Source organism: Pan troglodytes, chromosome 4 (assembly GCF_028858775.2).
Source record: "Pan troglodytes isolate AG18354 chromosome 4, NHGRI_mPanTro3-v2.0_pri, whole genome shotgun sequence".
NCBI classification, from domain to species: domain Eukaryota; kingdom Metazoa; phylum Chordata; class Mammalia; order Primates; family Hominidae; genus Pan; species Pan troglodytes.
In genome coordinates this window covers 26,369,276-27,522,708 of record NC_072402.2, presented here as the reverse complement: position 1 = coordinate 27,522,708, position 1,153,433 = coordinate 26,369,276, and the positions used below count along the sequence as shown (strand labels likewise).

Here is a 1,153,433-nt window from a genome sequence, read left to right as displayed (position 1 = left end):
AGCCTTCTGAGAAGCTAGGACTATAGGTGCACACTACCACACCTGCCTAATTTTCTTTTTTTCATTTTTTGTAGAGACTATGTTGCCAATCTCACTATGTTGCCAACGCTGGTCTTGAACTTCCAGAGTAAAGGGATCTTCCCGCCTGGCTTCTGAAAATGCTGGGATTACAGGTGTGAGACCCTGTGCTTGGCCTTTTTTCACCTTATTCTTTTTATATGCCTTTAGCATGTAATGATATTATCATAAATGGCACCTGGGACTCAGGAAAACATATTTAATTCATGTATTCTGTGAACATGAGATTATTTAATCTATTTACAACTGGAGCATCCTAAGGACTCAAGTTTATCTAAAGAGGCAGTTTTGGAGACCTGGCTTTTGTTTTTGAAACCAATCCTAACACAGTTTCTGTAAGTAGATGAGGATGAGTATATCTGTTTTAACAGTGGGAGACTGGAAATCATAAACCCCAAATATCATAGTGATTCACTCAATTATCTATCTGATAATTCACCAGAATATGCACAATTTCTGTTCCCATGTTTTTTCTTAGCATTAAACCACTTCCTCATAGTCAAAAGTATTAAAACCTGTAAGAGTGTTGCTCACTGAACAACTTATCTTAGTCTGGACCACTGGCTACCCTGAAAGCAAAGTTTCCTGACTCTTATCTTAACAGAAGATTTTCGCTGGAAAGTATAAAACAGGAGCAATGAGTAGTTTATTTTAATACAGTATTAAGTATTGGTTTGATCAACTTTAAAACTTATTGTCTTAGTTAGAAAAGTGAAAGGAATGTGCAAGTCCTATCCACCTAGAATAGAGTTCAAAGTCCACTTTTGACTGAAGTGTAAGCTCTTCAAAGGAGCCTGTCTCCTTCATTGTTGAATTCCACAATATCTAACATAGTACTGTGTATACAGCAGAGCTCAATAAATATTTGTTGACTTGACATCATATATTCACTTTATAAATTCTTAACTATTCTGTTGTCCTTGAAAATAGTTCAAGAAAGTTCTTAAAATAAGTTTACTATAGGGCCTCCTTAATTTTAGTGCTCACTTCGGCAGCACATATACTATAGGGCCCCCTTAATTTTAAAAGATTCCTAGAGTCCTGAAATATATGTATGAATAAAGAGTTATTTTTATTTTATTTATTTGTTGTGGCACATCCATGGTACAAGAGAATATAGTCAGGGCTCTCGAGAGAAAGAGAACCAGTAGGATATATAGATATATAAAAGAATTTTGTGGGCCAGGAGCGGTGGCTCATGCCTATAATCCCAGCACTTTGGGAGGCCGAGGCAGGCGGATCACGAGGTCAGGAGATTGAGACCATCCTAGCGAACACTGTGAAACCCCGTCTCTATTAAAAACACAAACAAAATTAGCCGGGTGTGGTGGCAGGCCCCTGTAGTCCCAGCAACTCAGGAGGCTGAGCCAGGAGAATGGCATGCACCCAGGGGGCTGAGCTTGCAGTGAGCAGAGATCGCGCCACTGCACTGCAGCCTGGACGACAGAGCGAGACTCTGTCTCAAAAAGTATATATATATATATATATTTTTTTTTTGTGGTATCAGCTCACAGGGTTATGGAGCCTTGAGAAGTCCCACCGTCTGCAATCCGTAAGCTGGAGGCCCAGGAAAGCCAGTGGTGTAGTGTCAGTCCAAACTCAAAAGTCTGAGAACCAGGGGAGCCAATATTGGAAGTCCCAGTTTGAGTCCAAAGGCCCAAGAACTAGAAGCACCAATGTCTGAGGGCAGGAGAAGGTGGATGTTCCAGATCAATACAAGACAGCAAATCCACCCTTTCTCTGGCTTTTTGTTCTATTTGAGCCCTTGATGAACTGAATGATGCCTACCTGCATTGGTGAGGGAGGATCATTTGTACTCAGTCTACTGATTCAAATGTGAATCTTCCCTAACACCCTTATAGAAACACCCAGAAATAATGTTTTACTAGCTATCTGGGCATCCATTAGCCCAGTCAAATCACTACATAAAATTAACTTCATAAAGAGTGGCACGTACTTAATTTTCAGACCATTCTTCAGTAAGCAAAATTTATGTTAAAATTAGTTGAAATTGCCGGGCGCGGTGGCTCATGCCTGTAATCCCAGCACTTTGGGAGGCCCAGGTGGGTGGATCATGAGGTCAGGAGTTCAAGACCAGCCTGACCAACATGATGAAACCCCTTCTCTACTAAAAATACAAAAATTAGCCAGGTGTGGTGGTGCGTGCCTGTAATCCCAGCTACTCAGGAGGCTGAGGCAGGAAAATTGCTTGGAGCCAGGAGACGGAGGGTGCAGTGAGCTGAGATTGCGCCATCGCACTCCAGCCTGGGCAACAGAGAGAGAGTGAGACTCCGTCTCAAAAAAAAAAAAAAATTAGTTGAAATCTGATTAGAATTTGCTGTGTTTGAACTATAGGTTTGTAACTTTGATTAAATTCAGCATTTCTAAGTGATTAAGTAAATGAAATAAATTCTGGAATTTCTGAAAAAGCAATTATAATCAAGGAAAACATTTTTCACCTAGTTCTTCAAGATAAAATGGCAATATTGGAGTTATTCCAATTACAATAGTTCAAGAAAAAATCCTGATTGCTATCTCTTGTATTGGGTGGTAATACCACATAAGAATACTTCAGACAGTGGAAATACAATAGTAGGAGCAAAGAGTATGCAAATAAAAACCTTGGTAGCAAATTTTTGGAATGAAGTTTATTTGCTCTGTGCAGAAATGCTTCTACATTTTTAAAAAATTTGAACATATGAGCAAACAGACACCAACTTAAGGTACTGAAAAAGATAATGAAGTTAATAAAGGTACAAGAGTTTGGTAGTTCTATGTTTGATAATATAATTTTGGAGGTTTCATTTGATTTTTCTAAAAATTGTGCTTTCATATTAACATCTTATTATTTATCATTCTTCATTCTGCAAGTGTACTATGTTCCAGTAAAAGGCTTCACGTGCATCTATTATTGATGGGAGTATAAACACAACCATTCTGGAAGACAATTTTACTGGGACTCTCAACTTTTCAAATGCACATGCCTTTTGTTCCAACAATTCCACCTCTAATTTGGTCTTTCATAACTTATTTGCACATGTGCATAATGTTAGGTGTACAGATTTTTTCACTGGAATGTTTTTTAACAGCAAAGAGCTAGCAATAACATTTAGACCTATCAATAGGGAACTTGTTAGATATATGAAGTTGCATGCTATGGACATGGGTTTCTATTATTTTCATTATCTTATTTTTTAAAATTTTAGATTCAGGGCATACATGTGCTTGTTTGTCACATGGGTATATGGCATACTGGTGGGGACTGGGTTTCTAGTGTACTCATTGCCCAAATAATAAAGATTGTACACACATTTTCATCATTTTATTCTCTACTCTTGTCCGGATGTTGAATATTTTGTAATATGAATACTCTTAAAAAGTAAAAAAAATGTGATGGATTGAGTCTATGAAATTCCACACCACTCTAAAAGAATAGTGTAAATCTATGTCCATTCACTTGAAATTATTTCAATGATAGGTTGCTAAGCAAGTCACAGAACATACATAGTATGATCGAGTCACATAAACAAAAAATCAAACATATGTAGGGAAGGAATGGGGTGAGTATGGAAAGAGATCTGCAAGATATGCACCAAATTATTTATTATGGCTGCCTTTTGGGTTTGAGATTGGTGTGGGGAGAGGCAGTATATTAAGATTTTGACTTTTCACTTTATGAATCTTTGTATTATTTATTTTTTTCTTTTTAATAAGCAGGCATTACTTTTTTTTTTTGAGATGGAGTCTCACTGTTGTCACCCACACTGGAGTGCAGTGGCGCAATCTTGGCTCACTGCAACCTCTGCCTCCCGGGTTCAAGTGATTCTCCTGCCGCAGCCTCCTGAGTAGCTAGGATTACAGGCACCCGCCACCATGCCCGGCTAATTTTTGTACTTTTAGTAGAGACAGGGTTTCGCCATGTTGGCCTCGAACTCCTGACCTCAGGTGATCCGCCCACCTTGGCTTCCCAAAGTGCTAGGATTACAGGTGTGATCCACTGCGCCCGGCCGCATGCATTACTTTTGTTTTGCTTTTAATAAAAATAATGAAAGGAGGAAAAATAAGGGGCTCTAGTAATTTGTCAGCCTACATTTTTTCTAAAATGAATTAGTTTTAGAAATTCAGATGAAAATTTAGAATAAAATAACTTGTCAGATTTAGAAAATCAGATGTACATACTATTGTAACTGAGAGGACATGTGGAAATAATTTGAAGAAGTGGACTAAGCATCTACATTTATATCTTATTCTGTTATGATTATAGCATTGATGTAGTAATTGTTTATATAAGTTACATACATTGACTCAAGTGTTGTTAATAAAACTAATAAATCAAACATTAAGAAGCACCTACATATAATTTACGCTGCTTAAATTTAAACTGGATTTCAATTAAATACAGTGGACACTAGACAAGAAATTCCAGTTGTAACTGAGAAGGTAATTTTGTCCAATTTCAGACAAGACGATAACTTCTGAGGTTGGTTGACTTTTCTTTCATACATTGATAGGTAATAGTTTTAACCTGCATTTTACCTGTCAGAGATGTTGTTAATGGCAGGATCATGTAGGATCATGTCTTATTCATCTATCTCCACCTAGCTCAGACTCTGATACATACTTCATTAAATTGGTTTTTTTCCCCTGCTATTATAAGTTGCATTTTAAATCTTCTCACATGAATTCTTTTTAAAGGACATTTGATCCAAAATCCTATAATAATACATTGTAAATTAACACTGATTTTGACCTAAAATTTTTTAAATTCTGAATCCTGAAGTTTTCTTTATAGCCAAATTACAAATTTGGTTAATCCAGGGTAAAAGACCTCATTTCATACTAATGATGCTGCCACCTCACTCTCTATTCTCCAACCACACTTGCCTTCCTCCAGGCTCTTGTACACATCAAGCTCATCACCAGCACAGGGCCATTTCATTGGTTTTCCCTTGTTCCCAGACTTCCACATGGCTAATGCCTTTATATAATTCAGGCCTGAACAGAAACATCACTTCCTTAGTGAAATTATTAATCAATTTAAAGTAGCTCTCAACACTCCCTGCCCAATTCCTACCCTTTCTAGTCTCTCTTGTTATGTAACCCTGTCTCAGTGTTTTCAAAGCCTTCATCAATTACCTGAAATTATCTTGTTCATTTATTTGGTTCCTTTTATATTGACTCTCTCCCCTTCTTCCCTGATTGGAGGTAAATTCTATCACAGTGGAGGCCTTTCCTGTATTGTTCACTTTTGGATCTCCCATGCCTAGAATACTGAGTGTTCTACTCACAGAGGGCATTCAAAAAATCTGAGAATGCATATAGTAAATATGAAACAGCAAGTGCATGTCTGCACTGATCCCTTCCTTGGCTCCTTGAATTATTCCTGTCATAGCAAATACTTGATATTTCTAAATGATACACCCAACTTCCTCTAAAATCACTGAATTAACAGACCATAGCATACAATTTCATCAGTTTCCTCAATTATAAAACTGTTATACTACTATGCACCTACTTCAGAAGGTTGTCACGAAAATTAAGAAAGAACAGCAAATCCATGTTGTGTGGATGCAGAGGGCTCAGTTGGCTTACTCACTGGCAAAATGCATGATATAAATGTCTATACAAAAAAGGTATCAACTAAGGCCAAGCGCAGTGGCTCACGCCTGTAATCTTAACACTTCGGAAGGCCAAGGTGAGTAGATCATTTGAGCCCAGGAGTTCAAGACCAGCCCGGGAAACATGGGGAGACCCTGTCTCTACAAAAAATACAAAAATCAGCCAGGCATGATGGCACATGTCTGTAATCTCAGTCACTTGGGGACTGAGGCAGGAGGATTGCTTGAGCCCAGGAGGTTGAGGCTACGGTAAGCCAAGATTGTGCCACCACACTTCAGCCTGGGCAACAGAGTGAGATCGTGTCTCCCAAAAAATTAAAATATAAGGTATCAACTACTATTTCAAACCATGCATTTTGGGTGGGGTTGGGAGTAATGGCTGGTAGAATAAAAAATGTGCTGGTTATCAGAAAGTGTAAGACAGGCTAGTCACAGTGGTTCGCACCTGTAATCCCAGCACTTTGGGAAGCTAAGGTAGGAGGATGACTTGAGGCCAGAAGTTCAAGACCAGCCTAGGAAACATCGACAGACATTATCTCTACCAAAAATTAAAAATTAAGAAATTAACCAGGCATGGTGGCATGCCCTTGTAATCCCAACGACTTGGGAGACTGAAGCAGGGAGATCGCATGAGCCCAGGAGTTTGGTGTTACAATGAAATATGATCATGTCACTGCACTACAGCCTGGATGATAGAGCAAGACCCTCATTTAAAAACAACAACAACAAAAACAATGAAGTATGACAAAATAAGTGATAAGCTTCCTTTAATACATGATCTCTTAATGTACACCCAGCTTGGTGAGCAGTGTACCCTTGAAGAAAAGCTGAGTCTGTCTTCACTCAGGAAAGTAGACGTGGTTCATAAAAGATGAGAGTGGAAGGCACAACAAAGTTACTTGAGTAATTCTACTTCCAAATGTGAAAACCACATTATCTACATCATGGACTAAGTTTCTACCACCAAATGAAACAATGAATATTGAGCAAAGTCAATATGGTTTGCCTTTTAAAATAACTAAATTTCCTGACTAATTCAAATGAAAGTATGATCAGAGAAGACTATTTCATTTGTATTATATAGGCAAATCTATAGCTCTATAGCTTAAAAAGATAAATCAGAGAAACATTCTGATGTTAGCTATGTCAAATGTGTCATCAAACCCGAGCGGCAAATAGGGAATGGTATGGCAGACCAAGTTAAAAGGTGATTTGGTATCATATGTCCTGGACAAGATGAATGTCAAAATAGTGTACCTTGGCAGAGTGTTTAATAGGAAAAAATGAATGCCCATGCTCCAAAGGCTCCACAGCCAAAATGGAGTAGTCCATTTTAATTTTCAGAGGAATTTGGTGAACAAATGACTAGATATCCACCAAACCTTGATGCTAATGAAAAATACAGTGCATTCTGAGAAAATCAATATATAGTTTGCCTGAAGGTATCCCAAAGGAAACATTCAGTTATTGAGGTTTAAAATATGTTAGCCCCAGAATAATAAAATTCTTGAATTGCAGGCGTTTGCAAGAACAGCAAAGGGGTTAAAGACATTTTATATTTTATCAAAGCTTTAAAACTGCTGTGCAGAGTTTTTATGCATTTCATATTTTTTCCTTGCTGCTTCTTCATGCAAAAGCCTTCACCAATTCCTGAGAGCTTTGCTCTACTGTTTAGACCTTCTTAATTTGTTCTTCAAATAAAATATCCTCAGTCCCACTCCTACCTGGCTTCCACAGGTTCACAGGGTTACTAAAGATTGGGTTGGAGGAATTGGGAGCACATCGTGAGGAACAGATATTTGTCACAATGTCTCAGGATTGTTTGTTGTTTTGTTTTATTTCGTTTTTGGAAAATAAATACTTTTTCAGCCAAACCACTTTGGGCTTTAATTTTGTTTATAAATCTTATTTTGTTTAATGACATGAAGAAAAACAGGGAATTCTCTATTTAAAAAAAATAAATGCAAGAAAAATGTCAAGATGCAAATATAAAAGGCTCAGACGGTCTCTGTAAGAAAAAAACAAACAAACAAACAAACAAAAAACCCTGAACTATAGGTTGGCAATTTAGCAGCTCAGTTTGTAGTAAATGATGATGTTAATTCAGATAGTAATCTAATTTGACCCTAGCAGTCTACACTTATGAGTTAATTCTTCAGTAATTGTTCAATAATCGTGAATTGAAGTCCTTCTTAGAGAGGTAAATAAATATTTTGGACATAAATCAGACAAGGTAGTTTAATACATGCAACATACTACATTTCCCTTCTTTCACCAAGTTACAAAACTATCAGTAGTTTGTCAAAGGGATGATTGAAGACAAGCATTTGCCAAAAACTAATTTTACAGAACAATACTAAATGCAGTACAGAAGTATTTAAAAGTAGTATCAATTTAATAAACATTTTTCTTCCGATTAAAAAAGTATTTGAGCATACTGACAAGTACATTTTTGTCTTCTCCTGCAAATACTACTGAACTTGCTCTAATATTGGTAATGAGAATAACCATGTAAGAAGGTTTTTACAAAGTTAGCTTCATAATTATCTTTTAGTAATCACTTATAGCCTTTTGATCCATTGAGTCACAAACAGAAACATTGGGATGGGATTTTCATATTCAGAATTCATCACAAAGAAACATCTTATAATTTATTTTGTCAGTGTAGCTCTAAGTCACTTATTCCTATCCTTTATTTTTGAACTCTTCGGAATGTTCCCAAGTTCGTTGGCACCATGAAAATTTCTTATATTTTCAAAACAAAATTTTTGTTCATTCTAAGAAAAAAAAGACCGGGCGCGGTGGCTCATGCCTGTAATCCCAGCACTTTGGGAGGCTGAGGCAGGTGGATCACCCAAGTAGTAGGAAAATATTTGCCATCCTCTGGTAGGTTTCATCAGTAAATCACCTACAGATGATATGAGGAGTGAACTCCTAAGTCGTATATCCCTCATATATGTGATGCTGAAATTGCGTTGAAATTTGTCCCTGAGATTTGTGCTGTTCTTTAGAAACTATGATAGCAAAAAATAGCACAAGATTCCCAGTCTTAATCCAATTGAAAATCTTACTTGAATTCGAGTCCACTCACTATGGTTTAGTTTAATACTATCAGTGAATGAAACAAAATATGACCATTTCTTTGGCAATTTTCAAAAAGAACTTCACTAAATACTTAAGAGAATAAAAAGAAAATTAACAAAAGACTATAATTGCCATGAACCCATGCAAATTATAACAGCTTCTGAATGATTTTTTTATTGCAGAAGAACTTCTTGTTATCTTACTTAGTCATTTAGGCTACATTAATCCATTTTCTCTCAGAAAAAAATATAATAAATGAAGTACATCAATATTGTAAAATATCAGCACTGAAAATTATCGTAATGAAGACAAAAGTAAACTTTGACATGAAATGTGAATTTTTTTAAAAAATATAATATAGATGTAATAAGAAATAGTAAGAAATCTACATGTTTTTATAGAATATATAAAAGTTTATAGTAAACATATATAACTTTTCATGAGTATTTAATACATATCATAGTATTACATAGAATACTATCTGGTTATAAAGTTGCTGCTTTCTGCCACATTAATGAATGACTATGACCTGGTATATATTTAAAAGGTAGCACTGCGTAATGGAAAGAACTGCTTTGAGAGCAAATACATCAGTGCTAGATATGATCACTTTCTAGTGGTATGGTAATGGACAAATTGTTTTTATTTCTATGAGGTTACTGTAAGGATTAAATAAGACAAAATATGCAAAACACTTGGTTCAGAGTCAGCTTCTAGCAATCAACAGTGTCTGTCTCATTTGCAACTCTCTTTCCTTATGATGCATAGACATTTATTCCATTTTTTAAGATATTAACAACTAACCAATACAGTTGATGGTTTTGACAGACACCTATATTTTTAGAACAATGTCATACAATCTTCAGTGAATATCACAATCTAGCCTGAACCTGGCCATATCTGTCAAAGATAAACATTTTTTTTCAGAGCATGTTTGTTTGTTCATTAGACAAAAAAATTAAGACCAACCTGTTAGTGGTTTTTGGAGTTAATGCTTTGATTTCTATCATGTCTATTTTTTATAACCTGTTAACTCATTTATTTCAAAAAATTGTATAAACAAAATTCAATCATAAATATAATAAAATATTGTGATTTTAATAACTTCTAGAAGATATCTTCATATAATTAAACAATATTTTTAAGATATTAGGAAGGGATACATAAGTAAAATGCACTGAACAATTCAGTTGTCAATTAAAATCATTTTACAATTCAATGCTTGACTTGAAGCTAAATAATACTATTATAGAAAAGCAAATAAAGTTTCAAGTAATACTATGTAGAAGAAAGTAACACTCAGATCCAAAAATACTGTGAACTCTAAGTTAGTCTTATTTATTTACCTCAAAAGTCCCCCGATAGAATACTGAATTCAGAATAACATTGCGGATGAAGTTCTCAGTGTTTGCTTATTTTTTAAAATTAAGACAGAGTTTTTCTGATCTTTCAATACTACAATCATTTTTTGCCCCAGCAATACTTTTCTAGTTCTTGAAATACTCTGTGGAATGTACAATAAGGTTAAACATAACATTCTATCTTTGAGGTTTTCCTTGGGCAGAAGAAGAAATTTAAAAATATTAATTTTATATATTATGGCCTGAAGAAAGCCTAACAGCCAAAACATCACCTTTAACTCAGTTTCTATTTTTGAGTAGTTTATCAACCAACCCCCTCCTTCATTCTTTGGTCTAAAAACTGTTATGGGATTCACTGTCAGTATTTTAAATAGATTCTGGCTCTTTAGGGTCTCATTACAAAGTCTCTCAATATTACAAACCTTTTTTCCTCCTCATTGTACAATAGCAAATGAATGCTTAGTCCAGTTGCAGAAAAGACAGCACAACTGGCTATTTATTTATGTTCAAAATTTAAGATTCACTTTTATGGTATGTGTATTTTCAAACCATTCACTTAAAAAGGATATTATTTCTATATTAGGTAATAGGCTGGGTCATAACCATATAGATACTCATTAATTCACAACATGTCCTAAACCTGGGGTTGTTGTAAAGGTGAATGCACAGACTGCAGTTGGTTTAGAAGTACAAACTTGAAGGCTGGGTGTGGTGGCGCACACCTGTAATCCCAGCACTTTGGAAGGCCGAGGCGGGTGGATCACTTGAGGTCAGGAGTTCACAAACAGCCTAACATGGTGAAATCCCGTCTCTACTAAATACAAAAAAAATAGCCGGGTGTGGTGACGCGTGCCTGTAATCTGAGCTACTTGGGAGGCTGAGACAGGAGAATCACTTGTACTTGGGAGGTGGATGTTGCAGTGAGCCAAGATCATGCCATTGCACTCTAGCCTGGGCAACAAGAGTGAAACTGCTAACCATCAACAGATAGTGTGGAACTATTGGCTATCTACATACAAAAAATAAACTGATTCATACCTAACACCACAAACAAATACAAAAACAAAATGGAGGATAGACCAAAAAGGAAAACCTAAAACCATAAAAATTCTAGAAGAAAAAATAGGAGAAAATATTTGTAAAATTAGGTTAAGCAAAGATCTCTTAGATTCAAAATCCTGACGTATTAAAGGAAAAATTGGTACTTCATCAAAGTTAAAGACTTTTGCTCTTCAAAAGATATGGTCAAGAGAATGCAAAAAAAAGCTACAGAGTAGGAGATAATATTGGCAAATAACATGTATTTGATAAAGAACTTGTACCCAGAATACATAAGTCAAAAACTAAAACTCCTTAGCAATAAAACCAACAATCTACTATTTTAAATGGGCAAAAGATTTGAGCAATCACTTTACCAAAGAAGATATATAAATGTCAATAAAGCACATACAAAGGAAATTTTCTAAAGTGACGGATATATTAACGATCTTGATTGTGATGATGGCTTCATCAATCATCAGGAAAATGCAAATGAAAACCACGACGAGATACCACTACATACCTATTAGAATGTCTAAAGTTAAAAAGGGCCAGACCCGGTGGTTTACACCTATAATCCCAGCACTTTGAGAGGCTGAGGTGGGCAGATTATTTGAGGCCAGGAGTTCAAGACCAGCCTGGCCAACATCACAAAGCCCCCGTCTCTACTAAAAACACAAAAATTAGCTGGGTGTTGTGGTGCACGCCTGTAATCCCAGCTACTCTGGTGGCTGAAGCAGGAGAATCACTTGAACCTGGAAGGCAGTGGTTACAGTGAGCCAAGATTGCACCACTGTACTCCAAGCTGGGCAACAGAGTAAGACCCTGTCTCACAAAAACAAAACAACTTTAAATTAAATTAAAAGACTGGACACACTGTGTTGCTGAGGATGTGAACCTAGAGGTCTCATATACTGATGGTGGAAATAAATACTAGCAAAGTACAACTTTAAAAAATATTTGGCGGTTTCTTAAAAAGTTAAACGTACAACTACCATATAATCCAGCCGTTCCACTCCTAGGTATTTACCCAGGAGAAATGAAAGCCTATGTTCATACAATGAGTTAAACACAAATGTTCATAGAGACTTTAATTGTCAAAAACTGGAAATAATCCAAATCTCCATCAATAAATGAATGGATAAACAAATTATGGTATATCTATCCACTGTAATGCTACTCAGAAATAAAAAGGACTGAACTACTGATGCACTCAACAACACGGAAGAATTATAAAATGATTATTCTGAGTGAAAGAAGCTAGGCCAAATACAAAGAGTACATACTGTGTGATCAAATTTATATAGAATTCTAGAAAACACAAACTAACCTATACTTAGGAAGATTAGAAGTTACCTGAGTAACTTGGGGAAGGCAGGAAGGGGCAGGAGGGCTGAATTATAAAGGGGCAAAAGGAAATTCTTTGGGGTTACAAATATGTTCATTATCTTAATTGTGACTGTGTTGAAACTATCCAACAGGGTTAGGAGACCTTGTCTGGAATTCAGGGGATTCTTTGGGCACTTCTTAGGGTTAGCATGTCTAGTAGTAAAAGTTAATAAAAAGCTACAATTTAAAAAGGGCAGAATTCAGACACATCACAAATGAAAATTTGGGTAACTCTGTCATGTAAAGGACTTTGACCAGCTGAGGTCCTGGCTGAGAGAGGGCAAAGGAAACATGGAATAAGTAATGAGAGAAGGAAGTTATAAAAATCAGCTACTGTCTCTGACTAGTTACAAAACTTAAAACAAATTGGCTCTGCACATTTTCTTCCTTCCTTTGATAATTTGGGAATTATAACTCTAGGCCATTGGTTCAGTGAATTGAGAAACCCAAAATAGCCAGGTGAAATTCACACCTTTAATTCAATGAAACCATATGGATCCTGTGATGAAGACCTTCTTTCCTTAGGAAGCATGAACTCCAAACCCAAGGCTGTGGAAACAGAAAGCAAAAATTCTGGAAGTGGGTTTTAACTGTAATTGTAAGAGGAGCCACTCCTACTTCCAACCCTGAATTCCCAGACCCATATATTCTGGCTATGGACATAAAGCAACATATTTTGATCTTTGATTCAAAGCACATACTGCATTCCCTAAGGTAAAGCCCCATCCTTCAGGGTGTTGTCTGTCATCTGAAGTCTAATTTAGCCTTTAGGAGGCCATTCCACTTTTATTGGGCCAACTGTTTCTAGATGATGGGATATATGGTAAGATCATTGAGTCCTTGGACATGAGACCATTCCTGCAATTATTTTGCTATGAAATGAATTCCTTTTGATAGGAAGAATGTTATACAGAATACCATGAGCATGAATACCATGAAGGCATTCTCTAAGACCAGGTTTGGTGGTGCTGGCAAGGAAACTAAATCTATACCCAGAATGCATTTCTTATTCCAGTGAGGACAAAATCAGAAATAACACTGAGTCTTTGGGGAGAACCAGCCACCCTGGTTCTGACTGGTGACTGTTGCTTCCATCTGATGTTAGCATATTAAGCAATCGGCAGTAGTGGTAACCAGATCAGCCTCAGAGAGGGAAAGATGTTGAGTCCATGCTGAGCTTCCATTCCTACCACCATGGCCACCTTGTATATCGACTGATTGAGTAAGAACCAGGACGGCTAGGGAAAGAGGCTGTCTGACATCCAGACAATAAATGAGTAAATCTATCCATGTGATTACTGAGTGTTCTCTGCAGTGGATAATTTTTTACGAGCATTCATGTGGGACATAAATATCTTCATACCCTGTAACTATTTGAAAGGTACCTCTTCCCCAGACTTCCTTGTCCTGTTCTTTCTGAGTTTCTGATCATCTGATCAAACCATTAGCAACTGCTCATAAATTCATGTACATATGTATCTTATGGGTGTAATTGTGTCTCCTCAAAATTCATATGTTGAAGTCCTAAGCCCTAGTACCTCAGAATGTAACTGCATTTGGAGATAGGGCCCTTAAAGAGATAATTAGGGTAAACTGAGGTCATATGGGTGGGCCTTAACCCAATATGACTGGTGTTGTTCTAAGAAGAGGATATTAGGAAAAAGACAAACACAAAGGAAAGACCATATAAATGTACAAGGAGAAGATAGCCATCTATCAGTCATGGAGAGAGACCTTGGAAGAAACCAATGCTGTTGACACCTCCATCCTGGACTTCTAGTCTCCAGAACTGTAAGGAAATAAATTTCTGTTGTTTAAGCCACCCGGTCTGTAGTACTGCAATATGGCAGCCTTAATAAACTACACCAGTGTAGTTCTACTCATCTCTCAAGTCAGACAAAATGGACAGCCTAATGGATGGCTTGAAATTCTGCCTACTAGAAAGATTGCCTTTCGTTAAATATTCCTGTAGATCAAAACATTCTAATTACCACTATGTCGCTGCAGCCCTTAACAACAAATGTGCCCAACCTGTTTTTAGAAATTAAGTGCTGCCATTTGACCGAAAGAAGACAATTACCGGAAAGCTGTTCAAGGATGCAGGTGCTCCTTTCACTAATGCACTTCTTTAAGCCTTTGTAAAGTGAGTGTCCTCTGGGCTGTCTGAGGTGATGTAGTTAGGTAATAGCTATGCACAACATGCATAAGTCCACTCCAATATTCCTGTCATCATAAACCTTTGGCTTCTACTATTCCAAAGAAATTCTGGCATATTTTCCTCATTATATATATAGGCCACCATTGAGTCTAACTTTTAGTCAACCAAACAAATAAATTGTTAGAGTCACTTCCAGCTGCACAAGCTAATGCATTAAATTCAGAATATCTAGTAAGAGTATCCATATCAATAAATGTGGCCCAACCCAATGTTATAGTACTTCTTCCTTGGTCCAATACCCTTAAGAATTCATTCCTGGCTGTATTTCCCAGATTTCATCCAACACATATCAGCAAAATTTTGCAGTTCTCTTAGCACATAAGCTATTTCCTCCTTGCTGAAACTTCAGACTTGTATTCCTGGAGCGTACTGAGATATGACCCTAGTAATGAGTCTAGTGACAACAAAGAATGGTTGGGGTGGGTCTTGAGAAGAATGGCATTCCCTTGCAAAGCAACTGCCCAGGGTAGGGTTATCAGAGGATTTTCAATAGGGGATGGCTAGTCTTAGACATGAAAAGACAATTTCCTTCCATTAACAATGCCTTCACCCCCCATTTCAGAATCCCACATCTTCCAATTGATGCCCTTACTTTTATGGGACAGACTTGGCAAAACCGTGAATTCAACTTATGTTAGAATTGTGTAGTCTGCATAATTAAATTTGGTGTTAAATTTTCAGCAATATAGGTTTGGTTGCTACAAGAAATAAGGTTATTTTAAGGCTAATATAGAAGCTCTCAGGTTCTCTCACCATGTTTTAAACCAAGAGTTAGAAACCTGTGCTTAATTTTCAGCAATATAGATGTGGTTGCTACGAGAAATAAGGTTATTTTAAGGCCAAAATAGAAGCTCTCAGGTTCTCTCACCATGTTTTCAACCAAGAGTTAGAAACCTGTGCTTCTCATTTGCTTTCTGGAAATTTCCAGGTCATTCAAAAGAATTCATCCCATACCAAGGTCCTTTTAGTCATTAACATAGCCATAGTGGCCAAGAGTGGCACCTGCTTAGTCTCCCAAAATGCTTGTCTCAGAAGGTACTTAATTGCAGTCAACTATAGGTGATAATTTGATTAATTTTGATGTTACTACATGCCATGGGTTACCAGCATCTCATATCCTATTGGTACAAATTTCAGCATTTTATTCAAGCCTAAGGACATTTCCAAACCAACCCCAAATCCCATTTTTATAAAATACCCTCAAAATCATTCTACTTTATTTAGACTTTCTTTAGTATATATCCAACTCATTTCCTAGCCTGTAAAATATGATTGGTACCAATAATTGTATAAGAAAGTATGACCAGTAATAAATTGCAAAAATGTTTTCAAATGTGTAAACTCTCATGTGAATCACTGAAAAAAGCATCTTTCTTACATTGTAGTAAGTCTGGTATAGTGATTGGGAGTAACATTTAAATGATAAATCTAATGCTTATTTCAAACCAACAATTGTACGCTGCCTCTCAAGGAATTTGTATGTAGCTAAGCCACAGATTGACTCTGTTCTGATTTTACATGTATTAAGGGCACTGTACAGATACTGAAACCAAATTCCTTAGGAAAAAAGAGAACATTTTAATTTCCACTTTGATTTTGTATAAATTCTTTTTGACTGTCCTAAATGTATAGCTATTTGAGAGAAAATAACAAGGCCTGTAATCTTTTTCACAGCTATCACATTATAGTAAACTGATTTTTTTTAATTTCCCTTCTCTCTAATTCCTCGTGGTAGTAGGAAAAAGAAAGATAATTATCTAGAATTCAACTTTTACTAAATAGTAAGATGGCAAGCATCAATACTACTTCTAGAACCAAAACAAAATACAAATTACAAAAACTAGTTCTAGAACTGTATCTCTTAAGCACAAAGTGAGGTTGCAAGACAGATGATGCTTTTCTAAATTTAAACAATGTTCATAAAAGAAAGCTTAACTCTTACAAATCTGTAGATTTTGTTCTGGAACTTAGATATTGAGTAGATCCAGTTCCCTAAGAGTCATGAATGTCACAGTGTCAACAAAATGTTTCATAGAATATGACTCAGCCATTTAAATGAGTAATGATAAATCAAGTTACACTAATTTTTTTTGTTCTACTTACTTCAGCCATCACAATAGTAGAAAACAATGGATAATCCCTAATTTGTAAATTGACTCTTTCATTATATCAAGTTATGTTGTAACAGATTTAGTATAATACATTTGATTAAACATTTCAAGAATGTTGAATCAAACTGATATTGACTACAGTAGCATAATTGATGCATTACGAAATATTAAAATTTCTACATTTAAGGGCAAGGGATCCATTCAGGAAACAGAATTATGTGATAGAAATAATTGTATAAAAATTGTGTAGTCCAGTGGTTAATTCCGTAGCTACATATTAAATTCATGTTGGGAATTATTTTTTGTTTTTTATTTTTAAATGATGAGGCCCCATCTAAATGAGAAACTTTAAGGGTTGAGCTCCAATATTGGTAGTTTCTAAAAGTTTCTCAACTGGGTACGAGAATTACTGTCACAGGCATCTGTATCAATACAATCTTAATCAAAAAATTATATTATTTTCTCAAAGACTTCTTTAAGAAATGACTAGTTAAGAAATGAAATGATAATTTGAACTACTATATAATAATCAGCTTCAGAGTGGGCATATTTCCTACCAATTTATCATGTAAGATTTGAAAAATATTAAACAATTTTTGCTGTTAAAATTTAAAATTTTATACTTAATTAAAATAAATCTACTCATTAGTACTTTTTTCTTTGTTGTTTTTACTGTTTACATATTTTTCTTAGTGATTCTTCCACATATTCTAAAAAGTCAGATAAAAATTTAACTAAAATAGACAATCCTTTGATTCATTTATGTATTTATAGGAGGTTTTTAGAGAATCCTGATAGAGTATTACTCAGTAGTTTAAAAGACTGTGTATTTCACATTTAAACATTGTCAAACATTAAACAGAGTTAAATAAAATAAAAACAATGTGTGATATCCTGAAAAAATAATCATATCACTGCATAGCGCTGTAACAAAGAATGAATGGAACTGAATCTTATTTTATGAAGAAAGGCTTCTCTAAGAAGTGTGTTTTTAAAAACTGAAAGCAACTGTTATTTATGGATAACTCATTTTAAAGTTAAAATCACTGTGATATTCCAAAAGTTAAAAAATTAACTTTTAAAAGTAACATATTAAAATATTAGATATAAAATGTTGACATTACGTATAACAAAACAGTACATTTCAACTATAATTACAGTAAAAATTCAAGAATTAGCATATCTCCATAAAACTTTTTTAAACTTAGATGTGAACCTTTCTACTTGTAGTATGAGTCAATAAAATCCCTGTCCTGAGGTTCTAATGGGATCTTACCATAAGCCCTATCATCATTGCCCCACATCACACTGACCACAAGATTATTTTATGCTTGATTGGCCTTGGCTCAGGATTCCTATCATAGGAGTAACAAATGGCCTGGCCATACAGATGGAATTTTGTTTTATTATGATTTCAAAGATAAAAGGATCAATTGCTTCCCAAGCTTTCCCCTACTTGATTACCTGAACTTCCACAATTAAAAACCTACCTCATAGGTTATCATGAGAGGTTAAATGAGTTAATGTTTATAAAACACACAGAACAGTGAGTGAGTGTTAACACAATTTTCATTCCTTCAACCTACAGTATATTTTAAGAAATAAGACATAGCTATGGTTTGAATGCATATGTCCCTGCAAAATTCATATGTTGGAACTTAGACCCCCATGCAATAGTATTAAAAGCTGGAGCCTTTTGGGAAGTGATTAAATTACGAGGGCTCCTCCCTCATGAATAGGATTAATGAGCTTATAAAAGAGGCTTCAGAGAGGTGCCTGCCTTTCCATCCCTTTTACTCTTCTGCCTTTTCTGCTATGTGAGGACACGCTCAAGAAGAGGCTATAGATAGGACAAGCCCTCACCAGGAACCGAATCAACTAGCACTATGATCTTGGACTTCCCAGCCTCCAGAACTGTGAGAAATAAACTTCTATTGTTTATAAATTACTCAGACTAAGGGATTTTATTATAGCAGCAAGAATAGACTAAGACAGACATTAAACCATAATAGGAATTTTCACTTGAGGGATTAGTATATTTCAATCCTGTCCCTAGAGCAAGGATAAATAGGGCCAAATCGGAGAGGACAAGAAAAAATTGGATATCTTCTAAAAGGAAAAAGGATGTAAAAACAGAAAAACAACTGTGAAGGTAAAAGGCTCAGAACAAAAATGTCTATTACTAAACTACAAGATACAAATGTCCCTCCCTTTACAACTTTGCCCAGTATCAATTTGCCATCCATGCCATTAGGCAATGTGAAACTGCAGCAACACAGCCTGCTCAATTCTTCTGCAGAGCACGCAGAACCATTAACTCATTTTTGTTACTAAATTCAGAGGCTTAAAAAAAGTTAGCATATATTTGATTCAAACAATGCTTGAGTGCTAAATGTGAGTTATGTTATTTTAATTTTCTTTACATCAAAGACACCTCTTCACACACATTTAGACTTAAGGTAAAGCAAAGTTGTCACATATTAACATTAGGGTTAATATGTTTAGATAGTTAACAATATCACATATAGTGAACATAATTTCAATGCAAATTTTCTTTCTATAAAATTAAAGATAAAATTTTACACATAAAAATTGGTAGTTTTCTTAAGAAATTCAAATACTGAAAACATATAAATGTAGATTTAATTTTGAAATATGTAAAATTTGAAGCAGCAAGTGTGCATATTTATAAATTGTGCCTACATATACCATAGCAACTGAATGCAAAATGAATATTCAATTCATTTTCAGTACAAACACACAAAAGTGTTTTTTTCCCCATTCAAATGTCCTCTGTTTTTCCCCTTAAATGGTCTGCTACTTTGATAATTTATGAATTCAAAGTGCTGGAGTTTTACTGGCTTGCTGCTTTTCTTAATTATTGAGATAGATAAATAAATCATAATGTTCTTTAATTGGAGCTTTTTGTTTGTTTAAATATAAGCTTATCCTGACCCTGATTCTGTGATATCTAAGCATTTCTCCTTTTTGTCCCTTCTTTTCTTTACTTGTTTTAAGTAATTTCTCCAAGCCTAGCTTCTGCCTCTGAAAAATGAGGCCAAACAACAGAGTTTTCATGAGGATTAAATGAGATAATGTCTGCAAAGCTTCCAGTACAGTGGTTTTATTTAGTTTCAATAACTAATTTCTTTTCTTCTTACTTCTTGTTTTCTTCTCAGTTCTAGAACAGTCAGAGAAATTTTAATGGATGAAAAAAATATTTGCTCCATCACACCCCTGATTCATTTCCCAGTTTGGGTACTGGTTAACAAAATATTTGATGTTAAGAGTTTTCTTCATTATAGGATATGGAGAAAACCCAAGACTTTTACCCACTTACCTAACTGCGTAATGTTCCATCTCCACGTTGCCAGGAGATAACTCATGGTTGAGCTGCTGTAAAATTTCCCTTTAGCAGCCACAGTTGCTCCAAGGTGGATGATTAAACTGAAGGGCTAGCTTTGGAACTAGAGAGAACTTGACAGCTTCACAGAATGTGTGATTTAACATAAATTCTGATGGAGGAAACAGCAAGAATGACAGGGATTTCAGCAGAATAGGCAGCAATTACTAATCTTTCTGTTAACAGAATAACTGACTGATCATTAGGCTACTGTTGCTGTTCTTGTAGTCTCAGGAGTTCATTGGACAGTGGTTAGGGATTAGGCAGCATCTTCTAATTCCATGAGAACATTCTGGCCTGAAGTTTTTAACTGATTCACAAGTGTTTGGAAATTGATAAGAAGGTTATTGATGATGGTTCAAGCTACAGTTTAGAGACTGGGTAACTTATTGAGTGGGAAACCACACATTTGAAAGTTGGTCAAGTATATGAGGTTGTGAGAGAGTTTGTAAACTAAACCGTAATTGTGGACTCTTTGTGTTCACAATAAAGTTCATTAAATCCTTTGAGGCAAAAATAAATGCCTTTTGGAGGAAAATTGTCCATTACTTTCCTTTAAGTCTCCCAAGTACAAATTTCACAAAGAACAAACAATATTAATTTACTGAGCTTAGTTTTCACCAAAGATAACCTCAAAGGTTCTAAAATATTTAATGATTTATGTTTAATCTAATCCTTGCATACGTTTGACATTGTCTTTTCAGAATGTTGTAAAATAGCAGAAAATGTTCCCAAGTCCAATATAACTATAATTTGGAAAACTTTCACAAAAGCAAGATAATTTCAATTTTAATTTGAAAACGGTTTCCAAACATCAAGAAACTGCTGGTTATCTCGAGAGAGAGTAACTCGGGAAAGCAAGAGCTTTACTTTTTATCATTCTGTCTCTGTGAAACTTTGTTGTTGTTTTTTGTTTTTTTGCTTTCTTTGAGACAGCCTCTCATTCTGTCAACCAGATTGGAGTGCTAATGGTGACTACAGCTCACTGTGGCTTGGAACTCCAGGCTCAAGCAATCCTCCCAGTTCAGTCTTCCGAGTAATGGACTACCGGTGCTTACCAAAGCATCCAGGTAATGTTTTTGTAGTATTTGTAGAGACAGGATCTGGCTTTGTTGTCCAGGCTGACCTCCCAGAGTGCTGGGATTACAGGTGCAAGCTTTTTAAAAAACATGTCCTAAACAGGCACTGACTGTCACACGCCTTTAATTCCAGCTACATGGGAGGCTGAGGTGGGAAGATCACTTGAGCCCAGGAGTTACAGTCCAGCCTGGGCAACATAGTGAGACCCTGTCTCTAAAATACAAAATTTCAAAAAAAAAAAAAAAAAACAACAAATGGCACACACCTTAATCCCAGCTACTCCCAGCAACTGAGGAGGATTCCTTGAGCCCAGGAGTTGGAGACCAACCTGGGCAACACAGTGAGACTGTATTTGAAAAAAACTTTTATTGTTGTTGTTAAACAATACTTTCAAGACTTAATGTGAATTCCCAAAACTACGTTAAGGATATGTGACTTTCAAATACCAGTATTTCTCAAAACCATATGATATAGGCAATTAAGAAAAAGTAAATTTTACTTGATAAGTTAAAAATTTGATAGTACAATGAAATTAAAACATCATAATATGTGAAAAGGAACTATCCTGTCAATCTCTGTAAAGTTATAGCTAGTACATAATAAGAAATTAGAACAATTAATTGATAGCTCAAGCCCTCCCTTTCTTGTTTATTACCTTCTTAACAGTAAACCTAAAATTTCACAGCCCCAGTTCCAATCAGTACTGTTGAATAACTCTATTCATCAATCAATACTTGTGATAGCAATTCAAAAATATAAATTTCTACATACATGCTTAATGTTATTGGTAGTAAAATTGACATTTTTAAGGGGCTTTCAAATTGACATTTTTAAGGGGCTTTCAAAAATCAATATATTTTGGTGAATATAAAATTTCCTTTGAAATTTTATATTTTAGAGAGAGGGTCTCACTATATTGGTAGTAAAATTAACATTTTAAAGGGGCTTTTAAAAATCAATATATTATTGGTGAATATAAAATTTCCTTTGAAATTTTATATTTTAGAGACAGGGTCTCACTATATTACCCAGACTGGACTCTAGCTCCTGGGCTCAAGTGATCCCCCCACCTCAGCCTCCCATGTAGGTGGGATTACAGGTACGTGACAGTCAGTGCCTATTCAGGAAATATTTTTTAAAACTTTGCACCTGTAATCCCAGCACTATTGGAGGCCAGCCTGGACAACAGAACTAGACCTCCATCTCTACAAAAACTAATAAAACATAGGCCAAATAAGCAACTAAGAAATTATTTCCTGCATAATGGCATTCGCAGCAACCTGAATGGAATTGGAGATATTATTCTAAGTGAAGTAATTCAGGAGTGGAAAACTAAATATTTTATGTTCTCACTCATAAGTGGGAGCTAAGCTGTGAGAATGCAGAGGCATAAGAATGATACAATAGACTTGGGGGACTCGGGGAAAGGGTGGGGGGGCAAGGGATAAAAAAACTACACAGAGGGTACAGTGTATACTCTTCAGGTGATGGGCACACCAAAATCTCAGAAATCATGACTAAAGAACTTATTCATGTAACCAAACACCATCTGTTCCCCCAAAAACCTACTGATTTTTCTTTCTTTGAGATGGAGTCTCGCTCTGTCGCCCGGGTTAGGGTGCAATGGTGCCATCTCAGCTCACTGCAATCTCTGCCTCCCGGATTCAAGAGATTCTCATGCCTCAGCCTCCCAAGTAGCTGGGATTACAGGCACCTGCCACCACGCATGGCTAATTTTTTTTTGAAACAGAGTCTCACCCTGCCCAGGCTGGAGCACATTTTTATGGTTTTAGTAGAGATGGGGTTTCACCATGTTGTCCAGGCTGGTCTCAAACTCCTGACCTTAAATGATCTGCCCGCCTCAGCCTCCCAAAGTGCTGGGATTACAGGCGTGAGCCACTGCACCTGGCCAAAATCTATGGAAATTTTTTTAAAGAAAGAAAAGAAATTATTTCCTGTAGCTTTTTCTTTGAACTTGGATGCATAATTATGGAAGTGAAGCATGCAAAGAATCACATTCATATCACAGTATTTTGCTCTCTACCCTTCTGTCTTTTATAGTCTTGAATAGAGAACCAAGAGAAATCAAGTCAAGATTTTTAGCTTCTATTAAACCCAAACAGGTTCATTAATCTCATGTAAATTGATGGACAAGTATATGTATCTCATTATAGGTTTTTTAAATGTAATCATTATGCTTTCATGTATTAAGGTGTCACTTTAAGCATTACTTCCTCAAGTAAGTCTTGCCTGGCCACCCATTCTAAAGTAAGTCCCCTTTTATGTTTTATTTATCATAACACTGATAACTATCTGATATTTTCTTTTATTTACTTGTTTACTATCTTTCCTCTTTAAAATGTAGATTCTATAATGAGAAATCAGTAGGACCAAAAGTAGTAACAGGTTCTCAATAAATACTTATTAAATGAAGAAATAAGCTTATATTTTTTAAAAGGAATTCCTGTGAACTTGAGCATATAATGGATAACTTGATAATCATGTTTAATTTATGTGTTTATGAAGCATTACTTACATTCCAATTATTTCTAGAATTATATGAACAGTCTTCAACTAGTCTCTCCTCCCTTTCTTTCAACATAACATATTCTTAAATGTGGCAAACTGCAGACATTTTGTGAGGACTTGTTTCAATAACTGAACACACATTAAACAGCTAAAATAAGTTGTCTTCAAAAGCAGATTGCAAACAGCTAAAATAAGTTGTCTTCAAAAGGAAATTACAAAGAGTGACTGTTTCCAGATGTAAACTACTCCATGAGTGACATCTGCTTATTCCTTCCCCCAGTGTCAGTGTCCATACTTGGGCTTGCTATTCTCTGCTCTCTATACTTTCCTTGGCAAACTTCACATATTTTATCATTTTAACCTAATCACAAATGTCTATTGATGCCTTCCAAATAGAATCATACTCCTATATCTGGACTTTCTGATTAACTGGATGATACTGCAAACTCCCCACTTCTGAAAGGAGTTGATTGTTTTTCCTTCCACCCTCCTTCTTCTAGCCACCAAAGCCACTATGGTACTAAGACAAAACGTTAGGTCAAAAAATCTACATGTTGTTCTTTTTAAAATGTCTCTATCACATGTCTTCTCTTCTTTGTTCCCAACTTCAGGTTTCATCACCTTCTCAGATTATTTCAACAGTCTCCAACTATTTCCCTAATTCCCTACTAGGCCCATTGTGGCTCACCTGAATACTGATTACAGTGAAACTTCTTTAAATGCTACTTACCTCATTTTGTTTATGTGGTCATATTTTGTATCATAACACCTTTAAGATTCACTACAAACACCCTAGTCCAACCCACAATCATCTTTTAACAATTACCTCTGCTACATAACTACTTTTCCCTCAACCACACTTTTCTTACTCTACATCAGGGGTGTCCAATCTTTTGGCTTCCCTGGACCACATTGGAAGAAGAATCGTCTCGGGCCACACATAAAATACACTAAGACTAATGATAGCTGATGAGCTTTTAAAAAATCACCAAAAGAATCTCATGTGTTGGGTTGCATTCAAAGCCATCCTGGGCCACATGCAGCCCATGGCCCATGGGTTGGGCAAGCTTGCTCTTCATACTTCAGACAGAATGATCTGTTTAAAGTGTAAATAAATCCAAACATGCCACTCCCTTGTTTATAATCATTCAGTGGCTTTCCACCACACTTAGGTCAAAGATCAAAACCCCACAAAGTCTTCTCCCTCTCTAACCTCATCTTAGTCCATCCTACCTTGATTTCCATATATTTCTGTACTCTAATCACACTGAGCTTAAAGTTCCTCAAAATGAAAGCCTTCTTCCTACCTGGGGGCCTTGACATGTGTTGTCTCCTTATCTATAAAGGTCTGCCTGACCCCTTCCCTTTGCTCAGTCATCTACTCCTCCTCTAGTTAACCCTGTCAAACATTACATCTTAAGGGAAAATTTCCTAACTCCAGTCCCTGTCTCAGACTAGTTACACATTCTCATAATTTTATGTACTTCTTCATTACAAAATGTATCATGCCATAACTAATTAGTTAATTGTGTAATTGCTGTTTAAAGTCTAGCTTCCCGACTAGAATATTTCATGAGATAGGGAATGAATTGGATTTGGTTTACCACTGTTCTCCCATGCTTGGTGCAGCACTTTGCACACAGTAGCTGTTCAATAAATATTTGTTGAATATATCAAAGAAGAAATCTGAAGTAACTATCAATAATTTCTATCGTCAAGTCTCCCTGCTGGCCAAGTTTCAAGAATATAAATAATCTGGCCTTATTCCACCTATCCACAAATATTAATCATCATTACTGAATATAAAACTCTTCTGTCTTCTCATTCTCAAAAACGTGCTGTGCTCCTTCATGCATTCAGGTCATCAGTGATCATTTTGTTTTTCTAACCAATAATGCTGTTTCTTCTAACTATCTTAATTCTACAAGTCTTTCAAAGCCCCGACTCAAAAATGCAAATATTACTTTCTCCAAATAATCCTTCATTTGTCATTCATACTAGTTTATCTTTACTGTGGATTTCTATTAATATACTCATTAATAGGTATCCCACAATTTGTTAGTCACTTGAACCTGATCTTAGGTTTCTTAGAGTGAGCTTTTTTTTTTGTTGTTGTTGTTGTTTGTTTGTTTGTTTGAGACAGGGTCTCACTCTGTCACCCAGGCTGGAGTGTAGTGGTGCGTTCTCAGCTCACTGCAACCTCCACCTTCCAGGTTCAGGCGATTCTTCTGCCTCAGCCTCCCGAGTAGCTGGGAAAACAGGCGCCTGCCACCATGCCCTGCTAATTTTTATATTTTTAGTAGAGATGGGATTTCACCATGTTGGCCAGGCTGGTCTCGAACTCCTGGGCTCAACTGATCCGCCCGCCTCGGCCTCCCAAACTGCTGGGATTACAGGCGTGAGCTGCCGCGCTGGGTGTGAGCATCATTTCTTATACTTTTTCTCAGTCCTCTTCCAAGGCTTTCTATCTCTCAAGCCTATACCCTCAAACATGTAAATAGCCCCTAGCACAGTATATTAGTAGAAGGTAATCAATAAAAATTTGCTGGTTAGTAGGTTTAATATTGGTTCAGAAATTTGTAATTGATTTCCTCATATTTATCTTTACCTTTAAGGTAGTAAAAAGCAGTATGGCCACTTGTACATTAGAGGTTTCTTTTGTAATTAAAAGACAAAAGCCTAAAAGTGACCCAGATATTTAATCTGAATTTTCTGCTTTACTTTATAATAAAGTCTGTTGACAATAGCAGTGTGGATCCAAATTTTACAAGAGTCCAGGGTCAGTTACAATGTTCATGACAGGTGACTTGCAAAGCCCATTATATCTCCCAGGGTATCATTTAGTACCTTTTTGCATCAAAAGAGAATTCACTGTAGCTTCAAAAAATGCATTCATAGACTAAAATAGTACCTTAATAATCTTGAAAGAGTTGATGAGGTCAATCAAATGCTTAGCCCAACTTTCAACTTCCAAATCAAGAACATTCCCTCTCAATGGTACAGAAATAGAAAAGGTCTGCACGTTTTGATGACTCACTTCTACCACCTGGTCTTATGAATATATTTGTTTGTTGTTTATTAACTCAACACTTCACTGTTTCGTTATTTTTAAGGACCTTAGGATCTCATTGGTGGGAACATAATAAAATAACCCCCAAAAAATTTCACTGGTTTGAGTTGCCCTTCTTACATTTGTTATTTTGAACCCATGTTGTGTGAAAAGGAGAAAAAGACAAATTTTCACTGTTTATACTGTATCATATTTCTAATTTCTGCTCAAAAATGTAACAAATGATATAAATTCTCCATGTAACTCTTAGATTTCAGGTTAGATATTTAGAGAGATTAACTTTTAAGTCACAGGAGTACCCTTTAGTAACATGAGCCATATCTTTATTCATAATTCCCAAGGGATTTATGAACTAAGGAGCTTTAAAAATTGGAACTAATAGAGCTTTCAGAAATGGTCCTAACTTCAAGGAGAAGGTTAAGCCAGGAAGACTCTTATTTCTTGTATCATTAGTTAAAATTATAAGTATTTTAGGCCATTTATAAGCAGCATGCTTCTATGAGTTAGATATTTTAATCAAGGTGAAATAAAAATATTAAAATTACTCACAAAATATTTTTGTTTGGAATACATTAATAATTCTGTGGTCTAGCACTTAGTTCCCATGTGTCCAGTTAACTTGGCCCTATTTCATAACTATTGACTATTCCCCACATCCAGAATAGGATCTCAAATAAATATCCTACAAATGGCCTTGAAAGCTAGCTTAGAGGTTGCTTGCAGTTACATACTCACTCGCAAATAAATCAATGATCTTAGTCTACCTAGGAAGGGTAATCTCTTCAACAAAGCAGGGCAGCATCAACAGGACTCCCATATTGAGAGAATCAGTCTATCTATCAAAATCAAGCCCTTAGATCCAGAGGGCAACGGCTGTCTCAGAAAGATAAATCTCTTATTTAAATGTATTCATTCTTTCATCCACAAAACTTATTGAGCATCTACTATGTGTCTGACACTGTTCTAAGTATAGGATATTCAGCAGTGAACAAGACAGGTAAGTCCCCTACTCTACAAACCTTATGAGTGCCTAAGAATCAGGAAGGGGCGCCGGGGAAAATGATAAGCAAATGAAGAATCATACTCGTTGCAAGGTGGATAGAATAAGAAATTGATGTCAAAATAATTTCAAATTAAAGAACATGCTATACAAAAAGCCCACCAGGTGCACACTTTTCCTAGACAGTGAACTATATACATATAATACATTATTTAGCTAGCTAACTGGATAAACTAGATAGATATAGATTTGTATCCAAATATTTAATCCAAGAAATCTTTCCAAGATCACACATCCCATGGCATTCCCTGTCCCACAGTGAACAAAGGAATTAGTGTCACATTTTCAAAATGACAGATTACTCACCAAGATAAAATTGTATATGCTTAATAAGTAGGTAGCTTTTTTATTATAGATGTGTACATAAGCCAATTAATAAAGATAATTAAGAAACAGAATTAGTAATATGTTCTAAATGAATGTTTAAAGTATTTGTTCATTAATTTCACATGAGAATGTATCTATACACCAATCATTCACCTGCCCTGAATTTTAACTATGGAAATTCCAACCAAATTCCTTGTATAAATAAATGTAGATAAAGCAAACTAGTCCAATAAATACTTATAACAGAAGAGCAAATTTTACATAAATACTCTGTTCCTATTTTATAGATGCTTTATACACCTTCCAAAATTTATTTAGAATCACCTGGGGCTTTTGGCCAATTGTCTACTCACACAAATGTGCTAAATAATAGAAATGTCTAAAAAAATTATTACTGTTATATTACATATCAATTCACATTCCAAAAAATGTTATATTTCAAAATGCACAAGTAAACCCCCATTTTATTGTTAATGCATCCATATACATTGTATACATGCCTTCATAAACATTCCACTGGATTAGAAAAATATACCCTCCTAAAGGTATTTAAATAGGCAGAAACACTTTTTACAAAGCAAACAATTAATTTATGATCATGAAAGGTGTGTGTAGACTAGAGAATTAATGAAAAGCAAAACATCTTAAACAGTCTTTTAATGTTATGAATTTGATTTTTCAAGAAATACATGTCATTTATTTTCAAAACAAAATGATAGCAATACTTTCTAGAGTCTATCAATAGTATTTAAAATAAGATACTCATAACTTTCAAATACTGCTTTTACTAGTCATCACTCGTCATTAAATGTAACTGTATATTCAAGAGCTTTCTAATAATAGCCTTTAATTAAACGAAGGACTGTTAGAGGGTTTCTGTTGCCCTTTGAAGTTCTTAATTATTACTTGTATCCAGCATTTTATGGTACACTTAAGGTTAAATTAAATCATTTAAATATACCTTGAAGAGAAATATGAAGACTTTTGCCCATTTTAATTAAATCTCTGAATTTCAGTATTTGAAAATAATAACATATGTTTTGATTTTTTTTCATGGCCGAATGGCAAAATGCTTACTATATTAAACAACAAAAAAAGAAATGGTAGCTTTTTATGGGACTAATCGCTAGGCAGATGCATGTAAATGAGCTATTTTCTATGCATGGCTTCCAAAAGTGCTAATTAAATAGTTGGTATTCAAGGCTATGCTCGCTCATTGTTTAGTGACACACAAATCCAGCGATGTGTGCCAGCAGACATTTTAAGTTGAATGTTTTCTCCTCTACGGTCTTTGTCATGAAATGGTGGCACCATGATGAGAACACTAGTGTAAGCAAAACATTGAAATATGCTTTAATAATGTTTTAACCATGTAGTGACACTAGCCTAGTTTTCTAATGAATTTTTAATTTCTGTTTTCTTATAAGGGTGATATGAGTTATCGCTGATGCATATTAAATCATATACATGAGTCATTTTCTCTAAATTTGCATAAAATGGCTAAATGCTAATGCACCAAATGGAGCTTACTATATGTGGTACAGCAAATATTCCCTTGAAGATTTTCTGCAATCAATCTCCTGTATTTCATTAGCAACCAGATAAGGTGTGGTCTGCAGAATAAAAAAAGAAAAGTGTGTAGCTCATGAACTTATGAGGCTTCAGATGATTTCTACGTGGTGATTAGAGTGGATTCTGCAATTAGAATTTATGTAGGTAAAACACACATGCGCTTCCTTTAAAGGCACAGTGCAACAAAAGTTCTGAATACAGCCTTGCAATTGTTAAACAATGAAAAGGCACCATTCAATTATTGTGATTTTTTTACATCTATAATTAAATGAAGGAAAGCCATACTTTAAATTTAGTATCATTTGATTGGCATAACCCTTACTGAAATTTTACAATTTCCCTACTATGTTTATAAAAGAACTTTTAAAAATAACCATGTGTGAAATATTATGTTTGCTAACTGTTCCCATTTTCCTTGTCAAATAATGGTGAAGAATTTTCTGGACTAATGTTTAACATTTAAAAATGTTTTTTCTATCATCAAATACTCTTACTGAACTGACATTAGGATCATATGCTTTATAAAAAATTGCATTAGGGTAACAGTATTATTGGGCAAACCAGAGATGTTTACTTGAAGGATAAACTTGCTGCTTACTCACTCCACTCATCAACCCTTTTCTCATCTCCTACAGTTCCACCATCTGGAATATTTTCTAACCCAGTAAAGAAAAAATTGGGGAAGGGGATGGCTATTTAAAAATAAATGCTTTGCCCTACAGTTATTTTGAATTAGTCTTGATAAATAATTAAGGAATCCATAATACATTATTTAGATGCCATGGTCTTAAGAATTTGAGTGGTATTTCAAGTACAATTATAGTCATTTATTTATCAGTAGAAAATTTACATAATCACACTTCAAAATCCAGTGGACTGGAGAGATATCAGAAAGACACCCATGAATGTGGTAATGACTCCGAGTATTAGATTAAGTTAATAATGTAGTGATGCACATGATATTCTAATATCTAGCACTACAGTATTTGATCACTTAAAATGATAAAGGCATAAATATTTTTCTCTTTTCAAACTGTATTTTATGCAGAAGGGCTCTTTATAGTATAAAATGCAATTTGAAAAATCAAAATTGAATTAGACAATCTCTAATGAAATAAAGCTAGTTAACTTTTAATAAATAAAGCCAAAAAATTTTCAATGACCATGAAAATAATTTTATTATAACAATAACTATTGGCTAACAAGAAATAGTGTTCACTTCATATATTTTTGAACTGACAATATAGACCTTTAAGCTGAAGTCCAGAAAAATGACAGAAATTCAACTCCTCTCTCCTATCATTGAGCACAGCATGCAAATGAAGGGATTACCTATTGGAAAGGTAACACACTCTCTGTTAGCTCAGTCATGCTATAGATTCTTCCTTAGCAGCTAGTCCATCTGAGACAAATTTGGCAGAAGTATATGCAGTATTTGTACTGTGCTGTTTGAATCACTGGAATCCCATGTCATACCTGCAAACTGAGATTTTAGACTATAATTGAGCATGAGTCTTCAGTGTGGAAATCTAAGCTACTCAGCAATTTTTAACTTTATTTGGGGAGAGCTAAACTTTTTATTTTTATATTAATCTACGTACCTAGAAATTGTCATAAGAGTTACTTTATAAAACAATGCAAATGCAAATTTGTCAATTAATTCCTATATCCTTGCTGTCTAGGTATTTTCGCTACTGGAACCACTCAAGAGGTATACATTACAAACCCCAAAGATGAATTCCTATCAGATTATTTTTCTTCCATCCATTTCAAACACCACTTGCCATGAATTTGTCATACATTCATTGCCATCAATTTGTCTAAACAGTTTTCAAGCTATACCACAAACCACTCAATACCCTCAACTTCAGCTTCCCAATATCAGCCAATGCTAATTTAACTTTGTATGTACATCATATATTTCAAGGGTAACTCAATCCATTAAAGTAATATATATTGGGTAGTGACTGTGTACAAACTATGTACTTTATAATAATAAGGCCTAAAATCTATTATTTGAGCTCCTCGCAAAGACTATTATATTTATGCAAGTTTCAAGAACTTATAATGCTCATTGAATTAAAAATAAGGACTAAGTACACTTTTATTATTACTATACAAGAGATTTAACCCTGACAGGAAGTAAGTCCATAGATTCCGAATTTCAATGATATTACATCTATTATTGTCTTCATGAAGGTATTATGTCCAAATATATTATATGAAGTATTTTTAATTAGGCCAGTGTTGACAAATACATAATTATATTTGAGATACTTATTCGGTGAAAATATTTCTAAATCATACTTGTTAGAAATTTTTCCATCCCAGTAAATTTCATTCATATGTATATATTTGTGTGTGTAGGAAGACATTTTTCCCTAAAAGACAAAGATTTAAGAGACATTCTGGGTAATATTCTGTAGATCATTTTTTGTGGCCTGATTCAGAGAAAGTATTTATTGTCTATCTTTTTTTTTTCTTTACACACATCTCTTTTCTCAAGTGGTTCCTTTCACAGGTTTTCACCAACTATTAAAGTGATTAGCGTCTGCAGTTTTTTCCAATCTCCCACTAGCTATTAATGATATAAAAAAAAATCTTAACCTTGTCAAGTTTGAATTTAAAACTTAAAAAAGCCAAGAGCCAGGTTGCAGTTAAAATTCTCCTGATAACTTGTTTTCCGAGGGCCAGTGACTATTAAAAGAAACTCAGAGAAAACACGAAATCTGTCAGACAGCTACTTAGTGACAGAATTAAATGAATATTGTTAGGTAAGTGTTTTAATAACGCAGCATTTTCGAAGCATTTTCTGAAGATTATTTCTCATTGGCCCTGTCATAAAGTGGTAGCAAACTGCTTTAAAACAGTAATCAGACCGAAAGTAGTTGAGGAAGCCTATGACAGGAAGTTGTTAATAATATCCTTCGAAATTTACCTGTGAAATACAGAGCTTGACTACTTTTGTAAAAGTGGAATTGAAAGTAAACGGCCTCTGTAATGCAAATCGACCAGCAGCAAGAAAGCCACTACCTTTGGAGTCCCACGACTTCACCTGAGCTTGCAATAGACCTTGTGCGCCCTTTGGTTCATGGAATCAAAACTGTTTTGACATGTTGGCCAGTGCCCTTCGGTGTCACTGAAGCTCAGCCCGCGGACGGCGGTGTGTCAGTGTGCACCGGGAGGCCTGGGCCTCAGTCCCTGGGCTCGTGCCTACGCAACAGCAGGACCGCCCGCAGCCTCCCAGGACCAGTGACCGTCACCCGCAGTAAGGATCGGGGCGGCTCCGCCAGTCTCGGCCCTCTTTCCAAGGCCTCTTTCCAAGGCGCTCTTTCCTAGCCTCACCCGAGGGCCGCAGAGCCGGACCTGTGCCGGGCGAGTTGGATTTAGCCCAGTTAGAGTTAAGATGGTATCATTAGCTGCGCACAGCGTGACTTCCCGCTAATCCTCTCTGCAACTTACAACAAGTTTAAATGTCCATGCATGATGTTATTAACTGGCTTTAGTAAGTGCTTAAGACCCAGATCTCTTTTTAAAGTAATCTCTGAACAAGTTCTACTGTATCCACCCAACAAGGAGATTAATATTTCCAGCAAATCTGATGATGGGGTAAGATGTGCCCTGAGCTCCTATGGGCAATGGGGGTAGAAGTGGGAGTTGCCCCAGGGAAGGGCCCAGAGCGGCAAGCGCTCACCAACGCCGGCCACCGAGCAAAACTTCCCCGCCCCCGCTCCACCCCCCCAGCTTCCCCGCAGGGAGACCCTTTCCGTTAGCAGCTTTTCACTAAGTTAATAACGGTGTGTGTGTGGTGGTGGCGGGGAGGGGGGATTTGGGGGTTACACAATATCTATATCAATGATATTGATCACGTCCAGGGAAGAAGCCTGGGCAAAACTAGAGACACCGAGTGTCAGCAAAAGAAAGCTTCTTAACCACAAGTTGCGTGCCGCCTGAGGAAGGTGCCCTGTGGCAGGGGGTGGCCGCTGGGAGATGCCTGCCTCTAACCGACGTCCAGGCGTGACTAAACCTCGACGCCACCCCCATTCACAAGCTCAACTCAGGGATTCCCAAGCAACCGCAGACCGGAGGTGGCGCAGAGGCAATGACCAAGGTCGCTGATTAGGGGCCGAGAGGCTGGCAAATAATAATTAAAAAAAAAAAAAACCGGAATAGCCTTCGCGGACGCAGCTCAGCGTGCCAGGCAAAGGACAGTCTGACGACCCGCCCCTGCCGAGCCCCGCAGCTCCGCGCCGGTGTCCAGCAGCCTCCAAGGCGCCGAGCGCGGGCACGGGAACTTGAGCTAGCGCAAACTTGGGCGGCCTCCCAGCCTGCTACCCGGGCCGCAGCGCGCCCCCGGCCTCCCAGTCGCGCGCCAACCCGGGAGCGCGCGCGCCGGCGCACCAGCTCCATCAGCTAGAGGAGCCTGTCTCCCGGGAAACACCAATCAGACGCCCGCTTTCAGGCGAGGGCCGCGAGCCGCAGCAGCTGCAGGAGGACTCGGGCAGTTGGCGGTCAGCGGGAGGCGTCGTCCTGCCCCGCGGCGGGCCAGCCGCCTTCGCTGCTGCCACTGCCTAGCCTAACCGCTTCTGCAGCCAGTCACAGAGTCGGCTGTCTCCTCTTTGCACCGCCCACGCCAAGTACCTTGCAAGGCGGCGGCTAAGCCTGGCTATTTTTAGATCTCCAGAATGCGCTATGCCCGCGCTCAACGAAAACCAAGTCAAACCATCAAGCACAGTGATGTGCTGCTTTTTGAACAAATATGGCTCAAAACTCCCTATTTCCCTGAATAAAGTCGATTATCTGCACTTTTTAAAAGCCCTACCCCCTGTGGTCTGGCAGTTGGCTGAAAAGCGGAAAGCCACACGCTCCCACCTCAAACATGGTCATCACCTTTCTAAGGAAGTGCACTAACTCTCGCAGCCCTGATTGAGGGCAGATAAATATTCCTTAATATCAATCACAACTATATACTTTCCATTTCCATTCACCATCTTAGAATTAATTCCACAAATAAGTCGAACAGTTCCCAGAAGGGGTGAAATGGGTTCTCTGAGCAAATAGGAATAGAGGGTTCTGCTGATTTCTGTACTAGGTTGTTTAAGTTGTGTTAAGAAACCGATGAGCAAAGAAACAGGGTTAACAAAGCCATCCATTAAAATCCAGAGACACTGAAGAACTGCCTTACATGTCCCAATTGCTGTAGGACCTGTTTAACTATCTCGAAGTAGTCATGTTAAAACAATCGACCCAGCATTATAGATATCTTTTTTACTCAATAACTGATTCTAATAAGTTCTTAGTCTTAAAGAACACCTTGTCCTGTGTTGCCCATCTCACCACTGCCACCCCCAGCTCCCACTAAATGCAACATATTATGGTGTGTTTTACTTAACTGTAGCACATTAGGGAGGAAAGGGTATCAATTTTCTGAAACCACAGTGACATTTCCAGATGTATAGATTCATGGGAAAAAAATAGATACATAGACAGTTACATACTGTCATTCATTTTCTAGCCACATTGGAAAATAAAGCCTTTGGCTTCATCTCTCCATTTTTAAAAAGTCAAAATTCCTAAAATGCTAAAATATCTTAAAATATTTATATGTATTCATCTATATGGCTTCCTTATAATTTAAATGGTTTCTTAATTTTCATCAGGCTACACAAAAATCAAATTAGAATTTTATATTTTTCCAAATAAGAAAATTATTTTAATTTTAAAAATAAACACAAAGAACTCTTGTGGTGGAAAATTTACTGTTCAAGGTGACCTAAAGAACAGTCACTTTGGAAAATATTCCATTTTGAATGTAAATAATGCATATCTCATTATTATGCATAATGGCAACTTCATTAAGGGATTGATACTAGTGAAAATACCCATTCACATTCAGCAAGGACACTGAAGAAGTCTTCCTGAATCTTTTTTTTAACCTTTATCCAATTTTCATTTTTGTTGTTGTTTTGTATTTTTTGTATGACTGTGTTTATCCTATATCCTTTATTATTTGATTAGTGAGTGACTGTTCAATGTTAATTTTCTGGTATAACAAAGTAGGGTAAAGAAAATAAATGGGTTCTATCTTTATATTTACTTTTACAGGTATCATTTTATCACCCTATTTCTAAGTATTTCATGAAAAGATTCTAGATGTCAAAACCTGCAGTTAACGTTCCTGTTTAGAAATACGCAAAATAATACCTTTGACGTTGGCAACTCAGATGTATTATTCAGCAAAACAGCAATTACTCATTGTTTTGCACTTACATGTTAAGAACTATGAGACACTTGGTGACACAATAACAAAATTGCAAAGTCAATTACATTTAAAATAGACATCCTAGTAAAACATACACAACCAACTCCATTTACTTTTTTTGAACTGTTTTGTTTCCTTTTTCTGACTGTTTACAGTCAAATAGATTTCGTGAATGTTAAACCGAAGGATAACTGATTTACACACATCATGAGGGGGAAAAAGTTAGAAAGTAGGGGGAGGGGCATAACATAAAAAGGAAGTGTATTCCTGGGGACACCAGAATCCACCTAGGGAGGTGCCAGAATATTCTTAAATATTTTTGGAAATGATCTTCTTTTGCAATGTCAATCACAGTGACAAACTTTGAAAGAGCAGTGTGCCATAATTTAAAGCAAAATTTAAGCTAGATTCACACTAACAATTCTATGCAGGACTAAAGTAGTAAAACCCACGTAGAGTCCATTTATATTTAAGAATAGAGAACTTCAGGTGGGACTAGGTGTTTGTTTTATGGTATTTTAATTGCAGAAGCAGAATTTTTGTAATTTGAACTCGCCAGTACTGAATTCCACCTCTCATCCCAGCCTGAAGCCTGAATTGAAGTTCCCATCAGAAAATTAAAATGTTTGTCTGGATAAAATAACTTCTAAATGAACTCTCTATTTCTTTTCGTTTCTTTTTGTATTTTCTGCAATGTAGCCCCTCGCAATGATATTAGTTCTAGTGTGGGAAAATATTATAATTGAGATTTGGTAAGTTATTTGCAGACTTTCCTTTACAGTTTTTCTTTACACTGTGCTGACATTTAGTACAGCCCTGGTGAGGAAAACAATACTACCATTCATAGCTCTAGACGTAGATTTCAATCGACTTAAGCGGGCACAATGAAACTTGGTCATTCACTGGTTACCCATATTGTGTTCTCAAATTTTCTCTCAGCAAAAGTATAATGACTCAGTATTGTATGGTTGCATAGACAAGGGCTCGGAACAAGAGACACTAGTTTTGTCTGACGGTGTGAGAAAGTCGTGAAGGGATCTTTTCTTCCAGATGGTGTTAAATTCAGCTGCCTTTTTAACATTGGCCTTGCACAGCAATCTGCTGCTCCCCTTTCACAAAGACTGCACTTGGTTCCCACTAGTTAACATGCATACTCACGCAACCTGCAACTTCACTCCAACTGTTTTACAATGCAGTGGTATGCTAAATAAACTTGATCCGGTTTCTGCCAATGTTAAAACTAGGTTTCAAAGAACTACTTAACTGATATTTACACTTCTTTTGACTTAAATGTACATGCCTTTGGAATATTACGGGTTTCAAAGAAATATCACCTTATTATAAGGTCAATGTACAGATTATTTCCAACACCCTTCAAACCTATGCTCAGATACAGTACCTCTCTTCAACACACACAAATAAAACAAAATGTCAGAAGTTTGATGTGTAATAGAAAAAAGAAAAATTGGGACATGTTGCACCAAGGGCAGTGGAACAGCAAAAAATAAAATGAAAATAATAACATTGAAATGTATTTTTATTGATCGATAAGTTATGTAACATTAGTATGATACAAAGCAAGTTTGATATGACAATGGCAAACACATAATTATAATATTGTTTATTTTCCTTAGATGTTATATTTAACATATTTACATAAAAGACCAAGATGTAGGCAAAAGCTTCAGTAATTTGACTCCATTGAGTGCTTTCAGTAAACAATAGGTTTCTCCAGCAAACATCTTATTGCCTTAATTGAACCTCCTTGAAAAAGAAAACCACACACTTTGTAATGTAAATGTTAATTGTAGTAGACAATGGTTCTAGGTAAATAGCACCCCTGGACATGAAGTAAATGAAAGGAATACAGGCACTTAACAATGAAAGGTTGTTTGCACAAACAGTGCTTCAAATGTAAATAAACAAGGGTCTTCTCAACGGTCACTACAGTAGTAAAACTCTGGCACGTGTACAGCAGCCAAATTGAGAATTTATGTATAAAGTCTCTCAGACTTTCTAACTGAAACTAACAGTGGTTTAACAGGCTTCTCCAGTCTGAAGTCATATAAGGAATTGAAGCTACAAAAGGAAGTTGTACTACTTTTAAAGAAAAATTGTATATTTGGGATTGTCAATAATCTAGGCCACGTGGAAGATAACAGGCTATTTTGGATATTTTCTAATTGCAATGGTTATATTTCTGTGTAAATGCCTATACAAATGTTTGCTTGGTGACATATGGAAAACTTAAGGACTTTTATGAAAAGGCAACAATGGGGACCTCCAAAGCGCCAAAGTTTCTGCTAGGCATAGTGTTATTTTTAGATTACATTAAAATGGCTATTTAGACCCATCTAGCTGAGACTATTCCAAAACAAACTTTTTATCATATTGTTATCATAATCAACTTTCTACAGGCTAATGACTTTATAGTTTTACTTCTAGTGTATATCTACTAGCACAATTAGACCAAGTTCCTAGATGTATCATGTTAAGAGGTAAAAAGCCTCATGAAATTATAATAACGACTGTTATATAGAGATATGTATTTTATCTCTATACACATTTGCTCACCCAAAACAAAAGCAAAAATGTGGTCACAAGGCCATAATCTCATGGACTGAGATTTTGACATTAGGGGCAGGCAGTCATGGGACTTTCTTGGAATTGCTTTCTACTAGCTTGCCTTGAATTCTGAAAATCTCAAACAACGAAGAAAGCCAAACTTAATTATGGCCAGATTAAACAGTGGTTAAAAAATTAACAGAAGCAGACTATGTAGCAGCTACAGACCAGTTGGTGCTGCCATTTGGGAAGCTGCAGATGGCTGTGGGTGGGAAATGCCTTTACTTTCTTAAGCGATGGAGATGAGTATGGTGTGTGCACTTGATGTTTTTTTCATACCCCCACCCCCCAACAGGGCTGTCTGTCATAGGCTGCCCGGCCCCGCTTTATCACTTGCCCCCGAGCGTGGGAATCGGAGCGTCCTGCCGTTCACATCTCCTGCATTCCGTTTAGCGGAATCAATTAGGCAAGACAGACCCTCAGATTCCCCACCCCCTTTCCATTTTTGTCAGGTCTATATACGTCCTAATTATTTCAGTTTGGGATGCCAGAGCTGTTTCCTGGATAGACCTGATCATCCTTAAACAAAAAGAGAGGAGGCGCACACGTGGGTTGTGGCGTAAATGTCACTTTCATTTCCAATGCTAGGCGCAGAGTAAGACAGAACATTTTTTAACACTTTGACAAGAGGGGAGGCGATCTCGTCTCCATCATGTCTTTCTGCTTCAGTAGCTTCCTCAAGGAAACCCTCTTGGAACAGAGAAGCATCTGTCCTTGTATTTTGAATAGAAGAATAAAAATCAGCCCTTGCTTTTTTTTTTTTTTCATTTTGCCTGCTAGCTCTAAGTCCTCAGTAGATACAAATTATTAACCTTCCAGTATAAACTTTTCTGAAAGTCTAATTTCGTACAAATTGACATACAGCCCAAATACATGTAAAGTAATTACCAAGCACAATCTTCAAATTTTGAGAGGGAGGTGCCTCACAAAGGAACTGCCCAAGTCTACATATTATGGAATCATTTTTAAACTAGGTACCAGACATCTCTGCAACACCTTTCTAAGAAAAAAATCCCTGATATAACTTTTGCCTTAAAATAGAACAAACTGCACATGCATCTTTACTCATTATCACTATACACTTCTCCTTTGCAGCTGCAACAACCCCTCTCAAGACATATCTGGCACCTTGATATTTTAGCATGTTGTGTGTCATTTAATTTTCTCTCATCCCACCTTTAATCATAAGGAAAAAAACAAAACAAAAACAAAGTTAGATTCAATAAGTATTCCTGACCTTTCTGGTTTTTACTGTCTCTCGGCTGTAGTCTTTCATTCTCACACGCTCCCCGGCGATCTTGAAGGAGTTTTTACTTTCGGTTATCTAGCTTTATGAAGACCAATACACTCATACAGCTAGATAACCAAAGATAACAACTCGCTTCCCACACAGGCCTCTGTCTTCCTCTTGCCAGACTCCAGGTCCTGATCCTTTCTGGCAGTACCGAAGAGTGGTCGTCCAGGATACTTGCCGCGCTTAAGATTCCTCCTTTTATGTAAATATGACCTGGTTTCTGTTTGTGTGTGTGCGCGGCTAAAACATCCAAACGAGATCTGTTGCCTTCAGAGTTTATTCCGAACTTTTTTTTTTCCTTTCAGCAAGTAATCTCCGGCAGCGTTAGCCAACAATTCATCTATTAATATCAGAAAATAAAACCAGCTATTAAGGTGCAGCAAGCTGTTACGAGTGAGCAGCAGCATCCGTCCCTTCACAGGCCTCTATTTGCATTGTAAATTGCTTCTTTCTCACGCAAGACTCTTTAGCCTCTCTCTATAGAGATGTATAAAGCCAACGGCAATTTCCAGCGCAGGTTAAGGAGGAAGGAAAAAAAATCCCATTCTATAGAAGTGACAGCTGATTCAAGGATCTGTTCCTGATCCTTTTTGGTTAGGCACCATGAGCTTTTTACCAAGCGGTGGCAGCTTGATTGCACATATCTTGTGTGTATGTGTTTTAGGGGGAAGATCCTCGATTTCACAGGGCTTCTAGGCTGGGAAGGAGAAGATGCCGTCTTGCTGGCCTGCTGCTGCCCCCGGTCTGAAAGAAGGAGAAAAGGGCCATCATTGGAGGGGCTTTCACTGCCAAATTGTGGACCAGCCCGGCAAGGTCAAAGGTTCGAGACCGCGGGAGACCAAGGTAATGATGATGTCATGAGAAATCTCAAGTACATGGTTATTGATATGCATCAGTGATCAGCCAACTGCCCCACGCCTGCTGCCCGAGCAGCGGCAGCGACAGCAGCAGTAGCGGCAGCATTGCAACAATCCCTATTTTCTCAATCAACATCTCTTCCGCTAGCACTACCGACTGCTCCTGGAAAAGCAACCCGCGGCCTTTTACCTCCTCCGTGCTAGTGTAGATCGTTCTAGTATCCAAAGACTGGAAGAAATCTCTCTCTAAGGACAGATAAAAGCATTTCAGATCTGGGGAACGTCTTTGCCTGCATTTTTCTTCTGGCAGATTGCATAGGCAGACAGATGGAAGGCACTTTGCTATTGCTTAAAGCAGGGCCTCGTTTTCTGGGGCTGGGAATCAGATCTGTATTACGCAGTGAGTCGATGTGTGATTACATTGACAATTTGCTCTGGTGGTGTGTTTTTAATGGCTTCACAGCTCAGTCATGTTTTGTATCTATGTACCATGGCGATAGGGCAGCATATTTTGTTCTGTAAGTTCAAACTGAATGCTCTAAGCAAGCGGACTTCATCGTGGTTTTTAAAAAATGACTGCATATGTAGGGTGTGTGCGTTAGAATGCAGCACAGGTAAACCTTGCAGCAATAGTTTCTAATGCTGTACACAACTCTGCTGTAATGAAAATCCTGAGCCTTTGTCTATTGTTTTAAACATCAATTTTCATACAAAAGGATAATGTAATAGTCTTGCTTCTGAAACTATGAAAAAAAACGTTGTTACCTCGTGAAGAACACATATAAAACACCTGGATGTTAAGAGCATAACTCTGCCCTACCTTCCCCTTCTCCACCCCCACCTTTCTTCTATCTAGAGGGGAATGTTGTTTTATTAATTAGCCTCATTCCTTTTCTTAGAACTTTTCAAAGTGTGAATATGATCACTTCAAAGAGTCCTTTTCTTCTTCTCTCTCCTTAGTAATGAGTAATCTATGTCTAACTCATCTATAATACGTGTAGTTGTAATATTCAAATGTCCCTCAAGAGAACATCTAAGATAGTCTACATTAAATTCATATTTACCAAGGGTGAACCTTATGAACTGCTTTTCAAAATTTCAAGTTATGTTTGGTCATATTGCTATTCTTTAAAATATATGCTATTAGAGTAATCTTAATATTCATTGCACACATGACTAGTTTATCACAATACTCTCAATTCTATAGATTATTTTCCCCAACAACTAAAACACTTTTGGAATTAACATACACTCTTTCATTAATTCAGTGACTTATTCATTTATGACATGAATGTGAACATGCTTACTGAATTATATACAGAGCACATATATGTAAACCCTATAAAAAAGGCTAGCAAGAAAATCAGGTTAGGAAAAGCTTATAATCAAGAGTTTAAACTACAATATTACACCAATTAAAGATATGATTTAGTAACATAGATGCCAACTTTTCCCTAGATTTTTTATTTATTTACTTTTTTGGTGAACGTTCCAGTACTGATTATTTAGAAAAGACTAAGCTGTTGAAATTGTTCATCTATTTTTCTTACCAAATTATGGTACAAGAGGTACAATCAGAAATGGCTGCATTGGGTTATACATAAAATGCACAAGCAAACCAAAAACTAACTCAGAGAAACACACCTCCATGAAGTTACTGTTCCTTCTCGAACTAGCTGGTCACAACATACACAACTAAATAAAAATGTAACACATCACTGAGGCACATTCCACCTTAGACATTACATAAAACACTAATGAGCTTTGCCGCCTTGGAAGAGTAAGAGTATTGTGGCCTTGCTTTCCAAGACACAGATGCAGAATCATTAGTGATTTGGCATGTATTACATAAAGCAAGCATGTGGTCAGATGACAGGTATTTTTAGAATATCTTTTTGCTTTATATATACTTGGGTGGGGGCTGGTGGAAGCAAAGAGATGTCATGCATTTGTCTGTGCATGTTTATCACCCCCATATCTGTGTGAATTTGCAAAGTAACATGGCTATATTTCCACACTTAGCAACTAAATGCATTTTTAGAACCAAAGTATCCATCATGAAAGCCAAGACACTGAACATTTGAGATGCTTTTACAATTAAAAGCTATACAAGATACTGTCTTAAAACAGCATCTTCTAGGGCAATGCCACATAGTCATATCAACTGGACTCCGGGCCTGGTCCCCATGTCTGGCATATATAATATAGACTCATCATGGGAGTCCCAATAAGTGAAAGGAACCAACATTAGGATTATGAGCAGTCTGTTCATTAGCCAGATAGCCAACTAAATATTTTACTCTCCACCGTCTCTCAGGATATGCAGAAATAAAAACTATACAGTAAGGCTTAACACAGAGCATCTGATTATTTTGAATATTGCCAAGGTTTATATGATGGTTTATACATATTTCAAAGACTGTATTATTATATAGGATGTGAGACAAGTTGAAACAATTGTGTAGCCCTAAAGATTCCTAGCAATGTCTGTCACATATTAAGAGCAACTATTAACACCTACATGTTATATCAGATATTTTCGCTTTCAAATAGCTATTAAGCTGAGCAGAATACCAGTTTTGAAATCTGCATACTGAAGGATATACTGAATTTAAATGGTTTGCCTGCTCATTCACTAATAAATTCCCATTAATGGCCAGTAGATTAGGACATGATTGTCATGCTTCTTTTCTAATCTTTTTATAGATCTCCAGATGGCTGAAACATGAATTGAAACATTCTGGTTTACCTGGGAGTAAACAATCTCTATTTCAGTTAAAAGTGAAAAGTTACGTTTTCCACATCATTTGGATCAGAATTATGCTATTTCATAAATTCAAATACATTAGGTTTGTCACCATATTTAGAACACCTCTGAATCCTATTCAGATTACTGCAAAGCACATGAAGAACTGGCCTATCACTGAAATCCCCTTTTAATATTTGGTTTGTATGATTCAAATGCATGTAAACCACAGTGCACTAGTACAGTCAAGACTACCATTTTCTACATAAAAGCCATTTAATTTACAGTGATTTGTATAGTTCAGGCAAGGTACCTGACTGGCTTACTTTCTAACAAAAGTATTCTATTATTTACTCTGTATCTTGAATTTCTTTTTTATAGGCAGTTACAGGTTATATTTGTATTATGCTTGATATATAATATACAAAGGCTCCCTGTAGAGGAGAAGGCTGCACATATAGAAACTTAGAGCATGAATTAGGAGATATGCAACCCACTGCATGCCTACCGCCTAGTAAATAATACTCTATTTTGTACATCACTTGGATTTTATCAAATGTAAATTTTAAAATTACCTTTGGTTGGTTGGATTGTCTATTCATTTTATGTTCTTTGCAGTCTCATCTGAAAAATAGTCAAGAAAACAAATGATCACAGTTTATATATATGTATACATATAAAGTCATATAGATATTGCTTCATTTAAAATATTGCTATTACCATGATTCCTTAAAATGCCAGAGATTCCATAAAACCCCAGTACAATGTATCCTAGGTCTCAGCACCCACAGGGTTAAATATGCTAATTTGCATTCAAATGGAGACATGCATGATAATGTGAATGCAAAATATGCAGAATCTGGAGGGGTTTGAGAAATTAATTTTTCTTTCTTCTTTTCTTTTATTTTTAGCTTGGAAGGAAGAGGGACTCTTAAAAAAACATTAGGGACTTGAACCTTGTAACCTGCCATACAAAAGAGGAGAGTCTTTCCATGTAAGGATTTTAAGTCTGGAACAAAGTCTTATTTTCTAAATGTTTAAGGAACTGAATTTCCAGGCCTTTCGAACAATGGCAATCCCTGGATAAATATCTACTCCATTAGAAAGATGCAAATAGTTTACTGTAAGGCCACAGCACCGTGAGATGTGCATTCATATCTATGGCTCCTGATTGGCTCTTTCCTCCAGTAAATCAATGAATAATGTAAAACCTGATTGCTGTAAAGTGGTGGATTTTTGAAAAATTCCCTTCCCCCATTCCCTCTCGATCCAACATTCAGGAATTCAATACTCCCCAAAATAGGTTGTTTTTCTTTTATGATTTTTTTATGCTTATTGTTATTTTGGACTGGAGGGGTGGGGCTATTGGTTTTGCAAAATGAAAGTATTGCCCTGGTTTAATTATGCTGACTGTGGGAGCTCGCTTCCTGAGACAGCGCCCTAATTACCGGTGCCAAGGTGGAGAAAGGAGGGTGGTAGACAGAGGTGGACACCAAGAAAGGGAGGAAACGGAACCCGACTCTGCGGTGCTGGGCCCAAGGCAGCCACAGCTCCAAAGGGGCCCCCGGCCGTGGCCGTGACTTGACAGAGCCTCCGGTCTAACTTCTGATCAATTCCACTGCTCTCCTGACCCCTCAAGACAGTCCCCCATTCAAGCACCGCGGGTACATTTGCAAGATAAAACGCCGCAGACACTAATGCAAATACATTGCCCGAGTTCCCATCACCCTGGGTTCCTGCAGATAATTCCAGGCCACAGAAAGGAGTTCTTGCCTTCCTCAGCCGGGTCTAGACTCTAAGCAAACCGCAAAGACCTAGCTCCGTTTGGATACCAGAAGCGTCTTAAGCTGAACCGCTCCAAGTACCAATAACTAACCATGATGGTTGCATCTTGATGAATCTGAACTTGGGATAACCCTGTAAAGCGGCCTCTCACCTCCCAAAATTCAAAAGGCAAAGAGAAAAGGGAAGTGGAAAGCCACCAGATCTACTTAGCTACTGTACTAAGTTTTCCACCAAAATCTAATCAGACCCTCGCTTCCTTGCCAGGTAATTGCAACTTTGGGGCGGTTAAAGGGAGGCGAATTATTCAAAATGCGAATTCGAATACAGAAGTGCAAAATACAAGTGCATTTTGCTCTAGGTTTAAAAGGGAAAAGCCCCCCCAAACACACCACCACCACCACCACCACAAAATTACATACAAAAATTCCCTTTTCCAACGCGAAGATTTCCTGGCATCTCTCTGCGATTGGGGGTCAAGCCGCTGGATAATTAACAGTACTGGCTAAGAAAACTCACGAGATCAACAGGTTTAACATCCGAGGCACACAATCAATTAGCTGAAGCAAAGCCCCGGACTGGCCCTCGGAGCGGCCCGCAGCGGGACTCTGCGGGCACCGGCTAGCGGGCGAGGTGAGGAGTGCGAGCGCGGGGCCGCGGCGGGCACTGCTGGCCTCGCGCCGCGGGCGAGCTGCAGCCTGAGGGCCGCCACGATACTCACTTGATCTCCCTGCGCCAGGCAATGCTGCCCCCCAAATCCAGCTGGGCAGGAACCGAGGCGCCGGCTGAAAGACAAGATCCAGAGTCACAGCACGGCCGCAGCACACAAACAGGCTTCTTTCGGCGTCTCCAAAAAAAAAAAAAAAAATGTTTTTCTCATCATTCCTCTCCTCTGCTCAACACATTTAATACTGCCGCTCAATTCCACATGGTGATTCTTGGTTGATTGCGTCTAAAATAGTTTAAATGGGTCTTCCCTTCTGGGGAGAGGGAGAAGGGCGCAAAAGACCAAGGAGTAAAAAAAAAGCCAACTTTTACCCCCCATACCAGGCACTTGCTCCCTGAGCCTCGGAGTGGAGAGTGAAGTGGTGTGTGCGAGGCTTGGCAAGTTTTTGGGGGGGCTGTCCAAGGTCTAGTCCAGCCCCCTCTGCCGAGGAGGACGTGCTCTGAAACTCAACCAATTTCCCCACTGCTTTTGTTACTGATGAACTGAAGCCCTATTGTTCATCCATTGCCACGGTCTTTTTCAGTCCCCACACTACGTTCTGCGTTGCCAGAGATAATGAATTTGCACCCAAACCTCTCATAGTCCCCTCCTGACAGACGGAACAAATTAGAAATGTCTCGTCTGAAGGAAGGCAATGGCTACATTTTCCTATTGTAGGATGCAAAGCACACATTTCTTTGGAAACTTCTTTTGCTTTTTTCTTTTTTTTAAATCCTTTTCTTCTCTTTTTCTTTTTTCCTCCAGTTTTTTTTTTCTCTCTTGGTTTCTTAAGATTCTTCTTCTTTTTTTTTTTTATTACAGAATCTCCCTGTCGTTTTTCCAATGCACTGTTTTATGTAACTTGTGAGTCTTCCTAACCTTCTTCCCCTTCTTTCCTCTCCTTTCTTAAGGACTCCCTTTGCAATTTTATTTACAAACTTGGAGAATGACCTTTTGACTCGCAGACTTTTTTTTTTTTAAAGGTCTTTTGGTTCAAGTCCCCCTTCTTCACTCCTCCCCGTTTGTGTCGTGGTTGTTAAATGTGTTTGGCTAAAGACAAGCAATGCATTCTAAAGAATTTTATTCTCTAAACTCTAGAGGTATTCTAAATGTACCAGGGACGCGCCATAGGGGTTATCTATTTGAGGAGGAAGAAAAAGCGGGTGTGTGTGTGTGTGTGTGCGCGCGCGCGCGCGTCTGTCTTCCACGGAAAGAGAGACGGAGAGATGTGGGAGGGTGGGGGTGGAAGTATGCAGACAGAGAAGGGTGGGGGCTTCGAGGGGAAGGTGGGCTTCCTGCAACACAAGCGGAGAGGCTGTCAGGGGTGTGGGCGCGGGGGTGCGGGGAGGCGGTGCAGGAATCCGTCCCGCCGAGTGCCGTCGGCCCCTGTGGGCCTGTTTGCGCGCCTGGGGCTGGCCGCATCCTGGGCGCGGGTGTCTGCGTGCCAGGGTGGTAGTTCCGAGCCTGCGCGCGTGCGACCGGGTACGGGAGGGGGAAGAGTGCCGTAAAAATTCAGACGAGTGGCCCGTATGTAAATGCAGCCCGCGGGGAGCAGGGAGGCGGTAATGAGAGCCGCTGGCGCTCAGCCCCGCCGGCGGCCCCTAGCTTTCCCGCCAAGTGCAGCCGGAGGACAGACAGCCATGCGTGTCCTTGGCGGGAGAGCCCCCACCCGCCGCGCGCGCCCGACCCCCGCGCACACGCACACACCCCTCGCAGGCGTGGGGCCCAGTGGCCACGAGCATGTCAGGAAAACAAAGCTGGGGCTGCGAGGTGGAACGATGAAACGGCACACTTGGCGGCCGAGGGCAGAGCGGAGAAGTCGCCACCACAGCCACCGGCGCCCCTTTCTTGCCTGCTCGTAGCTCTGCCCTCCGGCCCAGAAGAGGCCGAGGACCATTTCTTAGCTGCCCCAGAGAAGGTGGCGAGCAGAGGAGGGGGCGGATGTGCACAGGGAGGTGCCAGCGGTCCGGTGCGCGGGCACGCACACGCCGGCGCGCAGGACTGCCGCGGGCGGAAGGAGGGGAATGACAAGGCCTCGGCCGCGTCTCGGAGAGGCACTACCTCCGCGCTGAGGCCGCTGAGTTTCAAGTGAAAAACACCAGGCCAAATCCGGCAAGGCGGCGGCTACAGAATGGCTCACACTTCAAGCCTCCTTCCTTAAACAATCCGATGGGAAGGACCTGGCTGTTCAGGGGAAGCCTTTGCTGGCCTCTCTTTTTACATGGGGTGAACTCGAACCCCAATCTAGGAGCCCTGGCCTAGATGGCTCCGCAGATGAGTCCCAGACGTGGCCATGGAAAGACTGATCTCTCTCTGCTCAGAGCGCCTGCCTCGGTGCTCACTAGCGCAAGCACCTCCCAACACACATACATACACACACACACACACACAACACAGCACTCCCATCACATTAAAACGCGCGCTCATGATCCTGCTGTTAATGAAGCCGACGCGCATAATGAGTGCACAGGTAAATAGGTACCGAAACCAGAAGACTTCACCAGTCGGCTGGGCGATTTACCTCTCCCTACAGGGAGCACTTGTAGTTATCGTGTTTTAGGAGTGATTTGCTGTTGTCTGTGGTCTCTCGCTCCTCTTCTTGTGGAGAGAAGCCAAAAAATATATATGTTCCGTGGTCAGAGTCTTCTTTCTGATAAGCTACCCGAGCATTGGTCTAAAACATCTGTTTTATCTGTTGATTTTGGTTTGTTGTTTTGGGGAGTGTTGCTTTTCTGAGGGAAGCAAAAGAACGTGTGTGTGGTGGGGCTGGAAGCTCAGGGCAAGAGTCTGCGTGTGCGGCCGGAAGGCTGGCGAGTCTGAGAGCCGCGCGGTGCAGAAAGAAGGCGGCGGCTTGTCCTCCCCCGGGGCCGGCACTGGTCCCTTGGCACCTCCGGCCTGGGCTCGGCTACTGCCGCCGCCGCCCGCGCTCTCGGGCTCCGCCGGCTGCCGCTCCGTGTTTTCCCCCATCCCGGCTTCACGTTCAAGGTTTAGCTGCGAGGTCACGTCCATTGACGTCAGCTCCCTGTCTCCCTCTACGTCCGGCTACATTTACATACATCAAGGAAATTAGGGCATTAAAAAAATATGCAAATCCTGCGCGAAGAGGAGCGGGTGCATTCCTGGCGCGATCGCCTTTTATTGAAGCTTTTAATTAAAGGGGCCAGTTGGCGAGCCCCTGAAACAACCGCCAAAACCCCCCAAAAGAGAAAAATAAACGCTGTAGCCTTCGAGAACGGTTGTTTCGGCTCCTGTTCTGTGGGCGGCTGAGGACCGCCGGCTGCCCGGCTCGGAGAAGAACAGGTTAGAGGAGGCAGCTCCAGCCCATGCATAATCAGGGCTCCGCGGCGCCTCCATTCTTTCCTCCTCCTCCTCCTCCTCCTCCTCCTCCTCCTCCTCCTCCTCCTCCTCCTCCTCCTCCTCTTCCACCTCTCCTCCTCCTCCTCCTTCTCCTCCACCTCCTCCTCCTCTTCTTGCTCTCGCTCCTGTTGGTTCCAGCGTGTATTATTTTTAATACTGATGCATATGTAAAGGTATATTTGCATTTTTTAATTTGCGAGAATTTCAGATTTTGTCATTTTATTGGTTCCCTTTCCCTCTTTTTTTTTTTGGAGGATTTTTATTGTTGTTATTTTATTATGTCTATGTGTCTCTCTTGTCCCTTTCTGTCTTTTTTGGCGAGTGTCTGCTGCTGTCTCTTGCTAGATAATATACACAGTTACCTCCCTGCTTCTGTTTATTTAAGGTTACAAATATGCACATCTGTCATGTATGCAATGCCAGCTGTATAACCTCCTGGTTTGGTCATAAAGGAAAAGACACATTTTTTTTTTCTTTCTTGACATACCTTGATGGGCTGTAGTGCCCATCGCTCAAGGCTCAAAGTTTGATTGTCTAATTAACTTCATATTAGCAGAAACACAGTTCGGGGCCAGTGCTTTCGAGATAATGTATGTATAAGTGAAGTGATTCCAAAGATTTCTAAAGAATTTTTGTGCTGATTGCCTGAGAGGTGCGGCATTCCCCGCCCTATTGCTTTCTAGCATTTCTTATTGAAAAATATATATATATTTTAAAATGGGTAGACACAGCAATGGACAGCCTTCTGCAAGGAAGACATTTTCAACCATGTTGTATGTTGCACCTTATTGGCTGCATTCAAAATTTACTGAGTTTCATTTTTATCTTAATATGGCTGGAAACAAGGCACATTATCTTGACTGAAAAGCATCCTTGATTCCTGACTTTGAAATGAAAGCAAATACCCAAATAAAACAATTGGCTATATTAAACCAGTTGATGTGGCTTAAAATATACAGGCCTTGAGTTAGATTTCAAGCAATGGTAATCTTGTTTATAGGATCGGATTCTCTTTCTTGGCAATATAGCTATGCAGCACGATGGCTTTTTTCCACCTTTTAACTCCCCCAAGCTATCATTTAAAAAAGACTCAATCTATAATTGCAAACCCTCAAAGAACAGCAAGTATGCACACATGCAGCTTATTCAATTAAACAAGTCCAAGTACATGCACAGGTAATTAGTTTTCTTATGAATGACTTACCTGCACAGATACTCAGGCCAAGACTCAGCCCTCCCCAATGGCTTTCATGTATAAATATTCACATGTATTTCCCCCTATTTCAAACCTAAAGCGGTATGCCATCTTTCATGCTGGACTATCCAGCATCCATTTTCAGCACCCTTAACTCTTACGGAATTTCCAGCCTTACCTCTGGCTGTAGTTTTTCCAAGCCTACACCAAAGTGCTCATATGATATGTCACCCAATAAAAAGTGGTCAGATGGCTACACGTATGACATTAAAAAGCAGAAACACATTCATCCTTCAGGTTCGCCTTTACCTTGCCATATATAGCAAGATTACGTTTCCTAAAATACATTTTCAGCACATTTTATGAATAATTGCAGGATTCCACAACTGATTGCAGAATAGCCGGTTTCTGGGGGGCACCTGGCTGAGTGAAACAATTCGGCAGGCTCAAGGTCTCTTTGAGTTTGGCTGCAGTTAAATTGCGCGTGGCTGTTTGTTCCTGCCTGGACTCTCCCACATACCTGCCTACCTTTATGTAGGATCAGGACAAACACACCGGCCACGTTGCAGGGCATAGAGTGTCGGTGCATATATTTAGATGGCAGTAGCAAGGAACGCGTGCGTGTACGGCTGTCTGAGCATGCATGTGTGTACAGATGCGTGTGTATGTGCGCGCGCGCGCTATGTGACAAGGAACACAGAGAGGTACACCTCTTATCTCTGATCTCTCTGTAATCTCCTTTTCTGTTTCTAATCTCCCTTATTGGCGCATGGTAGTAACCCAAAGCGTGTGAACCGTCACCGTCGCTGCCGTGTGCGCGCTGTGGCTTACCCCGAGGGCCGGTGGCTCGGTGACTCGCTGGCTAGGTGGGTGTTGGGGAAGAGGGTGGGTAGCGTCGCTGCCGCTGCCGCCGCGGGTCCGGGTGCTCTGTCCCAGCCCGGCAGCCGAGCGCGCAGTGCGGGAGCCCCCTCCCACCCCGCCCTCACCCCCATCCTCCCCTCCCCTCCCTTCTGCGCCTCCCCCAACCCCCCGCCCCGCATTACCATATGGAGGCCGAGTCCCTGCGAATCACAGCAGCAGCGGGAGGTATTTGAATAAGCCCCGCAACCCCGCTTAGACCCCAACTCCTCCGAGAGCAGCATGCCCTGCACCAAGAGCCACCACTCTGGCCGGTAACCTGGCAGCGACAGACAACTCCCCAAAGTGCCCTGCGCGCGGTGGAGAGAGGATCTGCTGAGGGTACTGGGTCTCCCACTTGCTACTTTTATATTAACTTGACATAGAATCAGACAATAAATGAGAGGAGAGAGAAGAGAAGAGGAAAGAAGAGACAGAAAAAGGGAGAGGCGCTGTAAAGGGGAGAGAGAAAACAGAAGCGAGAAAGGGAGAGAAAAAGGAGAAAGGGAACCCAAAGGGTTGAGTTAAAGAGAGAGTAAAATGGGGACCGGGTGGGGAAACGGTGGGAGGGGGAGAAATACCCAAATATCTGAATTTGGACTTCTCAAGCTAAAAATACCACCTCACTGAACTTCACAACCTCCAATGAGACACGTGTTTCTCCCCTCACCACCACGTCACCGAATGATTAATTTGCCGTCTCAATCAGAAATAATTATTTAGAATTGTATAACAGATACAGGACTTAGCAGAAAGAAGCTCATTTTATGAAACATAGCGAAAAGTATATTACATTTAAAGATGATGTTGGCTACCTCACGGTAAAAATTAAGGCTTGCCTTAACGACTCGGCAGTTGTCCAACCATGTCCTCTGAAATGGTGAGATGGCGGCCCAGGGCCAGCAACAAGAGGTGTTCCGAAATATTTTGGACTTTAAGTGAAAAATTTTTTTCTTCCTGTCTCAAATTTTATTGTTACGTTTTTCTTCTTCACGAATTTATTCCTTTTACCTAAATTTTACAGGTAATATGTGAATCTTTTTAAAATTTTTACTGCAAAATGTCACATTTTGACTGAAGATATGATTTTAGACGTTAATTTAAACACATAGCCAGTTCCATTTTGCAAACTAACTCTGAATAACACCTGATTCTGAATTTAGCCAATTCAACTCACTCTCCCTCTCCCTATCCTCAAATCAGAGCAGTGATTTCCCTGTACAAAACAATCAGAATCATACTAAAATCTCCAGTCACCTATAGGATGTACCCATTGTAAATGTCCCTTTAGGTATTCATAAGCCAAACGCCCTTCTTTTGAAACACATACAAAAAGAACGCCTCTGATTAATAATCTCTTTCGCGGCACACTGAGGCCGAAGGCAGGGAGCCGCAGGACGCCAGAGAAGGGCGCAGAATTCTCAATACCTAGCATTTCAATGCAGATTCCAAAGATTCGCTAACTGCTAGGTTTTCCAAGAGGAAATAATATTTGGCAAGCAACGCTTTTGGGAAAGACAACCACATTCCAAATACTGGCTCCTTCCTGGGCCTGGGGAGGGGACTGCGATCGCGGTTACCCGGCACTTCTGTGTTCATGTGTGTACAAGGTGGTATGTAGCCCACGCATGTAGCCAGGCCTAGGTTTCTTTCTTTTCTTTTTCTTTTTCTTTTTTCTTTTCTTTTCTTCTTTCTTTTTTTTTTTTTTTTTTTTTTTTTTTTTTTTTTTTTTTGAGGCAAGAATGTTGAAACCAATCCACTCTTTCTGTAGCTAGCTCCCACGAAGCTGGGATTTTCAACCTCTTGTTTATTCGTAAAGCCCATATGGAACCCCGGTTGAATCTCCCCTCTTCGGATTTTACCAGGAGGCCCTCAGTGCCCCACCGCCGCCCATGGCACGTGAAGAGAAAGGAGGGAGAGTTGGGAGCCACGAGAGAAGCCGGCTTGGAGCCGCTTCCGTCGGGGCCCATGTTTCGCCCCAACAGACCCGTCTCTCCTTTCTCTCCCCGAAGGTACTTCCTTAGGCCGGCAGTGTCGCTACGGTGGTGGCCAGGTGAGCACGGGCACAGTCCCGGGGCGGGGGCGGGTAGAGCGGCCCTCTCTCGGGAGCTCCGGTGGGTCTGCGAACCTGCCGGGAGCGGAAGGCTGAGTGGCGCTGGGGGCCCGCGCGGGGCTCCTGGCTCCCGCCGGCAGGGGAACAGCGACACCTACTGGCCGCATGGGTACCGCGCCCGGGCCGTCAGGGCTGCCCTGGGACGGGGTGCCGGGCTCCGTGGACTTGGGAGGCCGCGGGAAACTTCACCGAAGGCTCTGCGGACTGCTCTAGGACTCGTCCGCCCTGGAGAAGACAAAGCCACGCTTTCTGGAGACCCCTGGGAGGACTGTAGGATGGAACTGAACACACAGGCACACACGCATGTCCATTTTTTCTGGGGAACCGGATAAACCCTCAGATGCAGTTGCCCACCGTCCCTTGGTTTTATGAGAGACCCAAGCAGAGGTCGGAGCCTTGACCTCCTCAGGTTCATGACCCAGGCCTCTTCACCGCCTTTCCCAGTTCAGCACTGACTAAAGAAGATATCTTTACAAATTAGGAAAAGAAAAGAGTTCATTATCCTCCCTGAAGCGGGGAAATGAGTGAGTCAAGGACACAGACTCACAGGCAGCGGTTGGCGCCGGGCACACGATCTGGCCGAGCCCTCCTGCTAGCCAGCTTCGGGCACCTTTAGTGCGCCCTGAGACTGCCTCCAGGGAGTGAAATTTGGTAGCTCTTCTTTAAGAATTACAATCTTCTTAATTACTCCTGAAATAAAGGCAAATTTGGGCTACTGGTGGTATTTTTGAGAACTACAGGTATATATGCATATATAAATATATATATTTAAAGCATATATACCAAAGCAAATATATACATAAAGTATATGCATATGTGTGTGTACATATATACTCACACACATACACATGTGTGCATACATTTACATATATATCTTCTGCGACATGGCTTCGGTTGTTGGCTTATGTTGGGGAAGGTAAGAGGTTGTGAAGGCATGGCAGGTCTGATGAAAGCTCAGCAAGGTTGGGGATGGCAAAAAAGCAATTCATGTACTCCAGATTCACTTTCTCTTATCTAGTCTTTTCTGTAATAGCATATAGCCATTTCATATGGGAAGGAGATGTGATGTTGGTCCCAGCAGCGGGTAGAGGAGGGGGGAACCTCAGCTTCCATTACGCCCCAAGATGCCTTCTTTTTCCCCTTATCAGGTTCTGAGGCTCACTTGGGCCTAAGAAACCTGGCTGAGTGTGATTCTGATACTAACCTGCTCAAAAGTAAAACATATTCCCTTTCCTTGAAACACTGGGGTATCGGAGCTAATTTCATTCCTTAAGATTTCTATGTAAAATATTGCTTATTAACAAACCTCAGAATTAAAGGCAGTTTTTTTCCATTCAAATTTCAAGAGTTCATTTTGGAAATTATTTTTCTTAGCTTTACATACCGGTTAGAACTAGGGTCTAAAAGATTTTGCCTGGAAGGTGGGAGCTCTTATTAGGACTAAATTTTTGTCTTCGTTCTCTACAGTCACCAAAGTTTGCTAATTCTGTTTTATTTAAATACAATTGGAAGCTTTTAGTGTCTCTAAAGCCAGGAGTTTTAGGTCAGGTCCCCCTCTCTCTCCCTCTTAAAAAGAAATCACTAAAAGGCCCAGGAAACCTGTATTTCAACTCTGTTCTGCAAGTATTTTTTTTCTTTTTAAATTTTCTTACAAGTGGATTTGACTGTGTCCTGATAATACAGGAATTCACATCGAAGAAGAGACTCTTAGCAGTTTGTATGATATACAAATAAACCTATATTATTAATAATAAAATTGGGCTTTATCCTACTGGCATTTTTTCTTGGCAAATCCTGTTTCCCACTGCATTTCAAAGTCAGCTTTCTCCTTATAAAAATGGAAACATTCATAGCACAGGAAAATATTTATTAAAAAATTACACCGGGCACACAACAAGCACCCATCAACAAAACCCAGTTCAGAGGTGTCTTTGGGTATTGAAAGCACCTTGATAAATGCAGGGGTTGATTTTTTTTTTTCCTTTCCTTTTGGCTTTTTAGGATGTAGCTTTATTTGTGACTCCAAAATCTTAGCTAGAAAGGACTCTCATTGTTTGATATTCTTTGGTTTTACTAACTAAAAAATGTTGATTTGACATTAAAGAAGATAGAAAAATAGAATTTCTGTTTCAAAAATTGTGGAATTTCTCTTCATACTAGTCATCCCCAAAGCATTAGTGTATTAAACTCTAGTAGAAGGAATGTTTACTGTTCAGTACAGAAAATTAGGCCAGCAAAATAATTTTTTATTTCACATTAAATGTGAATAAGCATATTCATAAAGGCAATTTGTGTATGGGTGTTATCGTGATGACTGGGTGAAGTAAGGGAGGAGACAAGGCTTACAAGGCTTTCTGTTTAGGTCTCCCTCAATATATTTTTCTTTTCATTCCTCTTATTTAACAAGAAAGTTAAGGAATAGAAGACAGGCTAAATTGTCATTAGACTGTGTCTGTGTTCTTTGTCACGCCTGCCTTTCCTCTGGACTGCCTGGGAGGATGTGTGTGCTCCTTTCTTGCTTCTTGAGTAGCAGGGGGGAAGGAATGGATGCAAGGATGTGAAGATTGATCAGAAAGGCACATTATTGCATGTGAAAATGAGATGGATACATTTGACACCTGGCTAAATTCCAGCCAGGTGGTTGTCTTGCGAGAGGGGCTTGTGTGTGGAAGCTAGCAGGCCGACTGAAAAAAGTGGGGGGAGACAAGAGGCTTTCTTCATCTGGAAATCCGCAGGATCTTACTGACATTTGGCTTCAGGGAGTAGAGCTCCAAGGACACCTGTGTGCATCTAGCTGGAGATAGGTGTGTGTGTGTTGTGTGTGTGTGTGTAGGGAGAAGTAGGCATTTCATCAAAAATACATTTGAAAAATGTTGGTTCTAAAATTCAGTCGTTATCAATTCGGGCCAGGTGCCAGTCACTAACGTGTCCAGGTTAACTCCTGGAAGGCAGCAACATTCTTGCTTTTGATGGTACGAATATGGCTTCTTTATTTCTTTGGCTCTTTATGGTACTTCTTTTGAGTGGGGCGAGGCTCTAGCTTTCCCCTCCTCCTTTCTTGATCTCGGCAAACAAAACCATTCTACCACTTGAGCCATCTGCCGCAGGTGTAATGGATGGCAGGGGGCCGACCTAACCACACTCCAGTCTCTTCTAGGTCGTCACCGCTCTGCACCAAACAAATGAGTCCTGTTTCACCACTAGGGTGCCGAGGTGGATGGTGGATGCTGGCCCCCGCCCCTGGCAGCGCTCAGCCCTTAGAAACCAGAGCCAGCTGACAACACGCGAAACACACAGGCACAGCGAAAACGCCGAGCCGACGCTCATTCCGTCTGCCCCCTCCCTCTGCTCTCTGTAACAAGGAGGACACGTACACAGCCTTTACACACTTAAAAGCCCTTGCGACTCCCTCTGAATTCTTAGTTACTTATGACGGCCTTCCTCACTGCACATAGCCCCTGGGGTGTGTGTGTGTGTGTGTGTGTATGCGCGCGTGTGTGTGTGTACGCGCGCGCGCGCACGCGTGAATGTGCATGTGTGTTTAAAACGCTTATTGGTAGGTCATCAGCAGCTGATCAGACATGGTAATCCAATAATTTTTTTGAATACAAACAATTTTTCGTTGAAGGTAATTTTTTTAAAGAAAAATGGAAAACTATTAATTTTCTGCGCAAGTCTAGGGTGCCCAGTTTAGGTTCCAGAGAACAGCAGATCTGCGCAGCCCCCGCCTTACCAAACTTTCCTTTTCTAGGGTTTGAAAGAGGCTCACATTCTCACTTCATGACAGAGCAGCGGCTCATTTGCACGCGGGTGTGTAAAGGAGGGAGCTGTCGAACGCGCGACTTAGGAAGGGAAATCGGATAGCTGGAGCCCCACGCCGTCGCTCGGAACCTTGGCTGGAGGCACAAGGTGCCCAGGGGCAAGAGCCCGGGGTTCAAGCTTCCAGGCGCACATCATTCTCTGGGCCCCGGGCCCTCCGGCTGGAGCACTCCCTCACCCGCATCCCATCCCCGTTCCATTTTGATCATTATTTGAATAGCCCAGGTAAGGGTGCCCATCTCTCGGCTATGGGCGGGGGCTGGACCCTGACAGGTACGGACTCCGCGGGACCCCAGTGTACTTACCTCGAGCGAGGCCCTGGCAAATGGTGGCCCAGAAGCATCAAGTTTCCTCTCCCAGCCGTTGTGCCAGATTTCCCCTCCTGCCTTCTGCTCCTCTCCGCCAGCTCGTTTCTCTCTCTCTCTCTCTCTCTCTCTCTCTCTCTCTCTCTCTCTCTGTCACACACGAGGATTACTTGTGACTTTTAGAGGCAAAAGCTTGCTTATTCAGAGGAGAGAGGGAGGGGGAGAGGGAGAAAGGAGGCGGGAGGGAGGAGAGACGGAGAGAGAGAAGTAAAAGGGGGATGGAGGATGAAGAGGAGGTGGAGAATCAGAAGGTAGTGCGGGCGTTGTTAGAGGAGGAGGAGGAAGAGGAGGAGGAGGAGGAGGGATGGGAGGGGTAGGGTGGAGTAACCAAAGATGGGCTGGGATGGGACGGCGAGGAATAAATTGCTCCCCACCCAGCTGCGGTGCGACGCCACCAGCGTCCCAGGGGAGCCGGTGCGTCAGCTCACGGCTGGCCAAGGCGGGGCCGTACAAAAGCTAGCGCCGCGGGACCCCCTTCATGGGCTTCTACCCGAGCAGACCGAGCGCTGGAGGCCGCTCCACGCGCGAGCTCGAACCACGGAGGGCTCTCAGCTCGGACAAGCGTGGCTGTCTAAGAGCTCCAAGCTCCACGGAACTTTGATTTTATGCCCGGGAGCCCGGTCATCCACTTCTGCATCTCAGACAAGCGCCGGAGGCTCGTGCAGCTTCCTCGCGTCCTCGTCCTGGACGCGGGGCGCCCACCTTAGTCATAGCCCCTGGTCCCGGCACTGCTCACGCCGTCGGTTTCCCCACTGCCCAGGCTCCCTCAGCCCGAACCCTGCGTCTCTGTTCACATTGGAACACCCCCTCACCTCATCTCAGCTTGCTTTTACCGAGGTGTGTGTGTGTGTGTGTGTGTGTGTGTGTGTATGTGTGTGTGTGTGTACATAGCGCGCGCGCTCTAGGCTAGAAAGAAGGTAACGAAAAAGTAGCTTCGGTCTCCTGCAGCTTGGATCCCACTACCAAGTCCGACCATATTCAGTATTTGAGATTACAGTTTGCAGCAAGGACCAAGGCAGGGGTTCACCGGATCATTTCAACTGAGTTTCAATGCAGCAAGGATTGTTTATCATTATTGCTAAGACTGACAAAAATAGGCCAAAAATAAAGAACAGTTGCATAGAAAGAAGGAACAGCATTTTAGCAGTGATCAGGAACTAAAAGTGTTTGGAATGGATTTCTCGAACAAGAGCATCCACAATGGATAAAGGTGAAAGCCGCAGACTCTCACAAAACCGTTTCAGTACGTGATGGGATTAAAAAATAGGACCATGCTTTTCAACATAGACTACCCATTAGTTCTCCGTTAAATGCACTAAACCAGCCCCATGGAATGATTGCATGGCAGCCTTTTAATGTACAAACACGAAGATTCTAAAACGGATGCACACAACCCGTTTATAGAACTCCCTCTGTACACACACACACACACACACACACATTCATAAAGAGACAAAGTTTTAATACCGATACCCCACACTTGTAAATACATATTTTCTCAAACAGCTACCCCTAAATACAGTAATTTTCTTCTCCATTTCCTTGCTGACCTGTGCGACATTATATTTAGAGAGTAGGCTCCCAGGATCGACATAATTCTACTTACATTCATTGTGGATGGCACGTCATAAAATGCCAGGGGGGAGGGAACCTTGAGGGGCGTGGAGAAGAAGGCTTTTATTAACAATTATATTCTCCCCTAGCAGTTTAAATAATAACAATGATGTCACGGTAACCATCTCCCTTCTCCCACTCCAGTGAAACCACTAGATGGGTTGGTGAACTGTACATTTGTATACTTAATTAAGGGATTACTGTTGCTACACAGTTACAAAGGTGGCATAAGGAATCTCTGAACGGTAGATTGCTGGACATTTGGCATGTTGTAGGACTCACTTACCTGCCAAATCTTATTTCAGAATAAGAATGATAAAATGTTGTTAGTTTGTGCCCAGCATAGTTTTGAAGGAAAATGGAACAAAAAGAAGTTGCTCCTTGAAAATTATGTTAGTTGTAGGGAAAAAAAAAAATCCTCTCAGCGGAACGAGCCGGTTACGCACTGTATTAAATGAGGATCATATTTTACCAACCCAGGTGGTGTTTTAAAAATTCTTTCAGACAACAGTGATAAGAGAGGAAGCAAAGAGCACGCAGACCCCCGCCCAGCCCGCACCCGTGTTCCCAGTGTCTGGAGCACACACTCTAAACACATCGGGACCCCCACCCCCATGAATTCGCCCTGTTTGAAACTCAGTTTCTGAGGCCAAGAGTTCGTTCTCGGTGGATCGCCACACGTTGAAAAATGGATATTTGTGTAAGGTCAACATTCAGGCTATAGTACGATGGCATGGTGGAGAGAAAACACTTTTCATTGTTTAACAGTTACTAAATAATTAAACTGCCCTGCATATTGAATATCATTTTTGAGAGTTTGCCTTTTTTTCTTTAAAATTATTAGCCAGTGTTTTAATGAGGCCTCAGGATTGGGTTGCACGGAGGAAAGTGAGGGGTTCAATAAGGTACAGCTTTGATATACAGAACAATTATGTAAAAGAAAGTAATTTATTATTGAAGAGGACAAAAGAAATTTGGGTTTATGTTTAAGTAGAACTTAGCAGTTGCAAAACTATGTTTTAAACAGACAATTTGATAATTTGCCTTTCTTTTTTCCCCTCTTAAACCATTTACAACCTGGGAAATTTACACTTGTTAACTAGTAAAACACCTGAAGGCTTGAATTAGACACCAAGTAGCCGCTGATGTCCCAACAACGTACAACCTGCCCCTCTGGAAGGTGTGGAATCTTTTATAAGTACTCAAGAAAAGCCCCCAAAGCTCAACTAGGTTCTATGGTGCCGGCACTGAGGAGTGTGCTTTAAGGTTATCAGTCTTACAAGCACCACGTGATTAGACAGGAAAGGTAACTTGAAAACACAACCTGATTCTGAGCGAAATCATTTTGCCCTGTTGGCATGAAAATGTAGTTACACCTCCAAGTTCTGCTCAGGAACAGACGGCTGCGTGTGGGGGCTGGTCCCTACCCAGATCAGTACAGGATCTTCAGCTGGCAGACGAGATCCAGCAAATGGAATTCACGAAGAAACTCATGTGCGTTTGGGAAAAAAGGTGGGGGAGAGTGCTGCTTCCTGATTCCTTTCGCTGAGGTCTCCTGTGATCATCAATGGCTTTGGCAACAGCAGGGAAGGCAAAAATAATTCACCACCAAACAGTTTTGACCATGACATATTTAATAGGGCTAGTTTGAACTTTGTTTTAAAAAATTTCCTGGCAGATGTTAGTCTTCTCCCTGCTTATCTCTTACAATATATTTTTTTAAATGTCATTTATAGGTAGCCATTGCATGGCATTGTGCTACAGTTAACACACAGGTACCGGGGCACTTCAGGCCCATGTAAATATCCAGTGTAAAGGATTCACCAGCTTTCCTGGCAGCAGCCTCTGCAAATGGAAGCTACTCCAGAAAGAGACATTTTTATTTGTATAGTTGTTACTCAAGTCGTTATAGGTGTGAGTTTTGGGCTGAATTCACGAGTCCAAATTAAGAAGTCTGGATACATGACACATCACCTGTAAATAACCATGTAGACAACAGCCTCTTTTGCCACAACTCTCCAAATGTTTGTTTTAAATCTTCTTATCACCTTTAATGAGTGCTCCTTTTAGAACTCAACTCAGAGACTCAAATTTAGTCTTTGAATTGGTACTTTAAAAACTATTCTCTTTTATCATTTAAAAGTAAGCCTACTCCCAAAATTGAGCGTTTCACTTTTAAGGCTCAAACACTTCCTTAGGTCTCTACGAAAGTCTCTTAGGTCTCTTCAGACCAGCCCTTAGCATCAAATTCCATCATGGCAGTAATTTGGTACTCACAAGTAAACTGACAGTTTGGAGAGGGAGATGTTATCATTTCTCAGTTTTCTTTTGTATCTAATAAAATGGAGACTGACTGTATGAAATTCCCTTCCAGAGCTTACCAAAATTGTTTTTTAAAATTCTCCTGGACGAGAGCCCCGTGGTCTTGCAGCTTAGAAGGGGTTCGGGGGGCTCCGTTTGGCTAATTTTTAGAGAACTGCTTGACGGAGGCTGCTCGCAGGTAACGCTTCTGAGATGTAGGCGGGGCTCCCTGTCGCCTGCAAGGGTATTTTACCTAGAATGTCCTGATTTTGGGTCCAAACTCACACTCTCCCACACTCGTGGGGTGATAGGTAGGCTAATAAAAGGCAAATAGTAATCAGAAGGGAGCCCCACAGTTTCTACCAGAGGGGTTTTGGCCAGAAAACAAAGGGAGCAGGGGCTGCTCACTCCTCGTCCCCTGCGCCTGAAATTCAGGTCGCCTGCAGCTACGGCCTCAGGTGAGTGGCTCAGGGAAGGGTCGCTGAGGCTCTTCCCAGGGCCCCCGGGCCTCTCTTGGGCCGCTCCCTGGGAGTGCTTTAACCTCTGCCGCCATTCCGCTTCGTCTTTTCCTGCAGTAACACCTGCTGCCACGGATTGAGTACACCTGACCAGATGTAGTCAAAAGAAAAGGTCAAGAAAAGAAAAGGAAAGCCCCATCTTTCTTAATTCCGTTTGGAAAGAGCCAGGGCTGCCAAATGCATTACATAATGCCAGTTCAAGCTGACACCTGTGCCCGCCCTGGAGCTAGATCAGGTTCTGGCAACTGCTCCAACCTGGAACGCCGGCTCAGTAGCGCCCAAGCCGAAGGCGAAGGGGAAGAGGAACGAAGTGTGGGATGGGGGGCGGCCCCTCATTGGGGGTTCAGGTAGGGATTGGATTCTGCAGGGAATGCTCCAAGGGTTGCTCCCTAATAATTTGGGACCGCAATAAAAAAAAAATAGCCGCAGTTTCGAAGTCCCAGAGCTTTATCAGGAAGCATTGGACGCCCCTTTCTCCTCCAGACTGGGGCGGGCTTCCAGGGATGCCCCCTCCGACCCCGTCACCAGCGGAGGACTCATCTGCCGCGGGGCTGCCGGAAGCTCTCACTCCCGCCAGCCCCCTGGGTGCTATTGATGCGGACCTTGGAGGTGCCTGCGGCGTGGCCTAACACGTGGACGCGGCCCATAACCCGCCCCGGCTGCTGCTTTCGCCTGAAGGCGGACAATGGCTTCATTAATCGGCCATCATTAAACTAACCCAGGAGAAGCCCCATCCCGCAATGAGGGCGCGGCAGGCTAATTTTGCCTACTGCTGAACAGTTGGGGCAAACGGTGGTTAACACGCTGGATCCCTCCCTAGTGAAGGCCCGACCGTCCCGATCTTTGGGGTCCGCACCAATGATCCCATGAAAAACAAAGGTCAGTCCCCAAACTCCTAGGAATCCACACTGTTCCTCTCCAAACTTCCTGCTCCCCGCTAAGGCAAAAGACCCCGAGCCTTGTAAACCCTTTTGTCAGAACGCGAATTAATGTTTCCAAGATTTTTTCTCAAAAGAATTAAGAGCTCTAGAGGCGCCCCTTCCACTCACTAGGGCACCATGTCAAAGGGACTCGTCATGGCAATTTACAAATATCACGAACGTGGACAGCGCTATTGGAATGTAACTTGGGCTTGGTTTCATGCAGTCCTTAAGGATTTCGTTGAGGCCCTGGAGACGTGACTAATTCCTCCCAGTCCATAGTGGGAAATGCTTATTGGGCTTTGGTTGAGATAAAATAAAATAAAATAAAATAAAAGCTAGACCCAAAGCTTCGTGTGGACCTTACACACACACACACACACACACGCACAATGAGCAAGAGGCAGTGACCTTCTCTGGACATCGCAGCCACCCCCCTAGCTCCCGCGTTAAAATCACCAGAGTCAATTCCGGGCGTCGGTCTCCACAGTTAACCCCCGCCCTTTCCCCATTTCTCATCAAAAGGCAGGAGAAACGTCATATTTTATATTTCTTTTCTCCACATCTGGGCATTTTCTTGTGCATCATATCCTAAACAAATATTCTCCTTTTACATTCGTGTGCGCCTAGGACGGTGTGGACCTGCGCCCCTCTTCCCCGTAGCGACCGTGTTGGAGAAACTCGCTCGGAGGACCAGTGTGCTGCGGGGGCCAAAACTCACGCTGCCCAGCCTTGAAGAGCTGGAGAACGGAGCCGGGCCCCGCCGAACCTGCGCTCGCAGAGAATGTTATCTTCACAGCAACTTAGCAAGCCCCACAGAACAAAAGTTAAAGCGTGATTGCACTATACCTTGCCCCGGGTTACTCAGGCGCCTGTCTCCCATTTTGGACATGCAGGAAATGTTGGATTTGGGGAGGTTTGCTTTGGCTGGGTTTGGGTTGTCTATATAAGCCCTGCTGGAGTACTGTACTGAGGAACGCGCCTTGATGGACTCGGGTGTTAATTAACGCGCAGCTAATTTGAGCTTCAGGAGCGGGAGGCGGCCGGTAGCACCGCGAGCCGCGAGGGGCCAGTGACCTCTAGTGGACATGAGGAGATATGCAGCGCGAGTGAGCGTGTAGCAGAGAAAACTCTTTCCTGAGCAGCTGCTCGCGTGTCTCCTCTGAATCCAATGCAAGCGAGGGACACAAGTCCCCAATTTAAGGGAGAAAGAGCTGTCAGCAAGTGGTGTCGACCAAAGACCTTAGCTCTTCTGATGTATCTAAAATCTAAAGGCAATTTAAGCGCGCGTGCACACACACATTGTTACTTATCAGTTTTTCCAGCGAGAGAAGAACATATGGAAAGGGTTTGAGAAGTGAGCGTGAATAACTTTGGTTTCTGAACCTAGAGAAAAGCAGGGCTTTCAAAGCTCCGGAGGCACCAGCCATTCAGGGGAAGGAGTCGGAGTGTGATTCTGTAAACAAAGTTCATCAGTACTCCCAAGATTTTTTTTTTTTCTGTAAAGAATTGAGAAAAAAAAAAAAAACGTAAAAAGCTTAGTTGGGTCAACAACAAGAAAGTAATCGAACAAATGATGTGTGGAAAGGTCCAGATGCTCCTGAGTTCACACCCCTCAGGCAAATAAGAAGACAAAAATAAGAACAAAAGAACCCCTTCGCTTAACAAAAATAAAATAAAAGGCCAAGGGGAGAAAATGATCTGTTTTGGTTTTTTAACCTTCATTTATTTCATTGGTTAGATAAACTACTGCAGAAATTTTTGGAAAGATCGTCCTGGTTCTTCTGCAAGCGCCAAAAGCAAACCATGGACCTGCTAGTTCAGGCAGAATACCATTTTTTAAAATAAACCAAAGTCTGTATTTTATCCTTCCCCATTCCACAGACCGCAGCAGACTGTGGAAGCTGGCGAGGCCCAGTAGAATCCCGCGACCCCACAGCCTCAGCGCTCAGGGTTCCACGGTCCAGTACAGGCTAAACTGACCTCGCCGACGGCCGCGCCCACTTGGGCACTTCCTCCCGGGTCTTGTTCTACGGGCGTTTGAGGATTTCTTAGTCTCTTTCTTCCCTGGCACTCTTCCTCCGAGGCCAGAAGTCTGAATTACTAGCAGCTGCCAGCCGCTTGGAGCGGGAACGTGGAGGTGATCCCCTCCCCGGGAGTAGCCTGTCCGTCTCAGCTCTCCTCCCTTCTGTGCCTGGCGGTTTTGCGGTACCCGAATCTGTCCTCAAGGGTTGGGGGAGGGGTGGATATGGGGGGATCAGAGACATTACCTCTTCCCAAACTGTGAGCACAGCCCGCTTGGGGTTGGTTTCACATCGCTCAGGACTGGGGTTCCACGCCTGGAGCGCAGTTACCTTGTTGCGCCCGCATGTGCCTCGGGAAGTGCATCTGCGACCCTAGGTCGGGGACCACCGCGTTAGTGAGGGACAGCCGAGTCGGGGGGCAGTCTCCCCTGGTGGACAGTATGAAGTTTGGACAGCAGGGGAAGGAAGAGAGGAACTGGAGGTTGGGGGCGGCTAGAGAGCAACGTTTGCTCTCTGAACTTTTCCTTCTCCCCTTTGCGCCTTCTGAAATGGCCTGGGAGTTAGCAGAGGTCGGGAAGCTGCTGTAAGAGCGAAACGTTGCCCCACTTGGCGGTGTCCAGGTCTCGCAGTAGGCTCGGGCCACAGGAGGGAGGGGGTAGGGGTTCAGCTCCGCCGAAAGAGTTAGCTACCGTCCCCTCCTTTCTCGGCCGGAGACGTTAAGAGTTCCCGGTGAATGACACCGTCCAGGGTCAGAAGTCAGTGGTGGCTATACTCGGAATAAGGCTGACAGTTCGCAGTGAGGGAAAACGTGTAACCTGGCAGGATGAGGAACACGCGATGAAAATGAACCCAGGGAAACCAAAGATTTCTAAGAGCTGTATTTTATTGTGGTCCAAAGAAAGGACTGAGAGCTGCTTGAGGGAAACAGCATTTATAAAGCCCAAACATTAAATATATATTGCAACAGAAATACAATCTTAATGGAGATAACTGAATTGTAATAGTTTAAGAAACGGTCTTTTCAGAAAACTAAACAGCGAGCAAAACAATGTTCAATTTTAAAACGCCCAGACGTGACTCACACACAGCAACCGCCTATGGGAGAGCAGTAGTTTTCCTTGACCTTCCCGACACTGCGCCCCGGGAGTTCCCCGTAACCCCAGAGCAGAAAAATCCACCAACTTTGGAATCTAGTCAGAAAAACAAAACAAATAAAACCGTGCGGACCCCCAAGCAAGGATTCACTAACATTCCTACCGGCCTTGCTTAACCTCCATGCCCCTGGGAAGTGGCGCGAATCACTCTTGGCACCACTTGGGGCGCACAGAAAGGACCCACCTCCTGTTGGCCAGGCAACCGCACACCTGAGGCAAGAGGACCAGAAGTGGAGAACAAACTGCTCAAGTTCCAGCAGTCTCCAAATCAGAGTCCCTATTATCTTGGGCCCTTGCAAACTTGAGCACTCACCTTTGGCCACGTAGCTGCCCCTTTTCACACTGCCACCAGAAACAAAGTGAACGCTCTTCTTTTCTCTGTAAGCTGGAAATTACCAAGGGCATACTTGAGCCTACCAGGCCCCGAGGACCCCATTTCAGGCCCAAATGTGCCAGTTTTACCCTTGCTGAGAGTGCTCACTGCAGTCTTCATCAACCAACTTCTAAGTGGGTGTCAATGAGGAGCAGCCTCACGCTTTTTCTGCAGAGAGAAGGTAGAGAGAGATGAGGGCTTTCGGTGTGGCCCTGTGACCCCAGGCTACTATCCCAGGCTATGGCACGTCTTCGCCAGAAAAGCAGCGACCGAGTTATTTCCCTGTTGACAATGCCCAGCAGCCGGGCCCTGTTATTATAGGGGTTATTAGAGGGGTCTCTAATGGTTATTAGAGAACCATTCTTCTCTAATGGTTCCTGTTCAGGGTTTTCCCCCAGTAAGATTTAGAAAAGACTGGACTTGAACACTTTACCTCCCAGAGTCTCTTAGAACCTGGCCCCCGAGTCGTCTCCCCTACACTCCCCCTCCCACCCCCACCCTGTTGTCCCTCAGCTGATGGTGCGGATGGAAAGACTCAAAGACAGACAAGAACCCCCCACCAGCCCCCACCCGCTGGGAACAGGACCGACAATCTTTCCCACTTTCTTGTGGAAAATTTTCACACGTACACACAAAATCTGGAGTCCGAGATAATAGGTGATGAGCCGTCCTGGGAACGGTGTCGCAGGCTGAGGACGTCCAAGACCTGGCGAGTCTCGGGTCAGAGGAGCCGGAGGGGGCGACCCGAGGCCCCGCGCCCCGGCTCTGCGCTGGGGGGTGGTGCTGGCTATTTCTCTCTGCTCCCAACTATTACATTTCTTTTTTCCTTCGTCTTGGCTAGAGTTATACGTTTTATGTGTGGGGCGATTTAGAAAATAAAATTGGACTATATAAGCTATTCCATATATAAAAAAGAACCCGAAAAGCCTCGCGTTTTTTCTCTTGTGTTTTCCTCACTTTTCTTTTTCTCAAACTGCAAAATTTTAGTGCCTGAATGGCGAATGGGGAAAAGGACTGGCCGGAGACTGAGGCACGGAAGGGAGGTCTGAAAGTGAATTTTTCAATGCGTAGTTTACCCTTGATGTCGCATTCCATCTTAAATGGCCACTATGATGATAATCTGAGCAGTAATATTAGTCGATTTTCCTGCTCTACACTGCGGCTTGGAGAAGTCTTGGGAATCAAACGGCATGAACTTAGATTCCTGTTAAACAACTTTTCAATGAGGGAGGAGGATATCGAATACCTCACTCAGTCTTCGGGAATGGAGCCTTCAAAAACACTTTTGTGAGGCCGGGCGCGGTGGCTCACGCATGTAATCCCAGCACTTTGGAAGGCCAAGGCGGGCGGATCACGAGGTCAGGAGTTCAAGCCTTGCCAACATGGTGAAACCCCGTCTCTACTAAAAATACAAAAATTAGCTGGGCATGGTGGCGCGCGCCTGTAATCTCAGCTACTCGGGAGGCTGAGGCAGGAGAATCGCTTGAACCGGGACCCGGGAAGCAAAGGTTGCAGTGAGCGGAGATCGCGCCACTGCACTCCAGTCTGAGCTACAGAGCGAGACTCCGTCTCAAAAAAAAAAAAAAAAAAAAGAAAGAAAAAAAAAAGAAAGAAAGAAAAGAAAAGAAAAGAAAAAACCCTTGTGAGCCGCCTAAAAACCGTCCTGTGAGCATCTCATCCCCACACTGGCGCTGCCACCCGCACGGACCTTCCAACTTCGCACTGTTCCATTTTCTCTATGTGCTTTTCGGCCCATCCTTGGAGTTGCTCTGTAAGAAGGACTTTCGGAGTGAAACTCCACAGTGCGGTTCAAAGACACGCTTAGGATGCCCCGGGATGGAGAGAGGACTGAGCTTGGACTGGAATTCCTGGAACAGACGAGGGCTTGTGAGCTTGGCCCAGGCACTGAGGACAGCATACTCTTCCCGACAAGGGCATCTGGGTCGAAAGAAGGTGGAGCGGGTCTTCGGCAAAGGCGAAACCCTGGAGAACGCTGCCCCACCCCACCCTGTAAGCGTGGACGAGTAATAATCTCCCGGCCTCAGTTTCCACCCTCTGCTTTAGATCAATTTTAAGAAGCTTTATTTTTTCTAAGATGATTTTCCCTACATATTTCTTGTCTCCCTCACTGCCATTCCCGCCCCTCCCCCCCAAAATACATTGTAAATCTTTTTCCTCCTACGGTTAATTTTAAAGAACCACAAAAGTTTGCATAAGACAGAATTTACCTGCCCATATATTTCTGTTGAAGGTGGAAAATTGTTTTTACGTGGCAAGTTTTATTTCTATTGATTTCTAAAAATTTTATCTGGAAAGAATTTGGCTCATGAGCTAAATAATATAGTTACCATTTGCTTAATAATTTTTAAGCTCTAGGCATTGAGGTAAATGCTTTATATATTTTTTCTTACTCAGTCTGAGAACAACCATGTAAAATAGGGTTTTTCCTTCTGTTTTTCTTCCTCCCTCTCTTCTTTCCAATTTGAAAACTGAGGCAGAGACATTAAATGGCTTTCACAAAGGTATAGAGCTAGTAAGTAGCAGAGGCAGAGTCTGAACACAACTACCAACCGCTAAGTGGAAGCTCTTAGCAGAGGTCAGCCGGGTTTTCAAGTGAGGCTATAACTGCTGAAGAGTGGCCCTTCAACCTATGGTACTTGGTTGCCCATTATAAAGGAAAGCTGTGTAGTAATTTGACTTTTTATACCTTAAGAAATAATCACGGCAAAAAAAAAACCCTAAAAATAATCTTTAGCTGTTAAGCAATCATCATATTGCTAGTTGTAGTGCTGTTATTCATATTTTGCAACTGTTTATATATTATGAGATAAAGCAAGTAAGTCATTATATTGGTGTCTTACAGAACTGAAATTTTTCATTATAAGTAAAAAGGAGATACAGGTGGAAGATTATTGAAATCAAATAAAAATCTTATAGCCCTGGAAAGAAAAAAAAAGGAAAGCTATGGTTAAGAAGCAAGAGTAGAAGCTGTGAGTAGTTACTACCAGTACAGAAAGCTTGAAACAGACTTGTATTCCCACCCCAATCAATGCTTCTCACAGGAGCACATTGAATCCTCTGTTATGTTAATTCTGGCAATCTCTATGTCTTCTGGGTCCTACCATCAAACCTCTGAAAGCAATTCAAACATTTTGCCACTCCCTTTGACCGTTTATTTTTTAAATCTGAGATTAGAATTGTGGAACACATAGTGGATTGATATAAAGAGGAAAATCAAGCACCAGGAATAAAGATTATAAAAGAGTGAGCTCCTTGAAGGTTGTTGGTAATAGACCAATCATGCCAACACACAAAAAATTAAATACTACTTTAATGAAATTTCATACTTTTAATAAATTACTTTCATCTTGTTAGTTCTGATCTAGAATATCTTTGTATTTAACATAAATGAGATAAAATTATAAAAAGAGATTCATCCTCTATTTTACATTATAACATGCATAAAGTAAAATTTCAAAAATTTAAATAAATGTGTCAGAATATTCATGGAAAGTATTCAGCTGTGAGATTATGTACTTATTTGAATAAAGTGTCTTTTTACAATATATTTGGATTCTTCTATTTCTCCGCTTCCTCCTTTTTTCCTCCTCTATCTCTCATCCTCATTTTTCTCCTCCTCATCCATTTTCCCTTTCTCTTCCTCCCATTCATTTTGTCATTAGAATCTATTTCTGAGACACATGAGAAAATGAACCTCATTAGTTTATTTTTTCCTTAAAATGGTATTTTTGAAAAAAAAAAGCAGAAGATGTCACCTTCAACTGAGGATGATATGCCAATTTGAATAGCATATCCTCTGACTGTTGCAGACATTCAGAACTATGTGTGCCATCCCAAAGAAGGTCTTCAATGGCAGCTATTTTTTAAAATGTTGTTTTACAGTCACATTCGATTTACTATTAGATTATCCTCGAATTAAAATAGCTGATACCATAATACTAAATACTAACATTTTAAAGCTATTGTTATGATGTGTTTACCATTGCCATTACTTTTAAAACCAAGGAAAGCACAAAGTCTGGTAAGACACAATCAGCAGTGAGATACAATCACAACACCACATAAGAGAAATGTAATGTATCATAGCTAGCCCTAGAAAAATAACATTCATCTGCTTTGTAATCTCTCAGATTTGATTGCAGCAAGGAAATATTTATACTTTCATGCAAAAACACATGAGAACCACGGTTTAGAATGGCTAAAATTTTGAGCAAAAAATAGTTTTGTCTTCATCACGTATTGTGTATTGAGCTTTTTTTGTTTTTCTCCTTCATCAACAAACTTAGCTTACCTTTCTTCTAATCTTTGAGGGCCCTGCTCTTTGCTTCCCAAGGTAATGACTGGGTCATTTGATAAAATGAGCCTAGGCTAATGTATTGATGGTTATAAATGTGTTAATGTGCAAATCTTTGGCCACAATTCCTTCAAGCTTTTCAAATCAGATATGAATCTTAATGAACACGTTTGGAGGGAATACTCTTTGTTGTCTAACTTTAGTAAGGGGAACATAATGGTACTACATAAACTCACTCTTTTAAGGCTGGCCTGTCATAAATGCTTAAATACTCATCAGTGCAATTATGAAGAAAGCCCATTAGGGAAAGAATTGAAACCTAGCATATCTGGAACATAAGATAGCTGAATTAAAAAAAAATAGCTAAGACAGATTTAAAATTTAGACAGTAGAAGACCCATTTATAATTCTTAGACATTAATTTTAAAAGATCATTCAATGACAATTTAAATTATTGGGCTTGTGCTAGAAAGAAGACTACTCTTCTCCTATGTTGAAACCACATTCACCTTTCTGTCCCCAGAACACTTGCTTCTTCCCTTTATAATTGGTGTTCTCTATGCATGGAACACTTCCCACAGAAATTAACATGATTGCATGCTCATTGCATTCTCAGGAAGCATTCCTAGGCCAAACTAGCTCAACCCATTACCCCATCACTCTCTACCACATTTGTATTTTAAAAATAGAATCTGTAATAATCTGAAAGAGCTTTGTTTCTATATTCGTTTACACTTTTAAATATACTTCTATTACAGGAACCACCAAGAGGTCAGGGACTTTGCCTGCCTTACTCATTACACAGCAGATACTCAGTAAATATTGAATAAATGATTAAATATGTCTATTTGTGATATAGGTCATCTTTTGGATATCTCGATCATTAGCCATTCTTCATTTGTATATATTATGCATACAAAAAAACACCAGTTCTGTTTTGTTTTCTAGTAACAATACATTTCTTAACCAGAAGCTAAAGTGGTTTGGGAGAAGGCAGAACCTGGTTTAGAAATTAATGCAGAGAAATAGCTAGTTGGAAAGAATACTTGCTATGTACACCATTTCTTTTAGAAGACAACTTGCTAGTAGCAAGGGATTGTGTTACGCATAGATTTTACAAAATATCAAGAGTATAGTAATCATTGAATACTTGCATTCATTTATTCATTAATTCAGCAAACATCCATAGTATGGCACTCTATGGTTGGTGCTGTGCACACAAAAATAATTAACATGATTCTCTCACAAGTTAGAGGTACAGTGACAGTCACCATCCTTTTAGGTAAAACTGCAAGCAGGAAAAATAAACTGTAGTGCATCTAGTCATTTTTCCATTTGCTTTCATTTCCTTCCTTCTTTAGGCACCCTTTGTATCTGGCTTCCTTGTTTCTTCAATCAACTGTAGAAAAGTATCTGATAAAATTTCATACTAAAGTGTAAGAGATTTATATTGGCTATGTCCTAGAGATATTTACTTTATATCAAATTAGAAAGCAAATGAGAAACTCTCTAATTATGGACTTTCCAAACCAGACAGGAGAAGGTAAAATTATTTTTAAAGCCGCTGTTCCTGAAATCACACCGCCTAGGAAACTGATTAATTTGTTTATTCATTAACTTTGAGAACTTCACATTGAGCAACAAAAGGAGACTTCTGTAAGATATAATTGGTGAGACTCCATGGACACTTCTAAAACTAAGTAAGTTCCTTCAATGCATGTAACATTTGGAGAGAGGATACTTTTGGTGTGTTCCTTTCTCTTTTTTTTCCCCTTTCCTTCTTTTCTTCCTCCCTTCTTTTTCTTTCCTCCTTCTCCTTTCTCCTCATCCTCTTCCTGATCCTTCTCCCTCTCTTGCTCTTCCTCCTTTTTTTCTTCCTTCTGCTTCATTTTTGCTCTTACTTTCTCTCCTGGAAATCCTGAAGATATGAGGAAATGTTGTAAGAAAAAAAAAAAAGAAGAAAGGGATTTTCAGGACTTAGCCAGCATGACCAGGCAGTCAGAGGCAATGAAGAAATTACTTGGAAGGAATAGGTTGGTGTTGGGGTCTATTCAGTTGTTGTCGTCTCCTTTTGGCCTGACTAGGGAAATAGTGATAGAAGTGGGGTATTTCCTAAGCTTAGGTGCTTGAATTATTCATTAGTCAAAAGTAAATTAACATTTAGAGGCAGGTGACACACATTTTCTTGAACAATTATTATCACTAATCATCATTTTCCACAGTAATTTGTATGCTCTCATTATTAGCTCTTGATTTCTATGTAAATCCTTTCCATAAAACTGCCACAAGATGGAAGTTTTTTTATTGGCTCTCTTTACCTCTTGATATATTTCTTGGCATTTTGGCATTCCTCATCTGGCACTTGATGGCTGGGTTTTCAGATTAGGCTGACTGTTGACATGCCCACATAAAACATTCTTTCATTGAGCATATTGCATTTATACAGGAGGCCACCTTCTCCCACCTTCTGCCATATTGTGCCCATATTTTTTTATGTCAATTGTCCAAACATTGACTCTCACATTTTCCCCCTTTTGATTTTTCATTGTGCACCACATTTGACACTTTAACTACTTTTACTAGTTGTCCATGCCTTGTCACAAAGACTGAAACTGACAAAGGTTTTGCCTAAACAGTTGCCTTGAATAAGTACATTTGTCATATGGATATCCCCTTCAAATCCTTTAGAACACCTTGGATACTTTTCTGCTAATCTTTTCTTACAGTTATTTGGGCTCCAGGACTCAGCTACGTGAAGGGAACTATCATTCTTTGTAACAGTTATTTCATACCAACAGTAAATTTTTAAATAAACCCCAGAAAGTGTTCTTGAGATTAGCTAGTTCATGGCAGCCTGTGGCTTGTGTCCCTGTCTGGCTCCTGAGGGAATGATCCAGTTTGATTGAAGAATTGCTGATAATTCTACTAAATTGAAAGAGTTCCACTTTGATCTAATATAATATCTAAAATTTTTACCTTTAGAATAAACCTCATTATACTGGTGAGGAGAGGGATGGACACCCTAGAAAGAGTCAATGCATTAATTTCCAGCATTTACAGGTTAAGTGACGCTTAATAAATCATTCAAGAGTCGCTTAACCTGTGAATGAGACCTGTAAATGAAACCATCTCATTCAAGTCCTGGCTCTCTGATTTACCAATGGGGTGACCCTATGGCAAGTTAATTCATCCTCTGCCTCAATTTTTCTCACCCATAAAAAAGCTTTACTGATTGTGCCTATCTCACAATGTTGTTATGAGGATTCAATGAGTTAATGCCTGAAAACCTGAAATTAGTGCCTGGCATCTAGTAAGTACATCTAGTGTCAGCAAAGACTGTGATGATGATGGTGAGGATGGTGGTACATGAATAGTTTTCCTGGAACAAAAAAGGATGAAGCCTTAGCACAAATATATAATTTTTTTAATCTCCAAAATTGGGTAAGAATGGTCTGAAGAACAGGTGATATTGTTTGGATATTCATCCCCAGCCAAATTTCATGCTGAAGTGTAATCCCCAAAGCTGGAGGTGGGGCCTGGTAGAAGGTGTTTGGATCGTGGGAGCGGATCCCTCATGGCTTGGTGCTGTCTTCATGATAGGGAGTTCTAGCAAGATATGGCCACTTAAAAGTGTGTGACACTCCCACTCCTGCACCTGCCCCACTCTCTCGCTTGCTCCTGCTGTTGCCATGTGACTTGACTGCTCCTCCTTTCCCTTTTCCCATGATTGTAAGTTTCCTGAGGCCTTCCTAGAAGCCAAGCAGATGCCAGCACCATGCTTCTTGTACACCCTGCAGAACCTTGAGCCAATTAAACTTCTTTTCTTTATAAATTACCAGTCTCAGGTATTTCTTTATAGCAATGCAAGAACAGCCTAACACAACAGATATTTCCTGTGGAGAGCAGGCCTAGGTAAGTATCTCTAAGAGAAAGTCCTAGGTAGCCCCAACATCCTCACATTGCTGAGGAATGTATTGTGCCTGATCCTTCACAAGTGTTCAGGGCAAACGTTGTGACTAAGCACTCCTGCAACAAGCATTCATTGTTAAAGACTCTGAAGAGAAGGTGGTTTAGTGAAGGGGTTGAGTGACTTTTCCCTAAAGAAGCTTTGCAGCCTTAGCAGAGCTATGCTTTTCATGACCCCTTTCTGGAACCAATTTCATGGTTACAAATTATGCACGAACATCTCCAGTTGGTTTCCTACATTAAAAATACTGCCTCAGTTTTAAATTTTACCTGAAGGCTGGTTACACCAAGCTCTTACCTGACATATTTTTAATGCATTAAGTCTGTATTCTGGCTCATTGTTGAGTCTTGTCATTTTGGCCAGAAAATGTAACTGCAGTGCTACTGACATTGTCCTAATGGTGTCTTTGCATAAAATACAATTTTCTTAAACAAGGAAGAAAAGCAGCTTCAAGATCAGTGACACCAACACTGTAAAGTAAGGGTTTTAACTTCAAGACCTATTCAAACAGTTATCTGTGTCAGCATACGTGTGTGTGTACACACACACACAGACTTCAGAGACGCAGGCAGAGAAAAACACAGGATAACATTCCACATCATTGTGAAGCTTCCAGAAGTATGAAGCTCAGGAGTACGTCAACAGAGAGTACTGTTACAATATCCAACCTGCTCCTCCTCCTTTTGACATTTCTAAAGAAGCAAAGGAGCTCCTGCTGTTCAGGCACTGCAGGAGAGGAACGTACACTAGCTGTGCCCAAAGGGGTTTGCATTGTAAGCTGGATGAAAATAACTTCTCTATCTTTACTTGGAAAATTATTTTTTTGTCCACATAAAATAAACACAACAGAAAAACATGTCATTTCAGGAACATAGTGTTTCACAGACCCCTAAGTCGTTGCCATCACAATTTAAAAATCAATTCTGGCGTGCTGAATTGAAAAAACTGGGAAGAACCAGTTAGAAGAGGTATATAAATATAAAATCTAAATGTAAGAAACAACACAGGAGCCTGAGGCAGGAAGATTGCTTGAGTCAGGAGTTTGAGATTACAGTGAGCTATGACTGCACCACTGCACTTCAGCCTGGGTGACAGAGTGACACTCTGTCGCTAAAAAAAAAAAAAAAAAAGGAAAGAAAAGAAACAACAACAACGCAGTCATTAATACACAATAGGTAAGTTTTCCTTGATCCGATGTCTTTGTTTTTAGAAAAATGTTACACATTTAATTGAAGTAAATAAAGAAAATAACCTGTAGTATGTTGCACACTAAAAGCCTTGATTTTTGAGTAACTTTTAAGTATATGTTTTGAGTATATGTTTGAGTAACTTTTAAGTATATGTTTTATTTTAACCTAGAGTTCACTTTGATATTACTTATGACAATCCACGTGTTACTGCTATTGCTATCATATAAGCTTCTTGGTTCAGTTGGCAGAAGAGGGGAAGTAAATTAGCCAAAGTGTATGGTTGGACTCCTGTCCAGTAAGGACTAGTTGGCTTGGCTCTCTGCCAGAGCAACAGATTATATTTCTAACTCTTCTCAACAACAGAGGCTATTCCTTTTTTTGTTTGTTTGTTTGTTTGAGACGGAGTCTCACTGTCGTCCAGGCTGGACTCCAGTGGCGCGATCTCGGCTCACTGCAAGCTCCGCCTCCCGGGTTCAAGCGATTCTCCTGCCTCAGCCTCCTGAATAGCTGGGACTACAGGCGCCTGCCACCATGCCCAGCTAATTTTCGTATTTTTAGGAGAGATGGGGTTTTGCCATGTTGGCCAGGCTTGTCTCTCACTCCTGACCTTAAGTGATCCACCCACCTAGGCCTCCCAAAGTGCTGGGATTACAGGTGTGAGCCACAGCGCCCAGCCAACAGGGTCTATACTTTAAAAAATTATTTTATTTTCCGAAATACCAAAAATCATGCTGTTCTGCACCTAGGATTTAACAACTATTTGCTTAGGGAAGAAAAAAAGCAAAGAGAACATCACAGTCATCTCTGGGTCATCTCTCGGTCATGTCCTTTGGTTACAAATGGCTGACAAGATCATCTTCTGTTTCTCAGCCATTATCTTCTTTTCATGGTCAAAGTCTAACAGAATTTACACACCCAGTTACCTGAGAACTTAGTAAAAGTTACTTCAAACTTTTTTGCTATGTTGTTCCTATTTCTCAGATACATGTATTTTATAATAGAAGAATAAGAAACTCATCAGTCAACTATTTCAAAATCCTTAATATTCAGCATTAAAGGACACTAATCTGTAGGGGAAAATGCAAATGAACACATAAGAACATGTAATTCCTTCTTCCTCCATTCTTATTTAACCTCACATTTATGTGTAGTAATGGTGTACGAAATTACAAGTTATCTAGTTAGTACCTGATTCATTAACTTAAGATAATTGAACATTCTAACTTGCTTTAATATTTTTTTTTAAGCCAACTTAAAGCACTCTGGCTTCTTTCAGCTTATAGAGAGATGTTCTTGCTGGTATAACAAACTTATATATTAAATTAGCTGAAATGCTCTCAAACTAGTCCTCAAAGGGGCTGGGTAAAACAACAGGAAACATACAGGAGACTGGATCTGTAAGTAGAATACAACACCTGATAGCAAATAATTTGGGTATGTGTAAAGTGTAAAGTGAGGAGCAGGTTTCTGCAGAATTACTCACTTACTATGGGTGGAGGGAACCTCTCTTACAAAACTATGTAACCTTTAAGTACGTATGTGTAAGTTTATGTGGAAATACTGCATAGATTATCTAGGAATGGGACATTATTAGCTGCTCATAGAATTGATATGAGAAATAATATTAACCTATCCATATGCTTACAAGACTGCAAATAAAATGATAAAATGCTATTGTATTTCTTCTTTCAAAATTCAACTTTGGATGGAATTGGAGACCACTATTCTAAGTGAAGTAACTCAGGAACGAAAACCAAACATCATGTGTTCTCACTCATAAATGGGAGCTAAGCTATGAGGACACAAAGGCATAAGAATGACACAATGGACTTTGGGGACTCAGGGGAAAGGGTGGGAGAGGGGCAAGGGATAAGACTACGATAAAAAAATTAATTAAAACTGAAAATAAATAAATAAAATTCAGCTTAATTTTATTTTTATGCATATAAAAATAAAAACTATGGGCCGGCATGGTGGCTTACGGCTGTAATCCCAGCACTTTGAGAGGTTGAGGTGGAAGGATTGCTTGAGCCCAGGATTTTGAGACCAGTCTGGGCAACATGAGGAGACCCCAGTCTCTACCAAAAACAAACAACAACAAAAAATTGACCAGGTATGGTGGCACATGTCTGTCGTCCCAGCTACTCGGGGGCTGAAGTGGGAAGATCACCTGAGCCCAGGAGTTCGGAGTTATAGTGAGCTATGATCATGCCACTGCACTCCAGCCTGGACAACAGACTGAGACCCTGTCTCAAAATAAAATATAAAATAAAATATAAAATGAAATAAAATACAAATTATGATAGAAATTATTGGTTTTGAGAATTAATGAAAATATTATGTTAGTTGCTAATCTTAGATTGAACTTAAGTTATTATGTTTTCCATAGTAATCAAGGAGTTTATTCAAAACCAGAAAATATTATTGTAGTTTAAAAATTACTTTTTGGCCAGGTGCAGTGGCTCACACCCGTAATCCCAGCACTTTGGGAGGCCGAAGCATGTGGATCGCTTGAGGTCAGGAGTTCAAGACCAGCCTGGGCAACATGGCGAAACCCCGTTTCTGCTAAAACTCAAAAATTAGCCGGGTAAGATGGCATGCGTGCCTATAATCTCAGCTACTCGAGAGACTGAGGTGGGAGAATCGCTTGAGCCTGGGAGGTGGAAGTTGTAGTGAGTAGAGATTGCACCACTGCACTCTAGTCTGGGTGGTAGAGCGAGACACTATCTCAAAAAAAAAAAATTATTTTTGAGTGTAAAATAATTCAAATGTGCAGAAAAATGCTAACAAGATTACAGAATATCAAAAATTTATTAACCACCATTCACATTTGAAAGATCTTAATTTTCATGTAGCCTTTTTAAATAAAATAAATAAGTAAAAATTATCCCTCCACCTTCTAATCTTGTCTACTCTCCTTTTCTTTCTTTCTAGAGGTAGCCACTCTCTAAAAGTTAATATATATTTCTCCTGTGCATTTTGGAAATCTTTTACTACATATTTATGTATCTAGACATTTGCTTTTTCTCCAAAACTTATGTTTTTAAGGTTTTCCCATGTTGATACATGCAAATTAACTGTCCATCAGTAGAGGAAATGAAAAATGATGGTTCATTCTTATATTAAATGGTATTAGGGATTACCATAGATAAAATAGATCTAAATGTATTAACATATTAAGCTATTTTTTAAACCAATTTAAAGGTCCCAACAGTCATGGAATACTTTATTCATATAATTCATTCACTAATTCATGAAATATTTTTGGAAGTTGCTTCTGTGCCAGGTACCATTCTAGCAGCTTAGGGTGCCACAGTGAATAAAACAGATGAAGCCCCATTTGGCTAGTTTGCCACCTGGAGCGTGTACCAGTTATGCCAGCCTCTGGTTTGCTGCTAAAGGAAAGAAATAAGTATCATGCCCAGAAATGGTCAGGGTGGCATCCTAAAGTTTCCAAATCGGTATTGATAACCTCCCATCCTTTTCTGATCATTACCCAAGAGTCAAGCAAAGGAGATGAAACGTTTCTGTGGGTGGCTACATTCAAGGACTAGACTGCCTTACTTAGGTGTGTGGCCCAGGAGAATGTGAAGGAGAAGGAGTCAGAAATCCTTTTGTGTTGATTTTGAAAATGCTGTTCCAAGGCTCTACAATATCAAATGCCTGTAAATGGCTAGGTGCATGGAATACCCATCAAATACCTTGATCTTTGGCTCATTATTGGGTGGCCTTTGAGACAGCAGGCATACATTCTGACTATAGATTATCTAGAAAGCTGAAAACATGAAAGAGTTTGATTCAAAGACCATAAAGGTATGACTAAAGTCAGATGAAGTCCAGAACTGCAACACCATAACCTGAAAAATTGTCAACAGTGGTAAGGCATCAATGGCAGTCCAAGAGTGAATCAAAGGTCCAACATAATAAATTGTTCAGGTAAAGGCAGGGACAATGTCTATTGAAGTATAGTGAGTTCTTCATCGAAAGACCAATTTTTGGCAAAAGTCATAAGTCTGGCATGCAGTGGTGGCATCTGCACCAGAAACATTGTTTTTTAATATGTGCCCATTCCACGATGATGGCTGTGTTGCTATGTGTGATGCTATAATAGATCCAGGTGACAATGGTGGCTGTCTGGAAAGTTCAGGCTTAGCAGCTTCATTCCAGTCATTCTCATTCAAAAATGAATCTTTACAAAGGTATGTACTGAGTGACCCAGATTATTCGATCGGCAACCACAATTTGTTTTTAGTTTGTTGCCCTTAAACAGGGCTGTCTTTATTCTGCCAGACCAGATGTCTAAGCTATTGACTACAGACAAAGAATCAGTAAAAATACAACATGTGTGGCCCTCAGAAGTATTGTGTAAGGCAAGGATAATGGCTTTCAATTCAACTCATTGTGGTGACAGGTCCTTACCACAGTCTTCCAGTCTGCCATTGAAGCTGGATGATTACTGCCTCCTAGTAGATACTATCAGCTTTTAATTTAGTTAAATCATCAGTGAGCTAGGCCGGAATATTTAGGAAAACCTCTATGAATAGAATTCCATTGAACTATTGGTTTTGCTACACATGGTGGAGTCAGGGATAAGGAAGTCCCCACAGGGGTAGCTGCCACTTTTTCATGTAAAGCCAAAATGCTGCCATGGCCAGGCTGCCGGTACTCTTGATATACCATTTCCATTTGACTCATAATGCCTGTTGGGCATTCCTAGCTTGTTAATCATCAAGTTGGAGTTGACCTGAACTAAAATGGGAATGGCAAGGCAGAGATTAACAATGCTTGCACGGCTTTCAACAAGACCTTAGTAGCAGGTTAATAGCTTCCTTTTTCACCTATGTTAGGCAGTGATGGTGTCTTGAGAGGTCCTGAAAATGACCTCTCTGAGAATCTGGCAGCCTTTAAGTCTTTAACTGAAGCTGTGATTTCTTTTCTCCCTCTGGGTTTTTATTGTTCTTGACCACCCTAAAGGGAGGGTGCATGTAGTGATTCCTGTATGGGTCCTGTCTATCACTGATGGAACAGGGAAGTATAGGCACATACCACCTTAATTTCATTACATGTTCAGATGTGGAAGTCACAATAGTACATAGTGGTAGCATAAATGCCCCACCCATAAGGTCACTTTAGTTTATTTGTCTACTGTGAACTTTGCCTAGACTCCATCAGTTGAATTCAGGTGCATTTTTCCCTACAGGGATACAGGTCAAGGAGTCTAACACATGCTCATCAAGGGGTACAGTAGCAACCCAGATCATGCTATTCCCCAGCTGTGAGGTTGGGAGGTGCAGGGTTGCTGGTGAGGCTAGTCCATTGGTGGGAATAGTAGGAAGAAACATAATTTTTAGCCTTTTCATTCCCCTTGACCCTTGACTCTAAGATGGATGTCTTAGCCCCAGTGTTGCTTCCTTCTCTGTGCACCTCTGGCATCTGGAGAGTGCTTAGGTCCAGGGGTCCCTCTCTTTTTGTCCTTGTCTATATCATTACATTTTGTCTTGTGAGCTTTCAGCCACCCAACATCCAGTGCCTCTTTCTTGTTGCTAGGCAAGTTTGACTATAGCAGAGACCAGGTAGACAAGCATGGCCAGCCCTGTTCACTTTTGCTTTTGAGAGGCTGCCTGCTCATGGTGCAACCAAACTTCTAATGTTTGCAGTTTACCTGAAGGTCTATATTGATGAGCAAAATCCCTATTTCTGACATCACTTATTTCAGTTTTAGGAATTGTTTGACTCCCTAGCCACAGCCACACTATCTTTTAGCTGGAGTTTTCTGTTCCTTTTGTAATGTTAATATCCCTTTCTCTGGCCATTTGTAGGAGAGTGAGCAACAGCTAAGACACCATTTCTGTAGCTTGCTTCAATTTTAGCTCTCATTGTTTATCCTCATTAACAAGTAAAACAGTGGGGAACTCTTACCCACTTCCACCCATACCCCATCTACCACTTCGGCAAGAACATTAGCTACTGGATTCCAGGGGGTCCTTTCATATCTTCGAATGAAAACTGTGGGAGTCTTGTCCTTCCTTTTTAAAAAAGAAACATGTTTCTGCCACCAACCCATCCCCCCGCCAAAAGTTAGAAACTATTGAGTAAGCCTGTTACTGTTTGATAGAGGTTGGCAGAAAACATGAGACTCCTGAGTCAGGCAAAAGTATTTATTTCTCATGGCACAGCAAACAGCATGAGCATCAACATATCTGCATTGATTCCCTTTGTCCACAGTTCTGTGTGATATGGTGGTGTGATATAGCTTGGATGGTTGCTATGTGCACAGTGGGTTTGTATAGCTGAGGAACACTAAGTTTGGGGAATTCACCACTTTTATAACAAGCAGTAAAAAGCCCACTCTTTGTCTCAGAGGAAGATTTTACCTTATCTTTCAGGGCTGCTCACTGCAAATCCAACCTTGAGAAATGACCTGGTTAAAGAGTAGTCTGGTCTTGAGGCTGGGCGCAGTGGCTAACGCCTGTAATCCCAGCACTTTTGGAGGCTAAGGTAGCAGATCACTTAGGGTCAGGAGTTCAAGACCAGCCTGGCCAACACGGTGGAACCCTGTCTCATGCCTGTAGTCCTAGCTACTCAGGAGGCTGATGCAGGATAATTGTTTGAACCCCAAAGGCGGAGGTTGCAGTGAGCCAAGATCGCACCACTGCACTACAGCCTGGGTGACAAAACGAGAAGACTAGGCTGGTCCTGCATTCGCATTCCTGGCAAACCCAACAAGATGTGTATCAATGGGAGAGACCCATAGAGGACTGTCTCCCAACAATAATACTTCTTCATAATAGTTTCATTTTCTAATCTTTTTGAACATATTTTAAATTATTTTTAAAAATTGCATTTAGAAATTTTTTAATATTTAGTTCATTACTCCTAGTGGTTGGTTCCAGGTAAGGAAAGTAATCATTTACTATCCCCAGTTACTCCCTAGAACTTTTCAGCTCCGTTGGAGGTATATTTATTTTTCACTAAGATACTGTGAATGTGTAGTGCTATATAGTGTGCTAAAATAGGTAAATACTGAGTGATACACACATGTGTGTGTGTGTATGTATATGTATATGCACATACGCATAACTATATAAAAATCTATGTATAATGTGTATAACAGTTATATATATGTGTGTGTATACATAGTTTTAAAAACCTTTATAACATCCCTAAATATAGATATTATTTCCATTTACAGATGAAGAAACTGACCAAGAGTGGTTAAAAATTTTTTTTCGTAACTTGTAGCTGGCCAAGGGGGCATTAAACCCAGGTGTCAAAGTTTGTAACTTTTGACCATACCATGACACGATAAAGATTAAAATATTTCTTAATATATAATAAGTTATATATTACTAAGGACTTAAGACATTACTTATTACATAATTAAAATAGCACAAGACCACAATTGAAGATTATTTTAATCTATATGATGGTTTATAATAAAACAAATGCTGGTGTTTGGGTATCTCTATAGGACACTTGCTTCCTCACCTTTTCTACACAAGTGCATGAAGACATATTGGGAGTAATACAATGGTCACTCTTTGATGTTATCCAGGAGAAACAGAGCAGTCATCCTTGTAATGTGACCTTATAAATTTGACCCAAATATCTACTTTCTAGAATGCGCTTTTCTTATATTCTTTCTGCTTGTCCTCAAACACTGATGTTTGCTTGTGTTGGGTGTGCACAGCCTTGTGGTGGTGACAGACAAAGGACAGCAAAAGCCAACATGGGAAATCTTTTGCTATCATAGAGTTCATTTTCCAAGACAAATATCCATGTAGATAAAATCAAGACTTCTTTTCTACTGTTGATTGTATCAATCTAATTCATGTTCATGAACTATACATACGTTATGTATGTGTGTTATATATGTATTATGCGTGTGTGCATGTAAATGCTGAACGTCAATTAGAATTATATACACATATTTGATCAAATGCATTAACAACAAATAGTTTCTAATGCTTTATGAAAAATCTTTGTTTTAATGTTTGACATCTTTTTTTCTTAATAATTAAGAGAATATTGCAATGTCTACTGCCCTCCTCCCATTTAAGCATTTTTTCTATTGATCATATGTACTTTTCTCTGAAATTCATACACTCATGAAATTCCACTGCTAGCTTCAGAGGACTTAAGCAGATAGGCCTTGCACTTAATTTCACTAAGTGCACCTCAAAATGTACCCGGGCCTTTTATTTTTATTTGTGTTGTCCTTTATTTAACCCTCAAAGACGAATAGCTGAATGATCAATTTTATAAGAAGGTGCTTTAATATTACCGGTTGCATTGACTGTCACTCTTGGTACTATATATATTGAAGCTTCAAATAGTTTCCCTGGGGTGAAAATTAATGAAGCCTCATTTTGGACAGTCTAGAGACAAAATATAAGAATTTTAGCTTTCTTATTCTTTTTTATCTTCTGAGGTTTAACATTACGTTGAGCAAGAGTAAGAGTACGGTATAAGACCCCAGATAGCAAAATAATCAAGCCATTTAATATTCTGCAATAAATAATATCTTCATCCATGAAGTAGTCAATTTATGTGATGTGTATTATTACATTACATGATCAGTTTCGATGTAATTATGTTAGATTACTGCTACTACTTTAGCATTTGTGTTAACTTGATCAGGATTGAGCTGGAATTTACCTCCCTTTATCTATGGTAATATAACAGCACAACAAATGTTATAGTTGAGTATGTTCAAAGTGTTTAAGAGAACTAATATTCTTTGAGTAGTTTATCTTGATTTGAATCAGGGCTCAATGGAAGCATAATGATTATCTGTATTGAAGCAGGCCCTCATATACTTCAACAGGAGATACCTTAGAGTAGTAACTCCTACTACTATTTCTTTTTCTTTTTCTTTTCTTTTGTTTTCTTTTCTTTTTTCTTTTTTTTTTTTTTTTTGCGACAGAGTCTCGCTCTATTGGCAGGCTGGAGTGCAGTGGCTTGATCTTGGCTCACTGCAGCCTCCACCTCCCGGATTCAAGCAATTCTCCTGCCTCAGGCTCCCGAGTAGCTGGGACTACAGGTGCGTGCCACCATGCCCAGCTAATTTTTGTATTTTTAGTAGAGATGGGGTTTCACCATGTTCGCCAGGATGGTCTCGATCTCTTGACCTCGTGATCCGCCCACCTCGACCTCCCAAAGTGCTGGGATTACATGCGTGAGCCACCGTGCTTGGCCTCCCTACTACTATTTCTTACATAATATTCTGAATTTGAGATTTATCTTCATATAAGTATTTTAAAATTCTGGTAAAATTTACACAGAGTGAAATACACAGATCTTAAATGTACACTAGGTCAATTTTAACAAATGATCCCAGTCAAGATATATAACTTTTCTGTCACTGAAGTAAGTCCCTTGGTGCCCCCTTCTAGTCAGTTCCCACTGCCACCAACAGGCAACTACTGTTCTCATTTCTATCAGCATAGATTAGTTTTGTCTGTTCTTGAACTGTATATAAATGCAATTATACAGTTTGTTCTCTTTTGTGCCCAGATTCTTTCATGCAGCATAATCCTCACATAAATTTTAATGAGTGAATTTTAATAATTGTTATCACAATTAGCACTGAAATTAGTTACATTCTGGTTTATCTAATAACTAGTCATACATAATTTTTAAAATACAGAAGTTCAATGTATCATGTCTCCTGTTTCTTGATTTTATATTTCATAGGAACTCTCTCTTCTATTCTCAGAGTCTACAAAATGCATTATTAAAAAGGCAGGAAGAAAACTGGGCTTTATCAAGGTAGGTGAGGAAGGGCTGTTGTGTATGTCTTTGTATTGTCAGTACATTTAAAGTGGACTCTGGAGAGGACACATTGGTTAGAAGACAAAAATCATTTTTCTGAGTTATTTCGTAGTCATTAAACTCAAAGGACAAATATCATTACTGGTTGGGGGATTCAGGAGAGAGATAGAAGAAACTATTATTCTCTCTCTCTCTGTCTTATAGCTACAGGGTCTTGCTGTGTCCCCCAGGCTGGAGGGCAATAGTGCAATCATAGCTCACTATAACCTTTAACTCCTGGGCTCCAGTGACCCTTTTGCCTCAGCCTTCAGAATAGCTATGACTATAGGTGTGCACCACCATGACAGGCTAATTTTTAAATTTTTTTGTAGGACAGGCGTCTCACTATGTTGTTCAGGCTGGTCTTAAACTCCTGGGCTCAAGTGATCTGCTCACCTCAGCCTCCCAAACCATTGGGATTACAGGGTGTAAGCTATCACTTCTGGCCAGAAAGTATTATTCTTTATTTTTGAAAAAAAAATTATTTCAATTGATAAATAACAATTGTACATGTTCATGAGGGAAAGCATTATTCTTTTATTGCCAGTAGAACTCTGAAGTAAAGAAAATGTTTTTTGATTTGCTCAAATAATTTTTTTCACATGCAAAGCACATAAACCAGGATAGTAAATGGGAAGAATGAAAAGATGGAAAATAGTGAAAAATATTATTTTCAGCCTCCCAAATCTTACTTGGAAATTTAGCTGATGAATTTGAAAGTACCAAAAAGTAACATAGTCTCCATGCAATTTCAGCTGATTGTTATGGACACAGGAGTTGGTAAGGATGACATGCTTTCTGTGTTCTAATACTATAGCTGGGTTGGTCATAGGGGAGCAGGTTTACAATGGCAATGAGCAAGGAAGCAACAGAAATTCAGCCAAGATCTCTAGATTTATAGTCTTAATATTAGATGGCTGATAGGATAAACTGATTATTAACTAGGCAGAGTAAAACCTTATAGGATGAATTCTAAATTCATATTTGTGATTTAATTATAGAAAACTGCTTGCTTGAGTAAGGCTCTTTGGCCAGTTAGTGTAGTCAATAGAGAAGCAAACTTCTAACCTTAAGGTTGTGGTCGTGTCATCCAGAACTGACAGCTGAGGCTATCTGTGCCTGGAGAATCCTAGAGGCGAGCCTATCAGTCCTGAGGTTTGCTCTACACACTGGCATTTTCTTTCCAAAGGCTGCTTCATTAGAGGAGAGTTCCCTGTAAATCTATTCAGTGTGTGGCATTTGCTTTTGGGGGGAAGCCTTTTTTTCAAACTAAAATCTTAAAAAAAATAAGTGGCATATCATATAGCTCAAAAATAAAAACAATATTTAAAAGTATGTGTTGTTAAATCTTTCCTCTCATTCACCTCTTTCCCCAACCCCTTGCCATGTTAGTAACTACTTTCTTCATTTCTTTTTTTTTTTAAGTTTTTTATTTTTAATTTTTTTTAGATGGAGTCTTGCTCTGTCACCCAGGCTGGAGTGCGGTGGCATAATCTCGGCTCACTGCAACCTCTGCCTCCTGGGTTCAAGCAATTCTCCTGCCTCAGCCTCCCGAGTAGCTCAGATTACAGGCATGCCACCACACGAGCCAATTTTGTTTTTTTTTTATTTTTAGTGGAGACGGGGTTTCCCCATGTTGGCCAGGCTGGTCTCAAACTCCCGAGCTCAGGTGATCCACCTGCCTTGGCCTCCCAAAGTGCTGGGATTACAGGCGTGAGCCACCATGCCCGGCTGTATTTTCATTTCTTTGTGTGTTCTTCTAGGGTTTCTTTATGCAAATTTAAGAAAACTTATTGTTTTTGTCTCCTCCTTTTCTTACCTGAAAGGTAGCTTACTCTATACACTGCTCTGTTATTGCTTTTTACCTAATGATATGTTCTGGAGTTTTCCGTATCAGTACATAGAGGCTTTAGTTTGTTTTGTGTTTTTCAAAAAATGGTTACATAGGATTCAATTGGGAGGATGTACCACAATTTACTTAAGCACTCCTGTAGGGATAGGGACCTTCCCTAAGACTTTAATCATGAATATTACACATATAAGCTTTTGCATACACATAGGTTTGCATTTCCAAACAGGGCTCTCTCATTTGTAAAAATAAATGAGTATATCATATAGAATATTTCTGGAATAATGTTTGAAGAAAGTAATTGTTTCTGTAACTATCACTTCTAGAAAAGCCTGTGTTTTGATATATTTAGCACTAGTAGTGTGAAGCTTTGGGATGAATACCTGCACAGCTCGGCTTTCTCTCTAAGTGGAGTATGTGCTTTGAGCATTAGTAAAGTAGGATCCTACCAAATTATCTTTTGGGAACGTGATATTCCTAAAGAAATAAAATAGCATACTATGGTCATCATAGGAAAAATCACAACTTTGTTGACTTCTTTTACCATTATTTTACAGAGTAGCATTGTGTTTACTTTGAGTAACTTGTGGGAGAGTAGGGCTCCCAATCTTTTCAGTGATTAGCACCTATCAAGTCTTAATGGAGCCTCAGCAACCCTCTGAGTGAGTGATAAACTCTGTGACTTGGAGAAAATCAGTGCTTAGAGGGAATAAATAAGTTGACAAATGTTACTTAGCTTGTAAGGGGCATTGTTGGTTTAATTATTAACCAAGACCTCTCAAAAAAACTGCACCCTTGTCACAGTGTCATCAAGTAGGTTAAATAAGATCATGTAGGTCAAGTCCATTGTAGTGAAGGAACTGTTAGTGTCTTGCCCCCACTCACAGGCCAACTTCAACGTCTGTTTCCTCAGGTTACCCCTACCATTGCAACCTCCCAGGCATTGGCTCTCCCTTGGTGGAGCATGTCAAGGAAACTAACAAGGCCCATACATTTCTGGCCCTGGAGTGTTTCAGCAAAGTGCTCTCGTAACTACTTTCTATTCCAGGCAGAATTGTCCCACTAGTAGTTCATGTTTCCTCCCATTTCAGTCTGGTCCTTGTACTGAGTTGCCAGATTCAAAGGGTGAGCATCCTTTCTAGAAGTTGGCTACTAAACATGGGTATATGAGGGCTGGAAGTTCTTCCTCCAGTCTGAAGTAATCCAGACTGGGTAAGAGATGGAGCTGATGATTTGGCAGCCAAGGTTATTGGTAAGATCAGAAACTACTTTAAGGCCAGAAACAATGACCATTTTCCCATGTTTTCCTAATTCTAACTCTTAACAAAAGTTCCCAGGAAGGAGGCCATGCTTAGGACAGGAGAGGTTAAAGAGCAGCCTCATTTCTGGTGATGGAGATATTTGCTTTCAGGCAATTCGGACAGTTGGAATCCAAGGGATATGCACAGTAGGGAAGTGAACTTGGCTTTACTCCTTCATCACTGGATCTTGTTTAGAAGTCAGTCTGCAAGGATAACACATAGGAAAGATGCCATAGAAATATGCAAACAAAATGGAAGAAGGGTTTTCTCAAATCACAAGATGAAAATTCAGATGCTCTGTTCTGAATAGGGTTCCCTTGCCAAATTCAGTATCTCTATTTAATCCAGACTTTCAAACATAATTGAAAGAAAAAAAAAAACACCCACACATCCAAATCAGGCCAGCATTAACTGAATCCTGAGTTTAAGTCCTTATTTACAACATTCTCATATTCTAACTCAACATACTGAAAACTGAAGTGACTACCTTCCTCACAAAGCAGTGACCTCTCAATTTCCAATTTGGACATTACTAGGATCCTAATCATTTAAGCCTAAAACTGTAAACTTTAACAATTCCTTATCTATCACCACTCCTACCATTAATCTAACCATTTACTGAATTCTGACAATTTTCTCTCTCCTAAATCTTTCAATTACTTGCTTAAACCTAACTTTTTTACATTTGTGATTATATAATCAGAGGCAAACTAACTCTTCCAGTCTTGTCTCACTGGTCCCCTACACACGGCTACACTTTACGTAAATAGAAAGGCCCACAATTCCTGCAAGTTTGTCTCTTGCTTTCCCATCTCTGTACCTTTGTATCTACTATTTCTTCCTTGTGAAATGCCCACATCCAGGGATGGTGTCATGATTCCAGGGCCCAGTGCAGAATGAAAATGTGGAAGTCCTTGTTGAAAAAGTGAAATAAAAGGTTCTCTCTGTTAAAGGTACTAAAATATAAAACAGTTCACTTTTTCCTGTGTATCTCTTCTGTTCAGGCACATGCTCTATTGTCCTACAGGACTTTGCTTACAACATTCAAACTCAAATATAAAATTATTAAGGACAATTTTATTATCAGGATATTATCAGGATAATGATAGCAGAACACTAAACGAAACACAAGCTAGGGCCATCTGTGACTGCAGGGGTCACATGCCCACAAACAGCTTTGAACTCATCCCCTTCTGGGCCTTTCTCAATCCTGCCCACCTTCAAAATCAAGTGAAAGGCTTCTGCTGGGTGGATGAGGAAGTGTCCATGCTCTGAGCCTCTGGTCTGCTCTGCCCCAGGATGGGCAAAGTGGCTCCCTCATAGCACTTTGTAGACTTCCCTGAGAATGCCTTTTATCTCCTATTAATTTATAAGTTTCCTAAGAGAAAGGGCTACAACTTCATTCATCCTGGAATCACCACGAGTTACATATAATAATTGCTTAATACATGTTTGCTGAAAATGAATACAAGAGAACAAAGCAGAAAGCACTGCTATTTTGAAGCCATATGCAACATTTCCTCGAACTGCATTCTTTTTGGAGCAGATATCACTACTAATGCAAAAGTCCAAGTTCTCCAGCTGGCTAATTGGTGGTGTCTTGTTTTCCTTTTCAGTTTTTAAATTAATCTTTGTATCAATCTTTTTAAGGACATTCCCCTTTAGAGATTATTATTGAATGTTAATAATGGATATATTGATAGTCTCTAAAATGTATGAATTCACTAATTTATTCAGATTTATAAGCCTATGTTTTCAACTTTTAGAAATTACTTTGATGAAGAAAAAAGGAACTGCTTTTGGAAACACTTTCTACAGATTTTAGTTAAAAAATAACTTACGGTACTGCTTTTCACAGTGGCTTTTGAAAAATTCTGTACATTTAAACAGGTTATCAAAGATCTTCATGGAACTTCTTTGATAAAGAAGTTGAACCATTCAACAAGAACCTTAAACTTCCACCACTGGCTGAATTCTGTAATACCCTAAGAACTGTTATCCAATTCACACCCCTCCCACACAGACACACATATCCATCTTTTCATATAATATTTTGAGTTGAAAACTGAGAAAGCTCATTTGTGCTTGTGGCATAAGCTGCTTTTTAAAAAACACAATAAAATTGAATAAATTTAAACAGCAAAACATTAATTTAAAAAAATGCACCACGGACACTGCATCACTAAGAAAGCCAGTAACTTTACTGAATTGTCTGCAAAATACAAATTATACCTTATTTCCAGCAGGAGAAACTTTTGAAAATTTCCCACTTTTATTCACTACAGACAGCTGAATTAAGTCCCTTGAGATACACAGATGTGGTTTAACTTAGTTATAACATCTTGTCATCTAGTGGCGACAAAGTCCAGCTTATGCCGCTGTGAGCCTCTATTTGAATATTTGTTGCAAATGCTTGTATGCCCTCATTTACAAGCGATTTTAATTACTCTCATTTAATGGAAACAAGTCCCCAGGAAAAGAAAAAGAAGAAAAATGATACAGCAAACCATCTGAAGCAATCCAAGTCCTATGCCTACAGTGACCCAGGTCTACTTTGCTCGAAGAGAACACTGGTACTGCATTCAAACCACAACAGAATCCGTCACTTAACTGACCTCTCTGAATTAAACTGAGGTATGAATCAATTTGAGGTATGAACAGGGAAGGCAAAATGCAATACCAGATTATGAAAATAACCAAAATGGAAAAATTTGATGTAGAAGATATGTGGCTTGGATTGCTCCACATCTTTGGTTAAAACATATTAAGAAAAGCCTTTAATTACATCTGTAGTCTGAAGCATTCTAACAGACACCAGTATTCCAGCAATCTTCAAAAGATCTGTAGTGGCAGGAAATTAACGCCATAAAAGTGACGACATCACGGCAGATGGCACAAATGAGAACAGATGAAGTATGCCATGCTTAGGCAACAGCCTTTATTGAGGGTTCAAGTGGCTTCTTCTTTAAAAAAAATGTTTTTTAAAGAAAGAACTACAAAGCGTTTACTCTCTGGAGAAACAAACAACAAAATAAAGAGGGCAAAAAATGCTATCTCTAAGTTAAAAGATGGGTATGTAAGAAAAACAAATCCATAAAAGTGTGTGAGGGCAGACATTCTTTTAAAAAGTGTCTTGGAATTTTGTTTTTTCATTCTCACTTTAGTTAACTTTTAAATGATCTGGGGATGACAGGTATTTTTATATTCATCATTACAAAATGCTAAATTCCACCTTTGGGAAAAAATAAGCCATTTTACTAAAAAACACAATTTTTAAAAAGGTTGAAATAAACAGCCTCCACGCAGCAATGCATACAATATACAGGTTGTGCAGCTTGCGTATATTGCATCACTGTTACCAGTATTCAAGCTTCATATTACCAAAAATCTTTTAAAATAGGATTAGATATAACAATACTCGCAGCCGTGTAAAATGCCACTTATGGATCTTTTACTTGCAATGAAGAATGTTGCCTAAAATGTTACTCTAGGATGGGTTATGTAAAATAATACTCCCTCAGGGCTCTGCCCTAAAGTCTGGAATACAAAGGATTTACTGTGATTAAAAACCATACTAGCTTTGCAAATACAATAAATGGTAAATTACAGATAAGGTATAAGGGTAAAGATAGACCAAGATTGTTTACAGAAAGTGACTCATCACAATCAAAATTGTGCTTCTTCTCATTAAATCATCTTTAAAAAATTCTCAGATTATCCCTTCGCTATCTTGCCACCACTTTATAAGAATTCAGTAGTGGGAACAAGAGATGACTGGCATCCATTTTCAAGTGATTCTGTTCTCTTCATGTTCTTATAAAGCTATTGTCAGAACTGCTATAAATAGCCAAGGCTTCTGCTGGTACTTTAGCTTACTTTATCTTCAGCATTAAAAATTCACTTTTTCTTTGTTGCTGAGGCAAATTGCAGGTTAAAAAACTAATATGGCTATTTCTTCATATTTTCATGTAATGACCCTTTCCCACCCACTGGTATCTACTGATATTGATATACTAAAGTATTTTGAAATGACAAAGAACATTTGTGACATGTTTGCATATTTTATACACATCAAGTTAGAAGGATGGGTTGTAAGGATGGGATCAAGTCTATGGTGAGGAAAATGGTTTTCTTATTTTTTTCCCCTGTGCGTGTGTGTGTATGAGTGTGCATATTTTCAGGGATGTTTTTGTTTTTCCTCTGCATAAATGTTATTCTTTCATGTTCCATGGATACCTTGAGTAGTGGGATATATATGAAATGGTTGATAGATTTTTTTTTTTTTTAGTATATAAAACATTAGTACAAGGCAGGCTAGCATCCTTTATGGATACAACCAAAGGTGCATTGTGGTCTAATTGTGGATTTCAGATCAAGTTAAGAAAAATATAGCCTAGTTAATAAGGTCTCTTGGCTTCTGCCACCCAGCGGCAGCCTTTTACAATGAGAAACACATAGCAACTATGCAAGTAAAAGAGAAAAAATGGATAAGAAATGTCCTACGCATGATATAGCAGTGTTGATATTACTGCCTATATCTTCTTTGCTGTGTATGTCAATGCATATGATTGGAGATGAATCGACAGATCTTCACATTCCAAGAGAAGGAAAATCTTTCCTAGACTGAAATATCTTTTAAACAATATATATTGACTTTCTTATGGCACTCACTTATTAAAGGGTCTGAAAATTAATCCCTTATAGACGAATATTAGACAAGAGTCATTTTTTTAAATTAAAAAAAGGGACATAGAGAGGTTCTTTATGGGATTTCTTGAAATGGCTATTAAATCTCTTTATTGAAGAAAAAATAGATGACATACATGCTTTATGCAGAAGTGACATTTGGGGGTCCTGACACACCGGGATTGTTCAACAGTCCTATATTGCTGACAAGATTGTCAAGGGTCAGTTAAAATAATTAAAAACGGATGACAAAGCAACTATCCCTTTACCTGCTTCCTTCTTGTCTAGCACCCAGTCTTTCACATTTTTCTTCTGTGGGAATTTATAACTTATTCACCAAGTAAATTCCATATCACTTGTTTCTAGGGCCATATTTGCAGGACATGTGCCCCAACATAGCTTTTCTATTCTGGGCATATTTCTAAAAAGCGTATCAAATTCTAGGCTGAAAACCAACCAGATGATTTAGAATATGGGCAAGTTAGGATATGCACTTACTGAATTCCAAGATGCATGGTGAAATGGTGAGATCAGAAAGGGGCCCTGCATTTGATAAAAATGCAAAAAACAAAATAAAAATAGCATGAAAGAAACTAGTATATACAATGGATGTCAGTTGACCCAATAGATTGCTAATGTATTAAAAACAATTTAGGGTGTTGCAATGTGATATGTTCTAACCCCACAGGTTATCCTTTTGACAGCTGACCTTAAACTTATAAAATGTAAGCAGAGTAAAAGAAAACAGAAAGAAAATAGTTACTCAAATGTGCAACTGCACAAATATACCCCCCTCCCGCTATTAAGATAACAAAACTTCTGCTATTACCATAATATTATATATATTAGAAAGCTATACACAAGCATGTTAATTTCACAGATTTTTTTAAAAGATTCTTAATATTTTATATAATTAGAAATACACATTTCAAAAACAAAACTTCTACAAAGAGAAAACAGTTATCTTGGTTAGCAAAGCATGGAGTTCTTCATGGCTTAGGGTAGTGCTTTCTATACAAAAAGTCCTTTTTGGTTTTTTACAGGACTGTTTAAAATATTAGCGAAGCTATCAAGGGGAAAAAAACACATTTTGGCTTAAGTAAACTACAAAAAGCCACAAATGCTTTGCAAACTCTGTCTTACCTTTTATATGAAAATAAGCAAAATGTAATGTACATATTTTTATATTTTTATTTAATAAGAGATGCAGACCCAGATTTATTTATTTATTTAATTAAATACGTTAGCCCTCCAACTCCACATTTTTTTTTAATAGGTATGGTCCTCTTTTAATGGTCTTTGATCCTTTTTAATGAGTGCCATACGCCAATGATATGCCTGCAGGTTTGTGAGCATTCTTGGGATGTCAGGTGACCTGGTGTGTTCCTAACATTTACCAATGGCCACCCATTACCGGGTCTGTCCAAGCATCTATACATTTTTCTATATGTTGCATAACAGCTGCTCTCTCTTTCAGTAAAGATCTGCCGCTTTTGGCAAATGTTTCCTTTTGTCTATTTACATGTAAATAACGTTGAACCTGCAACATGACACTATCTATTGTAACATACATTTTGCAAAGGAGCACAACAGTGAAAAGAAGTTAGCCTTAAAATCTATTTTGTACAAGTGTTCTGTTGTACAACTCAAGTGCTAAGCTTATCTCAGCATTTCTGTTTATCTTTATACTGTATCACTGAGGCAATTTAAAAGTACTTTTACAAAACAGAGTACCTGACTTTTTTTTTTTCCACACACGGCACATATAATGCATATCGACCCCCCTTCCCCATTAAGGTATAGCACACACACACACTGCAAGAAAAAAAAAAACTAGTAAGTAATAATCTGATCATGTTGCCCATCCTTCAGAAAGTCGCATGCGCTTGACTGAGGGACTTTCCCTTTCGTCCGGCGAAGGTCTGGTGAGTCCAATGGGGGAGTGGAATTCGTTCCGGTGATCCTCTCGGTCGCTCCCGTCGTACGAACTGCTACAGCTGCTCAAGCTGTCAACAGGAGATCTCCCCGCCTCGTGGCGCGTGTGTTGTGGGTATCTCGAAGGGGTGGTGGTACGGTCTCTAGGAGGAGAAACAGGTTCTGACTTGATGTTGAGGCTTTGAGTAGAAGGCAGGGAGAGATTTGAACTCTGAGATAAATGAGTGCTAGTGCAAGCTCTGTAGGAGGAAAGGAAACCCAGTTACAGATGAAGGAGGCCTGGAGGCCCCAGGAACTCACAATTACATCAAACATCAGCTTAAAGACTCGCATAGACACCAGAGCATGCCCAGAGTGAAGAGAACGTGCTTGGAAGCACATAAGGGCATCGCCTTCTCAGGGCGATTTAGGATGCCTTTGTTGATTTGCCCGGTAGTAATTACAGTATTTAACTGGTCCAGGCCTCATGAATTATATCTCTAGTCTCCGAGAGGCTCCCTAAACATATAGGTTACCATTTCAGAAAGGTTTAAGACACAATGGAAAAAGCATTTTCTGTGTTCATGGACTCTAAGCCTAGACTAGTTCTAAAAATTAAATTTCTAAGCATTTAGATACAGTGTTTAGCTCTGGAATTAGACTTCCTTGATTTACTAATGCTTGTGTTTGAATATTATTTTTAAAAGCTTATTATCAATATAAATATTTGCCTCCAATTAATAAGCACATACAGATGGAATCACATAGTCTTCAGAGAAAGTGAAGGGAGTTAAATTTTAAATGACTAGAACTCAAATGCTGCACAATAACTATATCTGGTAAAAAGCTTTGGAGTGGAAAAAATGGAAAGGGGGAGGGAAATTGAAAATTATCTGCAGAAAGTTTAAACGTTGGTTTTCAAACACTTAAGACTTTCTACTCCATTAAAACTGATAATTTGACTTTCTTCATCCTTTTGCAGTTACATGAGATGAAAATACTTTGTGTTCCACAATGACCTCAATTTTATTAATGTCACTCCCTGATGCGTGCGGTTCTTAGGCTACCACTCCTCTTATTTATCATTGGCATTAGTTGATGAATCTGGTGTTGCCTAAGGAAAGCTTGTTGCCAAGAAGGATGTAGTGTGATTTTACTGTGTTTATAATCCTTAATCCTCATATATTCCCAGAGAGAATAATTTTTCCTTTTTCCAAAATCTGGGAAAATTTAGAAACTTGGAATTCTAGAGGAAAAAAGCATTAAGCCCTTAAGTGTAGATTAGCAATCACAATGACTTTGATCAGGATAAACCATAGTGGCATTGCTCGCATCAATTTTAAGATGCTTTTACTCTTCTTACACTAATTACACTGACTTCCAGAGCTAGAGTCAGGATTACTTGACTATATTGTCAAAAGAGCATGGTACTCTCTTTTACTGAGGAAGAATCCAAGTGAAGAATTATCCATACAGACACACCCATTTTAAACAAAGGAAAGCAAGCCTACTTACTAATGTATGTAATTATGCTGCTTTCCAGTGGAGAGAATTAGTTGGCACTAACAATGTCATTATGAGCACTGAGAGAAAAAGTATATATTTCAGAAAAAAAGTGAAGAAGCTTGGGGCTGGCTTTTTGGGAGATGCAATACAAACTCAAGATGTGTAGTGATATAAAATTAGTCAGAAACGAGTTTATCTTTGAGTGATGTTTTGTACAAAAGCACCACCTACTGGCAAAGAATTACTTTCCTTCTCCTATTAATAAATAGATGAGCTAATGTAGAGAATAATATAAAGAAGTATTTGTTTCCTTAATAAGCGTCTCTTTCTCTAGCTTTTATGATCTTATATAATCAAAGCAGTGTTAGCATTTATATCAAGAAAGTACACTGACTGTATATAATTTTCAAACACCTGTTTATATTTGGAGCTATTTATTTGTAGCTGATTAATTTATAGTCTATCAGTTTACTAATTTTCCAAAAGTTTTAATTAAATAAGCCTTGTTAAAATGGGGAGAGGGAATACCTGTATTTCAAAAGGATTCATAATGGTAGACTATTTTATCTTGGTTCAAAGTTACTTAGTGATTCATTTTGATGTTTGAGGAAATCGTCTTTTGATTTCTGGAATAAAGAATTTTCCTGGCTCTAAGAAAGACCATTTCACTAAAATTTAATTAAATGCTTCTGCTATGAATCACACAACTATTTAATAATGAATATGAATTAGGAGTCTGAAAATAAAAAGTGATATATCAATAAATACTTTTGCTTGCTCTTTGACATACAGATTATGTCTTCACAGGGAGGGTGACATAGAAAATTAGAAGAAAAAATTGGTGAGTTGGACAGTCTAAGCAGTTAATCTAGACAAGGTAAGGGAAAAAATAATATAACCAAAATTCTGTTTCTTTAATACAGTTTTTGGAAGCTGCATTATTCACCTCTTTGCATCATCTCCCTATGTTAACTGGCCTGTATAGGTTTAGCTGTGTATCTTCCCCATGAAAGATGTAACAGTTATTGGTTATCCCTTTCTACAAACAGACTAGCTTAAATTTATCTTTTGGTGGAATTTCATTTGACACTGAAAACATACATGAAGCATTTTGAGTAGTTCTGGGGACTAAATCCACAGTAGTAAAATGCAAGTGATATCTTAGATTCAGCTTCATTATACTGTGACATAGGATATAAAATAGAATGGCTAGTCTCTGTTAACAAAGAAGTATTTTCTTGAAAAGAAAAAAGTAGCATTAAAATAACTTAACTGCATATATGCTAGGTTCAGATATAAGCATGTTAGTCTACTTGAGAACAAAATATAGACACGAATAATTATAGACCTGGATAATTGTGAAATACTGTATATGTGTGGGTGGGTGATAAAGAGGTGGGTGGGGAGATAGAAGCCAGATATGCAAGTTACCCATATCAAGTCCTCTATGCAAATTTTCATCTATTACAGATGCTTTTGAATTGGGAAAACTCCTACCCTTTCCCATAATTGTTCAGAAATCAAACATGACTGGATAGTTTTATTCAAAATTTTTACTGCCTCCGCCTGGAAATTAGACTATCAAACTATATTTAACCTAACCTTTTATAAGTCATCTCTACTCAGAGTTATCTCTCTCAGTATGTACTGAACACCCACATCAACAAAGATGATGTATGGAAATGCTTCCAGAAAACAGGTTGCCCTTTTTATAGGTGGTAGTTTAGAAAAACACTAAAACTTAGTGTTACACTACATCAAATATTAGTATTCAAAGGACTTTCATTAACTCTTGATGGCAAGTTCCTCTGTCAGCCACCTCTCTCCCTATAGCAAATCAATTTGTGTTGCTTACTTAGCTTGCTTAGATAAAATCAGATACTAGGTTTTAAAAGTATAGCTTTGAAGACTTAAAGCTCCAAAGGACAAAATGAACTTTTTTCCATGGACAAAATATGAAGAACTCTGTTTATGGTTTTGCAATTTTGAGAAAGAATTGTGGTAACCATCTTGGGCTGCTGGGAATATCTACTTTGGTGGAGCTGAAATATATTCCACTCTGCTATGAACATTGTCTCTAGCCAAAAGAATGTGAGCCCGCAACACAAATCTCTGCGACAACTTTGGCCTGGAAAATGTATCAATTCTTTTTAAATTGATTTACACTGTAAAGAATTAAGGATGCTCATGTGAATTACTTTACATAAGTATTGCAGCTTGGGATTTTTTTAAAAAACAGTTTAACATTTAATCGTGTGAATATGAGGTAGTCCATGTGAAGGAACCTCCTTTCAAAAAGCTACTACTCTGTGTGTGATTGTGAGAGGGAGAGAAAGAGTGTGTGTGAAGCAGAGAGAGAGAAGGGCCAACAGTGGAAGGACTGGAAGGGTCATTCCGTTGATTTGAGGGGTAAGGGAAGTGATTAAGTGCAATTAAAACTCACAGAGAAAACTAAGAGTCAAATTAAGCACAACGAAATTAAGTGCTGAAAGGAACCGGGAGCTGAACAAAATGCTTAACCTTTGGCTGTTGTAATTCAGTTCCTTTCTGTCTAAGACTGTCCCTCCTTTCTCATTTTCTGAAACCTCTATTAGAGGCAGCAGAGAATTAGATTCTTCCTTGTAATAGAAAAGAGTTTTAAAATTGTAGTACAGTTAAAATATGTAAATAAATGTGTTTATATGTAAAAATATAAATTATCAGGTACTATTGAAAACAAAAGAAAGCCACATTCAGAGAAAATAATATGGCTTTTGACATTGATAACTTTTAGGGAAATCTAGCCCTATAATGGATGAATTTTGTGAAAAAAATGGGAAATAAGCAGTTATGTTTATTTTTGACAAGAATCATGTTCAGTGGATTCCCTGCTAAGCCACAGCAGTTGATATTTTGTACAAAATATGTATACATGTACATATTTTTTAGTTGCCTGGATGGAATTATGTGCTTGGTGATAATTACCTGAAGAAGTTCCCACAGTTAATGTCTACTTGAATAGTTAACATTCCAGAGAAAATTTAAGTGTCCTAAAAAGATAAAACTCTGCGCATATGTAATGTGTCTTCAAAGTTAACTATCTTTCAAGAAAGCTGACCAACAGTATCACGTGAATTTATCTTACTATTTAAATGAAAGGTTAGATTTTCAATGACAGTGATTAGCGGGTAGGATGAACATAAGCAAACAGTGTACGGGTGAATATTTCATAATCAGATCACTAATATATGCTAAATCACTATCATGTGAAAGCTAGTGGGTGGGGGGAGAGAGGGCACCAGCAAACATAAGAGACACAAAGTTGTGGTATAAATCAGTGACTTTTATACTAATCAGTGTTTTATTCTCACTGTCTCCTTAGACATATGGATATATAACTAGTTAACTAATACAGCTAAGTGATTAACGATAACAAATGGCTAAGCAGAAAAGTAAAAGTGGGCTAGGCAGACAGAATATTTTTAAAATATAAAAGCTTGTTATCTTTAAATATTTTATATCCTCCTGGTATTTTCTTTTGAAGATTAATTGCAATTTTGGACTTATTAAATTTACAGTCAGGCTTTCAGTTAATGTTTTAAGCTTTTTAAAAAAAATGATTTGTTTTATATGAAATAGTGTGAATTGTGAATTCAGAGCTTTTTAAAGGTTTGAACGTTTCCATAGATAAATGACAGGAGTCATTTCTATGATAAAGACGTATCTGAAAACTACCACAAGGGGGCAGAAAGATACATCCTCTGACTACATAAAACAAAAATTATTTTTATATCCAAATTTAGGTAATTAGTATTATATGTACTAGTTAGTATTATATACATATATTTCTTAAAATATCTATAAGTATACAACTATACTATGAGTACATTATAAATACATGAAGCCTGTGTATCAATTGACTAGTTGTTCCTATGTGTATTAGGTTAACATTAGCAAAAACTATATGGTTTATGTGAAAAAAGAAAAATTCTCAAATATCTAAGCTTATACTATAAATGCCTTCTTATGTCCCAAATGAACTGTGTGAAAACTAAATAAAAATTATATCACTGATAGAAGTGGAAACAAATGTAGCCTAAAACAATAAGGAAAGAATTTACCTCATTATTACAGAGCTCGCTGTCCTCTTAAAAAACAGGTATATAAGATTTAAGCTACTTGAAAAGTATTGATCTGAAAATTACACTTGGATTTCAATAAAGTAGAATTTTATACCCGTTAATGGGATATTGAAGCACTTATTTAGAGATTGTCATTTGTTTTTCAAAATGCATTCTAAAATTATACTATAAAAAATAATATTGCTTACCCCAACTGACTGAGGGCAGATGGTGGCATGTTATGTAGGTGTTGCTGTTGCCAGCCAGTTACTGAACCAAGGTGAAGAGCGCTGGCGGTGTTAAACCCAGACAGAGATGACAGGTCTGCACTACTCAGAGAGTACTCTAGATTAAAGAATAAAACAACAAGGGAAAATATTAAATTTAGAAATTATCAAATGGTAAATAGAATAAACATTTTCAATTTCCAAAATATTCTATTAGGATTATCGTTATTATAGATATTTTTAATTTTGAGGGGAGGGGAGATAAAGCATCAGCGATAATTCTAATTTAAAAGGAATATACTATAAACCAAAAATAAGTATTCCACGAATGCTCTGAAGTAGCATAGTCCTCAATTCTAGTTTATTAGAACTACAATCTAGTATAAAGGTATGTACATATTTGATGATGTAGAAATGTTAAACAATCCTGAGAAAGTGAGCTTTTTATTACATCAAAGAAACAGCTCAATTTTCTTGAAAGTGTGTTTCTATTTTGAACTCAGGTTGCATAAATAAAACTTTCAGTCAGTTAAGAAAGAAAAATGTGGATATTCACTTTGTCTTAGTAAAGAATGGGTAATGCTGCAGTGCTGTGGACAGCGCAGGCCCTAAATAAAGCTTCCTAATAGAGTAAAAGATAACTTTTTCATCTTGCTTTTCAATAAAAAGTATTTAGTGTACTAATTGCACATGACAAAGCTACTCACCGGTACCATATGTTGTTGAAATGGCTGATGGATATCCTCCCATTCCTTGTCCTGGTAAAGTAGGAGTTGCTACGGAAACCACTGGGGTAGCCAATGACTGAGCCGACTGGGAGTTATTTATCCTTTGATTCTTTTAAAGTAAATAAAAAGACATTACTGATGAATTTTTTTAAAAGTTAAAAATATTAGATTTCAGTATTAGTTTTGCACATAAAGAGATAACTTGGTACAAATCTCATGAAATTAATCATTTAACATGTGTCTCTATGAACTCTGCCAACCCTATCATTTACAATCCTTCAAGAGACCAGCTGTTGCCATAGTAACCCATTACATCAGTATCTCCTAGGCAACTGAACTAGTAACAAGTACCATAGCTTTATTATGGGTAAAAACAGACTATGTTGAAAACTGATGAAATATGTATACTGTACTTCCATTGTTTCAGTTTTCATTCAAATGCAAATTAAAAAAATTAAAATCAACCATGGTAGTTTTTATGTTCAGTTCTACATACAGCAGAGAGCAAATGAGTAGGGGCTCATGTTATATTTTGACCAGCAGGTGGTGCTGTGACCACTTTGTTCAGATTCTTCTAAACTTCCCTCAAACTAGATGGCAAAGCAGCTAATGCGAATATTTAACTCATTACAGTAAAGAGATAAAAGATCCACCACATAAACTTAAAATCACGAGACTTTAATTCCCAGAAGAAGAAATATTTTAGTTTTATGTAGTGAAAGAATACTTTTGTTTGAATTTTACTATAAATTGTCCTAAAATATTGAAAACAGAAAAAATATTGAAACAAAAAAAAAACCTGACATTCTTTTCACCTGTGAGTGATGCCAGAAATTAATGGTATTTAAACATAATCAATGTTGACATACTGTGGTAACTTCCAATATCTTCCAATTTTATCAAAGCTACCACCTCTACCTAAAAGTAGCTTTGCACATGCCATTTGAGGGAAGCGCTCTCACCACTTACCAAAAGCAGGTCGACATCCTCAGACTGAGAGCATGCGGAAGGAGTTTTATTAATTAGTGTCCGTAAATATTTATAATTGGGCAAAATCTTTTCAACAAAAGGAAAAGCATCTTCCGATAGACACAACAGTTTAAACAGTTTTAAAACCCAGACTCCAAAGATAACTCCTTACAAAGACATTCTTTGTTTCCCTTAATGAGCTGTTTGTCTCAAATGTGAAGACAATCTACCCGGTTTTCAGCCCAGGTCAGTGTCTCAATGTTCATTATTTCATCACTTCATTTTGAAGGAAAAAAAAAGACTGTGCTTTGAAACCTCACTTGCTGGAGGAAGGGGAGCTACACACCTGGCTGCCAGAGAGGGACCTAACTGACCCATCACAGATTCCCTGGGACAGCATCAGTTTTAAGGGACCTGGAATAAATCTGTTGATAGAGATGGCCTGCCATGCACGGCCCACACTGCTTGGCTGTAGCCCTGTAGGAGGTTATATTTATTAGACCCAGTTTTTTTCTGAAGGGAATGTTGCATATTATGTGATGTTTTTGGTTGATATTCAAAATTAATCTGCACTGTGCCATAATAAACTAATCAGCTCACAGGACTGTTTTACCCTGAAGCTTGCCACAGAGCAGAGAAAGAAAAAAAAAATGTGTTTGCAGAATGATCTAAATTTGTCTACCGAATCTTGGTTTTAAACGTTCTTGCTCTTAAGCAAAGCTAATTTGTAGAACACTGATGTAAGTCTCTTTGTTGTTGAATTTGGTCCCATAACATTATCTTCATCTTAGGCATGCAGAACCAGAAGAAAGAAAAATGACAGGGTCTGGGGATATAATCTCTATTTAAAATTTCTTATTTATTTATCTTTCTTAGAGGTGCTACAATTCTTTTTTGATGTAAAATATAACCTTTGTTCCTAAAATGCCTAGGATTTTAATTTGCTTTTGAGAGAGAGCTATTTTCATGAAGTACATGTATGGAAAGATGAATTGAGGCAGTGTGCAGGCATGCAATGTATTAGATATCATCATTGCAATACATCTAAGAAAGGATTTGCTAATTAACAGGAGAAAGTTCATTTAGAAATTGTGGAAAGTATTTTCTCATTGTTAGCATGTCGAGGACATAAATATTGTAAAAATACTATGTTATGAAGTACCTCATTACCTATTATTACTCTGCTTATGGGACGTAGAGATTGACCGATGGTAGTGTCTGATTTTTTTCCAACTATAAATTGAAAGCCTTAAAAGAAAATGTTTTTCTTATCCTAGAACATCAGCCTAGTGAAGTTCACCAGATATATATATATTTTTTTACACGGAAAAGGGAAATGCAAACCAGTTACCAGAAATAATAGCTAAATACAAGCAAGGCTCTGTCAATGGCACTGGTGTGTTAATTTTCTGGGAGAATGTTAAGTAATTCATCAAGTTAGACAAATACAAAAACAGCAAAACATATACAAAACATTATCAATATTTATTTAAAATGTAGTTTTGTATTACCACTGATGGCATCGTATTCTTGCTGCCTGGTGGAATAAGAACTCGGAGATCTGGTTTACGGTTATTCATTCCTAAATTCATTGGGGGAGGAGATTTTGCTTGCATATTCTTGTTCAAGTTACCAGGTGAGACCAGCAGACCTGGTGAGTTTCGGGGATTGCCATACCCGTTCCCTGTTAACAAAAAACAATAAAGCATTTAGGAAGAAATCTAGGTCAAATATGTTTCCGAAGAATACACAACATGAGAATAAAAACAAAAGCTTAATGGTAAGACATACATTGCAAAACCATAGGATGACTGATTTGACCTCCATGGGACAAGTAACCCAATTAATTATTCAATAGTCCTCTGAAGGAAGATTAAAAACTTTTTATGAGAAGAGAGCCAATATACATCAACTTGCTCAGAAGTCAGCATATACTTTTTTTCCTATCAAAAATATTCAGGAAGAAAGTCAGACAGTAGTTCAGGGTCTAAGAAAAGCACAGAACTGGTCTTGCGCTTTAATTGACTAGCTTGGCGGAGGCCTGGCTGGCGTGACTCACTCTTTCAGTTCACTGGTTTGGGTTTTATTTTGTGTGTCTGTGTGTCCTTAAATGAAGAAAGGGCATACCAGCAAGACTGTAATTTCTAGGACATGCAGGAGGAGGGGAAGCCGCTTACACATTTTGCTGTTCAGTTCCGCTTTTCTCTGAGTGAATTCTCTCTATGGTTTTTCTTCCATCTGCTTTGCCCTCCTTACTAAGTTCAGTGTACAACCCTTGCTTTCCTCCTCACACAGAACTTCAGAAAGCAAGACTCCTTCCCTGGAGCTGAAATGAAGTGATGATGCCTCCGCTAAAGTGCTGATTCACCAAGGCACAGGAATAGCCATTGAACTGGAAGACTGAAAGGGTTTTCTTAGGTCTCTGATGTTCAGTATCCTACTAACAGAAAAGTGGGTATCCCAAGGTCTGCATTTTTCATATTTCAAAATATGACCAAGAGAGCTAGGGAGGAGTTGATTACAAATGCCAGCAGAGCTGGCATGACAGTGGACTCAGAAAGACATCTGCTGATTTCCTCCACTGCCTCTGAAGGGAGAATAAGAGAACTCAGCTACCTGATTCAACAATCCTTGCTAGAAACTAGACAGTTGTTTTCTGAAGCTTTCTAAAGCAGACAGTTAAACCTCATTGTTATTGCCATCATTACAAAACACAAGTATCTATTACCCCTGCATGAGTGAGATTGTGTGCTACCCAGTGAGGATGCAAAGACAAGGCCCCAGGCTTGAAAAGCTCTGAAATCTCTTTGTGGTAATCCAATACGTACTCATGGAAAACATAAAGACCAATACAAGGCAGCGTAGGGTGAGGTGCCTGCAGAGTAATCCAGATTAAGTGTTATTGAGTTCCCGGGAGAGAAGAGGTGATCCAATAAAAGATTCACGGAAGAGGCAGGAATTGATGAGGGCCTTAAAGAAAGGCCATAGGAAGATATGTTAGGCTTGTGACTAGGCAGTAGGAAAGGGCTGAGGTAGGAGTTTAAAGAGCATGGTAAGGGGCACTGAGAGGAACCTGTTTAGAAGGGGACCCGTGAAAAGAGAGGGGTGTCAGAGGCTCTGGAGGGATACAGGGGTTGGGCTGTGGAGATCTCAAATTCCAGGCTAAAAGTCCTTGGGTTTATATGGTGGAAATGAAAGTTTCAGAGTAGAGGTATGACACAGACCTCTAAGTGGTCAGAAAGATCTACTGGCATTGGTATACTCAGGAATTAGTAAGGCCTGCTAGTGTGGACCAGTCTGGAGACTACTTTGATGGCCTGAGATAGAGGCCATGAGGAACTGGGAAGGCAGAGCAAAGGTATATTTCAGGAGATATTTATGGGAACATCTTTAGAAGCAAAATATATTTGAGGCACACTGTATAAAGCAGATTTGTTCTTCATATCCCATTCATTTACCTGTCTCATTTTATGCATGAATAAACAGGCTGAATATATAACAAATAACTACAAGATTAAGTCTGTCAATTGGATTATGAATAAAATTATCCCAGTTCCTGGGGCAAAAAAACAAAAATAAAGCAAACTGGACATCCCCAAAATGTGTGTTAAGTGACAGAAGTCACTTAAGAAATGTTGGTTGAATCTGAATATCAATTCCCTTCTGTAAGAAAACTTCTGGAAAATTAGCCAAATTCTCTAAAGCTAGATAAATATGACAAACCCCAAAATTTTCTTTACAGTAAATTCGAACAGTATTCCATGGCAAAAGCTGTTACATAAAACAATGCATTTACTTTCTCTCACTAGAAGAAAAAAACAAACAAAAGAGAGTATGTTCACTTAAAAAAAAATGCTTGACAAAATGGAGTGCTTAGAGGAGTTTTATATTTAATATGTCATCCTGAATCATTTTTGTGAATATGTTATGAACTTAGTTTGAATTAATAGATTCTATGGGATAAAAAGAGAATAAGAACATCAAGGTCAATTCTGCTCTATACTTTGCTGTCAGCTGAAGGTCAGATGGACACACTGAAGACATATGTCACTTATCTATTAAGCCTGTGTGAGATCTGGTTTATATAAACAATCAAATGGAAAATTAGCTGGGTAATTTCAAAAGAAGGGGGAGAAAAAAGTCTGTTAAGCAGTGCAATGAAGCTTGAATAGATCAGAAGAAACTAAAACCCCAGCTCGGTAGATGCCGATACTGGTTTGCATGGAGGAGTTATTTTGCTAAAAGGAAGTAAAACCGCTTCGTGAAATGTGTTGTCCTGTGATATGACAAGCACTGGGCCAGTGTGCGAAAATGGAAATGCTTCACGGAGGCCTTGAGAAAAGTTTTTTTTTTTTTTTTTTTTAGCATTTTCTACAGTAAACTCTCTGAGAAATTCCAACAAAGCCTATGTCTTTTTGCCCACATTTTAAACAGTGATTCAGGGCAGCAGTAGGGGAAAAAAAAGTAAACATACATTGTAGCTTTTCATTCAATAAATACCTCAAAACTAAAAAAATTGATTTAAAAAGCCTTCTATTTTTCTCTTGGAATATTTCCTGTTATTTGGAAATTACGCCATTTTAGAAGATTAGTCACATATTTTAAGGTGTTTACATATTGAAATGTAAAATATTTTGAACCATGATGACACTTCTTACATTCATATTTTTAGAGCATCAAGTTATTTTTAAGAACAAATAAATTCTGCTTTTTGCTAGTGAATTTCTGCTGTTTTTAGCATATTGTGCCAGCTAGCATTTTGGAGCCGTATAATAACCATTTCTGTTTCCAGCCACCAAATTGTTATTCTTTGGGCATAATATAGATTCAGGAATGCAAGACTGTGGATCCTAAACCAGTGATATAGAAACCTATGATTTGAAAATCAATGATGAATACATGCGTGTGGTTTACTGCTAAGAAGAGCCTGCATTTAAACCGGCTGGGAAACCGCAGCCTCCTCCTCACTCAGAACGCTGCGGCCTGTGTTGAGCCTGTTGTCCCACCTTAAGATAAATTCACCAAAGAGAATGGTCGCATTTAAATTCAGGGGTCCGGGAGGTGGGAAACACCACCTCTCAACAACCTTCTAATATACGGATTCAACCTTTTTTCATGCTATGTTTTAAAATTACCCTCTGCCTGGACAATTATCAATTTAGACGTGACTGTATGCAGATGTCACATTCCTCTGACCACTTAAAGGCACAAAAATTATAAAGCAGGAGTGAATGGATTTCCTGATTATAGATTATAAGAAAATGAAGTACAGACCAACTTTAGAGTCAGTTTGTTTTATAGTTTCATTTGATTAAAAATATTGTTTTACATAAAAATAACAAATTTAAGCATATATGAGTTAACTTACATAAAGGATTAGAGAATCTACCTCTTCTGGTTACAAGTTTGTATATACTCATATTAAAGTTAGTGTCAATACATAGAACTTGAATGTGGTGTTAGGAGAAAAACATTTTTCTCCCCAGTTAACTTGCAAACACTTGCTGCATTTTTTTTTTATTGACTCCTATTTTAAGAAGTTGTAAATTCAAAGAACATATTCCTGGCTTAAGATATTATGAGGAAGGCATTTTGCCTTGTCTCACAGAGCTCACTTGAACATGTAGCTCTCTTTGAGCTCAAAGTTCTGAAACTTTATTTGGATGTTTAGGCATTTTGAGTTTTCTTCACTTGTTTCTTTTTCTTTTCTAGGACTTTGAATTATGAATACAAGCATATAAGACTAATAAGCATAAACAGAATTAGTCACTATGGACCATGGCTAATTCTGCCATTGGCATAACCATTTTTTAATCTACCAAACTGTCATCTTCCATTATCCCCTCTCCTTCTTCCATCTCCATATCCAATGAGATACCAAATCTTATTCATTTTTCTTCAAAAATGCCTGTCTCTACTTCCACTGCCACCATCTTAGCTTTGGCTTTCATCACCATTTGAATAAATATTTCAGCAACTCTCCATCTGGGCGTCTGGTCTCTAGTTGAGGGGTTCTTCACCAGGCCTTAAGAGGAGTTTCAGGCCTTCAGAGGAGTTCCTTAAAGCTGTATGCAAACTTTTGTGCATTTGTGTGATGCTAACCAACCCACTCAAGGAAGTCTTTCTGAACTGCTACTTCCATCATGTTCCTTTTTCATACATGAGTGCTTAACACAGTTGAGTCAGTGCCCTGCATGGCTCTCAGAACTGTCTACGGTTGACACACTCTATCTATGAAACCTAATTTCCAATGGTCACAGCCTGCCTTATGGTCCTCGGAATATATGCAAATCTTTGCTCTAGCAGTTCAATAACTGGCAGTATTGGCTCTCCTGTTTAATTCAAATTTATCTTTTAAGGATCAACTAAAGTTCCAACTCTTTCATGATGCCTTTCAGACAACTTCAGCCCACACTGAATTCACTCCCCTCTGCTGCAATTAGTGGCAGTGATAATACAGAGTACTAGTTCTTTATATGTTTCAGGTGCTTCACAAATAGATATATAGAATATGCTAGAAAAATTAAGAATTATTCAGGAAAGGCACTAAAAGGTAAGTTATTGAGGGACAATGAGGTGAGAACTGAAAATGTAATGAGTAACTTGTTAAATTGAAACATCAAGGGTCTCTTCTCTTTATGCTACTTGAGAAAATTTTATATTTTAGATAATGATTGCAAATTGATGACCAAGTACACTATTGAGACAAACTGCTTATCTATGAAAGCCAGGAAATTTATAATATGAAAGCCAGGAAATCATGTAAGTGCCCACCTACTAAATTTGTTTATAGAGAGTTAATTAAAGCATCTTTTCTACCTGTTGCACCTGTTAAACATTTCACAGCACATTACCTTAGCTAACTGCAAGTGGTAGAATTAAACAAGTCAGACATTTTCCCTAATGAAAATGAAAAGTTGAAGTCTCTGGTATTTTCTTCCACACTGACGAGTATTTGTTGCCACAGGTTGTCGTTATATCAAGGTAAATCTCAATACTAATTTACTCATACAGAACTTTTCACCAAAAGATAAGCTGCATGATATCCTAGGAAAAAGAATGGTGGCAGGGTGGCTATTAAGAGTGAATAGGAATTTATCAGATGGTTCAGAGAGAGGCTTTGCGGAGAGAAGGAATGCAGGACAGAGAGATCTCAGAGTTTAGAAGGAGGGGCATTCCTCTGAAGATGAAACAATGGATCTTGAAGAGCAGAAAGTTTTCCGAAGTTGAAAAAGAAGGCTTGGCTAACATGAACCTCTAAGATTATGTTAACTTTACACTGTAGGCTTTATACTAAGCTTTTACCAAATTTTATACTCTAGAAAATGAGTGCCTAAGATAGCTTCTTAGTTGTTAGCTTTATTAAATTTGTGTTAGGAAAGGAACAATGATGGCAGTGGAAAGGAGAGACAAAAGGGGGTTGGACTGCTGTTAGAGAAACTAGTTAGAATGCCTTGCTCTAGAATACATGAGAAATGATGTCTGAATGAGGCAGCGCAGAGAGAAAGGTTTACAGGCATCCAGGAGTTGGGGACAAAAAAAAGATAAGGCAGAGGAATCTAGGTTCTACTCAAAATGTTTCTGTTAAGAGTTCTCTCAACCCTACTGAGCCTTAGTTTTCTCAATAGAAGTATTTCCCTAGTGTGAGAGAAGCATGAAAGTAATCTGAATGAGAGGCTCTCAGGTACTCATCTGAGGCAGTCATTGAGAATCTTACCATCCAACAATATTAGCAATCGCTAACACAGTGTATAGTATTATTTACCAACAACACAACATTAAGCATACACATTAACTGCTCAGAAGAGTACCAGGCACTTGTAACTGCTATGTAAGTGCTAGATATTATACATGGATATAAAGCACTTTTAATCTTCACAAGAACAACCCTGTGGGATACTAATAGTATCCCTATGAAAAATGAGAAATGAGAAAACTGAAGAAAAGAGAGGTCCAGGAATTTGCTCAATGTCAAACAGCTATCAACTGGTGGAGCTATGATTTGAACCCAAGCAGTATGTCCAGAGTCCGTGCCCTGAAGTACAACACTACACTGCTCCTTCAGAACAAGTCATGCTCTGAAATAGTGAAAGCCTTTCTATGTCGAGTCTCATTTGCAAATTATGGGGATACAAATGAAGAGAGGACACAACTAGGGACAGGACAGTCAAGGTTGTCCTAAGCCAGAGGTGATGTGCAAGTTTGAGGGACATGTTGTAAGGTCAACTTGGGCATAGTAAATAGTAGTTCTGGTTCAGAAGACACTGAATTCTCATAAAGAGGCACAGAATGGTGATGTTCAAACCATATTTCTGGTCTCTTTCTAGATAAATAAATATTTACACGTAGGAAATACTGAGTTTAGCTACACTGAACACCAGAGTAGCTGCTTTAACTTTTAGTGTGCTATTTTGAGTGGATGATTAAATATGCTTTTAAAAGTAGATTTTGTAATATTTTAGTCAATAATCTTCTCCCCTGTAATATACTTAAATGGTAACGATGCTTACTTACTTACTGTCAATTTAAGAGACCAGCTTCTATCAGAAACACCCAATGTTACAGTGAAATGTCCAGTATTTTTTCGTATCCGCGATTAGTTGTTACCCGGGAAATAACTTCTAATATATAAATGTATAAAAATAATTTTGTTTAGTAATTTGTTAATAGTATCTGATTTTGAGGGATTTGAAGCAAATTGCCACAGGAAAACATTAAGCTGAACACATAGCTGGACCTCTGAAGTATCAATTTGCTGCTTTTACTTCAACAAAATGTTTTACTCACTTTAAAAAAAAAAGCAATTTTGAAAACAGTTACAGCATACTGGGTTGTTAGACAGGAAATGTCACATACATAATAATGCTCACTATCATCAATTAATTTTATATTTATTTTTTAAAGTTTTAAGATTAAAAGTTAGTTTCCAATATCAGGATATTTTTTTGTGCCTCAAATGAACATACATCTTTTTATAGAAAATTACTTTAAATTGTGTATCATAAACTTGCTCATACAATCCCCTACTCTACTGGAAGTGAGAGTTGAAAAAAAAATTAGTGGAAAAATATGATCTTCTAGACTGCAGTCCTAGACTGAATGCCTGAAACCTTGTTACATATGCTAGGAACTGTGAGTTATTCAGCTGTTGTGTATCAAAATCAGTTTTGTTTTTATTTTTATTTTTTTGAGAAAAAAAGATATTTTACATTGAATAGCTCTAAGAGAAAAGGCAACCACAAAACATTCAGGGGTCAGAAATCTGGGAATGATGAAAATTTCAATATGCTTAATGTAGAAAGGGGGCAAATCAGATTTCTGATTCTTATCTTGCTAAAGACTCCTAATTAGGGATTCTTCCACACAAAATAAAGGCTCCACTTTTTCTGGGGGTTTCTTAGGGAAATTATATAATAATGCATAATGTTAAACTATGAAGAAACTTCTGTGAAACCTCAGTGCATTCTGTGGTATATTCTTAGAGAAATACCCCAAGACTATACCAAAGCCAAGAACTATTCTTGGCCATACCAGTTCAGGGGCATCAGACGTTCTAAAAAGAGAGCTGTCTCTTCTCTTTGACCATGTCACCTGATGCTGGACCAGAGCTTCAGGAATTTCATATCTAGCCTATTTGTCCTTGATGTTTCTTGGGCTGTGTTTTGTTCAGCGATTTTGCGTGTGTGTGTGTGTGTGTGTATGTGTGTGTGTGTGTGTGTGTGTGTGAAATTAACAGTCTGTCAATGAGACAATGAGCTTTTAACGTACAGCACATACTGTGTAAGCTCTGGATTGTGAGGGAGAGGTAAAGAATTTTTACTTATTACTAAGTTGTTTTTCCAAAGATTGAGAGTCCATCAAGTAGGTTTGTGTTGGCAAACATTTTCTCATTTGTCCTAACTGTCATGCGGATTTAGGCATCACCATCCCAGCTTTTGACAGATGAGGAAACTGAGGCTTAAGAAGCTTCCGTTACTTGACTGAGATCACCCTGTCAGCAAGGAAGAGGCTTTGATTTGAATCCAAAATGCAGGTTGCTACCACTACATTACAAAAGCCAGATGTCTGAGATTTAGCATGCATCCTTGTATTTGCAAATAAGGAAGAAATTGACAATCTGATGTTTCCAGTACAAAAAAAAAAAAAAACCCAAATATCATTCTCCTTTGGGTACTGATTTACTGAAGGGATAGTTTTTAATTGCATCATAAAAATGCTATTGAACCACACTATCTTTAAAAAATTCCATTTAACTATGAATGATAGATTTATGACTCATTTAATTGTTCACTTCTTGAGATTTTGGGGCTGTCTCTTTGCTAAAAATGAGGGGGTGTCTTCATTATTGACACAATCGCTCATTCTTTCAGTCATTTTTATAAACAAAAATATTGAGACAGTATAAATTAGAGAGAGCATGACAGAAGAGAAAGAATAATTACTTGTGGTTTTAACATTTACACAACTGCTGCGAACACATCAGAAGTTCATAACGTTCAAAGTGAAATGTGTTGCACTGTACTGTACTGCTCTCACATTCTGCTTCAGATTTATTAATACATCTGCTTTACTTCCACCCTTGAGGATAGGAGCCCCGTGCTGGACATCTCTGTGAAGCCTACTGGTGTGCTCCCTTCACCACACATTTCATAAATACTACTGGAACTGCATTAAGCTAAACATTATAACCAGAAAGGCTAGAAAATCAAGAATGTAGATGATTATAACCATAGCTCACATTTATTAACAGGCACTTACTCTGGGGCAGAAACTGTGCTAGACCCCTTCCATCAGTTATCTCATTTAATTTTTACAACAATCCTGAAAAAGAGGAGTTTAACAGACTTTTCAAGGGCAATAGTGCCATCCCTAAAATAATTTGTATATCACATACTTTCCTTGGTTGATTTATTTTTTTGAATATCTGCCTCTGGAATCTTTTCCCAAACTACTCCTTGGGCAAAAATTTTGGTCCATGGTTTTACGGTTTTCACTGAGTTGCTTAATATTAGAGCCAACTAAAGATTCAGTTTTCTTGATTGTTATGTAAATTAATGTTATAATGTTTGAATATGTAAACTGGCCATAGATTTAGTTTTCTCTTACTACTATATTATAATGTTCTATATTAGTATAGCAGGGCTTTTTCCTCCTTATACTTTAAATACAACATAATCGGTTCTTTATAATAACTGGAGGTGGTGGGTGGACTCTAAGGTCAAGAAATTGTAAAAAGAAGGCATAATGTCTAGTAAAATAGATAAACTTAAATATTGAGTTCAGTTAAAACAATTGAAATGGAGCAATAATAAATAAACACAGTGAATACTTAGCACCTTTTGGACGTATCAGTTGGTTATAAATTTAAACTGTTTATCCAAGGTTCTTGGTATAATACTTAAGTTTAACATAGCTAATGATCTTTCAAATATGATACTGTATCATGACTAAATATTCTTTGGATTGAAATTCAACTGAAACATACTATGTAAGTGTAACTGCAAAATTTAAGTGATTGGCAAAGGTTTGTCTAAAAACAGCAGATTATACTCTTGGCTGACAGCCTTGAAGCACCGAGTGAGAAAGTCCCTGGTAAGTAAAAAACTGATTTCCAAAAGAGGGGGTTTTTAACCAAATCCCCCCTTCAGCATCTGCTCTCTACTGATGCACAATGTCACATCACTGATGATTATGAAAAAAGCTTTCCTTTCTGTGTTATCTCCAAATAAAATCTTATCGTGATGCCAAAGATAGGGAAGAGGAACCTAATAGGTGTATAAAGAGAAAAGACTGCTTTGAGAAAAAAAGACAAATTCTGAATAAAACTAGTATTTCAGGGGGAAGTATTAACTGCTTGAATTTAATATTAAAAACAACCAAGGTTTTATTATCCTTCACACTATTAGGTTAAATCAATGGGATATGAGTAAAGAAACCAATCTTCACAGTACTTTACTGTATATATAGAAGGATAGAGGATAAAAAGGATACAATTTGTGAAATCAGAAATCAGGATAAACAAAGGGCTCTAAAATCTGCTAAAACACTCTCTAGGAAGTTATAACCTAAAATTTTCTTTTTTTCCTCTGGAAATCAAACTCCTTAAGAATGAAGTCAAACCAAAGGGGTCGAAGGCATATTTTACAACATCCTGACTTAACCTGTAACATTTTTCATTTGTCTTGTCTTTGACCTGCCTTTCCCACTTCAACATGAGCCCCTAGAGAATGGTATCAAGGTAATGGTTTATCTATAATTTGCCTGGTTTTGTATATGGAAAGTGAACACTGATTTTCTTGGCAGTAGCTGCATACCACATGCTGTAGCTATCTAATTTGAGGACTAGGTTTTTTTTTTTTTCCTTTAATCTTGATAAACTTGGTTTGGGTTAAAAATATCATTGTTACTTAATTTCATAAATAATAATAATAAAGCAATGCCGTTAGTTATTTACTTATGTTTTGGGTGAACTCCCAAGGTAAAACTGCAAATGAATTCAGAATTTTTAATTCAGAACAATTCAAACTAATGGAACAATACTTTCAAAACAGAACCCAACTATTAACCTAGATTTTTTTCATTTGCTGCTTAATAATATTTTAAAAATAATATAAAAATTGTATCTTTATACTAACAATTACTTTTCTTATTTGAGGGTAATTAAGTATCTTTCTCCCTTTCTTGAATATTGCAATCTTAAGTTATGTTTTCCTGGGCAACAAAAAATGCAAACTTGTTAAAGCCAATTTTTTAAACTAAATTTTTAACCACTTCACTGATATTTTAAGTCACTAAGTAAGAATTGCAGAGAAGTCTTTCTGGCCAATAAGAAAGTCAGCCAAGAAATTTTTGATAAGTATTCTTGAAAACAAATACTTGCAAAACAATGGTACTGGTACAGAAAAATTAAGCATTGTCTGACCTTTCCTCTTTCCACTTAGTTCTATTTTGTAATATGCTAAGTTTTTTCTTTTTCAATGCTAGATGAATTACAAAAACATAAGCAAAATTTTATGATTATATTATCATAAAACATTGCGTGTAAATGGATTGTAAAAATATTTGTTTCTTATCTCCAATCTGAGTAAGTACTAAGTTCAAAGGTGCTGAGTCATGACCTAAGGTCTTGCTAGATGGAGTCTTTCCAGAGTCTGGAAACCAGATCTCTTATTCACTGCTCAATATTTATCCACGGCAGTACACTGCCACCATCAACTCTCTACGTATTAAGCTGACATAAATTAAGCATGCCAGAAGTGACAATGCTTGATAACCAAATGCATAAAATAGTCAACAATTAACAATCAAAATAAGAAAACAGATGTTAGTTTCTTTTTATATAAAATTATATCTAATTTACAATAAATGCCAATTAAAATTATTAACCAATATACATAAATCTCCTTTGCCTTACTGTCAAATAGCTATGTAGATTGTAAAATTATCTTAAATGTTCAAATGAATTCCTAAAGGTTTTTCGTTTCTTTTTTCTCTTTCTTTTTTTGATCTCAACTATGAATCAATAACTCCTTGAGCATACTGGTCCTTTCTACTCAATAAAAGGCAATCGTATTATCAAAGTGAAAACAAAGGATACTAACGGGATAGTGAATAATCCAACACAAGGCATTGCTCTGCTAATGGTTATTTCCATTAAATCTAATGACTACAAAACAACCGAACTTGATCTTACCATCATCAATAACCACTCAGATTAGCATGTTAAAAGCTTTAATGTGGTCAGGCATGGTGGCTCACGCCTGTAATCCCAGCACTTTGGGAGGCCGAGGTGGGCGGATTGCCTGAGCTCAGGAGTTTGTGACCAGCCTGGACAACGGGTGAAACCCCATCTCTACTAAAATACAGAATATTAGCTGGGCATGGCAGCGTGCACCTGTAGTCCCAGCTACTCAGGAGGCTGAGGCAGGAGAGTTGCTTGAACCCAGGAGGCAGAGGTTGCAGTGAGCTGAGATCACACCACTGCACTCCAGCCTGGGTGACAGAACAAGACTCCGTCTCAAAAAAAAAAGTTTTATAGAGTTATGACAAAATGTTATTTTAAAAGCAGTGACTTTTCATTTAGGTTGTTGAGAGGAAAGAATTAAGTAGTGGATGAATAACCATCAACTGAAACCTTAGAAAAGTCACTGTTACTAATGTATTATAATGACTTGCTGTATATTTCTCTTATACCAAGAGTACAACTCCATCCTGCTACTTCTTTATTACCCTTTGTCTTCATCTTTGAAAGTATTTCAAGTTAAGTGATGATAAGAAGTTGTATTAAGAGGTGATTTGTGATGGTCTGAGATACCAACCCACATTTCATTTACTACTATATGTCAGCTCTTCAGGTTTTCCGTTAAGAATATTAGAGGAGTTAATGAAACTTTGCTTTATTGGCCCAGGGTACTCAGCCATTTAATCAAATGGTTAATTAAACATTCGTTGTATACTGTTTCAGAAGAATACATTATTTTTGTGAGTTACAGATCAAGGGTATATCTTTTTTTATTGAAAATTACATAATTTATTTGAAATGTTCCTTCTGGTTTACATCAACACTATTAAAACTTCATGGCTAGAAGATCTATTTTTCCCTTACTCAGCTAACAAACATTTACCAAGTATCTGCTGTGTGCTAACACTTATGTGTTAAACTGGGCATACAAACTGAATAAGAAAGAGTTTGCCTCCACAGAGCTGAGCGTCCTAGAGAGATGTGCCCAGATGTTGCAATCATAATGCAATGAGAAATGTAATGTTGGTACAGGCTACTATGTAAGCACAGGAAAGAGGTGCATAACTTGTCTGTTAGAGTCAGGAAAGGCTTTTCTCAAATGGCTGAACTGAATTCTGTGGGATGACAAAGAGTGCTCAATAGCATGAAGCAGAAGAAGGAAAGGCGTGCTAGGATTGCATAGGTAAGAGTAAGCGGCTGTGACATTGCCAAGTGGCGGCACAGTGTAGCAATTAAGAGCACACACTGAGGCCGGGTGCAGAGGCTCACGCCTGTAATCCTAGCACTTTGGGAAGCCAAGGAGAGAGGATTGCTTGAATCCAGGAGTTCAAGACCAGCCTGAAAACCATAGCAAGACCCCATCTCTATAAGGAAAAAAAATTAAAAAATTAGCCAGGAATGGTGGTGCATGCCTGTGGTCCCAGCTACTCAGTAGGCTGAGGGAGGTGGACTGCTTGAGACCAGGAGATTGAGGCTGCAGTGAGCCTAGATCGCGCCACTGCACTCCAACCTGGGTGACAGAGCAAGAGACTGTCTCAAAACACACACATATAAACACACAGTATGGGACCTGACTACCTGGGCTCTTCCTTGGGCAATTACTTAATTTCCCTGTGCCTCAGTTTCCTAATCTGTAGAAAGGGCATAATGTGAACACTTACTTTAAACGACTATTATGAGAATGATACTTTTGGTAGAGTGCACAGTAAGAGCAGTTTAGATGTCTACTGTTAGTAGAGCTGGAGGGCCGGGTTCTTGATAGCAGTGGCAGAAGGGAAGAAGGTTAAGGCTGGAGAGTAGGAATGGGCCCAGGGATAAGATATTCACGGTTAATTTTGAAAGAGAAGCCATGGCTGGATTTTTGGCATGTGAATGATGACCTACAGTTAGCTCAAGGTTTTAAGAAAGAACAAGCAGTCCTGGGGAGACTGGAGCAGGATGCAATATAAAGCAGGGAGATGAATTAGGATGTTCTAGAAACTTACTGGATGATGGTATGATGAGAAAAGGATGGCTCAGACACTGGATGGGAAAGATGCTACACTTTATGATAAAAGTGAGCTGAAAAAAAGCATGCTTACCTTTTTGGTCTTTTAGTATTTATAGGCACAAAATAAATGTTCAATTTACTTCCTTGCCTCATGAGACTCTCCCTCCCTCTCACTTTTTTTTTTTTTTTTTTTTTTTTACAAAGTGAGATGACTTGATTTAGAAAAAAACTGCAGCTGCTAAAAAGTAACGTAATTGCAGTCTCGCCACTTGGCCTCAAGAGTTTCAAACTTTATCTGAAACCTTGAATTTCAATGACAATATGCAAAATTTGGAAGCTATATTTTGGCCTTTTTGCTTTGGTTTTCTTCTCTGAAAATGTAGCAACATTCTGGCTGGCCTTGTTTTCCTCTGGTGTTATGTGATTCTCTGACATCAGCACAGATATATTCAGCCTGACATATGATACTGGTTGGCATGAGAAAGAAGGGGAAGATGGCTGAGTTTATGAGTAGGACATGACAGCTAAGCTTGAGACTAAGTGGCATCTGCAACAGGTGTTCCTTGGGACCAGAGTTAGAAAGGGCTTCTTCCTCTATTTTTAAAATATGGGTAACACTTTCACAGCTATATAGAAACTGTGAAAACTACATGCTCTTAGCTATAATATGCAATCAAGATATAATATTTATTATCACCAGGGTGGAGTAATTCAGTATCTTTCTTTTGGTTTTCTTCTATTTCTGAATTAGAAGATTCTCATACCTATGGTAGAGGTCCTGAGGTAAGAGGATGAATTTGCTAAGTGCATAAGATTTTGTTAGTTCCATGTTACTATATCCTACATGTGTCAAACTTTTATGCTTACAGGATTGAGAGTCTTCTCTATCCCTAGAGGATCATTAAACTTAGCCAACTGTCTGGGAATTGACAATGACAGAATAATTGAACAACCAAACACTTTTTATTTTCAATATAGGATTCCAAAGCATTCTAGCTATTAAGCAGTAACAAGCCACTTCCATCAAAGCTGAGTAGGCCATGTTTTCCTCCACATTTTTTTTTTTTTTTTTTTTTTTTACTACTTTTAATGACTTTCAGAACCACTACTAGCTGTTTCCATAATGGCAAGCAAATCGGTGCAGTGAGATATTGGGTAAAACATCATAACATCTAAACCATTTTTCTTATATTATATGTTGGTCTTTGTGACCACCCAATTCTCAGTCCTCACCATTCTTTCTAATCATAGTGTTTGGCAGAGACTTGGATCCAAGATACATTGGTCTGGATTTGATCTGGTTCTCTCATTTTGAGGCTACAAACCACAAAGTATTTTTTGAGGGAAAAAATTTCATTTCCATGTCCAGCAAAATACTACGTGAGTTTACACACTAATTTGACTCGACCTAATTTTCAAAAGATATATAAAATAGGAAGCTAGTGTTATTCATCTTGTTTGCTAATCACTGTGTAGGTCTAATACTTTTTCTTCATTATTCAGTGAATTAGTGAAGAGCCAGCATCAGAACAGAGAAACTCTACCCTCAAATAGATATATTTATAAAAATGTATTTGTAAACCAATTTTCTTTATCTTCTTTCTTATAATTAGCAGGCTATTCTACTTGACCCTGGCAAAATATTTTAATTAGGCTATCCATGGCTATTTCAATAAACTTGATTTTTTTTGACATTTCAAACATAACCTTGTGTCATTCATGCCTGCCTCCTACTATTTTAAATGTGTAGCATGTTCCAGCTGCAGAAATTACCATGGTTACTTGTTATGCCAATAGTGAACTGCAGTTGGCATTTGAAAGTATTGTGCTATCTTGCCTCTGCATTGAAAATGACATCGATATCTCAATAATCTCAATATTACAAATTAACACGGAAACCTGGAGAAATGTGACTGAGACAATTATTGGTCACAGTGTAAGAAGTTCTTAGCTGAAATATATTTTAGGGTCTTTTTGGGATGCATTATATTCATGTTGTCTAAGAGCTCATTTTAATGCCAATGTGATTTTATTTTATTAACAGTATTGTTGAATGATTAAAATCTTAACCCCTCCTTTTCTTTATGTACTCTTCTTTAGAAATGCACAGAAGTTCAATACTTCTTTGGCTGGAAAATGATTCACATTTAATGTGAAATGATTAACAGAGAACACAAAAAGTATGGTTTGCTGAAGGTACTCTTGTGTCCAAGGATGGTATCCAGGATTAAGTTGATTGGATCAGAGCCCTTAATTCTCTGCTGACCAGTTGAAGCTTTATTAAGGAAGGTTCTAGTTAATAAATAGTTTTCTTCTAAGTTACTATTTAACCACTCCTGCTTCAGAAAAGTGCTTTAAAAATTCTTGGTGTCATTTTTCCATGCCTCTCACAGATCTCTTAACTTTATTTGTTCAAAAGACTTTGTCCTGCAAATCACCTAGTAGAAGAACTCAGAACAATGATACATACTGCAGTACGGAGTCTGGGCTTACCTGCACTGGTGCCTGCACCAGATGTGAGGTCTCCACCCATCAGACCACCTATGGATTAAAGAGGAAGATCAAAACGAGAAAGGCTAAAGGCCCACAGAACAAAACACTTTACCTTCAGCAACCTCAGTATTTTGTCCTCTTGCAATAGTCATAAACTTGTAAAGTACAACCCAAGTCAGATGGCTGACATTTGTTTTATTGTGCCATGCTGTGCTCAAACGTTAAAAATACATTCAATCACTGACATTTTGCAGAATCTTTTTTCTAAGAAAGTTACATTTTAAAAAATCCAGTCTTTGGTCTCTGCATTTTTATTATTTCTAAGTCTAGGTTTTCCCTAAGCAGATGTTTTATAGAAAGTGAAAGAAAGAGTAAGGTCTACTATATGCTTAGATGACCTCACATTTGATGTTTAGTTCTTTGTAAATATGTTTTATGCCATTAATTTTGTGCAATAATTGTCCAGAAATTTGATCGTTTCATGAATCTACCCACATTTACTACTCAAATCTTATTGACTGACACAATATAACAAATTTTTCACCGGCCACAAATTAAGAAACATATGCTTATTCATTGCTAACTTTAGAAAGTATGTTAAAATTTGGCAATGTTTATTTATGAGAGTCAAGATGTTTCAATAAGGTATTGAACATAAAAATTACTTTTAGTTTTGGGCCTGGCGCGGTGGCTCATGCCTGTAATCCCAGCACTTTAGGAGGCCGAGGTGGGCGGATCACGAGGTCAGGAGATAGAGACCATCCTGGCTAACACGGTGAAACCCTGTCTCTACTAAAAATACAAAAAATTAGCCAGGCGTGGTGGCGGGTGCCTGTGGTCCCAGCTACTCGGGAGGCTGAGGCAGGAGAATGGCGTGAACCCGGGAGGCAGAGCTTGCAGTGAGCCGAGATGGTGCCACTGCACTCCAGCCTGGGCGACACAGCGAGACTCCGTCTCAAAAAAAAAAAAAAAAAAAAAAAAAAATTACTTTTAGTTTTGAAAAAACAACATTCAGTCAAAAGAATAATAGTGAGAATATCATCTAGATTTTCTAATTGCCTCTAAGTGATACTCTGTAATTATTAGTTGGTTCAGGTTTTGGAATTAAAAGAAAATGTTTGTTTATATATATATACATATATACACACGATTTTTTTTTTTTTTTGAGACAGAGCTTGCTCTGTTGCCCGGGCTGGAGTATAGTGGCAGGAATATGGCTCACTGCAGCCTCAACCTCCCAGGCTCAAGTGGTCCTCCCACCCCAGCCTCTCGAGTAGCCGGGACCACATACACAAGCCACTGTACCTAGTTAATTTAAAAAAAAAATGTTTGTAGAGATGGGGTTTCTCTATGTTGCCCAGGCTGGTCTTGAATTCCTGGGCTCAAGAAATCCTCCCACCTCAGCCTCCTAAAGTGTTGAGATTACAGGCGTGACCCACTGCATCTGGCCTTCGTTACAATTTAAGCAAATGTTTATTATTTCCAATCAGATAATATTTTGGAAATACCGTATCAAATTCAAAAAAATGAGCATGAGTTTATCAAATAGGAAAGTGAACTGCATTCTAGTATGATCTGAAAGGAATACATGTGGTTACTGAAAATTCATACGAAAATTTTCAAATATATTCAAAAGTCAAGAGAATGGCTCAATGAAGTCCTTTGTATACATTTCCCAGACTCAAGATTAAAATTTTTTATTTGGATGAATTTAATTGTATTTTCTATATAAAGCTTCTGTAACAAAAATAGTAATACATGTTTGGTTTTAATTGTAAGGCAGATATATAAGTATTCTACAGGAAAATTCCTCCATGAATAAACTATTTTCATACAGCTATGTGTATGTAGGATATATTAAAAATTTCCTATAGAGTACTTTTAAAAATATGAAATGCAAATATATAATGGTTTGCTGTATGTGACTTAGAAATACAATTATTTTTGATGCTGCTTCTGGAAATATAAAGGAATAATTTTGTTATATTCAATATGCATTGACTTGGTTCCTACTGTTAGTTTAGCAAATCAAGAGAACATTCTTCCCTTAAATGTTCTTTAAATCCAGTATCAAAATAGACATATATTAAATACAATTCATCATAATGTATTGATTGTTCTAAGTACTAAGAATGGATGAACTTTTTCTGAGCAATTATTTTTCTCTTGGACACTGTGAATTGAACAACAGCAAGTAAAAGTGCAGAGACAAATTTGGGGCAGGTGTACATGTGTTTAATTAACTTCATTTCTGACTCAGCTTTGCTTTTATTTCACATGTCTTACAAATGATGCTATCTTATCATATTTCCTTTCTGCCTAAGTCCTTTGTGGGATAAGTTACTGTATAAATAAAAAAAAAATGACCCAAATACTAAATAACAAATAACTAAGTGGGATAAATACTATCACAGAACACAGGGGAAGGTTTCACAGAAGTGGTAGCTTGGCCAGGAGGAAGAGGGAAAATGGCATTTTAGGCAGGGAGGACGAGCAGAAGTAAAAGTGTGGAGAAAGGATATCTGACATCCTGTTTGAGAGTATGTGGTTAAAATATAGCCACAGGAGGAGATAAGTGACAGAATGAAAAAGATAAACGGCAGATTATGAAAGATTTCGAAAAACATACTAAAGAATTTAGGCTCTATCATGCAGGAGACCTAGCTCGGGGGTGGATGGTAAGCCATGAAGGAGAGTAAGTGGAAAACCAGAAAACATCTCGTAGATAAAGCAGTGTTGGCTTTGCCGAAAATGGTTCCTTCCAACTATCTGTTAGCATTACATCCTTATGAGGACATACCTGTGTTACCTGCACTTGGAGGTCGATGTGTTACACCAGGAGACATACTATTCCTCTGCAGAGAAGGATGAGCCAGTGGCAATAGGTTGGGGTTTCCCAGTGAGCTGACAGGGTTGCTGTACACCAAACTGTTGTGGCTGGACACTGGGATGGAGACTGGCATCTCGAAGTTGGGAGGTGGAACAGCCTGCAGGAACAGAAAACAAAACATAGGTAAAAGAAAAGAATTAATAACAGAAGCTCTTCAAGACAGCCCTTATTTTTCCAAGAAAAATTCTACATTCCAAACTACTTTGTGTCTAGAAGACCATTAAGAAGAGCTCTCAAGACGTTCAGATCATAAATTGATTTCTTAAATGTGCTTAGAACTCCTTCTTTGCAACCATTAAAAAACGTTTCACTTTTGTTTAAAACAAAGCCCCATTTCATTAGACTCCATTGTCTTTGGATTCCATTCTATTAAGTAGTAATTGTTCATTTGTGATATCTGAATCTGGTGCCAGAAATGACTGCAAGATCAAAGGTGCCTGATTGTGATGACTTCACAGAGAAAAAGGATTAAAATGCAAACCGAAGCCTTTGATTTAATTGCTTATTGAAGCATATTTATGTAGAAGTTTAATGATAGAAAATCATCTCCAAGCATGTGCATAGCACATATACCTTAATTATAATTTTTAAAAGCCTATGTTTTAAAAGTAACTCTAAAGATAATAGGCATTTTAACATACAAGATTCAACAGAACATGTATCATTCAATAATTCACATTTTGAAGTGATAATTCAGAAAACACTACGCTTCATATTTTGGTATGTACCGCCACTGACAAATGGCAAGACCTGTAACTCAGTTGTGAAAGTTGGCAAATATTTAGTGAACTGAAGCTGTGTGGATGTCTAATTAGATTAATCCAGGTTTCAATGATTGATTTTTGAGTAATTATTTTGTCAATTTAAGCAAAATCATGTTTATGTTTCTGCTGTACTAACTAGATGAACATAGGAACATAATTGTAGCTACTTTTTTTTTAAGCATTACAAGTAAAAATACTCTTTGAATATAATGCCAGAGAACTCATATGGTATCAAAGCATATGGCATTCTTAATATAAAATGGACATATATATGGAATAGGATTTATAGAAGGCATTAAGGCATTCCCTTGGGGGTTCTCAATAAGTTATTGTGCAAATTTAAATGCATATGTGCATGAGGCTCAGTTGGTTGGTTTTTTTGGTTCCATTTTGTTTTTACTATTGTTTGCCCTTAGTGCTAACATCCACTTTCTGTTACTGTTTGGTTGGCTGGCCTGCATCATATATCTTTCTGTGTAATATTTCTCTGTTTATCTTGGTGATGATCACAATACTTTTCTTTGTTTATGTTTATGCTCCCTTATTATTTATTTCCCATTTTTCTTTTCTTCCATGTTCTGGACATGTCAATCTTGACAAGAGCAAATGCTTTACATTCAAAACTCTTTTCTTTCACACATCTTTGATTTTTCATTTGTATTTCATTTCATATTTACTTTTATGATTATATTATTATTTTTAGACAGAGTCTCACTCTGTTGCTTAGGCTGGAGTGCAGTGGTGCCATCTCTGCTCACTGCAACCTCTGCCTATCTGGTTCAAGTGATTCTCCTGCCTCTGCCTCCCAAGTAGTGGTTGGCATGTGCCACCACGCCTAGCTATTTTTTTGTATTTTTAGTAGAGATGGGGTTTTGCCATGTTGCCCAGGCTGGTCTTGAACTCCTGAGCTCAGGTGATCCGCCCACCTCGGCCTCCCAAAGTACTGGGATTACAGGTGTGAACTACCACATCTGGCCCAATCTGTCATTGTTTTAGAGGGAAATAAAAATGTTCAAGTGATATAAGTAATATGGTCAGTCTTTATTAGGCTTTATCTACAGTAAACAGGGGAAATAATTTTTGGATAAACATCATGACATAATGGAATATAAATGTTTGATAAGACATCAAATAATGAATTTGGCCTTACATGTCCAGCCCCCTTTTAACAACAAAAAATCAGCATATGCTGTAAAGTTGAAGTCTATAGCATGAATAAAATATTGTATTTCTTCATTAAAAGGCCAAATAAGGATTGCTCTAGCATACCCAAGAAAACAAAGTAAAGTGATTCTACTAGGTATATTCTCCACTTGCTCCATCCAGACCCACCCTCTAGCCACTCCACTGTACTGTGTGCCCAGGAGCTGACCCTCCAGACTGCATCAACCAGGCTCTCCTGCCCTCTGGCTTCCCACTGGTCAGTGGGGGAGGCACCAGCAACAGCACAGAGAGCAGGAGGGGAGCGAAGTCAGGGTATTTTTTTATAGTGGCATCATCCTTGCTGGGCCACAGGCTGGCTGAGGCTGCGTTTCTCTAGCGAAGACCCCATCTCTTTTTGAGTTGTTCTCTCCTATACACATAGATCTTGCTGTGATCTGGTACTTTTCCCCTCCACTTACTCTTTCAGGTCTAGAGATAGGAACAGCTTCTAGGTTGCAAGCCCTAATGTACTTCATTATTCTCTCAGGTTTCCCTTAACTCTACCCATCTGTAAACAGTCCTTTTAACAAACTCTCTTCAATTACCCTTTAGAGTTTGCCATCTGTTTCCTGCTGCAACCTTGGGCCATAATAGTAACTCTCTAGATCTAGAACACTGGTACTCTACAGGGGTGGGACTGTCTCCTTAGGGAGCATTTTGGAAATCTATTGGACTATCTTTGGGTATCAAAATGACTGGAGGGTGTGACTATTACACTGGCTCAAGCAGTGCCATCTCTTGCCTAGATAACTGCAGTCACGTCCTAATAGATTTACCTGCTCCGGTCCTTGCCATCCTTTGTATTTTCAAACCAGAAATTAGATTGACCCTTTAAAAGCTTAAGTCATGCCAACACTCCTCTGCTCAAAACCTGTGAGGGCTCTCATCTTAGAATAAAAACTCAAGATGAGAATTTTTTTCTTCCAAGGGTCCACAGGCCCTATTAAGTTCTAGCTTTTGCCAACCTCCGTTATCTCATTGTCTAACACCTTCTGCCTCCCTGCCTCATTTCCATGATGAACTGCATCACCTCCTTCAAGTCTCTGCTCAAAATCTGGCCTTCTCTTGGAAGCCCACGCTGACCACCCTATTTAATCCTGCAATTTGTCCTGCCCCTTGCCCATATCCTGATCTCTTTCTCCTGCTCTTCTTTCTCCTTGGTTATAAAATCATTTATGATGTTGGTTAAATAGTGCCCTTTTGCTGTGAGGCAATGCAGAGCCTACTCTACTTCTTATTATACGAACTTAATATTTTTCTTCAAAGGAGAATTTTTAGGAAGACACTCTACTGACACAAAAGTAAAGCTTCTATTTACTGTATATTACTTATTGAGCAGGCACTGTGCTGTATAGTTGACATACATGATATGATTTAACCTTTTAAACATCCCTTGACCATAGATATAACTCTTTCCTTTTCAAATTGGTAAGTTTAAGTAAGTGACCCAAAGTCATCTAACTAGTGACTGAGTCTGTTGCTTTTGCTACCAAACACTATGCAACACAGTATAAGTTTTTGGATAGAAATAAAATGCTGTAGTCAGAAATCGTTCTAATAAGGGCTAGATATTAGCAGTTTATTATCTTTGGACCATGTAAATAATAAACTAAATGGGTTCTCATGAAATGTGGGTGAGTATCTACACTGGAGTGTCTCAGGTTTTAGGAAAAAATAAATCTTAAAGACTCTTCTTTTCCATATTTGCTTAGAGTTGGTATTTAAAGCCATCTCTGGGCTACAAATGTTTTAATTTGAATTCACTGTTACTACTTATAAATGTTTAACTGTTACTAGGTATCTAAGGATCTGCTATAAAACTATATCTTCCCTGAATATGCTATAGAATGTTGGTTGTGTCTCATTAGAGAGCAAAGCCCATATCCCCTCACCCTTGGGTGATTATATGCACATCCAAAATAAAGAGGATTATTAATAATTATGTAATGAGTTCAGAACCATCCAAACAAGCAGGTCAGTGAAAGTCATTCTACTCCTTCCTTCCTCTGACTATTATCCCCAAGAATTAATTCTTCAGTTTCTAGAATTCTGGATCAGAAACAACTGGATGATAATGATTATTATAAAACTACTTTGTGATTGGCTAAGCAGTCAAATATAATTATGGTATCAGAGTATAGTTGAAAATTTCAAAATTCATAAAATATACCAAGATCATTTGTATTCTATTAATCTTTTGCTTTGTTTCCTTATCTGTATCAAGAACTACCTATAATAATTTTTTAAAATTTAATTTTATTTTAGATACATGTGCATGTTTGTTACATGGATATATTGCATACTGGTGGGGACTGGATTTCTAGTGTACCCATTACCCAAATAGTGAACATTGTACCTAAGAGCTAATTTTTCAAACTTCACCCCGCCCTGCTACCTTCCCCCCTTTTGGAGTCCCCAGTGTCTATTATTTCCATCTTTATGTCCATGTGTACCTATTGTTTAGCTCCCACTGCTAAGTGAGAACATACGGTATTAGATTTTCTGTTTCTGAGTTAAAGGAACTATCTATAATAATTTTGAAAGCAAATTATAAGCTTAAAAATGAGCACACTGAGAAGATATTTTAGAAAATCAGAATAAACACTGGCCTTTCTATCAGGAATCTCAGTTACAGTCCAGGTTATGTAATAAATTGCCATTTAACCAGGCAGGTCATTTAATCTCCCTTGACCTTGATTTCCTCATCTAAGGCACGAAATGGTTGTATCCATGAAGAGATGAAGCTGCTCTAAACGTTTTAGGGAATGCAAATGCTATAATCACATATAAATATTTCCAAGAAATTGGCATTATTCTTTTTCTCCTTGACTTTTCAAAATTAGGAAACTTGAAAGCATCTACATTTAAACAATTTTTTTTTTGTCTAAAAAATGAAAGCCAAAAAGTAGTTAAAAACACCAAACTTGCAAAGACTTCAGGGCCAGGCTCCAACTTTTACAAACACTCAAGATAGGAAGAAAGAGAGAATTTGGGGTGATTAAATGAAATGCTGTCAGCAGAAATGGCTATGTAATTTGCAGGGCCCAGTGCAAAATGAAAACGTGGGGGCCCTTTTTAAAAAAGTATTAAGAACTTCAAGACAATGACAGCAGAGTATTTAACCAAGTGCAGCCCTATGAGAACAGGGCCAAGTCGAGGGCCCATGAAGCCGGTCCCAGCTTTGAAGGACACAGACATGACAGCTAAAAAACTTTTAGTTTCTATCCCTGAACAAAGTGATCATGGTTACTGTAGTGAGTCATAATCGGAAAAGTATCTGAACTCTCATCCAAAACCCACTATTTTCCCAAACTTACCACAAGGAAAAGTCCAATAAAAAAATCAAATAAAATAGTTAAAGTAAAATATTTTTAGTTAATGGGCCCTCTTTTATTTAATGTGAGTGATTGAACTGAATCTTCCCCCCACCCTTTTTTTGCCACTAATGACACCTTTAAATTTTGATTAACCATTACCAGCTGCTGGGCTGTAGTAGAGGAAAAAAAAAATCATACAACTCTGATGACTTGTGAGTACCAATGCTGGTTATCTAAATTCCCTCAAGGCTGCCTGACAAGTCTATCATGGACTTGTTCATTCCCTCTCCATCTCCTATTCCTCATGATGTCTAACTTCTCGGTCCTTTTTCAATCACCTGCTTCCTCCTTCCCTAATTAACTACAGAAGCTAAACTAAATACATTAAAAAACAAAATAGCCAGGCATGGAGGCTCACACCTGTGATACCAGCACTTTGGGAGGCCGAGGCGGGCGGATCACTTGAGTTCAGGAGTTCCAGAACAGCCTGGCCAACATGGTGAAACTCCATCTCTACTAAAAATACAAAAACTAGCCAGAGCTGGTGGCAGGCACCTGTAGTCCCAGCTACTTGGGAGGCTAAGGCAGGAGAATCACTTGAACCTGGGAGGCGGAGGTTGAGGGGAGCCAGGATCACGCCATTGCACTCCATCCTGAGGCACGGGGTGAGACCCCGTCTCAAAAAATAAAAAATAAAAATAAAAATAAAATAGAGGTCATTATATGGTCACCTACTCAGCGTAATTCTACCCAGCTACCACCTTAGCTACACCTGGCTCCATCTGTAACACCTTCTTGTTTAGGTCCCATCCTCCTTCCCTTCCTTGAGAGGCTTTGCCATTCTATCTCCATTGTACCTGTATGTTCAATCTTTTCCTTCTTCCAAGCACTTCTCCTCTGCATGTAAATAATCTCAAGCGCTTTCATTTTAACTCCTCCCTTGATCCTACATACAACATTATTTCTCTCTCTTCACAGCCCATTATTTTGAAGAAAATATATACTGTTTCTTTCCACTTCCTCCCTTCCCTTTTACTCTGAACCAACTTGCACCCGCCTCTCATTCAGCCCCTTTCCTAACTTCTGCTGGTTCCTCAGACGGAGGTGTTTTCTCTTGCTGTGAAGCCCAGCATGAACCATGGCAAACCCAGCATGAGGAAATGCTGCTCGACACAGTTCCAAATCACCCATGAATTATTTTATGTAATTGAGGAATATGGGCATAAATTACAGTATACCAACAGGTGACTGCAATATTAAATTTTCTGTTTTAAAAGGGAAACTCTTCAAACTGGGTCTTCGAAATAGAAAAACAGTCTTGTAATGTTTTTAAAGAGGTGGAGACACTCTCTACATACAAAGGGCAGAGTGTCCTTGCCCTGCTGTAAATGTTTTAGCAGCTGTGGAAACTTTCAACAAAATTGACTTCCAGCAACTCAGAGCGATGTGCAAAAACTGGGCTTTTCATCGTGAAGACTGAAGCACTTACTAAAGAGATGAAGACTCTGTGGCATAGCTCGGAGCTGGGTGGCTCCTTCTCACAGCTCTGCCCGTAAACTCTAATGTGGTTTTTCAGCCCCTATCACACACCACTGCACCCCTTAAAAGAAATCACGTATCTTGATTTTGAACTCTTTACGTAACAGGCTGAAATCCTGTGAGGGAATCCAGGTGTGTATTGCATGTCTCTCTCCCTAAAGTATGAGAAAAAAGATCCAATGTGCATTCTTCCAGAACTGTAGGGGTTAAAACTCCACCTATATGATCGCTTCCATTGAGTGATCAGCAGTACTGCATATATCTGTCTTTATTCCAACTGTGCAGGGGATTCTTACTATCTGACACACCTAAGGTACTCTGCCCTAACATCCTACACTTACAAACCTTAGTGCACAGCTGCTCCACACCAATGTATTATATAGCAAGATAAACTCAGACCATAAGAACTAAAAACTGGCCCAAATGGTGTGGCGCAGTGGCTCACGCCTGTAATCCCAGCACCTTGGGAGGCCCAGGCGGGTGGATCACCTAAGGTCAGGAGTTTGAGACCAGCCTGACCAACATGGAGAAATTCCATCTCTACTAAAAATACAAAATTAGCCGGGAGTGGTGGCACATGCTTGTAATCCTAGCTATTCAGGAGGCTGAGGCAGGAGAATTGCTTGAACCCGGGAAGCAGAGGGTGCGGTGAGCGGAGATCGTGCCATTGCACTCCAGCCTGGGCAACAAGAGTGAAACTCCTTCTCAAAAATAAAAATAAATAAATAAAAATAAAAATTGGCCCAAATGAGCCGCTTCTTTTTTTCTTCTAGGCAAAATAAAATACCAATGGATATTTTATTATTAAATAATTCTGGACATAACAAGTATGCATGGCTACATATAATACTAAATACTCCATTTCATAAAGTGCCCACTATGAATGTGTGCATTTAATAGTCAGTTTTATGAAACCCTGAAGAATTTACAGCACTTAGCTTTCCTTCATGATACAGTGTATTAATAATTCTGATTCAACAAAAGTTCTACTGCTGACATTTCATTTAACAAAAGAAGCAGATAGGTATTTATAAGGATAGAAATTTTAATATGCACACATTTTGTAAATAAGTTTTAAAGTGTTCAATTTAATTCAATTCAGGTTTGAGTGTGCAGCTACTATGGTAAAGTATTAATTTATCTTGTGGGTGCAGTTGTGAATTTGGCCTCGAGCTTTGTCCCCACATATCTGCACTTGTAATCACCAAAACATATTTTCACTTCAGTCTCTCTCATTTCTCAGGTTTAGGCTGTTTTGCTAACTTACAAAAAATGAACTTTTTTCAAAAGGAACTGATTGCCTACTGAGGAGCTTGTATACAATTAAGGTTCAGACACTAACATTAGTTATTCAGAAGGTATGTGAGCCTTGGGTTTCACCCCTTTAAGCCACAAAATTAACATTATTTGATTGATGACAGAATCTAATAAAAAGTATGTACTTTCCTCCTATATATGTGGACAACAAAATAATACATGCAGTTATTTCTCTTAAATATCTGGCAAGGCATATGATTGACTGTTAGAATTTTTTCATTTGGTTAAAACAAAAATTAGCCAAATGTTAAAGCATGGAAAATGTTGGTGGCAAAGCGGATAATATTCTGATAAAGCTTTAAAATCACCCCAGCACACAAACATGTTGAAATCTTACCATTAGGTTTCATGCAGTCTGTTCCCTGCAGCGAGCATTAGCTTTAACCCTTCAGTGCTGTTGTTAAATTTCATGTATAGGGAGAGGGGCTGAAGTTTTATTCAGAAATCAGCTTTTATTTAGGTGATGATTGTCAGTTTACATGAAAGAATTGCTGACCCACTTGAGTATCTGCTCTTAGCAAACAATGTATAATCTATGTATTTTATAGCAATTCTCAAACTTGCTTGGAAGGAGGTTCCAGTGTTTTACTCGTGTATTGTGATTTGCATGGACTGTGTGTTTAAAAGATTGTGTAAATTTAGGGTGTGTCTCATAAATCTTTCTCTTCCTGCTGTGAACTGTTCTACCTCAGAATGAACTTTTCGATGGCAACTCTGTTAGATTACATAATCTCAGCATCCTTTAGGGTTTGCTTTCTAAATGAGCTGCCCGTGGGATGAGATGGCTATTTATCTGTTTGACTTTCCGAAGAGTCTTAGAGAAAGCCATCACTGAGAGGGTTAAGGTATGTTACTGCAGCAGTTATCAGCAGACCAGCCATCTACCTTTGGTACTTACAGGAATTTTATGACTCTTGATCATATTATCAAATTCTTCATTAATTTTTTTGTATTTTTCTTCAGTGCGTGGGGTGAGTGCATAAGAGGAGTCGGGATCGGGGCTTTCACAGCCTTTGTTTTCTTTCTTGTTCAATGCCTGCCAGGTTCAGAGAAATATCAAGAGTAAAAAAAATGAAGGGTGTTCTGAGTACTTACACACAATCTTTGCCTGCTGATCATTAGATCAATATCTTCGTTAATTTTCCTGTACTTGTCCTCAGACTCAGGGCTGTGACCTACGGAATCGTCCGCATCGGGGTCTGGGCTGTCACAGCCATTAAGGCCCTTCTTTCTCAACGTCTGAAATACATAATTTGGAAAGTTCAAACCTAGACAAAGGCTGTAAGAGACATTCAGGGGCATTAAAGAAGTTCAAGCTGTCCAGTATTTCAGGTTATTACATATGCTTTATTCTATTAGGGAAGAGAAACCACAGATGAAAGCTGAGTCATTTCAATCGAGTGCTCATCAGCAGTTTAAAAAAATAAAAGCGAAAGATTCCTCTTGCAACTAAATTCAGTCAATGAACAGAGGGTATAAGGACTCAAGTTTCATGATACAGAATTCTTACGTGCTTCAAATATCTAGTGAGAGACAATTACAGCAGAATACAATTAAGGTGGCAAATTGCAACACTCTCTTCCCACAGAAAAATCAGAAATCAGGACGTTACACAATGATTTCCGAACCTGTGATGATGACAAAAGCAGAAATGTTGGAAACAGATCCAAGTGTGAATTTAAACTAATGGTTGGCATTAGTGGTGTCCTGTCCCCACAGCCTCCACTTCTGATGTACTTGACAGCTAAAGGGTGTAAGAGAACACAGCTAATATCCCCACCAAGCATCGGTGAAGAATGCTCAGATGCTGTGCTTATATGGAGAACTACTTTTGTTTGTTAGGGTTCTATATAATTGAAAATCTTATCAAAATTTATAATACTGAGAAGGTCTCTTCCTAAACACAGGTGGAAAGAAAAGTGAAAACAGCTGAGCTGAGTAAGGAAGACGAAGAACACTGAAAACAGGTAACCAAGTCAATAACTACCAAACTAGCAAGGGTTCCTCCTAGTTTTTCAGCTGAGTAGGAATCACCCTGAGACTGACACATGAAAGTAAAAAGTCAGTGCCTCATCTTGAACCTCCTGTTTCCTGGATGTGGGTCTGGTCTAGTCTCAGCTGTCACAGAAGAATAAATACTAATGTAACATTGTAACAGAAAAAGTATAAGTTAGGAGTCTTGAGTTTTACTTGGTTTTTTAAATTTGAGACAGGATCTTGCTCTGTCGCCCAGGCTGGAGTATAGTGGAGTGATCTCGGCTCACTACAACCTCTGCCTTCTGGGTTCAAGTGATTCTCCTGCCTCAGCCTCCTGAGTGGCTGGGTACATCACCATGCCCAGCTAATTTCTGTATATTTAGTAGGGAATGGGTTTCTCCATGTTGGCCAGGTTGGTCTCAAATTCCTTGCCTCATGTGATCTGCCTGCCTCAGCCTCCCAAAGTGCTGGGATTACAGGCTGAGCCACGACAACCTGGCCTGCTTTATTATTATTATTTTTTTTACTAATGGTTGTCAACTTAATTGTATACAATTCGATTTACAGAGATAATGTTATGTTTTTAGAGATCATAAAACTTCTGATTAATCATACAGTTTGTCATGTTAATTATTAATAGACTAGCAACATTTCTGAATTTTCCTGGTACCACCAAGATCCGTTATAAAGAGATGCATACCTAAGTGTCTCTCATTAATGGAAAGTTCAGCAGAGCTCATCTTTATTAAAGACAGAATTCACATACAAATAAAGCAAAAGCTGTGACATCAAGCTAAGGAATTCAAAGCTGAGATAACACCCCATCTTTAATTCATGCAATTGGGGAAAATAAATAAAACAACATGAGTTAAAAAGGGGGGTGTCAGTCTTAAAAATCTAAACTCCTTGGCTCTTATCAATGTGTAACAAATGTAACATTATTTAAAATTAGTTTCTGAGGCACTGAATATTTTCACTTAAAATAAAAAATCAAGAAAGCTATGATTTCTAATATATCTGGGATACACAGTGGCTCTGTAAATATTTATTAATGTTATAGTGGTATAATATAACAAATAAACATATGGTTACAGCTTATTATGTGGTAAAATGTTTGAATATTAAAATGAATATTTTGACACAGCATGATAAAATATACATTTACAATCTTGGGGAATTTATAATTGGTGGGGCCACCTGTCCCCTTATCTTGGATCTACAGGCATCATTTTTCACTCATAACAAGTACTTTTAGAGACTTTCTACAGTAATACTATAAAGAACATCACAATACATTAGAATAATAATTTTATTTACTAACTTAACTTCCTGTGCTTCATACTCTTTTCTTATTATCTCAACCACAAAAACATTCTTCTGGCTGATAACTATTGTATTATGATGTGTTTCTGCTTTGATCTCTGCATATCTTTGAGCTTTTAAGAATACTTTCTGAGTGTTTTTGCATTATATTCCACATATTTTTCATTAGAATTCATTTGTATCGAGAAAAATATGTCAGATCAAGAAAATATTATTTGATATTTTTCAAAAGTTATCTATAAGACATGTTAAAAATATTCTTTCTTCCTTTTTTTTTTTTTTTTGAGTCAGAGTCTTGCTCTGTTGCCCAGGCTGGAATGCAGTGTGGCGTGGTCATAGCTTACTGCAGCCTCCACATTGTAGGCCCAGGCAATCCTTCCAACTCAGCCTCCTGGGCAGTTGGTACTACAGGTGTGTGCCACCACACCTGGTTAAAAATTATTTTTGTAGAATCAGGGTCTCATTATGTTGTCCAGGCTGCTCTTGAACTCCTAGACTCAAGGGATGCTCCTGCCTCAGCTTCCCAAAATGCTGGGATTATAGGCATGAGCCATGGCACCCTGCCAATAATTTTCTTATATAAACCTTTAATTTAAAGCCTTCCATAATGTTAATTTATAGTCTTATCCAGGCAGTACATTTTTCAGTGTGCACCCAAATCTTTTAACCAATAAATCTTATTGTAAAAATTATAGTTGTTTTGATATGCAGATTTCTGACAACAGAACGAAAGGGTGAGGAGAGGCCTATCAACTGTCATTACAATCCATCTGGCACATACATGTGTGCTAAATATTCTCACAAAGCTTTCAGGGGGTAGATATTGTGTTTGGTTTATAAAAATTCAAACATCAATTACACTTTGTTGAAAGATCTCCACAAATATTAACCCATTATCTCTCACAAGTCTTCCATGAAGAGATTAGGTAAACCTATGCCAGGTCTCAAACCCATATGGCCAAGCATGATGGCCCAAGGTCAGTCAACGAGTATTTGCCTCCTGCCTGGAGACAGTGTGGGGCCTGACTTTCCCCTGCCCGTTTTCCCACCCGTGTGAAGTGATGAGTGCAGACTAGATCTCTCTCACTCATATGTAACTACAGTAGTACACTGGACACTGAAATAAATGAAGTAGAAATTGTCCAGGCATGGTGGCTCTCGCCTGTAATCCCAGCACTTTGGGAGGCCGAGGCAGGCAGATCACGAGGTCAGGAGTTTGAGCCAAGCCTGGCCAGCATGGTGAAACCTGTCTCTACCAAAAATACAAAAAATTAGCCGGGCATGGTGGCGCGCACCTGTAATCGCAGCTACTTGGGAGGCTGACACAGGAAAATCACTTGAACCCGGGAGCCAGAGGTTGCAGTGAGCCGAGATCACACCACTGCACTTCAGCCTGGGCAACAGAGTGAGACTCCATCTCAAAAAAAAAAAAAAAAAAAAAGTAGAAATTTAAAAAAATTAGGCTGAGGGAAAATTTCAAGTATGAAAATAGAGCTAAAATATTGATTTTCTTAGATGTCAAATTTTAGTCAAGAGTTGGAATGCATATTGGTCAATAAAACACATCAGTTTATGAATGAAAAAAACCAATTAGGTCAGTGGCTCACTTTGTACCTGAAGAATTATATAAACTATTAAACAAACAAGGCAGGTGGCATGGAGTCACAAAGGAAATGGCAGTGATGAGAAGGAAAAATGTGGCTCATTTTCTACCAATACATTCTTCTTGTATCTGACTGCATTATCTTGCTATGAATATCACCCGAATCTAAGTAATGATTCAAGTTAAATTGTGTTATTTAAAAAAGAGCATTTTGAGATATACAAACACAAAGCTGAAGAGCAAATTAATATTGAGTTCCAAATTCCCATAATCACATAACCAGAAAGAACATTGAAAAAAATGTTCAAAAATATTATCCTCAGCTGAGTGCTTGTATAACACATTTCTGCCAAGAACAAATGATTATGGTGGAATTATAAAGCTCTGAAAATGGAAGTGATGGCACAAACTTGAATATCATAGTGTGAATGTGGAACTATAAGAGCAGTTTTATCTTTATTATATTAAAAATCTACAGCTGTTTAATGATAACAAAAGAATTTCTGTTAGATTCAGCCAAGTCTGTCTTTATCACAGTAATGAATAGTCGATATGAACGAAAGGGCTGACTAAATGGATAAATAAGCATTATTCCTTCGGGCCCTTTTCTAGCAAAATCAAAATCTCTGCTGTTGGCCTTTGAAAGCTTCTCTGATCTTTTACAAGTGTCACTGGTCAGGTAATGTAGGTACTTCAATTGTTATTCTTTTACAGGGGCTGGAAGTCCTAGATGTATATACTGTCTCTCAGCTGACTGACTACGTTTTGAAAAGATTTATTCATGTATGTCAAGATGAGACAAGAGATCTCCTAAAACCACCAGCTTCTCTCCTTATGTATCTGAAGAAACTCTTTCCTCAGAGAACTCAAGTAAATCTTGAGCAAGCCTGTATACTGAAGTCAGCTTTCCACGTCAGAGTGACACTGTTGAGGTAGATCCATCAACTACAGAGGCTTCTGGGATATTTTCACAAGACAGCGATTGTCATACTGTGAGCTGAGAACAGCCGTTTCCTAGAGGAGTAATTAGATTGACAGAAGGTGACATATTCCAAGCAATAAATAGGAGAAAGAGTCCAGACAGGTAATCCAAAAACCACGTGGAATCTTTCCTCCCAGACATGTGGACATATGGACCCTGCATTATTCCATTTGCTCATCGGAAAAACTTGAAATACGTACAAACTGATGATGATAGGTGACAGGTGTTTCAAAAATTCTAATGAAATAGAATTTCATTAGGGAAACAGATTCTATTTCGTTACTGAAAGGAATAGAAATGAAAAAGGATGCTACATGGAGCTCTCATTTCTTGTTTTAGGCATTACGTTATCAACTAGAAAATCCTTTTCTTATGCAGTGATTAAAACTGATTTTTCCCTTCTTAAATACTATTTTGTTATTTAAAAATTTTTTTCCTTTTATTCTTTCAAAAATTATCTCGTTAGTAAAAATAAATAAGTAAATTATTGACCTTTTTCAATTATATGAAGCTGTATTTTTATATTAATGCTCTTTAAGTAAAATTCAGCTTTTTTTCAGAGAACCACCATCACAGACTAAAAGCTTTCAACCACTCAATTTCTTTACATGTCTGCAGTGTCAATCCTCAAGAATGTATATTTTCATCATCATCCTTTTCCTGTGCCTGCCCATTCTACAGGCAGAGAAACCTGGAGAAACCCCCAAATTACTCCTATTAACCTTTGTTAAAAATCCAAGTAATCACACTTTGTTGCATAGGTAGTGTGATCTTTACCTCAGAGGGTTGATGTGTCAAGAACACATGCAGGAATTATTACTATCAGTTGCATCAATGTCATGTTCACACAAAAACCAAGAAAAAAAAGCATCAACTTAGAAAAGGTAGTTTCCTTTCCTCTGATCCTGAATCATTTTTTTGCTTGTCGTTCACAGCTTTATGAAGATAAGTATCTACTCTTAACAAGCTGAATAATCTTTAGAAAGTAGTAAATTCATGTAGGAATAGGAAGTGCAGTTGAAATGAATACTGCCTATAAATGGAGTTTCTAAGAATATTTCCTGAAAGTGTTTCCATATTGGTGTGCTGGTGCTCATGCTGCTGCTGTTTCCTGACCCTTTAGTATCTACAGAGAGGTGCTTTGAGGACTGTGCCCAGTGCCTTACTTCATTTAAAATTTATTCGGCAAACGATTATTGAAAACCTACTATGTGCCAGATACTGTTTTGTACGCTTATGTGTTAGGAAAGCAGCCAAATTTAAAACTAAAAAGCTCTGACCTGACTTATAATATTGTACGGTTTTTGCCTTAGGCTGAGGGAAGATTAGATGCCAAGAAATTTCTCCACAGGTTTTAATAAAACTGTAGGCATTGTCTATACTATCTCTCCCTGTAGTACTATAGTCCCTTTTCTTTGTTCTTATTCTAGAAATGAAAAGACACATTAATATATTAAATCTAGTATAATCAGCAGGTAGACTTTAATTAGGCAAGCAAATCATATCCAATACAGAGTACAAAAAGTTAGATTTTAACAAAAATTATTCACTTGTGGTAAAAATTTTAATAAAAAGTTGAAAATATAAAACTGTACAATACTGTATTTCTCTAGGTTATTTATTAATGCTCATTCTAGCCAGATATCAACTTCTACTGGGGAAGGGGTGGATGGTGTTGGATATTGTCATTGTTTTTATTTTTATATGCTTCCTCAAAAGATAATCTTAATATTGGAGCTGAAATTTTTTTGACTGAATCATTTTCATCTTCAAATAATGGAAATAAAAGACACACTAATTAAAGATTTGAAAGCCTTTTCATGTATTGAACACAAGGAAACATCCACCAACTCTGTCTTAAGGGCCACAAATTATTTGACATAAACATTCAAATGGTGCTAATTATTGATACTCTCGTCTGGATGAGACCGCCAAGCATCATCCGGCCCTTCCTCATGCCCACAGTGGGTGAGGAATAATGGTGCAAACGCTGCATGCCTTTCCTTCTGCATCCCTTCTCAAGCTGGGCTCTCCTTCAGGAATGAGCCCACCAATATCTGTTCCTCCTTCAAAGAGCAGCTGACACATTGTCTCCTCTCTTTAGACTTTCTGATCGCTCAGGCTGAATCAGTTTCTCCTTCATTCAGGCACTCATTTTATTCTACCCATTTTCCCACTATAGTCTTAATCACACATTATTGATCCTTTATGTGCTTTTTTTCCTCTGCTAGATTGAGAGGTCCTTAACAAAGCACTTTGCTTTATTCACTTTGGAGTTTCACCAGAGAGCAGTCTGACCTACTGTAGTTGCTCAATAAATGCTAGATGAATGAATGGAACACACATTTCCACTTCAATGTTAATGTATGTGGAGGTTTCTTGACTTGACCAAGGCTGTCTGGCTGGCTGGAGGCAAAGGCTGTAGTAGGGTCCAGACCCCTTGATACATATTTACTAACTGCTACTATGTGTCAGGTGCTGCCAGTGGTCCTCTGGATGCTAAGATGATTTTTCTGGACATTTGATAAAGATGATTTGTTTATGTATGTGTTTTTCTTCCTGCTACTATGAGCTACTAGAGGTTAGGAATAGTTTATTTGTCATCTCGTATCACCAGAACTTAGCACAAGCCCTGGCAAGTGGTTGGAACTTACTAGATATTTGCAGCATTCATGACAAACTGAAATGAATAGATGAACAGAACAGAAAAGAATGTTCAAATGTTAGAGGGAGGAAGATTAGTCTCAGTGCAGTATTTTGCAACTGCAATCTCTTTTTTTTTCCATTTATTACTACCATTTCACACTACGTTAAAACTCAATGTTTTTATTCCCTCTTAATAACTCCCAAATTTACTACTTTTTGAAATGTACAGTTTTTAAGTTAGAAAGCAGTGCAATGTAGATGTGATTTGTACTATGTATGAAACATTATAACTCACAAATTTTACATTATTGAAGGCTTAAAATTTAGGGGTACTAGTCTAAATAGACACCCTCAGAAAAACTGTGCAGTCAATGAAATCTTTAATGCCAGAAAGTCATAAGCATATAATCTCAGTGATCAAAAGTGTAGCTGAAAGAGGGCACAGAATTTTCAGCATGGAAAGAGAAAAAAGGGAGTGATATTTTAGGCAGAAGGTAAAGGTTAGCAAAGGAAAAACAAAACCTTTGTAGGAAAGAGCACAGGGAAATTTGTGAATGTGAGTCAGATACTATAAATCTGAATTAAGCATGCTTTCAAATTCTTGGGCAAAGTTCATCATTTTCCCCCATTCTTGGATGCTAGTCTACTGCTCCACTATTCTCCTGGGCTTTTACATTGGTCTTATTCTGGACCAACATTTGCCTGAGGGAATTCATGGAAAATCAGGGTGATTCTGGGGCCAATCAGATGATTCAGGCTTCCTCAGGACAGATCAAGGATTTGGTGTTTGTAAGGATTCTTCCGCCAAACCTCTATTGGAACCCGGACAGGGCATGCATCATGAGTTGGCCTAGAATGGGACTGAGATGGGGAAGTCTGGCACACGTTAGCTGTAAAACACTCCCTGAGATCCTCAATCCAGCAGAGATGTGAAGTGAAATACTAAAGAGAGAACATTTAATATATAATCATTGAAATGCATGATAGTATATGCAGTTAATCCTATATATCTATATCTATAGCTATAGTTGTTGTTGTTGTTAGACAGAGTCTTGCTCTGTCACCCAGGCTGGAGTGCAGCGGCATGATCTCAGCTCACTGCAACCTCTGCCTCCTGGGTTCAAGTGATCTTCCCACTTCAGTCTCCCAAGTAGCTGGAATTACAGGTGTGTGCCATCAAGTCTAGCTAATTTTTGTATTTTTTGGTAGAGATGGGGGGTCTCACAATGTTGTCCAGGCTGGTCTTGAACTCTTGACCTCATGTAATCCACGCACCTAAGCCTCCTAAAGTGCTAGGATTATGGGCATGGGCCACTGTGTCCAGCCTATCCTAATAATCTTTATAATGCAAGTTAAGAAAAGAAAGGCTGGAATGCAAAGAATCAAATTGTAGGTTGTTTTGAAGAATGGGCAATGTTAGTGATTTCTTAAATGAGGAAGGAAAAGACAAGACAGAACTATAAATTAAACAAAGGTTGAGAGAGGAAAGGAGTAAATTAATAAAGATCAGAGAGCAGGTTTTTTGAAAGTATAAAATGTATAATAATTGTAACTTCACATACTAAACATTTTAGACTATGGCATTTTACTTGCAAATGGGTTGGTTACAGGGACAAAAAGGCTGTATCTTGAGGCACTGATGCTTTACAAATAACATGTTGGAGCATCTTTTATAAACCATTAATGACTTATTTTAACAAAAGATGTAGATGTTATCCTGGGTCGTCAAAATAAGTCAAATCATTATTTTTATTTCCTAGTTTTAAATGCCTTTTTATTCAATTTGAGTCTATGCGTGATTAGTCATTTGAAATGCGAGTAGCTTATATCCTACATCTTTGCATTCACCAGTCACTTCTGAGCTATCTTTTGAGTCACCACATTTCCTCATTTCTACAGGATTTCCCACGATCTCTTCTACTGTATCATTTCTTTTCCCATTTATTTTCTGGATTCCAGCCTACCCCTTCATCCATTTCTCTCCCATCTTTCCCTTCCTAGCAAATGTCACAACGTACTTGTTCAAGCTGAAAACTCAGAAATCACCCTTGATTCCGTAATTTCTTGACTCACCTATCATTATTCTTTCTATTTGGTCTTCTGTGCTTTGTCTGTTTGTTTTTGGACTCCCACCTTCCAGTCAATCTTCCTTCATACTTCTGGCAGGGTCTAATTAAAATGCACATCTAATTGGAAGGCTGTTCTCCTTGAAAACCCTCCACCTGCCTCTAGGCTCATTTCCTCTTTTCTCCAGCCTACTGTGTGTATTAGCTCGTTCTCACACTGCTAATAAAGACATACCAAGACTGAGTAATTTATAAAGAAAAATAGGTTTAATGGCTTCACAGTTTCACATGGCTGGGGAGGCCTCAGAATCATGGCAGAAGGCAGAGGAGAAGCAAAGGCATGTCCTACGTGGCGGCAGGCAAGAGAGCTTGTGCAGGGGAACCCCCATTTATAAAACCATCACATCTCATAAGACTTATTCACTATCATGAGACCAGCATGGGAAGGATCCATCCCCAAGATTTAATTACTTCCCACTGGGTCCCTCCCATGACATGTGGGGACTGTAACAATTCAAGGTGAGATTTGGGTCAGGATACAGCCAAACTATATCGCTGGGTTTTGGCCAAGGGGGAAATTTCATGTCATTTGGCAAGTCAGCTCAATCCTTTAGAAACACTACTTTGATATACGCCATTCCATCCTTGCTAGAATATCCTTATTTACTCCTCCTCTCAGTTACACAAACCTTAATTGTCCTAGGACACCCTATTACCTAATGCCCTCACTTACTTGGTGAAGCTTTTTCCTAACGCTTGTAGGAGGCACTCAGGAACTCCCTTTTCTGTACCTGTACAGTCCTTGACCTCTTTGTTTTTTACATGTGGTATGTTATACTGTAATTTATTTTTTAACATGTCTGCTTCACCACCAGGTAGTGTGTTCTGTGAAAAATGGGCATCTCTGGTCCCTAACACAGGGCTTGGGTAATATGTGTGGACTCAACCAAGATTCTCAGTTATGGTTCACTGGATAAATGAATAAGCAAACAAACTTGACAGTCATACTGTCTAACAGTGACAGACACTAACTGAAATGAGTTGGGTGGTCTTGTAGAGTGACAGTACTATTTATTTGTTTTAATAAGATTATTACCTCAAAATGTAAGGAGTACAAGTTCTGGTAGGTTAAAGCAATATCTGGAATGACTTCAAGATTGCGGCACAGGACATCCCTGTGGGAGCTGAGGGAATGGAGGAGGTGACACGGACTATTGTAACTGGTTCACAAATGGTGGGATTTCTCTGTGTTTAGACCTGCTCAGAGTCTGGGGCATGATGGGCTTCCAAGCCATCTGTGGCTGCTGCTGCTCTGTTACTGCCAGGAAGACACAAACATGTTGAGAACAAAACTTACTGCAATAGACACCTTTGTGCATTCTCTTCTCTATTTCTACGTCTCCCCTCCGAAACAAGGACATTACCCTTGATGTACTTTACAGAATATCTGTCAGTTGGGATCTCCAGTTTATTACCAGCTTATCAGAAAAGCAGAGTATACACAGAACTTTCCATAAGGCATTGCAAAATAAAGTCTTGAGGTTGGCAACTGATTGACTTATGTCATGACTATTTTGATCATACCTGAGAACTTAAGATATCAAATTCCTCGTTTCTGAGACAGTCAGGAACTCCCAAGATAAAGATTGAGCTGTTTCCTTTAATTCCTTGTCTCCCAACCTAAAGTGGTGGATTTTACGTTCAGTTGACAGCCAGGCTTAAGAGAGGTAAAGACATCTAATGGGCTTGACCCTGGCCCACTTTTCTCCTGGGCTGGCCCTTGTCCTGATGGGGAACATTCTCTATGTTGTGGTTGTCATGCCTTAAGTCACAGGACCAACATCACCAATAACAGTTTTCAATTTGGGACAGCACCAAAAATACTGCAAGTTATTTCTATTCTTCAATTTCTTAAATAGCAGGCAGAGAGATTTTTCAAGGACCAATTCTGGATTGTGAACACAGATTTCATTTATGGTATCCTCAACTTCTTCCCACATAATACGTGACGTTCAAATCTTTTTAAAATTGATTTCTCCCTCTTCCTAATAAACCAGCCTGCTCTTCAAGGAGTGGCTATAAGTCATTCACTCTTGAAAATTTTCACTTTGGTTTTGGTTATTCTATAGTGATCTGACAGCAATGAGCAGGGAGGGTCCCTTATAGTCTATCTCCCCAGTTAATATGCCCTGTGAAGAACAAACACACTTAGATGCTAATTGAGGGTTTTGCCTGAGCTTGTGATATGCCATCCCAGAGACTACCATTGACAACTGTTAACACATACTGCTCAATACCCATATTGTTCTGATTAGAGAAAAGTGAAGTATCAGGAGTGCAGAGCGTCACTGGGATTGTGGGAACACAATACGTAAGTCACAGCCGCCTGTGGCTGCCTGTGGAGAGAAGAGTTTCAGTGTGTTAGAACAAAGTTCTATGAGAGCAGAATCTTTGTCTTTTTCACCTCTGTATCCACAGCATCTTGAATGTTCCCAGCACATGGATGACACTCAATAAATATTGTTATTGTCGATGAAAGAATAATGGAATTCAAGGCTGTAGCAACAGAAGTTCTTATTTAAAATGGAATTACAATGAAATCTGAAAACACATAGAGGGCACTTATTAGGTTTGTATACATACTGTACATATACACTGATTCTACCCTTAGCAACATCTACCCCTTAACCCCACCATCCCCCATCCTCGTACATAAACTTAAATTATAAAAGGAAAAAATCACGTGGAAGAGAGAGTTAATAGAATTAATGTCTCTTTTATTCTTCCTTAGAACTATGTAATGAACAGTTATTTCATATTGTTGCTATCTGTTTTCTGCTTTTATATCATTTTCTAGATTATAAGATTCTTGCAGACAGGAAGTCTCCTGACGACTTTCCATCCTTGGCAACAAGTAGGATATCTGACAGGAGAATGTTGCTACAAATTGGTTAACTTTTCTGGATAGGTGTCCTACAGGGGAATAATGGTAAGGACAGCCTGATGATATACAATGGAGAGGCTCAGGCAGACTAAGCAAAAGCTAGTGGCTAGGAATCCAAATGTTCCCCCTTGAAAACCAAACCTCTCTCGCTTTTTAGTCAGGTTTGCCAGGTCTGTAAAAGGTGAGCAGTCTTGGTCTCTAGTCTTACTTGTATATTACTTGTCCCTTTCCATGTAAAATCTCTCCTGGGACTTGGCTAATGCAATATTAGTGTTTTCACTGTATTGGTTCATATACTGGCAAACCTTCTGCTTAACAGAGGCAGTGAAAGGTATAATGGGTAGATGGTTGCTGGTCAGGGGACAGTTGCTGATCCAGGGCCAGTTAAGCCAGCAGACAGACATCCTGGGGTTTCATCAGACTTAGCATAAGGACAGGAAACCAGGATGTACTCTCTAGTGAACAAGAGGCAGAAAGGCCGACTGGAAGTCAGAGATCTGGGGAAAAGGCTCCTTGCAGGTTCAACAGTTGACCTGGAGGTAGAAGTTGTTAGAGTTACAGGATGTTGTCAATTGGTCAGAGAACAAACCTCTATCTACCCACAACTACATCATGCATTAAGAAAGTCTCACAGACTAAATCTCCAAAATTCACAGCAGTAAACTTAAAATGCAAATAATTGTTTCTTTTCTGCAAATAAGTTTCTACCTCTTTTTTTTTTTTTCTCTCGCTCTGTCGCCCAGGCTGGAGTGCAGTGGGGCGATCTCGGCTCACTGCAAGCTCCGCCTCCCAGGTTCAGGCCATTCTCCCGCCTCAGCTTCCCGAGTAGCTGGGACTACAGGCGCCCGCCACCACGCCAGGTTAATCTTTTGTATTTTTAGTAGAGACGGGGTTTCACCGTGTTAGCCAGCATGGTCTCGATCTCCTGACCTCGTGATCTGCCCGCCTCGGCCTCCCAAAGTAAGTTTCTACCTCTTATCTCTCCTGTCACATTATAGATTACTTGTAGAGATGGAGAGAATTGAATCCATTTATCCTCTGTAGCTGTTATCTCATTACCACTCACCTAATACGTGAATTTATAATAAGTGGTGGATTTTACGTTCAGTTGACTTGGGTAGGTGTCTGATGAAAGAAAGTTTGATAGGACTGTTTGATAAGAGCTTCAGGTGCTTAAAAATAAATGTGCTTCAAAATTCTGAGGCAGTTTCTCAAGGCTTCTGCTGCAAACACACTGACATCATTCCAGTGGCTTTCTTTATTTAAACTCGTCTTTCCTGCAGTCCTGTCGTAGTTCTGCATGCTGCAGTGCCACTGTGTGCCTGCCTCTGTTCCACACAAGGCTGCGCTCCTTGAGGGCAGGTCTGTGCCTTGTGTCGGGGTATCCTTAGTACCTGGCAGAGTACTGGGCCCTGGGAATTTCATAATTTAATGTAAATTTCAAGTTTGCTAATTAGAGGGCCTTTATTTGCTTACCTAACAATATAATTATTTCCAGCTAGTACCAGAAAAATAATCAGAGTATTTCTAGGACCGACATCAAAAGTGCCAGTACATTTCAGAGTTAGGGTCCTCTGCTCAACTTTCCACTGGGACTTGCCTGCTAGTTTCCTGGCTCATTTGTTATTGGGGGTTGCTGTGCCTGGACTCACATTGCAGTTCCTGCTGTTTTATGGTATTAATGTGAAGGATCCTTTTTCACTAGTGTAGGCAATTATGAATTGAGTGTAATTGCTCGGAGAGGACACAAGTCATGAATAAATACAATCTGAAAATTCCTAACATACATTGCATTATGGCAAATAGATCCTTCTTTCTAGGTTAAATACTTAAAAATAAAATATAATTCATAAGAAATATTTTGCAAAGTGTACTATTACTGATACTGCATGCTAATCAAGGCCTATATAGACTAAGTTACTTTATTATTTTATCAGGTTAATTTTTTTCAAAATTTATGTTTCCAAATTAAATTAACTAATAATTAAAATCAAACTCATCTCAATTTATTTTCCTTATTCTCTGAATGCTATCCATATATGAATCGACAGTCCAGAATCATGGACCAATTATTAGTTCACAAAATCTCATTTCCCATGACTGCATATATTATGCAGATGATAATATTCTTAGGTGTGCATTGTCACCTTGGATTTCACATGATGCTATAAATGCTAGAGTGACACTGAGAACTGAAAAATGGAAGGGTATAGAGAGGATTTTTGTGTGTGTGATTTATATACATTTTATTTTTTTATCTCATTTTGTTCCATTGACTAGGCCCTCAGTATGACTTAAAGCAGAGATGGGAGCATATTTATCTCATTTATAACTTTAAAAGGAATGAGCCAAATGTTTCACCATTATACACTTACTATGAACCCTTTTTGTTGATATATTTCATAAACTTAAGGAAATTTCTATTCCTAGTCCATTAAGAATTTTTATTAATAGAAACTGAATTTCATCAAATGCCTCTTCTACTTTTATTTTGATGATCATTTGGTGTTCATAAAATTGTTAAGATAAATTTCATTAATCAATTTGTTAACTGTTATGATGAACTTTTCCCCATAATTAAAAAAATTATTAGTAATATTATTTTAAATTGACAAACAATACTTGTATACATTTATATGGTATAATGTGCCATTTTGTTATGTGTATACAATGTGGCATGATTAAATCTAACTAATTAACATATCTATCACCTCTCTTATTTTTTATGGTGAGACATTTGAAATTTATTCTCTTAGTTATTTTGAAATATAAATACATTATTATTGACCATAGCCACCCTGCTGTGCAGTAGCTCTCAAAACCTATTCCCCCTGTCTATCTGAAACTTTGTACCCTTTGATCAACAACTCCTCATTCCCGCCCTCATCAACCTCTTCCAGCCTCTGGTAACCTCAACCCCTTCCGGCCTCCAGTAACCGTCATTCTACTTAGAAAATGTTTAAAAATAAGAATACCAAGAATGAGAGACAGAGGTTATAAATAGATAGAAAAATACTGGAAGGGGGAGAGGAAAGAAAGGGAGGGAGGGAGAGAGGGAAGGAATGAAAATGAGTGAAAAAGAGAGAATTTGAAGATCATGTGAAAGACAGGGAGGGGAAAATAATCAAGTGAACACTTCAAGTGATCCCTTGCTATGTGAACTCATCTCTCATCATATGGGCTCAGCACTTTATGATCTAACATAAAGATTTATGACAGGCCATCAGCAATTTTGTTCATCCTGATATCCACACCTGGCAGTGGCTCGGCACCTGTTGTCTAACTCAACAAGGCCAAGTGCATGCTGCCAGCCCCACGGCGCACTCTGTCCTGTGGCCCCAGACAGCCTTCTCTGAACAGACTCTGTAGACCTGGCCTCCAGGCTGCCTGATTTTGTAGTCATGATGGCTTCAATAACTTCAGGCATTATCCGTGGAAATGTACTGCAAACTTGACTTTTTAAATTAGGTATTTCAATTTCCATAACTTATGAAATCTCAGTGATTTTGTTAGTCCAGTGGTGAGCTTAAGGGTATCATTTGCAAAATCATTTCTTCCAGATTCTTCATTAGGTAATTATAAAAACAACATTTCCTCTTCTATGGCATGAAGAGGAAATTAAACCAGTCTTCCATCACTATCAAAATATTAATTTTCTTAATATTTTAATTGAATCCATTCCTCAGCAATAACACCTACCATTTACCAAGCATGTACATGTGCCAGGGACTGAGCCCGTGGCTTTGCATGGGTCTTTTTTTAATCCTCACAAGCTACTCTTCCACAATGACTGCCAATCTACAGATGAAAAAAAGAGGCACACAGTGGTCCAAGAACTTGCTGAAGTTTACAAAGTTAGTGAGTGGTGGAACCAAGTCTATGAACCCATGAATGAGCTCCGGAATTTTCTCTCTTAGCTATCGAATTATTCTGCGTCTGCAAGGTTGTTTAACAATAAGGATTGCCTAAACCATGCCTGTGTATCTGTGTATCCTTTGAACACTTACTCTCAGCTGAAATTGGTGAAATGACTGACAAATCTTATTTTTTCATAAAGGGATGTGTTTGTAACGGAATTCATTTTCTGATAAAAAATATTATCTAAAATGTTTTTCCTACTATTTTGCTATAATATCAACTGAATAGATGGGAAGGCCCTTCCCAATATGTAGGTACTATCTAGAATAGACAGGAAGGCCCTTCACCAATATGTAGGTACTATCTATCTAGTTAAAATGAAGTGTAGGTTGTTGAAGCCCCAAGGAAAAGAAAGGGTGCTAAATTTTTCTTTTTTGAGATGGAGTCTCCCTTTGTCACCCAGGCTAGAGTGCTGTGGCACAATCTTGGCTCACTGCAAGCTCCGCCTCCCAGGTTCACGCCATTCTCCCACCTCAGCCTCCTGAGTAGCTGGGACTACAGATGCCCGCCACCACGCCCGGCTAATTTTGTTTTTGTATTTTTAGTAGAGACGGGGTTTCACCGTGTTAGCCAGGATGGTCTCGATCTCCTGACCTTGTGATCCACCCGCCTCAGCCTCTCAAAGTGCTGGGATTACAAGCGTGAGCCACCACGCCCGGCTGCTAAATTTTTCAACTCCTAACATTCCTAAGCCTAGGAAGGAAGTCCTTCCCAATAATATACAGACTGTACCTATCTGCATAAAATGAAGTACAGGTTTATTACAATGATTAGAGTAATACTAGCAAGAACCTCAAGTCTCTGTGACTAACAAAAAGGTCCACTTTATTATTTTGGCACCTATATTCTTCAGATGCAGAAGCCAACCACTTGCCTCTTCTCTTCAATTTACTTGAGCAGATGGGGGATGCAAAGGCTGCTAACTACAAGACTACATTTTCTCTTGGGTTGAGGGAATAGATTGGGGAAAAGAGAAAAATGTATGCTTTTATGGAGAAACTATTGTTTCTCCCTGGGCAAAGCGAGGGATCATCGAGAAATCTTGTATGCTGTATAAAAATTATTTTCAAAATCATGGGTATATAATCTCTTCCCTTTCCTGTTTGTTGAAAAACATGCACATAACACCAAGTTACTTTATAGGCCAGATGAGAGGAAAAATAAAATAAATGACTTAAACTTCCCAATTTTTTCAACAGTTACAAGGAAGACACAGTAAGATGTGATCTTCTAAAGTGAAAATTTCCCAGAGTACCAAGGAAAAGGAGAAACTGCAGAAGAGCTTCAAGAACCACAAACACTTGGGTTTTGCATCTTGCCAGAAAATCTGCACTGTTGGTAGAAGCCTGGGGTAGGGCTGGCAGGACCTGACTCAGCGGAGAAAATGCCACCCACAGTCACTGACTCTGCTTCCGCAGTAGCGGAGCTCCCCTGTTTTCTCTGGAGGTTTCCCACAGCCGGGCCAATACCCATGTCTCTCAGATGGGAAACTGGACTTTTGGAAAATTGAAACTAAATAAAGTCGTATAACTTTTAAAAGAAGTTTACAATTATGATGCTTTGCTTTTCACATGCGCTTAAAGTCCATTTTCTGTTGAATAAATAATATTAACCACATATTAACCACCTAATAGTTTTAAAATGTCTCAAACAGCCATCACCATCATTCTGAACAGAATCACACTTCTTTTTAAAAGATCACTGTTAAAAGATGAGGGGAAACAGTACCATTAAAAGGAAGCAAAACATAGTTCAAAGTCTGCTTCCATGAGGTAATGTACGCTATCGACTAATTGTCAAAGGAATCCAGTCTATACCGAGATGAATGAAGCATGAGGTTAAGGCAGGTGGCTGGGAGAAGTTAGAAACTCTCCCTCCCCGATTGCATTACATTATTGTCGAAGCCAAGCAGATAGATAGAAATCAATGAAAGTTTTGTTGATCTGACACAGGAACTTGTGCACAGTGAAATGGAAGCTATGTATTTTGTGCTGGAAACTGCCAGTCTCACATTAACTGCATGTATATGTGAATATATGTAGGTTTGTGTGTGTGTGTGTGTGTGTGTGTGTGTGTGTGTGTGTGTGTACAGCATGAAGCAGAACATTTGAAAGAATCTTCAGAATTATTTCTCGTTAGATGTACTTTTGGGTAGATTTTATCTTTTTCCCCCAGAAAGTAATATTTCAATATAGAAATTTAGGCCTCAGCAAAGTGAGGTGTTTTTTTTTTTTTTTTTTATGTTACAATGCTTGCAAACTTAATGGTGGTTTCTAATGGAAAACAAATTTCTTCCCCTAATCATAATATAAGAATTTGCAGGCCAGGCACAGTGTCTCATGTCTCACGCCTATAATCCCAGCACTTTGGGAGGCCAAGGCGGGTGGGTCACTTGAGGTCAGGAGTTTGAGACCAGCCTGGCCAAGATGGTGAAACCCCCTCTCTACTAAAAATACAAAAAAATTAGCTGGGCATGGTGGCAGGAGCCTGTAATCCCAGCTACTTGGGAGGCTGAGGCAGGAGAATCGTTTGAACTTAAGAGGTGGAGGTTGCAGTGAGCCGACATTGCATCATTGCACTCTAGCCTGGATGATAGAGTGAGAATCCATCTCGGAAAAAAAAAAAAAAAAGAAAAAAGAAAAAACAAACGAAAAACTACAGTTTTCTTTAATATAAATAAAATCTCTTGTATTTGTACAAACGCAATTGTGAAAAATACTGAAATATTTTCCTATTTATTTTTATGCTGGTCAGCAAGTGGTTTGATTTCAGTAGCCAGACTCCAGGCGCAGAGTTCAGAACTATAAATTTGTTGTACCTCCTATCAGTTAAAGTTGACTGAGATGGCCATCCCTCCCCAAATCACAGTTCGTCTTGAAAATCTTCAGAGTGTGAAAAAGGTATGGCTCAGAACAAACACCAGTGGTTAAAAATGATATCCTTTTCCCAGTAGCGATATACATTGTGGGTATGTGATTAGAATATTTAAAATACCTGTTCACCTGGTATTAAGCCACATGTGTAATACATTAGAGTGTTCCTGGCTCATTTCCAAGAGTATGTATCCTCACTGCCATGAAAATACTGTGGGAGCCAGGGCAAAGATACTTAAGTTTCACCCTAGAAGCAATGCACAACATATATATTTCACTGTTAACAATATCATCACACTAAGCATTGTTGACTGACTAATACTTCAATGAAATCAATTATTTATTTTTGTGTCAGAAGAGAAACTGGCAGCATAGGGACACTTGTGTTACCCTTGCTAATTACTTCCATTGTCTTGAAATCTCAATCAACCTACCCCCTTCTCTTTCTCCCTACATCTCTCTCATTCTTTCACTTTCTCTCTCATTGTCTAACTCCTCTTCTTGGATACAAAGTAGTTCAAAGGGGACACCAGGAAATAAATTATATCCTAATGCTATCTACCAGAGTTCACTAAGAGAACTTGGGCAAGCCCCTCTATTTGGCAGAATTCCACTTATTTTTTTTTTTAACTCTATTTTGACTGGACTTAATAGAATTACTTTTGACTCCTAGTTTTTTTCCTTTTTCTACCCTTTCCCTAGTTTAAAAATCTGTGTAGTGAGGACCTTATTTCTGAAGAATTTCATCATGTTATTACACAAGAAATATACATACATTATATGATAATTTATAAAATGTGACATTTTATTTAAATGTAAGCACCAAATACACTGAAGATTTCAGTGTCCAAAGTATGCGTGTGTATATACAAGTGAAAGTTTAAAATTTTTGCCTAAATTTACATATGCAAAAAGGAACAGCAGGAAAATAAATACCAGTTGTATGAGCATCATGTGCTAATGGCTATATATGTATATAAGTTAATTCTTACAGGAAAACCAAAAGTGAGTTTTATTATCCCTATTTTACTGCTTCAGAAGCTGAAGCTTGGTGGAAATTCAGAATGTTGCCCAAGATCACAGAGTTTATGAAAGTGGCAGAAACCAGGTTTGTCTGACGCTAAAATGTGTGTCTGTCCCTCTTCCAGCACCACACTGTCTTTTTTATGAAAGGGCAGGGCTTTTATTATATGGATGTGAAAGTGTAAGGGGAGAGTTTTCATATTTGAGAGTATTGTATTCAGAATCCTGACCTGTTTAGGTGATCATTAAAAGTGCACATGTCCTGGCTGGGTGTGGTGGCTCACACCTGTAATCTCAGCACTTTGGGAAGCCGAGGCAGGCGGACCACTTGAGGTCAGGAGTTCAAGACCCAGCCTGGCCAACATGGTGAAACCCCGTATCTACTAAAAATACAAAAATTAGCCAGGTGTGGTGGCACATGCCTGTAGTCCCAGCTACTCGGGAGACTGAGGCAGGAGAATTGCTTGAGCCCAGGAGGTGGAGGTTGCAGTGAGCCGAGATCGTGCCATTGTACTCCAGCCTGGGCAACAGAGTGAGACTCTGTCAAAAAAACCCAAAAAAACAAAAAAAAAAAACTGCACATGTTCTGAGGAAGGAGGATCTTTTGATCCCAGGAGTTTGAGAAGAGCCCAGGCAACCTAGCGAGACTCTGTCTAAAAATTAAAAAGTGCACTACTTCATTAGGAACTTCTAAATTTATAGATTTTGATTTATGTTTCAATTTACTGTAAAGAAGCTTATATAGTTTAAAATAAACCTCCTAGGCCAGGCACAGTGGCTCACTCCTGTAATCCAAGCACTTGAGAGGCTGAGGTGGGAGGATCACTTGAGCCCAGGAATTCGAACAGCCTGGGCAACATGGCAAAATCCTGTCTCTACAAAAAATACAAAAATTCGTTGGGTGTGGTGGTATGTGCCTGTGGTCCTAGCCACTTGGGAGGCTGAGGCAGGAGAATCACTTGAGCCCAGGAGTTGGAGGTTGCAGTAAGCCAAGGCTGTGCCACTGCATTGAAACCTGGGCAATGGGCATGAAATCATCTCAAAAAAATAAAAAATAAAAAAAGGCAAAACGAAAACAACAACAAACACAACAAAGAACCTCCTGAGGCCTCTATAATTTGCTTTCTTAACACACTGTATGTGATAAATAGTCCTCAGTCACAGAAATGTATGTGCACCTTATTAGTGCAAACTAAAATTATATGAATATTTCTGAAGCAACTTGTCCTATGAAATAAAAATATAAGTTTGGTGAAAGCTTTCAGGCTTTTTAGCACACACACATATACATACTTACAAAACGTAAAGTATTTTGGCACTTCCACTTTTCACAACTGTTTCTGTCTTTTCCAGCAGAACCTCTCTCAAGAATTGATTGTCATTACGCTAATTTACTGCTCGAGACCACGGAGTGTCTTTCTGATGCCAATTGTATCACATCTAATTCCACATCAAATATTTAGAGTGCTTGATTTCCCTGTCTCTTCTTCCCATTTTCATTGCCATCTTTCTTATATCTTTTTCTTTATATGAATATTCTCTTCATATCAAGCTAATACTTTTCATGCCCTTGTTTCTTTTTTCTTGTGACTCTTTCCATACTTGGTTTTTTGAAAGTTTGCCCACATGTTTTTCATCAATTGATATCCATCTTTCTGAATTTGACTTGTTTGAGCCTAAAAAGAACTACCAATCATGGCTGCCTGTCCTGACCTTTTAAACTTCTTTCTACCACTTATTGCTTGATGACATGGTATCAGGAGCGGCGCTGCCATCATTGTCGTCATTATCATTATTGTAAACCTTACCAAGTGTCAGACCCTGTTCTAAGCATTTTACAAATGTTTATCCATTTAATTCTCATAACAGCTAAGCAGAAGACAGTATTATTAACCTCTATTTACAGATGATGGGATTAAGAAACAAACAGTTGGCCGGGTGCGGTGGTTCACGCCTGTAATCCCAGCACTTTGGGAGGCCGAGGCTGGCGAATCACCTGAAGTCGAGAGTTCAAGACCAGCCTGACCAACATGGAGAAACCCTGTCTCTACTAAAAATACAAAAAAAATTTAGCTGGGCGTGGTGGCACATGCCTGTAATCCCAGCTACTCGGGAGGCTGAGGAAGAATTGCTTGAACCCGGGAGGTGGAGGTTGCGGTGAGCTGAGATCACGCCATTGCACTCCAGCCTGGGCAACAAGAGTGAAACTCCATCTCAAAAAAAATAAAATAAAATAAAAAATAAAACAGACAGTCTAAGTAATTTTCCCAAGGACATATAGAACTCAGGCAGTCTATCTCCAGAACTGATGCTCCTCAACACTGTGCTATGTTGCCTCCCTCTAAATACCCCATAGTTCTCATTACGTTGTTTTGTCCAGTTGATTCCCACATGTATTTTCTACCTTAATTGGACTGTAAGTTTTGTGAGGTCACAGACAATGTCTTCCAAACTTGTATTTCTCCTGGCATCAATATAAAGTTCTGTATATCCTAAGAATTTAATAATTATTGCTTGAATAAAACAAAATCTACATATAAAAGTGGAAACAAATTTTTAAGATATACATACTGGAAGGCCACTTTCAGAAATGAAGGTAAAAATATAACAAAAATCTTGAATGCTTTAATGAATAATTTGCAATATAAGTCTAACTGCATTGAAAATCGATAATGAAATTGCTGTATTAATTTCTTTGCACTTCTATTTAATATTTCTTAACTGTCATTATAAGCATTTGATGCATAGAATAAGCATACTTTCTTTTGTTTAAGCCAAGCTGCTTGCATTATTTTGGCTTTCTATTACAGATAATACTGTAGACATTTCAAATCCACAATGATTTGGAGGTAGTCAAATCAATATCAGCTACATAATACATAAAGGATGGATGCAAATTTTATAGCAAAGAAATTAATAATTTATATCTGTTTACTGTAACAAAATTTTTTGTCAGCTTTTTCTGAAGTTTAACAATGCTTTAGCCAATATTCATAAATTATGTATAACATATAACTGTTTAAGATAAAATGCTACTAAAATAACTATATTATTTCATGTTTATAAATGTTACAGAATCTATTATATGTAGTAATTCATGTAGTACTCTTTCTGTATGATAGCCTAGCATAGTTACCATAGCTCATATCACTATTACATCTAAAAATATTTTTTATTTCAGCAGTTAAAAAGAACCAATATTTTCCATATTACAGACTTTGCTGAAGAGTCAGAAATGAATAATATAATATCAAAGGTAATAATTTCCCAAACTGAATTTATCCTGCATGGTACAAATGACTCAACAATGAAAATTTTGTTTAAAAAGTATTCATGTAAAAGGCTTTGTCCCTGGAATACAGCTCTAAGTGGCTCACTATCTAGGTTGAAAATGGTTTCGCAGGGTTGTATGTCCTATTTTTCCATGCCTGCAGTAAAGATACAATATGGGAATTCAGCTTGGTAATTACTAATACACCACACAGACACAATTACACCCTGTATGCTGCATAAAGGAATCACTTGTGGTCTGCATCCATTACAAAGAGCAGTAGGGGGCCAACATGCAAGACGACAAAATGCTTTACAAGACGGAAGGAGACCAGAAGAGTCGATGTACACAGATACAAGGACCTTGATTCTTCTAGCAATGATTTAAGCCTCTTTCCATCAATTATCGTCTTTTGTCTCAAGAGTCTTATCACCAGCAGCATTACAGGAACTGAACATAACAATGCTCAGACTCGTATAACCCTATGAACTGTGCTGACATTTCCACACCCTGTTGCTATGTTTGACCTGGTTTACAGATTACTTAAGCAAAACAAAATAGAAAAAAAAAGCATTCCCATTGCAAAACTGGCATACACACACACACACACACACGTATTTTTTTATGACTTACTCAGAATTCCATTTGTTGAAACTAAAAGCCATCCTACTCCAGAAATGCTATTTTTCAAAGTAGTTTCTACATCATTTTAAAGATTAAAAGTAAAAATCTGCTTGAGTGAAAATAATAATTGTAAGAAAGAGACTAAATGTTGGCATGTTAAGGGGATACAGACTGAACAAGAGAATTTCATGTCTCAGGGAGCTAAACTAAAATGAGTCAGCTGCTCTCTTAAGCTACAATGAGTCACAGGAATAATTTTCTTGCTGTGAAACTCCTTAAAGTTTTGAGTTTAATTGCAAGCAGTAAGTGGTTTTTATTACAACAGAGTTTCCTCTGTTAATTATTACACGACGTACATTATTTTACAATACTTTCATTTAAGATTCTCTTTTAAAATACATCTTACAAATATGAATTTTTAAGACCTTAGGAAAGTTAGTTATTTATGGCAGTTTGTCAGGTTCCCTGAAACAAAGCCTTGTCTTTCAGAAAATGTTTACAACCTATGAGGAAAAAAAAAAAAAAGTATCCTGGGGCTAAAATGTTTATTGGCACCTAGAAGTCTGAAGAGAGAGTCGGGCCTGTGGTTTTTTGAGGGCACTTTATCATCGCCCGCATTCTCAAAGGTTTCTCTGAATGAATAGAACTGGATTACTCAGCCTTCTATTCCACGCCTATTCCTCTCCATTTTCCTTGGCACGACTGAGAGCCAGGCTATTTTTAGTTAAGCAGTTTTCTATTTTTAGACAACTACCAGTTAGAAGACATTTGTTAGGGAAAAATTAAAAAAACACACACACACACACAAAGGGAGGAGGGAAAGAAGCTTCCTCCACATATTGTGAAGCAGCCTTCAACCTGTAACTCCAGGCATTTCAGCTGCTTTCAATCTTGGAAAAATAAAGAAAAATTCAGAGTTCAGGGTTTTAAAAATAAACCTACCCTCTGGCAAACAGACCAAAATACAACTGTTACTATGTGAAACAGTGACTACAAAAACAAAGAACATTCTCCAATGATTAAACTGCGAGAAAAGTTGAAGAACTGATTAGGTTGTAAGAATGTTGCACAGGCATGTAACAATTTTCCAGCCTCTCAGCCAGATGTATCATGTTTTAGAATTTAGAGAGGGGGAAAAAAAAATCTCATCTGTAAAGTTAAACTAACGATGTGGGATGCAACTTTAAGGTTGAACCTTTTATTAAGCTTAAAGGCAATGAAATTCACTGCATTTTTCTAACATTTGTGTTCTATGGAATTTCTCTAGAAATTATAACCATCTGTTTATAGAAAAACCATACATTAAAAAATCCAGTGCCAACAGAAAACAAAAAATAAAGGCTGCTACATATACATACTACATATATGTGTGTACATGTATACATATATGCATTTAATGTCCATATATCACTACATTTATTAGTCTCACTTTTAGTTTAAATGGGAAAAATGGTTCTCAGATTGGCTTAGCATATCAAATTATTCTACTTATTCAAGGCCATGCCTTCATCTGAAATCTACAGTAAGATTTTTCAGGTGCTCACAGTTGTAACTGCTTTCCTTCTCTGTTAGCCCACTGTACTTTGTCTATATCTTATTATGGTTCAGATAATTGGGTATCATAATCACAGATGCATCACCAGTAATTGGCAGAATGCTTAGCAAATGATCTTCATGTCCATCAATATCTACTGAATGAGAGAACAAATACTGTGTATATTTTGTCCACCATGGACTGCTACTGGCCCTGGAGGGCCGTGAACACCATACTTTGCACATACACTTAATAAATACTTGTGGAAAAGAAAAAAAAAATCAATTCGTTGACCTTTGTTAGATCTTCTTAATTTATGTAAAATGCTACAGTTATTTATATAATCATTCAATATTTACTTATAAATAATACACTTATTAGCATAAACTATGCAGTTGTAAATTAAGAATTTGTGTCTTCTCTCTCTTTTGGTTAGCATTTTTCCTTCTCTGAACTTTTTCTCTTGACTTTGAAAATAAAACTAATTTTTTAAAACTTAAGGGTTGACAATGGGCTCTGACAGCTGTTATAACCTGCAATCCTCATGACAGCCCCGTAAGGAGCTCAGGGTAGACAGCATTAACTCAGGAGGAACCTAAAGCCCAGCAAGGTTACATAACTCGCCCTCCATTAGAGAATGACAGTGTGTGATGTTGCTGTAACTGGAACTGAATTTTTAATCTCCATCTTTCCTTCAAATTTGTGGAGCTTTTAAAGTCCTATATCCTAGAAGTAAAATTTAAAAGATGAACTCTCATAACAATGCTTCAACAATATTCTTTAGAAAAATCACTATGTAGCTTTATTTTTCCCCCGCATGAAATTAATTCAGAACAACTACAGTTAAGGAAAACCAATCATGAAGGCTGGATGAAGATAAAATTCCGCACATACTAATTAAGAAAAATCAGAAGAAACCGTGTGCACGCATGATCTTTTCTTTCCTGTTGGAAAAGTTCACAAGGGACCTAGCTTATTTCTACGTCCTTACTACTCATTTTTCCTGTGCCTTTTCCATTTTCTCTTCTTCCTCAGGGCAATTCCAGCTTCAGTGATCCCTCCATTTTCTCGTCTTTCTCCACAAAATCACATAGACTTTAACAAATATTCTGTTCCTTGGAGTAAATGCCAACTGAGTGATTCAACTTTCCTGGTTGGATTTCTCTGCCCTGGCTCAGGTCCTGACTGACGCACAGTGGGCATGTCATAAATGCCTGCTGCAGGAATGGAAGGTGAAGTAGCCAGGTGCAGCCTCTCCAGTTTACATATCCTTTATTGGGCTGTATCTATTAACCATCATGCCAGTTTGTTTGTTTGTTTGTTTGTTTGTTTATTTAGAGACGGTGTCTCGCTCTGTCACCCAGGCTGGAGTGCTGGAGTGCAGTGGCACAATCTCAGTTTACTGCAACCTCCACCTCCCGGGCTCAAGCAATTCTCCTGCTTCATCCTCCCGAGTAGCTGGGATTACAAGCGTGTGCCATCACGCCTGGCTAATTTTTTTTTTTTTTTTGTATTTTTAGTAGAGATGAGGTTTCACCATGTAGGCCAGGCTGGTCTTGAACTCCTGACTTCAAATGATCCGCCTGCCTTGGCCTCCCAAAGTGCTGGGATTACAGGCATGAGCCACCTCGCCCAGCCCATGCCAGTTATTTGAATGAAAGAGAACACTAGATTCACCGGTTTCGTCATTTACTGTCCAACAGAGGGTTTCTTTCATAATGGACAATTATATTTGGGAGCCACTAGTCACATCTTGCTTGAAATGTGGATAGTGAGACTGAAAAACTGAACTTTTAATTTTATGTAATTTAAATTATATTTATATTTATATAGCCACATGTGGCTAGGCTACCTTACAGATTAATGCAGATCTATGTCTTTTGATCTGAAGTCTGGTTATATTATCCAAAGAAAATTTACATGACACAAATGAGTTTATAATTGTCATAGTATAGGTGCTAAATATACCATTTATTTACAAATGTGTACAGTAACTTTGAAAGGGGTTGGGTTTCTGGAACTAACCACCGAGTCAATCAATAAACTTATGTCCTATTGAAATAACTGAGAGTGAAGTTGGCTTTAGATTAGTAGTAGCTCATGCATAGGGTAACTTTGGTCTATTTTTCTATGAAATGGTTTCCTCCTTGACATCATAGTGATAGAACTTGTTTATGATTAAATAGTAATATGCACACTTTTATTTTTGAAAAATAAAGTATCTAATTCAGAAATTATAAAATAAGTTACTATTAAAATAAGTTACTATTATTAATTCATATATCTACTTTTTTGTAATACTTTTTTTTTTTGAGATAGAGTCTTGCTCTGTCACTCAGGCTGGGGTGCAGTGGCATGATCACAGCTCACTGGAGCCTCAACCTCTCATGCTCAGGTGATTCTCTGACCTCAGTCTCCTGCGTAGCTAGGAGTACAGGTATGCACCACCACATCCAGCTAATTTATTATTATTTTTGTAGAGTTGGAGTCTCTGTATGTTGCCCAGGCTGGTCTTGAACTCCTAGGCTCAAGTAATCAGCCTCCCAAAGTGCTGGGATTACAGGTGTGAGCCACCATGCCTGCTATAACTTTTTTTTTTTAATGTGAGGAAAAAACCCAAACACCCATTGTGTAGTTTTACTGTTTACAACGTTTCTTACCCTAGAACAGTAGCTCTAAATAGTTATTCAGTTTATTTACTAAAACATAAGATAAGAGATTTAATTGATATGAAGAGGTTTTCAGAATCTAATTAACCTTCCAGCTAGTCATTAACTCTATGACCTTTAGAAATAATTGACAGAGAATTTTTTTTCTTATTCATAACTTCTTCCAGGTGGTTAAATTTCAGAGTAGTGCAGAATACACTAAATACCATTGAGACATGACTGGATAATATGCCAAATAGCTATAAAATGGGGTATATTTCCAATAATATAATCTATTTACTTAATCTGTTGTACACATATGCAGCATTTACCTAATTACAGTCCTTTTAATGACTGACTTTGATTAAGTCTTTTCCCAGAATGTCCTATTGATTATTTCGACCAAGAAAATAATGAAAAAGTTATGGGTACTACTATCTCTCTGCACCCAAGGCACATGCCCCTAACCAATCACATCACACTTCCTGAATGTCTGGACTTGGACTCAGCATCTTCCTTAACTGTGTGCTCCAGGCAGCCAGTACAAAGTGATGGGCACCCACTAAGGAGTGAAATGTGCCAGAGTCCCACCTCACTGGGTAGTGATGTGCCTTTTATGAATGTATCACACTTCCAGAAAAACCTAAGACACTTCCTTTCAAGAATTAGTTTCACAGAATTTCAGTTGTAAGAACCTGTTTTATAGCATGATTCTAACCCTCCATAAAATTACAAAGAGGAAATAGTCTACAGACACACTTTCAAATTCCATGCAGAAGGAAATACATGTTTGGAAAAGGAAATCTAGATCCTTTCTACTCCAGCAGCATCAGCATCACCTGGTCAGAAATAAAGGGATCCTGGGCCCTGCCCCATACCCACTGAGTTATAATCAGCATTTTAGCAAGATACTCTGGTGATTCAGACTGGGCCACAGGCATTTCATTTGACTCAATACTGGCCAAAGCACTAACAGGTTTCTTCTCTCTTCTCCAGTAATCAAAATACTGTACCTTGGTCTGGAAGTCCTTTCCTTTCCACCAGCACCACAAGCAATACTTTTACTTGGTTTCCTGTGCCTTGTAATTTAATTATTTATTTATTTTTGATGCAAAACAACATTTACTCACTCTAGCTGACTTGAAAGATTCTCACTTTTATTATTAGAACACATCGGATCTCACCAAAGAAAAAATTGTATATTTAAAAATTTTATTTATGCTAATGATCATCAGTAAGTTGATATATATTGAATGTCCACAATATGCTAGGCATTGAGCTGGCAGCTGGAGGTACAGAGATGAACAAAGCTTCGTCATGCCCTTCAGGGAAAGGAGAGGGATTTGTAATTAGACAAAACAAAAACAAACCCCCCAAAACCAACAGTGGGGTGAAGAAATTAAAATAAACACTCCTTAATGAAAAGAGCCATCATCTTAGAATTCTGCTTCTAGGCAAGCCTCAGAATCATTCTTAGAACTTTACTTTTGAATATTTCATGACTATATATTCAGTAACTTTTCCTGAGGAAGTAAGACTATTCTACACTTTGATTCTTATTCGGCACCTTTTAGAGCCAATGTTAGTTTTACTTAGATGATATCAATGGCTAGAATGTAACATTTGGTTCAAATATGCTGCTTACCACCAAGTTCCATATGCCATGAAATTTGTAAATATCATTAAAAATTGACAATTATCATCCAGGCTATATATTTTTCTCTTTTCATTTCCAGGTATGGTGGGAGTCAGGTGAAGAGAGATCACATGAGATCTTTGGTTTGCTCTAGTTCAGGAAGGTTCATGTAAAATAATAATGATGACAAAATGGTAATGATTAATATTGATAAAGAAATTATATTACTGATAAAAGTCTATATTTTGAACCCTGTCTTTTCTGCTTCTACTATTATTAAGTAATTATCTGCTCACTGTGTTCATACTAATGCTTGCAAACTATTAGAGCTGTGTAATAACAGAGACTAGAGGAAGTTCAGTTTTATTGCCTCACATTACTATTTGTTCAACAATGATTATTTTCTTAATAAATGAGATGTGAAGCAGCTCTTCGTGTTTACAAAACATGTAAATTAAGCAAGAAGATTATTTTTAAAAAAGAAATGGCTCTTCAAATTTGATCTATACAAATCATTGTGGTATAGTTATGAGAAATATGAATACACTTAAAAAATTTTAGACTCATTTCTTCTTTAAGACTTTGGGGAACAAATAAAAATATTATTTACAGGTACTAATAAAAGTCTTTTAAAGATATATAAACAAAATTATATTAAAATTCAGGAAAATAAAAAACTTTTTAAATAACAAAATCTTTTTCCCCTTTTCCCTCAGAAGCCACAACATAGAAGGTTTAAATCTTTATGGGAAATACTAATACTTTGTTAATTTTTCAATACCATGTATTGAAAAGCAATTATATGCTTGGCTTAACAGAGGGGAGGGTAGGCTTACTTAGTCACTAGCAGTAAGATCTATATCAATTATGTTTTATAGTAAATCTAAGAAGGATTTGTAATGTATCTCAAGAATACTGTTTCTCTAAATTTTTTTATAATGAAAAATACTTTTCTGGAGAAATTAATTTACTAATTATATAGGTAAATACTGGTCCAATGTTGCTTCAAGTAAATTAAAAATAGTAATAAGACAGAACTATCATCTTTCCATTCACAAGCTTCAAGTTAAAAAAAAAATACAGTATACTTCACCCAGCTCACATAGTTAATGTTCCCTGTCAGCCTGGACAACTTGCAAGTGCCTTCTGACCAGATCATAAGTTTACTGATTGACTCTGTGGTTATAGGTTAGGGGTAAAGTGTGCTTTTAGTTTTACGGTGAGTGTTTAGTTCCAGATCAGAGTCTCTCGAAGTGAACATTTATGCTCTGAATTCCAAAATCACAAGGTACACAGTTATTCACTTCCGAAGTGACTCCTCAAATTTTATATTGAAGAATTAATTTTGGTATTAATTTGAAAACACAATTTGTTTAAATATCTCCCTCTTCATATTTCAGTCTAGACCAGTGCTGTCTCATAGAGCTTTCTGTGATGATCAATGCATTCTGTTCTATATCTTCCCTGTTTAATTCAGTAGCCACTAGCCACACATGACTACTGAATGCTTGAAACATGACTAATGCAACTGAGGAACTGAATTGGACATTTTATTTAATTTTAATTCATTTAAATGTAAATAGTCTCATGAGCCTATTGGCTACTATATTGGAGAGTATGGACCTAGATTACTTGAGTGTTTTTAAATTGTGCTTTGATAAACTCTCTCAAAATTTAATGAATTGTTTCATTGGAACTGTAAAAACATTTTTTCATACTTTAAATGTGCAACGTTATGCCACATGATAATCACTTGATTATATGTCTGTCTTTCCTGTTTGTTTATTCTATAAATATATTCTGAGAAGGTAACATTCTCTAGACCTCATGTTAAGCACTGGGAATATGATGGTGAGCAAAACGTGTACAGTCCCTTGCCCTTTGGGAGTTTAGAATCTAGTGTGGGACAGGCAATTGGATAACAACTTCAACAGTGCTCTGATGGGAAAGACAGAACACATGATGACTGTAATACAGGGGAAGCACCTAACCTAAGTTACGGGGGCTTCAAGGATGACTTTCCAAAGTGTAATTGGGACCTGACCTGAGTGAAGGATAAGTAACAGCCAAGTAGAGATCCAGTAAGGAATTTTAAGACAAAACAGAGCTTGGAGAGGTTGAGGAATGTACGTATGTACGATGTGGCTTGAGTATAGGATGGGGGTTGTAAGGGCAGGTTAATGGCAGGGAAATTGCAAAAAGTGAGGCTGAAGAGTAAGAGAAATACATGGATCAGATCATGCATGGCCTTGTGAGCCAACTTAAGGACTGAGAGTCCTTGAGCGACCTTGGTTATATCTGTATCTCCAGGCATTTCATAGCATATAACACAGAGCAGGAATTCAACAAATTTTTGCTCAATCAATGACTGAAAGAAGGAAAATCTGCAAATGATTAGGTAAGTGAATCTGTTTTTTTCTCTTAAGAAAAGTATCCTTGTATAATATGTATCTATATAGCACATAAAAATAATTTTGTACATATATATTTATTTACTTTAAGTTCTGGGATACGTGTGCAGAACATGCAGACTTGTACATAGGTATACACGTGCCATGGTGGCTTGCTGTGCCCATAAAACCATCATCTACATTAGGTATTTCTCCTAATGCTATCCCCCTCCCCTAGCCCCCCACCCCACGACAGGCCCTGCTGTGTGATATTCCCCTCCCTGAGTCCATGTGTTCTCATTGTTCAACTCCCACTTATGAGTGAGCACATGTGGTGTTTGGTTTTCTGTTCCTGTGTTAGTTTGCTGAGAATGATGGTTTCCAGCTTCACCCAGGTCCCTGCAAAGGACATGAACTCATCCTTTTTTAAGGCTGCATAGTATTCCATGGCATATATGTGCCACATTTTCTTTATCCAGTCTATCATTGATGGACATTTGGGTTGGTTCCAAGTCTTTGCTATTGTGAATAGTGCCGCAATAAACATACATCTGCATGTGTCTTTATAGCATCATGATTTATACTCCTTTGGGTATATACCCAGAAATGTTATGGCTGGGTCAAATGGTATTTCTAGTTCTAGATCCCTGAGGAATCGCCACACTGTCTTCCACAATGGTTGAACTAGTTTACAGTCCCACCAACAGTGTAAAAGTGTTCCTATTTCTCCACACCCTTTCCAGCATCTGTTGTTTCCTGACTTTTTAATGATCACCATTCTAACTGGTGTGAGATGTTATCTCATTGTGGTTTTGATTTGCATTTCTCTAATGACCAGTGATGATTAGCTTTTTTTCATATGCTTGTTGGTTGCATGAATGTCTTCTTTTGAGAGGTGTCTGTTCATATCCTTCGCCCACTTTTTGATGGGGTTGTTTTTTTCCTGTAAATCTGTTTAAGCTCTTTATAGATTCTGGATATTAGCCCTTTGTCAGATGGATAGATTGCACAAATTTTCTTCCATTCTTTGGGTTGCCTGTTCACTCTGATGATCGTTTCTTCTGCTGTGCAGAAGCTCTTTAGTTTAATTAGGTCCCATTTGTCAATTTTGGCTTTTGTTGCCATTGCTTTTGGTGTTTTAGTAATGAAGTCTTTGCCCATGCCTATGGCCTGAATGGTATTGCCTAGGTTTTCTTCCAGGGTTTTTATGGTGTTAGGCCTTACGTTTAAGTCTTTAATCCATCTACAGTTATTTTTTTGTATAAGGTGTAAGGAAGGGGTCCAGTTTCAGCTTTTTACATATGGCTAGCCAGTTTTCCCAACACCATTTATTAAATAGGGAATCGTTTCTCCATTACTTGTTTTTGTCAGGTTTGTCAAAGATCAGATAGTTGTAGATGTGTGTCATTATTTCTGAGGCCTCTGTTCTGTTCCATTGGTCTGTATAACCGTTTTGGTACCAGTATTATGCTGTTTTGGTTGCTGTAGCCTTGTGGTATAGTTTGAAGTCAGGTAGTGTGATGCCTTCAGCTTTGGTCTTTTTGCTTAGCATTGTCTTGGCTATACGGGCTCTTTTTTGGTTCCATATGAAATTTAAAGTAGTTTTTTTTCTAATTCTATGAAGAAAGTCAATGGTAGCTTGATGGGGATAGCACTGAATCTATAAATTACTTTGGGCAGTATGGCCATTTTCACGATATAGATTCTTCCTATCCGTGAGCATGGAATGTTTTTCCGTTTGTTTGTGTCCTCTCTTATTTCTTTGGGCAGTGGTGTGCAGTTCTCCTTGAAGAAGTCCTTCACATCCCTTGTAAGTTGTAATCCTAGGTATTTTATTATCTTTGTAGCAATTATGAATGGGAGTTCACTCATGATTTCTCTGTTTATCTGTTATTGGTGTATAGGAATGCTTGTGATTTTTGCACATTCATTTTGTATCCTGAGACTTTGCTGAATTTGCTTATCAGCTTAAGGAGATTTTGGGGTGAGACAATGGGGTTTTCTAAATATGCAATCATGTCACCTGCCAACAGAGGCAAGTTGACTTCTTCTTTTCCTATTTAAATACCCTTTATTTCTTTCTCTTGCCTGATTGCCCTGGCCAGAACTTCCAATACTATGTTGAATAGGAGTGGTGAGAGAGGGCCTCCCTGTCTTGTGCAGTTTTCAAAGGGAATGCTTCCAGCTTTTGCCCACTCAGTATGATATTGGCTGTGGGTTTGTCATAAATAGCTCTTATTATTTTGAGATACATTCCATCAATACCTAGTTTATTGCGAGTTTTTAGCATGAAGGAGTGTTAAATTTTATCGACGACCTTTTCTGCATCTATTGAGATAATGGTGTGGTTTTTGTCATTGTTTCTGTTTATGTGATGGATTACATTTTTTGATTGGTGTATGTTGATCCAGCCTTGCATCCCAGGGATGAAGCTGACTTGATCATGGTGGATAAGCTTTTGATGTGCTGCTGGATTCGGTTTGCCAGTATTTTATTGAGGATTTTTGCATCGATGTTCATCAGGGATATTGGTCTGAAATTTTCTTTTTTTGTTGTGTCTCTGCCTGGTTTTGGCATCAGGATGATGCTGGCCTCATAAAATGGGTTAGGGAGGAGTCCCTCTTTTTTTATTATTTGGAATAGTTTCAGAAGGAATGGTACCAGCTCCTCTTTGTACCTCTGGTAGAATTCAGCTATGAATCCATCTGGTCCTGGACTTCTTTTGGTTGGTAGCCTATTAATTACTGCCTCAATTTCAGCACTTGTTATTGGTCTATTCAGTATTTGACTTCTTCCTGGTTTTGTCTTGAGAGGGTGTGTGTGTCCAGGAATTTATTCATTTCTTTTAGATTTTCTAGTTTATTTGCATAGAGGTGTTTATAGTATTCTCTAATGGTAGTTTGTATTTCTGTGTGATCAGTGGTAATATCTTCTTTATCATTTTTTACTGCATCTGATTCTTCTCTCTCTTCTTTTTTATTAAGTCTGGCTAGCAGTCTATTTTGCTAATCTTTTCAAAAAATCAGCTCCTAGATTCACTGATTTTTTGAAGGGTTTTTCGTGTCTCTATCTCCTTCAGTTCGGCTCTTAGTTATTTCTTGTCTTCTGCCAGCTTTTGTTTGTTCTTGCTTCTCTAGTTCTTTTAATTATGATGTTAGGGTGTCAATTTTAGATCTTTCTCACTTTGTCCTGTAGGCATTCAGTGCTATAAATTCACCTCCTCTAAACACTGCTTTAGTTGTGTCTCTGAGATTCTGGTACACTATGTCTTTGTTCTCATTGGTTTCAAAGAAGTTACTTATTTCTGCCTTAATTTCATTATTTACCCAGTAGTCATTCAGGAGCAGGTTCTTCAGGTTCCCTGTAGTTGTGTGGTTTTGAGTGAGTTTTTTAATCCTGAGTTCTAATTTGATTGCATTGTGGTCTGAGAGACTGTTATGTTATGATTTGCATTCTTTTGCATTTGCTGAAGAGTGTTTTACTTCCAATTATGCCAGTTTTAGAATAAGTGTGATATGGTGCTGAGAAGATTGCTGAAGTCTGTTGATCTGGGGTAGAGAGTTCTGTAGATGTCTATTAAGTCAGCTTGGTCCAGAGCTGAGTTCAAGTCCTGAATATCCTTGTTAATTTTCTGTCTCGCTGTTCTGTCTAATATTGACAGTGGGGTGTTAAAGTCTCTGACTATTATTGTGTGGGAATCTAAGTCTCTTTGTAGGTCTTTAAGGACTTGCTTTATGAATCTGGGTGCTCTTGTATTGGGTGCCTATATATTTAAGATAGTTAGCTCTTCTTGTTGCATTGATCCCTTTACCATTATGTAATGCCCTTCTTGAGTCTTTTTTGATCTTTGTTGGTTTAAAGTCTGTTTTATCACAGACTAGGATTGCAACCCTTGCTTTTTTTTTTTTTTTCTGCTTTCCATTTGCTTGGTAAATATTCATCCATCCCTTTATTTTGAGCCTATGTGTGTCTTTGTACGCGACACGGGTCTCCTGAATACAGCACACAGATGGGTCTTGACTCTTTATCCAATTTGCCAGTCTGTGTCTTTTAATTGGGGCATTTAGCCCATTTACATTTAAGGTTAATATTGTTATGTGTGAAGTTGATCCTGTCAATATCATGCCAGCTGGTTATTTTGCCCGTTAGTTGATGCAGTTTCTTCATAGTGTCAATGGTCTTTACAATTTGATATGTTTTTGCAGTGGCTGTTACCAGTTTTTCCTTTCCATATTTAGTGCTTCCTTTAGGAGCCCTTGTAAGGCAGGCCTAGTGGTGACAAAATCTCTCAGTATTCGCTTGTCTGTAAAGGATTTTATTTCTCCTTCACTTATGAAGCTTAGTTTGGCTGGATATGAAATTCTGGGTTGAAAATTCTTTTCTTTAAGAATGTTGAATATTGGCCCCCATTCTCTTCTGGCTTGTAGGGTTTCTGTCGAGAGATCTGCTGTTAGACTGATGGGCCTCCCTTTGTGGGTAGCTCGACCTTTCTCTCTGGCTGCCCTTAATATTTTTTCCTTCATTCCAACCTTGGTGAATCTGATTGTGTCTTGGGGTTGCTCTTTTTGAGGAGTATCTTGTGGTGTTCTCTGTATTTACTGAATTTGAATGTTGGCCTGTCTTGCTAGGTTGGGGAAGTTCTCCTGGATAATATCCTGAAGTGTTTTCCAACTTGGTTCCATTCTCCCCGTCACTTTTAGGTATACCAATCAAATGTAGGTTTGGTCTTTCCACATAGCCCCATATTTCTTGGAGGCTTTGTTCATTCCTTTTCATTCTTTTTTCTCTAATCTTGTCTTCATGCTTTATTTCATTAAATTTGATTTTCAATCTCTTATATCCTTTCTTCCGCTTGATCGATTTGGGTATTGATACTCGTGTATGCTTAACAAAGTTCTTGTGCTGTGTTTTTCAGTTCTATCAGGTCATTTATGTTCTTCTCTAAACTGGTTATTCTAGTTAGCAATTCCCTTAACCTTTTTTCAAGTTTCTTAGCTTCCTTGCATTGAGTTAGAACATGCTCTTTTAGCTCGGAGGAGTTTGTTATTACCCACCTTCTGAAGCCTATTTCTGTCAATTTGTCAAACTCATTCTCCATCCAGTTATGTTCCCTTGCTGGAGAGGAGTTGTGATCCTTTGGAGGAGAAGAGGCATTCTGGTTTTTGGAATTTTCAGACTTTTTGCACTGGTTTTTCCTCATCTTCATGGATTTATCTACCTTTGGTCTTTGATGCTGGTGACCTTTGGATGGGGTTTTGGTGCAGACATCCTTTTTGTTGATGTTGATGCTATTCCTTTCTGTTTGTTAGTTTTCCTTTTAACAGTCAGGCACCTCTGCTGCAGGTCTGCTGGAGTTTGCTGGAGGTCTATTTCAGACCGTTTGCCTGGGTTAACACCAGCAGAGGCTGGAGAACAGCAAAGATTGCTGCCTGTTCCTTCCTCTGGAAGCTTCGTCCCAGAGTGGCACCCACCAGTTGCCAGCCGGAGCTCTCTCGTATGAGGTGTCTGTCGACCCCTGCTGGGAAGTGTCTCCTAGTCAGGAGGCACGGGGGGTCAGGGACCCACTTGAGGAAGCAGTCTGTCCCTCAGCAGAGCCCAAGTACTGTGCTGGGAGATCTGCTGCTCTCTTTAGAGCCAGCGGGCCAGAACATTTAAGTCTGCTGAAGCTGCGCCCACAGCTGCCCCTTCCCCTAGGTGCTCTGTCCCAGGGAGATGGGAGTTTTATCTATAAGCCCCTGACTGGGGCTGCTTCCTTTCTTTCAGAGATGCTCTGCCCAGAGAGGAGGAATCTAGAGAGGCAGTCTGGCTACAGTGGCGTTACATCTATATTTTTATAAGTATAAAATTAGAAGCTAATTAGATATAATGAATGGTCAAGTAAAGTAGACATATTTTCACATTTACATCCATTTCCAAATTTTGTGATACTGAGTTTGTAAAGAAGTCCAATTTCGCTATTTGCTGCATTTGCTTTTCAACAAAAATTGTATTCAGTATTTTCACTAAACTATGTAAGAGCACTTAGCTCATTGATAACTTTCATCACCATTGTGAAGCTATACAAGTTATAAACTATTTTAAGGCTTTTCCCATCCCAATTTAGGCCTTAATTATTACTGTGCAGAAAACATTTTGCTGCAGCAACTGTTCTTAGATGTCTCTAAATCAAAACAGAAGTCAGGATTCAGGTGACAGCAAATAAAATTTCCAAAATAATAAAATATCAGGTAAATATAATCTCTCATCTCTCATCTTCTCTCCATCTCCCTATGTCCCTTTCCTTCTCTCTCTCTCTCTCTCTCTCTCATACACACACACACACACACACACACACACACACACACACACACATGTTCTTCCTCTAAAAAGAAAAACCAATAATCCTCTATTGAGACAGTTGTGAATCAAAGGTTTCTTCTGCAGGAGTTACATCCATCTCTGAATTTCCTAGAGAGCAGCAAAGGGCCTTGTGTTTTATTCCCCTTCCACACTTAATCACTGGACTGTGGGCCCAGACTGAATGAGTAGCTCATTAGAATCACCGAGTTCACTGAGGGGATGAGAGATTCCTTCCTGGCTGGGTGCTAAGTGATACTCCCATAAGGATTTTGTGGTTACAAAACGTGCTGGATATGGAGGTAACCTGTCTGGGAGTCCTGTCACTCCAAGGATCACTTAGAATGCTCTGGAAAAACACATGACCTGGCTGAATGAGTTCTGTTGAATTGTTTAGCCTACACCTTCATTTCAGCAGCTTATACTGCATTAATGAGGTTATTGTTCCTTTGCCGTCCAATTGTTCCCAAGCTGATTTTTTGCATATATGTTTTACATCCTTAACAAGAATGCCTGTCTCCTGCTGTTTCAGAGTCTCTTGCACAGTGCTGAGCATGAGTGGAGCTTGCTAAATCATTGCTAAATGAAGCAATGGGCTGTAAGCATGTCCTGTGGGATCTGCATCTTCAGATCATCCTGAAGTACTCAACAACCACATCTTCTTCCAGGAACAGAGCCCAACATAAACTGGTAGGGTTTGCTGTCTTAGACAGCTAAGAGAACGAGGAGTGGAGCTAGTGAACAAGCAGTGAAGGGGGCAGTTCCTTAATGCCATCCGAACTGAATTTCAACAGTCTGACAAGCTAGCATTTTGGGTAAATATCCCAGTATACTTGTCACAGAGTTAAGTAAAATGGACTTCCTTCAAAGGAAGTGCTTTTAATACAATAACTGTTTTTGTTTTTTTAACCAATGGATTAAAAATTTAACACATTTACTAAATCTGGCATATTTATATATTGTATCTAAACAGATATTCAAGCTGCATTATAATATAATCATAAAAAAACTGATCTCAGTCTGTCTGTTAAGCCTTTGTGAGTCTTTGTGCCATTGTTGGAGTAGTGCTAATTATCAAGCAAAGACATGATAATTACGCAGAGCTTTTTTGCTAAAAGAAGGAATCTTTTTCAACACCCACGCACTACACAATTTCCTATGACCCTGTAGCACTACTCTGGTATGGCCCAGAAATTTGTATTTCTGTGTAAAGGCTGGAAATTATATTATTTCTATGTCTCCCGATACCTTTTCTTCTTGTGAGTAAACTGTTTTTAGAGGGTTAAGGAAGAGGGGTAATGGTCCAAATGGGAAATATAAAACTAATGACCCTTCATGAAACATATTATGCTCCTCATTAAACTTATTCAGTTAAATGTATTCCATTAAATTAAAATAAATAGGATTTAAAATTTTACCCAGGAGCAGTAAACAATCTTAACTTTTGACTTCATGGTAGATCCATTCTAAGAACGAATTCAAATCCCTGATGTATCATAGGTCTTTGCCTCCAGCACAATTTATGTACTAGTGCTGCAGAGGTTTTCAAATTTAGTGTGTCTAAGAATTACTTGGGAACTTTTTTTTTTTTTTTTTTTTTGAGATGGAGTCTCACTCTGTCGCCTGCGCCAGAGTGCAGTGGCGCGATCTCGGCTTGCTGCAAGCTCTGCCTCCCGTGTTCAGGCCATTCTCCTGCCTCTCGAGTAACTGGGACTACAGGCGCCCTCCACCACGCTCGGCTAATTTTTTGGATTTTTAGTAGAGACAGGGTTTCACCATGTTAGCCCCGATGATCTTGATCTCCTGACCTCATGATGTGCCTGCCTTGGCCTCCCAAAGTACTGGGATTACAGGTGTGAGTCACCGCGCCCGGCCTACTTGGGGAACTTTTTATAAATGCAACTTCCAATCCAGATCCTCTCTTCACCAAGTGTCTCAAGTATCCTAATTTCAGTGATGCAGCACTTTGAAAAATATTCCATGTGAAGATGATGTAAATTTTATCAAGCTTAGCGGTCCCATCTTACTTCTTTTTCCATGATCTCTGTTATTACTAAAATGTGGAAAAGCCAAATATGTGAAGAATGCATAATTCAGGGAGTTGAACAGGACGGACCCACAATGTGTTAGACTTACATGTTATGTTCATCCAAATAATTCAGCCATCCAATCTCTAGATTTGGCCCAAAAGCCTCGAAGTGTCTTTTTGAGAGATTCAGAGATTTAATCTATTGATGTTAACAAGAAAATGGAACTGGTTCTTTACTCCTGTTTTACAAGTATTGCTTTTTTAAAAATTATAATCTTGCAAAAGCACTTTCAAATCCAATGCCTTCATTTTTGAGATGAGAAAACGTCAGCCCAGAGAGGTACCCAACTCACCACACTGCACAAAAGTGCAAGACAAGGATTCAAATGAAAAACAATGACTCTTAACCCAGTGCTGTTTTTGTAGTATTTAAAGAAGTCTGACTTTCAAATATCCACCTATCAAAAAATATGAAGTTTTCATACAATATATGAAGTGGGGTTTTTGTTGTTGTTGTTGTTAAATAGACAGGGTCTTGCTCTGTCACTCAGGCTGGAGTGCAGAGGCACAATCTAGGCTCACTGAGGCCTTGACCTCTCAGGCTCAAGCCATCTTCCCCCTTCAGCCCCCCAGGTAGCTGGGACCACACATGTGTGCCACCATGCCTGGCTAATTTTTGTATTTTTTTTGCAGAGACGGAGTTTTGCCATGTTACCCAGGCTGCTCTCAAACTCCTGAGCTCAGGCAATCTGCCCACCTAGGCCTCCCAAAGTGTTGGCATTATAGGCGTGAGCCACCACACCTGGCCGATATATGAAGTTTTAAGTTGCCTTCAAGTCATTTAATATATTCCTAAGAAAAACCCTCAGAAGATGAATGTTCTAGGTTTTAAACTCCTTTAAGAAAGCAAATTTTAGAAGTCAACATTTTTTCCAATTGGCTCATTATGGATCTACAGCATTTCACATGACATTAAGGAATAGCAGTTCCAGTGTAATGATAAATTCCAACTCAAATTCTTTTGTTACCCTGACATTTGTTATAATGGTTTTAGTAATGAGATGGAGTTTTTAGTAAATAGTTATTTTGTTTTCTGAATTTATTTTACATAAGTATTAGTGCACACACACAAGCAGTGTTCACCTTCATATTTTTGTACTTTCATATTTATATGCAAATAAAAAACTATCTGAAATGCATAGGTAAATTTTATCAGTGATCCTAAATTTCAAGATCAAGGCAAGCACACAATTCAAATTATCAATGAAAAACTAAAATAATGCATAGTATTTTAAGCACATATCACCCTAGGTCTATTTATCATTCACTTTTGTTTCTCTGAAATTATTTCCTTGGCCCCGTTAGGCAAAAATAAAATATAATAATCAGCTCAATACTTTTGAAAAACTTTCAAATAAAAACAAAGAAATGAGGATTAGTCTTAGACAATTGTAACAGGTAAAAGGGAGATGGATGTGGGAGGCATATTCATTTGATCAGGATTAGCACTACATTTTTTTACAATGTGGAACTAGTCTAAGCAATGGCAAGAATGACGTGTACTCTGGCAAACTGACTCTTGAGTACATACTTTTGAAACACTTATTAATTTTCTTTTCATTCTGAGAAAGCAGGCACAATCTAGGGAAGCCAGAGTAGACAAATAGATTAAGAAAATAGGCAGATGGGAACCATCCTTATTATACCTCTTCCTTCTTTGTTTTGTAGTCTTAATCATTGCTCATGAAGGGTACTACAAAGTATTTAAATAGGATCGATGCTGAAAAGGTTTAAAATGTTCCAGCCAATGTAACTAACCTGCACAATGTGCACATGTACCCTAAAACTTAATGTATAATAAAAATAAAATAAAATAAAATGGGAAAAAAAAATGTTCCAGCCAAAACTGTATGGTATGTTACTTATGCTAACACATCTAAAACATTTTTGACTTTCATCATCATGCTTATTTATTTTTGGCACAATAAAACAATTTTTTAAATCTGACATTGATTAAACACTGAGCTAACATTTAGAAATTCATTTTCATCTGATTTCTGATTCCATGTATATTAACAGTTTTCATTGATATATATAATGATATAATTTTTAGGAAAAAACATTTCTAGGAGAATAATTGCCTTTACTCTTCCAGCAAGAAAGCATTCAGAATAACGAATTACAAAGAAGAGACATAAATCGAAAAACTGAAAGTGTAAGGTTGGGGTGAGTTCATTTTTAAATACGTTTTTTCTTTGATGATGCCGGGAAACTATTATATAACTAAAATAAATGATCAGAAGTGTCTAAAATATGGATGAGCTATTCCCTGGCAAGAGTTCCCAACCATGGTGTCCTGATACACAGCTGTGGACAATGACCACTTGCCAAAGATGAAGCAAATAGTTTGACACTGGTACTTGATTTCTAGCAAAGACCAGATCTTACATGGTCTCTATCATCACATCACTCTAACTTTTGAAGGGGAGAGAAAAGGTGGAGTAAGAGTTGCGATAGATAATAATCCTGGGTCTATCTATGGGACTATGAACATCTTAGGAAAAAGAACATGATGTGTGTATGTGTGTGTGGCAGGGGGAGGTCCAAACTCCCCTGCTTGCGGAGGCTTGGGGCTCACCACGCATGCTCTCTCACCTCCACGATGTCTGAGTTTGTCCGGCTCTCATGCGGCTCGTTGTACTCCGTGTACTTGAGAAGCACTTTGTCCATGTCGGTGCTGGCATACTGGAACAGCTTGTTGGTGCTGTTGAAGATGATCAGTGCAATCTCACAGTCACACAGCACGCTCAGCTCATAAGCCTTCTTCATCAACCCAAATTTCCTCTTTGTAAATGTCACCTAGAAAAAAGAAAGCAGCCAAGATTTTTAAAAAAATATTCATGCATGTGTGGTTTTTTTCTTTTCTTTTTTCTTTTCCTTCACAAAACAATGGTGTGTAGTTGTCAGAGCCCTGGGCACTAACACATTCAGAAAGAAAGCAAATAAATCTAATATTAATTTCTGCTTATCATTTGAAAATGTGTGATTTCTAGCTTGCTGCTGAATGTGAGATTCTAAATGCAAGATTTAATGTAGGGTATTTTAATGAAGGTGACCAGGGAACTGGTCATGTTTCTTTGAGCAAGTTAAGGTTTTAAAAAAAATTAATTTCAGCATGGCTAACATATTTCCCAATTAATAATTAGTTTGGAGCTTGCTTTTGACTATTTGAAGAGTGGACATGACATTAGGAACTTAGCATTTTAGATCTGTGTTCAAACAAGTATTAAAATTGTCTAGTCTCATGTCATTTAATTGAAAACACTTGAAGGGATATGACTGTGATCTCAGACGATGTTGTATTCTGTTTTCTAGAAACCCAACAGGGCATTGGGAAGTCCGTTAGCCATCATATGCTTAGGGTTTTGGTTTCATTCTTCTGTGTATCTTTCTTCTTCTCTCAGGCCAGAAACTGTATTGTTAATGCCACCATTTTCTTCTTTTAATCTAATCTATTACCAAGACCCATAATTCCTTTCCTCAAAATATTTCTCAGGTTCACACTATTTCCCAGGCAACTCTATCACTGATGTCCTTATCACTTCAATTTTGGACAGCCTAGCAGCTTCCTGTCCTCGATGATCTCCCTGCCTGGAATCATTCCTTCCTCAATTCAACTCAAACTGCAAAGCCTCACTCTTCCTACTGTCTTTTTCCTGATGAGCTGCCTACAACAGCTCCCTCTCCCTGGCTTTGAAAACTTCCTACCTGCCAATCCTACCAAATGCAAAAATACATTTCACTCTTCCCAATTTCAACTCTCTTTTAATTGAACTTCAGCTTGTTGCTCCAGTCTGGCTACTGAAAAGGCGTGAACATTCTTTTTTTTTTTTTTTTTTTTTGGAGACGGAGTCTCTTATAAACCTTTATATGGTCCAGTGTTTCCCAACAGGTATTCATTCTGTAGAGTACTGTTCCTATAAAATACTCCTTAAGAAAAAAGTTCAGTGGCCTAATATGTTTGGAAAAAGAGGCACATTGGTATATGAAAGGCTATGAAACCTTTTAAACTTTGTTTAACTTGCTTTTCGAACCTATTGCTGACATATCGTTTGTTTCTTTGCATATTTATTTATTTTGAGGAGCACTTACTATCACTCTTCAGAACTAGGTTTTTGAGGCACATATTCTGGGAAAAGCTAATTTACTTAATTAAGCTATTGTTTTCAGAATGAATCATTTAAACTTTTTTCATACCTTCAAATCCAACCCACCTTGCAGAGAGGCCAGCTCATTTTATCACAGATTTGTGTGTAATTCCTAATTGCATATTCCTACCCTTCATCTTTCTCTTTGTCTCCAGACACCCAATGCATGTCCTCCAGTTCCACACCTGTCTAAACATCCTGGATTCTCAAACCCTCCAAAGTTCAACCTCATTATCTTCAGTCTAGAATCTGCAGCCCCTTTTGGAATCCCCATCTCACCATAAACTCAGTCATCCAAACTAGAAACCTCAGAGAGAACTCTGAATCCCGGCCTGCCACCTTCTCCCACTCCCCACCCTCCCCCACAACTAAATAGATTTATGTTGACAAAGACTGTGGACTAGCAGACAGAAAGCCTGACCTCCCAGTCTCCTCATTCCTCCACATTTTGTTAATTATTGTTTTACTTATCACCTTTTATTTTTCCTTCATATTACAATCACATTTTATATTTTCAAATATACAAAATATACACAAAAATATACCAAATATATACAAAAATATGCAAAATATATTTTGTATATAAAATATGCAAAATAAAAAAATACAAAACTGTGTATATTTTCCTGTGCGATCTGTTTAACCTCTCTTCCACTACAGCGCATGCTCCACAAGGGCATATGCCGTTTTTATTTTGCTCACTACTTTATCCCCAGTGCTTAGACCAGTAGACATGTGTGGGCACATGGTAAAAATCCATGGTATAAAAATTGATAGGGGAAGCTACTATGTGAAATCTTCAGAAAGATACAATTGATGTATGTTATATATGTGACAAATTTTCCCATGAAATTTTTTTAACAACTCATATGCAAAATGTTTTAACAATACATATATTCCTTACTTAATAATAATTATACTATTTTATCATATTGACATTGCAGGTAGTATGGTAGAAAGCAAAGAACATAGGGTTTGTATTTAGAGAACTCTGAATTTGAATGCCGAATTTGCTAGTCATGCGAAATTCACTTAACAACTTCTTTTTTGTTTGTTTGTTTTTTGAGACAGGGTCTCCCCGTCTCCTAGGCTGGAGTGTAGCGGTACTAGTATAGCTAAGTGCAGCCTCCACTTTCCAGGGTCAAACCATCCTCCCGCCTCAACCTCCGGAGTAGCTGGGACTACAGGCGTGCACCAACATGTTCTGGCTTTATCTTTGTTTTTATTTATTTTTACTAGAAACGAGGTTTCCCTATGTTACCCAGGCTGTTCTCAAACTTCTGAGCTCAAGCGATCCTCCCGCTTAAGCCTTTCAAAGTGCTAGGATTACAGGCATAAGCCACCGTGCCTCGCCTCACTTTAAATAAAGTTCTTTGAGTTTGATTTTTCACATTTGTAAAACAGAGATTTATACCTACTCTTAAGGCTGTTGTGAGGATTGTATCCAATAATGTGTGTATAGTATTGAGTATCATGCTTAGAGTAGGTGCTCAATAAATATTAGTTCCCCCAAATTTCTTAGTTGACTTAACCAAAAAAGAAGAACTAGCAAAATATACTTGTCTTGGTGACTTGAAGAGTCTACCAGTTATGGCTATTTGAGGATGTTATTATGACTGATAGAAAGATAAAGCTGTAGTGACCATCGTTTGGAAAATAAGGCATTTAGATATTTACTAGCCCGTATCAACTAGTCAATATTTACTCAGTTACGTTATTTACATTTCAACTTGGATAATTCTTCTTTCTTGTAATTGTCAGTGTTTTTCACCTTCTATTTCATCTTTATTGATTGTCTTTCTAAAGTACTTCTGAAAAAATATAGCTAGTGTTTTATTTTCATATCTGATTATCATACTACTTTAGAAACTTTTATTCTGTTTTATGCAGATGAGTCATACTTGATATTAAGGATGGGCTGAAAACCATCTTTTTGGAATGAATAAAGAAACATAATCATTAATTACACAGAGCTGCACTAAATGTCTTTTAATATTTCTTTTAGATCCAATTTTGATATGAAAATGTACCTGCATATTGGCATTTTACTTAGTGAAATGGGCTACAGAATACGTTCAATACAGAAGGCACTGACCTAGACTACTTTCATATATCTAAAACCACTTTTAATCAGACTTCATGACCACAAGCTATATGTGGAATGTCTCCATACAGTATGGTTTCTGTTGTACTCAGACCTCAGAATTTTGCACGTTACAACACTCATAATCAAAGTACATTTCAGTACAGAAATATCATTAATGCCACTATTTGTGTTTACTTTTAGTGCTCCTCAATTTTTGTGTAACCAAATAGGCTACTGGATAATGCATACTTATTTAATAATACCCGTCAAAGAAGTCAGTGCATATAGCTTCTTCTGCAATTTAAAACTGCAAACTGAAATGATGACTGTATTAAAGCACGTAAGAAAATATCTTCAAAATCTACTCTTAATTGCTCTAAATTTAATTCTGCATTATGTTCATATTCTTCATAGCATACTCAAAATGTATTTTATAATGCTTTTTCTCATTGTTCATAGTTAGATAAAATTATTTTTAAGCATTAGGCTTTCTAAAGAGATCTGGAATATAACTCTTCATTTAAAATATGCCACTCAATGACAAAGATTTCAATTCTGCGCTTTTATACTTAAATAATGCCTTGTGATGATTACATTTTTCTTAACTTGATAATAGTTTGTAATGGGGACAAGTCCATATTTCTTTTTAAATAACACGTTTGGAACCTTAGGTGAGGCAGAAAGAGGTTTTTACAGTAGTTAGGCAAAGAGTCGCTCTTTTCCAGTATTTACATAAGTCAACATGTTATCAAATTAAAGAGACTTAATGTGTGATATAGCATAGAAAGCAGAACTACTCTGTATGTTTTTTATTTTATGTTTTTTCTTTATATTTTTGAATCTTTAAATAGCCCCAAATGTGATGATGGTATGTTAAGTTTTATACTGGCCCTGACTTTTAAATCCTAGAATAAGGACAGATACCATACATCTTATGTTGATAATGGCTCTATAACCTATTAGGTGTGAAGGAAAAACAGAAATTAGAAGTTGAAATTGAGAAAAGAAACATTCATTAAATACAGTACCATACAAATCAGTTACTAAAAATTTAAGAAAGTCTATTCACAAAAAATATAAAAATAATTTGGCCAAGTTTTATGGAGCATTTTCCGCATGTCAAACATTATGCTAAGCAATATTTATTGAATATTCTCTATGTCAGGCATTTGTGCTAGGTACTGTGGCTTCCATTACATAAAATAATATCTCCCTTGTTCATATCAGTTCCTTGTGGCTGGACCAAAAAAAGTCATTTAATTCCATAACGTTTAAAAGGAATTTTCTTTATTTGGAACAAAATGCATGACTTGGCCAACAGAGTTATATTTTCAGTCATACCTAATAATCTGAATTCATATTTTTATTTAGAGTTGGGTGAATTCAGTTTTTGTTTTCAGACTAACTTTTTCTCTGGACTGAGCTAGAAAAATAATAGTAGATGTAAATTCAGTCAAGATGAGTACGAAATGAAATCTACCTTACTGGTTATTTCTAATCTTGACTCGGTGAAAGCTGATTGTGGTATTACCCCCATCTCTCCTTTTCCACCTGGCCACTGGATGCACCCATCACGCTGTAAGGGTTAGTTTAAATGCCAACTTCTTTCTTTGATGCTTTCCTTGTCACGTTCAGATAAAACTCATTCCTTTCTCATTGTAGTCCTCCAGCACTTTTTACAAATCTTTATTATGAGACTTACTCCAGTATTACAAAGTTGGTTGTATATGAGTTTTCCCTTCTGCCAGATTTGAATTCCCCAAAGACCATCCCTCAGGCCTCTCACAGACTCTGACCAGTGGCCACTCAATGAACCTTTGCTGAACGAATGGATTATGGAATGGAAATACTCCATTTTGAAGTCTGAATGTTTCGGTATAATTTTATGTTAGAGTAGATGCTTTTTTACTTGCCTTTTAAATAATTTAATCTCTCAAAAATAGAGATTTTGGACACATATACCTTTATTTTACTACAATGTTTAGCTTATTAGTGACACAAATCTTAAGATAAAGTAATTACACTATCTTGGAATTTATAATAAAGAAGGTAAATGATGTCTGGAGAAAGATATATATGTAAATATGCTATAGACTTCAAGAAAAATATACTTCAAAAAGTTCAGAGAAAAGTTTTTTTTCTTTTTTATCCATTGCCTGGATAAAAAAGATGAAAGATAAAAAAGTCTGAAGATAAAAATTTAATTTTACAATCACAGGATACAGAAAGAATGGGGAGGATCCATGGGTTCAGGATGACTGAGTTTGTTCAGCAAAAATGTACTGAACTTTCTGATGAGTTCAGATTTTCAAAGAATAAGCATTTGGAAAAGTGATGAAATCCTCATGCACAATTTGAGACTGGATGGTAGTAATTTAGCTGATTTAAATATGGCTGATGAACTATAATTAATGAGGCCGACTTAATTGATCAATGTTAAGTTTATCAAAAAGTCTCTAGTAAAGTGCCATAGAATTCAGTACTTTTCCCATCCCAGGAGACATTTTTGTCATTGGTTTAGATGGGTATATAGGAAGGCAGGCTTATCAGATCTGCATGCAACGTAAATCTGGGTGCTTGAGCAAACCCAGTAGGTGATAAGAGTCTATATCCATAACGCCTTCTACAGCCTTTAGAAAGCTGGGTCACAATCAAGATGAATCAAATGAAGGTAATTTTAAAGTCCACAGTCATATTTTTAAAAAACAATTACAAAAGTTCAGGTTGGGGATAATTAAGGAATTTTGGGAAAGGATCTAAAGTTTTAGCATTCTATAGTGGTAATTAATTATCCTACTGATCTTTTTGTTTGTCAGAACCATCTTTGGTAGCATATTCAGTTCTGAGGGTGACATTTTAAGAAAGCACTGACAAAATTAGAGCATCTACAGGATGGTAAACAGACTGATGTAGGGTCTGAGAACAATCTGGCATGAGGAACCATTGAAAGAATCTGGAATGTATAACTCAGAAAAAATAGAATTAAAAGTGAAATGCTAAACATTTTCTAAGGTCTGAAGCATATGCCCATGCGAAGAGGCAAAATTAGTAAGCATTGTTGAAAATTAGAAAGAGATTCAAAACAAGGGAAAATCTAGTGATGAGAACTGCCTAAGAGTGGACCTAGTCCCACCAAGCAGGAAGCAGCTCATTTCTGAATATGTTCACATAAAGCTGCTTATCAAGGAAAGTGTAGAAGGGGCTCCTGAATTAAGCAGGAAGTTGGACTAGAGACCTTTAAAATATTTATTCTAATTTTTAGATGTTCTTAATCTATGCCTAAGTATCATAGGGCTTTGAGTTAAGGGCAAATGGCAATATGGTTCACCAAGCATGCACCCTACAGAATCTCCTATGTTTTAGTTACTCAATCCCACCCATACATTATCGCCTCTAATTTCCATATTTCAAGAAATAAAATAACTTTTTTGTAGCTAGACGAGACACAAAAGACTGTAAAGAATTTGAGTAGACAACATTAAATGATGTACTGAAAATGCACAGAAAAATAATTATCCAGATTGATAAAACAGCAAATTCACATTATTAAAGAAATTTTAAAGAAACAGGATACATGCATCATGACTGGGGCAGTACAATGTAGAAAGAAAAACATAAAAATTGAAAACCAAGTCCCAGCTCTGCCTTTTATGAGCTGTGTGCCCTTGCGTAAAATTGCTTAACTTACCGGAACCCCAGTTTCCTCACCTGGAAAGTGGAGATAATAATAGGCATCATATAGAGTTTTATGAGAGGTCAAGTAAGGGATATAATACCAGTGTAAATAACTTGTTAACTGTGAAACACTTTACAAAGCAAGTAGTATCTTCTCTGATGCACCAGGCTTAGTCGCTCCTTGAAACATACTGTAAAAGAATGGTCTCCTAGGACCTGTCAGCTTGTGTTACCATTATTTACTTAGGTCTAGATTAGAGTGTCTCTCTCAGCTATATCCTAGTTTTTCTCGAGTACCTGGGCCATCTTTTGCTCATTCTTGTAACCTGACAACCAATAATAATACTTGGCTAAATAAATAAATGTTGATAGAATGAATAGATATATGGACAGAGGAATTATAGTGTTTTTTGTAATCCAAAATGAACAGCTGAAAATAAATTTCTATGGATGCTCAGACTATGTTAACAAGAAGTTTGCTACCGAGAGAGGGAAATTTCACATACTTGTTTTATTTATTTTTTTTGTCATTTTAACTTACAGTAAAAACTTACATTTGGTAAAATTAATCAGGAGAAAAAACTGGACTTGGTCAAATTCTGTGTGTGGGTTGGTTGGTGCAAGTGAAGCATATCAGATTTCTTATATTATTTTTTAGATAACAGTGTTGCTTATTTGATAATTTTTTCTAAGAAGTTCAATGATTTTATAATAAATTATCTCCCTACATTCGACAGTATCTCTTTGAACTTATTCTTTAGCACAGTTTATCATCCCTATTTTTCAGATGAATACCGTAAACAAAGACATGAATAGCCTTATCCAAGGTCCCCAAACTTGTTCCTGGATGGACTAGAAAACCAACCCTCTTCACACAAAGTGCATCTTTCTTTCTGTTAGTTAGTGTTCCTTCCCTCTTTTAGGTAACTATGGATTTTAGGGGCTGAAGTTCAGCTCAATATGGACCCAGTCAACTGTTTATTGAGCAGTATGCAGGCACTGTCATTTGTAATGTTACATTAAGAACCATCAGAAATTCTGATAAGTGCAAGCACAGTAATGCATAACATTTTAATTAACGTAAGGACTGCTTTCTAGGTTAAAGTCAAAAAATAATACTAAGAACACTAAATTGAGAGCAAGTTGGTTTCTAGGTTCTGACAGTAAATCAAAGCTACTTTTGTATAGACTCTGCAGCCAACTCTGCCCTCAGACGCTCCGGCCATTCCCACTACAGCCGCTGAGAACCACATGCATGCACTAGTGGGCACAAACTAGTTCTATATTTATGGATGTTTATTTTAATTTCAGAAAATGGGAAGAATTTTGGTTGGTAGTAAATACAGGTCTGCTTACAGCTAGAATAAAAAAAGGTGGCCCTCTGATTTACACAGGCAATGTAAATAACAAGTTCTAAAAACAGAGAAGGAGTCCTGTATCATTTCCTACAGGGTAGGGAAATTAGTTTGACTACTGTGAAATGGAAAGGGCATTTCATAATCTTTCTCCACTCCACACGCCTGCCCCCTCCCTCACCCTCCCAGGCCCAGCCCCATTCATAAAGTCACCTCAGAAGAACTTTCCTGCCATTTTAACTGTGGTTGTTCTTGCACCTTGCAGGAAAGAGTTCTGAAAGAAAAGGACCTTTAGAAACAGCAGCTACTCACATCTATAATAATAATTGAGGCCCAACTGCAAATTGCCTCAGACATATCACTAAGGGAAGCAACAAAAATCTGATCTATGGGTCCCAAATACTTCTTTCCACCAAACACAATATTTTTAGCCTAATCTTAATTGAACCTTACAGTGCTCAATGAATGGATAATTTTTTATTTTTTTATTTTCACCATTCTTTAACTCATAAATAGTAGTTTCTTTGTTTTAGGATGTGTTTGGGATTCGTATACCCAGCTAATTCTATTTTCAAAGGTTTGAGGTTTGATCATTTTTTTTCCCTCCAAATAAGAGTCATGATAAATATAACCCTCATTATGTGAAAATATTTCAGGTCGGCTACTCCGCCTCATTCCCCCACCTAAATAATCTCTCAGTTTCCTCCCAGTTGAGGAAACAGAATGACTAATGAGTGACAGATGGACAGTTCACAGATACAATACACTCTGTAATCCAGGAGCCACAGGTCTTCCTATGTGTTTAAAGGGTTAGGGCTGGAGTCAAGAGTCTGCAACGACAATCTTTAATTGGGAAAAAGGGAAATGCCCTCCTAAATGCTCTTTCTCCACCTCCCTTGTTCCTGACAGTAAGTAATGGCACAAATGTTCTGAAGTATTCTTCTTCAGTTTTATTTTGTTTAATTCAGTCTGTCATTAGAAAGGCTTGCGAGCTTTAGGCCCGATGATTACTCTCGGTGGGAGGAAGCAGTGCCTCTGCAGACTTGTGTTCTAGACAAGCGTTCCTTTATACAATGACGGGGCCTGCCATCGTAAATGAAAGGCTCTTTAAAGAGCAGCGAGGGACTCTTTTAAGCAGACTGCTACCACGTGCTTGTAACCCTCCAGCATAACTTGCGAGGATGAGACAGCAGTGTGTTCTGCTGCAAAGGGGACTATTGTCCTCGTTAGCCTCAAGCAAATTGAGCCTCCGTTTCGCTGAAATATAGTAGTATTTCCAAAGGATTTTCAAGCAGTAGTTCCTAAAATTCTGAACATGATAAAAGGATTAAAATAAGGGGCTTAGAGTGTGGAATTTAGAACTCTACCAACCCCTCACCCTAAGTCAACATCCCAAATCCCAAAATAAAACTCCAAATCTTATGCATTGGAGGGAAAATAATAAATCACAGTTAGATCTAAATTAAATAATCGAATGCACATTAATGAAACGAGTGTTTATTAACACACTCATAAAAGTTTGAGTTTTAAAATTTGTGACAGCTGAATTCTGATGCATTTGTCTGCATGAGGAAAAGGAAGAAGGATGACCGAAAACTGTTAACTTGATCAGGATATAAGAGATTTTACTGTGGCCCATTTTAAGGCCTAGGAATGTTTTGCCTTTTGAAAAGAGAAGACTAACACAGCAGGCTTCACATTTTTTATGTGGGCTGCTCAAGTCTGCCTGGTTTGTTAAAGGGCTAATTTTCATTCTAAATCCAATCTGTAGATGCAGTCATAAAATAAATACCTTTGTTTCTCTGTATCTCATCTACATAAGAGATATAATTTGAATCTGAGAAGAATCAAATAAACCAGATTAATATTTTGGGGGCAAAAACATGTTTACTAGTTCAACAAAGCCAAATGTACCTAAGGGAAAGGTCAAAGGATACTTCATTCCCTGCTGAGCAAATGCTCAGGAAGCACATTTGTCTACATTTTCCTGTCATAACAGGAAGAGTGTAACTTCTTCCTTTCCACAATAGCTTAGGTTTTACCTCCTAACTCCAATATTTTCTCCCCCAGGGCCTTCCAAATCAATCCTTGCAAGACAGAAGGCTGTCTCCGTTATAGTTTCCAAACAGTTACATTTGTTGAAATGTTATTTAAATGTTAGTGATTTCTTTAGTTAAACTGTTCCAATTTAAAATTAAAAGTCAAATTTCCAAACATTTAGACTGGTTCTCTAATTCTTATTAATGGTCCAACATATTTCAAAAGAAACACAAATACACATTACATATTATGAATTTTTAATTTTTTTCCTTAATGATGTCATTTACTTAATTTTTTTAAATTTTTGCCAAAGCCATTATCCTCAGAAAAAATAAGTTTCCAAACTACCTTCAACAAGAATACATTGGGATGCAAACTTTAAAAATACCCTAATAATTTTTGAAGTAGTTTCATTTTGAACTAAATGTTAAAGAAGTGCAGACTGCAGAGGACATGGCTTTTGAAACAATTAGCATCATGTCTTTTAATCTACAGTTTGGAAGAAACTTCTCGGTGTATGTGGTCTATTTATAATGTTAATATTTTTAGTGTTGGTTTCTCAGTAATACAATGTCACACAGTTTGTGCATTTGCAAAGCTAAAGGTGACCTGTAGCAGACAGAGTGGTGTGTGCATGCATTCTCAGAGGTGAAAGGGGCCATTCAGTGTCAACTTTCTTCACAAAATGAGATACAATAAATAAAAGCATCAGATTCTTTTTAAATTACAGTTTTAAGTAGAAATTATATGAGATATACAAATTAGAACTGGAAACAATAAAAACCCTTGAGGCCCTCAAGTTCAAAGAAGAGTGACAGAATTCTAGAAGTGACAATTATTCTTTTCCTTATGAAAATGTTGGCCTCTCTCAGATTTCCTACCAAAGGAAAGTGAATGAATGAGATTGACGGGAGTTGGAGCAATATCTTTCTGGCAGTAAAGGAGTAGATCTAGCTGACATAAATATAAAATATCATGCACCGAACAGGATAAATAGTAATATGTGTGGCACACTGTTGCTGTGATCCTACTACATGGTGGGGAGATTATTTGTGAATTGTTTTCAAATTGCTAAGGGATAAAATGGAAATGAATGGCCTGAGGCCACAGCTGTTAAACATACATCTGAACATTCTGCCTACTGCTTTTTTTTTTTTTTTTTTTAATTTGGAAACTCTTACAAGTATTATTTAGGTCATTTTCCCTTCTGGTTTTCTTTTTCAACTCTTCAATCACCAGCAATTCCAAATCTTTGAATAAAAACTTTTCCCTTGGTAATTTTAAGATTAATAAAAGAATGATTTAACTTATATGCATGAGGAGCTTTTAAGAAGGCATCCCCAATATGCGGCAATAGACCCTATAATTCAATTCTGATGGGTATGATGTCCTAAAATATTACTATGACACACCCTTATTTTATTTATATGAAGTAAGTTTAGAATAATTTTTAATACAAGTGTTGGGGAGGCAGGCAGCTGTTAAGAAATGATACTAAGAAAAAACAATCATCATCATCATTATTATGAGGTATTCGCAGGCTTATTTTGGATTAAAAGATAGGAAAATCAATAATTTTTCACTGATTGAGCTTTTTTTCACTAGGTCTGAAAGAGATTCCAGATACTTCTTGATTAACAAGTATAATTCTTCTATAGTATTTAAAGAAGAACTCACAAGTCTGGAAATTCTGTTTGTGGAGGTGGCCAAAAAAAGTGCATTTAGCAGTGGAGACTGTATCTTCCATCTATTCTCCAACTTATGGTTTGGAATTCACCGAAAAATTATTTTTTTGAAGCAATTAATTTGTATTTCTCAATTATCCAGTTACTCACATTTAAAGAGTGAATGTATCTCTCTTTCAACAAATTTTCTATTAGGTTATTAAGATGTAACTCCCAAATTTAGAACTGTAATTAACTTGATGAAAACCAGGAAAAAGTAAGGAGTAAAATTTTTTCTTTTTAAAGAGTCACTTGAGGGAATCTATACATCTCTTTTTATTTTTCAGTTTAGTGTCGAATAGACCAGATTTAGTTTGAAAACACATCAGTATGTAGAAACTGTCAGTAGCTGCATCTACACTGAACACATTTTTCCAGCTTTTTTCCTAGTTCATCTTATATAATTTATAATTCATATGAAGAGACTGAGATGGGGACATAAGAAGAGGGAAAGTTAGAAAATGTAACAGCTATGAACTCTGAATTCTTTTAGTCATAAGGGGATTCTCCTGTTCTATTAACAGGAGAATGTTGCTAATTGTCTTTAATTTGTGCTCCAGTTATTGCACTGATAATTACATGAAGTTTTGTTTGCTGGCAAAAACTATTAGTGTGCCAGATCTGATGAAAGAAAAGAAAACTTAAGGCATTGAAATATATTTCTTCCTTAACTTACTATTTTAAGCCCTGTGTTATCTGACAAATATTTAAATGTCTTTTTATAACAAGTTGCACAAATAAATTTGGGCTTACCTCTCCTATCCTTTCAAAGTAGGAAAGCTGAAATTTTCAAATACAAACATACAAGTAAATAGGTTTAGGCTAAGCATGCCTAATTTTTATATATCTTTCTTCCTAATACAACAGATTTCTAAATATATTGTTTGTAGAAAGAGTCATATAAGGACAATATTCATTTAAAAACTCTTAAAAGGACCCAAAATTACAGCTAAATAAGACAAATGCATTCAAGTGTTCTATCCCACCAAAGGATGACTACAGTTAATATATCTTACAGTTTGAAATAGCTAGGAGGATATTGGAGGTTTCCAAGACAAAGAAATGATAAATGTTTGAGATGATGGATATGCTAACTACCCTGATTTGATCACTATACATTATACATATTAAAACATCACTGTGCACCCTATGAATATGTACAATTATTTGTTAATTTAAAAAATTTTAAAGACAAAAGAAATGAAACAAGCACCCCCAAAACCATCTGTTCATAAAAACCAGTTTGTTGTTGAACTTTTTAAACCTTTGCATATATATGTTACTGTAAAATACAATAAAAGTGTCACAGAAAAAAATCTGTTTCAGGAGCATGATTAAAAATTGGTACCATGTGAAAGAGGGTAAGACTGCCTAACTGATGGAGGTATTTCAAGGGTAAAAAAAAAATGCCGACGGAGAGACTGAAACTGTAGTGTTAGCATAAGCAGGAAGCTGGTAGTGATAAAAATGGTGAGGAATAGTTAAAAATAATTTGGTCAGTAACATATATTTGAAAACAGGTCCCACAAGCATAACATTTAGGAAACGACTTCTCCCCATCCTTGTCATAAATCCTCTGCAAACGTCCTGTGTGATCTTTCCTTCCTGTCCACAAACTATCCTCTCTGCATCAGCTCACTCCTGCTCTGGTATCATTCTCTAGCCCCTTGTTGGCTTCTGAAGGCTCCTTTGTGCTCCTGCTCTACCTGTTCCACTTTTCCATCCATCTCCTCAATACCCTTTTAAGATAAAACCCTCATGAAATGAAGGTTTAGGTAACATTCTTTATTGTGCTACACAGTACAAGAGTTGTTTTGATAGAAATCACATTAACTATAATAGCTAATGGTTCAAAGAGCCTGAGTCTTAATAGGAATAGCTAATAGGTAAATTTATTGAGCACTTATTATGTGGTGGGTGCTTTACATTTATTGCTTCATTTAATTGTCTTAAAGACCTATTGAGAAAGGTACTAACTTTTTTTCATCCTCACTCTAGTGATGAGGGTACTGCTGAAGCTCAGAGGGTCTAAGTAACTTGCTAGAGGGTCATATAGCTAGTAAGAGGCAGAACTGGGACAAGAACGAAGTTTGTGTGTCTCTAAAAACTATGCCTCTTAGCCATTTGATTATACTGGATGCAGTATAATATAATTGGGAAAAGTAATGACACAAAACCATGCTCTTAGTTATTATATTACACTAGATGCATCATGACATAATTTTAAAAAGCATAATTTGTTTCGTGTTGAATATGAGAGATCCGGGCTCAGATCTTGGTCACTTCCCAATTTTAACTGTACAATCTTGAGCCAGTTATTTAGAACTTAACAGGACCTTCAAAGCTTTGCAATATCTGGGTCCTGTCTAACATCCAATCTTTTCTCTCATTTCTCTACAGTCATACACCAGGCTTAAGTCCCACTGATCTTCCTTCAGCATCTCAGTCAAGCTCTTTCCTCTCTTAAGGAACTTCGCAAATACTGCTTCTGGAATGCTGTCACCTGCCTAACTCTGAATCATCTTTTAGCTCATCTTTTAGCACTTCCTCAGGCCTTTCTCCAACCCTGATGTAAATAAAAAGTACCTCCTATTATTCTTTCATAGCACATATAAGTGAAATTTTTGTTATATATTTTTATATTTCATGTCTGTGTAACTCAATCAGGGGTCCATAAACTGTAGCCTACAAGTGAAATCCAAACGCCCTGTTTTTGTCAGTAAAGCTTTATTGGAGCACAGCCACACAGGTTCATTTACATACTGCATACGGCTTTCAGACTACTAGGGCAGAGCTGAGTAGTTGAGACAAAAACTATATGGCTCACAAGGCTAAAAATATTTGCTATGTGGTCCTTTACAGGAAAGCTCGCTGAACCCCTAAAGCAGAGGATAAGCTGGATGAGATTCTTGTTCACCACTGAATACTTAGTGTTAGGTACACTGCAGTCTAGTAATATTTGTTGATTTCACAGATAAATGAATTATTCAGCCATAAAATGGGACTTATTAATAAAAATTGATTGTAATTATATATATATATAGTTCTTGGCACATAATTGGTAACTACTTTTATTAGGTTGTCTGAAAATTTCTGTAAGATAAATTAACAATTCATAATGTTATTTTTACATACTTGCTTAAGAAATCCATGTTGTCTAAGCTTGAAACTAAGAAAGAAATAGTTTTTGTAAACTTGGAAATGCCAAAAAAATTTTTTAAATAAAAAAGCTGTCAATTTTTATTCTCACCTAAACTATTTTATGTATTGATGTTTCTGAATTTGAGCTGTCAATTTTTATTCTCACCTAAACTATTTTATGTATTGATGTTTCTGAATTTGAGCTGTTCCCTGCTTCCATTATGAAAGACAGCTAAAGTAAAGGTAAAATTCAATTTAAACAGCCATTCTATTTCACAACAGTTTTATTTCTTAATGATATACAACTTATCACATCAGTGCTGTAATATTTCATTTCACACTTGAAGTCAGTATTTCTTTTTCTGGAAAAAACATAACTTGTTCTGTGTATAGCTAAATAAACAAGTGCAATGGCAGAGCAGTCTTTGACAACTTTTAAGAAAAGATGACAGTGAGCCATTGCGTGAGGTTCTACTGGACAGTCTACAGTGGGGCAGCTTCAAAGAGGGCAAAGCATTTTTCTTTGCAACATGTGAATACACAGTTGAAAGAAAGCCCAGGTTACGGGTGCCTCTACACGGTATGATACGCTGTTTCAGATTTGCTGGTTTTGTTTATTAGAAGTGACCTACATAATTTAGGCTCTTTCCCAAATGACTCTTACAACTGCTCTCATAGTAGGTGAGAGGTGCACAAGACAAGCATTTATATGTAAGATGTTTGAAATTGTCAATAGCCTCTAAAATAATCACTGAAATATATATTAAAACATGGTGGATTTCAATTTTACTAATTCTGTTTAAAAGTATTGAACTTACAGGACTACTGTATCTAAAGACTGGAGAAAAGAATAAATATACCCTAAATTCTAAAGAATAAAATCAAGAAATCTGTCTTCAGAATTTAAAAAAATGATAAGTCAAACTAAGCTGAATTTAAATAAGTTTTCTTCTTCTAAAGTTATTATGACTTCTAACCTGGATGAGGGTAACAGCCACTGTAGCTGCAACTATATATAAATAAAGAAAAGATATTCAATTATTAGCTCAAAAGTGCGACATTAAGATTCTTTGTTTGTTTGTTTGTTTGTTTGTTTTTTGTTTTTTTGAGACAGGGTCTCACTCTGTTGCCCAGGTTGAAGTGTAGTAGTAACATGATCATGGCTCACTGCAGTTTTGACATCTCGGGTCCTAGTGGTCCCCAGGTGGTTGGGAACACAGGTGCATGCCACTACCACACCCAGTTATTTTTTTTTTAACTTTTTAAAATAAGAGATTGCATCTCCTTATGTTGCGCAGGCTGGTCTTGAACTCCTGGGCTCCAGTGATCTGCATCTCAAAGTGTTGGGATTACAAGCATGAACTACCACTCCTGGCTTTAAAATTCTTGTATCCCTAGAAATCCTGTCATTTGTTACAACATGAGTGAAACTAACTGGAGGACATTATGTTAAGTGAAATAAGCCAGGCACAGAAGGACACATTTTGCATGTTCTCACTCGTGTGGGAGCTAAACTTTTTTTTTTAAAAATTGAACTCACTGAGATAGAGAGTAGACTGATGGTTACTATAGGCTGGGAAGGGTAGCTGGGCATGGAGTGGGGAGGGGATAAAGTGGGGATGTTTAATGGATACAAAAATAGGTAAAATGAATAAGATCTAGAATTTGGTAGTACATAGGGTGACTACAGTTAACAAGAATTTATTATATATTTGAAAGTAATTAAAAGAGTAGAATTGGAATGTTCCTAATACAAAGAAATGATAAATGCTTGAGGTAGGTATACCTCAATTACCCTGATTTTGATCACTGCACATTGTATACCTGTATCAAAACATCACATGTATTCCATATTATATACAACTATTATGTACCCATAATAATTAAAAATAGAAATTAAAAAATCTTGTATCCCTGTTTTTTCTAATAAAGCATAATAAAAGCTCATGAATTCAACCTGCAAAAATTTTCTTCTAACTTTGCAAGCAAAAGAAGATATAATGAATATCATAAACCTAAAAATTATCTGGTATTGGTAATAAAGTGCAAATGCTAATTCATATGTTTTTGACTATACTCAAAGTAGGTTCTGGTCCAAATAACAAGGTCCAAACAGTGTTACATGACATTCAATATTTCAGTCTTAATTTCAATTTCAAGCTATAGGCCAATTAAAAAATAGCGGTTTTCTATTGACACAATGATTGCTCTTTGGCTTGATCCACAGCAAGAAACGATGTGCATGAAAACACTAAAGGAATCCACCATAAATCTTAGTATTATTCACCCTCTAGCTAAACATGCAGCCAAAAATAGTTCAAGTTGTGTGTACCTGAAAATATATAATAATTTAGAGGAGTATAAACTTGAAAACCTAAAAGTTTCTCTACTTTTTAATGGCATACTGACTTTGATGCAAGAAATAATTAATTCCTATTCATTATAGTTTACACATGAAACATTACATTTAAAAAAATGAATCAATCAGTTCTAGTCCTATTTGTATGTCCAAGAAGACAAAACAGGACAATAGAGGACATGAGTGTCTACATTTGTGGGGAAATTACAGTCTGGTGGTTGTCCCCAGGGCTACTGTGTAGCCTTCTTCAGTGTAACCGAAAAGTAGGCAAAACACTCCTCTCTTCCACAGTCCAGAAACGTCTTCTCTGCAGGTTCCATGATCCATATGAGATGGTTGGGACCCAGCAGTACTATAATTTCTCCCAGGACCATTATTTGATATTTAACGTTATACAAACTACCCAACTGTCCTTACATAGCCTAACTAAATCCACTCTCCCCTAGTGTGAAGAAAAATAGAGTCAAATTGCAGGCATTCATGATATACAAGTCTTTAATGCCGAATTGAGCATTTGAATGTGTAAAGTCTTCACAACAGATTAATTGTATCACACAGACATTATCATTGGCATTCTAGAAAAAAATTGTAACACCATCTGCCTCTATGTTTATCAAATTCAGATTTAAAATGGTATGAATTAACCGATAGTCCTTGCCTATATGTTTTAAGTTATTAATATCTTGTGTGGGTGTTTTCTTTGTTGTTGTTGTCAGCACAATGTTAAAATGTTTGGATGTGTTTCAAAATCTCATTTACTATGAATAAAATGAAAGCCATTTTCATACAGGATATTTATCCTATATTATAAACCTTTAAGTGAATGACCACAAAAGGTCTAGTTCCCATGAATATAAGAATATCTTTGTTTGATGATGCGTGCAATGTAGCAATGTTATGCTGATTAACTCTTAATTATCAAGCTATTCATGTCACACAACTACACTTCCCATTTCAAATTCGTGTTGAAGTAAAAAGTGAATAATCACAAATGTGTAAACTATGTTTCTGACAGATAAAGTGATTTTTTTCTCCTTTATATATAAGAGACTATCAGCACTTTAACTGGCCACATTTAATTAACCCAAACTTCTCTTAATAGATATTTACAGATTCAAGATATTTTCTGTACCCTTAACATATGTGGAGAAAATATAATTAATAAATAATGATACAAAAAAAGTTTACTCCACTCACCTGTCTGTTACGTTCATCCATAATCCTCGTAATCTGAATCTTTTTTCTCCCCATAGTCCCCGTTTTTCTTCTCTCTCTCGTCCCTGAAATTATGTATTTTTTCCTTCCTTTTCTTTCTCTTTCCTGTTTCCTCCAAACAAATCTCCTTCTTCAGCACTTGCACAGCTCAGTTCCCAAATTCCTGCATTCGTTCCTGCTGAACAAAAAAGAAAAATTAAATACCACTCTTAACAGCAAGTCAGTTTCATAAGAACTATCATATTCTAATTTTATCAAGGAAATAAACTATATGGAGCTAAAGCAATAAAATGAATAAAAATAACTTTTTTGTTAAAAGTATATGGTATATCACAGACAGGAGCAGATCAAGTAGGAATGTTTTATTTTTTAACAATTAAAATGATCTCATAAGTAATTTAAAAAGTCATTTAAATGATGCAAACTATGCTTTTTTAAAGACTAACACTTGAAATGTATTTTTTTTTGTAAAAAGTTTCCTAATCTTTTTAATGAAATTAGGTGACAATTTCACCCCTCTGTTATGAAAAATTACCTAAATCAGAGAGTTAATGAACCTTTATGTACCTGTGTATGCTAAGTAGGGCAGCTAATTCATTTCTGAAGGGAAAACAATCTCCTGTTTTGACAGCAGAGATGATAACGTCCCTCGTTATGCAAATAGGATGGACGATTATGAAAGTGCTATTTGATATATGTAAATGTCAACTAATTTAAATCTAAATCCTTTAATCTTACTTTAAAAAAATTATTGCTGTGAGAACACCGTAAAAATAATATGGAATATTTAATCTTAGATTACAAGCATCTATCAGCAGTGAGATCTTTTCTTTTTGAAAGCCCTTAAACTACATCTTAGATAACAAGAATCAAAAAAGATAAGCATTGACACAAAATAAATGGTGCAAAATTAAGATTATTCTTCAATTTATAACCATATTTTTTATAACAAGCCATCCTTCCTTTAAATTTAAATATTTAGAAACAGACATATCATGTCTTTGTGGAGTAAGATACAAAATTGCAGAAGCTTCACATTACATACTGGAGATCTCTGGGTCAGGAATTAAAATTAGAGAAATGATCATCAATAACATGAGATAAGCCCAAGAAACCCAGAATATTAAAAGTACATACTTTACTTGGTTTTAAATTACATCTGAAAATATTTGAACACAACGGAAGTTAATTGCTCTGAAATGTGAAAGTTAACAAGAAAGCATTCCACAATGGGTTTTTCAAGCAACAGCTCCAATTATTCTACTTCGTTTTAGGTCAATGAATGCAACAACTTTACACACTGCTCAGAATTTCCCTGTTTATTTTAGCTGGTGTCTGACAACGGACCTGATAAATTCCCACATGTATTATGTAATGCTAAGCCAATGTCCTGGCTATTTAATAGATTGTTTGGCTCCAATTCAAAGTTCTTGGAACAGGAAGGCTGTTACACATTCGGTCTGACCATTAGCTGTCTTCTGATTTCTTTAATTTAATTTCTAAATTCTTTATCACCTTGGGTATTTTTTTTTTTTAGTTTTTGGTGATTATTTAATTGCAGAAGCTATTATGATATAATTAGTTCTGGTGGATTAAGTGCTGCTTAAATACTAAGACTATCCATTCTCTTTTGCCCCACGCCTCTCTACTAAACTGCAGCTCAGTTCTGCCTCTCATAATATGTATGTTGAGTAACATTATGACCACACAGTGCTCATCAAAAACTATTGCTCCAGCTGTAATTTTAAATGTTGGAGGTGGTTCAAAATTTTAAAGAGTTATAGAAATAACATACATTTGACAAATACATATAAAAATAGTTATAACATATTGAAATCACATTAAAATATGAAAAACCCACAAAGCATAATTGCATCATATATTTGATGTTGCTAGACACTGTCCATCTATTTTTAGAAAACGTCTTAAATGTCACTCAATGGGGCAACTTTCCTGTGTTTCCTATAGTCTTACCTTAGAAGCAAGCAGTGTGTTAGAATGGTATTTCCCATGCACGTTTAACACCCCAAAGATACAAACAAGCTTTCTCTATCACAGAAAGCCAATCCATGAATCCACAGCAAATGCATATAGGACAATTTCCTTTCCTTTCATTTAGCTGAGGCCGGTGGCACTATCGGCTTACAGGACTATGCCTGCCTAAGCGCTTATTCACTTCAAGGTGGAAGGTCAGGGTGAGCAGATTAGAGTGTGGTGATAAGGCAGAAGAGACAAGAACATCTACAGATCCTGATTTCAAAATACAAATAACCAAACAAGCAGCAAAACATCCTTGGAGAAAAGTCTCAGAAAGACAGAGAGAGTTCCTGATGAACCAAACTTAGAAGAGTTCCTCCATATCATCACCCCATATTTCACAACTTTGAATGAGACCATTTTTAAAAAGAGCAGAGCAAGGACTTAAAAAAAATTTCTTAAAACATGCTGGAAAAAAATTTTGCCAAAGAGAATGTGTGTATGTATCTATGTATATATAAGTGGTTGATAAAAATGCCATTGAATATATTTTCTTTTTTGAAATATGCAAAGCAATGTAGAGAGAAGCAAGTTTAAATTTCAATAGAACTAAACTTTTGTTTTCTGTATAAATATTTCTTGAGGTATTGCCTTCAGAACATTTCTAAAATCCAAAATTTAGTATGAAGTACACGTGCAGAGTAATATGTGGTGATGATGACACTAAGTAACTGGTCATGAAGTAAAGTCTATCATGAAACGTGGTTTAGAACATTTGATTATGGGTCACCACATTTCAAGGCTGTCACTAAAAATTTAAAGAATTAGGAAGGTCAACAATAGCTCACGCATTGTTTTCTTAGCACAACATTTTCTCTAACCTAATTTTTATGCAAAAACTATATTATAAGTTCAGTTTCAAGTATCAATTTGTAGGAGGCCTAGAGAGGCGAAGAAAGAGATTATTTAACTTTAGTAATCTGTAAAACTGTTTTGTGTGTATATGAAAAAGGAATATAACAGCTAGCCTACATGTAGTAAAATTTCAAGTTACGCTGAGAACTTTCATTACGTACAATCAACCATAAGCTTAAAATAATTCCAACAGCCTTGCCACTACTTTATTTCCACAGGAAAGAAGCATTCTTAGAAAATGACAGAGCTACATACAAATAATCACTAATTTAAAAAAAAAGAAGAAGAAATGCTCTACTATAGTTACACTCTATAGAGTTACAGTCTTCTGCATTTTTTTTTCTAAAGAAAAAATGCCAACCCAGATAAAAGAAAACTAAAATGAGGCTGCTTACTAAAAAGGGGAACTTCATTATGGCAGGCTTCTGCTCATTTTGAGTTTGGCATAAGCAGGCAGATGAAGGCAAAGTGGTTTGAGACCCAAGTCGAGAAGAATTTCTTCTGGACAGATGCTAAAGATCATTCTCCCACTGGGCTATCTCATTTACAAACAAGTTCCCTTGAGTGACACATACCTCCCCCCTCCATTTCCCTCCTCCCTCCCTCACTCTTTCTTGCCCTCTTCCTCCCTCCTTCCCTCCTACAAATCTCTCCCAGTAGCACAGAAGAATTTTGACAGAATGGCAGGAAACACGCACACAGACTGGTCAGGGAAGGATATGATGTCAGCAACCACGAACAATAAAAGGTGTAAAGGTGCTTCCTTCCCTAAACTGTTCCAGAAGTGTAAAATGGGAACCAAAACTCTCCACTTCCTTCTCTGAGCAGAACCGTCTGAGTGTGCTGTGCTGCACACCCCACACACAGAGGCCTTGGAGAGGTTCAGATAAGGGACAATGAGGACAATTCAGACCTGGGGCGTGATTTTTAATTTCCATCTTTAAAACACCTGAGAAAAATTCATGTCAGCTCTAGGTTAGTGTTTTATTATGATTGCTTTAAGAAATGAAAATAAGAAAACAAACACATTGACTTCATTGAAATAGCAGATATATCTCAGTTATTGTTTACCAGGCCTTACAAAAGTCATCGTACACAGTTAATGCAGTCATATAATTGGAATTTACCCTTTGAGGCAAATGAAAAATATGCAAGCAAAGAACCAAAATAGATACATTAAAACTTTTGGTTAAAAAAAAGAATTATGAAAACCGGCAAAAAAAAATCAATGCATGCTGGTAAAATATGCTAATCATTTGTTTGCTCCCACATTAAAAAAAAAAAAAGATATACTGACGGGGAAAAGATTCTTATGGTTATTGAGTCTCTCGAGGTTCTTTAAAAAAATTCAAACTAGGAACCAAAGTGAATAACACAAACTCTGCATCTATAGTGAAACTATTTAATCTCCTCACTATTAGGTTCTTTCTAACATGGAAATGGCATTCTACATAAGGTTTCTGTAGGAAGAAAACCACATATCAAGCGTATCTGAGTCATCATCAGATTTCAATCATCTTCCCACAACACTTTGATTTAGAAGTTAAACATAACCTTCAGTTATGTGTTTTGATCTTAGAATGAAACTGCCATGCCACATTAAAAGATGTGGGAAGAAATTAATTCTCTTCTGCTAAACTTATCTTTGCAAAGCATGTATTTTGCTGCAATAAGTACAATGCAGTCACTTAAATAAAAACAGCCTATGAATAATGGTAAAACATTGAAATATGTGATGTCAATTTTCAAAAAAAAAATTCCGGTTTTCTTTGATTCATATTAGCAGATCTTTTTGATTGACTTACATTTTCACTAACACTAGCATCCTCAAGTAATGTTTTGTAAAAACTCAAAGCTGAAAACTGAGCACACTCTATCACACAACACTAAATAATACTGTTAAATAAATACAAGCTGGATACATCGTAAGGGGCAAAAATGATCATAAGCCCAGTTGCTGCAAACCTAGTATTGCTAAATCAAATAATTAAATGATTCATTATCTTTTTAAGTGGAAAACTTTGCTCAATATGTTACATCTAGTTACATTTAGGTTTCTATTTTGTGATTTGTTTGATAAAATGTATGAAGCATGCAATTATATTTTGGTTAAAAGGAACAGGCAGAACTTTTACTTTTTTTCCATTAGGAGCTATTCTGAACTTCAAAAGGTATAACCAAATTACTACTCCTATTGATGCTCGACTGCGTGATGTCTTGAGTTGAGGAGTATTTCTTTGGCCTTGAAAGTTGCTCCATTTCTCTCTAAGCTTACCATGTATTTTATAAATATACCATTACCTTAGCTATGAGTGCAATCTGAGTTTATTTCCAAATCACATACCCAAGACTCATTCTTCTAAGGGTAATAAAAGAACAGCTATTCTTTTCCACTAGATAAATACCATCATGCCATATGCCAATTTATTTTCCTAATTTATTCCAATTTAGTATCAATATGAATTTCGAACCATCTTCAAGTCTCAGTAACATAGTACCACATATACAAATAATGTTGACCATCTTTTCCATTTCCTCACATCTGCCATTCTCCTTCCTGCCACTAGGCCTTTGTGTACTAGGCAATTCTTTCTGCCTGGATGTTGCTCCTTTCCTTTTGTACCTCCTTAACTTCTCCTCCCTTCTGTCTCAGCTTCAGTTTCACCTCCTCAGGAAGTACTCCACGCCCTCCTGATGACATTGAATTTCCTTCTCATAAGATCTAAGCACTTAGTCCTTCTCCTTTGCAGCACTCGCAACAATTGAAACTGTATGTTTGCTTGTCTTCCTCAACATCTGTTATATTTGTTTGTTTCACCGTTTTATCCACAATATATACCCTAGTGTCAAACATATAGAAAGAGCTAATGACTATTAGTTGACTGACAATCAGTTAAGATGTGTATCTCTCAACTGATGTATTTTCTTTTCTTCAGCTTCTACTTTTACTGACTACTACTAAAAATATTTTACTATTTTTGCTTATATAGAAGCAGATTGATAACCTCACTTAATACTTCGCCACATTTATATAGCATCTCCTATGTGGAATTAGAATAATTGATACTGAGAATTGGAAGTTAAATGGATTTTGGGGTCAGAAAAGACAGGGTTAGAATTCTAGCTTGGTACTTGGACGCTGTGTGACTCCAGACTGATTATTTAATCCCTTGGAACTGTTGTTTCCTTGCCCTACCCATAACTGGGAAAAAAATCTTCATTTGTAGGATGGTTATGATCATAACATGTGGTACTATATGTGAATCCTGGGTACACAGTAGTACTGGGAACATGGCCTACTGCTCGTATGATTGCTTCCGTTTGAAGGCATAAAGTGAAAGTCCTATCATATAGTAATGCTATCAAGTGAACAGTGTAGTCCTTACATTTACCATGAAGATCTCACTTTCCAAAGCTAATGATTAGCAATTCTGACAGATAATGCCTCATTTATCCTGTAACAATAATCACCAAATGAAGAATAAATTTACAGTGTTAAAAAAATTAAGAAGTTTCTCTTACATATCAGCTACGGAAGAGCTTCAGGCTGCAAAAGTGGAAATAACTAGGGAAATATATCAATTTTCCCAATGACCACGGCTGCTGAAAACTCTACATTAATGCTTCTAGTCCTACTTTAATATCTTTCCCCAAGGACAAAAAGAGATGAAATGTATGTCAGAAATATAATAAGGCTAAAAAGGAACTCGTTTTCAAAACCCCTGCAATTAATTTAATAAGTGGGCCTAACCTGCCATTATCCCTGACATACATCATTTTATTTACACAGTTCCAGAATTTAGGAGACACATACCTTTATACAATTGTATTGCATTATAAACAATTTAATAACTGTGAGGGAAGCACAGTCTCCCTGTCATAGTTATCCATGGTCTATTTTGTCTTGGACACTTTTTTCACACTGCAGCTAAAACAGCATTCTCTATTCCCATGCCAAAATAAACTCCAAATGGTCTAAATATGTGAAGAACCTTGTGCTATCCAACCCTACCACAGCTTTTAGTCTTTCCACATCATATTAGGTAATTAATTCAGGGTTCTATCGTCTTTGTTTTTCTAATTTTTCACAACAGTGCAGCCACCATGTTTTCTTTCAAAGGCCTCTGAGTGATGTGGTAGGGCTCACCACAAAGGTAAAGCCTGCACTGTCTTATGACAAAGCAAGAGCTACAATTTAACATCAGATTGTGTTCTGTTCCCCAGCTCTAACCTCTCAGTAAGCACATGCAGCTGGATTTTTGTTGCTGTTATTGAACAAAGCAAGTTAAGCACTATACAACATCAACCTCAGTCAAACAAAATAGTCTGTAAAGCAAGCTAGGCTAGAAGTTGGAGATGTTGCTATTATAGATTTTCATGCTATTATGATAAAAACATCTAAATTCCCAGGCATCTCATGACCCTGTTAGAAAAAAATTATGTTCGTTGTATTCTTCATCTTTAATATATCATATTTCATGATTAAAATGGAAATACTCTAAAAATATTTTTCTCATATGCCTATAAGTGTTGAACACATATTTCAGTCTTACTGATACATTTATGCATGTGTGCACATGTGTGCACAGCACATGGAAAAACACATTTTAGTCTGTCGAAATGTGTAAATAAAACAATAAGAGTACATTTTAAGACACCTGAGTTGTCTTGAGTATTATCACCAGTAAATAATCACAATATTATTAAGATCGTGGTGTGAATGCCTAAAAGGACGTTCTCAGTAAAAGCTTTATTTTACTCTGCATTCAAATATTATGTTAAATGATTGAAAATTATGTCCTTGAAAATAATTTGCTTCTTTCATTATTTATTTTCCAATTTACTTAACATTTAAAGATGACCTTGAAATGGGAAGAAATACCATTGTCCCCCTGCCAATGTTTTTGTTGTACATTAAAGAGAAAATGCTAGATAAATCATCTGTTATTTAAGTGGAATGTCATTTATTTTTATCTCTAAACCTTCACATTTAGAAGGTTTACACATAAACTTTACATGCTCAAATATGTGATGTTCAAAATGCTATAATACTATCTCTGAAAATATATATGATATTGCTATTATATGTGGCTCAACATGGAACTCAGTGATTCATCAATTTTTCTATTTCTCTTCATCTCTTTTACAGCATCCTAATCAACCTAATTAAGGCTTTGTTCATCTGAAACCTCTGATGACAATTTGTTTAACTCTATCCCACTGTGGTCTTCTTATAAGGAGAATTAAATCTGATCTTCTGACAGCAATCATTAAATGATCCCAACTGGCCCCAATTAAACCACATGGCTCATGGGCTTCCATACAGTCAAGTGCCAAGTTCTCTGTTTCATTCACACATTGTTCTTTACCTTGGTTTATTTTCTTAAAGCCAGTTAAGCATGTGTCTTATCAAGCTCCAGACACAGTGTGTCAATTGACTGCACACCAAAGTATCACATAGGACTTCTGAAGCCATTCTATACAGCTGCAGAGGTACTAGCGAAAAAGAATCTTTACATTTATGGCCGGGCGCGGTGGCTCACGCCTGTAATCCCAGCACTTTGGGAGGCCGAGGCGGGCGGATCACGAGGTCAGGAGATCGAGACCATCCTGGCTAACACGGTGAAACCCCGTCTCTACTAAAAATACAAAAAATTAGCCGGGCGTGGTAGCGGGCGCCTGTAGTCCCAGCTACTCGGGAGGCTGAGGCAGGAGAATGGCGTGAACCCGGGAGGCGGAGCTTGCAGTGAGCCGAGATCGCGCCACTGCAGTCCAGCCTGGGCGACAGAGCGAGACTCCGTCTCAAAAAAAAAAAAAAAAAAGAATCTTTACATTTATTTACTTATCCTGAAATGGACCCACATGTACATTCTCGAAATAATACACGTGTTTAAACAGTTCTGGCTAACATAAATCAATAATAACTTTTATTTGGCTTGCTTATAATGATCTTTTAATATAAATTCTCTGCATTTAGAAGTTGGGCTTAATATTCTATTTTTTTTAGCATTTGAAATTATCTCTTTACCTCCCTCTAAAAAAGCAGTACCAAAGTAAGACTTCTGAAGTTAACCTTTCTTACCCTTAATTTCTGCTCTAATTTTTTCACATGTGCCCAATTGTAAGTTCTGTAATGATGTTCCCAGGCCTTCCTACAAGCGCAGGTAGCCTCAGGATTTAGAGCTCATTGATTGTGTGCTACTCCAGGGAAATGACTGATTAAAAACAGCCTCATGAGGAGGAGTAGCTCCTATTCACATCTGGCTCATCTGATTCTAAAGTCTAATACCTGTATGAAAATTTGATCCATAGATTTAGATTTTGAACAACTGCAGCAGTTTACCTAGAATATTTTGATGTCAAAGCAGAAACAGTTAAATTAATCCCACTATGACTGGTGTCTGACACAGGTTCTGAAGGCTTTAATCAATTACCCTACTTTCTTGTGAATATAAACAAATGCACTGTATTTTTATATCTATTCTAATTATGGCTATCACTGATCATCTGCTGGTACTTGATGCAGGCTGTCACAGTTCTCAGAGCAGATGGATTAGAACATATCTGTTCATCCTAATCATACATTAAAAACTGTTAGAGAATTGAAATACATGCTATGCATCTTATAGGACATTAGCCTTGATGGGACATGTAATTGTTCTTATGACTCGACCAACAGATGTAACTGCAAAGAAAAACGAAAATACAATGGAATTTTTAACATAGTGATATATTTGGTAATGCCAGGAAAACCATTATGTGCGTTTTCTTTATGATAATTAAATATATACCTGATCATCTATTCACTTAATAACTGTATCCCTCTCAAAAGAGGAAAATTCAAAATATTTGTTACAAAATGCTGATGATCTAGAAAATACTTTCCAGCCTTACAACTGACTGACTTTTAAAAATGTGTAATAAATGTACTAAAATTTTAGCAAAGCAGAACAGACACTGGATGTTGAATTATGAAATATTTCTCATGTATTATAGTAATCTCCAATAAGATTTGATGTTAATTTTAGAGCATGCTTCTGCTAAAAAGGGCAAACCCTGCAACAGATTTAGTACAAAGAAGCTGAAAATATCCTGTGGAAAAAAAAATCTGTAGAGAAATCAGCCAGCCCAAATCCTGCCATTACTCAGCACTGTAGTGACGTGCGGATGTTTGTAGTGGTTTGAGGAGCCAGCAGGGGTGGAAACTCTACGTACTCGACTCCAACATGATTGCAATTGAACCTCATCAAAGTAAGAGCTCATAATTTGTCACAGAAAACAGCCAATTAACATATGTTAGAAAAAGGCTTCATAAAGATAATATATGATTAAAGACCCAGTGCAGCTGCTGAAAATCAAAACTATGCATTTAAAAAAGAAATCTCAGCCTGAGCTTCCGTATAGTTAAACTGATAATGGCTACTACGAGTTTTTTTAAGTAGAAAAATATAATTATAGTGCTTCTTATAAGTTTGGGGTTATGGCAAGGGAGAACTGGGTACTGTGGCACTATTTACTATTCCTTACTTAGTTCTATAAATAGTTGAAGCCCTTGCCAAAACTCTGTAGTTACTTTGTTATAGTGCTATTTTAAAACACAGACCTTCATTGTGAGCTAAATGGCCTTCAGGATGCACTTTGTAGTTATAGCATTCCTCTCAAAACTATATCCTCCCTTTATCTGTGCAAAACTCCAGAACAAGAGACCTCTCCATGACTGCCCTGGCTCACTGTAAAACATGCTGGGGCTGTGTAACACACTGTTCGAATACTTCAGAACTTCTCTCAGGGTGGTGGGCAGGAAGGGTGACAGTTAAATGTCAGAAATGAGATTAAGGCACACACATGGAGTTCAGGTCCTCTAACAGGATGCAGTCCACGCTACCTGCCACAGCTTTGGAGCAGACCAATTACATGTAACATACTTGGTGTATTCTGATTGTAGATTTCAGGTTGGAGTACATGGGAATCAAACCCTGGCTAAATAACTGTAATGGGGTATACCATGAGCCAAAATCATGATGCTTAATATCACAGGTATCAATGACAAAATTCAATCATTAGTCACAGAGACATGAAGTTGTCAAGCATGATGCTACGTGCCAGGGACACCACTGAAAACAAAACAGGTCTCAGTCTTCATGAAGCTTACGTTCTAAGGGGAAAAAGGGCAACACACAAGTGCACCAATATGATGATTTTAAATACAGAAGTGCTATAGAGAAAATATCGCAGTGGAATGGACCAAGGGGTGATGAAGTGGAGAAGGGGAGAGGTGGCTATCTATTGGGCTGATTTATAGGGAGGGGTTATTTGAGGAGATGACGTTTGAGGAAAGCCCTAATCCACGATGGAGTCAGACATTATTTGGAGGATGAATACTCCGTCACTGTGCCTGTCACTGGTGGTACAAGCCTGGCCAAGTCATAGTTTTCTAAACCCCAGTCTCTTTCTCTATAGAGTGGGAATAGTAACAACATACACATTCTATTATGAGGTTGTGAGGCTCAAATAAAAGACAAAACCACACTCATTTGTAAAAATTCAGATGGATACAACTCAATTTCATACACCAATTGTGTAAACTTGCTTCCTTCACTTTGATATTATATAATTTTATAAAAATTATAAATACTTTGAAGCTCTAGGAATATAGCATAATGCAAAATGTTTCTAAATTGACATCAATTGAGTCCAAAAGCATCCCTCTTCCCTTGAAATGTGAGTATTTCATGATGGCAATGGCCACTGGTTGAAACATCTCTTTTCATTTCACAATGCTAACTATGGATAACACCATGAAGAATCTGATAAATACAATGCAAAATTTCTGCAAGTGTAAAATACAGAATTATATAAAAATCACACTTTTTAAAATTTGAGAAAAAAACCTTACAACCGTACTAATGTAACTTGTCAGTGGGCTAGGTTGATTTACTTCATCTCTCAAAGGGCCCAACTCCCAAGTAATCAGCAGAGCTTTGATTAAGATGTCAGCAATATTTGAAAATCCCAGTGTCTCACAGTACTGGAAATATTCATGTATCTTTGGACATCCCCACCTATAGATTAAGCTGCGTAGCCTCAAGCCCAACAGATTAATTTCCAACTTGGAATGAATAGACAAATTGAATTATCTAGTATTTTAAATGAAAGCGTTTTTAAGAAAAAAATACAGGCCTGGCGCAGTGGCTTACGCCTGTAATCTCAGCACTTTGAGAGGCCGAGGCATGTGGATCACCTGAGTTCAGGAGTTCAAGACCAGCCTAGCCTACATGGTGAAATCCCATCTCTACTAAAAATACAAAAAGTTAGCCAGGTGTGGTGGTGGGTGCCTGTAATTCCAGCTGCTCGGGAGGCTGAGACAGGAGAATCACTTTAACCTGGGAAGCAGAGGTTGCAATGAGCTGAGGTTGCACCATTGCACTCCAGCCTGGGCAACAAGAGAGAAACTCCATCTTTAAAAAAACAAAAAAAAAAAAAGGAAGGATTATAAATTCTAATAAGTAGAAAATTAAAGGACAACAGGCTCCCACTTTAATTTTTAAGGTTGCGAAACAGAAATGTCTAATGACAAATGATAGTATTTAAGGAAAGAGGTCAAAATTTCCTATGCCTTAAGGAATTAGGGGTATATATTTTCAATTCTCCCTCCTCTTTTTTGGAGGAAGTTATAAATAAATTTGATTCTCTATTCCAAACCATTTCTTCTAATTTCCTGTTTGGTGAACATCATTTATCAGTTTTAAAATAGGGTTAGTTATATAATTTACCATGAAGCCTAAATGAACACATTGATTTTCATTTACAATCAATCAAATGCCCTACAAAGGAAACATAAATCTGAAAGTTTTTTAAAAATAAAAACTATATTTTTCTTTTCTAAATGTATCATGGTATAGATATTATAACAAAAAATTGCATTTGATTTTCTTCTCAGTGCTAACCAATATTTCACATTGCATTCTCACCTCCCTCCCTGTCTATCTAGTAGGATGACCTCTGGGATACATTGGCTTCACCCTCCAAAACCCAGTCATGACTGCATACAAACCAGACATGGAAATATGAGTTTCTCCTCTCTACTTGTAGCATTCCCCACTCCAGTTTTTCATTTCATCACCTTTCTTTATCTCTTTTTCCACATGTTTGGAACTGAGGGGATATGGAAAGTGAAACTGTCAAAGAGCTAGGAATAGAGGTGTTCTCAGACGAGCAAAATGTTTCCTCCATACAATCCAGGCAGGGCAAGGACAGGCACGCTGCAGAGGGATGTTGCCCTGGGCCAGAGTGAGCTGAGACAGTTTCTAGGCCGAAGGCCTAGCAGGAGGCTCCTTATCTCAGCATGTCTACACATTCTGTCCCAGGCTGTTTTCAAGGATAGCCCAAGTCATCCTCGGCAGATAACACTAAACGGAAAGTATTACAGTGCTTCCCCTGTAAAAAAGATCATGTACTATAGACCAGAAGTTACTAAAATGGATCCTATTTTAGCCTGATTCTCTCAAACCTAGACTCTAAAAGAAAGCACTCTCGGGTGGAGGCAAGCTCACGACTTTCCTTTCCTTAGAGATCCCAAAGTGCCTAAATTAGCATTCCCCAAAGTGGATTCCAGAGATTACTGGTTCCTAAGATTTTAACAAGCTGTTTCTCAAAAAAAAAAAAAAAAAAAAAAAAAGTCAGGAAATCAAATCAAATATATTTGGAAAACTGATTTATTTGTTATAGAACTTTTCATATTCTTCTACATGCTGAATGTCATAATCTGGACTATTTCCCAATATATTTCAGATATCCCTTGGAAATGCTAGCTTTAAAGAAAATAACAAGCTTCTTCCCATTGACCAATGAATACACTGCAGTGCTGAAATACTTCAGACCAATACTTGGCTCAGTGCTTGGCACAAGGAAAATACAATAGTATTGCTGAAGACATGGTAAAACAATGGAAAACTTTTTTTTTTCAGTTTTACAAAAAAAGTGCAAACATAAGATCAGGTGCAGAAAATTGCTGTTCACTTGAAGTAAAAGTATTAATAAATTATTTTGCCATTAAAGAGTGCAATTTGTTTCCAAACCGCAAAGCACTAAGCGCAAAGCAATACTGCACAGTGGAAAGAAAGCTCCATTTGGAGTCAGACTCTCAGTTGGGTTCACTAGCTGCATATCTTTGGGCCAGTCAACTTCTTTAAGTCTCATTATCCTCAGACATAAAAAGGGAGCCGGGTTCAGTCTCTAAGACCCCTTTCAAGTTCCTAAATGGTATGCATTCAATAAAGGAGAAAAACAAAACAAAACAAAACAAAAATGAGGGTTGGAATGATTCTCACAAAAGTATCATCCTACAGAAACAATAAATTGACAAGTTATTGTTTGGATAAATAGAATTGTTTTCTTCCACATTTTAAAATATTGAAGGATATGTTCACCTCAGCCTCAAGCAATATAAACAGTTAAGACCAAGGTTTCATTATGCACTTTGGACCACTAATCACATTTAGAAGTTTAATAAATACATAATAGCTAGGAAAATACTAAGGTATTAAAAGCTTTACATATATTAACTCTAATCCTCAAAACAGCCTATGAGGAAGGCACTGTTACAATTTCCATTTTACAGAAAAGAAGGCTGGAGGACAGAGTGGTTAAGTAACTTACCCAAGGTCACACAGCTAGTGTTAGAGCTATAATCAATATCAATATATCAATATACCAATATTGGATCAATATATCAATCCAGTCTCACATTCAGAGAGTCGAATCACATACTCTGTTACTTCTCTATGCTGCTAAGTAATATTCAAGGGAGTACTTAAAACTTAAAATTCTATGTAGAAAATGTGATGTTCAGGAGTTGGTGGAATCTACAAATTATTTTTAAAATGAGTGTTCTTCAACTCATCTCACATTTTCTTATTCTTGATGGCAAAAATGAGTTTACTTCCCTGTGCCAGCAGGGGAATAGAATGTAAGTTAGATATTTGTCTTTACTATTATAATTTACTGGATGATCATCAGCAGCTATTTTTGGTTTGTTTTTTTTTTCTACTTTCTACAAATGAATGTGTTCACAAGGAAAACCAGGTAAATGTATACTGTATAAATCAGTATATATTCTTCACAATTCCCGGAAAAAGAAACCCAAAAGAGTTGTCTTCCTGATAATGGGTCAGGAGAGTCATTTTCACTTATGATGAAGTTAAGAATTACACAGAATTCTCATCTGAGAATTACAGATGAGAATTACACAGATATCTCATCCCTAAAGCTTGAAGCAGTCATTTTGCTTTCCTTCAAAGTACCTTGAGTAGGTTTCTAAAACACACCTAACCAGCTCTGGTATGACCCTGGCCATTATCCTTACCCTCCTCCCCTTGCCACTCCTCTTCTTCCTTCTCGTTATGCTCTTTCTCTTTCTTCTCCTTATCTCCTCAAATTATGGTCTACTACAAATCCTTCTATTTACAGGGAAGTTTCCACTTCAAAATTTTATACAGTTACCTACTTCTTCAGAATACTTTGTGTTTTAGAGCTCTGAGTTTAATTGTGCAATTCAAGCTCTTTAGGTACATTATTTTAGAAGGAATTTTATGGCTATCAACTTTATAAGACACACACCTAATAAAATATACTAATTGTATAAGAACAGCTGACATAATTGGCAATATATTTATAATTGTTGGAAAATACTGCACATTTTGGTGCATTATAGAAGTTAACATGACAGTTTTTTCACAATGTATTGTGTAGCCTTGCTCTATCAGAGCCTACAGCATGAGGAAGTAATCGTGTGTATATATATATTCAGCATTTGTCAGACTTTTTTCCTACTTTCATAGGCAGAACACCATGTACCTATATTTGTACATATATAGTACATCTATATTCACTTACATAATTATATATGTTATTGTAGTAGTTGATGAGAACAGGTCAGAACCATTCAAAAACTCCATAAGGCAACAACGCCACATTATATATCTCTCTCTCTCTATCTATCTATCATCTATCTATCTATCTATCTATCTCTACCTACCTACCTATGTAAGACTGAGTTCAATTTCAGATGCTAGGCAGTTGATGGTGCAAAGCGAATGCTCAAAATGGCTGCTTCTATATCCCATGCACTCCAAGAGGACTTCTGGTAAACAGGAAATCTCTGAGATTTGTAATTCAGTAAGAAAGAATCTGTTGGCAAATACTGCCTTTCAAAGTGAAGACACCTCTAGGATAATTTTTATGTCCGTGTCCCTCAGGTATGTTTGTGGGTCCAGTAATAAGTGTTCTGAAAAGGAAAGAGTGTGCATATTACTCTTATATGCTAAAAAAGCGGACATTTCCATCAAGTAACTAGTTCACATACCAAATTATTATTTGGTCACAATCCTGACGATTCTAACTTTCAAAATTATACAAGAGTATTTGTCTTTTGTATCGTATGAAATAGAAAAACAATAAGCATAACAAAATCTCTACCAAGTCCCTTTGAAATAAACTAGTTAATATGAATATTTTGTGTTTCACTAAATTTACTATGGAGAATTCCAGAATGGACTTGGAAATTTCAACTGCCTTAAAATGAATCTTTATGAAAATGATAAATTTTGCCATGTCAAAAAAGAGAAAAAAATCTTTTCTTTTGGTTAGAAATACATATTTGTATTTTCCATTCATCTAAGGTAAGAGTAGAAACACCGGATATTAATATTGGCAAGAGTTATGCAAGGTCATATCATTTTTCCCTCCTTCAGATAATACCGTACCCAAATTATTTCACAAAGATTCCACCTCTCCTATTTTTAAGGCCTTCCGGAAAAGGAGCAACATAACCTTCCTCAGTATCCTATTTTGATGTTTCACAACTCTCACTCTCAGGAAATTCTTACTTATAGCTAATCCCTCACAGAATACTTTATGTCCACTCCTCTTGTTCTGTCCTTTGTACAGAGAACAACATTTGGTGATCACGTCCTCATGTCATACACTTCAATATTGTGTATTGCTTTCTGTCTGTTCTTTTAATCTTTCCTTACGTTGGTTTTTATTTTTTCGCCATCTTTGCAGCTCATCATTTCACATCAGATTTGCCTAGATCTCTGGAGTCCAAAAATATACATAGTCCTTGAAAAGTGCTTTTGTTGTATATTCTTATCAAATAAATATTTTTATTTATCCACACTCTGCATGAATTTTAAAGTAAATGTTTACCTTTTCACTTATTTCAATTTTGTAATTTTTCCCTTGCCAGATTTGTTTCTAGCCAACTCTTCCACATTTTGTATTTAGAGAGTTTGTTTTTTTTTCTCCTTGGCTTCAAGACTTCTGACCACTTCTCTAGTTTACCAAGGTTATGCTGAATTCCTATCTTTCAAGGGCCAGACCTCAAGCACTCTTTATACAGGATTTGTTAGCATTTAAAATGTAATGACTAAATTATTTAATTCACTATTTCTTTAGCTACCATTAAAATCTGTGTGTGGTTTAGATGATATTTTCCCAATTTATGGATGAGGATGTCATATGGAAGAAAATCGAAAGCCTTAGAAAGTTGAAATTATACCTATCCTTTTTCCTTCACACTTTATTAACAAAGATGAAAATATTCTCATAGCACCAGTTCTTATATGATGCTATGTTGCTTAATACTCACGCCCTGAACTTTTAAAGATAAATAACACATGGATTTCATGGCAATATTTCCTTGTACATTTTTAAGTCTGCAAATAAGAGAGTTACTAATTGTGGTTCCCAGCGTCATCCTTCATTTAAGAAATGTTATCAGTGTGATAGTTAACTCCTAGTCTTTACTCAAAAATTCTTAAAACTAACAGCCTGTGGCCCTGTAATGCCATTATGTTAAAATAGTTCCTGCTACTGAAATGATCTTAGGGCCGGGCACTGTGGCTCACACCTGCACTCCCTGCACTTTGGGAGGCTGAGGCAGGTGGATCACTTGAGCCCAGTTCGAGACCAGCCTGGGCAACATGGTGAGACCCTGCCTCTACAAAAAATTTAAAAATTAAGTGGATGTGGTGGCGCATGCCTGGAGTACCAGCTACTCAGGAAGCTGAGATCAGAGGATCGTTTGAGCCCAGGAGTTTCAGGCTGCAGTGAGATGTGGTTGCACAACTGCACCTCAGCCTGGATGATGGAATAAAACTTTGTCTCAAAAAAAAAAAAAAAAAAAAGAAGAAGAAAAAAGAAGCAAAGAAAAAAAATGATCTTAGGCTTTAGTCAAACCTTTCCAGGAGGAGTTCCATGAAATTTGTTTTGTTTCTTAGTATCAATGGATTCCATAAGTCACACATACTTGTATTACATTTCATGTATGTGGCTACAAGCATGTGTTCATTTCGCTGCATAATAAAGGTGAAAAACAAAGCAAAGAAGCATTTCATTTATTCCTTCACTCAACAATTTTTTTCTGAGTCACTACTATGTTCAAGGCACTATTCTATGTAATATGTCAGGGAATAAAACAGACAAAATTTCATGCCCTGGTGGAACGTACACACTCCTGATAGCACATTAAAAATGGGCTACGTTTTATTTTATCTTTTGTTGTCGCTTTTGGTTAAACAAATTCATAAAAATCATCTTTTAATTTTGATTCTCCTTATCCAACTTTAAGCCTTATTTCTTAGAACTTTTATTTTTATACTATTTGAAATTTCTCCTATTCTCATAATACATTCAGATTTCCATTCCTCATACAGATCTTTCTTTAGTCAACCAGATACTCCTTTTTAAGGCTTGTGATTTCTGATGAAGTGTTCTTTGACCATTTGTGCAATCCTCTATGCTACATAGTATATTTTATAAGAAATATCTTGTAATATTTACAAGTTCTTTGAAATCTGATCCATTAAAATTCATCTTTCCTATTGTTGACTTCTTCAGATCTTTAATTCCTACCTGTATTTGGGTGCTACAATATTAAGAATCCGGCCAATCACCAGGTTTGATGAGAACTAAACTAATTAATTAATAATATTTTCCTAGCTTTACTGAAAGAAAAAAAATCTAGTAAAACAAGAAAGCTAACTCACTTTCATGTTTTCTGATATTACATGTCTGTGGAATCTGTGACTGTAATATTTAGATATTTCTATTATATGAGGATGAAAGCAAGTAATCAATGACTCTCTAACATATAATAAAAGATAGTGGATTAGAAACAGTGCCATTACAAACGTCAACAATATGGAAAAAAAAAAGAGAAATTATACAGTGAAAAAAAATGTCCTGAGAATTCATTCATTTAACAGCCAGAAAGTTACAGTAAATAAAGAAATGGGAAATACTGTGATAGTTTCTTTGTCATAATTTTAACTTTCATTAAGTATGTTGAAAAAATTCGCAGTAAGAAAAAGGTGAGATAAAGGAGAAAACCCCTCTTACGTGTAGCTAGATGTCTGCCAGTATGTCAACTTCCTAGATACATTTTTCATGTGCTTATGAGAATCTAAATAATAATAATCTTCTTTAAAAATATGATATTCTAGGTTAGGATCTCAATAATTTGTGAAGAAAAACAACTTTTTCTTTTCCAGAATCCTTGAAATTAAGCGTGGGTTCTATTCTGGAACAGTGAAATGTCTGGACTGGAGAGGGCACGTGATGATGCTGACCACAACCATCTCCCCAGAGAAACACACTGCCCCTCCTTCAGTCCTGCTCTAGAAGGAGAAGGAGGGTATGACAGACAGAGATCATCAGTGGCTATTGATTGGGAGCTACAAAAGACGGAGTTATTTTGGAACATCCTGATATTTAGGGGGTGGTATCTTGTCGACCCTAACGTTTTTCCTATCTCATTTTTGGGAGGGATGAAGGGCTTTATAAAAATATCTCTAGTTATATGTGTATTTTGCTTGCTTTTTTTTTTTTAATTCTATGGTAAAAAAAAACATTTCTATTTCTATTTGGGTAACTTACTCCATTATCCATGTGAGATGGATAGACATGTTACATCACGTAAAATATTGTTTGTGTGTTATTTAAATTTGGTTCCCCCCCAAAAAAACCCTCAAAGGTGAACCAACAAATTGTTGAAATTAAGCTAAAAAAATCAATCTATCTTTGGAATTCTATTGAGACATTGCAAAAATGAGGCAGACCAATTATTAGGCTGACAATTTATGTTACACAATTACATTTAAACTGCATTTTTCATGTGTCTGAAATTCAAGTTTTATACCTTATTCATTTTTTCTAAGACTCAATTTCTCCACAACAAAGTGAGAGGTGTTAACTATGTAATATATATGTTTCTTCTATTTCTAATTAAAATTTTTATTAGCTATGATCTATTGAAACAAATATCTATGACTTTCTCTAATCCAGAAAATTATCATGTTAACAGATTCTATTTCAAGTTGGAAACACAGAAGAAAAAAATCTGAAGAAATAAATTTGAAAATTGGCAACAACGTCTTAATTTGTGTTTGATTGTTTGTTCCTGTGAAACTTTTTTTTTTTTTTTTTTTTTGAGACGGAGTCTTGCTGCTCTGTCACCCAGGCTGGAGTGCGGTGGTGCAATCTTGGCTCACTGCAACCTCTGCCTCCTGGGTTCAAGCGATTCTCCTGCCTCAGCCTCCTGAGTAACTGGGACTACAGGTGCGCACCACCACGCCTGGATAATTTTTTTGTATTTTTAGTAGAGACGGGGTTTCACCACGTTGGCCATGATGATCTTGATCTCCTGACCTCGTGATCCACCCGCCTGGGCTTCCCAAAGTGCTGGGATTACAGGCATGAGCCATCGCACCCCTGCGAAACAATTTTAAATCATCCTAGTAAAAGTGGTAACATTTAATGAGCATGCCCCAGGCATGTTATTTCTATATTTCAATTGGACCTTAATCTCAGGCAAATTCGTAATCTCATGATTATACTTCATATTATATTTCTGTTGAGGAAATCAAAGCATTGAAAAAATGCACAACTTGTCCAACTCTATACTGCAAGTAAGCAACAAAATTGGGTTTTGAGATAAGGGAGGCTGACTCCAGAGTCCAAGTTCTTGAAAAGTCCTAAGGACATATTTTTATCATGTTGTTTTAAAATTTTATATGTCAAAGTCCGAAATCAGTTGACAGTGACATACATATATCAAATTCAAGTACAACCACGATCAGAGCTTTTATCTAAAAATACACCTCGAAGTTTATTTCTTATTAGATTAGAGAAGGTTTTTGTTTTGTTTCCGCTTGGTTTTTTGTTACCATTCTTTGAAAACTGGGAAAATATACTGCTATTTGTAGTTTTAACACAGTACACTAAAAATACTAAGTAAATCTAACTTTTTCTCTGATTCAAATTATATTTCTTAATGCACTTCTATTTAAAGTCATTCCAAAAACAACTCTTTTCCTCATGGTTAAGATTTTAAATAGTGTTATAGTATACCAGCAAGTATTTACTTACAACTTATAACTAGGGATAAGATATCTCTAATTTTCCATTTGGTGTATGTCAGTAATGTAAACATAATTAGGAACTCTGACTATATAGATTAACTTGACAATGAATTGGAAAAATGTGCTGCTAAAGGTTAAATTTATAGAGGAATTGGTGAGAAATGCCGTGTTCTGCAATTTATTGAACATGTCTTATCTAATAAATTTCTATGCCCTTTTTATCAAATGATTCTTAAGAGTTCTGTGTATGAAAATAGTTCACCTTGTGCATTTAAAATTACCCGTTGATTGTAAGCAACTTTTTAATACTTTACAATAGATAGGATACTAAAAAACGTCAATGACCAGTGAACCTGTTTTAATTCCATGTTAATTAATTTGAACTGCATGTAAAAGTTGAAGCCAGAATGAACATTACAAATAACGAACACTGAACTGCAACTGTCATATCCTCCCGTGTCAATGGTGCCTATAATTGCTGTTGTCAACAGCTGCTTCAAATTGCCAAAAGACCCCAGAAACAATTCAGGAAGGAAAAGTTTTTAAATGGATCCACATTATGGAAAAAAATTCTTCCTTTATAGTCACTGTTCATTTCCTGCATTGAAATATGATGTAGAAGCAACTGTAAGTAAGAAATTATGACCTACTTAAGTGCTTTTTAATAAGCCAAACTTTCATTATGTGAAACTTCTTTTTTGTAGTCATTTCAGTATTGACATACCACTAAATCTGAGATTACAACAGCAGTAGAAGTTTTGAGGAAGAGTACACTTTTACTATTTGTCATGATCTTTTCCATTCATTTACCTGAATCTTACGCATCACAGTTCCCTTCCTGTGTGATAAGCTTATCTAAAGTAGGAAACAAGCAATAATGCATATGAGTCTTCTATGGTGAACATCTCAGAAGCTGGTGATAAAAATACACATTTTTATCTTACATAATCTAAATAAATTTTAAATGGTAATAACACTAACTTATGGTGCAGAAAACTTTTTTTTTTTTTTTGAGATGGAGTCTTGCTCTGTCGCCAGGCTGGAGTACAGCTCACTGCAACCTCCACCTCCTGGGTTCAAGTGATTCTCCTGCCTCAGCCTCCCAAGTAGCTGAGACTACAGGTGCACGCCACCACACCCAGCTAATTTTGGTGCTGATAATTTTTATAAAATACATAATAAAAGATTTTTCTTAACATTGAATTTTCAGCCTATATCTTCTTGATATGTACTTTCAGCTTATTAGAACTTTGTTAAAAGTGGTATAACATTCAATTACATATTTACTCCTATAATAAAAATAAAATATACTTCAAGTCTTTTTTTTTTTTTTTTTTTTTTTTTTGAGATGCATTCTAGCTCTGTTGCCCAGGCTGGAGTGCGGTGGCGCAATCTCAGCCCACTGCAACCTCCACCTCCCGGGTTCATGCGATTCTCCTTGCCTTAGCCTCCTGGTAGCTGGGACTACGGGTGCCCGCCACCACGCCAGGCTAATTTTTGCATTTTTAGTAGAGATAGGGTTTCACCATGTTGATCAGGCTGGTCTTGAAGTCCTGACCTCAGATGACCCACCCACCTCTGCCTCCCAAAGTGATGGGATTACAGGCGTGAGCCACCATGCCTGGCCTACTTCAACACTTTACGAAAGTGCTACAAATATATGGCATTTCCCTATAATGACAGAAAAATGACAGCAGCAATACCATGTAGTAAACTGTCATTTCAGAGAGCAAAAGGAAAATCATTACAAAAATCACTCTGTAATGTCTTTTAGCATAAAAGAAAATTAAGCAGTAAAGTTCCAAGGAGAAATCTCTTTGTGCTCAACATGGTAGAAATATCATTCAAACACAGTTTATCCCTGCAGGGAGATTACCTGTAATGCCGCCAAGGTCACTGTCAAGTTGTATTAATGGCCATATTCAGTATGTCAGTCACATGAGTTGGAGCTGCCTTCTTCTTTTTTCTACTGCATAATGACCAGCCTCTAAATGTACACTGACAAACTGAGGTGAGTGAATATGTTTTTCCAAAATATAGATGGAAGAGTTTCATTCCACCAACTCTTCTATTTTAATTGTACCAAACACGTGGAATGGATATAGTCTGGCAGGAAAGAGGTTTTAAATATTCTACTTTGAAAATTGAACCATTTTTGAAATGCCACCTTGAATCTTAAAGGGAATTATTTGTGGCTGCATTGTGAATTTTCTTTCAAATGCACATTTGCTTATATTGCTGCAAAAGCACAAAATATTTTTTAAATGCAGGAATGACGTCTTTTTATATCAAAAATGTCACTGGAACATGGAGTTAGCAACAGAATGATTTAGTATTCAATAGTTAAGCTCTATTGCGGATTTGTAATTTTCATTTATCAACATTATTCATCATTTACAGAAGAAATGTGAGAGTGTAGACATATTGGCTTTTGAATACATCTACTGACTAGAGAGTAGCAGTCATATTTATGTAGAGTAAAAACAGATTAACACATCTTCTTTACAGAACTTATATTTAAATAGAATAAATCACACCCTGAAAGAATAAATGATATTCTAGTATGTTATAATAAGACTTGCTCGTAGGAGACATCTCTATTAAAAATTTATCACTTTAGCCCTAGAATACCAATGTAGTCCTAGTTTTGAGATTAGCAATCTATTATAATACCTGGAAATTTAGCAATTTCAATTTTCAATTTGCTATCAGAACTCAGCACTGATTTCTTTGTTTCACTTACATACTTTAATTCACCAAAACATTATTGAAATGACTGGGAAAGAAAGAAGACATGAAGAAGCACTTCCCTGCTTACATCAGCTGACCTGGACAATATTTTAAGACTATATTTAGAAAAAGATAAAAAGAGCTGAGTACAGCGACAATTCTCTGTGCCAACTTCCTCTATTACCACTTTTCTTTTCTTTTTTTTCACTTAGTAACTTGACTATAAAACATATGTTAAAAAAAAGGGAGAGAGAATAATCCCAGGACCTCTAGATAGAATTTTAACATGTGAATCTGGTACATAAAATTAGGATACAACATCAGACACCAATCTATACCTTTCATATGAGACCACCATTTCTATTTTGTTTATCTCATTTATATTTACACAATTTTTGGTAATGACTTGGATCACAAATGCATTACAAAGGAGTTCCTCACATTTGAATTTGAACACAAACAATGATTACCTAAATTACAAAAGTTACAGTCAAATAAATTCCACTTATAAAGTACATAACTAAAAAGTGGGAATACACAGAGTGCAAATAAACTTCATTCAGCACGCTTACAACTATGCTTACAACTAGCAATTGGGCATAAAATGTAACTAAAAATCCATATATAATATTTTAGCTGAGATTTTAAATCTTTAATTGTCATAACTTTTAAAAAGACGATATAGAATAATTTGCCATTTAAAAAACTCCTCAAAGGTAAAGAGCAGAAAGACGTTGTGGAGAGAATCTGCTGGATTTAAAAACTTAATAATGATCTGTATTTGAAAGACCAAAGTTATAGTGGCCAAAACCATTTTAGTAGAGGATAATAAAGCTAGTTCCAGAAAAATGGTTGAATGGCTACAACTTTCTAGTTATGTAACATCTCTTATTTTATAGAATATTGGGTAATCTTACACAGATGAAAAATTATGTCCTTAAGGTAAAAACTCCCATTTTCACACATTTCTATCTCTCTACATAGTAATGATAATAGGCAATATGCTAAGTGCTTTATGCATATTATTTAATTCTTATAATTATTCTAGTCATAATAAGGTAGATAAGCTGAGGCACATTTTGAAATCTTCAGTAGTATAACTTCTCACTCCACACTGTTAACTAGTGATTTGCAACTGGGGTAAGCACATTATAAAAATGGGCACACTGATGAAAATTAAGTTTGGATTTTGGTAAAAAAAATTGACACTCTTGGGGATACAAATTCCGTTTGCCTATGTCATTCTTCTCTGTGAAAGAGTTAAAAGATTTTCTATACTAATGAATAAGGTATTTAGAGTTCTTAACGGGCGATGTAGAAGTAAGCAGTATGTGTTCTTGGATGACACAAAGATTCTTCAATATTGGAAAATACTTCTTAAAATAATATTATTGTGAGCCAGGCGTGGTGGCTAACGCATGTAATCCCAGCACTTTGGGATGCCGAGGCAGGTGGATCACAAGGTCAGGAGTTCGAGACCAGCCTGACCAACATGGTGAAACCCCGTCTCTACTAAAAATACAAAAATTCGCCGGGCATGGTGGCGCCTGCCTGTAATCCCAGCTACTCAGGAGGCTGACGCAGGAGAATCGCTTGAACCCGGGAGGCAGAGGTTGCAGTGAGCGGAGATCGCGCCAGTGCACTCCAGATTGGGCAACAGAGTGAGACTTTGTCTCAAAAAAAAAAAAAAAAAAAAAAAAAAAAAAAAAAAAAAATTCTTGTGCCAAATACTTTAAAATATTTTAAAGTATTTTTAATTTACTTGTTTCTAAATAATTTAATTTGAAAATAAAAAGCATTCATAAATCCACATGCTCCAACAGCTTAACCCTTAAAATTCACATATCTAAGAGCCAGCACACATGATTTTGGCTAATCTGTTGAATTCTATGGGAAATATCTCTTCTTTGTCCTGCAAAGATTGCAAAACTTATTTGTTAAAAATAAATAAATAATAAGGTCATATGCACATAATATATATACAGAGAATGAGTGTGATATTTGACTAACATGCAATGTTATCTAAGACTCAATTTAAAAATCTACAATAAAAGTTTGAACATATTTATTCTATTTAATCTGTGTCTTAAGTGTTTAACTTTGTATCAATCACATTCATGATTGGCCATTATTAAAGTTTTGTTTTCTGTTTCAGGCAAATGAATCTGCAAGCTGCCTTAAGAAATTATCTATCGTTAATCAATATTTTGAAATGCAGAAACTTCCAGAAATTAGCGAATCCAGTATACTCTAGATCCATTTTTAATTTAATAATTTGAATTGAAACCATTAACATTTCACTCCAATAATTTTTTTAAAAAACACTGAAGAGATAAATGACAAAAGTAAAGTCATATTTAATGACTTTAGGGTAGCTTGTAGGATAATGTAGGATTATGTGGTAATTATAAAATCTATTTCCTAGACCTTCCTCTCAAAAGGCAAAAACCAAAAATCCTTCAAAGCAAAATTTCTTTTTTTTGTTTGTTTATTATACTTTGAGTTTTAGGGTACATGTGCACAACTTGCAGGTTAGTTACATATGTATACATGTGCCATGTTGGTGTGCTGCACCCATTAACTCGTCATTTAACATTAGGTATATCTCCTAAGGCTATCTCTCCCTGCCCCCCAACCCCATAACAGGCCCCGGTGTGTGATGATCCCCTTCCTGTGTCCATGTGCTTTTATTGTTCAACTTCCCCCTATGAGTGAGAACATGCAGTGTTTGGTTTTTTGTCCTCAAAGCAAAATTTCTTGACTGTAAAAGCTTAAAAAGGATAATGATTGTTAATTCTTGTTTTGTGTCATGCACTATTCTATTCATTTTACATATGTTAGTTCATCTAATCTCCAGAAATACGCTTTGTAGTATTATGCCCATTTTACAGATGAAATGGAGGCAAAGAGGACTTCTTTTGCCCATGGTAAGAGGTAGATATAGGGTTTGAAGTTACAGGATCTGACTCCAGCATCTGCTTTTTAACTATTACACTAAAAAGAGTCCAACATTTTAATGAAAAATAATGGCTATTTTGATTGCCTTAAGAATGAAGCATCTGAGTGGGAACTGCCAAAGTAGATGAGGGTATGGAGGATTCAGAGTTGAAGAGGACCTTCAGGGCCACTATGATGCCCAGAATGCCCTTCACTTCAACATGGAGCAGTAATTGTAACCTCCAGATTTCTGTACACACTCTGATTTTGGTGATCTCTATGACACACACACATGCACACACATATACACATACACACACACACATATATGCACACACATACATATAATTATTTAAGAAAGAATATATATGTACAGTTGACCCTTGAACAACACCCACAGGTTAGAACTGAGAGAGTCCATTTACACATGAATTTTCTTCCATCTCTACCACCCGAGACAGCAAGACCAACCCCTCTCTTCGTCTTCTTCATCAGCCTACTCAATGTAAAGATGAGGATGAAGACCTTAATGATGATCCACTTTAACTTAATATTTTCTCTTTTCTATGATTTTCTTAAGAACATTTATAACATTTTCTTTTCCCTAGCCTACTTTCGTGTAAGAACGCAGTATATTCCTGTCCAACGTGGTGAAACCCCATCTCTACTAAAAATAGAAAAATTAGCTGGGCGTGGTGGCGTGCACCTGTGGTCCCAGCTACTCAGGAGGCTGAGGCAGAAGAATCACTTGAACCTGGGAGCGGAGGTTGCAGTGAGCCGAGATCGCGCAACTGCACTCCAGCCTGGTGACAGAGTGCCACTCCATCTCACAAAAAAAAAAAAAAAAAAAAGAATGCAGTATATAATACATATAACACACAAAGTATGTGTTAATTGACTGTTTGTATTATTGGTAGGGCTTCCAGTCAACAGTAGGCTACTAGTAGTTAAGCTTTTGGAGAGCCAAAAGTTATATACAAATCTTCAACTGCATGGGGGGTCAGCAACCCTAACCTCCACATTGTTCAAGGGTCAATTGTATTTTAGTAGAAAACTTGGCTACTTTGCTTCATTTTTGAATAATGCCATGACTTCACTTTGTCTTCCATTTTGATGTCAATCAACCTGTACAAGTATTGGATGCAGACTTACTAAACCCACTCAATATAAACAGCCTATCTGCTAGGATCTGGCTAATTTTTCTACTAGCTTTTAGCTTCTGCTTGCTAAGGTTCTATACGTTACTATTCGTAATAATTTCACATTCTCGATGATAAGCTGGCTAACTTAATTAAGGTTTAAAAATCCAGTATTTGGTCATGTACGACTCCTTATTTTATATTTTAAAATTAAAATAGTTTCATGCATTTATATTTGTGTGAATAGGTTGTAATATTTATTGCAAGTACTGGAAATTATAAAATGTATTTTCAGCATCTCAAAGAGATTAAAGTATTCTAATTGTACTAAAATGTACCAAGATGATTATTAGTTGAACCTTTATAATGCAATCAATACAATCAGACTCAATCAATAAGTACTTTATATATCTAGAATATAAGCAATTTATCAAACTATTTGTATTTTTGTTTGCAACATTTCCATAATGACAAGTGAAAATTCGAATGACCAAAAGTAATTGTATTTGGCAGTCATATACATTCCTAAGCACTATAGTGACAAAAAATAACTTACTGCTATCATTATAGACATCATAACACGATTAAAAGAATTTTAGAACTGTATGTTGAATTGTATGTTCAACATTGGTTAGTAACAGAAAAGATTTATAATATTAAAAAACACATCCTTTAACTAAATACTTTAAATCTTTTCTATATAATTAAAAAGTTAATTTTAAAGCTATTTCTTCTAAAAAATGTTAGAAAAGCACACACCTAAAAGTACCAGTGGTGGGGTAAAAGTTGAGATGAAGAAAATTCATAAAACATGATGAGAAAAGGTAGTCAGAATTGCACTCTAAACTTAGTGCCCAAAAAAGACCATTCAGAGTAGTGGTCTCTCTATTTATTTGAACACTGGATTCTGGTTGTATTAACCATCACTTGAAATAAGTATACTGTACAACAATAAAACTTTCCTTAACAAAGATTTTTATTTTAATTATTTTATTTTTCCAAGTGATAATTAAAATGGTGCACGTGCTGCTCTTAAGAATGTAGTTCTGGGCACGGTGGCTCACGCCTGTAATCCCAACACTTTGGCAGGCCAAGGTTGGCAGATAACCTGAGGTCAGGAGTTTGAGACCAGCCTGGCCAACATGGTGAAACCCTGTTTCACCGTTTTTGTATTTTTAGGAGAAACTAAAAATACAAATACTAAAATACAAAATACAAAAATGAGCTGGGCACGATGGTGCACACTTGTAATCCCAGCTACTCAGGAGGCTGAGGCAGGAGAATCACTGGAACCTGAGAGGTGGCGGTTGCAGTGAGCTGAAATAGCGCCACTGCGCTCCAGCCTGGGTGACAGGGCAAGACTCTGTCTCATGAAAAAAAAAAAGAATGTAGTTCTAGCCAGACACAGAGGCTCACGTTGGTAATCCCAGCTCTTTGGGAGACCAAGGTTAGAGGATTGCTTGAATCCACAAGTTCAAGACAAGCCTGGGCAACATAGCAAGACACTGTCTCTGTAAAACTGAAAAAAATTAATTGGGCGTGGTGGCCTGTGCCTGTAGTCCCAGCTACTCAGGACGCTGAGGTGCGAGGATCACTTGAGCCTAGAAGTTCAAGGCTGCAGTGAGCTAGGATAGCACCATTGTACTCCAGCCTGAGCGATGGTGAGACTCCATCTGTTTTGGATTTTTTTGTTCATTTGTTTTTAAAAAAAAGTAAAGAAAATGAATGCAGTTCTAGCTGAGTGTGCAATGAGTAGTGAGATCTTCTAGGCTGGACTTGTATACGTTTAAACAAGAGTTGATTACCAAACAGCTGTGTACACAGGGTAGCCAGGTAGCTTCCATTAGGACCATTAAGAAGAAACGTTCTGTTAGCTCCATAATGCCTAGACATTTAGTAAGTTGAAACAGTATAAAGTCACTATAATTAAATGGACACAGATAATTGTAAACTGCCTGCAAAAATGAAATCTATGCAAAATAAAAATGACAATCATTTTAGGCAACAATATTATTAAAACAAATATATCATAAAGACTGCTGGTGAAAAGTAAAACTTAGTGATTTGAATATCATTTTGATTTTCTTATTCCCATCATCATCTGATATTAAACAGCAATGGAAAAGATAAAGGCATGATTTAGCTTTTATTAGATGTCCACGTAATGAATTTATAAAAGATATAAACCCTTTCCCATGTACTTGAATCTTCAGATATTTACAGGAATAAGCTATCCACATGGTCAGATGCTCATCACAAAACAAATAAAACAATTTACATGAATGCTTTGGATAAAGCTTAAACTTCAAACAAGGATAATAAGATGTACTATGTCTCCTAATAAATCATAAATGTGTCTTTCAACATTGTTTTATCAGTGACAACATTATTGTTATTTTGTGACCTCACTTGTGACACAAACAAGAACCACAATCATTCCTAATTTTTACATGGGGGCAAAATCTGAGGAAGAACTGTAAAATTATAATTTAGGAAAGAGGTGGAAGCATTCTTTATCTATTACATGCATGTAAAATGAATTAAAGATCATTGAGAGCAGCTTTTTGCAGCTATATAAGAACCATATTTTTGGTGAGACCAAAGCTTTAATCTATGAGACTTCTAAATCTCAGTTTTCTTCTCTGTGAAATATGTATTAGGATACAATAAATAGATACTATTGTCATGGGTTTATAGCGTAGTTATGATCAACATCCTTCAGCCAGTCAGGTAGTATAGCAGATGTGGTGCAAAAAATAATTTGTTAGTTGAGAGATTAGAAATCAATCAGGAAGTATATCCTGAATAGAAAGGTGAATAAAACTCAACCTCTGCACACCAAAGAGCCTACATTTTATCAAACTTGGAAAGATACTTTAAAAATTAACTTTAGTACAATGCAGAAATTAGTAAACACCATAAAAGAGACACTCAAAAAGTTCTCTGAAAGTCAGATGTGGGAAAGATAACACCATTGGGAAAAGCCTCATGGTGGAAATACAACTACTTTTCCTAGATCTCTCTCACCTGAATTAGGATAATTATTACCCTTCATTCACTTGCTTCAAATTAATTCAACAAAGATGGAACATCTATTATGTGTAACAGACTCATACAGACCATAGAGAAAACAAAGATGAGTAAGGTGCAGTCTCCAAGCTCAAGGAGTTTACAATCTAACTTGGGTTGAGAATAATGTACATTTGTACATTATTTCCATTTTACAGTGCTATGTGCACATATCATTTCACACAGACCTTGAGAATCATGTTTACTGAAGTCACAAAAGTTGATATTTTTCTACTGTGATATGAAAAAAGGACTGCAATGAATCACAACTACCTCAGTAGAGTCTTTAGGGTCTTGTGTTTCCGAGAACTGAGATTCATTCTAATTTTAGTATTTATGTGAATGGCTTGACCCATTCTAGAATAGCTTATGTGTGGTTTACTACCCAAAGTGGTTCTATGCACAATAAAGGAGACAAGCATGGCAGGAGGAACACAGAAAGGGTGCTGGACCCCGTGCTGTCCTTGCTGAAGAATCCTGAAGAAGAGACACAAATTTAAAAAGAAGCTTTGGAACTTTTCCTCAGCTTTATAGTTCATTTTTAAACAGCTGTTATTAAATGTTGGGATTTGAAAGAGTTTTGCTAAGTGCTATATAGAATATATAGGAAGCATTTAAATATATATCCATATTCAAGTTTATTTTCTTAAATAATTTGAAAATATTTTTATCTATAAAACAAATTACTTCCATTTTTAGAAAAGCATCATTACATTTTTTTGAATAGCACAACATACAGTAATAAGATGATATACTTCTTTTAACGATTTTGGATATTTTTTCCTTAACTGTTCACAGATTATTTTTCTGATACAAAAGAATAAACTAGTTAGCTGGATAATTTAAAAGCCAGTGAATAAAATAATGCTTTTCATGTTGCATGATTTTTATTCCCTTTCTGATACAGTTTGGCTGTGTCCCCACCCAAATCTCATCTTGAATTGTTCCCATAATCTCCACGTGTCATGGGAGGGACCAGGTGGAGATAACTGAATCATAGGGGAGGTTTCTCCCATACTGTTCTCCTGATAGTAAGTGAGTTCTCATGAGATCTGATGGTTTTATAAGTGGCTTCCCCATTCACTTGGCACTCATTCTCTTTCCTGCTGCCCTGTGAAGAGGTGCCTTCTGCCATGATTGTAAGTTTCCTGATACTTCTACAGCCTTGTGGAACTGTGAGTCAATTAAACTTCTTTTCTTTATAAATTACCCAGTCTCGGGTATTTCTTCATAGCAGTGTGAGAACAGACTAATACAGTAAATTGGTACTGCAGAGAGTGGGACACTGCTGTAAAGATGCCTGAAAATGTGAAAGCAACTTTGGAACTGGGTAACAGGCAGAGGTTGGAACAGTTTGGAGGGCTCTGAAGAAGACAGATTTGGGAAAATCTGAAACTTCCTAGAGACTTGTTGAATGGCTTTGACCAAAATACTGATAGTGATATGGACAATGAAGTCCAGGCTGAGGTGGTCTCAGATGGAGAAGAGAAACTTGTTGGGAACTGGTGTAAAGGTAACTCCTGCCATGTTTTAGCAGAGACTGGAGGCATTTTGCCCCTGACCTAGAGATCTGTGGAACTTTGAACTTGAGAGAGATGATTTAGGTTATTTGGTGGAAAAAGTTTCTAAGCAGCAAAGTGTTCAACAAGAGGTGACTTGGGTGCTCTTAAAATCATTGAGTTTTATGCATTCACAAAGATGTGGTTTGAAATCGGAACTTATGTTTAAAAGGGAAACACAGCATAAAAGTTCAGAAAATTTGCAGCCTGACAATGAGATGGAAAAGAAAAACCCATTTTTTGATGAGAAATTCAAGCCAGCTGCAGAAATTTGCATCAGTAACAAGAAGCCAAATGTTAATCACCAAGACAATGGGAAAAATGTCTCCAGGGCATGTCAGAGACCTTCATGGCAGCCCTTCCTATCACAGGCCCAGAGGCCTAGGAGGAAAAAAAGGTTTTGTGGGCCAGGCCCAAGACCTTGCTGCTCTGTGCAGTCTTGGGACTTGGTGCCCTGTGTCCCAGATGTGGCTAAAACAGCCTGAGGGAACAGCTCAGGCTGTTGCTTCAGAGGGTTCAAGCTCCAAGCCTGGCGGCTTACACGTGGTGTTGGGCCTATGGGTACACAGAAGTCAGGAAGTGAGGTTTGGGAATCTCTACCCAGATTTCAGAGGATGTGTAGAAATGCCTGGATGTCTAGGCAGAAGTTTTTTTCAGGGGTGGAACCCTCATGGAGCTGCTAGGGCAATGCAGAAGGGAAATATGTGGTCAGAGCCCTGACATCTGTGTTTCCACTGGGGCACTGCCTAGTAGAGCTGTGAGAAGAGGGCCATCATCCTCCAGATCCCAGAATGGTAGATCCACTGACAGCTTGCACCATGCACCTGGAAAAGCCACAGACACTCAATGCCAGCCCGAGAAAGCAGCCAGTATTGGGGGGCTGGGGGGCTATACCCTGCAAAGCCATAGGGGCAGAGCTGTCCAAGGCCATGGGAGCCCACCTTTTGCATCAGCATGACCTTGATGTGAGACATAGAGTCAAAGGTGATCATTTTGGAAATTTAAAGCTTAATGACTGTCCTACTGGATTTTGGGCTTGCTTGGGGCCTGTAGCCCCTTTGTTTTGGCTAATTTCTCCCAGTTTGAATGGGTGTATTTTCCCAATGCCTATACTCCCATTGTATCTAGGAAGTAACTAACATGCTTTTGATTTTGATAGGTGGAACTAACATGCTTTTGATAGGTGGAAGGGACTTGCCTTGTCTCAGATGAGACTTTGGATTTCGACTTTTGGGTTAATATTAGAATGAGCTAAGACTTTGGGGGACTGTTGGAAAGGCATAATTGCATTTTGAAATGTGAGAATATGAGATTTGGGAGGGGCCAGGGGAGAAATGATATGGTTTGGCTGTGTCCCCACCCAAGTCTTATCTCGAATTATAGGTCCCATAATCCCCACATGTAATGGGAGAGACCAAGTGGAGATAATTAAATCATGGGGGTAGTTCCCCCGTACTGCTCTCCTGATAGTGAGTTCTCATGAGATCTGATGTTTTTATAAGGGGCTTACTCCTTCGCTTAAAACATATTCCCTCTCCTGCCACCCTGTGAAGGGGTGCCTTCTGCCACAATTCTAAGTTTCCTGAGGCCTCCCCAGCCATGTGAAACTGTGAGTTAATTAAATCTCTTTTCTTTATAAATTATCCAGTCTTGGCTATTTCTTCATAGCAGCGTAAGAACAAACTAATACACTTCCTTTCTTCAGATTTCCTGTAAAGTAGCTGAATGTGTGCTTAAATTATGGTCCAAGTCTAGAGGACGCAGAGAAAAATCTCAAAGCATGATTTTAAAAACAATGAAATTAATAAAACAGCAACAACAAAAACTCTGTGAATTAAATACATGCAGTATTGTTTTTAGACTCATAAGAATATTCAGCAAAGTACTTTCTTCCTATTAATTTAATTTTGACAAATTGAGGCATTTCTTGATAATGAAATCCAACTTGTGAATATGTACTTCAAATCAACTCAATGCATACATCTTTCCTCCTTGCAAAAACAGGATCTTCCTCAATCTTCCCTCCACGCTCCTACATATGCCTATCACCTCGAGACCAACCTCTACATTCAAGCCTCACCAATCTTTTTTCCTGTCTGTCATATAGGAATTCATGTGTAATATTCACCTACAATATATTCAAGGTACTTTTCCAGTCATTTCAGGGGACGCTTAAAGAAGCAAGACTCCATAGAGATTGGAATAAAGGGAGTGACAGAATTCATTTGCTCATTAATTTAGCAAGTTAATCATGGGCCTTGGCTGCATTTATAGTTGGTGACCATAGGCAACAAAACTTAAAGCCCACCTGGGATGTCAGGAGGAGGCAGCCCAGTAAGAGTTAACTAGAAGACAAAGAAGGGAGCAAAGTGCATTTGATAAGGGTATGGATTCTGGGACCCACCCACCTGTGTCCTTATCCTCATTGTGTGCAGACCTTCTCTGGCCCTCACTTACATGCACACATCCTTGTCAGTTTCCTAATCCTGGATCAGTTAGTTACTCCTTGGAGAAATCTCTTTCTCATGTGTTCTGCATGTCAGCTAAAGACAACTAATAAACATTTAGAGTGATGCTTATTATACATCTGCATTAAGGAATAAAAAACGCTATTTTTTAAAAAAACATAAACTAAGAATACTTGAATCTTTAAGCAGTAATCCTCAAACTTCACATTCTAATTATTTAAATATCATGTTCAAAATTCTCCCCAGGAAGGTAGTAGTGAGACGTGTATTTTGAAGGAGCACTGCAAACCATTCTGAGGCCTATGTATGGTGGATTACATTTTGCACATCTAGAATTGTTTTCATTGTTTCCACAAAAATTCTGCCTGTCTCGTCAGAGTGCTTTGATTAAGCATTACTGGTTATGGCAAACTTGAACTATATAATTGTTATTTGTATTACAACATCCATATGGCTTCTTACTATTTTTAAAATTGTTATTAAAAGTGTACACTAGGTATTTGTGGGTTCATGTGAGAAACTAACAAGCATTTAAAAAACTCTTTCCATGAAAAAATAAATTCTGGATTTTCCAACATAACTTTAAAACAGAATTTTGGGATGCAAATTATTCATAAGCTGCAGTGTGACGGTATTCCTGGGAACATAATGGTATGTTAGAGTCTGTACTCAAAAGCAAGACACCCAGTGACAAGGCACATTCAAGCTCTTCTGTTAAGATCCCGCTCAAGTGTTTTCTCCTTTGTGAAGTATTTCCAGAATCCTCATGTAGCACAGATTAGGCTTTTTATTTCCTGTGTTATCAAAAATGTAGAACCAGCATGCAGGGAAAATCAAGGAGAATGCCGTTTCACATATGAAAGTTCCTGTATTAACTGAAGATGACAGTGTTCTATAGTAAGAGGAAAGCATTAATGTTTTCAGTATCCTATTTTAGTTCATACCTGACAGAATGTTATATAACTGCTACAACCTCATCCTAAAAGAAGCCAATAATTTGAAAATTAGATTGATCTAATTAATTGTACACATTGGGAAGTTGCGCTCAACGAGCAAAAACTCTTTGCAGACATGACAGATGTAAAGCTAATGGCTACAAGTCTGCAAAAATATTTGCTCATTTATGAACAAGTCAACAAATTTGAGGTTTTATTTTCTTGTGGGAGTCAATTCAGAAGTGTTCAACAAAAATATTTTTTAGTTTATTTTCTTTTTAAACAGAACAAACACATTGGATACTGTAGCAGATACTAATATTTTCTTTAAACAGCTTCATAAAGTTCGATAGGGCAATTCATGATAAAGTTTCTTAAACCATACAGGTCTAATCATTTTATTAAATGCTTTCTCTAAGTAGGAAAGAGTATAAATTTCCTTTAGGTAATGGAAATATGTTACATTTTTATGGCCAATTCAGCATTCTAATAATGACTGGAAATGCCTATGAAACCCTATGTTTCACAGGTAGGAAAGGACAACAGTTTCTTCTACATAATGGCAATATGTTCCATTTTTACAGTAGGTTCTACATTCTAATAATTACGGAAAGTGCCAAAGAAATGAATGAAGTACCTTCTAATTTTCTTCCACTTCTGTAAGGCTGGTAAGGGGGCAATCCTGCTACTTCTAATGTGGACAGGTGAATAAATGCATGAAACTATTTGTATGCTTTTTTTTTATGGTAAGGTAGGTTTTTGGCAACCTTGTCTCAATTGCCAGGAAGCTGTGCCTGCTGGTCATAATGGTGGATTTGTCCATTCTCTTATTTCCCTTGACATTTCCCCCGTCTAAAATCATAAAACAAAATGAAATATTTTGTTTTTAGAAATTGTAATTTTTTTTCACTTTAAAAAATCCCATATTCCAGGGCTCACCTTTCAGACAGTCTTAGGTTATGTCTGTGTGCCAAATGCAGCCCAATGGGGTGGTCAGATTCACCCAGCAGAGCTGCCCCGCTCAGCAGAGCCTAGCAGCTATGATCTGGAAGTGTTGGCCCCACCACATGCATGACATTAAGATGATACATAGCAATCCTGCAAGACTACAGTTTAAGTAGAGCTTCCAATTTGCTGTGGTTGGCATGACCTAATTCTGGCTTGAAAGGTACATTTTTCCCCCTCTGGGTTTCACTGACTACACATTGGAGAAAAAAAAATGTTCTTCAAGGGATTCTCTTTCCTTTCTTAAGGAAATTTAGAGAATTTAACAACTGTTGGCCTCTGGCTAATACCCAAACTAAAGTCTTTTTCCAGCTTCGCCTACATCTTGACCCCTCATGCCAAATATTTTAGGGAGTCTATTTATAAAGTTCATCACTTCCCCTGTTACTTCATCTTTAGAAATGCCGATAATTTAGAAACTGGAATGATGCGGCTGGTCTCACAGATGAAAAAAAGCAGGATTCTATAGAAAATTTTCCTGTCATAACTTAAGAAATTAATTTATTTTCTTCTCAATTCTACAGCTAGAATGGAAGTAACACCAATGTTCTGTATTTGCTTCACCCTAGTGTTCAAAGATGTTTCAAAGTTGTAGAGATTTTGAATGTTCCACTAACAGTAGTTCTTAATGCTGACTATACATTTCAATCACTTCAAACACTTTTTAAAAACACTGATACCCAGACCCATCCCAGACCGATGAAATCAGGATTGTTGGACCAGGTTCCCTGGCATTGTTACTTGTTAAAAACTCTCCAGGAGATTCCAATGTGAAGCTAGATCTGAAATGAATCATATTAAAACTCTTAGAAACATAACCACTGCAACACAGGTATGTTGTTGCATTATCTCCCTTGGATGTGGTATGTTCTTGAAATTTACCGGTCTATCCAGTTCTGAGCTAATTCACCTGAGAGAGTTTCTCAGCTACTGCACGAAGTGAGAGAAAAAAAAATTCATCTGGACAACCTGACACTTAATAGATTTATAAGTTAAAATCACAGAAAGCTTTGCCTTTCTGAGACAACAGTCCTGATAAATATGCCCCTTTTCTGCAGAACCAGTATTAGGAACTTTCAAGGGCTTGCAAAGTAATCATTTTTATCTGGATCATATTGACTCTTTGGAGGGTTTCCAGTTGTATTTAAAAATATAAATTTCACCTTGTGATATTTACTGACTTGCAAATCTCTAATATTATGCTAATTAAATTCAATGCTGTATACTTAATTTACTCAAGGTGATAATTTTCTAATTGCATGTATGATGTTAATGTATTATCTATTTGAGATCAAATTCACTACATTTTGTGACTTCCAAAAAAGTCAACCCATTAGACCAAAGTTCTCAGTCTTTCATAACTAATTTATTTCTCTACCTCAGTCACTGGGAAATGGTATTAGTAAGCAGTGCAACCCAGTTCTTCCACCTCCCTCCACATGAAACAGGTCTTTTTTCATTAAGTACCTGGTTTGTGAAGGTAACGTTATCTAGCAGCTGCGACCAAAAGGTTTACAGACTTGGAATTTTGTTCCATTATATAACTGAGATCATTATCTAATCCCTGCTCTTTACATAAAACTTTATGTGGTTCATTTTATGGTAAGGCTTCCTACGAAATAATAAAACAATCTTTTTCTATAGAATTTGTGGAACTAGTATTTTTATTTTCCTGTCATGTCTTGCCTTTTCTGACTTCTGTCATACACACAAACACACACACACACACACACACACACACACACACACAGAGATACATGTGTATGTTTGTTTGGCAACATAGGAGGGACAAGCTTAGTTTCTCGTATTCTACGTGTCTTATAAGATCATGGTTTGCTATGTTTACAGATTTATCCCCTTCTATTAGAGTACCCGAAGTTCTTTTAAAATATACAAGATGTTTTCCTACTGGTATGACATCCCTGAAGTACTTGTCTTTCTTTAGTTTTATTCTTTTAGAACAAGAAGGAAAAAAAAACCGAGAAATAACCTTTAAAGTTTTTTAAAAATTACTTTGTAAGAGATATAAGTTGAATCTCCACTATATAAAGTATTCTTGGGTAGCTCCCTGTTTGGCCCTTTTCTTTTATTCATAACTTGTCCTATATCCCTTGTCAAAACAGTGGGTTGCAGGGGAGGACCTGGATCAGGCCATCCTTCCTTTCAGCTGTGTCTAGGAAATAGGGCAGGAGTGGGCGCTGAGGAGGAGTATGTCCGCCCAGTTACCTTGAGATCTGCCACAGTGAGGTTTCTATGGCATACCAGAGAATGGAAAGATGATTAGGTTGGCACTTCCTACTTCTGATACCATCTTCACGGCTTCATTAGGTGCCCCCAATTTCCACAGAATCTAAAGTTCTGGGCAAGGCCTGCACAGCTTTTCTAAATGAGAAAGCAAAGCTGAGAATATGGCAGGCCATACGAAAGACATATGAAAGTCTGCTATGCTTTCAGAGGGCAGACTAGCCCCCAAAACTTCTTTTTCTGGAGTACTGCCAGGATTTGACTCATCATGTAAGACTCACCTTAGGCATCCTTGACTGAAGATTGACTTAACCAGTCATCTCCCAAAAGAGCTGAACATTCTATCAATTAAGCGTTTACCTCATTTTCAACATACCTGCAGTATAGTGTTTATCACATTACATTTATAATTGCACTTTGCATATTCAACTCCCTCATCAGACTGAATTCCTCAACAACAGTTTCCATCTCTCACTTTTGTATCCCTAATGAAACATTCCCATGAAACACTTAGTGAAAAGTTGACTGATGAGTTAATAAATTTATACAGTTGATGTCCAAGGAGAAGCGTTGGGCAATAGCAGTAGACATTTTATTGGCAGAGCCAAAGGTAGTTTTCAATTTATAGGTTTGTTTCTGAAACTGTAAGAATGCATGGATTTGTATGCCCAAGTTCAAGATTCACTATTTTGAAATATACAATACATTATTATTAACTATAGTCAACACACTGTGCAACAGAATACCAGAACTTATTCCTCCTCCTGTCTCACGGAAATTTTGTACCTGTTGACCTATGTCTTGTCTCCCCTTTCCCCATCCACTCCCGCCTCCATTTCTGGAAACTGCCTTTCTACTCTCTACTTCTGTAAATTCAGCTTTTAACACTACACATACAAATGAGATCACACAGTATTTGTCTCTCTGTGCCTGACTTATTTCACTTAACGTAATGTCTTTTAGGTTCATTCATGTTGCAAATGACAGAATTTCCTTTTTTTTTTTTTTTTTTTTTTTGAGAGAGAGCCTCACTCTGTCTCTCAGGTTGCAGTGCAATAGCACCATCTCGGCTCACTGCAACCTCTGCCTCCCGGGTTCAAGTGATTCTCCTGCCTCAGCCTCCTGAGTGGCAGGGATTACAGGGATGCGCCACCACGCCTGGCTTTATTTTGTATTTTTAGTAGAGACGAGGTTTCACCATGTTGGCCAGGCTGGTTTCAAACTCCTGACCTCAGGTGATCTTCCAGCCTTGGCCTCCCGAAGTGCTGGGATTATGGGATTACAGGCCTGAGCCACCATGCCCAGCCATGTTTTCTTTTCTTTTTTTTTTTTTTTAAGGCTGAATAGTATTTCACTGTGTATTCAATGTTCTCCACACAAAGAAATGATAAATATTTGAGGTGATAGTTATGTTAATTAGCCTTATTTGATCATGCTATAACGTATACATGTGTGGAAATATCCCATGTACTCTATCAATATATACAGTTATTATATGTTATTTAAAAATAAAAATTCACATTTATCTTCTTTTAACTAGTGGTTCTCAACCCAAGCTTTACATTAAGAGCTCCCAGGCAGCTCGGAGAAACTGCAATACCTGGATGGCAGGCCAATTTAATCTGAATCTGGGAGTGGAACTTGGGCATTGGTGTATGTGTGTATATATTTGTATATTTGTAATATGTGTATTTACATATTTATAAATATACATAAATATAAATATACATATTATAAATATACATAAATACACAAATTATATATATGTATATTTATATATTTAGAGACCAGGCCTTACTCTGTCACCAGATTGGAGTGCAGTGGCACTACTATAGCTCAGCACAGCCTTGAAGTCCTGGCTCAAGAGATCCTCCAGCCTCAGTTTCCCAAGTAGTTAGGACAACAGGCATATGCCACACCATCACGCTTGTTTTTTCAATTTTTTTTTTTTTTTTTTTTTTTTTGAGATGGAGTTTCGTTCTGTCGCCTAGGCTGGAGTGCAATGGCGCAATCTCGGCTCACCGCAACCTCCGCCTCCCGGGTTCAAGCGATTCTGCCTCAGCCTCCAGAGTAGTTGGGATTACAGGTGCCCAGCAGCACACACAGCAAATTTTTGTATTTTTAGTACAGACGGGGTTTCTCCAGGTTGGCCAGGCTGGCCTCGAACTCCTGACCTCAGATGATCCACCTGCCTCCCAAAGTGCTGGGGTTACAGGCATGAGCCACCATGCCTGGCCATTTAAAAAAAAATTTGGAGACTGGATCTCACTATGTTGCCCAGGCTGGTCTCAAACTCGTGACCTCAAGTGATTCTGTAGCCTCAGTGTCCCGAGTAGTTAGGATTACAGGCAAGAGCCACTGTGCCCACCTAACATCAGTATTTTAAAATAATTCTCCTTACAGCCAAGGATTCAGAACCACTTATCTAAGCTAACTGTTCAAAGGAAATCCAATGTTTTATACCTATGACCTTGTCACTTGGCATATACCAAAGATCAGTTACAGCCCATAGTTTTCTAACGAATTCTGCTTGTGAGAAACTTAGTTGATTTTAGTCTTTGGATGATTAAATTTTTTAAAAAGGCTTTTGAAGTGCAGTATTAGCTACATCACAATCTTCTTCAAGGAATATTACTAATAAGTTTATGCAATTATCTTTTATAGAATTAGCCAACAGCTATAACTTCCTCCTCAGTCTTAGGGTAATCCAGGCCTTTACAGTGAATAATTATTTCCTGCATATTTACAACTCAAATGGATATTAATATAAATATGGTGTTTTATGGAGTCTTAGAGCGTGCTTTACAGTTAGAAGATTCCAAAGAGACAGAATTCAAACAACTTTAGTCAAAATCACATTAGGAAGTAGATATAACTGGCCTCAGTGGTTTTGCTGGAAAGAGAAGAATGAACACTGACTGTTACCAATGGGACTTAATATTGCATAAAGCACACAAAACTTCCCCGCCAATGGGCATCGTAAGTGACGGGAAGGCTGTTTATCACTGAAATCAATTAATTCCAAATAACACATTGAATCCCCAAATCTTTAAGTCACATTTCTTTTTTTTTTCTTTTCTTTTTTTTTTTCTTTTGAGATGGAGTCTTGCTCTGTAGCCCAGGCTGGAGTGCAGTGACTCTATCTCGGCTCACTGCAAGCTCCGCCTCCTGGGTTCATGCCATTCTCCTGCCTCAGCCTCCCGAGTAGCTGGGGCTACAGGCGCCCGCAACCACGCCCGGCTAATTTTTTGTATTTTTTAGTAGAGACGGGGGTTTCACCGTGTTAGCCAGAATGGTCTCAATCTCCTAACCTCGTGATCCGCCGGCCTCGGCCTCCCAAAGTGCTGGGATTACAGGAGTGAGCCACCGCGCCCGGCCCAAGTCACATTTCAAATAGACGAATTTTTAAATACAGAGAGCATAGATTATTTGCATGCTTGCATGGTAATCCAAACAAGCATTTCATTCTCTTCAACAGTGAAACAAAGCGGAAGCAAATGTAGTTACTAATATGAACTGTGGAAATTTGGCAAGGAATCCATGACATTAAAGATGTGGTAGCTATTAATTTTGAAGTCCAAAGCTTGTATATTTGGTAATTCAGAAATATCTGAGTCCCATTTGACCTCTGGCCAGCCTCTCTGTCCTCACTTCTAGTCAACAGTACAGCAATACTTTTATGAAAAAACAAGGAAACTGTTTATTAGAATAAAGAAAGTTCATATTGTTTCTCATGGTAAAAATTCTAAAAATGATCCTTTTCCTTTTTCAAAAGGTCTTTTACTGAACCCAGAAAAATTCAGTTAAAAGCTAAAAGCTATGCACTTGATGAATAAACTTGATATAATATTTCTTATTTTCAAATATAATATGACCTTGTTCTAACTCATCAGTAGTTATTTCACATCTAACTTTGGTTTTAAGGTTTTGTTGTTTTCCTTTTTTAACTACAAAGAAAAAGTTTAAAGGTGTTCTGGAAGTTGAATTCTCTAGAATATCCATCTGCACTAATTAAATTTACTGAATAACTCCTGAAATCCATTTAATATTCATTTATAGGCTCTGTTATACATCTCACATTTTTAAATTAAAACCATATAAATTACTATGATTCTTGCAAATGAAGGTTAAAAATTAAAACAGCTCAAGAAATGAATAGCGAAGTGGTCACTAGACAGTGATGACATAAAACGAGATTTTCCCATTTCAATTAACGCTAATATCGTAGCTGGAAAAATATATTTTTGCAAATAGTAAGACATTGCTTGTGAAAAGATTTATCAAGCAGTTGATAATATATGTTTTTCTCACTTCACATCAACAATGTGGAAGTATATATCACAGGCCAAGAATTAATTCACTTCTTTTTAAAAACAATACAAACATGTTTACACAAACTTAGTTATATTGTCATTCCAAGGTTACTAAATATTTTTCCCTAAGATGCCAGGCACAATTAAGACTCAATAATTGACTCTTTCCTTCTTCTTATCTAACAGATAAGATCATGTATGTGAGATTTTGGCTTAATAAGAAGAGAGTGGACTTGAGACTATCTGGGTTGAGATTCTAGGTCTGCCATTAAGTGGGTAACTTTGGACAAGTTACTTTGTAAATTTTTACCTCAGCTTCTTCATCTATATAATCGGGATAGTAACTGCACCTACCTCATTAAGTTTTGAGGAATAAATGAATTAATGCATATAAAACTTCAGGCCTATAGAATAGTGCTCAAGTATACGGTATGCTCCCAAAAAAATGTTAGCTGTGGTTTTTATTGTCTTATTATAATTAGTAATTCTTTCAAATTAATAATATAAGCTTTTACACACATATCATAAAAGTTATTAAAATTATTAGAGATATTTTGAGTAGTGACGCTGAAGAAAGTAAAAGTGGAATTCCTAAGTCATAGTTGAAAGTATCAATTATATTTATAGAAGATCAGTCCTACTTTCAACCACCAAGCCAGCAAGAATTGAAAACCAACTGGTCAACATATGTCGATGCAGATGGAAAAAGGATACAACTGTCTTTAAATTCCCTAAAGAAAGCTGAGTGGAGAGCCTTCTGGTCACTGCAGTCCAACCTATCATTACGCGTGCAGCAAGACTCTTTGATGGGTTTCTTAGTCTATGAATAATATATATTTTGGGGACAGTGTCACAAAAATAATCTGTCTTTGCTCCAAAAAGACCTATGACTAAGCAAACGCAAAGAAAGAATTACCTCCCAACCACAAAGGAGGGTGGTACCCCCTGTGTTGGAAATCAAGACAACTGGCAAAACTTTAAAAAGTATTTTTGAGATAAAAATGGCCCCACGGTTCATATCCTGGAGAACCAGGAAATTTTCATGTTTCAGAACTACTCTTCCTTTAACTTTAAAAAATAAAGCTGGGGGGAAAATATCTGATTACTTCTTTATGAAGCATTACTAAATAAAAAAGCCTACCTTTTTAGAAGATCTGGTATTTACAAGCATTTCACAAGGCAAAACACAACTGCAAATATTCAGTTTCAGTGAATACTGCTAAGAGGCGTAAGCTTTTCCTCCAGTGAAATTTGGGATGATATTTACACTTTGAGTGATAGAAGATTTTAAGGATTAGTAAATCAGGATAAGTATAACTAAGTTTGCCTCTGGAGTTTTGTCTTGAAAGGATGTCATGTATATTCAAATTGCAGCAAAATAAATGATTCTGCTTGTTCTCCAAGTCCGTGTGACACCCCCCACCCAATACTGGCATAGTTAGTTAGTGAGGCTGTCTACTTTCTTGTAACACACTACAATTCTCCCCCACCTCTACCACCGGTACTTTAAGGAGAAGAGAGAGAGGCTATGACAACCCACATGATTCAACTAGAACATTCTTATCAGTTCACCACCTATGATTCTTGGCCTTTTATGCCAAGAGCAAATATTCCGAATTACCCAAAACAAAGCAATGAAATTACTTACAGGTTAGATAAAAAGTCAAGTTATCTGATGTGTAAGATTACAGATAAATTAAAATGTTGGCAGTAAAAAGTGAACTCCAGAATTGTTCTTTATGATTCATCTTAAATCTATGTGCTATGTTCACATCGTCAAAAAGCATTATAAAATCAACTTACAATAGGCACGTATACATTATAATATTTGATATAAAACAAGGATTCCTTTTTCTTTACGAATTAAGAAAACTTACTACAACAAGCACATGATAGAACTCTAGAAAGATAATTTAGCAATTAATCTATATGATGTAACAACAGTGCCAGTGAGTTCTAACTGTAAATTATTATCTTGCTATAATGGCAAAGTTGTTTCACAAAGGTCTTAATTTATATTGCTGGATTTGTCTATGTGACAATATATCAGTTTCATAATCACGTTATGCCTTAAATGTATTTTGTAATTTTTTCCTAGGCAGAAATCTAAAACTAGTTTTCATATATATATACATATAGCTTCATTTGTACAAATTGTCATTCCTTAAAATATTTTCTTAATCTCCATTTTTAGTGCATGTGAACTATAACTTATTAAAAAAAGTTTAATTTTCCTGAACTTTGTATTGTTCTCCAAGTCAAAAATTATTTTAAAATGCTAAAACTAGCACTTAAGTACCTTTTCAAAGCCTTCAATTCTGGGAGATATTTAAATACCATGAACTGTACACAACATGTAAATATGTCCATTATCTATCTGCATATGCAGTCCCTACTTACTACACATACTTGACATTTCAAATTCTGTTAACTTACTACACTTATTAATTCAGAAACGAATGCAACTTCCATTGCTCAAATTTTTTTAATTCACATAGTACCAGAAAAATTATTTTTTATGAAGACAACAAAAACTGATTTTTTATTAAGAACAGTCAATAGAAATAGAGAAATCTTAACGAACAAAAATTAATTTCATAACTAATTATCTAGTATGCTTTTAAAACATGCATGCTTACAAAAATAAAATGTCACATTATTTTGTGAAAGGATGGTGTATCACGCGTCTCTATATGGGCTAAGAAAGTTTTGGTAGTTTAACTACTTTGGGTTTAACTTAGTGGTGTCAAACACTTAGGGAAATCAGTACTATATATCAGATCAAATAACTGGTACTTATGGCCATATCCTAAGTATTCTATTACAATACATTTTTTAAACAATGCTTTGACTTGAGTAGGAAGGTAGGTTTGCTTTTAGTATGAGGGAAGATATATATTGAAGGATTATGCAGTAAATTTCATAATTGGAAATTTAATAATTTTATCTAAAAATCTTTGGTTTATTTTAAACAATCCTATAAAAATTTACTCAAATTTTAATATAATACATTTCATAATTAAAGATGTTTGTGAACTTTTAAAATTTTATTTTTAATGGAAAGTAAATATTTGGTCAAAAATATGTTTGGAAGAAAGCTTTTGGTTTATGAATATAAAAGTTTCTTAGAAATCTCTTAAGGGCTGAGCACAATAAAACTAGGGCAATGCATATATTCTCAGTTACTCTTTAAAAAAACCTGTAAAAGTGACTATAGTGGCATGTTCTGACACATTCTTTTCATAAACCGAACCCTGTTAGTGACAGCAGAACAGATTGTGTGCATCTGCTGGGAATGAGCCAGATGACAGTGGAAAAACGCACATGGATACCTTGGCACAGCAAATAAAAAATGGAGAAAAAAAGACCTGGAAGAGAAAGTGTTCAACTTTAATTGAAACATTCTTTCCAACATGATGAACATCATCCAACCACCTCTTTTAGCCTGTCAATTTTACATATAAAAATGTGTTTTAAAGGAGTTCTTTGTAAATTAGAGCTGTTTTGTCCTCTCAGCACTAAATATTGACTCCGGTTTTGGGATATTTCTTCAAATTATGGCAATGTAATAAGCATTAGGGTAGAAAAAGAGGCCAAACCACTCTACCACAGCCTGGTACAAAAACACTAAACTTATAAAAACCCTTTCGGGTTCAAGTCAAATTTTGAATATCTGGGGTAAGTTTTTGAATTATGTGGGTATTGCATTGACAAGTGCCAAAGATGCCACAATTCAAATATTCTGCAAATGTGACTATTGTAAATGTTGCTTGTGCTCAAGAGTGCTACAATATTTTATTTTATGCTGATCAACCACAGTATTGTTTAAACAGTTGGCTCAATAGCGGTAGAGAGGTCCATACATAAAAACAAATGTGCTTCTATAAATCATATCAAGAAGTTTTCTCGGATGCTCTGATTACAATGAAAATTTATTCTATACAGTTACAATGCAAATTTTAAACTGAAGATGAAGTTGTTTAATAGATTAGTAGTCTGACTGAAGCAGCTGCAGTCAAAAAAAATTCTGGTGATTAACAGCCATTTTCCAGTAATCATAACCCTGGAAAGGGCTACTAAGTAGGGGGAGGGGGTTGCAGATGGGAATAATTCTCTAAGCCCATATGCCTTAGAGGGCTCCATCATCTTCATGCAGACTTATTATTATTATTATTACTTTTAAATTAAAGCTTTTAGAGGCGTCCTTGATTGCAGTGTTGGGAGCTGTCCATGCTGTTTTACCATAGGGAAGTCCACTCTGCAAGTATTCCTTGTGCTGAGCACTCTTTATCCAGGCATTAAAACAGAGTTAGAAAAGAAAGTTGAAATGCAAGGTGCACACTAAAGGGGCATTATTCAAAAGCATGATAACAATTTCAAGTGGTTGCAACTAGCCAGGTTGTATAAACTGGGCATGTCTCATCAATATTACCTGACATTCAAAATATGAATTTTTTTGAGAAACCATGTGAACAGAAAAGCTGAACAAAAGGGGTTCCCTGACACCAGTAATACTCACATTTTTAAATCTACATTTTACCTAAATTTGTTTGCGTTATCAGAAGGTATAATCCTCAGGTACAATTCTGCATTTTCTATACTTTATGTTTTTTTCTTACATAAATAAAAATACCCAAATTAAGACAAGTTCACTTATTCATCATCTCAAAGTTGATAAGCTGTGGTCATAATGAATAAGCCCTCAAATCTAGAGAAAAATAGGATAATAAGGGTACCATTTGCTGGTTATATTTTCTTTTCAAATAAAAAATGCATTTCATCTTTATGGGAAAATACAATTCATTCATTTATTCAACAAATATCTATAGAGTACCTATTATATGCAAGAGTTCTTGTGAAGGAATATAAAGACTAAAAGAACATACATTCATATAAATTAATTCCATCTCTACATATAATCAAAGTTGTCTAATAAGAAAAATAAAAAAAGGTTATTAATGTATACAAAAGTGGATAATACTAAGAAAAACACCTAGAACTCTTGGCGAGGCTGGTTTCACCATTAAAATCATCTAATAAGTGTACATGAAACATTTCCTCCAAACAACTTTCATTAAGACTAAGGAATAATCTACCTGCAATTCAGAACTTTGAGTAAATGACTTTTAAAATTCATGGATGGTATTATTTTGTTTCTTTGGTTCCATTTCTGGTTCTAAAAATAATATATTTATTTAATAACATCAAATCTGTGAAAGGTTTTGATTTTCTTGGAGAAAGAAGTATATTGAACTTAGCAATCATTAGAATTGACCCACGACTGTGTAAGAATTAGATACTTGCTCTGAATGTGACCCAAATTTAATGGACTGAAAGTATTATTGAAAAATAATTTTAATAACCATCCCACCAAAAATTTCTAAATGATCATTAGCAGAAACTTAAAATGACTAAAATATAGTACAATGCTATGATAATAATTTAATATTTACTGATCATTTACTATGTATCTGCATTACGGTTTTATATGTATTATCCTAGTAAATCCTTAAAAAACTTTAAGAGGTGGGTGATTTTATAATTCCCATTTTACAGATCCTGGTACTGGGGCTTTCTGGTCATTAAAACACCTGCCTAAAACCACTAATCAGTAAATGGGAGGCTGGCTTTTGAACCCAGTTTTGGTCGTTGTTCTTAATCATTATTCTTTATTGTTTATGGACATGTTTGTCTAATAGCATAATATGTAGAATCAAAGAAATGATATTAAGTGTGGAAATGGGGTCTCCAAACTCTTTATGCTTGTTTAAACAATCTTCTCTCTCGAGAGTGTATCTTCATCCTTTCATGCTTTTTATCTCTCTCTGCTCTCCCACACCGATGCTCCCCACACCGTACACACACACACACACACACACACACTCACACCGTTGGAGTTCTGGTCTAACACTTACTTCATAGAGCAACCTAAAAGGCATAATGTGGTTGAACTTGTCCAATAACTGTACCACTTCCTGGGAGTTCATGAAGCTGTTCATGTTTGCAACGAATATACCATCCAGTGACTCTAAAGCTGCTGTTGTTCTTTACGAAGACATGATCCTATAGCCCTGGCTATTTCAAGATCAGTGTCCGCAGTTGTTTCAAGACATGGCATTGGGCTGTGATGAACCACATCAGTTTCTCAAGTGTAAGGAGGTAAGTTAGCATCTAAAACAATTCTGTCGCCCATGTGTAGTCAAAACAAGTTAAAAGTGCACTTGCTTTCACGATACCAAATACTTTGAAGCAAGAAGGAAGCTCAGACAGGAGAGAATCCAAAAACAATGAAAACGGAAGGAAAAAACACTGAAGTCAAGAATTCTCTGATTTTTTTGAAGCTATAAAATGAGAGAAGCGGAGGGAAAAAATCACATAGCGCTCACTCTAAATCAAGCAAGATCAAACAGTCTTGGAAGGGATATTGCCGATTCATTTCAACCCAAGAGTCATGGGAAACAAATAATGGGTACTGAGTATCTTACTCAGCCTTCTGCAAATCTATCAATGTCGTCACGGATTTTTTTTTTTTTTTTTTGGTTTATGTAAGGGGGGAAATATTCAAACATGAAATGAAATAAAAAAATAGTCAAAATTATTTACTTTAACTTCTAACCTATATAGAGTCTAAGTGGACTTCCAATAAATACTAGAAATAAAAAAAAGATTCACTTAAAAATAGACAAATTTGTTAGACTTCATTTAGTTAAGAAAAATCATATTAGGTCTGGATTTATATAGTACCTTTTAAAGATATTAATGTTAACTGTAATACAAGGGTGAAAAGATCTACTTTTTTAACCACATAAAGCTTTACAAAAAGACCACCCAACAACTTAATAAGGCTCCTCAAATATGGATGAAAATCCGGTACCTTAAAGAAGTAATTGTTTTAATGGTTAACAGAGTTTAAAATTTCCCAAATTCTTGACCAGAGAATTACTCACTAGGCAAACCTCTAATAGAGTCAACGTTTTAATCGGGTATAGTTTTATCATACTTAAATGGCAAGATAGCGAATTTTCTATTTTAAAATTTCCATTCCATACATATGTTCAATAGTTGAAACTTTACAATGTATCTGACAATACCAACGGGTATGATTCAAATGACCCTACTGTTCCAGAGAATTTCCAAGAAAATAAAGAAATCTCTTACAATAGCCTAAATAGAAGCATAGTTTTAATTTGAATTTTTAAATGTGTGTAATTTTCTAACAAATAAATGTCAGAAAGTATTGACTCATATATATATTAGCATTTACAAAACAAAGTTTAACATTTTTTTCCTCCCTTGCTAATGGGCCTTGAAAAAGTGCCAGGTGTAGGAATATGCCATTGTTATCATATTCGTATAAGCTGCCTTATACATTTTTTAAGATCTATGTTGTATTAATTTCTTAACAATTTATCGGGAACATTTGCATTCACAGAAAAATAAATGCTTGATATTTAAACATAATTAAAATTATCATTCTTATCTATTTAAGTTTCAAGAGAAATAAAATTAAATGACACTTAACTGTTGGTCTAATTTGGTAAATTTCATATAGGCAATTAATAATTAGTGTAGTGGGTTAACGACTAAACTAACATTTATACACTATTCATATACTGTTAAATCAATAATTTAGTTTAAAAATAAAATTAGAACAAATATTTATTAAGTGGTAACACTTTCTCCTGAAGGCTCCCATTTAATACATTTCTGAAGAAGGCTAGTTTTAGAAAGGTGTGCTGGCAATAATCTGATTGCACCTCATACAAATGAGAATTCTACTGATTGAAAGGAGCCATGGCAGCTAGAAATTATTTTTTAATAGGATTTTTAAAAAATCACATGGGTAACAGTTGAAAATGTAACTGGTAATTAAAGCCTGCTTCTTAACAAATTTTTACTTTATTTTTTAAGGAGAAGTACAAGCTTTTAGACTATAGTTTCAGATACAAGGAATATTAGTGCAGATATTTAGAAGTCAATTTATTTTGCATGGTATTATACACAGTACTTACACTGTACCTTTCAAATGAAAAGCATAAAACAAATCTGAAAACTAAAAGCTCACATTTTCTCCCCCTGTACTCTCTATTTTCACCTAATAATCATTTAAAGTGTGGGTGTTTATCAATAAAAATTTTTGCAGCACCACACATTGTGGTGGAACGTTGCTATTTCCCGAGATAAGTACAAAAAACCTCAATGCTAATTTGCATCACAAAATGATCTAACATATCTGGAATATAATGCACAAGCTTCATTGAAAAGAAACCATTATATTTTTCTTTTCGAAACAAAAAGTACAGATATCTGATTGGGTCTGGGTGTGCTGGAGGTAGGGGGTGGGGAAGAGGTCTCATTTTCTATCTCACACCTATTGTTTTATGTATTCTAAACTGCTATATGGGAACAAAAAGGAAACATACTGAATCCACTTTGCAGTTAATGTCTTAGTAATTTAAGAGGCAGAATTTTCAAGTTAAAGAAGGGAAACATTATGCTTTTCCTTTCCCAAAGGTATTTCCCCTATTTCCCAGGAAGAAGGCCCTCTGTTCCTTGCCCTATGTAGGGGAAAATAAAGGACATTAGTTAGGGCTGAAATCACTCCGAGACAGAAGAGGGGAAGTTTATGATGTGGCACTGTGCACAGTATCTGGTCTGCAGCCAGGAAGTTTTCATTTTGTAGCTCTGCTGCCAGTACCTGCCCTGCATATTCAGGAATAAAAATATACCAGAACTCTACCTGAAAAACTGTGGATGTTACAAAGAATTAAAAGAGTTTATTTTTCTTTCTTTATCCTGAGTGTAATTACTGTTTTTTAAAAAGAAAGAGCTGAAACTGTAGTAACTGGAGTTTTTTTTTTTTTTTTTTTTCCTTTTTAAACTCCTCAAACTACCTTCCCACAAAGCCATTTAAGTTAAATGGTACATTTACAGACTCACCTACATGAAGGATATAACTTAAAACATCTGCTTAGACACATACGTTCTGTTCAGATATAAAAAATGTGGCAAAATTTTTTAAAAATATAGGACCACTATATTCTTAAAATGTGTGTTCTTCTCTGTGTGTGTGTTCATTCATTCAAGAGATCTTTGACTGCAATTAGGTAGTCGGTCCTATAAAGGCTTCCTTGTGTGACGATAATTTCTAAAAGTAAAATGCTCCAGTGAATATTTCTGCTAAATAATCATATCTTAAAATTACTTTAAAGAAATTCCAATCCCTCATGTTACATTAAGCAATAATGCCAGTTTTCCATAATATGCCTTAGTTGTACCACCTTATTCAGGGTCGACAATTAATTAGAAGACAAAAAGTATAAATCGCGTGTTTATTAAGTAGCAGACAAGTTTCTTTGTCTGTCTCAACATATTTACATTAATGTATTTATTTTCTAATTTTGAAAATAAATAAGCATATTTAAGCCAAAGCTGCCTGTCTTTGGGGTTTGGGAAGGATGCACATTCTCTTGCTATCCTTCTAACTTGCTGAAAGAATCACAGGTGTGAAAAAAAGACGGGCATAGTTCTTGGCTGTTTTTTTAAAAAACACTTCACATTCTATCGAAGGACCATATCCACCTCTTTTTTAATCCAATATGCTAGGAATCCATAGTATCTGAGAGCAATTTATATGAATTCTTCATGTGCATCTTATCTATGACAACAAGATAGAAGAGGAAAACCAGACCACCACGCTCATGATGCTATTTGGAAAAAGCGGGTTCTCAAAAGGGACTGATTCAAAGATCAGTTAGTTCCTCCAGCCTCTAAAAACAAGTTTTGGGTACTTAATTTAAATCACTGCTTGAGGACTTGCACTGTCATTCTACATGAATCCCAACCACTTGCAGGAGGAACAACATTGCTCCATTCATTTCAAATTTACAGCATTAAGAATTAATAAAGTCTTTATAATGCCTGCATTATTTAAGAGTAATGATTCCTGAAGAAATCTGCCTGTAATAGGTTTACTGTTTTTATTGCTTGTAATGTCGTCAATTTCCTTTTCAATGCCCTCAAAAGATTCTCTTCATCTACTTTGAACTTTGTTTACATTGGCTGTATTTTAAAAATATATACCAAGATTTAACTTGTACAATAAAATGACAATGTACAGCAAATGAATTATGGCAATGACAAATAAATGTTACTCATATCACCTAAAACTAAACCATAAATTTGTATAACATGTATCACCTAATTTCCATATTTAATAGGAATATGATTTTTTGCAGTAAACATTAAAATAGTATCAAGGAGATGTGAGATAATAGTATATTAAATAACCTTTTCTATAATCTTATTTTTACAATGGTATTCTTTGTCATAGAACATTCTTTAATTATTTTTCTTACACAGACAAAAATAACAAAAGAACATCAACGCCATCTTCGTATTCTTAAAAGAGAGGGGTAAGGAATGAATGCTTCCAGCACCCTTTATTTTGTTATGCCTCAATATTGTCTGTAAAATAACATGGTTACTAAAAAATTCTTGATTTGAGCAAGACCAAAATTATTACAGTGTACTTTACAGCTATTTCACGCATGAATGTTAAAACATACTGAAATTATAAAACTTTCATAGACTTTTTTTCAGTATTCAGTTTAAGATAGGTTGTCAATAAGAGCTACTTTAAAAAAACCTGACAATTTTCTTTGCTCACTAACTATAGGAGATCATTGCAAATTATTTTCTTTCTCATGCTGCTATTCACTTACGTACTGCATATTTGCTTCAATTCTCCAAGGGAAGAAATGTGGCTCTTGTGGGAAAGGTCCACCCCTTTCTACATGTTTGCTTCCTTGAACGAAAGGAACACACCCCCTTACATTCTTTGAAATGCGTCCAACAATTGTAATAGCACTGTATTATTGGCTAAATTAGAAAATCTTAAGTGATAGTCAAATATTGTTAATACACTGTGTATTTTGAGTCAGGAGAACTAAATGACACATATACAGATACCAGAAATGAAGTTCAATCTAGTGTCTACACTTGGATGCTATAGAATGTTTGTGTTAGTAGAAGAAACTCATGAATGTTTTTGTGTACAGGTATGTTGTATGACACCTCAGGAGGAGGCCCATGAATGTTACAAGTTTTTGATGGCCTCCTTTCAATTTAAGACCCATTACAGGAATGACCCCTTTCTTTCATAAGTATATTAGATAAAAAACATTTAGAAACTTAGGAAGTAGAATCAGAGAGCTGTTTGAAATCACAAACATGCAAAAATATCACAGGTCTACGCTTACCATCCTAATGGCAGAAAACTCACACCAAAGTTGGCACCCACTAACTTCTACCTCATTAAGGCAAGCTGCTGGTCATTGGATATTGTGTTCTAACACGACTTCCCTTTATGTAGAATAATATGTTTCCTTCCAAGGCAAGTTTTTCTTTTGTTGTTATTTTCTAATAAAGTAGTATACTCCATATTTATAGAAAATTTTGCATTTGTCTTTGATTTTATCTTTTCTAAATAGTCTTTTTCTTTATTCCACTTTTACAAAGAAATTTTCAAGCGTAAAGACACAGCAGGCAAAAAAATTATATCTCTTTTAAGATATTTTAGTGTGTAAATGAAATGGATAGTCCTTTGCAATTTATCAGGCATTTCAGAATGAACCCAACTGTATAATTCCCAGGCCTACAAAATGAAAGCTTTGTTATTTACCTATGTTTCTCACTTGAAATAAGAGTGAATATAAAGAGTGAATATATAACTGCAACTGAAGGTAATAAACTTGTTAAAACTTAGTAAGATATTGTGATGGTCAAAGAAAACCTGCAAGTGCGTGCCACAAATCCACTCAGATGAAACATCTCATTCACTAAAATTTTCTATCTTATTATAATAGTGCACAGAAAATTAAACACATAAATATTAATTTTATGTATCACAGATGATGTAGGCAATGAAAATGCAATGTTTACATTTATGGGTGACTCATTAGTGTTTTATTGTGTGAAACACTAGGAGGCATCAGTTGGGTAAAAAAGGACTTCAATTTTAGAAGAAGCAAAAAATTACTGTAAAGTTGGGTGTGTAAGAAGTTAAGATTTTCAAAATGTTATTATGTAAACCAAAACTTTATTCTCTGAAATAAACTCTCAAAACATCATATTCTGTTGTAAAGAATGATCTTTATATAACATTCATGAAATATATATATTTTATATATATATAAAATTTGACCAATGAACTTTTATGAAGATATGTTTCAGATATATGGATTCATAACTGTGTAATTACACATTTTTATGTAGAATATATTTGGTAACAGAATAACATAATGGATATTGACTATTATGCATTTTCTGCTGAATTACTCAATAACATGAGTGTATGTTTTATTTCCGGCAAATTCTGTTTTGTGCTCTTTATAACGCCTCTGAAAATGTCTAATGCATTTAAGCCTTACAATACCTGCTTCATGTAAGCAGACAATTTAATGTTTGTTCATAAAGAAATGATGGAACTTAAAATTTACACAATGAAGACATACATAAGAAAGGACATGTTTTCTCTTACTTCACTACTGAAAGCCTGTCATTTGAAAACTGAATTTTCCATTGTTTGAATGGATCATAATGATGAAGCAACAGGGTCAAAGTATGCTTATCTAAGCAATCATTTGAAATTGAGTGTCTTGCCATTCCTCAACAATCAGCTTTTATCTTTGACCTATCAAAATAACATGTGAACTATGTAATCTGCCTTTTGTAACGTGCATAGACTCTGTTGTTCCTGGTTTTGTGAATCACCTCTGTAATCTGGTTTGATTTCCTAAAGGTGACAGATCTCGGTGAACAGTCAAGCTTTACTGAGTGCAAGACAGTCCACGCGCCTATAAGATTAAGGTACAGTGCTAAGGACGGGGATCTTAATTACCTGTCTTTCCACATGCAGCATACTGATGGAACAACAGTGATTAAATCATTTCATCGTGTCTAGGCAATCACCACATTAGTATAGAATGAATACGTGTATTTTGATAAGTTTTAGATATTAATTTGTGTGGTATTTTCTCAGAGGATGTGCTTTTGAAAAAGAAGTGTAACTTTATTAATAATCTCTTAACAGTTCATCTTGTGACCATTAATTGCATATTAAATTCTTCTATGTTGCTTCGAATCATGTCCCCAAAGCCAGAATTCTCTGTTTAATAACTATGTCTTTGTTGTTATGTAGCACAAGTATTGCTGCACAGCTATTTCCCCATTTTTGTCACTTTCTGAGATTTCATAGACTCAAATTATACCACACTTTAGAGTTGAGAAATAAAACCACAAAATATACTACAATAAACAGAAGAAAGTTTTAAAAGATAATGTTAAGATATGCTAAGGAGTTATTCAGTGCTGTTCTTTATAAAAGAAGTTTAAATACAATAAAGTATTTATTAGAAAGATACGTTTGCAGTGTTATGGAATTTATTGATTCCGTTAAGTTAGGGCCGAGGAAAAAATTTCAGGTATCTTTTCCCCCAAATTTTTCAAAATGAACATGTTTACAAAGAAGAAAAGAGGCAAGGTGCCTCTTGTTATCTAAGTTTCATGGAGTTATCTAGTATTAATGTGCTTCTCTCTTGAAAAGTTAATATCTGTGATTGCACACTTTTAAAATATGAATAGCTCAGAAAAGGTGGAAAACTGTTTTCATTATAAATTGCTCATTTGTTATTGAAATAAAAAACAAATTAACATTTAATAAAACTTACACTTTAATATTATCTTTCAATATATTCCACATGCACAGCAATCAGGACGTAAATGGTGCAATTAATGAATGAAGTAAAATGCTGCCTTTCCTAAGAAGTCTGAAAAAAAGTCAAACATTCGAATGCTGTGTGAATTATATTAATAAAAATAGTAGGTTTTTATAAAATTTAGTAAAATTTGAAGTAAAGATAACAGCCACCTACTGTCTCCTTGACGGGAGAACCAAATTTTAAGCAAATGTTATGTTTAAAGACTGTTTTGATGAAAACTTTTAGAATTGAGTTAGTAGCAGAATACATAGCTAAATGTACTTTTCTACAAAAAGAATGAGATATTTGATTTAAAATATTTCTTTCCTCTTGAAATAGGATGTTAGATAGGGACATCTCATTTTACCTATCAAGTTCTGAGTCTTGCTTTAGAACTACTTCTTTTAACTTAATTTCATGCATACACTGGAAGACAATAATATGGCTTTTTAACTGCATTATCTTTAATTGAAACTGATGGAGAAACAAAAATACTGCTTATACACCATATTGGTACATGCTGAATGTTTTTAAAGACTAGCCAAAACTGACATTATTTTTTAAAATTAAATAAGATGTTTTAGTTTCAAATTAGAGATTGTTGATCTATTTAAAGCTAAAATTGGTATGCAATACGAGGTTAAACGGGGTTCACAGGTGGTCACATTTCCATGTCCTACCAAGTCTCTAGGGATTGGAGTTATTATACTCCACATAAACATCTTTACTCTGCAACCACAATTCCATTGCAAGGTGCCAGTGAAAGTAGGCTGGTCACTTTTTTTTTTTTTTGGACTGGTATAATGAGGTGGCTGGAGTTTCCTTTATAGCACTTAGAAATTATATGCAGTCCCCAAGCATTTCATAAGACAGTTACTATTAGAGTTAGTTTCAGATTCACAATAGTAAAACGCACTTTGTGTCAAAGCAATTCTCCACTGAGGACCGGTTAAGGAACTGGCAGAGAGCCCAATTCTACTTATTCTACTGTCAGCATTTACATATAAAGTATTTTATACAAAGGACACGCATTCCTAAAATGTGACAAAAAAAGGCTTTCCCCAAAGAATGATAACTACTGGACTTAGAATCGTCAGAAGTGATTCAGATATAAAATTTCCTTTAAAAAGCAATAGCCATGTTCAGGGAAGGAAGGTAACATTAGCATTAAATTTAAATACTTCCATAATATTTAATAATAAAATAAACAATGTGCCACATCTATATATACTTCCTTTGTGACAAACTTTATCATCGAGTTTGGTAACTTTCATTCCAAGTCCAAAGAGAAGGCAATTTAAGTGACTTAACCTTGCTTGCTTTTAAACAGCTATGTATTTGACTTGACCTGAACAGCAATCCATATGCTGAAATCGAACGTGAATTGTGAAATGTGTAGACTACCATGGCAGGGATATTACTTTTTGTCCACACCAATTAAGAAGCCCTCTGTCAAGCCAGCACTTTGGTGAGGGAAGGAAATGCACAAAGGTATACTCTGACAGACAGCCATGCTTTAGCTCAAACTAATCCCAAGAATTAGTGGCTCAGAAGCATAACCCAGGGCAAATCAGTGTCTTTGGGGGGACTCATGGGAGCATCTTTCCACAGTGAACTAACTGCTAAATCTTAAGGCATCTACTTCAAGGTCACAGAACATGCTGTGAAATATTAAAATCCACCAGGCTCCACACGCTCCACCATATCAAACATGCTAATGACGTGAACTAACTTCATGAAACTTTAAATACACTGGTGTGACAGGAACGAGTCAGGAGTGATTTCAATAGCTGATGGCAAACGGATACGACTATCTAAAAAGTTACTTTTAGCAACAAACAAGGAAATTATGGAATCTAACGAAAAAGAATGCACAACGAGCCTCAACTTCAGCCTTCAAAAAAGGCACAGGGATAGATAGACACAGTGCCGTGGAATATATTGATGCAGATTTTAGAGACAATACCCGGGTTTTCTATTTCCTCGAGAAATATCAGGGGTACTTACATGAAGGAAGACCCGATCAGATTAGTCCTTGGGATATTTTCCTTTCTTAAGAGAGAGAGAGAGAGAAAAAAAAAATAACAACAATAATCTTTACTTCGTCCAGCGTTGAAGTGCTTCTCCACCTGATTCAAACATGCAGCCACGGCGACCCACACAGAACCTTCAAAGTCAATCCAATAGCAGCCCGAAGATGTCTGGGTGTACGCGTGTGCTCAAGTGTCTGTGACTGCGAGCAGAGCGAGCAGAGAGCTGGAGACGATGTGTGCGTGTGTGCGCGCGCGAGGGGAGCGCGCGCGAGGGGGGGGCGCGGGGCCGCGCATTCGCGCGCGCCGAGGCCGCTCCGAAGAGGAGGAGGAGGAGGAAGAAGGAGGAGGAAGAGAAGGAGGAGAAGGAGGAGGAGGAGAAAGTGGCTCTCAGCGGCCGGTCGGATTAAAAGTAACCAGACTCGTCCAGAAAACTGCGTCCAGGAAGGAAGTGACAGAAGACGAATGGGAAAAGGAGAACAGCTCACAGCGTTTGAAACATCGCGTAAAAAAGACTGGGGGTGGTGGGGGCGGGGGGATTGAAGGATACTGGGAGGGGAGGCGGGGGTGGTAGGGAAGACGGAGCACGAAGGGTTGGGGTTCTAAGCAGCACGTCCGATGAAGTGTCTTTTGCCTCCTTTTTTTCCCCCTTTATTTAATTTTGTCCTTGCCTTTGCTTCGCGCTGCCTTTTTCTCTCCGTCTCTCTCTCCCCCACAATCCCAAACCGTTGACTCTTTCCTCGCGAGCTGGAGAAATCATCAGTTTCACTCTTGCAAAAGGGGGGCGGGACTAGACCTCGGAGCATTTTAATAAAACAAACATACAGCAGCTCCCTCCTCACCCCTCCAGTCTCAACTAGATTGATAAATTACTCCACTACACTACTTTAATTATGTATATGGTATGCAGAATAAATCACTGAACATCAGTACCTCAATCAAGCACTTTTAAATGATAATTGCATCTTGGTGAATCAATCTTTCCATTCCTGACATTTTGCTAATTTTAGTTTTACGGTGGGGTAATAGCACATGCCATACGCAAACCTAATGACAATTCTTTATTGCACGAAATGAAGACAACACGGCGAGCTGCGGCTCCCTGCTCCTCTCGCGGCGCCTCTGCGGAGGACGCTCGGAGAGAACCTAGTCTCCCGCTGCGGCGCGCTCGCTTGCTCTCCGGGGACGCTGCGAGCCAGCCAGCAGGAAAGTCCTTCTAAAGTCGGGATCTTTCCTCTGACCAATAGGAGCGCGACCCTAATAGTTGCTCTTGTGACTTTTCCCCCTTTTGGACACGCGTTAGCCACTTCTCTCTTCCACCGGTCGGTGCGCTCCTCCGTTACTCACGCGTAAAAACCACGGTCCAGGATGTCTGCAGCACTCGATTCCAGCGTGCTTTTCCTGCACGCCCAGAAGTCGCGGTTTTCACCCTGAGAGGTTGGAGCGCTAGAAAGCGAGCCGAAAGGTTTCTCTAATGTTAGTAATGTACGAAATAATAAAATAATTACCAGTATTTGAGATCTCGACTTCATCGCGGGGCCATGAACTTTCTAATCAGTTTAGAAATATTTACCGAGGAAGCAGCTTCCTCGGAGTTCCCCCCCTGCCCCCACTCTATCTTTTCCACACCTTACTGGACTTCATCCAGGTCATTAACATGTAAACCAAACCAACTTCCCAAATGCATTAGGCTACCCTAGCCGATAGCTGATGACTTCACTTATCCTGAAGAGTTTCAGCTGCACAGGAAGCAGAAATAGAGACTGATAAGGGAGGATACTTATGTTAAGGTTAAAGCATGATAAACACTTTTCCTTACAAAAAAAAAAAAAAGGCTTTAATATTTAGGCTACTAGAGATTGGGCACCTCCCGCCCTAACCAACTGTTAATATATACCATGCCCAATAAAGCCAAAGATAAAATACATCAACTAGTATAGAATCATGAAAAGATAAGATTGCATGCCAGTAGAATTATAGATTACATAAAATGTTTAAACCAAACTATTTTTAAAAAAATATTGTGAAAGCAAGAAGGGAAAATTCATAGAACATGGAATATATGAGATTAGACAATAGGAGTATATTGAAATATCTAGCTAACTAAAGATTTCCTCACTTTAGAAAATTCCTTTTAGCACTACGTTTAACCCAATGACTAGTTGTATTTCCTGTTAAGTTCAGCAATATGCCTCCAGACGACTATTTTAATATATGAGGACAGTATAGTTCAAAAAGCCTCCTGCTTCAATGTAGGAGGTATTTGATGTGAGTAGCTTCTCTCAGAAGAGTGGGCTCAACATTTAGGCAACGGTCCCAAGGCTTCACTTGAAAGGGGAAGGTTTATTTTATAGGCAAGTACAACTAGATCTGAACAATCTTCAAGTTCCAGCTCATCATTGTGACTATCAGCACAACTAAGACCATTCCCTCCCTTTTATTATAGGAATGCATCACAAACTGTCACAAAGCAAAAACCATCTGAAATAGTAGTATTTCTTGCAGATTAGTATTTACAATGTATTTTGTTTGCCGGTTTTTCAAATGTTGAGTTTGCCATTACCATGAATTCATTTTAATAATATGGCAGAGAACATCTGTATCAGGTTTCCATTCAAAGTACAACTTCTCTGAAAATCCAAAAATTTAAAGGGCAAAGATATTTCGAATACTAAGATATGTCTATATATGGTGGTAAAAATAAAATTAATTTTCTTCAAGATTCACAAAGGTCCTGAAAAAGCAAAGCATTTGAAGGACCATCTAAGTTTATTGCCATAATGCCTAAAATTAATGCAGTGAGTTACAGCAGTCTATTTGACATGAGCAAACACATAGCCAATACATGAATTTCAGCCCTGCTGTTTTTAATGAATTATAGAGGGCATTTCTGTTTACCACAGTACACTTCAGTTTTAGATTTTCTTTCAAAAAGAAATTATTTTATTTTACCTTTTTCATATTTTAAATAATTATTTAATAATACCCATTATAACAAACCCATAATTATCAACGATACTGCAAGCATTCAAAAATAAGTATAACCCCACACTGGATAATTTGAAAATAATTTGGATCTGGAATGTATCACAGTTGGCCTTTTAAAATATAGGATTTTCCCCTCAGCAGATTTAGCTTCTTAATTATGTGTGACCTAAGTTAATATTACCATTAGTTTTCTTCCCATGAGCCTTTATAGTTGAAGCAGAAGAGATATGAAGAAATATACAATAGAAAATCACCTGAGATTTAAAATTATTCATGAGTAATCCACAAAGTAGTTAATCCAGAGTGTGCTTTGTATTCTTTAAATACTTCTGGACTTTTGGTTTCTGTTTTTGTTTTTGTTTTTTCTTTAAAATCATCCTGATCCTTGCCATCTAATGATACTTGGTTAGGATCAGACTATTTTCTCATGTAGGGAGGAGCTTGTACTAGGTGTCAGGAGACCTGGATTCTCTATCTAGTTCAAAATTTGTGCCTTACTAAGGGATTTGTCCTTTCTAGGCTTCAGTTCGCTTATGTGTTATTCGCTTATGTGTTAAATGAGTTCTGTAACCTATTCCAGTTCTATCATTGGAAAACAGAAAATGTTTCTACCCTTTAAACCAATTGGAAGGTAGGGTCTATCCAGTTAAATAATAGGTGACAATTCCTTTAAAAGAAAATTATGTCTAGGATTGATGTACTACTGTACCAGCTTTTTTTTTTTCTAATCACCAAATATTTCTCCTACATTAAGTTGTAAATGCTTTATTGTTAATGTAAATACAGAGTCACTTGTTTTTCCCTCAAAAGAATTATGTTTAGCAATATATTTAATTAAAGTGTCATAGAAGTTACAGAGAGCATGCTCCTCGGGATTTTAACTCCAGGGAAAGCTAATATTGCAATTTCTGTTCAGAGCCGCATACCATCTTACTCCAACCTCCTCTCTTCACTACTTCCCTACATTAAAGCAGTGGTCCACTAAAGCGCTGTGCACTGGGTCTGCCTGCTTTTAAGCCTGGCCCACGCTGGGTGTAGCTCTTGAAGTGAGCTTTAAAAATTATTTTAAAGTGAACTGGGGCGGTTGCCACAGCAACCCACCCTGAGATGAAGAAAGGCTATAGATTAATGTACCCCTAAGATTATTCAACTGTATAGTATTTGTTCCTCAGCCAGAATACTTTTAACACAAACATGCTAAGTGAACATGGTGGTTTAGAAAAATCTAAAAAGCAGTGAAACACAAATTCCAATAGCATTACATATTTTAATCTTTGTCTAATTGTAGTATTGATGATACACAGGACTTCCCATGAAATAGATTAATTTTATAAGATACAGTACTTGCAAAAGTAGGCCCTGAAAGATGACATGATCTTAAGCAAAATGATATGTCATTGCTTATAATATAAAGTGTATGGTGGTCATTTAACTCTTTATTATTGTTATACACGTCTATTCTGTAAATACCTAAGGCCAAGGAGTTTGGCAGTTTTACCTTTATGGTAACTCTGTGGTAAGTGATAAAAACAAATGTGAGCACTCACCACATACACTTCTTTACTGCCACAGTCATTTGCCTTCCGTTCTTTACTTCATCTCTTCATAGAAGTTACTTCACAGTTTGCAACTCTTCTTTGGCACCTTCAAATGTGGAAGTGCAAAACAGTATATAGTATTTTGTTAATGCTGATATGAAAATACTTTCAAATAGATTTATTTCTAAAACTTCTAATCTGAAGTAACAATATTCTGATTTTAAACCAAAGTGTTTTGAATATAAGACAACTGAAATTGTCATGCATTGTGATAATAATCTTTAATATAAATAGTGCCAAATATCTAAATTTCAAAAATTCACTAGGTGCAGCATTAACCCAAGAAGAATATACAGCATGTGGAATGTCTGTGATTGAGAATTTGCAATATACAAAGGATTTGTTATTTCAAGACAAGGTTTACACATATCTAAGGATTCTATGTTTATCTGTATTTCTGTACCTTCAGTTTTATATCTGATAGAGAATTACAGAAGAATGTCAAATCCATTATATCCGAAGCTAACACAATTTATCAAATCGGGAAATGTTTGCAATGCAGTTGAGGTTACTGAAAGGGCTTATTTTATGCATTGCCTAAAGGCCAATTTAAAATACTTTGGGATTAGTGATGTGTATTCAGTACGGTTTATAAATTCTATTACCAATAATACCTTATTCTTCCAAGCAGTGTTTAACTGTACTGAGCACAGACAAATGCTCCTGTGTTCTGATTTCTGTTTTAGCCTAGCTTTCCATGACTTTGTGCACACAAATGAACCTTTCCTTGGCTTCAGACTGAGGCTAGTCCCAGAAAGAGAACCAGCCTTGAGACACATCAGACCAGGATGGTCAATATCTCTTTTCCCATTTGTAATAGCAGGAGGACTTTGCATAGTGAAGAATCATTTATAAAGCCTCTATATTTGGGTTGACATCTCTGAGGTTTATTTTTAAGTTGCTTCAGAGTCAAAGAGAAATGAAAAATTTTGGCCAGTTTTACTTTATGGGTGTTAGTTGAGTTTAGGTTTTTAGGCTTAGGCCCACAGTGAGTGAGTCCAAACTTGGTCTTGTAGTCACTACCAAGTGATTTGGTGAGTTCTCTTTCTTCCAGTTGTGCTTCATTTTACAGTCTATTAAGTGAGAATCATAATACACATCTCCCAGGGCCTATTCACCTTATAGAAATGCAATCTTCATGAAATAACATCTGAAAGGTATGGTAAGGTTTTTTTTTTTTTTAAACGACACTACAAATTATGATACATTTCTTCCTTTTCCTGTAATCAGTATGTCCAAATAAGGCTTGATCAGTAATTTGCTTGCAAGTGTGTGGCTGATTCAAAAATAACCACATGCATGAATAAATTTAATGCGACTTTACCTTTACTTACAAAATTGTTAAATGTTGTTCATCAGAACATTGTTTCTATCCCATTTCTTGAAATATCACAGAAACCTTCAATTCAAGGAATGGATTTTCACACTTCCCCTTTTAACTGTTTCTTCTAGATACCTTACTATGTGTGTGCTTTTTCATTTTAAAGAATCTTTACCCGGGGTCGTGGTGGAAGTGGGGATTAAAAATCTCGTCCTGCGTTTTGGTGCCCACTTCTTTGTTTGGAAAGCAGAGCGCTGGGACTCAATCCGGACGGCCCTCAAAGACCCAGACGAGGGACGCCTCTAGTTTGAGCAACTCACTCCGCTGAGTTATTAATTGCAGGCAGCAACAATCCCTCCGGTTGATTTGTGTGAAAAGTGAATCCGCTCTGGCTGGGCGTTCAGCAGAGGCGCAACAGCTGCAACGCCATCCAATTATTGCCGATCCTCCCCTCCAACACTGCTCTCATCACCTATATACTCTTCTCTCTGCCCGTCTCTGCTTCCCCCCCCTCCCCCCCACTTTTCTCCCGGGCCGACGGAGCTGAAGGGGCGGGGGTTCCTTCCTTGGAGCGTTTCTAGAGCTCGGAGGCTGCTGGTAGGGGGTGAGTGCGCCACGTGCGTGCGCCACGGGCGAGCAGGAGGCAGGCTCTGGGCCCTCCTTGGGGACCTGCTGGACCTGCTGGACCTGGGTGCGACGAGTGGGCGGCCACGCTGGTTTGGCGCGGGGAAGAAAGGGGGTGTGCCGACTTGTATTTAGTTGGGGGTTGTGGAAGTCACGGCTGGGGGAAAAGCGTCCGGTGGTTTGTTGGCAAAGAGGGTGCGTGATGGGCTCTGGGGAATGGAGGAGGGCGCAACGGCTGTGGGTGGACTGTGGAAACGGGCGGTGGCAGTGCCGGGGTAGTTGTCCTGCTGGTCTGGTTTTGGGATCCTGGGCTGGAGAAATGCGATCCAAAAGAGCTCGGGATGGGCTCAGAGCGACCCACGAAAATACCAGGGGCCAAGTGAAATGAACCCACCCTTTAACAGTGCACAAAGCGCTGGCACACGGTCCACGTCTGGTGACGCAGGCTGCCCGAAGCGCTCCAACCATTTTGCAAACCTGGGAGAGCAAGAGGGGCTCTGCAGGTCTAGCCGCCGCCCCTGTCCCACTCTGGCCAGCCGGAGTTTTTCACCTGACAGACCAATAGGAAAGAACACGGGCCCCAAACTGGATTTTATAGTCTGAGCTCTCAACATCTAAGGAATTATATTTCAAAAAACAAAAGACAACTCATAGCTCTATTAAGCTAACGCGTGTGCGAGTTTTGGCTAGGAAAAAGCCACAAAGTAAAGCAAGAAGTAGAGTATTCAGGATAAAACACACACTTTAAAGACAAAACAGAAAACTTCCTTTCCCCTTGTACCCCCTTTATTTGTTAACACAGGGGAACGGTTCTGGGATGTCTTACAAAAATGCTGTCACTAAATGCAGATATCAGTGCTGTTCTTTGACCTGTCTGGCATTGTGGAATACTCAATTACATCGAAGGTGTAAAAACGTTTACGTTATCATGTTCTTGAAACATTTAGCGGCTACCAAGATGGTAGCTATTTAAATTAATTAAAATAAGATAAAATAAAAATAAATTCTGTCTCTCAGTTCCACTGGCCATATTTCAAGTGCTCAATAGCCACATGTGGCTAGTGGCTCCCTTACTGGACAGCGACATGTCAAACGTTTCCATCACTGCATAAAGTTCTGCTGGAGAATACTGCTATAGAGTTCAAAATGAATGCTGGTTAAAAAAAAGAAAGAAAGAAAGAAATTACTTTATGACTGATACCAGCCACATTTTAGGACACTCTTGGAGTTTCTGTTACTTGGCACTAGTGTGAGAAGCTTTAAAGTCAGACTTTCAGTATCTTCCTGCTGAAAGAGACCTTGGGGAACACTTCACCCAGACACCTAATTTTTTTATAGGCAAGAGAAATCAGGCCCAGAGAAGTTAAGTGATGCCCCCAAAGTTATGTCATAAATTTGGAAAGAAGATAAGGTCCCCTAACAGGGTCCAGTATACTTTGTGCCAGACAAGGACATCTTTCTAGGCAAATTCATCTTACAGAAAGTCAACTTGACTGAAAATTTTAGGCAAGTGTGCCGTTTTACAAGAAAAAATACTGCTAAGTATTCCTCCAGGAAGAAATTCCATTTAACAAAGAATGAGGAGCATGGGGAATAATACTATGTCCCAAACTAAAAATGTATTATTGGTAGTGTCATAGATTCATATAATGCCTTTTCTAAGAGGCTAATTGGGATAACACTGTGCTTCATTCTACTTTAAAAATTCTGAGGAAATGGGATTATCCTCTTAAAGAGATAAAAAGCATTCTTAAGGTCAGGGAGGAAAGGTGTCACCTAAGGTGAAAATTTTTAGCAAAGCATAATCTTTCTCAAATTTGATAAAGATATCAGAGACATTGATTATGATATAACTAGGATGGAATTGGCTCCGAAATGTTAATAACAAAGCAACCTTTTTTTTGTTTGTTTGTTTTTGTTTTTGTTTTGAGACACAGTCTCGCTCTGTCGCCCAGGCTTGAGTGTAGTGGTGCGATCTTGGCTCGGCTCACTGAAAGCTCCACCTCCTGGGTTCACACTATTCTCCTGCCTCAGCCTCCCGAGTAGCTGGGACTACAGGCGTCCACCACCACGCCCAGCTAATATTTTCTTTTTTTTATTTTTAGTAGAGACGGGGTTTCACCATGTTAGCCAGGATGGTCTCGATCTCCTGACCTCGTGATCTGCCTGTCTCGGCCACCCAAAGTACTGGGATTACAGGCGTGAACCACCGCACCCGGCCCAGACAAAACATTATTACAAATTACACTATCTGAAACATATAAGGCAACAGAATACATCATAAAGATTTAGACAAAGCATGAGCTTTCTTATTAGTTTTATTGTTTTGTTTTGTTCTGTCTTTTGGGTTTGTTTTGTTTTTAATGCCATGTTTGTATTCTATATATCTTATTGTTAATTAGGAGTGAACTGTTGGTATTAATTCTGCTCTTTTATAGTAGTTACCTTTTAACTTAACCCTTAGTTAAGGATCCCCGAAGTGTCCAAATAACAGTACTTATGAATATTAAATAATTTTAAATTAATAACAAATTATTTTAAAAGTGTAGATTTACATTTTTATTTGAATTATTGTCTTTATTTCTCTTCTTAATTTACCATTTGCATGTGGTTCAGCATTCTTCCCATTCTCCCTAAAATCCAGTATCCTTAGAGAAAATGTTTCACTTCTTCAGGTGCTTGTAGACATGGAAGAAGGCCTCACCTTCTCCATGGCTGACAACTGAGAAGGCTGGTCTGACTTGGAAGAGGCTGTGTGGCCAACAGCCAATTGGCTGTATCACATGGTAACTGTTTGATTATGCATATGGTTTAAATCTCCCTTTGCCTCAGTTTCCTCATTTGTAAAATGTGGAACAAAATGTGCTATCCTCAAAACTTTGTTATAAGGATTAAATGAGCTATTCAGCATAAAGCACAGGGCTGGAAAAGTGACAAACTGCAGTAAAAATTAGCCATTCCTAATGCAAAGAATTTCCACTTCTATACCATTAAGTTCTTTATTCACCTATACTGGGGTTATCACAGCAGAAAGAAGTAGGTCATCCGAGAGGTGGGAATTGGTTCAGGATGAGATTTACCTTGGAAGAGGTAAAATGTTTTAAAATACCATGACTTAAGTGTACAGGTTGCCTTATTTCCCTTTCACTGACATCATGCCTTTAGGATATTTTTTCTTTTTGGGGGGGATGCTTTATTATACTTGTTAGCCACTTGGTTGCTTAAAAAGCACTGAAAACTCAGAGTCTATCCTCTTTTCACCCTGGTTGACCTTTGGAATGCTGTTGTCAGCCAAGATGACATTGATATCTTCAGTCTCCCCCTAGCTTGAATTCTTTAGGTCAGAGTCCGCTCAGATTGTCTCCTGATGTCATTCCAAATGTCTGATGGCCGTCTATGGCAACTGGGTTGGGCAAAAGCCTGCTGGGAAGGGGTAGCCCACAGAATGCCTAATGGAGAGTTCTGTTCAAGAGGACCTAGAAGTAGTTCTGTTAGACATATGATCAACACTACAGCTGTGTTAGGGGACTGTACCATTTCTTGAAAAACAGAAGCATAGTCATTTTGCATTTTTGGTTCTAATAAAGTCCCACCTGAGATGTTTATGATTTATACTGATTTTATGATTAAGTATGTATTACAGAAAAAAACAGGCTTAGAGAATGTCAATAAAAATTTTATATCTGATATTCACGCTAACACTAGTTATTAAGTGAAGACCCCAAGTTAAGACAGAAGAGTTTAGAAAAGAAGGAAAAGAGCTACCGCATGGCAAAATGTACATTATTCTATCTTTCTAGGTATTTTTTCTTTTTCTTTCTTTTTTTTTTTTTAATGGAGTCTTGCTCTGTTGCCCAGGCTGGAGTGCAGTGGTGTGATCTTGGCTCACTGCAACCTCTGCCTCCCATAGAGATGGGGTTTCAACATGTTGGCCAGGTTGGTCTTGAATTCCTGACCTGAGGTAATCTGTCCACTTTGGCCTCCCAAAGTGCTGGGATTACAGGCTTGAGCTACTGTACCAAGCCATTTCTAGGTAATTTTTTAAATGACTATGTTCTACTTATCTGGAGCTTACAAAATTATTTATAAAATATTTTATTTATAATCCTAAATTTTAAACCAAGCAATATAATAGAAAATGTTGTTTTCAAGAAGGTAAGATCATGCATAGATCTATATGCTTTCAATATGTAATTTTATAGAAATTCTGGAACAAGGAGGCACATAATTATATCAATATTCTAATTTCTTAGGAAGAAACAGAATTTTCACTGGGAGGAGTTTCTAAATTATTTTGTAATATGGTGAGAATTAAAAGTAAAACTCAATAAAACTTTTAAATATAAGTCAGTGATTAAAACCAGTTTGTTTCACCAAAGTACTGATTGAGTCAAAGACTCAAAAGGCCAGATTTCCTACGGACTATTACTTATTTATTCATTTATACTAAATGTGTAGTTAAATCTTTTAAATCAATAATGTTCTTAGTCATAATACAATGATATCTGGAGTATATATGCAAAAATAATACTATCTTATTAGAATGTGGGTTGAAATGAATGTTTGAAGTACCTAACATTTAATGGCCACATACTATTTGTCAGGCTCTGTATTAATTGCTTTATAAACTTTTGTTTCCTTTTATTCAAAGAACAACCTTTTAGACATGTACTATTATTGTTCCCATTTTAAGATTTTACACACTAAAGCTGTGAGTGTTGACATGACCTGCCCAGGGCCACATAGTTCCTAAGTGCCAAACGACATAAAACCAATGTGTTTGTTTCCAATACTCTACCCTTAGCTATGATGCTATACTGCTTCCTTGTATTCATAACGTTTGTTCACTTATAGTGATAATATAATAGATATTTTTGTCCCACCAGAAAATATTTCAGAAATACATATCTAAATGCATGTCATCCTCTTTAAGGTAGACACTTTAGAAGACTATTCATTTATTTCAGTAATGTTGTCTTTGCTCAAGTCTATTTAGAAATCTCCTCAGGGATTTGCTACACAGTCTTAAAACTGGCCTGATGGTTGGCAAATCCTTATCATTAAGGATGAATTTTTTCCAAAAGTAAATCCAAGCCAAATGTAGTAAACAGGATGAAAACTAAGATTTGAGTATAAAGCATTAGATTATTTGATATTTGTCTCATAAATTGACACTAGTTGAAGATATAAAAGAGGAATTTCAAAGTATTTTTGATATGATTTTATAGCCTTTAAGGAGACAGTTTTGACAAGTAACACTCGTAAAAGGTCTGGTAATTTTAAAAAAAGTCATTTTCACTAAATTAATAGTTATAGATCATGTATAAACAGCATGGGAAATGTTATTTTCAAAGAGTATAAAATGGGCAGCGGAGGGTAACTAGGAAACTCTGGACCAGAATCTACGTTTAGACACTAAATAACTGTTTTGACCTTAATTTTCTAAATGCCCTTTTTGTAAAATGGGGAAGGTGGCAGGAACTACCCATGATAATGATTTTGCTGAGAGAAGCACATGAAATTGTACTTCTGTGGCCACTTAGTGCCTCGCATATAGAAAATTCTCAATAAATGTTAGTTATTATATACCATTTCACTTTCAAGAAATAACCCATATTCCTGGAAAACATCTCAATGTTGTAGTTATGTAATGATATTTTAAAAGATGTTTTCTTTTCTGTCAGTTTCATGCTTCCAAACAGTTATTTTATGTAAAGTATTTGATATATAAAGTAAATATAAACATATTTATGGTCATATGTTTATTCAGTTAATATGTATTATATCAAGAAGTCTTACATGTTGGACTGCTAACTATATTATCCTTGTCAGTGTTCTATATAATATTGTCTTTAGATAAACTTTTTTGGGGTATTCTTATTGGATTTCATCAGACTTATGAAAGTAATGACATACCCATTTGTCCAGAATAATGCTCCAAGATTTTATTGTTTAGTTACCTCAGACATCTTCTAAATTGTTTATTCATTATATAATCTTTAATTTAAGGGAACTGAGCATAAATATGTTGAATTAGTGGCTTCCTATTAGATCCCAGTGAACTCCTCTTAAATCAGGGCTCTTATCTGTGTAGCATATGCGCAGTTGTGATGTTGTGAAAGTTTGTCTTTACATCACTCGCTTCCCTATACTCACCTTCAACAGGCCCTGCTTTCACTTTGGCATGCTCCACTCACCCAGCAGCAATTTTTACAATCAGTAATAGCTCTTTCACGAGTGCTTCTTTCTCCTCTGGGCCTTCCACTGATGCGACCTACAAAGTCCTTTCATCCCTCAGCCGCCCCTTTATGTCCCCGGAATTCTTTCCAACTATGTTCTGTCAGAGGAGCCGGCCACTACAGCCGCCTAATCCATGACAAGGTATCATTGTGCAATCACTTTAAATGAACCTCTCTTCAAAAGTTTTCTGAAAAGAATTCATAATCCAAAGGAGTATCCATGCTTCCACAGATACCCTGCTGTGTTGGTCAGGTGGTGTTTTAGGGAGCACTTTCAGTATGTCTCAGGTCCCTCCCGCCAGCAGCCACTTCATTTGTCCACACAGATCTAAGCCTTGGATGCAAGCAAATGGGAAACCTGGCCCTTACTTGAGGAAGCAATTTTGTTTTTGAAAATGTTGGGATTGGAAGATGAACTCTCTATCAGCAAAATATTAAGATACTCCTTGAAAATTTATATACTTAAAAATTGTACATTGCATTACCTGTTCCCCTGGTCTCTTTTTCTATTCCCTCTTTGCAATGTGAGGCAGGCAGCCACTGCGTGTCCCTTGTACCATAGTGACTATGTTGTCACTCAGACTTACCCTGTGTGCTCTCCCTTCTGCCCCACCAAAGCCACCAGAGGTGTAATTAGTGATTATTTATCCAGAAATGTCTTGAACAGGGTTTAAGAACTCTTTGAAGAGAATATGTACCACTTGTTGGATGAAAGAGAGAATTTGAAAGGGTTGGGGAGAGGTTTAGGGACAGAGGGCAAATTTCATTCTGCCTTCTATCTCCTCTATTAAATCACAGATAAAGCATCTTCCTATGAGCAAAGACAGGGTACATAAACAAATATTTCCCAACTTAGTGTAGTCTTAAATCTTTAAATAAAGAATATCCATATCAAATGGAATGCAATTTTATATTAAAAATCATCACTCAAGATTCAAAAGGAAGAAATAAGATTCTAAGTAAAAGATTTTGAACACTACTAAAGTAAGAAACATTCTACAACTTTCTTATTCCTTTTGACCCCTTTAGCAAAGGCTAAATAGCTAGCCAACAGATTTCCTCCCAACTATTCCATTTTACTTCCTTTCTTCCTTCCATCTGTCATTCGTTCATTCCTTGCTTCCTTCCTTCGTCTTTTCTGCTTCCTCTCTTCATTTTCAGTTGTAAATTCTTTAGCATCAGTTGTGAACTCAGTAAAGCTACGCACATACACACACACACACACGCACAACTGGTTATTAACAGGATTTTTCCTTTGCGTTGGAAAATTACATTTTCTGTTTCAGAACCATAGGGTATTATTCTTTTTTGATTTATCAGAATCACTTCAAAATAAAATATCTTCACTAAAGGAGCTTATTTCTAAACAATTGATGATGCATGTTATAGATAATATGGTCATAGAATAACTTCTATGATTATTTTTTGTTATTAATCACTGTAATTACTCTTTGATTGCAATGATGATTAACTTACAATGAATAAGGTCTGTGCTTGTGTTGGTTATATAGTATTTGTGAAGGATTTATGTTCATGCATCCACACAGTCTCATCTCATCCTTACGTAGCCGTGAGATTCTAGTCTGTGTAGCCTATGGCCGCAAAATAAACTCACCCACAGGAGAATAAAGCCTATGGTTTCTCTCACATTATCAGTGGGCTATAACCTCTTAAACTCCGCAGGTCAGTGATGATTAATTGAGCATTCTAAAACTTGGTGAATGTGTATGCTCTACGCTCTCATATGTTCCATAATAAGCACTGTCTGTATTGTTTGAATGACTGTCCTGAAGAGTTCGCTCAAGCCGTTTTATTACATTTCAAGCTGTATTATTTAGCATCTTAAACTTAAGAAAAACTTGAGAATGATTTTTTTTTTTCTGGCTTTTCACTAGTATTTGATGACACTTATTTTCCAGTCTACATAAGATAATTAAAATAAATGAACTACTCAACACAGTAGTGTTTAATTATAGCAGACAATACATTTTAAAAGGTAAAGTCTATACTTGTGTGCATATGCTCCCTTTCATTTTTTGGGACTTGGGATCACTAAATGTTAGTTTTCTTGTTACTGTAGAGCAGGAGAACTGATCCTCCTCACAAAAGAGGGCTCCTTGTGAGGATGTTAACAGTCTAGCTCAAAGAACCAAAGTGCCTCAGAATCACCCAGGTGCATGTTAAAATGCAGATTCATGGGCCCCACCTCAGGCCCACTTAGCTGCAATATCAGGAATCTGCCTTATAACAGGCTCCTCAGGTTGTTCTTCCATAGCACTTATTTGCATGCTACTCTCTTAAGGTGAGGGGAAGCATAAGATCCACAGGTCCCTCTAATGCCATAATTTTTTTTTCTCTCCGTTTGTTATTCACTCCTGTTCTCTCCACTAATGTTCACAAATTTTGTGGAACTTTTAAAGTCATGAGAACCTTTCAAGATAGTAAGATGAATCTTGATTCAAAATTGTAAAGAAGAAAAAAAGACATGCCACAGATATTCCGCCTGTTGAAATTAGAAAACCAGTTAAGCAATATGGAAACCTAATTATCTCAAATTTCTGTACAATTCTTCATCTTTACTTAATTGAGGGATAGCCATTATCTTTTCTTGGATGGAATCGGTTCATTGGGTCCTGATACCTCTGCAAAACCTGTAAAATGGGCTTCAGATCCAGGGACCTCTACCATTGGTGATAAGTGACTCCCAAACATTTTCATCCTTCAGTGACTGCCAGCTGCTGTGAGCCTAGACTCCATGAAAATAGGACTGGCACTGGTCATAGTCACTTGAGGAATGTGGCTTCTCTGTAAAGAGATTTTCAATCAATGCAGATGTTCCTTGTGACCTCAGTAATCACCTCCATCTGCCAAGCAGTCATAAAGGGCCTGCACATCTTTGCCAACCTTGTCAACAGAGTGATCCATATCTTAGGTGTTTAACCTCTTTTGTATTAAGATTTTTTAAAAAATACATTAATCGTGTTTTAATTCTGTCCTCATGAACATAAAAATAGCAATAATAAATGATTATTACTATTGCAAAAGTATTGCTTTAGTTTACAAGTTTTCCTTAAAAATATTGAACTCCCCAGCTGTATTTATCCATTCTTTCAATCCATTTATTCATCATACATAACCTAAATACCTATATGTAACAGACATATTGTACTAGGATTCAGATATTTTTAACACTGTTTCTTGTTCCAACATTTTCCTGACATAAACAAATATATTATCATGCTGGCTTACAGCAGTGTGTGTGGAGAATATCTTTCTAAGTTTAAAAATTGTCCTGTCATTCTATAAAATTAAAAATATTAAATGACCATTCAGTACTTTTTTGTCAATTCAGCCTTATAGTGCATACTGAAAAGTTCAAAGCTTCGTGTCATAATATAATTTTGAGAATGAGACTTTTTGTATTATGTTACTAGGGTCCCCAAGTGGAAAAAATAAGGCCTGCTGCTCTGGAGTATATTGCAAAGTGATTTTGTTTTCCCCACTGACTTCACAGGCTAGATACTGTGTCAGTTTTAATTACTTGGAATGCTTACATGGTGGGCTACTTACAGCAATAGGGATAGGGTGGGGCCCAGACAGGAACCCACCAATAATATTCCAGATTCCTTTTGAGACTTCCTCACATGAAACAGAGGAAATATCTTTCATTGGATAACTAAAACTTCCTTTCCTATGATTTGTACAAAATGGCCAAAAAGGCCCATCCATTCATTAGCCTCACAGAGGTTAAGTGACTTGTTTCCAGTCACAAAATGACTTTGCAGTGAAACAGAGAGTCTAACTCAAATCTTCCTACTTCTGCTCTGGTGCTCTTTGAAGAACACTCTTTAATTCTAATGAGGAAGCCTTTATGATCCTTCAAAAGCAGATACGGGACAAGTCACTTATTTTCACTAAAACCCCTTTGGGATGTAGGGCAATGATTAAACTTGCCTATCTTTCAAATTGCTAGAAATGGATGCTATTTACTATTTTGCTTGCAATTGATTTGCATACTGTTATTACATATTGTTAAATGGTTTGTTGATTAATGACTAATGTTGATTTGGACTAAATGTAATGGAATAAGCAAATATATTTTCAAATTTAGATATACAATTTAGTTGCTAAATGGTGTTGTTAGTCATAAAAATGTTGATTATTTTAGATCAATCCCTTGCAGGGGAACCCTAGCCACAATTTCCTTCCATATTTTTTCTCAATATTTTAAGCTTTACCCCATCTCTTTTTCTTATTAATTTACATTTCTGGGTTTTAAAGCTAACACTTCCTATAAGCAAGTACTGTTCCAAAGCCCAGGACTAAGACAAATTCTTATAAATTCAGAATGTGGTAGATTTCAACTAAACAGATTCTTTTCTGGAGATCCAGAAGACAAATATTTGGCTTGAATATTAATATTTTCATGACCTTGACCGGATCAATATATTGCACGAATATTATCAACAAATTATATAAATAGACCATATTTACTAATATAATTAATAATTTTGGAATTAATATAAGATAGTTATATATACACACACACAAACTAGTCAGTTGTTAAGTCAGTTATATGAACTATATAATGTATTATGCACTTGATATATAAATATACTTATGTTAGTATATTTTGTATTTTTAATTACTCCCGATCTTAAAAAAAGCCCTATATTCCAACTTATATTTTTGATTTCTACATTTATCTTCTAAATATATGTATTACCTTTGATAATTTTTTTATTTCTGCTATTTCATATACATTCATAAATATTTCCAGTTTGGAAATCCATTTAAATGGTAAGACAAATAAAAAACTTTTGTACCATAGATGTTTTAGTACATTTACAGTCTTTGTATTTTTTAGAACTACATTTTAATATGCTGTGATAAAAATGTGTATTTCTCTAACAAGGTATTAAATTTGGTGACTGAAAAGGGTTCTTCAAAGGAATATAATTCACATTAATTTTCCATGTGATCATTGTTACTTATAGTTTACTAGTCAACATGCTTAAAGTCTAATTAGAAAAAAAATCCCTGGCTATTAAGTTGGGAAACAGACCCAAGTCTGTATCTACATAAAGGTCACCACCTTGGTGACCTTTGGTAAATTTCATTTTTGTTCTTTGATTTCATTTTCTTTGAAAATGAGAAGCTGAAAGCTTTAAAGCTTTCTTCCCATAACTCCGAAATAGTTTATTAGCTCAAAAGAAAATATGGCTAAAAGAAATGTGTGGGCATCATTACCTGGCTGCCCAGTATTTTCATGGACACAGACTTGTAACATATTCTGAAAGTTCCTTTAAGGAAAATAACTCTGTAGATATGGACAGCAAGGGAAAAGGGATCAATAAGAAAAAGAAAGGGAAATGAGTTAATGACAAAGGAGGAATGGTAGGCAGTAGAAATGATTCCCCACTTACTTGTTTTTTATCTATAGTCTAGTTATTCCTATTTGAAAACCTACTGGCACCAGGTATTATCAACAGGGATGAGTAATATGTAATTTTTATCTTTACTGGGTTACATTTGGCACATGGACAGTTGACAGCTGTCAGTCAGGTGGCTGGTCAATGAGGAGATACATATAAAGCTGCCAAAATATTTTTGTTGCTTTAAATACTTACAAGTAAACCATTTTAGCTGGAAATTTTGTTGCACTGAAATTAAATAGGCTGATATTTAAAATATAATTAATTGAAGTTAACTACTGGGAGAATCAAGATTTTCCCTATTAATATATAAGGTTAAATAACATGTTTTTCCAAGTGTCTTTCTGAAACAGGAAAACAATTTTTCTCCACTGTAAATAAACTATCTGTAAGATAGGAAGATAACTTGCAAATAATGTTTAAAATGCATATGTTTTAATGTTAAATATTTAGAGCAGGTATAAATCAATGCTACTTTAAACTCCAATATTTTATTAAAATAAACCATTCCCATACATTGAGGGAGTTGGCATAGGTTTTTTTGTGACACAATGTTGAAGATTTATTAGAAAGGACAAACATAGCTGCATGGTGGACAAGAATTTACAGCTTCTCATAATGAAAATTTTAAAAAATGGGATTTTAGATTAAGTCTACAATTCAGGCACAGCTAAAATGATAAATTTTAGTTATTTTGAAATATTTGAGCTACATTTAATATTATTTCCAATAGCTTCATTTATACTTAAATAATTGACAGAGTCATAAACAATAGTTTGGCAGAAGCTTTTGGTTTGCTTATACTTAATGACAGTGTAATAATTATAGCCAAAGGTAATGCATGTGAAAACTTAATAAATACAATTCTGAAGTTGACATAAGAACACATGTTGTTCAGTTTTGCAGTAACTATCATCTTTAAAAGTAAATATTGTGATTGTTTAGGAATATAGTATTTAACAGACTAGAAAAATAAAAGTAAAATTTTCAAGTGCATGAAATACATACTAATTCTTTAAGAGACTAATGAAGTTATTCTAAAAATTTAGCGACTATAGTTACTCAGGTGTCTGAATCAATATAATGAAACATAATGAAGCATGACAAAATATATATGAAAGTAGCAGCTTGAAATCGCAATAAATACATATATATTTTTAAATGTTTTAATCATTTGAAATATATAGGTAACAATTTATAATAAAAAGTATATTTGGGTTTTAATGTTTTAAAATGGGGGTTCATTAAAATGTTTGTGGGTAACGTTATGTTTTTAAAATATTAGCTATTTTGTTTGGGTGGAGTATTTCTGATAATTTTTTAAACCACAAATGTTTCATAATTTTCAACAGTAATTACAACAGTTTAAAAGAGTATGTTAGTTATACATTTGTGGCATATCCATGTCGTCACTGATTTAAAAATCATTTCAGGTACAGTGGTCATTAAAAAAGTCAGACCTTATTTTTTTTCCACTATAAAATCATGTGTTAAGGATGTAGATTTAAAGTTATTTATGGGATCATCAGAATAAAACAATTGCCTCATAGTATTAGTAATTTATATTGGTAGGAGTCTTTTCTTTCTTAAGCACCAATTCTACCCCCCACAGCCCAGAAAATTGATTTTATCCATAATAATTATAGCATTCTTCATCAATGTATACTGTTGTTTCTTTTAAATTCATTAGCCCATGTTGCTTGTGAATATGGAATTTGGTTATTAAAATGGTTTCATATGTTTACTATGTATAGGCTCTAGCTTTGAGCTGCTTACTTGCTTAAATAAATGTTTTCAATTTACTATAATAAAACAATTTGTAGAGAAATGCTGTGAAGCATAGTTAAAAGAATGAATCCCTGAAATAGAATCACTTTTTAAAAATATGTCCTAACATGTGGCCTCATTTTTTCATGTTTTGCATTAATTAAAGTCCTATTCTGAAAAAAATATTTTTGCCTAAACTTTTGAATTAACAAAATAAAAATAAAAAATATATAAATATACAAATTTTGGAAATCAGTGATGTAAAAACATGCTTTAATACCGTCTTGGTTGTTAATTTCAAAGATTTTTCTCAAAAGACACTCTTTGTAAAGTAATGAGAAAATATTGCCACTTTTAATTATTAAATAATATTTACTACAATACAATTTACTTTAATTATTAAACATGCAATATATTTTAAATTATTTAATTATACATGCAATGTATGTTTTTAAAATGTATTAAAATAAAGTTAATTGCATGTTCTCTCTAATCATGTTCTTGTAGCATGCACACATTTAAAAAACTCAGTACATGTAATTTTTGAAAATAGTATGTACCATTACACCTTTTTATTTGGGAGATTTATTAGAAAATAACTTTTTATTCAGAAAAGATTATGACAGAATTAGATAAAAAGGAGACTAAAATGTGTGTTAAATCGTGTAATATTATAAATGTAATTAACTCTTCATCTTCCAAATATTGAAAACAGTAATGAAAGAGACCAATATTTAAAAATATAATCTTTTTTTAAACCTAAAAAAAAAAAACTAAAAAATTGTTATATGGTAACAGCTTTACTTTCACACAAGGCAAACCCACTGTTGAGTGAGTTGGCTCTGATTCCAATGGTCTCATCAACTTTGTGAACACAGATACCTCAGTGGTGCCTCTTTCAAGACAACAAAATTAACTTTTAGAGATTAAAAAATATATTTTGGCAATTGAAACTCACCAGTGCCTTTCTGCTTCTCCAGGAAGTTGTACCCGTCAGCACCTGCTGAGGGCTTTGTTGTCCAAACCCTGACAGGTAAAAAAATTCCTGTAGAATAAAGCCAGACCAGCTGGCTTTGAAGAGAAACCCCCCAGTTTGGGCTGCGTTTGCCTCCTCTCCTTTTCTATGAAGACCGAGGCTTTGCCCCCTTGATCGTCAAGCCGTGAGATGCGTGATCTCTCTGCACAAGTGTCTGGCAGGCCGAGGTGCACCTGTTTCTGTCACTCTGGAGTAAATTTAGCTGTAAAGGTATCACTGACAACCAGACCTTTGTCAGTGCTGGCAAAAGAACACAGAATTTCTTCCCTCCCCTCCCCCCTCCCGACCCCCTATGCTGCTAGTTCCAATGGACAATATCCAATCGGAAGTCTATCCAAAAATCATTCCTAAAAAATGAAATTGCTTTCATATGGTATAAAAAAGTAAGTTTCCTCATTTCAAGCAGATTTTAAAATTACATTTCCAAGAATAATCTTGGAACAAGACAAGTTTTCGTTCAATTAATTGTGGCTGGAAACTTTTTAATGGAAACATAGCACATACTTACTTCATTTCAGGTTATTAAATTGTGTTAAGCATAAAAGTTATTTGCCATTCTTTGCTGCAGCTCATTTGTTCTTTTCGATTCTAAGAAATATTAGAAGGTTAAATAACTTATCACATAGGAGAGATTATTCATACTACCAAAATTAGAATGTGTGTAGTTCTGAGGGACTGAATGTCAAAATTGTATGCTCATAGCACTAAAACTATTGGGAATCTAGGATGCCACTGGAACATGTAAAATGGCAGCTAAGGTCTATGGAAACCCTTCATGTTTAGAAACTGGCTAAAGCTTGAGTTCTCTTATCTTTTGGTTAAGGTAAGGACATTTATCATTTATGTGAATGTTTTAGACTAATTTCTTTATTAGTGGTTTGAGCAATATTCCTTTTGAGGAAAATAGAGAGGCAGGCAATATTCATTAATATGTCTGAGATAAATAAAATAGTCAAGATATATAAAGCAGCCCAAGGAGTAACATCCTTAGCCAAAGCATTCTGAGCTTCTGCCTTAATAATTATGATTTCTTAAGTGGAGTTAAAAAGAGTTGTACAGAGTACCTGTTCTACCATATTATTGCTGTTTACAGGAGTTGGGTGTGATGAGAAAAGGAAAGCTGGGTCAAAATAAAAAATGCTTTGTAAAATAAACAAAGTTCCTATTTACTTACTATGTATAAACAGCCACTCACCAAGCCTCGTTTCTCCACAGGGCACCACTTTCAGATAAAAACATAGACCTGAATGGCATCATCCAGTATCCAAGGAAACCATGTAATACCTCTCTCACTGTGTACTTCTGTTATTCAGATCTTAAAAGCTAGCTGAGTACTGAATAAGTGAGTGTTTTTATTTAATAATTATAAGGGAGGTACTTTTTAGGAGCCTGCTAAAAAGAAACAGGTTCTTTATTGTTATGTGCGTCATAACAAAACTCTCATGTTTTCATCATATTTCATAAAATTATGTGCTTAGTACCACTCTCTCCATCAATTCTCATTCTTAGGTACAAAATAGTTACTCAAAGTCCTAATGAATTGGAAGTTTCAAACTTTTCCAAGACCCAAACAATGTTTCAGAGTCCTTGTGCCGGGAGTACTTTATTAATTGTAGTTAAACTTGTTAAATTTTAAAAATTAAGAAAAAATTCCTTGGAAAATAATGGTTTATTGGTAAACATGTATGGCAATTTATTTGGCTGTAGGCTTGCTTGAAGAGTGAGCAGGTGAGCAAAGAGACAAGATTACATGTTTAAACCAAGAAAAGAATTTTGAAAGTAAGTGTAATGACCAAGATGCAAAAATCTGTTTGGGGAAATTGTTGGGAGGTTGGCACATTATTTTCTTTATCCCCTCCCCACAAACTAATGTACATTTCTGCAGCTAATATCAAAGTTTTAATTCATGTTCAGGAGCTATGAAATCTACTGTGGAAATTTAGTTTCTAAACAACATGCTACTCTGGAGAAAGACATTCCTAAAATGTTTGAAATTTCTACTATTTCCGTACTTCGACTTTTTTTTTGTTATTTGTACTATCTCCTTTTAAAATTAAATTATTTTCAATGTGAAATGATTATTCATTATTGTTTATATACCTTTTCACGAAAACACTTAACATTTTCTATATACTCATGTAATTATAGACCTCGTTTTTTACCTTCTAAATTCACTATATGATTTACCTACTCTTTAAGTACAGACATATTACTTTTCATCGAGGGTGGTTTCAGAGTTTTTCATATATATATTTTTTTGCTTTTGTCACTCGTGTGTATTTCTACTTTTCCTCTGCAGCATGGCTCCTTGCTAAGCATAAATAGTAGAGATTATCTCACAGTTTCTCTGAAGAATTAGAGAGGTCCTTCATGTTCAATAACTAACTGCAGGAGCATTTCACTTTATCACATAATTATGTCAAATTCTATTGTTTATGCATTTGCATATTTCTGCCTTTTAATATATGTTACCAAACACATCTTTCTGAATTGAGAAAAGTTGTCAGACTAAGGAATTCGCTGGAACTTTGGAAGGGCCTCCTCACCCAGTAGGAAGACCTGGCTAGGAATTTAATTTTTTATGTAACTCACAAACTTCACAAGTGTGGAGTTTGAGACCGGAAGTGCTACCAAACTCCACTGAAAGTGGAGTTTGAGGCCAGAAGTGGGATTTCCTTGCTGCATAATAAAATTGGGCTTTGGCTGAGTAAAATTGGAAGCAGAGAGGGCTTAGAATAGATGTTTATAGAGAAAAAAATGCTAATTGAAGGGGAAGGCCAGGTAATGTTATAATTCACTATTTTGAGAAAATGGAATCTTTTGAATTCATTCTTCTTGTAATACAAGGGAAATAAAAATCTATAGTACAATGCTCATGGCACAATTTTAACTGTTTACATTAAAATATAAATTTTTCCAGAAAAATAATTTAGATTTGACGTATTTAATGAAACCTCCTATAACAAAAGGAAAATTGCTATAGAAATAAATGTATATGTATATATATATATACACACACACACATTTATGTATATATTTGAGATTTTCCATTCATCAGTAGTAACCTCTCTAATGTAGACCAACCTTGTTTAGTAGAACTTTCTGTGATAATGGACATGTTCCATAGCTGCACCATCCAATATGGTACTCACTAGCCATATGTGGCTATTGAGTACTTGAAACATGGCTAGTGCAACAGAGAAACTTAATTTTGAATTTTATTTACATTTAATTAATTTAAATATAAATAGCCCACATGTAACTAGTGGCTACCATATAAACAACCTAGCTCTGGCCTAGATCACTTAGAAATGTGGGGAGAGTCAAATATGTATAGATTTGATATCACTATCAGTTATTTCTTATCTGTATCAACTACCATTGACCATTACTGAAATCATTAATGCCTGAAGAAGTGTGCTCCAACATTAATTTAGCAGGATTTTGAGAAATACTGTCATGTGATAGGCCAAATTGTAAAGAGTACTATTTTGTTTTCATCAGAAATTAAATACCCTCTTGCAGAGATTTTCTATTTCTTTTGGTATTCTGTCATACAATATAATTTTTTATGTTTCCTTTAATATTTGAATTATTACAGTAGAATTTCTTTATGATACTTTCTCAGAGATGAATGCTTTTCATATGGTCGATAGGAAGACATTGTAAAATTACTTTATAAGCCTGGGACAGCAACTTTTAAAATGGCCTTTGTAAACAAGACTACATGAAAAAGATAAATACACTAATGAAAATTCTAACTATGGGGACAAATTTTTTTAAAGTTTAGTTATAATTGGCTGGGTGTTGTGGCTCATGACTGTAATCCCAGAACTTTGGGAGGCCAAGGTGAGTGGATCATCTGAGGTCAGGATTCAAGACCAGCCTGACCAACATGGTGAAACCCTGTCTCTACTAAAAATACAAAATTAGCCGGGCGTGGTGGCAGGCGCCTGTAATCCTAGCTACTTGGGAGGCTGAGGCAAGAGAATCACTTGAACCCGGGAGGTGGAGGTTCCAGTGAGCTGAGACCACACCATTGCACTCCAGCCTGGGCAACAAAAGTGAAACTCTATCTCAAAAAAATAAATAAATAAATAAATAAATAAAATAAAAATAAAAAAAGGAAAAAGTTTTCTTACAAGTTCTGCATGCAACTTGGCAAATAATTCCAAAAATGTAATTGGCCTCAAAAAGTGCTCCCTAGCCTTGCTTCTCCAAAAGCTAATTCTACTTCCAAAGCACACATCAGAGTTTAAATCTCCCATGACCTTTTCAGGCGTTTAGTGGAAATGATCGTTAGAATTTGTGATGATACTTTTATAATAATGCTAGACAGTAATATTATAGATAGGATAATTGCATATAAAATAATATTGAAAATTTTAAATTTGTATAGATTTTAAAAGTTAGTAAATTCATATCTTGAATGCTGATTATTTGTAGGACATTGAACCTAGAGACTCTGGGAAATATTTTTTTAAATGGGAGACATCCGTCCTTTTAGGAACTCCATTTATTGGACCTGGGCATGTTCTTTTGGAAGGATAGGATTCAGATAAGCGAGAGAGAGGAGACTTCCTTTGGCAGAACCTTGGACAAGCTACTGAGTGTTCCTTCTGCAGCGAAACAATAGGATTCTGGATAAAACATACTTTCTAATGAATTACTTGACTTCAGGAAACTTTTTTAACAACTCTAAAGATCCTTCTTCCTTGCCTCAGAATGAAAAAATTAAAAAGCATGAGGTGAAACTGCTGTTGAAGAGCAATAAACAAACAGGAAAAGTGGGATGGACAATTGAATTGTATGGGTTGTATTTATTTGCAAAGATACTGTTGGAAGTATAGCTGTCACATGCTCTATTAGACTGCTCCTAAACCGAGCCTTATTTGAAAAAAAAAAACAAGGAGAACCAACAACCACATTTGTAGACCCAGTTTTTTGGTGTCCTTTTTTTTTTTTTCCTTTTGGTATCTTCAGTTAAGTAGCCAACCACTTTCATATTGTCAGATCTGTTTTCAGAAAGAAGGCCTACTTTTGCTCAGAAACCAGTGTTCTGTGTGGAGAAAACATGGTTCTCCATTGAAGGAATCCTACAAATCTCTGATATCTGCATGTTTGAGAAACTACTTTCATTCAGACACATGGACTGTAACTTCTGAGTCCTTAACCACCACCTCAAATTAGTATGTATTTGTCTACTTTTAAGTGTATTTAACTTTTTGTTATGAAAATTCAGAATATATTAGAAAAGTAGAGGGAAAAGTGTAATGAAATTTTGTATAACCATACCTACCTTCGACAGCTATCATCTCATGGGCCAGGTTGTTTCATAATTGTTGTTTCCACTTTCCACTTCCACCTCAAATTATTTTGAAGCTAATCCCAGACATGACATCATTTTATCTGGTAACATTTCAGTCTGTATCTTTAAAAGATAAGATTTTTTTAACTTAAAAATGAACCACATCTAGAAAATTAACCACACTTAAAAAGTCAACATTTTCTTACTGTTCTCAAATATACAAAACCAATATTCAAAATTTTCTGGTTGTCTCCTAAAGTTTTGTATTCTTTACTGTTTGAAGCAGGATACAAATAAGGTCCATACATTGTAATTGGTTAATATGTCTCCTCTTTTAATCTATAGGTTTATGTTTATTTTTCCTTGTTTCTTAAGAAACTGGATTGTTTGTGCTGTAGGGCTTTCCGTAGTCTGCATTTGCTGATGCTTTCCTGCAGAGTCATTTAATGAGCTCCTCAGCCCTGTTTCTTACCTGTTAATGGGTAGTGAAGACTCTAGAAACTTGATGAAATTCATTTAGGGGATGGGGGGCAAGACTACTGGCTCTTTCTCTTTTTGTGACGTTAGCAGGTGTTGTTGATCATTGCCTACATCTATTTATTCCTTAGAGCTTGAAAAATGGCAATATAATTGTCATTTCTGGTTTATTTATTGGGTGGAATGCTTCTATAAAGATAAACTAGTTTGTTAGAGTTTCAATTTATATAAGAAAATCAGGATGGATGCTTTATTCTCTCCCTTTATCAGTTCTTAATATAATGTGTGGTTCCTTAACATCCTCTAAAGTTTACCAATGGTTTAAAAAATTTCATTGTGAACATTAATGCGCTTCAAGCTATTGCAGTTATCATACTTATGAATGCCCAGTTTGCCACATCTCTGATTACTCAAAGTTTATCTCAGTTGGTTCCTCTGTGTTTTTGAAAGAACCTCAAGTTTTTGAGAGCTTCCAGGATAATTGGTGTGACAAAATATAACAGACTCATCTTTAATATTTCCTTTCCAAACCTGGAATCAGGCAATTATCCAAGAAATTTTAGTTCTTTTTTTTTTTTTTGTCTTGGAACTAGTACTTGAAAACTGTAATCTTAAAATTAGTGAGCTCATTGCTACTGACTTTGTCCTTAATCTAGGCCCTTTCAAAGGAAAGAGCTAGAAAAAGTGTGTGTATGTGTGTGTGTGAGAGTGTGCGTGTGTATGTTTAAGATTAAATACATCAGGAGCTCACACTAATACTTCCTATTAATATACAGGCCAACAGGATTTTAATTTAGTCACATAAATCTTGTATCATATCAATGTCCTTTCTTCCCAGCTGACCATCCTACAATCTTAATTCTTAATGATAGTAGCATACTTATTTGCTTATGCTACAAATACACTTACAACAGGCTCAGAATAATAATACCAAGACTACTACCATCAGTAGTGATGTACACATCCTGTGTACACCCTGTGTACAGCCCCCTTCTTCTCTTTAAAGATGTATGTATTACTGAGGTTTTAAGTCATGTAAAATTGTTTCTTTTGGTGTGATTATGCCACCAGCTAGATATAGATAGATTCACTTGGCTCTTTTTGCTTTCAATTTTTTGGGATTAAAATGTTAGCTAGGAGAGACCAGAGCAGTGCATAGTCTACCTCATTTCTCACTACTGAGGTTCTACCTAATTGCATATGAATTAAGAGATTTTCCATTCTGACTGGTGAGAAAAGGCCTATTTCCAGCCCTAGGAAGGTGCCAGGTACTGTTCCCCATATAATTATTTCCGATGCTTCTTTCCTCAGCCTTGGGTAGCTTCCTCATGCAGGTATCCAGATCTCTGAGACTCCCTGCAGATTTCAAGAGATTGTTGTCTGTGCATCTGCTCTCTCCTGAACTCTGTCCTGTAAGCTCTAGCTACTTTATTATCCCATATCTTTAGCTCTGTTTCCTCAATTCATGGAGTTTGCCTCCCTTGAGTTAGTTGCCCTTCCTGTGCCACTGCTAAGAAACCTTCACGAGCTTAAGCCAGAGCCTTCATAGGATTCACCTCCCTCAGGGATCAACGTCCTTTGTGGTCTGGTAGTTCATGTCTTGACAACCATTGTTTCATATATTTTGTCGGGGTTTATTTTTGGTTGTTTCAGGAAGCAGGGCACATCCAGTCCCTTTCAGTCCATCTTGGCTAGAAATGGAAGTCTCCCCAGTTGTTTCTTAAAAAGGTCAGCTATAGCTTGTTAATCCAAACAGTTTCTTAATATGAAGCTCAATATTTAAATTAAATTTAAAAATATTCTGATTGATGTGTGTTTGTTCGTGTGTCGGAAATCTTTCTGAAACACTGCTGTAGTCTTAAAACTACCAGTGCCACTTCAAGACCTCTTCTTGGCCTATTTCCTCCCAACTAGGTTTCCCCCAACAGATGAGTCCTTTTTTATTTTCTGCCACTTAGAGGCAATTTTTTGGTTCACTCATTCATTTCTTTAACAGACATTTTTGATTACCTATTATGTGTCATATGAAGTGTTGAGAATACAATGGTGAATAAAACACCACTCATTCCCTTAAAAATGTTGCAATTTAATTTTCACACAGAAATTTGAACATGAATGTTCACAGCAACTTTATTTGTAATAGCACCAAACTGGAAATGCCCATATGCCCATCAATGGGTGAATGGTTGGACAGACTGTGATATAAGCATGCTATAGACTACAGCAATAAAGACTAACAAACTGTTATTATGGGTAACAACCTGGATGAACCTCAAGGAAATTGTGCTGAGTGAAAAAAAAAACCTGTCTTAAAAAGATACATTACTGAATGATTTCATTTATACAACCTTCATGAAATAAGATCATTATGGAGAAAGATTAGTGGTAGCCAGGGGTTAGGGAGGGGAAGGGGAGAGGGTGGGGTGTGCATAAAGTGGTAGCACTAGGGAGTCTTATGGTGATGGTACAGTTAAGTGTCTTGATTGTGCTAGTGGTTACTCGAAGCTATACATGTGATACAATGACATAGAGCTATACACACATACACAAACAAAAATAACTGTATGTATAGCTGGTGAAATATCTATGGATTCTATGAAAAGCTCCATGGATTGTACTATTGTCAGTTTCCTGGTTTTAATATTGCAGTTTTGCAAGATGTTAACATTGAGAATGAGGACTGGATGAAGGGTGCACATGACCTTCCCGTCCATTTCTTTGCATGTTTTTTGTGAAATTTTAATTACTTTAAAATAAAAAGTTAAAAAATATCTTGGAATTTTGTGGAGGGTACAAAGAACTAAACAGCCAATTATAATAGCCAATTGTATACTACCTTTCACTGAAAATTTTTATTAATTTTTATTTTCTGAAATAATAACTGGTTGTTCACTAAATCCTTTAAAATTTCTTCTAAGAAGACATTCCAGTGTATGCCAGTAGTATAGTTGACAGAGTATTTCTCTCTCATCTTCTGGTAATTTGTGGTGACTGTGTAGTCCTGATTTTTATTATGGCCATGGTCTTTTTTGTATCCTTTCCTATCTCTGTCTCTATAGCGGAGAAAACCATTAGTTATTTCTTGCGCTTATTTCAGCAAAGGGGAAGTAATACATACATATGGGGGAATACCTTGTTCCCACTCCCAAGTCATAAGACAACGTCTCTACTACTCTTGTCTCTTAAAGCTTCCCCATCAGGTCATGCTTCTATTTGCAGGACATGTATTAGCAGTAGTGCACTAGCAAAATAGTTGTGTTGATTCTCCTCTACCCCACCAAAGTAATGTGCCCTCCTTTTATAGCCTCAGTAAAATACCTTAACCATACAAGGCAAACATTTTGTAAGAATGAGCATGTATTACTACAAAGCAACAGGAGGCTCATGTTCTCACAACATGTTCAAATGTAAGCACAAAGACCCACTCCAGATTTAAATATCAATGAGTTTTGGAATACACACAGCTTTGGCTCATTTCTGGCCCTATTCTGCCATCAGCACGTATCAGCCAAAGCTTTACTCTGACCCATTTAGAAATAGCCTTTGTACGTGAAGATGAACGCATAGTTGTAGTGGGTTTTTTACATAGTCACTTATTACTATAGCTTATTTTAATTTAGTGACAGATTGTCATATATTTTGAGTTTCCTCAAGTTATAAAAGTTTTTTTTCTTTCTTGGAACTAAATAGAATATATATTATTTCTGATATGTTGAGGGAAATTTATATTGGTTTTGTTCATATTACTAGAAAAGTCACTCAATATGAATTTGTGCTCTTGTGACATTGTGACAACTCAGTTGTCCTAGAATTTTTATTAGGCTGTTTCTAAATTTCACAAATCCATGAATAGGTGAGTTTACAATATATAGACTGGAAGTACTTTATTTTTTAAAATTTTTCCCCCAAAACTCACCCCCTCTTCTCAGTGTCAGGAAAACCTCTTTGGAGTTCTATTGGACTAAGTGTCTGAGTCTGTGCCTATGTGGGTTGCTGGAATATTTACCAGGCAGAAAACATTCTTGAAGTTTTTAATTTGATCTGTCTCCCTGAAATAAATATCACGAAAAGTATATATAGGTACCTTTGGTTTGTGTCCTTTACCTTGAAGAGTATAGCAGCCAATTTGAAATTGCCTAGGTCTACTTTGTGAAATTCACCACTTAGTTCTACCTTTGATCTCATGCTTCTTTTTAAAAAATTGATGAATTCATTGGGTCTTGGGCCTTTTTTTTTTTTTTAATTTTGCTTATATAGTCATAATGTACTTTACATTTAACAGGTCATTTATTTTTTTATTCAGTCCCAAGACTTTTCCTCATTTTTTGTTGTAGTCAGTTGTGTACTACTTTTCACGTAAAATGTTTATTGATTTTGATTCTCTGAAATGAAACCCATTTTTGTGCTAAATCTTTTAAAATCATTCTAAGAAAATAGTCAAGTTTATGTATACTTGACTTAGAATATTTCTGATAATTTGTGGTGACTCTGTGGTCCTGATTTTTATATGGCCATGATCTTTCCTGTGTCCTCGTCTTCTCATATCTCTCTGTATAGCTAAAAAATTATTAGTTATTCCTTGTCGTTAATTATTTCTTTAAAATGCAGTCATAAGGATTCTCAAAGTTACACAACGTTCCACAAATTCTATACTTTTTCTACAACCTTAATTAAGATTGCACCAGTGCTAAAATGGATATACACAACCATACTATTAAAAATATTACAAGCATTTATGGAGAGGAATAGGAATTAACAGGAAGCAGTACGGTTTCCATAGATTTGGAAAGCCACCGAAGAGGAATTTTTTTTTTTTTTTTTTTTTTTTTTTGGACAGAGTCTCGCACTGTCGCCCGGGCTGGAGTGCAATGGTGTCATCTTGGCTCACTGCAAGCTCCACCTCCCAGGTTCAAGCAATTCTCCTTGCCTCAGCCTCCCTAGTAGCTGGGATTACAGGCGCCCGCTACCATACCCAGCTAATTTTTTTTTTGTATTTTTAGTAGAGACGGGGTTTCACTATGTTGGCCAGGCTCAGAAGAAGTATTTCTTTTAAAGTTGCCTAAATATTCTTAAAGCGTTGATTTTGAAACAAGAGTTGTATAGGCACCACTATAATCCCTCCAGTTTATAAAGAGAAGGCATTTGCCACATCTTCCTTCCCTCCTCTGCTTCTGCCTGAACAAAAGTGTGCTGAATCTACTCCCACCTGCAGCAAACCTATCAGTCCCTGGACCAAACTCAACAACAATAGGAAGCATATTTGGAGCCTTTGACTCTCTTTTCCTCATTGGGTACGTATAGTGGCCCTGCTACTACTGCTGGGCTCCCGTATTATTGCTCATTCTGAGCTGGAATCTGTGCAGTTCACTAGATCTGGGAGGCCATGATTCCGAATTATATCCTAGGGGCCAGTGTGGCTGTATAGATATGGAAATTGTCCTCTTCTGTCTACACGGGACTAGGCCTCTGCTAAGTTTCCTTGGATCTTTGGATGCTGTCACTATGCCCTAATTCCACTCTGTGGTGTTTCATGAAATAGAATCAGATCTGATGATGGCCACCATCTGCCTGATTTCTAAGTATTCCTGATAGTCTCTGCTACTTCTGCCTGATATGATACCCTATTACTTACAGCTGCTTGCATGACTTCAGTGCTCTTTCTGCCCTTTGAATATGGTGCCTTTCTGTCTTATGGATCTGTGGTTGTCAGTTGTGAATAGTTTCTGCTGTATATTTCTGATCCCAAATGTGTGTCCTGGCTGGTATTGCTAAACATCCCTTGTGCTTCACACCTGTATCAGAGAGATGGGCCTCAGACATAATGAGTCTTTCCAAGCTCTGAAGGTTGGCATCTCACTGATTGCACCATAGTATGAGTCTCATTCACTCTCTTGTTTCTCCATAGCTCTTCTTGGTTCCAAAATGCTATCTTGGTAACTTATGATAATAAAACCATTAAAATAAGGATTAAAACAAAGGCACGTAATAAAAGGGCGTAGGATAAAACTAAACCAGAAAACCAGGACCTCCCTCAAAGATCCTGCAGTTGAATAACTTGAATTTTAGGCTCACCTTTCTGCCAGTTGGAGAAAAAGAGAGGCATAGAAATGATGCCACCTACTATCAGATCAGAGTGGGGCAGGAGATTCCAGTTCGTCAGGAGAAATGTTTATGTTTTTCCTAGCTATGGGGAAGCATGTGTTGAGTAGCTTATTATTTTTATATCAAATAATCATATTAAAATGCCAGTGCATCCTTCCTTTCTAGCATGATATACTTCAAAAAATTATTCTTCTTCACAATGCCTTTAGACATGCACTAATCCAAGAGAAATATGATGTGAGCCACATATATAATTTTAAATTTCCTAGTATCCACAGTAAAAAGTAAAAAGATATATGTGAAAATAATTTAATAATATATGCATTCTAGTCAATATACCCCCAAATCTTATTATATCAACAGGTGATCGATATAAAACTATGGACGTATTTTACATTATTTAAAAAATAAGTCTTTGGACTGGGCATGGTGGCTCACGCCTGTAATCCTAGCACTTTGGGAGGCCAAGGCGGGAGGATCACGAGGTCAGGAGATCAAGACCATCCTGGCTAACACAGTAAAACCCCGTCTCTACTAAAAATACAAAAAAAAAAAAAAAATTAGCCAGGCATGGTGGCACGTGCCTGTAGTCCCAGCTAGTCAGGAGGCTGAGGCAGGGGAATCGCCTGAACCTGGGAGGCGGAGGTTGCAGTGAGCCGAGATTGCGCCACTGCACTCCAGCCTGGGCAACAGAGCGAGACTCTGTCTCAATAAAAATAAAATAAATCTTTGAAGTGCAGTGTGTATTTTACACCAATGGCACAACTCAGTTTGAGAAAGTTACATTTCAAGTACTCAATAGCCACATGTGGTCAGGGGCTACTGTATTGCAGTGTGGCCTTCCACAATGGGGCAAGTGGTGCAACGGTAGGAGGGCACCTCCTGATTGTTAAAATATTCTTGTGATACTTGCAGTCTTGAGATTCCTCAGCTACAATTACCATCAGGAACCTTGAAAGGAAATTTCTTCGGTGTTCTTCATACTGAATGGCCATTAATTCAGAAGTTATAATTTTTTTATGTCACCAAACTAACTTGATGAGATGAACAAACAGATTGCTGTTTTTAAGAAAGTGAGTAACTTACTCTGAAAACCTCTGGACCTTTACTTTCAATGCCTTCATCACTAGTGAATTCACTAATTTATGTAATCAGGGAAATTCTCTTGAACTATTTTTAATGGCACCTACTTCCTTAAGACTTCCATGATTTCACCTGCTTTCTTTCCTGAGGCTTCAAAGGGAATCAGTTTGTAATTTTTCAGTGATATTCATGACTTTGTGCTTGGCATGCAGTTACTTGTTAATTTCTTTTTTAGCTTCTTGTTGAGAACTGAGACTTGTTGGCTGTCCTCCTCCCTTTTAGTGCCTTGCATGGTATAAAGTGTAGTCAGTAACGTTTGTTGAATGCACATGTATGTACCTTCTCTGATTTAAGGTCTGGAAGGCAGGACGTGGTTTTCTTTTTTAATATATCCCTTCATATATTTTTAGCTGCTAGCATAGTTTGGTTTATTCAGTTGGTGCTTAATAAATTCTTGCCAGCTGGACTCATAACTTATAATTAGCCTCCCAAGTCTTAGTCCGCAACTATGTTCATCAAGTTGTTAAATTACATATTTGAAAAAAAATCACCATTTTCATTTAGAGGAACAAATACAAACAAATATATCTACCAACCTACCTTGCTGGTTCTATGAAACCTAACTGACTCTATGAAAAAAATGAAAAAGTTAACTAAGAGTGTACTACTACTTTTAGTTAAATGCCAATGAAGTATAATATATAGTTGTCAGAAGAAAAAATATAAGTATTGTTATAGTTCATAAACATTATGATAAAATAATTTAGTTCATGATATTTGAATCATTCAATTCTTTCATTCAACAAACTGAACACCTATTATGATTAACGCATTGTGTTGGGCACAGGGGACAAAAAAAGATAAGTTTGACCCTCAAGTTGCTCACATTTTAGTTGGAAAGTCAGATCATGCCAAAGAATTCTCTAAAACATTTGTAAGTTTAGAGCAAGCTACTAATGGGAGAAAGGCTCAGTGAAGTCTACTTTTTATTATGTTTTCCTTATATGGTGTCGGCTAATAAGTATTTGGGGAATAAATGTGTAGATAGTGGTCTGTTTAAAAGAAGTTACATTATTTGACATTTATTACATTTTATTTATTTTCTTAATTGATTAATTGCAGTTAAATTACCTTAGCATGCAAGAACAGATTTTACAGATTTTGACGTATGATTAAGCAGCATAAAGCATAACTAATGTGGTTTTAGTGGCATGCTATGTATTAAGGCATGAAATTTAAACACACACTTCATCAAGATTTTTTTGCAGTTACAGTGAATTAGAAAGATTCAGATATTGGAACTCCCTCCAACTCCTGTGTTAGGGAGAGGCAGGAATTTTATAATTGAGATTATTATAGAAGAGTGTCCTGACATAACTGATTGACTTTAGTGATGTGCCTTGAAAGTTCAAATTCAAGGTGTGCACTTATTTCAGTCAGCTTATCCTGAATGTTTAAATAAGAAATACTATTTCTGGGTATTCTGAATAACTCGTTGTACATTTATTCCTAATAGTGAGCATTTGGACTAATGATGGATTACTAATGAGCATGTAAATGTACCACCTGATTACATTAATATATGATCTTCCATGACGAGGTCTGAAATGAACATTTCTAATATGTATTTCTTTTCCCCAAATGGCACTGTGGTGTATACTGAGCGGGACTGAGACAAGGGTGTTCTTAAGAGCCACTGATTTAGTCAATTATCAAAAATCACATTATAATAAATGCTGTTCTAAGAATTTTGATTAACCTTTAAATAAATGTTACTTTGGAGAAAAAAAATCTGCCAAATGCATTAATGATAAATTGTGAAGTGGTAGTAATTGCAAGTATGGCTTTATAGATAATATAGTTAATTGATACCACCCTCTCAAGCATATACAGCACATCAGCTGCTATGAGCCTGGGTGATAGTAATGGTGTCTATGGCATTTATGATGCATTGAGGATGACATGAGTAAAATGAAAACTTAGAGCACTCACCAGGGTCATTCTTTCATGGACATCTGATGCCCATGGTCAAGTAAATTTTTAATGACACATAGTCACTACACACCTTTCAGCCTTCTGGAGAGGTAAGTGTACATTGATCTGTCCTAATTAGCCTTGCAGAGTACTTCAGACATCCCTGCAGGAACACTATTATTTAATAAAATAGAAGCTGTTTTTTCACAAGCTCAGCACTTGCTCCTTGGATAGCTGTATTGTTTTTTTGCTCTTCTCTCTTTTTTTAAAAAACTCATATCTCATGTCTCATGTTCGTCTTTGTCTTTGACAATGTAGTATTAATGCAGCTGCATGAAAAAGTAAGCAAAATTAAGGAATGAGTCTGATTATGAAGGTTCATTGCTATTATAAGAACCCATAGAGCACACATCCATTCCTTCCCTAATGTATAGGGTGCTGACTGCATAAAATTGCTTGGAAAGACATTAAGGATATGCAGGCAATTCTGTTGAGGTATGCAGTGGGATGCTTTTATGTTTGGTGATAAAGGTGGCTCTGGAATATCTGATTTCATAAAAAAAAAAGTTAGCCAGACAGTTTGTACTGGTTGTATACTGGAACATTTATCTAGGGACATCTGTTTTTTTTTTCTTTTTTTTTGAGATTTTAATTTTTATCTGGGTTTAGGGTCTATAACAAAGAATCCTGAGTTGCTCATCTTTGGAGCAAATCAAATCTTATTTATAATTTGCTCATAGCGCTTGGTGGCAGAGGAATTTCTAATGTAGATGTTTATTATAATTATGAAGTTAGTTCCAAATATTATACAGAACAGATGGTGTTAAATCCTATCCTAGGGTTAAAGTCTACAGCCAGAACTTCTTATCATTTGGTGGACATGGTTCACTGATTACTGGATGTATAATATTTACTCTTAATAGAATGCAACAAGAAATATTTACTCTTAATAGAATGCAACAAGAATGAATCTTTGTCAAATTCTTGGTCTGGCCATTAATGAGACTATCTGTATTTGCCCTTGTGTACAGGGAAACCAGCCATCTCTTTCTGCTGTTTCATGGTCACAGTTGGCTATCAGCTCCACAAGTGTCCTTGTTACCGCTTACCGATACCTATAGTTGCATAATTAGAGATTACAATGCTTGGATTTTTCAAACATCCCTAGAAATGACAATACTTTGATTAAGTCAGGTCATTAGAACTCAGTGTGAATAGGCGGACTAGCTCTTTCTAGAGAACAGATTTTGAGAGTGAAGGGGCAGAGAAATGTGAAGACACTGAGTCACTAGAGAGTGAGAGGGACTTCCTTGTTGGCATGAGGGAGGTAGTGAGGACATGATGAAAGACAGTGAATGAGGAGGTTTAGAACAGCACAGGGCAAGTTTTACTTCTTTTTTTAGTTTTCTTTTTAATTTACTTTAAGTTCTGGGATACATGTGCAGAGCGTGCAGGTTTGTTACATAGGTATATATATGCCATGGTGGTTTGCTTCATCCATCAACCCATCATCTAGGTTTTAAGCCCCGCATGCATTAGGTATTTGTCCTAATGCTCTCCCTTCCCTTGCCCCTCACCCCTTGACAAGCCTTGGTGTGTGATGTTTCCCACCCTGTGTCCATGTGTTCTCATTGTTCAATTCCCACTTATGAGTGAGAACATGCAGTGTTTGGTTTTCTGTTCCTGGTTTAGTTTGCTGAGAATGATGGCTTCCAGGTTCATCCATGTCCCTGCAAAGGACATGAACTCGTTCTTTTTTATGACTGCATAGTATTCCATGGTGTATATGTGCCACATTTTCTTTATCCAGTCTATCATTAATGGGCATTTGGGTTAGTTTCAAGTCTTTGCTATTGTAAATAGTCAAGCTTTATTTTCTTTACAACATGCAAAACCCTCTAAAAATGTCAGGCTTTCTGAATAGAGTTTTAATCCACCTTTAAAAATTGTGGTTGAAAACAATTTGGTTTCAGTTATATTTGGAAATAAAATTGATAGTTTCATTGTTATCTGATATTTTAATTAAATTCCCTAGTTCATTTATTCGTGAAACATTTATTGAATCATTATATGTGTTAAATAGTGTGTTAGATGCTGAGGGAAAAGGCGTGCTTCCCATCCATACTGTTTTATCAGTCACTATGCCATTGCCTGCAGGTAACAGAAAACACAAATCCAAATGGCCTCAATAATAAAGATATATGTTGGCTCACTTCACTGAAAGTTCAGAGATGTGGTGGAATCCAGGGTCATTTGAATCCAGTAGTTTGGGCTTCATTTTCCTTCCATTGTTTGCCCTCTCTGTGGACCAGCTTCATCAGTGGCTAATAGCAAGAAAGTTATCAAGTGAAAGGGACTTTTATAGAAGAGCTACAAAAGCTTCCCCAGAAGCTTCAAAGAAACCTCTTCTTGGATTTTACTAGCCCAAGAGATCAGGATTATACAGGCAATTACAGAAATGGTGGATGCAGCTATGTATTGGTTCAGTGAGCATTGAAGAGGGAAGGACATTCACTGCAGACTAGTTAGTGCATGTGGGAGATTAAGGGAAGGATTCCTTGAAGAGGTTCTGTCCACACTGAATCCAAGAGGATGATCAAGACAGAGGTTGGAAGGGCATTGTAGGGAGAGAGGGCATTATATGCAAAGATGCAGAAATGAGAGGGCAACGGTGCGTAAAAGCAGCTACCCTTGCTCACATTCTTTAGGTCTCAGCTACACCTTATCTGCCTTAGGTTTAACAGAGCCTTTATATGGTCTCACAGTTCCCTGTACTTATCCCAGTTTTTTTTTAAGAGATGAGAGCACAGTGATGTGATCATAGCACACTGCAGACTTGAACTCCTGGGCTCATGTGACTTATCCCATCTCACCACACTCCATTGTTACTCATTCAACTCTCTGTTCTCTACTAGACCCTGAAAGGGGTCATGTCTGTGTAATTGTCCTCTATACCTGGTGCCTGGCCCGGTGCCTGGAACATAGTAGATGATAGTAAGTGTTCATGAAATGTGTAAGTGAGTGAGTGGTTTATTATTATTTTAATAGTTGACGGCATTTGGATCTGTTCATTCCTACACTGGTAAGAATAATAGCTTTCATGGCCCTGATTAGATGTCTCATAAAATAGTCATAAAGTGTGGGCATTAAAACTGAGTCTTGTGGATTCTGGATTCTGAGAAGTTTTTGACTCTGATATGACCAAATGTTTTGAATAGAATTTTCTTTAACGTAATTATGTGTTTTCATGCAGTCTGCAATCCCAGAGCTGGAAGAGACCTTAACAGTCATCAAAACTCTTATTTGTTGGATGAATCTTTGTGTCTTAAAGGACTGAGTGTTTGCTCACCACATCCTTTGAAAGATTAATCTCATATGCATAAAGCCCCAGGTTAGGTGACTTTCTGGTATTTCTTCTAGTTTTATGATTTTTGTAAATTTAAATTAAATAATTAATAGATTATTTTATTGACATTAGTCAGAAATTAACTTTATGTCTATCCTGTTATATGTGATGTACCAATATAACCAGACCCTGGGAGTTGGGACAAGATTTTGCTAGGTTCCACTACCATGCATTTTCCACTTGAAATTTTAAATTAAGCATCATATATTGAAATGAATTAATGAAAAGATATTTTTGGAGAGAGTTGTATAATAGTACCTGCTGCTCATTATCATCAGTATTATAATTTGCAAATATAAAACATAACAAATATTGAAAGTCTAAAATGTTTAACTTGAAGAAAAAGAATATAATAGTGAAAGAAAGTATAATGATGTCACATGATGAAATTCAGTCAGAATTCTATTTGTGATTTTAAGTACAGAATTCTATTTGTGATTTTAAGTACCCTTTGTATCTTTTGTGATTTTAAGTACCTTTTGTGATTTTAAGTAAGTTTTGTGATTTTAAGTACCTTTTTTGATTTTAAGTACCGATTTTTGTTTAAGTACAGCATGGTTGCCTATTGGGCCTTTAAAAATCTCTAAGGCATATCTAAATATTTCCCCATAGTATATCACAAGCCCATGTTAAGCAGTCTTTCTAATCTTTTAAAATTGTTTTACCCTTACAAGTTTGAAGACTCTTAATTGAATGTATTTCTTACAATGTCATCTAGACAGAAGAGTTATATTGATCAATACTTTATTTTTAGCTCACTTAACTTTCCTCAAGTTAAAGATTATTTTTAAAAATGTAAATCACTTTCATTTATTATAAATATATTATTTTCCATTTTGTACCTTACCAGTAATATACACAAGATATTTCCCATTGGAAAACATTTTTTGAGCAATTCATGGAGGATTACACAGATTATAACCTAAGATTTCTGCTTTGTGGAAGAAATTATGGGGCAATAGAGTCTTGAGAGCTGTAATAAGAATTGCAAAAATACTCCCACTTCATTTTTTAATGTAGTATAATCATCAGGATAGCATTTTCCTTTATATAAAGAAATGTCATATTCCTATACTAAGTTCTTTATTGTCATTAAGAATTAAATGTTTAAAGATAAGTTGTGATTATTCATTATATGTTAGAAATGGGAAGAACTTAATAATTAACTGGCATCTCAAAGAATTTTATGTTTTCCATGCAATCATCTTACATGATAGGTAGGAGGCACATTTCTTTAATTTAAGGGAACAAAGTAGATGATTGACCTCAGCCATTACAAAGTATGCGTGGTTGGGACATCCCTGGGAAGGAAATGGCAATAATATTTATGGAGAAGGTTTTTTTGAGCGTCTGCTGTTTGAAATAGAATTACGGACTGGAAAAGATCATTAGAAAATATCTGGTCCATGTTTCTCCTTATGCAGAGAAGGGGACTTGAGCTTCATGAGGTTTAGGGACTTGCCCAGAGCTGTACATGATTAATGAGCCTGCAGAAGAGGTGGGGATACCGCTTGTGTCTTCTGCTTCTCAGAGTTATGAACGTGCTTTGCACAATGTCATACTGATCTCTCGGACTCTTCAATCCTGAAGAAACTTAACCGGATATGAAAAGCACGTTCCTTTTGTGTGAATCCGTTTAAAGAGATATTCCATTTGTTTTGCAGTTTTATAACGTGCAGATTTATTGACTTCAGAAAATTAAGGAATTAGTTAAGCTCCCAAAATATTTTTAATAAATTAAATGTATTCATAATTTAAGCAAACGAATTAGTTTAGGAAACTTATATATCTAAGTTCATCAGAAACCCATGCTCCTCTCATTAAGAAAGCAGGTTGAGACTGTTCCATCAGGCTGTGCATTGTGTTTTTCTTCTCCGAGCGCTCGGGAGATTGGCATTACTCTGCAGTAGTGTCACAGCCCGCAGTCATTTAATGCCTCTTCTTGTGAGGCCAGGATTCCACGCCCAAGTGCATTTAGTAGGTCAGTACAGTAATTTTAAATGTCTTTCTTTCAATCTTTTGCCATCTTCAATTATACCTTTCCACCCTACTATTTGTGTAATTTTCTTCTGTCTGAAGTCTCTTTACTGTTGTTCTCTATTGCACAGCATGACAAATTACCCATCAAGCCATATCTTTTCAGCCCAGAAATGCGCAATAACACGGAGTCATGGCATTATCGCATGTTGTGCACTTTATTTCCTCACAGTTCATTCAAGTGTGTCACTTTATTTTCCTGGCTTCCTTTTGTCATCATGGAGATTAACCATTTTATCCTTCCTAAACTTTAGAAACAATTAGAATTTCATTACAGTGGAAGCTGAGAGTGAATGCTTGCTCAGTACTATATAGAGTATACTTTTCATATTATCAGTGGCAAAATTAAAGTCATGAATCCTGAGTCTTTTTCAAAGGAGAGACTTTAGAGGTTATTATACAGCTGAGTAACCCTGGCTCTGGGCAAGAGAATTATTTGAGGCTGTGGTCACCAAACACATAAACCATAAGAAACCATTTAGTCTGACATCGAGTACCTGATTCTCATATTCTCCTGGGAATTATGAAACTCTCTGGGACCCATGTGTTCTGTACACAAAATCTTTTTCTTCCCTCTTAGCTTCAGCTAAATACCAATAGTATTCAACGAGATACAATAGATATTGCAAGTATGTGCTAGAAAATCAATTGGTATTGATGCTCTAATCAGCAGGGCTGCAGCTGGTATGTAGACACACCACTGGAAATGGCGATTAAGATCATATTCAAAAGCATTTAAAAAAAACCTCAAAACGTTTAGATCACTGTTCAGATAGATTGCTGTTTTGCTGGGATAGTAGATGATTTGGGAAGCCAGTGATACTACTAGATGCTGCTAGATTAATTTATAAGATTTTTAAATAACAATCTATTTTACGTGTTGAATTTATAATATATTTTAATTATATACTTATAGTTTATAGGACAGTTATTGTTGGTAAACAAACAAGCAAAAAGTTCAAAGCTCCTTTGATACAGCCAACTTACCAGCCTGCCAGATACTGAATATAAGCGAATACACAAGAAAAGGTCAAAAAAGAAAAACAGTGTGGTGACTGTTGAGAACACAGTTGGTGAAGAGATTGAGAAGGCAGAGAGAAGAGAGAGAGAGTGACAGAGAGACTGTCGGAGGGGGGAAGAGAAAAGGAGGAAAGGAATGGTAATGAGTTTAAAATGATCAGGAGGAGAAAAGCCAGTAAGAATTATTGTATGTCAAGGATGTTTTCAGAATTTAAAGAAATAGGACAGTGAGTGTATAAGGCAGGGTTTCCTACTCATGAGCAAGTCATTAACTAAAAATACTAGCTAAAAAGTTCTTTCAGAAAAAACTAATAATGAAAAGAGGCTTGAACAAGAAAAGGTGGTTGCATTCATAAAACTATTTTCTAATCTAGATCCATTTTCCTGTCAATACCTTTAAGTTGTACTGAAAATATATGGATTGAAAGTTCAACAATTATATAGTCATTTGTCACTTAACAACAGGGTTACATTCTGAGAAGTGCAGTATTAGGTATTTTGATGCTGTGCAAACATCATAAAGTGGACTTACACACACCTTGATGGTACAGCCTACTACACACCCAGGCTGTGTGGTACAGCCTGTTGCTCCTAGGCTATAAGCCTGTACAGCAAGTGACTGTACTGAGTACTGTAGGTAATTGTAACATAATGGTAAATATTTGTGTATCTAAACATATCTAAACATAGAAAAGACACAGTAAAAATACAGTATAAAAGATTTAAAAAAGGTACTTTATTTCCTTACAGTTCATACAAGTGTGTACTTTATTTTCCTGGCTTCCTTTTGTCACCATGGAGATTAACCATTTTATCCTTCCTAAACTTTAGAAACAATTAGAATTTAATTATAGTAGAAGCTGTGCTTCCACTATAATGTGCAGGGCACTTAACCATAAACAGAGCTTGCAGGACTGGAAGTTGCTCTGGGTGAGTCAGTGAGTGAGTGGTGAGTGAATGTGAAGATCTAGGTCATTACTGTACACTACTGTAGACTTTAGAAACACTGTAAACTTAGGCTACTCTACATTTATAAAAAATATTTTTCTTAATAATAAATTAACCTTAGCTTAACAATAATTTTTTTGCTTTATAAACTTTTTATTTTTTAATTTTTGACTCTTGTGATAGACTTAGCTTAAAACAAGCACATTGTACAGCTGTGCAAAAATATTTTTCTTTATATCCTTATTCTCTACTTTTTGCCTATTAAAATTTGTATTTTTACTTTTAAAATTCTTGTGTTAAAAACTAAGACACAAACACATTAGCCTAGGCTTACACAGGGTCAGGATCATCAATATCACTGTCTTTCATCTCCACATCTGTCCCACTAGAAGGTCTTCAGGGGCAGTAACACGTACAGAGCTGTCATCTCCTACGATAACAGTGCCTTCTTTTGGAATACCTCCTGATGAACCTGTCAGAGGCTGCTTTATAGTTAACTTCTTTTTTATATATAAATAGAAAGGGTACACTCTAAAATAGCAATAAAAATATAGTATAGTAAATATATAAACCAGTAACATATTCATTATCGTTATCAAGTATTATGTACTGTACATAACTGCATGTGCTAGACTTTTATATGACTGGCAGTGCAGTAGGTGTGTTTACACCAGCATCACCACAAACACGTGAGTGATGTGTTGTGCTAACATTACGATAGCTACGATATCACTAGGTGATAAGAATTTTCAGCTCCATTATAATCTTACGAGGCCACCGTTATTATGTGGCTCATGACTGTACATAGTTTTCCATTCTTAGTATTTTTATAAGTAGGAAATACACTGGATGTTTAAAATAAATGTAGGTACAGAGAGGTCTACATATCTTTGACACACAGCTAAGCTCTAGTCTAGAATTATCAAAACACAACTGGAAGATGAGAAAAGAACAAAACTATAGAATGTGAGTGTTTTTTAGAAACAGTGACCATCACAGAAAAGGCAGGCTATTGATATTATCCTAAGCTTAGGATTTTATGAAGGCAAGTTGCTATTGAGAGGAGCAAAAATTTGGCACTGGAAGCATTTGACAGTAGATTTTTAAACCATAAAACACAGCACACCTTACCATGTATGATTTTAAATAGCAGTCAGAGGTTTTTTTTTAAGGAAAGTGAGGAAATTCTGGGAAAGAGGAAATAGCAACAAAAATTAAAAACTGCAGAAAACTTACTAATTTTTAAACTACTTTTAAGTGTAGTTTTCTATGTGCTCTTCACAAATTACTCAAAGATAAACCAGGACAGGAATTATTAAAGTCTTTTTAATAGATGGGGAAAATAAGACTCAGTAAAAAAGAGACTTAGCTAAAGTCACATAACCTAGTGGACCAAGTAGTATTAGAACTGAGGTCTCTAGAACTCTGCTGTCCAATATGGTAGTCACTAGCCCCATGGTGCTATTGAGCACTTGAAATGTGCCTAGTTCTGAGATGTGCTGTAAGTGTAATATATGCACTAGATTTCAAATATTTAGTACAAAGAAAAAGGAATGTAAAATATCTAATAAATAGTTTTTATATTGATTACATTATATTATGGATATATTGGGTTAAGTATTACTGAAATTAGTTTCTTCTTTTTATATTTAATTTTTTTTTTTTTTTGAGATGGAGTTTCACTCTTGTTACTCAAGCTGGAGTGCAATGGCGTGCTCTCAGCTCACTGCAACCTCTGCCTCCCGGGTTCAAGCGATTCTCCTGCCTCAGCCTCCCGAGTAGCCAGGATTACAGGCACGGGCCACCATTCCCGACTAATTTTTTGTATTTTTAGTAGAAATGGGGTTTCATCATGTTAACCAGGCTGGTCTCAAACTCCTGGCCTCAGCAGATCTGCCCACCTTGGCCTCCCCAAGTGTGGGGATTACAGGCGTGAGCCACCGTGCCCGGCCTCTATTTACTTTTTAATATGGCTACTAGAAAAGTTGAAATTACTTATGTAGCTTGCATCATACTTCTATCGCTACTATAGGCACCTCATTCAGTATTTTTCCAGAAAAATGAAGAAAAAAAGGAGGGAGAACTGGTTATTATGGAGTTTGAAACAAAATATTAATCCTTCAATTAGAGTGTGTCTCAGTTTTATCTATCATTTTAAAAATTCCATTCCATAAAAAAATCTTTTTATGGCTGCATAGTATTCCATGGTGTATATGTGCCACATTTTCTTAATCCAGTCTGTCATTGTTGGACATTTGGGTTGGTTCCAAGTCTTTGCTATTGTGAATAGTGCCGCAATAAACATACGTGTGCATGTGTCTTTATAGCAGCATGATTTACAGTCCTTTGGGCATATACCCAGTAATGGGATGGCTGGGTCAAATGGTATTTCTAGTTCTAGATCCGTGAGGAATCGCCACACTGACTTCCACAATGGTTGAACTAGTTTACAGTCCCACCAACAGTGTAAAAGTGTTCCTATTTCTCCACATCCTCTCCAGCACCTGTTGTTTCCTGACTTTTTAATGATTGCCATTCTAACTAGTGTGAGATGGTATCTCATTGTGGTTTTGATTTGCATTTCTCTGATGGCCAGTGATGATGAGCTTTTTTTCATGTGTCTTTTGGCTGCATAAATGTCTTCTTAGCCATAAAAAATGATGAGTTCATGTCCTTTGTAGGGACATGGATGAAACTGGAAATCATCATTCTCAGTAAACTATCGCAAGGACAAAAAACCAAACACCGCATGTTCTCACTCATAGATGGGAATTGAACAATAAGAACACATGGACACAGGAAGGGGAACATCACACTCTGGGGACTGTTGTGGGGTGGGGGGAGGGGGGAGGGATAGCATTAGGAGATATACCTAATGCTAAATGACGAGTTAATGGGTGCAGCACACTGGCATGGCACATGTATACATATGTAACTAACCTGCACATTGTGCACATGTACCCTAAAACTTAAAGTATAATAATAAAAAAAAATAGAGAGAAAAAAAAAAATCTTTTAGTACCTAATATTTATAAGGGTGGTCCTAAACATTATGTTGAGCATAGCTTTGATCAGAGGGGAAAAGGATCCTAACAGAAGGAGAGAATATCTTTTCTGGGGTTCTTGACACATATTTACTTGGAAGGAAGCATAAAAAAGAAAGATTCTCTCATTAGACTTTGAAGGATCTCTTTTAAAGGAACAATAATTAGTGTAGATGTGAAGAACCTGAGACTTTCTTGGCTGGGCTAGGATACTGGTGTCAGGCATCCAAGGGTAATTTGGCATGTGCAAGGAGGGGTCATTCATGGTCCATTATATAAGCATGTCCAAGCTAATCCCACCCACATGAAGGAGGACCTTGGCTGAGGACAGATGAATGAAACACATTAAGGAGTAGCTATATGAAAAACACAGCGCGAAGTAAGGATAAGTAGGAATGATGTTGAAAAAGTAATGAACCATGAGATCTCTATAATGGTCTTTTAATAGATGTATTGTTCAATAACACTGCTGTGCACTAGGTTAGTTTTAACTGACTACAACTGATTTCATGAGCTTTATGGCCAATGAGCATCTAGTTCTTAAAGAAAGGAATGAACCTACTGTTGTCGCTTAGAACACCCTCTGCTAATTACTGCTACAGATTCGAGTCTTGAAAATATTAATATTTTTACAACAGTTTTCTAAACTTAGAGATCAACAAAGGAAAATTGAACGACTCTAGCAATTCTTCAAGGTTTGAGCCCAAGGAGTAAAACACATTTATGCGATATCTGAAGTGAAATTCCACTTTGAAAATTCTAGATCTATTTGAAATCTGTCATTTTAAAATTAATCACTGTTTTCCTTTAATACAGTCTGTGTAAAGAATCCCAATTCACTTCTGAACTGTTCTCCTGCCTTCCCAGATACATGGAAATTCACTACTGTTGCTGACAAACAAAATGCCACAAGATTTGTCATACAAATCACATTATAAGAGGTTCCAAAAACTTGACAACGTTGACAGTTGTTTTCAGCAAATGGCTGCTTTACTCTGTACTGTCAATGTTGATGTCCTTGTGCACATGTAAAAGAGCAATGTGATTAAGGCAAGCTTGTCCACGCTATATCTGAGCCAAGTTTTCCGTCTCCGCGTGGCACTGAAAGATTGCTCAGCTGTTGCAGATAAGGCAGGAATAGCTAGCAGATTTCTGCCATTTAAAAAAAAAAACATTCTCTGGGCATGCATTTCTGTAGGAATTTACCAACATCTGCTGCTGACCTAAAGTTTTCTATAGAAGTGGCGTATTTAATTTATAGAAGTAATTCACAATGGTATTGGTCAAGACTTGTTTCCTTAGGAAATAATGAATTGCATTCACCAGGAAAAGATGGGTTGAAATTTAATAACATTTATAGTCTCTAAATTGTTATTGGAGCTTCAGGCATCATACTTGTTTGGACTATCCTAAATTTATTTTCTGCATGTTCTCTAAATTATATTTCAGCAGAGAAACTTTTTAGAAAAAAGAATAAAGAGCTAAGAGATTTTGATGATTCCACAGAAGGCCTACACTTCACACTTATCTTTTTTTTTATAGGCTCTTTGAAAAATGTTTGATTTTTGGAAGCTAATTTATTCTGGAAGAATTTTGTAGTTAAATTTCAGTGTGATTTAAAATTGTCATATGTGCTATCCTCAAAAGAACATACAAGATTTAGGTATTTCCTATAGTCAAGGTAACTTTTGATAACCTCGGATTCCTTTTTTTTTTTTGGACATCAGTTTATTTACCATCTTAATGACCATTTTTCATTTTAGAAATTTGTCCTCTGTCTATATCAGTTTTTAATTGTTTCTTTTGAAATATGATGCTCTTCAGGTAAAAATACAAAACTTAAGCTAGTTCTGGCAATTCAAACCAGCCTCGTGGTAATGCATTTGTTATTTGATTCATCTATTCTTATTCTTGGTCACCTTCTAGTACAGCTGCATGCATTAAGTGTCTGACTTGTCTTTGAAAATCTTAAGCCACATTCTTTGGAACAGTTGCTTCAAGTTGGTTGAAATTCTCTGTGGCACTTTTTTCCATTCACAGGAGCCAACAGCCACCATAGCAGACACATAGTTTCCAAGAACTTAGGCATGGTTCATGATTCCTGAATCTCAACAATTTCTTGTAGGAATTGGAATACCATGTAAGGTGTCAGAAGCCTTTGTGCTTTAAATTATAATTTTAAAAGTATACATTTATACTGTAAAGTTAATTTGGCTTATGTAATTTTAAAATATTTTCATTTTTGTAACTAGCAGAAGAACACAATTTGAAAACCTACTAATAAAAAAATTAATCCAATGGCCATGAGCATGTAATTATCTTAAAATATTAGATAAAAAATTCTTTTCGGAAAAGTTCAGAATGAAAAGAGAGTTGAACTAGAAAAGGTGGTTGCTTTTATAAAACAACTCTTTATTGTCTAATCTAGATTCACATTTTCCTGTGAACACCTTTATGTTGTACTAAAAATACTGCAATTGAATGTTCAAATTTTAAGTCTCAAATTACTGCCTTTCAGATCCATTGAGGCATCTAAAAAATGGGTCAAGGTAACAACACATAATTTGAAAAGTTAGCAAAAAGTTGCTAGTATAAAAAATGAAAATCTATATAATTGTGATAACCTTTAACTCCTGTCTTATTAACATCGTTCCATTTAACATTTTGGGAAACAAAAATTCTTGTGAAACATTTGCCACAGCTAGCTTCTTTATTTTTACATAGCCAAGGGAGAAGAAAGGAGAAATTTCCCATAGAGTGTTTAGACCCTCTTATTAAGCAACTGATTAAAAAAAATAAGTGGTTTATAAAAAAAGAGTCAGAGTAAATACAGAAAATCAAAATGTATATCAATAGATAAGAGCATGCAGACAGGAAAAACATGGATATGCTTTGATTTTTAGCTGCCAGTTTTCATTTTCACAAATTTTTATTTTGTAAACTTTCCTTAGGGTTATATTGATAATGACATTTTGCTCTTGATAACAGCTTATAGACTGGAAATAAGATAATAATGTACCACTTAGGACATTTGTGAAGTTCTGGTCTTAGCCCTATTTTTAATTTTAATTTTGTTTTTAATTCCAAAAGTTTGTAATCTGTCTAGAGCTCAGATCTTCTCACTACCAATATCTTCCCAAGGTTTTGGTTTAATCAGTTGATAGACAAAGGCAAAGAGTTTGGGGAAAATAAAACCACTATTTGGTTATACAGTTTAAAAAGAAATTTCTTTTCTTGAGTATACCCAATAATCATGTTTTCCAATAAACATTTTGAGTTTACCTCCTGACACAATAGTTTTCAAGAAGTGAGGATAAGTTGTTCTTCGTGGACTCCCAGGAAATATCAGAAATATATTATGTAACTATTAGTTTGGTACAAACGTAATTGCTATTTTTGCCATTACTTTCCATGATAAAAACTGCAATTACGTTTGCACCAACCTAATAGCTCAAATAAATGTACTTCTCTTTATCCTATTATTCTGCAAAATGGTAAAACTCCAATTTGCAAGGTGACTGGATTTACTGGAGAGTGTGAAGGCTTCTCATTTGCTTTTGAACTTTCTCATGATACTGAGAATTTCCTGAGACAAAAGTGATGTTATCAATCATACAAAAAATACTTATATGAAAGTTTTATTGTATATTCCTGGGATGTGCAAGATGAAATCTCTTTTACTGAGTATTTCTAGAGTTGGGAAATATTTTACTGGTTGGTTGGTTTCTATATCAATTGGCTATGCTGCAAAGTACTCGTCGGGGTATGGCAATGAAATCAGGTTTAAAATAAATAATCTGTGGACAGGAGAGTCTTTCTCTCCAGTGACCGAATCTCCTAGAATAAGTTCAGGGCCATTCTGCTCTGACTGCATTTTTGGGAAATGGTAATGTGTAAGGACTTGTACAAGAAGTGCAGGTAGAAAGTAAGTACAACAGAAGATTGAAAAATTGAATATTTTATTCTTTTGACAAGGTTATCCGTTATGATTAAGAAGCTACAAGGGCCTGATGTCACCTACAGGATGAAGTCTAGATTTCTCAATGTGGCGCATAAAGACTTCTTGCACTGCCTACTTTTCAGACTCTTCCATACTATTTCTTCATAGCTGTACCAAGTTATGAATTACCACCTACTAATCATGTTATGACCATAGCTGGAATGTCCTCCATCAGAAAATCATCTCAGTTTTATCTGCCTTAGAAACATGTACTAAATCTTTCAAGATAGGGTTCAAATGACGTATCTTTGATGAAATACTCCCTGAACATCCAAGGACATTAGTAGATCTTTCACTTTATCCCTGTTTTTGGCATTTATGCATACTGTGTTATACTGTATAGTATTTAAAGATATGCTTATCTTCCAAGCTAGGCTGTGAGCCTTTTGAGTATAGGGATTATATCGAATCCATTTGTGTATTCCTTGGACCTTGCATAGTGCCTGGTTTATGATAGGGTGCTATGTAAATGTTTGTTAAAGGAGATGTAACTTTGTAGAATATCTGTGCCCCAGCTTCAATCATTATGGAGAGTCCACCTGTCATCAGAATCTCTCGTATCAGGCATGTTGAGAAATCTATTTACAAATGAAATGCTCTTCATGCATATCATTGACATTCAATAGCCCTTACAAGGTTCATTTACCTTAAATGATGCATTTATCTTCTTGTGCAGTTTAGTTTGTGGGGCTAGAATCATTGCTTTTAGCATCACACTTCATATAGAAAAGCTAATTTGGGTACATTGCAATTTATAAAGAAGTAGCAGAACCATATGCCCACCATTTTTATTTAAAAGTATTCCATGCAATTCAGAACTAAAGTTTGTAGAGAAAATTATCAACAAAGCCTAAAATACTAATACCTCATATAACAAGTGGTCAATTTCAAACATGACACTATAGCTAGGAATCAAGAAATAATGAGAATAGCCTAAAAATGCAAAGGAAAAATAGTTCACAATATCAATAATGGTAAAATAGCCCTTTATTCTTCTACCCAGACAGAGCCTATTCTTATTCTACATGTAGTTCTAACAGGCTTTTGCTTGTTTGTTTCTATGTTTTTAGAAGATTAAAGGGGCAAATTACTCAAATTTGCAATCACAGATTACAGATTCAGGCAAATGAAAGAAACAAGACATGATAGCTGATAACATAATTTTAGAAAGTCCAAGAAAATACTATTAAAAATAGATCAAAAGGCTTAGACTGTGGGATTATTTCAGTATAGTTCTACCTAGTCTGGCCTTACCTCCAAATTCTTTCAGACATTTCTTGCCTCTTTCTGTACCCCATCAGACCATTTGTCTGAAGAGAGACCCTTTTGTCTCTCTTCTCTCAAGATTCTTTTCCTGGAATCTGTTCTGTTAAATACATACCATCCTATTTCTCAAACTCTTAGTGTGACCTTTAGAGGTGAGCATACATGAAGATCCAAACACAGAGTAAAAATATGAATTTAGCATTTGGGGACATCACTAATATCTCCCTGCACACATACACACACATACATTATACATATATATAAAAACTCCTGCTTCTGAATCCCTGGAGCTCTCACTAGTTCACCGTGGAGCTCCCAGACAAGCCCAGTCTTCACCTGCAACGTAGGCACCTCCAATACTTGCCCTGCCAGGCCACTGGGTGTGCCAGGTCTCAGGGCATAGTCATTCCTATCTGGCATCTTCCACTGCTGACAAATTCTGACAACCTGACTATGGAAATTTGAGGTGATAACTTTTAGAAACTCTGGATTTTGTAGCTGGATTATTGGAAATCTTCAAAGAAATTCCCAGACTGACAATGGCTTTGGAAGCTCAAGGAACAGGAAAGATTACCACAAAAGCTGTAGAATTTTCACAGAAGCATTGTCCTTTAGGCCATGAACTGCAATGGAGACAATTTCCCTTACCCAATGAATGATTCTCCCCTAAAATGCCATATTGTGACTTTCTTTACTTTTGTCACTGGTTGTCATTACCTTCCACAGACAAAATTCTTCAGGGTTGAGCGTGTGTCTCTGTACTGCTCTGCTATCCAAGATAAGAGTATGTCTGGGGCTCCTGCGGCTTTAGTGTATAGCATTGCTTTCCTGACTATGAATTTTGAACTACTAGTGTTACCGCTTTCCACTTTGTGATAATTTATTACTCTATTCCATGCTTGTGTTTTAGATCAAGCTCTTATGGTACAATTCAGGCACTTTTATGTGCATTCCTTCTTGCTTAGATAAAATTACAACACATGGCTTCATAAGTAAGATGTGCAGGTTCATGAGGGAAGGCCTGCTTCCCACCATCTCTCTCCTCCATCTCAGTGAATTGGGTAACTGACAAAACTCTGCCATTCATCTTGGTGGCAAACATCATCTCCAAGATCCAGTAATTTCCACTGCCAGGGCTGTCGCAACTATGCTGACTATATGGCCATCACTGAGGACCAATTTAAGGCCCTTTGAGAATTAAACATTATTTTCATTATTTGTCAACTGTTTGAAATGATTCTTTTTGCTCTTTGGAGTCTTCAGAGCTTGTAGTCTTCAATGAAAATATCTAAATAATACCTAATGTTATGATTTCTCCAGCTCTTATTTTATTCCATGAAAATAGGTGATTTTATCACCAATGAGCTCTAAAGTTTCTTTCAGTTCCTCTGATTCTTTATTTTATATTGTTTTTTGTTTAAAACAAGTCTCAGGATGTTTGGTTCTGCTTCTCATTTGAGCAGTGGTGCCAAAGGGATAGCTTATCTCTCTGAGGTCATCAGTTTGGTTGCAGTCTTTATGGGGGGAGCTGATCCCACCAAGATAACCATTTGGTAATTTTTTTTTGGCCTGAGTCTAAGATTTAATTATTTTTGGCTGAGCATATGGCATTGTACATAGATTTTCTTGGCTTCCTTTTTATTGTATTTCTAGATTTTTACAGACAATGGGAAGCACTGACACCTTTAAGAGGGATGTGTAATACACTCGCTAATGTTTCCTGTTGTGTTTCTGAAAACCTGTGTCAGAAAATATACTGTCTCGAACTGGAAAGATGTGAGATTCTTAATTTTAAAGAACTCCATTAATATTGGTAGGTATTTTTTTCATGTTAGAGTAACTCAAAATTTCTCTAATGCATGTGACATCTAATATATATTCAGAAAAATGAAAAATCAGTATTTAAGATGTATTTTTGGAGAAAGTTTTTGAAAATAACTCAGCAAAAATGGATTAACTTTATAAAAAATCATTCATTTCACTGGCATGAAGTAAAATGTGTCATAAATAATAGGTACTCTGTTATACCTTTTTATTGATTTAAATAAAAAGGATATAGTTTAAGGAATCAATCCACCAAATAGGTACCTCATACATAGAAATTATGGAACTTGCATCTCTTAAAAACGTAATAGAGTAGAATGGAAAAGAAAAAGAAACTGTTAACAAATGAATATATTGTGTAAAATTACTGGTAAGACTGGTAAATTCTAATTAATAAAATCTTCACAATGATTTTTCAACAAATGAACATTTACTAAATACCTGTAAAATTGGGGTAGTCAGTATGACTTCTTAAATATTAAAGATCAACTGGCAAAGGTATGAGAAAATGTGGGTGCTTTTTTTTAATAATATGTATGCTTTAAATAAGTGCACAGAATCAGGCTTGCTATTTTGCAGAGTTAATAGTTTTGTAGGAAAAAACAGTCACAAGAAATGCCCATTGAGGCAAATATTAAAACTCTTAACTGAAATTAAAAATGTTTTTAAGACAAACTCCTTTCTGTGCATCTGCAGCTTTAACTCTTTGGTGAAAGTCAATTATGTGCAAGCAGTAACTTTAAAGAAAACTTCTTCAGAGTGTCTGGTGCATAAAGTGAAGTAAAGCTGCATGTTTTCCAGTCTGATGGCAGTAATGCAGGTCCTCTAGAAAGAAAGCAACGAACAAGTTTTCAAGTTTGCCTGCAGTGGCTGAGATGACTCACTCATGTCACAGGGGATAATTTCACTGCAACCATTGAGAATTTTGTTATTTTCTTTCTGGGAGAAGGAATAGATGGGTTTATTTTAAGTACGGGGGCAAAGGGATTGTTAGTGGGAATTCTACACAAAACTACACAAGATGTGAGCTGGACAAGAATCATTCATATCTTAAGATAAGTTACTTCAAAATATAATTACTCCTAAAATGTCACTTTGAGTTGCTTTATTTTTTATTTTTATTTTTTGCTTAGCTTTTTTTTTTTTCTTTGAAAGTAAAGGAAACACTTAAAATAATGACTGGGGTTACTGGTATTTATACGCCAAGAGTTGTCCTACAATGCCTCTTTTCATCTTCAAATAAACAGATGACCATATGTAAAATAACCATTATATAGTCTGAGTATTTTAAATCTGGCTTTTATGTTTGGAATGCATCTAATATCACCTACAAAGATCAGCGCTGCTATCCTCAAGCTCCTGCTTTGCTTGAGAGTCCACAAAAGACACAGAAAACTAGGCTGCATCCTGTGCACCTGCCTTCCTGTCAAGAAACTTACCTCAGGCTAATGCATGCAGAGGGACAGGTCAGATTGTGTCAAGGTTCTATGCAAACTGCCCAAGATCACTTGGGGCCCCACTGGCATCACTGAAAGGCATTGCTGGGTTTACGGTCTCCTGAATAGCTCCAACCTGTTGTTGAGAGTCAAGCCACGATGTAGAAAGAATCGCTGCACTTTCCCAGGGCTGCTCCGCAGTGTGAGTGGCCACTAGCTCTCTTTTCCTATGACCCCAGTGCTGTTTGGGTTTGCTCTCCAGAAGAACAGATAGATACATTTGCAGCTGGCGGGGGCACTGCTTTATTGCCTATTGTGGAATGCATGCCAAATAAAAACCATCGTGATTTGAAATCGGCCATCTTATATGCATTTCAGGTTACTCGGATGTTCAAACACACATAACCAACCACCGATATGAGAAATTCTCCTTTAAGCTGTTAGTGTATTACAGCCTGTGACTTTTCAACTCGGGGAATGATACTCATTTCTCTATCTGTTCCATACAGAACAACTTTTTCTTTATTGCATTTAGAATGGTGTAACTGAAAGGCAATAAGGAAAGGCAATATCATTGAGTGGTTCACATTATGCTGAATTTTATTGTAGTCTGGCATTGTGAGTGAACTTTTGGAATCCTTGAAAGCAGCATAAAGGCAGAGCCTGCTTCTAATGGACTGAAGAAAAATATTCTGACATAATGATAAGTGGGGTGACTTCTAGAAATCATGACTTGAAACATTTCTGAACAAATGCTATTTCAGTTGTCCCAATGCACAGAATGATATTGAAACAGCCTGCTATAGGCCAGAACCACTGATTTTTTTCCCTAAGGGCAGAACTTCATTTTTAAAGATATAGAATGATCCACAACTCCAAATTCCAGCTAAAATTTCTTTTCTTCCATTCTCCTCCAATTATTCTCCCAAGCTATTACATCAGAGGTATTAGAATTTAGGTGCTATGATCATATTTACTTTAATATGTTTATTTTCCAGTTGTAAAATGGACACATAAGAGATTTTTATAATTATCAAATGGCTAATTTTTAAACAATAAGTCTTTTTATTGTCTTCATTCTCTGCTTTTGAAATATATGGAGTTGCATATTCTTAAGTTTTGAATTGTTTTAGAGAACTAGTATGGATGTATTTTTCACCTCCTATGAGAATTTCAGGAGCAGTAATAAAGGGCGAACCAACACAGGGACATCTCCCTGCATATTATGGTTCAAATCAGAAATGAACACTTTTTAAATATGACTGAGACTCACAGATTTTTACAGGATGTCAGGAAAACAATCTCCCCCTTTATTAATACAAACAGAAACTATTTTTTCCTCTTTCCTCCCCTCTCTACCACTGTCATGTTCCTGTTCTACACTTTTCCCCAACTAACCTCTTCTGTTGTTGTGCCTGGCACATAGTAGGTGCAGAGTAAATATTTGTGTGTGTGAATGAATGAAGGAAGGACGTTCAGGATACAAGAACTTCTTGGTTCACTTGAGTCAGCTGGCTGTTAGTAGTGTGTTCAGTGTATAAACTGGATACGCTGTTGACAACTTTTTTTGCTCTTTGTGTGCATAAGCTAAGAATAAACAGCACTGAAGGGAAGGGAGTGCTTCATTCATCAGGGGATTACACCATCATAAACTTACCAAAGTGTACCACACAGAGCCAGTGATCACAGAAGACAGGCAACCCAGGCCCTGTCATTAAATATAGAAGCCTGTCTTCACTGTTTTTATCCAGACAGACTCTCTGTGTTTTGGAAATTTCCACCACACTTCCTTTTGAGTTGCTCGTTTTCTCAAGATCCCAAGACTATTGCTTTACAAAAGTAGACTTGGTCTGGGAATCGTAAAACGAAGGCTATACATTTCCTCATCCCCCGAAGAATATTCAGTGTTTCTTGCTGACTTTTATGTCCCTGTCTTTCATTTTGTTTTTGTTTTTTGGTTGAGATTTTTTGAGTCTGTCTTCTATGAAAGGTGGTTTCTTCTAAGTGAAAGTACTTAATAATAAGAGAGTGCTCAGTTTGCAGTCAAGACTGCAAGGTGACTAGACACTGACATTCTGTTGTGAGAGTTGAGCTCCATGACTAAACAGCTCCTCTTTCTCTAGACCAAATAAAAGTCTTATCATCTCATGTATGTATCTTTAATCGGACACCAATCATACATGGAACATTAGGGAGAATAGGTAAAGTTATCTTTGGTTTGCCAGAAGTGTTTCACACTCAAAGGCTCAATACTTTCACCTGTGAATCATTTTGTGTGTGTATGTGAGAGGTAGGAATAATCAGGTGACATCTTTGTTTTGGGTTATTTAAAGGATACACCATTTAATCTTTCATACAGTACTGAAAATATTCGTAACAGTTTTCTAGTTTAAAGATACTTTAATATTTAATGCAGTATTTTAATTACATTTTACAAAATATGTTTTAAAAACAAAATGTTTAAAAATATTTTTAAAATTTTATTCGATAGCTTTTAATATTACTAAGAATGTACTAAAATAAGAAAATGGGTGAGAATGATGGTGAAGCCATAGCAAAGGCAGAGACATGTCCTTTCTGCAAAAGTGACAACAGGGTAAGCAGGCTATGAGGACTCAGCCCTCTGAACAATCTTTGCATCCCTGAATGATCTCTAATGTTCACTAGGCTTGTGTTACAGATGCTTGTTTTCCTCTCTTTCCTGTAAGGCCTTGCAGTAATTTAAAGTAACCAGAATATGTTTCTATTCCTTGTTACCTGAAAAAGTCAAACATACTCATGTTATACAGGTAAAATGGAATAGTACATTATGTGAAAGTTATTTGTAAACTGTCAAATTATGTTCAAATATGAGGTAAGATCTGAGAAGCTTAGGATATAAGTTAGTCTCAAAACTTAAATGCTTTTCAAGGGAAAATTTATTTGGTGATTAACTAGAATTTTAGTTGCAATATGTAATCCTTGACTTTTTGAAGTAGCCTAGAGGTGGTCAGGACTTGTAGATTCCAATAGTCCTTTACTTGCTTGAATATTGATCTGGTAGTACTGAATACTGAATACTGACAATTAAAACTCTTTGGCAGAAAGTGCTCTTATAAAACTTCTAGAAAATTTATTATTTTTAAAATTTTTATTATGTATTTATTGTGCACAACATGATGGGTGTGTTTGTTTGTTTGTTTGTTTGTTTGTTTTGAGACGGAGTCTTGCTCTGTCACCCAGGCTGAAGTGCAGTGGTGCGATCTCAGCTCACTGCAACCTCCACCTCCTGGGTTCAAGCAATTCTCTGCCTCAGCCTCCCGAGTAGCTGGGATTACAGGTGCCTGCCACCACGTCAGGCTAATTTTTGTATTTTTAGTAGAGACGGAGTTTCACCATCTTGCCCAGGCTGGTCTTGAACTCTTTACCTTGTGATCCACCCGCCTCAGCCTCCCAAAGTGCTGGGATTACAGGCATGAGCCACCGTGCCCAGCCCGCAACATGATGTTTTGAAGTATACATACACTGTGGGATAGTTAAGTCTAGCTAATTAACAAATGTATTACCTCACATAGTTATCATTTTTGTACTGAGAACACTTAACATTCACCATCTTTTCATTTTTAAATAATGTAATCTATCGTCATTAACTATAGTCACCATGCTGTACAATAGATCTCTTGAACTTATTTCTCCTATCTAATTGTAATTATATATCCTTTCATCCACAGTCATATTGATGATTATTTAGCATAAATTGTTAACAAAGATCTTTTTCTATTTTAGAACAGATTGGAAGAATGCGAAATGTTATTAGACACAGGCACAGCATAGCAGTAGAAACATCTTAACTGAGAACCTGGAACTGAAAGAGAAAGCAACCAACTTAAAGGGCAGACAAGACACATGGTTATGTAACACAGCAGTGGGTATTCACAGTGATGACACAAGACAAAATAATTACATTTTCATTCTAAAAGCAATTTTTAAGGAGGCAAGGGCATTTATAAAGCATTTTAGAAACTATTTAATAAAAATGGTAAAATTAAAGTGTTTGTTTATGTACTCAACAAATATTTATTTGGAAAATGCATGTCTGGGGGCACATCTCGTTAATGAGGTGATCCTGTGTTTAGAACTGAAGGCAGTCCTCATCCATTCTCTCAAAAGGTGACCTTCTTTGTTCTTCTTATAGCCTCACCACATTTAATTTTCAGAGGTTTTGATATAAATTAAAAACATTCTTTGGTAGATTGTATTGTATGAAAACACTCTTCAAAAGTGTAAGCATTGATATCTGGCATATCTGGGAAAATGTACAATAAAGACATCTCTTCTGGTCTTCCTCTGATGGTAATGTGTTCACTATTATACTGATGATGTAAGCTATGTATGTAAATCTCTGCAGGTAAAATTCTGGTAAAGCCAATCCCACTACAAAACAACAACAACAACAAACCCCAAGTGGCATCTGAAGAGCTTGGGAATTCCAGGAATGTGATAAAAATGTTTTTAATAATACACTGAAAACTAATTTAGTGTGTAAATAATATTTTATAGTAAATGCTTCATTTTATTCCTTCCATATAACAACTGTCTTCTGTAATGAAAATACTTACTTGTTTGTTTAGTGTCTAAAGGTTGAGAAGGGAACTAGAATTGGCCTAAGGAGGCCCTCAGCCACCCATCATGTGACAGTATGGCCAGGAGGACTTACTCTCTGCTCTCCTCCTCTTGACATGCCTCAAACACACCAATCATTTGCACTTGGGAAATCAACCCTCACTAGCAAATTACTCCTGCCAACAAAATAACCCAATCAGCATGCAAAACTGGTAGTGAGCTGGGAGAGGGCGATGAGAGTGGTGTTCACATGGCTCCCTCTGTTTCCCTTTCCCCAGGTCTGGGCACACACTGTCAGTCAGTGGTCCCTGACTCAGAAAGAGGTTTGATTTAAACCATTTCATTTTCTGCTCTCAGACTGGGAATTTATTTAATATGAATGTCATCATTATAACAAAACTCAACTGTATTCTAGCAAAAATTTGGCTGATCTATGAAGAATATTGGAAGGAGAATCTGTGAACCCAAAAATACTAGACCACTGCTTATTCAGTTCTGCAATTTTGTCACTTTAATGGACTCTTCAGAGTGCCAAATCACTAGTCCTACTGACTATACAAAAATTGACCATCAAGATGCCTGCCTCCAACAAATTGTTGCTGTTACTTCATGTTATCCACTTTGGGCTTAGAGACTGAAGGCCAAAAACCATCCAATTTTTATGGTAAAAAAGTGCATCAGGAGGGCAACTACATACAAAGTTACCCTCCCAGTTTGACCCTGTCCTTAAGTTTTTATTGCCTGAACTGGCACCAAAGAAACTCCTTGAAAATAACACATTCCTTGTCCATTCAGTGGTTAATGATGCTTTAAAAAAATCACAGTTTGTGACTGTGACCTAAATTATGCCAGAAGCTGTAAAACCATGGTTTCTTTAAATTCAAATATGACCCACATGCTTTAAAACCACTACACTGACCCTATAGTACTGTTGCTGAGTGTGCGTGTCCTCACATAAACACAGACACACACACACACACACACACACACACACTCCCCACTTGGCATTAAATGACTCGATAAAAGAAATGGTATTTTTCAGACTTCCATGTTAAAAAAAAGGCTCATGAAAGAGATGTAAGTGAGCTTTAAGCCAAACATTTGTTTGGCTTTGCTGCAGCAGGCTGCAGGAATGTAAACTTTTTTTTTTTCTTTTTCAATGACTTCAGCTCCTAATTTGAAAGCTAGGATTTTTAGGAGTGAGCAAGAGACTATATTTGGCCAAAAAATTCTGCTGGCTTTACTTAGCCAATCTGCACATTCAAAACAATACTTCTTTATCAAAAAAACAATAGTCTGTTTTATTCACAGCACATGTAGAAGTTGGAACATCGACTAAATTCCACTTTCTTCTCTTGCAGTGTGTCTGTAACCAGCTAATGAGCTGCAACAGAGCCTGGCCTTCATTTTCAGCAAATTAAGTTCATCCCTCATAGGAATTGTGGTCTGGCTGTGGCACCGCTCCTAGGTATGGGTGGGATTTGTTTCTTCTACCAGTTGTAGGTTAGCCACATGGGTACGTGCTGTCGCACCACACAACAAAATTTTCTCTATAATAACCAGTTTAAGTAGGCTTTTACCCCACAAAAGTAGATCCCATTTAATTTACTTTGTGTTTATAGCACTCCCTCTCAAACCGCACCATTGGCACAGACTAATATTTATACAACTTTTTATTTTAAACTATTTATTTGGAGTTGAGACTTCAGTAGCACTCCCTGTCAGATTCATTGAGCAAGCTTAAATTCAGGATACTGAAAATGTAAATTGGGAAGAGGGATGTATGTTCTTGGGATTCTTTTCTCCCGTGCATGGACACCCAAACAACTCTCACTGTAGTAAAGGGAGGTTACACATGTGTTGATAACATTTGTATTACTGCTGGTAGGAAATTGAACATTGATGGGTGGTTTTAAAAGACTGCTTTTGCCTATTGTGTTTCCACATTTCTTTGCCAATATAGTTGGTCAAATTAGTTATGCAAAATGCATCTAAAAACTTCTAATCCAAAAGTGTCAATGTTGTTAAAGATTTCTTTTCATACACAAAGAAATATTACATTGCTCCATTATTTTAATGGAAGTCGTTAGTCAAATACGCTTTTGCCACAGAAAGAAAGGGGAAAAAATTCTTAATTTTGTATCTGACCTCTGCTTTGGGGCCTTACTTTAAGTTACATTTTTCTTAAATAAAGCTTTTCTGTTTTTTAAAGTGAATGACGGGATGTTAACTTTAAATGGACATTTAACCACATAAAATATAGTGGCAGATGGTTCATTTTTCTACTCAGGGTAGACACTTTATTCAGGTAATGATATTTAAACCTCATTTTCTATGAAATCTGCATGTTGTTCTTAAATCTGATACTATTTTGTGATTTAAAATGAGTGTTGGGTTAACTTTGTTTACAAGTGAAGTATTTATCAGACCTTTGATTCTCTTTTACTTTCTTCTTTTGGTAAACACCTATCCGTTTCTAAGACCCACTTATATGTTATCTCATCAAGGAAAATTTTCCCATCTTCCCAAAGGAGAACAGAACTCCACTGTAGTGGAATAAGTTTTTTGAGGTATGAACCAATGCTTCTGTCCTCCTAATATTCTTACAACCTCTAACCCGCCTCTGCATTCAGGAAACCAGAATACATTAGGGAGGAGACAGCAAAGGAAAACAAAAGACAATAAAGGAATCGATGTATTTGTTTTGTAACTCAAAGTTAAAGTCCAAATTTAGAAAATAGATTTGAAAGCATAACGGGTCAATTTCTGTTGTGCCTCTGAAGAAGAAAGTTGAGAAAGAAAGAAGAGGGCTTAGATGCTGGTGGGTGTCTGCAAAAAGGCCCAGACAATGCCTGGAATAATAAAGAAGCAGAGAACTTCCAGGGAGGAAGGGAACAGTCTCTAAGATGGAGCAGGACCTGGGGAAGTCTTGCTTCTCCACTGAAGAACATGGACCAAGACCAGGGCAGAAGGGATGGCAGCTTCCCCATAGAGCAGTGAGGACGGATGACGACATGAAGACTGGACTGCTCATTCTCACCTTCCCTTCACAGTCCCTGGCACTTTTTAAGCTCCTTGGAAATTAGAGGCAATCTAGGAGAAAGGGGGATAGAAGCAGACCTTATTTCTGTTACAATGTGAATGGGAGCTTCAAATTGAAGATAAAATGTTATGGGAAAAGTGAAATTATATATATATTTTGCACATCGTAGCTTGGTGGCTTTAGGTTTCTGTGCATCAAAGGAAGGAATTGTGTCTTCCTCATTGTCATACTCTGGTATTGGAGATTGTGCAACATATATAGTAGGTATGCAATAAACAGCTGTTAACAGAATGAATCAATACTTTGTAGAGTATTGCCAACCACTCCAGAGCTTTGATCTGGCTTCTCTGTTGGGTCAGGAAAAAAAGAAAAAAGGAGTCCTGCTTTATTTGTGCCTGTTGCATGCCAGCTTGGCCTGTTTACTCCTGTGGTTTCCCGCATTCCAAAGCAATGCAACGTTGCTTGAAGTTACACTTGAGCATTTTCTAGAGCATTTCTTCTGTCCATCCTACTTGCAGTGACTCCACTTCAGTTCCTTGTATGCCAGCTGCTGTGATAGCTTGCTGTCACTAAACATCTACATGTGTCCACCCCAGAGGAATTAAGTGGGACCACATTAATGCTAGGGAGCTGGCGGTCTTCCAAAACTGCACTCTGGGTCATTCTGTCTTGTGCTTTGGTAAAGTCTTTTCCCCCATCGCCTTCCAGTGGGGAGAGGGATAGGGTACAGCCTACAAAACAGAAACAGAATGCCCAGTGTGCGGGTGGAATACTTCCTCTTTCCTTCGTGAGTAGAGGAGACCGATTCAGAGGATGTTCCAATTATTCATTCCCTTCTAGTGTAATTTTTGCTCAATATTTTCTCTTTCTGTCACCTATAAACCAGAGGGGATATCCACTGGTATACTGCGTTGTGTGGAACGAGGGGGACTGTTCTGTTTCCTCCTTCAGCTCTTGTAAAGGCACTTGCCATTTCCCTGGTGCACCATTTAGACTTCAGTGTCCACATCTTGTAAGTCAAACTTGTGTCATCCAAAAGGTTCTCATACACATTCAAATGTTAATAAATGCCAATATCTTGTTCATGACCTTACACATAAATCTGAAATATGTAAGAAAGTGTAAACTACCCTCCTTTTTACCTCCACTCTTCTCTCATATATCAGTTCATATACTGCTTGTTGCAAGTAGCAGAAAACCCAATTCAAACTGACTTAACGGGCATGTAGGGGCCTCATAACTGGAAGGTGGTGTGGTGTAGGTGGCTCTATTGTGTCAAGAAAACATGGTTGTTTTCTGTCTCTCCACTCTGACATCCAGAGCCTCCTTCACAGTCGCAAGATGACTTCCAGCAGCTGGCACAAGGATTACCTGTTTCTTTTTGTTCATATCCTATAAACACATGGTAACTACTAAGGGACCTTCTTTCTCAGAGCCCTCTGGAAATATGTATATATATACTTATATATATATATTAATATATTATATATAATATATATTTGTGTGTGTATGTGTGTGTATATATATATATATATATATATCTACACAGATATATGTTTTTTTGAGACAGTCTTGCTGTGTTGCCCAGGCTGGACTGCAGTGGCACCATCTCGGCTCACTGCAACCTGCGTCTCCTGAGTTCAAAGGATTCTCTTGCCTCTGACTCCCTAGTGGCTGTGATTATAGGCACCTGCCACCACGCCTGGCATATTTTTGTATTTTTATTACAGACTCAGTTTCGTCATGTTCCTCAGGCTGGTCTCGAAGTCCTAGCCTCAAGCGATCCACCTGCCTTGGCCCCCTAAAAGTGCTAGGATTACAGGTGTGAACCACCATGCCTGGCCTGGAAATATATGCTTAAATCTTACCTGCCAATTTTGAAACACATGTTATACACATGCAATGGGTCACTCTTCTCCTTCTTTATCATTTATCACTTCTACTATATCTTTGGGTAGTAGATAAAAGGGAATGAGGACACTATAACGTATCAAAATGGGCCTGAATGAGACTGCAATGAAGAATATACCTCCAGTTTGCACTCCAGCCCAGGTGACAGTGTGAGACTCAATCTCTCTCTCTCTCTCTCTATATATATACTTCCAGTGACACGGACTTCAGCTGCTTGCAATTAATCACTCTCAATTAATCAATCAATTGATGCCGATTGGGCTGTGAAAATAGTCAAGTGAAGCTGTGTTCAAGCTCCGACCTTACTGTTTACCAGATGTGTAATCCTGGTTAATTCATCTACCCTTTCAGAAACCTAGTTTTCTTATTAAGATCAAACGAGATATTTGCAAAACCACACCAATAACTTCTGCATTCTCCAAAGGCCAGGCATTATTATTATTGCTTTTTCAAATGAAATCAGAAGATTGATCTTCATTAGGAGTTACTTTCAGAACTACATTTATAGATTTTACAGTGTATCAGTCATTAATTTTCTTAAATATCATGCTAAGAAAATTATTTGTGAAATATTTTTTATTTATAGATATTATAGTATTACTAATACATGAACCTTAAAAAATAATTAGAATTCTCAGCACATCCTAAGAAAAACTTTTTATTCCATAACTAATTTCTAATTTTTGAAACACGGATGTTAAGTGTAAAGTTAATTGTTTTACAGTTTTGAGTTAATGAACATGAAAAACAATACCTCCCTTTCCCTTTGAACTGCCTTAAAACTCAGAGTTGAATTCAGACCTTAGCTGGGAAAGTTCTATTTTAGATTCTCCTAATAGCTATCTGTTTGCTTTGTTTTATTCATCTTTATTCTCATTTACTTTCAACTGATTCATGCTATCTACGTATTTCAACATTCTGAGTAGCTTCATATTCTTTATGGAAATTACAAAAAGGAAAAAGAAAGATATGAAGGGAGGGAAAAAAGACAGGAGAAATGAAAGAGTAGAGAGGGTGTTGGAGAAGGAATGACAAACTCTGAGCCGAGCAGTGGCTTGCAAACAAGAAGGAATCGATTGGAGACAGATGGTTGGTGAGAAGGCACTTACAGGTGCCAAAGAGAGAAGAAATAAGATCTGGACTGAAGGTCATGACAGTGAAAAAGGAGATCAGGGGATAAGCTTAAGAACTTTTTCAGGTGAACAACAAAGAAGACTTGGAAACTCAGTGATCAGGGATTGGAAATGATGGTGATGGAAAGTGGAATATCATTGATGCTGAACATTCAAACCTCACTGATCTCAGAAAAGGTATGAAGATGGGGTGGAGCAGGGGACAGAGATAAAAGTGCCAGACATAGTGCTAGCCAATTTACAGAAAGCCCTTAACTTTACATGAATAGTCTTATTTAATTCCCCAAATAACCATTTGAGATATTAGTATTCCTCTTTGCAGATGAGTAAATTTTAAAAGAGCAGGGTTTTTGTTGTTGTTGTTTTTTGAACTGGTAATTCTGACTTATACAGACATGACAAACTCCAAAAGGAAACCCAAGCAGCTATTTGGCTCCCTTAATTAATGAAGTCGCCCAGTATGGATAATTCAGGTAAAAAACAATTACTCCTCTTTCCTCATCAGATATCATGTTGTGATCTTGCATGTGTATAAGAATATGTGTTTGGAGAAGGAATTATTTTTACTGCAGAAAGTTTCTTCTTTGTGTTGGTTATGTAACATTAACTTCGCTCATATAGCAACTTGGATGTGCCTGGAAAATAGCTCCATTATTTTGTCTATAACTATTCTGGTTCTCTTATAAATATAGAGTCCTATGCATTTTAAAATTCAGTCCAATCCAATAATTAAAACCATCCCTTTAGGTAATGCTGTCTCTTTTGGAAAACATGCCTAGTCTCCCAGATTTCTCAGCCTTCTGTCCACTTCCAGGCACCCCTTCAAGTTGGTGTCTGGGTGCTTTCACAGTCTAGGAGTGGTACGGAAGAGCTAGTATTTATTCTTTGGTGCAGAGACCTGTTGATCCTCTGGCTTTTGGGGTGCTGTCCTTCTCTATTGTCTTGCTGGCACTCATAGCTGATCTAGGCACCTTTTATGTTAAGTTGATCAACTCTCCCTCCCCTTGGCTTTGGTTGATGCTACAGAACATCTGTCTCTGCTTTATTCTCAAGTGGCTCCCTGGTGGAAAGCGCAAAATGAGCCTCTGCCATGGAAGCACCTTGCCTGCCAGTTCTCACCTCAGCTGCCTCGTCAGTTCCCCTGGGGCTTAGATGCAGGGTTTTGTAGAAATTCCTAGTTTCTATCCAGGCCACACTGAAACTCAGAGGAGTCTAGAAAGCCATTCCTCAAGTTTAAGAGATGAGTTCTCAGCAGGGGCAGCTCCAGAAGGTTGCATTCTAGAGTCAGGTATGGAATTTGGGACTGCTTTTCCCTTGAGCTTCCCAGCACACAACTACTAAGAAAAGAGAAAGCCAGAAAGGGAAACTGAAATGCAGTCTCAGATTGCTTTCCATCCTCTACCATTCTCAGCTCCCAGAAACAGAAGGGATGGGCTTAGTTCTCCTTTAACTTTATACTAAGCCCTTGTATATACAGCAGCAAGCCTCATGACCTAGAGAGTTCACAGGTGGATGGCATCCTCTCTTTATAATGAGAATTCTGATTGAGTCCTCTAACTTAGTTTTGAAATGTTAAGTAGGTACTGAAAGAATTTAGCAAATCCATTTACTCTCCCCAAAGCCTTGCTTTCAAGCTAAATTCTTATTCTTTCCTGACCTAAAGCAGTAAGTTTTCTGGCTTGGCCTTGAAGATTAGACCAAAAAGAAATGTGATTTAGGGAATGTCATGAAATACACTGGTTATTATTTGCAAAATACTGTTCCTGGTACAGTTACATAAACACAGTTAAAAGTCCAGAAATCTATGTAGCTGAATGTGCGGTTTGCACTTTCTAGCTTCTGGTAAAATTAACATGACAATCACTTTCTAATCAATTTTGTCTAGCAAGTAGAAAAGGTGGAGAGCTAGTTTTATTGTAAGCAAAAGGTTGATAAGAACTTAGTAGATTATATTTAGTATACAGCCTATAAAAAAGAGAAATAATTACAGCCATAGTGACAAAAACAGGCAAACACTTCTTTTATCAACAAATAACGAATTAACAAAAAAGGTGACTTTTACAGTGTAATGTTCCTGAGGAGTTTTTAAACTGCCAGTTTTAGAGATTGTTTTCTAAGTGTTTTGTCAGAAGAAAAAGCTTTAATAATTTTTATTTTTTGAATGCTACAGTGTAGAGTTTTGTTTTATGTGATAGCAAAATAAATTCACTTCTGTTTTACTTTATTTTTTCTCATTCTATTTCACCATCTGTAGTGGGCCTGGTCAGATAGAGGTGAAAATTAAGTTACAGTAACATGAAAAGTATACCTAGAAAATCATGTGAATTCTTTAATGAAGGTTCTGCATTTACTTTACTTGAAGAAATATTTCCTTCGTGGTACAGACTGAAAATCAGAAGTATTGAATTAAATATTTGTAAAAGAATAGTGAATTATCCACTGTTGCATTGCATTATATATCTTAGTCTTGGTATTCTATTCTAATTACAAGGTAAAATTTCTCCCAAATTCCAAGTTTACATTACAAATAAAACACATATAATGGCCACAACTCCTAAAATATTCTCCGAAATTATGGGCACATTTATTCATGTTAACATGAGGTTTGCATTTTAATGTAGAGGATGGCGCTGTGGATTGCTTTTGCGAATAATTTCATTTAAGGACAGTTTGACTGTGTAAGAACAGATAAAACCAAAGCCAATTATGACATGAACTCTTCTCTCCTGTATGCATGGAACAGCATAAATAGAGAAGCTTGTTCTTTACTGCACTTGTCAAATCTTAATGTTTAAAAGTCTTAAAATTCAAATATATATTTATATCAATAAAAATTATACATAATGGATGGAATGCTTGTAGCTGTACTCTTTATTTCCCCCTTCAATCATTATATGAGTATTTATCACTCATACAAAAGTATACATCTGTAACTTCTTTAGTTTCGTTTCTTGAGAGATACCAGTTCCTCTCTTCTTTCTTATGAACCTAGAAGTGCAGATGTAGTATAATATTCTCATCCATGTAATATTATTACAGGTTTTTTTTTCTGTTGTTTCTGGTGGCTTAATGGCAAAAGTGAAATTTTTAAGATGATTTAAAAATTTCTTCTTCAAGTAGTAATTTAGGCAACACTTCTGAAGTGTAATTTGACTTGAGGAATTTGGTACATATTTGTATAGTGGGCAGAGGCTTATTAAAATTATATTTACATATGATATGAAATGATATGATACTTAGAAATATTTTAATTTCAGGACTATACTTTGTCATGATTTGTGGAAATTTTCATTTTTGGAAAAGGGAATTTTGCTGACTTATGCACACCACAGTAATTATTGCTTTTAATGTAAAATATGGCTTAAACCTGATCTTTCTAGTAACTATACCAGGACACCAGTGATGTTCTTTAACTCTCCTTTGCCCTCTGGAGATAATATACAATTTAGTATCTAAAACTATAATACATCATTGTCAAAATTTTTTTCTTAAATATATGAAAAAGAATACATTTTTCAGATAGTTATGCCTTCACTTTGTAAAGTTTCTTCTTAAAAGCAACACAAAAATGAAAATGTGGAAATGGAAAAGAACTCCTTTTTTAAAACTATTATTCTTTGGTGGGATGGGGGGCTAAGAGGGAATTAGTTAACATGATTTTTAATTTGTCTCAAGGCTTGTGGAAAGAAACTGGCTTTAGAAATTCTAGAGAATGTACATGGTTGAGTATCGTACAGAAATAAATATCTCCCCCTTGGAATTTAAATTGTATCTAGTAGTACTATTTTTATACCTCTTACTAGGAAACGAAATACCTCTAAATTTAGTGCTTTGGAATTTTATTTCCACTAAAAATTTCTTCAGATATGTGAGCACCATAGTAACAGCTTTGCGAGCTGATTCTTCATTACAGTTCCCCGATAAGAGCTTCACTCAAGACAGTTCCTCTGGGATGACTGAGACTAAAAATCAATTCTGATAACATTGGAACAAATTTAAAGGCCGAAAAAAAAAAAAGAAAATCAGAGAAAGCATGCATGCTGTGGATAAATAGAGCTTCCCTTAAAAATTCTTTTTTCAGTCAAAAATCTAAAATGCATTTTCTCAAAACTTTTTTATTTCTTGTATTATTTTTATACCTAGGTGGGATTTTTCTTGCCTTTGGAAAAAATAAATCTCTTACCAGAGATATGAAAAATTCAGCTGAATTTATTTATGGCCCTGGTAAAGGTCTTTTCATGCTCTACAATGACAATATTTTTACAAAACCTACAGGTAAGTAATATGGGTGTGGAAAGATGAATGCAATGAATCTATTTTAATAAAAAGTTAATAATTCATTATTTTCAAGAAAATCACTGCCTTTAAAAAAACTATGTAGTACACTAGACTGAGCTCTGATCATCTTAAAAAGAAGTCTGTCAAAATAAATCAGGTTGATAACTGATTAGCAGAACGTGTAGTCTGTCATTTTTAAATATGTGCCCAATTTCTTCACATAAATCTTACCTTTAAAATCTTCAAGGGGAAAATTTATTTTGGGCACATTGGCCATGAATATCAGTTGACATTTATACAGCGCATAGAATTTATACTGTGGGTTAGGATGTCGGCCATAATTCTAGACTGATAGTTTGTAAAGGGAAGATTCCATTTTGTACTGTTTATAAAATGTTACTCTGCAGTTCCGTGCTCCAAGACTAACAAAGTCTATCCAAGTATAGTCAAGCACTGCAGTTTAACTTATTGCATTCATTAAACTAGGCTTAGATTGTCCTAATTATATGTTATCAACAATTAAGAAATGGATCACATGCCATAGACTGGCTAAAACATTCTGTATTCTTGGCTGGATGCCAGTGGAGGTGTCAAGTTCCATTCTACCTTGTCATCAGCTGCATCTCTGCTTTTGCAGTACAAGCAGCAGCTGTGCTAGACAAAATAATCTAAATTCTCACATGTACTTTTCCTTTAGGAAACAGCTCACACTGAATTGCATTTCTAGTGTGAATGGTACTACACCTGAGTGAGTTTGTGCTGAAACGTATTTTATGCAAATAATTTTTAACTGATATAATCTTTCATGACTTTTAAATGTGTTTGTTCTATCAAAATAATGGTCTTACTCTTCATGCTGAAATTATTACCAAATGGATTCTGTGGGCAGCAAAGTACTCTGCTCATTCGGCAATGATTTTCCTATACCTCAAATTACATAATTTTATAGGTGCTCTGTTTCAAAGGAAAACAATCTTTATTGATCCAAGTAGTCAAAATTAATCATGGATCTCTGATCTCAAAACTCCTGGCAAAATCCTTTTATTCAGAACACCCATATGCTAGACGCTCAACACTTCACAAATCCTTGTGGGACAATGGGTTTTTCAGTCTGATTGTTCAATCTAGTGCAGCTTCTGAAAGTGGAGATTCAGCAAGGCTTTCCCCTGAGCAGAGGCAGGCACAACCAATTTTATGAGTAGCTAAATTTGACCTGGCTTTTGCGTTACATTGTCATCTTTGTTCTTGGTAATGTAAAAATGGGTTTTAGAAGTTGTTCTCCTTTCCATGTGTCTGACAGAGGGAAGATCCTCCCGCAGCAGCAGGTGTGTGTTGCAGCAGGATCTGAGAGTCATGGTGCCAGAGCACCATGCTAAGTAAATAGAACCCAACAGCTGGGTCTCCTTTGCTCCTGGAATAGATCCTGTACTACACAATAATGGAAAGTTAGGCCACATGAGAGGCAGTGACTTTAAAGTTCACCGCAGAGCTTACATATGTGTTGACATGCATTTTCAGGTCACCAATTTACTTGGTTATTAAAAGCTTTACTGCATCATATACGAATCAAAGTGGAGGGGTCATGCCAAGTCCTTACTCAGAAGGAGAAGATAATGGAAGAGATGCAGAACACCCAGGCAAGGTCTCTACTTTATATACAGCTTGTCCTAGGCCATTTTGTAATAGCATCTGCTGAGACCACGTCTTACTGGATCATTTAACTTTTCAACTTTTGCTTCACATTCAGAAATCCTTGTGATCCTGTGCAACTCACAGAAATATGACAATAAATTCCTTCACCAAAACTAACTTCCTGGAAATAATAATTTTCTTTGATTTCACAAAATATATTTTTTTCTTTGTCCTTCAGTAGATGATCTATCTAGGGATGCTGGCAAGTGCTCTCAAGAGAAAATGTATTCTGTTTCATCCAGGTAATATATCAACCCCTCTGCTCACAAGCCAGCCAATCAAATACTATAGTCCCATCATTTATATATATCCTCTCTGTCTCTCTCTTTTTTTCTCTGTCTCTCCCTCCCTCCCTCCTCTGTGCTGTCTGCTGTCATCTATCTGCACTTGGGTTAATACTGCGCACTGGGCTATAAGAAATGCAATTCTAAATAATCAGTTCTTCTGGCCTTTGGACAACACAATCTTGGTGCAATAATACATTAGTAGTGGGTTTGCCCATTTGGGTAATCATTTATCTTGGCATACGGGCAGTGTCTGTCCTTAGTAATTGCTTAGTGACTATATGCTGGCTGAGGCCTCTAATTTGACTTGCTTTCTTTTTATATAACCTATTTATCTAGGTGCATCTTTCACTCTGCTTGTGATTTTTGACTTTTGGGGGAGTTTCCCAAGAGATGTTCAGCATTTGGTTGGGGGAAGGTGATTAAAATTCCCTTTCCTCTTCAGATTATTTTTCTTCTTTTTTTGTTGTTGTTAGAAATAACTTTTTTCACCGTGTACTTTTTGATTATCTATTGCCTATCTTCTTATATCTTTATTTACTCTTTTGAAACAGACCGTTTTGCTCTCTTTTGTCAGCTTTTTCTCTCCTCTTACTCTCCTTTATGCTACCATTTAGGTTCATGCTAAATTGCTGGGACAGCTGCTTTCTTTGACCTCCTCTCGACTTTGCTGACCACATCACCAACTGGCAGGGTGTGGTGCCTTAAGTCCTTCCAAGAGACTTGCTTCCAAATGGAAATAATGGAGTAACATTTTGTATGATAAAACATGAGAGAATTCCAGTAATTTTAAGCATTTTAAGGTACAGCATATTGCTCAAATGATTATTAAAATTCTGAATCTGAAAAGCAGTTGATCTCACATTGAAACTGCTTGTAGAATACCTGATTCAGATAGTGGTCATTGGTTAATAGCAGCAACAGAAGGAAGCCCTGGGAGCCATCTAGTAGGGAATCCCTCTTCTTCCAGAAAGTAATGCACCAAAGCTATTCTCTGTAGAAGACTGTTTTGTCTTTTCTTAAGAAATGGAAAGGAAATAATTTTTATTATATTCCTGTCTATTGTCTTACGACTTTTATAGCTATTGAATTATTTGAACTAAATCCTCTTCTTTTTATTAGCCTCTTCTTTCTCAAACACATATACTTACAACTATACACACATGCTCACAATATAGTGGGCAAAACAGGCTTTTTTATTGCTCTGTATCATTAGGAGGAAAATTATTTTTTCGGATCATAGGAGTAGAGGTTTGTTTCATTTCAAAATACTTAGAACTAGAACCAAAGTTGAGTTTGTTAGTGCCGAGAAACATTTCTCTTGCTTGAATCAAGAGCCCAGTGTATCATTTTTGCCACTTTCATTCTTCTTTATTTCATCAGCAACCTTCTCTTCAGCTACTATGCAGTAAAAAATGTTTGCAAGTAGTGTCTGGTGCTTCCATGAGGTATGCCCAGCTGCTCAGGGGGAATGCATGGGACAGAGGGAGGCCCTTTTATACTCTGTAGCCGGCAGGACAAATCACTGAAATCCTCTTAGATATTAGAGGGGAATATCGTGAGCTCTTCTGAAATCTCAAAAGGACTAACAAAGTTCATTCCATTTGTCATTGAAATGTGACAGTGATGTAGAACAAAACCTTTCCGCAGTGGGGGCTGGCTGCACCGAATTCCTTTTGCAACAAGGAAATTAGGTCAGAAGAAATTTAGGTCAACACCTTACAGAGATGTCCCCATGCCTGAAAGGAGCCAGGAGAACTTAAAACATTCCACACAGAAAGGTTATTGTTTTTATATTTAATTTGAAAAATGGTACCTTCCAAAGCTTAATGTCATATAAATTCAGCTATGATTCAGCAAAGAAAATTACCTTTTGCATCACTAGCACTGCTTCTGATAAATCCAGGCACGATCCTGAGGTGCTTCTAACCAAGCCCAGCCGACCGACCCAGTTTAATCATACAATTCAAGACATATTTATCAAGTCTTGATTATGTACAATTAAACTATTAGATAATGTAAAGGTTGTAAATATTAATAAGTACCTCCTCCCACTAACCCCATCTTTACCATTAGGAAGTTATAAGCTAAGGAGGAGGAGAAGATTATGGGGTAAATTAAAATGCAATATAGCCTATAAGTAATTGATTCACTTATCATAGTGCAAATGAACTCCTACTGCATGCCAAAGACTATGAAAGTGATATACAGGAGTTAAAGTAAGTGATTCTGGATGGAGAAGAGAAAGAGATCAGTTTAGTTTGGGGTGGACAAAAAGGAATACTTTCTTGAAAAAAGGGCAGTTCAACTGAACTTTAAATGGATATAATTTCAAAAGATGGAGGTAAGTAAGAGGTCCCTGAGAGGAAGTGTTGGGAAGAGGGACACAGTGGGTGGGGATGCCTGGACGAGGGGAGGCAAAGAGACCCCATGGCTGAGAATGTTAGGAGGAGAGAAAAGCATGTGCAATGGCAAAGGGGTAGACAAGAATGTGCTGTATTTGGGGAACAAATGGCCCATGTTGATTATATTGACCACAAAAGGCAGAAATTGAAGTAGTTAGGGTAAGTCAGAATCCTATTTAGACATGCCTTGAATACCAGGCTGGGGAGTGGCATGAGTAGGGTGAGCCATCCTGTGGCTCCGTGGAAAGGATTCTAGTGACTTGGATGGCTCTTCTGACCAGTCACGATGGCTGAATACAGGCTAGCAAAGTTATTCCATAAATCCTAAACCATTGTCCTGGAACGTCTTTAGATATAAAGTTACTTGATCAACATCTCTACTGTCAATATTGAATGTATATTTCTTAAGCAAAACAAGTGTAATTTTACTAAATCCACTTTTTAAAGTATCCCAACTGAAGTCTAATTTGGCATTTGGCCAGTTTAAACAAAAAATTGAATGAGAAATATAAAAAATGAACACGATTTTTATTTTCATTGGTTATGTGACCACCTTCTCACTACATACATCAGTTAGCAAAGTCTGCTTTCAACTGTGGAAATTTCATTATCACATCTAATTCTGGTTTGGTAGCACATTAAACTTTCAAACAGTTAATGACTCTGGTTTTCTTTCTGTTCAGCTTTACCTTTCATAAAGCACCGGCAAGAGGAAAGAAATGACAGTAAGACTGAATTATGAACTTTAAAAAGTTGAGAACAAGTAACTACTTGTACTGTGAAAGCTACTCTCTCTGCTGTTGATTAACTGTCTGCAATAGGTCAGTGGTGAGCACTGTGTACCGTGGCGATGATTGTTGCAGCAGACAGGCAGAGTAAATCACAGAGATGGGTGGGGGACCCAAAGGGAGGAATTTCTTTTAGCCTCCTATTTAACACATAGAGATTACTGAAACTCTGCTTTCATAAAATGGCTCATTTCACAGACTAATTTCCAATATCTTCCATAGATCACAATTTTAACAAAAAGCCAGCATTTGTAGTGAAGAATAGATTAGTTTTTGCTTACCTTGAAGTTCTTTGGAAATTGGTGAGTGAAGACTTTTTGAATAAGATTTTGATGCCAGAACTTTGTGGGTGGAGAGCAGAGAGAGGTTGTGTGTATGTATGTATGTACATATAATCTATATATAATATATGTATATCTATATATATGCACAGTTTCATATATAACACACATATTTACACACACATGCACATTCACAATATATATTGATGGGAATATCAGGAAGGAAGAAAGAAAGATTAGCTGATCTCTTACCATATTTTCTCCATTGAGATTGGTTCTAATATCCCTCCATTTTAGATGAATTTGAGGCTCAGAGAAGTTAAATAAATTAAATAAATAAATAAATAATTTAATTGCATAAATTAAATAAATGTAGGCCCAAAGTAAAAAATCCAGAAGATAGTGGGATCCTAATCTAGGTCTAACTGGTCACCAAAGCTCAGAATACAAGCTCACACTCTTTCCACCTCATCCCCTGCTTTCTTTTCTTTATTCTCCTGCTAGTGTTATATCAAAGTGTGTAAAAATGGTTCTCAAAAGAAATACAATAAAGTAAGTAAAAATGACTTAAATTTATTAAAAAGATGTTACTTAGCCAAAATGAAGACCAGAGAAGAAAGAACATACCATGAGGCTGGATGTGAATTTAATGACAAAGATGACTCTCATTTTCTTAGCAGCCAAGCCAAAGAAACAAAAGTGAACAATATACAAACGAGTTACTCGGAATTACCCCCAAACAACATTACAGTTTTATATGGCTTGTTTCTTATGATGCCCTTTGTCTGTGATGTTTGGTATAGCTCTCTGATGGTCTAGCTCAATTTCTCATTTTATCATTATAATCTCATACATTTTTATGCATGGTGCACACATGGACTCCTTGGCACAAAGAAATAAAATGTTGAGGAACAAGTCCACACCTCAGGCTATATTAATCCTCACTGGAGAGATAAGCTGTCATCATTAAGAAGTAACTGTCGAGTAAGGGGGCTGATCTAGCAGACTATAGAGAATCCTTACACCGTAGTCATGCCATGGTCATGTATGTGCATCTTAGTGTGCCTATGCATGTGTCTTACAACACCCTGTCATATGTCTTTGTCTTACTTTGCCATCTATTTATTATTCTAATTGTTACTCATGAAGAAGCCTTTCTACATACCTTCAAATGACAGTTATTTCACAACTCTATACCGTTTTCATCTAGACCTTTTCATGTTCTGAGAATGGAGTCTATGCCATCGAGAACATTTGTAATCGTAAATGAATGCCTTTTTGTGCATCGGTTAGGTGGGATGACTTGTAAAGATGAGGTTTGTAAAGAAGAGTTTGAAGACTGAAGATCTGCTAGACAAAGTAGAAAACTAAGGAACCTGATGCTGGCTCCACAAGTTCTCACACTTGCTTTTAGTTTGTTAAAAAAAAAAAAAAAAAAAAAGAGTAGGCTTCAAGTTCATTTTATTTGATTGGGTGCAATAGTGTTCCAAGAAAATATAAGATTACTTTCCCTCTTGTTTGCCTTGATATATATACTCTGTAGGGAATCATAATTATAGAAAAAAGTTCTTCTTCTTTATTAAATCTAATATAAACTTGCTGTTTAGAAAAATACTAAAAATGAGTTTTACTAGCCTGATTTGTTTTTACAGAAATACTATCAACCGAATAGAACTGAAAGAGAAATCAAAATATTCTTACATCCATTCTGAATCTAACATTCTCCAGTATATCAGAGAATCAGGCTCCATAAAAACTGCTAAGCAAACTAGGTCACAGATAACAAGGTAGCAATTAAAATGACTATATCAATTATTCGGTTATTTCCTAATATTTCACTCTGTAGGATCTTTTATATAGGACCCTCATTTAGTACTCTACTATGAAGAGAAAACTGTTTTTTAACATAACATTATTTATAGAATCATTTAAAATATGATGAATGGGAAACGAGCATTCATTAAAAAGGCTGGGGGGGATTACCAGAGAGCTCTCATTTAGAAATATCTTCAACTAAAATGACTGAATTATAGTTGATGTGGTAAAGAAGAAATTTAATATGTTACCTAAAGAATATCATTTGGAATGTTTTAGTTTGTCTCCTCTCTGCTCTAGGAAATATGCTTCCTCCAATAGTGGATTTCCTACTGCACTTTACATCAGTGCTTTTTCCACTGTTGTTCCTTTCTTAAACCTAGATTAACCTATTGCAGTGGCGCAATCTCGGCTCACTGCAAGCTCCGCCTCCCGGGTTCACGCCATTCTCCTGCCTCAGCCTCCCGAGTAGCTGGGACTACAGGCGCCCACCATCACGCCCGGCTAATTTTTTTGTATTTTTAGTAGAGACGGGGTTTCACCGTGTTAGCCAGGATGGTCTCCATCTCCTGACCTCGTGATCCGCCCGCCTCGGCCTCCCAAAGTGCTGGGATTACAAGCGTGAGCCACCGCGCCCGGCCAAAAACCTGGACCTTTTACAGTGTTCTAGGAAACCAAGCCTGAGTGACCAGAGACTTGCACAAATGATTTTATTGAGCCTGTTCTGTTTATTTAACTGCTCTTATTTGATCCTTATAATTGAATTCTTACACCCTCCCAAAAGACAAAACCTTGTACTTTGAATTGTACCATACATTAAAATGGGTTGTTGACAGCTTTCTAGTATTACTAAACCTCTTTATGGCTTTTTGGAGCCAGTTCTCCTGAGATTATGTTTGGCTGTCAGAGGGAAGTCAATAGGAGCAGGGGTTTCAAACTACACCAAAGAGCTGAGTAAGATTCCACTGATTCAGCATCTGTCCTCACTGCCATAGGGTTCACTAGCATATATTTTCTAAAAAATAAATATTAGGGAAAGTATATGTGGTCAGATCCCATGCTGCATGCTGGGGGATACAGGTTTGGTCCTTGCCCTTGGAGCGTTCACTTTTCTTTTGGGAAAGACAACGTGTACCCAGATCATTAGGATCTGAGGGGAGTGTGAGATGGTGTATGCACAGTGTGCAGACAATGAAGAGGAAAAGCTCCTCACCTGGCTAGGGGATGGGTGTGTTGTGGGGTGGGCAGTCAGGGACAGCTTACAGTTTTCTGGTTGAGATCATGCCTGGGTCTTCTGTTTGTTTGTTTGTTTGTTTAGAGACAGCGTCTCACTCTGCTGTCCAGCTTGGAGTGCAGTGGTGAGATCATAATTCACTGTAACCTCAAACTCCTGGGCTCATATGATCCTGTCTCCTTAGCCTCTTGGGTAGCTAGGACAGACACAAGTATGCCTGAATCTTAAAGGCTGAGTTACCAGGTCAGGGAAAGGAGGAGTTAAAAGTAGGGGGAGGAAGGGCATGCTAGTTGATAGGGATGTCAAGATAAAAAGTCAATCAGGGAGAACTCTTAAATAAGTACAAGAAATACTTTCTTCTTCCACTACTAAGTTCCTTCATTTAAGAAAGAACCCAGTGAATAGTGAAACATTAAGAAATATAGCCCTAGTCTCTTTTAATTTTTTTTTTTTTTTTGGTCTTTTCCATAGAAAAATGAGAGGATGAGCTACATCATCATCAAGGTTTCTTCAGAGCTCTGATATTATGTGATTTGTATTTGTACAAATTTATAAGGCATATGTGAAATTTTATTACATGTATGTAATGCATAGTGATCAAGGTAAGGAATTTAGGTGTCTGTCTCCTGAGTACAAGACATTTTTGTATAACTATAATCACTCTAATATCAAACATTGAGTTTATTTCTTCTATCTAATTGTATATTTTTACTCTTTAACCCATTTCTCTTTGTCTTCCCCACTACGTATTTAATTAACCTGAGATAACAGACCCTTACACTGTTTGTATTAATATATGGATATTATCTTCAGGAAAACAATAACACTTTATTTCTAGACATAATTTGTAAATCAAAACATGAGAATAGTACAGTTCTATTCCCTTTATGTACTCTGATTAAAATCAGTTTTACTGCACAAAGATTTGTTTTCAGAGGAATTTCCCAGGAAAGCCTTTTTTCCACACATCAAACTATGGTCCTACTCTCACATTCAGAATTTGAGATCCTTTTAAAAACAGTAATAGAAGATTCAAGCTTATGTTACTACTAGTGAATGATAAATTTCCTTTGAAATGACTTTACACATTTAGGCTATTGTTACTATGCTACTTTTAAACTATGGTAGTAATTGAAGAATTTTCACGATATGGCTTTGCCCCAAAGTGTACCAAGTAGGAATTTGATTAACAGCAACCAACCAAGGAAAGCCTAAAGTTCCAGCGCTGGTGTGTTATTCCTTGTCTTCAATGTGCCTTAGGATCCTTCGACATTTCTGCTCCACAGTTGTGACGAAGGAAGTTCTGTACAAAATGTGACCATTTTAGGCAGAAAGAAAAGGGAGGGGAAAAGGGCACATACGTGTGCCAGCTGAATGAGTCTCACTCAACAGCTTCTGCTTACATTTATTGGTAGAACTTAGTCATAGGCTCCCTACCTTTAAGGGAGGCTGGTAAATATAGTCTTTAGCTAATTATACTGCAACCCTTAGCTACATCGGGTTCTGTTCATAAAGAAGAAAGATTAAATTGTTCATAAAGAAGAAAGAAGAAGAATATCATGTTGGCAACTAATCATCTCCGCTTTAAGTCTCAAAATAAAAAATAGCAATCTGGGCCAGACATGGTGGCTCACACCTGTAATCCTAATATTTAGAGAGCCCAAGTTGGAAGGGTCACTCAAGCACAGGAGTTTGAGACCAGCCTGGGCAACACAGTGAGTGAGACCCTGTCTCTACAAAAAATTTAAAAATTAGCTGGATACTGTGGTGTGTGCCTGTAGTCCCAGGTACTTGGGGGGTTGAGGCAAGAGGTTACTTTGAGCTCGGGTGTTTGAGGCTATGATGAACTATGATTGTAGTGCTGTACTCCAGCCTGTGCAAAAGAGTAAAACCTTGTCTCAAAAAAAAGGAAAAAAAAAAAGAGAGAAAAAGTAAAAAACAAGCAAAGCAAACAAAAACAAACAAACAAACAGACAAAAAATAGAAATGTGGCTCAGAGTTTTAAATAAAAACAAAACTCTAAGTGGTCAAAAGAATGTAGTGTCTAAGAGAAAAGTTAGGCTTATCTCCTAACTGTGCTAGATTGTGGCAGTTTCTTCCATATTTGTTGGCTGAATTCATTTGAGCTACCATGAGGTAGAGAAATAAAACCTGGACCAGTAGTCAGCGAAGGAGGTTGCACTCTCAAATCTGCTGCATTGTTACTTGCAGTGAATTTATCTTTCTGAATTCCAGACTGAATTAATGATTTTCAAATTTTTCTTAAAGCAATGAAACACTTTGTTCAAACAGAGGCCACCTGTAAAATACCCAGCACTACTTGGGTTGAAGTTGGATGTGGTGATAGTACATCAGAAATCCTACTTGGTTGGCTGGGCGCAGTGGCTCATGCCTGTAATCCTAGCACTTTGGGAGGCCGAGGTGGGTAGATCACTTGAGGTCAGGAGTTCGAGACCAGCCCTGGCCAACAGGTGAAACCCCCTCTCTACAAAAATAGAAAAATTAGCCAGGTATGGTGGCTCACACAGGTAATCCTAGCTACTCAGGAGGTTGAGGCAAGAGAATCGCTTGAACCCGGGAGGCAGAGGTTGTAGTGAGCCAAGATCGCACCACTGCACTCCAGCCTGGATAACAGAGTGAGACTGTCTCAAACAACAACAACAACAGCAACAACAAAGAAATCCTACATGGTTTCTGAGCCTTTTCCTGACTTTAATATTCCACATGTCATCATTAAAGCGAGACCAAACCCTAGTTGCCCTAAGAAGCCATGTGGTACCACTTGGAGTACGTCTAGGCATTATTAAATGTAGTTTTCAAAACACTGTCTTTTATTTTGTTCAACAAATGAATTACATTTCCCTTTTCTTTCTGTTACTCATTTTCAATAGTCTCCATTTTGTAGAACTTCTTACTACATTCTTTTCAAACTGTGGAAATAGTGTGTGGCTCCTGGGAAATTCTCAGAGGTTTAAATTTTTGCATTTTCCCCAAAATTTGTTTGGTTTCCTACATGGAATTTTTTTTTAAACCCTCTGCCCAATACTTAAATCACATTTACAACATCACACATAGCTCATGGGGAGAATAGTAATGTTTTTGCTTCAAAGGTCATCATAACAGGAGGTCAGTGAAAAATCAAACATGACTTTAAAAACATAAGAGCAGAAAGACACCCACAAAACTGGGCATGTGGATTGAGCGCTAGATGGGTGGTCAACCCAACCCAGACACTCCAGCAGTAGTCCAACCACATAACAGACTGGAAAACTCCAAAGCTGCTAACTAAGAAGCTAGTTTTATTTTATTTATTTTTTTTCAAGAATTCTATTTCTAGTCACTGCTATCAAGAGGTAGAAAATGTGCTGATTTCTTGTGTTACTTCATATTGGTCTTTTATATAAGGTGTTTTTATGAAGATATAAAATGTATTTACACTTTGGGGTTTTATGAACATAGAATAATACTCAATAACTCAGCATTTTCTTAGTGTACCAATTGAAATCATCAAAAATAACCTTTAATTTTTGCATACTACATGTTTATAAGTTAAAATAAAAATTTTAATGAGCTAGTAGTTCACATAGTTTCATTAGTTTATTTTTTACTATTCTGAATAGAATCTTAGACTTATAAAATCTTATCACTTTAATGTTGCCTGTTAATTAAGATTCCATGAAGTATTTTCTTTTGGTTGGAGATCAAAGTTTTGGAGTTAATCATATTTTAAACATAATGAAATTTATAAAGTATGAATTGCTGAACTTTTTATATCCGTTCACATCAGAAAATGTGTCAGACTGACAGTCTGGCTTTTGATCACTAAATTAAAAAAACCAAATACTTGTTTAGTTATTAAAGAGTATTATGTGGAATATTTGATACTCACATCCATATATTTATTTTGGTCGTTCGCCTTTAAGATAGAGTTAGAGACAATTCTTCTTTCACATGGGAAAAGAGTATGGGATAAAAAATGTCCTTTACTGTGAGTTCATGTCCTTTGTAGGGACATGCATGAAGCTAGAAACCATCATCCTGAGCAAACTATCACAAGGACAGAAAACCAAACACTGTATGTTCTCACTCATAGGTGGGAATTGAACCATGAGAAAACTTGGACACAGGGTGGGGAACATCACACACCGGAGCCTGTCTTGGGGTGGGGGGAGGGGGGAGGGATAGCATTAGGAGAAATACCTAATGTAAATGATGAGTTAATGGGTGCAGCAAACCAACATGGCACATGTATACATATGTAACAAACCTGCACGTTGTGCACATGTACCCTAGAACTTAAAGTAAAAAATAAAATAAGAAAAAAGTCCGTTACTTTTTTTAAAAATTGAGTTATAATTGAATATCTCTAGCTTAGATCTTTTCCCTTATTTCCAGACACACACATATATAGTAACTCCTTGACATATGAAATGGAATAATTATTAGAGAAACATGAATAATCCAAAAATTCACTTATCAAAATAATTTTCCTATAAGAAATTATGGCAAAGGACTTTGTAACATACTTTTCAAAGCTGTGTGGCTTCCTGTTAATTTTCTATATGTTAACAGACTGAACCAAAACACCAAGGACCACAGTCCTCCACTCTTGGGCACCCCTAGAAGAGAAGATTGACACCCACTCCTCCTGTTCTTACCTTCTTGGTATGCCCTGTGGAGCGCTGGCCAATAAACATAGTCAAGGGGAAAGATTTCTCTGGCTTTTTTTCTTTCTCCCACCAGATTTCCCAGTAAGCAAGACAACTAGAACACAGTTGGTTTTTTGTTTGTTTGTTTGTTTGTTTTTGTTTTGTTTTGCTGTGATTCAAGGCTAAATCAAAATGAGTAAAATTCAAAAAGCAAATTTTGCAATGTGGAAAATTCAAGTATAGCCAACAATTTCAAAACTACAAAACTACAAGTCTAGAGTTAGCAGCAGCTTACAGTGAGTGCTGTTGACTAGTTTACTACGTCTGCAGACCGTGCAGTGAGAGTGTGCGGCCCAGACTGAAATGCATGCTGTTTTGAGGGCTGCAAGGGTAAACTGTATACCATATAAACCAAGAAGTGTGCTCTAGTCAATTTTCTAGCAGCTATCCCAGGTTACCCCAACACTGACCTTATTCATATTCTCTCCTCAACAGATTCATTTTTTAGTATTCCCTATCTCACCTGAATTACTGTAGTAACCCTCTGGCTCCCCTGAGTCATTTACACTTTGGCCAGAATGATTTTTCTGAAACACCAATCTGATGATGCCACTCACTGAAATGTCTAAAGTGGCTCTTGATCAATTTTAGCGTAAAAATCTAGACATGGCATAAGAGGCTGTTGACCATCAGGGCCTGTCTTTTAGTCCAGCTTCATTTCTCTCTTTACCCCTGTGTACACCCAGGCTCCAACAGCATCTAAAGCCTGGAGTTTTCTAAAAGCACCTTCAGGCCCATGCTTTCATGCTGTAGCATCTGTGGTTCCTGCTGCTTGGAATTCCCTTCTCCATTATTTGGCCAGTTACTCATCTTTGAAAACTTATTTCAGCATGACCTTTTCTGGGAAGTTTCCTTGGGAATCTTCCCTGGAGCCCTCTCATCCTCCAACATCTTTTAACATAGCATTTACCTTGGGGATTTGTAATTGTGAATTCACCAGGGACATCTCTGAATGCAATGGGTGCTCTTTGTATCTAAGTGTTTACAATGTGTAGTTCAGTGCTTGACCCTCAGTAGAAGCTCACTAAATAAATATTTGCTGAATGAGTGAATGGATGGTCAGAAACCATACGACTTGGCTTGGAATGGGCTGTTCAGTAGTTTGTCTCTTGGTGCATGTAGAATCAAGATCACAAAGTATATCCAGTTGGACTAGATTTCTTGTTGTGTATGTAAACCTTGAAAACTGAGAGTCTAGTGTACATAAACCAACTAAAATTGACCTCTGGGATAGATAAGCAGATCCTAAGAGTGTCCAACTACTAGTGGTAGTAACAGTGGTGGAGGTGAAGAACCATTAATTACTAGGATATAAGAATCAAGATGTGATTGCGGTGCTAAGGAGAAATTAACTTAAATATTTTCCATTCAATTATATTTAGGAATAATAAAAATTCTGAAAATAGTCTAAGTTTTTGCTTTTAAAAAAATGATCAAGTTTGAGGTTGGGTGCGGTGGCTCAGGCCTGTTATCCCAGCACTTTGGGAGGCCAACGCAGGTGAATTGCTTGAACTCAGGAGTTCGAGACCAGCCTGGGCAACATGGTGAAACCCCATCTCTACTACAAATACAAAAATTAGCTGGGCGTGCTGGCATGCACCTGTAGTCTGGGAGGCAAAGGTTGCAATGACCAGAGATCGCGCCACTGCACTCCAGCCTGGGTGATAAAGCAAGACCCTGTCTCAGAAAAAAAAAAAAAAAAAAAAAAATCAAATAAGAATTTCATTTCAGTGGGGAAAGTATTTGGTTAATATTCTTCCTGGATGTTTATATATTTATATAAATTGTGTGAATTTCCAGTAAGTGAAAAGCAGTCCTTGTTATTGTTTATCTAATATTTTTATTACAGGTTCTCTAAACATGAGTATGCCTTTGGGGGAAGACAGAAGAACATGGAAGCCATGTGAAAAAAATGGATCCTAAGGTATAAACAAAGTGCAGATGATTGTCGGCCATGCTGCAGGGATTTCTTGTTTGTCTTCTCAGTAGTGTTAGCTAATTTTGTCTTCCAATCCCCAATTCCTTATAGGACTTGGACACTTTGAACCTCTCAGGACCCCTCAGATTCTAGTACATAAACTCGGAGCCAAATTCACAGCCAGCTCTCCTTCAAACTGCCTTATCTGTTTTTGAGTTAATTAGAAGGGCCTTTTAACAACTTTGCATTTGAGTCCTAAGGAAAGCCTAGTTCATTAGGCAATAAAGCCACCATGCTGGCCCCTAATCAAGGTCAGTACATATCATTATACGACTGATCCAAATTTGAGTTGGTTCAGTTATTTCATTTGTTCATTGTCCACAATGTTCCAGTCACAGTACCAGGTGCTCAGAGTGTGGTGTTAGAGACAAGATTCAAAGTAAGTAATTTTAGACCAATGTCATATGCGCCATTATAGACGGCTGAAAATGGAATTTATGTAAATAAGCATGTGAGTTGTTCACTAAACAGGGATGGGCAAGAAAGACCTTACAGAAGAGGTGAATATCTTAGCGAATAACTTAGCAGGATTTCAAAGAATGGACTAGAGTTTTGCAGGCAGATGAGATAGGAAGGGTGCCAGAGAGAAAGGAAAGCATGGGCAAGGGCTCAGGAGGTGGGGAACAATGTGATATAGTTTGAGGTACTGGAGTATGAAGTTAACAAGGGGAGAATATTTAGAAGGAAGGATGGAGAAGTAGGCAGAGAGCAGATTATCAGGTTAAAGTATTAGAAATTAGTATTGAAGTTTACTAGAAGCCAGCAGCACGTTCAATGCAAGCAGGTGCCATGGTCATATTAGTTTTAGTTTAGTAATCAGTGTAGAAGATGGAGGAGAGGGGGTGAGTCTGGAGGCAATACGCATAGTTGGTAGTAGCAGTCTAGATGTCACCTGACAGGGGCCTTTACTAGCCCAGTGGTGGACATTTTTTATGCATTAGTCTTTCTTCTAGTCTGTGAATTTCTTATAACGAGGGTGTGGTCTTCCTCACACTTGTTTCTTCACACTTGTTGCCTACTATCGTACCTGACATGCAGTAAATTACCATAGCAAGACAAAAAATCTCTTAAACATGTACTCTTTATTACTCTGTTGGACCATGATGAGAGCAACTTATTGTATGGCTATTTAAAATTATTTACGAGGATAATATTTTTTGTGTTGGAAATGCTACAATAATTTAATTGTGAGATTTATAAATAAGACTTATTGTTCACATTTGTTTTATGTTTTCATATATGTGATGAAATAGACAATTTACTCTGTAAGTCTTAAATATAAAAATAATTCATTATTTCTTTCTGAGCCAGGGATATACTTGAATTTTTTTTCTCCAGTAGTAGCAATAGATGTATACAAATTAACATATATTTCTCATTCCATTCTTGTATAAAATAGCATACATAACTAGTTTGAACAGCTAGAGCATAATAAACTCAAACTCTTTATGGATTCACTCTTTCCCTACCACAGTTGAAATATTAGGTAAGTTCTATATCTTTTTCATCGCCTTTTGGACGATAAAAGAAGTACTCTAGTCACTTACAGTCAGAACCCCATTTAGGTAATTAAAATGACTAGTCCATGCAATAATCAGTAATCTCAGGTTCCTGTAAATTTAAAAGCTTTCATTTCCCATGTTGGTTCCACTGCCATTCCCCTAACCACTGGCTCTGGGTTTTTCACTGTTCCTTGGTGGAGAAAGAGGGAGGAGAGGCAAGGGCAGGGATGCCAGTGGTCTGCATTGCCTTGTTGCATTAGGCTGGTGCAAAAGGAATTGCAGTTTTTGTCACTACTTTAAAGTCAAAAACCGCAATTAGTTTTGCACCAACCTAATATGCTCTCAGCTGATGTGGGACACTCTTGTGGGTTCTGCAGAAATTCCCTCACTAGAGCCATCTAGTCTCTTTCTCTCTTGTTTGTTTGCTTCAATAGCTCCTCAGCTTCTACATCAGTTAGTACCCCATAGCTTCTTTATGCCAAGGTTGCCTCATCCTCAGAAAAAAAATCCTTTTAAAAGAAACTCTTACCCAGATGTCATCTAAAGAGCCCACACTGGGTCATGGAAACACCAACCTCTGCTTTATTGTCTGTGGAAGTGCAGCTGGCTCCAAGGACAGCTGTATCTCTTTGCATTGCCTCTAAGTAGGCAACTCCAGATATAGAGTCTTTTGCCTGAAATTCCTCAAAGGTAGACTAAACACGTGTCTCCTCTGTCCTCCAAGCTTTAGGGAATCAACATTAAGCTCTCTGTGAGGTGTTCTTGATGCCTCTCTTACAGATGAGGGAGATGAAAAGTAGCAACAGCCTCCAACAACATTCTACAGAGAAATTCTTATGTCTCTCAGTTTCCTCAATATCAACTGTTTCAGACCCTTGAGTAGATGTTGAGTCACTAAGCAGTTTCAGTCCACTTCCTTTCAGATCTTGTTTAGGAGGTCCATTGCCTTATTTTAGAATGTGGGAGAACTTGCTACCTATTGCTTCCGTTTTGATTTTGGGGGCCTCCCCCAAAACTTAGATAGAAAGAATCTTTCCTTAATACCTTGTTACAGAGACAAGTGTAAGATATCTGTAAATCATGGCCATAAACTAGAATAAAATGAGTTGGTTTATTGGAGATGTAAATGCTTAACCTTGGTGTACAATAAGCACAATATTGATGTACAAGAATACTGAGCATCATTTTAAAATGTAAAATCAAACAGAAATCAGTAAAATCAACAAAAATTCCTCATCATCTCCTAAATGCTGGTTTATTCCAGGTGCTTGATGTGCAAAAATTAAGCATATGATTCCTTTCCTCATGGAGCTAGCTATCTAGCGAGAGAATAAAATGCTGAAATATGTTCAAAAGTAATCACAATACAACTTAACATCACAATGGAAAGTTCTACAAACACTTCAGGGCACATGGAAGATGGAGTATCTGAGTTTAAGAAAGTCTTTGCAAAGGACATTTGAACAGGCTCTTGAATGAAGATAGGACTTCTCTAGGAAGAAAGGAGGAAAGGGCATCCCAGATGCACAATGGGATGTGTAAGGGTTGGATAGGGAAGGTTAGGATGGTGTGGTGTGGGAACTGTGAAGAAAGTGTAGCTGGTACATAAGGCTGGAGCAGTTACAAGATAATTGGGAAATTGCAACGACTGTTTAGAGCCAAAAAGTTTAAACTTCTTACAGACAATAGGAAATTATAATTATTATTATTTTTTACTTTTCAAGTGTTTACATAAAAATATCACACACATTTTACATCAATATATAAAGATGATCATACATACTGTTTTTCCTCTTCATTTTTTAATTGGCTCCTGCCTCCCAATTTTCTCTCTCCTTCCTGTCTTATCCCCCTTCTCTACCCACATCTTTCCTTCCCCAGCTCATGTTAACACTTATTTCGTATCCTTTCTTTGTTTTCTCCTTGGCTATATAATTATATTCAAGCATACAGTATATGTATATATTCAATATCCATATACATAGGGTTTTTTTGGCCATTGTTTGCTTTACAAAAGAATACTTTGCATATTTTTCTGCATCTTGCTTTTTTTTACTTGACTATTCTTAGAGGAAATGTCTCCAAGTCAACAGAGCTAGCTCATTGCAGGCTGTTAAATGACATAATCAGAATTTTATATCTGAGATATGATGTTAGAGTGGACAATGAGTTTAAAAGGGGATAGAAACTGGAGGAAGGAGATAAACTGAGACATTAATCAAGTGAAAAATGATGGGGGCTTTAGCCAATGCAGTCACAGTTTTGGCAAGGACATGTCCTTAGCACATACAAGTCTCAAATAAAAAATGATTTACTATATAATGCATCTCAATAAAATGCCAATGCCAACCATCATCTGTGTCTAAAAATTTATATTAGATGCTCTAAATATGCTGCTTGAGAAGCATAGGTTCAAAATATTTACCATTAGCTTAGCTGGAGTTTTGAGAAAAGGTGCTTTAACTCTTCCATATACATCCATATTTATTTCTCTACTTCCTCCTTCATTCTGCATATTTTCCTGCAAAATATCCCTAATCTCAAACTAGTTTTGAAACTCAATGACTAAATCCACTGATGGTTTAGTTTAGAATTCATATCTACATTGTCTTTGAATAACAGCAACATTTTCCATCTTCCAGTAATACTATAATCCTTCTTTAGGTTGCTCAGTATTGGATGTGATTATGCTACTTGTTATCCAGATTGCAATTAATGCAATCATGTAGCACATTACTAATGCCAGCTAGTGGTCTTAGCATATTATAGTATAAATTTTCACAAGTTTTTTATATTTATAAATGCCTTTTCAACATCCAAACTGGGTAAATATTTCACTGGAACATCCAGTATATCATTATCAGTCCTGTTAAACAAGTCTGGTTATTCCGCAAATAAAACCCCGCTTGTCATAATCATGATAAAGATAACATGACCTTTCCAACCTTCTGCCCCATTTTCAACCTCAGTCTAGCCAGTAATTTTGTTTTGTTTTGTTTTGTCTTTGAGTTGGAGTCTCTCTCTGTCACCCAGGCTGGAGTGCAGTGGCATCATCATCATAGCTCACTACAGCCTTGAACTCCTGGGCTCAAGTGATCCTCCTGCCTTTGCCTCCCAAGGAGCTGAAACCACAGGTGAGTGTCACAATGCCTGGCTAGTTTTTAAAAAGATTTTTGTGGAGACAAGGTCTCACTTTATTGCCCAGTGTGGTTTCCAACTCCTGGGCTCAGCTTGCTTTGATCTCCCAAAATGCTGGGATTACAGATGTGAGCTATTGTGCCCAGCCCAGTAATTTGTTACTAATCATAAAGCACCTAGGATTCTAAGAATTTAATTGTTTTAAAAATTAATTTTAAAAATGTAAATATTTCAGAAAAATACATAGAATAATAGAACATCTATGGCCAGAACTAATAATTGTTAACATTTTGTCTTACTTATTTCCCATTAACCACCAATGTTAATCCTAATCTACAATTCCTTACCTATATAATCTCTATGATGAATTTGGTGTGCATCTTTCTTGTTCATGTTTATTTTTTATACACATAAGTATCATAAATATTTTATACCTTTCGGTTTTAAAATGTTTATAGTAGTTACATTACTACATTTATCATTTTCACCTTCCTTTCTCCTCAATATCATTTTCTGAGAACTCAACCATATATAACTAAACCTATTTTAGTAGGACCAACAGTATTTCAAGGATTATGCATATTTGTATATTTGTGTTTCTATGGGCACACACTCAAAAGCTGTCCACCATCAATGTTAGGGGCTGAATGAATTTGTCCTCTTAAAATTCACACGTTGAGGCTGGGCGTGGTGGCTCATGCCTATAATCCCAGCACTTTGGGAGGCCTAGGCAGGCAGATCACCTGAGGTCTGGAGTTTGAGACCAGCCTGACCAACATGGAGAAATCCGTCTCTACTAAAAATACAAAATTAGCCAGGTGTGGTGGTGCATGCCTGTAATCCCAGCTATTTGGGAGGTTGAGGCAGGAGAATTACTTGAACCTGGGAGGTGGAGGTTGCAGTGAGCCGAGAGTGCACCATTGCACTCCAGCCTGGGCAACAAGAGAAAAACTCCTCCTCCTCAAAAAAAAAAAAAAAAAAATTCACATGTTGAAGTCCTCACCCCCAACATGACTGTATTAGGAGGTAGGGTCTTTGGGAAGTAATCAGGTTTGGATGAGGTCATGAGAGTGGGCCCCCCATGATATTATTAGTGCCCTTATAGGAAGAAGAGGAGACATGAAAATTTTTCTCCCTCTTTTTTTCTGTCTCTGCACAAAGAGGTTATATGAATAGACAGTGAGATGGCAGCCATCTCCAAACCAGGAAGAAGGCTTTCACTAAGAACCAAATCCATCAGCACCTTCATCTGGACTTCCTAGTCTCCAGATCTATTAGAAATAAATGTCTATTGTTTAACCCATCCAGTCTATGGTGTTTTGTTACTGAAACCCAAGTTAAGACTGCCAGGAAGTGGAATCACCAGATCATAGCATATGCCCGTTTCCCATTTGAAATTTAACTATATGTTGCCAAGTTACTCTTCAAAGTGGCTGTGCCAACTTACACTCTTGTTTTTTAGGATGCCTATTATTTGACATTGTTATTCAGTAATAAGATGGATAAGAAGGGTGTCTCATTATTGTTTAAATTGTGTTTAAAAATTACTTGCCAGATTGAGGTTCAAAATGTTACCTGGGGGCAGAAGGCTGGAAGAGGTCATGTTATCTTTATCATGATTATGACAAACAGGGTTTTAAATTGTGTTTTTCTGATTGCAAATGAATATATATGTGGATTTATATATGCATATTTTTTTCTGTGTATAAAATCCCAGTAGAAACTTTGATCTGAATTAATGCTGTATGATAAAGTGAGAATTGGAATTTACCAGAGAATGAATCCACAAAATTGGTATTCCACCATTTATCTCCAAAACATTTAAGTTTCCCAATTTGCTAGACAGTGTAAGTATTAGGAAGTCAAACTCTTACAGTTGTAATTTATTATAACAATGGTACTTCAGAGCTCAACTTGGGGGAGAAAAATTATATTTAAGGCAGAAGACTATTTGATTATGAAATAACAAAATCATAATCAGTTTGAATGGCAATTGAGAGAAAGTAAAGACAAAAAAATAGATTAATTGCTTTTTTCTTTTGAATGATTTGTTCGAATTTGTATATTAAGTTCTTTGATACCACCCAAATTTGAATAACTCTTTATGTGTTTGTAAAGGAGAAACAAGAATGCAAAATACTGGTCTCAAGTGGTAACTGGGCACACCTACACAAAATCTTTGCTTTTTTTCTTACCACACAACTAACTGAAACATAGACTGCAAAAAAATTGACCATTGTAAAAATAGTAAATCTCCCATTGAATCAGTTCACATTCATGCGGAGTGCTGTGGACGAAAGGAAATAGGGTATGATTTGAAATGGCATTTGAAGTGCCCTTTAAATAATAATTAATTATTCTCTTAAATGAAACTTTTGTTTTAAGAGAACAATTTTTTTTTCTCCCAAGAAATAAAAAGAGCCTGGGGAGAATATAGGAAGTGCAGGGTGGTCCGTATAAAATAATGGATCAATATAATTCTAAATGGAACCCATTTTTCATGAACCCCACAAAATTGTTGCTGATTTCCAAATTCGAGTATTTCTTTCATAACGGAAAACTAAACCTTGGTGGGAGAATGCTGATTTTTGATTGATTTTGGATCTTAGGGAAGCATCATGAAAAAGAAAGAATCGAGAATGAATGAAAGAAAGAAGGGAAAGGGGAAGGGGAGGGGAGGGGAGGGGAGGGGAGGGGAGGGAAGGGAGCGGTGACTCAAGCCTGTAATCCCAGATCTTTGGGAGGCTGAGGCGGGCGGATCATGAAGTCAGGAGATCGAGGCCATCCTGGCAAACATGGCAAAAACCCGTCTCTACTAACAACAACAGCAGCAACAACAACAACAAATTAGCTGGATGTGATGGTGTGTGCCTGTAATCCCAGCTACTCAGGAGGCTGAGGCAGGAGAATCGCTTGAACCCAGGAGGCAGAGGTTGCAGTGAGCCAAGATCGCACTGCTGTGCTCCAGCCTGGCAACAGAGTGAGACTCTGTCTCAAAAAAAGAAAAAAAAAAAAGATTTAATGAATGGCAGGAAGGAAAGAAAGAGAAAAGGAAGGATGGAGGGAGAGAGGGAGGGAGGGAAAAAGAGAGATAGGGAGGTGGGATGGGAGGGAGGGAGGGAGAAAGGAAGAAAGGGAGGAAGGAAGAAAGGAAGGGAGGATGGGTCCCTGTGATTTTGGCACTGGAATGGCCTGGTCTCAAACTCTGGCCTTACCATTAGTTTTTCTTACATTTGATCTTAGCCAAAAGTCTGAGAGGAAGAAGAAGTTCTACCATTAGTTTTTTGGGTAAGTCACTTAAATAGCTCGAGTTTTTGTTTCCTTCATATGAAAAGTAGAGAGAACAATACATATCTTATAGAGTTCTTGTAAAAATGAAATGAGGGACTCTATAAATTGAATAACTTATGCCTGCCACATGTAGTAGCTCATTCCCGTCCAAATTTCCCATCTTTAGGAGTTTAAAAATATTTTTTTCAAAAGTATAGAATTAAAATGAAATATTTTTCATTGAATAAATTATTTTGCATGAATTCTGGTACCATATCTCACTGGCCCAAACACTACCATTCAATCAAGTCATTAATCAAACTTCTTGCAAAATACATTTATTCCATATAGTTTAGACTTAACAGCATTTCTCAAGTGTGCTTCCCAGAATGTTACTCTCATGAAATTCCCTTGTAAAGAAGGTTTTCCTAATCTCATAAATTTGGAAAATGCTGTACTTTATCTCGTTACCTCTCTGAAAAGTCTTCCAGTCAATATAGCCGCTTAAATTTGTTTAAGCCTATGTTTTCCTATTTCATTTGGCCATGGAAATTTTTTTAGGTAATTTCTATTTATAGTGCATGGAATACATTTTGTGAAATGTTCATATAAGTGATCTGATTTGTTCCAGCAACCCAGCATGCAAATATAGTCATACTTCTTTTGATGAAAAAAAAATGTGAAGGCTTGATTTGCCATTATTAGCAGGAACTTACTGTGTTTGGCCACCATGTTCATCATTTTCTACCCTACACCATTCTCTTGAGTTGTCTAAGAATTCTGATATTTGTTACTCAATCCAAAATGTTTTTTTCTGCTTTCAAACACAAAGCAGAGAATAAACTGAAAGCCTGATTTCCTTCTACCAGAGGCTAGTGTTGCATAGTTCAACGAAAGCTGGTCCAGATGCCTCTCTTTGCTAGCCTTGACATTGAAAATGGTGCCTCATACTGGGGCAGTGATATTAGAGTGTCATTGTATAGTCATTGTGCATTCACTGCTCCCCAAAGAACAACACAGTCTGGAGGGTCTGGCTTCAGAATCAGCCTTGCTTCCTAACCACATAGACTCTCATGTTGAGTCTGGGCTGCCAGCTCAGACTCCCTTTGCCCTCCTGGTGAGTTCCCTCTTGCAGGCTTGCTGTTCTTTTGGACCAGGAGATGATGTACAGAGTCACCCTAGTCTATTTGATTAGTTTCTGTAACCTGAAATCTTGGGGAATAGAGGGTGGAGTCTTTGTAGCTTTCCTCACTGAAGGCCCCTCATCTCCTGATTCAAATTGGTTGAACCACTCTGTAGAACCCTGAATGCTATAGGAATTCAGTGAGAATCAGACTCATTAAGTCAGACCTATTAATAGAACCTAGTATAACATTTCCTGGGACAGTCGTTTATTCCTACACTTAATTTTCATAATTAAGAGGGGTCATTCACTGACTTACTAGATATTTACTGTGTCAACCATGTACCAGAAACTGTCTTAGGACTGGGATATAGCAATTAACACAACAGATAATGTTTCTGCTCTATTAGAACTTATGTTGTAAGGTAGGAAAAAAGACAATGAACAAATCATATACATCAATTAGTGATGAATGTTCTGAAGGAAGAATAAGGGTATACAAAGTGATGGGGCTAGTGCCTTATTTCATATAGAATGATTATAGAAATATTATATATCACTCTATATAATATAAGACACTACCCCCATCACTCTGTATACCTATATACCTGAGAAGCCTTCATCTTCAGTGAAGGCTTCTCACCTAGTATCTCATTTGAGAACAAAAGTGACAAAGCAAGCCATGTGGACATTTTGAGGGACTCCCTTCTAGGCAGAGGAAAATATGATTGCCAAGAGGCAGGAGGGTACTTGGAATACTTGAGGAATATCCAGGAATCCATTGTTATTGCATCAGCATTTGTAGGAGAATAATAGGAGATGAAATCAGAGAATCTGTGGGGTGGGTCATAAGGAGGTAATTTAGGGTCCTGCATGCTGTGGTTAGGCTTTGGATTTCATTATGAGTGATGGGAAGCCAAGGAATGTCTGTCAACAAAATTTTGACATGATTTTATTTCTGTTTTATAAGGATTACTAGATACTGTGTAAATACTGTTACCTGTAAAAGGGGCATGGTTAGAAACAGGGAGACTAGTTTAGCAGTGCATTGCAGTAGTATAGAGACAGATGATCAAGCTTTCAATTAGGGTGTTAGAAGTGTTAAGAAGTAGTTGGTTAGGAATATATGTTGAAGATAGAGCTTTATGGGATTTATCAATGAATTAAATTGGAGGTATGAGAGTCTCTTAGACCATTTGTGGTGCTATGACAAAATACCTGAGACTGAGCAATTTACAAATAACAGAAATTTATTTCTTACAATTCTGGAGGCTGGGAAGTATAAGATTAAGGTGCTGACATTCATGTCTGGTGAGGTTCTACTTGCTGCATTCTCACATGGTAGAAGGGGTGAATGCTGTGTCTTCACAAGTGGAAGACAGAAGGGCAAAAGAGGGCCTAGCTAGTTCTCTCCAGCCCTTTTATAAGGTTGCTAATTCTATTCATGAGAGCAGAGCTCTAGTGGTCTAATTATCTCCTAAAGACCTTACCTCCTAATACTTTTGCATTGGGGATTCAGTTTCAACATGAACACAAACATTTAAACCACAGCAGAAAGAGAGAGGAGCCTATGAGGATACCGAGTTTTCCGGCATAAACAACTGAAATTGTGGAGATACCATTTATTCAAACAAAGTAGATTGGAGGAAGTGTTGGTTTTGGGTGGTGAAGGAGTAATCATAAGTTTGGATTTGGGCATATTAAGTTTGAAATGCCTTTCAGATATCCAAGTAAACATGTTAACTATGCAATTGGATATATTAGCCTGGAGTCAAAGAGGTACATTAGTGATAATGATTAAATTTGAATCCTTAGCATTTAAATGGTATTTAAAGCCATAGTATTGGATGAAATTACCTAGATGGTGTCAGTAGAGAATGGAAGCAAAGAGCATTGACATCTGAGGAGTGGGACATTCCAGTGATTCAAGTTTACAAGATGAGTAGGTGACAGTTGAAAGGAGGAGAATGACAGTAAATGATATTTCAAGAGTCAAGTAAAGAACATATTTCAAAATCACGTTGGCCACTGGCTTTGACAACATGGAGCTCACTGATTACATTAACAAGAGCAATTATAGTTTTAGAGGTGTATGTAAGGGAGGGAGTGGATTCAGGAAATAGAGACAACTCTTTCAGAAGAGATTTATGTCAAGAAAGCAGACAATCATGATATGTTTGGTGGGGGCTATGAGGTCAAAGTACTTTTTGTTTCAAGTTGATAGATATTAATGCATTATCATAGGGGAATGGGAAGGATTTAGTAGATAGTATAATAAGTTGATGATACAGGAAACAGAAGGGAAAATTGTACTTTACATAGGTGAGAATCTCACTTAAATAGGTGAGAAAGGAACAGCCTGGGCAACACCGTGAGATCCAGTCTCTACAGAAAATTTTAAAATTAGCCAGGTGTGGTGGTGCCTGCCTGTGGTCCCAGCTACATGGAAGCCTGAGGCAGGAGGATCACGTGAGCCTGGGAGGTAGAGGCTTCAGTAAGCTGTGTTTGTTACACTGCACTCCAGCCTGGGTGACAGAGAGAGACCCTATCTCACTTAAAAAAAAAAAGATACGGTGCAAACTTGTTAGGCTGGTATTAGATGGGAGTTTATACTTCCATCTGGGGTTTCTGGGGTATGGATGGAAATCAGAGTACAAGAGTACCAGAAGGTAGAGGGATATATTTGGTTGAAGGAATTATTCATTCATTCGTTTATCTAACAAGTGCTTATTAAGTGTTAATATACTAGGTGATTTTTCTAGGTATTGAGGATACAGTAGGGACCACAATAGTTACAAATTCCTGCAGTTTATTTCTAATGAGGGGTGACCAAGAATAAAGAAAATAAATGCATAATTTAAATAATATGGCATATTGTGCTAGGTAACATGGATAAATTCTAACTTAAAGTGAATAAGTTAATTTGTGGACATACATTTTGCTATCATTATTATTGTAATATATTTTTTGAGATAATTATGTTAACTAAATAGAAAAAAAAGTTTATGGTAAGCATATGGTGACTAAACCAGTGCCCAATCAACATTCAATCCATGAATGACTTAAATTTACAAATGGCCTCCTTCATTATGTATTTACTAACATCATAGAACACTGCTGGAATTCCAAAGAGAAGCAGAAGCCTGATCATTTGTTTTGAGTTCAGAAGTAAAACAGAGGAAGAATCTGTGGAAAGTGGAAACACTTTAGGAGAACCAGGAACAGACTTTCAAAATAACAGATGTGAGGCGTGGTTGACCTAACTAGCTGTTTGACTTTTTTTTTTTCCTCTTTACTTTTTAACATACCTGGATCAAATAAAAATTTGTTTGAGTTAAAAATGAAAATAACTCATATGTACAATACTGAGGTCAGAACACACAGCAAAAACTAGGCAAATTGAGAATCCTGTATTTTGGAATAAAAATAGCTTTAAGCTAGGAGCCAGAAATCTTGGAATCCATACTCAAGGCTGCTATTGTCTACATATGTAACTTGTATAAATCTCCTAAATTCATTCAACCTTAATTTCCCTATGTTCAGAATGTGGGTAAAAATAACTGTATTGTCTAGCTCAAAAGGCTGTTAACTTCTTTTAACTAGAAAGATCAGTATGTTATGCACATCTGAAGATATATGAGGAATACAGTTAGATAGAATGAATAAGAGGTAGCATTTGGTAGCACAATAGGGTGACTACAGGTAAGAATCATTGTTTGTATATTTTAAAGTAACTAAAAGAGTAGGATTAGAATGTTCCTAACACAAGGAAATGATAAATGCTTAAGGTGACGGATACCCCAGTTACCCTGTTTGATCATTGTACATTTTATGCCTGTATCAAAACATTATCTGTACCCCATAAATGTATAACTATTGTATACCCATGATAATTAAAAATAAGTAATTTACAAAATTAAAATATGAGGAAATTGAGTCTTAGGTCAAACAACTTGTCTAAGATGACATAGTACATAATGTTAAGACCAACGTTGAATCCAGGCTTCTCTGATACTAAAACCTAAGCTATTAACATGTTTTGCAGCATCCAGCAAGCAAGAACAATCAACTGAGATGAAGAAGATATGAAAATACTTGGCAAATAGCTTTCATTCTCATGTCAGCTTTAGTGTTTACCGTCATGTTCACTGCTGGTTGGTTTCAGAGGAAGGGTAAAAAATAATCCCTTCAAACATTCTTCCCATGCAGCCAATGCTTCATTCTCCTCTGGATGCTGCCTTACTTTGAATTGCTTCATTCACCCGCTTTGCAGGCCACATTCAGCAGGGGATGAACATTTAGTGGTTGATTACCAATTTCCTGTGAGCTAAATGGAAAAGCTGAGTAATAAGGGTTTTTTTTTTGTCTTTTTCTATTATGCAAAAATCTATGAGTTATGTAGGGTATAAGTTAGGACATAGCAGTGCACTTAAAGTTTGCAAATATGCATTTACAAATTAGCTTACTGCCAAAGTCACTTGTATTTGTACACATCTAATGTTTTTTCTACTCAGCAGCAATGTTACAGATGAACTTGAAAGACAGAAGTAGTATTTTCATGCTAATGTGCCATAAAATGTCTTTGCTAAATAAGTGATCCTTCCATAGCAAGGTTTATTTGCAGTGATATAATTTAGAGATGTCCCTGATGACAACCTTTTGAGCCATATTAGTTAAATGATAGAACATCTCCAGTGTCAAATCTATAGCAATATATTATAATGGGGAAAAATGCCTGAGCAGCAGGGAGCCTTTAATACAGAACTCCATAGGCCACTTAAATAGTGTAATCTGGCTTTCAAGTAGAGCATTCTAAAGAACCTCTATGAACCTTGCTTTGGGGTTTCAGAGAATCGGAATGATATTGAGGACAAAGCTCTGTTCTGGATCTACCTGTCACTGAAATGCTCATGCTGCTCTTCTACAAAGCCAGGTGGGATCATTTTTCTAGGAAACATCAATTACTTCTGCTTTTGCTCAGAAATGGCACAGTTATTTTTAGATATATTTTCCACTGGTCTACAAAGTATTACAATTGCCATAACATATTGGGTAGTGTCATAATGGTGAAAGGATTCCTGAGCAAAATATGCCTCCCCACGATACTGCCATACACATCTTTGAAAAACAGCAGGATTATATATCCTATAACTTCCTGTACCACTAGCAATGTGTCAATATGAATGGCGAATGAATGAATTAGAATTTTATAGATTTCCAACATAATTAAATTCATGGGTACTTTTTTTCTCTGAGAGTCAGCTGTGAAGTTTTGGGTTTGAAATAGCCTTATCTGAATAAAATGAACCTGGTTCTAGTGGCTCATCAAATCCCAGGTAGTAAGTCAGCCACCTTTGGAAGTTGCATTAACACAGCAGTAGCTTAATAAATTATACTCTGCTGATTTGACTTCCACTGGTACTTAATTTACAACAGGAAACGATCCTGGTGTATGGAGAATCAAGCTTATCACCATCTAGTTACTTGTTCTTATGCAATGCGTATATGCAGCCGAGGAATTTACAATAATCGTTTTGTAAAAACATATATATATATATATATATATACATACACACACACACACATATATATATACACACACATATACATATATATATATATATATATATATATATGGAGTCTTGTGAGGGTAAACTTCTTGACTGAAGAATTAATACCTAGAATCGTGACAACTTTTTCTTTCTTGGAATCTCTTCAGTTTGTCTTCCATGGTAATAGCTATGATATGCAGAAAATGAAACGTTGTGTCATTACAGCCTCTTAAGGAAAAATTTTCCCAATTGATCCCTCAGCTGTCTTCAACCTACTGGTACATTTTCAAACCAGCTATGATAAAGAAGAAAGTCAAACACTTTGATCTTTTGTTCAAAAACTATTTTGTAAATTGCAGTCTTGCAAAGATTCCTCTATCCATCCATCTATACATTCAGTTATCCATCTGTTTATCAATTCATTGTTTTATTCATTTAATAAATAGAGAACTCTCACTTTAATAGTTTTTTTTGTAGTTTCCTGGACTTTACAAAATTTAAACCAAAAGTGGCCTACACCATAAAAATTACTAAATTTCAGCTTCAGCAGAAATATTTGCTAATAATAACTTGCTTCAAATAGCTAGACTGGGTCAGCCATCTCTGTTACTTGGTATCTAGCTAAGGTGGACATTGAATTATTATTCTGTAATAAAGACTGTCATTGGCAAGCTCATTTAGGTACTCTACATTTGTACTGTAGCTGAATGCACTGTACCTAACCTTGGGATAAACAGAAGATTTTAGTTTTCAATCCTGTTGGTGTTTCAGCTGTAAAATACATACATATTATCTCTTTCATAAAACTGTAGAATTCATGTTCAGAATTAAACACCACCAAACAAGGTTGGAGTTCTCAAGTCAACCTGAAAATAGCACACAATTTGTCAGGGAGATGGTGACATTTAAATTAGTTATTAATCTTTTTGGTAGACTTTCTAACATCAATCCCTAGCTCACTCTGTCCCTCTTGGTGTTTTCATTTTTAATAAGAAAAGCCATTGTAATAAATGCAAAATTAATTCAAACTCTTTAAATTAAATTGCAAAAGGTGTTTAATTAAATGTATGGATTGCAATTTACTCAATCGATACATTTATTTATTTCAATTCACTGAGTGGGGGATTTTAAAGTCAGTTTTATTGAAGTGCATCAGGATATACGAGTCCAAGATTCCAAGATACTAAAGATTGTGCCAGGAGGAAGCAAATGTTGATATCAATTGCTCTTCAATTTCAGGAGACAGTTTTCCCTTCAGCTGATGTGAGGCAACTCATGTTCACTAATGAGTCTGGCTTAAACTCTTGCAGAAATGTTTATTATCATTGTCTGGACTTAAACTCTTGCAGAAATGTTTATTATCATTGTCTGGACTTAGGAAACGATTTGAGATATTTGATTTCAGAACTCTATCAAGTTCTCATGGTACAGAGTCACATCTGATCATTTGATGTGGTCATCTCAGGCAAAGGACAATTAAGTGGAAAAGAAGATTCTATCCCATACGCCCATATGATGTATTATCTTCAACTTGTAAAATATTTTATTCCTCATGATATCGTACTGAATTGTGTTCTTTAGAGAGTCTTGTATCTTTTACAATAGCTTTTTAATTTCAGTGACCTAGGGGGGACAATTTTCTTTATTTGCATATTGGTTGAACAGATACTGAATGAGAATCATGAAAGTGTTTTGGATATTCTATATGTTTTTAATTAAGGACAATTACACAGAGATGTAGACATTGTTATAAGGCAGCTGGTGTACTGTGGAATGGTGGCATTCTGTGTTCAGTGTGGAACTTTATGTGTCAGTTTGTGGTAAAACCCCAAGGCATCCATCACAAAATGTTTAACAATCCACTGCTTCTGGAGACCAGATAGTTTTCCAGAGGATTAATACCTCAAACATCTTAAATTGGTGACTTCCATTATTTAGAGATGCAGATCTTATTTTTTAGTTGTTGACTTTCAAAGGCATATTCTTTCTCTCTTTGGATAAATTCTTCAATAACAAAAAAGACTTACATGTATGGAAGGCTTATGGAAGGCTTACACATAATCTTTAAAGAGTTGGGCATTTAGAAACATGATCATTTGCATTTTTCTTCTTTGAAAGTTTAACCCCTAAATTATTGCCCTTTAGAGAGAAAAGCTTTGGAATTTATCATTTTTTTTCTCTTTTCCTTGAAAACTGGAACACTCTTCTTTTTAGCATATAGCATCTAAGGTAATGAGGAACACACCAGTACATTAAAGCAAATGTGTGTCAAATCCCCAGGGAAAACATATGTCATGCATGCAATATTTCCTGCAGACATCTGAAATCCAGCATCATTGTTCTTTCAATCTGTTTTCTAAGCAAATGAAACAATGGGGAGTATATGTAAATCTTTCTATATTAGAATTTAAGAAATATTTCAACTGGAGAAGTTCAAAGCTTACCTTTGGTGTCAAGATATAAAGAGCTTAGACTTAGGAAAACTGGATTAGGAAATGTGCATATTCCCACTGATTATTCCACAGCTCTACTGTTTTCCCATTCATTTTCACAATCTGTGATGAAGTAGAAGCCTGAAATGCTCTAAATAAGAACATCATTTTATGGACATTTTAAACAACATGTTGAATGTGAAAGATCATAAACTTAATGTAGTTTTCCTAATTTTAACTATGATTTATGAGTTTTCCTATTGTGAGAAGACTTGGTGGTCAGCAGTAACTTTGGACTATTGGAAAGTCCAGATTTAAGATAAGCATTCATATTTTATTTTAAAAAAAGTGTTAGTGTGTGCTACTATGTATGTATGAAAGTGTGTGTTTATATGTTAAAATAAGAGCCGAAAGAGCAATCCCCTGTAATTCAAATGTTGACCTTCACTTAAAAAGTCCCAGGACATTTACATTTCCTGCTCCTTCTTACAAGAGTTTAATGTTGGAATTTTGTTATAACTTTGTGTATGTTCTCCCTGTGACAGATCCTGATGTTAGAGATCTAACTTCTTGTGGAGATATGCAATTTATGGATTCTCCTGGTATTCTGATGGTTTCCAATAGTTACCAATAATTTTTGAGTTTCATCTTTCTTTGACTTATCTTTAAACTCTCCTATTTGCTGTGCATATGGATATGTTGCTAATGTAGGGTAGAAAATATAATGTGTGAGTTGGCATTATGCTTCTCTATACTGATGGTGTGAGTGTTTTTCATATCTTATGAAATAGAGATCAGAGAAGGTAAATTTATTTGATGAAAACGGTAAACTTCCATTCTCTCAAGTGTCTACTCCCTCCCTACTTCCCATCCCCAGGCACCAAAAGTTGAATGGGTATAAGCAAAGGGGAGAGGAGGGTAGCAAGAGTGCCCTCCCATTATCAAGTTATTTTTCTCCATTGTGTGAACTCTAGTTCTACTCAGATTTCCATAGTTCTTTATACAGAAACAATATTGTTTTGTTTTATTTGTTTTATGGTCAACATTGCTTGTCTTAACTCTTCCCCAAAAAAACACCCTGGACACACAGGACAATGGAACCTCCCTTAATTTTCTCTGAGGTTGCTGTGTTTGCACACCGTGACCTTGGACTATGGCCTAGTTTGACTGAGGAGAGCTTTTTAAGAGGCTTTTGTGTAGAGAGAGAACTGGCATAAAGACTGCCAGTTTTGTGTTTCTGTTTGGAATTGGGTGTAGGGAAGGATGAGAGCATATACAATGAGAGGAAGTGAGTAAAAAGAGGTTTTTTAAAATATGTAAGTGATTAGAATGCTATCATGCTAGCCTTCTTTACTTGGCTTTGCTGAATTGTCCAATCAGTAAGTATATCAAGGAAAACCTTAACAACGTAATCTAGAAAAGTTTTTTTGTTTGTTTTTGTTTTTGTTTTGACATTGCCTTTAGATTGAATAAACCACACTGTAGCCCAGAAGCAAGAACATAAAGATATTTCTCCTGAGGACTGGAGATACCCTCATGATATCCTAGCTCAGGATGTGTCCCCATGAAGCTAATGAATTAGCTATATTATTTGATTACCTTTCTTCACTATTTGTTATTTAAACATACTGGAAAAGCAACCTGGGCAATTGTGTCTTAGCCGTATATCTTTTTAGTATATATAAAGAGCATGTAGATATTTCAATCCATGTTCCAAACAGACTCATCCTCAAATGTAATGTTGTCCTTTAAAATGAGGCAAAAGGGTAGCCCAATATCAAATTGAAGTGCTGATATGGTTTGCCCCTGTGTTCCCACCCAAATCTTACCTTGAATTGTAATAATCCCCACATGTCATGGGAGGGCCTCGTGGAAAGTAACTGAATCATGAGGGCAGTTTTTCCCATGCCGTTCCAGTGATAATGAATAAGTCTCACGAGAGGTGATGTTTTAATAAATTGAAGTTCCCCTGCACATGCCCTCTTGCCTTCTGCCATGTAAGACGTGCCTTTGCTTCCCTTCTCCTTTGCCTTCCACCATGAGTGTGAGGCCTCCCAGCCACATGGAACTGTGAATACATTAAACTTTTCTCCTTTATAAATTACTCAGTCTCGAATATGTCTTTATTAGCAGCATGAGAACAGACTAACACCAGCTCATATATTCCTCTCACACTTTTTCAATTTGACTGTAGTTGGGAAACATTTAGGGCAACAGCAAAATTAAGCAAATGACAAAGAATTGCAGATATAACAAGTTTTTTGGAATTTTGTGGTGACTCCGAAAGCCAAATCTTGGAAATTTGATTATTGATTTGTTGAACATATCGTCACTTTGATATAATGTGCTAAAGCTTTATATTATTTTCATGGAGTATTCAGGATAATTTTGTGGTATAATTTAATAACTATATCTATTGCAAATACTCATTCCCAATACAGAATTCAGTCTTTTCATTAGCGTGGTTGTACACTTGTAGAAGGGTCTTGTGATTTATCCATTATTAGGAAAGGTTTTGTTTTCAGACTATTGGCTGCTTACCTAAGAACTATCCAGTCTTGTTGATATGCTAGCAAAACACACCCTGTTGGGTCTTATTGCTTAAATATTCCCACTTCTAAAATTACCACTGCACCATTGGGGGTGAATGAATACACGATTACAATTTCAATTTGACAGTTTTAAAGGAAATGGCATAGGGATTTAATTAGACCCTCTCCATGTGCTTCATTGATTCTCAGATGGGTTTTCATTCTAGCATAAGCAGATGTGGATTCTAACATAGAAGTTAGAACTTCTTGTACCTGGCTGGGTTATTCAAATCAGTAAAACAGCCAACCGTTGCTTGAATTTGCAAAATCTGAAAGCAAACTGGTTTGGGAATGCTGAGTAGTTTCACCCTTTATCTCATTTCCTTTTTGAAATAGGATTGAGGCCATCAAGAAAATAATGATCTTTGTGGCTTTTTTTGTGTCTATGGTGTGTATTGAAAAGGGAAATTAGGCTCGAGTAAAATATTTTTATTTTCAGCAGTGGTAGAAACTTCCTGATTTTATTAGAAGAAAAATGTTATAGTTTTTTTCAACTAAACAAAATAACAACTGAAAAAGATATGAAAGCCCTTGTTAAAATAAGTTACTAGAGATTTTAAGATGGAAGTTTATTATAACGCTTTAAATATTTTCTTTGAAATATCTTCATTCTTATAATGCACACAATATACATCCTCATTTCAGAATTCTAGAAATCCCAATGTTTATCCTAACAAATAAATGGTTAAATTTTCGAAGAATGGAGTTTGGATACAAATGAATAGTAGCAAGAAGATAATTGAAGTTGAACACAGATGTATGACAGGGCTTGCCACCAAGAGTTGCCTCACTGACTATGCAGTAGAGAGGGCCATCTTAGACTCCACAGTATGTTCAATGAGAAATATGATGTGGAAATTGTCATTTCTTTAAGCTATCAGGCACTCCACACTTGGACCTATATAAAAGGACAGCTGTGACTCAGTTGTGTGGCGTCAATGCCATTTTCACCCTTCTAGTCCTTATCCTCCTAGCTCCTTTCCTCCTTTGATTTTATGGTTTACCTCCTCATGTGCACCCCAATAGCATTTTGTCTACCTTTTAGAACCATAACTCTACCATCTACTTTTCCTGTCCCTTCCCTCTGGCCTAGCAGTATTAGGTAACCTTGGGTCCTGTCAGGCTCTAGGCTACTAATAACTAGGCATCATTTCTCACCCCTAATACCACACAGAGTTTGTCCATTAGTTTTATTACTTAAGGGGAATCTAGTGAGAAAGTGGTGTCATGTATTTTTCTGTAGAAACTATTGTGTAGTATTGTACTGTGATGGAAATACACAGAGACATTGGAGAAAATTCTCAGGCAGAAATGATGTTACTTTCGGACAAGTTATGTGTGTACATATACGTTACATTTAGCTACATGTTTAGAACATTGAAACGCTTCAACTTCCCTCTCTCTTTAACTTCACTGGTATGCCATAATTGACTTTTATAGAAAAAGCTTAAAACAGTAACACAACATGAGATTTCCAGTTTTCAACTATTTGCTTCTTAATCTACCCATTATTGTTATAATGTTCTTTCTGAAATATTGAAGAATTTTTGTGCTTTTCCTTTGTAATCTGTTTTCTAGGCATTGTGTAACAGCTAACAATTAAAAAGAACTTCTGGTTTCTACCTTACAGTCTTAGGTGATACTTGTTCTCAGGGCTGTCTAATTCTCTCTCCTCGCCCCTGTTAATAGTCAGTGTCCTGCCTCGTGGACTTGCCCTTCTTGCTCTACAAAAATACAGATGCATCTTGATTTACAATGAGGTTATATCCCATAAACCCATGGTAAGTTGAAAATATCCTAAGTCGAACATTTATTAACTTTAAATTAAATATGTTAAGTGTAAAGACAATGTAAAGAATATATACATGCAGATAAAACAGATTCATTTGTTATCTAAATGTCCTTTTTACTTAATCTTTGCTCTACCTTGTATATTGTATGGTTATATGGTAGATAATGCTTACATATAATCTTCTACTCTTTTAAACTTTTTTTTCTAAAGGGAATTCTCCCTTCCCTCTCTCCCTCCCTCCTTTCCTTTCTCCCTCCTTTCTTACTTTTCTCCTTCTCTCCCTTCTAATTCTTTCTTTTTTTATGTTCCTGCAGACCACATTTATTATATACCTACAATTATTTAAATACAATGCTGAATTAGAACTCTTTAAAGAAAGGTGCTTGAATCATGACAGCTGTGGGATTGATTGGACCTGTGCTTACCACTTATAAACTGTATACCTGTAGTGAAGTAACTCAATCCTTCAGCACTTTTCACTTTTGCATCTCTAAATTTATTATAATAATACTAAAGACTACCTAATAGAGTTGCTATAAAGAATAAAAACAAGATAGCTCGTAAAAGCCTTCCCAAGAGCATACAGATGGTCTCCAACTTCGGATGGTTCAACTTAGAAGTTTTTTACTTTACCATGGTGCAAAAGCAATGTGCATTTAGTAGAAACCATACTTAGGATTTTGAATTTTGATCTTTTCCCAGGCTAGCAATATGCATTACAATACTCTTACATGACCTATTTGGCACTTTGTTATAAACTGGGCTTTGCCTTAGATGATTTTGGCTGAGTGTAGGATAATGAAAGTGTTCTGAGCACGTTTAACGTGGGCTAGGCTGAGCTAGCTTACATGTATTAAATGCATTTGTAACTTAGGATATTTTCAACTTAGCATGGGATTACGGGGTGTAACCTCATTGTAAATCAAGGAGCAACTGTGTTTTGGTAGGGCAAGAAGGGCGACGCCATGAGGGAGGACACGGACTATTGACGGGGTGAAGAGAGAGAATTAGACAGTGCTGAAGACAAGGATCACCTATGTCATCATGTTGCTTGAAAAATCTCTCATAGAGGTTTTTATGGTTTAGGTCTAACATTTAAGTCTTTAATCCATCTTGAATTAATTTTTGTATAAGGTGTAAGGAAGGGATCCAATTTCAGTTTTCTACATATGGCTAGCCAGTTTCCCCAGCACCATTTATTAAATAGGGAATCCCTTCTCCATTTCTTGTTTTTGTCAGGTTTGTCAAAGATGAGATGGTTGTAGATGTGTGGTATTATTTCCGAGGGCTGTATTCTGTACCATTGGCCTATATCTCTGTTTTGGTACCAGTACCATGCTGTTTTGGTTACTGCAGCCTTGTAGTATAGTTTGAAGTCAGGTAGTGTGATGCCTCCAGCTTTGTTATTTTGGCTTAGGATTGTCTTGGCAATGCGGGCTCTTTTTTGGTTCCACATGAACTTTAAAGTAGTTTTTTCCAGTTCTGTTAAGAAAGTCTTTGGTAGCTGGTTGGGGATGGCATTGAATCTATAAATTACCTTGGACAGTATGGCCATTTTCACGATATTGATTCTTCCTATCCATGAGCATGGAATGTTCTTCCATTTGTTTGTGTCCTCTTTTATTTCGTTGAGCAGTGGTTTGTAGTTCTCCTTGAAGAGTTCCTTCACATCCCTTGTAAGTTGGATTCCTAGATATTTTATTGTCTTTGAAGCAATTGTGATTAGGAGTTCACTCATGATTTGGCTCTCTGTTTGTCTGTTATTGGTGTATAGGAATGCTTGTGATTTTTGCACATTGATTTTGTATCCTTAGACTTTGCTGAAGTTGCTTATCAGCTTAAGAAGATTTTGGGCTGAGATGATGGGGTTTTCTAAATATACAATCATGTCATCTGCAAACAGGACAATTTGACTTCCTCTTTTCCTCATTGAATATCCTGTATTTCCTTCTCTTGCCTGATTGCTCTGGCCAGAACTTCCAACACTATGTTGAATAGGAGTGGTGAGAGAGGACATCCCTGTCTTGTGCCGGTTTTCAAAGGGAATGCTTCCAGTTTTTGCCCATTCAGTATGATATTGGCTGTGGGTTTGTCATAAATAGCTCTTATTATTTTGAGATACATCCCATCAATACCTAGTTTATTGAGAGTTTTTAGCATGAAGGGCTGTTGAATTTTGTCAAAGGACTTTTCTGCATCTATTGAGATAATCATGTGGTTTTTGTCTTTGGTTCTGTTTATATGATGGATTATGTTTATTGATTTGCGTATGTTGAACCAGCCTTGCGTCCCAGGGATGATGCCAACTTGATCGTGGTGGATAAGCTTTTTGATATGCTGCTGGATTTGGTTTGCCAGTATTTTACTGAGGATTTTTGCATCGATATTCATCAGGGATATTGGTCTAAAATTGTCTTTTTTTTGTTGTGTCTCTGCCAGGGTTTGGTATCAGGATGATGTTGGCCTCATAAAATGAATTTGAGAGGATTCCCTCTTTTTCTATTGATTGGAATAGTTTCAGAAACAATGGTACCAGCTCCTTTTTGTACCTCTGGTAGAATTAGGCTGTGAATCTGTCTGGTCCTGGACTTTTTTCGCTTGGTAGGCTATTAATTATTGCCTCAATTTCAGAACCTGTTATTGGTCTATTCAGGGATTTAAATTCTTCCTGGTTTAGTCTTGGGAGGGTGTATGTGTCGAGGAATTTATCCATTTCTTCTAGATTTTCTAGTTTATTCGCGTAGAGGTGTTTATAGGATTCTCTGATGGTAGTTTGTATTTCTGTGGGATTGGTGATGATATCCCCTTTATCATTTTTTATTGTATCTATTTGATTCTTCTCTCTTTTCTTCTTTATTAGTCTTGCTAGCAGTCTATCAATTTTGTTGATCTTTTCAAAAATCCAGCTCCTGGATTCATTGATTTTTTTAAGTTTTTTTTGTGTCTCTATCTCCTTCAGTTCTTCTCTGATTTTAATTATTTCTTGCCTTCTGCTAGCTTTTGAATGTGCTTGCTCTTGCTTCTCTAGTTCTTTTATTTGTGATGTTAGGATATCAATTTTAGACCTTTCCTGCTTTCTCTTGTGGGCATTTAGTGCTATAAATTTCCCTCTACATACTGCTTTAAATATGTCCCAGAGATTCTGGTATGTTGTGTCTTTGTTCTCATTGGTTTCAAAGAACATCTTTATTTCTGCCTTCATTTCGTTATGTACCCAGTAGTCATTCAGGAGCAGGTTGTTCAGTTTCCATGTAGTTGAGTGGTTTTGAGTGAGTTTCTTAATCCTGAGTACTAGTTTGTTTGCACTGCGGTCTGAGAGACAGTTTGTTATAATTTCTGTTCTTTTACAGTTGTTCAGGAGTGCTATTGTACTTCCAACTATGTGGTCAATTTTGGAATTAGTGTGATGTGGTGCTGAGAAGAATGTATATTCTATTGATTTGGGGTGGAGAGTTCTGGAGATGTCTATTAGGTCCACTTGGTGCAGAGCTGAGTTCAATTCCTGGATATCCTTGTTAGCTTTCTGTCTCGTTGATCTGTCTAATGTTGGCAGTGGGGTGTTAAAGTCTCCCATTATTATTGTGTGGGAGTCTAAGTCTCTTTGTAGGTCTCTAAGGACTTGCTTTATGAATTTGGTTGCTCCTGTATTGGGTGCTATATATTCAGGATAGTTACCTCTTTTTGTTGAATTGATCCCTTTACAATTATGTAATGGCCTTCTTTGTCTCTTTTGATCTTTGTTGGTTTAAAGTCTTTTTTATGAGAGACTAGGATTGCAAAACCTGCTTTTTTTTTGTTTTCCATTTGCTTGGTAGATCTTCCTTCATCCCTTTATTCTTAGCCTATTTGTGTCTTAGCATGTAAGATAGGTCTCCTGAATACAGCACACTGATGAGTCTTGACTCTTTATCCAATTTGCCAGTCTGTGTCTTTTAATTGGAGCATTTAGTCCATTTACACTTAAGGTTAATATTGTTATGTGTGAATTTGCTCCTGTCATTATGATGTTAGTTGGTTATTTTGCTCATTAGTTGATGCAGTTACTTCCTAGCATTGATGGTCTTTACAATTTGGCATGTTTTTGCAGTGGCTGGTACCAGTTGTTCCTTTCCATGTTTAATGCTTCCTCAGGAGCTCTTGTAAAGCAGGCCTGGTGGTGACAAAATCTCTCAGCATTTGTTTGTCTGTAAAAGATGTTATTTCTCCTTCACTTATGAAGCTTAGTTTGGCTGGATATGAAATTACGGGTTGAAAATTCTTTCCTTTAAGAATGTTGAATATTGGCCCCCACTCTCTTCTGGCTTGTAGAGTTTCTGCTGAGAGATCAGCTGTTAGTCTGATGGGCTTCCCTTTGTGGGTAACCTGACCTTTCTCTCTGGCTGCCCTTAACATTTTTTCCTTCATTTCTACTTTGGTAAATCTGACAATTATGTGTCTTGGAGTTGCTCTTCTGGAGGAGTATCTTTGTGATGTTCTCTGTATTTCCTGAATTTGAATGTTGGCCTGCCTTGCTAGGTTGGGGAAGTTCTCCTGGATAATATCCTGCAGAGTGTTGTCCAACTTGGTTCCATTCTCCCCGTCACTTTCAGGTACACCAATCAGATGTAGATTTGGTCTTTTCACATAGTCCCATATTTCTTGGAGGATTTGTTCATTTCTTTTTACTCTTTTTTCTCTAAAATTCTCTTCTTGCTTCATTTCATTTATTTGATCTTCAATCACTGATAACCCTTTCTTCCACTTGATCAAATCGGCTACTGAAGCTTGTGCATGCATCACATGTTCTTGTGCCATGGTTTTCAGCTCCATCAGGTCATTTAAGGACTTCTCTACACTGTTTATTCTAGTTAGCCGTTCGTCTCATCTTTTTTCAAGATTTTTAGCTTCTTTGTGATGGATTCGAACATCCTCCTTTAGCTCAGAGAAGTTTGTTATTACCGATCTTCTGAAGCCTTCTCTCAACTCGTCAAAGTCATTTTCCGTCCAGCTTTGTTCGGTTGCTGATGAGGAGCTGTATTCCTTTGGAGGAGAAGAAGTGCTCTGATTTTTAGAATTTTCAGCTTTTCTGCTCTGGTTTCTCCCCATCTTTATGGTTTTATCTACCTTTTGTTTTGATGATGGTGACGTACAGATGGGGTTTTAGTGTGGATGTCCTTTCTGTTTGTTAGTTTTCCTTCCAACAGTCAGGACCCTCAGCTGCAGGTCTGTTGGAGTTTGCTGGAGGTCTGCTAGACAATACCATTCAGACCATAGGCATGGGCAAGGACTTCATGACTAAAACACCAAAAGCAATGGCAATAAAAGCCAAAATTGACAAATGGGATCTAATTAAACTAAAGATCTTCTGCACAGCAAAAGAAACTACCATCAGAATTAACAGGCAACCTACAGAATGGGAGAAAATTTTTACAATCTACCCATCTGACAAAGGGCTAATATCCAGAATCTACAAAGAACTTAAACAAATTTACAAGAAAAAATCAAACAACCCCATCACAAAGTGGGCAAAGGATATGAACAAACACTTCTCAAAAGAAGACATTTATGCAGCCAAAAGACATGAAAAACTGCTCATCATCACTGGCCATCAGAGAAATGCAAATCTAAAGCACAATGAGATACCGTCTCACACCAGTTAGAATGGCAATCATTAAAAAGTCAGGAAACAACAGGTGCTGGAGAGGATGTGGAGAAATAAGAAAACTTTTACACTGTTTGTGGGACTGTAAACTAGTTCAACCATTGTGGAAGACAGTGTGGCAATTCCTCAAGGATCTAGAACTAGAAATATCATTTGACCAAGCCATCCCATTACTGGGAATATACCCAAAGGATCATAAATCATGCTGCTATAAAGACACATGCACACGTATGTTTATTGTGGCACTATTCACAATAGCAAAGACTTGGAACCAACCCAAAAGTCCACCAATGATAGACTGGATTAAGAAAATGTGGCACATATACACCATGGAATACTATGCCACCATAAAAAAGGATGAGTTCATGTCCTTTGTAGGGACATGGATGAAGCTGGAAACCATCCTTCTGAGCAAACTACCGCAAGGACAGAAAATCAAACACCGTATGTTCTCACTCATGGGTGGGAATTGAACAATGAGAACACTTGGACACAGGGTGGGGAACATCACACATTGGGGCCTGTTATGGGGTGGGGGGAAGGGGAGGGATAGCATTAGGATATATACCTAATGTAAATGATGAGTTAACAGGTGCAGCACACCAACATGGCACATCTATACATATGTAACAAACCTGCACATTGTGCACATGTACCTTAGAACTTAAAGTATAATACAACAACAACAACAACAACAACAACAACAACAGAAACTCGAAAAAAAGGAGAAATCTCTCATAAGAAAGCTGTCTTAGTTTATGTTATCTTTGCATCTTTCCATTTTTTTGGACATAATTTATGATGTAGCTATGCAATGTCTTGAAAAAGTAGTGGACTGAGAGTTGGAACATTGGTGTTCCAGTCTTGACCTTGCACTGACCAGCATGTGATATGCCGTTTTACTTTCTTAGACATCATCTTCCCCCCTACTAAACTTAGAGAATGAAATAAAGTTAATGCATAGGACTCTTACAGTTCTTAAAATGATATGTGATTCTAAGTTATTAAAACATCCTTGACTAGTTAAAGTATAATATTTTAATGTCAGTATTTCCAGATCTGTTACAAAGACCATATAGACATTTTATCTATGTACAGTGGTCAGAGGAGTTCAGAGAACAATTTGAAATATTGAGGTAGAATTGAGCTCTCCTTTCTTAAAACTCCTCTGAGACCTGGGCTCGATTTGTAGGTTCTGGCAAAGTCAAGAACCACAGTGTTCTATCATGTTTTGGGAGGGAGGTAGTCTTTTCTTCTCTACTGAAGAGCACTGCATTAGAAAACAGAAGTACTGGGATCTACGCATGGTTTTATCACTGATTAGATAATTATGGGCAAAGGAAATGACTCTCTTCTTTGGACATCATTTTTCTTGTCTGTAGAATGAGCCAGATATTCTAGAAAATCTTTGAATTCTTCTATTACCAAACAACCCAATTACAGTCCTAGTTAGGAACATCTAATAGATTCATGAGTTTAAAAAGTTCAGATTGGAATGCTCTCCTTAATGTGTCAAAGCAGGTCAAATTACAAATTTTCAATGAAAAAAATCCTGTTGCTATCTCCAGTCTTAACCATATGTAATCATTTATCTTTCATGAAAAGAGTAATTGTTATATTGTAGATATGGACTTAAGGTCTCTAATGTGTTTGAATTAGTTAGAAACCAAACACATACACACACATACACACACACACATACACACACACACACACACACACACAGTGATCTTATAAATAACAAGTAAATTCTCTTCCCAGCAAGGACACTAAATTTAGGCTGGGGAAGCATTCCGCATGCTTTTAAACATAGCTCTAGTGTCTAATATGTCTAATAGCTAAGATTACTGTATCATAATGTAGTTTTTTTTTCTATTTTTCCTCCTTTGATAAGGTTTTACAATAGCAGGGTAGACACTGGTTCACTTTAAGGACCAGTAAAAAAACAGATTTTACTTTTATTATGTTCGGCCTTATATTTTCAATTGAAATATTTTGCTCATTAACTCAATTTGAAAAGACTGCTCATTGTTTAAGAATCACCATTGATTAAATAATAATCAAATTACAAGTAAATAATAAGTTTTCAAAAGGGAAAAAGAAATATTGACATATTAAAAGTGTACGTTGATTAAAAACTGCTTCCTGACTTTGGAATTCATAATTGTGAAAAATAAATTTGTTGAGTCAAGGAAATATGATCAATCACGGAAGTAGGGGGTAGGCATACTTGTGATATTATCCCGAATTCCCTGATTCTCCTGGGAAGCTCTTCTGCTGGACCTTCCCATTGAACTCTGGGATATCCTGGATACCAACAGGCAGCAGTGCCTCATGTGCAGCATCTCTGCATTTGTATCTTGAGCTGCTTTGGTAAGTTCCTCTGATTAAATGCAGTTGCACTATCATACCCTCTGAAAACTGCTGGTGGAAATATTAAAACAATCACTCAGTTTCCCATGTTACAAATCCCCAGATATTATTGCATCGTGTAAATAAGCTGCTTCCCTCCCACAAAAAGTAAGACACAGAGCTCTTAGAAACAGAGCCGGGTTGAAAAGTTTTTGAGAAGCAAAAAATCCCCCCCACAATAAGGAAAACCCACAACAAATTAAGAAAAATTGTGATTTTGCCAATTCACTGTCAGAAACTTATTGCTACATTGTTGAGAGAAATTAAATAATAATAGTTATAAGTATGAAATTAAACTTTGGAATCTACATAATCTTGGATTAACTGACCAAAAAGTGAAATTAAAGATACATTCTGACACAAGGACCTTATTACAGATTTGAATTCAAATTCTGGCCAGTGTGGAAATAACATTGTAAATCTTAAAAGTACAAATTTGACTTGGTCTTATACTTGCTATTGATTGTTGAAATTGCTAACCAAAAGCTATATTTTCCATCATAGCTACATTGTTCCCTGAATTTAAGATACAAACCCAGGAAGTCCTGTTATTCTGCTGTACTTAAATGACATGAAAATTACACTTACAAGCTACTTAGATATATGAGAAACTTCTTCAACATCTCCTATTTCCTCACACTTACTTACGTTTAAATATTCAGACATGGGTAAGGGTGCTCTCCTTACCCATTTTTGCAGTTTCTGCCAGCTGTTCATCTCCTTTCTCCTGGGCCTAAAACTTTCCTTTGACATTCAGCTATCAAGCATTCTACCCTGACAGTGTCCCGGCCTTAAAGTCTTGTGCTGTCTGTTCAAGTTAGTTCATTTTAACAGATATTCACTGGATGATTGTTATGCCCGGGGTGTTTGGGGAGATGACTTGTCTTTTCCTTACCCACTTCAAACACAACTTCTCTAACTCCTATTCTGCTACGGACCCATTAGAAAGCCACAACTGATCTTTTATAACTAATCTGATATAATGACGACTTTATGTATTACCCCTGCCTGATAACTTCTGCTTTTAAATGGTGGTTGTCAAGGCCTTTAAACTAAAGTCTTGAAGTCTTAATTACCAGGAAACAAGGCAAGGTCAGTTGAAGGTGCTCAGTGCTTCTCAAATTACACCATGAAGAACTGTTTTTGTCCAACAGGAGCAAAAGTGATAGATACAGAACTAAAGTTAACTTCACTTTAATTTAAAAAAATATAAAACAAAATGAGCAAGGACGTTTAAATATTAACTTTCTTTTCTATTACTAATTCTACCTTCTCTCTAGTTTTTTGAAATTATTATTTTTATGAAATGACCAGAATAAACTTATTACATGTTTTTTAGAAATCACCCTTGGAACAACGAAAAAGTGTCTAGAAATGATTGCTTAGCACATTAAACTTCCAAGTTAGGATTACATTTTTATACCCTTAATCAATCAACCTTTATCAATCTGCAAATATTATCTACAGGAGCATTTTTCTGTAAGTATTTATCAAATGCTGTGTTGAAAATCAGATGGAATGAAATATTGGCATTTGGTTGAATTGATCCAGTAAATCCATGTACTATAATAAGTCAATCCATTTATAGACATTTAGTTGACACAAGAAATTTTTAAATTGTGAATGACAGACTCATCAGTAAGAATTGGGGAAGTATGAAATACTTCTCTTTAAACAAACGTCATTTATCTGATGATTGAAGATTTGTTTAAGGAGAATAGTTTGGAGAATTTTCTTCCATGCATGAAGTGAGTTAATTGTTTGTTTCAACTGCTACTCTTAAAAGAAAATAGCTACATAGCTCTATAGTTCTTTTCTAAACCATAAATTATTGTACTATGATTTATAAAATCTAAAATAATACAACTTCTCTTTAAAATCGCAATGAATTGTGCTTCAGTGTTCAAGCAACAGATGAGAAAACCAGAACTGATTTGTTTTCATTTTCAAAAAGTACCTGGAGTAATCATTGATTTTGTTTATAGGATAGTTTACCTGATTTTAAAATTAAATTTGAATTCTACAGATGAATTTCTTCTCTAAACATAAATATTTCTTATAGTTTGCCCTTTAAAGTGGCATAAAGTATTTGTATAGGCAAAGAAGTAAACAAGTTGAAAGAAACCCCAGAAAACTCCTCAAAGCATTTTCCTTTCATTATGGAAACCGAATTTACCTTAAAATTGCTGGAGTAAATGCTCGAAGATTTTCCTAAATCAACATGCTTATGAGTTGTCTTACTGAGAATAATAGCACTTTTTACCTTTTTTTTTTTGTCACTTTACATTTTGTGGGAAATTTTAACTTCTTGGTAAAAAGTATTTTCATCGGAATAAAAATGGGACTTTCAGATGCCTGTCATTTTCTAAAATGCTTTGAAGTTTAAATTTTCTATGTATATCAAGAGAGTTAAGTCCCTCTGAATAGAGTGCACTAATGATAAATTTAAGATTTCAGGAATCAATCTACAATACTGTTACAAAAACCATACCTATTATTGACATCACACAGTCAGCTTTTGTGCAAATTTCATTTGTGACAACTATTTATTATAGTTAAGTGGCAGGAAAAAGGCTCCAACACTGAAGTTTTAAAAATAGTGACAGGCACTGAATGTAGATGGCACTGGACCAATCAGATAATGTGATAAGACAGTGCTAACAGGTCAAAGCAGTTGTGGCAAATGAAAGGAATTAAGAAAGTACTCACAGCTATTCAGCAACTCACTTTTTTTTCTTTTTTTTTTTTACAAGAGTGCAACACTTCTGTGGGAAGCCTGAGAAAAGGTGCTCTGGTAGACGGAATTCTAAGGTGCCCCTAAGATTCCCTCCTTCCAGTGCATAACCCCTTCTTGAGTATGAGCAGGACTAGTGAATATGATGAAATATCACTCTGGTGATTTTGTTATATTATATGGCAGAAGGGATTTTGCAGAGGTAGTTAAGGTCCCTAATCATTTCACTTTGACTTAATCAGAGAGAGATAAATCTGGGTGAAACTGACTAGTCAGGTGAGCCCTTAATAGAGATCAGAAAGATTGGAAGCACTAGAGAAATTCTCCTGCTGTCCTGGAAGAAGTAGGTTGCTGTCCTGGAAGAAGTAAGTTTCTGTGTGGTGAGAGGGTCTATGCAAGAGGTTGCAGGACAAAGACCTGAAGGCGGGTTCTAGCAGCTGAGTATAGTCCCTAGCGAATAGCTAGCAACAGAATAGGGTTATTGATCATTTAAACTGCAAGCAACTAGTGAGCTCGGAAGAGGACCCTGGTGTTGAAGGTGTGACTGTAGCTCCTGCCAGTACCTTGAGGTCAGCCTAGTGACATCCTGAGCAGAGGACCCAGCTAATTCGTGTCCAGACTTTCAAGCAAGAACACTTTGAGATGATAAGTCTTGTATTGTTTTAGGCTATGAAGTTTCTGGTAATCTTTTACATAGCAATAGGAAAATGAACATAGGTGAGAATGAAGCTTTTATGTGGACAGTACAGTTGTAAGGTTAAAGACAGGAGTATGAATGGCACCGGACTCTAGAGGCTTCAGCTAGCAGTAACCTAGAATGCAAATCAATTTCTCTCTTTTCATGTCTTTCTCCTTCTCATCAAGTTTATGTATATATAATAATATATTTTGTCTTTCTCAATATGTGCTATGTCTTTTTGTATTGCAAAATCTTATCTATAACTCTTTATTTATTATTTATTTTTGAGAAGGGTCTCACTCTGTCACCCAGGCTGGAGTGCAGTGGTGCAATCATGGCTCACTGCAACCTTAACCCCCACAGGCTCAGGTGACCCTCCGACCTCAGCCTCTCAAGTAGCTGGGAATATAGGCACGTGCCCCACACCCAGCTAATTTCTGTAGAGACGGGGTTTTGCCATGTTGTCTAGACTGGTCTCAAACTCCACCCGCGTTGGCCTCCCAACATGTGAGGGGGTGATCCACCCGCCTCGGCCTCCCAACGTGTTGAGATTACAAGGCATGAACCACCACACCTGGCCTATAACTCTTAATCCACCTTCTTATCCATATCTGTGTCATAGATTAAGATTGGGTGACATGAATCTTCCATTAAATTAAATTACTGAGAAAAAAGTTTATTCAAGGTAAGAAACAATTGAGTGGGTATTATGATAATTGTTTACAGTTACCATTGGGGTAAAAGAGATTTGACTTTGTCCATGCCTATGATGGGAAATCCATTACTAAAATTTATTTAATTTTTAAGACTTTATAGGTTGATAAAGATGAAGGAACATCTATAAAGTGAAGTGCTACACTATAAATTGGTAACATGTTTTTTGCAAGAAAGAATTTGACATCTTAAGTTAATAGCCCTAGGAATGTGTGCAATTGTTAGCATATTACATTTTTTGAATATATACTAAAAATTTAATTATGTGAAAATTGTTATGCAAGAAAGTGTTCTCTGCAATATTTTATGCAATATTTAGATTTCCCCCACCCTTGGAAATGAAAACCTAAATGAGGTTGATTTAGCAAACTTTTAGTATAAAAGCCCTCAATGGCATATTATGCAACCATTAAAAATATGTTAAATGAGATAGTAAATCATATGTAGTAATTTTTAGTATAACAAGTTAAGGGAAAAAGAACTATACAGAATGTATATATAATATGACTACACTGATTTAAAAATTATCAAATACAAGTGTGGTTCAAATCCTGGATGGAAATGTGTAATTCTGTTTGGATTGATGGGACTATGGTATTTTTATTTTACTTTTTGTTCTACATTTTTATTATTTTAGAAATATCTTTAATGAATATAGATTATTTTTTCTTTATTTATTTTTATTATTATCATTTTTGAGATAGAGTTTTGCTCTCGTTATCCAGACTGGAGTACAGTGGTGCAATCTTTGCTCACTGCAACCTCCACCCCCTGGGTTCAAGCGATTCTCCTGCTTCAGCCTCCCGAGTAGCTGGGATTACAGGTGCCTGCCACCATGCCCGGCTAATTTTTTTGTATTTTTAGTAGACGTGGGGTTGCACTATGTTGGCCAGGCTGGTCTTGAACCCCTAGCCTCAAGTGATCCACCCGCCTCAGCCTCCCAAAGTGCTGGGATTACAGGCATGAGCCACTGCTCCTGGCTGATGATTTTTAAAATAATTAAAACACAAGCCTTGCCCAAGAATTTTTTTTTTCCCGAGAAAATAATATCCAAGACCTTTTGCCTTCTAAGGATAAATCCATGGTGATGACTGTAATAGGCCTAACAAAAGCTGAGGGATAGTTGATCTGCCACTTATTTCACATGTGCTGAGGAGTCCTGTGGCAGAGAGATCAAACTGATGGCCTGTGGGCCATAGTCCATCTGTAGATATGCTTTGCACTGTGTTTTAAGGAAATTTAAGACAACATTTAAAAACCAGAAAGTGTCATGCAAAAACTGTATTTTTCATCTTTGCTTACAAATTTGGGTGATCTATTGACATCAAGCTCATGTTCTCACATGGCAACAAAGGGCTGGAGTTGAAAATCTCATGCCTTCCACCTTACCACAGTCCACGGCTCCCAGTGCCCTGCCTGATACCGAGACTCAGTATCAATTGCAATTCATCATTGCACTTGCTCTCTTGTTATCCTTAAAGTGGAAAAACATTTTTTCTGTGCTTGTTTCCCTATCAAAAGTGGAAAATGAAAGATGGAGCGCAGAGGGCTCCTTGTTCCTGAAGCCCACTATGCTTTCTTCATTTATAAGCTTGTTGGCATTTGTGATTGTGACCCCGGGGAGATTAAATAAATAATTGATTGAAAGCACCTAGTATAACCTGGGCCAGATACTTAGCATATGTTAATTTCCTTCTATATATCCTTTCTTGTAGTTGTTTTGAAACATTTTGACATGGAATAAAGTGGTTATTACATTCCCATGGACTCTTAAGTGGAGCAAGCATCACAACAAAATGTTGAAATCAAGCAGGAAAGACCTAGATTACATTTCTAATAAAGCTGAAAATATAAAGAGGGAAGATAGTATGATAACCATGTAGGTGACCCCAGTTTTCCCTTTCTATCTCTACTGAAATCGATGAAATTTCTCCCCAGAGCCAGGAAGGGGAGAAAACCATCCCCTGCTGCAGTGTTCAGTTTCAATTGGCTGTGTATCCCTGGCCTCGGGGTGAGGTTAACTGTGCAAAGGAAAGTCACATTTCAGAACACTTAAATATTTTTTCTTGCTAAACCACACTGAAGACACTAATTCCATTTATTTCCTAGCTGTATAGAGGAGAATGAGCAAAAAACCACTCCTGCATTTTCAGTCTTCAAATAAAGCCTAATTAAAGAAATATATAGTTTTTATTGAGCTGCAAGAAAAAGGGACATGGTACACAATTAAGTTCGCATTAATTATTAAAGCCATAAAATTATTAATGTAACAAATATTACACATTAATAAGAAATATATTTTGCCGCCAACTGCTGCATGAAATTTCTCTTTCATAATCTACAATCCAAAGGAGAAATGGAAAAAGAATGTGTAAAAAACATTATGTTCTAGCCTTAAGTTTATTGCTGTTGGAAGTAAGATGTTTGACATATTTCAATACTATTATTTCTAAGATGTAATTGTTCTGAGTCAGTTAAACAATAAAGTGGGAGAAAAAGGTATAATTGTGATAATAATTGCTTGTAATGAAGTTTGACTAGGGGGCTAAAAATATTTGTCAATCTGCCCAATATTTTCCTCTGATAGAAGACTACAAGTTCAGTATGCAGAGAGGAGAGGGACTTCCTCCACCCTCATTTCCTATCTTCCCTGGCTGAGCTTGAATTATTCTGCTCTTACTCTTTTTGGAGTGAGAGAGATGACATTAAAGCCAGCTTTCTGATTCATGGATCGCCTACTCGGAAAATTCTCACAGTCATTCAAAGTCCTTTGGAGAATAAGAAATGATTATTTATCCACCCACTCATCCCCGGTCCTATTCTGTACTTCTTATCAAAACCCAGTAACCTGCTACTGCAATTGGCTGTTTACTTCCATGTATGCCATAGGCTTATACAGTACACAGCATATCATAAGCCTCTTCTAAGGTCACAAGAGAGCTGTTTTGTTCAAATCAAGATTAAGATTGCATGATTTATAAGTATCTTAATGAGATCTTATTGGTGAATCAATTTTTAAAATGTTAGTAATATCATCCCTGAGAGGTTTGAAAAAAGAAAAAAAAAAGTTAATGTCTACTGTTGGGGATGGTACAAGGTGAAGGAGGTGTTCTACTTTAGAAACCAGTGTGTCCGGAATTGGTGGGTTCTTGGTCTCACTGACTTCAAGAATGAAGCCACGGACCCTCGCGGTGAGTGTTACAGTTCTTAAAGGCGGCATGTCCGGAGTTTGTTCCTTCTGATGTTCGGATGTGTTCGGAGTTTCTTCCTTCTGGTGGGTTCATGTTCTCGCTGGCTCAGGAGTGAAGCTGCAAACCTTCACAGTGAGTGTTACAGCTCTTGAGGTAGCGCGTCTGGAGTTGTTCGTTCCTCCTGGTGAGTTCGTGGTCTTGCTGGCTTCAGGAGTGAAGCTGCAGACCTTCACAGTGAGTGTTACAGCTCACAAAGGCAGCGTGGACCCAAAGAGTGAGCAGCAGCAAGATTTATTGCAAAGAGCAAAAGAACAAAGCCACCACACTGTGGAAGGGGACCCGAGCTGATTGCTAGTGCTGGCTCTGGCAGCCTGCTTTTATTCTCTTATCTGGCCCCACCCACATCCTGCTGATTGGTCCATTTTGCAGAGGATGGATGGTCTGTTTTGACAGAGCGCTGATTGGTGCGTTTACAATCCCTGAGCTAGACACAAAGGTTCTCCACCTCCCCACTAGATTAGCTAGATACAGAGTGTAGACACAAAGGTTCTCCAAGTCCCCACCAGAGTAGCTGGATACAGAGTGTCCATTGGTGCATTCACAAACCCTGAGCTAGACACAGGGTGCTGATTGGTGTGTTGACAAACCTTGCGCTAGATACACAGTGCCGATTGGTGTATTTACAATCCCTTAGCTAGACATAAAGGTTCTCCAAGTCCCCACCAGGCGCCCAGCTGGCTTCACCCAGTGGATCCCGCACCGGGGTCGCAGGTGGAGCTGCCTGCCAGTTCCGCGCCGTGCGCCCGCACTCCTCAGCCCTTGGGTGGTCGATGGGACTGGGCGCCGTGGAGCAGGGGGCGGGGCGCGTCGGGGAGGTTCCGGCCGCACAGGAGCCCACGAAGGAGGGGGAGGCTCAGGCATGGCGGGCTGCAGGTCCCGAGCCCTGCCCCGCGGGGAGGCGGCTAAGGCGCCGCGAGAAATCGAGTGCAGCGCCGGTGCCGGCACTGCTGGGGGACCCAGCACACCCTCCGCAGCCGCTGGTCCGGGTGCTAAGCCCCTCATTGCCCGGGGCCTGCAGGGCCGGCCGGCCGCTCTGAGTGACGCCCGCCCAGCCCACGCCCATCCGGAACTCCAGCTGTCCGGCAAGCGCGGCGCGCAGCCCCGGTTCCCGCTCGCGCCTCTCCCTCCACACCTCCATGCAAGCTGAAGGAGCTGGCTCCGGCCTTGGCCAGCCCAGAAAGGGGCTCCCACAGTGCACCGGTGGGCTGAAGGGCTCTTCAAGCGCGGCCAGAGTGGGCGCCAAGGCTGAGGAGGCGCCGAGAGCGAGCGAGGGCGCACGCCGTCAATTCTCACAGGAGCAAAAAGAGAGTGTGTAAGTAGAATATGCAATCTTCCCTAGAAGGGAACTATCAAAATCAAGCGGGAGTTCAAAGGTGAAAAATTAACACTTAGTTCGAAGAGTTAGGATAAACTTCTTGGAAAAGGTGACATTTAAGATGTGTGGTAATGAATGGGAGGAGTTTTAAGCAGAGGAAAGATTATGGATGTCTGGGTAGTTAGAAGTGCAAGAAGGCACATGAGCAAATGGACAGAGGGAAAGTTTAGTTCATGCTAGGGAATAGCACGTACTCCAACTTGGCTGAAACAATTTCCACGCAAGACCTGGGAAATTAGGCTCCCAGAAGTGGGTTAGAGTTCTATCAAGGTGGCCTTGATAGGCCTTAAATGACAGGCCTGGGAGGTTAATGATTAAGGTCTGGGTGTTATCACTCTACATGGAATGTGCTTTCAAGGTTGGTGCTACGTTAATTTAGTTTTATGTTTTATTTAAGTGTACTGTAGTCCCATTTAGCAACCAGCTCTCTTAGATTGAGTTCTCTGGCTCCAGCTTCTTTCTTTCTTTCTTTTTTTTAAAATAAATTTTATGTGTATATTTGAGGTTTACAACATGCTATTATAAGATACATATGGCTGGGTGCAGTGGCTCACACCTGTAATCCGAACACTTTGGGAGGCTGAGGGGGGTGGATTACCTGAGGTCAGGAGTTCAAGACCAGCCTGGCCAACATGGTGAAACCCTGTCTCTACTAAAAATAAAAAAATTAGCCGAGCATGATTGTGTGTGCCTGTAATCCCAGCTACCTGGGAGGCTAAGGCAGGAGAATCGCTGGAACCTGGAAGGTGGAGGCTGCAGTGAGCCGAGATTGTGCCACTGGAACTCCAGCCTGGGTGACGGAGCAAGACTCCATCTAAAAAAAAAAAAAAAAAATTACATATCATATAGATAGTAAAATGATCATTACAGTGAAGAAGCAAGCAGATTAACATATCTATCATTCCCACATAGTTACGCTTCTTGTGAAAAGAGTAGCCAAAATCTACTTATTTAACAAAAATCCCTAATACATTTTTATTAATTTTAGTTGTCATGTCGTAAATTCGATCTCTGAACTTGTTCATCCTGTGTAACTGCTACTTTATGTCCTTTGACCTGCGTCTCCCCATTTCCTATCCCTGTCCACCTCCATGGTGGTAACCACTGTTTCATTCTCAATCACTGTATTTGAGCTCTTCCTAAAATATATTCCACATATAAGTGAGTCCATGCAAATTTGTGTGTGTGTGTGCCTGGCTTATTTTACTTAGCAAAATGTCTTCTGGTTTCATCCATGTTGTGGCAAATGTCAGGATCTCCTTCTTTTGTAAGACCAAGTAATATTCCATTTTGTGTGTGTGTGTGTGTGTGTGTATGTGATATCTATATCTACATCTATATGTAACATCTTTATCCATTCATTCATTGATCAGCATTTAGGCATTTAGGTTATTTTCATGTCTTGGCTGCAATGAATATGGAAGTGCACATATTTTTATGAGGTGGTGATTTCATATCCTTTGGTTGTATACCCAGAAGAGGGATTGGTGGATCATCTGTAAGTTCTTTTTTTTTTTTTCTTTTTTTTTAGACCGTGTCTCACTCTTTCATCCAGGCTAGAGTGCAGTGATGTGATCACAGCTCACCGCAGCCTTAATCCCCTGGCCTCAAGCGATTTTTCTGCCTCAGACTTCTTAGGTATCTGGGACTACAGGAGTGCACCACCACACGTGGCTTTTTTTTAGAAAAAAAAAAAAAATGTTTCAGTAGAGGCAAGGTCTCGTTATGTTGCCCAGGATGGCCTTGAACACCTGGGCTCAAGCAATCCTCCTGCCTTGGCCTCCCAAAGTGTTGGGATTACAATTCTGAGCCACCACACCCAGCCTGGAAGTTCTGTTTTTAATTTCTTTAGGAACCTTCATAGTATTTTCCATGACTGTACCAATGTACATCCCCACCAACAGTGTACTAGGGTTTCTTTTTCTCCACATCTTTATCAGCATGTCTTAGCTCTTGTCTTTTTGTTACTGGTCATCCTTACGGGTGGGGTGTGTGGTGATATCTCATAGTGGTTTTAATTTTCACTTCTCGTATGATTAGTGATGCCAAACACCTTTTCATAAATCTGTTGCCCATTTTTATGTCTTATTTGGAGAAATATCTGTTCAGGCCCTTTGCTCATTTTTAAATTGGGTTATTTGTTTTCTGGAATTGAGTTGTGGAGTTGCTCACAAATTTTGGATATTAACTGCTTATCTGATACGTGGTTTGCCATTGTTTTTTTCTAGTCTGTGGGTTGCCTTTTAATGTTGCTGGCCTCTCCTTTGCTGTACGGAGCTTACTAGTTTTATATAGTCACATTTATTTATTTTTGGTTTTGTAGCCTGTGTTTTTGGTGTGATATTCAAGAAACCATTGCCAAGGCCAGTGTCAAGCAGCTTTTCCCCTATGTTCTCTTCTAAAAGATTTATGGCTTCAGGTTTTACATTTAGGTATTTTATCCATTCGAGTTGATTTTTGTGCATGGTATAAGATAAAGCCCAATTTCATTCTTTTGTATGTGGAAATCCAGTTTTATCAGGACCACTTATTGAAGAAACTATCTGTTCCCCATTGTATCCTCTTGGTGGCCTTGTTGAACATTTGTTGACCTTATATGTTTGGATTTATTTCTGGGTTCTCTATTCTGTTCCATTGGTCTATGTTTCTGTTTTCATGCCAGTACTATGCTGTTTTGATTATTATAGCCATAAAATATAATATTATTTTATTTTATGTTTTGAGATGGAGTCTCGCACTGTTGCCCAGGCTGGAATGTATTGGCACCATCTTGGTTCACTGCGACCTCTACTTCCCGGGTTCAGGCGATTCTCGTGCCTCACCCTCCCAAGTAGCTGGGATTACAGGCACTTACCACCATGCCGGGCTAAATTTTTTGTATTTTTAGTAGAGACAAGGTTTCGTTATGTTAGCTCGGCTGGTCTCGAACTCCTGACCTCAGGTGATCCTCCTGCCTCGGCTTCCCAAAGTGCTGGGATTATAGGCGTGAGCCACTGGGCCTAGCCAATAGCTTTATAATTTTAAATCAGAATTGTGATGACTTCAACTTTGTTTTTGTTTCTCAGTATTGCTTTGCTATTCAGAAGGTGTTGCAGTTCCATTTGAATTTTAGGATTATTTTTTCTATTTCTATAAAGAATGCTATTGTAATTTTGATAGAGATTGAGTTAAATCTGTATGTTGCTTTGGATGGTATGGACATTTTAACAATATTAGTTCTTCCTGTCCATGAACATAAGATATCTTTCCATTTATTTGTGTCTTCAGTTTTTTATCTGTATTTTATAGTTTTCAGAGTACAAATCTTTCACCTCTTTTGTTAAATTTATTTCTAGGTTTTAAAAATGTTATTGTAAATTTGATTGTTTCCTTAATTTATTTTTCAGCTAGGTCATTATTTGTGTGTAGAAATCTTACTGATTTTTATATGCTGATTTTGTTGTAACTTTACTGAATTTATTAGTTCTAACAGTTGTTTTCTGAAATCTTTGGGATTTTCTACATGCCATTTTCAAGTAGAGATAATTTCAATTCTTCCTTTATGTTTTGGATGCCTTTTCATTTGTTTTCTTTTGTGATTGTTCTTGTGAGTACTTCTAGTACTATGTTGAATAGAAATGGTGAGAATGGGAAACCATACCTTGTACCACATCTTAGTGAAAAAGTTTTCAATTGTTCCTCAATGATTATGATGTTAGCACTGAGTTTTTTAATTAATGGCTTTTATTATTTGTGTTTTTAAAAATTTTATTCTGTTGAGGAAGTTTCCTTCTATACCTAAATTGTTAAGAGTTTTTTGTAAGGAAGAATGCTGAACTTAGTCAAATGCTTTTACCGCATCAATTGAGATGATCACGTGGTATTTAATCTTTCATTCTTTTAATGTGGTGTATCACACTGATTGATTTGCATATGTTAAACCAGCCTTGTATGGCAGGGATAAATCTCACTTAGTCATGATGTGTAATATTTTTACTTTGCTGTTCAATTCAATTTGCTAACATTTTATTGAGGATTTTTGCATTGATATTCATCAGAGACATTGGCCTGTAGTTTTCTTTGTTTTGCAGTGTCTTTGTCTTGCTTGAGGTATCAAGGGGGCTCTGGTTTCTTTTGTGTGTTTCATGGTTCTTTGCTTATAGTAAATAATAACTACCAATACTCAATGTATCCATTGACTTTTTATTTGATTGCTGAATTTCTTGGTTGTTCTCAACCACAAGGTATCAGCAAGTATTACATACCATATTAGCTCTTAAGAGCATCGTGGAGTAAGTATGCTCATTTTATAACCAGTCAGAATTAAGGTTGCAGAGATTAAGATGTTTGCTCAATTTCTTCCAATGAGACCAGACCCACACATTTTGATTTCAAGTCCTGAACTGTTTTCCACTGTTGTGGTTTCTAGAACACGTAGGCTTTAATACTTGGTAATATCAAGCAAAAGGAAAGAAAAAAGATGCATTTTGGGGATAATACGAGAGAAGCTCAAAAGAAGTTCTCTTCCTACACAAATCTAAATTTCACTTGGATCCAAGTGTTCAGCATGACTCAATCTTTCTCATAGATTTTCTTTTGCTCATATACATTTTAGTATCTCATCTCATCCTGGATTTCCAGACAAAGATATGTGAAAAATCCTCTTTTAATAACAATATTGGATCATTATAATACTCTTTTATCATTTACTCTTTTATCATTTAGTGTTTGCCAGTTGCTGTATAGATGCTTTACACATATTATGTCTATTTCTTTTGCAATTCCACAAACCCATTTTACAAAGAAGTAACTAAACTTTCTTCCCCCACCACCCCTGGCTTTATTGTTGTATAATTAACAAAAATTGTACATATTTACAATGTGCAATGTGATGTTTGGATGTGTGTATACATTGTGAAATTATTACCACAATCAAGCTAATTAACTTATTCACTGCCTAATATTCACACCCCACTTTGTGTGTACGTGGTTAGAACATTTAAGATCTACTCTTTTAGTAAATTTCAAGTATTTAATATTAGTATTATTAGCTATAATCCCCTTGCTGTACATTAGCTCTCCAGAATTCATTCATCCTCCATAACTGAAACTTTGTACCCTTTGATGTACCTCTCCCTATTTCCCCCACCCTCCAACCCCTGGCAAACACCATTCTAGCGTCTGCCTCTATTAGTTTGGCTTTTTTGGATCTTACATACACATGAGATCATGCAATATTTGTCTTTCTCTGCTTCGTTTTTCCAATCTACTCCTGCCTTCAGATTCTGAGACCTTTCCTCCTGTCTCCAAAGCTACCGGTGTCTAGCCAGGAACATGTTTACTGAATTTATTCTACTACTTTTTTTTCTGAAAACATGGTTTAGGTCAAGCTCGAATCCTATAGCCTTAGGCAAGAAGACTCCTTCAAAATCATTTCTATTTATTGCCTATCTTTTAAGTCTCCATTGTGTGCCTGATTTTAGTCTAATTTCAGAGAAGCTATTGAAAGATAGCAGTGTAAGATATGCTTTTTATCTTGCAGGAACGTAAACTTCAGTTAAATCAAACACAAATTCAACTGAAGGGGGAGTGGAGTCAATAGGGGCCCAAAATTATACATTCTAGAAGGTTGGTAAAGGGAAACAGGAGATGAGGATAAAATTGGACCTTGAAGGTTGGGTAGAATTAGGATGAGTGGAAAGAAGTGGGCATTTGGTGAGAGTGATAGAAAGCACTCTGAAAAAAGGTGCTGGCCTGTGAATATTTTTGTTTACTAAAATGCTTCTAACTCATCTTTGAATTTACTCTTGGTTCTTCCTAATGACCAATCAAAAAAGAAAAGCAACAACAACAACAAAACTGTTTTTGAGCCACTCTCTGTGGTCACTGTATGAAAGACTGAATAGCTTAAATGCACTTCAATGTCAGAAGTCAAGCAACACACTAATAGGCCTAAAGGTAAAAGCTATTGTTATTGGCAGTTCAAGGACATACTTGTGCAAGACAGTCATTCTAACCTAAAATGCTAACCTCCATCTGGTTTGGGCTAATTTAATGTGTAGGTGTAGGTGTGAGATTTACAATCCTTTGAAGAGTGTGGGACAGTAAGTATTTAACCTCAAGAGGGTGTGATTTCTATTGCATCACTTAAAAAAAAAAAACAGTGGTAACACCACAAACATGCACATCACCTATAAACCAATTCTGGCTTGATGATATTATCACATTTTTTTAAGCCAGTGACACAGATATCTTGTGCTCAATCACCTGGGATAAATCTGTTATGAAAACGTTGAATTGCTTCAAATTGTTTTCACCTGTATCAGGTAGTTTTACATAAGGTAGTGGAGAATTGAGAGACAATAGATTCACCACTCCTGAAAGAAATCCCCATTTCCCTCATTCTTTTTTTAGCTGCCTGCAAATTGCACCGAAGTCTTTTCTAATACTTTTTCTCACATTATTTACTTCAGCTTGTAGAGTGGTGCCAACAGGGTTCGGATTCAAATAACCTGGGGTTCTGTTAGAAATGCCAGTGTCCAAGCTTTCTTCTCAGGGTCAGATTGCATTGATATGAGTTGGGCAGAGCCATGGATATTTTTTTGAAAGGCCTCTAGGTGAATCTAACGTGCATATGGGGGTTAAGAATCATTGATTTACAATCTTCATATGTAAAAAGGTGGATGGGCTTTAGTCATGTTATAAATAACGTAATAGAAAATGTTATCAAGTTGAAGCATTATGAAGCTTTCTAGGGAGAATGAGAACTATTCCAATGGACTACCAATTCTACACTAAAAGGTAGAAGGCTTGCAGGAACTTGCCTAATGACCATTAAAAAACCTACATCTTGTCTCCAACTCCTGTGCCTTTCTACCAAGTTTTTCAATACCTGTGATTATGTATGATTTACTCAAATATCACAACCTTGGGAGAGGATTTTCTTGGCTATCCAATCCAAAATAGTCTTTCTCCATCCTTATTTTATCTTATTTTTTTCATAACACAGTATCTGAAATCAACATGTTTATTATTTATTTATTAATCTGCTTTCTCACATTAGAAAGTGTGAGAACAGGGATCTTTGTCATCTTGTTAACTCCTATATCCCTAGCATCTAGAACAGTGATTTGTGTATGATTGTTGAATACATGAATGACACAGTGAGAATTAAGCATTCCTACAAATATGTCAATCCCATCATGTGGTCTATGTCTAGATGGAGGCGGAACAGGGACACTTTTAATAGGATAGGTTTCTCGGAGCAGCAGCTGCATTTGAGGCAGAAAATCAATTTCTACCCTGGATGACATTTTCAAAAGAAGTGTATCTGGTAGCGTGGAATCTTCTATCTGACAGGGCTTGTGTCAAAATACTAGGATGTCTAGATGAGTGGCCCACTTTCTGTAGAGAGGGTGTGCCATTCAAAGATGCTCTGAACTGTACATGCAATTTAGTCCTTGTTCTAACAGACTTTCTGCTTGCACAAAGAAGAGAGTGACTATGGCTTTGTGAGTATACTTATGTTCAGCAAGGAATTTGCATGTGAATGCATATATGCACATTTTATAAACTTGCTGGAGAAAGAAACGTGGGATGCAGATTCCCCAAGTTAGCTAGTATGTATAATATTTTTGGTAGTTGGGTGGAGGACGCCTGTCTGGTATGTTCTTAAATATTTGAAATACAGCCATTGTTTAAGACCTAAAATTCACAATAAGATGGAGACAATTTCAGAAAAAAATCTAGACTGTTAATCACAATTTATGCAAAACATGTTAAGTGAATGAACCCAACCATTTGTCATGTACACACCATTGTGCTAAGGAATGCCTTTCCTCATGCTATTCGTTACTGAGGAAAATCACTGCCAAAGCAGTTTAGCTAATTCATTTCCATGTTTGGAATTAAGCATTTTTAACAGTTATCTACTTTCCATTGTCTGCCTGGGACAAGCCTTGTCTTGTCAGGGCTTAGCTGGCTGCTGCCAGAATTGAGATAGGGACATCAGAATCGTGTTGTAAACTCAGGAAGATATAGTCAGGGAAGCCTGCCTCTGCCCAGGAGTAAGAGGGGAGAGACAAAGAGGCAATGTTAGTTTTATGTGTATATGGAGCTAATAACTGCTTGCTTTCTGCCATTTCAGCACCCTAGAAAGTATGTGTATTTCCTCTACTTCTTCCTCTCCACTCCCCATCCAAACACACATACAGAAACTTATAATGTCTTTAATAGGGAGATAGCTTTTAATTTATAAATACAGAAGAGATAATACTTCAGGTAGAAGAAAATTATTGATTGATATTCTCATGGATTGAAATAACTGATAATAGATCTTTTCCTGAGCTGAAAAAATAAGGGAGCTAATAAATTTTCGACTTGTACTATGTGCTGAGTTCTGTCTTAGAAAAATTAAATATAATTTAAATATTTCATTTAACATAAAACTTAGATAAGAGTTTGGTAGGAAAATGATTTCAGGTGCTTGAAATCAGGTTGGCAATAGAAAACCCTCCTAAATGGGGGCCCAGGCTTTTGTAGGCAAAATTTGTTCACTTCAGAAATTTCCTTGGAGCTGGATTTTTTCAAAATGGGAACAGAGGATTAAAATGTGTATAGGCTTCTATCCTTGAATCCCAAGGGAGTTTACAGTTTAAAAACATTAATAAAATTAAAACTAAAACTGTTAAAAATAAGTTAAAGTAGTAACAGTATGCCATCAACAAGTTAATGACTATTGCAATTATAAATTAATAGAGGTGGCTCCCTTTGACCTGCCCTAGATGTCATATCAATTGATTAAATGTTCCGAGACAATGAAATGGAAAAAGACATCTTTATTATAATGCTTCAGGCAGGGAATATTTTTATTTTGCTATTAGGAGCACATCCACATGTCAATGACCAATTCCATTTGGAAAAAAGACACTTTTTAGGATATGCACAATTAGGAAAAAAATCCAAGGTGAACCTTAGGTCTTAACTAACCACCTCTGTTATTTTTAGTTGACATTAAGAATCATAAAAGATAGCATTTTTAGGCTTTATTTTGATTCAGAGCAGGAGAGTTGTTGGTTCCATATGCTCAGAGGTGTCATGGGGTAGCACAGCCCTGCTGGGCTGACATTCTCAGTAGACATTGCTAGGAGCATGTTCTGTGCTGGGTCTCTGCACCTCAGTGACAAGAAATAAAATGGAAAAGGTGTCAGCAAACTAGCAGATTTTCTACCACGTTCTGCTAGCCATTCTGAGTGTGCTGGGGATGCTGTCTTCTTGAGAATGATTCAGCAGCCATGGACCTGCCTTCTGAGACAGCTGTTTTGAGCCTTAGCTTCTCTCTGGTGATGGGTGAAATCTGGAAGGGAAAGGTCTCATTTTCCCTTTTACTAGAAAAATATATTTCTATAAAAAAATAATAGAATCAATTTCCATAACCCCAGATAGGAAATGAGAAGCCCTGGATGAAAGACAAGTATATTTGATATTCAAAAACAGTTGATGATAAAATAAAATTGACCACATACCTGTAATTTGATTGGCCATTAAAAAGTGGTTGCCTGGCAGGCAGAACTAAATCTCTAATCACTTGAAAAGTGATCTCTTGAGTGGACCGGTAGACACATAATCTCATATCTTGTAGCCCGTCAGGTCAGAAAGCTGTTACTTCTGGGGCCTAAACAACTTTGCAACGGGCCATGGCTCTGTACTTTGAGGAATGGGGAGAACTTTCTTTGTGTCCCAAGAGAGCATGATTAATGTAATATTTAGCACATCTGTTGCAGGTTAAACAATCATATTTCTCTGACTTCTGGATTTTTATTCTAGTCATTCTTTTATTACAACGTGTCCCTTTCAAATGTGGAAGATCAAAATATAACATAATGTTTAAAAGTATTTATAATGTTGGGCATAGGAAGGGAACAGAGTAATGACTTTTGAATGTTCTACTTTTTAAAATATACACTAATTCACTGTCAATTTCAGTAATCAAATTTATTGCTGGATCATAATTACAACTAAGATGATGTATTCCCACTTATATTAAAACAGCCTTTCAAAACCAGAACATCATTCATTCACACATACATTATGTCCCAGGCAGTCTGCTAGACTCAAGACTGGAAGTAAGGAGGTCCTTACATGGTCAATGTGGGATGTGAACAGGAATCAAGCAAACAACCCAGTTGTATTTGTTTTTCTGCTAGAAAGAGGAACAGGGTGGTAAGAATGCCTCTAGGAAGTATACCAGTGGTCAGGGAAGCCTTCATGGAGAAAGTGTTCTCTAATTTGAGGCCTTCAAGAACTACTTGTGGAAAGCAATGGATAAATGAGATGTAATTAAGGTGATGGCAGTCACCCAATTCTGCCCACATGATGTGTGATGTATTTTGCTATAGCTTTAAAATAGAAACAATAAAAGGACACCAAGTGCTAATAGGTGATGTGATTTTCCTGGGCCTCACCTATTTTACATCGCGCCATTTAAAAAATTACTTTTGGACATTTGCAATTTTATCTTAGTTATGATTTGGGGAAGTATTGACGCTCCCCATTCACAACACATTACAACAGCTGCATCATTCTTTTAAGGATAAATAAGTGTCTTTTCAACAAGTACTTAGTATGCTTAATAAACAATTTGTTATTGTTTTTATTATTATTTATGCTAGGATGAAGAATCCTTAGGAGATCACTGAAACATTTTTATCTAGAGAGAACAATGTAGAGAAGTAAATTGGCAAAGAATTTGAAGCATATGGACAGAAATACAAGTATTTACAGTACTTATAAGTTTCATTATGACTATATAAAATACAGCATCATTTGTCAGTAAATCAAAGCTTATACAAGTGGCAATTGTGAATGCAGTTGGTTACAATATTAAAAGAACAGGGATTAGGAGTGTAACTGAGATTCCTTTTATGATAAATTATCTAGCTCCTGGCTACCGTGTATGAGCTCTATTAACTGCCTATAAATTGTTCATCATAAAATCTAGTTCATTCTTGTTAATTAGGCCAAGGCTTTTATAAAGACTTTTTTCTCCTCTCTATGAAAGCCTGGGCTGGCAGGAGAGTAGCTACACCAGAACACTGAGGAAAAAAGGGACCCTTTGCTAAGCAAGATGCTATGCTCCTTAAGAACTAGTAATTAAAAAAGAAATTCCTGAATTAAAATTACTTTAAACTAAAATTACTTTAGCTTCTCTTACAAGTGAAAATAGAATCATTCTATTGTAGTCACAGAAGAGGGTTAAATACAGCCTAAATAATTATATCGTCTTACTGCAAATTCTCTCAATCAATAATATGCAAGAAAGAAAGGATATATGCATAAAAGAACTAGATACACCCACTAGAATTGATTAATACCAAGCAAGTTCCAGAAAGACAAATAGACATATCATATTCTGCTGGCATGTCATTGCACGTCATTTTATTATGCATTTTACCCATGCAGTTGAACTTCTATGCAAAATTATCTTTGAGGAAATCTTGTATTTGTTGCTGATCACCAATTTTTTTTTCTGTTGTATTTTGCTCTTCGTGGTGCTCACATAAGTGATCAACTGGCAGGCAGTGAATGTTATGTTTATATTATCTCATATTTTGCATTGCTAACTGGCTCCCTTGATACCATTTAAGGTGCATCCCTAATCAGCTCTCACGTTTCACACTTCCCTTGCAATCTCTGGATTTTGTGAAGAGTAGACATGTGGTGCCCCATTACTGGATGCCAAAGTGGTTGTGACTTCAGGAAGTCCCAATAGTCAGAGCCACAGGCTGAGTCAAGCCGTGTGATTGCTCCCCTGAGATGCAGTTAGCAAGCCTCCCTGACAGAGGCCAGAGGCAAGGAACAGTCAAAGGCTGGAAAACTCTGTATGTTTGCCTACACTCCCATGCTTAACACCCATTAAGGCACAATTAAGAATGGTCAGAAACATTATTATATTTGGAAACCCCAACAACAGCAAAAGTTGGAGAAAAGGGAAAATGAGTTCAAACCAAGAAAAAGTGATTCTTGTATTTTTTTTAAAACAATGAGATTTTAGCTTATGCAACATTTTATTTTCCCTTGCAAATGCTAATATTAGCTTACAGTTAGAGAAATTGTAGAACAATTAAGTAAAGCATGTTTCATTTCCAAGATCTTTTGGATACATCAGGGTTGTCTCACTCCTTTCCAATTCACAGGATCTTAACTCTGTACTCTTCCCTGGTTCAGCTTCTGGGTGATGTTCCCAGTTCCACGAGACTGTGGTGCGGAGTTCATTTGAAATTAGCTGCTTAGGAAGACAATGCAATTCTTTGGACTGCATAGTAGTAAGGCCAACACAAGGGGCTTACTTGAATGGACTGTGGTTTGAATCAGTAACTTTAAAACTAGGCTAAGGTAATGCCCTGGAGGCCTTAACAATGAATGCCTTGGGGAGAATAAATTGCAATAGGCTTAAACAGTCTTTCCTTTCTGATGTTACAGAGATTGCTTAAATTCTGCTTAGCTGAGGTTTAATTGAAATGATTTTTTTTCTTTTTGAAATACTTTTAAAAAGCCTTTATAACATGGTGTTTTGAATTTTCTTAAGAATCTCTTTTGTAAAAACAAACAAACAAAAAAACCTTTACTTTTCGTTACCATCATCCCCATCATCATTATTGTTATTGTAATCAAATGTTGAATTATGACACATAGCTAGTGGTCCCAGTTTTCACCAGATAATTGGGTTCTTTTATAGGCCTCTCTTTAAGCTTTGAATAGGCTAATGGAAATGAATAAATACAAGGTTTGGGAAAAGAAATCTTACCTTATGACAAAGTCTCTTCCAACCCACTGACCAGAAAGTAGCAATGATGAAAGCATGCAAAGGAGAAGAGGCTGGGCAGACAGGAAAAGAGGGACTGTGGAGAAGGCACAAATGGTTTTTAACCATTTCATTCCCCAAACAGCCTGTGCCACTTAGTCTCATTTTTCTTTGACAAGAACTAGACATATGGCATCACCTAATTGTGAATGGGACTGGAAATGGAGTCCCTGTCTGGGTAGTCGCCTTCTAGCAACAGTTTTCACTATGGAGGGAGTAGAGGGGAGTATACATCTTTGGTGAACAGTTGGTGGCCTGGGGCACAACATTTTGTATGTTACTTTAAGCTTAGAAAATCCTTTTTTACAGCTATAAACTCTTCAACTTCTAAGGCCACTTTAAGTTATGGGCAAATATTTGGTCAGCTCAATCAACTGACCAATTAATTGAGTGGTCAATCCACCTGGTTGGCTGACTGAACTAAGATTTGCTTGGCTGAATGAAATGGTTACTTTTGCATAAAAAGTTTGTGCTGCAGTTCTATACGGATAGAATCACAGCTGGGCATGGTGCCTCACGCCTGTAATCCCAGCACTTTGGGAGGCCAAGGCTGGCAGATTGCTGGAGCCCAGGAGTTCAACACCAGCCTGGGCAAGATAGTGAAACCCCATCTCTACAAAAAATATAAAAATTAGCTGGGTGTGGTGGCATGCGCCTGTAGTCCCAGCTGGTCAGGAGGCTGAGGTGAGAGAATCACCTGAGCCTGGGGAGGTGAAGGCTGCAGTGAGCCGTGATTGTGCCACTGCCTTCTAACCTGGGTAACAGAGTGAGATTGTCTTAGAAAAAGAAATAAATGGAAAAAAATAGAATCAAATTTCACCTGGTGTAAAATTTATCTTTGTCACCACATTTATTTTTCTATATACTGTCATCTTCCTAATTTATTTTCCCAAATTTCTTCTAGAATGATCTTTCTGTATTACTCAGGTTGCTTCTTTCAGAGCTTAGCTGAGAGTATACAGACCAGCTTTGTCTCAGTATCTTTTCATCAGTACCTAATTTGCTTGTTTTATTTTAGTTGTCAATACCTGGTGAGATCAATCCTCAGATCAATGTCTAGCTCCCTTTAAAAAAAAAACAAAAAACAAAAACTCTTGTAATGCTGTGTTGATGGTCAGACGATTAGCTATATTAAAGAGATGGCTTAAAAATCAGAGTACATTTCTGCAGATTATTGAAGGGAATTTTTATTTTATCTCCACTTTATTTTTTAGGCTTTCAATCTGTATTTTACTAAGTTAGATTTTACGGTGTTATCTCAGGCTTACATGAAGCCTAGTAACATGCCCTTTATAAAGCTGACCTCAAGTTGGCAAAGGTCTGTATAGTTACAGAAATTTGAAGTTGAACATCTAACATTGATTATGCACTTAAATTTAAAATGCGGGAATTCAATAAAATGATCCATTGACAAATATAATGAGTGCCTTTTCTAAGCTCTATAAAAGTTGCATGTAGAAACAGTGATTGCCTCCGATTACCTTACAGTCTGAGACAACCACAGCACCTGGTATAGCTGAATGACAGGACACATGTAAAAAGTGTTAACTAGCAACCAGAGATAGCCTACAATAAGAGCTCAGTGGGTAGTACGGAAGATTAAATCTCTAGGTGATCAGAAGGGAGATCATCCTGGCCTGGAGTAGCTGGGAAGGAATCATAGATGGTGTGAATCTTTAGGAGCCTCCAAAGGGAGAATACTGTTTAAACAAGTTGAGAGGCAAGGAAGTGGACATCCCAACAAGAACATGCATGTAAATGGCATTGTAGAACTTAAATCCATATGATGTTTTAAAGTAACAGTGAATAAATTTTTCCAAAGGAAATGAAGGTTAATGAATGAGAATAGCAGTTGAAACATTGAAAAGATAGGTTGATATCTGATTGTGGAGAGCATTAAATGTCAGTTTGGTAAGTGTGGCCTTTTTCTGTATTCACTGGGGAACCATTGAAACTTTTGAGATAATCTATTTATTGATAGCAACTTGAATCCTGAATTTGTCACTAGCTTCAGATTTATTCCCCAAGCCAGGATTTCAGAAGTTATTACAATTCAAAGCACATGATGTTGGTCATTCCCTGGACTCCACCTTCTGTTTCACCTCCAACATAAGAGTAGAGAAGAAATGAGCTGCCACTGGGAGATTGCTTTCTTTTTCTTTATCTAGACAGAGTAATGTATATTCATTTCTTCTTTTGGAACATGTGATCCAAGAAGAAACAAAGTCCCACTTCAAAACGAATCTGAGGAGTGGTGTGGGAAGTATACAGATAACTCTTCTTTATACTTTAAAGGAAATTGTTTGCTGTTAACATAAAAATAAGACTCCTCACAAATTATTAGCCTTTAAGAAGAGTGACCTAGACATTATTAGGTGCTCTACCTCTTGTACAAATATAAAAAGAGTTGACTCTGGCATAGCACTTGACTAAAGAGAGCCAATGAACAGCTACCTGCGAAGTGTGTTGTACATCTGAGTTGTATGTATGGTTTACAATCAGCCATATGTCAAATGCAGTGGGTTAGCCATATTCATTTTGAGTTTATCTACACCATCTGCTGTCATATTGACATCTACTTTCTTTAACATAGAACCCTATTTATCTTAGACACATTCCATTATTTCTCCTTTTCCTTCTTCCTTTTACATCATTCCCATTGATATCTGCACCATTTCCTGATATCAAGCAAGGAGCTTTCAGTGAGAGAGTGGTGGATGGCAGGGATAAGTGGTCAAAGGACTCAAAAAAAAGTCATAAGTTATGGATCCTGCAAACCATATAAAAAAGTGAGCCTGGAGGTTACAAAGCATATGAGTGAAACAGGAGAGAGAGTGAGAGTTTAGGATTAATGAAAGAATCAAAGAAAATGGCCAAAAGCAGAGGGGAGAATGAGTACCATATGTGTATAGGATAATGACAGAGCATTTCACGGAGATTAAGATGCCATTAATGTGATCATTATAATGACACTACAAATTTTTGGCAACACATTCCAACAACAGTAGTTCCATGTAGGCTTCTGAAATCAGGGGCAATAGGTGAGGGTGTCCTTTAACTTTGTTGTTGAATTGCAGTCAGGATTAATTTGCATAAGCCTCACTTTTTGTGTGTTTTAGTTTGTTGCCAAAGAAATGTTCCAGTTCATTTTTTCACTTACCCTCATAAGGTAACTGCAAGTTAGTTTCTTAGCATCATCAGGCAAGTGTCCTGGCTCCCAACTCTTAGCTAATTCCATTAGAAAATACTGACTTTAATTGTGAAGGAAACATGAAAATTTTTTTCTGTTATATAGTCACCAGATTTTTAAAACAATAGTAATGTTTCAGGGAGGTTTTGGACTTCTAAAGAATAGAAAGGTATATAAAAGAGTAAAAGCATGTAATTAATCAGGGTCAACAGAATTAACCTGGATATTATTTGAGCCTTTGGTTCCTAAAGCTGTGAGCCAATGATGCAGAAACAAACACTCAGCTCTTAAAAAGAAATAGCATGGACACTGGAATGGGAGGACATGATTCCTTTTCTTTCAACCCCAAATCAAATTTAAACCTGAGATTTTGGAGCTTACTCATCAGAGGAGAAATATCATGAGCTATTTGCTCTCTCCACTGTAACACAGCTCTGGCAAGCCTGAAAGTTATGTTGAGATCGTCAAATCCATAGTCAAGGACCATCTTTGTGAATCATGAAACCATATGCCACTGGATGTCTGAATTGGAAAAAAAAAAAAAAGACAACAAAAAACCCCAACTCTACACCAAGGAAGCCGGTGATATGATCAGACTCTGCCAAGGGCCATTTGACCATCTTACACCTTCTCAATCTATGCATTTTTAAAAATCTTTGCTACTGCTTGAACCATGTAAAATACCAGAACTCCTATAGTGCTAACAAGGAATAAAGATCTTGCACCAGATGGTGCCTCTTGTCTCCATCTATCTCTAGCCCAAACAATCTGCCAGAGTTTTGAAGAAAAATGCGATGTGATCGTGTTGCAAAGTATATGAAGAAACAGTATGAAAAGTAATCTGGCTCAAGCAATGGAACCCAGAAGGAAGGGGATTATTATCACTCTTTGAGCCTATGGATGAGGGCAATACTTTCTGCATTTTAGTCTATAAAACAAATGGTATATCAAAGTACAGCTGTAAGGTGAGTATCTCACTGAAATGCCTCTTTGTATCTCTGCAACATATTAACTTCAGTCAATATGGTTGAAATTTCAGAAATTCATCTGGATATTTTGTTTATATCACACAAAATAAATAGTTTGATGATTTTTAAAAAACCTTACTAGTTGTAAAGGGATAGTACACTGAAATTTTTATTTCATACTTTTTTTCTATATTGCCTTTTAGCACTGAATTTGGCCATCCTAGTGATGAGAACTTGGATACATTTTGTATATTCCTCTTGCAGAATATACTTAAGAATTTCTTTAATATGCTTGGATGAAATTTGTGTGTATGCGTGTGTGTGTGCGTGCATATGTATGTGATTTCTCTGCTTCTTTTTCGGAGTTTAGTGGCCATAATATTTTTAAGTATTTTCCTGCCCTCTCTTGCTTTGATCAAGGTGTTGGTACTTCTTTGTCACAAGCTGTTTGACAATTTTATCTAACATCTATAGGATTTAAAGTGCTTTAAGGTCAGAGGATATTTAATGGGAGAGAAAAGACCTCTGTGGGTTTTTTTCTAGACTCAACCCATCTGAACAAAAATTTAGTTTTGTGTTTATTTTTGGTGCTTGTACTGTACTGATATACATGTAAAGGCTAAAAAAAGTAATGATCATTAGATAATCAGTAGCTTATTGGTGCTAATCAGAGTGTAGTCTTCAAACCTGTACTTATCAGGAAATGGGTAGAGGTCTAGGATGAGACAAATCTAAAGACTGAGAGTCAGAATTTAGAAACTTTTATAGCAATTTGACATAGCTGTGACATCAAATCATGTGTTCACTTTTCTAGTGGTTCATTTTATTTTTGTTTACAAAAGTATCAGTTCATGATGGATTGAAGGAAACAAAAACTCTTTTCTCTACCACGGATGGTTTAAGAAGCACTGGTTAGAGTCCACAATTTCATCATTTCATTTAAATGGATTGAAAGAGAGACAATGGATTCAACCAAGAAGTTATAGCGATCATTTAGTTATGCTTTAACCATGACTCCAGAGCTTTAATGGTAATTGTTGAAAGAAATGAATACATCTTGGAAATATAACAAAAGAGATGGAATAGGGTAGACTCCTGAATCGAATGGGCTGTGTGACAAAGAGACACATGCTGCCCCAAAAACTTAATATCAGCCTGGATGGTGGTGTTAACAATACACATAGAAAAGCTTCATTGGAAAGAAGGCCTCGAAAACACTGTCCCAGAAAAGAACTCTAGCTTTTTAGTTTTGAGTTAGTGATGTCAAAACATCTATTTAGAAATTCACAGTGAACCATGAAAGACTGTGGACCTCAACTGAAGAGTTCAATAGTAGAAATTTAGAACAGATGGGAAATTCTTCCTGATACTTTTACTGAGAAAGAGAAATTCTCCTCTTCATATTTTTGGATCCTTAAGATAACACTATTTGCAACTTTTCTTCTTTTTCTTTACTAGGTAGATGCAATACATGGGAGCAGATGAAGGACAAGTGCCCAGACCACTCCTAGTTTTGCAGGTTATATTATCATATTCCAAACACTGAAAAAACGCCATAGCTAGGGTTTGCTGCTAATAAAAGTAGCAAATTCCTGCTTACTGATGATGTTTCTAAGTTAAATAAGTAAAACTTTTTTTGGTATCTCAGATTTGAAATTTCCCAGAGAAACAATATTAGAAATGAGCACTGTTTAACTCTCGGGTTATTTCCATAAAACCTTTTTTCTTCATTAACCTCTTTGTATAGTTTAAATAATGTTTTTAGTGCTAGCAATAGAATAGTATCACTATGGTTTCTAATTGCACTGTTAGTTGATTTTATTTCAAACTTTTTGTAGGTTATAGGATTTTTATGGATTGTGACATTGTTCCATATTAATAACTGTTTATATTGTTTCTCTCTCCCTTTCTCATAGACAGAGACACAGACAGACAGACAGACAGACACACACACACACTCACTCATACACACATAACTATCAGATGATCTCTTTTGATTCCTTGGTCACAGGTAGCAAAAGAAATATTGTTGACTCAGGTAAAGATTTCTGTCTCCAAATCTAGGAGATGCTGGGATTCACCCAAAATATAGTGTATAATGTTTGTTTTAAGATGTATATCATAGATGTCCTGACCTCATAATTGGAAAGAAATCCCTGTTATTTTATCTTCTTTTATCAAATACCTAAGCCATTACTGTTTTAGCCTTGCTGCCCAAGGAAGATGCCCATTTCTACTTGCTACTGGACTGATTCTGAGGGGAGTGGGGAGTAGAATGGTAGCTCTCCCTGAGCTTCAAGAAGCATGTTGCTTGCTGAGTGTGACCCTGACATTGAACAAATGGCAGAGGCCAAGACAATGTCTGCTAAGTAATTCCCCCTTATAGCTCATTAACACATAGAAAAATATAGGCAGAGTTATAATTTCTATTTTTTTTTTCCTTAACTTTCTTTCTTAACCATCCTTCTACTACTTCACATCGCCTCTCCTTTTCATGTCTTTGTGTTCATCTTTCTCTAGGGGCATCATTTGGTGGGCAGAGAGTGCCTGCTTACACACTGCATGTCATTTGGGCTGTGGTATAGTGTGCTGAGTATTTCAATGCGATTGCATCTCTATTCATCTACTGTCAGAGGTGGCAATGTTGCAGACAGGGATGTTTGTTATTGAAACAAACAAAGCATGTGGTGTTATAGATTTGTATGCAAAACCTTCAAAACAAAACTAAGTAGCTATTTACTTTAAATATGCCAATTAACTGTTACTAATGTACAGTGCACTTCTAGGTTAAGGATGATTGATAGTAACACGCAGTGAAATGTTCTTAAACTACAGTCAGGAAATGTAAATGTACAAAATGGAAAGAACCAGCAGCTGACAGCACTAGTTACATGTTTCAAAACAACACTTTCAAATCATTCCTTTATTGTTCTTTCATCCTTTTCTCTATTCTACACTTGTATAGCCTGGTAGCCAATGGTATACTAAAAAAGTTTTAGAAAAGAGCAAATGTTTTAGTATGAAGTAAACATTATGGGCCTAATCTCATTTGTTTCACTCAGGCAGAACACTTAGGAACCGCAGTGGGAGTTTTGCTTGAGTGAAGAGAATAGGCTTGTCTCTTTTAAATGTCTGACATTGAATTTGTTGCAATTACAAAACTAATTAAAAGGAGAGATGACTTCTCCTTTAGCTGCTATGTCCTGTCTCAGCAGACAGTCACCTCTTCATTTGCTCTAGACCAGCACTCTCCAATAGAAAGATAAAGAGAGCCACAAATACTAACATATATTGTTTCATAAATGAAATAATATGTATTGGACATATATATATGTATATATATATAGTTTAATTTTCTAGGAGCCAAATTTAAAAAGTGAAAAGAGGAAATTAACAATGTTGTATTTAACTTAATGTGTCCACACTATTATCATTTTAACATGTAATCAATATAAATATTAATAAAATATCTCACATTCTTTTCTGTATAACTAAGTCTTTGAATTTTCATATGCATTTTATGCTCACAGCATATGCCAACACAGAGGAGCCTCACCTCAAGTCTTTAGTACCTCTCTATGGCTAGTAATGCATGGGACAGCACAGCTCTATACTTCACCATTTGAGAATCGGTCTAGTATTTGTGATTAAAACATTTACTTTGGACAGTCAGGAAAAACTGGATATGAATCCTGATTTAACACAATGATCTGATTGCTGTTCAATTTTGCCAATTACTGTTAAAACCTACCATTTTGTTAGGGAGATTAGCTAAATTCGTGAACTCAGCCAGCTGACTGATGATTTTATAAAGCTACCGGCTGTTAAATGTAAAAATGTTTGTGCCAGGCACACTATACAAACATTCTTCTAGTAAAATCTCAAAAGAGAGAATGGAATTACTTTAAAAATACAAATATAATATTGATATGCATCACTTAAATGTCATTTGAACATTTTCACAATACATTTCATGTTTCTCACAATGAAAGCTGGGTTTGCATTGTTAGACAAATAATCAGTAAGTGGATATTGTCAAGTTAACCCTCTAAGAAGGAGAATTGGATCTACTTAACTCCAGTTAACTATCTGTTAACACCATCTATAAACTAAAAAATGAAATGCAAACATGATTAAGCAGAAATTAAACAGCAAACAAGAGAGGAGATTAAACATGAGTAGCTAGTTTTGGAGAATAATTGATTTTTTTCCAAATCAGACAAATTGTGTTAATTTAGTGTCTCATGTGCTAGACTAGTAAATGCTGTGGAGGTTAAATGACAACACAAAGTTGTGTCATGCTTGCTCAGATTTGGGAAAGACATTTATGTGAAGAGCAGTGTATTAGTCTGTTCTCATGCTGCTAATAAAGACATACCTGAGCCTGGGTAATTTATAAGGAATGAGGTTTAATGGACTCACAGTTCCACATGGCTGGGGAGGCCTCACAATCATGGTGGAAGGTGAAGGGAGCACAAAGGCATGTCTTACATGGCAGCTGGCAAAGAGAGCACATGTGGAGAACTCCCCTTTATAAAACCATCAGATCTCATGGGACTTATTCACTATCATGAGAACAGCTTGGGAAAGACCCACCCCCATGATTCAGTTACCTCCCACCAGTTCCCTCCCATGACACATGGGAACTATGAGAGCTACAATTCAAGATGAAATTTGGCTGGGGACACAGCCAAACCATATCATTCTGTCCCAGCCCCTCCCAAATCTCATGTCCTCACATTTCAAAACCAATCATGCCTTCCCAAGAGTCTCGCAAAGTCTTAACTCATTTCAGCATTAAGTCAAAATTCCACAGTCCAGTCTCATCTGAGACAAAGCAAGTCCCTTCTGCCTACTAGCCTGTAAAATCAAAAGTAAGTTAGTTACTTCCCAGATACAATAGGGGTACCAGCATTGGGTAAATATAACCATTCCAAATGGGAGAAATTGGGCAAAACAAAGGGGCTACAGTTGCCATGCAAGTCTGAAATCCAATAGGGCAGTCATTAAACCTTAAATTTCCAAAAATGATCTCCTTTGACTCCATGCCTCATATCCAGGTCATGCTGATGCAAGAAGTGGGCTCCCATGGCCTTGGGCAGCTCTGTTTCTGTGGCTTTGCGGGAGCAAAGCCCCTCTCCTGGCTGCTTTCATGGGCTGACATTGAGTGTCTGAGGCTTTTCCAGATGCATGGTATAAACTGTCAGTGGGTCTACCATTCTGGGTTCTGGAAGATGGTGGCCTTCTTTTCATAGTTCCTCTAGGCAGTGCCCCAGTGGGGACTCTGGGTGTGGGCTCCAACCCCACATTTCCCTTCCATACTGCCCTAGCAGAGGTTCTCCATGAGGACCCATCCCCTGCGGCAAACTTCTGCCTGGACATCCAGGCATTTCCATACATCCTCTGAAATCTAGGTGGAGGTTCCCAAACCTCAATTCTTGACTTTTGTCCGCTCACATGCCCAACACCATGTGTAAGCTGCAAAGGCTTGGGGCTTGCACCCTCTGAAGCCACAGCCTGAGTTGTACTTTGGCTCCTTTTAGCCACAGCTGAAGCTGAAACAGCTGGGATGCAGGGCACCATGTTTGGAGGCTGCATAGAGCAAGGGGGACCTGGGCCTGGCCAGGGAAACCATTTTTCCCTCCTAGGTCTCCAGGCCTGTGATGGGAGGGACTGCTGTGAAAGTCTCTGACATGCCCTGGAGACATTTTCCCCATTGTCTTGGTGATTAGTAGTTGCCTCCTCATTACTTATGCAAGTTTCTGCAGCAGCTTGAATTTCTCCCTAGAAAGTGGGTTTTTCTTTTCTACTGCATCATCAGGCTGCAAATTTTCCAAACTTTTACACTCTGTCACTTCTTGAATGCTTTGAAATTTCTTCCACTCGTTACCCCAAATCATCTCTCTCAAGTTCAAAATTCCACAGATCTCTAGGGCAGGGGCAAAATGCCACCAGTCTCTTTGCATAGCAAGAGTCACCTTTTTTCCAGTTCCCAATAAGTTCCTCATCTCCATATGAGACCACCTCAGCTTGGAGCTTATTGTCCATATCACTATCAGCATTTTGGTCAAAGCCATTCAACAAGACTCTAGGCAGTTCCAAAGTTTCCCACATCTTCTTGTCTTCTGAGCAGGGAAGTTCCAATCTTTCCCACATTTTCCTGTCTTCTTCTGAGCCCTCCAAACTGTTCCAACCTCTGCCTGTTACTCTGTTCCAAAGTCACTTCCACTATTTTTCGGTATGTTTACAGCAGCACCTTGCTACCTGGTACCAATTTACTGTATTAGTCTGTTCTCACACTGCTAATAAAGACATACCTAAGACTGAGTGATTTATAAAGGAATGAGGTTTAATGGACTCACAGTTCCACATGGCTGGGGAGGCCTCACAATTATAGTGGATGGTGAAGGAAGAACAAAGGCACATCTTACGTGGCAGCAGGCAAGGAGAGTGCATGCAGGGACCTCCCCTTTATAAAACCATCAGATCTTGTGAGACTTATTCACTCTCATGAGAACAGCACAGGATAAACCTGCTGCTGAGATTCAATTACCTCCCACCAGGTGCCTCCAACAACATATGGGAATTATGAGAGCTACAATTCAAGATGAGATTTGGATGGGGCCAAAGCCAAACCATATCAAGCCACCTCTAAAACAAACCATAATAAAATAAGTGATATAATAAGCTATCCTCCAAAGTACTGAACTATTCCATAGGCATGTAGCCTTTGATTATCATGGAGAATTGTGGAAAGGCCCCAATATCTGCCTCTCGCTTGCTCTGCCATGGCCCCTTTGCTGGTGCATTTCCAGGCTACTGTGTCCTCTGGCTTTCCAGTGGATTCAGCCAGTTAGAAAGCCCCTGGAGCATAAAGGGCTGTGGAAGAGAAAAGCCAGATTATTTGTCCTGTCCTTCTGTGTCTGAGGTGACATCTCTGAAAATGTCTCAAGTGGTGTCTCCTCTGTAGCTGTGACTCCTGCTCTACACTCCTGTCACAGTACAATCTTTGCAGGGTGACCCTGACTCCTGGCACCAGTTATCACTGGTTCCTCCCCCTTTCTCCTTCAGCCTAAGAAGTCCTAGTGGCTTCTGGTGATTTCTAATATCTAGATTGCCTCAGTACCTCCCTGATACAGTGAACCCTTCTGCTTCTGTGTAATCAGTTCCCTGTATTGTCTCCCCTCATGTTTTAAATACTTAAAGTGGATTTCCCTTGTCTCTGGTTGAACCTTGAGTCATACAGAGAGAAAGATGGATTCACAAACAAAAACGAACATAGTTTCAAATGAATTATTAAACACATTGCTTATGTGCACCCAGAAGTAGGCAGTGATCACTAAGAGCCAACAGGAATTTCCTAGGAGCAATTATGACCAATTCGCTTTGCTTATTTAATTGGTAGTTAAAGAAGTGCTGGCATTAGTACATGAGCAAGGCCTTTGAAGTGATTGCTCATGATGTCCTTGTGGTTAATAGACACATGTGGGCTGGATGATACAGATTTAGTCAGGTTTATAGGCTGTACTGGAAAATACCTAGAGGGAACCATGGCTGCCTTTCTGTATTTGAAGAGGGATTAGATTAAATCTTTGAAACACTAGAGGCTAGAGCCAGGATCAATGTTTGAAGTTCAGGGAATCTGATTTTGGCTCAATAAATAGAAGTGCATTCTAAGAATTAGACTTATTCCGAAATGGAATTGGCTCCCTCTGAGGAAGATGATTTCTGTCTCTGGTTGTATCCAGGCAGATTTAACCTGTGAGGAATGGGGGAAAAGGGATTCTTGCATTGGTAGAAACCTCAAATAGAAAATCCTGAAAGTTACTTTCAATTCTGAAAGCTTAAGAATTTATGAATATGGTGATTTATGTCTGATAATAGCATGGGACCAGATGTAATTTTGTCATTTGACAAGACCTCGGAAGAAGCACAAAAACTTGCCCTGCCTCTGGGGGATCATTGTTCACATAAATGATTACTGTCTCAGTGAAGAACGAACTAATCAAGTTTCTTGCTTTACAGAAGCACAAATATACTAGCATTTAGTTTAAAGAGAAAATGTTTTTTCCTCATTTCAAGAAAATCAGCATATAATGCTAGGGGCATAAAGCTTGAAGAAATACTACATAATATAATCATTGATGGATACGTATTTTAAAAATAAAGATATGCATGCAAGAAATGTGGAAGGTTTTAGTGAGGAATGACATCAGTCCTGTGTAGGTTAGTTACTTGTCAAGATGAAAATTGGCTTTATATGAAAGTTTGTATTGAAGATGATGAAATTTTTAGCAGATATTTTTATCGCCTGCTTTGACAGAAAACAGTTGAACTTCAGCTATAATCAATCAGTTATTCAACAAGTTTCATTAAGCACATGCTATACATTTAGCATCAGAGATAGCCATAGGCAAAATGCTTAAGCAGGATAATTTTTTTTTTTTTTTTTGCCTTTTCTCTGCTCTTTTCCACTGCGTGTTGTCATGTATTTGAAAGATTTCCAGTGGCCTCGAAGTCTCCCCACTCTACTTTTTTTTTTTTTTTTTTTTTTTTGAGACGGAGTCTTGCTCTGTCACCCAGGCTGGAGTGTCGTGGCGCAATCTCGGCTCACTGCAAGCTCCGCCTCCCAGGTTCATGCCATTCTGCCTCAGCCTCCCGAGTAGCTGGGACTACAGGTGCCCGCCACCACGCCTGGCTAATTTTTTGTATTTTTAGTAGAGATGGGGTTTCACCATGTTGGCCAGGATGGTCTCGATCTCCTGACCTCGTGATCCGCCCGCCTCAGCCTCCCAAAGTGCTGGGATTATAGGCATGAGCCACCGTGCCCGGCCCTCCACCCTCTACTTCTGAGGAATGGATCTGAGAAACTATTTTACACTAAGATGCAAGCTACCACTATGTGTCACTTAATGATGAGGATACATTCTGAGATATGCATCATTAGACAATTTCATCATTGTGCAAACTTTGTAGAGCACACTTTCACAAATATGTCTAAACCTAGAAAAGGTACCGTAAAAACTCGGTATTATAATCTTATGGGATTATTGTTGGTACCATAAGATATACACGGTCCATTGTTGACCAAAATGTCATTATGCAGCACATATCTTATATATACTAGGTAACTACTTGTTGAGTTGAAGTATGAATGAGTGAATGAGGTATGAATCAGTGAATGCAAGAGCGTATTTCTAATAAGAGGATTGTATTCATTTATTTCTGATGAACATTTTGGACTACCTATTATAAATAAAAAGTTGAATGAATTACACATTGTTCCCACTTTCAAAAGTCTCCAGGATTGTGGTGATAGACCCATGTACACAGAGCTAATTATAACACAACGGAAGTGCTGTGCTACTTAACACAATGCTATGGTAACACTGTGTATAACACAGGAGTGTGTGATTAATTTGTTAATTCTACTGCAGTGGAGGTTGGGCAAAAGGAAGAAGCTGATGGGGGAAAACTGGTAAAAGGAATGACATTTAAACTGAGAGAAAAAGAAAAAAAAATACTTCTGTCTCTGAAAGGAGTAAGGGGAAGGACCTTGTAAGCAGAAGAAAGAGTTTGTATGAAAACTCAAAGGTATTTGCGTTTTAACAGCTACAGATTTCCACTGACATTAACTAGAGGTAAAAGCATCATTAGTGGGAATTTAGGAGACATTTAGACTTTGCCTAGGAAGTTGCTTATTCTCTAGTATATGGTTAGCCTGGTCCATTACTTTGCTATATGGTAGTAAATTATATTGTTAGTGGCTAATATTTACTCTTAGTGGTCTGATAAATTCAAATTGTAATGCACATTTCAAAACAGAAATATTTAACTTCAGCTATATACATTCTTTCTTTTAAAACCAACTTCTGCTGGGTCATTTTTCAGTAAAGTATTCACTTTGTAGGAGCAAACTCCTCTACAGCATGATATATAATAATATTAATGTATTACTCTCAGGATTTTTTTCTTTAAAAGCATGCGTTTATAACTTCAGCTGTAGTCTCTTAACATTTAGATCTTTTAGCACCTGACAACTTTTATGACAACTCACAAAGCAAAGACACCTCCCACATCTAGAAAAAGCACATCTAGATTTGCTTTTTCTCTCTTGGGCAGAAGCATTGAAAAGAACAACTTTCAAGTCAAAAGAATCAAGGTGAAGAGAATGGATACTCATGCCCATGTGAATTTGCTGCCCCAAGTCTACTGGAGGATCAAGCTGCAGGTTTCAATAGCTATAGCCTGAAGAATCTCTGTAATGAACTAAAACAATCAGTAAAAGATCAGTTGCAGTGGAAGACATTATACTCTAGATTTTTCTAGGATTATTAAATTTGAAAATGATTTATTCCAAATTTTAACTTAGCTTTTAATTTTACTAGTGTCAAAATGTTGTTCTACTTTGGACAACTGATTTTTCCAATAGAGAGTCAATAGCATCTTTGCAGGGTGGTTTAAAAGCCAATAATTTAATCCATATTCTACTAAAACTTTTAATATAAGCATTTTACCCAGATGTATTTTTTCCTTGTTTTAGAAAATCTGATTTTAATTGCTAAAACTCGTTTTTAAATATTAATTCAATGAAAGAAATGCTATGGTTTTCTACTTTTTTATTTCTTAAACTCAAGGGAAAACATGGGTGAAAAACAAAAAATTGTTCTGCATAGAGTCTTCTTTAATGTCTCACTTTGGTGATGTATGAAATAAAAACCAAATTGTTTGAACCAGCTAAAAATCTTAGGTTTGAATTATCCAGAATGCTTGTGTTTTGCAGTCATTTCTTGTGATGATTTTATTTTGTTCCTCTGGTATGCACCATCGTATTAACACATGCTAAGTAAGGGGCCATTTTTAAACATACATGCTTTTGTTGCTAAATCTGCTTCTAGTTTTGTCTGGGCAAAAAAATATTCTGGAGTTTCTGGTAAGAATGGTTAAGGCAGGACGAGTGGAGAAAGCAACTCAAAGGGAACTACAGGAGACAAACTGGGGTTTATTTGATACGTAAAGGCCATCTTTTGTGACTCTGCTCTTTTAGGGGGTGTATGTATCATTTTCTCATTTGAATGTCTTTGTGGTGCAAATATAGGCAATTTAATCAAACCCATCAAAGAATCTTAGTCATTTATCTGTGTATTATGTGTACTTATTACACTGTAGTCAAGTGGACTGCATTTGACTTTTAGGACTAACTGAAATGATCTGTCATATAGTCACTACCAGTAGATGATCACCTGAAACTGAAGTGTTCATGGTTATTTATTGGAAAGCATTTTTAAGGAGACATTTCTTTCCAATGTTGCAACTGTATTAACACTGTTTGGTTGTAACAGGGACTCATGTCAGATTAGCTTAATTAAAGCATAAGAATTTATTATAAGTATACCTCACAGAGCACCAGGGTAGGAGATGGAACAACTGGGCCTCATGAGGGACTGCATCTAGGAATCTGGATGGGATCTCTCTCTCTCTCTCTCTTTCTCTCTCTCTCTCTCTGTCTCTCTCTCTCTCTCCCCTCTCTGCTTCTAGGTGTACCTCTGCTTCAGTATTCTCTCTGCTTCTTCATCCTTCATTCCGTCTACTTTCTCACAGCATCCACATTTACATGTTCTCTCTTTTCTTTAGCCAAGTAGTCTTCAGCTTAGATTTCTAAGAAAGAAAATCTGATTGACCCTGATTGGGGATAGGTATTGACCGTTGGTTGACAAGACCACTCCAAAGATGACCCAGTTAAAAACGGAATCAATTCAGTACACATACACACACACACATACCCCACAGCCTCTAGATTTTCAACAAGTACAGTATACTCACCAAAACTTTACTATGTAAGGCATTTAAAAATACTTCTGCAATATATTTTAGGAAATTTAATATAGAGAGGTAACTTGTATTGGAAAAAGAACAAGGGCTTAAGGAAATGACAGCTTTGCTTAGGTTTTTTGCACTGACATGTAGTAAGTTATGGGGCTGTAGGGAGTTTTCCATTTTTACAGTCTCAGTTTCCACACCTGTAAATTGGGGATAACGATACCTGTCTTACAGGAGTTCTTCTGATAATGAACAATAGTATGCATGAAATGACTAGAACAGTGTGTCAATTCATGCTAATAGTCAATAAAAGGAGCTATTACTACTATCTTTATATTTTGTGTGATTTAGAGTCATATAATCAGCATTTTAAAATCAGATGAGGTCATATATGTTGTTGGCTCAAAGAAGCTACCTTGAGGCACTCCCTGAAGAACTTCAAAATAAATGCATATTCTTTTCTCAAAGTTAACTAAAAAGTCAACTCATAGTGGAATAGAGAAAGGTATACAAAGTCAATTTAAAGCCATCTTTCCCAAGCTTCTGTTATTTTCTTTTCTCTCTCTCTCTTTTTTTTTTTTTTTTTTGAGACAGAATCTCACTCTGGTCACCCAGGCTGGAGTGCAGTGGTGCAAGCTTGCCTCACTGCAACCTCTGCCTTCCAGGTTCAAGCAATTCTGCTACCTCAGCCTCTGAGTAGCTGAGATTACAGGCATGCACCACCATGCCTGGATAATTTTTGTATGTTTAGGAGAGACGGGGTTTCACAATGTTGGCCAGGCTGGTCTCAAACTCCTGACCTCAAGTGATCTGCCTGCCTTGGCTTCCCAAAGTGCTGCGATTCCAGGTGTGAGCCACCACGCCCAGCCCAAGCTTCTGTTATTGGTAAACTTTTTCCACAAATTGTTGATATCTCTGTAATACCTAAACAATTATTTAATGTTTTTCACTAAATTAACTTTATATAAATTCATCATTTTAAATTATTTAACCTCATGTTTGTAATACTATTTTTGAAATTAGGATTTGACATACTGGTTATATATATTTTCCTAATAACCATGATCATAAATGTGTAACTATTCATGTAAAAAAGAGTTCATCCTTTTACCATATAAAATGAACTTGAGGTAACACTGACTTCACAAGACGTCTTCAGAGCCAATACAATTTACCTAAATCAGAATTAAAACAACATATTTAAAGAAATAAATATGTCATTCAGAAAAAGAGAGTTGGTCAGCCCTGGAACAGAGCAGAAATGAGTCACCGTGGTGACCGTCAGCTGACAGCCTCAGCACTCTCTGGGTACCCTGCAGGCCTATGCAGTCAGCTCCACCCTTTGGCAGGTCTTTCCATCTCCTGGAGACAGACATATCACAAGCCACTTAACTTCCCTATGATTCAGTTTATTTGTTTGTGAAATAGGGATATCATATAGTTCTCAAATATTTGACATGAGAAAGCATAAAAGAATGTCCTTGCTATGGACTGTTTGTGTCCCCTCCCCATTCATGCCCCCAGTGTGATGGCATTTGGAGGTGAAGTCTTTGGGAGGTACTTAAAATTCCGTGAGATTATGAGGGGGACCCTATAATGGGATTAGTGCCCTTATAAGAAGAAGAAAGGACCAGAGTCCTCTCTCTCTGCTATGTGAGGATACAGCAAGGAAAATCACAAAGAGGCCCCTCACCAGGAGCTGAATCAGCTGGCATGCTGATCTCAAACTTCCCAGCCTACAGAACTGAGAAATAAATTTTTCTTGTTTAAGCCACCCAGTCTATGATACTTTTGTTATAGCAGCCCAAACTGATTAAGACTGTCCTGAATAAAACTTTTTAAAATTAAAAACAAAACTTTTTACTCTAATCTTCTGTTGGGTAGGGCAACTTGACTTATCAGGCTTCATGAGTTGTTTTTCCGTTGGCAGTTATATAAATTGGCAAAGAGGCCTTACATGTCCACCTTATGAACTTTGTTAGACAACTCTGGTAATTAATTAAACTGCAAGTCCCAGGGAAGACCCTGGTTAGTGTTAAAGGTGCCAAGGTAAATCCTATACTGGTCTGGACTCCTGAGGGCTAATTGAATTTCTCAAGGTATCAGGGTGCAAATGCTTCTAACACTTGTAATATGCTATATAGTTTATTAATCAGCTATTTACAGAAATCTAGCTACAAATATGACATTGCCAATAGGAAAATACTCTAAAGAGATTCCTGGGTCTCATAGTTTATCGTCTCACTAAGGAATTCACAGGTGCATACATGATTTTTTTACATATATGAGTACTTCTCCATATATTACCTCACAATAACCCTATGTAACAGTTGAAAAAACTGAGGCACAGAAGTTAAATGACTGACTGAAAGTCCACAGTGAATGTTTAATGGTGGAACTAAGATTAGAGCTCAAAGTCCAGCATTCTTTACAAAGTGGTTGCAAACCGCAGGATTGTCTTCTTAGAGGGCAGATACCCAGGCCCCTTAAATAGATATTCTACATTGGGTGGATTTTTTTTTTTTTAATTGAGTTGAGGTCTCTGTTGCCCAAGCTGGAGTGCAGTGGCATGATTGTGGCTCATTACAACCTCAAACTCCTGGACTCAAGCGATCCTCCCACTTCAGCCTCCTTGGTAGCTATAACTAAAGGGGTGCCTGCCACTGCACCCAGCTGATTTTTGAAGAATTTTTATGTGTGTGTATGGAGACAAAGTCTTGTTATGTTGCCCAGGCTGGTCTTGAACTCCTGGGCTCAGGCAGTCGTCCTGCCTTGGCCTACTAAAGTAGTGGCATCTCAGGCATGAGCCATTGCACCCAGCCAGAAATCTGCATTTTAATGAAACCTCAGGTGATTCTAGTGCAGATCATCTGCTATGATAAACATCGTATTAGGTTATGCAATGTTCTTATGAAGTAACTTGGCAGCAGTTGCAAAACAACACACAAATATGTTTAAAATTCTAGAGTATGGAGTTATGCCGAGACGCAAGTGATGAAGACGAGGGTGCGAGAGAGGACAAGATCTTTTGTGCAGGCTGGTGCTGACCACACACACAAAGGGGACGTTTAGGTTGTCTGGAATTCCTTCAGTGATTTGGACAATGTTTGCTCATCACTTCTTTCAGCTCACACAAGAAATCCCAGGAGCATTTTGCCTTAAAATTCTTCTTATTCCTTTATTCGAAAAAATAAAAAATTAAAACTGGACTCAATGTCTTAAATTAGGAAAGAATTCAGCATCAAATGTTTCTTTTTGCCCTTATATGGATTTTTTTGAAAGCTCTGTCTAAAATACCATGTTCTTTCCATGTCATCTTCATTGTGAATGCAGGCAACAGGATTCTGCCCTTGGATGGCTTTCAGGGGAAGAGACAGAACAAAACAACAAAACACTTTATGTTTCTTTTCAACGGCACAGATTTTTATCATGTGAGGGTCAGGGTTGAGTTCAAAATGTTGCTCATTTGGGAGCAATGAATTTCTGTTTTTCAGATGATATGAAAAAATCATAGAGTAAACGAAGCATAGGAAAACACTGACAGTTACTTTGCAACGATGTGAATTGAAAAACTGTACAGATTGCATTATATTTGAGTGGACATTTTAGCATGAATACTCATGTGTAATTCATCTCTTACCCTCAAAGTAGAAGCCTATGACTCTGGCAAGCAGGCATTTGTTCGGAACCCTGGCTTTCAACAGCCATCACTGTGTACTGGGAGCCAGTATGGGATTCCCCCTCAGGGGATGGAAAGTGGCAGGAAGTGACCTCTCAATTGGACCATTGTCTAAGGAAATGTTCTAAACGTCTTTCCCTCAGCCTGGTTGGAGATACATAATCAACATATTTGTGCCATGAGAAGGGAGCCCCAGTCAGGGCCAGTCCTTCTGCAAACAGCTCCTCCTTATTTGTTCTTCCCTTTTGTCTAGCTTTGGGGAATCGCTGTGATTCAGCACTTAGGTGAGTGGTTATTCCTGTCCCCCAGATCATACGTCCCTTCACCTAACTTGTGAATTTCCCTCTGATATCTTACTGATGACATTCCAGAAAGCAGCATATCCAAGACTATTACTGGCTAGATACAGGGCAGGGACATTTGCTATCTATGGCCTCTGCCATTTCTCACTGTATTCCTTCATTTTAATATATGCATGTCTTTTCTGCTGGGTCAAGCGTAAGTGTCTGGAGGATATGTACGTTACTCATAATTTTAAAATGGCTACTATTATCATTATTTGTAGAGACAGGATCTCACTTTGTTGCCCAAGCTGGTCTCAAACTCCTGGGCTCAAGTGATCCTCCCACCTCAGCTTCCCAAAGTGTTTGGATTGTAGGAATGAGCCACTGCACCTGGCTGAAATGGCTTTTAGTTCAGAGCTTCATGTATAATGGTCCCTCAATGAATGAATGAATGAATAAATAAATAAACTTGCAGTGTCAATGATTATAGGGACAGTCCCTTTTCCCTCTGCCCTTGCTCCAAGAGGTCTTTTGAGTTACCTGTCCTTGAAACTAGATCTGGCTTCAGCCCTGTGTCTTTGCTTCTGGCTTAACTGCCATGGTGCCATTTTGTACACATTGTAAACAAAATGGAAAGATAAGAGTGGGTGAAATAAGCCATGGCCAGAGCTACTGGTCAAAATCATGACAAAGGCAAGATTTATGCTTAGTGTCTTCCACCATTTCTGCCCATGATCACTGACTCCCTCTAGGTGGGCCCCTGCTTTGCCATCAGACTTTTACCAGGTTCACCAAAATACTCACTGAACTTAGAAGGCACCACATCCAAATCGTTCTTTATCTATTATCTGTCTGAGCTTATCTGTACTCCATCTCAAATGCCCTTACTTTCTGCTAAGTGACAATACTTGGTAATAGATGAGTGAAATAAACCAGGCTTTCCTGTTGTAAGACCTAGCCAATATGGTACCCTTCTCAAGAATCAAAATGTCTCAACTTGATTTAAAGACCCTTTAGTATTTGTGCTAGGTATATTGATTTGCTTTTAATAAAATCTCTTTTCTTTACTTTTTTTTTTTTTAAGAGATGGGGTCTCACTCTGTAAGCCCAGGCTGGAGTACAGAGGCATAATCATAGCTCACTGCAGCCTCAAACTCCTGCACTCAGGAAATTCACTTCTGCCTCCAAAAAAGCTGGGACTACCAGCACACACAACCACACCTGGCCAAATTGCCGTTACAATCTCTTAAATTCATTCCTTCTTCTATGTTTATTTACATGGTTGCTGTCCTGGTTCTGGCAAAACAGGTCTGGTTTTCTTGCTTTGTCTCTCTTAGCAGTCCATCCAATGATCTGTTGCCAAATTGATCTTTTTTAAAACATCTCTTTTATCATGTTACTTTTTGTCTAAAGTTGCACTCATTGATTCACATTGTATTGCCTGCATGGTGGACTTAAAACATATAGGCCACCTCTTTCCCATTCCTCATGGTAGACATTAGTAATCAATCATTCTTTGTTTGCCTAAGATCCCATGGCCTAAGAACACAGATTTCTAATGAACCACTATCAATTGCTAGGAGATCTCCAGATGAAACTTCTTTCTCATACTCAATGGACCACAGTGGGAAATTCAAAGTCAAAGTCCATACCCAGGAATTCAACATAAGTTAATCCCATTATGCCTTTCATTGAATGTAGGTACAAAATCTTCCTACTGTGCTCCAGCAAAATTCTGAACATAACTCTCTGCTGAATATACTCTATTCTGACCAGACTCTGGGCTACTCTTTCTGAAATTCCACTGCTGGTAATGTTCACTCTACTTTTCTAACTTGATCCAAACAGGCCCGTGTTTCAAGGCCAAGCTTGAATTCTTCTCACTCCCTGAATACTTCCTAGGACATGTCAGGCAGGGATTGTCTTAACTCAAAGAACTGTCTATGCCACTCATTTAGCCAACAAGTATTACAGATTTGTGAATGGGCTCTCTTGTGGCTATTATTTACTTGTCGATTGTGTGCCTTCTTTTCTTTTTTTCTTTTTTTTGAGCCTCACATTTTCTTTTTTTTTTTTTATTGTTATTATACTTTAAGTTTTAGGGTACATGTGCACAACGTGCATGTTTGTTACATATGTATACATGTGCCATGTTGGTGTGCTGCCCCCATTAACTCGTCATTTACATTAGGTATATCTCCTAATGTTTTCCCTCCCCTCTCCCCCAACCCCACGACAGGCCCCGGTGTGTGATGTTCCCTTTCCTGTGTCCAAGTGTTCTTACTGTTCAATGGGACTGTAAACTAGTTCAACCTTTGTGGAAGACATTGTGGCAATTCCTCAAGGATCTAGAACTAGAAATACCATTTGACCCAGCCATCCCATTACTGGGTATATACCCAAGGGATTATAAATCATGCTGCTATAAAGGCACATGCACACATATGTTTACTGCAGCACTATTCACAATAGCAAAGACTTGGAACCAACTCAAATGTCCATCAATGATAGACTGGATTAAGAAAATGTGGCACATATACACCATGGAATACTATGCAGTGTGCCTTCTTTTCTAGATAGATTTCAGAAGGGACTACATTTCTACCTCTTTCTATTTTTCATAGTGCTAATTTACAACATCATATGAAATGCAGGCCTTTATTACTTGATTTCAGATATGGAGGCAGGTGAGTATAGGAGAGATTAAAATTACATGCACAGACACACACCATATTTCTCATTCTCTAGCATAAAATATTTCTAAACATGGAATTGTACATCTGGGTGACAACCCTCAAACTGCAATTGGAAGCTAAGCATATAATCTTTAAAACAATTTGGTATAGTTTTGTTTTGTAGCTAATGTTTATTAAGTACCTATTGTGTGCCAGGCACTGTGCTGAAGATTTACACACAGGATCTTTTTAAATTTTCACAACTACCTTGTGAGGCAGAGACTATCCTATCTTCAATTTGTAGATGGAAAAAAAAAAAAAAAAACGAGGCTCAGAGAGCTTATATAATGTACCCAAGGACACAGAAATGGTATATAGCAGAGAACCGGGATTCTACCTGGCTGTCTGCTGTCTGACAATTGGGCCTTTTCTCATCATCACCACTAATATAGCAAAATACAATACAGTGAAAAGATTACCTCACAGATGGATTTGGTGACTGCTTTTAGAATTTCAGTGAGTAACATGAAAACTTGAAGAAGAGTGATAAATGTCAGGATGCTTCTGTGGAAGAAATGTGATTGTTTGGTTTATCACAAGTGAGCAAAGAATGCTCAGAGACTGGACTGGTATTTAACAGTATAAATCTGAAATCATGAGAACAGACTAAAGGAGTGCAATAGAGAAGGGAAGAGAGTGTCTGGGAGGCTGCAATATGGTAGGTTTGAGAAAAATAAGGGAAGGGGCTGAAAGTCTTCTGGAATAGGCTACCCCGGAGAAAAAGGAAGAGGGATAGACTAACCTATTGTAAGTGAGGAGATGCTAAGAGAGAGCATAATGAGAAAATGGGCGATGTGTAATGACTGTCTTAGCTATCGTAACTCAATGGAGTGTAGTTCATACATTCTCTTACACTAATAAAACTGCTGTTCCCTATACTGTGTTTGCGAAATGGCAATGGCTAAGAAGCCAGAGAGAGCTGGGGAAAGATTGAAAGCCATGAACGCTCCCTTTGATGGGACAGTTCCTTCCAGTTTCCATCTTAGGCATTTATACTTGTAAGGGTAACTTGAGATGATCCAGCAATTGTCAAATGAGTGAGTTCTGTGGTGCGCCTCCAAGTTTTGTCTTATCCTGCAAGCCCACAAAAATCTTCCTATGTAGGATTAGTCCTTAAAACAGTCCTCACTGGGGAGAAAAAGGTGAGGACGTGCCCCCTCTTCTCTGTGCCCGTAGTTTTAATTGAGCCTCAAGTGAGTTTCCTTAGAAGTCAATTTCCCAAAGGGGACAGGGAAGTGTGTGAAACAAAATGAGAGGTGGGGTCATAATTCCCAGAAGTCTTCTGACTTCTTTTTAGACCCTGGTCAAGGATAGAGCTGTTTGTTGTAATAAAAAACTCAGTAGCAGGAAGTTGAAATGGAGGTTAAACTTAAAAAAAAAAAAGAGCTAATTTTAGCTCCATTCAAAACCCAGGGAAAAAAAATCAATGTTTACAAAATTAAGATTAATGGGCTGCCAAAATTCAACTCATTAGTTAGCAACACTACAATGTAGTGATGAAGTTTGTGCTGGTTGGACTTATAGGGAATTAAAACTATATGATTGGGAATGCTTTTCCCCTTGCATTTGACTTAATGATTATGGACCTTTCTACTGAAAAGAGTGGGTCTAAAAATCCCTGCCTAAGAGTTTACCCATCTCACTTGACATAGTTTACTCATCTCACTTGACATAGAGGGGGGTCTTGTCAAAATATACTGAGTGCTGAAGATCATGGTTATTATAGCTTAAAAGCTTTTGCAGATATTGATCTAGACACTAGAATGTCCCTCCTTGTGTAGATAAAATACTCCTGGAGACTTGAAGGAAATACACCAGGAGAAAAAAACCAGAAAAACACTGAGACTTATTTTCTTTTTGACAAATATGGAGCTCTTTTCCTTCCACAGGGAGGCAATCAATTGAGATGATGGTTTGTGGAAGGCCTTAGGGTGGACAAGAGCTGATTGGGTGTGCTATGCATAAAGGTCCTTTCTCATACAACATCTCTGTGCAGGAGGTGGGCAGATGGCAGGCCAGCTTGGGGGGATAATTGGAGAACAGAATGAGAGGACAGAGCGTGTGTATAATGCTGCGCTGAGATAACACATGCAGAAATCCCTAACTCCGTGTCTGGCACAAAATAAGGACTAAAATGTTCATTTGGTGTTTCTATTGTTGTAGTCATATATATTCATTTTAGTTCAACTTTTAAAGTTGCTTTATTGCTTCACCAGGGGATCTCAAGTTAACCTCTGACTGGTGATCAGTGTATCAGAAAAATATTATGTTTCATGTAGATATTATAACCAACATTGGCCCTGTAAGAGCTCTCTTGATTTCAGAAAAGAGTGTCTTTGAAAATTCCCTTCAAGTCCCATGAAGTGTATATCTGTGTTTCTTTGAGTCTGATTATCCACCTTACATCTGTACAGAAGTTAGCAATTAGTCTTCAAAGGGGCTAATGGGAAAACTGTCCCTTCATAGAACCTTTAGAGGTGGAAGCGGCCTTAGAAATTCTGTGGCTTAATTTTATGAGAAGACAATGATTTCTTTAAAGCCACAAAACTAGTTAATGGCAGAGAAGGAGTGAGAGGATAGCTCTTTTGAATTCTAGGCCAATATTCTCTTTCCTCAATAGAAGATTAGAGACTTATTTCTTGTCTAAGTTTTCTGAGTAGACTTCTTAGGCAATATAAAGTATAAGCTGGACAAAATATAGGCTGTCCTGAAAGGGAACCTTCCCTTATAGGGTGATGAGAGAGGAGTCAGTAGGACTGAGTGCATTTTTATTGCAGTCTTTCCAGCCCACTTGCTGGCTGTCACAGGATAGCCCGGAAGGCTGTACAGCTGTGCATGATTAGGGCATGTAGGTCTCTCTCCGGGCCAACTATAACCTCAGGTGTGGTTTTCCTTATATTACAGATCAGCTGGGAAGAGACTACTCCCAGTGGGCACAGCATTTCCTTGAGGAGATGAGGAAGATGGGAAAGATTCTAGTTCTCTGAGACAGTGGAGTATGACAATACTTTCCCCCCTTTTGGCTCATACTCAGCCTACCTTTGGTTCTGAGAATACAAAATTCAGGATGCAAAAGAAACATTAGACCCTATGTTTGCCCTCTTCAGTGTATGTTTGCATATGTTTGGGGAGGAGGGAGAAGAAGGAAACTCCTGTATTTTAAGTGGTGATTGGAGGGGTTTGCTGGGAGAGAGTGAAGAACACATAAATGGAAGAGGAAAATAATAAATAATAGCTAGAGACAAAAATAATTTCAGGTTGCTAATTATTACTAAGCTGATTAACTTAAAAGAAATTAAAAGAGCAGATATGATCCTGGGTAGCTACATCATCATCACATCTTTGAGACCACAGTTTCTAGTCATTATTACCAGAGACTTAATTAGCCCAAACTATGGCTGCTGGTTGCTTTAGCTGTCTTCAACTTGAAGTTTTTTTTTTTTTAAATATATATATAAGTTTTAAAGCTAATTAGGATACACCTGGGGCTCATAGTGAAAGCCAATACAGCTTTCCCCCGGGAGGTTATTTTCTTATATAAGAAAATTTGAAAAAAGGAAAAATGTCAAAGGAAAAACATAATCTATAGATTTAGAGAAAAAGAAGAGTGTAACCATTTCAGCTCAGTAGACCACAAGGTCAGACAAACGTTGCCTGGAATTGAATGCTGTGTGCTTCTGTTCGAAGAAGGAGGATGCTTCCTAGATGTGTCTGGGGAACTACCTGCCTCCTTCCTTATCATCAGCTGTAACACAGGATGTGGTGTTGCTGGCTGGTAATCTGGAAATGGCTTGTTTGTTTTTACAGATCTGTAGAAAAGATTCAACAGTTGTAAAGGATGGAAACACTCAAAACAGTATGGGACTCATAATAAAGAAAACTAGGGGGAATAAAATTAGATATAACAGCTTGTGACCATAGAATCTGCTCCAGGTATCCATTGGACAGAGGTGCCAAATGCATCTTCTTGTTTCAAAGAAAAGCCAGTTCTTTCCCCACACCCTCCAGCACATGGTCTTAGAATATCCAGACCCCCCACCCCAGTACCCTTTTTTAAAAAAAATTCAGAAAACCTTTGTATTCTTCTAGATACCAGAACTGGTTTATTTATGGGTTTCATAAAGAAAAGGCACTTCTCCTAGAACTCCATAGGCTTGTGGCTCTCTGTTTCTACCAGGCCTTTCTGGATAGCATCCCTCAGATTAAAGTCCCATTACACACTGGAGAAAGAGGATTTTCTAATGCACAACTGGGATAATGTTACTGTTCAGTTCCTGATTCCACTGAAAAGTTATCCTGGTTTAAAAATCCTCTTTTCTCTTTCCACAAAAGTGAGTGTAGGGCACCCACTGAGAGCTCCTGTCTGCTCTCTAGAAGATGCTAAAGTTGATTCCTTTTGAATTCTCTTGAAGACTGAAATTTATTTGCCGTAAATCAATGCTTTAAAACAGAGTCAAAGGCTGAGGAAATTTGAGAAAAATACCTTTTTTTCCCATCTTCAGGAAATAAGCGAACAAATAAATAAGGCTTAGTGCCCAATACCTGAAGAAATATGAAGTGAGGAATAATGATTGCCATCGAGTGTTAGGAATTTAGACATGGGTCTTTTTGCTTCCAGTTTCATGATCTTCCCACTGCCCGTGAAGTGCCACGTGGCCTCCCATATTGCTATACTGTAGTAAGGAAGGAAAAATCTTAGGCAGCACAGACAATGCTGTACTGTTGGAAAGCTTTGCCTTGTGTAAGCACAGTCAGCTTGTATATTGTTGACTTTCCCCAAAGGGGAGTTCAGGGAAGCCAGGGTGTGTTTATCAGCTCTATCTTTTTCTCCCCTGCCTACCCTACCCCAGATTGAGGGTATGTGGTTGCTCCCTGGCTCAGGGAATGCTTGGGTATGGGGGGACCACCCAGGCTGTTTGGCCTGTGACTACTGCAGAGTCACCGCAGAAGAAGAAGCAGGGAGAATGGGGCTGACTTTGAAGTTTGGGGATGGGAGAACCAGGGCTATTTTAGGTTTGGCCTGAGGTAACTCACACTTTATGTAACCTCTCCCCCAATATTTGTATACAGGGAACATCAGACTATCTTGACTACATTAAAAAGAAATAAAAGACCACAAATAAAAACTAATCTGCAGTGGGAGTATGCAGGAGTCCTAATTTTTTTCTTGTTGCTGGAGGTGGTGGCAAAGGGTGAGCGTTAGCAATCAGCTGCATGTTTGCCAACATTAAGCCTCTTGTACCACCTGAAAGTGAGCAATCTGTTTCCTCATCAGATTCTTTAGGAGATGCTGTCCAGTCTTCACATGTTGCAGTGAGGTGAAGCTTCCTACATTTTTAAAAGCAGGGATCCTAGCCTGTCAAAGCCTCAAAGTATGGCAGAACATTCTAAGAACCTGCAACAACCTAAACGTAGTTGATAGAATAAATGGCATACCATTTGCTAGTTCTGTGATCCTGGAAAAGTTCTAACTTTCCTAATCTGTAAAATGAGGTTAAGGATACCTCTCTCAGAGTGTTATTGTGAGAATTAAGTCACATACTACATGTAAAGCCCTAAGCACAGTGACTGGTTGATAGAACCAATCCAGAGATGATGATTCTTGTTACTTGTTAGATAGGTGGCTTTATTATATTAAGCCTTTTATGAGAGTGGACCTTAATATGTGGAAGTCACTGAAAGTCCAGCCAAACTTGAGTCCAACCGAAGGGATATGGTTTGGCTTTATTATCTAAGCTCTGAGCCAAGCTGTCAAAAAAGATTGAACACATATTAGGAGAAAAAAATATATTAAGTGATGAGGTGGGTGTGAGTGAGACCGTAAAGAATCAATGCCACTATATTATTATTGGTTTGGCTCTTCCTCATTTATAAACACTGAGCCTGGTTTGAATGGTTCAATTTCAGCCCCATTGACAGGTTCTTCATTTTGTTTGTAAAATCTTGGGCACATTAGGGAAAAGATTTACATACTTCATGCCCTGTTTTTGTCATTCTGCATGGATCATATGTACTCTATATCTTTGTACTGTATTGTGTGAAGCAATTTCAGGTTTGTTTTGTTTTGTTTTGTCTAATAAGCATGGTGTTTTTCAAATCAAACAGAGTTTGAGATTGAAGTCGATAATAAATAATGAAATGGCTTGACCACATTGTACCAGGAACTCAGAGAATGGAAGCTTTGCCCCTCTCCTTCACTCCATCCCCAGGATCCATGCTCCCCGAGGTTAGCAGTGTCCATCAGAAAGCTGCCCTCTGCCCTCATTTGTGTTTTATGAGGAAACACAATATTACAATGAAAGAAATCCTGATACTTTCCTTAAGGCAGAAGCACTGAATTTATGTTATCTTGAACTTGAACCTATTCTAGGACTATGCATATCTTCTTTTGGTCAATAGATCAAAAGCAGTGAGCACGGTGACTCACACCTGTAATCCCAGCACTTTGGGAGGCTAAGGTGGGAGGATCGCTTGAGCCAGGAGTTTGAGATTAGCCTGGGCAACAAAGTGAGACCCAGCCTCTACAAACATAAAAAATAAATAAATTAGTGGAGTATGGTGGTGTGCACCTGTGGTCCCAGCTATACAGGATGCTGAGGCAGGAGAATCACTTGAGCCCAGGAGGTCGACACTGCAGTGAGCTGTGTTCGTGCCACTGCACTCAAGCCTGGGTGACAGAGTGAGACCCTGCCTCAAAATCAATCAATCAATCAAAAGCTAGTTACAAAAAAGAGAGGTAACAATGATCCTGACCTTGTAGGAAAGTGAAGCAGTGTCTCTGAACAATGAAGCAATCTAACAGGACAGACAGGAAAGTGAAGACCCAGTTTCACACTGGGAAGTTTAAAAAAATACTGAACGTTCTTATGGAATACTTGTTTTTTCTTTTTAATGCCTTTATTCATATTTCTGTTGTTTTTACCACTATCCTTTTACTATCCAAAGGATTGATACCCAATTCCCATGAATAGATTTTTATTCGGGTAGGGCCTACTTATGTTTTTACTTGTTTAGGGCCTAGCTCAATGCTTGGTATTTGCTAAAGTCTGTAATAACTAAATGTATAAAAGAGCTTTTTCATTGATCACTAACACTCTCTGAATTATTGTAGGAGTTTGTCCATACTCATCAGTCCTTGAATTATGAACAAACATTTTAGTACTTGATTTTCTATTTTAGTTTACTGATGCTTCTTATCATATTTTAAAATCATTCTGGACAAGCAAAAACCTTATTGTCTAAGTATACTTTTCATTTTATAAGATTCACAAATCTCTCTTCAAATCTTTAGTTTTTATTTTTAGAGGTGATTTAACATATCAGATAACTTTTAAGTATCAGGACAAATCATTCATTTCATTTCAGTTTAGGAAAATGCTATCACCAAGTTCCGTTGCTGCCAAGGCATAGAATTCATGCTGTTCCGTGGTCATACCTACCAAGGGGAGAATATGTACTCAATTGCTAATGCTCCACTGGGACTCCTGACAAAGTCATTTTATTATGCCCAGTTTTAAATTGCATGCAGTGAGACTCTTCCCAGGAGCATGGCAATGTCCATTGCTCATGCTCCAGAATTGCTGTGTGGTCAGGTCAGGACTTTATTCTTAATGCTCACTGGGTCATACTTGCTTGTGGGTTTTTATGTGGGAAGCAAGGCAGACACTGTGTGTCAGGGTGAGGCCTTCTGCCTCTTGCCCAGGGAAATTACTGCCACATGAAGGTAGGGCGGGAAGCCAGAGGCTGTCCCAAAGCCTTTGGACAATTTGCCCTTTTTCTTGTTTACATGTGCACTTGTGCTAGAGTGAGAGAATTGTGTTCTGGCAACATGTATCCCCAACTGCCAACTGCTCACATTTCTGGCTGCTGCATGAAGTTGTGTATTGTAACTAGCTTTCCTAAAGGAGTTCAACCAGTTGAAAAGGTTGCCTAACTTTGCTGAATATTTAAGTTTACCAATCCAAGTTAGAGGTAAATGTTTTCATTAAATCTAATCATCCCCACTTGGGCATACAGAATCATTTCAGCAGGAGGTATAACCTATACCATGCGTTCAGTGTGAATCGCATGTTCTTGTTCCTACTGCAAAGAACCCAGAAGTTCTGGCAGTGTCCTTCAAGGGATGGTAAAAGTCCAAATTCATGCCAGAAATCCCTCATACATGTGATGAAGACTGAGTAGATTAAAGATCATTGATACCAATTTCGATGGAGTAGCCATGTTAAATATAAATAGGTTAATACTGGAGGCAAGAGTAAATACAGAGGATTATACATATTAATTTTAATGGGGGGGGGCTATGCTATACAGAATAACTGGTTAGTAAACTCAGCAGTTTTGTTGGATCAAACCCATCAGCCATTAATAGGTGGAAATAATCATCCTCCTGGTTAAAAGACCAAAACATTTAGTTTGGAAATTTAGGAGTCATATGCCAAGAGTGAAAAGTATCTCTTTAGCAAATAAATCAGGCAATTCTCTTGTACATGTGACCAATGCATTCATCCTTCGGTGCTTTATTTTGAAACACGTAAAGAAATAATAATCAGATAGACTCTGCATTACTGGAAGAATCTTGAAATTAAGATTGTGCTATGCTGAGGATTTCTACTGCTGGTAGGGAATAATTTCCCCTGCCTTTGCATTATTCATCTCATGTAAATTTTGATAAAGTTCATCACTGTGATTATTATTTCATTTACCACATTTTATATGTTTGTAGCACCATTTCCTGAGGTGCTATAAACCACCATAGGATCTTTTTCCTATTCCAGAATAATAGAAATGTGTGTGTTCTTGATATAAAAGGGAGCCTTTTTAGAAGCAGGTAATTAACATACATCATCATAACTTACTACATTGAACTTACTGCAATATGAGTGTCCTTTCCCACCATGTCTAGGAGTGGGCTTTTTAGGCCACAATATCTATGTATTATATCCTTATGCACCTGCAGCAATAGGCACCTAATGCATATACCAGGCATATTCAGATGATTTTTATGCTCACAATTATCCTAGGAGATGGGAATAATAATCCTCACTTTTATGACTAAGATTCTTTAGCTCAATGATTTCCTCAAATTTACACAGCGAATAAAATGGAAGAGCCAGGATTCTAAACCAGGGTTCTCTGATTGTAGAACCCATGATCTTTTTATGGTCATGTTCACTGCAGGGAATTCAGCTTCCTTGACAGAAACTCTAGGCTTAGAAAGGATCAAAAAAATATGACTCATTAGGGTGACTCTGATTTGACAGTACCCTGATAATTCTCCAGGAGCACAGGTGGAAACTCCCAAAATGGGGATGGTTTTTTAGATTCACACAAATTCAGCAATAAAAAATGGGTCAAAGGTCATCTAGCCCAACCTCCAAAAGGCCATCTACCCTACTCTTGGATGCTGGCTGGGCTTTCTTGAGGCAGTTATTTTCTTCATGGTGCAGCACAACTTCTAGAAAGTACTTCATGTTCAGCCAAACTCTATCTTATGGTGCTTTCATACAAAATAAGCCCAATCTAGCCTGAAAGACTGCATAACAGTCTTTCATAATCTACTTAAAGTGGTGAAAGAAAAAAGATTGTGAACTGCATGACAGTCTTTTGTTATGGGATGTCAGGGACCCCAAATGGAGGGACCGGCTGGAGCCGTGGCAGAGGAACATAAATTGTGAAGATTTCATAGACGTTTATCAGTTCCCAAATAATACTTTTATAATCTCTTATGCCTGTCCTACTTTAATCTCCTAATCCTGTTATCTTTGTAAGCTGAGGATGTACGTCACCTCAGGACCACTATGATAATTGTGTTAACTGTACAAATTTATTGTAAAACATATGTGTTTGAACAATATGAAATCAGTGCACCTTGAAAAAGAACAGAATAACAGTGATTTTTAGGGAACAAGGGAAGGCAACCATAAGGTCTGACTGCCTGCTGGGCTGGGCAAAAAGAGCCATAGTTTTTCTTCTTGCAGAGAGCCTATAAACAGATGTGCAAGTAGAGAAGATATCACTAAATTCTTTTCCTAGCAAATAATATTGATATTAATATTCTGTGAAAGGAATTCATTCCTGGGGGGAGGTCTGTAAACAGCCGCTCTGGGAATGTCTGTTCTGTGCGGTTGAGATAAGCACTGAGATATGCCCCGGTCTCCTGCAGTACCCTCAGGCTTACTATGATTGGGAAACTCCATCCTGGTAAATTTTTGGTCAGACTGGTTCTCTGCTCTTGAACCCTGTTTTCTGTTAAGATGTTTATCAAGACAATACATGCACCACTGAACATAGACCCTTATCAGGAGTTCAGTTTTTGCCCTTGTCCTGTTTCCTCAAAAGCATATGATCTTTGTTCTGCGTTTTGCCCTTTGATGCATGTGATCTTTGTGACCTATTCCCTGTTCATGCACCCCCTCCCCTTTTGAAATCCTTAATAAAAACTTGCTGGTTTTGCAGCTCAGGTGGGCATCATGGTCCTTCCAATATGTGATGTCATCCCCGGCGGCCCACCTGTAAAATTCCTCTCTTTGTACTCTTTCTCTTTATTTCTCAGCCGGCTGACACTTATGGAAAATAGAAAGCAACTACGTTGAAATATTGGGGGCGAGTTTCCCCGATAGTCTTTCAGATATTTGAAGGGGGTTCCAAATTTCCTCTCTTTTCTTCTAATCAGTCCCAGTGCTTTCAACTGCACTCTGTAGGGTACAGGTGTGTTTCCCCCATAACCTTATGTTATTATTCCTGAATACTGTGTAGGCTTACGAGGTAGCATTAGGAGCTCAATGCAGTGTATCCAGGATGGATTCAACCAGTGCAGATTAGAATGGCACTGCCACTTAGGAATTTTAGATAATGTACATTTGAGATTACACTCGGCAGCCACACTGAAGTGTCATTTCTTAATTCTAGCCGAGTCTCCTTCACAACATCCCGCACCTTAACAAATGCAGGTCTCAGGTTCCAGTCAAACTCTAAAGTTTTGCAATCTTGTCATAGCTTTAGGAAAGAATCCTCAAGGAAGAGAGTCAAATATACTTGTCTGTTTCCAAGAAAATAGGCAAGGAGGTGGACGAGCAATCTTTAGCACAGCAGGCATTTGTTACTTAAGCTGGCACCCTGAATTTGTGCCTGGGTCTCAGTGGGGATAAGATGTCGTGTGAATGGTCAGAAGTAAGTGGATAGAAATAATTGTTTCCCCAAATGTCTGAGAGATATTAAGAGACAGAAGACACTGCTTCTTCTAACAAACTCTGACTCCAACATAAGGGTCAGTGATTTAGCTCATATGTTAGTTCTTACAGTACCTGGTGACAAAATTCATGATGGCCGTTATGGATTTGTGTACTGCATTTAGGAGTGTTCTTTCTAGCCTGCCATGTCTAAAAGTATGAGAATCTAGGATGGAGCAGAAAGAGTTATACCTTGCTCGTTCATACTCAAAAGGTGGGGAATATATTACTTGCGTCCTTTGGAGCTATATGTGTGGGTATCACTGGAATGACAATGAATTTACTATTACTTTTGTGGAAATGTAAAATGAATAATTTGCAAAAATGTAAATTGAATACAGAAAGAGTACACTATGTTCCATTTCAATTAGCAGAGTAGGTATACAATTTGTATGGAAATATAATCAGATGTTTATTTGTTGCATTCATTTTAGATACTCATAATAGGCAGCTGTAGGGTATTCAGTGCTCTCTGTATCAGATTTGAATTAATGACCTACTTGCAAAACCCTCTGTTCCATGTCCATCAAGCATATCTTTTTATTTAAATTTCTAGTATATTTAAATATAAATAAATTCTGTTTTCACATTTTAAAGGATTGTTTTAATCCTTTGTAACAGGATGCATTTTTCAACATTTTGAGAATAAATGGAAGAAAAAGGTTTACAAGTAAAGTACTTTAAAACATCTGAATTTAGGATATAAATATTTTCATACCTTTTATATATTTTATATGTAAAATACACTCACACCAATACAGACGCATACACTCTCCATCTCTTCCTCTCTTGATCTCTTCCAAGCTGTACATAGATATGACATAAGAAGACATACAAACACCTGTTTACATTGGCAAATTTCAACATGCTTTTTATGTGGAGGGAATATAATTGGGGCCCTTAAAAATACTTGATATGTTTATATCCTGAAAAAGCCAAAGTGTTTCCTTACCTGGACTTGCTAAAAATGCCTGTATTTCTTACTTGCTCAACATAAATCAGTCTCATACCCTCTGTGCACAAGCACCCATGCACGCAAAGATTCCGAAAGGGAAAATTCTTGAAAGACGCAACAAAGAAAGAGAGGAGGAATCCTTTAAATGTAAAGCCATAGTTTACTAAGTGTCTTTAGGATTCAGGTAAGGGACCTCTCTCTCTTTGCTCCTCTCTTCTTAGTCTTTAAGTCCACTGATGACAGGAAAATCTTCTATGGTTCCAGAGAGAAACTGCTGGAAATCCTGCACATTTACCTTCTAGAAGAAAGTAAACTAATTACAAGAGTGATACCCTTAGAGAGATCTTCCCTCTTAAAATACTTTAAAGGACTCCAAATTAAATTATATCCATGTCCAGGACCCAGAAGTGGCTCAGGAAAGGGAAGGAGCATTTGGTTAATGTCAGGTGATTTCTAAAGTCTCAGATTCTAAGGGGAGAGCAAAGTTAGGGAAAGGAGGGGGATGGAGAATACATTTTGAGAATCTACCAAATATCAGGATAACTATTCAACTCCAAGGATTTTCTATTTTATTTTGTATCTTTCAATTTATTAAGAAAGAACAAGCACGTCTTTTTTAAAAAGATGTATTTTTCTCTTTAATATTCTGTACTTAAAATCTAAGTATGGACCTATCATTCATTAGTTCTAGGGTAGGTCACAGCCTAATTTACAAATTCAGAAGAATAAGTTAGATAAACTAAATTGCTTAAGACCACATATTTGTAAGTTGGAGTATGCACTAAAAATTTCCTGTCCTTGAACTGGCATACTGGGAAATGAATTCTGCTTTTCTCTCAGAATTTATTCATATTGTGAGTTTTATAATTTTACTTATCAGTTGAGGTTGTTTTACCTACATCCTCTCATGTAATATAAAGTGTAAAATTAAGGCAATGATCTAGAAAATTCAGGGCAAAGTCATTTTAAAGTATCTGGATCTTCCTAGAGATTCTGATTTTAAAAATCTGAGAAAAAGGGTAATGACTCAACATCCTTAGCTCTAAAATATATCTGACAGGTTATTTTTATTTGTTGGGTCTTCAGAAATCATATTCATGTCTGAAGTCTTTCGTAAAATGAATCAAAGCCACTCTGTATCCAAAGCTAACACCAGTGTTGTCTTTTTTTGTAAAAAAAAAAAAAAAAAAAAAAAAAAAAAAAAAAATTGGAGGGCTTTACCTCAAGTGCTATGCAGTAAATTTACAGGGAAAGAAAAATTTTATTAAATTATAACTGAGAGGTGCTGATTTTTTTACATAGCAAACAAAAAATTCCTTCATGAAAGGCTATAAAACCATATTATTTACCAGAGAGACCTTTCCTGTCTCCCAGGTAAACACTTACAGTGTGTAGACTTGTGTAAATACATATTTAGGAGTGGCTAAATATGGCGAGGTATTTTTAAAGGCATAATTACAAAGGTGAATACATATATTGGCATTTTGGTATGTGTAAGCTAGGTATACTGCTCTGCTGTTCAGAACCCTAGTGGGACTATGGTAGATACACGTTGGATACAGGGACCAAGTTTCCAAACATTCATCTTTAATCTAAATTACTAAAGACAGGTTCTTAAATTGTTTCAAAAAAGTGAAAATTTCCATCTAATGGAGTTCAAGTCTTTCTTGCCAGTTTGACTCGAGGAAACTTGTTTCAGAAAATCAGGCATCATTCATGGAAGTGAATCTGTTTTCTGGATATCTTTGTGTATAAAGTAACCAACATTTCACATTCAGCTCAGAATATTACCAAATACTCAAAGATACAGTCCGTATGACAAATGGATCAACTAGGAAATTTTAGTGAAGGGGGAAATGCCATTAAGATGTTTTTAAAATACTTTAAAAAATATGAAAATGTAAGGGAAAAAAATCTGTTGTTGATGAGATGGCAGGAAGCTGCGTATGGTAATGTGCTGAAACTCTGTCTAGAGGATGCACGATGTCTATGTGCAGCCTTGCTTCTTGGGAAATGTGTTCTCTGTGAGGAAAAGAATGAAATGGGAACCCCTAGAGAGGTTGTAGATGCATGAGAGAGCACTATCTGTGTCTCTCTTCCTGTGTGCTCTACCTCGGAATGAAGATTCAATTCATGTAAAAACCCTTTCTAAGATGGAAAAGTCGAGAGTCTAAATAACTGTAGAGCTTGAACTATCTCAGGAGTCTTTGGCAAAGAAGTCTAAACAATGCTTTTATTTCATTTCTAATGCAGTACACAGCTATTTCTAAATGCTCTCAATATCCTGCTGTGGGATAACTGAAAATCTTTTTATGGTAAACCATATGGGGACAAAGTATTTATTCAGTAAAATGATTTCTCCATTAAAATTTCCACTGGGCTGAGTTTTTTAACTGTACAAAAATACATACCATATGTACGTACTTTTTTCCCAAGGTACAAACACCACAAATTGTGATTAAACATTCTAGGTTCTAAAACTTTAAATATCACCTTAACTTAAAATATTATGCTGCTGCTATCATGCCTCTGGAATGTAAGAACTTCTAACACAAGTGCTGACAATTTAGGTGTACTTTATACATACTATTTGTACATACTATTTGTACCGACGTTTGAGACTTGGAAAACAAGCTTTCTCAGCAAGAGACAATCCTCTTTAAAAAAAAAATAAAAATATGAACAGGCGCAAGTACCTTTGCATTACAGTTTTTATTAGTTCATCCCATCTTTAATTTTGTTCTGTGGCTAAGTATCTCATTTCCATGTAAACTTCCACTAGGAACACAAATTGCTGACACCACATCTACCGACAGAAATGCCACAACATAAATTATGCCAAGAAAATGCTGCTTTGGGTGGGGGGCAAGAGAGGGGGAACTAAGCTAGATAAAAAGCCACTGTGTTACTGCCCAGCCTGCAACCCTGTCCCGCTGACCACTGATAAAATTTATCACAAGGCCACATACGGGAAGGCAGCCTAAAGAAGATTTGTCTGTGGTAAAACGTGTAACAGCAAAACAGCTAATGGAGCATTATTACTTTATTGGAAAGCAATATCTTTGGATGCTTCACTTTTCTAGCCTTAGCAAGAGTATGAATTGTTCTTCTATATGCAGAAGAGCTGATAAGAGAAGGTTGTCAGAACTCTGAATGACGGCAATAAGCATCTTTAGAGCTTACCAGTTCACCACTCTCTGCCCAGTACTCTTAACTAGTAGAGGAGTGAACAAGGGCCAAGAACATTAAAAGCCAATCTGAATCTTCATTCTTAGAAAAAATGGTTTGTTGACCTATAATGCAAATGGAATCTTTGCAAAGAAGCAGTCTTGGAAATTTCATGGTTAATTACTGTTGTCATAATTCAGTCCTGGCATTAGTAGAAAGGAAAAATATTCAGATTACACAAATAAAGGGAATCTCATTTGCTAAGAAATTTAAAAACTTTGTCATTGGATGGGGCTTATTTATTCTTTACGAGTTGAAAGGAAGGAAGTTGGGTCAACTTATGTATGCTTTGGGCAGTCACAGTTGCATGCTTAGAATTGTTCTAAATAAAACTGATCAGCATACCAGAGGATTTTGTTGCTCTTAGCATATTTGCTATGCCCTGAAGCCATTACCTAAAACATAAATAGTTGGACATGCAAGCTGCAGCTGTATTCTGCCCCCCTACTCAGCATGCATCGGAGCCTCTGAGCTCTGTCCATTGCTACATGTGCATTAAATAAGTCAGGTATTTTGGATAAGCTGCCTCCCGTTAACGTAAGAGAAACTGCATTGGTACCTAATGGGTTCACTTCATGCTAAATCCACTAATAACTGCAAAAAGTATTAGTAGGAGAGTAAAGTTTGCATTTCTTGCTGTCAACCTCAGAACTCAGGAACCTCTCAACAACCTTCTTTCTTTTTTGTTCAAGTCCATTGTCAATGCCATATTTATATAACCCCTTCATGAAGCTACTTATGTACCTAGCCTCTACAGTTGCTTAGGTTAATATTTCATGTTTACTACCTGCAATTTAAAGCAGTACTTTATTTTATTTTTCCTAAATACACCTCATTCAAGCTGTAAGGGAAATTATTTAAATGTTGAAATCACCAGAGTTTGGTGAATAATGATAACTACTATTTATTATTGAATGCCTACCATGCTAGGCACTGTTCAGGAGCTTTCTGTATATTAATTCATGTAGTCCTCAGAAAACTTTATAGAAATAGTTATAATTTTCTTCATTTAAAAAAATGGAGTTTGAGATTTAGAGAAGTTGGTACAATTTACTGCAGGCCTCATAGCTGGTAGACTTGTTAATTGTAATATAATATTTTGAATTTTGTGTGTAGATGAATGTTTTTCACAATTGCAAACTTGTGGATAGCAGAAAATGGGCCTTTTTACTTTGTCTTTCGTGAGCACAATGAATGCCATACAGCGCCATGCATAAGAACGCATGGAGGTGTGCACTATACGTTTCCTTTCCTTATGAAAAAAGGGACATTCAGCAAGTTCTTAACCCCATGGGGCCTCAGTTGCCTCACATGTAAAGTGTGAAAATAATGCTTTAACAGTGAAGACAGAGATGGATCAACTGGTTTCTATGGATTCTTTCTAGGTTTTAAGATGCATTTTAGTAAAACGGCAAAGGCCAGGTGGCTCACTCCTGTAATCCCGGCACTTTGGGAGGCCATCACCTGAGGTCAGGAGTTTGAGACCAGCCTGGTCAACATGGTGAAACCCCATCTTTACTAGAAATACAGAAAAATAGCAAGGCATGCTGGTGGACACCTGTAATCCCAGCTACTCAGGAGGCTGAGGCAGGAGAATCCCTTGAACCTGGAAGGCAGAGGTTGCAATGAGCTGAGATCATGCCACCACACTCCAGCCTGGGCGACACAGTGAGACTCCGTCTCAAAAATAAATAAATAAGTAAATAAATAAATAAAATGACAAAGAAAAAAATCACATCTGTGTCGGGATACAGAGCCCAGCCACCAGAAGTCTACCTCAGTCTCTGACATTATATTGCTGCTATAGGCAACAGTATAATGCAACTGAAAAACAATAGCTTTATCTACATAGATAAAGAAACCTAGTTTAAAGAAAGCAAATATCTAGCGAACCTGCAAAGAAGGCCAATTATGATAGTATCAACATCAGCTAACTCTGGAGTCTTCATCAATATGCTCACCTTGTATCTTTGAGAGTCTCTGTTTAGAAAACAGAGGAAGAATTTGATGATGGAACATTTATCTTCTGTGAGCCCAAATCGATTATTAATTGTCTTTAACGAGTAGAGAATGTAGACCTTGGAACATCTGCTTTCTAGTTCCCTATATCATTTCTGGAAAAAAAAAAGACTTCATGCTAACTTTCATTGCAATAACTAAAGCCAATTTAGGTTTCTGAAGAAAGATTCTGGTGGATAAGATTGAAGGCTATTACTGAGGAAACTAAAAGGGTGGACTTTCCCTAATGTAAGAAGAGGCAGATAAAGACTAGGAGGCAAGAAAGCTAAGTAGCAACTCCTCACTTATTAAAAACTAACATCTAAACACATTTTTCCTTTTTTTCTCACGTTCTCATGTTCCTTGTGTTCTTTACACATCTCTGTAGCTTGGCCTGATACCCAAGCTGACTTAAGTCTTTTACCAGCCAGAAGAGAAAGGGAATGGGACGGTGTGTCGAGTGAGGATGCTTGACTCTGAAATGAAAATGGTGGAGTTCATTTTTATCTAGGCTGTAGTGATAACCCTTTAGAAAAAGGCAAGTGCAGTGCAAGTGGATTCTCTCTGTGTTCTAGGTAGTGAGAGCTTAGAAAAGGCAGATGTCCACTTGGTCATTATCCTTGAATTTACTGGTCCGAACCAAAAGATTGAAGTACAGATATCGCTTTACACATAACCACAGTAATAATTATGAGTATTTCACATCTGAGAGGAGACAGGTTAAGACAAATAGGAAAGTGGGAAGAGGTGGTTAAAAGAAATTTAAAAAGTACAAAAAATTCCAACTTAGTATAGAAAAACAAAAATCAAGAAAGCACAGAGGTATTCCCTAGTTACTTTCTAGCACTTTTTAAACATTTCATGGCTTTATTTATTCCTTTAGATGAGAATCTTGTGAATATCCCAGCTATATCACATTCTAGAAATAGAAGGAAAGCTTCTTCCTCTCCCAGTCTCTCTCTCTCACTCTATATTCTGTAAATTTGACCCGTGTGTCACTTGAGGTATGGTTTCTTATTGAGAAACTTAAAGGATCTTATGTAAGCACCTGGAGTCAGTACAAGGGAGCCCTCACATTACCTGTTTCATTCTTTCTTTAATTTGGGAAAGAAAACCTTTAAAAATCAGGTATTCAGTGCTAAAATAAGGTCTGTAGTATAGGGCTACAGCCCCTAATGTGTCTCTTGTTGGTGGAGGAGGGCACCATAACCTCTCTCTGAGCTGACATGTGAGACTTCATAGTTATGAGAATGGTGAGGTTTGGAGCAGTGCCTATTAGACTCTCAGGGTTGTCCTAGGGACAGTGTAACCTCATTTTGACATGACCAATGTAACATATCAAAATATTGAAAAAAGAACTTATTTTCTTCTAAAATTTTGGCTCAACTAAGTATTATTATGCTTTTTGTGGTTAAAACCAAATCATTGTTTTCTTCAATTTCATATTCATTGTGTTTAGCATCCCTTAAGTAATTCTTCATCTTGGGGGAGAATAAAGCGTCTTTAGCCAGTCATTCTGACAATAAAGTTCATGAGACTGTATTGGGAAATTCAATTATGGATAATGGGCAATTGTAGGTAAAAAAATGTTGAGGCTACTGCAAACATTATTGTTTTTCATTTTTAGAAATGAAACTTTTTTTTTCTTTTAAGGAAGAGATGGAAAGCAGAACCAAATTGAAAATTGGAATGATAATGACAATTGAATAGACGGTATCCTAAACTTTCCAAAAATTACTGATCTACCATGATTTTAACAATTTTATTTAAGTATATTTCTTCACTTTTTTAACTTTTGGAGATCACTCTGTGTTTCCAAATATCATTTAAAAATAGGTTTTCTAATTATACTTATCCTCTCACTCATATTACATATACTACAGTAGTAAGTCATGCAAATAGCAAATATTTCAATGTGGTTTCTCATTCAACAATGGCTTATAAGAAAGTACTGGTAGATGATGAATGTGACTATACAGCATTCCTAAAATATTTGTAAATGAAAATTAAATTATGACGAATTTCTTCTTTTATTCCACACAAATCAGTGATGTTTCACTGATTCAGGTACTATTAAAAACTCAACTTATTTGACAATTTATCATTTAATGAATTTCCCATGGTGGAGAAGATTGACCGATTGAACATATCCTGGCTTCATAAAGATGTTTCTGGAAGGACAATATCACCAGACAATGCACACACCAAATGGGTACTTCATACAGGCATAATAAGAATTTAAAATACAGTGTATAGGACTCTAGTTACATTGGTAGATCCCTTGGGAGAACTTTGTTGGAATTATTCTTAAAGTAGTGTCACTTAGGGTTACACTTGAATTTTAGGCTTAATGGGCAACAATAAATAGTGTATTGTTGTCAAAGCTCAAGGCAATTGTACATTGAAAAGAACGTGTTTTTTTATGTTGTTACCCCTGCTACTTGAACACACAGTATTTAAGAAAAAATTATTTCATAAGCCATTTTTTCCTCTTGAGTTTCAGTCAGCAATTTGGATAGTAGTCCTCAGATAGCTTGCACCTGATGAGCAATCGTCCCAGGCAAAGCTCCCCGAGAAAATCACAGCTATACTGCTGGAGAGAGTTACCTACACTCCCATTCTCTACTTCTTTACTTCCCATTCAAGTCCTCAACCTATTTCAGTTTCTAACTTTACCACATATTAACTGTGTGCCCTTTGTGTCTGCAGTTTTTCATCTGGAAAAGAGGGTAATAATAGTATGCACATCATAATATGTTTGAATGAGAGTGTATGTATAGATATGTGTGTATATACTTTGTGAAGATACAAACAACAAATATATGTACATACACATATATCTATATATGCTAATGGAAACTTCTTAATTTGTTATGCTATTGTATATGGTATTTTAACTTCTCTCCTATATTACCTTGAGACCATGATCTCGTATGTTACCAAATGGCCTGTACAAAAAGAAAGGACCCCCTTAGTCCTTGTATTGCTTGACTTCTCAGCCCCATTGGACACTATTGCACACTTGCTTTTTCAGGAACTCTGTCACTCTTCTTATTTCCATCAAGTTTTCTCTGCTCTCTCTTCCTCAATCCTTTCCCAGTGCTTCTTTCACTCTTATTCCTTAAATATTAGCCTTCCTCAGGGTTCAGCCCTTGGCACTTGGCTCTTTTGCTTTACCCATTTTCCTTGCCCAATGTCATTTGGTTTTGGAATTTGCATTATTGTAAAATCTATAAGCTGATGATGTCCACATTCCTATTACCTGCTTAGATTTTATACTAAGCATCAGACCTCTATATCCACCTGCCCGCTTAGCATCCTATATGTACTTCACATTGAACATGTTGAAACTGGGCTTGTCATCTTCCCTGTCCTATCCTCCCTCCTCTCATTAAATGGTGCCAGTATTTACCTAGTTGTTCATTAAATGAACATAGGGTTACATTTGTTTCCTGTATTCCTTCTCCTGACTCACTCCTATGTAATATCAAGTCCTAAGTATTCTTTATCTTAAGGAATCCCTTTATCTCATTTTATCTCAACTGCCTCTTCCCTAATTTGCCTCTGGCCTGACCTACTAAAACAACCTTCTAAATAGCTTCTCCACTCTAGTCTTGTCTTCATTATTCTATATAGAAGATTAAAAATAGTTCTAGAAATTAAATCTCATCATTTTCTTTCTGAGCATCAGAAAGTACGGTCTCTTTAAAGTGGTGTATAATCTGGCCACTGTCTATCTCTGTAGTTTCCCCACCTGCATAGAATCCATGCTTTCTATCCCTGGCATTTTGCACACGCTGTTTCCTCTGCCTAAAACATTTCCCCAATTTCCCTACTATTTTCTGGCTTAGTTGATAATGATACAGTAAGCCTTAGTTTACACTTTACTTTCTCTAGGACGCCTTCATAGGCATTGACTCCTCCAAGACATTTCTCTTGACATTTCTCATGATGCCTTTACTTTTACCATCATAACATATATCATGTTGCCTTGCGATTGTCCATTTATCTCTTTTCCTGTTAGACTCCAAATTTCAACAAGGTAAAGATCATGTCTACATTTTTCAAGGTTATATCTAGATTAATGTTAGTAACTGAGAATGTATAGGATAAAGATTTGTGAGTGCAAATATATTAGTCAATAAGTCTTTTCAAGCAAGAATAACAGAAATGGGTCAAAGCTCATAATCTGCTTTTTTTAAAAAAGAAATTTAGAATATCATTAAAACATTATACAAATGAATTTATAAGGTTCTATAACTATAAGGTTCACATGATGAGGAGTAATATTTTAAGGCATGAAATATGTGATCTAGGGTGATGCCAAATTTAATGACATCACAACTTAATTTGAGCCTGGCATAATTACCATCCCAAATATCTAGGCCTTGGGCAGCAACTCAAGTCTTGTCTGGTCACAGTTATGGATGTTATATTTTATTCAGCCAATTTATTTTAGTAATTCAAAGGCTTCACATTTTTACAGTTTGAAAGGGGGAATTTTTCTTAGTTCTTTGGGCCTTTGTTCATATTAAATTTTTGCATCATATAACCTATTTTTTTCTGCCTATGTTTTAAAACACCTGTTCGTCCTTTTTTTTTCTGCTGCTCCACAAGGTGAAAACAAACTCCCCAATTCCGTAATCTTTTATGTCCATTTAGTGCAAGAGTCCTCAGTAATACAGCTTTGAACTAGTGATAGTATGATTCTGTTAGATTAGTTTACCATATCAGTTGATTTTAGTCTCAATACCCCCATTTCTTACCACAAATATAGTGCTTATCTTCACTCTAGTATTTTAAGATATACCTAATTTAGAGATTTCTCTACCTAGTTACTTGCTTAATCTTCCTGTCCTATCGAATCAACTTTCTTTTTCTTTTCTTTCTTTTTTTTTTTTTTGAGATGGAGTCTCACTCTGTCACCCAAATTGGAGTGCAGTGGCATGATCTCAACTCACTGCTACCTCCACCTCCTAGATTTAAGTTATCCTCCCACCTCACCCTCCCCAGTAGCTGGGATTACAGGCATGTGTCCCCACGCCTGGCTAATTTTTTTGCATTTTAGTAGAGATGGGGTTTCACCTTTTTGGCCAGGCTGGTTTCTAACTCCTGACCTCAGGTGATCCACCTGCTCAGCCTCTCAAATTGTTGGGATTACAGGCGTGAGCCACCACATCTGGCCCTATCAAATTAACTTTTCAAAGGAGACAGATTTTAAACATGTTAAATATTTTGAAGAGAATTACTTAAAAACAGTTATAAGGTAATTTTTTTCTTACGTGTATATATGATTTTACCTTTAAAGTTTTTCATTTGCTCTCAGAAGTTTTTTTGGTCAATTGTTTTGTGCAACATTTTTAATGGGAAGTATAGGATTTGTTCATTTACACTGGACATACTTCATATTTGAAAAAGAAGTTTGAAGGTTGTAGACATAAAGCATATAGATATAATCCCTGATTGCTTAGTATATATACATATATATACATTATATATTTATATATATGTATGTATGTGTATGTGTATGTGCATATAAATGTACATACACAGAAATACAATCTGTATTTACTATATTTGTGTATGCTATATGATATATAATACATGTATAATGAATACGTATACTATATATACACACATACTATAAATACTATGTTTACATATACATATACATATATATACATTATATATGTAATATTGTCCCAAATAATTTATAAATACTTGATGAATTAACATTCTGAATTAAAAAGTGTAGTTAGTTCTCTTAAGAAAATTGGCAATAAAAATAACGTGTAAAAAAGAATGTCAATTATAATTTATATTATGCCTTAAAGAAAACCAAGCTGCTCTGATCAGTATGGCAAAGAAACAGAATTTTCAGCATAATATCTATTAAGATTTCCTCTAGATGACAGAAAACACCTACAATGAAAATACTTTAAATTGTAAGTCTCTATCCCTATCCTCTATCATGCTGCCCAAATGTGCTTCTTAAGACACAATTTCTTGACATTTCTTGGAGATAACACAGATTTTTGTAGCTCAAGAGCTTTGTAAATGAGAGTTACATGTTAAACTCCTTTACTTATCCTAAGTTTTTTTTAAGTGTCCTTTGCTCTTCGTATTTTTTGGCTCTTATAATTCTTTGCAGATATTTCCATTATTTATTTGCCACATTGTATCACTTTCATCCTTTACTTTTCTATCTTTCACACTGGGACCAATGTACTGTTAAATTTTATAGGCAGACAACCCGGGCAAAAATTTCTGAGATTGTGGAAAAATATATATTCTGGCTATAAATTATGAAAAACTGCATCAAAATTAATAAATGTTAAAATGCCTATAAAAATAATCTCAAGCAAATATAACTTAACTCAGATGTGGTTATGTGAATTATATTTAATGTGAGATGTGAGTGCATTTTAATGTTTTATATGATGTCAGGCAGATCTGCAAAACTCTAGATCCTGAGAATGTATCAAGTTGGCTCTGTGGTACCACTACACTTTGAGAGCAAGAATTGTGTTTGACTCATTTTTATAATTCTGAAGACCAATAGTAGACACTGATATGTGGTAAGTACTTAAACACTGGCAAAGAAATGCCTGGAAATTGTAAACATTCTGTAAGTATCACATGGCTGTGTAATGGTCCATAGTAAATGAATGTAGCCAGAGAGGCAGTATATCATAGTTGTTGAGAGTGTAACATTGAAGTCCCACAGACCACAGTTGGAGTTTTGGTTTTGTCACTTATTACAAGGGCGATTTAGAGTGAGTCATATATCTCTGTAAGTCTAAATTCTCTCCTCCATTAAATGGAATAATAGTAGTATTTACCTTTTAGGATTTTCATGAGGATTAAATGAGATAATGTATGTTAAACACTTAGAATGGTTCATGGAATGAGGTAAGATTTTAATAAAAGTAGAGTTAATGTTGTCATTACTATAAACTAGGTAAAAGGTAGCTTTAACAAAAATTGCTACATCTATAGTATTTAAATTTTCAAATAGCTTTTATTCTTGTTAGCCAAATTTGAGGAGAGTAGAGATAAGAGGTCATAATGAATAACTTTCTCCAAATTCTCAATTCTCACCAGCAACAGATTGTAAAACAAAAAAATGCTGGAATAAGTCAGATTTTGAGGCTCTATGTAAAATTTAAAAAGTGATGGTGATAAAAGCTTTCTTATTCTCAAGATAACATGCATGAAAACAATTTGTGATTCAGGATAGCAATACGGGTATGTCTTTAAGCCAAGTAACTCATTGTGACACATTGTCCTTGCTTTCTAAAGTAGGCCTCATCTCACTTTTAATGTGTGAAAGGGGAGATTATTCAACACAGTGGTAGACACATTTTTGTTCTCAAGAACACTGAGATATCATTAATCTTCTGGCACGCCTGCAAAGGCGGGTTATGTGAATGCTAGTCTTTTGCAAGGCTATAAATAAAGTTTAAAGAGAGAAAGAGGCAGAAAGAAAAGATGTTTTCCTGAAGCTTCTATTGCCACAGTACGGACCACATTAAGGGTGCAATAACTTACCTGTAATAACACTTAAAAAATCCTCTTTTTGGGTTTTCAACATCTGTTTAGGAAAAATCCAGCCTAAAAATAGAATCTGGTCTTGTAATGTAGCTTTCTCAAATTGGGTTATCCTAAACCCTCTCTGCATTGAATGGTCACATATGACAATTTAGGGCCAGATTTGTGGCATAGCAATGGTTTATCATATATATCACATGCTTAGCATCCTGTAAAATGCTGCCATACACATTCATGTATTAGGGTATGTGTGTATGTGTGCGCGTGTGTGTATGTGTGTGAAGTAGTTCCTTGTGAATGGGAAAGCTTTAGTGAAAATAATTTTTGCTTCGTTGGCTTCTGAAATGCAAAGCAAAAAATGATACACATTTTTCTTATTTTTTATATTAGGAATTTCATTCTGTTTGATAATCTAATAGACTAAATTTCATAATTATCGATGTTTGAAAATACTCTTAGTAATAATGCTTGTATTGCTAAATGCTGTTAGAGCATGCTTATGTATTATTATTACATATAATACAGACTTAATTTTCTCATCAAATAGGAATAACTGGTAGCATTTTTTGGTTCCAGCAAAGGCCTCTCTCCTACGGTCCTTCAGTGAGCAAAACTTCTCCTGACTTCATGAGAAGGTATAAAGCAATTAACACATCACAATTATTGTTTAGGGCTATTTTTATTCAAACCTATAGAGCTAAAAAAACAAAAATAAATACCTTTCTTAAAACACCAATTTCATTGCACTTTAATTATATCTTGCCATACACACTTGGAATTTTTTTTTTTTCATAATGTTTTGGAATTTGGGACTTCCAAACAGTTTATATATGACAAACTAAAGACACTGCAATTAGAATCTCTTTGTTATTCAGTTTTTAAGGAGTTTGTGTGGCTAATTAAGAGTCAACATTTCTGGCAGTTTTTCAGGTTGAGCAAACCTTTAGATTCAAGACAGTCTGCTGACGTGGCAGTCCTGATCCTCTCATTACACTCATAACTGAACTTCAAGGGAACTCCTGAGTCTGTGGCTCTTTGCTTTGCCCTCTGAATTTGAGAAGCCTTATCTGGGGGCCTGTGATGAGACAGCCATTTCTCTACTGGTCTTTGCATGTGGCTCCACTCTCACACAGCTCACATACGGGGGGTTCATTACATTATGTAATCGATTAGGATGGAATGGGCAGTTTAAATTCCTCATCCAAGAAGCATAGGAGTAGAATTTCCATGCCATGTACGTAAAAAGCTAAAACACAGGCCTGATCTTCTCAACACAGAAGGTAAAATCCTCAGAAGCCAGCATGGCTTTTGGAGATCTAGTCCTGACCATCAAGAGGGACAGTGATGGTAATCAGATATTTTTGAGTTTGAAAACTCATTGAAAATGTGAATTTAGAGAGTACAATGTGGTCCTCATTTACAGAAGAAAACAAAAAGGGAAAATAAAGAGAATCGTAATGAATATTTATGAAGTTTTTATTATACATGGTTAAATACGCAATTACCTGGTCTGTTACTGAAAATATTTTCATGAAGTATATATTACTTTCCTATGGGACACTGAAGGAAATACATTATTGTGGCAGGGTGGGTAACTTGTTTATGATCTCAAAATTACTAGGTGGTAGAGACAGGATTTGAATCCAGGTTGGTCTGATTCTGAAGTTCACATTCTTAACCAGGATCAACAGGATTCACCTACAATCAGATGGTGGTTGAAGCAAGATTTCATTTGCTGGGTTCCTCCCTTCGCCTTCAAGGAAACTTCTCCTCCTTTTTGGTGGTCCCTATTCCCATCTACTGTCCCATTGTTCACAGGTCTTATTTTACCTCATCCTTGTCCACTCCCAATAAAAATGTGAACAGAAAATAATACTAGCTAACGGTATTTCTCTGACACATGACTGTATTTTGGTAAAAATTAATACACAAAGATGTATCTAAGAGGAACAAAATGTACTTCAGACAACACGGCCATTGGAGAATGTTGGAAGACATGTAAGGATTAAGAAACTGTGTCTTCCTAGAGAGGGACTTGGGGTCTGGGGAAACTCAGTGTTTTCTACTCAAATATTTTTACACAGATAAAATCAGTCTAAAATGAACCCGAAGAGCGTATTTGTAGGCAAAAGAACTCATGAACTAAATAGCTTAAGGGGGCCAGGCGCAGTGGCTTACACCTGTAATCCCAGCACTTTGGGAGGCCGAGGTGGGTGGATCGCTTCAGGTCAGGAGTTCGAGATCAGCCTCGCCGACATGGCAAAACCCCTTCTCTACTAAAACTACAAAAATGAGCAGCCATGGTGGTGGGCACCTGTAATCCCAGTTACTCTGGAAGCTGAGGCAGAAGAATCACTTGAACCCAGGAGGTGGAGGTTGCAGTGAGCCGAGATCATGCCACTGCATTCCAGCCTGGGTGACAGAACGAGACTTTGTCATAACTAACTAACTAACTAACTAACTAACTAACTAACTAACTAAGTAGCTTAAGGGGAGAAATGTGGTCAGGGTGGGAAAGAATAAACCCTTTGCTTGGTGACACTAGGTTATTTTCTGAGGTTCTGAACTAATTATATAAAATCTTGGATTCTCTTCCTTCATTTCCACGCTATTCTATTCCAGTGGAAGAACTCAGAGTAGCTCACATGGCCTCAGAACACTCGCTTAAGAATGCATTTCTTCTCATTGCCCTTAAATAGAGCTGCTTCCTGCTCAGGAGGCAGAAATCTGCTGGCCCATGGTAAGATAATCGCAAGTCTGCTTGAGATGACTTCTTCCCTATTGGTGATGATACAGAGCTCTTTATTTTAAAGCTAATATTTACTGACACTATCTTAGGGAACCCGAATATAAACTTGCTAAGTTTTCAAGTGTATAGAGAAAAAACTGTGAAGAAGTAGTAAAATAATTTCTGAAAAATATCATAAAATAGAGAAAAAATTATTGCCTACAATCTCAGTACTCTAATATACCAATTGATATACTTTGTAGCCTTCTAAGTTTTTTTCTGTGAATGTTTAACATATATATGTTATACAAATATACATATTTTTAACATGTATATGTTTACATATATATATATATATATATGTATTTTTTTTTTTTTTTTTTTGGGGACAGAGTCCCACTTCATCTACCAGGCTGGAGTGCAGTGGTGCAATCTCGGTTCACTGTAAGCTCTGCCTCCTGGGCTCAAGCGATTCTCCTGCCTCATCCTCCAGAGTAGCTGGAATTACAGGCATGTGCCACCATGCCTGGCTAATTTTTGTATTATTAGTAGAGACAGGATTTCACCATGTTGGCCATGCTGGTCTCGAAATCCTGACCTCAAGTGATCCACCTGCCTCAGCTTCCCAAAGTGCTGGGATTACAAGCGTGAGCCCCCGTGCCTGGCCGTTTAACATAATTTTAATCATAACTAATATTTTTTAAGTTTTTCTTTCTTTCTCTTAATATTATGCCATAGTCATTTTCTAGGATACTAAACATTCTTCATTAATTAGGCTGAGAGTTTTTTTGGAGGGAAGGCTGGGTATAGCTCTTCTTTTTAAATTATTAATTAATTCTTATTTATAATTAATACATAAGAATTGTACATATTTATGGGATACAGTGTATGTTTCAATGCATGTGTACATTGCATAATGATCAAATCAGGGTAGTTACCATAGCTATCACTTTTTAATGCCAGTGTCATGCTTTTTCAGTTACTACAGCTTCAAAGTACATTTTGAGGTCAGGTAGTGTGATGCCTCTAGCTTCATTCTTTTTGCTCAGGATTGATTTGGTTAATCAGGGTATTTTGCATTTACATATGAATTTTAAGATTTTTTTTTATTTCTTTGAAGAATACCATGGTATTTTGATGAAGATTGCCTTGAATCTGTAGATCCATGAGATAATATCAATATTTTAACAATATTAATTCTTTTAATTCATGAATACAGAATATCTTTCCATTTATGTCTTCTTCAATTTCTGTCATCAAAATCTTACAGTTTTCATTGTAGGGATCTCTTACCTTCTTGGCTAAGTTTATTCCTAAATATTTTATTTATTTTATACCTATTGTAAATGGAATGCTTTCTTGATTTCTTTTTTAGATTGTTCGCTATTGGGATATTTCGAAATGCTGCTAATTTTTGTATGGTGATTTTGTATGCTGGAACTTTACTAAATTGTGTTGTTTTTAAGTGACATAGATGTCCTATCATACATCGAAATGCATGAATTACCTCCTTGTAGGCATTGCACAAATGACAGCATAGTCCAATTACAGATTTTAAATATTACTCAGATTTTGTACATGCTACATTGTAACTGTCAGTGGATGGTTAACATCATCACATTTCTAATGTATCACAATCCTGTTATTTAATTATACTTAAAACTTGGATTCATCAAAACTGGTATTTAGAAAAAGAACAAATATAATTGACATGAGACATCCAAGTAAATAATCATTGAATTTAGATATTTTTGAAGGTTGCTTAGATTTCTGTTCTACAATTTTGCTGAGAATTTATTTTACACTAAGGAATGTCTTTGGGTTATTTGCAGCTGTTGTGGCCTGGCCTTGCCCCGTTAGTGGTGATCTGTGGGAAGAGAAGGAGACAAATTGTGACACTGTCCCTTATCAAAGGACCACACAGTTGTTCGCCACGTTGACTCCATGATGGATAGTTATCTTGAGACTTGATGGACATAAGGCTAAAAGTTCAGAGAAAAAGAGTGCAGGATCCCAGTAGCTCCTTGCTATTGACACTTACTTGATAATGTGGGTTTAATCAATCTTCTTTATTGTCTTCAGCTTCAATTTTGTTTTCTTTTCCAGCTTCATTTTTCCCATCTCATCAGATTGACATGCAAAAAAAAAGTCTAAAGAGAAAAAAGACAAAAACTTCTGTTGTTGTGAATATACTGGAGACAGACGCAGTCCTATATACATATTCTTTGTACATAACATTTTCTGTGCATAACATGTGAACATATATATTTGTTTTAAGTTTTAATCTGATGAGTGGTTAGAGAAAGAAAAATAGATTTTTATGATCAAAAGTTGAATAATAATATTTACCTTGAGGAAAGATATTGTTCTTAAAGTATTTTGTTTCCTTTTTTTAGTGACTGAAGAATTTTATTCATTTTAATGTTTATGGACATGATATTTTAAATTTTAAGTTTAGCATACAGTCCATGAAGCCCAGCTGACAAGGAATTAATAACCAGAATATCTAAGGAGCTCAAACAACTCTATAATAGGGAAAAAAATCTGATAATCTGATCAAAAAAGGGCAAAAGATTTCAATATATTTTGTTTGCTTTTGAGAAACAGCACATTATCAATTATTGATCATTCAATTTTACATGTTTTCTAAACATTTGCTTTAGTTTAATATCTAGTTTATTAGATATTACATTGAAATAATTACTTCTGTATCCAAATATGGTGAATTTTTATTTGGTTGTCAGAGATTGATAAATTAACTTAAAACCGACTGCTTCTGCCATGACTGAATTCTTCAAACAGAAGAATAGAAGGGGAAAGTCCCTGTGTTTTTTATGAACTTTTTGTTTGTTTTAATTTTTATTTTCCTTATAAGTTCTGGGGTACATGTGCAGGATGTGCAAGTTTGTTACATAGGTAAACATGTGCCATGGTGGTTTGCTGCACCTATCAACCCATCACCTAGGTATTAAGCTCAGCATGTATTGGCTACTTTTCCTAATGCTCTCTCCCTTCTCCCACTCCACCCCCTGACAGGCCCCAGTATGTGTTGTTCCACTCCCGTGTCCATGTGTTCTCTCTGTTCAGCTCCCACTTATAATTGAGAACGTGTGGTGCTTTTCATGAAATTTTATTTCCCCACTTAGTAAATGGGATGGATGGGAGAAATAATATATTTTTCACAATTTTGTTTAGTATTTGAGAACATTTTTTGTCAGCTTTATTGAGCTATAACTTACACAAAATAAAATTCACCAATTTTGAGAGTACAATTTGATGAGTTTTAACAAATGTATACAGTCATATTACCACTACTAGAATCATGATATGGAACATTTCCATTACCACCTCAAACTTTCACTGTGCCCCTTTGTAGTCTTTACGCTGACCCACATTCCCTGGCTGCTGGTATCTACTGAAAAATGTGGATAACTGTACACATTTACATATCGTCCATGTAAAAATGCCATGCTAATCTTCTCTGTATTATTGCTATTGTGCTGCCCATGTGGGTGCTTAAAAAATTTTTAGAAGTAAGACCCATGGCTGTATATTAATTTGTTATTTTTTTGTAGCATTCATTTAGTAAATCTTCTAAGATGCTATTTCTGATAGTAGGTTAGAAATATACTGTCAGCCCTCTCAGAAAAGAAAAGTCAGCAGTTTCATGCCACATGCACAGCATAAAATAAAGCTTGAAATACTGCCTGGTCTCATGTCCAACTCATATCTCTTTTTGAAGCATTGAGGTGTTAATTAATAACTAGATTTACTTAGTCACCTAGTATTTTTTTCTTAGTCATCTAATAATAGTTACATTGCTGAGTTTTTGAAACCAAAAGTTGATTGACTCGATGCCTAAGTTAACCACTTTGTTATTTTTTTTAGAAGTTAGAAGGCACAAAGAACTGATGAAATACAGCTTCTAAAGTGTAGAAGAGAAAAGAAAGGCAATTTATTTTACCCTTCTTCTGGTTTGGCAAATGACTAAAAAGAAGGAAACAATAAGTGTGTGAAAATTGCTGTATATACCCTCGGCTGACAGTTTTGTTTTTTTTTTTATTATAGGTGAAGAGATTTTAAGTGTAAGAGCACTGTTCATTGTGTACAAATACAAAGCATTCTTATTGTTGGGCATTATCAGTACACATACACTACACTGTGTAGATAATTTTAGTCATAATGAATATAGCATTTCATTTATTAGATTGAGAGGTTTTTTCAACTAAAAATAGGTGAGTATAAATGAAACCAGAATACATGTGTGTGCGCCCATGAAATTGGAAATGAATGAGAATCTGCTATAAATACTTCTTGTGCTCATATCTTAAAGTATGACTGTAACCATTTAGTTACTTGCAGTCATTTGTGTCTGGCTGTTTTAAAGAAGTTTTCTATTAAGAAAATTGAAAATATTAATATATCAATATTGAAATATTAATAAGGTATTGATATTTTGCTGATGTGTTAAATGTATCATATTGCAGTAGAGACACAATTGTTTACAGTGTAGATTTCAAAACAAATTTTTAATACATCACTTGCAAAACAAATTATTTAATGAAAGATGGGGAGCAGCTATAGAGGGAAAGCAATGATTTTTGAAAACATTTTTTTAACTTCTATGCATTTTTATTTTACTTCTATCTGTTTACCTCTTTCTATTTATAAGGCACATCCTCCAAATAATCCCTAGAGATTTACATTCTTTCTTTGGCAAGCACAAATAGAAAATGTCAGCTACACAAGAGTGAGAACCTATATTACCTTTCTGGAGTTATTTAGAAAAGGAGTGAAATTTAATTTGCATTACTCTTTGTGTACATATTCCGAAAGAGCTTACTCCCTGAACCTCAAATCTCTAAACTCAGGATTTCCTAGTGATTTGAGACTTATAAGAAGCTCAAAGTGTTTGAGAACTCCAGAGAAAGCTTACTCCTATTATTTTCTCATTAAAATGCAGGAGCCCCAAGGGATGCAGTTTTATACAGATAAATTTTAGATAAATATCTGAACTTCTGGGCATATTTGAACCCACGTTATGAATCACGCACAGTTCTGTCAACTCTAGTAAGAACCCAAAGTATAATATTAACTTCTCATCCGTATGCTTCTTTTCCAGAGTCTCTTTGTCTTCGCTTTAAGCACATCCAAGCTCAGTAGCACACATTGTAATCAAGCTTAGTGTTGTAAAGAATGAAAAATATTGAAAGGTGAATGTAACTGCTAATATTTCATGCAACACTTGCCCTTTGTAATAGCACTTGGCCACCCACATCAGCAGCATGGGTGTGAGCTACATCTGTTCTTCCGTCGCAGTGTCTTTCCTAAACCGAGGGGTTGTTCCTGTGCTTTATTGCTGCCACATGGTTGGCATTGTTATTTCATAACCTAAAGCCCCTTCTTATTTCCTGCTTTGCCCCTGAAACCTTCACTCCTGCATGTTTTCTTTCCTCTTACCCTGACTCTCTAACAGCTGAACTACATAAATGCCAAACAGCGACATGAATTCCTAAACAGAAGCTGCCACAAAACAACGCTGCTCCAACCAAGAAACACACATGTAGAGGCACATGACTGACAGGGCTCAAAAGGCAGGTTTTAGTAAATGACAAGTGTGAAGTTCGCATTGTTACTGTAGTTGATGGTAGCTCGTATTTACACAAAAAAGTCATTCACATTTCAGAACAATTCAGCATAACTGGCAGCTTGGGAAAGAAAAGACTTAAAATCCCTTAAAGATGAGGAAGACAGGAGGAGTACAGAATCCAAAGCATTCTCTCACTTTGGAATATGTTGGCATCTTTTGATTGGGTTTTAAAATTGGGATATTGGAGAAACAGCAGGAAAAGTTGAAATTATAAATTATTTTTGTTATGAACAAGAGAGAACAAGAGAATGAAAAGAAAGAGCTGTTCATCTTTTATTTCTTCATAGCATAATTTCATTCAGTGTTAATTAAAGTCTAAAAAAATACATTATCTTTTTATATATGCTCACTGTCATTACTATAGGAATACCTATGGCATCTAGAAATACAGAAAGGAAATATCGTGGGATGTCGATCTATTTTATGTGATCAGTGTTATGATAATTGCTAATAAAATGTCATGAAATATATCATTTGAACATTGCTTTTCATCAGTTAAAACAATGTTATAAGGTCTTATCTTAAGAAAAAAACATAACATTATTCCATAAATGTCCTATCATTCAAAGGTACAGGTTTTTTAAAAAAGATTTCTTTCTATTAGTAGAGTGGGTGGTCTACTGACTGGTAGTGGAAGAAAATATAGTAGAAGCCAGAATATTAATGTGCTAAATAAGGACAAAGTCATCATCAAGGATAAAAATTATGTACAGTCAGATAAAGTACAGTGACTGGAGGGAGACCTTTGAGGAGTGCCATCCTAAAACTAGTGGCATCAGTCATTTTGCAAGAGTGGTACATCTTGGACTTGGTTCAGAGGGGTATAAAGAAAGGACAGGTCCATGTGGTGACCTTCACTCTGATCAGAACTAAGATGGTTATGAAGATGTGACCCATCAGCACTAACTAGGAGACTGTTTATGAGATGGCCAGTGAGATTTTTATTTCTTGTTATCCAGCTGTAAATCAGCATCGAAAGAATCTTTGTTTCAGTCCAAGTATCTAGAAAATAACAGCTTTGCCATGTAGTGGATACAATGCTTTTAATATATCATCTGGCTTTGAATTTTTTTAACCAAAGAAGGTCATAACATTTCATTAACACTGTTGCTTTTATGGCAGTGGTTCATGATTTGTCAAAGGCTAAGCTGAGTCTAGCTGTAATTGGAAAGTATCTTCTTAACGAAAGTATTATAATTTGAAACAATCAATGGAAAAAAATTCGTAAATAAAAAACATTCTATAGATTTTAAAATGGAGGAAAGAAAACACGTCTAGTGTTTTCTTTATTGCCTTAAAATGCTTCTATTCAAATAGTAAAAAACTTAAATTGAATCTCAAAAAGTACCAAATCCAAACTTTTCATTTTATAGTTGAGAAAATGAGCTCAAAGAGGGAGGATAAATGCTTATACTAGTATGACCAGCTGGTTGGCTGTTTATAAAATTTCTTTCTTCTTCCACCTTGATAGTAAGGTATGACCTTGTGATAAAGTTCTACTCAATAAAAGGTGGGCAGATCTGATGTGCTCTACCTCCAGATGGTGCTCATCAGAAACTCTCTGCTTGATCCTCCAGGCTTTTTACCTGTCTGTTGAACTGAGTGAAGGACCCAGAGGCCCTATGATGTGGTGTAGCTTCGAGAGAAGGAAGCCTAGATCCCTGAATCATTGTGCAGAACATACTTATCCTACAGCCATATAGGACTGTTATATGAGTAAGCGCTGAAGTTATTTCTTAGGTTATTGAACTTTTCAAGCATATCTATTACATTAATTAGTGTTACCTCAATAAAAGCATGTACTTCACAGAACAAACTTTCCTCTCTCTCTCTCTTTTTTTTTTTTTGGTCAAAGAAATGAAATGTAAGTCACTGTTGCAACACCAGGAGAAGGAATACTTCTGCCAACAGCCTAATCTTTAGCCTGATCCTTGGAATGGTGAATTTCATTCCTCCTTCTTGTCTGTTCCCTCTACATCTCTCAGGTGTTCCTTCCTTTGTAGTCTCACTATTAAAACACTATTCTGGACTTTATCATTTGAACTTCCATTGTAGCAAGAACCTCTTAACTGGTCTCTGAGCCCTTGTATGCTTCTCTTTTCTTTCTTTCCATATGCTAACATAAGAATAATCTTGCTTAGGGGCGGATCTCCTGAGGTTGGGTTTCGAGACTAGCCTGACCAACGTGGAGAAACCCCGTCTTTACTAAAAATACAAAATTAGCTGGGCGTGGTGGCGCATGCCTATGATCCCAGCTACTCCGGAGGCTGAGGTAGGAGAATCACTTGAACCTGGGAGGTGGAGGTTGCAGTGAGCCGAGATCACTCCACTGCACTTCAACCTGGGCAACAAGAGCAAAACTCCATCTCAAAAAATAAAAATAACAAAAAATAATAATCTTGCTCAGGAAAACTCGAATGGCTCCTATTTAAAGCAGAGGTAAATAATGAGAGATCCTGGGATATCTGTGGTCTCTAAACGTGTTTTGATTGGCTGATGAGATGTGCTTATGCTTTATTTAACTTTATTGCCAATATTTAAAAATTGAGATAGTAAAAATCTTTGATTTCTGTATTCTTTTGACACATTATCTGGCAGCATTGGGTCACCATTCTTGCAAGAAAGCCATCAGCTGGAGCAAAGCATGCACTCTACAGTTTGCCCTCATTCCCACCTGTATTATTTAGGGTTTTCCAGAGAAACAGAGCCAATAGGATGCAAATATATATAACACATGCAGAAAGAGAGCGAGAGTGAAAACAAAAAGGTTAGGGGGTGGGAGGTTATCATAAGGAATTAACTTACACGCTATGGAGGCTGACAAATTCTAAGACCTACAGTTAGCAAACTGGAGACCCAGGAAAGCTGAAGGTGGAAGTTCCAGTCTAAAAGTTAGCAGGCAAGAATGACAATTATTAGTAATGAATGAAAGTGGGAAGTGTACTAATTAACCTATAGCAATCAAGATAATGAGTGAATTTAGGACAAATGTAATCTATTTACGTATTAATTTCATTGGAGTAATATTTGTTTCCCTCTTACCATATACCAAGTACTATGCTAAGTGCTTTGTGTACGTTATCTCATTTAATATTAAAGTAACTCTTTGAAGGAGTTACTGTGATTATCTCCATTCTGCTGAGAAAACAGATTTAGAGAGGTTAGGCTTTGTCTATGGCCCCAAAGCTAGGACATGACTGAGTTGGAATCCAAACTCAGGCAGACTGGCTTCAGAGTCCAAGATCTTACTTAAACATTATGCTAGACTGTCTTCCCAGATTTACGTGTGTTTTATAAATATGGCAGAAGATGATAAGTAAGTCAAAATTTCAGTGATGGCAATAAATACAGCAAACCATAGAGAGTAAACTGTTTGCAAAGTGAATAGTCAATGTTGTTAAATGAGTGGAATTGAGTAAAATTCAGGAAATTACATGATACCAAAGTAACATCATAAAATGAGATATTAAAAAATACAGCACACAATCATCAGCACAGAAGTTGGGACACAATAGGAGAAAAGATAGCTGAGACTGGGCGAAAACTCATAATTATAGTAAATAAGTTGTTGCTGTCTTAGGTAATTATGTATTATGGGTACAGTTTCTGTTGCATTGGTTCTCAAAGATTCCCTAATCACTTCTATAGATAAGCCAAGCACATTGAGGCATAATACCATGCTGTGAGATATTACAGGTCTATTTGGCACATTGTAGGTGCTCAAAAAAATTTTGAGAAGGAAAGAAGGTAGGCAGACTGGCTGTGACCTCATAGGAAAATGAAGATAGTAACATCAGGGTTTTTTTTTTTTTTTTCCAGAATAACTTTTTCAAATATAACAGGAAACTGATGAGAGGAGGCTTGGTTTAAATTTGCAGTGGTCCTACAACTGACAGTCTAAACATTAAAGAATCTAAATGTCGACTACTTGATATTTTATAATATCTGGCTGGCTAGATGTGACTGATATTTTGCTCTTTCACAAATGTTTTATTTTATTCATCTAGCTCGAAAATCGATATTTGACCTAATGTGGACTCATGTGGGAAGGAATGTTATTATGTTGCCTGGCAGATGAGAACTAAAAATTGCAAAGAGCTATGAAATATTTTAAAAGGGCACATTTTTTTCTCCACATGATATACCATGATTGATTGTTGTCCTTCGTTAGTCCTGGGGAAGGAGTGGTGTCTCTAGCTAATTATTGTGTCTTTTAAAAGCCTGTCTTGGCAAATTTCTCTCCCCTTTAGCATCTATCCCACAAAATTTTTCACTGAAGAAATCAAAGAGTTAAATATAATAGTCTCATATTTCCTCAGTAATATAGTGTAGCACAATTAGATATGCTACAGTGAGACTCTCAGTGATATGGTCACAGTTTGGGCTGGATGGAATTTAGCCTCTGAGCAGTAAGATACAAGGTCTTGGCTAGTTTTAGTGGCTAAAGCTGCATCTCAACCTTGCTACATAGTGTGGAATCCAACTGAAGTGCTCAGTCTAAGAACATTTTATACTTTATATTATTGAAAACCATCATGGTAAAAACTCAAGCTGCCCATTTATTATATATGCATGTATAACATCTATGTCTATACCTATGTATACATATGTGCATATGTATGTATGTATATCATTATGAAAATTTGTTTTCTTTCCAACTGATTCAGAAAATAGAAAAATGTAGACTTGGATTTCTATAAACAAACTAGGATGAGAGTGGATGGGCATTTGTTTCTCTGCATTCTCTGCATAAGGGGCTGGATACATAGTAATATCTTTACTTAATAATAGATCTTTCAATATGCTGAATGATTTCAATTAATTGAATCTCTATCTGTCTATCTACCAACCAATCATCTAATCATTAGTTCTGAAAGTTTGGTCTGTGGATCCTGAGGGGGCTCCTTTTGACTTTTTAGGGAGACTGCGTTGTCAATGCTATTTTCACGATAGTAGTAGGATGTTATTGCCTTTTTCACAGTGTTGACATTTACGCGGATGCTGCAAAAGTAATGATTGGGAAAACTGCTGAAATCTTAGCAGAAAGACAGTGACACCAAACTGTAATAGTAGATACTGCCACACACAAGAAAAATAAATTAGTTTCCTCTAAATACTGCCCTTGGTAAAGCAATATAAATTATTAACTTTATTATGTCTTTATCCTTGAGTATGTAACTTTTTAACACTGTGTGACAAAATGGAAAGTACATGTAAAGCACGCCTACTGCATCCTGAAATACCATGGCTGTCTTGAAGAAACGTAGTTGTGCTGTTGACCGAGTTGCAAGTGAATGGAACACCATGTTACCTGAAATATGACTGACAAATACACTATGATTAGTTAATACTTGAGTATTTGACAAGTATTTTCTTATAAATAAATTTCATGTAAATATCAAGTTCCAGCACCACTTGTTAAAAAGATTTGCCTTTCCCCCATTGGATTGCTTTGGTGCCTTGATTGAAAAATCAATTATCTGTATAAAATTGCTTCCAGTTTGGATTCTGTTCTGTTCTGTCAATCTATTTGTACATTTTTATGCCAGTACTATTCCGGTTTTTTTACTGTAACTTTATAGTAGGGATTAGAATCAAGTGGTGTAAGACCTCCAATTTTTAAAATCTTTTTCCAGTTGTTATGGCCATTTGTAGTCATTTTCATTTTCATATAAGTATTAAAATCATCATGTAAACTTATATAAAAAACCTAATAGGGTTATGATGGAGATAAAGTTAAATTTATAAGTTAATTTTAAAAGAGTCACAAATATTAAATCTTCTAATCCACAGGCATGTTAATGGCCTTCTTATTTATGTCTTCTTTAACTTCTCTAAGCAGCATTTTTTAGTTTTCAATATAGTCTTATATATCTTTGCTGAAATTAATTTCTAAATAGTTTGTGCTAATATAAATAAAACCATTTTAATACTAACTTTCCAATCATTCGCTCCTAGTAGATTGAAATAAAACTGGGTTTTATTTATACATTGGCTTTTAATATGAGACTTGCTAAATTCACTTGTAAGTTAGTTCCAGTAGTTTTTCTTCTTTTCCTGTTGATTCTTTAAGACTGGCTGTGTAAATATGCATGTAATCTGTGAATAGAAATAGTTTTATTACTTCTTTTTCTGCCTTTGCTTTTCCTCACCTTTTTGTCATATTATACAGGCTAAGACTTCTGGTCCACTATTGAATAGTAGTTGTGAATGTGGACATCCTGGCCTTATTCTCCATCTTATGGGTGAAGCACCCAGTGTTTCACCATTAAGTATGTTGTCAGCTGTAACTTTTCAATAGATACTGCTTATCACATCAAGTCATTATTTTTTAGACATAACTCAATTTTGACTCAAAATGTTATTGCTTACTTATTACTCAAATTGGTCCTAAATATATTTGGATGTTTAAAAAAATCGAATTCATGCCCAAACAATGACTTGACATTAAAGATTTTTAAAGAATAGTTTATTTAAGATTGGTAGCAAGGCATGTCTTTGAAGAGGGGACATGAAGGATTAAGGGATAGAAATGAAAAGGGACATAAGTTTCATTGTGTATCCTTTAATATGTTTTGAGAATGTCATTATATTCATTTACTATTTATTCAAATGACATAGTCATATGTAATCTATTCAAATTTCCATTTAATGTTACTTACCTACTCGCTGTAAGGGTAATTGAAAAATACAGATTAAAAGATTGGAAAACAATTTGGCCTTATTTTGTGAGGCTTAACATTTATCTTGTGACCCAGGTATCCAATTTCTATATGTTCTTGAATTTTCATAGTGAAGTGTCATAAAACCAAAAAATGGGGAAGAGAACTTGAAAGACCATTAGTGGAATAATAAATAAAAATTTATTATATAGTCACATAATGGGATATTACACAGCAGTAAACATTAACTTGATCTACAGTTACACACAATAGTACAGATAAATCTTAAGAATGTAATCTTGAGTGAAATAAACAAGTGTCAAAAAATGCAGACAGTATGGTACCTGTTTATAACATTCAAAACTAAGTGAAAGCAAACAATGTATGCACATGTGTGATAAAGCAGGCAGATAGGTAACACACAATTCAGAATAAGAGTGACCTCTGAGGAAAGGGTAAGTAGGGGCTGGAAAGGAGGATGTGCATCACCACAGATGTAGAGAGACCAGTTGGTGCATTGTCAGAAGTCTGAAAGAACTCATTGGTTTTGCAGAATCGTCAGTGTACTGAAGCTCAGACACCTTTATAGGGTTGCTCAAGATATTTAACACCTTTGTTTCTTCATTACACTTGTCTTAAAAAACTCATTAAAAGACGTCTAAGAATCTTAAAAATATAGTGGTTCTCAAGATGAATGTATATGTGTATACATGTGTAAACACATGCACACAAGTCATCTGGTTTTCCCCCAACCCCTTCATAGACAAAATGTTGATGTAAAGCTGATGAAATTTGCATATGAGAAAAAGCTAGGAGAGATAGCTTATATTTTAGGTGACAAGCAAACACAAACACCCGAAAGAATCCTATGCACGATGCTAATAACAAAGTGAATGTGATCAGGCATATAAAATGTGGAGAACTGTTGAATTATGACTATGTGGGATTCCCACACTTAACTATAATTAAAAGTTAAAATTAATTATGTTGGTCCAATATGCTATCAAGTCTATATCTTTTTATTTTTGAGCCTTGATTCTTTAGTTCAACTGGTAACTGCTAAATATTTAAAACAAACATTTTTGTATTGCATTTTGTAGCACTGGAGGTGGATTGGATTAAAATAGAGATCTTTTTAAAAACACCAGTTTCTTTGCCTTAAAAATACTCAGCCTGCATGAGTAACTACAGTAAACATCTAGTATTCCTGGAGCATATCTATGTTTTCTGAACAAAGAAAAGACAACTTGTAAGAAAGGTAAAGAGAAGAGTGTCTCAGTGGTGCATTTGATTGAAACGCAGAAAAGAGAAACAAGAAAAACTAGGGCAGTGATAGAGACCACAGCACAAATTTGCCTTCTGTGCAGTGATGGGGGTAATCAGTTTGCTAGAATAACCAGCCAGGTGAAAAAGAGCCATGCTGCCGCCTAACAGTTTCCTGCAGGGTTTTTTCATGTTGCAGGCCATGTAATCTATGACTGAGCTTTTATAAAACCTTGAACTTGGTTTTCCTGAATGGATCAAGCATTGAAATCCTGATAGAGATAACAAATAATATGGTTCCAAGTTTATCTTGTGTATTAGCCACTGTTCAAAGAAAGCTTGATCAACAAGTAAGGCTTCTCTCCCATGAGTGATTTGGTGGTCTCTTTAGAAATTGTGACTGTGACTGAAATATTGTAATGCCTCATGTACACAGAAAACATATCTAATTATATCCCAGAAACATATAGAATAATTTAGAATGACTTAATGGAGACCTATACAATAATTTGATGGATCTCCTTTACTGAAAAACTTAATCAAATTTCACAACTAATCCCATGGATAATTTATTAATTTTTAAATAATATCCACCAGATTAGTTGAATGGTTTGGATTTCCTGTTCATAATTTTAATTTTAAGCCAGCTGTTTCTCAGGAGAGAAGACCAACAAACTAAACAAGGCAAACTTACATTTAATGGCATACCTACCAGAGTTCAGAGGGTATGCTTTACAGAAAGCATTTGCACTTTTTCCTTTAAGAATTTTATTTTTCAGCTATTCTACATATTAATAAAATCAGAAAAATAGTACAAGTAAAATAACACCAATAGAAATACATTTCCCCCAAAAGAAACTTTGCATATCAAAACCAAAATTGTTCTTTTAGTGAAAAGAACATTAAATAACATAAGATGTGGTACATATATTGTCCTTTTTCAAATGGCAGAATTTTCATTGATTCACTCTTATAGCACTATGAGTTTGAGGTAGCAAAACATTTATGGTGGCATTTAAGATTCATATTAACAATATCTATGAAGATTATTCTCCATATGCTTTATGTTCATTTTATATATTGCATACATAATTATATGATGATTTATAATGGTGCAGTCCTGTAAAGTGATTTTTCAGTCCTATAGCTTTTCAGTCAAGTTAGCCTCTAATTTGTAGAGTCCCTCTCTTTCCTGTATCAGTGGCTCCTGCGCAAAACACCATTTCTCATTAAAGGTTCCCATTCCCTTTGGCAGTCAGGATGAAATCTCTAATCAAGCTCGAGGAAAGAGCCAGAGTTCAAAGATGTCACTGGGTCCCAAGGCTGGTCTTATGTAGCTGGCTAAAGGTTCTCAGGCTTAACATTCCATCTGTGAAGAGAACTGTCAGGGTCAAATACTCCAATCAGCTGTCAAATAAAGCATATTAAATGAGTGAAAAAGGAGAGTGAGAGTTTTATAAAGAGAACATAAAGCTTCAATACTCGTTTCAGTCTGTAATTTTAGCAATTGCTCCCCATGAGTACATCAGGTTATGCTAACCTTAGAATTCCATTGCTTTTGGAAGCATCCAGTTTTTACACCTAGTGACCTCTTCTTTTCACAATATATCATTCTTCATCCTCCTCGCCTCTTCCTTATCTTCCCCCTTCCTGCTTTCTCTTCTAAGTAGTACAAAGTTTATGAATGTATATGTAGGGTAAAATGATGTTACTCAACATATTCCTATGGGATTAATGCTTTCAGAGACTTTCTTTCTGAAAATTAATATCATTTCCGAGACAGTAAAAAGACAAACTCTTTTCTAAGACCTCAAGAGAACAATAAAAAGCAAGCTTGTATTTTGAGTTGGGACAAAATTCTATAAAGATGTATATTGCAGATGTCAAATCCAATATTTTGCTCCTGATAAGTATGTAGGACTCCCAGGAGTCTGTCTTGTAGGAGGAAAGAATAACAGGCTTAAGTCCCATGATGCAAATGTGAGAAAAGAATTTTGCCCATAATTTTAGCTTAACATTTGGAGAAGGAAGTTTCAATTTAATCTTAGAAAGTGGATTCTGTCTGTTCTCCTTTCACAAAACAGCAGTACCATTATGAATTACATTTGACTTCATAATGTCCACAATGAAGTTTTTTTGCTTTTGATATGTGCAAATAAAAACAAAGGAGATACTTTGCATTTTAGCTCATTTGAATCTTTCACTCCTGAGGGACAGTTAATGCCCTTTTACAGATAAAGTGTGGCCACAGTTCATGGGTGTATAATATATTCTAATGCTCACCATCACCACATTCTTTGTTGGAATGGTCTTGACTGCATGAATTCGCCAGATTATAAAATATTAAGGCTATCTTTGTTCACATGTTTCTTAAAAAAATATCAAACTACTTCAAAAAATGGCCCAGAATTTATTCATCCCAGAATGACATCAGAAGGCATTTGACCCTTGCCGTCATGGTTTCTGATGTCAGAATCTTCAATGAAAGTATTCCTTTGTAAATCAGCAGTCCATCTATTACCCATAGTATTTGGATGAGTCAAATGGCTTGTTTATGACATGTTTGATGTTTTGTGAATCCTGCCTCCTGATTCACTTCAAGTACTTTATAATTATATTCCTTGAAAACAGATGCTTTTAATATTCAGCCTGAGTGTTTTAGAAGCTACACCAATATTTTGTTTGTGGTATTTTCTGATGCTCATAGCCAAAATATGCTAGTTGACTTCTAAGAAGATCATTTTATTATGCAAGAACCTGGGGCAGTTCAGCTTCTGAAGATTTTCCTCCAAAGTGAGATATCTAAACTCTATTGCTCTATGGCAGAGGACCAGCTCTCAGCATTTTATTTCTTTGAATAAAAATTATGATAAGATTTTTGTCAGATACTGACAAGCAATTTCAGAAAATGATAATGTGGCTCTTGTCCTGGTTTCCCCTTCCTTCTGTTGGGCTGAAGAGTTTTCCTCAAGCCTTCTCAGGAAGAAGGCCCAATTAACATCACTCATTCTTGTGCCACTAAAACCTGCACAATGATTTGAAAAAAACACCCCTAATTTGAAGCTGTTAATACAGCTGTAATTTTATTTCTTGAACATTGCCTCTTATAGGGTACTGCCAATCTATGAAAACAAACCAGTAATAGCACCATTTGAAAACCACCCAGGGTCAATTGTCCTCTTTTCTTTTTTCTAAATAACCTATTAAAAGACTCCTAGCAGCTATAACAATAACTAAAGAACTAGCAGTGCGTATTATGCCTGGGTAGTAGTAGTGGTAGCACAGCACCAGTCCCAGAAATATTCCAAACCAATAGTCTAGCAATTTTCCATGCCCAGGGTACTCAATCTGAGAAACAGGTTGGCTGTTCGTAGATGAAGAAGTGAAAGGTTTTTATATCTATGATTTTTCAGAATGCAAAATTTTAAAGACAATTTCTGTCCACTACCATGAGATGCATAATTTTAATATTTGATTTCTGGAGTATTTTTGGCCTTGACATAAGACATATTGTGTGGATGTGTGCTGAAACTGAACTTAAGAGTGAGTTGTGCAAAGCTTGAAAACATATTGGCAAGGCATGTATACATTTGTATACTCACTTGTGAATTACCACAATTTGTAGGTACTGTTGGTTTGAAAACAATAATGCTACTAGTAAATAAAACAACTATTTTTTCCTCTCCTTTCTGGACCAGGGTCTCTATCTGCTGATTTGGCTATTTATATTGCTTAGGTGTTACGTTTTATGCTCTGATTACATTCTATAGTGTGCTTTTCTTTGGCTATTAATATGACTATCTGATGTATGTTAGAAATTTCTTGAGGAAAGGAACAAAGCCATGTGTTTCTTGGGTACTCTTTAATATTTGATATATTACAAGGCACATAGTGGATACTAAATAAATACTTAATAAATAAGTTAATTAATTCCATATTTCTAAGGTTTTACATATTAATGTCTCTGCACAAGATTTTACAGTTTAGCTATTCTTGGTACATAATCTAATATTACCATCTGTCTTTTTAGGGCATTATTACAGAAAAAAATGTATTGTCTAGAGTAGTTGGGCTATGCATTATTCTGTTTAATCAAGTATTCTAATAAAGATTTATTCTGAATATCATTAATGGATTAATAATTTTGAAAATTTTTTTCTGCTATAATATGTATTTTAATGCTAAACCTAAATTAAACAAAGTTAAACCTTAATGACTCAATAGATACCTCTTGGGTCTAGGTTAATCAAAACATTAAAAGAAAGAAATATCTGCTGATAGAGATTTTAATTGTCAAATGATGGTTAGGTAAGCTGCTAATTATGTGAAATGATTTAAAAAGCTATTAAGTTACATGGAAGAGAAAACGTCCAGAGGAATATGGCTGTATATTTGTGTTTATGTATGAATATATTCTGTAAAGTATTCTTAAAACCCAGAATGTCAAAATGACACTCATCTTTAATATTATTCAAGAGTAATTAAGTAGCTAAAATTAAGAAGTTGCCTTGTTCCATCATGGACAGTAAACCCTTTTGTTGGTTTGTTTCTCCTCATATCTCCCTTTATTTTGCACACCATATAATTCACCCATAATCTCTGCTCCATGCTTCAGAAGAAAAGGTGAAGGGTGGAAAAATTTTATCTACTAACTTAAGTTTCCAGGGTCAGACAGTAATCCCTCTCTTCTCAAGCTTCAAAAAAGCTTCCACATAAATGTATGCATTCCCATGGAGCCTGTTGCCCTCTAAAATAGCTCACCCTCTTCAGAAGGAGCTACCTGCATCCCCTAAACATTGTCTCTCCCATCTACATTCAAACTGTCCTTAGTCTCCTAAGTGACAAGGGAGAATCAAACTGAGTTGAGAATTTGTCCAACAGGACTACAAATTATCTTCAATATCTTTTTCTGACCACCCACCTTACTCCTAAGGGAACCCTTTATGAATGAAATTATCCCAGGAATTACTATCTCTGAAAGTGGAAATAACAGGAGGAGTATTACAATGCAGACATACGCAGTTATTATTTGTAACATTGGCAGGCTAAGTCAAGGTTTTTTTTTTCTTTAAAGCATAGAGGGAGATGGATGTGTAATCTCATTCTGTCAAGAATGCTGAAGATTTTCATACATCACTGTGTTTCAAAATAAATTACGTGCATAGTAGTGCTACATTAAACCAACATTCAGCACTGAATGTTTCTTCACCATTGCGATGCTTTTTTATCTCTTGAAATAAGAAACACATTTAACTTGGTTTCTATGATCATCTTGAAAATAATGCTGTCTTGTTTTGGCATAAAGTAGAAACATATATTTTTAATCAAGAAGTATGCTTTTCATTGAGAAAGGGGGAGAGCCAGCACCTCGTGCTAACTTTAAAGTGGTTTTATAGAGTTGTGGAGGGTGGACATGGCCCACTTCATCCGTTGGTTAACATGCTCACTGCTGACATCAGGGCTGGCTTCAGAGGAATATTACTGAGTGAGGTTTCACTCACTTCTGTCAAGTCTTCTCTCCCACCTCAGGATGAAAAAAGGGAAATGTCATTTCTTTTAAGCTTGGATGCCATGTTCAGACTTTTCCCACAGGCTTTATTTTAGACTTTTACCTCCTGCACTGCTAATGGGAAATTGCCAGTAGTGTTGACTCTCTCTCCTACCCCATCAAATTTTCTTTTTTAGCTAAATATGTACAAAAAGTTTTATTGAAACATGCCAAGTCACAGCTCGGTATTCCCTGATACTACACAAAATGAGTTGCGATAAAAATAGCACTGAAAATCTGAAATTACTGAATGCACCCATTTCTGCAGTTAAATACCATGAAAGACAGAAGGGAATTTACAATATGCTTCAAAGGGGGGCGGGGGGAAACACCTCTTCTCAGTCTAATAAAACTTAGTAGCTCGGGGTCACTTCCTAATAGGTGCCATTTCCTCTATTTTAATAAAGGTATTTTAGCACCTGAATTCTATGCCAGATACCATTGTCATTTTTTCCAGTGACTGGCTCAACTAAATGCTAGTGGGGGCCAGACACTCTTCAAACACTGCTGCTTAATGCCAAACACAACTAACATGCATATGGAAGAAGCCAGGAAAAGCAGTAACCTCCCTAATTATAGCCAAAGGCTCAGAAGTCCAGAGACCATACAGGAACCTCTAGCTTCTGGGGTGGACAGGGGTCAGGAAGCTCCTCCACCACGGATCCCTGAATTGGCAGCTATCCTTCCCCACCCCATCAACACAGAGTCATTTTTTGCCTGCCAAATCCTTGTCCAACCCCAATTCAAATCTATTTATACTCGCCTTTCCTATTTCTGGGCTCAGATGTTAGCCCATACGGTGTGTTGACCGGCACTAAATGTTACTGTGCGAGACCAGCGTTTGCCAGCTTCCTTGGTTGCTGACAGCAGGGAGACAAAAGTTCTGAATATTCGGAGGGACCTTAATCTTCTTAGCATAATCCTGGCCTCAAAGTGGTGGTAAGGTTCAACTTAAAAGCACCAGTCTCCTGAAATGGAAGAATTTAAGAGGTTAAGAGGTGATGCCAGCTGGACTCCTTCGGCCACAGTGATGGATGCCCAGCGGTGGTTCTTAAACTGTGGTGGAGGCAAAAATCACCTGGGGAATGTGTCAGTGGTGCAGGTACTCGGCCTGCCTACAGAGAATCTGATTCAGTCAGACTGGGACGGGCCTAGGAATTTGCTTTGAGTAAGCACTACGGGTGATGGTGATGCAGGTGGTCTGAGGCTCCGACTATGAGAAGCAATCCTAGGTCTACACTGCTTTCCCCCAGAATGCCAGGCCCTGTTTCAAGAGTAAGGGGATTAGCAACCCAATTTAAACACCTTAGTGATGGAGTGCTGCTTTAATTCAGATTTATTTAAAGCTTTGGAACACTGAACTTTGTTGTAGAAGCTTTACTTAAAATTCTGAGGTAGACTAACCTCCTTTTCTGAGTTCAATTTTAACAAGGAAGGCTATTTGAAGACTGCGGTCCTCGGTTTGTGAGGTCTGAGCATAAAAAGAAAATAAAACCCTACAAGTTGGACCTTCTTATGTAAAACTAGACCTCATTCTTTTTAAAAGGTGTGACCTTGGATCATTAAAATTTTTCTGAAGAGAAGAAATCTGGGATAGATAGCTTTCCTGATAAAATGTGCAGTCGAAATTGTAAGCAGCTTATGTGGTGCTCTATCATTTACGCTGTTTAAGGGAGCACTTAAATGAAAAGGAATGTTTTAAAGTTAACTCAGCTGAATTCTATGTAGAACAGAATAAGCAATCCCCAGGGTGCACAGCTTTTGATGTGTTCTTCTGCTTCACTATTTATGGATAACTTAAGAAAACAGTGCCACCTTCCATTTTGAGGGGAGTGGAGTAGGTGGGCGATTCTGTGCTGTGCAACCATAGAACAAAAGACATAGCACATTTAAATAAAAATAAAATAAGCAAGTATTATTCATACAACAGTGCCAAAAAGAGTGAGCCCTTTGTTCTAGTCATCAGAGTTTGTGGGTTTGGGTTTTCAGGGTAGACAAACACACAAGTAAACACTTTTTTTTTTTTTTTTAAAGAGGTAAATGGGTAAATAGAGGGGAAGATATTTGAGGATATGAGCAGGGCAAATAGTAATAAGACTTAAAAAATCTTGTATTTGGATTAACAGTGAAACCTAATGATTGCTTTAGGAACTGTGAGTATGAAAGACTAGGTAGGATTAAGTAAAATTGTTTCTTTCAGAGAAAAAGAAGCATTGATTATTAGTGAAGGTATAAACTCACATGATGTGAATTTTCTTTTGTGGATATATGTAAAATATTAGGTAGCTCTTAGGCAATTGGACATTACAGGAAAAAGACTTTTTAAGATAAAAAATAGTCAAGTATCTGTGCCAATCCATAGCTCTTTGTAAAGTATAATTCCCTCTTGTTATTCTTTAAATACTCATTGGATTTACAAAACAATGGACGGTACCAATCTATCAATACATATATTACCCTCCGTGATGAAATTTGGTCAGAAACAAAGGTATATCTGAGAAAAGAGGGCTGTTAGATAACAAAAAAAGTTAGATAAAACAACAGCATGTTAACTAGCAATATAAATATAAATCTTTTTTTAGTATGGTAATATGACTGAAGATTTCTCAATATCTTTATTAAGAGAAATGCCACCCCCTTCCCACCATAGGGTGTTGAAAAACATGAAAATAAATGACCCCCTAAATTTCATAGTACTTTCTAAGAAATATTTTTAGATGATACACTGTTAAAAATGATAAGAGCTTTTTATACTTGATTGATCAAAATCAAACTCATTTCCTTCATGCAGTGTTAGCCTATATTTCTAAAGGCAATATGAACATAATTGCCAATAGAGTTTGTCCACCAATTTATAGCTGTCAATAAGATTTCCATTTTGATAGGGAATTTATAAACTCAACAGTTCCTAGTCATTGCAGTGATGTTGTATGTAGCACCTGGCATGCAGTATGCTCAGAGTAATGAGCCCATTCTGCAACTTACTCTATCAGAACTCTGCTATGGGCTATCACAGATATATAAAATATTTAAAGACACCTATTTTCCCCTCCATTTAGTGTGTATTATAAAATAGTTGGATACTCTACTAAAAGCATATCTCTCTGCCTTCATAAACATTTCTGGAAAGAAAGCAAAAGACATTTAAAGCATCAAAGAGGCTGATGAATAGGGATGCCAGGATATTCAAATACATTTAGAGACAGTATTGTCAAGCTTGTTTTCTGAGCCATGATACTAAAGATAGTAGGAGCCAGCAAAGAAAAGAACTCTGTAGAAATGCAAATCTCTTCAATGTTGAATCTATTAATCCATCGCACACTTTCTTCTGAATCATACTTACTCAGATGTACAGGCAACAAAAAGTATTTAGAATATTTGCATAATTTCAAACACCCAGTTCATAAATTATTTATTGGTTGTGGTCAAATGAATGTTAGCTATTTCATAATTATCTTTTGTGCAAAAGGTTGCATGGTTTACAAAAATATTTCAATGGCAATTGAATATCTCTAGCTTGCCTAAACAGTGCAAAAAAATAAATGGTACTTAATTATGTAGCACTGATGTACATTTTTCTCATGTTCAAAAACTCAGAAAAATTACACTTAATTTGTACATGTATTTTAAATGAACATCAGGTATTTACAGTAAAAAACTCATAAACTACATTTTAAGATTAGGCCAAAGCATTAACAAATAACATCACAATATGTGATATAAGTCAAATAATCAGGCAACTATATGCCCTAAGACTTAGAGTCATAAATTCATAAATCCGTAGAACAAGAAGTGGCTTCAGGAATCACTGGTTTGACATCTCATTTTGAAAAAAGCTGAGAAAATCATGACCATGGAATTTTATTGCCTTACCTGTGATTCAAGTGCCAGGACTCTAACTATGGTTCTTGATCTAAACCATTTTTTTCCTGCACCACATGGGCTCTATGATTTTAAAAATCATATTCCTTTTTATTATAATGATTAAAATCTTAGGACATTCTTGAAGGCAAAATGGCCACATTTGAATTTGCTAGATAAATCACAAAGACCAATATGCTAAAGCGAAGGGGTAGGTGGTACACCTTAAAGAAACGATCTGTAAACGCAGGTTGTATCCATACAAATTTGGTTCAGAGAAAGACAACAATTCAAAATCAAAATCAAAATGAGTCTTTTGAAGGATATAATTTATATTATGTGACTAGTGGGCAGGTATTTTCTCTTTGGATGCTGGATTTTGGAGCTTTGTAAATTTTACTTAAAGATAAGATATACTTCATGCTGAGAGAAGGAGAGATGGCAAGCTCTTACTTACGCAACAAACTTTAAAAATGCATTCAGCACCATGCTAGGTATGTGCATTAGTGGGCTAGGGCTGCCATACAAAATACCACAGACTGGTGGCTTAAGTGACAGAATTTATTATCACACAGTTCTGGAGTTAGGAAGCACAAGATCAAGGTATCAGAAAATTTGGTTTCTAATGAGGTCTCTCTTCAGCTTGCAGATAGCTGCCTTCTCGCTGTGTCCTTATGTGACCTTTTCCTCTTTTCCATTAGAGACTAGAAATCTCTAGTGTCTTTTTCTCTTCTTATAAGGACACCAGTCCTACTGGATTAGGGCCCCATTATTATGACTTCGTTTAACCTCAATTATCTCCTTAAATGCCCTCTCTCCAAATATAGGCACATAGAGGTGAGGGCTTCCACATATGAATTCTGATGGAGGGGAGGACACAGTTTAATTCATAACAGTATGGAATATAAAGACGCAGACATCATGGATCTGGATGTCGTAGTTTGATTATTAAGGTTTATATTTTCACCTTGTTGAGGAAAAAACAACCACAAATATTTTGGTAACATACAACAATAAACATTTACCTCTGTCTAATGTGTCTACAGGTCAGTTGGGACAGGTGTGCTTTACACATTTGATTTTAAAGAAGGATCAGGGATAGAGTTAGGTAGGAGAGGTACCTAGGACACAAAATTTAAGAAGGAACTCATCTCAGAGGTGTGCAAGTACAGTGATGGCATTCGCAAGACTCTGAGAGTAAATGCCTCCTTAAATTTTGTGCCCCATGCATCTCATTTGTCTCACCCTAGTCCGGGCTCTGTTCTGGACCCCAAAGTATGGAGGCAGTAGCCACTTGGAACATTTCCTTCTCACAGTAGAAGCCAGAAGCTGCTAAAGGGGTGAATTGAAACCCACAATGCCCTTTCAAATCTAAGCTAAAACTAGCCTTGTCACCTCCACTTACACTAAATTGGTCAAACCAAGATCATGCTAGGTATGGGAATACAAAGAAACAAGACAGAAGGCTAGGCCCAAGATTGATGAGGTGGAGAAGCATAGTTCTCCCATGGAGATGGTGCTTTCATTATCCAGTGGTGTATAACAAACCACCCCAAAGCACAGGGGCTGTAAGTAATGGTGATTTATTGCTGCTTAGAATCTTGTGCTGACTGAAATCAGCTGGGCAGTGTTTTTGCTCCATGTGGTGTAGCTGCAATCATGTATATGCCTGCATTCAGCTAGGAACTCACTAGAACTAGAGCATCTAAGATGGCTTCTCATCTTCCAGGGCCTGTCACCACATGATCCTCATAATTCAGTAATTTAGCGTGAGCTTTTTCCAGTCAAGTAACTGACTTCCAACTTATCTTCCAGAAAGACAAGTCCCAAAGTGTAAGGGCTTATCAAACTTCTGCTTGCATCACACTTGGTGATGTCCCTTTGGCAAAAGAAGTCACATGCCCAATATAAGAGTCAATATGATAGAGGAATACACAGGAGCATGGATAAATCTAGTTGTGGTTCATTGGGGAACACCAATATGATGGTAAACCACAGATCACCCTTTTGTCCCTAATGATTCACATTCATTTCAATTGTAAAATATACTCCCTTTCAAGATTCCCAAAGTGTAATCACATTTTGTTACGAAACACAAGCTTGAACTTTGTTTTAGTCTCTTTGTGATGCTGTAGCAAAACACCTGAGACTAAGTAATTTATAAAGAAATGTATTTACTCACAGTTCTGGAGCTGGTAAGTTCAAGATCAGAGCTCCAGCAGGTTGGTATCTGGTGAAGACTTCAGACTCTGGTTCCAAGATGGTACCTTGAACACTGTGTCCTCACATAGCAGAAGAGACAGAAGGACAAAAAAGGCCTGAGCTAGTTCCCTCTAGCCTTTTTAAAGGCACTAATTCATTCATGAGGGCAGAGCCCTTATGATTAATCACCCGTAAAGACTCTACCTCTTAATACCATCAAAATGGGGATTAGGTTTCAACATGAATTTTGAAGTGGACACAAACATTGGAACCATCAAAAACTTCTGAATTTTACCAGTTAAATCAGGTGTTGGTACAATGAGATGTCTCAGATGTGGTGCCTTATGTGTAGCTTCTTAGATATTGTTCCTTAGGCATGACTTCTTGGATAGCAAATGTTTGAAAACTGAAAAGATAGGTTATTTGCTCCACACATACTTGATGCACAATGGGACAGGATAAGCACAGTAGAGGTTCTCGTTTAAAAAGAGGCAGAATTGAAGGCACATACTAGTATTGTCCATGGCAATACATTTAACCAATCCTATTGGGTAAATGTCTTCAGTTTCCCTTGTTTGGGGACTTTTCCTTGATTAAAATTCAATTATGCATATTGGTCATGGTTCTCCTACCCATTACTCATGGCTGCACACTTTTGACTCTTAGCTTCACCCTCTCAGCTCTTGGCTTTGCTTTCTGACTTATCTTTCCTTATCCATGAGGAATGACATATATTTGCAGCTGAAAAAAAATTTCCAGCCTGTTTCCTGTCTGCAGAAAGCTGGGGGCCCAGGTACATCTTTTAATTTTAAACATTTCTAACAAAAACTGATTCAACTCCTTTGAATACCTTATGGGTTTTCTATATTATCAAACCATAATTTACTCAGGTAGGTTGAAGCTACACTCATACATCTCTTCAAGACCAGCTCATCTCTACTGGAGGCTGTCTGCTGTGGAACAACACCCTGAGAATTCTAAGATGCCATATAGGTCTTTAAATCATTACCTTAAATCTTTTGAGGTTTCAACAAAGGATATTACATCTTCATCTTTAATTTGATCTTGATCCCAAAGTCATGTTTTTTGGTGGCACTCTGGATTTTTTTTTTTTCCCTAAAATAGTTTCTTAATTTTTTTTTTTCCACCTAGAGAAGCTGAAAATAAGAAAGATTTTCATTTTTTCACTCACGGAGTTCTGGATTGGAAATATCCTCTTTAAATTATGCTTGGAAATCGACCAATTCTATCTTTAGTTCAACTATCTTTTACAATACCTTATCAGAAGAGGCTAAAGGAATCAATTGACATATTCAGCATTCTACCTGGAAATATCCATAAGTTTCTTAAGCATATTTTCTATATTCAAAGTTCTCACAGGCAACAATCTCATTTATCTTTCCACTAACAAAAGGTTCTTCTTTCTACAAGCTTCATCCACACTTTCTTAACTGGTTTTCAAGCCTCTACCAAACAATCTCTTTGCCGCCTTCAGGTTTCTACTCATTTGCTGTTCCCAAGGTCAATGCCACGTGTTGTAGTTTTTGTTATATAGAATCCCATTTCTGGCACCAATTTCTGTATCGGTTATACATTGCTGCAGAAAAAAAATCCAAACCTATAGCTTAAAAAACAGTGTTTATTATTTTTCATGATTTTTTGGGTAGTTCTTTTGCTTCATATGGTATAACTGGGGTCACTCAAACATATGCTTTCAGATGAGAACTCAGTGCCAGAAAGTCTAAGATGGCTTTTCTTCCTTTTGGGTTTCTCACTGGGTGTGTAGCCCCAGTTTCTTTATGGTATGATATCTGTACGGTGGCTGCCTTTCATGGGGGTGAGTTCTGAGAGGAGACATGCCAATGTACAAATGTTTATCAAGCTTTTGTTTGTATTACAGGCAGTTTTGAACATCTGGAGGCCTGATTTATTGGAGATTGCAAATGTACGGTGTAACATAGCTGTGGAGAGGTAAGGGAGTGATTATCTGCCAATCAGTAATCCCATTTAACACAATTTATGAATTATGTTGGTTTTCAAAAAGTTTTTTCTGCCGTGTTCATTTTGATCATTTTACTCCTTCTTGTTGGGAATTGGTCTACCTTATCAAAGAAGACAAAATTTTTATAATACTAAACCACCAGTCTGTGCTTAGAGGCAGGACGTCTTAGGAAATCCTTTCCTCTCCTTTCTGACATTAATACAGTCAAGGCTGTCTTCTCTTAGTTGCTTTGTGAGGCAAAGGAAAATAAAGGTGATGAAATGCCAGTTACTAATTTGTACTCAAGCAAAATATTTGGTTGAGAGAGAACTTAAAAATTTAACCACAACAAAACTTGTAAGAGTTTTTGTCTTAAAAATAACTTAATTCTCACAATGGATATCTTTGGTGCCCTCATTACATCCCCTTGGCCACATATGCTTGTGGCCACAATTGCATTTCATGGTTGGTTTCTTGTAAGCCCAGGCATAACTTCTCTCAGGATGGTGGTTTCCTATCTTAAGCACTTGGTTGGTATCTTTCAGCTTATATCCTCTGGGCTTTCTCAGCTATGCTGGCATTTCACCTGTGGCCTGAAGTGAACACTGCTAAGAAGTGTGGGGTATTTAAAAATGGAAAATAAGGCCGGGCGCGGTGGCTTACACCTGTAATTCCAGCACTTTGGGAGGCCGAGGTGGGTGGATCACGAGGTCAGGAGATTGAGTCCATTCTGGCTAACACAGTGAAACCCCATCTCTACTAAAAATACAAAAAATTAGCTGGGCGTGGTGGCAGGCGCCTGTAGTCCCAGCTGCTCGGGAGGCTGAGGCAGGAGAATGGCGTGAACCCAGGAGGCGGAGCTTGCAGTGAGCTGAGATCCCGCCACTGCACTCCAGCCTGTGAGGCAGAGCGAGACTCCGTCTCAAAAAAAAAAAAAAAAAAAAAAAAAGGAAAATATATCACCCCTGGGGACAACTTTAAACAATGAGAAATAAGAGCTGCCAACTCCTCTTCTTCAGGTGGACAATGCTGGAAGACGTTCTGTATGCTTCTTAGAGGTCTGAGCAGACTTGAGGCTTTACAGAAGTAAGGTCAATAATAAGCTCTTACATTTGCACTTTTCCTGCCTGCCTCTCCCCACTCCTTCATTCCTGCTTACTGAGATTACCTCCAAACCAAGGCACGTGCTCTTACATCCTTGTCTGAGGCTCTGCTTTCAGCGGAACAAAATTAAAATATTTTCCACAAATACATAAAAAGACCAATAATTGGGTGATTTTTAATCAATTTAAATTTAATTTTTAAATTTTTAAAACCTGTCCTCAATTCTGTTGCTCTCATTTTCATTATCATCATAACCATTATCATCATCTTCATAACTCATGGAAAAGTAAATAAAATACGCAAAAATATTTAAAGGTCATATGTAAAGAGTTTTATGCCAGACTTGGAGGCTTAGCAAATGGCCTTTTATTTTGGGGAAATCAGAAAATAGAAGACCTGCAAGGGACATTAGATTAAAACTTGTGTCTGACTTTGACTGGAAGAGATTAAAAAAAGGGAAACATTGCTTACATAGAAAACATTTGCCCTATTAATTGCTGTGTCTACTGATGATGTATATTTATCTCGGATGCATATTTATCTGCTTGATCTACTGATGATCCTAGTATTGTAGGGAAAAAATAGGGCAATTCAAAAAGGATATTTAGATACAATCATTATCTAAAGTCTTAATCACAATAAATGTATTAAAAATTTTGAACTCCTAGGAGTGTTATGATAAAATACATGTTATAGAACTGTCTCCATTTATGTTGTAGCTAATTTTTTCACCTAATTCTTACCCAGATGTTCCCAGATACATGACAACATTTGGGCCTCTTTATAGTCTTTCTCCTGATATGATATGATATTAAGGCAAAAACAGCCCTAACGTTCACATTATCTCTATTGTGGCCTATTATTAATTCAGGAAATGTGATCATATAATTAATGTATTTCTAAAACAAAGCTTCATTGTAATCTGCTTTCAGTGTCATCATAATTTCAAAACATGTTAATGAAAGGTACTATGGTATAAATGGTTAATTTTGACCAAAAAATTCAAAATCAACCTCTGCGCTCTAATGGGAGAAGGTAGGAATTCCCAAGAGTTTTTGTTAATACGTTAAATACTACATTTCTTTTGAACTTCCCCAGTGCCTTCTTATGGTAAATAGCTACTTGAACAGAGGTATAGTTTCTATTCCTGTTAAAGTATGAGTCATATCAAAATCTAATCAAGTAAGTGAAAGGTAAAAATGTCATCACACTTCTAAAATTGCTGTCAATATTTCACACCTGTATGGAAAGCAGATAGATGTCTAAGCAGCAGCTTGATAACGTTCCAAACTGCAACCTCTAATTAACTCACCTTTTGAATTATTAGCGAGACTCCACTGCGACCCATGCAGCCTTTGGCAGGGAGCCTGACAACAAAATGCATGTTTAAAATACCAAGGAGGGGGAGAAGTGCTATATTATTTGGCACAAATATTATCATCCACCTGTGAAGAGGGAATATGCTTTTCCACTTTGCTTATTATAGATGATTTACTAGTTATATGTTCTTGGCTTCATCTCCATAAATTATACTATAATCGTTCAGCCTAAGGGATAATGGTAAAACTATGGTTGATATACTCAATACGGTAGGGAAAGTTAATTAAATTAGATAAAAATATTTCAATGATATTTACATGCTCTCAATATCAGAGTCTGATACAAACCATGAAATTTGTATGGAAGAGTCTATAGAGCATACAGTTTGTATTATGAGACTAAAGCTGACTTGGACACATCTGGAACTTGGAACAGAGAAAACCCATGTCATGTAATAATTTGATAATGCAAGTATTTGAGGATTTAGTTTGTCTCTTGATAAATTAATAAGGAGGCTTCACTACAAATACAGTGTGAGAAAGTGGTGGTCACTAAAGTTCTATGAGGCTGATTATTTTAAACAGCTTAGAATGATAAAATCACTTACTTGAGGCAATGCACATCGTGTAAGTCTTTTTGTAATATTTTTTCTTCAAAAGTGGCTGGAACTAATTTTTTTTTTATTTTTCCACCAGTAGTAATTCTTTTGTTAATCTATTAAAGGAAATCTAAGAGCATCTATTGTATTGAGAAAATGTTTATTATGAGTGCTAGAGATTCAGTCATATACCAACTATTAATACTCTAGTAACAAAATGTTTTACTAGTATATATGAACATGATTAAAATGACAACCCCAGAGAAAACTAGCAAGGTGTTATTTTGATAGGTTTCTTTGAAAGGAGAAGGAGATGATGCAACCTAATATATTTTATAAGAAATGATACAAACTAAAACTATATATTCCTTTTATTCTCCCTCCCCCTCCCTCCCCCCTCCCTCCTTCCCTCCCTCCTTTCTTTCTTTCCTTCCTTCCTTCCTTCTTTCCTTCCTTTCTTCCTTCCTCCCCTCTTCCTCCCCCTTCCTACCTTCCTCTCTTCCTCCCTCCCTTCATTCCTTCCTCTCTTCCTCCCTCCCTTCATTCCTTCCTCTCTTGCTCCTTTCCTCCTTTCTTCTCATCCTCCTTCCCTCCTTTCCTCCCTCCTTTCCTTTTATTGTATTATCTATATAGCAATGATAACTATTATTATTATCATTTCTTTTTCTTAAGATTTTCCATTTTAATTTTATTTATTTATTTTTATTTCAATAGTTTTTGGGGTACAAGTGGTTTTTTATTACATGACAAGTTACATGGTGTTGAATTCTGAGATTTTAGTGTACTGGTTACCCAAGTAGTGTACATGGTACCCCATATGTAGTTTGTATCCCTCACCTCCTCCCATCCTCCCCCTTCTGAGTATTCAAAGTCCATTATACCACCCTGTATGCCTTTGCATACCCATAGCTTTACTCCCACTTAAAAGTGAGAATATGAGGTATTTGATTTTCCATTCTTGAGTTACTTCACTTAGAATAATGGCTTCCAGATCTATCCAAGTTGCTGCAAAAGCATTTTTTCCTTTTTATGGCTGAGTAGTATTCCATGGTGTGTATATACCACATTTTCTCTATCTACTCGTTGGTCAGTGGGCACTCAGGTTGGTTCTGTATCTTTGCAATTGTGAATTGTGCTGCAATAAACATACAATGTGCATGAGTGTTTTTCATGTAATGGCTTCTTTTCCTTTGGGTAGATACCCAGTAGTGGGATTGCCAAATCGAATGCTGAATTGAACAGATCTACTTTTTGTTCCTTAATTAATCTCCATACTGTTTTCCATACAGGTTGTACTAATTTACATGTCCACCAGCATCATATAAGTGTACACTTTTCCCTATATCCATGCCAACATCTATTGTTTTTTGAGTTTTTAATAATGGCCATTGTTGCAGGAGTAAGGTGATATCTCATTGTGGTTTTAATTAGCATTTCCTTGAGGATTAGTAGGCTGTTGAGCATTTTTTCATATGTTTGTTGGCCATGTATATATCTTCCTTTGAGAAATGTCTACTCATGTCCTTTTCCCACTTTTTGATTGGATTATTTGTTCTTTTCTTGATGATTTGCTTGAGTTCCTTTTAGATTCTGGATATTAGCCCTTTGCTGGATATATAGTTTGCGAACATTTTTCTGCCATTCTGTGGGTTGTCTGTTTACTCTGCTGTTTATTTCCTTTTCTGTGCAGAAGCTTTTTCATCTAATTAGGTCCCATTTATTTATTTTTGTTTTTGTTGCATTTGCTTTTGGGGTTTTAGTCATGAGTTCTTTGCCTAGGCCAATGTCTAGAAGAGTTTTTCTAAGTTATCTTCTAGAATTTTTATGTTTTTCTGTCTTAGATTTAAGCTTTTGTCCTATCTTGAGTTGATTTTTGTATAAGGTGAGAGATTGGGATCCAGTTTCATTCTTCTACATGTGGCTATTCATTTTTCCCAGCAGCATCTACAAAACAGGGTGTCCTTTCCCCAATTTCTGTTTTTGTATGCTTTATTATAGATCAGTTGCTTGTAAATATTTGGCTTTATTTCTGGGTTCTCTCTCCTGTTCCGTTGGTCTATGTGCCTACGTTTATACCAGAAGCATGCTGTTTTGGTAACTATAGGCTGGTAGTATAATTTGAAGTCCAGTAGTGTGATGCCTCCAGATTTGTTCTTTTTACTTAGGATTGCTTTGGCTGTTTGGGCTCTTTTTTGGCTTCATACAAATTTGGAAATTGTTTTTTTCTAATTCTGTGAAGCATGCTATTGGTATTTTGATAGGAATTGCATTAAACGTGTAGATTGCTTTGGATAGTATGGTCATTTTCACAATATTGAGTCTTCAAATCCATGAATATGGGAAGTGTTTCCATTTATTTGTGTCATCTGTGATTTCTTTCAGCAGTGTTTTGTGGTTCTCTACTTGTAGGGATTTTTCACTTCTTGTTTCAGTATATTCCTAGGTATTTTATTTTTATTTTTTGCAGCTGTTGTAAAAGAGATTTGTATGTCCTGCCTCCTGAAAAAAAATAGAAAATCCTTTTTTGGTTATATGCTGAAGGACAAAAATTGCTGAATTTGAGGGAAAGGGACATAAATCATTATAAAAATATAGTCTGTGAGAGATGAGTTAGAAATATTCCTTTACCCATATATGATTTCAGAATTACAATACGAGAGGTTTTGTTGTTGTTATTGTTTTTGTTTTTCTAGTTCAATCACAAGGTTACATAAACACTTCTGTCCTCTGTTCTGGGACTCTCCCTTAAGAGAACCCTGCTCCTCATCTATCAAATATGCAGATATGTAGTTTAAATCCATTGTTTTAGAGTGAGACTGCCTGGCTTGCTTACTTCCTGAATCTTTTTTTAATTTGCTGCGTTATATACTCTTCATGGTCCCAAAATATTTCATGTAGTCTATATTTCACTATTTCTTTCTCCAGAGCAGTAGCACGTATCTACCATTTCACACTGAAAAGATTGTCACAAATTAAAAAAAAGTCTAGTATGAACATGATCAGTTAAAGGACATGATTTAGCTAATGATGTTTAAGAATATGACATCTACTTTTATGGGTAAAATAACATTATACTGCTATTAGGTCTTTCTATATTAATCTGGAAATTAAAAAGCACTAGGCTTCATTGAGATTTCCTCCTTTTTAGAAGAGGATTGACTGACTTTTCCCAAAAAGCCATATTCAGTTCTAAGTCTTAGGCCTTTAAATGGCATTATACCCATGTTATGGTTTCTAAACCAAAGAATTTCTCTTTTCTGCTAACCTCTTGAGGTCACAGTGGTGGTTTGAAGTCTAAGCAGCAATTCTGTTCAAAGAGTAACTCACAGCAGGATGTGTGCAATAAGGGTATTCGTGATTCCAGTATTCACATATATTCCATTTTGCTTTTTAGAAAGTTTGGTTCTGAGGCTACTACAAAGGCAACACTCTTGAAACACGTCATTTTCTATACCTCCCTCTACTGAAAGCCTTATATAATGACATTGGAGCTGTATTACTCAAATTTTCATTGCTACAATGCCATTTTAGAACACTCATTGGAGTCCTTGATCCTCATGTGCCCTTTGCTCTAGAGTACCTTCCATTCACCCTTGAGAAGGGGTTCAAGGGTCACTCATTGAAAGGAGCTGGAAGATGAGATGCTCTTCAAGCCAAGGACCATCCCTTTAACATGGACATTTTTCTGAATAGTGGGTAGAATATAATAGGAGTTGTATTTTGTAGAATGGACTTAAGAGCATGAACTCTGATTCCTGACTGCCTGGATTTGAGTCTTTTCTCTACCACTTATTCGTTGCTTGAATTTAGGCAAATTTCTTAAACTCTTTGTATGTCAGTTTCTTCATCTATACTAGCATCATAAGAGTGATGTGAGATTTAAGTTAATGTATACAATGGCCAATGTCTAACACATCACAGTGCTGTATAACTCTTATCATTATTAGCATTGTTCTCATCAGAATATGTATCTGCCTTTCTTAGTGTTTCCCAGATATTCAATGACAAATTTATTTCCATATCTGATGAAGTTCCCAAAAGTCTAGGACTAGGCTTTATGCAATTGAAAAGGGAGAGGAAGAATTATTTTATTAAGATTGCTTCTACTGCTGATGTACCAGGTCAGCAAATCGTGACATAAAATATAGATTTTTTAAAACTTAAGAAGTGTAACGGGTATTTTTTTAAAGTTTAGCAAACATATATTGTGTTCACTGTGTACAGGACTACTGCTATTGCAGGGGAGGCAGACAAAGATGACTCAGATAGGAATTGTTGTCAGTGAACTTACAGAAAAGTAGGAAGGTATAATGTATAAAAGTAACAATAATATGAAGGGAAAATTATGAATGCCTTCAGAAATAATTCATTTTTTTTCCTGTGGATTTAGAAAAGTGAGAGTGAGTAAAGGGCATGTTTGAAGTGTGGGATTTCTTAGAGGAAGTGGCATTTAAGTAGTCCAGGCTGAATACAATTCCTACATATGGAGAAAAAGAACTGTGGTCATGAGGAAGACTGCTGGAACAGTGGCTGGAAATATGAACTATGTACTTAGACCATCAGCTCAGCTTGCTTGAGCCAAGAATCTCTGATGAGAAATAAGTTTGAAGTGGTAAGCCAGAATTAGATCATGAATTGATCTGAATGTTAGGGTAAAGATTTTTTGTTTTGTTTTGTTTTGATCAACGTTAAGTTCTATACGACCAAGTATGAAGCAAGGTATAACAATGAAAATTAGCACCTTTGCTTTTAAGAATCCTACAGTCAAGAGGCAGGATTAAAAATATACACCAAATCGGCCGGGCGCGGTGGCTCACGCCTGTAATCCCAGCACTTTGGGAGACCAAGGTGGGTGGATCATGAGGTCAGGAAATCAAGACCATCCTGGCTAACACGGTGAAACCCCGTGTCTACTAAAAATACAAAAAATTAGCCAGGCGTGGTGGCAGGCACCTGTAGTCCCAGCTACTCCGGAGGCTGAGGCAGGAGAATGGCGTGAACCCGGGAGATGGAGCTTGCAGTGACCTGAGATCGCTACACGACACTCCAGCCTGGGCGACAGAGCAAGACTGCGTCTCAAAAAAAAAAAAAAATTATACACACACACACACACACACACACACACACACACACACACACACATATATGTAATACATATGTATATGTATATATGTATGTGTATATATATACACCAAATCATTCTTGGTCACTGACTCTCCCAATATCAGTAGACAGGAGCAGCCCTGGCAATGCCAGATGCTTCCATGAGGCTGGAGAGAGAATTAGTTGTAATAGCCATATCCCTAAGGTCAGCTGCTCATCCTTGGCTTTTTGATTGGCTGTATCCTCTGAAGCCTTCGTGATTTCCCATCTTTCTCTTTCAAACCGAATGTGTCAAAGCCTTAGCATTGTCCTAAATGTGGAATTTTTCTTGACTCTGCCTTGTACCTTTGAAGTTACACCCTAGTACCGTTTGTGTGTGGCTTGTTGTTCTTGGATGCCATCAACAGCACAGCTACCTCACAACTTGGGTTACATTTATGATGGTCCATCCCTCCAATAGAGACCACACTTGGGTTTACTTATTTGGATGAGGATATGTTTTCCATTCACTCATTTCTCTTTCTCTTAAGATTTTTGTATGGCTTCTTCAGGAAAATAATTTCAGCATCATAGGGAAAATGGACAGAAGGAAATAGTCTAGAATAAGGTAAACCTGTTAGAAACTCTTGAAGAAAGTCAGGGGGAACTGACCTGGGATTGAACCAGGGTGTAAATGGCAGAGGAAGAGGGATGATGGAAAGGAGAGAATAGATGCTAGAGATGTTGCAAAGGAAAGGGTAACAACCAGTGCAACTGGTTACCAGGATTCAGCAACAAGTTGTGTAGAAAAAGGGAGGGTGAAGGTGATTTTGAACTAGAGTAACCAAAATATGCAGGGTGGAAGGTTTTGCTATTAACAGAATAAGGAAAATAGAAAACAGTATAGTTTTGGGGAAAAAAAGTTCAGTTTTGAACATATTGAGAAATCTGGTGAATAACCAGATGAAGATCACTATTAAGCATTTGGAAATGAGGATCTGTAACTTCAGAGGGAGCTGGCCTGGAAATATGTATTTGAGAATTATTTGAGGTATTAGTTCATGCTGAGATTAAATGATTGCCAAGAAGGTAATTTTCCAAGGAATGAGTTATTTGGCGAATATGATGAAATGAGGAAATAGGAGGATAAAGGTGAGAGAGATGAAGAGAGAGAGAGAGAGAGAGAGTGAGAGTAACACAAAAGTTAGAAGGAGAAATAACAAGGGCACATCCAACTTAGTGATAATGAAAAGTTCATTAATACATTTTATTAGGCAAAGTTCTCCAAAGAACAGAATCAATTGTATATGTATATAGATATATATAGAATATATCTCTATCTATCTATCTATCTATAATCTATAATCTATCTACATATTCCTATAAAGAATTGGCTTACATAATTATGGATGCTGACAAGTCCAAACTCTGTAGGGTGAGCTGGCAGGATGGAGACCCAGGAGAGTCAATGTTCCAGTTTGAATCCAAAGGCCATTTGCTATAGAACCAGGAAGGGCCAGTGATGCAGATACAGTCTGAAGGCAGCTTGCTGGAGAATTATCTCCTGTCTAGAGGAGATTCTGGTCTTTTTGTTCTATTCTGGTTTCCAGCTGCTTCGGTGAGGCCCGCTCACATCATGGAGAGCAATCTGCTTTACTCAAAGTTCACTGATTTAAATGTTAGTCACATCCAAAAACACCCTCACAAAAATACTTAGAATAATATCTGGGCAAATATCTGGCATTCCATGGGCCATCCATGTTTATACATAAAATTAATCACCAGAAGCTCACTTCTGTCAATTGGCCCCCATACACATCTCCTTATATCATAATTAATCTTCAAATGAAAACAATAACAAGGTTATACCTCTGCTGACACGATACGACTATCCAACATACAACCAAAAATGCACTAACTTTTTCCCTAGAAGAGAATACAAAGTTCTTGACTATTGTTTGCTCTTCTCCTTGATATCCTGTAACTTAAATACCATGATATAAAGTCAATACATTTTATGTTGCATGGTATTAATACACACACACACACACACACACACACACACACACACACACACATGTTTATAACAAACTGAGGAGGGAATACTAATGCCAATTACATTTATCCTTCCTGTAACAGGTCATGTGGTCATAGCTGGTATTTATAACTACCTTCTTCCATTCTGTATTCCCTTTGCCTTCAGCAAGCGTCTCAGCTGGCTGTGGCTTTTTAACCTGGTGGAGTTACCCAAACCTTCATTCCTGAAGGGTCTGGGCCATGCCTAGTACTGCCTGAATTGTGTTGTGGTTTTCCATTGACCTTAACCACAGGGAGTAATAATACTAAGAAATGGCCTAAGGGATATCCTGTATTCCAAACATACTTTTTCTTACTTCCATTATGGAATAACAGTTCAATTTCTCCTTGGTAGTCAGGATCAGTCACCACAGATAGCACAATAACTCCCTCCTTTGCTTCAGGTGTAAGGAGTCTAAAGTGGATAGGTGGCAATCCAGTTCAACTGAATCATCATTTCATCTCTTGGTGGAAGCATTCCTCCTTTTGGAACCAAACTGTCTAGGCCAGCAGAGCCTAAGGTTGCAGGGACAGGAGGAAAACTTTCTGCTAGTAAATCACTAGGATGTAGAACTAAGAACTCTTGGTCAGCAGAGTCTAAGATTGCAGGGATAGAAGAAAAAAATTGCTTGTAGATAGCAAAAAAAAAAATTAATAATGTATCAATAGTGAGTGGCCCTACTTTTATTTCCATCTCTTGATCCTTGGACCCATGAATTCTGGCTATGCGAGAAACCGCATCATATATTGGATGTTGATTCAGACCACGTACAGCCCCATGGAGCTGCAGCTGATACTTCAAAAGGTCATTCCACTGTTTTATCAAGCCAGCTTCTTCAGGACAGTGGGGAAGATGGTGAGTGACTGAATTCCATGAGCATGAGCTCATTGCTTCACTTCATTTCTGTGAAGTGAGTTCCTTGATTAGAGGTAATGCTGTATGGAATACCATTGTGGTACATAAGACATTCTAGTCCACAGCTGGCAGTTTTTGCAGAAACATTGCATTCAGGGAATTAAAATTCATATCCAGGGTCTATTCCACAAGACAAAAGGCTGCCTGTTCCGTGATGGAAGTGGTCCAACGCCTTTAACCTGCAACCAGGTAGCTGGTTGATCATTCTGAGAAAAAGCACCATATTGAGAAGTGTTGGTTTCTGCTACTTTCATGATGTACACCTTCAAACACTTCTAGACATTTTTGAAATTTTGAAATGCTGATGTGATACACCGTCTTAAATTTCATCTTGGAAACCCTGCATGCAAACCCATATTGTTCCCAGAGTAATCATTTTCTCTCCAATTTTTAGTTAGACAATGAGGAAAACTTATTAATACTTTCAGATCATCAGATTGCTTAATATCCTTCACCATAATTAGTAATTCTTAAAAAGTTATATATAATTGCAAAGGAAAGGAAAGTACTATAGGGAAGTCCCAACTAGAGCAATCAGACAAGAGAAAGAAATAAAGGGCATCCAAATTGGAAAAGGAAGAAGTGAAATTGTTTGCAGATGATGTGATCTTATACTTGGAAAAACCAAAAGGTTCCACTGAAAGAACTATTAGGACTGATAAATAAATTCAGTAAAGTTGCAGTATACAAAAATCAACAGAGAAAAATCATTAGCATCTCTATATTGCCAATAGTAAACAATCTGAAATAGAAATCAAGAAAGTAATTCCACTTATAATAGTTACAAATAAAATACCTAGGCATTACCTTAAACAAAGAAGCAAAAAGCTCTATAATAGGAATCATAAAACATCGATTCAAGAAATTGAAGAGGACACACAAAAAATGGAAAGATATTCCATGTTTGTGGATTGGAAGAATAAATATTGTTAAAATGTTCGTATCATCCAAAGCAATCTACAGATTTAATGCAATCCCTATGAAAATACCAATGTCATTCTTCACAGAAATAGAAAATCTTAAAATTTATATGGGACCACAAAAGACCAGAATAGCCATAGCAATCGTAAGAAAAAGAACAAAATGGGAGGAATCATATTACCTGACTTTAAATTGTAAAACAGAGCTACAGTAACCAAAAATGTGTGGTAGTGGTATAAAGACACATAGATAAGTGGAATGGAACAGAGAACCCCGAGATAAATCCATACATCTACAGCGAAATCATTTTTGACAAAGGTGCCAAGAATAAACATTGGGGAAATGATAATCTCTTCATATGGATATCCATATGAAGAAGAATGAAACTAGACCCCTACTTCTCACCATATACAAAAATCAATCAAAGTGGATTTAAGACTTAAATCTAAGACCTTAAACTATGAAACTACTACCAGAAAACATTGGGGAAAATCTCTAGGACTTTGGACTGGGCAAGGATTTCTTGAGTAATTCCCCACAAACATAGGCAACCAAAGCAAAAATGGAGAAATGGGATCACATCACATTTTTAACCTATTCAGGTTAAAAGCCTTCTGCACAGCAAAGGAAACAATTACCACAGTGAAGAGAAAACCCACAGAACAAGAGAACATATCTGCAAACTACTCATTTGACAAGAAATTAATAACTAAAATATATAAGGAGATCAAACAACTCTGTATGAAAATATCTAATACTCCAATTAAAAATTGCTAAAAGAGGTCGGGCACTGTGGCTCATGCCTGTAATCCCAGCACTTTGTGAGGCCAAGGCGGGCAGATCACTTGAGGTCATGAGACCAGCCTAGCCAACATGGTGAAACCCTGTCTACTAAAAATAAAAAAATTAGCCAGGTGTGATGATGCATGCCTGTAGTTCCAGCTGCTGAGGAGGCTGAGGCAGGAGAATTGCTTGAACCAGGGAGGCAGAGGTTGCAGTGAGCCATGATGGTGCCACTGCACTCCAGCTCGGTGACCGAGTGAGACTTTGTCTAAATAAATAAAGAAATATTGCTAAAAGATTTGAATAGACATTCCTCAAAAGAAGACATACAATTGTCATATAGTAATATGAAAAGGTGCTCAACATCATAATCATCAGAGAAATGGAAATCAAAACTACAGTAAGATATCATCTTCCCCTAGTTAAAATGGCTTATATCTAAAAGTCAGGCAATGACAAATACTGGCAAGGATGTAGAGTAAAGGGAACCCTTTTACACTGTTGATGGGAATGTAAACTAGTATAACCTCTATGGAAAACAGTTTGGAGGTTCCTCAAAAAACTAAAAACAGAGCTACCATATGAGCCAGCAATCTCACTGCTGGGTATATACCCAAAATGAAGGAAATTAATATATTAAAGAGATATCAGTATATTAAAGAGAATCACTTCCATGTTTGTTGCAGCTCTGCTCACTATTGTGAACTATTCCAAGATTTGGAAGCAACTTAAGTGTCCATCAACAAGGGAATGTGTAAAGAAAATGTGGTACATTTGTACAATGGAGCACTATTCAGTCATGAAAAAGAAAGATTTTGTTATTTGCAACAACATACATAGAACTGGAGCTCATTATGTCAGGTGAAATAAGCCAGGCACAGAGAGACAAACTTCACATCTTCTCACTTATTTGTGAGCTCTAAAAGAAAAATAATTGAACTCATGGAGATAGAGAATAGAAGGATGGTTGTCAGAGGCTGAGAAAGGTGGGGAGGGGATGGTTAGTGGGTATAAAAAAATAGAAAGAATGAATAAGACCTAGTATTTACTAGCACAACAGGATCACATTAGTTAAAAATAATGTAATTATACATTTTAAAATAACTTGAAGAGTATAAGTGGCTTGTTTGTAACACAAGGGATAAATGCTTGAGGTGATGGGTATTCCATTTACCCTGATATGATGATTACACATTGCATGCCTGTATCAAAATATCTTATGTAGCCCATAAATATATATGCCTACTATGTATCCATGAAAATAAAAAAATAAAAAGATAGCATTCTAGGCAAAAGAGTAGAAGTTTTAATAGCTTATTTTGTTGTGTCCTCCTTGACACTCTATAAACAATAAATAATTCAGTTACTTTTCTCAAGCCGAAATTTCATTTGGGACATTTTGAACACTGGGGCATGAAGGATATGTATATTCAAATTTATGTAAAATGTCTATACACTGATAATGGAAACCAGGATAGAGTGCTACTATGACAATAACAATTGGATCCTGCCAGTGTCCTCAGCCAGGTGATATTTCAAGTATAGTTTTTGAATAACTGTTTACACAGGAGTTTGCTTAAGCAGTACCATGAGTTTGTATAAGATATGCAACACAAGTAACTTTGCACATTTAAAATTTAAAGGGACCTGGTGATTTATTGATCACTGGTGGCTTTTAATTAGATGGCATGAATAGAAGGGAAAGATTAAAAATCTTAGAAAGCACTCAAAATACTTGAAAAAAAAATCTAAAATAAAACCCACAAATATTTCCTCACTCTTTCAGGTAGCAATAAAACTGTAAGTCACCTAGACCTTTGTGGAAAGTAGGTAAAATTTCCTAGCATTTTAAAAAATTATTTGTGAAGGAAAAAGAGCAAAAAAGAACAGGGCATGAAAATTCTTCTAAAGACATAAACGTATACCTCATACCTCCTGTCACTCCCACCATTTCCCTTCTGAAGCAGAACAGTCTGGATAATGTTTTCAAGTATGAATTCTTTTCAGCAGTCCCTTTCCTACACCATGTTCTGTTTCAATTTTGAAACTCATTTGAGTCAGAGCTGGAAATGACTGTAATTAATTCATATATCATATAAAAGAGAGCACAAGAAAATTAAAAATGGCCCCACCCAAGAGAATATTTAAAGCATCTCTTCCTGGAGACTTTCAGGGAATTTTGGAGAATGACTGGGAACAGCTCTTATTCAGTATCCCTCATGAGATGTATGAGGGATACATCTTCCGCCTTTACCCCAACAGCTCTTCTTCATATGTTGTAGAGTAAGAGTCTTTCTAGAGTGATAACCTTAAACAAACTCCTAAAGGCTACTTAAGGATAAGTGACACTTTCAGCAAACATCAAAGCTAGATTCCAAGGAAGTCTCGACTCTAAGCTGTCTTAAAGCAAATTGTAAATTTTACTGACACTTGTGTTCACAATTAAAAAAAAAAAAGAAAAAAATATATGTATATATATTTCTATGGCCTGACGTGGTGGCTCACACCTGTAATCCCAGCACTTTGGGAGGCTGAGGCGGGCGGATCATGAGGTCAGGAGTTCAAGACCAGCCTGACCAATATAGTGAAATCCCGTCTCTCCTAAAAATACAAAAACTAGCTAGGCGTGGTGGCACATGCCTGTAGTCCCAGCTACTTGGGAGGCTGAGGCAGGAGAATCACTTGAACCCAGGAAGCAGAGGTTGCAGTGAGCCAAGATTGCGCCACTGCACTCCAGCCTGAGCGACAGAGCAAGACTCTGTCTCAAAAAAAAAAAAAAAAAAAGAAAAGAAAAAGAAAAAGAAAAGATATTTCTATCAGACCAATGTGTTTATTGAAATCATCTCTAATGACATGCAGACACTGTTTACTTTTTCTTGTTCCCAACCTCTCTGACTTTTAAAAGCTAGTGAAAGTGTTTTCACAGAAATGTTATTTAATCACTAGGAAAAAATTGTACCAAGATAAGTAAAACGACTATACAACTGTGATTCAAAGCTTCAGAAAAGCATTTAGTGTTGTTTAATACACTGTTTCAATGTATTAAATTAATATTGCTTGGCATTTTAGATATTTGCTCATCTTTTGGATGCCCAAAAGTATTTGAAATTAGAAAATTATTTAAAGTAGAACTAATTTTGAAAATGTTGTATTGCTATTGACCAACTACATTATATAATAATTATATACTCATGTATATTACTTAATTTGGTTTCTGAGAAAAATAATTTGAGGATGAGGTTAGTAACTATTTATATGGCAACTGCTATGTGCCAGGTGCCAGGCTTTGTTCTAAAAGCTCTGTATACGCTGACTGATTTCCTCATCCCAGGACGAGTATTATGCCCAATTTACAGATGAGGAAATGGAAAGTTATGTAGCTTTCCAGTGGTCACTGGTAGAGCTGAGTCTTTAATGACTTCTTAATTTGATCCTTGTGGGGCGTCTCTGACCTCAATAACTGTGGTCTACTTATACTGATTTTTGAAGGAAGAAAAAGAAGAAATTTAACTAACATTAAAAAATTGGCCAAAGATCTAGGTGTTCTTCTTTGTCAAAACAAAAAAATGTTGAAAAGTCTTACATGAGTTTTGGTGACTCATTCAAGCCACAGATGTCCAGATCCCAATACCTCCATTGACTCAAGCCAGTTGTCACACTCAACCCCACTAAATGTTTGTTCACAGCTCTACTTTCTCATTTCTCCTGTCAAAAAGGGGTAAGGAACGAATTTAAGGAGGCTGTCAGAATTTACCCTCCCACTTGTCATTTTTGGCTAGGCCACACTTTAACCAATTTTCATCTGCACTTTGAGCAAACCTCCAATTGCAGTCATGTCTTTTGAAACTTTTGGACATTGTTTCTCTGACCAAATTAGCTGTATGTTGAAGCAATATGATGACTATAGACAAAGGAAGTTGGTAAGGGAGTTATAAATAGTAACTAATTCCTAATGCCTTGTAGGAATTTGGTAGCAGAAAGTAAATAAAAACATTTTCGACTGTTCTATGTCACCACTTTCATTTTTTTGAAGATATGCTTAATATTCCTTCTTGAATGCCTGCCTGAAAATTACTATTCAGTTTGAGAAAACTAAGGAATCCGTGTCAATTAGAGAGTTTGCTAATTGAGAGCCTCTAATTAAAGAGCCTACCTACATTGAGAATATAGATAGAACTAAAATTCAAATGGTGACACTCCGGTGACGCTTTCTAGAGCTGAACCAAGTTCTGGTACATGGATTTTTAGAGAAATGGATTAACTCAAGGGTCATACTTCCCTTAGACATATATCTCAAAATTCTTCTAGGAAATGAAAAGTTCAAGTCCAATTCAAGTTTAAATTATTTATATATTAAGTAATTAAGTATGCAGTCTATAATGTAGAATAGAAAGGTGTTCATTCACATTGCTCATTTTAAAATTCAGTTTCTGAATAGAGATATACTTTCCTTTTCTATGCCTAGAAAGAAGCATTACAACAAATGTGTATGATGAACCACAAGTTTCTTAAATAAAATGTGCTCACAGATTTTTTCGTCTGCCATTATTTTATATTTTGATACAAGTTCATTTACAGGACTCTTACCATTCCTAAGAATTCAACGTCTTGCTGTATTCCTTTCACATAAACACAAGCACTTTGTTAAAAAATACGTACCAAATATTAAAAGATAGATGGTCTCGGAACAATTTCATATCACACCAGATTGCAAAACAAATGAGTCCTTGTATCAAGGTACATTGGTAATTTCTGGATATGAATAACATTAAAAAGAATGAGTTTATTGAGGAGGCAGAACCATTGAATTCTCAAGGCTGGGTGTATACTCGCTTCAGTGTTAATGGCACTTGTGTTTTCACACTTTTGGAGAAACAGACTTCTGTTCATTTGTTGCTTTTTGTATGGAATTCCTTATACCAATAAATTTTAAAATGTTTTTTATTATGTGTAGTGTAACATAATTTTTAAATGGATACTCTTTTGTTATCTAAAGCAGCATATAGATAGTTTTTCTGACAACGAGGAGCACAATTTACATGTTAAAAACTATGTTGATAAATTTAACACTGAAAAAAGAATAACCAAAATAGAGCAGACTTTACTTTTTGATTGCAATGATTTTGTGTTTGCCTTCCAAAAAGAAAAACAACAGGGACACACAGTAATGTTTACTGTTTGGAAACTGCCAAAGCAGTCATATAATTTCATTGTTATACCTAGTCTAGAAAAACGCAAGTGTACAGAAAATGATTCTCCCATTAAAGGACATTTTACCTCTATCTTTACTTAGATTCAGAATATCTAAGTAATACAGCTCTAGACAGCTTCAGCCTCTACTAATGCTCAAAAGAAACTGCCTAATAAATATATTTGCAGCACATAAGCTCGTATGGTAGCTTACCATAGTTATGTTCTGTTTCTTGGATATGAAGCCGTTGAAATGGAAAGTATTAAGGCCTTTCCAAAGGGAACTATTTTTGATAGTTTATTACTTGCCTTGAGCTTACAGTTGTAAGGTTCTGACTTTATTAATTCATACATACTGTATTATTCCCAAAATGTTTAAATTTGCTTTTAGGGTCAGTTGCTCTGTTATCTGTATTCTCTTATGAAGAATGCCAGATTTCTATGAAATGAAAACCAATGCTTAAAGTAATGTTATAAAACAGTAATTTGAGAGCAGTTAGTTCTTGAGCATCATAAGAAATATATACATGTTACCAATTTCTCTCAAAGAGGAGTTTTCTTCCTTCTTCTTGATTACCTACATTTTAAATATACTTTTTTGAAATAATATTTAGGAATTATGTGATAAGGGATATTTCTAAATTTTATATTTTAAAATTTCAGAATATTTTTAAAACTCATAAATACTAATGCAACATAGTAAAATTTGAATTATAAATATTTCCAATTTGTATTAAAAAGTTGGTGGAGAAAGATCTTTTTAGGTCCACCAATATTAAAATTTCTTTGTCTTAATACACAACTTTTATGACTCTTCCATAATTGCACTACAATTAGATTTTAATTCAACGTAGAAGTCTAGATGATATGAATTTTTTAAAATAGAGGATACAAGAGGATTAAATTGGTTCTTTTTACAAGTAATTGTTAACAGACATTGTTGGAGGTAAAGAGAATTCTTTTTGCTATAACAAAATACCTTTAAATTTAACTATATAAAATAGGAAACATTGGGCATCAGAAAAGATAGTTTTACAAAGGATTGATCAAGTTGATAGTCTACTAATGGATTTTACTGAGATAGTGATCCTTAAACACTGTTTTCTGAGAATGTGGGGTTATATTTTCCATTGATAGTGATAGCAATTGATGGATAAATAGAATACATTATGAATCTGAAATCAATGTACAATGGAATGGCAATTAAAAAAATAGCTATCATATTGTGGCATAATTAAATTTCAGTTTAACAAGTTCATCAGTAATTTTGGTATTATGATAAGAATTATAAATCTCATAGCTTGGTGCAAAAATTATTGATCAGTCCTATAAAGCAATTGGTATTAAAGAGTTGGTATTAAAGGCGACCTTTGAAACATTAATACCTATTCTGCTTGATTTTCACCCTTTGTAAATTCTTATAACCAATTTGTAGAAATATGTGGAAAACAATTGTAATATGAAATCAACTATTAATTATTTAGAGAATGGTATCCAATTTGTGAAATATCTAGTAACTACCTTCTGGTTGGCCACTGTGTTGCCATTTTATCATCTTACAAATACCTATCAGAGAGAAAGCAAACCAAAGTAAACCAAATAAACCAAAAATAAAGCAAACCCAAACCTGCTTAGTTTTGTTGGTATTTAATTGTTTTAAGAAAAATTTGATTTGGAAAGATGGAAATTGAGATTTTGACTTAATAACTGGATTTTAATTTTATCCGGCTTTTGTTGATATTATGGAGGTGGTGTAAGAAGTGATTTATGGCTGTGTATGGATGTGTGTGTGTGTGTGTGTGTGTGTGTGTGTGTATGTATGTAACTGAAAACACTGCCACGCAAATAAAGCTGAAATAGGAAAAATAATAGAGCATAAGCAAATACTTTTCCCAAAATTAACACATTAAATCTGATCAGCAACCACAGTGATGGAAAGAGGCCATTGCTATTCTCGACTAGTAAGGAAAAGAAACCAAACCAAGGAGATAGGGTTTATTGCCAAATATAAAACTAATTTTAAGACAAAATGCTAGTAAAATTATGCCAAACAGTTTTTTAAAAGAAAATTGAATATTGACTAGAATTTTAAGTGGTGTTTTGTTTAATGAAATCTCAGTGTTAATAAGTTTCTTTTTTAAACAAAAACAAAAACAAAACAAAAAACAAACAAAAGACAGCAAGATCTTTTGAGTTTGGTTTCCTACCAGGTTAGCCTTGAGAAACAGGTTGGCCATAGGGGCTTAACTGTTCTAGCCTCCATCTTTGTGATGTAATTGTTTGGAGTCTCTAGGAGAATATGTGAGAAATACAGGAGAGCAGATCTATAAAGTACACTTTGTTCTCTCCAGTGGATCCTTAAGGTTTCATGATTTCACCTCTTCATTATCACTTGTTTGACTTTATCATCAAGATTAACTTGTTCTTCCAGATGGATTATTCAAGTTTATTTAAAAAATCTGTGTATTTTCCTTTTCTGTAGATTCTCCAAAATAGCTATAAGAGAAGAGCCACTAAAAGGCTTCAGTTTTGCTGAATTGTTGGCATCTGAGTTATGTGACTTATTTGCACAGGGAAATATGTTGGGTTTTCAGGAGAATTCATGGCTTGTCTTTTTTTTTAACTGCCTAGTAAGACTTGCAATGTGACATTTGACTTTGGAAAAAGATACTGCACTAGCAATTTTAAATTGATTAGTATGTACACAGCTACTTCTAATTTTTTGGACAAAAGAAAGGAGTACAATCTTTGGCTTTGAAATCATACTATTATGAAGTGATACATTTAGACGTGATACAAAATACAGAAATGTTTTTAATTCCATACTTCTCTAAACTGCTTGGACCAAAATATATTGTTCTTTTTTTTTAATTGATTATCTATAGAGTGAGTGGGGAGAATATGACATTGTGGCTAATTATTCATTAGCTGTCTTATTTTTTCCTGGAAAATTCTATGTATGACAGGAACTAATAATTAAAAAATAAAATTTGAAGTAAATAAAAGAAGAAAAGATTAATTTGTTTTGTGCCACATGTGGGCATAGTTGTGGGTTACTGTTGTAGGGACACAGCTCTTGAAAAATGTATTCATTGTTCCTCAATATTTTAATTGGATTATTTATATTTATTTACATAAATAAAAAATTACCCTTTTATAAAAAAATTCATAGCAAAATATGATAATACCATTGTTCAACTTTTGTAAAACAGAATTATGCTATATAACTGTTTCAGTTACATGTCTAATTTATAAATCTCTCTGAAATATTTATGTTACTTAATGAATAGATCACAGAAAGGTTTCCTAAAACATTTCCCATTGATTTTTAACCTAAGTTACTTCATATTTTATTTTGGGTGGTCTCCAATTACAAATTCATTTGTAAGTTGTTGTTTTGTAAAACAATTTAATCCTGGCATGTAACTTAATTCAGAATTCAATCAGGCTGATTCTATAATATGTTAAAGAGAAAGTACACCAATATGACAAATATGACTTTTACAGAAAAAATTTAGGATCTGTCCTTGGAAGGAACTCTACTGCTTTATAGGTGTAGAAAGTGAGAGCTGACAAGAAGTTCCTCTGGATCTTAGGAAAACAAACAAACCATAAAAAGTATTATACTTATAACTATTATGTATCATTCCGACAATTTAGTACAGCATTATAAGAAAGATGACATATCAGCCAATCTCATTTTTAATCCAATTATATTTAAGAAAGCAGAGCACACACATACAGCTGTACAGCAAGCAGTAAAAAGGAGAGAACTGTGTTTCTCTCATGCACACACATATTTGAATGGACATAAACATGGGAATAATAGACACCATGGGCTACTAGACTGGGGAGGGAGGGTGGGTATGGGTTGAAAAACTACCTATTGTTTACTATATTCATTACTTGGGTGATAGGATCTGGACCCCAAACCTCAGCATGACCCAATATACCAAGCCTGTATATGTACCCTTTTATCTAAAATAAAAGTTGAATTGTTTTTTAAAAGAAAAAGAAAGAAAAAAGAAAGGAAGTAAAGCCTCTTGGTAATTTTAGTTTGCTGATCATAGTTTTAACTATGAGTAGTGGAAGGGTGTGGAGCCTGGGGGTGGATCACATCTTGCGGTTGTCCTTACCACAGTCAGCTCAGGGGGCAGGGACTGGGAGGGCAGGATGGTACATAGACCCTGGAAGCTAGCCAGCCATGGCCATTAACTAACTTGAATGACTACATTTGACATACAAATTGACAGAATTTGTGAGGTACAAAGTACTTTAAGTTTCTGAGAAAATGAAGACTTAAAACTAAAATCTTCTACAGTTTTCCAATCTGCTCATTAAGTATTCACATTTATAGGCAGTTCAACCCCATCTGTGAAAGAGAAAAATTTTCTAAATATTGAAAAGTGGCTTGGTGTTAGTGAAACTATAATACACAGTAAAGACCACAGTGTGAATAGTTTAAAATGACCAAAAAGAGAAACGAAAGAATTGAACCCCTGACCTTAACCAGATTGAGTAGATATTATCTCATAAGAAAGGAAATGAATTTGCAGATGACTTCCCAATATACTGCATTACAGAGTGTCTCACAAATCCCTTACTCAGGTAAAAGAGTGATCATGGTGACTGACAATAATGTTCCTCATTTGAAGGGAGGTCTCCCTGAGTTGAAAACAAAATCATCTGGCAAAATAGGGTGATAGTCTTATCTTAAGACAACAGAATTCAGTGTGATACTTCTGTTAAAAAAAATTGTAGAATGCACTTAATACCTCAAATTGAATGAATTGCATGGTAATAATTATCTCTCTATGTATTATAGCCAGTTAGTGAAAATGGTTCCTTTATAGACAGGCTAATTGGATTATACATAGAACAATTCAAGATATCTAAAACTATTAGGCTATTGATCAATTGGTATGACTCCTGATACTTGAAATAAGTAAAATTGCCAAAGTCAAAGCCAAAGCCATTTTGGCTGCCTCTCCAACTGTGAAAGTCATTAAAATAAAATTATCTCAAGACCCAATTACTTCATGGATGTATTTTAATGGTTATTGTTTTGTTTAATCATTTTATTGCAACTAAAAGCTTGCTAAATAGTTCTTTTTGAGTGTCCCAACATTTTTCTTAAACTTGGGTGATTCTGCAATGGAGGTTTTTTGTAGATTAGTGCCTAATCTGTCCACTTTTTATCCTATACATCAATATCATTGTGGAAAAAAGATTCTATTTTTCCTTGGTTTAGATGGAAAATTTAAATACCAATGTCAGATGACAAAACACTTAATCAATAGGCACTTTATGTCTTTACAGTGAAAGAAATTCCAGGGCAAAATAAAGGAAAATGGGGGACTATTTTGAAACCTTGAGGGTAATAGCCAGCTAGCAATGGTTGGAGTTAAAGCTTGGTCATGGTAAAACATGCTTCTAGGTGCCATGTTCCAGGAAAGGTGGAGAGATAGTTGGTGTGAGATAGGCAAAGAGGGTGTGAATTTCAAAGACTAGCTTTCTTATGAACAAAAACATCGTAGTTCTCAAACATAGATTTCATCTTTTATTTATTCAATAAACTTTCATTGAACATTTACTACATACCAAGAAATTCATATGCGATATAACACAAAGGTGATTTAGACAGATTTGTGACTTTAAAGAACTCTTCCTCCTGAAAGGAAATAAACAGTCATGTGCAATGCAATAAATATGATAGTAGGAATATGAACAAAGTAGTAATTTATCAAATAGAGCTGTTTTCAGGATGCATACAGCATCGAAAATCCTTAACAAGAAAAATGTATTTTCCCTGATTGAAAAAAGACAGTGTCACTATGTATTGGTAGTTATATTTCACAGGGAGTAAGAGTGTGGGAATTTTCAGGGAAGTGGACGGAGTGGGAATTTTCAGGGAAGTGGATGTATTTTAGGCAACATATAAGGTAGAAAAGTGCATTGTACATCTCCAGAGAAGGAAGGGAATGGGGGAAATGGGGAAGATGGGAGGGGAGTCCAGGAAGATATGAGTCTGAAAGGCTGGGTCACTAAGGGCATTGTTGCTTATTTCTAAGGAGATTCAGATTGGTACTATAGGCAAGTGGAAATCATTGGAGAATTTTAACTTTGAGTGCATGGTCAGAATTTTGTTCTGGGAAAATCATTCCTACAGCAATTAGAAGATGAGTGGAGGCTGGTAACAGGGAATTAGGAGGTTATGACAGATGATGAGAGTCTTTACCTGGGAAGATGGAGAGGAATTGGAAATAGATGAAAAGTTAAGAGTAAAATGATGGTGATGAATGAAAAGATTTAACTAGCACTTATAGGGTAGCATTGAGAGTAGGGATATGAGAGGATCTTAAGGTTTTTAGCAAGGGAACTGGATGGGTAATAGTAACTAACTTCTCAGTGTTTATGTACAAACAGCAAATCTGTTCAGATGTGTATACCCCCTTGTTTTCTGTAAAGATATAGCCAGGGTTATATCTTCAGATAGTCTGTGGCAGTATGTATTCTTGGGGAAATTTACTCTGATATATATTTGGAGGACAGTTTTCAAAATAAAAATATCAGGCAACTTACACTGTAACACTACAATTTATCAACTTTCTTCAATCTGTAAATCAACTTTCTCTCTGTCTCTCCCTCTCAGTTTCTCTCACTCCCTGTGAAATATAACTACCAATACATAGTGGCACTGTCTTTTTTTTTATCAGGGGAAAATACACTTTTCTTGTTAAGGATTTTAGATGCCGTATGCATCCTTAAAATGCATTTGGGAGAAATGCATAAAAATGCATAAAATGCATAAAAATCTTTTGGGAGAGAGGAGCTGTGTAAGTCTTGCATTATTTCATTAAAAATTATGAGTCAACAGGGCAGAATGTATTCTACAGTTTATGCCTGCCTGTGAACATTAGAACAAATCTCCCAGGTCAGGATTTGGTGGTGGAGTGTGGGAATTTTCCATGCCTTTTAGCATTGATGCCTATGACTTTTAGTCCAAGTTATCAGTTCAAAATGAATGGGAACCATTTCCTATTCATTTTGTGAAGTGTGGACAGTGGTTTTGATAAATGAACAAGGCTTTGGATAATTTGAGTAAAATCCTTTTCTAGGTAACACCTTGTGCACTATAGAGACTAAAAAGAATGACGTTTTAGATAAAGGAAAAATGTGCATGTGAAGCCTATTGATAGAAAATTCTTTTGGTTATGTTCTGAATCTAAATCTGTAATCATAATAAAGAAATACATCTGTAGGCCTAGGAAGAGGGAAGGGAAAGGAGGAAAAAGGAGCCAAAATAAATGTTATTGGCAGTACAATAATGTTTTCTGATCATAGATTTTAATAAGAAGCCAAGATGTCTCAACGTAAGTTAAAAATGTAACATCAACTTTGTAGAGGGGAATTAGGAAGAATACATACACACACACACACATACACACACACACTCACTATATCATTACAATGACCTTGAAGTCACAATATTAAAGGAAAAAGATAAAAGAAAGCTGGAAAAACTGGAAGAGCGCTTACTATCCTGTGCGCAGAAAATATTTAATTTAAACACTCTAAGAAATTACGTCCAAAGAATCATTATCCCAGGAAACATCTATAGAATGAATGTATTTCGAGATCTTCATTACAGTTTAATTTGCATAGATATTTTGGGGAACTCTAGGACTCTAAGTGTGTCCCTAGGATTTTATTTGCAGAAATGAAGTAAACAATGGATAAGCTTTTCTCAAGTCTTAAATACTAGATTTGAGACTGCATCAAAGAAGCATAATAGACTCCACTCAGGCACACTCAGTGAGAACATCAAGATAGAGTGTGACACTTTACCCACTGTTAAGGAAGAGACTGAGAGCTTGAATGCTGACTCAGGGAATAGGGAAAGAGTGCTTGCTTCCTCAGTGTAGCAATAAGGGAATTGGCCAAGTTCAGCTTGCTGGCAGAACTATGTTACACTGCAAAGCATGAGACGGGTTCAATGGAGCGAGTCTGAGCAACCCTTTAGGGCAGGGTATCCCAAACTTACCTGACTACTGAAACATGTTTAAGTTACAATGCATTAATGGAATACCAACAGAAATCACAGGACATATTGCATACTTTGATCAAAGAAGACCTCAAACATGACCGGTCTTATATCTGATTTAAAAGCTGCAAAAAAGGGGCAAAACTTATTCATATGTGTGCTGTAGCTTTATAGCACCACCAACCAGATAATTTATTTTATTTCATTAATAACAAGAAACCTAATTATTTCAAGCTTAAGTATAATAAAATATCAAAACATTTTTATCAGGACAGTATATTAAAAAATATTTTTATAGCATATTCACTTAATATTGTTATATAATATGAAATCTTATTTTACATAGGAACTGTGTAGAAAAAAGAGAATAGGAATTGTATATTTTGCAACATTTGGGTAATCTTAGATGGACTGCTCTAAGAATTACTTCAAAGACAGGAAAAAATGAGATCCATCAACTTAATTTTGAAATATTCCAAATTTTACTTGTTGACATGTTTTATTTAGACACAATTTGAAAACGATATGACTCTTCTTTTGTTTAATTCCCTCCTTTTTCAATTGTAGTTCATGGTAAATGGGATCATGAGGTATACATTTTTCATATGTGACAAACATTAAAACTATACAGTATTTTACAATTGTAAAATGCTACTAAAAACCAATCATCTTCAAATAGACAATACATGTCAACCTGAGGGTTAAGTGGTAAAAACTGCCTCAAGGTTTAGATTAAAAGTCATAAAGTCGCTCTTGTGACTTCTGGGTGTGCTGGTGTGCATTTCTTTCTTTCTTTCTTTTTTGTTTTTTTGAGATGGAGTCTTACTCTGTTGCCCAGGCTGGAGTGCAGTGACGCGATCTCGGCTCACTGCAAGCTTCGCCTCCCAGGTTCACGCCATTCTCCTGCCTCAGCTTTCTGAGTAGCTGGGACTACAGGCGCCCGCCACCACGCCCGGCTAATTTTTTGTATTTTTAGTAGAGATGGGGTTTCACCGTGTTAGCCAGGATGATTTCGTTCTCCTGACCTCGTGATCCGCCCGCCTCCGCCTCCCAAAGTGGTGTACATTTCTTAAAAGCAGAGAATCGTATGACAATTGTAGTTGTTTGCACATTTATTCAAAATTTTCATAAATTAATATATAAAATAAATGCGGAGACAAAAATACTTCTAGGTATGTGCCTCTCTGTCTCTCTCTCTCTCTCTCTCTGTGTATGTGTGTGTGTGTATGCGTGTGACCTTGAAGAACAGAGTTTGGGAATCGTTGCTTGTAATTGCAGAGAGCAATGTAACACTCTCCGTTATCCAGTCAATTAAAGAAAGGTTCAAGGCTACGATTTAACACAAAAATCATATAAATTCTTTGGGAAAAGGCACTAGAAGTTGCTACTGTTTCCTGAACGCCCACCTGTCATTGTTGCCTTTATCAAGAATTGCTGCTGAAAACCATCCTAGAGACAGAAGCAGCAGCCATGAAAGGGGATTTTGCACTGAGCACAACCTTTAGGGCCATAAGGTCGGCTTGTAGAGGGTCTCTGCTCCTGTTTCTCAAACCACAATGCCACACTAGGAGAGGTCCACGTAACATTGGGTTGTGTGGTGCTAGCAGGAGAGGGAGTAGTGGAGATAATGATAATGATGATTTTATTGCTCCTTACTGAGGTGAAAGAATAACAGTTTCATAATAGGAAATCCAGTGTGGGTTAAATTCAAGCTTAAACTGGGTAAGAATTTAATTTCTCTACAGCAACAATAACTGCCCTTGGATTTCTGCTATAGTAGTATGACCTGGATGAAAGAATTTAATATTTATATAAACCAATAATAAATTTAGAAGCAGGATACAGGTTGACTCAATGGCTATTCCAAGATTAGAATGTGTAAATGGAATTAGTAATCTGAGTTCAAGCTGAGAACCATCATTGGTGGAGAAGTGGAATTAGGTTTTCTGTTTGAGTCATTCTGTACCTGGATCTTTAATCCTGGGAAGTCCACTGAGGCCACAGAGTCCTGCTGGTTCATAAGAACAGTACTGATATAAACCACTGTCTAGGTGCATGCACTTTCCCCACCTGATATCTGATATCATTGCTTAAAAAATGTTTTAAACTACCGTCCTAGTTTTTTTGTTTGTTTTGTTTTTACCTTTCCTTTCCATGCTTCTGGCTCTCCCCACTCTACTGATGTGGTTGGGAGTTTTCTGCCCTTGCCACATTCTCTCACAGGGAAGCTCTCCCTGATTTCTGGCTACCTAGTGAGCATCCAGATGGTTCCTCTTCAGCCCTAGTAGGCAAGGAGCTGGAGAATCATGCAATATTTTGTCATTGTCTAAGACATCTCAATGTTGGAAACTAAGCACATGAAAACTCAACCATTTGTGAAAATCCCTATTAAAGAGCTAAAAGATAAACGTGATCAGTTTGAAAATCTGAGAGATTACCATAGGGACTCTGTATCATATCAATGCTGCATACTGAAACAAGCCATACACAGACTGTGTTTAATTGTAGACCAATGATATTACACCGTATTGTTTTAATCTTAGAAGCCTGATATGTTTTTTAGGTATCATGGTTAAGAAAAAATATTAGAAGGGAATGAAATTAATAGCTTCAGCTAAATGTTTTGGGAAGACAGTGTCCTTTAGAGACAAGAGAAAGTCTACACACATGGCTGTTTAAACTCAAAGGTTAGATGACAGATAACAGGGCATTGTCTGAAGGCTTTTGCAGTTCAGGTTCATGCTATCAAACTCTCTAAATTACACCAATATACAGCTGATAAGAAACCGTAATGGACCTTTCATTTCCTATCTGTATGGTAACTAGCACGAACACCATGTATGGTTATAAGATTGTTACCTATAAGACTTCATTCTGATAACTTCCTGTCAAGTGATGTGTTGCAGAAACTGTTTCCACCTTATCATCTCTTTTGCTACAAGATTTTCCATGCATAATATCACTTCAAAAAAAGTTTACATTTATTAACCCTCTGGATTATTTTAATGGAGTTTATATATCACAATATTGGTTATTTTATATATGTAAGAATAATAAATATGAGATATAGATCAGATCTATTTATCTATCTACCAATAAACCAGAACTTATGAAGATGGAAATAGTCCAGGAAAATTGACTTTAAAAGCATTTTATTATGTAGTAACAGTTTACACAAATTTAAATATTAAATACTGACTTCCTTCTGAAACCTACATTTCACTTTGGAGAACATTCCCAGGTATAATGACATTCATATTTCATTTTTTTTACCCTTAGCCGTCTGACTTCCTTCTAAAGGCTCCTAAACCTATATGCCGGCCTGATCTTTCTCTTAGTTTCTTGACCTGAATTTCCATTTCCTTTAGAGCATTTTCATCTCGATGACAGGTCTGGAGACTTGGGTCTCTAGCTAAATATTCCTCAAAACTATTCTTCATGTTTTCTCTTTTCTCCAAACCTCCATGTGCTGACTTTTCTGAGCTTCTTTATGGTGACCCTATTCTCTGGGTTACTCATCCTTCAAGTCGCTTTGCCTCTTTCTTCTCCCCAGCTCTGCTTGTTCACCTCCATTCAATTAGTTTCATCATGTGCTTCTGTGACCTGTCAGTTCTTTCCCAGTGTCTTCAGCACCTGTCCCTTTTTTGCCATTCCTGCTCTCACAATCTCCCTGGATTTTGTCATGTCTGTTTTTGGTTTCCCAATTGGAATTCACCTGTTCAATTTCGCTTTCCTTATTCATCCTATATAATGTCCATATTAATATATTACTGAACTTGTTGAGAGAAACATTTAATTGTTCCTCTTACTTCCTGAATAAAGTCAAATGACGATAGCCTGATACTCAAGACTCTTCAAGGTCTGGACTATGTGTACCTCTCCAGACTCAGTGACCATGATTACCTTTCCTATAACCTGCAGCTCAGCCAAAGTGGACTACTTGCATTGCCTAAGCATGCTCTGTTCCTTTCTCATCACATTCTGTATGAGAAATTTGTTTCTTCCCCAAATCTGCCCCTCAGAGTCTATCTGTCCTTCATGGTCTAGCATAGCTGTCTTCTTTTCAATAAAGTTCTGACTAAGTGGCAGGGTGCATATGTTCCATGATGGGCAGATCTATGCAAACATACTCCCAAAGTCTGAGGAAGCTGAGAGGCTGAAGAAAAAGGCTGACAAATCCAGCTGCTTAGAAAGAAACATTTAATAAGGACTTAGGAACAGAAGCCATGTGTGTGTGTTGGGCAGTGGCAAGACAAGATGGTGGATGCCTGTGCCATTACCCCCCAGACCCATGGCTTATATACCGTAGGGAAGTAACATGTAGGACAATGAAGTTGACCTCCCAAGGAAAGGCAAGAATGCTATGTGAACATAGCATTTGATGGTCAAGGTTGTTTTGACCTAAGGGCAAGATTTATGGTAAGTACATGCTCTTACACAAAGAACAATAGATAAACTGGAAATCTTAAAGATTCCAGTTCCTTCTTGGAACTGGGGTTAATCAGAAGTTAGCATAGTGGACTGGCAACCAAGATGGAGTTGATTTGGTCTCCACACCATATTTTATCATTTCCATGATAAAGCCTGTATGTCATAATGAATTTTGCTTCCCTCAGTAGATGCTAAATAAATGTTTGTCAAATAAACGGAAGAAAATTTTAAAAAACTAAGAAAATTGAATTTCATGACATTTGCATGTGGCAGCACACATTTAAGGGTAAAATCAAAAATTGCCTAGTCCTTTTCAAGAACTGAGGCAGATGATTCATGTTTATACATATATCTCTGACATTGCATCTCCTGTTCTTAAGTCTTTAGGATATCTTATAGAAGATAGTCATTGGATAGAAATTGGTGGATAATGTCATCTCTTATAGTAATTTTTTCCTTTGCTATTATAAACTAAGTAAAAAGTCAGTTTTGTGTAAAATCATGCCTTGGTTCTAATTATATCTAAATCTAATGGTTATAGTTTCCCCTTTCTGAGGGTGGCTCTAAGGATCATTACTGTGCTTTGATCATTACTGGCTTTGAATGGAAGAGACTGAAAAAAAAAAACTTGTTGAGGTGCATTAAAACCTTTTTGTTAGGATGGCTACATTAATTTTAGAATATTTGATTGAAAATTCCCTAAAACAATATGTAACTCTATATGCAGGAAAAGTTTTTTAAAAAACAAGTGTGTTAGATTTTGTCACATTGTGGTCATATCCTGAAACTTATCATAAGTCACTGTAAGTCAATCATTAAAAATAAGTTGACCAGTTTTCAGTTTAATAATTATTTTCTCAGCCCCCTTCTTGGGCAAGTCATATTACCTACTTGAGCCAGACTCTTCTATCTATTGAGGTAGTAGCAATAACTATCTCCCAGGTTTGTTGTGAAAATAAAGTGATACCATGAGTATAACACAATTTTTAAATTATAAAGTGATATAAACATTATTATGTACATATACATGTATAAAAATAATTTATTACTAACACACATGCTTGTAGGTATCCTGTAAACTCTTTTGTCTTATACTCCAAAGGGCTCAGTCCACTGGCCTTGGACCCTTAGAAGGACTGTAATGGCTCATATAGCCACATGTGTAACAAACATTTCCCTTTAGAACAAACAACTAATATATTGTAAATGCAGTTGAAGTGCTGATTTTCAAATGTTTGCATAAGCACTTGTGGTTACAAACCATACATTGTGCTAAACTTTTTACTGGATTAGAGTTTTCTTATCATCATGCTCTTTTCCAGTCAATGAATTATGTACTATGAAGGTGTGTGTCTATTATCTTGTGGGCAGAGAGCCTTCAAAATTTTTGCCATTAAAATGGGGTTCTGGTACTTGAAGCACTTGGGAAAAACAGTTACACTGTTTGGAAATCCAAAAGAAACTACTCTTTAGTGTTGGAAAAAAATTATGAGGTATTTACATACAGTAGATTGATAAATATGCTATTTTTTCTTATGAAACATCTATAAAGCAAGCGTTTAATTTCATAATGGTCTATATGTGACTTCTAAAGTCAAGCTGAAATAATTCATTTCTCTAAAAATCTTACAGAGTACATATACAAATCAGGGGAAAAATGCAATTAAAATCTCAGCCTCTATTAAGTTACTTGAGAAATAAATGTTGGCTAAGGCACTGGCGTGGTATAAGAAGCTGCTGGTCTGCACATGCAAAGCAAATAATTATTATATTAAAAATTACAGTTTTTAAAACATTTGTTTCTCATCTGGCATCAAATAAAGTTTAATTGCAAGTTGTTTTATGTCATTTTCTCTTGGGGATATGTTTTCAAAAAGATACGCAGGAGGTTCATATGTACACACATCTCATTATTTCTCAGTAGGATTCATGTTTGTGCCACCTACTCATGATTGGAAATGCATACTCTAATGTCTTCAATTTAGGCTTGTACTGAGCTTTTGTAACAATATAATTCTTCTTTTGCTACATAGTTCTGTAGGCCATTTCACAATGAGATTCCAAATTGCCAAAAAAGCAAATCAGCCAACCAAAAGCCCTTAATGACTCTCAACAATTTCTTTGACATATTTAAGCAAAATATTCTGTTCCCTTTAACAAAAAGGCACAAAATTTTGGGTTTGGGTTCGAATTATATTTGGCTGGCAACTGCTTATAAAATTGAGCAGCAGATACTGTAAGAAAACAGATTATATGTGGATTCTATTTCTTTCCTGGACAGGCTGTGTTGTAAATATTTGCTTTTACCATCAGCGTAAGAGAGGAAAGCACTCTCCTCTCTCCACAGTTTAGAAATGGCTTTAGAGAAATTGTATAACAATCATACAGGAAGCCCCTCAAAATAATGCTTTTGATTTCCTTGATTATTGTTATGAAAAATCTTGAAAAATTTGGTGTTAAAATAATCTTGTTTAGACATTTTCTTAATGTGTTGAAAAAAAGAAGAAATCAGCTCTGTTACAGATCCAAGAGGCTGCAGGTCTCTGAATTTATTTAACGGCGATCTTAAATAAGAGCAAAGAGTATTTGAAAATATGTGTAATGCCATGATTCCAAAAGAAGAAAATGGGGTTTTTTGAATTGCAGACAGGGGCAGCAACACTGAATCATATTTCCTGGGATTTTCTGATTACAGTGAAAACATGTCAGTGGCTTCCTGTTGCTCTTGGGGTTTGTCCTCAACAGAGCTTACAAGGCCCAGGAAGATCTGGCCTCTTCTCAGCTCCTCCGACTCATCTCTGAGGGCACTCTGCGTACTCCTTACCCCCACCCACACAGGCTTCCTTTCAGCTCCTCCTATCTGCCTGAGCTGCCTTCCAATGTAGGACTGTTGCACAGGTTGTTTCCTCTACTTGGAAGGCTTTGTGTGCCTTCTTCTCTACTACTCAGCCTCCTCCTTCCTCTATTAAACCCTCACTTATCTTCCTACCTGAGTCAGTCCCCCATAATACCCTCTGCATATCACCAGGTGTCTCTTTTGTAGCACTTGCCACAGTTATCATATTTAGTTGTTATAGGTCTTTTCTAAGGTACTGTGAGTTCATGAGGCTGAGAACTCATCTGTTTAGTTCACCATGGTAATATACCAACAGTGTGCCTGGTACAGAATAAGCACCCAAATATTTACTAAATCACTAAAAAAAGGACTCCTGCTCTATCATTCTCTATTCCAGACCCCAGTAAATTTAACAGAACAAACTTCATTTTCTGGCCAACATTTCCGTTCCTTGCAACGCAGACTACATCATCTTATTGCTGAATATGTACTAGCCATCGTATTTGTCTACCCAGGTCATATGGGAACAATATATTGCTGATTTTTAATGTCCTATGACATGCTTTGTCTATGAAAGGTGGCATACAAAAATCAAATCTTTTTCTATTCTACTTCAACATTCCATTTTGTATAAAGTAATCATAACCCCCTCTGAAGGCCACTTTCCCTCAAGGTAATCTGGCAAACAATGATTCTATAGCAACAACAGGAAAGCACTGCATCATTTTAGGAGCCTTGCCTTTATTTCTCCAGGCACCGATATTGTGCTAAATCCTTGCTGCCTCAAGGGGCTGTCTGCTAGCTAGAAACCAGTGACTATAACCTGATGCTGTGCAAATGCTATCAGAAAAGTCCTGTCAATCCACTTCTTCTAAGTACTTACCTTGGTTGGTTAGCAAAGGCCATCAATTTAAAATAAATAAAGTGAGCCAAAGGCCTAATGCAATGATCTAATCAAGCAAAAAGCGATTACCTAAGTAATCATTTAGGAAAGGGCTTAGTTGGTTCTGGCTTAGAATGAACTCACATTTCCACATGTCACTCTGTCAGCCTTCCTTATTATTGTCACTGCTGTTATCAGCATAGCCCATGCATTTCTATCTTATCTCTTACCTCTTTCTCCCTGTCCTTATCCATTTGGAACCACTACCTAGGAGCTCTTGGCCCTAGAGTGGACTGAGTGACTGCTTTTCTGAAACCAGCTGGATACAATCAAGAGGACGGAACAGGAGCCCTTTGCTTTTCTCACTGTGGAGAAGCCTCTTGGAAACTTCTCAGCTCCCAATGCCCAGGTTATTGTAAATTCCTGTGTTGTCAAAGGAGCCAGTCACAGACACAGAGACAAAATTGCCTGTCAAAATATTTGCAAAAACAAATGCAGGTTATAGATTTTATTACTAGCTAAACCTTAACATCTTTAATTAGATATTCCAAACAATGGAACCCTTCCCATACCATAAAGTGAAGTAAAATGGGCCATCATTACATCACATTGAAGTTTAGAAGTAAGCAGTTCTTTTATTGTCTGATCTAGTTTTCATATTTCCTTGCTTCTGTGTTTACAGAAAATGGAAAGAAAGCTGTTTGTATGTTTAGAAAATTTCAAGATGGCCACTGTCATCTAAATTAGAATTTTTGGCTCATTTCCAGTTTGCATAGAGCCCTGGCCCTTTCTTTAATAACAATAATAACAAATGCAAACCTAAAACAGTTTTGGTCTTGAGTTTGCATTCCATCCATCTTCTTTGAAATGTTGAAACATCTGGTTTTAAGAAAAAAAATTAACTTCAAAATGTTTGGAGAGAAAAAGGCAGCCCACAAAATAAATCAGGGTCAAGTGTTGTTATTTCACGGGTAATTATAAAGCAGTCCAATTTATTAGTAAATCTTGCATCATGCTTACTTATAGCCACAGCAATTGCAATTGTTCTTAGGCTCTCATTGGAAAGTGGGTAAGTAACATGGTTTAGGAAAATATGGGACCAACTATCATGGCAAAAAATACCATGTGGTTTTGTCATACCTTGCTTTCCTAAGTTTTCCATTTTGCAAGTAATTTTTTGTCTTTCTTTAGTTTATTTTCCCAGTTAATTCATGAATTTTTACCAACAGTTACTTGGAAACAAAAAGATGCCCACAATAAATTATTGAAAAGAAAATGCTTGCTAGTTTAATTGAAGAGCAGATGGTTGGCTCAAAGGGTCTTCTTACCGTGTTTCAATAGCACAGCAAGGAAGAGGGGGACAGGTTGCAGTGGCCCTATTAAGCTAACACAAACAACTTGGACGAGGAAGAGCCTCAGCATTTTGAGAAAGCCAGCTTCTTTGAGACTTTATTTATAGTTCAAGAAGACTCCTCAGCCTCTCTTTTCAAGCAAATGGGCTAAAAGGGATCATTAAACTAGTCTGCAAGAGAACATAAACCCTTCATGAAAACCGGGGGTGCAAACCTTTCAGACAAGGCAATACGAAGATTTAAAGCAATCAGCTTCACTTTTCTCTAAGGTCATTATGAATTCATATAGTCTTACATTGTAAGGGAAATGTTCACTTATTTACCAACTGCTGAATGTTTGGTTGCCTCTCCAAAGAACCTGCAATCTTGTTTTTACAGTCAATGAAACAGATCCATCTTCTAGCCCTGTAAGTTAGTGTTTTCTTCTCCTGTTTTCACCAGTTTACACAGATTAAGTACTAAAGACTGATACTTAAATAGAAAAGCATTGGCCTAATTGTGAAATCCAGCAATTAGATTAGGAAACTATATTTAATGGTTTTCTCTTTGGGAAATTTGTGCATATAAATAAACTGTTTAATCTTTTCCTTTCTGTCAAATAAATTAGATACAGCATCAAATACAGTTTATTTCTGCTATAACTTAAAAAGTGAAATTTAGGCAGTATCTATGCAATACCACATATCTGAGTGGGAATTAGGACATTTGGTAAAATACTGAAATCAAACCACACTTGGGTGCATTGTCCAACTGTAAATGTCTGTTTATATTAGAATCAATTATCTGGAAAATTACTAAAAAATTTAGAAGTGAATAAAATCTGGAAAGATAACCACAACATCTTTAAATTAAAGATGCTTATAGTTTTACTTATGAGTGTGGTTCCTGATTGTCAACCGGAGCCTACACATTCTTATTTCATTTACAGTTCTAACAAACTTTGCTATCTCAGTTTCTACATTGCAATAATTTATACATTGTGCTTAGATGAGAAAATGTTTCTGAGACAGGAACATTGATAACAAAATCATGAAAAGAAGTGGTAGTTGGCAACAAGAAAAATGGCAGAAAAGTTCTGAAAAAACTCCAAAAGATTATAGCTTGGATCTGTTTAATGTGGGATCAAAGCCTAAACATCCTACAGCTGTTGTTTCTCAAGCTTCCCTGGTAATAAGAATCACCTGGGGTGGGTGGGGTGGTGGTGGTCGGCGGGGCGCTTGTTAAAGACTTTTCTAGTTCTTCTCTTGGAGGATTTGATTCAGTGTGTCTGCTTAGGACCCAGAAATCTGTACTATAACAAGTAATACAGGCCGTCCTTAGCAATGTTTGGGAAACACCGCTCCATGAGTAGAAGGGCTTATAAAGACATCAATAATTGATGTACAGATGATATTTTAAGACATTCAGAAGAGGCTAAGTCATGTATGTCATTTTCTGTGGAAGATGAAAAGAGTGGTTTAACTGCATTATTTAAATATTCTTACCAACAATGGGGTGTTTAAGGGGGCAAATTTCAGTAGGTGTAAGATTTACTTCTCTGTTACTCATCATTCCTTGACAAATTGTCTGTCGGGACTTAGTAGTGTGTAGAGAGCCATATTTAATGAAGAGAAAAGGTTGGGATTGTGAATGACATAATTTGTCATTAAACTTTTATAATTTGTGTTAAACTTGAGCTTCTCAAAGATAGCATTTTTCATCATTAACATAACATCATCAAGCCGAGAGCAAGTGCCTCTAGATAACATGTTGTATTTATTATTTTAGGTTTTACTATTATATTAGATTCCCGTAGGTATTCAGACTAGCTATATATGACTCAGTGAATTCATAATCTAGAAGAATTTACAATTGCATTTTAATCCAGAGTTTAAAAAGTTACTGATAACATCAACATATGTGAAATAGCAAATGTTATTGAGTTAAATTATTTTCTCAGGGTGAAATGGATTGAGCCATGTCTATCACAACATTCTGGAAGAGGTAGAATTTCGGGTTAAAATGATACTTTTTTGGTATGGCTGTGGAATTACTAAAGACAACTTTCAGAATTTATTCCCTGCCTTCAGTGAAGATTTTATCATCTGATCTCTCAATCCCAAATCCTGCCATCCTTCTTGGGTGCTTCAATATCCACTTGGATGACCTGTCTAGCCAACGACTTAGGCTTTCAATTTCTTATTTTTGATGTCAATGATGTGACCTTTGTATTTAAGCCACTTCAGCTATCCTATCCCATCGTTGCATGTTGGGTCTTCTTATAAGCCCAAACTTCTCTTGAAGTATTGACTTCATCCATCTCACTCCATGTGTTTTATATACCTCCATTCTCCAATTTACTTTTTTCTGCCGTACAGTTTCTGGAATATGTGGGGACTTCTGATCCTTTGTCTCTTCCACTTACCCCAGAAAATCTGCTTTCATCTTCACACCCTTCCCAAACCAAATTAGATGCTCTCTCAATATCCTTAAACTGTGTTGCCTTCTTGCTTTTCAATTGTACCTTTTCTGAAAAGCCTCAATGCTGTGTAACTCAAACTAGATTAATCTTAGATCAGTACAGTTCCACAACTTTTGAAAATCAAACAAACTCAAAGACAGGCACTACTTTAGATTCAGGGTTTCCCTAATCAACTTGTCCCTCAACAGAGCCAAGCAACACTTCTAGGAATCATGAGTTGGTTCCCTTTATTGCTTTCCGGGGTGACACTTCCAACACATCTGTATGTTCCTTGAAACTCTGATCTTCCCTTCTCCCCTGTTCTCAACAGATAATCTTGTCTCTGACTTCAAAGTGAAAATGTAATCCATCATAAAGAAACTCTGTCAACTTTATGCTACCTTTCAACTGTGATAGTACTTCCTTCTGCCTGTTATTAATCCCTCTGTCTGTGTCTGGAGCATTCTTTTTCTTGTTAAGGATTTCGTCTCCCTCTTTTTACTTCAATCTCTCCTTATTGGTTAGTATTCGTAGTTCAAATGTTTCTCATGTTTTAAAAAAAAACTATATACAAACCTTCTCTCCCCCTCAGAGCCCCTCCACCTTAACGTATATCTCTTTTCTGATTCACAGTTAATGTTATTTAATGAGTTGTACACACCATTGCCTTTATATTTCACCTCTACTTGTACTTGAACCTCAATAACCTGGCTCTGTTTCTAGGACTCTGCTGAATTTGTTCACACCACGTTCACAGATCTATGTCTTTGTTATTAAATATAATGAACAGTTCTTAATCTACATTTTACTTGGTTTTTCTGGAACATTGGACATTATGGACCATAAATTCCTTTGAAACATTCTCTTTTCTGGCTTTTGAAACTTCATATTTTTCTTGCTTTTCTATGACTTCTCTTTACCTCTTTTGAAGACTCTTTTAAGTACCAGCTAAATTTGGGTTTCCTCCAGTTTTAGTCATTGGTCCTTTACTTTTCTCACTTAATACACTCATTTAATACTGCTGTTTCTATAGCATCTATATTAAGGTGACACTCAACTCACATCTTCAATCTCTATCCCTCTGTTGAACTTCAGTCCTATATAGCCAGTTTCCTTCTGTGCACGACATACTTGGGAATAGCTACTTACTGTCAGAATTCTTAATCAAACCACAATCATCCCTCACTAGGATCACTGAAACAGTCTTTTAATGGCCTCTCAGCCTCTAGACTCATCCACAATTCAGTCAAGATAGTATTTTTAAATGCAAAGTTGATCTCTAATTTCTGTTGGAATACTTCCAGAGGCTTCCCACTGCTCTCAAGGTAGTGGACTATGGCTTACAAAATCCTCCACTATCTCAACCCAATCCAGCCTTGTTGCTCAGCATTTTTTCATGAGTTCCATGCTTTAGATATATTAGACGTATTTACTTTTCTTGATTGAGCTAGGTCATAAAACACTTCTAGGTCATTATATACTGTATTTTCTTGGCCTGGGTATTTTCCTGTCTTTACTTTTTATGTTAGTTCATGCTTGTATTGCTATAAAGGAATACCTGAGGCTTGGTAATTTATAAAGAAAAGAGGTTTAATTGGATGATGGTTCTGCAGCTTGTACAAGCATGGCTCTAGCATCTGCCTCTGGTGAGAGCCTCAGGAAATTTACTCTCATGACAGAAGGCAAAGAGGGAGCCAGTGCATCACATAGTGAGAGAGGGAACAAGGGAGAGGGAGCAAGAGAGAGGGCAGGGAGGTGCCATACACTCTTAAACAATCAGATCTCATGAGAACTCAGAGCAAGAACTCACTCATCACCAAGAGGATGGCACTAAGATCCTCTTGGGATCCATCCCCATGATTCAAACACCTCTAAGCAGGACCCACCTCCAACACTGGGGATTACATTTCATCATACGATTTGGACAGGACAAACATTTAAGCAATATTAACTTCCAGCTCCACCCTTGAGGTCTTAGCTTAGGTGTCTCTTCCTCCAGAAAGTCTTCCTGATCACTCATCTTGGGTGAGGTGATTATGTTACGTGCTCACATAGCAATTTAAAGTTCCCCTCTCTTAGTACTTACCATACTCATTTGTACTCCCCATGAAACGAAAGGCTTCTTGAGAAAAGGGACTGTGTACCTTTGCCACAGTTGTTCTCCAACACAGCATAGTCTCTGGGACAAAATAGGTACTCAGTTAATAATAAATCAGTGAATGAATATATTTCCATATGTGGGAAACTTTATACAATAATGAGAGAAAAACTGGGAAGACCTAAGAAGTGAAAGCTTTTTGCCATGAGATAGTTACAAATAGGGTCTTTGAGAAAAGAAAAAGCATTGCTTCTCTCCTGGGCTGTTTTCTCTGAGGCATTGTTCACAGGTCTTATCATTGGAAGGAAGGAACCACATGAATACAGTTTTAATCATAGTGTTTTATTGTAGTATTCACAATCTTCTGTTTACCTGTAATCACCAACAGGATATAGGATTCTTCAACATATAAAAATAAGAAGAAAAGAGACTGCTGAATGTCATCCTCTTTCTTTCCATTGTGCACCCATTCACATCACTATGGTATGAGACCACTAAATCAAATCTTATGTTTTTTGTAGCAAGCATACATGCAGGTGAAGCAAATCTGCTAAGATAGCACAGCAAGTCCTTTCAGGGTGACATTTTAATTATCTTAGGAATATTTTCTCTTTTTTCATATCATATTTTCTTGATAAGAAAATATGTAAACGTAATTGTATTTTATTAACATCAAGTGATAAAATAGTATTAAAAGATTCAACTAAGTTAAGCAGTTTTTTTTTTTTTTAAACTGGTCTCGGATGAGACTTTTCTTCAGTTCCCTTTCTCTAACTACAGTAAATTACATTTCTCTAACTTTGAACAGTTTGATCATACCTTTTTGCATACCTTTTAATTCTTCCTCCCAAGGGGGAGGGTAGAACATGTGTTTGAAAGAGTTTTATCCCTAACACAATCCATGTGACCTCCATGTCTTCTGAAATGATTTCTGGTGGGAATGCTAGTGATTTCGAGGATCACATGTAATTTCCTGCTGAGCTGTTTAGCATGTGCAAATTACCATTTGACCTCCATAGTGACATATTTGTCATAGCAATTTTCACTTCTAGTGAAACGAGTTAAACTGCCTCAGTAAAAGTGATTTTAAGCAGTAATTCTTCATACAAAACCTTTCACATGAATCTGCCACTATGTGTTTTAAAGATTGATACCTGGGCTTCAGATATTTCTTTTCATGTTGTTTTTAATAAGAAGCACAATATTTCCATAACTCATATTTGGAATGGTTCCTGGTTTTGGAAGCAGATTATTAAAACTGAGCATATGGAGGTCTTAAAGTAGAACCTTATGGGGGAAAAACAGTTGATCAAGTCTATTTTGCAGCACTGAAAAATTAAATGCTTACAAAATCTTGGTAAAGCAAGGTTTATTTTTTATAACTTTTTAAAAACCCAAATTAGTGAACTATCTGTGGCGGGTAAGAATATGACCACACAGAAAACTCCTTTGTCATGATCATTTTTAAACAATCAGAATGTTCCTTTGCCTACATTTTTTTCACTTACTATTGTATTGCTTAGGAGAAGTCAATGGACTTTTTTGAAAGACAATCTTAAAAAGGAAGTTGAATACTCAGTGATTGACTGTGCAGATGAAATAGAGAAAAAGGTGAGACTAATCCGAATTAAATGGAGCAATAAAATGAGAATCTGGTTGAAAGAACTTGTTTCTTGCATGCCAAAAATTCAGCACCATCAGAAGGTTTGCCCCTGATTCAAATGTAGTCACACACAACATTCACCTCTCTCCCCCATGGACTTGCTGTTTTCTCTAAGAAATGTAATCAGAAAATGTTATGCCATTCAAATATGCACAGTGATTGCCCTTATTTACTCACCCAAATTGCCTGAGTACCAAATGTCAGCACTCTACTATGCACTTGATACCCAAAGACAAATAAGATACTGTTCTTTAAACAATTTTAAAACATTTTAGAGATGATTGCAATAGTATATGATATATGTACTCTTGGAAGTGTAGTTTGGGTGCAACAGGAATTCTGAACAAATTAGGCATTCATTAGATAGATATGGGCAGGAGGAAATAAGGGCATCTCCAAATTAGGAGGCATTAAGTTTGTACTTGTTAAGAGAATTGTGCTTAGTTTGGTGTGGTTAGATTTCAGGATGAGTGTGGGGGAGTGGCAAATGATGACTCTGAAAAGACAAGCTGAACCTATTCTTATAGGCAGTAGGAAACTGTTCACAGCTTTAAGTAGAAAAGTAACACAATCAGATTTACTCTTGGAAAGATGCCCCTGGCAGTAAGATGGAGCACGGACTGAAGGATGGTCAAATTATATTAAGAGACCAGTTAGGAGGCTATTGCATCCAAAAATGATGAAAGCTTTGAATTCTAGCCATATACTGAAGTTAGAAAGTTGGGAAAATTTTGACAGGTTTTTTTTTTTAAAGGAAGGCATAACTTACTGAATTTAGTGAACTTCAAATGTAAGAAAAGAATGAGAAATCTGAGATGGTTCTCGGGTTCTGAATGGGATGGCTGGGTTTATCTTGGTACTGTTAAACAAGAGAGGATTATAAGGAGGATGATCTCCTTGGGAAGAGAATAAAATGAGATCAGTTTTGGATTTGTTAATTTGAAGAAATCAGTAGGGATCTATGTATGTTGACACGTTCAGTAAACTGTCAAAAATTTAAGCCTTAGATCAAAGGGAGAAGAAGTCTGGGTAATAGATTGCAAATTATCACCATGTAGAAAAGACAGTTAGTAAGATTAGATTATCCAGTGTGTGGAGAAGACATTTTGACTTAAATAATGTAATGTTTCCATTTTTATTCATGGGACACTTGAATGAAACCATTTCATTGAATTCATTTTGTGGGCAGGAGGATTACAGCTGGTAATTTTTATTTTTTATTTATTTTATTTCAATAGCTTTAGGGGTACAAGTGTTTTTCATTACGTGGATGAATTGCATAGTGCTGAAGTTTGAGATTTTAGTGTACCCATCACCAAAGTAGTGTCTTTGTACCAAATATGTAGTTTTTAAATCTTTCACCCTCCTCCCATCCTTCCCCCTTCAGAGTCTCCAATGTCCATTATACCATTTTGTTTGCCTCTGTTTACCCATAGATTAGCTCCCACTTATAAGTTAGAAGATATGGTATTTGGTTTTCCATTCCTGAGTTACTTCATTTAGAATAATGGCCTCCAGCATCTGGCCTACAGTTGCTGCTGGCCTCCAGTTTTATTCATTTTTAGGGCTCAGTAGTAGACCTGGTTCATATATATCACATTTCCTTTATCCACTCATCAGTTGATGCGCACATAGGTTGGTTCCATATCTTTGGAACTGTGAATTGTGCTGTGATAAACATATGTGTGCAAGTGTCTTTTTGATATACTTTCTTTTCCTTTGGGTAGATACCCAGTAGTGGGATTGCTGGGTTGAATGGTAGTTCTACTTTTAGTTCTTTGAGAAATCGCCATACTGTTTTCCATAGAGGTTGTACTAATTTAAATGCCCAGCAGCAGTGTATAAGTTTTCCCTTTTCACCACATCCATGCCAATATCTATTTTTTTTTTACTTTTTATTAATCGCCATTCTGGCTGGGGCAAGGTGGTATCTTATTGTGGTTTAAGTTTGCATTTCCCCAATGATTAGTGATGTGAACATTTTTTCACGTTTGTTGGTTGCTTGTATATCTTCTTTTGAGAATTGTCTATTCATGTAATTTGTCACTTTTTGATGGAATTATTTGTTCCTTTTTTGCTTATATGTTAGAATACCTTGTATATTTGGGATATTAGTCCTTTGTCAGATGCATAGTTTGAAAATATTTTCTCCCATTCTGTGGATTGTCTGTTTACTCTGATGATTTTTTTTCCGTACAGAAGCATTTTAGTTTAATTAGGTCTCATTTATTTATTTTTACTTTTGCTGCATACGCTTTCGGGGTTGTAGTCATAAATTATTTGCCTAGGCCAATGTTCTGAAGGGTATTTCCAACTTATCTTCCAGAATGTTTATGGTTTTAGGTCTTAGATTTTGGGTCTTTAATCCATCTTGAGTTGATTTTTCTATGTGGTAAGAAGAGGGATCTAGTTTCATTCTCTACATATGACTACCTGGTTTTCCCAACACCATTTATTGAATATGGTGTTATTTCTCCAATTTATGTTTTTGTATGCCCTGTCAAAGATCAGTTGGTTGTAAGTATTTGGATTTATTTCTGGGTTCTCTATTCTGTTTTATTGGTCTATGTTTCTACTTTATATCAGTACTATGCTGTTTTGGTTACCATAGCCTTGTAATATAATTTAGAATCAGGAAACGTGATGCCTCCAGATTTGTTCTTTTTGCTTAGGATTGCTTTAGCTATTCAGGCTCTTTTTTGGTTCCTTATGAATCTTGGGATTTTTTTTATTATGTAAAAAATGCTGTTGGCATTTTGATAGTAATTGCATTGAATTTGTAGATTGCTTTGGGCACTATGGTCATTTTGGTGATACTGATTCTTCCAGTCCATGACCATGAGATGTATTTCCACTTGTTTGTGTCATCTATTATTTCTCTCATCAGTGTTCTGTAGTTCTTCTTGTAGAGATGTTTCACCTCCTTGGTTAAGTATATTCCTAGGTATTTTATTTTTTATTTATTTATTTTTAAATTTTATTATTATACTTTACGTTTTAGGGTACATGTGCACAACGTGCAGGTTTGTTACATATGTATACATGTGCCATGTTGGTGTGCTGCACCCATTAACTCGTTTTGCAGCTATTGTAAAGGGAATTGAGTTCTTAATGTTATTCTCAGCTTAGTAATTGTTGGTATATAGCAGTGTTACTGATTTGCGTATATTGATTTTGTAACCCAAGACTTTACTGAATTCATTTATCAAATCTAGGAGTCTTTTGGAGGAGTCTTTAGGGTTTTTCTGGGAATATGACCATATCATCGGCAAACAGAAATAGTTTGACTTCTTTTCCAATTTGGATGCCTTTTATTTCTTTCTCTTGCCTGATTACTCTGGCTAGGAATTCCTCACTGGCAATTGTTTTTAAAAGTTAACGTTTAATAACTGTTTTTGGAGCATTATTAAAAATACTCATGACATCAAAACCACACAGTCAAAGAAGCTATGTCAAAAGGACATCTTAAAACACCTGTGTCAGAATAGCTCACTCCTCAGAGAGTGTGTATAGAGTGAGGAGAGGATCATATCCTGAGGAATTCCAACATTTAATAGGCAGGTAAATGAAGAGTGGGAAAACATGGAGAGAGAAGGAAAATAGAGTCAGAGACTTAGAAAGAGAACCAGGAGAATGTAATATAATGAAAGTAAAGGGAGGAGGAGAATTTGCGAGGAAGAAGAGAGTCAGCTGATAAGGTTTCTGCAATGAGGATACTACTGCTCATCTTAGAGATGTCAAGAGGTGCCTATTTGGGATGCAAAAGTCAAAGAACAATGGATCAAGGAAATAGAGGAAATAAAGATATCCAAAAAGCTGTGGCAGAAATTTGTCATTAAAATAAGAAGAGAAATTCTGTAGTAATTTGGAAATGATTCAGGATCAAAATGAAGGTTTTGGAGGTATTTTTGTGTGAGTTAGGGTTGGACGATGGGTTATCTGAGACTCTTTGAGGTTGGAGGAAAGGAGCTAGTAATTAGAGGGAGTTTGAGCGTACAAGAAAAAGATGAGGATTCCTTTAGGAGGAAATGTGATTATTATTGCAGGAGAGGGGTTAGCCTTGACAGAAAGAAACCACATTTTTCCTTCTGAGACAAAAACATTTAGTAAAATATAGGCGCCAAAATAAGTAAGTTCATATGTGAGTGAATATACGCAGGAATACATCAAGGAAACTCTGAACTTCATTTCAGATAGCTGCCATTTTCTTAATGTAGTCTGAGTTATTGAAGTTATTGATTGAGGCCAAGAAGATAATAGCAGGCATAGGGTAGACAGTATAGGTAAATGTTTTGAAGAACTGCTCTGAGGAATATAAATAAAAGCTGATTAGGAAAAATAAAAATATGTAGAGCAATGCTGAGGGACAGTGCAATATTTTAATTTTTAAGGGGCCAATCTGAGATCTGAGGAAAGGAAGGAAGTAAAGAGAGTGGCAGTATAGATAAATTTACTGACGTGTGCTTGAAGGTAGGAGGGGGCTGTGAAGAGACCAAAGATTCTGCGTAGACAGGTTTGTCCTTAATAGCTTCTAATTCCTATGTATGGCTGGAGGTAGGCAATGTGAGGAGAGGGTATGGGGCCATGGATATGGGCGAGATCGGTGGCAGTTTCAAATCGCTACTCTGGAGGCTGGAAAGGGATTCAATTAGCAATGTGTAAAATAATTGTAGAATTAGGATGCTAAAACACCTCAAATTGGAAAGCATAAATGTGTAATACCGCCAATCTGCCTGGTTGTGTGTGTGTGTATATTTTTTAAAGATGACAAATAGATCTTTGTGGAAGTGGAGAGGGGGTTGAAGGTTTTTAAGAAGGTTGTGAAAGGACAAAGGGGTAAGATTCAAAGTCTCTGATGAGGATGCAAATAAGTAATGATGAGTTTAGAAGTTTAATGTAGTAAAAACATAAGGATGAATGTGGTTAATTATTCTTCATAAACCTTAACTTTTAATAGTTCATTAAATTTAATAGTTCATTAAATTTACTATAATTTAGAAGAACTTTAACTCTTCTGTTATTCCATTCTTCTGTTACTGACTGATTTGTAGCTCAGTTATCCTTGAGGACAGTGGTCATATGTGTTCATTTCTACTAAAAGTGCCTAAAAAAGTCATATGCAAATAGCAGATGATTGCTGTTTATTTTTTAACAAATGCTACCCAAAAATTCCTGCTGTGTGATTATATTCCAATAAAAAACAACAAAAATAGGATTATATGTTTTAATTACTTTACATTTTTCTTTTTTTCTTTTTCTCATAAGCATAGTTATTGAGGATGGGTTAATAGATAGTTGGTAACATTGGTGGATGATTTTAGATAAAGAGTTTATGTGAGTCTTTAGGATTGTCTATAAAGGCAAAGAAGAGAAAAGAAGGGAAAAGAGAAACAAAGCTCAAGCTTAGTTGGAGTAAGGCTTTGAATAAGAGAAAATACCATACAAGGAGTCGGGTTGAATAAGGTTTCCTACAGAAAAAAAAATAATAATAATTTTATTTTAAATAAAATTAATGGGCTAGAAATGTGAAGATTAAAAGAAAAGGAATGAGGGATATCAAGTCAGATATTAAAGAAAATAATCTATTTTCCAGTGCTTTTAAAATAATCAATGAGACTGAAATCTCCTGAATGAATTTGAACCAGAAATTCAATTCCTTTGAACAAGATAGGCTTTGCAAGTCCACGTGGGACACTCAGCCTTAGACCTTTTCTAGAGTTCTGTAATTATATGATGATAAATCTGCTGAATATTACATTATCACTTTTATCATAAAAAAGAATTATTATTTTTTGCTTGCTTGTTCAAAATAATAAACAGAAAACTAAAGTCAATAATTATTTTCTTCCTTATTTCCCTTCACTTGATATTTAATAAGGTCTCTTCTATTCCCAAAACTAGAGGAGCACTTATATCTTGTAAATATTTGATAGTATGAGCAAAAAAACCCCACAGGATTTTCTTTTATGTTGTTTCCTTAGCAGAATAGTAAATAAATGGCATGGATTCTAGTTAATGCCCTATGACAGCCACTCACATTTTCTGGACTCTCCAGAGCCTTCTCTCCACTAACTTGGTCTCCAACCTCCACAAAGATGCAAGGGTAACTCTGCTACACTGCTCAACAGAATAAAGGAAGTGTCAGTGAAGAAACCAAACAATGCATTTACACTAATTAAGGCTGTTTTTTTAACATGTGCTATACAAGAAAAGACATATGGTATGTTTTAAGAGATTATGTCTCTGATTCAAGGGTAAGCCTGTTTTTTTTTTAAGGAAATGTAAATAAAAGTAGAATTTGATGTGCAAGATTTGTTATGATTTAGCTATGTACCTATAACCATGCGTTTACTGTAATAGAATCTTTGTAGTGTGTTTCAGAATTACATGGTCAATTAAACTCTTAAGTATCTAAAGCTTGGCCAAATTTTAATTGTAAATTTATAACTTAGAGAATTAACCACATATATACTTCTTATTTTCCCTTTGCTAGGCTTCTGTGAAATTTAAACAATGTTGAATGTTTTCAGCATTAATTGATACCTTAGTAATCAAACACAGACAGTGTATTCAAGCATTATAATTGCTTTTTGGGTTTAACAAGAAGTTCCTTACAATCTAATGCATTTGAAGAACATGTGAGAGCAGATTTTTATATAAATATGACTTTATTTTTAATTGAACTTTGAGACTTACCATTTATAAATGTTTTGAGATTAGTTAATTGGTTACATTTGAAGTTTTTATAACCCAGAAGAGTACAGCTAGCATTCTACATACAACTGATGTTGAGAGGGCATCAAGATTCACCAATTTTCATTCATTGAACACAATTACAGAACACTTACTATGTGCTGGCTCTGACATGCAAGATTTATAGTTGTTATGAAGAAATGATACATCTGAAGGAATTTTGGTAAGCTTTGAAAAAATGGCCTCCTACTTGGAAAAGAGGAAAAAAGCAGGACTAATAATAACAAAGGAAAGGCTTACACCATGTGACAAAAAAGATAAGAAACAAAATATTTGGTTAGAGTACAGTATCAAGAACAACCTTTTAAATAATTAGGCCCTTAAAATGTATATGTTAAATGAGCAGTGAGTGAATGAATAACTCTTTCCTTCAATTTTCGTGTTCTAAAGACATGCCGTTGTCAAACCTGATAGACAAAATCTCTTATTAACTGATTTATTGGCTTTTATTAATTGACTGACGAGGGAAACAATGAGCAAGATGGGATTTGAGTGAGAGAGGGTATAAAGGGGGGAAATCACACTAAGAAAACAAGAAAATATCCTCAGGAGGAAAGAAAAAGTCAAAAAATTGCTAGTTTTTTCCAGATGTTTTCTTCAAGCTAGTTTATTATTTCCATTAATGCTCTATTTTAAACATGAATCTCAACACAGCATTTAACTGATTATTTTTACTTACATGAAAGAATACTTTATTTTTTATCTCCATTTTTAATTTTTGTTACATTTTTGTTATTTTGACTGGTATCAAGAAAAGTAATGTGTGATATCCTGTTGTTTTTAAAAATAGTTAATAATGTGTTAGCCCTCATTAATCTCTATCGGCTTCTCCTAAATTGAATAACCTAACAAAGTTTAATATATCTGTTGCTAAATGTCTCACATGTTTAAATAATTTATCTTTACCTGTTTTTGTAATTTTTAACTTTCTAATAATGACTGGTTTTATAATCCAGTTTCTAATTTCCATTTGTTACATTCAGCAAACTGATCCCTGTCTCTGGAAACATTTTTAATGTCTCTCTCTCTGTCTATTTATCTATCTGACAAGATAAAGAAAAAAGTGAACCTGTTATGATAATTGGTTTTTAAAATTTTATTGTGGTAAAATATATATAAAACATAAAATTTACCATTTTAGCAATCTTTAAGTATACAGTCCTTTGGCATTAAGCACATGCAAGTTGTTATTGCAACAATCACCATCATCTACCTCCAGAACTTTTTCATCTTCTCCAACAGAAACTCTATACTCATTAAACGTTACCTCCCCATTCTTTCCTTTCCTGTAACCCCTGGCAACTACCATTCTGTTTTCTGTTGCTGTGAATTTGACTATCCAGATACACCACATAAGTGGAATCATACAATATTTGTCCTTTAGTGATAGCTCATTGTACTTAGCACAGTGTGGTCAAGGTTCACCCATGTTGTAGCATGTGTCAGTATGTCCTTCTTTTTAAAGGCTGGGTAATATTCCATTGTGTGTATTGTATAGACCATATTTTGTTTATCCATTCATCCATCAGTGGACACTTGAGTTGCTTCCACCTTTTGTCCATTGTGAATTACATCACTGTTAAGCATGAGTATACAAATATCTGTTTGAGTCTTTTAATTTCTTTGGGATATATACCCAAAAGGGAATTGCTAAATCATATGGTAATTCTGTGTTTAATTTTTTTTTTTTAGCAATTGTCACGCTGTTTTCCATAGTGGCTACACCATTTAATATTCCCACTAGCAATGTACAAGAATTCCAGTTTCTACATATCCTTGCCAATACTTGTTACTTTCTTTATTTTTTTTAATATTGGGAATCCTAATGGGTGTACAGTGGTATCTTATGTATTTTTTATTTGCATTTCACTAATAATTAGCAATAATCATGTGTTTATTGGCCATTTGCATGTTTTCTTTGGAAAAATGTCTATTCAAGTCCTTTGCCCATTTTTAGACTGGATTATTTGTTTTTGTTGTTACTAAGTTGAGGAGTTATTTTACGTTTTGGATATCCATTCCTTATAAGATGTATGATTGGTAAATATTTTCTATCATTCCATGGGTTGCCTTTTATTTCTGTTGGTTGCATCTTTTGATGCACAAATTTTAAAAAATTTTGGTTAAGTTCAATTTATCTATTTTTTTCTTGTTGCCTATGCTTTTTGAGTAATATTAAGAAAGCATTGCCCAATCCAGTATTATGAAGCTTTATAGTTTTAACTCTTATGTTTAGGTATTTCATCTATTTGGGTTAATTTTTATATATGGCATAAAGTCAGGGCCCAACTTCATTCATTTGCTTGCAGATATCCAGTTTTACCAACATCAGTATTGAACCAACTGTCCTTTTCCCATTGAATGAATGATCTTGGCACCTTTTGAAAAAAAAAATCGTTTGACCATGTATGCAAGAGTTTCTTTCTGGGATCACTGTTTATGCCAATTGCTTTTAAATTAATTTTAAATTTTAGAATAATTTTGGAATTATAGAAAAGTTGGAAAGATAATAGAGTTCCAGTATACCCTTCAACTAGTTTTCCCTATTGTTAATATCTTACATTACCACAGTACATTTCTCAAAATTAAGGAACCAACATTAGTATATTGCTGTGAACTAAACTCCATACTACTTACATGTCATCAAGTTTTTCATTAATGTTTCAGGATCCAGTGAGAATAATATATTGTGTCTAGTTGTCATGTGTCCCCAGTTTCCTCTGATCTATGTCAATTTCTCAATCATGTTTTTCATTATCTTGAGAATCTTGAGGGGTACTGGCCAGGTATCCAATAGAATGCCCCCAAATCTGGGTTTCTCCAATGTTTTTATCATTATTAGGCTAGAGTTACGAATTTTCTAATGAATATTACAAAGGCAAAGTGGCCTTATTATTACGTCATATGAAAGATACATGACATCCCCATGGAATCACCAATGATGTTAATTTTCACTGTTTATTAAGGTAGTGTTTTCTTGGTTTCTTCAGTGTAAAGTTACTATTTTTCTCATTCTATGCTCTGTTCATTAGAAATAAGTCACTAATTCTAGTCCATACTCAGTAGGAAGAGAATTAGGCTCTACCTCCTGAAGGGGAAAATCTACATATACTATATGGAATTCCTAGCTAAGAATTTGTCTTTTCTTTTCACTTATTTGATTATTAAAGCATTTATTTACATCAGTATGGGCACAGAGGTATATGTTTTATACTTTGGGCTATAAACCAATATTTCACTATTTATTTGATGCTCAAATTATTTCAGCTTTGGCCTTTGGGGGCTCTGTCAGAATGGCTCCTGTGTTCTTCTGGCACACCCTACAATTCTTTGTTTTCTGTTCTATTACTACAAGATGATCCAGGCTTATCTTGTATTTTCCTTACCCTAGCTCTGGAATCAGCCTTACTGCAAGGGTATTTGGTTTCTCCCCTATTTTGGAATTTAAAAACCAAGATCTGACACAAATAAATTTTTTCAATGCTACTTAATGCTTTTTATTTAGAGATAATATGTTGGCTTTCTGTTTTGATAGGGTTAATGTTTTGTTAATTGTCACTTAGAAATGTATTCAATATGAAGAGAATTATTTGTATCACCTTTCATACACAAAGGTGATACTACCAATATGGAATTAATATGAAATATGCTTTGCATTACTTTCCCAGTAGTGGTGATGAATTATTAGTGATTCATCCATATCCCTTGGCTGGAGAAATAGAAGTGGAAACACTGAACTCATCAGGTCAGCTTTTTCTCAACAAAATCAAAGCCATTCAAGCAGTGTAATCAACATACGAGTCCTGTGGTTATATTAAACAAAGAATTTACCTTTATGATTTATCCCTATTATAGACACTGTCTTAAAGTTATTTATAGTTCTTGGAAAATTCACCATCTGGAGAATTCCAAATTTTCCAGAAAAAACTTGCCTTGATGACAGATCTTGGAAAATAATTGCCCACTGGAGGCTTTTGTTTTGTTTTGTTTTTTAACTCCTTTTGGTTAGACTTTGAATCAAGTATTTTTTTACTTTGCAAAATACATAGCTTAGGGGTAATTTTTAAAAAAATTTATTTTTCCATTGTTATTTTTTAAAAGTCTTTGAAATACAGAAAGCGGTGTATTTGTTCATATCTTTGAACTTTAAAAAATTAATCAATACTACTTATCTAATTTAATTCCATGTTTTTAAAAGACATAAAATTATTTTTCTTTTAATGAAAGTGATAATAATGTACTATTTAGCATATTTATCAGTCTAATTAATCAAAAATTGAATGAAAGAAAAAAGATTTTTAGGATACATATAAATCTTTTCATCTAAAATATAGTACGCATTCCTATCAGTACATATAATTCATTCTATGCCTTTGAAACTCAACTTTAAATGACCTTTAGACTTTTAGAAGAAACAAGAAATGTACTTACTTTTGCAATTACTGGAAATAATACTGAACATAATAGAGGAAAAATTATGGGTCTATTAGGTACTATGCAAGATCTAATTCCCTGTTTCCCCTATGTGAGGAATGAATGAAGACTTAGATCGTTTATTTTCTTCTACTTTTCAGTGGTTGAAGTACAATTCTTATAGCCTTAAATACTGAGTAGGAATTTTTGGAGTTTGATTCTTCTATTTAAAAAAATCCTAGCCAAATGATTTTGATTAATTGAGTCTGTATAAAAATAAAAATCTCTAATGGTTACCATGGGTTTATCATTTCTCCTATGGTCCACACACAGCCTCATTCTGCACACAGAATTCTCATTATTGCCTATTGTCTTCCAATCTGCACTGCTTTTTCCATTGGACATTAAGCTTTCAGTTGTGAAATTAAACAAGATATATAGTAGTGATGATAAAGTAGCATGTATACATTCATTGTGATTGCTACCAGTTTATTTGTGTCTTTGTAATACAAAGGGGGCTTTCAGGATTGGATACCATATGTGCAAAAGCTAAACTAACAGGCTTTTATATACTCTCTAGGTGCTTATTGATTCATTATATAAATAAATTCCTCTGACTACAAATAGTTGAAATTTGCATTAAGGATACCTTAGGAACATCTCTCATTCAGTTCTAAGCTCTAAACTTTATACTACCAAATTTTGTCTTGAATAAACAAGTCAAACCAAGACAAAAACTGTGCATTCACTTAAGGTAGTGAATAATATAAGTATGTCTTATGTAAGCAGGCCAGTCTTTGTATTTCTAGGTACTTTTTGATATCAGGATAAGTAGATGACCTCATCGACCCTATTATAAATTGGTTTTAGTAGAAACAAGAATGTTTTTAAGCAAATTTTTATTCCCAGACTGCCTGTTTACCCTGTAAGATAACCATCTGAAATACCTTATCTGATGCATGGTCAAGAATAAGTTGAACAAAGAAATCATTTGTGTTAAACTCCCTTGTGATTTCTTCATTTTATTGTTATATGTAGTTGTCAGCTATAGTATTCTTTTGAACTGTAGTTGTGGTCAAAAATGTCAGCCAGAAAAGCTATGAAAAGCTTGGACAAACCACTCAGGTAATTTTCCAATTAAGAAGAATAGGTTCCCCAAATCCCATCTTAATTGAGAAACTGCCTCGGTAAGTAAATTCTTCCCCTGTCCTATCAAAAACCCAGGATAAATGGGAAAATATTAATGAGGTGTTAGTGAAGGGGACTGTAATGTGATAACAACAAAACTAGGTGAAACAGATAAATATAGAAACATATAATCAGTGTTATGCTGTACTTAGTCTAAACCAGCAATATAATCATTCAGTTGAAATATTAAATCCACAAACACCATTGAGAGGGAGATCCACTATGGTTGGTTTACAGATAAGGCAGGTGTAGGTAACTTCCCAATTTTTGTTCTATTAATCTATGTAATCTATATTTCTACAAATGGGATTTTTCCTATTTTATTTGTACTAAAAAGTAGCAACAACAGTTTTAGTGCTAGTCTTAACATGATTGTATTGTAATCAGCAGGGTTTTACAAATTGTCTCAAAGGTTAATCTTGGTGATCATCACATTATACTCATTCTTATCAGTTATATTTAGTGGCAGATTGCAAGCTTTCCTTATTATCTTGTTAAATCAAGAGGTGAAAGCCTTTCAAGCCTTCTCTTTTTAAACATCTTTTATTAATGCTAATATGCCAGATGGGAGAAATTAAAATGGTTCTGTTCTTCATGCTGCTGCTACCCACAATTTTACCACATCATTTGCTGGTTAAGGAAGCATATGAAAATGATAGGTAGAGCACACATTTGTAAAAGTTCAGAAATGATGAAATTCCTTGTCTAAGGAAAACCGTTTTTTATTTGACTAGGTAAAAAAATACCATCACTTTCCAAACATACATAAGAAACACTGACAAAGATGGAATTAATACACTTGGAACTCATATGCTGCATCATTTTTTCCCAGCTACTCATGTTTACCTTAATCTTAAATGCCAACCAATAGGCAGCAAGATGATTATACAAGAATAATCCCCCTTGATCCATAGGGGTAATTGTCCAGAGCAACTAAGTTTATGTAAATGTTGCTTCTTTCCCATTTTCTTATCCTTTGGGAAATCAGTGGCTCTTGCAAGTGCCTATTTACTCTTTTTACAGGTCTTAGGAAATATGTACAAATATTTTGGCAGGTTATAGAATCACTTTCCTGCCTATTGATAACTATCTAGGAGAGTGTTTTCAATCCTTTAACTTTGCCGTAGACACATCCACATAAAATTTGGATTCTAAGCAATTCACATAGTCTGAATAATTACTCAATCTGATCTCTAAGTCTTAGGAAGCAACACTGGGAAGCACATAAAGAGTGGCTTTATGATAAAGTTAAGCTTGAATTGACTAACTTTTGCCTAAGTTAAATCATTTGTTAACTTCAGTGTATAATAATATTTAATAATAATTAAATGCAATCTGAAACAAATTATGTTCTACCCACCCTCTTAACTGATTAGGTCTTTTTGGTTGAGAACTATGAGTTTGGAAAAGATAACGAAACTTTTATGTTCTTTAAGCGAGAAGATCAGGATTGTCAATGCTGTCATTGCTTTTACTGGAATCCCCAGCACGAATTGAAGGTGAGTACAGGATTTTTCTTTCACTCTGTTCTTAAATTAGAAAGCATTCCCTGTTTTTCACCTCCTACTCTGATTTGACTGTACAGTTCTCTATACATCTCTTTCGTGTATGTCTTCCCAAGTCCAGGTTTGACCAGGGACAAAGAAGCAAATGCTATCAATTAACATTCACATGTGGTAGGTAAGTCTGTAAGTTGCTTTGGACTTTACTTGCCTCAGATATCTTAGATCCAAAGTGGGGAGAAAGTGGATAAAGGTCAATGTCAGTTGCTGAAAAGGGAATCATAGGGAGGTCAAAAGCACAGTAAAACTGGAGTCAAAATGCCTGTGTTCAAGGTCAGGATCTTAAAATTTTTTAGTGTGCCATCTCTGGTGAGTTACTTACTTAATAATTTCTTTGAGCTTCGTTTTCTTTCTCTTTCTTTCTTTCTTTCTTTCTTTCTTTCTTTCTTTTCTTTCTTTCTTTTTCTTTCTTTTCTTTCTTTCTTTCTTTTTTTTTGAGACGGAGTTTCACTCTTTTTGCTCAGGTTGGAGTGCAATGGCATGATCTTGGCTCACCATAACCTCCACCTCCCGAGTTCAAACAATTCTCGTGCCCCAGCCTCCCAAGTAGTTGGGATTACAGGCAGGCACCACGAAGCCCAGCTAACTTTTGTATTATTAGTAGAGACAGGGTTTCTCCATGTTGGTCAGGCTGGTCTCGAACTCCTGACCTCAGGTGATCTGCCCGCCTTGGCCTCCCAAAGTGCTGGGATTACCGGCATGAGCCACCATGCCTGGCCCATTTTCTTATTGATTGATTGTTACATAATATTTGTACATATTGATGGAGTGCATGTGATGTTTTGTTACAGACATAGAATGTGTAATAACCATCACAATCACCTCAAGAATTTGTCATTTCTATATGTTGGGAACATTTCAAGGTCTCTCTTGTAGCTATTTTGAAATATACAATACATTATTGTTAACTATAATTACCCTACTCTGCTATCAAACATGATAACTTATTCTTTCTATCAAATTGTATGTTTGTACCCATTAACCGACTTCTATTCATTACTCCTCCAAAGTCTTCCCAGCCTATGGTATCTGTCATTTTACTCTCTACCTCCACGAGATCAACTTTTTATTTAGCTCCTACATGTGAGTGAGAACATGCAATATTTGTTTTCTCTGTTTCTGGCTTGTTTGATTTAACATAAAGACCTCTAGTTCCATCCATGTTGCTGCAAATGACGGGATTTCATTCTTTCTTATGGCTGAATAGTATTCTATTGTCTATATATACCACATTTTCTTTATCAGTTGATCCCTTGATGGACACTTAGGTGGATTTCATATTTTTGCTATTGTGAATAGTGCTGCAGTAAACATGATGGGTATCCTTCTGATATTCTGATGTCCTTTTCCTTTGAATATATACCCAATAGTGGGATTGCTGCATCATATGGTAGCTTTATTTTTAGTATTTTGAGAAATCCTCATACTATTTTCTATAATGGCTGCACTAATTTACATTCTCACCAACAGTGTATGGAAGTTTCCATGTCTCCACATCCTCACCAGCATCTTTTATTTTTTGCCTTTTTGATAACAGACATTCTACCTGAAGTAAGAGGATATCTCATCATGCTTTTGTCTTGCATTTCTCTGATGGTTAGTGATGTTGAGCATTTTTTCATATATTCATTGGCCATTTGTATGTCTTGCTTTGAGAAATGTTTGTTCATGTCCTTTGCCCACTTTTTAAAGGGTTTTTGTTTTGTTTTGTTTTGTTTTTTGCTGTTGAGTAGTTTGAGTTCCTTATATATTTTGAATACTGGTCCCTTGTCAGAATAGTTTGCAAATAAGCTTTATTTATTTATTTATTTATTTATTTATTTTGACGTGGAGTTTTGCTCTTGTTGCCTAGGATGGGGTGCAGTGGTGCAATCCTGGCTCGCTGCAACCTCCGCCTCCCGGGTTCAAGTGATTCTCCTGCGTCAGCCTCCTGAATAGCTGGAATTACAGGCACCCACCACCATGCCTGGCTAATTTTTGTATCTTTTTTTTTTTTTTTTTTTTAAGTAGAGACTGGATTTCACCATGTTTATCAGGCTGATCTCGAACTCCTGACCTCAGGTGATCCACCTGCCTTGGTATCTCAAAGTGCTGGGGTTACAAGCATGAGTCACTGTACCTGGCCTCATTTTTTAAATTACAGGCATTCATACACCCTTCAATCCATTCATTTAACAACAGCTATTTTTTGAGGACAAATGATATGTCTGAAACTTTATTTTCTTTATAGGATTATTGATGTTGCTGTAAGAACCATATGAAATATAAATATGTGTAATATAAATGATGATTATGTTTTTCATATGGCTTATTCTGCAAAGAAATACATAAAGATTTTTATTGGCTCTTGTGCATGTAGTTTGCCTTTTATATTGACCTTACTTCTTAATTTAATTTTCATATTATTTAAAATATCAATGGTATGTAAGTACACATCTTGAAAAATAACCAAGAAGTTATTACAATCTGTAAAGAAGAGAGTATATTTGGAATTCAGTTTTACATCTAATTTTGCTGCATACGTACTTCTGATGAAAAAACAAATCTCCCCCCAAAAATTACCTCACCACTGCCACCAACATGGGCAATAATATAACAGGAACAAAGCACTATTTTTTTGCCAACAGCTAGGAAGATTTATTTCCATTCTTCATATATACAGGTCTTTCAGACTACATATGGAATCTAATGAATATGGAAATCACCTACCATTAATATAATTGAATATTAAAGTTATAATGAACTATGCACAACTGCCAAAATTTAAAATTACAATGTTAGGACTTCTCTATTTAAGATATATCTGCCTTTTATAAATTGTTCTCAGCAATTTGTATTTTCATAAAAACAACATACAGTGTTGTTCAACTTCTGCCCTTGTAATTCTCAGGCTGTTTTTCCATTGCCACAGTCTGCTAAACCTCTATTCCTTTTTAACAATTTTTGAGAAAGAAATACGCACAACCGCTAGAACCATAACAAGATGAATCTGTGTAAGATAGACACTAATGGTGGGAGGGACACCGCTAAGGCAGTATAGCTGATTTCATTTCTAAGTAAGAAAAAGGCCACACTCATACAGCAGACCAAATAAGATGCACATGGTAAATGAGAGCAGAGCAGCGGACCCAGGAACTGGTATTAAGGCAGGAAAGTCTTAGATGTCAGATAGCTCTATTTTTCAGTCCTCTTTGCTAAATGTCTTTCATAAATTCATTAGAGTTACAAAAATTGCCTAAAAAGGAATTAAGTTTCAGTTTCTGTAATTCATTTTCAAAACAGCAAAAGAATATATTTGCTCCATAAAAATTGTATTAGTTGGCATTCACTGATGCCAACTCTGGTCTCTTAGCTATCCCAATCATCTTCCATGGCTCTTCATATTTTTATTTTAGGAGAATTCCAAAATCTGCTTGGAGAAAGTATGCTCAAAGATTTATCTCACAAACATAATTTTTTTTTGCATGTGAGGATAAAGAAGGAGATTTAAGATAACATAAAAGACTACTACATGTTTGGACTAGTTAATGAAGTTATTAAGGCAGGTTGCTGGTAGCGCTGATAGATATATATAGTTGAATTTAAAGAGGAAAATATGGCCTATAATAGCTGATTGTACTGCAAAGTCTGGCTTGATATGAGGCTGCAGAGACATTGATGCAAAACCTCCCTCATTTATTAGGAAGTAGTCAGGGAAATTGGATTAAAAACTAATCTGGGGAAAAAACGACCTGATAGATTGTCTTCCCAAGAAAGCCTTGACCAAAAAGGCCTTCATTTTAGCCATAGAAAAGATTCATTCAACCATCATGTTTAGGGCCTGCTAGACACTATCCAAAGTTAAGTTGCTTTTATTCTGTTCTTATTTTGCCCATGTGCATTCATCTTCTGTACACTGTGGCAACCAGAAATTTGTCAATGTCAAGGAAAACACTCAGTATATGGAGGCTGTGCAATATGACTTTGTTTAGGTCTATGTGCAGGTAACCTAGCACCAGATTGGAAAATTTGTCAAAAACATTCACCTTACTTGAATCTGGAAGGTTCGAAACACTTTCCATAATAAAGAATGCATTTTAAAGACTATGGAAATATAATGATGAGAATTTATATAGCACTCTACACAGCTTTTTAGAGAGTATTTTCACTGCAAACTGTTAAGATATGTTATGTAAGTATGTGTATTATTATCCTTACATGCTGACAGTAAACCTGAGGTTCAGAGAAAGGAAATGGGCTTTCCGAAATTGCACAGGTAGTAAATGTGGACCCAGGACTCAAAACCAGTACTTTAGAATCAAAATTCTATGCTCACTATATTCTATACTGCTGCCTTTCTTCCCCAATGCAGTAAGTCAAATAAATTAAGTGTATAAGCACTTTTTCTCAAGATTAATTTATTTTATTAAGAAGCAGGAAGTATAGTGTAGGCTTTTCTTCTAAGGAAGGCTGGCTATATTTTCAGGATCCAAAAATTGAATGGCCTAGACATACCTCAGTGTATCTAGATATATTCTGAGACCTCTCTGGAAATGATATTTTGATTTTTGAGGGCAGGGAGCACCCTAATCTTGTTTTAAACCTTCTTAAGTGACTGTGATACATTTTGTGCAATGAACACAATTAATTGGCAGACAAATGATCAATTGGTTCACATTACTCTAAATTAAAAGTGAATGTCACTTAAAAGTGGGTATGCTAATATCATAAGCAAATTGTTTTTATATACTTATTTCAATTATTTGTTGATCATTTTCACTTAAAAGATTCATTTTAAATCTAAAGAAACTGATACGAATGAAATAATTGATTTGTTGAATAGGAAACCTCTGGTAGATCTGGATTTAAAACTCTGATTGCTCACTCTTGTGTTGTCTAAGGAGCCATTCTAGCTGTGCGTTACATCTTCTTCCAAAATAAATGGTGAAACTGAAGTTCAGGATAGTCTCCTTGTTAGAGAAGGACAAGGCAGGCTATTTTGTGTACAGACTCAGTTGAGTTTTTCTGAATGACTTTGTTCCAATGTCAAATAAAAAACTGAAGTACACACTAAATTGAATTAATACTTCTCTTATACCACTTCCTGCTTTTGATTCAAGTGTTAAATATATGAATAATTTCAAGTGAGGCACTATATGTATATATATTTTCAAATGTCTTCATAAAGAATACTTTTACGATAAGGTCACACCCTATCAAACAAAGAAGTTTAGAGTTCTATGACAATACATGTGATTTAGCTTGCTGCAAATTAAAAAGACAAGTCTTAATTAAGATAAAAATAGTAAATTGCCTAAATATTGAACACATGTATGAGAATATATTAAATCAATGACTAACAAATGCTTTTGAAATCTGGATAAATATTTAAAGAGTTTATTCAATTAAAGCCTACAAAAGATATAACCTATAAATACAACTATTGAAACTGGCTTTATTTTTTATAACTATGAATATGTTGCATTTAATATTCTTCTAATAGTTTATTTTGCCAAATGTGCTAACTTGAAGAGCTATATCAAGCTTTTCAAATGGTGAGCTGCAGAGTAGGTGCCGCTCACCCCACTGCTTGGTGGGAGGGGTGGTGTTGAGGAGGGAGGAGGCTGCCTTGCTCTTTCCCCACCATGTTGTATTCCCTTCCACCCTTCTCTTTTCTTGACTCCTCACCTTCCTTTCCTTGTGTCTTCTTTCTTTCTAAAACCATTTATGGAGCACTTTTTATGATATAGGTACCTTGCCAGATGCTGAGGATAAAATGATGACTAAGATATTCACAGTACTGCCTTCTTGGAGCTTAAAGATGATGGAGAAATCAAACTGGCAAACTGGCAATTACAACTCATCAGAGCAGATTCACTAAAGGGGAAATAAGAAGGGCTATGGGGTCCCCTAATCAATACCTTGAGGATAAGAAGAAGCTTTTTGGAGGAAATTACATCTAAACAGATGGAAAATTTATCATTTATTCTTCTTTAAGAGTTTCCTATTTTTTGAAAAATTAACATGCCACTCAAATCTTTTCTGCTTCAGTTTTATTTGCCATTGTATCCCTGCACATGCCTCAGACTGCAGCCCATATTCACAGTTGCCTTCCCTAATCTTAGTCTCCCTCTCCAGTTGCACTCACTTCACCTTATTTGGTATTATAGTTGTTTCCATGCGTTTCTTCAACTGGAAATCAAGGACTGATTCTTATTTTTCTTCTTAGTCTTCCATTTACAAACTCTGTTCCCCAAACCAAGTTTTTATCATTCTGTCTAGCACAGAAGTCTTTGATGGAATTAAAACAATTTATGAATTTTTTTCGTTTTCTCATTCAAAGAATTGATTATCTATCACACGCATGAAAAAGAATACAAAGGTGAACACTACCAATAAATAAACACATCTAATGGAGGAGATCAGATATATTTCTCAATAGGTTTAATTTAAAATTAGATTATAACACTCGTTCATCTGTTCAACAGATGTTTATTAAATGCCTACTGTGTGCGAGTCCCCATTGTCAGAAACCTTACATTCTGATGGAAGAATATTGACAAGCAAATGAATAAAATGAATGTGATGAATTCACATAGTGATAAAAATGCTAATAAAAATGAAATGACATGGTAAATAATAGGATAGAAGATGTTTGAAAAGGTTGTGACAGGTCAAGGCATCAAGGAAGGTCTCTGTGAATAGGTGTCATTTGAACTAAGATATGAATGTTGAGAAGGAGTCAGCCATGGGATGGTCTGAGAGAAGGGAATTCCAGATGGAGGTGATAGCAAATGCAAAGAACGTGTTTGACTTTTTTGAGGAAAATAAAGGAATACAGTAAGACTGATGCCCAGTGTCTAGGAAAACAATGATTTGAAAGGAAGTTGTTGGAGAAGGAATGGATTTGATTGTTATAACATCTTATAGGCTATGGTAAGGAGTCTGGGATTTCTTTTAAATTCAATTAAAAAAAAAAAACACCGAAGAACTTCAAGTAAGTGAGAAAGAAACATTATCTTATTTACATATTAAAAAGGAAGTTCCAAATTCTGTGTGGAGAATGAATTTTAGGGAGAGGAAGATGGAGACAGGGAGCGTTGGTTGGAGGATCTTACAGTGGTCCATGAAAAGGATAATGGTGCCTTGAACAGAAAAGATAAGAGAGGATAGAGAGAAATGGCCAAAGTGGAGATATTCTTTGGGGGTAGATTCAGCAAGACTTGATAGGTCGAGTGCCAAAAAGAGAAGAGGTGAATTCATCAGTGACTCTTCATGTCATGAGTATTCAAAATAAGAGAGAATTATGGGGTGTGTAGCAAATACTAGCTTTCCTAATGTAATTGTTCACAATGCGAGTCCTTACAGATCCTAGAGTGAGCGGGTGGTAGTGGTTGAAGTTTTTATATTACTTCAGTAAGTCTAAGAAGAAGTATGTATAGATTTACTCTTGATTAGGCAATGGAGATAACTATGGTCTTTGCTTTGGATGGGAATTAGACTAATTCAATGCTTTAAATTTAACGTTTTTAAAAAACTTAAGTGTAGTTTGTGTCATTAAGTAGATCTTTCAAAATACAGGACCTATGGTGGAGAATATTTAAGGATAGAAATCCTTGATGCCAAAAGTTTGGAACACTCATATTTTGGATATTTTAGTGAGCTGGGTCAACTCTTCTCTTTCTTGCTCATCCTATTTGCTTACCAGTTGTTCTTCTCCACTCTGTTGGCTTTTTTTTTCTAAAGTAACAAGGAATGCCAGTGACTACCAAGTAATTGTATGTGGGTTTGGGGAGCTTCAAAACAAATAGCTTTTATAAAATAGTATTATTTTATTATCCACATTCCAATTTCTCTTATTTTCAACATTAATTCTAAAAGTTTCTTTTAAAAAATTGACCCTCTAATGGAGAAGCAATATGATTCCATGAAGTATAATTGAAATTACATATTTTCCCCATCATAACTAATGTATCAGCTTTAAAGTCTTATATATATGTATTTCCAGTGGGATGAGAATTTTTAGGAGACTGAATAAAACATTACAGTGGTCTGAAGTGGTAATGAAGATTCTATCACTGAATTACAGTGCATTGGCAACTCTGTCATAGATTTACTATTTGATCCTGTACAAGTCACTTGAATTCTTCAGTTTCTCACTTCCAAAATGGTAAAGCAAAGAACTCCTTATGAAACATGATGAATATTAGATCACATAAAAAAAGATAAAAAGGAAAATGAGGGGCTGGCAAGATGGCCAAATAGGAACAGCTCCAGTCTGCATCTCCCAGTGAAATCAATGCAGAAGGCAGGTGATTTCTGTATTTCCAACTGAGGTACCTGGCTCATCTCATTCGGACTGGTTAGACAGTGGGTGCAGCCCATGGAGGTCGAGCAGAAGCAGGTGGGGCATCACCTCATCTGGAAAGCACAAGGGGTCAGGGAACTCCTTCCCCTAGCCAAGGGAAGCCATGAGGGACTATGCCTTGAGGAACGATGCACTCTGGCCCAGATAGTACACTTTTCCCATGGTCTTTGCAAACCCACAGACTAGGAGATTCCCTCGGGTGCCTACGACTCCAGGGCCCTGGGTTTCAAGCACAAAACTGGGCGGCCACTTGGGCAGACACCGAGCTGGCTGCAGGAGTTTTTTTTTGTACCCTAGTGGCACCTGGAATGCCAGTGAGACAGAACCGGTTACTCCCCTGGAAAGGGGGCTGAAGCCAGGGAACCAAGTAGTCTAGCTCAGTGGATCCCACCCCCACAGAGCCCAGCAAGCTAAGATCCACTGGCTTGAAATTCTTGCTGCCAGCACAGCAGTCTGTAGTCAACCTGGGATGCTCAAGCTTGGTGTGGGGAGGGGTGTCCACCATTACTGAGGCTTGAGTAGGTGGTTTTCCCCTCACAGTGTAAACAAAGCCACCTGGAAGTTTGAACTGGGTGGAGCCCACCACAGCTCTGCAAAGCCGCTGTAGCCAGACTGCATCTCTAGATTCCTCCTCTCTGCGAAGGGCATCTCTGAAAGAAAGGCAGCAGCCCCAGTCATGGGCTGATAGATCAAACTCCCATCTCCCTGGGACAGAACACCTGGGAGAAGGGGCGACTGTGGGCGCAGCTTCAGGGGACTTAAATGTTCCTGCCTGCTGGCTCAGAAAAAAGCAGCAGATCTCCCAGAACAGCACTCAAGCTCTGCTAAGGGACAGACTACCTCCTCAAGTGGGTCCCTGAACCTCTGCCTCCTGACTGGGAGACAACTGCAGTAGGGGTTGATAGACACCTCATACAGGAGAGCTCCGGCTAGCATCTGACAGGTGCCCCTCTAGGACAAAGCTTCCAGAGGAAGGAACAGGCAGCAATCTTTGCTGTTGTACAGCCTCCGCTGGTGATACCTTGGCAAACAGGGTCTAGAGTGGACCTCCAGCAAACTCCAGCAGACCTGCAGCACAGAGGCCTATTAGAAAGAAAATTAACAAACAGAAAGGAATAGCATCAACATCAACAAAAAGGACGTCCCCACAGAAATCCCATCTGAAGGTTACCAACATCAAAGACCTAAGGTAGATAAATCCATGAAGATGAGGACAAACCAGCGCAAAAAGGCTGAAAATTGCAAAAACCAGAATGCCTCTTCTCTTCGAAAGGATCACAGCTCCTCACCAGCAAGGGAACAAAACTGGATGGAGAATGAATTTGACAAATTGATGGAAGTAGACTTCAGAAGCTGGGTAATAACAAACTCCTCTGAGCTAAAGGACCATGTTCTAACCCAATGCAAGGAAGCTAAGAACCTTGAAAAAAAGTTACAGGAATTGCTAACTAGAATAAGCAGTTTAGAGAAGAACATAAATGACCTGATGGAGCTGAAAAACATGAAAGCATGAGAATTTTGTGAAGCATACACAAGTATCAATAGCTGAATTGATCAAGAAGAAGAAAGGATATCAGAGATTGAAGATCGACTTAATGAAATAAAGTGTGAAGACAAAATTAAAGAAGAAAGAATGAAAATGAATGAACAAAGCCTCCAGGAAATATGGGATTCTGTGAAAAGACCAAACCTACATTTGATTAGTGTACCTGAAAGTGATGGGGAGAATATAATCAAATTGGAAAACACTCTTCAGGATATTATCCAGGAGAACTTCCCCGATCTAGCAAGATAGGCCAACATTCAAATTCAGAAAGTACAGAAAACACCACAAAAATACTCCTCAAGAAGAGCAACCCCAAGACACATAATCGTCAGATTCACCAAGGTTGAAATGAAGGAAAAAATGCTCAGGGCAGCCAGAGAGAAAGGTCGGGTTACTCACAAAGGAAGCCCATCAGACTAACAGCAGATCTCCCTGCAGAAACCCTACAAGTGAGAAGACAGTGGGGGCCAATATTCAACATTCTTAAAAAAAAATAGAATTTTAAACCCAGAATTTGCTATCCAGCCAAACTAAGCTTCATAAGCGAAGAAGAAATAAAATTCTTTACAGACAAGCAAAGGCTGAGAGATTTTGTCATCACCAGGCCTGCCTTATAAGTGCTCCTGAAGGAGGCACTAAATATGGAAAGGAAAAACTGGTACCAGCCACTGCAAAAACATACCAAATTGTAAAGACCATCGACACTATGAAGAAACTGCATCAACTAACAGGCAAAATAAACAACTAGCATCATAATGACAGGATCAAATTCTTAGAGACCTACAAAACAGCAAGTTCTTAGAGACCTATGAAGAGACTTAGACTCCCACACAATAATAGTGTGAGACTTTAGCACCCCACTGTCAATAATAGATCAACAAGACAGAAAGTTAACAAGGATATTCAGGACTTGGACTCAACTCTGGACCAAGCAGACCTAATAGACATCTACAGAACTCTCCACCCCAAATCAACAGAATATGCATTCTTCTCAGCACCACATCACACTTATTCTAAAATCAACCACAAAATTGGAAGTAAAACACTCCTCAGCAAATGCAAAAAATTGAAAATTGTAACAAACAGTCTGTCAAACCACAGTGCAATCAAATTAGAACTTAGGATTAAGAAACTCACTCAAAACCACACAACTACATGGAAACTGAACAACCTGCTCCTGAATTTACTTGGTAAATAACAAAATTAAGGCAGAAATAAATAAATTATTTGAAACCAATGAGAACAAAGACACAGCGCACCAGAATCTCTGGGACACAGCTAAAGCAGTGTTTAGAGGGAAGTTTATAGGACTAAACGCCCAAAGGAGAAAGTAAGAAAGATATAAAATCAACACCCTAACATCACAATTAAAAGAACTAGAGAATCAAGAACAAACAAATTCAAAAGCTAGCTGAAGAGAAGAAATAACTAAGATCAGAGCAGAATTGTAGGAGATAGAGAGATGAAAACCCCTTCAAAAAATCAATTAATCCAGGATCTGGTTTTCTTTAGATTAACAAAATAGATAGACCACTAGCCAGATGAATAGAGAAGAAAAGAAAGAAGAATCAAGTAGACACAATAGAAAAATGATAAAGGGGATATCACCACTGATACGACAGAAATACAAACTATGATCAGAGAATACTATAAACACCTCTACGCAAATAAACTGGAAAATCTAAAAGAAATGAATAAATTCCTGGATACATGCACCATCAGAAGACTAAACCAGGAAGAAGTCAAATCCCTGAATAGACCAATAACAAGTTCTGAAATTGAGGCAGTAATTAATGGCCTACCAACTGAAAAAAGATTCACAGCCAAATTCTACCAGAGTTACAAAGAGGAGCTGGTACCATTCCTTCTGAAACTATTCCAAACAATAGAAACAAAGGAACTCCTCCCTAACTCATTTTCTAAGGTCAGCACCATCCTGATACCAAAACCTGGCAGAAACACAACAAAAAAAGAAAATTTCAGGCCAATATCCCTGATGAACTTCGATATGAAAATCCTCAATAAAATACTGGCAAAACGAATCCAGCAGCAAATCAAAAAGCTTATCCACCACCATTAAGTTGGCTTCATCCCTGGGATGCAAGGCTGGTTCAACATATGCAAATCAATAAAAGTAATCCATCACATAAACAGAACCACATGATTATCTCAGTAGATGCAGAAAAGGCCTTCAATAAAATTCAACCCCCCTTCATGCTAAAAACTCTCAAAAAACTAGGTATTGATGGAACCTATCTCAAAATAATAAAAGCTATTTATGTCAGGCCCACAGCAGCAAATCAAAAAGCTTATCCACCACCATCAAGTCAGCTTCATCCCTGGGATGCAAGGCTGGTTCAACATATGCAAATCAATAAAAGTAATCCATCACATAAACAGAACCACATGATTATCTCAATACATGCAGAAAAGGCCTTCAATAAAATTCAACTCCCCTTCATGCTAAAAACTGTCAAAAAACTACGTATTGATGGAACATATCTCAAAATAATAAGAGCTATTTATAACAGACCCACAGCCAGTATGATACTGAATGGGCAAAAGCTGGAAGCATTCCCTTTGAAAACCAGCACAAGACAAGGATGTCCTCTCTCACCACTCCTATTCAACATAGTGTTGGAAGTTCTGGCCAGGGCAATCAGGCAAGAGAAAGAAAGAAAGGGTATTCAAATAGGAAGAGAGGAAGTCAAATTGGCTGTGTTTGCAGATGACAAGATTGTATATTTAGAAAACCCCATTGTCGCAGCCCAAAATCTCCTTATGCTGATAAGCAACTTCAGCAAAGTCTCAGCATACAAAATTGACGTGCAAAAGTCACAAGCATTCCTATACACCAATAATAGGCCAACAGGGAGCCAAATCATGAGTGAACGCCCATTCACAATTGCTACAAAGAGAATAAAATACCTAGGAATACAACTTACAAGGGATTTGAAGAACCTCTTCAAGGAGAACTACAAACCACTGCTCAAGGAAATGAGAGAGGACACAAACAAATGGAAAAACATTCCATGCTCATTGGTAGGAAGAATCAATGTCGTGAAAATGGCCATACTGCCCAAAGTAATTATAAATTACTTCCAATGCTATCCCCATCAAGTTACCAATGACTTTCTTCACAGAATTAGAAAAAACTACTTTAAATTTCATATGGGACCAAAAAAGAGCCCTTATAGCCAAGACAATCGTAAGCAAAAAGACCAAAGCTGGAGGCATCACACTACCTGACTTCAAACTATACTACAAGGCCACAGTAACCAAAATAGCATAGTACTGGTACCAAAACAGATATATAGACCAATGGAACAGAAAAGAGGCTACAGAAATAACAGCACACATCTACAGCCATCTGTTCTTTGACAAACCTGACAAAAACAAGCAATGGAGAAACAATTCCCTATTTAATCAATGATGTTGGGAAAACTGGCTAGCCATGTGCAGAAAACTGAAACTGGTTCCTTACACCTTATACAAAAATTAACTCAAGATGGAATAAAGACTTAAATGTAAGGCCTAAAACCATAAAAAACCTAGAAGAAAATCTAGGCGATAACATTCAGGACACAGACATGGGCAAAGACTTCATGACTAAAACACCAAAAGCAATGGCAACAAAGGCCAAATTGACAAATGGGATCTAATTAAACTAAAGAGCCTCTGCACAGCAAAAGAAACTATCATCGGAGTGAACAGGTAACCTACAGAATGGGAGAAAATTTTTGCAATCATCCATCTGATGAAGGGCTAATATCCAGAATCTACAAAGAACTTAAACAAATTTACAAGAAAAAAACAAAGAATCCCATCAAAAAGTGGGCAAATGATATGAATGAACACTTCTCAAAAGAAGACATTTATGCAGCCAACAAACATATGGAAAAAAGCTCATCATCACTGGTCGTTAGAGAAATCTAAATCAAAACCACAACGAGATACCATCTCACGCCAGTTAGAATGGCGATCATTAAAAAGTCAGGAAACAACAGATGCTGGAGAGGGTGTGGAGAAACAGGAGTGCTTTTTCACTGTTGATGGGAGTATGAATTAGTTCAACCATTGTGCAAGACAGTGTGGCGATCCCTCAAGGATCTGGAACCAGAAATACCATTTGACCCAGCAATCCCATTACAGAGTATATACCCAAAGGATTATAAGTCTTTCTCCTATAAAGACACATGCACACTTGTGTTTATTGCAGCACTGTTCACAATAGCAAAGACTTGGAACCAACCCAAATGGCCATCAATGATAGGCTGGATAAAGAAAATGTGTCACATATATACCATGGAATACTATGCAGCCATAAAAAGGGATGAGTTCATGTTCTTTGCAGGGACATGTATGAAGCTGGAAACTATCATTCTCAGCAAACTAACACAGGAACAGAAAACCAAACACCGCGTGTTCTCACTCATAAGTGGGAGCTGAACAATGAGAACACATGGACACAGGGAGGGGAATATCACACACCAGGGCCTGTCAGGCGGTGGAGTCTAGGGGAGGGATAGCATTAGGAGAAACACATAATGTATATAATAGGTTAATGGGTGCAGCAAACCACCATGGCACATGCAAACCTATGTAACAAACCTGCAGGTTCTGTACATGTATCTCAGAACCTAAAGCATAATAAAAAAGAAGGAAAATGAATAACTCAAACTACTCAATTAGGACTTTATATAATAGATCAAGAAGTGGAACTGGGGACAAAGTCTATTTTCTACCATATTTCTCAATCACTGTATTGATGTTTAATCATTTGTTTTATATTTATTGACTACTCATTATATACCAAGCACTGAAGGTATGAAAAATGTCATTTTATTTAATTTATTTTTTAATCTAAAGAATGTTCAGTTTTACTGAAGGAATTTTATCTATTACCAAGATAGAATAATTTGATTTACATTCATAGACTTTCAAAAATTATCTTATTGGTCTTCTTCTACTATGATATTCTTTTATATACTACTTGGATAATTATAGAAATTGTTAGGTTCTGGTCAATGGCTTTGGAATTTCTACCCAGCTATAAAAGATCATTTTTATTTTTCTAAAAAGAAACAAACAAATCATTACTAATGTATATGTGATGCTAGAGTACAGACAGCCACGCTGTCTTTGAAGTAGATGAAAGAAAAAAAAGAAGAGTATTTTTCTAATGTTTGTCACAGTTCTTGTTGGAAATGTGATTTTTTTCTTTTTTCTTTTTTTTCCCTGACTGTTTGGAAATAAAGAGCCCACGGAAAATGTTTGTGCACACTGTCCTTTAATTTTTTTTTTATTTTTTGAGACAAGGTCTCACTTTGTTGCCCAGGCTGGAGTGTAGTGGCGCCATCACAGCTCATTGCAGCCTCGACCTCCCAGGCTCAAGCAATTCTCCCACCTCAGCCACCCGAGGAATAGCTAGGAATACAGGCATTTGCCACCATGCCCAGCTAATTGTTGTATTCTTTGTAGAGACAGGGTTTCGCCGTGTTGCCCAGGCTGGCAAACTGTCCTTTAAATGTAATGATCTTGTGCATGTATTTTTGAACCTTATTTAGCAAGTTTACAGCTTAATAATTATTTTGGGGGAAATTATTCATATTACTTTTAACACACAATTACACCATGGAATGTACTTCATTCAATGTGAGATGGGAAATGTAAAGTATAAAGATCACTGGCTTTGTAGGGAACCTATCAATAAGGAAGTCAGGGCTTAGTTGATGATCGCCATGGTCATAGTACTGAATTCAGAGAGAAATGCAGATCCCATGAATTCAGAACTCAGTGCACTTCAGAGTGAAATGACTGTCTTGTAAAGCGATTTTCATATTAAGACTAACTCTTGTTAATACTGATGCAAAATCATATCCAACACCTTGTATTTATGTGATGCTTCACTTTTCTAAAAGGAATTTCAATTATTTGATATTACATTTCCAAACATGTATTGTGGTCCCACAGTAATTGGAATACAAAGAAAAAAAAAGTCACAGTACCTGCGTTGGAAGAGTGGGGAAGATAGACATATAAATATGCTAAAATACAATAACGCATGCTAAGTTCCATTAACTCTGGATAAGAAAGATGAAGAGGAAAGATGAAGATGCTACTAATTTTGATATGTTATTTGAGCCCCCTTGTACTGCTTAGAGATAAGGAGGGTGAGCATTGTTATCTGCTTTTGATGGTTGAGGGAAGATGTTTTCTATTGGGTGAAATGCTTTCCCTGAGGTCACACAGCTGCTTGTTAGAATAGCAGTCCCCCTGTGCTACTGCTCCCTGCACTCTGCAGCCCTGACCCAAATCAAACCTTGTATTCTAGCATAAAATTGCTCTGCTTCCTTAACCATACATGGTTGGTGCAAAGAAAATGTTAGTTGACAAAAGCTGTCCTGTTAATGAGCTTTCTCTGATGTGAATTCAAATCACATTTCAGAGGCACATTTCAGGCGGGCTCTAAATAAGGCATCCTTGGTTTTTGCATTTTCATTAAAAAGAAGCCATGGTTTTCTGTACAGATATTTAATGAGATTTTATTCATATTTAAATATTTGAATAATTATATTTGCTTATATGGTAAAAGCAGATTTGAGGCAAATGGTTTTCGGCCAAAAACAGAACAATAACAATCCTGGTTCAATCAAACCATAGTTGGATTCAGTAAAGAAATAAAACAACTGGCATGTCTAGTTTCTAATTTTCTAGAGCGGGAGCTCAGAGATATTTTAATCATATTCTAATGTTTGTAACAGTTCTTGTTGCCTCAAGTTGGAGTTGCGAGTTTTCTCGTTTAGTATTCTTAAAGGAGCACCCAGAATGAACATGAATAAACTTAAATTACACAATAATAATGATTTTTGGACCATACTGGAAACATGGCAGCCCATACAATCCAAATTGTCGAGAATAAAGATTTCTAAGCTACTCTCTGACCAACTTTGGGAGTGTGAAAATGAAGCTAATTGTTTTAGTCTTTTCTGTATTGATTATGTTGGAGATCTAATTGAATCAGATAGACATAATATATACATAAGGTGCTGAACCACTGGGATAATGCAGTTGGACTTGTTGCAAACACTGGTATAATTAAGGATTTGTTAACACTTGTATAATAAACCTCTATTATCAAGGACTTTTAACTAAGTATTAAAAATTTATTCTCAGCTGCAACTTGCCATTCAAGGTCTCAGCTAGGAAGCAATTTTCTTTTACAAATTTTCTACAAAAATAAAAAGAAACAAGAAAAAAAAAGCCTTCCTCTGTATTGCTTTGTAACTGAGTTTTTCTTTAACTAAAAATCTTAGGCCTGGGTTTCCCTTCTGAAAGGGAAAATTCCTGAAACACGAGAAGTCAAAGAAGAAACAGTTTATTTCTACATCTAATGTCCTTTCTCATCAGGTAGAGGGCTCCTTTTGAAAGTATATTTGCATTTTTTTTAATTTAAAAAGGAACTATGCTTGTTTTAAGAGGTTAAATAACACAACGCTGTTTAAAGAAATTACTCAAAACCTGCTCCTTTCTTATATAATCCCACCTACCTGATACCTACTTTAATTGTGCATTCTTCTATACATTTCCTTATATTTATAAAAATATGTATATTTTTATTTTTTACTACATAAAAGAAGTCAAATTTGAACTTAATTCTTCTAAACCTCTTTTTTTTTTTTTTTTTTTTAAACAAGGTCTCACTTTGCCACCTAGGCTGTATGTAATGCAATGGTATGTTGATCTTGGTTCACTGCAGCCTCAACCTCCTGAGCTCATGTGATCCTCCCACCTCAGTCCCCCAAGTCGCTTGGATTACAGGCCTGTGCCACCACACCTGGCTAACTTTTTTTGTAATTTTTGTAGAGACAGGGTCTCACTATGTTTCCCATGCTGGTCTTTAATGCCTGAGCTCAAGCCATCCGCCTGCCTCGGCCTCCCAAATTGCTGGGATTACAGGCATGAGCCACCATGCCCAGCCTAATTCTTCTAAATCTTACCCTAGTAATTAAGCCAGAATTTTTCTCTGCCAAGACCAATAGATGGACCAAGAAGTACTCATCCTTGTAAACTTTCTTTGGATAAATTGCTTACATATAATAAATTCAGAGTTAAGTAATAAAAATAATGAACTACTGTCTTGAATTATTTGTTCTCAAATAATTTCCCTTAAACCCATTCACACTCGTATCAGTTTCTTCATGTCCTTTCATCCTGAGGGCAGCACACGGCCCTGTGAGAGATGCACAGTAATCCTACTAGCCGTGAACTGAGTCTGGATGCTCCTTTCTCCTGCACAGAAAAACTGCTGAGACTCACTACCCCATCCAATCTAACTTCAGTGGTTTCTCCTGAACTCCATGTCTTAAAAGTAACAATCAATGTTTTGACCACAATATGCAAATCTTTTCTAGATACTTCTCTCTTCTCTTCTTAGTAAGAAGAAGGTGTCACAGCACCCAAATGACCACAGACAGAGAAAGTGTCTTGTTGGGGCAGAGACATACTTAATGAATCCATCATTTCAAAATTATCAGGATTTATTTTCGTGAGCCAGTATAAGTGGCAAGAGAAATAATAATAGTGATCTCAAAAAATGAATGGTAATTGCCTTGATGATCTTTATGATTAATTCCTTTGATGGCTAATTTATTGTGTGAAATTCCTGTTGTTGCATGATGAACTTAGGGGCTTAAAACAACACACATTTATTATCTGACTGCTGCTGAGTCAGAAGTCTGCGTGTGACTTAACTGGGTCCTTTGCTTTTGGTCTCACACGGCTTCAATCAACATGTCGGCCAGGACTGTGATTCCATCTAAGGCTTGCAGTCCTCTTCCTAACTCACTGGTTGTTGGCAGAATTCAGTTCCTTGAGGTTGTAGTACTGACGCTCTCAGCTCCTGGACTACCAGGAAGTTCCTAGTCACATGACCCTCTGTACAACATGGCTGTTTGCTTCTTTAAGGTCAGGAAGAGAGTGTCTCTTCCTGTAGTTGGCTAAGATGGAGACTTATATAATGTAACAAAGTAATGGAAATGAAATCTCATCACCTTTGCCATATTATTTGGCTAGAAGCAAGTCATGGTTTCCACCCACACTCAAGGGAAGGGAATTTGATAAGAGCATAAATCACTTAGCATGTGTCTGTCACATTTATGTATACATATGTTTGTTTATTAGCACAATTTTTATTAAATTAATAAAATTCTCATTTAGCTAGCATTTTGGAAATCTTCATTTAAACGTAATTTCTTGTTGAACAACTTACGGTGAAGAGCAGAAAATTTACACTTTAATATTTCTGATTTTTTTCTAAAACGAATTATATAGGCTTTTGCCTTTAAAAAAAAAAGTTATCTGTATGCAATTTTACTTTTCTGACTTGAGCCCATCTCTAGAACCTCAGTTGCTGCAATGTGCCATCTTCAGTGATATCCTCATGGATTCTTAAAGTGAGAAGAATCTTTTTTATTCATCTCTTCAGTGTTTACTGCTCTGTCTCAATTATTGTGTTAGATACATACATATGTCTAGACAGACTATATCTATTTCAGTAGATATATACTGAAATATATCTACATATATTTCAGTAGATAATATATACATATATATTATATACATATATAGATACATATATGCAGATAATATATACATATATATATAGATAATATATACATATATTATCTACTGAAAAGTAAAGGTGTCCAAAAATAAGCTCTTAGACCCTACTAGTAGAAATATAAATTGGGTCAACAAATTTTGGGGGAAAAAAAGGTATTATTCAGCAAAGTTGAAGATGCACACTTCTATGACTCGGAATCTCTAACATAGATATATATCCCAGAGAAAATTTTTCACAATAATGTTCATAATACCATTGTTCCATACAGCAAAAACTGGAGATGAGTGACTAAAAAAATTTAAAAATATATTATGAACTATTCATACAATGGAATGTTATACCAAAGTGAAAATTAATGACCTCTATCAATATGGACAAACCTCACAAACATCATGTTGAGAAGAAAAAAACATGAGTTACAGAAGAAAACATTCAATATGCAAAGAATATTTTTATAAAGTTCAAAACCATGCCAAACTCAACACCCTACTTATATATAAATATTTAAATTTAAAAAAGTAAGCTGGGCGTCGTGGCTCACGCCTGTAATCCTAGCGCTTTGGGGGGTCGAGGCAGGCAGACCATGAGGTCAGGAGATCGAGATCATCCTGTCCAACATGGTGAAACCCCGTCTCTATTAAAAATACGAAAAATTAGCTGGATATGGTAGTGTGTGCCTGTAATCCCAGCTACTCAGGAGGCTGAGGCAGGAGAAACCCTTGAACCTGGGAGATGGAGGTTGCAGTGAGCTGAGATCGTGCCACTGCACTCCAGCCTGGCAACAGAATGAGACTCCATCTCAAAATAACAACAACAACGAAAAAAAAAAAAAAAGAATAAGAAAGTAAGAAGGAATTTTAACTCAAAATTTAGGTGAGGGAGAAGTTTTGGGGAGTAGGAGAGGGGGGAATGTTTGTGTTTAAAAGCTCCTATGTTCTATTTTCAAAAGGAGTGGTGTGTATACAAATGCATGCTTTATTATGTGCACCTTGCATACACTGTTTTATGATATATAGTCTTATTTAATAATATTTAATAATTTAAAATAAAAACACTTCAAATTACACAACTTTTAGGTGTTAGGTTTGAAGATCCTACATAGATTCAGGAGAAGGTGTTTAAAGTGGTAGACAAAAGGGAAGAGGGACTGTTCTTGTTTAGCACATCCTCAGAGTGTTAGAGTAGGTAGGGATGAGGAGACCTAATATCTGAATGGAAAAGGCCAAGATGAGAGAGAAGGGTCAAAGAAGTACTAGACTTAGGTGAGGGGTCATATACAGTACTTCGCAACTCAGTATTTCTGGGAGGCATGAAGAGGTGGCTATAGTGGCAAGAATGGGATTGTGTAGAAGGACACCTATCCCCGCATAGGTGTATCTTAGGTCTACTCTTGCTTCTGTTCTCCTGTAACTTTGCCACTGTATTAGCATCTAGGGAACTGGATGTATGGGAGCATTTACCTCACACAATTTAGTAGCCGTTAGCATTCAGCAGCAACGTTCACCATTCAGGAATCAGACAGATCTAAGTCTAAAATTTCAGCTTTACTATGTTTTAGTTTAGCAACCTTTGTAAACTAACTTAGCTCCTCCCTAAGGCTTAGTTTCTTAATGATGATAGTATACTCATTCTCCAAATATTTACTGAATGCCAAGTATTTGCTAGGCACTGTGCTAGAAACCAGCAAACCAGTGACAGATCAGAAAACTTTCAGGTTTTAGTGACAGCAAATCTAATTCACATGGGCTTAAACTTGTGAGGCATATATTGGCTCATGTGGTGGAAAAAGTATATTCTGTGGATAGTATGTTTCAGGTGTAGCTTGATTCAGGGCTCAAACTATCTCCTTAGTGTCCATTCCTACACTCTTGTTCCTCTGGATTGTCTTCCTTCCAAGCTCTTTCTTCTAAGGCATCATCATGTTCACATCATAATAATACTCAAAAAGAAAATGCCTGTTAAGGTATTGTGCATACAAGCCCTGGTGTTCACTCTCTCTCATTAGCCCATATTGAATCCCATGCTCATTTCTGGTCAGGAAAATGGAATGACTAGATGAGCTTAAGCCCAGGTCATATGTCCCATCCCTGGAGTCTGGGATAACTCCACTGCATACACTGTGAAATGGGGAGAAGTTTCCTCAAAGCATAATGGGGATACAGTTTCCAAAAGGAGGAATGTTAATTCTAAGGAAGCACAATCAAGAAATGTCCATTTCAAATTGTAAGCAAAAGCTTCCCCAGTTGTTGCCATCATTGAGCTTACAGTTCAATGTGGAGGATAATTAAAATAATCTCAAAAATAAGTGTATAATTGCAGTTGAAAAGACTGTGAGGAAAGAGAGAAGCATAATGCCATGAGAGTTATAGTAAGGAAATTTGGTCTACTCTGGTAGGTTGGAGAAGGCTTTCCCAAGGAAAGACGGCTTGGGCTGGATTAAAAAAATGGATAAAATTCAACGAATTGAATACTGGAAAGAAGAACATTTCTGGAAATGTATCAGTGTGTTAAAATGCTTGGTGACAGAAGGGAGTACTGCAAATATTAGGATCTAATCACTTTCTTAGAGCAAAGAAAACCCACACTGTATTGTGGGTGATGGACTGAAATGACAGGGAAAGACCAGAATCTACAGCACCTTCTGGACCATTTTATGGAGTTAGGCCTTTGCCACAAGGGCAGTCGGAAGCTTTTCAGGATTTTAAACAGAGAGACAGTGTGATCAGTTTTGAATTTCAAAAAGATTCTTTCTTTCATTGTGAAGAAAAATTAGAGGAATTGATGTGGGCTACCAATAAGGATGCTATTGCAGTAGTAGTGGTTCTCACCCAGGGGGTTATTTTATCCCACAGGGGACATATGGCAATGTCTGGACACATTTTTAATGGTCACTAATGATGAGGAGTGCTACTGGCATCTGATGAGTAGAGATCAGGGACCCTACTTAGCATCCTGCAATATAGAGAACAGCCCTGTGATGGTTAATACTGAGTGTCAACTTGATTGGATTGAGGGATATGAAGTATTAATCTTGGGTGTGTCTGTGTGGGTGTAGCCAAAGGAGATTAACATTTGAGTCAGTGGGCTGGGGAAGGCAGATCCACCCTTAATCTGTTGGGTGCAATCTAATCAGCTTCCAGCTAACATAAAGCAGGCAGAAAAACGTGAAAAGTAAGATGGGCCTAGCCTCCCAGCCTACATCTTTTTGCTGGATGTTTCCTGCTGTTGAACATTGAACTCCAAGTTCTTTAGTTTTGGGACTTGGACTGGCTTTCCTTGCTCCTCAACTTGCAGACAGCCATTTGTGGGAACTTGTGATTGTGTAAGTTAATAATTAATAAACTCCCCTTTACATACAGTTATTGGTTCTGTCTCTCTAAGAGAATGCTAATACAAGCCCGTTTCAATAAAGGAGTACCTGGTCCAAAATGTCAGTAGTGTCAGGGCTAAGAAACACTGGTCCAGATGAAGAGATCGTGGCTTGTTAGTGGTGAGGCAAATGGAGAGAAGAAATATATTAGGCACATGTGAAGATATGAAGAAGTATGATTGACAGGGCTTGTGGAGGGAATGAATACTAGTGTAAGATATGGCAGTACTCATTCACTGAGTTGGAGACCACTGAGAAAAGAGCATGTTTTATAAGAAAGGGTTTTCATTTTTGAGTGTGAAGCAACTTTGATATCTCCAAAGTTATCAAGTAGGTATTTAAATATTTAGGTCTGGAGATCAGATGAAAAGTCTGTATTAGCAATTTATATATCTAATGTGTCTCTGATTAGGTGGTGGGTTTAGATGAGATTGCCTAAGGAAGGAGTATAGATTTGGAAGAAAAGAGATTGGAGGATTGAACCTGGAGGAGCTCCAACATTTAATAGCCTCATAAAAGATAATGACAGAGAAAACTATAATTCTGTGTTCTAAGTGTTATGAAGAAAATTACAGACATCTAAGGTGTAATACTATTTATGTGTAGGGATTAACAAGATCATATATGTGAAGTGTCTAATGTAGAGTAAGCCCTACATAAATAGCAATTATTATTATTAATCTTACAATAAGATTATTCTTCTTAATACTTTGATCTGCTTTTAATAATTTTCAGTACTTCTCCTTCTACCTGCCTTTAGTCTAGCATCGATTAGAGAGCGGATAACCAGGAATGTGAAATTAGTCATCCTATTTTATACCCAGTTCTAAATACACAGATTCTGGCTAAAACAGTAAGGATGGCTGCAGTCTTTATTGTAGTGTAATCACACCTGTGTAGAGATATTTGCGCTTATGGGAATAAAGTTAAACTATTGACTGTTATTTAATATGCTTATGTTGTGTGGTGATGTTTCTTAGTATTTGCTCTGTACCATTCTGACCCTTATGACACGTATACTGGAATTCCTCTTCTGGCCTCCAACTGGTTTACTTCTCTTACTCAACAATTGGGTAAAACACTCTTTTGTCAGTGAATTTCTACAAGAGCACTTACAAGCACTTTCTCTACAAAATTGCATTTTGAAACTTGACACATTTCAAACTCACTGCATGTTTACGATTTCCCACCTTAAAGATTATTTCTCTGATTTGTTTACATGTTTGTTTTTCTACTTAAATTTTAAATTCCTTTGAGATATGAAAGCAGGTCTTTTTTTTTTTGAGACAGGGCCTCACTCTGTCACCCAGGCTGGAGTGCAATCGTATGATGTTGGCTCACTGCAACCACTGCCTCCTGGGTTCAAGCAAATCTCAGCCTCCCAAGTAGTTGGAATTACAGGTGTGCACCACCATGCCTGGCTAATTTTTATATTTTTAGTAGAGACAGGGTTTTGCCATGTCGGCCAGGCCGGTCTCAAACTCCTGACCTCAAGAGATCTGCCCACCTTGGCCTTCCAAAGTACTGGGATTACAAGTGTGAGCCACTGCGCCCAGCTAAAGCAAATCTTAATCATCTCAACATACTGGCTAGAACTTAGCAAATAATTGTCAAATTAAAAAGGATAGTAAGACTGGCAAAAATTATTTAAGAGGAGACTATAGCACCTCATAGTGCCAGAAAGTAAGGAAATGTTGAACACTAGTCCCCACCTCCAAACACACATATGTACATACACACACATAGATGACATGCATCAAAGAGACACAGGAGCCAACTGAAAAGGATCACAGTGGTCAAAGCTGGAAAACTTTGAGCAACAATAACAAAAATATAAAATAAATGTCCGTGAATCCATACTGATATAGATATATGATTAAATAAATGGGGAGAGGAGACAAATGTCCCTTGCAGAAGAATCCCAAATAGTTTTTATAGATACTCTGCCTTCAAGAAAGTGGATCATAACTCTCTGCTCTTTGTGTGTGGGTTGTGCGTATTAATTTCTTTCGCAGTATGGAAAAGGGGAAAATAATTTTATAGGGAAGGAACTTGACAAATATCAACTCAGCCTGGAGATGACAGTTAGCATCAACTGTGATAAGTCATGTTAAAAGCATGTACCCTTGATATGACATGGTGAGAATAGCATCACGTCTGTGATCTCTCAAAAGTCCATAACCTCGGCCGGGCACGGTGGCTCATGCCTGTAATCCCAGCACTTTGGGAGGCCGAGGCGGGCGGATCACGAGGTCAGGAGATCGAGACCATCCTGGCTAACACGGTGAAACCCTGTCTCTACTTAAAAAAAAAAAAAAAAAAAATTAGCCGGGCATGATGGCGGGCGCCTGTAGTCCCAGCTACTCGGGAGGCTGAGGCAGGAGAATGGCGTGAACCCGGGAGGCGGAGCTTGCAGTGAGCCAAGATCGCACCGCTGCACTCCAGCCTGGGCGACAGAGCGAGACTCCGTCTCAAAAAAAAAAAAAAAAAAAAAGAAAGCCCATAATCTCAATCTAATTGAGGAAAAACACCAGAAAAATTTCATTATGGGGCACTCTATAAAATATTTAGCAAATACTCTTCAAAACTTTCGAAGTCATAGAAAACGAGGAAAGTCTGTTAGAGCCAAGAGGAGCCTGAGGAGACGTGATGACAGTGTGTCATGGGGTATCCAAGATGGAATCTTGGAGCGGAAAAAAATGGCATTAGGCAAAAACTATGTAAATAGGAATAAAATAGAGGCTTTAGTTAATGATGATGTATAAATATTAGTTTATTAATTGTTAAGAAATGAACCATACCAATGTAAGATAATGATAGGAGAAACTGGGTACAGAGCATCCAGACATGAACAGTTAAGTAGACACATACAGAGGTATATTTCAGCTTTTATTTGACATTTGCTAAAATGAACTTCGCGTCTGTCTTATTTTACAGTTCTTCCCTAGCAGTCAGTGGATAGAAAACCTCCTTTAGATATGTCTTTGCCTATCTATTGTCCTTTAGCTTGGGTTTTCGACAAAAGAAGGACCTGGGTTTGAATCTCACATGTACAATTTATGATCTGTGTGATAACCTGCAATTATATAGCCTCTCTGGCTGCTTTTCTTCATCAACTGATGAAGGTAAGAATACCTACATCCCATGTTTATTTTACAGATACGGTAATGTGGGTAAAGCACTTCTCATGGAGTTTTACTTTTAAAAATGCTAGCCATTGCTATTATTATCATCATTATAGATCCTCGTTTTCTTATTTAACCTCATATTTTCTTCTCATGCCTACACGTGAACATTGGAAATAGTCTTATATAATCATAATTTTTACAAAGAAAAGATGTACAATAATACCCCAAAATTCTCAAGCTTAGGAAAAAGAAAATTAAAATTAAGATATTGGGCAGCATGGTAAAGCTCCAGAGGATCGATTCTTTTCTCACCTTCTTGATGGTTATCATTTCACTTCTGGTTAGCTTAGAATAGATAGCAAAACCTGGATGAGGAAATTGTGTAGGGGCAATCTGGCTAAAACAGCCACTAAATGATCACATTTTATTGAACTAGTTTATTTAGCTAAAAGACTCCAGCTGTCTTTCACACCACCTTTGCTCTTCATTTGCCTTTCCCTGACATTCAAGTATGTGTTGAGTGGGTGAAAATATCTATTTGCAAAGAATAGAGATAGAGATATTTTCTCTGTTTTCTATTTTTTTCTAGAGAATAGAAATATTCTCTATTTGGATCTTCTGAGAAATGTCCAGCTTTACTAATGATTTGAGCCATGCCTTTTGGCCTAAATAATGTGGGTGTGTTTAGATGTATTTGGAGTAAGCACTAATAATTTACATCAGTAGATGACTGGGAAATATCTCCTTTGATGACCTAAATAGAAAGATGTTGACATGAAAGAATAGAGACTTTTCCCAAAACATCAATGTGCAACTGAAACAATACTAAAGGGGAACTTTCCAAGATGCAGTGATTTGGAGAATTACCTGAGATAGGTCTTTCTTCATCTTACAGTGTTGATGAACGTGAATTTTCTAAGAGTGTCTTACCTACATACTGCATATCAACTAAAAATTCTGTACTCTTTCATTAGATGCTCTACCAAAAAGCTTAATATAAATAGAATTTAATATTTAGTGCTGAACCACAGAAACTTAACAGCCTGAGCATCTCATAGGTTTAAATAATATTTCCTGGTTGCCAAATGCTAATTTAACATATATACAAATGAACATGGTGTGGGATCAGAGGAAGAATTCTACCGGTTCACCACGTTCTGTCTTCTTGAGACATACGTTCTATAGAGACACCTCTTGTATCCTTCAGCATGTTCAAATTTCAGTATGGATTAACATTGTATTGACAAATTTTAACAATAAATTAAAAGTAATCAAATTACATGCATCTTCTCTTTGAGGATAAGGACCTATTGAAAATGTGTTATCAAGACATTGCTTTTCACATACATTCATTAGTAATTCAAAGATTTAGTAGCTGATAGTGATGTTAGTGTAATTAACAGGAAAAAATGGAAGAAAAGCATGTTGCTATAGCAATGTGTTCATCATGAATGATCTACAGCATAAACACCCAGATTAATTTACAAGACGCCAGGTAGAGAGCTGCATGGCTGACTAGGCTACTCTCAGATGCCACAGTATTTGTTTTTATTAAGCATAAACATTACAGTGGAGCTTTCAAGGTATGTGTGCTTGTCACTGTCAATCACACAGAGGTTGCATTCCCAAGGAGTTTTCAATTCACTTTAAATTTTTAACAGATGAAGAGAAACAATTTTTTTCCCAGAGAATTAAAAATTATATATACCAGCACAGATGACATTTTGACACTGCCTTCTTGTTCATGGGCAGAGTGTGTTTCTGTATTATCTTCACACTTGCTTTTAATACTAGAAGTATGGGGGTTTTACTCTGCAAAATGATTTAAAAATAGTGAAATTGGAAGCCATGGTGTCAGAAAACCTCTTAAGAAAGCACTTGTGGGTATGACCATGAGCCGGATGACATTTTAGCCTACCATAGTTTAGGTTATTACTAGAAACTTAAGGCAAAAAAAGGCATCCTTACCTCATTGGGCAGAGAAATGTGATATGTGGGTATATATAGGTGTGTGTTTATGAGCATGTCTGAGAGATATAGTGGCCAACTGGATGCTTCTTGCTAATGGTATTTTGAGGCCTGGAGCCAGACACATGGGATGGCACTAGGGACTCACATTCCCCAGCTTGGTCAGTAGGGCGGTTTTGCAGCCATGGCACAAACATAGCACGTTTGTGACCTGACCTTCTCATTCCATTGTGAGAATAGACCAACTTTAGAGTTAAGAAAAAGCTAGAAGGGCTGTATAACTTAAAAGAAAGGCTCAAGAATATCAGAGACAGTGAAGCTTAGATGATCTTGTTTTCACTTGTTTACTACTGATACTTAGGCTTCATGGAGTAATGTAGATGCTGTATGAGACTTGTGTGGATGCTGTGCAATGAGCAGAAATTTGACCAGCTTATTCAGCATGTAGAAATACCGGTAAAAGCTGTGATGTGAGCAGCCTCTGAATTTTAATCAAATATTATCTCAGAAAAATCTAAAAGTGGAGATAACATATTCTAGTGGGACACCGATGTATAGTATTGACTTGGGACAAGAGTCAAGCCACCATATTCTTCTAGAGCACTTGTTGTATGACACAGTCATTACCTTTGGGCAGCATGAAAGTTGTAAAGGTCCAAAGTACATGATTCTTTTTTTTTATTTTAAAATTTAAATTGTTGTGGGTACATAGTAGACATATGTATTTATGAGATACATGAGCTATTTTGATACAAGTATACAATGTGTAATAATCACATCAGGGCAGATGGGCTATCTATTACTAAGGATTTATGCTTTCTTTGTGTTACAATCTAATTATACTCTTAGTTATTTTTAAATTCACAATAAATTATTGTTGGCTGTAGTCATCCTGTTGTACTATCAAATACTAGATTTTATTCATTCTATCTAGCTATATTTTTGTACCCATTAACCATCCCTAATCCTGCCACAGCACTACCGTTCTTGATAGCATGCCAACATGTTTGAAGGCAGGAACTTCAAGAACATAAGGAAGAATAAGAATGTTGTGGGTTTGTTTTTCCTCTAGTCTAGAGAAGGATTGAGTTTTTGGGAATAACTCCGAACATCTGGTCAAACCATGTATGTTATGAGTCTCAGCCAAGGGGATACTTAAATTTTAAGCCAGACCTGGCATTCACCAGTACTATCCTTATGGGATTTAGTTTGGAGGCTGAAGGTTGCCAAACCCAAGTTTGGACCCTGCATTACTTAGGCTGGATAGACAGACACTGTAGAGGAAATGAACAATAAACATTGTATCCTTTGAGATTCCACAAAGAAAAACAATAAACTTGCACCAGTCATGGTTCCAATAAAGGTTGGGTTTCTTCAGGCTACTGCCCAAATAAAGGCTATTGCAGGCAGTCTGCGCCTGAAGAGACAAGTAGCTTTCTTTTCATGCTCCACCCTGTTAGGGAGTCAATTCTGGCAACCAGTGAAGTTGGTGCTAATCTAATCAGGATGTTTTGTTTTAACTTCTGATGTGGCACTGTGTCTGCATTGAGGAGGAAGAAATGATTTTTTTTTTTTTAAGATGCTACACTTCCAATGTTTATAAGGGTGTTTCTGTTGTTTTCCCAATACAGATTTTGCGTAAAACTAGTTTTGGTATTTAGTCTTTTTACAATGCTACCTGTAGTACAGTGGTTCTCAACCTAGAGTGACTTTGCCCTCAGGAGACATATGGCAATGTCTGGAGACATTTTTAATTGTCATGACTGAATTGAATTGTTATGAGTGTGTGTGTGTGTGCTACTGGCATCTAGTGGGAAAGACCAGGGATGCTGCTAAGTGGTCTACAATGCACAAGATAGCCCTCCGCAACAAAGATTTATCTGGTCTAATGTGTCAATAGTGACCTTGTGAAATCCAGATTGAGTGTAATTATATGATGGGGTCTTGATATTGATCCTATGTTTAATACAACACAACCAAAGGTGGTATATCTAAAGCCACAAGTAATGATTTTATTATCAACATTATATATTAGATAGATAGATAGATGATAGATAGATAGATAGATGGATAGATAGAGCTTGGAAATTCTCTCATGTGAAACCTTGAAAAAAAATGTATTTAAGTAAGAGCAAAGGCAACTAGCAATGTAATAATAATTTAGATTATCTTCAAATATAAAGTGAAATGGAGGAAAAAATGTTTCACTGAAAATATTATTTCTGAAGAGATATTTTCACCTTCAATTTCTGGTCTAAAATTTGGGAAAATAACCATCTTAGATGTTCCAAAAGCCCATATGTCTGTATATTATTTGGAAATAGGAATAAAATACAGTGTTATAAACTCTTGTTGGGTAAAATGGCATCTAGAATTTAATAAATATTTATTTTGCAAGCAGTGGTGTGTGTGTGTGTGTATGTGTATGTGTGTGTGTAGACAGTATATAATGTTATTTGGGATTCATAACAAACCTGTCAGATTGGCATAATTACTCTGGATTATAAATAAGGAAGCCAACGAGGTGAGATCTGTACCTACGTCTCCCCAGGATTCAAACCTGAGTGTTTTATACCACACTACACTGCTTCTGAATCTGAAATATACTTGGTCATAGTACTAACACTACTGTATGGATTTGTGGGTTTGAGGAGCACAGAATCATGTAATGCAGAAGGAAGACAAAGAGCATTCCCTCCTCTAGCCTCTGATGTGGCGTCGTGTAAAATTTCAAGGTTGGCAGATTTCATCTTTACATTCTCTCAACTTCTGCTCTAATCCTGCCCTCTTACTCTAATTCCACAACACCAGAACCTACACATTATTCTGCCTATTCTAATGCAGTGCCCAATAATTGAAGGTTTTTCTTTCTCCTTTAGTATCAGTCAAAATTCTCCTTCCTTTAACACATAATAACTAACTTTAATAGGTCATAGTAATTTCTACAGAAATGTATGTGTTTTTGTAGAGGATGACAATAAATTTTGACCATCCAGAATTGTGGTGAGAAATCTATGGTGTGGGGAAAACTTGTAGGAGCTTGTTCTAGATACCTCAGGTCTAGACTTCATTCTTTTCTGGCCAGCTGTGTGCCTCTGGGCAAATTCTCAGGGCTGAATTCTCAGGGCTTCTGTTTTGCCATCTATGATGAATGGAGAAGCTGATAGAGATATCAGCATAGGTGATGACAATAAAATTAAAGACAATGAAGAAATAAAGATATACAAATGCATTAAAAAGTCTTGAAGGATACACAACAAAACAAAATGCTAATTAGTGGTTACTTTTTAGAAGACCTTGGTGGTTTTGTGCTTTTTACTCCACATATTGTGAAAAATTTCAATAAGCACATGTAATTTTATAATTTTAAAAGCAATGAAATAATTTTAACATTAAAAAGAAGAAAAATGAAATGGGATAATCTGTAAAAATCTCTTGTAGTGTTCACAGTCCATCGTTAACCTGTTTGCTTGGCTCAGCACAATTTTCTTAGAAGAATGAAACAATAAGAATGGAGAAGAGTGATACCAGGTGTTTCTGGAGTGTGTGGTTTATGATTCTATGGGTACTTGGATTTGTTGGGATGTTGGTGCTGATGCCTGTTTTGTAAGCCTACTGTGGAATAACTGGCTCCCTGAAGTCAGAGCAATGCTTCACAGCATGTCAGACAATGTCATGCCTCACCCCTGCTCAAAAAGTAGGATTCCTCATTTCACTTATAGTAAAGGCCAAAGTGCAGACAAATGGCTTAAAATGCCCTGTGTGATCTCTGCACACACCCCAGTGCCTTCTGACCTGCTGACCTCATTCCTGCTTGTATTCCATTCCTTACTCTGTGCCATCCCCTGTTCCCTCCTTTCCCTAGAATGCATTCAGCATATTCTGCCTCAGGACCTTTGTATTGGCTCTTCCCCTGCTTGAAATACTCCATTTATAGGTCCAGGTATTGATATGGTGAACCCCCTTGCTTGCTTCAAATCTTTGCTGAAATGCCACATTTTTAATGATGCCTGGCCTATCTTCTTTAAATTGCTACCCTCCCCTGCTTTAAGAACCCACTTGTTCCCTTCTACTTGTTCTTTTATTTAATATGATATATTTACTGTTATCATTTATAATCTGTGTTCTGTGAAGAACACAGATGTCCTCCTTAATTTTTCCAAGTGCCTGGAACTGTACCCAGCACATAACTGGCTCTTAATAAATATTTCCTGAATTTGTTAATGGAGATTCTATGTAGATCTTTTGTTTGTTGGGACATTTTCTTGGGCTGAATTTTGAATTTTTTTTAATTTGGTCTCATTCAGCTAAAAAGTATGGAAAAGAAAATAATATTTTATATCTTTTTAATTCATTAGAGAAGCTTTACTTTGATAAGCCCTCTATTTTGTTTTTGTTTGTTTTGTTTTGTTTTGAGACAGGTTCTCACCCTGTTGCTTAGGCTGGAGTGCTGTGGTGCAGTCACAACTCACTGCAGCCTCAACTTCTCCAGCTCAGGTGATCCTCCCACCTCAGCCACCTGAGTAGCTGGACTACAGGTGCATGCTGCCATGCCTGGCTAATTTTTGTATTTTTAGTAGAGACGGGGTTTTGCTATATTGCCCAGGCTGGTCTTGAACTCCTGAGCTCAGGCGATCCACCTGCCTTGGCCTCCCAAAGTGCTGGGATTATAGGCATAAGCCACTGCGCCTGGCTTAAACCTTATATTTTGAATAAGAGCTCTGATCTTGCCTCATTTCACCTGAAAATTAATAAAGAGCAAAAATAGAGTATGTGTAATTACCTTACGTTACTGTGTTTTTGAGATTCTGAAGGATTATAACATTCAGAGGCTTTCTTGTTTCTTTCTAGAGGACACTAACTGTAGGAATAACTGAATATTAATGAAAAATTTGCATATTTGTGTTTACCAATGAAAATATAGTCATCTGTACTCAGATATTGTCAATTAAAAATAATTATTTAAAAGTCATTCATCCATGGTTTGTTTCCATTTAAGAATTACAAAACAAAAATATCACTAAAGAAAAATAATATATAAATTTAAAGATAAAATAGTTCATAATTAGAAATCACAGGATTTTCATTTTCAGATTTAAAGACTTTTAAGGATTTTTTTTATTTGATACACTGGGGTATGGGTTCTACATAAGTAGAATCAGAATATCATCAATTAGAACATGGACATGCATTTTAAATTTTGAAATGTAGAATTTAATTATATTTCTTTATGCTCAGTGTGTGTGCTTATTGGTGTGTATGACGAAAATTGTGTTTGTAATATATATATATATATGTTATATTATATATATAGCCAAACTCATTCATTCACTTCATTAGTTAAAAATATGCTATTTATGATGTCTGAGGGTGTCTAAATCCAAAACCCCAAGCTCTTTTCCCTAGAATGTAATTTTAACCTACCTTAGGGGATTTTCATGATTGAGTAAAAAAAAATTCTCTAGATATCGTAGGGGGCATACATAACTGAATCTGTGGAATAATAAGGAAATTAATAATATGGTTTCATTATATTTGTTCCTAAGAACAAAATTATACTACGAAGTTCTGTTCTCAGGTATGGTATATTTATATCACTCTGGTGGTTAAATAAATTTAAACATTCTGATACAGTAAGAACCTAAGATGAACTTGAGTATCTATTTGGCTGACCATATTACAAACTTATCTATTTGGCTGATGATATTACAAGCTTATCTGGAGCAGAGTCTATGCTTAACCTTTCTTCCCATCCTCTCCTGTGCCTTGCCTGAACAGTTCTTAATATGTAATTGTTGGTAGATAGGTGTTAATGAAGAGCAAAGTGTGTTGTGCAGGAGCCTGTGGAACGGCAACACTTAAGTTCTGCAATGAGGAAAGGGAGATAATTAAAGAGACAAAACAAAAGCATCCCAGAAATTGGGAAGCAAATTATAAGAGTACACAAGAATGGTGTCATGGAAACCAAAGAGAAGGGAAACAATTCAGAAGAAAGGTGTGGTCAAGAAATATCAAACGTCGCAGAAGATTTTGGATCAAATACTCTTTAGGCTCCTGTCCTAGCAGCCACTTCATCTTTACATATTGATGTTTAGACCATGGTATCATTTGAGGGCATCCTGAAAATGCACCAGGGATTGAAACTCCTGTAGTTTTGTATAAGTCAAGATATTTTGCAGGTGAGTTTAACAAGGTAGGTGCTAGACCAGTAAAGCTCAGGAACACTAGAAAACTTGAACATTTCTGTTTTCTCTAACCAATATCTGGTATTTTAATCTATATCTATGTAGATTTTGGTGCAGTGGAGACAAGATTTTAGGAAAAAGCAGGATTGAAATATGACTCAATTACACACATGCGTTATGTATACACATTTATGTGTAATATGCATGTATATATTTCTCCTCAATTTATAGAAATCAGTATTTGAACATAAAACTCCTTTAAAAACAATTTGAAGGGATCCTTAGAGATAATTTTTAAAGTTTTATTATGTTCAGCTGATAATAAAATATCAGTCTGCACCCATCTGTAGATACTGTTATAATTGATCAGGTTATTTCTCATATATTTATTAAACATTGATAACATTTTGATGAGTTTTATAATCAACACACTTCCAATGCAATACAATACACAATGCATGGTGAAACAGTCTTTTCATTTTAATGGTTACGTCCAGCTAAGCTCAAAGACAGTCCTCTGTAACAAATTGTATTGCTTGATTGAGAAGGTGTTTAAAAGGATCATAATAAAAACAAATCAGCTGCTGTTAAATTCCAAAGTAAATTAAATCACACTTTAAAACTGCATTGTACCATTTTGCTGTGCAGAAGCTTTTTAGTTTAATTAGATCCCATTTGTCAATTTTGGCTTTTGTTGCCATTGCTTTTAGTGTTTTAGACATGAAGTCCTTGCCCATGCCTATGTCCTGAATGGTAATGCCTAGGTTTTCTTCTAGGGTTTTTATGGTTTTAGGTCTAACATTTAAGTCTTTAATCCATCTTGAATTAATTTTTGTATAACGTGTAAGGAAGGAATCCAGTTTCAGCTTTCTACATATGGCTAGCCAGTTTTCCCAGCACCATTTATTAAATAGAGAATCCTTTCCCCATTGCTTGCTTTTCTCAGGTTTGTCAAAGATCAGATAGTTGTAGATATGCGGCGTTATTTCTGAGGGCTCTGTTCTGTTCCATTGATCTATATCTCTGTTTTGTTACCAGTACCATGCTGTTTTGGTTACTGTAGCCTTGTAGTATAGTTTGAAGTCAGGTAGCGTGATGCCTCCAGCTTTGTTCTTTTGGCTTAGGATTGACTTGGCAGTGCAGGCTCTTTTTTGGTTCCATATGAACTTTAAAGTAGTTTTTTCCAGCCATCAGAGTGAACAGGCAACCTACAAAATGGGAGAAAATTTTTGCAACCTACTCATCTGACAAAGGGCTAATATCCAGAATCTACAATGAACTCAAACAAATTTACAAGAAAAAAATAAACAACCCCATCAAAAAGTGGGCAAAGGACATGAACAGACACTTCTCAAAAGAAGACATTTATGCAGCCAAAAAACACATGAAAAAATGCTCACCATCACTGGCCATCAGAGAAATGCAAATCAAAACCACAATGAGATACCATCTCACACCAGTTAGAATGGCAATCATTAAAAAGTCAGGAAACAACAGGTGCTAGAGAGGATGTGGAGAAATAGGAACACTTTTACACTGTTGGTGGGACTGTAAACTAGTTCAACCATTGTGGAAGTCAGTGTGGCGATTCCTCAGGGATCTAGAACTAGAAATACCATTTGACCCAGCCATCCCATTACTGGATATATACCCAAAGGACCATAAATCATGCTGCTATAAAGACACATGCACAAGTATGTTTATTGCGGCACTATTCACAATAGCAAAGACTTGGAACCAACCCAAATGTCCAACAGTGATAGACTGGTTTAAGAAAATGTGGCACATATACACCATGGAATACTATGCAGCCATAAAAAATGATGAGTTCATGTCCTTTGTAGGGACGTGGATGAAATTGGAAATCATCATTCTCAGTAAACTGTCGCAAGGACAAAAAACCAAACACCACATGTTCTCACTCGTAGGTGGGAATTGAACAATGAGAACACATGGACACAGGAAGGGGAACATCACACTCTGGGGACTGTTGTGGGGTGGGGGGAGGGGGGAGAGATAGCATTAGGAGATATACCTAATGCTAAATGACGAGTAAATGGGTGCAGCACACCAGCATGGCACATGTATACATATGTAACTAACCTGCACATTGTGCACAGGTACCCTAAAACTGAAAGTATAATAATAATAATAAAATAAAATAAAATAAAATAAAACTGCCTGCATTGTGCCCTTTACACAATCCAAAAATGTGTAGTCCTCAGATAGCAAAGGAAATATTAAACTTTACAAAGTAAATCTTTTGCTACTTTACTGGGTTAAAAACTTAATATTCTGAAAAGTTGACATATGCTTTCAACTGCTGAGACAATCTACCTTAATTTTAAACCAATTCATAATTTCTTCATATTAACCAACAAACAGTAAAGTTAAACTGATTTTGAAAATCAAGCCAGAATTTTTTTAAGACTTCATTCATAAAAATTGTAGCTAGGAGAGCTTAGCTGTTATTTCTGTTGGTTAGACTGAAAGAAAACCTATGTGGTAGACATTAATGTAGAGTTAGCAAGAAGCCTTCTGTCATTATTCAATCTGAAACCCTGCCTGCTAACTCCCCTCCTTGCCAGGTCACTTTCTAGGTTTTCCCTCTATCTCATTCTTCTTCATTATACTTAACACTATTTGATGATACATAATTATTTGTTTAGTTGTTTGTTGGTTGTGCCAAGATTGTAAGCTTCAGGGAGTTTGTCTTATTCATTATTGTATCCCAGGGCCTAGTGCAGTGCCTAACACATGTTAAGTGCTCAAATATTTTGGATTAAAAAAAATCAATGAATGTGTTCTTTTTCTGCAATTAGCTCTCTTAAGTAGAGCAATAATATATCTAGCTTTTAAACATTTCCTGTACCTGTAAAAAAAACCATAGAAGATGTTTTTAAAAACCTTACCATTCATATGTTGTAAAACGTATAAGGGTGTTTACTGAACTTTTACGTTGTGTCCTATTTTTCAAATATACTTGAGTTTGTTGTATAGTAGTCAAGCAGTAAATGCAGAACACAAGCACTTTGTGGGGCAGGCTCATTACACATTTTATTATGTATAATCTTTATTATTATCTCATAAGTCATGAGACTCCATTTTACAGGTGATGAAACTGATACCCAGAGATATAAATAACATACTTGACATACTTAAGATCATATGGTTAATAAGTGACAGAACCAGGATTTGACCCCTCTGGCTGACCCTACATATATTTCCCTATTGAATCCTCTGAACACCAGTTTACAAAGTACCAAACAAACTAATTTTTGAGTCTTGTTAATCAGGTGAATTTTAGTTAATGATACCTTACTGATAAATTGGCATGCAACCAACTTAAAAAATAAACACAACAGCTAATCTCTGCATTTTTACTTATACTGAATGATAGAAAATTCACACTTATGTCAATTTTATGTTATAATTTTAAACATATTAATGTATTTTTTGTAATAGAAGATTCATGGTACATATTCTGGATAAGTATAATTCCAATAGAAGCATGCAAGTTAGTTGAAAACTTACAAGAAATAATGTAAAATAGGTAGAAAAGTTTTCTTGGTCACTGTACTGGGAGCATATATTAGGGCATTGTTTAAAAATGAGAATTGTTAACTGATTTGTTCCTAAATAAAAATAATAAGGAGAAATGCAGACTTTACCCAAATTTTAGAACTCCCTAGCTGATATTCCAAGATATTATCTTTCTAAGAAAGATAATATTAGAAATCTAAATACCTGTCTTTTCTTATATCAGGGAGAAGCCTATCAGTTACAGAATATTGTCATTTTGCAGGGAACGAAAGGTAATAAGGGAGTTCATTTTTCAACTTGGAAATACGCTTGTAGAAATCAGTCTTGACCATTTGCTTACAAAGTAATATGTATAAACATTGATTTTGCTCAGCCTGTTGGTAGACATTGCAGTGTCTCCCACACATATATCCTACCTTTGGTTCGGTTGTGTAGCAGACAGGTTTTCAATGGAATGCATCTGGTTCTCAGCTGAGGAGGTGGGACATGGTATGTCTAAATTAATTAGGATAAATCTATATCTTGCCATAATGATTACATCTGGAAACTTTGGGCTAAGCCAATTAGCAGATGACATTCTCACTCCCACAAATATTGATTCAGGATGAGCAAAAGACCTTTTCCAGTCCTATCATGACAAAGCTCACAGATGCTATCTCTCTCTCCTTTGTGTTAACCAGAAAGTATGTGGCCCAGCTAAGTCTAGCAGTATGTTCTTGCTATGAGGAGGGCCCGCCTAGTAGAAAACCTACTGTTTGGAAGAAAGCAGTTCAAGGAAGTTGCAGAGAAGCAGAGCTGCCCTGATGAAACCCTTCCTGTGACTCTTCTAACCTTGTACAATTTGTTTGTATGAGACTCCTATTATTTTGGCCATTTTGAACTTGGAGTTCCATTACTTGCAACTAAAAGCCTCCTGTGAGGTTATTTAAATGATCTCTGATTCAATTGTCTCTCTCAGCGCCCTCAACTAATCAGGTGCCAAAGCCTTTTGATTCTTTCTCAGGGATATTTCCTGGTGTTGTGCCCTTTTCTCCATTCCTACTGGTCTTTCTGTCTTCCCATCTATACTGCTGCACTTGCTAATAGGTCGCACAATTATTACTTAATAAAGTTTTTCAGTCTCCTCATTTCTTCCAAAATAAGCTCAAATCCCTCAGCTGCCAATAAGAAACTTTGGTTCTTTCCTACTTTTAAAATTCATCCTAAAATTTAACACAAACCTCTTCTGGTTGTCTGAATGTAACGTATGTTTTGTTCTCTTTAGTCCTATGCTTTTTTACTGTATTGGATACTTTGACCCACTTTGATAACTCAGCTAAAATACTATCTCTTTGGTAAATAATTTCTTTTATTTTTTTCTTTTTCTTTTCTTTTTTTTTCTTTTTTTTTTTTTGGAGACAGAGACTTGCTCTGTGGCCAGGCTGGAGTACAGTGACATGATTTCAGCTCACTGCAACCTCCACCTCCCAGGTTCAAGCAATTCCCTTGCCTCAGCCTCCCGAGTACCTGGGACTACAGGTGCGCGCTACCATGCCCGGCTAATTATTGTATTTTTAGTAGAGATGGGGTTTCACCATGTTGGCCAGGATGGTCTCGATCTCGTGACCTTGTGATCTGCCCGCCTTGGCCTCCCAAAGTGCTGGGATTACAGGAGTGAGCGACTGCGCCCAGTCAGAATTTCTTAATTGCTTTCTCTTGACTCCCCTGCACAGTTACTTGCTCATTCTTCGGTGTTCTCATGGCACTTTATACATACATTCATTAACACCTTCCACATTGTGTTGTTATGATTTGTTTATAGTTTGACCTCCCTTCTAGACTGTGACTCATTGAGGGCCAGCTCTAGACTAAGACACTGTTTCTCTCCCAAGCCAACCTAAGCCTTTGTACATGGTACGCATTTAATATTTGCTGATTATGTTAATAAAGGACTGAATTAATCTCCATGGTTATTATTTCAAAACATGCTGTCAGAATATGCATCCACATGTACTGTCCTAAAAATAAAAAAATTCAAAAGGACATGGTACCTAATGTCTTGTATTTTATAGGTTGTTCCACATGAAATTTAAAACAACTCTATGCAGGAATATTACTTGTTAGGTCTCCTAAATTTAGACTCATTTTAAGAATTATAATTTTCTTTCCTTTTTTCCGGAAAAGCTTCTGTTACTTCAAACTGAAGCAGAGCCAAAAGGCAAGAGGAGGTCTAAGGTCTACTTGTCTGTATTTACTTGGTCTAAAATAGCATTGGACTTTTGTTATATGTGGTTTTCATATGATTTAGGAAAGAAAAAAAGCTTTAACCTGCTGCTTTGTTTGAACAGTGATGGCAAAAACTAAAAATAACGCAAGATTCCAAATGTGTGTATGGAAATTAAAACACAATTTTGAGCAATTGCTGTAAAAACTTCCACTCTCTATATACACCTTTAGACTTAGCTGGAGCCAGATCTGCCCACAAAGGAGACATTTAACTGATAGGTCCTTTTTATGAAAGGCCTTTTCCAGGGGCCACATCTTGGGGGGTTTGGGGAAGGGAAGTGTGTGGTTCTGTCTAAATTTCATCCAGGACTTCTCTCCCCATCTGACCCTGGAAATTGCTGCAATTGTAGCTTCCTGTGGTATGCAGTAAAAAAAAAAAAAAACTAAATCAGAAATGGTAGAAAACACCAAGTAAAGGGAGTTTCTAAGCTTCTTATGCTGGAGCTATGTATTCACAAGCAATATAACATAATTCTAACTTGTACCAGGCATCGACCTTTCAAATTTTTCTCTAAATGAGCTTTGAACATAGCTTGCCATCAGGAGCTACTACTGGTGATATATATTTTTATAGTTCATTTTTTTTAAAAAGTAAGAGAAGAAAACTACATTTATTAGAAATGTATTAGATATTAGAAAATATCTCTCCTAAGGCAATATTTGAGATAAGAGGGAGGAGAACAACAGTGTGAATGGGAGGTCCCTGGCAAGTGAAGCAGTTCGAATAGATTGCCATAAAAAGAAAGGTCATAGTGACTCAGCCAACTAAGTAGACCTGAACTAAGAATACCACAGAACTGCCTGTCGGACTAAGATGGCTTTGATGGAAAATGACAAATGAGATTGACAGGGGCATCTGAACCCTTGCAGCTGTTTCATTTCAGGCATTCTTCTCCAGGATGGCTACCACATGGATTTAAGAAGCTGCAGACAGCAGTCATTTAAGGAAATGGAAACCATGTCAAAATCATGTTAGAATGTAATCTGGAGTAGACTGTCAGTTTGGTCAGAATATGCAGATATCAGCCATCTCACCATCTTAGTTGGTTCCTGTTATCTCAGTTGGTCTTCCCTAATGTCCTTTACTCTCTAGTTCACTCCTTACCTGCACCTAAAGGTAGTTCCTATATCCAGGCTGTTTAAATGTCTTATTTGTTTAAAATCCTGGATTTACGTAAAGCAGTGGAGTATAACTTTAAAACCATAAGTGGTCGAGTCAAAATGTTTTATTTTTAATTGACAAAAAATTATATATAATATGTTGTTTTGAAATATGTATACATCACGAAATGGCAAAATTGAGCTAATTAGCATATGTATTACCTCACATAATTATTATTTTTGTGGTGAGAACACTTGACATCTATTCTCCTGACAACTTTTCAAGAATATCATACATTGTTATTGCCTATTGTCACCATGCTGTAGAGTGGATCTCTTGAACTTATTCCTCCTAGCTAACTGAAATTTTGTATCTTTGACCAACATTTCCCCAATTTCCCTCCCTAACAGCCCCAGGTAACCACCATTCTACTCTCTACTTCTGTGAGTTCAACTTTTTATACTTCATGTATAAGTGAGATCATGCAGTATGTCTTTCTGTGCCTGGATTATTTTACTTAACATAACGTCCTCCAGGTTCATTCATGTTGTCCCAAAGGACAGGATTTCCATCTTTATTAAGGCTGAAGAGTATTCCATTGTGTTTATGTAATAGATTTGATTTACCTATTTATCTATTGATATACATTTAGGTTGATTTCATATCTTGGCTATTGTGAACAATGCTGAAATGAACATGGGAGTTTAGATATCTCTTGGATTTAATTATTTAATTTCCTTTAATTATATACACAGTAGTGAGATTGCTGGATCATATGATATTCCTGTTAAGATTCTTTGAGGAAACTCCATACTGTTTCATACTGTTTTCCATAGTAGTTGTATTAATTTATATTCCTACCAACAGTGTTTAAGGTATCCTTTTCCTCCAAATCCTCTCCAACACTTTTTTCTTTTTCTTTTTTGTAATATTCATTATAACATATGTAAGTGGATATCTCAATTTGGTTTTAATTTGCATTTCTCTAATGATTAAAGATGTTGAGCATTTTTAAATATACCTGTTGGCTATTTGTATGTCTTCTTTTGAGAAATGTTAATTTAGATATTTTGCCCATTTTTACATTGGGTTATTTATTTTCTTACCATTGAGCTGTTTGCATTGGCACAATTATACCTCATTGGAGCTTCAAACTCCTGGGCTCAAGCAATCCTCCCATCTCAGCCTCTTGAGTAGCTGAGGCTAGAGACACCCGGCTATTTTTTTTATTTTTATTTTTATTTTTGTAGAGACAGGGCTCTTCCTATATTGCCCAGGCTGGTCTTGAACTCCTAGGTTCAAGTGCCCTACCACCTTGGCCTCCCAAAGTGCTGGGAGTAAAGGTGTGAGCCACCACACCTTATATTAAAGCCGTATCATATGTATGGTATGGAGATACTTTCTTCTATTCTGTAGGTTGCCTCTTCACTCTGTTGATTATTTTGTTGACTGTGCAGAAGATTTTTTAAGTTTGATGTAATCTCATTTTTTTTCTATTGTTGTCTATGCTTTTGAGTTCTTATTAAAAAATTATTGCCTAGATCAGTGTTGTGGAGTTTTTCTCCTATGTTTTATTCTGCTAGTTTTATGGATTCAAGTCTTACATTTAAGTCTTCAATCTATTTTTAGTGGACTTCTGTATATGATGTGAGATAAAGTTCTAGTTTCATTCTTTTGCATGCAGATATACCAACACCAGTCAATGAAGGGACTATCCTTTCTCCACGTGTTCTTGCTGCCTTTGTTAAAGATCAATGGGCCATAAATGTATTAATTAATTAATTAATTTCTCTCTATTTTGTTCCATTAGTCTATGTGTCTGTTTTTATGCCAGTACTATGCTGTTTTGATTACTATAGCTTTGCAGCATATTTTGAAGTCAGGTATTGTGATGCCTCAAACTTTGTTCTTATTGTTTAAGATTGCCTTGGTTTTTGGAGTCTTATATGGTTCCATACAAATTTTAGAATTTTGTTCTTATGTATTTTTTGTGTTTTTTATACAGGAAATTATTTTCTTGATTTCTCTTTCAGATACTTCCTTGTTAGTCAATTGAAACACTACTGATTTCATATGTTGATTTTGAATCCTGCAACTTTACTGAAATTATTTAATAGTTCTAATAGTTTTTGGTGGAGTTTGTAGGGTTTCCATACATATGACATTCAATTTTTGTTTTATTTTATGTGCAGAACGTGCAGGTTTGTTACGTAGGTATACTTGTGGTATGGTAGTTTGCTGCACCTATCAGCCCATGCTCTAAGTTCCCTCCCCTCAATCCCCATCCCCCAATAGGCCCTGGTGTGTGTTTTTCCTCTCTCTGTGCCCATATGTTCTCAATGTTCAACTCTCACTTATGAGTGAGAAAATGAGGTGTTTGGTTTTCTGCTACTATGTTAGTTTGCTGAGGATGATGGCTTCAAGCTTCATCTATGTCCCTGCAGAAAACATGATCTCATTTCCTTTTATGGCTGCATAATATTCCATGATGTATATATACCACATCTTCTTTTCTTTTTTTTTTTTTATTTTGATTTTTAGAGGGAGTCCTGCTCTGTCACCCAGGGTGGAGTGCAGTGGTGTGATCTCGGCTCACAGCAACCTCCACCTCCCCGGTTCAAGTGATTCTCCTGCCTCAGCTCCCTAAGTAGCTGGGATTACAGGCACACACCACCATGCCCAGCTAATTTTTTTTTTTTTGTACTTTTAGTAGAGATGGTGTTCTGCCATGTTGGCCAGGCAGGTCTCAAACTCCTGACCTCAGATGATCCACCTCCCTCGGCCTCCCAAAGTGCTGGGATTACAGGCGTGAGCCACTGTACTCAGCCACCACATTTTCTTTATCCAGTCTATAATTCACGGGCATTTGGGTTGGTTCCATGTCTTTGCTATTGTAAATAGAGCTGCAGTAAACATACGTGTGCATGTGTCTTTATAGTAGAATGATTTATATTCCTTTGGGTATATACCCAGTAATGGGATTGCTGGGTCAAATGGTATTTCTGGTTCTAGATCCTTGAGGAATTGCCACACTGTCTTCCACAAGGGTTGAGCTAATTTACATTCCTACCAACAGTGTAAAAACATTCCTATTTCTCTACAGACTTGCTAACATCTATTGTTTCCTGACTTTTTAATAATCGCCATTCTGACTGGTGTGAGAAGGCATCTCAATGTGTTTTTGATTTGCATTTTGATTTAATGATCAGTGGTGTTGAGATTTCTTTCATATGTTTGTTGGCAGTGTAAATGTCTTCTTTTGAGAAGTGTCTGTTCATATCATTCGCCCACTTTTTAATGGGGTTGTTTTTTTCTTGTAAATATGTTTAAGTTCCTTGTAAATTCTGGATATTAGCCCTTTGTCGGATGGATAGATTGCAAAAATTTTCTCCTATTCTGTTAGGTTGCCTGTTCACTCTGATGATAGTTTCTTTTGCTGTGCAGAAGCTCTTTAGTTTAATTAGATCCCATTTGTCAATTCTGGCTTCTGTTGCCATTGCTTTTGGTGTTTTAGCCATGAGGTATTTGCCCATGCTTATGTCCTGAATGGTATTGCCTAGGTTTTTTTCTAGGGTTTTTATGGTTTTGGGTCTTACGTTTAAGTCTTTATTCCATCTCGAGTTAATTTTTATGTAAGGTGTAAGGAAGGGGTCCAGTTTCAGTTTTCTGCATATGGCTAGCCAGTTTTCCCAACACCATTGATTAAATAGGGAATCGTTTCTCCATTGCTTGTTTTTGTTAGGTTTTTCAAAGACTAGATGGTTGTAGATGTGTGGTGTTATCTCTGAGGTCTCTGTTCTGTTCCATGGTTCTATATGTGTGTTTTGGTACCAGTACTATGCTGTTTTGGTTACTGTAGGCTTGTAGTATAGTTTGAAGTCAGGTAGTGTAATGCCTCCAGCTTTGTTCTTTTTGCTTAGGATTGTCTTGGCTGTATCAGGTCTTCATTGATTCCACATGAAATTTAAAATAGTGTTTTTCTAATTATGTAAAGAATGTCAATTTTAGTTTGATGGTAATAGCATTTAATCTGTAAATTACTTTGGGGAGTATGGCCATTTTCATGATATTGTTTCTTCCTATCCATGAGGATGAAAGGTTTTTCCATTTGTTTGTGTCCTCTCTTTTTCCTTTGAGCAGTGGTTAGTAGTTCTCCTTGAAGAGGTCCCTCACATTCTTCGTTAGCTGTATTCCTAGGTATTTTATTTTCTTTGTAGCAATTGTGAATAGGAGTTCATTCATGATTTGGCTCTCTGCTTGCCTGTTGTTGGTGTAAAGGAATGCTTGTGATTTTTGCACATCAATTTTGTATCGTCAGACTTTGCTGAATTTGCTTATCAGTTCAAGAAGTTTTTGCACTGAGATGATGGGGTTTTCTAAATATAAAATTGTGTCATCTGCAGAGACAACTTGACTTCCTCTCTTCCCATTTGAATGCCCTTTATTTCTGTCTCTTGCCTGATTGCCCTGGCCAGAACTTCCAATATTATGTTGAATAGGAGTGATGAGAGAGGGCATCCTTGTCTTGAACCAGTTTTCAAAGGGAATGCTTCCAGCTTTTGCCCATCCAATATGATATTGGCTGTGAGTTTGTCATAAATAGCTCTTATTATTTTTAGACGTGTTCCATCATGTTTATTGAGAGTTTTTAACATGAAGGATGCTGAATTTTATCAAAGGCCTTTTCTCCATCTATTGAGATAATTATGTGGTTTTTGTCTTTGGTTCCATTTATGTGATGGATTACATTTATTGATTTATGTGTGTTGAACCAGCCTTGCCTCTCAGGGATGAAGCCGACTTGATTGTGAAGCTTTTTGATGTGCTGCTGGATTCGGTTTTCCAGTATTTTATTGAAGATTTTTGCATCGATGTTCATCAGGGATATTGGCTGAAGTTTTCTTTTTTTTATTGTGTCTCTTCCCAGTTTTGGTATCAGGATGATTATGGCTTCATAAAATGAATCAGAGAGGAGTCCCTCCTTTTCAATTTTTTGGAACAGTTTCAGATGGAATGGTACCAGCTCCTCTTTGTATTTCTGGTAGAATTTAGCTGTGAATCCATCTGGTCCTGGGCGTTTTTGTGTTGGTAGGCTATTAATTACTGCCTCAATTTCAGAGCTTGTTACTGGTCTATTCAGGGATTCGACATCTTCCTGGTTTAGTCTTGGTAGAGCGTATCTTTCCAGGAATTTATCAATTTCTTGCGGATTTTCTAGTTTATTTGCGTAGCGGTGTTCATGGTATTCTCTGATGGTTCTTTGTATTTTTCTGGGGTAGTGGTGATATCCTCTTTATCATTTTTATTGTGTCTATTTAATTCTTCTCTCTCTTCTTCTTTATTGGTCTATCTAGTGGTCTATCTGTTTTGTGAATTTTTTCAAAAAGTCAGCTCCTGGATTAGTTGATTTTTTGAAGAAATTTTCATGTCTCTATATCCTTCAATTCTTCTCTGATCTTAGTTACTTCTTGTCTTCTGCTAGCTTTTGGATTAGTTTGCTCTTACCTCTCTAGCTCTTTTAATTGTGATATTAGGGTGTCAGTTTGAGATCTTTCTAGCTTTCTGATGTGGGGATTTAGTGCTATAAATTTCCCTCTAAACAGTGCTGTAGCTGTGTCTCAGATATTCTGGTATGTTATCTCTTTCTTCTCATTGGTTTCAAGGAACTTCTGATTTCTGCCTTAATTTCACTATTTACCTAGGAGTCATTAGTGAGCAGGTTGTTCAATTTCCATGAAATTTTGTGGTTTTGAGTGAGTTTCTTAATCCTGAGTTCTAATTTGATTGCACTGTGGCCTGAGAGAATGTTTGTTATGATTTCCATTTTTTTGCATTTGCTGAAGAGTGTTTTACTTCCAATTATGTGGTCAATTTTGGAATAAGTGTCATGTGGCACTGAGAAGAATGTATATTCCGTTGATTTGGGGTAGAGAGTTCTGTAGATGTCTACTTGGTCCACTTGATTTAGAGCTGAGTTCAAGTCCTGAATATCCTTGTTAATTTTCTGTCTCATTGATCTGTCTAATACTGACATTGGGTTGTTAAAGTCTCCCACTATTATTGTGTGGGAGTCTAAGTCTCTTTGTAGGTCTCTATAAACTTATTTTATGAATCTAGGTGCTCCTGTATTGTGTACATATATATTTATAATAGCTCTTCTTTTTGAATTGCTCCCTTTACTGTTATGTAATGCCCTTCTTTGTCTTTTTGATCTTTGTTGGTTTAGTCTGTTTTGTCACAGACTAGGATTGCAACCCCTGCTTTTTTTTGCTTTCCATTTGCTTGGTAAATATTCCTTCATCCCTTTATTTTGAGCCTGTTTGTGTCTTTGCATGTAAGATGGGTCTCCTGAATATAACACACCAATGGTACACAGTACCCACTTCATACTAAAGATGTAAGTGGGTACACAATACCATTATAGTATCAGAATATTTTGACTGTGACTGTGTACTTACTATTGCCAGTTAGTTTTATAGTTTCTTATGTTTTTGGATTATCAGTTACAGTCATTTGCTTTCAGCTTGAAGAGAACTCTTTAGGATTTTTCTAATACAGGTCTGTATTAGAGAAACTTCCTCAGCTTTTGTTTGTCTGAGAAAATCTTTATTTTTCCTTCATTTCTGAAGGACAGCTTTACCAGATACAGTATTCTTCGTTGCCAGTATTTTCCTTCATCACTTAGAATATAACCACTCTCTCCTTGTCTGCAATGTTTCTGCTGAGAAATCTGCTGTTAGGTTTATCAGAGCCCCTTATATGTTATGTAACTCTTTTCTCTTGCTTCTTTTAGGGTGCTCTCTTTGTCTTTGACTTTTGATGGTTTGATTATATCTTGGTTTAGTCTTGTTTGGATTGAACGTGACTGGACATCTTTGGTCTTCCTTTACCAGAACATTTGTATCTTTCCTCAGACTTGGAAAGTTTTCAGCTATTATGTCTTTTTATTTATTTTTTTTTTTTGAGACGGAGTCTCACTCTGTTGCCCAGCCTGGAGTGCAGTGGCATGATCTCGGCTCACTGCAACCGCTGCCTCCCAGGTTCAAGCAATCACCTTCCTTAGCCTCCCAACTAGCTGGGAATACAAGCACACATCATCACCTGTTTCTAATTGTGGTATTTGTGGTAGAGACAAGGTTTCAATATGTTGGCAAGGCTGGTCTTGAACACCTGACCTCATATGATTTACCTGCCTTGGCCTCTGAAAGTGCTGAGGTTACAGGCATGAGCCACCATGCCCAGTCTCAGTTATTATGCCTTTAAGCAAGCTTTCTATTCCTTTGTTTTTCTCTTCTCCTTTGTGAACTGCTATGACTTGAACATTTGCTCTTTTAATGCTGTTCCATACATCTGTCTTTACTTCTTTTTCATTCTTTTCCCTTTCTGACTGTATATTTTCAAGTAACCTGTCTTTGAGTTCACAGAATCTTTCTTCTCCTTAATCAATTCACTGTTAATGCTCTCAATTGCATTTTTTATTTCATGCCCAGCCTCTGTTATTATGTCTTTAAGTAAGCTTTCTATTCCTTTATTTTTCTCTTCTTTGTGAACTGCTATGACCTGAACGTTTGCTCTTTTAATGCTGTTCCACACATCTATCTTTATTTCTTTTTCATTCTTTTTCTTCTTTAACTGTATATTTCCAAGTAACCTGTCTTTGAGTTCACAGAATCTTTCTTCTGCTTAGTCAATTCACTGTTAATGCTCTCGATTGCATTTTTCATTACATTTATTATATTTTTCAGTTCTAGAATTTTGATTTTTAAAAATAATTTCAATATCTGATAAATTTCTCACTTTGGTCATTCATTGTCTTTCTAATTTTATTGAGTAGTTTATTTTTATTTTCTTTAAGTTTTCTGAGCTTCTTTAAAATAATTTTTCAAGTTGTCAGACCATTTGTATATCTGTATCTCTTTGGGATCAGCTACTGTGAGATTGTTATGTTTTTTCAGTGGTATGCCTCCTAATTTTTTATGTCTCTTGTTGCCTTATAGTAATGAGTACACATTTGAAGAAGTAGGGATTTATTTCAGTTTTTGAAGACTGGTTTTGCCTGAGAAAGGCTTTCACTAGTCAGCCTGTCCAGGGATTCTGGGCAAGTTGTATGGCATGTTTCAAGATTGGGACTGCTCTTGAATTCGTTGAACAGATTAGTGAGAAGTCTGGGACAGCTGGAGAGCAAGCTGAATTCCAGTGTCACTGAGCTTAGCTTGGCACTGGGTTAAACCCAAAATCTGGGGCTACTGCAGTTGGCCTGGTGTTGGGATGGGCCTGGAGACCAAGATTTCAAGGCTTGCCTGGAGCCAGGGCTTATGGGATCTGGCCTGGGGCTGGGTGGGCTTGGAGACTAAGACTGTGGATACTGGCCTAAAGTTTGAGGCTGTGGGAGCCTGATCAGCACTGGGTTTTACTGGATTGGGCCTGGCATTGGAATGCAGGGTAAAGTCTGGTACTCCTTTCTTTCTGAGCTATGCTGCCTGTGGTTGGGAGGGGGTGATGTGGGTAATGTAAAACTATCTTTTCTGCCCTATTTAATGCATCTTTTCTTATTTCGGTGCTACACCTAGGTGCTGTGATCTCTAACCTGTTTTCCTTAGCTCTTGTGAAGGTATTTTTTGTGTATGGATAGTTGTTCAGATTGATGTTGCTATGCGGGAATGAATGCTAGAGAGTCCTATTCTGCTATCTTCTCAAAATGTTTTAATCATGGCTTTGCCCATTTTCTAGCTTTGTGGCTGAGGGAAAGAATCTTGCATTTTTGAGACTCACTTACCATGTCTATAATTGGGAATACAAATAATAATCCATAATTTACAGAATTATTAGAAAACAAACTAGATGACATATGTAAGCTAGACACACTTTGATTTCTTAATTAAAATAAAAAAATATTTTGTTGGCTTTCAAACTAAATTTTGCTACTCAACCTTTTTATTCAAAAATAATCGTGCATACATATACATATATACCAATCGAAAGCAGTATATTACTATAATAATTTTAAAATTAAAAAGAAAAGTTCTTTGAAGGTAAACAATGAACAAAATGTGCTTGCTATGGTGAAAATAAAAATGGAAAAAAGTCTCAGTCATAACAAATTGTTATTGGGGACATTCTATGCACCAAGAATGAGTCATCTCTTTAGATTTCCTTATAGTCTTAGAGGCAGTTACTGTTAGCGTAATAATCCCCATTTTATAGGAAAGGCAGTTGGGCATAGATACTCAAATTTAGTACTCTAAGTCCCACATAAAATGGAGAGTTAGGTTTGAAACTAGGCACTGTGCCCACTATGCCACTAGAGTCTGGTCTTCAGCCACTAGACTCCATGGCTTCAGCTGCCAGAGTCTTGGTAGCAATCTTGACACAAAAATAAGTATCAAACTGGGGGCAAAAAGCAATTTTCATGAAATCTCTGAATACTATTTAACTATATTAATTTGAATAATTTAAAGGAGGTTACTAGAATATTTACTTCTCAATGTTAAACTACTAAAATATCAATGATTTTTCACTTCCTTTAAGTGACAAAGTTGAATGTACATTGATGTATTGATTTATTGCAATTTGTCAATTAATTCATCCATCCAAAGGTGTTTTTGAACATGTGTTAAGTGGTAAGTCAATTTAAATCTTTATTGCTTGATGAGAAATTGTTTTCAAATATAGCTTGAAATATAGTGATATTTTGAGTGAAATTAATATTTTTTAGTAATTATGTCCAAAGTTAAACCTATAATTTTATTACTGAAATTCTATATGAATCCTAAGCATGGTAAAGGGGTGGTTCTTTATTACCCTAGTTGAGCTCATTAAGCTCATTTGAGAGATGTTTAGCTATTGTGTTTTCAGATTAGGAAAATTTAGAGAACTGATTTCTTCTTTCATTTAATGTATTGAAACCATCACCTCACCGTGGGGCAGCCACCTCACATGGAACGCCTGTATTAAAAACTAAACTTCAGAATTCAGTGCTTAAATCATTACAAATAACACCGAAAGGTTTGGCTTAATAAAACTAGGTTTTTATGACAAGATCCCACAATGTCTTGCAAAATACTGACAATTGTGTAACAAAAAGGAAAATAGGCTGGGCATGGTGGCTCATGCCTGTAATCTCAGCACTTTGGGAGGCTGAGGCAGGTGGATCATTTGAGGTCAGGAGTTCAAGACCAGCCTAGCCAACACAGTGAAACCCCTTCTCTACTAAAAATACAAAAATTAGCTGGGCGTGCTGGCACACGCCTGTAATCCCAGCTACTCAGGAGACTGAGGTGGGAGAATCGCTTGAACCCGAGAAGCAGAGTTTGTAGTGAGCCGAGATGGTGCCACTGCACTCCAGCCTGGCCGACAGTGCGAGACTCCATCTAAAAAAAATAAATCAATAAATAACAAGCAAAATAATGTGCACAGCTTATAAGCAAGTAATTTGGAAGAGGAAATTTATCCTACCCCAAAACTTGTTTTTTTCCATTAGGTATCTGATGGCCTTGATCCATCAGAAATATCTGTCTTATCTAGATCAGTCTGTTTATTCATCCTAATCTTTTATCACTTATCTGAACTTGAGTTCTGCATGTTAGCCCTTATTTATGATCTCTTGATTACTTTGAATTGCTTTTATATGATTTTTCTTGTTCTATGTATCCACAAAGTTAGCTTTTGTACCCTTCATTTCTTCCTTCTCTGTGGCCCCCTGCATAACTGTTATAAGTGGTTCTCAAAATGGAGTATCCACAAGAATCATTTGGGCAACTTATAAAACATCTCTAGCTTTCTAGATTCCACCTAGGGAGGTTCTGACTCTGTTGATTTGGGCTTTGTCCCAAGAATCTGTATTTTCAAAATGTGTCCCATTAATTCTGATGCCGTTGGTCCTCTGAGGACAATTCTGGGAATTTTTTGCTGGAGGGAAGGTATGAAAAAGTAAGTTGGTATATTGCAGATATGGGTATGTGGAATTTCCAACACTGGAAATATATTGCAATGCTATGACTTCAAACACTTACAAAGATAAAGTGAAATGGTTTTTTATGGGGGCAAATTTCTTCTAATTTGGGCATCTTGTAAAATGGAAGAGATGCATAAAAAACTGAGTATGAATGAACATGATGGTTTCTATGTTAGTTATAAATGCAGATGTTGTACCTTTTTATCCAAAGGTACTTCAATCAAAAATATTCGATAGCCAGTATCCTAACTTTGTTTCTCAGTCTGTCTGTGTGTAAATTTTCTCTTCTGTTTATTCCGGTCACCCCCTCCCCTGGAATGACTAGTGGAATAATTGGCTATGATCTGTGATATTATAAAATATGTATTTGGTCTTCATTCCTGTTTTCTGGCATATGATTCCTAAAATCCTTGGAATCTCCAGAGTGATGGTGATGTCTTCTTGTATGTTAATGAGTTGACTGATTTCTAGCAGCTTCAGGATGGCAACTGGTCACCAGAAGGACCAAGGCATGATTAGAGGATTGGCACTATCAGCCCCACTCCCCACTAACCTTCAGGGTGGGGAGAAGGGCTGAAGATTAAGTTGATTACCAGTATTTAATGATGTAATCAACCTACATAATAATGTTCTATTAAAATCCAAAAGTTCAAAACTTCAGAATAGCTGAGCACATGGAGGTTTCTGGAGGATGATGTGCCTGGGTGGGGACGTGGGGTGGGGCGGGGAGCTGGAAGCTCCTCACCCTATCCATCTCTTCATCTATACACTTTGTAATAAACCAGTAAACATAAGTGTTTCCCTGAGTTCTGTGAACCACTCTATCAAATTAATTGAATCCAATGAGTGAGTCTTGGGAACTGCAATTTATAGCCTGTCCATGAGAAACACAACAACCTGAGGCTTGGATTTGGCACCAGAAGTTGGGGCAATCTTGTGGGACTAAGTCCTCAACTTGTGGGATCTGAAACTTTCTCCAGGGTAGATAGTGTCGGAATTAAATTGGAGGATACCCAGCTGGTGTCCACCACATAATTGATTGCTTGCTTGGTGTGTGGGGAAAAATCTCCAAACATTTGTTCACAGAAGTCTTCTGTGTTGATTGTTGTGGGGTGAGAGCAGAGGAAAAGCGGACTGTTTTTTTTTTTCCTCATAGAGACTCCATGAAGGAAAAAGTATAGTATTGATGAGGAATACCTTGTTATATTTCAATAAGGATACCTGGATTCTATATCATATAAGGTAAGATACTGATTCTATTAGGCTTTCAAAATTGGTATAAATTTGGAGATATCATACTCTTAGGGCCAGTTAAATATCATTTTTTTAAAAAAATTTCTACCCTATTTTGCTTCTTTTTACATAGCTTCTTTCTACATATTTTTGGTAGTTTTAAACATTTCAAATTTGACATGAAAGTCACGTGTGTGTATATATACATACAGACTTTATATACAAAGTTTATATATATGACTGTGTTTGTTTACATATATAGTATATTGGAATGCTCAGGTGAAGTCAAATGAATATGACTGAAGAAAATCTCTGAAATATCTGTATTTCCAAGGACTATTAACATAAAGATTAATTTAGAATTAAATGAAACCAAAGCCTCTGTAATTCTAAAAAACAAAAGGTTTTCTAAATAGCAAACAACCATATATTTATTGTTTGAGTCAATTTTATCATAGGTTGCTTTGATGTATGTCATTAAAACCTATGAGGAAAATTTTGAAATATGAATTAGATGAGAGTCTACCTAATAAATTCCCAAGAAGCATCTCTGTTCTAATAATTTTTAAAATTAAGCTAGACATTTTGTCCTCTCTAGTAATGGAGAAAATGTTTAATAATTTTAAAATCAAACTGAGTAGGATGAGTTTATCTGCTCAGTGAGGAACATTTCTCCTGTTATAATTTAGTTGAAATCATTTTTATAGATATTGGAGTTCCTTCACAACCACAATGTCTTTTTTTTATGTTGCCTTTTGGCTTTTATTCTGAGGCAAACCTTTTTTAATTTAAACATGATGTGTTGTATTTACTTTGAATGCCAATATATTGTGTATTACCCACCAAGTGATCTTTTTTTTCTGCTCTTCAGAATTAAATAAACCGAGACACAACACATGTCTTAAAACCACAATAGTTTATTTATAAGAAGAAAGACAGCCCATCAAACTTTCCACAGGAATTTAAAAAATCCATCAGGGACTCAAAGCCTTTACTTTCTTTCCATTCATATAATTTTGGTTTTGGCTTAACACTTAGGACAATATTCACTTCAAAAGAATATCCCTTGCATTTTAAGTAAACAATCATTGTTCTACATAAACTTTTAATTTTTCCTCCACTGCCCTTTGCCACTTTTCTACTTTGGTTCCATAACTTTGCTAGCATTGCATCCAGAGCATGCCAGATATAAAATCCTTTTTCAGTTTATATTTTGATATGAAGACTAACTCATGAAAGATCGAATTGTTGCATTTTGTTTCATTTCCAATTATTCTTGACGTCTATAGTTTCTTAACATTTTAAAATGATACTTTGATTATAGGGGATGAGATAGGACAAAATAACTGCAATTAGAATGAAATCGATTCTGGCTTTAGAAAGGAAAATTCAGTTTAAACATGATGCAAGGCAATGAGGTTTCATTTGGTTCAAATTCTGTGGGACTGGATAAGCTAAAACATATGATCTAGGGTGGCCTTAGTCTCATCCCAAGTGGATCTCATCCAGCAACTTCAAACCTCACTGCAAGAGGCATGGTTACTGATGACCAAGTGTGGGTCAACAACAAATATTTATAAATTGCAAAGTTCTATCTTGTTCTTCTGTGTCAATAATAAGTTTACAAATTGTAGATCTACCTGTTTAATTGTTAAGGGTATCTGGAATATGTAAAGGTTCTCTCTTTCTCTGGCCCATTGAGGTCATAAGCAGTTGAAAATTTACTTCAACTTCACAGTTATACTGGAATCCTGAAACTTGCCTTTCATACTGATAAGTTGGTTCTCTCGTTTTCTGGCCCATTGAGGTCATAAACAATTGAAAATTTACTTTAGTTTCACAGTTATAGTGGAAATCCTGAAACTTGCATTTCACACCAAAAAGTCATATTCAGCAATGTGTGATACTTATTATATGTGATATGTATGATAACATATTTTTACCACAACTTAAGGACTTGCAAAATGAAGAACAAGTGCTTTTATGATGAAGATATAAAAAGCCATAAATTTGCTTCAAATAAACTTATTGTGGACAGTGCTATACTAAGTAGTGGCCAACACACAGTCTTGGCCCTTAGACAGTTGACAGCTTTTCAGCTCTTCTTTTTCCCTGTAAGTAATGACTTATAAAAGACCTGATATATAAGATATATACAGGTGTTCCCTATCTTACTTAAATGTTCTCATCCCAGAGACCTTTGCAAAATAATCTTATGTGCATTAAAATATGTAATTCATAACTCTATATATTATTATAGCATATAAATATATGAATACATACTTACCAGTTAAATATTTTCAGTTTTAGTGTCATATATATTCACAGATGCTTTTGCTATATAGAAGTGCTGTCTGTGTGGTATTAATATTTTCCCAGTGTGTTCTAAATTAACACATACTTATGGACTGGTCTTGCCCTCTTGCTCTCACTTGATCTCTCTCAACTAGTGATTATAATGCAATATAAGGGAGGTATGAAAACTCCAGATATGATTAAAATAACAGGTGCTTGTACAGAAAGAATTCATAAGGCACAGGAAGAAAAGGACTTCTTTGTGGCAAATATTAATTTTCTGCAACTTTGCTCCCTGCTGTTTGGGCCTGCAACCAACACCTTTGTATTTCCTGGAAAATCCAATATGTTACACCCAATTCTCTATCATATGCAGTGGAGTTCAGCGTTTAAGAACTCAAACTCACTATTATGCCATTTTCCAGCCTAGTGTCCTCAAGCAAGAAAATTTACCTATTTGCCTTCTGGTTTTCTCACATGAAAAACTGAATCTAAGAAGTATACATTTTCACAATTAACTTCTCTGAGTTTAGGTGGAGTATTGCAATAGATGGAATATCGTAATTTAATTGGTAACACCTTTTTTCTTGGTGCTACATTCCATGATGGCATGTATAACAATCTATATTGTTTTAAATGTGAGGAAGTATGATAATTATTACTCCTTTATAGGTTGTTGGTGAGAACTAAATGAATTAATGTAAACAAGGCATTTAGTAGAATGACTGGCAATAAGTATTGGTTATCACTATATTTGCCCGATGGAACCCATTGCTTAAGCTTGAGTCTGTGAGAGGGGGTGTTGTGTGTCTCATTTGGAGGAAAAAACAGTTGTGCTTTGGTCTCTGTTATAAAACTCAGTGTGGAGGTGGGGAGAGGTTAATTGCCTTGGCTTCTTCAGTATATTCTAAGCATCCTAAAGCTAAGAAGTGAGTGTTCTTTTTTAAATCAACTATTAGACATTCATGAATGTGGTTCATATTCAATAAATGTTTGTGAAGCATATGACCCCTTTCTTGCTTAATTAATCTTTTTTGTATTGGCAAAATAAGTTTTAAAGTGTCTTACCACTAGCGGTTGGAAAATAATTACTGGCTTACATGTGTAATGCTCAATAAGTAAGCATTATTTCTACTTAGTCATGGTTTCCTAACCCTCTTACAAATACTCTCTCTTTAATAAACACATTTAAAATTTTCTTCTACTAGTTTGATACTTGTGAAACTGTTACTGAATAATTGAATATCAGGCTGGGCACGGTGACTCAACCCTGTAATCCCAGCACTTTGGGAGGCCAAAGCAGGCAGATCACTTGAGGTCAGGAGATTGAGATCATCCTGGCTAACACGGTGAAACCCTGTCTCTACTAAAAATACAAGAAATTAGCTGGGCGTGGTAGCGAGTGTCTGTAATCCCAGCTACTCAGGAGGATGAGGCAGGAGAATTACTTGAATCCAGGAGGCAGAGGTTGCAATGAGCCGAGATTGTGCCACTGCACTGAAGCCTGGGAGACAGAGTGAGACTCCATCTCAAAAAAAAAAAAAAAAAAAAAAAAAAAAAGAATATCAAATAGATTCACTTATAAATTATCTGAAACTTTTCATTAGACCTCAAATAGAGAATCAGATCCACCTTAATGATTAATGGGTGCCTTACAATTGTTATAAATCTTCAGTATATATGCACACTCATATTGCTTCTCTTTCTCTCACCTTCATCAAAGATTGGGGAATGTTGGGCAATCTTACTCCCTGTTTCACCATTTATATGGCATGCCATTGCATCTATTGCTTCCACATGATTCTTCCAAGAAATTGCTCCAGTACAAACTTCTCCTTAAAGAGAAGGCAGCAATTCCTTCAGTGCATCCAAGATAGCGCGCGCACACACACACACACACACACACACACACACACACGCACGCACCAGTCATTCTGCAGACTCCTTCTGGATCTAAAGGTGTTACTTTTCAGCAAGCCAGGCCTTAGATGATTAAACTGGACTCCAAGCAACCCCAAGCTTGAAAAAATGAATGAAAAATTAATGAAAATAATAGATTGAGATGGGAGAGGACACTCTAATATGTTTGGCCATGAGGATTTGATAGTTTCTAATTCTACATCAGGGGTTAAAACAAACATTTTCAATAAATGTCCAGTTATTTTAGGCTTTGTGGGTCATATGATCTATGTTGCCACAGCTCAACTCTATTGTAGATCAAAGGCAGCCATAGACTACATATACAAATGAATGTAGCTGTGTTTCAATAAAACTTTATTTACAAAACCTGTGGGAGACAAAGGGCCAGGCTTGTCCTTTAGGTCATCATAGTTTGTTGACCCCTGCTCTATAGAAAGACGTTGTCTCAAAATTTTAATGTATTTATTATAAGATATTAAGCATCTATTATTTGCTTACTACCCTGATTTTTAAAACTTCCCAAACTACTTTTGTTTTCCCATAAGCAAGACTCCAGCTCTTGTTTATCTTCCTACTTGACTCACAGTTGAATGTCTTATTTTGTACCCATGGTTGTCTGTTTTCTCCATAACGAGCATTTTCAGATAAAAGCTCGTTCACTTTATATTGTGGATGCATTAGAGCCTCAGATAGATCTTGAGTGAGTAACATGCATATCTGATGTGCTCATTGGAAAAATTGGACTTAACAAAGTGAGGACAGAGAAAACAGACGGTGCCATTGTGCTAAAGCAACCTTTTCATATGTGAATGGATTTCCTGACTCTTTCCCTGCACAGCTGTAGCCAGAACACCAAGGAATTGTGCCCTCCAAGTTGTGTCTTGTATTGGAGGTCATAATTACATTTTAAATTGGGATAGCTAGAATTTTGTCTGACTCATTATGCTGTTTTGTTTTTCTTTTTCCTGCGCAGAGGTCCTTATTATCCCCCCATTGAAATAAGATCAGTTTCCATTTCTTGCTAAGATCCTTTATTTCACCTCAGAAATCACAATATCCAACAGGGGGCCCAGAATAGGTGTTCAACAAATGTTTGTTGAAATAATTAAAACAGTTGTGTTATGCAAGGCCACTGAGGCTTTCCCTTGCCTCTTACTTATAGACATAATATCTTGGCGTTAGGCATAAATTTCATTTTTTACAGATACATTCAATATGTTCGCTGCAGTCTTTTGTTCTTCCAACTGGAAAGATAGAAGCAAATTTGCTGGGCCATGTTTTGTTACATCCCTAAAGAATGTATAATCACTTAAGACTTTAATTTTTCCAAAGAATTACAAATCACTATTTTCCTCTCTGAACAAGCTATTGGCTCTCCTGAAAACATAGACAATACAATATTATAATTTTTTAAAAGTTAACAAAACTTATTTTTGTTCATGTAATATATAGTAAAGCATTATGTATATATATTTTTCTTTTTCTGCCTACTACTGTTTATGCATTACATGCTAGTATTGTTTCTATGATTAGATGTTTTTCAGGCATTTGTCTTAAATTAAATTTCCATATGTTTAAGGCAGTGACTTGCTAATGCAAAACTTTGGCATTTGCATGTATTTTATTCCATTGCAAAATTCTATAGCATCTGTAATTATTTAATGATCAAAACAGTTACTTGATCTTGTCAATATTGCTATTTCTAACTAACATATGAAAATGGAGATGTCCTTTTTTCTCTTTCACATATTAATTATCACATGAAATTGAAAAACAGAGTAAAAAAATTTTCATTCTTAAGTAATTATTGCTTATCATCCCAACCTGAGAAGCATTGAGCTAAATGGAGAAATGCTACTTTTCTAAAGACAAAAATTCAATTTACAATTAGCATTTGGAATTCGTCTGATAGGAAAATGACCTGGAAATTAATAATACATCTCTAGCAGGAGAGAAGAAGAGTCAAAAGAACTCTGGGCCTTCCCGATCTGGTAACTATTTGTATTCTAGTAGAATCAACCTATGAGAGAGTCTGTTAAGGTCCTATAACACTTTCCGTAGGCTTAGTAATAAAAATAACACCATACTTCATCAATCTTGAATCACATCTTTACACATTTTTCTAACATCATTTTAATCATGATGTCCTTTATGGTCAATTGCACTTTATATTAGATGAAGTGTAGTATTTAAAATATGACAATTACCATTTATTGAGCATATATTATGTCTAAGCCACTGTTTTAGGCTTTTTACAAAAAGTATGTATTTAACCTTGTGAGATCTTAAATACCAGAAAGGAGAGATTCAGAGAGGTGCATAACTTGCCTAGAGTCATAAGCCTGGTAAGTGGCAGAACTAAAATTCAAATCTGGATCTCTATGACTCTTGACCACTTGACTACATTGCTGACATGGAAGAGGAGAAAAAGAAAGATGACTATGTGGATATAAGGGTGTACCTCAGAACCAAGAAAAGGAGATGGAATTAGACCTCAGAAAATGATGGACCAGGAATTACACTACGTCAGGCTTTTCTTAGCTTTCTCTTTGTTGTATCTCTTTCTTCCTGAACCTGTGCTTTCTTATTGCTTTCTGCATGCTGCCTTTCTCCATTTTGTTATATGGCAGAAAGTTTCCCTTTACACATCATCCGAACTATTTAAAATAGCCTGGCTTCCAATATCTATGGAAAATAGCTGCCCTGTACTAACGTGAGAGTTGGGCTATACTGCTGTCAATTGCAAAGAGTTTCCAAAGAATGAGGAACTGTTAGATCATGGAATGGATTAATACTCCAAAAGTTGTAGAGTCACACATTAGTGTGATTGAGATATGTTCTTTTCCTATGTTGGTTTGAAACGCACACAATTCACAGGACTGCGTATATTTGGTTCTTACTTTGAAACAAACCAGTTTCCTTCGGGTGCTGCTATAATCCGAATGTTCGTGTCCTCCCAAAATTCATATGTTGAAATTGTAACCCTTAAGGTTATGGTATAAGAAGTGGAGCCTTTAGAGGTGATTAGATCACGAGAGCAGAGCATTCAGGAATGAGATTAGTGCCCTCATAAAAGAGGCATGAAAGAGACCTCTCATCCCATCCCTTCAACCATGTGAGGACACAGTGAGAAGGTGGTTACTATGAACCAAAAAATTGTCCTTCACCAGACCTGAATCTGCCAGCACCTTGATCTTGACCTTCCCAACCTCCAAAAGTAGAAGAAATAAATTTCTGTTGTTCATAAGCCAACCAGTTTATGGTATTTTGTTATAGTGCCCAGAATGGACTAAAACAGATGATGTATGCAGCTAACTTTTGGTCCAACTAGCCTTGCAGTTCACTCCCTGACTTGGATATGTACACATGGTTTCCTCACTATGCCTTCTAATATTTAAAGTAATATCTGCCAATAAGTAATTTTTAAAACTAGTGCTATCTATTTAGAAGAAGCTGATATAAAGTGAGAGAAACTTCTGGGTAATGTGAAACTTAAATCTAACTTTGAAAGGTATATAGAGTTTGGGTGTACAGAGAAGGGAGACACTAGTTAAGGGAAAGAGCAGCCTCATTGGCTGAAATAGGGATATAAAAAGGCTTAGTATAGCAAGAAAGAAAATAAATAGACATGGAAGACTTCATTTTAAAGAGACTTGAAAATCATTAGGAAGTTAGTATGTAACAAATCGTGGAGAACTGTGACACAGACCACATAACTATTCAACAAATTTGTTTCTTTTTGTTCCTGGAAAGATGATAAACTACATTGCCAAACTCCTTTGCAGATTACGTGGCTGAATGACTTATTCTCGCCAATGGAATGTGGTTGGGAGATCTGGTTCATAAAAACCTCTGGCGTAATCTTTCACTTTCTCCCTTTCCTATTTGCTGATTTGATTTTGGTGCCCAAGTTGAAAATGGCAGAACTTCTAACTGTCTGTTATCACCATATGGAACAGAGGGCCTTCCCTCCTTTCAATTGGAATTTGCATGAGTGAGAAATAAACTTCTATTGGGATAAACCGTTCAAAAGGTCATCGTAGGAGCTACCTAATACAAACAACTAATGGCCCAAGCTAAAGTGCTCAATTTTCATCTCATAAATGTGACGGGGCTTTTGAGTAAGAGGTCAGCAGGATGAAATAAATGTCTTCTAAGACCAGTTTGGCAAAATGGAGCTGGACAGGCAGAAGAAGAGACTGGGGCCAAAGACTACACAGAGGACATTTATTGAAAAAGCCCAGACAGAGGAGAACCAAGGGGATAAAGTCATACCAGGACAAAGGAACAGAAAGTTCCGTATAATGAATGTGAAAGTTATCAAAACTTCATTGATGCCAAAGGGCTAAATCTTAAGAAAAAGTCCAAGAATTTGATGGTGTAGAGGCCGGTGATGATCTTTGAAATGTTCATGTATGTGGAATAATATAGTGGTTTAAGGTGGAAATGCATAGTGTCAGGAAAAAACTAATTAGGCAAGAAGGTGGTTTTTTGTTTGTTTGTTTTGTTTTATTTTTTTGGAGAAGGAGACTCACTCTGTCGCCCAAGCTGAAGTGCAGTGGCATGATCTTAGCTCACTGCAACCTCCACCCTCCGAGTTCAAGAGATTCTCCTGCCTCAGCCTCCCAAGTAGCTGGGATTACAGGTGCCTGCCACCATGCCTGGCTAATTTTTTGTATTTTTAGTAGAGATGGGGTTTCACTATCATGGCCAGGCTTGTGTTGAACTCCTGACTCGTGATTCACCCGCCTCAGCCTCCCAAGAAGGTCTGTGTTAATTTAAAAATAAAATTTTGTATGGTAAAAATCTAAATTGATTAATAAGTAAATAGCCAGTGTATGGTTTCAACAAGACTCTATGAGGGTTGGACATTATAAAGCACTCTCCATTAGTCCCTGCCTTACTCCATGATACCTGGCACTAGTGGATTACGGTCCTCCTTTTCCTACTGAGATGATCTCAGAATTCTTCTCAAAACCATGCTCTAGGTAGCAAGTTCCAATTCATTGGAGTTGGTGATTGAAGTAGTACCTTTTCTCTATCTGTGTGCTTTAGGTAATTACATGGATTTTGCCATTCTGAGGATTAGGGAGGAGACTGAGAAGTAGTACAAATACAACTTACCTGTACATGCCTAAGTTGTGTTGGAAGTTTCTCAGACCCATGGCAGTGAAAATTTATTATAATTCTGCACTCATTTTTTGTCTATGGGGCCTCTTTCTTATATCGATTTTCTCCTTAATTGGTATCATTATTATGTGATTGTCTTTCAGTATTATGCTTTAGGGTCACTTGGTTCTTTATGATTGTCATAAATATTATTTAATGATAACGTTTGCATAGAATCTTTTCTTTTTGTTAAATCCTTAAGCATGCTGTACTTCATGTAGTTCAATAGATTAGAGGAAAACTACTTGAACTCTTGTGTCAATTTTTTTTTCTTTTGCCTTTCAGGGATTCTCTGTCTGGGACTTAGTCTGAGCTGTAGGCTCTGTGCCAGCTGGAAGCTGGACTGATTTCTGTGAGTGGAGCCATAGCCCTCATAAGTTAGTGTAGCATTACAGTGGTTTTCTGTTTCCCATTAGCTGTTTAAGAAGAAGCACTCAAATGTGATCAGCATTTTGTAACTTAAGTTCTGAATAACATTGGTAGCCCCAAGACCAGTAATAGCAAGATGGAAAGCACAGTAATGGTATTTTCTGCAGAAGTATGTATGTATATTACTGCTTACATTTTGATTGGGTCAAAAAATCAGAAAATTCTTGAATGGAGTGTATGACATGAAGGTGTTTAAAGACTCTATGGGAGACAAAATATAACATCTATTTTGTTTATAGTTGAACATTCTTAGTTAAAATATAATGAAGAAATGAGATAATAATAATAGCTAACATGTATTGAGTATTATGTGTCAGGCACTGTTCTAAATATGTTTTATGTGTTGTCTTATAGACTCTCTAGCAACTATCAATTTATCCTAGAGAAATTACTAAACTATATTAAAAAGAAAACATTTAAAAATTAATATTTATGCTTAATAATATGCATAGAAATTTTAGACTATTGGCTCTCACTTAAATATAGCCCTAAAGGATCCTAAATTACTGGATCTAGCTCATTGAAATCACGGGGCTCTTATGACTATCTGTCATTTTTCTCTGTCAATGAGTCTCATTTTCTTTGTGTGTGTCTTTTTTTCACACTAGCTGTGGGAATTAAGGAATAATAATTATCTAAAGAAAAATATCTTCATTAAAGAAATATGTTAATAATTATCATCAAGAGAAATCTTATCTAAGATTCAGAGCTATTTTTTGATCTTTGAGTCTATATAGATATTTATTATTTGAAAAATAAACATTAAATAATACATTTATTCTGATACTTCTTAGATGCTTTTACAGAAAGAATAAATACACAGGTTTTGTTAAATTATTTTTTGCAACTAGTATTTTTGTCTTATATGAAGAAAAGCAAAAAAGCCCAGGTTTTCCATATATATTCTTTCTTTTTTAATATTCTTATTTTTAAGAATTGCAATTCTTCCTGTTGTCTGGTGCTGCATTTTATATACTTTTTCTCTTGGAATTAGTAGAAGTGATATTTTTATGGCATTTTTATATGCATAGGTATCTTTTTTCTGATTTATATAGCTATATATACTTGCTTAATTTTAACTAAGTTTTGTTTTTTGTTTTTTTTTTTTTTTGAAGATAGTGGTTCCTGGGAAAGTTAACCTTCAAAATAATGTTGAAATGGCATACTAACCTTAAGAGAGTAACACTTTGTCTTAAATACATGTAAAATTCTGAATGGGAGGTATACATGAATGTAGGGCTGTGTTTCAAGTTTCCAGGCAGTGTTTGAGAGGGCAGGGAAGGTCAACTGCTGTCTCCACTATCCCAGTCCAAGCCAAAGAACAGCCTTTCTTTCTTGGAAATTGTAACCTTTCATTCTAACTTGGTTTATATTAGTGCAGATTCATACAGTGCTACTGGGAGTCGGATCTTCCAAGGAGATCTTACATTATTCTAAAACCATAGTTGGTTCCCTCCTTGTGTGGGTCAAATGTAGCAAAGATGGTTTGGATAGCAACTTCTTAATTATATTACAGTGCCTTAGGTAATTAGATATCATAGACCAGTACTTCTCAAACTTTAATGTCTATATGGATCACTGGGGGAACTTGTTAAAATGCAAATTCTGCTTCAGTAAGTCTGGAAGAACCTGATATTCTGCATTTCTAGTAAGCTCCCAAATGATGTCAATGTTGCTGATCCATGTTTTGCACTTTGAGTAGCAAGGCCTTAGAGAATGATAAGCAAGAAGGAAAAATGGCCTTAACTTGACTCTTGCTCGACAGTGGGCATCTTCCCTGACTCTACACTTTTCATTGATTCTGGACTTCTAGTTTCTGGTTCAACATGCTGATGGTCCTATTCAGGGCTTTCACACAAGCTCTCTGATAAAAAAAAATATATATAAAGTCCCCACTCATCACCTGGCTCATGATCATGCTTGAATCTCAATCTATGCATGTTTTCCTGTGGGAAAACATTCATTCCCTTCAAGCTGGGGCTAGGGATTACCACAGCACATCAATGACACTATTAATAATCATTTCACTTGTATATACTTGGGCAATGTCTGCTTTTCCCATTACATGATAATGACGTCCATGACACCAGAGCTTATATCTATCCTTAGAACTTCCTTTAGGTGTTGGCAATCAAGTCATCTGCCCTGACTATAACCTCAGAAGACTCTTCTTTTGGAGTGACTTCCTTGAAATTTATTAAGTCCCGCTCTTATATCTGGCGCCTATCCAGATTCAAGCCCAGACGGGAATGTGCATGGGTCCAGTCCCTGTTTCACTTCTTTGGGCAGCACTCTTCAACTCTACACCAGCCCCTACATACATTAGCCAACTCTACACCAGCCCCTACATACATTAACCAGATGCTAGGGTACTAGCTCTGGGACTTGCATCTATGGGGTCATCCTGGGGTCCCAGGCCAAGCTGCTTCCAAAAGGGAGGCCTGGCAAATAGATTGTTCTCATTGACCAAGTGGAATTTCTTTTTCTGAATCTTGTGATTTGGGACTGCCAGAATGGTGCTGACAGTGCCGATTGTGGGTGATTCAAATTGTTTATATAAATAGGGCCCTGCAAGAAAAATTTTTTAGGGTCTAAACACTTAAGAGTGGTCCTGTCCATCTGATCATTGATGTATTCTTAGGTACCCCAAAATAAAATGAATAACTAATAAATTGTGTAATATAACAGGATCTAAGCACTAAAAAAAAGTGGAATGGGGCTGAGAGTTGATTTTCATTTGGCAGCTGCTAGACATGATCTTGGACTCTCAAGGTATTCCTGGCCACCAGGTAAGACAAGTGAAGTTATGACGCAAGCCACAAATATGACAATCCCTCAAGATGCATTGTTCAGATGACACTTTCAATTTTGACTACCGTAGAGCCCAACCTCACATTTCTACGGAGGTTTCAGCATTTTCTTAACTCATTTTCTGTTGCATTGATACCACAATGTGTGCTCCATATGTGAAAGTAAAGTTAAATCAAAAGCTGCCTTTTCACTCCAGAAATCTGTACTTACTATATTGAGCTATAACTGTGATATCGGAAGGTAAAACTACATGAGTAATACAATCTGACATGCTGAATCATAATTGGGTGCAAAATAAATACACTGCTCCCAAAAATGACGCCTAAAAGATCATTCTTAACCAACATCTTAAGCTATTGATATTATTTTGGAATTTTTTTCACTTTTAACCTAACTTTAAACCATCTGCTTTATTTTTGTCTTCCAGCCTAGCAGGAATGAAGACCAAAAGACAACTATCATGTTTGGGATCACTTTTCCAACAAGGAGGTTTCTGAAAGACATGACATTTTCATTGGAAGTCTCACAGTTAAAGAAATATCACTGAAAAAACACATTAGACTAACAGTAGGCCCAGCTAGATTCTATAGCCTTGGACAATTTTGGATGGGCAAAGCAAGGCAATTCGTTGGGCCTCAGTTTCCTCATTCATAAATTGAGGCTGAACTAAGTTATTGGAGGGGTCTTTTCTGTTCCAAAACTTGTGAGACAAAGTCCTTCAGATAATCATTTACATTTTCTCAGCCACTGCAGGCTTAGTTTCAAGACTGTGATCCACCAAGGTCAGGAGATCGAGACCATCCTGGCTAACATGGTGAAACCCTGTCTCTACTAAAAATACAAAGAATTCACTTGGTGTGGTGGCCGGCGCCTGTAGTCCCAGCTACTCAGGAAGCTGAGGCAGGAGAATGGTGTGAACCCGGGAGGCGGAGGTTGCAGTGAGCTGAGATCATGGCACTGTGCTCCAACCTGGGTGAAAGAGCAAGACTCCATCTCAAAAAAAAAAAAAGACTGTGATCCCAGTAAAATATGAAGCCAGGGTTGGGTGGCCACTTCATAAAGCAGTTCTGTGGGGCCTCTTTGTCTCACAAGTTATCTTTACATTGGATGACACTGAATTAGGAGTTGAAGTGAACTTGGTTGGATTTGGATACTGCTCTAAAAGTTAGAAAATTAGGTCATTTGACATTTCTGCTCCGTGTTTTGCCATGTTTGGTTCCTACATACTTTTGCAAAGATCAAGGAAGACCTCTGAGGCTTCTCTTTATCTCTTATTTCTATTACTATCACCCCAATTCAAGTCATCATCATTACCCTGGACTTCTGGGATAGCTTCCCACTGTTCCCATTCATCTACCCTTGCTCACTGCCTTCCCCCCAAACCCCCTAAAATTCATTCTCCAGACAGTGACTAGAGTGAATTGACTATATCTTCTCTTTTCCTGCTCTGGATATAATTTATATCTTTTCCTGCTCTGGATATAATTTATATCCTTCATTCTCCATTTCTGTGCACCTGTGTGCCAACTGCTATTGTCTGCATTAGATGGACTTCCTTATCTTCTGGCTTCTATTGAATTTGGTGAACTGGGGAGGGTCAAGTAGGAGATCAGTGTGTGGGAGAAGAAAGAAGTTTGAGTATTTATCACCTAGGAAGGGGGACTTCCAGGACACTGTTTGGCAGGGATGCTGGGCCTCTACTGGAGGCCTAGTTCCGACTGTGTTGCCCTCTCCTTCAGCTACAGTTACAGTTATAGTGCTTTCTAGATTCTGGGAACTCCTCCCTTTCCTGCTCCTTCAGGCCTAGGAATGGTAATACTTCCTAATTGTTGCCAAGTCTAGTGTATTTTACAGTCCTCTATTTTTCCGTTTTAACCTTACTGTTATCTGAGTAGGTCATCTCCTTCCTGCCAAGTCATTAACTGGTATAGGAGGGAGAAGGAGAGAATTCACATACCATAAAATTCACCTTTTTGCAGTGTATGTGTCATCGGGTTTTGGTATATTCACAAGGTTGTAGAACCTTCACCATCTAAATTCAGAACAGTGTAATCAACCTGAAAAGAAATCCTGCATCCATTCCCAGGCACTCCTCATTTCCTTTTACCCCACTGTCTGGAATCCTCTGCTCTGGATATTTCATACAAATGGAATAATACCATATGTAGACTTTTTTTTCTTATTTTTTGGTTAAGCACAATGCTTCAAGGTTTACCCATGTTGTAGCATGTATCAGTACTTAATTCATTTTTATGACCTAATGATATTCCATTGTATGTACGTAAATATGTATATATATATATGAACACACATATACACACACAATGGAATGTATGTATACATGTCACATTTTGTTTATCCACTAGTTAGTTGATGGACACTTACGTTGTTTCCATGTTTTTGCTATTTAGAATAGTGCTGCTATAAACATTAATGTACAATTTTTTTTATGAACTTTTGTTTTCAATCCTCTTGGGTATATACCTAAGAGTAGAATTGCTGGTTTGTATAACTCTATGTTAGACTTTTTTTTTTTTTTTTTTTTTTTGAGATGGAGTCTTGCTCTGTCGCCAGGATGGAGTGCAGTGGCACAACCTTGGCTCACTGCAACCTCTGCCTCCTGGGTTCAAGCGATTCTCCTGCCACAGCCTCCCAAGTAGTTGGGACTACAGGCACGTGCCACCATACCTGGCTAATTTTTTTGTATTTTAGTAAAGATGGGGTTTCACCATGTTGGCCAGGATGATCTCGATTTCCTGTCCTCATGATCCACCCACCTTGGCCTCCCAAAGTGCTGGGATTATAGGCATGAGCCACTGCGCCTGGCCACTCTATGTTAGACTTTTTGAGGAATTGATAAACTGTTTTCCATAGTGGCTGGACCATAGTACATTTCACCAATGTATGAGGGTTATAATTTCTCCACATCTTTGTCCCACTGATTATTTTCTGTGCTTTGTTTTATTGATTATAGCAATCCTACTCAATAGACATTGTGGTTTTGATTTGTGTTTCTCTAATGACTAATAATGTTGAGCATGTTTTCATGTACTTATTAGCTAGTATAACTTATTGGGAGAAATGCCTGTTCAAATCTTTTGTTCACTGATTAATCATCTGTCTTTTTATTGTTTAATTGTAAAAATTGTCTCTTTATTTTTGAATTATAAACATTTTATTTCATTCTGTGTTTTTTCACTTCCTTGATGGTATGCTTTGACACATGAAAATTTTCTATTTTGGACCACCCAAGATGGCCGAACAGGAACAGCTCCAGTCTACAGCTCCCAGCGTGAGCGACACAGAAGATGGGTGATTTCTGTATTTCCAACTGAGGTACTCAGTTCTTCTCATTAGGAGTTGTTGGACAGTGGGTGCAGCCCACAGAGTGTGAGCTGAAGCAGGGCGGGGCATCGTCTCACCCGGGAAGTGCAAGGGGTCAGAGGAGTTCCCTTTCCTAGCCCAGGGAAGCCATGACAGACAGTACCTGGAAAATTGGGACACTCCCGCCCTAATACTGTGCTTTTCCAATGGTCTTAGCAAATGGCACACCAGGAGATTACATCCCACGCCTGGCTTGGTGGGTCCCACACCCATGGAGCCTTGCTCACTGCTAGCACAGCAGTCCGAGATCAAACAGTCAGGCGACAGTGAGGCTGGGGGAGGGGTGTCTGCCATTGCTGAGGCTTGACTAGGTAAACAAAGCAGCTGGGAAGCTCGAACTGGGTGGAGCCCACTGCAGCTCAAGGAGGCCTGCCTGCCTCTGTAGACTCCACCTCTGGAGGGAGGGCATAGCTGAACAAAAAGCAGCAGAACCTTCTGCAGACTTAAACGTTCCTCTCTGACAGCTTTGAAGAGAGCAGTGGTTCTCCTAGCATGGAGTTTGAGATCTGAAAATGGACAGACTGCCTCCTCAAGTGGGTCCCTGACCCCCGAGTAGCCTAACTGGGAGACATCTCCCAGTAGGGGCCAACTGACACCTCATACAGCCAGGCGCCCTTTTGAGACGAAGCTTCCAGAGGAAGGATCAGGCAGCAACATTTGCTGTTCTGCAATATTTGCTGTTCTGCAGCCTCCACTGGTGATACCCAGGCAAACAGGGTCTGGAGTGGACCTCCAGCAAACTCCAACAGACCTGCAACTGAGGGTCCTCACTGTTAGAAGGAAAACTAACAGACAGAAAGGAATAGCATCAACATCAACACAAAGGACATCCACACCAAAACCCCATCTGTAGGTCACCATCAGCAAAGACCAAAGGTAGATAAAACCACAAAGATGGGGAGAAACTAGAGCAGAAAAACTGAAAATTCTAAAAACTGGAGTTCCTCTTCTGCTCCAAAGGATCGCAGCTCCTTGCCAGCAGCAGAACAAAGCCGGGTGGAGAATGACTTTGACGAGTTGAGAGAAGTAGGCTTCAGAAAATCAGTAATAACAAACTTCTCCAAGCTAAAGTAGGATGTTCAGCCCCATTGCAAGGAAGCAAAAAACCTTGAAAAAAGATTAGACAAATGGCTAACTAGAATAAACAGCACAGAGAAGAACTTAAATGACCTGATGGATCTGAAAACCATGGCACGAGAACTATGTGATGCACGCACAAGCTTCAGTAACCAATTCAATCAAGTGGAAGAAAGGGTATCAGTGACTGAAGATCAAAGGAATGAAATGAAGCAAGAAGAGAAGTTTAGAGAAAAAAGAGTAAAAAGAAACAAACAAAGCCTCCAAGAAATATGGGACTATGTGAAAAGACCAAATCTGCGTTTGATTGGTGTACCTGAAAGTGACAGGGAGAATGGAACCAAGCTGGAAAACACTCTTCAGGATATTATCCAGGAGAACTTCCCCAACCTAGGAAGGCAGGCCAACATTCAAATTCAGGAAATACAAATAATGCCACAAAGATACTCCTTGAGAAGAGCAACCCCAAGACACATAATTATTAGATTCACCAAGGTTGAAATGAAGGAAAAATGTTAAGGGCAGTCAGAGAGAAAGGTTGGGTTGCCCACAAAGGGAAGCCCGTCAGACTAACAGCAGATCTCTCAGCAGAAATTCTACAAGCCAGAAGAGAGTCGGGGCCAATATTCAACATTCTTAAATAAAAGAATTTTCAACCCAGAATTTCTTATCCAGCCAAACTAAGCTTCATAAGTGAAGGAGAAATAAAATTTTTTACAGATAAGCAAATGCTGAGAGATTTTATCACCACCAGGCCTGTCTTATAAGAGCTCCTGAAGGAAGCAGTAAACATGGAAAGGAACAACTGGTACCAGCCACTGCAAAAACATGCCAAATTGTAAAGACCATCGATGCTAGGAAGAAACTGCATCAACTACCGAGCAAAATAACCAGCTAACATCATAATGACAGGATCAAATTCACACATAACAATATTAACCTTAAATGTAAATGGGCTAAATGCTCCAGTTAAAAGACACAGACTGGCAAATTGGATAAAGAGTCAAGACCCATCACTGTGCTGTATTCAGGAGACCCATCTCATGTGCAGAGACACACATAGGCTCAAAGTAAGGGGATGGAGGAAGATCTACCAAGCAAATGGAAAACAAAAAAAAGCAGGTTTTGCAATCCTAGTCTCTCATAAAAAAGACTTTAAACCAACAAAAATCAAAAGAGACAAGGCCGTTACATAATGGTAAAGGAATCAATTCAACAAGAAGAGCTAACTATCCTAAATATATATGCACCCACTACAGTAGCACCCAGATTCATAAAGCAAATCCTTAGAGACCTACAAAGAGACTTAGACTCTCACACAATAATAATGGGAGACTTTTAACACCCCACTGTCAACATTAGACAGATCAATGAGACAGAATGTTAAAAAGGGTATCCAGGAATTGAACTCAGCTCTGCACCAAGCAGACCTAATGGACAACTACAGAAGTCTCCACCCCAAATCAACAGAATATACATTCTTCTCAGCACCACATCGCACTTAGTCCAAAATTGACCAGATAGTTGGAAGTAAAGCACTCCTCAGCAAATGTAAAACAACAGAAAACATAATAAATTGTCTCTCAGACCACAGTGCAATCAAATCAGAACTCAGGATAAGAAACTCACTCAAAACTGCACAGCTACATTGAAACTTAACAACCTGCTCCTGAATGACTACTTGATAAATAATGAAATGAAGGCAGAAATAAAGATGTTCTTTGAAACCAGTGAGAACAAAGACACAACATACCAGAATCTCTGGGACACATTTAAAGCAGTGCGTAGAGGAAAATTTGTAGCATTAATGCCCACAAGAGAAAGCAGGAAAGATCTAAAATTGACACCCTAACATCACAATTAAAAGAACTAGAGAAGCAAGAGCAAACACATTCAAATGCTAAGAATGTGAGCAAACACATTCAAATGCTAAGAAATAACTAACATCAGAGCAGAACTGAAGGAGATAGAGACACAAAAACCCTTCAAAAAATCAATGAATCCAAGAGCTGGTTTTTTGAAAAGATTAACAAAATTGATAGACCGCTAGCAAGACTAATAAAGGAGAAAAGAATAGAATAGATGCAGTAAAAAAAAAATGATAAAGGGGATATCACCACTGATCCCACAGAAATACAAACTACCATCAGAGAATACTATAAACACCTCTATGCAAATAAACTAGAAAATCTAGAAGAAATGGATAAATTCCTGGACACATACACCCTCCCAAGACTAAACCAGGATGAAGTTGAATCCCTGAATAGACCAATAACAAGGCTGTGAAATTGAGGCAATAATTAAGAGCCTACCAACCAAAAAAAGTCCAGGACCAGACGGATTCACAGCCGAATTCTACCAGAGGTACAAAGAGATGCTGGTACTATTCCTTCTGAAACTATTCCAATCAATAGAAAAAGAGGGAATCCTCCCTAACTCATTTTATGAGGCCAGCATCATCCTGATACCAAAGCCTGACAGAGACACACCAAAAAAAGAGAATTTTAGACCAATATCCCTGATGAACACCGATGCAAAAATCCTCAATATAAAATACTGGCAAACTGAATCCAGCAGCACATCAAAAAGCTTATCCACCAAGATCAAGTTGGCTTCATCCCTGGGATGCAAGGCTGGTTCAACATATGCAAATCAAGAAATGTAATCTACCGCATAAACAAAACCAAAGATAAAAATCACATGATTATCTCAATAGATGCAGAAAAGGCCTTCAACAAAATTCAACAGCCCTTCATGCTAAAAATTCTCAATAAACTAGGTATTGATGGAACGTATCTCAAAATAATAAGAGCTATTTATGACAAACCCACAGCCAATATCATCCTGAATGAGCAAAAACTGGAAGCATTCCCTTTGAAAACTGGCACAAGACATGGATGTCCTCTCTCACCACTCCTATTTGACATAGTGTTGGAAGTTCTGGCTAGGGCAATCAGGCAGGAGAAAGAAAGAAAGGGTATTCAATTAGGAAAAGAGGGAGTCAAATTGTCCCTGTTTTCAGATGACATGATTATATATTTAGAAAACCCCATCAGCCCAAAATCTCCTTAAGCTGATAAGCAACTTCAGCAGTCTCAGTATACAAAATCAGTGTGCAAAAATCACAAGCATTCCTATACACCAATAACAGACAAACGGAGAGATAAATCATGAGTGAACTCCCATTTACGATTATGGTCCAGTTCAACATCAAGAATATTTTTTCCCTGTTTTCTCCATTAATTTTAATTTCAGATCTTACATTTAAGTGTTTATTTCTATGTGTTTTTGTATATAGTGTGAGACAAGAGTCCAATTTCATTGTTCTGCATCTTGATATCCAATTTTTCCCAACACCAGTTATTGAAGAGATTACCATTTCTCTATTAAGTATTCTTGAGGCCTTTGTTGAACATCAATTGGCTAAATATAGTGTGGATTTATATCTGGTATCTCTATTCTATTCCATTTGTTGAAAGTCTATTTTTATGCCAGAACTATACTATTTTGATCATTAGAGCTTTTGTAGCATATTTTGAAATCAGGTATTGTGATGTCTCCATCTTTGTTCTCCTTGCTCAAGATTGGTGTGGCCGTTAGAGGTATTTCGTGGTTCCATATGAAGTTTAGAATTTTATTTTCTATTTCTGTAAAAATACCATTGGAATTGTTATAGGGATTGCACTTAATCTGTGGATAATGTTGAGTGATATGAACATTTAAAAATATTAATTTTTAAAATGTGAAAATGGGATATGCTTCTGTTTATCTGTGTCTCCTTAAATTTCTTTCATCAATATTTTACAGTTTTCACTTTATAGACCTTTCATCTCTTTGGATAAATTTATTCCTAAGTATTTTTGATGCTATTATAAATGAGACTATTTCCTTAATTCTTTTCCTGATGGTTTCTTGTTAGTGTACAGAAATGCAGTGATTTGTGTATGTTGATTTTGTGTTCTGCAATTTTACTAAATTTATTTATTAATCTTAACAGGTTTTCTTGTGGGGTCTTTAGGGCTTTCTGTATATATGAGTATTTTATAAACGGGGACAGTTTAACTTCTTCCTTTATGATTTGTGTGACTTTTATTTCTTTCTCTTGCCTAATTGATCTGGCTAGGTCTTCTAGTACTATGTTGAATAGACTTGGCAAGAGAGAGAGCATCCTTGTCTTAGAGGACTCCTGATCTTAAAGGAAAAGCTTTCAGTTTTTCACCATTGAATATATCAGCTGTGGGCTTATAATATATGACCTTGATTATGTGGAGATACAGTTTTTCTATACCAAATTTGTTGAGAGCTTTTTTTAATCAAGAAAAGATGTTGAATTTTGTCAAATATGTCTATTGAGATGATCATTTGGTTTCTGTTCTTTGTTTTATTAATGTGATGTATTTGTGTATGTCAAGACATTGTTGTTTCTCTGGGGTAAATCCAACTTGATTATGATGAATGTTCCTTTTGAATTGGGTTTGCTATTATTAACAATTTGTTGAAGATTTCTACGTCTATGTTCATCAGGAATATTGCCCTGCAATTTCCTTTTCTTATAATGTCCTTGTCTGGCTTTGTCATCAGGGTGATCCTGATCTTGTAAAATAAGTTTGGAAGTATTCCCTCTTTTTGACTCTTTTGGAAGAGTTTGAGAAGAATTAGTATTAGTTCTTCTTTAAGAAGGAACCCTACAAGACAAAGATGCCCTATCTTGCTGAGTCTATTCAACATAGTATTGGAAGACCCAAATCATAAAGGAAGAAGTTAATTGTCCCTGTTTGGTAGAATTCAGCAGTAAAGCCATCAGGTCCTGGGATTTCTTTGATGGGGGACTTTTACTGATTCAATCTCCTTTTTTGTTATTGGTCTTTTCAGATTGTCTATTTTTTTATGATTCAGTCTTGGGAAGTTATGTGTCTAGAAATTTATTCATTTCTTCTAAATTATCCTATTGATATATAATTGTTCATAGTAGTCTTATGATCCTTTGCATTTCTGTAGTAGCAGTCATAATGTCTCCTCTGTCATTTATAATCATATTTGAGTCTTCTCTTTTTTCTTAAGTTAGCTAAAAATTTGTCAATGTTGTTTATCTTTTCAAAAATCCAACTTTTAATTTTATTGATCTTTTCTACTTTTTCCTGTATCTATTTCACTTATTTCCACTCTGATTATTACTACTTTCTTCCTTTTGCTAACTTTGGACTTACTTTTTCCTTCTTTTCCTAGTTTCTGGAGGTGTAAAGTTAAGTTGTTTATTTGAGATCATTGTCTTTTCTTAATGTAGGCACTTATCACTATAAACTTCTTTCTCAGAACTGCTTTTGTTGTATTTCCATTTTTGTTTTTCCAGGATATTATTTGACTACATTTTGAATAATTCTTTGACCCATTGGTTGTTCAGTAGCATGTTATTTGATTTGCACATATTTGTGAACTTTCTAATTTATTCCCTGTTATTGATTTTATTTTTATATCATTGTGGTAGGAAAATATAACTGATATAATTTCAATCTTCTTAAATCTGTTAAGACTTGTTTTGTGGCCTAATGTATGATCTAGCCTGGGAAGTGCTTCGTGTATGCTTGAGAAGAATATCTATTCTGTTGCTATTGGATGGAATGTTATGTATTCACTTGTTAGGTTCATTTGGCCTATGATGTTGTCGAGTCTGCTCTTTCCTTATATATATATATTGTTTTTTGTCTGGATGGTCTATCTATTGTTGAAAACAGAATATTGAAGTCCCCTGCTATCATCGTATTGCTGTCTACATTTCCTTTTAGTTATGTTAATATTTACTTTATAAATTGAAGTGCTTTGTTGTTGGGTGCATATATAATTGTCATACACACACACACACACACACACATATATATAGATACTCATGTCATATATATGCAATTATACTCTTGATAAATTGACTCCCTTATAATTATTGATGACTTTTCTGTGTCTTTTGATGGATTTTGACTTAAATTCAATTTTGTCTGATATAAGTATTCCCACCCCTGCTCTTTTGATTGTCATTTACACGGAATATCTTTTTCCATCCCTTCACTTTTAGCCTATGTGTGTTCTTAAAGTGAGTCTCTTAGGTAGCATGTAGTTGGTTTTTCGTTTTGTACTCATTCAGCCCCTCTATGTCTTTTGATTGGATAATCTACTCCATTTACATGTATAGTAGTTATTGATAGGTAAAGACTTATTATTCCCATTTTGTTCATTGTTTTTTCACTGTTTTGTAGTTTTAAAAAATTTCTTTCTTCTTTTCTTACTGATTTTCTTTGTGACTGATGACTTCTTTGTAATGATATACTTTGATTCCTTTCTGTTTATCTTTTGTATATCTTATATAGGTTTTTCTTTGTGGTTACCATAAACCTTACATAAAATATTTTAATATTTTAGAATTATAACAGTCTATTTTTAGCTGATATTGACTTCAACCATATCCAAAATATCTGCACTTTTATTTCTTCTCATCTCATTTTTTATTTTATTGATGTCACAATTTACATCTTTTTCTATTGTAAACACATTAACACATTATAGCTATATTTTTAATACTTTTTTCATTTAACGTTTATACTACAGTTAAAAGTGATTTACATGCCATTACAGTATTAGGGTACAGACTCTGACTATAGTCTTATCTTTACAGCGAGTTTCAAACCTTCATACGTTTTCATGCTGCTAGTTAGCAATGGTTTCATTCTTAAAGAATACCCTTTAGCATTTCCTGTAAGGGAGGTCTAGTGGTAATAAAATTCCACAGCTTTTGTTTGACTGGGAAAGTCTATCTCTCATTTCTGAAGCACAGTTTTGCCATGTAGAGTATTCTTTTTTGGCCCTTTTTTCTTTCAGTACTTTGAATATATCATCCCACTCAAAACTAGCCTGTAAAGTTTCTGCTGAGACATCTGCTCATATTCTTATAAGGGTTCTTTTGAATGTGATTACTTTTCTGTTGCTATTTTCAAAATTCTCCCTTAGATCTGAGACTTTTGAGAATTTTATTATAATATGTCTCAGTGAGGATCTCTTTAGGTTTAATGTATTTGGGATTCTTTAGGTTTTATGGATCTGGATGACAATCTTTCCTTTCAGATTTGAGAAATTTTCTGTCATTATTTCTATAAATAAGCTTTCTTCTCCTCTCTCTTTCTCTTCTCCTTCTGATGTGGCCATAATGCATAAAATGGTTTGTTTTATGGTGTTCCATAAAACTTGTAGGTTGTTTTTTACTTCTTTTAAAATTAGTTATTATTATTCATTTGGTAATTTCAAATGACTTATCTTCAAGGTTGCTGATTCTTTTTTCTGCTTGATTGGGTCTACTGTTGAAGAAGTCTGTGGAAAGTTTTGACTCAGTCATTGTGTTCTTTAGCTCCAGTATTTCTGTTTAGTTTCTTTTTGTGGTTTCTTTGTTGAACTCATTAGTTCATGTATTGATGTATTGGTTTTCTTCTGATTTTACTTAATTGTCTTTCTGTATTCTCTTGTAGCTTTTTTTTTTTTTTTTTAAGTTAAGGTCTTGCTTTGTCATCCAAGCTGGAGTGCAGTGGCTCAATCATGGTTCACTGTAGCCTCAAACTTCTGGGATCAAGCGATCCTTTCACCTCAGCTTCCTGAGTAGCTATAGGCACTATATGGAATACAGGCAAGCATCACCATACCTAGCTAATTAATTTTCTTTTTCTTTTCTTTTCTTTTTTTTTTTTTTTTTAAGAAATGGGATCTTTCTATGTTGCCCAGGCTGGACTTGAACTCTTGGCCTCAAGTGATTCTCCTGCCTTGGCCTTTCAAAGTGCTGAGATTACAACTGTGAACTATTATACCCAGCCTAACTGAACTTCTTAAAGATGATTGTTTTGAATTATTTATTCCACAGTTTGTAGGTCTCTTCTTTCTTTAGGGACTATACATATGCTTTATTTTGTTCCTTTAATGGGTGTCATGTTTTTCTGAGTACTTGTGATCCTTCTGGCTTTGCATTGGGATCTGCACATTTGAAGATGTAGGCACCTCTTCTAGTGTTTACAGACCGGCTTTGGCAGGGAAAGTCTGTCATCATTTCACCCTTCTAGAGATACTAGGTAGGACAGCCAATGGGGTACATGCATGCTTGCTTCTGAAGTCCTTGGTGCAGGGGAGGGAGGCTTCCTGGTGCCTGGGTCAGTGGGCTGGAGGGTCTGGCTCCCAGGTCCGCAAAGACTATCCCAGGGCCTTGATCTTTGGGGATAGGCCTAGCATCTGGGTCCAGTGGTGTGGGTCTAGAGCTTGACTGAAATACAGCCTGAGTCTGCAGGTGTGGGCCTCCTGCTGGAGTCCACTAGGGCGGGCATGGTGATGAGGGTGAGGCCAGGCCTGGAGCCTTGGTGCATATATGCAGACATCGTATCTAGTTCTATATGGCTGAGCCTGGAGCCAGGGCCATGTGTGCCAGTTTGGTGTTGGCACCCACTGAGGCAGTCATGGAGACTGAGCTCATAGGGGCAAGCCTGGGTCCTGGGTCTTTAGGGACTCCTTTAGAACCTGGAGCTATCAAAGCTATCCTTGCACTGCTGTAGGCCTGAAACCTGGGTCCCAGTGGGCCATCCTCACACTGGGGTGGGCCTGGAGTCTGAGTCCACAGGGGCAGATCTGGTGCCTGGGCCATAGGGTAGGACTAAGAACTGGTTCTGTAGGTGCTAGCTTGATGCTGAACTGACCTGGATCCCGAGTCTGTAGGGGAGGGCGTGGGTCTTGGTTTCTTGCGGGCTGGCCTGGAGCCTGGGGCTACACAGGTGCCATCCTGGCACTGGGGTGGGCCTGGAGCTTTGATCTGTGGCCCACAGATGTACGTGGCTTATTGCCTGGGAACACGGAATGGGCCTGAAGTCTGGGTCCATGCTGGTGGACCTGTAGCCCAGAAATATGGGGGTGGGCCTGGAGCCTGGGTCTGCTCAGGCCTGATGCTGAGGTTGTTAGGAGTCTGAGTTTATGGGGGCAGGCATGGGTCCTGGGTCTACTGGGGCTGATGTAGAATGACTGCAGCAAGCCTGAAGCCTGGGGCCATGGTGGCTGGCCTGGAGCTTGGGTCCTCAAGAGCTAGCCTAGTGCTAGGGTAGGCCTGGAACCTGAAGCCATAGGGTTGTTCTGGTGCTGTCATGGGCCTAAAACCTGGGTGTACAAGGGCAGGTCTGGCACCAGTGCATGCCTAGAGCCTGGGTCCATGGTGTGTGGCCTGGAGCCTGAGTCTGTGGGAGCAGGTATGGGTTCTGGCTTCATGAGGCCTATCTGGCCCTGGGCCAGCCTATAGCCTGTGCTGGGTCAGGCCTGGGGACTGCGTCTGTAGGGAGTGGCCTATAGCCTGGAGTCGCAGGGACCAGTCTGGTGCTGGGGCTCACAGCAATATCAGGTGATCAGTTTGTACTTCCGCCAAGAACAGGGCATCTCTTTCTATACCATAGTTACTGAGCTAGGGGGAGGGATAATGAGGGTAATGTGAAACTGTCCTTTCTGCCTTCTTCAAAGCATCTTTTTCTTATTTATGTGCTCCTGTCAGGTGCTGTAATCTCTCACCTGAATTTCTTAGCTCTTGTGAAGTTATTTCCATGTGTGTATGGAAGCTGTTCAAACTGATATTTCTGTGAGGAGATGAGTGCTGGTCTCTCATCTCATCCTCTTGCTGATGTCACTCTCAGGGTCATTAAAGACATTCTTTATTTGTTTTATCATTTTTAATTTCCACTATTCCTTTTTGTTTTTTTCTTTAAATTTTCTTTTTTCTACTTACATTACCCATCTATTTTTGCATGTTGTCTACTTCTTCTATTGAAGCCCTAACAAATTAATCATATTTGTTATTTTAAATTCCTGTCTTATTCTAACATGGAATGTCATGTCTGAGACTGTTCTGATGATGCTTGCTTTGTCTCTTCAGACTATGTGTCTTCTTTTCTTTTAGTATACCTTGTAAGTTTTTTGCTTGATGTGATATATTGGATAATAAGAACTTTCATAATTAGGCTTATAGAGTAAGGATTTATGTTAATTTCGCTGAGAGTTGGTCCGTGTTTATGTTTGCTGTAGCTAATATGTGCCAGAAGCTTTAGATTCCTCTAGTGTCCTTGATGTTTCTCTCCTGTTGACTTTGGACATCCTTAAATGTTCCTCCTCAAAGACAGTGGACATCTTGAAGCTCTTTCAGCTATGGTCCACTGTTGTTATACCAGAGTGCTGTTGCTGTGCAAAGGAATGCAAGAGGTGAAAAATTCTGTAATTTTACAATTAAACACTACTCTTTCAGTGGGCCTGTGTTTTAGGGCTATGACTTTGGTAAGTGTTTTGCCAGTGGTATAGGTTTCCCTTAGGCCTCTTCTCTACTTCTCCGGCTGTAGCATTCCTAACCTATTTCCTTGAAGCTTTAACTCCTGCTTCTGGCTGAAGGATCTTTGTTGGCTCTTCGCTGTGAGAATCTGGTGGGATTCCTTGAGGTAAAGCCAACAAAATTGTGGGGCCTCCCTAAGTCTGTGACCCCAGGAATTTTACACTCTCATGCTAGTCCATTCAGCCTTTGCAATGTGGCAAAATTACCATTTAAGTGCTCCTACCATTTTATGAGCTCCAGAGACTTCTACCCCAGGTAAGCAAATCTTTCCTGGAATACTGTGAATCTCTGGATTTGGCTGTCTTTCCAGATATCTAGATAGAAATTTACCCTGTAATCTCAGTTCTCTCAAGAAAAGTCGTTGCATTTCTGTTTGTTCAGCTCTTTCTTATTGTAAGAACAGGAGTGATGATTTCCAAGCTCTTTACATGTCTGAGCTTATAGTAGAGTTACTCATGTATAGTTGAATCCTGAAGTGCACAGTATTGGTGAACCTTGAAAAAAAGTAACTGAAGAGTAGAACATGAAAAGAAATGAGGAAATATTTTCTAGCTTAAATAAGTTTATGGAACAATTTTGATCTGTGGCTGTGTCAAAGTAGTAAACTAGATGACAATTTACTTTTTCTCCAAAAATTTATATGAGCTATACTTTCAATTTGGGTAATCAATGAAATTCCCCATTTTGCTTGCCATGCATATAAGACACTGCTTTGATGACCAGTTGACGTGAGAAAGATTTTTCATAGGAAGTAGCATAAAATTTAGTGATTCATAAAGTGTGTCATGGGACTGTATAGATATTATTATTTTGTATGTAAAACTGTCTTCAAAAGACCACAATGATCTCGGTTTCACTGAGAAGTCACATGTTGATGCAAACCTTATGTTCACACAGTGGTTGCCTTTTAGTACATCAAACGTTAGTGAACATCATTAGATCAAATGACTGTAAAAGGTCTTAAGTGGAATGATTTTGATCTGCTCTACACATTTCCCACTGGATTTTTGTCCACATTACATAATCGCTGTACATTTGGCACAGTATGTTGCCTTTGAAAAAGCTTCAAGATTAAGAAAGCATGAAGACAGGATTGCCCATAAAATCAGAAAGGAGCACTAGAAATATATATGCTGCAAAAACTAAAACCTTTCTTCCTCATTCAGTGTAAACTAAAAGCTCATGCTGAGCTAAAGCTTTATGATTAAGGACTCAACGTAGATAAACATTAAAAGCTATTTCACACTATTTGTCTTCTGATTTGGCAAGACATCAGTATTAAAAAATCTATTTAGTAATGATTTCTAAAATTCTTACCCCTGTACAGAAAGTCTTATTTACTCTACCGTGGTCAAAAAGCCTGGAAAAATTAAAATAAAAAAAAAATAGTCAATTTGCATAGGACAAGTTAGTCTGAGAGCATTTCTTCTTTAAGAGAGCATAAAAGTGAAAGAAGATCCCCTGGATGTGGGTAGTTTTAGAGGGAATATTGACAACTGAGCAAATATTAAGCATACTTTTCCAAATTGAGATCATTTGCATTTAGCTTTTAATATACAGCCTTCCCTTTTCCTATCTCATAGCAGCTTCTTCAGTGTAATTAGATTTAATTAGAAGCAGTGACATCAACTTCAAAAGCTGTGGATTGTGCTCAGAAGTCACCTTTGGAATCACTATAAAATGTTTGCCCATTTTAGTAAGCAAGACATTTAAACTTGCAGTCTGTTTAACCAGAAAAGAATAAAAGTGAAAGAGATGTTTGTGGTGATTCAAAGGTGACTTTTGAGCACATTCCACAGCCTTTGAAGTTGTCACTGAGCCTAATTAAACTTCTCCTTTGTGTTTATTCTTTTGCAATTAAATGGACTTCAAGTTTAAATGTTCTTTTACAAGGAATTTTAATTATTACAAATGCAAAGTTTTATTTAGGGCCTGTTTCCACCTAGCCATAATCAATAATATTATTTCCATGAGTAAGAGAGGTTAGGAGGCCCAAGCAACAAAATCAGAGTGAACATTTTGGAAAACAATATTTGTTGGGAATAGCCCAGGGGAATATCAAAAGATGTGCTGGAGCAAGCTTTCACCAGCTCATCAGAGCTAATTGTTAAATTTACACTAATTTTGCAAGCCAGTTGTTCAAGGCCATCATCATCATCATCATCATCATCATCAGTCATCATTTGAGGCACATCTTGCTGTGTCACCCAGGCTGGAGTGCAGTGGCACAATTATGGCTCACTGCAACCTTGACCTCCTGGGCTCAATTGATCCTCCTACCTCAGCCTCCCAAGTAGTTGGGACTGCAGGCATGCATCACCATGCCTGGATAATTTTTGTATTTTTTCTAGAGACAGGATCTCCCTATGTTTCCCAGGCTGGTCTCTAATTTCTGGGCTTAAGTGATCTGCCCTCAAGGCCATTATTAAAAATATTTGTAATGCAAGCTTACAATTAAATAAATTATATTGAAATAAAAAAGATGTATTTAAATACATTATTTCCTAATTCATTTACTGCTTTTTACTGTTACCTTTGCCTTCATGATTATTCACATTGACTATATCATAGTGGAAATACTGAACAATGATGTATTATTGTGTATCTCTTCATAATTCCCTATCCATTGATGCCACATCGGTAGTTTGAATTAGCCATGGTGGTAGCGTTTACACCATGAAAATTACTAAATGTTAATAATTGGGGATTGAATTATTGTTTTGTTGATTGTACAAACTTAAGAAAGTGACGGAGAAAATGTTAACCCGGCAGGTTAAATTTCAGTGCCTCGCTTGTGTGCATTACATTATGAATAGCATAAAAATTGAGGAGCTAGTCTTCCAATATTTGAAAATTATTATTTGATTCAATGAAGTTACTCATACATAACTGACAAATAGGTGCATTCTGCTATATCTTTATCACTTTCATCTTTCTCATTATATTGTGTGCTACATGCCCTTTATATTGGTACAATTTATAATAAACTTGTGTACATAGATGCACACACACTTTTTTTTCCCCCAGAGAAGTAGTTGTTATACCAGCAAGCCACTAGAAGTATATAAGAAACCATGAGGGTAGGGCTATATTTGAGATTCTATAGTAGTATTGGTAACAATTATCTTGATATGTAATAGGGAAAAGGACTTTTCATGATATAGAATTAATTGCCTATTGTGAAATCAACAATTTTATTGAGCTGCCAAATTGCTACCTGCTTTTCTTAAAGTAGCATTAACTTCTTTTTGTTAGTGTAGTGTCTCCATGCTTCTAAAGTTGATGTAGTAACAGGATGTTGGCTTCAGCTTATAGGCTCCCTTTATGAGTGCTGTTTTGGTGAGGAGTGCATCGGAATAACTTACTGAACCCTTTTTTTTCTCAGAATTCTGCCAACCTTCTGAGTCAACATTTAAGACCCTTGTCTTTGACAGGTATCATTTATAGGTTTGAAGATACACATACTAATTTTGGTAAAATTTAATTTTCAATTATAGCAAATAATGTTCATTGGTTTTGTTTTTAGTACATTTTGTATTTCTTTCTATTATAAAAGAGATTTTTTCCTAGGTGCTTTTCTTAAGTCTGTGTTCAGCTTTCTTCCACTCTTACTTGATTTAATATGTGACTACATGGTTCAAAACAGAGAAAAGAAAAAAAAAGCAGCAGATTTAGAGGTCATTAGATTATGACTGCAGAGTTACATAATGGTTTTCTCATGCATGTCCGCTAATTTATTGTTTCCATGACTGAGATGGAAAGAGGTTAATGGGCAGATGGAGAGAAGCTTCATCTTAGGGCATAAAAAAATTTCTTTCTTTACATCTCTCTTCCCCTTATTTATTTTTTTTTTTAATTTATTTATTTATTTTTTTTTTTTTGAGACGGAGTCTCGCTCTGTCGCCCAGGCTGGAGTGCAGTGGCGCGATCTCGGCTCACTGCAAGCTCCGCCTCCCGGGTTCACGCCATTCTCCTGCCTCAGCCTCCCGAGTAGCTGGGACTACAGGCGCCCGCTACCACGCCCGGCTAATTTTTTGTATTTTTAGTAGAGACGGGGTTTCACCGTGTTAGCCAGGATGGTCTCGATCTCCTGACCTCGTGATCCGCCCGCCTCGGCCTCCCAAAGTGCTGGGATTACAGGCGTGAGCCACCGCGCCCGGCCTATTTTTTAACTTAGGTCAAAAAATATTAATGGAGAGTGGTCACTGCATAGAGGACATTCTTCCTAGAAAGATTTCTGTCTTCATTGTGGGAAATATTTGATGCTCTGCTTAGAGTGTCCTAAATTATAAAATAGAGAATTGTTTTTGAATATATCCCGTCCTTGGAGGGGAAGACCAGTTCTCATGTTATATTGTTCACAAGTGATAGGCATGGAAAAAGTGCTCTGAGTAGTTATCTCTTTTTAGGATTTCATTGTAATATTGGGGAATCTGTGGTTATTTAGTAGGCTGTTTGTGGACTACACAGAGACTAGTGTTCCAAATCCTTCTCTGGTTCTATCTAGACATCCTGCCTAAATTGGAGATGCCTTTCCCATGTCTTAAATGCCATGAAACCTAATGAATTAAGGCACAGGACCTGCTCACATGTACCAGTTTGAGTTTTGTAACAGTCTGTAGACTTCTCTGCTAGGATCCTGAGTTGGGTTTTTAGGTGATATTGACAGATAAGGATTTAAAATTTACTTTTTGAATAGAGGAATACAAAGAATCACAATACAAATACAAATTAAAAACATAAATTATATAAAATGTGAAAAATTTAAATGCTGTACTATGTCCCATCCACCTAGTCCATGCTCTTTCCACACAAGTTAATCACTTGAATGAACATATTTTCTTTTGTATATTCCCAGGTGTGTGTATGTGTATGTGTGTGGGTGTGTTTTAACACAAATTCAAGAAGGTGGGAATGACTGTTACATATATAATTATAATTTTACTGAACAATCACATTTCTGAAATCTGTCCAGAGATATATTGGTACACATTAACATGAAGGTCTACAAAATATTTATTGCAGTATCGATTGCTGTAGCAAAAAAAAAGAAACAAAACCAATTTCTATCAGTAAGGCACTGACTAAAGAAATTATGGTACATCCATAAATACAATACCCTGCATTTGTGAGGGAAAAAAGAGGGGAAACTTTCTATGCACTGAAATACTGAAATGGAAATATTCCAACAGGTATATATTGTTAAGGGAAAAAATGTTGCAAAACAATGTGTTTAGATGCTGACTTTTGCACTTAAAAAGAGGAAATAAGAAAGGCTTTTGAAAGGAAAATCAACTTTTCAAAAATATATTTTCTCAACAAAAGGCTGAAAGCAGAAACAATTCTATCACTGAATGAAACTTCAAGGGGAATAGAAAAAAAATGCCAACTATTAAATGTATGAATCCCAAGTGGGTAATTTGATTGCATTCTAGTTTTGAATAATGCAATAGTGAAAAAATGGGAACAAAACTAGAAAAGTGTTAAATAAATTATGGTATGTCTACATAATGCAATACAATTCATTAAAATGAAATTTACAGCAGTGGAATATGCTTTTTAAAATATATAAATCATGTAAAGAAAGAAAAAAGTAGGCCAAGAGTTGTCTAATGAATTAGTATTATTAATACATTTGTTAAAAGATAGCAGAAAATATACAAAAAGACTCACAGCAATTATCTTTGGATATGGAATTATGGGAGATTTTGCCTTCTTGATTAAACTAGTCTTTATTTGCTGAAATTTCAATGCTGATTTCACATTGCTGGAAGAGATGGAAAAATAAGCTTTATTTTAAAAGGTGATTGAATCTTTCTGGGAGGTGGTAATTGAAGAAAATAACTCAAACTTGGTTCCTTTGTTAGGAGGAGAGGAATATAATTCATTCTTGGCATGAAAGGTGACTCATTCTCCCCCTCCTTTTCCTCTTCTTCTTTCCTAGGTCAAACAGTTTGAGTCTAAACATTTAGCTCAGTAGCTCAGTAGTTGGCTTGTCAGTAATATGGTAGATATTTAGAGTTATTATCCAACAAAAATCCTCTTATTTTAGTAATATTTTATAATGTGCTTTTAAAAACATAATAAAAATATTAGCTTTGATTCTATTAATATTCATTATTCAGTGATGTGTTAAATCTTCCGGGGTATAAAATATTTTGCATTCCTGCAACGCTGAAATTGGTTGACTTAGGCAAGAAGATTAATGAATTTGAGGGTCAGGTGTCCAAAATTTTCAGGAAAAGTATGTTATTAAGTAAAATAATTTTGTAGCAGAAAGAAGGAATTGTTGTTTAGCTCTATCATGAATCTTTCTTTAATCACTGTTTAACTGTTCATTTTTATTTATTTAAATAGATTTATTTAAATAGATTACTTTCAAGTTCATCTTAGTGCCTATGGAATTCATCTCTTTGTATTTGTATAATTTGTGTTTAAACTTCTGTAATAGTCCTCAATCTCTCATCTCAAACTGAAGTTACCTTTGATTTCCTATTCTTCACTTCACACAACTAATAAATAACCATATATGGTCATTTTACATCCTACACTTCTCATTTCTATCCAGTTACTTATGTATTTGTTAACATACCTCAATCTGTTTCACCTTCATCTTTTGCCTAGATTATTAGATATAATCATATTCTCATTGGTTGCCCTAATTATTTCTTCTCCTACTTTCCTATGTTACACCTTAATTCTTTTTTTTTTTTTTTTTTTTTTTTTTTTGAGACAGAGTCTCACTCTGTCACCCAGGCTGGAGTTCAGTGGTGTGATCTTGGCTCACTGCAACCTTTGCCTCCTGGATTCAAGTGATTCTCCTGCCTCCCCTTCCCGTGTTGCTGGGATTACAGGCTCCTGCCACCATGCCAGGCTAATTTTTCTATTTTTAATAGAGATGGGGTTTCACCATGTTGGCCAGGCTGGTCTCAAACTTCTGACCTCCTCCCCACTCAGCCTCCCAAAGTGCTGGGATTACAGGCGTGAGTAACTGCACCTGGCCATCACACCTTAATTCTTTTAGAAAAGTGTACAAATTTAAAAAAATATTTTATAGAAAGCTCCACAATCCAAAGCTATAACTATATGCATAGTGATGGATACAGAGTAATGAATCACATCCAAGTCAAATATACATATTTTATGAGATTCTAATCTTTCTTTGTAAAAATATTATTGTAAATAAGTCATTAATATTTATCTTTCCTGTTAGACTTCAAGCTCTGTGAAAACAGAGGTAATATCCTTTCAGTCATGTATCCTTGGTTCTTGGTTCACAGTAAACTCTCAAGGTATGGTTTTTGAATGAGTAAATCAACATAGCTTGCAGAGTTGTTTCCTGTAACCCCTGTTTGGGATTCAACATGCTTTCTAAATTGTTATTTAATAAGTTTGGGGAAATTCCTGGGCACTTCTGTGCTCCATAATCTTCTCCTTATCCTCGTGACTCAAGTGACATATACGTTAGAGTATTTGATTATGTCCTGTTGTTTTTGTTGTTGTTCTTGTTATTCTTTTTTGCTCTCTGTGTGTTTTAGATTTGGATATTTTCTGTGGACTTTGTTTTGACTTCTCTATTTCTGCCTTATGCTGTGTCCAACCTACTGTTATATTAATCAAATGAGTTATTAATTTCAAACAATGCATTTTTCAGTTCTAGAATGTCAATTGCACTATTTATTTGCTTTTATAAATTTAGGGCACACAAGATAATTTTTGTTATACAGATATATTGCCTAATGGTGAAATCTGGGCTTTTAGTGTAACCATCACCCAAATAGTGTACATTGCACCCATTATGTAATTTCTCATCCCTCACCATCCTTCTGCCCTCCCACCCTTTGGAGCTTCTAGTGTCTATTATTTTACATTTTATGTCCATGTGTACACATGATTTAGCTCCCACTAATAAGTGAGAATTTGCAGTATCTAACTTTCTGTTTCAGAGTTACTTCACTTAAAATAATGGTTTCCAGGTCCATCCATGTTGCTGCAAATGACATGATTTCATGCTTTTTTAAAATAAATCTCATTTTTTTATAGATCTCAATTCTCTATTGAAATTCTCCATCTTTTCTTCCATTATAATCATTTTTCCTGTGTGTTCTTTAGCAAATTTATGAGTGGTATATTAAAATAATTTTTACAGACAAGTTTGGGAACCATATATCAGTCTTTTTCTCTTTGTTGTTTCAGTGATTTCCAATCACTTAGTTAGTTATAGTTTTAAAGCATGTGTCATTTTTTTTACTGGATGTTAGTCATTGTGAAAGATAAACTTCAGAGTCCCTAGAAACAATGTTCTTACATAGAAATGTGATTTTTGGGAGGTAGAGAGACAGATAAAGTAGCAGTGAATTACCTTAATCTGTAGAGGTTGATTTTGGACTTTGTGTGTGTATGTATAATTTAACATAGCCTCCAGTATTAGAGGATGGCTTTTCTGGGGTGCCAATGAAAATCTAAGTTGTTTACCAAGATCCTCTAAGTTGATTGGACTTGAATTACAAACTTTATCTCCCAGAATTGGGCAGCTATTGAAATCTTTGCTAAGCTCTTTGGCTTTCTGGATGTTGCTTTCTTCTGGAGTGCATGTGCAGTTATGAAGTCAGTTAATGCTCAATGGGAATGTATGTGCATATTTTGGGCTCCTTCTTGTGCAGTTACCTTTGCTTTGGATTTGTCCTCAATTTATAGCTACTCCTTCAGTCCTAAATTCCAGCTCTTGTTTGTTTCATCAATTTACTAAGAATTCTCCCTTCTGTTTGAGCTCTAATACCTGTATGGTGGCATCAAACTGAAAAGTGCTGTCAGAGGAAAAGTCAGATATATGTGTAATTTACCTCCTGTGCCTCTCCCTCTCTCTCTTTTTTGTTTTTTTTTCTTTACAAATAGTAAATCCTAAATTTGCACCTGCTGTGGATGCTTTCCAATGCCTTCAAATTACTTTTGCTATGTATTATATCAGTTTCCTAGTGGGGCATAACAAAGTGCCAAAAATGAGGTGACTTAAAACAACAGAAATTTATTGCCTTGCATTTTTGCAGGCTATCAGTACAAAATCAAGGTGTCATCAGGTCATGCTGTCTCTGATGGTCAGACAGAGGAGTCAGTCCCTCCTTGCCTCCTGCAGCTTCTGGTGTGTGTTGGCAATTGCTGAATTTTCTTGGCTTGAGGATGCATCCCATCAATCAGGTGGCCATCTTCTCCCTGGGGCTCCTCACATCATCTTCCCTTTGTGTGTGTCTGTCTCTATGTCCAAATTTCAACTTTCTGTGAGGAAACAGTCATATTGGATTAGGAACTGGCTTAAGGATTTCATTTTAATTTGACTCCCTTGCAAAGTCTCCATTTGTATGAAGTTTCAGAACAAGCGAAACCAATTGATTATGATAAAAGACACAATAGCGGGTTACATGGAGAAAAAGGGGTAGGAGAGAAAATTTATGTGGTGAGAAAATATTTTGTCTTAATCTGAGCAGTGGTTGCATAGGTGTATACATATATAAAAATCATTGAATTTAGGATGAATGCACTTCATACATCTTTCTGAGGGAATAAAATTATCCCTCAATCTCTCAGTGACCCTCTCCAGGAACAGCAGCTATATTTAGAGGTAAATCATCCCTGAAATATGAGCACAGAATTAAAAAAAAAAAAAGGTTCGGCTTTTTAAGTTGTCATCAGCAGGATAATATGTTACTTACTTTGCCATTATGGGAACTAGACCGCTATTCACTGGAAATCCTTATACCCATTGAGCCCCTTGGTAAATAATCACGTTGGAACTATTACATCTAACCTTGGAATATTCTCACTGATTTTGAAAATTGAGCGAAAATTAGCATAAGTTTTAACTTTTTTCTGTATCAAGGCCTTGCTAAGTTTCTTATTTCCCCATTTAATTAGCCCAATTCCATAATTATTAAATTAGATGATCAGATTATTTGTTTCCATGTAACATTACAATTCTCTTCTGGAAAAATCACACCTTTCCTTGCTGCTTCCATTTTCTTTACTGTTTGTGTTTATTTAACAATTTGAAAAATCAACCTTTTCATTTGTATGATTAAACTGGCCCTTCTTTTAAAATTATTTGTTCATTTTATCCTTCTCCTCTCTTAACATACACTACTAGTTCTTCATGAATGTGTTCTAATTTATATGTGGTTTGGAAATGTTCCTAAGAATTACTCATGTGCATGTTGTGTGGCAGAACTGAGTTATAAACTATACTTGTAAAGGACTTTATTTTATCTCTCCTATATTCCAAATGTAACACAGAATGTCCAGCACAGGTTCTTATCATACAATAGGTATTCTACAAAGTCTATTGACTGTGTGACATCCAAGACTATTCAAGTATCTTTTCTTTTGCTGAACTCAGTGATATTACATTTAACCCTTCGCAGCAATTCTAAATAGTATTCTGTAAGATTGAATAGCTGGGTAAATTCTGTGCTTTGCAAGGACTATGTTAAAGTGAAAATGTCTATCTAGATGTTATATTTATGTGCTAATTACCTTTGATCTTCCATATTAATTTATAACTTTTACATTTCTAAAGCACACATCATTGGAATTATATACAGAACATTTTTCAACTATGTTCACATCTGGCATATAAAATTTAAAAAATTCAGATAAAACTTAAGCCAAAAGAGGGAATAAAACCTAGATTCTGAAATATCCAGATAAAAATGTATTATTCTAAAAAATGAAGTCATTCACTTACTCATGAATTTAGCAAACAATCTATTGAAAGACTACCAAGTATTAAAATTGTTTTAGGCAATGCGTTCTTGCTTTGACAGAGCTGATGTGCCAGTGACAGAGACAGAAAAAATCAACAGATTAACAGGTTATTTAATGTAATTTGTAGTGGCTACACATTAATAAAAATAAATTAGTATAAAGGAATTACACATGAAAGGATGAATATCAAAGATGGGTTGGTCAGGGAAAGCCTTTCTTAGTTCACGATCTTTGAACACAGACATGAATAAAATATAGGAGCAAGTTATGATAAGATCAATGACTTGTTCCAGACAAAAAGAATAGCAAGCATGAAGATATTCAGGTAGGAATAAGCCTTGATGTATTCCAGGAAGTGGAAGAAGGACATGGTAGACAAACTGTAGTGTGCAAGAAGGAACATATGAAGAAATGAGATTGGTAGTATTGATAAAAGCTAGATTATGAAAACAAGGATTGGGAGTTTTAATTTCATTCTAAATAGGTTGAAAAGCCAGATTTTAGATAGGGAAGATTTTAGATAGGTTAGTAATAATATGTGGTATGATAGAGACTTAAAACTTTCCCTCTGGCTACTGTGTGGAAAAAAGATGGGAACAATGAGGTAAGTTATAAGCCATTATAGTAATTTAGAAGGCAGATAAAGGTAACTGGGAATAGAGTGGTAGCAGTGGAAATGGTTAAGATGTGATAAGGTTCAGGTTATATTTGAAAGGTAGAGCTGGATAAAGAAAGGGAGAAAAACAAAATTCAAGGACAATGTAGATTTCTATTTTATGCAACTGGAAAAATAATGATGCTATTTACTGAGCTGAGAAACAATGGTAAGATAGAGTAAGAAGATGGTGTAAGAGTTATACTGTAGTTACGTTACATTTAAGAACCTAAGAAGTATTCAATGGCAATATTGAGGAGGCAGTTGCTGAAAAAATGTGGACTTCAGAAAAGAGGTTTAGACTGGAGATATAAATTTGTGAGTCCTTGAATTGGATGAGAAAAATTAAGGAGTTATTAGAATCTAGAAAAAGAAAGGGTTGAGCCCTTGAGATATCTCAACATTTGGAGACTGAAAAAGTATAAGCCAGAAAGAGATTAGACTGTCAGTAATACAATAATGTCAAGAACATCAGGGGGAAAAGTGGTCCAAAAAGCGAGATGTGATCACCTGCACTGAGTTCTACCAAGAAGTAATCATTCATTGATTATAGCTTGGTGGTGTGTAGGTTATTGGTAACCTTTACAAAGGAGGTTCAGTTGGTCTTTAATAAAAATGTAAATTTATTAATAAATATTGCAGAGAGATTACAGCATGATTGTATGCTGATGAAAATGGTTGAGCAGAGAGGGTTACATAGATAATGTAGGAAGGAGAAAAGTAAGTGGGGATGTGAACTGGACACAATATGGAGAGGTTGGACTTAACTGGAAGTAGGAACGTTTCATTCATTTTATCAGGAGGTTAGTCATACAGACATGCTGCTAGATTTTCCATCATAAAATCAAAACAAAACAATGCAATAACAAAATCCTTTGATTTTTACAGTCTTTTCTAAGTACCTCCTCATTTTTCTACTCTCCTTACCCCAAAATTCCTCCTCCAAACAGTTGTGTGTATTCACTCTTTCCAATGAATCTCTTCCATTTCTCTTTTGAACTTAATACCAATCATGCTTTTATATAAATGAATCAATGAAATAGGAGGATAGTACAAATCTTTGGTAGACAACTACAAGGAGATGTTATAGTCTGATGGCCTAAGCTGAAAAGCCCTGGAGGGAGAGTAGAAATTTTCTGGAAGCACTAATGAGAGCAAAGGGAAGACCTCCTTCACTTTCAGGTTCTGTGTTTTGTGACATGTGGGATGGAGAACAGTCATTACTTGAGAGAGGTGTAGGGGAAAAAGAGCCCTCATGGAAAAGCAGCTTTTTGTTAGAATGAGATGATAAATGGAACGTTCAGAAATTTGTGGTCAGAATACTGTATAAGAGGCTCTGCTGATGGCAGGCCATGACTTTCAGAGGAAATATTAAATGAGTTTGAAGTTACGATGGGGCGGGGTATTAGGTTAGAATCAGATACATGGAAAAGAAAGCTTGGGTGTTGATGAATAATGACTCAGGAGGATTGTGTTTTTATTGATGACTGAGGCAAATAGTGAGAAAGCCGTGAAGACATTGGCCTAGGCTGTCTCTCAGGGGAAGGTGAGTATCAATTATAACTATAGGTTTCTTTTTTGGGATTCATCTTTTAGAATTTTTGTAGTGGTGAGAATGGCAATAATGTGGTGGTAACTGTGGAGGTAGGAACAGGGGACCAATAGTTCTGGTGTGTATTAAGAACATGAGCTTAATAATACACCAGTATAGGGGCTTCTCCTAAATTCAGCTGAGGATCAGGTAAGGGCCAGGAGAATGCTTGATCTAACTAAGAGCCGTGGAACACTGAAAGCCTAACTTAATCCAAGATAGCCATGAAATTCATAGATGGTAGAGGGTAGCATTATGGCTGTAGAAGCACATGGAGTTTGGTGGCCATTCTTTAAATGCTGCTGAGGGGGCACCATGGTTGGAAACACCTCCCTGTTTATATCTAGTCTAGGCTACTCGTGGATGACTTTAGCCTCTGTTTACTCATGCATACAACGGGGATCATAATAGAACTTAGCTTGTAGGGTTATTATCAGAATTACACAAATATATGTGAAACAGTTAACAGAATGCCAAGCACCTGGGAAATATTAAAAAATATTAGATAGCTCATAAACAGTGGGTGACCATATCACTGCCCTCTAATAGTGGGCTTAGTGAGGTCATTACATCTCAGAATCAGAAAGAGCTTATAGCCAACATAGCTCAAGAAAATGTACTTAGTTTCAAAACAATGTAGATTGATTTTATTTGTTTTATATCTAAGTCATATTGGGAACACAGTCTCTAATGTTTATTTAAACCATAATTTAGAATATTCTTTGCTGATTTAACAGTGCATCCAAAATGTAAGCTCCACAAGAGTAAGGGTATTGTCAGTTTTGCTCATTGCCATATCCCAAAGGCCTTGAACAGTGTTTGGCACATATAGTAAATACTTAATAGTTTAAATTCATTGCCCAATAAATGAGAGGATTTAAGTATCATTTTTATTTGATTTTCGTGCTAATGGAGATGACTATGGGATAATTCTCTACTTGGGCAAGCATAATTTGAACAATGGCATGATAACAGAGTCTATCCTTAGGTGCAGGGAGTCAGGTATAAATCTGTGGCTGGTCATAAGAAACATGGAGCCCAGCAGTATCTGTTCAAATTATTTACTGCTCTGCCCATCAAAGGAAAAACATTTTTAAAACTCTACAGTAAAAAAATTAAAAGGATATTACTGACAATAGCTAACATACTTATACCTTCCTTAATATATGCTAACCCTGTTAATAGTAGTTTATGTTTATGAACTCAAATTTCACAACAACCTGAGGAGCATCCTGTCATCACAGTCATATCCATTATCACCATCATTACCATCATCACCATCATCACCATCCTCTTCATCGTCTGCATTTTACAGATGAATAAATGGAGGCACAACAAGGCTAAGTTAGTTTTCTTAAGATCCCCCAAGTAATTTGTTGATTTGAAACTTAGCCATGATTTGAATCCTGAAAGTTTGGCTTCCAATTCCTTGTATTTGACCACAGTATTGCACTTCCTCTCTAGATCACTGTCTAGTATGCAGGAGGGACAGCATCATGGTTTTTTTCTTCTTCATCATTTGTAAGGAAAGTGAAAATAACAACTACCATTTATTGAGTGCTTTCTATGTGACAAACACCACACTTAGAAACTTATGTTATTCCTGGTCTTTATAAAAAATATTTGAGGTGGAAATTATTATCTTCTCCTCTACAGATAAGAAGCTGAAGCTGTGGTCATAATTTCCTCAAAGTCACAGATTTCATTTACATAGCTCCAAAGTCAGACATCTATCTGTGACACGCCATATCATAAAATGTTTACTAATAGGAAAATATTTCTTTCTTCAGAACTGGATATAAATTAAACACGATTGCTTCATTGCAGTTATTTCATTGTCTATAAATTTATATTGAAAAATTAAAAGCCAAAAAGACTCTATCTAATATGGAAAGTTAGTGAACATTTGTTGTATTTCTTATCTCCTTATCTATCAAGGTACTACCTATTTCTTTCTTTTCTTTCACCATTTAACATCTTTAAAGGAGAGGTTACATTTTACTTCCACAGTTATCTCAATGCATGTGTTTGTATTTATTATGTATATAGATACACATATAACATGTATGTATTCATAAATAATGTATGCCTATATTTGTATGTTTAATAAGTAGAATCACATTGTATGTATAATTTTGCCATTTTCTTTTTTTACTCAATGTATTTTTGAAATGAACGTTTTCTTATGTAATAATTTAGTCCATTTATTTTAATTGCTAAGTAATTTTCCACCATATAAAGAAACCACAGCCTCAATTTTTTTTTGCATGACTCACTTCCCAATCTTTTGAATGTTGGCTTCCTCCTGCAGTTATCACTTGAAACTGCTCCATTAAAAGTCACCACATCTACTAGATTTTAAAAAATACTCATCATTTTTAATCCATCCTTACATTTGGTGCTGTTAATTACCCTCATTTTCTTGAAATTTCCTCCTTTCTTGATTTTCTGTTTTGTGAAAGTACACCTTTCTTGATATCTTTGTTCTTCTCCTTTTTGTTGTGTAAATGCAGGTGTTTCCCAAAGTTATATTCTTAATTTTCTTCTTTCTTCCTTGACAGTCTCATTCATATCATGGCTTCATATTGCAAATAACTCTCCAATCCATATTTGATTTGTTTCCAGTTGTCTGCCGGACATTGCTAGTTGGATGTCACACTTGACCTAAATATGCACTTTTCCTCTTAAATTTGTTCCTCCTTCTCGGCTTCCTATTTAAGTAAGTGGCAGTGGCACCATCTTAGCAATCATCCAGGAGCAAAAGCTTGGAATGATTTATAAGTCCCTTGGGTCTCATCAGTTGCCAGGACCTGCAAATTACTGTTCTATTCATTCTGTCAAATTGGTTCCCACTGCCACTACCCTAGTTTAAACTCCATGACTTCTAGGCTTTTCACAATAGTATAACTTTTTTTCATATTACTAAGTGTCTTTCTGCTTCCTAGGCATCCTCTATCCTGCTTGATTAATTTTCCTAAAGCACAATTCTGTTCATCATATTTCCCTGTTTGAAAGCTTTTAACAGCTCTCCATTGCTTATAAAATAAAGTCCAAACCCTTTAAGCTGAAATTCTGCTTCTCTGCAAATTGATTTGTTTACCCCTTCAAACTTATTATTTCTCTATTTAATATTCCTCATATGCCTGTCAAATTGGACATCTTGCCCTTTCTGTTATTTGCTTGTATAGTCTAGGTTAAATTGTGGTAACAAGCTGCTCCAAAAGTTGTGTCTCAAAATAACACAAGTTTATTTCTTACACAATTGATGTAGTCATTTCAGGCCAGACAGAATGTTCTCTGTTCACTGCAGTCACTCAAAGACCCAGGCTAAGGGAACAGCCACCATCTTGAATGTTGCTGCTCTCTATCACGTAGGAAATAACTTTAGAGGGTTTTGCACTAGCAATTAAATATTATGGAACAGAAGTGATAAACATCACTTCAATTCACAACTCCCTGGCCAGAATTAGTCACATAGCCCTAACTCATTGTTAGTGAAACTAGAAAGTGCAACCGAACATGTGGAACAGGAGAAGAAAAACAGATATTGATGAACAGCATTGAAGACCGACACAGTTCCCAATATTTATTTTTATCATTTTTCTTCTGTAGACCAATGCTCATGAAACTAAAAATATTCTTCATTCTCTTCTATTCTTGTTCAGATCCTGCTTACTCTTAATTCCCAGCACAGCTATCACATCTTCAGTGAATTATTTCCTAATCATCCCAGACAGACATATTCTCCCTCTCCTCTAATTTCTCATAGTCCTTTATTTTTGAGATAATCATTGTTATCTGTGGTTATGCATTATTTCCTAGAAGTCTGGATACATGATTTTATACAAAAAACCTAATGTAGTCAAGGGTTTTATTGACCCTTGACGACATAATTTTTTCAGTGAATACATAAATCCCATAAATTGAATCAGAGTGTATTCTGATGACTTAGAGATTCATTTCTTTTGAAAGACTGACTTCTTCTATTACCTATTTATAGGGGAGATGTTTATTCCTCATTATATATAAGGTTGGATACTATATATATGTGTATATGTATGCATACACACATATACACACACATATAATCATTGTATATCTACATGTATGATATATGTGTATTTATATATCTTATGTATATATACATATAGTTAGCAGCTCCTAGCTACTATGGTATAAATATAGAGTAAATTAATTATGAATCTGCCTTATTCTCACTCTTCTCACTCTGAAATTGCTGGCAGTGCTATTATAACTCTTTTCAGTCTTCTTTTTCGATAAATGGTTTATTTGACCATTGCCCTTTGGTAGCAATAAGATAGATAGTCTAAGGGCTCTTTCCTGTGTGAAATACTTTAAGGAATGTCCATAAGGGTAAAACACAAGTGACAAGATAAAATTAAAGTAGTGAAATCATGTCCTTCTGTCCTTCTTCCTTCCTTTCTCCTTTCTTTATCAAAGATTTATTGGATCTTTGATTTATCTGTATATGATACTGTGATAAGATACAATATTGGAATAGACACAGACCCTGTCTTGGGGGAATGTTACAGTCCAGAAGGAGTAATAACACACAACCTCCCTGCAGTAACTTGACTTGAAATTACTGTTTTCCCAACTATACACCTGGCCAATGGTTGCTCAAGCTTTAAATCTCAGATTAGGTGTTCTATCCTCTGGAAAGCCTTCCTTGATTTCCCAAGTTTGCTCTAGCACTTTAATACTGTTTTGGATGGATTAATTAATTATTTCTGAGGAAAGAGCTCAGGGAAGTTTTAACAGAGGAAATGACTGAAAAAAAAGTCTGAAAAATGAATAGGAGTTTGCCAAGAAAAGCAAGAGGAGAGAAAATTGTCCTTATCCAAAGGTGGCAATGATACGTTGAGCACAGGAATCTATGAGCAGATTTCTATTACTGGAGCTTAAATTGTAAAAACTGTGGGAAAAGAAGTTGGGAGAGATGCAGGAACCTGATTCTGAATGGCTTGTTTGCCATGCTGTGGGGAACCTCTAACGAAATTCAAGAAGTGAAGTGGCAGGGCCAGATTTACTTTTTAGAAATTATACTATTGATAAAGTATGCAAAGTAAACTTGAAGACAGGGGAACTATTATAAGACATTTCCAAGGATGAGATAATTAGATTTCAAAGTAACATGATGGAAGGGGGTTCAGAAGAAGAAAATAGACATTTGGGAGAATAAATAGAAAATATGTGGTAACAGCCTGCTTGTAGTAGGCAAAGGACAATAAGAAATTAAGAATGTTATTTTGTTTTCTGACTTGCACAATTGAATGGCTAAAGATCACAGATGAAGAAAGTACAGAAGAAAAAGTTGGTTTTGAGGTTGAATTAGTTAAATTGGGAACCTCAATTTTCTCTCTTGAGAAGGAGGAGTTGACATTCACTGCAAAGAATAAAAGCATAGGAGTTGGCTAGGGGTTTTGAGTGGCATGACACATGTTTTGAGTTATAAGGGAAACGAGAGTGGGAACTGACAGAGGACAAGTAAAACCTTTATGAGCAATCGAAAGAGGCAAGCTGAAGTTAGAGGGTATAAAAATTTAGTAGTCCCAGTCTATAAGTTTGTATTACTATTGTCAACCAAACTCAGAGGTGAGTACAGGGATGGACAATTTGCATGATTAATCCAGGGATAAAAATATGTGACAAAATGATGTAGTTGCGAAGGAGTCAAGGGTGGTTGTGAGCTTCCATAAGGAAGAAAATAAAGCAATTAAGGAATAGGGTGGACTCAGGAGGGGTTCTAAAGATTTTATAAGAGGGGTGTCCAATCTTTTGGCTTCCCTAGGCCACATTGGAAGAATTGTCTTGGGTCACACATAAAATACACTATCACAAATGATAGTTGGTGAACTAAAAAAAAAGCAGTCACAAAAACATCTCATTATGTTTTAAGAAAGTTTATGAATTTATGTTGGGCCACATTCAAAGCCATCCTGGGCCACATGCGGCCCACGGGTTGGACAAGCTTGCTCTACCACATGGAATGGCATGTATAAAGAAAGTGGTTCCAGAAGGGAAGCAGAAAGGTAAGATGTGGTCAGAGAGCAGGAGAGCAGAATTTCTGATTTCCAAAGTAGGAAGGAGTTTTGGTTCCTGAGAAGGTCTAGGAGGAGACATGAACAAGGGTTAAGGCGGAAGAGTGAAGGTGAGCCCTCTAGAATTGAAGGGATGGTTGACAGCTATGAAAGGATGGTGAGGAGTTCTTTCATATGGACATTGAAATTGTTCAGGATAATAAAGAGGCATTCAGGCAGAAGAAGCCTGTAATTTGGGTAACCTCCGTGATGAATATGGAGGCTATAACCTGGAAGCCGCATGAAGATGACATAAACAAGGAAGGTATGTTTTGTGAACAAGTAAATTGACTTTGGTATAGAAGGATTTTTTTATTTTTATTTTTGTATTATAGTGTAAGCATAAAATGGTCTCTTAGGAGAAACCTGAAATCCCTTGAACAGAAGGTCAAAATGAGGAGGGGGTGAAGTGGGGGCAGTTCATCATGCTCCCATTTGCACGGTACTGAAGTGTAAAAGAATGAAAGACCTTTACTAAAAAAATGCTGCAAAGAAAGTTCTGCCTTTGGGGAAAAGCCAAATTTGAATTGGAGCGAGCAATTGGAGGGGACATTGTTCTGTAAAGAGGACTAAGGATGTAATGTTTATGTCCTGAGATTAGTTCAAAAAGGAGAGGATCAAGAAGGAGACAAGAGAACAGGGTAGATGTTACATAAGCGGCCAAAGATGGGTTCTGCGTATCTCATACTGTTCCCTTATTTACAGCTGGAGAGGACCACTAGTCCAAAGACTGCTAGCACAAAATTCAAATTCCTGCACACCTAAGTGATTTAAATATAGCCCAAAGAAGACTATGTTTAGCCATTTAGAACTTGCCTACTTTACATATTCCATAAATTTTTACCTGGGTGATGGTAGTCAATTATAAGCTTGGGTGGCATGAATGTAATTGACCTTAAACATCCAAACTTTAGGGCCCAGTTATCCTGATGCTAGAACCAGCTGAGACCATTAGTTGTAAAACATGAGTAGAAATCTACAGGGCCTTCTTTTTTACTAGATGTAATAAACTATGAGTACCAAATTAATATAACTAAGGAAATATAATGACGAAAAACAAGGATATGTTAACTCTTCTTAGAGAAATGAAAGATAATCATGGGGGAAAAGATTGCAATTAACACTATATCCTTTAGCTAAATTGATATGTTTCTAATTTTTTTCAAGTAAATTTATGTGTTTCAATATATTACATTTTACGAACAATCTGTTTAGACTTGTATATGCCCTAGAGAAAACTGTATAATTTGGGGAGTCCTAAAGGGTATCCTTTTGTAAAACAGAACTTGTGTATTGTAGTTGTTCAAATCAAGTCACATATGAAAGTTTTAAAATAATACATGGAAATCAAGTGCTAATGCAGTGATAGGAAAAGTGCATTCATATATGGATTTAGATCAAATAACCAATTTGACCCTTTGTACAAATGTTTGTTTAACTATTGTGGTTCTCTTTGAAAGGATTTCCTTCTCCTCCAAACTTTCAACATGTGTAGTTGAGTATGTCTGGGACTCAGAATTGTATTTAGAAATAGAATCTGTAAAATTAGGTTTTTCTAAGGAATTTAGGTTGAAGTTTGTGTATATGTTTGCATGTATGTGTACCTGTAGATGTGTTTGTATTGTGTTCATGAAAATATGTGAGTGAGTGTGCATTTGTGGTGGGTAAATATGTGTGTCAAGGGGGCTTTACAAAGATATTTTCAGATGCATTTAAGATAAGAAGGAAGAGCTAGAATTCTCAGGGCTGGAATTCACTCTCATGAGACTCACAGCCTGATTAATGTCCTCTTATACTGCAAGGGTTCCAGTTATTTTACAATCTGTGCTGGCTGTGTTTCTTTTGAGTTTGAAACTTCTATTGCAAATAGAGGAGAGCGAGCCAATCTGATCCAATAGGTGGGGCAAATAGGCTTTAAATCATATGTATTCTCAAGATAGTCAGCAAGTCATTTTGAGACGACAGATGAGCAGACAAAGCTTTTGTGTTTACCAGGTGGAGGTGAATTAAGCTATGGCAAGAAGGAACAAGATGGAGAGCAGCAGTGCAGGGTCAGGAAGTATTTCCCAGCTTCATTTTTTTAAGTTTTTAAAGGGCCACCCGAATTTAAATTAAATCTCATAAATCTTGGCATAAAATTATATAATATAACACTAGTCGTTTTAACCAAAATTAGAGTTATTAAGTTATTGCATGATACTAATCAATACCCTCTGGTTCACTTTGGTAAAACAGCAGCAAAATCATAAATCAAGCTCTTTGCTTTGTATTTTAAATTAAATTGAGAAGATGTGGTTGTGAACTTTCCTAAACTGATGTATTTTGAGAATTTAATTTAAAATTTAAAACTGTTTTAGATCAAAATTTTAATAGGAGAAAAAGCATTTTTTAAAGAAAATATATGCATGGGTCAATGTAAAGTATTCTGTCACACTTTTTGAAAGTTAATTCTTTGTCAGTCATGCACCATTCTTCCTAAGAATAAAATACTAATAATTCTGCCTGCAGAGAATCATGAAGACTTGGTAGTTAATGAAAACTAACCATGGGAAAGAACAAATCCAACACTTTCTGCTATCTAATTATCTCAGCATAATTAACATTTTTCTAGATTTAGTGCCTAAATCCTTTTTTTTCCAAACTTGAATTTCATAGTCTTTTTGATTACACAAATATGATAGTCTATCATATATGTGAACTGGAGAGAGCACATAAGGAATAATTAAATTCACCTGGATTTCTTTGTTTCTTTTTAACTTCATCTCCACCCCCTAAGTTTTAAATGCAAATTTAAAATACTACTTCTCTGCAGACAATCACACCATCACCATTTCTTCCTTCTCAATAAAATGCAACTTCTAAGATGTGTCTAAATAAAAACAAAGAAATCACACATTTAAAGATAATTAGTGCTTTTGCTTGAGAAAGATTTAGCCATTCTCGAGACATGTTTCTATGTCCATATAAATCAGTGTTAATCGTTTGGCTATCTCCAAACACTTGATCGAAGGTTCACATTTTGCCTCTCAAAAATTAGTTCATAATTCATTGAAATATTTTTAAGTCTCAGGGAGCAAGAGAGCAAATAGCCTAAGATACTTTCTCCTTGACCACTATTGTAAGTATGGTTGAAGCCAAAGAAAAGGCCAGTAAATGAGAAAAATGCAAATGTTCATCATATTCCACTGCTGTTTTGACACAGCAATTAGATTTGTGCAGAACAGCAAGATTGTTCCAATTCTATTCTCCCAAACATAAGTCTTAAAAAAAGAGGTTACATTTGTGACTGTAGCTCGTGGAGCATCCAATCTGGCATCCTGAAAATCCATATGTAAGCCACACTTATATCTTAAACCTGTCAAACAAATAAATGTACAGAAGCAGTAATTTATGTACTTTATAGACTGTTTTGCCCTTTTAGAGCAAAAGCCTAATTTTCAAGTGTTGCTATTTTAACTTCTGGCAGTGCCTGGGAGATAACTGAGGTTCAAAATGTGAATTTTACAAGTAAAATGTGATTCAAAAATTGATTTACCCTGTTCTCACTACATGTGAGACAGAGAAGAGAAATGCTGGGTGTTTGTGAGCTTTAGGCAAGGGGAAACATATTGCTAAGTACAGAAGCCACGCAAAACTTTGCGGGTTTTCAGTTTAGAAGTGAACTTGAGCCTTTCCCAGTTCAAGTTCTGTTTAGGGCCGGCAAAACATGACTTTCTGATTCAAAGAAATAAGGCTTAAAAAGGCTTATAAAACAGGCTCACAGGCTTCTTGTACATCAAATAGCTCTTACACAATGGCATTTAGATGATTTAAGTGTAAATGAATCAAAGACATATGGATTGCATTTCCCTTGAAATACGCATGGGTTTTAAAATGAAGGGAAAACACACTTGCCAAAATCCTTTTTGGGTTGCGCTGCATCAAAAACATTTGGAAAATGACTTTAAATGTTTGGAAGAACCCCAGACATCGGGTTCAGCCACCCCTGGAGATTAAATCAGTGTCCTTCATCCAATGATAACTAGTCCCCTGTTTTGCAAAGACATTTCTTAAAAATGTCAAGTCCCAAACCTGACACTCCTGAAAACTGACTTTCTTAATGCTTGAATTCCTAATTCAATGATAGGGTCTTATTATGGAGTCTTCCCCCAGAGATTAGGAATCCATTTTGTGTTAGTTAAGCCACCAGAAGTACATTTCAATTTTACCCAATTTTTCAAGTGTGGTTAAAAATGTAAGTTCTCTCTGTCCTGGAGGTAAAAATTATGTTTCTAGGGAGCTGAAAGGAAATCGAGTTTTCAAGCTGAATGAAAGAACTAAATGATCAGAAGATAAAAATGGAAAACGTGTTTGTTGTAAACGTATTCAGGCAGGAGTTCTGACATCACTTAGCTGTTAGCATATTTATGAAAAAGAAAAGGAAGAAAGGAAGGAAGGAAAGGAAGAAAGGAAAGAAGGAAGAGAGGGAGGAAAGAAGGAGGGAAAGGAGGAAGAAAGGAAAAAAAACTGCGTGGTAAAGTGTATTTGGAATAAAAAAAAGATTGAGTGAAATGCAAAAATAAATTGGGTTTAACAGAAATAGGCAGTTTCATGAAATAGCTCTGCAGCAATAAGAACAAAACACCAATTACAACAAATTCAAATAGACTAACGCACAGGAAAGTGACATGGTGACATGAGTGAAAAATGGGTTGGCACAAGTGATGGACAAGGTATCAAAAGGAACTAGAGAAGGCGTGCTATACTGTTGAAAGAAAATGCATTAAATGTTGAAATCGAGAACAAAGACAAAACAGATGACAATACCTAAACTGAGAGAAGGGCTACAAAGGCACTCAGTAACTGAACTGAGGAGGGTATAAGAAGAGATAATATAAAACAGGTGAAGGGCTGTTATTTAAGTCTGTGCAGCCAAACAGCTTATATTAAAAAGACTAGATCAAATTTTGCATGCAGTTATGATGTGAGAGGAAACAGCTTTCAAAATTGTTTAATGACCTCCTGATAGGAAGGTTAACAGGATTATCACACAGTTCACTGGAGGATGGACAGCAACTCTCAGCATGTCCCTCACTCAACGTGTAATTCCAGTATTCTCCTTTATAGGGAGGTGCAATATCATTGTGCTACTCAAAAGCATTAGTTGAAAAGTCAGGATTCTTTTAATGAGGGAAGTTCAACATAAAAGGGAAATACGGAAGGGAAGAAAATGGGTACTAAAACCTGACCTCTTTTAGCGTAATTCTGCCCAACTAACTGTGGGGGTGTCTGGGAAGGCTGAACCCTCTAGAGATTTTAGTTTGCTCTGGTCTCCTCACATCTGACTGGGCTGCCTGCATCCTAGGTAACTAGTCTGACAGTCTTTGCTTCTGACATGTTACTGCTCCTCTGTTCTGCTCTCCAACCATTTCTTGTTAAAGTGGGGAAATATTCTCCACCTTCTCTTCTGTTATGCAGACCACAAAGCAGTACTGCTTTGTATTGTCAGCGTGCTGTGGAGACTAATGAGAAGGGTCTTTAGGATAGGTTGGCCTCTGCTAGTTGTGGCATTAGTACCAGCCGGGTGTGGGAGAGTGGTGATGGGGAAGGGAAGAAAGCAGTCCAGAAAATACTCTGAGCAATGCTCATTAGTTGCAGAAGAACAAATCATAGTTTTTGTCTTTGGACCACCCATCATTTTTACCCTAGACTTAGATTCTCTGACTCCTGAAAAATTGTATTAGTCAGGGTAATTAGTGCCAGGTGCTATAACAAAACAACCTTAAAATCTTAGTGACTTCACCCACTACAGGTTTTTCTTCTGGCAGCTTTCCATTCCGTGATTCTGGAATCCCAATTCTTCCATCTTGTGGTGGAATTATTTTCTAGGGCCTCTGCAGAGTTTTCTGCTGTATCATCTGTATTTAGCTGGCTGGCTAACAAAGAATGAGGAAGATCACATGACACATTTTGTGGCCATGACTGGATGTGGTGAACATTACTCCCAAGACAGGGCCTAACCTTAACTGCAAAGGATGCTGGGAAATGTAGTTTTCCTAAGTGCTCAGGAAGAAAAAGTGTGATTGGTGAATATTTAGCCAGTCTCTGCCATATTCACGAAGGGGATTTTCCATACCCAATGTAAATTAACCCTCAGTGGATCTGTCTTCCCAGCCTTTTCTATGTATTCAGATATGTCTGAATTCATGAACATTATTTAATGTGGAAACTGAGACAGATTAAAGTATACATAGTTAATAAGTGACAGACCTGAAATGTAATTCAAATTTGCCTGAATCTCAAGTTATTGTTTTGCCTTCAAATTTTATACTTCAGGGAGCGGCATCAGGAACATTAGATTGGGAGGAAGTTGACTCCTTTGCACCCCTGGAGCCCTCTGAGATATGAGACCTTCAGAGGCATCAAAGGTTTGGTTCAGTTGGTACTATAATTAAGGGGAGCTCAGGGTACCTCTCCTGAGGTTACAAAGGAAACTGAGATTGATATTGTCTTGCAGTGGCAAGGAAGTGAAAATCATTGGGAAATAGAGAACACCTCCTCCTCCAAGTCCGATGCAGGAAGAGCGTCATGTTAAATGGCCTCAGAAAATATCTACACATCCTTTTCACCTTTCTTCAGAAGGCTGAGGAAAAAGTTAAGAGAAGGCCATTGAGAAGGAAAGACAAGATACGGCTTGGATTTTAGTATCATGCTTACATTGTAGCTTTTCTTTTTTTGGCAACTGCATGGGTATGGATGTATTTTTAACCTCACAGAGCCTCAGTTTTCTTGTCAGTAAAATGGGGAACGTGAAATGCAAAGTAGTAAGAATTAAATAATTTATACTAGTACTGTGCCTAAAAAATCAGAGGCATTGCAACTAAAGGTTTCTCCATTTTTCTTTTTATTAACACTTTTCTTTCATAAATGCGCCATCAAGGGGAAGCATGATGGTGGAAAGGCAATTCTCCCAGATGCTATGGAAGATACATGAGACAAAATGGTAAATAAATACATAAATAAATAAATAATCAGTTTCTTCATTTATCCATCCATTCATTCAACAATTCATTCATTCTTTCACACATCTGCCAATATATACTCACTACTGACAAAACATCACAGTGGACATTAGAGAAATCTAAAATGGATAACATGACCCTTGCTCTCAAGATCTGTGTCCTCTAGTGGAGGAGCAGGCATATGCAAAAGTCAAGGAGATTACAAGGTGAAATATGATAAATGACATATTTAAATTAAATACTCTGGTAGTGCAGAAGAGGGAGACTAGAGCAGGGAATATGAAAAGTTTAAGAGAAGCAGCAGCATTTATGTTGGAACTTGAAGAGTGGTAGTTCTGGGATTTTCTGTTATTAGGAGAAATTTCAGAGCAATAATCTTATTGGCAGGAGGCAAGAGTAAGTCTTTTGAAGTTAGGGTTGCATAGCATGAACACCAGTTTTCTTAGAATGTTTATTACAGATCAATAAAAATGAGTTAATTTTTAAAGATGCTTTTATTCACAGTCATAAAATTATAAAAATTAAAAAATTCTTATAAAACATTTCTTACTTCTTTATACATATTTACCAAAATGTTAATAATAGATACTATTTTAGTTAGTTTGCTTAAGGGCCTGTATTCTTTGGCTGCCATAACAAAATACTGTAGTCTGGGTGGTTTAAATGATGGAAATTTATTTTCTCACAGTTCTGGAGAATAGAAGTCTGAGGTCAGGGTGCCAGCCTGGTCAGGTTCTGGTGAGGGATCTTTTCCTGGCTTGCAAATGGCCACCTTCTCACTGTGTTCTCACATGGCAGACAGCAGGCTGTGGTGTCTCTTTGTCTTCTCATAAGGGCACCAGTCCTGTGGGATCAGGGACCTACTTGTATGACCTTATTCAACCTTAATCATCTCCTTAAAGGCCCTGTCTCCAAATATAGTCACATGGCGAGTTAGGGCTTCAACATATGAATGTGGGATGAGGGGGGAACAATTCAGTCCATAGCAGGGGCTGATAGGATTCACCCGAGGTGCTTTCTCTGCCTTGGAAACATAGGTATAATCCCATTTGAGGGCAGATCAGAGACGTAATAGGAGCAGAATGATTTGCTTTACCCAGTAATGCCTCAGAGTTGTCACAATTAAGCAGCTCAAATAGACAATGTCGGTATGATTTGTATGCTGGTAAGGCAATATCTATTTGAAATAGTAAACCAATTGACCTCTTCTTCACTTTTAGAGAAACCTTTGAAGATTCTCATAAGACTAGATATAAATTTCAGAATTTTCATTGCTAGTTTGCTGGAAAATCCACACAAATTTTTACAGATTGGCAAGTATTTTTACAGCTGTGTTGCATTTTGTTTTTTCTTGCAGGTAATAGGTATTTTTCAGCCTACACAATTTAATCATGATTAATGTCATGTTCTCCAAAACAAACATATATGGCTTGTAGCAATAAAAATAATCACTCTTAGTTGACTAAGGAGTGTGGGGACATCTAAATGTTTGCTAGAAGTTGAGAGTTAATTTCAAGGAGATGCCATCTTTCAAGAGTAACTACCTATTTGGCAAAACTATTGCCAATAAAATATAATAAGAAGTTCTGATTCTTTTCATGTTTAGCTCATGTATCATGACTATAATTCTGCTTCATAATTCACATTCAATTCTCACTTTACTTGTTATGTATTTAATACAGCTACATTGTGCTATAAAAAGAGAATTTGGACAGGATATCTGTTGGTGTTAAACTGCTTGTTTTTGTGTCCCCTCAGTCAGAACCATCCCTGGGGAAATGTTGGCCCTGGGGAAATCACATGGTGCGCTCTTTTTCCTCTACTTTGGCATTTTCATGCAACAGAAAGGATGTTCAACAGAACAGCAATGACTCTGGAAAGGGAAAAGAAATCACAGATGGGCCAAGTGCAGTTTAGGAGGTGTGTGTGGAAGGAGGAGCAGGGCCAAGACAGCCTTTAGCCCATAAGGGACTTTGTTAGAATTAGAAAAAAAAAAATACCACTTCCCCTGGGTGGACACAGCCAACCTCATGCCAGAGTATATGGCTTGGCAAACAGAGTGAACGCTGGACTTCAGCTCCCATTTCCCCCTTCAGGTGGGCAACTGTCTGCAGTGGTTTGGGTCTGGGCCAAGTTGAAGACTAAACGGAGAGATCAGCTCTTAACAGTACCCACTATTATACCTTGCACATATTAAGTAGTTGGAAGATGATGAGTGAATAATTTAATCACAATTATATTTGAACAGTACTCAATTCTTTGTAGAAGACAATATTCCAGAATGAGCTTACAAGCTTAGATTCCAAAGGTTTTCTATTGATATGAAAAAAAGCATTTAGGAGCAGTGTGGTCAATTTGTAAAATTTTCCTCTTGAATAAGATGAATGATAGTCTCAGAGAAAAACAAACAAGAATTTGTGTTATTTAGTCCATTTTCTGATCCATCCAGGTAAATTTGAATATGGGATTATCTACGTTTTTGGGTAAAATAAAATGATGTTTCTCTTTATCAAGTCGGTTCAACACACTTTTATGCAACGTCTCCTGAGAGGAGAGTGCTGCGCAAAACCAGAGGCTGATATGAGGAGTGATGGACCCTTTGCCTTTAGAGAGTTCCTCTACAACTAAGAGAGGGATTGAAATGTATGCTCAAGGGGCAACACAATGGTTTCTTCTTTAGGTCCAAGACCAGCTACATAATTTTTAGGGCTCCAGTGCAAAATAGGATGGGTCCTGGCACTGCGCAGAAGTCAATCTCCCCTTCCCACTGGCTGCTGTCCCTATTCTTGGTGCAAAGATAACCCCCAAGGGATCACAACCTCTGGGCTGGGCCATGCTCAGTTCCTGGATCTAGGGTAGGCAAGAAACACTTTCCCAATCCCTAAACAAAGCCCAGGACTCTGTCAGCCCAAGGGAGAGACAGACATCCACCTACTTACCCTGAGATGCCACAGGCACCAGTATCTCACTCACAGGTCCCATTCCAGGGGAGTCATAACAGATACAATTTTTGAAGTTGGCCTTAAAGATTCATTTCAACAGTTCTAGAAGGAAAAAAAAAAAGGCAATATAGGCAGAGATTGCTCCCTGAGGGAAAAGTATAAATGTGAAAATCCAGTCTTGTGTAGGGATTTCTGGTCAACAGAGGGCTCTGCTGATTCAGGGGTGGCTGGAGATAAGTATAGCATGACATATTTTCATTCAGTAATCATTTATTAAGTGCTGACTAGGTCTCAGGCCATGTGCTAAGTGATGCTGTTATAATGTCAAGAAAAATCAGATGTGTTCTTTACCTTCATGAGTCTTATAAGCTCATGGAAAAATTAGGGGAGATTCTTGAATGTCATTTACATTCAGGGTTTCTCTGCTGACCTGAGAATCCCTCATGCTAGAAACATTTGTCTTTTGTCAAATGTAGAAGTTGTCAAATATGGGCAGCTTTCACCACTGCCATCCCTAAATTTAAATTATTTCTTTTTCTATATTGCATTTATTACTATGTATTCCTATCACTCTAATGCTAAAGACTAATACATTTTTAACTTATTTTTTACTCCTTTTCACTGTTTATTGTTAGTAATAGTGAAGACAGGAATATGTTACTGAGGATGACTTTGCCAGAATGTCACTTGTAGTTTGGTTGGTTGGAATTCAAAGCATATTATCCACTGTTTAACATCACTCACCAGCCCCTAGGAACATATTTAGTCCATATGTACCTGCAATAAGTTCTATCGAATATAACTACCACATGAGAGAGTGATTCTAAGGGAAAACCCACTAAAGAAATTCTGAGAAAATAAAATTTGTGACTTATCAGAAACAGATATTTCCTGGTGTAACATGTAAGAGTTTTTCTGTGGTCATTTCCCACAACATGTCAGGGCTGCTCTCTAAGGAGAAGAATGGGAGCTAAGATTAACCCTGAGGCTTGGATGTGGAAGGAATGAAGGACAAAAGTACAGATACATGAGACAGTAGAGTTGAGGGCAGGTCTGGGTTGGCATGGGTGAGGAAGAGGGATATAGTAGTGGGTGACTATGGACAACCAGAAGACAGGGGGTACCTGAATGATAATAGACATGAAGACTGAGAAATTGAAAAGAGAGGCAGAAATTAGGAGGGAGGGGCCAAGTTGTTATTTCCTAACTTCAGCAGAATTGTGGTAGTGCCAACATTTTGCCCACCTACTGAAAGCCATCCTGGAAACTGTCAGGTAATAGGAGCAGAAAAGAACATAAGATTAGTGAGAAAAAAAAATGAGGCTACGTTATGTGGAATATATGATAGAATGTATGCTTTACATGGATAGAGAATATGTCTTGTTCATTGCTTAATTCCCAGTGCTTAACCCAGTTCCTTGCACTCTGTAGGGGATAAATATATGTATTTGTGTATTATATAATTAATAAATAAATGGGACGAGCTTTATAAGTGGAAGTGGAGTTTTATGGGCTGTTTGCAGCTGATTAAGCTACTCTGATGGTTATAAGTTAAGATTCTAGAAGAGTGTGGTTGTTTTGAATTCAGGTGCCAACTGTCACCATCTCTGTAATAATGGGCAAGTTTTGGTGTCGGTTTCTTCTTTCATGAAATGTGGGCAATTATAGTATTTGCTTCATGGGATAATTGTGAAGATAGGATGAGATAATGCAAAGCATTTTGTGCCTAGCACATAGTGAGTGCTCAGTACATTGTAGGTGTGGTGATGAGGATGGTGACAACTTTGCTATTGAGAGCAGTTCCCAGCTCTACAGAGAGGTTTCAAGTTTTCCGAAGATAAGACCACACTCTGCCCTTGCCAAATCTGAGGCAAGAAGAGAGTGATCTCTCTGAGGATCTTCTTTAGCCATCTTGGAAGGGTGTGTGTGGCCCCGAGTCTGGCAGGGACAGAGCTGAGCAGAGCTGTTCACAGCAAATCTGCGATGATGATCTTCTCATCTGTCTTCTAAGCTGTAGGCGGCTCCTTCTTTGGGAAGCAAGTTATAATCAGAACTTGGAACAAGCTACCCTCCAAACAATGCTCTCATTGCCTTTTCTGCCATTTAATTAATGCCAGTCTAATTTTATAGAAAGTATATAAATATGATTTATGCATATTTGTACCTATATTTTTCTGTGAGGTTTCCATGAGGTACATAGCCATGTAAATCATATCCTTCTGATAAATACCTCTGGCCTGAATACTTAATGTTATTTTTTATAGCCACATTTGGGTAATTTAGCAAATAGAGGGATGGATATGCTTAACCTAACCTTCAAGTTCTTAATGACTAGAACTAAGAGGTGAACCTCTTATTTTTTTCAGTTATATTTTGCTGGGGGATTTAGGTAGATTTCAGCTGATAGCATTCAAGATCCATTTTGCTAATGCTTTCTTTCCAGTTCTTGTCAATCTAACTCAAGAAACAGACAGCAGTCTATGGGTTGCCACTTGAAGGTTATGAGGACATGATCCATACATTCTGTTTTTAGCTTCACTTCTAGTGAATATAAAATCAAGTCAGGCCATGATTTAAATGGCCTCAAATCCTGAGTAAGTTTCCTTACAATTTCTGCAAGTTTTAGCAAGGACCAGTTGGGTGTAGTGGAGTGACTTTGCTGAACTTCCCTTTCACTGTATCTGTAAGCATGGATATCAATGAGCAGATTTCATTAGAAGTAACTTTGGAGAATTGGGAGAAATGTCTTTTCTTTTTACCAAACATGGATTTTAAAAATTACACAGAGATGAGCATTGTCAAGTCTCACGAAGTGCAATCATAAGCAGAAGGCTTGAAACCTGTTTTTGCCTAAAACCTTTATTGGATTTAGTAAAAACAACAGTAATAAATTGTATTCAAAAGCACTTTGATCCCTTTGCAATAGTATTATTACAAAAGCAGGGTCTACAAAACATTTCCCCTTTTTTCATTTGGGTCAGTTTTCCATAGGCTTCCCAAATCATCTAAGTCTGTGTTGATAATTCCAGAGACAAAGGGTTGTTCAGGCTGTAGTGCCTGACACTTGAAACTTGGTATTGTTAGACAATGATTGTAGCACTAATCTTGCATTTATTTTCTTGAAATTTTCTGTGGGAGTAACAGAATCCAAAAGATGAAAATGCAAAAATGTGTCATTAAAACACTTAATACAAACATACCTATTCTATTTTCCTCCTAAAATTTTCAGATTTATTTAATCTTTTCCCTTTATTCTTTGTTTCCCCAAAATGATATTTTAATGTTTGAAATGCTAGTAGTCAGTATCTACAATTGATACTCCATAGGGATGTAAACAGTAATAACAGGGCAGTAAGTTGAGGGATACATCTTTGGCTAAAACTTTGGCCAAAGATGTATATATCTTTGGCTAAAAGAGGGATATATCTTTGGCTAAAACAATAATTCTTGAATGGCTATAACTGCATTTGATTTTTTTTCTGATGTTACCCTGTCACATAAAATCTAGTACCTCATTGATTCTTCCTCATCCTTTTGCCAAATTATTGCCCCAGAATAGAAGATTTTAAATATTCTCCAAATTCTTTATTTAACAAATATATAATCATATTTGTGATCTACATGACAGAGGATGCATGCAAGTTATAAAGCTGTAATTTTGCTTTTATTTTTCAACAACCCCTCAAGAAGTCAAGGCAAATAGAAGAGTCTATTTTAAATGTGACGACATTGAGGTGTAGAAGGTTAAATGGCTGACTTGCTTAGATGGTCTGTGACATGGCAGCTAGAGGGAGTCAGGTCTCCTGATCCCTATATACAAGATTGTCTTTACTACCCTGTACAAAATGTTAATTGTCAGACAGACCTCTAAGAGGTAGAGGGTTGGCCAATTCTGTGATGAAACAGCTATAGGGAGCAAAGGATACTCGTTCTTTGAAGTTTATTATAGCATTCCTGGACATCTAGCTCCCTGGATGCTTCCCTGAATTAGTCTTAAGGTGTAATGGTGATTTCAGGCATGCTAGAATATAGCATTGGAGACCTGGGGAGGTCCAGGTAGTGGACTGGAATAGCTGCAGCTATTAAATATCTAGGTCATCCTTTATATAGGGTTGTAATGTACACTCTAGCTTCTGACTTCAGTGTTGATAGAAAGAGGAAAAAAATCCATCCTGGTAAAATGTAGTCAGACAGCAGTTTGTCTTTCCAAAACATTATTAGGTATTATTACAGAATGTGAACACCTTTCATTCCTGACAAACAGGAAATGTATGCTGCACTACTGGTATGTCAATCAGAGTGATAGCATCAATTTTATGGTTTTTAATTCATCCCCACCTCCTGCCGAGCCTTTTGCTCATCCCAAATTATGAATCTTAAAAGGTGCATGATTAAGAAGAAAAAAAAATATGTCTCTGCCTGTGTGAACTCCTATGTGAAGAGCATGGAGCCAGATGTTTAAGAGATATGTAAAGCAGGTGCTGACCACTCAGTGACTGGACAAGCAACTTACTTTTCCTGAAGCTGGGAGTGCCCCTGCATGCTTTCACTGTGGTACTTCACTAGTAGCTCAAGCAGATCTTTTTTAATATGCATTGCCACCTTTGAATTTGTAAGGAACGGAAAGAAGATAATGTATTTTAAATGCTATATTTGTCATTCCATGATGCTTCAGAATTACGTTTTCAATTTAAGTTTTGAGTGTCTGTTTCTTTAGCTGTGATGTTTTGTTGCTTTTTGATATATTAAATAAATACAAAGCCAATCCTGGAGCCTAGCTTTGAATGAATCAGAGCAATGTCTCTCACAATTCTTTTCTTTCTACCCCTTAATTCTTTTCTTCAACACATAATGAAAATAAAGAGCATTGTCAGTTCGGTATAAAGTGAGACTGTTTAAAAATAAATAACGTGTGTTTATGTGGTGTGCGCACACACATACACACACAATCTACTTCACAACAGGGGGTTTGGGAGCCTGGGGTGTCTGAATCTGTCCTCCCATGCTCCTCTCTTGTTTCTGGTGAGGAGCCATTTTTCTTGTTTTTCTATGCAGCTCCACCTGGACTCCATTTGCTGCCACAAACTGCAAATATCACACACTTATTTAAGATTTAGGAATGTGATCTGATAGTTACTGATTGGAAGGTGAAGCAATAATTAACAGTTGGTCAAGGTCAATTTTCTCTCCTGATGCTGACTCCTAAGAGAATATTTCATCGTTGACAGACAATTGTCTATTTGCTGATAGCACATGATGACATATTTCATGGATCTTTAATAAGAACGCTCACTGTGTGGTGGCCTCCATGTTTAAATCACGCTTGGCCATGTCAGCCTTAACCTTAACATTTTTAATGCTTGAGTGTTCCGGCAAGAGTACATGGAGCCTTCAAGTAACTCACATGGCATTTTCTTGTACAGAATTTCTCATTCTACTTTTACCACAACTTCTTTGTGATTCATAATTAAAGTATGCTGGTTCTCTTCCATGCAAGACAGCAAATATAAAAAAGAAGCAAGAACACTTCTTTCTCTGGTGGGGCACTAGCATAAAATATTAAGTTTTGAGGGTGATGATAACTAAGTATGTACAAATGTGGTTATTGCAGTAAGGCCTGCCTTATTGGGAGGCAATGCCCCAAAGAAAAGCTGCCTTTTCCATTTGAGAAGACAGAAGAGATCAAGGATCCTATCAAAGGAGTCTCCTATGAGGGCTTGGTCACACTCTTCATATATGCAGTGTTAGCACTTCCAAAGTGAATTTACATATTCTATCTCATTTGATTCCTCAGTTAGGTATTCTGCAACTGTATTATGGGCAAGAGAGCTGAAGCTTACAGATGTTAAACAGCTTGCTTAAGGTCACGTAGATGGTAAGTGTTGCAGCTGGATTTTGAACCCATGTTTCCTGACTCCAAATGTAATACTTTTTGTTCTATCCTATAGTTGCTGTTAGTACAACTTATTTGGCACTTTTTGTGTTTAAATTCCAATTAAATTATTTTATTATGGATTCCTCAATAACACTGACATGTTCTATAACAGGGATTTGCACATGGTGCACACAAAATGAGTACTTTTGATTAACTAATGGATTAGCCGGTTTTCTTCATTCTCCCTTCATGTGGTATAGCATTTAATAATATCACAAATGTTTACAGTCATTACAAGGACTTGTTAGATTTTGAGAACATAAGGTAGTTGTTATGAACTAAAAGTTTTGTCCCTCAGAATTCATGTGTTGAAGGCCTAACCCCCAGTGTGGCTGTATTTAAAAATGAGACCTCTAAGGATCTAAATTAAGGCTAAATGTGGTCATAAAGGTGGGCTCTGATTTGACAGGATTAGTGTCTTTATAAGAGGAACGATCAGAGAGTGGTATCTCCCCCCACTCTCCATCATACGCGCATAGTTAAAAAAAAAAAGCCATATGATGACATATGAAGCCATGGAGACAAGAAAGACTTCTACAAGCCAGGAAGCGAATCATCTAGAACCTTGAACATGGCCGCCTAACCTCCAGAACTGTGAGAAAATAAATTTCTGTTGTTGAAGCCATCCAGGCTGTTGTATTTTGTTATGGCTCCCTTAGCAGACTAATAAAGTGATTAAAGCCACACTTCATTCAAGCAGCTTGTTTTCCTGTGGAGTGACTGGAGAATAGCCCTGGAGTTATAGGTGAGTTGAATGTATACTCTTGTGCTTTGTCCTTTTGGAATTAAATATCAGGGTTATCATTCCATTGGGGTGAAAATACCCTCAAAGTCAAAACAGCAAAGTTAATGTTGTTCAAAACACTCTATACTTTATAGAATTGCATATAGTAGTACCTGAGTCTGCATGGTCCTGGGGTAAAAGTGAGAATGATGGCAGAAAGCACTTCAAGGAGATGAATCTGTGTCTTGAATGAATAGTAGTTTTCCAGAAAAGTGGAAGGAAGTGCATATTCCTCAGAGAGAGCAGTTATGTAACAGTTGTATAAGTGAACATGCTAGAACCCTAGATTCTGGAGACTTCAACTTGTTACGGCCAGAGCTCAGGATGTACATAGAGGAGCTGTAGAAGATAAGGTTGAAAAGACAAGAGCCAGTTTTCTAAAAATCACTGTGTGTTATGTTTAAAAGTCAGACTTTGTAACCTGGTGGAGGACTAGGGGAGGGATAGCATTAGGAGAAATACTTAAGGTAGATGACGGGTTGATGGGTGCAGCAAACCACCTTGGCACGTGTATACTTATGTAACAAGCCTGCACATTCTGCACATGTATTCCAGATCTTAAAGTATAATTTAAAAAAAAAGAAAAGAAAAGAATTGTAATCTGAATAGTTATACAATCAAGTTTTCAGTTCAGAAGGTTACTCCCAATGCACCGTGGAGATTGTATTGAAACCTGGTCTTGGGGCTAGGGCTTGGGATGGAATTTCAGGGAATAATGCTGGATCATAAATTCTCTGTGGATGGTAACAGAACCTTTGTCTTTGACATTACCTTCTTAGCTAAAAACTCAGTTCAAATATTCAGCCACTTCAGAATTCAAGTAACACTTCCTTCTTTTAGCTATGACATTTAAATAGCTCTTATTTCTGGGATAAAAGTGACTTTTGTTCTTTTGGATGCCACACATCATGGATGATACCCATGCTGTGGATCTCATCAAAACTTGAGTGGCCCCAAATGAGTGAGCTGGTGGCCTGGTGAGAAATCCAGCATTCTCGACTTCTTCTTTTTAACACTCTTAAGTTTCATTTTTATGAGGTGCCACATTTTGCTATGCTTTTAGCTGGACCTGCTTGAAATTTCTTAATCTGATGTTTCAGGGAGCAGTAAAAATAATAAGTAAACATGTTCCCCGAGCAATTAATAATGCAAGCCCTGAGCCCAACAGGATTCATCAAATATGTAAACTTATCCTCTCCTGGTCAAGATGCTTTAGACTGGAAGTAGTTGAAATATGGGAGGAAGCTCATGCTTTTGTGGTGTGAATTAGATTCTGTGTGTATCTGTGTGCGCTTAGTGCATTTTTAAACTATTGTAAAATCACTATTCTTAGACTCGCCTGAGAGTAACTCACTTGTGGAAAAGGTGGGCAATTCTGTTTTGTGATTACTATGCCTTCCCCCTAGGTCATCTGCTCATCTTTCTTCTTCAAACAAATTAAAATATTAGTCCACTAGAGAAGGACTGTTCTCACTTTTATATGTCACACAGAATGTTTAGAGCTGACTTCACCTGTTAGTGCCAACAGCAGTGATGATGTGGTTATCATGACACCTGCAAATGCTTCTCTTCCTGTGTACTTATTATCAATCTGGGAATGTCGTCACTCCAGTCACCCCAGAATGCTTCCTTATGACTGCATTCTTACTGGCTGTAAGTAACTCTTTTACTCAACAAGGAACGGGCCAGATGGCATGCAGATATATGCTTGAGACTGGGTGAGTCTCATTTGTTCTCTATTTCTTGTTACTTACTGTCACTCCTTGGCTAACCACACATAAGGAACTCACCCTGTGGGCTGCTTTTTGCTGTGCATATCTAACGCGATTATAGTAATGTGCTTTTTATTAATGTTTTTGTTATTATGGGTTTCTTTTTGTCGAAGTTGTTTCAATCTGCCTCATAACTTTGTAAGGTGAAATACAAATAAATTTGATGGTGCAAACAGGTCAGCCAGTATACTAACATATAAATACAATGAATGTTGTCCCCTTCTAATTAATAACCTTGAACTTATTCCAACAATGATGTTACAACTGGAAAATAATTTTATTTAGGAAATTCTCTTTGAAAAATGATTTTAGAGCCTTTTCCTACCAATCAAAGCAAATGATCATTCTCTGAGGGTTGGTTTGATCTTCTATTAAAAAATTCATTGAACAAATAATTATTAGGTGTATAATCAGTGGCAGGCAGTATACCAGGAGCAAGGAGTAAGACAGACATGGTTTGGTTTCTGCCTTCAAAGACATTTAAGATAAAATCTGAGATGAATGTCTGAGCCCTGGATAATACCTTTACTGATAAAAACGAGATGTGACTATACAGTGACAATCTGAACTGCCTCAAATGACAATTTTAAAGAAGAGATTTAAAACATTTTGAGTAATGGCAGCATCTCTGGAGTAACTCACACAAACTACTCAGAAGACGAATAGTCATTTTTTAAATGCATACAGTATGGTGTATAGAGTTTATAAAACATTTTTATATACATTGTATTACTCTCTTGCCACAAGAATCATGGATTATCAACCAGGTTTGAGTACTAATTTTCTTCACGGTAAAGTGAATGATCTCTAGGAGACTTCAAAGCCTGAAATTCTGTGATATTTATGTTGCTAATTTTATGCTTTTACACGATATTGTGAGTTCATTATTTTAGAATAGTTCCCTGTGTTCTATCTGACTGAGGACCATCCTAGCAGAGATGAGCGCCCAATAACTTCTCCTGGGGGTGGTGGGTGCTGGCAGGAGGCCTCGGGCATGGAAACTCGACAAGGAATGAACTAGACTCACTCTCAGTAACGGGGTCAGGAGCAAAGGGAAAATGAAGGTAAAGTTTGAGGTAAGCGAGCTCCCCGGGGTGTGAGGGAGGTTCTAAAATATCAAGTTCAAAGGATCAGGCAGAGCAATAATTAGACTCAAAGAAAAATGCTGGCTAGACAGAATAAAGAGGTTGAGGAGGCAGAACCTAGAAAGGCTACCCTGAAGAAACAATATTTCTTTGTATGGGGTGATAGAGGTAAAGCCCAAGAACCATTAGAATGAAAAACCGAAAGAAGAAAAACATTTTAAAAAAGATAGCTTTCCCTGCCTTAATCCCATCAGTGGTTAAACAATGAAAATAAAGAGAAAACGCAGCCCTACTCTAAAACTTCACCTCCTCCGCTTTCCCAACCAACAGCCCACTCTTGGAGAAAACAGAGTGTTCATCAAATAGAAAAACATCTTGATGATTGCCAGATAGAAAAACAAATATTTAGGGATTGAATTTGAGATTTTTCTTTATATTTCACTCAACATCTTGAGACCTTCTTTGTCCATATCAAAAGTAAGTTTCTAAGTCCAATTATTAAGTAGATCTAAAAATCTCTCTTCTGTTGAGATGTATACAGTTAGTAAAGATTCCCAGGAAGTTTGTACTGAGACTTTGGCGCGCATGCAAGCATGCGCGCATACACACACACACACACACACACACACACACACACACACACACACACACACACACGCACGAGGGTATAAGGGTGCAGGAGTAAATGGTGAGCCCTTCTAGGAGATTAGTGTGTGGCTGGGACCCTTTTTAACATCTTTTACTTTGGGCCCATTCTTTCAACTCATTTTTACCACTGTGTATCAAGTTTGTGCCTGAGTCACTCCAAGCTTGCCCATCTGTGGGGGCAGCAGATTGTTCCAGGTGAGTTGAAGATAGAAGGAATAAGTGTATGCGTAAATAATGTGCAGAGGAAACTGCTAAAACCCTGTTTCTAGAGTTTTCTACTTCTATTTTTGTGTCTTTTTTGCCCCTACACACAATTAGTAGTGGTGTTTCGAACTCATCCAAAATTTGATTTTGCATGTTTTCTTGTTTACTTTTTAGTCCTTTACTGAAAGGTTTCTAAGTAGCTAGGTGTTTTTTCTAGTCTGCCATATTCCAGAGTTTTCACACCAGTAAGTCTGCTTACAGACCTTTTTGCTGTGCTGTTGTTGTTGTTTTCTTTTCCCCAACAAATTTATGACATTAGGTCACACTTCATTCGAGAAGCTTTATTTTCCATCTGCTCTCCGTTTTTGCTCTATTATTAGGCTATGCTTCTGGTATTCTGATCCCCCTTCATTTTCAGAACTCTTGTTGACGTCAGTGGGGAACCTAGGCAGAGGAGAGTGTAATGCTGAGCTTGGCTTCATAGTCCATTTTGGGAAAAGTGTCTGACCTCCTTGAGATGGAACTTCCGTTGGGTGGACCCCTGCTCATTTTCTACAGACAGTGGAGCCTATGCATAGTATTTAATGCAACCACCAGTACAGGATGATATACGTGCTCTACCACCCAAATATATTGACTTTCTGTTAAAAGGCTTTTAACATAAATTTTAAGAGATTAACAAAATACATTGTAGGCTATTGCTGAGAATGCAGGGTTTTTAACTATGTTTCTCCTACATTGATTTTAGTTCATATATTTTAACCACCGCCTTATTTTACTGTACCTTTTAATTTGTTATTCATTTGTTTGAAACCAGAACTCTGCCAAGGCACTCTGGACCCACAGGAACTGAAATAGTTTGCCTTCATTATCTGGTAGACCTGCTCGAGTCTGTAGCCCCTGACAGAAACCACAAGACTGTACAAACTGGCAACTGTGGGTTTGTCTGTTCTCTATTGATTCTATTTCTGGAAAAAAACATGAACCAATGGGTGAGCCATGTGACTGTACAACTGACCCAAAGCTACCATCAGCAGTGGGTTGGAGACCTTTATAGACAGGTCATGATGGGATCTCAACACTTTCCTGTCTGCTTCTTAAGAATGGCTTTCAGTAGCTTTGACTTGAAACTTAACTCCTTGTGTTCTGAAGTATGAAACTGGAGGAGAATCTTCATATTCTATAGCTTGTTATTTAATTTGGGAGACCATAAGTCAAAATGTTCCAAACATCTAATAAATGTATAATAAAGACCAGATATAAGTTAACTTACAAAATAGCTTACTTCTTTCCTCCATGTGAATTGCAAAGCAACTCCATCAGAAGACTTGAACACACACACACACACACACACACACGTACTTTTCAGACTATGAAACTGCAACTGCTGTAGTGTTTCCTTTTCTTGAGCTTTGGTATTTGCGCTCAGTACTGATCCTTAAGTAAATAGAATGTAGGACTTCTATGTAATCAGGCCAAATGTAAGAGTTCTGGTCTTGGCTCCAATATGCTATGTGTCTTTGGTCTTCTCTCTTCTTCTCCATTAAATGTCAAATGACTAAACGATCCCCAATGTCTGTTCTAATTCTAAGAATCAAAGTGATTAAGAGTCTTTGATAGCACCAGAGAGATCTAGGTAGTAGAGAACACAGGTATGAGAGAACACATCCTATTAAACACACACGTGCATGGGTGCATGCACACACACACACACACACACACACACTCAACAGAAAAACCAAAATAGCTCCCCTCTCTTCCTCCCCCAATAATGACAATGCAGCCATCTGTTGGACGTTCCATTTTACTTAGCAGCTGTTCTTAGATACAGAAATCTGCATTCCTCCGGCTTGTGCTGGTATGCAGGCAGCATGTGTGGGTACTAGCATTTGACTCTCCCACCCAAAGGAATGGCTTTCATTGAATAAAAGTGATTGCAGAGGTTTCTTATTTCCCCATCACACAAATGCCTTTTTTTTCTGATAATAGGCATTTGAAGCCATCTCTGCTACTCTGTGTATTAAAATATACCCTGTTAGAGATACTTATATCAAGCAATCATCTAAAATTGAAGAGGACAACCAGGAAAGGCTTCAGTGAAACTCTTGCCTTGCCAGAAACTTCTTTGAAGGAAAGTGGGAGAGGTTGAAATATAAAGTTCCATTCTACTTTTATTTTGTCCACACTCCCAGCATTGCACTTAAGCACTGAGGAATAAGTATTGTTCAAAACGAAACTAGGAGGCTTTCAAATGTAGCATTAATCTTAACACCAAACTGAATGAAAATATATAAGAGAAATATCCAAAGGGGATATGGAAGTAAAATCCTTTAAATATTCCATGTTCCTGCTGCTCCCAGACCGAACCTCTTCTACAGGCTGAAATTTTGTCTTCTGTGTGGTATATTATATAAAGTGGTATATCATTAAAAAAAGAAGCAATTGAGTTGGGGGTTGGGAGGAGCTGCAGTTATAAACAACAACAAGAAAGTGTCCTACAGGCTCTGTAGACGAGAACCTTGGGTAAAATTGGATCTGCTTTTGAGTACATAATTTAGGACATTTGTTACAAGATTACTGTGGTTTTCTATAAATGTTAGTTTGCTGTATTATTTTCCATGAACTAGTTTTCCAAAATGCAGAATATTTTGCCCCCAAAACATGGAAGCACTAAAGCTCGATGAGGCACTGATTCATGGGGTGTCACCCAGAAACAGCTGGTCAGCCATCTGCAGCCCCAGAGTCCTCTTATTTTTACTTTATTCAGCTAATTCTTTATGTAGAGGGGGAAGAAGATGCATAAATCCTGGGAGAAGAGCATGGCTCGTTTAAGAAAATGATGACTAACGCCTGCCTGAGACTGATATCTGGTGGCCTGATGTGCTGATTTGGAGGGGTCCGTTTCCTATGTGCATTAGGCTTTCAACTCTCCACTACATGTGCATTATTTTCTGTGTATCCTGTTCTTTTGGAAAAGGAAAGAAATGATGATATGCCATTGATTATTGCATGGGAATGGTTCCAGATTAGAGCACCCTTGAGAGCCATAACCGGTCTTTTCAAAGCAAGCAGAAGAGCCTGCAGGATCAAGGACGAGCCTGGAAGTTAGACCTGTATGTTTGTCCATGGGTCCCTCATGTGCTTCTAAATTAGACCTTGTAACTGCCATGGATTCTGCAGTCAGAAAATGTTGGAGGTAAAGGCAGTATTTGACACAAACTAAAAGATATAGCATGATTCATAGCCAAAATCATGTTAAATAAAAAATGCTCAGTAAATTTTTAGGCAATGCTGTTTTATTTTGAATTTGACATTAACTGTAGTAAAGTTGTGGATAATTCTGTTAGAGTAGTCTTTTGTTTCCCTGAATGAGAAGGGGCCTTGTTGACAGGAGATAGATTGTTATGTTATCCCTTCCTTGTGCTACCTAAGGCAGTTCATTCAAATGACAGAGCCCGATGACTACGTAGGAAGGAAAACCTTCTTCCAATCATAGGAAGGAGGCTTTTAGGTGCACAGGTGTATGCTGCTTACAGGTAGGCATAATTATAGTTTAATAAAATCCTTGTGTGTCTCTGGAGACCACTTTTGGCATACCTTTTAATATTTTTCTTGAATCATAAAAATCTTTTACCCATTCCCCCCATATGTATTGGTATGTGCACACACACACACACACACACACACACACACACATTTCTTTCTTATTTTATTTCTTTGTCTTGGCTTGTGATCACTAAGGTTTTCAGTTTCTTTCATGACTTACATAGCCACACTAGAAGGTGAATCATTTTATTTTTACAGTTAAAAGGTAGCAAGATAAACTTTCATTGCTACATTTAACCTGTGTGGCATTATTAAACTTGGGACATAATTTACTGATCTACTCTAATTTTTCTGGTTGTATAATCCTGAAAAGCACCCATGACAATTGACTAGAACAAAAGGTAAATGCACCTTTAATTGATAAGACAATTTTTGTAAAAGAATTGGAAAACCATCTGTACTGTAAACTTTTGTGTCTCTTTTTCATTCCTGTTTACTCTGCTATTCAATCCAAATAAAGATTGTTTTCACCTCAGCAACACAAAAATCACATAGACGATCCTTCAGGCTGTCAGTCAGAGGAAAGATATACATATGCCCAAAGTATACACTTGTGCTTGTTCACAGTGTTATTTGGGGAAAATATGTTGCATGTTCTCCTGGCTCTCCTAGTTTTACATTTTGAATTAATGCAATTTATTCTAATTTATGACAACTGTTTGAAAGGCTTGCTCTCCATTTTTCCGTTTATAAAGAGGTTGTTTACTTAGAGGGGAAAAAGCAGTAGGAAAAGTGGATTGCCTTGCACATTCAGGTGGAAAAAGCGAGTGGGCTTCCTGTCTTGGAGTCAGTGATGTGCACGAGAGTTGGGATTGTAAGGACATCTCTTGTAACAACTTTTTCTGTCTCTTTGGAAATAGGAGTGAAATTATGGAGAACCTTTATTCTGCCTCTTAAAGAAAGCCTTATACAATTGAGTTAATTACCTCCCCCTTTTCTCTTGTTCTCTCTTCTTGTATTTATATAGCAGCCATCACCATAGTACCCTACACACGTTGATCAGAATGCTATTTTAGAAAAAAAAAAAAGGAAGAAGAAAAAAATAAGCACATGGTAGAAAAGAAAGGTTATTTCTTGTGATAGTACAAGATTCCTCTAGGGCTCAAAACCAGTAAAACAGGTTGGCCCCATTGTACCTAGAACAGTGTCTCAACCATAGTAGATAATTTAAGGAGTATTTTTCAGTTGGCATTACTAGAATCCATTTTTCTGTCCTTGTTTAAAAACAAAGTCTCATCCCCGTGTGCTCTATCCTGCCTTCATTCTTCTTACAAGGGCTCTGTTGTGAAAGGACTGCTTGCTGGAGAAGAAGCTGAGCAGAAAGAGAATGACAGGGAGCACGTGTAGATTTCAGGGCCAGCCTAGGATCCAGATATCCCTTGGGGCTTTCATGAAATTCTGTTTCCTGTTGATATATGGTACTTATCTTGTTAACTGTGTACATGTACATAGTGTTATGTGGATATGTATAACTATAGCCACTAATGTCCTCAAAAGGAATCACAAGTCATAGAGGTAAAAACATTATTATGTACCAGACACTTATAATCCCCTTATGTGTATTAACTCAGTTAATTCTCATAAAATCTCTAGGAGGTATATCTATGGTTTTCAGCACCATTTTAAAAATTAAGAGGCTAGACGATGGAGAGGCTAAATAATTAGCCCAGAATCATGGTTAGTAATGATCAGAAAAAGGGGTTTGAACCAAAGTAGTTTAACTCCAGCTTCCATGTTCTTAACTACTATGCCATGCTGACTCTTTCTCAAACTGCAAATCAGTTCCATACTGAGTCAGTAATCAGGGCTTGGAATAAACTTTTAGGGTAATATTATTTTAAGACCTAAATCTTATCAGTACAATAATGATCTGCTGAACCTCAAATCTAATCTAGCCTTGGAGTAGGCAACTACAAGACTTTCAAGAAAAGACTGCTGTAACTTATTCTTTGTTTACATGGGTTTACAATTTTTAATGCAATGCATACTTAACCTGCAAAACCCATGCCCTTTCACTAAGAGCATGCATCTATGCATTCATGTAAAGTTATTGATGATTCAATGAGAAATCATTTTGCTTTTGTATATATATTAGTCAATTGGGTGGGAGATAATTCAAACACATAAACAGTTAAAATATTGCTTCAGTATGACTGGTGACATTTACAAAATATTATGGCAGCAAGGAAGAAGGGTTTTGGGGTTTAGATGTTGGGGTTAGTGCAGAGTGTGTATGGGGCTAAGGATATGTACATGGAGAACTAGGTTCTTGAATTAAAGTCTTGAAGGGTTGATGAAGAGTTATGCAGCCAGGGAGTCAGGTGAGGACAATCTAGGAAGAGGAAGCAGTTTTTTCCAAGATTTGAAGGTATGACAAAGCATGATGTCCATGAATATGATGTAACTGGAATGAGATGTCAAAGTGATGAGAGGTGGGGCTAGAAGAATGAGTAGGGATCAGACCATGAAGAACCACTGGGTCTCCTATTGTGTAGGTAAAGGCAAACCATGAGAGATGAGTAACAGTTATGGGCTCATCTGATTTTTGTTTTTAGAAATGCACTCAGAAGTCAATGGCCTGGGTGAGGGTAAAACCATGGGGAAAAGAAGCAGTGAAGGGATCTTAAGGCATAGTTATAGACAGTACACTATAATCTTAATACTCAGAACAATCCTATATACAAGACACTATTTCCATTAAGTAGATTAAACAAAACCAAACAAAATTGAGAATTGTTGAGTAACTTGCCCAAGATCTAAGGCAAGTAAATAACAGCTGTTTTACTTTCCCGTTAGTCAGACTCCAATCCTGCCCACTTCCTACTATATCATGCTGTCTCCTATTTCAGTCTCTTAAAAAGTCAACACTCCTAGTCTCCACTTAGAATTACTCAAAACTTCCCTGCACTGTCCAGATTCTCTCTCCAACCCTCTGACCATGCCTGTTCAGCCTCTTCTGTTGCATACCTTCTTCAGCCTTCCTCTCAACTGTTCCTGTTTCTCAAAGTTCTCTCCTCAGTCCTCTAACCTCTCCTCTTTCCTATCATTCCCATCTCTCCCTTGACAAGATCTCTCTTTCTGCAGTAATCCCATCCATTTTGTGCATCCCATGCAGAAACCCTGCCCCCTTAACTTCTCTAACTCTCAACACTGAAAGTGTCCCCATGTCCTGTTGTTGCCATGTTATAGTATAAACAAGTCTCTTTATTGCAAGTATGGTGAAATGATCATTGTGTTTTGCCTATACTGTTGAAAGAGCAATTCGACTGGTTTTTACATCTGGCTATCGGATTGATGTTTCTGGGCAGAAGTCCGGCTATACTACTCCCTTGCTTAAAATTTCATTGGCTCCCTATTAAAAATAAAACAAAATGTAATTTTCCAAGATGGTCAATAAGTACCCCTAAATTGGGCCACCAGTTTTTACATCAAAGCTTATTTCCCATTGCTTGGCACATTGCTGGCTGCTAGTAAGTTCTCAACACATCTGTTGAGCAAATGAATGAGTGACTCCAGCTCACGTAAACTGATATATTTTTTAAAAATTAGAGGTATATATAGTCTAAAATAAGGAATTTATTTTTTATTTCAGTTAAGCTATCCCAAGGTAGCTGGTCATACTAAAAATATTTATAAACAGACAAAGCATTGGCACTGAACAGTCAGAATGGGCATGGGCTATGAGTCACTGTACATGTACACTGAAAGGCCTCTAAATTGAATGTGCTTTCATTCACACCAGACAGAACTGCTTCTGCATAGAATTCTCTGACTTTGGACGCCTTTCTAGTGGCTTCTTCTGGTTCCTATAGGTTTCGTCTCTGAGGCAACTGAACGACTCAGAGAATGGAAGTAGGATTCACAGATGGGGTCCGGGGCTTTAAGAAGAGAACAGTCCTTGCACTCCTGGTGGGTGTGACTCAGAGAAGAGTACCACCCTCCACATTTGCCCCTCTCTCCTCTCAAAAGCCCTATAGGAAGATATTTGAGAGTATGTGCATGCAGAATGCCCCTCCTTTTGAGCCATTAGCTTTCCAAGAATTTTTCAGTCCCATGACCACTTTCTACTTCTCTCACTGTTTCACCTTTTTCTGTTAGTTATGAGTGTTTTTACTCTCCCAATACCTTTTACTCTTCTTCCTCCCTCTTTCTTTTCTGCCATGAGCCACCTCCATTTTCTTAATTGAATAAAATTGGAACCTGTCATATATTTAGCATACTCATTAAATAAATGTTACTACCTAAGAATCAAATGAATATTGCTTTTATGATTATTTTTTCTTACAAAACAAAGTTAAGCCAATGCAAAAAATGTTGTTTCTTACTTGGATAAAACCTTGAATACATCTATTTTTTTTTTGTTGTTGTTGTTGTTCTAATGGGGCAGTGATCTATTACAACTAAAAAAAAATCTACTCAGGTCTGAGTGCTTAAGTAAACAACAAAAGCAAATGAGAAACTGGTATTAATAAGAAGAAAGACGAGAAGAAGGGAAGAGAATGCAAAAGAGAAAGAGGAGAAGATTTCACAGACCAAAAGTTTAAAAGGAAGAAAAAAAATAACCTAGACAAGCAAATGAGAAGCCTGTGATGACTACACCCTTTTTCTGGTTCAGTCTTTCCCTTCTAGACATTGGTGAAATGCCTATCTAGCCAAAGGAAGACTAGCCAGAATAGGGGAAATCACATCTGGTTTTACTCATTAAACAACTGTTTGAGGATCCACTATGTACTAAATCTTGTTCTAGGCAGCTTAGAATCCTAGAAGAATAATGTTCATCGGTGAGCATCTGTGTTTCTTTCTTTCTTTCTTTCTTTCTTTATTTCTTTCTTTCTTTCTTTTTTTTTTTTTTTTGAGACAGATTCTTGCTCTTGTCACCCAGGCTGGAGTGTGGTGGCGTGATCTCGGCTCACTGCAACCTCCGCCCCTCCAGGTTTAAGCAATTATCTGCCTCAGCCTCTGGAGTAGCTGGGATTACAGGCATGTGCCACCATGCCCAGCTAATTTTTTGTATTTTTATTAGAGACGGGGTTTCACCATCTTGGCCAGGCTGGTCTTGAACTCCTGACCTCGTGATCCACCTGCCTCGGCCTCCCAAAGTGCTGGGATTACAGGCGTGAGCCACCGCGCCCGGCCGACCATCTGTGTTTCTTGTCAGGTTTAAAGCAGTTTCTTTGGAGGGGAATATGCTTTTACTTTGTCAGCCACCCTTGTAAGTTGCTTTGTGTGCCACCAAAACGGAAAGCAAAAGTAGGCAAAAGAGAAAATAACAAAATCATGTACATAAATCTCTTATAAAGATTTGTCTTCGATTTACTGTGGAGAGAAGTTTCAGCCCTCTTATTGTATGTGCATCTGTTTCCCTATCCCCAAAAGGCATTAGCGGAACAAACCCCTACTGTACCTGGTGGAAGTAATGCACAGCAGCAACTTCCCTTGTGCGGCTGGATATTAATGCTAATGTACAGGAGTTAAATATAGCACAAAGCTAGTGTGTTGGAAAGAAAAGACAAAGCAACTAACATCACACTGCAAGGGGTGGGGTGGGGGGAGGTGAGGAGATGATTATATCCTTAAGCGCCAGGATAGACTGCAAAAGTGGTAAACTGATAAGAGGAGAATGCAACTAGTGAACAGAACTCAGTCATGCTAACCTAATATTCTCAGTGGCAAAGAAAACCCAAGAATGTTGCCTAGATGAGTGTGAATGAGAGAGTCTGGAAAAGACAGAAACCTTTGGTGATGTTTATTAATAAGCGGGTTCAATAAGAAAAATGGGAGTAAGTTTTCTAGTTTTCCCCCACTTCTAACAGGAGACTGTATTAGGTCATACACCACTAGAGTAAGTAGAAAAATGTGCAAGTCCCACATAGTTCCCATTGCCTAAATGTTAGAAACCACTTTGAAAAACTCTAGAAGAAATGCTTCATGGATAATGGCTTAAATGAAGGAGTTTTGTTCTGATAAAGTGATCCAAGGTCATGAGAATTTTGCCTACAGCCATGGAAAATTTTGGTTTCAACATGTGCTATATCTTTCTCAAGATGACAGTGTGATGTATTGGTGAAAGTACTGGGTGGGGATTTGGGGCAACTGTATTTAAGAAGTGAGTCTTTCACTACAAATCTATGTAATCTTGAAAAAGTTAAATTCTCAGCATGTTATGATTATTTTTATTTTTTCATTTCTAAACCGAGATGATTAAATCAGATGACCACAACTGTTCTATCTGGTTCTGACATGATAGATTCTCCATGGGCTGTGCCCAGCTGTGCTGTGAGGCCTGAGGTAGAGGAGCCTTACCTCCCTCAGGGCATTAGACACTTACTTTGGGGGAAGATTCTTCTTATACCAGAACAACTGACTCTATAACTGAGTGTTCTGAATGGCTCCTGTCTCTTTAATTAAGGGATATGTCTCCAGGGCTTAGAACAGCCATTGGCACTAGGTGCTTAGAAATCTTTGGTAAATGAGTGAAGTACTATCTCCAAGGAAACTGATACTTAAATGGGACTTAAGGAACACTCCTTTCAGGGCATACAATACTGATTGTAACTGGGGTTAAAGCAAGGACTCTGTTCAAATCTCCACTTTATCACTTACTTTTGGCTGACCACAGGAAAATTACTTAATCTCTCTAAGTTAATCCTCTTACAGTGAAAGCACGGTTAGAATTGTGTTTCCCTAATATGGATATTGTGAGATTTAAGCCAGTATTGCATTATTAGCACAGTGACTAGCAAGTAGTGAGTAGTCAATAAACATAACTATACTTAGGTCAGGTTTAAGTTTTGAGGCCACAAAACAAATGGTGGGGAGACTTCTTCCAAAATCATAGTGGATACAGGTGTGTTTTGTTAAGAGTTAGCTAACTAGTTATTGAACAAAAATGAAACAGAGATTTTAAAAACTAAGTTCTCTGTTAAGCTGGATTGTGTTGTGTGGTAAGGGGATCTAGGGAGGTGTATTTAAAAGGACGATTTAGAGTAAAGAAGAAATAAGCTGGTTGCCAGGTACTATCTAGAGAAAAGTAAATTTGGCAGACAGAATACACAGGATCCAGATTAGATACTGTGATTTGACCTGGGCTTTGGCTGGACATATTAAAACAACATCATCTAAAGATAGTGGGGTGGTGAGCTTGAATCACAGTCTTATTCACTACGGCCAGGTTGCTCAAGTGTCTGGCTAAGGTGAAGGCAAAGTGCACAGAGGAAATTGTTTAAGCTCACATTGGATCCCAGCAAATGTGAGAGCCAGCAGCGATGGTGATGAAGTTCAGGAGTGTGCACGGAGTTTTCTAGAGCATTTTCTGGCACAGCTGCATTTGGATTTGAACATACCTCCCCATGTAGGGCAGGATGAGAACAGATAATAACTAAGCGGTTGGAAGCAGGGCATTAGCAAAAGCTGGGCAGGACCATAAAAAAGTGAGGTTGGAATGCAAGCATGGACCCAAGCCCTAGAATAAAATTAGGTGCCTCAGGAAAGTCAGAAGGATACGCTCTGCTTCAAGGCAGATGCTGAGGCTTTCTGTTCAAGTTAAATAGCAGGAAAGGGAATGGAGAATTAGGGAGGGAGCTCTTTAGAGACTTCAGGGCCACCCAAGTTTTACTCTGCTCATGGGTTAAATATCTGGTAGGCATCAGAAATTAATTCCAAGTTGCACCATGTGAGATTGACAGTACCCATATGTATTCTGATTTGGTATCATTGGCTCAGAAAAGTTAAGCTGGCTATAGAGACAGATGATAAAGAAACTTGGCAGGGGCTGACACTAGTGCTGTAAGAGAAGAAATAAAAGCAAGGAGAGAAATAAGGAGAAGAAAATGACACTAAACAACACTGACCACAAAAAAGAAAACTAAACTTTAAAAAAATGAGTAAAAGACTTATTTCTCAGATGCAAAGTTTATCTGAGGCAAAACTGGCTGATGCAGTGGCTGTAAAGAATTTCCATATTTTCAAAGAGCTGGGTCTGAGGCCTGCAAAGAAAAACAAATAAGCCACACTTCCTTTCCACATCTCCTTCTTTTGATGACCTCAAAGGTTAGAAAGAGTGCTCATATTAAGACAGGATGGAAAGGGGCTACTGTTATCTCAAGAATCCCTGGGTCAGTGCTCTAAGAGAGATCTGAAAAAGAAAAGTGCTATCAAGAATTACCTGAGGCAAACTGCTGGAGGCTAAAAAGCAATAGCAAGCATTAAGAGAAGATTGAGTTTATGTCTATGTAAATAGCCCATAGGCATATCACAACCTCCTACAAGCTAAAGGTCTGCAGAGCAATTGCCATAGGAGAGATTCTGAACATGAAGTAGTGGGGCAGTACAGTCTGGGTAGGTCCCCACCAAGAAATATAAAGAAGGCAAAGACCTTGTAGTCTGGGGTGTAAGCCTTGTGGTAGGAGCCTCTCAAAATGTCATGGGAAGGTAAACAGGCTGTGAAAATCCAGATAGGGTATTCCCTAGGGTTGCTCTGTTTCACACCAAGTTTAGCCATTTCACTAAGTATTAATTCTTTAATCTGATCTTTACTCTTCCCCATTTTGGAACTTTACAGACATTGAGATTGTCAGTTAGAATTTGATATAGGCCCATGTATTCTTCACTTCTTATGTTTATTGCCTTTCCACATGACCTCAGGTACTCTTAGATGCCTACAGCTGGTATGATTCATGAGGTATCAGTGACACATAAGTCACTCTATGTTTCTATTACAGTTCAACTATTTTCCTCGTGGTGCGACTCACTGGGAATTATCCCTCATGAACAGAGTTTTGCCAACATTTTGCATGATAGGCTTTGGGGGCTGAGACCCAGAAACAGAGGAGTCATAAAGCCTGCATTTGAGTGATTGGTGGAAAAAGCTTAAAAATTATCTAGTTAGTGATAATGTTGGAGCACCATTATTAATTAAAACAGAAGGTTAAATATTATAAGATAAACACTTACATAACCATCCTCAAATTTATTAAATCTGACTCCAATAAAGTAGAAACCAGCAGTAGTTTTAGTACTTACCTGCTCATCATGTCTGAGGAAATTCCCAACCGCACCCTACGTTCCTTTCAAGTTGGTCCCTTTTCTCTTACATGAGTTACAGTGGTGAATTAGACATTCTTTGACTAAATATTGGACACAGCTTAGTGCAGGTAAATTGTCTTCAAGATATAGAGCAATCTAAAAACTGATTAAGACCTGGAAACCATTTTTGTTTTCAATTATACTCCTTTATTTTGTATGGATTTACAAACTTTATTTACTCACTAATCAATTTAAACAGTTTTATAGGAATAACATAGTTAAAATAAATTTGAAAATTGAATCACTTAAAGCATACTAAGTACGTTGTTTAATTACTGTCTATTATAATAGCCTTTTCTAAGCACCATGGGGAATTTTCAGAGTGCACTCAGGGGATATGACTTGACCATGCAAAGGATTGATGTGATTTGAATAAAGAATAGAGAATAAAACATTTGTTTGGCTTAAATTGGGCAACTTGATTTAAGAAGCACCAGAACAATACACAAAACTACATATGCCATCCAACCCTGTCAAGAAATACCATTCCAATGCTGTAGGGCTGTGCCAATTCATTCAGAATGCCATCTTCAGCCTGCCTCATATGGCAAGTCAGTAAAGAGTCACAACCATTTCCAGTTTCCTTTAATCCCTGGGAGATGGATTCAAGAGGCCAGTCTGCCTTTTTCACATTGCTGGGGAAATAAAGCAGAAACCACAAGTTTCCCTGATTGCTTCTAACTTTATAGTGCTCGGCAGTCATACAGAGCAAGTAATCCTCCAATATATGCTGATTTTTATTGAGGACTGCAAATATTCAGACTCCAATTCTTTTTGAAATAAAGTAAGACAATGAGTAATAAATAGAAACTTCAGAATAGGCAAAACTAATTCTATTCTGAGGCTCCAGTAGGTTTTTTTTTTTTTTCTTTTTTTTCTATTGTTTAGGTCAGGCAACCATCATTGAATGGTTATAGTCAGTTCTTGCCAGCTAGTTGCCTACTTCGCCACTAGGGATCCTGGAAACTATTTTGACAATATGATGGAGTCTTATATTCCACCTTGAAGGGTCTTATCCACATGACCTTTGGGAGATTAGTAGTAGGAAGTGTACTTATTTTCTCTCAATTTGTTCACTAGTGACCGGAATAAACAATCTTATTAGGTAGCACAACTAAATTCAGTGGCAAAGTAGAAATGAATAAACTTTGATTTTTACTGGCACTGACACAGTTCAGCCAGAAAGCTGGGGCACGCTTAATTTCTTCTTTCTAATCTCCTGAATGTAGTTAATCACCAACCCTCCTCTACTTTGCTTTCTAAGTTGTTCTTTATCCTCTTCCCTCCTCTCTGTCATCACCACCATTGCCTTATCATCTTTTCTGGAATGCCATTTTTGCCTTTTAGTTGGTGATCCTGCTTCTCTGTTCACAGCAATCCAAATCAGTTTACACATTATTGATACTACTGCTTTTCTAACATTCTTATCAGATAGCATGAATCACCTTGATTAAAAACAAACAATAATGACAACAACAACAAATCCAGGACCAAACTCCAGTGGCTTTCTATCGCTTGAATGTCAAAGTCCAGTTTTGAACAGGATTTTCAGTACATTTACATTTTGGGCCCTACCTATCTTGCTGGCTTCATCTTCTGCCATACTTCTCCATGCTTCTAGTACACTAGCCAGACTGAACTATTTACAGTTCTCTACCCCTGCTATGGGTTCTATATGCTTTGTCCACCTTCTCCCTCATCCATTTTCTCCCTTATCCATGTTGCAAACCCATCCTTCAATTTTTTGCTCAAAAGTTACATTTTCATAAAACTTTTCTAGAAAGCTCTTACCTCCCAGATGAGCTTAAATGGTCCCTTGCTCTATGTGTTCTAAGCACATTGCACATTTCTCTGTAATATCATTTTCTCTCATTGCATTGCATGCATACCTATACTCCCTTCTACATCATAATGGGTTGAAAGATCATAGTCCCTGATTTTTTCCTATTTGTGTCATTAGCAGCTGACATAGTGCCTGGTACTACTGTCAACAAGTACTTGCAGAATTGATTAATACATAGACCTACTGGTTTGTTTTCCAGTTATAACTGGTAAATGGGCATTTTTCTAATATAGTCGTTTTCAAATGAGTTCTTAAAGGACCTGTGAAAGTTGTTTGGGGTCTTCTTGGTTGCAGGAAATGAGATAGGGAAGCTCAAAAAGAGAGGTTCTGGGTTTCCAACCCTGCGTTGGTCAGAGTGGTTCTTCTGTTACTTGTCTCCTATCTTAGGGGTTAACATAAGACTTTATGTCAAGAAGTTTCTACTTCCCAAAGAAGTCTGAAAACCACTGTAAATGATGTGGCCCTTGTCAGCTCTGAGATCGTCTCTCTCCTCACTGCAAAACAAGAAAAATAGCCATTTCTAGCCAAATATTAAAATGCTATTTAGTTGTCAGAAATTTGGTACTGGGAGGATTTATGTAGCTTTCAAGTCAAATCATTAAAAAGGACTTTGAGAGTTCTCCATTAAATTATCTTCTTTTTGAGATGCTTCAGTGAGAACAGTTAAAAGTTGAAAGTTGAAGTTAGAAGCTTTGGACTTGTGACTCTTCTCCTTCACCACCTAGCTCTGCTATTTTCAGTGTACCATTTACAATCTCTGAATCTCAGCTTCACCATCTGTTAAAAATTGAAAAGGAGGAATATTTCTGTTTACCTAGTAGAGATAACATCTATAAAGATAGCTTCTAAACTATATGGCACTATGATCATACATGTTCACAAAAATCCATACTGTTTCTTCTTCATGTAGCTGGACTACATTTCTTGCCTCTGTTTCTATGATGTAGAACCATCTGAAAAATATTCACTAGTAAATTAGGAGTAGAACTGCTGCGTGTTATTTCGGAGCCAAGGATTTTAGAAAAGAAATATGCTCCTTCCATTCTTTTCCCCTAATTTTTGCATCCAGATGTAGGTAATTATCGGATGTCAATGAGTGGTGAAGCAATAAGATTCAAGAATGCTAGGCCCTTGAATTACTGTGTGGAGGAGAGCTGCCTGTCACCAAGAGTATTCTCTTTGAAATATTATGTAAGCGAAGGATAAACTTCATTTATGTTTGAGCAGTTATATAGTCTTGAATCTATTTGCTACTGTAGCCTGTCCTGTCCAAATGAATTTGGGTGCTTTACAACCATAAGATGCTGTTGTTTGTATGATCATGTCACATTATCGTCAATCATCACTACCCCATGTGATGTACTTGGTGAAGGAGGCTGTCAATAGAAGAGGAGCCAGGTTTGAGTTCTCTACTACAGACTCATTAACATGTTTCTGTCACAAGTCTGTGACAATGTTGGTTTATTTAATTAAATTTAAAAACCTATTGTGAGTGTCCAGGGTCACTGCTAACTGAAACTTCATTTTTTGTAAGAGTTAGAAAAAGGTGCTTCTCCTAGAGGAGGCAGGGCTTTCCTGTTGAAGGGAGTGAAAGAATGAGGCAATCCTCCTTGGCAGATTCAGGGTAGATTGATTAGAAAAAATCTTCCCCTGTGTGGTGATACAACCAACCTTACATGGCTTGACAGACAGAGAGGATGGGCTATGAATGCTTTCATATTCAGAAAAGAAGGAGCATAGGAACACATATTCAGAAAAAAAAGAGCATAAGAACATTCCATTTAGATGGCAGAATGTGGGCCAAAAAAATATTAAGGTGCCAAAATGCACAGCTAATTATCTGGCTGACCTAGGGCATGAGGATGGAGAGAGATGAGAAAAAAAGATAGGTTGAAACCTTATCATGAAATTATTGAATGTCATCATGGGTAGTTTAGTTATTATTTTGGGCAAGGAGTATCCATGGTAGGATTCTAACAGGGATGTTCTATAAACTGTATGAAAGGGGTTTTGATGGGAGTAGCCTGGACACACAAAGGGTTATTGGAATTATTTGGGCAAGGACTAAAGAGAATCTAAGTTAAGACAATTACAGTATGAAGAGAAAGAAGATGGATTTTGGAACAAGACTTGAATACTTTCAGATGTGAGAGAGAAGAGAATGTGGAAATAAAAATTAAGACTAAGATGTAGGGTCTGGGTACATAGAAGAAAGTGATATTCTCAATAAAGATTGGGATGCCATAAAAAGGCACACATTTTTATAGAAGATGAGTTCAGTTTTTAACTACTTGGGTTTGATTGGACCTGTATAGACACAAGTTATACATCCTGTGTCCATTTTTAGGTTGTAAATTTCAAACACTTAAAAGGTTCTCATTCTATTCCAGGCATTAATAATATTAAATATATTAGCCTAATAAATATTCAAGCAACCATAAGATAGTAAGATTATCCTCATTTGCAGGTAGTTGATATGTTTGAAGTTACACAGTTAGAAAGTGGCAGAATGAAGATTTTAACTCAGGAATTAGACTCAAAAAGTCACATTTTGAACTTGCATGGTATGAGGCTTCTTGTAAACTCACTTAGGGAAAGAAAACTTCAACAACCAACAAAGAAAGTAGAGTGTAGATTATGGACATTTAGGATATTTTAAGTAATTTTTACAAATCCAAATTCTTCTAGTGGTTTTTGTTTCTCCTTAGTTGAGCATTCTGCATCTTTGGAAGCTTCTATATCAATAGGTACTATCTAATAGTAATGCTTTTTCAGACAGAAATATGTTTCAGGAAAAATTACACAAAATTATATGGGAATGAGAAAAAAAGTGGGATCTGTTATTAGGTTCTGTCATAGACAGAGGAGATTTTCAATCATAATAATATGTTAGTGCCCTGTGAAGAAAGCTAAAATAGTTTGTCAGCCTGGGCCCTCACACCCAGCCTTGTTCTGTATGGTTGGTCTTTAGCCAGAGCAAATCCTCCCAAATGACAGCTGTCAACTGTCACAGGTTACAGATTAAAGTGATAAACTACTCAGAATAGTGGATAAAAATACTACAAACTCAGAGACACTAAGCGGAACACTTTATAACTAGATTCTGAGCACTAAGAGTAGATTTCCACTATTCATACCCATTTCTTGGGACAATTTTGACTTCACAGTAGCATGAACAACTGGAAATAGTTTCTTTTATATATATATATTTTTATATACTTTAAGTTCTAGGGTACATATGCACAACATGCAGGTTTGTTACATATGTATACATGTGCCATGTTGGTGTGCTGCACCCATTAACTCATCATTTACATTAGGTATATCTCCTAATGCTATCCCTCCCCCTTCCCCCAACCCCACAACAGGCCCCGGTGTGTGATGTTCCCCTTCCTATGTCCAAGTGTTCTCCTTGTTCAATTCCCACCTATGAGTGAGAACATACATGGAAATAGTTTCTTAATGCTACTTTTCAGTTCATCTGGTCCTTTTAATTGAAGTCTCTGCCCTTCTATACCAAATTCAGAGATAAGATGTTGCTATGGTCTGAATGTCTGTGTTCTTCTAAGATTCATTTGTTGAAATCTAACCCTGAATGTGTTGGTATTAAGAGGTGGGGCCTTTGGGAGGTGATTAGGTCATGAAGGCAGAATCCTTGTGAATGGGACTAGTGCCCTTATAAAACAGGCCTGAGAAAGTTTATTTGCCCCTTTGCTCTTTTGCCATTTAAATATGCATAGAAGGTGCCATATATGAGAAATAGGCACTCACCAGACACTGAATCTGGCTATGATTTGATCTTGGACATTCCAGCCTCCAGAACTGTAAGCAATAAACTTTTGTTTATAAATTACTCATGTGAAGGTATTTTGTTATAACAGCCTAAATAGACTTAGAGAGTTGTGTATGATAATAATCCAATTCCGTTATGTTTTCTTCATATCGTAAAACATTTTCAATGAGAAGTGATTGGTAAATTAACAAAAGTAAACTGATGTCTCTATAAGGTTTGGTATGTGACAGGATTCAGTATGCAGGATGAGTTGGGTGGTCACATGCCCCAATTTTCCCTGGACAATCCTGATTTACCTCTGATATTCCAGTGTTACTATCAATAAGTTCTCCTTTCACACTTTCAAAAGTGTGAGAGATCACTACTGAGGAAAGCATCAAGAGTCTTGGGCTATAGATCTAGAGCCTTGATTTTATATTTGTTTAGGTAGATAAGTGTGGCTGGTTATTTGAAGGCAGTCTCACAGCTTCCTGTATACACAAACAGAGTGTAACAGGAGCTAAGGTACTAATTACAATACTCTACAGAACTCTTCTCTACCCATTTTAATCATCACTTTATCTATAATTTGATTATTGAATGATGAATACCTGGATTATTTACCTAAAACAAGTAGAAATATAAACCTGAACAAATGTCATGTAACAATGAGCTATGATATGACCTAGTGAAATGAAACAGAAGCTGGAAATTATCTATCCCAACATCTAATCTCCTCTTTCTTCTTCGTATAAGAACTCTGAATTTATTTTGGGGTGGCAATGAGTCAAGCTAACGACTACATTTCCCAGAGTAGCAAGATTTGCAGCAAGACGTGCAATGTGACTAAGTTCTGGTCAAAGTAATGTATTCAGGAATGTGTGTTACTTGTTGGAAGTCTTTTTAAGAAAGGAGGGAGCAGAACTTTCTTCTTCTTGCTATTTGGAATGCAGTGGAATGCATAGAACTGAAGAAGCCATCTTCAACCATAAGTCAACACACCAAGTCAACATGTGTGTTGCAAGAAAAAAAGTATGCTGGTTTTCTAATGTTCCTGGAGCCATGAAATTAGTTCTAGACTGCCTACTTCTGGATATCTTCCCTGTGAGAGGAAATAAAACTCTTTTCTTGTTTATAACACTGCTACTCTGCTTTTTGGTCACTTGCAAACAAACAATTCTAATTGACTCAGGAAGAAAACATGAAATTTCATATATAAACTTCAGAGTGGTTAGCAGGGAGCATTGAGGAAAGTGGGAATGTGCTGGAAAGGAAGGGAAGGGTACAGAAAGGGGAGAACTTCTTTAAAGTGTTCATTGAACTTTTAAAAAGGCAACTTGCCATTTAGTAGAAATTTAACTACTGAGAAAATCAGATGTATCTTATTAGCGTTGGTGTGTTGCAGTTGTGATACTGCAAGTGTGAGCAGTAAAATGCACTGAGTATGTCAGAAGTAGCCTTAGCTTTCTTAGCTGGATTAAAACAATAAAGTATCCAAATGCCTGTACTTCAACTTGGAGTCTTGGAATGTCTGGACAACTTTCTTTAAAGGAAGGCTTATTATAAAGTAGTGTAGTATCAATTGACTACAAAACGCTTTCACAACTTCCCAGAAGAGTTTCAGCTCAATTCAGCACAATATGACCGGGTATGACTACCCATTACAATATGCTAGCACGTGAATTCATTATGTGCAATATCTAAGCCCATCAATGTTGATCTAAGCATTTTGATAGCCAGAGCTGATAGATCCATCTTAATACAAACTCTAAAGTTTGGGCTTTCAGGAATACATCATGAACACGTTGCTTTACCTCTCTGTGGAATCAGAGGGCTTACACTTGGGTATCTAAGGGCTTGCTAGGAGTGGGAGCAGATGGTAGTTTTTATATGTTCTTTTTATAAATTCATTTTGAGCAGGTTTTTTTTTTTGCATGAATATTTCATTTATGACAGGGTGCTGCTTAGTTATATAAAAAGTAAATACATAACGAGCGAGGTGTAAGTATAGCAGCAATGTAGTGTTGAGGCTAATGGGTGGAGAGGGTTTTAAAAATACAAAGAATTCTCATTTTCAAAAAGTACTCTGCAAACTTTAAGAGATAAGTACGTGATTCTTTGCTGTTTCTTTATCCCCATCCCCCACCCCCCTCCTCCCCCACATTCTGTTGTGTGCTTGCCCAGGAAAAGAGGAAGGTTTTTTTCAAGAAGTCAAGCATTGGATTTTCGATCTTTATTAGGAACAATATTTCAATGAGTTTGAGAAAGGACAGAGCAGCTCACTTAAAGTGAAAATAGCAAGGGCAAGCACCACAAACAGAAGCAGCGTAAGGTTAGGAGACCCAGGGCGGCTGTATATACAATCATCAGCAGGAGGAAGGGAGGATGGAAAATAACAGCTGCCATAAGCAGAAATGATGGGCCTTGATCTTCACATGGGACAGGTGGCCAAGATATGCCATATACTTCCCATTGTGCAACATCATGTATATTGTCACAATGTTCTGGGATTCGAAAACTGTTTCCAAGCTTATTCTGCCTAGAAAAAGTATTTAAGCCAACTTGAGAATATATCAAATCCCACTTCCCTATGAAGTTGTTTTAACCTAGGTGTGTATTATATATTGACGCAATTAATTGGAAGGTTTTTTTTCTTATTCATAGCTTCATTTTAACTTAAGCTGTATTAGTTGTGACCTAAAACTAAAAAGAAATAACTAAGTTATTAAAACTTCCATATTTTGTCATTATTTCAAATCTTGTATTGTGAAAGAGTAGATACTGTGGTGATTTTATGCATGGTATTCAGCAAAATACAAATAACATGAATGTCTTGATCTTAAAATGTAATTAAAATGACATTCATTTCTGCAATGATCTAAAGCTAATGTGGATTGTAAGAAGGTAACTTTGACAAAGCAATTTTGTGTTATTCTAAATGTTCCCTAAAGATAAGGACTTTATTTTATATGGCAGATCCTCAATATTCATGAGGGATACCACAGTCCCAAATTCATGAATGTCAGTTTAACATGTAATTGTCTCCATAAAGCTTTTATTTCCTGGATTAGAACCATCACTTTCTTGGATAGTTTTGCTTCCACTTTACTTTTATCACCAGAACTAGTAGCTGACTTCATTTGCTGGAAAAGTACTCACGAAGAAAATATTTATTTAAAAAATCATATCATGAGAATTATTACATAGTAACTTGACCACAAAGAGAATATCTAAACCACTGTGAGAAGATATGTGGGTCAATCACAAAGGCACACTCTAGCTAAAGGATTCCTGCTAGAAACCAGCCTCTTGCCACATGTAATTCAATTTCGTGCCTCAGCAAAATTACAAATTGCGCATGTCATTAACCCTTGATTATTGCTTGAGGGTAGTCAAAATAACAATGTTAAATCCTCTGTCAGTAATACATTTCTTTGTATTATCAAAAAATCACTAACTACAGTGACTTCCATGTAATAAATTATCAGTGAACTTTTAGTTTGGTTGATCATCTGATTGATTAGTATGTGATTTAGTAAGAGCAGAATGGATAACTTGTTGGGTAGGACAATGGAACTCCACCTGAGTTACTCTTTGGCTCTCTCTAGTACTTCTCTGAGACGTAATTTAGTAGTTTTAGTTAAGAATAGCATTAGACCAATGGGCGCTAAGTAGTGCTACAGCTGTTGTTAGGAGGGGAAAAGGATTACACGGAAAACAAATGTGGTCTGCATAGAAGGAGTGGATAAAAACGTTAGGATGCCTTCTGAACATTGCTAACTTTATGTTGAAAATATTTTTAGATATTTCCTGAAAGTTGGCTGTAACAAGTCATCAAATCAACAAGTCAACTTCTCCCTCAAGCCAAAAGTTTATTTATTACAAACCTCAAGAACATGTATCATGGAGATTCTTTTGGTTCAGCCAGAAATCTTAGGTCACACATAGAACAATTTGTCATTTATGAAGAGTGTTGAAAGATGTATATACTGTATTTAATATAAAAATGATCAGCTGTACCTGGACTTCCCATCTGCCCTACAAAGAATTTTACATATTTGGAAATATTAATTGAATGCATAATATAAACACATAATTGTTTCATATTTTCTTGTTTCCAAATGTGTATTTTGCTCAAAAATTCAGTGTGAGTACAAAATTGGCCCTTCCCACATGGAATTTTCTTCTTGGTAATCTGCAAGTTTGGTCAATTTCTGTATCAGAGAAGACATAGTTTTTCACCAAATAATATTTAGAGTTTTATAAAAACTCAGGTTTCCATAAAAATCAAACAAATGTTTTTAACGAAGAGAAATATGTTTAATTTTTTCTTTCAGTTCCACTTTTTGATTCTCACTAGATCTTATTTTATTTCTTTCAGGCTTAGGGCTTGAGGGGCTATTATCTATTTTTAAGGCTGATTTAAATGTATGAGATTTCTCTTTCCCTCGCTCTGTCTTACTCTCTTTATCTCTCTCTCTCTCTGTCTCTCTTTCTCTCTCTGGTACTATAAAGAGCAAAGGGGAAAATTTCCTGAAGAATATAGAGTGGATTAGTGGAAATGATCATTGCATTTAAATATCAATAACAGTAAATTGTTATATCTTGAGAGCTCTGTGAATTAGGGGAAAGAAAGAATTTTGGATACTGGTGAGAAATTTTAAGTGTGAGTTAGAATGGCAGCCAGGAACAAGAGATTTTATTGCAAGTTAGGTAGAGTTTATTGATTAAAGGACAAATATGGGAATGGAGGAAAAAAAAGAGAAGTCAAATCAGGGCAAGTCAGTGAAGGAACTTGAAACCGAGGGTTAAAAAATCTTAGTTTCAGTGTTCAGGACAAACCAAATATTTAACAAAATACTATACTCCCTGTATGTTTAAAGTGCATCATAATACAATGTTGGGGGGGGGGGTTAAGAACGTTTATGAGACAATTTCCTGGGGTCAGTTTTCCTTCTGTTATTTGGACAGTGATTTCCAGTGCTAGAATGAAACTACTGAACTCTCCTCACAAATTGTCACTCTTTCAACATCAGCATGAATAATGTGTATGAGAGATAGCATAGGAAGAAGAATTCAGATTTATAAAAGAGGAACAGCAGATGCTGGAAACCCTAATTGTGGTTATTGGGCAATGTTGTCTAGTCCCTAGCTCAAGACTTTGATACTTACTGACTTTAACAGAGTTGTGCAATTCATGGACATGGGAATTTAACTTGGCTGAAAATGAATGTATTTTACCTGATAGTTTTCTCAAGGAGGTGATGGTTCCCAAATGTCTAAATTAATATTTTGACTGAATTCCACCACATATGCCTCATCTCTATAGAGCACAGTGGAAGGCTTGTGCTTTGGGGTTGATTAACGGAGGACACAGGATTAGCACATAGTAGACTAAATTGTAAATGACTGAAAAGAAGCTCATTTGTGTCTATTTATTCATCCTTATTAATAGTTTTGGGCACTTAGAAATGCCTCAAGGAAAGGCAGAACTGCAAGTAAATAAGTTTGTGAATACTACCATTAAACTCTGGGGTATTTGAAATACACAAAAGTGGCAAAAATTAATGGATACCCACATCTCAAGAAATCAGATTTTCTAAAATACGTTTATAATTCCAAGTTAAATTGTTGCCTCTTGAATACCAAATATTTACATGTTAGCATGTAGGTCATATAATATCTCAATAATTATTTGTTCAAATGTTGATTTCAAAAGTTATTAAAAGAGTTTTGTTTAAGTAATCTTCAGAGAAATCCTAATGCACTCAAGCCACTGAATTTTAAAGATCATTACTGAGCAACAGTTTTTATTTTCTTTTAAAAAATATATTGAAATAGCTGGATAAGGACCATAAAAAGTCCAAATACTAATTAAAAACAATTTAGAACTTCAACTTTTTAACCATGAAACCTGTAATACTTTCATACGTCTTGGAAGTTTTTAGAAAAAAGTTATTTTCATGAAAGAAGAGGGCAGACGAGACTGTTGAGCAGGGAAAATTGTGCTGAATGAGGAATCAGAATACCCACGTTCTAGAGTCCCAATTCGGTTGTATGTGGTTATAGAACCTGGAAATTCACCCAGTTATCTGAGCCTCATTTTTCATATTCCTAAAATTAAAGGATTTGTATAAATAATGTATAAGCTATGATTCATCCCATATAGTCTGTGGTTTTATTACTTTGTGATACAGTATAGAAGTCTGCAAGCTCTCTTCTAAAAATTTTCCTTAAGGTTCCAATTATTTCAGTGCTAAAGTTAATGTTTTCCCAATTTATTTGAAAAAAATAGATATTAAGTTTTTCCAATTCAATGTTTTCTTTGAAAATCTTTCTTAAAATATTGGTAACTACCACTGCCTATTTATATGAGAATAAAATACAAGTGTTACCTGATTTAGCATAGATCTTGGGTTTAGATATTTTTAGTTTAATACACTATGATGGCTAAGGGTGCTCTACACCAAATCTGTCAGGTAACACTGTTCTGGTTTACTCTCTTATTCCCTGTCTGTGCCGAGCAAATATCTGAACTTCTCAGGGACTCATGTCTTCGTCATCAACTGGTTCATTCTAATAACAACCTAGCATTTCATATAACAACACATACTCAGTGGGTTTACTAGGGAATTCAAACTCAGGACATCAAGGAAATAGGAGAGTCCCCAAGGCACTTATAAGGTGAAGAGTTGGGGAAAGGGAACAGGTATTTATAGTACCTTTCAAAACATACAAACAAGGTTGTAGCTGATAACTGCTAGACTTGGTAGAAAAAGTAATTTTGGATAATATTTTGTGTTCCAAGGAAGTTATACAAACCAATAACTAAGTCTCTTGTGAAAAAAAAAAGTGACCAAATCTTGCAAGGCAAGTCTGTATGCTGAGGAAGAAGGTTTCTTATCAATCGTAATTTATTTGCTGTAGGAAGTAAACTTTCTTCAGCTAATCATAATTATCCACTAACTTTGCATTGTTACTTAACTATTTCTTAGGTAAAACATTTGTAACTTGTAGAAAATAAATATTATTTCTATCATAATTAGCAAGTCCCCATACTAGTACATAACATACTTTTACAATAAATGTGTGCATCACAGAAATATTCTGAGTTGAAAAGCTCTGATTGATATACCTAAGGATTTGCCTATGACTGTTTTTATGTACACACACACACACGCACACACACACACTCCACATTGAAACAAATAAGACTGTGCCAAAGTAAGAATGTTATGAGCAAAGTTTCATTTTTCCTGATCTTAAAAAACCTGAGAACCAGGCGGGGAGCAGTGGCTCATGCCTGTAATCCTAGCACCTTGGGAGGCCAAGGTGGGCGGATCGCCTGAGCTCAGGAGTTCGAGACCACCCTGGGCAACATGGTGAAATCCTGTCACTACTAAAATACAAAAATTTAGCTAGGTGCGGTGGCGTGCACCTATAGTTCCAGCTACTTGGGAGGCTGAGGCACTAGAATCTCTTGAGCCCCAGAAGTGGAGGTTGCAGTGAACTGAGATTGTGCCACTGCACTCCAGCTTGGGCTACAGAATGAGACTTCATCTCAAAAAAAAAAAAAAAAAAAAAAAGCAAAGACAAGAAAAGAAAGAAAAAACCTGTGAACCATCTCAAAGATAATTTGAGGAATTGGCAGATGATGGAGTTCTAAGGATGTAGAACAGTTTCCCCTCATGTCTTGAGGCCCAAAACCTACAATTGATACTCTGATGAAAATGTCTGTTCTGTAGACATCCTGACATCTGGAGGATGAGCAAAGGAAAGGTGTCAGGGAAAGCATGGTTGGAGAGACAGGAAAAAATCCCTGGGCATACCATGTCATCAGTTCCAAAGGAAGAAAAATTATAAGTGGAAGTGGTAGTAAATCATGTTGCATATTGCAAAGAGAATTTGCAGGTTTCCTGAGAATTCTCAATTGATTGGTCATAGTGAGAGCCAGATTATAAGTACCAAGGGATCATGTCACAATTAGGAAGTAGCATAAAGTGATGACTTTAACAAATTTATCATATATATGGAGAAAAAAATTACTGCAGAATTAGAAGAACATAGCCTTATCAAATTGCAAAATGGCATCATGGTTTCAGTAGCTCATGAGGTTTGTTTATGTTTATAATTCTGTTTGAATACATGTCTTTTTCTCATGTATAAACTATTTTTCTCCAATCAATCAGGCTTCTGAGAGCTCTAGATTTCAAATGTGACTCATGATGTCATTTCATCAGCCACTGATGCTTTCCTGAATTTGGTGATATCTGTGGCAATCTTTCATCTCCTGTATTCACAGTGTCAGGTGGTCTTGGCCATTCTGCCATACAACTGTGGGGGGAGGCAAGTTCACCTCTGACCTCAACTCTTTCTCTTTGGTGTGGGTAGACTATGGGCAGGATACTGCTATTTCTAATACATTTCTTATAGTCATAGCTGTCTTTCACATGCATCACTGAAGAAACTACAGATATGTTTTATTATTTCAGTATTGTGATTCTACTTGACAGAGACAAAAATTGCCCTAAATCATTCCTCTTTGTTTTGTTTTGGATTCTTTGATGCCCATTCTGTAAATTCAAGGCAGACAGAAGACACTACTCTAGCAATCTAGTTTACTTCAACTCTTTGACCTGATAACATGTCCTGCCTATTCACTAATGATGGATCTAGATGAGATTTCCCTCTGATTTTCAGACATGATCGTGCTATAATTATTTAACTCACAGTATATATTCAATGATTGCTTTTGTTTTTAATATCAATTAATTTTGTGGATATTCCTTTAAGAGGCCTAAAATAATAGAGTGGATTGCTGAACATTTCTCTCAAAACAAGATTTTCTTTAAAACTCATTGCAAGACACTTTTCTTTATTCCTTTGTAAAATATCGTGCTTTTTTTTTCAGCTACATAAAAATAACCAGTCAGTGTTTTCCAAAAAGCTCTATGGAAACTTTCTATGATCTCTTTTCAAGAATATGTTCAAAACATAAATTCTTTATTTATTTTGTCTTATTAAAGTTTCTTCATGTTCATGTCATACATTTTTTTCAGGGTTTCTTGAGACGACATTTTTTAGAGTAAATGCTAGTTCTGATTATTAAGGCGCTTGCCAGCTATACTTTTTTTGCGGAAATACAGACAGTAGTGGACACTTAAGCAAAAATATTTTGCTACTAGTCATTGACTAGTCTCTTGGGCCTCGGATGATAACATATTCTGCTTTTTTTGTAGTTAAGTGAACATGTGCACATATATATATTTACTCTTTGAACTTTTTTGAGGATATTTCTTTAGTCTTCTCTGGCTTTGTGAGGTGAGTTATATGGTCTTGTCACCTTCTAGCTTGCATGCAAGTGCAGAATGGAGAGTTCTGAATATTTATTTACAATGAAGTAATAATTTTTCTGGACATTCTTTTACATAACATTATATGAACTTTTTCTTTAGTTTTAATTTGCTCATAGTCTATAAGAATATAGAGTAGTTATTGTTTTTGGCAAAAAGAATGTACAGTATGATATATTGGAGACATGGTAAACAAGGTTGAATCAACGGTAAAAATTTTAATGACCAGTATTTTAATTTTCTGTATTTTAGTTTTAGATGTTTTAATAGGCTTTAACTTTGTATCAGCCAAGAAAATGGTAGGAAACATCATTCACCAGATGGCTCAAATAAAGAGACAAGAAATTAATTACAGAGGTGTGAGAGGAGCGAAGGAGCAAACAAAGAAATAGTGAAGATCCAGAGAATAGCAACAGTGGAAAGTTGTTAACCTGCTAGGACCTGAACAGAAGGAAAAAGTGTTACTAGAGTCCAGTGACTACTAGAACTGTGGAAAAGGAAACCAAGAGGCAGATGCAGCTACTGCTAGACATACAGTGTGAATGCAGGTAGGAACTGGAAAATAAGCTATGGGTTTCTTCTCTTCCCATGGTCTCATCTCCCTCCAATGCGTCCCATTGGTTGACCTTGACCAGACGCCAACTAACAAGGGAGACCAGTTGATAAGTAGTAAAGGGGAGGAGATGGATTTGGGAAGACAAAAAAGAATAATCACCAACAACTTTTAGGCGTAAAAGCATCTTTAATTACAGTAGTAGTTTTATTTCTTTTTACTGTAGTTTCAGCAGCAATACCATAGATTGAGGAGTAGGTGTGCCAATATATAAACAAACCAATATGACAAAAATGACTAAAATTCATTTTAGATTTCACACAGTTATTAATTAGCTCTATTGTATTTCTACAGGATTTAAACACCTTTATATTATTGGTTTTAAAAAACATTGTGTTAATTGTCTGAGCTCTTTTTTTTCCAAACAGTATCCTATAAAAAGTATCTCTATTAAAGAAGAAAATTGGAGATGGCTAGTTGAAATAGCAGTCTGTAGTCACTCTCCTCAAACACATTTTTCTAGCCCTTACCCTAGAAAAGCCACTAAAGATCCTATTGGGAACCCCTGGACTCCAGGAAACTCATTTTGAGATACTTCGTTTTATACGAAGAAATTATAAATGGAATTTTATATTCCTTTTTAAATACATCTGTGGAAAGAAATGCTATGTCTTTAGTTTGTAGAAATGGGAACTATATTAAGACAGTTTCCTTAAGTATTCTAAACACACACACACACACACACACACACAGATACACTCACCAAAAATAACAAATAAAAGGACATAAGGAAACTTTTGGAGGTGATGGATATATCTATTACTTTGATTTCTGGTGATGGTTTCACAGGTGTATGAATATATCCATCATCAAATTGTACACATTGAATGTGTGTAATGTATTGTGTATTAATAATACGTTAATAAAGCTGTTAAAGAAAAGGGAATATTTTAGTGTTATACTCAAGATGGGACAGCCTTGTTTCTCCCATCTTTTCTTTAATATGGAGTCTGTCATTGATAGTTTCAAGACTGAGGGTTAATGTTTATAATACATGATATATAGATAGTCTCTAGTGGGAAATATGAAGAATGTTTGATGGCTCCAGATTAGTGTATTCTCACCTCAAAACAAATTTGATCAGTCAACCGTTCAACTTATTTCTTCATCAAACAAATATTTAATAAGCACCTACTCTGTGCCAGATTCTGCACTAGGCACTTGCAATACAGAAAGAACAAGAAAATGTTTCCTTCTCTTATAAGGATGGCAATTCAGCAGGGAATACAGATGACATGTAGTAAGCAAATATGTACAAAAATAACTAAATACATTTATCATATGTGGTTAAAAATTATGGTAGATGTGTCACACTTAGTCGACACTTAAAAATGTCTACTTGTAATATGTGTTCATGTATGTACATCTCTGTGTATATACATAAAGGATGGATATAGATGGAAAATATAATGTGTATACTTTACAAAATTCTGATATATAACTATACACTTATGGTGGTGAGTGCTCAAGCAATTTAGCAATAGAAGAGCACTCTAGGAGACATGGAAAACACTGGTCTTCAGAATAAGGTGTGAGGTCCTCAGTGTAATAGCCGAGGCCTTTGTTATCTGGCTCCAATCCATTTTCTCCCATTACTGCTCCACCTACTCAAATAGAATTGATCTTCTGGATCTCCCTTATTCCCATCCTGTATTTATACCCTACCCTTATATGGTCTTGTTCTTTTTGTTCTCTCTGCCTGAGACTTCCTCTTTTATTTCTGCCTACCAAACAATGCCCTATTTTGAACTATTGCCTAACTAAAATCTTTATCAGCTCATTCAACTCCATGAGTTCTTCACTGATCATTCAGCTAACAGTGATGCCCCTTGCTCTAAATCCCATAGGAATTAATCACATTTGTGGCTTATATCCTATGTTGTATTGAAATTACTTGATTTTATGGTTTATACACTCATTCAGTAAATATGTAATAGGTGCCTCATGTGGGACAGCAAGTAGCAAATATATCTTTGCTGCAAATAAGCTTACACTTTTTCTCTTTGGTGAAATTTTGTTTCTGAAGAATAAGGTTATATTTATGTACCTTTGCAGTTATATTCAGAACAGACAAGATGTCTTGAATTTAATAGTTGCTGAATAAAAATTGGTGAATGTGTAAAGTGATTTCATTTAGCTGTTGGTGAATACATGTAGTGATTTAGAATGTAAGAAGAGATTATACTAAAAGCTGCCATATTTTTCATCCTCATAAGCAACTATACCTCTTCCTACTATTTTCTATATGTAACATAAGCCTAGATTAAAACTACTGAAGATTTTACCTTTTGAAATATATGCTGAGTTAATCTTCACATATCTGCAAATTTCATATGGAGAATTATGAGAATAAATTAAAGCACATTGACATGTATTTTTTGAAAGAAAGATATTACTATTTTACTTTGCATTATATAAATAAATATGGCAAAAGTTTTTTGGGAAAGCTTCAGTATTTCAATAGCCCAGTTCACCGCTTTATGATCTGTCTGTATACACAGTGGCTCAGTTATTCCTCCATCGAAGCTGATTCCAATGAATGCCCTATAGAAAGAAGAAAGAAGAAAGAATAGAAAGGAGAAGTAGATATTTCAAATTTTGCTTAACTCTGCTGGCAGTTTTCCGTGATGTCAGCCGAATTTTCTTTTTGCTCCAATGCAGGAGTTCATGGGGCTTATTTCTATGTTTCTTTAAACCTGTTCTCAAGCCATGATGCTGAAGATCCCCCCAAATACATGGAGGACCTCATTCGAGTTGTAAAGCAAATTTTTCAAAACAGGATTTTATATCTTTATTTTTCTTCGCAGTTGATGTGGCTCTGAGTTGCATTCTGACTGAGCTCCTGAAAAACAGTACTGAGAAGCTGTCTATAAATAAGTAGTTTTGTTTACAGGAACTTACTGGGGAACTGGACTTGTACCACCTGCCATTTGGCCAGTGTTGAGAAGTGAGAGGAAGGGGTTTCAGATAATTCAAATCAGCCAATCTACCTCAATGGAGGCTACCTTCTTTTTCTTGTTGTTCTAAACTAGGTGTACATACCTTTTCCTAACTAATACACCTTAGATTAGAGCTATCAGGCAATGTTCTTTTACTTTCTCCTGTTATACCTGGCCCTCTCTTCTTACAAGCTTTCTAAGAATGTATTTCCTTTGCCTATTGTGTCAACTAAAAGAGAATTGGGTAGGATGAGAAGAACTACATGAAAATAAACTGCCTAGAATTATGAAAATAAATATATGCAAAGTTTTACACTTACCCAAAATTCTTAATTTAAGCCAGCTAAGAAACTTCAATTCTGTGGGCTAGTGGCAAACTGGAGTCCATATGGAGTTTCTCAATTGGTCTTTCGAGTAGGTGGAATATAAATATCATGACAGCATTTCTGTCATGTCCCTTCCGTGGTCAGAGATGCTGTCTTTTCTATCTTGTTGGCCCAATGAATGGTGTGTCATGACAGAAATCATTAGTGAATTTTGTTTAATGAGGTAGCCACTCAGCTGATAAATAACTAAAGCCAGACACTTGTTTCCTGAGATGGGTTTTGTATAAACCTAAAATGCCATTAGAAGAGGGAGGCAATTCTATTACTAATTTAAGGCTCACTGAAAGCTTGCTATTAAGGCAAATAAGAAATGAGTAGGCAAAGTTTTCTGTACATTCTGTAAAACATAAAGTAATATGAGGTAATTGGAAGATAGTCTGAAAAAAAAGCCTATCATTCTCTCCAAAATTTTACCCATTTCACCCACACTTACCAGTGTCATAGCCCACGCTGACTCCGATGGCTGAGAACATCTGTAAGATGAAGAACTAGTACTGTATTCTGAGTCACATATCCTATTTTTATTTTAAAGCCTATTTAGAGCTTGGCTACTATTAGGCTTGTCCTAATTTTCCTCAGTTACTGTGATTTTGATTACTTGCAAAATATACACTAATAGAGACTGTTTTTAGTGGATGCCTAGGATTAGAGAAATAAAGATAAGTTAGCTTGTAAGTCAAAAATTTAAATAGACTTAAAAATATAGGAAAAGACAATTGTATTTTGTTTCTTAAATGCCAAAGATAATTATTAAGAAATTTTCAGAAGATGTCATCTATTAATACAAACAACAGAAGAATTGAACTGAAGATCTAGCCACTGCTCTGCTCATCACTCTGTTTTCATTAGCAATTATAAGGAAGTAGATCCAGAACTAGAGATGCATGATAACAAGACATTGGTGCAGTAACCAGTACTTTCAGACATCACCACAAAAACAAAAACTCAGTATTTCACAACCCTGTTGCATTGGCAATGTCACAATGCTACCTCGGGCAAGGATGTTGTCTCTTTTTGGGGTAAAATAGAGTTCCTTTTTCCCTCCCACAACCTTCTCCTGTAAATCACTTTTCTTAAAGGACAAACCTAAAGTTTCTTGGTTTCAAAATCATACTCATCATGGTGAGGGAAATCCGGCTCATGCCAATTAGAAAGTCAGCTTAATGTGTTTGCTTAGCTACAGAGAGTGATTAAGGGCACCGTTCCCTGGCAAACTACTTGTGGGTTCAAATATAAAAAGCCTTAAAAACACAATCCTAAGTGGTTTACTAATAACACAATTTACATCACTCTTGTATATTTTCAAAAAAAGAACATTACACCATAGTTTAAAATTTTAGAAAATGTATTAAGCCCACGGTGCTGTCATTGTATTCACTGAGGATGGCAAATTTCATCACACAGAGAGCCTCTCCTTGTCAATATATGCTTCTTGCCCTAATCATTATAAAACTCTCTTGGGGCCCCCCTTTCTCACCTAACAAATGCTAAGTGAAATGGAGAATTAATACATTTAGAAATTTAATTGAGGTTAAAAGACATCCTAAAACATACTCCAGACTTTCACCTTGAATATTTAGTGGGTTTTGTTTTTACACTTGAGTTAAATAGTAATAGTTTAAGTGCAGCTCCAATGAAGTGAAAGGCCAAAAAAAAGTGGTCATTTTTCATCTCTGGCTACGAGTATAATTCTATAGGAAATTTCTACTAGCCATGATGCTTATAAAATTAAAATACAATGGAATATACACAAATGGCCAGCATCTGGGATCGTAATCTGCACCTTCGTGGGGTGGTGAAGGCTGCAAAGATCATGAGAGGAGGAGAAGAATTTAGGGCTTCCTACATCAATTCAGGCAGTAAGTCCTGAGCAGTAACTCTGGAAACTCACTGCCATAGAATCACCATGGTAATAATGTGTCTTGTTTTGGGCAAACTTGTCAACTTATGAAGAGAAAAGAGAAGTCTATAAAGGGCTGGCAATTTAGCTTTAATATTCAACAAATGGCAAGCTGCAAATCTGAAGAGAATCTTCCTTGTTTTCTTGTTTTTCCAATTGTGTTTATATATTGATGATAATATCAACATAACATTCATTTTATAATGTAAAGCATTATGTCATAAATATTACATATATGGTACTAGCGATATATTTTCAAAAGTTTCCCTTCAAAAAGAACTATGATTCTTATAATATGTTAAAAAATAAAGAACAGGCTACAGATATATCCAGGACACATTGCAGTATCAAAGATTTCAATCTAATGAAAATTTTTTGTTTATCTTGCTTCATTACATTCTCTAAGAATTTAATTTCCAAAGAAAGGAACAACTATTAAGATTTTTAGACTTTTAATGAAATTATTGTTGATTTACCTGTGTTGGGATAAACCATACGACAGAAGAATAGAGAAACAGATAATTATGGGGAGGTTCCTTTATGTTTGAAAAAAATTCATTCCTTAACAGATAGCAGAATGAAAGCATTTTCTTTGCTCTGGCATGTTTTCCAGGAATTCTACTAGTGCATGTGGAGAGAAACATGGCTGCTGCATGGAGTCATAAACCTCAGAGGAAGCTGAGAATGAGATGAAATGTATATGTAACCCTTGTGTATGGCAAGTTTGGCAAGAAATAAAAAGCATACTTGGCAGATTAAGATAAGGTTTCTCTCTGTTTACTGATATAGTCTCAGGTTTGCATTGTGTGATGAATAATAGGTTGGGGGAAGATATCCTTTGTTTATTCATTCATTTCATCAACAAATATTTAATGAGTACCTACTATATGCCATGCCACAAAGAGTATAAACCTAGAGACAGAATGTTGAGTCACATAGACAGTGCTCCTGATACAATTATTTGAACTGAGTTAACAATACTTCAAGGTTCCATGTCTAATTTACTGGCTAGGTTCTCAACAAAATTTCTGGATAAGTTATTTGGCAATAGATGAACTTCAAATGAATCTCTTATCTTCATTATTACAGAGAATGAGTTGTCTGGAATATTGGAAATTCACTGTGCTGTCCAAATTTTCTAAAGCTATACTTTGTGAAATCCCCAAACAATATGGATACATACTTGTCTCGTTCTGCTCTTTGCACCTACAATTGATACACTAAGTGTGCTATTTGCTACTTGTTTAAAGATTTGTGCATGTGTGGACTTTTTTGTGTATTAACCACAAGTAATGTTTTAAATTGCTATTGAGAAATAATGTGAGAAAAATATCTCACGTAGAGCCTCATGCAGAGAAAATGTTCAATAAATGATTTTTTCCAATGATTAAACTATACTATTTATACATTTTTCTAAATGTACAAATAGTACATTTGTAGTGTGAACTACAAATAAATATTGTGTGAACATCAAGGACGAGGAACCAAGGGAGGAGTGATTTGTGAGTAGTCATCTGAGGTCATCTAGGGAGACCACTGCCCATATCAAGAAATTCTACTTCAAGAGAAAGTCAGCATTTAGGTGTTTGTCTTGGAGAGGGTATCTACAGTCAAGAGTTAACTACCAACAGTTGCTGTTAAGTGAAGAAACAATTGCTTCTTTCTTCTAAGTCCACTTCTGCTTTAACTCTCAAGGAGTGAGGGGTAGAAATGATTGCGGGAGGAGGAGGAGTCAGAGAGTAGATTAGTTCCTCCACACCTGCCACATGTCCTTCTGTCCACTGATCAGGCCTAAATTTCTGGGACAGATGAATCCAGTTTTTGTAGGGCCTTATGAAATTTGGAGAATGCTCTTTCAAAAGCAGAACGCAAAACATACAAATGCAACATTAGGTACAGGGTTTGTAAGAGGCCCTCCAAGTTCAGAGTTCTGAAGCTTAAAATTCATTATCTTTGCAGGAAAACTAGTTCTTATGGGAGCAAGGAAAAGAGCCATGAATTAGATATGATATTGACACCTGTGTTTAATAGAGACTGAATTTTTAAATATCCAGCCTCCTCTCTCTCTTGCTCTCTCTCTCTCTCTCTCTCATCATCATTGACTTATCGTGTGTTCTAACAACTGAAAGTGATTGGAAATCTAAGATATGCCCAAATTATTGTCAAATAGCACAGAAAGCAGATCTGTCATAGAATATTAAAAGGCAATGGCTAGGGAACAATAAAGTCACTTCCTGCCTGTACCCTGAAACCATTTAATATCCTCAGCTCTAATTCTTTGTAAATTAGGAAAAAGAAGAGTATTTTATAATTACTTTAAATTAAACTCATTAATTAGAAGATAATCAATTACAGATAAATAAAGATAAAAATACTCCCTTTGGGTGCAATAACTTCAGTCTCTGGGTGTGGACAAAAGTGCCAGAGGAATAAGTACCAGAAGGTATATTGTTAGAGCATAGGTCTAGCTTCATTTTATTTTTCATCTCATGGAGGAAGTAACTCCTTTGCCTGAGCTAGCTTGAGTCTTGTCAGAACAATTTCAGTTCTGAATAGGAATTTTTGTTTCCAAAAAAGGAGTCCCAGGTTTGCATTCTTAGAAAATTAAAAGAGATTATTACCAGACACATGATATCTTGTAATATTTGACTCTTCATTCTAGTACCATTTTTCCTCTCTATATTTCAATGAGAACATAAAAAGTCCAGAAACAACTGTCTAGAAACTGATGCATTAAATTTGTGGGAATTTCTGGGAGTAAATAAATGAAGCATTAGAAGTTTGGCTAATGGCTGTCAAAAATGTTTGGATGAATAATATTTAGAAAATTGATTTGTGAGTTTCTGTTATCAGGAAATATATATATAATACTTTAAGTTCTGGGATACATTGCAGAATGTGTAGGTTTGTTACATACATATACACATGCCACTGTGGCTTGCTGCACCCATCAACCCGTCATCTACATTAGGTATTTATCCTAATACTATCCCTCCCCTAGCCACCCACCCTCCAACAGGCCCTGGTGTGTGATGTTCCCCTCCCTATGTCCATGTGTTCTCATTGTTCAACTCCCACTTAATAAGTGAGAACACGCGGTGTTTGGTTTTCTGTTCCTCTGTTAGTTTGTTGAGAATGATGGTTTCCAGCTTCCTCCATGTCCCTGCAAAGGACATGAACTCATCCTTTTTCATGGCTGCATTGTATTCCATGGTGTATGTGTGCCACATTTTCTTTATCCAGTGTATCATTGATGGGCATTTAGGTTGGTTCCAAGTCATTGCTATTGTGAATAGTGCTGCAATAAACCTATGTGTGCATATGTCTTTATAGTAGAATGATTTACAATCTTTGGGTATATATGCAGTAATGGGATTGCTGGGTCAAATGGTATTTCTGGTTCTAGATCTTTGAGGAATTGCCACACTGTCTCCCACAATGATGGAACTAATTTGCACTCCCACCAACAGTGTCAAAGCATTCCTATTTCTCCACATCCTCTGCTTTATAGCATCCTCTGCTTTATAGGTGTTAACCTATATTGTTTTAAGGGTTCATTGACTGCCTAATAAATATCTTCTCAAAGTCTGGACAAAAACATTCTCAAAAAAAGTATATGTTCCTTTCTCTGTCCCTAGACAATAAACCGCTTGAGGATAAATCTGTGTGTATATTACTTGTGAGTCCTCAGAGCCTACCACATTGCTTGGAACATAATAGGCACCCATTTATATTTTTAAATAAATGAATGGAATCATCAAATCTACTACCAAAGTGGTATGTTGGAAAAATGTTATTAATAATTAAGGTGGGTAACAGGGAAGGAAGATTAGTACGTGGTTCTACTTCTGACTTCATATAACTGCCTGAATGTCCATTTTAGTAGTTGTCAAAAATTCAGTTACACTGTTTTGTGTTCCATGTATAAATGGGATCATGTAGTATTTGTCTTTTTGTGCCTGGCTTACTTCATTTAACATAATGTCCTCCAGTTCATCCATGTTGTTGCAAATGATAAGATTTCACAGAAACAGGGAGTAAAACAGTGGTTACCAGAGGCTGGGGAGTAGGGGATAGGAGATTGGAAAGATATTGGCCAAAGGAAACAAAATTTCAGTTACAAAGGATAAATAAGTTTAAGAGATTTATTTTACATATCATACTGCATATTAAAAAATTGCTAAGAGAGAAGGTTTTAATGGTTCTCACCACACACACACAAAAAGTATGTAAGGTAAATAGATTGATTTGAGATTTATATATATATATCTCAAAAACATCATATTTTACATCACAAACATACAACTTTTATTTGTCAATTAACAGTATAAAAACAATGAATAACAATTCAAGTTTGCACAATTAAATCACTATCTCTGGTAGAATTGATGAAGCCTAGATTTCTAAGTTAAAAATTATTATATTAAATGAGTTTGTAACCAAAATGGCTAAAACAGACTTAGAGTCCAAGTCTGTAGGACACAAAATCACCTGCATTTTTCACTACAACAAAATGGAATGAGAGTACAGAATTGAGCAATGTAACTGTCAATCACTGAGCAGTGACAGCAGTAAGTGGTCACAGTGGTCGGCTCCATTGAACCTTCTGGGGAGAGTTGCATGACAAAATGCTGTACTCTCTCTGACCTTCATTTGGAAAGCCATGAGCCTTGTCAGGCTTGGCTAGAAGACGTTCCCTCCAATTTGTGCGAGGGGCCCTCAGAATGTACTAGTGTTATCAGAAAACACCCAAGCCACAGGAAATATAACTCTCAAGTAAGAAGAACACATCTAAGTAACAATAGCAGCACCTTAAATTTGAAAGCTTGCATTTACCTAAGCAGCACTTTCATCTAAAACAAAAGAAATTTGGAGGGTATTTTTGGTAATGGTCCCGGTCAAAGAAAAGCATCTGCTTTCATGATTTCAAGCAGCAAATCTACTTTTGTGAATATGCTGTGGGGGCTTGAAAGGATCTCTCAACAGACTCATACATGTTAAACTGCCTGATGCTTAATGTTAGGCTTATCTTTTTTTTTTTTTTTTTGATAAATTCTCCTTGGGATGCTTCTCCTACTCATCAAAGTTTGAAAATTCATCTTGAAGAGATCACAGTTCTTAACCCAGGTTTTAAATCTAATCAGATGACAGAACCTAGAAATTCATTAACAGTGACTCACAAATCCTCTCTCTCCTATTCCTTTTTTTTTTTTTTCTGTTGCCCTTCTAGCACCTGTGGGTTCCTCACTTTACTGTGATTTACCACACACACACACCAAAATCTGGATTGGGCTTTGCTATCTCTCATGTTTCCTCTGGCTTATCCATCTTACAAGTCACTACCTGACATAATTGCATAAATGGCAACTCCAATTACACAATTACCGTCTTCAAAAGGTCTTTTACCTTATAAGGTGAAATGCAAGTTAGCTCATCATTTTCATTTTCAACTCACTTTTCTCACCTTAAGTTTTTAAGGCATTGTATGCTCTTGTCAAATAGGTCTCCTCACTGTTTTTCCTATGGATGTCATATTGATTATTGGCTTGGCATTGTTTCTTTCTCTAACTCATTCCTTTTTATGGCTGAGTAGTATTCCATCAATTCCTATATATATATATAGGAATTCCATATATATGGTGGAATATATATATATATTCCATGTGATATATATATATATCGCAATGCATATATATTCCATGTGATTTATATATATATATGATGGAATATATATATATATATATATTCCATGTGATATGTGTGTGTTTGTATATATATGTGTGTGTGTGTGTGTGTGTATCACAATTTCTTTATCCACTCATTGATTTTATGTGCCTTGGTCTATTTTTCTTTATTTTCTTTATTTTTTATTTTTATTTTTCCATAGGTTATTGGGGTACAGGTGGTGTTTGCTTACATGAGTAAGTTCTTTAGTGGTGATTTGTGAGATTTTGATGCACCCATCACCTGAGCAGTATACACAGCACCCTATTTTTAGTCTTTTATCCCTCACTCCCCTCCCACTCTTCTCTCCAAGTCTCCAAAGTCCATTGTATCATTTTTATGCCTATGCGTCCTCATAACTCCCACATATCAATGAGAATATACAATGTTTGGTTTTCCATTCCTGAGTTACTTCACTTAGAATAATATTCTCCAATTTCATCCAGGTCGCTGCAAATGCTATGATAGAATTCCATATATATGATGGAATATATATATATATTCCATGTGATATATATATTCCATGTGATATACATATATGGTGGAATATATATATATTCCATGTGATATACATATATGATGGAATATATATATTCCATGTGATATATATAGATGGAATATATATATATTCCATGTGATATATATATATGATGGAATATATATATATTCCATCTGATATATATATGATGGAATATATATATATTCCATGTGATATATATATATGATGGAATATATATATATTCCATGTGATATATATATGATGGAATATATATATTCCATGTGATATATATATATGATGGAATATATATATTCCATGTGATATATATATATGATGGAATATATATATTTCATGTGATATATATATGATGGAATATATATATTCCATGTGATACATATATATACACACATATATATGTATATACGTATATATGTATATATATGTATATCACAATTTCTTTATCCACGCATTGATTGATGAGCATTTGGGTTGGTTCCACGATTTTGCAATTGCGAATTGTGCTGCTATAAACATGCATGTGCAAGTATCTTTTTTTGAATAATGATGTATGTATTCTTCTTTTTTGAACCTCCTTTTCAAGTCTGTTGCTATCCATTTATTACCCAGAGCCCTTCTCAGATGCATTCTCTCCATGAAGTATTTCAGTGTCTCAGAATAGATGTGATTGCTCCTTTTTTGAACTCTTCAAATATATATTTGACATTATAAACTGTTAATTATCACATACTTCTTTTATGAGAGTATACAAGTTACTCTTGTACTTCTTACTATATTTTTCTAACTAGGCAGTAAATTTCTTAAGGTATGGAAGTATGCCTTATTCACCTTTGCAGTGCTTGAAATAGAACCATGAATATAGTAGTTGATCTGTATAGCTACAGATTACATTACTGCATATCTAGATAAATATGTATATATATACATATTGAATTAAGTAGATAAAAGAATTGCAGTCATATCAAAAAGAAAATGGACCATGTTTTCCTTTATGGCAGAGATGGTGACAATTCTTCACTTGACTTTTTCTATTAAAAACAGCCCACAACCAGTAAACGGCAGGTTCTTTTAACCAAAAAGTTATAAAGCTTGAACACACAATTCAACAGCCAAAGTGGATAATTAACTCACTCCTGCAGTGACATGTTTTAAATGGTGTGCTTTTCTATCTGTTATATCTACCCAAAGATAATATTCAGGATTTTTCCACCTACGACTTTGTCTCTTAATAAATTGTATTGGAAACTTTTGTATGCTCCTCTCTAAAATAGCATACCAACTTCAAAATTTCCTTAGATGGCATGCTGATTACTTAAGAACATCATTTACAAATTATTTGCCAAGTTATTTTTATAAACTGGAGTTTCTGCTGGGGGAAATTACTTTAAATGTTTGGCTGACTTGGGCCTCCAACAAATAGTGCTTGTCTATAAATATTAAACAATCATATGAATATGGAGCTGAAAATCTGAATTATACCTATGCCATGGGATTTATTATCCTACTCTAAAGATGTCTGGGGTATGGAGGCTAAAAGATCTATTGCAAAGCCTGTATTATTCATTGAGAAAAATCCACGGAGGACCGTGACTTGAAAGTTTTGCAACTTTTGAGTACTTTTACATGAAAGCAGATTTCTTATCAAAAAAGAAGAAAATGCTGAAATATTAGTGCTGCCTTTAAAGATATCTTTTATTAGGATGGATTTTGAATATAATATATAAAATCTGAAATATCAATTTGGGGGATTTGTAATGTTAGTCTTTGTTTTTGTTGAATGGTTTGAGAACAAAAGATTAACCTGAAAAAAGCCACATTGAAGGGGATGGATTTTCTTCAGCATAGCTTGGGCTGTAGAAAGGCTTGTGGGCATTTCTCACTCTCACTTGGCATTGTCTCAGAGGCCTGATCACAAGTGGTCAGGGATTCATAAGTGGATGGATTGTCTCTTCGTTTTGTCATCAATGGCCTGTGACCTTGGCAACCATTCATCCAGTAGTGTTTCTGTTGGTGTTTAATGATCATGGAATGTGAGAGCACGATGGTTAAGAGCATGGTCTAGGAGCTGGGCTGCCTGGTTTGAATCACTGCTCTGCCACCTAAGAGCTCTGTAATTTGGAGCAAGTTATTTAACCTCTCTGAATCAGTTTCCTCACCTGTAAAACTGGTATAAGAGTAAGTAATACCTTCCTCTTTAGGTTTTGAGGAATGAACCATTCAATATTTTAAAGAACTTAGAATATTGCCTGGCATAGATTTAACAGCATCAGGTGTGCTAGTTATTACTTGCTCTGTAACCTCAGCAATCAACACAATAAACAAAATAACTGGCATATGGTGAACACTCAATACATTCTGAATGAGCAGCTAATGACGTTTTGATTCATCTAGAAACAAGCAAAAGAAATCAACTGTAGTGGGTTAAATAATTTTCAGCTTACTACACACCTGAATCTAGTTCATTTTGTCTGATTCTATGGTCTTAGTGAACTTAAAATTGCTCTAACCTTAGACTCTTCTTATAAATCTTCTCTGATTGTGCTAAACCAAACGCTCTTGAACTCTAGAATTCAGTTTGCTCTTCAGAGAGACTGAATATAATGCACTTCAGAATGCCTGTGTAACTGAACACATAGTGACCACCTGGGCTCCTATACTTTTCTCAAGAATGGGGGTAGAGGCTGCTCAGGCTTCATTCTGAGGCTCTGTTGTTACTGCCACTATAATTAGAACCAGGGGGACTTCCAATTATGACTCATCCTAACCCTAACTCACTGGATATGGTCAGAACCCATTAGGCTGAAGAATATAGCAAGTCAAATCCTTACTTGACTCACCCCTTTTGGCTCCTACTGAAGGTAGTGCATTATCTTCTCTAGTGTCTAATCTCACCATTGGTCTTTTATTCCTCTTTCCACCCCCAAAGTGCAACGTGAGCTGTATGGCAGTCTGACTAGCTACTGTTTTTCTTCAAGGGCTGATGTTCTTAGCTGAGGTTGGTTGTCTAAGTAACAGAGCCCCATCCCCTATGCACATTACTGAGTAATAGTTTCTGGGAGACTGTGGAAACTATGCAGTATTGGCATAATAGATCAAGACTTTCATCAACATAAAAGGAAAGGAATTACAAGGTACTTGCTGACAGGGAATTGTAGCTTGATAGGGCACTCAGGGGGCAGATACACTAAAAGCATTTTGGCACAGTGAAGTGTATTTCCTGGACAGATGTGTTCCATTCGTGAGGGAAGGGCCTCGCACTTCTCACCAGTTCTAACATGCCAGCTACAAGTAAGATGAAGCCTTGTGTGTCAGCTACTGTTATCACAGGAAGTTCAATGTTGTCACCCCCTTAAGGTGACATTACTTCAAGAAAACCAGACCAGAATTGTCTTCAGAGTAGAAGGCAGTGATTCCATTTTTGTTTAGTGTTTTCTTCTCTCAGATTGGCAGTCAGGTCACGTTAAAAGTGGCAATGTTTTGTTTGGTGTGTAAGCTTATAAAATCCTGGCCATTTCAGCACACAGCTTCTTTTTTGCCTTTTACAATTTTTTCTTATAAACTCCACGTATATTAGTATTATTGACATTCAGAAGGACTAGCTTACGAAAGTGTTGCTCAGAAAAAATGGGGATATTGTCTCAAAGAGAAGAAAGAATGCTTAATAAAATAAATCTTAACATTTCAATGGAATCATTATATATATATATTTTCTATTGTTGTGCATGAGAAAATCTGGAAGGTAGAAGTTATTTTCCTCTAATTTTCACACTGCCTATAATTTTTCAGTTTTTCCTGATGCCCAATATTTTCTTTAGAGCTGAATAAGTAGATTCAGAGATTCTCTTAACCCAGAGAGCCCCTTTTCATCATCAAGTCTAATAAGGAGGCCCCAGACATAACTATAGTGTCCCAGACTGCCCTTTTATACTAGACGAAAGGTAAAATGAGCCGATCAAGTAACAAATTACAAATTGATGCAGGCAGTGAGAACAGAAGCCTGGTTTTCTGCCCTGTAACGTCTGCATAAAAGTGGAGAATATGGTTAAAAACATTGGCGACAGCCAGTTACCGGAATAGCTAGCACTTCCAGGAACAAATGCATTCCTAATGAATTTGTGGACACTGCATTTACCGCAACAACAGCAGGTTTTCTCACACATGCACTCCACAGCACCCGCCTGCGCAGGGTTTATTGACCTTCAGCAAACACTGATGGGAGAGCGGGCTGCCAGAGAGTGAGAGGCAGAGAGCCATCCAAAACATCTTGGAAAGGCCTCTGAGAGAAATTTTTAGTGTTTAGAAGACATACTCTTCTTCCTTCTGCCAAAAGTCATTTTTCTGTTAAAGGATTCAAAGAGTGAAAAAATATTATATGGTTTTCTAATGACATAGTCACACAATCCCTTCCAAGCCCACAATACCTGCCGAGATTTTGTCTCATTCTAAGGCTGCTCTTGTTTCTTGATTGTAGTATAAACATATCTTCTGACTGACTGAGAAGGGCTTTTCTTTTTTCACTGCTCATTTACATGGTTTTGTAATCTTCATGTGTATTAAACAGTAAGTGTAGCATGAAGAAGTATGTTTCCATAGGACATAACCTTACATAAACACTAAATAATTGGGACCTTGGAACTAATTGGCCAGAGAACAGTTCCCGCCCCCCCCCCCCAATCTGGCTAAAACTAGATGAACCAAAGTCATCAAAGTATGTTTTACTTATTTCGAAGTCACTGGCTGACTCACCTTTGGATACTGATGGTAAGAAGTCAATATGGGCCGTGCACAGTGGCTCACACCTGGTGGGATTGCTTGAATCCAGGAGTTCAAGACCAGCCTGGGCAACATAATGATACCTCATCTGTACAAAAAAAAAAAAAAAAAAAAAAGCTGGGCATGGTGGTGCATGATTGTAGTCCCAGCTATAGCTACTTGGGAAGTTGAGAGGGGAGGATCCTTTCAGCTCGGGAGGTGATCACGAATGGTGATCAATGCAAGTGAAAGAATATGAAACAGTCAAATGTGAGACTTCTTGATAACTGATCAAATAATAAGAGACAGATACCTCACGGGAAAATTGTATACATGATGTTTTTAGATCCTTTGCATTTCAGAGTATAAGAGATACCTAAGAAGTATATGATTCTTTGAAAGATCTCTCTTTTTTTGATAGTCTTTAAAAAAATTATTATTAAACTTTAAGTTCTCGGATACATGTGCAGAACTTGTGGGTTTGTTACATAGGTATATGCGTGCCATGGTGGTTTGCTGCACCCATCAACCTGTCATCTACATTAGGTATTTCTCCTAATGCTATCCCTCTTCCAGCTCCCCACTCCCCAACAAGACCCAGTGTGTGAAGTTCCCCTCCCTGTGTCTATGTGTTCTCAGTGTTCAACTTCCACTTATGAGTGAGAACATGCAGTGTTTGGTTTTCTGTTCTTGTGTTAGTTTGCTGAGAATGATGGTTTCCTGCTTCATCCATGTCCCTGTGAAGGACATGAACTCATCCTTTTTATGGCTGTATAGTATTCCATGGTGTATATGTGCCACCCCAAAGGGAGCAATAACCTAAAATGAGAAGGATTATTAAGACAAAATCTTCTGGAAAGGGGTGGTTTAGTGTTAATGAAATATATTAAAAAGGAGAGATCTTTGCTATTGTGAACAGTAAAGCCCTCTCCTTTTTAGTATATTTCATTAACACTAAAGCACCTCTTTCCAGAAGATTTTGTCTTAATAATCCTTCTCATTTAAGTTATTACTCCCATTGGGGAGCCTTTGTTTTGTAGCATATAAGTAGTGCTTTGTCATTTATTTATACTTTGTCATTAAAATACTTTGTTATTTATTTATACTTGTTTAAGTTTCTTTCTCACGTTTCTTTACATTACTTTATTAGCAAAATTATTAAGTAGCCAAATTTTGTTCTGAGAGGTTTCTTTTTTTAATCATATTTGCTTGACTGATAAGATTATTTGGTTTCAGATTACATATGGCCTTGAATGATAATACAAAGTGTTTGGACTTTATCTATAATTTACCAGGAGGAATTTTTATGAAATACTTCTACTTGGGCTCCACATCCAAAGTTTCAATTCTACTAACCTGGAGTGAGGTCTGAGCATTGGTATTTCAAAAATATCTCTTTAGATGTATTAGTCAGAGTCCCAACAAGTGACTGAAATGAAGCGACTTTCATTAAGGGATTAAATGCAAAAGTGTGAGCAAGGTTAATGCAACAAACCTAGCATTAAAGAGAAAGTAGACAGAAGATTAGTAACATCTGAAATCCATTAGGCTTCCTGACCTAGAGTCAGAGTGGGACAAAACTGCTGCCAGAGATGTGATTCCCAAACAGGAAAAAAATTCGGGAGAAAATACCCCGACTTCCCTTCTCCCACCTGCCTGTCTTTTGTACATGCCTTCCATGGGACAAATCTGAGGAGAAGCCAGCGAGCAAGGGAGCACAATGGCATACTGTGTAGAAGTTATCCTCCAGGGGCATAGAACAGCACAGAGAAGGAGTAAACATTTATGGGATAGGGTAAATGGAAAATTACGTTTAGCAGATGACTCTTTGTTTCTTTCTTTTTTTTTTTTTTTAGAGGTGGAATCTCGCTCTGTCGCCCAGGCTGGCGTGCAGAGGCGCGATCTTGGCTAACTGCAAGCTCTGCCTTGCCGGTTCACGCCATTCTCCTGCCTCAGCATCCCGAGTAGCTGGGACTACAGGCGCGCCACCATGCCCGGTTAATTTTTTGTATTTTTGGTAGAGACGCGGTTTCACCGTGTTATCTAAGATGGTCTTGATCTCCTGACCTCGTGATCCGCCCGCCTTGGCCTCCCAAAGTGCTGGGTTTACAGGCCATGAGCCACCGTGCCCGGCCAGGTGACTCTTAATGTACAGCTAAGTTGCAGAGCTACTGCTATAAATAGTGGCAAGACCAGGAAGCTTTTAGGATCTTTTTATCTGAAACCAGTATGTTAGAGTGGACTTTGCAATTGTCTAGTCCAACACTTGCATTTTTGTACTTGAAACTGAGGCCAAAGACTGATGCTACATATCCAATGTCACAAAGTTAGGAAAACTCAAATTCAAGGCTAGAATGTCTCCAAGTTATCAAATGCACAAAATGGTATGATGAAAATTATAGTTAAGGAAAATTAATTTGGTATCAATGTCTTTAAAATGAAAGATATTGGAGGCAAAGACAGAAGTTAGAAAAGTATTGGTAACTTTAGTATTGATGGCTTTAGGATCCTAACCTAAAGCAATAAAAATTGGAATGGAAAGGAGGAAACATTCTATAGAGCATGCAAATTAAAATTTATGGGCTTTTGTAAATTACTGTGTAATAAGGTGAATGAAAATGACTCTGGAGTCAAAGATGACTTGGGTAATTCTTGCTCAGAAAAAGTAGAAAATAGGTGGTAATAGCAGTAGAATAAGAACAGGAGTAGAAGGTTTTTCATAGGGAAGAAGAGTTCGATTTTAGGTGGGCCAATTTAACATAATATATGGGTAGAATAGACCATTGTCAGGTGTTGATATGGGAACTGAAATATGTATTTTAACCAGTAAGAGACTGTTAAAATATGTGGCAGTAAATACGTCTCCAGTCTCAAGGTAATTGTATTATTGAAATACCTGCAGGTGACTCTTAATGTACAGCAAAGCTTTAGAACCACTGCTATAAATAGAGGTAGGACCAGGAAGCTTGTAGTATCACTTATCCATATTATATTATAAAACTCATTTACCAAGCAGGGAAGGTTTTAGAGCCATGTCAAAATGTTTACTCATTAAGAGAAAAATGTGGGATGTTCCTAATATTTTTAATCCCTGGTTTATGGGACTGAATGATTTGCATGATACATTCCATATTCTAAGAATATTTTATTCTTGAAATTGATATCTATAAGTCGGTAGGCTTCCAAAAAATCCAAATAAGACTAAATTTGCCTATTTCAGATTATACAATAAAAACACATATTTTTCTTTTCTGTCTTTTGTTGTCTACCAACAAAGGATAATTCAGTATTAAAATATTAATAATTTGAAACAAGAGATATAAATAATGTTATAGTTAATTTGGGCTAAGTTCCTGCCATCTAGATAAAAAGGTTTCTAAGTAAAGATAGTCACTGTAAACATTCTTAGATTCTTGGGAAAAAAGTGCTAGTATGGATGAAATATTAATAGTTTTCATCATGCAGTCTTTGGGTAAATTAATTTATTCTGCGATCTTCTTAGCAAAATAGATTTACTTGTTTCTCATCCCTGATACTTTATTCAAATCAAGTGAAATTAAGTCATTTCTCAGTAAGAGGCAGTCATTTTAGGCCAATAAAACACCTACTACTAACCTAACTTCTTTTTATAATGGCTCTATCTAACTATAACTCCTCCCCTACAATTTCATGTGGTGAACGTTTCATAAAGATATTTGTTCTCAAAAACAAGTAATATTTTTAGAAGTTGTTTACTAAATATAGTAGTCCTTTACATTTCTATCCTTATTCTACCACCTCACTTATACTGCAAAAAAATGTGAAAAATGAAATTCTAAAATTCTAACTTCAGTAAAATTCTGAATTTTAAGAAATTTACCCAACAGAAAATTAATTTTGAAAAAGCCATTTCAGTATGGAATGATGAAAATACTGGTAGGGAAATTAAAGGCATTAATTTCAAACAGATCTGATTAAGTCGTGCAAGAATATTTTCTTTGGGCCTTTTAGCATATTTATTTGCGAATTGATAGGTATGTCTTTAAGTAAGTTTATTTTAAAAAAATCCATTGCTTCTTTCTTTAAGAAAATAGTCATATTCTTTATGAGACTAAAAAAATCTAAGTAAAACTTGTGATAAATGATCTAGATGTCTTAACTCATTTTACTTTGTAAATAGTACACTGTCCATGTGTTACTCAATTGTATTCAACTACAGTTTTTTGTTGTCGTTACAGTTAAAGTCAACATTAATCTCTCAAGGCATATACTTCTATTCAAGTTTGGCAGAAATGCTGAACATATCAAGGTTTAAATTGTTAGGAGTTTAGTTCAACCTCTGCTGGGTCCCTAGGCTCTTATTGTAAAACTACTGTTGGCATTTGCAACCCATATAACATCTTGGAATCATGGGAATCAACTCTGAAATGCCAAGAATTGAAGATCAACTTTATTTTTGGAGGGAATTCTATTACGAGTTTTTTGGTAGCTCTGCAAGCTGTGTGAACAGAGGGAAAAATAACCTAAATTACACTAATTCACATTCCACTGTTAACCACATTACTTTGAGACTTTACTCTCAGTTTCACACCTTGTCCTGTTCCCAGATGAAGTTGACTTCTCAAGAAATGCACAAATTTTTCTGGTCTGCCCACTCCTTAAGGGGTAGATCATAAATTAAATCAGGCAGTGTGATATTTCTATTGCCCACTTCTAAAGGTTTCCACAGACTCTTGGAATAAAACACTTTAAGGCACAGTGTTTATTCTTGCTTCATGATATTTATATGTGCATGATGCTATAAATATGAGTTCAAATGCATTTTTAAACGAGCTGATGAGTAATGCCACCCAAACATTTACATTTTAGTTTTTAGAAGTAAGATGTCATAGTCTAAGGTGTAAAATCCAAATCTAGTTGGTTTGAGGCAAGAAGTGAAAATGAGTGAGAATTTCTTTTTTCCAGAATGGAAATTCCAAATGACCAAGCCACTTACCAGCTGTGTCCCTGTATGCAGGTTTCCTTACAATGTGAGAAAGGCATATTGATTCAGTGTTTTGTTTTTTTTTGATAAATACATACGTAGTGGTTCATCAATCATATGAGGTTGGGTGGTTACCTTATGGTAACTCTATAAGTCATTATCAGTGTAGTAAGGAGTCATAAGCTCCAGTTAGAATATTGTTTTGATAGTCTATCTTCCATATACTCATTCCTACTTGTTAAACTTGAAAGTTAGTAAGAATTTGAGGGAAGGGGAAGGGGAAAAGGAACAAGAACCATTCATGTGGATCATCATTATTTTTTTAGTCCAGGACTAATTTTGTTATGGTTTATCTGTCTGTTCCCTTGTTCCTCTGCCCCTTCACTCTGACCAGTTCTTTTGTAAAACATTTTCCTTTTACATGTATTTCAGACATGTATTATTGTCTTTTGTTGACCGATGGGAAAAGGAAGAGGAAAAGAGGTGACCGAGTCTAATAATTCTTAAGGACAAGACCTGAAAGTTATCTTTATTTCCATTTATATCCCATTTGAAATGACTTAGTCATAAGATTCAGATAGCTGAAAGCAATGCTAGGTAACAGGGAATATAGCTGGTTGACCACGCAGGGAGTTTATGTACAAAAGGAAATAGCAGGGAATAGATAATGTGGGAAATTAGCAACCTCTATTACAATAAGCATATCCTAACAAACTAAGCTAATATTCTACATAAAAAATATAATTTCACAGTATAACATACACAGTAGGAAACTGTTGGAGACAATAATTTAATACAAAAATTAGGTGAAGTTCTATTGAGAAAATATTGCCTATTTGTATTTGCACCAAGCAGAATAATTTTTCTTGATACATAGCCTTAGAGAACTAATATGTGTGTAAAATAGTGAATATTTATAAAGTATGTCAGAGATACATGTCCAATTCATATGAAACGTGTCCTATATTTTAGGTTTTCTGAATAAAGAAGAAAAAGTTTCGTCAGTTAACTCTATATTTGTTTTTTTGGAATTTCCCCAAAAAGACACAACATATTTTCATATTTTAATGTTCTATTATACCAATTATTATGCCTTAATAAATCTTATTAGTGTGATGGGTCCATAAAACCTAATTGGTCACTGATGGAGCTTTCTCACAGTAAAAACTCTTTATTGTACTTAAGAATGACAGGTGAATTAAAGGTCCTTAATGGAAGAACTAGGGAAGTCTTGGTTATAGTATATATTTAGCTGGAATGGAGTACAGTAGTTCATGGCACGTCATCCTTCCAGTTGTTCATTAATGAGGGCAAGAGGAATGTGATATTAAAGGAACAAATGGATGAAGGAGTAGCTTTAAAGGCAAACATAGTATGATTTCAAGAATGCAAAGCAATAGCACTCACTTCCAGTCTCCCAATAGAGAAATCTGGTTACAATATTTCTTTTTGCTCAGTTTTCCCTCAATCTCTAGGTCATTATTGAGTCTTATTGCATAGCCTCCATAAATATCTTGATCTATCCCCTGCTCTTTTCCCAATGTTGCTAGTCTATTTTAAATCTAGTTTATTGCAACAAGCCCCCTAACTACTTTTCTTGCTGTTCATCACACGCTTTTGTACTATACTGCCCATGCCTGTCATAGTGCATTACCCAAAGTACACGTCTGTGAATGTTTTCCCCCTAGAATCCTTTGATAGCTCTCCATGGTTTTAAGGATAGAATAGTGTCCTTAGCTCAGCATACATGGCCCTTCATAATCTGGCTTTTGCTATCAATATAGTTTCACCTGTTGTAGTTTCTACATATGTTCGCTCTAAAAATAAAATTATTTCTAATTCCCTGGATATATCCTAAAGTTTCATACTTCTAGGCCTTAAAGAACATCATCTCCACTTTGTCTACTTGGCTTTCTTCAATTTCATCTTCAGGATTGAGCTCAGATTTCACTGAAAGAAAAACAAGCAATACAACCTTCTCTAGATGATTTTCTACTTCTGGCCTGGCGTGGTGGCTCATGCCTGTAATCCCAGCACTCGGGAGGCCAAGGCTGATGGATCACGTGAAGTCAAGAGTTCAAGACCAGCCTGGCCAACATGGGGAAACCCCATCTCTACTAAAAATACAAAAAATAGCTCATCATGGTGGTGGGTGCCTGTAATCCCAGATACTTGGGAGGCTGAGGCAGGGGAATCGCTTGAACCTGGGAGGAGGAGGTTGCAGTGAGCCAAGTTGTGCCACTGCACTCCAGCCTGAGTGACAGAGAAAGACTGTCTCAGAAAAATAAAATAAAAGTAGAATTTTCTACTTCTAACATCAGGGTTAAGGGCTCCTGTCCTGGGCACTGATTATATCTCAGTCATGTCTCTGTCAGACTACCTGTTGCACTATATTGCATCTCACTATGTTGTATTATATGCTACAGATCAGTCTGGTCTGTGTGTTCCTTGAGACCATAGACTATGTCTTTTATCTCCACCTTCCTTACACCTAGCCTTTTTATAAAAGCCAATAGCTACTCTTTGAGAGCTTGCTCAAGAGAATTAGTTGATAAAGTAATGATAGAAATGTATGGTGATATTTATAAGCCTTGTGAGCATTTTTCTTAGATGTAGACAAATCTGTGAAACATTTTCTTCATTAATTAGTGGTATTGAAAAGGTATACTAGAGAGTTTCAAGTCCCAGGCACTCTAGACAAACTGTGTATTCACTTTACAAGCCAGTCATCATATTTGCCAACTTGAATAATTCCCTATTTTATCTGAAACAAACAAACAAAAAAGACAGAAAGAAAAAGATTCTGTTATTACTCTGTATTTAAATGAAAGATGTTGAATGAGATTGAAACAAAAATGATTCCCTCAATACAAATTCTTAGAAGGCATGGCAATTGCATTTTGGATTATGTAGCAGACCATCAGTGAATCAATAAAATATCAATGATCAAAAATTAAAAATCAATTTTTAAAAAGTAATTTATTTTTAATGGACAAATAATAATTGTATATATCTGTGGGGTACAATGTAATGTCATAATCTATGTATACGTTATAGAAAGATTCCATCAAGCTAATTAACATATCCATTATTTTAGCACCTTACCATTTTTTTGTGATGAGAATGTTAAAAATCTATTCTGTTAGCAATTTTGGAATATATAATACATTATTATTAACTGTGATACCCTGAGGTGCAATAGACCACTAAAATTTATATCTTCAGTCTAACTGAGACTTTGTGCTCTTTGATCAACATCTCTTTTTTTCCATCCTTCCCTCTCCCAACAAGCCTCTGGTAACCACCTTTCAACTATCTGTTTCTATGAGATTGACTTTTTTAGATTTCATATCAGTGAGATCATATATTGTTTGTTTTTCAATGCAAGTGGCTGTAAGGATATCCCTCACTCTGTTTTCATATTTGAAAATAAAGTCACATTAGCAATACATTATAGAATCATAGAGAGCTAGATCAAGTTCTTTTACAGGGAAATTATCAGAAATTTTCTATTTAGAGAAATTATTTCTAAGCACCAAAGGGCTATTAGGAATAATATTTAATACACTGTTTTACTACTATTCTGCAAAATAAATTATACACCCTCCAGAAAATTACTGTAAGACTCAGCCACTTTGAACCACACCTGCCTCTGAGGATTTTTTTTACTGTTCACTCTCTAATTCTGTCTAGAGTAAAACACGTTCTTATTACGGTGAACCAAGATTACCAGGTCATCTAAATAAAACTATTGTGTCAACTGCTTGAGTAAAATTTCTATTAATTTTATTTTCTTTCTTCAATTCTGATTATTGGTTAGAACAAATACTTCGTTTAGTTACAGAATATACTTAAATCATCAACGTTTTGGTGAGAAAGATCATTTTGCTGAAAGCATTCTACTAAAATTGACAATCGTTTTTCCTTTTTTTGTTGTTATTACTGCTGTTTTCCTTAAGTAACAAATATTTAATGGATATTGGTTACAGAACATTCTTTCCCCTAAAGAGAATATCTATGGACTAAGAAGTCAGTAGTTTCTAAATTGTATTGCTTTCATTCCTGTTTTTAAAAAAGGAAATAGAATTCCTAAAATAACATTGTATGCAAAAAAAAGAAAAACATATTCTATTTGGTAGACGAAGGAAACTCATGGGTTGAATCACTTCTTTCCCCTGAATTCTTTAAAAACTTCCTCTCTATGTCACTTTCAATTTGAAATAAACATTTGCAATAGGCATTGAAATGGTTCTTTGATATTCTTGAAAACAACCTCCCACCTATTTTCCTCTTCCTCTTTCCTTCCACTTCCTCCTTTATCAGGTCTTCTGTTTTCAGATATCTGACTCAAACATGAAAAATTAATTCAAAAACACTATTGGATCTTCATTTACCATTTTCTCAGCATGAAGGTCCTACTCTATAAGGTAGAGTTAACTCCATTAATCCAGAAAAATTCCTGGCTCATATTTGGAATGACACTTGCTTTTATTCCTTTTTATTAAAAAATTATTATTATTATTATTATTATTATTATTATTATTATTATTTGAGACAGAGTCAAGCTCTGTTGCCCAGACTGGAATGCAGTGGTGTGATCTTGGCTCACTGTAACCTCCGCCTCCTAGGTTCAAGTGATTCTCCTGCCACAGCCTCCTGAGTAGCTGGGACTACAGGTGCTCGCCACCACGCCCAGCTATTTTTTTTGTATTTTTAGTAGAGACGAGGTTTCAACATGTTGGCCAGGCTGGTCTTAAACTCCTGACCTCAGGTGACCCCCCCGTCTCGACCTCCCAAAGTGTTGGGATTACAGGCATGAGCCATCATGCCTGGCCTAATTTAATTTTTAGATTGAGGGAGTACATGTGCATATTTGTTACATGGGTATATTGCATACTGTGGGGACTGGGTTATTAGTGTACCCACTACCCAAATAGTGAACATTGTACCTGATAGTTAATTTTTCAACCCTCACTCGCCTCCATCCCTCCCCGCTTTTGGAGTCCCCAGTATCTATTATTTCCATCTTTACGTCCATGTGTACTTACTTTTTAGCTCCTACTTACAGATGCTTGTTTTCATTCTTGAAAAGATAGTATTGATTCAGACCTATGGACGTTTGAAAGATAAAAAATGTGCTTTTTCTCAGAGGGCTTTTGTGTCACCATGTTTTGCATTTTTCAGAGTCATATTTGTCAGAAACCTCACACTGCTTCATTTAGTTCTCTTTAAAATCTTAACATATGATGAAAGCATTCCTTTCTGATCTTAACCCATAATGCAGTAGACTGTTTTGGTTAACTTGTTTTAATATACTACAAAGACAAAATTATTAATTATATATTTATCTCTTCCTTTGTATATAATTTTTCATTCATAATTGATGCATTAACATGGTATAACACTAGCGAAGTGGATGTATTATTTAATGTCAAGACATTTGACTGTGAGCAAGATGCTATTATGTGAACATATTTTGAAAATCGTCATGCTTGATGCAAATGCCAGTTATCAGCATGAGTCTTAACATTTGAGTGTCCTGTGGATAAATGTATCCCTTCAAATTTCACTTTTGTATAGGGCTGTTCATATACTTCTTTCATCTGTCTCTGGTATCAAAAAACCAAATGAAAAATTTTAAAAATGAAATTGTAACTCACATTTCTTTGGGTTTGTACAATGTATATAGTTACATTGGAGCAACCCCCAATCATGGATATTTTCCTCCCTCCTTTGCTAATGTAGAATTTCTAACCTCTTGTCAAAGTCTTATCCAGTTCTGTTCAGGAGTTCACAGGAGTATCTCCCAGGAGCTACAAATAATTCTATTGCATTCCTGTAGACTGCAGTTCCCAGGAAGTCACTGGAGAGTGGCCCCTCAATGATGCTAATTGTTTGGAAAATAACACTTCACATGATTTCAGATGATATTTATAAAATATAAACATTATATAGTAATAAATACATAGACATATAGGTATGTATATGAGTAAATGCATATTTTATTTGCTTATTTATTAAACATAGTTGTAACTTGGTTAGCAATATGGAATATATTATGGACTTTTCCCATGTGCTTGTGTATATATTTAATGTTTTTTGTTTGTTTTTAGAATTAAATATTATTCAAGAACATGGCTATACCATAGCTTGTTTTTCCAGTCTTGATATTAATAGATATCCAGTTGTTCCAATTTATTTTTTGTTATCATAAACAATACTCTAATGAACATCATTGTTCTACACTTGATTAAGTACTACAAAGTAAATTTCTGCAAGTGAGAAAATTGGGTTATAAAACATCTGTAATTTAAGTTTTGATATATCTTGTTAAATCTCCTTAAAAAAGTATGAGTTTGCTTTTCTACATTTCCACCATCTGTCTATCTATCTATCTTCTATCTAGTCAATATATATCACTATCTGTATCACTATCTATATTTATCTATCTAATCGTTCTCTCTGTTTATATCAATATCACAATCTCACTACCATTGAAGTGATTCTTTTAACCACTGTTAAGGATAAACAAAGACAATGATATTTGTTGCCCCCCCCAACTTATGTTTAAGTTTTCTGCATATAGAAGAATATTAATTCATCTTTGTAAATCATTACAATATTTGGCTCATCATTCTGCAACAGTTTAACCTTAACCATACTCTGGTTTACTTAAAAGCAAAACATTCACCTCCTTGCTCTTCCAAACTGCAGAGACTGAAGGTATATGTTCTGTTTTGACACTACTTCTTAAGCAATTAGGCCTCTGAGGCGGAGGTGAATACAGGGTCAGTGGAATTTTCCTTCATGTGTGTCTGTTTATCATTGGAGCAAGCTGAGTTCCTGTTATGTAGAGAGCTTGAATAATTCTGAATTTTGCTATGGTTCTGAACTAGGGCTGTTATGAATTGCTTGGTCCAAAGGTTACAGTAACAACCAACTTAACAGGCTTGTGGTTGTTTCATCATTCATAATGCTTTTCAAAACTTACACAAATCCTTCTCCATTCCTACAGATGAGCATCCTAATTATGGCATGTCGTTTGACCTTACTCTTGAGTTTCAGATTCCAAAAACATATGGGCCTTTTAAATGGAACCAGCAAGCAATGAAAGCTTACACTCTGTACCAAAGTCCTTTCTAAGACAGGAGAAGAGGGGGTTCTTCCTTCCATTGCAAATCGTTCCTTCATGCACTTTATCAACACTCACTCTGACTCTGCTCATGGGTTTTGCGTATGTGCTCTGAAGGTGTTCATGCTCATCTCCCCAGTAAAATATACTAGCTTACACTTTCTACTGCTTAGTTACTATAAGGCAGAGGACACCGTCGGTCACAAAGAAACTGGAGAAATGAGGCAACCGCCCAGTACTAGGAGCTAATGCACACACACACACACCCCTGCACAAAAATACATAGAATATTGAGTGTTCAAGGTATCGTTTGAAGAATAAGTCACAACTCTTCAGTTTAGTTTTGTATTAGTTCATTCTCACATTGCTATAAAGAAATACCTGAGACTGGGTAATTTATAAAGAAAAGAGGTTTAATTGATTGATAGTTCTGCAGGCTGTATAGGAAACTTGGCAGCATCAGCTTCAGGGAGGACTCAGTAAACTACAATCATGGCGGAAGGTGTAGGAGAAGCAGCAGGCACGTCTTACGTGGCCGAAGCAGGAGGAAGAGAGAGAGCCGGGAGGCGCTACACACTTTTTTTTTTTTTTGAGACGGAGTCGTGCTCTGTCGCCCAGGCTGGAGTGCAGTGGTGCCATCTCGGCTCACTGCAAGCTCCGCCTCCCGAGTTCACGCCATTCTCCTGCCTCAGCCTCCCCAGTAGCTGGGACTACAGGAGCCCGCCACCACGCCCAGCTAATTTTTTTTTGTATTTTTAGTAGAGACGGGTTTCACCGTGTTAGCCAGGATGGTCTCGATCTCCTGACCTCGTGATCCGCTCGCCTCGGCCTTCCAAAGTGCTGGGATTACAGGCGTGAGCCACCGTGCCCGGCCGGTGCTACACACTTTTAAACAACCAGATCTCATGAGAACTTTATCAGGAGAACAGTACTATAGGGATGGTGCTAAACCATTCGTGAGAAACCACCTCCATGATCCAATCACCTCCCACCAGGCCACACTTCCAACGTTGGGTATTAAAATTTGACATGAGATTTGGGCGGAGACACAGATCCAAGCCATATCAAGTTTGCTGATATAGAAGGAGTTTATTCTCTATTATCCTTACTTCAATTAATGTTTCAATCACTTTCTTAACACCATCCACAATTTGCACCAGATTTCAGACATTCTTCTATCAAACTTGTGACTTTCATTTTACCAAAAAAACTTCTGCAATTGTCCAATATTGTCTTTAAATTTAATTGCTTTTTTTACTTTGAATACATTTGTTTATAAGAAAATTCATGCTACTACTCTAAGAGAAAAACTAGAATCACTAAAATAAATGGAAGTAAATACTGTCAAAGCAGAATAATATTATTTGATTCTACCTAGGTACTAATACCTGCCACAGGTTCTGGCTCTCAGGCCTCCTCTTTTTTTGTTAAAAAAAAAGGGGGGGGGGTGGGATGTATAGCTAATTTTTAAAGGTTAAAATTTTAATAATGTGGCGTTATTCGTAGGATCAACAATGATAAATAACTGTGCACATTTTGAGAAATACTTGTGCTTGTCTGCATTAAACTAACTCTTCAACCCCAAATAAGATACATATTGTTTCATTTGCTGATATATGAAATAGTACAATTTAGGTGTTTCCCTATGAAGCAGAATGGTAGAACTGATTCCATGAATACTGAGCATTTAGACCACATTTTTATTTTAAAACCTTCTCCCCCCAAAAAAGTCTGTAAATAATCAGTGGGCTACAAATGAAAACTCACATTCAAATGTGAGTTTTTGTCACCTCCCAGAAGGATTATGGCTCCCACATTGGTAATAACAGTAAGAAAAATTCCAGCATTTATCTTTTCCAATTTCCTTCTAGGAGTTTCTCTACTTACTCTTTTGTCTATATGTCGTGCCATCCATATTTGAAAGCCCATATTAAGGAAAGTGAAATCCTTGATATGCTGAAGATTTGGGAGATAGCTGGGATGAGAGCTATTTTTTTTTAATCCATTTCCAAGTGATCCTGTTGTTACATTGTTCCAAAAGAGAGGCATGTACTGTATTTAAAAATCAAATACTAATATCAAATATTCCACTGAGCAAAAAAAGCCACTATATACTTTGAGTTTGTCACTGATTATCTAATCTTAAAAATAGTACAAAAAAAAATCTGTTTTCTCCCCTGACTCAGCAAATAGTCGGATCCTGCAAGTATAAAGACTCACACCAGTCAAGTAAGTTATATATAATATTCTAGGTTAAGTCATTGACTCACATTTCAATGAAATTGTTATTTCCATAATGGGAAACCACTAGAAATTTATATTTGGATCCTCATAATCTTACATAAGTGATCAACCTACTCTATTCCCCTCTTACTCATCCACCTTGCTCATTTTTATAGGACTAAAACCATTTAGAGAACCTCATATATTCTCAGCAGATGAAACTGCAGAATAACTATCAAAATATCTTCTTACCAGAATTATATAAATGACATTCATCAAACTGATTGATTATAGAGGGCAAATATCTTAGCTGGTCCTTGGTATGTTTTTTCAAGGAGTGCAAGTATGATATATTCCTTGACTCTTTACACACTTATAGATCAACCTTTATTTTAAATTTCATTCTATTTATTTGATTAAGGAAATGTACCCAGAAAACCTTCTCAGCACCTCAAAACTGCAATAAGGTTTGTAAATGTAGTGGTTTTGGTGTCCTGATTGGCATTCTTCCCCTTACCTTACCTCCCTACATCCCAGCATCTCCCTCTCTGCCCCTTCATCTTTTTCCTCCCCTCTGCTCCCTTATTTGATTCCTTTAAAATATGTCCATTGAGTGCCTGCTATGTATGAGGTACTATTGTAGAAGGATTTGGGAAATAGTGGTAGGAGACAGTAGTAAAAGACACATACTCTTCTGGAGTTAGAACACCTGGATTTGAAGCTGAGCTCCATCACTTAGGTTAATCAAAGAGTATGTAGTAACATTCGTACTGTACAGCTGACCTCTGAGCATTTATGTGCTCACTTGGAAAGTGGGGCTTCTTCTGAATGTTGCTGAGTATGTTCAATAAGAATATTCTGGCAAATCATTTAGCTCAGGGCGTGACTGATAATAGACAATCAATAAATGATAGCTGTTTTGCTACCTATCATTATTATGGAGTCCATTCTATCGAGAATTACAAAGTCTAGAGGAGTTACAAAATAATGCAATTTCATCATGCACTATTGACATACTGTGCTACAGCTCAAAGTGCAAGGAAGAGGAGACACATAAGAAGTGCAACTAAAACAGCCTTGAAGGAGGGCAATGATGCTTTTCTGGGGAGGTGACATTTGAATGAGGTCCTGAAAGGTTAGTAATGTCTGCCAGTCTGGAAGGGACCAGAGGGAGGACAGAAGTACAACTCTAGGGTGAGGTGAAGCAGCTATATATTTCTTTTTCTTTTTTTTAAGTAGGTGGCAGATTCATTGTGTGTATTATTATTATTATTATTATTATTATTATTATTATACCTTAAGATCTGGGGTACATGGGCAGAACGTGCAGTTTTGTTACATAGGTATATACGTGCCATGGTGGTTTGCTGCACCCATTAACCCGTCAACTACATTAGGTATTTCTCCTAATACTATCCCTCCCCTAGCCCCCAACCCCCTGACAGGCCCCAGTGTGTGATGTTCCCCTCCCTATGTCCATGTGTTCTCATTGTTCAACTCCCACTTATGAGTGAAAAGATGTGGTGTTTGGTTTTCTGTTCTTGTAATAGTTTGCTGAGGATGATGGTTTCCAGCTTCATCCATGTCCCTGCAAATGACATGAACTCATCCTTTTTTATGGCTGCATCATATGCTATGGTGTATATGTGCCACATTTTCTTTATCCAGTCTATTATTGATGGATCAAAGACTTAAGCATAAGACCTAGGACCATAGAAACACTAGAAGAAAACCTGGGCAATACTATTCAGGACGTAGGCATGGGCAAAAACTTCATGTCTAAGACACCAAAAGCGATGGCAACAAAAGCCAAAATTGACAAGTGGGATCTAATTAAACTAAAGAGCACAGCAAAAGAAACTATCATCAGAGTGAACAGGCAACCTACAGAATGGGAGAAAAGTTTTGCAATCTATGCATATGACAAAGGGCTAATACCCAGAATCTACAAATAACTTAAACAAATTTACAAGAAAAAAACAAACAGCCCCATCAAAAAGTGGGCAAAGGATATGAACAGACACTTCTCAAAAGAAGACATTTATGCAGCCAACAGACATGAAAAAATGCTCATCATCACTGGTCATCAGAGAAATGCAAATCAAAACCACAATGAGATACCATCTCATGCCAGTTCGAATGGTGATCATTCAAAAGTCAGGAAACAACAGTTGCCAGAGGGGATGTGGAGAAATAGGAACAGTTTTACACTGTTGGGAGTGTGAATTAGTTCAACCATTGTGGAAGACAGGTGGTGATTCCTCAAGGATCTATAACTAGAAATACTGTTTGACCCAGCAATCCTGTTACTGTGTATATACCCAAAGGATTATAAATCATTCTGCTATAAAGACACATGCACACGTCTGTTTATTGCGGCACTATTCACAACAGCAAAGACTTGCAGCTATACCTTTCTAAGAGCATACAAGTTGTCTGGATTGGCTGAAGTGTGGAGTACAAAGGGAGGAGGAGTATTCTTAATAATTTCTCCAGGATAGATTACTTAAAGGCCTTGCATGCTTTGCTAAAGAACTTGAGGAGCATCAAAGAAGTTTAAGTTGGGGTTGTACATGTCAGATAGTTTTCCCTTTAAAAAGGTCATCCCTTCCCCAATTTGGAAAATAGTTTTGTTGTTGGAGGGAGGAGCAAGACTATAGGCAGAGAAAAATCAAATCAAATCAAATAAAGAGGGCTAGAATGGGATGGAGAAAGAATAGTTTGGGATAGAGAAACAATAGTTTTTCATTTTCCTGAAATGGGCAAGGAAATCAGAGGATAAGGTCTAGGGATGAAGATAATTGTCATTGTTGTGGTTAAAAGCTCAAAATATGGAAGAATATAGAAAAATTGTTAATAAACCTCTGTGGTCTCAGCATATAAAGTTTAACACCACCGTCCTTTGAGGATTTCATTAAATTTTCAAACTAAAAATCGTAGAACATTACAGATAGACCTGAATCTCCTTTATTCCAAACTTACAAACTTAGAGTTTTCCCTCTCCTTCTATCTTCAGTGGCTATCACTGTCATGGGTTTGATGAATATATTTTTGTTCAGTGTTTTTATATGTCTTCTACACACACACAAACACACACAAAGCTATATATATATATATATATGATATATTTATTTTAAAATTAATATAGATTGTATACTATCTATATATTAAATTTCTAATATTATAGATTGTATAATTTAGTATTAGAAAATGAAAAAATCAAACTGCAGTATAATGCTAATAACATAAGTATAAATTTTTTATATTAACACCTAACCCTAACCCTAATCCTGACCCTAACCCTAACCCTAAATGTTATTTCTAAAAACTTGCATTTGTTATCAGTATTACACTGCAGTTTCTTTTTTATTTATCATACTTTTGAGATTTGTGTATAGTTGTAGTGTAGATCTAGATCATTCTAGATGTTCTATTGTTTTCTGTTGTGTTAACAATTTCTATGTTTTTACTCAACCTACTTGAATATGGTATGCTTTTTGCTATTCTTGTCTAGTTTACCATTCAAAGGTTTAATACATTTAGCAATGCCCAAAGTATTGCTAACCTTTCCCTCAAACAATAGAAGGTTCATAGACTTTATCAATGACATGATCTTTTCCCTCTGTTCCACGTTTTTGTTCACTGGTGTTTTCGCTCAATTTTGTTTTTAAGCCATATAGATATTATTATTAGCTATCATCAGGTTATTGTTTCTTACATCTTATTCCTACCTTCTGGATTCATTCCTTCTTGATGAAGTATTTTCTCCACTTCATCAAGAAGGAGGAGATTTAATTCTCCATGGATTTAAAAATATCCATTCTAAGATACAGGTTTTTATATTTTACCATCTCTGTAGTTTAGATGAAACTTATACAATTCACAGCCTATCATAATTTAATTAGGAACATTTTTTATTGGTGTAACATATAATTTCTGACATCTTATATCCAGTGAAATATGATAGTTCACTTAGTAAAGTCTATGAGCAGAACAACTCTCAGACACTGTATGTATAAAAGGTATCATTATTTCCCCTTCACTCATTAATTCTGAGCATGGAAGTTTAATTGACAATCATTTTCCCCTAGCACTTTGAAAACACTATTCCATTTGTTTCTAGTGTCTATTGATGCTGTCAGTATAATTGTCATTTCTTTGTAAGTAATTTATCTATTCTTTCACATAGCTTTTAAGATTGTTAAGACATATATTCTGATTTTTTCATAAGCTTTAAAAATTTTTTTAAATCGTGGAGAGTTCCTGAGAAAGTAACAGAAAAAATTGGAGACTTCAAAAGTAGAGCAGTTCAGAAGATGATCATGTCAAAAGATGTGGTTATCGTAATGGTGGCTGTGTGATTAAGGAATTTGATCTTCAGGAGGTTAACAAAAAAGAGAAACTGGTGTAATGGCTGCAATGTCCAGGTGAACTCAGAAATTACCTGGAGGATGACAGGAGGTGTCATAAAGACAAATGCTGAAATAGTTTAAAATATTCAATGCATGAAGAGAAAACTTTGAGAACTTGGTAAAATTAGGACCAAAGATAAAGGAAGGAAAAGGTTATGTAACTTTTTGATATGAGGCTCTAAGGAGCAGGTTTTCTCTTGTGGATGAAGTAGTAATGACATCAGGCAACATGGACAGAATTACAACAGTTAGACCATTCACTGACCTAGAAAGAATGTCTTAGCTGAGACACTTCTTAGTAAGATTTTCTAATCCAAAATCTAACTTTTTTTTGACTCTACATGGTTAAAACTTCCACTCGGACGAACTCAATCACCTAATTATTCCTGGTAACTTCTATGTCTTTAACTTAGCTTTAAAACTGATATAATTATATAAGTTATTTTTAATTAGAAAGATTGTATTGAAAAAAGAGTTCAGCATATTTCATATTTCATAAAATTTGCATTTTTGTATTTTTATAAAATTCATATTTTTAATGTTTGTGTTTGGTTTGGGTTAGCTCATTTTAAGGAGCTATCACTTTAATAATCTACTTTGAGCTCGCTATCCATGTAGAATACTTCAATTTCATTGTTGCTTTTATTTATTGCTTTGGGTACACTTACATTAATAATGGGGATCTGTGTTATAACAAGAGACAGGACAAATGCAACTTATTAAATACTGTTGTATTTCTAAACTTTCTTTTGCTTTTGTCTCTCAAGGAGTTTCCCAAATTCAACTTTGGAAAACTGATTACCTAATATAGAGATAACTTTATCTACTAAAGAAAAGATTCTACCCATGGCTCCATTTGTTCCCGAGTCACTGGTGACTGGCAGAGGTACAGGCTTGTGGTCTGTGAATACACTTTCTACCAAGTATATTTCTTTTCTTATTAGTGACAGAAATTCTGTTGCACACAATTTTTGAGAACAAATTACTTTCACCTACTTTCATAATCTGGTGAAGCATGTACTCCCACTTCTTGATCTTAGCATAACATTGAATGGGCCCCCTACTCTGGGCCTGGCTGCTGAATCTGAACTGATGCTCAGATTCCAAAGCACCAAAAAATTATATTAATAGTTGCATCTGAAGTATCATCAGTGGCACATTCTCCAGGTCTAGCCTTTAACTCTTGAGCCAACTCCTAGGTAATTCCCTGAATTAATATTAAGAGTATCCAAAACACATGTTGAACATCCAATCTCTCAAATATATATTTTTTATAGATCGCACTTAATTCTCTCTTGCAAATTGTATTCAATCACAAAGGCACAGCTCTTTAGCTTTTGTCCTTTATTAGTATATCTTCCCTGGAAAAATGTATCCTGTACAAATTTGTGATCTTCTACCCGCTATAACTTAAAAAGATTTCTGCATTTTCTCCATGGTAATCACATTTTCTGTATGTCCTTTTATTAGCATTTTCAACCTATTTCTTTGTGCATATTAAACATACAGGTAAGTCAAAAGTCAGAAATAAGCACCAAGACAGGAAATGCAATGTAGATGAAAGAAAAAAATGATGTAAGACACTACATGTCCCTACATGAAAGCCAATGCTATTTGTTTGAATTAGATAGAGTTAGGTACTTTTGCTCAGGATCATAGTTCGGAAGTTTGAGGATCTTTACAGTTTTAGACGCAAGCTTCACTGAAATAAAACTGGATACACAGATATATATTTCAGCCTTTTAGTCTGGGCAATGAAAAGTAGATGGTGCACAATGAGTCTCTATGCCAAATATCTTTCTTCTCTTGACTTTTTGCTGATGTGTTGCAAGCATTTGTGATTCTTTATGTGTATGTATGTGCATTCATGTACATAAACTTGTCTGCTAGTTATTACCCTGAAATCTAAAAATTTATATCGTATTTTTGCTCAGAATTATGAGAATAATATGTCTTGACACAAACAAATGGAAAAACATTCCATGCTCATGGATTGGAAAAAATCAATATTGCTAAAATGGTTATACTGCCCAAAGGAATCTAGTTTCAATACTATTCCTGTCGAACTACCAATGTCATTTTTCACAGAATTAGAAAAAACTTTTCAAAAATTTATATGGAACCTAAAATGAGCCTGAATAGCTAAAGCAATCTTAACCAAAAAGAACAAAGTCTGAGGTATTACATTACCTGACTTCAAACTATACTATAAGGCTTTAGTAAACAAGACAGCATGGTCCTGGTACTAAAACAGACACATAGATCAATGGAACCCAGAACAGAGAACTCACAAATAAAGCCACACACCTACAACCATCTCATCTTTAACAAAATTGACAAAAATAAACAATGGGGAAAGAACATCTTGCTGAATAAATGGTGCTGGAATAACTGGCTAGCTGTATGCAGAAGAATGAAACTGGACCCTTAACATTGACCACATACAAAAATTAACCCAAGATGTATTAAGGATATAAATGTAACTCCTCAAACTATAAAAAATTCTAGAAAAAAATGTAGAAAATACCCTTCTTGACATCAGCTTTTGCAAAGAATTTATGTCTAAGTCCTCAAAAGCAATTGCAACAAAAACAAAAATTGATGAGTAGGACCACTACCTCGGTGACTAGACCATTCCTACCCCAAACTTTGGCGTCATGCAATATATCCATGTCGTAAACCTGAACATGTACCACCTGGATCTAAAATAAAAGTTGAAATTTTAAACAGACATCTTTATTGTAGATCATTTGCAAATATAAAACCCAAAGAAAGAGAAATAGAATTCTAATACTCAGGGATAAGGTTGTTAAAATATTTGTGTATAAATTTGGCAATAAGAAGGATCTTTTAAGACTGTTTTTCACTATTTTATTATCTTTAGTAATACCATTAAGTATTTGCTCCTGTCATTAACTTTTTTTTTCTAAACTGTTTTGTTATGTACTTTGTATACTATATATGATGGATCATATGTCTTTCTTTTCTTTTTCCTTCTCTATTAAGATATTCTGGTACCAGAAGGTACAATTGAAGACTCCAAGTAGGATAGGTTATACAAAACTCCATGTCTAGTTTCCTTTATGTAATTCCCATACTGTACAAAACTACATGTCTAGTTTCCTTTATATAATCCCATACTACCTACCACAAGTTATTCAATATCATCCAAAATTGTTTTAATGATTATGATACTCTTACTTGTATTCTTTCTAACACAATGAAAATGAGATCCTCAATTCCGCTCAAACAAAATGTGTCTAATTATCTTTGCAAACTTCATGTTAGTGTTGAAAAACTAAATTTCTCCAAGACATTTTAAGGTCAAAGTTATCAATTTTAAAGTTACAACTTTTATTGAGACTTTGACGTTCATTTCTTTCAATGAACTGAATTTTTTCAAAATTACTGAAAATATGGCAATAATTAATAACGTTGTAATGAAATTTGTAATTTTTGAAATCTCCCCAATTGCTTTTTTCTGGCAAGTGTGACTTCCATGATAAGAAGCAAAATATTGTGAAAGACCAGTGTGGCAGCCGTGGCTGTGCAGCGCTCAGGATTGCCCGTAATAAAGAACCTGCTGTGAGGACTTAGTGGACAGCGTCCAGCTGCCACATCTTTAGGATCCACTGCAGCATTCATAAAGGCCCTACTATAACTGAATCTCTATCAGTTAATGACACAGCACTGTAGTGAAGCTAGTGTCCAGGTTTCGTTGGCCAACTCAGCACCCAACTAATGCTCAACTTTTGCTCTGGGGCTCCCTATTGGCTTGGCCAAGAATCTTCTAGAGTTGTACAGCAGTCTGGGGCTCCTGTTATTTAAGCTGTTTCTGTCTTCCCAATCTTCCATCATAGGTGTTAGACCTGCATCCTGGTCTGAAAGCCTTCCCTGCTTTCCTGTTCACTCAGCTTTATCTTTCACAGAAAATTCCCCCAATGAATTACTTGTGTTTCTTATTCTGTCTTGGTATCTGCTTCTAGAGGACCCAAACTGATACAGTTTTTATGAACCTAAATGGTTGTTCATGATTACAGTAGTCTATTTGTTGAGGTGTATGGCCAATACTATTTAATACATTGTATTTATTATTTTGTATTCATTCAAAAACAATTGTTTCTGAGTATATAAAGCAAACATTAAGAAGAAATTATCATGATTCAAAGAATGACAAAAATTAACTTTATCTCATTAATAGACCTCACCATAACAGTCAGTGAGAAATTCCTTCCAACTGCTAAAAAATGTTTTAAGCAGATGTTTCTTGCATTGTAACTTAGAAACTACCAATTTCAGGCTCCTGGATAATGAACAGGAAACATGTTACACGCCTGAGGGCTAAGCATCAAGAATTCTGGTCACCACTGCAGTTGCCAAACTCTGAGAAGAGACATTAGGAAATCCCATTCACTGTACTCTCAAAATACTATTAATTCCAATGGTTTTGTGGTCAAGGAACTCCCATTTCCTGTTGACAATTTGGGGAGGCTGTAAAGATCTGGCAACATAAAATGAGTTCTGTATGTAACCAAATTACTGCCATTTCAGTTCTTTGTAGGGTAAGAATACACTTCAAATGCATCCCCATTAAGACACGTTTTAAAATATGTAAAGTCCATCAGGAATAGTTTTATTCATAAATGTGAAATATATTTCATTCATTACATTTAAAAAGAAGAGACAATCTACATGTAGTAAACAGAGACAAGGAATTAGAATCAGGAGAAACATATTAACTCTTTATAATAACTCTTATCAAAGAGAAGGATAAACCAAGAGATGCTGAACAGACATGGTGCTTCAAAAATCTGTTTTCAAACTATTGGTAGGGGAGCAGCAAAACCACTCTCTGGAAAACAAAAGGCAAGCTTGTTTACACTTGACATCTTCCTTTCCATTTTATCGAAGTCCAAAGATGCTCAGTCAATTACTTGCCATGCTCAAGTCAATCCTGCTTAGGTATTGATCCCTGTTGCTCACTAAATGAAAGCTTATAATTGAAGCAAACTTTGTCCCTCAGTTATGAAGCTGTTGCTTTGTCCCTTTATTGTTTATATGTCCCTCCTGACCATGTCATCTCCACTGTACCTTGTTGCATAAGATATTGCAGGAGAGATTGGGATAGATAATCTCCACTGCGTCTCCATGGAACATACACATTTTCCATAATAACACAGTACATTACAAATGTTTGCTATGAATCTGTCATCAGAGGCAGTGATATCCTTAAGAACAGGCAACTGTATTCAATTCAGTGTGGGTCCCCAATGCCTTGCCTGGTTCCTGATCAGCACTTGATAAATGGTTGCTGCAATTAAGAATCACCAAATACCACTTTTGAACCAGATGGCCTAGATAGTAAGCTCTCTTTTCTAGAGAATGTATTTCCAGCAAGTAATATAGTCTAATTAAGTAAGTTGTATTATAATCATGTTTTGAGATGTGCTTTCCAGCTCTAGGTCTGCATTTGACCTACTATATTAACTTACTTATTGACTGTAACAGTGAGAGTCTTGCTGGTGCAATAGTGAGGGTGCTCTTGTGAGTACCTGACAGTAAATCAAACAGCAGAGTTCTGAATGTTTATGAGCTGACAGTAGTTTGGTGGCATATGCCTACACTGAGTAAATGCAGAGTAATTTATTTAAAAATAAGCTTTGAGAAAGAGTTGTTCAATATTACTTTTCACCTTTCTTATAATCTCAAAGTAGATTCTTATTTTTTTCATTCTGAAATTTCTTAGGAAATATATTTCAAATTAAGTGTTACATTACTTTGTAGAAGAAATTACCTTTGTTTCATGTGGTTAATATCTATGAAGCCCAAAATGTGAACAAAGAGCCTCAGATATCTGGAAAAATGACTTCCTTTCAAAGTTTTGAACTATAGTACTTTAATGTTTCAAGTTGATAAATTATGAGACAACTACTTCTTTCAATATTTATATTAAAATCTTATAGCTGTCACCATGGAACAAAAAGACCCTTTAAGTAATATTTTTTCAAGAAGTCAGTGCCTAAGTTTGATGTTCACTTTCTTGCAAAGATAATAGCTTTTGCTAATTTACAAACCATTTTCAGTAGACTATCTCCTGTCTAAAAAACTTCAATTTATTAGATATTTTCATTCAATTTCTGTGTCAAATTATTGCATGGAAATAAAAATATTTTAAAAACCAAAATTATCATGATCTACTTATTTTCTCCATATATCTAATTTATAAATTATATGTTTATAAATTTGCATTTTGTAGTTCTCATGATAAACCTATAAGATAAATATTATTATTTCTATTTTAATGTTGGAAAACTGATACTTAGATATTTAAGTGACTTGAACATCTTACAGGTTGTAAATAACAAAATTGAGATTGATTTTATTATTTTATTTTTTTCAAAAGTGAATGACCTCAACCCCTCTTGCTTAATAATTTGTGGTATAGTGTAAAACATATGGACTATGAACAGAAAAGTTTGAAGTTGGATCAGTAAGAATTGAACATTGAGTAAAAGTTTTAAAATACCTTTAATTGTTCAAAGACCAAAGATGGATTTTTGAAAAACAACATCAACTTAATACAATGTACATTTACTGTTAGATGTAGAAGGACATGCAGATTATCACTGATAAACTAATATTCTGCTAATTTCTTTTTTGTTCAATTTTTTTTACAACTGTCTGTCCCCGATAGCTTTTGTTAAAACTATGTGGCAATCCTAGTTGATCTGAACTGAAATAGAAAAGGTTCATGAGAAAATAAAAAGCTAGACCAACTAAAACACAGACTGAAATGAAAACAAGATCTTTTAGGAGAACGGTCAAAAAACAATGAATTGGTCCAAAATGTAGATAAAGGAAAGTTCATTAAAAAAAAAAACTGATCAATAATGCAAAAGTTTGATGAAAACAATTAAAATGTATTACTCTCATGGTAGTAAATATGAATTAAATATAAAAATTTGGGGACCTTTATAGTGAAAGTTTGTTTCTTAAATTGTTAAGCACAATGATTTATATATTTAAACACTTTAAATTAATCCAGTATTATTATTAATTTTAGCAATATAGGATTTGTTTTCTGCTCCAACCCAATCTGGAAGTATCTTTTTCTGCAAAAATAGAGGTGTTACAAACACTCCTCATCAATACAATTTAGACAGAACCCAGAGATGGTTTAGCAAGTTTCAGGGAGTCCATCTACAGCTACAGAGAGAAAACATAATTTCCCACCATAAAAAGTAGCAGCGAGCATAGTGCAGGGTGTTTTAGATAGAAGGAAAAAACCTCCTGGCAATATAATTGATAAAAATTATGTACTTAAAGTAACTTTTGAACAGTTGCAAAAGCAAATACTGAATATCTTTTGTAAAGAGTATATGTGATCTGAAACCAAGAAGACAAATCCCAGCTACTGCTGCCCTGGGAGAAGAGCTGTATGAGGCACACAGAAGAGAATGAACATCACCCACATGCCTTTCATATATTTATAACTTCCCATTTCATGGTCAAAACCAAAAACATCTTGACAGTAGCTACTGGAGTGGGTAACTTGACTTGGTGGGTTTCCCCGAGTCTGAAACTTTATGTCAATAGTTTGATGGCAGAGATACATGGTAGTGTCTCCTTTATAACCAAAGGGACTTGTTAAATAGATGCAATAAAAGCTTACAGAAATACATAAGGCATTATTAAGTCATGCATTTCTTATACGTAAAAACTTCTGATCTTTCTTATTGTTTATTTTAGAAACTTCATGCAAATGGGAAGAAATTGGGCTGAATGCATTCACATAGTATAAGATACTATTTAAAGAGAGAGGATAGGCAAACATGAAACTGAACTTTTCATAACAAAGAAAAAGATAAAAGAAAATAGTTACCCTTTGTTTAGTCTCTGTTAGAGAACAAATACTCATAATTAAACTGTAACTGGAATCAAAATGTAGTTTGGGATAAACAACCTAACTGGCCTCCAAGATAAATTACAGTACTCATTTCTCTATTGTTGGTTTGTTTTCTCCAGTTTCACCAGGAAGCAGGACTGTGGGGATTCTGTACTTGTATGTCACCACTAAGCAGCTTCTTTCATGCCAACAAGCTTAGTAACTTGTTTGAGTCTGGCCACTTGCACACCATCTGGAACTACTTCACATTCTTATTACAAAAAAGAGAAAGAGAAAAAAAGAATACATGATGCTGCTGTGTTGCCTTTCATTTGTAGAGTTTGCTGGGCATCTTCCTGACTCAGGTGTTCATTCCTCCTGGAGTCACCCAACCAACCATAATATAGCTGACATTAGGTTCAACCACAGAATTAGTCCCTAGAAATATGTGAGTTCTGAATCTTGTGACATTCCTCTAGATTTCCAAGAAAAAAATGTAGTTTTATTTTTAAACATTTAATTTTCAGTCTTTTGTGGGTTTCAATTTGTATTCCTCAATTTGCTGTAATTCTTATGAAGATATAACCAATTTGTGAGGAAATCTGACCAAGGAAGTTTGTTCTAAAGGAGAAACAGCTTACATGGTATGTGTTTTGGCTTATAGTTTGCCATGGGTTGGGATGGAGTATAGGTAGGGTGGGGGTGAGATAGGGAGAGGGTGAACAATGTGTCCATAGAGAGCTGAAGCTCTATTTTAATCAGGGATACCCCTTTCACCAAAATGTTTGTCGGTGCTCTACTAGTTATTCGTTTCTTAGGATAAACTAAAATGAAGAAACTAATAAAAAAGGTTCTTAGGTTAAAGCTTCATCTGTTTAGAATTTGTGGAAAACATATCTATTCATGACTTTATAAAATGCAAAAGTTTTAATACACACTTAACATTTTGATCTATAACTAACATTGAATAGTTTAATACAGAAAAAGAAAACTTTTGATTATATAGTGCTTATAGTGTAAAGAAACCTCCAAGTACTCTCTTTGAAAATTATTAACCTTAACTCTCCTGCCAGATTTTATGATTGTTTCATTTTCATACCGTTGCAAAGAAAAGAAGAGACCTTCTTTCTTGTTGACCTCCCTAGAGTAGGGGGTCAGTAATTAAGGCGCACGTGCCAAACAGGACCCAAGGACTTATTTTCATTGGCATTCATGCTAGTAGACTCCTCTTGAGAGAATAATCACCAGCTGCATTTTGCAACATGTGAGAATGTGTGGGTGGAATAACCACTTCCCCACTTATCTTTTGCTAGTCTCAATATCACTATGCCCCACCTGGCTCACGAGAAGAACAGGTGCTACAAGCTAGGCTCACCACTTGTTTAAAGGATGTTAACCCCCAGCTGGGCCCACAGCCCGGTACTTGGTCGATTATCAGAATATGGGAGGTGTTGTAAAGTGAGAAAAATAAAACCAGTATTTATTGAGCAGTTTATACCTGTGAGACAGTCTTTATAATCTTCAGAGAAGTTAAAGAACTTTTCCAGGATGACAGAGTCACAACAAGTTTGGGTGATTTGAACCTATAGCTTCTAATTCCAAAGTCTATTATAATTTCACTACATATATTTCCATGTCTTCCTAGAAGAAAACAGCTATTATTTTTCAGAGGAAATATCTTAAACTGTTATCCTCAGAAAGCAGTGTTCCAAAGGCTGATAATTTGTCATAAAAGAAGTGTGTTGTGATAAACTGTTTCGAGATCTGTGAGTTAAAATTCAATCTCTCCCCACATAGACTTCTTGGAGCCTTTAGTATGTAAAAATGCATTGAGAATCTTTGAGAGAGATCAGGATGGCTAACTTATTTTCATGTGATGCATCTGTTAATACCTCCTTGAGTCTGTGTGCTACTGAATGGCATGGGAACTGCTTTGAAATGTCTAGGAAGTCCATTCCACTTATCATGGGTGAAAAATGACTTTGTGCATTTGGATAATAATTATAAATGATATTAAAATAATCATTTGTGATATGAAAAAATAGAATAGAGAAAGATTATTTATCTATGCACTATAAAACTTATTAGTTGAGTTTGAGGTGACCTATTTATTTGATATTTGAATGTGACATCTTTATTTTCTCAACAAAATTTTAATTGGCAATGTGTTCTCATGGCAACAAAACTTATCACAATTCCAAACAAAGAATGAATGTGTAAGGACTAAAGAAAGCTTTTTGTGAATACTGTTCTACTTGCAGGAAACTGTTAATTTATTATTAAAAGACAATTTTTAGTGCCTACAATAAGCCATCCATGGTAGTAGATGTAGGGAAGAACTTAACATGGCCTTTGAGGGCCTCATTGCCTAAATGGAGAAACAAGTTTACTACAACAAATAAAACAAGCTCCTTTTGAGAGAAAGTATCAGCCTATGTTCCCAAACTAGCCCATATCAGCTGCCTATATTACATAGCCAATTCAATGGTAACATTATTCTTGTGGCCTGCTGAGGATTCAATAGAAGTCAAAATTTGTCATGAGTTTTCTGTGTTTGAGGCAAAAAATATTCCTCACTCCCAGTGTTCTTGATCATTAATGATCTTTGTAAAAATTTTGATCAGCCAGCTATTGGTTTGTAGGCTTTTTGTACCCCACCCTGAAAGGTATAGGTGCTCCTTCATCTATCCCTGGGACCTGGGTGTGGATGAGGAGCCCAGCCTGTTGTACCTGATAGCTGGCTGCAGACTCCTCAGAGATCTTTGCTTAGGAACACTGGATCCAACTTCTGTTTTCTTATATTCTACTCTTCCCTCTGCTCCCTCATGAATTTGATTTTGTGGATACCCAGTGCCTTACTTGGTAATAATACCAAATACCCCTAATTTTTCTACTATATTCTTTCTTACATGTCCATTGCATGCTTTGTTTATGGCAGGGTAACCTGTACCAACACCCAGCTTACAGACACAAACCTATACACAGAGAACTAGGGAGGACTGAAAAAACCCTTAAGAAGAAAACCTTAACTCTGTCTGGAAGGTCAAGAAAATATCAATGAGACCGTTTAAGCAGTCTTGGGAAATGAATGAGAATTGTGATAGGTAACACTGAGGGTGGTAGTTGGAAAGAAGACATTCTAGACTGAATGAACACCTTATGTAAAAACACACAGTGAGAGTGGTGAAGAGCAAAACTGTTATATGACTAGAACATAGAATGTTAAGGTAGGATGTGGTTGAACATGCCAAAAAGTGTGCATAAACACATGGACATTAAATATCAAAAAGATTTTATATAGAAGTAACAAATCATATATAAATCTTAGTAATTTTACTCTGGCATTGACTTAGAGGGTACAAATTGAAGGTAGGTATGCCCTTATTTGAGAAATTATGTGAGTCTGAACTTAACAGTTGAACCAAGATTGTACTACAAACATTATGATGTAAACATTAGAAAACAGGATTTTTTTTTTTTGCTTTGATCAAAATTGTATATTCAGCACCCAGAAGAGTACTTGGCACATAAATTGAATGACTGGATAGCCAGGAGAGTACTCATTATTTAGCTGGCCATCCATCCATCCATCCATCCACCCACCCATCTATTCATTTATATGTCCATTTGTTCGTCAATCTCTCAAACACTAAACACTTGCATTGTGCATATCCTAGGCCTTGAAAGAATGCATAAAGTAGGGATAAAATGTGGAAAAGGACATAAACTTAGAAATATGAATGTTTAACAGTGGGATGAAGAAAAGGATCACTGAAAGAGGCTGTAAAAAAGCAGAAAGGGAGGAGATGAAACTAACAGTTTGTTAAAGTGAGAGCTAAAGTTATACAAGATTTCATGAAGGACAAGGTAATTGCCAGTATTTTGGTGCTTAGATCAGGTAATGATACTAACTGATGGTCATTGTCCCTCGGATTTCTTCTATTTTTTATTGAGATATAATTTACAATCAATAGAAAGAACAGACTCTAAGAGTATGTAGTTCAATGAAATTTGGCAAGTATATACAATTGTGTTACATACTTATCAAAATATGAAATACTTCTGTCTTTCTCCAAAGTTCTTTCATGTTCCTTTCCAGTCAATTCCTCCCACACAAAGCTGAGCAGTGCTCAGATTTTTTTCACCATGATTGCTTTTGTCATTTCCTGTCTCCTATCCTATCACATGCGTATTGGACCCTTGACACTGTGCCCTAACTCACTGTTTCAGTGGTTTCCTCTGTGTGCTTTAGACAGTTTTATTAGCTGATCTTATACAATATCCACTCTGCTGTTAAGCCCATGCATTTGAGATGTTTACTACAATTATATTATTTTTCAGTTTTAAAATTTCTACTTGTTGTTTTCTTTTCCTAGTTTGTATTTCTCTGTTGAGATTTCCCATCATTTCACATATTATCTGTTTTTTAAAAATCCTTGAATATATTTATATTAACTTTTTTTTTTTTTTTTTTTTTTTTTGAGACAGAGTCTCACTCTTTCACCCAGGCTGGAGTGCAGTGGTGCAGTCTTGGCTCACTGCTAGCTCCGCTTCCTGGGTTCACGCCATTCTCCTGCCTCAGCCTCCTGAGTAGCTAGGACTACAAGCACCTGCCACCACACCCGGCTAATTTTTTGTATTTTTAGTAGAGATGGGGTTTCACCGTGTTAGCCAGGATGGTCTCGATCCCCTGACCCTGTGATCCGCCCGCCTTGGTCTCTCAAAGTGTTGGGATTACAGGCGTGAGCCACCGCACCCGGCCTATAATAACTATTTTAAAGTCACTGTGTGCTTATTCCAATATCTGGGTTATGCATGGGTTTGTTTTTATTCACTCAAATTCTCCTGGCTATGAGTTACATTGTAAAATTATTCTTTGTATATCTAGTAAATTTTTATTGAATTTTGCATATTGTGGATACTATATTTTTTACAGTATAAATTATAATGTCTTCTTTTAAAATGTTGAGATTTGCTCTAGCAGGCAGTCAATTTGCTGGCAGCTCAACTTGATCCTGTTGAGGCTTACTTTCAGGCTTTGTTACAATTGGTCTATATCCCTTACTTTAGGGGTAGACTTGACCTACCATTAAGGACTTTCTAGGATCTCAATAGAATAATTGGGTTTTTCGGTGAGTAGTCTCACTCCAACCTGTTTAGCACTAAGTACTCTCTGCAATTCATCTCACAGTCCCTCAGTAAGTGGTTTCTCAAGCCTTGTGTATATATAGCACATTATTTGGCCAATGTCTGAAGGGGACCCTTTTGCCAATGCCTGAGGTGCCTTCTCTATGTTGCTCTCTGCTATCTAGTACTCTACAAATTCTGGCAACTTCGGTATTCCCGAACTCCCATCGCCCTTTTTTTTTTTTTTTTTTTTTTTTGTCTGCCTGGAAAGACCACTGCTTTCTGTTTGGACTCTAGTTCCATGTGCTGAAATGTGAAAAATATCCCCAGGCTGAATTCTGGGGTGAATGTAAAGCAAATTAGGGGTGTTTCCCTTTTATTATGGCTATCATTAAAAAGTCAAAAAATAACAGATGCTGGTGGGGTTGTGGAGAAAAAGAACACTTATCCACTGCTTGTGGGAATGTAAACTAGTTCAACCATTGTGGAAGACAGTGCAGCAATTCCTCAAAGACCTAAAGACAGAAATACCATTCGACCCATTAATCCCATGCACATGTATGTTCATTGCAGCACTATTCACAATAGCAAAGACATGGAATCAACCCAAATGCCCATCGATGATAGACTGGATAAAGAAAATGTGGTACATATACACCATGGAATACTATGAAGCCATAAAAAATAACGCAATCATGTCCTTTGGAGAGACATGGATAGAGCTGGAGGCAATTATCCTTAGCAAATTAACACAGGAACAGAAAACCAAATACCGCATGTTTTCACTTATAAGTGGGAACTAAATGATGAGAACACATGGACACATGGGGAACAACATACACTGGGACCTATCAGAGGGTGGAGGGTGGGAGGAGGGAGTGGATCAGGAAAAATAACTAATGGATACTAGCCTTAATACCTGGGTGATGAAATAATCTGTACAACCAACCCCATGACACAAGTTTACCTATGTTACAAGCCTGCACATCCTGCACATGTACTCCTGAATTTAAAAGTTAAAAAAAATCAATTCCCTGGTATTGTCTGTTGTACAATGTCTCAAATCAGCTGATTTTTACATTTTGTCTAGATACACAAATGCCTATGGTGGGAAGATTATTCCCATATCCAATAATCTGTCCTAGCCAAGACCAGAAGTCCTGTCCATTGGTTTCTGTACTTGGAATGTTTTTGGTGACCCGAATAGTTTCAGCATCATGGAATGGCAAATGTCTGCTCTTCACCTTACTTCCTGACTTTATTTTTTCCTTACCCCAGGTCTCTGTAGTCTCTGAGAACCTTATGTAGATTTATTGTACTTAAATCTTATAAAACACAGTACTTATTTATTAGCTCTGTTTTTACATAGCTGTTGATGTTATTTGCATTAATTAATATATGATCCATATTAGCATATATTTCTCTAAGTCACAACTTTTTGGCTAACCAGATAGCATTTTTGGGTTACCTAGAGCAAAGGCAGATAAGAAACAAATAAATATGTCGGTGATGGATAGAGTCAGCCAATGCTAAATCTGAAATTTGGGTCATTTTCATGGTCATCAAATCATTGCTTACATTTTTTTTTTTTCACTTGCAGATCATTTGGGGGTTTTCATGTGAACAATCTGTATTCACCAGTTGTTTTAGAGTCACACACACATAGCTTTAAGTTATGCATAACAGTGCACCCTGCCAAATGACTACACAGCTGGAGGGTTCACTGGGGGTAGCAGCTGGGTGAGGATCCTCAAAAGATGGGTATGTACTGAAGGAGTTCCCTCCTGCTTTTGTACCCAGAAGGCTCACTATTAACATCCTGAAAACACAAAGAAGAGATTAGAATTTATTGTTCATTTTCCCCCCATGGGGAAGCCATGTATGTTTATGCCCTAAAGATTGCACATTTGAAAGAATAAGCCACTTTCATTGTGGAATTAACCAAATTGACTATCTTCCCAGTTTGAATTCACTGTATAACTGTTAACCCACTTCACATTGTGCTTTAAAGTCTCAGCCAAAGGATTCTAAAGGCCTGAATTTCCAGGTTTTCTCATCTGTAATACAAATACCAGTTAAAGACATAATATCATTTTATGCTTCTCTCAAAGGGCATGTAGCAAAGCTGGCTAGCACTACTGCAACATTTTAATTACTGGTGCTTACCACAATTTGCAATAATTACAGTTCATTTTGTAAGCTGGTTCTTAATTGCAGACACTGCTAAAGTAACAATTGAATAAAAAATAAAGTGCACTTTCATGTGTGTGTGTGTGTATATGTATGTATACATAAAATATGACTGAGAAAGATGTGAGCTTATAAAGAAATAAAAGAGGTTAGTGTCTTCTACTAGACCAATTATGAAAACAGAGATATTAAAAACAATTTTTCAACCAAAGACTTAAAACTAAATTTAATCATCAGGACAAGTTATTCCATCCTTTATGGTATTTTTTCTTTAGCATAATTCCTAAATTCTATGCTTCTTTATATTAAAGAAAGCTCAGTGAGTGAAATCTAGTATGGATATATGTAAACTCTCAACAAACTTCTATTCATTATCAGGTGGCAGGTCTCAAAGATAGAGATAACTCCTATATAAAAAGAATTTTGCTCTAAAAAGAAAAAAAATTCTGGAAAACTCTGTTCTTGTTCATGTTTCACCTTAGTAAACACCATTTTACCCTATATCAATTTAGATAATGTGAGGGATAAGAACGTTTGGAGGGTGAAGAAGTGAAGGAGATCCTAAGAAAAGCTAAACTGAAGTGGAGGGAATGTTCAACAAGAGGGTACACACTCTTGATAAGAAAGCACCTTTGGTTCTAATTTGTTGAAATGAACATGAAGATGGTAGCTCTCTTTCAAAAAATTGACTGTTCCCCTCACAAGTATTATAATTGTATTAACATGATGGATCTTTAGCAAATTAATAATGTTTAATCTCCAGTATTCTTGAAGAGAACATTTTAAGTCAAAGAAATAAAACAAAACAAACAAGATAGCACCCTATTCCCCCTGAAAAGAGATCCTCTAAGTAGGTGGTTTTGATTAGAGCTAGCAGTAATTTCAAAAGTGATACATCTCTTAAAATGAAAAAGAAATTTCCCCAGATTAAAGCAACACTGTGATCCTTTTAAAAAAGAGGACATGTTGGCCCTTAGAAAGAAAAGAGTGCTCTATTCACAGTTTGAATGTCTTGGCCCTTCATAGAGTATTAATAGTATGAATGAGGGAGGGTGACCCAGTGATAAGGAGTAAGGCTGTGAAATCTTAACCACACTTTGCAGCTGTTTGATCATGGGTAAGTTAACTTATTTGTGCTTAAGATTTCTATTTGTTAAAATGAAATGTTGTAATAGTTACCTCATAGTTGTTTTTTCTTTTTTTTGGTAAGAATTAAATACGTTTATATGTATGAAGAACTTAACAGTGTTGTTCATAGTAAATGTGTAATAAGTCAAAAAGCAATGAAAGTGATCTAAAACAAGAAGGGGGAGTGAATAGCTTAGAACAGTAATACAGTCTGTCACTGTTTTCAAAGACCCTTTCTGTTCCTTGGAGTTGTAAAGTGCCAATTTTTCCCTAAAGTTAATTCAAACATTTACTCCTCCATGAAGCCTTTCTTGATTTCTGCAATCAGGGGTTCATTGCTCACATCATTCGTATTCCCACAGCATGTCATTACTTTCTGATGACACATATAGCAGTGTGCTATAATTAGTTTCAATATTATGCTGGTAACGTCTAACATACGTAATTTGAGGGGAAAAAAGCCCTAGATTGCCATGTTTGCCAAATTCCGTGGTGTAAGTAATCTAACATGGCTGATTTCAAGTAACCACGGTGATATAACAAAATGTGGAACTGGAAAGAGATGTGCAGTAGGAAAACATTACACAGGATTTTAAGCATATAGAAATAATGGATGTAAATAAACTCAAAAGCATAGATAGTAGTAAAATAATAATGAATACTGGAGTAAAATAATGTTCAAGTGATGAATTTGAATATTTATTACCTGTATTTTTAATATAAATTATTTAATTTTAAGTTTACACAATTTAATTTTTTAGTTATGTCAGTGTTTAACAACCAGCTTGCAAAATTCCTGGATTGTTAGTAGTTGGTTCTCATGAGCAGATACAAAATGGCTACAGTTTACTACTGTAATTTTTTTGTCAGCGCATATTTTTCTGCCAAAGATTGGGTATCCTTCAAAGATAAGGGCTGTGTATTCATCATTTATTTATTTAAAGTGCCTAATATGACACCTGGCATTTGGGGGGTAAATTAATGCCAATTGAATAAATGAGTGAAGAAAAAGTTAATAAACAGGTATTGCAGGGAATAGTATGAATGGACAGAAACACAACTTCACTGGACTGCTGTCCCTTCTAATTAAGGAATTCTGGAAACTTCAGAATTCATACATACCTTTCTCCACAAAGATGATAAAAAGATTTTTAAAATAAACAAATAAATCACATTACCACATACATGACTCATAGAGATATTTCCCCAGATATATCCATGACTCTTAAAGATTTAATCTCTCTGTGTGGAAAACATACTGAGCTCTATCATTATTAGTGATAATAATGACCATTTATTGAGTATTATGTGCTAGGCATTAAGTTTTCTTCTTATATTATTTGATCCTCATAGCAACACTATGAAGTAAATTTTATTATTATCCCCATTTTATAGATGAATACACCAAGACTTAGAGAAACCAAGAAACTTGGCCAATATTTCAAAACCAGAATTAATTACAGACAGATTTTTATTCTGATCTATTTGATTTTAGTCTTTTCATTCCTAAGGGACAGAGTTTGGGGAAAGTTTAACCTTCTCAATCTATAGTAAAAGACATTTATTGCCTTAACAAACTCCTTAGTTACATACGCCCATATTTTATTTCTAAAGCATTCAGAGACTTTTGTTTAACATACTGTTATACTTCCTCTGGGCAGAACTTTGCTTTAATAATGCCAGACTTGGCAATAACACAAGCATATTGAATATTACTGTCATTCTCCAATTCATCAGTTATTTTCCAGTTATTGATTCCTGATAATAGCCTTTTTCATCCTTAAGCCAAAAAGTAGTTCTAAATATGCTGATAAGAAGAAAAATCTATGTTGCTTTCATCAAGAAATCTTCCTAAGGATTTTGTTTATTTTGTCTGGTTTTTGAAGGCTTGGTTAATAAAGACTGCTCACATGTTGAATTCGCTAATATTTTTCACAAAAATAGTAAATAAACCAATTAATAATATTCACAATAGTTCAGGAAAATAATCTTTAATGATATGGCAAAAGATGACTCAGCTTCCCACTCCTTAAGAAGGAAGCAGCTGAATTGTATAATTGAATACCAAAATAGAGTCATGGATCAGGGAGGTAAAATATGAATACTTTTCAACAATTTGATGAAAAATAGGCCTAATACAGAATTTTGAAGAAATTGCTTATCAATCTGTCAAAATAATATTTTTCTTAGTATTATAAACATGACTGCCTGCTGAGTTAAGGACACAAGGCTAAAATTAGCAAGATAACAAATATGGTTGGATCTTCCTAATTGAAAGTATTGCCATAATAACAATGGGGAATCTATTGTATATTGGCTTCTATACTGCCACACAACTGGTTTTGCCCCTGACACCATGTATACCTTGTATTGGCAAGTAAATTGCCTTGCTTAAAGTAGCTGTTCTATAAATATTTCTTGAATTACATAACTAAATTGGATCTGGGTTTTTAGAAATAGCTTATATTTATAGTAAAGAATCTTATATTAAGGATCTTATATTAAAATGAAGAGCAAACTTACCACAGCTTAAATAAAATTCCAGTTTGGCACATTTTAACATTGCATCGTTCCATATATAACAGGTCATAAAATTGGTTTCAAAACTTAACCATGGTTTTTGATTCTGAGCAACACATAGTAAGCACACTTCATCCTTATCTATCATTGAATACAGCTATTAATTTTCGAGAGAATGCATGGAGTAGCTATCTAAGGACTATGAAAAGTAAATAGCAGACAAATTGGAGAATACCAAAATTTGGAATCAACCACTAGTGGTGAGTTTACCATGCATATTTTTCCCCTCCAGTAACTCCCTGACCTTGACCCAACACATTCTGAAACTTGGAAGTGGGCATTAGCATGGATAGAGAAAGCTCCAAGAGAAACTCTCTGGTTCAGACTTGTGGGATAGGAGTATCCTGTTAGCAACAGTGTCACAAGGGACATGCTTTACTGCTCTGAGGGAGGATAACCTTCCTCTCCAGCCACAGGAGCTGTAGTTTCAAGGGGGATGGGCAAATCTCTGTTTATTTTTTATTTCTCTGCCTTCTTGCTGCTTGGCCCTCGATGAAGCTGCAGTAATAGAAAGTGCACAATGGAGAAGGATCATGAAATCTTCAGCTTTCTGGACAGAAATTACTGGGGACATCAATGGAGAGAGAGAAATTTGGGAAGACAACACATGAAGTTGCTTACAAACTCTTGGCCTCACCCCTGAGCTTTGTATACATGAATCTTACCCTATATATTATACTAAGAACTCTGGAAACAGAAATAAGACATAGAGCAACACCAAAATCTCAGACTGACCACTGGGTGTAGCAAATATAGAAAGATATAAACAGCATTTCAAAGACTTTGAAAATGGAACTGACACTAAAACCACAACCCTCAAAAGGCTAGGCAGAACTTGGGGCCTGAATTCACTAAGTTGACTGCCTGCTAAACTAAATATCAACATTCTTCTTAGGACTTAACCAAGACCCAGACAATCATAACATAATATTTAAAATGTCTAGAACACAATTCAAAATTTCTCAGCATAGGAAGAACCAGGAAAATATTTAACGTCATGGGAGAAGATAATTAGCATGTACCAACACCCAGATGACACAGAAATCAGAATTATCTGACAAGGACTTTAAAATAGCTATTAGAAAAATAATACAAGAAGTAAAGGCAAACACTCTTTTTGAAATGAATAGGATGATAGAAATTCTCAACAAAGTCATAGATCAAAGCAATAACAAAATATATTTTACAACTAAAAATTAAAATATGGGAATAAGAAAAACCTCATTATTATTGAAAAGGTTCAATAGCAGAATAGAGATGACAAAGTAGAAGATAACTGAACTTGAAGATAGATACTTAGAAATTATCCATTTCAAACAGTAAAGAGAAAATTAATTGGAAAATAAATGAACCTAATCCCACAGACCTGTGGGACAATACCAAAAGTTTTAACATTCATGTCATCGGAGTTCTAGAAGGAGAAGCAGAAGAGTGTGGTGAGAAGAAATATTTGAAAAATATAATGGCCAAAAGCATCTCAAGTTTGGTAAAACATAAAAATCAACAGCTTTAGGCCGGGCACTGTGGCTCATGCCTATAATCCCAGCACTTTGGGAGGCCGAGACGGGCAGATCATGAGGTCAGGAGATCGAGACCATCCTGGCTAACACAGTGAAACCCCGTCTCTACTAAAAATACAAAAAATTAGCCGGGTGTGGTGGCAAACGCCTGTAGTCCCAGCTACTTGTGAGGCTGAGGCAGGAGAATGGCATGAACCCGGGAGGCGGAGCTTACAGTGAGCGGAGATCGCGCCACTGCACTCCAGCCTGGGTGACAGAGCAAGACTCTGTCTCAAATAATAATTTAAAAAAATCAATAGCTTTAATACACTCAGTAACTCCAAAACAGGATAAATATAAATAAATCCAGGACCAGACAGATCATAATCAAATAGTTGAAAACCAAACACAAAGAAAAGTTTTTCAAATCAGTCAGAGAAAAATGATGTACTACTCGGAGCAGAATGATGATTTGAATGATTGTGAAAATCTCATCTGAATCCATGGTGGCTAGGGGAAGTGTAAATGCTAAAAAGAAAAGAACTATCACCCTAGAATTCTGTATCCCATGAAAATATTCTTCAAGAATTAAGATGAAATAAAGACATCTAAAGTGGAGAGAAACTAAGATAATTCATTATCTGAAGGCCTGCTCTAAAATAATTGTGAAAAGAAATTCTTCACAAAGAGGGAAAATTTGATCAGAAACAAAAAACAACTTGAAAAAAGAGAAACAGAAATGATAAAGATATCAATAAATATAACAGACTATATATACCTCTTCTCTTCAGTTTTAAAATACTTTTCACAGTTGAAAGAAAAATTAAAACATTTTTGAAAAGGTTCTCAATGTTTGTAGGTATAATATATAAGTCAATATAACATAGGCTGGACATGGTGGCTCATGCCTATGATCCCAGCACTTTGGGAGGCTGAGGCAGGCAGATCACTTGAAGTCAAGAGTTTGAAACTAGCTTGGCCAACATGGCGAAACCACATGTCTACAAAAAATACAAATATATATATTGAGTAAAAAAAAAATATACTCAAACTGAAACACTGGCTCTTCCTGGCTCTAGAGCTTGTCAGCTTTCTAAATGGAACTACACCATTGTTTCTTCTAGTCCTCAGGCATCAAGACTTGAACTGGAACTACACCATTAGTATATTAGTCAGCTCAAGCTACTATAACAAAATACCATAGACTGTGTAGCTTAAACAATAGTAACTTATTTCTCACAATTCTGGAGGCAGAAATGTCCAAGATCAAGGTGCCAACTGATTTTGTTCCCCGGTGAGAGCTCCCTTCCTGGCTTGTAGATGGTGGCTGTCTTCTTGTGTTCTCATATGGTAGAGAGAGAAAAAGAGAAAAGAAGCAAGCTCTATGATCTTTCTTCTTATAACAGTACTAATGCCATCATAAGGGCCCATCCTCATAACCTTATCTAACCCTAATTACTTTACAAAGGCCCCATTTCCAAATAGCATCACATTGAGGGTTAGGGATTGAACACATGAATTTGGGGAGATGCAACTCAGTCCATTCCATAGAAATCAGTTTTCCTGTTTATTAGACCTTTGAATTTGGACTGGGACTACACCAATAGCTCTTGAGGGTCTCCAGCTTGCTGACTGCAGATCTTGGACTTGTCTCCACAGAAGATAAGTACATCCTGTTTGTTCTGGATGTGTTTTTCACAAGAAACTTACTTCAAATTAAGGATATATTTAGATTTTAAAGTAAAAGAATGGAAGAGAGCAGGGCACTTTGGCTCACACCTATAATCCCAGCACTTTGGGAGGCCGAAGGGGGAGGATCATGAGGTCAGCAGTTTGAGACCAGCCTGGCCAACATGGTGAAACCCTGTCTCTCCTAAAAATACAAAAATTAGCCAGGCGTGGTGGCAGGTGCCTGTAATCCCAGCTACTTGGGAGGCTAACACAGGAGAATTGCTTGAACCTGGGAGGTGGAAGTTTCAGTGAGCTGAGACTGTGCCATTGCACTCCAACCTGGGTGACAGAGCAAGACTTCATGTCAAAAAAAAAAAAAAAAAAAAAAAAGGAAAAAATATAACATATAGATCTCAATCAAAAGAAAACTAGATAGAGTGATTATATTAACATCACAGATAATAAAATTCAGGACAAATATAATTACCAAGGATAAACATAAGCATTGCATAATGAAAAAAAGAGTTAATTCTCCAAGAAGATGTACTAATTCAAAATGTGTAGGCACACACAAGAGTTCTGAAATTCAGGAAGCAAAAATTCAGGAAGACAAAACTGAACTGAGAAATAGGTAAGTTCACTATTACAGTTGGACACTTCAATATTCCTTCTTTTTGGTAATCAATAGAACTATCAGACAGAATATCAGTGAGAATGTAGGGTAACTGAATAGCACCATAAACCAATTAAATCTGATAAATATTTATACAATACTCTAACAACAACAAAAGAATACACTTTTTTTTTTTTTTGGAAAGAGTCTTGCTTTATCACTCAGGCTGAAGTTCAGTGGCCTGATCATAGCTCACTGGAGACTTGAAATACTGGGCTCAAATAATTCTCTTTCCTTAGCCTTCCAAGTAGATATGGTACCCGCCACCATGATAGGCTAATTTAAAATTTATTATTATTATTATTATTATTATTATTATTATTTGTAGCGATGGGGTCTTGTTTTATTGCCCAGCCCGCTCTCAAACTTCCTGGGCTCAAGAAATCCTCCCACCTTGGCATCCCAAAACACTGGGATTACAGCTGTAATTCACTGTGCCTTGACAGAATACATAATCCTTTTACATGTATATGGAATATTCACCAAAATAAATCATATAATGTGTTATAAAATAAACTTTAACACATTAAAAGAATTTAAATCATGCAGAGTATGTTCTCTGACTTTAATGGAGTTAAATTAGAAATTAATGGAAGAAAGGAAAGGAACATCTTCAAACACTTGGAGATGAGTCGAAGATAAGCTCTCAAAGCATATATGGAAATATTTTAGCCCTAATAAAAATTAAAATACTACATATCAAAATTTGAACTCTGTAGCAAAAGCAGTGCTTAGAGGCATACTTATATCATTGTGCTTATATCAGAATAAAATACATGTCTCAAATCAACAATCAAGATTTTCATCTAAAGAAACTGGAAAAAAGTTAACCCAAAACAAGAATAAGGAAGGGTTAATAATAAGAGCAGGAACAAATTTGAGAACATAAAAAAATTGAGAAAATTAATGACACTCTAAGCTTATTTTTTAAAAAGAGTAGTAAAAGTAACAAACCATTCACCAAACTGATCAAATAAAACTCAATATGACAAAAGTTGTGATTATTAGAAATGAAAAGTTGGCTGTCACTACAGAGCCTGTATTACTGTATCAATAATAACAATTATATTATTCTAAGGAAATATACAAACAGCTCTCTGTATATAAGTTAACTAATCTAGATTAAGTGAAACAATTGCTTGCAAAGCATTTCTCTTATGATTGGAACGGATTTGTATATTCAAAGTTCACTCAAACTGATATAACATAAGTACTCATATAACAACTTTTAAAAAATTGAATTCATGGTTAAACTTTTCTGAAAAAGAACTTTCTAGGCCCAGATGGTTTTACTGGCAAAATCTAGCAAACATTTAAAAGAGAAATAATGCCAATTTTATGAAATTCTTTTCTAAAATAAAAGGAAGGAAACACTTCCCAACTGATTGTATGATTGGAAAATTACCCCAATAACAAAACCAGATTGAGAAAGAACAAAGGGAGAAAAAGTACAGATACATACTTTTTGTGAACAAGGAAGCAAACATCCTCTACAGGTGTCAATAAATTATATACATCATGGCCAAATTGGGGTTTATTGTGAGAATGCAAGGTTAATTCATCACTCAAAAATCACCGTAACCCACCATTTAACAGTCTAAAGAAGAAAAACCACGTGATTTTATCAATTAATGAAAAAATGAATTTGACAAAATTCGACTTCATTCATGATAAAAAACCAATCAACCAATCGACCAACCAACCCACCCCTCTGGGCAAACTAGAAATAGAAGGAAACTTTCTCAACCTAATAAGTACATTAACAAGAATACTAAAGGTGACATCATACTTAACAGTGAAAGATTTAACACTTTCTCCCTAAGTTTGGGAAGAAGAAAGGATGTCCATGTTTACTACTTCTATTTAACATTATATTAAGAACTCAACTCAAGGCAATAAAGCCAGAAACAGAAATGAAAGATACACAGAATGGAGAGGAAGAAATAACTGTTCCTGTTCACAGATGACGTGATTGTTGACATGGAAAATTTTAAGAAATCTGTAAAAAACTTCTAGAAATAGTAAATGAGTTTCAAGGGTACAAATACAAGGTCAACACATGAAAATTTATTGCATTTCTGTATACTATTGAACAACTGGGAAATAATTTTTACTATTTATAATAATTCCTTTCCAACTTTATATGCATACTTAGGTATAAATCTAACAAAACATGTACAAGATTTGTATGCTAAAAACTACACATGCTGATGAAAGTGACCAAAGAGGACCTAAAGAAATGCAGAGATTCCATGTCCATGGATTAGAAGTCTCGAAAGAAGAAAGTCTCTATGTTTTCCCCCCAAAAATTTATATATTTAGCATAATTATGCCCCAGCAGAAGTTCTGTAGATACTGACAAAATGATTTTAAAATTTATAAGAAATGCATGGGAACCAGAAGAGTTAAGGCAATTAAAGAAAAAGAATAACATTGGAGGAATCACTACCTAATTTTAATACACCCAAAAAATACAACAATGAAGACTATAGTCATTGTGAGGGGATGTACACATTAAGCAAAGAACAAAATAGTTTAGAAATAGAGATATGTATATATGGATAATCGATTATTTTTAGTTTTTAACAACTTTATTGAGATATAATTTATATATCTTAATGTTCACTCATATAAACTATACAGTTTAATGGTTTTGGTATATTCACAAAGTTATATAACCGTCACTTAAATCCAATTTTAGAATATATTCACCACCTCAGAAAGAACCCCTATTGCCTTTTGTGATTGCTCCCCACTTCTCTGTTCCCCCAGCCCTCATAACCACTACTCTACTTTCTGTAGCTATAGAGGTGAATATTCTGGACACTTCATATAAGTGGAATCATATAATTAATGGTCTTGGATTTGGAAGGAAGTAGGTGTGGCTATAAAAGAGCAATATGAAGGATTCTTGTTGTGATAGTAATGTTTTATATGCTAACTGTGCCAATGTTGATAGCCTGGTTGTGGTTTTGTACTATAGTTTTGCAAAATGTTATCATTATGGGTCACTGTGTAGAGGGTACACTGTACCTCACTGTATTATTTCTTGTATGTGAATGTACAATTATCTCAAAATTAAAAGTTTAATATAAAAAAGAAAACTACATGACCAAAAATGCTGACTGGATTTCCCTACCTTGATGCTGACCTTTTAGGTTGAATAATTCTTTGTTGTGGGGGATTGTCCTGTGCTTCACCAGATGTCCAGTGGCATCCCTGGTCTCCAGTCACTAGATGCTGGTGGTAGTCCCCTCTCGTATGACAACCAAAAACACTTCTAGACATGTACTGTGAGGGATAAAATCATCCTGGTAGAAAACCACTGTGTTAGTATTGCTATTGGTCTTTTACCTTAGTATTAATATTATGGAGTACTTTCCCTAGTGTGTTTTTTCATAACACAATTTAAAGAGATATTAAACTCATATACAGAAAAGAATATAAGTACATTTGTCCTTTTGAGCATATCTTTGCATTACTCTTCATATCTTAGCATATTGGTTTATTTATTTTTATGTTCTTTCAGACATTTTCTTCTGTAATGAAGGCTGAATACCATAAATTGTTCACAGTACTTGTTTTTAGATTCACGATATTTATTAGCCATATAAAATATTATTGCTAATTCTTCAAGAATAATGATGATATAGTAGCAAATCTTTCTTTAAAAAAGACTATGCCAAGAAAGATTCATGGCCAGTATATTATTCATTAAATGTCATCAAGATTGTTCACAATTGAATAATCTAGCAGGGGAATTTTTTACTAATTATACATAGCAAGTAATTAGTATTATAAAATATCGAGAAAGAAAGAGAATTATACTATAAAGATATTTTATCTAAAGTAAATATTGCAAAGGTGATCAACTGAGCAATAGATCATGAATTGATAGAAAGGAGGTGAGACTCCTTGGCTCTTATATCCCTTTATTTACAACTCTCTTATAATACTACATATATTGTTTAAATATTTATTTAAACTAGAGGTTAGCAAACATGTCCCAGTGGTCAATTTAGCCTCACACTTGTTTTTGTAAATGTGTTTTATTTAGATACAGTCATGCCTATTTGTTTATTTGTTTCCTATTCATGCTTTTGTGCTACAGTGGTAGAGTTGAGTAGTTGCAACAGAGATTTTCTGGCCTAGAAAGCCTAAAATATTCGTTATTTGGCTCTTTACAGAAAAGGGTTGGTAGTGCTAATTTAAACTATGAATAAATTCCTTCATACATAACTCATTAAATTGCAGTACAAAACTGCAACTGATGCTCGTTAAATGAGGGAAGGAAAAAAAAAAAGAAAGAAGACAGGAAGAGAAAGAAGTTGGAAAGTATAAAGGATTCAGTAAAAAATCTTAAAAACTCATGAAAAGAAAGCACGTTAGCTGGCTGGCTAGAGCAAGGAGCAACACTTAGAATTTAGTAGGGGATGAGAAAAATTAAAGTGGGGAGAATTATCATGGTTAATTAGTATTAACCCTTTCAGTAGAAATTTTAGTAGTCTTAAGAAGCAATTTAGTTACCCTGCCAGGACTTGACTCAAAAGCTGGCTTGCTGAGGGGAAGGTGACTGACTCAGAAGGGAAATCATGATACTTGAGAGGATTGATTTGGGAGCAAAGGAGACCTCATTTCTTACCTCCACTCACCCACGTGCTAAGAATAAAGGTGCATTTCTATGGGCCTCTGTCACCTTGCTTATAGTATGGATAAGGAAACTATCAATCTGAAGGCAGGATACTAAATCAAATAATATTAAAGATCCCTTCCATCCTTAATCTTTATGGCTTTTCTGTCTCTAAAGTTCTGGGGTTCACTTAAATGTGCTAGTGGTTATCCTAGTCTACTTTTGAATCCTTGTATACTTCATCATTTAGCTTCCTTTCTCCTTGTTATCCTATCTGAAGCTTGTTAACTTGATTCCATTCCAAGGAGTCCCAGTTCCATTTGGATTCCTGTGTTCTTTACCCTGGTGACTAACGTGGGCCTGAAACTTATTGCCCTCTATCTCAATTAACCCAACTTCAGCCCTCTTGCCGAGACCCGCATTTAACAGTACAAGTTTTAATGCACTCAGCAAGCTGAATTTTGTTCCTGGTATTCTTTCTGAACCTAGCTCTTCACCATTTAGTCAGAGACACTGATTTTTACCAAGAGATTGTTGCTACCTGAAAAAAACAAACAAGAACAAAGAAAAAAAATCCCAACAAAAATAAAGTTAAACTTTAATTTTTTGGGTTTCAGAAAAACAAAGTTTAAATTGTAAGATATTGGACTTAACTGAATTTCAAAAGCCTAACCCTTGTACATACAAGAAACAAAGTTTATACCAAAAATAAAAGACTTAAGAGAATGGCTCAGTGTGGGAAAAATGTATCCCTAATTGACCTCACCTGTATTAATGGCAATTTGAAGACCATATGCTGGGGCTGGGGGAAAACGGTTGAAGGGAAATCTTAGCAGAATTGAAGAGGGTTCTTCTGGAGTAGGTCCTTAAAATGGAGCTTTATGGCTAGGTAGGAATCTTCTGCAATATTTTAGGAACAAGGCAGTTAAGGTTATAAATAGAGCATCATATAAGGATGGGTACATGCTCATAGGACTGACTGACTCTCAGGGCATAGTAATGGTGCTGGTGTGGAGTAAAGAGATTATAAGTGAAAAATTACAATTGTAAAACAGCATGGGATAAGTTATGAAACTGTTGTAGAATTGTTCAAAAACTTTCTACTAATAAAATAAGTGTAATTTGACTTTTACTTGCAACAGTTAAAATATCACAAAGTGTCAGTACAAACATATATAAAATAAATCTTATTATACATTAAATGTAGATTCTATAGACAATGACAGTACAGAGATGGATTCAAGTTGTTAATATTAGAGGTAAAACTATATAGTTAATAGAAGAATTATTGAGGAGCAACTTTCTTTTGTAGAAACATGAAGAGACTTCTTAAATAAAATTTTCAAACCACACACCTTAAGGCAAACATTGGTTATAATAATTACATCTATCAAAATGAAATTTTCTTCAACAAAAAAACTCTTTGAACAAAATGAATAATGTATTACAAAAAGCCCAAATAATTGCACTATTTAAAAGAGTAAAAGAACTACTATCTAGAAATTTATACAAGGACCTCTAAAAAATCATGAAAAAGGCATCTCAAAAAAATGGGTAAGGAAATAAAAAGAAAATTTACAAAAGAAAAAACCCAAAAGGGTAAAATTATGTAAATCATACTCATCTTATTGTCAGAGAAATGGAAGGTAAATATGTCTCTTTGGCAAAAATTAGAAACCTGGATAATGCCAAATGTTGATGAGAACATAGGTATCCAGGATCCCTTGGTCTGTAGACGGCACAGCCATTTTTGGGTGCAAACAGACAGTACTTAGTCAAATTAAATACAAAAGTATAATGTGAACCTGCAAGTGTGCTTCTGGGAATATACCCTAAGTAAATTCTTATAGGAATATTTATGAGGATGTTGATGACAGCATTGTTTTTGTTTTAGAGTTGGAGACATCTGGGAGTACATCACAGGGAAGTGGATATAGAAAAAATGTGATAGATGCACACATACTTCAGAGTACTATGCTGCTGTTATAATAGCCTACTAAATGAACAATTTGCGAAGTGCATGAATCTTAAAGGTATATTTTTAGATTAAGCACAAAGAAAAAGTGAAATGTAACAATTTTATTTTGGTAAATTAACAATTTGGGAATATAAAAAATAATAGGCATTTTAAGTGGTCACACAAAACAAACAAACCTATATAAGGGAATGGGGACGAAGGAAAAAACTAATGACATAATTAACAAAAGGAGTAAATAGCACAAGAGGTAAGGAAACAAAATCACACCAATATAATTTCAGCTATAACATAAATGGTTTTTCTAGTTTGTTTGAGTTTATATGATTCACTGCAAGGTATTGCCTATAAGATAGAAGTCCAAACTTAAGTAGAATCAAGATATCTTAAAGGTAAGCTAATATACTAGCTATTATCATTTTAATATGAAGAAATTAGAACAAAATTATTAAGGCTGAGTGAGTTGCCCACACAGATCTAGATCACACTATTGAGTTTTGGTCCAAAGAACTTCCCACCAAATTACATTGACCTGTTAATAAAAACCAAACTGTAAACTTCAAACTGAGAGTTTCCTTAACCTAGAGTTGTTTAGTATTCAGTTGATGACATAGTACAAAAAATGTGAATCTTATAATGATAAATATTTGGAAAATTTAGCAAGAAGGAGTTATTCAACACTATTTAATTAACAAGTTAGGATTCCAACATTTTGCTCTGATTTACTTCATTTGTTTCAAAAAAATAATTTTCTTTTTATCATTTTTTTGCACATCCTGCATTTTACTGGAGGGTATAACATCAAAAATTGGTAAACACTAAACGAACTACAGAGGGGTGCATTTCAGGACTTCCCTAATGTTTCTGGAAAATGAAATGATACCAGTACTCTCATGTTCCTTTTTAACTCCTCCTGAGGAGAAGTACCCATTAAAGGTTTTACTATGTATGGCGCCCTGACAGTAAACTCTGTGCTAATGTACTCATCAATTGACACTAGAAGATGGTATTTTTAGATGTTTACTAAATAGAGTTAGCTTTTCCTTTTGCTTATCCAGGTTGAATTCTTAGTCCCCTTTCTCTACTCTTGTGCTTAGTCTGCCTCAAAGGGATGAAGTTTTGATAAAATAGTTCTTAGAAATTTGGTTGGATATGGAGCTCCTTCACTCAGCAAATATAAAATGATAATCTACTCTCGCCAAGACAGCAATTGATTATATAAAATATTATTGCTCAGGTAATGAATTTATTCCATGGAACTGAGCTTGTTGTAATGACTGAACCTAAAAGCTCTAGACCAGCCATCATAGCTTCCTTGTGTTCAAGAATTGCAATTTGGCAGTGGGTCCTGGCAAAATGGCACCAGATACCTGGAACTTTTTAAAAAGGGATCATGTGATTAGATGAGTTTCACTAGAATAATTAACGTAAATTAAAGTCAACTAATTTAGTAACCTTAATTTCATCTGCATAATCCATTTTGCCATGTAAAAGTTTTTTCTTTTTTGTTTTCATTTTTAATACAAGAGACATTAAGGCACCAAGGTGGATTTCTTAAAACCCTCACTATACATAGCTCTTGAGCACTGCCTCATCCTTGGACAGACTGTATCTCAACAGTCTCTGCTGAGCAACCCTGGCACATTTTTTAAACCTTCTGCTCCCTTATTTTATGCGAGTTCTCATCCTGAATTCTGATTCTGCTTGTAGTACCATTCATGTGCACCTGAATATGCAGTTAAGAAGCTTAGTGGATCCATCCGTGGATCATTATTTTGTATTCTGTATTCACACTCACAAATCAACTACAGACTTGGAATAACTAATATAATGTTTAAAATGCCCTTTTCAAACTCATTCGGCCTTGAATTTATGTACTCACCATTGTAGTTTCCACAGGTACTTAAAATTAATCAGTTACTACATGTATACACATAAGAGAGATAGCTAATCAGAGTCAGTAAAAACTATATGCACACTTTTAGGCAATGGGTTTCACATAGTGACCAAAGATAGGTTTATCTCCAGAGGTGCTGGAAAAGTCTTTGAGTTGTACTATTCTAAGGAAGATTTCCAAAAGCTCAAAGAAAGACCAAGTACCCTGTTTGGCCAACACACACTTTCATTCTTAGGAGAGGTATCTGTTTGACAGCAGAGAACTTGGCTGCCAAATAGTGACCTGGCTATATTCACTATCTACACAAAACAGCCTGGAAAAATTCTTGCCAAGTAGAGGTTTTTAGAGTGGTTAGCCCTTAATGCTCCTGGCTCTAGAAAAGTGCCCAAAGTGTATTTCATGTCTGAGGTCAGGTCATCCAAGACGGAAACCCTCAGCCAAGGATTCAAGTGTAAGTGATTTATGAAGGGCAGGTTCCCAGGAGAAATTGATTATGCAATACAGAATGGAGAAGGAGAAGAACCAAAAAAAAAAAAAAAAAAAAAGTGTGTGTGTGGGGCCGTGCAATTTCAGCTGAAATCCCAGCCTCAGCCCGTTTCCAGAGAAAGCAGTGGAGCGTAAACTACACATCAGTTTGCCATGTTTCAAGGCAAATAAACTGGTGTTGTGTTTCTTTACCAGCCACCCCAGGGAGACTCTGTGGGTCACCCCAGAGAAACATAAGCTCCTAGGCAATTCCAGGTAGATTGCCACAAGAGCAGAGTGGCTCCAGTAACCCCAGGGCAATCTTTCTAGGAGTAATCAGAAGCAAGGCAAACTAAAGGTAGGGAACATCTTATGGGTAAAGGTGATTGAGGGATCCGGCCAGAATATCAACTGGGTGCCATTATGTATCTTCTGTAAGTCTCTGGGAAAATGTTCGAATGTCTGCTACAACCCTATCTCCCACCTCTATGACTCTCCTTGTTGTTCCTCTGAGAGTCATTCTGTTGCTTTTATGGATGTTTAGGTAGGAAAGTGCAAAATACTTGATGGATTTTAAAACATGAAATGGTGCTACAATGTCACAAGTTATCTCTGCTAGTTTAAATAGAAACAGGTATAAAGACATTTTGCTACCAAGACAAGCACTGCACAGACATGATAATTAATGAGCTGTTGTAGGTGTTCTTTAAGGCAGCAGTCCCCAACCTTTTTGGCACCAGGGACCAGTTTACTGGAAGACAATTTTTTCATGGACAGGGCAGTGGGTGATGGTTTGGGGATGAAACTGGTCCACTTCAGGTCATCAGGCATTAGATTCTCATAAGGAGTGCACAGCCTAGATCCCTCACATGTGCAGTTCACAATAGGTTTCACATTCCTAGGAGAATCTAATGCCACCTCTGATCTGATAGGAGGTAGAGCTCAGTTGGTAATGCTGCATGGCCCATTTCCTAACAGACCACAAACTGGTACCTGTCCATGGCCCAGGAGTTTGAAACCCCTGTTTTAAGGAACTCTGGACAAAGTGCTTTGGAAGACAGTGTGGTATGACAGATAATATAGCATGGAATTTGGAGTCATGAGACCAAATACAGTAGGCAGAATCTAAGATGGCACTCCTAATCTATTAATACATTTTGGTGTTACTCCCTGGCAATTATGTCATGTGATAAAAGGAATTTCTCAGATTTAAGTAAGTTTACTAATGAGTTGAGTTTCAGATAGGGAGATTACTGAGGTGGGCCAAACCTATCCAGGTGGATTTCTCCCAAAGCCTCCAGATAAGATCTCATCCTTGCTAACACATCGAATGCAGCCTTGTGCAGCCCTAATCAAAAAATATTCCAGTCAATTTCACCTAAATGTCTGATCTACAGAACTATGAGATGATAAATGGGTATTTTTTAAACTGCCAAATGTGTGGTAATTTGTTACACAGCAGTAGAATCCTAATATACTATGTTCGAATTGTAACATTATTACTACCAAAGTGCTGTGACTGTGCATTAGTTTCCAAAGGATTCTGTAACAAATTGCCACAAACTTGGTGGCTTAAAACAACAGCAATTTATTTTTTCATAGTTTTAGAGGCCCAAATTTTGAAATCTGTATTGCTTGTCCAAAATCAAGCACACTCCCTCCATATTCCCTCCAGAGGCTCCAGAGAAGAGTTCATTTATTACCTTTTACATCTTCTGTTGGCTGTTGGAATTCCTTGGCTTGTGACTGTATCACTTTCATATTCCTCTGTCTTCACAATGCTTTCTTCTTTTCTCTCTCCTTCACCCTCCTGCCATTTCTCTCTTTCTCCCTCTTTATGTGTAAAATTTCCTTCTGCCTCCATCTTATAAGGATACTTATTGCATTTAGGGCCCATCTAGATAATTCAGGCTAATTTCCCCATCTCGAGATACTTAATTTAATCACATCTGCAAGGATCCTTTTTTTATTTTCATATAAAGTAGCATGCATGGATTCCTGGGATATGATCATTGGGTATGTTTTGGAGGGGCATTTTTCATCCCACCACACATTGTGAGCAGTCATCTAACAGCAGAGCACCCAGATATGTAAAGCAAATTTTATTAGACTAACAGGAGAGACAGACTACAATACAATAATGTTAGGGAATGTCAACACTCCACTTTCAACAGTGAGCATATCTTACAGACAAAAAATTAACCAAAAAAAAAACAGACTTAAACTGACCCATAGACAAACTGAACCCAACAAACTTTTATAGAATATTCCATCCAACAGCTGGAGAATACACATTCTTCTAACATGCACATAGAACATTCTCCAGGATAGATCACATGTTAGGTCACAAAACAAGTCTTAACAAATATAAGAAGACAAAAATCTTATCAAGTATCTGACCACAAAAATATAAAACTAGAAATCAACAACAAGAAAAACTTTAGAAACTTTACCTGTACATGGACATTAAACAACATGCTATTAAACAATCAATGTGTCAATAAAGACATTTAAAGGAAAATTTAAAATTTCCTTGAGAAAAATGAGAATGAAAAACACATCATACCAAAATCTATAAGATACAGCCAAAGCAGTTTCAAGAGACAATTTTATAATGATAAACTCCTACCTCAATAAAGGAGAAATATTTCTAATAACCTAGTAATGTACCTCAAACTCTAGAAAAAGAAGAAAAAACTAAAGGCAAAATTGGTAGAAGTATGGAAATAATTAAACTTAAAGCAGAAATAGACTAAAAAGAATGAAAAAGATCACTAAAACAACAAATTAATTTTTTGAAATGATAAATAAAATTAAATCTTTAGGTCAGGAAAAAATGAGAAGACTCAAATAAAATGAGACATGAAAAAGGAATCATTACAAGTCATACCACAGGAATACAAAGGATCATAAGAGACTATTGCATAAACTATAAGCCAACAAACTTGATAATGTAGAAGAAATTAATTAATTCTTGGACATATATAACCTGCCAAGGTTAAACTATGAAGAAATGGAAAATTTGAACAGGCTAATAATAAGTGAGGAAATGAAATCAATAACAAAAAAGTCTTTCATCAAAGAAAAGCCCAGAACCTGATGACTTCACTCTTGATTTCCATCAAATATTTAAAGAAGTAATACCAATTGTCCTCAAACTATCCCAGAACATTGAAGAGGAGATGGGAAGAATCAATATTGTTAAAAATGGCTAGACTACCCAAAGCAATCTACAGATTCAATGCAATCCCTATCAAAATACCAATGGCATTCTTCACAGAAATAGAAAAAATAATTCTAAAATTCATATGGAACCACAAAGGACCTGAATAGCCTCAATAATTCTGAGCAAAAAGAACACAGCTGGAGGCACTACACTACCTCACTTCAAAATATACTACAAACGTGTAGCAACCAAACAGCATGATAGTTGCATAAAAACAGACACGTAGATCAATAGAAAAGAATCGAGAGCCCAGAAAAAAAATTACACACCAACTGTAATTTTGGTGTGTAATTTTGGTGTGTAATGGCCGACTGATTTTCAACAAAGACGTCAGTAACATTCATTGGGAAAAGACAGTCTATTTAATATATGGTGCTGGGAAAATTGAATATTCACATGCAGAAAAATGAGACTAGACACAAGCCTCTCATCATACATAAAAATCAACTCAAAATGAATTAAATACTTAAATGTAAAGTCCCAAAGAAACTATAAAACTACTAGAAGAAAATATAGGGGAAATGCTTCACAACATTAGCTGGGCAAATATTTTTGAAATAAGACCTCAAAAGTACAGGCAACAAAATAAAAATAGACAATTGAGATTACATCAAACTGAAAATCTTTTACATAGCAAAAAGAACTATTTATAGTAAGGAGATAATCCAGAGAATGGAAGAAAATGTTTGCAAACTATACATCTAACAAGCAGTTGATATCCAGAATATATAAGGAACTTAAACAACTCAACAGCAAAAAAAAAAAAAAAAAAAAAAAAAAACTAACTTGATTACAAAATGGGCAAAATACCTTAATAGACATTTCTTTAAAAATATATATATAAATGGCCAACATGTATATAAAATAAATGCTCAACACCACTAATCATCAGGGAAATGCAAATTCAAACCACAGTGAGATAGCATCTCACTCCCATTAGAATGGCTGTTATCAAAAACACAAAAAATAAGGGATGGTGGCAAAGATGTGGAAAAAAGGAAGGTCTTATGCACTGTTGGTGGGAATGTAAATTACTACAGCCGTTATGAAAAACAGTATAGAGCTTCCTCAAAAAATTAAAAATAGAACAACCATATGATCTAGCAATCCCATTACTGGCTATATACCCAGAAGAAATTAAATCAGTATGTTGAAGACATATCTGTACTTCCATGTTTATGGCAGCACTATTCACAATAGCTACATTATGGAATCAACCTAAATGCTCCTCTCCAGATAAATGGGCAAAGAAAATGTGGTATATGTACACAATAGAATACTATTTAGCCAAAAAAAAATAAAGAATCAAATCTTGTCATTTAGGACAACATGGATGGACATGAAAGGTATCATGTCAAGTGAAATAAGCCAGATACAGACAGGAAGACAAATACTGCATGATCTCAATTATATGTGGAATTAAAAACAAGTATCTATCATGAAAACAGAGAGTAGAACATCATGAGGGGAGAACAGGGAGAGGTTGGACAATGGAAACAAAGCTATAATTAGATAAGAGGTATAAAGTCTGGTATTCTATTGCACATTAAGGTGAGTATAGTGAACAATAAAATATTGCATAATACAAAATAGATAGAAGAGAGATTTTTGAATATTCTTACCACAAACAAGTAATAAATGCATGAGCTGATGGATGCACTACCCTTGTTGGATCATTATACAACATAGATATGTATTGAACTATAAACTTGTACCCCATAAATATGTGTGCAGTTAAAAATGTATCAATTTTAATAAATAAATAAAATGTAAAAAGAAGTGTAAAACATCTAATATAGTGCCCTGACAGGGTTGACAGCCAATGAATGATAATTATTTTTGTTTCCAGAAAAGCTATGAGGAATTAAGTCGATTATGTTGAAACTATACAGGTATTTAAAAATTTAAGCTAACAAAATTATAATCTTCTAACATAAAGATATAAATTCATACTTTATTTTATTTTATTTTATTTTATTATTATTATACTTTAAGTTTTAGGGTACTTCTTTAATCGCATCAAGATCTTAATTCATAAATGGTAACATTTGATGCTAGAAATTGTCCATTTATCAGCTGTCTGTTTTAGAGAATTGTCAAATAAATGCTGTGTTACTGCCATTTTAATTCAATTGGATTTCACTTTAACTCTGCAAATGTTCAATCATTCTGCTATGTGCAAGGAACTCTGCTGTTCACCAGGACATGCATATCTTAGCAGGACACAATCTGTGACTTAGTCAGTCTCACAATCCAGCAGGGGAATGAGAGTTTTCCTTAAATACTTGCTTCATAGAGCACATACTAAGTTGGGTATTAATTCAGTTATTCTCTATTTTATGAAGTCTGCATCCAAAATTGAAAGCAAACATCATCAACAACAAAAGCCACAAGCATTAAACACAATTGTTTGATTCAGGGTCAAAGAAATGAAAACACAACATAATGCTCGTAAATTCTTTTTGTGTGTGAATTTTCCACAGCTTTACAAATACACATTGTTCTAAGAAAAACCCATGAGAAAGATATTCAAATAATCACAATCATTTATTTCATTTACCACTATATAAGCCAAGCCTGCATCTCCCTGCATTTCACAGTAGAGCTGCATTGGGCTGACTAGAACTCATGGAGAACCTCTGAACCCTAACTGAGTCTTTGGAAATGTTTTATGAAAATTCAGGAGACTTCAATAGCAGGAATGGCTCTGAAATATTGTTTTTCTTTGCTTTAAGTACTTTTGTCATACAACTATACTTGTGGTATTTCTGCCTATGTTGGCAGTAGTGTTTTAAGTCAACAGAACTTCTCTATAAAAACAAAACAAAAAGACAGTGACTCACTAATCTGTTTAAAACAGACAAAACATTTGATAAAGTAACAGAAATTGTTCCAAGGATTTTGTTGTTGTTTTCTTTCTTTCTTTCTTCTTTTCTTTCTTTCTTTCTTTCTTTCGTTCTTTCTTTCTTTCCTTTTCTTTTCTTTCTCCTCCCCTTCCTCCTCCTCCTCCTCTTCCTCCTCCTCCTCCTCTTCCTCCTCCTCCTCCTCATCCCCCTCCTCCTTCCTCTTCTTCTTCTTCTTCTTCCTCTTCTTCTTCTTCCTCTTCTTCTTCTTCTTCCTTTTTTTTTTAATGTCCTTTCAGATTTCCTTCTGCAATTGAATTTGTCTCAATAGTTTTGTGATCCATTAAGGTTAACTATTTCTGTTAACCCTCAAAATATTAGAAAATATCCCAATGTAAACTTTTCTCTCTCATAATCATCTTGTGTTCCATAGACATGTGTATTAGTATGTAGCATACAGGAGAGGGAAGCAAATGCAGTAAGATTAAACTTCATGCAGATAATTTTTGCTATTGTAGAAAGCTTTATCTTTCACAAGAAAAGACAACTGACAGCAAAAGCAACTGGCAAAATAGCACTCAAGCTGAGAAGGTGTTGGATATTTATATTTGAACAATGAGTCTTTGAATCTGATGGGATGGAAATACTTATCTTCCCCACACTGTATTAACACTTCATGAAACAGACCCGAGTAACAGTATACTTAGTGCTCAAAAATATTCTTTATATGTTTCTGGGGTAATGCAACTTCCAAGTACAATATTCTTGAAACCATATTGTTAAGCAAACTATTAGACTGATACAGTAGACTCAATGCCACCTATATTTTTCTGCTTGATTTTGACTACTACCCACAAGCAATCTATGAGTTAAGAGAAGAGAAGTTCTATAAAGAACAGTTTATTTCGAACTTCAATGTGGACAGACTAAATTATACCTTACCTTCTGAAAAATGAAAGAAAATGCTAGAAGCACTTTTTTGGTTGCTATTTTTTTGTTACTCTTCTGTCTAGACACAAATTCAAGATACCAGAGGAGCATCTAAGGTTTGACAAAGAAATAGCAATTTGGTAGCCTTAAAGCAAGTCTGTGTGTACTGTCGTTTTAAAAGTATCTCACACATTTTGCTCACTGCTACAACCATTTTTGACTTAATGATGATAAGAGAATGGCTTATTCTGAGATATGAACGTAGACTCATAAAATAACTGGTTCATATTCAAGAGTGACTTTACCAATTGTAAGCCTCATTCCTTTCACCTACCTTTTGGATCTAGCCTTACTTGTAAGGAGGCCAGGTAAGGGCAGAATTAGAAGAGTGTGATCAGAGATGTTAACATTCATCTTTCAAAACCCATTTCTTTTGTAACATGATGTTTTTCTTTCTCAGAGAGGTAAAAACCTCTTGCAAGTCATTCAATTTGTTTCTTGTTTATTTGAACAAAAAGAGTTGCTTGATGTAATGATTAAACATTTTAGATTTGTTAGCAATATCACATAAACTTTGATTCTATTTTAAATGAACCACAATTTTTCCACCCACCCAAAATGAACAATAATAAAAGTGTGTATATTATATATATGTGAAAACTCAGCTCTCATACCATTCAGAAATTAAAATTTGTTTCTCTAGGCTAGAGCCCATGAGGTTCACTAGTCTACATCTAGCAGGAGCAAACTTCTAAAGCTTTTAGCATTGGTGAAAATTACCCACATACATTTCATAAAATGTTATAACTTCCATTCTTATCTGAGGAGTAAAGAGAATTCTGGGTTTTGGCAAATTCACCTCTGCAACATGTAATAAAACAGAAACAGAAAGAGGTATCGGACTAATCTCCATCTCACTGTGCAATTCTGTGAAAAAGAAAACAAAGTTGGTGCCACAAGTATGTGGCACATTCCTTCTCTTTGTCTTTTCTAAAACAATGGTATCTAAAAGCATGTTTTGTAGCCACAATATTTTCCAGGTCAGTTTACAAAGAAAAAAAAGGGAAATATTCCAACCATAGCTTTGGGTTTAGGTACTTACTGCAGCAATGAATTTTAGAAGGTGACAGGTTACATAATGAGTTTGCAGTTATGATTGCACCTGGCCCTGGAAGGTTGCCATACCATGAAAAGAGAATATCAGCTCACTTGCATTGGTGAACAACAGGCTAGTCCTGCTTTTGCACACCTGATAAACTGTTCTTGTTATAGGAACATTGATTCAGCTGTTCCAGCTGTATATGCTATTGTTTGTTCCCTCTTATTTGCTCACCATATATAATGATTTTCTCAGATATGCAAGAGTACTTGGGCTTTGCTTTTATTTAGAAACTCTTTTCTCTGTACATGAAGTGATTGTTGAGTATTCAATTATGGCTGAATTTTAAATGGTTGGGATCCAGTTCTAATTGATTTCAATGTAAATCGATAGAGTTTCTAATCAGGGTGAAGCTCAATGCTGAATGACTAGTTAAGCCTCTACCATTTTAATTTATGCCTAAGTCAATAGGCAGTATTATATTTCATATTTGATTGGAACTATATTGCATCCAGAATTGAAGCTATAAAGCAGTTTGTTGGCAGAGTGATATGTATTATTTTGTAAACCTGTACATTCCAGGCCACATAGAAGCATTTGAAATGCAAGAATAATAAACAGGAACACTCAGGAATATTTTTAAATCTAAGGGAATTTTTTTTAGGGGAGCAGTGAATAAAAGCAGTAGCTATTTAACATTAGGTGTTCAAGTTGCTACTCTGTGGTGGGCAATAGAAGTTTTTGAAAAAAATACATAATATCATGATTATAAAGCATTACTGCAGGGAGGGTTAGGCTTCAGGAGAAGATAACCAGACAAACCAGTTCTTAAGAGGGTGGCTGATTGGCTGTTTTGCTAAAGATAAATCTTTCCTCTTCCAAATATTCTGAAAAAAAAAAAGTAGACTAATAGCAAGAAGTGTAGTGATTTGCACATTATCCAAGCCATTGAGTTATTCCTGCCTGTCCTCATTCTGGTTCTTGATTTGCAGGCCAGCTATGCTCTGCAGCTGGAGCAAATTATATCAGCAGAAGTGCTGATGTGACCACAAGTTGACAAAAGGACATGATTTCTAGTAGCAAAAAAGCAACTAGATTTTATGAAATTGTATCTAATAATGTTGTTTAACTCATGGATCCTGCATCTGACGCCTGCTTTTTATCCAGTCCTTTCAGCGGCCCTTTGTTAACAGTCACTCAGAAGAGGAAATAAAATGTAGCCATTGAAATAAAAATTGCTCTACTCTTTTTAATAGCTCAGCTGCAGGCTCTATTGTTTTATTTAATGGATTGTATAACTGAAGTCTCTCCTCCTGATGATTCCCATTTGGCTTCTGAGTCCCCAAACTCTGTCAGAATCTTGGGGGTTCCAGAAGGAGGGGAGTCTGGTGTTTTGCTTGTTCAAAATACAAGTGGATAGTAAAAGCAACAACATTCTTTAAAATGTAGTTTCTGCTATGGAATCTATATTACTATGAGCAAGAAGCAAAGCTTTTTCATCAAAGAAAGCATGTTTAGACAGTCCCTAGATTCAACAATTCTAGTTCAGGATACAGTAAAAAAATTTATTTGCCTAAATGTACAGAGGCAAGTAGGCTTGGCGGCAGTAGTAAGAGGAAAAAACAAAATAGAGGTACTAGAATACATAATTGTCTTCCTTCTTGTCAAAATCAATGTGTCATCTTCGAATTGGTAGATGGGGTCTTTGCTAGAGAATCCCGGCAATGGATCTCTCTCTCTCCTCCTGCCTGACTATCCATTATAGATATGAAAAGCGTACCTATAAATCATTTGAGTTTGACTTACTATCATTCTAAACAGTATACATGGTTATTATATTTTTAATTATTTCATACTTTTTGGTTCTACAGATCTGTTAAGATGTATCTGGTTTCTGTTGGAAGAATTACAGTGACTTAAAAATATATATTTTACTCCTGCTTTTCTAAGAAGAATTTCATTCTGTATATATTCAAAAGATCGGAGTTAAAAAATAAAGTGCCTCCTACATAAGGAAGGTGGTGTAAAATACCAAGAGGAAAGATCAACCCTCTGCTCCATACTTATTAATATTTCAAATATGAATGAATTGCCGAGTATTTACCTGACTAAAGTAAACTGTTTGCTGTGGTTCTTGGAAGATTCTGCAGAAAGCTTTTGCAGCTCATTTTTGTCCTACTTTTATGTGTTCCATCAGAGCAGGTTCATTGTTTTAGTAAGAGGAGGAGAAAGATTTGTTAAATCACGAAGTGCTAAGAAGCCTTTCAGCTGAGAAAGATACACAATGTACAAAGCAGTTAAAACAAATCATACAGTATAACCTGTTAAGGATGTAATTGAGATACATGTAATCATTAACCTTGGAACAGACTGGGAATCTGTTAATGAATCAAATCAGTACCCTCTCCACTGATCCATAATAATTTGAAATAAATGAAAAGTTTAACAGTTACTGTATGTGAGGTTATCATGGGCTGCAATTAGCTAGCCTCCAGGAGATTATGTTACCTAGTTACCCAAAGGTAAGTATAATTTCTGTAGATCTTCTGGAGAGATTGTCATAAAGACAGGTGTTAGACATGGAAAAGGGTCAGGAAAGAATATTTGGTACAGCCCAAACCTGGGTTATCTTTCAATAATTTCATTCCATCTATCCTCCTTATGACATTTCATACTCCTAGTTCAAGTGAATGTATTGCTCTGAAAAGACATTACAATTTAATTTTGATGGTTAAAAAAGTGATTATCCCCTTTATATCTTACTACACATTTAGATCTCACATGAGATGGCAAAGAGGTCAAGACAAAAATTCTGCATTTGGGAAAAGAATAACACATGGACTTCCTCCTACAGGTAAGACACTTGTATATGAAAGTATTTCATGTTTATACAACCCCCCTCCCACCCCCGCCAACCTCCATCTCAACAGTTCCAGCATGGTCATTATTGCCAATAGAATTATACAGAAGAATAGTGAAAAGGAATGAATGCTTTTGCATCTATTGTATCCTCACATTTTTCACACCCCCATTTTGCAAGTAGTATGTAGTACCCTACAAAATAGTATATAGAGAGGAAAATGATCCCAGGGCCCATTGCTTTTATATATATTGCTTTGATGTAAACCTTAAAAGAAACAATCATGGTATATGCAGTTCCATAGGAAAATCTCAATTTGGGGAAGATATAAAAAGAGATATTGCCATTCTCTAGGGAACCAGTAAATAAAACGGAGAACAGAATTTTTTAAAAATGCATGTAAAATATATGCGTATGGAAATGTTAAGAGCCTTATTTTATAATGCCAAGGAGGGCACAAGATAAAAACTGTTGTCATTTGTTTCCAGGGAAAGCAGTCGGTGAGACCAGGCACAGTAGGATAGTTAGTTAGCTACCACATGTAAAGCTGAGAGCAGATGGTGCCGTTGATATAGAGCGCAGGAATGTGCGTGTTTATGCGGGTGCGTTTCTGTGCGTGTGCGTGTGGAAACCAGCAAGGAGTTTGACACTGATGTACTCCATCAAGTCCAGTTATAAAGAACAAGTAGATAGAACAACATTCTGTGCATCTGGCAGCCTAACTAGCTCTGTCAATCTGTGGATACTGCTGACATTGTACTATAAGCTTCGATTCCATCTGTGTTGTTTATTTTGAGCTGGATTTACTGCACACTATGTGAATTGATGATGGCTAGAAGGTCCAAAAGATTCTGAGTCTGTTTAAAGTTCCAAGGTGTCAAATTACACAGGATTGTGTCACGAACATTATGAAAGGGTAAGTGGAGAGGCAAACTGATTTCAGTATTTGTTAGACGTCCAAGAAAAATTGCCGAAAATATAGATGAAGAAGGTTTATGAAAACATATAAAGAGTACATATGAACTCCTGCAATCAAATGTTTCCTTTTCAAGTTGTATTGTGTCATTTTAAAAAATTCAAAATATGTACAAACAAATAGACAAGTCAAATCAGCTCTCCACTCTGGGGTTGTGACATGCATATTATTCAAAACTTTCTGATCAGTACCATATTAAATTGCCAGAATTAAGGAATGGACTTGATGGGTGAGGGTTGTGCCTGCCTTCTTTCTGAATGGCTAGATCTGAGGAACAGGTATATTTCTATGCACCCACTATTAATTTATTCTGTGAAGATCCTTTCTTGCTTCAATTTCTTTCTGTATAACAAAATGTTTATAAATCTTTCTACCATACAGTTTAGGAAATAGACTTTGCTATCATCATCAAGAAATCATGAAATAAATTGAGAATATACTTTTTAATGAAAATTGTATACATTTATGTGAGAGAGCAACACTAATTGGGATAGGTCATCAGTTTCAAGGCTTTTGTCCATTTTAATTTTCAACACACTGTGCAGCTGAATGCTATGCCTGCATGATGCTGGAACATTCTTATGAACAGAGAAAAGAGATTTAATGATTCAAGCATTTTATCTGCATCTGCATATCAGATATTGTTTAATTTATGTGGCTGCTCTTGTCTGCTTATGTAGTAAGTAGCCTAGATCAGAATTTTCCTGTACCAGTCGAACTCTATGCAGTTTAACTTGCAGTCATTGAATGAAAAAAGCATTTTGTTTATGATATAGAAATTTCAATTCGTGCTTTCAACCCCCATTCAGTTAGTGGTTGGTTACGGTTGAATTGTGTCACTGAATACAAATATATTTACATGTAACTCTGCTCCTCTTTAAAGAAAAAAATTTTAATTATCCTGCCTTATTCATTTCAGAGCTAGGGTGTCAAACAAAATCTATGAATGTAGTTCATTTGATTGGCAATGTTTAATATTCATCTGTTGAGTGGGTACTTATCCATATTCATAATATATGCTAGGTAATGTGAGATATATAAGCCAATACAATATACATTCCCTAGTCTCAAGAAACTTTAATATCTAGTTGAGTAGGTAAGCCATTCTTATAAAAATATCAAATAGCAATACATATATTCAATATCAATTAAAAAATACAAGGATGGCACAAATTGGACTTAAAGTTGGAAAAGATTCATTACAGTCTTCTACCTGCCAGACACTATATTGGGTACTTCCTCTCATTAGGTGTCTCACCCAGCTCCTCAAAAACTCTGTGAGATATTTTCCCCCATGTATGAGATGAAGACAGAGGGGAGAGTAGATATAACTTGTCTGGGCCACATAGCCACTAAATGACTAAACAAGATTTTACTTCAATTTACCTCCATAAGCACATATTGAACATCTGTTCTATACCAGGCATAGTGTTTGACACTGAGATAAATAAAATGAAAAATCTGTTTTAAGAAGTGCAGAGGCTTGTAAGGAATAAAATATAAAAAGTTTAATGGGAATATAATGCAGTAAGTGCTGAAATAGATGTATACATAGGGAATGATAAGAACAGAGGAGAGAGCACCTAGCTCAGAAAGGTAATTGACTTAGACAGAGAAGGAAAATGTGACAGGCTTCCAAAACAGGCACAAGCACAAACAAGGTTACAGTGACACAAACAACAGGGATAGTGGGAAATGCAGCTTTTGCAGCACACCATGGCAACTCATGTGACCAGTGAGGGAAGAACACATTTAACACTATGCATCATGGTAGGAAGTAACCCCAGTGGGCTGAGGTATTGAGACAAGGCTTGAATTAAATAGGTTTTCTGTTGACTCATGAACTTTGGGTATATTTATTTTGATTACACAGATAAAGAATGACCAGATATTGTAAGTGAACATAAATGGGATCAATGAATACTTAGAGACAAAGGTGTTAAAACCAATATGGTAGGTTGAGGAATGTACAGGCCAGTATGGTAGATCTGCTAACTTTCCATTCTGATGATCAGTTGTCATGTACAAACTTGAAGCCTGTTATCACCTAGAGATGATCCACCTCTAAAATCATAAATTCCACTCCCTGGCAACAACTTCTTAACTGTTCAGGTTTTATTGTCATCCTCATTCTCCAAACTGACCAAGACCTTTAATCCCTTAATCCTCCAATTTATATGTCTCTATCAACGATAAACTATTTAGTTCCTGACTGATCTAGACTCCCTGGCCTACCACTTCAGCCACTCCTCTTGGCTCAAATTCCTTGCCTAATTTTACTTTTATATCACACATTCCTGCAAAAACTTCAAGATTGGAACAATTCATTCTTATTTCTCTAGCTCTCTTTTCCATTATTCAAAGAAATGATTTTCATGACTATTTCTCTCTAAGCCAGTTACCTTCTGACTCTCAGCTCATTATCTCTTCACAAAGAGAATGGAAATTGTCATCCAAGCACTATAAACAAATGGAGATAGTGTCCACTGCAATCAATCAGAAGTGTAGAGGTATTATGAGGCCAAACCTTTTATCTGTACTTTGGATTCTCCTTCCTCCTTTTTTACCTGTCTTTCTTCCCTTTTTTTTTTCAGATTCTTACATATTTACTAGCTCTTTCTCAAGAATATTGTCTGAATATACTTAGGTCTTTCCAATCACAAAAGCAAAACGACACCCTTTTCCACAAGTCACTCTTTTGCTACTGTCCTATCTACCTCTAGCATTGGCAAACATTGAAAAAGTGGCCTAGAGTCATTGTTCTGTGCTTCCTTCACTTTCAATGCATTCTTCAACACATTGCAAACTGGAAAACATTGCCAAGAGTTCTCTGAAACTGTTTTTGTTAAGGTCATCAATGAATGCCTTGTTTCCAAATCCCTCGTAGGTATTCTTACTTTATTTTACTGGTAGGACTTGATATTGCTAACTAACCCCTCCTCTTTAAACATGGTTTCCTTGGCGTAATTACATCACTCTCTCTCATTTTCTTGGTAGACTTCTTGTCCACTGCCATTTCCCTAAATATTAGTGTCTTCAGGGATAACTCTTAGGTCTTTGACGCTTATCTTTCAATACGTTCTTCCTGATGAATATCATTTATATCTTTAATCATAATTTACACACCTATACCATCATTCACATGTGGGAAAATGTGATCCCAGGAATAAATCCTCAACTAATGTATTTTTGGTGAGTTTTAGTCAGTCCTACATGTTTAAATAAGTACTCAATTTCTACCCTTGGAGTTGATGATGCATCCAGCTTTGAAACCGTGCCCTTTCACACGGCCGTTTTTCAACAGGTCCAAAACTGGATGTATCATCTCCTTCTCTCTTTCTTCCAGCCAACTTTCACAAATATTCTCAAATCCATGAACTTCCTTTCTAATAACATTATTCTAGTAAATGACTAGAATTTGACTAGAATAATGTTGCATTTTCTAATGTAAAAAAAGAAACCTAATCACTTAAGACATCTATAATTGAGTATGAAATGTATAATCCAGGTGAATAGCAAAATATTAAAATTAAATGAACTAAAAATTATACCCCTTTTAATTAAGTTGAAACATTGAGTGAACTACACATAAAATGCTAAGTTTCAAAAGCCTAACTCATAAGAAACAAATATTTTAATCAAGTTAAGGACACATCATTTTAATATTAATATTCCTAGTTCCCAGCATCATGAGCTATAACAGAGTTGCTGGTCAATTGATATTTATTAATAAATTAGTCTGTTTGTTCTTCAATACTACAAAAAATTGAAAAGCCTTACAAGATTTTCAACCAGGTAATTCACACATGAATATGATAAAGTTGTAATTTATTCTATATACTGAATGGCTAATAAAATAAGAATGTTACAACTGTCCTGATTTATGTCTGATAGAATTATATAATTAAGTAGAATATGGTAATAATACAAGGAATATCAGGTATTAAAATGACTAGTCAGGTTAGCTTTGTATTAAACAAAGCTCTATTTTACAGCTTTAGTTTCAGTGCAAAAGTGACCACTATTCATGGGGAAAAAACTTTTTTGACAAGCTTGACCCCACCATAAATGGAAAACTAGTATTTTATTCCTACTGCTAAGGAAGAAGGTTGACTCTTCTTCAGCCAAAACAAACTTTATATTTTTTTTCCTCAGTAAGGTCATTTCCTCCCTAAGCAGTGAGTATGGACTAATATGCTGATAAGAAATTAGTAAGTCTAGTTCATATTGCAGTAACACTCTGGACTGAAAGCAAATAGGAATGAATTTTACTGTTGATGTCGTTTGGTTTTGTGTCCCTGCCCAAATCTCATGTCCAATTGTAATCCCCAATTTTGGAGAAGGGGTCTGGTGGGAGGTGATTGGATCATGTGTGCAGATTTCCCCCTTGCTGTCCTGGTGATAGTGAGTGAGTTCGTACGAGATCTGGTTGTTTAAAAGTGTATAGCACCTTCCCATTCTTTCTCTTTCTCCTGCTCCTGCCGTGTAAAATGAGCCTGCTTTCCCTTTGCCTTCACCATGATGGTAAGTTTCCTGAGGCCTCTCCATCCATGCTTCCTGTACAGTCTGCACACCTGTGAGCCAATTAAACCTCTTTTCTTTATAAATTACCCAGTCTCAGGTATTTCTTTATAGCAGTGTGAGAATGGACTAATATGACTATGGTTCCATCTCCTTTTATTGTAAAATACACAAATACAAATAAAGACATAAAAAACATGAATGCACAACTTAATTAATTATAATAAAGCAAACATCCATGTAATTCACCACCAGGTTACAAAAGAGAACTTTGTCAACAGCTCTACCCAATTATAACATCTTTTCTCCCACTCTAAGATACTGTTGTTTGGATATTTACAGTAATATTTTCCTTGCTTTTCATTACAGTATTACTATGTGAAAATGTATCATTAAATTACATAATTTAGTTTTACTTGTTTTGAACTTAATATGAATGTAATAATGTAGTATATATTTCTTTTGCGTGACTTCTTCCTTTCAATGTTAGGTTTTTAAGATTTATCCAGATGAGTTCATGTCCTTTGTAGGGACATGGATGAAATTGGAAATCATCATTCTCAGTAAACTATCGCAAGAACAAAAAACCAAACACCGCATATTCTCACTCATAGATGGGAGTTGAACAATGAGATCACATGGACACAGGAAGGGGAATATCACACTCTGGGGACTGTGGTGGGGTGGGGGGAGGGGGGAGGGATAGCATTGGGAGATATACCTAATGCTAGATGACGAGTTAGTGGGTGCAGCGCACCAGCATGGCACATGTATACATATGTAACTAACCTGCACAATGTGCACATGTACCCTAAAACTTAAAGTATAATAAATAAATAAATAAATAAATAAATAAATAAATAAAGATTTATCCATGTTGCTAGTGATAACTGTAGTTCCTTCATTTTAATTGCTGGTGAGTAATCCCCTGCATAAATACACCTTAATTTACTTTTCCATTCTATTGCTGATAAATATTGGATTGCTTACAGCTTTTGCTATTATGAATAAGGATGCTATCACATTTGGGCATATGTATCCTAGTGTACCTAAGCATGACTTTTTGTAGAGTACACAATCAAAAGTTAATTTCTGGTCTGAGAGTATATATATGTGTGTGTGTGTGTGTGTGTGTGTGTGTGTGTGTGTGTATGCATATATATAATATATACATATATATAAAAATAACTTTACTAGAATGAAAAACAATAAAAATAGCAGAGAATTTTGAAAATTGGTTGTATCAGTTGAATTGGTTTTATTTAAGAAAGAGGATCTTAAATTCGACAGGTAAATTCCATCTAGTATTTCATATTTTACAAGAAAACAAGTGAATAGTCTGATTGAATTTTCAAAATAAAATAGAAATAAAGTATGAATGCCTAAAAGAGATTAGCAAATACCAGTGTTTTTTTTCTAATTAAAAATGCATATTTTCTCACAAAATTGACAGGAATGCATCAATCACATTCATCTAAATTCTTATTCAAGCGATAGTGCAAGAAGAAACAGGTAGAGCCTGTGAAGATTCAAAAGTAGATATAATGATTAGATTTTCATTTTATGGAATTCACATTTCTCTTATAATTTCACAAAGTTTGGAAGCCTTGCCCAACATGCAATTAAACAAATATCATTTGGGCTTATTAAAGAACTGGTTCTTAAAATACAACTTCCACTTTTTTTTTCTATTTATAAAGTTCGAGCATGGGAAGCTCTGCACTGAAACCAGTAAATCAAATCAGTGCTCTAGGACCTGGGAACTAGTGACTAGTTCTCTTGAAATGGAAAAAATAAAAAAGTCCCTATGCTTTGATTTACCATGAAACAAAATCCCTTTTCTTAAATTGCTTCAGAATTTTTAGAACCAGTGTAGGGGAGATTAAAAAAAATGATTGTGAGTGTATAAGTATGAGATGTTTATAAGCATGAACTTTTCCTGTGGGTAAAAAAAAAAAAGGAGGCAAGTAAAAAAAAATTCATCCTGGAAGTTTCCTCAGGGCCTGGGACTTTAGAAAGTATGCGCCCTGGGACAAAAGATGTCGCCAAGGAAAGGCTGATTGGTCTTTGCTCTCACACAGCTTACAGTCTACAGGGAGACGCAAAAGAAGGAAAAAGCAGAGGTACTGTATCAGAGTGAAAGGCCCATAAAAAAGGGCACTTGATTAAGTAGGACTCGAATGATGAGAAAGTTATGATAGAGAAAGAAGGGCATGATTTGTTCTAGGAAGAGAACAAAAGCCCAGAAATGAGAAAGGAGGAACAGTAGGATCAGACATTAATAGAAGGATCTTTGAAGTCGGGCAGCCATGGGATAAAATCCCAAGTATTCCACGTAGTAACTGTGTGACTTTGGTTAAAGTCACTTACCCTCTCCTTATAAAATGGAGATAATAATACTTAACAAATAAGATTTTCGCAAGGATCAACTAATAGAATGTTTATAAAGCATGCATAAAAGTTCCCACAAAAGTAGGCAACTACATTTATAGCAGAATCAGACATTTTGGGCATGAGTAGGGGTTCATGTGAGTCAAGAACATGCAGAGAGAAGCAGTTTATGTCACCCAGAGCATTTGGGCTATATGAAATAATTCAGTCCTTATGCTAAAAATAAGGGAGAGAGCCGCCAACAGATCTGTGTTTCAGAAAGGGGGCTTGGGCTGTAGTAGGAATGGTTGGAAGAAGAATAGAGGCAGGAAAACTAGTGAGGATTTGAATGCGGGTAATATCAGGGAAGAGGATTGGAATTTGGTGTATTTAAAAGATATTTGAATGCAAGACACCCATTTCTGGGAGTTTGGCAGGCAAGAGGAATAAAACTCTTCCCCAGGTGTATGTTTGTATGTATGCATATACCTATATATTTATATCAATCTTTGAAAACAAGTTAATTTTTAAGTAAGGAAGGGAAATGTAAACAGGGCCAGAAATAAATCATTGGATGAATTGAGGGGAGTTAGTAAACTCTGAGGCTAATTGTTGTCATGGGTATGTCTACTGCTCTTGGGTAGCCTGGAGCTTAGGTTTCAATGACAGGCAAATGTGGAGTACAAGAAACAAAGCCTTGTCCCCACAACCCCAGCGCTCCACACGGATCCTGCACTTACAGAGAGTTAATCGCAAAGAAAGGGTGACCTAGAAAACAATTCTGTGCAGTGTTAATATCAGACAAATAGTTCTAAAGGCAAAAATCTTATCACTGGAAATGAAGAAGGTAACAATATAATCATAAATCTTTTAATTTATCAGGAAAATGTAGTAATTCTAAACTTGCAAGCACCAAATAATATAGCTTCAAAATATACAAAGTGATAGTTGACATCAGAATGAGATATTTCAACATGATGCTCTCACTATTACAACAGGAAGATAAAATAATAGGTAAAAGTATGAAAGATTTTAACAACACAATTAACCAATTAGTTATTGTTGAATAAATAAAATATATGTTTAAAGCACATATAAAAAACTGTACACCCAACTTTTGTGGTATATGTATTCTTTTGAAGCACATATTGAACATATTGTTCCATAAAGAAAGTCTCAAAAAATTCCAAAGAATCTATAGCACACATACCAAAATTGCTTAGTATTAAATTACTTAACACATAAATTGCTAACATTTAGATGCATTTAGAAATCAACCAAACCAAAAATATGTTAAAATTGTTTACATTGTATGTGTAAACCACTCATGGGACAAAGCAGATTTCAAAATGGAACTTAGAAAATATTCAGACTTGACTAATAATAAACAATATTTCAAATTATATAAGATGCAACAACAAAAAACAATTACTCAAAAGGAAATCTATAGTTTTTAATATCTATCTCAGAATAAAATAAAGGTTAAAAATTATTTATCCAACTTAAGAAGTCAGCAAAAATCATAAAACACCTTAAAAGTGCATAAAGGAAGTAAAACTAAGAAAATAATACAGTTAAGATTAGAAATTCATGAAACAGAAAATAAAGTTACTGTATTAGCAACGCCAGAAATTCAGTTATTGGGGACAACTGAGAGATGACAGAATTCTAGGAAGTTTTCACTACTTCGATTTATCATATGCTAGATGTCCTGGACCTCCCTGTTAAACAAAAATAAATAAGCATTGGAAAGAAAGAAACCAAACTGTCATTATTAGCAGATGACATAATTATCTACATGAAAAACTCAAAAGACCAATATTAAAATTAATAAGAAAATTTAGGAAGTTGCATATGTAAATAAAGTAGATCATGATCAAAGACAGGTAGATTTAATACTGTAAAGTTGTCAACTTTGTGCAAATTGATTTATAACTTCAATGCAAATTTAATCACAACCTCAACAGGATTTTTTTTAGTTTATGGTAAATGTTTTAAAAATTTATTTGGTAAAGAAAAATGAAAAACACAGTCAGGGAATACTTAAAGCAAAGCAAAGTAGGAGAAACTGCTCTACTGCATGTCCAAACTTATGATAAAGCTACAGTATTTATTGAGAAAAGAATATAAAATACACCAGCAAAAGAAAGCTAAGAGGTAGACCCACACAGATATAGAAACATGATATAAAACGGGAAAGTGACACATTGTACAATCAATGGCAACAGAATGGTTTGCAGTTTTAACAAATAATTTGTTCCTTACATCACGTCATACACAAAACTCAATTCCAGGTGGGTTAAAATCTTAAATGCTGAAGGTAAATTTTTATAGGAAATTGTAGGATATTTTTGTGATTTCTGGGGAGTGAAAAGTTTTCTTAAGTCAAAACATCAAGTAAAAATATTGTTTATGTAATTTACATTAAAATTTAGAAGTCCTGTTGATCAAAAGAAAGAAACAACTTTTTTATTGATTACAAATAAACACAAAATAGCCATCGACTGGGAGTAAGAAATTTGCACATGCAAAACTGAAAAATGATATCAATCTACATATATAAAGAACTTCTAAAATTCACTAAGAAAAGGCAAACTACCCAATAAAAAATTGACAAAAATACAAACTCATATATTTCACAGAAGAGAAAACAGATGGCCAGCAACAAATAAAAATATATCTACATACATTAAATTTCAAAGAAATTAAAACTAAACCACAGCAAGATACTATTTATACCCACCATACTGACAAAAATAAATGGATTTAAAAATCAAGTGTTGGCCAGCATACAGAGTAATGGGAACTCTTAAACACTGCAAGAAAAAGTTTAAATTTTTGTGTATATACTTGGAAATAATTTGGCATTAATAGTAAAGTAGGAAATATGCATGTATAAAAACCCAGAAATTCTACTTTTGGGTATAAACTTTAATACAACTCCTGGTGATGTGGATTGAGTACATGTACAATAATTTCATAGAAAATATTGTAATAGTAAAAATATTCTTTTTAAGCGACCATTGTTAGGAAAATTTACAAATAAATTGCTATATATTCATAAAGTATTTTTCAATACAAATTTCAAGTAAATTCCACCTACAAACAACAGTATAAATATTAAACCATATGGTTGAGTGAAGAAAATCAAGTTGTTGAAAGCATAGATATATTAGAATATCGTGTTTATAGATTTTAAAACCAGATAAAGCTAAACATTATATTGTTTGGGAACACATATAAAGATCAACAAGACAATGATTAACACAAAATTTAGAATAGTAATTAAGTCCGGAGGAGTGAGGAGGCACTGGAATGCTTTTAGATAAGCACAAAGTGAAATTAACAGAAAGTAATAGTGACTTTTATTTCTTAATTAGAATACTGGGTTCATGAATATTAATTTTATAATTTTGCTACAAATATACACTGTTCATAATTCAAATTTTAAATGTTGTGAAGTTGAATGCTAGTATTTGATTATTGTAAATGGTAGGGAAGAAGAAAGAATGAAAAATCAGCTCCACCGTAGGTGTTTCTATTTAATGAGAGGAAGAAGAGGACCTGGTAAAAATGAGTATGGGCAAATGAGAGGGCAGATGATGACGAACACATTTTCCAACTGTTCAGATTCAGATAACTGAGGTACATCTTAGTAAAATGATGGGGAATCAATTTAATGTAGGACTGAATATGGCACAAGGGCTCTGGGCCTTAAGTTCTGGGAATCATTGACATAAATTATCTGAAGCCTTAAGAATGAATGAAATTGCCTGATGGTGGGACAGAGATTGAATAGTAATGATAAGAGAAACAGTTAGTATACACTTTTATTAATGTTACAAGTTGGATGTTCCAGTGAGCTCTCATCTCAGGAGGTTAAAGATCAGTAAATGTAGGTTCTTGAACTGAAATTTATGTTCAGTAATTATGCAGGTCCTTCTTTGAGCTCCAGAATACAAGTGATGAAGAGAGATTTACTACAAGGACAGGAATCAGCAATTCCTGGTTTCAGACTGGCTGCAAGAAAACCTTTGAAGGAAATGATTATCTTTCAATAGGTTTCTTAAAACCAGAGCCCAGAGACTTCTGAAATGTTCCACTTTCACTCCCTTGCTGGCCTTAATGAAGCAGTCATGTTGTGAACCACCTATGAAGAGGCCCATGTGTCAAAACACTGCAGGTAGCCTGTAGGAACTCTGGGCCTCAGCCAAATAGCTACAGGGAAATGAATTCTGCCAAGATGTGAATGAGTTTGGAAGCCAGTTTATCTCATCTTCCAGATGAGACCCCAGACCTGTTGACATCTTGATTGAAACTTTATGAGATCTCGAGAAGAGCAAGCTAAGCCTGGCCCCAACTCCTGTTCCATAGAAACTCTGTGATGATAAATGTGTGTTGTTTTAAGGTTCTAAACTTGTGCTTTAAGGTTCTAAATATGAAGCAATAGACAACATATATAATATTATGTATGTGGTATATGTATGTTGGATATATTCATCAGGATGTATCTGCTCAATGAGGAGAACAGAGGAAAATATGGCAGTCGGAGGCCCTCATCCAGGTAACTGATTGAGTCAGAAACATCAGTTTCTTGATGGACAAAGGAGGAGTGCAGAACTTTGATTGCAGATTGATTATTCTCTGAGCTTTTAATTTGATCATTTTGGGTTTCTGCCCTTAACTTACATGTATCTCTTTTCTAAGATATGCATTCATAGGTTGTATTAGCCATCACTAAAGGCAGCACACTTCTGGTTGAAGAATTATTTACAATGAGTAACATTCTCCTCCAGTTAAATCCTAGAAAATCCAAAGATGGACAGTTAGATAAACATAATTAGCTCACTTTTTCTGTGCATGTGGCATTATTCATTGGTTGCTTTTACAAAGTGGTTCAAATTTGCAATTTAATAAAACTCTGGAAAGCTTGGGGAAGTACATAGGGAAACAAAAGTATTTGCTAGTATTGTGAATTCTTTAACATTAAATTGTGTTTAATAATTATTACAAAAACTATTTATATCAGGTGCAAAAGAATATAAACCTACACCTCACAAATTCTTAGTAAGAGAAATTCTCTGAATGAAATATTGGGTCTCTTAAATTCTTCTCTTTTTCATGTGTTTCATTGATACTACAAAGATCTCACCGAAGGTCATTCATTCTTTTTGAGGTCTCTATAGTATCAGTGATCCTAGCCAGATCTTTGATTTAGAACATCAAAATGTCATAATTGATATCAAACTCATGAACACCAGATCAGAGCGTTGGAGCAATATTTGATGCCACATCAAATATACTTGTTTTTTCTTTGTGTGTTCTTCTTGTTCTTGGCTCTCTTTGTCTCTTTAACCACTTTCCTCATAAGGGATCAAATTTGGAAATCTTCACATATTGACAATGGAGAATGTCTCTATAGGCTGAAATATACCAGACAGAGAGAAGGAGCTGATGTTACTAAAAAGGAAACCTCTACTGCTGATCTTTACAAGGTAGTAGCAGCTCACTGGTTGATCCATTAGGTGAGAATAATATAAAAATTAGGAAAGCATAATGCAATGCTGAAAAGAAAGATTCAGTGGAGAGGTTAAGTCAGAGGAGTAATAGAAAGACAAGAGAATGAGAATATTTACTGAGAAAACAAGAAAGAACAACTCAGAGAAATAAATGTAGAAGGGTTATATTAGCAAATGAAGCTGGGAACTGCCCATAGCAAAGGCTGGTAAGGTCAGGAGACAGCCTCAGCTTCAACACAGCTGCTCTCTGGCATTATTTATGGCATAAGAGTGGATCTGGGAATTGGTAAAACAGTAACAGCTAAAACAGCAGTTTAAAAAATAGGAGTAAATCTCCAAGTCATTAAGCATATCTATGAATTATACACAAAAAGTACCTTCTTGCTGGAAGTACTTTTACTTTGACAAATAAAAATTGTGTGTATTTGTGGTGTATTTTGTGATTTTTTGATGTATATATAATTATGAAATTATTACCACAATCAAGCTAATTAGCATATCCATCACCTCACATAGTTATTTTGTTTCATTTTTTTGTTGCAAGAACGTTAAAAATCTACTCTCTTAGTAAATTTCAAGTACACAATACAGTATTATTAACTACAGTTCCCATACTGTATGTTAGAGCTCCAGAACATTTACTTTAAACCCAGAGTAGTCTGAATATTGAGCTTATTGTTTAGAACCACTTGGGGATTCAGCTCAATTTCCCCTAAGTCCTGCTTTCCACCTGCATAAGGGGACTCTGGAAAGATGAGAAAAGTTGTACTACGAGGCGTTCAGTTGCCCAAGTATTAAAAAATCCTCTCTCTTCCCAGTTTTCTGTTACTTAGAGTTATACCGTATGAATATTGTGCCCTAAGGAAAAAAGAAGTGAGAAGAGTATGCTGCCTATTGAATGCTAAAGCTCAATCCACCATAAAACTCCCTGCGTCTTTCAAAAAAGACAGGAATGGGCTACCGCAGTGCTAGGAAAATTATTCCAGAGACCAGTGCATCTAAAACCCTAGTGTGCTTAACAATCATCTTTGTTAGAACAAAGACCTGGCCCCTGTGCCCAGAGAATCTAACAAGTTCTTAGGTTGTGCTCATGCCAGTTCATGGACCACTTATTGAGAAGCAGTAAGACAGACAATTGCTCCCCTTTAGTGGAATTCTTTCCTAGGGGAGCTGTCTGCACTTAGCTGTGTATTGTCTTCTTCCAACCTTCAGTGTGTACGATGATGACTTTTACCAATGCAGTGGGTTGAGGAGCCACCAGTGCCATCTCCACAGGGGTTCTCTCCTATACCACTATCTCTCAAGGCTGTTACTACCTTTTTATTCAGGAAAACAACAACATCCACACAGAACTTTGAATATTCCTCTCTCCAAAAAGGACAGCAGGCACTGAGGCATTCCGCTCACTTAAGGTGATCCGATAGTGCCCAGCAACATTCAAGTTATTTTGCCACCACTTCAATACCTCCTCACTTGGCAGACATCTCCAAAGTTGGTTTTTTTCGTAACTGTCCCACACTAGTGAAACCCTCACTGTGAGGCTTGGCTGGAGATAACTCAACTGGGCTGGTGGGTGATTTTGTGTCTCTCACTCTTTCTAAACACAACCCAGTAGACGCATGGCTTCATGTTACTTCAAGGGCTTTCCTAGCTGGAGATTCTAAGCTGGTTTGTTTCAAAATTTCTCCACATTTCTGACGGAACAAAAAGGGGTGCCGATACTGATAGATGCCAGGCATTGTACTACTCCCTTATTTAAGTTATTTTATTTAATTCTCACAATAGCCCTTATGAGATAGGTATTGTCATTCTCATTTTATAAATGCTGTAACTAAGATACAGAGAGATGAAATCACTTCATGAAATTGAATGGCTCAAAACCAAATAAACTGAGATTTGAGTCTAATTTCTCACTGTTTTGCTACATAATTTGTCCCATTTCCTGAATTGCCTTAACTTGCAAATTACCCCAGGGTCATATGGTTATATTTACAACATCTTTTCAATCTTAAAAGGTAAGACATCTCCCAATTTATGTTAAATAATCATTTTATCCTATCCTAAACACAGGGCCTGAAGAAGCCAATATTGCCTTTCTTGTTCATTATCTCTTATTGCTCAATGGCAATCTAGAGAAATTACAGATGAAAAATGTCTCTGTTTCCCACAAGAAAGTTCATTTCTTCCATGCTAGAAAGAGTTATCACCATACTCCTTAATTTATTTAAAATACTTCCTAAAAATACATAGTAAGAACTTTCTAAGACACCTTTTCAAATGTTAAAGCCAAATTTATTCTGTTTAGAAAAAAAAAACCTTTTAAAATGCTTCGTAAAAATCTGGCATCTTTAGACCATAATATAATTATAAGAGAACTGTATGTTTCCCTCCTCCTTTTTCTGTGTAAAGATTAGGATTTTTCAACCCCATTACAAATTAATGCATCCTTGCAAGAAGATTGAGGCTGGCACTTTTCATATTCTCAGGAGTCTCCAGTTTCTTAATCTATTCATAAAGTCAGCAGAACTTTATTGAACTCCTACTGTGTGTTCAGCATAAAGGACACATCGGTGAACAAAACTGACCAGATGTTATCTCCACTGTTATGAAATCTGAAGGCATGTGACTATCACTGAGCCTTCTTAAGTTTTTTGTATTAACTTTAGTAATAAAAAAGCTAAAGCAATCTTATGAAAGATTTTAATTTAAACAGAAATGTTAATAAGGCCAATGCACTGATCCATAACAATATTGCCTTTTTAGCATCATAAATTTATATGTTAATTATGCAATTCAATCACAAAACTAAGTTTTTCATGGCATTTTCCTTTTCTCTGGGGTAGAGTTTCAAGTGCCACATAATAGTAATAGTATTAAATCCAGTAACATTAGTAGGAAGCATGAACTGTTAGACATTTTATATAGTACAATGTCTACTTTTGACATACTAATTAGAACAAATCTTCAGAAATCAAGGTAAATATTATCGTATTGCTTATCTTTAGGTATCTTTAAGTATACGGATTGTTTATAAGGAAAAATTTTGATCATTACTTCAAAGTTAACTGTCTTCCTACCCAAGCTGTTTTGGTAGACTTGTTTCTGGGTTTCAAGTAGCATCCTACTTGCCTTCTTAACACACCTCCATCTTTCACCCTTGTGCAGACAGAAAAAAAAAATCAGTGTGTCAACTTTGTTTCATGAAGACCTTATAAAGAGGCATTTAAGGATGTAGTGACTTTTTAAAAAGAATAATCAGGGAAGAGAAGGTACAAACAGAACATTCTACAAGTGCAACAAATATCATAGGCGTATGAAAAATAAAAATTGGTAAACTATGCTCATTAAAATACTTAACGGGATTATAAAGTATAATAAGAACTATAAAGAAACACATAAATATACTTCTGGTTCTCTTAGACTAGATAAGAATCACTCATTTCTTTAAGTCAGAAATTTATTTCTCTAGAGCAATGAAAAGAAAGAAACAAATTGAACATCTTTATAGCTATAGAATTAACCTGATTCTCCTTAAAATTTCACTGATTTCTATCATCGGGCATAATACAGGGATTTTATATATGCTGGAAGTGATGGATGTATACTATTACTTATTACCTATGAAGTAGGGATGCAGGACAACATTGCCCATGTTTTAGTGGAGGAAAGCCAATTTCTGCTTCACTTCCCCAGGAAGGAAAAGTGTAAGAGGCCTGCCTTCCATTTCTCTACTTGCTCTCTTCTCCTCTCTCAGATGGAAGTAGAGCGACTTACCTGAGTGATAAGTTTGAAAGAAAAAGCTCGGTGTGCTTGACGTAGGCCTTGTTGGCCTTTTTCAGAGTCAGTCTGCCTGCGAGATGCATGTGTTCTTTCTTGCTCTCCACATTATGGTTAAGCCCATGAGAGCAGCCTATATTCCAATGGAGGTATTAGTTGTTATCCATTCAAATCTGATTAATTTAGGAGATTAATAGGTGAATCATTTGGTCACACATAAAAAGCCATTCTCTCCAGTAAAGTTTGTCAGAAACGAAGTTAAAATTTTGAGCTCCACTTGTCAGTCCTCAATCAGTTACAAACTCGGAAGTAAGGGGACAAAAATGGGTGCCATTTACAGGACCCCTAAATCACTTACATTATTTAAATACTCAATTTGTTGGCACTAGAAAAGTCAACTTTTTAAAGAATTATAAATAGTTTTTAGGCAACCTTAAGCATAAAATTCAATAAATGATCTGGGCTTAGGAAAAGGATGTAAAAATAACTATACTTATTTAGAAATTCAGTGTAAATATCATTAATATATAAGTACTACAGATACAAATATAGAGAACAGGAAATGTCAGTTTTTTCAATGTCCTTTTTAATGCTATTATCAAATTTTTCAAGAATGGACGCATTAAACATATCATGCAAAATTAATCAAATTTTTGAAAACTCATTGCTGGAGAAACACACCAAATTTTAAGTTGTTTTACCATAATTCATTTTAGTTTTTGATTATTGTTGTTTAAGTGTTTCACTATAATCATTAGGCTCTTGTGAATTATTTTCATTCCACCAACTAAAAAATTGTGTGTATATTTGTGTGTGCATGTAAAATGTGTGTGCATACACACATACACATGAAAGCACACATATAAATATGAATATGAACTATAATTTGCAATTAAATTATGTAAGGGTTATTTGCTGGTGAGATCTTTCTCTGGACAAGCATGCTCTGTAACCTCTATATTAGTTAAATAGGGATTCCTTGGGTGGCTTTTAAGTTTAACTTCACACTGACTGGAAGCAGAACTATAAGCAAAGTAATCATCCCCACTTAATAAACATTTCCTTCCTCATCCCCCCAAAACTACTGTTCCTCTTAGCCCTTAAGAACAAATTTTTAGTGTTTCCTTATATGCATTTATTCAAAAAAAATTTATCTATACAAATACCCATATGTATACAGTATGTTTTGTTGTTTCACTCTCTGGCTTGCATATGCACACACACATATACACCCAGGGTTATATTGCTCCTCTTTCTTTGGTAAGTGCATTTAAAAGCACAAACAACTATAAGAGATCTAATCCATTAAGTGCCAATCATTTTCATATAATGCTTTTTTTTGGCAAATAAGGTTTTATGTATAAAAGTAAAAAATAATCCTTAGTCTATGGCTCCTTGTTTAACTAAAGTTTTGAATTTCAAATAGGTTAAAATTAAAGTATGTTTTCTGGGTCTCTTCTCTATCTTTTCCCTGGGTGATCTACCACCTCACCAACTATGTACACACTGAGCTGTTACATATATGTATCTTCAAAACTATATATCTTTCTGCCTGCTGGAAATCTTCAACATGTCCAAAGTTGAATATCCAAAATCAACATTCCCCAAAGTGAATACCAGAGTTTTTCTGTCATACACACTCACTTTCTTATGTTCTCTATCTCAGAAAGGACACCTTCACCCAAACCAGAAATCTTGCTTTCATCCCAGTTACCTTCCTCTCTCTACTTAATTCCTTCTCCCATATCCTATTAGTCATCAAACTTTAATCCCCCTAAACATATTCTTTCTCCTTACAGACCATCAGTTCTCACTAGATTTTGACAGTGGTTTCCTGATTTATCTCATCTGCTCTTCCCACAGACCCTACCAATCCACCCTCCATATAGTGTGAAAATCATCTTTTAACATGCAAATCTGATCATGTTAACTCTCAAAGGGCTATGGGGACCATCCCATTACTGATGTCACTGCAACATGTAGTGATTAGATAATTTAGTGACTTAGGGATGTGAAGCTTCTCCCCTTCATATCTAGTACTGTAGATCATACCATATGTGAAGTTCTAACACAAAACAGGAGTGAAATTATCAGGATAGAAGGCATTCCTACAATGTGTGTTTTGGTTTAAGGATGAAAACTAGATGCTGCCTTTTCTATTTAGTGGAAGGAAACAGTTGAGGCTTTCTTGAGTCAGCAGTTGTGCAATATTATCCTGATAATTTTAGGCCCTGGTTTCTACAACTTTATATAAAGCTGTAGTTTGCAAATCATTATTTCACCAATAGACTGCCAATTTATGTAGCTTCACATTGCCTAGTCACTTCAACATAATTCCAGGAAGAAGGAGGCCTAGGACCTCTTTTACCTAACATGCTCTGTTTTCATTGAAGAGCTGAGCATGTAGAAGGTAAATGTGCTGAGGGACAGTCCTCCAAAACCTGGTTTTCTAACGTGAAGCTGTTATCAGCAACAGAACCAAGCAGAGGAAGCATGTTTACAAGATCACAGCAACATCCCAGTCCCCAGTCAGGCCTTTGTGGTTTCAAAAAGCTGCAAATTCTGTCAACAGCAAAGTCTGCATATCCTGTTCCTGTTTTACCATGGCCTTCTAGTTTATTTCCCAACTCCAGCATCCATCAATGTTTTATTCCAGTGACTATCAAAAGTGAAAGTCAAATGTTCTCTACTTTACTCTCTGACATGTGAATTTCAATCCAACTACTTCTAATTCCTTAGACACACTTCAGTCTTGACTGCTCCTTTGCTCTCACCCTTTCCCCTGGTCTTGTGAATTCATTTTTCTATGCCATCAAACACTTTTCAATTAATATGCCTTTATAGGAACTTCGTTCTATGTCTTGATTTAATCATTTTCTTCACAACTCTTCACTAAACTTATAGGAAAAGAGGACTAGACAGTGCACCTTTTTTCTTCTTATTGACAGTTCTATACTCTTCCCTCCATTTCTGAGTCTCTTATGTTCCTCATTTGCCTTATGGTTTCACTTGCCACCTATGCCCCAGAGACCCAATAGCCACATATATGTAATGTTATGAATCACCCTCTAGATTCCCATGAATGACATACTTCCTGATTTGAATCTGTAAATACATCTATGCCTATATATGCTCTATATTTTGAAAATAAATTAAGTTTATAATATAAACATGATTGTTTTTATAAAAATTGATGTGTGTAACCTTTATCTCCTTTGTTATTATTTTACCTCATCTCCAGGTATGATCTTGTTGCTGACATTCACTTCCAACCTCTAATACCACAGTTTGCTCTGTACCTAACATTTACCTTCTCCTTGGAGTAAGACTGAAATTTTAGCTAGTGGTCATTTGGGAGTGGGATAAGGCAAATGAGATCAATGGGACAGAGCCTAAGAATTGAATCTCAGAGATGGGGTGGAGATCAAAGACATAATGAGTGTCAGAATTAGTTCAAGCCTTAAGAAATTGTTGAAGGTTAATAATGGAGTTAACTTCAAGGAAGAACTGAAGCTCAGTGATGAGGTAAATATCTGAAATGTTGAACATATTACTCAATACAAGAACTATGAAAGTTTATTTATTTTTGCTTTTTATCTAACTATGAAATGCTTATACCCGAACATGGTTTCTTTAGTCCTTTCTACTTTAAGTACCTCGCCATTACATTTCTGTAATGCCACTATTTCAATCTCCCTGGTCTTTTTTTTTTTTTTTTTTAAAAAGAAAAGTCTAATTTTTATACAAAGGAATTGCATATGCTTAATGCATGTTTGATGAGTTGGGACATATTTATGTACCTGTGATACTGTCACTGCAATCAAGGTAATAAACATATTCAACACTTCTAAGTTTCCTTATGCATCCCACTCCTTTTGTTGTAAGAACACTTAATATGAAATCCACCCTTTTAACAAATTTTTAAGTGTATCATATCCTGTTGTTAACTATAGGCACTACGTTGTACAGCAGACCTATAGAACACATTTGCCTTTCATAACTGAAATTTTATAACCATTGACCAACAATTCCCCATTTCTGTTCCTCCAAGTCCCTTAGAAACCACCATTCTGTTCTCTATGTGTTGGACTATTTTAGATATCTCATATAAGTAGAATAGTACAGTATTTGTGTTTATGACACTGACTTATTTTAATTAGCTTAGTATCTTCCAGGTTTATCCATGTTGTTGCAAATGTTAAGATTTCCTTTTGTTTTTGTAAGGCCAAACAATATTCCATTGAATATATATTCCACATTTTACTTAATGCATTCATTTGTTGATAGACATTAGAGTTGTTTCCATATCTTGGTTTTATGAAAAATGCTGCACTAAACATGGAATTACAGTATCTCTTTGAGATCCTGATTTCATTTTTTTGGATATGTATGCAGAAGTGGGATTGTTGGATTATAAAGTCTCTCTATTTTTAGTTTTTTGAGGAATTTTCATGCTATTTTCCATAATGGTTTTACCACTTTACATTTTCACCAAGAATGCAACATTATATTGAGGTCATGAACATGTGTGTATATACAAATGCATGAATAAATGAATATCTTTTCTTCCCCTTGATTACCATTTCTTTGTGGACCAGAGATATTTTATAAATACCACAAAAAGTTGTCCTATTCCCAGTTAGTTGATGCCCTTGTATTGGAACTTCCAGTTCCAGTATTACAATTGTAGACTATGGGAGTCAGTCAGCACTATGGTGGTGGTTTTTTGGTTCTAGCCCCACCACTTACTTCTTGGTCATGTTTGTGAGCTAGACACTGGGGTCAAACTTCAACTGTAGACAGTGAGGGCTGACTTGGGAGTGATGTTGTCTCTACTTCAGAAGTTTGGGGGTTATGGATTTATCTGAAGCCTACACAGTGGCCAGGATAAGAAATGTGCAGTTTCTAGGCTGAAGTTTTATCACAAGCTTTTTTGTAATTTTCAAGGCTGTTGGGACTGGAATTGGTAAATTTCTTTTATTTTCCTTTTAATCAATCTATTATTTAAATACATGTGGCTATATTAACTATATTAATTGAAATTTTTCTCAAAAGTTTGGTGAAAAAAATTATAATTCTTAATATTTTTTGCTTCAGTAGGAATACATATATAGATTTTAAGAAAAAAGGATATAGAAAAATCAAGAAAACCAAAACTTGACATATTTTATATGTATATAACATCTATTCTATACTTTAAATCTTTTCAAGAATAGGCATTGTGTTTTATATGTATTTAATTTAAACACTCATAAAATTCTGAAATTAGCTATGATACTGATTTATATTCTAACACTGGAAATAAAACAAGATTATTTTTCTTTCTTTCACAAAGAGCAAAGGGTTTCAGAATCAAGTTTGTCTTCAAGCAGCAGCAAACGCTTGCTGACAAGATATTTTGGAACAACTTGCTATTAGGAAGGAAGTATGAGTGGGAGGATGAGAAATAGCTCATGCCCATATGACACATACAAGTTGTGAATGTGTTAGAAGTCCATGATGTAAAACATAAAAGGGTGTAACAATTTATCTCAGTGACAGAAAGGACCTTATTCTAATCTTTTGTTTTTACAGCTCTATCCTGAATTAGATTTTTTTATCTCTTTACTTTGCTCTCATTTATTTCAATCAGGTCATAAGATGATGCTTATAAACATTACAAATCATAACATCATGAGAAAACATAGAATCTGTCAAAATATCTTGAACAAACTGCATGGACTTTCATGTTGAAGCCATTTGCCCTTGTTACTCCAGGCAAACATGGCAAAATCATTGCTGCATGAGAAATATTAGTGAATATTATCCTCTTTTTTTCTTCTAATAGTAATTTATGCTTTTTGAGTTACCTTATCTAAAACTGTCACGATGGCTTTACATGTAAGCTTGTCTGCATCCCACATAAATTGGTAGTAAAAAGGACACTGTCAAATTATTATCCTAGAACAAACGATAATCAAGTGATTCTTTTCCAACAATACAATACACGGAAATTGGAAATCCATCCAATAATTTGTTCAACAAACAATTATTGAGCTGCTATAATTTTCAAAACTCTTTGATAGGTGCTTGAGGAATTCAGACATGAAGATCATGGTATTCTGTTCTTGAGGATTTTGAAGTCTACTTTGGACCCAAAACCAATATAATCCTAGTTTCATCTCAGCTATATCTCCTACATACACTATTTGTTATAACTTGTGGCAAATAAACTCTCTCCTTTGAACCCTTGTAATACTCTGAATTTTCCTTATGGAATAGAATTTTGTCAATCATATATAACAATAGTATATTTATTTATAGAAGTCATCAGAGTAGTTTGTAAGACTTTGAGTTCTTTGAGGACATAAATAATACCTTATATATTTTTGAATCTTCTGCAGCACATTGCATTGATCATTACAATGTAATATGAAATCACTAATACCTATTAACCAAGCAGTTTATGGGGAATGCCAGGTGAATGGTACATTAAATTAAGAGTTATGGGAAGAAAGAGGAAGGGAAGGCAACTTCCAGCTTGAAGCCACACAGAAATGCTTATTGGGTAATGGCATTTGAATTCTAGATGAATTACCACCTTTTGATTCAGAACATTAAGGTGTTTACTCCTCTAAGTTTTAAATTTTTAATTGCCAAACTAGCAAATGGAAAAAAGGGACATTATCCATCTATTTTTAAAATTTCTTTATAAAATAAGTACATATTTTTTAAAATTACAGACTGCATATTGTTTCAGCTACGTGTTGATTCCATCCCAAAACTTGGTGGAATAAAGCAACAACCATTTTATTGTATTCCTGATTTGGTGGGTCATAAATTCAGACAGGGCACTGCAAATATAGGTCATCTCTTCCACATGATGCTGGCACCTCAGCTGGGGTGATGCAAACAGCTGGAGCTGACTGGGATGAGGGTTTGCAGGAGTCCTTGGTTGTCCCTGTCAGTTGAATTCCTTGGTTGTTCTCCATATTGGTGCAACAGACACTGGCACGTGGGCTGGGAGCCCGGCCCAGCTGGGTTTCTGTCGTCACCTCTGTCTTTCCACTCAGCCTGTCCATGTAGACATTGGGCTTCCTTGCAGCAAGATCGTCTTGGGGTAGGTGTGGTATCAGGATAACTACAGTGAACGTTTCCATTTAAAAAGGAGGAATGAGGAATGAGTAGTACTTACTAGTTCATAGCAGTTCTGATCCAGCCAGTGCAACAATTCCAGCTGTGCTCCCTGGGAGTGGTTCCCTGTGGTTCTTAATTCCACTCTCCAGCCAGGCGGCTCTGCACTCTGAGACTTTCTTCCTTTTCTACAGAGAATGGCTCATGTTTGTAGGTGATTAACTGTCTCAGCCTGCTTTCTTCCCATAGAAATTTGAAAGCCTATGATATTTTTGCTTTGAACTGATCCTCTCTTATTTAATGCAATTTGTTAGTGCTTCTACCAATGCAAATGTCTTAAAAACATTGTGGGTTTCTCAGAATATTATTGATGGTTACATGATTAGGCAAAAGCATACACACAAATGTCTTTACAACAGTTCATTCTCTATCTCGACCTGAGGCTTAGGGTGCTGTGGTATAACACCCTTAAAATCCAGAGACACCCTCTAGCAGAGAAGGTCTAAAGGGCAAGTTAACAAGCTTTGTTTTTCTGTCTACAAGGCATGTCATTAAGTCTATCTGTAGTCCCAATACACAGTTAAAACTGCATTTGACTCCATTTTTAAACTGAGATGATGTTTTACTAGAAGGTTCCTGAATTTGATCATTACTCTGAGGCCATTTCTTCATTTAAGAGCTTAAATCTCAGTGGAACAACTGTCCTTGACCATTTAATACCTAAGTTCTGCCAAACAGCTAAACACTTCCTTCATAAGTTTATCTCTGTTTTCTCATATTTTATCACATATGTTTAGAATAAACCAGTTAGTACTTTCAACATACTATTTACCCAGCCAGATCAATGAGTTTTCTTGGGTACACTTTCTATTTTCCACATTACCACAGATAAAGCTGATATTTCTGCCAATACTTAACTTGAACCTTCTTTCCTGCAGCTTTTTATTGCAGAAGCAACTGAGTTCTGGTTCCAATAACTGTATCAGTTGGGATTCAATCAGAAATACAGAAACACTGTGCATGGCAGGAAAAAGAAATTTATTATAAGAATTTGAACTTACACATTTCTGAGAGAAGCTAGGGATGTAAAAGTCCAAAAAAAGGGAGTAGCGATAGTAGAGAAAAGTTAACTAGCCAGTCCTGACACAGATGGATGAGTCAGTTCTTACATGGAAATTTGGAAGCTATGCACATACAGCTGCAGAACAGGGGCAACAAAGGGAGACAGGTATAGAAATATATGGAAGGTTATTGGCTTTTCATGGCTAGTGTCTCTGTGACTTTGCAGCACAGCGAACTACAGCCTAACTGTTTGAAATCACCTGCAGAGCTGCATCTGTCTCCCACAGCCTGACTGATGATGACCATTAGAGGGTAATGGTTGTGCTTTGCTTCCATCTTCCAGAATATTTGCAATATAACGTTTGGTCAGCTAGAACCTACACACAGACATGGAAGTTGCTTTTAGGAAACAGTTCCCAGCTTAATCAAGTTGATGATAGAACAATTCTTAACCACATTCATTAAAGAAAACGTGGCAATTACAAACAAACAGATAATGTAGCAGAATAAAAACTACTCATGAGCTTATTACCAGGATGTAAATGGCATTAACGTCTTAGCAGATTCTCACCTTTTATTCTCTGAAAACTTTTCTATTTTGTTATAGAAGATTTAGCATTAGCGATTTGCTTATGAAATACTGCAACACAGTGATTAAAAGCCCACATTTTGGAATGGTCAGCTAGATTTTTTTTTTTTTTTGAGACGGAGTCTCGCTGTGTTGCCCAGGCTGGAATGCAGTGGCACAATCTCGGCTCACTGCAAGCTCTGCCTCCCGGGTCCACGCCATTCTCCTGCCTCAGCCGCCCAAGTAGCTGGGACTACAGGTGCCCGCCACCAAGCCCAGCTAATTTTTTGTATTTTTAGTAGAGACTGTGGTTTCACTGTGTTAGCCAGGATGGTCTCGATCTCCTGACCTCGTGATCCGCCCGCCTCGGCCTCCCAAAGTGCTGGGATTACAGGTGTGAGCCACCGCACCCGGCCTTAGCTAGATTTAAATACCAGATTCATCACTAAGTATATGTATGACCTTTGGACAAAATAACAAACACCTCTTCTCTCTGTTTATTTTATGTAAAATGAGGATAAAACTACTACCTACCTGTAATAGCTAGAATATGGTCTTCCAAAGATGTCCATATCTTAATTCCCATAATATGTTAGGCTTTATTGTAAAGGAGAATTCAGACTGAAGGTATAATTAAGGTTGCTGATCAATTTACCTTGAGAAAGGGAGTTTATCCTGGATTATTCTGGTGGTCCCAATGTAATTAAAAGGGTTCTTAAAAGTGGAAGAGGCAGGAGAGAGAGCACAAGAGATATGGCAGTGTGAGAACTCAACATAACCTTAATAGCTTTGAAGATGGAGCAACGGGGCCACAGGCTGAAGAATGCCAGTTAGAAAGAAGCTGAAAAGGGGAAGAAAATGGATTATTTCCTAGAACCTCCAGAAGGAACACAGCCCTGCCAACACCTTGAGTTTAGCCTAGTGAGACCCATTTTGGATTTTTGACCTCCAAAACTGGTAAGAGAAGAAACTTTTGCTTAATTAAACCACTAAGGGTATAATAATTTGTTACAACAGAAATAGGAAGTTAATACACTACCTCATGGGATTGTGGTGAGAATTAAATGGGATGATACATGTAATCATGATTAAAATAGGTCCTGGCACATAGTAGTTCCTCAATAAATGTGATAGTTTGCTATTTCACTATGTATATATGTATCAAAATACCATATTGTACACCCTAATTTATACAATAAAGGTATAATCATTTAATTATATGAGATATGCTGTATATGTATATATAAATATACATATTCCCTGTTGTTGGATAGTTAATCTGTGTTCAATTTCTTCTTACAAAAAAATGCTTAAGTGGGCAAAATCTATGGGGAATTTATCTGTCTCCATGCCTGTTGTAGACTTAGTGGCTAATAAAATATCAGCCACACAGTAAGGGCTCTATAAATAAATATTCATTAAGGAGATGAATAAATGGTCAGACTATTTGTGCCTATATATTTTTTATTCACATTTGTCTTTTGTCTGTAGGCTAGATTCCCAGAAAAGGAATTACTAGATCAAAATGAGCTGAACATTTTCATGCTCTTTATACCTACTGCCAAATGGATTTTCATAAAGGTTATGCCAATTTACACTCCCACAGCATTGTATGAATGTGACTTCGTCATCCTACCCATGCTAACATTGAGTATCCTGCATTTAAAAGATCTCTGATAGCTTTTTGCCAATTTTTATCATTCTTTTTATTATATTTTCAATTATTTTAGTGTGATAAACTTCTTAATGGTTATTTTATTTTTTATTGGTCTTTTTAAACATTTCTTTTGTAAATTCTTTGAGGATTATTTTCAAATTACAAATTATTTTAAACATGTGGAACAAAAGCACAGAAAATATGTCCTTCTGAACTTATCACAAAAATTTGACAAATACTGGCAATTTCACAATATTAACTTCATTTATTGACTGATTTGCTTTTGTAATAGAATGTTATAGCTATCTTAAAATGCCTTGTATTTTCCTTTCTCTTTCTCCCCAGAGAGTATTTCTGTTCTGCATATTCTTCTTGTTTATGCTTTTATATTCACACACAACCTACGTGTACACACAACTAGTATGTGCGATACTCTTTTTCAAGTTACCTCTTTGTTTGCTTTACCAAGGTGTTAGTATTTTTGATATTAATCTATGAGTTCTTCATGTTACAAGGATTTTAACTCTTTGCTTGTCATAGTTGGTATATTTCCCCAGTTAGTCATTTTAATTATATTTGTTAAACTGATTTTCAACTGACTGCATTTACTTGAAAATCAGCTAGTTCCACTGATTTTTGTTTTGTTTTGTGCAGACTTAAGACTAAGTTACAAGATTTTTATTCACATATTTGATTTAGTAGTAAAGCACAATGTAGTAATCATTAAAACTTTCTGATTTATAATGTCTAATCTTTTTTACAATGAACTGCGATAAATATAGACTGATAGCAGCTATTAAAAATCCGTTATCTGATTATCTTAAGGTGGAATTTGTAAAACTTAGGATCTCTAAAGGTTTTGTATCTTAATTAATTCTCTCTTTTACAGTATTAGCTTATAGTGGAGGATGAAATGATAGTGGTTTCATTAATTAAAACCTATCAAAAGAAAAAAATTCATAGGTAATCTAATATTCATCCAATTTCAAGGAATACTTACAGAATACCTTTTTCTGAGCTGTTAAAATCAAGAAAGTCTAACATGTGCCTTTCAGTGGTAGGTTTTCCTGATCTTCATGGAAAAATGTTAGAATTCACTCAACATGGTTTAAGGGTGTGATATTTTCATGAAAAATAAAAAATGATTTAATAAAATAGATGTAATTTATAATAAAATGGCATCCTTGTATACACAGACAAGAGATTATGAGAAGAAAATCTATTCAGAATTTCTCATTTAAAAATCACGGACTACAAATCAGATGAAATTATTAAATAATATGTAAGTACTTTCACAAAACCTATAACATTCAGTCAATGGATAAAAATCTAGGAATTGCTTTCTTTTGAGTTTTCTTTACATGCAAGCTACCACAAAACAGAACCAGAAATGAGCCAGTATTTGTTGTGGATGTGTGTGGAGAAAGAGATGATTTTTCCTCTCACAATATCTTAAAATTATGACCATTTGTTGGCCTAAGAGAATAAGTTATAATTAAAAAATCTGTCATAAAAATGTGGCCAATGTGCAGTAGCTATGTTTATGTATGTTTAGAAATCAACAGATAGAACTACAAGGGATATATTTCCATATTTGAAAGTGGCAATTGCTTAATATAAAAGTATTTAAAATTTCTTGAACACATGCACACACAAGAAAAGAAAAAAAACTGAGGCATCTATTGTTATCTCTTTGACCATAGATATAATAAAAGCAAAATAAAAATTAAAGGATTTATAGCTAAAAAGTAGGTTTAGTGGATATTACCAAGTGGAAGTGTTTTCATTTAAATATATATAAACTTATAATATATTTCAGCAAAGCAAACAACCAGTACAATTAAGTCTACAGTGCTAAGTATATCATAAATATAAAAAATTAAAATGTGTTTTTGGTAAACTCTCCATTAAGAAAGTACAATCTCTTATCCTATCCACCCTGATTTTAAATTAGTCCCCTTCAGTTTTCTCTCAGCTAGCTCTGCTGGAAACGAGCAAAAAGCACAAATGAAAAGTAGAATTAAATTATATTGCTTTTCTTTAAAAACGACTCATCAATTTAAAGTACTTGGGCAAATAAAACTGACAAGTGGCTTTCTTCATTGAAGATGCCTAAGAGATGTGAAATGATAATTTGGCTTTTACTCCTCTAGTCATGTAAATAAGAAAGGCCACAGTTTTAAAAGAGATAGCGCACTATTTTGGGAAATAGTTTCAGGAATGAAAACATTAGAAGATAGATTATTTATAAGCTATGGCTTTCCATACTCCAATGTACATATGTATTGGCATTGGGATAGCCAGACTTGAATTTGAAAACCTTATACTGTTACTCAGAAAGCATTCTGCTATTTCATTACAATGTTTTTGGTCTTTTTTCCCCTGTCAGGATTAAAGTATATGGCAAGCTATCTTTAGTAAGCTGACCTAATGGTCTCTTTCATCCACTTCTTCCCAAAAACGCACCCTAATGGAAGGAACCTTCTTAAGTGCCCTGGGAAGAAATCTCCTTGGGAAATTCTTCAGAAGGCTATTTAGAGAACACATGGTGACTGAAATAGTTTCTGAGGAGATGCATTGGCTTTTCTGAGAGAGGGACTGTCTGGGCCTCCCTTGCCAGATTCTTCCGTGGATAGTTCTTTGCTCTCTCTGGTTTTCAGCCTGTTGGAACTTATCTAATTTGTTTACAGAAGGAAGTTTCATATTAAATGCTTATTTATGATATGACATTCAGAAGAAGATGTAAAAGGAAAAAACTGAAAAGAAAGGCCGGGGTCTCTGATTGGAATTCAAAAACTACAGAAAATATAGGAAGTGTAGATTTCAGGTGCTGCCAAACAGACACAAGACAGACACCAGACGAGGTTTCTAAGCCACCTCAAGTTAGCAGCTCTTGAATTCTAGAAAAGTAAAGAAATATTTTAATTTTAACAAATAAATATTTGGGGGTGTATGCAGCCTGTCTGACTGAGATTTGCACAAGGAAATCTGAATTTTTAATTTCCTTAGGCTTACATCATTTTATTTCTAAATATATACATTTTTTGGTCTCCAGCTCATTAGCAAATAAATGCCCCTAAAAACAGAACAGTTCTAAAGATATGGGCTTATGTTCCAAAAATGAGATATTTTCATTTTATTCTTTTTTGTATGGCCACAGGTGGCATCTCTAACTATGGCTAGTCATTTGTGCTGCTACAGCCATGATATTTTAAAAATACACTTATTACATTTTAAAAAGAAACTTCAAAATTGAATCTCTCCTAAAGCTTTCCACAGGCATCCAGTTGTCTAGGTCTTGCAACTAATCATGAAAATAACATGTAAAAAATGAATAAAGCACATAGGCTAATCTGGAACTTCTATTACCTGTCCCATGTTAGCCTCAATTCCAGAACTGATGATGGAAAGTATCTTGTTGATTGAGACTGATAATATCTAATTCAGGTATTTCCATCAGAGAGACAGAGACCCTCCAAGTCAAATATTATCTACATAAAGGAAAGGAGGAGAGGCTCAAATGACAAGCTCAGCTCCTGACTAATTGCCACAATAATACAATGTGCAGCTTTGCTGCCGGAGAGCTAAATTGGCACACTGTACCTTCTTGTTGGAATTAAAAGATGGCTGTGGGAAATACAAGAATACTCTTATAAAAAAAAAGTTATGAGGTAATCTCGTTATAAGTTTTCCAAACTTCCCTACTGAATGTTTGTTCCAAACTTTATTTAAATAGCATGTTACTGCGATACCTCATTTACATGGTGTGTCAAAGTGTTATAATTTCCACATTTCTAGACTCCCAGGTCCAAGACAGCATTGCATAATGAAGGGAAAGGATACAAGATTTCTAGGAATGAATTTTAGTGTAAATAATAATCAGTTATTCGATCAACATTCCAAGGACAATGAGGAATCTATGATGTATTGTTTATTAGATATTCAATGTTTTTACCCTCTATGGATTGAGGCACTTTCTGTAAATATGGAAAGGGGATTCATTATACTGTGGAGTATTTTCTGAAAATTCTGTTACTTTTTTTTTTTCATTTGCGTTCTATCACAAAATTCATCTAAGCATAGAAATGGTTGTTTCTCATTGGGGAATTTATCTGCCAAAATGTTATTGCTATAGGAAATGTATGTCACATTGGATTATCACTTGGCACTGTTCAAGCCAGAACAGTGTGAGCTTTAAACTTGGTTTAAAAAAATCTAATTAGTATCAACTGAAAAAGAAGATCCCTCAAAAAAAATTATTTCTTACTTTTCCTATTATGAAAGGTGATTTGTGATAAAAATTTTTAATCTGTAATCATTTTTGCTATGCAAAATCAAATTTGACATTTTTAGAATATATTATTCTGAGTAATAGGCAAATTTCCTTAAAACGTGCTTTAAAATGGGGAAAATTAAATGAATAGAAAATATTATTCCTAGTGAAAAGCACCTGTGTGGGCAATAATGAATGAAAATATAAGAACGTAAGGAGTTTATTACTCTATTCAGACAGTTCTCTAGGTAAATTGAGAGATGTTTTTGATATTCAATCAATAATAATTTATTGAGTGACTATTATCTGGCAGTTACTGCATTAAATAATAAAAATGAGAAGACTCTATGAAGACTGGATAAAGACTGAATAAGACTATCATTTCACTTAACTGCTTTATGATCCAATCTGCAGGCACACGTAAAAAGACTGGCTGTAATCTTCAACAAAAATCAGTAGGAATACACACACAAACACATCCATGTATACGTATCTGCACACATATACATATTCATACATACATTTGTATGTATATGTATTTGCACACACAAATTCATGCATATATATTTGCATACAATCATCTGGAAAAGGATGAGATTAAAACACACACACACACACACACACACACACACACACACACACACGAAGAGCAAGCTGCTTTTTGGAATCTGACAGACCTGGATGTCACTTGAACCGTGTTGACCCTTGATTCCTTATCAAATGGGTTGACAATATTTCCTTAGAGGGTTTCTGAGAATATTGAAGGAGACAATAGATGCAAAACATTTAGCTCAGTGCCAGCCATGTAAAAACAGTAAGAAAGATATAATTATTATTATATTTCATTTTATATTGAAAGACTTCTTGGAGGAGGGAGCATATAAACAGACATTGAGATATGAGGATATAAAGAAGTATTATTAGGAAAAGAAAGTAACAGAATAGTATACCATAAGTAGAGAAGGAGAAAGTGATTCCAGAACAGGTAGGCACTTCTATCGCCATTAAATAGTATATGGCCATTTACTATTCCATTTGATAAAAAAGAAAATTCTAAGAGCAAGAAGAGTGTTTTAAAAAAACATACATATATATATGTTAAAGTTTTTACATTGAAATAAAGATCTCAGCTTGGATCTACTTAAAACACATTAGAGAAATAAAAAATATAATTAGTGAAAAAATATTCAGGAAAATTTACTGGAGATGATGAAACAATAGGAATTTAAGGCATTAGCCATAATTTTAAATATTAAAAATATATTTTGTGATTAAAATATTGAAAATATTTTGATTTGAATACATCACAAAAGCAATTAAGCTAATTACACACATTTTCTCTTTTTCTCTCTGTTTTATTTATATGTCACATTTCTGCTCATTTATCTTTTTTTTGTATTTTTTTTTCGTAACACAAATCTTATCCTAACGAGAATTTAAAATCAGGAGTCTATGTGACATAGAATTTCACCTATACATTATCTTAAAAACATGGGTTTGGGCGGGATCATTCTGAAAAATTTCTACGAAAGTATTTCACACAGTGAGGTTTGAAGGTTTATAAATTCTGTGGTCATGTCATCAGGGTGATATTTTGAGAACAGCAAACACAGTGTGTGTATGTGTGTGTGTGTGTGTGTGTGTGTGTGTGTGTGTTTGTGTGTATCTACTTCGTCATTGATAAAATTAGGTAGCGGCTATTTTACAGATATATCATAATTGAAAAATAGGACTAGATAAATAAATAATAGGTGATAGAGTAGAGATAGAGATAGGATTGAAAATCCATCTTGCACAAGCTGCTTGTAGAAAAGCCCTGGCTACTTGGGGTCTCTGAGTGCTTGGATAACTGAATATCACCACTGTCTGTTATAGATCTTTTACCTTCTTAAGTGAAAATAAGCTAATGGCTTTATACAGTTGTATTATAGGTAATTTTATGAGAGTAGACTTGCACTGGCTTTCATCCTTGAATGAAGTCCCCCTTCATAGCTCTTCACGTTGAATTCTTGCCCTAACATTACCATCTCAGATGCCAGCCCTGCCATGAAGTCTTTGCTGATGCTTCAGACATTTAAGACACCTGTATATTTCCACAGCATTTTGTTTGTATTTTTGAGTGATTTGTCATGTCCTTTTTACAAAAAAAAATTTGGACGTGTTTCTTTTCTATTCCTTCCCTCCCTAGAAACATTTTGTGGGAAAAATTGCACATTAACAGACTCTTGATAAAACATTTGTTGAGTTGCATTGCATTGACTTGAATTTGTAGACAATTTTTAAGTGGAATGGCTAACAGAACCTTTCTAAAAGTCCATCCATCTGTTCTATTGATAGTTGTTATGTATTATTAGAAAGATTTCTAATTCTAGGTATATGTATGCAAGTATAAATGAACTAATTTTTCATGTATTAGAATTACTAATTTTTCATTAGTTTTTTTAATGTCATTTATCAAACACATTATGGTAAAATTTTCATAATAGCAAGTGGTTAGCAGTATTCAGTTGCACTCTTTGCAACTACCATATTTTAAATAGTTTAATGACAGGAAGGGACAAATCTTTCAAGTATTTTTATCAGCTTATTTATCAGTATTCTTGTTTGCTTTGAGGTGAAAACACTAAATAATATAAAAATCAGTGTATAGGCAGTATAAATGTTACCATCATCATTGTGACTGACCAAAGTGTATAATACTTTAAACATAATAGCAATATGCTGAAAATTAAAACAATTTTATTGATTTTTATTTCTAGCTTTTAACGCATCACTGGTCCTCTTCCTTTCGCGAGTCAATTTCCTTTACTGCTCTTGCTCATTCACAATAAATATTTACTATCCAAGTTCTGTTACCACCACTAATAATTACAATATGTGTGAATATCCTGATGCTTAGCCATAATGATACCACTACAGTCAATGCTCATCGAACTACCATTTGTGGGAAACTGCCTTATACTTTGCTTTCCAAAAGCCATTTTTGGTACTGTCCTCTGATTGAGAGTCCATGCTTCACTCAAACAGAAGTCTATCTTGAAATTCTGGTCCATTACATAATTTTCAGAAGCTGGGAGAAAGGCATTTGCATCATTTCTGTTCCCAGATCTGTTCAATATATACTTCCAGTCTGTCATGCCTGAAATTAATTTTTTTTACAATCTGGATCTTTACTATATGCTAAAAATTCAGTACAAAAAAGGACCTCCTTCTGCAGAGAATATGTAAGCCAGAACATCGTGTTCCATCTTTATAATGAAACACATAGTTCCAATCAAAAGGCAAATTTGTTTCAAAATGTTTAAAGAGAATAATGCTTTAAAGGATTTCAAATGGTTACTTTGTAAAAGTGAAAAGATTTCTATTTTGCTATATATTTTGACCTGGATCATGTAATTTGTATGTAAACTACACAACTTTTTATTTATTTTAAGCTATTTACCCCTTTGTGTTTCATGCTTCTGAGATGGGAAAACAAATGTGAATAATATTAGAAATAGTTTCTCTCAAAACACATTCAATTGTATGACCATTAAAAATGTAAATTGTGAGTATTTATCAACAAGTTCTAAGCAAATGATAATATACAGTTTAGACTCTTGAGTCAAGAAGCTTATCATTACCACAATTTAAAATTTTGTTTCTCCAAAACTAGAAAATTACTCTTCTTTATTATGTAAACTTTTCAAAGTAGAATAACCCTAAAAACTAAATTTCAAATATTAGAAAAAGAAAATATGATAGCATTAAAAACAAAACAAAGAAAAACCCTTTGTTGGATCTTGGGAATATTACTCACCTCTGAAATTATATTCATTCCTCTGTAAAATGGGAATAGGCACATGTGAAGACTAAATGAAGTAATGCATATAATGGCAATAATACAGAACCTGAATTAGATTTCTCTTCTCTTATGTCTCCTCTTCCTCCCGTGTGGCTTCACCTACCCTCTACTTCCCCTTCTCTATCTCTTTTTCTCATTTTCTTAGGTTGGGGCAAAAGTATTTCCTTTCTCCTATTTCTTCTTCCTCTTTAATTCCAAAATGAGGCTTTTTTAACCATAGCATTTTACTTAGATCCAAGGTTCAAACTGAGACCTCTATCACATCAAAATCATACTTTTCTGTAACTTTTTAATTTCCCCTGGAAGTTCTATTGATTTTTGCTTAATGAACCTGTCACAGACACATAATGAGATTAAACAAATTTTCAACTTCTGACAAATACTATGTTTCTAAAAACGTTTGCCTTATGCTTTTGGATACTATATTGTTTGGTACATGAATATTTGTTAATGTTTGGCTTTTATTAACATTTTTAAAAACTAGTAAATAATGGACTAGCTTATGTAGTGATTAATTTCTGATTTGTTTGATATTAATAATACTCATGATGACTTCATACAAAGTTTATTAATAAGTCTTTGTCATTCTCTTTTTAACTTTCTGCATTTCATTTGCTCTAGGTTCATGTCTTACATCTAGCTAGTATTTTTTTCACTTCAATCTGTGATTTTAACTCATTGTTTACATAGTATTTCCATCTATTTTTCTATAAGAAGTTCTCGTTCTCATCTAATGAACACTTTTATTAGTTAGACTTAACTTATAGTTGCATTTTTACCATAGTTTTGATGTTTACATTGTGTTGAATGATTTAAGAGGCATTGCACAAATATTCTTATTCCACGCTTATATATATTGGTCTAAACTGTCATAGAGGGTAAAAAGTATTCGGCTTTTGCCCAAACCTTCTCCATTCTCTTCTAATTTTTTACTAACTTTGTCTGCATCTTTAACAATAACTTTTTGTTTTCTTTTTGTATTTTGATTACTGTTGTTGTTCCCATTTATTGTTGGAGGTAAGTCTGCTTGAATTGCTTAATCAATCAAAATCCACTTATCTGATATCGATAGGCATCACAAACTAATCACAAAGGGGCAGTACTTAAATCACTTGGCTGCCTATGACTGAAAATAAAATTCATAGTGATTTAGCTAAACAGAAAGTTTATTTTTGTCACTTCACAAAATTCTGCAGGTGAGAAGTCCAGGGCTTTTACAGTAGCTTTTGAAATAATATTTAAGACTTACTCTCTTTAACCTCTTCACTCAGCTGATTTTAACATGAACACTTGCCATTGCGCTTGCCATTCCATGCTTGTAAGATGGTTAGCCACCACCAGCTTTGTATCTGAGTTCTGGGGAAGAAGAATACGAAAGCCAAAGACAAAGGCCATGAACCTCTAATGTCTTCCGTTTAAAAAGTTTTATCCAAAGCCCCATCTGGAAAATCCCAGTTACATTTCATTGTGCCAGAACCTTGTCAAATGACTATTTTTATCCACAAGAAAGGATAAGGAATATTATATTTCAACTGGAAACATTGTTGCCCCATACAAAATTAGGTTTCTATTATAACCATAAAGTTGTAGAGAATAGACATTGCATAGGCAAGTAGCAAAGTCTTCCAAGAGAGCTAATCCTTATGTTAGTGTTATATGATTCTAACCCCCAATCTACCCAACCTTTGGCTACTAATGATTGGTTGTGTGGTGGACCCTTAACTTTGGGTCAAACAGATTTCTGCGAGTCAATCAGGAACTATGACTCAAAGATGAAATCCGAATTGTGTGTTGAAATTCAGAACCAACATTGGGCACTCAGTGTCTACCATGTGCATACTGAAATAGGGATAGCCTGGGGAGAGAAAAGAAAAAAGAAAATAAAATTGCACTACAGAAGTATTAGTATTAAAATACCATGTAGCCTAAGAAAGATAAAGAACAAATTCCCTTCTTGTTTCTTCAACACATTACCCTTTTTGGCCCAGCTAGTGTGATAGCGATTCTGTTTCTCAATTTAGGCATATAGGATAACATAGCATCTTTCTCTCTTGGTGGTTTTTGTTTAGTTTTGTTTTGTTACTTCTGTTTAGACACAATTCAAACTCTGTGGAAGCAGGCACACATATTTCTGTTCAACATTGTATTTACTCTGCCTAGCAGAGCATCTAATAGATAAGTATTTGTTTAATAAATGAGGCTTTATGTAAACTAAGGACCTCTAATTCTTTTTTTTTCTCTTATCTTTTATTTTGTCATTGGTTTCACTGGAAATTCCAGTTTTCTTTCTACAGAAGCATTCCCTTTTAAGAGTTACTTTTGTTTAATGATTTCTGGACAGTGCCATTAATGATCCTGTAGGAACAGTTTATTTTGGTGTGCAAGTTTTCAGAAAGTAAACTCAAATGATAAAATCTTTCTTTTGTGTTCATATAGGAGGAGATCAATAATAGGTAGTATCTCTCTTCACCAATTGAGAAATAATATGTGGAAAAAGACAGAGAAGGCAACCAAAATACCAGTTCTTCCTTTATAGAGGAATTGGCTTATATCTGTGTTATAGTGTGCTTCCTAAATGTTGAATTTCAGAATTAGGCATACTCACCCACCCAGCGACTCTGAAACAAGAATGAAAGAGTGAATTATATTATATCGTCCTTATGAGTTAAAGTTCAAAGAAATTGAAGTAAGCACACTCAGTCAGAAGGACTCTCCCATTAAAAGGTTAATTTTGGCCCTATGCATTCAGCATGTGGCAGGGACTAAAATCCATTTATGCAAAATGTCTCATCTTGCAAAAAATTCAATTTGAGCCATCATTAGATTCTTCCATACATTTCTAAGTTTGCCTTTATGGCATCTCCATTGTGAAGTCTTTTATAAAGTTCTTCCTTTTCTGCATAGTCTATTCCAAACACCTGAATTCCCATTTTCTCCTTGGTTTGTGTTTTTGCATTGTAGAATTGAATTGAATGACTTTTGAGTCACAAAGCCCACACTCTCTTTATGAGCAAGCATTTCCAGGTTTCTGGCACTATGACTGTTTTCACTGCCTCTTGTTACAGAATTGTTTGGGTCTAAGACATTTACCTATGAGGGAAGTTTTCCTCTTCATACATAATTAACCAATCTGGAACCAATGTGTAATTGTATAGTAGAAGACAATTATTAAGTCTTATTCAAAAACTATATTAATTTGAGATTACTCCCCTCATCTTCTCATTCCTGGTACTGAATGCAATATGGATTTTGAGTTAGCTGATCTAGCACTGTCTGTACAGGGATAAAGCTTATAATTTAAATTAGAATCTCACTAGGGTACATGAAACTCATTTGTTTTTTTCAGTTTAAAAGAAGTTGTATTGTTCTTAGCCATTGCCATAAAGACTCTTCCAGCTCACCCTCCATGATCCTCTTTCTGGCCCCAGTAAATATTTGCTTCAGCTGCTTCTGCTTGGATGTGAGCTGGGGAATGGAGTGTTAGGCAAATAGAACTCAGCCCTGTAGAAGAGAAAAGAAGCTCTTCCCTACCCTCCCTCCATGTATATGAATGACAATTTGATTTTGCATGACATTAATGTATTACTGTTTTGCTGTAAGCATTCTGAGACCAGCTCCTCATCATATTCTGGCATTGATTTTATCATAACTTTAGGTTTGGTTCAGATGTAAATTTAGTTGCTATGTCTCTCAAGTCTTTTAAAATCTACTCTCTACTCTTCTTTTTTCCCCCTCCAATTGACCTGTTGAAGAAACTGAATTACTTCTCTTGCAGAATTTCTCACAATCAGGTTTTTCTTACTGCATTCTTATGGCATATGTTCCTCTGTACCCAGCACACTAAAAATTAGATAGCACAAGCCTGATATGGTTTGGCTGTGTCCCCACCCAAATCTCATCTTGAACTGTAGCTCCCATAATACCCATGTGTCATGGGAGGGACCCAGTGGGAAGGACCCAGTGGGAGGCAATTGAATCATGGGGGCAGGTTTTCCCCAAGTGTTCTCATGACAGTGAATAAGTGTCACAAGATCTCATGGTTTTATAAATGGCGAAGTTCTCCTGCACTTCTTTCTGCCATCAAGTGAAGAAGGATGTGTTTGCTCCCCCTTCCACCATGATTGTAAGTTTCCAAAGGCCTCCCCAGCCATGCTGAACTGTGAATCAAACCTCTTTCCTTTATAAATTACTCAGCCTCCTTTATCAGCAATGTGAGAAGACTAATACAGTACATTGGTATGGTGTAGTGGAGTGCTGCTGTAAAGATAGCCAATAATGTGGAAGTTACTTAGGAAGTGGGTAACAGGCAGAGGATGGAACAGTTTGGAGGACTCAGAAGAAGATAGGAAAATGTGGGAAGGTTTGGAACTTCCTAGAGACTTGTTGAATGGCTTTGACCAAAATACTGATAGTGATATGGATAGTAAAGTCCAGGCTGAGGTGGTCTCAGATAGAGATGAGGAACTTGTTGAGAACTGGAGTAAAAATCACTCTTGCTGTGCAAAGAGACTGGCAGCATTTTGCCCCTGCCGTAGAGATCTGTGGAACTTTGAACTTGAGAGAGATGATTTAGGGTATCTGGGGGAAGAAATTTCTAAGTGGCAAAACATTCAAGAGGAAACACAGCATAAAAGTTTGAAAAATTTGCAACTTGACAATGCAGTGGAAAACAAAAAATGATTTTCTGGGGGGATATTTTGGCCAGCAGCAGAAATTTGCATAAGCAATGAGGAGTCAAATGCGAATTGCCAAGACACCGGGGAAAATGTCTCCAGGGCATGTCAGAGACCTTCACAGCAGCCCGTCCCATCACAGGCCCAGATCCTTAGGGGGAAAAAATGGTCTCCTGGGCTAGGTCCAGGGCTCCCCTGCTGTGTGCAGCCTTGGGACTTGGTGACCTGCATCCCATCCACCCCAGCCATGGCTAAAAGGGGCCAATGTACAGCTTAGGCCTTTGCTTCAGAGGGTGAAAGCCCCAAGCCTTGGCAGCTTCCATGTGGTATTGGTCCTGCAGGTGCATAGAAGACAAGAATTAAGGTTTGGGAACCTTTGCCTAGATTTCAGAGGATGTATGGAAACACCTGGTTGTCCAGGCAGAGGTGTGCTGGAGGGTCAGAGCCCTAAAGGAGAACCTCTGATAGGGTAGTACAGCAGGGAAATGTGAGGTTGGAGCCCCTCACACAGAGTCCCCACTGGGGCCCTGCCTAGAAGAGGTGTGAGAAGAGGGCCATTGTCCTCCAGACCCCGGAATGGTAGATCCACTGACAGCTTGTACCGTGTACCTGGAAAAGCTGCAGACACTCAACACCAGCCTGTGAATGCAGTCTGGACAGGGGGCTGTACCCTGTAAAGCCACAGGATGGAGCTGTCCAAGGCCCTGGGAACTCATTTCTTGCGTCTGCTTGACTTGGATGTGAGACATGGAGTCAAAGGATTTCATTTTGGAACTTTAAAGTTTAATGACTGCCCTATTGGATTTTGGACTTGCATGGGGCCTGTAGTCCCTTTGTTTTGACCAATTTTTCCCATTTGGAACTGGTGTATTTACCCAATGTCCAGCCCCCATTGTATCTAGGAAGTAACCAACTTTTTAAAAATTTTTTATCTTACAGGTTCATATGTGGAAGGGACTTGCCTTGTACCAGATAAGACTTTGGACTGTGGGCTTTTGAGTAAATGCTGAAATGAGTTAAGACTTTGAGAGATTGCTGAGAAGGCATGATTGGTTTTGAAATGTGAGGACATGAGATATGGGAGGAACCAGGGGATGAATAATATGGTTTGGCTGTGTTCCCACCCAAATCTCATCTTGAAATGTAGCTCCCATAAGCCCCACGTGTTGTAGAAGGGACCCAGGCGGAGGTAAGTGATTCATGGGGGTGGTTTTTTCCCATGGTCTTCTTGTGATAGCGAACACATTTCATAAGATCTGATGGTTTTCTAAAGGACAGTTCCCCTTCACTTCTCCTTCCTGTTGTCATGTGAAGGACACGTTTGCTTCCCCTTCCACCGTGATTGTAAGTTTCCTAAGGCCTCCCCAGCCATGCTGAACTGTGAGTCAATTAAACCTCTTTTGTTTATGTTACCCAGTCTAAGGTATGCCTTTGTTAGCAGCATAAGAACAGACTAATAGGTTCAATCAGAGTGAACTTTGTTTTCAACAAGAATTCTCCATAGCTGGTATTGTGTACTTCCTTCATGAGGCATACAACTTCTGGGTATCTCAATGTGTGATGTTGATTAGCGCTGGTAATCATTGCCCAGTAATGTAGTTTCATTAGGCATTTAAAAAACGGTGATATTCTTCCATGTCTACCATTTTTCCCTCTTTTTTTAAACTCAGAAAATTAATGATCTTCTCTCCATTTTGCATGTTTCTTAATTTTATTTCCTGTTTCATTGAGTGGTCGTTCGAGTCATTGATTTTCACTACTTAGTTATTTTCATTGATGACTTAGATTTTTCTTTAACAAGGTTTAATTGGTTCAGTTTTTGTTTTGCAGCTACTATGCTTTCTTTTCTTCTGTATAAAAGAATACCAGCTGTTTTCAAAGTCTACTTTTGTGTGATTATTCTGTATCAGGAATAGCACAGGCATTTTTTTTCTCCCAATTATTTTTTCTGGTTCTTTAAAATTTTACTAAGTCAAGTTATTATTATTGTTCTTCCTCTCTTCTTGTGATTCTTTGGCTAATCTCTAGAGATCTAGTCTAATGGTAGACAGATTTGAGATTTTGTGACAAGTGCTAGGTTTATGGCTCTGTTTGGTGTTGGAGAAAATTCCACTGGTGCCATTCACTGCGAAAGAAAAATTTTCAAGATTCAGCTACAAACTCAAGGAATGGCTTAGTGATGTGACAAAGGAAACTGTCTGCTGTATTTCTGTGATGCTGAAACTTTCATTCTTATGTGAGAGCATTATACCAATAGCAAGATTTTCAACATGAAGTATCACATGGAGTTAGAATTAGGGAGCACGCTATCTTGGGGAGATACTTTCATTCCTCTTCTCATAATCTGCATAGTAAAGAATGCTCTATTTAATAGCAGGGTAGATCTTCCGTATTTGAAAACAAGGAGTATGTCAGCTGGAGATGAGCATTTCACTCCTGCTTTCCTTAAATTCTCCAAATTGAGTTTAGGGTTCAGGCGGATTTTTGCATCTGTTTTCTTTTTCTAGCCCTGAAATTATTAGACATATTAGGGGCTGGAATGTTCAGGCTATCCTCAACATAATATTTCCTATACTGCACACATTAAATTGATTTTACTGAGCCAATTTCTCTGAATTCAAGTTGTATCTGCCGTAGTACCTTTCATTCCTCCCCTTGTTAGAACAACAACTTCTGGCAGCATGCCTCTCCAGAAAGACTGCCTAGGGCCGCTTGACAGAAGACACCATTCCTAGGTTTTAACTCATTAGGTGACAGACTGTAGAAATTATTGTAAGAATTGAGAATTTATTTGGTTCTCTCATTCTTCTAAGCAACAGTTGAGAATGTTTTTCTTTTTAGGATATCTTTTCATGGATATATTACAGAGAAATAAGAAAAGATAAATTTAGTTATATTTGTATCTTCTAAAAAGACCATTATATTTATTTATAAAAATGTATTCATTTATTAATACACATCCATTATAATTACTTTACTTTAACATAAGTATGCAGAATGCCTAGTAGTACAATATTACTTTTTGTATTCTCCACCTTAGTTTGGTAACATGACCCCTTTTTAGTCAATCATACAAGAAAATGACTTTGTCCTGAACCAAGGCAGGCTGCTGCTTTGAGAGGTCCCAAAGAACAGCAGGGGTTTTATAACATCAAGGTAGTTCTTTCTGTGATAAATTTTACCTCTTTTGTTCAGGGCATGCATCAGAATTATCAACAAATAGTTAATTGGAAACAGTGCCTAGAATACAATTTTGAATATCATCCTTATTTTGTACAAAATATGGTTCTGTCATTTCCCACCCAGTTGAACTTGAGATTTTCATTTTGATGTTGAGAAAAAGAAAATTACAAGTAATAAAGTGATCAAAAGGCCATCTTCAGTGTAAGATTAATGCTGAGACTAGTATATTTACCATACAATTGTATAAGTAGAAGGTTTTTTATCTTTCTTTTTCTTTCTTCCTTTTTTGTAAGAAAGGAGTTTTAACTCTACATTTTGTGTTCACTCCTCACTTAAAGTAAAATTGGGTTAGAAAAGAGAAATGTGTGAAAGCCGTATTTGGAGTTGCTTTGTATAATTAATGAGTCATCATCTCCCTCAAGCAGAGAATCAGGAAGCTAACCTTTGCTGACTGTGATTATTAGTCTGAGAACCTCTACATTCTGACTTGCTATTTTCTCATCCTTAAGATTGCAATCTTTACTAGTGTTCATATCATAAATGCTGAACCCAAAGGATTAGGCCCTAACCTAAAGGATTTCAACACCAATCTCTTCCAGAACTGAAGGTCTCTAAAGAGAAATTAGAGCATTCTTTTCCAAATGCTACTAACCTCTGCTGGCTGAGTTACTGGACTAACTTATTAATGTTTAACCTCTCAGTCATAAAATGTTGGTAATAACAATTTTATTTAGTCAAAGTGTCACATTGAATTTTATGGGAATGAACTTATTTTTCAGTGCCAATAACAAAGAAGTCAAATTAGGTAAATTTCTTTATGAGTGAAGAAAACATAATATGTGATTCCCTCTTATTTTTTTCCCCCTAGGCTGGAGTGCAGTGGTGGGATCTCACCTCACTGCCACTTCCACCTGCCGGGTTCAAATGATTCTCATGCCTTAACCTCCCGAGTAGCTGGGATTACAGGTATGTGCTAGTATGTCTGGATAGTTTTTGCATTTTTAGTAGAGATGGAGTTTCGCCATGTTGGCCAGGCTGGTCTTGAACTCTTGGCCTCAAGTGATCTATATCTACCTGCCTCAGCCTCCCAAAGTGGTGATTCCTAATTTTTTTTTTTTTTTTTGAGATGGAGTCTCGTTCTTTTGTCCAGGCTGGAGTGCAGTGGTGCAATCTCAGCTCCCTGTAACCTCCACCTCACGGGTTCAAGCAATTCTCCTGCCTCAGCCTCCCAAGCAGCTGGGACTACAGGTGCACACCACCATGCCCAGCTGATTTTTGTATTTTTAGTAGAGACAGGGTTTCACCATGTTAGCCAGGATGGTCTTGATCTCTTGACCTTGTGATCTACCCACCTCAGCCTCCCAAAGTGCTGGGACTACAGGTATGAGCCACCATGCCCAGCTGATTCCTAATTTTTAAAACAATAGTATCTCCTTGAGTATTACATCATGTGTGTTGTTTACTAGTTCAAGTAACTTTTCAGCTGCCTTCTCTTTTGTGTTTTGTACTTTTTCTCAATGATTAGAGTTCTCTCACTGTCTTTACTTCACACACACTATTAAATGATTGATGAATATAATAATCTAATCTACAGAATGTCTCTCCAATTACTTTGTCATTTGTTACATTGTCAAATGTGCAACATATTTAATTAGCAAAAATACTACTTCTTTACTGATATGGATGCCCTTATTTCTTTCTCTCATCTGATTGCTCTGGCTAGGAATTCCAGTAGTATGCTGAATAGAAATGGTGAAAGAAGATATCCTTGTCTTGTTCTAGATCTCAGTGGAAACGCGTCAACATTTCCCCATTCAGTATAATGTTGGCTGTGTGTCTGTCACAGATAGCTTTTATTACCATGAGGTATGTCCCTTCTATGCCGATCTTGCTGCGGTTTTAATCATAAAGCGATGCTGAATTTTGTCAAATGCTTTTTCTGCATCTATTGAGATAAGCATATGACTTGTGTTTTTAATCCTGTTTATGTGATGTTTCACCCTTATTGACTTGTATCTGTTAAACCATCCCTGCATCCCTGGTATGAAACCCCCTTGATCATGGTGTATTATCATTTTGATATGCTGTTGGATTCAGTTAGCTAGTATTTTGTTGAGGATTTTTGCATCTATGTTCATCAGGAATTGCCGATGATATGACTGCATACCTAGAAAACCATAAAGACTCATCTAAAAAGCTCCTGGATTTGATAAATTAATTCAGTAAAGTTTCAAGATACAAAATCAATGTACACAAATCAGTAGCACTGCTATACACCAACAATAACTAAGCTGAGAATCAACAACAGCTGCAAAAAACTAAAATGAAATGGTTAACAGTATACCTAACCAAGGAGATGAATGATCGCTACAGGGAAAACTATAAAACACTGCTGAAAGAAATCATAGATGACACAAACAAATGAAAACACCATCCCATGTTCAGGAAGGGGTAGAATCAATATTGTGAAAGTGACCATACTGCCAAAAGCAATCTACAAATTCAATGTAATTCCAATAAAAATACCATCATCATTCTTCACAGAACTAGGAAAAACAATCCTAAAATTCACATGGACCCAAAAAAGAGCCCACATAGCAAAAGCAAGACTCAGCATAAAGAAGAAATCTGGAGGCATCACATTACAAAACTTCAAACTATACTACAAGGTCGTAGTTACCAAAACAGCATGGTACTAATATAAAAATAAACAGTAGGCCAATGGAACTGAATGGAGAACCCAGAAATATAGCCAAATATTTAAACAAACAAAAATATAAAATGGGAAAAAAATACCCTATGCAACAAATGATACTGGGATAATTGGCAAGCCACAGGTAGAAGAATGAAGCTGGATCCTCACCTTTATATTTCACCTTATATAAAAATCAACTCAAGATGGATCAAAGACTTAAGTCTAAGACCTGAAACCATAAAAATTTTAGGTAATAACACTAGAAAAACTCTTCTAGACATTGGCTTAGACGAAGACTTCATGAGCGACAACCCAAAAGCAAATGCAAGAAAAAAAAGATAAATAAATGGGACCTAATTAAACTAAAAAGCTTCTGCACAACAAAAGAAATAATCAGCAGAGTAATCAGACAATCCACAGAGTGGGAGAAAATATTTGCAAACTATGGATCTGACAAAACTGACATTCAGAATCTACAAGGAACTCAAATCAGAAAGAAAACCCCAAAGAAGGCTATCAAAAAATGGGCAAAGGACATGAATAGACAATTCTCAAAAGAAGATATACAAATGACAAAAAAAACCATATGAAGAAATGCTCAACATCACTAATTATCAGGGAAATGCATAGCAAAACCACAATGAGATACCATCTTACTCCTGAAAGAATGGCCATAATTAAAAAATAAAAAAATAACAGATGTTGGCATGGATGTGGTGAAAAGAGAACACTTTCACACTGCTGGTGGGAATGCAAACTAGTACAACCACTATGGAAAACAGTATAAAGATTCCTTAAACAACTAAAAGTAGAACTACCATTTGATCCAACAGTCCCACTACTGGGTATCTACTCAGAGGAAAAGAAGTCATTATATGAAAAAGACACTTGCACATGCATGTGTATAGCAGCAGAATTCATAATTATAAAAATATGGAACCAGCTTAAATGCCCATTGACCAACAAGTGGATAAAGAAAATGTGGTATATATGGACCATGGAATACTACTCAGCTAGAAAAAGGAATGAAATAATGGCATTTGTTACAACCTGGATGGAGTTGGAAACGTTATTTTCAGTGAAGTAACTCAGGAACAGAAAACCAAACATTGTATGTTCTCACTTATTAGTGGGAGCTAAGCTATGAGGACACAAAGGCATAAGAATGATATAATGAGCTTTGGGAACTTAGGGGGAAGGATAGAGGTGGGTGAGGGATAAAAGGCTACACATTGGGTACAGTATACACTGCTCTGGTGATGAGTGCACCAAAATCTCAGAAATCACCAATAAATAACTCTCCTGTGCAACCACGCACCATCTTTTTCACCCAAAATCATTTAAAAAAATACTACTAACACTAAATTGAACTTGTTTCATTTGTTGGGATGACATTAAAAACTCCCTAACTCTTGACTCCTGTGGTATTACTCTGTGACTTCAGAGTAACCTCCCACTTGCCTGAACTTTAGCATTTACAAAATTTCTCCTATCTATTTTTTCTGCCACTATCTTCTTCTACACTACTTGTACCATTTTTTATTACAGTTATCCATTTCAACAACAAAAGTGATTATGTCACTCCCTTCCTTAAAAGCTTTGACTTCCTTTTGCATATTAGTTTTCCTTAGTTTGATGTAGAATCAATCCGCTTCAAACTTTGATTTGGTAGATAGGCAAATAGTCTCATCTGCAGCCTGAGTGATCCTCCTGTACTTTCAATAAGAGAGAAACACAGAACCAGGTAAAATTATGGTTTTGCATCTCTGGCAGGAGCAGAGGTTAACACATTTAAATGTCAGCTGCAGTGTTATCGTTCCAGAAAAGTTGATAAAGACAGATTCAAATAGGAAGCCCAAAAACCAGATAGTTTAGGCGGAAAGCCTCAGATGTCACCACATCTGAGAAAAGATCGTTCAAAGCAGTGTCAAGTCTTAAATGGTTCAGTGGCCAAGGTAACCCATGGCAATGAGTCCAACAGGTAAATCTGTGGGAGCAAATCTGGCAGTATTATCATCTTAAGTCTGCTAGTAACATTTTTATACAATTCAAATGTACTCAGAGGAATAGTAAGCTGACAGAGTATACAAAATGTTTAAAAGACCAATAGTGAGTGTAAAATTATCTCTTGCATTTGTGTTAAATCAAATTGTATTGCTATAACAAGCAACCCCAAGTTCCTGGTGACTTATAATAGTAAACATGTATTCCTTGCTTATAAGCCTGCAAGTTAGCACTGCTTTACTGTGCATATCTTCTCATCCCAGGATCCAGGTTGAAAAAGCAGCACCAATCTGGGACATGCTTTTCCCCTGGCAGAACAAAGAAGCACCTATCCAAACCGTGCAAACACATTTAAAGCTTTTGTCCAGTGTATGTCACATCTAAGAGCAAAAGCAAGTCACATGGCTCAGCATGGCAATGAAACAGAAAATAATCTACCTATTTAGAGGCACGGTAAGAGTGGGCATGAATTATACTCTTCGAGGGGAGATAGTGAATAATTAGGAACAACACCATCTACTATAAATATCAAATATACTATACCTTGTGCTTATTTTCTACCTGTCATTCAGAATTAATCATTTTAGTATAGTCAGCCTTACCTTCAGGTAATTTGAATATTTGGTATCACAGGAACTCAGGCTGTGTATGATATCAGGTAATCAGCTATAGGAGAATGAATTAAGACTTCTAAGCAATGTGTATTTATTTTTATAATCATTTGTGTGCATTGATTACATCTTTACTTGGATTACTGGAGCATAATCTAAACTTTTCAGACATTAATATACCATTATAAGGCATTTTCTTGTATCTGTTTTGACTATTGCTCTGATTCATGCTTCTTCATTTTTCTGATACTAAAGTGTATTTAAATACCATGCATCACTCCTCTTTCTCTATATGCAAGGTTGCCAGTGGGTAGACTTGGTGGATACAACACATAACGATCAATATTTTGTTTCTATATAATATTTTAGGAAACTAATTTAGAAAAATAATATTTAAAAAATTTCCTTGTATTTCTTTGTTAAGTGAATGTCATACTTTAAACATATTTTATGCAGTGATCTATGTAAACATTATGATAGTAATTTATCATTAATAATATTATGAGCACAGATTTAAGGCAATACTATTATACCATATCCGAAGTCTCAAAATAAGCACATTACATTTAGATTCAGGGTGGACTGCCAATTTAGACTTGGAGGAAACTCTAAAGATTCTGAAGAATTTAATAAAGTTTCATGGGTATCTATTAGATACTTGACTTTACTTTCAAGTCTAGGCATTCATACAGAATAAATTAAATAGAAATTGGACAATCTGAGCTTCGGATAGTACAATTTTACATGAGACATACCTCTGAGTGGGTTAGAATAAGGCTCTATAATGAGCACATTTGAACAAAAATATAAGGGATAATTGTTCAATAAAGGACTTGCATAAAATCATGAGAAATGAAATCTTTCTTTTACCCTAATTTGCAATTTGTTTCCTGTAAAATTTGTCTCTCTTTTTTAGTCCTGTTATCATTGCTATGCTGATTTTAGAAATCATAAAATAATGATAACATGTACATGGGAAAAACTGCTGTAACAATATTTAGTTCATATATCAGGAAGGTGAAATTTGGAGAAGTGTTTTACTTTTCCATTTATAAAGAAGAATCTCAGGATAGAGGTTTTTTTTAGTTAATTTATGTAATCATCTAGTTTGTGGATTATTCGTTTAATTTGCTAATTTCCTACAGACTGAATTAAATCTATTCATTGTGTTGTTAATTGGGCAGAAATATAGAAAGAAATATTTCATCTATTCATTTTGCTACAGGATAATTGTGCTATAAAATTTCATAATAAATTGATTATTGGAATTCTTAGATGAGATAATATTCCTGTAGAAAGGGAAGATTTCATTTCACTTGATTTCCTTTTGCTGACTCTATGTGTGTCCCCCATGGTAATTTTACTACTTTTTTTTATTGTTTGTTTTCAGGATACATAATAATCTTAACATACATAAGCCTCCAAATTTTGCACTAGTTATTACTATTTACTTATGGTATTTTTGGAAAGGTGAGAAGACAAGATTTGTGATTAAGTATTAAAAAACATAGTAAATAAATATTTATGAAGTATTTAATAATCAGCAAGATAACGAGTTAAATATAGGACCTATTGATTATGTGGCAAGTGTAGAAAAAGACACTGGCAGACAGACCACTTATAGGCTCTTTAAACTGCCACACCCATCCCTCCCACCCTCACTCCCTTAAAAGGCAAGTTTACTTCCTTAGTCAGTAAAGTACTCTCTGTACTAATGGTAGGGAGGAGAAAATTTAAGTATTTAGCCACCTAAAAAAGATGAAAATAAAATCTAGAGAAATACACATATACGTGTGTGTGTGTGTATACATACACACACACACACACACATATATATATAGAGAGAGAGAGTATACACGTACAAGGAGTGAAGAAGTTAGAGGAGCTTGGCAGAAGAGAGAAAAGAAAATTGAGTATAAAACTCCAGAGCTTGATGGTGGCATATCAAAGGAATACAAGAGCCAACCTGAAAGATCTACAGGCCAAACCTGGAAGTTTGAGCAACAAATAATGGTATTATCTTTCACTGCTGTAACAAATTGCCACAAACCAGAAGACTTAACAAAAATTTATTCACTACCAGTCCTGAAGCTTAGCAGTCTGAAATCAAGGGGTTGGTTGGGTAACGTTCTCTTTCAAGGCTCTTGGGGAGAAGGCTTTGTGGCTTCTTCCTAGCTTCTGATTGTTGCCAGCCTTCCTTGGCTTGTAGACTAATCATTCCAGTCTCACCCTCTGTCTTTACATGGCATTGCATTCTCCCCTATGGGTGTGTCAATGTCTATTTCTAAATTTTCTTCTTCTTAAAAGAAAGGACATCAGAAATACTGGATTTAGGGCCCATTCTAATCCAGTATGACCTCACCTTAACTTGATTAAATCTGCAAAGACCCTATTTCCAAATGATGTCACATTCATAGGTTCTGTGTGGACATAAATATTTGGAGGTACTAGTTAATTCAGTACAATATTAGGTTACAACCTAAAGCATAAAACAGATAGGTGTGAATACATACTGATGAAGGCAAATCTTTAAATAAAATAAATATATGAGGATGAAGGGACACATCTTTCTTACAAAAGAATTCCAAATATACACAAGGAGACTACCACTCTTAAAGGTGGAGCTTACTTCCCCAGCGTCTCCCACCACCACAACACCTTGAGTGTTTGCTGAATTTAGTGATTTATACCCAAAGACTAGAGTATAGGAAATGAAAACACAGTAACTTTACAGTAGTAAAGCCTAGCCAACATTGCCTTATTCAAATGATTGAGGTTAACATCACCCAGTGACAAGTCATGTGACATCACCCAGTGACAAGTCAAGTCACATGCACACCTGATATGATGTGATCAGGAAGGAAATTTACCTGTGGGTTATTCTTCTTTATAATCCTTATAATCCTTAATCCCAGTCTATGAGGAAAGTATCAGACAAGCCCACATTGAGGGATATTCTACAAAATACCTAACCCACATTGCTCAAAACTGGTAAAACATTAAAAACAAAGAAAGACTGAAAAACGACTAATGAAGACTGAGGAGGAAGACATGATGACTAAAAGCAAAGTAGTACCCTGGAATCAATCATGGAATAGGAAAAGAAAATTCATATAAAAACTGGTGAAATTCAAATGAAGCCTTGAGTTTAGTTAATAGTAAATGTACCAGTGGTGACTTCTTAGTTTCCACAAGTTTACCATGGAAATGTAAGACGTTAACGTCCAAGAGACTGGATGAGGGGGTCAGGGAAACTCTCTGTATTATCTTTGCACATTTCCAAAATCTAAAATTGTTCCAAAATAAAAAGTTTATTTTAAAAAGCACCTGGCATTGTTCTAAAATAAGAAAAATATAGATAATGATTTGACATGCGAGACTTTGGGGAAAGACCTGGGCAAAGAAGTGTAAAGAAATTTGATAGTGTTGATACAACATACTGTGGCTTGTTGCCTTCTTAAGAGATTGTGGACGTTAATTTATCTTTTAAATATTTTTCTTGGATTTATGTTCTTTTCAATGTAATTATTATTATTTTTCGAGATGGTGTCTCAGTCTGTCACCCAGGCTGGAGTGCAGTGACATGATCTCAGCACACTGCAACCTCTGCCTCCTGGGTTCAAATGATTCTCCTGCCTCAGCCTCTTGAGTGTCTGATATTACAGGTGCGTACCACCACGTGTGGCTAATTTTTGTATTTTTTGTAGAGATGAGGTTACACCATATTGGCCAGGCTGGTCTCAAACTCCTGATCTCAAGTGATCCACCCACCTCGGCCTCCCAAAGTGCTGGGATTACAGGTGTGAGCCACTGCACCCAGCCTTAATGTAATTCTATACTGAGATTGACCTTAAGGTGGAAGACAAAAGGCTCCATTTTACTTAGGTTGTATATATAAAATTTAAAAACAATCCATATCTTTCATTGTATAGTTATAAGTATTGAAGAAATGCAAGCTCTCTTGTAGAAGAGTTTAAACTAAACTAGAAACACAATAAAAATTCAGAACACTATAAAATTTCCATCTGCCTTTTCTTTGGTTAATAATATGACATTCTATCGTCTATTTAATATTCTAACCTCTCCAAATGAAGATTCTTCCTGATTCCTCTGCATCTTTCTCCAGAACCCTGCTTTGTTTAAAAGAAGTGTACAAATATTGACTATCAGATTTGTGACAATCCAATATGACTATGGCTATGACTCTCAAACTTAAAAAGTGTAACCCTAGTGAGTTCTGTATTTTGATGTTAATTAAATTCTTCTTTTTGAGTCACCTGATATTCAGTTTTCTGTAATTCTTTTGATTTTCAGGCATCCAAAATTGTCAGGTGGCGTGAACTCTCTGAAACCAAATTATAGGCAAATCCAGTCAGTATTAGTAGCTAACTACCTATGAAAAGTTTTGAAGTGGAGTTTGCCTTTTTAAAAACAAAATGTACCTCTAGTTCTTGAATTAAATCCTATTTTGAAAAACTTTACAATGAATGAAAAGTAAAGCCTTCCTTTTCAACCAGTTTTCCCTAGCCTTGTGGAAATCCAACTACTGCCTAATTTTAAACCTTGTTTGTGAACACATTTGTATGAATGTTAGTTAGAGATGACTGTTTTACCTAAAGTGCTTACTTAAATATTGAAAGGGTTTTCAAAAATACACTATAAAAGTAAATTGAGAAACAAATTTAGCTTTTAGGAGGAGAAGAGAAGAATATGCGAGAACTCTTTTAATTAATACTAATATGTTCATGGCTGAATTTTCAATGTATACTTTAATTAAAACTCAATGCACATATATTTTGATATATATATATAGTATATAATTTAAAGCCATATTTGTACAGATAGATTGGATAGAAAATGTTTAAATGTTGTTATAATTTACAAAATGTTTAGATGCATAGATAAGTAATAGAAATGATAGTTATCTTCAGGAAATTTTAGTCTTGGGTATTTAAATTATCATCACACTTTTGCCATCATCATTTAGAATTTTAGTCTACAAACAATTAAAGATCTATGAATGAAATATGTAACCAAGTGTATAATTGCGCTTGTGGTGGAATATAAATTATCAGTGGAAATTTAGTGTTATGATGAATCCCTAGGTGGGGGAAAAAAAGGAGATAAATAAATGGTGGTAGAGGAAAAGGTAATCATGAGAAGGAGGAGTAAACTAGTAAGTTGGTTTTCTGTACATATAAATCTCTGTGAAGTATGAGGTAGGGCCATGATTTTGGAGAGAGTGGGGAAGGAATAAATAGAGATAAAAACGTGAGCATAAGAGAAATAAAAGGGTACTGGGAATTTAAAAAGCAGAAAGAAGTGAAGAGCAAACTGAAGTAAGAACCATTCCAAAAGAACCACTGTCTTGAGTAATCAGTTTAAAATAACATCAGTACAATTTTATTTAACCTTTAGTTAAAAGTCATTTCCTACCACAGAACCATTTTTTGCTGGTCCCATGGGTTATCTCCTCAGATTTAATGGAATTTCTGTGTGAAATGTATGTACAACCTGTAGACTAATTTCTATGGTTACGTTTCAGTGAAGATTAAATGTTTAGTTTCATCAATAATATTTGTAACCACTTTGAGAAGAAAGACCCCATTTATTTTATTATTTTTGTTTCTCCTTTAAACAATTCATAGATCCTTCATAATAATTCATGTTTCTATAGGGACATTATGATGGTTTTCAGATCTTCACTGAATCATTTACTGGTATTCTGCTAGTTGTCAGGAGAGTTTTAAAAGGTATATAATTAATTTAATCCCCATTAATTACTATAACTTCAACAGGCTTTTAAAAAATATTATGATTTAAAATGATGCTGTGATGGAAAGAATCATCAAGATTGGCTGAGGATTGGCGAAATAAGTAAGATTTTATTTAAACAACTGAAAATTGTTATCATCCATTACTATTTAGCAACAAAATGGGATATTTACTAATCATCAGTTTGACTAATTTCAATATCATTGAATATTGATATTTAATAATTAATTGAAATTCCTTAAAATAATGTCTATCTGAATTAGAAAATAAAAAATATATAAATATATTTAATCTTGTTAATTTTGATATGATCAGATAATTAAGTTTTCTAAATTGATTCTTAAAGAATCATCTTTAATAAGAATGCATAAAGTTGTTTGTAAATTAATAGAAACAGTTTTGAAGTTAATGGTCCTAAAAATAGTAAGTCTTCCTAGATGTTACAACTGTCTTTTATAATTTAATGATCAAATTATTAATTTACTCAAACTATTTTTCCAACAAAATTAAAGGTAAACTTAAGCCTCTGGTTCAAATTGATCTAGTAAGTTCAAATCTGTCTGTATTTTCTTTGCCTCAAATTCTCCTTGAATTGACAGAAATGGTGAATTAAAATGAAAGAGAACATGACACTATGGAAAGAAAAAATAAAGTGTACCATTAGTGAATCAAAATTTTATAAACATTTGGGACTACTAGATGGGGGAGGGTGGCAAGCGGGCAGGGGTACTGTTAGGTACCAAGCTTACTGCCTGGGTGACAGGATCATTGGGACTCCAAGCCTCAGCATCACACAGTATACCCAGGTGACAAATCTGAACATGTACCCTTTAATCTATAATAAAAGTTGAAATGTCTGAAATAAATAAGTTAATAAATAATAAAAACTTCTGAGAATAGCATAAGTGAAATATGATTGGTAGGGAAATAAAAGAAGATGAAATTTAGCAGAAGTCATTAAGATACCTCGAAGGTGAATCAACAAATAAAGAAGGCAGGGATAGGCGAGGGGGCAATCCTGGGTCATTTTTTAGACAGCTATTTTCCAAAGAGCTGGGACAGTAGAACTCTTCCTTTCCATACAGGGGTAAATAGAGCTATGGTTTGGTAGCAAAGGCTTTTGTTCCAGGGCTTAAGCCCAAGGACTATTCTCAAAATGAAGTGCAAGTGGGTGATCTTTATAACAAAATTATCTTTGTGAAGATGCCGGGGTCTGACAGACAAGTGGAGCACATCCTAACATGATTTTAGCCACACAAACACACACACACACACACACACACACACACACACACACACACACACACACACACACCACAAAATAAGTTTAAAATAAAAGGCAGAAGAGCACTTCTTTTGGTAGTAAAATGCACTGGACTACAGCCTGTAGGAGGCTCCTACTCTGAAACCTGCAATTTTTCCCAGGGGCACTTCAAAGAGACTGGCTGTGAAAACATTCCCCTGACTTCCCTCACTTACGCAGAACCTTCACTCAGGCTTCTCTTTCAGGTGAGAGGCCTCACAGGGAAATGGTAGTGAACAAAAGCAAACAGAATATGTGTCAGCTGCCTGTGCTATTCAATATAGTTCATCATTTATAAATGTGACTACACATCCAAGAATCTTGAGAAAGTTGAGGTAAACCAACCATATGAAAGACAAAGTCTAAAATGAACAACAAAACAAACCTATCCATTTGTCATTAGGGCTAAGGGAAGTGGTGTAAAAGATTTTTCAGCAGCGGGGAGAGAGATTTGATATTATTTGAACCTTTTTGGAAGGTTATTTGACTGCAATTGTGAAAAATAATTTCAGGGGAGCTAGACTATAAGAAACCATTGAGAAAGTATTTCATTGATTCAAAGGGTTTAATGATTATTAGAGAGGTGTGCTGAAAGGACATTCATGAATATAAGGGAAGTTTAAGAGGTAAACTTGGTGTGGATTAGAAGCGGGAGTGACAGAAAATCAGGAATCAAAGTGACCTACATTTTTGGCTTATCCTTTCACCATCATTCTTCTCATTTTGGAGGTCAGTGGCTTATTTTCTGACTTCCTGAGCCAAGTTATTTAGCAGGTGACCTTGTCCAATATGCTTTCTGCTGAAGCTGTGAGCAATGTACTAATGTAAAGATGGCCTTAGGTGTGTTAAATTCACAAGTATCTGATTTTGGCACCATGTAATGTCCAGTAGACCAGTTTGCATTAAGTGTCTGGATATAGTGTTCCCAGATCCCTTCATAAAGGAAGAATAACTTTAAAGTACAATAGTAACATAAATCAAAGACAAACTTGACTTTGTAATAGAATAATTTTGACAAGGTTTGAGACTGTTAATTTTATATACACGTGCTTGTAAGTATTTATATATAGATCAATATATATGTAATATATAATGAATATGTGTTATAAAGAAATATTTAACATCTATTTATAATTGCTGGAAAGATCTAATGTTTTGCATTTTAGAAAGCATAAGATCCATTGTGAAATACTTTGAATATTAGTATTGATAGTTGAATATTAGTATGGATAGTTGTAATTAAGATTTTTGTCAAATAGAGTTATTGTTTAGGCACATAATCAGACACACAATATCAACCCAAGTCTGTGAAATTCCAGTCTATGGAAGTGAGTTGTACAGTGTTTGGCTTTGCACTACACCATCTTTTTGGGTGTAATGCAAAACCAAATACTGTATATATGTATGTCTTGCTGAATAGATTGCTTTGTGCCTCTCTCTCTTTTCTAAAGCTTCATAGACTGTTGGTGTAAAAGGACCCCAATGCCATTAATATAGAAAGCCTTACTCTTTCTTGCCTCCATTTCAATCTAATACAGGACCCAACCCCCTGAAACATTTCCTCAATTGCATTTTGACATTCCCAAAGACTGTTTCTTGGGTTACAAAATAAAACAATATACTCTCATAAACGCTTTGTGTGATATAAAATTAAAACTGTAGTTTTAATTTTAGTCCAGTTTAATTTTAGTTTATCACATATGTTCAAATATCTTTGAATCCTTACCTGGAATAACACTGATTATTTTTTCAGGGAAAAAAAAAACTATTTTGTCATTGATTTTGTTTAAGGACCCTGAGAAGTATGTTGAGTTCCCTGGCATTCTTAAAGGCAAGAGGGCAAGCAGTTTTATAAAGGTATTCCAATAACTACTTTATAAAATCTGAAACTTCATGTTAATTTCAGTTTCAACAAAGTAGTTCACATTATGACTTCCCTAAATCTTAACCTAGATCTCGACAAGAAATTAGTTATAATAAAGAGTTAAAGAAAATATTTTAAAGCTGCATTTTGTCCTGTCTCTTAATATTTGATAATTAAAATATGTCAAATTTGCATAATATCCCTAACTTTGTCTCAGCATGTTCATATCTATTCGTCCATCATTTCTCCAACAGCACCTTTGAAAGACACAGCTAGAATCATGATCCCATTTGATTCAGGAGATAATTGAGTCAAAAAGAGATAAAATGATTTTCCAAAAAACACGGGACTAGTGAATACTAACACCACAGCTAGGAAGCTAGGGTTATGGTGTATAAACCTCATTTATTTCATTTAGAAATGAACAAAATGAATTTTAAGTCACATATAAAGGATAGAAAAGGCTACACCAATGGTGTGATTTCAGGAACTTAAATATTTTCTCAACAACCTTCCACAGACCCTGAACTCCTCACAGTTTCAAGTCAGGCAGTATCCCCAGAAAGTCCCTAGTTGAATGCAAATACACAGTTTCTGATTTACCCAAAATCAATGTACACAATACCTTCTTTCCTGCCACACTTTCCCCACACACCAGTGCCTTGCAGCTGCTGAAATAGGAACCACAATGAAGACGAATGGGACTTTTTAGATTCTGTGGTGCAAAAAGTTAAGAATAAGAAAGCTGTGTAAATCACGAGCGTTATAGATAAAAAGATGCAGAGGCAAACATCTAAATTGGTATGATCTTCTCGTGCTAACTGAAAATAAATCTTTATGTATTATCTGAATCTTTTTTACATCAATATATTGTTATGTTAAAGTTCTACAAATTCATGATTTATTTAGGTAGCAACTATTCCAATCACTCTCAACCTTTGGGAGTTTAAGGGATTAAGAGTCATTCACACTTTCATGAATTAGTGGAAATTAGTACTCTCAGATTGTTTCCTATTAACAATGTTCTAGGAGTCTGACATTTCTGACTTTGGAGAGTAGGGAAAGGGGCAGCTTGGAGGGAAGAAGGGGCACTAAACACTAAGTATAGTTTGGTTTCTTTTTACTTATTTTCTGTGAACTTAGAAATATGGCAACAGTTTATAAGATGGTTTCTACAAAAAATTCTCTAAAGAAACTATCTTGATAGGATTGTTATTTGCTCACATGCTATATAGGATGCATAAAGTATTGACATCCTTTTTACATTATAGCCCACAAGACTGAAAACTCCAGCAAACTTGTAATAATAGATGAGAATGCAAAATCTAGAAATTAGACACTTTCTAAAAATCTTAAATGTTCAGGGTCACTAAACTGTGGACTCCTGGGGACTTTAGGAGTAGAACCTAGCAAAACGTACTAGAATATGTACTAGAATAATACAAAGAGGTGTAGAAGGCAATAGAGCAAAAATATATTCTTCCTCTCTATTTATACAGGGCCAGTTTTGACAAAGAATAATTTTCATGACAAAATAGACATAAAAGATATTAAGCATTATTTCTAGCCCCCATTTTCAATTTTGATTTTGTGAGGAAATTCAGGACACATGCTCAATGAAAGTGCCATCTTTATTTCAAGGAAACATGTAAACAATGTGAGAAACCTCACAAACATTACACCATAAAAGAGTGAAACACAGCTCTGTCAGTTTCATTTCGAGATTCTCCTTGAGGGAAGGAGGGAGAGAGAGAGAGAATAAGAAAGACAGAAAGAGAAAATGAGAGCTCGATGAGACAAGAACAAACCTCAATTTGTCTAAACATCACATGAAAAGAAAACATTAAAAAGCTTGCCTGCATTTTTACAATGAAAACATGCATCCCACATTCAGTTGTCTTGATTAGCTCCAGTAAAATCTTGGTCTGACATTGCCTGTTACCCAGCATACACTTAAGCTACCTTACCTTGTTATTTATGTATTTAATCCTAACTACCTTTAATTATGACTCAAATATTTAGAATAAAAAACAAGAGGGTTGATCTTCTAAAAAAAAAAGTACTTCTTCCAGAAGCAAATATATGAGCTTTATCTTTACTGCTATAACCATTATATATAAAATAGTAGATGGTTGTCTATATTTAAGTGAGCTTGATAGAAAATATCTTTAACTTTTGGGGGTCATGGCCATAATATATCTAATTATTTTGTAAAGAGTGGACAAAAGGATTAGACTATTAATGTAAGAAATATGTTTTCAATCCTAATCACAATTTCAACTGGATGTATATCATTTGGCCACTTCCAAAGGTAACTATCTAATACAACTTCTTGGCAGATATGTGGACCTACAAAATCTAGAAATGCTGAGGACAAGATTTCCCATAATATTCAATGTGCTACAAGTTCATTTTCTTACTAGAACTTTTCTTAACTGCTTGGGTTGATAGCTTAGATGTCCCAAATTACAATTGATACTAGAAACACAATATCAGAGATTCTTTCTCCACTCTGCCTTACTGTTTCCATTTTAAAAATAGTTGTATTACATTTCTGCTAATAAAAGCCTTTCTAAGCATTCTATATCATTCTTTTGCAAGGCACATTCACATCCTTCAATGAAAGTTGCTATTATCAGAGCAATGTAGTCTTACTATTTACTTATTACAACAGCCCTCATGACTGCTTATCCAGGCAAACACTAGAAATATCTAACTCATTACCACCACATAAAATAGCATGGGGTATTTTCAGAATGAAAGAGATCAGAGCATGACAAATTCTAAAGCTGTTTGTGTCCCTGTTTCTAAAGAAAAGGATGGCTATTAAACAAGCACTGGTAACTTTAACTGTCAAACAAAGAGGATAGATTAGACTCTCATTGAAAATATTGCCCAGCCAAAATCTTGTTGTAAATACCTGTAAGTTTATTACCTTTTTTTTTTTTTTTTTCATTTAAGGTCTCAACGTCAATGGATGTTTTTGGGCCATCTGATGAATGAAAACTGACCCAGATGGAGTCAGAAATCAAAAATGCCTATTGACTTACTCAGCTGGAAGTTGATCCTAGTTTCTATTTAAATCTACTGCTTAAGTGTCAGCATACAGGCTACATTCCTTATCATGGTTCAGGGGGCAGATATTTGGGTCAAAATATTTCTACTCATTCTGTAGCTAATGTGGGCTTTACAATGTTTACAAACAGCTGTTACAATAACCCAAAGATCCGAAGAAAAATGTGACACATTCAAGAATCTGACAGTTAAAAGCCAAGCATTTGTTCAGATAGCACCTTGTGGTTTGAGGTAATAAGACCCACGATCTTAATAGTATTTGTCACATTCAAGCAGCTGTATCCATGAGAGTAGAAGTGACTACCCTCTTACACACCCAGTTACTACTTTGAACCCAGGTCTATATTTTGGCTACCTTGGCAACAGCACAGCAATAACAACTGGTGCCATAATGGCAATGTCAATCCAAGGACATCTTTGGAGAAAGCAGAGGCCCTGACTTTCAACATGGAGAGGCAGAAAGAGCACATAAAATAAACTGAGAAGTTGGTGTCCATAGCACTGCTCATACACTGAGACTCTAGGATATTTATTATAATAGCAATGTTTTTACAAGCCCAATAATTTTCTAATGGCTGGCTGTTCTTTTGTCAAAAAAACAAAAAGCCAGAAAACATTTCAGGGAAATGGGTCTCTGCAAGCAGGAGTCTACTTTTTTTCTATTTTTGTCTGAAATGAAACTATGAAGGATAAGCTATGCATTACCTTTGACCATATTAATCAATGTAGGTTTTCACACAATCATTAAGATGAAAGAGTTTGTAAACAACAATGAAAAGAGACAAAATTCATTGCTCAGCCTTCCCATGGAGGGTCTCTTATAATTGGTCACTATTACCTCTCCTTCTGGTCACATAGTCAAAATACATTTCCCTATCCTCAGGACATGAAACACACTTCGTGTCCTCATTACTTGCCTTGGTTAATGAAATGTGAGGAGAAGTGACAGGTGTCTCTTCAAGATGGAATATTTAAAAGGAAATTCGGTTTGCTATTGTTCCCTACCACTGTCAAGGCAACCAGCAGCATTCCAGATGATAGAAGCTTCATCAACCTGGAGTGAGAAGATGTAGAGCTGAGTTCCCAGCTGTCCTGGGATGAACACATAATATGATCAAGAAATATACATTTGTTGCACTTATCTACTGCAGTTTTGGAGGTGTTATCTCAGTATAACCTAGTCTATCCTGATTACACTGAGTGCATAATTTTTAGAAATCCAAAGAATGCCTTTCCTTAACTTTTCACAGAATCAGATGCTACAAAGAAGATAATGCTTCAAATCTCTTCACCAGAAAGAGATAGACGTTTTTTCTGGACTGGCTAGAGAGAAAGTATAGAATCATGAATTTATGGTTAAACTATGTTCTTCAGACAGAAACTCACATTTCCACTTTGACTAATTCAGATGAACTGTTTTACTGCCTGAGCTACTCAGAAAAATTGCTTTAATTTATTGTCTTGTAAAACAAACCAAAGTTTTATAAAATAATATTCAGACCCTTTTCATTTTCTTTTGTGTGTGTGTGTGTACCTTCACATCCCCTCTCTTTTCCCTACAGTCACTTTCTCTCCACTTTACTTATGTGGTATTCTCCTGTCTGACAACAAGAGAAAGTGATTATTACTACTTTATATAACAGATTCTGGCAAAGTAATTGTGCTTCTGTTTCCACGGTAATTTAGGCTGTTTCTGCTGTAAATGGAAAGCAAAGTTACATGTCAGCCTTATGGAATCTTTGCTAGTGATATCAGTTCCTTTAGGTATTTCTAGACTCCAAAAACCACATGGACCATTTGTAATATAGGTGAAATAGAGAACATGTAACTTTAAAGCAGTCCTACTGTGTTTCTCTGCCTTTTTTTCTGAGATCAACCCAGAACAATTCAAGTGGTGTTTCTGTGAGCATAGTTAAATGCATAGAAAATACGGTATATGTGTATGCATGCATGCATGATCATATGTTTAAGGTAGAAAAATACACTTTAATCACCTAGATATGATCATTTATCCATTTTTAAATTATGATGAATAATGTAATTATATTTGTTCATACATTCTTCAGAATTAACCACAATAAAAGTCATACACAGACGTATTTGGTAGAAGACCATGAGGACTTCCAGAAAAATCCAAGAGGCAAAGTGTATTCTTTATGTTACTAATCAGAAGTAAATTCTTTGTCTCAAGCCACAGAGTTTTTTTTTTTAACTTTATGAAGCATTATGGTATGGTGTAATTTTTTCAAAAAGATTTCTTTATTTGCAGAATATCATATTTTTCTGTAAAATAATGGTTTTATACAAGATTTAATATTTGCATTTGCTTCTATATCATATATATCAATATAGAGTGTTTCCAAAGATATTCATAAGGAAACAAACATGTATTATTCCACAGGATTAAAATGAATGGCTGGAAATAAGCTAATATCTCCTAAAATTAAACATGTATATTAATTTGAAAAGTATTTTACTTGGATAATTTATTATCTATTTATTACAACAATTAACATAAATTTCTCAATTTAAAATAATTTAAATTCATTTTTCACTATCAAATATTGACAGAAAAATTCAGTAATGATTTTTTTTAAAAATTCCCCTATTGCCCAAACCCGTATATTTTTAAAATTTATTTGACCATAACAATATCATAAATTTAAGTATTATTTGAATGGACCACATTCCATATTCACATTTTATTCTCTGTGAATCCGTGGCTTATAATGGTATGTATATATGAATTAAGGAGAATTTGTTAATAAAACAATAATTTTGATACCATTGTAGACCTCATGATAGTTATGGTTCTCAACAGGGGATTTTTAAAAGAAAACTCCCCTACCAGAGTTACCCACATGCCCACCTGCATCTTTTACACATGAAAATCCACTTCATTGTTCAGAGCCTTTATTAAGAAGACTGTTGACTTCAATGCTAAAAATATCCTAAAGGATTTCTGATTGTTCCAGGAAATTCCTGAGCAATCATTTTTCTGGTGATTAAACTGGTCATGTGTCTCTAGTAGTCCAGGTCGAGGTAGGCATAGGTTGGCAATGTTACATTTTCTGAGCACCCATTATAAGTTCAAACCCCTTTTGGCCCTTTACATATCATATTTAGTATTCATAATCAGTCCGTGATGAAGCAATTATCCCCTGATTCCAGAGGAGGGGCTGAAGCTCAGGGAGGTGGGTAATGTGACAATGTCCACATACCTGGTAAGAAATAGAGTAAGAATTTATAATTTAAGTCTGTTTAGCTTTGATATCAATATTATTCCATTATCTCATGTTGTTTCCCAGAGGGTACAATTGCTGCTTCACTAATTTAATATTTATTTTCAAAATAATTGTCTACAGGTAGTTGACCAATTATTTTCCTCCTGCGAAATTAAAATATACAGGAGATGTATGGTTCAAATTATCTATCCATTTAAATTCATCAAGAATTTGACACAATAAAAAGTGCCGAGGAGAACTTTATTAAGGGAGCAAAAATATATAAGAAATGGCTCTACATTTTGGACAGCTGCACTTGACTTATATACTATTTAAGGAGGTTTGAACTGATTCTCAGAACTAAATGTGTATATTCCCTGGTCTTTTTTTCCACACCCTTTTCTTTTCTTACTTTTTAAAGTGGCTTGATGTATTAGAGATGAAGCAGGTCCTTGACTCCTACCCATTTATCCAATATTTGGAAAAATCTGAGTCAGAACTATAATTTATTCTCTCTCTGTCAGCCAAAATGAAACCATAAATATAAGGGCATTTTATCTACTGTCTATAGAGTCTGCTGCTTTGATCCTGCCTCCTTCTCAAATCAAATTCCGGAAATATTTCTAATTGTAGCCTTATGATTCTCAGAGGGTGCTGTGCTTTTTATTTTCAAACTTATATAAAATCTTTTGGTATTTTTCCTCTCATGTTTATAATTTTGACTTTGATTTTTGCATTCACATTTTCTGAATTTTACAGTAAGATCTTTTTACCATACCTTGTTCCTCTTTTAAGGTTTGTTGCAAAATTCTAATTAACAGATTGAACAACAAAAGAACCCACTGAACACCCACTAGATTTTTTTTGAAGGAGGGGAAACATTCTATAAAAAACACTGAACACTTTAAGACACACACTGATGAACACCTACTTCTTAATGAAATTCATCACCACGTAAATTCAGTTCCTTCTTTCCCACATCATTGCTTCAAACCCCTACACACAAACACCCTTGTAAGACCAGTTTTAATAAGCATATACACCATAATATATATTTTCAAAAAAGCATTTGTAAAACTGGCAATCTTGATTTGTATTTCACATAGATGAGATAATAATTTCTCCGATGTTTGACTTCCATTCTGTTGTGTCAACGAGATGATTTACTCTGTTTGTGCCATCATAATTCAAAGATCATTTTTTAAATTATTATTTTTTCTTAAAATTGAAAAGATATAATTTACCAAATTTTTTTGTTGTAGATGTTTTTAAGAAACAGATTTTTAAAAGCAAATTAGTAATGAAGAGAGGGAAGCTGAAAGCATACTAAAGAAAGATTTATGATGGTCAATAGAGAAGAGCAATGTTGAGTAGAGATTTTTTGTTTCACATAAAATATATGAAAGGTAGTGTGCAGCCATTTTGTAACTTAAGTCCTAGAAGACATCATTTTGGGTTATACTTAGTATAGGTGTAAGCATATATAGTATAGGTGAAAGAATGAAGAAACACTTGCTTATACATACTTTCTTAAGTTTCAAGGGGAAAAAAAAGCCTAACAATTTTACATATGCAAGGTTTAGTCCATAAAGAGAATAGGAATATCTTATCTTTTATTCAGCTAACAGGTTTTAGCAGTTTTCTGAATACTTATGAGTAGCTCAGAAATTCATATAAGTTCATGTAATTCACACAGCATCTGTTGTGAAAAAAATAAAGTGATAATTTACATCCAATTAAAATATTTTTCATTAGATAAAATGCTTTAATAAACCAACAAATTTATGTAAGAAAACATTATTCATTGAGAATAAAACAAATCTTTCTATAGAGTATGCAAAAAGTCCAAGATTGGTCAACTAGAAAAGGTGTGAGTCAGTCATTTATGTAAAATTTTAATACGTTGAGTACTTTTTTTAAAAAACTGTGTGTCCTTATTGTCTTCCAATTTGTATAAGTTATTTAAAAGCATATTTGCTCATTGGATGCATTCTTATTAAACTGCTAAAACAGTGTATCTATCAAACCCCTTGTATCTACTATAGAAGTAGAAATTTCAGGAATGCTTCTTACACACAATCACCTTTCTGTCTTTTAAAAGCTTGCCAATTGTGCTACATAGGAATATATGCAAGCATAGTTTAAAAACAAGTTAAAAGTTTTTTTTTTCATTTCTTTTTCTGATATAAGGATTCTTTACCTTTAAAAATAGGCTTATATTCAATTTGGCAGGAAATTATGCAAATACATTCTGTAAGGGCAGATTCCAATGGTACAACATGAAATAAACTTAAGAAAAAGGGGGAGTCAAGCAAAGAGAAAGTTGGTGGGTCTTGCTATTTTTTTATACTTTAAATATTTTTAGGCCTCTTCACCACTGCTGTTGGGTCATTTCTCTTAGCTATACTAAAGAGCCTTTGTCAGTCTGGAGGAGGCAGCCATGTGTCCATGAATGCTTATTTAGTACGGTGAGGACAGATGGCCTGGAATTGCTGAAGAAGACCTTAAGATATATTTAAAAGAGGAAAGGGAAAGAAACAATAAGGGAGGAAATAAATTAGAGAAGAGGCAAATGTGTGGCAAAGAAAAGTACACACACACATAAACACACACACATGCAAGCCACATGCACACAAATGCAGACAGACTATAAAGTGGTAAGTAGGACCTGTTTTTTTATAGATTTGTCTTTTCTGTAGAAATTTTGGTTTATATTATTGTTGATTTGTTGTCTTTTTAGCAGAAATCTGACAATAACCATCACCACCGTTCTGAGCTTAATCTGTTCATTGATGTGTAGTATACCTTTTACTTTTTATAGTATCCAAACTTGAAATGTGGATTTTGAATTGTAAAAGCTTGGGGGTTTTACTTAAATAAATATGAGTTAAATTGAAATCCCTGACAGCCTAAGAGTCAATGCTTTAACATAATTTATGTTAGAGTCTATCATAATTAATCTTGCTTAGCATTTCCACCCCCACCCTCCCCCCGCCGTTTCCTGTTATTTTAAGAAAATATACACACTATTGCCCAATCAAAACCTCATACAGGAATATGTTATGTACATTGAGAAGGGAAGAGGAAGCGAGGGTGGGGAATGGATGGGCATGGGGACATGTGTTTTCAAATATAAAGATGTGAGATGTTGTGAGATGACAAAAGTGACATTAGTGGATTTTTATTATGTATTTTTTCTTTTCAAGTTATCATATTAACATGTTCCTGTTTTCTTCAGATTTATTCCATTTCAACCATGGTCTGACTCTGGCAGGTGACAGAGGACTATTGCTTCAATTGGCAGGTTTTCTACTGCTCATAAAACAAATATTAGATTCCAAATTTCTTCTTATTGCCTTCTGAGTTGTCATGGTTATCGAATGACACTTTCTCTAAATTCTCTCTTTTGTGACTGTTTTCTATGCTTTGTAAAAACAGAATGCTTGAAAAAAAAACATCAAGTTTGAGTGCTACAAGAAGCAAAAGCAGCAAGAAACACAAGAGTAAGAAGGAAAGAAACATTTTGTTAACCACAACTTGAAATTAAAAAGATTTTATCCAGAAGCATTAAATGTCACTAAGTACAATAAGGCTAAAAAATACCTGCTTTATATAATGGTTGTCTATACAAACCCTTGGTTACTTGCTGCCTGCCTAGTAAGTTACTCTTGCATTGTGGTTAGAGCTCTTCTGCAACAACCCTAACCCCCCATATCCCCACCAACCTCCACCACCACCAATGAAAAGGGAGCCAGAATGCTGGATCATTCTGAAGTAAATATAAGAAATTTTTTTTTGATAAAGCACCTTTAAAAATAGAATAGCAAGAAGATTCATAAACAGAGCATTTGAAAATGTACAATACTTTTGTCTTACAAAAACATCTGTTGCTCAGATGAGTATTTTGAGCATTGAGTGCTTTAGATTACCCCTCAGAAGGTGTGTTGGGTGGTGGCTCTCTGTGGACTTGGCTTCAGGGAGGTCAGCCTGACTCCTCGGCCTGTTGGCTCAGCAATTTCCCAGTGGTCAGCCAGTCTTACCATAATCACATGCTGGCGCCCCAAGCCTGTTTCTTAACTGTACTCTGTGCCTTCTAATGAAAGCATCCCAAAATATCCCCAACCGCTCAAATTCTGGGGCAGCCGTGACCTCAGACTGGACTGCTGGACATACATTTGCTCAGACAGAATGGTTGATAAAAATCTCCCTGTGGTAATGACTGAAATGCTTGCTCTCTCTTCGCTAGTTTTTGTCACTTCATAGCTTATGATTCCATACATGATTTCGAGTCTTTGACATGCAGCTGACTAGGAAGCTCTAACCCAACACATAGCACCACAGTTTCATGAAAGTTTGAGCCATTAGTGATAAAGAAACAAAGAAAAACTAACTGTAAAGTAACTTTTTGTGTGTAAAGCAACAAATACAACAATAACAGCAATAAAAAGTAACCTATGAAACTTAAAACAGATAAGTCACTTGAAAGTTTTTTGAAAAATGTTGTTTACTCTTCCCTGCAGATAGAAAATATTATGACTATTTTTAAGTAGCATTCCCAATTTAATTTATGGAGGACATAAACCAAAGTGGCTGTGGATAAACAAGTGATACTGGACTTCATTACAGTCTTCAGAAGTTTTGAGGATAATAAAACCAAATGAAGAGGGGTCACTTCTCATGAAAATTTCAACTCCATTAGCAGGCAAGCGAAAAGGAGCTGTATCTGAACTCAACAGGTGTTCCTCAGGGTACTTCTCAAGCTTTTGTGTTATCAAATAAGGTAACAGTGTCTTTCCAATGTGGTTTGAACAGAAAAAATATTTTCATAGCTTGTTAAGGAAATGAGCAAAAAATAAAACTTAAAGAAAAAACAGACATTTATATTGTTATCTCGCCATGTTTTATGTGTATTTTGAAAGTTTTGAAGCTTCTTTTCAGAATAATGCTTATAGATATATAGCATAATTCACACAACTTGATTCTTACATTAGCTAGAGCTTGTGTTTGAACTAGCCTCTTGGTATTAAATCTTTTATTTTCTTCAATGAAAAAGAATTAGTTGTTAAAAAAGGGTGACACAAAATATACTGACATGGCTTTGTTCAACCACAATACGTTATCATTTTTATGATAGTGACTTTCTCCCTAAAAATATGCTTCGTAAATGTGATTGAATGAGAAGGGGAAAAAAATCTTTTATTATCTCATCCCTGGAAAGCTTCATTGCCTAAGCTACACTTACTTGCTCCTAAGTATTACAGTATTGAAACAGGTTAGTATGTTGTATAGCAAGTAACTAACGAGACACTAATAGGGATTCCCCCCATGCAGTTAAATACAGCTTGGCAAAAATAATTCCTCTATTATTTATATAAAAGAATATTAAAGCCCCCAAATCTGATTTGGTCTTTCAATAACTAACTCATTTCCTTATAATAAGATTCAGAGTTCAAATTTATGTACGTCACTTTCCTGAGTCTGTTTTCTAAATGTAAGAAAATATATTTATATATAGTATGCAAATATATATATGATAAATACTAATGATATATATTATACATTTACCATTATCTATATAATGATAGGCCACTTCTTATAACAAGGAAAAAATGCACAAATTCAGTTTAGCCTAGGAATTCTCTGGGTCTTTGGCTACTATCTTCTTGTTTTTCTTTCTCCTCTGGGGGAGAGTAATAAGACAGGCCTGATAAGACTCACAAGTAGTGTTGAAAACAAGTAAAAGTCAATTTACTTCACTAATTTTTGACATGCTGCTTTCTTTTACTGCAGAACGCTAACTCTTTTTTTCTTTTCAGAATCAGTTAATTTTTTTTTTTTGCAATCTATTTTTTCCCTTAGAAAGTAACCCCTTGTGTCCTACCTTAGGCTCCTCACTGAATGATCTCTTTTTCTTCTAATTATATTTCTTCACCTTGGGAGGGACTCATACTGCTTCAGGATAAGCAACCCAGCAGAGCCTAAGGTCAGGTGTGCCCTAGAATCTAACTCTAGAAATTACAACCATGGAATAAGAGTAGGAGAGGGAAAGAAGAGGCAGAGTGGGAAATTTGTAACGATATTGAGGATCATTCTAAGGAATAATTAACCGAACAACATCCTATGTTACATCATTTGCTTGAAAGCTCAGAGAACAGAAGAAGGAATTTAGGAAGCTGATCTGAATTTGCTTTCTAAAAGCCACAGGGTCAGCAAATTAGTTGTACCAATGGCGAACCCTTAGAATTTCATTTCCTAAGTATTTTTTGCTCTGGATTCCAAAAAACAGAGTTCTATTCATGAACTGGCAAAACACAGTGTGCCAATGGCATATTAGGTATTTAAGATACTCAAATTAACAACATCTAAAGAAGAAGCAGCAGACTTAATTTGATAGGTGGCTTTCATTCCTCTTTAAAAAAATGGGGCTCAATGAAGCAACCGTGGGGGCCAGCAAAACGGATTTCCAAGATAATTCTTCAGGTGAAAGGGAATTCTATTTGAGGAGAAGTATTGGGATCTTATGAAACATAAAATCTTCAGGTAGAGGAATTGTAGGTAGAAAATGGAGAAACATTAGCAGAGATTTTAAACCAAATCTTCAGCTGGGCTTTTGTTTAACACATATGCAAATTTGTGCACTGCTTCACTTGAATATTTATTTACTGCATTTGTGAAGGAAATTGGGGGATTATAGCCTCTTCCCAGCTGTGTTTTAGTTAATGACTGGTCAGCCTATTAGCCTGCTCTACTAAACGGATTCTCTGCACAAGCAACACCTTTTTTTACCCTGACTAGAAATTATTCACATAAACAACAGTGGGGGAAAACAGCAAACCAGATCCAGGGAGAGTTGTGCACCAAAGATGAAAATATTCCCCCAAAATCATCAGGAATAAGCAAGAAAGTTATTTGATGATGATGACTTCTGCATTTTTATAATAAACAAAGCAAACATTTGCTATCAAATGTTGTGGGGGAAAGAAGGAGTTTCCCAGTCAAAATGTGTCTTTACTGAAAAGGGATTCAGGATGCTGTCTTAAGGGGCCTTTTTCTTCTTTTTCTTGTACTTGCTCATTTGTTGCCCCCTATAAGCACAGACATGTTTATCAATGAAAGTTTCATAAATTACTTGGGTGATTATTAATATTTGACATATTCACTGGATGCCTGAATTCACTATTTTCCCCTGTCTTCTTATTGCCAAAGAAACAGAAGGAGAAAGAGTAAATAACATTTCTCTAGCAACCAAACACAGTATACTGTCATTGTTCAAACCAACTCATTTACAGGCATCAGTCCTGGTTTTGAGATAAAATACTTGTATAATGACAAGCTCATTTCTAAAGATTACTAGTGAGCAAATCTTTAGATCAAAAAGCTCTAATATAATAACCTTTGTCTAGCATTCTATCATTTATTGATAAGAAAAAGTAGCATCTATTTTCTAGTAAGTTTGTATGTCTCAATCAATAGGGAAGAATGCCTCTTATTCCTAAAGTGTCTGTCTTCTTTAAATCCTTTCAAATTTTGTTTAATGTAGATCCATCCTTCTGGGTGAGAACATGCACTAATTCTAATACAATCAGAGTTAATCGATGGAAATGAATGAGCCAAATTCTTACCACCAAAGTTCTGAATTTTTTCTGGCTGGGTCTAAGAAAAACCTGCACTTTGATTTGCTTTTATGAGTAAGGTGATCTTTGTAGAATACATTTAAATGAAGTATTTATCGAAAGTATTAATATTTAAGATGATTTATATAAACAACTCATTTGTGCCTGTTTAAATAGGAAGTATTTCTGCAAATAAAGAGACAGCAGCAGAGAAATTGAGAGCTACTTGGACATGAGAAAATGTTATTGGTGCAAAATGATAATTTCTCACAGTTGGAAAATTGAATATTGTGTGTTAGACTGACAACTTAAATATTTACAGAACAACAACAAATAATAAAGGGAAAGATGCTGTCAGACTTCAAGATAAATAGAAAAGTAACAATTACGTTCATAAAAGAATATTACAAGGATAAATATTTTACCTAAGAAACATGATTTACTTATTTAATTGCTAAGATCATATCACTTTTACCCATAATACTTATAACCTCCTTTCAAGATAGCAGAAAAGTTTCAGCTATACAGTTTATGCCATACTCCTACATTGGAAGTGAATGGGATGTATGTATCAATGGCATCATTTTTCCCCTTCAAACATGAATTTATAAACCATCTCATAAGCTCATCAGGCATATTTCTTGTTCATTCCTTCTGTGGGCAGAGGCAGACAGATTGCTGGATCAGATAGTGCAATACGCTGTATACTGCATTTGAAATGTGCCTTTTTTAAAAGCAGCAGATTTATTGATTTTCTTAAGTAGAAAATATGCACCCGGACATTAGACAAACACAGACTAAACACAGACTGAGGAAAAGCTGATAATTTGATTAAACTGACTGAGCTTTTGTTGTCTGTGTTTGGGGAATTTCCAATAATGTACAAGTGCCAAGCGCCCCTCTTCTGAATTTAACAAATCTAATCCCTAAGCACAATGAAGTTTACAATTACCCTGTATTTGGAGAATTGTTTATCTTTAGAAAAATATTTTGTTGAACTAATATATTCCTTAGGTTGAAAGGAAAGTGGGGTGAATATCTTGCCTTGCTCAAGATACAGGGCTTTACTCAGAAATAGGTAATTATTAACCAGACAAATAGCGTTGGATGTTGATGCTATAGTTGCTGATATATGCTTATACCAGTAATACCATGAATTTTATTTTGTTGATATCTATGTGTTATTTTGTTTAGTTGCATCTTAACTAAAATATTTAATGTCTAAGAAATATTTTATGTCTATATATTATTTGCATAAATGGAAATAGGACATCATTTTTTAAAACATCATTAAGTATTTGAATAATCAAGAATATTGAGAAATAATTGATAAAACATAATTTACTCAATCTGGGGGCCAGACTGAGTATTTCAGTTTCAAAATGCTTCACTGTGTAGTATCATTTCACATGTCTTAGAGAGCTGTTTGACTGTCTTCAGATGTCAAAAAGCTCTGGTTATTTAATTTACCTTTGCAGATGCCTGCAATGAAATTAGTGGCAGCAGGTGTGTGTGTGGGTGGGGAGCTAGAGGGATGAGGGAGTAATAGCTAAAAGTATGTGAGGATTGCTGAGTTTTATGAATTAGTTGAAGGAGACCTTATGAACTTTTATTGTGAACACCTCTGAACTGTCCTTGTATCTCTTTTTTTTCTCATTTATACCATGATATTTAGAACAGAATCTAATTCCCTAATATTCTGCAAACACCATGCTGTAAAATAACTATTCCCAGCTGCTTCACCATAGAGACTCTTATCTTTACTGTTTCCAAAGCCTCCACTTGCTAGGTTTTTAATTATTCTTTTTGCATATTGTTCTGAACCTCCTATTAACCATTATTTCACAATGATATGTACCACTAGCTGAATCCTGAGCTTTTCATGTCTTATCATAATGATATTTTCCCTCTTTCCAATTTCTGCCAACTCGATTCATATTGGATAGCTCTTCCAGAACTCTCCACTCTAACTCATTTGGCTAGTAAGATATTTGATTACAACTTTTCAAAAATTTCTGTGCATATATTTGAAGGTCTAGATTCTTTTCCTTAGCCTATGTATACACATATGCATACATAAATATATATTTATGCATATATTTATATTCATAATTTATAAATGTATACATGGATGTTTATACATATACATTTATGCATACACACACACACACACACACACACATATATTTAAGCAGAGATAGACCCTAAAAGGTAATTATTACAGTGACCAAGTAGAGTCACAACGCAGAAGTCACCAGTTTCATAAAAACTGCTGATCACTGGTGGGACACCTAAAGAATTAGCAAGATAATTTCAATCTTGCTTCTCATTACTTACTGAAATTAAAATTCAATTACAGAGTCTACTGTGCTTTTTAAATTTCTTTCAAATCTAGAATATTTATGGCAAATTAAGGTAACACTGAAGTTTAAAATCATTTTGCTTTTCTTGTATTAAGATAGGAATTATTGAATGATTGATCTCAGTTGTTTTGAGGATGTTTAAACCAAGCCACATAAGAGACAGATTTAAAGATAATTTAAACCTATTCTCTTTCTGATTTGCCTCTCTGCCTCTTAAGTGTATGACAAAGACATTTTCCACCAACTCTTTTTCACCCAGCATGAACTCATTAGGGGAAATAACATATAAGGAAAAGCAAGCTGCCAGTTTCTCAGAGGACATTTTATTAGATGTGTGAGTCTTACTCCAGTAACTTCCAATGGCAATTCAAATATGTCTCATCTCATTCTGTAATTAATATTTTTACATTTAGAATTAATATATGTATACACACACAGATTCTTTTTAGTGTTCTAAGAACTCAATCAAATGTAACCAAATTGTAGTCTTTTAAACTCATTTTCTTGCTCCTTTAATCCACCCTTATGAAAAGAATCTGGGGGAGAAAGTCATTCTCACTAACCGCATCAAATATGACATTCTGGTGCTTAATATTGGGATGATAGTTTTCCTTAGAGAAGTCAATCTATTTGGTTGAATGACTAGAACTCAGGAAATCTTGTGATTTCACCTTGGGCAGTTTATGTATTTTTTCTCCATATCTGTTTCCTCATCTGCAAAATAAGAAAGTTAGAATAAATGTTCCTTCCAACTTAAGGCTCTAAAGTAATAATATTTATGTTCTATAGAGTTTTATTTTCTCTCTGTTAAGACTTTCTTTTATTTACAATGATGAGACTCTTTGAACTTGACAATCAGGGCTGTCATTAGAGTCTAGAGTCTCTGGGTATTGAGTCAAACTCCTATGACCCATACTCCATGAAACCTAATTCAAATCACAAAACAATGCTGTGGGTGGTATAGTTGTGTGCTCTAGCAGCATGTGGGAGGCTTTACTGGAAGGTATCAACTGAAAGGAAACACACATGGAAATATCCCGTCACCCACACTGAAACCTTCCACAGTAGACTGAGGCCTTTCATGGGATCTCCCAAGCTTGACCGCCCACTGATGCCATCCTGTCATCAAACTTCTCTTCTCTCTTTCAAAAAATTATTAAGCACAGACTCTTATAATATATTCTTTGCTGGTGATGCGTCTTCCAAATACCTTGAAATAACTAGCTTTTCATACAAGGTTTTAATGCATTTATTTTTTTTACCCAAACATTCTACATAGTTTTTTCTTCATAGCACTTGAAATTTCCTGGACCTTGGTAGGATGGAGAAAAAAACAGACTTGGTAATCTCTATTGAGGAAATTGTTTTTAGATAGTAGCAACATTATTTCCTATATCTAAATAGAAAGAAATAATTTTGCCTTAAATATAGGTTGTTCAATTATTTTTAAAGTAGCAGAAGCTTTTATTAATTGGCAGTCTTCTTAAACTCTTAATTTTATCTCTTGCCAACAACATTTAGTTTAGATTTTAATTTGTATTGTTTTCATGGATATATGTTTTTTTCAAAGATGTAACATGCCTTAACTGGACTATAAGTCTACACAGATTACGTATGACCAAATGTTAGCCATATTCTCTTATAAAAAAAAGCCATTACTGTTTTCAAAGTGTTATTTCTTCTAATGCAGATATTTACAGTAATGCAAATGAAATTATAATAACCTATTAGGTTTTTAGAGTAGAGAAGAATGATATAGCTGCCCATGTCATGTTATTCATATATTCAGAAAACTAAAGGCTGCTTCTTGGCTGGATGTGATGGCTCACACCTGTAATGCCAGCACTTTGGGAGGCTGAGGCGGGTGGATCACTTGAGGCCAGAAGTTTGAGACCAGCCTGGCAAACATGGCAAAACCCCGTCTCTACTAAAAATATATTTTAAAAAATAGCTGAGTGTGGTGGCGCACACCTGTAATCCCAGCTGCTGGGGATTCTGAGGCAAGAAAATCACTTGAACCTGGGAGGCAGAGGTTGTAGTGAGCAGATATCATGCCACTGCACTCCAGCCTAGGTGACAGAGCAAGACTCTCTCTCAAAAACAAAGAAAAAAAAAAAAGAAAAGAAAACCAAAGGCAGCTTCCTCTAATCATTAACAGTATTATAATTATTTTAAGTACTCTCTTAAGAAATCACACATAATAGTAAAAGTATAGATTTTTTCATAGTAGTAAGTTAATGATTTTTATTCCAAAGATAGATATTTATCAAAATTTAACCTACATTACTTGAACAAGTATGTATTGATCTAGACAATAGTGGTAGAGAAGGAGGAAGGTATAGATAAGATATGGTTCTAGACACAAAGTTATTCCCAATCTATTGGAAGAGATAAGGAAGGGGTAACAGTAACTATAGTAGAAGGTGGTAAGACATTTAAATTTAAAAATGTGTGTGTGTGTGTGTGTGTGTGTGTGTGTCTGAACTGAAAGTTTTGGCAGGAAGAAACAGGGAAGACTTCAGGTGAGGTTGACACCTGTGTTGCTCTTTAAAGGAATGACTATTTCAACATATGGAAAAAGTGGGGAAACCTCTTGACCATGTGAAGGCAGTGACATCACCACTGTGTTATTAACCAAGTTCATTCAAGAATGATGAGCAGACCAGACACAGTGGCTCATGTCTGTAATCCAAGTGCTTTGGGAGGCTGAAGCACAAAGTTGGCTTGGGGCCAGGAGTTTGAGACCAACCTGGGCAACATAGTGAGACCACATCTCTAAAAAAGGAAAATGATAAGTAGGATTTGGCGGGAAAAGTCCAGGGTATTTGGAGAGGACTTGCAGGTTGTGTATCACAAAAGTTAGGCACTTCCTGATTTGTAGCGGGCCTTGAAAGCCTTAGGTTTTGTTTTATAGGCAGTAAGAACTCATTAAGGTGAATGAAGATAGAAGAAAATGAGTGGCTTGCAATAATGAACTGGGAGACAGAAATGAGCAGTCAAGAGAGAATCATGTAGGGAGAGAATACAATAATGTGGGTAAACCAAAATGAAAGTCTGAATAAAAGAATGCCAATAGAAAGGAAATGGAGCTATTAGGTGCATGAGAAATTCCAGAAAAAAATTGAGAGATTATGAAGACTATTAAATATACGTCCATGGGAGGAATGTAGGGACACAAAAGGGATTTGAGACTGGACTGCTAGAAGAGAGATAAAACTACTAACATAAAACACACACGGGGATGGTAAGAAAAGAAGACAAATATGGTGAAAACAACTTTATGCACATTATTTAGAGCCATCCAAATGACACTGGAAAAGGAACTCAGCTACAGCAGTGTAACTGTGATATGGTAGAGTAGGAGAAGCCTGAGCTTTTTTTATACCGGAAGAAGTAGTATAAAACGAAAGTGTTAAATGAAATGAAAGGCCAGGTAATAAATCAACTAGAGAATGATATCAAAGATAATTATATTTATCATTGAAATATTCTTTCTGTCACCAATTAAAAACCTCTTCATGCCTTCCTCTCCCAGCCCTGACCTTCTCCCAGGCTTGAGATCTTGATTATGATCTGAACTGTGAAGTTAGAATGAAGAATTAGTTGGTTGTTATCTTCATAGAGGTGAAAGTAAGACTTTCGGAAGTGGATGGTATCAGGAAATGCAGTGAGAATAGGGAAGATAAAGGAAAGAGCCTTAGAGGAATGCCTAGATTTAGGTATGTAATAGAAGCAAGAGAAATAGAGAAAGCAAAGGGAGAGACATTGGAAGAGAATCTAGAGAGAAAGTGTCAGGAAAATTGACTTTTCTGGAAGGAGGAAAAGAGAAGTGGTCAAGAAATCCCATATGCTTTGGTGAGATTCATGCAGATAGTAATGAGAGGAAGCAACCAGAGAAGAAATATTATAAGATGTTTGACTCAAAGGCAAGATTTTCAGATGTTGCAGGGAGATGTAGGGACTGTCCTGATTAAGGCTGAGTAGGACAAGGTAAATACTAGGTAGGGAATGAGGCAATGGGTGGATAGGACAAAAGTGGCGAAAAAGAGAGAGAAAAAGAAAGAAAGAAAGAAAGAAAGCAAACAGTGGGGAGACAGGGTCAAAATTTGTGTGGAACTTGTAATCATGCATAAAAGTTGATTGAAGAGGTTATGTGGAAGAACTTTTTAGGAATAAAGAAGAATTTGGTTAAAATAATGTATAGAGGGCCTGGTGCAGTGGCTCACGCCTGTAATTCCAGCACTTTGGGAGACTGATGCCGGTGGATCACCTGAGGTCAGGAGTTCAAGACCAGTCTCACCAAAATGGTAAAACCCCCATCTCTACTAAAAATACAAAAATTAGCTATACATAATTGTGGGTGCCTGTAATCCCAGCTACTTGGGAGGCTGAGGAAGGAGAATCTCTTGAACCCAGGAGGCGGAGGTTGCAGTGAGCTGAGATCATGCCATTGCACTCCAGCCTGGGTGACAAGAGTGAAACTGCATCTCGAAATAGTAATAATAATAATAATAATAATAATATAGAGAGCTAATCATCCCCAAAGTTGCAGTTGTAATGTCAAAATGTCTGACAACTTGAAATCTTGGTCATCAAGGTTTATTGGTTCTACTGAAAACCTTGCCATTAAGCTGATGATATTAGGTCACAGATTTTGAGACAACAGTCTGATATAGACTGAACTGTATCCTGCCAAAATGTATATGTTGAAGTTCTGACCCCCAATATGATTATATTTCCAGTTGGGGCCATTGTAAGGTAACTAGGTGCAGATGAGGTCATAAGGGTTGAGTCCTCATAGTGGATTAGTGCCCTTATAAGAAAAGACATCAGACAACTAACTCTCCTTCTGCCATGAGGGGACGCAGCAAAGAACTGGCCAACTGCAAGCCAAGAAGTGAGTGTTCACCAGAACCTGACTATGCTGTCACCCTGTTCCTGAACTTTCAGCATTCAGAACTGTGAGAAATTAAGTTTCTGTCATTCAAGCCAGTCAGTCTATGATATTTTGTTATGGCAGACCAAACTGACTAAGACTCAGTCATTGATACTTTTTTTCCCCTAATTTGTGGTATTTATAGTTGTACCATCTTATTATCATCTCATTCAAGATTGTGAAACTTGTGAAAGAATTAAAACAGAATCCTACTCTTCAAAAGGTTTGAATAGAAATAAGTAATAAGTGATTAAAATAGAATTTAGGCTTGTGAACTAATAAAAAAATAGTAATAAAAATCATAAAACAGAGAAAGGAATGAAGGAGAAAAGAAATAGAGTCCTTTGGAATCATAAAATGTCTTGCAAACGTCATCAAGTAGAATAGATTAGCAACAATACCAATTGAAATGGATTGACCTCTCACTACATTCTAGGCACCTTCACTTTCCAAAGCTTTTTCATTTATCCTCAAATAATCTTCTGAGGAAGGTGAAATACCATTTCTACCTTCATTCTATAAGGTAAAAATAAAGCCCAGGGAGGTAAAATGAAACTTTCCCAATATTACAGTGAAATAGCAATTCCAATGCAAGCCTATGAAAGAGCTAGGACCATACTTTAAAGCATTCATATGCTCCGTAAGATTTACCTCAGTAAAAACTATTTTCTCCTTATTTTTTACTTATATATAAAGCTACACTCACATAAAATACTTTTTATTAGCATTTACTTACTACTTCTCAATCTTAATATGGAGGCAAACGTATATGAAATGTCTAGGACAAGGTTTAAATTTTAAACTTTTAAGAATGTGTTCCTGAAATGTTCACCATTTAGCTAAACTCTAGTTACTTTTCTATCTTCACACAAACCCGCAACGAAGATCTAGTATCTTGATCAATCCAAGTGAAAGGAAAAACTTTTATTTTTCAATGTGTCTCTCTTATTTCCTAATTGCAATTAAAAAATTGTCTAAGTTTAGTTGTGACTTTCAAACTTGGATTTTAAAATAGAAAAGGGAACTATAACACTCTTCCTAGTGTTAAGTCTGACAGTTTAGGTGTGTTGTCATTAGTGGAGTAAGTAAACAAACTCTGACTTTATCTAGCCCAGGTTGTTTTACACCTAACTGATTTTATTAATGAGATCTTGTTCAGCCCCTCCAGTGTGTTGGCTAGAACACTGAGCTGGATGGCCTGTGTTTTATTTAGATCAGCACATTTTGTGGTTATGGGATGGTTAACACACTTCTTTGGGGTTCTGGGTGGTGGAAGCAAGTAAAATTTTACTAGGTGGCCTTAGAGGGAACCCGTGGTTTTTATACTACTTCCAGGAGAGGAAGAGCAACAGGGAGCGACTTGATCCTGCTGGAGACATTGTCCAAGGGTGCGTTAACAGGAAAGGATGTCCAGGACAGAGCTGGCCAATTCTGCTAGAGGCCAGCTGACATTCATGTGGTTTATCTAGATCATCCCTATGAATGTCACTGAGGAAACAGTGTTTAACTTCTTAAAATATCTCCTACAAAACTAAAAGGAAATTGCACCAAGTATGGCATCTGGGAGTGAGGTACACAGCTGCCAAAGACAGGAAATCTAAAGTAAAGCTGCCTCCCCCAACCATTAGATTCCTTTAAAAATAATTCAGATTCTATGATAATCTAAATGAATACAGTCAGAGAGATTCTGAATTTCATTGTTTTCTAAGCAGTCTAAGCTAATGTGTCTCAGATTTTCCATTGGTGGTTGGTGTGATGATGCAAATAGAAGGAACAGGTTGGTGATTTGTATTAAAAAAAGACGTAGAACAACTTCCAATTGCTTACAATTTACAGTTGGCCAAGGAGTAAACACAACTTCTAGACTTGCCAGCCTTCTCAAATTGGCCATTTTTATCTGCCTTCCTGCGCTAGTTGCTCAAAGCCATATCCAAAAGTACCCTGACACAAAACCACTGAAGGGTGTGGTCTCTGCTTGTCCTGGGCAATGAACAGGGAAGCTATTTATGTCTAGGGCATCTCTGTTCAGTGACTCATGTTTCGACTGGAAAATTGGCCACAGCTTTCTAGCAGCTTTTTCCTGCCAGCTCTCCTGGCATGCTACCCAATGCTTCCACTGCCCCACCCCCTCTCTCCTTGCCCAGTCTGCTTTTATATTCCTGAAGCCCCCACTTAATAATAGTCATTGTTCCATGTTAACCTTGAGGATCTGGGAGAAAGGACAATGAAGGGCATAGCTGTATGCTGTAATGAGCATTTGGCGCTATAGCAGGTGGAAAAGGCTTTGGGGATCTGGGCAGATTAGGAGGAGAGGGGGCTCTAGCAGATGTTGAAGCAAGATGATGTATTGCTGCTCACTCTGGGATTCAGACAATACCAGTGCAAAAGTAGAATAGGGAAAAGGGGAAAAAATTGATCCCTTCTGAAACAAACTGCACTAGAAACCAGACACACTTGAAAGTGAGCATTTAAGAGACAAATTTGTTGCCAGGCCCTGGGTTTTCTCCTGCCTTTTCTTTCTCTCTCTCTCTGTCTCTCTCTTTCTCTCTCACGTTCTCTTTTCTGATAGCAGATCAATTGCCAAATTGTCCTTTTAATTAGATTGTTAACTACATCCAGGGCTTGACATATTTCCTATCAGTTTAAGGTTCTTATTAATATGACTTTTTTGCACCAAAAAAAAAAAAATAGCAGTGGATGGATCAAGAATTTCATTTTCATTTTAGCCTTATCTGAGAATCAGGAAGCCATGTTAAGCAAAGGCAAATGCCATTTAAATGATGATTAGTTCACCATTTGAAGAAATATATATTTAAAGCTGTCCTTTTGCACTGAGCTAGGCAATTAAATAACAAAAATGTTGACATTAACAAATGCTTCATTCACTTTATAAAGAATAATACAAATAAACCTTAATCTTAATAGGTTTGTGATATTTTCAGTTCTGATTTTTAATATTTATTGCAATATGTTTTGTAAAATTCTAAAAATAAAGATAGACGAATTACCTACTGTAAGATATGGTTTGCACAATTATTCATATATATGCATTCACACACATGTATATAATACATTCTGGGTGTGGAATGAAAGCCAAAATCCAAGTATTCATCAAATGTAGACAAAAAAAATCACAATCCTTAAATGTTGATGACACTGAAAACAATTGTGGACAAACATATTTCAGAGAGTGGTATATATGAAGGTTTGGATTGTCAAAAATTAGTCCTAGGAATTTTAGCTTCCCTTTTCCTCAGCACTCAATACATTTACTCTACCACATCAATTTGAATAAAAACAGGAACAAAATCTATTGATATTTCACCCATAAGAAAGACATTAGAAGCTAGAGTTTGTAACCTATAACTTTTATCTACTTGGCTACATTGTCTATGACTAGATTTACTTAGAGACCATCTTTATGATAGGAAAAAATGATAGAGCAAATAGAGAAATAATGATGAGAAGAATTTTCCTCTTTCTAGTAACAGTTAATTGACTAGAAAGCCTGTTTGTGCTCATCATATATTATTTAGATTTTATTTAAACAGTAGCAGTTAAGTCGAGTACTACTATTTACATTGTCATAAATCTGATTTGAATAAAGTTTCATAGATTTTGTGTCTGCATTGCCATATCTACAAAGCAGTAAAAGGCACTAGCTGGGTAGGTAGTTATCAAGAATGACAAATATCCTAAAGTTGTTAAATCTCCCATTCTGAGGAGTTGAAGTGGGAAATGGAGAGATTATTCAACTCTATCAACATCTGATACAGTAATTTGACTTAATAATTATGTCTCATTTTCCATTATTAATTTAAACAATTTTGGAATTTATGTATTCACAAATCAGACTTATGTGATAGTAAATACGCATTAAAAATAGTATTTTGTGGAATATTTCAGAACTTGTACTTTTTACCATTTGTTCTTAGGCAGGTAGAATCAAGTAGTTCACTAAGGCTTGAATAATAGAGGGTAAACCTCCTAGTTCTAAGATGTCTGATATCTGCTCTGTAAAAAAATAAAATCACCCAAATTTCACTACAATAAAACAAGAGCCATTTTATTATGCTCAAACAATCCATGGGTCAGAACAAGGCAGAGTGGATATGGCTTATTCTATTATCATGCTCTATGTCTGGAGCATTAATTGAGGAAACTCAAATGATGGAGATTACCAGTGTTGCTGGGGTGTGGAATGAGCTGGAAACTCGTTCATTCACATAAATGTTGCCTGGCTGGAATACCTCCAAATCTGAACTCAGCTTTGACTATCAATGGAGTGCAGCTTGTGACCTCTCCATGTAGTTTGAGCCTTTCAAAAAATGAAGTGTGGCTACCTACAACCAACTGATTTTCAAAAAGTCAACAAAAATATGCAGTGGAAAAAGGACACTCTATTCAGTAAATGGTACTGAAACAATTAAATAGCCATATGCAGAAAAATGAAACTGGACCCCTATCCTTTACCATATATAAAATTAACTCAAGATTAATAAAGAATTATATGCAAGACCTGAAACTATAAAAATCTTATAGGAAAAACTCTTCCAGACTCTGGCATAAGCAAAGATTTTATGACCAAGACCTCAAAAGCAAATGCAACAAAAAGAAAAATAGACAAATGGGACTTAATTAAAGAGCTTCTGCACAGCAAGAAAAAAAAATAATAATAATCAACAGAGTAAACAAACAACTTACAAAATGGGAAATAATATTTGCAAACTATGTGTCTGACACAGAACTAACATCCGGAATCCACAAGCAACTCAAAACAACTCAAGAAGAAAAAAACAACCCCATTTAGAAGTGGACAAAGGAAATGGACAGACACTTCTCAGAAGACATACAGGTGGCCAACAAACATGAAAAAATGCCCAATATCACTAATCATCAGAGAAATGAAAATCAAAACCACAATGAGATACCATCACACACCAGTCAGAATGGCTATTATTAAAAAGTTAAAAAGCCACAGATATCGGTGAGGATGTGTAGAAAAGGGAATGCTTATACACCGTTGGTGGGAATGTAAATTAGTACAACCCTTACAGAAAAAATATGGAGATTTCTCAAATAACTAAAAATTGAACTACCATTCCACCCAGCAATTTCACTACCGTGTATCTACCCAAAGGAAATCATTATATCAAAAAGACACCTGCACTTGTATGTTTATGACAGCAGTATCTGCAATAGCAAAGTCATGGAATCATGTAAGTGTCCATCAACAAATGACTGGATGAAGAAAATGTAGTATATAAACCCCATGGAATACTCTGCAGCCATAAAAAGAATAAAATCATGTCTTTTGCAACAACATGATTGAAACTGAAGGCCATTGCCTTAAGTGAAATAACTCAGAAATAGAAAGTCAAATATCACATGTTCTCACCTATAAGTGAGAGCTAAACAGTGGATATACATGGACATAGAGGGCGGAATAATAGACACTGAGTATTTCAAAAGCGGGGAGTGTGGGAGAGAGGTGAGGGTTGAAAAATTACCTACTGGGTATAATGTTTACTATTTAGGTGATGGGTACACTAGAAGCCCAAGCCTCACCATCATGCAATATATCCATGTGACAAACCTGCACATGTACCTCCTGAATCTATAAAATTAAAATTAAAAATGATATATGAGATCTAAAAGAGAGTAGCTGGAAAGGAAATATCCAGAGGGTGATCTGTCTATGAGACCAAGGAAGAAGCTGCAAGGCTCCTTCTGACCTGGCCTCAAAATTCATATGTCATCCTTCCAGCCTCATTTTATTGATTTCAGGAGAGCCACTAAGGCCAGCACAGGTTCAAGAGAGAGACTCCACAACTTGATCAGGGATTGGCAAGGTCATATTGCAGAGGAGCCTGTAAGATATGGTATAGGAGTTTCAGCTGTCTTTGGAAAATGCAATGTGCAAGTTGTCTTTCTCACAACATATATTTATCAGGTTTTTAATTAAATTTTTAAGCCATAATTTATGTAAAAATCTGAGGATAAAAAATGTGCATATAAATGTAATAAACAAGTCTAAATATCTGTATATTTCTAAAGCACTGGTAGTTGGCTATGGTACTAAAAATGTATTCTCTGAAATCTGATAAATCAGTTTGAATCCCAGTTTTGCCACTCATTAGATGTAGGCATGGATAACTTTCTAAAATCATTGAAGCCTGATTTTTCGTTTACAAAATGGAGATGAAAATAATACACACTTCACACAGTTATTAAGATAGAGTGATATATTGCATTTAAACCATACAACTATCAGGCTATCCAAAAATGTCCGTTGTCTATATGGGTGTAGGCTTTGTCTGTGATGATGAAATAGGAATGCAGACATTTCTACAGATAAATCAATAAAAGTATTGAATTGGTATAATTCATGACAAATGTTCTAAAGTAGTACAATGCTTTATTTTAATACTTAATATTAAAATTGCAATGTCAATTTTTCTGAGATTTATTGAAGCCTTTAGTAGTATGATGAATCTTCAAATCATGTAGTTCTGTGTATACAGACTACATTTATTGTCCCATCCAGAGCTATTAAGTCAATATTCATCTGTTTAATGACTATTGTTTAAGCCAGGCCCTAGTGATACACTGACAATCAAGGCAGTCTTTAAAAAAACAAAAACAACAACAAAACAAAAGCAAAAAACAGAGTTTATAAATTGTGAGAAGAATTAACTCTTCTATATGGGAATGGGTATTAATTCTGTTATATAGGAATGATTAGGAGGGATTAAGATGAAGTGGCTAACAGATGTAAGAAAACTCATTCACTCATCACTAGATATTTAAGTGAGTGACCATTATAATGCAGACTCTGTGGTAGACAATAGAATATAAAGATGATCAAGGCACAATCCCTACTTTAAAGGAGTTCTATGAGGAAAACTGATGCATTGAAAGATAATTCTAAAGCAAAATTTTAGTCAATAATAACTTAATTGTACATTTTAAAATAATTTAAAGAGTGTAATTGGATTGTTTGTAAATCAAAGGATAAATGCCTGAGGGGATGGATACCTCATACCTCCATGATGTGTTAATTTCACACTGCATTCCTGTATGAAAACATCTCATGTACTCCATAAATATATATATCTACTATGTACCCACAAAAATTATAAAGAAATAAATAAGTAAAAATAGTAGTGTGCCCAAGTCAGGTTATGTGGTGAAGGCTTCCTGTAAGAGGTGATGCGGAAATTTGGTATCCAGCACAATTATGAAGTAATTTGATGAAATCAAGTAGGAGAGAGGAGTGGGGGGGAAAGGTCATAAAACTTTCTTTCTTTGAAGGTTTCCTCTGAAATTGTGCTACTTGTCTGCATAAACATGATAGAGTATGTGGTGGACATTTTGCCCAGATTATGAAGTTTTACCCAGGTCATCTTCCAGAGAAGTACTCTTGTCCAGATACTGGGTATGCTATTGACAGGTAACCTTTAGCCATCAGCCCCTTCTAGAAATTGCCTCAGCTAGGCAGAGTCACCTCATCCAAGGTCAGTCATGGAAAGCCAACATCCATGACTGATGAGGGCTTGTGTATAAAGACTTGGCCATTTTTGCCCACATGAGGGAACACTGAAGGGCCATTTCAGCTCCAGAGCTCCCATTGAGAAGGCTGACCTTGGGTCTGTGATGCAGTTCAACTTCTCTCTGCTTCTTTCTTTCCCTTTCACAGCTATTGATCTCAAGAGTTCTCCTTAATCAATATCCTCCACCTCTGCCTTTGATTCTGCTTCCTGGGAAACCCAACCTATGACATTATGTTAAATAGAATAAATTTCAAGAAATTTAATTGTAAATTTTTCTTTGTCTACTGGATCCTTATAATATGAGCATTTCCCTCACTTTGTGTTTTTAATAGACTACTCAAATATTAGTCACATCAGTCTTCATTGTAAAAATAATTACTCAAATTTGGTTGAAAAATATTACTTAGAAAGCACAGCAGTAAGCTGAGTTTTAGTCATGAATCTCTCATCTATTTATCGTTTGATCATATTTTTGGATAGCTGCTTGCCAAAGCTAAAAATTTTAATCAGAGCCATTTTTGAGTAGCAAAAGCAGAAAGGATGCCTTTGAAAGCAATAATTCTTTTTTTGTTCTTTTTACTCTTATACAATTTAAAAATAGTCAACTGGATTTTTAAATTTTAAATTGATAAATAAAATTGCATTTGATCCTTGCCAAGTTGACTCATATATTTTATGGATGAAATTAGATTAATTAAGATACTATAAATTCCATGAAGTTATTTATTTTACTCTTCAGTTGAATAGCAAATATTAACTTCGGTTACACAATGAACATGATAGAGAATTATCTTGAGAGGTTTTACAATATTTATTATGATAATTTGTTTTGTTGCATTTACATAATATTTAAAAATACTGTGTAGTCTTACAGCCCAATCCTTCCATGCATACTTACAATTAGGGCTTGTTTCTTGATGCCGGTATGTAATCATTTGTCCCTTATACTCCGATAAAAATACAGTGGAAGAAGCACAGCTCTTTGGCTTTGCTATGTTTCTTTTGGTTGCTATTGAGGTGGCCCTCATTTTTCCTTCCTTCTTTGCATTAGTCTTTTCTAAAATAATCACAGAGTCCATGTGAAGGACAATAACAACAATAATAATAGCTAATATTTGCTGAATTCACACTATATGCTTATCATGGCTCTAATTCCTTCACATGTATCAATTCATTTAAGTCTCATAATAAAACTTTGGCGTTATTATTTTCCCCGTTTTAAAGAAAATAGACAACCCTTATCTAGAATGAGGGAGAACTGCTATAAAACGTTGTACATCATGATTACTTCTATTTTGGGGATTACGTATAACTTCTAGCTGTTAATCAAATGAGAAGCATAGCTTGTGCGTCTGTTAGGGGAGGTAAAAAAAAAACAGAAAATTAATATAAATGTTTCAACCTCTTCTGAATATGACGTAAGGAATTTATAAAGGAAGAAACTGAATCACAAAGTGGCAGATGTTTTCCTGACATCTCTTTAATATGAAGAATAGTATAGTTAAGCATGGTTATGTGTGTTTATGTTTCTGTGCTGGGGGAATGCTTAAAAATGGAGAAGGAATTCATCAAATTGTCCGAGTAGCTGCCCATGGGTACTGGAGAATGGAGTAGGTTCTCATTTATCTAATTTTCACACTTTCCAATTTTCTATAAAGAACACATATTATGTATTTGAAATATTGAATTTGAAAGAATGTTAAATGCCAAAACCCTACTTCCATAAATATTTATCTGATATTTGATGTTATTTCCCTCCTATATGTAAAATTTTACATAAAGTTTATGAATTATATTTGCTTTCAAAACTCATTTTTCAATTAAACATTATATCCATTAGAATGTTCATGACATCCTTTATTTATGCCTTAAAATTTTTTTAAATACGGTAATGTATATGTCTACAACCATTTCCGTTATCTAAAATGTGGGGCTATTATTAATAATAGTAATTGCAGTCATTTCCAGAGAGAGTTTGTTCTGTGCTAGACATTGTGTACTTTTTACAACTAATTTGTTAGGCTAGTTACTACATTTAATTTCAAGTGAAAGAGTTTAACAGAAGTTAAACAGGCCAGGCGCGGTGGCTCACACCTGCAATCCCAGCACTTTGCGAGGCCGAGGTGGGCGGATCACTTGAGGTCAGGAGTTTGAGACCAGCCTGGCCAACATGGTGAAAACCCATCTCTACTGTTAACACAAAAATTAGCAGGGCATGGTTGCATGCACCTGTAATCCCAGCTACTTGGGAGGCTGAGGCCGGAGAATCGCTTAAGCCCAGAGGTGAAGGTTGCAGTGAGCCAAGATTGCGCCAGTGCAGTCCAACCTCGGCAACAGGGCAAAGACCATCTGCCCCTGCAAAAACAAAAAAAACAAAAAGGAAAAAAAAAGTTAAACGTGTTTCATAGTGGAGTCAGAATTTGAACACAGACTTTACCTCATTCTCAATATCAGTCTATTAACCACTTTGCTGTTTTTGCTCCATATTACATATATCATGATATGTAATATATTTGCTCCATATTACATATATCATGATATGTCGATAAAAATCTTTGTGGTATAGGCTTTGCACACATTTTCGATTATATCCTGAGATATATTGTCAGAAATAGAATTACACATTCAAAGGGTGAACCCTTATTTGAGGCTCTTAATACATTTGTTCAAATTATTTTCAAAGTGTGTTCATCAAATTCACATTGCTATCCCAGTGTAGTGGATCTTAGTATTGGTTATTTTCACTGTATTTGATATTTGTTAATTAGATAGGACAAAATGTATTTTATGGATTTAACTTTCATATTTTAAAAAAAATTTTAGACATATCAAATATCTTTAATTTATAAATTAGCTATTTGTATTGTTTCTTGTTTGACTATTTTGTTATACCGCTTAGTTTGTTTTTTGCTCAGGTACTAGTGTTAATCCTACTGACCTTTAAACTCTTGATATTTTTAGGAAGTTACCTTTTGTTGATATGTTTATTAACAAACTTTTATATACCCATTCCTAGATGTCAAGTACAGTTCAGGCTACCTTATATTTATTCCTTATAATTACCTTTGCAGGTAGGTACTATCATTATCCCCATTTTTACAGGTGAGGAAACTGAAGCACAGACAGAGTACATAACTTTCCTCAGGTCACAGAGCTAGTAAATATGGAAGTCAAACACTGCCAGGCTGGCTTGATCAATCGTGACTAAGTATGTCTTGCAAATATTTCCCAAACTTTACACTTTCTGTTCTATTTGGTTTATTATTACATGTATTACAAACTAGGTTTCATATAATCAAATCCATTGATTTTAAAATACTTTCTTTTAGGTATACAGATTATTTCTCAAGGCCAGGTGTGGTGGCTCATGCCTGTAATCCCAGCACTTTGGGAGGCCAAGGCAGGTGGATCACAAGGTCAGGAGATAGAGATCATCCTAGCCAACATGGTGAAACCCCGTCTCTACTAAAAATACAAAAATTAACTGGGAATGGTGGCATGTGCCTGTAGTCCCAACTACTCAGGAGGCTGAGGCAGGAGAATTGCTTGAACCCAGAAGGCGGAGGTTGTGGTGAGCCGAGATCACACCACTGCACCCCAGCCTGGGCGACAAAGTGAGACTCTGTCTCAAAAAAAAAAAAAAAAAAAAAACCAAAAAACTACTTCTTTATATGGGAAGGTAAGCAAACAACTACACAAAGACATTTTGTCAGGTATGGTTTATGTCATTATTGTTTAGAATAGCAAAACAATCAGAAGCAACTTAAATGTCCATCCACTGAGGTGTGATTAAATATATCATGATACATTCATACACAGATCTTACGCAGTCACAAGGATGAGAAAGCTGAATATATATTTCTATTGACACAATTTAGTCACTGCATATTGATTAAAAGGAATGCTTTTGAAATAGAAGCTCACCTATGTTTTAAAAACATATGTGTTGTAAATACATGTTTACCTCAATCTATTAATATATGAGTAGAAGTTCGTGCTTGGCTGCTTATCTCTTTTTGAAAACATTTTTAACTGAGAATGGATTACTGGTGAAAAAATACTTTTTCCAAAAAATTTAAGGGCTGAATTCTAGCCCTAACTTTCACTAATGCACATGGCTCTTTGATTAAAATCAAGAAACACTCTTATTTTTTTAAGAAAAGGCTTTCTTTACTAAGAGATCAAATAAATATTCACTTTCTGGCTGATAGTTTTTCTTAAATACGTATGATTGCTATTTTAAAAATATCTTTTTGTGTCTCTTGAGATATCTCTTAATGCAGTCTAGGTGTCAAATATGAGCAATCTGTTTGTAGGAGAGAATGGCTCCTTGCTCCAATAGGTAGGCCTCTCTAAGAATCCTCCTAACACACTATTGTTAACTTATAAATATGCTCAGGCACATAATAGGTACTTAGTAAATATATGTTGACTCTTGAATGAAGAGCTGATTGGAGTAATGAAAACAGCCTGTGTTAGTACCCTGACCGAAGTTTAGACTTAATCCCCATATAGATAATTTCAGAAATACATTCTTAGGGCCAGGCTTGGTGACTTACACCTGTAATCCCAGCACTTTGGGAGGCCGAGGTGGGTGGATCACGAGGTCAGGAGTCCAAGACCATCCTGGCTAACACAGTGAAATCCCATCTGTACTAAAAATATGAAAAATTAGCCAGGTGTGGTGGCGGGTGCCTGTAGTCCCAGACACTCGGGAGGCTGAGGCAGGAGAATCACTTGAACTTGGGAAGCGGAGGTTGCAGTGAGCGGAGATCGTGCCATTGCACTCCAGCCCGGGCGATAGTGAGAGGCTCCGTCTCAAAATAAAAAATTAAAAAAAATATATATATATATATTATTGGAATAATTATGAAACATGTACATACATGCACCAAAATGTAAGCTTGATGGTAAAGATATTTATTGATTAGTCACTGCTGTATCATTAGGACCGAGGTCACTGTCTGACAATAGATACTCAATAAATATTGTTTAAAAAAGTAAATTAATAGTTTACATGCTATATAAAATAACCCGCTTATGTAAAATAAACCATTTTTTCTAATTACTAGAAAGTAAGGTTAGTTTTATTATAATTATCTCACAGTTTACTAAACTAAAACTGATAGAATTTAAGTAACTTGCCCAAGCTTTTACAGTTGGGAAATGCTAGATCTGGGATCTAAAGCTCCTGGGATCTAAGTGTGATCTTAGAGTTCATGTAAGCAAGCTGTACATCCTTTCTTTACATACCACTCGGGCTGTGAGGAAAAAGAGACTATAATAAATATTTTGTACTGTTTTATTGCTACTCAAATGTCCTTTCATTCATTCATTTAGCAAATCTTCATGGAATGCTTACCATGTGTCTTTTTTAGAAACTGGGATTGGATTACAATGGTTGAAAAAAAAAATAGGTGAAGTTCCCCATTCTAATGGGGAAGGAAAGAAACAACAAATGTGCCAACTAGGGACTAAAAAAGGTAATTTAAAAATCTGTTGATTGTTCTGAGGAACCTTTAAATGGGTTGATCAAGGATGGCTCCTCTAAGAAGGGAAAATTCTCCACTGGAAGATCTGGGACAGACTGTTAGAGGCAGGACCAAATAGCAAGGGCAATAAACCCAGTGTGTTTGAGTATTTTGAAATGGCTGGTGTGCCTGGAACATAGTGAACCGGGGGAAGTGGGAGCCAGATGGCAAGTCCTTCAAAGTCATTTTTATTTATTTGCAATACTTAAAGCTTCCAGAGAATGGGTGTTTGATTTGGGCATTTTAAGCTGATTTAAGCCTACTGAGCAACAATTAAAAATCATTTAACCTCTCTACCCAAACATTTGAGTTATTTCAATTTTCAATGATGCTTTAAAATATGAAGAGGAAAAATGGAGATAGTATAAGTTAACATTATGAACCCTGTGAAAGATGAATTCAAAATAAATCACTAGGGATGTTAGACTGGCTAAAGAAAAGGTTGCTTAATACCGGCATTGGCTTTCAAGAGAAATCACGGAATCTCCCCTCTGGAGATAGTTTAAAATAGGATTAGATATATTCACTCAGTGCAGCCTTGCCTGAAACCTCCATTGACCTCCCAAGGTCTTGCCAGTCCTGTGATTCTGTGATAAAATTAGACCCTTTCATTGGACAAAAACAACCCAGGGTTCACCATGCCAGCTGCAACCTGGAATAATTGGAAGGAACTGATTTTGGAGTAGTATACCTCCTAGAGTTGAAATAAGATGCAATTAACAGATCCCCAAACCTCTCCTATTTCATGCTGTACTGAGTACTCTGCTGGTTCTCAGCCAATAATGGCTGGTATCAATGATACAAGCAAAGTCAAATGGTCTGATCCATGATTAAATAGTAGATGTCTTAATTAGCTGCTGACCTTGCTTTGAACAGTATGGCTTCAAGAATTGTGTGCCTATTAGCTGATTCTGTAATCCCTGAAAATAGAAACCAGATGAATCCAATAATGCATTTTCATTTGGCCTCTTTTCCACCATTCTCAAGACGAAATAACTCAAGTTCCTATGCCATGAGCCTTAACCTCATTAAGCAACTCAGCTCAACAGTTCAGATACTTAATCTGCAATATTTACCCATTGCATTTTCTCATTTAACAATCACTGCTTTGAAGAAAAATTCAAGTAAATATATATATACATATATATATATATATATATATATATATATATTTCTTTTTTGTTTTTTCCTGACATTCTCATTTAGAGGCAAATAGGCATAGTGACTAGAGCACAACTCTGGAGTGGGGCAGACATGGGGTTAAAGCTGTCTCCTTGGTGACCTAGAATGTAATTATTAACTTGAAGAAGTTTCCAATCTCTGAGGCTTGCTTTATTTATCTATGTATTAGGGATAATCTTATTACCCATCTCATGGACTTGATATTAGGATTAAATTAGCTAATATATAATAACATACTTCTCTTTCTTCATCTTCTACATTCTTCTTTATCCCATCTCTGATGATTATGTTTTCTTGCTTACTGTTTTTTCTTTCACTTCCCACCTTCACCCTCTGCTAACACACACACACAAATACACACAAATCCAGATGTGAGTCCATGACAACAGGGACCCTCTGACAGTGCCTACAAAGAATTACACATAAATATCCCTTGACATACATTTGTGGGGTAAAGGAAAGCATCAGACATTTTGCACAGTGGTATCTGGTATATGATGAGCATTCTATGAAAGGTTAACTGATTTTTTTTCTTAGAAATAACAGATTCAGCAATATCTATCAGTTTATTTTGTCATCTGAAGCAGCCTGCTGTCAAGAGGAAAGTGAGAGGAACATGCACAGTGGACAGAACTTGGTTCTGGCTTTGTAACAATAACGTTACTGTATTTTATTTATTTTTTGAGACAGAGTCAGTCGGTCGCTCAGGCTGGAGTGACATCATGGCTTACTGCAGCCTCAACCTCCTGGGCTCAAGTGATCCTCCCATCTCAACCCTATGAGTATCTGAGACTACAAGCATGCACCACCATGCCTGGCTAATTAAAAAAAAATTATTTGTAGATAGGGGGTTTCCTTTTATTGCCCAGGCTGTTCTTGAACTCCTTGAACTTCTCTTGCCTCAGACTCCCAGAGTACTGGCATTACAGGCATGAGCCACCATGCTCAGCCACAATAATGTAATTTTGGACAAGCCATTGCATCTCTTTGGTTTCCTTCCATATGTGAGATTTCATATTACTATTGCAACTGATTTTTATGCAACTGCATATTATAATCCTTAGTAAAAGGGGTATAAGAGACGAAAGAAAACATGTAGTTATGCTATTAAATGCTCTCAGAACCATCCCCTCACATTCTGAGTATCCTCAGTTAACTTCATTGTAGAATGAGGAAATCAGGAAACAGAGAGATTGAAGAATGCATAAGTACATGAAACATTCCCAGTGAGTATTTTCACTACTTTCCTATTTACCTAGTCACAATCCACAAAACACAAAAGAGGAGAACCCTCAAGCTTGGATCAGCAGGGAGAACTGAGCAGCTTTGTGTTCGTTCTTGGATATATTTGTCTTTCTTGCAAGCCAAAATACCTCCATGTTTGTGTTCTAGAGCAAATGTTTCTTTAGTCTCTTTCATAGAGTTCCCTTTTTTTCTTTATTTACTTTACTTATTCATCATGTCCATAATGTACATTCAGACCTCAAGTATTGGCTAGGACAAGGCTGGGGAGGAAAGCAATTCGTGGCATGAAGTTCACATTTTTGAAAGGAGGATCATAGGACCCTGCAGATTTAGACGTTAACACAGCTCCTTTCCATTTTAAATTGTAAATATTTATGCAAATTCAAGATGAAAGAATATATGCTAGTTTGTCTTTAAACAAGTAAATATCTGAAAAGCTTAAGAATGTGGGATGGACGCTCATGAAAGGGAAAGGAAAAAGGCAAAAGGGCGGAAGAAAGACGAGAAAATGAAAGACAGAAAGAATGTGTAAAACAGGAAGAATGTGAAAGACAGAATGAAAAGACTTCTCAAACTCAAAATGGCAAGCAATACGATCAACAGGTAGAATTAATAACTAGAAAAGCTGCTTTAAGGGCAAAATTTTTAATACTTTTTATTTATTTATTTATTTATTTTTATTTTTGAGATGGAATCTCACTCTGTCACCAGGCTAGAGTGCAGTGGCATGATCTCAGCTCACTGCAACCTCCGACTCACTGGTTCAAGCGATTCTTCTGCCTCATCCTCCCAAGTAGCTGGGATTACAGGCACGTGTCACCATGCCCAGCTAATTTTTGTATTTTTAATAGAGAAGGGGTTTCACCAGGTTGGCCAGGATAGTCTTGATCTCCTGACCTCGTGATCTGCCTACCTCAGCCTTCCAAAGTGCTGGGATTACAGGCGTGAGCCACCACGACTGGCCCAAGTTTTTAATAATTTTTTGAAACTTTTTTTTTTCAGAATTTAGAACTTGGATGGTGATTTGATTGGGGAGATGTTTTGAAAAGGGAAAAAAAAATGAATAGTAGAAATGTCTAAAGATGCTGATTAAGAGGAACAACAAAGCCAGATGGCATAAATGGCATCTTTAGGAATTTTGTGGCATAAGAAGCTATGCTAAAAAGTTCCCCTCTGTCCTGAATGTGGTGCAGTCACACACTGAGCATGCTCTGTGTCCTCAGTTAGCCACATGAACTCACTTAATGTGCTCGACCTTAAAACCTCTACCTTTGTCTTAGCGATTTAGACTGTTTGTTTTTTAGCTGTTTTCAGTACTTCATCAAGCTGATTTTGTTGCCCTTTTAGAAATCTTAATCAGTAAAAGTTGTCTTCTTTGTAAAACAGTTATGGCATATCTATACTCTAGAATTTTAAGCAGCCATTAAAAAGAATGAGGATATCTACATGTATTGAACTTAGATTAGGTTAAAATATCAACTTGCAGAATAATTGGTACAAACCTATTTTGGTTACTAACAGTAACATGTATATATTTGTATCATTATAGCAAGAGGTAGAAAAAAATACACATAAACTACTAACTTTAGTTTTCTGCAAGACAGAGAGGGTGTAGAAAGCAAAGGGATTATTAATTTTTTTCTTCATATTTCTACATTGTTTATTTGTTATAATAATCATGCATCGCTTTTGTTGTTAAGATAATAATGTGGAAAACTATTTAAAGACTTCCTTACAGTTATTATGTAGGACTATCCCTTTATAAGAACTAATATTTTATGGGAATTATTTGGAATATCATTCATAGTTATTCCCTAAATAATTATCATGCTAGATATTTACTCCATGCATACTTTAAACACTGAGTCAGATGCTGCAAACTGTCTATTCAATAACCATTCTGCCATTTTCCTTACTATATGAAAGCTTATAATAGTCTCAGAGGCAACATGGCCAGCATAAAAGTAGAACAACAGAACAGAATGAAACATAAGAAAACAGAAACAAACAAGTAGAAGCTCGAATATCCACACAACTAAAAGTGGCGATGATAATAAAATCTGGCTATGGTGACATAAGCGGAAGTTGTTGTGTGGAACGTGCAGGAGGACTCCTTCAAAAGGAATACGGACAGGGAGTGCACACTTTTCCAGCCTTCTTGTCTCATTCCTTCTGGCTGCCAGGAACAATGACATGAGAACTGGAGCGCTAACAGCCATTCAGCTCATGAGGCAACATTAAGGATGAAAACCACACACTGAGGATGATGGAGCAGAAAAAACGGAGAGAAGGAGATTTTCTGACCATCCCATGGTGCCAGTTGACACACCTGGACTGCCTACTTCTGACTCTCTTGTATTTGAAATAATAAATTTTGTTGTATTTAATCACTACTATTTTTGGATTTTCTGTTGTATGCAGCTGAATTTAGTTCTAATTGATGTAGACAAGTCTGTCTGTAACTAGATGCATGTGGAAAATAAAACTTTTATGGGAAAAATACAGAATTATGGAATCAAATTCTATATTTTTTGCTTTTGCCGCACAGGCATATTCTTTCCATGCTCCGATCTAGAGTAGCTCACTTGTTAAATCATGATAATTCTGGTTGTGTCTATTTTGCTTCCACTTCTGATGAATAATTGAATATTTAGAGCTGTTGTGAAAGTTTTTGGTCTCCGTCTTTCTCCTGCTAACAATAGAATGTCTTGATGAATTGATTAAGTAAAAATAAAAATGCACTGAGGCAAAAGTGCTACAATCACTTAAACCTGTTTCTAAGGGGTCAAAGTGCTAATTTTTGAAATTCCAGACAACAAAAAATTATCTACTGTAAATAAGAAATCTGAGCTGAAATGGAACACAAGCCTTATTCAATGACATGAGAAAAGACCTGGAAGTAAAGCACCTAATGGGTTCTAATTCCGGCTCTGCCATCTAATCATCATTTGTGCCTGAATGATATTATTTAGCCTATCTATGCCTCATTAGTGAAATGGGATAACTGACCTATAGGGAAAGAAAATATTCGATAGTGAAGTGAAGCATGGTTGAGGGAACTTTGTGAAAGCCTTCCCTCTATGAAAGAAGGTATATTTCTGGAGCAGTTGTGCCCAGTCATCCAGATACTGTATTTATGCTGAAAGCATGATTTGATGCCTGGCAAACAAAGAATGTTTTGAACAAACAATCATTGGCAAAGAACAGAGAAGGTGGCAGATCTTTTATCATGTTTTACTGGTTGTGAGCAGGCAGCACTTTTTCTTCCTCTTCTACCAGTTGTCAATGTCCACAATAATGAGAAGAAACCGTAGTACTAGCTTCTTTTATTAAATAGAAAGTTGTTCCTGCTACGTAACTAAAATTGTTGCCCTGAATCTCCCATGCAATCCAATTTCCTGTTTTTAAACTTTGATTAAGCGTACAATGGAAATTATTTTCTTCATTTTACAGATAGGATCATTCAAGTTCAGGGACAAGGAATAAATTGATTAAAGTCACTAAAGTATTGAATGGCAGAGCTAGAATCCAAAGTAGTTTTTTTCTGTTTTAACAATATTTATTTATTTATTGTTTATTATACTTTAAGTTCTGGAATACATGTTCAGAATGTGCAGGTTTGTTACATAAGTATAGGTGTGCCATGGTCGTTTGCTACACCCATCAAGCCACCATCTACATTAGGCATTTCTTCTAATGCTATCCCTCCCTTAGCCCCCCATCCCCCGACAGGCCCAGGTGTGTGTTGTTCCCCTCCCTGTGCCCATATGTTCTCATTGTTCAACTTCCACTTATGAGTGAGAACGTGCAGTGTATGGTTTTCTGTTGCTGTGTTAGTTTGCTGAGAATGATAGTTTCCAGCTTCATCCATGTCCCTGCAAAGAACACGAACTCATCCTTTTTTATGGCTGCATTGTATTCCATGGTGTATATGTGCCACATTTTCTTTATCTAGTCTAACATTGATGGGCATTTGGGTTGGGTCCAAGTCTTTGCTACTGTGAATAGTGCTGCAATAAACATACGTGTGCATGTGTCTTTATAGTAGTATAGTTTATAATCCTTTGGGTATATACCCAAAGTAATTTTTTAACTTTAACACTAGTAGTCTAAACCATACCATATACTGGTATGCACGAGACACAGGGGAGAAAGTTATACCTAATATGCAAGTCTATTAGGGCATATTCAAAGATGTGAGAAATATTCTCTCATTCCATTTCCCTCCAAACTGTATATATGCTTGACAAACCAAATAATCTCAAGTACACAACACACACACAGACAGACAGACAGACACACACACACACACACACATTCCCTATTTATAGTTTTAAAGGAAAGAAAGAACTAGGTCCTAAGCTTCCAAGGAGGAGGATACATATGAGTATGAGCATTTAAATGAAGATTGAAGCTGTGGTAATAATTTAGTAGTGACCCAGGCTCTTAGCCATTAAGGGAATTTTCCAAGCAGAATTTAAGATAACAATGGGTCAGAAACTCCAGAGGACAACAGGCACATCTGTTTCCTTCACTCCTGGCTCCTCACAGCATATAACAATTTCAGATAAATCAAATGAAGCAAAAATATTTGTAGAAGAAAAAAGGATGCCTGAAACTAATTCTTCTGTCTGTAGGTCAAAGGTCCTTTGGAAACTCTAATAATTTGTGAAACTTAGATGACTCCATTAAGCCATCTAATTCATGTTCTTGAATGTTTAAGATTTGAAATTTAAGATTTCTTTTCCACAGTGACACCTGCAAGACTTTAAGCCCCACCAGGACAAAGAAAAATGACTTTTCTGTGTTCTTACTATTGTATTCACAGGAATATAATAGTATCTTACCAAGGAGTTTAATGTTGCTAAATTCATAAATCAATGATACTTTGATAATTAATGATCTTACTAAAAGTAAAAAATGTGACAGACTATTAATCACATGTCATTACCAAGTAACACTATTATCCGATTAAGAAGCTGATAAGCCTTTAAATGCTAATGGCAGGTCATATAAGTCAAGAAGGCCAATCTTTGTGTGAATCAAGGTCTAGTTGCCACAATCTCTCTCCGAAATGCAGCAAATTACTTCAATGTAAACAATGGCTTCACTACACTAACCAGAAATCTAATGTCTCTGAAGAGTTAATTCAGCTTTTACAAGGGGCTAACTTTATACTTGGCAGCAATTTTGACACTAAAAAGTGTGGTCTCCAACAGAATCATATTCATGTAGAATTAAATAAATCTAAATAAATCTTGGCAGAAAAAATATGAACGGCTTAGGCCATCAGTCACCCTTTATTTGGGTTTGGATAAAAGGGGGAAAATGATGTGCTTTTTTGTAGCTCTAGTTCAAACACAAATAAGAGTGAAAATTCTTACAGTAATTTGATTAAAATTCCTCTAACTACATGTAGAAAGAAATTATTTTTGCTACTCTAACTACATGGTGTGCACACTTCTGAGCTATGGAATTTCCCTGAAGCAGATGGGAAGCCATTTATTTTGGTAAGGGCATAGCCCTTTTTAAGATTTAGATCTGACAGGAGAGCTGTGTCAGCACAAATGAGAGAAAGCTGGTAGCCCTGGAGCAAAGTCCCTCTGCCAAGAGGACCCAGAAGGAGTTTTTTGGGGATTCTGATAAGAAACAATCCTGCAAAAATGAATAGTAACTCAGATCAGTAGACCCTTCCAACTTCTACTAAGAAATAGGATTAAAAATATAGGCAAATCCAAAGAAATTATAAATCTAGATTTAAAATGACCTAGAATAATTGTTTATTTTGTCTACATGAGCCTTGCTCCCCAGTGACCAGAGACAGGGACCCTTTTTGACCAGAATTTCAGACTAAGGTGGATAACTAAATATGTATTAAGTCATATATGTTAGAAATACAATCAACCTGCCAACCAAACCCTTAATTTACAGGTGAGGAGTGCAAGAGCCAGACAAGAAAAATGAATTGCCTGAGATCACACTACTAGTTGTAAGCACAGATAGAATTAAACCTAGTTCTTAAGTTCCACCAATTTAATGTTGGAAAACTTTAGTCCCGTTTTGTAAATAATTGTACCATGTTTCCTAAGGAAGCTAGTAAATTATAGAAATAAACAATTTCAATTATAGATTTTGGAATTCAATATTGTAAATCATGGAAATGCACACGAAATATACATAAGAAGAATATACAACAATGATGAAAATAAAAAAATATTCATGATACTTAGCATTGGGAAGAATTTGCAGCAACTGGAATTCTACACTGGTAGGAATATAAATTACTTCAATTACATTATAAAACTATTTGTCAGTATCTGCTAAAGCTAAACATATAATGCTGTATCACCTAGGAATTCTATTCCAAGCCATAGACTTAAGAGAAATGAAAGCATGCATTTACGTGAAGATTTGAGCATGAATGCTTATAGCAGTCCAAATTTCCATTAACAGTACACTGGAGCAATACTTTTTGTTATCTTCATGCCATAGAATCTTACATGGCCATGAAAAAATCAAATTATGGCTTTTTACAACAATTTGGATAACTGTCACAGATATAAGGATGGATATCTGTCTATGTGTGATATGTGTATACTGTGTATGTGTGTGTGTATCCATTTAACCACTACCCACCCATCCATGCATCCCCTTTTCCCCTTCACACACACACACCATGGGTGTCAATTGAGCTGTACACTTCAGACTTACTTTCTATCCATCACTATATATGTTTATTCCTCAGTTAAAAGTATACATATGGGAATTTATTCTGAACAAAACAGAATAATATGAATTGTTTGTATTCTTATTTAACAGTAAGGATACAGTAATCTTTTCAATCAAAGCAGTGTTTGAACAATTAGGATGAAGTAATGACATATTAAATGGTAAGTTATTTATTTATGCTGCAGCAGCAAAACTGCCCATTCTACTAAAACTAGAGTTGTGATAACCCATTGAAGGGCTATAAAAATCATTCCTTAAAATATCCCATAATTTTTCTGTTCAGAAGGCATAAATCTTGAAATGAGTAATAATAGTTGAGATGACTAAGAAGAGCTGATTAAGGAAAAGATCAGATGACTAAAGGAATTTAGAGAGAAGGCAGTTGTGGGCAGGTGATGTATTGTTAGTCAATATATTCTTTGTTATCCTTTATTATGAGTAAAAACTGAGATAGCTCAAAAAAATTTTTTAAAGGAAAAACTTTAGGACACATAGCAACTCTATGGACTTAGGGGTTGGGACTGGAAACTTTCTGTCACTAATGCTGTCACATCCTCCCACCATGTCTCATAATTTTCTTAGGCACCTCTACATAGAGAAGAACATGTCCACAGGTCTAGGAACATGATCTTAGATCATGATCCTATCTTTTAGACCTGAGCAAAAGGTTTCAATTTGGTTAAAAAGCCAAACACAATTTTTCTCCCCCCACTTTTTCCAAAGGCTTGATCTGCCTGTTGGAATAATGCAGTTATACCAAAATAAGAAAATATAAACCATGTAAGTAAGAAAGTTTGGCAGTTGTCAAGGCCAAGAACTGTGGCTATACCTTAGTGTATCTCATGTTCCCCCTATTTTATGAATAAGATTAACCCTAGTTTTCCATTTCTATTGAACTCTACTTACTTAATATTTATCTCAATATCTGATCTGACCAAACTTAACTTTTACTTTTCTATAGCACTTTGATACAGCTCTTTGGCCAACAATCCCAGTATATCGTGTTGACTGACCAAAATCTATTTCCTTTTCATATCAAAATATCTCCATCCTAGCACTTTGGAAGACTGAGGCAGAAGAATTGCTTAGAGCCCAGGAGTTTGAGACCAGTCTGCGCAACACAGGGAGATCCCCATCTCTACTAACATGTTTTTTTTTTTTTTTAAATTAGTATGGTGTGGTGTTATGCACCTGCAGTCCCAACTACTCGGGAGGCTGAAGTGGGAGGGTCTCTTGAGCCTGGGAGGTGAAGGATATAGTGAGCCAAGATCAGAACACAGCACTTAAGCCAAGGCAACAGAATGAGACCTGGTCTCAAAAATAAATAAATAATAAATAAATCAGAAGTCTTCCTCTTGAAGGGTTCTGATATCCCAAAGCTCATGATATAACTTGCTTTACTAACCATAAAAAATATTTTTATTTGAAGAGGATTCTGCTGATAATGTTGCTATTCCAGAGTCTTACAGAGGTTACTGACAAACCTGTTCCATGATTAGCCAGTGTTTGCCAGTAATTCTTGCCATTTAGCCACCAACTTTTTTTCTTTTGAAGGTGCATGATGATCTTTACTCTCTGAGTCCTTATCTTTGACTGCTATCCAACAAGTCACTCCTATTGCCTGCCTAGCAAAAGGTCTAAACCACTCAAAGTTGTATTTTTAAACATTTTTTTACAATAGTTCTACTATCTGTGCTTAAATAATATTGAGTTTATCTTATGAAAATTTTCAGAAAATGTTGCCATCAGAATTCCTCCAGTGTATATTTATATGTTCAAATATTCAAACAGCTTGAATTAAGAATGGTCTGGAAGTCCTCTAATTTGATTTGCTCCTTTTGTAGATAGGGCACTTATGATACAGGGAAATAAAGTGATTTGTCCAATGCCATGTGGTTTATTAACAAATAGCAACAAGAACACAACAATAAAAACTATGAGACAGTATCTATGCGATGCTTATCAAGTTTCAAGCAGCATGCTAAATTCTATAAGTGAATTATCTCTTTTAATTCTTACAACAAATCTATGAGGTAGGTACTATCACTTCCCTTGTCTGATCCCCACTCTGAGAGTCTGAGAGTTCTTTACACCAATCTATAAATCTCTTGTTGAGTCAAGGGATGATGATATCCTTAGTGTTGATGTTAATCTTTTTACAAAAGTAAATGATAGAACGTTAAGGATCATAAATGTTTGTTTTTGCCATTTTAAATATCAGTTATGTGGTAGCCATATTATAATTTGGACTCAGTTATTTTCTTAACTTTATCCTGGTGTTATTTTGTTACCGACCTCTGACCAATGTGATTTGTTTTCTATTTTAGTCATAAATTTGTAACCTAAGCTTGACAGTAAAAGCCAGTGGCTTTCATTAAATAATTCTGAGAAAATCATTGATTACATTTTTTATTTTCTGAAATCTGGCTGGTATATGTTAATCCAGAGGTCTTTGCAGAATATGTAAAATGACCTGTTTCATGAGCTTGTAATATAAATGAGGTAATTTCTATTTTTAGTACCAAAATTAATCTCTAGAGCCCTCCCATGCCCATCAGCAGGAGCTCAAGTATCTCTCTTGGGACTCTTCGAACTCCCTGAATATTTCCAGAACTCTGGAGACTTTATCATCCTAAGGGGCCAGTTCTGTTTCACACTTTGGGGGAAATAAATAGAAAATCTGATCAATTTAATAGAAGGACGTTCCCCAATTTCTGTTGCAATCACTGTTCTCAGTCACATTTGTCATTGTAGAATTCTAGTGGACACACACATTGGGATATGAAATTCATCTGCTGCTCTGATGATGCCACTACCATCCTGGCAATACTTTCTCAGGATCTAAAGGGCAGGAAGTTTATTTCCAAAATTTTTCCTTATACCACTATGATATTAAGGGCCAGTTCTCAAATCACTCCTACCTTACCGAATCTCTGCACTGGGAGTAAAACACCACTGTGTCAGTATGGTAGGAAAAAGGGGCCTCAAGCTTGGGCTCCCACAATGTTGTAGTGCCAACATAGATAGACAGCAGAGTCAAACTGCATCAGGTAATTTATGCCTCAGCTACTTAACGGCTGTGTGACCTTGGTCAAGTCATTTATCCTCTCAGTTTTCCTATGGTAAAATGTATATCTTAAAATGCCTACTTCATAGTTGTTTTGAGACGATCTGTGTAAGGTACACAGAAAAATCCTTGACACAATACTAGTATTATTTTATTACTATTAAATAATGCTCATTGTCTGAAAGCACACCCAGTATTGGGAGTGGCTAGTAGCTTGAGAAAAACTCCCGACTGCCTTTGCTCTCCAACCCAAGGCCATATAAGTTTTGGGACAGAAATCAGTCACCACTTCAGGCACTCTACGTTGTTTGTTCCTACTGAGATGCCTCTGGGAAATCTCTCCTACCTGTGGACCACTGCTGTCTAACCATCAAAATCTGTTAAAAATGATGAGCTTCTATTAAACCTCGAAAGGAACATGGTGAAGTTCTTGCTCTCTTCTCAAAAGGTTCCTTGACCGTTGCACAAATGTTTCCACCTTCTTCCCAGTGATAAACACTACCTATTAAGCAGGCATTCAGAAGGACAATTTTTACCCAAAAAGGAAATCATGTATACCCTTCCAGGGCAATTGATCCATACTTGCTTCATATTTATAATAGAAAAGGAGACCTTAGAAAGACATTCTAGAATCAAAAAAGAAACTCCTCCAAGGCAATTTTCCCTTTACACCAAGATAAAGAAGTGGCTAGTGACTCATACAATACAGACTCTTGCTTTTTTTCTTAAATAGTTTTATCTAAATTAGGTGTCATATCCCCATACCTAATTGCATAGGTTTGCTTTCTTATATGAGAACTCATGGGTGTATCTAAAGGAAATCAGATGGAATGGACAATAAAGTATTAAAAGCAACATAAATAAATTTTTAATAATATAAGCAGAACAAGTTGTGCTCCCTTAAAATCATACATATATTCACTAAGCTGTTGCTAATTCAGAGAAGGATTGATTAAAATTTTCCCAGCTAGTAAATAATTCCCAAAAGCTGTTTGCAAAGTTACATTACTGGTAACCTAATCACATCCTATGAAAAAATAAAATTCCCTCAACATCACACCCTTCATCCTGCCTGCATCTCCTACTAATGCACCTAACATGAGGCCTGTTCATCCAGTAAATATTTAATCCACTCTATTTATTATATGCTTTTAATCTGCCTTTATAGTATATCCATTCATTCCCAGTGAGTTCTCTGTATTGTCTCTTAAATAAAAAGGACAAAGGTTATAAAAACTCTATATAAATATCATACACTTCACATGCTCATATTAAGAACTAGAAAGTGTTGATTTGTACTTTATACCAATCTCAGAAAACATCATAAATTGTAGAACAAAAGAGTATTTATAAAAACAATGTTTCTGTTTTTTGAAGGAACTGGAGAAAAAAATGTATCACACTTTTTTTTAGAGGAGAAAAAATAGTCAGATTAATAAAACCATTAGAATTCATTTAGAGTGTGCATGAGTTGAGATTTTCTGCACTCAGAATCTAGGGCTCTCTCATCTAGTTATTTGAGAAGTGATTGTTGTTGGTTTATAAAGTATGCTGTGGTCAGTACATTACTTTTAAAGGAGAAACCACATGATCCTTAAGTGTGAAAAGTAGATGTGCATTACTTATAGTATTTGCTTATGACACAACAAAGCATCAACATTACTTTAACTGTCTTTGTAATGTGCTGCTATGATGCCATCAAGAGAACCAAACTTTGGTAGCTCAAGTTCATGGATACCCTATTATAATGCCATTATGGTAGGAAAATGATTTTAGTGCAAGTTAATGGAAACCACATTACACTGGTAAGCAATTTTATTGTAAGTCTATGAAGACCACATTATGATGGTCAAACAATTTCCCTGTAAGTCTGTGGAGACTGCATTAATAATGCCATTATAAGAGCAAAACAATTTCAAATAAACTCTATGGGGACTCATTTCACTGTCATGATGGTGGCAAAATGATTTCAGTATATGTTTATGGAGAACCCTTTACAATGCCATTATGACAGCATTACAATAGTAAAAAGAAATTATCGGGAGTCCATTATAATGCCATTATAATTCCATTACATTGGTAAAAAGAATTCAGAGTAGTTCTACAGCAACACCGCTACAATGGTAACAATTAGGTCATAGAAAATATTAGGGGGCATGACATTTAAAAAGGAAAAAACAGATCTAGGTTTGGAAAGATCAGATTGATGTCCAGAAAGAAATCACATCTATTCACAAAGTTTTACCTTACTGGGCTCATGTAATTTTATAAAAACTCCTTTGCCTCTAGATTATCCAGTTTGTCACCATACCTGGAAGTACTTGTGATTTAAATTAAACATTAAATTCTTCCTCTAAAAGGTCAGTTATTTTTATTGCTTCTAATATGTTGCCACCTCAAATATGGTGCCCCTGGAGACTCTATCCTACCTGTGGACCTCTGTTGTCTAGGTCTTTGTACATCAGAGAAAAATGAATATTCATCCTCAATAGGGAAGAGGTGAAGATCTTTATCTCTTTATTTCCAAAATGTTCCTTGACCTGTATACAAATTTGCTCTACCTCTCCTAGGTGATCAATACTACCTTTTACATGGGTATTCATTAACAAATTCATAGTTGACTAGTGTTAAAGAAGGTTTTGCTACTGCCATCAGTCATTTCATTTCATGAAGATGAATCTATTATATCATTACTATAGATTATATCCCTATATTCATCCAGCTGATTGATAAGCATGGGCTATTGATAAGAATGTAATGTCTATAAGAATAAGCCTGTGAATAATTGCCTTACACAGTAAAAGAAACTTTGCAGATGTGATTAAATTAAGGATGCTGAGATTGGGGGGATTACCCTTGATTATCTGTGTGCTCCCAATATTATCACAAGAATTCTTATAAGTGGGAGGCAGGAGAATTAAGGACAAAGAAGGCTATGTAAAGACAAGCAGAGACTGGTATGATGAAACAGTAAACCAAAGAATGCTGGTGGTCTCTGGAAGTTATGAGAGTTGGGAAATTGATTTTTCTTCTGGAATCCTCCAGAAAGGACCAGTTCTGCTGATTTTAGCTCCATAAGACTGATTCTAAATGTCTTACCTCTACTGAGATAGGAGAATAAATCTGTGCTGTTTTAGGCCACTAACTTTTTAGTAATTTGTTAAAGCAGCAATAGGGAGCTAACACATTCAGTAAAATAGATTTCTTAATCTGCTGTGAAATAAGCAAATTCAAAAAGTTTGTTCTATTAAAAAGCCCAGAGTTATCATCTATGTTCAACTTTTACAACATGGAGAATGTAATAATATATTTTTATATCATCCATTTGTTTGCATATCTATCAGCATTGTAGAATATATTTTAAGGAGAACCATTTAATTTTTTCCACCCTTATTGTGCTGTTCCTTTTGATTCAAGTACGTAATTCTTCAAACAAGACATTTGGAAAAAGAAGAAACACCAAAAACTTTGAAAACATACAGACTGATACTGACATCAGGAAACTTATGAAACTTAGACGAATATTTTAAACTAACGGTATCTCTAGAAATATCTCATTCTTTCTACAAATGTTTGTTCTTTCTTTCCTGGCAAGGCAGAGAATACATGCATATGGAGATATTTCAGGGGCTATGAAAAGAAGAAAAAAAATACAGAGGGTCAGTCACCCAGTGTGGGATGAGGAAAGTGCAAAATTGGCATGGTGTGCAAAAACAAATCACGCTCAGCATGGGTCACCATGCTCATTTACATTCCCTCACCTTCTTTGCAGTTAGGCTGGGGACATAGAAGTGAGTTCTGGCAGATGAAAATGTGAGTGGAAATTTTGTGTCACTTCTTATTCAGGACATTTAGGAGCCAGTGTCCCTCCTACTCTCTTTGTCTGCTACAACGAATTTGAAAATTGTATGATGATAAAGGGACATAAAAAAAAGCCTCAATCCTTGAATTGTTAAGTGGAAAATAGCCTTCTGCTAAACTATGTTGCATAACTTTTATTGTATTAAGCTACAAAGATTTTGAGTCTTGTATGATTTGGTAGTTAGTATTAATTAACTGAACTGATAACATACGCGGAGTAAAAAATTTGAAAATTCCCACCCAACATTATTTTTATATTTGGAATTAACCCCAATTTTTCCAAATGTTACAGTATCTCTTCTGCTACCCCTCACCCAAAATGCATGTATCTTTTAGTTTTCATGCCAACATAGAAGAACAGGCCACAGGAGACATGACTTAGAGAGATGACTCTTCAAAAGGATGCTTGAAACTCGGTAGAAAAACTGGAATCCTGCAATAGCATCATTTCAGGGAGGGTGTTACATATCGAAACATATTTTGTCACTGCTGTTTAATTTGTTTTCTTAACAGAGAGGTGGAGTCAGATTTGAGAGGCAGAAGAAAGTTTCAGAGCAAGGTAAGTTTGGAAGGTCTAACATCAATGTTATTTACATAGGGAAGAGAAGTGAATCTAGTTTAATGCAATTATGGGAGCTGAATTAAGCCAAAGCAACAAGTATTCCAAAGAACGATTCATTTTAAGACACTTCAGTGAACTTCGGGCTCCATCATAAAGACTCATGCTTTACCAATATTCAAGGGTGTGCTGGCATGAATGTAAGCCACTAAGCTCTCCCTTCAAGAGAATCTTCTGTGGGGTGACTTATCCACCTGTAGTACCTTGAGATCCACTGTGTCCTTCCTATTGAGGCCATCTTTCTCCTAACACAATCATGGCAGAAAGAATGAGCATAGTGGGAGTTCTTGAGCCAGGACATTCTTGCCAGTGCTAGACTCTAATAAGCAGCTTTTGCTGGGGAACTTCTTATCACTCTGGCCAAGACTTTCTCAGAACTGCTCTCAGTCTACAAGTTCTCCTTTCTCCCCATTCTCCTTTCACAAACTTTATACCCGCATTGTGCTAGAACACAAGTCTTGCCTTTTTCTGCTCCCTACTACTTAAGCTTCAGAGATTTTCTCTTATCATCAAGAGCTTCTTGAGAGTCCTGAACTTACACCAGTGCTATTGGAAGTTGTGGCTGGGACTGGCTTCCTTACCACCCAGAGAGCAATGAGGACACTCACCCTGAGTAGAATGTGAAGCATGGCTAATGCTTGGCACAAACTGGTTGCCAAACTGCTAAAAATTTCACCATTGCTGATATTGGGAAAGTGTACTAAGAGAGAGAAGGCCCCTTTCTGAAGTGATTATTCAGGTATTCGAGAGATATAGGGGAGAAAAATTCTTAATAGGGGAGCAGAACTCGCCAGTTATTACCAAGCATTATTGATTCCTTTCATAAGAATAATGGGACACGGTTAAACAGTTAAAGTATTAGAACCAGAGGTACTTTTTTCGTAGCTTAATAGAGTTACAGAACTCCGGATGTGTTTAAATGCTCAGCCAAGGCAACAGGACTCTTGTGATAAATTCTTATTAGGAAAACCTGGGATCTTAAAACAACATTTAAGGACTTCTGCATATATGTGTCCTCCAAGGATTCTGACTGTGCAACTCCCTACCCCCTGAAATCTCAGAGCTTACAGAGGTATACCATTCCTCCCTACTATAAGCTAAATTTTCTCCCGTAAGGAAAGATCTTGCTTAGTGTATTAGTCTGTTCTCATGCTGCTTATAAAGACATTTTGGAAACTTGGTAATTTATAAGGAAAAAGAGATTTACTGGACTCACAGTTTCATATGGCTGGGGAGGCCTCACAATCATGGCAGAAAGTAGAGGAGGAGCAAAGGCACGGCTTACATGGCGGCAGGCAAGTGTGTGTGCAGGGAAACTGCCCTTTATAAAACCACCAGATCTAATGAGATTTACTCACTATCATGAGAATAGCATGGGAAAAAACCCATTGCCATGATTCAAGTACCTTCCACTGGTCTCTCCCACGACACATGGGGGTTATGGGAGCTACAATCCAAGATGAGATATGGGTGGGGACACAGGCAAACCATAACACTTAGGATTCTTCCTCATATAGTAACAGTTGGCCCTCTTGGGAGCAGCCCCCATATAGTCTCCTCACTGCCAATCTGAGTAGCTGGGTGAAATCCTAGCATAGCCTGGCTGAGGATATGCCAAGCCTTTTAAAAAGGTAAGATACCAAACCCCAAAGAGCCTAAGAATTAGCTAGGATGTATTAGCAGGAGCCAAAAAGTACTCCTTAGGGTTGGATTCTAAGGGTTCTTGATAAAAAAGATTCAAAATGAAAGACTAGATAAGCAACAATTCAATAGTTTAGAGCCCCTTGGGATTTGGGATTCAACTCCCTAGGGAAAGACCCTAGGGTACGTGTGGCTTGTAAAATCCTGAAGAAGAGGTGGCTATTGCTGAACAAACTCCTGCCTGTGTTTCTCCTGATAGATAGCAGGGGAAGGATTAACAGGCTAAGGAAAGTGATTAGGCTGGAATGGGTACATTTTGTGAGGTCAGAATACCTAACAGAAGATTATTCTGTGGAGAGGCTTAGAGAACACACCATTCACCATGGTCAACATGAATGTATTTTTGAGAGTGTATTCTGTGATCATAATACAGCTGCATTCAGTGGTGGCTCTCCCCGCAGGTCAAGGGTGATGGTGGGAGAGTATTATAAGCTGAAGTGTGTCTCACCCCACAAAAATATGCTAAATTCCTAACCCCCAGTACCTCAAAATGTGAGCTTATTTGGAAATTGGGTGTTTATAGAGGTGATCAAGTGAAAATGAGGTCATGAGGAAGGGCCCTAATACAATATGACTGCAAACTACCAGAAGCTAGAAAGAGCCAAGGAAGGAATTCCCTGTAGGTTTCAGAGGGAGCCTGACCCTGCTCCCCAATTTGGGGTACTTTGTTATACAAGCCCCAGGAAACTAATTGAGAGAGGCATTCATAGAGCTGGGCTTAATAGCCATGGTGGTGATGGTTCCCTTAAGTAATAGAGACCATGTGGCAGGACTTATATGCCAGAAGCTAGGGGACTGGAATTTCCATCAGTAATCACCAGTATCAAAGGGGCAGTCAAGGGAGTTCAACCTTTAGGGACTCGTAGAGCTGGTTAATAAAGCATGGGATCCTTTGAGGCAAATGAGATGTGCAGCCAGTGAAGGCACTGCTTAACATCTGAAATCAGAATAAGATGAGAGGAGTAGGAGACCTCACAAAAAAAGTTACAATTACATGCCCAGTTCCTAACCTAAGCCAAATTTCAGATCTGGAATTTGTTGACTAGAAAGGTATCAGGCTTCCAGGATAATGCACATGCAACCCAACTGCAAGTACATGTCCACAGTCTTTCTCCAAAGGGATCTATGGCCATTAACTTAGGTGAGTATAAAATGGAGAAAGATGACTAGCCAGGCATTTTAAAGCTTATTGGATATTGTCACCCATAGGCCCAAGGCGTCATCATAGACCACTGAGGTAATCAATGGAGTCCAGAACATGGACTGACTTCAAATGGATCCACTGAGGTTACAAATGCAGCTGGTAGGCATTTCCTTGGTTTCCAAGTGCCTTATTGCAAATTGGCATATTTGACAGTTGGAGTAATCCCCATATGAAGTCCTGGTCTATGGGGTGAGAGCTACTATAGTGGGGAAGGCTTAGTACAAACCTCTGAAACTTACCCCCACACACTCCGTCCAAGCTAGTTTGTAAAAAAATACCTATCCTGGGCTAGGTGCTGTACTTATTGCTACTATTAAAGGCCTAAAGATATAGGGATAGTGGTTCCTAATTTACACCTTTTAATGTGCCAGTCTGGCCTCTATAGAAACTAGATAGGAACTCCAAAATTACAAGGGACTTGCACAAGATCTACCAATTTGTAGGCCTGATTGTAGCTGTTGTGCTGGATAGGGTATCATTGCAGAATAGATTAAAAATGTATTGGATATTTGCTATAATAGATTTGACAAATGCATTTTTTTTTCTCACCAGAAATGAGAGTCAGAAACAGTTCACATTCACACAGATGGGATGGCAATATTCATTTACAGTTTTGCTCCAGTGTTAACTCTCTCATTTTCTGTCCTAATATAGTCTGAGGAGGTCTGCACCATCTGGACACTGGCCAACACCATACTGATCTGTTACATCAACGAAACAGACTGACTGGGCAAAATGGGCAAAAGGTGGCTAACATGAGGGAGAGACCTCAGTAGCACAGGAAAGTTCCAGAGGGTGGAAGATAGGCCCTTCAGTAATTAGGAGACCTGCAACTTCAGTGACATCCTTGGGGATCTTGGGGGCATGTCAAGTATCCCTTAAAAATAAAAGACAAATTGCTCCATATTGCATCTCTTCCACCAAAGGGAAGCATGGCTCCTGGTAGGCCTTTGTGGATTTTGGAGGCCACACATTCCACACCTAGTTACACAGCTTGGCCCATATACTGAATGGCATAGGGGTTGCCAGCAGGAAAGGGCTCTTCAGCAACTCCAGACTGTAGTGTGAGCTGCTTTGTCACTTGGAATTACAATCCTGTAGACCTATGATGTTGCTAGTATCTGCAATGGGGAAAGATACAATTTGAGGATTATGGCAAGCTGCAGTGCAAGAATCCCAAAGCAAGCCCTTGGGATTCAGGAGCAAGGCTATACCATCAGCAGTAAAGAAATACACACTTTTTGGAAAATATTTTCTGATATATTATTTGTCCTTGGTATAGATCAGTTGGTTAAATACGAGGCACCAAGTGACCACGCATATCACACTGCTGGTTTCTTTTGGACCTACCAAGCTTACCGTCAGACAGTTCGAGCAGAAATTCACCGCGAATTGGAAATGGTACATCTGAGATCAAGCCCAAGCAGGAGCAGAAGGTACAAGTAAGTTGCATGAACAATTTGTCTCAATTCACATGACACCCATTACTGTTGCACCAATACCTTTCTTGAGCTCATATGTAAGGCCATATGGAGGACATGTTTGATCAATAGAAGAAGGACAAAAAAAGTCTAAGTTTAGTCTATGGATGGGATAGCTTGGTATCAGGGTGCAAGCCAAGTGATTGGCAGTTGCTTTCCTACCACAATCATGGGTGGCCTAGACAGACAGTGGAAAGGAAGCATCTTCTCAATGGGTGTCTTGTGATTACGCCACCAAAGTGAAATGCAGACCTGATTCAGAATTAGGTTTGAATGTAGAAACTGGTGATGTAATACACATGGAAAGTGTGTGAAATTTTTATTATTCAAATATTGAAGCTTTCTAGGGAGAGCAGGAAAGACTTCCAAGCAGGTCTGAAAATGGATTGAGAAAGCAGGGACTGCAACAAGGATTCTTGCATGTAGACCAGGTCTTACATGGTTTGAACTTCCCACCAGCACAAGGGAAGCACCATTTGGATTTGTTCTTCAGCCTGCCCAGGTGTGAGGTGAAAGGGGAAGAGGGAGTGGTGATACTTAAAGGATGTCAGCAGTAGAACATCAAAAATGGTATCAGCCTCTTTATTACAGAGTGGGAGATAAGTGGTACATTTGATTATCTACTTTGTGTGAAAAAATAAATGCCCTATGATGGTGAGGCAATGGCCAGTGGCCTTGCCAGATGTTCAAGGTTGACACAGAAGGAAAAGGATTCGAAAATTGGACAAGGAAGAAGAGGTATAAACATGTGAATAGATACACGGAAGTAGACGTGACTGGGAATTTTTTTGTACAAACATGAACACCTCCCCACCAAAACAAAAACAGAAACAAATTACAAAACAATACAAAAAGATAACCACAGAAAAGACACAGAACAACCAGGTAAACAAAACAAGCCATCTAATTGACATAGCCTTGGTCACTGGTCACACTGAAACTGCCTCAATGGATAAATGAATTGAGTCGCTATGGTAGTAGAGATGAAAGTACACATGAGCCCAACAGTATGAAATCCTACTGACCAAGGTTGATCTAGCTGCTGACCCTGAATGTCCAACAGAGACCAATACTGAGTCTCGAAAATGTCAATATTTTTTGAGGTGACTAACCAGCTACTTGGTAGCAAGTCAACTGCATTGAGCCCATTTTATCCTACAGGAAGGGCGAGCAGTTCATTCTTAAAATGATAGAAGGCTATTTTCAGCATAGGGTTGCCTTTCCTGCCTGAACAGCCTTACCATGTACCACTATTCTAATACAGAGGGACAAAAATCTCACACAGTATAGCATTTAACTGAACATCAACATAGCAAAAGAGGTACAGGAGTGGGCCCAGGGCAAAAAGATCCATTGGCCATGTCACATACTATGTAATTCAGAAGCAGTAGGTCTTGTACAGTCTTGGTGCAGACTACTGAAGACACAGCCAGAGGCAATGTTCTTCAAGGATGTGGTGTAGTTTTTAATGATGCAGCACATGTATTAGATCAGATTACCCATTATGAGCATGTCTAGATAGTGCTGTGTCACCGCTAGGAAGAACAATGGGTCTAGGATTTAAGAGATAGAAGCAGCAGTGGCCCCTATAACAACTGCTTCCAATGACCTACTTGGGGACTTCGTGTTTTCCATTCCTGCAATTCTGGACTTTTTAGAATTAGAGTTCCTGGTCCTCAAACAGGGCATATTCTTGCCAGAGGACACAAGAAGGATCTCATTAATCTACAAGCTATAGCAGCTTCCAGAACTCTTTGGACTTTTTGCATCCAGAGATCAGAAGATGAGGAGTCACCACCTTGCCAGGCATAATTAACCCTGATCAGCAAGATAAGGAGGGCTGCTTTTACACAATGAGGGCAGACACAAACACAGGCATATACCATAGAGTGACACTTCAGTGAATGATGGACCACATATATTAGAGTAGTTTCACAAGCCTATAATGGAGCTGAAAAATTCCTATTACTTAGTGACATCATAGATGTTGTAAGGCATTATGTTTCATGAGTGATGCTAGTATTAACAAATATGCTGCATTCCCAGTTGTAAAAAGCCTAGCAGATACAATTACGTATACAGTTCATAATACCTGACAATGATATTAAATGACTATTTTACTGATTTGTGTATTATACTATACTTTTAACATTATTTTAGGGTGTACTTTTTCTACTTATATTTAAAAACTTAACTGTAAAATAGCCTCAGGAAGGTCCTTCAGGAGATATTCGACAAGAAGATATTGTTATCATGAGATGACAGTTCCATGTGTGTTATTGCACCTTGAAGACGGAAAAGATGTGGAGGTGGAAGATAGTAATGTTATTGATCCTGAACATGTGTATACCTAGGCTAATGTGTGTGTTTGTGTGTTATTTTTAACAAAAATTTCAAAAGTAAAATAAAAAATTCAAAAATAGAAAAAATACTTAGAGAATAAGGATATAAGGAAATAAAATAGTTTTGTACAGCTTTATAATACGTTTGTGTTTTACACTAAGGGTTATTAAAAACAGTCAAAAAATTAAAAACAAATTTAAATGTTTATAAAGTCAAAACATTACAGTAAGTTAAGGTTAATTTATTATTGAAAAACAAAACTTTTTAAATAAATTTAGTGTAGCCTAAGTCTATAGTGTTCGTAAAGCCTACAGTAGTGTACAGTAATGTCCTAGGCCTTCACCTTCACTCACCACTCCCTCACAGAATCATCCAGAGCAATTCCCATTCCTGCAAGCTGGGTAAGTATCATATAAATGCTAAGTGCCCTATACAGGTACACTTAAAAAAATCTTTTATATCATATTGTTACTGTACTTTTTTTATGTTCACATATTTTACATATACAAAACCACTGTATTACAATTGCCTACAGCATTCAGTAGAGTAACATGCTATACAGGTTTAGCCTAGGACCAATAGGCTATACCATATAGCCCAGGTGTGTAGTAGCTTATACCTCTAGGTTTGTGTGAATACATTCTATGATATTCATATAACAAAGAAATTGCCTAATAACACATTTCTCAGAATGTTTCCCCATCATTAAGCATTGCAATGACTATATATGTAGAATCCACATGATATAAGAGGGTATTTTTTGGTACTCACTTGCCCTGTTGTAATTATAAATAAACAGATCAAGGGCTCAGTCCTCTGAGGATTTAAGGTTTATATAAGTGTACCAGAATGACCACTAAAACCTGCTAAGTTGATGGCTTAAGGTGAAGGAATTTTAGAATTGATGGTAAAGGAGAGGAAGAATGAGTACTAGTTGTGGCCCTTAGACCAACTACAGCAGAGGGTTGTAGTTTGTCTCACTGTCCTTCCTCATCTAAGTTTCCGTTCAGGAGCTGAGAACCATTTATTGGAGAAGGTCCTTGCCCAATAGAAATAGAAAATTAGATCTTCCCAGGGCAAAGGGTAAACTCTATGACCATGGAGTTGTGTCTTTTAGATTTCCCTTTAAGATAAGTTGCTGTGAAAGCATAGTTGATTGATAGTCTATAGCAGCCATGGCTTCAAATCCACCCTGGCACTTATCCCAAACTGTGCTTTTTCTGGGCTTCTCTAAGATGATGACTGGGCATAGCAGTGGTGTTATATCTAGACTTTACTTGTATGACCCTTTAATGGGCAACTTTTGCTTGGGAACTCTCCATTGATCTGGAAGTCTCAGCACTGCATTGCAATTTGAACCTTTTTGCATTTAATCTTCTTTCCTTTCCCTTCTTCACTCATAGACTTCAAACCCACAGTATGGTGTGATCAGAAGAGATCAGTAAAGAAAACTACTAAGAAAACTGGCTGATAACTCAAACCCATATTATTTGTGAAACTGAGCTAGAGTTGAGTGATGCTAACTCATATCTCCATCAATGTTTTAGTTGGTTTATAGTTGATGTCCTGGGATTTTCTGGAGCTGTAATCAAACACCGGAAACAGTACTTGGATTTTGAATGGATGTGTTGGGGTAGAAAGTACCTCAGGAGACATTCTTAGAGGGAATTAATCTGAAGAAAACTCTGATTGCAAAATGGAGGTCATGGAAAAGTACTAACAATCTTTTGTTGAGTTTACATTGCATCGGAAAATGTCCCATGTGAAAATTTTAAAATATTTTGCACAACTATGAAATGATGAGAACTTCAATGCTGAATTTACTGCTGTGCCCAACTTTTCCTATTGCCTACACCTAAATATTGAATTCAAAATATAAAAATCCTAAACCACAAAATATATGTAAAGAGTTCCCTTTATAGTACTGATTTCTCCAAGATTATTGCTACTTTTTAAAATATCAACACTTTTGTTTAAAATTAATTAATTTTCTTGTTGCTCTATTCATGGGCTTAGCCTGGCTGTTGGACAACCCAGAATTGCTGTGTCCTGGTGAAGACTGAAACCACATCAGTAAGGTACAGTGAGAGTTTAGTATTGATACTTTCATATATAACCTACTTTGTTTTATATTCATTTCTACTTAAAACAAAAACAAAAGCAAAAAAAAAAAAAAACAAAAACGGAGAAATCAGGCTTTCTCACACCACATCCCAAAGTTGTCTAGTAAATCACTGCATGCAAGTAAAGCATCGTATGCAGGTAATACACAGTATATGCAGATCTTTCTTTAACCTTCAAGTTTTGTATCTTTCTGATATTGATCCTGGGAGACAGTTAAAAGAATTTGTCTCATGATCCTCTCATGCACAAGGGGAGCAGAGCAGACTGGTGTTTAGATCAATAAAGATGTCCTGGGTGTCCTTACCTGTAACAAGTTTTGAACTTATAAGCAGGTGAAGTATAGCAATGTTTCTCATAGAGAGACGCAGATTTGTTAAGGAAGGCATCTCTCCCTGGCCTCCCATGTTGTATTTGACTACAACGTGTAATTAATCAAAATATTTGTAGGAAGTTTTATGGAATATGGTAAGTGGTGAGTTAGGGGTTAGGGAAATGGGAGAGGGTAAAAAAAAGGTACAGTACATTTTCTTTTGAATATAATTTATTATTGAATTTAAAATTCTATATGAAAAGCCCCTATATGCAACTGCTCAACAAATATAAAGCTCTTGCAAATTTGGTGTTCAGAAGGCACTCAATAAATATTGATTATTTCTTAACAAAAATAATAAAAACAACATTATAACTAATGCTGCGTGTTCTAAAACTGTTTCTTTAAAATAACCCATAAACAAACTTCTAGGAGAAAAGTGAAATGCCAGAATAAATGCCCGATTGCCTATATTTAATTATAAAGCTAGAAAAAAATTGCTAAAAGATAGATTGGAAGATCATACCAGGCTTTTCATGTAAATGAATCATCCTGAAATCAAAGCATGGAAGTGTTCAATATCACTGGTATGGGACTATTAAAAGTAACTAGTAATGTTTCAGGATTGTTTAGACTTTTAACCAATCTTAATCCAACAAAGGTTGTAGGCAATCTAAGTTAAAAATCACACTCATCCCTGGAATTACGTTAGGACCAAAGCCGTGTTTCCGATCAGCATTTAATGGTTCTCCTGACAATGTATTTGGTTAGAAGAATAAAAATATATTAGCATAAAGCAGAACAGGAAAGAAAAAAAAATCCTCTGGAAATAGAATAAATCAGATTTGAGGTTGTCACCACAAATATTCAAGAGAAATTTCTCCTTAATTCTATTTTATATATAAAAAAATAAGACATCATACAGCATTTATGTTCCTGTCTCCCGTGCCAAATTTTTCAAAAGCGTACTTTGGATATTTATGGTTTGATGAAGTCTAAAAGAAATTGTTTTAATCTTTTTCCTTTTGGTATTAGCAACTATGTGCAATTTCAGAGATACTTAATTCGTATGTTTCTAATCCATTTGCAATTAAAATTATTTTAAAAAATAACTTTTGAAGCTTTTAGAATTTTTTCCCATGAAGAAAATGAGGTCATGCTTTGCCAAGAAGGTATGAACTTGAATATTCAAAAGTTTAAGTTAGGTTTAAAGTTTCAACAACAAGAACATTCACTGGGCTCTCAACTCAGTATATAAATAAGTTCTCAGGTTTTCTGTTTCTCACCTGCTAAACTTCCCAGGGTTATGATGTGAGTCTTAATCAATTGATTCAAGCCTCTCTAAAGGTACATAATATTGGATTTTGTGAAAGGGGGAAGCTATGTTTTAAATAAATCTGTCTGTAATCTTTGCGATATAGGAGAGGGCACGGTTGCACTTCTGAAGAACAGAGCTGGGCACAAAAATGTAGCCTCTTGAAACCCATTGGCACCACTTATACTCTCTCCTCAGTTCTAACAGATATTAAGATCTAAGTTCAGATGCATTCCCAAGCCATGTGCACCTCCACCAGTGTGTCCTAGGAAGCCAACTCTCTCCCAGACAGTGGAGATTCCACAGAAAGTTATCAAAAGCTAGATTCAGATACACTTTGCGCAACAAAGTGCTTGTGCTTGATTCTATTGAAGCCAGTATTAAATTGGTCTTAGACTATTTGAATAAAAATGAAGCTCATGTTTATCTCCAGAAAGGTTCTGACTCTTTTTTTTTTTTAATCAGAGAAACTATTAGCACATTTCTGGAGAATGATCACATAGGCTTCTGACATTGAGGTGGACCTGCACCTGGGTCCAGAGCTGAGCTACACTAGGAGAGTCCTCAGGCATCTGCACCTCGCCCTTCTGCACGGCCCATATTTCCCTGATTTTTCCAGGGTAGCAGAAGGTACAACAATGGTCTGTTGCCCTGGAAACACTGCACCGTGGCCAGCCACAGGACTTTCTTGGCTTGCGCTGGGGAGTTGGACAAGCCCTACTTGACTGCTGTCATTATTAAATACAGGAGGAGAAAATAGTAACCATTAAGTGCTTTACAAAATGCCCTACTGTTTATTCCCATGTCTGTCCTCCTAGTTGCCTTTAAGGCCCAGGGTTGGGACAAAGTCTATCTTTATTTTATGCATTACTGACAGACTAAAGAGAGGGCAAGGAGTGTGCTGGAAAGGACACTGGATTAAAAGTCATAAGATTTGGTTTTAGCCACAAACCAGTTGTGTAACCTTTAGCAAGTTACATAAATTAAGCAGTTCTCAGTGTTTTCATGTGAAAAAAAAAAATGACCTGGTGATCCTTTGGTTTCCTTATGTCTGTATAAAAGTATACAGTTCTGTGTTTCTAAATGGTGGAAGTGGGGTCAGATGGAGTGACAGAACGTCCCTTACTAACACATGTATCTTTTTCAGGGAAAGGTTAGGCTGTGTTCATTTCATGCTAAAATTAAAATTTCATCCAATTTCCTGGCGTTTTAATTTCATGAAGGGCAGAATTGGTGCTCCCATGTATATAGATAGATGAGTTGTGGTAGGTCAGTCTGGAAAAATACTCTGCTTCCATCTGTCAGTGGCCATAAGAGATGGGGAAACAGAGGCCAGTCAGTTCATCTCGTGTCAGACTTGAAAGACTGCTTGTGCATTTATGCTTAAAAGAGCTGACTCAGGAGTGCTGTGACAGCCTTTAACTTAGAATTCTCTTATTTTTCTGGATTTCTGTCTCCTTCTTAATGGTGTTTTAATGCAGTTTTTGTGTTCAATTATAATAGTGTTGCTAAATACAGTAGGTCTGATTCCACAGAAGAAGAATAGTTTTTTCAAAATCAGCATTTTCCTGCTGATTTGCCAGCTGTTTCAATAAATACTCATCTCCCAACTTCAAACGAGTATATTGCACTCTTACTAAATATAAATGCCATCCACAGCTACTGTATTCTGGCTTTTGAGTTCTCCACAAAATCTGCACTATGAGGGACCCCTTTCTCAACTATGTGCAGGTGATTTTGCTGACTCAGGTGTCCTGAAGAGTAGTCGGTGTTTGTTTTTCTAGTCATTGCTTCCCAATGTAAATGTCTAAGTATAGGCAGGTGAATTAGAACCTTCTCCTATGGTTTTGTCATCTCTACTAGTTCTATCTCTGAACCACAAAAAATGATTAGTCAGGGCAGCCTAAAATTATAATAATAATATCGTATCTATTTTATAACTGTTTTTTAAAATGACTTTGACCTGCCTAATGAGATAGGATAAAATATGAAATAGGCTGCAAGCATAATTGTTTTTCTTTTGACATAATAGAAAAGTAAGATATATGATTTCAGTATAAGGAGCAGGCATTGTTAAAATAAACTAAACTGATAGCATGTATTATATGCAATATAAACTTTGTACTGTTGTACACTAATATAGTAATAACCCTGGCTAAGGACCAGCAGGAACATAAGACTATATTTTCAGCCACACATTGTTTTTCTCACAGTCTTCATTGAATTGTATGTGTGCATTTTTCTTATTTTTAATCAGCATTACAAGAAATACAAGTAATTAAGCCTTTCAATATCTCCTAACAATAGTAAAAAGGCGGCTATAGTAATTGCAGTAAGCATATTTGTTGGTGTTTGTATTTAGAAAAATACTAGTTGGTCTTTTATTTGACAGAAACTGAAGCTGGAGAATTGTTACAGAAACAAATGCAATTCAGAAACAAAGTTGCTTCACTTAAATTTTTTTTGTTGCAATTCTACACTTTTGAGTAAACATTTCTATCCAAAAGACCAGTCAGGTTAATTAAAGGAGAGTAGGAATTGCTGGGTTCTTGGGTACTAGCCCCCACTGTTTGAGCCTCGGATTGATAACAACTCTGTGGTAACTATGTGTCCACCACCACCAGGCTGACAATTTTCCAATCAAACTGTTTTTACCATATCCTCAGACAATGAGGAAAATGTGAGGCCCTAAGGTACTGAGCCAATGGTACTGCACTAGCAGACACGTGGGTGGCCAAGAGCAAACGGCCAGAAAACACTCTTACTTGGTAACATGTTGTTTTCACAAAATGACATTAGTAGCCCACCCTGAATTCTTGATCCACAGACTATCTACACATAAAAACCAAGTTGAGAGGGCAAGTAGCCTGAATGCAAACAACCAGGTATTGACTAGATTTGGCCACTTTTGGTCATTAGTTTTTGTCAAAATAACTGACCATTTAAATGAATTCAATCATTTTCAAAATCAGTTTGTGGATGCAGACAGAGCCACAGTCTAACATAGTTGACATTCTTTTCCTTGCAGCTGGAATTAGAAATTAGACACTTTTTTAGACTCTCATCCATTCATAGCCCATTTTCTTTGCATACTTTATGGTTTGAGATTTCTGAAATAAATTTTATATGCAAAGTTGGATTTAAAATGTTTTAAATCAATGTAAATGGAATTGTTTACAGTATTTTCTACAACTTTTATCAGATGATCATCATACTTACATTAAAGCATACACATTTAGAAACATTCTTCGGTTTAATATGAGGTTTATAGATAAAACTAGTTTAGTATAATTGTTACACCTTATCTGGAAATTTTGGTGTTATGATTTGCAATTTAAAGAAGAGTTATCTTTCTGATTGTTTAAAAAAATCCTCATTAGAAATTTGGAAATGACTCTACTTTTTAACACTTTTGGATTTATTTATTTTTTATTTTTATTTACTCCTTCCACTGGAATGTAAGCTCTTTGAGGTGGGGGCTTTGTCTATGTTTTTGATAGTTATACACTGACTGCTTAGAGTAGTGCTTGTCCTGCAGCATGCTTCCCTCAAATACATATTATATTCAGACATTTCTAAAATTGTATTATGTGCATAATGGGTGCCAAATGCCATGGCAGATTCTAGGGTCGACCACCAAGAAAAATATAGGCTTTCTGTACAAAAGGTTCTGACAATCAATAAAAAGAGAGATAAGTGAAAAGATTACTACAATATATTATACTTTGTTAAGTGTAAATATGGAAAGGCGTACATGGAAACACAAAGAAGTCTTCCAAAAACAAAAATAGGAGAATTATGGAAAATGACCCATAGTAAGTGATGTCTTGGGTAAGATTTAAGACGAAGAAGAATTGAACAAATGAAGGGGCAACAGAACAATGGCTGGAGGAGTATCCAGGCAACTAACTCTTGAAAGGCCATGTAAACTCAGTTTTTGCAAATGGACTTTAATTTAAAGGTAACAAATTCAGTAAAAATTGGTTTATAGGAATATGTCATAGAAGAGGTGTGTTTTAGAAAGATTTTTGATTGTCGTGTGGACAATGGGTGGGAAAAACACTGAAAGAATCCAGTAGGAAATAAAGCAAATTTAAAATAAGCCAATGACTTTGCAGCTGAAGAAACTTAAATGGATTTGAGAAATATTTAAGAAGCAAGATGAAAAGCATTAAGAGTCTTATGGGTTTAGGGGATGGGGAAGAAAGAGCAAGTAGAGCTAAGGGTAATTCCCAGTATATGGCTTAGAAATTTGGATGGATCATGGTGTCATGAAATAAGATAAAAAATACAGGACAAGTTGTTTATGGGGGTTGGTGTTTGGGAAGACTCATAAAATTAATTAGGAACATATATAACTTGAGATTCTAGGGTCACTCTAAAGTGGAAGTGCCCAGTAGAAAATGAAATACATGTATATGGTGCTAAGGAGAGTGATGCAGGATGAGAGAAGGCGCTTGGAAGTCATTAACACAGAGATGGAAGGAAGGTCATCAGGGAGAAGGAGAACATGAGAAAAGGGCTGAGGATGGAATCCTGAAGAGCACCAAAACATGAAGAACAACTGTGAAAAAGAAGAAAACCAAATGAGTATGATAAAATGTGTAACACTAGAGCCCAGTTAGAGAAACAGCGAGAGAAGTACATTTTAAGGGGAATAAAGACAATGTCCAAAAGGGCATTAAAATTAGATAAGATGAAGACAGGAAAAATATTGAAAATAAAGATTCTTTCACATTTTGCAATTAGGTGGTGATTGGCCAACCACACTGAAATAGAATAGTGCAGTCAGTAGATTGGAAAATAAAGATAAGTTAGTAAGTGAAAGACAGATTCCTTTTTATGGATAGAGTAGCACGTGAAAGAAACTGAGAAGTTTAAAAGGCATAAAAGATTTACAGAATAGCATTTTAGTTTTCTCCATGATTATTTGTTTCAATATTGAATAGACTTAAAAGAGTATAATTAAAAGAATATTGTCTGTGATTTGGTGGAAGGTGATGGAATCCAGGCCACAAGAGATATTATCAGCACTGAATGGAAGAGAGACAACATTTCTGTGAGATGTTAGGGAAAGAGTGAAGTGCATGTGGTTGAAGGTTAAGTTGTTGGTGGTGGTGTGGCTCATGGTTTTCATTTTATCTTTGATGTCAGGCTGATGACAGGGGAAAAAGCTTTAGTAAGCTAGTAATTTTTTGAAATAAATTTTATATAGAACACGATAGTGTCATTCTGGGGTGCATTTTTCAATATAACAGCATAGGTTTAATCCTACACAAATTAGATATCCTCAAATTTTATGTGTAGTGATTGCTTGTTAATGTCTACAGTCAAGCTCAGTCTTCTCCAGACATATTATCTCGATTACAGTTTATTCCCACTGGCCACCTACCTGTACGGTACCCCTGGGCAGGAGATGAATGTTAAGATAGTAAGAGTAGGGGAAAAGACAGTGGAATAGGTAGTCAACTGACTCTGGCTTTGAAACTTGCTTTTCTATTGCTTTGTGGGTGAATATGCCACCACCAGTCTGAGCCTGAAATTCCTCATTCCGTGAAACTAGAACCTGCTGTATTCACAGAATAATTAGGATGATGAAGAGGGGCCACACACTTAAGATTCCTATACAACATAAGATATTCTTTTAAAGAGTAGTGTATTTCACAGTAGAACCATCTAGATCAACCGTGGCTGATGGTTCAACTATGACTTATTCAACTGATCTTTTAGAATCCATTAGAGACAAATCAATATTTATTCTTGCTGGATAATCCTACATTGTGAAAACAACTGTTAACTAAGGTTTATTTTTATTAAAATAAACATTTTTACCAAGGTGCTCTAAAATTTGTAGCAGAACAAATTCAGAAATGATAGCCAATTGTCTAAAAACCTTTCATTTTATCATCTTTAATTTACCATTAAATTAAAGTTGCAGTGCAGTCTTTACACCTAGTATAGTAATGATTAAAGTTATGGTCAGAGTTAATTAATTGATGAGTCAGCTGTGGCCAAGCACTGTACTAAACACAATGATACTTATAGTAATCTATGAGACTGGACATTCACACTTTTTAAAAATGAGAAGTCTGATCTTTAGAGAGATTAGGTAACTTTTATTCCAAAGTCATAGCTAAGTGGATTTGAGCTCAGATCTTTTTGATCCGGATATTCATTCTCTCAATCATGGCACTCTCTCTCCCAAAAGCATACTGTACTGGGATCAATCTATATTTATAGGTGTGTGTGTGTGTGTGTCATGTGTGTGTGTGTGTGTGTGTGTACATATATATATATATGACATAAGTAGCATGAGGGAAGCAAGGCTGGGAAGCAAAAAAGGCTAAATGCAGAATGGCCATTATTAAAAAGTCAAAAAAAGCAATAGATATTGGCATGGATGTGGTGAAAAGGGAATGCTTATACACTGCTGGTGGGAATGTAAATTAGTAAAACCTCTATGGAAAATAGTATGGAGATTTCTCAAGGAACTAAAAGTAGATGTACCATTTTATCTAGCATTCCCACTACTGTGTATCTACCCACAGGAAAATAAGTCTATATCAAAAAGACATCTGCATGCATATGCTTATCACAGCACAATTCACAAATGTAAAGATATGGAATAAACTTAAGTGCATATCAATCGATGAGTGGATAAAAAATGTGGTATATACAAACCATGAAATATTACTTAGCCATTAAAAAAGAATGGAATAATGTCTGTTGCAGTAAGTTGGATGGAGCTGGAGACCATTAGTCTAAGTGAAGTAACTTAGGAATGGAAAACCAAATACTGTATGTTCTCACTTTTAAGTGGAACCTGAGCTATGTCTACACAAAGGGCTATAGAGTGGTATAATGGACACTGGAGTCTCCAAAGCATGGAGGGAGGAAGGGAGCTGAGAGATGAAAAACTATCTATTGGATGCAATGTACGCTACTCAGGTAATGGGTGCACTAAAATCTCACCACTATACAATTCATGCATGGAACAAAAATCTAGTTATACCCCAAAAGGTATTGAAATAAAAATATATGAAATAAATCTAAAAAAGAAAAAAACTATGGGAACTAGGAAAAAAATACACAGTTATAGGGTATCCAGCAACTACTACTATCTGATTGGAGATACTAAATATTCACTCATGAGTTGGACTTAAACATATTTACAAGTTAATTATAACCATAATGATATGTGGGATATCGTCAAATCTATTAATGTCAGTTCAGGCCCATATCCCTGATCTTTAGGACCAGATAGCTAAGTACTTCCTGAACACCTGTATATTACCAGATGTATGACCTTCAAGAACAACGTGCCAAAAATCTAAACTCCTATGTGCCCAACCACCTTCCTCCTCACACCAAATTATTCTCCTATATAGTCTGTTTGCAAGAAATGTAGTATTTAGGTTAGACACCAGGTATTTGCTGACAATATCTGTTTCCTTCATTACCTTCTAATCAGTCATAAATTCCAATAGTCTAACTTCTTAAAATCTATTTTTTCCAGCTTTAATAACACTGCTTTCATTTAGACTTTCATTTTCTTTTACCTAAGCTATTGAAATTTCAATTTATTCGCTAAATACTTATTGAAATTTACCAGGTGCCAGGAACTGCTCTTGATGCTGAGGATACAGATGAAAGTCTTGTCTTCCTCAAGCTTACATTCTAGTGGGAAGAAATGGAAAGTAAAAATAAATATGATAGATAAGTGAATTACATACATATTAAAATATGATAAATGCTGCTTGATCTCATCATGCTGATCTATCACCTGCCACATCACTGGATTTAACTTCCCAAAATATATCTCACTATATTAGGTCCCTACTGTTTCCAAGCTCAGATTTCTTAGCATAGCACTTAATGTGCCAAAAGATAAAGCTTGTTATTTGAGCAGAGTCAACTCATGTCACCTTAGGTTTCGTTTTTATAAAACTATTTTCATTTTGAAAGTTCATCATGATGTTTTATACCTCTTGCATGTGCTGCTTCTTCTCCAGTTTAGATTGCAAGCTTTCTTCTATCCCTTTTTCTGGGTGGACACTTAACGAGATTTAGACTTAGTTCATGTTAATTGCTCTCTGAAGACTTCCTGGAACTCACATACAAGGGAGACATGAGATTACAGTATCTCCAGTGTATTCCAATGGCATCCCATGCCTACTTCTGCCATCCCACCTACAATATTATATTGAATATTTTGATACAAGATGCCTGTATCAGTCCTTCAGCTCCTGGACTTCATGGACCATATTTGCATTGCCAGTATCTAACAAAGTACTTGCTGTAAGCTGGGTATGAGATTAATATTTGCTAAATGAACAAATTAACTATACCATATTGAGGAACTAAAAATTGTCATAACCAGGACCCTGTGTTTTAATCATTGAAAAAAAATCTTATCTCAATAAATGCAGAAAAAGCTTTTTTATAAAATTCAACATGACTTCATGTTAAAAACTCTTAATAAACTAGATATTGAAGGAACATACCTCAAAATAATAAGAGCCATCTGTGAAAAACCCATATCCAACATCATACTGAATGGGCAAAAGCTGGAAACAATCCCCTTGAAAACCAGCACAAGACAAGGATGCCCTCTCTTACCACTTCTATTCAACATATTATTGGAGGTCCTAGCCAGAGGAATCAGGCAAGAGAAAGAAATAAAGGCATCCAAACAGGAAGAGAGGAAGCCAAACTATCCCTGTTTGCAGGTGACATGATTTTCTATCTAGAAAGCACCATAGTCTCAGCTCAAAAGCTCCTTCAGCTGATAAACAACTTCAGCAAAGTTTCAGAATACAAAATCAATACACAAAAATCACTGGATTCCTATACACCAACAACAACCAAATGGAGAGCCATATCAGAGAGCCAATCCCATTCACAATTGCCACACACAAAAATAAAGTACCTAGGAACACAACTGACCAGGGAGGTGAAAGATCTATCCAATGAAAATTACAAAACACTGCTCAAAGAAATCAACGACACAAACAAATGGGAAAATATCCCATGTTCATGGATAGGAAGAATCAATAACATTAAAATGGCTATACTGCTCAATGCTATTCCTATCAAACTACCAATGACATTCTTCACAGAACTAGAAAAAATATTTTAAAATTTATGTGGAACCAAAAAAGAGCCTAAATATCCAAGGCAATTCTAAGCAAAAAGAACAAAGCTGAAGAAATCACATTACCTGATTTCAAACTATACTACAAGGCTACAGTGGCCAAAACAGTGGTACTGGTACAAATACAGTCACTTCAACCAATGGAACAGAATAGAGAGCCCAGGAATAAGGCTGCACATCTATGACCATCTGCTCTTTGACAAAGCTGACAAAAACAAGCAATGGGGAAAAGACTCCCTATTCAATAAATGCAGAAAATTGAAGCTGGACCCCTTTGTTACCCCATATACAAAAATCAACTCCAGATGGATTAAAGACTTAAATTTAAAACCCAAAAGTAAAAAACTCTGGAAGACAGCCTAGGCAATACAATCCTGGACATAAGAACAAGCAAAGACTTCATGACAAAGACACTAAAAGCAATTGCAACAAAAGCAAAAATTGACAAATGGGATCTAATTAAACTTAAAGAGTTTCTGCATAGCAAAATAAACTATCAATAGAGTAAACAACCTACATAATGGGAAAAATATTTGCAAACTATGCATCTGACAGAGGTCTAATATCCAGCATCTATAAGGAACTTTAAAATTTTTACAAGAAAAAAACAACCACATTAAAAAGTAGGCAAAGGACATGACAGACACGTCTCAAAAGATGACATACATGCAGCCAACAAACATGAAAAAAAGCTCAACGTCACTGATCATCATAGAAATTCAAATCAAAACCACAATGAGATGCCATCTCATACCAGTCAGAATGGCTACTATTAAAAAGTCAAAAAACAACAGATGCTGGTAAAGTTGCAAAGAAAAGAATACTTTTATACACTGTTAGGTGTGGTGTAAAATAGTTCAACCACTGTGGAAAGCAGTATGGTGATTCCTCAAAAAGCCAAAAGCAGAACTACCATTCAACCCAGTAATCCCATTGCTGGGTATACATGCGAAGGAATATAAAACATTCTACCATAAAGACACATGCACATGAATGTTCACTGCAGCACAGTTCACAATAGCAAAAACATGGAATCAACCTAAATTTCTATCAATTACAGATGGGATTAAGTAAATGTGGTACATATACACCATGGAATATTATGCAGCCACAAAAAGAACGAGATTGTGTCTTTTGCGGAACATGGATGGATCTGGAGGCTATCATCATCAGCAAACTAATGCACAAACAGAAATCCAAATACCAGATGTTCTTACTTATAAGTGGGAGCTAAATAATAAGAACTTATGATACAAAGAAGGGAACAACAGACACTAGGGTCTACTTGAGGCGGGAGGGTGGAAAGAGGGAGAAGACAAGAAAGATAACTATTGGGTAGTGAGCTTAATACCTGGGTGATGTAATAATATGTACAACAAACTCCCATGACACGTGTTTATCTAACAAACCTTCACATGTACCCCCAAAACTAAAATAAAAATTTTTTAATAGGAAGAAAATAATCTTTCTAAAAATCGCTTACTTTGCCTCACAGAATATAATCATCATAGCTTACATTCACAGCCACATTTTATATGTCAGGCACTGTCCTGTGCACTTCATATGTATTATTCCATTTAATTCTCACAAGAACCTTTGGAAGTAGGTGCTGCCATTATTATTTTTCATAGATGAGGAAACAGACACAGAAGTTAAGCAGTCTCTTGAAGTCTGACTTCCAGACCCAGCCTCTGGAGCCCTACATGTACTATCTTCCCCTACATAATTATCTATTACATTTATTCATGGATGGTCCCCCAAATTAAAGATGAACTGAGAACGTCTAAAATAACTGATTTATCTGACTGATGGAGATTATCATATTGGATGATATGATATGACTGCTCCCAATCCTCATCTGAGCCTCACTTCTAATTTACTTTGAAGGTTAAAACTGTCATATTTTCAATTCCTTTTACAAAAACTCTCATTTACATATAATTTACACATAGTTTCACTAGAACTATTTATTCTTTTAAAATCAGGGTAGGCAATAATTTTACATAAAGTAATTTTACATAAGCCCGCATTTTAAGAAAAGTATATATTTCTTGTTACACAGAGAAATTGCCTGGCAGATATAAAATTATTACTAAGTCTATATACATGTGTTTGAATATGGAAGTACTTAGCTGCATGGTTTCAAATATATAGAACACTCCTTTTTAAATATAATCAAATGGTTGCACATACATGCAAACCTGTTATATTCTATTTATACTTCTAACTGCAAAATCTAGAAACAGGCCTAATAACTTTTTACAATGAAAACACCATATTTGTGGAAAAATTAATTCAGCTTTTACTTCCCTTGACCCATGCATGGGCCTTAGGTAGGTATAGTCCTAGATATAAAAAGGAGAGAAAACAATCCTCCTTTTTATTCTACTTTTTCTTAGCCATGTGAAGCCCTGAGTAAAACTGTGGAAAAAATGTGAAAATTGTTTGTGTCATCACCATACCAGTCATTCATTTCAGGGATTGCAGGTAGGATGCCACAATAGGGGAATTTTAGGCACCAGCAAACTGTTGGTAGTCATGCCATGAAAATCAAAGGGGCATTCAGGAGGACAATTAAATCTATTGTGAAAATGAAGGCTTTTCCTTCCAAAAAATAAAAATGGCATGAGTGAAATAGAGTGAAGCAGGAAACACACAGCATGTGAACGCATGAAGACAGACACAGATGACAAGAAGCAGGCTCTACTATGCTTGTTTTAATTATGGATCCTGTGCAATCCCTGGTTGCACTGAACTTAGAATAAGATGAATACACAAAATTTACATTCTATTCTCCTTAAATTCACTGCTTAGTATCTTTAGGTGTTCTTCTTATTGAAGACTTTTATGGTTAATTATTTTTAATTAATGCCTGCTTCATCCCTTTTGTTAGAACCAGACACTCTTAAAACCTAAGGTTATATTTTAGTCATCTTTGTATCCTAATTATATAGCATAGTGTTTATTTTATAATGCAAGTTCTATGTATAAATAAATATTCACTGGATAAACAAATGAGTATCTTTAGCAGTGGGGTCACTGACTTTGTTATACTCGTCTGTTTAGTAATTTATGCTCTGAGCATAGTAACTTTGAATATTGGCCTTAAATATATGAATATTGTGATAGTACCTTTTAAAATGATGGACCTGCCACCATACTTAGCCTTCCTCTGGGAATTGTCTCCAATGCAGACAGGAGAGGTTCCTTTTAGTGGTTTTATTCATCCTTTCTGAATTTGTGAATTGGTCACAGATAATTGATGCAGGATTATTCACCAGATTTGAACTGATCCAATCAGCCTCTCTCTTTCCGGATGTTTGGTAAATGAAAACCCAAAGCTGAATGTCATTGGAGTAAATTCTCACTACCTTAAAAGCATTGCGTTGTAGTTTAGCTCCCTCTTTCTTAAGTCCTGATTACTTAGTTATTTTCTTAAATTTCATAAACAATGTTTCTGTTCCTTGACCATTTTTTCTCTTAAACTAGCCAGAGGGTTTTTATGCCTTATGAATAGAAAGAACATAACTGTTAGCTATATTAGTGAGGAACGAGTCTCCACCCTTTCTTTTGCTCTTCTCATTTTCTATAGAAAACTGACTGTTGTGCTTTAAATGTCATATTCTGTCTTCATGAGACCTCAAATTTTCAGCTCTGTTTAAATTTTCAGGCCCAATTTCTAGTCCATGAATGGCACAGGTGTATTCTTTCAAGAGATTCTAAAATATTGGGAAGGGTGATAAGGTCAAAGATTTAAAAAGAGTATCAAGGCTGTCATTCACCAAGAGAAATTCTTTGACAAGGAAGCCTAAGTTTTATTATGATTTCTATGGTTACCATTTTCATCCCAGAGATTAAAAAAAGAGACCAGTTCTTTTGCAAATTTTTTTTTTTGCTTTTCCCTCAGGGAGAACAATCTGTTTCCTTCTGAATTTCTGTTATCCTGTTCTTTACCCTTCTTTTATACTGTTCTTTGAAGTTACAAAGTCCTAGTTCGCTTACACAAGACCATTTAGTTAGAGGTAATGTGGGATAGGCCTTCAACTTGAAACACTAGTACAAGTGGAACAAAAAGATACAGGTATCAGGCAAAAAATAATTTCAGATATACTGCTTGAATTAAAAAATAAAATTCTGTTATAGAATTTAAAATAAAGAAAAGCTGTTGTTTAACAAAATGGCCAAGAAGTAACAAGAAGTATTGAATACTACTATTGGGGTGATAGTAAAGGTAGGTAAATAGTATACAGTATAAAGATATTACAGGAACTTTTCATTTTATAATGTTTATTGAAGGAATAATACACCTAGAAAATCAGAGACTCTAAATGTATTGAAATACATTAACTAGACTTTAATTTTCCTGTGAATTGATCATTTAATTTTGACAGGGTGATAATTTAGGGAAAAAAAAAGAAAACTTGAGTGTTGATACAAAACTAGGACTGAATTTTTCCCAATTTGTCCTACTCAGCCTTCTCAAAGTACTATCAATCCCTTTATGTTAGAACCAGTAACACATGCTTTGAAATTAAAATTAAGTACCCTCCTAATTTATGATTAGTGTTATGAAGACCAGATTACCTTTACCTAATTCAAAATCTCCAGTTCCAGATGTTATCTTTCTTTTTTTTTTTTTTTTTTTTTTTTTTGAGACGGAGTCTTGCTCTGTCACCCAGGCTGGAGTGCAGTGGCGTGATCTCGGCTCACTGCAAGCTCCGTCTCCCAGGTTCACGCCATTCTCCTGCCTCAGCCTCCCAAGTAGCTGGGATTACAGGGGCCCGCCACCACGCCTGGCTATTTTTTTATTTTTTTATTTTTTTGTATTTTTAGTAGAGACAGGGTTTCACAGTGTTAGGCAGGATGGTCTCAACCTCCTGACCTTGTGATCCGCCTGCCTCAGCCTCCCAAAGTGCTGGGATTACAGGCGTGAGCCACCGCGCCAGGCCCCAAATGTTATCTTTCTTTATAACCCAGGAAAGTACAAAGATTGCAGCTAAATCCTTTGTATTTGGGAAAATATTGTCTTGAAAACTGTATATTCAAATTCCTTTTAAAATTTATTGTCATTGTGAAATGTTTGAAACAAAAAAATTAAAATGTCAGGCCCTATTTATTAAAATATAGGTTACATTGGAATCAGATGCATATAATTCCACAAATTACCCATCAAGTATAAATGTAAGAATGATGATTTCCAAAGTATACACTGCTTTTTGAATTTTATAAAGTACTTTACTCATAAGTTTAAGCAGTTAAATTGGTAAAAACAACGGAAAAAACCTTCGGTTTGTTTTTATTAATGCTATAGCCATTAATAAATATGGTGCTTGTCTCTTCAGTCTGGATCAGGACATTTTTGAAATGTTAACAGTGACTATAAAGGTAAATATTTAATGGACCTTGGACCCTACCCTCACAAAACTTACCACCCAGTGGGAAGAGATTGTAATATAATATATGCCAGTATTTGGGAAATGCCACAATGCTAGTACAGACACCATGCTCTCAGAGTTCAATGAAAGGAAAAAATGTGTTTAAAATGATGTTTAAGTCTAAAAGTTTTCAGCAGCTATAATTCCTCAAATTCGCTTTGCTATTTAAATTCCTCATTTTTCATTACTGTTGGTTACTTTGAAGCCAGAAGGGATCTTTCAATTAGCTTCTGATCAAATGTGAAATCTTGCTCTTTAGTAACTTCACTACCCTCTGTGGAAACTGCAAGAATGCTAGTTAATGTTCTTGCAGTTATTATCTTAGCTACCATATCTCATTAACACTTGCTTCACTAAACACGAAGTTCAAAGTTAAATGTCATTCTGTGGCTTCAGGTTCTTAAGGATTGATAACCTGGAGGCATATTAAGAGGAATGTCAGCTGCAGGAAAGTATTGCATTGATTCAGGGTATGCTCCCAGGGACAATGAGGCTCTGGCCATATTTACAATTCTTCACCCTCCCACCCACCTACCTACCCCAAAGCAAGGCTTTTAAGACCTATTGGCGTAACTCTCCCACACTCAGGATGTTCCCGGGTTGTAATGTTGCCAGCCTTCAGAAGCTGCCTCTCTCAGGCCACTTGCAAACTCTTGAATTTAGGTCACTCGTAAGCAAGACTTATGAAAGAGTACATAATACCATGATTCAGCTTCCTAATGTGCCTCATGTACTTTTAAGGCATAGATCAGACACCAAGAAATTCTAACTTTATGTACCTTTGAATTTACCAATATTTGGTGCAGCCTTTCTTTAACATTTGTATTTTTAAAAAATACTTGTCCTTACTTTTAGTCAGGTAATTATAATATTATGTAATAATATTATGTAACAGCTAACCACTATCTACAAGAGGTTAAATACAGATTAGATATGTAATATTTCAGGAATGACTAACCACCTATAAGTGGTTGTGTGTGTGTTTGTGTGTGTGTATGTATTTGATTCTCTAATTGCTAACCACAGTAGTCCTCTAAGCTGATGCTTGCTCTTTGTTGCAGATATTTTTAGGATGCTCCAGTAGAAAGACTGGGCAAATGACATTACTTACATTCATTCACTAAAGGAGCTTTACAAATATACACTAAGCTTATGAAAAATGTCCAATCATATTAGTAACAAAATCTTTTAGAGTGGAGCAACAGTATTTTTGTCTGCCAAATATATTTTAATATTCATTGCCAACAAGGGTACACTGAAACAGGCCCTCTTGCATGTTCTTAATGGAATTGGATCAATTTTTCCAGAAGAGTACCATTTTGTATCAAGAGCCTTGATAGTAACATGAAAAATGGGGGAAGCTGCAAAAAAATTATTTCTCTTTTCTTCTCTTTGTTCTTTGTCTTTCATAGTTTTTAATTGACTTTTGTAGTTTCTTCCTTTACCATTTAATTAAAGAGTTTCCAGCAGAATATTGCAAGAAAACTGCATTGATGATGGAGTCAGAAAGTTGGCTTTATAACATGTGGATATAGAAGTAGACTATGATTTGGTGTTATCTATTTCTAAGGATAGAGTTAAGGTGTGGAATGACTGATTATATCACTTGCATGTTGGAGAAAAAGAGACATATATATTCAAATCAGATACTTGAATGTAATTGACATTTTGATTATAGTTGTTGAATATAACTGATTTTTTTTATCTGACCAGCATCATTTATTTGGGAGAAATGCCCCTCACTCTGTAGTCTAAGATTTTGATAAATGTTCCACCATATGCAGAGAGCATGATCCAACTTAGGCCAAATACAGTCTCTTTTCTAAGAACATGGATCTTAAATGGAGGCGCATAGGGATAGGAAGCAGTTAGGACCAAATCTTTCAATGGCCAACCCATAAGAAACACTTCATTTATTTCTGCCACTGAGGTCACAGGGATTTTTTTCTTATTATCAAGTCCTGGAGGTAACACTCTTATTCTGTGAACTACACAATATTCTTTCAACAAATCTCTTTCTTACTTAAAAAAAGGAATGAAGAAAGAAAGAAAAGAAAGAAAGTGAAAGAAAGAAAAGAAAGAAAGTAAAAGAAAGAAAAGGAAAGAGAAAGAAAGGAAAGAAAAAAAGAAAGAAAGAAAGAGAAAGAGAGAAAGAAAGAAAGAGGAGGAGGAGAAGGAAGGAGAGAAGGAAGGAAGGAGAGAGAGAAAGAGAGAGAAAGAAAGAGAAAGACAGAAACAAAGAAAAAAGAAAGAAAGAAAGAGAAAGAAAGAAAGAAAGAGATGAGGGAGTCGGGGTGGAATGGAGGAAATATTTTGGTCATAATTTTGACCTAGTAATTCAATTTCTAGGAATTTTTAAAATAAAGTTATAAGACATTAATGGGAACATTTACTTACAAGGTAATTACTACCCACATTATCTATAAAGGTGAAAAATAAAAATACATGAAGAGGACGTTATGGAACACCATGTTACATTTAAAACAATAGTTTTAAATAATATCTTAACATTGGAAATGATTGTGTTACCCAGCCATAACAAAACAAAGCGAAAACTAAAATACAAACTATATATTATAACCCAATGAAACAGACACGTACATATACGCAGAATATCATCCGATGTGCTGAAAGAAAATCTACCAAACGTCTACAGTGATAAATCATGGGGTACAGAAATGTTTGATTTACTAATTTTAATAAAATGCCATTATCAGTTGAATTATGCCAAAGCACTTTTAATTTTTCTTTGTTTCTATATTATAGCTCAATAAAAAAATGGCAATTTTTACTCAGTAACGAAAAATAGAACAGTGATTTAGATTTCACAGCTTTCATAGTGAGACTATGAACTTTTCCCACTTTATAATTAATTTCATCTAATTCAAAACTAAAAAACAATTTTGTCTTCTAAGTATCTGAGCCAGAGATAGAGAAGTTGGTGGGGTATGACTACATATCAGAGTTAAGTCTCTCTCTCTGATCTATCTTTCTAGCTAACTGTATCTGTGCCTCTCCGATCTCTTACTGCAAATTTATTCCTATCCTACCCTTCCTCCTCTATATCATATTCCCTTATCACTTCTGTCCATTAACTCCCACACGGGGCCTGTCCATACATACACTATTATTCTTTCTAGCTATCTTAATGTCCTTTACTTCACACATTCAAAATAGTAATATTAATAAAAAATTGTTGCTTCTTATCTGATTTTAAAAAGTTTTAATGTCACTGTCATAATATTTTCTTTTTTTTTCATTTCCATGACACGTTAAAGAGATCTTTCCTGAAAAACTATTATTTAGAATACCAATTTTAAAAATAAGAAGAGTTTTTGCATTAAAAACAATTAGATGAAAAAAATAATCTTTGGGGAAAATAAAGGTGAAGCCTTTTTGTACTTCACTCAGCTTATATAACAAAATTTTTACATGCATTCTAAGTGGTCTTCTGCTGTTTGGGCACATTATCTCATCAACTGAAGGTTTCTATTCTTTGTTCTTTTAAAGCAAGGACTATTATTCTATCCCCAGTGTTTCCTCTGCACAGTGCTTTTCAGGATAGCTTATCTAAAGTAGTAGCTTAAAATATGCTTTCTAATCTTCTTTATTATAATTGTATACCATGATTCAGAATTTTGTAATAACTTATGTTCAAAGCCATTAACAGAAGTATCTGTGGAAACAGTGAATACTGAAGCAAACCACAGAGTAAATTTTACCTGTTCCCAGTATGAAAACCTACTGATCTCATATGTGGGTCATTTTCGCCTGGTCTGTCAAATAATGAGTTTATCTGGACCTCAAAGTTTTTCTCTTTACAAAATAGAATATTTTACCATTTAAAATTCAAAATGGGATCTAAATTATATAAGGAGAAGTGGGCTTCAAAAACCCTCTTTATTTATCTCTTATTTAAAATAGGAGTTGTCACTTTATATGCACCAGCCTAAGATGTAATTGTGTGAAACAATTCATTTCAGTAAAAGGAAAACAAAAGTTATTTTTTAAAGAATCTCTAAATTTGTACTTATAAGACTTCTACTGCTATTCTACTATTTAAGAATTAGATGGGAATACACCCTCTCTCTCTTCTTTCCCTTTCTAAATATCTATCTACCTATATATATATATACACACACATACACACAAATATACATATGATTTTCTTATCTCAAAAAATTAAAGAGTAAACTTAAAAAAAAAGAGTTGTTACCTTACAGAAGAGAACAACAACAGATTGAAGGAAGCAGAACTAAAGATAGACTTATCAAAAATATGCCTTCTTGTAACTATTGGATTTTGGATTCATTAAAATGTTCAAACATAATTTATAAAACAAGTTAAGTTGAAGTAAACAGAATCAATACCTAAAATCAAAAGCAAAATGAAACAAAAGTAACCAAATGGTTTGCTGTATTGGCAAAACCACACAGGGAAAAATTATTTTATGTGGCTTTAAACTCATAACTAAGCTTTTGGCAAAATTTCCCTGGTAGTGTATATCTTAAAGACAAAATAAAAAGGTACTGCGGAAAAAACATAAGCAGCTTTCATTAATTGTACTGTTTATAAGAATGCTAGTAGTGCTACTCAGAGACTATTATGTGCAATGATGAGATAAAGTGAATCAATCATTATGTGGTGTCATTTACATCTTGGGTTTTCCCTGAGGAGAAAGGAGATACAAATAAAAATGGAGGTTAATTAAAACACAAGTAATTTTGAATTTGAGTTGAAAGTATCAAGAAGATCATGACCTTTTCCTACATTAAAAAAAAAGACTATAAACATGATCAAGTGAGTAGCAGTGAGCATCACTTACACCCTTATTATGGTCTGTAAATACCATTTCCCTACGTGGAAAACGGTTACAGGATACAGGGCCCAGAACTATCATGAGATGCCTTTAGGAAGACACTGAGTTTGAAACTATTCTTATCTACTTTTACGGTGTAATAGCAACCGCAAGTGCATCAAGGTCAGTTACTTGTTCCAATATAGAATATAGTTTATCTGCCTTTCAGAATTCAAACAAACCAGGTGGTAGTCAGAGCTTCAGGTTCAACGGAGCCTGAAGTGTGTACCCTGGCAGAAGAATCCGCTGCTGGACACATGGAAAACAGAATCTCAAATCTAGCAGAACATGACTATGCAAATGTGAATAAACAGTTTCACAGTTGGGTTATAAGGTATGATGATGAGAGGGGCTGATCACACTTAACTCGTTTTTTGGAGTCCATATGTTCACTACTGAGGACACAGCATCTGATGATGGTCTTTTATTCAGCACATAAACCAGCTTACGGAGGACAGAGCCCCAATCCCAGGCTGGTACCTTAGATGACCCTCCAATATTCTATTAAGCCAGCTGCTTCTAAATGAGGAACATATGTTAAGACCAGTGAATATATTCTGGGGCTATTGTAACAGCTTCTTTATCACAAAAATAAAGTTTACTGGTTTGAAGCAACATCGTATGGGTTCCATGTTGATAAGTAAGACATTCTGTTGAGCCCTGAAGTAATGAGGATGGTAGCAGCATTTCAGAATTGAAAGGCAAATAAATATTCAGTGAAGAATAAAGATAAACCTGGTAAGAATTTATCATTGTTCATATAGGTTGGAAGGGATTGCCAGAGTAGCTGACAGTCACCTTGAGGAATGCTGCCATATTGAATGATGAGAATCTGTTTCTGCTGATGGCAAGTAAGTTAAAGGCCTTTAGCAGTGGCAATAGCATGGTCAGTCTTATTGAGAAGGAGCACATACATATTCTTCATGAGCTCATTGTACTAGCATGAGAATATCCCTGTAACTTTTAAGAACATCTCTGCCATATGCATTCACATGAAACACAAGCATCTGCCTCCATTATGCCCAATTCTATAGGTTGATCCATCACCTCTCCCTCAGTCTTCCATGGACGTGCTCCTCTAATTTTGTTCCTTTAAGGCTCCTAACTGAACTATTTACAACTAGGCAGGAGTTTGAGAATATCTGTATTTCAGTTCCCTTTTCCCTGTATTCAGAGTAAAAAACTAAGTTTCTGATCACAGCTCTAGGCACTGGATGGTTTCTTTTTGCTACTATTATTTGGGAACAGGCTCAGTGGGCCCAAGATGTGACAATTGTCCACTTTGGGCTAGTATTTTCCACTTAAGTTTAGTACCAACATCCTGAAGAATTTACAAATGAAATTATATGATATCTTCAATTTGCTTTAAAATAACCAGAGAAGTGGTGGAAGGGTAGCCAGTACCTGGGCAAGATATAGATGCAACAAAGTTGGCCATGAGTTGATAATCCTTAAAGCTGAGTGATGCCTGTAAAAGCATGCCATATATGATTCTCTCTACTTTCATAGGTACTTGTACTATTTCATAATAAAACATTACAAAATAACTAACTACCACTACTAAGTTCTGGCAAGTGTGCTGTGAAGCTGCTACACTCATACGCAATGTCATGGGAAAAAAATCGTCATTTTGGCAGTTGGTACAAGAATTCCATTGTAGGGAAAGACTCTGTAAAGAAAATAGGAATCATTTATGTAAAATGTTGTGTGCTTAGTGATATGGTCACTTATATATGTCACCACAAACCTTCAGTAGAGCTATTCTAAAAAGCTACAAAAATTTATTGGTATGTCAGATTTTCTGGGATTTCTGATGAACGGGTTTAATTGTGAGTTAAGGTTAGGGAGGGAGCAAAATTCAGTCAACCAAAGCAGACAAGGATGATCACTGGCAAATGGATTGTATGAATGTAGCAGGTAATCTTCAAAGATGGACATCATCAGCTCATTCCTTCTGTGTATATACTTGCTAGTTCACCATGGAGAAGGGGAATCTGTTTTACCTGTCCTTGAATCTGGGATGGCCTTGTCCAATACAATGTGGCAGAAGCAGCACTATACCAGTTCTAGTCTTACTCTTTAGCATGTGTGAGAGCTTCTTCTGGGATAAAACCAGCCACATTGTAAGAAATCTGAAGCTTCTGAAACTACCGTGATGAAAGGAAGCCCCAGCCAGGAGGAGAATCTACATAGAGGAGAACCAAGGAATTAGACATATGACCCCAGTCACAAGTCAAATATATGAACCAGTCCCCCAGCCATTTGAGTAATACCAACAGAGTCCCAGCCCATTTTAGGAGCAGAGGTAAGATGTCCCTGCAGTATCTTATCCGAATTTCTGTCCCATAGAATTGTGATACAAACAATTGTGTTTTAAGCTACTATTTGGGGGGATAGTTTTCTATTTAAAAAATAGATAACTACATGTCAAAAATGAGAAAAGTAAATTATGATCCATTAATTAGACAGAACTTTATGTATTCTTTATGAGTGATGCAGTGAAACACAACATTGCAAATACTTACAAAGTAATGTTACATGAAAAATTGGCATGCAAAATTATGTTTGCCCTCTGATTAAAATTGGATAAAGACATATATAAACATAATGAAAAGAGATATAGAAAAAATGCATCAATGACCTAATATTTGTGTTTACAGTTGATATTGATTAAATATAATAAATATATAATAAAACTTAAAAAAATTCATGAATGCTACCTCAGTCATTTCAGGTCTGGAATTTTAGAAATATTTATGGATTGTATGGTATGAGGATAAGATATTAGAAAAAAGCTAACTTAAAAAATCAACAGAAAAATGATTTATATTTTGTTTCCAAATCATGCCTGGGGTGACTGAAATCTTCTATAATACAGTTACTGACCTAAGGTGGAATTTAAATAAATACTGATTGAAAGAAGGGAGGAAGGGAGGAGATGAAGAGTGAGTGAAAAATGACAAATTTTAGTCCTAGATTTCAAGGAAAAGGCACCCTAATAAAAAATATGCACCTTGAGTGGGACACTATAAGACTCAATATAATAGTAGCTAATGCAAAATTACATGGTTTAAATTAATATGAAGTATTCTCTTTTTATTCATGGTTGCATTACCAACATTTGTTTTAAAATTAGTTGGTTGGACAGCAGAACACATTTTCCCATAGAAATGACCAAATAGTGGTACTGTGCCAAAATGAGGTTTGGCTTCATTCATGACCGTTGAGATTTGCTACTGGTAACAAAACTTCCCAAGGACCAAATGCTCAGCAAATCAAACTAACCACAGAGACTTTAGTATATTTTCTGGCTTCTCAATGAGATAAAGTTGGAGATCTGTTGGAGTTATAACAGTAAGTAACTTCAGAAACATTTTGATACTGCGAGGATCTCACAGATTTACAATTAGGCTAGTTGACAAGTTATAATTGAAAAAGGTATTTTCTTTATTGATAAAGATATGAGGAGGCCTTCCTCTAGAGAGTCACACAGTATATAGCATTTAATTTTCATTTGATCAAACACTTACTTACAACTAATATTTTAGTAATATGGCTATTTAATCACAAATAATATACATATTCGATATGAATGGTCATTAGTGTGTTTATTATAGCTCTGAAAACAAATGAATACAAGTAAAAGAGTGACCTTTACTCCAGTTCCCAACAGTTTCCTCATCTCCATCTGAGACCACCTCAGCCAGGACTTCATTGTCCATATCATTATCAGCATTTTCGTCAAAGTCATTCAATGAGTCTCTAGGAAGTTCCAAACCTTCCCATATCGTCCTGTCTTCTGAGCCCTTCAAGTCTCTACAAAGTTCCAAACTTTCCCATATTTTCCTTTTTTTCTGAGCCCTTCAAACTGTTCCAACCTCTGCCTGTTACCCTGTTCCAAAGCGGCTTTCATATTTTTGGGTATCTTTGTAACAGCACCCCACTCTCTGCAGTCCCAATTTACTGTATTAGCCCATTCTTGTGCCACTAATAAAGACATACCCGAGACTGGGTAATTTATAAAGGTAAGAGGTTTAATTGACTCACGGTTCCATAGGGCTGGGGAACCCTCAGAAAACTTACAGTCATGGTGGAAGCAGAAGCAAATACATCCTTCTTCACATGGCGACAGCAAGAATTGCCGAATAAAAGGCCCCTTATAAAACCATCAGATCTCATGAGAACTCACTCACTATTATGAGAACAGCATGGAAGTAATGACCCCCACAGTGCAATTACTTATGACCAGGTCCCTCCCATGACGTGGGGATTATGGGAACTACAATTCAAGATGAGATTTGGGTGGGGACATAGCCAAATCATATCACCCACTAGTGAAGAAAGTAAACTACAAGGTGAGATATAGACCTCAAATACAATTTCCTCTCCTTCTCTCTTTCCTGCCAGCCTTCTCTTATACTCCAAAACTTCTGGACAAACACCTTGCAATTCAGACTCTGGATAACAACCTCTAATTGTTTAAGGTACTTAAGGGAAGAAAAATGAAGATTTTAGGAATCTTCTTAAGTTGGCACAAACTGAAAAACTATACAAAGTGTTGTTAACTTAGAACATTATTTTAAAATATACAATATTTAAAAATAGTAAGGTGCTGGGCATGGTAACTCTTGCCTGTATTCCCAGCACTTTGGGAGGCCAAGGCAGGTGCATCACCTGAGATCAGGAGTTCAAGACCAGTCTGGCCAACATGGTGGAACCCCATCTCTACTAAAAATACAAAATTAGCCAAGAATGGTGTTGCACACCTGTAATCCCAGCTACTTGGGAGTTTGAGGCAAGAGAATCGCTTGAACCCGGGAGGTGGAGGTTGCAGTGAGCCAAGACCATGCTGTTGCACTCCAGCCTGGGTGACAAGAGTGAAATTCCATCTCAAAAAAAAAAATAAATATAATAATAGCAAGGGATTGTGTAAGAATATTTTATTAGGTGTGTTTTTATTATATGTTACTCAACCTGGAAAAGGAGCACTAGACAATATGTGTAGTGATTTTTCTAAGGTAAAACAGAACATGGATTATAATTCCTGATTCTTTAAATCCCTGAGTATCTGCTTAGTTATGTGCCTGGATATGTTAAATTGTCCCACATCAAAAGGCTTAAATAAAAATTGCTTTATATGATGGGTCTGCTCTGGTTTAGCAAATGTCTCAAAAGCTTAGATGTTCTTGTATAATAATTTACTAAGTATTATCATATTACTTTATTAGAAGATCAAGCAGTGTAATTTGTTTTCTAACACTTGTATCTTCAAATTCTCAATTTCATAGGAGTGAAAGACTATTCTTAAAATAAAAACCAGAGAATTGTCGAATTTCATGAAGCCGTTTGGGAAGCCAAATGGTTGTATTCATACTGTGTTACAGCTATACTAAACCTTGCTTTTAGAATACCTACAGGGCTCTTTTTTTTTGTTTCTATCAACAACAACAACAACAACAAAAACATGAAAATAAATTCATTTCTTTTGAACATTAAATAACCTGGAAAGATAACAATTGAAAAAAAAATCTAAAAATTCAGTAGGCTCTCCCCTAGGATGGACGAAGAGATAATTGAGATTATGATTTTCTAAATAATTACTATTTATTCTGAGGGCTGCTTAAAAGCATTGCATATTCACTGAGAGTTCATTAATAATCATAATGATCTCAAATGTTTGTATAATGTTTCAGGGACGTTCATATAAATTTGCACAAGAACTGTCAACACATGTCTACTCTTAAAAAATACATTTCTGCGTCAGATTCACCCACACATAGTTAACCACGTTAGGCTATTGTGCATTGAAGAGTTCATATTTGGCTTGTGTGGGCAAAATGACATTCTCAGTTCTTTAATAAAATGATCTTATTGAATCCATTTATGATCAGGTAAAGAAACCACCCTGGAATGCTTTCCAAAAACTCAACTATGATTCATTACTTTTTTTCTCTTTCTATTCCCTTGCAACTCCTCTCTTTATGAATTTATATTGCCCCTCTTTAATTTATTCTAAAATGTAGTCCTTCAAATGTTGTAAATAAACATGGGGGATTAGTTCAGTTAAAAAACTAGCAGAGAGCCTTTGGTATCACAATAATATTTTCTGTAAATGTCTCAATCCCCTTTGTATTAGTCCATTTTCACACTGCTGATAAAGACATACCAGAGACTGGGCAATTTGCAAAAGAAAGAAGTTTAATGGACTTGCAGTTCAACATGGCTGGAGAGGCCTCACAATCATGGTGGAAAGCAGGAAGGAGCAAGTCACATCTTACATGGATGGCAGCAGGCTTGCTCCCTCTGAAACCATGGCCTGAGCTCTACATTGGCCCCTTTCAGCCATGGATGGAACAGCTGGGATGTAGAGAACCAAGTCCCGAGGCTGCACACAGCACAAAGACCCTATGCCTGGCCCACAAAACCATTTTTTCCTCCTAGGCCTCAGGGCCTGTGATGGAAGGGCTGCCATGAAGACCCCTGACATGCCCTGGAGACATTTTCCCCATTTCTTGGGGATTAACATTCAGCTCCTCATTACTTGTGTAAATTTCTGCAGCCAGCTTGAATTTCTCCTCAGAAAATGGGATTTTCTTTTCTATCACATTGTCAGGCTGCAAATTTTCTGAACTTTTATACTCTGCTTCCCTTATAAAAGTGAATGCCTTTAACAGCACCCAAGTAACATCTTGAATGTTTTGCTGCTTGGAAATTTCTTCTGCCAGATACCCTAAATCATCCCTTTCAAGTTCAAAGTTCCACAAATATTTAAGGCAGGGGCAAAATGCCACCAGTCTCTTTACTAAGACTTAACAAGAATAACCTTTGCTCCAGTTCCCAAGTTCCTCATTTCCATCTGAGACCACCTCAGCCTGGACTTTATTGTCCACATCGCTATCAATATTTTGGGCAAAGCATTTCAATAAGTCTCTAGAAAGTTCCAAATTTCCCACATTTTCCTCTATTTTTCTGAGCCCTCCAAACTCTTCCAACCTCTGCCTCTTACCCAGTTCCAAAGTCGCTTCCACATTTTCAGCAGCACCCCACTTTACTGGTGCCAATTTATTATATTATTCCATTTTCACATTGCTGATAAAGACATACCTGAGACTGGGCAATTTATAAAATGAAGTTTAATGGACTTGCAGTTCAACATGGCTGGAGAGGCCTCACAATCGTGGCAGAAGGCAGGGAGGAGCAAGTCACTTCTTACATGGATGGCAGCAGGCAAAGAGAGAGCTTATGCAGGGAAACTCCTGTTTTTAAAACCGTCAGATATTGTGAGACTCATTCACTATCACGAGAACAGCACAGGAAAGACCTACCTCTATAATTCAATCACCCCCCACTGGGTTCCTCCCATGACATGTAGGAATAGTGGGAGTTACAATTCAAGATGAGATTCAGCTGGGTACCCAGCCAAACCATATTACTGTTCCTATTTAATGTGTCACCATTGTGAAAAATAAAGCTCAGAGGACATTTGCAACAAATTTTATGAAAAAAATTGCTATCAGGAAATATGTCCTACTATGAAAATATTGGTATCTTGCCTGCAACTTCACCTAGCAAAATACTATCAGGAAATTTTCTATTTAAATTCCCTAGAGTAATTTACCCATTTACCTGTTCAATAACTTATTAACTACTTCATTCAGAAAACATTTATGTAGAAGTATGCTAAATGCTAGTGATAAAAGAATGAAGAACAATCCCTATCACAGAGGAGATGGCTACTTTGATAATTCATCTTTAAAATCTATTTTTTATTCCAATGAATAGTCTCTGTGAAGGTGTATGTGCATGATGAATATTTTCCATGTGAGATTCTAAACTGTAAAGTACAAGGACATAAACTTTGGTGTCAGATCTGGTTCTAAGTCTAGCTCTGTCATTACTAGCTATATGACCTTGAGAGTGTTGGACAACTCCCTAAGCTCAATTTCTTCATTTGTAAAGTGCAGACAACAGTGGTATCCTTAACACCTACAACTGGGCTGGGCGTGGTGGCTCACGCCTGTAATCCCAGCACTTTGGGAGGCTGAGGTGGGTGGATCACGAGGTCAGGAGATCGGGACCATCCTGGCTAACACAGTGAAACCCTGTCTCTACTAAAAATACAAAAAATTAGCTGGGCATGGTGGTGGGTGCCTGTAGTCCCAGCCACTCTGGAGGCTGAGGCAGGAGAATGGCGTGAACCCGGGAGGCAGAGCTTGCAGTGAGCCAAGATTGTGCCACTGCACTCCAGCCTGGGTGACAGAGCGAGACTCTGTCTCAAAAAAAAAACCAAAAAAAAAAAAAAACAAAACACACACACACCTACAACTAATAAATACAGGCTACTTCTTACAGATTTCTCTTTTACAGCTCTCAATTAATGATACTGTAACAGTCAATATGTATAAGATATTTAGAAGTGTACTGTTAATGCCTGGCTTCTTAGAATGCAGAAATTGGAAAAGAATGTTGGCTCCTTTCTAACAATAAAAAGAAGCTATATAATTTACAAAATGATAGCTCTCCTTGAACCCATCAGGGTAATGGGATTGGAGGACAACCAAGTAGCCTGAAATCCAAAGAAAAACAGGAGCTTCCAAGGAAATATGGATGTCAAATACTGACCCACCAGGAGCAGAGCAAGGGAGGAAGATGGAGCTGCTAAACAAAGCAGTTAAGAAACATTCAGCTAAATTTTTAACACATTGCTAAACTGTGGATTAACATGAGAGCAGAGAACCTTTGGGGGGCCAAAACACAAGGGAGTCTACATCCACTCAAAGTTTCCTCTCCATAAATTTCTACTAGGTCAAGTGGATAAGGCTGTCACTGTAGGAAAACCCAGAGATCCTGTGCAGATCCTTTCCCCCAACGAAGCAAAAGTCTAAAGTTGTGAGAAAGACAACAACCCCTGACATTCCAGGATACAGGTGTAAACCCATTGTACCTAGAGGTAGGAGAGAAATTAATCCCTCCACTATTGGCAGAGAGTCAGGAAATGGAAGTCCCTGGTTATGCCAATGACAAAGGGAATGATGCTGTATAAAGACACCAGAGAATCCCCCAGTTCCACACCACTAGGCTAATAAGCACAGAGTAGCAAGAAACAGTAGTGCACCTCTGGGGGAAGGGCAAGAGCATGAAGAGAGACTCTGAGATAAAAGCACAGGGACACAGCCTAATGCTGACAGTGAGGAAGAAATAATGAGAAAACCCTCTGATAAACCAGTCCCATGCCAAGAACATGCTAATGCCAGATAAATTTGAAGTCAGTGTACACTGAAGGTAATCAAAGCAATGATGAAAAGTAAACCCATCTAACCCTCTAACCAGATTGGCTCACACTCTTACCCTAACAGCAAAGGAAAGGAAAGTGCATGCCTATTTACATGCATGAATGCCATTTATAAACCACATAAAATCTATTCTCTGATCATAACAAAATTAAACTAGGAATCAATAACAAAAGTAAACCTGGAAAATATTCAAGTATTTGGAAATGAAACAATACACTTCTACATAATTCATGACTTAAAAAATAAGTCTTAAAAAAATTTAGAAAATAGTTTCAATTTAAAGGAAATAAAAACACAACGTCATCATTTGTGGGATGCAGCTAATTCAGTAGTTAGAGGGAAATCTATAGCATTACTGCTTACTTAAGAAAAGAGCGAAAGTCTGAAATCAAAGCTTCCATGTTAATAAACTAGAAAAAGAAAGGAAAAGCAAAAGTAAACAAAAGGAAGGAAATAGTAAAGATGAGGGCAGAAAACAATGATATTGCAAACCAAAAAACAGTAGAGAAAATCACGAAAACCAAAAGCTATTTATTTTCTTAAAATTAACAAAATAGATAAATTTCTAGTCATACTTAGCAAGAAAAAAGACAGAATATGAAATTAACAATATCAACTATGAAAGAAATGAATCACTAAAAACCTGCAGATATTAAAATAATAACATAAGAATATTATGAATAATGTAATGCCCATAAATGTTGGCAGCAGAAAAAATGGACAGATGCCTTGAAAGAAAAACCACCAAAGCTCACTCAAGAAAAACAGATAAACTAAATGATCTTGTATTTACTGGATTAATTGAATTTTTAATTAAAAACCCTCCAGTGGAAACAAACAAACAAAAAACTTAGATAGGTTCATTAATGGCTTTACCGGTGAATTCTACCAAACATTTAGGAAAAAAGTTATACCAATTCAATGTAAAAATTTTCAGAAAATATTAGAAGAGGAAATGTTTTCTAATTTACTTTATGAAGCTAGCATTACCCTGAAAGTCAAATCAGACAAAGCCATTACAAGGAAACAAACTTACAAACCAATATGCCTCAAAAATATAGATGTACAAATGCTTAGCAAAATTGAATACAGCAATATATACAAATGGTGATTTAACATTATTAATCAAAGTAATTCCATTGTACCAATAGACTAAAGAAGAGAAAAGAAAAACACATGATCATTTCAATCAATTCAGAAGAATCATTTGACAAAATATAATACTTGCTCATGATAAAAACTCAGGAAACTAGGGATCAAAGGGAACTTTCTCACTCCATTAAAAGACACTTAAAAATAAAATTTACAGCCAACATCATACTTAATATTAAAATGTAATTAAGCACGTAAAAGAACCATAAAGCTGTACAGCTCATACTAGCAGACTTTCAGTTACTTTTCAAACCACAGTAATAAAGATAGTATTATATTGGGGAAAGAATAGAAACATAAATCAATTGTGAAGAATAGAGGGTCCAGAAATAGACCCATGCATATATGGTGAATTGATTTTTGGATAAGTTGCAAAAGACAATGGAAAATGGATGGTCTTTTCAACAAGTGATGTTGGAACTATTGAACATTGAGGACCAAAATAATTAACCTTAAGTTATACCTTTTGATTTAAGCAAAATTAAGTAAAAAGAAATCATATCCCTAAATGTAAAACTAAAACTAGAAAGCTTCTTTATAAAAGCATTGGAGAAAATCTTTGTGAATGAATGTGAGTTAGGTAAATATTTTTTTAAGTATAATATGACAGGCATATACTATAAAAGAAAAAAATATATAAAATGGACTTCATTAAAATTAAAAATTTTACCCTTCAAAAGATAATGTTAAGACAATAAAAAAGAAAGACCAGATGGGAGAATATATTTGTAAAATACATATCTGATGAAGGATTTTTCTCCAGAATGTATACAGGATTTTTCTCCAGAATAAAGAATTTTTAAAGCTCTATTCTAAGAAAACAAACAAACAAACCAATAAAAAATGGTCAAGATATTTCAACAGCCATTTCAATGAAGAAGAAATACAGTTGTCAGGCAAGTTCATTAACAGATATTGTAAATAGTATACTCAGTATCACTAGTGATTAGGGAAATGCACATTAAAACCTAAATGAGCTATATGGAAGGAAGTATTCTAAGATGGCCCCACAATGATCCATGCCCTTGTATATTCCCCTTTCCTTGAGTGTAAATAGAGCTCATAACTATGATGAAATATCACTTCCATGATTAGGCTATGTTATAAGGCAAAGGTGAAGGGATTTTGCAGATATAATTAAGATCCCTCCTCAGTTGATTTTTAGCTAATTCAAATGGAGATAATCTGGGTAGATCTAATTTAATTTGGTGAGCTCTTAAAAGAGGGTTTAGTGGTTAGAAACAGGAAATCAGAGCAATGCTCCTATTGGCTCCAAAGAAGTAAACTGCCATTTTGTGAGAAGACCTGAGAATGAGGGACCTCCAGCAACTGAGAGTGGCCTCAGGCCAATGGAGAGCAAGAAAACAGAGGCCTCAGTCTTAAAATATAAAAAACCAAACTCTGCCAACAACCTGAATTAGTTTGGAAGAGGACTCTAGGCCTCAGATGAGATAGCAGCTCCACTGACACCTTGATTTCCATCTTGGGACACCCTGAACAGAGTATCCAGCTAATCTGTGACTAGCGGTCTGTCTCACAGGACATTTGAGATAATAAATTTGTGTTGCTTTAAGGTGCTTTGTTTGTGGTACTTTGCTATGCAGCAATATAAACTAATAAAATACCACTGCACACTAATGAGAATGGTCAAACAAAAACTGACAATAGTAAGTGCTATTTGCAATGACACAGAATGATTGGAACTCATACATTACTGATGAAATGCAAAATTCTACAAATGCTTCACAAAATAACTTGTCAGTTTCTTATAAGGATATACATACACTCAGCACATGACCCAGTAATCCTTTGCTTAGGTATTTATTTCAGAGATGTGATCATCTATGTTCACACAAAAACTTGTAGGCGAATGTTTATGGTGGCTTTATACATAAATGCCAAAAACTGAAATAACCCACATGTCCTCCATGAAAGGTTAATCTGTGGAACATCTGTGCAGTGGAATACTATTCACCAATAAAAAAGAAATGAATGTTTGATACATGCAATTACATTGATGGATGTCAAATATATAAGCTAAGTGAAAAAGTCTATGTACTTTATGAATTTATTAATTTTTACATTTCAGAAAAAGGAAAAATTATAGAAAAATAAAATAAGTCAGTAGTTGCCAGGGATTAGGGTGATCAAACATATTAACTACAAAGGCACATGAAGAATTCTTTGAGGAGATACAACAGTTCAATATTTTTATTTTGTGGTGGTGACTACATACAATTTGCCAAAACTCATAAACTGTACACAGAAAATATTCATTTCTTTGTATATAGCTTATACCTCAGTTAAAATATTGATATGTAAAACAAAATATAGCTGCTGTATTAAAATATCAGTGGCTTAATACAGCACGAATTTATCTCTTGCTCAGAAAATTTCAAAATAGACATTTGCAATCAATCCATGAGCAGTTCTCCTGCACGTGGTGATTCAGGAACAAAATTCCCTCCATCTTGTTCATGTATTCAGTATAGGAACCCCAGGCTGGTCTGCTTCAAGTTAAATAAGAGAAAGAGCATGGGTTTTCACACATAAGAGGGCAAGGCCTGAAAGTGACTTGTGTCACATTTGCTGACATCCACTGCCCAGCACTGAGTCCAGAGCTACAGCTAACTGAAGGGAGGCAGTAGAATTTACACAAGTGGTTTGTATAAACAAAACATGTTTTGTGAATAGATAACCAGTCTATTTATTACTTTTATAGTAAATATAAAAGCATAGACTATTTCCCACATATAATAAAGTTTAGGCCTTAAAATTAAACAAATAAAAAACAAAAAACATAAGATATAACAAATGATAATAAAAATGGATGTTTTTGTAGAACACTACATTGTTATGGAATATTTCTGCTAGAATAATGTACCATTTTAAAGTGAATTGAGAAAAATATTCGTGCATGAAATATTTACCTATGATGTTTTCTTTTGGAATTCTTCTGACTTGTGGCTTGTCTTCTGAGGTGCAGTTCAGATATTTTTCCACTATGTCACTTTGCCTCCCCAAATTCAAATTAGAGAGGTATACCTGGAACAAGGATGACTTCCTGAAGAAATCTTTACAAAATACTTTTATTTTCTACGGATAACTTTTAAAAGAGATTTTAGTCCATTTGTCTAACATTAGTATTCTTATTAGATTTCACTCTAATTTTTTTTTCTTTCCTGATACAGGATACTCAGGGATAAAATAAAGGAAAACATTCGTGTTTGGGTTCACTTCAAGAAAAAGCCTTAATATTGATGGACTCTTCAAAATAGTATTTAGTGACTTAGATTGGAAAATCCTTTTGAGAATTTGAGACAAATAAACATATTTGGCTTATAATAACATTTTGGTTGCTAGAACATACATCATATAGTAGCATCTACATGAAATGTTGATTATTATCTATTTTTCCATAGGTACATTCTTTTAGGGTTGGTTAGTAAGTAGTATTAGCAAATTTAATAACCTGCAATGTGATTTTGTTTTAAATTCATAGAATATTTAACATTATTTTTGAAATATTGGGTTTTGTAGTTGGTTCAAGTAATCCCGTAAGTCACTGGTGATGAATGAGAGATCTATTGCAGTGTAATAATTTATCCTTAGAAATGTTAATTCGAGCAATTCTCACCAAAAGTGCCTAATAAAATTATTTTCTCATCCCATAAATATCATCAAATTATTGTTTTAATAAAATTCTAGAAGGAAAAGTGCAAAAAATGGATATTCTGGTCTTCTCTTAAGGACAAGGAAGTAAAATGGCATGGTTTTTAAATTATCTTGTATGCATAATAAATCAGATATGACATTATAGACTCTGATCATCTGTGTATAAATGCAGATATGGGTTTTTTGTGTATCTGAATTTCATTACTCAAATATTTTATGATCTACAAACTAATTTCACTTTAAAATTACAATCTTATGAACGTCTTCTATCAGTCATCATCTATGGTTATTAATGCAAGGGATGTGGCATGTTTGTATTAAGTTGGCACAGCATGAAGTGTGAATTTTGTGATATATTTTAAACTCTATGTTCATGGATTGTTTTCTTCTGAGTGGGTGGATCACAGCTATATAAAGACACATTATGTTTCAAAGTCTGTCTCAATTTGAAATATATATATTTATTTACAGAGTATAAATAAGAAACAAAATGAGGAAAATTAAATTTGAAGAACTCAATATTTCAAAAGCTTGGAGCATTATTTTTAAAATTAGTTTTGAGGAGAGACTAATCAGAGGAACAAAGATTAAGGAAAAGTATCAGCCTGATTCTAATGAAAACTAATAGCGTCAAAGAAAAATGTGACCAAGCAAAGTAGGAAAAAAAACAAACAAGCACTGTAAGGTAGATTGTTTTGAGTGTGCCTTTTGGTTGTTGATGTTTCTAAAGATATCAGAGCTTCTTAAATTTTATTCTGCATGGTAAATCTGGTCTTATAAAGTGGATTAGATATCAATCAGTCATTAATCAAATTACTAATTTGTTTTTAGAATTTATTTATCTGGAACGTCATAGAGCTTGGTCAAAATAGCCCAGAAATTTAACATGCTACATATTAACACTAAATTCTTATGTTTTTCATGTATGAATGTCATACAGCATAAAAGTGGGACTAACATGTAAGACATAGGTGCAGAAAAATGTAATTCATATACATATATGGCAAGCTTTCAAAATATATTTTCTTCCTTTTGTTTTTATCTCCTTGTCTATGTTGTGGTCATATTACATGAAAAACAAGACTAATACTCTATTAAGGTTCAGCTTAATAATAATATAATTTACTACAAAGAACAGTTTGAGTGCTGTCTAGCTCATTTATTCACAAATATTTACCATGCGCCAACTATTGCCAGGCATTATGACACAAAGTGTAAAAAAATTATATGCTACCTGCCCGGAGCTAATAGTCTAGTCCTATAAATGTTAATTTGAATACTTTAACTAAAAGTGCTTAATATTGTGATTGGGGTTACATGCTGTGGAGGAGAGTTATATGGTAATATGTGAACATAGAAGAAGAGATCATGGAAAACTTGAGTGACGAAGTAAAATCTTAGTAATGAGCTGTGATCTGGAAAATGAGCATGCCTCAGTTAGCAAGAGTAATCCTGGCAGAGGAAACAGGGTGTAGAAATCCGCTACTGCAGAGGGAGCACAGATGAGGAGCAGCAGTGACTGGGACAGAAAGAATGAGAAGGGTATGAAACACCAAGCTGGAGATATGTGTGCTTGCTGGACCTTGTAGGCCCTGGTAGGTCATGAATAGATCTTCTGTCCTTTATCTAAGATTAACGAGAAGTTCTCAAAGTGTTTTAAGTTTGTGTGTGTGTGGAGGAAGGATGTATAGCGTTGCAATGAGAAGATCTGAATTTCAGAAAGGTCTTACTGACTTGCGGTGGAGATGACAGAGTCCTTAGTGTCAGGAAGACCAATAGGGAAGTTATTGCAATCATCTAGGTAACAGAGATTGATGACTAGCCTTGTCTCCAGGGGCTATTTTCCAAGACTTCAAGCCTCTGTTCTACAAAAAGGAAGCTTATAGGGTATTATAAGCTTAATTTTCTTACAGTGGTGGTCAAAATCTAGCCTCCTATATGGAATTAGTATACTTAATATACTTCGGTATAGTGTTAGCTATTTAGAAAGTTGGAAATGAAGAGAAACAAAGAGAGATAAAGCTAAAGTGTAGAACATACTAAGAAGAAGTTAGGAAGACTTCTGGGGAAAAACAATGAGGGCAGAAGAGAAGGCCTCAAGTCTGTGTATCAAGATGACAAATCCTGTGTGTTCTAAGCTGTATTAGTTATCTATTGCTGTTTAACAAATTAACCCCAAATGTAATGGCTTAAAACAACATTTTACTATTTTACAGTTTCTGTGGGTCAAGAACCTGGGTGCAAAGTACCAGGGTCCTCCTTCTCAGGGTCTTTCACAATACTGTAGTCAGGCATTAGTGTAGGTGTCAGATGCAACATCATCTGGAAAGTCTACTGGGGAATGGTTCTTTTCCTAGCCCACTCATGTGATTGTTGGCAGGTCAGTTGCTTCCATGCTTTTGGAAAGAATTCCTCAGTTTCATGCTGACTTTGGTTGAAAGTCACCCTCAGTTTTTTGCCACATAGGCTACTTCATGGAGCCACTCTCAATATGACAAAGCAAATAAGACAAATCAGAGAGAGAATGCATAAGATGGAGTTTATAGTCTTAAAACCTAACCTCAGAAGTGACATTCCATTATTTTTTTCCATTCTATTTGTTATAAGCAAGTTACCAGCTCTAGTTCACAAGCAAGGGGAGAAGATTACACAAGAGAGTAAATACCAAGAAGTAGAGATCATCAGAGGCCATTTTAGAAGCAGCCTACCATAGAGGGTAAGCTTTAAAATGCACAGCAAACATGAACTGGGAGACACAATAAAGTAATGATTTGGAAGTTGCCCATTCAAAAGAAGTATAAATAAAAAGCATTCTGGTGTATTCCAGGAAATAAATCTGAAAATTAGAATGGGGGTGGAAAAGATTCAAACTCCTAGGAAATAATCCTGTAAAGGAGACAACAGGTTCCAGGCAAACTAGGGATACATACCACACTGTGAGTTAATTGAATGTTTCCTTTTTTGGCATTTCCTACTAGGTGATAAGCTCCAAGATGACAGGTGCTGTGTTGTCATTTACCTTTTTAACCTCAATATCTTGCATAGTGCAAGAACATTTTAGGTGCTCAATAAATATTACATGAAGGACAAAGGACTTTGACTTCTTAATCTTGTTTTAAAAGGCTTTATCTAAGCAGGACTGGGCCGTAATTTCCCATAGAAGATCAGCCATTAGATGCCACTGACTTTCAGTTTCATAATATTTATTTGTAACAATGATGATAGTTTGGGAGAAATGAATTATGTTTGAAATCCTGTTTGCATATCATTATGAGAGACATCATATTCCCAGTCTTTTAAGTGACACATAGTTAGAATTTGGACAGAGAGAAAAGAAAGTAGGAGTAATATAGCTATAATTCATAGGATCTATCTTCTCTATTTTTAAGAAGTTTACGAAGTGTAAAGTCTTGACACATAATGGAAACTAAAAATGGAAATTACAGAAAATTTGTAACAAGTATCAAATAAATTATTACAACTTAAAAGATACTAGCATTTGAAGGAGACAAAAGTTACTAGTATAGGGACAATCAGGAGAATCTCATAGATGACATGGGAATTCCCGGGATGAGACTGTGAAAAGAGAGGAAGGACTAGGTTTTCTGGGTACACAAGAATATGGGTGAATGTTCAGGGAATAGCTGAGGGGAAGCACAAGGCCAAAGAAATGACTGCTGCTTTTCTTCTGACCAGTGTCATGACTCACATGTAGCTTGTTGGCAATTTTTAGAACTTAAAATAAGAAGGAAGTATAGTTTAAGAATGACTTTGCCTCCTTGCTTTTAGCTTTTATTAATCTTCCTGGGTCATACTCTCTTCATTTATAAAACTGGGAATCATGATAATCTAACCTCATGGGATTCACGTGAGGATGAACTAATACCTGTGTCAATGGTAGACAGTCAGTTGGCTTGTTCACTCAACAGCCATTCCTAATGCTCTTTTCCCTTTGATTTTTTCTACCATTCAGGCTGGAGGTACACATTTTCTATTGTCCTAGCCTTTCATCCAGAGGACCCCCTTTCTGAACCTGAGATTTCAGAAAGTCATCTTGGAAGGGCTTCACATTTCACAATTAAAAGGCAAAACTTTCTGAAACCTCTAGGATCTCTCCAAAACTTTAGCAAAGGCTTCTAAGCACAAAGATGTTAGGTGGTAGTTTGTAGGTATAGAAATAACAGAAAACAGATGATATCAGCACTGGAGGATAGTGAGATGGTCCATAAACTGAACTGATAGAGTAGAAGCTTGGAACCAGACAATGTAAATCTCCTAGGAATTCACAAGTTCCCTGGAAGTGCATGGGATTTTCCACAGACATCTGGTGGGGAAGGCTAATTTTAGATGGTACATAGTGACTTGCACTGTCATTGGAGTTACAGGCCTAATAAAAGGCAATTCTGTAATGCCCAAATTGTATGGAGACAGCTATAATTTGAAACTCCATAATGTTTGTATGAGTTATACAAAGTTTCTCATATATTTAATATTATTCAGTAATAAATCATACGTACAAATTATTTAGTAATATCTTTCCATTTCTAATCCAAAAAGTTAGAGGATTATCTTAATTAGGATCATATAAATTATAAGAACACAGAGGAAATATAGGAAGGTTTGTGTGGACATTCTGGAAGAGACAATTTGGGGGAAAACCTACAATTACCAGATGGATATTTCAGAAAGTGGCCCAGAAATACTATATTGTGGCCATATTTCTTATTCCCATTGTAATCGTTCTCATCTGATGCACACACATTGGTAGATTCCTTTTAAGGAATTCTTTGCTTGGCCATTTAGCATTTGACAGCGTCATCCACTCTCTACTACTTTAGTTTTCATGATACAAGTTTTTTTCTGGTCCTCTCAGTTTCTTATTCCAGTTTCCTATATGCGTCTTCTTCCTCTCTATACTTTTTGGCAATTAGTGATTTTCAAAGCCTGTCCTTGGTTTGCTCTTTTCTTTCTACTCACCCTACCTTTCTCTGTCCACTAATAACAGACATTTCTATAACTTTATCCCATACCACCCTCCTGAGCTTTTCCTGGATGGCTCACAGGCATCTCCAACTCAACAATTCCCATACATATTCCTCAGTATCTTTCCTTCAAGATCTACTTCCCCTCCTATTCTCAATTGTGGTGAATGATACTACCAATCACAGACTTCCACCCAATCACCAAATTCTCTAGCCACACCACTGCTTCTCTTTAAGCCCTTAGTATAGCTTACCTGAGGACATTTCCTTACCTGTTTCTCTGCTGCTAGTCTTATGACACTCCACCTGACCTCCATATTGTCACTAAAGTTATTTTTCTAAAATGCAAAGCTGTTGATCCTGCCTCATAATAAAATCCTCTTTAACACATGTATAATAAAATAAATCTTACACAGCATTTGGGGCATTTAATGATTGTTTCTTCCCTTGGCCCTGTACCTTGGGCTACAGCCATACCAGAGGACTTGTCCTCCCACAAATGTGCCTTTCATCAGGCTTCTAGCCCACTGAAATGCCTTTCTGCCTAGTGACAATCTTTCTGTGAAGCCATTTTGATTCCTCACAAGTAGAAGTGGAATATATATATATATTTTTCCATACTAGTAGACGGCATACTCTGAAATCAGGGGCACTTGTTTGTATTTCTTTATTCTGAGCACTGGTATATTATTTTAAGTATTCAATCACAGTGTGTTAAATTAATTAATTAATTAATGCACAAATGGTGAAATGAATAAGTATTCAAACACGTGGATATTCTTTGTTACTTTGCTGATTTCCAGTTAGAAAGCTATTATCTGTTTTCTTTGCTTGCTCACAACTTGTGGCTGTCTCCTGCATGCTAATTGTTACACAAGTCATACCAGCCTTTTAAATCCATGAAACGGTCTTTATTGGCACTGACATTTTCATCCTTTGATCCCTTACCACATTGCAGTTTCACAGAGTCCAATAGTTTCAAAGCTTGGACTGAATGGTTTTTGAACCTATATATACACAGAGCTGGTCTGTGTCCTAAACGTACAAATTTAACTCCATATTGCAGGGCACATTCCATGATTAGTTTATAAGATTCCATAATACTGAGTGCAGTCAGTACCACTTGTTTGTTTTTTCCCTTGCCCTTATTAGTCATTAGTCAAAGTTTTATGGATTCACTATGTCATATGTCTAAAAAGATTGAGACCCATTTTAATAATTTAGTATCTAATATATATAAACTATTCTGTTTACAAATGCATTCTGATAGCTATGCCAACTTTTAAATGATTGTTGTGTTCCAATCCGTGCTTTAAATCTTTACTTGTATCAACCCATTTACTTCTTATAACAAATCCATTAAGTAGATAATATTAATATCTCCAAAGAAAAGATGTGGACTGTTAGGGACAGAGAGATTCAGCAACTTGACCAAGATCACAAGGCTGGTTCTTGGCAGAGCCTCAATTTAAACTCAGAAAACTGGACTCCAAAGCCTGTACACTTAATCACCTCTCTATTCTAAACAAACATACAAAAACTAGCTTTATTTTTCAGGGTAGTACCCTAGGGAGTTACACTTGTTCAAATAATGCTGCGCTTTCCCACAATATTAAATGGATTATTCTTTTGGAATTACCCGCAGAAGTGGTTTGCTGGTCTCATGAGCATTGTAATCTGTAGACTGTGCTATACTCTAACACTCTTCTCCTTTCCCAGTCTTTCCTTCTGCTCTTCTCAGCTTCACTCTTCTCCTTTCCTTAACTCTGGTTTTTGGTCAACAGTCCATAAATGCCCCAAGAGCATGGCTGGGCTGACACTCACTGGGGCAGCCTACCTCTCAGCCCCAGAGGAAGTGATGAAGGGCCACCCTCGAAGTAAAGCCTAAGGATGTCCTATGTGTTAAATGTACATGTTCCTCTTAAATTCATGTATTAGAACTTTAAACCCCAAGGTGATAGCATTAAGAGGTGGGGCTTTGGGGAAAGTTATTCAGTCACAAGAGTTCCACTCTCCTGAATAGATTAGTGCTCTTCAAGAGGCTAAAGGAAACACCCTAGTCCCCTTTGCCCTTTTCTGCCTTTCTGCCATGTGAGGATGCAGCTGACACCGAATGCTGACACCTAGATCTTGCACTTCTCTGCCTCCAGAACCATAAGAAACAAATTTATGTTCTTTACAAATTACTCAGTCTGAGATATTTTGTGATAGCAGCAGGAACAGGTAGACAGGATGCTTGAGGAAGTCCTTCAGGAAACAGGCTAGAAAGCAACATTGTATACTGCTCGTTCTCTTTCTGTGTGACCAATCGATCATATGGCAGCAATTGACTGAAAATCATTAAATTAAGTCACTTGGAATCAAGAATCTCTGTTTTGTAGAGTCTGTTAATAGTTTTGTGCTTTTACAGCAAAAGTGCACTAGTTTTCTTTTCAGGAACCTATTTCGCCTTCTTTTTTAATTTCTGTATTATGGTAGTCTGACTTGCATGGGTCAGAGGTGAACATGTGACCCAGGACTGGGCTGTGAGAGTAAGGCCTGGAATTTTTGCTGTAACTATGGGGAAGATGTCTGCCTGAGATCAAAGCTAACATAGCGTCCAGAGATGGAAAGAGAAAGATAACTGATGTTACTATTTGAGCTCCTAGGTCCGTATGTACATAGGTCAATTAATTCCCCTGGATTTTCAGTGAAGTGTATTGATTTTTCAGTAAGGCAGATTAAAATAGGTTTTGTAAACCGCAATATTTTTGACTACTAAATAATTGATATCACACAAATGTTAATCAGGTAATATTCACTCAAATTGATTAACAGCTTGGTTGGACAACCCTTAGTTAACAAATTTTTTTTCTAAGTAGCTACCAAATATATATCAAGCCTCATATAGTAATGCAACATAGAGTCATTGGTCTTCTAGTTTTCACAGGAACATTATAAAGCAAGAACATCCTCATTTATTCATTCATTATAAGGAAGCTATTATGAGCTTTCCCAATGTATTTGGCAGGAGTATACAATAGTGGAAAAAACCTATTTTCTGGCTTAATTAAGGTCACAGACCTGTAGCAAGATGGGCATCAATTACATAAAAGAAAAATGTAATCACAAAGAGAAGTGTAAAATCACAACTGCTGCAAGGATTGCCACATAATCATTGGAAGGCCTATACTAATAACAGAGGCATTTGACCTTATCAAGGAGGTTGGGAAATTTACCTTTCTTGGTAAATAATTTCAAGCTACCGCTTTTAAGGACTAAGCATGAGTTCAGTGAAGGCTACTGGGAAACCACCCACCATTCCTTTTTCTACCTATAGAACACCAACTTAGTGCTCAGCTAACATATTTCCACCTCCTTCTGCCCCTGGGGAAAAGCACAATGATGCCCTCTGGAAGAGCCCTAAGGAGGATCACCTAGCATAGGCCCTGGGAGTGATTTCAGGCATATTGAGGCAGCAAATTCTCATGTCCTGAGTAGCTGAGACATTATCTAATGGGGAGGTTTCATGCCCCAGTGGCCTGCCACCTGAGCTGGCCCAATGGAAGGGGCTCAACAGAGGGGATGGTCAGAGTCAGGGTCTCCACAGCATAGGGCCCAGACTAAGAACCACACTTGACCAAATCTAAGGACAGATGCAAGGACACTTAGATGAGTTTTGAAGATAAAGCCTGTAAGTGGAATAGAAGTACAGAGGAGGTGAGTGAGAGCATGAGAAAAAGGAACAGCATGGCTCAGCTTTTTAGCAAGAAAACACATTCTTCATCATTAGAAATCTAGCTTATACTTCAAGTTATTCCTTCATTTTAAAAAATATCTTACCTATGAATATAAACAATCCAAAAAATATGGCAACACATGTCATGAAACGTAGGTGGACTAAAATTTCTGCATGATATAATTTTCATACTAAGCTATTATCTCAAAATAACTAAATCACACAATCACGTACAGAGAGAGATGTACAACAAATAAAATAGCCTCCATCCCCAAAAGCCATTTTTTTAAAGAAATGATATATTCCATATGGCCTGCAGCTGTCTAATCACTCTAGGACTAGTTCAGCTGAGTGACAGTCATTGAATGTGTCCACAGCCTTTTTAGTGACAAGAGCAATATACCTACAATTTTGTTGTTAGATTAAGTAGTAATCAGTGGGTGGTAATTTAGGGCCCCACATATATGGGTGCATAAGGAAGTATGGCAATAATGTTAGTCATTATTGAACTCTGAATGTTAATCATATTCAATTCACTAGCTAAATTTCAAGCTTTCAGGGGGCTCAGTTTAGTGCTGTTGCTGAACTTGAAAGAAGTTATAGCTCTAAAACATGCAGAGATTTATTAAGGTGACATGTTAGACTCACAGACATATAGGTGACTTAATATGTAAAGAATACTTTAAAAAATAAATTCCAGGACACAATTTCTTCATATTATTTTCTACTTTGGCTCTGAATACTACAATAGTGGCAATTTGGCTGTAAAATGATTTGTCCCTCTAAACCAATGTTATCAGTTGTTGTAATTAAGAATAAGCATCTTTCTTTAAAAAAAAAAAAGTGGAGACTTCACAGTCTGTAGAACACTTCTAAAATAATACCCTCAAAAAAGTCTTTTTTTCACTATACACTGGAGTTTTAACCAAATTAGGTTTTATCTAATTTTCTTTAGAAAATGTATATGTTCATCAGACATTATCATAACATCCAGTTTAACAAATTTTGTCATTTAAATAATTTTAGTTACAAATTCCAGATTCCCCCTCTATGTAAATAGCCTCAAATTGCCTTAGAGCAGAAGCTCTCCAAATACAGTCTCAGCCTAGAGGTGATTTACTTTTTTTTTAGGAAGAGATTTTTTTAGTTATATTAACTCTCTAATGTAAAACCCAGTGAAAAGAGAATCTGAGAAATTCTTTTACTTCGATAAATCAAAAATGTTGAAACTTTCAAGTTTAAAATTTTCCCCAAGGCACTATAAGAAAACTGTCAGGAGATAAGTTTGAAAAGAATGTTATAACATTTAGAAGTTATAAATAAATTAAACAACAGAGGTCATTGCATAAATGAGCATTAACTATTTCTATCAGGCTTGAAATTTTCATGACCTACATTTCTTCATTTCGTATTATATTATGAAGTCTGTATTCACTCCCAGAGCTTTTTTTTTCTTTTGTTTTTTTTTTGTTTGTTTGTTTTTGGAGTAACTAGAGCTGTGTGGGAAAGAGGTAAAGCAAAGGAAGGTTAATGAGGGTGAGAACAAAGGGCCTTGGACCTGACATCTTTCATTCACTACCCACTTCAGGAAAGGGGGCTTCTCCTTCCAGGACTGACAATCAGGCACTTACATCACTCAAAAATCAAGCTACACTTGATTAAAGCAAGAATGATACATTTCATATATGGCAAAGGAGGCCAAACCCTTTGAGGTATAAAATGTATTTCTCTATCTGAAGATGAATAACATAGATGAGGCAGTTTTGAACTATTAATTCACCAAAAACTGTACTAGTTTCCATCTGTTTGTATATAGCCCATTTAAGGGGTGCTTATGATCTGCAAAATTGTTCCGTGGTATTCTCCTTCAGATTAAATTCTGAATTGGCTTTTGCAAAAATTTCATATTAAGAGCCAGGTAGCACCCAAATAACTCAAATTGCCATGCGTCCTATCCTCAATGAAAACATTCCAGGCCAAGTGTGTCTTTAAGCCAGGAAAGCTATAAAAATAATGATTATTTTAATCTCTATGTACTTCCTTGGGGTGAAAAAGGGCTGGAACATTTTGGGTACATATTTGTTGAATGGACTATAAAATAATTATTGGATATTTTCAAGGACAGCAACTAATAAATCCTATGGAAAAGAACAAAGCAGAAGCCAAAAATATGCAAAGTATAAATGTTCAAAGTTCCAGAATGTCAACTCACTCCAACTTCTTAAGTAAGTCATCTACTAACACTCAGTCTGTCTTCCCCTCTGTTCCTGACAACTCCCAATTTCATATCATTTGCAAATTCAATTAGCCTGCTCTTTACTCCCATCACATAACCCATCTGACCTCCTCTGTCTTTCTGCTCCATTTCACCCTTCTATCCCCACAGACGCTCCTAGTAACAGAGGAATACATTTTATAAGTCCTATCCATCTCTACTTTCTATTTTCTTTGCTGTGCTCAAAAGAGGCCTGCTAAGAGGACAAATAGATATATATGTGCATTTTGGTACCTAAATAGAAATTCTCTGGAATAGTTTTGTCCCACTTCTTATTATTACTGAATCTATGCAAAAATTGGATAAGTTTATACACAGATTAATAATTTTACATGCAGCATTTCTATGTGTATTTATTATTTATTATCTACAAAGGCCACATGGGGAATTTGATGTTATATGGCTGTGACACCAAATTCATATTGTGTGTCTCAGTGTGCACAGCAAAAATAAATTTGTCTTGGACTCTAAGCTACCTGCGTGGTTATAGGCACAAATATCATTAAATAAAAAGTATTTATATGTTGGTGTTGACCTTTTAATTAAATGGAAATGGCCAGTGTCAATCATCTATTGACAGGTATTTACATAGCAAATAATTATAGGGTAAAGAGATTATTTCAGTTATAAAATCAGAGGGCAAGTCATGCAAACTTTAGAAATAGAGTCGCCAAGTAATCTGTAAGAACATGTAATTGCTATGTTTTTAACTGGCATTTACCAAGAAAAACTAAAATCTTACGGTAAGTAATATTGTGAAGCGACTTGTAATTAAAGGCATTAGTATAATTTTTATTTTCTTAGTGATTAGGAGTTTGAAATCTCTAACAATATTTTCATTCTTACTCAACGTGTGAAAGAATTTTAGAGCATCTCACCATAGAACTCTTTGTACAAGTACTTTGCTCTGTTTTTACAGAGCTAGGACATTTCAAAGCTGTCTCGGGGATCATCTCAGCTCATCCTGATTTAAGCCCCGAGGGCAGCAATTCATAGCTTTCAATGCCCTAGAAATAGTATTTCTTGAAAATTCTATGTCCAGCAATAATAAAGACAGTGGTGAAACTATGAAGAATCATCTCAACACAATTTCTGACAATTTGATAATTTGATGCATATATTTTTAAAAATATTATACCTTCATATAAAGGTGTTTGGATTTTGGCTCCAGAGATTGGACCAACTATCAGAACTCTACCCTCTTCCCTCCCTCCTTGTTTCTAGACTCACCTATAGTTACAAATCACTATTCAGTCTTCCAATTCCCTAAATTTCAACCTTTTATAATGAAGAGGGCATCAGTTAGGACTGATTGCTAAAAATTCAAATAACACTTTTGCTGGAGTCGTTTTCTCAAAAGTTACCTTTCATGTATTTACGTAATAATGTTCTTGATGTCCCACCGTTTAAGTTTAAGTGGATATGAATTCAGACTACTGTAGGTCTACAATACTGATAGTTTATGTATCACAACTGCTCCAGATTAACTCACTGCTCTGGCATTGTATCTTATGTATCTTTTTGACTTACACGTTGCTGAAATTTAAGACGGAATGTTAATGGATCTGGGCATCAAATGAGATCCTTCCCAACTCTGTCAGTAAAATAAACCAGGAGATGGAGAAGATGTGAACAGTACAAATGGAAATTGAAAGGAACTCTCAAACTCAAAACATACCTTTTGAAGCTATCAGTAAGTGATTATTCAAGTGGATGTATATATACTTGTTTTAATAATGTCACCTTTCACCTGTCATTTGGAGAAGTACAAATTCAAATAGTTTTAACTTTAGAAGAAATGATGGACAGTGAGAATTCTGTGAAGAAAACCTACCACCACCGGATTCCATAATATTGGCACTTCCACAGACCAAATCATAACAACCACAAGAGATAGAACAATGTTGAGCACTCTCTATGTGCCAGGCAAATGCAGTGCTTCATGTCTTTTAACTCATTAACCCCTTTATTCAAATGGAAAAACTAAGGCATAGAGATAGAATTCTCACTTCTGGAGACTTTTATATTTATGCCAAACTTCAGCATGTTTCTGTTTCAAGCAATGCTAGCTTCAGAGGGACCAAAGGTTTTATTTCTTATTGTGTCTTTTTCTTCTTTCATTATCTTTATGAATCCAATTTTCAGAAAATAAAGTTTGATATTAATCTGGCTTCATACACTGAATAAAAGCTTAGAGAAAATATGCATTTGGCTATATAAATATACACACACAATGCATTGTTAAAACTAAGTGCCCTTTCTTTTTTTCCATTTTCTTTGCTTAAACACTCCTCATAAAAATGGTATTTCTTGGCAAGAAAAGCCATTTTTCCTTTATGTCAGAGTCACTGTTAAGTTCACATTTGTATTTGCAAGTTCTGTTTCCAACTTTCCACTCTAGCTCTATCCCCCACAGCAAGAAGAAAATCACGGCATTTGCATATTGTGTTTATGAAGTAGAGTAGCTGTCTTAGAGAGAAGCACTAAGGGGTTAGAAATCATGAACATACACACTTGTTGTCGCAGAATCCTGATCCAACATATTTGTACTCTACTTTTATATATTTCTCTGCTTTCAATTAAGATGCCCTATTAAATAGCACTCAAACATGTGAAAGCAAAGACAGAGCCTGACAGAATTTCAACAGGTTCTGTGCATTCATACTGTATGTCACCTCTTAATTAGCAACCAAAATGCAATGAACAGATTGTACAGTTTACCATCGTAGCCCAGCTCCTACACTTGCTATTTGTGCGTATACAGCATATTTAAAGAGACCCCATCCAGTGGGATTTTCATACTCGCTCCATCCCTGGAACAGAACCACCATCAACTAAATGCCACTTCATGGATGCCTTAACCTGCGGCAGCAGCTGGCATTACCAAGCAGTTGAAAGGACATTTTAATCTCCTGTTTAATGCATTTTTCTCCACCTGGGATAAGAAGCCAAAATTGCTGTTAGCAAAAAATGCCTTAGTCATTAACTGAAAGTGCCTTTTTAAAAAGTGTTCCATTACTCCCCTACTGGGAAATTTCAGACTTTATTAGCATTTTTTGAATTTGTATTAGTAGTACCTGAATGGTAAAATGCTAACGGATGAACACTTAGCTATTTTCCACAGATTTTGCTTTTGGGCTCTCCTTGTACAGGAGTAAGACAAGAGAAAAGGGTCAATATATTGCACTCCTCATCTGGCTTTCAGTATTGAAGTTCATAGTCAAAAGAATCCTCTTAATTTTCTATTATTCTATTCCTGCAGAACCACAAAAGAATGGATTTAAGGACTCTCTTTTACCTAAGGGCAACTAAGAGGATATTAAATGTTCTTTAAATGCAAGTCTTGTGTATTTAAATCACATGCATGCTGGGCTGACATTACCTTGCTTTGGTGATCAGACTGCATTGAATTCAGGCTGGAAGAAAATAGAAATTCTTCCTTTGAAACACATGCTGTTAGTGAGTGGGTTGGTCTGTCATTTCAGCAGGAGAAATCTAACATTAAAAAAATAAGAACCATCCAAACAATGACTTTAATAAAACACAAATGAAGTTGCGACTTGTTCACATTTTTGTTTGTTTTGCTTGTGTCTACTAAAAACCCACCTAATTTTTAGAAGCCTTCTGAAATATCAGGCAAGCCTGATAGAGTTGTGGTTTGTTTTGGTTCAGTTTCTGTAAGATCTGCATTCATTAGTCATGGGCTAAAATAAATAAATATATAAGTGTAGTATAGCCCTTTGGGTCCCAAGTTGAAAATATATTGAAATTTTCTACCAAAATACTGACAATCTAGTAGAATCCGGTGGGAAAAAAATACAAGTTCAAAACATATTTTGAAAGCAAAGTATCCAGTATTCATTCCTTGCTTTGTTATCATATTCAACCAATTAAGCAATATATTGTCATCTTATATAACTGCCCCAGAGACCCTCTTTCTGACTGCAGTTTTACTTCTGCTATTTCCTCATTTGGTAACAAAGCAAGCAAGTCTCTTTTGATATGCAGAAACTATGGTTACCTTAAAGTATCAGTGAAAATACAATCTTTTTCTAATAAATGGTAGAGGCAACAGGGAGAAAGAAAGAATATTGGATCTAATAGGGATTAAGGCTAACAGCAAGGCACAAGTTCCCAGGGATGTGTGTTTTCTGGAGAGGTATAAAACAGTGGTGGCGCTGAGCCTGAGTTACAGAATATATAATGGGATATCAATAATCAGACATTTTTAAAATTGCTCTTTATTATTTGAATACTAAGAAATCATAATTAAAATAACATTGCAAGTCACTAAATAGTAGCCTTCAGTGGCGTGGCATAACTATTCCAACCCAATTAGCTATAATCTCTGCTACATCCCTGCCTGTAAGCCTGACCAAAAATATAAGCAGCTTAGCTATGGTGGGCAACAACAAAAAGCCATTTTTCGTAGCTTATAAGAATGTATAGGCAGATAGATAGATAGATAGATAGATAGATAGATAGATAAATAGATAGATAGATAGTAGCTCGATAATCAGATTCCATTGAGGTGTTAATCTTCCCAAAGCGGTCCTCTGAGTGAATCATCAACAAATTTAAATGCATCTGTTATGCAATATGGCTTCATTGTGCATTATTCAAAATTGTAATAGAGATTTCTAGAGCATCCAATTATGACTTCTCTTTTATAATTTAATTGAAAAGTTTCCATAGTTAGAAGACCACAAACACATTGTGGCCTTTGAAGTGGAAGTGAATGGAATACTTTTTCACAGCATCCAACTGTACTCTCAAATTCTATACTCAACTATATGGGTGTTTTCCAAGATTTTAACTCATGAATGAACACCTTTCACAGAAGCATGCACTTTTGCAAAGCACTTTTATTATTTTCTAAAATTTCTTTATCATTCAATGTGTATATATGAAATGTAATAAAAGTATTATTTTGAATAATATTTTTTAAAGTTATATTGGCATGTTAGAAAAGATTGAATTATAAAATTGATTTTCATATTCTGATAAGTTTTGTAGCATGTAAAGATAGATTTCAACCTTTCCTACATAGCAAGTGATTCATAACATTTTCCGTAACTTAGCTGTGTTATGAAAATATCTTCATCTTTAATAATTTTAAAATGATATATCTGAGTTGGAGACTGAAAGTCTATCAGCATGTAGACTGAAATATAACTATTTCTAATAGAAAGTAAACAAAACTTCTTAACTGAACTACTAATTTGAGTTTTCACATTTTTCATTAAAAACTTTCTAAAATAGAACAGGTGCAGTAGCTCACACCCATAATCCCAGCACTGTGGGAGGCAGTGAGATGAGCGAGGTGAGAGAACCACTTGAGGCCAGAAGTCTGAAACCAGCCTGGGCAATGATAGTGACACTGTCTCTACAAAAAAAAAAAAAAAAAAAAAAAAAAAAAAAAAAAAAAAGCTACAGTAAGCTGTGATTGTGCCATTGCATTGCAGCCTGGGCAACTGAGCAAGGCTCTGGTTTTTTTTTTTTTTTTTTAAAGATAAGAAAAGATAAGAAACAACTAACTTTTAAAAATGTAATATTTATGCTTTTTTCTTCCAAATAACTATTTTAAAAATTTAGGTTATTTGCAAACACTTGTACACAAATGACACAGGATGGCTATATAAGGAGAGGCTTCATCTCAATAGATAAGATACAAATCAGATGCATTTATCGTGTATTTTTATTTTAACATTGGCTTTTTTCAGTACTTGGGACAAATCTTGATGTGCTACTTAGGATTCTGATCAGATAAAGTAACTGAAAATCATCTTTAGACAATTTGATAGGGTTATATTCTCCTTACACTTCTTTGTTTCACTTTGTTATGTTTACTGTCTTTTATCAATATTATATTATCTGTTAAAAAAAGAAATATTATATGACTAAGAATAAACATCTGAAATTATATAATGGTCAACGATCACAATTCCTAGGAGTTTTTGGTTGATTAACAAGTGGAATGATTGAGTCATGACACCACTCACAACTTAATTGATATGTTTTAGAAACTGTTCACACTACTCTATTTCAAAGGGGGAAATTATTTGCCTAACAGTTTCATCAATTTGAAACTTTAAATGGAAATAGATATTATTATCACCATTAAAAATGTGACCTCATATTTTTATTATGTTAATATTTTTGAAAATTTCTGGGATCCTATGTTTAAGGAACTTAAAATCCTCTAAGAGCTAATAGAAATTACCATGCTCCATATTCCTCGCATTCCAGGCAGAGCTCGAGACTGAACCATGGAATTGCCTCATGGGAGGATTCCTTAATTTATTTATTCAACACAGTACTTTGTGAGATCCACTATGAAGCTAGGCAGTGAGCTAGAATTTGAGGATAAGGAGATTAAGACAGAATTCTCACTTTCAAGCAATTAATTGGCTAATTGAGGCATCAGAAACAAATAAGAGTAACACAGTTTTGTTAAATGGTAAACCGTGTAGGGGACAGTTAAGGAAATCCTCACAAAGAATGTCACACTAGAGTTATGTCTTCAAGTGTGAGCAGAAGTGCTTTAAGCAACACCAGATGGGAAGGGGCATTTCAACACAGGAGTGACATATATGAAGCAAAACATGGCCATTTAGGAGTTATTTGAGTAAATCTGCTTTTCAAGTCCACTTGTAAAATTGAGAGTAGGCTGGGCGCGATGGTTCATGCCTGTAATCCCAGCATTTTGGGAGGCTGAGGCGGGTGGATCACCTGAGGTCAGGAGTTTGTTACCAGCCTGACCAACATGGTGAAAGGTTGTCTCTACTAAATACAAAAAAATTAGCCAGGCGTGGTGGTGCATGCCTGTAATCCCAGGTACTCGGGAGGCTAAGGCAAGAGAATTGCTTGAACCCAGGAGGCAGAGGTTGCAGTGAGTGGAGATTGCGCCATTGCACTCCAGCCTGGGCAACAAGAGTGAAACTCCATCTCAAAAAAAAAAAAAAAAAAAAAAAAGAAAAGAAAAGGGTGAGAGTACATATAGTGGAAGAGGTCATGAAAAACCTGGTCTACTAGACAGAGAATCTGGGTTTTATATATAGGTAATGAAGATACTGATGGGATTTGAACACCGAAATAAAGTGACCAGATGTGTTTTAGAAAGATGATTCCTATCAGGGCTCTTCTTTCCCTTTATACCCTCTTTGCCTCTGATGCTCCCATCACCAACACTTGAGAGAAAAGTGGAACTATAAAATATTGATAACATTCAATCTAGCTGTTTGGTTATTTGGAGAGAAAAAGAGGTTTGAATGAGTTTGAACACACTGGATTTTTAAACTTAGATGTTCAGTGAACATATTAGATGTTCAGTGACCAGCATGAGGATTATTGCTGGTTTTTTTTTGAAATGCTCAACCAATATTCTTTGATATAATTTTATTTGCCTATCATCTAAATCTGGCACAAACATATCCCCCAAGTATCAAAAACAGGAGTTGTGTTCAATATGTAAAATGTTAAGTAATATTCGCCATTTTGTAGTTTCCTAAAAACGTGTTTACTTGAAATTGCAGTCTAAAAAGTAAATTTCACTTTCTTGTGACTCCACAACATTGTTAATCTAACTTTAAAAATAAAAATATATAAGGCATGTATTCATTTTATGCATATCCCATTTTTTAAAGTTTTAAACTTTATTCATGTAGAAACCATTAACACTCATGGGGACACTTATGGGGAACTGGAAGATGTGACACATGAATGTCCACGTCAGTCTGTGTTGAGCAGAACACTTTGGTGTTTGAGGAATCTATTTTATAGAAAATCTTAAGCTGTGGAGTCAAGGTCACAACCAAATATTCAAAACCCTCAGGTGTTCTTTCCTTATTGTGGACATTCTGTAGGTTGCAGCCACGTACCAGGAACTGTGTTAGACATACCCCGTGCAGCTTGTCTAATCCTCACAACTAATGGAAAAGAGTTAAAGTAGCTCCCCCTTATCTGAAGTTGCACTTTATGTGGTTTCATTTACCTATGGTGAATTGTGACCCCGAAATACTAAATGGAAAATTCCAGAAAAAAATAATTCACAAATCTTAAATTGTCAGCTGTTTTGAGTAACATAATGAAATCTCTCATCATCACAAGACTTCCCACTCCATCCCAACTGGAAAGTGAATCATCTCACTGTATTCACACTGTATATGGTACCTGCAGTTAGTCACTTAGCAGCTGTCTGGGTTATCACATTTTAAAAAATAGTATAAAATAAACAAGAAAAATAATAAAAATATAAAACCAAAAAGAAAACCCCCATAACATAGTATATGTAGAGTTCAGTACTATCTGCAGATTTAGGCATCCACTAGGGGTCTTGGAACGTACCCATTGTGGATAAGAGGGGACTGCCATGAATCCATAATTGAATATGAGAAAACTAAGGGTCAGAAAAGTTACATAGCTTTTTCAAGCATTCTCTCTCCCTGCTATACCTTCAGGTGAGAACCTGATATCTATAAATATTTTCCTTCATCTTCTTGATTGTAATCACTGATTTTCCTGATCTAGGAAGCAGCCTTGCCCTATCCTTTCAGGTTCCTTATTTTAATATGACAGCTTGATTAATATTTTACATCTCATTTTTGACCTTACAACCTGATTCTGATCTTCTAGATCCTAATCTCAATGTTTGATTTGCTATTAATGCAGGTTCTTAATCTCTCTTCACCATAAATAGAATAATTTGACCCAAATTTAAGTTTGCTCAGTCACAGAAATTGCATTCTCCTGAAAGTCACTAACGTAGACAAGACATGACTGGAAGATTTAATTAATAATATTGACATTTTTATGAAAGCCCAATTCAAAGATTATTCAAAATATTTTCAACTAAAATAAATATAGACAAGAAATAGAAATATTTTTCAACCTATCTTATGAAGAGCACAGGCATGGAGGGAGGCAAGACTGAGTCTAATCTTTGGTTCTTCCCTAATCACTGTGTGGACCTTGGGAAAGTTACTTAACCTCTCAAAAAGACATTCCCCTTAAAACAGGATTAATAACCAACACTCACATGGCTATTGTGGGGATTAACTTAGTAAATGTGTGAAAAGTCCTAGCCAGAATAAGAGCTCAATGAAAGGATAGAGAGAAAGGCAGAATAGGTTCTGAAGAATAAAGGAAACTTCTCTTGATATTAAGATTTTTAATTTTAGAGTAACAGTGGTTCCTGTCAATAGAAATTTTAACAAATCTTGCTCACTGCCCTCAGCTCTTCCTCCTCCCATTACACTTAAAATGGTTTAATAAGCATAGATGTAAGAGGCCACTGGAAAAAAATCTCTATAATTCAAAGACAATGCCTAGATCAATATCACTGTCCAAATGGGAGGAGCTGATTTGGTCTCTGAAACAATATCCTACCAAGCACTGCATGGTAAGCTATAAGTCATTGTTGAAGACAAAATAAGATACTTGTCTGAAATGTCTAAAAGGACATTAGAGAAATACATCCATAACAGCAATGTAGAACTCAGGAACTAGAATCTGAACTGATAGAGAGCAAACCATTCTAGTGGCCCAGGTGGAAAAATATAGAATTGCTGTCCCACAGAAATTAGAAGTGACATCAACATGCTTCATTCTTGAATGCAGTGTGCATATAATACATACTCACTAGGTGCCAGTTGCTGTACCAAAACTTCGATAAAATTAATTCATTTAATTTTGTAAAACTTTTTGGATTACAATAACCAAGAGATTATCATTCTCATTTTAAGAGATAAAGAAATCTGACATTCAAGCAACTTGTCGAAGGTCATGCAGCTAGTAAGAAGTAGTGCTGTTGACCCATATGATTCTAAACCCAAACACATGCTGTCCCAAGATCTTAACTGTGACATTATACTTCAATGGATTTGGTCAAATAAGTGCCTAAAATAGACATCATAGACAGAAGCCTCTTAAAAATTTCATCAGAAATACTTGATTTGGATGTTAAGATAATTTCTGTATTTCTCTTGAAAAATAATTGTTTTCCATCATATTAGCTTTTCAGCACAAAGGTTTTCATCTATTGAAAAATAAGGAATTATTTCCTCTTGTAAGCTCCCCAAATAAAAGTTTTACTTAGACTACAATATGCAGTCTTTTAAAGAAAATAGCTATTGTTGGATAAACTTTCATATAATCCAAAAAGATGAAAAAGAAATTAAAATTCAAGATCAAAATCTAATAAACAGGGCCAAGAAAAACTGTTTAGTTGATAGCTACATTTTAGCACCGGAAATAATGGCTGCCATAAATACAACAGACTTCAACAGCTTTGGGAAGCATACACTCTTCTTGTTTCTTCTCACCCCTACTACAGAGAATGTTGTAAAGTATATATGATGCTTTGCTTTCTCATTTTTTCTATACTTTTTAACCATAGCAAAAGTGTTTTTATTTTTGTCATTCTAAATATTGCTTTCAAGGCACTAGTACTAAATGGTAGTCCTACTATAGATTGCTTTGATTTTAAAGAAATCCCCATTAATGCTCCAGTCAGAGAATTAAAAGAGATGGGAAATAGACCAGCTAAATGAAGGGTTCAAAACAGTGGCCCTGTTCAGCACTTGCAGAACCCATTACCACTTCCCAAGATGACAGAGTATTCTTGCAGGTAGACTAGGGAAGGACAAGTCCTGGCTGTCCTGCCTCTCGACAGAGGAAATAAATCACCCTACACACTGGAGGATACCTTTCCAGACTGCACGCTGGGAACTTCATTACACAAGCTGTGCGACACATTACTATGCATATTGTTGCTGATTGGACATAGATGCATATCCACAGACTATTTCTGTCATTGTCTTATGAGGGAGATATCTATTTTTTTCTCTATAGACAGATACAGGCTTGAAAACGACACAAAGAAAATAATACTGTGTGCCCAAAAGATCTCGATCTTTAGCAAAGTATTCTCTTGACTGATGATTTGTCTAACTTGCCCGAACCTCATCTCCTGGTGCATAAAACATGATCCTTTGATTATAAGATTGTTTGATAGTCACACAATCTTATTTGATGTGAATATGATTGTTATCAAACATAAGTCTTATTGCTCTGGGTCTTCACCTCATTAAAAAGAGGGCAAAGTATTTCCCAGTAGAAGAATTTTCAGTTCCTGTTCTTCATTGGTAATCCTTTCAGTTCATTCATAAAAGACAAACTTTATTTACTTAATTTTGTGTATATGCCATGAATGTAGCTTAATCTAATTTAGACCCGTTGTGATAATGAAAAAAAAATTGCAAAGGAAGACAAAATCTTCAGGCTGGAAGTACAGTGTCAGTTTTGAAGTCAACAACATAAAATTAATGAACCAAAGGAATACAATTAATGAACATAACTATTAGCAAGCTTCCTGAAGTTTGAAAACACTAATGTAAATTTAGATAGAGTGTCTTCAAATTTAGCCACTCCTTAGGGAATATTCTGTGGCAAAACATCTTTGCCATTCCTGGTTTGGTGGAATAATATTGTCCATTGAAAAATACATGGGATGCTTTTGTTGGTATGTGTGACCCTAAACATTGTGAAAGTAAAGGTATACAGGTATTTCCTTGAATCTTAAGCCAAATTAATTTTGTGAATAAAATGAAGCTTCTATAGTCCCATTAATTAGAATCTGTCAATATAAAAAATAAAAACTAACAAGGGCTTAATATACCAATTATCAGTTCTTAAATGTTGCTTGTGGACAAAAGATATTAATAATTTAGATTCTACATTCCTTTCCTGCCAGACTGGCATAGTATGCCATTTAAACCTGTCTTTATAATCTTAGGAGAGATGATTGCCTTTAAACAGTGTTTCTGCTTTGGTTAACATTACTTCATTGCTCATCAAATAAATGCTTCCAAAACTCTGTGAGACTCCAAAGATTGTCTTCTTTGGTGTAGCACCTGTCACATGATGCATTTATACAAACAAGTGACTCCTGTAAGACTTAACTTTTTTGCATCAGAAATAAATTTGCAGGCTGGGTGCAATGGCTCCTGCCTGTAATCCCAGCAATTTGGCAGGCCAAGGCAGGCAGATCATTTGAGGTCAGGAGTTCAAGACCAGTCTGAGCGATATGGTGAAACCTGATCTCTACCAAAAATACAAAAAATTAGCCGGGCATGGTGGTGTGCGCTTGTAGTCCCAGCTACTCAGGAGGCTGAGATGCTCAGGAGGCTGAGATGGGAGGATCCCTTGAACCTGGGAGGTGGAGGCTGCAGTGAACCAGGGTCATGCCGTCGCACTCCAGCCTGGGTGACAGAGCAAGACTCCATCTCAAAATTAAACAAATAAATAAATTTGCATTTTTTGAACATCACACATTATTTTCTGTCAATTGGCATTTGGAGTCTGAGTTTATGGGTCTTGGTAATAACTTAGTCTGTTTTCTTGTAAACAGACTTACTTAATTCTCAAAAATAAGAAAAAAATAAAAATAAGCATAGTTCAATCTGACTTTCTATTTTTGTATTTTAAATTCTTATTTATTTATTTATTTATTTATTTATTTTTGAGGCAGAGTCTTGCTCTGTCACCTGGGCTGGACTGCAGTGGCATGATCTCACTGCAACCACTGTCTCTCAGGTTAAAGTGAATCTCCTACCTCAGCCTCAAGTTGCTGGGATTACAGGTGTGCACCACCACGCCCTACTAATTTCTCTATTTTTAGTAGAGACGGGGTTTTGCCATGTTGGCCAGACTGATCTCGAACTCTTGACCTCAGGTGATCCGCCAGCCTCGGCCTTCCAAAGTGCTGGGATTATAGATGTGAGGCACGGTGCCCAGCTTCAAACTGACTTTCTCATTGCAGTTTCTTGTATCACATTCTATGATCTCAAAGTGTTAGAGGAAAAGTTTCCAACAAATTTCTTAGTGGGGAAAAATGTCTAGAACTAACACACAAATTTGGACTTTATATCTCCCAAGTGCATTATCCAGAATTATATTTTAGCTGAAAATCTAATCATATGTTAGTTAAATACATATATATACACATACATATACGTATATATACATATACATATATATACATATACGTATACATATGTATGTGTATATATACATATATGTATACATAAAAAATCTGTTGCTTTCAATGATAACATTCATGCAGAAAAAATGTGATTTCTTATCATAAATAGTCTGTTTTCTCTCTTTATCCAAATAATTTATTAAAATTAGGATTTTTGAAGATCTGACATTGGTGAAGATGTATAATCATTTGACTAAATATTTTCAATTCCTGGACTGACAGCAATGTTGAAACTACATATTTTTAAATTTCTGTTGTTTATTTATTTGTGTTTTCTAAATAAAACAGGTGGTGGCAGAATACGATTAACAAAGAAACAAAGGTGATGGGATGGTGGAGGGCTCAATGACACTACAGAAGACACTGGAACTGCCAGGAAGAAAACATAATCAGCAAACGACCCAGTCTTTGCTTTAATATCATCAGTTGCTACAGATCATGATCAACTGTGATGCAGGTGTGACTCATCGTGTTTTCATGGTGAACCATGGCTGACTCAGGCAAAGCACTGATGAAGACAAACACAGGGACAATTCTAAGATGTTATGCAATCATTCCTCATCTTATAAAAGAAATTTTTAAAATAAATAATATTTAGAAAAACCATCAAAACTTACGTTCAAATCCCCTTTTAATAGACTACCTTATCCACTTAGATGTATCAACTTATGTCTTAAAGTAGAAGATGAATTCATACTGGTTTCTTTGTACTCAGGTCTTCCATAACATTGTGGATATTTAGGTGTAGAAATGTTCACCTCATTCAAGTGCTATCGTACTTTTAGGTGCTTGCACAGAAAGATTTTTTTCAGAGACTACATTATCTTCTTTTGGGAACAGGAAAATATTTTTCTTAGCCTGCTGTCCTCAGGCCATTGACTATCTTCCTCTATCCAGGCTTTCAGGGATGGCCAGCACCATTTCTAATAGGTACACCACTGCCAAAAGTGGCAGTAGAAGAGCCATAACAGCAATGCATTCTCTGAGATGTTCCCTGCTCCTAGACACATCTATGAATGTCATCCAGTCCCATTTTGATACAGTTGTGCCAAGTTATATAACTGTATTAGTCTGCTTGGGCTTTCTTAACAACATACCACAGGCTAGGTGTTGTAAACAACAAAAAATAATTTTCTTACTGTCTAGGCTCTAGAAAACCAAGATCAGCATACCAGCATTGTTGGATTCTGGCAAGGGCTATCTTCCTGGCTGGCAAATGGCCATCTTTCTGGATGTATCTTCACGTGGCGGAGGGAGAGCAAGCTCTCTGGTATCTCTTCTTATAAGGGCTCTAATTTCACCATGAGCGTTTCCCCCTTGAACTTCATGTAACCTTAATTACTTTCCAAAAGCCAACACCTCCAAATACTACGACATGGGAAGTTAGAGCTTCAACACACGGATTTTAGGGTGGACACAATTCAGTTGGTAGCAATTCTAATTTTCTGCTTAACAATAAGGTTGTTAAATAACCTCATTACAATCAACTCCTTGCAAAGGAAAATAAGATTTTTCGGTTTTTCTCAGGGTTTGTGCAAATTGTCTAAAGAAAATCCTGAGCATTTTAACATAAATGTATGTGTGTCTCCTAGAAGACAGCAATAACGGAGTTTTTGTGTAGAAGAGGATAAATGAAAACAATTGGCTTGTAAATGGTAACTTGAAGACCATTCTGGAAAATTTTATCTGGTAAAAAAGATGATGGTGGGGACTACTGGGTCATTTTGACTGGCAAGGAAAGATAAGAATTAGTGGCACCCTTTTGCAACAATTCTCTTTTGAGGCATATGGAATTAAGAAATCACCTAAAACCTGCTCAGTGCCCATTATTAGCAGAAACTCCAGTAGAGACATATAACAACCTCTGGCCATTTCCAACCTATCTACAGTTACTTTTGCCAAATCTCCAAACCACCTCTACTTTTATTTAGTAAGCATAGTTTCTTAACTAGAAACATATGAAATGAATACAAGACAAAGCACTGGTTAGAAAACACTGATTTCTGCAGGTTCTGAAGACTATATGTTTAACGGAGGTTTTAAAGACAGCACCCAATTGTGAGCTTTTTCTTGAGGTACCATAGGATTTTTAGAAGATAATATATTTCTTACTTTGTGATTCAATGTTATTTAAAGTTCCAATTGCACCACCTGAAAACATCTTTTACCCTCTGCATTTATACTTGTACCCTCTACATTCTAGTAAACGCTGATCTACATTATCAAAATATGTTTAGGACATAGGACCCACCCCTTTGAAGTTTACAGTGCACTCATGGAGAAAAGACAGGCACAACCATAATTACAGTATATAATACATCAATGAAAAGAGATAAGTAACCCAAGGAAAGTATACAATATTATAGAAGAGCAATTTAACGAAAGCAACAATGGATTCCTTCTGACTTGGAACTCAAAAAAGACTTAATGAAAGATGTGTTGTTTGATATAGTATTTAATTCTTTAAGGATTAACAAATTATTATTATCAATTGCCAATGGTTAAAAGGCAGCATTTTTTTTTCTTTTTTTCTTTTTTAAGATGGAGTCTCGCTCTGTTGCCCAGGCTAGAGTGCAGTGGCACGATGTTGGTTCACCACAACCTCTGCCTACCGGGTTCAAGCGATTCTCCTGCCTCAGCCTCCCAAGTAGCTGGGTCTACAGGCACATGTCACTATGCCTAGCTAATTTTTGTATTTTTAGTAGAGACAGGGTTTCAGTAGGTTGGCCAGTCTGGTCTTGAACTCCTGACCTCGTAATCTGCCCGCTTCGGCCTCCCAAAGTGCTGGGATTACTGGCGTGAGCCACCATGCCTGGCCACAGAAAGCATTTTTAGAAGCAGGACGGTATCTAGCATGTTCAGAAAATGGTATGCACTTCAATTAAGACATTAGGTAGTATATAGGAGTAGAATAAGAAAATGTTAGAGAGGTTGAGGCAGAGTGTAGGATACATTGTTCCAAGATAAGTAATTTGGCCATTTGGGGACAGAGAGTAATCTGATAAGAACTATGGAGTCAGATTAATTTCACAATACGGTACAGAATAATTGGTGATGACAGACTTAAGATGGAAAGACTATTGTTGTGATCCAGAAAAGAAACAGTAGAGATCTGATTAGACTAGTGACAATGGAAACACCAGTGGTAACAACAAGAATAATAAGAGCCATAATTATTAAGGCCTTCCACAGTGGGCACTGTATCAAAGCCCCTTTCATGGACTGCCACATTAATATTGATAAGAACTCTTTGAGGTATGTAATATTTTCATCTTCATTTTATAAATGAGAAACAGACCAAAGATCCCATACTGAATTGAAGTTTAGATACAGGTCACTTAATTCTAAAGGCTCAGCTTTTAACTATAATGCTATACTATATGGAAATGTACAAAAGTAGCTCATTTAGAGCTATTATAGTGTCAAAGTGAAATGGCTTGTGACTTATTTGATGTAAGAATTAAGGAAGAGGTCAAGGTTAATACTAAAGATGTGAGCATAGGCAAATGAACTGATATTGAAAAGAGGAAAATTAGACAAAGGGACAGTACTAATAGAATACCCAGGAGGTAACATAAAAATATAATAACAATGCTTTGTAATTTGGAGAAAAATTAAGGTACCAACTTTAGTGTATGACTGTTACTGTGCCTGACTTCTGAGAATATGATCCAATTTTGCCCTAAAGTTACTTCTGTTCTAAGAATCAAATATCTGGAAATGGAGAATAGAGTTTTGCTAATTTTTTTCTAATACAACTTTAAGTACCTTTATTTCAAAAGAGATGCTTTTCTATTTTATCTTTTAGGAAGAGGAATTGTATTTTTTTATTTCCTCATTAGTAAGCTCACTGCTATTTGTAACATTCTTTATGCTTTACAGTAGCAATTATACTTTCTATTCCCCTGCCTAGCTTAATTAATGTCTAGTTTGTTAAAGAAAGAAGTATCTTCAGCTTTACTCTAGGGTAAGGAACAATGTAGCTACAAACTACTGATGATGGATCAGCCTGGGGACTAATCATTAGGTGTATCCCGGCAGTGTGTAATATTAATTTGTGCTTATATTATTTAAATGAAAATCATGTTTGATCCTCCATCTCTCTTTTAGAGTGAAGACCTAAAATTCCCTCAGATGCATCCAAGAAATCATCTAGTCAAGAGTAGGGATGATAGGTCTAAGTACAAGAGAAGAGTTCAGCTTCAGGCTACTTGGGTACTAGTAAAAGCTAACATTTTCAGTGTGCCAGGCAACATTCTAATTGCATTGCATATATTTGTGGCTTTATTCCTTCCATATTTTTGAGGCAGATATTGTTATTGTTTGCTATTATACACCTGTGGAAAATCTGAAACACTGAAATATAGTTGAACTAGAAGGTTGTAGAGCTGAGTTTCAAATCAGTCACTATGATTACAAAACTCATGTTCTTACACTGCCTTTTAGATTTAGTCCTATTAAATACCAGCACCTAAGCTTAATATACATATGAGACTTGTTTACATGAAATAGTAAAAATAGGTTTAGCTAAATATCTGTAAAATTCAGCTTTAAAGAGTAAGAAACTGCTACAGGAGAAAAGTAAAAACTTGAATTGTTCATCTGTTCAACACAATTTATTGAATACCTGCTACATTTAATCATCCAAATATATGACCACCCTTTATAGGATTTACCAGATACTTGGTTAAAACCACAACATTTTGCCATTTTTGCACAGAAAAAATGGCCATTTAATTACCATGAAATATTTGCCCTGAACAAAATTTTTAAATAAAAGTATTTGTTCTCATTCTTTTGATGAGGAGAGTTTGGGTGGCAATTACGACAAGACAATTATTAAGTCACTAAATTTCATGGTATGACCAGCATATGCTCTTGATTTATAGCTTTGAAAACGAACTGCTGATAAGCCAATTGTTTTCCTCCTAGGCCTTTATGTGTTAGCTTGCCCAAGAGGAATCACACCTTAGTGATCATTGAATATCTCCAGGAATCCATTATGCATTCAAGTGTCTTTCTCCTGAGTGGTAAAGTTCTGCTTGTTGAAACACTGAGATGATCTCTGCATTAGTCAGGGTTCTCTAAAGGGATAGAACTAATAGGATGGATGAATATATGGAGGAGTTTATTCGGAGAATTGACTCACAGGATCACAAGTTGAAGTCCCACAATAGGCTGTCTGCAAGCTGGGGAGCCAGGAAGCCAGTCCGAATCCCAAAACCTCAAAAGTAGGAAAGCCAATAATACAGCCTTCAGTCTGTGGCCGAAGGCCCAAGAGCCACTAGCAGATCACTGGTGTAAGTCCAAGAGTCCAAAAGCTGTAGAACTTGGAGTCTGATGTTCGAGGGCAGGAAACATCCAGCAAGGGAGAAAGATGGAGGACAGAAGACTCAGCCAGTCTGCTCTTTCCATGCCTGCTTTTATGCTGGCAGCTGATTAGATGATGCCCACCCAAATTGAGAGTAGGTTTGCCTCTCCCAGTCCACTGATTCAAATGTTAATTAATCTCCTTTGGCAACACCCTCACAGACACACTCAGGAGCAATACTTTGCATCTTTCAATCCAATCAAGCTGACACTCAGTATTAACCATCACAACCTCCTTTACCAATGGAAACACGTAGAAATAGCAGCTAGTAGAGGCAAGAGATGGACCCTTACCATCTCTCATCCCAGAGGAAGTGTTCCTTATATACTTTTAGTTCCAAGGACTGTATTTCTTTTTTCTCCTGTTATTTTCTCAGATAACTTTCATCTCTCTCATGTTTTCTTAACTTTGAATGTCTAAACATCAAAGAATTTCTCCTGGGATAAAAGAAAACAAAGCTAATGCAAACAAATACACATTTTCAATGGGTCTGAAAAAATCCTATCTTGATGAAAGTTAGACTCTTATCCTAAAGCCATTATCTGCTACTCTGCACCACCCATCCCAGATGTAATAATCATACCAAATATGTGTTTTAGTGGATTGAAAAATAGACAATGCTCCTAAAAAGGGCAGCAGTCAATTATTTATCTTAAGAATGACATTTTGTCCTCTTAATTAGAAGTACAAAATGTCACTGTTTGTGGAATAGCAGCAGTTGAAACAAAATTCTTCTTCTTGATCTAGGATACAAAAAAACATAGGAAGTCTTTTTCAAAAGGTATAAAATAATTATTGCAGTGTTCAAACTCTGTAGTTTACTTTACCTAACTCCTTTGACTCAATCTATAGCTTTTCCTCTGTTTCAATAGCATGCAGTCTGAAATGAACAATATTTTCATTTCGGCTATAAGCTACTATTTGTACTAGATGAAATTTCACATGGCATAATATGTATGTTTGTATTTATATCAATTTCACTTCCTGACTGGGATAGGCATGAATTGCTATGTGTTATTAAATAGATGCCAGATTTTACCCTTGACTTGATGTGTTTCAGTAATGGATGAAAGCTTGGGAAGTTGGGGAAGTCTTTGGCAATTGTTAAAGATGAGCAGAATTGTATTAGTGAACATATTACAATTTCACAAAAGATAGCTACTAGTTCGTTTTTAGAAGTCTCATAAATAGCATAGATGATATAGCTATGCTCCGGAATTTTCCAGATATATCATTCTACAAACGATACTTCCAATATGCATTTTTTGTTTTCAGGAATGAAGGAAAATTTCAATCTCATTCAAACTGTAATTCAATGCTATCAAATAGTCATTTCTAATCCTTTTTTAAAGAATCTCCAGAGGCCCTTTCGTCTTCCCAAGAGTACTGTTAGGAAATGTAGAAGAGAATCTGAAAAGGAAAGAAAATTAACTTAAGTCAGTTAATTTTACAGTAAATATTTTTTACAAGAAATCAGGTAAACAGATGATTGTGGGAATTCCAAAAATTTTGGTAAAAATGTCAAAGTCTAACTTACCCAGTTGTAGAATAAATGTTCTTTTCATCTTCCTACTAATTGTTTTTTATTTGTTATTTACTACAATGCTAATACTAATGAATTTATATGAAAATGAAGTGTATATTATCAACAACGAAACATGAAGTCAAGAGTTATGCTTGTGTCTTAGCTCAGGCTGCTATAAAAAATTACTATAGACTGGATGGCTTGAACAACACCATACATTTATTTATTATTGTTCTAGAGGCTGGAAGTCTGAGATTAGGGTACCAGCATGGTCTAATTCTTAGTAAAGGGCCTTTCTTTGCCTGGTTTGTAGATATCTTCTTATTGTAACCTCACATGTCAGAAAACAGAGAGAGAGAGAGTGCAAGCTCTCTTCTTTCTCTTCTTATAAAGGTACAAATCCTGCTCATGAGGACTTCACTCTCATGACTTTATTATCTCCCAAAGGCTGCACTTCCTAATACCATCACATTGGGGGTTAGGATTTCAACATATGAATTTTGAGGATGTATAAACATTCAGTCCATAAGAGTTAGCAAAAGGAATTAATCATAAGAGACTGGATTGTGTCCTCACAAAATTCTCATGTTGAAGTTCTAATTCCAGCCACCTCAGAATGAGACTGTATTTGGAGACAGGGCCTTTAAAGAGGTAATCAAGTTAAAATGATGTCATTAAGGTTAGCCTTAATGCCATCTGACTGATATCTGTACAGGAAGGGGAGATTAGGACACAAGCACTCATACAGACAGAGGAGAGACCATGTGAGGACACATCTAGAAGGCAGCCATGTGTATGCCAAAGAGAGAGCCCTCAGAAGAAACCAAACTGTTAACATCCTAATCTTGGATCTCTATCCTCCAGAACTGGAAGACTATACATTTCTGTTGTTTAAGCTACCCAGCATGTGACATTTTGTTATGGCAGCCCTAGAAAATGGATATAGCCATCAATTAGCCTCATATTTTCCCAATCTGGGAACAATTTCAAAATAGCTATATTTTAATTTCATAGTGAACCTGTTATTTCATTACACTACAACCAATTAATCCACTAGCTGGTTAGTAGTCTGACTAACTGCTCGATGATAAAGACATTTTATGTAGTCCCTCATCAAAGTTCAACAAAAAATGTCGTTGCACTGGAATGATTATGAACATGCATCCTTGTCAGTAAAACGTCATTTAACCCAAAACACATAATGAGAATTTAAATTGACTTTTCATAAATACAAATGATTCATTATTATACATAGAAAATTATCCTGTGAAGTAAAGCAACAATTGCAAACATCCTAGTACTATCATTGTGAGCATACAGCTAAAGATAAACAACATTCAGTGAACATACTTGCTCTTTTTTTCCTTTTGTTAATAAGTATGTTCTTTGTTCCAAACCTTGTTTGCTCAGATTATTCATATAAGAAGAGAAGTTATTTATTGGAGGAAAAAAAAACTGTTTTGCTACTGTTTGGAAGGCAGATGGAAATGTTGGGAGTATCAATGCCAGCAAATCTCACATGTGTTACATCAACGAACTTGAAAAGTAGTGGTAGGTGCTTTACAATAGTCTAAATCATCCTGTTTGCATCATCAACATATCACGACCTCTTTTACATTGAAATTGTTCTTGCCTAAGCATCCTACACTAGTGAAAGTGTTGAAAAATAACAAAGATAAATGCAATCTTATCATCAATATTAGCCCTTCCTGTGACTATTAATGATTTTTTCTGTGTGTGCATGGAAGCTTGTTAAAATAATTGTGTATTCGATTTCAATGAGTCTTCATTTAAGGGAGGTAGAATGTGTGTTTATTATATTATTATTATTATTCCCAAACATAACTTATTTTGTGGACATTTGCTCCCACTGCTTATGTTACTTTAGACAGTTTCTGAAGTTGCTGTGACTCATAGCAAAATACAGCAGGAGGTGGTTCTTGTGAGACAATAATTAGAGCATGTTACTACAAACAACTTAAGCACACAAATAGACAAACTAAATTTTTAACTTTTAAAAGGCAGAAAACTTCCTTCATTATTCCAGAGAAAAAATTATAAGGCTACTATTATATGAGTTGTTATATTTAATTTTGGCTTGTGTAGCAGTCTCTGCACCATGAAATTTCTGTTTAGCTTGTGAGAGATAAATCACTATTTACAGCCTCCATCACTTGAAACGTTTATTCTTTTGTATTCATTTTCTTCTTACCATGTTAAAATCCACTATTTATACATGTTAAAATAGAAACATCACTCTCTATTTGCCATAAAAAAGAAATAATGGCTTATATTAGTGATCAAACTATAACTATTTGAATTGTAAACTATATATGAAAATGGACTAGAAGATTAGTCTTTCAGTGAATGATGCCTAGTCAATATTAAGTGTACCATGGCAACTAGTCCAAACTGATCATCCCATTGCAAAAAGTAACTTTTACCTTTAAACAAATATTTGAGGTATAATTTGCCTTTGTATACCACAATACTATCTTTACAAAAAAGCTCTGAACAGAACTATAGATACTATTATTTGTTCCAAATGTGAAAGATAAAATGTATCATGTCATCTATCACATATTGATATAAAGACATCTACAGTATATTTCTGGAAAATATTCCACACACTGACAAGAATAAGCAATGAACACCTATGTTTAAGGAAATAAAGAAATCAAAGAGATAACTAGAATCCATTTGAATTTAACAAAACTTCAATTTTCAGGGCATACCAAATGAATCAGCTTGATTACCTACAACACTCCAGGCAGTCACATTCCCCTGGCCTAAAAAAGAGCATCTGCTTTGGACCCCACTCCTGTTTTGCTTCTTTATCTGCTTCAATGTTAACATGAATTTGGGGGGATTTCTGGCTACTCTAATGAAAAGCAAAGGATCAAAAACATATCTTGGAGCAAACTGTGATGAAGTGTTCTCTAGTCTTGTTTGGCCATGTCTACACTTTTGCCTTCTAAATTCCTAAGTCCAGATTAGCTCTGCAGTGTGTGTGTGTGTGCGTGTGTGTGCATGCACATGCATCCGTGTGTACACAAGCTCATGTAGACCAGCATATACTAAAAGAATAAGGAGAAGTGGGACAAGAAAACTTTATCCTGGAGTGTACAGCCTCAAGCTCATGGATTTGTGAATCCAATGTTACCCAGGTCCTTGAAATGGGAATTTTCCACACGTAAGTACCCTTTCACAGTGCATCAAATGTTGGTGCATCAGAGTAAGCTTGCAGGTTTGGCTTTTGATATAACAAAAATTCAAAACTTAAATATTCTGGCAAAGGTAAGGCAAAGCCTCCCCTTTATTTCTTCTCAAAGATATTCTTTAAAGCCTCTTTTTATGGCTGAAGTTTTGTTCAACATTTTATAATTAATTATTTGGCAGTGCTAGTTTGGATGTAGAAGGAGCATTTGTTAGCCAAAATTAAAGCTGGAGCATAAACTTCAGAGACTTGCAGATTTCAGAAAACTAGATCATTCACCTAGGTTCTTTTGCCTTTCCATTCTCCAAGCCATTTTGTTTTTCTTTGGATGGCTTAGATAGGTGAATGAAGCCAAAATCATACAAAGGCTAGTTAAATGAAAGGCTTTTGACATTTAATCTGAGTTCTCTGATCTGGGAAAGAGTCTAAATTGTTTCCAGAAGAGAAAGATTCAAGGCCAAGTTCCTTTGTTAAAGCAGATTCTGACCAAAAGTCTGCAAAAACACCCACTGTGACCCTATGCAGATAATAAAGTATGGCTAATCCATCTCCACTTGCTATAATTGTATAGAGATGCATAATAGTGTTAGTGATAAATTGCTGATCAGTCAATACTAGAGAGCTATTATAATTAGGATGGACAGTGGCCTTGGTAGGAATCAATGAGTTAGCATGGCCACTGTTACTTAGATAGCTTTGGCTAAGTATTGAGTGGCTCCAAACTTGCTTAGATGAAGCATGGAGTTAGGGGTACAGGATACTGATCTTTTGGTTCCTGTGCATGATCTTTGACCAATATGGCCTCTTCTTTACCTCTTTTTGGATAATGTAGCATTTCTGGGTTTTCCCTTCATGTGTGTCAGTTGCAAATGCTCAGAGACACTGAGGGCAGGGAAATTCGTGTCTTTTCACCATTAAGTTGTGTCAGATAAATAGCCATAGGAATGTGTTTCCCTAGTGAGCATCATTTTTCCTTCTGTAGCTCAAGAGAGAAGTTAAGAGGTTATTCCAAATATAGTTGAGAGGATGTCCACACTTGCCTTCATTCAAAAATATACCAAAAAGATGAACAGTCAGTGGATTCCCTTGTTCTTATTACCATGAAACCAGAAGGAAAAGATGTGGCTTTCATTCAGGAAATGTTTTCAGTGCCAGTCCTAGGAAATTGGCTTGGTCAGAGGGAATATTTATTAGTGTTACCGCTGAGACAGGGAGTATCCACTTTTGACTCTCTTTCCTGGTTTCTCTTATTCTGTCAGATTTTCCACAATTTTAATGTCCATAAGGTTTGTGTTGTGAGTCTCTGTGAGTTGCTTCCACTGTAGCAATATAAAATGTATCTTCTTTTTTTCAATTTTATTGGAATATTGAGGAACACTGCACCAAACTAAGGGGCTATTTCTTCCCTTCTAATAATTCCCCTGGTAAAACCCAACCATGATCCCTGTAGGGATGAAGAGGCCATTTGCCAAATGTTGGGACCTGAAATAGCATTCCAAGCTGGACCCAGGGGATCCAAGACCGAATCTAGCATTCGAGCTTCTACGGATTGCTCAGGAACACTATGGTTCTCTCCTATACAACTCTACTATCAACTAGAGTAGAGCCATCATCCAGGAAATTTCAAAGCCAATGAATTCACCATCGATTATTAGAATAATACTTTGTGTATATTTATATCATTGCCTTTACAACATTGGATTGTAATTGTCCTCTATCTTTATTTCCCTTAGAATTAGTTGAAAACAGGTATTAAGCTTTGTTTGTTTATGCCTTTGTATCTATATGCAAACAGTAAATATTCATAATGTAAAAATTAGGGGTGGGGAGTAGACATTGGCTGTAGTGCATTATGCTGTCTGTAATTCAAAATTCCTCCCAACTAATGAACCATCTTAATAAAGTTTTTATTGACCATTTATTTCTACCTTGTTTTTAAAGATTATTCACAAACGATACATTTAATTGAGTTGGATCTCTAAATCTTAATGTCCTTTATCTTCCCCCTCACATAATTACTAGAAATAATAATAACAAAAAATGACTAATTTTAGTCAGCATTTCTTATATTCCAGGAAGTGTTCTAAGTGTCCTATGCATATAAGTTTTTTAAAATCATAGAACAATTTTATGGAGTAGTTTTATACATTTCCATTTTATGTAAGAAAAATTAGGTCTGAAAATCCCTCTATAGTCAAAATTTTGGTGTTTTTGGTGTTCTGTTTTTAGTTTTTTGCTTTGTTTTGTTTACTTTTTTGAGACAGGGTCTCACTGTCACTAGGCTGGAGTGCAGTGGTGCAATCATGGCTCATTACAGCCTCGACCTCCTGGGCTCAAGTGATCCTCCCAGATCAGCCACCCAAGTAGCTGGGACTACAAGCATGCACCTACATTACCAGCTAATTTTTTTTTTTTTTTTTTTTTTTTTTTTTTAGTTTTCGTGGCGATGAGGACTTTCTATGTTGCCCAAGCTGGCCTCAGGCTCCAGGGCTCAATCGATTCTCCCATCTCGGCTTCCCAAAATGCCAGGATTAGAATCTTGAGCCATTGCACTGACAATTTTGGTATTTTTTGACCAAGACAGTAGTTTTAAAGGTCCCTCAGCTTGACTAGACCTTATGCACTTGACTATAGGCCCCGACCTGTTTTTCCTTAGAAAATTCGCAATTGTAAATTATTTCTTTACCCCTTTTTAGGTATAAATCTTCTCCCTGCCTCTTGCCAGTTTTATAACCCACGAATGTCTTTCTCAAGGACATTCACTGGAAGCCATCTCTGAAATATAATCATCAAGATAGTGCCCCTATCTCTCAGTCTCTGTAGGAGGGTAGGAGGCTAACTTCATAAGCAACACACAGACGACCTAATCACAATGACCACCCTCCCTCAACATCCTCCAGTACTTCTCAGTTTCTTAAATAGTCTTGACATCTATTGCAATAGTTTTCAATAAAGTCATCCTTCCTATTAAACTCTGTCCAGTGCAATTTTTCTTTGACATTTTCCAAACTTTAATCTTCAGCTTCCCACAGTATTTTATACAATCTCTTTTCCTCTTTGATAATCAAGTACTTGCCTTACTAAAAGTTATATCTTTCTAGAAATTATATGTGTTTCTCTCCATTTCCCTTTCTGTTAATTTCTAGAGGGCCATTCTACTATCCCGTCATTTACTCCTATGATTCCAGAACTCTTTCCCTCATTTTGTTTTCAAAATCACTTTGACCAGCTTCCTAGTGTATTAGAATGTAATTTTTCCCAACATACTGGTCTAATCTTTTTTTCTGTCTTTTTAGTTATCCTAGAATTTTCCTTCCACCTTGACCACTTAAATATTCCCTACCCTCCATGAATTTATTTTTTTCATATTCTCAGCCACTCAACCTTAGTTTTTGTTTGATATTAACGAAGTAAAATAGACAAAAGAAACAAAAAAGAAACTATTAAAAATCAAAAGTTTCCTATAGCTTTAGATTGCATAAAAACCCAAGCTATAGATTGCCATTATGTTACTATTTCAGAACGTTTGAGGATAAAATTTTCAGAAATATTTATGAAGAAAGATGATAAAGGGAGTTTATCTGGTGTTTAGCCTATGGGAGGGGGATGGGCAAAAACCAATGTGGCTGTGCATTGCTAGGACAGAGGCCTTTGCTACAACCACAAGAGGTAGACCTGCTGCTTACCCTTTACTCACATGATGGATGCATCCTGTGAGCGTCTTGTATTCCTAAGAGAATTCTTGGTATTCACGACATTGTTAATAATAATAGATTTAAGAAACTGATGAGTCCCCTGCTTCTCCCACATGAGAACAAAGCAGTCCTAATTATCTAGCACTAGGAAGTCTGTGCCAGTGTGGATTTATGCTCCCTTCCAAACTAGAATATAGCATCACAACTGATTTTCTTTTTCCAATTCTAATTTTCCAGACCTATTAAAATGACTCTAAACCAAACTGCTTTGAATGAAATAATATTGGCTTTTTCCCATTATTCCTTTCTTTTCTCCCTTGTCCCCTTTCTACTAAATCAAATTAATCTGCTTTAAAAATAGAAAAGATAAGTGATTATATAATCTTCTAAGGGAGGCAGGAAGCTGTGGGACATAAGGCACAGATGAAATGCTCACACATTGGGCATATTTCTATGATATGCATGTCAATCCAAGCCTTTTGTGGCCCAGTACTGTGGGGATGCAGCAAATGGAAATGGAAAGGTTTTCCCTTGTCTGAGGCCTCCAGTGATGTAAAGCACCTTCTGAGGGAAAAGAAATGTTTCCACAAGCCCAGAGACAATGTTCAGGTGCCATTCTGAGCTCTTGACACTCGGAATTACAGCCTGGAGGTGACTTAATCCTGACACAGGAGACAAAGAGGGAACATGTAGCAGCCCCCCTGTCACTGTCACTGTTAACTTTAAACCTTATTGAGTCGTGCTTTTTATTCATGTATATATGAAAGAAAAATAAACAATAAGAAAGCAATTTAATTATTTCAGGTAAGCGGTGGAGCTTCACTGGAACAGAAGCAGGGCCTCAGCCCCTAAGCTCCATTTCCTAAAACCCAAACTTCAGTCCTACCCAGCCCCAAGAAGATCAGACTTTGTCCAAAGAAAAGTCAACTGAGGGGAAGGATGGTATTCTGTGTGAACAGAGTTATTTTAAGAAGCTACCAGCATTTGCATTTCTAAACTATTAGCAGACAAAATGAAGGGAAAATTTCAAAATGCATATACATATATACATGTTTTAAAATCTAATTCGGGGTCACAGCTGTAATTGCAAAAGCTTTGGATTGTGTGTCATGCTGGAATAATGTCGTGTTAGTGAATGTAAAGCATTCAGCATTACTTTATGCCTCATTGCACCCTAAGTGTGATGCTATTTCAATACAACACCTACCACTTTTAGGTCTTTATGCTTAAGTATGTCTTGCTGGATGAAATCAAGCTACAAATTGGATGAAATTGGGTCCTCCCAGTTGATTCTACTGCTAGAAGCTCCAAAACTCAATTGTTTTTTAAGTCCAATTCCATGATTCAGAATTTAAATTATCATGATTTCTTGCCCCGAAAAATAAATACAAAAGCCCAACTTGCTGCACAGATGAAAAGCAGTTTTTTTGGCTACAAAAGTAAAGTAAACTTTTTTTTCATACGGGCATTAGAAATGGCTCAATAATGGAGCAAGCAGTACTTGAGAAAATATAAGTTGCAGGAATTTGAGACATTGTTTTGGAAAAATAAAAAATAAAAAGGCCCTTCGTTCAAATGATTCCATCCAAAATATTTCACAGAATAACTGCTCCATGTTCAGGTTGCTTTTATCCTTGTAGAGTAGCTCAAATCATTCTACTGCCACCTAAATTTGTGGTTGCAACAAATTGGTAAATTTTTGAAGACAATATTTAGATTACAATGTCCTTTCGTTTTGCAGTTAAAGATGCATGTGAAAAGATGATTCTGCTCATACAATCTGACCATCCCACCCTCAGAGGATTTATGTTTCATTAAGTCATGCAAAAGGTGGTAGATGGGATGCAGATTTTCAGTGTTGCAGGAAGAGTTAAAATTGAATCTAACTGGAATTGAATCCAAGTTTCAAGTAGTGCAATTGCTACTGCTGTTTTTGAAGATTCTTAAATTAATTCTTCAAAGTTCTTGTCATTGTAGAGACAAAAAGCTCTTCAAAACAGTAGTAGTTTGTCTAGCACTATATATTTTGGGGGACAACTCTAATAAAATTGCTAAAAACAGTCAGAAGTTCTTGTTCCATGTGCACATTTGAATTATGCTAAGTGAAGGCTGTATTTTTAAGAGAAAAACAAATCTAACTAAAGAAAAATATTGTACTATTGATAAGTTGGTATTGTAATAACTTATACAAATTTTTACTTGATCCAAGTAATAAAAAATAGTTACATTTGCCGGCAGCTATCTTGAGGGAAAAATAGGCTAAAAAAATGGCATTACCAGCAGATGCATTTGTGTTTGTTTTCAGCGAAAGAGATTATATTGCTCATGTAGTGGGTAAAAACATTCTGGTAAACAATAGCAACATTATATAGAAATTAACCAGTCCAGGTTAGTACTAGGATTCTCTGACATGGCTCTCTGTCCTTTTAGGATATTCTAACGGCTCAAACCACATAATCTTGGAAGAATCAGGCTGAGTTAGATTGGACTAGAGGAAGAAGCAGTGTCATCAATACCAGAAAAAAAAAAAAAAAAAGATTCACCAATAACAACATCAGCGTTTTGAGTAATTGAAGAAGTAAAATGGTAAGGAAAGCTATAGGCACAGATATTTCAGAGGATTGGAAGTAAGCTCTGACAAAATGTAGTTCTCCCCAACCCACAACCCCAAGAGCGATCCCAGTTGATGCTTGTGATCATGAAGGAGTTTATGATGCCGCCCTCTACATGGTTCTGATTCTGCTCTCAGACTATACCTAGCTGTCCAGCTTATTTCTTCTTCCCTCCTTGTCATTACTGGCTCCTCAATTGGTTACTAAAGTGATGATCATTTTTCAGTAATAGTGGCTAGCTACAGGTCTCCCTTTAATCACTGCTGCCAAGCCCTTAGCACACACCTAGAAACCTCCACAGTTAAATGCAACAATCTACCTTGAGGACTTTACTTATTTACTTACTTAATTTATGAACATTAATGTATATGAACATATTCTGTGCACTCCCCCTGTCCAGCCCCAAACTTCTCCAAAAAACAGCCTGGAGAAATTATACATGTAAGAGGGAATCATAATTCCCGGGGCCAGGAGACAGAGGGGGAAAGAGAAACAGATTGATTCCTGAAGAGGCTTAACTTGTGTGTAGGGTGAGGTAGATGCTGCAACTTCAAGTGGATCCAAGTCAGAGGAAGTCTATCATGTGAGAGTAGGTTAGAGGAAAGTGTTTATATTCTACTCTGACATCTCCCCCACATTGTCATGAGACAATCGTTTTTTGCCTCATTGCAGTGGAAATCAGCATCAAGCAGCTTAAGTCAGGAACGATGACAGCACACTGCCAAGTTCAGCTGGAATGAGGAGATTCATCAGCCACCCTGGAGCAGTAACTCCTGTTAGCAACTCCACCAAGCCTCCACAGTTGATAAATTCCAACCAAGAAAGACTGAAAAATGTAATTAATGAACACAAACTATTATATATAGCCATACACATATTAATATATATTTTCTATAAAAGCATATATATAATATGTACACACACATACATGTCACACACACACACACACACACACATATATATACACAAAGAGAGAGAGAGAAAGGTATATATATTTATGGACAAAATTTCTATATACAATTAATCCTCATTATTTGTGGGTTCTGTATTTGTGAATTTGCCTACTTCTTAAAATTTATTCGTAATCTCGCAAGTCAGCAGCATGTTCATGGTCATTTGCAGACATGTGCAGCGTGGTAAAAAAAAAATTGAGTGTCCTGATGCACATGTTCCTAGTTGAGGTCAAACAAGGCCACACTCTGCCTTCTTGTATCAGCTCTTATAGCATAAACAAGTGTCCCTTTCACAGTCTATTTAATGCCGTATTTTGCTACTTCTGTGCTTTTTCTTGGTGATTTTGCTGTTTAAAATTATCTCCAAGTGTGCTGCTGAAGTGCTTTGTAGTGTTCGGCAGCACACGAAGCCTGTACTGTGCTTTATGGAGATAAGCGTCATTGAGGCATGAGTTACAGTGCTGTTAGCCTGAGTTCAATGTCAATGAATCAACAACATATACTAAACAAGGTGTCTTTAAACAGAAACACACACAAAATAAAGTTATGTATTGATCAGTTGATGAAAATATTGCTAACAGAGGCTTGCAGAAAGATAACCCTGTAATTCTCCTGGGAGAAATGGTTCCCTATTCACTAATTCAGTGTTCATAGTGACTTTATAGAACATAATAGGAACTGACTGTGTGTCTTCTCACACATACTCCCCACACAATATTACACATACAGGAATCAGACACCAGACACCACGAAGATGATTTACAAAAATAGATCATGTATTTGACTATAAAGTCAATCTCAATAAATTGCAAAAAGTTAATATCTTATCAACTATGGTTTCCAACTCTAATGCAATAAGTGTAAAAATTAAAAATAAAATAGGAGTTGTAAAGTAGCATATATTTGGAAATAATATGATTACATATTTGATACTGTGTTTATATTACTATTTGGATATATAGTATATCATGAAGGAAATAAATATTTGTAATTAAATGATAAAAAGGGTTATGTGCCAAAATTTATGAAATGCAACCAAAAAAAGAATGCAGATTTAAAATTATAGCCTTAAATACATTTATTTTAAAATTATATTTAAAATAGTGTTTAATCACTATACAAAAAAATTTTAAACTAAGGACAAAAGTATGGTCTGAATAAAAGGAGAGAGATCTCGTTTCCTTAAACAGGACAACTAATGTCAATTCTCCTTAATTAATGTATAAATTCGACGCAATCCCACTCATTTCCAGCTGGATGTTTTGATAAATATACTTACAATTTATATAAAAAATAAAAGACCACAGATGCCTCTAAGACAAATACATAAAAAAAATAATGAGGGGAGAATTTTTCAACTAGGTATGAAGATAAACTATTAGGTCATAGTAATAAAAGTCATACATTAGCACAAGAAAAGACAAATGGATCAATGGATCAGAAAAGTACTCAGAGATAAATGAAAGTATACCTGGAAATTTAATATATTATTTAATTCAAAATGGAAAAGATGATTTGTTCTTGAATAGTGTAAGGGAAGTGGCTCATTTTGTGGAGCAAAATAAAACTGGCTTGCAAGATTGCATACAAATTTGGACCCCCGGATTTAAAATCTATCAAGTTAATAGAAAACATAAAGAAAAATGAGCTCGCATTTATCAATGACAGTTTCTTTTTTCTTACTAGATCTGTAACTTTTGTAAATACACATAGCATGTAATGGTATCTTAAAGTGTGTTTCTATGTGACAATTTTGTACAAATTTGTTATTTTCCATTTTTATTTCAAAATATACATTCAAACTTAAAATTAAAAAAAAAAGAAAAAAGAAAAATGTTGTCACTGAAATTGGTAAAGAAGAAAATTTTAAACAAAATTTTAAAAACACAAATCATCATACAAAATAATTATGAATGGACAAAAAAAGACATACGATACACTGATGGAATATACTTGCAATGTGGAAAAACTATAGTATTCAAAAAATTTTAAGAAATCCTACAAGCCAACAAAAAGAGATAGGAACTCCAATGTATACATATATCAGAACATCAAATTGTACACCTTAAATAAATACAATTTTTATTTATCAATTATACCTCAATGATACTGAGGAAAAAATAAAAATGATATGAATAAGCATTATACAGAAGGGGAAACTTAAAAAGGACACTAACAACATAGAAATATACTCACATTCATTAGCCATTAGAACATGAAAATTAAAACAATGGTGTAATATCAACATGCTATCTCTTTAACCTGACAAAAATTACAAACCTGAAAAACACCAAATGTTGGTGAGGATATACAGGTACAGAGGCTTTCATGCATGAGAATCTTGTCTGTTGCCATACTAAGGAGTAGTCTGGCATTGTTTAGTCACGTTTAGTATATTTACACCTCATGGTCCAGCAATCCCAAAATTCTAACACAGGGTTAAGGAAGTTTATTCCAGTATAATTTGCTGTTTCAGAACATTGCAGGCACTTAGCATATCCATCACTGGGAGAGCAGAGAGGTAAATTTGCATAAATACACATTCCCACAGTTCTATGCAGTGGTTAGAAGCAATGGGCTGAATATGCACCTAGACACAGAGATCTTAAACAAAAAAAAAAATAGTACTGAGTAAGAAAAAGAAAAGGGAAAAAGAAAGGAGATACACAGACAATACCGTTCAGAAAAATTAAAAATGCATGGAGACAAAACATGGATGCACTAACATGGACCAATGATGATAAAGTGCTATGAACTAGAGGATATAATTCATTCATTCTTATCCAACAAATTTACATACAATTAAGTAACTTTAAACATTATATTAGAAACTATAACATCATCATAGGCCTCTATCTCCTAAAGATATGGCATTTTAGTGGTACACAGTGGTCTTTATAAAAAGAATATCTGGTCAGAGAAAACCACTCAGTATGTTTTCCACGTATCCATTCAGACTCTAATAGAAGTATTTAGTCTAGATTTGGGGTCACAGCTTCACACAGAACATTGATGAAAGAAGAGCATACCTTGTGCAGATCTTGGTGGATGAGAGAACTGCAGACTACCTAATTTAAAGACCAAGGGAGTAAATGGAACCATTTTACCTGAAAGCATAGACAGTATATGTATATCTCTTCAATTAATTTATGAGCTATCATGTAGAAGAGAAATAGGAATTGCATGTTGCATCCAGGGGTAAAAAAAAAACGGGGACCCTATAGATGAGTAAATTTGGGGTAAGAACAAAAGAAATTTTTAACAACGAGAAGAGTCCAAAATGGGCATTGTTACAGAAGGAGTTCTCTGCCTAGCATTTTGCAAGCAGAAGGTAGACATCATATGTGAAGAATGCACAAAGATTCCTGCCTTAGAATAGAGTGTAAAGGGAGTGGCCTGTAATGCCTCTCTACTATTTAAAATTTTATCAATTTAAACATTTTAAAAGGTAAAGAAAAATTAAATATTAAGTACTTTTCTTTCTTTTCCACAAGTTTTGATCAAGCAATGACTTGTGTCTAAATAAGCTACTGAGTCAAAAAAGGAAAACAAAAAACAATCCAAGAATAATTCAAGGATGCTCTTTCTTTCTGGACTATCTGTAATGCCAGTGTGTCTCCCTTACTCAGTAGTATCTATTGAAGTTAGTAAGGATATCTAGGATGGCTCCAGGTATTTACTCATACGTCAATCAATTTTAATACCTATGATTAGAGCTCTCCACAGTTATGATCATGTACCACAGGCATCTGTTTTTCTACATCAGGTTGGAACAAACAACCCCAGGGTGTGAAATATTCAGAGGTGGAAACTCTTCATATTAATATTATGATTCGAATTTCTATAATGAAAGTGACCAATGGCCTTGTAAGACGAGCTCCCTCAGAAACTATATTATTGCTAGCATTCGTAGCATTTGAACTGTTCTGACGGTATATTAGAGCACAATGCCTGAAAGATTAATTTATTCCTTTTTCTTCTTGTTAAGTCCTACTGTTTTGTTTTCCCTGCCCCGATCAAATTCAACCTGTACCCTAAGGTATTAAGGCATTCTTGAACAAGCCTTGAATGCCAAAATATGTAAAACTTGATTTTCTAAATAAAATGAGTTATGATGAACTTTATGTCACAATACCCTGCATTCTTTAAAATGTATGCTAACCATTCTTATTTAGTACAAATGTAATGATTTAGTTGAAAATATAACTCAAGATTAGAGACACTATTTTCTTCATTTACTGGTCAAAAACACTAATGCTTGGTTCTTTTTTACTCCTGGTTGAACATCTTACATAACAGCACTTCTCATTTTACTAAACTTAATGAAAGGATCAGAAACCAATCTGTTAAGGATTATGAGAAGAAAATAATGGCATCACTAAAACAAGATTCATGATATTAGATGCCTAAGCTGAATATGCACTGCTGAATTCAGAATTGTCCTAGGGGAAAAGCAACAGAACAATTGGTTGATGGTCAGGGGTCAGCAAACGATAGACCTCAGGCCAAATCCAACCTTATAATAAATAAATATTCTTGGAACACAGCTGTGCTCATTCATTTACATATTGTCTATGGCTGCTTTGGTGCTACAACTTCGTTGAATAGTTGAGCCTGAGACCACATGGCTTGCAAAGCCTAAAATATTTAATATCTTGCCCTTGCGGAAAAACTTTGTCAATCCCTGCCCTGGGTCCTCTGAAGACCTGTGAAGAAGACTGTCAGACTCTTAGTAAATCCCAAGTAATAAACACAAATCAATTGAGGTGAATCAAAAGTACCACAAAACTAGGTAAAAAGGAAAGATACCACAGCAGGACAGGGAAATCATCTATAAGAAAAGTATTAGTGAGAGTTGTATTCATTCATTCATCCGATGTGTATGATTAAGGGCCTACTGTTTTTTGGTCACTCTGCCAGGCCCTGGAGACACAAATGAGAACAAAGAAAATATAATTTCTATCCTCGTAGAGCTGGATATGGAATTCACATATTAAACAAACTCTGAAATAAATATGAAACTACAAATTCTTGTGAGTGCTATCACTTACCACAGGGTGCTGTGAGAAATAAAAGCTAACAAGTTTAAGGTGGACATCTGCTAGTATTTTTTTTTCCCTGAATTCATTTCTCCATTTGGGTAATGGTAACAGTAACCCTCTTCCTTTGGAAAACATCTATTCCACTCTAAACTTAGATTTCTGGAAAGGCTTGCAAATCCACACTTTCCAACTCACGGAGTTGGAAAGATTATGCCAGCTAGGTGAGTTGGGGTAGCCCAAGCTCCCAGTTATAGCAATTGGTGCAGGAAGAGTCCATGACCCAAGTCTACCCAATCACAGGCCTTTTTCAGCATGCGTTTATAGTGAAGAAGAGAAGTTATCTTTTTTGTTTCCTCTTCGGTCATGATTCAATGAAGATTTCAGCCCCCAGCTGCCAGGGACCTTATTCTCTTTCATGTGATCATGGAGAGAGACATGGACAGACAGAAAGAGAGAGACACAGAGAGTGGCCTCATGGGATTTGAGGTCCTGGATACAACTGACCGTGGAGCCGAAGACAAACCACATGTGATCAGAAGAAAGATGGATTTCTCATGTAAGATCTCAGGGTAAATTGCCCCAGGCATTCATAAAAAGAGAATAATTGTTCTTGCGATAGTTTACTGAGAATGATGGTTTCCAATTTCATCCATGTCCCTACAAAGGATATGAACTCATCATTTTTTATGGCTGCATAGTATTCCATGGTGTATATGTGCCACATTTTCTTAATCCAGTCTATCATTGTTGGACATTTGGGTTGGTTCCAAGTCTTTGCTATTGTGAATAATGCCGCAATAAACATACGTGTGCATGTGTCTTTATAGCAGCATGATTTATAGTCACTTGGGTATATACCCAGTAATGGGATGGCTGGGTCAAATGGTATTTCTAAAAACCAAACACCGCATATTCTCACTCATAGGTGGGAATTGAACAATGAGATCACATGGACACAGGAAGGGGAATATCACACTCTGGGGACTGTGGTGGGGAGGGGGGAGGGGGGAGGGATAGCATTGGGAGATATACCTAATGCTAGATGACGAGTTAGTGGGTGCAGCGCACCAGCATGGCACATGTATACATATGTAACTAACCTGCACAATGTGCACATGTACCCTAAAACTTAAAGTATAATTAAAAAAAAAAAAAAGAAAATACAAAAAAAAAAAAAAAAGAAGTTTACCAAAGAAAAAAAAAAAAAAGAGAATAATTGTCATTCTGGCATTGAGCTTACCCTAAAATGAGAAAATGGAGAAAGTTACTGAGGGAGTTTGCCAAGTGTGATTGGGAACAAGGACTCTTCATTTGTGTAAGGGGGATAGGTATGTAAGAAAATGAAAATAAAAGTGAGATGTGATAAAAATCCAAGCACCAATTGAGTGGAACCTGCTCTTTGCTGTGACTCTGTCAGCTATCACTTAGATATTGAAGATCATATGTATACACATGAAAACATGGGCACATGTATTACTGTGCATTTAAAAATGTATACAGAGGGCACTTGCATGAGAGAGATGTTACTCTTGCCTTCAAAAATTACTTCTACGGAAACTCGAAAAATATGCAGGGAACTAATAAAAGAGATTACCTTCAGGAGTTGGGAGGAGTGAGTCAAAAACTGAGTGAATAAAGAAAGATTAAAACTTCTCAATGAATATATTTTTAGGTCACTTTGCCTTTTGAATCATGTGCATGAATGTTTTATCTATTTAAAAATAAGAGAAAAGTTCTTAAAATATGTTTTTCTTCTGTAAAGGAGAATTTAGAGGGGAATGATTGTTTATTCCTGTTCTCTCAAGTTATACCTCCACAAACTTTCATTTGTTCCTTAGTCCACTCCATCTAACTTCCACTTCAATCACTACAACACAACAGCCTTGGCTATGGTCCCTAATGATTGCCTGAGCACCCAATTCAATTAGACATATTTCAGATCATATCTCTGTTGACATCTCGGCACTATAGTTCTGCTCTACTTTTTGAAACACTCTATAACCTTGGATTCTGGGACCCAGACTCAGTTCTTGCTTCCTTATACTTTCTCAATACTCTTTTCTAGTTCCTTCTGAAAATTAATTCTCCTCCATACATCCACTTAATCTTGGAGTTCCCAGGCTGAGCCCTAGGTCCCCTTCTCCCTTTATATTCTCTCATGTTCAGCAAACTTGTCTCCAACCACAATGTTAATTACTATCAGTATATTAAAAACCACGAAGTAAGTATCTTTATTTCAGAGTACTCTTATGAATTACAGGCGTGTACCTACATCAACATTTTCAACATTTTGTTCTTGCTGGTCTTAAACGAAACCTCAAATTCAACATAAAAACCAAAGACTCATTAATGCCTCCTCTAACATTTCAGTGCCCCCTATTCCAGTAAATGACACAAACGTGATTCAAGATGGAAACCTAGAAGTTATTCTTTTTACTACTTTCTCTATATTCCCAGCGTTCCATCTATCACAAATCCCACAACTGAAAACAGTGGTTCTCAAAGTATTGTCTCCTGACCAGTAGCATCAGCATCATCTGGAAACTTGTTAGAAATGTAGATTTTCAGGGATCACCCTAGGTTTTCTAAAACAGAAACTGACTTTAGGGCCCAACAATCTGTAAAGCCTACTAAAGTTTGAGAACTACTGAATTAACCTTTTAAGAAACTCTGGAATTTGTTAACTTTTCTCAATCCCTATTGCCATCTGTGTAGTCAAAATGCTACCAACCCTAACCAGGACTCTATAGTAGACTTCTAACTGATCTCTTGAAATATAAACACTCCATCCAGCCCAGTTCATTTTTAATTTATTTTAAATTAATTAATTACCTTTTTTAGAGACAGAGTCTGGCTCTGGCACCCAGGCTGTAGTGCAATGGCACAGTCATAGCTCACTGTAACATCAAACTCCTTGGCTCAAGTGATCCTCTCACTTCAGACTCCTGAGTAGCTAGGACTACAGGCATGCACCACTACACCAAGCTAATTCTTTCTATTTTTGTAGAGGTGGAGGTGGGGGTTCTCTCTTTGTTGTCCAGGTTGGTCTCAAACTCCTGACCTCAAGTGATCAGCCTCCCAAAGTGCTGGGACTATAGGCATGAGCCACTGCACCCAGCCCTACTTAATTTTGAACAGCGAACATTGTTTCAGCTGTTTCCATTTTAACTAAATTAAGCCCTGTTACCACTGAACTCCTGATCTACCTTCTGTCAGCCAGCATAAATGGAGACCCATTCAGAAATGTCTTCTATGCTTGAAGAAACTCTAAAGCTCTCCAATGTTTGGAATCCCCTCAAAACACTGGCACAAGTACCTAGGGAAGGCACATGGCCGAGGGAATGCAGTGTCCTCCTTTAGCTGCTATTGGTTTGGTTAGCAGGGAACACACACAAATTCATTCATTTATTCATTCATTCATCCAAAAAATATCTATTTAGTACCCACTACTTGGCACAGATTATATTAGGACTTGGGAGTTCAGAGGTAATAGGGTCCTGTGGTTGGCCTACACAAAGTTCCCAGTCTAATTGAAAAAGATGATGAATTAGTGTTAGGTGCTAAGTAGATAAGAGATAAGTGGATAAGACTTCTGAGGGTAACAAATCATTTAGAGTGTAAAAATAATGGAGGGATTACAGTTTTATAGAGAGCATTAAGGACTGGCCTCAGGATGATAGGAAACAAAGAGAGAAAAACAAATGCAAATGGCCTGAGCAGGGAAGAACCTGATGCTAATGATGAACCACTTTAGGGTCAGTAGGGCTGATTAGAAGTGAAACAGGAGAGAGGAAGAGGTGAGGCTGCAGAGTGAGGAGGAGCTAGATCGTAGGGTCTTCCTAAATTAATGTAAGCATTTCGGATTTTATTCTAAAATCCACAGCTACATTAATGCAGCTGCTCTTCAAGAGAATGGACATGAAGAGGACAAGAGCAGATACGAATGGGCCCACTGCGAACTAAGGTCAGAACACAGAAAACAGTTTTGTTTTCTTGGGTCAGTGTATCAGTTCAAGAACATTAAGAATCCAGGAGGCTTTCGAGGGCTAGCCTGGGGAAGTCACCATAATTTCTCATTGTGTTTTTATAATAACATACATTCCAAAAACCTAAACAACTAAGGAAAAAAGACTCTAGGAACACATTCTCTAAAGTTGGGGACTGCCACAAAAATTCTAAGCATATTTATAGTTAAGTTACTTGGTATCAATACTTTTCAATACTTTTACTGGTGAAGTTAATAGCTACTTTAGGTGTTTCTAGTTTTTAGAACCTATGATCTTCTATTATCCAAAGAATCAATTACTGATGGTTTTCAATCCCACTTTTAGCTTGGACATCTCGATCACATATTGTTTTTATTTATAATTTATTTGAAGCTTTATTGAGCTCTTCTGTTATTCCTTTCGTTTATTTAAATGTAAATATGCTCAGCAGGGAGGTGACTATATTTGTCAAGCCACCCCTGGTCCTCCTAAAAAGAAGTAAATAGCTCTTATGTGATGGAAAAATATATTGTATTAATTAATTAAATCCAATATTTTCCTCCTACAAAATGTCTTTTACTGGATTTTCTGCCTACTTTTTGGCTACATTCTTTGCTGCCTGGAAGGGGAACAGAAAGGTGTAAATACTGTTCACACCTCCTAATTGGTGTAATTAACAAATCTCTAGGTTACTTTGCAGCATGAAGTCTCCTGTTTCACTGTAAGGGCTGGAGGAACCAGTTTAGATACTTAATGACCTGTCCACATACAGGAATAGCTCCGGCTTCAATCCACTAGAACTTACTTACAAAGCAATCATAGAGTATAATCTTCTACAAAGAAGCATGCCTAATAGCCATTTTCTAACTTGCTTGCAGCTATTTCAGCTGCAGCATTATTTCCAATTCAGGAAATGTTTTCCAATGCAAGGGAAAAAAAATAGACATATTTTTAACAACTCTGAAAAAAGAAACCTTGCTTTTAAACTTTATTCTGTTCCTGATGTCAAAGCCGATTTCCCGACTAATTAGGTCCCTAAGTTCTTGGTCAGAGCCCTGAGCTTTCCTGAAGCCTTTACTTTGACCTCATTTACAATCAGCCCAATCTATGAACATATTCCAAATATCAGCTAGGTTGATTGCTATCTTAATATCTTCTTTCCTAGACAAATGGTCTTTCTTTAAAATCATATGTAATCAGTAAAACATAAGAATAAGATTTAGGGCTTTGTGGGCTGTGAGCAAGTTTGAAGTCTGTCTCTTGTGTAACTTTAAGCTAGTTACTTAATCTCTCTGGGCTACAACTGTGAGAATAAAATATAGGATGCTAAGTTAAATTTGAATTTTAAATAAACAATGAATATTTTTTAGTAAAGGTGTATCCCATGTCATATTTGGCCACTCTCAATCTGAACCCTACTTTGGGCCTCAGTTTTCCTAAGTGTATAATGAATGTAATAATAGGGGAGTTGTGAAGATTAATCTGGTTGAAGCATTATGGTTATGGTGCATGGCAAATGGTGAGTCATCATTAATTCTTAGCTGCTGTGCTGCTGTTATTTTGTTCTCTAAGAAATAAAAGTGGTAACACAAGAATATCTAGATAGAGCTTGCCACGTGCTTGGCAAAAAGAGACCTAGACATTGCTGAACACATATGCTTTCTACCAACACATTCTTGTTAGATGCAACCATGTACCAGGGCCTAAATGGTCTCACCAAGTCCTATGATCCCATGTGCTATAGTAGTTTTAAGATCTATTTTATACAGAAAGAAACTGAAACTCTGAAAAGTTTAGTGACTTGCTATCAGACAGCAAGGTAGTATCTGGCAAAGTTGGGTTTTGTTTTTGTGAGACTCCAACATGCAGGCTCTTTATTCTGACTAGTGTCCTAAAATGAAGTAAAATTTGGTATCACTGAAAAAATATTTGAATTTAAGGAAAAAGTAATACACATTTTCATCTTAGTAACTATCAATATGATAAAGATAACTGAGAATAATTATATAACACTTTAAAAAGCCACAAAGGACTAGCACCATAATTTGTGACTTTATCTGACAATGGACCTATGAATGTGTCATTTCTAGTTACCCTTTTCTCATAAATGAGGCTGAAATTCAGGACCTAGATGTCTCCCTTATCAGCATGGAGCTGTAATTGTTAAAGTCAGGACTAGTTTCCTGGGGCTGTTGTAATAAAATATGACAGACTGGGTGGCTTAAACAACAGATATGTATTTTCTCACAGTTCAGTAGGCTGAAAGTCCAAGATCAAGGTGACAGCAGGTCTAGTTTCTCCCATGGCCTCTCTCATTGGCTTGAAGATGGACACCTTCCTGCTGTGTCCTCACATGGTCTTTTCTTTGTGCACATGTATCCCTCCTGTCTCTTCCATTTCTCTTAAGGACACCAGTCAGACTGAATTAGGACCCTACCATTATGACCTTATTTAACCTCAGTTATCTTTTTAAAAGCCCTGTCTCCAAATAAGGTCACATTGCAGTTTAGGGCTTCAATATTTGGATCTGGGAGAAACACACTTTCAGTTAATAATACCAAGCTTTCTCATTTCTGGTCTCACCCATGTTGTTAGTCATGATGCTTTTCTCGGAGTACTGTAAAAACAAGTTCTGTTGTTGGCATTTTTCATGGGAAAAGAAATACATAAAATGTGATGATGGATACATTTATAAAGATTAATAACCAATCTTTGAAGTATAAGAATTTTAAATATTCAATAATTTACACATTTGATAACTACACACTTGGGGTCTGGTCCACTATAATATCTTGGACTAAGAGAAAAATAATGAATCTGAAAATAAAATTGATTCTAGCTGATACAATAACTAATTTCACATGTTAAGAAGTATCAGGAAGTTAGAATCTATTCCATACAGGTTTGAGGAAGAAACAATGATGGGGCATGCACTATCTTACACTAATACCTTCAAATTTTAACATTCTAAAGTGTAGAAAGTTTAGGCAGTACTCCATAGGTCAAACCAGCCTCAACATGTACCTTTAAATGCTACGTTAGTTTAATAGCTGGGTATGCTGAATGATTCAATGGATAATTCATAGGACGACTGCTTACTCCTGGAATCAGACAGATTCTATGACACAGTTTAATTTGTTTGCACTTAGCAGCAGTGTGGACAACGTAAGGGAGTCTATAATGGAAGCAGCTGGGGGAGAAATCTGTAGGAAAAATGTAAACAAATCTTTCAACACTTAGTGAATGTAGGTAGAGAGCATTTAATATGGACACCACTACAAATGATTTGAACTGCAATATTGGTTTTTAAAAACACAGTCTGTCCAGTGGTATTTTTATAGTTGGTGTCAACCACAGTTGTTTTTAGTTACAGCTTGCATAACATTTCAAGATAAATCAAAGTGAACTGTTCTGAATTTTAAAAAGTGGCACAGATTTGCTAATACTGTAATCATTGCTTTGACCAAAGGCTACTTTGCACTATATCTACATAACACTTATTCGACAAATATTTATTAAGTGTTGATTACTCTCTAGATACCATCCACGGCACTGGGAATATATCAATGAATAAAACACAGTCCCAGTATGCAATATACTTATAGTGTCTCCTGGGGAGAGAAGCACCTGAAACGCAGGGTAAATGCTAAATGACATAAGTGTTTGTTCTGGATTCTGGAGAAGGGGCAACATCTATGCTTGTCTTGACTGAGGGAAATTAAGATAAGTTTCCTAAAGAAGACAGTGTCCAAACTCAGATCAAGGGCCAAGAGTTAGGCAAGGAGTTGGCAGGAAGAGCCTCCCGAGAAAAGGGGTAAGTATATATAATGTAGTGAAGATCAAACTAAGCTCAGTACAGGAAGCCATGTACCATGATTGAACCACAGAATGGGAATCAAGGGGTGTTGAAAAATGAGGCTGGAAAAGTTCTAAAGGGAGTGTGTGCACAATGAAGAGGAGCTTTTTTTCTGGAGCAAATACAGCTTTTAAAGAGCTTTAAGAATGGGAGTGATATTCAGCACTGTCTTTTGTTTTTAGAAAAATTACTCTAGTTGACTGTGAGCATATTGTCAACTAGACATAGTAAGAAGACATAGTAGGAAGACCAGGTAGGAGTTAACATAGTAATGTAGGTTTATAGCATCCTGAACAAAAGCATAATGTGGACCATTTTGACATGTTTTAAAGAGGTAATATTGATTGGATTGAATGCGGAAAGTGGAGGAGAGAAAAAACTGAATATGTTCCTGAGGATTCTGAATTAGGCAACTTGTAAATCAAGGTGTCATTAACTAAGAACCAGGAGCAGGCTGGAGGAAAGACAGTGGCATACGTTGAATACTATTTTATTTAATTTATTTAAACAATCCTTACTGAAGCCCTACTTGTGCTCAATATTGTAATCCATCAAGCTACTATAACAAAATACCAAAATCTGAGTAGTTTAAATAACATAAATGTATTTATCTCACAGTTCTGGAGGCTGGAAAGTCCAAGATCAAGGCACTGGCAAACTTAGTGTTTAGTGAGGACCCACTTCCTGGTTCACAGATGGCCATCTTTTTGCTGTGTCCTCACAATGGCAGAACGGGTAGAAGAGCTTTCTATGGCTTCTTTCACAGAAGCACTAATCCCATTCATGAGGAATCCAATCTTATGGCCTAATCAATCCCCGGTAGCCCAGCCAAATATCATTACCTCTGGTGTTAGGTTTCAACATATAAATTGGGGTAAGATACAAACATTTACTCCATAAGATATCAACCTTGGGCCCCCAACATTTATGTCTTCTCAAATGTAAATATATTCATTTCATCCCAATAACCCCATGTCTTAATTAATTCCAGCATCAACTTAAAGGTCTAAAGTTCAAAGTCTTATGTAATTATCATCTAAATCAAATGGGTGAAACTCAAGATATGAGTCATTTTGAGGCAAATTTTTCTCCAGCTATGAACCTGTGAAATCAAACAAGTTATATGTTTCCAAAATATAATGGTATGACAGGCATATGATGGATATTCCCATACCAAAAGAGAAATATAAAAAGAAGAAAGGGGTAACAGGTTCCAAGTAACCCCAAACTCCAATAGAGCAATCAATGTTAAATCTAAAGGCTTATGAATAATCTTAAACTCCATGTTCTAGCCTCCAGGCCCACTGGGAGAGAGGTCCTGTCTTCCAGGCACATTGGGGCAGGGATCCCACCTCCTGAACCCACTGGGGTGGCAGTACAATCCCCTCAGCTTTGCTGGGCAAGAGTTAGGCTCACAAAGCTGTGGGTGGGTCTGTCCCCATGGCTTTTGGAGGCACCACCCCAATGGCTCCAGTGGGAATTTCCATAGTGAGGGCTTTTTGAGGTTGGCAGAAACCTCACTAGGGCTCTCTGCAGTGATCCTGCACCCATGGCCATTAGCTTCCTGATTCCCAACTCCATAGGCATCCTATGCCTGTGGCTTTCCTGGTATCCTTTAAAATCTAAGTGGAGGTAGCCATTCATCGTGGCTCTGATGGCTGTCATGCACTCCAGACCAGGACCCTCTGGAGCCACACTTGGGGTACTTTAGGACCACCGCACTGGAGTGTGGGAAGTGGAGCCTGCACTGTGAGGCAACACCAGCACCAGCAGTGAGTCCTGAGGTCCCACAGGCTCTAGTGCCCTCTCTTGAAACTGCCTTGTCCCTGGGACCCTGGGACCCTTGCTCTCTGAGCCTGTGATGGAAGTGGCAACCCTGATGACACCTGAATCACCTTGGGAGAGGGGAGGGGGGTCATTTTTCCATTGCGGTGAACAATAATATCTCCTAGCTTCTATACAAATAGCTGACCAGTGTCTCTATTTTCTTAATGAATAGCACCTGGTTTCTGTTGCGATGGCCCATCCTTACTAATCTCCTTATCACACAGTCACTTGACCACACCCTTAGCATTGTCTCCTGAGCAGTTTCTCATTCTTTTCAGTATTGGCAGGCTGATAATTTTCCAATTCTTTAAGTCCTTCTTCCCTTTTGATTTACAATTCCACCTTTAAATAATTTCTCTCTTCCCAAATATTGCTATAATCAGTCAAGAGAAATCAGACTTTTCTTTCTGCACTTTGCTTAGATATTTCCTCAGCCAAATATCCAATTTTAGCACTCTTAAAGTTTTGTTATAAAATTCTTCCCCACTTTATAACAAGAATGGCCTTTCCTGCATGTTCAAGAACATGTTCCTCATTTCTGTCTATGATTTCATCATGATACCATACCAACAGTCTATTCAGGATTACTTAGGTATCCACTTAGAGAACTCAGGCTTTCTCTATATCTCTTCTGTTTTCTTCCTGAGGCCTCACCAGAATTGCCTTCAACAGTCTGCTCGTGGCCACATAAGTTTTTCTAGCATGCACCTCAAAATCTTTTAGCCTCAACCCACTACCAAGTCCTAACAGGGCTTCCACATGTTTAGGTACTTTTTATACCAGCACCTCACTCTTGGTACCCATTTTCTGTCTCTTTCAGTTTGGGCTGTTATAATATCATAGACTGGGAGGCTTATAAGCAACAACAATTTATTTAACAGTTCTGGAGGCTGGGCAGTGCAAAATCAAAGCGTAGGCAGATTTAATGTCTGGTGAGGACTCTCTTCCTAATTCTCATATGGCTGTCTTTTTGCATGTCTTCACATGGCAGAAGAGGAAAGTGAGCTCTCCTGGGCCTCCTTTATAAAAGCAGTAGTCCTATTTAGAACTCCACCCTCATGACCTTATCACCTCCCAAAGGCTTAACTCCCAAATATCTGCACACTGGCAGTTAAGTTTCAACATATAAATTCTGTGGGAACACAAACATTCAGTCCATAGCACTTGACATTGTGATAAACACTGGGCATAGTGGTAAACAATATAGATAAACCCCTATTGCTCACATTCAATTAATTTCCATAACTAGGTGGAATGATCTAGAGACAAGTGGCTCACTACAGAAGTTTGGTGATTAACAGTTCATGGGTGATATTTGACACCACAGGAGAGGGTGAGATCATCCACAGAAAATGTTGAACAAAAGAAAAAAGATGTTTAAAAATTTTGAGAAATACCACAAATCGATGATAAGAACCATTTAGTGAAAATTGTGAAGTGGCAAGTAATGTAAGAGGAAGACCAGAAGATAACATTTGTTGCATGGCAGACTAATCATTATCTGGTTGTTTGGATCACTGTAGAAAGTCAATCAAGGTTACTATGATGCAAAACCATATTGTTTCTAGGTGAACTGGTACCTATCCCCTTTGATATGAACCACCCAAATAACTCTCCCTTCAATACTGGGTATCAGGGACAGAGGTATAGAGAAAGAGTGACTTGAATGAATCCTTCCTCTCATAATAGTAGAAAGATGAACGTCTCCATTTTTTTCCAAAAGGAAACTGAATTCTAGTTCACTTATGTGATTATATAACTAAATAGATAACTGAATAATTGCAAAAAGAAGCCCACCAAACTGATATTTACTGAATACTTTATATTTTAGATTTTTCTCTTTTATTTCTCCCTCAAAAGTTTCTGAATAGAAATTCTTTTACCCTGTATCATAATGAGTATAATGATGAAAATTGTATTAAGTGCTATATGCCAGACAAAATATTGCCCTACATGCATTTACATAATTTAAATATCATGAAAATATTTTGAGAGTATAATTTAGGAAAACTGAGATTTAGGGAAGTTGAGTAACTTGTCCAAGGTCACACAGCAATTATAGTAGTGGAAGTGAGATTTGAAACAAGACATAGCAGACTCTGAACTTGTGTTCTAAGTAGGTCTGTTCTATGACAACGCCTTCATGAAGCCAAAAGGGCTTTTGATTTGCCTTTCAGAAGAAGCTCCATATTATGTTCAGAATCAATTTTAATCTTGTTATGAAACCAAAGAATATATTGTGACATTTCATTCATTAAAATTACATAATACCCTCATCTTGATATACAGATAACCTCCATAGAAGTGAAAACAAATTCACACAGTATTTTTCTCCTATGAATTTTTTAAGGAGCTAATTTATTCATGAACAAAAATGAATAAAACCACCTCCTCACCAGTAAGGTCATGTTGTTTACGTGAATCACTTTTTGCTTGATGGAGCTAGATAGTGTCCCTTGGGATTATGTTTTGTTTCATATGCAAGTGTCAATCATGAAGGAAAAATTATTTGTTTAAAAGAAAAATGGTTACCAGCATCTGAGTTCTATTTATGGGTAATACCAACCGATATGGTTTGGCTCTGTGTCCCCACCCAAATATCATCTTGAATTGTACTCCCATAATTCCCACATGTTGTGGAAGGGACCTGGTGGGAGATAATTTGAATCATGGGGCAGTTTCCCCCATACTGTTCTCATGGTAGTGAATACGTCTCATGAGATCTGATGGTTTTATCTGGGGTTTTCACTTTTGCATCTTCCTCAATTTTCTCTTGCCACCATCATGTAAGAAGTACCTTTTGCCTCCTGCCATGATTCTGAGGCCTCCCCAGCCATATAGAACTGTAAGTCCAATTAAATCTCTTTTTCTTCTTAGTCTCAGATATGTCTTTATCAGCAGTATGAAAACAGACTAATACAGTAAATTGGTACCAATAGAGTGGGATGTTGCTGAAAAGTTACCCGAAAATGTGCAAGCAACTTTGGAACTGAGTAACAGGCAGAGGTTGGAACAGGTTGGAGGGCTCAGAAGAAGACAGGAAAATGTGGGAAAGTTTGGAACCTCCTAGGGATTTGTTGAATGTCTTTGACAAAAATGCTGATAGTGATATGAACAATAAGGTCCAGGCTGAGAAGGTCTCAGATAGAGATGAGGAACTTGTTTGGAACTGGAGAAAAGGTGACTCTTGTTACGTTTGTTTTTTTTTTGTTTTTTGTTTTTTGAGACGGAGTCTCACTCTGTCACCCAGGCTGGAGTGCAGTGGCGCTGTCTCCACTCACTGCAAGCTCTGCCTCCCAGGTTCACGCCATTCTCCTGCCTCAGCCTCCTGAGTAGCTGGGACTACAGATGCCCGCCACAGTGCCCGGCTAATTTTTTGTATTTTTAGTAGAGACGGGGTTTCACCATGTTAGGCAGGATGGTCTCGATCTCCTGACCTCGTGATCTGCCCGCCTCGGCCTCCCAATGTGCTGGGATTACAGGCATGAGCCACCATGCCTGGCCGACTCTTGTTATGTTTTAGCAAAGAGACTGGTGGCATTTTGCCCCTTCCCTAGAGATTTGTGGAACTTTGAACTTGAGAGAGATGATTTAGTCCTTTAAGTATCTGGCAGAAGAAATTTCTAAGCAGCAAAGCACTCAAGAGGTGACTTGGGTGCTGTTAAAAGCATTCTGTTTTAAAAGGGAAAAAGAACATAAAAGTTAGGAAAATTTGCAGCCTGACGATACAGTAGAAAAGAAAATCCCATTTTTTGAAGAGAAATTCAAGCTGGCTGCAGAAATTTGCATAAGTAACAAATTACCAAATGTTAATCCCTAAGACAATGGGAAAAATGTCTCCAGGGCATGTCATAGGTCTTCATGGCAGCCCTTCCCATCACAAAGACAGAAGCCTAGGAGGAATAAATGGTTTTGTGGACCAGGCCCAGGGACTCCATGCTGTGTGCAGCCTAGGACTTTATGTCCTGTGCTCCAGCTGCTCCAGCCATTGCTAAAAGGGGTCAAGGTACAGCTAGGCCCATGGTTTCAAAGGATACAAGCCCCAAACCTTGGCAGCTTCCATGTGATGTTGAGCCTACATGTGTGCAGAAGCCAAGAATTGAGGTTTGGGAACCCCCACCTAGATTTCAGAAGATGTATGGAAATGCCTGGATGTCAAGGCAAATGCTTGCTGCAGGGGTGGGGCCCTCATAGAGAACCTCTGCTAGGGCGGTGCAGAAGGCAAGTGTGGGGTCAGACCCCCACACAGAGTCCCTACTGGGGCATCACGTAGTGGATCTGTGAGAAGAAGGCCATGTCCTCCAGACCCCAGAATGGTAGATCCAACAGCTTTGACTGTGCATCTGGAAAAGCTGCAGACACTCAATGCCAGCCCATGAAAGCAGCCAAGATGGGGGGCTACACTGCACAAAGCCACAGGGCTGCCCAAGACTATGGGAACCTACCTCTTGCATCAGCATGACCTGGATGTGAGACCTAGAGTCAAAGGAGATCATTTTGGAGCTTTAATTTGACTGCCCAACTGGATTCTGGACTTGCATAGGCCGTGTAACCCCTTTGTTTTGGCCAATTTCTCCCATTTGGAATGGCTGTATTTACCCAATACCTGTACCCTCATTGTATCCAGGAAGTAACTAGCTTGTTTTTGATTCTACACGCTCATAAGTGGAAGGGACTTGCCTTGTCTCAGTTGAGACTTTGGATTGTGGACTTTTGGGTTAATGCTGAAATGAGTTAAGACTTCAGGGGACTGTTGGGAAGGCATGATTGATTTTGAAATATGAAGACATGAGATTCGGAGCAGCCAGGGGTGGAATGATACGGTTTGGTTCCATGTCCTCACCCAAATCTCATCTTGAATTGTACTCTCATAATTCCCACGTGTTGTGGGAGGGACCCAGTGGGAGATAATTTGAATCATGTGGGTGGTTTCTCCCATACTGTTCTCATGGTAGTGAATAAGTCTTATGAGATCTGAAGGTTTTATCACGTTTCTGCTTTTGCATCTTCCTCATTTTTTTCTTGCCACCACCATGTAAGAAATGCCTTTCACCTCCCACCATGATTCTGAGGCCTCCCCAGCCATGTGGAACTCTAAGTCCAATTAACCCTTTTTTTCTTCCCAGTCTCAAATATGTCTTTGTCAGTAGCATGAAAATGGACTAATACACCAAAACTTTCTTCTTTTTTTTTTAACTTTTATTTTAAATTTAGAGGTACAAGTGCAGGTTTGTTACATAGGTAAACTTGTGTCATGGGGGTTAGTTGCAAAGATTATTTCACCACCCATCACTATTAAGGCTAATATCCATCAGTTATTTTTCCTCATCCTCTCCCTCCTTCCATCTTCCACCCTCAGAAAGGCGTACTTTCTTTGCTTCCCTTAAATCATTTAGATTACAGTTCTAATCACCTACCTGCCTTACTGGAAAGCTACTAGCATAATTATCCTATTTCCCTCTGCAGAGCAAGGAGCCCCAGTAAAGTTGAGGTGAAGCCATACTGGAGTAAGGTAGGCTCCTAATCCAATATGATTGGTGTCTTTATGAGAAGATGATTATGTGAAGATACAGGGTATATCCCATGTGAAAAGGTAATGACTGGAGTTATCCAGCTGCAAACCAAGGAATGACAAAGATCGCCAGAAAACTACTATAAGTGTCTTGGCTATCTTAGTCCTTTCATGTTTCCATAACAAAATATCTTAGACTGGGTAACTTTTAAACAATATAACTTTATTTATCACACTTCTGGAGACTGGGAAGTCTAAACCTAATGCCTTAGCAGATTTGATTTCTGATGAGGGATTGCTTTCTGGTTGATAGATGCTGCCTTCATACTGTGTCCGCACATGGTGGAAGGAGCTACCTAGCTCTCTGGAGTCCCTTTTATAAGGCCACTAATTCTTTTTATGAGGATTGTGCCCTTATGACCTAATCTCCTCCCAAAGTGCCCACTTTCTAATACTATCAGACTGGGGATTAGGTTTCAACATATGAATTTTGGGGGAACACAAATGTTCAGATCATAACAAGAAACTAAGAAAAAGGAATGAAACAAATTCTTTCCTAGATTGTTCAGGGGAAGCATGGTTCTAATGACACCTTGATTTTGGACTGTTAGCTGCCAGAACTGTGAGATAATACATTTTTGTTGTTTTAATCAACCCAGTTCGTGGCACTTTCCTATGACAGCTCCAGTAAATGAATATATATGTATTTTTTACTGTGGTTGCCATCACAGTCAGCCTTGCATCATGAAATACTTTTAATAGAGTATTTATAAATTTATAAATTTATAATTTTATAAATACTCTATTTATAAATTTGTAAACTTAATCGAGTAATGAAAAATTCCAAGAGATGGAAGGGGCACTTTGGATCGTGTAGTCCAATCTCCCATCCCCAAACTCTTTCTTTCAGAATCATTCTTGATACATGATTATGTGGTCTCTGCTTAAATTACTGATTACCCAATATACCAGAATAGGCACAATAAAAGATACAAAATATATTAACCATTTTCTATCTTCATAGAACTTATAATTTACCCAGAGAAAATATTTGCAACTAAATACTTATTTGAAGATCTAAATAGATAGAAATAGGATTATTTATTATGCATGTGTCAGAAAACTCAACTCTCACTAGCGTAAGCTAAAGTAAAAGTAATCAACTTACATAATAGAGTAGTCCATGGATGGGTGTAAATTTAAAAGCAGCTTGACAGAGAACTCAAAATATAACACTACAATGAATATCTGGTCTCTCCTTTCTCAAGGTTGGCTCTAACCATAGGCTTAGTCTCCTCATAATGTAAAAAAATATAGATAAAGCAATGTTAGGTATTTTAGCTGCAACCAAATGAGAAAGAGACTATAAGTTTCTCAGCAAAATATCTGAGGTTAACAAATAATGGGTTTACATGCGTTAAATGCTCACTTTTAAAATAATCAGTGGTCTAGAGTAGCAGAAAAATTCACCTCTGGAGCATAAGGAGGAATAATGCTCCTAAACTGAGATGAAGAAAGGGATTAACCTTGGAAAGGAAAGTTGAAGGCTCTTAATGTAATAAATGGGATATTGCTGGGGAGGCAGCCAGCCAATATCTACTAGATAAGAACAAATTCTACTGTATTATGTTGGTACATATATAGAAGACAAACTTCATTCCTCCTGAGCTATTTGAGAAAGTTTCATGAAACGAAACAAAACGAAACAAAACATCTTTTCTAGGTCTGAAATAATAGAAAACATAGAAAGAAAATACATAGCTGTGTACAATGAAATATCATAAATCAACACAAAGACTCCTAAAAGAGATCATAGTCCTAGGGTGTGGTGAGTAGGAATTGATATAAAATAAGAATGGAAAGAAACGTATGAGTTGAATTGTAAAGGGCCAGAAATGCCATCAGAAGCATCAGAAGCTACCTTTACACTAAGGAGCCAAACTGACAGATGAGAAGTTGCTAAGTAATCTGTCTTAAAAGAGTTACTTCAAGTGATAGATTAAAGAGCAGACAGGAAATTACGGTAATTATCTAAAGTAAAATATGAAGGCCTAAATTAGGACTGAGGAGGTGAAAATAGAAAATATACCACCAATTTGGTAATCTACAGGATTTGGTGGTAGGTGAGAGAGAATGGTGAGAAAGTACCTCTGAAATTTCTTCAGTAATCATTGGGAGAAGGTAATGCCTTTAACCAAGGCAGGAGCTAATTTAAAGGGTGAGAAAAGGAGAGAGGTAATGATTTTAATTTTGAATTTATTGATTTTATGTCATTTAAATATACTAATATAAGGATATTTTTTAACTACACTGAGAAAAAAATATATTTATATATGTGGAATATATATATATAAATTTATATATATATGAAATTATCAAGGGGTCAAGAGATTAAAATGTTGATCTTTTGCCGGTACTCAACTTGCATTAAAATAAATCTGAAAGGCAAACTTTGTATGAAACCTTAATTCTTCCTTTGCCACAAACCATAAAAATTCTTCACTAAAATTATTTCACTGAAAATTTCCCCCAACTCAGTGTGTGTTCTACATAATTGTCTTTTGTGTCATTCTTTGTTTTTAGACCCCCCAGGCTCCTTGGGGTAAGGACTTTGTCATTAATTTAGCACAGCTGAATATATTACATGGTGCCATGTGTATTTATAGAACTTTGCTAAGTAATGATGATTCAGTTTTGGTAATCAGCACTTGCGATGATCATATGGTTATGCAGATCAACACTTACTATGCAAAAATCATTTCCTATGGGGCAGATGTGCTGGTCTCCCTCCTAGTAAATTTTTAGATCAGTAAATTTTTTGCAATATAAAAGTCAATTTAGGATTATGCCTTTGATTGTCTTGTTACCCAAGGGAACCAAGAATACAGAACCTTTCTATGGTGCTAAGTTACTGAAAGTCAATAACACTGGTGGCATAAGCAGCAACTAATTCTAATAATCAAATGACACAAAATGCCCTTCTTGATCTAAGGCCATGGTGATAGTGATTCACTTTACTAAGTCAAAAATCTATTGTTCAAACACATTAAAATATTTGGAATACAGTCATTCAAATGTAATTCCTACAGTGAGGCATACTGAGATTTGGTTGGAAATTGGAAATAATAATTTTTACTATGTATTTTGGGAGATAAATGCTTCCAGATTTCAGACTTAACTTTTCTTCATAATCCCTTTAATTTATTTTAAAATTTCAAAAACAGTTGTATTGCTGTTTAAAAACTGGTAGCAAGTGCTTCATGTGTTAATTTAGTAATACTCAATTAAATAGTGGATTCTATCACTCTAAGATAAATACCGATCCAAGTTAGTAAGAAAGAAGTCAGGAAGAGAGTAGCGAAGGCAGGAAGAAAGCAAAGAAGAGAGCAAGGAATTTGGAGAATTGAAATTTTAATTTCTAAAATATCAGATTTCAACCATGAAAAAAGAAATTATTTTAGAAGCAAGCCATGATCTCCAGCAGTTTTCATGCTTAAATCTTCAAAATGCTCTCACGTGAAATTTAGCTTTAATATTATACATGGCTTCTTAGAAATTCTTAACCATTTCCCTTTATTTATCATAATCATCACCACTAGCTGATTGAAATCTTTGTGATATCTACTGATTTGAAGTTGATAGACAACTGTAACCCTATTTTTAAAATCTAGTAATTAAGTGACATTATATCACTCATCACACATAAAACCCTCAATAACAACATGAATATATTCAAGTACCCAATTATATTCTGGGGTGCACATACAAATAAACAGTACCACAATAGAAATTATTAACAGAAATGATGACAGTTCCACAATACTAGCTGCTGCAAACACCAAACATTATTAAATCTGTTGTTTTATGCTCTTCTTCCTCCCTCCTCACTGTGGGAAATGGTGGGTGGGGAGGAAGGCTGTAAACACATTTTTGCTTGTGTATGTGTGTATTTAAAACTTCCTTCTTACTGTTCATCTTTGACACTAACTAGAATAAACCTGTAAAACAATGTCTTTAATACTAGAGTGGTTTTTGTCTTTCCTTTGTTGTTATTGATGTTGTTTTGTAAAGATACATGTAAAGAAACACTATTTTTATGTTTTTGGAGAGCAGGATTAGAAAATGTGGGTCTATTCAATCTTGATGGGGATAAGTGACTAAAAAGCAATGTGAAAATACAGAATACCTGGGTCCACGTGTCAATGTTATATAGGTTCTAAATTAGATATACTTTGAAATTGAGGCTTGCTGGCTTCCAATGTCTTTTTAAACTTCCCCAAAATTGATCAGATTGGAGATTATAAAAGAAAGGAGACATTGGAGATATAAAAACAAAACTAGACAACTTGTGGGTGGTCCCGTAGAGTACAGCAAAATAGCAGAGCTAGACCACAAAACACCAGAGAAGCCAGACTGTGATAGTAAAGCAATGAGAAAGAAATCTGGCAACTTTCTGATCTCCCCTCCTCCTATTTCGTTATGTTTATGAGACTACTTCTGCAGTATGGGTAAAGGGGGTGTAGAATAGTTTCTCATATGTGTGCACTTTCGTAAAGAAAACTATGCAGGCAACATCCATTGTACCTGAGAAGATCTAAATGTGCAAATACATCAAATATTTTTTATTTTTTAGATTTCATAAGGATTATAAAAATAAAAGCAGAAAAGTCCCAATTCATTCTTTCTAGTAGTTAGAATGCTGACACACAACTGAATGGGAAAGAAGACCTTGTAAGGACTTCAGAAATGAAGAATATGAAATAGAGGTGAAAAGTAGTAATGTTTCATTCGGGCTCACAGATAAATAGTTTTAGGGAATTGTTCAAATATCTTATAAATATAGTTTTAAATTTATAAATATTAGAGACATCCATTACTTGCAATGCTTAAAAAATATCATTCATAACCTTGTAACAGGCTTATTTTGGAATAGTAACTCAAAAGCAATATTATTAAAAATGTATTTATTTTGTAAGATTCTCAGAAATGTGAACCTGCAACGGTCATCTATACCAGTTAGCCTGCTGGGAATTAGAGGTCTTGTAATTTTTATCCTTTGCTCATTATTACACAAAGGAGGTGGGAAGAAGTAAAACTGCTCTAATTTAAAAATATCTTTCTATTTATTAACCCCCCCCCCAAACACTCCCATTTATGCCTCACAATTCTTGGATAAATGTCCTAAGCGTAGTAAAGCCAGATCTGTTTGTGCAATGGCCACCTTCACTTTACCTTCTGTGTTATAGATTTCAGTGAATAAACCTGTGTTACTCATCCTTTTCAACTTTGTGAAGGTAAACATTTAATAAATAAGCAGAGAATATATATATATATATATATAGTGTGTGTGTGTGTGTGTGTGTGTATGTTTGTGTGTTCACAGAAATGGTAAGGACTGAGGCAAACTGTGAAACAGATTTTCTCTTCTCTCTCTAAAGGGGCCAGCTGACCTGAAACTTTCAGTGGTTGTTCCTATTTCTGGATGCAGGCTTAGGATTGTCAGATGTCTTGATTTTTAAAGGAGTCATATTTTTTGTTTGCTTTGTTTAACTCTCAGGACCCATAACCAAAATACATACCTGGAGACAAACCTCATTTTCTTATACTTTGTACACAGGTGAATCAGCAAACAGCAGATTAACAAGTTTATAAACTTGGACTAAATTATCACATCAGAATTCCACCTCAAAGGAAAGAGAATTCGTTTTATTAAAGAATTTGTCCTCTTTTGCCCTTAACCCATCCATTCTTACTGCATACCTTCTTCCCTCCCTGTTTTTTCCTTCCCTTCTTCCCATTTCAGATTTCCAACTTACCATCCAACCTTTCTCCTTTTGCTTTCTTACATTCAACAAATACTTACATAGCTCTGCTCCAAAGCCTGTACCCTATCAGACACTTTCCTCTCACATTTTTTCAAGTTGTCTCTCTTTTCCCTGCATCCTCCATCTTTCTCTAATAACTTTCCTTTAAAAAATCATGTTCCTTTATACTATAAGACTATTCTTTCGAAAAATTGTTACCCTACACTGTAATAATTGTCCTTCCATCTTTTTTCTTTTAAATGATTCTTTCTCACCACCAAAAATGTTTAAAGCATAGTCTATGCTCAGTGCTTTTATCTCTACATTTAAACTCTTACTTCTTGAATGAGATAAATCCATCTTTTGAAAACACTCTCCCCAAAGTTTGTCTTTTTTTTCTCTTTTTAAATTCCTTGACTTGTATTTTGTAGATGACAGCTGAGCCTTCCCAATTTTCCTTAAATCAGTTTCCTGCCTTTAATTTCTGTGACATTCCATTATCCTCCTACATACATTTAAATTTAATTTTGAAGAATGTTTTGTATCATTTTTATGACATTTAGTGTTTTCAATCACAAAACTAATACAAGTTAATTAAGAATTGAAAAATGCATGAGATCTTTTAAACAAATGTTCCTGGGACAACTGGATATCCACATGCAAAAGTAAAAAGTTGAATCCCTACATATTACCGTATACAAAAGTTAACTCAAGATTGGTAATAGGCCTAAATGTAAGGGCTAAACCTATAAGATAAAACCCTTACAAGAAAGCAGGTGTAAATCTTCATGACCTTGGATTAGGCAATTGTTTCTTGGATATGACACCAAAAGCATAAGTGACAAAAGAAAAGATAGATAAACTGCATCAAAATTTAAAACTTCTGTGATTCTAAGAATTTCATCGAGAAAATGAAAAGACAGCTTACAGAATGGGACAAAACATTTTCAAATAATATATTTCCTATGGGAAATTTGTATCCAGAATATATAAAGAACACTTACAATGCAACAATAAAAAAGACAAATAACCTAATTTCAAAATAGACAATGAATTTGAATAGACACTTCTCCGAAGAAGATATACAAATGGCCATTAAGTAAATGGAACATGCTCAACATCATTTGTCACAGGGAAATGCAAATCAAAACCACAATGAGATACCACTATACACCCACTGTAGTATGTAGATACCACTATACACCCACAGAAATGGCTAAAATTAAAAAGGCAAAAGCAAGCATTGGCAAGGATTTGGAGAAATTGGAATCCATTGCCTAATCCAGGGTCATGCAGTGCCGATCAGGTCATAAAACAGTGCAGCCACTTCGGAAAACAGTTCATCAGTTGTTTAAATGTTTGTAATATTAAACATAGTGTTGCCATAGACAGAACAATTCTACTCCTAGGTATATACCCAAGAGAATTAAAAATGTATATTTACACAAAAGCTTGTGTTGTTCATAGCAGGATTATTCTTAATAACCAAGAAGTAGAAATAGCCCACTGATTAATGGTTAAACAAAATGTGATATATCCAAAAATGAAATATTTATTTAGCAGTAGAAAGGAATGAAGTACTGATATATGCTGAACTATAAATGAACTTTGAAAATGTTATGCTAAGAAAAAGAAGCCAGTCACAGAAGACCATATACTGTATGATTCCATTTATATGAAATGTTCAGAATAGGTAAATTTGTAGAGATAGAAGGTAGATTAGTGGTTCCCAGGTGATGGGGACAGTGGGGAATGTGAAGTCATTGCTAATGGGATTTGGCTTGGGAATGATTAACGTATACTAAAATTAAATAATGGTGGTGGTTTGTACAACTCTGTGAACATACTAAAAGCCATTAAACTGTACACTCTAAAAGGATGAATTACTTGGTATCTGAATTGTAGCTCAATAAAACTATTAGAAAAAAATACATAAGAACACAGATTAGAAAACAAAAATCACCTATGAACTCAACATCCAAATATGATTACTCTGAATCTAGGAGAGAAATAGGACAGATTTTAGACCTAGAGCTGAATTGGAATAGTGTTCTTTTTCACTTACTAATGTAGTCATGGCTAAGTTCTTTAACTTCTTTGGCTTTAAAAAAAAATCTGTAAATGGACGCATTAGTAAGCACAGGGTAAACTGCTATTAGAAATAAGCCCTGAAATATAATGTATCAAATATAACCAGTCTATTCCTGGGCTCATATAATAGTCCAACAAGGTTGGGTTTAGGTTGGTGGCAGCTCTCAGTGATTTGAGAATCCAGGTTCCCTTTAGATTTTGACTTTGCTATCATCTAGGACAGGGGTTAATAACTTTTTCTGTAAAAAGCCAGATAATAAATATTTTAGGCTTTGCAAGCCATAAAGTATCTGTTACAACTACTTAACTCAACTCTGCTGGTGCAGCATAAAGCAGGCATGGACAATGTGCAAACAAATGTGTATGGCTGTGTTTCAATAAAACTCTTTACAAACAGGCAGTAGGGCAGATCTGGTCCATAGGCCATAGTTTGCCATCCCAGCTGCGGGGTCTTCCAGGCCATCTGCATCCAGCTAGCAAAAAAAAAAAAAAAAAAAAAAAAAAAAAAAAAAAAAAAAAAAAAAAAAGAAGGTATGGAGGAAGCATATCTGCTTCATAAATGCTAAGCCTGTAAATTGAACTCATCATTTTGTTCACATTATCTTAGTGAGAACAAGTCAATATTATAAAAAATAACACTTACCTGTGAGAGGGGTTGGAAAACGTCTGCAAACATCCACTTCCTAGCTTCACCTCTTTGGAAGGTGGGATGAATTTGGTGGACGGTTACTCACTTTTGATACATTTATGGTACTGATGTGAAGATGAATAATAGTATCTATAAAGTTCCTCGAACATAAAAGAATTCAGTGTACTATCCTTCTTATCATATATAGTTTTAGCAAATATTTCAATCTTCTTTGATTATAACTTCTGTCTTAATTTTATTAATTTTTAAAAAACATATGAAATTTATTTTATTATCCTCTTCCTAAGGTTTATTCTACTATGATTATCCACAGCCCCTTTTCTCTACCTTATTTCCATTTTTCACCCAATTCTATTATTAAATTAGTTAACAATTCAACTACCAGTTTTTAATAATATTACAGGTTAAGCATCCCTAATTTGAAAATCCAAAATCCAAAATGCTCCAAAATCTGAAACTTTTTTAGTACCACCATGATGCCACGTGGGTGGCTGAGATAGTGACACCTTTGATTTCTGAGGGTTCAATGTATGCAAACATTGTTTTATGTACAAAATTTTTAAATATTGTAGAAAATTACCATTAGGGTATATGTATCAGGTGTATATGAAACATAAATGAATTTCATGTTTAGACTTAGCTCCCATCCCAAAGATATCTCATTATGATGATGCAAATATTTAAACATCCAAAAACATCTGAATTTTCTTTCTTTCTTTTTTTTTTTTTTCAAATAGGGTCTCATTCTGTGGCCCAGGTTGGAGTGTAGTGGTATGATCTTGGCTCACTGCAACCACTGCCTCCCAAGTTCCAGCGATTCCCCTGTCTCAGCCTCCAGAGTAGCTGGGACTACAGGCAAGCGCCACCGCGCCTGGGAATTTTTGTGTTTTTGGTAGAGATGAGGTTTCATCATGTTGGTCAGGCTGGTTTGAACTCCTGACCTCAAGTAATCCGCCTGCCTCGGCCTCCCAACGTTCTGGGATTACAGGCGTGATCCCCCGCGCCCAGCCAAAAACTTGAAATTCTAAACACTTCCGGTCCCAAGCATTTTAGATAAGGGATACTCAAACTGTCTTATATTCTGTGGTCTCCCAAGTTCAAAATTTCTGAATTTTTTTTAACTTACCTTTATACATATATTGACTCCCTGTATACATTTCCTTTTTATTTTTATTTTTGTCTTTTCTAGTATAGTTTATATGTCTTTCTCTCAGTTTTTCTGCCCATTCTTTACTGTAAAGTGTATTGGATTCCCAGGGCTGCCTAAACAAAGTACCACAAACTGGCAACTTAACAGAAATTTATTATCTCCCAATTCTGGAGGCTAGAAGTCTGAAATCAAGGTATTGGCAAGGCGATGCTCCTCTCTGAGACCAGGAAGGAAATCTTTCCTTATCCCATCCCACCTTCCGGTAGTTCGCTGAACAGTCTTTGCAGTTTCTTTCCTTGCAGCTGCACAACTCCAATTTTACCTTTGTCGTCACTTGTCATTCTCCCTGCAGGTGTCTATGTTCTCATGACGATCTTATAAGAATATTATTTATATTGGATTAGGGGGTCCACTCTACTTTAGTGTGACTTCATCTTAACTAGTTACATGTATAGTGACCCTATTTCCAAATAAGATCCCATTCTGAGGTACTGGGGGTTTCGACTTCTACATATGTGTATTTGGCAGGGGAGATAGAATTCAATACGTACAATTCGGTACATACAAGTCCTCATAACCTATTTGCTAGACCACTATGGTAGCTTTTTTACCCATCTTGCAAGCAGAGTGGTCCAACACAGAGAACATTAATATTGCTTGCAAAATAAATAAGACATCTGTGTATACACTAAAACTGACATTAAAGCCTTAGAGACAGTTAATTCTAGATAAACTTTGGAAAAAGGAGGACTGGAAATCTTTCTTTCCTTTATATCCTCTATTCAGTTTTCTCAAAATTCAGTGAGCATGTACATCACCTGGGGATTTTGCAAAGGAAGATTGTGATTCACTAAATCCCAAGGAAGGGGCTGGGATTTTCTTCTTTTTGAAAAAATATTCCAGTATATATTCTGCTAAGCAGAAATCATAATATTTACTTTATAGCATTGTCATGAGGATTATATGAGGTCGTGTATGGGAACATGTCTACCATACATAACATCTGACATGGGGTCGAGGGGTCCTGCAATAAATATTGTGTCTAAATTTATAATCATAATTACACAACTCTGTTATTTAAAAATGTTAACATCATAAGCTAGTATTATTTCTCTGAATGTCCCATGGAGATTAGCATTGCCTTGCTCCCAAAATATTCAATAATTATTTTCTTTATGAATTTTTGAAAGTAAGGCATTTGATAAGATGCCTTCTGTATTTCGAAATAGCACAACTCTAAATAAGAAAAGAAAATTTTAAGAAATTATGTCAAAGGGAGAAAAAAGAAAATAAGTATATCATGGCCAAGTTGAGTTCATTAGTATTCTCCTTTATTTATAAGTCATCCCGACAATGTTTTGCTCATATAGGAAATATATATAGTGTTTCAAAGTTGGTTATTGAAGGTAAAAAAAAAATCTGTTTTACGTTTTAAAGTAAAAAAATTTTCTTTAAATAAAAACATGGTGTCGAATCTTAGCATTTACTTGTTTTAACCCCAACAACAATCTGCTTTCATACATATTCTACACACACTATCATTTCTTCAGCATTCTTTGTTCTGAAAGATTGCACAGAAGTCTAAGTAGTGTTAATCTCAATCCTTTTATCTTCTAATGTATGAAAATCTAAAATTGAATTAACTCACAGAGCTTAAAGGACATTTAGTGATCATTTGATCTCCTTTTATAAATAAGAAAACATTACCTAAAATAATTATGTCACTGTGATCATGCTGCTAATTAGCGCCCAAACTGAGATTATAAACTGGACTCTCGTCAAGTGCTTCTCGCAATCAAATTGGAGATAATGAAGATGAAATCCAGGAATGATCCCTGAGAGTGAGAACTCTGTGTGGAAGCCCCTTACACTTGGCACAGAAGTGGTCGAGTGCGCGTCTTGCAGAGTGATCCAGCTCACAGAAGATTAATATTGCTTGCAAAGTGAATAAGACATCTGTGCATACATTAAAACGGGCATTAAAGCCTTAGATATCGTTAATTCAGGAAAAACAATTTTGAAAAAGGAAGACTGGGAATCTTTCTTTGCTTCATACCCTGTATGCAGTTTTCTCAAACTCAGTGAGCATGTAAATCACCTGGGGATTTTGTAAATGGAGATTGTGATTCAGTAAATCCCAGGGAAAGGGCTGACAGTCTGTATTTCCAACAAGCTCCTAGGTGATGTTAATGCCTATGATTCAAGAATAGCAAACTCAAGAATTCATGTAGATTACAATCTGTGGTGTCTGAGCAGTGCTTAGCCCTGTCCAAGGCACCTTCCTCTCAATGACCACAGTACTTGCTATCTCCAGCACTGGCCTGGTCCTTAGCTCTATCCTACTTTAATGTTATATCCAGGGTTTTTTTCTACACAACTAGAAAAACCTTTTTGAGGTATAAGATTATGACTCATATCTCATTGAATCTGTAGTGGCTAGCAAATGTTGAAGACTTGGAAATATTTATGGTTTACTATACTGTTGAGAAAAAAATATTTAAAACTCGTATTCAATGAAGGAAGTCCTTTTTAAACATTAGTTTTTGGACAAAATTTGAATAATTTTTTAAGCTAGTCATGTTATATCTGCTATGATATGTGAATCATGCCATATTGTAAAATGTATGATTGGGTTTATCATATGCATTAACCTATGGCATATAGTGCTTTATTTATTTTGAAAAAGAAATATTTAGTAATTCCATTTACAATTTCATTTCTATCTGAAACTCGAAATTATAAATCCATTATATACAAAAAGTCTTTTGTATATGATGATAATGTTACAGAAAAAAATTAACTAAAAGTAAATCCAATTTAAATAATAAAAATATTTTGGAAAAATTATGCTGAGAGATGAAAACAAATATTTTAAAAATAGGTTCATCTATTCAAACATTAATAAAATTAATAGTATGCATTAATTTCAAAATAAGTAAAGGATTCTTATTTGGAAGGAGATGAATTTTTCCAGTGAAATTATTTGAGGACAGGATAGGACACCTTTATATTTCTATGGCACAGCCTGATCATAAAGAGAGATATACTTGAAACAAATATTCTAGTGATTCATCAATTTCTTCAAGGTCTTTTTTGGTTTTATGATATCCAAATATTCTCTTTTGGAGCATATAAAATATCCTCATTCTTGGCAATTTTCTCTTTTGCAATTGGTAACTGGTCTATTTCTTCCATATGCTGATCTGTCAGTGTTTTTGCTTATAATTTAGGCAATTCTTCTCCATCATTTTCATTGTAGGAAATTATGGTGATTTTGCCTGAAATACCTATTCCCAATTCAAAAATGTATTAACAGCAAGGATCAAGGATATTTATTAGCATACATAGCTGGATATAGAGTATGCTCCAGATATCAGATGGCAGGTGCTTCTGACGCCATCAACGACTCACGTTCTCTTTGTCTCTAAACCTGACTTTCATATCCTAGGCCTCATCCAAAACTAGTTCCCTTGTAGTTTCACAATGGCTTCCAGAGATATTTGAGGATGCCTTTTTGATTTTCATAAGAAGAGAGAGCAAGAACATGTGAAAGAGAAAATTCTTCCCCATTCTTCCCCAAACCTAGAACAGAAGTCTTTCTCTTTTGTCAAGTGGACAATTAAAGTCATAGGCTCAAACTGAGTCAATGATGGCTAAGAGGGAGTTGTCAGGAACTTGGATTGTCTAATTAGAAATCCATCTGGAGATGAGGATTTGTGTAGAATCCTGAAAAAAATCAGAGATCACTTTAGAAGGAAGGAGAAGGTGTAGGATTATTCCAAGCATACTGGTTTTATAAAATCTAGCATCTTTTAAAACATTCAGCTTCATGTAACAATAAATTTGTCCTACTTTTATTTTGCACTGTCTTCTGACATCAAGTGAAAGTGACAATGAAGACATAATGAATAGGGAATAGATGCCAAGTTAAGAGTGGAGAGAAAGGACTAATTTTACAAGTGATTGTTTTATTAATACATATTTTTGTGCGATAAGAATTTGGGTGTCTTATCAATCTTTCAATTGAAGAAACTCAGGAAATGAATACTTATGTAACAAGGATCCCCTATATTTCCCCTAATATATATTTCACATATATTACATGCCTGTAATTTATTAGTTCCAAGGGAAAGTATTCAAATATTTTTTACTGTGCATCAACAAAAAAGAATGTAGATATTGACAATCCAAGGGGGTCATCTACATTTAAGCTATAGAGAAGGTGACACAAAGGACCTCAATTTTTCCATGCACAGAAACAATGAATTTGAGGCATGTTCTAGGATAGTGAAGCACTTGAGCATCAACGCACGATGCAAGGTCACTGGAAAAAGCTCTGTCCTTGGTATTTTTCTCCGGCTCAGGAAACGATATGTGTAATAATATTGGTTAACAAAATTATATTCAGTTTGTAGGGGAATCTTATTATATGTATCTCTTATTTGTGTGATTTTCCCTTTTTTTTAGTTCTAAATTAATATGCAGCATTTGTAAACCCACATAAGAATGAATTGTGTTCTAGCAGATTTCTTTTGTATCTTGTGGCACAAGAGCTATGCTGAATTGATAGGTGAAGATGGGGAGAAAGATTGGCCTTTTTTCATATACATTGAGGACTGAATCTGTGAAAGAAGATGACCATCAAAAATGATATATTGTTACTCAAGGGTGACAGTTAGAAAGGTGCATGTCAGTAATGACAAGCACAGGGAGGGACATCAGCCAGAGGCATCAATTCCTTTGTCCTTGATCACAATGTAACGAGCACTGGATAAAGACTGAGGAGGCTAGTCCCTGACAACTAACTTTACATATAACTATAGAGAGAGTAAGAGAAAGGTCAAAATGTTTTATCAAGAGAAAAGAATCTCTACAGACTGGTGGCTAAGGCAACAAGTTAAGTATTGAGGCTCAGAATAAAACATCTCTAGAAATACTCCTCTAGCATGCCTAGCAACATCTCTGCCTTTGTTTTGGCTGTTTGTTTGCTTTCTCCCTTGTCTTTCTATGAGCAGAAGGATCACACAGGGCATGTGGCCTTCAGGAAAGAAGTGACTGAGCAGGGTGAGGGTACGGGGTAGCAACTAGTTAATTAGTTAGTGAAAATGCTAGCCTGGTCCCTTGGTACCAAGAATCAAGATGAACTGTGAGGAACAACTGAAAGGAACTCTACCTTAGCGTTTGTGGTGATATGTGGGCAGGATAAAAATATTTCTCTTCCCCACAAGATTGTCTTTTCTCTTTCCAGTATTATCGAGGGAGGCTGAACACAAGATAGAAACACCAGCCAGGTGAATGCCCTTATTTTACTTCTTATCAGAATATCTTTTCTCAGTAGCCCCAATCTGAGTCATCATCTTTTCAGCATACTTAACTGTAGAAAAAAAATATATATATCCAGATAGAGAATGAAACTAATGTTTAAAAGATAGAGAAAACCAAGATAGAAGAGTAAACTAAAGGCAGTTAACTCCATCTAGTTTGAGGATACTTCCATAGGACAGACAAAGTAGAAAATAGTTTTTGGAGCACTTTTCAAGCAACCAGCTTTGGTACCTGTTTTACTTCTAGCTCTTTGGCACCAATTAGCTTTCCTCACAATTACTTGTACTTTTCTGCTGGGCTCAGCCATTGCCATGCTGTCTTCCTGAGAAAAAGTTCACTCTGTAATGCATGAAATTTAATACATAATAATAGTAAGAACAATTAAATTTGGTATAAACTTGCTGGCTGTCAGAGACTATTTAAAGTGTTTTATATTAATAATCATTTAATCCTCACAACACTTTAGTATGGGCCTTAGCTCCATTTTCCAGATGACAAAACCATGACACAGAGATTTTAAATTTGATCACACAACATTAAGTGGCAAAGCTGACATTCCAAGCCTAGTTTCCAGAGTGTATCCTAGCAGCTGCCTTGATATATAACCTCAAATCATTGTGCATAATATTTGGCAGTGAAATATTCTCTACTCTGAAGTGATTTTTTGGTCACACTTCCAAAACTAGTATGTCATTTATCCTATTCTTTATTTTGATTTTTGCATAATTCACAAAAATAAGGCAATCCCTTGCGTGTTTCTTCAAGGTTTCAGAATATTGATAGCTAGAGTTGTTGCACAATTATCAATTTTAATTTAGGAAGTTTTTGTACTGGCCACAAACAACAATTCACTATTATTATTATTATTATTACTGCAGTTTAGTGCATTAGAAAAATGCAAAACAAAATCTAAGTTGAAAAAGAAGAGTTACCTGGTGGCCTAATTTCAGATGTATTGAGTAAGTGCTAAGGGTTCTTGAGAAAGTGCTAAGAGATTCAGTCCCACCCTTTGTAAATGATAAGAGTAGCTAACTTTTAATGAGGCTCCCAGAGCTAAAATTTGATGAGTATATAAAGTATTATAAATTATTTTTTAAGTGGAAATGGTTTTCTTCTTCAGATTAAAACAAGATTAGACAATATTTCAGAGAACTATTTGTCAGGAGAAAAGATCCTCTATTAAGTTGTTTTAAAATATTTCCCCATTTCTAAGGATACTATATAATATTCTCATATCCTTGGAAAGTGATCCATTTCTCTAAGAAAATATGATTTCTTGATACTTTGTTAAATATTTTTAAAAGAAAACTATTATTTCCTGCAAAATAAATAACAACTTTTTTCAGCAGGCCAAAGAAGCCTCGATCATGCGAGGGTTTATGATGACATAAACTTTTCCTAGACACTAAAGGAAGACATTGCTCCTAGCACTCTACCATCTGCTGCAGATATTTTAAAATTCTAAAGCACTAACAATGATGCAATTTGCTACATTTTGAGCTGCATTTTACAACTCTCTCTTTGCTGAATTACTATTGATGACATTAAAACCCTTTACAAATCAAGACAACACATTTGCTTGCTACTGCCACCAAAGAGCTGTCAGCTACTCTTTTTCTGTGCTGGAATATACCTGCTACCTTCTTCATGGTCAGCAATGTTTAAACCCTTTTAAAGAACGGGAAGTAGAACACAACATCATTGTCTACATTACTTATCACTTGTTTTAAAAAATACCCAGGAAGAAGACAACCTTTGACTTGAAAAAGAAATAAACTGGGAAGTGTAGTGAGCAATTTATTACATTTTTTTCCTTCTCATGGATAAAAAGGAGTATTCTCCAGATTTCTGGAAACAAAAGACTGGGAATCACTGGAATGAGTTATATAACATAGGATATTCAAGGAACTAAAATATTTCTTCATGAGTACAGATGTTAAACTTGAAGAATTACTCAGAGAATGTAAGTTTCCTAAAAAAAGAAAAAAATGGCAAAAGTTAAGATCTAAATATTTGATAAAGATTTAAGAGTTTTCATTTTCTTGGCAGTTGAGCAAGTAATAGTTTCACAGATAGATAGATTTGAATAACTCCAATTTCAAAATTATTTTCAGCCAGTGATATTGTGATATGGGGCTTTCTGCAATACTGCTTGCTTAGAGGAACAGAGAGAATAAAAATCAGCAATTATCAACTAAGTTTCAGTGCAGCCTAACATCTGATAGTCACCAGTTTCAAACTTCAGAAATTATTATCAACTGTTACTTTCTAAAAGTCACTATAATATTCAAACATTTCCCCTGGAAAAATGGCACCTGCCAGAAAAAGTAACGGTATAAGTTATGCATCCATTTTACAGGACACATTTTACAAGAGATTTTCATATAAATGAAATTAATCGTTTGGGGAATTCTTGGTTAGTTTCCTAACATATTTTTTCCAAAAAAAAAAAAAATCTCTTCCTTCTTTTCTTTTCCTTAAGTTTCCATAAACTAGAATCTTCTTATATCCAATTTCTGATATTAATTTTTATTACATTTCATTACTGAAATAATTTTAACCATTTTTATTTATCTATTTTTTTAATTATACTTTAAGTTCTAGGGTACATGTGCACAACGTGCAGGTTTGTTACATATGTATACATGTGCCATGTTGGTGTGCTGCACCCATTAACTCGTCATTTACATTAGGTATATCTCCTAATGCTATCCCTCCCCGCTCCCCCCAGCCCATGACAGGCCCAGGTGTGTGATATTCCCCTTCCTCTGTCCAAGTGTTCTCACTGTTCAATTTCCACCTATGAGTGAGAACATGCTGTGTTTGATTTTTTTGTCTTTGTGATAGTTTGCTGAGAATGATGGTTTCCAGCTTCATCCATGTCCCTACAAAGGACATGAACTCATCCTTTTATATGGCTGCATAGTATTCCATGGTATAATATGTCCCACATTTTCTTAATCCAGTCTATCATTGATGGACAATTGGGTTGGTTCCAAGTCTTTGCTATTGTGAATAGTAAAGCAATGAACACACATGTGCATGTGCCCTTATAGTAGCATGATTTATAATCCTTTGGGTATATACCCAGTAATAGGATGGCTGGGTCAAATGGTATTTTTAGTTCTAGATCCTTGAGGAATCCCCACACTGTCTTCCACAATGGTTGAACTAGTTTACAGTCCCACCAGCAGTGTAAAAGTGTTCCTATTTCTCCACATCCTCTCCAGCACCTGTTATTTCCTGACTTTTTAATGATCGCCATTTTAACTGGTGTGAGATGGTATCTCATGGCGGTTTTGATTTGCATTTCTCTGATGGCCAGCGATGATGAGCATTTTTACATGTGTCTGTTGGCTGCATAAATGTCTTCTTTTGAGAAGTGTCTGTTCATATTCTTCGCCCACTTTTTGATGGGGTTGTTTGATTTTCTCTTGTAAATATGTTTAAGTTCCTTGTAGATTCTGGATATTAGCCCTTTGTCAGATGGGTAGATTGCAAAAATTTTCTCCCATTGTGTAGGTTGCCTGTTCAATTTGATGGTAGTTTCTTTTGCTGTGCAGAAACTCTTTAGTTTAATTAGATCCCATTTATCAATTTTGGCTTTTGTTGCCATTGCTTTTGGTGTTTTAGACATGAAGTCCTTGCCCATGCTTATATCCTGAATAGTATTGCCTAGATTTTCTTCTAGGGTTTTTATGGTTTTAGGTCTAACATTTATGTCTTTAATCCATCTTGAATTAATTTTTATATATGGTGTAAGGAAGGGATCCAGTTTCAGCTTTCTACATATGGCTAGCCACTTTTCCTAGCACCATTTATTAAATAGGGAATCCTTTCCCAATTTCTTGTTTTTTTCAGGTTTGTCAAGGATCAGATGGTTGTAGATGTGTGGTATTATTTCTGAGGGCTCTGTTCTGTTCCATTGGTCTGTATATCTGTTGTGGTACCGGTACCATGCTGTTTTGGTTACTGTAGCCTTGTGGTATAGTTTGAAGTCAGGTAGCGTGGTGCCTCCAGCTTTGTTCTTTTGGCTTAGGATTGTCTTGGCAATGTGGGCTCTTTTTTGGTTCCATATGAACTTTAAAGTAGTTTTTTCCAATTCTGTGAAGAAAGTCATTGGTAGCTTGATGGGGATGGCGTTGAATTTATGAATTACCTTGGGCAGTATGACCATTTTCACAATATTGATTTTTCCTATCCATGAGCATGGAATATTCTTCCATTTGTTTGTGTCCTCCTTTATTTCGTTGAGCAGTGGTTTGTAATTCTCCTTGAAGAGGTCCTCCATATCCCTTGTAAGTTTGATTCTTAGGTATTTTATTCTCTTTGAACCAATTGTGAATGGGAGTTCACTCATGATTTGTCTCTCTGTTTGTCTGTTACTGGTGTACTAGAATGCTTGTGATTTTTGCACATTGATTTTGTATCCTGAGACTTTGCTGAAGTTGCCTATCAGTTTAAGGAGATTTTGGGTTGAGATGATGGGGTTTTCTAAATATACAATCATGTCATCTGCAAACAGGAACAATTTGACTTCCTCTTTTCCTAATCGAATACCCTTTATTTCTTTCTCCTGCCTGATTGCCCTGGCCAGAACTTCCAACACTGTGTTGAATAGGAGTGGTGAGAGAGGGCTTCCCTGTCTTGTGCCAGTTTTCAAAGGGAATGCTTCCAGTTTTTGCCCATTCAGTATGATATTGGCTGTGGGTTTGTCATAGATAGCTTTTATTATTTTGAAATACATCCCATCAATACTTAATTTATTGAGAGTTTTTAGCATGAAGGGCTGTTGAATTTTGTCAAAGGCCTTTTCTGCATGTATTGAGATAATCATGTGGTTTTTGTCTTTGGTTCTGTTTATATGCTGCATTAAGTTTATTGATTTGCATATGTTGAGCCAGCCTTGCATCCCAGGGATGAAGCCCACTGATCATGGTGGATAAGCTTTTTGATGTGCTGCTGGATTCTGTTTGCCAGTATTTTATTGAGGATTTTTGCATCGATGTTCATCAAGGATATTGGTCTAAAATTCTCTTTTTTTGCTGTGTCTCTGCCAGGCTTTGGTGTCAGGATGATGCTGGCCTCATAAAATGAGTTAGGGAGGATTCCCTCTTTTTCTGTTGGTTGGAATAGTTTCGGAAGGAATGGTATCAGCTCCTCCTTGCACCTCTGGTAGAATTCGGCTGTGAATCTGTCTGGTCCTGGACTTTTTTTGTTTGGTAGTCTCTTAATTATTGCCTCAATTTCAGAGCCTGTTACTGGCCTGTTCAGGGATTCCACTTCTTCCTGGTTTAGTCTTGGGAGGGTGTATGTGTCCGGGAATTTATCCATTTCTTCTAGATTTTCTAGATTATTTGCATAGGCGTGTTTATAATATTCTCTGATGGTAGTTTGTATTTCCGTGGGATTGGTTGTTATATCCCCTTTATCATTTTTAATTGTGTCTGTTTGATTTATTATACCTGTTAAGAAACCTACATCTACAATTGTCATGGATTTATGGACACTTCTTATTTATTAGACAGAAAATTTATTTGAAATTTGATATAAAAATAATTTACATATTCATAGAAAGGTTATTTCTTTTTTTCAAGTTTTAAGGTAAGAATAAAGCAGTTTTATCACGTAACATTCTAATTCCTAAATGTTCTACTGCATAAAATGAGGGAAAGGTGACTTCGCAAACAACACTGAGGGTTGAGTCACCACACTTGGAAGTGGCAAACTCTTTGTCATCCTATTTTTATTATTGAGCACTTAGTGAAAGTGAAAGAGTGGTGAGGTTCTAAGCAAGTGGCCAGACAAGATGTGAATGAATCACTTGGAGTAAAGGCACAGACATAGCTTGTTACAAGAGCAAGATATTTGAAAAAGAGCCGTCCATTAAATGATCCCACATACAGTTCTGTCCCCACCCAGAAAAGTATCCTGTCCCCAAAGACCTTCTGCTTCATATAATCACAATGGAATTAATAATGGCAATGTTATCCACTGTATATTACATTCTAGTTACCAAGATAGACACTGTGCATATATTATTTCTAACCACTAACTCAGTCCTACAGAGTGTATATCATTACTTTTACGTAAAAATGAGGAAAGGGAAGCTCAGATAGGCACATGGCTATGTAAGGTCCTAATACTAAGAAGTGGCTGAGCTGTGGGGCTTACCTGCATCTGACCTCAGGACTGACTAATATCACAGCCGAGGTCTAGTCATCATAATTTGCAGCTACATGTTGCTTTGGTTGCATGTAAAGTTGTTTCTGAGGAGAGTGGACTAACAAAGGGCAACCCAAATATTTAAAATTTGATTTCTAAAATTCTGTTATCTGTTCATCTACCCTGAAAATAATTGAAAGTGGGGAACAAGTGCAATGGGCGTATGAAATTTAAATTTGAGACACAAGTGGACTCAGTAAATTAGAAAAGTCTATGTCAGATTTCATCCTGTGGTACTGTAATAAATATATCACCTAAGATATTGAATGGTCTTCATGAATAAATGACTCCTTTTTGCCACTCCATTTTCACCTCTGTGCCCTTTACTTCCTCACTTTGTAGTGGCTGAATTAGGCAGACTGTAGACTTATTCTAGGTTTTTGATCAGTGTCTAGGTTAGAATCAAAACACACAGTCCTGAGGGTAAGAACAAAGTTTGAATGGAGGGAGTAACATAAGGCAGTCCTTTCCAACCTCTCTAGAATCTGTTATTTTGGTTTACTAGCGTTGACCAGTCCCCATGACAAACAGGAAAAGCCAGTCTCTGACACTTAGGACTCTGCCTCCCCTAGTTTTGATGCTCAGAAGGAGATGCTTCTAGCTTCTTCATAACTAGTCATATGTGATGCATTAGCAATAATACCTACGTAATCACTGTTAATTTAAAATGTGGTTCTGGACATTTTCATCAATAAACAATTATAATTGTAAATGCTTTTAAAAGTTTTATTGAACTATAATTTCCAGCTTATAATCAAACAAGGCCAAATTTGAACTTCAAGAAATATTCCGATTATATGGAAAATTTGTGAACTCCTTAGAAACATTACCATAGACTGACAATCTGAGGAAGAATCCTACAACCTAATAGAATAAATAGAATGAAGGGCCCATAATTATAAACAGAAAGACCTCCCTTTAAGCAGTACCTGCTGAAATGATGGCAGCTTTCTCTGAAAAGAATGCTTGATAATCAGGAAATGAACATTTAAGTTAGACAATGCTTTACCTTTTATTCTGTTTATTTTAACTGTATTTTTCTTTGTAATTATACTATAAACAGTTCATCGATGAACACTTGATATACCGCAGATGGTGAAGGGATTGGACAGTGTTGTATTCTTCAGCATCTTGGTCACTTTATCCTCATTAAGAGAGGTCTCAGCATTACAATTAGGAAGAGGTATTTGTTTTCTGTCTGCTTTATTGTTCATGAAAGAAAAAGGATGATTTCCCAGTAAAAGCACCAGGAATCTAACCCCTGGGTTGGCTCTTTATTCTCCCTGAAATTGTACTTGACTGCATAAAAATTATTTACCCTCTTAGTATTTAAGAATGTTAAAAAGAAGACACTTGTACCTCTCTTAGAAAATCACATAAAGCTTGATCAATTAATATTTACAAAATAATTTGAACCTCTTGAAGTTCCATAGAGCTTCTAAATATTAAAATAGTGTATGACTTCAAAATCCACTTTTTAATCCTTTGGTTTTATTTAAAATTAGTGTCCTCCACCCAATGTTAGTAAAAACTGAGAGTGAGCTGAGTAACAGATTTCAGCACTGTCAATAAGGCAGCTTTCCTTTGCTTTGCCTGTATCTCTGTAGGTCTCCTTGTTACTCATTTTACTTTATTATTTATTCCATATATATTTCCATGAAGAGTTCTTAACTTGATGAAAATCTGATTTCTTGATCCACAATCAAATCTTACTATGGCCAGCTGCTATGTCTTCATAACTCTGAAAATATTACATCTCTTTGCAAGTTGGCTCTAACACAAGGAAGGTTACTAAACTAACCCAATTAAATTGAGCATATCTGCAAGTTTAGATGATTATTGCTGTTATCTGTGAGGGCTGGGATCCAACGTGATGGATTGCTGGCTACCTTAGTGAATTCTAAAGGGGAAAAATATCTTATCCTGGATTAGCTTGCATTGGCTTACATAAAGGTTTTATGATGCAAATTGGAGATATTGGACTTAGTAACAACCTACACTATCTGTTATATTCTCCTGTCTCATAGTCACAGGAAGCTTTCTTGAGTATGACGCTCCATCCTCATTAATAAGCTCTGTGTTGTACATCTTTGTCTGATATGAAGCTGCCATACCTTGTCACCAATTATAGACTCTGAAAAGACCCATCTCATTATAGTACTTAAATTGCTTGTTCCTGAAGGTGATGCTTGGTGTGTCTCTTCTGCCTCTTGCCAACAGGAAAATCACCCTTGAAGTGAATAGATGTCAGTCAAAAGGTACAAAAGAAAAGCAAAAAGAATTAATAAAAAGCCTGGCTGGAATATTTATCAGCTTATTGCACAGAAAAGAATGTTGATCAGACAAATAAATTGCCAGGCTAAAAGTGACACTTTTGAACATTTTAATCACATGAAACCTATCTGTCCATGAATTTGGGACCAAGCAAATATTTTGAATGTGAATCACATGTGCGGACCAAAGTAGATTGTTTATGTGACACATATCTCTAGTTTCAAATTTGGTATTACTGCCACCATTACTTCATAGCAATTTGCAGAATCTGTCATTGTAGCACCGAGGAAAGAATGCCATGTTTGAAAACACGTTTTCTCTATTTCTCATTGCATCTGTAGGTGATAGGACATTAAGCACAATGCAAGAGGATTCTTTTCTTGGATGCCATAACCCTGTTTTACAAACCTGACCCGTGGGGTTTTTAAAAAATAAATTGTACTTGATCAGTAAACTGAAATATCAATTAATAAATTACTGGATTAACTGGGTAAAAAAGGGGTATAGCAGAATGCTCTTCTGCCAAAAGAAAGCTGGAAAGCTAACATAATAGGATTGAAAGTATGCAAAACACATTTGAAATGCATTCAAAGAACATTCATTTCCAGGTGCAAAAATGTTCTATTTATTCTATTCCATTTTAAAAAGGAAAAAAATGCATTATAAATTCTCTTTACTAACAATAAGCCCTATTATAAGTAAGTGTAGAAAGAAATGTTTATATTTTCCTTTATCCCTATTTACTTCTGGAATATATGAGTTTATTCACAGGTTAAACCAATAGAGACTATTTTAATGGTGAAGACTCTCCAAAGGCATTCTAGTCTCAGATATCTGTCCCATACCACCCCAGCTATAGAATTGAGTCACCCAAGGGCAAGATGAAAAGGTTCACAGAACTCCTCGGAAATAGAATGCAGTTTCTATTAGCCCTTGGAACACAACTATATCCTAGTTCTTTACAATACATCTCAAAAGTGTAGATCTTGTGGTGTTATCCAACACTCTATCCCTCATTTGAAGAGAAAATGTTCAATGTTAATACCACCAGATTTCCTCTTGACAAGAGACTCAATAAATTAAGCCCATTGTTTTTAGTCAGTCTACCTAGTCTAGTTAGCTAAATCCTCAAATGCAGTGAGAATACACCATTTTCATATATTATCCACTTGCATACATGGATAAGCTTATATATGTATGTACACAAATGAACAATATTCAAGAAAGCTTTATATATATGTAAAAACACATATATATAAGATTTACATTTGTGTGTGTGTGTGTATATATATATATATCAGCTTTCAGAAGAAATAATAGAAAGAGAAAAAAGATAATCAGATCAAATAGAAAGCATATATGTTGAAAAAATACTTTGTCCATGACACTTGTACAAGATACAACACATATCTCTTGTTTCAGATTTGGTGTTCACCTCCACCATTACTTCATAGCGATTTGCAGACTCTAACAATGCATGATCTGAATCTGGAAGTTGGAGAAAACTCTCCACTATTAATTCCTGGCCAAAACAATAACAGAATTCTGACATTCTCATTGAATTCAAAAGATCCTTCCATAATTGGTGTTTAGAAGCATTTTGGCTTTATTTCAGCAGCATCAAAAACTGAGAACATTAATTCACTAATTAACACTATCACTATCTTTTTACTATTACTCTGCAAAGCTCATTGGAAACTATACAGAACCAAATACTTATAAAGTCTTATTGCAAACCCAGCTTCTCAAAGAGAAGTTATGATACATGTGAACACATTTTGGTATTTAGTTAAATATATGAATATCATTTTCTACATTATTGTTTAGATATTTCAAAAGAAAATTTTAATTAAATATAAATTCAAACATATAAGTTAAAGTTATATTTACCCAGGTATCAAATAAACATGAAAGTGTAAGTGCTAAACATTATACAGGAAAAGACTAAACACATTTCACTTTTATTTTGTACACATAAGCTGTTTGAAAAAGGTTACTTTCTCTATCAGATTCTAGTGTTTGGGCTATTTTTTAATATTCATTTATTTTAATGGATAATACTACTTGTATATATTTATAGGGTACAATGTGATGTTAGCGTACATATACACATTATAGAATAATTAAATAAGACTAATTAATATGCCCAGCACCTCATATACCTATTCTTTCTCTTTTTTTCAGAAACTTTAAAATACTCTTAGTAATTTAAAAATATACAATAGAGTACACTGTTATAATATTAACTGTACTCACTATGCTGTATAAAAGATCCATGTTAGTCAGTCTTGCATTGCAATAAAGGAATACCTGAGGCGGGGTAATTTACAAAGAAAGAGGTTTGTTTGGCTCACGGTTCTGCATGCTATAGATGAAGCAAAGTGCTGGCATCTACTTCCGGTGAGGGCCTTAAGAAGCTTGGAATCATTGTAGAAGGTGAAGGACAAACAGTGTGTCACATGGCAAGAGAAGGAACAAGAGAGAGAAAGAAGGTGTCAGGCTCTTTTAGGATGACAGTGCCTTACTCATTAGGCAACTGGAGCCACTCCCTGAGCCAGGCTTCTTTTTTTTTTTTTTTTTTCCACTTCAAGTTCTGGGATACATGTGCAGAACATGCAGGTTTGTTACATAGGCATACACGTGCCGTGATGGTTTGGTGCACTCATCAAACCGTCATCTACATTAGGTATTTCTCCTAATGCTATCCCTCCCCTAGCCCCCGACCACCCAACAGGCCCTAGTGTGTAATTTTCCCCTCCCTGTGTCCATGTGTTCTCATTGTTCAACTCCCACTTATAAGTGAGAACATGCAGTGTTTGGTTTTCTGTTCCTGTGTTAGTTTGCTGAGAATGATGGTTTCCAGCTTCATCCATGTGCCTGCAAAGGGCATGAACTTATCCTTTTCTATGGCTGCATAGTATTCCATGGTGTATATGTGCCACATTTTCTTGATCTAGTCTATCATTGATGGGCATTTGGGTTGGCTCCAGGTCTTTACTATTGTGAATACTGCTGGAATAAACATATGTGTGCAGGTGTCTTTATAGTAGAATAATTTATAATACTTGGGTATATAACCAGTAATGGGATTGCTGGATCAAATGGTATTTCTGATTCTAGATCCTTGAGGAACTGCCACACTGTCTCCCACAATGGTTGAACTAATTTACACTCCCACCAACAGTGTAAAAGTGTTCTTATTTCTCCACACCCTCTCCAGCATCTATTGCTTCCTGACTTTTTTTTTTTTTGAGACGGAGTCTTGCCAGGCTGGAGTGCAGTGGTGCAATCTCAACTCACTGCAACCTCTGCCTCCCGGCTTCAAGAGATTCTCCTACCTCAGCCTCCCAAGTAGCTGAGACTACAGGTGCACGCCACCATGCCAAGCTAATTTTTGTATTTTTAATAAAGACGGGGTTTCACCATGTTGGCCAGGATGGTCTCGATCTCATGACCTCATGATACCACCTCAGCCTCCCAAAGTGGTGGGATTACAGGCATGAGCCACTGCATCTGGCCTTTTTCCTGACGTTTTAACGATCGCCATTCTAACTGGCGTGAGATTGTATCTCATTGTGGTTTTGATTTGCATTTTTCTAATGACCAGTGATGATGAGCTTTTTTCATATGTTTGTTGGCCACATAAATGTCTTCTTTTGAGAAGTGTCTGTTCATATCCTTTGCCCACTTTTTGATGCTTTTTTTTTCTTGGAAATTTGTTTAAGTTCCTTGTAGATTTTGGATATTAGCCCTTTGTGAGATGGATAGATTGCAAAAGTTTTCTCCCATTCTGTAGGTTGCCTATTCACTCTGATGACAGTTTCTTTTGCTTTGCAGAAGCTCTTTAGTTTAGATCCCATTTGTCAATTTTGGCTTCTGTTGCAATTGCTTTTGGTGTTTTAGTCATGAAGTCTTTGCCCATGCCTATGTCCTGAATGGTATTACCTAGGTTTTCTTCTAGGGTTTTTATGGTTTTAAGTCTTACATTTAAGTCTTTAATCCATCTCGAGTTAATTTTTGTATAAAGTGCAAGGAAGGGGTCCAGTTTCCATTTTTTGCTTATGGCTAGCCCATTTTTCCAATATCATTTATTAAACAAAGAATCCTTTCCCCATTGCTTGTTTGTGTCAGGTTTGTCAAAGATCAGATGGTTGTAGATGTGTGGCGTTATTTCTAAGGCCTCTGTTCTGTTCCATTGGTCTATATCTTTATTTTGGTACCAGTACCTTGCTGTTTTGGTTACTGTAGCCTTGTAGTATAGTTTGAAGTCTGGTAACATGATGCCTCCAGCTTTGTTATTTTTGCTTAGGATTGTCTTGGCTATACAGGCTCTTTTTGGTTCCATACGAAATTTAAAGTATTTTCTTTCTAATTCTGTGAAGAAAGTCAGTGGTAGCTTGATGGGGATAGCGTTGAATCTATAAATTACTTTGGGCAGTTTGGCCATTTTCATGATATTGATTCTTCCTATCCACGAGAATGGAGTGCTCTTTTAAGCAACCAGATTTTATATGAACTCATAGAGTACTCATTACTCAGAGGACAGCACCAAACCATTCATAAAACCTCCCACTAGGCCTGCCTCCAATACTGGTTCTCACATCTCAACATAAAATTTGGAGGGGACAGAACATCCAGGCCATATAAAGAGTGCCAGAATTTATTTCTCCTGTCTACCTGAAACTTGCCCATTTTTAATGCAGAGTTACAGGAAAAGGATTTCTTCTTGAGTGTGACTTATTACCTGTGCCATGGGTAGCAATATATTGCCATGTAAAGAACATTTGAGACACTACTGTTTCTTCTCCATGCAAATCATATTTGAAGCTATAAGACAAAAGAAAATAAAATTGTGGCCTTTTGCTTGAAAAAGTCAGCTCAAAAATAAAAATAAGAAAAGATGGTAGATAGAAAAATGAAACATAATTGAGAGTTCAGAAAAAGATCCACATAAATATAGGCAACTGATCTTTGACAAAGGAGCAAAGACAATACAACAAAACAAATATAATTCTTTCAACAAATGGTGTTGAAACAGTTAGACATCCACATGCCAAAGGGAGATAAAAATGAACGTACAAAGATGGCCGAATAGGAACTGCTCCGGTCTACAGCTCCCAGTGTGAGCGACACAGAAGACGGGTGATTTCTGCATTTCCATCTGAGGTACTCGGTTCATCTCACTAGGGAGTGCCAGACAGTGGGCGCAGGACAGTGGGTGCAGCACACCGTGTGCCAGCCGAAGCAGGGTGAGGCATTGCCTCACTTGGGAAGCACAAGGGGTCAGGGAGTTCCCTTTCCTGGTCAAAGAAAGGGGTGACAGATGGCACCTGGAAAATCGGGCCATTCCCACCCGAATACTGTGCTTTTCCGATGGGCTTAGGAAACGGTGCACCAGGAGATTATATCCCACACCTGGTTCGGAGGGTCCTACGCCCATGGAGTCTCGCCGATTGCTAGCACAGCAGTCTGAGATCAAACTGCAAGGCGGCAGCGAGGCTGGGGGAGGGGCGCCTGCCATTGCCCAGGCTCCCTTAGGTAAACAAAGCAGCCTGGAAGCTCAAACTGGGTGGAGCCCACCACAGCTCAAGGAGGCCTGCCTGCCTCTGTAGGTTCCACCTCTGGGGGCAGGGCACAGACAAACAAAAAGACAGCAGTAACCTCTGCAGACTTAAATGTCCCTATCTGACAGCTTTGAGGAGAGCAGTGGTTCTCCCAGCAGGCAGCTGGAGATCTGAGAATGGGCAGACTGCCTCCTCAAGTGGGTCCCTAACCCCTGACAACCAAGCAGCCTAACTGGGAGGCACCCCCTAGTAGGGGCAGACTGACACCTCACATGGCCGGGTACTCCTCTGAGACAAAACTTCCAGAGGAATGATGAGACAGCAGCATTCGTGGATCATGAAAATCCGTGGTTCTGTAGACACCACTGCTGGTACCCAGGCAAACAGGGTCTGGAGTGGACCTCTAGCAAACCTCCAACAGACCTGCAGCTGAGGGTCCTGTCTGTTAGAAGGAAAACTAACAAACAGAAAGGACATCCACACCAAAAACCCATCTGTACATCACCATCATCAAAGACCAAAAGTAGATAAAACCACAAAGATGGGGAAAAAATGGAGCAGAAAAACTGGAAACTCTAAAAAGCAGAGCGCCTCTCCTCCTCCAAAGGAACGCAGTTCCTCACCAGCAACAGAACAAAGCTGGACAGAGAATGACTTTGACGAGTTGAGAGAAGAAGGCTTCAGACGATCAAACTACTCCGAGCCACAGGAGGAAATTCAAACCAAAGGCAAAGAAGTTGAAAACTTTGAAAAAATTTAGACAAATGTATAACTAGAATAACCAATAAAGAGAAGTGCTTAAAGGAGCTGATGGAGCTGAAAGCCAAGGCTCGAGAACTACGTGAAGAATGCAGAAGCCTCTGGAGCTGATGCAATCAACTGGAAGAAAGGGTATCAGTGATGGAAGATGGAATCAATGAAATGAAGTGAGAAGGGAAGTTTAGAGAAAAAAGAATAAAAAGAAACGAACAAAGCCTACAAGAAATATGGGACTATGTGAAAAGACCAAATCTGTGTCTGATTGGTGTACCTGAAAGTGACGGGGAGAATGGAACCAAGTTGGAAAACACTCTGCAGGATACTATCCAGGAGAACTTCCCAAATCTAGCAAGGCAGGCCAACATTCAGATTCAGGAAATACAGAGAACACCACAAAGATACTCCTCGAGAAGAGCAACTCCAAGACACATAATCGTCAGATTCACCAAAGTTGAAAAGAAGGAAAAAATGTTAAGGGCAGCCAGAGAGAAAGGTCGGGTTACCCTCAAAGGGAAGCCCATCACACTAACAGCGGATCTCTTGGCAGAAACTCTACAAGCCAGAAGGGAGTGGGGGCCAATATTCAACATTCTTAAAGAAAAGAATTTTTAACCCAGAATTTCATATCTAGCCAAACTAAGCTTCATAAGTGAAGGAGAAATAAAATACTTTACAGACAAGCAAATGCTGAGAGATTTTGTCACCACCAGGCCTGCCCTAATAGAGCTCGTGAAGGAAGCCCTAAACATGGAAAGGCACAACTAGTACCAGCCGCTGCAAAATCATGCCAAAATGTAAAGACCATCGAGATTAGGAAGAAACTGCATCAACTAACGAGCAAAATACCTAGCTAACATCATAATGAAAGGATCAAATTCACACATAACAATATTAACCTTAAATATAAATGGACTAAATGCTCCAATTAAAACACACAGACTGGCAAATTGGATAAAGAGTCAAGACCCATCAGTGTGCTGTATTCAGGAAACCCATCTCACATGCAGAGACACACATAGGCTCAAAATAAAAGGATGGAGGAAGATCTACCAAGCAAATGGAAAACAAAAAAAGGCAGGTGTTGCAATCCTAGTCTCTAATAAAACAGACTTTAAACCAACAAAGATCAAAAGAGACAAAGAAGGCCATTACATAATGGTAAAGGGATCAATTCAACAAGAAGAGCTAACAATCCTAAATATATATGCACCCAATACAGGAGCACCCAGATTCATAAAGCAAGTCCTGAGTGACCTACAAAGATACTTAGACTCCCACACAATAATAATGGGAGACTTTAACACCCCACTGTCAACATAAGACAGATCAACGAGACAGAAAGTTAACAAGGATACCCAGAAATTGAACTCAGCTCTGCACCAAGCGGACCTAATAGACATCTACAGAACTCTTCACCCCAAATCAACAGAATATACATTTTTTTCAGCACCACACCACACCTATTCCAAAATTGACCACGTAGTTGGAAGTAAAGCTCTCCTCAGCAAATGTAAAAGAACAGAAATTATAACAAACTGTCTCTCAGACCACAGTGCAATCAAACTAGAACTCAGGATTAAGAAACTCACTCAAAACCGCTCAACTACATGGAAACTGAACAACCTGCTCCTGAATGACTACTGGGTACATAACGAAATGAAGGCAGAAATAAAGATGTTCTTTGAAACCAACGAGAACAAAGACACAACATACCAGAATCTCTGGGACACATTCAAAGCAGTGTGTAGAGGGAAATTTATAGCACTAAATGCTCACAAGAGAAATCAGGAAAGATCCAAAATTGACACCCTAACATCACAATTAAAAGAACTAGAAAAGCAAGAGCAAACACATTCAAAAGCTAGCAGAAGGCAAGAAATAACTAAAATCAGAGCAGAACTGAAGGAAATAGAGACACAAAAAACCCTTCAAAAAATTAATGAATCCAGGAGCTGGTTTTTTGAACGGATCCACAAAATTGATAGACTGCTAGCAAGACTAATAAAGAAAAAAAGAGAGAAGAATCAAATAGACGCAATAAAAAATGATAAAGGGGATATCGCCACTGATCCCACAGAAATACAAACTACCATCAGAGAATACTACAAACACCTCTATGCAAATAAACTAGAAAATCTAGAAGAAATGGATAAATTCCTCGACACATACACTCTTCCAAGACTAAAACAGGAAGAAGTTCAATCTCTGAATAGACCAATAACAGGCTCTGAAATTATGGCAATAATCAATAGCTTACCAACCAAAAAGAGTCCAGGACCAGATGGATTCGCAGCCGAATTCTACCAGAGGTACAAGGAGGAGGTGGTACCATTCCTTCTGAAACTATTCCAATCAATAGAAAAAGAGGGAATCATCCCTAACTCATTTTATGAGGCCAGGATCATCCTGATACCAAAGCTGGGCAGAAACACAACCAAAAAGGAGAATTTTAGACCAACATCCTTGATGAACAATGATGCAAAAATCCTCAATAAAATACTGGCCAACTGAATCCAGCAGCACATCAAAAAGCTTATCCACCATGATCAAGTGGGCTTCATCCCTGGGATGCAAGGCTGGTTCAATATACGCAAATCAATAAATATAATCCAGCATATAAACAGAACCAAAGACAAAAACCACATGATTATCTCAATAGATGCAGAAAAGGCCTTTGACAAAATGCAATAGCCCTTCATGATAAAAACTCTCAATAAATTAGGTGTTGATGGGACGTATCTCATAATAACAAGAGCTATCTATGACAAACCCACAGCCAATATCATACTGAATGGGCAAAAACTGGAAGCATTCCCTTTGAAAACTGGCACAAGACAGGGATGCCCTCTCTCACCACTCCTATTCAACATAGTGTTGGAAGTTCTGGCCAGGGCAATTAGGCAGGAGAAGGAAAGAAAGGGTATTCAATTAGGAAAAGAGGAAGTCAAATTGTCCCTGTTTGCAGATGACATGATTGTATATTTAGAAAACCCCATCATCACAGCCCAAACTCTTCTTAAGCTGATAGGCAACTTCAGCAAAGTCTCAAGTTACAAAATCACTGTGCAAAAATCACAAGCATTCCTATACACCAATAACAGACAAACAGAGAGCCAAATCATGAGTGAACTCCTAATCACAATTGCTTCAAAGACAATAAAATGTCTAGGAATCCAACTTACAAGGGATGTGAAGGACCTCTTCAAGGAGAACTACAAACCACTGCTCAACGAAATAAAAGAGGACACAAACAAATGGAAGAATATTCCATGCTCATGGATAGGAAGAATCAATATTGTGAAAATGGCCAGACCGCCCAAGGTAATTTATAGATTCAATGCCATCCCCATCAAGCTACCAATGACTTTCTTCACAGAATTGGAAAAAACTACTTTAAAGTTCATATGGAACCAAAAAAGAGCCCACATCGCCAAGTCAATCCTAAGCCAAAAGAACAAAGCAGGTGGCATCACACTACCTGACTTAAAACTATACTACAAGGCTACAGTAACCAAAACAGCATGGTACTGGTACCAAAACAGAGACATAGATCAATGGAACAGAACAGAGCCCTCAGAAATAACACGGCATATCTACAACCATCTGATCTTTGACAAACCTGAGAAAAACAAGAAATGGGGAAATGATTCCCTATTTAATAAATGATGCTGGGAAAACTGGCTAGCCATATGTAGAAAGCTGAAACTGGTTCCCTTCCTTACACCTTATACAAAAATTAATTCAAGATGGATTAAAGACTTAAACGTTAGACCTAAAACCATAAAAACCCTAGAAGAAAACCTAGGCATTACCATTCAGGACATAGGCATGGGCAAGGACTTCATGTCTAAAACACCAAAAGCAATGGCAACAAAAGCCAAAATTGACAAATGGGATCTAATTAAACTAAAGAGCTTCTGCACAGCAAAAGAAACTACCATCAGAGTGAACAGGCAACCTACAAAATGGGAGAAATTTTTGACAACCTACTCATCTGACAAAGGGCTAATATCCAGAATCTACAATGAACTTAAACAAATTTACAAGAAAAAAAACAAACAACCCCATCCAAAAGTGGTCAAAGGATATGAACAGACACTTCTCAAAAGAAGACATTTATGCAGCCAAAAGACACATGAAAAAATGCTCGTCATCACTGGCCATCAGATAAATGCAAATCAAAACCACAATGAGATACCATCTCACACCAGTTAGAATGGCAATCATTAAAAAGTCAGGAAACAACAGGTGCTGGAGAGGATGTGGAGAAATAGGAACACTTTTACAGTGTTGGTGGGACTGTAAACTAGTTCAACCATTGTGGAAGTCAGTGTGGTGATTCCTCAGGGATCTAGAACTAGAAATACCATTTGACCCAGCCATCCCATTACTGGGTATATACCCAAAGGACTATAAATCATGCTGCTATAAAGACACATGCACATGTATGTTTATTGTGGCACTATTCACAATAGCAAAGACTTAGAACCAACCCAAATGTCCATCAATGATAGACTGGATTAAGAAAATGTGGCACATATACACCATGGAATAGTATGCAGCCATAAAAAATGATGAGGTTCATGCCCTTTGTAGGGACATGGATGAAATTGGAAATCATCATTCTCAGTAAACTATCGCAAGGACAAAAAACCAAACACCACATGTTCTCACTCATAGATGGGAATTGAACAATGAGAACACATGGACACAGGAAGGGGAACATCACACTCTGTGGACTGTTGTGGGGTGGGGGGAGGGGGGAGCGATAGCATTAGGAGATATACCTAATGCTAAATGACGAGTTAATGGGTGCAGCACACCAGCATGGCACATGTATACATATGTAACTAACCTGCACATTGTGCACATGTACCCTAAAACTTAAAGTATAAAAAAAAAATGAGCATACATACAGACCTTATACTCTTGACAAAAGTTAACTCAAAATGGATCATAAACTGAAAATATAAAACACAAAACTAGACAACCTTGGTATAGTGATGACTTTTTAGACACAATACCAAAGGCAAGACCTATAAAAGAAATAATAGATAAGCTTGATTTCATTAAAAGTAAAAACTTCTTCTGTATGAGAGACAATGTCAAGAAAATGAAAAGACAAGCCACAGATTGAGAGAAAATATTTGGTAAAGATGCATCTGATAAAGGTCTGTTGATATGGTTTGGCTATCAAACCACCCAAATGAACTATAGCTTCCAAAATTCTCACCTATTGTGGGAGGGACCTGGTGAAAGGTAATTGAATCATTGGTGTGGTCTTTCCCATGCTGTTCTTATGACAGTGAATAAGTCTCACGAAAGCTAATGGTTTTATAAAGGGGAGTTTTCCTGCACAAGCGCTCTTCTCTTGTCTGCTGCCATGTGAGACACACATTTAACCTTCTGCCATGATTGTGAGACCTCCCCAACTACGTGGAACTGTGAGTCATAAAACCTTTGTTTCCTCATAAATTACCCAGCCTTGGGTATCTACTTATCAGAAGCATAAGAGCAGACTAATACAACTGTTATTCAAAATATATAGAAAACTCTTAAAACTCAACAATAAGAGAAAAAAAACCTGATTAAAAAATGGACCAAAGACGTTAACAGACACCTGACCAAAGAAGATATACAGATGACAAATATGCATATGAATAGATGCTTTACCTCATCTATCATCGGGGACATACAAATAAAAACAACATTGAGGTACTACCACATACAAATTAAAATGGCTGAAATCCAAAACACTGACAACGCCAATTGCTGGTGAGGATGTGGAGCAACAGGGTTCTCATTCATTGCTGGTAGGAATGCAGAATGATACAGTTACTTTGTTATTTATTGTTGTTGTTGTTTTTGCTGCTGCTGCTGCTGCTGTTTCAATGTAATAAAAATTAAATTTGTTATTTTATTTTTTTAATTGGCTTTTAAAATAATTTCAACTTTTAGATTCAGGAGGTACATGCATGTAAAGGTTTGTTTGGTGAGTATATTGTGTGATGCTGATGTTAGAAATATGAATGACCCCATCACCCAGAAAGTGAACATAGCACTCAGCAGTTTTTCAACCCTTGACTGGCTTCTTCCCCTCCCCCTTCTAGTAGTCCCTAGTGTCTATTTTTGCTATATTCATGTCTGTAATTACCCAATATCTACCTTCCAGTTATAAATAAAAGCATGCATCATTGGTTTTTCTCTTTCTGCATTAATTTGCCCAGGATAATGGTCTCCAGCTGCATCCATGTTGCTGCAAAGAAACATGATTTCATCATTTTTTATGGCTGCATAGTATTCCAAGCTATATATGTACCACATTATCTTTATCCAACCCACAATTGAGGGGCACCATCAGGTTGATTCCATGTCTTCGCTATCATGAATAGCACTGTGATGAACATAAAAGTTCAGGTATACTTTTAGTAGAATAATTTATTTTCTTTCAGATATCTACCCAATGGGATTGCTGGGTCAAATGGTAGTTCTGTTTTCAGTTCTTTGAGAAATATCCAAACTGCTTTCTACAGTGGCTGAACTAATTTAAATTCTCACCAACAGTGTAAGCATTCTCTTTTCTCCATGGCCTTGCCAGCATCTGTTGGTTTTTGACATTTTAATAACAGCTATTCTGACTGGTGTGAGATGGTATCTCATTGTGGTTTTGGTTTGCATTTCTCTGATGATTAATGACGTTGAGAATTTTTTCATATGCTTTTGGCCACTTGTATGTTTTCTTTTAAGAAGTGTCTGTTCATGTCTTTTGCCACCTTTTTAATGGGGTTGTTTTTATTGTTGTTGTTTGTTTGTTATTTACTGTTGAATTGTTTTAAGTTCCTTATAGATTCTGATAGATCATTTTCAGATGCAAAGATTCTGTTGGTAGTTTTTTGTTGTTGTTGTTTTGGTTTTTTTCTGTGTAGAAGTCTTTAAATTTAATTAGGTCCTACTTAGTTTCTGTTTTTGTTTTAATTACTTTTGAGGACTTAGTCATAAATTATTTCCCATGGCCTATGTCCAGAATGCTGTTTCCTAGGTTTTCTTCTAGGATTCTTATAGTTTGAGGTCTTACATTTAAATCTTTAATCCATTTTGAGTTAATTTTGTTTCTGATTAGGAGTAGGGGTCTACTTTCATTCTCTTGCATATGGCTAACAAGCTATACCAGCATCATTTATTGCATAGGGAATTCTTTCCCCATTGCTTAAACTTGTTGACTTTGTTGAAGATCATATGGGTGTAGATGTGCAGTATTATTTCTGGGTTTTCTATTTTTTTATTATACTTTAAGATCTAGGGTACATGTGCACAACATGCAGATTTGTTACATATGTATACATGTGCCATGTTGGTGTGCTGCACCCATTAACTCATCATTCACTTTAGGTAGGTATTTCGTTTTCTGTCCTTGCAATAGTTTGCTCAGAATGATGGTTTCCAGTATCATCCATGTCCCTATAAAAGACATGAACTCATCCTTTTTTATGGCTGCATACTATTCCATGGTGTGTATGTGCCACATTTTCTTAATCCAGTCTATCACTGATGGACATTTGGGTTGGTTCCAAGTCTTTGCTATTGTGAATAGTGCCAAAATAAACATATGTGTGCATGTGTCTTTATAGCAGCATGATTTATAATCCTTTGGGTATATACCTAGTAATGGGATGGCTGGGTCAAATGGTATTTCTAGTTCTAGATCCTTAAGGAATCACCATACTGACTTCCACAATGGTTGAACTAGTTTACAGTCCCACCAACAGTGTAAAAGTGTTCCTATTTCTCCACATCCTCTCCAGCACCTATTGTTTCCTTACTTTTTAATGATTACCATTCTAACTGGTGTGAGATGGTATCTCATTGTAGTTTTGATTTGCATTTCTCTGATGGCCAGCGATTATGAGCATTTTTTCATGTGTCTTTTGGCTGCATAAATGTCTTCTTTTGAGAAGTGTCTGTTCATATCCTTTGTGCACTTTTTGATGGGGTTGTTTGATTTTTTCCTGTAAATTTGTTTAAGTTCTTTGTAGATTCCGGATATTAGCCCTTTGTCAGATGGGTAGATTGCAAAAATTTTCTCCCATTCTGTAGGTTGCCTGTTCAATCTGATGGTAGTTTCTTTTGCTGTGCAGAAGCTTTTTGTTTTAATTAGATCCCATTTGTCAATTTTGGCTTTTGTTGCCATTGCTTTTGGTGTTTTAGACACGAAGTCCTTGCCCATGCCTATGTCCTGAATGGTATTGTCTAGGTTTTCTTCTAGGGTTTTTATGGTTTTAGGTCTAACGTTTAAGTCTTTAATCCATCTTGAATTAATTTTTGTATAAGGTGTAAGGAAGGGAACCAGTTTCAGCTTTCTACATATGGCTAGCCAGTTTTCCCAGCACCATTTATTAAATAGGGAATCCTTTCCCCATTTCTTGTTTTTCTCAGGATTGTCAAAGATCAGATGGTTGTAGATGTGTGGTATTATTTCTGAGGGTTCTGTTCTGTTACACTGGTCTGTATCTCTGTTGTGGTACCGGTACCATGCTGTTTTGGTTACTATAGCATTGTAGTATAGTTTTAAGTCAGATAGTGTGATGCCGCCAGCTTTGTTCTTTTGGCTTAGGATTGTCTTGGCAATGTGGGCTCTTTTTTGGTTCCATATGAACTTTAAAGTAGTTTTTTCCAATTCTGTGAAGAAAGTCATTGGTAGCTTGATGGGGATGGCACTGAATCTATAAATTACCTTGGGCGGTCTGGCCATTTTCACAATATTGATTCTTCCTATCCATGAGCATGGAATGTTCTTCCATTTGTTTGTGTCCTCTTTTATTTCGTTGAGCAGTGGTTTGTAGTTCTCCTTGAAGAGGTCCTTCACATCCCTTGTAAGTTGGATTCCTAGATATTTTATTGTCTTTGAAGCAATTGTGATTAGGAGTTCACTCATGATTTGGCTCTCTGTTTGTCTGTTATTGGTGTATAGGAATGCTTGTGATTTTTGCACAGTGATTTTGTAACTTGAGACTTTGCTGAAGTTGCCTATCAGCTTAAGAAGATTTTGGGCTGTGACAATGGGGTTTTCTAAATATACAATCATGTCATCTGCAAACAGGGACAATTTGACTTCCTCTTTTCCTAATTGAATACCCTTTCTTTCCTTCTCCTGCCTAATTGCCCTGGCCAGAACTTCCAACACTATGTTGAATAGGAGTGGTGAGAGAGGGCATCCCTGTTTTGTGCCAGTTTTCAAAGGGAATGCTTCCAGTTTTTGCCCATTCAGTATGATATTGGCTGTGGGTTTGTCACAGATAGCTCTTATTATTTTGAGATACATCCCATCAATATCTAATTTATTGAGAGTTTTTATCATGAAGGGCTATTGCATTTTGTCATAGGCCTTTTCTGCATCTATTGTGATAATCATTTGGTTTTTGTCTTTGGTTCTGTTTATATGCTAGATTACGTTTATTGATTTGCGTATGTTGAACCAGCCTTGCATCCCAGGGATGAAGCCCACTTGATCATGGTGTATAAGCTTTTTGATGTGCTGCTGGATTCAGTTTGCCAGTATTTTACTGAGGATATTTGCATTGATGTTCATCAAAGATATTGGTCTAAAATTCTCTTTTTTTGCTGTGTCTCTGTCAGGCTTTGGTATCAGGATGATGCTGGCCTCATAAAATGAGTTAGGGATGATTCCCTCTTTTTCTATTGATTGGAATAGTTTCAGAAGGAATGGTACCAGCTCCTCTTTGTACCTCTGGTAGAATTCGGCTGTGAATCCATCTGGTCTTGGACTTTTTTTGGTTGGTAGGCTCTTAATTATTGCCTCAATTTCAGAGCCTGTTATTGGTCTCTTCAGGGATTCCACTTCTTCCTGTTTTAGTCTGGGGAGAGTGTGTTGAGGAATTTATCCATTTCTTCTAGATTTTCTAGATTATTTGCGTAGAGTTGTTTATAGTATTCTCTGATGGCAGTTTGTATCTCTGTGGGATCAGTGGTGATATCCCCTTTATCATTTTTTATTGCATCTATTTGATTCTTCTCTCTTTTCTCCTTTATTAGTCTTGCTAGCGGTCTATCAATTTTGTTGATCCTTTCAAAAAACCAGCTCCTGGATTCATTGATTTTTTGAAGGGTTTTTTGTGTCTCTATCTCCTTCAGTTCTGCTCTGACCTTAGTTATTTCTTGCCTTCTGCTAGCTTTTGAATGTGTTTGCTCTTGCTTCTCTAGTTCTTTTAATTGTGATGTCTGGGTGTCAATTTTAGATCTTTCCTGCTTTCTCCTACGGGCATTTAGTGCTATAAATTTCCCTCTACACACTGCTTTAAATGTGTCTGAGAGATTCTGGTATGTTGTGTCTTTGTTCTCATTGGTTTCAAAGAACATCTCTATTTCTGCCTTCATTTCGTTATGTACCCAGTAGTTATTCAGGAGCAGGTTGTTCGGTTTCCATGTAGTTGAGTGGTTTTGAGTGAGTTTCTTAATCCTGAGTTCTAATTTGATTGCACTGTGGTCTGAGAGACAGGTTGTTATAATTTCCGTTCTTTTACATTTGCTGAGGAGTGCTTTATTTCCAACTATGTGTTCAATTGTGGAATAAGTGAAATGTGGTGCTGAGAAAAATGTATATTCTGTTGATTTGGGGTGGAGAGTTCTGTAAATGTCTATTAGGTCTGGCTGATGCAGAGCTGAGTTCAATTCCTGGATATCCTTCTAACTTTCTGTCTCATGGATCTGTCTAGTGTTGGCAGTGGGGTGTTAAAGTCCCCATTATTATTGTGTGGGAGTCTAAGACTCTTTGTAGGTTTCTAAGGACTTGCTTTATGAATCTGGGTGCTCCTGTATTGGGTGCATATATATTTAGGATTGTTAGCTCTTCTTGTTGAATTGATCCCTTTACCATTATGTAATGGCCTCCTTTGTCTCTTTTGATCTTTGTTGGTTTAAAATCTGTTTTATCAGAGACAAGGATTGCAACCCCTGCTTTTGTTTTGTTTTCCATTAGCTTGGTAGATCTTCCTCCATCCCTTTATGTTAAGCCTATGTGTGTCTCTGCACATGAGATGGGTCTCCTGAATACAGCACACTGATGGGTCTTGACTCTTTATCCAATTTGCCAGTCTGTGTCTTTTAATTGGAGCATTTAGTCCATTTACATTTAAGGTTAATATTGTTATGTGTGAATTTGATCCTGTCATTATGACTTGGTTGGTTATTTTTCCCATTAATTCATGCAGTTTCTTCCTAGCATTGACGATCTTTACAATTTGGCATGTTTTTGCAGTGGGTGGTACCAGTTGTTCCTTTCCATGTTTAGTACTTCCTTCAGGAGCTCTTATAAGGCAGGCCTGGTGGTGACAAAATCTCTCAGCATTTGCTTGTCTGTAAAGTATTTTTTTTCTCCTTCACTGATGAAGCTTGGTTTGGCTGGATGTGAAATTCTGGGTTGAAAATTCTTTTCTTTAAGAATGTTGAATATTCGCCCCCACTCTCTTCTGGCTTGTAGAGTTTCTGCCAAGAGATTCACTGTTAGTCTGATGGGCTTCCCTTTGTGGGTAAACCAACCTTTCTTTCTGGCTGCCCTTAACATTTTTTTTCCTTTATTTCAACTTTAGTGAATCTGACAACTATGTGTCTTGGAGCTGCTCTTCTGGAGGAGTATCTTTGTGGCATTCTCTGTATTTCCTGAATCTGAATGTTGGCCTGCCTTGCTAGGTTGAGGAAGTTCTCCTGGATAATATCCTGAAGAGTGTTTTCCAGCTTGGTTCCATTCTCCCTGTCACTTTCAGGTACACCAATCAGACGTAGATTTGGTCTTTTCACATAGCCCTATATTTCTTGGAGGCTTTGTTCATTTCTTTTTACTCTTTTTTCTCTAAACTTCTCTTCTTGCTTCATTTCCTTCATTTGATCTTCAGTCACTGATACCCTTTCTTCCAGTTGATCGAATTGGCTACTGAAGCTTGTGCATGCATCACGTAGTTCTCATGCCATGGTTTTCAGCTCCATCAGGTCATTTAAGATCTTCTCTATGCTGTTTATTCTAGTTAGCCATTCGTCCAGTCTTTTTTCAAGGTTTTTAGCTTCTTTGCGATGGGTTCGAACATCCTCCTTTAGCTCAGAGAAGTTTGTTATTACTGATCTTCTGAAGCCTTCTTCTCTCAACTCGTCAAAGTCATTCTCTGTCCAGGTTTTTTCTGTTGCTGATGAGGAGCTGCGTTCCTTTGGAAGATAAGAGGCACTCTGATTTTTAGAATTTTCAGCTTTTCTGCTCTGGTTTCCCCCCATCTTTGTGGTTTTATCTAAGTTTGGTCTTTGATGATGGTGATGTACAGATGGGGTTTTGGTGTGGATGTCCTTTCTGTTTGTTCATTTTCCTTCTAACAGTCACGACCCTCAGCTGCAGGTCTGTGGAGTTTGCTGGGGGTCCACTCCAGATCCTGTTTTCCTGGGTATCACCAGTGGAGGCTGCAGAATCGCAAATATTGCAGAATGGCAAATGTTGCTGCCTTATCGTTCCTCTGGAAGCTTCGTATCAGAGGGGTACCTGGCTGTGAGAGGTGTCAGTCTGCCCCTACTGGGGGGTGCCTCCCAGTTAGGCTACTCGGGGGTCAGGGACCAACTTGAGGAGGCAATCTGTCCATTCTGAGATCTCAAACTCTGTGTTGGGAGAACCACTAGTCTCTTCAAAGCTGTCAGACAGGGACATTTAAGTCTGCAGAATTTTCTGCTGCCTTTTGTTCAGCTACACCCTGCCCCTAGAGGTGGAGTCTACAGAGGCAGGCAGGCCTCCTTGAGCTGTGGTGGGGCCCAAACTCCACCCAGTTTGAGCTTCCCAGCCTCTTTGTTTACCTACTGAAGTCTCAGCAATGGTGGGCCCCCCTCCCCCCACCTCGCAGCCACCTTGCAGTTCAATCTCAGACTGCTGTGCTAGCAGTGACCAAGACTCTGTGGGCATGAGACCCTCCAAGCCAGGCATGGGATATAATCTCCTGGTGTGACATTTGCTAAGACCATTGGAAAAGCGCAGTATTAGGGTGGGAGTGACCTGATTTTCCAGGTGCCCTCTGTCATGCCTTCCCTTGGCTAGGAAAGGGAATTCCTCGACCCCTTCCACTTCCCGGGTGAGGCAGTGCCTCACCCTGCTTCTGCTCATGGTCCGTGGGCTGCACCCACTGTCCTGCACCCCCTGTTTGACAAGCCCCAGTGAGATGAACCTGGTACCTCAGTTGGAAATGCAGAAATCACTCATCTTCGGCATCGCTCACACTGGGAGCTGTAGACTGGAGCTGTTCCTATTTGGCCATCTTGGAACCCTTCAGTATATGCACTCTTTTGCACAGCTGTTGAAAACTTAGGTAATGAAGAAGGTTGAGGCCTTCGGACTTCTCTGGGGCCAGCAGTCGCCCAACCAGGGACCTGGGGTCAGCAGCCACCGAACCAGGGACCCAGGGCTGTGGGCTCAGCTGACTACCCTGGGCTCCATGTCCAACCAGCAGTCAGCAGGTGGCTGCGCCAAGGTGGCAGAGCTGGGTTTTCTATTTTGTTCCATTGGTCTATGTGTCTGTTTTGGTACCAGTACCATGGTGTTTTGGTTACTGTAGCCTTATAGTATAGTTTGAAATCAAATAATGTAATGATTCTGGCCTTGTTCTTTTTGCTGAGGATTACTTTGGCTATTCAGGCTGTTTCTTCGTTCCATATAAATTTTAGAACAGTTTTTTCTAATTCTTATACAACTACTTTGGAAGACAGTTTGATAGCTTCTTACAAACTCTTATCATATGATCCAAGATATTTATAGCAGCTTTATTCATAATTGTCAAAACTTGGAAGCAACTAAGATGTCCCTCAGTAGGTGAATGGTTAAATAAATTATGGCACCTACAGACAAGGGAATATTATACAGCAATAAAAAGAAATAAGATATCAAGCTAACATATTGGAGAAGTATATAAGAAGAAACATGTATATTACTTGGTGAAAGAAGCCAATCTGACAAAGCTACATATTATATGATTCCAACCATATGATATCATGGAAAAGGCAAAACTATGGGACAGTAAAACGATCAGTGATTTCCAGAGGCTGGGGTAAGAGATGGGGGCATGAATAGGCAGAACACAGAGGATTTTTAGGGCAGTGAAAATAGTTGATATGATACTAAAATAATGGATACATATTATTATATATTTTTTCAAATTCATAGAATTTACAGCACCAAGAGACAATATTAATCTATCATGTGGACTTTGGGTGATTATTATGTGTTAATGTAGGTTCATTAATTGTAACAAATGTACCGTACTTGTGGTCAATATTGATCCTGGTAGAGGGTATACATGTGTTGGGGCAGTGAGTATATACAAAATCTCTGTACCTTTTTTATAGGTTTTCTGTAAACCTAAAACTGCTCTAAAAAATAAAGTCTTATAAACAGGTATTAGACACAATCACTGAGGGTTTTATTAAGGAAAATAAAATAATATGAAGCAATTATCTCACTGTTCATGACTCAAGTGTCAAAGCACACTCCTAAGAGACTAAAACTGATACTCGAGTTGTAAGTAAAAACAAGTGGTGATATTTTTCTTACCTTGTGTGGCCCCTAATATTAAACTGTGGTTTTGAAGATGAATGTGGAAACTAATGTTTGCCTTGCTTCTCTTAAAACTCACTTATCTATACCTTTCCATTTACACTACCAGTTTGTCTCTGGTTCTCCCTTAACAGAAGATAAGCTATTTTATTAACTATTTTACTAGTCCTTTTGGGGTAGTTTCATTTTTTGCTTAGGTATTGAAACTGAAATTATTTTAAAAACATAGGAATGTATTTTTTAAATAGTGTGGTAGGGTTCAGTAATTTGATAAGAAGTCATCTTAACATTAGCACTCTTTAGGACGGCCATGTGCGGTTTCACATTTTACCATATTAGAAGATATCATTAAGTTATGCAATAATATGAAAGACATAAAGTTCCTAAAGTCTACAATCTGCAATACTGTGAACTCTGGCTCTGGGTGACAGCATGGGTAAGAAATAAGAAGCTTGTGTTTCAATGTTTCAAAACGTAGGATCCTAAATATCTTTAATACACATATGATCTATGAGAGTATTGATATTTTAGAGTACTGATGATTGTGTTTTAATATCAAAGGGAAGTACAAACCTGAACAGATGGGTATCTCCCTGAAATAGTTAGCATTCATAAAGAAAGAATACTGTAGAGCTCTTGTTTGCTCCAAACTAGGTATCTCAATTTGTTTCTGACACTGAGTCATATTAGAGAAATGAGAACAGAAATACATTTATTCTCCTCACACAGGACAAAACTAGCCACTACAGAAAATGTTCATAACTATTTTCATTCCCAGGAGCTCCATGATAGGATGTTCCTCTCACTGAATGTGTGGAGCACCATCTGATTGGTGAGGTATATTGTCTCAAATACCAGTTTGGGTCTTTGACTCCTTTGACTGTCTTGCTGATCACAAGGACTCAAATATTACTGAATCTCTCATTATCAGTAAGGCAATCAAAGGAGTCAGAGATCCAAACTGGTACTTATTAAAATAAAAATATAACATTATATTTTTAAATTGTTTAATATTACTAAAGAAAATTTAAACTATTTTTCCATCACTTTAAATTCTCTGTTATTATATCCTCCTAATGGCCAATTCATAAATTAAATAAACCAATAGCTTTTAAGTCCCAATTCAGAAAACTTTTTAATTGAAATTACAAGCCCTTGTTGATAATTCAAAACCATCTTCCTTTTTTTGAAGGAAAAAAATATGATTTTCTCTCAAAAAGACACCTCCTTCTGCATGCTTCCATCATTTTTTGTAAGTATCTTTTTAGCTATGGCTCACTCAAGTTTACTTATAAACCAGTCCTTAAGGATTTCAGTTCAAGATGGCTAACTAGAGATATCATATGCCAGCCCTCTCAAGACAGAAAAGCCAAAATTATGAACAGACAATTATACCTTAAATAGAACATCTAGGATAAAACACTAAAGTCTAATAGAGAACTCATAAAAGATACCCAAGGCACAGAAGAAGAAAGCCAATGGCCAGCTTGGCTGAGATTAACCAGGATCCCAGAGGAGCTCAGAATTGCAGGGAAAGGATGAGTAAAAGAGATGTAATGATCAATATGCCTACTGTGAGCTGCTGTGATCCAGACTGCAGAAGAGCTCTTCTACGTATATGAATGCTGACACTAACATGAGTAGTGATATGGAGACACTGAAAGCATTGCATCAGACAGAGAACTCACACTGGGTCACTCACCTCCTCCAAGACCTGAATGGCTACAGAAGCATTCCATTTTGGGAGTGCAACAATCGTGGGACTGCATCCTGCCCTGGGAACAACAGGCTCCACATCTCTACATCCCAGAAGTTCCTGCTGACATTCCCTTGCATAGACTCAGAGGGCTGCAGTAGCACAGCACTAGCTGGACCCAAAGATGCTGCAAAGTCCCCAGCTCTATCCCATAGGTAGTGCTACTTCTCAGGAAAAGGGCAGTACAGCATTCAAAAGGCCAGCTCCTAGGACAAAGGAATCATAAGTACACACTTTTAAAAGCCCAAGAACTTCCTATCTGGGGCTATGAGAAGCGACTCTGGCCCTGTCATTGGAACAAATCCTGTGCTTAGTTTTGTAAGTGAAGAGTGAAATGCCCTCCCACTAGCAGAGCAGCATCTGTGCTTGAGCTGTGACATAGAGAACAGGAATCCTCCTCCGCCTCTGCACACCTTCTCTTGCTGCCACTGGAGGCCAGGTTGGGTGAGCCAAAGGGCTGACTGACTGGAGCAGTAAGTGGTGACTGCAATCCCATTGATGGTGTGGCCTCTGTGCCTGAACTTGTGTATAAAGCGGGGCACCTCACCCCTCTGTGTGGTACTTTGGTGCTGCTGCCTCAGAGAGTAGGAAAGACTGAAAACGGCGTGGCTGAAACTTTTGGAGCTGAGTCTGTAAGGCAGTCATCAACAACACCAGCCCACACCAACTGGATCAACAGGGTAGTCACACCACAGCTACCACCATTGCCCATACCACACCAGCTGACCAGGGACCCAAGAGCCTGCTCACTTGCCCTATCCACTGCTGCTACTACTTGCAGATGAGCAATCCATGTGGAAGCCCAAGAATCAGACTGCCACTAATCACTGACATAGGGGCTAGTGTACACTACCCTAGGGCATAAAAACATAGTATGCTCAGCCCACTGCTGCCATCACTGAAGCCTGAAGACTGGCCCACTTTCCAAGTCCCCAGTATAACTTCTACACCTCCTTTACTAACACCTACACCTTAATGCGCCAAGGAAATCACAGGAAGCACTGATGTTGCTTACAACCAAAGAAACCATATAGAGATGAAACTACTGGATGCACCCAGAATCAAAGCCAACGTGCTCTACCCAACTAACACCACACATGTGTCTTTTAAAAGTTTTTTCCCTTACAAAAGTGAAATGAAAGGCCAGGGCCGGGCATGCTGGGTCACTCCTGTAATTCCAGCACTTTGGGAGGTCGAGACAGGCAGATCATTTAAGGTCAGGAGTTCGAGATCAGCCTGGCCAACATGGTGAGACCCCATCTCTACTAAAAAATATTAAAATTTGCTTGACATAGCAGTGCATGTCTATAATCCCAGATACTTGGGAGGCTGAAGCAGGAGAATCGCTTGAACCCGAGAGACGGAGGCTGCAGTGAGCCGAGATTGTGCCACTGCACTCCAGCCTTGGTGACAGAGTGAGGTTCTATCTCGAAAAATTAAAAATAAATTTAGAAACCACCACACATACATCTTTTTAAAAAGTCCTTCCTTTATAAAAGTGAAATCAAAAACAGGAAGAAGTGATTACACCAGATACACAGATATCAACATATGGATACAGAAAACATAAAGAAAAGCAAGAAATTATGAAACCTCCAAAAGAATACAATAATTCATCAGCAATAGATATTAATCAAAAAGAAATTTTTAAAACTCCAGATAAAGAATTCAAAATGTTGATTTTAAAGAAACTCAGTGAGACACAAGAGAATTCTGAAGAACAATACAAAACATCAGAAAAACAATTTAGGATATGAATGAGAAATTTACCAAAGTCATAGATATTTTTAGAAATATAAATTCTGGAGCTGAAGAATTAATTAAGGGAAATACAAAATACATTTGCAAGCCTCAACAATAGATTAAATCAGGCAAAAGAAAAAATCTCATAACTTAATGACAGGTCTTTTGAAATAATGCAGTAAGACAAAAATAAAGGAAAAAGATTTAAAAATAATGAACAAAGCCTTCATGACACTTGGGATAACATAAAGTGACCAATTATATGAACTATTGTTATTCGCAAAGGTGAAGAGATAATAAAAAGAATAGAAAATCTATTTAATAAAATAATAAATGTAAACTTCTCAATGCAAAAATCATCTCTTATGTTAAAATCAGGCTATCTAAAGTCAATCATAAAGAGCAAATTCTAAAAACAGCAAGCAAAAGGCAACTAGTCAACTATAAAGGAAAACCCATCAGAACAACAGTGCATTTCTCAGGAGAAACCTTACAGTGTGGAAGATAATGAGATAATATATCCAAAGAAGTGTTGGAAAGAACACTATTAATATTCCCCCCCAAATATCTTTCATCAATGAAGGAAAATAGTCTTTTCCAGATGAGCAAATGCTGAGAGAATTTGTTACCACTAGACTAGCCCTACAAGAAATGCTCAAGGGAGTTCTAAATTTGGAAGCAAAAGGATGGCATTTGCCATCATGAAAACATGTGAAAGTATAAAACTCACTGGTAAAGCAATCAGACGAAGGAGAGAAAGAAAGGACTCAAATGGCACCACTATAGAATTTCACCAGACTACAACAACTAACAATAAGAGAAAATGTAAAAAAACAAAGAATATATAAAACAGAAAACAACAATATGACAGGAACAAAGCCTCACATATCAATAATAACCTTGAAAAAATGGACTAAATTCTCACTTAAAAGATATAGTTAGGTTGAATGAATTTTTAAAATAAACTTACTATATGCTACTTAAAAGAAACTCACCTTATCATTAAAGACATACATTGATTGAAAGTCAAAGGATGGAAAAAGATATTCCATGCAAATGGAAACCAAAAGCAAGCAGGAGTAGCTACATTTCTGTCAGATAAAACAGATTTTAAGTCAAGAACAGTAAAAAAAAAAAAAAAAAAGACAAAGAAGGTCATTATATGATGATAAATGGATCAGTCTAGCAGGAAGATATAACAATTCTAAATATATTTGCACTTAAAAGTAAAGCACTCAGATTAATAAAGCAAGCATCACTAGATCTAAAGGGAAAGATAGACTGCAATATATGACAGTGGGAGCCTTTAACATGTCATTCTCAGCATTAAACAGATTATTTAGACAGAGATTCAAAGAAAAGACATTGGATTTAAACTGGACTTTACACCAAATAGATCTAGCCAATACTTACAGAACCTTCTATCTAACAACTGCAGAATATGCACTCTTTTCTTCAACACATGGAACATTCTACAGGAGATGGTAGGCCACAAAATAAGTCTCAACAAATTTTACAAACTCAAAATAATATTGAGTATCCTCTCAGACCATCATGGAATAAAAGTAGAAGTCAATATCAAGAGGAACTTTGGAAACTATACAAATACATGGAAATTAAACAACATGCTCCTGAATGACCATTGGGCCAAGGAAGAAATAAGTATGAAAATAAAATAAAATAAAATAAAATATTGAAACAAATGAAAATGGAAATGACATACAAAAACCTGTCAAATATAGCAAAAGGGGTGGTAAGAGGGATTTTTATACCAATAAATGACACAAACAAACAGCAAGATTACAAATTAACAATATAACAATGCAGATCAAGAAACTAGTAAAGCAAGGACAAACCAAACTCAGAATTAGAAGAAAAGAAATAATAAAGATCAGAGCAAAGCTACATAAAATAGAGATTAAAACAATACAAAGTATCAATGAAATGAAAAGTTATTCAAAAAGATAAACACAATTGATAAATCTCTAGATAGACTAACCAAGAAAAGAAGAGAGAAGATCCAAATCAGCAAAATCATGAATGAAGGAGCCATTACAACTGATACCACAGAAATAAAAAAGTTCACCAGAGACTATTATGAACAACTCTGTGCAGACAAATTGGAAAACCTACAGGGAATGGATAAATTCCTAGAAATATACAACCTATCAAGACTGAATCAGGAAAAAAATAGAAAACTTGAACAGATCAATAACAAGTAGTAAGTTTGAGTCAGTCATAAAAGTCTCCCGAACAAAGAAAAGGACACAACTGGATGAATAAACAGCCAAATTCTACCAATAGTACAGAGAAAAACAAATTACCAATCCTCCTGAAACTATTCCAAAAAGTTGAATTGAAGGGAATTCTCCCTAACTTATTCTACAAGGCCAGGATCACCCTGACACCCAAACCTGACAAGAACACAACAACAAAAAAAAGCCACAAGCCAATATTCTTAATGAACATAGGTGCAAAACAATCCTCAGCAAAACATTAGCAAACCAAATAAAACAGCATATCAAAAAGGTAACATACCATGATCAGGTGGGATTTATAAAAGGGATGCAAGGATGGTTCAACATATGCAAATCAATAAACATAATACATCACTTTAAAGAAAACAAAATTATTATCTCAATAGAAAAGCATTTGATAAAATGCAACATCTCTTTATGATAAGAACTCGCAACAAACTAGGCATAGAAGAAACATACCTCAAAATAATAAAAGCCATATAAAACAAACCCACAGGCAGAGTGTGGTGGCTCATTCCTGTAATCCCAGCACTTTGGCAGGCTGAGGCTGGTGGATCACCCAAGGCCAGGAGTTCGAGACCAGCCTGGCCAACATGGCAAAACCCTGTCTCTACTAAAAATACAAAAATTAGCCGGACATTGTGGTGGGTGCCTGTAATCCCAGCTACTTGGGAGGCTGAAGCAGGAGAATCACTTGAATTCGGGAGGCAGAGGTTGCAGTGAGCTGAGATCGTGCCACTGCACTCCAGCCTGGGTGACAGAGTGAGAGTCCATCTCAAAAACAAAACAGAAAACAAACAAACAAAAAAACCCACAGTTAACATCATGCTGAACGGGGAAAAATTTTAAAGCCTTTTCTCTAAAAACTGGAACAAGACAAAGATGCTGAACTTTACCACTCCTATTCAACATAGCACTGGAAGTCCTAGACAGAGCAATCAGACAAGAGAAACAAATAAAAGACATCCAAATTGGAAAAGAGGAAGTCAAATTTTACCTATTTGATCTTATGCATAGAAAAACCTAAAGACTCCACAAAAACTTTATAGTTAATAAATGAATTCAGTGAAGTTGCAAGATACAAAATCAATGTACAAAAATCTGTAGCATTTCTATATACCAATAATTATCTACCCAAGAAATAAGTCAAGAAGGCAATTCCATTTATAATAGCTACAATAAAATAAAATAAAATACCTAGGAATAAGTATAACCAAGGAGGTGAAAGCCAAGCGAGACTACAAAATACTGCTGAAGGAGATTAAAGATGATACAAACAAATGGAAAATCATCTCATGCTCATGGATTGGAAGAATTAGTGTTATTAAAATGACCATATCTCTCAAAGTAATCTGCAAATGCAATTCAACTGCTACCAATATAACAACATTATTCTTCACAGAATTAGAAACAAAAATCCTAAAATTCATATGGAACTGAAAAAGAGCCTGAATACCCAAAGAAATCTGGAGCAAAGAGAACAAAGCTGAAGGCATCATATTACCTGATTTCAAAATATATTCAAAGCCTACGGTAACCAAAATAACATGGTATTGGTTCAAAAGTAGACACATAAACCAATGGAGCAGAATAGAGCAACCAGAAATTAAAAGTCACATATCTACAGCCAATTTTACCATTGACAAAGCTGTCAAGAACTTACATTGAGAACAGGGCACTTTCTTTAATAAATGGTGCTAGGAAAATTGGATAGCCATATGCAAAATAGTGAAACTGGGCCCCTATTTCTCACCCTATACAAAAACCAACCCAAAAATGAAATAAAGAGTTAAGTGTGGAAACTAAAAGCACAAAAATTTTAGAAGAAAACCTAGGGGTCTCTCTCCTGGACATTGGTCTAACCAAAACTTTTATGACTAAGACCTCGAAAGGATAAGCAACAACAAAAAATAGATGAATGGGACTTAACCTAACAAGCTTCTGCGCAGAAAAAAAAATTAACAGGATGAAGGGACAGCCTTTTGAATGAGAGAAAATATTGCAAACTATGCATTCAGTAGGGGACTGATATCCAGAATATATGTGGAACTCAAGCAACACAACAGGAAACAAAACAAAGCAAAACAAAACAAACCACTACAATGTAGACAAAGAACATGAATAGACATTTCTCAAAAGAAGGTATAAAAACAGCCAACAGGTATATGAAAAAATGTTTAACATCACTACTCATTAGAGAAATGCAAATCAGAATTACAGTGAGATATCATCTTAGTCAGAATGGCTATCATTAAAAAGACAGAAAAATAACAGATATTGGGAAGGACACAGAAAAAAGGCATGCTTATACACTGTTGGTGGGAACATAATCTAGTAGAGCCACTATGGAAAACAGTATGCAAATTTCTCAAAAAGAAAAAAACTAAAAATAGAATTACCATTCAATCCAGCAATCCCACTGTAGGGTATCTACTCAAAGGAGAAAAAAATCAATATATAAAAGGGGTACCTGCACTCATAGGTTTACTGCAGTACTACTTACATTAGCAAAAATATGGAATCAACCTAAATGTACATCAAATGAAACAATTGTGATATATATACACAATGGAATACTATTCAGCTATAAAAAAGAATGAAATCATGCTATTTGTAGCAATATGGATAAAATTGGAGGTAATTCTCTTAAGCGAAATAAGCCAGGTACAAAAAGACAAATATTGCATGTTCTCACTTATGTGTGGGGCTATAAAATCTTGTCACATGGGAGTAAATAACAAAGATGGAGAGGGCGAGTTGGGGAAAAGGAAGAGGATGAAGAAAGTGGATTAAGGGAGGGTGCAAATGTAAAATAGTCAAGATGGAATAAATGTAGTGTTTGATAGCAGAGTAGGGTGAATATTCTTAACTAAAATGTATTGCGCTTGGGTGATGGACACATTCAATACACTGAGTTGCTTATTTTTATAACCTTCAATTATATGCAAAGCAATTTGATTTCAAAATATAATTTAATATTTATCAATGAGGAAAATCTTTTGAGTCCTATGAAGAAGCCCAGAGCTTAAAGTTACCCCCCTCCTTCACTTTATTTTGCATAGCATTACATAGCTGGTTTCACACAGCATTCAACTAAATATTTTTGAAACAAAGTAATAATTATTTAACTGATGAATTAAATATTGTGTATAATACTCTTAACAAGGGGAAAATAATAAATTAAATACTTCACTCTTGTTTTTGCATTTAAGAAAATATCAGTCTTGGTTTCTGTCAAGAATAGCCTTAAACTGGTTCTTAGGTTTAATTATAAAGCAGTTCTCCTTGTAATTTTATTTCTAAAGCTTTCTGGTTTTAAATCAACATAACTAAAAACAATTTCATAATTTTCTTAAAAACATAAGAAGAACCCATTTTCACCACCTCAATTATATACAGATTCAGATTTCAGCCACACAGGAGAAAATAAGAGCACCTTTTGGAAGAATGAAAAAAATGGTTGTCATAAAGCTCATGAGCTTTGCATGGGAGATATGTTCCAATTCTCAAACAAGTCAAATGACTTGGTAATTCATGTGGAGTTAAATGTATTCACTTAACAAACTTGTCTATTGGTTTCCTTGGAAACCTTCATTTTTTATCAAATGATGTTGGACTTATGATTAGAAACACAGGAAGAAGGGCTAATAGTTGACAATTTCAATGAAAAGAAAGCACAATGAGCAGCAGAATCACGATTTACCTGCAGTCGTTTACTTTAGAAATGAACTTCACCACAATAGGTCTCAAGGCACCAAAGGATTAGAGTTAGCAAAAGTGATGAGCTGAATTGTGAGTCCAGCTGGTCAAGAAAGTACTGTGTTACCATGATATTCTATGTAATAAAGTGAAGAACGGTTATACATTTTTATATAAGTATCTATCAAAATGTAAAAAGTTTTCAAATATTAGTCTTTAAAGGGACTGTTTTAGGTATCAGAAATGTTTGTACTTATTGAATATATTACTTCTCCCAATTAATAAATATGGAGCATTTTCATTCTTTAAACAGCTTAAGGTAATGAAAATAATTGTATAGAAGTAAATACTGCAAAAGTGAAGTCATTAACTGGGAAGAAATTCTTTTCTTTTGATATTAAGAGCAGCTCTGCAGGGCACGGTGGCTAATGCCTGTAATCCCAGCATTTTGGAAGGCTGAGGTGGGTGGATCACCTGAGGTCAGGAATTCAAGACCAGCCTGGCCAACATAGTGAAACCCCGTCTCTACTAAAAATGCAAATATTAACTGGGCGTGGTGGCAGGCACCTGTAATCCCAGCTACTCAGGAGGCTGAGGCAGGAGAATCCCTTTAACCTGAAAGGCAGAGTTCGCAGTGAGCAGAGAGCGGACCATTGCACTCCAGTCTAGGTGAGAAGAGTGAAACTCTGTCTCAGAAAAAAAAAAAAAAAAGGTATTAAAAGCAGCTGCATACAGTGTCTTGACAAGTTTAGGTAATAAAATTGTGAATAATTTTACATATATAGTAATGTATTTTATATACGTATGTGTGTGTACACACGCACATACACACACAATGGGTTGAATAAGCAAAAAGCAGTCTTGGTTCCTTTTGGTATTAAATAAAACCAGTAAGTGGAACAAGGTGTAGCCTTACTAGGAAATAATGGTGTTTTCTATCACAGTAAGTTGCTTTTATTTCTCTGAGAAAATAAGTACCTGCCCAAGCCATTTTTAGTTCTCATAAAAACACAAGCTTTTATTCCCAAAGTAATATAGTTTGCTCTTTATTTGTTTACTCCAAACTCATTTTTTCATACTTTCACTCAACCATCATTTTTTACATTTAAATTCTAGTAATACTACATCATTTGTGTTTCTGTTATCTCTGGTCTCTGTGAATTTTCTAACCTAAGGCAATAGAAAATTTTTTAGTTAAAAATGGGAAATATCACCTGACTCTTAGAGGGCTGATAGTATGTGACTCTTGAGGGAGAAACTCTATTTTGACCACAACTAAGATAGATTGATGCAGAGGCAGAGCAAATAAATGCCTGGCCATGAATATTGGTAATATTCCATTATCAATGTGATCCAATGTAACTTTCTGCTATAATTGAAATGCTCTGTATCTGTGAAGCTTAATATAGTAGCTACTAGCTATATATGGCTATTAAACATTTGAAATGCGGTAGGTGGGATGAAGAAACTGAATTTTAAATTTTATTTGATGTTAATTAATGTAAACTTAAATAGTTTCATGTGGCTGCTGGCTACTATATTGGACAATGCAGTTCTATAGAATTAACCAAGATATAATTAATTTGGTTTAAGTATGGTATGTAGAATATTCATTCTAAGAAGTCCAATAGAATGAAGATGCTTTCAGATAAATGTAAAATATATACATTCTTTTTATACTCCACCAACATTCCCCCAGTAGATTATTGAGAGTCACTTAAACTGTTTCTTAGCTAGGCTCTTATAAAATTAAAAAATTTCTAAATACCTGGCACAAGATTTCCTCAGCGTGCCCCACATTTATTATCCGCCTCAATGAGGTTAAAAAATAAATATATTTAAGTCTGGCCGGGCATGGTGGCTCACACCTGTAATTCCAGCACTTTGCAAGGCTGAGTGGGGTGGATCACTTGAGTTCAGGAGTTCAAGACCAGCCTGGCCAACACAGTAATACCCTGTCTCTACTAAAAAAATTCAAACAAGTAGCCTGTTGTGTTGGTGCATGCCTGTACTCCCAGCTACTTAGGAGACTGAGGAATGAGAATTGCTGGTACCTGGGAGGCAGAGGTTGCAGTGAGCTGAGATCACACTGCTGCACTCAAGCCTGGGGGGCAGAGGAAGACTCTGTCTAAATATATATATATGTATGTGTGTGTGTGTGTGTGTGTGTGTGTATGCATATATTTATATGTATTATATATGTATATATGTGTATACATATACACATATATACACACATACACACACATAAACACATATATACATTTATATGCGTATATTAATACATATATATTTAAGTTGATGGAGAGTATAATAGAGTTAGGCTGCTTATTTTCCACTTTTTGTTATAGAAAATGTCAAAATTATTTTGATAAAGGGGAAACACAGCATTATAAACCACCATATAATCTTTGTATTCTGATACTTCCACCTGTTTATCTCCAATTCTAGATAATTTTGAAACCCAACTTAGATAACTGACTTCAGAAGTCACGCTGTTATCTGCTACTTGGTGCTGTAGTAAGAAACTGAATTATTTCTGAGGAGGGAAAATACAAAATTTATTTTCTTTAGAAAATATTGATCTGTCAAGAATAATCAAAATTCAAAGAAAAAATAAGGCAGAGAACAACAAAAAGATAAATAATTATCTCAGAATAAACCAATATTTAGAATCTGAATCACGGGCAGGCATAAAATAGTCATGGTTTTGTGCTAAATAATTAGTGAAGTGAATTCACTTATAGAAAAGAAACATTATCCTCTTGACGAGCAATCTAACAAAACTTCATAAAGGTGGGAGAAATTTAGAAAATAAAAAAATGTAAAAACAATAAAATTTGAAGGTCTCTTTCTAGATTCTCATTCAATTCTCTACTGTTTTAGGCCAAACATGTAGCCTTTCCAGAATCAGGGCATTTACTGTGAATAGAACACCTGCTTCCCTTTGATGTGTATCTAGTGACTTTCTGACACAAAATGTCTGATGGAGGTAGATATGCCTCCTTTTACATCAGTGTGTAGCAGGGAGTGTCAAGGTCTTTGACACGTTGTAGTATTCAGCATCATTCCTTAATGTCCTCAACAACTTTTATTTTCCAAAGTTCACCTCACAGAATTTTTTTTTGCCATTGATTCTTGACTGACTGTTCATTTATGACTTGTTTTTTAACTTTATAAATTATGCAATTATCCCCAGTTTTTAATTTTTGAACTTTTTTTCTTTCTACTTTTGTAACTTCAGAAGCATATGTGACCATTAAGCTTAATCACTATGACTCTGTCTCAACCTACAGAATGAAAATAAATAATGTCCACAGAAGCGAAGCATTACTTTATAAATTGTGATTACAAAAGACAAGTTTCTGGGCACTGTGCTGAGCAATAGTGTTCAGATATTATAAAGTCCTATATTTTGGGAGGCTTATTTATCTGACAGCATTTAACGGCAAACTTTCCTATGGTTGTTAAGAATGAGAGTGCAGCCAATATGACCAGGAATATCTAATCTTTTAAATACATTTAACTGGAAGGCAGGATACAGGGGGAAGAAAATATAATAATTAAACAATGGTTTATTCATGCAGTAGAATCTAGTTAGCATTTGTCATGAATGAACTAGAGAGGGAACTAGACTTGATCGTCAGTTAGAAAATATATCAATATACAGAATATTGAGTGAAGCCAAGGAAAGTACCAAATGATATAGTGTATTAATGCTATGTATATAAAAATTAAGATACACACAAAATGATTCACATATTATATCATATATCATATTATAAATATATAGTTTATGTACATTAGATATACATAAGTATTACATATTCACATATTACACATGTGTGTATAAACACACACACACATATATATAAGTTTAAAAGTGCATGGTGATAAGAATGGCAGAAATTTTTTACAAGGTATGTATCTGATAAGTGACTCATAGCCAAAATACATAAAGAACACTTGCAACTCAACAAAAAGACAAATAAGCAAATTTTAAAATGAACAGTGGATTTGAATAGACCTTTCTCCAAGGAAGATAAACAATGGCCAATAAATACATGAAAGAATGTTCAGCATCATCACTCTTTAGTTAAATGCAAATCAAAACCACAGTGAAACTTCACACCCACTAGGATTTGGAGAAATTAGAACCCTTATGTATTGCTAGGGGGAATAAAATGTGGTGCAGCTACTTTGTAAAACAGATAACTCCACAAAACATTAAATTTAGAGTTTGATGTCACAATTCCATTTCTAGGTATGTACAGAAGAGAAATAAAAATATGTCTACACAAAAATGTATAAATGAATGCTCATAGCAACATTTTTCATAACAGTCAAAAAGTGGAAATAACCGAAATGTTCATTAAATGATGAACTAATTAAATCAATATAGTGCAAATCAATATAGTGCAACATTATTAGGCAATAAAAAGAAATGGATTACTGATCAATACTACAAGATGAATGAACATTGTAAATATACTAAATAAATGTAGTTAGTCCCAAAAGACCACATATTGTATAATTTCATTTACATCAAATGTCCAGGATAGGCAAGTATATAGAGACAGAAAATAGATTATTGGTTGCCAAGGGCTGATAGTGTTTGAGAGGAATAGGAAGTAACCACTAATGACACAGATTTCTTTTGGGGGGAGGGGGTGCGGCTGCTATAGTTTTGTTTGTTTGACTCTTCTAAATCTCCTCTTGGAGGTGGGGCTTAAAGAGAGGTGTTTGCATCCTGGAGGCAGTTCCCTTATGAATAGATTAATGCCCTCCCTTGGGGGTGAGTGGGTTCTCACTATTATTTCCCACCAGGGAAGGCTGTTAAAAACAACAAAAAATCCAGACTGGCACCTCCTCCCTTTTGCTTGCTTTCTCTCTCACCATATACATGCTTGCACATGTCAAGTCCCCTTTGCCTTCTATCATGAGCAGAATCATGAGCCAAATGAACCTCTTTCCTTTATAAATTACCCAGTCTTGGGTATTTCTTCATAGCAACACAAACAGGCTAAGACAGGAAATTAGTACTGAGAGTTTGGTGTTGCTATAAAAATACCCCAAAAGTGTGAGAATGGCTTTGGAACTGGGTAATGGGCAAAGGTTGGAAGAGTTTCCAGGGCTCAGGAGACAAAAAGACAAGGGAAGTTTGGAACTTCTTACAGACTGAAGAATAGATGGTTGTAACCAAAATGCTGACACAAATGTAGACAGTAAAGGCCATGCCGACAAGGTCTCAGATGGAAATGAGGAACTTATTTGGAAGTGGAGCATAGGCCATCCTTGTTACATTGTGGCAAAGTACTTGTCTGTATTGTGTCCATATCTGAGGGCTCTGTGGAAGACCAACCTTAAAAGTGATGACCTAGGGCATCTGGTGGAAAAATTTTCTAAGCAGCGAAGTCTTCAAGAAGCAAAGTGGCTGGGAGATGGAACAAGATGGCAGAATAGAAAGCTCCACTGATCATCCCCTCCAACAAGGGCACAAAGTTAACAACTATCCACCGATCAAAAAACACCTTAATAAGAGCCAAAATTCAGATGAGCCCTCATAGTACCTGTTTTTAACTTCATATAGCTGAAAGAAGCACTGAAGAAATAGATAAAACATTCCTGAATTGCTGACACCACCTTCACCTCCCACGCAGCAGCAGTGTGCTGCGGAGAGCACCTCTGGGCACTGGGGGAAGAAGAACACGGGAACTGTGAGGCACTGAACTCAGTACTGCCCTGTTAAAGCAGAAATGAAAACCAGACCAAACTCAGCTGATGCTGGTCCATGGAGGGAACATTTAAACCAGCCCTAGCCAAAGGAAAATTACCACTCCCAGCAGGCAGAAACTGAGTTCCTGCGAACTTTGTCACACAACCGAGGGCTACAGCACTCTCTGTCTCCAAGTAAACTTAAAGGTAGTCTAGGACATTGGGACTGCAACTCTTTCGAGAGTCCTAGTGCTGAACTAGGCCCAGAAACGGTAAAATGCCGAGGGCATGGGACATGCTGACACACCAGTCTGGAGGCCAAGAGAGAGTGCTGGAATTACCACTATCCTAACTCCAGGCTGCACAGCTCACAACTCCAAAAGACGCCCCTTCCTTCTGACTGAGGAGGGGAAAGGGAAAAGTGGGGAGGACTTTGTCTTACATCTAGAATACCGGCTCACCCACAGTAGGATAGGGTACCATTCAGGGTTGTGAGGCACCTATTTCAGGCCCTAGCTCCCAGATGACATTTCTACACAAAACCTGGGCCAGAAGAGAATGCATTACCTTGAAAAAAAGATCCATTCCTGGCAGCATTCATCACCCACTAACTGAAGAGGCGGTGGGCTCTTAATAACCAGCAGTGATACCCAGCGTAGTAGTCCGTTTTCACACTGCTGATAAAGACATACCCAAGACTGGGCAATTTACAAAAGAAAGAGGTTTAATTGGACTCACAGTTCCATGTGGCTGGGGAAACCTCACAATCATGGCGAAAGGCAAGGAGGAGCAAGTCACATCTTACATGGATGGTACAAGGCAAAAAGAGCTTGTGCAGGGAGACTCCCATTTTTCAAAACCACCAGATCTTGTGCATGAGACTTATTCACTAGCATGAGAACAGCATGGGAAAGACCTGCCCCCATGATTAAATTACCTCCCACTGGGTCTCTCCCACAACATATGGGAATTCAAGATGAGATTTGGATGGGAACACAGCCAAACCATATCACCCAGCTACTACATCAAGGGCATTGGGTGAGTCAGTGAGACTTGATGGCTTCAGGTGAGACTCAGCACATTCCTAGCTATGGTGGCTATGGGGCAAAACTCCTTCTGCTTGAGAAAAGCAGAGGGAAATGTAAAAGGGACTTTGTCTTACACCTTAGGTACCAGCACAGCCACAGTGGGTAGTGCACCAAGTGGGCTCTTGGGGTCCCTGATTCCAGGACTTGATTCTTGGATGGCATTTCTGGACCTGCTCTGGCCAGAGGGGAGCCCACTGCCCTGAATGGTGAATTCTAGGCCAGGCAGCATTCACCGCAAGCTGACTGAAGAGACCTTGGGCCTTAAGGGAACATTGATGATAGTCTGGCAGTATTCCTGGTGGCCTGGGGTGATGGTGGCTATGGGGTGAGGCTCCTCTGCCTTTGGAAAGGGGACAGAAAAGTGGCAAGGTCTACATCTTGTGATTTGAGTGGCAGCTCTTGTGGTTTAAGTGGCAGCTCAACTGCAATACAATAGAACGCCAGGTAGACTTCTAAGGTTTTTGACTCTAGACCCTGACTTCCGATGGGACTTCTGGACCTGATTATGGCCTAGAAGAGCTCACTGTCCTGAAGGGAGAGACACAGGCCTGGCTGGCTTTGCCACATGTTGATTGTAGAGTCCCAGGGCCTTGAACAAACATAGGCAGTAGCCAGGGAGTGGAGACAACATGCCTTGGGTGAGACCCAGTGCTGTACTGGTTTCAGGTAACACAGCACAGTCATAGTGTTGGTGGCCACAGCAGTGTTTGTGTCACTCCACACCATAGCTTGAGATGGCTCAGAGCAGAAAGAGAGAGAGACTTGGTATGTTTAAGAGAGAGTAAGAGAAGACAAGAGTCTCTGCCTGGTAATCCAGAGAATTCTAATGGATTTTGTCCAAAACCAACACAGTGTACCTCTACAAGTCTGCAAGAACCACAGCATAGCTGGGATGGGGGTTCTCTCTAAAGAAGATAGAGCTTAGAACACAATACCTAAGTCCTCTCAAATATCTGGGAACCTTCCCCAAGCAGGACTGCTACCAATAAGCTCAGATAGTGAACAGTACAATAAATACCTCACTCTTCAATGCCCAGACACCAAATAATATCTACTAGCATGAATACCATCCAGGAAATCATGCCCTTGCAATATGAACTTAGTAAGGCACCAGGGACCAATACTGGAGAAACAGAGATATGTGTCTTTTCAGACAGAGAATTCTAAATAGCAATTTTGAGGAAACTCAAAGAAATTTAAGATAGCAAATAGAAAAAAATCAGGATTTTATCAGATATATTGAACAAAGAGATTGAAATAATTAAAAAGAATCAAGACGAAATTCTGGAGCTGAAAAATGGAATGTATACTGAAGAATGCATGAGAGTCCTTGAATAGCATAATGGATCAAGCAGAAGAAAGAATTAGTAAGCCTGAAGACATAGTCAGAGGAGACAAAAGAAAAAAAAATACACAGAGGAGACAAAAGAAAAAGTAAAAAACAATGAAACATGCCTACAGGATCTATAAAATAGCCTTGAAAGGGCAAATCTATGCATTATTGGCCTTAAAGAGGAGATAGAGAAAGTGATAGAAGTAGAAAGTTTATTCAAAGGGATAATAACAGAGATCTTCCCAAACCTAGAGAAAGATATCAATATCCAAGTACAAGAAGATTATAGAACACCAAGCAGATTTAAGCCAAAAAGACTACACCAAGGCATTTGATAATCAAACCCCTAAAGGTCAAGCATAAAGAAAGGATTCTAAAAGCAGCAAGACAAGAGAAACAAATAACACATAATGGAGCTCCAACATGTTTGGGTGAGACTTTTCAGTGGAAACATTGGAGGCCAGGAGAGAGTGACATGACATATTTAAAATGCTCACGGAAAAAATCTTTTATATTAGAATGGTATATCCAATGAAAATACTTTTGAAACACAAAGAAATAAACAGCGTTCCAGACAAACAAAACCTGAGGGAATTCACTGATATCAGGGCTGTCCTATAAGAAATGATCAAGGAAGTACTTCAGTCAGAGAGAAAAGGACATTAATAAGCAATAAATAATCACCCTAAGGTGCAAAATTTACTGTAAGTACACAGGAAAACACAGAATATTATAATACTGTAACTGTGATGTGTCAACTACTCTAATCTTATGTAGAAAGATTAAATGATGAACCAATTAAAACTAATAAATACAACAACTTTTCAATATGTAGCTAATACAATGAGATATAAATAAAGAAAAATGAAAAGTTAAAAAGCTGGGAGATAACATTAAGGCATTGACTTTAATTAGTTAATGTTTTGCTTGTTTGTTTGTTAGTTAATGTTAATGCAAACAGTGTTCAATTGTTAAAATAATGGCTTATAAAATAGCATTTGCAAGCCTTATGGTAACCTCAAACCAAAAAATGTACAATCATTACACAAAAAAATAAAAAGCAAGATACTGAATCATATCACTAGAGAAAATAACCTTAACTACAGGAAGACTGGAAGGAATGGAAAAAAAGAAGATGATACCAGAAAACAAATAAAAAAATAGCAGGAGTACATTCTTTCTTATCAATAATAATATTGAATGTAAATGGAATAAACTTTCCAATCAAAAGATGTAGACTGGCTAAATGGATGAAAAAATAAGACCCATTGACCTGTTGCCTCCAAGAAACACACTTCACCTATAAAGACACACAGACTGAAAATAAACAGATGGAAAAAGATATTTTATGCCAATTGAAACAAACAAACAAAAAGCAGGAGTTGCTATAATTATAGCAGACAAAATAGATTTCAAGACAAATACTATATGAAGAGATAAAAAAGTCACTATATAATGATAAAGGGGTCAATTTAGAAGAAGATATAACAATTTGAAACATATACTCACTAAACACTGCAGCACCCAGACACATAACGAAAATACTATTATAGCTAATGAGAGAGATAGGCTCCAATACAATAATAGCTGGAGACTTCAACACCCCATTTTCAGCATTGGACTGATCTTCCAGACAGAAAATCAACAAAGAAATGTCGGACTTAATCTGCACTACAGGCCAAATGAATCTAATAGATATTTACAGAGCATGTTGTCCAAGAGCTATAGAATACACATTCATTTCCTCAGCATGTGGATTGTTCTTAAGGATAGACCATATGTTAGGACACAAAACAAGTCTTAAAACATTCAAAAGAAATTGAAATAATATCAAGCATCTTCTCTGACCACAATGGAATAAAACTAGAAAGTAATAACAAGAGGAATTTTGGAAGCTATACAAATACATGAAAATTAAACAATATGCTTCTGAATGATCAGTGGGTCAATGAAGAAATTAAGAAGGAAATTGAAAATTTTCTTAAAACAAATGGTAATGGAAACAACATGCCAAAACCTATGGGATACAGCAAAAACAGTACTAAGAGGGAATATTATACCTATAAGTACCTACATCAAAAATAAGGGAAAACTTCAAATGAAAAAAATATTTTTTACATTTATGAAAGGTTTTTATTATTGTGTGTGTGTGTGTGTGTGTGTTTAGTGTGTATTTTATTTTCTAGTGACCAGATTAAGACAAGCAACCTAAATAAAGAATGTGGGGACTGTACCTCCCTTCAGAGCCAACATCACTTAGAAGGTAAAAAGCTTATTTGAAAATAATAGTTGCTGTAAAAAATAAACTGTAGTAATTTATTGTTTGCTATTACGATGTACCTAAGGAGAAAACCCTATATGACTATAAAAAATATTTTTAAATAACCCTAAAATATCAATAAACAAATTTTATTAAGTTAATATATGTTTTAATGAAGTACACGTGGAAAGAAGGAAACCAGCATTCTTTTTTGTATGTATATTGTCATACAAAAGAAAGCATGCTATACTTTCCACATTGGCTTCACAAAGTGTTAATAATGGTTTTGTATCTTACTTTTTATTTGATTGGATAACTATTGCTTTTGAAGTTTGCAGCCTTTCTTAATGTGTTGTTTGGATATGTCTCTGATACTAAAGATAGCATTAGCTTGCTTCCTTTTTTGATTTAGATGATGAAGTCTTTCCATTTTTTTTTAGTAGCAGTTTGCATTTTTTTCTTTTCTTTTTTAATTATGCTTTAAGTTTTAGGGTACATGTGCACAATGTGCAGGTTTGCAATTTAACTATACATCTTAAAGAAAAGCAAGAGCAAACCAAACTCCAAGTTAGAAGAAGAAAAAAATAAAGATCAGAGCAGAAATAAATGCAATTGAAATGAAAAAAAATACATAAGATCAATGAAACTTACAAACGGTTTTTTGAAAAGTTAAACAAAATTGACAAAACTTTAGCCAGACTCAGAAAAAAAGGAGAAGATCCAAACCAATAAAATAAAAAATGAACAAGAAGACATTACAACTGATGCAGCAGAAATTCAAAGGGTCCTTAGTGGCTGCTAAGGGCAACTATATGCCAATAAATTTGAAAATCTAGAAAAAATAGGTACATTTCTAGATGCATGTAACCTACCAAGATTGAACCAGGAAAATCCAAAAGCTGAACAGACCAGTAACAAGTAATGAGATAGAAGCCATTATAAAAAGTCTTCCACTAAAGAAAAGCCTGGGACTTGATGGTTTCACTGCTGAATTCTACCAAACATTTGAAGAACTAATATCAATCCTACTCAAACTATTCTGAAAAATAGAGGATGAGGGAACACTTCCAAACTCATTCTACAAGGCCTGTATTACCCTGATGCAAAACCAGAAAAGGATATATCAAAAAAAGAGAAAAATACCAGGCAATATGTCTGATCAATATTGATATTAAAATACTCAACAAAATACTAGCAAACCAAATTCAACAATACATTAGAAAGATTATTCATCACGACCAAGTGGGATTTATCCCTGCGATGCAAGGGTGGTTCAATATATGCAAATCAATCAATGTAATACATCACATCAACAGAATGAAGAATAAATACCATGTGATCATTTTAATTGATGCTGAAAAAGCATTTGATAAAATTCAACATCCCTTCATGATAAAAACCCTCAAAAAACTGGGGATACAAGAAAGTTACCTCAATATAATAAAAGACAGATAGGATAGACTCATAGCTAGTATCATACTGAATGGGGAAAAACTGAAAGCCTTTCTTCTAAGATTTGGAACATGAGAAGGATGCCCACAGTCACTACTGTTATTCAACATAGTACTCAAAAGTCCTAGCTACAGCAATCAAACAATAGAAGTAAATAAAGTGTATCCAATGTGGAAAAGAAGAAGCTAAATTATTTCTTCTTCCTAGAAGAAAACCTAGAAAGAAATTCACCCACCTACAGTAGCCTTATTTTTGACAAAGGTCTCCAGAACATACACTGGAAAAACGACAATCTCTTCAATAAATGTGCTAGGAAAACTGGATATCCATATGTAACAGAATGAAACTAGACCCGTATATCTCCCCATTTACACAAATCAAATAAAAATGGATTAAATTTTAAATCTAAGACTTGAATCTATGTAACTACTACAAGAAAACGTTGGGGGAAAATCTCTAGAAAATTGCAAAAATTTATTAAACAATACCCCACAAACGCAGACAACCATAGCAAAAATGGACAAATGGGATCACATCAATTTAAAAAGCTTCTGCACAGAAAAGGATACAATCAGCATAGTGAAGAGACAATCCACGGAACGGGAGAAAATATTTGCAAACTACCCGTCTGACAAGGGATTTATAACCAGAATATACAAGTACTCAAACAACCCTATAAGAAAAAAATATAATAATTCAATCAAAAATGGACTAAGATTTGAATATACATTTCTCAAAAAAAGATATACAAAGGACAAATAGGCATATGAAAAGCTGCTCAACATCACTGACCATCAGAGAAATGCAAATCAAAACTACAGTGAGAGATCATCTTAGCCCAGATAAAATGGCTTATATTCAAAACACAGGCAATAAAAAATGCTGGTGTGGACGTGGAGAAAAGGAAACCCTCGTACACTATTAGTGGAAATGTAGTAGTACACCACTATGGAGAACAGTTTGGAGATTCCTCAAAAAGCTAAACATTGAGCTACCAAAAGAGCCAGCAATCCCACTGCTGGCTATATGCTCAAAAGAAAGGAAATCACTATATTGAAGAGATAACTGCACTCCCATATTTGTTGCAGCACTCTTTGCAACAGCTAAGATTTGGAAGCAACCTAAGTTTCCATCAACATATGAATGGATAAAAAAATGTGGTACATATACAAAATGGAGTACTATTCAGCCATGAAAAAATTAGATGCAGTTTTTTCCAACAACATGGACGGGACTGGAGATCATTCTGTTAATTGAAATAAGGCAGACACAGTAAGACAGATGTTGCCATGTTCTCACTTATGTGTGGGATTTAAATATCAAAACAATTGAACTAATGGGTGTAGAGAGTAGAATGATGGTTACTGGAGGCTTGGAAGGGTAGTGAGAGCCTAGCAGTGGGGCCGAGATAGGGTTGGTTAATGGGTGCAAAAAAAATTAGAAGGAATGAATAAGATCTACTATTTAGTAGCACAATAGGATGACTATAGTCAATAATAACTTAATTGTACACTTTAAAATAAAGAGGGCAATTGAGTTGTTTGCAATACAAAGGGTAAATGCTTGAGGGGATGAATACCCCATTCTCCACGTTGTGCTTATTTCCCATTGCATACCTGTATCAAAACAACTCATGTACCCCATAAATATATACATCTACTATGTATGCACAAAAATTTTTTTTAAAAAGTGAAATGGCTGCGTTTAACAGCTCATGGTAATATATGGCAGCAATGGAATGGCCCAGAAATGGAATTTATAATTGAAAAACAGTGGAGCACAAAAATTGGAAAAATCTGCAGCCTGGCCATGTGTTAAAGGAAGAAAGACAATTTTCAAGAGATGAATCCAAGGATACTGTGGAGTAGGAGTTACCACTTGCTAAAGAGATTAGCATGACTTAAAGGGAGCTGAGTGCTAATAGTCAAAACAATGTTGAAAAGTCCCCAGTGACACTTCAGAAATCTTCAAGACTGCCCCCTCCTCCTCTCCTATCTAGACTCTGAGGCCTTGGAGGACGGAATAGTTTCAGGGGATGGGCCTGAGTTGCCATTGCCCTGTGCTGTCTTAGGATATTGCTCCCCAAATCCTGGATGGTCTGTCTCCAGATGTGACTCAAGGAGCCCAAGTACTACTGCTCAGGCTGTTTCTCAGGGCAGAGCAAGCAGTAATCTTTAGTGGTGTCCATATGGTGGTAAGTCTGCAGGCAACCAGGATGCAAAAGCCTTGGAGGCTTAGCAGCTTAGAGGATGTATTAGAAAGCCTGAGTGTCCAAGCAAGAATGTGCCATAGGGGTGGGGCCAACACAAAGAGTAACCACCTGGAAAGTGTCTAGTGTGGTGTTGGAACAGGATCTCTGCTGTTCAGACCCCAAAATTATACTGCCAGTGGAAGCATGCAACCTCTGCCTAGAAAAGCTATAGGCATTTAACTCCAACCCATGAGAGAAGCCACAAGGGCTGTACCCAGCAAAGCTATGAAGGTAGGGGTCCCTGAGGCTTTGGGAGCTCATTCCTCATACGATTGTGCCCAGGATGCTGGACATGGAGTAAAGAGAGATTTGCAAGCTTTGAGATTTTAGATCTGCCCTGTTGTGTTTTGGACTTGCATGGGGCCTGTTACCACTTTCTTTTGGTTGATTTCTCCCTTTCAGGATGGGAATGTTTATCCAATGCCTGTACCACCATGGTACCTTAGAAGTATCTAATTTGTTTTTGATTTTACAGGCTCATAGCTGAAAGAGACTTACCTTGAGTCTCAGGTGAGACTTTGGATATTTGAGTTGGTGCTGGGAAAAGTTAAGAGTTTTGGGGATTATTGGCATGAGGCAATTGTATTTTACATGTGAGAATGGCAGAAAATTTTGGGGACCGGGGTGGAATGCTCTAGTTTGGTTTGTTTGAGCCCTCCAAATCTTATGTTGAAATTTGATCCTCAATGTTGGAAGTAGGGCTTGATGGGCGGTATTTGTGTCATGGGGGCAGATCCCTCATGAATAGATTAACGCCCTCCCTTGGGAATGAGTGAGTTCTTACTACTAGTTACCATCAGAGCTGGTTGTTAAAAAGAGACTAGTATCTCCCCCTTTCCCCACTTATTTTTTCCTCTCTCACCCTGTGAGCTCTGCATATGCCAGCTCCCTTTTGCCTTCCTCCATGAATGAAAGTAGTCCAAGGCTTTCACCAGATACCCAGTGTTTCAGCCTGCAGAATTATAAGCCAAATAAACCTCCTTTCTTTACAAATTACCCAGCCTCAGGTATTCTTTTATAGCAATACAAATGGACTAAGACAGGAGTCAACCACATTCTAACATTCCATTGTAGTGATGGTTACATACCCTGTGAACAGTGGATTATATGGCATGTGGATTATACCTTAATAAAATAGTTTTTAAAAATACATCAGGATAATATATACTACCTTTGGAGTCACAGCTAGATTAAACAGAGAGTAGAAAAAGATGCAAATACTTTTTATTTACATGTACAACTTTATTTCTTTTTAATGCACAATGTTGAAAGTTATTAAATATTGAGTTTTTGATACATGGTATCAAGTTATAATATTTTTGCCCTTTTATAAGTTTTAAATAGTTCACATTAAAATATTAAAACACATATTTGAAAAACAGTTACTGTCACATGAATGTTATTTATTATTCATAATTCTCTTAGGTCTGAGTTATTATGTCATTTTTATATACAACGGAATTGAGGTTGGAGGGAGCTTGAGTTCAGTAAAGTTACATAAGTGGTGATAACAAGATTTGAACCTAGATCCCTTTAAATTATCCTCCTCCCATCATGCCGTACTACTTAGTCATCTGCCTAACAAAGCAATTTTAGAAAGAAATATTAAAGTAAAATTTCCATTAGTATTTAACTTTAAAAATATTTTATTTTGACATCACTTATACTCAACTCCTTTCAGTTTATCTTCAACCTCCCAAATGGCTTGGCATCAAAACACCTCTGGCTGTTTGCCTGGCAGGATTTTAATGATCTCTTTAGCCTTCTCAGGGGTAGTTGTTAAACCTCCCACTTCTCATGGTAAACGGTGATGGCTTGTCAACATCTGCTTTCGCTTTAATGCTGAAATACTCCAGCACATATCTCATCTTTTTGCTTCTGTGTCTTCAGGTTTTTAATGAAAATATACTTTTATAGCATGGTGAGGTCAACTAGCCTTGCTTCAACTTGTTTACAAGTCTCTAAGCCTATAATTCCCAACTTAAACTCAGATTAGAATTATCTACAGAATTTAAAAAATACTAATTCCCTAGAAATACTGATTTTTAAACATTCTTGCCTATTTTTAAATGTTTACTATCTACAATTTTAAAGTTTCTCTTACTCTACAATTTTCTCCTCCAACCCATTATTTCCTTATACAGATGTTTCTCAACTTACAGTGGGGTTACATCCCTTTACAAACCTCTCATAAATTGAAAATATCATAAATTGAAAATGCATTTAATACCCTCCCAATAAACCCATATTAACATTGAAAACCCGTAAGTCAAACCATAGTAAGTCAGAAATCATCTGTAATTAATCTATTAAAGATCCAGGCCATTTGATCTGTTGAGTTTTTCATAGTTTAGATTTTGCTGATTGCATTCCCATGGTATAGTTCAGCATGTTCTTCTGTTCTCTGCATTCCCTATAAGTTGGAAGCTGGTTGCAGAGGCTTGATTGCACTCAAGTTTGTTCTTTAACAACCTTCTAGGGGGTATTGCATTCTTACACCAGGATATATTTGTTTGTTTCCCTTTCTGTAATGGTATCATCTATTGATGCTCGCTATATAGAAGTATTAATTCATTAAAGCTTGCAAAGTGGTGATATTTTAATTCCATAATTTCTTTTTTACTTATGAATTGGGACAAATTATATAAAGAAATAATTGTCCCTATCTACTATTTGAAAGCGTAAATGTTTGACTCTTTTTCTGTATTTACCTGTTTTCTAGGTAATTATTTCTTATCATCTTTGGAAACGACCAGTTTTTAGTTTTAAAATGTTATCATTGAATTCATGTACTTAAACATACTTGATATGTTTTGATCCATTGCATTTAGTATTCTTATAAAGCTAAATTGTACCATATTTGGTCAGTGGAAGCCTCTTCATTTTAGCTTCTATGGTCCTTTGATATGAGTAGCAGTGTTTGATAGCTTTCTTGTTATCTAGTATGAAAGATGATGCAAACTCATCTTGCACATTTCCTACCAAAGACATGGACTCATTAATTTATTCAAGACATCTTTGTCTATTTTAGTGGAAAATAATATTACCAGGTCACAATCTGGGGATGATGGATGCTACTAGAGTCATTATTATTTCTAGGCCTTTTTAGTAGTGGCAAGAACTGTAATATGTAAACAAATACACATATTATTTAAAAATATAACACTTCATAAGTTTATATTTACCCTTTTAATTACAATACACACCAATAGGAATTTAATGTAACTTTTTCTGTATTATAATTATATTTCTATAGACAAGGTATGATAGAATGAAAATATTCCATAGTTACTAATTTGCTTTAATCGTATAAGACCAAATACTACAGGAAAATACTGTTTTTACTCAAGTATTATCATGAAAGATAGTTATTTTTTATCATATGATATCTACTTTTCCCATATTTTTAATAAATATACTATATTATTATTAACAAAGAATATAGTCACTAAATACCACATATATTCATTTTAACATTTATTTAACCTTCATTCCACAACGTTTCCTTTTGCTGATAATAAGTCCTTATGTCAATGTCTACATAGTCATTTTGGTGATCAAGTTCATTCTCTACTAGATTCTTTAGGGCATGCTCATGGGAACATAGTTCTCTGATTCCTCCATGTTGACTACAGATTCCCTTTATCCTCTCTACCTAAAAGTTCATTTTGCTAGATATAAAATACTTGGCTCACATTTTCTTTTGCATTACTTACATAAGTTGTTCTAATTTTTTTCCCGATAAAAAGTATTCTTTTTTTTCTTTCTTTCTTTCTTTTTTTTTTTTTTTTTATATGGAGTCTTGCTCTGTCACCCCGGCTGGAGTGCAGTGGCATGATCTTGGCTCACTGCAGTTTCTGCCTCCTTGGTTCAAGCGATTCTCCTGCCTCAGCCTCCAGAGTAGCTGGGACTATAGGTGCGTGCCACCACACCTGGCTGATTTTTTGTATTTTTAGTAGAGACAGGGTTTCACTGTGTTAGCCAGGATGGTTGTGATCTCCTGACCTCGTCATCCACCCACCTTGGCCTCCCAAAGTGCTGGGATTATAGATATGAGCCACTGTGCCTGGCCGATAAAAGATATTCTTAAAAAAAGTATCCTAATTTTTATTGCAGGAAAGTATCCTTGAATAAGAGGGTTTTTTGGCTTTTAAAAACTCCTTTGCTTATGTTTTCCTTTTCAGGAACTCCTATGGCCCATATGTTGGATCTTCTTTGTCTAGCTTCAATCTGAATTTCTTTCCAATCTTTTTTCTCTTTTTCATCAATTCATTTTAAATTTTACACATTCCTCCTTCTTAATTTCCATTTATCTTAAGATATAATGTTTTAGGTTTATTTGTTTTTGTGTTCCTTCTAATTTAGTTTTCTTTTCTGAAACTATTTTTTCCTCTTATTTCTAATTCTTTGCTATACTCTGGAATCAGATTTCTCTTTTCCTCTAACTTTGGTTCATGTTGCTCTTTTGTGTTTTATATTATTTTCTTCATATATCTCTACGTCACATTAAAATAATATGCTACAATTTTAATCTGTTTATGGTCATTTTTCTGGCATACTTTTATTATCTCTATAGATGCAATTTGGTATTTATTATTTTTTGTTAAAATAACTTTAAGTAAATTTGACCTCCATAGCTTTTTGTTGGTCATTTTTATGTGAAATTGGTATTCCTGAATTCTTAAAAGGAAGTGGTATATCTTTTTCAAGTTCAATATTCCTTCTCTCTCTCTCTTTCTCTGCATGTGTATGTGTGTGTGTATGTTTGTGTATATGTATCTATTATCTGTCTATTATCTATCTATCTATCTATCTATCTATCTATCTATCTATCATCTATCTATCATCTATCTATCATCTATCATCCCTGTCTCCCTGCAGCATTAAAATATCTGTCCGCTTGCTTTCTGAGATTTCCTGTTTTTCCCCCTTCCACATTTTTGGTAGGCCTTTTCTTTTAAAAAATTTTATTGTTTCTCTCATGCTTAACATTGATTTATTCCCAGCAGTTTCTTCTTAGCATAAAACTCTTTTAGAAGAAAGCTCTGTTTGGCCAGTTTTGAACCTTTTCAGGGACTTGATTGCTCCAATCATTTTAGGGTTTTTTTTGGTGTCTTTATACTTATCACTAAAGTGAGCAAAACCTCACTCTGTTTCAGCTGTTATCCTTAAATTAACTCTTTCTCCTGGTACGTACCGAAAAGTATATTTTAGGGTTCTCCTAAAATGTAGGGTTGGCATTTTCAAGTCCATCCAATGCTTGATTGCTTCCCTCTCTTTTCTCCCCACTGCTTCGTCATGCACCAGCACTGAGACTCTGCAGTTCTGATGGCTGTTGGAGATCCCCCACCACCTGTGTTTTGTGGCTCAGAGTTATCTTGTGATTTAGTTTTGTGGTAAATGCTGTTCGTGTGTGTGTGTGTGTGTGTGTGTGTGTGTGTTTTGGTGTGACTATCTACAAACTCAGTTTTTACACTGGGATTTGGGAAAATTAAAAATGATAACATCATTGATGCTATGCTTACATTACTGCTCATATTCCCATATTTCTTCCAAATTTAATTGATCTTAGCCTGAGCATTGTTATTATTTTTAAAATTCCCCAGGTGACATAATTGTGCAGATTGAGAACCAGTGGTCTCATTCAAATAAGGAAACACATTTTTTAATGGACAAGTAAAAATTATATATATTTTTGGCGAAGGACATAATGTTTTGGTATATCTATACACTGTGGAATGGCTAAATCCAGCTGTTTAACATATGCATTACTTCACATATTTATAATTTTTTTGTGGTGAGAACACTCAATATTTACCCTCTTTACATTTGTAAGTGTACAATTTATTGTTACACATTGTAGTTACCATGATATACAGCAGATTTCTTGAACTTATTCTTCCTATCCATTTGCAATTTTGTGTCCGTTGACTAACATCTCTTTTTTATTTTATTTTGTTTTATTTTATTTTATTTTATTTTATTTTGAGACAGAGTCTCGCTCTGTTGCCAGGCTGGAGTGCAGTAGTGCAATCTCGGCTCACTGCAACCTCCACCTCCTGGGTTCAAACAATTCTCCTGCCTCAGCTTCCCAAGTAGCTGGGTCTACAGGCGCATGCCACCACACCTAGCTAATTTTTGTATTTTTAGTAGAGACGGGGTTTCACCATGTTGGCCAGGATGATCTCAACCTCTTGACCTCATGATCCACCACCCTCGGCCTCCCAAAGTGCTGGGATTACAGATGTGAGCCACCATGCTGGGCCCCAACATCTCTTAATACCTCCCCACAACAGCCTCTGATAACCACCATTTTACTTTTTATTTCTGTAAGTTTAATATTTTTTAGATTTTACATATGTGAGACCATAGGATATTTGTCTTACTGTATTTTACTTCCTGTATTTTACTTAATATAATGCCCTCAAGGTTCATCAATATTGCCTCAAATGATAGGATTTTTTAAATTTTATTTCATATTCATGATAAGCTAAATAGTATTCCATTGTGTATATATGCCATATATTTTTTATCCATTCATTTGCTGATAGACACATATGTTGATTTTATATCTTGGCTATTGTGAATAATGCTGCAATGAACATGGAAGGAGATATATCTTTATTACATATTAGAAATGCTGACCGCCATCTATTTATATATGTGTTATTCTTTTGGTTAGCAGTTCCTTTTTTGAAAATTTTTGTGCCAAAGATAAGACATATTCCTGAAACTGATTTACACTCCAGTATTTGTTCTATTGCTCTTACAGCATGCATTTTATCTCTATGTCTAATCTATAACATTAATTTCATGTAGCATCATATTTTAAATTACTTTCTTTTTCTAAGGAACTAAACATTAGAATCACAACTGCTCTTCTTCCATAATCTAGCTTCCTATAAATGCAACAGAAAATAGAGAAAAAATAAAAGACACAAAACTACTTTCTCTAGGGCTTTTCCCCTTATCAATCATCAATCAATCAATAAATAAGAAGAGGTAACATTTCACTTTTGTTAATTTAGAAAAGTTAGTATCTTTTCCCCATCAATTATTTAACATCTTACAGCAGGCTGGGTATTTATTGCTTTGATTATGCACTACTGCATATTTCTCTGTCTTTCTGTCTTTGCTACTAACATGTGTGTTAGGTAGCCAACTGTGATGGTCAGCATTTTCCCACACACTGAACATACTGAATGAACCATAAACAAAAATTTTAAGAAGGGATTTTTAACCCTTTTATCCACAAATATATGTTAGATCTACCTTTTTTTTATTTTAACAGTGCACAATAAAGGTAAACTTCCTGCTTCATTACAAAAGAGCAGAATTTCCATTGCTCAAAATCAAAAGTAATTTTAGCTTCACATAGCGGAGCTATGACAAGGAAGAAGGTTAGAGAATAAATGAAGGTGAAGGCAAGTGTGATTTCTAGGCAAGTTGCTGTATATGGTTACCTCTATTACGCTACAACAATCATTTGCCCCCCTACTTCATCCTGCAACTTTTTAGTAACAAGCCTCTATTTCCACCATATCCCCAAACACATATACCAAAGCCTGCTTATCCCTCATTATTATAGTATTTTAATTCAGGAAAAAGAAATATTTATAAAAATAATGAGTATTTAACTTATAATTTAAGTCTGTGAACTTCACATTTGATATTCCTCAGATTTTTATGAAGATTTAATGTTATAAATGTAGGTGTCATCTTAATAAATGAAGGAATAAAGGTTGCTGTTAAGACTGTTGTACCACTATCTAAACCTAAGGTGAGTTTTCTATAATTTTATAACATGTCTACTGAAAATCCTGGGCTTTTGCCTTTTACTTTTAGATATCTCCTTAAGAAAAACCCCCAAAACTTTAACATTCACTTCCCTAGGTCAGTCATCGAGGTGCTGGTGGTATGCCCCTCATCCGGGTTCTTTGGCTCAGCATCTATTCCCCTCATTCCATGACTGAACTAAGTACCACATGGTCTATTTGGGTGAAATACATTCCAATGGTTTCATCCTGTCTCATTCATAGTATCTGAGCCTCACATTTTTTGCAGTGTGCCCAGTTTTTGACACACCCTACTCTGATCCTGCCAGAGCCTTCCCAAATAAAGACTGTGCTCTGTTAGTATATACGGGCCCTATTGTTGGCTCTGAGTCCTAGCCCACTTGAATTTTAATGAAGACTCATAGGCAGTTGTTATGAAACAAACACTATAATGACACCCAGACAAGCTGTAGAGTTATTTTTAAGCAGATGATGTGTGTGGCCCATGCCTCATGCCCACCAAATGATAATAATAGTAACACTATGCAGTAAGTACAGAGAACATTTTTTTCATAAAACTGCATAAATCATAAAATGGTTCCTGCCATTCTTCCACCTTCTATCCACCTTCCTTCCTCTTCACACCATCAGTAGTTGCAGGACTCAGTACTGTGCACCTCACTGGATCCAAGTAACAACCAAAATAAAAAGAAACATTAATTTTAGGCACTCATTAGAGAAAAACGAGGGGTGGCATTACACATGTATACTAAAGAAAAGTATATTTTTAAAAGCAAAACCCAGATTGTCTTTTCAAGAGTCAGAAATGAATTCTTCCATATTTGACATCTTTTTATATTCATATGTATTTGTTCACATATACATTATGTGTCATATATGTATATATCAATATATATATATATCAATATCAATATGTAGTCATGGCATAGGACCTGAATTAGTGGACTTCAGAAAAGAGATATCTGCCAAGGGCGCTTAGAGGGAAAGAACCATTTTTGGAAATTTAAGAAATGTTATTATAATAATGAGAAAAATGAAGCCCTTTTTGAAGAGTGTCATGTTCGGATATTGATAGATTTAGACTGCCAGGATTACATCCAAATCTTAGTCAATGATCCCAAGTTTTGGTTTCATCTGGAAGTTAAACACACTGATTTTTTTCCTTATGCTCGCTATTTGTTCTTCCATTTACTGTTAAGAACTGCAGGGTTGGCTAAACATGGAAACTATTTAAAGAAATCTTATTAAAAAGCCAACTTCCTAAAATTGAAACTTAAGTGAACTCTAACGTCAGAGAAAATCAGCAAAGTGAGATGAATATTTGGGGCAAAACAGATTAAAGAGGAGATTAGAGCTACAAATACTTGTGACAGAAAATATTTTAAAGCTATATGTATAAATAATTTGCTGTATTTTCTCCATAATTGTAAAAAGATACAATTAAAATTCAGAAAGTACAGGTGGTGTGATGGATTCAGGTACATCTAAGTCAAAGTCACAGCTCAGCTTCTGATATACGTTTCACCTTGGGCGATTTTCATTTTTCTCTTCCCGCTTCCGTAGCCATGAAAAATAGCAAGAAAATAAGGATAAAAATATGTGAGTTTTTAAAAACTATCTAGAATCCGAAGGAGAGAAACAAGAAAGGGAGCTATAATAAGAATATTTAGGCTAAAATTTTTATGTTTGTTTAAAAACTTGTATTAATGTCAGTTTTTCTCTGTTTCATATATTGTTTTATTTTCTTCCATATTTTCTTGAATTTTGATTCCTAAGTATTTCTATTTCTTATCCATGCTGGAATTCTTTGTATTTTTTCTGTAATTCCTCATTATTCTTATTTTGTGTTCCCTTCTAAGTACTTCATTTTCTATTCATGCCAGCTACTCTCACTTAATTATTAACAACTCAGATTTCTCATCTCTCTGTATCAGCTAAAGGCTCATACTATATCAAATTCTTCTAACTTCTCTCTCAAAAAGCATAGAAGAGTGATTCTGCGAAACTTACACATTTTAAGTTCTGTTATCCACATCAGAATAATGGACAAAGTTCCTATGTACGCTGTATCAGTCTTCTAATTCCAGCTGCTGATCCAGACACCCAGTAACTTTTAGGGTTATTGTATTTTATTGTGGTCTGGGCCATATTCACTTCTATATCTTTTAGAGTTCTCTGCAAACTACTTCATTCCACCTTACAGACTCTTCTTTATATATTAAACTATTATATGTGCTAAAACTTTGAAATTGGGGGAAATTGTCTCAGTATTATAGGAATGATAGGAAAATACTGATAATCTCTAAACATCTAAAGTTCATTTTGACAAATCCAATTGATTTTCACATCAATTGAGAAGTCCACAGCAAAGCGTGTGTTCCAACACACATTACTGTATTCTTAGAGATCCTTTGTTGGTGTAAGCCTTCCTTATAATTCCAAGACTAGCCAACATTTCTGAGTTAAATGGTACCCTCTATTTTTCTGATATTCAAGCTCATAGTAAAATAGATCTTAACTAGAAATAAAAACTACTAAACAATAAAAAATATACTCAATAAATTAAAATTAAGTAATAGAATAAAAGCCCCTTTGTAACTATTGTCAATTAAGTCAGTAAAGATACAAATGTTTTTGTCAACCATTGCCTCACAGATTCTTGCCCTACTCCACTTTACTTGAAGGTACACCTAAGCCTTTAATATTTTTAATAGTAGTCATCACCCTATATTTTAGTTGTTGCTGCTTTTTCCAGTCTTTCTTAGTAGACTTTGAGGCTCTTAAGAAAAGATGTTATGTTTTCTTTGACTGTGTATCTCTGAGCACTTTTTCCAATGACTAGAAAGTATAGAAGTAGCAGAATAAATATTAATAACTGCTACTTGTTGGACTCCTACTATGTTCCAGGAATTATGCTGAATATTTTATATATCAGTATGCTCCTTATTGCAACACTACAAGACAGGTATTAGTATCCTCATTTTTCTTATAAAAATTATATCTCATGGAAATTAATTGGCCTAAGTTCACATAGCTTATAAGATAATATTTTAAACAGATTTGTTTCCAAACCTCAAATTTTGTCACTATGCAGTAATGATAAATTATTTTCTAATTAAATATATGAATAAATGTATGAATATATAAACATAGAAGTGCATGCATATAAATACACTCACATATATTAATATAACTTTATTTTATTCTTCATGTATGGTTTTTAGACACATATAAAGAAGTTTAAGTTGGAGGGGAAAATAGATTGGACTCTACTTTCTCTGACTTTTTAAATTATTATGTTTGTAGTGAGAATCAAAGTTTACCAAGGAGTATAGGTAATTATGAGTGGTTGCAAAAGAGAAGAGAAAATATCTTTGGCCCATATTCTACCTATAAAGGCTGAAGGTAAGAAGAAGGGTCAATTAGGTTACACTGATTTTAGACATTATCTGGGAGGGGGAATGATTTCTAGATTCAAACTTGAAGACAGTTTATTAGAACTGGTGCTCCCACTCCCCCTGGAGAGGAGAGGACATTGACTGCCACAGGAAATGAATTGGTACATAGATCTTTTCCTATTACATTAAAATCTGTCACAAGCCTGAGTCTCATTGATGCAACGATCCCTTTTAGGAGATTAAATAAATTGTCTTGACATAAAATACTGCAACTTCTCTGGTGAATAGATGTGACAGTATTGCCCCAGACACTTGAAAAACTTTTCCTACCATACTGGACACCTTCATCCAGGAAAGTGGTTGTCAGATGATTGCTCTTTTTTGTTCCATAGAAAAAGCACATGTAGCACTTTTAGAAAGACAAAACAAACATGTTTTCTGGTTAGGGATCTGAGAAACAAAGAACTTAGATTAGAAAGAAATAAGATAGAAATTCAAAGAATAGCAGGGGAGTCACTCACTGAACCATCAATTTTATTATTTATTTATTCATCTTGAGACAGAGTATCCCTCTGTCGCCCAGGTTGGAGTGCAGTGGCGTGATCTCTGCTCACTGCAAACTCCGCCTTCCAGGTTCAAGTGATTCCCCTGCCTCAGCCTCCTGAGTAGCTGGGATTACATGCGTGCACCACCATGCCCGGCTAATTTTGTATTTTTAGTAGAGACGTAGTTTCTCCATGTTGGTCAGGCTGGTCTCGAACTCTTGACCTCAAGTGATCCACTAGCCTCGGCCTCCCAAAGTGCTGGGATTATGAGCGTGAGCCAATGCGCCTGGCCTGAACCTCCAATTTTAGAACACAAGATGTCAAAACTAAATCTTCTGTTTCTTCTTTCTTAGGATTGGCACTCTCAGCAGTTTTTATAGTTGGGTGCTATATACATTCCTTGTAAAGCATAAAAAGAATCCAAGAAGGTTTCAAGCATAAACAACTTTGCAAGAACTAAATAAGAAGTTATTTGGGGAGTTTACCCCAAGCTGCTGTGAGAGGACTTCAACTTTAGAAATCAATAGAGCAAATGCATTTAACCCATGCAATTCAGCAAAACATATTCTACATATGCAAAGGATGGAAAGAGGTGACTTAAAGACTGTGTTCTGGCTTAATCCCTCAGTGTACAGCCCACCATTGACCCTTTTTTTTTTTTTTTTTTTTTTTTTTTTTTACAGAGAATGTGCTATCAAATGTTTTTTCATTTGAGAAAAATCAAGCGCTTCTATACCTCTGCTTCCTTGCTTAAAGTAACTACCTAACAAAGCTAAGCAGCACAATGCTCTATGGGATAAATTCTATGAAAAGCAAAGCAAAGTTAAGGAAATGAATATTCACAGCCCAAATTGTGATTCCAAAGAAAAAAAGAAGAATGTCATATACAAGAGAAACAATGAATTGAAGTCAATGTCTTAATTTTTAAATACAATACTTTTTAAAAAGTACCCAGGAACATAGTAGGTTTGTAATACCTGTCATTGCTTTCTGAGATCTTTCTACAGGTGCATAATTTAATCATTCCACCTGAAGTGTCAGGCACATAAAGGTATTATTAGTTAAGAATGAATAGTAGTTTAATTTGTAATAGGAGACTTGAATTTTGTTTTTAGGTATTAAAATAGAGATAAAAATTAAACTGAATAATTTCATAGTTTTAAATATCCACTTTCCTTGCTATTTTAACTCTGGCTAAGGTGATCTCCCAAAATGTATGACAACATTCATTTTGAGACTATTAAGTTTTAATTTTTTGAACAAGATAGCCCATACAGCATTACAAAGATTTCTAATCTTTTACATTTTTATTGAGAGTAAATTTTAGGAACAAATAGGATTGAAATTAGTTCAGTAAACATATATTCAGTGACTATAATATTTCAAGCATTATTAGGCATTGTGTATAAATAAATTGATAAGCTCTAGTTCTTATTCTTCAGGATCTTACAGACTAGTGGGTGAGATATACATACATAAATATGTTACATACAATTGGTTAAATGCTAATGTGATATATGTACAGGGTATTATTCATTGTAAGTAATAAAAATTTCTGAGGGAGGTGATAGCTGAGCTGAATTATAAAGGAAAGATAAATGTAAAGAAGGAGCCAGGCATGGTGGTGGGCACCTATAATCCCAGCTACTCTGGGGCTGAGGCAGAAGAATCCCTTGAACCCGGGAGGCGGAGGTTGCAGTGAGTGGAGATCGCGCCATTGCATTCCAGCCTGGGTGACAAGAGTGAAACTCTGTCTCGAAAAAAAAAAATGTAAACAAGGAATAGAAGTAAATCCTGGTAGGCTACAGAGTATGTGAGAAGAGATTGAGGTATAAGAGGGACTAATATAACTGGAGGACTATGTAAAACATTTTTCTAAATCCATTGTTTTTCTTGTTGACTTTCTGTCCTGATGAACTGTCTAGTGCTGTCAGTGGGGTATTGAAGTCCCCCACTATTACTGAGTTGCTGTCTATCTATCAATGACTGGATAAAGTCATTGTGATATATATACATATATGTACCATGGGATACTACTCAGCCATAAAAAAGAATGAAATAATGGAATTTGCAGCAACCTGGATGGGATTGGAGACCATTATTCTAAGTGAAGTAACTCAGGAATGGAAAACCAAACATCATATGTTCTCACTCATAAGTGGGAGCTAAGCTATGAAGATGCAAAGGCATAAGAATAATACAATGGTCTTTGGGGACTTGAGGGAATGGATGGGAGCGGGGTGAGGGATAAAAGACCACATGTTGGGTACAGTGTATACTGCTCGGGTGATGAGTGCACCAAAATCTCAGAAATCACCACTAAATAAGTTATTCATGTAACCAAACACCACCTGTTTCCTAAAAACCTATTGAAATAAAAAAATAGAAAAAAAACCATATTTCTAAAGTATGAACAGAGAGAGGAGTGAGGAACAATTCTGAAAATAACCAGGTTAAATGTTTACTCAATACCATAATACGTATAGTGATTAAGAGTTCGGGCTCTGAAAAAGACTACTTGGATTTAAATCTTGACTCCAAGGTGTATGTCCTTGAGAGGTCACCTAAACTCTCCATGCATCAGTCTCCCCATGTGTATAAAAAGGTTAATAATAGTCCCTAACTCATAGGGATGCTGTAGGGATTAAATTAGGTAATATATGTAAAGCACTTAGAAAATTAGCTGCCTCAAGGTAAGAACTCCATAAACAATAGCTGTTGTCATGACGCAGACATTCTACTGACTATTGAGAGATTACCATCACCTACCTATATAACACGATCTTTTAACATAGATAAAATCAACAACAGTATATCAATTACTTCTTAAGACTTTAAATGAGCATGAGTGAAGTGCTGGTATTCTGGGGAGTTCCACATCCATGCAGGAAGTACAAATAATCATAATTATCAACCAGAACAGAGTAAAATTACAAACACACATGCACACACATGACTTCAGAAAATGTAGAAAAATAAATTTTAAATAACGAGTTTTCAGAGAAGAAAGACCACATTTTTCAACAAATAACAACACCACTTCCCTTTCTGTGAACATTAGCCATGTTGAGAATAAGTAGGCAACAAATGGCAGAACTCCGTTGCAGCATGGTTTTAATAGTGTAATGGGCTGGTATATTGGATTGGAATCTATAGGATTCAAAAACTCAGAGCTGATTTTTTGGCCAGGCACTTCCAAGGGACTTTTGTGGAGAGTGGCAGCACAGAATGCTATGGGCTGATTTGGAACTCAGAGGGTGATCTCCATAGTCTTGTAGTGCTTCAATCCCAAATGTTTTCTAGAGAGTGTCTATCTGAAATTATTCAGAATGATCTCACTCTTAAGACATTTAAAATCAGTAATAAACTGAAACTCAGGCTGCAAACCAGACCCAACTCATCTGAATTCCTATTTGGATCAAAATAGTCAACTCTTTATCCTAGCAGATTGACAGAGCAAGGAATGTGCCCTTTCTGGAGAAAATGATTCCAAATTACTTGATGCTATTAAATACGAAGTCTTTTCTACTGTCAAAAATGATGAGACATGAAAAGAAGAGAACAATAAATATATAGAAGCAGACCCACAAATGAATTAGAATTTGGAGTTAGTAGATTATAGACTTTAAAATTATAATTATCAATATGTTAAAAAATTGGAAGAACAGATATACATTCTCAGTAGAGAAATGGAATCTAAAGAACATATTGACATTCTATAACTGAAATTTTTAAAAATCTGAAATTAAGAAATATTTGAATATGGAGCTTAGTAGCAAACTGCACATGGTAGCAGAAAGGATCAAGGAATTTGAAAAAAGGTCAATAGAAATTATCAAAATTGAAGCACATAGATTAAGGGAAAAGAAACTAAAAAAAAAAAAAACAAACCCAAAAAACTAAGAACAGCTTGTAAGACACAAATAGTATAATATAACATTTGTATAACAAGAGTCCCCAAAGACAAGGAGAAATAATTTAAAAATTTGAACAGCCCAGCTATTTAAAATGATCAGGGAGAGGAGGCAGAGCCAGATGGTGAAAAAGAAAGCTCCACCATCAGTCCCCATGAAAGGACATCAAGATAACTATCTACACAGGAAAAAACACTTTCATACAAACCAAAACTCAGGTGAGCACTCACAGTACCTAGTTTCAACTCCATAGTGCTGAAAGAGGCACTGAAGAGATAGAAAAAAATAGTTCTGAATCTTGGGACACCACCCCTCCCCGACCCTCCAGCAGTGACAGCATGGTGCAGAGCACATCTCTGGGCACTGAAAAAGGGGGAGCACAGTAATTGCTGACATTGAACTCAGTGCTGTCTCATCAGAGCAGAAAAGAAAACCAGACCAAACTTAGCTGACACCTGCCCAAGAAGGAGGTGGAATCAGATGGAAATCACTGATCCCAGTGACCTTAAGTGACTGCAACCCATGCCACCAAGGGCTACAGCATTCTGTGTTTCCAAGTAAACTTAAAAGGCAGTCTAGGCCCTAAGGACTGATACGCTAAGGAAGTCCTAGTGCTGAACTGGGCCCAGAGACAGTGGACTGGGAGGCCACATGAACTACTGAGACACTACCTGGAGCAGCCAAGGGAGTGTTGGCATCACCCCTCCCCTAATCTCAGGTTGCATACCTCATGACTCCAAAAGAGACCCCCTTCTTCCATGTGAGGAGAGAAAAAGAAAGAGTGGGGAGGACTTTATTTTGTATCTAGGACACCAGCTCAGCCACAGTAGGATAGGCACCAGTCTGACTCCTTGAAATCCCTGTTCCAGGCCCCAGCTCACAGATGACATTTGTAGACACATGCTGGACTAAAAGGGAACCTGTTGCCTTGAAGGAAAGAAGCCAGTCCTAGCAGCATTCATCACCAGCTAACTGAAGAGCTATTGGACCCTTGGTTAACCAGCAGTGACAACCAGGCACTACATCGAGGGGACTGAGTGAACCTCTGAGACTTCCTGGCTTCTAGTGAGACTCCAGATTCCCAGATGTGGTGGCTAAGGGGAAAAACTCCTTTTGCTTGAGAACAGCAGAGGGAAAAGTAAAGAGGACCTTGTCTTGCATCTTAGGTACCACCATGGCCACAGAAAGGTAGAGAACCAGGTGGCTCTTGGGATCCCCAAATTAGGACTTGACTCTTGGACAGCATTTCAGGGCCTCCCCTGGGCCAGAAGGGAGCCCACTGCTCTGAAGCGTGAGTCCCAGGCCAGGCAGCACTCACTACAAGTTGACTTACATGAGACGTTGTTAAGGGAATATCTTTAGTAGTCTGGCAGTACTCCTCATGGCCTGGGGAGCCAGTGGATATGGGGTGAGGATCCTCTGACTTTGGAAAGGGCAGGGAAGAGTAGGAAGGACTGCATCTTGTGATTTGAGTGACAGCTCAACTGCAATACAGTAGAACACCATGTAGGTTTCTAAGGTTTTTGACTGTAGTCCCTGACTTCCAAATGGCACTTCTGAATGCACCTGGGGTCTGGGGGACCTCACTACCCTGAAGGGAAAGACATAGGCCTGGCTGGCTTTGCTACCTGCTGATTGTAGAGCCCCAGGACCTTCAGCAAACATAAGCAGTAGCCAGGGAGTGCTGACAGCAGGCCTTAGGCAAAACCCGGTGCTGTGTTGGCTTCAGAACTGACTCAGTGCAGTCACAGTGGTGGTGGCCACAGGGATGTTTGTGTCACTCCATGCAACACCTTTAGATGGCTCAGAACAGAAAGAGAGACAGAGACTCTGTATGCATGGGGAAAAGTAAGGGAAGTGAGCAAGAGTCTCTGCCTAGGAACCCACTGGATCTTGTCAAGACCATCAAGGTGGTACCTCTGTGAGTTTGAACTACAGGATTACTGGGCTTGGGGTGTCCCCTAAAGCAGATAGAGCTTAGGTCACAACATCCAAATATTTTCAAATATCTGGAAATCCTCCCCAAGAAGGGCAACTACAAGTAAGCCCACACAGTGATGACTACAATAAATACATAACTTTTCAATGCCCAGACATCAAAGAACATCTACTAGCATCTACACCATCGAGAAAAATATGACCTCACAAAATGAACTAAATAAGGGACCAGGGACCCATCCTGGAGAAATAGAGTTATGTGACCTTTCAAACAGATAATTCAAAATAATTGTGTTGAAGAAATTCAAAGAAAATAACACAGAGAAGGAATTCCAAATTCTATCAGATAAATTGAACAAAAAGATTAGAATAATTAAAAAGCATCAAGCAGAAATTCTGGAGCTGAAAAATGCAAATGGCATAGTGAAGAATGCATGAGGGTTGTTTAATAGCAGAATTGATCAAGAAGAAGAAAGAATCCATGAGCCTGAAGACAGGATATTAGAAAATACACAGTCAGAGGAGACAAAAGGAAAAAGAATAAAAAACAATGAAGCATGCCTACCTGATCTAGAAAATAACTTTAAAAGGGCAAATCTAAGAGTTATTGACCTTAAAGATGAGATAGAGAAAGAGATAGGGATAGAAAGCTTATTCAAAGAGATAATAACAGATATTCCCAAACCTAGAGAAATATATCAATATCCAAGCACAAGAAGGTTATAGGATACTAAGCAGATCTAAGCCAAAGAAGACTACCTCAAGGCATTTAGTAATCAAACTCCCAAACATCAAAGATAAAGAAAGGATCCTAAATGCAGCAAGAGAAAAGACATAACAAACAATGGAGATACAATATGTCTGGCAGCAGACTTTTCAGTGGAAAATTTACAGGCCAGGAGAGAGTGGCATGACATATTAAAAATGCAGAAGAAAAAAAAATTACCCTAGAATAGTATATCTGGCAAAAATATCCTTCAAACATAAAGGATAAATAAAGAATTTCCCAGACAAAAGCAGAGGTATTTCATCAGTACCAGGCCTGTCCTACTAGAAATGCTAAAGGGAGTACTTCAAACAGAAAGAAAAAGACATTCAGCAGCAATAAATAATTATCTGAAGGTACAGAATTCACTGATAATAGTAAGTGCACAGGAAAACACAGAATATTATAACACTGTAACTGTGATGTATAAACTAGTCTTATCCTAAGTAGAAAGACTAAACAATGAACCAATAAAAAATAACTACAACAACTTTTCAAGACATAGTCAATATGGTAAGATAAAAATAGAAACATAAAAACATTAAAAAGTGAGGAAATGAAGTTAAGGCATAGAGTTTTTATTAGTCTTTTTCCTTGTCTGTTTGTTTATGCAAATAGTGTTGTTATCAGGTTAAAATAATAAGTTAAAAGATTATGTTTGCAAGCCTCATGGTAACCTCAAACCAAAAAACATGATGAGTATACAAAAAATCAAAAGCAAGAAACTAAATTATATTACCAGAGAAAATCACCTTCACTATAGGAAGACAGGAAGGAAAGAAAGAAGGAAGGAAGGAAGAGAAGATCACAAAGCAACCAGAAAACAACAAAATGGCAAAAGTCTTTTCTCATCAATAATAACATTGAATGTAAATGTAATAAACTCTCCAATCAAGACATAGACTTGCTGAATGGATGAAAAAAACAAGACCCATTGATCTGTTGTCTACAAGAAACACACTTCACCTATAAAGACACACATAGACTGAAAATAAACAGATGGAAAAAGATATTTCATGCCAATCGAAATAAACAAACAAACGAGGAGTGCTATACTTAAACAAAATAAATTTTAAGACAAAAACTACAAGAAGAGACAATGTTAGTCACTATATATTGATATAATGGTCAATTCAAAAGAGGATAAAACAATTTGAAATATATATGCACTAAACACTGGAGCACCCAGACACATAAAGGAAATATTATTATAGCTAACGAGAGGAATAGGCTCTAATACAATAAGAGCTGGAGACTTCAACACCCCATTTTCAGCATTAAACTGATCTTCCAGACAGAAAATCAACAAAGAAACATCAGACTTAATCTTCACTACAGACCAAATGAATCTAATAGGTATTTACAGAACATGTCATCCAAGAGCTGCAGAATACACATTCTTTTCCTCAGCACATGAATCATTCTCAAGGATACACCATATTATTAGGACACAAAACAAGTCCTGAAACATTCAAAAGAAATTGAAATAATATCAAGCATCTTGTCTGACCACAATGGAATAAAACTAGAAATCAATAACAAGAGGAATTTCGGAAACTATACAAATACATGGAAATTAAATAATATGCTACTGAATGACTAGTGGGTCAATGAAGAAATTAAGAAGGAAATTGAAAATTCTCTTAAAACAAACGATAATGGAAACAACATGCCAAAACCTATGGGATACAGCAAAAGCAGTACTAAGAGGGAAGTTTATACCTACAAGTGCCTACATTAAAAAAAGGAAAATATTCAAATAAACAATATAATGGTGTATCTTAAAGAACTAGAAAAACAAAAGCAAACCAAACCCCAAATTAACAGAAGAAAATAAATAATAAAGATCAGTGCAGAAATAAATGAAATTGAAATTTAAAAAAATACAAAAGACCAATGAAACAGTGGATTTTTTGAAAAATTAAACAAAATTGAGAAACCTTTAGCCAGACTAAGAAACAAAGATAGAATATCCAAAAAAATAAAATCAGAAATAAGAAAGCAGATATTACAACTGATACTACAGAAAATCAAAGAATCATTAGTGGCTACTATGAGCAATTATATGCCAATAAATTGGAATATTTAGAAGAAATATACAAATTCCTAGATACATGTAACCTACCAAGATTGATCTAGGAAGAAATCCAAAACCTGAACAGACCAACAACAAGTAATGAGATAGAAGCCATAATAAAATGACTGGGCAGGATGGCTCATGCCTGACATCCTAGCATTTTGGGAGGCCAAGGTGGGTGGATCAGTTGAGATCAGAAGTTTGAGACCAGACTGGGCAAAATGGTGAAAATCTGTCTCTACTGAAAATACAATAATTAGCCAGGTGAGGTGGCATGCACCTGTATTCCCAGCTACTCTGGAGGGCACAAAAATTGCTTGAGCCTGGGAGGCAGAGGTTGCAGTGTGCCGAGACTGTGCCACTGCACTCCAGTCTGAGTGATAGAGCAAGACTCTGTCTTAAAAAAAAAAAAAAGCCATAATATTCTCTCAGTAAAGAAAGCCCAGAACCTGATGGCTTCACTGCTGAATTCTACCAAATGCTTGAAGAAGAACTGATACCAAACCTATTCAAACTATTCCAAAAAATAGATGAGAGAATACTTTTAAACTCATTCTATGAGACCAGTATTACCCTGTTATGGAAACAAAGATATATCAAGTAAAGAAAAATACAGGCCAATATATCTGATGAGCATTGACTCAAAAATCTTCTACAAAAATACTAGCAAACCGAATTCAACAATACATTAGAGGCCAAGCGTGGTGGCTCACACCTGTAATCCCAGAACTTTGGGAGGCTGAGGCAGGTGGATCACCTGAGGTCAGGAGTTTGAGACCAGCCTGACCAACAGGGCGAAACCCTGTCTCTACTAAATACTCAAAATTAGCCAGGTGTGGTGGTGCATGCCTGTAATCCCAGTTACTTGGGAAGCTGAGGCAGGAGAATCGCTTGAATCTGGGAGGTGGAGGTTGCAGTGAGCCAAGACTGCACCATTGCACTCCAGCCTGGACAACAACAGTGAAACTCTGTCTCAAAAGAAAAAAAAAATACATTAGAAAGGTCATTTATCATGACCAAGTAAAAAATATTCCTGGGATGCAAGGATGGCTCAACATGTGCAAACCAATGTGGTATACCAACAGAATGAAGGATAAATACCATATGATTATTTTAATTGGTGTTGAAAAAGCATTCATCCTTTCATGAGAAAAATATTCAAAACACTGGAGATAGAAGGAAGATACCTTAACATGATACAAGCCATATATGACAGACCCACAGCTAGTATCATACGGAATGGGGAAAATTAGAAAGACTTTCCTCTAAGATCTGAAACATAACAAGGATGACCACTGTCACCACTGTTATTCAACATCGTACTGGAAGTCCCAGCTACAACTATCAGACAACAGAAAAAAATAAAGAGCATCCAAATTGGAAAAGAAGAAGTGAAATTATTGTGTTTGCAGATGATATGATCTTATATTTGGAAAAACTATAAGACTCAAAAAGAAACTTATTAGAACTGATAAACAAATTCAGTCAAATTGCAGAATACAAAATCTACATACATACATCAGCAGCGTTTTTTAAATACCAACAGTAAACAATGTGAAAAGGAAATAAAAAAAATCCCATTTACAATAGCCACACACAAAATTAAGTACTAGGAATTCACTTAACAAAAGAAGTGAAAGATTTCTTTAATGAAAACCATAAAATACTGATGAAAGAAATTGAAGAGGACATCAAAAAATGAGAAACTATTCCATGTTCATGGATTGGAAGAATCAACACTGTTAAAATGTCCATACTACCCAAAGCAATCTACGGATTCAATGAAATCTTCATCAAATTACCAATAACATTCTTCACAGAAATACAACGAACAATCCTGAAATTTATATGGAACCACAAAAGACCCAGAATAGCCAAAGCTATTCTAAGCAAAAAGAACAACTGGAGGAATCACATTACCTGACTTCCAATTATACTACAGGACTACAGTGATCAAAACTAGCATAAAAATACATGCACATAGACCAATAGAACAGAATAGAGGACGCAGAAACAAATTCATCTATAGTGAGCTAATTTTTGACAAGGCTGCCAGGAACACACACTGGGGAAAAGACAGTCTCTTTAATTAATGGTGTTAGAAAACTGGATTTCCATATTCAAAGAATGAAACTAGAGCCCTATCTCTCCCCACATAAAAAATCAAATCAAAATATATTAAAGCCTTAAATCTAAGACCTGAATCTATGAAACTACTACAAGAAAACATTGAAGGAAAATCTCCAGGACATTGGTCTGGGCAAAAATTTATTGAGTAATAACACACAAGCACAAGCAACCAAAGCAAAAATGGAGAAATGGGATCACATCAAGCTGAAATGCTTCTACACAGCAAAAAATACAGTCAGCATAGTGAAGAGACAACCCACAGAATGGGAGATAATTGCAAACTACTCATCTGACAAAGAATTAATAACCAGAATATATCAGGAGCTCAAACAACTATACAAAAAAAACCACTAATAATGTGATCAAAAATTGGCAAAAGATTTGAATAGACATTTCTCAAAAGAAGACACACAAAGGGCAAACAGGCTCAACATCACTGGTCATCAGAAAAATGCAAATCAGTGCGATGTCATCTCACCCCAGTTAAAATGGCTTATATCCAAAATACAGGCAATAACAAACACTGGCAAAGATGTGGAGAAAAGGGAACTCTGTACATTGTTGGTGAGAATGTAAATTACTGCAGTCACTTTGGAGAACAGTTTGGAGGTTCCTCAAAAGACTAAATGTTGAGCTACCATTATGATCCAGCAACCCACAGCTGGGTATATACCCAAAAGAAAGGAAATCTGTATATTGAGGAGATATCTGCACTCCTATATTTGTTGCAGCTGTATTTACAATAGCTAAGATTTGGAAGCAACATAAGGGTCCATCAACAGATTAGTGGATAAAGAAAATGTGGCAAGTATACACAATGGAGCAATGGAGTACTATTCAGCCATATAAAAGAATGACATATAGTTATTTGCAACAACATGGATGGAACTGGAGATCATTATGTTAATTGAAATAAGCCAGGCATAAAAAGAAAAACAGCACATGTTCTTAATTATTTGTGGAATCTAAAAATCAAAACAATTGAACTCATGGACAGAGAGAGTAGAATGATGGTTACTGAAGGCTTGGAAGGGTAGTGCGGGGTGGGTGCTGTGGGTGAGGTGGGGATAGTTAATGGGCACAAAAAATTAGAAAGAATATAGAAGACCTACTATTTGATAGCACAATAGGATGACTATAGGCAATAATAAATTTTTTGTACATTTTAAAATAACTTAAAGAGTGTAATTGGATTGTTTGTTACTCCAAGGAAAAATACTTGAGGGGATGGATACTTCATTCTCCATGACATGATTTTTTCATATTGCCTGCTGTATCAAAACATCTCATGTACCCCACAAAGATACAAACCTACTATGTATCCACTGAAGTTAACATAAAAATTTTAAAAAAAGAAATAAAATGCTCAAAGAATACATGTAAGATAAGTACAAATAAAACTGCATTAAATATATCATTGTCAAATTAGTGAACAACAAGTTTAAAGGAAAAATATCCTTAAAAAAATAAATAGTTGGCCAGGCGCAGTGGCTCACACCTGTAATCCCAGCACTTTGGGAGGCCGAGGCTGGCAAACCACTTGAGGTCAGGAGTTTGGGACCAGCCTGGCAAACATGGTGAAACCCTGTCTCTACTAAAAATACAAAAATTAGCTGGTCATGGTGGCGGGCCCTGTAATCCCAGCTACTTGTGAAGCTGAGGCAGGGGAATCACTTGAACCCGGGAGGCGGAGGTTGTAGTGAGCCAAGATCGTGCCATTGCACTCCAACCTGAGTCACAGAGCAAGACTCCATCTCAAAAATAAATAAATTAATTAAATAAACTGAGTTAAAAGATGCTTTACATTTATGTTTACAAGAGAACAACAACAGCAAAAAAGATGGTTGACATCTCATCAGAAACAATGCAAGCCAAAAGATAATAGAATGCCAACTTTAAAGTGATGAGAGAAAAATAAAAATAAAAATTGCTGTCAACTAGATTTCTACACCAAGTGAAAGTATCCTCAAAAATAAAGACAAAAGGAAGACATTTTCAAACAAAAGCTAGAAGAATTTGTTGTCAGCAAACTCAAAGTATAAGAAATTCTAAAGGCAAATACTGAGTAGTTTAAAGTTCAGTACTGATTATTCCTTGAATATACAACTGAATTCAGTAATGCTAGATATTGTCATTGTTGTTTATGTAATGCTAAACATGAAAGCCACTAAATTATTACTCTTGACACAGAAACTTATGACCTATTAATTTATATTATCTCATAAATTTGTTTCTGTGCTTAAGCCCAGATGAAAGCTGACCAGGTAAAGGCCCAGGGGATCAAGAACTTTAAATTAGGTGAAGACAGTCCTGACCTAAAGTCATTTGGTGTGAAATACAATAAAATCTGATCCATCAGCAGAACAGAAGAACGCCAGCATATGTGCATCTTCTCCATTCATTAGCCAAGTTCTATTTTTAATTCTACAGATATTGTTTTGTTGCTATTATACACATAGGTGTTAGTTTCTAGCCACACTGTCATGTAAGTTCATTGCTGCAGTCTCTTTCCCTGGTTTTCAGTTTATATTTTTAGTTCCATGGTGACAAGCTAGCAATATCTTGTGAGAAACTAAGGTAAGTCAAGATTCTCACTATTCATTACCATTTGAAATTCAATTTTCAACCCTTCTAGCTTAGGGAAATTTTTAAAATGAATAAAATGACCTCTAGGAAAGATAGACAAGGTCAGACAAGGTCATTCAAATCAATCCTTGTACTGATGACAACTAGAACCACTAACTGGCTTTCTTACTTCTCTCTCTCTCTCTCAATTTGTGTGTGTGTGTGTGTGGTGTGTGTGTGTGTGTGGTGTGTGCATGTGTGTGTGGTGTGTGCTCTGTGCGTGTGTGTGTGTGTGTGTGTGTGTGTGTGTCCGTGTATAATCCTGTTTGTAGGCATCAGAGAATTACCAGAGCTGGAAAAATTTGTGGGTCAAGAGCTAAGAGAAAAAGGAAGTCCTTCTGGGGCCACTTATTATTTAGGAATACTGCTAATTTTGAAAGCAGGAGCTGAGAAACCAAGATGCTGAGGAGTACTTTTAACAGACTTTCAGGACTAGATGTGGGGCCAGGGATGAGGAAATTGACATTAGAGCCACTAGGATACCCCTGATAAAAGCCTCAGTGTTTTGTCAGTATGCCAAATGGCTACATTCAGGAAGAAGGATAAACAGGAAATAAGTTAGATCTCGTAACGATGAGAGTTTCAACTCATCTCAATTTATGACTGGATTAATGTAATCTGTGTTTGCAAATGCTCCTAGACACCAAACAGAATTTTTTTTTTTTTACTAGAGAAAGATAATACTGTTCAAAATTGCAATTTATTGCTAACATTTATGTCATAATGTCTGGTAATAAAGTTAAAAAAAAAAAACAGAAATGCGGGCACGTGAAGAGGCAAAGTAATCGAACCCAAACCATGATATGAAGAAACAGATCATAGAAATAATATCTTTAAGATTCTGAAAGATACTAGCTGCTAACCTAAAATTCTATTATTTAACAATAAAGGTAAAATGAAAACATTCAAAAACAAACCTTGAGGAAATGATACTACTGGTCCTGCACAAAAGGGGAAAAATATTTTCTTGAAGCATAAGTTAAATTACTCCAGATGCAAACCCAGAAAAAGGAAGAATAAAGAGTAATTGAATGATTTAAGATGTGGATAAATCTAAATTAATACTGACTATTTGAAATAATAGTCAGTTCGGTCTCTGGGGCTTAATACATATTTATAAATTGATTGGACAAAAAATAGCATTCAATCAGAAAAAGTGTAAATGAAATGAAAGTATACTAAAATCCTGATGCTGTCTAGGAAATTATAAACATAATTTATATTAGACTGTATCAATCTTTAAATATTGGAAGAATAATAAAAGATTGTGTATATGAAAACCAACTGATATGAAGGGGAAATGACACCAAAAATATGCAATCTATCTAGAAAAAAGAGTGAAGAGAAGAAAGTCAATATAGAAGAGATAAAAACAGAGATAAAGTAAAATGATAGACTTAAAGGTAAATATATTATACCCATATTAAATATGAATAGACTATTCCAGTACAAGGAAAAGGGTTATCAGACAATAAAAATTTGGGGAAAAGCCCTGCTATTTATGAGACATATCTTCCATAGAAAAATGCAGAAAAGTTGAAAGTAAATGGATGCAAAAAGACATACCCTTTATGATATCAAACCCTGATAAGAACATAAGATTTCAGGTTAATGTCGCTGATGAAAAAAGAAAAAACTGTAAAATACTATTATTTTAACTTTCATGAGTTTCCTCTCTCCATTATGGACCAATTAAAACATTTTCAAATGCCAGCACTTGGAATTTACCCTTGTGTATTTTCTTAGGATGTATCCAGAAATATTTCTCTATGTACTCCCATTCCTAACATGGTCTTCATTCCTGGGTTCCTGAACCCTGTCTTCATACATGTGTACTGTTCCAAGGATTTATTTTTGATCTAATGGTATATATCACATGATGAGCATCTAATTTGGTTACCTTCCTTGACATTATGCTGGCCTCTGATAGTGACCAGGTGTTCCTGGTTCACTCATACACATGTAATTAATACACCTAGGTTCCTCATGTTGATATTTTGAGGTATTTTGTCTTTCTGTGTATCAAATGTTGCTTTTATTTCTGGCACTTTTGTTTTTCTTTTTTGTTGTTGTTGTTTAATAAGAAAATTGTACAGCATACTTTTCAGCACAACGTATTTATTTAGGGCAAAAAGTTGATAAAAACTACAAGTGGTAATAATCATTTAGTTACCATAAATGTTGTCTCTAGATAGTGTTAACTTGACTATATTTTAACAACCAAATTATTTCTCCCCAAAACAGATATAAACATTTTCAAAATTCAGTTAATCTTTGTGTAATTCATTCAAGGATTTTATAGCAGTTTTTGTAGTCTTTCATAATAACATTCCAGGGTTTCTTTAATAAATGCTCTTCTTGAACCAATGGTTCATAATTTCCTAAGGATTACAGAAAAAAAAACACCTAAATGAATAACGAGATACCATGTATCTAGATAAAAAGATGAAATATTATAAAGATATGAGTGCTTCCCAAATTAATCTATGACCTTATTGCAATCTTAAAGAATATATCAGAAAGTTTGTTTTTTCATATCTGACAAAATTGTTCAGATAATTTTCTGGAGGATATATTTGAAGGATGCGAAACATTTGAAAAATTAACATTATGCCATATGTAAAAATTACTAAATAAATTAAATTAGAATTATATCAACAGCAAAGAAGAGAAAAACCAGAAACAGATAAAATTATATTTAATAATTGAGGATATAATAAATATCACATGCCAAATCCATGGAGAAAGAATTAAAGAGCATTTGGAAAACTTTTAATCATTGGGAAATAAAATTTGATTCCTATATCATATCATACATCAAAATTCTAGATGAATAAAAGATCTAAATAAAAACACTAGAATAAATATTAATGTTAATTCTGTTATTTGAAATAAAAAATTATGTATGATCTCACCAAAATAGAAAGTATGAAGGAAAAGATTGTCACATTTCACTATTAAAAATACCAAATAAAAAACCTTATCTTATTTGTAACATATATGAGGACAAAGAATCAGTATAATTAATATGTAAATATTTCTCACAAATCAAGAAAAAGTCACCAGTAACAAGTTGGACAAAGTGGGGAAAAGCAAAAATTAACCAAAAGAAGAAACACAGGAAAAAATTTCACATCATCAATAATTAATAAATACAAATTTAAACAATGAAATATAAATATTATCTTTCAAGCTAGAAATGACATCTAATGAGGCTCAGAATCTGGAGAAAATTACTTTTCACAATACCAGAGTAAGGTAAATCAGTATATTTTCTATGAAAGAATTGACGATACATATCACAAGGGTTAAAATATTTACCACTCTTTGATCTATCATAGGGAAACAATCATGAAAGTATAGAATATTTGGCTATGAGAATACACACTGTTTATGATAGTGAAAAATTGGAAGTACCTTAAAAAGACTACTTAAGCAACGTATGATAGACAGATTTAATGAACAGTATGCAGCCATTAAAAATAAAACCCTGGATCATATTAATGGAATAAAACGTGATAAAATTTGTGCTAAGTCATATACAGTGTAACTACCCGAAAATATGGGCATGTGTCCAATTAGCAGTAGAAAAATTATGCATGTAATTTTTTTCCTTAATTTACCTATCTGTTTTTCCTAATATGTTAACACTTAACATATAAAATGGGGGGGGAAGTTATTGCTAAATTAATTATTAATATATGCCTTCTTCATAGAAAGTCTCAAATTTCCAAGTGGATAGTGTTTCTGTGTATCTATCTATGCTCTGTCGGAGTTTGGATAACAGTAGCTCTAATCTCAACTAAATCTTGCAGGATTTTATTTTTATCTTCCTGCCCACCAGAAACATATTTCTTTAAACAACCCAGTATATTTCCAAGTAACTTTTGTTGAATTTAACCTCCTTCAGTTTGCTTTTACCCTTAATACACTCAGTTTAATTCTCCTTTTAGTAATAATAAATTCCCCAGTGGTAGATGATTGAGACAGCTTCCTTACACCACTTTTTATTCTCCTTTTAGTTTAACTGGAGACCTAGGCAATGATTACAACCTTGAAAATTCCACAGCTCTTCTGTCACTTCAAGAGTGATGTTGTGTTCTTTAATGAGAGTATAAGATACTTGAGCACTGGAAATCTGCAATGCTTTTAGATCTTCTTGGCTAAGGACAACTGTGTTTTACAGGGAATGGACAAAGAAAGCAAGCAAAGAAAAGTCATAAAATCCATAAGAAAATGGCATTTATTCCCAAAATTAACAGAAAGAATATAAACCTCATTCTTTCATCCGTGCTACCCAGCTATATAATATGTGCTTACTGCATTCTTTCCTCTTTATCATGATTTCTTAGGTGATGTATCTCTCACCTCTGCTAAAAGTAAATGCTTTGTGATCAGAGCATTTGCTTTATTCATTGCTATAGTTTCAATCCCCACTTCCTCAGAGCATAGAGTGATCACTCAACCAATGAATGCATAAATGAATGTGTCAATTGATCATTCTAACACTGGCTCTACCACTTTCAACTCTATAACTTTAAGATGGTCATCTAGATCTTTGAGTTAATTTTCTCATTTCTGTAATAAAATATATTACCATATACTTCATGAGATTATAAAGATCAAATGAAGCAATTAGAACATCCTGTTTATTTGCAAAAAAAAAAAATCCTTTGTATTAGATGCTCAATAAATACACATAAGTGATTCCAATTCTAACATTAGTACTGAACCCAAACAAGGGTTTTTATGTATAAGAAACCCATTTTTTATGTATAAGAGACCTATTTTTTATGTATAAGAGACCCATTTGCAAAAAGTCTTACACAGGTTTAGGCAACGTGCTTTCTCTTTATTCTTATTTTAACTTCCTTCACAACCATGCTATCACTGATGGTGCTATACTTTAAAATTTTCATAGAGATCATACACTCTTCCTAACATTCACATATAGAGCAATTTGGAAGTTTATCTCTTGTTTATTAGATTGTGATGTCATCCAGAACACGTTGTCTTGTTCGTATTTGTGTTCTCAAGATTAAATATAATCTGAGAAGATATTCCAAGGTTAGTGTTTAACACGTGTTAGTGCTTAATACAATTTTTTGAATGAAAAAAATGAAAAGGAATTAAGGAAAAGAACTTCCAAATGCTTCTCATCCCCTCCCCCAAAATATGGAATAAGTCTTGGTATAGTTTGTAGCATTAGAAATGTTATGAAAATAATTGATATGAGTTGTATGATTAAAGCTGACCCAACCAGTTTTCTAGGTTCTAGTTTCCTGGTCCTTGTCCTGGAACTAAACTTTGGTAGGTAGGAAGTATGTTCTAGTTATTCAATTTTACTATGTGGAAGGAAGACCATGGGATTTCAAATTAATTTTGACAGATATGACAAATGGGGGTTGCCATTTCACACCTAGAGCATGAATATTTCAATGGCAAAAAGTCAGCGACTGTTAATTAAAAATGGGTATTGTTAATTGGGACCAGTGTTGTGGTTTTGTCAGCAGCTTCAGACCCTTTCAGACCTATTTCAGTTGATCCTATGATCAGCTAAGATAAATGTCTTTTCTTTCTGGTGTGGATGATAGCAATTATGACTCAGATTTTTTTCTTTTATCATATTGGTTTTATAGGTATACATAATTTAGCATAATGGAGAAACACACAGGAATTAAATTCAGCTGAATCCAAAATATCGAAACACAGCAATATTGTAGATACTAACTTCCCAATTTTCTGCAGTGTAAAGACAAGAAATAGCCCAGCAAACTGATGAAGCTATAATTTGAAGATTATTTCCTTCCTTCCTTCCTGTCTTTCTTTCTTTCTTTCTCTTTCTTGCTTGTTTGCTTGCTTGCTTCTTTCCTTCCTTCCCTCTTTCTCCTTCTTTCCCTCCCTTCCTTCCTTCCCTCCTTCCTTCCTTCCTTCCCTCCCTCCCTCCCTCCTTCCTTCCTCCCTTCCTTCTTTTCTTCTTTCCTTCTTTCCTTCTTTCCTTCTTTCTTTTTCTGACAGAGTCCAACTCTGTTGCCCAGGCTGGAGTGCAGTGGCATGATCTCGGCTCACTGCAACCTCCACCTCCTGGATTCAAGCAATTCTCCTGTCTCAACCTCCCAAGTAGCTGGGATTACAGGTGTCCACCACCACACCTGGCTAATTATTGTATTTTTAGTAGAGACAGGGCTTCAACATGTTGGCCAGGCTTGTCTCAAACTCCTGACCTCAGGTGATCCACCCACCTTGGCCTCCCAAAGTGCTGGGATTACAGGTGTGAGCCACCACGCTTGGCCTGGAAGATTCTTTTAACACCACAAAAGAAAAAAAAGGAAAGAAATTTTAGTTAAAATGAGTTAAAATAAAAAATCATTTTCCTTTAGGCTATTCCAATCCATAAATGCTCAATTCTCCAATTTATTTTTTGCCTTCAAAATGTATAATTGACACAATGAAATATTCTAATGTACAAGTAGTAGTTTCCTTTGTACACAAAGAAGAAATAATTTTTAGAATAATTGTGTACTGGAACAGAATATCAACTAGTCTAATATTAACTCATTTCTCTCATTAATATCAATTTAGCAAAACAAAAAGGAAGCTTGGAAGTATATATTTGGATCTTAAATTTCATTTTAAAATTATTCTGTGGCTCAAGTAGGTTAACTGGAAGATTATCTCACAATATTTCTATGTCTCTAATGAGCATGAGGAAGCTAATGAGAGTGTGTTTATATAGGGGATGTTTGATGGCTGGGGTAAGGGGCGGGCGGGGCAACATGAAAAACTAGTTGCTCTAGACAACTAGTCTTCTTCATTTGTTTCACTCAGAGGATTCTCTGATTCAATTATTTTAGGAGCCAATGACCAATATATTGCAGAAAGAAACACTCCAAAGCAACTCAGAGTGTGCACATTTGAAGACAAAACATTATTCCCTCTTATTGGCTAGATATTCATTTAAGCCAAGCAAATGTTATTAACATAGTGAAGCAATCAAGCTCAATGGTGCAAATGCTCAAAGAGGCCTTGCCTGGTCTACTCTAAATCAGGTAAATCTCTCTTAATTATCTTTCATAGACCCTTTTAAATATCTTTCACAAAATTGTTCACAATTTTTAATTACACACACACATCATATACATGGAAAGAAAAAAATATATATATAATGCTGAAAGCTCTGTAAGATAAAGTAACGCATCCCTTTTATTTATGCATATGCCTGTGTATAACCAGTACTTGCATGGTATCTGGTGCAGAGTTGTTGTTCAGAACATTATATGTTTATTCAGCAAGTATAAATGAAAGAATGAAACAATGAGAATTCTGAGATTTTATGTTAGCCTGAGAAACCTGAAAGGTATAAATTAGTATTATCACTGTCATTATTTTCTCATAATTATTACCTAAATCATCATAAAAATTATACAAATATGGAAACTATCGAAGAAACTCCTATTTAGAGGAATTTGACTTATATTTCAATCAATGTAGAAATGGGTACTCTTGAAATTCTTAAAATTTTTATTTACGTATCTACACCAAAACAAAATGAAACAAAGTGCTAATATAATGAGCAAATGAAGAACATTCTTATAATAAATATTAGAATCAATTTATCTGATTATTTGTGGTAATGTACTTATATTTAAATTACGGTCTCTATATATCTCTCTTATACACACACATACACACACTCACAAAAAGCACTGTTATTTTCATTTTACTCTTTTTCAGCTAATAAGCATCAAATACAAAGGTCCTTCCAGATGGACCTTAGGCACATTACAACCTCCTGAAGTCATCAGAATGATATTGCTAATGTCTGACCTAAAATTTCCAGTCCTAGGGTTGTGTATGTTGTTAAATTCCCACTCAATCTCTGGCATTCTGGAGTTGCTAGCACTGCTGCCCAGATGCAAAAGTGACTTTTATCAATCTTAAGATTTTTTTGCTAGAAAACCATTAATTCATTTTATATCCGCTACTGACAGCTATCAAATAATAATAACAATAGGTCTACATCAGGCTGGTTTGTATTCAATCTTTTCATCTATGAGGGAAAGATTCCATCTCTATTACCAAAGCCCTGAGCCAAAAGAAATCCCAAAGTAGATTTACTCATAACTGAACCTTGGTGACCAGAAATATGCTAATAAACGTTAAACTGGAAAGGTAGGATTTCATAAAGCTTTTGTCTCTAATCCTCCAAGTAGGGAAGTTGGTTCTGCTGCAGAGTTAATTAGCATACATGTGGAAGCAGTTTATGGATGCGGTTTAATCCCAAACAAATGTGAAAATAAGCTCACATTGTTTTGTAGAATGATTTACATTCATTATCATCTACTTAAAAAAAAACCCACATGCTTTAAAAAAATCATTATTCCTTCCAGAATATCAGTGAATAAAGCAATTCCATATTTGTACTTTTGAAAATTATGTATTTCCAGACAAGGTCATATTTCCTCAAATTGAAATAAAGTATAAACTTTTGTCTCAAGCTATGGTTTCCAAACTTTATCCAGGTACAGAGACATTACTGAGTGACATAGGACTTATGAAGTGAGTTAACAGATTTAATTGACTAGACATCATAGAAAACCAAACTTTTTTTACTAGTTCCTATGAAAGATATTTTGGAACTTCATTATATGAGATCTCTGTAAAAGGCTCATGATGGAAATAGTGCTAATACTCATATTACTCTGATCATGAAATAACAAGTCTGATATTTCAATATGGGTTATAAAACTGTCTCATGGTTTGTGATCATGGTTTCAGGGGACACAGTTTCACCAGAGGTATAGTTGTAACTTACAGTTGTAATGATGAATAATATTATAAAGAAGTTTGACAAACTGGGAATCTAACATCAAAATGAATATACTATAAACAGTTGGCTGCCTCAGGATTTACCTGAAATAATCCAATTGGGATTGTCAGAAGGAAAATGGAACCTCTTCACTCTCGGTCTTCTTGAACTATTGTACTAAAAACAATGCCAAAACTCAAGTGACCTATAGACATGGTATTGAGGCAATAGTTAACTCAGAGATTCCATTTGTAAAACACTAGATCAACTTACATGTGGTTCAAGTATAAGCCTTTATTCAATCCACAAATATTTAGGGTACCTACTGTGTGCCAGGCACATGTCTAAAGCCTATCATGCATGGGTGAATGAGAAGGTTAGTGTTCCTGTTATTCAGAGGGTTATGGCCTCATGGGGAAAATAGTTATGTAATATGGAAACTGTTAACTGTGAAATAAACTTTATGATAAGAAAATTATAGGGTCATCATAATCTACTGGAGAGCCATGTAACTTTGGGAGATGGTGGCAAGTGCATCAGGAATGATTTGTCAAGGTAACTAATTTGAGAATGAATGGAATGCACAGAAGATAACTAGGGGAAGAAGAGAGGGTGTCTTCTGAATAGACTCTTTCTGGGAATGGAAAGTATTCGCTATGGCTGGAATTTCAAGTTTGAATGAGAGAGGTTGGTAATGCAGGATGCTGGAGAGATAAGTAGGGGTCAGTCCTGGAGGCATATTAAAGACTTTCAATTCTATCTTTTGTCTTAACCTCTTGCCTACACTGATGCTATGCTACTGTAATATTTATTGACTGTTTCACTACATGTCAAACAGTGCATTTAGCACATTGCTGAATGTTAAAATTACTCATCTTCTCAAGTAGAATTTTTGAAATAATAGATCTGTCTTAGACCCAATGTAAAGGTGTTGGTTATAGAAGATTCAAAACAAGGCACCTATAATTTCTTAGTTTCAATACTATTTGTTCCCACAATATAGACCCATAGGAGTCTATTGGAGTATATTGCTAGCGTTCAAAGGTACAGTGCCAGCCCAAATTTTATCATGTTTCAATATAAAAATACACCAAACCAATACTCCAGTAATTCCATTTAAATTTTATTTTCCTTGGCAGACAGCTAGGTCATGGTTGCTTTTTGTTAGGACTTACATCAGGGTGGACTTAGAATGGGCACATGAATGTAAATAAGCATGATATGTGTGGGGAAGGGAGAAATTATGCAGCAACTACACTATTTATTTGACTTTTGAAAACTTCATTTACTGAACCCAGCATGAGTTTTTGCAGTCAGACTTGGAATTTAAGTGTTTCATTTCAATGCCATGCTTCTCCTCAGATTGTGCTTTCTTTGCCCTATCATGAGAACACTGGGGATGCCATGCATCCTCATGCTTACGGAAGTGGAATAGTGCAAGAAAATAAAGTTATATGCTAAGGATTGTTTTGTAGAGAATTATGGTTCAAACTGTGTTATTATAAGGGTCAATGTGAGATTTTTAAGAATACTCTAATCCCTTGAATCTCTTCTAAGTGAGGTCAGTATAAAAGAAGAAAGTCTGCTTTTATTCAAACCTTATGAGTGTTCTTACGGTTGTATGAAAACAGCTGAGTTTTGTGAAGACAGATTCCTACCAAAGGATTCATGTGTAATATTTTTCTTTCATTGCTCCCCCTCTCAAGCAGTGGAACGAGAGCTTCTGAGAAATCTCCCCTCACTTGTCCTGGATTTTCAATCTCTGTATTTCTTTTCGGGGTGGAACTGAGTATTTCCGAAATTGCACAGACAATAGAGACATCATTATTTGGGTGGCACCAACTAATACATCAAGATTTTTTCTTTTTGGAGCCAGTAGCATCTCAGTTCCTTGATTATTTCCCCAATCATTTTGCAGACTCTAATGTTATACATGACACATCTATTTCTTTGTTATTTCTTTCCTTCTGATGTTCTATAAATTCTCTTTATTGAAGAGAACATCCTCAGATAAAAATTTAGAAGGATATCTCTGAGAATTAACTTTTACCTGACTTTAAGAACACTTTAAATCAATAACAAATCTGTGGCAATTTTCTCATTTCTTACCTTCCTAAGTAGGAGGGAAACACCTGTTTCAAATTCAACAATAATTTGTATGATGAATTTTCATTTAATTTAGACTAGAACATTAAGTTGATTTCCCTTTTACTCCTTGAATGTGAAAATCCCTTGGAACTTCTAAAACGAGTTATTTTTATTGGTAAAAATCGATGAGGGAGGTGTTTTTGCCACAAGGCTATATAAAGTAACTTTTATTTCTTTTCCTTTTACTCATTTTTTACCACTATGACTCAAAGGAAAATACACCACTCCTGATACACATAAACCAAGAGAAACAAAATACAATATTTATGTGTATATCTTTCTCATTGAACTTCACATTGCTAGAAGTATTTTTCTAAAGACAATGTAATCATGTCATTTCACTACTAAAAATTTTTTAGTAGATAATATCAATTGCTTTAAGAATAAAACAATTTTTAAAATAATTATATGAAAAAAGTTCTCAATCCAGTCTAATAATAAAGAGAAATATTAATAATAATTAACATTTATGTGAAGCCACTCCTGTAAGTACTTAAAATGAGTACAGTATAAAATGCTTCTATATTCAAGAAAGAAGGCTAATTGCACTTTAGTCATAATAACAAGTATCCACTAGAGTCAGTTTTAAGCCCATCCTAACCTGTCAATTTTACATCAGTAACCATGCTAATGCTAATGAAAAGCAATAAATATAGCCACGTCATTTCAGTGACCATGTTTCCAAGAATCAACCAAGCATCAAAAGCCACACTGCAGTATTCACCCTTCCATGGCTAACACTCATCCCAAACACTCTAGCTTCTGTAAATTTGCCAATCTCTGAGATTCATACTTCCTGGAAGCCCTCATTATTTGCTCAGGGAGACTATATTTTATAAAACTCATTCTCCTTTGGTTACCAAGCAATAACTTCATTTTTTTTTTAGATGTGGCCTGATGGCCTCTTCTTTCAACAGGACTAATTTGTTTCATCGTCATACTAGTGCTGTGAAGTAGGAATGTTATTGTACCCATTTTACAAATACAGAAATGAAGTTAAATAAATATTCACTAACTTGCCCAACATCACTAAACAAATAAAGAGTGAAGGAGAATTTGAATCTAGAAAATGTGGTTCCTGAGCACATTCTTACAGCCACTATTTCATATGGCCTCTCCTAATATCTTCCTTACGTGCTAACTCTTCATCTTCACTTCTCAACCCTCTCTAACATGCACTACTCGCTCCTGCAGTACTTGCAGCTCCCTGAATGCTCCATATCTGCCCTTTCCTCTGATTTCTTTTACAGGTCATTCCCTCAACAAGAACAAAACCCCTTCCCACCTCAATTATGCCTGGGGCAATACTCATCCTTCATTAACTTTTACATTTAATCTGAGAGACCTCTAAGAGTGTCCTCCTTTTACAGATGTAAAATTGAAATTTAAAGGGATAAATAATGTGCCTACAGTCACACAGTCAACAAGTAATAACAGCAGCACTTGACTACATTGATGCTGACTCACAGTCCTATTGCTTCTCATAGGAAATATTTCCTGCCATCTTCATCATTTGATTCCTCTTCTGAAAACCCTTTCCAATTTCACAATCCTCCACTTCTATTTTGCCCTCAAAATAAAACATACTAAGGGCCCGACTAAAGCAACACCAAGTGGAAGACTTCCTACTTATCCATTTCCCCCTGAAAACAGCCCTATGTCTTTTTATTCATGGTAATATTGCAGATGTGATGATGATATTCAAGTCTAATTTAACAGTCTGGAGATGACATCTGCAGCCCAGTTACCACACTGGCAGAGCTGGTGCTCAATAAATCATTGGTATTAATTGTTACCTGCATCTTGCATTTAAATTATTTTGCCTATATTAATTATTTCATTAGTGGTTCCTATTTAGTATATACCCATGGATTTCTATTACTATGCTACTTTGAGTTGTAATCTGGTCTCTCTTACCTTCCCTCTCTAAACCTTGGAATTTCAAATCCACAAAATAGAAATAATAACATGTTTGTCTCAGAGGTGGTTTTGAAGAGTAAATATGGTAATTCACACAATGTGCTTAGCACAATCACTGATACTTGCACAGCCCCAAGAAATGGGGGCTTCAGTGTCTTATTTTAATCATGTCTATTATCTCTCACTAAATATGATATGCTTTAAATAGTACTAACAAGTTTTTTTTAAGGGGCTTGCTTTCGAATCAATTGTTTTCATGCTGGTGGAAGGCAACCCATACCAAAAGGGGAGTGCTTTTTAAAAGTAACAAATTGGTTGAATAAACATTAGTTCTTGACTATTGATACAGTTTGGATCTGTGTCCCTGCCCCAATCTCCTGTTGAATTGTATCACCAGTGTTGGAGTGTTGGAGTGGAGCCTGGTGGGAGGTGATTGAATCATCGGGGCAGATTTCCCCCTTGGTACTGTCCATGTGATAGTGAGCTCTCATGAGATTTTGTTGTTTAAAAATGTGTGGCACCCCCCTACACACCTCTCTTCCTCCTGCTCTGGCCATGTAAGATGTGCCTGTTTTCCCTTCGCCTTCTGCTATGATTGTAAGTTTCCTGAGGCCTCCCCAGAAGCAGAAGCCACTATACTTCCTGTGCAGCCTGCAGAACCACAAGGAAATTAAGCCTCTTCTTTCTAAATTATCCAGTCTCAGGTATTTCTGCATAGCAGTATGATAATAGACTAATACAGCTATATAAGTAATCACATGAAAATAAATTACACAAAAGTGGAATAGGATCTTTGCCACTAGTTGTGCAACAAAAAAAATCCTTCATAACTAAACCACCTCATGTCCACTTCCTACACACAACTTCCAAATTAATCTTTCTAAGGTATGACTTGGACAATGATTCCTCTCCTTATAAACTTGCAGGAGCTCTATTTCCTACCAAATATGGCTGAAATTTATCACCTGAGCACTTGTCCCTTGACACATTATCCTTATGTTGTTGCCCATTACTTCCCATCAAGGGTTCAACATCCTCACGCACTTGAAGGACCTACTTTTCCCTATAGATTCACCATGATTTGTACCTGCTTGACTTTCTCTATATTGCTCTAGATACCACTAAAGCCTTTTATCACCTCTCTCCACAGCCAAAGTGTATCTTTTAGGGTCTAGCACAACTGTAGGAAGTCTTCACAGGAACTGGAAATAATCTTTCTTGCCTGATGTACTACTCTCTTAATTCTCTTACCTCCGGCCTTATAGTACAATCCACTTAATTGTGTGATTTATTCTATGGGACTATAAATTATTTAACTTAGAAATCCATGCCTTTTTAAACATTCTATCATACTCAATACTAAATACTACTTCAAACTCTGTAGGTGCTCAATACATTTTTGTGATCTATCAATTTATATTTGCATATCATAAATTAGAAGTCCAGGGATCTCTCAAAATTTTTTCATTTCATGATTATTTTAAGATATACTGAGCTATATTTTTAAGTGCACAATTTCAGCCTTCAATGCAGATGCAGAAAAGCATTGAATAGCATAAATCCAAAATCAAAATTTAGTTTAGCCCTTGACTTACATCTACCGATACATTTTAAAAATATACATGGGAGGGTATTCCCAAACTTTAACACATCCAGACTTCATCATAGGTACTTTGAAAAGATATAGTAAAAACATGATTTTGATTCAAAAATTCAAATTTTTGGTAATAAAGACCTACAACCATAGGTACCTACTATATATCTACAATCTGTTTGTTTCACAATAAGTTTTAGTAATAATTTATTAAGTAAATTTATTACAATTCTTTAAAAATACTGGAAGTATACTATTAGAAATTTTTCTGATGATACATTCAAAGATTACCTTCAATTACAAATTTTAGTTTTCCCATTTGCCTTTTCTAGCTTATTTTTAAAATAAATTATATAATGAATAATATTTTAAATCTGCTTATTTCAACCATTGAGCCAAATCCAAACTGTTCTGTAGGGAGCAATCACTTAACCTGAGAGCTAACATTATAATTTGTTCTCAAAACCAACATTAAAAATCAATTAATATTATCAGAATTTCATGGCCATGAATTTCCCCGCCACATAGGGACTCACATGTGCACTGAAGTTTAATGGGATCCTGAAAAAGATCTAAAAAAGTACAATGGAACAATGTAAAAGACTTTCAGAAGAAAGTAATTACTTTTCTCCAAATGGAGTGTAAAGTAAGCACGCCGAAAACAAATTTCTTCTGGTTGAATGGGTTCCTAATTAAAAGTAATTAAGTATATCTATATGGTGCCTTTGTGGTTACGAATAATTGTCTCATTGTAAAAACTCAAATGCTGAGAATCTGGCCCCAAGTTTGAATGAGCCAAGTTTAATTTTCAACTGGACATGAGCACATTATGGTCCTGGGTATATAGTCAGAGAAGAAACTCCATTAAAATTCATCCACTACCAATCACAGAATATCACCACCTACCTGCATTATTCTTCAAGGCCATTTTCTCTATGATCCTGGCTTAGGAAGAAAATAGACCATGTAAATCTGGTCTCCTCAAGAAAATCTGACCTATGAGGGATTTGTGTTTATTGTGGATGAAACTTTTTTTTTTTTTTTTTTTGAGAGACAGGGTCTCACTCTGTCACCCAGGATGGAGTGCAGTGGTGTGATCATAGTTCACTGCCACCTGAATCTCCTAGGCTCAAATGATCCTCCCACCTCAGCCTCCCCAGTAGCTGGGATTAGAGGCATGCACCAGCACACCTGGCTAATTTTTCAAAAAAATTTTGGGTAGAGACAATGTCTTGCCATGTTGTCCAGGCTCTTCTCCACTCCTGAACTCAAGAGATCCTCCTGCCTCAGCCTCCCAAAGTGCTGGGATTACAGACATGAGCCAGTATGTAGGCATAGAACAGAGAGTATTGATGATGTCTATCACCTAGGCATTGGCTCAATCCCTTCCCATCCCTGGATATTTCTCTACCTTCCTAGCTACTTCTCACTTCAGTTATTGCTTGCTTAATACTCTATGCTATTATCCTTCACCTCCATGGATGTTTCCTTCTCTTTGTTTCATGTCAATTTGTTGAAGGATCACTTCCATTTTTCCCTTTCTTTATTTTCCATAAAATACTACCTATGCAAGGTGTTTTGTGTGAATGTGGCAGATTTTACTGAATGTTGTAGAGAAGCAGTCTTTTTATTGTAACCATCCAAAGAAAACTAAATAGTAAATAGCTTTGTTAGTAAAAGAAGAGAAGTTTTGTGGCATGTTGTATTTTTGAACCATCCTCTTTCTCCTTTCCTTCCTCTATGATCCTTTTTTTTCAGCCCCTCATATTCCTATTCACTTATTAGTATGGTAGATAGGCCATCTTTTTGTGTTTTTTAGCTCTATTAATCACATTCCCTTAAAGTTTGACTTAAAACCTCAGGCTACATTACCATTTGAAAACATTTATCAAAGTATTACCATAAACTAAGAAAAAACAAATCAAGATAAGCCAAAGTTTTATCTCTCCCCAAGAAGAATCTTGGTGCCAACTGTCAAGGTTGTTTTAAATCTTATAGTCTCTGAACACTCCTCAGCAACACTCCTGAACATGTGTTATCTAGAGATCGTATTCCAGAATCTTTAGATTGAGGTATAACTAAGCATGACCTCTGGGTGTCAAATAAGGTGATAGTCTCAGCCAGTTATGGTTTACTCTTGTCTGCTTCTTCCCTCCAAAAGAGGAGAAATTTCTTCCTTTCATTGAGTTCTCATCTTGGCAACTTGTGTTCCGCATACTGTTACTTTTTTTTTTTTTTTTCTTTTTTTAAGACAGAGTCTCACTCTGTTGCCCGGGCTGGAGTGCAGTGCCATGATCTCGGCTCACTGCAACCTCCCCATCTTGGGTTCAAGCAATTCTCCTGCCTCAGCCTCCCAAGTAGCTGGGATTACAGGCGCCTGCCACCACACCTGGCTAATTTTTTGTATTTTTAGTAGAAATGGGGTTTCACCATGTTTGTCAGGCTGGTCTCGAACTTCTGACCTCGTGATCCAGCCGCCTCGGCCTCCCAAAGTACTGAGATTACAGGCATGAGCCACCCCGCCTGGCCATATTGTTATTTTTAGGTAGATATCTATTTTCTCTCTATTAATGGCTATATCACCTTACTCTTACCTTTGGAACAAATCCCCATTTGACTCTATTCCAGAATAGAAGAACATCACTTCATTGGGATGAGACAAACAACTTACTTTAAGAAAACAAAAAGCTAACTCCTTCTTTTTCTTGCTTTCTCTATCAGGAATAGAAAAATTATGATTTAAAAAAAATCAGCAAGAACTTGTTCTTATTGCATTTCATGCTATTTCTGAGTTTGTGAGCTCTCAGCAGCCTTCCATGGTGTCAACCCATTATATACCTTAAAAAAAAAAACTGCCTCCATTAAACTTTAAGCTGTCAAGGATTACAACGAAAAGATGCAATTTTTTTCACTGCAGGAAAGGTCTGATTTAGTAACAAGCTATAAGCTAACAGAGCAGCAGAATCCACATATAATGTTCCATTGAAAGGAAAAAAAAAGTGCTGCTTTTTTGTGTCCTTCATCCTTGTTTTTTTTCTTTTTATATTAAAAAATATGTGGTCCATTTAGCTTTCAAATACAATAGAGACTACAAATTGTGTTCCTCTTACATTTGTGGCTACGAATCTTGGTGTTCAAATACATATAGACGTGCAATTCGTTTACATGCCTCCTATATTGGAAGGGACACCATCGAGAAAAAAAAATTGATAGTCCACATTGCCGTCAAGCTTACGTGTTTAATATTGATTTCATTAGTCATTTAATTCCAAACACCTTTATTATCTACTTGTTTGAAAAGCCTATTTATTTTCACCACAATGCATACATTAAAACAAGTGACTGAATAGAAAGCCAGGCTTGTGGCCTGGTGCTTTCTTGGTGCAGAAATGATATACTCCTCCCCCACTTTAGCTCCAGCATCACAATGTCAAACATTCCACACATTCCCTAAGGAATCTGCAAGGCTAATTAGGGTGAGCTTCACCATAAAGAATACAGTTGTTAAAACAGCTTCTGTACACACTAGAGTAATGAGCATTCTTTACACACGCTGTGATGTGTTACTGCAATTTGCAGTCATATATCTCTTAGGAAATAACTCATATGTTGTTATTTATTGCATGTATGATTATTAATGATATATTAACAACTGTTGAAAGCAACTTATTTCACCTCAATAACTCATGTACTTAGCTCTACGTTTAAAGAGCCAAGGAAGCATCACTATTTTTCCAGAAAGCTATGCTTTTTCTTTTCTTTGTGTTTTTCTCCAAGATGATAAAGAAAACGTCCAAAGTCTTATGAATAAGAAAGATGTTATTAACTTTTCTTAAGAGTGATTTTATTATCTGTTACAGAAGAGTATTTTTTTAGAGTTGGGTCATTTACAATTTTTGAATCTCTCATAAATGCAATTCCTATAATAAACTGTCTAATAATATAAAATCAAATACTGTGAAATACTGTGTGTTAAGTATTATTAGTGACTTGAGTAGAAACAGACGCATGTACAAAGCTAATTTTTAAATTAATGTTGCTAGAAGAAATATGTTGCTGCTCGTCAAATTCAATCCAAATATAGAGTTACCTAAATACTTGAAAATGCTGTGTTGGTAATTTATCTTGCATTAAATATACAAGGGAGGTTAAGCTTTTGACTTAAATATTATGTGTGAGACATTGCACCATTCGGAATTGATGAAAACTGAGCTCCTTACTGCTTCACCTTCCACACTGACAGATTTTTACCAATTAACTACTACCCAAATGTCTTCTGATAATTGGAATATAGAAACAAGCGAGGTTGTGTTCCAGAAATTAGAAATACAGCATTAGATCTACACTTTAATGGATCTTTGAGGCACTATGGGAAAATTTCAGGATCTAAACACCTGTTTTGGCTTACCTGAAATCATGGGTGCTGAGTGCTTGCATCCCTGCAGGAATCTTTTCCAGAGATATAAATTGCTTTACAAGTGTGGTATATTTCCAGAGAAACAAAAGATTCTGCCTTTTGAAATATTCAGAAATCTGAAGAAAGCCCTGTACTGAGGGTTCATTACCAAATAGTCAGATAATGTTGTAGATCTACACAATATTAGAGGCAAATAAAAGATTAATTTGGCTTTGATGATCAGAAAGAATGACTGTTGACACAAAGTGATGCCATCTGATGAGACAGCACCTTAGGTTGCTAATTCCTTAGGTTTATAAAATCATTTCTGACAAGTGTTCATTTCATGAGAACTTTTGAGTTCTTTTGTGAAATAGAGTTTTGCAATGAATATTGTCAGAACAGTTAGGAAAGCTGATGTCAAATATTATCATCTTTGAAATACTATCCATTGCACAGTTTTGTTGTGGTGGTGGCTTTTTTTAAGCAGATTGTATTAAAAAGTGAACTGAAGGCATAAGATTCTCAACGGCAGAGTATGATACCATTTGTCAAATACTAGAGGTCTGAGGCAGAAAATAGTATAACAATAAACTAGCAGAGAAACAAACAAGCAAGCAATGTGAGTAGGTCTCTGGAACAGTCTTTCCAGAAAGACTGAAGGGACAAGACTTGAAGGAAAGCAACACATCTGCATATCTAAGGAGAATGATAACAACATCAGATGAAACAAGTGAATATCAGGATTGAAAAGGCTGCAGAAGTTTGCAAGCAGATGTCAAAAAGCATACAAGAAAATGTCAAGAAAAATATAACAAGCAGCTAAAACTGGTTGCAGAGATTAGGGTGCTAAATATATGCATGATGAGCACACTACTCTATGGCTTGCAGACCCAAGAGCTGCTTCACAAGCAAGAAGGGGAAAAAAGAGCTTCATAAATAATTTCTGCAGATAAAACTGGGGTCAAATGTAAACAGAGGCAGAAAGCAAATAAAGCTCTGCCAGAACTTGCTTTCAGAGTTCCTATGCCTGGCTACTTTACCAGATAATGAGAGAATGACTTTTTCTCAAATCGGAATTATAAAACATGCTAAGTCTAGAAGGGCAATTAAAGGGAGGTCCAGAGGCAATTATGATTGCCTCTTTCAGAAGCCTACTTTAATAAATATTACAAGTAGGAATCAAAACTGCAGATTGCAGAATTGCAGATGTTTTCATTGCAAAAACCTTATATTATAATTAAGTTTCCTGAATGCAACCAAAGGGATCCTTGCTTGAAGTAATTTTTGACTTAATTCTAATTCAAAAAAAATCACAGGTTTATTTTCATCAGATATGAGTTTTTACAGATGACAAGTTAGTTGATTTACCAGAGAAAGTCAATAAAGTTTATAGGCAAGCTACCATAGGGACATTTACTGATAGCTTAATTTTTAGCTAAAATTCTTATCCTTATTGGGAACCAAATGACAGGACAAAATCCTTCTCTCAAGACTATATTTAAAGGAGTTAATTATTCCACAATGCTAAGCATCACTTTATCAAGATGTATGCCTAAATTTGGTGAGATTAGTGAAATACTATTTATGGAGAAAAACAAACAAACAAACAAACAAACAAACAAACAAACCCTACAAGGTGATGGCACCATCACCTCTTGCATCTTGGTTTTTCTTTCAAAGACAAACTACATCTAAACATGCCAGAAGCCTCTTAGCAAAACAGGCTTCAAGACTTTGCTTCTAAGCTTCTATTGTGCAAGTTTCTCCTAAAGACGTACTGTTCTTGGTCACCCCGACTAGAACGAGATAAATTCTTAATAAATATTTGTTGACTTGACTTTGCTGTATATTTAAATCTCTGGGCCTTCCCTTTTCTAGTGTTGTACTTGCTGCTGTACTTCTCAGCTCCATAGCTAGTTAGTATATGTGATCCTCAATAGAAATTTGTTTCTTGATTGTCTTTATCAGTTTTTTAAAAAACATATGTCACCATCTTATCACAGAAGCATCACTTGTGCAGTCAGTAGGACAGTGGTAGTCATCTGGTCTTCTCTTTCCTCTGAATCTGTCTTATCTAACAACATTGCCTTTTGTATTTTCCACATGCAGACCGGAACCACATGACAAATTTAATTTTTATAAGACTAGAAACAGATCTTCCTCTGTTTAGTAACTATTAACTCCTGCCACTTAAAGGATTCAAATGAATTGGAAAAATAACATTTTATTAGTGAAAATATGACAGATAAAAAATAGCTAGACACATAAATAGATACATGCATACATAACATTAATACATGGAATTTTATCCATTGAAAAGCTGAGCTTATCTAGCCATTTTGCTATATTGCAGCTTATAGGTTGTAAGAGAAAACTAATCCAAAGTGAAATTACTCTTTGTTTCAACCAGAGTCAGAACAGCCTCAAGAATCCCTTCTTTCCTAATATCCACCTCACCAAGGATGTATGTGGGAAAATCTGGGAAACAAGGATGTTCCAGAAGCAGAGAGAGGAAAGAGGGTTAAGAGAAACAGATTCAATAGAGCCACGCTCCCTCACTCAGATCATCCTCAGAAGTCTGCTTGCTGCAAGGTAATATCTCAAAAACCCACTGCTTTGGGTATCTAAAAACTTCATATGGCAGTAGTCAGGGCTACATAATCAACATTGCCTTTTCTATGGTTTTACATTTAGTTCATTTAAGAAAGGTAATACACATACACAATATAAAAAGCAACTTGGACCCACATATTGAAAATAAAAATAAAAGCCTCATCTCGTTCCCACCCCCGAACTAGAGTCTGGGGTCAAATGTAAACAGAGGCAGACCTAGAGTCTGCCCTGGCTTAATAGCACCTGCTTCCTCTGACTATAGGAGAGGAGAGGAAGAGGAAAAGTCTGCACGTTAAGCTTTGCTTCAAGATACATTTCTTCCTAAGGCAGAATGTTTTATGGTTGCAAACATCATTGATCATTATCATCTGAAATCCCATCTTTAGTAGCTATTGTTTTGCCTTTTGTTTATATCACTGTACATTATCTTTCCTGTAGAGTTGCTCCTACTTCACAACTTTAATAAACAATAATAATTTTTAAATCTGTATTTCCAGCTGTGAATTTATTTCTCATCTCCAGATCTGTCTCTCTAACTCTCTAATATTTCACCAGCATTGTAATCCAACAAACCAATTCACAACTGACTTTCAATAAGTAGACTTCTGAGGATGATCTGTGTGAAGAAGTGTAGCTGTATTGAATGTTTCTCCTAACTCTCTCTTTCTTCTCTCTGCTTCCAACTCTTCCTGAGTACGTCCTTTGTGAGGTAGGTATTAGGAAAGATGGGATTCCTGAGGCTGTTCTCACTCTGGTTGAAGCATTATAGGAATTTCACTTTGGGTCAGTTTCCTCTTACATCCTACAAGCTGCAGTATAGCAAAATGGTTAAATAAGCTTAGTTTTTCAACTAATAAAATTCTCATATGTATGTATGTATCTAATCTATCTTATTGCCCCCAAAACAGAGTATTTTAAGAATTAAGTATGTTTTATAGTATATGAGAAAGTGATAATATATAGAGAGAAAAGTAAAACAGAGAAAGAGAAAAAGTAACACCAGGGGACAAGGATAACAATTGCTATCAAATAATTTCTGTAACCATTCCCTGTTTTTGCTTCCCTTCTATTTAAATTTCTTACTTATTCAAACTGAACTTCTGAAATATTCTTCATGGCCCTTTCTAGCACTTTTATCATGAAATTGGTTCTCTGAAAACATCATTTTTATTGTATTATTCATCTTAAAATTTTTCAATGCCTCCAGTCGTGCATGGAAAAAAAAGTCCAACTTGTTCTATGTGTTCAAAAAATTTATTTAAACATGTTTTCTAGCCCATCCACAACATCACTTCTGGAATGTAATTCGCTGAGCACTTACTGGGTATCAGGTGCTAAGTAATCTAGTGGAGAAATAAAATAATTAGGCTACAGTCTCTATTCTTAAGGAGTCCAGTATATGGCAGAGAAAAGACCAACAGCAAAAAATAAATACCCCTAACCTACCATCTTTGATCTATAATTTTAAGCTTTATGGTGTTTTCCTGCTCCTAAAACCAATTCTGTGCTCAAGCCTACTCAAATCTTTTTGCTATCCTTCAGAATTCATTTACAGGCATGTCCCTCTCCTTTCTGCAAAGACACTTTAACCATTTGGTTATTTTCAGGACTCCTATAGAATTGATCACTGGTACAATTGATTTTGACACTCATGTCAATATTAAAATTTACCTACTAAAAATCTACTTTCTTCCTTCTGTACTAACAGATGCTAATTTTATTCCAAGAGGAAATATGCCCAGCTAAATAATTGTATTTTCCAACTTGCCTGGCAGATAGTGGCAATCAATAAGAAGTAGGCATAAGGACTATGTGGAGTTTTCATAGAGTTCCTTAAAGTGACCCGACTCAGACAGATAAGCATTGCTATATTTTGCTCTCTCCCCAGTTCCTCTTTCTTCTAGTCTGTAATACAGACAGAAAGGCAGGAAATCCAGTAGCTATGCTGGATCACAAAATGACCTTGAGTGTGAAAACCATGTACTAATCATGGAGGAGAAAGACTAAAGATACTGGACCTGATAATTGTGGGGCTGCCACACCAATGCATAATAAATATCCATGAACTTCTTTTATGTGAAAGAGAAATAAAATACATATTAGTCTAATCCACTGAGATTTTGCTGGGGTGGGAAAGAGGAAATTTCATTTTCCTTATCCAAGTGCAATTCCTAACAGACTTAGCACCATTTAGCCAGGAATTCAGTCATTAACAAAACATTTGTTCACTAGACATTGCTATGTACTGGATTTTATCCCATATTAATGACACGAAGACAAATGAGAAATAGTCTTTGTTTTCTAGATGCTCCCAAACTCAGTGGGAAAGATAAAAAAGAAAAAAAACAATTAATATAATACATTGGACTCAAGCACTGTGGTAGAGGCCACTCTCAAGTGCTGTACGAGGACATATTGGAAGAACCTCAAAGAGAATTGCCTGCAAAAAGTAGCACATGAGCCAAAATCTGAAGACATCCAGAGTTATCCTGTTAAAGGGGCAAAAGGAAGTGTGGAGTTATGGGGCTGCATAGGTGGGCAGAGGACAGGTTACAAAATGGTTTATCATGCCACACTCAAAAATTTAGGGCTTTATCTCAAGATGATTAGAAGAAATTGAAGCATTTTCAAAAGGAGGATCAAAATCAGACATATTTAACACACATGCGTCTAGAAATTATTTGGAGAATTTTGAAAAGAGGAAGATTACTTATAAGGCTGTTGGAAAAAGCAAACTATAAAATAAGAAGCCTGATGAAGAAAAAATGTTTGATGGAAAAGTAATTTGGGAATTATAATTGACAGAATTTCCTGGGGATTCGTTGTAGGGGATGACAAGGTAGTAGATAGAGTCGGGTATGATTCAAGAGAATGGAGGTGTCACCAACTGAGAGAGGGAAGAAGAGGAGCATGTTTATTGAAGGCTCTGAAAAATGAGAAATTCAATTTTGAACGTGATGCTCCTGAAGTGGCATAAGATAGCCAAGGGGGTATTTTGTAGGTGGTTATATACAAACACCAAGTTCTAGGCTGAATTTCAATCATCAACATCTATGTGATGGTGAAACCATGGATACAGGTGAAATCACCCAGATGATGAAGAGTTACAGGAATAGACTTCTGGGGGAACACCACCTTTTAACAGACCAGCAAAGGATGAAAAGGTCATGAAGGAGACTGAATGTGTCCAGAGAGAAAAAGGAAATCAAGAGAGAATGTGAACTGAATGCTAAGAAAAGAAAAGTTTCAAAATGTGAAGAGGGGTCAAGGTTAAATGTTGCAGATCAGTTGAATGTTGCAATGCTAAAGGTTTTAAAGAGAACTTTAAAAAGTATATTATTTTTGGCTGCAAATTCAGGGAGAGCTGTTTCAGTGGCATGTAGGGAAGGACCGAAGTTGAAGTGGTTTGAATAACAAATGGGAAATACATGTATGATAGTGCAATTATTCGCTGTGTATCATGTCTTATATGCTCAATTAAACTACAAGTTTCTCAAAGGCAGTTTTTACATGTCTTTTCTATCCTATTTATGTTCCATTTTATATATGCATATATATTTACTTGTGTGTATAGGTATATATTTATTGTGTGCATAGATATGTACATATTGTATACATATATTATTTATATGTATATGTATGTATTAACAAATGTGTATATTGTATTTATAATATACACAACAATGGTTGCAAAACCACCAGTGACTGAGATTGATCTGACAAATATACAAATGAAGTTCCCTGGGCCTCCAAGCCTACTTTTGCAGCAGTGACATTTTTAATCACTGTTCTTCCTTTTTCCCCCTTATCTCCCAAGAAATATCCAGCCTGTTTTTCCCATAGTCTTGTGTACACCAAGTGTGTAGCCTGCTGTTTCTCTTTGCTCCTAAACATTTATTTTCCTCCTTTGTATCTACATTTTCTTTCCTCCTCAGCTCAGATTATGAGCAGCCTGCCTTCAACAGCTGGCATTTATAGAGCTATAAGTTTCCATAACTTCTACAGGAGCTCTGCATGCATGCGCATGCCAAATGAAGCCCTCAAGCTATTCTGCAAATAATTTCTACAGTAAATTTTACTTGTAATGACCTGAAGTTGAGTTTGTATCCTTTAGGAAAAGCTATATCTTCTCACAGAGCCCACAAGCTCTCTCTTTGCAATGTTAAACCCAAATTTTACTGGTATAATTAGTATACATATGAAATTTATGGCACAAAAAATATAACTGATTAAAACAAATGGAATCACTTTAAGCAGCACTAAAGCACAAACATACTTTTGTTTAGAAAACCTCTTATTTTTCTTATGGTGTCTTTGGGCTTAGGGTTCCCTATAACTCCAATATGGTGTGTTTGGAGCTTCTATTATCTGTTTTGGCATTTCACACATGGAACACCTGCATGAGATAGGTTCCTTGACTCCACAAACAGCTTGCAGGATAAGAATTTATTTTTGAATGAGTCTTATTCATGCTGTTTAAATGAGAGGAGAAGTGCCACTAATAATTTCTTTCAGTTTTGTAACTGGAATACTTTATAGTTTCATCTAACTTTTATTTCCCCCCATCTGCTTAAGTGACTTCATTCCTCTCAAGTTGAAAATTTCAAGGCTATTTACTAATACTATGTTAGAAGGTCTTGGTTCATTTTTTCCACCACCACCTTTTCCCCTGCCAACACTCTGCTTTTATTCTCACAGGTCTTTTATAAACCTTTCCTTTCCCGCTGATATTCTCCAGTCTAAAACAGCTCCAAAAAAAAAAAAAAAAAAAAGTAACAGAGGAGGGGCTGGGCGTGGTGGCTTAGGGCCTGTAATCCCAGCACTTTGGGAGGCCGAGGCGGGCGGATCACCTGAGGTCCGGAGTTCGAGACCCACTTGACCAACATGGAGAAACCCCGTCTCTACTAAAAATACAAAATTAGCCGGGGGGTGGTGGCACATGCTTCTAATCCCAGCTACTCTGGAGGCTGAGACAGGAGAATGGCTTGAACCTGGGAGGCAAGAGGTTGCTGTGAGACGAGATTGCACCATTGCACTCCAGCCTGGGCAACAAGAGCGAAACTCCATCTCAGAAAAAAAAAAAAAAAAGTAACAAAGGAAGAATAAGAGTTGGAAGAATAAGGGGTAAAGTGAAGAGTGGAGAAGCAACTATTTTGCAAGGAGATATAATTTAAATTGCCTCAGTCACTGTTGTTGTATAAACCATTGAATCAATAACACTCCTCAAAGTCTGAACTTTCAAAATCTCTCCCCACTGGTCTCCTACGGTACTACCAATCACCTTTGCTCCTTTCTGTATATTGTACATTCTTCTTTTTATAAATCACAGGCTCCATGGTATCTTTTGTTCTTAAAAAAAGCAAGAAACTAAAAATATTAAGTCAAGTTATTTGTGTTTCCTTATTTGATTCCAAGGAATGATAAGGAAGGAATATATGCTTTCTTCATCTTCATAGAGCAGCTCTACTTTCTCTTTCCACAATGAAGGAAGATTTTCATTTGAAGCACATGGTGTGCTGGTTGAACCTTATGTCTTGGAAAGTTCCTTCCTGGGCTTCGACTCTACTATGAAGGAGGTATATGTGGGGGTAGTGGTGGAGGGGTAAGGGAATGGGAGAAGGTTGACTTGTTAAATGTGCCAGTTTCCATGGTGTAAATACTTTCACCATAGTAAACTTCAATAAAACAAGAATTTATAAACTGGCTCTCACATTTTTTGAAAATTTAACTATTGGCCCTCATAAATTGTTAGCTGTTCCTGCATACCACTGCAAAACGATGAAAGAAAGAAAGAAAGAGAGAGAGAAAGAAACAAAGAAACAAAGAAAGAGAAAGAAAGAGAGAAGGAAGGAAAGAAGGAAGGAAGGAAGAAAGAGAGAAAGAAAGAAAGGAAGAAAGAAAGAAAGAAAGGAAAAAAACTGAAGAGAGAAAATACACCTTTTTCACTTTCTGCCCTACTAATTATTTAATTACTTGCATTACTGAAAGATCTGTCCTTATAGCTTTGTCTGGGTCTGTTCTAGGCAAATTAGCAAAGTTGGTATGATTCACCCTCAAGGCCTTTTGCTCCCAATGCCTCTCTAGTGTCCCGTGATTTAGGAATCCTGCAAAATGCTCTCACTTCCATTAAAATCACTTGTCCTGCTTTGCATTCTGTCACTAATCTGATAACTTAAGTGATTCAATGAACTCACAAATGAGTTAATGGGCACTAAGTGTTAATAGAGATAACAGCTTGATTCTGTATTCTTTCTTGTATTATCTACATTATAAAGAGTGACGGTCTGAAAAGAATGTTCTAACTGAACAGTGATTCTGTAGCACTATTGGACACTAAGAAAACAAGAGAGCTTTTAGGTGTGTCATGTTAATTCTCAAATGTTAAAGGGATATTCAACTCAATTTTCTCCAAAATAAGCTGGGAAAACTCCAGAGGATGGAGGAGGTTATCTTACTCAGTTTGCCTAACTCGGCATTTCTTTCTGACTTCTCAAAGGCATTTCATTCATGATTTCTATAAAATCTTGTCCAGGACCAAGTCTTCTGTCGCTTTATTCCTGAAACTTTCCATTTCTCTTGACGCCTGTGCTTCTTCACTGTACATTAACTCCTGACCTTTCTCCTATTTGAAAGTTCTTTCTTATTCATTTGAGATTTTGCTGAAATTTTAGCTCTTTCTAAATAGGTTTTCCTAGTGCTTATCCCACTATATCTCACCTTCACTCTGATTTCATTAGTCTGTGTATACCAACTAGATGACCTGGAGCAAGATAGTTTAGCATTCTGTGCCTTGGTTTCATCACCTGTAAAATAATAATGACTATAATATGTACCCCATAGAATTATTGTGAAAATTATGTTTGTTAACATGTGAAATGCACGTACAAAAGTAATGCACACATAGTAACTTTGCAATGAAAATCAGATTTTAGGGGTAGCAATATGATATTTCATTCCTAATCAAACTTTTTGCTTTTTAAAATCAGAGACCATTTCTTAACCATCTTTGTATTCTGAGCCTCTCTCTTCATACCTAGCATATTGTAGAAGCTCAATACATATTTCCTGACTAATACATAATACCTGGTAAGTTTTCCCTAGTCATATTTATGCATATGTTTGGTCTTCTAAATTAAATTGTAAATATTTCTAGGAAAGAAATCTGCCCTTCACATTTTTAAATTTCTCAAACAACTTAACGTAGTACAAGAAACTTAGTAATAACACTAATGAATGAATCAAGAATGAAATAGTAGGCGGGGCTTGGTGGCTCACGCCTATAATCCCAGCACTTTGGGAGGCCAGGGAGGTTGGATCACCTGAGGTTGGGAGTTTGAGACCAGCCTGACCAACATGGAGAAACCCCAACTCTATTAAAAATACAAAATTAGCTGGGCGTGCTGGTGCATGCCTGTAATCCCAGCTACTCAGGAGGCTGAGGCAGGAGAATTGTTTGAACCCGGGAGGCGGAGATTGTGGTGAGCCAAGAGCATGCCATTGCACTCCAGCCTGGGCAACAAGAGTGAAACTCTGTCAAAAAAAAAAAAAAAAAATGAAACAGTATTAACCCTAGATGACCTCCATCGATTGTGTTCTCACATGATTTTTTAATTTTCTTTTTCTGCAGTATCAGAAAAAGCATCAAGTATAACAGCTGCCAGTACAGGAAATACAGTTGATTTATGTACTTTACAGTATTGAATAGGTTTTTAGCACTCAGTGAATAGTAATAAAAACAATAATAAAAATAATAACTGATGTAAACTGATTAAACAAAAATTATACAGTGAGACTGGTCATTCTATTGCAGCTGGAGAAATGAAGCAGGTATACTACTTATAGATGAAAATTAACTTTCATGGTTTTCAGTGACTGCAAACAAATGAAGATGAGTTAGATAAAGTAGAAAAACTAAAACTAAAAGTTCTCCATATTGAGCTAATGTTTTAAATAAACATTGTGAGCCATATGAGCCATCTAGGCCAGTTAGATCGCTATAATTAAAGTAATCCTCAACAGTATTAAAGCTGAATTAGAGCCTTGGTCTCAGGCAAGATAGGATAATCTTTCTATTGGATTTCAAAGGACTTCAAATTTCTATCAATTCATGCTATATTCTTGTAGGTAACTTGTACTGTTGAAATAAAAAGAAAAAGATGACTAAAGCCAAGGAATGCAAAGAAAGGGTAAAGGAGTGAAGATCAACAAATAGAACAGCTTGTTAAATTGAGCTCAATATTTTCTTCCACATTGAAAAACAAAGAGGAAGGCCTTGGTACCAATGTCTCATTACTTCTTCTATTCATCCATGTATTCATTTTAGAAGCATCCGCTAAGCTATTACTATGTTGAATATGGGGCTAAATAAATGATCATAAGTCATAAACACCTTGAGGCATATACGTTCAGGCATTATTTTATGCTCTTGAGTAGATAAAGATTAAAATATACTTTGGCTGTATGTCAAAGTAAGCTTTCCTATGGGGCAAAGTGTTAACAATTAACAATAAAGTGAATGAACTCCTACTATATGCCAGATCCTGTTCTCAAGCCTTCTCAAAACTCCATGAAGTAGGTATTAATATTATACTCTTCATGCACATGAAAAAATCACAGCTCAGAGAGATTAAGTAAATTACACAGTGTCATTCAGCTAGTAAGTGGCCGAAGTAGGCTCTGAACCCAAGCAGTCAGTCTGCCTTCAGGGAACCTGTAATCTTCACCACTTCAGTGCACTGTCTCACAATAATAGTCTTAGGTAACTCTGATTGAGTGCTTACTATGTACTGAGTACTCTAATCACATTATGTTATTGACATTCAACAACAACAACAAAAATCTGTAAGGTAGATACAGATGAGAAGCTCAGAGAGGAAAAGCCACTTGTTCAATAGCATGTAGCTTAGTAGTGATGAAGTCAAGATTTAACCCAGGAAATCTACCTGGTCCTAAAGTCTGTGTCTGTAACCACCACACCATGCTTCTTCCATCTGAGATTATTTCCTTTGTATGAGCAAGCTCATTACCATACAGACATTTTGTACTGAGCATTACCAGGAACCATGCGGATATTTTGTTCAACAAAAAAACGGAAAAATCCTGGATCCCTCTGTAGAGTTATTCAAATGGGTCAGAAGTCACAGCAGAACTTACGAGAAAATGTTCAAATTAAAGCAGCCTAGTTCACCAAGTCTCTTTCCCCTTTATACATAATTTGTGACTAAATAGCTGTACTGAAGAGGGCTGCCCCCATTTAGCAGGGAATAATAATCAGGAGACCAACATGGGCTTAGGTATCAGATTATACTAACAACAGAGGAGAGTACAGAGTCTTGAAGAGCCCCTTCTCCATCGTGGCCTGAAGAAAACTGTCTTTGCTGTATTTTTTAAAGAATTCAGGGAAGAGATATACACCATCTAGGAAAAAAGCAAAAACAAAAACAAACAAACAAAAAAAGGCAGGAAAAAATTAAAAGCAAGTTAATAATGCTAAAAGTAGAAATGGAAGTTGAAGATAAAACCATGTTGTAATAAAAGATATATGAAAAGAAACACAATGGGGACAACATAGAAAACAACTAGGGCTATGAAAGTCCAACTTAAAGAAATAAGAGAATAATTACATGGGGAAAAATAAATGTTTAGATATAAAATAAGATATAGAGAAACTAAATTCTATAGATACATATATGAGTGTATACATGTGCATATTCATATCTATCTCATATTTCTGAGGAAAAGAACATAAAGTCTGTGAATAAGGTATATGAAACACTGAAATAATAAAGACCTGAATTTGTATATTAGAATTATATATTCTGTCTTAGGAAAAAAATGATATGGATCAACCAACAGCATATATATCCTAGAGCAGTTACTAGACTTTGAGTATAAAGAAACAATCCTATGGCTGGCTTCCAGGCATAACTCCCTCACAGTTCTACCCCACATTCCCCATGCATGGATCTTGGGAGGATAGTTGCAGGTACTTGCAATGAAAACCTGAGACCATCCTGGCTAACACGGTGAAACCCCGTCTCTACTAAAAATACAAAAAATTAGCCGGGCGTGGTAGCGGGCGCCTGTAGTCCCAGCTACTCGGGAGGCTGAGGCAGGAGAATGGCGTGAACCCGGGAGGCGGAGCTTGCAGTGAGCCGAGATTCGCCACTGCACTCCAGCCTGGGCGACAGAGCGAGACTCCGTCTCAAAAAAAAAAAAAAAAACCTGAGACATGTACTGGAACAGTGAGTGGGAAAAGATGTAGCTGGGTCACTGACAGTATATGCTACAGTTGACTTTTTATAATTTGGAATTTGTTGTTATAAATTATCCTGAATAAATATTTGATTTCATGGATAAAAGAAACCTAATCACAATAACCCATTAGAGATTAAAAAATAATAGACAGTGGATTGCTGAGGGAAATAAAAGGTGGCCAAAATATTTTATTCCCCTTTAAATTATCTTTCAGTAATTAAGGTCACAGACAGATATTTCATAGAGCCCAGGCTATGCAATCCTTATGAACACTTTTGAGAACGATATCCAACCACTTTAATCACAATATCTGACTTGATAGAGATGAATCAAAATAAAGATCAGCAATAGAGCACTTGAAATAGAATGTAATGATGGTGAGCAGTGATTCAATTTATGTAAAAGAACTAATGATGAAGAAATGTGGGTACTATTATTATCACTTGTCAGTTCATATGATACAACAAGACTGGGAGAGAGAGTAAGAGAAAGGGAAACACATGAAGTGAATGTACAATCATTTTCCAGGTGAGACCTCAATATGATACTATCTCCTTCTGTCAAATCAGTTTTAAAGATGAAAGTTATAAGTAATCATAAAATCAGCCAAAATACTAATATGATATATTGGAAGGTGAGACTAACAAAATTATTACTATGTACACTTAGTAACTAATTGAGCTAATTGCTTATCTTTTGATGTGGAGATTCAATAAGTTTTCCCAAAGTTAATAAAGAAACAGTTTTAATATATTAAAACTTACAAGAATAACTTTAAAATCAAAAAGCATTCCACATCTCAAGAAAAAAAATAAAGAAGAAAGCACAATAAAATACGAACTATTCAACAAAACACTGAAAACAAGAACACAAGAAATATAAAAAGATTGTAGTTCTAACATCAATCATATTTCTTACATTAGTAAAAGTAAATACAATAAAATATTAAGAATAAAAGATACTTTGATTAGCAACAAACCCCAATTCTATAGTGAATCTAAGTAAACTTTTAAAATAACGTGGCTTTAAAGTAATAAAAGAAATGGATAGGCAAAGACATATTGGGAAGATGCTAACAAAAAATAAAGTAAAATTTATAACATTGATATTAGAGTTGAAATTGTGAAAAAAAGAATATTAAAGGAGTTAAAGTTGACACTTTAATACTTTATAATGTGTAAAGACACATTGTATGTGTGTGTATATAATACATATATAACACTCTAAAGATAAAACAAATTCAAGATTTATATATTAGTAATAACAGTATAGTAGTAATAATAACAACAATAATGATAACAATAGTGAAAATAATCAAATGAATATCCCAAAAGCAAAGTCTGCATACTATAATAGAAAGATAAACAATAGTAGACTGTTTTTAACTTATATTTTTCAACTCGTATGGTTAAATAGACCAAATAAGTGTGTATAATAATAAAATACATCAAACTCCATACCCAAAACATTAAAAAGATTATTTTATTTTATTTTTTGAAAAGAAACTAATTTAGAGAAATTCTCTGCTTAAAATGCACTACAAAATGAATAACACAAAAGGGAAAAAAACAAAATACCAACTGTTAAAAGACAGAAGTTCTATGTTCAGCAGCTCCTAAGTTAAAAAGAAGAAGCCAAACAAAAGTGTAAAATATCTAAAAAAAAAAGACCTATACAAATTGACTAAGATTATGATCAAAATAAAATTTTAGATTTTAATAATTACCTGTATAAACAATGAAGGATGAAGTAAATATTCTGCTAAGGCAATTTAAAAAGTAATGAGAACACAAAAATTAAGAAATGCCAAAGAAAGAAATTGCTAGTGATAAAAGCAAAAAATTAGTAAATGGGATAAAAAAGGAGGAAAAGAGTTAAAAAAAAAAAAAGTCCCCAGCCAAATCTCAGCATCATGCAATGTACCTTTGTAACAAAACTGCACATGTACCCACTGATTCTAAAATAAAAGTTGACACAAAAAGAGTAAAAAAATAAATTCACAAAATGGTTGATGCATGTGCACATAAATATGTATCATATATAACTAAATATAAAAAAATATATTCATATATTACTATATATGTAACTAATATTAAAAACAATATAGGGAGAAAGCACATATATTATATATAACTACATATAAAGCTAAACACATATATGTGTTTACTAGTGTGTTTGTGTATGTGTGTACATATAAACTGATTTTGGAAAAATAAGATAAGGAAGCACATATCATGAGTAAAACTGAAAAAAATAGAATATGTTAGTAAGTACAGATGAAGTGGAAATGAGAAAATATACTCTGAAGGTAAATTTGAAAGTCTGCATAGAATAAATTATTTCTTATGATAACAGAAATTACAAAGTTGGTCCTAGAGAAACATAAAAGTTAAATCAGATAAGGAAAAATTTTCAAATTTTCATTGGGGAAATACTAAGAAAATCTTTATCCCTATTCCTAAATAAGTAAACCCTTCCTAAACAAAAGGGTTTCAGTGCTGAATTCTAACCAACTTTTAAGGAAGAGATAATCCAAAACTATTATAAATATTCCAGAAAATATAGAAACATGTAGCTTCCAAACTCATCCATTAAAGAAGCAATAGAAAATTAATATCTAAAATCTAGAAAATTACCTTTTGAGAAAAGTGAGAAAAAAAAAATCACAGCTCCAAACTACTTTCGTGTGAAAAACAACAGAAATAATGAAAACCCCCAGCATATTGAAAGGATAACACAAAATTAAGATTTGTTCATGAAATGTGAAGAAAAATAATCTTCATATAAAGCCTATTATTGTATTTTAAAAGATTAGAAAGTGAAAAGATAAAAGCATATGATAATCTATGTAAATAATACAATGTTTGGTAAAAATTAACTTCTAATCTTGATTTTTATAATTCTTAATTAAATGTATTATTATACCTTTATAATGTGTTTGATATGTATCTGAAAGCAAAATCCATGACAATGTGAAATATTAGAAGCATGACCATTAAATTCAGTAACAATAAATAAGGATGCTTATTGCTATCACTATTATTCAATTGTTTAACATTGTTCTAGAAGTACTAGATAATATATTTTAAGATTTTAAAAATAAACAATGTAATTTTTAGAAAGATATAAATACTGGAAAAAAATGAAATAACTTGTTTTAGATGATTATGCATCTGGGAAACCCAAAATAATTAAAATTAAAAGCAATACAAATATTCACTAAAAGAGCAAAATACAAATAAATAAATAAATGAAAATTAATTCCTTTCCTAGACACAATCAAACCCAATCATAAAAATACAGAAATAAAATCTCATCTTAAAAATAAAAAGAATAAACATCTAGGTATGAAGTTAATCACAAATTTGAAATATCTCTGTAAAAAACTAAAATTCTACCAAAGAATATATATATATATATATATATATATATATATATATATATATACTTTAAGGGACTTCAAAAGAAAGAGACAAAACTTATTCTTGCACAGAAAGATTCAGTATTGTAAAAATGTAAGTTCAGACTAAATTAATCTACAGATTTCACATGATCCAAATAAAATACCAACAGCCTTATTTTTGGAACTTGAACAAGCTGATTCTAAATTTCTTATGTAAAAATAAACATGAAAAAATTGGCAGTAAGTTTCTGAAAAAAAAGTAGTAAAAGAGAATACCTCGATAAGATAGTAAGATATATTTTAATACTACTGTTATTGTTTTTTGCTGGGGTCTGATATGCAGACTGATCAATTGGATGGAAGAAAAACTCAAGAAATAAATAGAAATACATATAAAAATTTATTGTATCATAAAGTCGGCATCTTGAATCACTGAAGAAAAATAACTTTCTCAATAAATGACACTGGGAAAACTAGCTAGTTATTTTAAAAAGGAGCTGGTTACTGCCTTAAGAATAGACCCCAATAAATTCCAGGTGTACCAAAGGTTAAAATGTAAAAATAAAACTTGAAACGTTAAAAAAATTGGCATTAAAAATTAGTTTTGGTATGGGAACACTCTAAATAAGAGGAACCATACAGAGCAGCATTAGAAAAGATTGGTAAATATGACTACATAAAAAATATTTTCTATCCAGCTCCTCAAAAATTAAAAAAAAAATTGTAATGTTCATTAAATGGGATTTTCTGTACATGTCATAAGCACATATATAATTTTTAAAATAATAAATGAAATACAAAATAGGCAAATTTAGCCCTATATATCCAATTGTAATCTTACATAGCGTTTGATTCAATAATGTCATTTTGAGGCATTTGTCTTGCATTTTACACATGCATCTCTAAACAAAGAAATAAGAACAAGGATGTTCATTGCAGCATACTTTGAAGAACAAAAGTCTGCAAAATCTCGAAATGTGAGGTGTAATAAATGAGTTAAATCAATTTCAGGCCACCCATACATGAAATACTACTACTCTGCAGCTGTGAAAAGCAAGGGGAGCTATAGAGCTGGTAATGAAAATATTACCAAAATATGATGTTAAAAAAGAGAGAAATATTGTGTGTGTGTGTGTGTGCGTGTGTGTGTATGTGTGTGTGTGTGTATGTGCGTGTGCATGTTTTAGAAATATACGCAAAAGACATTACCCTGAAAATTGGGACTGGAGGGCAAGAATGGAGGGGAGGATCACTTTTCACATTGTAACTACTTTAATGTTTGGAATTTTTTGCATATACATAAATTGCTTTTTAATTTTTTTTAAAAAAGGAAGATAAAATCCAAACCTGGAAGTTAAGGTCAGCATTAATTAGCGTCCTTATAAACTTCATATTTTCATAACCTGACAATCAATACTTTTTACAAAATTATTAAAACAGATTAATAATATAATTTCACATCACAATTTCTCGCCTTAATATTTATCCCCTCAAGGCAAAAATAATCTTGGAGACCAGTGAAAGACAAAGAGACGTTCTATAATAAATGTAACCTTTTTAAATCCTAATGATGCAACTTTGAAAGATTCATGCATATTAAATGAAACTATATGAACTTAATATCATGTGTGTGATTTAGAAAACAGAGTGCTAGAATTACATGCAGATAATCTGGACTTGAAGTTGGCTGTACCACTTATTTGGACAAGGTATTCAATCTTTAAAAGCCTCAATTTGTTGAATGACAAAATAGAGATATGGGTAACAACTGTATAGTATAGTCGTGAGGATTAAACTCTGATATATTAAAGTGTAACAAAGATTCCAAGACATTTAGAATAATGGGATGACTATCCAAAAGAGATTATCTTTGTGGTATTGTCTACAACAGAATCTTCAGGCCAAAAAATGGTTAGCGGTCCCAGCAGATCCAAAGTAAATTCCAAAAAGCTATAAAAACAAGAGAATGGAAACCACATGCAACTTAATAGAGTCTCAATTCACTAAGCAACTCCTGACCAACACGGAAAGCTCAGAGAGCTGTGTGGGTTATATTCAGCTGGATGAATTTTGAATGCTTTTTAAATACCCTTTAATTTGTTGTTGTTTTTAATGATTCGATTGAGAGTTTTTAGGGTCTACTAAAGGAGCATTTTATTTATTACTTAGCACTAGCTCTTTTCTTCCAATTTTCTTCTCTCTCTGTTTTCTGCCTCTTCTTCCATTACATAAATAGATAGAGCCATGCCATATGTGTAATTTGCTTCAATTTCACTCTTTATCCCCTTATAGAAAGATGTTTTAAATGGACTATACCAACAGAACTAGAGGTGCTAACTAGATCAAACAGTTAATTCTGAAATTTTTGAAGGTTTTCCCTGACATTTGTTTATGTTGGCTTTTCCATTTAGTTTCTAGGAAAATTGTATCACTATGACAGTTAATTCAAATCCCAGCAAGACCTGGTAAGCAAATAACTTGCCAAGTTTTAACTAGAAGTACTCCTTAGCCTTTACCAAAAGAAGGACCAATTTGAGGTGTATTTCTATAATGGATGAGCCTTCTGTCTGAGTATTCCATTACCTCATTCATTTTAAAGTCAATTTAGAAATTGTGGACAGTGCCAAATTTACAGCCCTGAGTCCAGACTCCCTTTTTTAGTCTACAAAAGAGTCATTGCATAAGTTGTCATGCTGCAAGCCTTTTGAGCCAGCTTCACTCCATCACATACTTTTTTTCTCCTGAGGGGCTCAAAGGTTTCAGACTCTTAGGCTATCCAATAATGTAAGCACCATTAAAGATCAGTAAATCTAACAAAACATTGAATCTCTATCTTATGGGGTATTATCACATACAAACAGAGTGGGTTGGCAAAGGCAACCAAGCTCTAAAATACCCAAGACTTAAGCCACTGAATAGTTTTGTGTTTGCTCTATGATTACAAGTTAGTAATCAGGACGCTCATAAAATATTTAATTTTCCCGATGTTTTTAAGAGCTATCCGCTGAGAGATTTGTACCCTGTGAAGACAGCAGGTTCAAGAGATGACAGATTAGACCATCTTCTCTAAGAAGAAATGATGTCATGGTTGTTTAGGGAGTTAAGCCTATTTGTGTGCATACCCCACCTATAATTAGCATTCTCTGAGGGATGGGCATAAGCATTGCTGGGGTAGGATTACCCCTGCTGTTCCACAGTATCACTGCTATTGTGAGGCTGGTTACATAATTCTGTCAAATGTCCTGAGGCACAAGGGCACAAAGAGCATTGGCCCTACCAGAAGGCTCATTTTTCGTCACACATGTCCTGCTTTTTGCTGTTTAAGTCTTTTCCCTGCAGTTTTTTCTCCTGAAAATATTCACGTTTCCTCTAGATGACCAATGTGAACTTTGCACGGATATTGGCTCAGTGATTTCTTGGTCCTAGAGCTTTGGTCAGTAGGGTAAAAGCTAACTGTGTCCACATAGAACTTCAAAATTAGGAAAGATGCATCTGTTTTCAAGTGCCAGGGGCAAGCAACAGGAAACAAGATCTAGGAACTGGGATTTGAGAGAGGAGTAAAATCGAAGCTTCCAAAAAGAAAATTAAAAAAAAACAAAAACTGGGAAGCATGTTCAAGGCTCATTTTTAATAAGAGAGAATGGCATAGTTCAAGGAAGCATCAATCTGCTTGAAAGTCTAGAGCTAGGATAGCTGTGTGCCTTGTATTTTTTTTCCACCTAGTGCTGCTGTTTTCATCCTCCACCACGTAACTCAGATATCATCTCTCTGAAGACTTCTGAAACTCTCTTTCCTGACTCTCAATGGAATGAATCATTCCCTCCTTTGAGCTCTCTCAAGACTTGTTCAAATTACCTAGTTTGGAACTTATCATTTTAATATAGTTAGCTACAGATTTATCTTCTTGAGTTGAGGCCAGGTATGGTACTTTATTCCTCTTTATATCCCTAAAACCTAACCAACTCATAAGGTAAATGCATAATTTAGATTAGATGAATTGAATTCAGATATTACTTGCATCCTCCATGAGATCAGATTATGCATATAACAGGTCACAGAAGCTATAATGAACAAGAGCTTATTACCTATTTGATTAATTCTATAGCCATCATGAAAATGTCTTAGGATATCTTTGGATTAAAGAGAAAATCTGTTAACAAATTGGGCACAGGAAAATAAAACAAAAAAATTACTGGAATTATCATGAGTATATGGATCAAGTGAGGTGAAATTCAGAGAGAAGATAAATTTATTTTCAACAGCTGACTCGAGGAAGAGCGAGTTGGATGATGGGGAGAAATAATTCCATAGAGCCACCTACTGTGGGAGAATATTAAATATCTATGATAATTGTGATACCAATAACTTTCAAAAGCAAGGAATGATATTTATATTACTATAGTCACTTCTGTGAAACATTTGGATAATTTTAGTTCAAGGTTTTAATCTTTCTAATTTTCATAGCTTTCATAGTTGCAGTGCCCTGTCATGTTCGAGAAAGAGTGCTTATTCATAAGAAGCTGAATCTTCATTCTTTAGTCATTAGTAAAAATGGGTCATAGATCATGTCATGTTGTCTATAACCTAGTTATAATTCTGGCAGGAGGGAATTTTCAAAATCATGATTTCATATAGAAACCTTTAAAAACTCATTAGCTTCTGATAATTATACTAATATCTAAAGCATTAAAATCATGGAGCTAATTTCGGCAAAAGATCAGCAGCGAACGTGTTCTGGGGGAAGTTTTCTCTTTCAACTTCCTGGGAACAAAATAGAAGGCAGTTCAGGGCTCTAACATAACACCCTATTTCAGATGCAGAAGAGACAGAATTTCACGGAAGCATCGCATCGTGAGTTAGCGGATTCTAAAATGAAAAGCAAGAATATTAGAGCAACATCTCTAAATGTGACTCTGGGCACTGGAGAAGCCTCTCCACTTGTGATTGATTTGCATTTCTGCCTATGTCTGAATTCATATTCCATAAGCACAGATGGAGGTGTGATAGATTTTTTTTTGAGCACATCTATTTATTCAGATACCGGATTCAGTCTCTGAGTAGGGAGATGGTAAAGGCTGCTGTGAGCAGATGGCACATAGGCACTATGACTTTAGAAACAACATTCTTTAAAGAGAAGTGGCACCGTAATAATAATAATACTTAGCACATATATTGCACCTTTGGTCTGCCAACATTAACTAATTAATCTTCAGTAGACCCCTGTGAGATAAGTAAGTGCTTATAATTATCTCTATTATGCAGTCAAGTCAACTAAGAATGTGTCTGCACATACTGTGGAAGAATTGGCCCAAGTTAAAGACCGGGTGGATCCAATTTGCATGGCTCTTTAAGATTTCTGCTCTAGTAGCAGAGACTAGTATTTCTAGACACCCTGCTGTTTGAGGCACCAAGTAGTTTTGAAGCAGGCTATCAACCCAAGACATATTTCATTCAGAAGGTTTGTGCTGCAAGGGTCTAAAATAGGCCTAAGAAAAAGTTGAGTCATTTTTTTAAAGCCCAAAGGCCATGCCTGGCCAGAAGCAGGTGTGAAATTACAGAACCTCTGCCTGCTTTTCCTATTTGAAGAAGGCAATTTGCACATATCTTTAAAGGATATTTTTTAAAGTGTTGAACAACATTAAGAGTTCAGGGAAGTCTGGAGTTTTCCCTTGGTATTTGCTGCACCTGGGGCTTTTCCACTGAAGTTGGTTAAGTATGACCTATGGCTTTGACCAGAAATATTAATAACCCACATCAGAATGAAGGGCTGGTGAACTGCTTTATTATGGCATCTAATGGCTTAGATTCTGATGTTTTGATCCTTCTAACATAAAGGAGCGAAAATGTCAGTCTTGAGGATCTGAAATTTGGCATCTGCCATGATACCCAGAGATCCCTGCCTCAACTGAGAAATATGTAGCACAAAAACCTTTGTAAAATTGGGAGTATTAATACCCCACACACAAACTAATTATGAAGACTGAAGTAGAAAATATATGGTAGTGTCTTTCCATACGTGACACACGATAGATAAGTAGTAATACTTCAATCCCAAGCTACCTTTTGTTAGCAGCATAATCCTGGACAACTCACAACCTTTGAGACTCAGTTTACTCATCTATTAAATTGGGGTTAATTCTACCAACCACAAATAACTTAAAGAATCTACAGCAATGTCTATTCCTCTCAAAAGGGTAAGGGGTTTTTTATGACTATTTTAAAATCTTTTTGTTTTCTATTATAATATCTATTAGAACATGCTTTGCATCTGAAGTCACTAAACTCTACTTTTTAACCTTGGGAGGTGATCATCTTTGATCTTCTACTTTCCTCTTTTCCATTTTAAATCTGCTCTTGTTTTTGCAAGGGATCTCAAACTCAAATGTCTTGAAGGACAAGGGAGATAGCACTAAAATATAGAACTGCTAAATATATGACAATGGTCAGTGATGATGCTTAGAGGCAAACTATTGACTGCATGCCCTGATTGTAGCCATACAAATTGAAAGTCATTTTTAATACAAATTACATTTGGGGTACAAGTATTTTTCTTGGGTTATGAAAGAGATTTTCCTCCTGACATACCTAGCTCTTATGTTCCCTTTGATCAGAGTGCTCTCTTCGTTCACCTCGAATGTCAAAGTCCTTCCATTTAAAAATGTCCACGTTACATCCAAGCTCTCCCATGAAGTCATTCCTGACCTCCACAGTTCATGATGATCTCTTCTTACCCTGAATTCACAAGTTTTATCTTCTGAACACCTAATTTGGCATTGATGAATGCCATGTGGTACCTATATTTTTAACCCACCATAAATAAGTACAATAACTAATAAATATTAGTTATTATAATTGTCATAATATCTTCATCCTCAAGTAGATTTTTTTCCTACTCTGCCTGGCCCAAAGAAATGATCATAGATATATCTTACATATTTATAACAATGTACGGTTTGCCAAATGGTGGGGCAACACTTAGTCTTCATCAAATACTTACATGGTAGTATTAGCCATCTATAATGGAGGAAGAAATTAAGGTTCAGGAAAGCATAGCAAATTCAACAAGGACACACAGCTAGAATGTAAACCATCAGGAAACAGAGAGCTTCTAATTCCAAGACCAGTCTAGAAGAAGAATTCATCAATGATGGCAAATGTGCTGATCAGCAGCCTTCTCTAATGTAATCCCTAAACTAGGCTTTTTCCTTCTCTGAATCACACAAGCTTTAATATATATAAATCAGTCAGTAAATTATTAATAAGTCATGTCTTCTAGTTAGATTATAATTACATTGAAGGAAGATCTTATACCAGGTATTTTAAAATTTGCCTCTAACCCCTTGCTATAACAATTGGCATCCTTTGAATACCTCATAGAAATTTTAAAAATATGTAACACTTGGGATTCTAATCTCAGTTTGACTACACATTTTTTCATGTGACCACTGAGAGAATCAGCAGGTATTTATTGCAATCACTTTATCTGGATATAGAGAGAAAATGCAACTGCCAATAAAATGATAAACAAAAATACATAATCTCTTGGGCTTTTACTGAATCTATTCCATTTAATCAAGTTATCTTTCTTAGGTTGAAAAAATATTAAAATATAAGTGAAGTACCTTGGATGATAGGTCTCAGAGTTCCTCTGACAGCCCAACTCTCAGAAATCATGGTATCCTTTTTGAAAGTTCACAAAATATTAATCAGTTCCATCTCATTCACAATAATTCACTATAAATGTTGGTCTGTTGTGTTTGGAATTTTATTTTGTTTATTAATGTTAAACTTAGAGTAAAGGAATAGAATACAAAGTGATCATCGAGATCACTGGGGTTTATTCCTCAAAAGCTGCTATTTATGGCAAACATTGGTGTATTTGTACTTTAATACTCTTCTCTTGTTGATTCATTGTTCTCACTAGACTATGGGGAATACTAGACACCAAACCTTGAAAAATAATCATGAGATTAACACTAAAAACTGGGATATTTCAAGTAACAATTATTTTTCTAGAAATCTGAACAAAATAATGACTACCTGATTTTGGTAATAAAGTACAATGCACAGCCTATAGAATACCTACTTGGGTGCATAACATCTGAAAACTCCTACCTGATAAATTAAGATATATCTGAAGTGTTCCTATAGTTTGTCCATTATTAAAAATAGTGTATAAACATGTTTATTTCTTCATTTACCTGTCATATTTGTCCGTTTTTTTTTTAAAGAGTGCAAACCATGCACACTTACAGAAACATAATTCTTTAAGAACACCTCCTTTCCTAACAAGGCAAATCCATGTCTGGGGGTTACAAGGAAACTGAAAGTCACAGCAGCCATAGGACAGACACTGGCCATCTATTTTGATGTTACAATAGCTACAGTGGAGTTTAAGCTTTTCATGTTTGCCCAGAGTTAAAAGCAGAAATCAAGACAAGTTCAAGAAGGGAAGAAAATTATATACTGTATCACCATATGATATTTTGCTCCCTGACTCCAACCCCCTCAATCCTAGATTGAGTCTGGCGAAGGTAATCATTGTGAAGTTAAAGATTTAGAAAGAGAGAGAGAGAGAGGTGGAGACATAGAGGGGTTGAAGATAAGTCAACAAGAATATTTTTCTTGTCAGCAGTAAAATGTATTTATGAATGCTTCATTGCCATTCTGATGGTGATAGAAGGAGGATTGCAGAAGTCACAATAATGACGTAACTAAAGGAGCAAATTCAGTTTTCCCTCATTTCAGTAAATATCCCTCATTCATTTTATCCATCAGTTCTAGGAAAGCTCTCTTTTCAGAGCATTTGTTCTCAGCTCAGTGAAGCTGTACAGGTGATACTGCCTCAGCAGGAAACTGTCTTCTTGCTGAGGGACCGCCAATTATTTGTAGTGAAACTAAAACAGAGGAATAAATATTACATATTGATGGATGCTTGTCAGGAAAGGGAGTGAGGTACTTTCAATGGGGCTTGTCAGACACAAAAACCTTCAGCAAATCTGCATTTTCAATGGCAAAGTGGCTAGAATTTTCCAGCTGCTTCACTGGTGAACCTCAAGATTTATCTCATAAATTTAAATTATAGATGACATAGCACTGGAATGGAAATAGATGACACCTTTAAAAATAAATCTAGTGCAACATTTGGGAAAAGGAATCACACATTTAAAAGGGAAAAAAGAAAGTTCCAATGTGCCAAAACAGAGCTTTTATTTGTTGTCCTATTTACTATTCTCTGTCTAAAATTAGCATCTCTCTTACTTTTCCTCTTTAGTCCCCCGTACACGACATGCTGTGGAGGAGCTATGAAAGTTTTGTGCAATTCAAGGAGTAAGCTGGGTTGCAACTATAACAAAAAGCTTGCCAAGGTTGGGAGCCAAACTGGCAAGGTTTTCTGTTGTGTCAGCGTTTAAGTATTATTGCAATGTTATCGTATCACTGAAGAAAGGGGAACATAGAAACAGCAGAGCCAAATGCTAAGGAACATTTGAAGGAAAGCGTGTACCTAGCTTCAATAGAGAGTTTGACTGTATTAGACGGGGCTTAACTTTAATAGGAACCAGTCAATTCAACTTTAATTTGATCATATGAAATAGTGTTTTAAAAAATTTATTCCAGCAGATCTTGATTCCAGCAGTCTTTCCAAATCAGATGATGATGAAGAATAATAAAGAATATAGGTCTGAAAACTGGCAACATCAGATCAAGACTTGCTTGCATTATAAGCAAATTTCCACTGGCCAGAGCAGGGAGAATAATTTTCTCTTGGAGGGAAATTTGAGAGCAATAAATTTGAGGATTTTCCCCTTTTCATGATTTTATTCACATGTCCAGGTAAAAGTCAATTAAAATTTGGAACATTTGTCATAAGAAACCACAATAGAACTCATGATTTGAGCAACAATCAAACCAAAATCGTAAGAGTCAATTGAGAAAAACACACAAATGAGAGCAACAGCTAGAAGCAAAATGAGTTAAATCCAAGCCATAACCTGTTATTAACATAAAAATATTTATTGAGGGGGGAACAAGTGTAGCAACATTTTGATCATCCCTTGCAAGATATTATGAATGTCAGGCTGCACTAGATTAGAAGCTTTTATTTCTATTTTTATTTTTTAGCACTAAGTAAAAAGCAGAAGAAACACACAGAGAAAAAAGAGCTCTTCCTGAGGTAACTTTTCTCACCATCATTGATCATTTCTGTTCTTTTCAGGTCAGGCATGGAAGTACTCATGTTTGGCTCAGAGGATGTTAAAATTGAAGTGGTTAATTTAAGAGCTTTGCTCAGGTTTACTATTTGCCTCACTTGATTTCTAATTGCTTGTAGTTAGAAGGAGTCAAATATATTCTCACCTAGTGATCAGTTTTGGTTTTCAAGTGACACTCTGCATGTGGAGCTCAGAAAAACCAAACACCTACAGGAATGTGTTGAAGAAACCAGATAGCAAGGCCGCCAAGTGACTCAGACTCTGCTTCCATTCCCTGGGGTTTATCAACTTTGTTAATGGGGCATATGTGCTGAGAATTATATAACATTAAACATGGGGAACATTTCCTGGAAAAAATTTCCATTCTTCCTCAAAGCCAATGCATTGAGAGGTCTAGTGTCCAGGTAAAACACCACCCTCTAGTGTACATCTCTAAATAACATTGCTGTGACTCCTCTGATGATAATGGTTATGACAGTTGAGAATATTAAAACAAGTATTACAATGAGGATCATCTTCTATTAATATGCAGAATGGAGCACATGCAAAGACTAAATGCATAATGAGTGATCAAAATAATTGTTGATTTTCACTCAAAATGAAGCAAATTGTTGACTAAATGAAATAATTCAACACTGACTTAAAAAAAGACAAAGCTCATTAGTTTTAGGAGTATTTATTGAGAATATAGTGTGGGATATATGTTGTTCTACGACTGAACAAAGACAATAGTCATTTACGCTAAAAAATGGAAGAAAACTATTCTAAGAGGCGAATGCAGGATACCTGAGGGATCCCCATGACGCCTGTTTTTTGGAAAATAATATAAATTGCTGGGATCAAGGTGATATTTGATTACCTAAAGAACACTAAAATGTGATATCAGAAACATAAAAATGTTTCTTGGAAATCCTCAATGTAATTGCCAAATAAAGTGTAAATTCTCCTGTTCCATAAGGAGAAAAACTAATGGACACATGTCTAGATTAAAAGCTTTTTTTGATGTCATATAGCCAGATTCCAAGTGAATCAAAGGAGTAGATGGAACAGCTGAAAGTATTCTACACCTGGCACGAAGAGTGTTGAAAAATCCTATAAAGACATTTTTGTCATTGCTCCTTCTCTCTTTGTACAGAGCTCAAAGAAATTTAACTCTTTTGTCAAAAATATCTGCAGCTCCTTTCTACACTCATGAATCTCTCAGAAAAATTTTTTTTCTTAATCATTTCTGATCTAAACTGTTGGATGTAGAATTGGCCTCTGCATAAAAGTGTGAAGTATTTAAGTGGTAAAATTCTGCCCATAGAACATACAGTGTAACAAATTCATACATATTTTCTCAAATAATATTTTCAAAATGCATTACTGAAATTCCTTCTTTGGTATTTTCCAATGGAATCAGAAAAAGTTTAGGATTTCCATCTACCAAAAAAATCATTGCTCATCAATGTAATCTTTTAGCTATCAGCAAGTTATTTATACTTTCGCTATGAGCGAATCTTTTCTCATATACCCACAATGGTGATCTAACTGCTTCAAAACATTTTTGGAAGTAGTTGGAATTTAATTAAATACTTATGTATGTATACATGTATGCACTCTAAGTTTTCATGTGTACATATAGTGAACATCAGCTAAATACAATGTACTTAGGTTTAAAAAAAATCCCCTAAAGGAAAAAGATAGTAAAATTGCCCTAGAATTTGTCTTATTTTTACAGCTAAGAAAGAAATCCAATTCATTAACACCCTGATTCTGATTCTAACTAGGTATAGGAGTTGAGAAAAATAACTTTTCTTCAAAGATCACAGATTCCCAGTTCATATAATGTGTAGTAGGATGGAATAACGGCACAAGTCCCTCTACATGGTAATAATCTATGACTAGTAAGTCTTAGTAGTTTGGCTCTCTAATTAATATTAAAATATAATATTATATTATTTGGGGAAATTTTAGATTAACATTGATTATAATCAATGCCAAAAAAAATCAGAAAGAAAGACCTTTAAGTAAATAATTCCGTCTAGTGTTGGTGCCTTCCTCTCTTGGTCTAATGCTGTGTAGCACAGCAGTTAGCAGGGCAAGATGAGAAATTAGGCTGCCTGGATTGGAATCCCAACTCTAATATTACTAGTTACTTGGCCTTAGTTACTTAACTTCTCTGTGCCTTATATTTCTTACCAGTGATGAGGGCATAAAAATAGCACGTCTTCTGCTTTGTAAGGTTGTTTTGAGGATCAAGTGAAATTAACATATAAAGCTTTTAGCACAGTTTACATAAATCGATAATTCAACAAGTTTTTTTTTACTATTAGTAATATTCTAACAAAGAATAAAGAAAACAATGACAAGAGGAAAAACACTCCAATTTTTATTTTAACAGAATGTTTGAAGAAAAGCTGATTTTTAAAATCCACATCAAATGGTTAATGATCTCTAGTTATGTCTCTACAATTGGCATCATCAGTGATTAGGAATACAGGTAGCATCTGCCAAAGCACTAGTTTGTGCTATGAGAAAGAGCATGTTTGAACCATGGGTAGTTTCAGTGAGATATAGCTAAGCTGCTAGAAATGGGTAATGTGTATTAAATATAGGTAGGAGGGCATCCGCCGTGAAGGCATTCTTTCTCACTGGGTTTTCAAAAGCACATCAATAAGAATGAACAAATAGCCATGCAAGCATCTGCTACCATACATATGGAATGAAGGTAGACAGAAAGGCACATTATAACTGTGGTGAACGTAGCAACCTACCACAGGAAAACTGTATTATTTAGTTAACCCAACAATATACTTTGACAGGTTCTTTAAAAAATAAACTAAACTCCACATTCTGAAATTTATCAAATGATTTTCTTCAAATAAATATCCATGCTGTGTTTCAATATTCTTTAAGCCTTGACATTTATGTTGAGTTATAAACTTGCTATGAAAATGGGAACCTGGATTCCTCTGAATGAAAGTCTTTTGGTGAATTGATAAACAATTCTCACTGCAGTTTAATAGATTCTCTCTAAATTTTAAGTCCAAATGTCAGAGCTGGAGATGGTAAAGACTGAAATAGTAGAGGTTTTGTTGATGCTTTCTATCCTATTATTGTTTTTATAAAGGTTTTTGTTCCAAATGAATACAACACATCATATAGTCTCTAGTTAGCACTGGCAGGAAAAAAAATGAATTTGAAGGGTTCAAAGAGACTAAATAGAGAATATGATCTGAGGATATCAGCTTCTATATATGTATTTAATGTATTTAGTAGTGTGTATAAAATGAAGTGGGCTTTGAGTAGAGTGCATTATCTATAAAGAGTGCAAAAACACTCTGAAATTAAATGCATATTTTGCGAACTCTGACAGAAATTAAGAACTGAGGCCAAACTGACACTACTTAGCAATCAACAAGAGTTGTCCATGTATTCAACGGCTGTACTGGGCACATTTAGCACAATTGATCAGGCTAACTTTGAGAAAGATCATAAGGATATAAAGACTCCTTCGAAGCAGTAGGAAAATGAATAGCTGAATGGAGAAAATTGTACCACACATCTTCTTGTCCTATTACTGTTAACGCCAGCAGTCACAATCAGTAGTTTATTGTATAGGGCAATCTTGTTGATTAGAAACTGGATTCAAGTTTATCAAAATGAAATGGCATGTAACTCATCCCTTCTATTCCTACAGAAATAACTTATGCATCTTGATAGTCACTTTTATTTGTAGAACTATATTATGTAATAAGAATTGGCTTTGGCAATGTGTATAGTGCCTTGTCAATCACTTCTGCCATTCATTTCTTGAAGAAAGTAGAAAACAAATCAGCAAAAGAAGTCTCACTTTCTGTAGCAAAAAAAAAAAAAAGTGATTTTTATGCTACTTTTATTAGAAAGGCTTGAAATATTTGTCTTGAGATCCAATTGCTTTGTCATATTATTTGGACTATCTTGATGTGGGCACTTTGTTAAAGGCCCCTATGTATAGTTGTTAATTTAATGATCTAAAATAAACAGACTTAAGAAGAGGAATAACATTTCCAGAATTAGCCAGGAAGTCACTAGGTGGAAAAACAATGCAAAACCAAGAAGTTTTAAGTTCATCTCTAGCCACTAACTCCTTTCTCTGGCATGTAACATCAGCTCATTTCCCCTAGTCCTGACCCAAATAGGTGAGGATAAACAAAGTTAGTTGCTTAGCAACAGGACTGCTGAGCAAAGAGGTAGAATTTGCTTTAATGTTGCTTCTTGGGCTGATCATTCAAGGTCCTTGCAGATCATGCAACTTCTAAAACCAGCAACTCTTCAGAAATACTGACTTAGATCAAGAATAATGTTTATAATCATATACTGAATAGAAAAGCATGTAAATAGCAACAATTTTAATAATTATTATTAAATTAACATTTATTGAGGTCTCTGATAGTTTTAAGTGTTTTATACATGTTAACTCATACAAAATGGAGAAAATATGAAAATTATATATTGAATATAAATTCAAGAGAACACTTAATATATGCATATATCAAAAATATACTATATATATTCAAAAAATTAAAAAATATAGTTACTAGGTGGGCGCATGAGGCAAGGAATAACGAAGACATTAACAAATGTGTACGTACTTTGTTTAAAAATATATCTATGAATACTTTATTGATGTGAACTTTTCTTTCGAAGATCTTAAAACACTTTATTTCCTTTTTCAACTTCTCTGAGAATTGAATACAGTACCTGTAAGTTTGCCCTTGTACAAAAAGTAAAAAGAGAAAGTGTAAAGATCATAAAGTCATTGCCTCTGCTTAAAGCAGAAAGATTAGTCATATAACTAGCTCAGGAGCTTTAGTTAAATGTTCCACTTTTACACTGGATGGTGTGTGTGTGTGTGTGTGTGTGAAATTTCAGCGTCACAACTCAACTAGTACACAAGGAAACATTTCCTAGACAAATAAAATTGTGTCAAAATAATTTGCTAGTTACCTTTACCAATTCAGTTATTTACCTTTACCAATTCAGTTATTTTAAAATGATCAGTTGCTTGGGCCTCAATCTAAGGGTATTGATCACTATATTTCACAAGGAAAGGACTAGGAACACAGCATCCTTATTTTCCCTACTTATACAGGCACAATATAGCAATGGAGCACTGAAGACATTCCAAGAAAAATAAATGATTCCAGACATATCAAAATTCAGCATTTTCTATGCATAATTTAAATGCCAATTTACTTGTTTTGAAAGAGGAAATTATTCCGTGGCTGATAGAAAGACTGCAAACTTTACTTAAAACTTCTTTAAATCTAGGTGGTCATCCCACTAAGGAAGGTGTATTCTGTGGTCTTTTAGATCCTGTAGATTTACTTTCAGGGAAAAAAAGTTCACAATGAGAACAATAGTTCCAGACACCACAGATGGAAATTTAAATATGGTGTGATACTGCACATCAGGAGCCAGCTAAGGTAACTGTGTTGCAATCTGTGAGTTACTCTTGTGAAACGATTCCTTGGCATTTTCTTAACAAGAGCAGGGTGTTAGTGCCAGTGTTTTGGCTTGCATCCATTTTCCAGTGTATGAGCTCCAACCACCAATACTTTTTCTACATTTCACATCTTAAATGATTTTAGGGTTATGCAATTCATGTTAATATTTTTTATTAAACATATACTTCACTCACAGCAGCACGGATCCTATTAAGTGTTTAGAGATTCCTCAGGAAAAATGTATGCTGTTCTTGAGCTACAGTAACTGCAATCTTATGTCTTTTTTAAACCCCGCCCTTCCCCCCGCCCCCGCCCCCCCAAAAAAAGACCTGTTTGGACCGAATATTATTTACCAAAAAATAATTGTCTTTTTTTAAAAAAAAAAAACCAAGGCCCCAATTGCATTTTCTCACATTATTCAGTTCTTAATCAAGTTAAGTGCTTTTATAAATGTAAACCAACTTTAGAGCAGGGATAAATAAACGTAAAAATAGAGGAGACTAGGACACACACACACATACACACATACTGCACAGCATGTAATATCTGGTAGCACATTGGAATTTTTATCTTTAAAATGTTTTTCACTTATGGAAATAAAATATATAAAATATAGATGTATAGTTTAAATATAATTTTTTCATTTTATCTGTTTTCAATATTTTTAATCTAATGAAAGCTAAACAAATGAGTGACAAATGATTTGTTTAAATAGCACATTAATTTCAAATACAAAATGTTTCGAGGATTAAATCTCTTGTTATGTTTTTAAATATTTAAGTATCTCTAATAAGATACCATAAGTAATCAAAAGTTGATATAGACTCAAACTTACTTTTTACTCTTTCATTTTTATTCAATCATTCTCATAATTATATTATGAAATCTCTTTTCAAATCAGTCCAGCCATTTAATTCTCCTTGCATTCTACTGCTACTATTGATTTATTGAGCACTCACTTGGTGTTTAGAACTTAATATATATACTCCCATTTAACTTTCACACCCACACTTTAAAGTAGAAAGTATCATTGTCATTATATAGGTGAGAAATCTTACACTTAAAAATGTTGAACTTGTTCAAGTCACATAGCTAAGAAGCAAGAAAGTCAAGGTTGAAACATAAAGTTGGCTAAGTTATAGTCTTTAACTGTATATATAGTTATTAGCAATGATAAACTATATCATGTAAAATCTCATCTTTTTTTACTGATGATTTGGCTCTCTGTTTGTCTGTTATTGGTGTATAAGAATGCTTGTGATTTTTGTACATTGATTTTGTATCCTGAGACTTTGCTGAAGTTGCTTATCAGCTTAAGGAGATTTTGGGCTGAGACAATGGGGTTTTCTAGATAAACAATCATGTCATCTGCAAACAGGGACAATTTGACTTCCTCTTTTTCTAATTGAATACCCTTTATTTCCTTCTCCTGCCTAATTGCCCTGGCCAGAACTTCCAACACTATGTTGAATAGGAGTGGTGAGACAGGGCATCCCTGTCTTGTGCCAGTTTTCAAAGGGAATGCTTCCAGGTTTGCCCATTCAGTATGATATTGGCTGTGGGTTTGTCATAGATAGCTCTTATTATTTTGAGATATGTCCCATCAATACCTAATTTATTGAGAGTTTTTAGCATGAAGTGTTGTTGAATTTTGTCAAAGGCCTTTTCTGCATCTACTCAGATAATCATGTGGTTTCTGTCTTTGGTTCTGTTTATATGCTGGATTACATGTATTGATTTGTGTAAATTGAACCAGCCTTGCATCCCAGGGATGAAGCCCACTTGATCATGGTGGATAAGCTTTTTGATGTGCTGCTGGATTCGGTTTGCCAGTATTTTATTGAGGATTTTTGCATCAATGTTCATCAAGGATATTGGTCTAAAATTCTCTTTTTTGGTTGTGTCTCTGCCCGGCTTTGGTATCAGGATGATGCTGGCCTCATAAAATGAGTTAGGGAGGATTCCCTCTTTTTCTATTGAGTGGAATAGTTTCAGAAGGAATGGTACCAGCTCCTCCTTGTACCTCTGGTAGAATTCGGCTGTGAATCCTTCTGGTCCTGGACTCTTTTTGGTTGGTAAGCTGTTGATTATTGCCACAATTTCAGAGCCTGTTATTGGTCTATTCAGAGATTCAACTTCTTCCTGGTTTAGTCTTGGGAGGGTGTCTGTGTCCAGGAATTTATCCATTTCTTCTAGATTTTCTAGTTTTTTTGCATAGAAGTGTCTGTAGTCTCTGATGGTAGTTTGTATTTCTGTGGGATCAGTGATGATATCCCCTTTATCATTTTTTATTGCGTCTATTTGATTCTTCTCTCTTTTCTGCTTTATTAGTCTTGCTAGTGGTCTATCAATTTTGTTGATCCTTTCAAAAAATCAGCTCCTGGATTCATTAATTTTTTGAAGCGTTTTTTGTGTCTCTATTTCCTTCAGTTCTGCTCTGATTTTAGTTATTTCTTGCCTTCTGCTAGCTTTTGAATGTGTTTGCTCTTGCTTTTCTAGTTCTTTTAATTGTGATGTTAGGGTGTCAATTTTGGATCTTTCCTGCTTTCTCTTGTGGGCATTTAGTGCTATAAATTTCCCTCTACACACTGCTTTGAATGTGTCCCAGAGATTCTGGTATGTTGTGTCTTTGTTCTCGTTGATTTCAAAGAACATCTTTATTTCTGCCTTCATTTCGTTATGTACCCAGTAGTCATCCAGGAGCAGGTTGTTCAGTTTCCATGTAGTTGAGCGGTTTTGAGTGAGTTTCTTAATCCTGAGTTCTAGTTTGATTGCACTGTGGTCTGAGAGACAGTTTGTTATAATTTCTGTTCTTTTACACTTGCTAAGGAGAGCTTTACTTCCAAGTATGTGGTCAATTTTGGAATAGGTGTGGTGTGGTGCTGAAAAACATGTATATTCTGTTGATTTGGGGTGGAGAGTTCTGTAGATGTCTATTAGGTCCGCTTGGTGCAGAGCTGAGTTCAATTCCTGGGTATCCTTGTTAGCTTTCTGTCTCATTGATCTGTCTAATGTTGACAGTGGGGTGTTAAAGTCTCCCATTATTATTATGTGGGAGTCTAAGTCTCTTTGTAGGTCACTCAGGACTTGCTTTATGAATCTGGGTGCTCCTGTATTGGGTGCATATATATTTAGGATAGTTAGCTCTTCTTGTCGGATTGATCCCTTTACCATTATGTAATGGCCTTCTTTGTCTCTTTTGATCTTTGTTGGTTTAAAGTCTGTTTTATCAGAGACTAGGATTGCAACCCCTGCCTTTTTTTGTTTTCCATTTGCTTGGTAGATCTTCCTCCATCCTTTTATTTTGAGCCTATGTGTGTCTCTGCACGTGAGATGGGTTTCCTTAACACAGCACACTGATGGGTCTTGACTCTTCATCCAATTTGCCAGTCTGTGTCTTTTAATTGGAGCATTTAGTCCATTTACATTTAAAGTTAATATTGTTGTGTGAATTTGATCCTGTCATTATGATGTTAGCTGGTTATTTTGCTCGTTAGTTGATGCAGTTTCTTCCTAGCCTCGATGGTCTTTACAATTTGGCACGATTTTGCAGTGGCTGGTACCGGTTGTTCCTTTCCATGTTTAGTGCTTCCTTCAGGAGCTCTTTTACTGAACTAATTCAAGGTTGTCTGGTTATGCCTCTGTAAAGCCATCTTACCCAGAACTTCTGAGTAAAATTAATAGTAACTTCTTTTTCTAGATCTGAGTAATAGTGGATTCTTATAAAAATATGAGTAGAAGTTTCTAAATGTATCTATTTTTTATTTGATTTGTTATGATTCAATATTTTCTGCCAAAATGTTGGGATGATCAGGAAAAATCTTTAAAGGGAATAAGAATATCTAAACAATTGGAAATGGAGTTAAATGCTCTAGAAGAAACAAACGATCCAATTAAATTATAATTAGGGACAGAGATTTACCCAAACAGCACATTGTCATAGTCAAGAGACAGAGTGAAATTTTAAAAAGCAGATCAAACCAAAGCCAGATGACAGACAGATAGGTGGTTTAGGACATGAAAATACATGAAATGTATGAAGTGAAGAATCATGAACATATTCACGGCATACTTTTGAAAATACAGAAGCATTGTTTCACATCCAGTTCCAAAAGAAGTGAAGCTAGATAAATTCAAGAAGAAGCAAAACAATCACATTTTAAAGCCACAAGCATCCTGAGTTTATTCCTTATTAATGAACTGAAACTTCCTCTAGAATAATAAGGCGGGGGGAGTAAAAGGTCTAAAATGGGCATTTTCAGAGTATTACTATAAAGAGAAAGAATGCTATAATTCAACAACTGAACTGAAATCTGAAATCCTTAAAGTGCATTTTTAGGCTGCTGATCCTAACCTCCTACGGACCAATTACAGCTAAATAATTGTTGTTGGTATGACAACGTCAGGGAGAAACAAAAGACCACTTTCTTTAAGTGAAGCCGCAAAGTTGTTCTTTAGAACAGAAAATAAGAAGGGGTGGCTATACATTATGGCAGCATATGAGATCACATTGGTTAATGACATTATTCTTCCAATAATGTTATTAAGACCACAAACGGTTGTGGAGGGCTTACACATGTACATCATTGATTGTACATTTCAGCTGTCTTAAATCTAAGAGTTGATTATCAAAGACAAATTGGTTATTTTATTCACATGACTAGTCAGCAAGGCACTTAAGCACTGTTTCAAATTCATGTCTTAGGTACAACTCTAGTTTCACATGTCAGTAGTAAATATGTTCAGAGGTCTGATGGTCAAAGCCCATGTACATATTATTTTCACAAATCTTGCAAATGGTTACTTTTCTTTTATGTAAAAAGTGATATTACCAATCATATGCAAATGAAGTTATCCACAGTCTTTATTGATTTAATGCAGATATACTCTTGATTTCAAAAGAAATAATTGTACAAAACTACACATATTGATGTAAGATTTGATGATTTTTGACCTGTATACACCCATGAGACCATCATCACAATAGAGATAATGGAGATATGCATTACCCTCCAAGATGGTTCTTGTGCTCCAATGTTATGTGACCCTTCATTCTTTCTCCCTCACCTGCCATCCCCAGGGAGTCACTTGTTTTCTGTCAACATAGATTAGTGCGTATTTTCTAGAGTTTTATGTAAACGGAATCATAGAATAAGTACTCTTTTCTGTTTGGCTTATTACAGTTAGCGTAACTGTTTTGAGATTTATCCATTTTGTCATGATCCTTGTTATTACTGAGTAGTAGCCTATATAGTTTATTTTTCTAGTCAATTTTTGATCATCATTTGGATGGTTTTCTTTTTTTGCCTATTACAAATAAATCTGCTGTGAATATTTCTGTGCAAGTAATTATGTGGACATGTGCTATCATTTCTCTTGGGTAAATACCTAGAAATGGAACGGCTGTATCATATGATAGGTACACATTTAACATTTAACACACATATACATTAAAAATGTTTTTCAAAGTGGTTATATTTCATTTCAAATCAGTGTATCGCATTCTAGTCATTCCATATCCTCACCATGAGTGGATGATGTGTTAAGTCTACCTAATTTTAACTATCTGAGCTGTGTGTTGGGATATCTAATTACAGTTTAATTTGCATTTTCTGATGACTAATAATATTGAGTATGATTTCATGTACTTATTTAGTATCCATATATCTTTTTTGGCAAATTGTCCAAACCTTTGCTTATTTAAAATATTAGATTGTTTGTTTACATATGATTGAGTTTTGTGGGTTCATTATGTATTCTGAAAACAAGTCCTCTATGAAATATGAGTTTGGCTATCTTTCGCTTAAGTCTATACCTTATCTTTTCATTTTCTTAATAGTGTCTTTTGAAAATCTGAAACGAAATATATATAAATTTATATTTTTTACATTTATGGATTGTGTTTTTGTCATATGTTAGAAATATTTTTTAACCAAAAGGGGATTTTTGGTTTTGTTTGTTTTTTTTTACTTTAAGTTCTGGGATACACGTGCAGAACCTGCAGTCTTGTTACATAGGTAAACGAGTGCCATGGTGGTTTGCTGCACCTATTGACACATTCTTTAAGGTCCCTCCCCTCGCCCACCACCCCCCAACAGACCCTGGTGTGTGTTGTTGCCCTCCCTGTGTCCATGTGTTCTCACTGTTCAACTCCCAGTTATGAATGAGAACATATGGTGTTTGGTTTTCTGTTCTTGTGTTATTTTCCTGAGAATGATGACTTCCAGCTTCATCCATGTCACTGCAAAGGACATGATCTCATTCATTTTTATGACTGCATAGTATTCCGTAGTGTATATGCACCACTTTTTCTTTATCCAGTCTATCATTGATGGGTATTTGTGTGGTTCCACGACTTTGTTATTGTAAATAGTGCACAATAAACATACATATGTATGTGTCTTATAGTAGAATAATTCATATTCCACTGGGTATATACCCAGGAATGGGATCACTGGAACAAATTTTATATGAGGTTCTAGATCCTTGAGGAATTGCCATACTGTCTTCCACAAAGGTTGAACTAATTTACATTGCCATTATCAGTGTAAAAGTGTTCTTGTTCTTTGCAGCCTTGCCAGCATCTATTGTTTCTTGCCTTTTTAATAATCAATATTCTGACTGATGTGAGATGGTATCTCGCTATGGTTTTGATGTGCATTTCTCTAATGATTAGTGATGTTGAGCTTTTTTTCATATGTTTGTTGGCTACATAAATGTCTTCTTTTGAGAAGTGTCTGTTCATATCCTTTGCCCATTTTTTGATGGGGTTGTTTGTTTGTTTTTCTTGTAAACATGTTTTAAGTTCCTTGTACATGCTGGATATTAGGCCTTTGTCAGATGGGTAGATTGCAAAACTGTTTTCCTATTCTGTACGTTGCCTGTTCACTCTGATGGTAGTTTCTTTTGCTGTGCAGAAGCTCTTTAGTTTAATTAGATCCCATTAGTCAATTTTGGCTTTTGTTGCAATTGCTTTTGGCATTTTTGTCATGAAGTCCTTGCCCATGCTTATGTCCTGAATGTTATTGCCTAGATTTTCTTCTAGGGTCTTCATGGTTTTGGGTTTTACATTTAAGTTTTTCATCCATCTTGAGTTGATTTTTGTACAAGGTGTAAGGAAGGGGTCCAGTTTCAGTTTTCTGCATATGACTATCCAGTTTTCCCAGCATCATTTATTCAATAAGAGATCCTTTCCCCATTGCTTGTTTTTCTCAGGTTTGTCGAAGATCAGATGTTCATAGTTGTGTGGTGTTATTTCTGAGGTATCTATTCTGTTCCATTGATCTATATGTCTGTTTTGGTACCAGTACCATGCTGTTTCGGTTACTGTAGCTTTGTAGTATAGTTTGAAGTCAGGTAGCATGATGCCTCCAGCTTTGTTCTTTTTGCTTAGGATTGTCTTGGCTATATGGGGACTTCTTTGATACCATATGAAATTTAAAGTAGTTTTTTTCTAATTCTGTGAAAAATGTCAATGGTAGTTTGATGGGAATAGCATTGAATCTATAAGTTACTTTGGGTAGTATGTCCATTTTCATGATATTGATTCTTCCTATCCATGAGTATGGAAGGTTGTTCCATTTGTTTGTGTCCTTTCTTATTTCCTTGAGCAGTGGTTTGTAGTTCTCCTTGAAGAGGTCCTCCACATCCTTTGTTAGCTATATTCCTAGGTGTTTTATTCTCTTTGTAGCAATTGTGGATGACAGTTCATTCATGATTTGGCTCTCTGCTTGACTATTGTTGGTGTATAGGAATGCTTGTGATTTTTGCACAATGATTTTGTATCCTGAGACTTTGCTGAAGTTGCTTATTAGCTTAAGGAGAATGGGGGCTGAGATAATGGGGTTTTCTAAATATAGAATCATGGTATCTGCAAACAGAGACAATTTGACTTCCTCTCTTCCTATTGGAATACGCTTTATTTTTTTCTCTTGCCTGATTGCTCTGGCCAGACCTTCCAATACTATGTTGAATAGAAGTGGTAAGAGAGGACATTCTTGTCTTGTACTGGTTTCAAAGGAAATGCTTCCATTTTTTCTCATTCTATATGATATTGGCCATGGGCTTGTCATAAATAGCTCTTATTATTTTGAGTTACATTCCAACAATACCTAGTTTATTGAAAGTTTTTAGCATGAAGGGATGTTGAATTTTATTGAAGGCATTTTCTGCATCTATTGAGATAATCATGTGGTTTTTGACATTGTTTCTATTTATGTGATGGATTAAGTTTATTGATTTGCATATGTTGAACCAGCACTACATCCCAGGGATGAAGCCGACTTGATCATGATGGGTAAGTTTTATGATATGCTGCTGAATTCAGTTTGTCAATATTTTATTGAGGATTTTTGCATTGATGTTAATCAGAGATATTGGCCTGAAGTTTTCTTTTTTTGTTGTGTCTCTGCCAGGTTTTGGTATCAGGATGATGCTGACTTCATAAAATGGGTTAGGGAGGAGTCCCTCCTTTTTAATTTTTTGGAATAGTTTCAGAAGAAACGGTATCAGCCCCTCTTTGTACCTCTGGTAGAATTTGGCTATAAATCTGCCTGGCCCTGGGCTTTTTTTGTTTGGTAGGCTATTAATTACTGCCTCGATTTCAGAACTTGTTATTGGTCTATTCAGGGATTCTCCTTCTTCCTGGTTTAATCTTGGGAGGGTGTACGTGTCCAGGAATGTATCAATTTTTTCTAGGTTTTCTAGTTTATTTTCACAGAGGTGGTTATAGTATTCTCTAATGGTAGTTTGTATTGCTGTGGGGTCAGTGATGATATTCCCTTCACCATTTTCTATTGTGTCTATTTTATTCTTCTCTCTTTTCTTCTTTATTAGTCTAGCTAGAGTTCTATCTCTTCTGGTAATTTTTTCAAAAAACCAGCTCCTGGATTCATTGATTTTTTGGATTGTGTGTGTGTGTGTGTGTGTGTGTGTGTGTGTGTGTGTGTGTGGCTATCTCCTTCAGTTCTGCTCTGATCTTAGTTATTTCTTGTCTTCTAGCTTTTGGATTAGTTTGCTCTTGCTTCTTAGCTCTTTTATGTGATGTTAGGGTGTCAGTCTGAGATCTTTCTAGCTTTCTGATGTGGGCATTTACTGTTATAAATTTCCCTCTTAACACTGCTTTAGCTGTGTTCCAGAGATTCTGGTACATTGTGTCTTTGTTTTCATTGGTTTCAAAGAGCTTCTTGATTTCTGCCTTAATTTCATTACTTACCTAGGAGTCATTCAGGAGCAGGTTGTTCAACTTCCATGTAATTGTGTGGTTTTGAGTGAGTTCCTTAATCCCAAGTTCTAATTTGATTGCCCTTTGGTTCGAAAGATTGTTATGATTTCAATTCTTTTGCGTTTGCTGAGGAGGGTTTTACTTCAAATTATGTGGTTCCATGTGGCACTGAGAAGAATGTATATTCCGTTAATTTAGGGTGGAGAGTTTTGTAGAAGTCTATTAGGTCCACTTGATCCAGAGCTGAGTTCAAATCCTGAATATCCTTGTTAATTTGCTGTCTTGTTGATCTGTGTAATAATGACATTGGGGTGTTAAAGTCTCCCATTATTATTGTGTGGGAGTCTAAGTCTCTTTGTAGGTCTCTAAGAACTTGTTTTATGAATCTGGGTGCTCCTGTACTGGATGCATATATATTTAGGATAGTTAGCTCTTCTTGTTATAGTAATCCCTTTACCATTATGTAATGTCCTTCTTTGTCTTTTTTTGTTCTTTGTTGGTTTAAAGTCTGTTTTGTCAGAGACTAGGATTGCAACCCTTGCTTTTTTTTACTTTCCATTTGCTTGGTAAATTTTACTCCATCCCTTTATTTTGAGCCTATATGTGTCTTTGCATGTGAGATGCGTCTGCTGATTACAGCACACCAGTGGATTTTGACTCTTTATCCATTTTGCCAGTCTGTGTCTTTTAATTGGGGCATTTACCCCATTTACATTTAAGGTTAAATTGTTATGTGTGAATTTTATCATCACAATGCTATCTGGTTATTTTGCACACTAGTTGATGTAGTTTCTTCATAGTGTCATTGCTCTTTATATTTCAGTTTGTTTTTGCAGTGGCTGGTTTCTTGTTTTGTATCTCCATATTTAGTGTTTCTTTCAGGGGCTCTTGCAAAATAGGCCTGGTGGTGATGAAATCCCTCACATTTGGCTATCTGGAAAGGATTTTATTTCTCCTTTGCTTATGAATCTTAGTTTGGCTGGATATGAAATTCTGGGTTGAAAATTCTTTTCTTTAAGAATGTTGAATATTGACCCCCAATCTCTTCTGGCTTGCAGGGTTTCTGCAGAGAAGTCTGCTATTGGTCTGATGGCCTTTCCTTTGTAGGTGACCTGGCTTTTCTCTCTGGCTGCCCTTAACATTTTTTCCTTCATTTTCACCTTGGAGAATCTGATAATTATGTGTCCTAGGGTTGATCTTCTCATGGAGTATCTTAGTAGTGTTCTCTGTATTTCCTGAATTTGCATGTTGGCCTGTCTTGCTAGGTTGGGGAAGTTCTCCTGCACAATATCCTAAAACGTGTTTTCCAGCTTGTTTCCGTTGTTCCCATCTCTTTCAGGTACTTCAATTAATCGTAGGTTTGGTCTTTTTACACAGTCCCATACTTCTTGGAGGCATTGTTCATTCCTTTCTATTCTTTTTTCTCTAATCTTGTCTGCCTGCCTTATGTAGCAAGGTCTTCTTCAAACGATGATACTCTTTCTTCCATTTGGTTGATTCAGCTATTGATACTTGTGTATGTTTCACAAAGTTCTCATGCTGTGTTTTTTGGCTCCATCGGGTCATTTATGTTCCTCTCTAAACTGGTTATTTAGTTGGCAGTTCCTATAACCTTTTATCAAGGTTCTTAGCTTCTTGGCATTGGGTTATAACACGCTCCTTTAGCTCAGCACAGTTTTTTATTAACCATCTTCTGAAGTCTACTTCTGCCAAATCGTCCATCTCATCCTCCATCCAGTCTGTGCCCTTGCTGGAGAGGCGTTGTGATGATTTGGAAGATAAGAGGCACTCAGGCCTTTTGGGTCTTCAGTGTTTTTTCATTGATTTTTTCTCTTCTTCATGAGTATGTCTAGTATCAATCTTTGAGGCTGCTAACCCTTGAATGGGGTTTTTAAGGGGACTGTTTTTATTGTTGATGCTGTTGTTATTGTTTTCTGTTTGTTTGCTTTTCTTGCAATGGTCAGGTCCCTCTTCTGCAGGGCTTTTGTGATTTGCTGGGGGTTCACTTCAGGCCCTATTCATCTGGTTCACTCTCACACATGGAGTTATCACTCAAGGAGGCTGGAAAACAGCAAAGATGGGTTCCCGCACCTGTTTCTGGGATCTCTGACCTTGAGAGTCACCAACTTGATGCCAGTAGGATCATTCCTATATAGGGTGTCTGACAACGCCTTTTGGAGGATCTCACCCAGTTGTGGCATGGAGAACAGGACCCATTTAACAAAGCACTTTGTCCCTTGGTGGAGGGGGTGTGCTTTGCTGGGGGGAAACCCATTCATCTGGGCTGCCCAGATTCCTGAGAACTACAAGGAGGAAAGGCTAAGTCTGCTGGTCTGCAGAGACTATGGCCACCCCTCCCCCTAGGAACTCAGGACCAGAGAGATCAAGGTTCTGTCCCTGAGCCTCTGGATGGTGTTGTTGGAGTTCCTACAGGGAGGCCCTGCCCAGTGAGGAAGGATGGGTCAAGATCAGACCTGAAGGGGTGCTCTGGTCATGGTCTGCCACAGCTGGTATGTTGGGCTGTGGGGGACACTTCTTGGAACCAAGCTGTCCAGTGGGCTTCAGAAGGAGAAAAGTGCGGCCTGGAGCTATAGAGATGGATGCTGCCCTTCCCCTGTCCAGGGAACTTAGAGTGTTAGGCAGTTATGAGTCCCAGTGCTGGCTGCTGCCCCTCCCACAAGGAGCTCAGAGGGCTTAAACTGAAGGCAGCCTTAGCTGCAGTGCTGGTCGCCCCTCCCTCCAGTAACTTGGTAGGCTTAAGCAGATTCTAGTTGCAAGGCTGTTGAGAATCTGTGCAGCTCTGGGGTTGGGACCCTAGGCCCTGGTGGTGTGGGTTCCTGAGTTGGATCTTCTTATCTGTGGGTTGCACAGTTCTGAGGAAAAGTATGGTTTCCCCAGTTGTGTAGCTTGCTCACTCGCCACCTCTTTTGGCTGGGTTGTGGGAGCTCACCTACCCCATGTGGCTCCCAGAGGGTCTGGCGGATCACACTGATCTTCCTTCCTCTCCATGGATCATACCAGCTGCCTAGTCAGTTCTGATGAGAGAACCTGGATACCTTGGTTGCTGGTGCAGGATTCACATGTATTATGATCCTTTTCAATGGAGCCTCCAATTGCTGCTGGTTTTAGTTGGCCATCTTTGTCCCACCCCTTAACCCAAATTAAAAAAAAAAAATTTTCCTCTTGTTTTCTTCTAGCACTTTTATAGTTTAGCTTTTTCATTTAGGTCTATGATCTATTTTCATTTAAGTTTTTGTACACAATATGAAGTGTTGAGGGTTCCTCCCTTCTTTCTTTTTTTAATATATTTTTTTAAATTTTAGAGCTCACTCTGTTGTCCAGGCTGGAATGTGATGGTGTGATCATTGGTCACTATAGCTGAACTCCTGGCCTCAAGCAATCCTCCTGCCTTGGGCTCCCAAAGCACTGGGATTACAGGCATAAGCTACTGTAACCGCATCCCTCCCTCCCCTTTGTTCCTTTCCTTTCCTTCCCTTCCCTTCCCTTTCCTTTCTTTCCTTCCTTCCTTCCTTCCTTCCTAGAATATGGCTATCCAATTCTTCCAACACCATTTATTAAAAAGATTATTATTTCCTCATTTAATTATATTGGTGTCTTTATAAAAAAAATTGACTATACATTTGTAGGTCTGTTTTTGGATTCTCTATTGTCTTCCATTAACAATTTTGCCTATACCACGTTGTCTTTATTGCTGGAGATTTATATGAGATATCTAAATCAGGTAGAGTAAATACTCTAATATTTTTCAAAGTTGAAAAACCCAAAGTCATTTTGACTATTCTAGGTATTTTATGAACTAGGTATATCATAAATTTATGATTGGTTTTCCAGTATCTTCAAACAGGCATTCTAGGATGGATCTTTATTAGAATTGCATTAAATTTGTAGATCAATTTTGGAAAAATTTGTGTCTTGATAATATCAAGTCTTCTAGTTCAAGAACATGGTAGAGCTCTTCATTTATTTAGCTCTTATTTAATTTCTCTCAGCAATATTGATTTGTGTCCTCAGTGCACAGATATTGCTAATATTTTGTCACATGTATCCCTAAGTATTCCACTATTTTATAGGATAATTTTAAAACATTGTTAATTGACAACTTATAGAAATACAGTTGATATTTGTGTACTGACTCTGTACTGAGAAATCTTAATAAACATTTAAGATCCTAATATTTTGTGTATTTCTCTAAATATTATATCATCTGCAAATAAAGACAGTTTTAGTTTTTCTTTTCCAATGTGTATAATTTTTTTCTTTTCTTCATATACTGGTTAGAACCATAGTACATTTGAATGGAAGTAATGAGAGTGGAAATCCTCATTTTGCTCCCAATCCTAGGGGGGAACATTCAATTTTTCACCATTACATATGACATTAAATGTGAGTTTTAAATGTTGTGGGGAATTTATTCTGGATTTTTGATAAATGCCTTCACTGTATCTCTTGAGATAAACTTATGCTTTTCTTCTTTTTCAGTCATTAATTGTAGATTATATTGATTGAGTTTTGAATCTTGAACTAATCTTGCATTCTTGTGACAAACCTCACTTTTTCATGATGTCTTATCCTTTTCATATATTGTTGAATTTGATTTGCTAAAGTATTGTTAAGAATTTTTGCATCTATGTTCACAAGTGAAGTTGACATATTGCTTTATGTTCTTATAATGTCTTCCTATTTGCAGATAATGCTAGCTTCATGGCTTACTTATAGAATGAGCTTGGAAGTGTTCTCTCCTTTTCAATTTTCTGGAAGAAACTTGATATTATTTCTACATTAAATCTTTGATAGAATTCACAAATGAGGATACCTACTTAATATGCTCATATCTTTCTCTATCTTTTAAAATATATGGATAAAGTACTGATATTAGGTTGGTGCAAAAATAATCATGGTTTTGTCATTAAAAAAATTACAAAAACCACAATTACTTTTGCACCAACTTAATAACTGTTTAATATTCTTTTCTACTAATTCTGTCATCTGTTTCATTTCCATTGACTGGCTTTTATCTTCATCAAGGTTTATATTCTTTGCATATAATGTAATTTTCTATTTGATGCCAGATATTATTTTTGTTTTACTTTTGAGGTGCTGATATGTATATAGATGTACATACACATATTATATATTATATATTAGAAAAGGAATTAAATATATTATAAAAGGAATATATAAACATTATAAAAGAAATATATGTATAAATCATATATATACATATATTTCTTTTATAATATTTATGTATATTCTTATCTTTTTGTGATAACAGATATTATTGGTGTGATAACAGATCTTATTGTAACTATTCATTTTCTGAGATTCTTTGCCTGGCCTTGAGTAAATTTCTCATGTACATATGCATATATATACATTTTTTAAAAAATAATAATTAATATAATTCTATGTATATAATAATATACATATAAAATTTCCTCAAATGTTCTTGAACCTTGGCTTAGGATGCAAGTGACTTTAAAATCATTTGATCCTTTCAAAGTTTGCATTAAAGTTTTGTTAGGTAGTTCCAGAAACATTCCTTCTTTCTGGTTTTTTTTTTTTTTTTTTTTTTTGAGACAGAATCTCACTCTGTCTCTCAGGCTGTAGTGCAATGATGCAATCTTGGCTTACAGCAGCCTCGACCTTCCCAGGCTCAGGTGATCCTCCCACCTCAGCCTCCTGAGTAGCTAAGACCATGAGTGCATGCCATCATGCCTGGCTAACTTTTGTATGTTTTGTAGAGATGAGTTTTTGCCTTGTTGCCCAGGCTGCTCTGAAACTCCTGAGCTCAAGGCTCCCAAAGTACTAGGATTACAGGAGTGAGCTACTGCCCCTGGCAGGAACATTCTTAATCTATGGCTAATTTTGCTCCACTAAGGCAAGGAAATACCCATCCCATTCTGGGCATTCTACCTAATATTCTCCACTATGGATTGTAGAAATACAAACTGTTATTATCTTTTTGTGATCACCAGATGTTGTTCTGACTCTTCATTTTCTGAGATTCCCTGGCTTTGAGTAGGTTTCTCACATACATGTAATTATATATACTGAAATGAAGACTTAAAGAGGACCCCGCACAGATTGCCAAAGTTCTTTCTGTCTTTGCAGTTCCTTCTTTTTAATACAGCTTTCCTTTCTGGCACTCTTTTCTGCAAATTCTCGTTATTGTGGCTTCCCATGCCTCCTCATATCAGGGAAGCTATGGACTCTGTTTGGGTCCCAGCTCCTTGCATGGGGCATGAAAACGCTCTCTAGGCTATAAACTGTGGCAGTCATATAGCTCAGTTCATTGATTTCTCTTCTCTAAGAGTTCACTGTCCTTTACTGAATGATGTCCAGTGGCCATTGTTTCATGTATTTTCTCTATTTTTTTTTGTTGACTTGACTCAACTTTCCTAATATGAATCATCTCATTACACCTGCTATGATGCTCCATTCATGAAATGTAATCAAATGATGTGCTGCCTCAATTTAAGGAACAGTTTTGAAGATGAGTGTGAATTTCTTTTGCTTAAGTATAAGTATAAAAGCAGCAGCAGACTATGTAGGTCTATTTAAAAAAAGAGAACCACTTAATCTTTTTAGATTAGGAGGGAGGTTAATTTTATTCCATCACTTCATCATAACCAACAGATAAATTACTTTTAATGAGATAATTAAGTATATTTAGAGATATTTATAAAATAAATTTATCTAAGGGGAAAAATCTTGGATAGACCCTATTATTCCATCCTTGCTATGACCCTATGAATAGAGAGGAAGTCAAAACCTTTCCCTAGTAAATTAAGAGTCTATTAATATCCCACTAGGTTAAATTTCTACTTCCGGTCTCATGAGCTTATGTAAAGACTGCTAACATTCATGTCTTCTGATTATAGATTCAGTATCTGCTTTATCTTACCATTTGTTAATATATACTTTCAAATGGATAATTTAAATGAGATGCTTCTGATTGGTAATTATGTTTACTCAATGTGTTATAACTTACAATATATTTCTTGTGTATTATTTGATTCGAGTTTCATAACACCCCTATGAGTTAAAACATTTGAATGTTTTGAGTCCCTTTACTTAGAGTAAAGAACTTAAGATGCAGAAGGCATCAGTAGATGATCCAGCAATGATCTATAATGAGGCAGAACAAAGACTTGAATGGTTCCTTGAACTCCTGCTCCAGTGCTCTACCCACTTGCCTATATTTGTTATGCTACTTGGATCAGATGTTGAAGCCTGTCAATGTTAAACTTTCTGGTCACTATATGTTCAGTAGAAGAAGCCTGAGTCTTGGCATCATTTGTCAACTTACTTCATGAAATAAAAAGGTTGATAATATAAATTAATTACATAATATTATTCATCTTAACCTGACTCAACTGTCTGAACAATTTTGCTTATTGTGATGCCCTATTCATGAAATTTAATCAAAGTGATGTGCTGCCTCAATTTAAGGAAATGTTTAGAAGATAAATGTAATTTTCTTTTCTTAAGCAGAAGAGTAAAAGCATCAAACTATCTAGGTCTATTAAAAAAGAGAACAAATGGGATGCAACAGCAACACCACCATTCTTAATTGGTATCACAAGGCGCTGACTTCTCAAGCATAATTATATATTGTCTTAACTCCCCAAACATAGAAACAGTCAACAAATTGCACCCATATGCTATAAGGTTTTTTTTAAAAAAGTTTTCCCTTTAGTCACAAAGGTATGCATATTGCATATGATATTCGCTAATAAAAAAAAATGTCACCAGCTGCCTCACCATCAGATAGTATTTACTACAGGAGAAGCAATCCATAGTTAACACTTAAAATTTTAGGCTTTTGTGTGACCACCCAAATTATAATTCTCACTCTGGAGCCTTTTCTGGGATCTTTTAACCTCTCAGTAGATTAGAGATCAATGGTTAATAAAAACATGATCCATGTTTGTGCCAGTGATATAGAAAGATTAAGTTCTATGTATTTTCTGAAATAGCTAGACAGTTTTCTCAGATAAAGGTTAAAGGCTATATTTAGTATTAGCATTTAAACAACTACTTAGACACTTATTGATAGAATATCTCTGGACTTAATTGCACATGAAATACCAAAAGTGGTCAGAATAATTGCAATTTAAGTGTTTTTCTTAAGGCACAGTATTCGGTTCTGCTAGCTAGAATTAAGATACCTCCACTATTTTAGAGAATTCTTTTGATTGTGAGGAAAGGAAGCCTACTATTCAGACCACTTCAAGAAAAAGGTAAGCAGAATCAGGAAGCCATCAAAGACCAATATATCTCTAGAGGCTGGCTCGTGTCGGCTATCTCTTTCTCTTTCTCATTTCCACATATTCTTACTTTCATAGTTTCTTAGATTCTGTCTCTAGAAATTATCTAACGTCTTTCCTCCTCTGCTTACTTAGAGCCTCCGGTCCTTTACTATTTATTTTATTTGAGCATGTTCTCATGAATTTTACAAAGAACCAGCTCTTCTTTTACACCAGGAGTGACAGTTGAGGGGAAAAAATTATTAGAATATAGTATGCAAAAATAGGCAACAGTAACAGCTTATGTAAGTCTTCATTGCCCTCAAGGAGACTTTCTAGGTCATTTCTTGGGTATCTGACTTGTATATCGATTGTGTAAAAAATGTAAAATGTAAGATTTGGGATAATCATCATGGCACTCTTGCCAGAGAAGTGGTAGACCATAACTGAGACACCAAAAAATGTAGGATGCAATAAGATTTACTTTAAGTATTTAATGAGATGTTTTAGTTGATTGAAATTGTATATTTATCTGTAAAATGTATTGATTCCTTTCGGTTAAATTATTGATAAGACTTAACAGTGTTTCCAGCATTATGCTTATAATTAAGGAGTCAAATTCTCCACAATGCTACATAAATCACATGAATGTACATATTACCCATTTCAATGTGATCTCAAAACACTAAAATAATATGCTTTATACCAAGAGTTTGCTGCATATATTTGGATAATTTTATATGATATCATGTTATTATATGCTGAATCTTGTTTTATCCATTTCACTTGTGCTTGTATAGAGGACACAGTTTGTCTGTAGCCAGGTTTATTTTTATTCAGCTGCTGCTCATTCACTACTACAGTTCACAAATAGAAACAGATGCTTCCATGTGAACTTTCTGAGCAAAAGGGTGGAAACATTGAAATATCCCCCAAAGCAAGTGATTGTCATGGCATAATTATGGCAGGCACAATAAAGTAAGACTTAGATAGAAGCAAAGCCTAATGCCACCCAAATGTCCTAATGGCACCCCAATGTATTATACTAATGCTATGAAGGAAAACAAGCTCTTTATGAAATGCCTTCTGCTTCTGGTGGCTTTAGGAAAAATGACTTCCTTTAATAGTTGTAAGCATTTTATCTTGTATTAGGCAAGTCATGAGGTCTGTTCAATAATTTTCCATTTCTCTTCTTTCAAGGCACAGGGTAAAAGTATTCATCTACCATACTTTGGGTTAGACAATATCATGTGTAATGTGGGTTAGTTAATATCATGTGGCTTACTTTAGCTAAAGAAATGTGGGAAGTGATGAATTTTCCTCCAGATAAAAGCTTTAGAAGCCATAAAATAATTCACCTTGTATATTTTTTTCTGCATTCTTAGTTATCAAAATGTGTATTGAGCTAAATACTCCATTAGTCAGATCTTGGAGTAATTATGATTAACAGAGCCCCCAGTGAACCTGAAGACTCTTGGTTCACCTTGTTGAACATGTATAAATTAGAAATAAAGTTTTATGTAATCCACTGAGATTTTAAGCTTTGGTTAGTGTTGTTATGACAGCATTATATGGACTACCTGAAACACACAGCATGACCTCATACATATCACCTCAAGGACACTCACCCAACAAAATGGAAAGAAATTGTGTTAAAAACAAAGAATCCTTAGAGTATTAAATTGAAAAGTTAAAGGAATATCCTGGGATGACAGGTATTGCAAAGGTATTTCAGAAATGGGAAAACTTTCTACTTTTGAAAATATTCTTAATCTTTCCAAATAAAAAGCATTAAAAAATTTGTTCATTATTTGAGAGTTCCTAGTACGTAAAATTCTAATTTCTTACTAGTGACCTTGAATGCTGAAACCCACCTACTTCATGACTCTGACTCTTGGGTGCACTTACATTTGGCTTGAACCAATAATCAGACTTAAATACAAATAAATAATTTATAAATGTGTACATAGCAAAAGATTATAAACTACAACTCAGATATTTCTTTTCAGTATGACTGCTAACATATTAGATATTTATCTAAGAACCTATCTTGTTCCTTTTACAATGCCAACATAACAATGCTCTGGTAGAGTCCCCTCCACCAGTTGTGGAAGGGTCATATTCATCAACTCAAAGAATACTGGATTCTAGCAATGCTAGGTACTAATGACCAATCAGTCCCTCACCCCCTCAAAATCTAGGCAATTTCTTAGACTTTCAAAGTAGAACTCATGCACGTTCTAACAATTAAATATGAGTTTCAAAGTATCATAGCATATTTTATAATCAAATTAGCTGTTCTGTGCTGGATAAGAACACTTTAAAACACTGTTTATTAGAGTAATAAACCAAGAGTAAGATATCTGTAAAGCAAAGACATCAAATGCCTCTGACCAGATAGTCTTTGGAATGTACATGAGTCTTGCCACCTACTTTGAGTCATATAGAGCAAAGGTAGTTACCATTTTTACATGTGCTGATGAGATTATTACTCATTTTTTCTGCTACAGGAATGTAATAAACCGAGTGTTTATGTCACCCAAATTTCATGTGTTGGAACCAAACTCCAAGATGATGGTAATAGAAAGTGGAGCCTTTGGGAGGTGATTAGGTCATGAAGACAGGGCCCTCATGATTGGAATTATTGCCCTTATTAGAGAGCCCCCAGCATGCTATCTCATCCCTTCCACCATGTGAAGAGGCAGCAAGAAGGTAGGTTCTCACCAGACACCAAGTCTACTGGTGTCTTGATCTTGAACTTCCCAACCTCCAGGATTGTGAGAAGTAAATATTTGTTGCTAATAAGCCACCCAGTTTTTGTTGCTTTGTTATAGCAACCTAAATATTTCAAGATGTAGAGTGCTGCAGGTAAATTCTAAAACTAACATACAGATAATTTTCAAATAGAATATTCATCCATTTTCCTTCATTATTTGTACATCTTCAGAAGGCCATCAGGTGGTTATGCAGCCCATTTTAACTCTTAAGTATGACAATCTTTAAAGCTTTCTCTGCTCATTTTAATGTGGACGTACTGATTTTGATTTTTTGAATGATCCTAAGTAATGCTTCAAATTAACAATACATTTTTATTGCAGTCTCCCAGGGTAGATTGTTGCAAATCTTCCTTCCCTACCCTCAGACTTAAACTAGAACAAGTAAATTTTTATTACATTATTTTCATTGGTCATGTAGTCAGTGAATTTAATTTGTAGTGCATTAAATCATTGAATGAAAACGGATTAGTGAGAGTATGTTAAAAAAATTCCAGGTTGTGGATTACTATCTCCCATCTCCAAAAGACCAATTAAGCTCTTTTTCTATAGGTAAATTATCTATGTACTATGCTGAACTCTGAAGAAAATGTTACTTTTAATGAAATGCAAAGAAATCACGGTATAAAATATAGTTCTAAAACTCTGAGAGCTCAAAGTCTTATTTGTAAATCAAGGATTGAACTTGATTATCATATCTTTGCCAAATATCCTAGATTTGGTAAAAAGCCCTATCTTATTATAATTTCTTTTAATGTGATTTCTAATAATTTAAACAGTGTAACATCATACATAATACATGTCAATATACTGTGCCAATATAGGATGTGATATAGCTATACTCCTCTTTTATATTTAAGATGTATGAACTCAATACATCCTGTTATCCAATGCAGCCAGGAAGACATTTGTGAGAAAAGTTAACTCAGTAACTCAGTACTCCTTCTTTCAAAAAAAAAAAAATGTTTTTTGGGGTTTTGAGAATATTACCAAACTCTGATTACATTATTTTAAATATATCTACCTAGGCAGGAAAAAAAATTGCAATTAAAAGCAAAAAGGGGTTTTATTATAATAAATGCGTTAAAGGTCAAAATAGTGAATAAATAAAATAGTAAATGGCAACAATTGAGAAGACCTGTATAGAAATAATTGGTACACATATTGTTGACTTTTAAATAAAATAATAATAAATATAGTAATACTGATAATAATGGAAAGAAGTGTCCAGTCTTACTAGGAACTTATTGTGCCTCTGTGGGAAAAACCTAAACACATCAGAATCAAAATTTTAACAAGACTTCAAACCTTCAAAATGCTTTAAAGGAAGCTGCTCCATTTCCCCCTTTTAAAAAAGAAATTAAAAAATGTGAAAGCTTAGAAAAAAACAAAATATAGGCTGGCAGGAAGATATTCCATCTTGTTGGGTCTCTGAAACAGCGGAGGACTGAACACTTGTAAACACGGTACCTTGAGCAATAGTTGCCTTATGGCTTGTAGTTTGAGGCCAAGAATAGCACGATAAACTTAGAATGTGTTTATCTCTTGGCAGCTTCATTTTACTTGCAAGCTGGGAGGGACAAAGACCAACAATTTTCCACCTACAAAGTGCATCTAAACTGGCAGGCAGCTCAGTGAGTAAGTCAACTTGAGCCTCCGGATCACAGCCACTCTCAAAGACAGATGGACAGTTTTGGAAAGGGGGATGATTCAGCCAATATCTCAAGGCACTTGTGGTTACAATGTTCTGGAGTTGGGGTGGTGGGGGGTAAGCTTTAATTTGGAGACTTCACATATGTTTAGTGCTATTTTAAGAGACAAGCGTTATGTGTGCAAATTTTTATAATTCCATGTTCATTGCTAGCTGAAAACAGGTAGGAAGGTGGCAGCATTTTGAGAACCTGTGTTTTATTTCCAAGATAGAGATAGCTAAACAATATTTCCAAATACTGTTTTATTCTGTTATTTTTGTTTTACTTCTGTCATAATAGTAAAGCATTGTATTTGCTTTATTTAATGGCTTAATGTCAATTGTTTAATGACTGATTATAAACCCAATAGACTTTTATGTTTTATTTTCAAATTGCTTAATTTAGGATTAGCATTAATTATATAAAGTGTGGTTAGTAAAAGACTAGCTCAGATGCTGCAATTTTGAAGACCCAGCAAGGGATCTTCTTGATAAAAGGTTCGAGATATCTGCTGAAGTTGCGTTGTGTATTGGGGGTGTTATGTTTCAAATTATGGAGATATTTTGAGATCATAAAATAGAATTCTTATTTTAAACTACTAGATTCATTTTTTTTTTTTTTTGCTTTCAAGACATCCTCTTCTGCTTCAATACATAGATATTTGCCTAACATTATTCTGAAATAATAATGCTTAGAAAGTACACATAAAATCTTTCAGTATTGGGAGAGCTCATTTTATGAATAGAGTATGGTTCCGATTTAGTAATAAATTGGGAAGAAATTATTTATATTATCACCAAGAATAAAGAATGATCCTGCTCCTTTTCATAAAAACTGTGATCAAACAGACAATACAAAATAATGTCAGAACAGAAATGAAATCTTACCAGCTGTTTGTTCAACTCAAGAATTTCTGCTTGAAATTTGTTTCATGTGGACTAAGATACAATAATTTTTCCTGCTTTTTTTACATGTTATTAAAAAGTAGATTTGTGAAGAGAAAAGGCAATGGCCAAAGCAATAGATACTTAGACATGTCAGAAATAGATTCTAAGTAGTTCTGTGAATGACTCACCATGATTTCTTCCAGACAGTGGCAAATTAACATATTTTACACCCAGAGCAAATTTAATGCAATTAAGCCTGCCAAATTCCAATTCCTTTGCCTCACCACATGTCCAGGATAATTGTTTGTTTCCCCCCAAAAAATGGTTTCCTGTGGACCTCCACCACACCTCATGCTGGAGTTAAAGTTCTGCAAAAAATGGGTAGTTGTTTTTTCAGCTTGCACCCTGCAATCCTTACTTTGTTGAAGAGATCCAGCCCAATTTAGGCTAGTGCTACTATTTTATTCCCCTTTTATTGTGCACCTCGATTACGTCAACTTGTTCTGTTCAAATTATACCACTACAGGAAGAACTAACTCGATGAAAAAATTTTCTTAAAGTGGATTTTTACTTTTGACAAAACATGTCATTGGCAAAATGGTATTTTTCCTTTGAGAACAATTTAATATAGCTATTCATTAAATTTTACAAGCTTCAATTTGTGTTAGTAAATGATCACATGATGGGACACATGGGATTCTTCTGAGTCCATTGCAATTGTGAATCCAAATGGACATAAAGCCTCCTTGCTATTAAAGGTGGATCACTCCCATCCGGAAGGCAACTATGTTTAACTGAAATTTGTCATTCTTACTGTCAAATCATCACTCTTTAAACATCAGTATTTTAAGTACTCATATATAGTTGGTGGAGTCAGAATTGCATGCTTTTAGAAAGAATTTGGAAGGAAAGATGCTTCTGTACGATTTAATTTCCATAACACTCATAACCTTCCCTTCCTTCCCACCTCCTCATCCAAATATTAGAGAAGCTACAGCCTCAATATAAACAGCACTACATCCCCACCCTCCCTCCCTACTGCAACAGGAAACTGTTCAAAATGAGCCAGAAACCAAGGAAAACAGTAAGGCAAGGTAGTTCTAAAAATAAATCCCCAAATATTTGTCAACAATAACGATGACAAAAATGCCAGAATTGGGAGACGAGAATCAGTCATTTGGCTGTTATGCAGATGTTATGAATGCTAGAAGAAAGGAGGCATATTGGTGAAGATTTTTATGACCACATAGTTGTTGGGAACACACATTCTAATGGGGAGAGAGAAAGATTCAGGAACCAGTTTCTCAAAAAAGTAAAATTAATCAAAATAGGAAATGAGTGCTTTTCTTATTTGAAGAGGGCACACTGGTTGCTGTCACGACCACTGTTCATTGAGAAAAAGAAGAATATGTTGCCCATGTTTTGAGAACATGCAGTTCTGTCCAGGGAGAAACAGCACAAGAAAGTAAAAAACAAGAACATGCATTGTCATGGCAAAAAGGCCAAAGAGATCCTGAACTCTCAGCAGAAGTGGACTTTTCCTATCCACCAAAAAACTAGTGATCTGTTGTTTCTTGCTTTTATTGTCATAATCTGACATAAGCATAAAAGCTTTGAAAAGTCTGAAAAGATGAAAACAAAAAGTTTCTTCTCTCTTCTATGCCAGGAAAGACATTCTGCCAACTACCTCTTCACCTAAAAAGGAAGAACCTGGTCCAATGAGACTAAGTGAGATGACTGGAATGTAAAAATCACTGTCCAGTACAAACAGCCAGTGAACACTTTCCATTTAAAAGCTTCTTGCTGCTGAACAAACATAGCCAACTCCCTTGAAGATCATTTTAGCCCTCATTGCCTTTGCATAAAGATTCCTCATGTTACTCTGAGACTTTTTATTACTTTGAGGCCGTCCTTTTATTACATTGCAAACAACCCATCTCTATTTGAGTATGATGAGAAGCCCAAGTCACTGATGTAGATTGAAAGCTTGGCTCTGGACTAGGCCATTGGAAGAAGGTTCAAATGTTTACCAATGCTTTTCCTTGGCTGTATAGTACATGCACCTGTGTTTTATGCTAAGAAAATATTTCCATCCCTAAGGATATTTAAACTACTTAAATTCAGTGCACAGAAGACAATTCTCCAACTCTGTGTTAAGCAGCTGATTACTCTGCCTTTGTAGAGAATTCCAATCCAATTTTTGCTTCCTGCTCACTTTTATCCACATTTCTATCATATCACCCCAACCTTTGTTTTAGTTAATTCCCTGCCCAGCAGGATTTCCACAGGAGTAGGCAATGGAGAAAGAAATACAGCAATCCCAGTATTTCATGTGGAAATGACCAAAATTTAAAATCAATCCCATTTTTAATTCTTATGAGTTTTGATTTCTAATATGAATTATGTTTAATACTTTTACCTAGACACAAAACTTAGGCCAATCCCTGAAAGTCTGTTCAATACAAGCAAACTCATTGAAAGTTAACTCACTGAAGGCCAATATTCTTTTTTTTTTTTCTTTTTTTTGAGATGGACTCTTGCTCTGTTGCCCAGGCTGGAGTGAAGTGGTGCAATCTCGGCTCACTGCAAGCTCCACCTCCTGGGTTCATGCCATTCTCCTGCCTCAGCCTCCCGAGTAGCTGGGACTACAGGTGCCTGCCACCACGCCCAGCTAATTTTTGTATTTTTAGTAGAGACGGGATTTCACCATGTTAGCCAGGATGGTCTCGATCTCCTGACCTTGTGATTCGCCCGCCTCGGCCTCCCAAAGTGCTGGGATTACAGGTGTGAGCCACCACACCCGAAGGCCAGTATTCTTTTATTTACTAAACTTAAAAAAGTAAATTACAGCCATCTATATTTGATAGGATGGTTTCACTATCTTTTTAAATATTTCTGTAAAGTTTTTCTCACTTTTCCATTTTTCTTCAATACAATATCTTAAGGAACGCTTGATTTCTCTCTGCTCCAACAGAAATATATATCCATAAATATACATACATGAGGAGAATATTTTCATGAAGATTATTTTTGTGCAGAATGTATTTATATATTCATAGAGAATATACTGTTGAATAGGTCTTTGAGTATATCCTTATGTATATATTTTGAATACAGTTCTGTGAATGTATTCTTGTGACCTTCAGATTTTTGTTCTCTCTGCTCTGCCTCCTTCTGTACATCTTATTATCTCAGTTTCCTCTTTCAATTCCCCTATATCCCCTTCTCCAACCCTCATCCATAAATTCCCCTTCCAACCTGTCCTTAGTTAATGTGACCAGACATTCTGGACCAGAACAGTTCTGGTTTTTTCACTTGTGGTAAATAAAATAATGTTTGTTAATTATTTTAGTGATTCCTTTTCCTCTCAAGCAAATTCTGGTTTGAGCAATATCTTACTGGGTCCTTCTCCCCCTTGAATTTTCTGCCACTGTAATCTCCAGTCCAGGATTTGTTCTCTGATTGTAGTCCTAGCATCCAAAGTGTGGTCTCTACTTTTCATCTCAGTTCCACCCAGTTGTAGCAACAAGTAGTCAAGGGGAGACAAATTAAGTACTAAAAATACTGTGAGGAAAACAAAATGAGAACTGATCAAATAAAACTGCAGGGAAGTTCAATGTTACTAAAACTATCCTATGCAGTAAAATTTACTATAAATTTGTTCAAAATAGTTAAGAAAACAAGTAAATGTAGATGATCGGATAGTTATCAAATGCAACACTGGAAAATTGTCTTTCAGAAAATTAATCCAGAGATGGATAAGAGGAGGCAAGACAAGAATCAGGAGCATTTTACACAACCTCTAGGATTACTCACCTGCCTCTATGAGAGAGTAACATCACTATCTACCCGTCCAACTTAATAATCATTCCTTTAAAGCCTTCAAAATTAGGTAGGCACAAGGAGTATAACATAAACTCACACAATCTAATAAATCTACACCACCATTTATTGAAAGCTTACTCTGTGTCTGGAATTATGCTATCCAGTTATCTCATTAATCTTTAAAGTAACCCCCCATTAGTTATTATTTCATAAAGAAACTGATACTTAACATTTTGTAACTTGTGCAAGGTGACACATCTAGTAATGTGTTAAAGTTAAGAAGGAACCCAGGGCTGCTAAACTCCACAGCTGGTGCCCCTAAACTTTATGCAAATAAAATCTATGGGAATATGATGCAATGTAAGATAGCTATAATAAATAATGTATACATATGAGGTATAAATGATAAGTATAAGTTTTGAGCTTTAGTTTACATTTAATGATTAGAGAAATGTAAGACTTGTAAGGAAGTATTCATGGAAAAAATCAGGTTATCTGGAAGAGTGACTTTTTTGAGTACTTAGAAAATGGAGGAGAGACAAAGAGAGCATTTCTTCATTGCTCTGAAGTTCATTCATTGCTGTGAGGCTCATTAAAGCCCTTAGCACAATGTCTGGCATACTTACAGCACTAATGTATATTTTAAATAATGTTTAATAATATTCATGTTTAATAGTATTAAGTATTATTAATACTATCAAACACTAAAATACATTATTATTTGACTTGTATTTTAATGTTGTGACATGATATGAACTGATAGAAAACATAATTAAGATGGTTGGCACTTCCAAAATAATCTTCGTAGTTTTACAAAGATTTACCAGCAGAGTTTTGACAAAGTCACACTCTTCATTTATACAGAAATAGAATCAGGCTATAGAGGCTTTTAGCTCTTCCAGATGTGAATAGGTATATATTGATTGAAAGTGTTGTGACAAATATTTCCCCATGTGATCCCATGTTTTCAAACACGTAAAGTACATGAATGTGTTTATAGACACATGCTTATGAAAGTGTTAGAGCAACTTTATCTCATATTCAGAATCAAGTTATCTGGGGGCAGGGAGAATTATTATTGTCGCTTTATCTCCACTGTAACTTAAAAAAGAGAGAGAGGGATGAGAGGAATTTAAACCACCAGGAGCATTAAAACAAACAAAGAAACAGTGCAAAACCCGAATTTAGATAATAATAGTTGAAGATTTAATTTCAAAATTTATCAATGAATTAAATAAGTGTACAATGTTCTGAATCTCTTTTTATAAGTATAAAATATTCTGAAAAGAGATTTTTAAAATGAAAACTTATACAAATGTGGGCCCGGTGTTCAAATGTAGAAATACGGCTGGGTACAGTGGCTTACACCTGTAATCCCAGAGACATGAGAGGTTGAGGTGGGAGGAGAGCTTGAACCCAGGAGTTCAGCTATGAGCATGTCAGTACACTACAGATTTTGTAATAAAGTGAGACCTTGTCTCTAAAATTTTTTTAAAAAGGAAACGTAACATTTCTATTCATGTTTTCTTATAATTATCATTAGACATTACTCAACCAGAAAAACACATTTATCTCCTTTTAAGTAATAGTAAATATTTTGGTAAAAGCCTAAAAATTTATTGTTGAAAGTTATAAAATAATCCTAAATCTTCTGTAAAATTTTCATTTTAAAAATTTGCTTTTATTATTTATATTTATTCATTCATTTACTTTTTGAGACAGAGTTTCACTCTTGTTGCCCAGGTGGGAGTGCGGTGGCGCGATCTCGGCTCACTGCAACCTCTGCCTCCCAGGTTCAAGCAATTTTCCTGCCTCAGCTTCCCAAGTAGCTGAGATTACAGGTGCCCGCCGCCATGCCCAGCTAATTTTTCTTTTTTTCTTTTTCTTGTTTAGTAGAGACAGGGTTTTCACTATGTTGGCCAGGCTGGTCTTAAACTCCTGACCTCAGACGATCCACCCGCCTCAGCCTCCCACAGTGCTGGGATTACAGGTGTGAGCCACTGCGCCCGGCCAAAACTTGCTTTTAAAACTCCAACGTTTCTTTTTAGACATCAAATGGCTTTTAAATCAATATTTTGATGACTTAATTATAAATGAATCATAAACATATGGATCAGCTTTCATTGAATGACACATGATATTAATAATGCAAAATGTTCTTGGCATAATGCAGTTTGGTTAGAGTTTATAAAAAATGTTTGAAAAGCTGATTCCATATTATTAAATATTATACAATCTAGCTTGGTGTATCAAAAATGTAAACAAATGAAATTTTCTTTTCTAATGTTTTGTCTCAAATATAACATTAAATTTTAAACTTTATAAACACTATTTTTTTTTTGAGACAGAGTCTTACTCTGTCACCCAGGCTGGAGTGCAGTGCAGTGGCAATATTTCCCTTGAATCTTTGAATTGAGGCATTTTTAGTTAACTAAATATATTTTATTTATTTTAACTTGTTTAATTTGGTTACTATAGGTATATTATTCAGTTAACAAATAGCATTTATTAATTTTCCCCCCAAAAGGCTTACAGGAGTAACTACATATTTGATCCAAAAATCTTAAAAAAAAAAAACAAAACAGAAGTTTTCAAAGAAAGAAACAAAAAGCAAGAGAAATACTACCTAGGTAGAAATAAACACGACTATCAAGTAAACATTTTGGTGTTGATATATGTTGTCTTCTAGACATATATGTGTTTTCTAGACAAACACATATAATGTAGAGGCATATCAGAATCCCTTAACTTAGAGAAATATTACTATACATAATTGGCAAAAAAAATAAAAAGGAATAAGGTTAATTAAGAAGAAAGGCAATAAAGAAAGAAGGGAGGGAAGATGGAAGAGGAGATGGGAGAAAAGTAATGGTTTGTCAATTTGAGGTAATTCACCTGCCGTTCCCTCCAAGAGAGTTAAATTTGGAATAAGCGTGATATGGGAGAAGCAAATTCAGAGTTACCCAGCATCTTGAAACTTCACATTTCACCAAACTCACTGTTTCAGTGTTTAAAAATTTCTTTTTCAAATGCAAGTCAATGACTTCATACAGTTTCTCGTTGCAACACTAGGAATCATTTCAGTTTGAGATGGGGGTGCAGGGAATAAATGTTTACAAGTGGTTGAGGTGAAATATGTTGAATTCTAATGTAGGACTTTCGAAAATTATTTTGAGATTGTTTTCTAGCAGATTTATTATTGTATAATTTATATACTTTAAATTTACTTATTTTAAAAGCATAATTAAATCATTTTTAGTAAATTCATAGAGCTCTTCAATTATCACCACAATTAAAATTTAGAATATTTTGAGGGTTTTGCCACTTTCCAAAATTTCTTGTGTCCATTTTCTTTGCAGTTAATTTATGTTCTCACCCCAACTCTAGCCCCAGACAACCACTAATATGCCTTCTGTCCCTATAAATACATCTTTTTGGACATTTCCTATACATGGAACCATACACTATGCAATCTTTTGCATCTGGCTTCCTTCTCTTAGCATAATATATTCAAGGGTCATAACCATGTGGTAACTTGTATCAGTATTCATTCATTTTTACAGCTGAATAATATTCCAGTATATATATATACATATATACCACATTTACTATCCATTTATCAGTTGATACATATTTGAGTTGTTTCCACTATTGGCTACTATTCATAGCCAATTAGCAGTTGAATAATAGCCAATAGTGGAAACAACTCAAATGTGTATGAATAATGCTGCTATAAACACTTGCATAATAGTGTTTGTGTAAATGTATATTTTTAAAAAAATTTTCATGGGCATGTACTTAGAAGTGGGATTACTGGGTTACGTTATAACTTTTTCTTTAATATTCTGAGAAAATTTCAAACTGTTTTCCAAAGTGGCTGCATTAGTTTTTAAAATCACCAGCAATGCATGAGGGTTCAATTTCTCCTTATCCTCACCAATACTTATTATTGTCTATCTTTTTTATTGTAGCCACTAGTGTGCATAAACTGCGACCTCATTCTGGGTTTAATATGCATTTTTTAATGAATAATGATGTTGAGGATCTTTTCATTTGTTTAATAACCATTTACATATCTTCTTTAGAAAAATTTCTTTTCAAATTTATTGCCCATTTAAAAAAATTGGTATGTCTTTTAATTGTTAAATTGTAGTAATTCTTTGTATGTTCTAGATATTTGTCTTTGTTGGATATGTGATTTGCAAATATTTTCTACCCATAGTGTGAGCTTTTTTCACTTTGTTCATAGCTGTCATTAAAGCTCAAAACTTTTTAATTGTGATCAGTCTTATTTATCTATTTTTTCCTAACATTCTGGTGTTATATCTGGAAATTCTTTTTCTAACACAATGTTATGAAGGTTTTATGTTTTCTTCTAAACATTTAAGCTATTGTGTTTAGGTCTATGATCCATTTTGCATTAGTATTTTTGTATGGCATGAGGTCAGAGTCTAATGCCATCTCTTTGTTTCTAGATAACTAATTTTCCCAACAATATTTGTTGAAAGATACTTCTTCAATTGTATCACCTTAGCAATTTTGTCAAAAATTAATTGATCGTAAAGATTTATTTCTACATTTTCTTTTTTCCCATTACATTACATTCTGTTTTCATGCCAGTTTTATGGTAATATGTTCTGATATCAGGGTGTGTAAATCCTCCAAGTTTGTTCTTGGTTTAGAAAAAGCATTTAATTCTTGCTCCTTTGTTTTTCCAGGTAAGTTTTAGGATCATCTTGTGGATATCCACACAAAAACTGTCTTACTAACACGTTGATAGAAGTTGCATTGAATCTACAGATCAATGTGGGGAGAATTGTCATCTTGAAAACATGGGCACTCCAGTCCATGAACTTGGAATGTGTTCTCATTTTTTAAATCTCATTTTTCCTGCACAAAAATTTGCAAAATTTTAGTTTATAAATTTTACAAGTTTTTAAAAAAATTATTCCTTAATACTTTGTTCCTTTTAATGCTTCTGTGAATATTACATTATAAAGTTAATTTAATAGGCTATAGTTAGTGTATAAAAATAAAAATTGATTTTTCTATATTGATGCAATTATATATTATTGAGATATACTGATATACTTTTATATATTGATACATGTTGCTGGAATTGTTTATTAGTTTTGATGGGTTTTAAGAGGAATTCCTTATATTTTCTTCATATAGGGTCATGTGATCTGAAAATAAAATCAGTTATAGAACTTCTTATTTCTACCTTAATTAACTTATTTTATTTTTCCTTTGTCTTTCTTTTCTTTTTCCCTATTGTACCGCCTAGATCCTCCAATATAATGTTTGATAGATGTAGTGAGAGGGCACATCTTTGCCTACTTCCTGATCTTAGGGGAAAATTATTGTTTTTATTATGAAGTACATTGTTACCGCTAGGTTTTTTTTAGATGTGCTTTTTTATGTGGTTTGCCTGTTTCCCCACCCAAATCTCATTTTGTATTGTAATTCCCATAATCCTCACGTGTTGTAGGAGGGGCCCAGTGGGAGGTAATTGAATCATGGGGTCAGTCCCCAATGCTGTTCTGGTAACAGTGAGTGAGTTCTCATAAGATCTGGTGGTTTTATAAGGGGCTTTTCCCTCTTTGCTTGGCACTTCTCCTTCCTGCCACCATGTGAAGAAGGACGTGTTTGCTGCTCCTTCTGCCATGATCGTAAGTTTCCTGAGACCTCCCAGCCCTGTGTAACTGTGAGTCAATTAAACCTCTTTCCTTTATAAATTACTCAGTCTCAGGTAAGTCTTTATTAGCAGTGTGAGAATGGATTAATACACTTTCTCAAGACAAGGAAGCTCCATTTTGCTCTTTTATATAATTTTTATCTTTTTATTGATACTCTGTTTGATGAGTCATTGTAGTCACACCTTCCTTTAGTTTTTTAACATGATTTTCTCTGAACATATTTATAATAGCTGTTTTAAAGTCTTCAACAACAAAGCCCAACATCTGGATCCCCCATAAGTAATTTTTATTGACTTTTTTTTGTTTCTTGTGTATAAGTATCACTTTACTGTTTTTTCACTTGTATTAAGATTTTTGAAACTGGACAATTTAGATAATATTTTGTAGCAATCCTGGATTCTTATTCCCACTTCAAGAAGGTTTTATTGTTTATGTTTTTTGTTTTGCTTTGTTTAGTGACTTGCCTGGAGCAATCTTCTAGAGTCTATCTCCCACATGCTGTACTGTTACCAATGATTCTTCAGGGTTTTTTTTTTTTTGTAATTATTGTTTTTATTTTGAAGCCTGGCAGTTGAGGGGTCACCTCTATGTCAGCATATCTTAGTGGTTGGTCAATTATTGCTGAAACTTTTTGCTCAAATCTTTGGTTCTGGAAGCCTTCTATACTTTGCCATTCATCTATGTTTTCTAATTTCTTATTTTCTGAAGCCAATATATTGTGGTCAGTCACATAAAAATTCTAAACAAAACATTACCAAATGGAATATAATAATATATTTCTAAATCTCTCTCTCTCTCTGTCAATCAAGTTAGGTTTAGTCCATAAATTCCATAAATTGGCTTGACATTAAAACAGTATACTTTAACCATTTAACGAAATGTAGGAAAAAAACAATTACATTATTATTTGCATGGATGTACAAAAATCATTTGATAAAATTCAATCCTCATAAACATAATATGAAGTAAAATGGGTCAGACATTGAAGATCACATACTATATAATTTCTTTTATGTATATTTAAAAACAGGTAAAATTAAACCACAGAGTTTACAAATGCAAAATTATTTACTAAAATTATTTAAAAAAACAAACAATTACTAAAAAATTAGGTTAGGGTTTACCTGTGTAAGATAGAAGGTAGTGATTGGTAGGGTACAGGGGGATCTTCAGGATTGGCATTATTTTATTTCTTGACCTAAATGGTGGCTGATAGTTCATTTTGTGATAAATAATTGAGTTGTATAACTTTATCTTGTGTACTTTCTCTGTGTTTATTTATTTTAAGTAAAAAAGTTATACTGTATTAATTATCTTTATTGCTGTGATGGTTTCATGGGTGTATACATGTTAAAACTTGTCAAATTATATGCTTAAAATAATGTGCTTTATGTCAATTATAAATAATATAAGGTTAATTTTAAAGATGTAAAGGTATTTTAAATGTATTGTTTGTTTAAAAAGAACGAGCACTATATGTTTGGTAATAAGTGTAAGATTCTTAAGAAATGAACTTAACCTTAAGAAATGAACTTCCAGGCCTCAAAATAGACTTTTATCTATCTATTATTTGTTTTATTTTGTAGGTGGAAAGGAAACTTTAACTGCACCTGGAAAGACTGGAGCATGCAATATTTTTTTAAATACCTGATTAACACCTGCTTAAATATTTTCTTCCAATCTTTAATTAAACAGTTAAGGTAAGACTTCATTTTCTAGATATATAATCAGACTGAGTATGAATAATGCTCTACAGCTGCTAATTTCCCTTTCCAAAGACAGAGTTAAACAGAAAAAGGTTCTTTACTTTCTAAAAGAGGGTATTGAAAAACGGTGTTCTTCATTTTTAAAAGAAAGAAAAATCTCAGAATAGAAAATATGTACATGTAACTGGAGAAAACAATTGCCAGCATTTTTTAATTCTGAAAATTACAAATACATATTTCTCCTCATCCTAACAGAATTGTCTGAAGAGTCCAAAGTAAAATTTAGTTAGATCATAAAATAATAAGGCGAACAGATTCCTCTCACATATTGACTACTACTGATAATTTAGGATGTACTTCAAAGTCTAGAGAAGGTATTTTTACATTGAGTATATAATGCTTAAGTTAATATTTACAAAATAGTATTTTCAAAAGCATGTTATCAAATGTCTTATTTTCTGATTTGCAGAATTTTAGGACTAGTAAATTGTCTTCTTAAATATTGCAATGTATTTGATACAGAAAAAGAAGAAAGATAAAGGTGGGAAGGGAAAAACAGAGGATAGAGTGAGGGAGGGTATGTAGAGAGAGGGAAGAATAGAAGTAAGTAATATAATCATCATAACCCCATAGCTAGCTTTAAGGCTAATGGTCACGTTTTAGTTAAGGGACAATAGTTTGTTCATCATATGCAATGTATACTAGTGTGACTGAGAGCAATAGTATCTACTTTCTATGTATATGTCAACTTTCTTGTGGGAAGGGAGAGGAAGATGACTCATGGGAATACCTCTGTTCATGTGGTGGCCAAGCACTGATTTCTAGAGCCAGCCTGTGTGTGTTTCCATTGTGTCTCTATGGCTTACTTGCAGTGTGACCCCAGGCAAGTCACTTAATCATGGTGCCTCAGTTTTCTCAGCTATGAAACGGGGATAATAGTCGTACAACCTCATGTGGTTGTTGTAAGAATTAAAGTGTTCATATATTGAAAGGGCTCAGAACACTGCTTGGCACATAATATGTTCTATGTAAATGTTTGGTATTATTATCTTTTACTATTACCATATGCATGTGATAATTGTTAGTGCTTATTAAAACGAATTTCGTGGAAAACGCCATATTTTTATTTATTTTAAATGTTCGTTTTCTTAACATTAAAACAATCCACCCTACCTGATAAGGTTTGGCTGTGTCCCCACTCAAATCTCATCTTGAATTGAGGTTCCCATATTTCCTACATGTCGCGGGAGAGACCCACTGGCAGGTAATTGAATCATGGTGACAGTTACCTCCATGCTGTTCTCATGATAGTGAGTGAGTTCTCGTGAGATCTGATGGTTTTATAAGGGGATTTTCCCCCACTTTGCTCTGCACTTCTCCTTGCTGCTGCCATATGAAGAATGACATGTTTGCTTCCCCTTCCACCATGAATGTAAGTTTCTTGAGGTCTCCCCAGCCCTGAGGAACTGTGAGTCAATTAAACTTCTTTCCTTTATAAATTACCCACTCTCGAGTTTTCATAGCAGTGTGAGAACGGACAAATACACTACCCATGACAATTAAATTATTCCTGTATGGTACCATGAAGCTGTGCCACAGCAAATAGTTTGTAAAAAAGTTATTCTAAGAAATATTGATTTACTCCATGCTAGTATCAGAGGTACATGGATCAATCCAGATTCAAAACCCATTGAAATAATACATCATATTTGATCTCATCCAGTGAAAAAGATCTTATAACCTTTAGAATTAACTTAAGTGAATGAATCATAGAAAAGCTTGTAAATTTATCATCTGTTTCATAAAAAGGCCTTTTGGAGATTTTCTGAAATAAATTAATTCCATCCTAAAACTTATTGATATAAATATTTTCCACAAAATATTAATTTTTAATTAATTTGACATAGTGATAAATGAATTCCAGGTGACATAATGGTAATGTTATCAGATGTTATCTTTATAGTATCCATCTGGCAAAATTATGAGTTACCAATATAATGCTTCAGTGAAGAATGGAGAATAATGCTAGAAGCTTTGAGCAGTCATAAAATAGGAGGAACTGTCTGTGAAAACTATCCCCTTAGACTAGTTTCACTGATACCCTCTTGTAATCTATTAATAAACTATTAATAAGTAATCATAATATTAAGAAAATTAAGAATTAATGAGGCAAAGAAAATATTAATTACACCAAAAAGTATCTGATTACTTCAATGGAGAGTGTATACAATTGTAGTGGATACTGTTTGTGCTCTACCGAGATTAATTTAGTGGCAGGTGCATCCATCCCCAGCTGCCATTAGTGTTAGCTACAAATGGTTCATGGCTGCCTCCTTCTCTGGACAACTGGCATTACCATGAGAGCTACCTCACCAAGGAAGTTCCCTCTCACACCTCATCCCTGACACATCTGTAAACCAGGAACAGCCTGAATCCTTTTCTTAAGCTCTGCTTCTGTGTAGCACAAACTAAGAGACCAGTCTCCTCAAAGACAATAAAGAGGAAAAATATCTAGAATTTAAAGAAGCTGTAAGAAGCCTTGTTTAAATATGATTGTTAGTCCCTGCTAAAGTAGTGAATCAAGTTTTTCTGTTATTATTCCAAAAGAAATAAGTCTTTTTGTACTGTTAGAACACATGGACTACATTGTCTTCTATATATGGAAGCCTAGCAGTGTGTGTGTCTCTGTGTGTATTTGTGTGTGTGTGTGCCTGTTTGTGCACAGGATACTTTTCTGAATCACAATTGGATATAACCCACATGCATACACACACACACACACACACACGGCATTTTGTTGTGTCGTTCGCTGATTGTAATCAGTAAAATAAAATGTGCAAATTCAGGAGAAAATGGACTGAAAAAAGAGTTTCAGCATTATTTTAAACTGTTTCTTTCAAATAATTAATTTTCTATGATGGCTATTTATGGATTCAAAATTGCTATAAGTTGTATAAAAGAAATTAAGATATATCTTTGTCATCAAATAAATATACCTGAGTGAATGTGAGACCACCTCTCAGGACTTGTAACATAGATAATTTATAGGTGTCAAGTCAATTCCCTACAGAACTAAATGTAAAATTGCATTTTATTTTAAAATTGAAAATAACTTTTAAGAATAAATTAAACAAGCCTCTTCTCTTTTACCACATTATCTGCTGCACTGTTAGAAATAGATATTCTTAGCCTGCATGGTTTTAGTTCTCAAGAAGTTTGGTATTATTTATATTTTCTACAATATGATCATCTAGTAAGTAAATTCTGTATTGATCTCTGTATGGATTAACCCTCCCCGAGGCACTAAGAGAAGGATAATATAAAATAGATATTAAGAGATGCAAAGAAACATGCTGATTATGTTTATTTGATTTATCTGTCTATTGACTCATCAAGTAAAAAGAAATTGCTCTGCTTGCGTGAATTTAACCCTTCCTACTTATACTTATCTCACCTCTGCCCCCCCATACGATATTATTGAATGTGGCATATGGTCCTCGTGGTATATAACTTGTCAGTTGGACAAGTGGTGACTGATAGAATTCCTTAAGGCAGTTAGGGCCTGAAGGTCATGAGAGCAGAAAATAAGCAGAAAAATTGAGATCATTCCCATTTGACTAAACCAGAACTCATGTCAGGTCTCTTTTCTCTCAACTCATTATAAGTAGAATGCTATTGTGCATGTGTGTGAAGGGAGGAAGGGATTACTGGATATTCCAAGTATTCTAATTTTGCTTATTTTTTGTCCAGCCTGAGGTTGAAAGGTGTCTAGCATTTTCCAGTGAAGAATGCAGTGGCTAGGAAAGGTTCTTTTAAACTGAAATAGGAAAATAGTCTTAATTCTAACATGAGATGGTTGGAAACACCAAATAACTTGAGTTTGCACATAGACAGATAAAGAGTAATGAGGGAGAACACAGGAGGAAAGGGGAGAAGATTCAAAGTAAGGAAAAGGGACAAGAGAAAAAATCTAAACTTTACCTAAAATTGTTGAGGCCCTTATGATTTTTGCTGTTACTGAGCTTAGTGGCTATTATCAGTATTCTTATTAAAAATTAACAAGCAAAGTCTGACTATATTTCTGGAAGGCCTGTCAGATAAGATAAAAGAGACTAGGGAGGATATAGGAGAATAAATACAGAAATATCAAACATCAAATATTTAAGAAAAGAAAAATAAATATATGTTGAACATGCCATTATATTGGCAAAAGAAAAAAAAATGATATTATGGCAATTGAATTGTTTTAAAGAAAATATCCCTCCCTCCAATTTTCTTATTTTGGTGACATTTTAAGACTTAAGAAATTATTTAAATTTATGACATTCTATGTCTCTTTTAAAGGCTCTTAATACTCTACTCCATGGTGCAAGTTCTCCTAAATATCAAAAGAATTAAAAATACATATGAAAATATATTTTAAAACGTAACATAAAAAATACAATCACAACATGAAGCCTGGTAGTCAATCCATTAACAGAATATTTTTTAAAAATTTCAGTAGCTTTAGGGGTACAAGTGGTTTTGGTTATGTGAATTAATTGTATACTTATGAAGTTTGGGCTTTTAGTGTTCCTGTCACTGAATAGTGTGCATTGTACCCAATAGGGAGTTTTTGCTCTCTAACACCCCTCCCAATCACCCCGACTCTGAGTCCAATGTCCATTATACCATTCTGTATGCCTTTTCATATACATAGCTTAGCTCCCACTTGTAAGTAGAACATGTGGTATTTAGTTTTCCATTCCTGAATTTCTTCACTTAGGATAATGGCCTCCAGTCCAATTCAAGTTTCTACAAAAGACATTATTTTATTCCTTTTTATGATTGAGTGTTACACCATGGAATACTATGGTATATATACACACACACACACACACACACATATATACACACACACATATATATATATACATATATACACACACACATATGTGATGTATATGTGTGATATATAGATACATATATGTGATATACACATATATTTGTGGTCTATCTAATTATATTTTCTTTTTTCATTCACTGGTCAATGGACACTTAGGTTGATTCCATATCTTTGCAATTGTGAATTGTGCTGTAATAAACATATGAGTGCAAGTTTTTTTTTTTTTTGATACAATGACTTCTTTTCCTTTGAGTGAATATCTAGTAGTAAAATTGCTGGCTCAACTGGTAGATCTACTTAGAATCTTGAAAGAATTTCCAGAAAAACAAGAGGGATGGGAGATGGCTTATGAACAAGATTAGTGAGCTATATATATTTAGCTGCTGATATTTTTGAAACAAGGTGGACAAACCTTTCCTCCCACACATTCTAGTTCATAACATCAAAGTTCAAGTGAATTATAGTCTAAAAATTAGGCATCCATTTCTCTACTAAAAGATGTTTCTCTTGAGAAACTTACAATATCTCTGTCTAAGTATCCCTCATATATTTTCAGTTAGAGGTTTGATATGGTTTGGGTATGTGTCCCCACCCAAATATCACCTTGAATTGTAATAATCCCCACATGTCAAGGGACAGACCCAGCGGGAGGTAATTGAATCATGGGGGTAGCTTTTTTTCATGCTAGTCTGGTGATAGTTAATAAGTCTCACGAGATCTGATGGTGAAGATCAGGGAAGTTCCCCTGAACATGTTCTCTTGCTTGCTGCCATTAAAGACATGCCTTTGCTTCTCCTTCCCCTTCACCAAGATTGTGAGGCCTCCCCAGCCATGTGAAACTGTGAATCCATTAAATCTCTTATCTTTACAAATTATCCAGCTTTTCCAAATTATCCAGTCTCGGGTATCTCTTTATTAGCAGGTTTGACTTCCATAACACAATTTGGCAAGAATAGAGCATTGAAAGTAGATTTTTGCACTCTGAGAGGTATGGACCTGTTGAGAGCCCAGAAATACATTTCTGTGGAAATTTTTGTCTAGTTCATATTTAGTTTATCAGGAATGTACAAGAAACAAGCTGTGGAGGTATAATGAGATTCTTAATTTAGTCCAACACACCAGAAAAGAGCCTGCTGGACACCTAGGTTGTACCTGTCAAATTTTACAACTACAGAGCTGAAGAGGGCATTCCAGTTAGTACTCAAGCAGTTGGTGGATTTAAAAAAAAAAAAAGGCAAAAAAATGTCTGCAACTACTAGATCTGAACATATTTTATACTAAACTAATAATAATTAAATACTAATAACAAACATGTAGTATATATAAAATAAAAACAAAACATCATCCTAGAAACTTGAGAGAACCATATCTAAAAAGTTGTCTATTACAAAACTAGGATATTTTTTAAAAAACAACTTGGTAACCACAGTGCTATGTAAGAAGATATTGCTATGAGGAAACCACAAGGTGAATTTTGAAAAATCTATAGGAAAAAAAAAAGCAGTAAACTGCAATTAGATTTTATTTTCATTAATTTCAGTTTTATATTTTACATTACATAGAGCACCAAAAGATTGAAAAAAACAGATAAGCAAAAAATAGCATTTTTAAAAATCCTTTTATAGGTTATTAGTAAAAGATGGAAATTGCTGAAATCAAATCAGTAATGCAGAGGACAAACTTGTGAAGCTCTCCCAAAAGCAGAGGAAAAGGACTTTTTTAAAAAAGATAAAATTGAAAAGAGAGAGAGGGAGAGATCCTTCCTAAAGATCACAGGATTCTTGAAAAAGAAATCAGAGTTGGGAGAAGCAACAGACAAAGATGTAATAAAGTGGAAAAACAAAAGCTTTCCTGAGGTTAAAAAAAAAAGCCAAGACAACAGCTGGCAATTTTTGGTAACAATTACATTCCTGCTAACACAGGAATACATATTTAGTGAAAAATCTTTGGAGTATGAGAGAGAGAGAAAGAGAGACAGGAAGACAGGGAGAGTTAGTTAAAGTCAAGAAGGGAAACAAAAACAAGATGGGACACTAGACGTATGTGAAGCCTCTGGCATTTACAGCTACTGAAAACCTGAAACACAGCACAAGTCCTACTCGGACTAACATAAATCCTCATGTTAAAGGCCTATTTATCTCAGTGCCGGTTCCTGATAAAATATGCCTGGCTTTCAACAATAAATTTGAAGACATATCAAAAGAAGGTAAGAAAACACAATCAGAAGAAGACAAAACAAACATCAGAACCAGGTACATATATGAAAGAGATGTTACAATTGTTGTACAGAGAATTTAATATAACTATCATTAATATTTAATGGATGTCATGGAAAAAGTAGACATGATTCAAGAGCAGATGGATAATAAATGTAGAGAGATAGAAAAATTTAAGAAATAATCAAAAGCATATGCTGGAAAAAGAAAACCTATAATAGAACTGAAGAATGCCTTTGATGAACTCATTAGTAGACTGAGCATGGCTAATGAAAGGATAAATGAGCTTGAAGATAGATCAAAGTGAAAGGTAAAGAAGAAAAAAGGGTCAAATAAATAGAACAGAATATCCAAGAACTGTGGGAACATTTCAAAAAGTATAACATATGTGTAATTGGAATACCAGTAAGATAAGAGAGAGGCACTGAAGCAAAAAACTGTATGTATATTTAAATAGTGGTTGAGAATTTTCCAAAATAAATGATAAACACTAAGCCACAGATCCGGAAATCTCAGAGATCACCAAGAAGGACAAATACCAAAACAAACAAACAAAATCAACACATTCAAATTGCAGAAAACCAAAGAGAAAAGAACATCTTTTAAAAAGCAGTGGTGGTAATGGTAGGGGCACTTCAGGTATAGAGAAGCAAGTATAAGATTTACAGTAGATTTCTTGTCAGAGCGATGTAAGCATAAGAGTGGAGTGAAATATTTAAAATATTGAAATATAAAATACACCAACCTAGAAGTCTAAATCCAGCAAAATTATTCTTCAAAAGTGAAAAAGAAAGTCTTTGCAGAGAAACAAAAACTGGAAGGATTAATCTCAAGCAGACATTCCCTGTTAGAATTGTTAAAAGAAGTTCTTCCCAGAAAAAAAAAAAAAATGTAAGTCAGAAACTTGGATCTACATAAGGAATGGAAGAGTATTAAAGAAAGAATAAATAAAGTTAAATAAAATATTTTGGGAGCAGGGTCAAGATGGCTGACTAGAAGCAACAGTGATCAGAGGCTCCCATCAAAGAGAACCGTAACAACTTGCAAATCCTGCACCTGCAACCAAGATATCCATGTTCTATCATCAGAATGGACTAGGCAGCTGGCATGACCAGCTCCATGGGGAGAGGAAGGAAGAATAGTGTGGTGCAGCAGACCACCTGAGAGAGGCACAGGGCAGGGGACCCCCCAACCCCCAGTCAAGGAAGACAGTGAGTGAGCATGCTACTCAGCCTGGGAAAACGTGCTTTTTCCACCTGTAACACATGGATCAGAAAACCCCACCCGTGAGCCCATGCCACCAGTGCCTAGGGTCCCAACCACAGAGCTGCGCAGATTCTCAACAGCCACTAAGCTAGAATCTGCTAAAGCCTGCAGAGCTCCCAGGAAGAGGGGCGACCAGCACCACAGGTGCGGCTGCCTGCAGTCTAAGCCATTTGGGCTCCTTGGGAGAGGGGCGATAGCCAACGCTCAGACTGATAGCGGCCTAACACACTAAGCTCCCAGGGCAGGGAAAAGGTGGCAGCCATCTTTATAGCTCAGGGCCACGCTTTTCCACTGCTGGAGTTGGGGAGGCTGGAGAGCTTGGTCCCGAGAGGTATCCCGCACAGCCTAATACACTGGCTGTGGCAGACTGAGGACAGAGTGCCTCCAGTCCTGACCCTGACCCATCCCTCCTCACTCGGCAGAGCCTCCCTGCAGGAACTCCAACAACTCCAGCCAGGGGCTCAGGGACAGAACTCTGATCTCCTTGGTCCTGAGCCCCTAGTGGGAGGGGTGGCCGCTGTCTCCACAGACCAGCAGACTTAGTCTTTCCTCCTGCTAGTTCTGAGAAATCTGGGCAGCCCAGAAGAGTGGGTTTCCCCGGGGTGAAGCACAACTCCTCCACCAAATGACAATCAAAGTGTTTCGTCAAATGGGTCCTGCTCCCTGTGCCACTCAACTGGGTGAGACCCTCCAACAGGAGTTGACAGACACCCTGTACAGGAGGGTTCCTAATGGCATCATGTCAGTGCTCCTCGAGGTCAGAGATGCCAGAGGGAAAATCATATACCATTCTCCAGCCTCCTCGAGAGGTATCTCCAGGCACAAGAGTGAATCAGATGAATAGCGCCTGAAGTGAACCCTCATCAGCAAACTGCAGCAGCCCTACAGAAGAGGGACCTGACCATTGCAAAAAAAAAAAAAAAAAAAAAAAAAACCAGAAAGCAAGAAAAACAGCATCAACAAAAAAAAGTCCTCACAAAAACCCCATCCAAGGGTCAGCAGCCTCAAAGATCCATACTAGACAAACTCACAAAGATGAGAAAGAATCAACAACAACAACAACAAAACGCTGAAAACCGAAAGGCAGAGTGCCTTTATTTCCCCTCCAAATAATCACAGCACCTCTCCAGCAGGGGCATAGAACTGGATGGTGGTTGACACAGATGAATTGACAGAAGTAGGCTTCAGAAGGTGGGTGATAACAAACTACACTGAGCTAAAGGAGTGTGTTCTAACAGAATGCAAAGAAGCTAAGAATCTTGATAAAAAGAGGAGCTGCTAACTAAAATAACCAGTTTAGAGAGAAACATAAATGACCAAATGGAGCTGAAA

At 36.3% G+C, this 1,153,433-nt stretch overlaps 3 protein-coding genes, 4 long non-coding RNA genes and 1 other non-coding gene across 94 annotated transcripts; 3 read left to right on the top strand and 5 right to left on the bottom strand.

Moving 5' to 3' along the window:
- Positions 1-37,719: 37,719 nt before the first annotated feature.
- Positions 37,720-70,420, bottom strand: LOC112209211 (uncharacterized). 3 transcript variants are annotated; one of them, XR_008547910.2, is made up of 5 exons: positions 67,490-70,420; positions 57,897-67,028; positions 46,226-46,351; positions 44,298-44,346; positions 37,720-40,863 (listed from the first exon to the last, which is right to left on the bottom strand). XR_008547910.2 is itself a non-coding variant. In XM_063810335.1 (3 exons), the coding sequence occupies exon 1, from the start codon at positions 49,217-49,219 to the stop codon at positions 48,899-48,901; it is 321 nt and encodes a 106-aa protein (XP_063666405.1). In that variant the 5' UTR covers positions 49,220-49,573; the 3' UTR covers positions 37,720-40,863; positions 44,298-44,346; positions 46,226-48,898. The 3 variants fall into 3 exon arrangements, 1 of the variants encoding a protein (XP_063666405.1); XR_008547911.2 differs by having other exon boundaries at positions 46,226-46,289; XM_063810335.1 differs by lacking the exons at positions 57,897-67,028; positions 67,490-70,420 and having other exon boundaries at positions 46,226-49,573.
- MIR9-2 (microRNA mir-9-2) lies at positions 40,125-40,211 on the bottom strand. The gene has a single exon (NR_031979.1). It is a non-coding gene; the product is annotated as a microRNA mir-9-2 (primary transcript).
- Positions 70,421-86,001: 15,581 nt separating the features above from the next.
- Positions 86,002-158,040, top strand: LOC112209212 (uncharacterized). The gene is made up of 4 exons (XR_002943893.3): positions 86,002-86,103; positions 98,209-98,278; positions 134,587-134,646; positions 138,297-158,040. It is a non-coding gene; the product is annotated as an uncharacterized LOC112209212 (long non-coding RNA).
- On the bottom strand, positions 94,057-260,436 carry MEF2C (myocyte enhancer factor 2C). Of its 50 annotated transcripts, none has more exons than XM_063810301.1 (12): positions 256,480-256,986; positions 255,786-255,830; positions 253,749-253,847; positions 196,288-196,483; positions 177,158-177,361; positions 133,775-133,918; positions 124,450-124,636; positions 121,650-121,697; positions 104,937-105,109; positions 102,436-102,565; positions 101,711-101,846; positions 94,057-96,155 (listed from the first exon to the last, which is right to left on the bottom strand). In XM_063810301.1, the coding sequence occupies exons 4-12, from the start codon at positions 196,339-196,341 to the stop codon at positions 95,834-95,836; spliced, it is 1,398 nt and encodes a 465-aa protein (XP_063666371.1). In that variant the 5' UTR covers positions 196,342-196,483; positions 253,749-253,847; positions 255,786-255,830; positions 256,480-256,986; the 3' UTR covers positions 94,057-95,833. The 50 variants fall into 50 exon arrangements, with proteins under 50 accessions (XP_063666371.1, XP_063666386.1, XP_063666370.1 ...); XM_063810316.1 differs by having other exon boundaries at positions 94,057-96,059; XM_063810300.1 differs by having other exon boundaries at positions 196,288-196,480.
- A 1,798-nt stretch (positions 260,437-262,234) lies between these two features.
- Positions 262,235-951,617, top strand: LOC129143943 (uncharacterized). 36 transcript variants are annotated; one of them, XR_010156870.1, is made up of 17 exons: positions 302,182-316,811; positions 321,496-321,607; positions 321,824-321,903; positions 325,574-325,705; positions 330,773-330,910; positions 340,766-340,840; positions 340,946-341,145; positions 345,430-345,530; positions 469,392-469,462; positions 525,000-525,062; positions 751,133-751,212; positions 859,899-859,944; positions 864,192-864,351; positions 868,750-868,811; positions 928,355-936,513; positions 944,305-944,460; positions 945,159-951,617. XR_010156870.1 is itself a non-coding variant. In XM_063810328.1 (15 exons), exons 11-14 carry the CDS (start codon positions 751,195-751,197, stop codon positions 868,787-868,789), a joined length of 264 nt encoding a protein of 87 aa, XP_063666398.1. In that variant the 5' UTR covers positions 305,192-316,811; positions 321,496-321,607; positions 321,824-321,903; positions 325,574-325,705; positions 330,773-330,910; positions 340,766-340,840; positions 340,946-341,145; positions 345,406-345,530; positions 469,392-469,462; positions 525,000-525,062; positions 751,133-751,194; the 3' UTR covers positions 868,790-868,811; positions 928,355-935,013. The 36 variants fall into 36 exon arrangements, 11 of the variants coding, with proteins under 11 accessions (XP_063666398.1, XP_063666399.1, XP_063666396.1 ...); XR_010156871.1 differs by lacking the exon at positions 340,946-341,145; XR_010156868.1 differs by lacking the exon at positions 340,946-341,145 and having other exon boundaries at positions 345,406-345,530.
- On the bottom strand, positions 644,596-659,895 carry LOC107974662 (uncharacterized). Its single transcript, XR_001717568.3, has 2 exons — positions 659,803-659,895; positions 644,596-658,646 (listed from the first exon to the last, which is right to left on the bottom strand). It is a non-coding gene; the product is annotated as an uncharacterized LOC107974662 (long non-coding RNA).
- LOC134809955 (uncharacterized) lies at positions 675,276-677,767 on the bottom strand. Its single transcript, XR_010156896.1, has 2 exons — positions 677,351-677,767; positions 675,276-676,136 (listed from the first exon to the last, which is right to left on the bottom strand). It is a non-coding gene; the product is annotated as an uncharacterized LOC134809955 (long non-coding RNA).
- Positions 830,185-848,115, top strand: LOC134809954 (uncharacterized). Its single transcript, XR_010156895.1, has 2 exons — positions 830,185-843,253; positions 847,655-848,115. It is a non-coding gene; the product is annotated as an uncharacterized LOC134809954 (long non-coding RNA).
- Positions 951,618-1,153,433: the final 201,816 nt, after the last annotated feature.

Bases quoted from the DNA above. Each gene is read 5' to 3' on its own strand.
- LOC112209211 (XM_063810335.1), bottom strand. From the start codon at position 49,219: ATGGACGTGACCTCGCAGCTAAACCTTGAACGTGAAGCCGGGATGGGG.
- MEF2C (XM_063810323.1), bottom strand. From the start codon at position 196,341: ATGGGGAGAAAAAAGATTCAGATTACGAGGATTATGGATGAACGTAAC. The intron at 177,362-196,287 runs GTGAGTGGAGTA...TCTTTTTTCTAG, and splicing joins TGGATGAACGTAACAGACAG to GTGACATTTACAAAGAGGAA. The intron at 102,566-104,936 runs GTAATACAAAAC...TTACTTTAAAAG, and splicing joins AGAATACGATGCCATCAGTG to AATCAAAGGATAAATAACTC.
- LOC129143943 (XM_063810324.1), top strand. From the start codon at position 643,173: ATGCTTCTCTTCCTGTGTACTTATTATCAATCTGGGAATGTCGTCACT. The intron at 643,331-751,132 runs GTGAGTCTCATT...CTACACATTTAG, and splicing joins AGATATATGCTTGAGACTGG to ATCTCACATGAGATGGCAAA. The intron at 751,213-864,191 runs GTAAGACACTTG...TCCTTGGTATAG, and splicing joins ACATGGACTTCCTCCTACAG to ATCAGTTGGTTAAATACGAG.